The sequence below is a fragment of the Leptopilina boulardi genome, unplaced genomic scaffold (assembly GCF_019393585.1).
Source record: "Leptopilina boulardi isolate dan_hultmark-lab unplaced genomic scaffold, ZJU_Lbou_2.1 LbouV2_213, whole genome shotgun sequence".
NCBI classification, from domain to species: Eukaryota; Metazoa; Arthropoda; class Insecta; order Hymenoptera; family Figitidae; genus Leptopilina; species Leptopilina boulardi.
Window position 1 is genome coordinate 306,775 of NW_026137767.1, and position 999,247 is coordinate 1,306,021.

Genomic DNA, 999,247 nt, shown 5'->3' on the forward strand with positions numbered 1-999,247 from the left:
GATCATCAACTCCAATCGCGCTTACATTTTTTCCCTGTATTTTTCACGCAAAAATTGAGTTTTACAGCAAGTATGAACAGTCTGGATTGAATATTGTGTGCGCTAGGGAGAATAAATCATTTTTTTCGAAATTTTTGATTTTTCCTTGACAACGCTATGTAAATTAATCCGAATCAAGTTCGCTATAATTTTCCTGTAATTTTCACGTAAAAATACGTAAGTGTGTCAAATTTGAGCTCTTTATGTCAAAAGATGTGGCCGCTAGGGGGGGGGGTACATACTCATTTTTAGGTATTTTTCGTAAAAATTCATGGTTTTTCCTTGACAACGCTATGATAATCAACTCCAATCATGCTCGCTATATTTTTTTTGTAATCTACACGTAAAAATACGTTAAAATATATAAATTTAATTTCCTTTAAATAAAATTTTGTTCGTTTTTGGTGGAAAAATACATTTTTTTCCTAAAATTGTCATTTTTTCTTGAAAAACTTGATAAAAAGTTAATCATCAACTCTAATCGTGGCCGCTTTTTTTTCCCTGTATTTTTCCCGTAAAAATACCTTTGTATACTAAATATGATCTGTCTGGGTTGAATATTGTGTGCGCTAGGGAGAATAAATTATTTTTTTCGAAATTTTTGATTTTTCCTTGACAACGCTATCTAAATTGATCCGAATCAAGTTCGCTATAATTTTCCTGTAATTTTCACGTAAAAATACGTAAGTGTGTCAAATTTGAGCTCTTTATGTCAAAAGATGTGGCCGCTAGGGGGGGGTACATAGTCATTTTTAGGCATTTTTCGTAAAAATTCATGGTTTTTCCTTGACAACGCTATGTTAATCAATTCCAATCAAGTTCGCTATAATTTTCCTGTAATCTACACGCGAAAATACATATGTGTACTAATTTTCAGCCCTCCAGATAAATTTATGTGGCCGCTAGGGGGGGGGGTACACGATTTCAAAAAAACCGATATTAATAGGGTTCCGAACCGAGTACGGAACCCTAAAAATGAAAAATTTTCTAAGTAAAGAAAATGATAAAAAGATAAATCTAGCAATTAAAGAGAAGGGAAGAAAAAGGTAGGCAAGGCGCGAAGTTACATATGAGCAGAAAATAATAAGACAGGAGAATGAGAGATTGAGAAAACGTAATCGTAATAAAACAGAAATAAAAAAGAAAGAGCGCAAAAAAAATTTAACATGCAAAAAAAAGAAATTATCTATAAAAACTGAAGATGGAAAGAAAATACGCAAGGATAAAAATTTGGCATTTAGGAAAAGGAAAATATCAATGGATACTCAAGATGAAAAGAAAGTCCGTCAAGAAAATAATTTGTCATGTAAGAAGAAAAAATTTTCTACGGCAACGGAAGATGAAAAGAATGTGTGAAGAAAAGAATTTGACATGTAAAAACGATAATCGGAATAAAAAAAAGTGCAGGAGTTGCAATAATGTCTTTTGAAGATTTCGATGAAAGTAAAGTTCCACAGAATTATTTAGGTTTAATAAATGTAGAATGTAAGTTTTGTAATGGGTTACATTTTTTGTGTGAAAGACCGTCACATAGATACATCACCGAGGAATGTCCCCGTGAAGAAGACATTATGATATCGCCTGAATGTCACAAAAATATTCCCGGTTGATATCAGCTTGACATTCAAGCAATATTCCGTGCTACTTGGGTGGTAGATCCAATATAAAGAAATTTTTTTTTACATTTCTAATATTTAATTTTTTTGAAAAAAAATGAATAAAAAATATGGTTAATGCACACTAGCAACGAAGTCGGCCGCTTGCGGACGACAAAGTTGCTAGTATTATTTAAATCGGAAACTCAAAATTTTAAAAACTACAAATGGGATGATCATCTAGCAAGGAGCTTGCGTGGGTCGTCCCACGATTTAAATGAAAATATTTTTTAAATCGGCAACTCAAAATCTCAGATTATAGTAAAATGCGTTTTTAATTGAAAAAGTTTTCGGAATACAAAAGAGATGATCCATGAGGGCTCTCGCATGGAGCCCACGTGGGTCGTCCCTCGATTTTAATGAAATAATCTTTCAAATAAAAATTTAAAAACAATTTTTAAATTAAAAAAATTAATTTAAAATTATTAAACGTAATGGCAGAGACGATGACTGCATTATGGATCATTTTTCCACACAAGTTAATATATAATATTTTCTTAACATAAATAGGTTAGGTGAGATGTAAGATTGGTTTGTAATAAAATTAAAAAATTTATTACACCTCCTCGTGGTGCATCTTGGAAACAAATTCTTTGAAAAATATAATTTGTTTATTTAATTCAATTAAATTAATAACTAAGGAAATATTTTTCATTAAATTTGGCTAAAAACCAATCTAAAAATACGACTTAAAATATTATATTACTAATTTGTATTATATTTTCATTACAGGTTATATGGAAATTCAGAAAATATTAAAATAATTCTAAAATTTGCCAGAAAACAATGGGGGTTGGCGCGCGAAGCGCGCAGGGGGCATGGCCCTCTAGTATATACATATATATATATATATTACGGTCATTGTTGACAATGTCCACTGTCACTGGGCATTGTCGACATTGCCCTAGTATTTTTAACAAACTTTAGTAAAATGTGACAGTGCTCGGGCAATGTCGACAATGCGCACTTACTTTTGGGAAATGTCGACATTTCCCACATACATAAAAAAGGCGATAAATTACAAAACATATATTTATTTATTACACGTACAAGAATATAATTTATTTATTTTTGCTTTAGTCTTCGTCATAAAAGAGAATATAAAATAACTTTCATTTTATCCAATTTTTGGTTGACGATAACTAAAATCTATTAATATTATAATATACAAAATTTATTTTTACATTGAAAACAAAGGTTTTTAATATCTTTGTATGTATCAAACAGAAAGGTTTGATTTTATCAAAACATACAATTAATAACACAGGAAAGTTACACAGACCTTATTTTTTACAATATAATGTACTAGCTGCCGATAATTTATGAACTGACGATTACTAGTGCATTTATCTTATAGAGTAATTGATTGTCGAAAGTTTGTTTACGTCATTGTGTAAAAGAAACTTTTTATCAGAACCAGAGAGCAAGGTGTGTGTCATATGTCTAACATAACCTTATTTATATGTGGATAGGGCAAATTAAAGTTAAATACTGAAAATTTGAACTAAAATGTATCCTTAAATATTTATGTATTTTATTTAAATATTATTTTTTATTTACTTCGGTTTAAATAAAACATAAAAACTATAGTAATTTTCATTAAGGGGTTACGCCACCCTGAAATTTTCAAAAAAATGGTTTTTTTTGCTTAATTTCAAAAATTTATATTCTTACGAATATTTTGAGATGTCTCTGAAGACAATGTCTCACTAATTACAAAACTTATAATCTTTAGAAGTCAGCGGGTTAGGACGCCCCCAGAGCTGCTAGAAGCCGTCTGGCGCCTCCTTAACGACTTTCCATTTTCAGATCAGAGGACATTCTTTCCATTCTAGGAGAAGAGTATTATGGCCCAGGAATTGCTGATTAAATAGCAAGTTAAAAAATTTTCAAGTTATAATACACTAAAGTATATTTTTTTCTTCTTTTGCGTTTTTCTCGAAACCACATTCTTCGAGACGGTGTACACGATAACTCAAAAACAATTCAACCGATAGACTTGCAAATTAATATACATCTTCCTAAATAGATTTTCCACAAAGTGACGTGGGATTTTTTTCGATTGAATGATTTGAAAATTTTTTATTCAATTTTTTATACGGTACTTTTAGCCCAAAAAAAAGTCAATTTTTGAAGTGCTTCCATTTGCGTAAAAAATTTTTTTTTTTAAATGGCTTCGTCACTCTGTTCAAAATTTGTCACTTTTTAAGAAAAATATTGTTTTACTTGTTTCAGACAAAAATTGAACTGCCAAACAGGTACACTATCAAGGAGTGCTCCGGAAAAATTGATCCACGCCAATACTTATATCTCCGCCATTTTTAATTAAAAACCATTTTTTTAAATATTTATAAAGCTTAATATATGTATTAAAGCATCAATAAATGTAAATAAGTCCTACCTCTAACAGTTTTGTCAAATAAATTCCTAAAAATCGATCCGATTTTCATGCGTTCAGGGTGGCGTAACCCCTTAATTAATATATCTACAATATACCTAAAAAATACATACCTCATCAGAGGTTTGTGTAAATTCATTGACACCTTTTAATTCTTTCTATAAATTGTTGACGTCACACTGAACAAACGGTTCCTGTGTTGGAAATGTTAAGGATCCTTCACTAATCCTGTGCAGGATCCTGATAGGATCTTGCGTAGGATATTGGAACAGCGATTCTGTACAGTTGCATGAACATTAGTTACAAAGGTTCCGTTACAGATTCCTGTACAAGAAAATTTATTAAAAATAATGTCAAGCAAAGGTTCTTACACAAGAACACTCGCATGATCTTGTACAGGAAAATATTTTACTTTCTTCTTATGCCAAGGAACACTTGTATCAACCATAAAAGGATCCCACGCAAGATCTAGGGTGTATTTTTTTAAATACAATAAAATTATTTTTTAATTTTGTGATGAATATATATTGATGCACTTAATTAAAAAAATCCATTGCGCAGACGTAGGAGCCATAAAAACTTATTGCGCAACAGGTAAAGTTGTTAACATTCAGAAACAAAGGTCCCTGCATAGGCTCCTGCGGAGGTTCATTTACAGGAATTTTTATTTAAAAATTTGTTTTAAACTTTTAGACAAAGGAACCTGCAAAGAAACCCCAGTAACTAATATTCCTGTACAGAATTCTGTGAGGAATTCCTGTTTCAATATCCTCCACAAGATCCTGGCAGGAGCCTGTAGATGAATTTTTAGCTGCGTTTAGCTTTGTAAATTATATTTTATTAAGCACTATGTACTTTTCTATATAGTGTAAGTGTGACATAACAAAATAAGAAGTCCCGTCCTCTCTCTTTGTCACATTTTACTAAACACCCTGTACTCCTAAAACATGTGACGTAAACTGTAGACGAAGCCACATCCATATGATGTCCCACAGATATTCGTAGATATTCCAGAGATATTCTAATTTCTGTATACGGCTAGGACGTCTATAGGATATTATGTAATATCTGTTGCCGTCAGGAATGAACTTAAATACCAAGAAACAAGTGTCTAATCTTTTATATTTTACACATGAAATCCGATAACTGTAATAATTCGAGTACTGTATATTAGTTACTATTTTTTTAGGCGTTAGAATTGTGTTTTGTAAATATGATTGGTCTGATAGTTTATACCTATAGGCTAAAGGACCAATCATTCATGGTAAGAATAAATAATTTAAAGTTTTTGTATTGTTTTGCGAATTATATATAGTTTTTATTTTAAATTTAACTAAATTTCATAAAAAAATAGTAAAATTTTATATTATAAACAATTAATTAATTATAGGATAACGATAATACAGTTGTATGTCATTGTTTTGTATCTTGCTTTAATAATACGATAGAGAACTAGAAAAACAAAGTTATCCAGTGTCCACACATGCGGCAAAAATTTTTAATAAATTTTATTACAAAGCAAGTGCATGTTTATAAGGTTTTTACATAATAAGAAAAATGTTTATTTTTTAAACGTATGAATTAAACTTTTAATTTTAACACCTTTACATATACGTATTATTGTATCTATTATTTTCCTTTAATTCGAAAGAATGTTAAGTATTCGAAACCACATATCATTATAGAAATAAAAATTCCGGTTATTAATAAAATTAATGCAAATGCTACTTCATATATTGTGACGCTGCTAATAGACATGAGATCCTTTCTGCAAAGAGGTTTCCGCGCTGTCCACCTTTTTACTTGTCTTTGTCGTATTCCAACTTCGAACATCTTAAGGAGTCTGTAAATTAAAAAATAAATTCTAAATATTCTATAAAAATATATTATTATAATAGTCTAAGATTCCACTGCAGGATTTATACATTCACAAATTTTATAGATAAAAACTGTCTTAAATGAGAGGTTTTATCATCCCGTTGACAAAACCCTTAGGGTGCCTAACTTTTTGTGATCCATTTCATAGATAGGGGAATGTATCCATGAGTGGAACACCTTTTTATTCACTCAGATAATTTTTTACAGTAAAGGAAATTTAAAAACTAAAATATATCGTTGGATAAGTATTGTCTTCATCTATAAGTTATATATATTGAGATTTTTTTCCAGCTTCAAGGAAAAATTTTTAGATCCATTTTCTGAAGTGATACAAACGGTCGTCTACTCATGGAAATGTAAGCTTTTTTAAAGCTATCATATTAACATTTTTTCTTACATTTGAATAATTAAAAATTCTTCTTGTATGATAAAAATAAATATATAAGTAGTAAAAAAATTTAAACTGATTATAAAAGAGTAAAAATTAAATATCTTTTTTAATCTCAGAAAAAATAATCACAAAACTTTCACGACATTTCTTAACACCTTTTTTCGTGCGGTTGTATTAAACACAAAAATGCGTCGATTTACAGTAGAATCCCGCTTACCGCCGGTTGTTCGAGATCGGAGAACCCAGGTACCGCCGGTTGACAAACAGCGCCCCCTTAGCCAAAACATAGGTCCGTATTATACTGAGCGCATACATAATAATTTGGGGCATATTATTATGTACTACAAATACTACTAATATATTATATAACATAATATAATATGAACCATTAAAATAAAATTATAATAACGAAATTATTTGTATATTATAATGTTTATAATATGTACAGTAGTAGCAGAAATATTTTATAAGTAATAGTTGCCCACACTAGATTTCATTGATACGACTATGGGCTAAGAGAGAGCGATCGGCGGTATGTGGGGTTTAGTGACCGGTGGCAAGTGGGGTCCGGCGGTAAGCGGGGTTTTACTGTACTTGGGTATTACAAAAAATATGTTTTTACGGTGTTAATTACACAAGCCTGCAAAAAAAAATTTCCGTTGTCAGAGATCGGAAAGTCATTTCCCGTAGTTTTTGGTGCCCTGAATCCGAATCTGGAAACGAAAACCTTCCATCACGTCCGGATTTCGATAAAAGTGGGGGTATAATTCCCAAAAATCACGTTTTTTTCAGTTTTTGAAAATTTCTACCGGGTAAATCTGACGTGCTAGAGACTTGTCATAGGAGTCAAATTAAAGCTTGGACCCTGTACTTTACGACAATATAGCGATATTGACAACAACAAAATAAATCAGCTGTTAAAAATGGTTTTTAAGTTTTCAAGCATAAAAATTGACTCACACTGTTCGTAAATACAACTATTTTAAAAAATCGGACAAGTGCGAGTTACACTCGCATTAACATAATCTAGGCATAAATTTGAAAATAATGTGAGCACATAGATTTAAAAATAAATTAATAAAACTAAAAAATAATAAAAATATCAACAAATAAAAAATAATAAAAATCGGACAAGTGCGAGTTACACTCGCATTAAAACCGAGGGCTCCGTACCCTTAAACCTAAAATTTAAGGGGTTAAAGTGTGAAGGCATGTGGAAAAATTCCAATTTTGCTTAATTTTTTCTGTAATATGAGCATAAAAACACATAGATAGACACATAGTCACATATAACGAAAATTATCAGTTTTTCCTTAAAAACGCTATGATTATCAACTCCAATCGTTCTCGCTATATTTTTTTTGTAATCTATACGTAAAAATACGTAAAAATGTATAAGTTTGAATTCCTTAAGATAAAATTTTCTTCTTTTTTTATTCGAAAAATCCATGATTTTTTCTAAAAATATGAGTTTTCCTTAAAAACAATATGATCATCAACTCCAATCGTGCTCGCTATATTTTTCCTGTAATCTACACGCAAAAATACGTAAGTATACCAAATATGAACTGTCTTGGTCAAATAGTGTGTGCGCTAGGTGGATTAAACGCTTTTTTTCAAAATTTTTGATTTTTCCTTGACAACGCTATGTAAATTGATCCGAATCATGTTCGCTATATTTTTCCTGTAATTTTCACGTAAAAATACATAAGTGTACTAAATTTGAGCTTTCTATGTAAAAAGATGTGGCAACCAGGGGGGAGGGTACATAGTCATTTTCAGGGATTTTTCATAAAAATTCATGGTTTTTCCTTGACATCGCTATGATAATTAATTCCTATGAGATTCACTATATTTTTGCTGTAATCTACACGCCAAAATACATATGTATACTAAATTTCAGCCCTCTAGATAAATTCGTGTGGCCGCTAGAGGGGGGTACATGCCTTGCTTCACTAGTCTCATTAATAGGGTTCCCCCTTCGGGTACGGAACCCTAAAAATACTTAGATTCGCTTGGAACTTGTCACTCAGGGGTTTTTGAGGTCGCGGATTACAGATATGAAGTCAGATTTTCAAAATGGCGGATCCAATATGTTGGATTGCATCGATTTTTAAAAAAGTCGTCAGCCATATTCGATCTGCTATTTTGAATTTTAAAAATCTGACATCATATCCGTAATCTGCGACCTGGAAACCCCCGAGTGACAAATATGTTGTATTGCATCGATTTTTAAAAAAGTAGTCAGCCATATTGGATCCGCCATTTTGAATTTTAAAAATCTGACATTATATCCGTAATCCGCGACCTCAAAACCCCCCGAGTGACAAATTCCAAGCAAATACAAGAATTTTTTAAAATAGTTTAATTTACGAACAGTGTGAGTCAATTTTTATGCTTGACAACTTAAAAAACCATTTTTGACACACTGAGAGAAGGAAAGCACGGAATCCGGCGTTCGTCACAGTACGGATTCTGTGCCTTACTTCTCTCAGTGCAGCCAAATGCCTTTTTTGTTGTTAATATCGCTAAATCGTCCCCTACTGAAAATCCCTGTACAAGATTTTATACAATTTCCTGTACAGGATCAGCAACTGAACTTGTACAAGTTCTGACCAGTTCCTGTATAGGAAAATGCATACGAATTTGGAACAAATTCATGTGTGAGATCTTGTACAATATCTGGTGCAAGATCTTGTACAAGAAAGATACTTGTACAAGAAAATATACATGATCTTGTACAATTTCATGTATAAGTACTTGTACATGAACACGTCCATGTTCTTGCACATGTTAATTCATGTTTTCCTTTATTAAAAATTAAAAACTTCAAAGGCTGCGCAATAGTTTACTTTAACCTTTACAGCTGCGCAATAGTTTTTAGCATGCATGAGTTACGAATCTTAGTGGTTAAAAATTATCAAAATCTCAAATTTTATTTAAAAAATTTTTTTACAACTATACATGTGCAAGAACATGAACGTGTTCATGTACAAGTACTTATACATGAAATTGTACAAGATCATGTACATTTTCTTGTACAAGTATCTTTCTTGTACAAGATCTTGCACCAGATCTTGTACAAGATCTCACACATGAACTTGTTCCAAATTCGTATGCATTTTCCTATACAGGAACTGGTCAGAACTTGTACAAGTTCAGTTGCTGATCCTGTACAAGAAATTGGACAAGATCTTATACAGGGATTTTCAGTAGGGTCGTAAAGTACAGGGTTCAAGCTTTAACTTGACTCCTATGACAAGTTTCTAGCACGTCGGATTATGTTATGTTTGATGTATGATCTTTAATCTTGGAGATCTAAGACCTTGAATTTTGAGGTTATGTTCATTTTAAACAGTGCTGGATTTGTCGTAGGGCAAAAAGGGCAACTGCCATAGAGCCACTAATTTTCACTTGTTGCAACAAAAGATTATACTTATACGAAGGTGTATAAATGCTCCATAAATGTGAATCAGTTTTTATATGTAGTTTGAATAGTAATTGGCTTGCAGTTGGACAATTTTTTAAATCTGTTCAGCTGTTTGAAAAAAAAATTGATTTTAGGGCGAAATTTTTTTGAAAAATATATTGAAGTTTCGATGCTTCTTGTAAAAGCTTTCTACAAGCATTCCCTCTAAAAATCTCCCCATGATAACTTTTCGGTATTAATTTTAACTTTTTCGGCTATAACAAAGCTTTTTCTCTTCTTAACAAGGGAACCAAGCAATTCCAGAATAAATGATTCACAAACCCTTGCAATGTATGCAATTCTGGAACAATACATTTCTTAATTACATTAGTATCATCTTCTTCAGTGAAAAGAGGAAGGTTAACAGTACTATGACATTCTTTAGCAAGTTTCTTTTTCTTCCCTTTCGAAATGAACACTGTATAATCTTTTCTCTAATCACCGTAAGTTTTCAAAGACAAATTATTTTCTTGATTTTCATCAACTTGTGCATCAAGTATTTCGTTCGAATTTTGCAGAATATCAAAAGTTACAAAGCAATATGGACACGGGCATGTAGCAGTAGCAGTTTGCTGACCATTGATTATTAGCAAAAGTTTAAAATCCGCAACAAATTTAAAAGGTATATTATTTAATTTTGTTAGATCAATCAAAGTTTTAACAGTTTCGTATGATTCTTTTATACGAGGTACGACACATAATAATATGTGCTAGAAGAATTGTCATTGAAAATTATAAAGAACCCTGTCCACCATCCGTTATTACCTTTATTTTAATATTTCCAATTTGATTCCCAGGCGGATCGACGAAATGGAATGTGCTGCGAATTCGTGGGACATTCGTAGATCATTCACTTTGAGTGAAAATATTGTAGAAAATCAGTGGAAAGAGTTAAAAAGTATTATTGAATTAAATAAATAAACTATTTAGTGATTGATTTATACACTACTTTTACTAACTTAATGTTTTATTATTACATAAATAAAGTTTAAAGTGTATGATGTTTGGATAAGAGTGTTTGATATGCTAGGGAGTTTTGCAGTGACATTTCAATTCATCGTTTTGCACCGTAGATTTTAGCAGTCATAGTTTCTTACATTTAAAAATTCTCTTTTTATCTTGTAAGAAAAATATAGTTTTAATTTGGCTAAGAGTTAATTAATTAGTGGTATAATTTATATGTTGTTAATTAATAATAAATATTTTTTTTAATTTCCCGTATGGAAAAGTGATGTGGGTCCCCAGTGGGAGCCCTTATGGATCGCCCTCATGCCATGAGATATTAATTAATTAATTAATGTTTATAACAGATGAAATATTTTACAAACGAGCCCTATAGGAAGTATTTTGGATAAGTACAGTACCGTCGGAAATTGTCGGTACGACCGACGTGCGCTGTGTCGAAATTTGATGCCGACTTTAGAACTTGATATTTTGAGTTAGAAGAAACTTAGAGACTTGAAACTTAGATGGTTGGAAAGCTGATGAAATTCTGCGTCTTGCCATATATCAAGAAATTTTTTTTAGTTTTTTGGAGCGATTATAACACCGGAAAGGTTTCCACACAAAATTAGACAATTTTCCCATTTTCAAACTATTTATTTGACTCTCGGCAAAATGTTGAAAAATGTATGGAAAAATTTGAAACTTCTGCAACATAATATTCAATAACATGGCTTTAATTTGCGTTTTTCAAACATAAAAAATGTTTTGTGGTTCTCGAGTTATATTGAAAAATGTCCGAGCATGTTTTTCTATAATTCAACCGCCGATCATCACTTTTCGCCGCCTCGCAGCTCTCCTCGTTCGTCCGCCAGTGCCGAATTTGCCTTATTTCGAGTGGGTCCTTATTAGAGCCTGTCTAGTACTGTAGATTGTTAATAAACAATTAGTTAACATTGCAATTGTTTATTAACAATCTACTTATCCAAAATACTTCATATAGGGCTCGTTGGATGCGGAATTACGTTAACTTTCAATTGCTAACTTTAGAATTGCGGTAACTTTATTTGTTTGTAAAATATTTTATTTGTTTTAAACATTAATTAATTAATTAATATCTCAAAAATTTTAAAAGATCCCACTCTGAAAATTATATGTTTTGTAGGAAATTAGTCAAGCTTTCCATTGGGATAGTTAAAAAGTAGTTATTTATGATACAAGTTACAGATTTACGCACGTGTATCATACAACAGTTTTTGCAACACCCGCCTCTAAAGTTAAGTATCTATTATGAAGAATTCCAAATCTCTATTAGAATAATTTCGATTATATAGAATCGTGGAAGTCTAGCTTTAGCTAGCGCCACCACTGGATTCGTAATGGCAGTCTAGCCTAGCGATTTCACATAGGGGAAAGGTGGGTAAGTTCGCCCAAAAAAAGTTTAGAGTATAAAAAAAGTTACTTAATTTTAATGTTTGAGTATAAAAACTCTTTCATAGTACAAAGACAACCTTCAGAAATAAAACAGAATAGTTATTTGAATTGTCTTTTAATGAAAATATTGAATAAATTGTAATTAAAATATCGATGGTAAAAATGAAGAATTGATCTGAGGTGAGGGTAAGTTTGACTACGGAGGAGGGTAAGTATGTTTCTTCCAAAAAGTATAAATAAATTGAAGTAAATGTGTCAAATTTTTTTGTATTTGTTTTTACTTATCAATAATCTTATGAATGTCTTAAAAATTAATACTGTATTATAATGAAATACACATTTTTTTGTCAAATTTAATTTTTCAATCAAAACTAGTTTTTAAAGGAGGAGAAAGTAGCTCCGTAAAGTACGTAACTCTCAGAGACAAATGCGTATGCGCGCTTATTTCAAATGTTTTTCTTTCTCAAAATATTTAAATAATTATTTGTTATTATAAAATTGAATTATGCATTTTTTCTTGTGACGGGAAAATATTTCTTGACATTATTTTGAGAAATAAATGATCAAATATCCTATGATAAGGGTTAGGGAAAAAAGGTCAATAACTCGCCCCTGTGACCTTACATCGATCTAAGCGCCAATAGTTCAATATATTGGCGCATTACCGAAAATCGTCGGGTCCGTTCCTCACTCTTTGTCCGTACGTCTTGTGTGCTGGAGTATATCTCCTTGTTTGTTTGAACTATACCAAATTATATTGTTTGATTGATCGTTTGAATTATAAGAAATTATATTGAATTTGAGGATCGATATTATCCAAATTATATATTGTCTGAATAAAAGTTGGAAGAGTCGATATTTGATCATATTTGATCACATACAAGTAAGTGATTAATGTACTTTTATTTTATCTTTGTAATAAACTCAATATTCCTGGAAGTCGCTTAATATTTTATTTTTATATTTTGTATTTGGGTTCACCAACTTCCCTCCCTGTGATCAAGTCTTTTGTTAATTTTAATTAATAAATTAACTGGCGTCCGCGTGCAATTAAATCTTTATTTTATTTTGTCAAATAGAGCCCCAGCAACTCTGAACCCGGTCGCGCTGGGTGAGGAATAATTTTAATAATTTTGATCATTTATTTTATTTTAATATATTTCGCTTAATAATAAATTATTCCGTCTCATTTGGCGCCCAACGTGGGGCCACGTTGGATTTTTTTTTATTGTAAATTTTGCCAATAATTTTATCTTAAAGTGTGAAAAGTAAAATTATAATTTATTTGTGTGAAAAATTTTGAAAATTAGAAAGTGCGAGTTTGAACGGGAAGCGATCAGAGTGTTTACATTTCTTTTGTGTGAGCGACCTTGACAGACTCAGGTCTAAACTTGCCTTATGTACACAGCGACATACTGGGAATAACGACGATTTATTTTAATAATTTTTTTTCGTCAATTTTGATTTTAATTTTATATTTTGTGTGAATTATATTTTGAATTGTTGAAATATTTATTTGTGTTTAGTTCGTAATTCTGTTGACAGTTGGACTGAATAATATATTGAACAAATTGATAATTTTGTCAAAATTTTTTTTTTGAAAGTTTACTTTCTAGAAATTTTGAATATTTTTTTTTTATAATTGTTTATAACGAAATTTTATTTTTTTTGTGAATTGACAAAAATTTCGTGAAATTTTTTTTTTTTTTGAAATTTTATTATTGTGACGTATATTTTAAAGTGTTGGACAAAGAGTCATATTTTATTTGTTTTGTTTCGATTAGATCTTGCTCTGTCGAAATAATAATTTTGATTTGACAAAATTTTCGTTGAATAAAGTTTTGTATTTTTGTTTTCGTGATTGTATCTTGCTACATCAAGAAAATAATTAAATTTGATGAGAATTTTTGTATTGTAAAATTTTTTTTTGTTTTTGTCCAAATTTTGTCGATACAATATCTTGCTATTGTCGACAATATTATTGGAAAATTTTTTGTCAAAATTGTTAGAATTTCTGCGTCGATCGCGAACTAACTTTTTGAAATATTTTTTTGTGTTTGTTTAAATTGTTGGAAATTTCACGTTGATCGTGGGCCAGCTTTTTGAAATTTTTAAGTGTAGCATTCAATAGAACTATGCCGATTCAAGATCTTGCTCTTGTCGATGTTTGTTAGTTTTTTGAATGTTGCCATTGTTGTTTTGAAATTTTTTTTGTATTGCCAAAGTGTCGAAATTTTGCGTTGATCGTAAATCGTCCTTTGGAAATTTTAAGCGTAATATTCAATAGAACTTTGCCGATTCAAGATCTTGCTCTTGTCGATGTTTGTTAGTTTTTTTTGAATATTGCCATTGTTTTATGTTTTGCAAAGTATATCTTCTGCTTTACATATAGGTATTTTGATCAAGATAAATTGCTTGTTTTAAATTTTTTTGTGTGTTCCGCAAAGTATATCTTCTACTCAACATACGTATATTTTGATCAAAGTATTTTACTTGTCAATAAGATCTTGCTCTGCTGTCAAGTAATCTTTTTAATAAATTTGAAAGATTTTTTTTCTCTCGCGGTCGGTACTATTAATTCAAGATCTTGCTCTTGTTAATAGTTTTGTCGATTGCTTGAAGAATTGTTTATAATAAAATTTTTTTTTAAAAGATTATAACTTAAAATTTTTTTTAAAAATATTATAACTTAAAATTTTTTTTTAAAAAAAAAAAATATTATAACTTAAATTTTTTTTTTTTGGTATTTAGTTCTCCTCATTTTTGTTTTGACAGTACAAGATCTTGCTCTTGCTCCCAGACTAATTGTTGAGAGAGAATATTTAATTTTTTTATTTATATATTAATTTATAATTTATTTGACTTGTTTTCATTAATTGTTGTTTATAACTTATAAAATTTTTTTTTAAATTGTCAAGTTATTGATTTTTTTGAACTTAACAATTATTATTAAGGCAAAGTTCTATTTTATTGTTTTGAGTGTATTGTCGAATATTTATTATTGAACAACAATTTTTTTTTTGTTTATTATTTTAAAAGGATCGGATAATATACCTCGAACTTTTGTGGGACTTGTCTTTAAAAATTTTATTATTAAAAATTTTTTTTAATAAAAGCAATTTTTTTTCTAAGCTTTTATTTATTTATCAATAAGAAAATTTTTTTTTATTCGGTTATCGACTTGGCATAACGTAAAGTTTGCTCACAATGACGTCAATGTTTATTTCCCCCCCAAAACGAAATCCAAATAGAAATCAGTTGTTAAGGGAACAAAATAATACAACTGATAATTTAAGATCAACTGAACAAGTTTCAAGTGGACATTCGTCAAATCGGGAAATTGAAAATCCTCCTTTGGAGACCCTTACAAACGCAGGCGCGATAAATTCGGGAGATCAATTTGATCAAAATCCGGGAACTTCAAGACCGTCATCGCAGAATAGTGTAGGGAGTTTTCACGGTTTTTCGATGCATTCGTCCATTGAAAGGGGAAGGGGTAAAACGCCACCGTTGTATATTACGTCAACTATGCATCGAAGAATGGATGCATTGGAACAGGCTTTAGATACGTTAACTGTCAAATGTAACACCGTAATTGATCTCGCAACTAATCAGGGTAACTTACGCTCTGAAGGGGGAGGGGCGCGAACAAATCAGCAATCCATTTCTTCCGATGAAGAATTGAATGAGTTAGATACGCGTCAAAATAAACCTCCAGTTACTCCTGAGGTTTTCGATGATCAAAATATAGGTCCAAATCGCGAGAATGGAGCTTTGTATTCTCATGAAACTCAAGTCGGGGATGAGTCTAGACGCGTTCGTTTCAATAGCGATCCTGGTTTGTCGAATGAGATTCCACAACCAGCGGGCAATGAAATTAATAACGGTCGGAATATTCCCCCACGAGCAGGAATAAATGATAATAACATCGTTCCTCCGCGATTAATAAAAATAACAATCGGCAAACCTCTGGCCGACGGGACACTTATAGACGAAGAAGTTTACGTGACTGAGGAACAGTACCGACAAATGTTAACATCTTCTCAGGGTGATGTCATGCGGGTCGGTGGTGGCAATTTTAATTTCGGTTACCCACGTGATTTGAATCCGTCCCGTGATAGAGAAAACACAGTAGATCGTGATTCGATAGGACCTAATGCCCGTAGGGTAGGTTCATTATTTTCATGGAATGATAGTGATTTTAGTGAGGATGATCAACAAGTACGAAATCGTTTTTCGTCAATTGATCAATCAAGATCTGTAGGTCATTTGTCAAGTAGACCGCGGGATGGTTTGAATTCCTTACATCCGCAGCCTCGTGCGGAGAATTCGAACGCTATTCAAATCGGTCGAATTGTCAATTCATGGAAAATTTCTTTTCCAAAAACAGAAAAAGACCCAGAGCAGTTCTTGCTAATCCTCAAAGACTATCTGAGTACGAGTGGAATAGATCGGAATCTGTTTGTCCCCTGTCTTTCAAAAATATTTGAAGGATCGTACAGATCTTGGTACCTCGTAAACAACAAAAATTGGCGTACATGGAAAGATTTTGCTCGTGCGTTTCGCTTTGAATGGGGCGTCAAAAAGGATGACGCCGATCTCCTTCTCGAGGTTCGCGATTTAAAAGTCGACAAGGGAGAGAGTTTAGCCGAGTTTGCATGTAAAGCGCGTCTTGTTTTTGAGAGAATGCAATATCCCCCAGGATTTAGGGAACAGTTAAAACAGATCTTGTCTAAATTTAACCCTCGTTTAACATTTGAAATTTTGAATTTGTCATTAAAGAATTATCGGGAATTCTTGCACTATGTCAATGAGCGTAATTATATTTACAATCGCTCAGCAGACGTGCAGAAAATTAGATCGAAACCTAGGTCGGACTTGTGTGCTGTTCGAGACGAAAGTGATTCTGACAATGAACAGTCAACTGATGCTTCTGAAGATCATTCTGATAGTGATCAAGAAGTTGGTTTAAATGCTGTTTATGGTAGGGAATCCGATCGTTCAAAGAGCAAGTCTGGGTTACGGAATACCCAATCCATTAATCGACAAAAACTTGATCAGAATTTAAAGAAATTTGAAAAGTCAAGTCATTCGACTAAGACAAATACACAAGATCAATCATCGCGTGATAGTAGGGAACCTTCTAAACCATTGGATAAAAGTAGGTTTTTCTGTCAAAATTGTGGTCAAACAGGTCACACAGTCCCCTATTGTAAAACCAAACCACAACTGGTTTGCTGTCTTTGTCGAAAAACAGGTCATTCCAATGTAGATTGTCCCGATAATCAGGGAAACGACAAAAGCCCTCAGTAGTTGAACCTCCAATTATTGAACCAAAGGGCGTACTTGAGGAGGATAAGAATTTTAATTCTTCATCTAATATAGGTCAGACCAAGGATCTTGATAAGACTTGTTGTTTTTCGACGAGTGTTGAATTGACTAGAGGATCAGATGACATAGTCTCTCGGCTTGATACCTCACGTCAAGCCGTGATTAAACTTAGTTTGTTTGATAGTGACTCGGTTAGTTCTTCTGAGTCAGAGAATGAGTTTGATGACTTGGTTTGTGAAGAGTTAGAAAATGAAATTGAGAATTCCATTAATCTGTCAACTATTTATTGTGATCAATTAGAAGAGGGCGCTCCTTCGAACGAAATTGATCACGAGGCGATAAGGAATTGGAAACCTTTCGGATTGCCGTCTCACGTGGTGCATCGTCTTGCCCAGAGGAGGGTATATTGCCCTTGCGATTCTCTTTCAGAACCGGTAAAAACTGTCAGGATCCCGGTTACGGTTTCCATTTTTGGGGAAAAGATTTTGGGTATTATAGACAGTGGTAGTGAGAGATCATTTCTGAGCGAAACAGCTTATAATCGCGTGAAGCATTATCAGGTACAGGACTTGACTCCTGATTCTTCTTCTGAGAAGGGAGTTAGGTTAGGTGATAGATCGGTGGTCAAAACTAAAGGTGGGACATTATTTGTGATTGACATAGGCGATGTTTATGGACCTCAGTGGTTCAGTATCTTGCCGGGGTTATCAAGTGATTTGATTCTTGGAATGGACTTTTGGTTGAATTTCAAAGTCAAACTTGATCCTTTTGACAGGAGTTGGAGTTTAGCGGGTGGTAAACATGTCTATTCATTATCGCATCGTCGCACAGGTTCTAGTTTTCTTCAGAGTCTTTCGACAGATGAATCAGGGAGATTGAAGAATTTTCTTGATGAGGAATTTATAAAATTTGATAGAGAGAGTACTGGTTTAACTGATTTGGTTGAACACGTAATTGAATTGGAAGATAGTATTCCACATCGTCAAAAACCCTATCGAAGAAGTGAGATCGTTCGGAAGTATTTAGAGCAGGAAGTTGATCGTTTGTTAGAAAAAGGGTATATCAGATGGAGTAATAGTGATTGGGCCTTTTCGCCAGTCGTTGCTCCGAAAGCCAATGGCGGATTGAGGTTTTGTATTAATTATCAACCCCTCAATCGTAAAACCAAAAAGCCAGCTTATCCTTTGCATAATATGAGATCAATCCTTTCGCAATTACATCAAGCTAAATTTATCTCGACTATTGACATGAGTGAGGCTTTTCATCAAATCCCTATGAATGAAGATAGTCGAAAGTATACTGCTTTTGTCGTTGAAGGGAAAGGGTTATTAGAATGGAATAGAATGCCGTATGGACTCACAGGAGCCCCATCAACCTTTCAAAAATTGATGGACACATTGAAAAGGCGTTTTCGTGATCTTCTTGTGGAAAGGAAACTCCCGAATAAGTGGGTTGATCAGGTATTTACCTATCTTGACGATTGGATCATTGTGACTGAGACTTTCGACGATCATCTCGAAATTTTGTCTCTTGTCTTTGATGTTTTTCGCGAGGCTAAATTGCAAATCAATCGAGAGAAAAGCAGTTTTGCCTGCAAAGAAGTTAAGTTTCTCGGATATATTGTTGACGAGTTGGGAATGAGACCCAATCCCGAGAAAGTAGAACCAATTATTGATTTTCCTGTTCCAACAGATAGGACTAAGTTGCGTCAGTTTAACGGTCTAGTTAATTGGTATCACAGGCATTTAAGGAATATCGCTAGGATACAGGGTCCATTGAATAAGCTTACTAGCGTCAAAGTTCCATGGAAATGGACAGAAGTTGAACAAAAATCTTTTGACGAAGTAAAGAAGGCTCTGATCAATGCTCCTCGTCTTTATGTTCCTCTACCGGGACAGCCGTTTATTTTATATACTGATGCTAGTGATTTTGGTCTAGGTGCGATCCTTGTTCAGAAGGATCCTGATTCTGGAAGGGAAATATTGATCGAGGTTTTGAGTCGTCCATTAAGAGGTGCGGAACTTCACTATACGACTACGGAAAAAGAATGCTTAGCAGTTGTTTGGGCTGTTGAGAAGCTTAGGTGTTATTTGGAAGGCATGCCATTTACCGTTATCACAGATCACCAGGCTTTGCAATGGTTACATGGACTCAAGAATCCTGTAGGTCGTCTAGCTAGATGGGCAATCTATTTATATCAGCATGATATGACTGTCGAACATCGTAAGGGTACTTTAAATGAGGCGCCAGATGCTCTCTCGCGCATGTTTGACATAGATGTAGATCCGTCTGGTTGGGAAAAAGTTGTAGAAGATGCTGTACAGGGTCGAATTCAATTAGCTTCGATTTGCGATCAGAATTGGTATGAAACCAAATTTGACTTAGTAAAGAATCATCCCAATCGATTTGATGATTGGAAAATTGAAAATGACGAATTGTTCTATTTTCGTCCAGATTTCGAAAAGGCTGTGATCGATGATGAGAATCCTTGGAAGAAAGTAGTAAAGCCTTCAAATATATTGACAGTACTTCGTGAGAATCATGATTTACCTCAAGCAGGTCATCTCGGCTCACATAAAACTCTTGACAGAATTCGTCAAAGTTATTATTGGCCAGGCATGACGCAAGATGTCAAATCTTATGTTTCAGATTGCGAAGTATGTATCAAGGTAAAGTTTAATCAAAACCCTATTAAAGCTAGGTTAACTACACGATCCTTACGGTTACCGTGGGCTCAATTATCGATCGACACAATAGTGTCTCAAACTCGAACTAAAAAGGGGAATTCTGATATTATTGTCGTTCATGATTTATATACAAAGTTTATTGAACTGTTTGCGGTCCGACATCGAACAGGAAAAATTGTTGTCAATATACTTGACACCGTTTTCGATCGTTGGGGAATACCGGAGTCTATCGTAACAGATAACGGGAAAGAATTTATAAATAAAGATGTCAAAGCGTACTTATTGGCCAGAGGCGTTAGGCATATCACTACCCCGTTGGCTCACCCTCAGTGTAATCCGGTAGAGCGAGTAAATCGAACGATAAAACCTATAATTTCCGCTTATATAAATCAAGATCATAGAGAATGGGACGAGAATTTGTCTAAAGTACAATTTGCATGTAACACCGTACCTCATACTGGTACTCGCGTTTCGCCATTTTTCTTGAATCATGGTTATGAGGCTATCGCGAGACGAGAATTAAAATCAACCGACTGTGAGGTGGGTACTGACGAAATTGCTGATGACGCGACGAAGGCTTGGGTTGATCGCATGAAAATAATCGACGAGTTACGTCATAAAGTCGAAAGTAAATTGCAGAATTATTCTGAAAAGCGACTTGCCAAGTCGAATGCCGATAAGAAACTGTCAGTTGAACTTAAGGTGGGAATGGAGGTTTATTATCCGAACAAAAAGCTAAGCAATAAGGCTGAAAATTATTCCTCTAAGTTGGCTCACCGTTACGTAGGTCCAGTTATTATTTCTAAAGTTTATGGTCCGGGTACAGTCCAACTGTCAGACAGAAATGGTAAAGTTGTTGGCAAATATTCAGTCTCTAATTTAAAAATACCACGTCGAAGTTTGCGATTGTCATGAAATTTATTTGTAGATCGATCAACTGCGCGCATTCATCTGGAGGACTGAGGTCATCACGAATACGGACAGTTCAGGTCTGATTGGTTGCTTGTTGAGGGAAGGATGAGCAGAGATATGGCTGCAAATTTTGATCGAGAAGAAGCAGGTGATCTCGGAGAACAATGGGACAGACTAGTCCGTTGTAAGAAACAGATGGACGATCTGATGCGAGAAATGACTCTGAAGGTGTCTGACTTCAAGGATCAAGATGACCCAATTGATCAGATCTTTGATGACAATGCTTCGCTTTTTGACGAGAACTTAACTTCGTCAAGTACAACGAGCGAGCGGCGCATTGACGAGATTTCTGCGGATGCTCAACAATTGATCAACGAGTTCCGTAATCGGAAACCACCCAAGATCGAGTTGACAAATACTGTCAGGGTGACTCCATTTGATATTCGATCAGAAAATAAGAAGAGGAATCGCATTCCTGATGTGAAGCCAATGCTGAGGAAGGATGGTCAGCAGATGAGGATGACCGATAGAACTGATTCTGTCATCGCTCCTTCGGTAAAGGTGGAACCTTTGCCATATACGATCAATGACATTCCGACTTTCCAGGATGTCATGAAGGAATTGGGAGTTCCGACTTTGGTTGATTCTGAAAATCAATCCCAACCTCTCTACATGGTGGACTGCAGGATGCTGTCGGAAAAACTGCTCAAAAATTTGATCACCAAGAGAGCTGAGATCTTTCTTAAAAAGATGGAAGCTAAGAAAGTTGATCGAGGTACTCAGACCTTTGTTTCTGTGACGGGCAAACAGAGAACTGCTGCGTGCGTGAACTGCAGGTCACGCGAGCATCGTTTCACGGAGTGCAAGATGCCGATGAGACCTGGATTTTGTTTGATCTGTGGAGCAGATGGATTCGAGACCATTGACTGCATATATCCTCATGGAGTTGAGCACGAGTTGGCTCTAAACAAATGCGTAGGATGCTCTAACGATCTGTGCATCTATTGTCCTGAATGTCCGGATTGCAATATTCGCTACGCTGGACTTGTCGACTGGCTTCGGTTGAACTACGTCACCTTGCCAGCTTGGGCAATACCATCTGATCATAAATATTTGATCAATGAGCATACGGAGGAGCAGCTTCGCCGGAAGATCAAGGCAAACTTTGCGAATCAAAACGATTATGTCAATCGTGTGAGGGCATTTTTGATCAGAGAGAACGCTCTTTCTCTTATCGAAAAACCAGCGAACAACATGGCACCTTCAAAGAAAGATCTGTCGGAGGAAAAACGTCGCCAAGCGGTTCAATCATTGACAGCCGAGTTTGCTGGTCAATCTCTTGACGAGGTGATGGCTCTTCGACCTGAATTGTCCGATGGAGAGGAATACAAGGTCATCGTGCCAACGAAATACAAGAAGAACTCCAAAAATTAGACAAATAGACTAATCAAAGACTGATCTCGAAACGAGAGTACAAATTTTGTTTTAAATGACTTTGATCTTATCTTAATTTACATTTATGACTTATTGATCTGAACCAAAGCAAAAATAGTATTACTTTGTTTTACCCTTCTTAAAAGGAATGTTTTATTTTTGATACTATAATTGTAATTTACGACGTAAGTTCTTTTCAATAAATAAAGAAAATTAAAAATCGACAACAATTATTAGGAAACTTCCAGGAATTGTTTTTTCTTTTCTTGAAATAAATTTAGAATCAAACATGACAACTAATTATTTCTTTTCAGACATTAATCACTTTCATTTATTATTTTATTTGTTTATTTTATAAAATGTTTTGTTAATGATATTATTTACAGATTGTTTGAGTTATTTCAGATTCAGTTTTCTTTCTCAAACTAACGTCAAGTCCGAAGGGGGAGAATGTGACGGGAAAATATTTCTTGACATTATTTTGAGAAATAAATGATCAAATATCCTAGGATAAGGGTTAGGGAAAAAAGGTCAATAACTCGCCCCTGTGACCTTACATCGATCTAAGCGCCAATAGTTCAATATATTGGCGCATTACCGAAAATCGTCGGGTCCGTTCCTCACTCTTTGTCCGTACGTCTTGTGTGCTGGAGTATATCTCCTTGTTTGTTTGAACTATACCAAATTATATTGTTTGATTGATCGTTTGAATTATAAGAAATTATATTGAATTTGAGGATCGATATTATCCAAATTATATATTGTCTGAATAAAAGTTGGAAGAGTCGATATTTGATCATATTTGATCACATACAAGTAAGTGATTAATGTACTTTTATTTTATCTTTGTAATAAACTCAATATTCCTGGAAGTCGCTTAATATTTTATTTTTATATTTTGTATTTGGGTTCACCAACTTCCCTCCCTGTGATCAAGTCTTTTGTTAATTTTAATTAATAAATTAACTGGCGTCCGGGTGCAATTAAATCTTTATTTTATTTTGTCAAATAGAGCCCCAGCAACTCTGAACCCGGTCGCGCTGGGTGAGGAATAATTTTAATAATTTTGATCATTTATTTTATTTTAATATATTTCGCTTAATAATAAATTATTCCGTCTCATTCTATTAAAAAATTTTCAGACATGAAAGGAAGAATAAATGCGAATGACAGTGAAAAAGATAATTTATTTATTAATATTTAACAATGTGTAAATAACATTTTTAGTATTGGACGAAAAATCAGATTTAACAATCATCTATTCTGAAACCCGATTAAAAATCAGATTTAACATTTTTCTATTCGGAATAAAATCTTTTAAAACTTTAAAATATCACATTTTAGATAGGTATTGTATGTATATAATTGAGGTTATGCATAATAGTAATTTTCTTGATTCTGATACAATAAATGAAAATTAAAAGCGAAAGAAAAATTTAAATAATAAAGTATAAATAAAAATATACTTGTTATTGCAGCATTAAATTAATCTATTATTAAATAATTACCTGCATTTGTAGAAATCTATCAGTTTGTCTTCTGCTGCATGTCTCTATATACATTCTGAGTAATTGCGCATGTCCCGAACCTAACTTACGTATCTTGCTTGCGCGACTTGTCATTTGACGAACTTAACCGCACGAACTTACCCGACATTAATAGTTTAAACATTTTATTACTTATTTAATTTTACAACTTATTTTTAATTTTCAAAACATGATTTTCATAAAGTGTAATGTTCCAGAATTATAATAAAAAAAAATTACCAATTTCTATGAATAATAAATACGTTTTTCCAAAATTCAAAATTGACAAAATTTACAATTAGAAGCATCTTTTTCATACTTGTTTAATATTTTTGTTAATAACAAACCGATTACAATTGTAACGATAGAGTATCGTAGTATAGTCGCCAGGCGAAAAGAGAGAAAGTAGACAGCGTAAGTAGTAGTGTCACTCTCTTCCCCCACCACTCGCTGTCACCTAGCTGCTAGTGATATACCTTTCGTCTCGCACCTTTTTCGTCAGTCTTCTTCCGACTCGCCTAGAGGTGCTCCTCTGACTAATTGGAAGGGACTCACTCCTGGCTACCTGGTGCACTGTAGAGGTGCTCCTCTCAGAACATCAGAGCCTTCCTCACTTCCTAGAAGGAGCTGTACGTGTTCCTACAGGTGCTCCTGTGGAACAGTAACTCCCTTCGCCCTCCTCCCCATATGAACCAGGACCATCCTTGCCGAGTAGAGGCGCTCCTCTCTTGACAAAGATGATGCACTAGGCCGATTCCCCATCTCGAGGCGCTTCTCGGGTGGAGGAGACACCTAGTGAATATTACTTCGCACTAGCTTCGCGTCGGGCATGAATATTGGAACCGAATCCAATATCTAGCTTCTTCCCGATTACGAATAATAATCGACCTAGCATGCACGACCCTAGTATCCGTCCGTACCGTCGTCTAGGGGTAAATTCTAGAAAGTACCCCACGCGAAAGTAATATGCGTCGTCCTAACAAACATCTTCGCGAACGTGGTAAATATGCTTAAATCCGCTTTATTTGAGCGCGATCGGAGCTTAGCGTATGCTCCTCTAGAATAGCTAGTTCCTTTATCGTTATATTTTCTAGAGTTTAGTATTTTATTTGCATTGTATAGATTCTTTTGTTCTTATATTATTTTATGTAATAATTCATTTTTGTATATTTTATTATTCTTTTATTTTAACAATATATTCTCTTTCGAAGGTTTAAATAAAGTCTCGTCAATGACTACACCTCTCCTCTACATCATAGTAAGAAATAGTTCCGAAATTAATCGAAACGTAGATGGCGCTTCACGCCATCTACCGAGACTTAATGTAAATAGTAAAAATAGGTACCCGGACTCCATCCGGCGAGCAAATCCTTTGGCAATAAAAAGTCAGATCATTACACAATAAAACTTTTTAGACACCATCGTTACCATACAATACTCCATTCTTAAAAACGGTTATACGTAATATTTATTTTTAAAAAAGTTATTAAGAAAAACGAACTTATCCCCCGCGCGAACTTACCCACCTTTCCCCTAATGCAAAAAATTTATTTGGTAATTTATGGAAATTTTGAGGTAATTTGTAATTATAATACAAATAAAATTCAAGATTCAAAAACTATTGCAGATTTACGTGGTAATTTATGAAAATTTTTACGGTAATTTATGAAATTTTTGAGGTAATTAAAAAATATGAAATTTATATAGTAATTTATAATATATAAAAAAAATTTTTTAAATTAATTTATAATAAGGGAGACGTGGGCAAACCGGCCATGTGGGTAAACCGGTCAGGTGTTAGTTTCTCAGAATTGGTCAAACTTTAAAATATGTCAATTATAAATTTGAAAAGACTATATTAAGAATAACTCATTTCTTCAGTTTGACATTTTTTAATTGTGTTTATGCAATTTTATCTGTTCATAAGCAATTTGTAAGAAAATCGTATAATATTTATTAAAATTGTTTTTTAGGTTTAAAAGGTGCATGCCTCAGTTAAATTTATCGGTATATTATTTAATGATTTTACTAAGCATTTTTTTATACAGGTCTTAATTGTCAAAATGGGCCTATGGGGCAAACCGGCCTATGTCTGTTTCCCTTGCAACAGAAATTCACGAAGATTACCTATCGGGTAGAAAACTTCGTGCGCGTTTTCGTGAATCTTTGTCCACTTTACGGAGATTTTCGAAGTTTTACAAAGTTCACCGACAGACGTTTCTTCGTGATCGACAACAATTAATTGAAAATATTTGTTTTATAATAAATAAGATGTTTCTTTAATTGAAATTTAATCCTATCTTATTATTTTCCTTATTGGGAAGATTGTTTATTGATTTTTTCTATTTAGTGACGTTTTCCTTACAATTAATTCTCTAAACAAAAAAAATAAACTGACTGGTTTGTCCCAGAGGGGTGGCCGGTTAACCTCAGGGGTGGGGCAAACCGTCCAGTTTGCAATTTTTTTTAAAATTGATGCAGCAGCTAAACAATACATTTTAAGGTACATGTGTCTCTAGGAAAAAGTTGCGCAATTAGATGACCTTTCCAACAAGCTATTATAAAAGGGTTTTCATTAGTTTCTTTACTTACTAGAGTCTTACAACTGTTAACATGGCCGGTTTGCCTTAGTCTCCCCTATATAAAAGAAAATTTTAAAAACTAATTTTGAAAATTTATAAGGTAATTTATGGAATTTTATGTGGTAATTTAAGAAAATTTAATGGAAATATATGTTGTAATGTTGAAAATTATTTTTAAAAAATTTAATTGTAATTTTTAAACATCACCATTCCCGCAATACTAGCTAGTGGCTAGAATAAAAAAATTGTGAGGAATGAGCCTAGCACCATTACAGTGTCACGGGAAACTAGGATGGTGCCATCCTAGCGTCACGATATTTTTTTACATGGGTCGATCAAAGATCAGGAAAAATATCATTAAGCAGTAGTGTATAAATTTAAAAGTAAAGTTCTTTCTTTAATTTTGTGGTTTTGTATGGTCTAAAACAATCCTTATATTATGTGAGAAAAATTTCGGTGCGTAAAGTAAATTTCAGTGCGTAAAGTGAATCACTTTACACACCGTTTGAAAAAGAGCTTCTTTACACACATTTTTCGGTGTGTAAAATTTAACTTTAGAGGTTAGTGTTGCAAAAAATTTTGTTAAATCCGATTATGAGATATACGTAAATTAACATTTTGATCTTGAATTTCAAGGTCAAATTTTACTTGAAAAAAATTTTTATCACCATCGTGTAGCCCGTCAAAAAAGCTTTAAAAATCATTATATGTATGTTAACTTTTATGCATTCTACTTATAAATATTGTACATTAAAAAAAAAAAATTTTCGTGCGATTCTAGGTGAGATTTTGACTTTTTCGGAGTAGGTTAATCGATTGCAATGAAACTTTGTTATATATAGTAAGACTAATCTTTAACGTAAATTGCAGCTTAAAATATTTGTTAGTTTACGAGATTTGAAATAATAACAAAAAATTTTAAACTGCTATATCATCCGTTCTAATAATCGGATTGAATTTTACTTTTTTTTAAATGTCAAGGAAAATGAGAGGAATAAATCTCTTTCAGAACAATTTTTTATAATAATAATCTTGGTATTCATTCAATCATTCACTCATTCCGTCCGGACCCCTGCTGCGTTTTCGGTGACAGAGAAAAGAACAAGTTATGGAGAGAGAAAGATATATCTTTATTTTGCAAAGGAGGGTTCGCTTGACCTGCAATCTGTTAAAGAGGATTAATTAATAACTCTGAGGACACAGGTAATTATTTCTTTCCCCCTTTATCACGTTAAAAAGCTATAAAGAAATTCTAAAACTGAATAGGTAACGCATAACTTTCTTTCTTACACCAAGGAATATAACATAAGTACTTCTTTGTTTAACATTGCGTTTCTCTATCTAGACAATTCAAAATGGCATAAGAACATCTTCGTCTAAAATCTTAATCTTCTTCCTTTTTGTTTTAAAAATAAAAATAAATATTCATATATCTGTATATATGTATATAGGGGAGAGTGACAAACAGTGGGACACTTTTTTTTCAAAGACATATTAATATGTCAATTTTATATATTTTTGGACACTTTTTGGTATTACCATAAAGTTTGAACTCTTTTCTACATAATGCATATATTCTATTTAAATTATATTGTAATTAAATAGAAAAATTTTAAGTCTTCAAAACTTGATACATTTTTCTTGTTTTGAAGGTTTGTGTTAAACAGTGGGACACCTATTATTAAATAATGAATAATTGTTTCAATAATAATATTCTGATTTATACTTTGTAAATATATATGTTTTGCATTAAATAGCGTTAACAAATGTTGCAAAACACTCATAATTTAATAATATTTTACATTTTTATAATACGATGTTAAGTTTCACATGAAAAATTGCTATTATTTTTCTTATGTTTACAATACTGCTGATCATACGTCATAATTTGGTCATAACCTAAAAACAATTTGGAGGAAAATTTGAATAGTCGTTCTCTTATCAAGTGTTACATTTTAAATGTTGCCGAACAATAATTGTAATAATTATCAATTATAAATTTTGAATTTTTTAATGTTTTTTAGCATATAAAAATCACATTTTTAGTCGCTGTGTAAGTATAAATGCGCATGCGTATAGCTGACACAATTTATAATTAATGTCGACAAAATCCACGTTTCAAAAACTAAAATTTTTGCCTATCCCAGTGTTTAATGTCCCACTGTTTAAATTGAGCATTTACATTTAAATTTTGGTCGAGTTTCTTTAAGTAGTTTTTCAGAAAATTAGTGTGTCCTACTGTTTAAGCTGTCCCACTGTTTATAACTCTCCCCTACCTGTATTAGAGCCCAAGAAAATTTAAATAAAAAAATTTAAAAATTATTACCTGTGTCTTCAGAGTTAATCCTCATTAACAAAGGTTCTATTGTCCAAGGGTTGGTTTTTTGTGGTATTTGTTCCGGGGTTTTAATACAGGTATAAATATGTATATACATATGTTATTTGTAATGAACTACTGATTACTTATATAAGAGTGTCCTTTTTGCACTTATTGGCTGAAAAGTAGTTACTGATTCATAGTTACTCATACTTCTCTCATTCTATTGGATATTTGGTAGTTGTATTTGATAAAAGGCAAAATTGGTTATATTGGATTAAAGGAAAAATTGGTTATATTGGATAAAAGGTAAAATTGGTTATATTGAATTAAAGGGAAAATTAGTTATATTTAGTAAAAGGTAAAATTAGTTGTATTGAAATAAAGGCAAAATTGGTTATATTTAATAAAAGGTAAAATTGGTTGTATTGAATTAAAGGCAAAATTGGTTATATTAGAGAGAGTGAGCAAAAGGGTTAAAGATATTTAGATTTTCATGAATCAAAAATAAAATTAAACAAAGTATACTACGGCCAACATAAAAGAGTATGTTATTTAAAGTGATAAAGATTTAAAAATTATTGAAAATAGAAATAAATTGTTAAATTACATGCATATGTTCAAATTTGAAGATTTATTAAGAAAAGATTCCAATTCATTTTTCAATATGAAAAGTACTTTGTATGTACAAATGATTGATTTTATTGTCCCAATTAGAGAAGGTGATAAACATATTCAAATACTTTTTAGCGGTAATAACAATTATGGTCACTGAATTTGTGTCTATTACGATAGAGTAAGGCTTTATATTTTTGATAGCCTTAATGAGGGGTGTTTAAATATGCATCAAATAAAATGTTTAATTAGATTGTTCCCTTTTAAACCAACAATAGTTTTTGAAGCTGTTAATCAACAACCTTTTGGTAGTGTTTAGTGTAGAGTACATGCAATAGCATTTGCAACATTATATTATTTAACGTAATGCCAAACCGTGTAAATTATGAAACTGATAATAACAAAATGAGAAACCATTTTAAGTCAATGTTTGAAAATAATCGCTTAAATTATTTTCCGGCAGTAAGAACGTCTCACAATAGGAATTCGATAATAGAGAAAGATTAGAACCGTCTTTCCATAAATTGAACTTAGGAACATAAAAATTATATTTTAAAGTTCTGTTTTTAATACTTTGCACATTAATAATATCAACAGAGTTCTATTAACACAAGATTTAAAAATTAAACATTCTCTAAATGACATTAGTGAAAAGAAAATAATACGTACAACTGATAATAATGTGAACAAAATTTCACCACATGAATATTTAAAAATGTAGAATTTTCTGAGTAAAGAAAATGATAAAAAGATAATTCGAGCAATTAAAGAGAAGGAAAGAAAAAGGAAGGCAAGGCGCGAAGTTACATATGAGCAGAAAATAATAAGACAGGAGAATGAGAGATTGAGAAAACGTATTCGTAATAAAACAGAAATAAAAAAGAAGGAGCGCACAAAAAATTTGACATGCAAAAAAAAAGAAATTATCTATAAAAACTGAAGATGAAAAGAAAATACGCAAGGATTAAAATTTGGCATGTAGGAAAAGAAAAATATCAATGGAAACTCAAGATGAAAAGAAAGTGCGTCAAGAAAAGAATTTGGCATGTAAAAACGATAATCGGAATAAAAAAAGTGCATGAGTTGCAATATTGTCTTTTAAGGTGGAAGGGTCAAAATCACAAAGTGTACGGAATCGTGTAAAACTTTCAGCAAAATTGAATAACATATTAATGCACATTATTGTTAAATATGAGCAATTTTTATCGTACGGTTTTCAAGATATTGTCGTCCGAAATTCACTATTTTTCTTATTACTTAGCATTGTGCTTATGGCCGCTGCGAACGAAAAACTGACAACTCGATATATATTACTTCATAACTTTTTATGCTCAATAAGGATTCATCTCAAAATTAAAGCAAAATTAATTTGAAATTCAAGGATCATAATGCTTCAAGTATTGTACAATTTACTGTTTAGTTACCGAGTATTTTTAATCCAAAAATTAAAGTTGGATGTAATTTTTTCTATGACACGAGAGACACAGAGAACGTGGCAACAGCGCAACTTTTGTGAGGGAGAAATTGAATGGCGGGAAGATTTAAATATATCCAAGTATTTAGAACATATTGCTTTACTTATCTTTTTTTCAAGAAAGTTAATGAATAAATTCTTGTAACTCATAATTATTTATTCTTGAAACAATTCATTATATTTTATTTTGATTTAAAATAAGTTACGTAGAAATTAGCTGTGTGCTGTGTGCATCAGCTGTTCTGCAGTGACTGCAGTGTTGCCACGTCTCGCACGGCGAAACACTACATTGTTCAAAATATTACTATTTTTTTTTTAATTTTTATTTTTTACAAATTTGTACGTTCTAACATAAAAAAATTATTTGAAAATATGATTTTTTATTTTACATAATAGAATTTACTTTTTTTTTCAACTTTTAGAAAAAAAAAGTTTGCTTTTGACTTACTGCGTGGGCCCTTCCACCTTAAAGATTTCAATGAAAGTAAAGTTTCACAGAATTATTTAGGTTTAATATATGTAGAATGTATGTTTTGCAATGCGTTGCATTGTTTGTGTGAAACACCGTCACATAGATCATATAGATACATCACCGAGGAATGTCCTCGTGAAGAGGACATTATGATATCGCCTGAATGTCACAAAAATATTCCCGCTTGATATCAGCTTGACATTCGAGCAATATTCCTTGCTACTTGGGTGGTAGATCCAATATAAAGAAATTTTGTTTTACATTTTTAATATTAAATTTTATTGAAAAAAAATGAATAAAAAATATGGATTCGCACTTTCCAAAGTCAAAAATTAAAAACGTTGTAATTCAAAAACTATTTTATCAAATTCAATAATAATTGATTTTAAGACTTTCACCAACAATGACAACATTTTAGTAAAGTATGGATTACATTCAAGAACTTTTAATTTTTTTTCGGACATTTCAGGAATTTTGCCTCATATATTATATATTTTTTTTATTTTGAAAACAGAAAGAAAGAAGAGTAAGATTTTTAGACGAAGCTATTTTTATGTCGTCTTGAATTCTTTAGATAAAAATGCAATTTTATTAAACGAAGAAGTTCTTATGTTATATTCCTTGGTGTGATCCATTACTCCTTGAGTTTTAGATTTTATGGCAATTGTTCCGGGGTTCCAATACAGGTATATATTGTAACGATATTCTCTATCTCTCTCTACGAATTTCCTATATTCCCGTCGAACATGTGCTCAACGGAAAATTCCATAGAGAAGACACTACAAAAATGGCGTTGCTTACACACTTTTCCGATTTATAAATTCCACGCTTCGAATTTATAAAAAGACCCACGGTGATCCATTTAGAGGTTCCTCCTCAGCGCCAGGTAAAAGATTACCCGGATCCCCGTTGACCGTTTCGAAGTGTGAACTCTACCCGGGCTAGCTCGACTTACCGCGAGTTCGCACATTACACTAAGCGAAACATTTATTTTATTCTCAGAACGTGAGTTACACACACAGGTGAAAGAGAACGACACACTACACTGAATTTAATAAATAAAACACTGCAATTAAAATAATTTTTATATAAATAATTTCTGAATTTATTAAATAACTTCAATTTTCTTCTCGAGAAATCCACACTACTAGGCGGTGAGATCAGCCGGCAAGAACAAGTTGGCGTCCATTTTCCATGCCATTCGGTCGGCCAATGATTTCCTGTTTTCTCTCGGATTTTCCGTGCGAGTTCAAAACAAAAATGCCCACTAATAGGAAGAACTGCTCACCAACCTTTTATTTTGTTCAATATCATTCGGTATTCCATTGTTGCGGTTATACCGGTAAAAACAATTAAACGAGACAAACAATAAAGAATTTCTTTGTTAATCGGTGAGTAGCCAAACTCGAACTGATTTGCAACAGCAGGGTCGCCTGACGCAGTGACCTGCGCAATGCGTGTGGCCCCTGAGGGTTGACATCCTCGGTATACTTCCGTGTCAGATCACAATCAATATCGGTTGTGATTATTAATTATGTGAATAATTAATAATATAAGGTCCAAAAATGTGAAGATCTTCCTCATTGAAATCTTCTTTCTCACCCGACTGATCAAGTTTTATAAAATAACAAAAATAATAATCTGAGCAAATGTGGAGTTCTCTATTTATTCAGAAATATAATATCGCTCTTTTTCAGTACTAATTTGTACATGTTTTCTTTTACAAATTATTATAAACCAAATACATAAAGTAAGATTTATATATAAAAAATACAATAATTATCATTTACACAATAATAACCAATAAAGAAAAATATAAAGGTTGAGTCCGGGTTTGGCTATTATTTTTCTTACTTTTTATCAAAAACGCGATATTCAATTAATATTAAAATTCCATTAATAATTTAGTTTTCGGCGAAACCCCTGAAAACTGTTTTTAAACGGGGTAATTAAATTGCCACGTTACAATATATGTGACCTGGACAGTTAAAAGGGACCTTTTGTCCGAAAAAATTAATTTTTTATTGATTGGTGATTCTGATAGAAAAAAGTTTTCTCTATCAGAATCACCAATCAATAAAAAATCGATTTTTTCGGACAAAAGGTCCCTTTTAACTGTCCAGGTCACATATATATACACTATCTATAATAATCTACTCTTGTTGATTATTGTGCAATCTTGCAGTAACCTTACACTGCAATCATTCGGTAAACTTACCATGCAAGCTTTCGGTCAGGTGGGACAATTGAAGCTTGCAGTAGGTTTGCGGCAAGTTTGCCGTGCAAGATTGGCAATATTGCGCAGCAAGCTTGACGTAAGGTTGCTGCAAGATTACGTGTTATCTGGATAAGCAAAAGAATTGGGCGCGCTAATTGTGTACTAGTATTAATAATAATAATAGTTAATTAATAATCAATGAATTTAAATTATGAATAAATAACATATTTATTTGCTAATTCTTCCATTTTTAAATTAAATTCTTACTCAAATTGAATTCATTAATTAACGTTCTAATTAATTAACTGTCGGATATAGATTAAAAGTAATAATAAATTAATTAATTAAAAAACATGTTATGATCGGATATTTTTATTTTTCAACTAATTCATACATAGAATTAACGATTAAACGCAAACCAGAGAAATAAATAAATCTAACGCATGGGGGAAATCGAACCCACACGCAAAAAAAGGTTTGGTTAGTTGAATCAAAAGTTCAGTTGAAGAAAGCGAACTGTTTTGTTAATATAGGACTGACCTAGCACTCGGTTTTTAGTAACCGAACAAGTTTGATTGCATTTAGTTGAGTTAAATCAACCGAACAGATCGTTTGTTAAACCTAAACATTATAGTGATATTTTAATTTTTTGTATGCTTACATATATAATCATAGAGATATAAGAATAGAGTGCGCAAGAGGCTCGTAAAAACGACAGATTATATGCGTTGAACAGAAAGAGACAGATGAGATTTGTAGGCCCCTTTCCCATCCTTGTTTCACTGATGTTTCAAAGTTAGTAAGACAAGAAGGAAGGCAGGGCCCACTAGTTGCAACTGTCTTCTTTTATTGGTCTGTCGCAGCGTAACATGGAAATTGTACAGGCTTGCGCACTCTATTCTTATATCTCTATGTATATAATTAAAGAAAGGTTAAAAACTGCATGTTCAGTAAAGTTACCAATAATATTTTAGGTCTTTCCTACTTTCTTTCAGGTTGTACAAATTTTTCAAGGTCTCCATATTAAGGATTTCTTATTTTTAATTATAAATATATAGCTAATATAAGATATATTGAAGAATAATGAATTATTGAAACACTGATTGTGAGATACAGATTTATGTAAATTTTATATTATACTTCTCAATTAAATTACAAATAAATAAAATGAAAATCGGAAAATCTCTTCACATTTTCCGTTAACTTGCGTAATTTTAGTTAATAAATATAATTTATTATTAATAATCATTTTTTAAGTATAGAATTTTTTTTAAAATCAGAAAAAGCGCAAAAAATCTATTTCATTGAAAGTACAAATATGATATTTTTAATGCCTTACTGTTAAACAGCAAATTTTTCTTTTTCTTTTTTAGAAGAGTAAATTATAAAATAGTAATTATTTATACTTATCATTGCGGAAGTAATTGGATAATTTCTGAACCTAAATATATATTATTATAATAACGAAGCGGACAAAAATTATTTTTATTGAATAAATTTATTTATAACGATATTTATAATACAGTTTTTTAAGCTGCAAAAATTTTATCATTACTTAAGGTATCACATCGGTAAAACCGTTTTCTATAAATTTTCTTGAAATTTTTACCATATGTTCTTATTATCATTCTTGACAAATTTGCAAAATATGAAGAATTTTCGCCGTACGAAACCAGAGATATTAGCAATCAAAGTTGCTTATTTTGCATGGGAGACGGGACTAATGTATGGGGGAGAAGTACATTTTCATAAATATCATCAGAAGTTTTCTATAAATTTTTTTCAAAAACTAATGTTGAATTCAGGAATAAATTTGGAACTAAAATATACAAAGAAATTTATAATTTACCGTGCCGTTTATTCGTAATTATAAATTAAAAATTCTATTTCATGACGTCATTTGCAATATATAGCACACCCGCCACTTTGATGTGGCAACATCGCAGAATGGTAACATTAGTTAAAGAGAGACAGTAGTCCACAGTAGTCAAAGCGAGACTTATAGCGACGTTGTCAAACCTCCTACTCCTTCCAATCGCTGCTAGTGTGGGGTATACGTGTACGAGTGTATTTGTAGAAGTAGGTACAGTATGGGCTGAGAGTATAGGGAGTTGAGGGCGAAAGTATAGTGCGGGAAGTAGTAATGCGAGCTACAAACTTTTGACTCCGATTAGTGCCGATGTGATACCTTAATTTAGCTTTGATGACAGGAAACGGAGAAACCAAATTTTCAATTAAAATACAATGTAATGAATCTTTCGAGTTATAATATTCGAGCTTGAATGCTCCCATTTGATTGTTATAACCACAACAATTCATCTTATGACAAACAAGACATACTTCCTCCATTTCATTAATTATAATTTTTTTAATTATTCCAAAAAGTAGACAAATATCCTCTTCTTTAATATCAATAACTACGCACATTTCAATCCGATATGTGGTACCGTTACGCTCAACCGATAGTATAGCTCGGGCAGTACAGCGCCTTGGCTTGCGGTCGCCGAGGTTAAGCACATCCAAGCACGGTTAGTACTTGGATGGGTGACCGCCTCGGTACCCGCTATAGCCCTGGTGTTTTCGCTGCAATCGAGATATACTAAGCGGGAGGTTTGACATCGAGGATATGTTTGTGCATTTGGATGACTACTTAAATGTACATTCATGACTCGACAGTCAATAAACCGGCTGTATTCAGTAGAGGTTTTCCGTAGTTTCCCTCTACTCTGATCAAAAAAGGGTCAGGCAAATGCGAATACTTCTAATAAAAGTCGGCTACGGACTGCAATTTGGGGAATTTGGGATTTTCAAAAGGTGAGGTTATACATTCGATATAGAGAGCGTAAAAACCTTAAAAAGGTGTACGCAGGAAATCTAAATATAAAAAGTTATGCTCGTTAATTAAATTGTCCATAATTTCAAGGCTTCGTCGAGGAACTACTTTGCTAGATTTAAATTCAACTAATCGTCGCAACACTAAGTAATCTTCAGGTTTTCTTAGTAAATCACCTTTTCCCTCACAATCATTTGAACAATCAATTTTCTTTTTTTTGCAAAACCTACAATAATAGTTAGCGTTGAAGCTGCCAGAAAAACCAAGTATTTCGTTCAACCCTTTATTGTCGCCAAGAATTAAACCTACAACAAAATAAATTCGTATAATTCCAGAATCAGTTTCTATTGGAATTCCTTCGTTAGAAACATAATTCAATTTGTTGATTAAAGGTGAGAATACTTTCGTGTTTCCATTTGGCAATTTCCTATCTTGTGAGTAATATAAATATATTAGAAATATATTTTTCAACTGTGAGAAGAATTCAGCGGGTAGAAATGGCAGAGAAACGTACACGGCTCCCATTTCATTAACTCCTGTGTGAGAACCCAAAGCATTATTAATTTCTAAATCATCGATACCTATGAAAATTGGTAACACCGATTTTCCTTCAGCTTCGTATGGGGCTGACTTTTCTTTCCACAAATTACCTTGTAAAAAATTACACAGACCTCTTTTACATAATTTTACTTTATGAACATGTTTTAGAATTATTAATAGGTTTCCTGGTAGTTCAAAAAATTTTCTGAGTAATATTCGAAGCGAAATAAGTTTTGCAGTGCAAGGAACTAATACTTTCAGCTTTTCATTCTTGACCAATTTAAAGTCATACCTGTGTCCAACAATGCAGTCAGTTGCAGGTACCAATAATCCTGAGTCTTAAAAGTTTTTTAATCTTAAATAATCTGAATTTAAAGAAGAAAAGGGATTAGACAAACCATCAAATAAACTATTTAACTGATCCTTACTAAGTGAATTGCCTAACTTTTTCTCAAATCTTTGTCTCACTTCTCCAACAGAGCTTTCAATAAAGTCTCTTCATCGTCAACAATCATCTGCACAAGATTGCGATGAAAAGAAGGATTACTATAAAATTTTGCAAGTAATACTGCAGCTTTCTGTTTAACTAAAACCTGAATGTCATCTTGGACACAAGTATTAATATTCAAATTGTCAAAATTATTATCGTTTGAATTACAAGGTTCATCAAGAGGATATTCTACATCATTGTTAGAATTTCAAGGTTCATCAAGAGGATATTCTTTATCATCGTTAGAATTACAAGGTTCATCAAGAGGATATTCTACATCATCGTCAGAATTACAAGATTCTTGAACATTATTTCCGACATCAATGTCACTTTCTTTAAAGTGATCTTTATCAACATGACGACCATCAGAATAAGTGGGCAAACTATGAAAACATGTGTAGTGCTTACGTATTCCATTCCAAGAATTAAACGATTTTTTATAGAAACAATTTGGTTCGGCGCACATATATGAAGTTAAATTTTTGACTTAATAAACAAGTTTGTAATGAAGATTTAATGCTTGAATTGAGGGAAGTTGTGTCTTGTCACATAAAAAGCACAAAGGCATTTTTAAACTTAACTCAAAGTAAACCAAAAAATTAGTTTAGCAAATATTCGCTAAATCTAGTACATCGCAAAATAACTTATTCAACTCAAATATAATGCTTTGATTAGAGCTGATAAACTTTTCACTTCCTTAGGATTGTCCCATTCACTTGTTACTCCAAAAACACAAATTTGAAAAAGTAACTATAAAGGTTCTGCATGACGAGGGTATTGGGCATGTAATGCTTGGAATGCTTTATAAGTTGCATTTATGGCCTTCACTGGAGAATCGACGAGGTACAGATTTTCATCAATAAATAATTGGATATGATTGAATAATGTTATCCAAATTTTCGCCAACAATTACTGCAGAAGGTTGAATCATTTCTTTTCCTGCTGAAGCACTGCTTTTTAATCTTTTTATGGCAGGAATAACGTCACCAGAAGTCTAGCAAATCAAAAATATTTCTGTATTTATCTATCATTTTTCTTTTCTTATTTGTCTCTATTTCGCTTAATATTTTTTAAATTATTTTATTAATTCCACATGTTTATTTATATATTTTGTTTTACAACTTACTGTAACATGAACCATAAATCCATTTTGAATAACTTCTCTTGTAAGTTTCCAAGATGATAAGAGATCTTTAATTAATTTTGGTTTTACCAGCAAAGATAATTTCATAAGAATTGACGCATCGCTTTCTTCTGCAGAAGAAAAAAATTCTTTCTTAAAATCTTTAATTAATCTAAAACAGCTTGAAACTTATGAATTTTTAACATTTAAAAAAAAATGAATTTACTTTAGTCCCTACAGAAAAAGGCTCCACGGAGGGTGCAGAATCTTGGGAAATTTGAAAATTTTGTGTTGGTGTATCATGGACTTTTTGACGTTTCTTCGGCAATTCTAATTCACTATCATTTCGCGTAAATGAACCAGACGTTGATTGTGTTTCTTGAGCAGGAGAACTTAATTTATCAATTTTATGCAATTCTCCAGTGCAACTATCTGAAAAGATTCTGATTCTGAAAAAATTTTTAAATGTTTATATGTATATATATATATAAATACAAATTGGTAAATTGTAACCAAAAATATTATTCGTGGTAATTTTAAATCAAATTATAAGAATATTGAAAATATAGAAAGTCAGAATAAAATACTTTTTTATTTTCTTTCCATTGGTCATATTCTTTTATAAACTTTGAGTATGAACCGATTTTGGAGAACAGTTCATTGATTTTTTCAACTGGTAAACAAGAAAGTCTCTCGTCATCAATCTCTTTCTCTGTATAAAAAATGGAATTCAAGTAAATATAATTTGTTTAATTTTCTTAACTTTAACACGAGAAAAAATTAATAATAATATTAATAATATATTTTAATAATTAATATGACTGATTTTTAAAATGACAAAATATACTGAATATAAAAGATTTTTAGTATTATAAATAAAATTAATTATAATTTACCTTCAAACTTTTTAATATATTTTTCAAAATTCCATTTTATTAAAAGATCTTAGGTCGGTAATCCTGAAAGTACCACTTCCACAAAAAAAGTTTTTACATCCCGCGTGGAAATGGAAGTATGGGCAAAAGATGGCAAAGTATGGCCAACTATGGGTTAAACATGGCCAAAAGCTGACAAAGTATGGCAACAGTATGGCAAAAGTATTGCTAATGACCGAATCCCATAGTTAAAGTATGGCTTAAAAAAAAACCATTTTTTTCAATTCTCCAACTATGGGCGAACTATGGCCAAAGTATGGCGAAGTATGGAAGGCAAAAAAAATCATTTTTTTAAAATTCTTCAAATATGGGCGAACTATGGGCCAAGTATGGCGAAGTATGGGAGGCAAAAAAAAATCATTTTTTTCAAATTCTTCAAATATGGGCGAACTATGGGCCAAGTATGGCGAAGTATGAGAGGCAAAAAAAATCATTTTTTTCAAATTCTTCAAATATGGGCGAACTATGGGCCACGTATGGCGAAGTATGGGAGGCAAAAAAAATCATTTTTTTCAAATTCTTCAAATATGGGCGAACTATGGGCCAAGTATGGCGAAGTATGAGAGGCAAAAAAAATCATTTTTTTCAAATTCTTCAAATATGGGCGAACTATGGGCCAAGTATGGCGAAGTATGGGAGGCAAAAAAAATCATTTTTTTCAAATTCTTTAAATATGGGCGAACTATGGCGAAGTATGACAGGCAAAAAAAATCATTTCTTTCAAATTCTTCAAATATGGGCGAACTATGGGCCAAGTATGGCGAAGTATGGGAGGCAAAAAAAATCATTTTTTTCAAATTCTTCAAATGTGGGCGAACTATGGGCCAAGTATGGCGAAGTATGGGAGGCAAAAAAAATCATTTTTTTCAAATTCTTCAAATATGGGCGAACTATGGCGAAGTATGACAGGCAAAAAAAATCATTTCTTTCAAATTCTTCAAATATGGGCGAACTATGGGCCAAGTATGGCGAAGTATGGGAGGCAAAAAAAATCATTTTTTTCAAATTCTTCAAATGTGGGCGAACTATGGGCCAAGTATGGCGAAGTATGGGAGGCGAAAAAAACACTTTTTTTTAAATTTTTGAACTATGGGCGAACTATGGGCCAAGTATGGCGAAGTATGGGAGGCAAAAAAAATCATTTTTTTTTAAATTTTTGAACTATGGGCGAACTATGGGCCAAGTATGGCGAAGTATGGGAGGCAAAAAAAATCATTTTTTTCAAATTCTTCAAATATGGGCAAACTATGGCGAAGTATGACAGGCAAAAAAAATCATTTTTTTCAAATTCTTCAAATATGGGCGAACTACGGGCAAAGTATGCCGTAGAATATGTGGCGAAAAAAACACTTTTTTTAAAATTTTTGAACTATGGACCAAGTATGGCGAACTATAGAAGGCAAAAGAAATCATTTTTTTCAAATTTTACAACTATTAGCTAAGTTTGACAACTATATGAAGCAAAAAATCATTTTTTTCCAATTTTACAACTATTTGCTAAGTTTGGCGAACTATGTAAGGCAAAAAAATATCATTTTTTTCATATTCTTCTTATATGGGCGAACTATGGGCCAAGTATGGCGAAGTATGGGAGGCGAAAAAATGATTTTTTTTGCCTTCCGTAGTTCGCCATACTTGGCCCATAGTTCGTCCATAGTTCAAAAATTTTTAAAAAAAGTGTTTTTCTCGCCCCCCCTACTTCGCCATACTTGGCCCATAGTTCAAAAATTTTTAAAAAAAGTGTTTTTTCGCCTCCCATACTTCGCCATACTTGGCCCATAGTTCGCCCATATTTGAAGAATTTGAAAAAAATGATTTTTTTTGCCTCCCATACTTCGCCATACTTGGCCCATAGTTCGCCCATATTTGAAGAATTTGAAAAAAATGATTTTTTTTGCCTCCCATACTTCGCCATACTTGGCCCATAGTTCGCCCATATTTGAAGAATTTGAAAAAAATGATTTTTTTTGCCTGTCATACTTGGCCCATAGTTCGCCCATATTTGAAGAATTTGAAAAAAATGATTTTTTTTGCCTCCCATACTTCGCCATACTTGGCCCATAGTTCGCCCATATTTGAAGAATTTGAAAAAAATGATTTTTTTTGCCTCTCATACTTCGCCATACTTGGCCCATAGTTCGCCCATATTTGAAGAATTTGAAAAAAATGATTTTTTTTGCCTCCCATACTTCGCCATACTTGGCCCATAGTTCGCCCATATTTGAAGAATTTGAAAAAAATGATTTTTTTTGCCTCCCATACTTCGCCATACTTTGCCCATAGTTCGGCCATAGTTGGAGAATTGAAAAAAATGGTTTTTTTTTGAAGCCATACTTTAACTATGGGATTCGGTCATTAGCAATACTTTTGCCATACTGTTGCCATACTTTGTCAGCTTTTGGCCATGTTTAACCCATAGTTGGCCATACTTTGCCATCTTTTGCCCATACTTCCATTTCCACGCGGGATATGCCAACATTTAGGGCTCAATTAGGGCTAATTTAGTACCACATGCAAAAATTTAGGGCCCTTTACCTATTTAAAATAACCCTTGGTACTGCTAGCTTGACGTCAAGCTGGAAGTACCACACTATAGAACGTACCGTAAAATGGGGTAAAGTCGGCGTTTGGGGGTAAAGTCGGCCGGCGCTTTAAATCATTTTAAAGTTTAACTATTACTTTTTTCCAGAAGAAATCCGAGTTTTATTAAAAATGTAGTTAGAATTAATGTAAATTAATAAATGAAATACAATATTTAAGTGTTTAAAGCGCCGGCCGACTTTACCCGCAAACGCCGACTTTACCCCATTTTACGGTAAATATTTTTCAAAATTTCTTCCATAGGAATTTAGGGCTCATTTAGAGCTCTCAACTGGGACAATTTAAAAATTTTAAAAAGCACCCCCAATTATTTGGATTCATTAGAATTGCAATATTTTGCAGTTGTGGACGTATCATGCATGGGGCGGTTACTGTGGCACACACATATATCTAACTCTGTTGGCACTACACAATCAAGAGTCCATTCGTACAACGGACACTCATACAAGTGTTTTGCGCAATGGTGCTACGCCAACACGTGACATGCCTCTACCTCCGCACGCTCTCTCTCTCTCTCTCTCTCTCTCTCTCTCCTCATTCTTTTGGGATCATGATTGATTAAGCGACTAAAAGTATGATCGTACTTTATAGTTATTTTAGAAAAGTATTAAATTCTTTTAACTCCCGTTGTCACGGAGATTAGAGAGAGAATCAAAAGTCAGCAAAATCTGATGTCCAATGGGCCCTTAGTATTTTCCCTACTCCTATCTTTTAATTATCCCGAACTTGAATTTATCCCACCTAAGTTTCAATGCGAGGATTAGAGGCTTGTCGCAAAATTTGATTAATCGCAGTACAACTTTCCGCTTTATTTGTCAAACACCTCTCCTGGCTCAAGCCTAGTGAATTGTGAAATTAAGTTGGAAACGCCGCGACTTAGCCCGTCTGCGGGCCGGACCCTAATATTGTTTTAGAAAGAAATAGAACAATATTAGGCGGACGATAAATTTAAAAAGAAAAAAAAATTCTCTAAGCCGACAGAGTCCGTGGAGGTCATTCTGGGAGAGAATTTCAAGTAATGACTAAGTAAGTCAATTAATTGAAATTATTGTCTTGAGACTGCTCAAACCGTACCGGTGGTACCTGATCGTCCCAGTTTTGTGGAATCATCTAAAATTTGACATACATTTTAGGTTATGTACGGTTCTTAGTCATTTTCCTTCAAAGTTTGACCTAAATTTTAAGGTTATGTTCGTTTCTCAGTCTTTTTGGGCCAAATTTTAACCTAAATTTTGAGGTTATGTTTGTTTCTTGGTCGTTTCCCGACAAAACAACTTAACCTTAAAATTTAGTTCAATTTCGTCGGGAAATACGAAGAGAGATGAGGGAAGGGGGAAGGACTTGCTGCTGTATTCAGAGTCTTGAAACGAACATAACCTTAAAATTTAGGTATCCGAATGCGCGTACGGTTCACGCGTTTCGCCTGAGTCAAGGGTCAAGTCGGGCGTCATTTCGTGAGACTTGCTCTGTCTTCAAAGATCCCTCTCACATTCCTGCTTAACCATTCCTAATTAACCTAATTAATAACTAATCTTAATTAATAATTGTGATATATATGATAATAATATTATTATATTAAAATATAGTTTATTAATATAATATGTTACAAATACAGATATGTATGTGTCACATATTACATATTTACTATAAGTTAACAATATAATATTATCAATATTAAACACACACATATATATATGGAGCAATTCTACTGATTATACTGAAAATTAGTGGTCTTATTTAAGAAAACCACTTTTCTCATTGTATGGCCCAACATTGGGCCCCGGCCCAATTTTTTGGTTTCAAAGATGTAGATCTTTTTGTTTGGAACAACTTTTGTCTTGAACATTTTTTACGAAAATTCGTACTTTTCGAGATAGTTGCAAGTTTCCGTACTATATAATGGACGTGAAAACTAAGATGCTCGCGTCCCGTCGAGCCGCACGGGACGTTTTAATTTTTTTCTTGTAAAGTTATTGCTGTCCCATTACGAAAATTAGAGAAGTTATTCTTAACATCATAGGCAATAAGTAGAAAAAAATTTTCTTGAAATCGAAGAGGTACTTTTTTTAAACAATTAATTTACAAAATTTTTTTGACTTTTTTTCGGGCAAAAAAAATTTTTTTTCCTGAACTATTTTTTTCTTAAGATAGCATCTTTTTGTGAGAAATTTGAAAAAAATGATCTCATTTGGATAACAAGAAAAAATGTTACATGGATTTTTTGAAAAAAGGACATAAATTTTTAATTAGAGATATCTCAAAAAATTTTGAAAATTTTAAAAAATTGTTTGTGGGCTTTCATTCTGTACAAATAAAGGAACATATTCACAAGGTTTCAATAAAATTTCTCCAATCATCTAAAATTCTTGTGATCACATCCCATGGAATTGCTCTATATATATACGGTAGACTCTCACAAACTGTGCCTCCCGCAAATTGTCCACATTCAGAAACTGTCTCGCTCCTCACTTTTCGGTTTCCCCTTCCTTTGCTAAAAGCGCGAGCTGCCAGAGCCGAAACAGAGTAAAAATTCAAGGGGGATCTCTGTCTTTGAAAATTTTATTCAAAAATTATTTATTGAATATATATAAGAATATTAATATAAAATTAAAATATTATATTATATTGAAAATTATTTATTTAATAAAAATTAATGATATATAATTTAATTAAATTTTTTAATTTGACCTCAAATCAAAAATAGTTGACAGAACTTAAATTTTATTTGTTTTTTTACTTTTGAACGAAATATTGTTAATAAAATTAAATTTATTATTTACCTTTGTTTGGAAAATAATTGTTCATTTTCAACATTTTTTAATGAGTTTATAGCTTTTAATGGGTTTTTAATCTATGTGTTACTTTCTATTTTTGACTAATAGGTAATTTTTGGCAAATTTGTTACTTTCTATTCGTTAATTAGTTTTTAAGTGATTTAATTTGAATATACTTTCGAATATGTCAGTTTACTTTGGACTTTTCTCGAGAGCAGATCTTAAGTTTCGAGAAAAATTTAATATTTAAGTGTTACAGTTGTAGTGTTTTTAAATCAGTTTTTGTGTCTCAATCGTTTTATTTAAGTTTATAATGGAAAAAAGAACATATAAGTTTTTAGATTTGAAACAACGCAAAGAAATTTTAGATATTTTTGAGACTTGTAGCAACGAAGGAAGAACGGCAGATTGTTGTGCTATAGCCACTAAATATAATGTTAGTGTTAAAACTATTTATCAAATGAAAAATTCTAAATTAGTATGAATAGAAAAGTTAAATTCAGTATCGAAAATGCCTTGTTATTCCAAAAGGAAAAAAGTTCCTCAACAAACTGAAATGGAATCCAGTTTATATGACTGGATTAAACAAAAAAGGGTTGCCGGAGAGCCTATTTCAGGAGCAATTTTAAAAGAAAAGACGCTTCTTTTAAATGAGAAAATTGAAGATGATCATGACTTCATGGCAAGTGAGGGATGGTTTACACGATTTAAACAACGTTATGAAATAAGAAGTTGTTCAGTGCAAGGTGAAAAATTATAGGGAAATTTAGAAGCAGCTGTGGAATTTGTAGAGGAACTGAGACAAATAATGATTATTGAAAATTTTCAATTACACCGAGTGTATAACGCTGATGAAACCGGTGTTATGTAGAAAATGCTATCTTCTAGAAGTTTTATAAGTCATGACGAAAATAATTCGGCAGGTTATAAACAATCTAAAGAACGTGTGACACTCATAGTCTGCGCAAATGGTGATGGAAGCCACAAAATTCCTTTATTTTTAATAGGAAAATCTAAAGTACCAGTATGTTTTAAAAATTTTGATATGACGAAATTACCGGTAAAATATGCGAATTCGAAGAATGCTTGGATGACAGCAGAATTATTTAAAAAATGGTACGACGAAATACTTTTACCAGCAATAAGAAAACGTCAAAGAGAAATAAATAATAATTATAAAGTTATTTTTATTTTGGATAATGCCAGATGTCATCTTACAAAGGAGGAATTAGATTCAATTGATAACATTTGTAGTGTAAGTATATTTGAAACTTTATTTAAAAGTAATTAAAAATACTTTATTTTAAAAGGGGTATATTTTTAAAACTGTTATATTCATATAAATTTTTATTTTAGGTTAGGTTTCTTTCTCCAAATGTAACGTCATTGTTACAAGCAATGAATCAGGGAATTATTGAAAAAATGAAGTGACTTTATCGTAAAAGTCTTTTAAGAGAATTGTTATTAGAAACAACTGAAGATGGTGTTTATAAATTTTTAAGAAAAGAAAATTTAAAAAATTGTTCTATAAAAATAGCAAATGCTTGGGAAAAAATAATGCAATCAAATCTTATGAGATCATGGAGAAAATTAATTGTTCCTGATGATGATGACAACAATACTTGTAATAATGGAAACAATTCTAATGAAGATATTTTTCCACTTCTTAGTCGAATTCCAGGATTAAATAATTGTTCACCTGAGGATTTACAGAATTGGCTCAATATTGATAGAAATGATTCTGGTTGGGAAGTTCTTGATATTCAACAAATACATCGTAGGTATGTTTACAATTTTCATACTTAACAATAAGTACAAAAAAAATAAGGCAATATTATTTAAATAAAATTTAATTTCTCACGTAGCAACCAATACAATGAACATGGAGCAGAAGATGAAGAAAAAAATGATAGTAATGATGATTTTCCAGATGAAGATGAAAATGAAGAAAATAATTTACCTGTAGTAGGAAATATAGTTACTGAAGCAGATGAAGCTTTTAAAAAATTTAGATCTTGGTACGAAAGACGTTTTGAATGTCCAGGAAATCGTTTATTAGCGTTGCCGCTGCTCCAAGACTCTGAATATAGCCGCAAGTCAAGAGAAGGGGGGTAGAAGAAAAGGGAGGGGGAACTTACGGCTATATTCAGAGTCTTGAAACGATCTTAACCTTTAAATTTGGGGTGGGGGGAGAAAAAGAAAGGAGGGGGGTGAGGGTTGGCGCGCGAAGCGCGCAGGGGGCATAGCCCCCTAGTATATATATATATATATATAACATTATAAATTATAAATCACTATAACAATAATATTTACTATTAACAATTAACAAATTATAATTATTGTAATAATAATTATAATTAATAATTAGTTAATAATAATTTATCATGATACAATAATTATTTATAATAAATTAGGCTATAAATGATCTATAAGATTTAAAAAACACATCTAACTTCGAACATAACCTTTTATTTAAATAAATAATTGAAAATTCGGCTCGGAAAAGTATCCGGCGAACAGAAGGCTAAAAGAAGTGGTAGAGTATCTACTTTTGATGAAAGTTATTCTTTTCACTTCACAATGTTTGAATGCTATAATAGATAAATGTAATTTGAAAAACAAAAGTAGTTACGCCTATTGGGGAATCGACTTCGTCTAAAAAATTAAATGAAATAAATTTTCGCGTTTTTTAATTATCTCGCGATAGATAAAAATTTGAAAAAAATTCTTAAATGATTCAAAAATTTTTTAGCGTGATTCCTCACACCGAATCCTGTTTCTATAAAAATTTCAAGAATTTTTCCTTGCTAAGATAAATTTAGGGAACAAAATAATCGTTTTGGTCAAAATCGACAATTTTAGTTTTTATCGTTCATTTCGCGATAGAAAAAAATGGAACAAAAATTCTTCAATTCTTAAAACTTATTTGGCGTGATTTTTGTCATCCAATTATACCTGCATTCAAACTTGCAGAATTTTTCCATGCAAAATAAAATTCACGGAATAAAATGATCATGTTTTGTCCAAATCGACCATTTTCGCGTTTTTCATATCATCTCGCGATAGATAAAAATTAGAAAATAATTCGTAATAACGCAACAATTGTTTACTGTGATTACAAACATCGTTTTCTGTTTCTATAAAAATTTCAAGAATTTTTCCTGACAAAAATAAATAAGTGCATCAAAATTATCATTTTTTTGTCAAAATCGAAATTTTCCGATATTTCGTTGAATTTAAATTTTTTCTAATTTTTATATATCGCCAGATGAATGAAAAACGCGAAAAATGTCGATTTTGACAAAAAACTATTATTTTGTTTCGTAAATTTTTTTACATGGAAAAATTCTGAAAGTTTGAATGCAGGTTCAATTGGATGACAAAAATCACGCCAAATAAGTTTTGAGAATGCAAGAATTTCTTTAACACTTCTTTTTCAATCGCAAAAAGATCGAAAAAAATGTTGATTTTGACCAAAAATAATAATTTTGTTTCCTAAGTTTATTTTTGTAAGGAAAAATTTTGTAAATTTTTATACAAACAGGATTCGTCGAGAGAAAACACGCCAAACCATTGTTGAGTAATCAAGAAAACTTTTTTCTCCTTTTTGTTTCAATCGCAAATTCAACAAAATATCGGAAAATTTCGATTTTGACAAAAAAAATTATAATTTTGATACAATTATTTATTTTTGAAAGGAAAAATTCTTTACATTTTTATAGAAACAGGATACGATGTTTGGAATCATACTAAACAGTTGTTGAGTTATCAAGAATTTTTTTCTAATTTTTATCTATCCAGAGATGAATGAAAAACTCGAAAATGATCGATTTTGACAAACAAAAATGATAATTTTAATACAATTATTTATTTTTGACAGGAAAAATTCATTAAATTTTTACAGAAACAGGATACGATGTTTGTAATCACACTAAACAATTGTTGAGTTATCCAACATAAAATATATGACATTCAATATCTCGAAAACAAAAAAACTCGGCATTCTGAAAATTTATATACAGATCGGAAAAAACCTCAGCTTTCGTTTACAATTATATATTTAAAAAAAAACTCATCGATTTTAGTGAAAATAACAAATTTATGTTTAAGTATTGAAAATCAAGGTCAAAATTCAAAAATTTTTAAAAATGAAATTCACCATTGGAAAGAGCATGAAAAAACCTTCAAAAACATACCTGCCAAAATTTTTTTATTGCATTTGTAGACAGAAAAAAATTCAAATACTAAGCAATGTCAGAGAAAACTTATAAAATTTACCGCCTCTATCTCCCCCAAAATTTCAAAAAAGTCAAAACTTTTTTGGGGAATATTTTACTATCAGATAGGACAACAATTTCCCCAAGTTTTACTTTTTTCGAGAAGTCAATTTTTTAACTCAGGACATTACTCGTAAAATGCCTTATATTTAGGTTTCATGCATTTTCTTTCTTTTTTTTAATACTGACATGAATTAAAAATTGAAAATTAAACAAGTTTGACAAACAAATTATAAATTTATTTTGTAAATATTTCTTTTCTAATAAAAATAATAATAGAAAATAATAATAATAACAACAGTTATTAATAATAATAATAATTATTATTATTATAATTATTGTTACATTGTTGCGTTTTGAAAATTAAATTTATTTGATTTTTGATTTTAAAAATTGAGTTTGTGTCATTATTGCTAAAATTGAAATATCTCCGGTTCAAATAGCCAAGTTAAACTTGTTTTTTTAATGTGAAACGTTATCCCCTTTTCTCTGATATCTCTCGCGAATTTAAAAGATCGAATTACAAAATTTTTTGGTAGCCGTGTTATGGTGTAAATACGATTAATTAAATTGGTTTAATTCTTTTACATCTGTTTTCTTTATTTTATGGATGAGAATGATACACAATAATTCTGTTTTATGATAGTGAAAAATGAATTAATAATATACATATGTTTAAAACGATATAAATATTATAAATTCTTACCTATTTCCCTTATAGGCTTTTAATTCTACCGCTCCAATCTCTGGATATAAGAGGGCGACGAATACATAATGTTGTTTTTCACCCTCGGTGAAGTAGATTAAGAATAATGCACCATTATTATCATATGAAATGATTCCCGATCAACCGAAATATAATAATAATTAGTGTTCTCCTTTTTTTATTATTGTCTTTAACGTCCTGAACCAATTAAAAAATTTAATAACTAATTAATTAATTTTCGCGGTTTTAACACGAGAAAAAAGACAATAAATCTACGCTTGTAAATAATTCACTCCATTATTATTTTTTTTACTACTCTTCGTTTTAAAGAAAATAATAAAACTTTAGCTATATTAAATTGTAAGTCAAGACGGACAGTCCCGTTTAATCAAATATTTGCGATCACAAGTTTTAATTCGTGACGTAATAACTCGCAACTCGCGACGTTAATCTGTTTGAAACACAAGAAGACTGCGATTTTTGATGTGTTTCATTTAGTTTTTATGGACACAGGTTAATTGTCACATGTGGGGAATTGTGGCGCAATAAGGGACTATAGTTTCGTAACAAGTTGTTCAACTTATTGAACAAATGCAAGCTTGCAATTTTATTAAAGGCCTTAAACTTATTTCTTCTTTTTTTTTTATTATAGAACTTGTTTAAAAAGAGAGACCATTTTTATAATTAGGTTCTTTCTCTTTTTGCTTCCTCGTGGAGGAAGTTTTGTAGTCCTTTCGTTTATAAAATTTTTGAACATGGTGGAAACAAATTTTCCTCTATATAGAAACATGTTATATGAAATCCTGATCAATTGTCCAGATGTATGTATATGTGTGTATGTGTGTGTAGATCGTTTTTGTGAACACGATATCTTTTACAGTTTTTAATGAATTTGGATAAAATTTGATAGGCTTATTTATCACATTAATCTCTCAAAAATGACCTGAGGATTTTTAAAAATAACAAAAAAAAAATTTTATCGTCTTTTTTCCAAAATTTTTTTTTAATTGAAAAAATTTTTAAATTGAAAAATTTAAGATAATAAATAATACAATCGTCTTCCATACATCAAGACCAATCGATTGGTGTATATAATGTATAGATTTGATTGAAATTTGAAGAATTAATGAAAGTTAAAAAATCAAAAATTAACATTTTAGCTAAAAATTTTGTGTATTTTTAAATTCAAGTTAATACATAAAATAATTAAATTTCTTGCATTAAAACAAATCGATTCGTATATATAAAGTATATATTACACCAAAAATAAATTAAAATTTTCTTAATTTTACTGGAAAATCCTTTTGGAATTCCTTTGGAAAAAGGTACATTCCTTTTTCTGTTTTGAAATCGTAGAAATAATCAGCCTTTTATTTTTAATTTAATATTATAATTTCGCGATAATAATTTTGGGAAAATTTTCTATGGAATAATAAGAATGGAAATTAATTCATGACCATAATTGTGAAATTGATTTTAGTAAGTGAGTTTCCCCCCTTTTTTGAATCTCTTATTCAGCGAATTATTTCGCAATATTGTGTATCTCACAGGCGTAGAGCTCAATTAATTATTAGTCCTTGATTAACTTTGAGAATCATTCCATTTGACAATAATAATGGTATTCACATTCTCCCTTTTTTGAATTTAATATAGTAACAAGCATACTTTATAGAATATGGTACCAAGTAGTAATACTAGGCTGGTATCAGGCCAGTTACTGAGCGAGGTCGGTAATGTAGGGATCTACTTTACCGACCGCGCAAGTTCCTGTTGCCACCGTTAGATGTCGCCACCGGCCAATTCCAAACACCCTTGTCGGAAAATTTAAATTTTTAAAAGTTTAATTTAAAGTGACTTAGCTTCCTCTTTACCGACCGCGCTAGTTTCTGTTGCCACCGGCCAATTCAAACACCCTTGTCGGAAAATTTTAATTTTTAAAAGTTAAATTTCAAGTGGCTTGATGTTCTACTTTATCGACCGAGTTAGTTCCGGATGACACTGCTAGATGGCGCTATTTTCGATTACCGACCAATTCAATCCCCCTTGGCGGGAAATCTGAATTTTTAAAAGTTTAACTTAAAGTTGCTTGACATTTTTCTTTACCGGCCGAGTTAGTTTGGCTGCCACCGCAAGATGGCGCTGTTTTACTTTCGCGCTGAATTTAAAATGGATTGCAATATGGAAATTTTTTTAAAACAATTTAAAATGGTTTGGAGTAGGAGTTTTTAAATTTCCCGCTTAAATTGCCGACTGAATTAGTTTTGGTCGCCACCGTTAGATGTTGCCACTGCATTTTGTGGTCAAGTTCAATTCGCTTGAAAGGACGTTTAAATTTTTCTTAGTCAAGTTCAAGCCGGTTAAGTTTTTGTACCAAAGCTTAGGGATGTTTTAATTTCCCCGCCTTCTTTACCGACCTTGTAAGTACTGGCTTAGATAACACCATGGTAATTTACGGTTACTGACTGAGTACTTACACCACCCCTGTAAATATTCCTGAACCTACTTAAAATATTATTATTATTATTATTATGAAATTGTATATTTAACCTATATTTAGGTTAAAGCCATGTTAAGCCATGTGCTTAAATGCATTAATTGGAGCATATATTATAATAAAATAATAAGCCAATCATTAATAATTATTATTTTTAAGAATAAATTATAACAGAATAAGATAAAAAAATTATTAAATTTTTAAGAATCCTTAAAAAAGGGATGAATCATGAAAATAAATAAGTAAAAAAAAATAAATAAAATACAAATAGAGATAAAGAAAAAGATAATGAATCATAAAATTCTCAGAAAAAAATGGAAAACAAATATGACGGTTACAAGATGTTCGCATTTATCAAGCCAAGTAATTGGCGAGGGCGGAACTAAAGAACCAAAAAATAAAATTCTAATTTGAAGAATTTAGATTAAGAAAGGGAAAAAGGGTCCAAGACTAAAGGTGGGAAAATAGTATAAAAATGAAATTTTAAAAGTAGGGACCAGATTTTTCGACTATAACTCGAGTAAGATACGTGTATTTAAATTTACAAAAAAAAACTAATAAAAGATTTAGAAAATTTTAGAAGCAGGACTTGATTATTTTCTGAGTGAAAACCAAATAAATTTTTGGTGTTACAAAAAAAAGAAATTGTGCAAAGGACACAACTTTTGAAAATATAATAAATTAAATTAATCATAATTTATTTTCAGTATAACAGAATTTATCACTCGGTAAAATATTAATACATATATAGGAATATATCAATCCTCCAAGTCAAATAAATAAATTTAAAATCCTTTTTTAACGTTTCGACGGTGCAACCGCCCTCTTCAGAAACTGAAAATTTTTTTATTATAAAACTTAAATACAAATCATTATTTTACATTTTTCTTTTTGTACGGTTAATTAAAAAATAAAAGTATAAAAATTATTTACCGTAAAAACGAGTGTCAGAAAGATTTTGATTACGTGACATTACATCGACGTCAACTGACAAACTAACTGGGAAACAGCAGTCTTAGACGAAAAAGAAAACAGGTGTACATTTTTAGGTCAATGAACCCATGGTAGGTGTTTGAAGCAGAAAATCAATAAGTTGCAGAGGAACCGGAAGTAAAAAAATGGAGGAAGGAAGAAAAATCAGAAAAGGAAGTGTAGTGGGACCAAAAGAAGAATTAGTGAAAAATAAGTGAAGTTAACAAAAAAAGGGGGGAAGGTCAATAAGTGATAAAAAAAAGGGGAGTGAAAATTGTGAAAATTAGTATATATAAATATATATATATATATATGTATATATATATATATATATATATATATATATATATAACAAACTGGATAATTTAAGAAAGAACAAAATCAACAGAAGGGTAAGTCGGCTCATATTTATTGTAATTTAAGTTCAACCTTGATCATCTTGTGAAATAAAAAAAAATATATATAATATAAATAAAAAAAAGGGGAAAAGGGTCAGAATTTCTCAAACGGATCACCTAAAATTCAGAAATTTGTTATTTAATCAAAAATCATTTCTTTTGACTCCTTACATGGTAAAAATAAGTCCCTGAAATTTTTAGGTCAAAAAAATTTTTTTTGATAAAGTTATAAACAATTGAAATTTTTTGCAGCCTTATTTTAAAAAATTTTTTTCTCGAGTTCCGGTTCACCAATTAAAAAACAAAAAGGGTTTTTCTCGTCTTAAAATGTAGTTTCTAAATATAATTTTTATTTTGAAAAATTTTCATATTTAATAGATTTTTATATTATTTATTTATAAAATGTTATTAAAAAATAGTGTTCTTGACGTCCTACAGAAAATTAAATTTTTTTTTGACTTTCCCACACAATTTTGTGTAAAAAACCGTTGAGAAAAAAAATGAGACTAAAAAAAAAATTTCTGAATTGTCTTCTTGCTAAGGAAGCAATTGACCCATCAGAACAACATCATTTATAATTAATAATTAGATCAAGAATAATTGGAAATGCTGAAACTTCCTTACAAAATCAAGAAATAAATAATTTAACTGATTTACTAACTTATTTAAAATCTACTTTTAGTGAATATAAACAATTGGGTCAATTGAATTGTATGCTGGCAACAGTAGCACAAAGAATTAATGAATCAGTTCAAGATTATGTGGAAGAGTTGGAAAAATTTTAGGTCAAATAATTGATTTAATACAAGAAAAGAATGAATTAGAGGCGGCCGTCGGAATGGTAAAAACTGCTCGAGATGCTGCTGCAGAAAATTTTATAATTTGTTTAAAAAGAGATTTAGCGCTTAGAGTAAGATTAGAAAGACCGAAAAATTTACAAGAAGCAATTAAAGTAGCCGGAGAAGCTGAATGGGAAATAGAATTTGAAAAAACATTATTAAAGGGACCAAATGATGAACGTAAATCATCATTTTATTCAAAAAATCAACATAATAATTCGAGACATTACCCTGAAAACCCAAGAATCAGAGCAATAGGGCGAAAAAGAGAAAGAGAAAATAGTAATCAAGAAATAAATCTAAAATTTAAAAAGGAAAAGATTGAGGATGATATAAAAGTAGAGCCTATCATTAAAAAGGAAAAAATTGAAGAAATAAATAATAAAGTATGTTTCAAGTGTAAAAAATTAGGACACATAAGGCGAGATTGTCAAGCACAAAATTCACAAAAACCCTGTTTTTCCTGTGGTGAAAATGATCATTTTCAAATTAATTGTCCGAATAAAGGGGGAAATCAAAAACAAAAAAAATCAAATATTGAATGTCAGAATTGTGGATTAAAAAATCATATTACAGAAGATTGTAAAGGAGTTTGTAAATATTGTAAAAAAACCCGGCTATTTAATTGAAGACTGTTATAAATTACAAAATAAAAAATTAAAAGAAGAGCAAAATGAAAAACGAAATTCTCCAAAAAACTAAAAATTGATTCACCAAATGGGTGGTACGTTAGTGAATCTAAAATTTTAGAAGTGTCCACAAAACGAGTCGCATTAATGATTTCAAAAACTAAATTAGAAAAATCACCAGAGGTAGAAATTAGTCATGAAAATTTTAATACTGAAAAAGTAAAATTTTTAGTAGATACAGGAGCAGAAGTTAACTTAATAAAGAAAAAATTTGTTAAATCTAACGTTTTTATAAATCTTGAAAATAGAATTCAAATTTTTGGAATAAATAATGAAGGTGTAACTACGGTCGGGGAGATTCAGGTGGATTTTGATGGTGGCATTCAGTCATATCAACTTGTACCTGATGATTTTCCGATCTAACAGGATGGTATTTTGGGAATGCCATTTTTAAAAAATTCAACAATCGATCTACAAAATAAACAATTACATCATAAAATTGGTAGTTTTCCACTCATGGCCGAAGCCAGAGCAAAAATAATCAAAATTAAAGCTAGATCTAAACAATTAGTTGAAATTTCAGTAATTAACAAAGAAAATTTATTGACTGGATATATGCCATTAGTTCCGACGGGACCAGGAGTTTATTTAGGTGAATCGCTAATAATTATAAAAAATAATTAATCCAAAACCTTTTGCATAAATACAACAAGCAGGGACCTTGAATTAATAATACCCCCGACAAAAATTTTTGATTATGAAGAAATGGAATCGGGACCTAGAAATAAAAACCAACAAGATTTAAATGAAGAAAACAAAACAGATACTGAAATTGAGAGGCAAAGAAAATTAGAAGAAGGTTTAAAATTAGAGTATTTAAATGAATCAGAAAAGGATTATTTAATGTCAATTTTAAAGAAATATCCTTATCAGTTTTATTTACCAGGTGATAAATTAGGTTGCACTAAAATAATTCAACATAATATTGAGTTAACAGATAATAAGCTCGTAAATAGTAAATATCCTAGATATCCAGAAATTCATAAAAAGAAATAGAAAAACAAACTAAGGCCTTATTGGAAAATCAATCAATAAAACGTTCAAAATCTTCTTATAATTCTCCTGTATGGATAGTTCCTAAAAAGGACGATTCAGAAGGTAATAAACGATGGCGAATGGTAATAGATTACAGAAAATTAAATGAAAAAACAATTAGTGATGATTATCCAATTCCAAATGTAACGAAAATTTTAGATCAGATAGGGGGCGCTAAATATTTTACAATTTTGGATTTAGCTTTGGGTTTTCATCAGGTTGAAGTCGCTCCTGAAGACAGACATAAAACAGCCTTTTCAACACCCTTCGGACATTATGAATTTAATAGAATGCCATTTGGATTAAAAAACAGTCCTTGGACCTTTCAAATGATGATGGATAGAATTTTATCAGGATTGCAGGGAGTAGAATTATTTGTCTATATGGACGATATTTTTATTTATGCAAATTCATTACAACAACATAAAGAAAAACTCGAAAATTATTAGGAAGACTAAAAACAGCTGGGTTAATTTTACAACCAGAAAAATGTAAATTTTTGAGAAAAGAAATTGGGTACTTAGGTCATTTAATAACAGAAAATGGAGTAAAACCTGATCCTAAAATGGTCGAAGCTGTTCAAAAATTTCTACAACCAAAAAATAGAAAAAATATCAAACAATTTTTAGGACTTATAGGATATTATAGACGATTTATTCCTAATTTTGCTAAAATGACGAAACCATTGACTAATTTATTAAAAAAGAATATAAATTTTCATTGGGACTTTCAAACTGAATCTGCTTTTGCTAAATTAAAAAATATACTTTGTACGCAACAAATATTACAATATCCAGACTTTAATAAACCCTTTATTCTAACAACTGACGCCTCCGATTTTGCAATAGGAGCCATTTTAAGCCAAGGTGAAATCGGTAAGGACCTTCCAATTGCATATGCATCAAAAACATTAGGTGGAGCAGAACTTCGGTATACAACTACTGAAAAGGAATTGCTAGCTATTGTTTTTGCAGTTAAACATTTTAGACCTTATATTTTTGGAAAAACAGTCACTATAGTTACTGATCATAAAGCATTAACTTGGCTAAATCAGTTAAAAGATCCTACAATTAATTCCCGATTGGCGAGATGGAAAATAAAATTACAAGATTATTCCAATTGCGAAATTATTCATAGACCAGGGAGAGTAAATGCCAATGGCAGATGCACTTTCTCGAAATGTTTTTTATTTAGAAGAAAGAGTATTATATTTAGGAAAAGAATTTGTTGAAAAATCAGAAGCAGAAGAGGGTGAAATAAATGAATATTTTATTGAAAGAACATTTGTTTATTATATTAAAAAAAATTCTAAGGAAGAAAATAAAGATTATAAAATTATTGAAAAAAATAAACAAAATAGAGGGAAAGGTAGAAAACGAGAGATAGAATAAGAAGAAAATTGCAAAAAAATGAAAAAATCACAGGAAAGTAAAGACAATACAGTTACGGACGAAAGAAATATTCCAACGGGACAATTAAATAAAACTGATACATGTCATGACATCCTTGCTGGCGGGGGTAAGGAATTGGCGCCATCCTTATCAAAATCCCGAATGAAGGAATGTCGTGATAGTAAATTAACTTCTTAATTAAATTATGAAAATACTAATTTTGAATTAACAGACAAAATTAAACTCACTCAAATAATTGTCCCATTGGAATCTGAAATTGAAGAAAAGGCATTGATTGAATCGGTTCCAGAATGTGGAAATTCAAGTATTTTACCTGAAGGTAAAATTTGGATCAGTGAAAATCTGATGAATGAAGAAAAATGCCATTTACATAACGTGACGACTAAGACGGAATTAATAAAAAATTTAGAGACAGAAAATTTATTAGACAGCGATTTAGATATGTTAATTGATAAAAAGAAAATTGAAGGAATATTTGAATTACAAAATAGGAACATTGAAAGAAAGGTGCAAGTATTGGCAGTGTCTGAATCAGAAAATGATAGTGAAAATGAAGATGAAACTGATAAATTTATTCATATTTCAAAAGAAAATTTGTGGATGAGAGAAGATAATTTAATTAATTTCGTATCGTGTGATTTTGTAATTTCTACACCTATAGGGAAAGAATTAAAAGAATTAGGTTTAATAAATTTATCAAATGCTATGAAAATGCAAATGCAAGTAGGAGAAGTATTTCGAGATACAATAGGAAAGCAAAAAATTTTCCATTTATTTATCAAAGAAAAATTTAACGATAAATTTTATTTAGAAAATTTAGAATCAGTAGTTGAAACATTTAAAGAAGCACTAAAAACTGAAAACTTGAAAACTTTTAGTCTTTCAAGGGAAGGTAATGGGTTCGATAAAACACCGTGGAATTTAATCGAAAATACTTTTAAATTAAATTTTGAGAATGAAAATTATAAAATGACAATTTGTACTGGGGAAGTAGAAATACCAAAAGATAACGAAAAATTAACTATTATACAAGAAAATCATGATAGTTTTATTGGGTGAATTTCCTAATGGCAATACGTGCAGTGAATGTAAAGGAGCTTAACGTAAGTAAAAAAAAATGATGAAATAAAATAATGATGATAATAAATATATATATAAAAAAGGTATATATATATAAAAAGGGGAGAGTGAATTTTTTTATAATTTTGTGCAAGGTGTTTTCCTGAAAATAAAGTGTTCTATTTATAGTAGTTGAATTGAATAAAAAAAAAGGAAATTTTTTTTATCTAAAAAAAGGATAATTTTTTTTAATTGTTTAAAAAAAAATTTTTAAATAATTTTTTTTATAGGACCTCGATTTGTTAACAGAACAAATCGAGCTCAATCAAGCAAGTAATATGAATATATCCATGAAAGGGAGGAATAGTTTAATTTGGACGAGGTTCCAACCCTTTCATCACGAACAAGTCAAATATTGGAGGCTCAATATTGATAAATATGTACAAATTTGTGATCAATGACATGAGATGCATTGTCGAATCGAAGAATTTATATTTAATTTCGAAAATAAATATTTATTGAGGGATTTTGGGCCTTGGCACAGACCCCATTTCATTAAATGGAACCTCCATTCAATGCAACCGGGCGAGGTTGTACCGCTTTTTGCACACAAAAAATACACCTGGTGTAGAAATTTCTTGGATAGAAACACAATTGATAGCGACAATTGTCAAATTTGTCGGAAAAATTATATCAAGAATTGGAAGTTCTTCCAACTTCCTCCTCCATTGATGCAAATACATCCACTTTAAAATAATATTTAAAAAAAAATGTTCATGGTTAAAATTTAAAATTATTATACAGGAAAATTTTTTTTTGTAAAGAGGGGAAGAAATTGAATAAATAAATATTTGCTATTTTTCTAAATTTCAGATTTTTATTTTACTCACCGTAGATTTTGTATAAATTTCCATAAGATTTCCAAAATCCATATAAAATTCCAGGACAATTTTTTTTATTATGATTCACAATTCTTTTTGTGCTTTAAACAAATACAGTTTAATCTCTAAATTAGGTTTCCAATCGATGATGATGACAACTTTCTCTGAGTATTAATTTATTTTTGCAGCTGAAAGTGGGAAAATGAATTAATAATAAAAAAAGAGAACATTTTTTGTAAAAGTTAATAAAACTCAATATAAGATTAATTTAAATAAATTAGAATACTCACTAACTTTGAATGAATTGATTCCTTTTTGTTTTAATTTAATTTTTCCTATAACACTGTAAAGGGGAAATAAATAATAATAATAATAAAATAAATCAGCCTTCCAGAACACTAACCTGAAACAAACAAAAGAAAAAGGGGTTAAAGTTATTTTATTAAAATTAAACTATATATATATATGTATATATATATATATATATATAGAAATACCATATAAAAAGAAAATATTTTTTTTAATAGTAATTAATAAAGAGTCAAAAATTTAAATTTAGCTCACTTTTTGGTTAGAAAAACCTGTCAATTTTGAAAATTGCACTAAACAAACAAATCATGTAAAAAAAGGAAATAAAACAAAGTATCAAAGTAATTTAATAATAATATAATCAAAACAATAATTTAATTAAAATTGATAAAAAACAAATTAAGAAATCAAACAAATTCAAAACATAAACAAATAGCAGACGACATTGTCGGAAGATACAAAATTGAAAGTTACAATTTAATTTTAACAATATATTTTATTATTAAAATACCTACTGTTTTCCTTTAAAAAAAAATATTTTAAACAAAATAGAATTATCCTGAATATTATAAATAAAATGATAAAAAGGAGAAATTGGAAAAAATCTAAATATTAAAAGTATAATTATTTTTTCTTGGACTTACCAAAAGACAGAATACGTACAACAAATAAAGGGTGCACTTCCGAAACCCCCCCCCCCTTCCGATTTTAATGAAACTTGGTATACTTACGTAATTTCATGCGCTGATCACGAAAATGATAGTGAAAATTACCGCAAATTTCATTTTTATGGTGAAAACCATAAAAAACACCATAAAATTATGGTTTTTTGCGTTTAACTCGTAAAAAACGCAAAATTAAAAAAAATCGTTCTTACAAAAGTTGTAGAGCTTCTAAAAATGAACATTTTATGTCCTATACATTTTTTACCAAAAGTCATTAGTTTTCGAGAAAAATGCAGAAACATGAAAAGCACACTACAAAAATTACTAATACCACGAAACTGGAATTCCTATAAAGATAGTTTTGAGAGATCGCACATTAAATTTGATTCGTTTGAATATTATATTATTATGATATTATATTATATTATACATATATTATGTATATATAATATAATGTAATATAAAATATGTAATTCTACAATTCTACAACATTGAGTCATCTTGGCGGTGGATGAGACGATTTTTATCTCGCGGCGGAGTTCACAAGAACAATCTTGCTGATTACCTTTGTGAATTCTTATGGAGAAGACGTGCCATAAAATTAAAAATTGATCCCTTCACTCAATTACTGAAGGACATTAAGATGGTTTATCCTGGTCACAAGTAATTATCAATCAGCCTTTTTAAAGGCTACATAATATAGAAAACAATCAGCCCTTTTCAGGGCTACCAAACTACGTTAGAAATAAAGTCAATAGTCCTTTAAAAAAATCTTTTTAAAGTGATTATCAATCAGCCTTTTTAAAGGCTACATAACTAATTTCTGTTAGTAGAAATCGTAGTTTTGTTGCGCACTTTTAAGACAAACAGAGAGTCAAATTCACATTCTTAATGGTACTGGAAGGTACGGAACCCACCCCGACCCCCCTCCTCCAAGATGTCTTCCCCTAAAAGGTCTTATGGAAGTAGCCCTGTACAGCAAAGAATGCAGAGGCGGGCGAAGCCCGCCTTCCCTAGTATCGTTGCTCTCTTTCAAAACAGACAGACAGTCAAATTCACATTCTTAATGGTACTGGAAGGTACGGAACCCACCCCGACCCCCCTCCTCCAAGATGTCTTCCCCTAAAAGTTCTTTGGGAAATAGCCATGCACAGCAAAGAGTAGAAGGTTTTTTATTAAAAGATATTGTCCGTCACATAAGACATCTGCCTCTTGTGGATAATAGCTAGATGTTTTTAAATATTTTGCATTTTTCTCGAAAACTAATGACTTTTGGTAAAAAATGTATAGGACATAAAATGTTCACTTTTAGAAGCTCTACAACTTTTGTAAGAACGATTTTTTTTAATTTTGCGTTTTTTACGAGTTAAACGCAAAAAACCATAATTTTATGGTGTTTTTTATGGTTTTCACCATAAAAATGAAATTTGCGGTAATTTTCACTATCATTTTCGTGATCAGCGCATGAAATTACGTAAGTATACCAAGTTTCATTAAAATCGGAAGGGGGGGGTTTTCGGAAGTTTATCCCAAATAAATAACTATAAATAAACACTGGATAATCTTTTTCACTAAAAAAAGGGGAAGAAAAAAAACAATTGTTTAAAGAAAATTTGATCATAAGATCAAAATTTTCTTGTAAGGGGAGAAGTGTAACAGTAATCTGTCACTGAACTTTAGGGTTTGGAAAATCTTTGTTATACGCCACGGATGAGAATGTGACTTGCGTATGAGTTACGTATTGTTAACATATGACTTACGATTAAAGCAATATTCAAATTTGAAATTTTGAATATTGTACTTTTATGAACAAAATACATTATTTATAAAATTAATTAGCTTATATAAGCTAATATGTATAGGTTAGTTTTACAAGAGATCAAAGTTAAAATTGAGAGCCGACTTAAAATAAGATAATAATGTAAAATAATAAGTATTAAAATAAGCATTAAGATAAAAATAATCATTATTGAAGTAACGATAAATAAATAAAGAAATAATGATAAATAAAATTAACAAATTAATTTTGAAAATAATATATTATTATTCAATACTGATTATTAATTTACAAAGTTATTATTAGTTAATTAATAAATAAATTAGTACATACTCAGAAAAAGGTTTTTCTGCAGTTTCCTTCTTTCTCTAGAAAATTGTTCTAGGCAAATGCGAGTATGATAAGCGTCGCTGCAATAATTGAGTCTTGATAATAGATATAGTTAATAATAATTAATAAATACAATAAATTAATTAACAAACTTTAAATATATTTAGAAATGATTGGTAAATAAAATAATCATTAATAACTATTATTTGGAGCATATATTATAATAAAATAATAAGCCAATCATTAATAATTATTATTTTTAAGAATAAATTATAACAGAATAAGATAAAAAAATTATTAAATTTTTAAGAATCCTTAAAAAAGGGATGAATCATGAAAATAAATAAGTAAAAAAAATAAATAAAATAAAAATAGAGATAAAGAAAAAGATAATGAATCATAAAATTCTCAGAAAAAAATGGAAAACAAATATGACGGTTACAAGATGTTCGCATTTATCAAGCCAAGTAATTGGTGAGGGCGGAACTAAAGAACCAAAAAATAAAATTCTAATTGGAAGAATTTAGATTAAGAAAGGGAAAAAGGGTCCAAGTCTAAAGGTGGGAAAATAGTATAAAAATGAAATTTTAAAAGTAGGGACCAGATTTTTCGACTATAACTCGAGTAAGATACGTGTATTTAAATTTACAAAAAAAAACTAATAAAAGATTTAGAAAATTTTAGAAGCAGGACTTGATTATTTTCTGAGTGAAAACCAAATAAATTTTTGGTGTTACAAAAAAAGAAATTGTGCAAAGGACACAACTTTTGAAAATATAATAAATTAAATTAATCATAATTTATTTTGTTAATTATCAAGTCTCAAAATTAGATTTGACTTGAATAAATGATAATTAATACTTTGATTAATTGATGGTGTTTTTATTTAATTAATAAATCATAATTAAATAGTGTGACAATATATAGATAAATAAAGTATTTTTCCTTTTTCAACAAGTAAGTCCTCTTAAGGACTTAAACGATTAAGTACCTACGAAAGAAAATAAATAAAAGAAAAAAAATTAATTAAACGGAAGAGATCCGAAATTTAAGTTTTAAACATCAACAAAATTTCTTGGACATTTCAAGCAGCAGTGTGAATTAAACTTCAAGATCCAGCGACGTGTGTCACATGATCATGTTCAATAACACATGTGATCTATGAATCGAAATCCTTCTTTCAATTCTCATCTGTCGACCATGTGCAAGCAAGTTTCGTAAAATAAAAATATTAAAGATAACAATGGTAAGTTATACATATTTTTTTAATGCTAAAAAGTAAAATAAATATTTTTTTTATTGGTACAAAGTAATATAAATATTATTCTTGTTTTTGTAATAATAATTTATCTTTGTTGTAGAACTGCAAACATGAGGTATTGTGGCAGATGTTGTTTTTGCCGATATCTGACATCTTCCATTGTAAGTAACTCCCAAAATACACCTTAATTTTTTTAAAATAAAAAAAATATATATATATACTTTTTTTTAATATATCATTTTAAAGTAAAAAAAAATTAGTTTCACTATGTTCATCATTGGAAATTTTCTTTATCATGTTGAACCTAACCTAACTGAGAGAAAATAGTTTAAATCATATTATTCGTTATTATTTTTACAGTTACATTATGGTATAAATCAGTTGCCATTTAGATGTGCGGATGCAAGTTCTCATAACGGAATGCAACCTGGGACTCTACCTCAACAATCATTACAATTTCCTCAACCGGTACTCCAACAACCACTACAGCCTGGCGTTCAGCAGTCGCACCAACCTAGGATTCATTCTGGGTCTCAACCAGTAATCAAACAGCCACCAAATTCTGATGTTCAACAGTCAAATCAACCGAGGGTTCAGTCTAGGTCTTAACCTGTATTCCGACAGCCACTACATACTGGTGTTCAACAATCAAGACAACCATACCGTCAGCAAAATTCGTGACAAACACAATTTGTCAGTTCACGAAAAGTTGAGGCAAAGAAACAGGAGCAAAAGGAGAATAAACACCCTAACAAGGTAAATTAATTTTTTTTACTTCTGTAAATTGTTTTATTCTTTCTATATAAATTTTTATAATATTCATCAAATCTGTTTTTATCTATGTAAATTGAAATTATTTTATTCTTTCTATATAAATTTTTAAAATATCCATCAAATCTGTTTTATCTATTGAATTGAAATTGTTTTATTCTTTCAATAAAATTTTTTATAATATCCATCAAATCTGTTTTTTTATTATTACATTTAATTAAAAATTCTCAAAATACATTTAAAAATGTAATATTAAAGGTGCATCAAGTTCTCTATCAGAGGGCATTAATTTCTTCTAGTGGGGCTCAAGAAACTTCTAGTGGGGTTCGAAAAACACAATTAATAGTACCTTTACCTCAACCTCGAAAAACACAACGTCGACAAGAAGAGCATAAGAAAAATCTGCATGCTGAATAGGTAATTTTTTTTATCTTATAATTATTTATTTTTTTAAATTAATTTAATTATTCACATATTTACATAGAAACTCTATTTTAATTAAATTAATTATTAAAATTTAATTAAATAAGATGAAAAAACGGACTCCTCTCAGCGCAAATCGAGATGGGAACCAATCAAGGAATATATTCCAACATCGACAAAAAAAATGGAAGAAAAATGTATTTATGTTCCAACACCAAAAGACACAAAAACAGAAGATAAACGACCTCCATCAGCCTTATCAATCACCTCGGATTCATCGCCATCGTCATCACATTCTACAAGTTCATCGTCATCATCATCTTCGCAATCATCGAAATCTTCAGGGACAATAAAAGCTTGTAAAAAAATGTTTTCTTCAGGAGTTGAAAAACCTTCAGAAGTATCAAAATCTCCAGTAGTAGTGGAATCTTCAGGAATTCAAATATCTTCTGAAAAATCTTAAGAATTAGCACAGTCTTCAAGAGTTGAAAAATCTCCAGAAGTGGTGAATACGCCAGGGTCTTTAAAATTAAATGAATCGCTAACAGTAAACGATCCTTGCTTTTGAAAACAATCAAAACCACAGAAAGTGACGAGTAAAAGAATAAGGTCGAAAAGTGGTGATGATCACGATGACGATGATGATGATGATGATGATGAGGACAAGAGGAAAAAAAGAAATAAGAAGAAATAAAAAAATTGAAAAAATAAAATTATTTTATTTAACCACGTTCTTCGTTTTATATGAAAATAAGTTTATTTAAACACGTTCTTCGTTTTATAAAATTCCTGTATTTAACCACCTTTTTCGTTTTATATAAAAAAAAAAGTTTATTTAAATTCGTTCGTGGTTTCATTCTTTAAGTCAAAATTGTATTAATCTTTTAAATATAGTGTTTTCATACATATCTTCGAACATTTTTTGTTTTTAGTTTTAACAATTGTCTTGTTTTTAAAAATAGATGAAATACTTGTGATATGTACCGTGGATGTCCCAGTTACCGTCCACCTAAGACCTAGTTTCCGTCTAGTTTAATTTTCAAAATAACATTTATAAAAAAATTATTTTCTTTTATTTGTTTACTTAAACTAATAAGTCAATTGCGTGCCAAAAGGAATAAATTATTGTTAAAAAATAATTTAAATTACTATACGAGATATTTGTAAAATGGACTGAAACTGAGACGTGGACGGTAACTGGTTCATCCACGGTTTATATATTTAATACAATTGAAAAAGTATTATTAATAAAGTGACTTAATATTAGAGAAAAAAAATTGTTTTATAAACTAATTTTATATCCTAAATTTTTTTTGGTTAAATTAATGCATTTTCATATAACATACTATTTAACATACTAATTATTATGTTAACTTGAATTTTTTTTAATTGAACTTAACCTAGAGTAAAATTTTAAACTTACAAATATGATTGCTTTATGTAAGTGACTTTAGTTTCATAGACATTAATAAACTGAATTTATTTATTTATTTAGTTAAATTAAGATTATATAATGCACGTTGAAAGCGTATACTATTCAAAGTTTAGGCGGGAATCGATATTCTTTACGGAAACTGTCACAAGGAAGCGCTACGATTATTCAATTGGTAATGTATAGTGGGGATTGCTGTGGTGGTGAGGGTCACTATGTTCCAGTCTTCCTGCCTCAGCACTCATTCCTCATTTCAGCTTCAAACGTTCATGGTAAATGTCTCTTCCAGGTTTTGTTGTCTCTTTTGGGTCTTGTTCTGCTTGAGGTTATTCTCACTTTTATGTTTATTTCTCTTAAAGGTTCTTTTCCTTTTATTTTTCATTCATATTTTTTTCTTTTTATGACTGGTTCTTATTTCAGTTTTCTTGTTAATTTCTCTTATTTTAAAATAATGATTTTGTATCTATATTGCTATTCCTGTAAAATAATAATTGTGACGCGCTTACAAGAAAGGGACTTGAAAAGTAAATAACTTTAAGGTTATGTTTATATTAAAATTACTCTTTTAATATGTAAAATCAAAATCAGTTTTTATTAAAACTTTTGGATGTAATAAAGACTGAAACATCAATATTTTATATGGGACGTTGATCCTTTTTGCGTATTTTTAATTCAAATTACAAATATAAGCTAAAACTTTAGTCTTCTTAGAAGCGCGTCATAATTTTTTGTTCTTTTTTCATTTTGTAAGTTAAACTTATTTGAATCTTACTTTTATTTTCTTTTTTTCTGAATCTAGGGTTTTCTTTTATAGCTCACGAAAAAAATGGATCAACATAAACTTCCTCCTCCACCAAATTCTTCAAACACATCAACTTTGGAAAATGATGATAATAGTTCTGTCATAGATATATATGATGATAATAGTTCTGTCACAGATATATATGAACACAATAATTATGAAGAAGATTGTTTAACTGTTTATGATGACGATGATAATGATGATAATGATAAGTATGGCAGTGAGGGAGAAACTGTCATCATCAGTGATGATGACTTCATCGATAATGACTCGACTGATGATGATGTTTTAATTATAGACATAGATCTGGAAGAAGTAAGTTTAAAAGTTATACATTATATTTTAGTTTTAAATCTTTATTCTACATTTCTAAAGTTATATAATATCTCTGTAAATTTTATTATTTAAAAACGTTAATATATATTATTTTATATTTTAGATGGTGGACCTGCTAGATGCATACCCTGAGACTGCAGAAATGCTAGAAATCATTCCATTAAATTTGCACATTTCATATGATTCATTACCACCTTCTCCTTAAAAATAAAAATGTATATGTTAACAATTGTGCCAATTTAAAATAAAGACTTTTTTAATTAACACATTTATTTTATTTAAAACGTAATTTAATTTAAACGAACATGATATAAGTTCATTACACGTTAGGTATTTATGCGCGCGCATATAAAAGCGTGTTCAGAACTGCGCGCACATTATTATTTGTGGTGGGGTTAGAAGACGAGTGGGGATACTGCTGATATAAAAGGTGACTACCGGGGTACCAAAATGATTCTTTCTTATAGGTCTTGAAGTGGAAATAAGTATTGACTCCTCTATTTTATTCTTTCTTTTCAGATTTATTATTTTCCAGCTGTATTTCTCAGATTTATGTTTTTTTTCTTACAGCAGTTTTTTTAGGTTCCATAAGTTATTCTCCCAAGATTATTTTGATTTCAGAGTTTCTATATTTCGATACGATTTTTGTGTCTTAGGTTTTCTATTCTACAATAACATCTACAACAAAATGGACTTAGAAAAAGTAAATGCTGTTGTACGCATGGAAGCTACTCTGCCGACGAAGCCTCTTTCTGAATTGGTTCCAAAGGGTGGCTACATGGTCACCAAACTTACCAAAGTACAAACAAGATTTGGAGGAAGGTTAATGACAGAACTTGATAACTAATTCATCACTTTCCTGCCAGCCAGATTTGTGAAATTCTTCGAGGATTCTTATTTTCAGGAATTTTAAAATAGCTTTAATTTCTATTTTCAGGAATTTTAAAATAGCATTAGGTTTTATTTTCAGGAAATATAAAAAAACATTTAACTTAAAGAATATACGAGGGTTAGGTTTTTGAAATAAACAAATATTGTTTTAAGTTAAAATTTTTTTTTATTTGTAGAAACATCCATTATTTATACAAAAAAAGATTCACCATTTTCATAGAAAGTTTTTAAATTAGTAAGCATTTTTTACAGCACAATTATCATTATAAAGAGTATGATGTATACATGTTAACAAATCAGATTTAATTTTTTTCAACGATGGACATTCAAAATCTTCTAAATTTTGTACATTTACTAAATATTTTTCTAGCTATGTCTTCTTTTCTAAACCTTTAACATAGATTTTCACTTTTATAGCGTCCTGGCAATGAATTCCACGTACAAGGTGATTCAAATAGGTAGACAAGTGGTTGAGCATCTGCCTGCAGAGGAAGTACTGCCAACTCTTTGAAAACAAACTCATTGTATAGCCTTTTAAAACCTTGAACGTCTACGATGAACTCTATTTATTTCTATTTCCATAAGGGTAATATTGTCAATTTAAAAATATATTAACATTTGTAATTTTACAATGATCAAAATGAGAGGCATATTTTTTCGTTTATCTTTTCTTACTGTTTGAAATCCTACAATTACATATCGTGGTTTCTCCAATTGTGTTGATGTTTTTATTTACCATAGGACTTTTGAACTTGCTGGAACTAATGGATACTCGTACATTTCCCATGATCGGAAACTTATTGAAATTAAAGGATCTTTTTCAATGAACTTCAATAATTTTATTTTATTATTATCAGCTGGTAAAACGTATGGAACCATCCATTCTAGTTTATTGATTCATAAGAATTTTCTTCTAATTTTTAGCAAAACCAAAAATCATGCCAAGTAGTATTGTTACATCAAAATATCCGTTTTCTAAAGTAATTATTGCATCAACTGTAATTTTTGAAAATCCTGCATTTTCAATTAGATTTAACTAAGGTGGAGTCAGAGATACTACGTTTTTCATAATAGTTGTATGTCCAACGCATTTGCATCGATCAATCTCGATACTATTTAATTCATAACGAATTTTATAAAATAAAAAACATATTGCATTGCTACTCAAGTGCACGTTTTCTGTAACGGCAATACCGTCATTTTTAGTAAATTTTCCAAATATGAGCAATGAACTTTTACTCGGTAGAATACATAAATCACGATGTTGAACTGCAATTCGAATTTCATCACCATTGTTAAAAGAGGATGAAGCATACGGTTGATGAGCAAGAATTTCATAATGAGCTATGGACTCATCAAAATTCACTGTTGCTGGAATGTTGAGAATTTCGTCCATTTTTGTTGCAACAACACCCAAAAAATATATAAATTATTATTTGTCTTGGCGTTTTCCTTGAGGTATAATTTTTAGTCCTAGTTTTTTCAGGAACAGGCGATTCTGAGATGTTAACACCTTGTGAGACAAATTTAAACTGATTTGTATTTGGCATGTTGGCTGACTTTTATAGTTTCCACCAACTTTTTGATTATATACAATTCCCATTACATTGACTTTATGTGCAATCGGATGGTTATAGTTTCATCTCGAAAATTAATTAAATCACCGCCCTGATCCACAATACGGAGTTGAATCTTATGTATTGTCTTGACAACAATCGGAAGGTAAATGACTTATGCTGGTACTTCCACAATCTTATATTCTGGTGGAACGCTAGGGAAGAATTCATGGATAGTATGGGCCTTTTGATTATTTATATACGCTCCAGATGTAATACTACACTCAACTCTGACTGAATTTACCTTAAGAATTGCTACAGGTAAATCAGAGATGTGTGTTTCATTAGGTGATAATTTCCGCGGCATAAATCCCAATAATTTACCAAATGAATCTTTATGTTTAAAATCAATTGGTAAATTTGATTCAACTAAACTGCGTAATGTATTGTTATTAGGTTTTATACTAATAACAGTTCCAAGTTTTACTGAATTTTTTATACATTTTTCAATATCTGTGATTTCATAACTCCCAGTTGGTATATCAATTATATGATTACCAATGTAAAATTTATTATTACCTTCATCAATATTGGGAATAAAATTAAAAGTCAGTAATTCAACAAGACCGAGGATATAATTTTTATTTAGATTAAGTTCTATTGGTGGGAAATATTCAGCTTCAAGAACTGAACTGTTTCCACTTAGTGTTAAAGTAAAAGAATCACTCATGATGCTGTCAGTTTATATACTAAAAGATTACAAAGTTACATGTTCTTATATAGACTATAGCTGCTCTTAACATTAAGTTGTTTACATAAAAATTTTAAACATAAATGTTTTTTATCACTTCGTTGTATAATCATTCTACGCTCTATGAATTTTGATGTGCAACTAACTGTAAGACTATAAAAGCCTAGTATTTATAGTTTTCAGAGCAGTTACTGTCAAGATGCAGTTCACGAAACAACCTGCAGCACTCCCAATCACAAGTATTGACGTTGAAACTAGTGAGAAAAATGTTCAACGTCATGGTAGTTTGTTTTCAGATAGCATCCGAGCTGTCTTTTGTGGTCCCTCAAATTGTGGTAAAACAAACGCTCTTCTCTCTTTAATCATACTTCCAAATGGTTTAAGTTTTGAAAATATTTAGCTATACTCTAAATCTCTGCAGCAGCCAAAATATAAATTTTTGGAAAATGTAATATATGACGTAGATGGAATTGAATACTTTCCATTTAGTGAGCATGAAGAAGTAGTATCTACAAAAGATGCTAAACCGAAGTCAATATTCATCTTGGATGATATTGCTTGTGAAAAGCAAGACAATGTTAAAGCTTTCTTTTGTATATTTTAAAGCTTTCTACTTGTGTCAAACATATGCTCGTATTCCAAAACATCTAGTCCGAGATAATGTAAATTTACTGGTGCTTTTTAGACAAGATGAAAAAATTTAAAACATGTCTACGAAGATCATGTAAATACAAACATGTCATACTCAATTTCGTGATTTATGTTCAGAATGTTGGAAATCTGATAAATATGGATTTGTCGTTATTGATAAAGATAGAAATTTTAATGAGGAAAGATATAGAAAAGGATTTGATTGCTTTATTACATTATAAATATAAGGACATTATTTCATTTTAAATTAGTATAGTTTATGTTATCAAGACGAAAACATGTATCGAAACTTAAAAAGAATCAATAAAACGCAACTTGATAATAATTCGTTTTACATTTTTAGTAAAAGTAATATACTTCTCTTTATTTATTGGAAGTAAATCAACTCTACCATCAAAATCAGCAGCAATTGCTTCAATAATAAAATGTGCGTCATAGCCACATAGGTTAAGGAAAACAACAGGTATGGTCGGTGATTCATGATAATTAACATTACATTCTTGATGTGCTCCGCCCCGAAACTTCCCTGTTAGTTGGCAATGGTCTCTGACTTTCACATCCCCATGCGCAATTTTCTTTCTACAGATATGACAGGTATTGTCATTTCTAAAATCTACCAGCTGCTGTTGACTTAATGCTTGCATTGGTTTAAATTTTTTTGTAAATCTGCTCTACATGCTCTATCAAGTTCTTTAACTCCTTTGAAAACCATTTAGCAGGATCTTCTTCATCTTTAGATAATTCTTTGTATATGGATAATAAGTCATCAAAACCACATTTTAGATAATAACCATACTGAGCATCTTATGATTTTGGAAGACCTCGGTATTGCATACTTCTTGTGGTGTTTCTGCTGGAATTAACAGACTCTCGCAGTCTGCAGAAATAATAAAGGGTACACGCACCTTGTTTTGAAAATTTTTAAATTCGATAGTATGTCCTCCTCTTCTTCGTCTTCTTTTTTTTAAAGTTTTCGTCAATATTATGGTCATCAATACGTAAGAGATTAACATGATGTACCCACTTTTGTAATGTCAGATGTATTGGGTAGACACTGAAATTTTCCTTTCTTTTTGAAAGACGATACACGCATCAAAATGAAAACGCAGGTATTTAACTTTCTGACTTACATTTAAACACCTAGATTTTTGATAAGGTAAAAAATCAGATCTATACAAAAATGACCTCATTATATTTTTATATCTCTGACATTTGTTCTGCCACTCGAATGCGGCAACACATTTTTCATCGCTTGTCATCGACATAATAGTGATGAGATCTCGTTCAGCGATTTTAATGAAGTCGTCTACCTCCAGACTTCATTAAACTCCTTAATCTCAATTCTTTGCCGAGACTTTTTCGGCACCCTACACTTTGGCATCTTAAAAACTGAGAAATCTGAAAATAAAAACCACCACCCCTAAAAAGAAAAAAAAACCTAAACCTAAAACAAAATACCCAATACCAATAATGAAAAAAACCCACCACCTAAAAAGAAAAAACCTAAATCTAAAACCAAAATACCCACCACCTAAAAAACCTACAACTAAAATATTTGTATACCTGAAATAAAAATAATAAACAAAATCTGAAATAAAAAAGAGAACCTACAATAAAAAAAGCTGAAATGCTGTGGAAGTACTGCGCAAGATCTGTAAACAGGAAGCAGTGATGCTAATGGACCGAGCGCCGTGCAATATACCCTACTCCCCACTATGAGGCGCCCCACTACTAAAGCGACGCGCGTAACCAGGCAGGCCTGCCGCTGCGCGCTCCGCTGTAGACATGGGAGGAAGTCCCCGGCTGAGCTTACATCGATGCGGTGAGAGACGGAACTCTGCATATGAACCCAGCGCTGGTTCCGGGATAGACGCAGCCAGCAAAGGGTATCCCTCTCGATGCTTTTTCTATACAGGGGAGATAAATACATATTGTATTATACAATGTAATTTTTAAATTTAAATTATTGTAAAAAATAGTGGCGCCATCTATAAGAGGCAGCCGGTACTAACTCGGTCGGTAAAGTATAACATCAAGCCATTGTAAATTAAATTTTTAAAAATTCAAATTTCCCGCCAAAGGGGTTTGAATTGATCGGTAATCGAAAATGGCGCCATCTAGCGGTGTCAGCCCAAACTAATTCTGTCGGTAAAGTATAACACCAAACCATTTAAAGATACAAATTTCCCGCCAAGGGGGTTTGAATTGGTCGGTAATCGAAAATGGCGCCATCTAGCGGTGGCATCCGGAACTAACTCGGTCGGTAAAGTAGAACACCAAGCCACTTGAAATTAAACTTTAAAAAATCAAATTTCCGGTCAAGCGGGTTTGAATTGGCCGGTGTCGCTATCTAGCGGTGGTAACAGGAACCAACGCGGTCGGTAAAGTGTCAGCCAAGCCACTTTAAATTAAACTTTTAAAAATTTAAATTTCCCGAACGGAAAGTTACGGTAAAGTAAATTTCTACATTACCGACCTCGGTCGGTAACTGGCCTGATACCAGCCTAGTATTACTACTGTACCATTTTGAATTTATATAATAACAATACTTTTATTTCCCCCTTTAATAACAATAATAGTAATTGAGTTTATATATATATATATATATATTTTTTATATACATGTATAGTACTGTTTGCGAATTTTATATAATGACAATAATAGTATTTACTCCTTTGCATGGATGTTGAAATAGTTGTATTAATTCGCATTTAGCGAATATCCTGAGCAAGGGCCCATTCCTAAAACATTGCAACAGAGTTGGTTGTGTTGTAATGATTTAGAGTGAAAAGACTTTATCTAAGTTCAATGAACTTTCTAATTAATGAATATAGAAGGGTTCATTACATACATTATTTTTACATAATTTTCGCAAGTAGTCAGTGAAATTTCACTGATTATATGGCGAAGGCATTGCAGATTAAAGGAATATCTACTAAATAATAAGTAAAACTTTAAACGCGTTTTTCTTAAAACTACTTTTTTGAAATGACAGGAAACGTAACTTTCACAAATCTCAACCAATTTACCTAAAAATTTAACTGTAGCTTCTTAATAACATTATCTAGGAAAAGAAGAATGGAATTTTTATTAAATTTTATATTTTTAAGAGAAAACAACTCTGTTTCTCAGAAAAAAGTTTGCAATTTTTGCAAAAATCGATTTTCGTAAGAACTGTTTGCCCAGACGCAGTGTAATATGAAATAAATTTTTTGCAAAAGAATTTCAATACGTACGCTATTTTGGAAATTTCAAAAAAAGATCCATTCCTACTGACAAAGAAACAAAATTCTGTTGGCGGAACAAGATGAACTTCCGTGAGTTCACAAATCTGTTGATTATTAAACAATTTTCCAATCAGAGGATATCCAACTATAGGATCTGTGTGGTAAGCTATTTTTCCATCTAGAACTTGCCTTATTCCTTCACTTGGCAATAAATATCGTTTTGCTTTAGGAATTTTTAACCATTTTTTTTTATAAAAAGTTTTTGTCTCCCAGTCTTTTCCCTATAAAATATAACTAAATATAAATTACTATATACTAATAGTAAAACATTTGAAAAATAAAAGTTAGATATAATAATATTTGTTTTAAAAGTTCACTGATTTCATTACCTATTTGGAAAATTCAGCAAGATCGTACCTAACCAGAAAAGGTGTCAAAAAGTACCTGCTCAGAAAATGAATTAACCCTCCGTCAGTCGCATTTTTTTTGTAACGCGGTTGGTCGCAGGTGATAGAGTTCCTCACCTATGTAAGTGAGTGCAGTGTTGCCGTATCATTCAAATAAGCGCGGAAAATTTAAAATTGAATATCATTGAAGGTACTGCCCATGAAGTAGTATAAGGAGCACTCACTGCTTGTTAAGCTTATAGGCCCTCTTCATGAGAATAAATCGCAAATTACATATATCCGATTATCACGCCTCTAGCGGAAAAGTGGTGTACTTAGATGTTTCATAATGAAATAATAAAGGAATTATTGCAATAATTTGTTGTAAGTTATATAAAAATATAAATAATTTTTTTAATTGTAGCCGTATATATTTCAAACGAAATTTCTTAATTATTTTTATTTTTAGGTTATATTTACATGTAAACAAACAAAATATAATTACAAGTTTAGTAAGTATTTTGTTAACATTCAAATACATACAAAATAATTTGTATGAACATTTAAATTACACGCATTCGCTATCTCAACATCTGAGAGAGAGGAGTACCTCTAGTTGCAGGGATCATTATTACCTTGCTGCGATCCCCACATAATTGTTTACTGTGCTGACACCTAGCATTCACCGTTATAACCTGTAACTTGCTGTCGATAAACCTTGTCGAATACACACAAAAAGTACACAATAAAAACATTAATGTTCACTATTTATTACCCTTTCAAATGCTTTAAAATAATAAATTAATACTTTTTCGCTGTTTTTCTATTATTAAAAAATCATATCTAAAACATTTTTCATTGAATTATATAAAAATTTGATAGAATACCCTAATATAACAGTGCTCTATATTTTATCTTTTATTTCACTTATTTCGTATTAAATTAATACAAATAAGGTCTTAAATTGCTCATGAACACTTTTTCTACAAATCCTAATAAATAATTGATCATATTTTATTGTTTAAATAACATTTTTAGTGACCAACATTGTTTCAACGCTATTCCGTTCAAAACGTGTTGGGCCCATGCGCTAGGGTAATTCATAAACAGCGATCAAAAACACGTCTAGAAAAGCTACACCAATATCAATTGAACTCTTTGTCTGCGCTTTGAACCGCAAACAGACAAAAAATGACAATTTTCACCGTTTTTTGCAATTTTGACAGCTTTTAACTGCCAAATCGTCAATTTTGACCCTAAATCCTTCATCAGCGACCGAAAATACATCTAGAATGACTATGGAGAAAATTTTAAAGCACTTAATATTTGCATAGGAGATTAAACAAACAAAAAAATGCCTTGTTCTTTATTATTATTAATAATAATAATATTAATTATTTTTGTTATTTATACAATAAGGGTGAAAATTTCCCAACTGGGCCACCTAAAACTGAGTTTTTAAATTTAAAATATTTTTTTTCATAATCTATTGCATGAAGCCGAATTAAAAACATTCCTGAAATGCGTTTTTAAAAAAATTAATTTTTTAATTATTTATTAACAATTGAATATTTTGTTACCTTTCCACTAAATTTGCAATTACTCTGTTGCTTGTTAATGAAATTAAATAAAATTTGGTGAGCATATAGAAAAATTATGTCTTTTTGAAAAGGAATAGAAATTTCAATTAATCTTTATTGTTAATGCAAAAAAAATTGTTTATTTAATAAACTAATAAATATTTAAACTATTTCTCATATGTTTAAGAAAAAATTTCAAAAACGACATAATCTACACTTTCTTAACTTTAATTAAAAAAAAAATCTTAGTACCTTTAAAAAATGAGTAAATTACGCGAATTTGAAGAGCGACGTGCAAGCGCTGGAACAGTCACCACTGCCGAGCGCGGCGCGCTACTACGCGTCGATGCCTATTCTCTGTTATCGAATTATACTAATTTATACTAATATAATTAATAGTAATACTAATTTAGCTAAATTAAAAATTGGTTTAGCGAAAATTTAATTAAATAAGAATTTGGTTAAATAAAAATTAGGCTTTAATAACAATTCTATTAAAAAAAATTCGGTTAAATAAAAATTCTTTTAAATAAAAATTCTGCTATTGAAAAATTTGTTTCTACGTTAAATTAAATTTCTAAAATTCAAAGTTAGTACATATTGAGCGTCCCAATTAAAATCTTTTCGATGAAATAACAAATTCATAAAATTAAATTTGTTCTTATATTTATAAGAAATAAATTTTTTTTTTAAATTATAAATTAATTTATTAAATTATTATAAATTAATTGTTAATTGTTAAAATTAATTAAAATTAAATTAAATTTGTTCTTACATTTATAACAACAAATTTAATTTTATGAATTTGTTATTTCATCGAAAAGATTTTAATTGGGACGCTCAATGTGTACTAAGTTTGAAATTTAGAAAATTAATTTAACGTAGAACCAAATTTTTTAATAGCAGAATTTTTATATAACCGAATTTTTTTTAATAGAATTTTTATGAAAGCCTAATTTTTATTTAACCAAATTCTTATTTAATTAAATTTTCGCTAAAACAAATTTTTATTTATTCAAATTAGTATTAGTTTTAACTAGTATCACTAGAGAAAATTTTACATTGGAATGTAAATACATCGGAATTAGTGATACTAATTTTGTTACTTGCAAAATATTTTAAAGAATATTCGTTTTTTGAAAAAATTCTCAGAAATCAGTTGTAATGAAAAGTTATAAGTTATAAGTTATAAGTTATAAGTTCCCACTGTAAGATTCTGCAGCCCAATGTGAGGGCCCAATATTTTTGGAATTTGTACCACAAGTCTAAGCACAGAATTTCATAACGATTACGAAATGGAAAGAAACTAATTTTTTTACTGTAGATCTCACATTGGGCTGCAGAATCTTACAGTGGGCAATGAAAAAATGCTCAATTTCTAATCCTGTGATCTCAAAATCCCTCCAAGATGCGATTTTTTAAAATTTATTTATCTGTAGATAAATTTTAGACCCAATATCTTGGATTGGGCCCAATATTTTGGGCACTTATAACACATGTCTGAACGCAGAATTTCATGGGGATTACGAATTTGATACTGAAAATTAGTGGTCTCATTTAAGAAAATTACTTTTTTCATTGTAGGGCTCAACATTGTGCTTCGGGGCCAATTTTTTTGTTTCAAAGTTGTACATCTTTTTGTTCAGAACAACTTTTGTCTTGAACATTTTTTACAAAAATTCGTACTTTTCGAGATATTTGCAAGTTTTCATACTTTTGGAACACCCTGTATAACTTTTCATTACAACTGATTTCTGAGAATTTTTTCAAAAAACGAATATTCTTTAAAATATTTTGCAAGTAACAAAATTAGTATCACTAATTCCGATGTATTTACATTCCAATGTAAAATTTTCTCTAGTGATACTAGTTAAAACTAATACTAATTTGAATAAATAAAAATTTGTTTTAGCGAAAATTTAATTAAATAAGAATTTGGTTAAATAAAAATTAGGCTTTCATAAAAATTCTATTAAAAAAAATTCGGTTATATAAAAATTCTGCTATTAAAAAATTTGGTTCTACGTTAAATTAATTTTCTAAATTTCAAACTTAGTACACATTGAGCGTCCCAATTAAAATCTTTTCGATGAAATAACAAATTCATAAAATTAAATTTGTTGTTATAAATGTAAGAACAAATTTAATTTAATTTTAATTAATTTTAACAATTAACAATTAATTTATAATAATTTAATAAATTAATTTATAATTTAAAAAAAAAATTTATTTCTTATAAATATAAGAACAAATTTAATTTTATGAATTTGTTATTTCATCGAAAAGATTTTAATTGGGACGCTCAATATGTACTAACTTTGAATTTTAGAAATTTAATTTAACGTAGAAACAAATTTTTCAATAGCAGAATTTTTATTTAAAAGAATTTTTATTTAACCGAATTTTTTTTAATAGAATTGTTATTAAAGCCTAATTTTTATTTAACCAAATTCTTATTTAATTAAATTTTCGCTAAACCAATTTTTAATTTAGCTAAATTAGTATTACTATTAATTATATTAGTATAAATTAGTATAATTCGATAACAGAGAATAGGCATCGACGCGTAGTAGCGCGCCGCGCTCGGCAGTGGTGACTGTTCCAGCGCTTGCACGTCGCTCTTCAAATTCGCGTAATTTACTCATTTTTTAAAGGTACTAAGATTTTTTTTTTAATTAAAGTTAAGAAAGTGTAGATTATGTCGTTTTTGAAATTTTTTCTTAAACATATGAGAAATAGTTTAAATATTTATTAGTTTATTAAATAAACAATTTTTTTTGCATTAACAATAAAGATTAATTGAAATTTCTATTCCTTTTCAAAAAGACATAATTTTTCTATATGCTCACCAAATTTTATTTAATTTCATTAACAAGCAACAGAGTAATTGCAAATTTAGTGGAAAGGTAACAAAATATTCAATTGTTAATAAATAATTAAAAAATTAATTTTTTTAAAAACGCATTTCAGGAATGTTTTTAATTCGGCTTCATGCAATAGATTATGAAAAAAAATATTTTAAATTTAAAAACTCAGTTTTAGGTGGCCCAGTTGGGAAATTTTCACCCTTATTGTATAAATAACAAAAATAATTAATATTATTATTATTAATAATAATAAAGAACAAGGCATTTTTTTGTTTGTTTAATCTCCTATGCAAATATTAAGTGCTTTAAAATTTTCTCCATAGTCATTCTAGATGTATTTTCGGTCGCTGATGAAGGATTTAGGGTCAAAATTGACGATTTGGCAGTTAAAAGCTGTCAAAATTGCAAAAAACGGTGAAAATTGTCATTTTTTGTCTGTTTGCGGTTCAAAGCGCAGACAAAGAGTTCAATTGATATTGGTGTAGCTTTTCTAGACGTGTTTTTGATCGCTGTTTATGAATTACCCTAGCGCATGGGCCCAACACGTTTTGAACGGAATAGCGTTGAAACAATGTTGGTCACTAAAAATGTTATTTAAACAATAAAATATGATCAATTATTTATTAGGATTTGTAGAAAAAGTGTTCATGAGCAATTTAAGACCTTATTTGTATTAATTTAATACGAAATAAGTGAAATAAAAGATAAAATATAGAGCACTGTTATATTAGGGTATTCTATCAAATTTTTATATAATTCAATGAAAAATGTTTTAGATATGATTTTTTAATAATAGAAAAACAGCGAAAAAGTATTAATTTATTATTTTAAAGCATTTGAAAGGGTAATAAATAGTGAACATTAATGTTTTTATTGTGTACTTTTTGTGTGTATTCGACAAGGTTTATCGACAGCAAGTTACAGGTTATAACGGTGAATGCTAGGTGTCAGCACAGTAAACAATTATGTGGGGATCGCAGCAAGGTAATAATGATCCCTGCAACTAGAGGTACTCCTCTCTCTCAGATGTTGAGATAGCGAATGCGTGTAATTTAAATGTTCGCGCATCCTGTTCAGTTGCGTCTGGAACCACGACAAGTGACACACCCATGATTTATCAAGCACACGCATATTTAAATATAATTAATTAAAGTAAATTATTAATAAATATTAATTGTGTTATTAATTAAATAAAACATGAACACATGATTATCTATGGATTCCCTCCTGATTTTATCATTATTTTACTTGTTTGGTTTTACTAAGATCTTTACTACTTGGTTTGCTAGTTATGTTAACGATCGATATTCAACGGTTCGCGTTAATAGTGAATATTCACAGGCTTTCTTAGCTACTTCTGGTGTTCCTCAGGGATCTTACCTGGGACCTCTTCTTTTTTAGGGTTCCGTACTCGGTTCGGAACCCTATTAATATCGGTTTTTTTGAAATCGTGTACCCCCCCCCCCTAGCGGCCACACAAATTTATCTGGAGGGCTGAAAATTAGTACACATATGTATTTTCGCGTGTAGATTACAGGAAAATTATAGCGAACTTGATTGGAATTGATTAACATAGCGTTGTCAAAGAAAAACCATGAATTTTTACGAAAAATGCCTAAAAATGACTATGTACCCCCCCCCCCCTAGCGGCCACATCTTTTGACATAAAGAGCTCAAATTTGACACACTTACGTATTTTTACGTGAAAATTACAGGAAAATTATAGCGAACTTGATTCGGATCAATTTACATAGCGTTGTCAAGGAAAAATCAAAAATTTCGAAAAAAATGATTTATTCTCCCTAGCGCACACAATATTCAACCCAGACAGTTCATATTTAGTATACAAATGTATTTTTACGGGAAAAATACAGGGGAAAAAAAGCGGTCACGATTAGAGTTGATGATTAACTTTTTATCAAGTTTTTCAAGAAAAAATGACAATTTTAGGAAAAAAATGTATTTTTCCACCAAAAACGAACAAAATTTTATTTAAAGGAAATTAAATTTATATTTTTTAACGTATTTTTACGTGTAGATTACAAAAAAAATATAGCGAGCATGATTGGAGTTGATTATCATAGCGTTGTCAAGGAAAAACCATGAATTTTTACGAAAAATACCTAAAAATGAGTATGTACCCCCCCCCTAGCGGCCACATCTTTTGACATAAAGAGCTCAAATTTGACACACTTACGTATTTTTACGTGAAAATTACAGGAAAATTATAGCGAACTTGATTCGGAATAATTTACATAGCGTTGTCAAGGAAAAATCAAAAATTTAGAAAAAAATTATTTATTCTCCCTAGCGCACACAATATTCAATCCAGACTGTTCATACTTGCTGTAAAACTTAATTTTTGCGTGAAAAATACAGAGAAAAAATGTAAGCGCGATTGGAGTTGATGATCAATTTTTATCAAATTTTTGAAGAAAAATGATAAATTTAAGAAAAAAATATATTTCTCCGCAAAAAACGAAAAAAGTTTTTCTAAAGTGATTCAAATTTATATATTTTGACGTATTTTTACGTGTAGATTACAAAAAAAATATAGCGAGGATGATTGGAGTCTATTTTTCTGGGGCTGTCAAGAAAAAACTGATAATTTCAGAAAAAATCATGAATTTTTTCCCAATAACAAAAAAAATTTTATCTAAAGGGATTCAAATTTACTATTTTTACGTATTTTTATGTGTAGATTATAGAAATAATTTAATAAACATGATACGAAGTGGAAACAGTGGACTTTTTGCTTAAGTTTGTTTCTTCTATCGTTATAACTCCAAAATATAATAGGGGGTTCTTTATGTTCATTTTATAAAAATTTGCGTTCCTCGCGGAGAACGCAATAAATTTCTTTAACTCATTTAAGTGATTTAAATGATTTAAAGTCAATTAAAACGCAAAATGTAAATACAATAAAAATATTGCGAGTTGAAATAAAATTATGTTTCTTATATTTTTTTAGTAAAAAAAAAATCATTTTTTTTTTATTATTATTTATATATTTTTTTTAAAAATTAAAAAACAGTAATATTTAAACCTCCAATTTTAGTTTAATAAATTAAAAATTTAATTTAACAGACAACTAAATTAAACTACAATTTATAAATTTTAAAAAACAGCTTCTTAAATTATTTGTATTATTTGTTATCATTAATGTTTCATATAAATATTAAACAAATGTATAACAAATTCATCTAATTTTTTCAGTTTCACAGAAAAAACCAGATCTCAAAATGAGAAGTTATTCATTTTGAAGTGAACCAAAAATGAGCCAGGTTGGTGGCGCCACTGTCTATGTCTATCATCATAGGCTTATTTTGAGTTTCAACAAAAATGAGACTAGGTTTTTTCTGTGTTGAGATGCATGATTAGTTACCTCCACGTGGTGCGTCTTGGAAACAATATCATTGAAAGTTGTTTCCATTAAATAAACAAAGTTTCTTTTTTTTAAAATAATTTTAATGCACTAATATTTTAAAGCAAAACTTGAGACTAACATTAATTATTTCAATGAAATTGGCAAAATACTAATCTTCAAAAGATTTAATTAAATTATAAATTAATTAATAATAAGAATTAAGGGGTCTACCCACTTTAGACGCGCTAAAATGAAGGCTGTTTTTAAGAATTTTTCTAATTGGTTTATATTATAAATATTGACATATAAGTTGTTAGACTAAAGAAATACACTTCCGAAATACATGATAAAATTTTTGTTATTTGTTTTTTTTAAATTTTATATGCATGCAAATGGTAGTTGAAAAAAAATCCCCCAAAAACGATGGGTCCACGCTGTTGATGAAATCTCTGACATGGATTGTCCGAAACCAAAAAATCAAAAAGTTTTGGATTCAGTGTGGTAATAGCTATAGCGCATATCAAGGGATTTTTTATTTTTGCAAAATTGACAAAATGGCGGACATTTTTCGAAAAAACTAACACACGGTTTTCTTTAATTTTTCGAAAAATGTCCGCCATTTTGTCAATTTTGCAAAAATAAAAAATCCCTTGATATGCGCTATAGCTATTACCACACTGAATCCAAAACTTTTTGATTTTTTGGTTTCGGACAATCCATGTCAGAGATTTCATCAACAGCGTGGACCCATCGTTTTTGGGGGATTTTTTTTCAACTACCATTTGCATGCATATAAAATTTAAAAAAAACAAATAACAAAAATTTTATCATGTATTTCGGAAGTGTATTTCTTTAGTCTAACAACTTATATGTCAATATTTATAATATAAACCAATTAGAAAAATTCTTGAAAACAGCCTTCATTTTAGCGCGTCTAAAGTGGGTAGACCCCTTAATAAACAAATTTTATTTTTTAGATAACTTTCGATTTTTCCTTGACAAGCAGCTACTAGCCTTATATCAATATCTTAAGGTTTATCTCTTTTTGACTTAGAAAGATAAAATTTAATATTAAATGTATTTTTAAAATGTAAATACAATAAAAATATTGCGAGTTAAAATAAAATTATGTTTCTTACATTTTTTTAGTAAAATATTATTTATAAAATAAAATTTTAAAAAAAATTTAAGAAAATTGTTCCTCCTTTGGTATAAAAACAAAAAAATTTTTAAATATGTGTTGTATTTCAAATAATATAAGTGATACGAAGAGGAACAATTTTCTTAAATTTTGCAAAATTGTTCCTCTTCGTATCACTTATATTATTTGAAATACAACACATATTTAAAAATTTTTTTGTTTTTATACCAAAGGAGGAACAATTTTCTTAAATTTTTTTTAAAAATTGTTCCTTTTTGTATCACATATATTATTTAACATACAACACATATTTTTTAAACATTTGTTTTTATACCAAATAAGTTCGCTTCGAGTACGGAACCCTCGATTTCAGTGCGAGTGTAACTCGCACTTGTCAGATTTTTTTATTATTTATAAACAATGTAGGTGACTCATTGTTACATTGCATTTATTCGTTGTTTGCTGACGATCTAAAAATTTATAAAGTCATTACTTGTGATGACGATTGCAGGGATGTTCAACCTGATATAAATAATTTACTGAGATGGTCTATTGATAACCGGCTTGGCTTTAATATCGATAAATGCAGTGTAATATCTTTTTTTAGGCATGAGAAACCTATTATTTACAATTATACCATTGATGGAATCACTTTAAAGAGGGTATCCAGTTTGAGTGATCCGGGAGTCACTTTTTCCTCAAGCCTGAGATTTGACACCCACATTACCAATGCTGTCAATGAGATACTTAGAGTTCTTGGTTACATTAATAGAATAGCGTGTCACTTTGGGAACATGGGTGTACTCAAATCATTATATTTTACTCTTGCTAGATGTAAATTAGAGTTTGCATTGGTGATTTGGGTGCCATACCAGGACTACCAATTGACTAGGCTTGATCGTGTCCAAAACGTGTTTCTCCGTTTTGCAGCAAGACAAGCTGGCATTTACTATGATCTATTCAGTCATGAGTATACTGACCTCAGAAGAACCTTAATAATTCCCAAATTCTCATCGAGAATTATTTATTTGGACCTCTTATTTTTATTTAAAATTATTAATGGAATTTTAGATTGTCCATTGATTTTATCAAGTATAAATTTCATTGTCCCTAATAAAAGTTTGAGAAATCAGAAACTATTTCAAGTAAAATTCAATAAAAAAAACTATATGGGCAATTCAGTTTTGAATGGAATCTGTATTAGAGGCAATGAATTTTGTCATGAAATTGACTTTTTTGGCGTATCGCTTAATCAATTTATTCGAAGTTTGCGTAACTTAACTTTAAAAGCGTAGTTGCCGGCGTGATGTCTTGATATTATTGCTTAATAATCATCTTATTACTTATTATTTAGTGCTTCTGCACGAAAGGGCGTTTTTTTCTATTTGTAAGCCCGTATATGTATTTAAAATAAAAATAAATAAAATTATATATATAACGATAAATCCTACAATTAATAAGACTTTGACAAGAAAAATATTTAACCCACTAAAAGTAGATAATAGATCTAGACACAAATAAAAAAAATGCTAAAGACTAATTGAATATTCATAAAAAAATGTTATTAGGGGGTTTTCGGGTTCGCTAATTACAAATCTGTGGTTGAAAAGCATAACAGCACAACTGGATTTGTCACGATTTTGAGAAAAATGAGTTTTAATATTCATTTAGCTCTGTCAAATCAGAAAATCAACGGATATGTTTGGTATTCGGCTTTTAGTCTCATTATTTAATGTATTTTTAAAATACGTTTATCACATTTAATAAAACGCACGAATTCATATGAAATTTAATATATTCTTAGTCAAATTGAAAGTTTTTTTTGCAGTTATGTGTTTATGCTGTTCAAGTTTAAATATGTAACCAACTTCACTCTATTTTTCATGTCATAATAAATTGTCAAAATGAATTTAATAGCGACGTACGAATCTGAGTCTGAAACAAATATATCTGAAGAAGATGATTATAATCAAGCCAAAGAATAAAATTATTATTTAAGTTTATTGTATCTATGAAAAAAATCAAACGAATATTTTTTAAAAATAGGTTATAAAATTAGTTAGGTTTTATGTTTACATTTCCGTAATTTCTCAAATTTAATATTTTTTGTGAAGATATCGAGAAGAATGAAGATACCTGTGATTCAAGAGAATTAATGAAAAGAGAAAATCGAAAAATTAGTCAAACTAATAAAAAATTTTATTTTTTCTGAAATTCCTTATTATAAGATAAAAATAAATAATAAATAAATAAATAATATTTTTATTTTAAAATATTACTTTAATTTTGTAGATTACGTCAATTGTTTTTTTATTCTGAATGCAGTTATGCGCTTATGCCTATCGCCTATTGCCAAAAGTGCAGTTATGCGATTAGGTTTTTCATCATTTTCTACTTAAATAGTTACATAAATGATTTTTCAACTATGAATTTTTGGAAAGCATTACTAAATGTAGTAGAATCTGGTGTTATCTCAAATTTGATAAAAATGTCAGTTATGCTGTTATGCCTTTCAACCACAGAAATTTGATATCAGATTTCCAAAAATCAAAATGTCAAATCAAAAAAATGAAACACTAATCGAATTCTCTAAAAGCTCGTTACTTGAATTGTTTTTTCGGTCACTGATTACGAATCTGATATTAGATTTTCAAAATTCAAAATGTCGGATCAAAAAAATTATACACTAATCGAATTCTTTGAAAGCTCGATACTCGGGTTGTTTTTTCGGTTACTGATTACGAATCTGATATTAGATTATTAAAATTCAAATTGTCAGATCAAGAAACTTAAATACTAATGGAATTCTCTGAAAGCTCAGGTAGTTTTTTTGGGCACTGATTACGAATGTGATTTTTTATTTAAAAATTCAAAATGGGAGACCAAAAAAATTAAACAGTAATCGAATTCTCTGAAAGTTAATTACTCGGGTAGTTTTTTCGGTCACTGATTACGAAAGTGATATTTGGTTTTCAAAATTCAAAATAGGGGATCAAAAAAATTAAACACTAATCGAATTCTTTGAAAACTCGTTACTCGGGATGGTTTTTCGGTTACTGATTACGAATCTGATATAAAAGTTTCAAAATTCAAAATGGAAGATTAAAAAAATTAAACATTAATGGAAATCCCTAAAAGTTCGATACTCGGGGATTTTTTGGGTCGCTAAATACGAAACAGACATTAGATTTTCAAAATTCAATATGGCAGATCAAAAAAATTAATCACTAGTCGAATTCTCAGAAAGCTCGTTACTCGGGCAACTTTATTTTTAAAGTTGTTATTTATTAAATTAATAGGTTATTTACAAATTTTAAAGTATAAATTATTTCGTCAATAGTTAATCATTTTATTTGAAACTAACAGTTGGCAAACATGAAGTTAGAGAATTGATTCCACCTTCATATTGTATTTGTTTGCTACGTAGATAAAATATTTTAGGAAATTGACATGAATTCTATGTCAATGTCCTTATCTAGAGGGGTTATGTTTATATTCTCTTCTAAATTACCATCATGCAATTTAAGCTTTGAAGAATTTATTTTGGTCATGATTTGGAACAAATTTCACTAAAAATATGTAAGTTTTTAATTATAAATAACAAAAAGCGCTACATAGCGGCTAGTGCTATTAGTAATCCCACTGCAGATGTATGTGTGAAATGTATGTCACAAAATATTGTGTACAAATTATCTCTAAAACGTTTTAACGGATTGTCCTAAAATTTGGTATGCTTATTGTAATCATCAATACCTAAAATCTGACAGAAGGATTTCCGAATATACTTACAACATTTTATTTTTTATAATTTTTTCAAAATTTAAAAAAAAAAAATTTTTCAAAATATTTTTTTCTTTGTAAATTTAATTTTGTTTGGTAAAAAAACTTATTTCTTGCATTGAAACGAATCGATTAACCTATATATAGTTCATATTTTACTGAAATCTATAGATTAAATCATTTTTTTGAATTTTTGAAAAAAATCGTTTTTTGTATTTTTTTAAATTACTTTTGCTTCCTCGTGGAGGAAGCTATGTAGTCCTTTCGTTTATAAACTTTTTAAAAATGGTGAAAACAAATTTTCCTCTATATAGAAACATGTTATATGAGATCCTGATCAATTGTCCGGATGTATGTATGTGTGTGTGTATGTGTGTGTGGATCGTTTTTGTGAACACGATATCTTTAACAGGTTTTAATGGATTTTGATAAAATTTGGTAGGCTTATTTAACACATTAATCTCTCAAAAATGACGAGAGGATTTTTAAAAATACCCCAAAAAAAAAATTTTATCGTCTTTTTTCCAAAAATTTTTTTTTAATTGAAAAAATTTTTAAATCGAAAAATATAAGGTAATATATAATATAATCGTCTTCTTTATGTCAAGATGAATCGATTGATATATATAAAGTATAGATTTGATTGAAATTTAAAGAATTAAAGAAAGTTAAAAAATCAAAAATTCTCATTTTAGCTAAAAAATGATGTGTTTATTTAAATTCATGTTTATATATGAAATAATTTTATTCCCTGCATTGAAACGAATTGGTTGGTATATATAAAGTATAGATTTGATTTAAAATTTGAGAATTAATAAAAATTGAAAAATCAAAAATTCATATTTTAGCTAAAAAATTTTGTGTTTTTTTTAAATTCAAGTTGATGAATAAAATAATTGTATTCCTTGCATTAAAACGAATCGATTCGTATATATAAAGTTTATGTTACACTCAAAATTAATTAAAATTTTCTTTATTTTTCAAAAAATTTAATTAATTTAAAACATTTTTAACTCGAAATTTTTTAAATCAATCAATTGAATTGGACAAATTCATTGCTTCCTTCACGAGGAAGCGAATTTTTTGCTTCACACAATGAGGAAGCATAATGTTTATGAAATAAACATAAAGGACCCCCTCCTTGTTTCTAATATAGAAATTTTAATTAATTCTTGTCAAAAGTGTATTTCTGGTATGAAAACGAATCGATTGATGTATATAAAGTTTACATTTTACCAATATTTATAAAATTGATCGCTATTTTAGTTGTACTCATTCTTTTAATCTTAAATATAAGTGTATCATGATGAGGAAGCTAAATGGCCATGAAATGAACATCTTGTTTTTATCAGGTTAATACATGTAATATTTAAAAAGATGAAGTTTGTCAAGATCATTAACCATCAAGAACGAACATCATCTTTATAAATATTGCATGTATTAACCTGATAAAAATATTGAAATTTTTAAACTTTATTATCTCAAAAAGTATCTTTTTCTCCAAAGCGAAATTTTTGGAGTTCGTGTATTTAGTGATCATTTAGATATTCCCCAAGAATTTTAAAATCAAATTTTATTTATTATTTCTTATCTTTAATTGCTTTTATTTATTTATAAAAATAAATTTGTTCATTTTTAATAAATTCCAATTCTTCTTTTACATTTTCATGATAAATTATATCTTTTCTTTAATATTTTCTATTAGAAAAAAAAGTGACAATTTCCAGCACCTCATATGAGAGATTCTTTTTCAATCGCCCCAGCCCAAAAAGTCAATGTTCTGGGATTGGCTTCTTACTTTGGTAAATTGTTCTCCTATATGATAGTAATAAATCCCTAAAATATAAACTCATTAAAAAAATATTTGTAGAAAGTAGAGGGGGTTGAAGTTTTGACGTTAAGGGTAACATTGTCATTTTCAAATCCGTATAACTATGACAAAAGTTTATGGATTTTAATTTATCTATAATGAATTTTAATGTATTTTTCACGTACTTTTCAAAAATGTATACGAAATTTAAAAAAAAAAATTTTTTGACCCCTTCTTTTCAAAATCAACCCTTATTTTTCGATTTTCACCCCTTCGGGAATTTTTTTTTTTTTTTTTATTTTCATTGGAAAGCTGAGGTTTTTTCCCATGAGCTATGTAAATACGAAAGTGGGACAACAATAATTTTGTGAGAAACATAATATTAAATTAGGCGGTGCCTACCTAAATCCTCAAAGATGATTAGTGTTGCATGTCAATCCAATAATTGCTCGATATCGACTGCATATGCTTGAATATTGATACATTTTATCAAGCCAAGAAGCGTGATTTTCTTTTGTTTATGATTGACTTTGATCGTTCGAATGTTATTTCGAAATCTCGATCAAACGTATATATTTTTTATTATAATAATAAAATACCTGTTTTTCATCGATTTTTTAAAATAAAAAAGGAAGTTAATTGTGAAAAGTAAAATGTCAGAAGATACGAACAAAACTAAAAGCAGGAAAAGAATACATGATCAGATAGATTTAGATGATGAGTAAGCAAAAGGAGCTTCTCAAAAGTATTTTATAAAAATGTTTCAATTTGAATGTCAAATTTTACATACTTTTTTCCTAATTTAATATTTTTATTAGTTTACAAATTTTAGTTTTATCAAATATTTAACTAATTTTATTTACAATTATAAAATTATTAAAATTATTAAAATGAAAAATCTTTGACCATCAGAAAACACAAGAACAGATTGGAAAATGATTCTGTAAAATATCTTATGTGCTTGAATTCGTGGATGAGTTGTTCTCTAATGTATTATGTTAAATATTACTTCGTTGAATAAAGAAAAAATAATAAATTATTTAATTTTTATGATTTTGTATTTATTTTAATGAGAAAAGAATATTTTAAAAATTATATATAATTTTTAAAAAATTACAATATTTAAATTATACTAATAGTGATTGCTTTTTAAGAGAAATTTTAGACATTAGAAATTTCAATTGCTTAAAAAATTTAAATAGGTTAGATAATAATAATAGTAATCACTCGAAATATTTTTAATTTCTTCAATAAAAACTATATACTTAATTACGATAGATAGAAAAAATATCATTTACAATAACATAGGTTATTAACCGTTCTGTATAATGTTAAATATATTTTATATAGAAATACTACAGTTCTGTATAATTTTTAAATAAATAATGAGCGTATACTATGTGCTTGACGCATCAAAAATGCACTTTAAATATGAAATGTAGGCACAAAATATTTATTATATACATAATATTTATGTATACTGTTTATTTTTGATAAGGTTACATTCTTCTGATGTCAATTTATTATTTTAATTGAATAAACAATTTCATAAACTATATTTTATTAAAGAATTTTATAAAAAATTTATAGTTTATATATAATAAATTCATTGAAATCTTCACTGCATTTCTGTATATATACATAGGTTAAGTTAAAACGGAATCAAGCAAATCTCGATCGATTTACTTAACGGGAAGCTTGTCTCTATGACACGAACCAATCAATATATTGAATAAAATTAAACAATCACCTTTCTTGAGATCGTTAATTTCTCGATTGTTTTGGTTGACATGCAACACTAAAGATGATCTCCAGGTATACCCCTTATCGGCACCGCCTACTTTAATATTATGTTTCTCACAAAATTATTGTTGTCCCACTTTCGTATTTACATAGCTCATGGGAAAAAACCTCAGCTTTCCAATGAAAAAAAAAAAAAAAAAAAAAAATACCCGAAGGGATGAAAATCGAAAAATAAGGGTTGATTTTGAAAAAAGGGGTCAAAATTTTTTTTTTAAATTTCGTATACATTTTTGAAAAGTACGTGAAAAATGCATTAAAATTCATTATAGATAAATTAAAATCCATAAACTTTTGTCATAGTTATACGGATTTGAAAATGACAATGTTACCCTTAACGTCAAAACTTCAACCCCCCTACTTTCTACAAATATTTTTTTAATGAGTTTATATTTTAGGGATTTATTACTATCATATAGGAGAACAATTTACCAAAGTATGAAGCCAATCCCAGAACATTGACTTTTTGGCCTGGGGCGATTGAAAAAGAATCTCTCATATACTTTAAATACATATTTTACAAAAAATAATAAAAATGTCGGCAACGACATTATTCAGAATATAATGGAATGACTCTTCGTCTAAATATATTTTTTTTCTTATTTTTTCTAGAAAAACATGAAATAAGTATTTTTTTATTTTTGAAAAATCGGACAAATTTTTTTAGTTATACGCAAATCCTGTTCAAAATATGATTCCGTTGAAGATAGTAATGATTGGGATTCTATGTTTGTTGATACAGGTGTAAGTGTAAAAAAGTGTAATGATTTTTAATAAAATAGGAAATTTAATATTACAGTAATATTTATTGCAATTTTAATATTTTTATTTTCATATTTATACTGTTTCTTAAACAGCCTAAAATTTATTATTTATTATTTAACTGTTACACAAATTAAAAAATAAGTAAAAATTTTTAATTTTATATTTACAATTTGTTGAAGTACCCATCCTTTTTCTTTATGTAGTCCACACGAGATCATTTATTTTTAAATAAGCATGTTTTTCTAACAGTACTTTCGATACGGAACGTAAATTTTTCAAATTCTTCTCATTAAAAGGATTACAACACCCTTCTTTAAAATTGTCCGACATTATTAACAAATTAAATATATAGCGTTTATTTTGTGAACAATAAAGACGTATTATGCAAGTCAGTGCTGTACGCTCAACAAAAAACTTTTTTCTTGTTTCAAAAGAAGACAATTAATTGCATAAAAAATATGCCAAAGGCAAAGTAACTTGAAATAAGTATTTTTTTATTTTTGAAAAATCGGACAAATTTTTTTAGTTATACGCTAATCCTGTTCAAACAGGACTATTGGTCGTTGGAGTAATACACTTGTCTCGCGCAAGCAGCAAGCAAATCTTAAATTTTATCAAAACATTTTAATGAAAAAAAAATTGGTCAAGTGCGAATTAAAATCGCTTATCTGGGGTTCCGTTCACGATTATTTAAATGTCTATGGGGTAAAATTTCTGTAGCTTACTATGTGAAAAAAAGTTGATCGGATGGGGCTGTAACTTGCACATAGTTTAGCCCTAGAGATGAGTTCTTTCACCACATACTATTGTTAGGTTTTTTCAAAAACTGTAGGAGAGGGATTTGACCCTTTTTTTTAAAATCAAAAATATTTTTGACTTTTTTTTTAAGTTCGGTCTTTTTATTTTATTTATTTTTGATTTGTAAGCTAAAAATATGTACTTTCTTCATTAAAAATATTGAAATATCCTTTTTTGTTATTTTCGAGATATTAATTAATGTTAATAAAAATGAAATATCCTACAAATAAATAAAATAAACCTTTTTTTACATAAGAAAAAAATATATTTAGACGAATTTAAAAGGTCACTGGTAAATCTTACGTGTAGTCGCTCATAAAAATTAATCGATTCGTTTTCATGCCAGGAATACAATTTTGACACGAATCATTTAAAATTTTCATATAAGGAAAAGTTATTTCAAAAAATAGAAAAAACGATTTTTTTCAAAAAATTAAAATATGATTTAATCTTTAGATTTCACTAAAATATGAACTTTCTATAGGTTAATCGATTCGTTTTAATGCAAGAAATAAGTTTTTTTACCAAACAAAATAAAATTTAAAATGAAAAATTTTTTTTCAAATTTTGAAAAAATTGTAAATATATTCGGAATTCCTTGTGCTATGAAAACTTGGCGTGAATTATTTTTAAGTATTTGTGACGCGACGCGAAGAAAGGGACCTAAGGGAACATCAACTACATATACTTTCCCCCCACTCAATTTTGGAACTCCCTCCATAAGAGCAACTCGACCTCCACGCACATTACAATTTAACGATGTATTTAACCAAAGAGGTCAAACATCGACATTGTATAATGCTCCAACCACACAATCGCAACAATCAGCGCCACCTAACCCCATCGCGCCTACACCGCCATCACCAAGAAACTTTGTACCAAATTTGCATAAGATAATACAATCATGGGAATTAAAATTTCCAGGTAAATTAGATGCAGATGAATTTATCGATGAATTCGAACGCAAATTAATAGCATCCGCGATCGATCCGGACGACGTGTTACAAACGTTATCCCAGGTCTTTTCGGACAAAGCGTACACATGGTTCGCGACATTCCGAACTACCTAGCAAACGTGGGCTGAATTCGCAGCAAAATTTCGAAGAACATTTGGCGACGCGAATGACGATCAACAGGTCACAAATAAAATTCAGCGCGCGGTACAACTTGAAAACGAAACCGGAATCGAGTTCGTCATACGGATAAGCGCGCTTTTTAATAAATTACAGCAAAAAGTTCCGGAAAAGAATCAACTTGATAAAATCTATTCGGCTCTTCATTCCGAATTAATTTTGCAGTTTGACCGCGATAGTTTTTTAACTTTCGATGATTTAATTGCACGAATCAGGAAATATGAAGAAAAAATTGCAACAATGCAATTAACGAATAAATTACGAGAAATAGATTCAAAAAAATCTCGTAACGCGCGCGGAAAAAATCAGTGAAACGCAATAGATACACAACCGCCTCCTACCGATCAAACTCCACAAACAACCGCGCTTACAGAAAATAAACCGGAAATAAAAGAAAAACAAAATAAAAATAATAAAAAGGAAAACAAGGCCGAACCAGAAACAAATCTAAATAAAATAGAAATTTACAAAAAGCAATTAAATAAATTAGAACAAAAATTATACGGCGATAAAACTAAAACCGAAACTTCAAAAAGTCATAACGAAAAGGTGAAAAAACAAAATCACCCATCCCCACCGACTTCCCGTAAGTCGCGCCACCGCTCTACTTCAGGATCTTCACGCTCATCTCGCTCCGCTTCACCGCAGAAAGGGGGGGAGAGACGTAGATCGCCTGCGCGCAATAGTTATCGAGGCGGAAAAAGAAGTAATAACCGAGGTCGTGGTAACGGCTGGAATGGTTATGGTCGTGGCTACAACCATAATTATGATTATTATCAAAATTATCAAAATGGCCTACCATTCCTACCAAACTACCCACCGAATTACCAAGAAAATGAACAAGCGACGCACCCCCTCCCACCCTCACAACAAAAGGATATTCAGGATATCCTTGGGACGTCCTGGGGATATCGATTTGTTTTCGGCGGTTTGGATATCCCTGGGATATCTTAGAGATGTCCATGGATATCCAGAGGATATCTTAGGGATATCCGAATCGCCAAAAGCAAATGGATATCCCCAGGACGTCCCAGGGATATCCTGAATATCCTTGTGTTGTGAGGGCAGGTTCACATGCGCCCTCGCATCCTTTCATGCCACCATGGTTTGGTAATTACAATCGCGATTTTCCTCGTTTCGGTCAAAATCCGCCAAAAAACGACAAGGATGCCAGGAGAGAATAAATCTCTCTGGCGAAAAATTAGAAAATAAATGCGATAAATACGGACAATCGATTACGAAAAATACTAATAATATCGTTAATTCAACTAACCGCGATAAAGTGCATTCTAACGTAACCCCGAACGTCAGCCACGCCACCCGCGAATCAACGTGTATCTCTCGAAATACATTAACGCTTACTCGAGCATACAAGGCTTAGCTCCCAAAAGTAAATTTCACAGTGCAAGCGATTGAAGTAGAAGCAGAAACAAGGAACACGCTTGACATGCCCGTCTTTAGAACGTTATAGTGTCAAAAGTAATTGACATAAACAATTTCTGACTTTTGCATGTGAAAGAGCAACTTAAAATCTATCGATTAGCATCAAAAACTCAAAATTGATTTTTTGGTAGCTAAGCCTTGTTTTGTCGTGGACGGTCACAAATGTCAATCAAATCTATACTTTGTATATACCAATCGATTGGATGCTATTTTGAATGTCACTAGTCTATTTACATGGGCTAGAGAGCACATTAAAACGACACGATTTATCTATTATACAAAACAAGACCATGAAAAAATTAAGCGTTCATATAATAAAAGATTTTCCAAAGCTCCTTCTGATACTAAAATCCAATCAGCACACTCATTCATAGTTACTTCAGACAAGAAGCTAGTAGTATTTAGGTACTCAAATGCAACCACACCACTCGCAGTTATCCAATACTAGAGTAGTAATGAGTAACTGCAAAAAATATTTTGAATACGAAAACCTATAATTTACAAGATCCATACAAATGTTTTTTTATTAATATTTTTTTCTTTAATCTCTCGTGACAAATTCGTGATCGGCAATTAAAAAAGCTCAGAGTAACAAGTTTAAAACATTTCTAATAGTTTTTTTTAGTCCGCCATTTTAAATTTCTTATTTCTAACATTAGATTCGTAATCAGCGACCCCGAAAACCCCCGAGAAACACGTTTCAAACGAAATGGACGATTTTTTCAAATTCGGCCGCCATATTGGATCCGTTATTTTGAATTTTTTAATTGTGACATCAGATTCGTAATCAGCGATCCCGAAAACATTAAAAAGAACTATGACTTTAAAATTTAAGTCTTTAAATCAGAAATTTTTTTACTTACGCATTTCCATCTATGATGGTTTATAATTGTTATAACAAAAGCATTATAATAAATTTTTTAATTTGCCACTCATTTTTTGAAATTTTACATGTGTACGAACATTTTCATATATTATAAGTTTATTTATATTGCGTATAATTTTGGGCAGAGCTTTGGTCCGCTTGACGTGGAAGATCCCATATATATATATATATATATATATATATATATATTTATGACGCTCCACGGTGAAAGGGTGCTTAGCTGCTTAAAATTTTAGGTTATGTTCATGGTAGTTTTTGCTTTATTAAAGATTTATTTTTGATTATTTAACATCAAAAGCATTTTTTACTAAAAATATTGCATCTAATAAATAATTAAATAATAATAGTTTGTACCGAAAACTAATCGCTTTTATTTATTTTTACTGCAAAGATTATTTCTGTCAAAAACAGCTAAGCACCCTTTCACCGTGGAGCGTCACATATGAGGCAAAATTCCTGAAATGTCCGAACAAAAAATTAAAAGTTCTCGAATTTAATCCATACTTTTCTAAAATGTTGTTATTGTTGGTGAAAGTCTAAAAATCAATTATTATTGAATTTAATAAAATAGTTTTTGAATTACAACGTTTTTAATTTTTGACTTTTGAAAAAAAAATTTTTTTTCAATGTACAATATTTATAAGTAGAATGCATAAAAGTTAACATATATATAATGATTTTTAAAGCTTTTTTGACGGGCTACACGCTGTTAATAAATTTTTTTTTTTTAAATAACATTTGACCTTGAAATTCAAGGTCAAAATGTTAATTTACGTTTATCTCAAAATCGGATTTTTTAAAATTATTTTTAACTATCTCAATGGAAAGCTTGACTAATTTCCTACAAAACATGTAATTTTCAGAGTGGGATCTTTTAAAGTTTTTGAGATATTAATTAATTAATTAATTATTGTTTATAACAAATGAAATATTTTACAAACGAATAAAGTTACCGTAATTCTGAAGTTAGTAATTGAAAGTTAACGTAATTCCGCATCCAACGAGCCCTATATGAAGTATTTTGGATAAGTAGATTGTTAATAAACAATTAGTTAACATTGCAATTGGTTATTAACAATCTACTTATCCAAAATACTTCATATAGGGCTCGTTGGATGCGGAATTACGTTAACTTTCAATTACTAACTTCAGAATTACGGTAACTTTATTCGTTTGTAAAATATTTCATTTGTTATAAACAATAATTAATTAATTAATTAATATCTCAAAAACTTTAAAAGATCCCACTCTGAAAATTACATGTTTTGTAGGAAATTAGTCAAGCTTTCCCTTGAGATAGTTAAAAATAATTTTAAAAAATCCGATTTTGAGATAAACGTAAATTAACATTTTGACCTTGAATTTCAAGGTCAAATGTTATTTAAAAAAAAAATTTTATTAACAGCGTGTAGCCCGTCAAAAAAGCTTTAAAAATCATTATATATATATTAACTTTTATGCATTCTACTTATAAATATTGTACATTGAAAAAAATTTTTTTTTTCAAAAGTCAAAAATTAAAAACGTTGTAATTCAAAAACTATTTTATTAAATTCAATAATAATTGATTTTTAGACTTTCACCAACAATAACAACATTTTAGAAAAGTATGGATTAAATTCGAGAACTTTTAATTTTTTGTTCGGACATTTCAGGAATTTTGCCTCATATATATATATATATATATATATAGTGTGACGAAGTGGTCGTCAAGCATTCCCCGTTTAAAAGGACGCGCTCGACTGTCGGGTCCAGGAGGTGGCGCCGCCAATTGGAAGAAGGTGTGACTAGCCGCCGGGACGCCGAAAATCACATGTTCGCGTCGACAGACTCAACGTTGAGACATTGTTGTAGTACGAGTGTTGTTGAGATTTGGGAGTATTTTTATAAAGTAAGATTTGTGGTCGAGAGTTCGACAGTTTAATTTTGTTGTAAAGATTTGGATTTTTGTCAAGCAATTGGTCGAGTGACCAAGAGTGGCTTACCGTTGTTAATTGGTGGAGAATAAAGAAAAAGTGGACGAGAATATTGACCAATTTATTAATTTGACCTGACGAAGATCCTTGATTTGATCGATTTGTGACGAGAGCTGTGGGTAAGTGGAATTTTGTTGTTTCTGTCGTGTCTCAGAAGGTCTTTTCCCTTTTTTTTGACTGGTCTTGACGGAATCTCCTTTGAGATTATTTTTGGGGAATTATGACGAGGTTTATGTATTGAAAACTAATAAAGATTAACATTTATAATTGGTTTGTCAATTACAATAAAGATTGACTGGCGTCTAACGATTCACGTTTGGGTTTTCTTTTTTATAACACATAAAAAGGGGAGGTTAATTAATAAAATTTTGATAATTCCAATATTAACGTTATAAAAATTGGCGCCCAACGTGGGGCCATTGTCGAGACATTTGAGGAACGACAAATTTAATTGTGACTTGTGGTATTTGATCTGTTCTATAAAATTTTCTTGTAATTAATGATATTATTTATTGTTAACTTGAAAATTTATTTGACATGTTTTGTGCATTTTTTTGTGACATGGGCGAGGAGATTTTTGGTGAGTAGAGTCAGTGCGTGTTAAAGAAAATTTTTGTGAAAATTATCGGGACCACGAGGCGACGCCATTTTCATCATGAAAATTTTCAAAGCGTAATTTCGTGGAAAATTCTTGACAGATTTTTAAAATTAAATTTTTTTCTGAAATCAGTGAATTTTTTTGATTTTTGTGTGTAATTATTTTTATGAAAATTATTATATTTTCACTTTTTGTTCCCCACGTGGACGGCTTCCTTGGAAAATTCCAAACATCACGTGATAGTTTGCGCATGCGCTGTTAGAAACCTCGCACGAGTTTAAAATTCGAATCTCTCTGCACAGGCACTCGCGGATTGTGAAAATGTTCTAAGAGAACACTGTTATTGTGCATGACACGGGATTTGGAGATTTGAACACAAAGAAGTATAGTGAGAGTAGTAAGAGATAGAGTATCGAGCGAGATCACGAATACGAGAGATAGGAAAATCGAAAAATAGAATCGTAGCGACTTGTCGTAAATTGTCAAGATTTTTAAATTGTTAAAATTTTGAGAAAATTATGACAAATTGTCAGGACCGTATTGACATATTGGGACCCCGTGAAAATTAATTTTCACAATGCTCAAGAAACTTTTACGGTGTTGGTAAAATTAAAAATTTCTTTTTGACAAGAACATTATCTTGTCAAATTAAAAAGTTAGCCAGGACCGTACGACAAGGGTACCGGGCCCCAACCAAAAGAATGTTTGATACTCGAGTGAAAATTTTTTAAGGAAGAAAAATTTTCCGTTATGACAGTCAACCAAATTGTTTACAATTATTGTTGACCAGGGCCGTATCTAGAGGAGACGGGACCCCAAAAATAAATTGTGCCATTTTGCGTAAAAAAAAGAATTATTTTGTATAAAATTTTTTTTTAAATGATTCTCAATCAAAGCGATCAAAATTTAAAGTGACCAGGCCCGTATCGAGGAATTACGGTACCCCAAAATTTTTCTTGTTGACGATTAAATAAATTTTTTGTTGCGTTTGATTTTTGGGATATTTTTCGTGATTCACAATAGAATTCTCACTAGTTGAAATAAATGATTATGTAGAGAAAATGCACAACTTGATGTTGGAACAACCGAGAATCACTTGGGGTACAATTCAAAGCATGCCAATAGGGCAAGTTGTGACAACATTATTACGACATCAGTGCTGCATTAGTGGGAGTGCACAGGTACTCAAAGAGAGGTTATTCAGAATTAGTCTGAGAATCGATTTTGCCAATCATTTTAATGTCCCTTTTTCAGAACTATATGACCTGGGACAATCTCAAGAGACATTCAGGATAGAAGCGTTTACTTCCCCAACAGAGGAGGGAAGACAAAATGTCAACTTAAACAGAGGAGGGGGGCAAAATGCTGACAGTGATAAGGAAGCGGGACGTGGTTCACCTCGTGATTTTGGAGTTTTGGGAATTGACAGGAGTGGGGAAAATAGCGCGTCCCACAGCAGACACAGTCCGACCAACAAAAAAACCTACCACCCCCACCCCCGGTCATGACTTCTGCAAGTATCATGACAAATTCGATAATCACCACAATATCCTAATCATTTTCCACAACTACCTGTGCGATAAGGACAGCACCCTAAACGATAGTGTCATCCACAATGGCACCAAGTGTCCTCAGTTTAAGGGAATCGGTCTCTCGTTTCAGCCTAAGCCCCGAAATGAGAAAACTCATTTTATTGAACCAACGTTTTGCGGAGTTATTAACGGGATTTGACATGAAAGGAGTAATTGATTTCGAGGTAACTCACCAAATGCCAATTCAGGACATACCCCAAAATCAACAGAGTGAAGTTCCTCATCCACCTCTACAAAGAGAAACTGATAAGAGAAATAATTCACATCACCCCACTACCCACCCCACCCTAAACGATAGGACTATTGAGAATCATAGGTGTTCCATTACAAAACAAGAAAGTATTTCGAGGCTAGCGACTGATGGTAGTGAGAAGAGTACTGACGTGGGAGAAGAATCGGGGATTGACAAGAGATCGGTTTTGGGTGAGAGGGAACAACGTCTATATAGGGACAGTGACAAAGCGCGATCTAGTAGAAATACAAAGAAAATCAATGCTAGGAGGACTCTTTTTGACGAGACATCTAGTGACTCGGAATTAGAGAACAGCGACGCACTACCGACAAGACGTGACTTTGGAGAAGCAGAGAGGCGCTCTAAAGTAACAAAAATCCTCAAAGACTGGGACTTTAAATTTTCCGGAACCGAGCGTGAAGACCCGGAAGAATTCCTGGAGCGGATGGAAGATTGTCGATTAGGCGAATTGTTCAATGACGAAGAACTCCTGCAAGCAATTCCGAGTATTTTTCGAGAAAATACGAGTCGTTGGTTCCGAACTTTGCGACATGACGTCAAGTCATGGAAATCGTTTAAACGGGCGTTCAAACTCCAATATTTGATTACGACCGACGATGACGAGGTGGTTGACGAACTGAGGAGTAGAACTCAAGCAAAGGGGGAGAAGATTTCTGCATATTTGACAAGCTTAAGGTTAATAATGGGACATTTAAAAAGACCATTGTCGACGGAGCAACAAGTTAAAATTGCTTATAAAGGTCTTACCCCAACATATCGTCGACAGGTGGATGTGTCGGGAATGGAGTCTCTCTCCAAGTTGGAGAAAAATTTGCGTCAGTATGAGAAAGTAAAGGACCTTGATGACAGGTATCTTCCCCCACCCTCAAAGGAAAAGATGCGTTTCCCCTCTGCAGCGTTCAAGGGGGCAAAGAAAGATTCGACTAAAGGGTCGAAAAATGTGGCCGTGATAGAGAAGGATGAGGGTACCACTGACCAAGAGAGTATTGCGGAAGTGACCAGCGGGACGAAAAAGGCGGAAAAGAAAACTAAAAAGGCGAAGACGAAAAAGTCCCAGGCGAAAAAGAATTCTGAGGAAGTGGAGGTGGAAGCCTTGAAGCAAACTACGCCCACCCCTCCCACCGCACCAGTCCAGGTACCGATACCGTTGACGTACGCTGCAGTAACAGCGAACAAAGGGAACAAGAGGTTCCAACCGAGACAGGCTGGTACAAGGACGGTACCAGTGGGACAACCGGGGACACCAAAACCATTTGTTGGCATATGTTTCACTTGCAAAATGGTAGGACATTGCTCTACACAATGTCCACAAAGAACGTGTTTTTTGTGTCAGCAACCAGGGCATTTTGCAGCACACTGTCCCACCCGTGCCTAGCAGTTGGAATCTTGTTTGATCTGCAAGACTCCCGGGGTAACTTTTTTGACATGTCCCACATGTATCCACGTGCATAATGCATTGGGAAACGGCCAGTGGGGGGCACATAACGCGTCTGTACCCCCCTCCAGCCCCCCAGAAATCAATAGACAAGATTTCTCGTGACAGTGTAGAGAGGTCGTTGACAGTTGGGGTAGAGAGGTCAGAAAATTTTAAAGAGAAAAAGAAAGGGTTAAATTCATTCCCACTCAACCAAGGAGCATCTTGTAGTTGGCAGTGGAGTGGGGATGAAGTTTTTGATCAGAGTGGAGAGTACCCATTCAAACAGAGTAAGAGGGCAGTAAGTAGAGGAGAGTTAAATGAGGAGAACTCATCTAAAAATTTGACTTGGGGTAAAGGAGAGGTGAAAAGTGAGGAGTACTTACTCACTAAAGAGAGTATGACTGATGGGACAAAAGGTACTGAAGGTGAGTCAGTACCAATGGTCCAGGGGAGGGGAGAGGCTGTGACGGGTACAGCTGACCCAAACCTTATTTTTGACAAGGATGTGGATGGTACCCGATGTGAAAACAGATACTTTTTCCGTATGCACATTGGTAACAAATCTTTTGAGGCACTTTTCGACCCTGGAGCAATGGTTTCGGTAATCAGTGACAGAGTGGCAGCGCCTTTTAAAGATCGAATGCAGCCTTGCAATACGTCAATCAGGAGTGCTATTGGAGGTACTACCGAAACAGCAGGAATTTTAAACTTGAACATCACTGTGGATTGTCATTTCCAGAAATTCGCTGTTAAAGTTCTTAGCTCAGTGATTCAGGACATCATTTTAGGCGTTGACTTTTGCAAGGCTTGGAATATGGATGTCCAATTGGGACCTGGGTTGTGGAGAGTTTTCGGTGGTGACTGGCACGTGTTCTGTGTAAAGGACACTATAGAGGGCGAAGAAGAGATATACGCCGAGTGTGCAGGTATCTCTGCGTTGACGGACAAACAAAGAGATATCGTGCAAGAGGTGGTTAACCGCCTAGTTCTACCACAGGGTGAGACCTTGGGTATGACAGACTTGACGGAACACCACATCAAGATGACGGATGAGACTCCAGTTCAGCACCGACAACGACGAATGTCCCCAATAATGATCACTTGGGCACAGGGTCATGTTGTCCAACTGTACAGACAAGGGGTAATAGAGCCGTCGGGAAGTAATTGGAGGACAGCTCCGGTTATAACAAATAGAGGCGATAATGACTTTCGACTATGAATGGACTTTAGGGACGTGAATAAAGTCACGGTAAAAGACGCGTATCCGCTTCCGGCGATAGATTCGATTCTTGACAAGCTTAGAAGAGCCCGTTATCTATCGTAAATTGACTTAAAGTTGGCATACCATCAGATCCCCATGGCCGAAGATAGTAAAAAGTACACGGCATTTGCCATTCCTGGGTCGGGACTTTGGCAATACCGCAGTATGCCTTTCGGTTTGACGAACGCACCAATGACGTTCCAACGATTAATTAACGCCCTTTTTGGACCGGAATGTGAACCATTCGTGTTCGGATATCTTGACGACATCATCATTGTGACTGATAATTTTGATGAACACCTTAAATGGTTAGAAATAGTTTTGAAGAGGTTGGCTGACGCGGGTTTGTTGGTGAATCCTGACAAGTGTCTCTTTGGATGCTCACAAGTCAGATATCTGGGATATCTCCTGGATAGCGAGGGATTACGACCTGACCCGAAGAAAACGGAACCGGTGCAGAATTACTCAGCTCCGACAAACATCAAACAAGTCCGTAGATTTTTGGGTATGGTAGGGTGGTACTCTAGATTCATTAAAAATGACAGTGACATAAAAGTACCACTCCTCAAGTTACTTCAAAAGGGTCGAGAATGGGAATGGTGTGACGAGCAACAGGAAGCTTTTGACGTGTTAAAGAAGAAATTAACATCGGCTCCAGTTCTAGCCCATACTGACTTTAGCAAAATGTTCACCATCCAGTGTGATGCTAGCAATTATGCTATTGGTGCTGTTCTGACTCAGGAGTTTGACGACGGTGAACAGCCAATAATCTACATTAGTCGAGTGTTGACAGGGGCGGAGAGAAATTATAGTGTCACGGAAAAGGAGTGCCTGGCACTATTATGGGCAATTAAGAAGTTTCGACCATACGTTGAGGGATATAAATTCGGAGTGATCACGGATCCCAGCGCATTGCGATGGCTGAGGAATTTAAAAGACCCTACCGGACGACTTGCAAGATGGGCACTGGAAATGCAGTGTTGGAACTTTGAAATCGTTCACCGGAAGGGTGCACTGAACAATGTTCCTGACGCATTGTCTAGGATGACTGAGGGTGACCTGGAGGGAATTGACGCGTTCGAGACTATTGAAGACCAATGGTACTTAAACAAGACGGAAATAGTCCATAAGTTTCCAGCACGATTCCCGGGCTGGATGATTGACAACGAACTCTTATATCATTATCGAAACGACCCCTTGCTGCTTCCAATTGATGGTAACGAGGATGGCTGGAAGTTGGTCGTACCTGAGGAGTATAGAGACAGAGTTCTACATGACGGCCATGCAGTCGCATCAGCGGGTCATCTGAGAGTGGAGAAGACTTATAACCGAGTGGCTAGGGAGTACTACTGGCACGGAATCTGGAACGATACCCATCAGTACGTTACTCGTTGTCCTCAATGCCAACTCCATAAAGTCTCTCAGGCTGGTCCCTTAGGATTGATGGGACAGATAATCGTGGAACGACCTTGGTCAGTCGTGGCGGCTGACACGATGGAATTCCCCCCGAGTAAGAGTACATGTAGATACTTGGTGGTTTTTCAGGATTTGTTCTCGAGATGGGTCGAGTTAAAACCTTTAAGATCAGCTGACGGGAAGTCGGTGACTAGAGCATTCGAAGAGTTGATACTTTTCCGATGGAAGACATCTAACTTTTTGTTAACTGACAATGGGAAGGAGTTCGACAACCGGTATCTCAAGGATGCACTTCAGGAATATGGAGTGAAGCATATTACTACACCTCCGTATCACCTTCAAGCCAATCTGGTAGAAAGGAGTGACCGGGCCTTAAAAACCATGATTTCGGCGATTATTGGGAGTGACCATCGTGACTGGGACCTCCATGTTCACGAATTTCGAGATGCGATGAACACGTCGACCCAAGCAACAACCAAATCTTCCCCGCATACTTGAATTATGGTAGAAATCCCCGATTAATTAAAAGTTTGTGACAAGAGGTTGAGGCTAAAGACAAGGTAGTTCGGATAAAACCAGAAGAGTGGGTTGACAGAGTGAAACGTTTAAACGCGTTGCGGGACTTGGTGAATAAGTTCATTGACAGGGAGCGTGACAGACAATCTGGGTACTATAATCGAAACCGCAAGGACGTGACTTTTAAAGTAGATTTGGTATTAGGCAAAACCCATAAGCTGTCGAGCGGAAACCGAAATTTTGCGACAAAACTTGCACCAAAATACGAGGGATCTTTTGAAATTGTCGAACAACTATCCCCAAAGGTATTCGTATTGCTCGCTAGTGATAGTCGCAGAATCCCCAAAGTCCATGTCACTGACCTTAAGAAATACTTACCCCCTCGAAATTGCCTTATTCCGTACTAATGAATTTTAAATTTCAGATACCGTAGAGAGTAATTTTGACAAGGGAAAGAGGATTTGGAAACGAGAAGGGACGTTTGACTCGAGTGACAGAGGTGAGAGGAGTTGTGACAAGGCAAAGCAAAGGCGAAGAGAGAATTATCGTTCAATACCGTGTTCACCAAAACACGACATGCCACGAAGGGGATTGACCAGGGGAAGATCGGCATCGAGGCACAGAGCGACCGAAGAATTCCAGCCACCATTAGATGTGACAACACCGCCTCCACTAATGGACTTTCCCGTATCGGAACCCGGACGGGCTAGATCATTGGGCGCGATTCCTCGTCGACCTAAAACTGACATGGGGAAAGTGAAGGAAGATTGTTGTACAATTGAAGTACACTGGAACTCCCGAAGGTGACTGAAGGTGAAAACGCGACGGGGGGTTAAGTGGATAGGCGGGACGGACAGCAGCACTCTGAACCAAGTCTTTTCCATTCTCACCTTCGGGAGTTCCAGTGTACTGGAACCGAGACGTTTCCCACGAGCCGAGCATGAGGACCCAGATTTACGACGTAGACAGGGGGAGAGTTGGGAAGACTTTGGGAGTAGAATTGCGGTCAAGGATATGGCTGACGAAGTTTTTAAAAACTGTTCAAATTCTCTTGAGTCTTGTTACTCGGGGGTTTTTGGGGTCACTGATTACGAATTTAAAGTCAGATTTCCGAAATTCAAAATGGCAATATAATATGCGAAGATGATAAAATTCCACCAGAATGGATCCGCCATTTTGAATTTCGTAAATCTGACTTTAAATTCGTAACCAGTGACCCCAAAAACCCCCGAGAAACAAGACTCAAGAGAATTTAAACAGTTTTTAAAAAGTTCGTCAGCCATATTGGATCCACCATTTTGAATTTTTATAACCTAACCTCAAATTTGAAATCAGCAACCCAAATAACTTCTATGTGACTAGTTTCAAGCAAATATGATTATGGAGAATCACTTTATACCAAGCATACATTCCCAAAGATTTGAACTATAAATTCAATGATACGTTAGGGATTATGCGTTAAATACGGGTTCCCCGCAATTATTGCATGACATTTCAATTTTGGGTCTTAAAGTTGAAGGTTTCAGCTTTCTTTTGAGACCTATTAAAGCTTTCTATGTCCTGACGTTTTCCTTTTATATTACTTCAAAAAATGCCAAAAAAGCCATTTTTTGACAATTTAACCCCCATTTTCAGGGAACTGAACAAATTAAAAAAAAAATTTTCGTAGTTTCTTGTTCATTGACACCCAAATATTCAATAAACACAGGAATTTTGAAATAAACAAAACATGACCATTTTTTTGTTACCCAGTGTAATTCCATGTGAAATCTTAGATATATATTTCAAAATCTACATGAAATCCTTTATGATTTCTTATGTTCAAATCAATCATCTATATGATCCTACGTGAGGATTTTTAATATGATTTCCAGTCAGATTTTTTGTAATAATTTTTTCTTCAAGAATCGAGAAAAGATTTGATGTATGATTTGATATCGGAAAATTTCTGGTTAAGGATTGAGCAATGAATTTTGTTAGGTTTTTAATGAGAAAACACGAAGGAAATTGACATTAGAAATTGAAGGAAAAAATGTAACAAAAAAAATTGTAGGATTGCACATAGGATTTTACATAATTAATTACACAGCCCCACAAAAAAAAAAGTGTCATGTACTTTTGACCAGAATACCCTAACCCTATGTATTTTGACGCGCTGAACACGAATCCGAAGTCCGTTTTGCTCCATCACGTCAGGATTTTTTTCTAACCTCAAAAAACATGTCGGATTTTGAGAAGTAGGCGATTTTTTTAAAAATTGATGTATTAACTTCAAACTTGGTATCTGGGGGTTTTTTGTGTCGCTGATTACGAATCTGAAGTTAGATTTTCAAAATCAAAAATGGCGGATCCAATATGGCGGACGAATTTTGAAAAAATTTTAAGATTTACTTCAAACTTGGTATCTAGGGGTTTTTTGGGTCGCTGATTACGAATCTGATGTCAGATTTTCGAAATTCGATATGTCTGATTCAATATTAAGGAATTATTTTTAAAAAATTGTCAGATTATTATGAAATTTGGTATCTACAGGTTTTCTAAGTTGCTGACAAGTAACACTAGGGAAGTGCCATACGCCGATTTTTCTGAAACTTGGCAGTTTTGTAGTTTTTTGAAAACAATTTGACACGTATGTTTTGTTTTTCCCCAAAAGCTGATTTATGGGGGGGAAATACCCCTTGAATTTTTTTTGGTAGGGGGACATTATTTTACGAAATTTTTCAAAAATTAATGTGCAATAGTGTATCTAGGGGTTTTTTGGGTCACTGATTACGAATCTGATGTCAGATTTCAAAAATTAAAAATGGCATATCCAACATGGACTTCTATCGGCCACATTAGATACGCCATTATCAATTTTTGAAAACTGACATCAGATTCGTAATCAGCGACCCAAAAAACCCCTAGATACCAAGTTTGAAGTAAATCTTAAAATTTTTTCAAAATTCGTCCGCCATATTGGATCCGCCATTTTTGATTTTGAAAATCTAACTTTAGATTCGTAATCAGCGACACAAAAAACCCCCAGATACCCAGTTTGAAGTTAATACATCAATTTTTAAAAAAATCGCCTATTTCTCAAAATCCGACATGTTTTTTGAGGTTAGAAAAAAATCCTGACGTGATGGAGCAAAACGGACTTCGGATTCGTGTTCAGCGCGTCAAAATACATAGGGTTAGGATATTCTGGTCAAAAGTACATGACACTTTTTTTTTGTGGGGCTGTGTTACCTAACGTTTATTAGAATTTACATCGAATCCCACTTTAAATCATGTCTTAATTTCCTATATGATTTTTCATAAGATCCTATATAGTTTCTTATGATAATTTTACTTATTTATTATTGATTTTATGTGGATTTTAATATATAAATTTATGTGAGATCCTACATGAGAATTTTCAGTAGGGGAGATATTAAATGTCAAACATTGTATGTCGGCGCGCGCGACTGCAAGCAGCTAGCGCGCGGTAGTATATGTCGACTGCTTCGCCGACATAAAAGCTTTGACATTTAATATCTCGAAAAACCACCCCTGTGCTCCCTCTACCGTACACATATAAACATACGCATATATTTCAAAGTAATTACACCCTTATAAATGTATGTTTAATACGGTTCACATGAACAGTTTTCCTTTCCTCAGGGTTAATTTCAATATTAAAATTATCTATAACCCTCCTGGTAAGAAGACTTACATTAAAAAGTATTGAAAAATTTCACCACTCCATTGTTATTTACTACAAAGTCAATACTTTTGAATTCCGTTTTTATCCACACATTTGAATTTCCGAGATAAAAGACATTTTTCATAAAATTCAATTATTTTTCTGTATCCCCTAACCGAAAGTAGGATCTTCCCGTCCCAATTTTCTTCCGGGAACAGCGACTTTTATGGCCTGCTCGAGCCAAAGCGCGCTCTGATTGGCTACGAGATTTCCGTTTCCAGCTATCTTACATTAGCAACCACATAGCAACGCTTATTTCAAGGCCTTTGTTATGACATGGGCTGTGAATAACCTCATAACTAAATTATTTTTTAAATTGATGTACTTTTTCCTTTTTTTGCATTTTTTTTATCTTTGGCAAATTTTTTTTATGCCCGCCCCGACTAGCAAAGACCTGGGCTTCGCCTCGGTTTTGCAAAAGTGTTGAGATTAGGGGAGGCACCAAGCTGCTAGAATTTAAAGTTAATCGAAAGTGTGTATAAAAAGGGAACTCTAACTCTGTTTATTTATGTGGGATCGTTTATTCTTTTTAACGTTCCGCCAAACCACTATGTAAGAAAATTGAAACAGTTATTTTTGATAGAGAAGAAAAGGGGCAAGAAAGAAAACTGTAATAGGAATAGGTTATAATAGGTCATTTATTATATATCCAGTTTAAATGATAGTACAAGCAAATAAATTGGAAACGATACATGTTTTTACTTACTTACGGTACAAGGCTTAATATTACCGCTGTTCGTCGTTTACACGCTGGTTTTACAATGGCGAAAGCTGGCGAAACAGAAAATAGTAGCGCTCTCGTGCTGTGGGTCCACCAAGTTGGGTTGGCGCAGGTACCTCGCGCACAAACTGGCCACTTATGCAACGGAAATTCTAATTAATTTATCGTCCGCCCAAGTTTTACCAACTAAATTCTTTTTTTAACCCGGATTCGACGCGCAGACGGGTTAAATCGCGGCGTTTCCAAGCTCAAGAAACTCTCTGCCAGGTCAAAGCCAGGAGAAGTGTTGCTTAATGAGCTGGGAAAGTTGTACTGCGTTTATGGAAATTTCGCGACATGCCTCTAGTCCCTGCCTTATAATCTCGGTGGGATAATTAGGACTTTGCGGGTATTAAAGAATTGAGAGAAGGGAAGATGCACGCGGCTCATTGGACGTCGCATTTCGCTGACGTTTTTAAATCTCACTCTGGTCTCCTTAGGAACAGAGATGCTACTAGAAACTGACGTTTTGTGTATTTATTCTTCCTCTAAAATTATAAACCACAGTATATCATTTTATTTATTAATTCATAACTATGGCTTATTTTTTTTAGTTATACTTTAATTTAATGTGATGCTTACGAATCACACTTGTATTAATGTAAGTTACAAGTACACACTTATATCCGCATATATATCCGCAACTCACATTCCTCCGGCATTTTATTGTCAATTGGGAGTCGCAATAAAAGTTTAAATTATTTGGACTAATGTTTATTTCGTAGCACACATTTTTGGGATGGTGCATTTATGTACCAGCAGTGAGTCATTGGTTTTGAATGCATGTGCGTTTGTTTTCGAACGCTGTAGTCCGTAGGCCGGTAGGTTTCAGGGGAGAGGAAAGGAATAAAAAATAAAAACCTAGGCAGCAAGTGGAGGCATGCGATGTTTTGTTAAGGTCATGTGGGCAAAGGACGCTTTTCTGTGGTTTCCAACCCTCTTTGCAATAAACAATGATTTCGGGTTAAAATATTCAAGACTTGATAAAGGAGGGTGCCAAAGTACAGGGATGTTCTTCACTTATCTTAAATTAATAAAAAGAAAGCAATAAACAGCAAAATAATGTATCATATCACAGTTCATTCAGCAGCCACCTGCTCGAATTGGCGCTGTTTACTGGAGGAGAGGGAAAAAAAGAAAACCAAGGCAGCAAGTGGAGGCATGCGATGTGTTGGTGTAACGTTGTTGCGTGCAATAGGTTGCATGTGTGCCCGTAGCACGGGCCTCATGGCTGTATTAGTACTCACCGACGGAGAGTCCCTTACTGCGCATATTACCATAACCGCCCAATACATACTGCACCCACGGCTCGAGATATTTGCTTAATTACGTTTTACTTAATTCCCAAACAGTCATTCCATCCAATGCTTATAATGATTTTCCTTTTGACATTTCGCGTTTGGTCATAATGACGTTCTCATCTTCACATATACACGCTCCCTTCTGATTAATAATCAAAACAAATAGGCATCAAAATAATAAAAAAAATTTTTTAGACTGCTCTTGCAACACTTATAGTGTTAGCAGTTACTATGTGTATTATTTTGATTGGGAACATTGCCGTAAGGTTCCCTTAACAATTTAACGTACGTTCATAAGAGAAAATTATTCATTATTAAGAATTTTCGCCTATTGCATCACATATATTTTATATAATTCGGGAAGAGGCTGCAAATATGTTGCGCCATTTAATATATATGACCGCAAAAAAAGAATGGAAAGAGTGAGAAAAGTAAAGGAAGAAAGAAAAATAACTTATAAATCTAATAGTTTGTATTAGACTTGGGTCGAGTCAAAATTCAACACTTAATAAACTGCTGACTTGTTCAATGTAATCTAGGTGTCGAGTTTCACGCTATAGAGTGAGGCTCTGTATCAGTTCCCGGAAATGACTTGAGGACAAAGAATTCACATTTTAATTTTTGAACTAGGTCGATCTGTGTAAACCAAGAATTATACATGACCTTTTATTTATTTACGTCCATTACATTTTTTATAACTATTTTTATGCTAAAATGTCATGGAATGCGGCAATTTGAAAAAACTGATTTTTACACATATTTCTTAAAAAAGTTTTAGGTTCCGGTATGAATTCGAAGTAGCAAATTTAGGTACTTTATTTTTACCCCAAAATGAAGGGTTTGAGCCAAAAAAATTTGGTTCTGAGTTAAAACATGATATACCTTGTTTTTTGACTAATTTGACTGGATAAGTAGCGCGAGGCACAGTAGCTTCGCGCGACTTTCAATATCTAATTTCTCGGAAACAAAAAAAAAGGTTTTCTGAAAATTAGGCATTTTGTAGGAACAAATCTCAGCTTTCCAATAAAAATAAAATAAAAAAAATCGGACAAGTGCGAGTTACACTCGCACTGAAATCGAGGGTTCCGTACTCGAAGCGAACTTATTTGGTATAAAAACAAATGTTTAAAAAATATGTGTTGTATGACAACTAATATAAGTGATACAAAAAGGAACAATTTTGTAAAATTCAAGAAAATTGTTCCTCTTCGTATCACTTATATTAGTTGTCATACAACACATATTTTTTAAACATTTGTTTTTATACCAAATAAGTTCGCTTCGAGTACGGAACCCTCGATTTCAGTGCGAGTGTAACTCGCACTTGTCCGATTTTATTTTTTAAAAAATATTTTACTAAAAAAATATAAGAAACATAATTTTATTTCAACTCGCAATATATTTATTGTATTTACATTTTAAAAATATATTGAATATTAAATTTTATCTTTCTAAGTCAAAAAGAGATAAAACTTAAGATATTGATATAAGGCTAGTAGCTGCTTGTCAAGGAAAAATCGAAAGTTATCTAAAAAATAAAATTTGTTTATTAATTCCAGAAAAATCAACTCCAATCATCCTCGCTATATTTTTTTTGTAATCTACACGTAAAAATACGTCAAAATATATAAATTTGAATCACTGTAGAAAAACTTTTTTCGTTTTTTGCGGAAAAATACATTTTTTTCTGAAATTTATCATTTTTCTTCAAAAATTTGATAAAAATTGATCATCAACTCCAATCGCGCTTACATTTTTTCCCTGTATTTTTCACGCAAAAATTGAGTTTTACAGCAAGTATGAACAGTCTGGATTGAATATTGTGTGCGCTAGGGAGAATAAATCATTTTTTTCGAAATTTTTGATTTTTCCTTGACAACGCTATGTAAATTAATCCGAATCAAGTTCGCTATAATTTTCCTGTAATTTTCACGTAAAAATACGTAAGTGTGTCAAATTTGAGCTCTTTATGTCAAAAGATGTGGCCGCTAGGGGGGGGGTACATACTCATTTTTAGGTATTTTTCGTAAAAATTCATGGTTTTTCCTTGACAACGCTATGATAATCAACTCCAATCATGCTCGCTATATTTTTTTTGTAATCTACACGTAAAAATACGTTAAAATATATAAATTTAATTTCCTTTAAATAAAATTTTGTTCGTTTTTGGTGGAAAAATACATTTTTTTCCTAAAATTGTCATTTTTTCTTGAAAAACTTGATAAAAAGTTAATCATCAACTCTAATCGTGACCGCTTTTTTTCCCCTGTATTTTTCCCGTAAAAATACATTTGTATACTAAATATGATCTGTCTGGGTTGAATATTGTGTGCGCTAGGGAGAATAAATTATTTTTTTCGAAATTTTTGATTTTTCCTTGACAACGCTATGTAAATTAATCCGAATCAAGTTCGCTATAATTTTCCTGTAATTTTCACGTAAAAATACGTAAGTGTGTCAAATTTGAGCTCTTTATGTCAAAAGATGTGGCCGCTAGGGGGGGGGTACATAGTCATTTTTAGGCATTTTTTGTAAAAATTCATGGTTTTTCCTTGACAACGCTATGTTAATCAATTCCAATCAAGTTCGCTATAATTTTCCTGTAATCTACACGCGAAAATACATATGTGTACTAATTTTCAGCCCTCCAGATAAATTTATGTGGCCGCTAGGGGGGAGGGGTACACGATTTCAAAAAAACCGATATTAATAGGGTTCCGAACCGAGTACGGAACCCTAAAAACGAGCCTGAAGATGAAAAAAATCAAAATTTATTTTTAATTTTCAAAAATTTTTTCTTTTGAACATGAAATACGCCAATCGAAGTATTATGAAAAAATCTAAAGTAATTTTGTCCAGAAAATATTTTTTATTTAAGTATAATAAATAAAAAAGTACAGCGTGTCATCAAAAACTCAAAACTTTTACCCTCTCCCCTACTGCTAATTTTTCATAAAATTCAAAAATACTTGGCTGATAAATTACCAACATATAGGATAACTCATAAAAAAATTGGGGATAGTATGGATAAAATGTTTATTTTGTTTGAACTTTTGACGTGATATCCTTCAATAGTGTATTTAGGGATAACATCACCCAAACACTTTCAAACAAGTATTCATGTTCATTTTATGAACATTTTTTTCCTTATTGTGTGAAGCAAAAAATTTGCTTCCTCGCGGAGAAAGCAATAAATTTCTTTTACTCATTTAAGTGATGTTAATTTAATTAATTCAAAGCAATACCAATCCATTTATTTAAATGCAAGGAATACAATTATTTTATGTTTAAACTTGAATTTAAAAAAACACAAAATTTTTTAGCTCAAATGCGAATTTTTGATTTTATACTTTAATTAATGTTTAAAAATTATCGCAAATGTGAAGCGTTATAATTCATATATAGTCATTATGATTTGTAAATCCGATTTCGAATGATTGGAGTCTTGATAAATTTTGTGATTCTCGGTTCGGTGGTGAGGGAAATTTGTCGATATGGCGTGGCTCGGTGATTGATGAAAGTAATAAATGACTAATTATTTGATCGTCCTGCATTGTCAGCGATAGCAGATTTCCGCTGCATTCTCACGTGCCTGCCCGAAACACTAAAAGGCTGGTTTCATTCTACATTTGTATGTTTTGTTAAGTGGAACTATTTTATTCATGAAGATTTATTAATTTTGTGTAATTATATAATTGTCTAGTGTAGCTGTTTATTGTAAAATGAATTTATCTAATTGCTTAATTATTGTGGGAGGATTTTCGCTGAATATTGCGGACTTTAATTGATTGAAAGGGGAGGAATCATTTCGACATACCACATCCCAGCGAGTCATGTTGAAATAGATTTAACCTACGGATATGAATCAATAAATGAATCTGTCTTTAAATCGGATGTTCTACTCTCTGCAAAAATCTTCTCATACATCAACGCTGTTTGATAAATACCAGAATTTTATTTATAGATTTTTTTTATCTAACACATCTTTGAGATATAAATTAGCGACGAGGTAGCGAGATCAAACCATTTTGAATACTTACCCAGACAGTACGTAAACTTGCAGCAAGCTTCAAATGTCCCAACTAACCCAAGCTTGCATGGTAAGCTTGCCGAAAGATTGCAGTGTAAGGTTACTGCAATATTGCACAATAAGATTATCGCAACATTGCATGGTAAGATTACCGAAAGATTGCAGTATAATGTTACTGCAAGATTGCAAACAAGATTGTCGCAAGCTTGTGGCAAGGTTGCTGCAAAGTTGCTAATAACCTTGCCCAATCAGCACAGAAATTTGCATTGAAAATGAGCACTATTCACACTTGCAATCACAAGCACTTACGGCTGCGCAGTAAATTTTTTTGACCTCCCAGGAACTGGTGCTCAATGTATATACAAAAAAAAAAATTCCTTCCTAAGGAGGAAGCTTGCTTCAAGTCTGTTGCAACCTGCTGCGCTGATTGGCAAGGTTATTTGTCAACCTTGCACCAACCTTGCGACAAGCTTCCTGAGCAATCTTGCGATAATATTATTGTGCAATCTTTTAGTAAGCTTACCATGCAAGCTTGGTTCAAGTGGGACATTTGAAGCTTGCGGTAAACTTGCCGTGCAAGGTTAACAATATTGCGCGGCAAACTTGCCGCAAGGTTTGCTGCTAGCTTACGTGCTATCTGGGTATTGATTTAATTTACCCGGTAAGAAGCGATGAATAGAGAAGAATTCAAAGTTTTCAGAAATTGAGCTTAAAACGAGAATTTTTAATTCTTCTGAATAGGCGAATTTCCGATACAAACCTATTCCCTAATGAACAACAAAATATCAATAAATTGAATTCTTCTCTATTCCTAACAGAAATAAATAAATAGAAAAGAATTCATACTTCTTATTCTTCTAAATGCGCAAATTTTTTCATTTTAGAACTTTTGGAAGTGAATTAAAAAAAATTAAATGTTTGAAGCGTAATTTATAAATGTCTATTCCTTTCAATCGACAGCAACAGAATTTCCGAAGCGTATTCAGAGGAATAGAAAATTCGTAGAATAAATAAAGTACCTATCTCTATTCCTATCAAGATAATAAATTAGGTTTTCTATGTCTTGCAATCCACTACGAATGAGAAGGAATAGAAAAAGTTTAAAATGTTAAAATGATTTGTTAATATTTATTATTTAGTCATACCTATTTAAAATAACTGAAGTATCTAAATTTTTTTTTTATATTGTAAATCTAAAATTTTTTCAATATGTAAAATTGGAAATGTTACGACAGTATACGTTTTATAGCAAAAATTATTTTCTCCACTAATTTTTCAAACATTTTTTTTTAAATCGTGTAGTTTTAGTTTGACATTTAATGCCCGCTTTTGAAAAAATCTAAGTTGTAAAAAGCGAGAAATAGAGAAAGATTAGCCAAGTCAATTAAGAAGAATTGATTTTTTTTACTTTTTTGCTTCATCGAAGAATTGAATAAAAACGTAAATTCTCCCATTCAAAAGAATTGGATTTCTGAATTCTTTTCAATTATTCGCCTCTTACCGGAAAATTATTTTTGTACTTGAATATTCTGTAACATAGAATTTTAATAATATTAGTCAATATATAAGACCTGATCTATTTATTTATATTATATGGAAATATTTCCATATGCTTAAGAAAATTCTGGTAAAAATTTCGTGCTGATTAAGTATTAGCATTATATAAATTACATTAGTTTGTTAAAAAAAATTTGCTATATCAACATTGTTACTTAAATTACTTTCGAAAAAATTGGAATGTATGCAGACTTCACTTGATTGAAATTTAAGATCATGACCATGTCATTCTAAATTAAAATGTCGAAGTTAATAAACTTCACATTAAAATTAGGTATTAAAATTCATATACCATTTTTGTGTTGTAAAGATGGAAAAATGTTGTAATTTTTATTTATTAACGCAATTAATCATTTAAAACTATTTAAATTGACTAAATTATTAATTGAGATCATTAATGTTCATAAAAATATGTATACGATAATATACTTTTTGTAATAATGAATATCTGAAAAGCGGTTTGATGTTTTTACAAAATAATATAAGTATCTGTTTAATGTGTTCGTTATAAGAGACATTTTCTTAAAAAATTTTCATAGCCTCCCCTGGTCGAGCGCGTTAAGGCGCTTCCAGTGCGGTTGACAGCTATGATGGTCGAGGGTTCCAGTCTCAGAGTCAACTCGTCGGAAAATCCAAGATTGAGTGATGAATACTCATTTTTTCTATTCCCAGTACGGATAAGTCAATAGAGAAGAATTCAAACTTTATTATTTTTCTTAATGCGCAAAATTTTTTATTTTTAAACTTCTTGGAAGCGAATAGAAAAAAAATTAAATGTTTGAAGAGTAAATTTTAAATGCCTATTCCTTTTACTCGCAAGCTTCAAAATTTCCAAGGCGTATTGAAAGGAATAAGAAACTTGAAAAGTGATGAATATGTGGTTATTTCTATAAATTGACTATATGTTAGGCTATTTGGAGCGCATTTACAGGAATAGAAAATGTGGAGAATAAATGAGGCATTTTTATGTTTTACAATTGACTGCGTCAGGTTATATGTATAATTTAGAGTATAAATTTTGGCCAAGTCAATTAAGAAGAATAGATTTTTCTACTTTTTTTTGCTTCATTGAAGAATTTAATAAAAACGTAAATTCACCCATTCAAAGGAATTCAGATTCTGAATTCTTTTCAATTCTTCGCTTCTTACCGGGTATTTTTATGTAACCTATTCTTTAACTATTATTATGTATATTTAATTTATAACTACATTTAATTGTGTGTGTGTTGACCTACGCAGGATTTAGCGGTGCTTACTTTAATTTATAGTATTGAATTTAATTGACAGATCTTTTCAAATATACCGCTATTATTTTAAATGTAACTATATGCTTTATTTTTTTACTTGAATATTTGATTTTGGGATCAGTAGACTAGACGGCTCAGAATGGAAGATCTAACTTTAAAGGCCTGTAAATCCGCTATTTTGTAATATTTTTAATTACAAAAATTATTATACATAGCTTATATTGTACGCTTTAAGGTATGCCTTATTTCAATTTAATAAACTTTACTATTTTATTGTAAAAAAATTTTGAAAAAACGTGCATTTACACGAGTTTCCCTCCTTAATGTAATAGAATTTACAGAATTTTTTCGGGTTTTTTAAATATTTCTATAACCACAAAATATTTTTTAAATTTCAAAAAAGAAAATTAAAGCTATGATATTAAAGATTATGTTTTAAAAATTTTAAATTTTTTCATACATTATTCTAGAGTATGTCTCTAATTTTTTTATAACTAAAAATATCCTACTTTAAACACAGCATCAAATTTTCGCTTCACATATACGTCAAGTGAACCGCCAATTCCAACCGTTACTATATTTCATTCTTTTAACCTATAAAATAAGGAAATATTTTTAAATATTTAAAATATTGTAGTTAATATGGTAAATAGGTGTCTAGTATTAAAATATTTCATTAACCTAATCATATCTGATAAGGTAGAAATTTTATTGACCAACAGTCAAATTTTTATATACGAAACCCGTACAAATATTTTTAATTGAATAAGAGCAATCATGAGTAAGTATTACACTGAGAAAAAAATACTGTTGAATCAAATAGTTCCATGCTATTGAATTTCCCGTTATTGATTCAATAACAATTTTATTGATTGAAAAGTATATTACATAAAACGAAAAAACGAAAATATTTAAATCAAAAGTATGGTACTGTAAAATTAATGACATTGTGCAAATTGATACTATAGTTAATCTATTTATATCAGCAGAATAATTTATTGATTCTTTGACAATTTTTATTTGAAGCATCTAAAATGTAAATTTGAAGTAAATGTGTATAAGTTTGATACATACAAAAAATTGTTTACTTCAAAAAAGCGAGCTCTTGGAAACGAATGCATATGCTTTTCTTTCAATGAATCGTGTTATTGCGGGCTGCCTATAGCAGATGCTATAAAAATCGTGACACTATGCATTCGAGACATTGATACCCAACTTATTGAAACATTCTTAACTATTGTCATCAAAATAATGACATGACTTATTATTTCAATTAATTAAACTTTTAATTCATTAATCGTGTGCTTTTGTTTTAATAAATGGCGTCATTGCGAGCAATCTATATAACAGATTTTTAAATGTAACTATAAAAAGATTTTTTTCCCTCTTTCTAAAATTTTATTTATATATAATATAAAGTTTATAAATAAAAATTTATAAATTCTTAAAAAATTTTATTTTTTGATTAAGTTAAAAATTTTAAAAACCCATATGATAAGTTCAGCATTATAAAAAAATTTATTTTACTATTTTTCGTATTTTTTCGAAACATACAACCTAGAAATATTCAATTATCAATTAAATTATATTAATATTAATAATACTCTTAATATATTAATAATAATAATATTCCTTTATCGTCTTAATATGAAAAAAATCTTGAGGATGATATTTAACTGTAAAGTAATCGTTCAACGCTATGAAGCTACTGTTTCACGTTGAACTTAGGTGATTCTAGTGAATCACGAAAGTTAAGCAACAAAAAATATGTGTGTTAGTGTGTGTATGTGTATGGAAGGGGAAATTCATTCGATTGAAATATATATATATATATATATATATATATATAGGTGTGTTGTATGTGAGAGTGCAAAATAAAAAAAATAAATATATAAAAGTGTGAATATGAGAAATAATTATAATATATAAAAAACTAGCAACTTTGTCGTCCGCAAGCGGCCGACTACGTTGCTAGTGTGCATTAACCATACTTTTTATTCATTTTTTTTTTCAAAAAATTTAATATTAGAAATGTAAAAAAAAATTTCTTTATATTGGATCTACCACCCAACTAGCACGGAATATTGCTTGATTGTCAAGCTGATATCAACCGGGAATATTTTTGTGACATTCAGGCGATATCATAATGTCCTCTTCACGGGGACATTCCTCGGTGATGTATCTATGTGACGGTCTTTCACACAAAAAATGTAACGCATTACAAAACTTATATTCTACATTTATTAAACCTAAATAATTCTGTGGAACTTTACTTTCATCGAAATCTTCAAAAGACATTATTGCAACTCCTGCACTTTTTTTATTCCAATTATCGTTTTTACATGTCAAATTCTTTTCTTCACACATTCTTTTCATCTTCCGTTGCCGTAGAAAATTTTTTCTTCTTACATGACATATTATTTTCTTGACGCACTTTCTTTTCATCTTGAGGTTCCATTGATATTTTTCTTTTCCTACATGCCAAATTTTTATCCTTGCGTATTTTCTTTCCATCTTCAGTTTTTATAGATAATTTCTTTTTTTTGCATGTCAAATATTTTTTGCGCTCTTTCTTTTTTATTTCTGTTTCATTACGAATTCTCAATCTCTCATTCTCCTGTCTTATTATTTTCTGCTCATATGTAACTTCGCGCCTTGCCTTCCTTCTTCTTCCCTTCTCTTTAATTGCTCGATTTATCTTTTTATCATTATCTTTACTCAGAAAATTTTTCATTTTTAAATATTCATGTGGTGAAATTTTGTTCACATTATTATCAGTTGTACCAATTATTTTCTTTTCACTAGTGTCATTTAGAGAATGTTTAATTTTTAAATCTTGTGTTAATAGAACTCTATTAATATTATTACTGGGAATATAATTACTAAAAATATAATTTTTATGTTCCTGAGTTCAATTTATGAAAAGACGGTTCTAATCATTCTCTATTATCGAATTCCTATTGTGAGACGTTCTTACTGTCGGAAAATGATTTAAGCGATTATTTTCAAACATTGACTTAAAATGGTTTCTCATTTTGTTATTATCAGTTTCATAATTTACCCGGTTTGGCATTACGTTAAATAATATAGATGTTGCAAATGCTATTGCATATACTCAACACTACCAAAAGGTTGTTGATCAACAGCTTCAAAAACTATTGTTGGTTTAAAAGGGAACAATCTAATTAAACATTTTATTTGATGCACATTTAAACACCCCTCATTAAAGCTGTCAAAAATATAAAGCCTTACTCTATCGTAATAGACACAAATTCAGTGACCATAATTGTTATTACCGCTATTGAAAAAGTCCCTTATTTCAGATAATTTATAATCAGGAAATTAAATAAAATACACAGTTAATTACACATGTGACACAATATTTATTAGTGTAAACATTAATGAAAAAAATATTAGTTATTACAAATATTGGAATTTTATTTTTGTACCGAAAATGTATTTTAACATCTATTTACGTCTGTAGTCAGGCGGAGACTAACTTCCCCTAAACCCTTTATTTATTGCTCTTCATACCTAAGACATACCTAAGTTCTGTACCCAAAATGTTTGTAACAAGATCTTTACAATATTTCTGCTAATATCTTTTTAGCTAACATCGTTGCACTTCCAACCGCTAAAAAGTATTTGAATATGTTTATCACCTTCTCTAATTGGGACAATAAAATCAAGCATTTGTACATAAAAAGCAATTTTTACTTTAATCCAATATAACCAATTTTGCCTTTTATCCAATAAAACTACCAAATATCCAAAAGAATGAGAGAACTATGAGTAACTATGAATCAGTAACTACTGATCAGCCAATATGTGCAAAAAGGACACTCTTATATGAGTAATTAGTAGTTCATTATAAATAACATATGTGACAGTCCCCGAGAGAAGGGACCTTGGCTCACCAAAACGAATTTCACAGGGCAAGCGTTTGAAGAAGAAGCAGAAACGCGGAACTCGAAGAGTGGGGCGGAACTTCTGAAAAGTCCCCCCACCACACTAACACAACGTTGTGTTTCTGTATACGTGAGCTTCGTCTACTTCGTGTATCTTCGGGTCTCACGTACGCGAAGCTCACGTACGCGAGAGTATAGTTGTGTAAGTAAAGTAGTGGGGCTGATTTCTTGAGTGCCATAATCCGCCTCGAAATGCGCTTGACATACCCATCTTCAAAATGTTATTGTGTCAAAAGCAATTATCCTAATCAGTTTTTGACTTTTGCATGTGAAAAAGCAATTCAAAATCTATCATTTACCATATAAAACTCAATATTGACCTCTGGTGAGCTAAGGTCCCTTCTCTCGGGGACTGTCACATATATACGTATTTATACCTGTATTAAAACCCCGGAACAAATACCACGAAAAAACCAACCATTGGACAATAGAACCTTTGTTAATGAGGATTAACTCTGAGGACCCAGGTAATAATTTCTTTTTACACATTTATTATATAGAAAAAAAAGATGTACCAACCCTCGGCCAATAGAACCTTTGTTAATGAAGATTAACTCTGAGTACATAATGAAATGTACAGTAGGTTTACATTGATATCGGCACGTCTGACGTCTCGAAATTTATTCCGTGTATTATCACATGAAAATATAAAGATAAAAGGCAAAAACTGAAGAGGTAATGTATATCTTTCTTTCTCACATCAATAAATATAACATATAAACATTTTCATTTAATATTGCATTTCTCTATCTAGAGGATTCAAAATAACATAAGAATATCTTCGCCTAAAAATCTTACTCTTCTTTTTTCTGTTTTCAAAATACAAAAAATATGTATATACCAGTATTAGTCCTTAGAACAATTACTACAAACAATACCAATCCTTGGACAATAGAGTTTAATTGTTACTTTGTTTACTTATGTAACATTTGAAAAATAACACTTGATAAGAGAACGACTATTCAAATTTTCCTCCAAATTCTTTTTAGGTTATGACCAAATTATGACGTATGATCAGCAGTACTGTAAACGTAAAAAAAATAATAGCAATTTTTCATATGAAACTTGACATCGTATTATAAAAATGTAAAATATTATTAAATTATGAGTGTTTTGCAACATTTGTTAACGTTATATAATGCAAAACATATATATTTACAAAGTATGAAGCAGAATATTATTATTGAAACAATGATTCATTATTTAATAATAGGTGTCCCACTGTTTAACACAAACCTTGAAAACAAGAAAAATGTATCAAGTTCCAAAAACTTGAAATTTTTCTATTTAATCACAATATAATTTAAATAGAATATATGCATTATGTGGAAAAGAGTTCAAACTTTATGGTAATACCAAAAAGTGGACAAAAATATATAAAATTGAAAAAAAAGTGATCTTATGCCATTTTGAATTGTCTAGATAGAGAAACGCAATGTTAAACAAAGAAGTACTTATGTTATATTCCTTGGTGTAAGAAAGAAAATTATGCGTTACCTATTCAGTTTTAGACTTTCTTTATAGCTTTTTCACGTGATATAGGGAGAAAGAAATATTTACCTGGGTCCTCAGAGTTATTAATTAATCCTCTTTAACAGATTGCAGGTCAAGCGTATCCTCATTTGCAAAATAAAGATATTTCTTTCTCTCTCCATAACTTGTTCTTTTCTCTGTCGCCGAAAACCCAGCAGGGGTCCGGACGGAATGAGTGAATAAATGAATACCAAGATTATTATAGTTAATTAATAATAACTAGCTAAAAGAAACGCGCGTGGTATCTATAATTTTTTATGAAAAAATAAAAATTTATTTTTATTTGATGGACACTTATTGGAATTTTATCTCACAAAAATAATATTATTTTTGCAATCGTTACTGTATTACCATTTCAACATTATGGTGTTATAATAATATAATACCTATTATTGCACAGTCATTATGACCTTTAAATTTTGTACTCAAATAAAGATTATATGCTACGATCATCGAATTGTTAGCAATACATTTAAATGACCCATCTCAGGATAGATGCAGGGTGAATTCCTATTTTGTTTACCACAAGGCGGATGAACTTAAAATCGCTTTACAATGTTAAAAAGTTCTGGATTCTTTATTTCGTCTGTGATTTCAGCACATATCATTTTATTTAAAGTTTCTGAATCGCAGATTTGTGTACGTAAACATATAGTTAAACGCACATGTGGCAATCCACGCTTTTTTCTTCTCTATGAAAGACGATACATATAAAATTGTAAATGAATAAAATTACAAGTACCTTGAGTATGCTTAAGGTTAACAGTCCATCCAGGATCACCATAAGGAAACATTGTAGGATATGTCATGGGATCAAAATTTTTCCTAACAATAAGACTAGAAATTATTTTCTTATTATTTTCTGTTGTGCATACTGAATTTACATCAACATGTAAATCCCTCTTCAATTTCTGTAGATAATTTCTTCATCTTACAGGACAAATTTTTTTCTTTGGGTATTTTCTTTTCATTCTCAGTTTCAGTAGACAGAACTCTGTTGTCATTTTTACTGGGAAAAGTCTTTAAAAAATATGAAAGGTTTAGTTTACCATTTTGAAGTTCTTTAGCTCGATTTATGAAAAGACAATTCCAATCATTCTCTACAAATCGAAATCCTAATATTAGACATTCTAACTGCCGGAAAATGATTTAATTAATTGTTTTCAAAAAATGATATCAAATGCTTGCTCATTATATTATTATCAGTTTCATAAATTAATCTTTTAATTTACACTGTTAACCAATACAGATGTTGCAAATGCTATTGCATTATACTTCACACTTAACTGTACGAATCAGTTGTTGATCAACACCTACAAAAAATTCTGTTGGTTTAAAAGGGAACAATCTAATTAAATATTCTATTTGATGAATATTTAAACACCCTGCATTAAGGCAATCAAAAATATAAAGTCTTACTCCATCGTAATAAACACAAATCCAATGACCAGAATTGTTATTACCGCTAAAAACTATTTGAATATGTTTATCTCTTTCTCTAGTTGGAACAATTAAATCAAGCATTTGTAAATACAAAGTACTTTGCATAATGAAAATAGAATTTGAATCATTTTTTAATAATTCTTGAAATTTATACATATGCATATCATTTAACATTTCATTTACATTTTCAATAATTTTAAAATCTTCATTACTTAAAATAAAATACTCTTTTATAATCGACATGGTATCCTTCTTCAACTTTTAAACTGACGATAAAGCCAATTTTCAAAACAAATCGTTTATGTTAGTTTATTGCTTTAAAAAATTTCCTTACATGTGTTTCACCTATAAAATATTTCATTAACTATAATTCAGCTAACGAATGCAACAATGATAGTCTTATATGACCGTGAATTAGCGTTGTTTAATCTTTTTCCATATTATATTATTTATTTATATTTTTTTTATTTTTATTAATATTCAAATCAATATTGAACTCACAAACTATTATTTAACCCATAAAACAACTTCAACCCTTAAAACAATATTGAAACCTCTTTCTTTCTATTTCAATACTTTTCCAAAAGTCAGCATCCTCTATTATCAAACAGTCCATATTTTTTTTCAATATCGAAATATATTCAATACCAATGTTATCCAATAACATATTTTATTATCCTCAAAATCCAAATACCTTTAATGCCAATCTTATCCAATACCAAAAATTTTTTCCAAAAACCAACTTCCACTGTGGTCAAATAATCAATATTTTTTTCTAATATAAAAATATATTCAATCCTAATGTTATCCAATATCATTTTTTATCCTTTAAATCATAATATCTTTAATATCAACATTATCCAATACCAAAAAATTTTTCCAAAAGCCAGCTTCCACTATTATCAAACAATCAATATTTTTGTTGAATTATCAAAATATATTCAATACTAATGTTATCCAATATCTTTCTTTATCCTCAAAATCGTAATATCTTTAATGCCAAAGTTATCCAATACCAAAAAAACTAAATGGATTTAAGTATTTTTTATATGAAACATTTAAGACAACCAATAGAAATAAATATCTTTTATACCAATATTATGCAATATCCATATTTTATGCATAAAAAATTATTTAATAATCAATGTTTTATCTTCAAAATACATATAAAATTATTAATACTATACAAAAATAGGAATATATTTTTTGGGCCCAATACAAAAATGAAAAAGACAAATATAATATAAGAAGATTCAACACATGCAGTAAGTTATTGATCGACAAATTACAGAAAAATATTATAAACTATATAATAATCAAGTTAAGTTACCTGAGACTATTAGAAGCTTTTTTTTAGCGACACTACTACAATGTTGTTGCAACGGTAGACGGTTGCTCTATGTTTATCTTACATCAGCAGTAGCCGTTTCACTCCATTGAGGAGAAGTGTTATACCCCCACTCTTCCAACCCGGGCCTATGTTAAGTTCTCGCGTGAGGCAGATATTACGGTAGGCCTGAGTGGCGTCCTCGGGGATAGGTGTTGGTAAGTTAAGTATGGATACACCACTTCCACTCACGAGAATTAAACGGTTATCATCTATATCACATATACAATAATAAAAAAAATTTCCTTCAACCCAAGGCTGTTTGGACGAATCGATCGATCACGGATTGGGTCCTGTAAAGGGAAGTGGTATACCTTCACTCTATCGGCCTGTCTCGGACTCAGACCTCGAGTAAGTCAATTACAGCGGTGAGCCTGTGTGGCGTTCTCGGGCTTGATGACAATATTATTTTATGACGCTTAATGAGTTTTTCAAAAAAATTATAAAATTTTTAAATATAAACATTGTTAAATTTATTTTGATATATTCGTTTTCCTCAGAAGTTCACGATTACGAGTATATATTGCTCCAATAATAATAAATATTAATATTCAAAAGTTTTATAATTTTAGTTCAATTCAATAAACCTACATGATGTGCTGTAAATCGATTTAACCCAAAGGTGCTGGCACCAAAAACTTTGTTCTTGCTTTTTATTCTCCAGTACATATAACCACATGGTGATTGTTCGAACCGGGCTGGTAAAGTGGGGAACAAAACTTCACCTTTCAGGTCAGTATTTAAAAGGTCATCGACCATCTTACAAACCCTCAACCGAAAGCTGTTTTGTCAAAACAAATTTTAGGTAGAAACCTTCGAGAACCCTAATTATCAAAGTAAAGATATATAAGTATATATAATCTAATAATAATAAGAAAATTCAAGTACTAAGAAAATGTGAATGAATGAAAGAATGAATACAAAGATTATTATTCTATAATAATAATTTGCAAGCTTAGATTAGTTTTTTTAATTTACCGTTGTTTTCATTTAACCTCCCAAGTAGCACGATATATCAACCAGATGTCACGGTTATATCACCGGGGAATGTCACCGTGACATCAGGAAAATGTCAAAATGTCCGCCTTATGGTGATATCACACGGTGACATCGAGGTGATATCATGGTGACATCGAGGTGATATGGTAACATCAAGGTGATATCACAGTCATATCACCATGATATCACAGTCATATCACCATGCTATCACCGTGATATCATGTTGATATTTTACAGGGATGTAAAATTTTTTAAAAATTATTATTTTTTATCATTTTTATTATTTATTATTATTTTTTAAATTATTAAAAATTTTAAATCCCTGTAAAATATCAACATGATATCACAGTGATATCACGGTGATATCACAATGATATCATGTTGATATGACTGTGATATCACCTTGATGTCACCATGATGTCACCATGATATGACCTCGATGTCACTGTGTAATATCACCGTAAGGCGGACATTTTGACATTTTCCTGAGGTCACGGTGACATTCCCCGGTGATATCACCGTGACATCTGGTTGATATATCGTGCTACTTGGGCTCATAAGAGGATTGAATTTATAGCATGGTGTTATTAAAGCAATAGTATATGCTATAGATTCTATAGAATATGCTTTAAATTAAAAAACTTTTTCCATTGACTTAAAAACATATACTATGGATTTTAAAGCATATGCTGTTAAATTTAAGAACTTTTTTCATTTACTCAAAAGCAAATTCTATAGATTCGAAAGCATATACTTTTGAATTTAAAAACTTCTTTCTTTGATTCAAAAGCATATTCTGTTGATTCAATAAAAATACCTTTATATTAACATAGTTTTCAGTCAATTTAATAAATATGCTTATGTTTCAATGACAGTGACACTATCGAATCATTAAAATCGGTGTTTTCAAAACAATGACATATACGTTAGGCAGCCCGGTAAAGAATCAAACCCATATGTCATTGATACAATAGCATTTTTTTCTCAGTGTAGTAATTGTGTATTCAATTAATAAACAATTCAAGTTCGATCCCAGCTTCATAGATATTTTTTCATTAATTCTGTATAATTTAAAGGAATATAAAAGTGAACTTGAAATAAATTTAATACATTATTACTGTATTTCAACTTAGAAAATATAGTGAAAGAAATGTCTATTTAAAAAGATCTGAAGGGATGTAAAAAGGAAGTCCAAAAGACGTCTTTTAGACGTCCCTTTTATGTCTTTTAGACGTCCTATTAAATTTTTTTTAGTTGTTTTTATGATGTCTTCGAGACTTTACTATTATAGTCCCCGGACAAGATGAGACGTTTTTAAGACGTTTCTGTGCCTACTTAGAAATCTCTTGGCTTATTACATTGGCACTGCTACCAACTTAAAATCTGCCAAAAAATACAATTTCTGAGTAGGTACGTTCTTTCCTCTTTTCCCAATTAGATACGTTCTAACCTCCTTTTCTAAAATATTTTAACACTTTTCTAGTTAGGCACTATTTTGCTTTTGTTCTCCAAATAGGTATGATATTGCGCTAATACGACGATTTTACAAAATTGATTACATTTACATACCTGTAGAAAATAGTCAAGGTAAATTTGATGTTCTGAAGCAATTTTCATCTCACTTTTGGATAGTGATAACAGTGAGTCATTCATTTTGTTAAGTGGTTCATTTAAACGTGAGGAAATTATACTGGCTGAATAATAATTATACATCAAGAGACTGAAAATCATTGTACTTATGAAACTGATGCGATAATATGACTTATTAGGCAAGAATGCTGATCCTAATATAAAAAATGAATTGCGATAAATACTTAATTATAATTGTGTATAGAGCTTATATTTATGGTTTTAAAAAATGAGTAACAACGATGAGTAAATACAATGAGTATTAAGATAACTTTTTAATAATTGCTAATTGAGAGGGTAATTGGTCTAGTGACCAATACTTTGAGCATGCCACACAACACATCTGCTGGTCAAAGTAAAAACATAGTAAGTCTATTTTTTGATAAGTTAGAAAGTTGATAGCACAGGCCAAACGATTTTCACCCTCATGAAGAAGCGACTTGCTATAGGTTTTTACTTTGGACATTAGATTTACATTTGCATTACATTTTAGTTTACATTAGACTTTATATTTTCTAAATATTTCCTGAATATTTCATTGAAAGATTTGAAATATTTCAGTGCAAAATCCATGGAATGTTGATGAAAACAGGAAAATATCCGCCTATTGAGATATATAACTGTGCAATTTTGTTGAAATACCATGCTTAATACTCCAGCACTATTACATTTTAAGACTTTGTAATATCCAGGAAAAATTTCAAACAAAATTTTTCCTTACGAATTAATCGGTATTATTTAACATATCAATGTCCATAGGATTCTAAAAAACTAAAAAATACTGCGTGGCTGTACATGCTATAGAAACTGAGATCGACCATTTAAGTTTGTCTTCATTTAAGTTGAAAAATTCCAAAATATTTTAATGAAATATTTATGCGACAAACGCTGAAATATTTCTTCACATGCAGACATTTCCCTGATTTTAGAAATATTTCAGTAAAATATTCACGAAATATTTAAGAAATATTATATATTTTTTGTGTGGGTCAGTCTATTGTATTTGAATAGATAAGACCATTTATTAAAATTTATATAATTTATATATTGAAGGTTGTGATGATAGTAAATTTTTGTTCGCGAAATATACTCGCCAGAGCTAGGATTCTAAATCACTGCAAACTTTATCAGGATTGAAACATTTAAATTATTTAGTTATTATTTTGATAACTGCTTGTGGTTACTGCGATAAGTCAAACAGAGTTTAATTAAAATTAAAAACAATGGAAATTTCGTTAGTATATTATATTACCTTGTGCGTGAACAAAGGGTTTTGAAAAAAAAAATTTCTAGAAATGGCGATAATTTTTCCTCCAAAATCGTGATTTTAGGGCTTTAAAATTTGGTTTTTTTACCAAAAAAATATTAATTTTATTTCAAATTTAAATTGCTTCTTTCACGCACTAGCTTTTGTATGTATAAAGAACCCCTGAAAATTTCAGCCCGAACGGTTTAGCGGTTTTAAAAAAATCACAGTCACCGTAACCGTAGTTCTCAAAAATTACGATTTTGAGATAATAGCCTTTAAAGTTTCCAAACCCCTAGATGTGTTTAAAAATGGTGGTATTTCTCACTCGGAGGTTTTTGGGGTCGCTGACTACGAATTTGAACTTATTTTTTCAAAAAACAAAATGGCGGATCCAATATGGCAGACGACTTTTGAAAAAATTGATCCAATTGGCCTGAAATAATTTAAAGTTTAACTTTTTAATTTCAAAATGGCTGATCAAATATGGTGGAAAATTTTTTTTCAATTAAAACCCAAATATACATGAGACATTCTTCGTCAACGGGACTACCCTGCTCTCCAAAAATGGTTTATGTTTAAATTATCGGACATAGACTTAAAATTTAGGTAATAAGGAATACTTTTAAATGCCGAATGGCACTTTTTGAAAATTCCAAATGACGGCTGAAATTTGGCGGGCGAATTTTCAAAAATTAATTTATTTCGCTTGAAACTTGTTATTCGGGGGTTTTTGGGGTCGCTGATTACAAATCTGAAGTCAGAATTTCAAAATTCAATATGGCTGATTAACTATGTCACGAAAACTATTTTAAATTCAAGAGATTTTCTAGAAATTTGAAAATTTTTTAAAAAAGGTCTCTGTGTTTACAGGGTTGACACTGTCATCATAATCAAAATGATGCCCGCATTACTTTTTTTTATTTTTTCAAATTTTTACATTTTTTTGGCTTTTAATATTTTTTTTTGTTTTCAGTTTTCTTTTAAACTTCTAATAAAAGATTGTAGTGTCATTTTGGCTATTTGAATACTTTATCATCAATAAATTTTTGTTACCTAAAACAGTAAAGGAATGACTTTTTTGAATCTCAGGAACTGGAGGAGCAGAATTAAACCTTGCATTCCTAGATCTCTTGACTTTTTCGTATTCCACTTTTCGATAGAAAAAAAACAGTTATCTTTTTAAACTTATCCTTAGCCCAATCGTATAGCTTATTAGCAGTTGTTATTGCCTCGGCCGGTTTAACTAAAAGGCTGGCTCTTGCAGCGTCTCTTTTAAAAACAGCACCAATGCCATCACATGCATTTTTTCTGTGGGCAATTGCATGGTAATGCCATTCAGCTACTATACCAAAATCGTCTTCATGATGTACCAAGCTGCAAATTTGGTATCTATTTTTAAAATGCTGCTTAGCACCGTCACTAAAATAAATTATTCTTTCGACATCCAAATTTTCTTTATTTCTGGAATTAATAGTTTTTAAATGGTGTAGATTGCAGAAGTATCATGTTGAGTGCTATCTGATAGAAAAACGAAACTTTTGTGCTCTAATTTAGAGTTTCTTTTTAAAATAGCAAACCGCAGTGAATATAGTGCACTGATCGTTGTTGAAGTGAAAATCCTGAACCGCATCTTGTACCACATACTTGTAATTTTCGGAAAAATCTAAAATCACTAAAACTTGATTTTCACAAAGATTGTTTTTCAGATCTTCAAAGTACTGGGCTTGCTGTTTTGCAATAAAAGAATGCATCTTTAAATTTCGAAGCTTTCGACATAATTCTTCAACAAAATCTTCCGAAGAAAGTAGATGAGTGTTTAAAGCGCACCTGTCAGTTCCTGTCCATTGATTGAATTCGACTTGACGAATATTATTATCTTCTAAACACTTTATCAAATGATTCGATACTTTTTTCGTACTAGGACAATTTTTGCATTCATCAAGATGCCATTCATCTGTCTCATTTTCACATACAATTTGTGAGATACAGTCTCTGTAATTTTTCAATGGCATCTCTGATTCAATTGTCAGACTTTTAATGTCCATTACATCAATCATCAAATTGAAATTTTGGTGGTGGGTGCCAAGACAAACTGCGTGTGTTCCAGAACTTCCCTTAAGTATGTAATGCTTAGGCCGCAATTGTATTATTTGACTTGTTTATTTAAAGTGTTTAATTGTTTATTTGAAGTGTTTAAGATATTTTTCAGTTTTGTCTATAAAATGCCAAAAGTTTTATCAAATACACATTTTGATAGATGTTGTAATCCTTATGGTCAGGATGGGCATACAAGCAAGAGATTATTAAACTTCAGAGTGCTCGACTTATGGTAACGTAAACAAAATATATAGAACGCCATGCGCCCTCAGAAAAATGGAAATGTCGGTAAATATAATAGTAAATGATGAAAGAGGTTGACCAAGAGATGGAGCAATTAGTGTTATTAGTGGTTATTGAAATGTCAAAACAAATATTTTATGACAGAATGTAAACAAAGAAATTGCTAAAAGGATGACTGTGAGACAGTTTTATTGAATAAAGAAATTAAGGTAAGTAAAAACAATTTCCCTTTTAATAATTTGTATTGTAAATATTAGTATTGTTATTTTGAAAATTTGTAACAGTATTTTTAATAATTTTTGTCTAACCTCAAATTGAAAATAGTAGAAAACAATTTCCAATTATTTTTTTGTGCAATAAATAATAAATAAAGAGTAGAATTTATTATTTTTAATCGAAAAATTATTGGAAACTTTTAATCTATTTATTATTAACTTATTTAATGAATTTTATTTTGTGAATTAAATTTGTAATTTATTTTTTTATTTAATTTATTATTATTATTATTATTTTTTATTTAATTTATTTTTTTCAGTCAAAAAAAGACGTTATTAACTATACAAAAAACAAATTTTATTGCTCAATGTCCCTTCAACGTTGCCACGCTACGTGGAAACCTGGAGAAGCTGGAATTGTCAGGGAATTTTTTTGAAACTTGAGAAAACCTGCAAGTCAGGGAATTAATTTTTAAAACCTGGAAAATAGCAAAGTTTTAACGAATTTGCATCGAAGCCTGACTTTACTCTATGTTTTTTGTATTTACAAAATTCTATTTTTAATTTGTTGATTTTTACAATATCTTTTTAGGTAGTTTCCGTTTCCCATTATTCTAAATCTCCATTCTTTTTATTTTCATTTGCATTCCAAGTTTTCTGAATTTTGACTCTTCTGAATTTATATTTTGCCGAATCTTAAATGAAAATTTTCTGAAATTTATTTCTCCAAGTTTTAATTCATCCAAATTTAGTTCTTTAAATTTCAATTGTTTGAGGATTTCAATTTTATTCAATTTCCGGTATTTAAAAATCTCCGCTTATTTTTTTTTATTTTTCACAATTTTTATTATCTCATTTTTATTTTTCCGAAATTTACATTTTTAAATTCATTTTCATTTCAATTGCGAGTTTTAAAATTTTTTACTCTTCTAAATTTGAATTGTAGCAAACCTAAACTACACTTTTTTAAAATTGATTTTGCAAGTTTATATTTTTCAAAGTTTAGTTTTCTGAATTTCTGCTATTTGAAAAATTGTTCCTTTTATTTTCTTATTTATCAACATTTTTTTGTCAGGTTCTTAATTTTGTTAAATTTTGACTATTCTAAATTATAGTTTTAACAAATCTGAAGTGGGATTTTTCTAAAAGTTGGTTTTTTAAGTTTCTATTTTTCGAAATTTTGTTTTTTCAATTTTAATTGTTTGTGAATTGTAATTTTATTTAACTTCTGGTATTTCGAAGATACTCTTATTTATTTTTGAATTTTTAAGAATATATTTTTTGTCTATGTTTCAAGTAAAAATTTCTTTTTATTCTTCCCAACTTTAATTTTTGAAACCTGGAAAATCGTAAATTTTTAACGAATGTGAATCAGTGACTGAATTTTTCTGATTTAGTTAAATTATACCAATGAATTAGTAAAAAAAAATTTTTTCGCTATTGACATGAAAAAGTGTCTTTTTTGTGCCTGTTTTGGGCAGATAAAGTAGCACTTTTTAAGGCAGTTTGGGCCAACTGCCTAAAAAAGACTTTTTTAGGCAGAAAACTGCCCTATAAAGACTTTTTTAGGCAGTTGTTAATTTTTGCATAATTTTTGTTTTGCTTTTATTTTATTTATCAATTTTTATTATTTTGTGTTATATACTATTTCATATATATTATATTATATATTATATAAATATATATATATGGGAGATTCCATATGAAGTGATCAAGGTGAAAAAAGTTTTTTCTCCTATCATGCCCAAACATAGGGCATTTTGTAATACTATTAGATGGTAATTTTTGGTAAAAATATTTTTCTATTTTAACCAATATTTTTTAGGGGGGAGGGGGTGGAAGTTTTAGGATACCCTTTACTTTAATAATTTCTATCTCTCACACAATTGAATAAAAATTTTTTGCCAATATCAGTTTTGATAGGTTTTTTATGCCCTTTTTATTTGTAATATGCATTTTTGAAAAAAAAATTTTTTGACCAAAAAAAATGAAAGTCAAAAATAAATTTGACTTTTTTGGGGTGACAGACCCGATTTTTTTTTAAACGAAAGCTGAGGTTTTTTCCTATAAGGACATATAAACGAAAAAGTGGGACTAGAACGATTAACCTTTGAAAATTAGAGATTTGTAGTTACTTGAACGCTGCGAGCTACCGTAAAGGGTATCCTAATCCTATCCTTGATCACTTCATATGGAATCCCCCATATATAACATATTAATTCATTTATAATTTAATATATTTATAATATATAATACATAATACATAATATATATATATATATATATATATATTTCTTTAAAATTGTTTCACTTTTTCATAACAATGACGAAAAAAATAGCGTAAGTGGCTCGCACGTAGTAATTTTTAGGTTCGGATGATTTCAATACTCGCTGTCTGTGCGACTTCGGTTCGACTTGGCTCGCTTTCGGCTCGTCTTCGTCTCACCTACGTCACACTAACGACAGCTCGTACTGAAAATTACATCCTCACCTAAAAAGTACTACTTTACGTGCTTGACACATAATATACTATTATTAATTGATCATAAAAATTTAACGAAATGATTTCAAAAATTCAAGCCTTTATTAGATGACCAAATGAAAAGAAATAAATAAATTTATGTACACTGAGAGAAGTCCGGGAACTAAGACGGCCTGTGCCAGTCTTGAGTGGGACTTTTCGTTGTTCCTATGCTAACTTTCGAGTCGGGAAGTCTCACGCCCCGGTGTGAAACGTCCCGAAGCGCGGGACTACTTCCAGTTTTTGCCACCAGTTGTTCGCCTCACTTGAGTTGACAGCGTGCTCTGTTCGCGAGGTGTTCGCGAGAATATATAACAATTGTGTTTTATTTAATGTGAAATTTTTAAACTGGAAGAATTTTTAAGAAAGTATGATTTTGAAGAACTACAAGAGACCTTTATGTGTAAGTACTTCAGTCATATGTGTATAAATAATGTGTATTCTTTTCGTACTTGCATAACCTAACCTATAAAAGAAAACAATTTTTTTTCCTTTTCCTCTTTATTTTTAGACAAATAGGAATTAATGCTTAAAACTAAAAGAACCTTTCATAATATCGCTTATCTTTTATGTATTAGTGCTACATTTTTTTTGTTTTGATTTTTTTAGCGAATGGTGTGGACGAAACGAATTTCTTTTTATTAAACGATGAATCTGTGATGTTAATTTTAGCAGAATTTCCCGGCATTTTATTAATATTTCTCAGTAAATTTAATTTTGAAAAGGGGGCTATGTTAAATAATCATTCATTATCAGAACTTGCAATGGACGTGGACGAAATTTCATTGCATGAAGAGCCTGTTGCTACTCATGGTGAATGTGATTTAGTTTCTAATCTACTAGTCAATTATATTAAATAAAATTTTAGTGGAATTTTTTTATTTAATTATGTTAATTTTGTGAAATTAATTATTTGCTTTCAGAAGAGTTTAGGTTTAAAGAAAACGAACTTTTTCATTTTTTATCTGGTAGTTTAAAAGGGCAAGTTGTTTTAGGCAAATATAAAGCGACAAAAGAAGTAGACTACGCGAAGTTGAAAGATCTTGTAATTTATAAGAAACTTCAAGAAAATAGTTTCGATTACAAGTAAGTTTAATTTTTTTACATTTTTTTAAAAATAATTTGTTATCTAACGGTTATCAAATAAATATTTATATTAAATAAATGTTATTTGATTCAATTAAATAGTGACAAAGCTGAAGTCCACAACGCTTTTTATCAACGATTCAAGAAAATTAACATTTTTTCAAGCAGAAAATAATAATTTTTACTTCCTATAAACTTTTCTTTTTAAAATTGCCGATAAAATAATACAAAAAATTTGTTTGGTTGAAAATTAAAGATTAACTGTAATCTAAAAAATGTTCTTTTATTAATCGTTGATCGTAAACGTCGTAGACTTCAACATGGTTAAATCGTATTGATTTTAAATACAGTTTAATTAATTTAAATACTAAATTTGTTTCAACTAAATATTTACTTCATCATAGTCAGATAATAAATTATTTTAATTAAATACATTTTTTTCGATGTGAGATAAATACTTTTTTGCATGCATGATCACTTTATTATGAGTCTAATTTATGCTTGTTTTTAATAAGTACAAGTAAAGCCGTTATTTAAAATGTGTATTAAATTATAACTATATTGAAAATGATTGTAACAATTATATTGCATGTTTCTATTTCATAACTCATCAATTACAAAATTTTTAAATGTATTTTCTTGCATGTGTAATTACTTATTGTTAGTCTTTAATTTATGCTTGTTCTTAATAAGTATGAGTTAAACTGCCATTTTGAAACGCGTATGAAATAAAAAAATACGACTATACTTATAAAGTGATACTTGATTCTCCAAAATAAATACTTTTCAATACTATTCTAATAATATCATTTTTTTTAAGAATCACATCTGAAGAGTTTATTGAAATTCGAAAAGAAATAACTGAATCTACTGAAGACCCAAAGTATTTTTATGAGGCACATTACATAAATTATATGAAAGAAGCTGTCGGTGCTCGCGGTATACTTTACAATTATTATAAAGCTGTGAGAAAACAATTAAGAGACGCAAATCTCTTGCAATTTGAACGTGAAGATAATGATACTTTTCATTCCGAGAATGATTTACCAGGTTATAAAAATATTAATTTGATTAAAAGGATTTTAAAAAATTGATGTTTTAAATTAATTTTTATTATATGTATTATTTTATATTTTTACTAGAAGAAGAAGTTGATTTAAAATGCTTAACTGATTCAAAGCAAAATCAATATAACGCAGGAAATATTATTCAAGCATGGACAAGCAGTTACCAAACAAGAATTCAATCTCTTGTAAAAGATAAAAAGATCGAGCCATTAAATAAGTATTTAAAAAGTTTCGTGTATTTAATTAGTTTTATTTTTACTTTTTGTGTACTTCACTAAAAATATAGTGCACTGAAGAAAACATATTATTTTGCTTTTCGTTGATTAAAACTTCACATTTTAGGTATTTTAGTAATATTTATCTAATTAAAATGCATTTTTTTTGTTCATAGAAACTTATAACGGTGTTTTAGCGCTTTCGCTGCTTCCAATTTCTTTTAAAGTCTCGAAAACCGTCAAACTTCAAATTTCGCAACCTGTTGAGCTGTCAAACATAGAAATTCCGAAAACCGCAGGAGCAAAAGGATCGAAAGCCAAGAGAGGATTAAAAACGAAGGTTCCGAATAATTCTCAAATTAAAAATCATAAAACTGTCAACGTATCGAAATCTGAAATTTCGAAATCTTTTATATTGTTTGTAGAAGTAAGTTAAATAATTTACTTAATTAACAATAGGGTAAATTTTCGAGAATTTTAGACGACGCGTGAATTTGATAATTTTTTTCTCAGCAGCAAAAGTATTTTACAATTTTGAATTTCATATATTTAGACGAAGAATTTAATACTGATTAATATTGTTATTTTTATAAAATAAATTTAAAGTTTAGATAATTGTATTTAAATATCAATTGAGCAAAAATGCCATTTCTCGATGGTTACATATACAAATTTCTCGACGATTCGATCCAATTCTGTAGGGTATGACATTTTTAGCATTTTCTTATTTAAGAAAAATAAAGTAAAATTTCTATAAATATTGCATATTGAAAAATAACTTTTTTCAGGTATTATTTAAAATATTTTACATTTTAAATACAATTTTACTAATTTTAAAATAAAAATAAATAAATAAACCTAAAATAACCTTTAAATAACCTACCTATAAGAGTTTTGAATACGTAATTAAAAATATAAAGATTATTTATAAATTAATTTTATTTTTAAATTTTCAACAATGTACTATCTGTATAAAAAATAAAGTTACGACTATCGGAGAATTAGTGCACCAGCGGTAACCGATGTATTTACCTTAATATTATTATTATTTATTTTTAAGAATTGTTTATTATTTTTGTGCAGGACTTGGCAGACGTCGACAGAAAAAGAGAAGGATACGAAAATTGGCTGTCATCGTACGGTCAAGCGATTCTGCCCTATATTATATTTTGTGGATCAGTAGATGATCTAATCGAATGTAACGTCGTTTTAAAGCAAGAAAAATATTCCTTTTCTGACCCTTTAAAAGCTGTCGAAGCATGTCTTAAATGCCTGACTGCTTTACGTAGATGGCCTTATTTATGTGACTTTGTGTGGGGATTTATTCAAAAGTCAGTATATGAATTTGAACCCAACAAATCATTCTTGACTGTTGTTCATTTTATCAACGAGATTAAAAAACAAACATAGTTGCACGCATTCTGAACAAGTTCCTTTTAAAAATTTTGTTTGTTTTAATTCATGTTATTGATAGCCTCAAAGGCAAACTACAAAAGTGTCTTTGTAAATATTTGCAGTGGATTTATTTTTCATTGTTTTTAAATCATGGATATAAAGAAAATATTAAACTACATTTTGTCTTTTGTCTTATCACTGTACGGGAATCCTAGTCTGCCAAGAAAAATAGTTCAAGATGTAATTGAATTTTTGGATAACTTTGTCCAAAATGTTTTTATTTCATCTCTGAAAAGTGAAATTCTTGAAATCTTAGAAAATGAAAACATTTCTGATAGTACTGCGAAGAAAATTAATAAGTGTTTTGATGACCATGGTTCAGTCTTCACAAAGGTATCAACTGAAGCCAAAAGATTTAGCCTGTTACGACAAAAGGGATTTATAGATTTTGAAAAATTTAAAATTGGATCAACTTTTATCGATAAATTAGTTGGGAATGATGTATTGCTTGTACCACATGATTTGTATGCTATTCACGTACCGCTTAGAAAAACTGTGAAATTATTTTTACAAATACCCGGAATGTTGCAACAGATTGTAGATTATGTTGAAATATTACGGCAAGAATCACAAATTATTTCTAACTTAATGCAAGCTGAACTTTGGCTAAACGTATATTCTAACATTGGGAATACTCTTGTACTTCCTCTTTTTTTGTTTTATGACGATTTAGAGACAGGTAATCCTTTAGGTAGTCATGCTGGGTCACACAAATTTGGGGCTTTATACGCTTCGATTGCATGTCTTCCACCACACATTGCTTCACGATTAACTAGCATTTTCTTAACTACATTGGTACACACAGAAGATAAGAAGAAAGTCAAAAATGAAAATATATTTAGAAAAATTACAGAGGAAATCAATTTTCTTCAAACTACAGGAATTTACGTCAATGTAATTAATGTTTTCCGTCATGTAAAATTTCAATTAGTATTAATACTCGCTGATAACTTAGGTCTAAACAGCATTTTTGGTATGGTTGAATGTTTCAAAGCTAATTATTTTTGTCGTATATGTAAAGCTTCTTTTGCAGATTGTGCAATTATGACAGTTGAAAACAATTCAGTTTTACGAACGCGTGAAAATTACGAAGCTGATGTTAAAAAAATTTTTTTTCAGAAACCGGTATAAAAGAATCTTGCTGTTTCCATAAAATAAATAATTTTCATATTGCACAAAAATAAGTATCGACATCATGCACGATTTGCTAGAAGGAGTATGTAAATACGTTTTGCAATATGTTTAATATAATTTAATATTTGTTGAGAATCTATTTTCATTAGAATATTTGAATGCTCAAATTGCAAATTTCGATTTTGTTTCTATTGAAAACTGCAACATTCCTGTAATAAGTGAGAAAAATGTATTAAAGAAGAAAGTGAAGTTAAGAATGTCAGCATCAGAAATGCTTTGCTTTGTTCGATATCTTGGCCTACTCATTGGTGATAAAGTTTCTGAAGACAATAAAAGTTGGAAGCTTTATAAATATTTACGAAAAATTATCGACATTGTAACGTCTTCTCGTATCATTCGATCAGATGTCAAAGTTCTGGAAAAATTAATACAAAAACATAATCAACTTTATATTGATCTCTTTGACGACTTGAAATCGAAATTCCATAATTTAGTACATTACCCGCGAATTTTATTACTCAACGGTCCGTTGATACATTTCTGGTGCATGAGATTCGAATCATATCATCTACAACTTAAAGCTAATGCCCTATCAACCAGTTCACGAGTTAATTTATTAGTTACTGTTGCGACTAAACAAATATTAAAAGTTTGTGAGACAATTCATGCCTTAGAATGTGAAAGTATTTACAAATTCGGTAATCGTTTTAATATTGATTCAATAGAAAAAAATTACTTTTTTACAATAGAAAATACTCAGGATACCGAATGTTATGATCAAGTTAAAATTTATAATAATGGCTTTAAAATTAATATTAATATTTTCATAAATATTTATCATAATAAAAAAACTAATTTTAGCAAAGTTTAAATTTTATTTAATTAATTCTATTTATTTTAATTTTATTTCTATTTTATTTCTATTAATTTTCATTGGTTAAGGGTGGAGATTAATATTTTCATAAATATTTATCATAATAAAAAAACTAATTTTAGCAAAGTTGAAATTTTATTTAATTAATTCTATTTATTTTAATTTTATTTCTATTTTATTTTTATTAATTTTTATTGGTTAAGGGTACTTATCCCCTTAACATAACCTCAAACTAAAAAATAATTTCTAAAAGAACTAAAAATATATTTAAATTTGATTTTACCCAATTTTGAAAGGTTTAGTTGTATAATTTTCAGAAAAAATTATTTTAAGTTAAAATTTATTACTAAATAATAATTAATTAACTTTTTGGGTTTTTTCTTAAAAGTTTACCTACGAATCGTAATTTTTATCCAACTTTAATAAACAAAAGCTTATTTTACTCTCTGAAAGAATCTCTCCAACTTTGTTCGTTGAATTTAATTGAAAATATTTTGTTCAAAAGTTATTAAAAAAATAAAGAATTGTTTATTTATAAATTTTGAACAAAATTTTGTTACCAAAATTTAACGAACAGAATTGTAGAGAAACTTTCAGTGTAAAATGAGCTATTTTTATAAAAATTGGTTAAAAATTACAATTTGTAGGTAATTTTTAAGAAAATCCACAAAAAGTGAATTAATTAATTAATTAAAAAATTAATTTTTAATATATTTTTAATTTAAATAAAAACTATTTTTAATTTTGAGGTTATGTTGCGGGGATAAGTATCCCTAATAAGTTATTCCAAATCCCTACTCGAAAAAGAATCCGCTTGTTATTTATTTTTAGTATTATATTTCAAGACGTAATTGATATCCGCAATTCGGAACACATCTGTTCCCGCAAATGCGGGAGCAATGTTCAACAGCACCCGATTACGAAACAACTCTAGCGCGACAACCAGAATAGCTCAGAGCGACGTCTAGCGGGAGATCTTAGTTCCCGGACTTCTCTCAGTGTACCCAAATATTTTTATTCCTTGATAAATTTATAAATTTGTCTTTTGCCAAAAAAAATGGAAAAATTCCATTTTTTAGCCTGGACAACCTGAAAAAGTCATTAAATTTTTGATAATTTATAGAATGTGTGGTTTCTAAAATAATTTCACATAATCCGTTTAAATTGGAAATAAAAAAATCCAATTTCGGTCATTTATATTTTAATGACAAAAAGAAGAAATGAAAATAATTCCGACAATATGTTCAGTATTGCTGTCATTCATTAAATATTTTTCTTTTATAATAATAATGTAAAATTATGAATGAATTAATTAATTAATTACCGAAAAACGAGCATTATTGTAAAAGAAAAAAATTTCATTGTTAAATGTATTGTTGTATCATATTGTATTTCATTTCAGGGTACATTTTTCAAAATAATTTATACTAGTTTATTGAAATTAAAAATTCAAAAAGTTTCCACTTAGTGCCGGTTGCATCAAAGAACGAAATCTTCTTTCAAATTGGGTATTTTTACCAAATTTTAATGCCAAAAACAACAATTGAAAAAAATATTGATAAAATACCTTTTACTTATCCAGGTAACTGTTTTTTAAAAAAATAAAACTGTATAATCATTTCCACAAACAATACTATTCATTTCCACGATTTTCAAAACAGCGACAATTAAGCGTATTCATACGCTTTAAAATGAAACGTAAATGACCTGAAAATAAAACAGTTTCAATATTTAATGTTTTCTTCTATGACTATACATCTTGCTTTAATTTATTGCGTGTATATTTCAAAATAATTTATTGTAGTGCGTTAAAACTTAAAATTAAAAAATTGTCACTGAGCTCCGGTTCTATCAAATAACAAAACTGTCTTTGAGTTTCGATCTCTCAAATTTCAATTACAAAAACAAAAAATTAAACATAATTCTGACAATATATTATGTAATCCTCTTTTCCACTAAATTACGATTTAAAAGAATTAATCAATACAATTACATAGAAAAATTGTGCTTTCAAGATTGATACAACATAATTAGCGCTTAAATAATTGAGAAAAAACCTTGAATGACTTTAAAATAGACAAATTCTATTGTTATATTTTTTTGTTGTATCTTATTTTAATTCACTGTGTATTTATAAAAATAATTAAGAAATAAATTACAAATTTAATTCACAAAATAAAATTCATTAAATATGTTAATAATAAATAGATTAAAAGTTTCCAATAATTTTTCGATTAAAAATAATAAATTCTACTCTTTATTTATTATTTATTGCAAAAAAAAAATTGGAAATTGTTTTCTACTATTTTTAATTTGAGGTTAGACAAAATGATTAAAAATACTGTTACAAATTTTCAAAATAACAATACTAATATTTACAATACAAATTATTAAAAGGGAAATTGTTTTACTTACCTTAATTTCTTTATTGAATAAAACTGTCTCACAGTCTTCCATTTAGCAATTTCTTTGTTTACATTCTGTCAATAATTATTTGTTTTGACATTTCAATAACCACTAATAACACTATTTGCTCTATCTCTTGGTCAACCTCTTGCATCATTTACTATTATATTTACCGACATTTCCGTTTTTAATTTCTAGACGGAATCTTCAAGCTTCTACAATGACAACAAATTTTTGAACCTTCCGGAATATTCGGAAATTTAAGTCTCAAATTCTTTGATTAAACACGTAATCCCTTGCCTGTATGCCCATCCTGACCATAAGGATTACAACATCTATCAAAATGTGTATTTGATAAAACTTTTGGCATTTTATAGACAAAACTGAAAAATATCTTAAACACTTCAAATAAACAATTAAACACTTTAAATAAACAAGTCAAATAATACAAAATCAGAAAATAAACTCAAAAAAAATTGTTTTATTTATTACTTTTTAATCAAAATTTATTCGTGACAAAATTGATTAAACATACAACATGAATGTTTAGTTGTCAGATTAAACAAATAACTGTCAACTTGACAAATGAACATTCATTTTTAAGAATTTTTTTTATTTTAGATTTTTGCAATTTTACGTGTTTTATTAAAAAATCGGAAACTTAATTTTTCAAATATTCCAGAAGGTTCAAAAATTTGTAACGATAATGGATTTTTAAAAATTTCGTATAGAAATAAGATTGAAGTTATAAAAGAGAATGAAAATAAGTCAATAAATCCAATGGAAGCACTTCTACAACTTCGTGTTTCAATTCTGATGATTTAAAATAAAGAATGAAAGAAGAAATTAATTTTTAAGAAATTATAGATGGACTGAAATAAAAATTTTTGAATTTTATGTTACATGACGCGCAGAGATTATAAATTTTAACTGTTGTTCCATAACCTTGAAGTTTGAAAAAGTTTGCCAAGAAATTTATAGTTGTTTTAAATAATTCTATAGAAAAGCAAAGTAAATGAATTCTGTAAAAGGCTTTTAGCGAAAATAACACTAAAATACGACAATAATCAACGAATGCAACAGTATGAAATTGTATTGAATTTTATAAAAGCGACATTAATAGCAGAATAATGTCTTGTGTAAATACCAGTTAAAGTTTATGCAAATTGATTAAAATACTCAATTTCTTCTAAAGATTTTTTTGCAGAATTCTGTCATAGGCTTGCGAAATTAAAATCATATTCATTATTACAAAGCAGAAAATTTAGTATATAAAAATCGGAAAAGTAATATTTGTGACATTCAATTCTATATAAAAATATTCGCAAGAAACTTCACGAAAATTACAGAAAATTTCTCGGGAATCCATTTTTCCGATACTGGTCAGGGAATTTCTAGGGAATTTTCCGAGAATCAATACTGTGAGAATATTCAGGTATATTATTAAGTAGAAAAAATCAGTACATTTATTTTTTTCTAGAAAATTATTATTTGGTACAAGTTGCTCTTCAAATACTTATAGTACTAAGATTTCACATTAGAAAGATATAACAGTGACAAATCTGTGTAACACAGAAACCTTTTTTCAAAATTTTCAAGTTTACGAAAATCTCATGAAATTAAAAAATATCGTCCGATATATTTTACACGGTAAGAATTATTGAAAATTGACCTTATATTTGTAATCAGATAACCTAAAAACCTGTAAGTAATATTTATCATGTAAATTATGTAAGTTAAAATAATCGTTTGTTATATGTGATAAAATATTTTGAATTTTTTAAAAATTAACTTATATTTAAAATCAACTACTCTAAAACATCCTTAGTAACAATTTTCATTAAAAAAATTACATTTAAATAAAGTCGTCCGCCATACTGGATCCGCCATATTGAATTTTGAAATTCTGACTTCAGATTCGTAATCAGCGACCACAAAAACCCCCGAGAAACAATTTTCAATCAAATCCAATCTCTTTTTAAAAAATTGTTCGCCACATTGAATTTTTAAATTTTGACTTCAGATTCGTAATCAGCGTCCCCAAAAACCCCCGAGTAAAAAGTTTCAAGCAACTCCAAGAACTTTTTAAAAATTCGTCCGCCATATTGAATTTTTGAATTCTGACTTCAGATTCGTAATCAGCGACCACAAAAACCCCAGAGATACAATTTTCAAGCAAATCCAATCTTTTTTTAAAAAATTGTTCGCCATATTGGATACGCCATATTTAATTTTGAGTAACCCCCGAGTAACAAATTTCAAGCGAATTAAATTAATTTTTGAAAATTCGCCCGCCATATTTCAGCCGCCATTTTTAATTTTCAAAAAGTGCCAATCGGCATTTAAAAGTATTCCTTTTTACCTAAATTTTAAGCCTATGCCCGATAATTTAAACATAAATTATTTTTGGAGAGCTGGGAGGTCCCGTTGCGTTGACGAAAAATGCTTCACATTATTATATTTCTAATCAAATTTGGAAAAATCAAAATGTGTAATCTAATATTGAGAAATCCAAACATTTTTTTAAAACCGTCAAAATATATTAAAAACCGATAAGTTATTTAAAAATTTTGTCCGCCATACTGGATCCGCCATTTTGAATTTTTTAAACTAACTTCAGATTTGAAATCAGAGAACCACAAAACCCCCGAGTAACAAATTTCAGGCCAATTGGATCAATTTTTTCAAAAGACGTCTATCATATTGGATCCGCCATTTTGAATAACTAAGTTCAGATTCGTTGTCAGCGACTCAAAAAACCTCCGAGTAAGAAATATCAGCCAGTTTTAAACACATCTATTTGTTTAATACTTACTTTTCTTTACAAACTGTACGTCGGACAGTTTAAGCTTATATTCATTATACAGTATACACTTTTGATGGAGGGTGCGAAGGTTAACGATTTTAAATGTATCACGACTTTTGCTTAAATATTCTTAATATTATGAAAAATATGTTTTTATGTCATACCTTGTTGACATAACGATCCTATTGAAAGAAGAACTGCAACAGAGAACTTCTCCCAAAAATTTTGTAAATTTTCATGATTTAAGAAAAATAAAAACTCGGCACAAATCAATATAATCACTATTAATAAGAAACACCAGCAGTTCGGTGCTAGAGGACGAATAAACGTATTTACTTTAATGTCTTTTGCCTGTTGCGTACGAAACATAAAGCAAGTCCTACAGAAAATTATGAATTTTGTTTTCACATTGAAAAATAAAAACTTTCTCATTTTACACAAGTATAAAAAAATAAATATTAGGGTGTATTTTTGAAGTAGAGGTAGGGTCAGTTGGGGTAAATGGGGACAAAATCGCTATTTTTCACAAATTACGTAAGTTTCTTCCTTTAAAAGGTAATATTTGCTGGTTTATTTGTTTTTAAGTTGTTATTTACATTCCCAGGATTAATTTTATGCAGCAGAAAAAAATTTAGATAAGCTTTAAACGCATGAAACTAACTGTCCCTATTTACCCCAAAATTTAGAAAATTTCATAAAATTTGGGGTAAATGGGGACAGCATAGTTTCTAAGAAACTTTTAAGAAAAAAGTTTCCGGAAGTATATTACTGTATTAAGGGATGAAAAAACTTTTAAAAAAATTTGTAGTAGATATATAACAGTTGAACCAATTGAAATTTTTTTATTTTTTTTTCTATTTTTTTCATTTTAGTATTTTGTCTCGCATTTGAAAAAATAGACTTAAATATCATACTAAATTTTTTTCTTATTCCTTATGACTCCTACAACAGAAATTCACTTGAATTTTTGATTTTTATTAATTTGGTTAATAATGACAAGCTGTCCCCATTTACCCTGAATTTTCAAATTTTTAGGGTAAATGGGGACAGCTCGTCTTTATTAACCAAATTAATAAAAATCAAAAATTCAAGTGAATTTCTGTTATAGGAATCATAAGGAATAAGCAAAAAATTTGGTATGATTTTTAAGTCTGTTTTCTTTGAAATACGAGACAAAATACTGAAACAGGTTGACTTTGATTTTCAAGGTTTTATGCATTGATCGATAACTTAAATTATCTTGCTGACAATTGTCAAGATAAAAGCTTCGCAATACTCAAAACCTCTTGCAGGTGATCTGAGGTTAAAATATTTACGTTGAACTTAATTTTAAAACTGTAAATTAAGCCCCAAAACCTCTTGTCCCCATTTACACCAACTGACCCTACCTCTAATTTTATTAAAACTTAGTATATTAACGTATTTTGGTGCTCTGATTACGAAAATAATAGGGAAAATTGGCCCAAATTTTATTGTCATTGTAAATACCATAAAAAACACCATAAAATGATGGTTTTTTGCAATTTACTTGTAAGAAACGCAAAATTTCGAAAAATGTTTCTGACAAAAGTTGTAGGTCTCAAAAAATCACACATTTTATGTCCTATTCATTTTTTACCAAAAAGGATTATTTTTCGAGAAAAATCTAAAAACCATAAAACACTTTCAAAATTAATACATAATATACCAACCACAGTTATTGTATCTGACCCCCCTTCCAAGGTTTCTTTAAAACGCAAATAGAACTGTACATTACGTTGTCGAAGTCCGCGTACATCATGATACATAGAAAACGATGTATGCGGGTGGGATCATGTTGAACCCACCTGATTTTTTCCGCACTGTTTTTGATGATAATTTTAGCAGTATGTGAGGATAAAGAACGAAAAATAGACTTTCATTATGAAAATTTTATTTGAGGTTAGAATGTGCAAGTTATAAAAGAATTAAAGTCCCGTACAAAAAGGCGCCTGCAAACACACATAAACATAATATAAAAAGCAGGTCAGACAAACGATAGATTATTGAAATATTAGCACTCAGTTTAATTCACCTTTTGTACGATTCGACTGACAACTATTGCGTTTAACAAAGTCTTAAGCATTTTGACACAATCATGGCAGATGCAGATATAGAAAAGTTCACACATACAGCCGCAAGAGCATGAAGTTCCATTCACATCAACTAACCATTATAGCCTAAAGGTCAATTCACAATGTTAAATATAATTAAATTTAACAGTGTTTCCATAACTTTTTAAGTTATTTATGGTTTTGTGTATTTTTCTCAAAAAATTATCACTTTTGGTAAAAAATGTATGTGACGTAAAATGTGTTTTTTTGAGACCTACAACTTTTGTCTAAAACATTTTTTTTAAATTTTGCGTTTTTTTTACAAATTAATCGCAAAAAAAACATGATTTTATGGTGTTTTTTATGGTTTTTGCCAGGATAATCAAATTTGCCCCAATTTTTACTAAAACACTTTCGTAATCAGCTCACTAAAATACGTTAGTATACTAAGTTTTATTAAAATCGGAAGTACCCCTATTTCGAAGTATATCCAATTATTATAATAACTTAATTGAGGAGTCGGGAGGAACAACTCGCCGAGCGCTCGACTGGACGCTCTAAAGCCAGTCAAACGACCCAAAATGTTCAAAAAATTGAAATTCGAAATTTTGATATTTAAAACGTTGTAACGAACCGAATAAATTATTTGAATCGTTATTGCCGCTCAACAAGATCGACGATCGAATTATCGATCTCGCGATAGACGCGTATCGATGCGATATTTCTCGCAGCTGAGAGAGCAGACTACAAAACTGCGTGTTGAGAAAAACGATGCCGATCAACAGATTGTTGCGAGCTGCGTATAACATCGGATCATTGCGAACTTTAAGAATAATTTGTCTTCGAATTTTCCATTTTGTAAATTAAAATTAAATAAATTATATGTTTTTAACATTTTCCGCGAGTTCAATCTAGTGTTTTGTTTTGTGTCCTGCACGTTTATCTTTTGTTCAACAGTTTGGATTTACATTTCAGAGAGCTAACAATAGCGGTAAGTTCATCTTTTGATGACCATTCAATATTACAGTGCTTATGATCATTCGTTCTCCTGCTCTCTGCCACCAGTATATTCGCAGCTGGAGAACTCTCATAGACTATTGTGCTAGTGTACATTGTGCTTTTGTCGCGAGTCGAACCCGTCTTAATTCTCTTTTTTATAAAGTAAATGTCGCGTCAGGGCTGTCACAAAAATAGCTCCAAATGTGCTCTTACCTTTGTAATAAAATATAAGTGGAAATCTCACGAGCTGGTTACGAATTGCGTACTGCGATATCGGTACCGCAAAAAACCTCTAAATTGCCAATTCACATTAAATTTACAGTTGTCCATACTACTCACGAGTGTGAAAAATAAAAAATGGTCTGATTAGGCAAAATTAGATATTTAAACAACATATTTCTTCACTGAAATCAAAGAAATAGAGAAAATCCTGATGTAACTCGCATTAAATCTAATTTTCATTTAACGATAACTTTTTGAGCAATCGTTTTTAATGCTTGGGGTTTTTTGACTTTCTTTTATGGGTTCTGAAGGATTAAAAAATGTGTATTAGACAAATGTGCCACTTGTGATATGCGAGATAATGAGCTATTCATAAGTGTAACTGCATTTTTGTTGATTTTTGAAAATCATCAATTTTCTTATAATACTTTTTCAGCGATCATTATTTAACATTCCCCCATATAAAATTTACATTTTCAGCTATCCAAGAAAAGAAATCTGGGTGGTGCCCTTGAAGAAAAAAACATATTTGAACGATCCCGGGTGGAATTTTGATGAATGTAGGTTTAGGCAAATGTAAGGGGGTGTTTTTTAAAGGGTTGTAAAGTATTGTAAAGTATTGTAAATTTTCGAAAATGAAAGAATTAAGTAAAATTGTCAGGTACTTATAAAAATTTTGAAATTTATATGAAATTGTTAATTTCGATATTTTTTCCAATTACGATTTTCGTCCTTCTTTCGCCACAGAGATGTTTTCTTTCTTGGAGTAGCTTTTCTGAGTATAAAACGATTGATATCAATAAGGATATCATCACAGTAAAAATAAAATCTTCTATAAAGATTACTCGTAAGTTTAATCAGTCTTAAAAACCAAGATAGTTTTAATTTAAATGGAAATTAATGTGTATCTTAAAATAAAACTCATTTTCCTCCTTGAAATAAAATTCTATTTTAATTGTGAACATGTTTTTACGTTTAAGATTAAGGAAAATGGAGTTAGGAACTTTGTTTGAAAACATTTTCTCTTAAAAATACGTTTTACCTGCACTCATAACCACAAAAATGAAAAATATGGTTTAAATCGAGTAGCTATTAAGAAATATGAATTACGCATATGTAAAAAAAATTTGTTTATAATTTTTTATGTAGAACTTCGCTTATGTGAAAAATTTATTTGTTATGCAAAACTTCGCTTACTATATCTTTTTTTACACAAAATTCGCTATAATTTTTCTTTTTCTGTAAAATTTTGAAAATTTTCAAGTGCTGTTCGTGATAAGAATTACGATGGGCAATTTTTATTTAATTAGAAAATAAAATAAATGCTGACTAGAAGTCGCCTCAAGAGAACACTGAATTCATTGTTCGATTACGCGATCAAAACACAGCTGTACTTACACTCACAGCTCAACATTGTTTTTCGCAGGGTTTAGTCATTTCTTAGGAAATAAAATTCTTTCAAATTATAATATTTAAAATTTCAAAATTACACATTGTAAATTAATCAAGATTTAATTAAAAATTTTTTTGTTCCTTTTAACTAAAAATTAGATCATCATGGTCTAAATAATTTATTTTTTTTATTTTTTTATTGCTGAACTAATTAAAAAAAATAATTAATAAATATAAGAAAAAATAATAAATAAATTTTTATTTCAAATTTTTTTTTCTGAACCAACAAATAAAATTCCTTTTTTTAAACAAAAAAAAGAGTAGCAAAAGAAGACTAAAAGGGAAATAAATAAAAATAGAATACAATTTTTTTTCTTCTCTGAATTAATTTTAAAGGTCATAATTTTTTCTTCTAATGAACATTTGCGAATTTAATACTCTTTTTTAATGACTAAAAAGAAGAAGATCCCACCAAAAGGAGCGACAACAAGATCACAGTCAAGAACAAACAAAATGTTCACCACTCCCCCTCAATCAAAAACAGCAAGAGATTTTCAAACAAATTTTACCGTGCCACAAGAGACAACCACTCATAATGCAACATCAGTGACTCTCAACCCCGACCTTCTGAATGTAGAATCCCCAAATAGAGATTCTACAACAGATAAAAATGTCAACAATGAAACGCATAACGCTACTGGCAACTAAGCCAGCAGCCATCAATCGACATTTTTAGTACCTCTTGGAACAGGGACGACCTCAAAAATTTCAATTTAAACGCGTCGTGGCCGAAAATCAAAAAATGAAACCCCTGTCACTAACGAAGCGATAACGCAAGTTGTCACGCGTTTTATCGCCATTCATGCAAATCAAATGGCACAAAACAACGATTTTCAACGTCGAATGTAACAAATGTTAGATCACAATCTAAATGAATCCCGATTGCAGTTAGACCATTTTTATGCTGAAAATCGTCGTCAAATAAACGCAGTACGGTTAGAAAATTTAAAGCATAGCACGAATGAAATAAATGCCCTTAAAACAAAAACTTTTCAAATTATTCAAGCGAATCAATTAGAAACCTTACCTTAAAAGGTACCTTAAAAACCTTACATTTAATCAGCAATGTTCAGTGAACAACCAAAAAATGATAAATAAAAATAAATAGGGCAAATAAAATTAATAAGTAGGTGTGCCATTGTGTACCGCTCTATGAGTGCAAGTAGAGTGCGCGCGCACATGAAAAAGTTGTGCTATATGAAAATTTTTTATTGGTTCAGAGCTTTTTTGATTTGATTCTTATAGTTGAGAGTTCAAGCATCATTCTCTACACGTGATGAAAAACGGCCAAAAACAGCGTTTCTTGAGACTTTGAGTCCATTTTTCTTAAAATATCGACGTGATGGGAGCTGTTGGAGGTCAGATTCGTGTTCAGTGATGATAATCCTATAAGAATAGTCTAGTCCGATCTTTGAACCATTTTTCGTGTCGACCAGTGGAATTAACCGACAGGTTAAAAGAAAAATTTGTCGAGCATATCCGAATAAACAATTTACCCGAACATTATGTTGATCAAGTACACGCGTACCTTGACGATTAGATTATCATTTCCAAAACGTTCGAAGAACACATCTTGTTGTTAAATAATATTGTTTTCGATATTCTTCACAAAGCAGGTCTTACAATAAACCAAGAAAAATCATATTTTGCGAAATATTCGGTCGAATATCTTGGTTTCATTCTCGATAAAGAAGGTCTTAAACCTAATTCGAAACGCGTAGATCCAATTTTAGGACGTCCTACTCCCCGCAATCGCAAAGAACTACGTCAGTTCAACGGTTCCGTGAACTGGTACCACCGTCATTTGCGAAACATTGCGAGAGTACAAGGTCCATTAAACAAATTGGCTAGTCCCAAAGTTTCGTGGAAATGGACAGAAATGCACGAAAAAACTTATCAAGAAGTAAAAGAATTGCTAAAACATGCATTAACGCTAAACGCACCGCGACCAAACTTACCATTCTTCTTATACACAGACGCAAGCGACACCGGCATAGGTGCTATTCTTACCTAAAAAGATGGAGTTAAAGAATATCTCATCACATGTCTAAGCAGACCTTTGAGAGGTGCAGAGTTAAATAATACTGCCACCGAGAAGGAATGCTTAGCTGTGATTTTTGCGATTAAGAAATTGCGCTGTTATCTTGAAGCCACAGAATTTACGGTTATCACCGATCATTCTAGTTTGGTTTGGTTGCAAAACTTGAAAGATTCGCGAGGTAGACTTTCTCGATGGGCGTTAGAGTTATCAGAAAACAATGCGGAAATTGAACACCGTAAAGGTACAACCAATGAAGCAGCTGACATTCGCGCCTCTATGAAAGTGTCCCCGAAGACACGCCCACTTTACAGCTTAGTCACACCTATAGCAAATCTTGGTATGACGAGATGGTTGAATGCGTACGCAATACCCCCACACGCTATGAGCTATACAGACTCGACTCAGACAGCGAATTGTATTATTACAAACCTAAACAACTCAAGGAAAGTATAGGCGATAATAATGCATGGAAGAAAGTTTTAAAAGAAAGTGAAATACTTCCGATTATTTCAAAATATCTCTCCACAGTCCGCACATCAAGGCATTAATAAGACTTATCTGTCAATTATTAACCTTTATTACTGGCCCGGTATGCGCGAAGATATTAAAAGATATATCAACGATTGCGAAGTTTGTCTAAAATGTAAACCTAAGAATAATTCCCCTCAAGGACTCATGTATCCGCGTAAGTTCAGCGAACCATGGGACATTGTTTCACTAGATATTGTAGGCCCACTTCCGCGATCCAAATCTGGAAAATCCTATATTCTAGTTTGCAAAGATATTTACACACGATATATCGAATGTTTCGCCTTATCGAAAGCCGATGGTCCAAAAATTGTTAAGTCGTTAACACATTAATTAACAAATGGGGAACACCTAAAACATTTGTTACAGACAACGGAACGGAATTTGTTAACCGCACTATCGCGAAATTTCTTAACGAAATCGGTTCTGAACAACGCACAACTCCTGTCTATCACCCGCAGTCAAACCCTGTTGAACGCGTTAATCGCAATATAAAGACAATGATTGACAGCCTTCTCGGCGACAATCAACGCGAATGGGACTTGTTGTTAGAAGAGATTCAATTCGCTTACAACACAACCGTTCATTCTTCCTTAGGCGTAACTCCTGCATTCTTAAACTTCGCTCGCGAACCAAGACGCATAGGAGAACAAAATTTGAAAATTAAGGTTAAATTGACTACTGACGATACGATTAACGACTGGACAGAACGAGTAAAACGCATAGACATTCTCCGTGCAAAAGTTCAAAAATTAATGACTAAAGCCTCCGAAAGACAAAGAAAAACTTGTAATAAAAATCGCAAAAATGATATACATTTTGAACTTGGTAATTTAGTGTTCTATCCAAATAATAAATTATCTAAAGCTGTTAAAGGATAAGTTCAAAATTAGCACCTCGTTACAAAGGCCCATCCATTATTTCGGAGAAATTATCTCCCCGTGATTATTAGCGACGCACATGGTAAAAAGATTGGTAACTACCATGTAAATGATTTAAAACTCGCAAAAAAGGGTCTTCGATCGCAGAACCATTTGTAATCACTCTTTTCAGATTCAACATGGATTCAGCTGCCAACGCCAACAACGTCGCAGACTCACCCAAGTATCCCGAGATTCCAGTGATCCAGATTTCTGCGATTTTGACGGAGATAATCAGTTGGAGTTTAGTAATCGACCATCAGGGCTCGTCGCATTACCTTAAGCCGACTTTGAACTCCTTGTAACTTCGCGACAAGAGTTTTCCGATCGGCTGATGGAAGATCATCAAACTATCAGCAATCTCCGCGATAAACTCTCGAAAATTGATTCAGCATCAAATGCTAACAGTGCTCCCAACGTAGAAGCACACTACAAAATCCTTACTGGACTGTTGAAAGAAAAACAAGAACTTGCCGAGCAACCAAACAAAAGAAGTTGGTCGACTCGTACGAAATGGACTATAATTCACTGCTCAATGACTACAATTAGCTTGAAAAATGTACAATGGACGCTTTTGCCAAAAATGCGCAAACCCGGACTTAAACACCGACGAATACACAGCCCCACAAAAAAAAGTGTCATGTACTTTTGACCGGAATACCCTAACCCTATGTATTTTGACGCGCTGAACACGAATCCGAAGTCCGTTTTGCTCCATCACGTCAGGATTTTTTTCTAACCTCAAATAACATTCGATATGTCTGATTCAATATTAAGGAATTATTTTTAAAAAATTGTCAGATTATTATAAAATTTGGTATCTACAGGTTTTCTAAGTTGCTGACAAGTAACACTAGGGAAGTGCCATACGCCGATTTTTCTGAAACTTGGCAGTTTTGTAGTTTTTTGAAAACAATTTGACACGTATGTTTTGTTTTTCCCCAAAAGCTGATTTATGGGGGGGAACTACCCCTTGAATTTTTTTTTGGTAGGGGGACATTATTTTACAAAATTTTTTAAAAATTAATGTGCAATAGTGTATCTGGGGGTTTTTTGGGTCGCTGATTACGAATCTTATGTCAGATTTCAAAAATTCAAAATGGCATATCCAACATGGACTTCTATCGGGCATATTAGATACGCGATTATCTGTATCAAACTTGGTATCTGGGGGTTTTTTGTGTCGATGATTACGAATCTGATGTCAGATTTCCGAAATTCGATATGTCTGATTCAATATTAAGGAATTATTTTTAAAAAATTGTCAGATTATTATGAAATTTGGTATCTACAGGTTTTCCTAAGTTGCTGACAAGTAACACTAAGGAAGTGCCATACGCCGATTTTTCTGAAACTTGGCAGTTTCGTAGTTTTTTGAAAACAATTTGACACATATGTTTTGTTTTTCCCCAAAAGCTGATTTATGGGGGGGGAACTACCCCTTGAATTTTTTTTGGTAGGGGGACATTATTTTACGAAATTTTTTAAAAATTAATGTGCAATAGTGTATCTGGGGGTTTTTTCGGTCGCTGATTACGAATCTGATGTCAGATTTCAAAAATTCAAAATGGCATATCCAACATGGACTTCTATCGGCCATATTAGATACGCTATTATCAATTTTTGAAAACTGACATCAGATTCGTAATCAGCGACCGAAAAAACCCCCAGATACACTATTGCACATTAATTTTTAAAAAATTTCGTAAAATAATGTCCCCCTACCAAAAAAAATTCAAGGGGTAGTTCCCCCCCCATAAATCAGCTTTTGGGGAAAAACAAAACATATGTGTCAAATTGTTTTCAAAAAACTACGAAACTGCCAAGTTTCAGAAAAATTGGCGTATGGCACTTCCTTAGTGTTACTTGTCAGCAACTTAGGAAAACCTGTAGATACCAAATTTCATAATAATCTGACAATTTTTTAAAAATAATTCCTTAATATTGAATCAGACATATCGAATTTCGGAAATCTGACATCAGATTCGTAATCATCGACACAAAAAACCCCCAGATACCAAGTTTGAAGTTAATACATCAATTTTTAAAATAATCGCCTACTTCTCAAAATCCGACATGTTTTTTGAGGTTAGAAAAAAATCCTGACGTGATGGAGCAAAACGGACTTCGGATTCGTATTCAGCGCGTCAAAATACATAGGGTTAGGGTATTCCGGTCAAAAGTACATGACACTTTTTTTTGTGGGGCTGTGATATCCATGGCCACACGTCGCAGAAGGTAAATTCGATGTCCCAGAACCTCAACGCTGCAAAGCATGCAAGAAACCGAAGAACTTGCCTGACATCCACTGCCGTTAATGCCGCAGAAGATTGTTAAAAACAAAATCGCGAAAAGAGACCTGCTAATAATAGAGCTCTTTAAACAGACAAGCAAGCCGCAGGTCACCTCGCAATCGTCTTCTTCACAAATTAAGAGCACAATCGAGAAGCCAGCATCACAAATTGAAGCCCAGCAACGCCACCATCATGCACAGAATCAACTTTGTAAATGCCATCGCAAAAGCAGAGAACACCGCGAAAAGAAGTATCCATAGTCAGCGACGAAACTTCTAAGCCCCGAAGCCCTATTATGCGAAAAACATCTACACTGATATTTTCAGAGATCGTTGGAAATGACTCACGATATCCTAGCAAGGTACTCTCACCATTCGATTCCGATGACAATAATTCAGAATTGTGGGAAACGCTGTGCCAAGTCTATAAATTAGGGATTAAGGAGGTTCATCCCAAAATCGATTTTCTACAGATTTTTTAAAAATTTTTAAGATGTATTATTGACATCACTTTACATGTGTTGTTCAAATTTTATTGAATTTTACCGTATCATTTTCAAGATAAAAATTGATAAAGTTTGAAGTTTTACATGGGAACAGTGAAAAAACATGAAAAATGACCATGTTTTCATTAATTAAAAAAAAAACGGTTCTACAGATTTTTTTCAAAAACTAATATGTTTAAAATTATGAGTTTTAACAGTTTTTACAAAAATATGAAATTTTTTTACCGTTTGGTTGTGAAGTAAATGTTAATCAAAGTTAGCAACTTTTGAACTTATCCCATGTAAATAAAAGAAAGTAGAGGAGAAACGGCAAATTAACCTCTAAATTGGCCAGTGGAGCTCAACTTTTATGGACTATAGCTGTCGGTTTTAAACTTACGGAAAACCCCTAATAGAATGAGTACCGCTTGAAGGGATGAACCTCCTTAAAGAAGAAGGAGAAGAAGAGTGAAAGTCGCGAAAATTCGCGAGAGACATTAACAGTGCTTAGAGACATTCTATTTTAAGCAAATATTGCTAAGTGCTGTGACGATTACCATTAATAAGTATTTTTTTAGTTTATACACATTCTTTTGTGACATTCAAAACACGAATATCCAAAAATCACAATATTTTTTAGTTTCATATACATGTCTTTCTGCGATATTCGAACACGAATTCATAAATACAATTATATTTTTATTTCAGTTTACACATTTTCTTTAGCGTAGTGCAAGTTACACGTTTCTAGAATACTAATATATTTTTGTACTACCATTTTGTAATACACTGCGATTAATGATTCATAATAAAAGATAACGTTCCTTTGTAATCAATTAACGAATTACCCCCCAAAGAGAACGAACGTTAATAAACACTAACATTTCTTTTCTTTTCAGAAACAATATTTTTATTTTATTCTCAAAGTTAAATCTAGAAGTTCTTTTAATTTCTCTAGTTGAATAACTTCAATTCTTTTATAATTATAATGGTCAAACTAAGATGAACTAACAAAAGAAATTCTTTTTATATGTTTGCTAATCATGTTCCTTTCAGCTTCGAGAGTCGAACGTAGCGGTAGCTCCGATTAAGTAGGGGGGAATGTAACGAACCGAATTAATTATTTGAATTGTCATTTCCGCTCAAAGAGATTAACGATCGATTATCGATCTCGCGATAGACGCGTATCAATGCGATATTTCTCGCAGCTGAGAGAGCAGACGACAAAACCGCGTGTTGAGAAAAACGACGCCGATCAACTTAATGGTGCGAGGTGCGTATAACAGCGGATCATTGCGAACTTTAAAAATAATTTGTCTTCGAATTGTCCATTTTGTAAATTAAAATTAAATAAATTATATGTTTTTAATATTTTCCGCGAGTTCAATCTAGTGATTTGTTTTGTGTCCCTCATGTTTATCTTTTGTTCAACAGTTTGGATTTACATCGCAGAGAGCTAACAATAGCGGTAAGTTCATCTTTTGATGACCATTCAATATTACACTGCTTATGAACATTCGTTCTTCTGCTCTCTGCCACCAGTAGTGTTGCATGTCAATCCAATAATTGCTCGATATCGACTGCATATGCTTGAATATTGATACATTTTATCAAGCCAAGAAGCGTGATTTTCTTTTGTTTATGATTGACTTTGATCGTTCGAATGTTATTTCGAAATCTCGATCAAACGTATATATTTTTTATTATAATAATAAAATACCTGTTTTTCATCGATTTTTTAAAATAAAAAAGGAAGTTAATTGTGAAAAGTAAAATGTCAGAAGATACGAACAAAACTGAAAGCAGGAAAAGAATACATGATCAGATAGATTTAGATGATGAGTAAGCAAAAGGAGCTTCTCAAAAGTATTTTATAAAAATGTTTCAATTTGAATGTCAAATTTTACATACTTTTTTCCTAATTTAATATTTTTATTAGTTTACAAATTTTAGTTTTATCAAATAGTTAACTAATTTTATTGACAATTATAAAATTATTAAAATTATTAAAATGAAAAATCTTTGACCATCAGAAAACACAAGAACAGATTGGAAAATGATTCTGTAAAATATCTTATGTGCTTGAATTCGTGGATGAGTTGTTCTCTAATGTATTATGTTAAATATTACTTCGTTGAATAAAGAAAAAATAATAAATTATTTAATTTTTATGATTTTGTATTTATTTTAATGAGAAAAGAATATTTTAAAAATTATATATAATTTTTAAAAAATTACAATATTTAAATTATACTAATAGTGATTGTTTTTAAGAGAAATTTTAGACATTAGAAATTTCAATTGCTTAAAAAATTTAAATAGGTTAGATAATAATAATAGTAATCACTCGAAATATTTTTAATTTCTTCAATAAAAACTATATATTTAATTACGATAGATAGAAAAAATATCATTTACAATAACATAGGTTATTAACCGTTCTGTATAATGTTAAATATATTTTATATAGAAATACTACAGTTCTGTATAATTTTTAAATAAATAATGAGCGTATACTATGTGCTTGACGCATCAAAAATGCACTTTAAATATGAAATGTAGGCACAAAATATTTATTATATACATAATATTTATGTATACTGTTTATTTTTGATAAGGTTACATTCTTCTGATGTCAATTTATTATTTTAATTGAATAAACAATTTCATAAACTATATTTTATTAAAGAATTTTATAAAAAATTTATAGTTTATATATAATAAATTCATTGAAATCTTCACTGCATTTCTGTATATATACATAGGTTAAGTTAAAACGGAATCAAGCAAATCTCGATCGATTTACTTAACGGAAAGCTTGTCTCTATGACACGAACCAATCAATATATTGAATAAAATTAAACAATCACCTTTCTTGAGATCGTTAATTTCTCGATTGTTTTGGTTGACATGCAACACTAGCCACCAGTATATTCGCAGCTGGAGAACTCTCATAGACTATTGTGCCTGTGTACATTGTGCTTTCCGTCGCGAGTCGAACCCGTCTTAATTCTCTTTTTTATAAAGTAAATCTCGCGTCAGGGCTGTCTTAACGTATTACCCTGTTTGAAATAAAAAGGAGCATCTTTTCTTTCTTTGACTTTTTTTATAGAACAAAAACCGTGGATATTAAATGCAAAAAACTGAAAAAAAATTTTCACGAATTTCATTAAATTTTTTAACTTAAATCGTCTTATCTTTGAACAATGTTAATGAAATCACTTGTCATTTCGTATATACACACTTATTAGGGTACATAGAATGACGATAGCATAATAAAAAATTAAAGAATTATTTATTTTTTAATAATAATTCATTATAAATAGTGAACGGTCAGTAATCCCGTTTTCTAACCTAAGACAAAAAAAGTCTATGGGGAACTTTAAAATTTTTAAAACTTTCAGTGAGACATTTGTTTATCATAATATAAGGAAGTTTTCTGGCAATTTTCAAATCGATTCATTTATAAGTTTTGAAAATATAAGTGTTTTTCCAAAAAGCGGCGACGCGCCCGCGAGACTTATTTTATTTTAATTCAAAAAGTTAAGTATTAATAACACGTTCTTTCAAGCGACTGTAAATGATTCGCTCCGCGTTGCGTCTCGCGGGCGCGTCGCCGCTTTTTGGGACAACACTTATATTTTCAAAACTTATAAATGAATCGATTTGAAAATTGCCAGAAAACTTCCTTATATTATGATAAACAAATGTCTCACTGAAAGTTTTTAAAATTTTAAAGTTCCCCATAGACTATTTTTCGTCGTAGGTTAGAAAACGGGATTACCGACCGTTCACTATTTATAATGAATTATTATTAAAAAATAAAAAAATTCTTTAATTTTTTATTAATCTAATTTCTTCTATGTACCCTAATAAGTGTGTATACGAAATGACAAGTGATTTTATTACCATTTGTCAAAGATACGACTATTTAAGTTTAAAAATTTAATGAAATTCGTGAAAATTTTTTTTCAGTTTTTTGCATTTAATATCCACGGTTTTAGTCCTATAAAAAAATGTCAAAAGGAAAAAAGATGCGCCTTTTTATATAAAACAAGGTAATACGTTTTAAATATCAAAATTTCGATTTTTCGAACATTTTGGGTCATATGACTGGCATTAGAGCATCCAGCCAAGCGGTCGGCGAGTTGTTCCTCCCGTCTCTTCAATTAAAGTTATTTTAATACTTTACTAAATTATAGGGTAGAATTTATACCTGAAAGGCCAATATGGAGCTGCACATGAAACTATTTCAGTTCTGTAAGCAGTAAATAATGCAGCTGTTCCCGATAAATCCTGATCTCTCCTGGTAACTCCATTAACCATTGGACCCTGTTTATCTGTCTTTTCCCATTTTGTAAATTCACCAGGAACAATTCTAAACACAAATTACATAGAAAATTATATAAAATTTATAATTATTTTTTATTAAGTCCAATTTGATAGAGTTCCCGGGAAATTTCAAATTCTAGGATTTGTCAATTTTAGGGAACTTCTACAGAAAAGTGATACAAAAATTAGCAAAATCAAAAAGGTCCTAATGTGTTTATCGGGTGTTCCGGTTAGTTTTGGCCAATTTCTAAGCAGAAATTATACTCAATTAGGAAACCTAAATTTCTCAAAGTGTCAATAAGGTGTCTTGGTCACTCTTGGTCAATTTCTTAAAAGTTAGCCGCAATTGACAAAATCAGGAATTCAAGTTGTCACAAAGTATCAGTAGGATACTGCAGTAGATCTGGTATTCCAAAAGATACTACAGTGTCAATCATCTGTATAAAAAAAAATTCAAAACGTGCTAAAGTGTGAATCAGAACTCTAGGTAATTTTTGGACAAGTTTTTCGGAAAGTCAACATACTTGTCAACTAGGGTGGCCCTTATTTAAATAAAATAAATATATATTCCCAGTTGAAAAAACTTGTACAGGATCGTGTACACGATCTTCTGCACGATCGTGCACCGATCTTGCACATGTTCATTCACCAGGTCATGTATAAGAGCAGCAAGTGAACATGTAAAAAGAATTGGAAAAACGATCTTGTACAAGAACATGCATATGTTTATTCATGAAAAATAAACAAATCAAATTTCCGAGTACATGCTCGGTGTAATATCAAGCGTAAGATCATGTACATCTTCTCAATTACGAGACAACTTTAAGCTAAGTGGTATTGAGGGGGAATTCCACTTTTGGTGTTAGAAAAAAATCGATTTTTTTGCATAGTTCTAAGCTAGAGGTTATTAGACATGTGTCTCATTAAATGAAAATGAGGAATCCTTTTAGTTAAGGGGTTACACCACTTTGACCGCATGAAAAAATATGCGTTTTCAAGAATTTCTTTAATAACGGAAATTTTTTTACTAAAATTCAAATACATAACGTTATTATGCTACTATTAAGCTCTAAAAAAAATATTAAAATTTTTTTTTAAATTGCCTGTTTGGCAGGTGATTTAGCGGAGCGCTCCAAAAATCAATGGTCCTGCGGTGGCCCAGATAACTCACTTTAGATTTGAGCTAAAATAAAAAACCTAAAATCATTAGTTTCTGTAGCCCAAAATCTAGAGAAATACGTGTCCGTTTTCAAAAATATGCATTTTTGACAACATGGCGTTGATTTGAATGAAAATATACGTTTTTTAGCCTAAATTTCGTTATTTAAAGATGTCCAGAAATTGTAAATATTAATATTTCAAAAAACCTCTACGTATTTCTCTAGATTTTGTGCTACAGAAACTAATGTTTTTTTATTTTAGCGCAAATCTGGAGTGAGATATCAGGGCCATCACAGGACCATTGATAATTGGAACGCTCCGCTAAATCACCTGCCAAACAGGCAATTTGAAAAAAAAATTTTAATATTTTTTTTAGAGTTTACTAGTAGCATAATAACATTATGTATTTGAATTGTAGTAAAACAATTTCCGTTCTTAAAAAAAAATACCTGAAAACTCGTATTTTTTCATGCGGTCAAATTGGTGTAACCCCTTAATGAGTAATTAAAGCGCCAATATGGTCGTGTGTTCGATTCTTCCACGAGCTTCTGAAGTAGGTGGTAGCGTTACCATTCTTTTCATAAGTTTCTCCCTTCATGTTTTATTTAATTATTTATGTTTAAACGCGTTTACCCAAATCTAATATTTTTCAAAAATTTGTTATGACTTCGACTACAAGTTTTTGGTCAATAATATTTTGTTTTAGTTTGGTTATAAATACTACATTTTTAAGCTCAAAAAAATAATCAAAAGTCTATTATTTTTAGAAAAAAGCTTCTTAACCCTTTAACGCCCAAATGAGCTGATTCTCGACTTGAATTTCAGCCTCGTACCATTAACAGAAAAAAATTTTTTAAAATATCAGACAAATTATTTCCGACTGATTTTTTATCGCTCTTTCAAATTGCGTGGTCAAAATTTTCAAAAAATAATATTTAACCCCCCTTTTTTCCAAAAAATACAAGTTTTTGTCATGTAAAATTTTTTTCAATTGCAATTCTTTCCAGTATATCATTTTTTGCTCATTCTTTAAGGTATAAAAAACGTGATTCCGATAGCTGTACTTTAAAAATATGCATTGCAACTTTTTATTTTTCTTTATTTTTAACTCAAAATGACGCCTGAAAGTAAAAAATTTTTCAAAAATAATGTTTGTAAATTTCTTTTTTTCAAATTCGCTTAAATTCGTCTGAAATTTGTTACTCGGGGGTTTTCAGGGTCGCTGATTAGGAATCCGATGTCAGTTTTCAAAAATTCAAAATGGTGATTTTAGTTTAGTATATTTTATACTTTTGTAATAAACAATATTGGACTTATTGCGAGAAGTTTTAGAAGGAATTGATTGATTAGGCAGAGAATCTGATTTTGTTTTGGGTGGCATGATGTAAAAGTAATAACAAATTATTATGTCAAAAACTATGAATTTATCTTTTAACAAGCAATAGAAATATGTGCGACAAACTTGTTCGCTTCGATCTAATTATCGAAATGTACTGTACTGCCCTAAATGCCAATATTGTTTATTACGAAAGTATAAAATATACTAAACTAAAATCACCATTTTTAATTTTTGAAAACTGACATCGGATTCGTAATCAGCGACCTAGAAAACCCCCGAGTAATGAGTTTCAAGAGAATCCGATAATTTTTTGCAAAAGTCGTCCGCCATATTGGATCCGGCATTTAGAATTTTTGAAAACCAAGTGCATATTCGTAATCAGCGACCCCAAAAACCCCCAAGTGACGAGTTTGAAGAGAATCCGATAATTTTTTGCAAAAATCGTCCGCCATATTGGATCCGCCATTTAGAATTTTTGAAAACTAAGTGCATATTTGTAATCAGCGACCCCAATAACCCCCGTGTAACGAGTTTTAAGAGAATCCGATATTTTTTTGCAAAAGTCGTCCAACATATTGGATCCGCCATTTTGAATTTTTGAAAACTGACATCGGATTCCTAATCAGCGACCCTGAAAACCCCCGAGTAACAAATTTCAGACGAATTTAAGCGAATTTGAAAAAACGAAATTTACAAACATTATTTTTGAAAAATTTTTGACATTCAGGCGCCATTTTGAGTTAAAAATAAAGAAAAATAAAAAGTTGCAATGCATATTTTTAAAGTACAGCTATCGGGATCACATTTTTTATACCTTAAAGAATGAGCAAATAATGATATACTGGAAAGAATTGCAATTGAAAAAAATTTTACATGACAAAAACTTGTATTTTTTGTGTTTTTTTGAAAAAAGGGGGGTTAAATATTATTTTTTGAAAATTTTGACCACGCAATTTGAAAGAGCGATAAAAAATCAGTCGGAAATGATTTGTCTGATATTTTAAAAAATTTTTTTCTGTTAATGGTATGAGGCTGAAATTCAAGTCGAGAATCATCTCATTTGGGCGTTAAAGGGTTAAAATAAGATATTTGAAATTTTTTTAAGATTCTCGTGTCTATAAATACAGATTGTAATAACACATAAAAGTCTTACCAAAAAGTTGGTAGCAGCATTATTGCAGGCTCGCGCTAAAGAACGCTTTAAGGTCGCGTGTGTAAATATTAATATTAATTAAAGCAATATTTTTAGAGTTTAAGTGTTAGAATAAATGGTAACAAATTGTATTTAATTATATCGTGTAGTTTATTTACAAACTTTTCCGAAAAAGAGACTAGGTTAATTAGTTTAAGGAAATTTATAAATTTAAAATATACATCGGTACCTCCATTCAAAACAAACCTATCTGTCGATGGTCGTGTAAAAGAACCGCTCTTAATTTGTCCCTCTAAAGCAACCAGGCTCCTTTTTTCTCTAACCTCGCAATATTTTTTTCAGCATTTTTTATTTACAGTATAACATTAAGAATGAAATTCATACGACATTTAAAAATTTTTTTCATTACTAGGAAGAACATTAATTTTTTTTGATTACATGATTAGTCGCGTTTAATTTACATTTGTTTTTTTATATACTTTATAACGATATCATTTAATCAATTGATTACAATCGTCGCGCGAAACTCCAAACCAACGTAAGTCGAAAAACTGAATTTTGACATTATTACTTCGTCATAACTTGTTTTTTTTTTCTAATAAAATGTTGATTAAACATTGGATTACACTTAAGCTTTGTATTACGAGAGTGATGTTTTATTTGGTGTATGTATTGTTAACGAACAAGTGAAAACTAAAAAACAATTTACACGAATGTAAATTACAAATGTGATAAAATATTAACCAAAGTCATCTATTTACTAAGTGTTATTTAGTGTCTATCGAGCATCATGAAGCACAGTAAACTAAAGATTATTAAAAACCATGCACGTACGTATTAAGGGGGCACTCGCAGTTGTAGCGCCAAAAAATAGACATTTTTCATGAACTTTTTTCTCGTAAACCATTAAGTGTTTTTAAAATATCGATTTATTAACTAAAAGTACATAATTTAAACTTGAATTTAAAAAAAAGTTAAAAATATTGAATAGTTTCAAAGTTATGTCTCCTCAAAGTGACGTCCATCTGAAAAACGAGGTTTGTGGTGACCAACACTATGGAAATCTGGTTCGTCTTAAATGAAACATTAAAACGGTTTTACATTTATTAAAAGATTATCTAGTCTTTAATCGAAGGATTTAAAAAAAATATATTTGACAAAATGGTGACCTGTCAAAGTTGGACGTTTGATTTTCTTTAAAAAAAGAGGTAGTTTTTCAGCTGTAAAAAGAAAAGTTTTGCATAAAAAAATCAATCCTTCGATTAAAGACTAGATTATTATATATTGAAAAAGTATGTTAAGTTGCAGGACAATCGGTTGAGTAGTTTTTAAGTAAGAGTGGTCACCGACTTCGAAAATGTAGTTTTGAGAAAATCGTGTTTAATTTTAACTTACTTTTACGTGAAAATGAATTTTTTTTTGGAAATCAGATAGAATCATCAATTCAGGGGCCATATAAAATTTCTTCAGCAGATGAAGCTGCTTCTAAAATCCCAATTCAAATATAAAGGTATAAAGACCCACATGGCCGTTAGCCTGTTCTCGACAGACCTGACGTGCCTCCCTTTCAGCCAGTATATCTCATTCAATTTTCACCGGATCATTTAAAATTTTTGTAGACACATTTATGACAACATATACTTTAAGAAAATGCGAGAAAAAAATCGATTTTTTGAAAGTTACAACGGCGAGTGCCCCCTTAAGAAACTCAGTATGTTATTTGTATATTATGTTGTCTTGAATAAGAAGTTCTAATATAAGAACTTGTTCCAAATTCTGGTGCTAAAATTGTACATTTTCTTGTACAATTTTTCCTCAGAACTGGTACAAGTTCAGTATATAATATACTACTTCTTGTACTTCTTATTTTGACATAATACGTTTATTCATATCTAACACTTCAGAGTTAGTTAAAGAACGAATACATGCTGAGTATAATAATACATTATTTCGATATATTAATATCTTCATTGAAGTTTTGGCCTAGTTAATGATACATTATAATTTCTTAAAAATTTTAACAATTTTTTTGGACATAAGAAAGATATATAAAAAATATCTTTAACGTTTCTAAACCGGTACCGATTTCCTAATCAGAATTTCTTAATCTCTTATTATATACATGAATTTTAAATTACACCTTTTTTTGATAGTTGCTTGCGGTGACTGCGATAAGTCAGACGGAGTTTAACTAAAATTAAAAAAGAACGGAAATTTCGTTAGTATAATATATTACCTCGTGCGTGAACGAAGGATTTTGAAAAAAATATTTTTTATAGAAATGGCGATGATTTTTCCTCAAAAATTGTGATTTTAGAGCTTTAAATTTTGGTTTTTTGACCAAAAAAAATTAATTTTGGTTCAAATTTAAATTTCTTCATTCACGCACTAGCTATTGTATGTATAAAGAACCCCTGAAATTTTCAGCCTAATCGGATTAGCGGCTTTAAAGAAATCGCAGTCACTGTAACCGCAGTTCTCAAAAATCACGATTCCGAGATAAGAGCCTTTAAAGATTCAAGCGTATATACTCTGCTTTGAAAAGTAGCGGATTAAAACAGCCATAACTTTGGTATTAATGTTCCGATTTTTATGAAATTTTGGCAAAACATTCTGGAGAGTATGTATTTTTGATATATGCAATGAAAAAAATCGATTTTTTGACACAGGAAAAGGTATATAACCCCTTAAATCCAATGGATCAATATAACCTATACGAAATTATATCAATGTATATATAAATATAATTCGTCCATTAAATTTCCATCGGAAATAAAATGCTGTGGAAGCCACTGTCATTTTATTGCAAATAATTTTTTCACTTCTCAAATGTTCAGCGTGTTTTGACATTCCACTTATATTGCATGTTAATTTTTTATTTATTCATATTGGAAATTTAAATATTGAATGAAAGATTTGTCTTTCTCTTAGAAGATTAGCTGTTCTATTAGTCCATGCAACTTTTAAAAACACCAATTCTTAAGTTTCAAGAGTAGTAATAATTTCTGCACCACCGGGTGCAGAAAGAAGAAACTACGTATTTTTGTAATCATCACACTAAAATAAAAAGATGACGTAAATTCTATTGAATATAATCCACAGTCAATACTGCCTTCTGGTTGTTGATCAAGAGCTACAAAAATTACTGGTGATTTAAAAGAAATTAATCTATTTAAATTTTTTTTAACCGCTTTTAAACAAACATTATTAAGACTAGAAGTAATACAGTGTTTCCACTCCATTTTCTCTACTGCATTTTTTTCACTACTCCATCTCTTCACTACTTCAATTCTCCACCGTACTATATTCCACTAACATTTTATCCAACTAATTCAGTATAGTTCTTATTCAATTGTTTGTTCAATATAGTGATGGTTCAAATTGCTGGTAATAAAATGTTTATTTAACCCGCGGCGCATACACCTCTTTTTTCGAACAAGTAGCACAGTCTGGGTCGCTGTGACCCTGTTTACTTTACAAAACTCCCCCATTTTTGAACTATTGGACTGATCAACACAAAAAAAATATTTTTTTATTCATTGAACCTTGTAAAATAAGAATAGGCAGTTTAGAAATATTATTAAATTATTTGCATATTGAAAAAAAATTCGTGAAGTTAACTAATTAAAATGAAAAAATTGAATTTAAAAAAAATGTAACTTTTGTAATTTTTAATATTTTAAGCTAAAAATTAGGATTTATATTCTCGAAGTGTGTTAGAATAAGGGAAAAATACCACCTTATTTTATTTTTTAAAAAAGGTATTTATTTTGTAGTTTAACGAAGGTAACTTTTAAGACGATAAAAATGTGATTTTCGACACAACTTTTTAAAACTATACTTTTTTAATAACATATTTACTAGTATTTTATTATTTTCTTTGGATTATCATGTTACTTATTATTCCTTATTAGTTAGTTACCACTATATGGCCTTAGGTTCGTGTTGTATTGCCGACTTTTCAAATTACACTTCATTGAAATTAATGACAGGGTCTGTGTCACCCAGTATGTGCTCCGAGGGTTAATCGTCAATTCAATACAAAGCTAATTCAAATAATTTATATATATTTTTTACAACTTTACGAATGAAAAATAAACAGAAATATAATATGTAATGTAATGCACATAACTCAAAAATTTATGTTAAAAATTGAATAAATGAAATTATAAATCATTTTGAACCTTAAAATGATTAAAAAAATTAATTCTTTTGAGTAAATCATCAGTTAAAAAATTAAATATAATTTAAATAATTTAATGAATAACTTAATTTAATTCAAATGAGTTAATAGTATTAGAAAAGAAATAGTAATTTTACATGTGTCAATAACATTTATTGAATTGAAGATAGAGCAATAAAATTAATTTATTATTTTCAATTTCAAGTCATCTCATATTTATTTTTAAAACAATTTTTGGTATTACCTAATTAATTTTTTATAAATATATTTTCTAAAAAGGATCTTATATTATTCACTTCATTTTAGACATTCATGTAATTATAATATTATGTTTTTTAAACAGTTTCAATAATAGAATAAAAATTTATTTGAATATTAGCTTTATATTGAACTGACGATTAAATAAACATTTTATTACCCGCAACTTGAACTATCACTAAAACAACAAACAAACAATTGATTAAGAACTATATTGCACGAACTTTTAAATAGACACCACATAATCCAATTTTTTGAGTTAACATTTTAATGCACTGAAACTTTAATGAATACTTTATCATTAGGAGACGTCAAATTAAGGAGTGTTAAAATATAAAAAATAGCGACTTGAAAAACTATCGACACCGACTTTCAAATTATTTTTTTTATTTTACTTAAATCTTTAGCCTTTTACATATGTATCAAAAGAGCATAATCTAATTTTTGAGTGACATTAAGAACATATTTTAAATATTAATTGTTAAAAAAAATTTTGTTGAGGAAAAATAGAAAGTTTTAATTTTCCATTTAATCGAATTTTAAATTATGGAAATGAAAGTTTAATTTTTGAAAATAGATAGAATTACCTTTACTCGTCTTCGAGTAATTGTTAAATTCAAAATTCACTATGAAAAACTAAGAACTTCCAATCACTTCCAAAATAAATAATATTTTTCAAAAATATTTCAAGGGGTAGAAATGTATACATATGTATATCTTTTGGTACCAACAAAACACTTAATACAAACGTTAAGTTACCAATAAGAAGCTTATTATATAAGGTAAAAATGTGTACATATATATTTTGGTAACGACAAAACACTGAATACAAAATTGAAGGTACCACTAAGAAGCTTGCGTACAAAAGTTTTTATATTTAAAATTGTGAAAAGTTTATAAGTTTAAAAAAATCAGAGACAAACCAAAGACTGCACAAAGAAGAAAATCAATTTTGAGTTCGCAATAAGCGCATATTGAAGTTGAACTTAACAAGTATATTTAAACTGTTTAATTCTTCCATATATACATAAAATAATGTGGTGCCAATATTCCACTTACTATCGATTCAAAATGTAAAGACGTAAATTTTTCTTTACAACTTTAAGAACCTCTTTCAACTAATTTAGCAAGGGTATCGGCAACAAGGGAGCTGCATCTTGTTTTAACGGAAGTAAAAAAGAAAAAAAACAGAATACATTTTCTTAAATAAGTCTTTAGAAATTTTTTTTAAACAATTATTGATTTTCGTTTTGGATGCTACAAGAACTTTGTGTGGTGTTTTAAAAGTTGAAACAGAATTCGCCTAATATACAAAATTATTTCTTTCAAATATTTTTTTTAATGGATACAGAATTACTGAAAAAATAATCCACACGGATATTTGAATGTTGTACACGTAATATCTACGGTAAAATTTTTTCAAATTTACACTGAGAGAAATTTCTAGGTAAATATTCCTAGAAATTTCTCTCCGTGTAGATTCAATTTTCTGTACGAATTCCGGACGTTTTTTGAAAGAAATTATGCTCCTAATTTTTGCTATAAAATTCTCTTTAAATTCGACCACTTTTCTTTACAAATTTCGTACGATATTCGTGCGAAATACTAAAGAATTTTTAACATAATTTTTGGTAGAAATCTAATAGTAGTTAATCAATTCGTTATAAATTCGTAGGAATATCGTACAGAAATATAATCGAATTAAAAGAGTAAAATTGATAGCACCAATTACAAACATAATCTCTTTCCAATAGTGTAGGGAATTCGTACAGAAAATTAAACCTAAATTTTAAAACATTTTACCCCTCGTATTCAGGGCAGAATTCCTTTAGAATTTCGAAAAGAAGTGTTTTTAAAAATTTTGTATCTGCTTTTTCGATCAAAACAGAACGAATTACGATTTAAATAAGGACAAATTAATTCTGCTTCAAAAAAGTAAAACAATTTAACACAATAATTTAAGGTTTTGGTGCTCATGTCTAGAGATATATGCAAGTTTCAGCGCTATCAGATTAATTCTTTTTATTTAGAACAGAAATTTTACCCCATATACATATACAATCTGATTTCTGTACCGATATTGCACTAAATTTAGAAATCTAGGTACTAATAAGAAGCTTTCCCTGTCAAAAAAAAAATATATATATAAATATATACTAGATTTTTTGTACCTATATTGAACTAAATACAACAATGAAGGTACCCCTAAGAAGTTATCGCTAGAAAAACTGCATAAACTTAAAAGATTGTACCGATATTGTACTAAAAACCAGAATCTCAATACTCTTATGTATCTATCGTTAGAAAATGTTTCTTTTATATTTTGATCATTAAGGAAATAAAAATTTTAATTGCCTTAAAAACAATATTTTTATGGCTAATAAATTTAACTAAGCTAAATGATTTTTTAAAAAGGCGCGTTTATATCACTTTGGGTGTATCAATTACAGTGACTAAAATTACGTGAATTGTGATGATACTTTGCCCAACGTTATTAAATCCAATGGTAATCTTAAAAATGTATATATACAACAAGGTAACATAAATTGACGTTAAATAATTTAATTAATAATTGTTTAAATATGCATATTTATTAGTAATTGTATTACAGCAGATTAAAGAAAATATTTTTAATCACTTTGCAACAGTTATATTAAACATAACATCATTGTAAAAAGAAAGGAATAATCTTAATACTGACTTCAGGTACTAAATGGTCTATTGGTTCTATTTTGATACCTAACATGTGTACTGTTTTATAACTTTCTTTTTACAGTGTGTAATAATAGTGTAATACATTGCAAAATTTCAGTTTAATAAATAGGTCTTGCAATTCTTTTCCCACTGCCTCTTCAATTTTGGCTGCTACAAGAATTTTGTGTGGTGTTTTAAAAGTTGAAACAGAATTCGACTGATATTCAATATTATTTCTTTCAAATATTTTTTCAATAGATACAGAATTACTGAAAAAATAATCCACACGGAAATTTTAATTTTGTAACCGTAATATCTGCGGTAAAATTTTTTAAAATTTATAGATTCAATTTTCTGTACGAATTACAGACGTTTTTTTGAAAGAACTTATGCTCGTAGTGTTTGCTGTAACATTTTCTTTAAATTTGAACACTTTTACATACGAATTTCGTACCATATTCGTGGGTAATACTGAAGAATTTTGTAAATAATTTTTGTTAGAAATCCGATAGTAGTGAAGCAAGTATTTTGTAGAAAAGTAATCATAAATTTTTGTTAAAAATTTTACAGAAAATAACATGTGGGGAATTATTAGCTAATTTCTCAGAGGTGACCTACATAAAATTAGGAAATAAATTCGTTATAAATTCGTAGGAATATCGTAAAGATATTTGTACGAATTTAAAAAGTAAAATTGATAGCCCTAATTACAAGCATAATCTCTTTCAAATACAGTCGGGAATTCGTACAGAGAATTAAACCTAAATTTTAAAACATTTTACATCTGGTATTGAGGGCAGAATTCCATTAGAATTCCAAAGAACAGTTTTTAAAAATTCTGTATCTGTTTTTTCGACTAAAACAACGAATTGCGATTTAAATAAGGGCAAATTAATTCTGTTTCTAAAAGTTAGATCAATTTAACATTAATTCGACCCAATTCAAAAAAATTCTTTCCTCTCCCTCAACAAAAATTTTTTAGAAAATCTAATATTGATTTAAGATTTTGGTGCTCATGTCTAGGGCTATAAGCTAGTTTCTGTCCGAACCGATCAACTATTGTTTTTACTTAGTCCAGGAATTTTACCCCATATACATATACAGTATGATTTCTGTACCGATATTGCACTAAAAATAGAAATCAAGGTACTAATAAGAAGCTATCCCTGTCAAAAAATATATACATTTATAAATATATACTTGGATTTTTGTACCTATATTGCAGTAAATACAACAATCAAGGTACCCATAACCCAGCAAACACGTTCTATAAATGTTCTATAACAGTGATGTCACAGTTTTACAGAACAGTTGTTACAAGTTGGTTACGAATCTGTTATATAACCTCATTGTCATTGAATTCTAGAACATTGTTACAAAAGAGTGACAGAACTGTTCTATATTATGATAACGTCACAGTTCTATAACAATGTTATGTAACATGTCTATAACACGACAGTCACAAATGATCTGCAAGTGATGTTCCAACGTAGTTCTAGAACTGTGTAGGAACAATGTTATGTAGCTGTCCTTTGTCTTAAATATATATAAAGTATATAATATAATAATAATAATATATAAAGTCAAATCAAATTAACTCGATATAAACATTTACATTTAATTTTTTAATGACATAAGAATGTGTTAAATATAAATTATATAACTTAATAACAACTTTATTATGCACCACAATAGTACAGGGTGTCCTAAAATTTTAGGGATGTCTAGATATCTCGTAATAATAGCCTTTTTGACAAAAAAATTTAAAAATTTGTTCAGAATAGCAAAATATGTTAAAATGTGCACTTTGATTTTGTTATTCTGAACAATCTTTCATTTAAGTTTCTTTTTCTCAAAAATAAGATCGTTACAAAATACCCAAATGTCTTGGAAATTTCGGGACAATATGTATAACAACACTAGATCGTTGTTACATTCACAGAAAACTAAAAGGTATTAAAATAAGCTGCAACGCTTCTTATTTTAATCCATTTTGGTATTAAAATAAGTAAAAATGGATTAAAATAAGAAGCGTTGCAGCTTATTTTAATACCTTTTAATTTTCTGTGTTACTGTTCTTCTCATTTAAAGAACTATGATACATATTCATACTGAAACAATGTTATGTCACAAATATAGATTTTTGTTCCTACACTGTGATACGTTTACGTAACACATATATAGAGGCATTCTTTGTCAACGCGGACACCCCTCTCGCCCAAATTCTTTTCATTTTAAATTCATGTTTAATGGCTTAAATTTTAGTTAAAGGAATATACTTTTGAAAACTGAGTGGCAAATATCCAAAAACAAAATATAGGATCCAATATAAAGGTTATTCTTTAAATTTACCAATAAAAAGTTACTCTAATTCATTTTGAACAATCCAAAAAGTAATGCTTGAGGCCTTTTTAGCCCTTTGTATTTGGAAATATGCCACTCAGATTTCAAAAGTATATTCCTTTAACTAAAATTTAAGCCATTAAACATGAATTTAAAATGAAAAGAATTTGGGCGAGAGGGGGGTGTCCGCGTTGACAAAAAATGCCTCATAATATTTTTTTTATCCCTGTTACGTAATTTAGTTATGTAACAAATACAGAACTCTGTTCCTTACTGGTTACATACCACTTTTCATAGTTGTTACAACACAGTTCTAGAACTGTTACAAATGACTTTGTAACCGCGTTCTAGATTTGTTACATATCTGAACATACCTGCTGAGTACGACGTTTTGCGTAACCAGTGACTCGCACGTTCTTAACCAGTTACAGAACATGTTCTCAAGAAATTTGTAACAGTTCTAGAACAGATATATAACAGTGTTTGCTGGGAAGAAGTTATCGCTAGAAAAACTGCATAAATTTAAAGAATGTACCGATATTGTACTAAAAACCAGAATCTTGGTACTCCTAAGTATCTATCGTGGAAAATGTTTCTTTTATATTTTGATTTTTTATGGCTAATAGATTTAATTAAGGTAAATACACTAATTACTACGCGATTCGAATAAAAAAATCTTTGAAATAGACAATTCGACATTTCTATTGGTGAAAGTTAATTGAAGACTTATTAAAATAAAAGATAATGTTATTTAGATGTTAAAAAAATTAAAACAATATGAATATCGTTTATTTAAATAAATATGAGAAATTTAAACTAATACCGTGATTAACTAATACGGCGCGTTTGTAAAACTTTCAGTGTATCAATTACGGTGACTAAAATTATGTGTATTTTGAAGATACTTTGCTCAACGTTATTAAATTTAATGGAAATCTTAAAAATGTTTTAATTACGGCAATGATAAAAATTACAGCAGTATTACAGCAGATTAAAGAAAATATTTTTAATCACTTTGCAACAGTTATATTAAACATAACATCATTGTAAAAAGAAAGGAATAATCTTAATACTGACTTCAGGTACTAAATGGTCAATTGGTTCTATTTTGATACCTAACATGTGTACTGTTGTATTACTTTCTTTTTACAGTGTGTGATCATAGTATAATACATTGCAAAATTTCAGTTAAATAAACAGGCCTTGCAATTCTTTTGCCACAGCCTCTTTAATTTTGGCTGCTACAAGAATTTTGTATAGTGCTTTAAAAGTTGAAACAGAATTCGCCTGATATTCAATATTATTTCTTTCAAATATTTTTTCAATAGATACAGAATTACTGAAAAAATAATCCACACGGAAATTTGAATTTTGTAACCGTAATATCTGCGGTAAAATTTTCTAAAAGGCCGTAGCCGGATAAGCAGGGTCCTGCGGCCCCCGCTCAAATTTCGTCGATATTTACAGGATCAATTAGTCTCAGTATGAAACTCTTTTTCGCCAAGTTTCAACTTCTAAAAATAATTTTGAAAAAAGTTAAGGCATTTTTTAAAAAAAATTAAAAATTGGATTTTCTCTTAAGCGTTTATAGTTTTTTAATCGGGTAAAAAATATGTTATAGGGGAAGCAAAAATGCATCTAACCAAAATTTGGCGACCTTTTTTGTGTAGTGGAAGGGGTAAAAAAATTTTTTTTTACTTTTTATATTTTTAAAAAATATTAATTGACTTGGCACAATCACCATATTTTTTTCCTACACTCTTTAACATCCAAGAAGCAACATATTTTTTTAGCAGCTCGATCTGAGGGGTACTTGCCCGTTAAAATTTAAAAAAAACTTATTTTTGGCCCCTGAAATGTATGGTATCTCTTGAAAATGGGAGGCCAACATCACCGGGCAAAGAAAATGTTAAAAAGGAAGCAAAAATGCATCTAACAAAAATTTGGCGACCATTTTTGTGGAGTGGAAGAGGTAAAAAAAATATTTTTTTAATGTTTATATTTTTTAAAAATATTAATTGACTTGGCACAATCACCATATTTTTTTCCTACATTTTTTAACATCCAAGAAGCAAAATATTTTTTTGGCACCACGATCTGAAGGGTACTTGCCAGTTAAAATTTAAAAAAACTTATTTTTGGCCTTTAAAATGCATGGTATCTCATGAAAATGGGGGGCCAACATAACCGAGCAAAAAATATGTTAAAGGGACAGCAAAAATGCATTTAAAAAAAATTTGGTGTTCAATTTTCTGCAGTGGAAGGTGTAAGAATATATTTTACTTCTTACTTTCTTTTAAAATTTTTAATTGACTTGGCCCCATCGCCCTATTTTTTCTTCCCTTCTTTTTTACATGCAAATGTGTGCCTTCTTTTGGCAGCTTTATGAGTCAAACTGAACACAGTAAAAAGACGCAACATTTTTAAGACAGGCATTGTTGATTTTAAAAAGGGAGTATGTAAGCTGATTTTCAGAACTTTTTATGTGCTATATTGAAGGCAATTTTTTGGTAAAAGCAGCAGCCCCAAGCTGAATTTAAGACTTATCTTTTATAAATTAAGGCTCAAAGGGAGTTGAATTTCAAACACTCTGTAAATTCAGATTTATGAGTACCTTAACTTCATACAAGGCTCACTTTAAATTAAGACTATGTTGATTTCCAAGAATCATTTAATTTAAGATTAACCTTAATATAAGATTTACTTTTTACTGTGAAACATTAAGTAAAATAACAGGCAATTATTAAAAGTCAAGTGTATTTTTAGTGCACGGCACTTTTTTCATTAATATTATAATTATATAAAACTATATTAACATAAGTTTAGTATATCTAACTTATCATAAATGCAATAACATTTATTATTCGTGTACTTTTCGTTACTATTACTAGTTCTGCAACACTCTTAGTGCACAATCATATGCACAGTATTCCGCCAATCTATTCGATTCAATTATAACAGTTTTAGCAGTGGAGGATTTATATTACTATGTATATGAAATTATGCAAGGTATAATATATCAAATAAATTATGTGATTCTCTTCATTTTGTTTACTTTAGTCACACTCCTTGAGCATTCATTATACATAAATCTAGCTTATCTAATCTAGGTGTAAAACATATGTCTACGTCATTACTGACTCTTTACACCCTTTGTGCATTCATTGGACGTATAAGTCAAGACTTATTGTTTCTTATATATAGCAGATATACTAACAGTGCTCACTATATATATATATATATATATAGTTTCGTCACACTTTCCTTCTAACATATTTTTTGCCCGGTTATGTTGGCCCCCCATTTTCATGAGATACCATGCATTTTAGGGGCCAAAAATCAGTTTTATTAAATTTTAACTGGCAAGTACCAAAAATCATGGTGCCAAAAAAATATGTTGCTTCTTGGATGTTAAAAAATGTAGGAAAAAAATATGGTGATTGTGCCAAGTCAATTAATATTTTTAAAAAATATAAACATTAAAAAAATAATTTTTTTTACCCCTTCCACTACACAAAAATGGTCGCCAAATTTTGGTTAGATGCATTTTTGCTTCCCCTATAACATATTTTTTACCCGATTAAAAAACTATAAACGCTTAAGAGAAAATCCAATTTTTAATTTTTTTTTAAAAATGCCATAACTTTTTTCAAAATTATTTTTAGAAGTTGAAACTTGTCGAAAAAAAGTTTCATACTGAGACTAATTGATCCTGTAAATATCGACGAAATTTGAGCGGGGGCCGCAGGACCCTGCTTATCCGGCTACGGCCTTTTTTAACTATTTCCTATTATTTATATTTCCTCCGTATACCTTTTTAAGGTTTTTACGCTCACTATCCCCCATCTTTCATGATCAAAGTAGAGGGAAACTACGGAAAACCTCTACTGAATACAGCCAGTTTATTGACTGTCAAGTCATGAATGTACATTTAAATATTCATCTAAATGCACAAACATATCCACGACGTCAAACCTCCCGCTTAATATATCTCAATAGCAGCGAAAACAGCAGGGCTATAGCGGGTACCGAAGCGGTCATCCATCTAAGTACTAACCGTGCTTGGATGTGCTTAACCTCGGCGACCGCAAGCCTAGGCGCTTCACCGCTCGAGCTATACTCTCGGTAACTATCTCCAATTATATTAAAATGTTTATTTTGTCGTCCTCGTGACGTCACTTGATCTAGCATTTTAGGGTTTCTCATATTTTTTTAATCATTTATGTACAGATATAATTTAAAATTTACACATGTATTATATTGTAATACCGAAATTTTTCGATATTGATTTTTTGATGTTTCTTTACGTTTTTCGACCTCAGGAATACAAAAATCACATTTTTAAAAAATATCGTTCCGTGTGTGTATGTGTGTGTATATATGTTACGGTTAAAGTGCGAAGTCCGGTGAATGTGCACATTCACCGGGCATTTTGGTAAAAGTGAGAAATCGGACATTTGGGGAAGATATTATGTACATTTACCAAGTAAATTGGTGATTGTACACATTGACCAGCCTTGGTTGGTAAATGTGAAAATTTGAAATGAGTGATTTGTTAAATAATTTTTTTATACAATACAAATTAAGCACATATTATGAATATCTTTTATATAAAACAATTAAATTAAACCTTGTAAAGTTATCCTATATTGATAATTAATTCATTAACTATCCATAAAAAAGTTATAATTGGAATTGCTCGAAAGTTGTTACTTTACTGTTTTCAGGATCACTGATTACGAATATGATATTTGTTTCTAAAAATTCAAAATAGTTTTTTGAAAATAATATTTTAAAGTTTTTTATATTTTAAATGTTTTATAGTCATCAAAAAAAGAGAGAAAGAACGGAACATAATTTTTTAACATATTTCAGGAACTACAAAAAATTTTTAAGTTTTCAAATTTTCAACTCTTGAAGATCTTCGCTTTAATCTGCTTTATAGAAACTTAAAAAATGTTTTGCAGTTCCTGAAATATGTTAAAAAATGTTCCAGCATGTTTTTCTACAATCAAGCAAAGAGGCAGCGAAGAGTAATGATCGACGGCTGAGTTGTAGAAAAACATGCTCAGACCTTTTTTAACATATTTCAGGAACCACACAACATTTTTTAGGTTTCAAAAATGCAAATTAAAGTTAAGACCGTAAACATTATGTTGTAAAATTGTCAAATTTTTCAATATATTATTCTAGATTATGCTGGGGGTCAAAAACATTAGTACAAAAGTGGGGAAATTGCATAATTTTTTCTTGAAATCTTTTCGGTGTTATAAATACCAAAAAAAAGAAAACAATTTTTTTGATATACATTTAGAAGCCGAATTTTATCAGCTTTTCAACCATCCGTGATAGGAGTCCATAAATTTTTCTAACTCAAAATATCTTGCTTTAAAGTCAGTACTGAAATAAATAAACAATAATAATTACAATTTCAACCGAGCGAGAGTTAACGAGAGAGGATATGGTGCTAGTACTATATAAACTAAATTACTTTTTTCATATCCCGTTCTTAAAATTGAAAAATTTTTTTGACTGCATTTGAAATATTAACTTCTTATATTCAGAATAGAAAAAATCAAAAACATTTTTCAGGGATATCTTCATATGAGTACTTGGATTCTTGTTTTTAATACAGTAACGGTACAAAAAATGATAAATTTTTTTTCAGTTATAGGTTCTTACTGGTACTTTGAGTTCAATATCGGTACATACAATCGTTTTTTTATATATACCCAAGTAGCACGATATATCAACCAGATGTCACAGTGATATCACCGGGGAATGTCACCGTGACATCAGGAAAATGTCAAAATGTCCGCCTTACGGTGATATCACACGGTGACATGAAGGTGATATCACAGTCATCACGGTGATATGATGATGATATCACCGTGATATCACCGTGATATCATGTTGATATTTTACAGGGATTTAAAATTTTTTAAAAATTATTATTTTTTATTATATTTATTATTTTTTTTATTTATTATTTTTTTTTAAATTATTAAAAATTTTAAATCCCGGTAAAATATCAACGTGATACATGATATCACCGTGATATGACTGTGATATCACTGTGATATCATCTTGATGTCACTATGATATCACCTCAATGTCACTGTGTGATATCACCGTAAGGCGGACATTTTGACATTTTCCTGATGTCACGGTGACATTCCCCGGTGATATCACCGTGACATCTGGTTGAAATATTGTGCTACTTGGGTATAAATATAATACTTACGGACAGCTTGTTATTGGTACTTTTATTTCTGTTTTTAGTGAAACATCAGTATTGAAATCTATTTTATATATTTATTTTTCTGAATGCATAAGTTTCATTTTGGTATCTTATAAAATTCTTATTTTGGAATAAGTGTGCCTAAACTTGGTATACATACGTATTTTTGCAAGTAGATTAAAGGAAAATTATAGCGAACCTGATTGGAATTAGTTGGCATATAGTTATATTTGAATAACTCGAAATTTCTGAAAAAAGCGTGTCCCTTCGTCTTAACCTTTACAGTTTTGGAGCTAAGAAGCTGAAACTTAGTACACATATTTAATTTTACGTGTAGATTTTACGAAAAATATAGCTAAATCTTTTTGAAATTGATTTAAATATTACTTCGATACAAAAACTGAAAATCTACTTATCCAAAATAGTTCATATGTATAGGGCGCGTTGGATGCCGAACTACGTTAGCTTTCAATTAATAACATCATAATTACTTTATTTGTTTGAAAAAAATTTTATTTATTATAAATATTAGTTAATTAATTAATTAATATCTCTAAAACAAAAAAAGTCATTCTAGTTTCTTTTTGGTATGGAAAGTATATTTATCTCATGCTTCATTTTAAGGGAAAGAAATGTGTTTTTGAAAAAAAAATTTAAAATATTTTTGATTTTCAAAAAAGGGGTAAGTTTTAAATTATTAAAAAAAAATGTTTACCATTCAAAAGAGCAGAAAAAAAAACTTTTCGAAAACATATACGTCCAAATTTTTGTCATCCATTTATATAGAAGTTACAATTTTCTTAAAACTTCACTGTTCATATTTGAGGAGAAACTTAAACCTGCTCCCCTCTCTACAGTAAGAAGCAAAAATTTTTTAAAGAAATAAACATTTTTTAAGAAATTTTTGTAGTAAATGATACATTAATCAATCTTTATGTTCTCCGTTTCTGTCCAATTCTTTTTTATTCTCAGTTGGGGTTAAGTTTCACCTGAAAATGAATTATATTCTATTCCATTCTTATAGTATGTTAAATTTGCAATTCTTTCAAATTATAATTAATTATTATTATTATTACTGTTATTAATTAAAATTATTAAATTAAGAACGGTGTCTTAAATTATTTGGTAAAAAGAGACCTTTAATTACCGTCCTAAAAAACGGCACTAAACGAAAAAATAATAGTTTTTTTCTTCATTAACTTCGAAAAATGTTTTTATTCTTTGGGATTTGGAAATTTTTTAAGTTTTCTAAACTGTAGAATCTTTTTGCATATCTATTGAAAATAATCTGATATTGCTTATGAATATATATATATATATATATATATATATATATATATAATAACCCCTACCGGCAATAGAAAGGTCGTGGGTTCGTAGCTTAACGTGTCTCTCATTTTTTCAAAAATCTCTGAAAAAATTTAACATTATGTTCGCATTAGCCAGCGTAAGGCTCGTAAAATTCAATTACCATCAATTGAAAAATTATAGAAAATGTAAAATCCTACAGTACCATCTCGTAATAACGCGAAAGTGAAAGGAATCTAAATAAATTCTTCACTTTCGACAGGGTAGGTTATCAGAGATTGACAAAAATTTATAGGAACACGTAGCCAATGAACACCAATGAAAAAAATGATGCATATCACCCCACAACACCGTACCCGATACTGCTATATTTTGACATTTAACAAATTGAATTTTACATCGCTTGACTGGAAAAGAAAAACTAAAACAATTTTAAAAAAAATTATTTGTTAATAGTGGAACAAAATGTAGTGGGAGAAATAAATAGTGGAAAAAAGGTAAAGGAGAGGGCCCTAAGATGGACATCTTAATAGAATGTATTGTTAAATAGTATTTTTTAAAAATTAATTTTAACGGCTATATAAGAAATGACAAATAAAGATCAGAACTGGCGGTAACTATATCAACAAATTTTAATTCTCTATTGATAACTACACAATTTCGAAGTAGAAAAATAAAAAATTTCAAATATGAAGCTGAAATCATTTTTAAGAAGCTGTAAAATTGAAACTAAATGAAATAAAGAAATTGAGATGTGATATCCATCTTAAGGCCATTAGACTGTCCATCTAAGGACAAATGACACCAGTTTGTAGACGCCAATAAAAATTATATATAAACACAGTATTGACAAAATCATTTTAGAATATTATTATATTATAAATAAATGAAGATATTACGATCTGAACCTATTGGGATTGGCTAAACTTCAATACGCCATCTGCAGTTAACCTACTTCTGACAACCATTTTCCTTTTTCGCTTTTCTTTAATTAACACGATAGAAAGAGAAATAAAAACAAAAATGTCTGACGAAGTAGGTAAAAGTCACTAGACGACCAATCTCAATTTGAATTAAAAAATTTAGAAAATTTTTCTAACTGAAAAAAATGACTCTGTTCATTTTGCGACCCTCGCTCATCGTAGAAAATATTGACTGGATAAACTGGGTATATCATTTAGACTAACAGAAATATAAAGACTTTCTTCATCAAAAAAGTACCAATCCAATGACCACTAAAAAGTATTTGGATATGCTTTTCACCTATTTGAATAGTCATAATATTATCAAGTACATATAAAAACAAAGTACTTTGCATATTAAATGTCGAATTTGAAACTGTTTTCAACAATTTTCCAAATTCATACATGTGGTCATCAGTTAAGCATCCTTTCTCACACAGTAAAAAAGAAAAGATAGCAGAACTGCGGATTCCGGTTACGAGCTCAATAGCTGGTAAACGAATCAATGAGAATCTCGAATACAAGCACTTTTCGGTATCGGAAATGATCATAAGCTTGTAACGTACTAAAACGGACGAGTTTTGAAAACCTTTTAATCAAGAAAATGCAATTAAATGGATGCAGAAACAATGGAAAATTAAATATAGAAAAAAATGAATCATCAACCAACTACGAGAAAAGGTCCTGGAGCACGACGAGATATTTACACCTGCTCTTGTTTGGTGGAAACTCCTATGTCGATAAAGATAATCGTTTTCGTTTTTCCATTTAAGAAAGCGCTCCGGGAATTGTCGAACCAAATCTCGTCGATTAACGTACCATTGGTCCATAATATCATCAAAGGCACCGATCAGCTCCTCGTCATCTTCAGTCATCCTGGACAATGCATCTGGGAATTGGTTCAATGCACCTCTCGTGTGTATAATTTCAAAATCCCAGATCTGTATTTCCAGGGCCCATCTCGCTAGTCAACCACTCGGGTCTTTTAAGTTTCTAAGCCACTTTAGGGCACTGTGATCTGTGATCACCTTGAACTTGTATCCCTCGATCCTTCTCCGTGACGCTATAATTTTATTCTGCCCCTGTCAGAACACGGCTGACATACATCTTAGTCTAGACTCTTCTTGAGCAATTTAAGGAGAGGTCTTGATTTTACTATAGTTTTTTATGAACCTCGAATACCACTCCAACATGCCCAAAAATCTCCGGAGTTGTTTTACGTTCTTTGGCGCTGGATAGTTTCTCACTGGCTCGGTTTTTTCGGGGTCTGGTCACAATCCTTTATTGTCGAGAAGATACCCCAAATAAGTAATCCGTCACAATTATTATATCGTCAAGCCGAATGGCATTCATCGATACTGCCACAGTCCTGAACTAGGGATGTCAAAGGCCGTGTACTTTCTGCTCTCTTCCGCCATTGGAATTTGGTGATATGCCAATTGTAAATCGATTTTTGAGAAGTATCGAGACTTCCTCAACTTCTCTAGTATGGAGTCTATTGTCGAAATTACGTAAGCTTCCTTGACGGTGACCCTGTTCACAACCCTATAGTCCATACACATTCGAAATTCTCTATTTCCTTTTCTGTCAATCACCAGTGCACTCCTCCAGTCGCTACTTGATGGTTCGATCACACCCTGTCGATGTAGTTAGGCCACGTGTCCTTGAGCCCACGTGATCATAATAGGTGACATGTGTCTCTATTAGTCACGGCACTGGTCACACATAAAAATTTAATTTTATAATAGGGTCGTCATTAAGAGAATTTTTCTCCTTTTAAAAATTCTCACTTAAAATGTCAATTAATTTTTGATAGGGTCCGTCGGTCCGTTGACACGGCCCTGGTAAACAAAAGAAAATTAAACAATTACTTGACTTGTCGTAAAGGAAATTATATGCACTAAAATTCCACATCCTTTTTTGTAATTTTTATATAAGATGAGTAGTTTTGCACGTCGATCGCAACGATCGAGAAATGTCTACGCTCAATTGAGATTCTCGTATTAAGAAACAAAAATTTCGGCTCGCTTCACATTATAAAGTCGACCACAAAAAAAGAACTAGCATCTCGTATTTTTATTTAATCGATCGCGATCGAATGTTTTTAACTGTTTAAAATATGAGTTATTGTAAATTAATGTTAATGCTATTAAATGTAATTATTTTATTTTCAAGTTAATATATTATTTCTGAAAAACAATTATTCTATACGTAAATAACTGTAAAATTAAAAAACTTAAAATTTGGTTAATATGGTAAGAATAAATAAATAACATTTTTGTAAAAGTTTCCGAGTAAGCAAAATAAATATTCAAAATTTTTTTTATTTTTACAAAATTCTTTCAAATTATTTTTCAGGTTATTTTATTATATTACAAACATAAACAAAGATTTAAATTAATTATAAGTTGTAAATAAATTTAAACATAAATAAATTGTAAATAAATAGGTTATACAATTGTATTCCTTAGTTAATATTTCATTTTCATAGTGTAGCATTTAAAAATAAATAAATAAAAAAAATTGAATAATTTAATGTTTAAGTTAATTCTTTACCTCTTTAAATCTACATTAGCTAAAATTTCTTGTGGCGATTAAGTAAAATAATAAAACATTATTTTATTTAAATATAGTTTTGTCTCTTGCATCAAGTTATCAAAATAGATATTTTACAAAAGAAAGTCAGCTTTTTTCTTTAAAGTTTTGATTTTTGGCGTTAACGAACCGTTAACCTAGGAGTTGAGCCCCATTAAACAGCGAATTAAATTATCGTTCAATCGGTTTCGATGATTTCGGATTGTTAATGAGCTTCTCGAGAAAAGTCGTCTGGAAGGAACGGATGATGCTGGAATCGACTAAAAATCTCTACCCATGCGAACAAGTTGAGGATAATGGATTTCATGGTCCTTCCAGCACTTTAAGACGTCAGTATTCGAAGGTGCATGGTCTTCTAAATTATACATTATTATTTCTTTTTCCCAAGTGTTCTTTGTTGAACTCATAGATGACTCTTAATTTTTCCTATATAATGATAATATATCAATGACACCGTCATTTTCTAAAAATTGCTCTGCTTCAGTTAAAAGTGGGTTCTATTTATAAATATGTAAAATATTTTATTATTTTGTATTGCACACTTTTTATAATAATAATCTAATCTCTGTTTTCTTGAAAGTATTAAATTCAAAGAACTGGCGGATAAAGGCACGATCAGGTTAGTTAGTAAGAATTGCGTTAGGTTAAGAAATTTTTGTATTACAATAAGTTAGTTGTAATTAGATATAAGAAAATATGTATATGGAGCATCGAACCCTACGTTATGTTAGAGAGAGTAAATAAACGGTAATTAAATTCAACGAATTGACTACAAAATTTCAATAAAAAAAATTATTTATAAAATATTTTATATTTGAAAAAGCACTTATTTCTGCAATGTTAATGACTATTTAATTTATTATATTTTAACTTTAATTATAAACGTTAAGAAAATTTCAAAAATGCTTTTAGTTTTCCTCCTGAGTTGAACCTTCATAGTACTCATTTTTGAAAATATTTTTAAACTTTTCCAAAGAAGCAATTTTCTTTTCTCTTCCCCACGGTGTTAAATTAAGTGTCTCTACTTTGTGTCTTGGGTCCAAAATTAAAACTATGCAATATATTCAATTACATTTCTGGTAATGTTTTAATAATTTAGCCAAGCCTAATTCCAGAGCAGATAAAATTTTTTCTTCTACCGAATTTCTAATTTTTTCTTTTAATTGAGTGATCGAGTTTTCTAATTTATCCAGAAGCATGTTAAATCCTACTATTATTAAATTTAATGTAGGATAATTTTCTTCACTAAATACTGTCGACAAAATCTTGAAATTTCGCAAATGTTTATGAATTTCTAGTAAAAGAACCCATTCTCTTCCTGAAATAAGTAACTGCTTCAAAAACGGATTATTTTGGCATAGGAAATTTATTGGAACATGCATATGAATTCCTGAATGGATCATATCGCAAATTTAGTTCCACCTGATAGATATGTCATTTATTTTTACAAATTTATAAGTTTTTCAAAATTTTAAATAATTTCCTTAATTTACAAAGCGGTGACGTTATAAGATTTCTTTGAATTTCTTCTAATGTTTCTGATTCCTCATAATCATTTTCCCATTCTTCATTTCCGTTATCTTCCTCATCTTTACTTTCATTGGAAATAATATCCAGTCCTAATTCTCTCAACATGTCTTGAACCGCTATATTCAAAATATAAGAATAGCATTCAAAATGATTTTTGTGATCAAATAACATTAAATTTGATAATTCATTCGTAAATTTAAAATTTACACTGGCATTGTCGAGTGTTATTCCTAATACTTTAGTATTAATTTTAAAATTTGGAGCCACGTCGTGAAATTATTTCGCAATGTCTTTCCCAGTGTAATCTCCATAAGAAGGAGTGAAATGTATGACCACTGGAAATTCCAGTGTCACATCGTACAGACGCGCTTTCAGTGCCGCGCACATTTTTTCTCGATTTATGCGCATCGACTTTTCTATAGTGACGTCGATGCTCCCGTCAATCAGAGCACGGATTCTAACCTACAAACTTAATATTTGATTATTGCAAGTTTGTAATAATTATTAAGTACAAGTTTCTTAAAGAATAGAATAAATAAATATTATGTGATTAAAAATCTTTTGTGCTGTGCTACTATGAAATGAACTTATAAATTATTATAATAATTTCGAGTTCGTGCACGTGCTTCATAAGCATGGATACATACGTTTCTGATATTTTAAAAGCATGGGATTTGTGTGTTTTGCAACAAATATTTCAATGTAAGTATAAGAATGAATTATAATTTTAAGTCCTTGAATAATTTGTACATTATGTTTTCTTAAACATGTTTTTTTCTTCAAACTCTATTCATTGACTATATATAGTGACTATATATATAAATCCGATATAAAGTTATGTTAAATATTTTCTGCATCATTAGTCATTACTACACATTTTTCTAAGTGTTAAAATAAAATTAATCGCATTTATTTTTTGAAGCATCATAAAAAGATTTCAAATTTTGTTTACAAATGTATGAAATTAATGTTTACGTGATTTCTTTTTTAAGTTGAACACTGAAAATTTTAAAAGTATAGTCTTATAGTGTTTTGAGACAGATTGTATTATATTTATGCTCATGTTTTATAGATCACAGCATCGATAAATCAAAATTTCTTGCGTTAACCGAAGATGAAATTTCTAAAATTATTCCGGCGGATTATGGACATGATATTATATCAGGTTTCCAAAAGAAATACAAAATGCATTTGCTTAGAAATTTTCAATCGACGGATGAAAATTTTGAAATTCCAATGTCAATTAACGCTAATGCTAACGAAGATGCAAACGGTTCTTTTGAAATTGCAACTATGCCATTAATTGTATTCGGAGGCAATATTTTTAATAATGAAGATTTAGAAAATGAAGTTTCGGGTTGTGCCGAAAATATAAATCGATTAAAACGTGTTGAAGACTTTTATACGCAAAGTAATTATTTTATTCGTTTAAAAACAATATTATTTTGAATTCCAAATGTATAATGTTGTGAAACGTTATATTTATTTAATGGTTATTTTCATTGTTTTGGTTTTACATTCACAGTTGAGAAAAATAGTCCACTTTTTAAATTATTATGCACAACGTTGATAGGTAGAACAATATTGTTTGATTATTCAAAGAATAAGCAAATGTGGCGAAAAGATTTAAGCGAAATAATTGTCGAGAACAAGATGTCTCAAACACTAGAGACCGATTTCCCCTTTTCGTAAGCAACTTTATTTCAAATATAAAATATTATCCAGCTATTTTCTTTACTTTTATTATATATTTTATTTCATAAGAAATCAGTATTTTCATCTGTCATATCTCTTTATGTTGAAATCATATTTTAAGATACAAATAAATGAAAGGAAAATTGTTCTAAAATTTTAGATAGAATTAAAATTTGCGAATTATTTTTCTTTTGTGATAGAATAAGGTGTCATGATTTCAAGATACTCGCTAATGAAATAAAAGAAATCTTTCCTTCTGAGGATCCGGAATTATATTACAAGCCTGCCTATAGTTGCGTAGAAAATAAAAAAAGGAAAAGAGTTAATGCTACTGGCTTTTTATACGCGAAATACTTATCTTTGAGGGACAAATTGGGAGAGATTAAACTTTTAGAGTTTAATAAAAAAATTAAATTTCCAAATAACCAAGAAAGCGAAGGTGAAATATAGCTTAAATTTTTTATAAATTTTCTAAACGAAGTCTTAAATGAAAAATTTTAGATTTTAATAATTGTCTTTCTTCGCTTTATAGGAGTGCAAGAATTTCCAGCAACTTGAAATGTTTTTTTCGAAGAAGAACCGAATTGCAAAGAGACTGCTCATGTGTCCTGGAAATATTCTTTCTTTGATAGAACTGAGATTGTTTTCAAAAAAAAAATGCAACAGAAATTGTAGATTTCTTTAAAATTTTAAAGGGAAGTTTGGGGAACAATGGCTAAATATATATAATAGATTTAATTAATCAATTCGTTTGTATTCTTCTTATAAAATTAGAGAGACACAAAACGAAATATCGTTTCCAGTAGTTTATATAGATATATAAATAATAGAAATTATTGAATTGCAGTTTTTGATAGATTTTAAAGAAATTTTGAAGACATATAAGAGAGATAAAAATGACCTTCTTAACATAGTTCAAATAAAAGACTGACTAATTTACAAATGGCCGAGTATTGCTATAAAAATAATTGAATTGACAAAAAAGAATATCTCGATTGATACAAAAGAAAAAAAAAGAAGAAAAAGACTACTGAAATACAAGATTCGCTTACGATTGAATCGAACGAGAATTCTATAGCATTATTTAATGTTAACTATCTGGATGTTGCCAACACTCTTGAAAACGTCAGTGAGCCAGAAAACGCTGGTACGTACAATTGATAAAAATATATTTTTTTAAATTTTAGTCTTTTAAATAACTGTATTTTGGTTTTATTTTAATGTGGTTAAAACTTTTTTAAACTATATTCTTAAACAAAAGCTATGTATTATATTAAAAATTTAGTTTTACCATATGTGAATACACTGGCATTTTTACTTCTGCCAAGCTTAATAAAGCAAGTTTTTAGCAAAAGAAATTCCAAGAGTTGGAAACCGGAGCAAGGGGACATTGCAAAATCATTCATTGTTCACACGAAGGTAATTGTGAATTTTATTTAATAGGATTAATAAATTTTGTTCATCATTTACACAATAACAGTAACAACCGTTATTGGTTGTGACTTGTAAATTGCATTTTACAACAACATTATTCCTCAGACTATCTTATTTTTTATTCTTCTGTTTGTTAAATTCAATAAAATATTATACGATAACTAATAAAAATATTGGGCTTGGAAAATGGATTAACAATTTTATTCTCTGTATTTTACATTCTTGTTTTCAAAATGAATGAAATTTGATGAAAATTAATTTAATAATAATTAATTAATGAAAAATTTAATTAAAAGATGATAAAAATTTTATAAATAATCTTTCGTAACCCAATGTGTTTTTAATTTAAAAATTATATATTAATTATTGTATTGTATTATGTGTTTGAGGAAGAAGAAAGTAGGGAGAAACTACAAGAATTCGTGAATGACAGGTATTCTTTTTATGAGAGTAAACAAGTAACATTGATTCAACCGTTTGTTATAATTTGCGGCCCTTAAAATGATGTTATAACATCACATGTGGTAATAGGAAAAATTATTTATGATTGCACAACACCAGTTGAAGCAGTCGATTTCTGCTTTAAATCATTTTTTGCACTACACATCGATTACTCGTTAGCGTGTCCACACTTATGGTCATTTTTCCAAAAATTTGTATTCGAAATTAAGGGATACAAATCAATAACCGCGTCACATCAAATATCAGCCTTATGTTCAGAGTTAAGCTTAATTACTGGATAGAATTTCCTCAGAAATTTCAGCCTAACTTATAGAAAAAGCAAATATTATTTATTAAAAAAACGTTTTCAACGGTGATACGTTAAAGAATCGACTCATAAAGTATGAGGTTAATTTTCAATTTCTTGACGTTACGACTTTTATGATTGTTAAATTTTTACCTAAGTGATAGAGTAAAAAAACTATTATTTTTAAACAAATCAATGGCGAGTTACACTGAAGGAAAACACGCGAGTTGGATTTTTTATGTTTAAATGACGAATTCTCTGATTGTCAAATTGTTTTATAAGTCAAATGAGTAAAAAACTATTATTTTTAAACAAATCAGTGGCTAGTTACACTGAAGGAAAACACTCGAATTGGATTTTTTATGTTTAAGTGACGAATTCTGTGATTGTCAAATTGTTTTATAAGTCAAAAGAGTAAAAAATTATTTTTTTAAGCAAATCAGTGGCGTGCTACACTGCAGGAAAACACTCGAGTTGGATTTTTTATGTTTAAATGACGAATTCTGTGATTGTCAAATTGTTTTATAAGTCAAAAGAGTAAAAAACTATTATTTTTAAACAAATCAGTGGCTAGTTACACTGAAGGAAAACACTCGAATTGGATTTTTTATGTTTCAGTGACGAATTCTGTGATTGTCAAATTGTTTTATAAGTCAAAAGAGTAAAAAACTATTTTTTTAAGCAAATCAGTGGCGTGTTACACTGCAAGAAATACTGGAAGTATTAGTTAAATTTTTTATGTTTAATTGACGACATTTATGATTTTGAAATTGTTTCCTAAGTGAGGTAAATTTTTAATATGCTTAAGCTATGATTTTTGTGATTCTTAAATTAATGCTTTTTGTCTAGTTGCCTAATATAGATTATTTGAATTGAAAAATTTTGTTGCTTTCTTAAGTTTGGAGATATAACTTAATGTCTAGTAAAATGGATCTTCAAGTCAAAATCTTAAAATTTTCCTGCAATTTGTATAATCATTTTAATTTTACAAGGTCCGATGTGCAATTCATCATAGAGCAGTTGCAAAACTTTGTTTCAAATGATTATAATCCGTTTTTATTAGCTGAGATTAATTCAAGACTCCATGACGCGGTTAGCAAAGAAGTTTCTGATACAATAAATAATATCATTGAGAAACACAGAAATCCATTTGAAAAGTATGACTCCGAAAGCAAAAGATTAACTTTGTATAAAAACTTGGGCTATTATGTGGAACCAGAAATAATAACGTTAAAAGAAGAGCAAGTACCTAAATTTCACGGAAACAAAGTGCATCTATTTACAAAAAAAAGAACAATGGTTCATTTACCTATAAGCAACTCCTTACGAAGAATTCTTCAAATGGATGGATTATTGGAGGCGACCTTGTTACACAAGGAATTTCTAGAGTCTGATCCATAAGTAAGTATGAATTTCATACAAGGAAGTTTGTGGAAAGAACAGACGAAAGACTTGAAAACAAATGACATTGTTTTGCCTTTATTCGTTTATTTCGATGACGTGGAAACTGGAAACGCATTGGGTTCTCATGCCGGAAAAAATAAAGTGGGCTGTTGTTATCTTACAATTCCGTGCTTTCCTCACAATTTTGCTTCCAAACTTGATAGCATAATTGTCACAGATCTTTTTTATAGTGAAGATCGAAAAAAATTTGGAAATAAAATTATATTTCAAAGACTATTTGCGGATTTAAAAGAGGAGGAAATTGGCCATATTGGATCCACCATTTTGAATTTTTAAAACCTAACTTTAAATTTGCAATTAGCAACCCAAAAAACTTCTGAGTGACTAGTTTCAAGCAAATATGATTATGGAGAATCGCTTTATACCAAGCATACATTCCCAAAGATTTAAACTATAAATTCAATGATACTTTAGGGATTATGCGTTAAATACAGGTTATAAAATTTAAAAAAAATTGAAATTTAAATATGCTCGTCAAAGTTTAAAACAGTCATATTTATTTATTTATTTTATTTATTAAAATAGTTGATGCTCCTAGTCGCTAAAATATATGTATATATATTTATATATATATATATATATATATATATATTTATATATATATATATATATATATTATATATTATATATTATATATATAAAATATATAAAAAATATATATAATTTTCATTAGCAATAATTTACTTTTTATTTATTTTTTCAAATTTTATTTAATTTATTTCATTATTATAAAAAATATATATAATTTTCATTAGGAAAATATTGAAGTGACTGAAAGCCAAAATTTCAAATAAATTCTATAATAATTTAAAAAATATATTTTAAACCAACTTGCTTTATTGAAATAATAATTATTGTGAATTCTTAAATAATTCAAAAATAAATAAATAATAAAACTTAAAAGTGGACTTTCAATTATTTATAAAATAATAGTTCGTAATATTATAATAATTACTTGTTGAGACGTCTCAACTGTTGGATATGTTTGTTTATATTTTGTAAAATGCTCTTTCTGTAAATGACGCTTGATGCCTGTTGTATTAGAGCCAGTGATTTGAATAGTTTCTATTACAGGAAGATTTTTCAAAAGACAAATTTTGCATTTTCCCCATTTGCAGTTAGTATTTTTGTCTACGCTGAATTCAAATAATTCATAAAGAGAGGTTTTCCATTATACTTTCTGCGTTTACCTCGAAAATTTACTTCTTCAAGATTTAAACTAAATAGGGTTATGAATTAAAATTGTAATGATCATTAAAATTATTTTTCTACTTCTTAATAGTAAATATGTCATTACCACTCGTCCTTCATCATTATTATAATTTATGTTATAATTTGTAATTTCCCGCGTGAGAATTATAGATGGCACGTCTAGTAGTCGTCTTAGAAGACGACAATAACGCGTGCACGTCGCCGGCGTAAGCGAAAGCTAGCGACAGAAAGAACTGCGTGCCTGCATAGCATTGTACAGTATTACTGTTTTTACGCGTGTTTTCATATTTTTTCAATAAATACTTATTAAATATTACATTTGGAATTATATTTGTTGTGAGTTGTTTGTGTGTTCCTTCGCATCCATTTAAATTGCAGTAACCATTGCAGAGAAGCCGAACGAAAGATATATTAGGTGTTATACAACGGTAAGTTCGATGATAATCTTTGTTCTGCTTCGCACTTGAATTTTCTAAGGAACTCGCAACTGTGTAGCGTAGCGGCTTCTCTCACTAACGAGCACACACACAAAGATTGAATTTTTCTATGATGAAAATTCTATTCAAATTTACGGTCACCATTTCATTCAGAATAATTTTTTTCTGTTTCTGCTTTTAAAGAGTATTTAATTCTGCGTCAAATGAGATTTTTTGAACAGGATTCGTTAAAAATTAGCAGATTTATTGCAGTTTATGTTTTAATTCTTCTTCAATTGGAAAAATTAAATGAAGCATTTGTAAATACAAAGTACTTTGCATAATAAAAAAATAATTTGTATTTTTTCTCAATCATTTTTACAATTTATACATATGCATATCATTTAAAATTTCATTTACATTTTCAATAATTTTAAAATCTTTATTACTGAAAATAAAATACTCTTTTATGTTCGACATGGTAAACTTCTTCAAATTTCAAGCTTCTTGTAGAGTCACTTTTTAAAACAAATCTTCTATTTCAGTTTCCGGCATTAAAAAATTTATTTGGGTGATTCTCTCAGAAAGGACTAATAATGCTTTTACAGTAATCTGTTGAAAAATAATAAAATTGATTGAGATTATTCTCGGCTGAAAAAAGTTGTAATGATCTGTATTTTTATTGCCAAAGGATTTGCTCGCCGGATGGAGTCCGGGTACCTATTTTGACTATTTACATTAAGTCTCGGTAGATGGCGTGAAGCGCCATCTATGTTTCGATTATTTTCTGAACTATTTCTTACTATGATGTAGAGGAGAGGTGTAGTCATTGACGAGACTTTATTTAAACCTTCGAAAGAGAATATATTGTTAAAATAAAAGAATAATAAAATATACAAAAATGAAGTATTACATAAAATAATAAAGAACAAAAGAATCTATACAATGCAAATAAAATACTAAACTCTAGAAAATATAACGATAAAAGAACTAGCTATTCTAGAGGAGCATTCGCTGAGCTCCGATTTAAACATATTTACCACGTTCGCGAAGATGTTGGTCAGGACGACGCATACTACTTTCGCGTGGGGTACTTTCTAGAATTTACCCCTAGACGACGGTACGGACGGATACTAGGGTCGTGCACGCTAGGTCGATTATTATTCGTAATCGGGAAGAAGCTAGATATTGGATTCGGTTCCAATATTCATGACCGACGCGAAGCTAGTGCGAAGTAATATTCACTAGGTGTCTCCTCCACCCGAGAAGCGCCTCGAGATGGGGAATCGGCCTAGTGCATCATCTTTGTCAAGAGAGGGGCGCCTCTACTTGACAAGGATGGTCCTGTTGGAAGTGAGTGGTAACCTGGTTCACTAGTCTTCCACGGAAGCACCCATAGGAAGTCCGGTTCACCAGGTAGAAGGAGGGCGAAGGGTGTTACTGTTCCGCAGAAGCACCTACAGGAACAAGTACAGCTCCTTCTAGGAAGTGAGGAAGGCACTGGTGTTCAGAGAGACGCACCTCTACTGAGCACCAGGTGCCAGGAGTGAGTCGCTCCCAATCGTCAGAGAAGCACCTCTAGGCGAGTCGGAAGAAGACTGACGAAAAAGGTGCGAGACGAAAGGTATATCACTAGCAGCTAGGTGACAGCGAGTGGTGGGGGAAGAGAGTGACACTACTACTTACGCTGTCTACTTTCTCTCTTTTCGCCGCGCCACTATACTACGATACTCTATCGTTACAAAGTTATACAAGAAAATGTACAAGTTCTTATACATGTTCATTAATGAATTTGTACATTTTCTTGTACATGTTCAAGTAATGTTCTTGAACAAGTTTAGCATCCGAAATTGAGACATGTGCTTGTACCAGAACTTGTACAAGATCCTGGATAAGAAAATATACTTGTATAAGAAAATGTACATGTTCTTGTACATATTTTTTTGTGCAGGTTTCATGTAAAAGTACTTTTACATGAACACGTTTATGTTCTTGTACAAGAACGTTTGTTTAAAAATGTTTTTGAAAAAAATTTGAAATTCTAATAAGTTATAATTATTAAGACTCTTCACTTATGCATGCTAAAAATTATTGTGCAGCTGTAAAAGCTTAAGAAAACTACTACGCAGCCTTTAATGTACATGTACAACAAGAACTTGTACAAGTTTTTTTAGCCGGGTTAAAAATTCTGTTAACCATACGTTAAGGGCAAGTCCAACATGTGAAATGTAAACAAACATGAAATGTAAACAAACCATGCACATTTTTTCGCACCTCTCATTTGCGTAGAAAATAAAAATTTGTCGTTTTCTTTATGAAAATGGTAAATTAATGTATTAAAGTTGGTTACTATACTTTATTTAACTAATTATATGAAAAAATAAGTACAATTAAAATGAAATGAAAAGTGCACTGAATTAGCAATTTTTTCAAGGTTTCGAAAAAAAACCATTTGGGTATATCTGAGGCACGGACGTTGAGCGCCAAGGTGGGAGAAGAATGTTGAGCCATTGGACGGTCACATCTTGGAAAGGGTAAAATTCTGAAATTTTACCCCTTCTCTCACTTTCTCCCACCTAAGTCCTCGACGTCCGTGCCTCAGATATACTCGAATGCTTAAATTTTTCGTAACCTTGAAAAAATTCATATTTCAGTGTACTATTTATTTCATTATAATTATACTTATTTGTTCACATAATTAGTTCAATAAAGTATAGTTACCTAGTCTAATATATAAATTTACCATTTTCACAAAGAAAACGACAAATTTTTATTTTCTACACAAATGAGAAGTGCGAAAAAAAATGAAAAAATTGCTAATTCAGTGTACTTTTCATTTTATTATAATTATACTTATTTGTTCAGAAAAGTTGTTAAAAGAAGTATAGTAACCTAATACAATATATCAATTTACCATTTTCACAAAGAAATTAACACATTTTTATTTTCTATTCAAATGAGAACTGCGAAAAAACTGTTCAAAATCTAAACAAATCATACCCATTTTTTTCGCAGTTCTCATTTGAATAGAAAATAAAAATTTGTTACTTTCTTTGTGAAAATGGTAAATTGATATATTGTATTAGGTTACTATACTTCTTTTAACAACTTTTCTAAACAAATAAGTATAATTATTATAAAATGAAAAGTTCACTGAATTACTAATTTTCTTACATTTTTTCGCATTTCTTATTTGTGTAGAAAATAAAAATTTGTCATTTTCTTTGTGAAAATGGTAAATTTATATATTAGACTAGGTAACTATTCTTTATTGAACTAATTATGTGAACAAATAAGTATAATTATAATGAAATAAAAAGTACACTGAAATATGAATTTTTTCAAGGTTACGAAAAATTTAGGCATTCGAGTATATCTGAGGCCAATGGCCAATGGCTCAACATTCTTCTCCCACCTAGGCGCTCAATGTCCGTGCCTCAGATATACTCAAATGGTTTTTTTTTCAAAACCTTGAAAAAATTGCTAATTCAGTGTACTTTTCATTTCATTATAATTGTACTTATTTTTTCATATAATTAGTTAAATAAAGTATAGTAACCAACTTTAATACATTAATTTACCATTTTCATAAAGAAAACGACAAATTTTTATTTTCTACGCAAATGAGAAGTGCGAAAAAATGTGCATGGTTTGTTTACCTTTCATGTTTGTTTACATTTCACATGTTGGACTTGCCCTTAAGATTTAACAATTTGCAATCAAATCACTACAGAAAAATTTTAAAAAATCTGTCAAGTGCGTGTTACACTCGCTTACCTAGGGTTCCGTTCACGATTATTTAAATGTTTATATATGTTTAAAAAAAATAATTTTCCTGTAATTTTCTTTCAATTTGCTTGTAAATATGTACATATATATATATCTGTTACCGGCAAAACCCGAAGACCAGGGAAAACCCTAAATGCCGCAGATTATATGAATTATCAGAATTTCCTGGCGATTCAAAGATAATTCCAAAATTCCTAGGCATATCGAGGGTGTTTACGAGGTTGACGCCATAGGACGCCTTAAGACATCAAGAGGTTCTAAACAGAGGTAGAAAAATCGTTTGTCCGAAATTGACTTTGATTGGTTGAATGTTGTTGAGTAAGACCGGACGTGTGATATATGCTTTAGTATTAAGAGCTAGATAACCAGAAAGGTTGCGCTTTATGCATAACAATTTGTGCAAAGGTTGTGTTTAAGCCGCTTTCAAGCCTGAGGTCCGAGCCGCAGCTCTTTGGCAAAGGCGTTGAAAAATGGTTATGATTTTAGAAGGGGAAACGCGGTTTTTCAAATTATGAGAAAGTGAATTGTAACCTTCAAAACAAGGAACTGTTTATACTCTTTTATATTAAAAAATACTGTAAAAATTAATTTTTAATTGATAATTAACATAATGTAAATAATGCATTTAATTTAGCAATAAATCATTTTTAATATTAGAATTAAAAATTATAATTGGCTGCAATATTAAAAATATGTAAATAAATATAATTAATTAAAAACACTTTAAATTTATTATAAAGAATGTAATTATAATAATAAAAAATAAAATGATTTATTTGTATAAAAATATGTAAATATTATGATTAATTAAATTTTTTTATAGTATATATTTTAATATTTTTTAATACAAAAAAAAATAATGCAAAATTAAAAATAATAATAATAAAAAAAATGTAAAAAACAAAAGCATAAGCAAAAACAACTAACTTTAAAAGTGTTTACGGACCTAAAAATTAGGAACAACATTGCCGATATGAAACAGTTATTAACGATTAGCATTTGGCACATTAAATAAATAAATGAAATACAATGTTCATTTTAAGAATGTTAATTAATAATAAAAGTAAAGCTCATTTATATGTTTTGATATTGATATACGCATCCTGCAATGGAATTTAGGTTGAGAACCTCTTGTCGCCTCAAATCGCTTGTATCTCGTAAACACATGTCCAGTAGCAATATGAGCTGCTTCTAATAATACATTCATGCCCAGAGAAATCAAAATAGAAATTTTCAATTTGACTAACCGGCAATTCGCGAATTCCTTAAGGTTTTCAGGTATTATTCGAATTTCCTGGCGATTCATAGGCAATTCCAAAATTCCTAGGCATTTCGGGTTTCACCGATAACATAGGTATAAAGTTTGAGATGGTTGGCTAAAAAGTTTTTAAAGTTAAGATAAAAGGGAATTTTGAGTTTATTTCAGCAATTTTGAGTTTTTGTAGCGAACCAATATTTAAGTCAATTTCAAAAGGGTTAGCTATATTTTTCGTGAAATCTACACGCGAAATTAAATGTGTCCCAAATTTCAGCTTCTTAGCTCCAAAACTGTAAAAGTTAACTGGGGGCACGTTTCTTCCGAAATTTCGAGTTTTTTGAATATAACTATATTCAATTCAAGTCCAATCGAATTCGCTATAATTTTTTTTAATCTACTCGCAAAAATACGTATGTATACCAAGTTTGAGCTCAAACGGTTGAAATGGCTAGGTTTTAGAGGGGGGGCATGATTTTGTGGACGAACATAAGTGAAACCATAAGGGTTCCGTTTCGGTTCACTGCTTGAACGGAACCTTGCAAAGGTTAAATAACTGAAATATTTAATAAAACCGGATATTATGGAGGGGAGTTTTAATACTACTTTTCATTCAATAATTCAGTTATTTGACCTATTTTTGAAATTTTCATTAGTTATCAGTTTGAAAATTTGTTAAATCTTATCGTATGGGTGGCAGAATTTTTATTAATTGAAATTAATTTCATTTTTTTTACAAAAACACCATCTAAAATCGAGCACGCGTGATTTCTCCTTTTTGAGAAAATCAACGTGTTTTACCTATAAAATATTTCATTAACTATAAATCAGCCAACGAATGCAATAAGGATAATCCTTTATACAGGTGACTTAGTGTTGCTTGACCTTTGTTCACATTACATCAATTTCGATAATGATTATCATTCAATTTATTTTCCTCTGCCCTCTTAACAATATTCAACCCGCTTTCTATTTAATTAATTTTCAAAATGCCAGCTTCCACTAATATCAAATATATAATATTTTCTTCCTTTATTAAAATATATTCAATACCAATTTTATCCTCAAAATTCAAATATCTTTAATGCCAATGTTATCTAATACCAAAATTTTTTTCCAAAATCCACCTTCCACTATTATCAAATAATCAATATTTTTTCCCAAGATCAAAATATATTTAATGCCAATTTTATCTTCAAAATCCAAATATCTTTAATGCCAATCTTATCTACTATCAAAAAAATTCTAAACAATATTCAACTCACAAATTATTATTTAACCCAGAAAACAATCAATATTTTTTTCCAATATCAAAATAAATATTCAAAATCAATTTTATCTACTATCATATTATATTCTCAAAATCCTAATATCCTTAATGCCAATGTTATCCAATTTAAAAAACTAAATGGAAAGAAGCATTTTTTATATATGTGTATCCTGGGAGTATTACAAGTTTTCTTTATTAGCCGTTTCACTTTTGTGAAGAGAAGTGTTATACCCCTACTTTACCGGCCCGGGCCTATTTTAGACATTGCAGAAGGTCTAAGTTGATGTGGTAGGTACTAACCCCTTAAACTAATTTTTATAACAAATCGGTATATATTTTATTTCTTACCTTTCTTTACTATATTATTCACTATATGTGAGGGATAAAAATTTACAATGCATTTCTTTGATATAAAAAAAGTTTCTTTTCGTTTATTTAATAGTCTTTAAGTTTTAAACAAAATAAAATTATTTCAACTACACAAACAAGTTTTAAGAAATATTTTTAGTGATTTATAATCTAAACTTTCTTATTGTATGCAACTGAAAAAACTGTAGTTGATTTTTGAATGTTGCTGACATAATGGATTTGTGCACTTTCAACTTCAACTTTCGTCTTCTTGTAAGCAGACTCTACAGTCTTTCTTATCTTTGAGTGTTGCAGCGCTACTTGTTTTTGGTGTTATTACGTTTTCTAAATTGATTGGTTTACTAGTAAATAATTCAATAGCTGAACGACTAGTGAACTGCTTGATGACATAAACTTGTTCATTCGATTTTCGACGGTTGGAAGAACCAAAGAGTTGGCCAATGTAGTTAGAAAAGTACGTCTAGCATCTTTATTTTTGAGCCAATCGACTTCCTTGCAAACTCCAAAAGCAGCCAATGGCATAACATCGAACATGTTGCAAAAGAAGGCATAAGTCCATCGTTTAGTTGGTCGCTTTGTTGTAAAATGCGTAACCATTTGATCCATGCAATCTACTCCGGATTTATTTGAATTATAAAATAAAATTGCTTTTGGTTTTATTACTTTTCCTTCGCAATATTTTTAATAATGTAAAGTGAAAAGCAAATTTTATCTTTTTTTTGGCACGTAACTACAAATTGAAACCAAGTTTTTATCAAAGCCAAAAAGAGATTAAAGCACAGGACGAAAACTATGCTTTTTTATTTCTGGAGGAATAAATGCTTTATTTGTTTGGATGGTGCCAAAAAATACAAGCCAAAGATTAGCTAATCGTTTAGCACCTGATAATGTCCTGAAAAAATTGTCAGTGACAAGTGTTACTGTAACGATTTGCGAGTTAAAGCAAGACAGTTTCTCCTTGATTCACTTATCGCTCTCCTCCTTTAGCTTTGATGAATGAATTTAGTAAATTTAGTTTTGTCACGATATGGAAAATTTGCTCTTCATTCATTCATGCGGTTCGTAATTTTACGCGAGGTTTACGTTTAAAAATTCCAAATATCACGAATCGGGGCGGCTCTGTTTGTTTTTTGACGAAATTCTCGTGTACGACTATCATCAAAACGAAAATATCGTGAGAATATAAGGAAGTGTCTGTAAGACATAGCTGCTCGTAATATTGGTTGAGCATTTGAACGCCATAAAACTGATGGAATCTTGCATGTTATTCACGGTGCTTTGGAGTGAATTTAAATAAAATTTTTAGGTCCCTGGCGGATTGGGTAAACCGAGATGTAACCGAATTGGGTTACGATTCGGTTACGTTTCGGTTGCTTGTGAAAAATTGTCGTTAATCGACGAAATATGTTGTAAGTAACTATTAGGAATGGTTAATAGACATTTAGAGGTCTTATTTATAAAATAATAACAATAAATTAAGATATAATTACTCAATAATAAGTGTTTTAAGTGTACAATGCATACAGTTGTTGAGTTACCATATATGTATATTACCATCATCGGGAGCTGTGATACGCGCTTTAAACAGTAAATGGCGTTGAAAATTACTTTGTGAATGAATTTCTAAAATTAAACTTTAGAGTGTCAAATGTGTAAGTGAATATAAGTTTTAAAAAAATAGATCGATTAATTAAAACAACTTTTTTCATTTCTACAAATATAAAAAAAAAATTTCTTAATATCACAGCTGCCGCTGGTGGTAATATACATATATGGTAACTCAACAACTATATGCACTGTACACTTAAAACACTTATTATGAAGTAATTATATCTTAATTTATTCTTATTATTGCATAAATAAGCACTCTAAATGTCTATTAACCATTCCTAATAGTTATTTACAACATATTTCGTCGATTAACGACAATATTTTACAAGGAACCGAAACGTAACCGAATCGTAACCCAATTCCGTTTACCCAATCCGCCAGGGGTAATTCAAATTACAAAAAAATCCACTTGGCGCTTTATTTTGGCAGCAAAAATAAGTTTTTTTGTTTCATTTTCAAACTTTGATCTATAGCTTCTTTTGAAAAATAATATTATCACCCTAGTAATGCATTTTACAATTAAAGTTTCCAGTATATTTTGCAAGGAGTAAATGTTAGCTTTCAAAAAAAGTTTGTTTGGGGTACTAAAATTTCATTTTTCTGGAAATTTTGAATTTAAATCTTGAAATTTGCAAAAGTTTTATCATTTTTCAACTTTCATGACCATTTTAGTCAAGAAAATGAATTATTAACACCAAAATTAAATTTTTTCTAAAAAATATATAAACTATCTGTATTCTGAACTAAATCTCTGAATATTTATTATTTTTTATTAAAGTTTTTTACAACAAAATATAATGTAACGCAACGTAAAAGATACAAATGTAAACAAAATTATATCATTATTTATATCACAAATTCAAACTATTGTAATCACAAACTGCGCGTAATAATTTTTTCGAATACTCCGGATGACTTTTTAGAAGTTTATACCTTCCCAGGTTTTACTAAAATTCGAGTATTCGAGAAAATTATTACGCGCAGTTTGTGATTACAATACTTTGAATTTGTGATATGAAAAATGATGTAATTTTATTTACATTTGAATCTTTTACTCTTTCAAATAAAAAGTGGCGAATTCAAAAATTCAAAATGGAGTCCTTACTGTGACAACTTTTTCAAATTTTTTTACTGACTGAGCAAAGAAATGTACTAATTATCTTGAAAAAATCATTGCTATTAAAATGGATCTCAAGTCAGATTTTAAAAATTCAAAATGGCAGATCCAATATGGCCGACATATTTAAAAAAAAATTCAATGGATTCGCTTAAAACTTGTTACTTGGGGGTTTTTGGGGTCGTTGATTACACTGTGCGACAGCCGAAAAACACTTTTTGTCGAACCTACTAGAGGTTGTAGGTGACAAAAAACTAAGAAGAATGGTATATTAAAAATTTCACTAACACCCCCAAAATTTAGATTTTACAGACAAAAAACCGTTTTCACGTATATTTATGACTAAAACCCTTGTAACTTTTTTATTTTTGCACCAATTTATATTTTTTTTTCATTTTAAAGCAGAAAAGCAGGGCTTTTTAACCCACATAAAGTTTTTTTGTTAAAAATAATATTTACAAGAGAAAACTTCCAAGAAAGTTTAGAAATTGGCAGTTTTTCCTCAATTTTTAAAACTTTAACTGATGTTTACGGCATTAATTATGTTTTAAACATTTTTTTCTTCATGTAATATTCAAGCGTACTAAATTGTGCGTCGAACGAGCCCTATTTGAATAGTTTTCTTTGAAAATTGACTGATTTATTACAGTTTTTCTATTTCAAAGATCAGTAGCAAATTTAAGTATTTGTCAGTTTTCTTTAATTTTTTATTCTTAATTGTTTTATGTAAAGTGCTTCTGAAGTTTTGACCAATTTTTTTATCTTGGTCTTTTTAAGAATAAGTTTTTCTGTAAATATTAATTTTATTTTCCATATAATAAAAACGTAGCTAGTCTTAAAAATGAAATTGCAACATATCTTTCAAATATACTTCTTGTCAAGAATATTTTTAGTGCTAACTAAAATTCAACTTAAATTCTTAATATTAATTACTAAATTAAATAAATATCCGAAAATTTAAATTATTTTGAAATCAGAGTCTTTATTCAGCCTTTTGCTTCCTCTGGAGGAAGCTATGTAGTCCTTCAAATTATAAAATTATTAGAAATGCACCAAAAAAATTTTTTTCTATTTATAAATGTCATATATAAGTCCCTGATCAATTGTCCGGATGTATGTATGTGTGTATGTATGTGTGTGTGTGTGGATCCATTTTCTTGTGAACACGATAACTTTAATACGTTTTAACGGATTTGGCTAAAATTCGGTATGTACATTTGTCACATTAATATCTCAAAATGAACACAACAATTTTAGAAAGTACCCCCTAAAAAAAATTTTTTTTTACTTTTTTTCAAAAAATCGATTTTAATAAAAAAAAAAGAAAAGATATATTTTTTGAAATCATTTATCATATTTTAAAAATAATATGTATATAAATTATTAATTTATTGCTTCCTCCAAGAGGAAGCAAATCTTTTGCTTTGCGCAATGAGGAAGCAAAATGTTCATGAAATGAACATAAACTTCTTTTATAAAAAGGGACCCCCATCTTGTTTATTTTTATCATCACTTACTTGCCCAAGGTTTACGGGAAAGAAGTCCAAATGGAAGTTCAAAAAATGAATTTTTATAGATGTTGCAATTTCATTTTTGAGGCTAGCTACTTTTTTCTTATATGGAAAATAAAATTAATATTTACAGAAAAACTTATTCTTAAAAAGACCAAGATAAAAAAATTGGTCAAAACTTCAGAAGCACTTTACATAAAACAATTAAGAATAAAAAATTAAAGAAAACTGACAAATACTTAAATTTGCTACTGATCTTTGAAATAGAAAAACTGTAATAAATCAGTCAATTTTCAAAGAAAACTATTCAAATAGGGCTCGTTCGACGCACAATTTAGTACGCTTGAATATTACATGAAGAAAAAAATGTTTAAAACATAATTAATGCCGTAAACATCAGTTAAAGTTTTAAAAATTGAGGAAAAACTGCCAATTTCTAAACTTTCTTGGAAGTTTTCTCTTGTAAATATTATTTTTAACAAAAAAACTTTATGTGGGTTAAAAAGCCCTGCTTTTCTGCTTTAAAATGAAAAAAAAATATAAATTGGTGCAAAAATAAAAAAGTTACAAGGGTTTTAGTCATAAATATACGTGAAAACGGTTTTTTGTCTGTAAAATCTAAATTTTGGGGGTGTTAGTGAAATTTTTAATTTACCATTCTTCTTAGTTTTTTGTTACCTACAACCTCTAGTAGGTTCGACAAAAAGTGTTTTTCGGCTGTCGCACAGTGTAATCAACGACCCCAAAAACCCCCAAGTAACAAGTTTTAAGCGAATCCATTGAATTTTTTTTTAAATATGTCGACCATATTGGATCGTCCAGTAAGGACGACATTTTGAATTCGCCATTTTTTATTTGAAACAGTATGAGCTGACATTTTTTTGAGCTATAATAAGTCAATTTTCGTTTAGTAGATTCTTGGACAGAGCTCTGGACCGGTTGACGTGAAACGTCATATATATGTATATAAATACATTCTAAATAGATAATATTACTAAAAAGAGTAATTAACGCGATTTAAAATGATCAAAATGTATCATATCTCATATAATTTCATACAAAATATATAGGAATCCAGCCAGATCTACGTGTCGATTAGAAGAAATATTTTTAAAAAAATTGAAAAATTTATTACTATTCATTTTTGCTTAATTTTTTTATCTAGCTAATCAAATTTTATTAAGCTACCTAGAAGCCCAAGTCGCTATAGATGCAATACAATAATATTTAATTAACGTTTAAAAACAAAGAGTCTGTCAGGGCCCATGTGTCGGGAAGATGATTTAAAAAGCTTGGAAAAATTTCGAGTAGACTACTCTCCATTCACAAAAACCCTGGATTGAGAGTGGGTCCTTATTTAACCTAAGAGTTGTTAGAATACAGTTATTTTGACCAGTGTCTAGAAAGTTCTAAAATAAGAGCAATAGAGTGTCTGTACTCCACTCTCTTCTCTTGCAAGCTTCGGCAGGGGTGTTAAAACATTTCACTGTGCAACAGAATTTGATGTTCTTTTTATTTCTGAGATCGTATTTGGTGATTTTTAAGGTTTTTCTGACGCTGAACACGAATCCGAACATAATAAAATATATTTATTGTCTCTCGGGGATTTCCAGGGTCAGTAACACAGGTGTACAAGGTTTTTTATTTAGATATCACAGTGGTTTACAATGTATTTTTGTGTGCTGAACACTATCACGGGTTCCAAAATTGTGTATCACGTCAAGATATTGAAAAAGTGGGGGTAAATACCCCAAAAACCTGATCGTGATCAGCACACAAAAATACATTGGAAACCACTGTGATATCTAAAAAAAATTAGCAAAAGAAGCAGACGCAAAGGGCCTACGTTTAAGGTTTCGTGGCTTTTTAAATTTAGACCAAAAGTTATTTATATATAATAAATAATTTATAAATGCATTATTTGTAAATTAATTTCGCTCCCATGTTATGGGTTTTTTTACTATAAATTTATTCTTAAATTAATTTCTATAAATAAGTTCTCTTCCAAGAAATAAATTACTTAACGTCATTGGAGTTTTCCATATATAAACGTTAATATTGACTTCCGGTTTGTAGCGCCAAAGCGAAACGGTGAAGGTTTTGGGACCTGTGGAGTTGACGTTTACTACCATAGTAACGGTTTCTATGGTAACGGTTGCCGAACCAAAACTATAAGGCTTTCAGCCCTTGGCCACGAAACCCTAAAAACCTTGTACACCTGTGTTACTAACTCTAGAAATCCCTGAGAGACAAGTTTTAACGAAACCAATCAATTTTTTCAAACGCAAACTTCAAACAAGGATATCTTATACAAAAATAAATATTTTAAAAGTTCTAACTTGCAAATTGTTCAGGAAAATATGAGCTTTCAAATACATATCACGAAAACTTCAAAAAAATTGTAGTGTTATAAAAAATAAAATACAATTTACAAATCATACTCACGTAAAATTAAAAAGTTCAGATACATGTAGCCATATAGCATAACTAAATTTAGCCATGCTGTCTAAAGTATTCGTTTCATAATCTTGTAAGTAATCACTGACTGTCATTCCCTTTGGTCTGTAGTTTACCTTCAAAAATATACAGAGTTTTCATTACATTACATTACACGTAAAATGCCTTATATGTGATTTTTAACTTACAAAAATTCATTTAAAAAAGATTTTTAACAAAATTTAAAAAATAAAATTTTATTATTGAGATTTTAAAGCTTATCTTAACCCTCGGAGCACATACTGGGTCACACAGACCCTGTCATTAATTTCAATGAAGGGTAATTTGAAAAGTCGGCAATACAACACGAACCTAAGGCCATATAGTGGTAACTAACTAATAAGGAATAATAAGTAACATGATAATCCAAAGAAAATAATAAAATACTAGTAAATATGTTATTAAAAAAATATAGTTTTAAAAAGTTGTGTCGAAAATCACATTTTTATCGTCTTAAAAGTTACCTTCGTTAAACTACAAAATAAATACCTTTTTTAAAAAATAAAATAAGGTGGTATTTTTTCCCTTATTCTAACACACTTCGAGAATATAAATCACAATTTTTAGCTTAAAATATTAAAAATTACAAAAGTTACATTTTTTTTTTAAATTCAATTTTTTCTTTTTAATTAGTTAACTTCACGAATTTTTTTTCAATATGCAAATAATTTAATAATATTTCTAAACTGCATATTCTTATTTTACAAGGTTCAATGAATAAAAAAATATTTTTTTTTGTGTTGATCAGTCCAATAGTTCAAAAATGGGGGAGTTTTGTAAAGTAAACAGGGTCACAGCGACCCAGACTGTGCTACTTGTTCGAAAAAAGAGGTGTGTGCTCCGAGGGTTAATAACTATTCTTCCTTAAAAGGATTTTAAAGTTTTTATTTACGTATTTAAAAAAAATTTCCTTTTTTTATGTTTCTTCCTAATCTTTTTACTTCGATTTTTGAGAATTTGATAAGTTTTTAGAGGTTTTGTTCATTAATATAATTATAATTAAAGACATTGACTATTAACTTTACGGAAAAATCAGAATTAAGTGTATGTGGAAACCTCCCCAGTGATCAAAAAACCATGTTTGGTCCAAAAACGTTCTTAAGACGTTTTTAAAATGTTTCATGTCTGCCAAAAATGGTCTAGAACATTATTTGAACATACATGTTCTTAAAATCTGTAACGATACGTTATATGAATCGTTCATAATGATTCTATGATTCGAGTAGCAATGCATCGGAAGAGCGAGCCAGAGAGAAATGATTGTTACGCCGCTTATTTCGCGCCGCTCTCCCCTCTCTCGTACTACCTCTCACCGAAAGTCGTGTAGAGTAGATACCCACAGAACACTGGCGATTTTTGGCTGTTCGCTTTTTGCCTGGCTTCGAGGTGCTTTTCGGGCCAACTCGCCTAGTCACAGCTCGAGGAGAGCGTCGATGTGTGGGTGCTTCCGCCATTGACTCTCACTCACACGAGCGTGACTACGCAAGGGGCAATGCGGACTCATTTCTTCTCGCTCGCACGTCCAGCGTTGGCATAGAGGAGCTTCTCTGTATATGTGAACGATTATGACAATTAATGCCGACATGGAGAAATATTCCCTCTCGTACTTCCAGCGTTAGTATAGAGGTGAGTCTGTTACTACCTCTGGAAGTAAGGTTTGGAATCGCACACTAAAGGTGCTTCTCTGTGTGTGTGTGAGTGTGTGAACAAACCTTCTACCCGCTATAAACCAAAAACGATGCCGGGTATTCTCACTTTAGAGTAGAGGTGCTTCTCTCTCTATTTTGAGAAGATAAGGAGACTATTCGCCTGAACTATGGGTGCTTCTGTGTCCAATGACGAAGCTTTCCTCCCGTGCAATTTGGTTTTCTGTTTTCACCCCTTCATTACAAGAATAGAGGTACGTCTCTTTCATTCAAAGAAGAGAATAGGAGATCGAGTCATCTCTTAGGGTACTTCCTGGTGATGACGTTCGTCTTCTAAAATGACCTTCCGACCCGTAATTCCAGGTATGGCAGGAGTGCCTCGAGGACTGCCTGGCACTTTCCCAATCAAACACCGGTTGTGCACGACACGGTAACCTTACTTTAGGATCTAGTCCGGGAACCCTAGAGCTAGTCGCCATACCTAAATTTCGAGAGTCCCCCATTTTTTGTTTTTGTGGAGCTTCCAGAGCGTATCTCTGGAGATAGACCAGAGTACGAAATAATATCCACCATTTCCTTTGTGTAATTCTAGATACTTGATGCTCAACGCACCTAGGGTCTTCGTGGAGAAGCGCGACTAATTGTTAGCTTTGGCGAATATAAAAAATATCGTTTATTTATTGTTTAATTTATAATTTACATTATTATTTTTTATTTACATGTCAGCGTTCTCTTTCTTTTCTCGAAATCTGTCGGCGACGATCTCATGTGAGCCATGTAACGTGTTCTCCGCGAATTATTAAAATTACTTGATTTCTTGTAACATTTTTTTTCTTTTTCTTTAATATATGTATTAAATAGATCTAATATGTTTAATTGAATTTACCCTTATCCTCTCTGGCTTCAAAAGACATGGTCCTTCAAATAAATGAGGGGCTGATAGTAAAAATGGTTTAAAATAACATTGGGAGCAAAAGTGGGATAAGTGACTTGGGAGCAAAAACGGGTTAAAATGATTCGTGTAATTTATTGATAAATTCATTATATTATCGATTAAAAAATATTAACAATAGGAAAAAATGCATATTTTATTATAATTAATATTTTTTAATCGATAATATAATGAATTTATCAATAAATTACACGAATCATTTTAACCCGTTTTTGCTCCCAAGTCACTTATCCCACTTTTGCTCCCAATGTTATTTTAAACCATTTTTACTATCAGCCCCTCAAATTATGTAATGATTTAAGTATTGTAGATGGCGCTTCACGCCATCTTTCTCTTTCACAAACGTTTTTTCAAACTTGGTTCCATCCGGCGACCGGTCTTCCCGGCTTTAAAATAACTCAAACATTACAAATGTTTCAGAACATTACTTTGCAGACATAAAGCAATCTAAAATAACGATTTTAAAATGAAAATGGTTTTTTTTGCCCACAGAGTCCCACGTGACATAGTATGGGACCATACTTAAATTACGTAACGCTTTTTTTGGAAATTTGAACCCCCTTTCCCCATGTAACACATTTTTGTATACATTAGCGCCATTTTCTAAAATGAAAAAAGATTTTTGTCTAAAATTTGCAGGGATGATACCGAGATAGCACGTAAACTTGCAGCAACCTTGCGGCAAGCTTGCCGCGCAATATTACCAACCTTGCATGTAAAATTTACTGCAAGCTTTAAATGTCCCATCTGACCCAAGCTTGTATGGTCAGCTTCAGTAATCCTACCGAAAGATTACATTGTAAGGTTACTACTAGATTTCACAATAAGATTATTGCAAGATTGCGCAGTAAGGTTGAATGGTAAGCTTGTAGCAAGGTTGGTGTGAGGTTGCCAAATAACCTTCCTTTAAACTTAATTTTTTTAAATGTTTCGTCATGTTTATATAATCAAATTTATAAAATAAAATAGTATTAAGTAGACGAAACATTAAAAAAAAATTTTAGGTTCCAAATAAGGTTATTTGGCAACCTAGCACCAACCTTGATACAAGCTTACCGTACAAGCTTACTGAGTAATCTTGCCATAATCTTATTGTGCAATCTTGTAGTAATCTTACACTGCAATCTTTCAGTAAGCTTACCATACAGGCTTGGGTCAGGTGGGACATCGGAAACATAACATTCACAAATCTCAACCGATTTAATTAAAAGTGTAACTGTAGCTTCTTAATAACAGTATCTAGAGAAAGACGTAAGAATTTTTTTATTTTGCATATTTTTAAAGTTATAAACAATTTAGTACCTATTTTTTTTAGGAACAAACTCTGTTTTTCCATAAAATGTTCATCATTTTTGCAAAAGTCGATTTAAAAAAATCCCCTGCGTCTTTCTTTAGGTTTTGAGATGTAAAAAGAGAAAATAAATTATTTTTTGTTCTAGAATAAAAATTATAGTAAAAACCTTTCTGGTCGCGAAGTGATTCTCCTCATAAAGGGTTTCTATTACGTATCTGTAAATCTGATATTTCGAAAAAACTAAAATTTATATAGTATTTTTTCTCTTTAAAGTCTACCTAATGTCACATCACCGTAACGTTGTTAAATATTGCAGCTGTATTTTTGTAACAAAGGCCCTTACTGGTTTAATTTTTCTGTATAAAATCAATACTATAGTCGGGATAGTAGTCTGACTGACAAAGTATTACAATATTATTTAATGAATCGGAAAATCAGTCATAATCACGTAGAGTTTCTCTTAAATGTTTAATACCCTTTGAGTAGCCCTAGAAGTGTTTAGGAAGTGGGAAATAAACCCGTAAAGCCTACCCTCTTTAATTTTCTATAATCAAATTGTATAATCCCACTTATATTAAAATCGGTTTCTCTTCGAATTCAGATAATATAAAATTTGTAAGATTATTTAAATATCCTGTTCTACTGGAACAAACCTATGGAATGTAAAGGGGAGTCACCCTAATCCATAACATATAGTTGGTTTCTAATTAATTAAAGAGGGTGGAAAATTCAACCCGCATCTGAAAATTCGTGCGCTCTCTTTGGAAAATCTTGTCTAAAAAGGTCGACATTTGCCTGGGGAGTTCAGTTCATATTTTGCTATGAGCACGTCTTCGTCACATAAGAAATCTAGTACAAGCATTGATACTCTGCTCGATTTCATACTCAAGTTCGACTTAGAAGAATTTCAAGTCAATTATTTAAAAGTCTCTACATTGAGGAGGAGTCTTCTAAGCATACCACTAGTATCCTGCCATAATATTTGGAAAATATCTTCTCTTTGTTTACAAAGGAAATCTTATTGTTTGGGTTTTCATCACGATGCATTGAACTCCGGACCTGTGGGGACCACCTAGGCCCGTCAACCTTCCTGAATACTCATAAGCGACATCTGGTACCAGCCGTTCTCCTGCTCATTTATAAAGACACAGTAGTGGTCCTTTTCTTCATATTTTTACTTACTTAAAAAGGTAAGTCATTTAATAATTTACTAAATCCTTTTATTACCTCTTGTAAAACTCGGTAGCAACCTTGGACATTCCTTGTTGCAGTGGAATGTGGACTTCCCTTAGTTTCCAAGACTGGTTGCTTCAAGATTCTCTCCCATAAAAAGAACAAATTTTTATAACTAAAATATTTGTGTGTAAAAGAAACTCGTAACCTAGACTAGTCATTCCCTATGTATTTTGATGCGCTGAACACGAATCCGAAGTCCGTTTTGCTCCATCACGTCAGGATTTTTTTCTAACCTTAAAAAACATTTCGGATTTTCAGAGGTAGGCTATTTTTTTAAATTGATGGATTTAGTTCAAACTTAGTATCTAGGGGTTTTTTGGGTCGCTAGTTATGAATCTGAAGTTAGATTTTCAAAATTCAAAATGGCGGCTCAAATATGGCGGATGAATTTTGAAAAACTGATGGATTTACTTTAAACTAGGTATCTAGGGGTTTTTAGGACACTGATTACGAATCTACAGTCAGAATACTAATCCTGCTGCTTCGATAAATGTAGTAGGCGATGACAACTGCCACGAAAGAGGAGGTATGAGGGTTATCACTCCTAGGACGGCGGACTTACCTGCGATCGGGCCAGGATCTCTAACGTGCAGGATTTTACATAAATCATAGCTTCTCAAAATCAATACAATAATAAAACTCTAAAGGCTTCAAAAGTTAATTTTGCAGTAACAACGTCGGAACACTTAGGCGACAGCAATGCAGATGCATTTTGTTACATATGTGGACAATTCGATGTCCCCAAAAATCGTAAATCAATTAATGAAAATATCAAATAGATCTACAAAGATTGTTTTCCTCTTGAGATAGACAATCAGGATAAAAATTGGGTTCCACACAAAATTTGCAGCTCCTGTTACACAATGTTAACTCGTTGGAATCATACTAAAGAGGATAATCTAAAGTTTATAAAGCCAACTTTGTGGAAAAAACCATTAAATGAAAAAGGTTGTTATTTTTTCAACATCAATGTACAAGGATATAATAACAAAAATAAAAAGAACATATTGTATGCCAACGTCCCAACTGTAAAAAAACCAGAAATTTCATGCAATCCACCTTCCTTTCTCAAAACCTTGCAAATTGACAGTTGAATTGAAGATGTTCTAGATTTTATAAATAACGACATGAGAACAGATGATGAGGACGATTATTACCTTCCGTACGGTGAACAGGAGAAAAAGACTCCACAAACGTTTAACCAAGAAGAACTTAGCAATCTCATTAGAAATTAAAACTAGTTCTGGATAAAATTAGATACCGAGAACATAACTGGCAAATTTGTGGAGATTTCAAGCATACTACTTGGACAACAATCAGGTTTTACAAAAACACCATGTTTCCTGTGTTTGTGAAAAAGTAGAGATCGAGCAAATCACTACATTAAAAAACAATGGCCAAAAAGGAATTCTTTTGAACCAGGTTCAAAAAATATAATAGAAAACCCCTAATTGAACCTTTAAAGGTACTAATTTCACCCTTACACATGAAACTTGGAGTAGCCAACTTATCAAAGCCTTAGATAAAAAAGGAAACTTTTTCAAATACCTGGAACAAAAGTTTCCAGAAATCTCTGATGCGAAACTCAAAAAAGGGGTTTTCGGTAGACCACATACTCGTAAATTGTTAAAAGATGAGCAATTTATCACCAAGATGAGTAGAAAGGAGAAAGCCGCACGGCTTAGTTTCAAATCAGTAGTCGAAAATATTCTGAGTAATCACAAGAGTGAAAATTGGGGTCAAACAGTTAGTAATATGTATATAGTATGAAGATATCAATCACTCCGAGTCAGGTAATAAAAGAAAACACAATTTTTAACGTTTTCAACTGCTCAGCCGTCCTCTTCAGAAAACTAAAAATTTTTTATTACAAAAAAAATTAAAAATAAATATTTTTTCACAATTATTGTAGAAGATTATTAAGAACAATAAAAAATTATAAAAAAAACCTTTACCATTGAAAATTAAATAAAAAAAATTAACATAATTATAAGGAAACTTTTAAAATTGTTAAATTTTAAAATTCCTGTCGGCACGACGTATAATTTGACACTGATCGAACATTCAATAAATACAATCAATAACATGTAATTCTGAGGTCGTTAACCTCAAATCAATTAATATAAATAGAGAAAGACTAAGTAACAGTATAATCAAACAAGGATGAGTATTGTGAATATTTTCTATCGTTAAGGAAATGAGTGCAACAATTACTAAGATTCTGAGTGTCATTTTTTTTATTGATTGCACTTTTTTGTAGATTAATGTGAATCATTTCTGAAATAAGACGTTTATTTTCATTTGATTCATTGTCAAGAATATTAAAATTGTCCCAGTCAAAGTCATGTTTTAGTAAGTTTCTATGTGTTGCGGTAACACCCACTTTTGATTTTTTATGTTCATTAATTGTGTTTTCTTTTATTACCTGACTCGGAGTGATCGATATCTTCATACTATATAAAAAAACCACCGAGTGATAAATTCATACTATTATTAATTAGTAATATGATTAAAAACTTTGGTAAGTTAGGATGCTTAATGAGCATGAAGTTGCATTACTTAGACTCGCATCGGAATCACTTTTCTGAAAATTTAGGAGATTACAATAAAGAGCAAGAAGAACGATTCCATCAAGATCTTAAAGAATTTAAGCGTTGTTATCAAAGAAGATGGGATGTAAATATGATAGCCGAATACTGTTGAATCCTGAAAAGGGATATTGTGCATGGAGGGACCAATTTGAAACGAAATCTATTACACAGATCCTTTGGGGACAAAAGAGTGCGCTACCATAAAAAGACGTGAATACCTTACTTAAGTTGAGTAGAACCAATTTTTAAAATTTTCGACCGACATTTTGGATCCGCCAGTTTGAAAAATCTAACTTCAGATTCGTAACCAGCTACCCAAAAAACTCCTAGGTACTAAGTTTGAAGTAAATCTATCATTTTTTAAAAAAATAGCCTACCTTTTAAAATCCGAAAGGTTTTTTAACATATTTTTCATTACTTTTAAACTTTCCTTGTAAACAATTATTAAAATTAGGCCTCTTTTTGATGTTCTATAGTGTTTTAATCCCTTAAGTTTGTTGGAAATAGAGCATAAAGTACACATTATATTTTGACGTGGAAATTACAACAAAAATAGAGCAAATACTGTTAGAGGTATGGGCAGCTTTTGAGGATATATTTTTTTCTCGATAATTATGAATTCGAGGTTTATACTGTCAATTTGGCAGTTTATAGTCATTAAATTGTATAAAACATTTAAAATGGTTCCTAGAGCTGAAACTCCTCCGACCTTCTATAGTGTTTGCTCTTTTTTCATATGATTTTCACGTAAAAATTCAGGAGTGTACTAAATTTCAGTTCTCTTTGATAAAAGCTATGATTGCTAGGGGGACATGGTCATTTTTGGTCTTTTTTGGCAAAAAATCATTGTTTTACAAAAAAAGACCGAAACAAGTTTTCATGCTTGTATACTTAAACCTACGTATCCACTTGATTTTAGAGTCATTTTATGAAAATTCCATCTTCTTTCTAATTTATTCTTTGGCAGTATAAAGTTTATTTTGGTAGTTTTACTCCAAGTTCCAGCAAAAGTAACATTTAATAGTCCACCACGATAATGGCAATGATTGTAAATATCATATAAGTTAAAACCACCATTTTTCCAAACAGCAATCGTAAAATCCGAAGTTACACTAAAATTAGTATCATTTATGATCTTTAAAGATTCATCTAAACTGGAGCTTCGAAATAGCCAGTACTCCATACTACCAAATAATCCAATTCCTGAAGCCTAAATAAGAAATGAACTAAGTTAAATAATTGATTGATTCGTTTTTGTCTTACATGTAGTTTAAATCATACAATAAGATTTGCAATTAAAAATAATAATTAAATAAAAACATCTATCTGATGCTAATATGTTACACAGCCCCGTAAAAAGAAGTGTTGGGGTTGGGGTCAGAGTACTCTACTCCTATGTATTTTGGGCTGCTCAACACAAATTTAATGTCCATTTTGTTCCTGGGAGTCTGGATTTCTTTCTAACTTCAAAAAACGTGTCTAATTTCACAAGCCTGCAAAAAAACAAAAAACTTCATTGTCCCAGATCGAGAAGTCATTTCCCGTAGTTTTTGGTGAGCTCATTCTGAATCTGGCAACGAAAATCTCACATCACGTCAGGATTTTGAAAAACGTGGGGGTGAAAGTCCCAAAAATTACTTTTTTGGCAGTTTTTGAAAATTTCTACCGCGTAAATCCAACGTGCTAGGGACTTGTCATAGGAGTCAAAAAAAGCTTGAACCCTCTACTTGACGACGAAATAGCGATATTGACAAAAACAAAATAAATTAGCTGTCGAAAATGTTTTTTTTTAAGTTGTCAAGTATAAAAATGGAATAACAACTGTTCGTAAATACAACTATTATAAAAAATACTTTGATTCGCTAGATATTTGTCACTCGGGGGTTTTCGGGGTTGCGGATTGCGGATATGATGTCAGATTTCCAAAATTCAATATGGCGGACGACTTTTTAAAAAATCGATTCAATCCGACATATTAGATCAGCCATTTTGAATTTTGAAAATCTGACATCCTATTAGTAATCCGCTACCCCGAATACCCCCAAGTGACAAATTCCAAGCAAATCCAAGTAAGTTTTTAAAATAGTTGTATTTACGGACAGTGTGAGTCAATTTTTATGCTTGATAACTTAAAAACACTTTTTTGACAGCTAATTTTTCTTCTTGTTGTCAATATCGCTATTTCGTCGTAAAGCACAGGGTTTAAGCTTTAATTTGACTCCTATGACAAGTCCCTAGCACGTTGGATTTACCCGGTAGGAATTTTCAAAAACTGCCAAAAACGTAATTTTTGGGACTTTCACCCCCACTTTTCTCAAAATCCTGACGTGATATGAGATTTTCGTTGTCAGATTCAGAATCAGCGCACCAAAAACTACGGGAAATGACTTCCCTATCTCTGACAATGGAAATTTTTGTTTTTTTGCAGGCTTGTGTTTTTAATGATATAATTTTTTTTTAAATTGTTGGATTTATATGAAACTTGTTGTCTAGGAGTTTTTGAGGTTGCTGATTGCGAATCTGAAGTCAGATTTTTAAAATTTTAAATGGCGGACAAAAAATTTTAATAATTTATTGAATTCGCTTGAAACTTATCACTCGGGAGTTTTTGAGCTCGCTGATTACGAATTTGATGTCAGATTTTCAAAATTCAAAATGGTAGCTCCAATATGGCGGAAATTTTTTTAAAATTCACTGAATTCGATTGAAACTTGTTACACGGAGGTTTTCGAGGTTAAAAATTTGGAAAATTTGTGATTCTTTAAAAACATTTTCTTAGAGATTGGTATATTTTCATGAAAGTTACTTAGAGGTAAGTATATTATCTGCGACGTGCTATTTAAGAAGAACTACCTACTACGAATAGACCATTAGTCCATAGTAGTGAAATAACTTCCTATTTGTGTCTGCGTCCAGGGCACCTCCACGTGGTGAGGGTGGGCAACGGAGATTGTCCGCCTTCCGGCTAACTTCCTGCATTACGACTTTGATGCCTCTATGGCAGACATATAAGAAAAAATTACGAGATAGGGATCGGCGGCTAAAGGTGTGAAAGTGGGCCCAAAGGCATCGTTATACAATGATCACAGCTTTAATTTAGTTAGTGACTTGACTAATATAAAGTATAAAGCCACAAGCAAAAAAAGTTTTAAGAAAATATATCAATCTTTAAGAAAATTTCTTAAAAAACCAATAATTAATAAAATATTTAACCGACATATTGGATCGGCCATTTTGAATTTTGAAAATCTGACTTCAGATTCGTACTTAGCGACCCCGAAATCTATCGTGTAACAAGTTTCAATTGAATTTAATGAATTTTTGAAAATTTGACAGCCATATTGGATCCACCTTTTTGATTTTTAAAAATCTAACTTCAGATTCGTAATCAGCGAGATCAAAAACCCCCGAGTAATAAGTTTTAAGCGAATTTAATAAATTTTTAAAAATTCGTCCGACATTTTAAAATTTTAAAATCTGACTTCAGATTTGCAATTAGCGACCTTAAAATCCCTAGACACAAAGTTTCATATAAATCCAATAATTTAAAAAAAAATTATACCACCAAAAATTTCACATGTTTTTTGAGGTTAGGAAGAAATCCAGACCTCCAGGAACAAAATGGACTTCAAATTCGTGTTCAACGCCCCAAAATACTTAGAGTAGAGTACTCTGATCCCCAAACCCCAACACTTTTTTTTGTGGGCTGTGTTATTTGTATACCCAATTAAAACTTTCTGCAGATATTCCGCAGAAAGTGTAGTTATTCAAATAGGTTTAAAAAAGAAAAAGAATGATTTTTCCATTCTTTTTAAACCTTTGTTTTTATTTACATTTCTAGGATTAATTTTATGCAGCAGAAAAAAATTTAGATCAGCTTTAAACGCATGAAACTGACTGTCCTCATTTACCCTAAAATTTAGAAAATTTCATAAAATTTGGGGTAATCGGGGACAGCATAGTTTCTAAGAAAGGTTTAAGAAAAAAGTTTCCTTAAGTATATTACTTTATTAAGAGATGAAAAAACTTTAAAAAAATTTGTATTACATTTATAATAGTTGAACCAATTAAGTTAATAATAACAAGCTTTCCCATAACAGAAATTCACTTTAATTTTTGATTTTTGGCAATTAAGTTAATAATAACAAGCTGTCCCCATTTACTCTAAGTTTTCGAATTTTTTAGGTAAATGGGGACAGATTGTTGTTATTAACCCAAGTACGAAAATATAGCGTTCTAAAACGCGCGTTAAGTTTTCTATTGCCCTTATCTTTGGGTGGAAATAAGTAAAATGTATTATATGTGGGAGTCGGCATAAAAAATAATTAAGAAAATATGATACTTCCTTTTTCTTCGATTCACGCTGCAAAACATTACTTTGTTTTAACGTAATAATAAAAAAATTTTGGATTTTTTGTATGTATTTTTTGATTTAATATTTTGAACAATTTTTATTAATAAAAAACTTTTTTAAAAGTGTAGCTTATGCTATTTAGATGGATTTCAATGAGGGAAATAAATAGACAAAAATAAATGAAATGAATGTTTTATTTTCACAATAGTAAGACTTTATTCTTTTGTTTTTGTTAATTGGCATGTATATGTTTTAAATACATTAATTAATCTGTTTTGATCAATTTTATCATCTTTAATTAACATTATTTAATGTGTTTTTATATTTAGTGATATTTTAAACAGCCTTATGTTATGTAATATGACGTTGAAAGTTATAAAAAAATAGTAATTTGTTTAATCAAATAAGGGCTAATTTGAGGGTACAGTACAAAAAAAGTAATTAATTTAATTTAAGTATTATTAGGTATTCTTAGGTTTTTTGGGTTGCTGCTAGAAATCCAACGTCAGATTTGCAAAATTCAAAATGGCGGAGCCAATATGGCAGAAGACGTTTTTAAAAATTAAACATATTTGCTTGAAAATCGTTACTTGGGGGTTTTCGGGGACACTGATTGCGAATTTAAAATCCATTTTTCAAAATCCGAATATCAGATTTGTAGTCAGCGACCTTGAAAACCCATGAATAAAGAGTTTCAATCAAAACCGTCAAATTTAAAAAAATATATTTACCATATTGGTTCCGCCATTTTGAATTTTGAAAAAGTAACATCAGAATTGTAATTTTGAATTTTGAAAAACGTACACCGGATTCGTAATGAGCGACTCCAAAAACCTTCGAGTAACGATCTTCAAGCGAATATGTTCAAGTACATGAAAAAAGTTGTCACGGTTCTAGGGACCCAGCTTAGGCAACTAAGTACATAAGAACTATAATACAATGTATTAGAAAGAGTTTTACATAAAAAAATTCTGTTTCTTTTTGTAAATGTACGTTATAGCATCAGCTTATACAATGTGATAACGATTTTGGAAAAAAAATTTCTTAAATAGAAGTAGATGAAAAGCAAATTGTTTGGGTCCGAGGAACCTAGCTCAGGCACACAAGGGTTAATTAGTTTAATAATAAAAAAGATTACTTACTTTTACAGATGAAAATAAGTTTTTTCTTCTTAGTTGTACACTACCGAACAATAAATATATGCGCACTTTATAGTTAGTTAAACTGAATAAAATTATTTCTAACTAAATTATTTTCAAGTAAAATATTAAAAATGAATTGGACTTGTTGGATAGCTTTTCATGACTAGGCTTTTCAGTGGAATAAAAAAATTGTACAAACAAAAATGCATTTTTCCTTTAAAATTATTCTGGTTTCAGGTGGTATGAATAAAAACAATAAAATAAAGAATTTCATTTACCTTGCAACATTTGCTTTTCCGGACTTCTGAGTCCTGGTGGGACGTACACGACCCATAATTTCAAATCAGAAGCCCCTATTTAAAATAAAACCAAACAAAAGTCTCTATGCAAGAATATGAAATATCATCAATTTAAAATATGTAATGATTTTACCATAAAAACTACTAATATTTACATTATTGTTAAAAAATATTTTTAAACCTATGGGACGCTTAATTCCCACCCGTACCTAGAGGGTTAAGTCTATTTTTTTTCAAATGCGAGAAAAATACTGAAATAAGAAAAAATTAAAAAATTCCAATTGGTTCAACTATTATATATCTATTACAAATTTTTTTTAAAGTTTTTTCATTCCTTAATACAGTAATATACTTAAGAAAACTTTTTTATTAAACCTTTCTTAGAAACTATGATGTCCCCATTGACCCCAAATTATAGGAAATTTTCTAAATTTTGGGGTAAATGGGAACAGTCAGTTTTGCGAGTCATAAGGAATAAGAAAAATTTTTGTATTATTTTTAAGTCTGTTTTCTTTGAAATGCAAGACAAAATACAGAAAAATGTTCACTTTGATTTTCAAGTTTTTATGTATTGGGCAATAACTTGAATTATCTTGCTGACAATTGTCAAGACAAAAGCTTGGTAATACTCAGAACCTCTTGTAGGCGATCTGAGGTTAACCTTTTGTCCCCATTTACCCCAACTAACCCTACTTATTACATAATAATATTAGTTTAATATCACTTACTGTGTAATAGCATTTCATTTTATATTATTTCTGGGATCACATATAGTGATTCTTACAGGTTTTTTATGCTGAACATGAATCCGAATTCAGTTCTTTATGAGTTTGGTTTCATAATGAGTAAAGACAACATCACACTACTCAAAATGAGCCTATCAGGTATCAAATGTCAGGTTAGGTTAATTTATATTGCAATTTAGGATATAAGTTGTCGTTTATTTAAATAAAAAGTTAATAATTAAACAGTGAATTGAGCACTCGGGAAATGTTTAATTTATAACAACTTATAAAGGCGATCCGGTATTTAAATATTATAAAGAGCGCCTGGCTAATTTAAATAAGAATTAAACATTTAAACAAAAGCCATACTTAGTAAAATGAAGAACGATATCTTATGTTAATGACCCGGCAGGGAATGGGTTCGTTAAAACTAACCTTGATTAATATGAAAATTAATTAATATTAATTAATATTAATATTAATATTATATCCAAGAAAAGGAACCACCATGTAAATATCCGCTAAATGAAACCTCTGAACAACCTTTCCATAAATTTTAATCGATAAAGATTTTTAAAGATAACCTTGTATTCCGAAGCTAGCGACCAAATAGACCTTCTCATTTCATACCGACTGAAAATTTGACTATAGTTTACTCAAAACATGTAAATGACAGAAACGCACGTCTGACAGCCCGCCCCTGGGGCAGGGGGTGGAAGTACAGGAATGAAAAGGTAAAAATTAACGAAACGCTATCTCATTTCATACCGATTAAAACATATAAAAATCGAAAGTTTACATCTAAACAAAGGTAAAAATGCACGTCTGGCAGTCCTGGGCTGGGGCAAAGCACGTGTGGCAGCCCTTGAAGATGTTGTGCTCCGTTTTTGCGTCTGGCAAGGTTCGTATAAGTGCAAAAAATAAAATAATTGCTCATCTCATTTCATACTGTAAAAAACTATACAAATCGGAAGGTTACATACATTTTTATTTCTTTCTAGCACTTGTTGTCATTTCAATTACATTAAATCTCATTTAACCTGATGTGGTATTGAATTAAAATAACAAATAGTATATTGTTTAAACATTAAATTAAACATTGTTTATTTTTAATATTGATTTATTAAATCTAATCTGTTAAATATTCTCCTAATGACAGAGAAAAAGTATATTTCAATTTCTTCGTGTGAAGATGTCCTCATGCGTTTTGGTTTTAAAACATTTGAATTCACTGCAGCTTCAATTTTGTTTTTATTCTTCAATATTGTTGATATGGTCGAGTGAGACACACCAAACTCTTTTGCAAAGGATGCATTACACTCCCCTGCTTTTAGTCTATGTATAATTGCACTTTTCTCATCAATTGAGAAACAATTTCTACGTTTAGGCGTTGACATTTTCGTGCGTGTTATTAGCGCGGCTTGTCAATTGATAGACAACGAAAAACTGATTTCTTAACTTCATAACTGAAATAATAGCAAATACAAGAGAAAATAAGGTATAGCTCATGCATAGACATAATTTGTATACAAATACTGGTTCCTCAACTTCATTAAAGGACTGAGGCACAACAATTATTTGTATAGAAATTTAGAATTCGTCGTTATAACCGGAGGAAATAAACCATTTTCTACGAAAAATACGTCGTTATATCCTGATAGTCGTTAAAAACGAAGTCGTTGTAAACGGTATCATTCATATAGTAATTTCTATATAAACCAAACTAAAGGGTCCGCATAGGTCGTTATAAGCGAAGTCGTTATAAACGGATTCCACTGTATTTTATTATTTGTACTCGTACGAACCTTGCCAGGCGCAAAAATGGAGTACAGCATCTTTAAAGAGCTGCCAGACGTGCTTTACTCCAGCCGTTATGAAATGAGAAGGTCTATTTGATCGCTGGCTTCCGTACTATTGTATAAAAGGGGGGATTTGATACAGTCACTGCGACAGTAACGGGTTGCATAAGAGGAGTAAAGTCTCGCGCTTACTATCAGCATAAACATGCTGCTCGTTATGCATATCTAGCTTTGGCTGAACCATTGACCACGCGTTTTCCCATACATTTTCTTCCCGCAAGCCTCCCTTTCACTTTTCACTGCCTAGTGCTTTTCTTCCCTTTCTCCACCGCGTTAGGCTCTTTTGTTCTCGCCTGATATTTTCTTTAGGTTTATATATCTCGAATACTTTGCGCGCAGTAATTTTCATAAAAATTGTTTAATTTAAAGGTTGTTCGCGGTTCAGAAGATAATTTTATTGATAAAATAAGTCGCGAATATTAAGCGCAAATGTATGTCTGTATATAGCGTACATATATATGTGCTATATATATGGGGTAAAATACCTGTAGAGAACTAAGTGAAAAGAAAGTTGATCGGATGGGGCTGTAACTTGCACATAAATTAGGCCTAGGGGTGAGTAATATAACCCCGAAATATTGTTAGGTTTTTTCAAAAACTGTCGAAGAGGGAGGGGGTTGAATTTTTTTGACAAATTTAGACAGTGAATTTTTGAAGACTAGTAACTTTTAAACAGAAAGAAGAAGAAAAATTTGTCGCATATGTTTTCGAAAGGATTTTTCCTGCTTTTTCAAATGGTGCAAAACTTTTTTTAAAAAATTCAAATTTTGACTTTTTTTCAAAATTAAACAGTTTTTCGAATTTTTTTTAAGTTCGGTCCTTTTTTTATTTATTTTTTTTGACAGCTAAAAATGCGTATTTTCACCATAAAAAATATTGCGATGTCCTTTTTTGTTATTTTCGTGATATTAATTAATTAATTAATGTTAATAAAAAATGAAATATTTCACAAATAAATAAAGTTATTGCAATCCTGAAGGTACCAATTGAAAGCTGACGTAATTCTACATCAAACGAGCCCTATATGGACTATTTTAGATTAGAGGATTTTTCATAAACAATTGCCATGTTAGCCAATTGTTTATTAACAATCCACTAACCCAAACTAATTCATATAGGGCTCGTTGGATGCGGAATTATGTAAACTTTCATTTAGTAACGTCAGAATTACGATACATTTATTCGTTTATAAAATATATAAATGTTTATTGACATTAATTAATTAATTAACATATATCTCGAAAATAACAAAAAGACATCTCAATATTTTTTGAGGTAAAAATGCACATTTTTAACTTCAAAAAAAAAATAAAAATAAGTTTAAAAAAAGACCTAAATTAAAAAAAGTCAAAAAATTTTTTGATTTTCCAAAAAAGGACAAAGTTTGAATTTTTTGAAAAATTTTGCACCATTCGAAAGAGCAGGAAAAAACCTTTCGAAAACATACAGGACAAATTTTTCTTCTTCTTCCTGTTTAAAAGTTACAAGTCTTCAAAAATTCACTGTCTAAATTTTTCAACAAAATTCAACCCCCTCCCTCTTCGACAGTTTTTGAAAAAACCTAATAATACTTCGTGGTTAAATTACTCACCCCTAGAGCTAAACTATGTGCATGTTATAGCCCGATCCGATCAACTTTTTTCACTTAGTTCGCTACAGGAATTTTACCCCATATATATTAGAAGTCTGCGGCGAGTCAAATTCTAACTGCGGCGGCGTTTAATCTGAAAAAAATCAGCGTATGGCGGCGAGCCAGTGTGCCGTTACTTTATGCTTAATGTTTACATAATATAGAAACAAGATTTTAACAATCTTTAAAAGTTAGGACAGTCAACTTTGAATTAATTTTTGAAATAGAGAATATTTCTGCTTACTTTTTATTCTTAAATTTGTGTATTGAATGCTATTTGGTGAATTAAAGTGCAAACTATATTATATTACAAAACTTGGTTTTATTGAAATCGTCAAAATATATTAATACATGATTAATTATGTCTCTGGAGATACTAATCTTTCCCACGTTTTCGCATTTCACGCATTTTCGTCTTTATTGCCACTCTTTTGTCGCGTTGCGTACATTACATTTTTCCTGTACTCGTAACTTATTCTGATAAAAATTGCGACTTGGTCTGTCCAGGCTTATGTAAAATAGTGTTGACTTCCTTTAAATTATAAAATCGGTTGTAGGAAACCTATAATCAAATTTTTGTTACACTTTAGCTTTTAGTTTTTAAATGTATACACCATCATCTTCTTTAAGTTGTATAACAGAATTCAATTCGAAGGTTCTGAATCTATTGATTAAATCTCCACAGCAGTACACTGAAAGAAATGATTCGTGATTACTGCCAGAATTCTGGCTAGTCCAATCATATTGTATTGCTGGATTTGTTACTGTGATACAATATCACTATTTCACCCATATTAGTATTGTTGAAGTGTTATGTTTCTTTTCGAGAAACTATTTACTAGACTCATTCATTCAGAGGTTAGGTATTACAGAAATTAATGTGTTTGGCTATTCCAACCATACCGTATGACCGTTTATTTTGCTGCTATACGCCTGCGCACAGAGATTTTATTCAGTTTATATTCAATAAATAAAAATGAAGTAAAAGTAAAGTAAATTAAAAATAAAGAAATAAAAATAATCTAAAAAAAATTATTTATTTCATTTCTATAAAACACTCATTGAAATGTAAATAATTGCAAATAAATAAAATGTTTTAATTATTGTTACGTTTTAGAAATTATTTAAAAATTAATTATCCCTCTTCGAAGCACAAATAGCCCGAAAGTCAAAAAGTTAAGAAAAACAATCGGTTTAATAATATGGGATCGGCTATCCCTCTCCTACGGTATATCTCGCAATTAAAAGAAAAATAGGTAAGGTAGCATAATTGACATATTTATTCTTTCAGATTCTTACACTTTGATTTACAACAAAAACAATAAAAAGGTTTAGATAAAATTGTACATAATAAAACTCACCCAAATTAGTCGAAACTTAAATTACCGCCTTAACAATAAAGCGGGCAGCAAATTATAAAAAGTCTTTCGTTCAATACAAGAACACTTGCGTTGATTTTTTGTTGAATCCACACTGCGATTACTCACGTAATTCTACGCGAGTGTAGAATTCTTGGTTTATTTATTTCTTATTTTTACCGATTTTAAATTTAAGAGTATTATACGATCATCAACGATGATTCTAACGCAAAAATAGTCCCGTTGTAACTTAAAATTTTATTGTAGAAATTAAGAAAATTTACGTGACAGCCGGTAAAACAAATCCGATTATACTCGATAATTCTGCGGAATTATTCGCCGGGAGATTCAATCCGATTGTAAAAAATTGTCACAACAATTTTTACAATTCTACGTATGAGAATCTCTCAAACGATAATTACCGCTCGCGATAATATCGTAAGACTGTGAATTTTGGGAGTGTCTCTGTAAGTTTTATTCACCACAATTACGCCAAGTTAGGAGGGGATTAAGTGGAAATTTTATTATTTCTAAATAATATATATGTTGCAAGGTGTATGACCTGTGCGACTCGGCGATGATACTTTAGCTGTCATTGCAATTTTGTTATACTCGCTCTAGAAAGAGTGAGGAATACATTTTATACATTATAGTTGTTGTTAATTACAGAGCTTGCAATTATTTATAACAATCACTGTTAAGCAACAATTATTGTTAATTTAACATGAAAGTTTGCGTGGCTAACCTCTGAATTCAGAGGTTAATAATCTTTACTTTTGTCGAGGTAGCTTGAAATTTCTTGCACAATATATTGAGGGTGCATTAATTCAAGCGTAATTTTCGAAATAATATTTTAGGAAGAAATAAAAGGAAATGGTGTAATTGCAGGTCAAAAACCTATTTCGACACATGGTTGTCGAAATTAATTATAATTTTAATAATTGTCAAAAAAAACTGATATACATATATATATATATATATATATATATATATATATATATATATATATATATATATACATATGTATACACATACACATAATTTATTTTAGTCTATTTGCAATAATCGTGTATGGCATCTTTTTATGGGGTTTATTTATATTAATTAATAACGAACAATTGGTTCGTTACAAACCACCAGGGAACAACTTAGTTGTCGTCCCGACAACACCCTAATGAAGATGTTACTAACCTCGATTACCGCAAATACACATATATACACACATGTATGTTATTATTATATATATATATATATTTTTTTTAACGACTGTCAACGTAAACAAAGAATAATAATCTATTTTAGTTATATTAACCCCCTTTTTTTATAATAGCAATGTGAATTCAAAAATATAAAAGGAAACCGTCGTCAAATCACATTTATAACTGTACATTCTGTTAATTCCTTATTCAATCGGTGAGAAACATAATATTCATAATTTACGTATGCACTCTGTCTATAACAATATGTTATGTGGTATTTATAAATATGTAAAAATTGTTTTTTTTTTTAATAGTTTAATTAATAACTTTATAACAATTAATGTAAAATTTAGCAGTAAGTATAATATAGATTTAAGCTTGATTAATTTCTTGTAATTTTAAATCCTCTAAATATATAGTAAATAAAAAGGTACATATATATTAAAATATGTTAATTTATATCATTAGTAGGGGGGAAAATCTTGTACGGGGATTTGTGGGTAATTTCGCCCTGATCTTCCTGGTAGTTTTTGAGGATCTTCCTTGTTGTCTTCTGAAGTGCCTGGTATCGCATCAGGAGAGTTTGGTGCAGAATCTTCTAAAGGTGAAACTGTCTTACATGTTGTTTGTTTAAGATTTTCCTTGACTATGTTTGAAGATGTCATTTTTCTAGGTATAACAGAGGGAGTTTCTGTTCTTGGTGGGAGTGAAGCATATGCCTCTTGATCCTGGCGTATTGATGGTGCACTCGCTCTCTTTAGATTAAGTCTTTCTGTCATTCTAGGGAGATAGAAGCGTGATGGTGTTGGTACTTCTCCAATCAATACCCTTTTTGCATGGACAGTGGTGTATCTTCGAAACAGAAAATAAGCGACGATAGTAAGCAAAACAATTCCTATACCAAGGTAGGTTCCTTTCATCCAATATTGATGTTGACTTTTCTCTAATCGTCTTAACGAGAATTCGTTGAGTTGTTGTTCTAGGTCATCCAAAGTTTGAGAATTCTTGAAAAATTCTTTTTCTTCGGCAACTATTTCCTTAGTATTCTTCAGTCTGGAGATTTTTGCTTCGGCAATTGCTGGAGATAGGACGTCTAAATCTATTACTAACTCAGCTTCGTAAATTATTTCGGTTGTTCCTTCTGCTTTAGGTATTGATGTGATGGTGACGTCGGAATTCTTAGCATAACAGCCTGGTGCAAGTTGTAATAAACCCATTCCATTGATTTTCAACTGTGAGCCCGCAGATGGTGGGCAGCGAACATTTAAATTAGTTGGATCTTTTACGGAATACAACCAGCCTCCAATAGAGTCAAGTTTAGTCCACTGGTATGTTTTACCGTATTCGAGCTGAATATTACATTTTCTCATTGCTTCTACCGTTGGATTTAACAGTAATTGGATTTCGCAACTAGGTTTTCCGTGAACCTCATATATGGCCATTCCGCTTGAACATAGAGAGTAATCTGAAATTTTTCTGCACATATCCAATTCTTCTTGTTTCATTGGAATGTAGGTTCTTGAAGCATCGTCAACAGCAATGTATGCATAATTGGATTTAATAGATATCCGTCCAGTTTGATTACCAAATATTTCTTGAAACACGGGGAATGAATGTAATTGATATAAAGTGTAGTCCGTCTTTTCCAATAAGGGTATATCTATCAAAATCTTGAGATGGCCTTCTTCTAATAGGATAGATGTTTTTGAAATTCGTATAATTTCTTCTAGGCTGTATTCGGGTCCTCTAACTGGAATGGAAACTGATGGTTGGTGGTCTTGTATATCTCTCAGGATCGGCATTATTTGTTTAATAGAGATTAGGGCCGGATGCATTTGCCCTTTTCTTGCTGAACGAATAACTTCGATCATCCGGGATCCAGCCTTTATGTTATGTCTTAGCTGGGTTTTTATTTTGTTGAGAAGATTATTTAAATCTCTGTAGAATGTCTCATGAGCAGCGCCTTGATGCGACTTCTTTATTAATTCAGTCAGATTACTTAGCTGTTCTCCTATTGTCCTGATGTTATTTTCTTGGATTTCAGCTCGTTTATAAAGAGTATCCAGTTGAGCTCTAACTACATGGGTCTGCTTTCCTATCAAGTGCGATAGATTTGCTTCCGCGGAGTTTAATTCTTCTATTTGAGCTTGAATTTGTTCTCCGTCTTCATAGGACAATACTCCTACTATAGGTCCAGCAATTCTTCCAAGAACACCTAATAGGGGTACCCGTCTTCTTACTCTTGTATTTCCTTGAGTTCGTATGGGAGAAATGTGATTAACCCTTTTCAATTCGGCTAACTCGATGATAAACTCGTCTTGTAGATCTTTTGCCGTGTCCTGGCTATCCTCCCAATTGAATTCCTTTATGTAAGCTGTACAACCTGGTAATTGAAGCGGACAATTTCCATAAATTCTGCTAATTTTTTTATTTATTTCCTGTAGCCACTCCAATTGTTGATCCGTATTTAGAAACACTGCAACTCTCCAGTTGGAAGCAGATATTTTCATTCCCCCTTTGTACTCATAATATATCCCCGTGCTCTGATTAAACATGGTTAGATAATATCCTTCACCCTCCTGGTTGCCTGCTAAGATGGTAGTTAATGTCACAACAATCAGAAATAGAATAGCGATCATCTCAAAGTAGTGTTTTCCTGAAATCAAAGCAATATTAGTACAACTTCAGCAATAAGTAGGAAGTACTTTGTCCTTATGTTTCGTAACCCTATTTCCAGATTCATCTTCCAAAACTACGTTGTTGTTTTCTGTAAAGGCTACAATAACGTAGGGTCCATCGGCTCTTTTATCAAATTTATTTAATCGTACCTCTTTTTGTACGTAGACTACATCTCCGATTTGAGCCTTTAATGGCCGAGCCTTGGAATCATAAAATTTTTTTGAATTAATTTTTGAACTAACGAGATTTTTCGAGGCGAGGTTTTGGGTCTCGCCCAATCTGGTGATAAGGTCACGAAGATAAGAACCATATGTCTCTAGTTCGGGGCCTTGTGGGAAGGCACTAGGCATTCGCGCTAATCTCCCGAATACAAGTTCGTGGGGTGTGAAATTGGTCGCTTCGTGAACAGACGTATTGTACGCGAGCATGCAAAAGGGTAGTAGTCGGTCCCAGTCGTCAAAGACTTTCGCGTAACACTTTATGTAATCGGCCAGCACGATATGACTTCGTTCTAATGATCCGTTGGTCTGGGGTCGATAACCGGAGGTTGTTATTTGTTTAATTTGGAATAATTTTTCCAATTTCCGCATTAATGAACTAATAAAATTCGCACCTTTGTCGGTTAGAATGCATCTCGGGGCTCCGAATTTGGATATCAGTTCCGTCACTACTGCATGGGCGACAGTTGTACTTTGAGTGTCAGATATTGGTACTGCAATGCAATATTTGCTGAAATTATCTTGCATTGTTAAAATGTACCTATTTCCATTAGGAGTAGTTCTTAGCTTTCCCACTATATCTAGTGATACCTTTTCAAATGGTTCTGCTGGAGTGTCGGTGATGATCATAGGCTCTCGTGTTCTTGCCCTGACTAGCTTGTTTTCTCGACAGGTCCGACATTCTCTAATATATTCTATGACATCATTGCGTAACCCAGGCCAAGTGTACCTTTCTCTTATTCTCTTATAAGTCTTGGTTATGCCCTTATGGCCACCGATTAGGCTCTTGTGAAATTCTTTTAGTATCTTCGGACGAAGTTCCGGAGAAGGAACTTCTATTTTTCCGTGGCAAAGTGTGATGAGGACATCGCCACCACGGAACATACTTGTAACGAGTTCATCTAAATAATTTTGAGGTAATGAGCCTAGTAAATCTCCGGAATTTGCCATCCGGCAACCTTGTTGGTTATCTCTTTTTAAGGCGAGCTGTAGTCCTTTTAGTCCTGTTCGAACATAATTCCAATTGATGGGGTCGTTGTATCTGTTCTTTATTACCATTGAATAGGTGTTATATTGTCCGTTTGGAGTCACCAGAACTTGACCTATTGAGGGATTTTGATCCTTTAAGTCCTTAGGATCTATGTACTCTGTAGCTATTAACAATTTGCAGATGGGGTTGACAGGTTCGCAATCTGCAGAAATAAAGTGCGCATAGTTGTTTCTTTTGTAGGTTAAGGGTTCGAGCCATTCGTTTTTAATACATTTTTCTTTGGAGGGGATAGGTGGTTCATGCAGCGCATGATCAAGTAGAACATCAGAAGCACGAACAGGTTGCTTCTTTGTGCCGTCCAGAGTAGAAATTAACTTTCGTGGTTGAATTTCTGTCTTGCGTTTTGCAGGCTTAATCGGATTCGATGCTGTATCAATGTTTCGATATATTGATGGGGTTTTAGCATCATTATCGTTGTTGTACTCAATTAGATATGGGGTGGATTGAGCATAAGGAAAAGTTGAAGTGGACGGAGTTTGAAAAGAAACGTGTTTCGTCGGATTTGGAAGTTGATTAAACCTTTGAAATCTTGGTAGTTGTGGAACTTCGTCAAGTTCCGAATTTTCCGATTCTTCTGATCCCTTGTCCTGTGACTCCAGCTGTCTGTTGATTTGTGATTGTTCATTTTCATTTTCGGATAACGATTTTCCAGGCCAATTAGGTACCCTTGGATCGTCAAAATTTTTAAGGAAATTCTGGATTCTAGTGGAAAATAGATCATCGTCGTATTCGCCGCAAGGATCTTGGGCCTCCAATAGTTTGAGACGTTCATCGTTTTCTTCACCGTCAGACACGCACATTCTTGAATGTTGAAGAGTCTCGTCCATGCCTTCATGATCCCAGATTAGGGATCGATTGGTAAGGTCCTGAGATACTATCTTCGTTTTTTGTAAGGTTTCATTGAATTTATTTATTGATTTCTCGAGATTTCTTTTAAAATTTTCTTTTCTAGATTCAGGAACCGTATCTTTGTCAGTAGTATCATCGCTATCATCAGGAACTTTTGAAACGTCAATGATTTCGGGAGCGAGAGCTTGATCTTGCTCAGCCATTTCGTCTGAGGGTTTTGCTATTGCAATCTCTATAGCTTGTGTAGCTAAATAGTCTGCCATCTCATTGCCAAGAATCCCTTGATGCCCTGGGACATGTTCGAACTCAACGTCTAAAATAGCTAATTCATTCTCCAACCTTTGAAACTCAAGCTGATTCTGAACGGGCTTATTAGTAGATGTTTTCCAATTGTTTTCCTTCCATCGAGGCATCCATTTTGTCATACTATCCACTAAGAATTTAGAATCAGTGATAATTTTTAGTCTTTTGTACTCTCCTTGCTTTGCTTTTATGGCAGCCACCGTTGCTGCCTCGATTTCGGCCCAATTATTTGTTTGTCGGCCAGTTGCGCGTTGGGATACGTTTAGTGGGTGGTCATCGCCAAACCAGACTCCTATACCGGCTATTGATTCTTCATTTCCGTTGTTTTGTCAAGCGCCATCTATATACACTTCAACTTGTGGTTCAGATGTTGCACATGGAAACATTAGATCTGATAATCCTTGTTTGGTCGGCAGGATTTGTTCCTTCGCGTTGTGTTTCATTTTCGAGGCCCCTAGCGAGGGTAAAGTGCTTGCGCTAGTACGAAACACTGGAGGGTCGGATTCTTCTTCTAGAAAAGATTCGTCTGATGAAGATTCGTCTCCTTCCGCGGAATCTTCCTCAGGTATCGTTTGCTTTCTGGTCCTGAGTCTAGAAGCAATTGGTCCTTCAATTACTGCAGAGGTCGATTGCTTTAACTTTTTATCTAATTCCTTGGTGACCTTTGAGGATTTTGGAAATGTGGGATTTTCCTTTCTGGGCCTTTCTTGATTGGAATAGGTGGAGGTGGAAGGTTTAATTTCTTTTTCGTTTTAGTATCCTTAGTTTCTGCTTCGGACTTGGTTCGCCTCATTGGTAAGGTAGTCGGTCTTTTTAGTATTGTAATGGGACGAGGCGCTTCGCTGGCCGTCATCCTTACAGGTGCTTGAGAAGATCTTAACCCTGTTCTCTTCGGGGGTTGAGATTGAGTTACTGGCAAGGCTCTAAGGGTTGGTTGTGCATCGGTCAATTCACAGTCAGAGTCCGAAGTAATTATAGATTCGGAGTCATCTTCGCTTCTACCTACTGACGGATTTTCTGACAGTGCTTGCACTCCATTATTAAGCTTCCCTTCTTGTACTCAAATTTGTACGTATAGTTCTTCAACTTCAGTCTCCACTTAATTAGTCTTGTTCCAGGATTCAACACGGATGACATCCAACTGAGCGGTTCACAGTCGCAAGACAAGGTAAATGATCGTCCGTACAAATAGGATCGGAAGTGTTCTACAGCATATAATACTGCAAGACATTCTCTTTCTACGTCTTCATATCGTTGTTCACAGGGATTTAAAACCTTCGAAAAATAGGCCACTGGCATGTCTTTACCATCTACTTCTTGAGTTAGAATGGCTCCAACAGCTCATGTTGATGCGTCGGTAGTCAGTTTAAAAGGTTTAGAGAAATCTGGAAACTGTAGAATTGGTGCCCGGCAAAGGGTGTGTCGAAGTTTTTGAAAAGTGGACTTTTGTCGAGGTTCCCATTCCCATACACAATCCTTTCTGAGAAGATCGACAAGGGGTTTTGAAATCTTTGCGTAGTTTTTTATGAATTTTCGATAATATCCTGTGAGTCCTAAAAATTCTCTAATATTTTTAGGAATGGTAGGCTTGGGGAAATTTTTAACAGATTCTATTTTAGCTGGATTCGGTTTTACCCCGTCCTTGCTAATAATGTGGCCTAAGTATGCAGTTTCCTTTTTCATAAAGTCACATTTGTCCGGTTGTAACTTCAAATTAGCGTCTCGTAATCTATTAAATAGTCTTCGTGCTCTCTTGTCATGCTCTTCTAGTGTGGTTGAAAAGATGATGATATCGTCTAGGTACACAAATGCTTCCACGTCGAGCATTCCTTTGAGCACCTCATTTAAGAGGCGTTGGAATGTTGCGGGAGCATTTTTGATTCCCATGGGCATCCTATCGTACTGATAATGATCCCGACCAGTAGAGAAGGCTGTTTTGTGTCGATCATCGGAGTGGGTTTCGACTTGATGGAAACCGCTTGCGAGATCGAAAACTGTAAAATATTGAGCACCCCCAAGACGATCAAATATTTCTGATATATTAGGGAGGGGATAAGCATCCCCTATCATTTTATCATTAAGGGCGCGGTAGTCTATAACTACCCTCCATTTTCTTACTCCAGAGTTGTCCATTTTCTTTGGTACTATAAGGAGTGGCGCATTGTACGGTGAGTCAGATTTGCTCAGGAGTCCTGCATCATATTGTTTTTTTATCTGAGCATCGGCCATAGTATAACATGTGCCATGGCGATTATTTACTAGTGCTTCTCCTACATATACTCCATCCGGTGTATTAATTCTTGGCAGATAACCTTCCTTCATGTCTGAGTTTGTGTGTATGGCGATAGGTTGACGAGTTCTAGCTTTGATTGTTAATACCCTTTTAAAGGGTTTAATTTCGCTCCTTAATTCGTTTTTGGCTGTTCGCGATTCTTCGTCGACGAAGTGTAACGGCCTGGTTGGTTCGGAAATTGTGATCAATGTATTATGTCTGAAAGAGAGTTGAGCTTGTTCTTGTCGCAGATAAGGTCTACCGAGAATTCCTTGTGTAGATATGGGGAAGGAATTTTTAATTACTTGAAATTCGATGTCTCTATTATGAAGCCTAAGTTCGACAGTGCCGAGTGTTTCTACGGCATGCCTCGTAATGCCTGTGATCACTACCTTATTTTTCGTAGTGACTAACAAATGGGTTTTTAATGCTTCTAATTTTATCAAATTGGTATCGGAACCAGGATCAACCAGAAAACAAACTTTGTCGTTAACTCCATTTCGTTGGGCTTCCCTAGGTTGGTAAGGGTATGGCGTATAGGGCGGGAAAGGTGGGTATCCTGGAGGTGGATGATAAGGATAATACATAGTAGGATAAGGCATTTGAAAAGGTGGTAGGTTTGGAATTGCTCCAAGGGGATGCTTAGTTACGTTCAAATTTTCTGTTGACCCTTGTTTGTGATGAGAGTCCAGTGCCCTAGGGTTATGAGAAGATACCCTGTGGTTATGATGAATCTCTTGATCGTTGTTCTTCATAATCCGGTAAGATGATCCTCTGTATCGTTCTCCATAAAAATCTCTTTCTTCGGCATGTAGTGCAAATTCTAAATCTTCGCTAATATCACGGGGGCACCGGGTGTCAACATGAGTAGAGATGTCTGTGGGCAACCCTCGGATAAAAGAATCTAACGCAAAATCTTTAATGGGGATCATCATTACTTGATGTCGAGGTATTGTGGATCCTTCTACGTTCCCAGGATATTTTTCCTCAAGGGCATGTTTTGCTCCTACAATGAAACCTTGTAATCGGTCATTATAGTCACTGACCGTTTCAGTTTGTTTCATTCGCAAGTTTGCGATAGCGTCTATGTAATATTGGTATGTTTTAGGGGTTGAAAAACGCCTTTTTAAGTGTGTTGTCAATTCGTTAAGGGTATTGAATTGTTTGTCTCTAACGCTTTCTCGCGCAGGTCCTTTTAATTTGCTCAAAACAGCCTTAATAAATCCGGCTTCAGTCGTAGGTGTCATGTATACTGCACCGTTCGTAACGTCTTGCAAAAATTCGCGTAAAGGTAGATCCTTGCCGTTAAAGCAGGGAATATGATGAGTTCCACGTTCGACCGTGAAACATTCCATCATAGACGTCATGGCTGCGGTTTGATCTAACCCTGGAACATAAACTACATTTGGAGGGTCGTTTGTTTGATTTCCGTTCATTGTGAATGATAAGTCGGTCTTTAAACTAGTTTCCACTTGCTATTGTGCCTAGTCAGCCTATTGTATTTTACAAAAAAAATTCTTCTTTATATTTAATATTTTTAAAATCGAATTAAATTATGCCAAACTCAATTTCGTTATTGTTATAATTGTTTTCAAATTAGAATTAAACTATTAATTAATCAATTCAATAAAATTTTTTTTTTTTTATGCAATTAAATGTCGGAATTAAATGGTCTAATATTAGAAGGAAGACTTTTAAATTATTTAGTATTATGTAATGCTCTTCCGCAGTACGAATTGTAACCTGATGCGGCTTCTTATTACAGGTCAACGTCAGTGTGTCAGAATATATTGCATAGAATTAATGAATTTATATTACTTTTAATAATGAATTTTTATATTTTATACAAAAATTATAATTTTTATTCCAGTAAAAATCAAATTTAGCTTTGCCTTGAATTAAATTCAAGTGGCCGTTCAACGAACCCAAGAAAGACTTATACTTATGACTGTTTATTGATATAAAAATTTTGTTTTAATTTTTATATAAAATAATTTTTGTTGTAAAAGTGTGGCAAGAAACAAGGGAAAAATCCCACCGCTGCCACCATCTATTTGTTACGTTTTAGAAATTATTTAAAAATTAATTATCCCTCTTCGAAGCACAAATAGCCCGAAAGTCAAAAAGTTAAGAAAAACAATCGGTTTAATAATATGGGATCGGCTATCCCTCTCCTACGGTATATCTCGCAATTAAAAGAAAAATAGGTAAGGTAGCATAATTGACATATTTATTCTTTCAGATTCTTACACTTTGATTTACAACAAAAACAATAAAAAGGTTTAGATAAAATTGTACATAATAAAACTCACCCAAATTAGTCGAAACTTAAATTACCGCCTTAACAATAAAGCGGGCAGCAAATTATAAAAAGTCTTTCGTTCAATACAAGAACACTTGCGTTGATTTTTTGTTGAATCCACACTGCGATTACTCACGTAATTCTACGCGAGTGTAGAATTCTTGGTTTATTTATTTCTTATTTTTACCGATTTTAAATTTAAGAGTATTATACGATCATCAACGATGATTCTAACGCAAAAATAGTCCCGTTGTAACTTAAAATTTTATTGTAGAAATTAAGAAAATTTACGTGACAGCCGGTAAAACAAATCCGATTATACTCGATAATTCTGCGGAATTATTCGCCGGGAGATTCAATCCGATTGTAAAAAATTGTCACAACAATTTTTACAATTCTACGTATGAGAATCTCTCAAACGATAATTACCGTTCGCGATAATATCGTAAGACTGTGAATTTTGGGAGTGTCTCTGTAAGTTTTATTCACCACAATTACGCCAAGTTAGGAGGGGATTAAGTGGAAATTTTATTATTTCTAAATAATATATATGTTGCAAGGTGTATGACCTGTGCGACTCGGCGATGATACTTTAGCTGTCATTGCAATTTTGTTATACTCGCTCTAGAAAGAGTGAGGAATACATTTTATACATTATAGTTGTTGTTAATTGCAGAGCTTGCAATTATTTATAACAATCACTGTTAAGCAACAATTATTGTTAATTTAACATGAAAGTTTGCGTGGCTAACCTCTGAATTCAGAGGTTAATAATCTTTACTTTTGTCGAGGTAGCTTGAAATTTCTTGCACAATATATTGAGGGTGCATTAATTCAAGCGTAATTTTCGAAATAATATTTTAGGAAGAAATAAAAGGAAATGGTGTAATTGCAGGTCAAAAACCTATTTCGACACATGGTTGTCGAAATTAATTATAATTTTAATAATTGGCAAAAAAAACTGATATACACATATATATATATATACATATGTATACACATACACATAATTTATTTTAGTCTATTTGCAATAATCGTGTATGGCATCTTTTTATGGGGTTTATTTATATTAATTAATAACGAACAATTGGTTCGTTACATATTAACATTATTTAATTATTAGCATTTTGATTTTTTTTACTTAACTGCGAAGAAATTTTTTTTATTTATTTTATTACATATAGTTTATACTTTATTTAATATGAATAAAATATTTATATAAAATTAATTTTTTCATGATTCGATATCTATATACAAACGAAATAAATGTTTTATGTTAAATATTATACAGGGTGTCCAGCGTCCGGAAAATATTAAAAGAGGGAATTGTACGCGAAATTTTTTAGACACGGGAATTTTACGGGAATTTTTTTTCGATAACTCCCCTCGACATCCTGTTATAGTATTGTAAAAAATTATGTTTTTTTATTACATTATACAATGTATTATATTAGTAAATATTTAGAATTTAAATTTAAAAAAATTTATAAAACTATCTATTAATACAAAATAATAATAAATAGAGTAACTTTTTGAGCAACTGTGTTTTATTATCTTGTTTATACAATTTTACTTGTATCAAAAATGTAGAAGTCGTATGTTTTATTTGTATTTTAAAAACTTCATACGTAGTACACTTTCCACAGAAATGAATTTTATAGATAATAAATATTGGCACATAAATGAATCAATCACGCAAACGAATCAAATTTTTCGAGTCAAAATTTTGATTTTAATAATAATTTTAAATAATAATTACAATAAAGTTTACTTTTATATATTGAGACGAGAATAAAGACTTATTTGTTCAAAAAAGGCTTTAATTTTTTTTTATTTTTAAAAGGTATGGATATTTCTATTTCTGCATCAAAGAATGAAAATTTTAACTCGCTTTCTTTAAAAATAAAATGTCTAATGAAGTTAAAAAATAAAAACGATAATAAAATCTAGTTATTTTTACGTTAAACCAAATAATTTTTGTTTCGCATGGAACTCACATTAGATGTATCAGTCTTATTAATATTAATGTCCTATAATATTATGCTGAAAAATATTTCGTAAAATTTATTCACAAAATAACATGGTACGTAGTATTTATTCAATAAATAATATTCTTATATTTAGTTAATAATATAATTCGTAAGACGTAAACGAAATAAAATTTTTTTTGTAATGTTAATAGAAGTCGAAAATAAAGTAAAAACTACCAATTTTTACTTTTTACAACATAAGCTTTTTCTTTGATTAGAATTTATGTTAAATCACAGATTTGACAATCAGTCTTAAGTAATATACAGTTTTATAATTAACATCTTTGCTATAAATTTTCTTCGACGACTATAAGTTAAACATTCTATAATTTTTTTATTTACGAGGAATAATATAATTTTTGCCGTGTTCTTTAATAATACTGGTTGGCAGTGGGTTCTTTAAATTTTTCATTTGAATTATTTCGTAGAAAGAATTATCGAGAAAAGCGCATTCATAAGCGTAACAGTGATCATCAAATCCTGATGTTTCTAATTTTTCACACAAAAAAAATATGTTATTGTTTGTATCAACGGCTATGTGTTTTAATATTACAATGAAAATTACAGGAAATATTTTTTAGGCAAAAAATTATAGAATTTTTCATTTTAAACAATGATTTTTTTAAAAAACGTTTATCACAAACGTTGCGTACTTCAGCTTCGTGAAAAATCAAAAAAAATATTAATTTTGTAAAAAATAATAAATTTTTATTAAATTTTTAATTAAATTATGTTAACTTAACACTAGAAATTAAAAAGTGATTAAAAAATTGTGATTTTGTTAGGTTAGATTACATTAGTTTCAAATATCTGAAAACTCAAATATTATCAATCAAAAAATCAAACAATTTAAACAAAATTCATGAATAGATTAATTTTTCTTTAAATTATTATTATTAAATTTTAAATTAAATTATGTTGACTTACGATTAGAAATTAAAATGTGATTAAAAAAGTTAGGTTATATTTCACATTTCACCTGATGAGGATTTTATAACAATCGAAACATGTTATAATATTTAAAAAAAAAACACATCTATATTTCGTTTAAGGCCATGAAAAAATATTAAATAAAAAAAATGTTTATATTCTTTTATACGAAAATCATCCACACCACCATGTGAGTTGCCGTCAGACATTGCAGCGGGAAATGCACCGAATATTTCACCGGGAATATCATTCGATATTTTTCTTTTTTTAATACTGCAAGAAAGTATTTTATTTTAAAAATATATAAAAAATTTTTTTAAAACAATTCGAAAAAATTAAAACAAAAATAAAGTCAAACAAATAAGTATGCACATTTTAATTATAAATCTTTACCGGTTCCCTTATACCATGCTTCAAACATACAAAAAGTGAGGTTAAGAAACATGCTTTTCATCTACTTTTAATTCAGTATACAGTTATAATAATTAAATTAAAATCTTACCTTCAAAAATCTGAATAAACTTTTCCAACTTCCAAGCTGTTAACATTGTTTTTACAAACTCGTCCATAATTTAAACAAAACACCTAAAACCTCTGAACATAAAGTAATTGTGCGGACGCCATTAACACTTATAAACTGACGTCGCCGGTCGCACTACACGCGCAACCCTACCTTCTGTTACACACACGCATACAGTATGCATTCGATCGAGACGAGACGAGAAACGATCGAGAATATTGAAACTCTCGATTTTCTTATACTAGTCGATTTTATCGTCTCGATATAATTCATCGAGATTCTCGGTAAACCGAGAAAAAATATCGAGATTCTCGGAAAATTAAATGAAAAAAGGAATTTTTTTTTTAATTTTCTCAAGCTATTTTAAGAAGAAAAAAGATGTCTTAATATAAAATTTAAATTATTTCTTCGTTAATTTTTTGTGTTAATTTAATTAAATAATAATAGGAAAAAATTATATTTTTATTTCAAACATTTATTAGTTGAATAATTAATTTTTTTAAAGAAATAGTAAATCAGGAATTATTTTGGATCAACAATATACTTATTAATAATTTTTAATAATAAATATGTTATTAATCTAGAATATATTATTAAAGATTAGTACTTTATAAAGTGATTTTACAACTGGCTGAAAATGAATTGTTAAAAATATTTTTTATTTTTTTTCATTTATATTGAAGTTAATTAAATAAATTAAAAAATGTTATTGACTTTAAAAATAAAAATTTTTTAAGGAATAAATAATTTTTTTTTGTTAAATTATTTATAACAAATATAAATTTTGTTAAATAAAATTTTCTGTAGAATTCTGTACATTCTATTCTTTCAAACTTCTAAACTTAGTAAAATCTGTATGCTTAGTCCAGTCATTTAAGCAAAGAATTTCACGGCAAGTACTTTTGGACATGCTATTCCTATGTTTCCGTATAGTTAAAGATGCACGTGAAAATAAACGCTCAACGGATACTGACGTGGCTTGAACACTGAATATATCTTTTGCCATACGAGATAAATTTGGGAATTGACGCTCGTGATTTTTCCACCAGTTTAGAATATCTACATTCTTGTCTTCTCTTTCCATGTCCAAATAGCGGTCAATTTCTTTTCGCCAATCTCCTCGAGGATTGGTGCGTTGATGCGGCAAAGAGTGTGGACCAGATTTGGATGAAAAGAGTGCCGATGGATCAATGTCATCGTCGACACTTTCCTCAGAATTTTCAGTGGGACGTTGAGGCTCATTGACAGTTTCTTCTACGTAATATTGCGTTCGGTAAATTTCTTCGAACTTGCCAATTGACCATTTTGCCATTTCTTTACCCCAGGTTGTCAAATAAAATGTTTCAACTTTAAATCTTGGGTCAAGTATTAACACGGCGCAATATACCCAATTTGTTTTTGAATAGTGCTTCATCAGTTTATCCAACGCAGACTGAAGTGCACTTTGAATTCTGATATCAGTAGAGTTTTTAGCTGATTGTGATTTTAAAGACTCTATTGCAGTTTCGAGTTTATCAACGAGCATATTGAAGCCCACGATTACCAATGGCAAAGTGACGTACTTTTCTCCACATAAAATCGTTGAAAGCGTTTTGAAATACCGCAAGTATTTCACAACAGCTGTAAGAACATCCCAGTCTGATTGCGATAATTGTAAAGGTTGAATATCCTTGTCCATTTCGCAGAGTAGTATTAATGGTTCTCTCATTTTGGCAGCTTTGAATATCATATCGTGGGTGAAGTTCCATCTGGTCTTGACATCTATACTGGGTGACAACATTTGTATACCCTCTGTACCGCAACAACATTGTAATTTATTTCGCAGTTTCTCAGAATACTTCAATTTCTTAAACAATGTCCTCAACTTCGTTACTGGCGATTCTTCCTCCATTCCCTCAGTGGCTATGTGGACTTCCGTTTCCAATTCACTATCATCTTGATCATCGATTTCACTGTTCTCTTCATGGTCCTTATCATATATCAATTTTAACTCTTTCAAAAAGTCTTGAGCGCCCAGATTCAAAATGTGTGCAAAACATTTAAAATGAATATCTGCTAGAGATAAATTCTTGTTTTTCAATAATTTGACCAATTCGCACATTAACGTTGTATTCGAAGCGGTATTGTCCAACGTCACTCCTTGAAGTTTTTCTTCTAGTCCAAACTCTTTCAAAAATTCGTGAAATAATTCTGCAATACTTTTCGCAGTGTGACATCCATTTGCCGGAATCAAATCCAATGTGATTGATTTCATTTCCCAATTTTTATCGATATAGTGCCCTGTTTTAAAGATAATCAAAAATAAAAAATAAGAAAATTATTTCATTTCTTACTTTAAATTTTTTCAGAATTTATTATTTTATTTTATTTAATTTTTAAATTATATGCCGAAGTCTTAAACAACGTTTCGCCGGATTAATTATTTAAATATTAAATTACATTATTATTTAAGTATTTACTTTTTATATATTTTAATTTATCTATTTAGTTATTATTTTTCATTATAATTTAAAAAATTAATTTTAAATGAAATTGTAGTTATGAATTTAATATTTTTAAGAGTATTTTCATGACCTTGCACTCCATAATAAGACTGTTGAGCGACAGATGTCCACCCATCAATTCCGAAAGAAATTTTTGACGAATTTTCGTGTAACAATTCTTTGACTTGCAGTTTTAGTTCAGCAAATCTGTTATGAATCAATGATCGCATTTGATTTCTCTTTGGGATTTTTGCGTTTTTATCTATGTATTCAAATAATTGCTGTATCATATCATCATCGAAAAAATTGATAGGTAAGTATTTTCTCACTACTTTCTCATTCGACAAGCATATCATAAAGTTCAGTCTAATCAAACTTCTAAAGGAGAAGAATATTTCGTCATTTACTTATTATTATATTCATTTTAGGTAATATTAATCACAGGAATCACAGTATCTTTTTTTTCTTCAAATTGGTAAAAAAGTGAATAATTTTTCGAAAATATGTGACCTGACTAAAATATAGGAAAAATTATTACAAAAAACAATTTTTTATCATAAAAATTCTATTTTAAATAAATTATTTTCAATAATTTAAAAAAATCTCTGAAAATTGAAATTTTTAACAAAGTTTTAAATAAAAACTCTCTAAAGTTTAATTAATATTAAAAATGCAAAATAAAATTTATTTAAATTTAAAATAATTGTATTTTAATGCGATTAAAAATGTAAATAATTAAATTTATCATGAAATAAATAAATTTTTCATTGATTACGGAATAATTAAATCTTAAATTACTTAAACGAATTAAATTAATTAAAATTAAAAATAATTAAATTTTAACTGATTAAAATTTTGATATTTTAAAACTTAGATTTGAAAAGTGCAGAAAATAGGTAAAATAAAAGGAAAAATTAAAATAAGTAAAAAAATGTGACAGACTGTGATCCACGTAATTATATATTTATAAAATGAAAGTTTCGTACGGCTGTTGAAGTTTCATTTTTTTTGTCTGGGTAGATTTTAAAATATTCATCTTTATGATGATTTTTTAAATGTCTAATAATGCCAGAAGTGTTGCCGTCCTTCATTTTGACGATTTTTTCTGAATTACTTTTGGCAGCACACAATTTGCATTTCGCAAATTTTTCTTTCTCGGCTGTGTATGCGAATTCAAAAATTTCAGACATCTCCTCTTGTTTGGTTCTTTTCGCTTTCCCTGTAAGAATCGTCGTCTTGCTCTCCGTTTCTGTTTCTAGCACTTGCGTTGAATCACCGGAATCATTACGGATACTATATTATATATATATATATATATATATATAGATTTATATATTTATAAAATACGTTAATTACGTAAATTAACATTTATTATTGTAAATTTAGAATCATGTTCCTCAAATTTTTTATTCTAAATGTTAAGTTATTTCAACCTTTTTATTTAATTTTTTAATTAATCAATATCATATAAATATCAATAAGTAGTGATAAAAATTAAAAATTATTATAATTTAAACTATTTTTATTTAAAGAAAAAGCTTCAAGGAAAACAGAAATACGGATATATAAAATAAAACCTCGGTTAACCAAAAAAAGATTTACATTTTTGACAAAATTTAATATAGAAAGTAATTTCAATTAAATTAAAAATTAAATTATAATATAATAAAATTTCTACATATCTAGTACAAATTTAAAAAACTAAAATTCATTGACTTTGACATTTTTCCTGGAAAAAATATTTTAACATTTATTTATTACATTTTTTAGCTGAAAAAAATATCATACTTTGATCCTGGTCTTATGGAGAGGTCTCTTATCCTGGTCTTGATGCAGATTCTGCCATCGTTATAAATCCTTTTTTAATTTAATGCTATATCATAAAGAATTCTCCGAGATTCTCACGTAATATCGACCGGATTATAACCCCGAGAAATTATGTCAATAAACAAATGACATTAGCGAGAAGTTAGCTTTAAAATTTAATTCAAAAACACATAAACAGAACCGAGAATATTGTCAAAATCTCGTCTCAATGTGCAGCACTACATACTGGGTTTTTAATACTGACACTCAGTATGGTTGAATCAGCCAGAAAATGGAATAAGTAAACCTAACATACAAATTGTTCTAATACGAAGAGATAGATCACAGAGATACATTTAAATATAATTGATACTGTCATTCATAAAGGGTATAGGGGGTTAAGGATACAAAAATTGCCGTTGCAGGTATTCTATTCAAATTGACACCATATATTGCTACCCCTATGAATATAAAATTCTGCAAGTATGAACCCATAATTCGAATTTTTGGGGGAGTTATGGTGGGGGAAAGGAAAATAAAGAAATCCATTTTTCTCGAAAACTACTGAACCGATTTTAATGAGCTTTGAATATGTTATACATGTCGCTAAGACAATTCTAAAAAAAAAATTTCAAAAATTTTTTTTGAAAAAAAGTCAAAAAAAATTAATTTTGAAATTTTCAAAAATTTTTTTTGGGGTGATTTTTTGAAGTGACCACTTTAATTTTTTTTTTAAAAGTTACCTTATAATATCCCCTTTAACATATATTTTTTTCAGATTTTTAAAAAATGTAGTTTTTGAATAATTTAACGAAAACCATCGTCGCGCTACATGACGCAGCGCGCACAGTGTGCTGATGCAGTATACAGGGTATTCCAAAAGTATGGAAACTTTCAAATATCTCGAAAAGTACGAATTTTTGTAAAAAATGTTCAAGACAAAAGTTGTTCCAAACAAAAAGATGTACATCTTTGAAACCAAAAAATTGGGCCCGGAGCCCAATGTTGGGCCCTACAATGAAAAAAGTGGTTTTCTTAAATGAGACCACTAATTTTCAGTATCAAATTCGTAATCCCCATGAAATTCTGCGTTCAAACATGTGGTATAAGTGCCCAAAATATTGGGCCCAATCCAAGATATTGGGTCCAATATTTTTTGGCTTTTGTACTACAAGTTTAAACCCAGAATTTCATAACGATTCTGAAATGGATACTGAAAATTAGTGGGTTTTATTTAAACAACTAATTTTTTTAATGTGGGCCTCACATTGGGCCGCGGTATCTTACATTGGGCTTTGTGTACAATTTGAAAATTAGCTTCGAATTTCTAATCCTATGACCCCAAAAACTTCTAAAGATGCGATTTTTTAAATTTATTTATTTAACGAAAAATGTTGGGCCTAATCCCAGACATTGGGCCCAATATTTTTGTCATTTTTACTACAAGTCTAACCCAAGAAATTCATGGGGATTACGAATTGGATACTGAAAATTAATGGGTTTTATTCGAGACAACTAATTTTTTTTACCGTGGGCCTCACATTGGGCGGCGGAATCTTACATTAGGCTCTATGCCGTATGGATTACGAATTTGATACTGAAAATTAGTGGTCTCATTTAAGAAAACCACTTTTTTCATTGTAGGGCCCAACATTGGGCTCCGGGCCCAATTTTTTGGTTTCAAAGATGTACATCTTTTTGTTTGGAACAACTTTTGTCTTGAACATTTTTTACAAAAATTCGTACTTTTCGAGATATTTGAAAGTTTCCATACTTTTGGAATACCCTGTATACTGCATCAGCACACTGTGCGCGCTGCGTCATGTAGCGCGACGATGGTTTTCGTTAAATTATTCAAAAACTACATTTTTTAAAAATCTGAAAAAAATATATGTTAAAGGGGATATTATAAGGTAACTTTTAAAAAAAAAATTAAAGTGGTCACTTCAAAAAATCACCCCAAAAAAAATTTTTGAAAATTTCAAAATTAATTTTTTTTGACTTTTTTTCAAAAAAAATTTTTGAAATTTTTTTTTTAGAATTGTCTTAGCGACATGTATAACATATTCAAAGCTCATTAAAATCGGTTCAGTAGTTTTCGAGAAAAATGGATTTCTTTATTTTCCTTTCCCCCACCATAACTCCCCCAAAAATTCGAATTATGGGTTCATACTTGCAGAATCTTATATTCATAGGGGTAGCAATATATGGTGTCAATTTGAACAGAATACCTGCAACGGCAATTTTTGTATCCTTAACCCCCTATACCCTTATTGAAAGAGAATTATAACTTATAGATGTATTAATAATATTTTTAATTTAAAATAGATAGAATAAATGTTTTCTTTTCACAACCTTGTCAACCAAAGTAGTACTTATATTTTTCAAAATTGTGTTTATTGATATTACGATTCGTTTGGCTAAAATAAAAGAACCTTATTTCTAGGATAGTAAGAATTTCGCAACCAAACTTTTTTGGTTGATAATTCCAAAGCATTTCTTTCAGTGTACGAAATTTTTTTTAAAATGCCACAATTTTATCTAATAGACGACATTCTACTGGCAAAATGTGAATATTTGTATCAATTTTGCTCTGGAATCTCATGACTGCAGAACGCTGTGATCCTAAACTTTCGAGAACGATTAAAAATGAATGCCATCTAGTAGGACAATCTTGCTTAATAGTTTTTTGACGATATTGGTCCTCTGAATTTTTCGCATTTGCTTGTAAAACAATTTAATTTATCTAATCAGAATTATTTTCATTTTCGAAATCGGAATCGACAAGCTCCAAATTATCTTTATCATTTGCTTTGTGTTGTTCTTCTAAATCGTCGATAATACAATCATCTATGTCATAAATTCTCTGCAAAACTATCTTTTCCTCTTGATCACATTCTTTTTCAAATTCAGTTGGATGGTATCGAATACAAGTAACAACCTTCTCCATCTTCTAAGATCAAATTGTGAATCGCATGTACTCTACGAACTTCGCTTTTTAGACCAGCTAAGCGGATTCCTTTAATATTGTGGACTTTTTTAAGGGGACTTTCTGGTTTAGAATTGACAAAAAAGACTCGTTTTACAGGAAAAATATAGCGAACTTGATTCGGAACAATTTACATAGCATTGTCAAGGAAAAATCAAAAATTTCGAAAAAAAATGGTTTAATTTCCTTAGTGCATACAATATTCAATCCAGACAGTTCATATTTAGTAGACAAATGTATATTTACGTGAGAAATACTGGGGAAAAAAGCAGTCACAATTGGAGTTGATTATTTTTTTATCAAATTTTTTAAGAAAAAATGAAAATTTTAGGAAAAAAATGTATTTTTCCACCAAAAACGAAGAAAATTTGATTTAAAGGGATTCAAGTTGATATATTTTTACGTATTTTTAAGTCTAAATTACAAAAAAAATATAGGGAGCATGATTGGAATTGATTATTATAGCGTTGTCAAGGAAAAACCATGAATTTTTACGAAAAATGACTATGTACCCCCCTTCTAGCGGCCACATCTTTTGACATAAAGAGCGTTGTCAAGGATAAATCAAAAATTTTGAAAAAAATGGTTTAAACTCCCTAGCGCACACATTATTCAACCCAGAATGTTTACATTTGCTGTATAAATTTATTTTTGCGTGAAAATTATAGGAAAAAAAATGTGAGCACGATTGGAGTTGAAGATTAATTTTTATCAAATTTTTAAAGAAAGATGATAATTTTAGGGAAAGAAATGTATTTTTCGACCAAAAACTAAGAAAATTTTATCTAAAGTAATTCAAATTTATATATTTCGATGTATTTTTACGTGTAGATTACAAAAAAATATAGCGAGGACGATTGGAGTTGATGGTCCTGATGATGTCAGGAAAAAACAGATAATTATAATAATAATAGAAAACAAGGAGGGGGTCCTTTATGTTTATTTCATAAACATTATGCTTCCTCATTGTGTGAAGCAAAAAATTTGCTTCCTCGTGAAGGAAGCAATGAATTTGTCCAATTCAATTGATTGATTTAAAAAATTTCGAGTTAAAAATGTTTTAAATTAATTAAATTTTTTGAAAAATAAAGAAAATTTTTATTAATTTTGAGTGTAACATAAACTTTATATATACGAATCGATTCGTTTTAATGCAAGAAATACAATTATTTTATTCATCAACTTGAATTTTAAAAAAACACAAAATTTTTTAGCTAAAATATGAATTTTCGATTTTTCAATTTTTATTAATTCTCAAATTTTAAATCAAATCTATACTTTATATATACCAACCAATTCGTTTCAATGCAGGGAATAAAATTATTTCATATATAAACATGAATTTAAATAAACACATCATTTTTTAGCTAAAATGAGATTTTTTGATTTTTTAACTTTCATTAATTCTTTAAATTTCAATCAAATCTATACTTTATGTATATCAATCGATTCATCTTGACATAAAGAAGACGATTATATTATATATTACCTTAAATTTTTCGATTTAAAAATTTTTTAATTCAAAAAAAATTTTTGGAAAAAAGACGATAAAATTTTTTTTTGGGGTATTTTTAAAAATCCTCTCGTCATTTTTGAGAGATTAATGTGTTAAATAAGCCTACCAAATTTTACCCAAATCCATTAAAACCTGTTAAAGATATCGTGTTCACAAGAACTATCCACACACACATACACACACACATACATACATCCGGACAAATGATCAGGATCTCATATAACGTATATGAATTGGATACTATTAATGATTTTCATCCTGGTGCATTGTACGATTCTGTTGATTTCAATTGTGTTCCCATTACCAAAGAATGCATATGTGATAAGATCAGGGGACTGAATGTGAATAAGGGTGCTGGACCTGATGGCATTCCTCCTGCTCTGATAAAGTCCTGCTGTTCCTCACTTGTTGAACCTCTTTTTTTGTTGTATTCAAAATCGATTTCTAATAGTCAGTTTCCTTATGAATGGAAAAGAGGTATTATCGTACCGGTGCATAAAGATGGTAATAAAAGTGATGTTAGAAACTATCGTCCCATCACAATTCTCAGTATTTTCTCAAAGATTTTTGAGAGTATTGTTTACGATGAATTTTATCGTGCAGTATCTCATATTATTATTGATGAGCAGCATGGCTTTGTCAAGGGTAAATCAGTTGAAACTAATTTATGTCCATTTATTGATACCATAACTTCTAATTTTGAATCTGGGAAACAGGTGGATGTAATATATATTGATTTTTCGAAAGCTTTTGATAAAGTTAACCACAGTATACTTATAGGTAGGCTCTGTCAGCTTGGTGTTGATCCAGCATTGATTAAATGGTTCAGAAGTTATTTGCGTGATAGGTTTTTGGTGGTTCGAGTTGACAGTGCTTACTCTAGTATTTTCACATCTACTTCTGGTGTACCCCAGGGTTCGAATCTGGGTCCTCTGTTATACTTGATTTACATTAATAATATTAAACAAGTTTTTAAATTTTTCACTATTTGCTGACGACCTTAAAATGTATTTACCAATAAATTCAAATGAAGACTGTTTAAAATTACAATGTGATTTAGATAATTTAAATAATTGGTGTATTGTTAATATGGTTTCCTTAAATGCTTCCAAATGTAAAAGTGTATCTTTCTCCAGAAAGATTGATGATCTTAAATTCACTTATTCCATTAATGATATTACACTTTTAACAGTTGAGAGTATTCGTGACCTTGGGATTACATTGTGCAAGGATCTTTCTTTTGATGATCATATCTCTAATGTAGTCAGTAAAGCTATCAGGTCCCTTGGTTTTATCAAAAGAAATGCATCCAGTTTTAGAAATCCGACTAGTTTGAAATGTCTTTATTTTACATTTGTTAGATCAACTGTGGAGTTTTTGTCTCTAATTTGGTCACCATATTATATGGTCCACATGGTGAGATTGGAACGTGTACAGAACCGTTTTTTGCGATTTGCGGCTAAGCAATTGGGGTTGCCTTTTGACTATTATTTACATGATTATGATCTTTTACGTGAACGATTAAACTTACCAAAAATTGAGACCAGATTCTTATACATTGATCTTCTTTTCTTTTTTAAAGTTATTAACGGAATCGTACAATGTCCTAATGTTTTACAACGTATCAACTTCTCTGCTCCTTCTAGATTTTCTAGACATTATTTGCCTTTTAAAGTATCCTTCCACAGAACAAACTATTGTCAGTATTCTATTTTCAATAGACTTAACAGAGAAGCGAATTTATATAATGACAGATTAGATTTTTTTGGAATTTCACTATCTTCGTTTAAAACTAGTCTGCGTAATTTATTATTTAACGTTAATAATAGTAATAGACTGTTGTAGTGAGTACAATTACACTTTTTGTAAAGGGCCTATTTGTAACTACTTATTTGTAAAGGGCTTCTAGCTCGTAAACTTTATATAAATAAATAAATAAATAAATAACATGTTTCTATATAGAGGAAAATTTGTTTTCACCATTTTTAAAAATTTTATCAACGAAAGGACTACGTAGCTTCCTCCACGAGGAAGCTAAATCATGAATTTTCTCCCAAAAACGAAGAAAATTTTAACTAAAGGGCTTAAAATTTATTTATTTTCACGCATTTTTGTGTGTAGATTATAGAAATAATTTAACAAACATGATAAGAAGTTGTTTTAATTAAGTTTCTTTCGAAAAAGAAATTGTTTTTGAAAAAGTGGACTTTTCCCATAAGTTTTTTATTCGTTTCTCTGTTCTATTTATTTTTTTCTCTTCCTCCGATTTTTCCCTTTTTAATTCGATATTCTATTCCCATTTTTTTTAAAGAAAATGTTTATTTTAATTATAAATAAAATCGGACAAGTTCTAGTGTACACGAAGCGAACTTATTTGGTATAAAAATAATACATTTTAAGATCCAGCAGGACTTAACGCGACAGAATAAAATCAGCTGATCAATACAACTTAGGTCCAACGATAGATATCGGTAAATGAAATTGTAGTAGAGAATCGATTATCGGAAAGTTATATAATTGGTGGACAGAAACAGTATCAGCCAATAAGGACTAGAAAAACCAACGCCGACAAGCCGATAGTTCATTGGCGTCAGAGTAGTGCGGTGGCGCAGACTTCTAATATATATGAGGCAAAATTCCTAAGTAATCCAACTTTAAAATTGAAGGTTTTCGGATCAGGTTGAAATTTTTACAAACTTTAGTACTCTGGGTGAGTACTACACCCATAAATTACACAGCCCCACAAAAAAAGTCTCGTGCGCGGCGGACTAGACTAGTCATTCCCTATGTATTTTGACGCGCTGAACACGAATCCGATGTCTGTTTTGCTCCATCACGTCAGGATTTTTTTCTAACCTCTAAAAACCTGTCGGATTTTGAGAGGTAGGTTATTTTTTAAAAAATTGATGGATTTACTTCAAACTTGGTATCTAGGGGTTTTTTGGGTCGCTGGTTACGAATCTGCAGTTAGATTTTCAAAATTAAAAATAGCGGATCCAAAATGGCGGACGAAAATTTTAAAAATTAATGGATTTCAAACTTGGTATCTAGAATTTTTTAAGGTCGCTGATTACGAATCTGCAGTTAGATTTTGAAAATTCAAAATGGCGGCTCCAATATGGCGGACGAATTTTGAAAAACTGATGGATTTACTTCAAACTTGGTATCTATAAATTTTTTGGGTCGCTGATTAATAATCTACAGTCAGATTTTCACATTTTTAACTTTCAGTCTACTCCGAAAAGTTCTTTGGTAGACTGTTGTGCAGCGGGAACTGTAACTTTTTGTTTTGGAATGAACCAGTTTACTATTCCCAAGAACTGACAGTAAGGTATCATTGCTTCACAGAAATCAATTTATCAAATGCAAAAAAACTTTTTTTATTGAGGTAATAGTGTGATAATAAGATGTAAAAGTTTAATGGTAAATATTTAAGCAACGAGATACAAAGGAACATTAATATCTTCTATCTTTCTCTATCTTATTCCTTAAAAACATATTGTTTACTTTATACGTTTTGCACATTCATTATGTTTCGGCACATTACTCATCCTGCTGCTTCGATAAATGTAGTAGGCGATGACAACTGCCCCGAAAGGATAAACTAAAGTTTATAAAGCCAGCTTTGTGGGAAAACCATTAAATGAAAAAGGTTGTTATTTTTGCAACATCAATGTACAAGGATATAATAACAAAAATAAAAAGAACGTATTGTATGCCAACGTTTCAACTGTAAAAAAACCAGAAATTTCATGCAATCCACCTTCCTCTCCCAAAACCTTGCAAATTGATAGTTCAACTGAAGATGTTCTAGATTTTATAAATAACGACATGAGAACAGATGATGAGGACGATTATTACCTTCCGTACGATGAACATGAGAAAAAAATCCCACAAACGTTTAACCAAGAAGAACTTAGCAATCTCATTAGACATTAAAACTAGTTCTGGATAAAATCAGCTACTGAGAACATAACTGGAAAATTTATGGAGAATTCAAGCATACTACATTATCGACGGCACGCGATTTGAAAAAGCGATACAGTAATAAGAAGCAATTGGCTTAAGATATATACTTTCAATGCCAAAATAAACTAGAATTACTTTTTTTCTGTTTTCGAGATATTAATTAATTAATTAATTAATGTTTATAACAAATGAAATATTTTACAAACAAATAAAGTTACCGTAATTCTGATGTTAGAAATTGAAAGTTAACCTAATTCTGCATCCAATGATCCCTATATGCAGTATTTTGTTTAAGTAGATTTTTAATAAACAATTACAATGTTAACTAATTTTTTATTAACAATCTACTCATCCAAAATACTACACATAGGACTCGTTGGATGCGAAATTACGTTAACTTTCAATAGCTAAATTCAGAATTACAGTAACTTTTGCCCGATCCGAAAAATTTCAATTTTAAATTTGGATCACTTCAGGAATTTTGCCTTATATATATTATAACGTAGATTATAATTTATTATTGATTTTTATTTTAAATTTATCATTATCATTTTTGCCAGCTAATCTACGTTATCTACAATTTTTAATTATTAATTTTGCCAAGAAGCTAAGTTATTTTATGGAAAATAACTAATCCTAAAAATTAAGTTAGATAACCGGATAAGTAAATTTTATATTTCTAATTATGAAAACTAAAACCAGCTTAGAAATTCTATTGTTACTTTACAGCAACAGTAGATCACGGAGAAGGGGGATAAGGATAGACAACATTAATTAGACAAATCTCGGTCCCATTGAGATCAATAAATATTCGATAATATAATACCCACGACAGATAATCGACACGCAGTCGTCGGTAACGCGGATCCCTACTCTATCCGATGTTAAATTTATTGATGCGAGAAGTCCATAGAAAATTGGCTGCCAATAATAGTTTGACAGATCGTCAACAAAAAAGCAATTTCGTCTTCCTGGTGTACTTGAATATTCGGGACTCTCATCCAAATATATACACCAGGAAGCTCTTCCCTTGGTGACTTCTAATTTTAATGATAGAAAGTGATGTCCTCAACGTCTTTGTGACCCGGCTAGAAGCCTCAATGCCTCGCGAGAGTTTTCATAACCAAACGAAAGGACAAATCAGAATCGAATTTATTTACTATAGGTCGACTATTAATCTGACGACTTTAACAAGTTGGTTCTTAATACGTGAATTTGATTATTTAAAGGAAATAAATTGAGTATCATAAGAAAACAATTTTTATGTTTTATAACATTTTACAGCCATTATGGCCATTATGTACATTACATTTTGTTCAATATCTCGAATACTATAAGAGCTAAAGGGATAAATTTTTTTAAATTGTAGGTCTCACTGGCGGATAAATAATGAGAGTAGTTTGAGCCATATTAACCCATTAACGCCCAAAAACTGAAAATTCTTTGTACACATTCAGGTTACGTTATTTTAAATAAATCGGTCAACATTTTCTACGAGAGGTACATTTCCTATAGGTCTTGAGTGTGCTCTTTCCGATTCCGGTATCAAAAATTAATTTCGTCTAAGCCGAAATTAAATATGGCGGTTTAAATGTCAAAAAACACAAAAAAAGTTTCATTTTTTTCAGTTTGACATTTTTTTCAATCGGAAAAAATGTAAGAATAAAATTAAATTGCCAACCATAGGTGCATAAAAGTTGTGTACTTTCGAGAAACGTAAAGTAGAATAAAAAATTTCAAGATGGCGGACCAAATATGGCGTCAAATTCATTGTAAAATGTGAAAATTTTGTGCAATATTGGTCAAATTCACAAAATGTAACTGGATTTGCCTGAATTTTGTTACTCGGGGGTTTTTGGGGTCGCTGATTAAGAATCTGAAGTCGGTTTTCAAAAATGCAAAATGGCCTATCCAATATGGCGGATGAAATTTTAAAAATGCATTCAATTGGTCTGAATTTTCATACTCGGAGGTTTTCGGGGTTGCAGATTACGAATTTGAACTTCTTTTTTAAAAATTCAAAATGGCCGATCCAATATGGCGGATGAAATTTTAAAAATGCATTCATTTGGTCTGAATTTTCATACTCGGGGGTTTTCCGGGTTGCTGATTACGAATTTGAACTTCATTTTTAAAAATTAAAAATGGCGGATCCAATATGGCGGATGAAAATTTTAAAAATGCATTCATTTGGTCTGAATTTTCATACTCGAAGGTTTTCGGGGTTGCTGATTACGAATTTGAACTTCGTTTTTAAAAATTCTAAATGGCGGATCCAATATGGCGGACTAAAAAAAACAATTCATCGTATTTACATGAAATCAGTTACTCGGGGGTTTTTGGGGTCGCTGATTAATAATCTGAAGTCGGTTTTCAAAAATACAATATGGCGGATCCAATATGACAAATGAAAAATGTAAAAATCCGTTCAAATAGCCTGAAGGGGTTTTCAGTTTTTTTTAGCAGCCCATTTAGGCGTTTACCAATTCTTACCACGTGGAGGTAGACAAAATTAAGAATGTTATTTTTTTAAATATAATTTGTTTATTTTAGATTTAATTATTAATACTGAATTAAAAATTTATTTATTCACATGTCTGAATATTTCTAGTGACATACACACAGAAAGAAATAGTTAGTAAAACTTTCATGAACTAGATATTATCTTCTGGATGTGCACGAAGTTAGTAAATTTTTAAACTTTTTCAACGAATTCATCAACTTTTTCTGTGCACATGCGTAAACATTGGATTTTATGGAGATAGTGGTTATGGATCCGCCATTTTGTATTTTACAAACCCGACTTCAGATTCTTAATCAGCAACCCCAAAAACCCCCGAGAAACTGATTTCATGTAAATACGATGGATTTTTTTCAAAATCCGCCATATTGGATCCGCCATTTTTAATTTTTAAAAATGAAGTTCGAATTCGTAATCAGCAACCCGGAAAACCCCCGCGTATAAAAATTTAGACCAAACAAATACATTTTTAAAATTTTTATCCGCCATATTGGATCCGCCATTTAGAATTTTTAAAAATGAAGTTCAAATTCGTAATCAGCAACCCCGAAAACCTTCGAGTATGAAAATTCAGACCAAATGAATGCATTTTTAAAATTTTCATCCGCCATATTGGATCCGCCATTTTTAATTTTTAAAAATAAAGTTCAAATTCGTAATCAGCAACCCAGAAAACCCCCGAGTATGAAAATTCAGACCAAATGAATGCATTTTTAAAATTTCATCCGCCATATTGGATCGGCCATTTTGCATTTTTGAAAACCGACTTCAGATTCTTAATCAGCGACCCCAAAAACCCCCGAGTAACAAAATTCAGGCAAATCTAGTTACATTTTGTCAATTTGACCAATATTGCACAAAATTTTCACATTTTACAATGAATTTGACGCCATATTTGGTCCGCCATCTTGAAATTTTTTATTCTACTTTACGTTTCTCGAAAGTACACAACTTTTATGCACCTATGGTTGACAATTTAATTTTATTCTTACATTTTTTCCGATTGAAAAAAAATGTCAAACTGAAAAAAATGAAACTTTTTTTGTGTTTTTTGATATTTAAACCGCCATATTTAATTTCGGCTTAGACGAAATTAATTTTTGATACCGGAATCGGAAAGAGCACACTCAAGACCTATAGGAAATGTACCTCTCGTAGGAAATGTTGACCGATTTATTTAAAATAACGTAACCTGAATGTGTACAAAGAATTTTCAATTTTTGGGCGGACGACATTCTGATGATTGTAAGAGGTCTCTCGTTAGATACAATCTTAGAATTGACAGAGAGGGCATTAGGGATCATTAAGAGATGGTGTGAACGAACTGGCATATCTGTTAATCCAGACAAAACGGATATTGTTATCTTTACTAGGAAATACAAGGTTCCCACTGTGAGAAAACCTGTATTTTATGGAAGGGAAGTCGCTTTTTCCGATTCGGTCAAATATCTGGGAGTGATTCTGGATAAGAAGCTGATCTGGAGAAAGCACTTAAAGTATCAATATAGTAGGTTTTGCACTACTTTTTGGGTTTGCAGAAGGGCTATTGGATCATCTTGGGGTCTAATACCAGATATGGTTCAGTGGCTCTATCGTATGGTCATGTTGCCAAGGTTTCTGCATGCAGCCGTTTGTTTGGTGGATTAGAAGCCAGTTGAAAACAGTGAAATTGAAACTTAAACACCTGCAAGCAATGGTGTTTAGAGGGATTACTGGCGCAATGAGAACCATGCCAACTTCTGTGTTAGGTTTCTTACTGGCGGAGGAACCTCTACACATTTTAACGGTTAAGAAGGCTGCTCTCACAATGACCAGACTTCAAGCACAGGGGAAATGGAGAGCTAGGGAAACACACAAAACCCCCGGCCTCTATATTGAAGATCCCAGAAATTAGTATGGGAAAAGATAGAATGGTCAAAAGAGTGAAATTCAAACCTCGCTTTAAAACTATTATTCATTTGAGAAAAGATTGGGGAAAGGGCAGTCCACTTGGAGGTGAAGTATGGTTTACGGATGGATCCAAGATGGAAAGAGGCACAGGTTTGGGTGTACTGTACGTCTAATGCAACTAAAGTGACATTATCTTCAGGTAATTACACCAAGGTCTGGCAGGCAGAGGTCTGCGCTGTAATGACTTGCGCAATGATTTGTCCTGAAAGAGGAAAATATATCAAGAGAATTAATATCTGTGTCGACAGTGAGGCGGATTAAACGCCTTGAGTAATCCGACTATAGAGTCAAAACTAGTTTAGGAATGTCGGAAGATATTGGACGAGCTAGGTTCGAAAAAGAAGCTCTCATTAATCTAGGTACCAGGACACTCGGGAATCAGAGGAAATGAGAAAGCGCATATCGTGGCCTGTAGAGGGTCTGAGATGGCTATGATAGGCCCAGAACCGGCGGTAGGCATTATGCCAGCCGCGGTTTAAGGGGCCATTGAAAGATGGTCTAGGGAATGTTATGAGAGAGAGTGGACGGAGACTACTGTAGGTAGTTAGAGCAGTGGTCAGGCTGCTCACAGGACATGGCCTCCTGAATTATCATCAGCACAAAATAGGTAGAAACGTCTCACCTAGCTGCAGATTGTGTGACGCAGAAGAGGAATCTTCGTTTCATATTTTATGTCACTGTCCAGCTTACGCTACAGTGAGACATCAATGCTGAGGTCATGCCTTTGTAGACCCAGATAGGATTCGCGACCTCTCGGTAGAAGAGTTACTGGACTTTTGGAATATGACAGAACTCTAGGGAGGGAGACTGGGTTCGAGCTTTTCAGGGTTAGGTACAATGGGTCTTGCGACTTAAGTACCAACACTCGTACTAGGAAACTTCGGTATAAGCTTGTTTTAGATTAGATTAGATTACCTAGTACAGTAAAACCCCACATACCGCCGTTCCCCCTCTCTCAGCCCATAGTCGTATCAATAAAATCTAGTGTGGGCAACCATTACTTATAAAATATTTCTGCTACTAATGTACATATTATAAACATTATAATACACAAATAATTTGTTATTATAAATTAAAATAGGATTGTGTTAATTCATTTTCCTTAGTTCACACAACAAAAATTTACTTTCTTACTTTTTTCAGTATTTCTGCTATTTCATTAGTATTTTGACATCTTATATCAAGAAAGATACCTATTTTCCAGTATATTTTGTTTTCAATTTTATTAATATAAAATTCCATATTTCTTCTTATGGCTACTGCATTTATCCCATAATGATTAAAAGTTCGAATAAATTCTAAATCATCTGAAATTAAATAATGTTTAATTTAATAATTCAATTTACAATTTTATATTCTTAACAACTTAATTTTTGCGGCGCGTATTATTTCAAACACCTATTTGTTTTTGTTCTATTAGTATGCCTTACCTCGAAAGCAGTATTTCTACAAGTCTAAATGGATGTAAAGGTGGTCTTACCACAATCGAAGAGGTTTTACCACTAACGTTATTCCGCGTCACGATAGGCAATGGTGACATTGAAGTAAAATAAAGTTTTTCTACGTAATAATAAAAAATTGTTTGATAGTCCTGACTCAATGTTTTATATTATGAAAACTTTAAACGCGTTTTTCTCGAAAACACATTTTTCAAACCGATGCACGGCTTTCCTCAAAATCTACAGAACCGATTTTAAAAAGACAAAAACTATTCAATTCCTTAGTTAAAAAACCTGAAAATAAACCTTTGAAACTTCATATTTCTGTCTGTTTTTTTAATCGAGGGTAAATTGACCCAAAAAACACGGCGTTTTTTTCGATTTTTTGAGAAAAATGTTCATTAAAAATAAAAAAAACCTTCAAAAAAGTCGTTTTTAAGGTTTATTGTGTTTATTGTGCACCAAAGAAGGCACCTTTTAGAAGACGCCACTTACAACTAAGGAATTGAACTGAATACACTTAAATTTTTTTTTAAATTTTCTCTATGTAATGTTCAACAATTTTTAAAAAGAATTTTTCCAATTTATTTAATACTTTTCTTACAACAAAAATTTTAAAACATGTCTTTTTTGTCAATTCTAAACCAGAAAGTTCCCTTAAAAAATTTTTTAATTTCTAAAGTTAATTGTGTAGGTATGTATATGAGGCAAAATTCCTGAAGTGATCCAACCTTAAAATTGAATGTTTTTGGATCGGGCTGAAATTTGTACAAACTTTAGTATTATGGGTGAGTACTTCATCCTTAAATTATTATTAAGTTTTATGCAAAACTTTAGAGGGGGAGGGGGTTCTAGTTTCTCGTCAATTGGAACAGTGGATTTTTTTAAAAATCTTAACTTCTATATAAATGAATGAAAAAAACTTTTACCTATATGTTTTCGAAAGGTTTCTTTCTGCTCATTCGAATAGTGAAAAAATTTTTTTAAAAAATTCAAAATTTACCCTTTTTTTGAAAATTAAAAATATTTTTGATTTTTTCAAAAGGACACTTTTTCCTTTTTTTACACTTAAAATGAAGCTTGAGATATATACTTTTTATAAAAAAAACTAAAATGACGTTTTTTTTTGTTTTCGAGATATTAAATAATAAATTAATTCATGTTTTTAACAAATGAAATATTTTACAAACAAATAAAGTTGCCTTAATTCTGAAGTAAGCAATTGAAAGTTAACGTAATTCTGCATCCAACGAGCCCTATATGAACAATTTTGGATAAGTATAGATTGTTAATAAACAATTGCAATGTTAACTTATTGTTTATTAATAATCTACTTATCCAAAATACTTCATATAGGGCTCGTTGGATGCGGAATTACGTTAACTTTTAATTGCTTACTTCAGAATTACGATAACTTTATTTGTTTGTAAAATATCGAATATTATGGAATTTAATATTACATTCTATCACATATTAATCAAATAGCTTACTGTTAGGGATTTGAAAGCGTTTACTGTAAACCTCACATCACAGAAACCTAATTTAAAAGGGCGGATCTAACATGGGTAACCAAAAATATAAGAAAGTACGTACACTGAGAGACTGCAGCGGAACAAGGTAAGTGACAGCAGCGCCACTATGGTTTTGGTATGCGGCGGTACAATTTTGGGAGCGTGACTGTCCAAAATGTTGGTAAGTAGCTCACCGAAGTTGTGATGACGCCACCTTTGGTTTGTAGCTATACAACTTTTTGGCAGACACACGCCCAAAAATGTACTGCAGCAGCCCAAAAATGTACCGCAATAGCCCAAACGTATAGTCTAGTAGCTTACCAACAGAATGCTCCGCAGCCGCCTGTCGAAAGTCGGCTACGGTGCAAAAGGTCTCTCAGTGTGTAGAAATTCCCAAAAATAACTACTCGGGGTTTTTCGATTTCGCTGTTTTTAAATCTGGTCCTAGATTTTCAAAATTTAAAATGGCGGATCTAACATGGGGAACCAGAAGTATAGAAAACTACGTAAAAATACCTAAAAATAAATACTCAAGGCTTTTCGATATTTCTGGTTGCAAATACGATATTAGAATTAGTGAAAAGTAGCCTATTAATGTCAAAATGACAGTCGAAATATGAATTATATAATTGAAACTGTATTGAATTGATATTGTATATATAAGAGTCTCTTATATACAAGTTTCAATTAGAAAATTCAAATTTCGAAAGTCATGTTGACATTAATAGGCTACTTTTCACTAATTCTAATATCGTATTCGCAACCAGAAATATCGAAAAACCTCGAGTAGTTACTTCTTGATGTTTTTACGTAGTGTTCTATACTTGTGGTTCGCCATGTTAGATCCGGCATTTAGAATTTGGAAAATCTGGGACCAGATTTACAATCAGCCTAATCGAAAATCCCCGAGAAGTTATTTCTGGGAATTTCTACGTACTTTCTTATATTTTTGGTTAGCCAAGTCAGATCCGCCATTTTGAATTTGGTTTCTGTGTTGTGAGGTTTACAGTAAACGCTCTCAAATCCCTAACATTAAGCTTTTTTATCAATATGTGATAGAATGTAGTATTAAATTCCATAATATTCGATATTAAACAACATTTTTAGATTCTTGACCACCATTTTCATGCACACTATGATAAATTCCCTGGCGGATTCGATTTGCGTAATGTCTACTTAACTAAGCGGACTTTAGGTAGACATTAGGTAGACATGTAAAAAAACGTATAAAAAAGCTATTAATCGACTTATTATGATAAAAAAAAGTTGATAAAAGGGTAAATGAATGTTTATAGAGTAAATTCGTACAAAATTTGTAATTAATAAAGCAATAAATAATTAATAATGAATGGAAATGTGCGCGAGGTACCTGATCAGTTCAGCTGTACAATTATTTTCGTGCTATTTTCATGAAAAGAATATAAATTAACTGCAAAAACAATTGATATTTATAAAAAAGTGTAAAATTGATTTAATTTTATTGTTTGCAATACGAATTATTAAATAATAATTAAGTTTTTATCAAATGTGAATAGTGTTGTGAAAACCTGTGAAAACTAATGAGTTACTACATTACCGATCGCATATGATAATAAAAAGTTCTCGATGAGTGTAACAAAAAAGCTGCAATCATGTCCGTAATTTTGGACGAGAAACAATTATGAAATCAATAATTATTTGTATAACTTTATTCTGCATTTTAAAATTCACTTTTTATTTTCTTTCAAAGCAAAAGCTTGGAAGAAAACATGCTCGCACTGTATTGTAAAAACTGGTGGCGCCATCTCTCATATGCGATCGGTAATGTAGTAACTCATTAGTTTTCACAGGTTTTCACAACACTATTCACATTTGATAAAAACTTAATTATTATTTAATAATTCGTATTGCAAACAATGAAATTAAATCAATTTTACACTTTTTTATAAATATCAATTGTTTTTGCAGTTAATTTATATTCTTTTCATGAAAATAGCACGAAAATAATTGTACAGCTGAACTGATCAGGTACCTCGCGCACATTTCCATTCATTATTAATTATTTATTGCTTTATTAATTACAAATTTTGTACGAATTTACTCTATAAACATTCATTTACCCTTTTATCAACTTTTTTTTATCATAATAAGTCGATTAATAGCTTTTTTATACGTTTTTTTACATGTCTACCTAATGTCTACCTAAAGTCCGCTTAGTTAAGTAGACATTACGCAAATCGAATCCGCCAGGGTTTTGAAATCGGTAAATACACTTTATGTAGCTCAGGACTTGCGAAAGCGAGTATTAAAAGCGTTCGAACATAACTATAACTTTTTTTCCTTAAACCTATTTCAATTTTCATTGAAGAATCTCAAAGAGCAGTTCTTGAGACATTATTTTACACAAAGCTGAAATGCTTTTAACACCTAACATCGGATTAAATATTTGTTCTTTAGAAAATAATGGATTTCCGTACTTAGTGCGACAATAGCGACCTCTAGAAATTGTTTACAAAATCTGAAAAAATTAGGAAAATTTTTTTTTACCATGTAAACGAAATTAAGCGGGTAAGACATGGAAAAATTTTTAAAAAAATTCTTTGGACGACCCTAAATTATATAATATAATTTTGTAAAGTTACCACTCTAATTTTTTTAAAACATACATTATAATATCCTCTTTAATATATATTTTTTGCAGAATTTTAAAAAATGTAGTATTTGAATAATTTATCGAAAACCATCGTAGCAGTGTGGTGATTCTTTATATAATGTATTCTCGTACGAAAAAACTAATATTTTCTCGGATTCATTGTGAAATATCAACAATGTCATATTGTTCCTATTACATATTATACTAAATTTAATTATAATAGAAACGTCTGCAGTTAACCTAAAAATAGTTTACAGAGCTTACTACGTGGAGGTTGCAGTACGATTTTAACATTTATTTCTGGGGAGTTTTTTAAAGTGAGTTTCCTCGCTCTCACGTCATTAATTTTAATATTTTAAATATATACATGGAAAAAATTTTTAACTATTAGAAAAAATTTATTTACAGCAAAAAAATCCTTGTCTCTCTCAAAACTAATTTTATTATATACAAATATATGTCGAAAGTAATACGTTTAAATCCTTTTTAAATCATGCAGGCCGACTAACTTCAAGTTGTAGATTTAATTGGCACTGATATATGTTATTCTGTATTAAAAATAAAGAGAATCGTTTTTTTATTTTTCATAAAATTTATTTTTAACGAAGTTATGTGTATTTCAATTTTTAATGAAGTATTATCATTAAAAATTCAAATAGGCATAACTTTCTTAACAATAAATTTTATGAAAAATAAGAAAAACGTGTCTCTTTATTTTTAATACAGAATAACATATTTCAGTGCCAGTTAAATCTACAACTTGAAGTTAGTCGGCCTGCAGAATTTAAAATGGATTCAAACGAATTACTTTCGACGTATATTTGTAAATAATAGAATTAGTTTTGTTAGAGGCAAGGGAACTCACCCCAAAAAACACCTAAAAAGAGCCCCAACAGCAAAAGAACTTACTGCAATTTTACAGCAGCTAATATGTAAGCAATGTAAACTTACTGTAAGATTAAGGTAAACTTAAAATGTCCGCCATAGAGTGACTTTCTACAGTAGGATAAACTAACCTTTCCAGGCAAGCCTACTGCCATAGGAAGTTACTGCGCATAAATATTGTTTAAAGTAATTTACAAATATTTTATCCTTACCGTGTAAGCTAATAATGACGTTACTATAATATATAGTAAAATTTATATAGTAAACATGATATGTTTACAGTGACCTTACCATTTGAGTCAAAATTCGTAAAGAGGGCAACTGATTTGTCGTTGGTCAAGCTTTTCATAAGAAATTAATATTTTTCTGTTTAAAACAATAAATAAAAAATACAATTTGAATAGTTTTGCAAAATTTTAACTTTTGTTGGACTTATTGTTAAACAAATTTTTAAGCCAGAGTTTAGAAATTAGTTTTTTTTTTAATGAATTAATAAATGAATCTTGGTAATTTTTGGTATGGTTACAATGTGAGAAATAAAGGACAGAATCTGCACTTTGAAGTAAACCATCTGTCGAAAGTGCATGACAACATCCGTTCTTCAGTTTTGTTCAGATGGTGTCATTCAAGTGACATATTCTGCTCTTTAATAAACGCGGCGTCGGTGCGAACTGAGAAACGCAGAATCTGTCTTTTTATGACCGACAGATACTATACTGTTCGACAGTGCCATATTTATGCTTCGAGTGTTTGGTTCAAGTTTAACGGTTTAACGCGTGTGTTTGTTAAAATTAATATGAGAAACGAAAGACTTTTTTAAGGAGAACGATTTAGAGAACCTGCATTCCAAGGTAAACATTTGTTAAAGATAGTCATATTGACGCTTATAGTGTGTGTTATGTAGAGAAGTAGTGCAACCTGACCTCTTTTTTAGAACTTGGTTTTTACTTTATATTAAGATAAATTGATTTTTAGTAGTTTCATTAATAAATTTATTCAACTGAATGGATTTATATTTGTTTCGTTTTTTTAAACATAGCTAATGGAATTACAGAAGAAGAATTCTTCTCTCTAGGCGAATCAGAGATTCGTTCAATTTAGAGAATAATCCCGATTCACTGTCCGAATTTTTTTCTAAATTCATCAAAGAAAAGGGTTAACAAAAACATTTATCGTCGCAAAGTGTTCCTGATAAAGATTCTAATAAAAATTCTTTAGCATCACGAGAAGATGCTTATATTCATTCGTCAGTATCGTCGGTCTCAGAAAATGTTGAAATTAATTCCAATTCAGTTCCGCCTAACGTAAATGATTTCGCAAAGAACGAAATTTACAACCTTTTAAGTTCGAGTTTAGAAGGTTAAACTGTACTTGGATAGTATTAAAAAACCAATGTTCTCGATTATAGTCGAGTTAAAAATTTAATAATTTTCAATGAATTGCAAAAAGATCCGCTCAATTACAAGTAAGATTAAGTCGTTTAATAGGGTAAATAATAAAGTAGCCGGCCACCGGCTACTGTAAAAACCTTTAAGAATATTTTTTGCATTTTCAAAAGCATAGGCTTGTTAACAATAATATTACAAACAAATTATTTTTATCTCGTATAGTTTTGTATCTATACTTAAAGTAATGAAGTCTCCGATTACTGTAAACAGGGTGGCCGATTACTGTATCGTTTACCCTATTTTTAATTTTGTCAGTATAATTATTCTTAAATAATAAGATTTTACCGTAAACTAATAATAAAGATTTTCAAATTATTTTTTTAGAATAAATGCTGCCAGATTTAAAGAACTGACAAAAGACCTGGCACAATTGTTTCCGACAGAAAACAGTACAAGCGTGTGCCAAAGGATCTCTATACAATTACTATAAAGTAATAAGAAAAGAATTAAAGTAAGCCGATATATTAAAAGAGAAATTAAATACATCGTCATTGAGCGCTAAAGAATTTGAAGGTAATAATAATAAAAACAGTAATATATAATAATAGTTTAAATAAACTATGACATTAAAGCTTTGATAACAATCTAATTTTATTTTTGAATTAATTTTTAATTATTTAAATAAAGCAATAGTTTTCTTAACATTTTACTAATTTATAAGTGAAACCCATTGTTTTATTTTTTTCCTAATGTTTTTATTATAAAGTATTTAGCAGATCTTATTTTTAATTATCCATACTTTTTCGAATGTAGGAATATAACTAATGTATTAAGATTTAAATTGTTTGCAGATTTTAATAAATCTTTACAATGTATGACTGATTGCAATCAGCAAAATTGCAACCTTACTGGCAGGATTCTAAATTCTCAAGAAAGTCATAACGACCGAGCGAAACTTCTGACGAACGTGGAAGAAAAAACGTATACTACAAAGTTAATCCAATACTTCTCAAGCTTTGACAGCTTACGCTAACCTTATGGCATTTTATTGGTTTGTTTAAATTTTAATTAATTTAATATTTTTTTAATAATAAATTAATATGTTTTATAGTTTAGTAAAAATTTTAAAATGGAAATTTAAAGAATTTATTATTTAAATGAAATTTAATAAAGGTAATTCGTATTTAATATTAATTTGTTAATTTATATTTATATATAGAATTTATAACTAAATAAATTTAATAAATACAATTGATAATTAAAGAAATTTTTAATATTAATAAATAAAGTGGCAGAAACAGCAGTTATACTTTTAATATAAAATTAGAGTTAATATAATGATTTACTATTTTATTTAAACTAATTTGGTTTAAAATTAAATTTTTTTAGTGAAATAATTTAATTTAATTAATGTTTAATTAAAAGTAATTAAATTAAATTAAAAGTTTGTGATAGATAAATAAGGATTAAGTTCCCTATTATTTAAATTTATATTATTATTATTATTTATATTTATATATTTTTGAATTATTAATTGAATTTAAATTATTATTCAAATCAACATTTAATTTTTATATTAAGGATTAATAGAGTTTTTCATTAATTAATGTTTCAAAAATTTAAACATTTGTTTAGTCGAAATATGAACGAACACTCTAGATAGTTTACTTAAATTATTTAATATATTATCTAGATTTAAAAGCTATTTATCTAGTGCTTTCTCATAATGGCTTATACTAAAGATTAAAAGTCAATTAATTTTAATTAAAATTACTGTAATACTAAATGTATTTTTTTCTTTTTTAACTGCTTGAGGTCGATTTCGAAAAAATACTCGAACATTACAAAAGCAAAAATTTGATTCCAAAAGAGAATATAATTAATTATTCTACTGCACTGGCAAACAATTGGCCTGAATTAGCATCTCGAGTTGTTAAGTACTGCAAAAAATCAAGGACTGTAGCTGTTAAAAATTTCTTTTTAGAACACAAAAAGTCAATTAAGGCTGGTATAATTTTGATTACCAATATTAGATAAACAACAAAATATTCTATAACATTATAAGAAATATTAACTTCTTTACAGAAGCTCATTGATCATATCCTTAAAATTGTCTTGTAAAAAGGAGGAAGCAATCGCAGATTCTTTTATCTTACATGTTGAGGTAAGAAAAGTGCACACATTGAAAAAAATGTTTTAATATAACTATCAATTTAGTTTATAAATAGAGTAAAAAGAGGATGTTTAATTTAATTTGTATTAATTAAATTAATTTAGATAAATTATAATGAATGAATGAATTAATTAATTATAAAAGTAAAAAAATTATTAAACAAATTATATTAATTTAAATAACTATAACATTAAAAACATTAATTCTTAATGTCATTATAGGAAGAAAAGAATCTGGAAGAGCGACAAAAACACTTAGAAGAGTGGCACGAGGAAAGAAACCTCTAAGTGTTTCCATATTTAATTTGCACGGGGAAATTAGAAAATGCGCAATTTTCTATTATTTTGAACGGCAAAAAGTACGTATACACGAATCCAGTCAAAGCAGTTGAAGATTGCTATAAATGTCTTACTGCTTTGCAAAAGCGGCGAACAGCTAGAGGTTTTGTGTGGAATTTTTTTCACAGAGCCATTTCTGAGTTCAATTTTAAAAAGGCAAGTCAGTATATAACTTCGTTAATCGCAGAGTTAAACAAACTAACAAACAAGTGAACTGTAAAAAAGTTTTTGTTCTCACTCTTTTCAACAAATTAGTGATTGTTATGAAAAATACAGCTAGTTGTTTGACCCACTTGATAATGAATAAAAGCACTTTTCAGTTTTGCGAGAAAGAGGTCTTATCAATGTCCATAAATTTCCAATCGGATAAAAGTTCGAAAATAAAATAGTCGGTAATATGTCAGTATTTGTCCCGCTTCCAATGTTTGGTTTTTACATTCCACTTCGTGAAAGCTTAAAAGTTTTCTTAGAGATCCCAGAAATGTTCAATGGAATAATTGAGTATATAAAAAAATCTCTAAGGAAAGAAATATTATCAGTAATATTATTCAAGCTCAGTTGTGGAAGACAATATAGACAATATGCGAGATTGTTCATAATTTAACATTTGAAGATAGAATTGTGTATGTTTTGAAAATTTAAATCGACAGTGTTTCGTATTATGGATTTTATTAACATTAATTAATTAATTAATTAATATCTCGAAAATAACAAAAAAGGACATCTCAATATTTTTTGTGGTGAAAAAACACATTTTTAGCTTTCAAAAAAAAATAAATAAAAAAAATAAACAGGACCGAACTCGGAAAAATTAACATATAACCTACAAATTTTAATCGCTTTTGTCGTTATTGGTCTTGTTTTAGAGATGATAAAATTCTGTATAATGCCTCTGATTTTGTTTAAAAAAAAAAAAATTTCCATTGTTTATTTAATGTTAAAGTTAATAATTCCTTTTTGCTCCTTAAAAACATCGTAACTTTTTAGAAAAAGCGGTTATTATGTTAACAAGGGTGAAAAATTTTAACTTATTAATCTAGAAACATATTTTGACAGTTAATAAATTTTTTAAAAACCGCTATTAATTGTTATAAACAATTTTTTTCTTTTCTTTAAATACTACCCTGTTGAAAATTCCTATGTGAGAACACATATGGGATCCCATCCAGGATCTCTTGTGAGTTCTTATGTGGGTTCCCATACAGGTTCACACATAAGATCCTGTATGAAAAGGTTCCTGGGATGAACTTGCGTGAGATCAAGCGCACGATCTTATGTCTCTGTAAAAGCAATAACACAGGATCCCATGAGGTTTCCTGTGTAGGTTCCTATATGAACAACACGATAAATAGGAACACACATGGGATCTTATCCGAGATCTTGTATGAGTTCTTACATAGGTTCTCACATATAAGAAGATTAATAGCAGCTTAATAAGATTTTATAGAATGCTTTTATATATATGCTATTAATCTTCTTATATGTGAGAACCTATGTAAGAACTCATACAAGATCTCGGATAAGATCCCATGTGTGTTCCTATTTATCGTGTTGTTCATATAGGAACCTACACAGGAAACCTCATGGGATCCTGTTTTATTGCTTTTATAGAGACATAAGATCGTGCGCTTGATCTCACGCAAGTTCATCCCAGGAACCTTTTCATACAGGATCTTATGTGTGAACCTGTATGGGAACCCACATAAGAACTCACAAGAGATCCTGGATGGGATCCCATATGTGTTCTCACATAGGAATTTTCAACAGGGTAGTCATAAAAAAGGGAATCATAATTGACAAAAAAAGTACGAAATTACTCGCAGAAGTTTATTTTATTTTCATTTGTTTATAATAATTGTTGCTATTTTAAACAAATTATGGACAAAATTAACAAAATGTTTTTTGTTTGAAAGCATGATTATTGTATATTACTCATACCAAATTTTAGCAAAATCCATCAAACAGAACTGTAGCAAAGCTTTGTTTACTAATTGGATGCTTAAAAATTGTTTAAACAATAACTCTTAAAAAAAATAAAATTTTGCAAAACAACTTTAGGATCTTATTTTGATTCGAAAATAGTATAAAATTATTATTGATATGACATATAAAAATCTCTCCATCGAAAAATTAGTGGCCCATTTCAGTAATTTTGAGCCATAGGTTAATCGATTCGTTTTAATGCAAGAAATAAGTTTTCTTTACCAAACAAAATTAATTTTACAATAAAAAAATTTTTTGAAAAAAAAATTTTCAAATTTTGAACAAATTGTAAAAAAATGTTGTGAATATATTCGGAAATACTTATGTCAGATTTCAGGTATTAATGACTGCATTAAGCATACAAAATTTTAGGATAATCCGTCAAAACGTTTGAGATAATTTGTACACAATATTTTGTGACATATACACACACACCCATACACACACATACATCTGGACATTTGCTCAGAACTTCAAATATATTAATTCTAGATGAGAATGAGTCCATATAACCTTCTTTTGAAAAATTGAAAATCTTTACGAATGCAAAGCTTCCTCATGAGGAAGCAAAATTGTTTAAACAATTAAAAATAATTAGTTTATAATAACTACTGAGCTGGTATAGTTGCTAATGGATCTCCAATACAAAGAATTTGGTGGTTTTCAAATACTAAATGTTAAAAAAAATAGGCTATATGCAATTAATCCACTAAATTGTTTAGAACAATTGTGAGCGGTTTTTAAAAAATTTATTAACAAGTTTAAAAGTAACGAAAAATATGTTTATATATTTTTATTGGGGACACTTTGAAGAGAAAAAAAATTATTAAATTTTTTTAATATCAAGATTACAGGTACATGATAAAACCTCTTACTGAGGAGAATTACTAAATGGCCGGAAAGGTTTTGTCTACAATTTTCATCCTAGAACAAAAATTGGTCAAGTGCGAGTTACACTCGCTTAGCTAAGGTTCCGTTCACGATTATTTAAATATTAATATATATTTTGCAATATAACTATACTCGCGAAAATACCTATGTATAACAATTTTGAATATTCTATCTCCAAAACTGTAAAAGTGAAGGGGGGACACGTTTTATTCCCGAAATTTCGAGTTTTTGGAATATAACTATATTCAATTCAATTCCAATCGGATTCGCTATAATTTTCGTTTAATCTACTCGTGAAAATACGTATGTATACCAAATTTGAGCTCAATTGGTTGAAATGGCTAGGTTTTAGAGAGGAGAACATGATTTTGTGGACGGACATGAGTAAAACCATAAGGATTCCGTTTCGGTTCTCTGCGTGAATGGAACCCTAAAAACAATTTTCTTTTCGGTTTTCACAACTCAAAAGCTACAGTAAGACGTAGGGGATTTTTATTTTATCCATTTTTTAAAAAATGGCGAATATTCTTTAGAAAAACATTTTTTTCTAAAAAATAGAAACTAAATTTTTTATAACTCGGGGTTTTTAGGGTCGCTGATTACGAATCTGACATCAGATTTTCAAAATTCAAAATGGCGGATCAAATATGGCACCCAAAAAATGAAAGAACCATTTGGATTCGCTTCAAACATATTGTAAGATTAAAAAATTTGAATGAAATTTGTTACTCAAGGGTTTTCGAGCAACAATTCGATTCAAAATGGCGAATCCATTATCACGTAAAAAATTAAAAATTGATCGGATTTGCTTGAAACTCATTACGCGGGGGTTTTTGAGGACGCTGATTACGAATCTGTCAATAGATTTTGAAAATTCAAAATGGCGTATCCAATATGGCGGATGACAAAAATAAAAATTAGTTGGATTTACTTGAAACTTGTTACTCGGGGGTTTTTGAGGTCGCTGATTACGAATTTGACATCAGATTTCAAAAATTCAAAATGTCGGATCCAATATGGCGAAAAAATTTAAAAATTGATCAGATTTGCTTAAAATTCGTTTAAAAATCTGATGTCAAATTCGTAATCAGCGACCTCAAAAACCCCCAAGTTTTAAGCAAGTCCAATTAATTTTTAATTTTGTAATCCGCCAAACTAGATCCGACATTTTAAATTTTCAAAATTTAATGCCAGATTCCTAATTAGCGACTTCAAAAACCCCTCGAGTAAGAAGTTTTAAGCAAATTCAACTAATTTTTAATTTTGTCATCCACCACATTGGATCCGCCATTTTGAATTTTGAAAAGCTAATGCCAGGGGGTCGATTCCATAACTTTCTCACTTCCCACTCCTCACTTCCGACTCCTCACTTCCCACTTGTAAGAAGTGGGATGTGAGAAATGAGAAGTGAAAAGTGGGAAGTGTGAAGTGAGAAGTAGGAAGTGAGAAGTGGGAAAGTTAAGGAATCGACACCGCCGAGTAAAGAGTTTCAAAATAATTTGATCATATTTATTCACATATTTTTTACTTAAATTTTTTACGATCTGTTTAACCAGTTGTGTCCATCTTTGAAGCGCATTTGTAAAAAGACTAATGAAGCTGGAGATGCGCGGTTTGTTGCATTGAAAAGAGCACATCTTTTTCTATTAGAATCAACAAAAAAGTGCAAATAAATTTTTTCGGACGTAAGGTACCTTTTAACAGTCCAGGTCACATATTACAAAATTACAATTTAGCAGAACACAATCATAATATTTTATATACTATATTTGTTAACTTTGTAAGAAGTGGTTGATTACTATGCATTAAGTTCTTTTACTGTTAAGGAAAATTGTTTTAATAATACACTCAGACATACAAACATCATTATTTATTAATAAATTATTTAATTTGTATAGAAAAACGTTTACAAGCATGTTTAGACATATTTTAACTTTAAATTATAGGTATCTACGAAATAAATATTACAAACAATGCTTTTGTTTAATTTAATCATTTTTCTGTTGTTTTTCAATAAATTACTATAGATCTTTAAGGGGTTGTTAGTACCACATCTTTTTTCAAGAAAATTGATTTTGTAAAAACTGCATATTCTTGTAGTAGATATATGTAGAAATGCTATGGAAACAATTATTTTGGTTGAAAACTTCGGTAATATATCGAAAAACGGGGTACAATGTAAAAGTCATGCGCTCATGGTGCGTACTCTACGCAAGTACAATGTATGCTTTTATAAATATATAGCTATATAAATATAAATATATATCAAAATACACATATATGTATATAGATATGTATATAAAAGCATATATACATGTATATAATGTATCCTGTATCGTAAGTGTGTATTTTCTTGAAAAAGGACATGTTTTCGTAAATTCGCTTTTTCTCAAAACAACTATTGCACCGATTAAGCTTAAATTTTTATGGCTTATTCTACACATATACCGCTATCGTCGAAACTAGAATCATAATCTTTCATTAATAGTTAACCATTTTTTTAAACGATTTAAGTTGAAAAAGCAAGGTCAAAAATGAAAAAAGTCCGCCATTTTGTTTTTTTCATCGAAAATAGTTGATTGTAGTTCCGACGATAGCGACGAGCTTACTTTTCAAGAAAATATGAAAAATGTTATTTTTCGATGACCTGAATTGGAGATATCGTGTCTTTAAACTTTACTTTACACTTTGTGAATAAAACTGTACAATATTGAAATTCGAATATTGAAGGTAGGACAATTAAAAACTAAAATATTTTCTTTTTGTTTGCAATTAAGTTTTAAAACATTAATGGTGGTCCTAGCATAAAATTCCGGATAACGTTAGGATAAAGACTGTTTCTTTTGTTTTATTCATATTTTAACTCAAATTCAAAAAACTGATAAATAAAAGGATAATTATGAGTAGAATAGATTTTAGCACTCAGTCTTATTTAAATAATAATATAATGGAATTAACAATAACTCCTTGTCAAAAAATTAAAAAAACAGTTCTTTACGTTTTGGTAGCACAGCTATGCACTCTTCAGAAACTATAATAATTTATTAATCAAAATATTTTAAAAAATTAATTTACACATAAAATTTTTTTTGTTAATAATATGGCTTTTGCTATTTTTGAGCGAGCAGTAATAAAATTAAACAAGGTTATAAACAAACATTGAGTTTTATTTCTTACACTTCTAAATGGAATACTCGCCAACTTTAGAAAGAAATTATACCTGATTAGAAATCGAATTGATTAATATTTATCTGTTTTTAAAAAAATATATAGGTAGTATAAAAAGTTGAAATTACAGAAAAATCGAGTTTATTCGAAAATCCCTTTACCGATTTTTTCATCTTAGGCTCAAATGGCTGAAATGAGCCAGTACTTTTGGTTTAAAGTTAGTCCAAGCCCACCGTGAAATAGTACACATAACCATAACTTTGGTTGAGACAATTTTTCAACTTGACAAAGAAATTAACATTAATACCTCCAAATCCTGAAGATATACGTTTAATAACCTTTCTTGCTTGGTTTGACTTTTTTTATTCGACGTAATCTTCAATGGACAATGAATATGACATTTTAAATGAAATGAGACAAAACTTTAAAGTTCAGACTTACTCCTTTCAATACCTTTAAGTAAATGATTTTTATTGCTTTTACCAACCACTTCTTACCAGAATATAATATTAAGCTTACTGCTTTACATTTTGCATCTCCACAAAGACTTCCCACGACACTATGTACTTCCTTATATTTAAAAAAGTCAAAAAGAATATCATTTTGGCTAGTATAAGTATTTTTTAGTAAAATCAATCCAATAAAGGTACATAACAACATTTTATCAATTGAATTGAGTTTCAAATCTCTTCAAGAGAACATGCTTTGTATCAGCCATGCAACTTATAAAATATGTAATGACAGGTTATTCATTTCTTTCTATTGATTTTATGCTAAATGAAACTCTTATATAACACATTGATTATTTTACATACTCAACTGTCATAAAATTTAATGAAAATCTAAATATATTCCAAAGTTTTTTCCGGACGAAGTTTCGTAATAAATTTTCCTTATTATTTATTTCTTTATTAAAATAAATCACTTAAGATTGTTAAATAACGTATTTAAAACAAAAAATAATATAAAATGCATACAAAGTCATGATACATATAATATGAACCGATTGCTGGAAAGACGGCTTAAGTCGATTTTAGACATTTTGTGAAAACTTAAATTAAAGGGGAGGTTCCCATTGCGGGAGTAAAAAAATCGATTTTTTTATTACATTATTTGAAAGTTACCCAGTAAAAAAAATAATTGGGGGTAAGCGAAAAAAATTGGTGGTAACGTAAACTAAATTCGGTGTGGCAAAAAACTCAATTGAAACGTTACGGTGAATTCTTTTCTCTTGAACATTTGAATTGCCATTTGTTTATTCGAGTTTGCATTATAAATGAATAGAATAAATGTTTCGAAGTGTAAAAAAGCCGATTTGGAATAAGCAATATATAATTTAAAAAAAAAAATAAAAGAGAAATGTGACAGATTTACCGACAATTTTACCATGTGAGTAGTACTCATATGGTAAATTTATCATATGAACACTAGAAACTTAATAAAATTGTCGGTGAATCTGCCACACTTCGCTTCTATTTCTTTTTAAAAGATTATATATTTCTTATTCCAAATCGGCTGTTTTACATTTCGAAACAATTATTCTATTCATTTATAATGCACACTCGAATAAACAAACGTCAATTGAAATGTTCAAGAGAAACGAATTCACGGTAAGAAATAGTTATTTATGTGGCAAGGGCGCAAAAGTAGGGGAATCGAGATTCGTGTGAGTTTGACGCACGAGCGAAGCGAGTGCGACAATCACGCGAGTCGAGATTTCCCTATTTGCGCCCATGTCCCATACATAATTTTTTATAACATTTTGTGTCAAAAACTCGACTAAATTGCTGTGATGGAAGGGGAAAGTGTGCGTAAAAGTACGATTTCCCCTCCTTTTAAGCACTAGTGTGTAAAAGACGGCGATTTAGTCGAGTTTTTGACGCAAGGTGTTATAAAAAAAATATTTCATTGTAACGTTCCAATTCGGTTTTTTCGCCAAACCGAATTCAGCTGAAGTTACCACCAATTTTTTTCGCTTACTCCCAATTATTTTTTTCTACTTGGTATATATGTGTGGAATATGTGTGCTCTCTAAATTTGAATCAGCTAAAATCCGCTGATTGGCAGCGAATAGTCGCTGATTGAAAAAGCTATAAGTATGCAGCTGCGAATCAGCGACTAACAACTATTTCAATCAGTGGAATACTCCATTTTAAAAATAAATTTATCTTCCGACGAAAATGACCGACGTTCGCCGATTCGTGTTTCGCTATTTTATTAGCTGTATCCGCTGATTTGCAGTGAAAACTTTATTCGCTGATTCAAACAGTGAAATTTTAGCTAATTCAAATTTAGAGAGTGTAAAGCGATTTTTTGATCCGAAGAGTACACGGAAAAAAATGGATACTTGAAAATAGTATGCAAATTATACTTAAAAAAAGATACCGTAAAATGGGGTAAAGTCGGCGTTTGGGGGTAAAGTCGGCCGGCGCTTTAAATCATTTTAAAGTTTAACTATTACTTTTTTCCAGAAGAAATCCGAGTTTTATTAAAAATGTAGTTAGAATTAATGTAAATTAATAAATGAAATACAATATTTAAGTGTTTAAAGCGCCGGCCGACTTTACCCGCAAACGCCGACTTTACCCCATTTTACGGTAATTGAACATAATATTTATATACTTAAAAATAGCATATTCTTGAAATAAAATATTTTCTGATTTCGTATATTTAGATACTGATTTTTGTGTTTAAGCAAGTGCGCAGAAGTTTCGTAAACGACAGTCATAAACATAGAATTAGAGATTAACCTCAAATTTCAGTCTGTTTTAAACGTGATTTAAATCAAGAGCCTTTTTGGTTTAACTGGTACTATATCATATATGTACAAAAAAACATGCCAATTCTTGTACTGTATCATCTCAATATTACGACAACACAGCCATACAAAAAATTTTTTACCTCCGTAGTTAGCCAGTGAAAGATTCACGACCCCAAAGTGTAACGGCGAGGAGGTTACGGAAGGATTTTACACTCCATTTCTTTTTGTTTTTTTCACCCTTAACCCTTATTTTTCACCCCTTTAGGACGTTGCAAAATGAAAACTGAGCTTAAGAATGGAGCAAATAAAAATTCGAAGAAATAAAAATTCTGTGAGTTGAATTTTCCGTTATATAAAAATTCTGCCATATAGAAAATCGGATTAATGAAAATTATGCCAAATGCTATTTCGAACAAATTAAAATTCGGCTCAAAACTAATTAGGACAAATAAAATTCGATAAAATGTAAATTATGACTAATGATTTTTAGAACATAATCATGCGTCCCGAAAATTTCACCCTCAACCCTTATTTTTCAACTTTTTGGAATGTTTCAAAATGGAAACTGAGCTTGGAAATGGAATCAGAGGCACAAAAAACCTTCTAAAACTAGTTTCTATGTAATTTTGTTGATAATTGGCTTCTACCAGAATGGTCACGAAAACTGGAAAATGATCCACCAGTTAACTGGTTAAATAATAGTCATTTTCTTGTTCTTATTTACATGTGAGAAAATGATTAAATTATACATTATATATATTATATTATTAAATTGTATGTATTTAAATTCTTAATATTTACATGTATTTATTCAGTCCAGGGTGTCGATTATGGAATTTGATTTGATTCTCACGTCATATTCAAATTTATTTGAATCACGATTTTTATTATTATCTTTAAATTGTTGCCACAGGAATACAATTAGAGGCACATCATTGAAAAAGGTCTTAAAATTTTTGTTTTTTCATCACCTTTTAAGAAATGCATTGAACTTTTATTTTTATTTAACGCCGTAATAGATATTTTTATAAGAAGACGTTCAATTGAATTTTTTTTAAAAAGTGCTATCACTCAATCAAACCTTCGTATTTTTAGTTGTAGTGGTGGTACACTAATGGGATAGTGAAAATTTTTTGACAAAATATGTCTGTTAGATATTTCCATAGTAGCTGAAGTGATATTTTACACTCCGTAAAAATAAAAATGTTAAGAATATAAACTTTTTCAAGAAATTCCAATGAAATTTAAGCATTTTTTCACTTTTTAACTTATAAAACTAACTGTCAAATAAATATTTTGTTCTAATACTGTATATAAATGTTCCTTTGTATATAATTTAGCAAAAAAAAATGATACCCAAAGTTTTAATTTAAAATAATTTAGATTTTTAAGTGTTCGATTCGAGAATTACAAAAGTTAAAATTTTCGTGGATTTGCCCATATGTAATAATATTTAAATATTATTATTTTATATCATTTAATATTACTTAATAATTAATTATTCTGACGGAAAACTGATTTTCTTTATGAATTAACCCACGTAGCACCGAAGATTTATTAAATATTTATTTTCAATGTTCGCAGTATATAGAATAAAGGTGAAGTAAAGCTTCTGTAAATATTTAAATGTCCGCACTTCAGCAAACGTTTAGCGCTAACCTTGAGTGAAGCTTGAAATTAAATATTCGTTAAATGTTCGGCTCGAAACTTGAGAGAAGCTTGAAATTAAATATTCGTTAAATGTTCAGCTCGAACCTTGATTTAAGATTTAAATTAAATATTCTTTAAAGATTCAGCTCGAACCTTGATTGAAGATTTAAATTAAATATTCGTTAAAGGTGCGGCTCGATCCTCGATTAAAGCTTGAAAAAAATATTCGTTAAATGTAGATAGCCAGATAGCTAGGTTTTAAAATTATTTTATTATTTAATATTTTTAATTCGAATCAGTTTAAAAAATATATTAATTTAAGAAATTTTAGTTTTCAAAAATGAAAAAAAAATAATTTCATAAATTTAGGGACTTATACTTGATTAAATAATTTTGTAGATACTTTAAATAACGAAATTAATTTTGAAAATAAATTTGGGAAGACCGGGGATCGAACACGGGTTCGACGAACGCAATACCCAACCAACCAAGCTATACGAGCTTAAATAAATTTTTTGAGAAACTCGTTCGTCATACTGGATCTGCCATTTTGAATTTTGAGAAACTAACATTATATTCGTAATCAGCGACCCCGAAAAACCTTATACTGTGAATTTTGCCAAAAATAATTATTTTCTAGAAAAGTTGACAGTTGTTTTGACAGCTGTCAATTGTCAAACTGTAATTCTGACATCATATTCGTAATCAGCGACCTTAAAAACATGTGCCACTTATTGATAATTATTATTACTAATTGGGAAACATAAGTTATTTTTTCTATGTTTAGGGCGTCATATATGATGCGTCATTTTGAATTCTACAAAATTGGTACCGGATTTGTATTTAGTGATTCAAAAACTTTCAGCTAACGTGTCCGATAATTTTTTTTTGATTTTTTTTACGATTTTTGCGATTCGTATAAATTTTCAATTATTTATTTATGTTAAAAAATTTTTTCATCGTTACTTGTATTTTTTTCTCGATACTACGATCTCTACTGAAGAAAATGAGTGAAACCACTTTAAAAAATATTAATATTTAAAAAAGTTACAGGGTTTTTTGCAAGTGGGACATATACATCCCGCAGGCGTTAAAAGGGTTAAATCTTCGGTGCTACGTGGGAATTACCAGTTTCATACCAGGACAAAATAATTATGTATGTACGTACCAGTACGGTACTAGTATAATAAAAGTATGTCGTACTGTTAGAATTATAAAATGTGAGTACTCGATTAAAAGTATAGTGCTAGTACAATACAAGTACGTCGTACTTCTGAAATAGAAAGCACAACATACTCGTACGATACAAGTATAATACTGGTACGTTGTACTGTGACTCTTTGCTGGTAATGCTAACCTAACCTCACTTTTTTAACAGTTGTCAAATATGAACGCATCACTGAAAATGGTGCAATAAGTTTTAGAGGTGTTAAAGATGAATTTTGAAAATTAGAAAATAAGTTTTTATCAATTAAAAATTGATATTTTCAAAAACTCTAAAAGATCTTGATTCTTTAAAACACGTTGCCCTTCGGACAATTGAATTGTATAGGTATTGGATCCCCTCCTTACCTCACTATTATTCATTGAGTTGGTTGAGATTCCATATTAATGGAATAATTGGTTTAGGAATATTTGAAAGAAAAGATTAAACAAATATTTAAATAGTTGTATATAAATATATATTGTGTAAGAAACCCAAATGTTACAATCTTTTAGTATTTTGTATTCAAATACAATTTTAACGTGTGGAATGTAATGTATGTGTAAGAATGTTCTGTGTGAAATTTATTAAGTGTCTCTTGACTCTTTTGGAACATTTACCTCCGAAATTCCTCAGAATTATATCTTCAATACACTTGATGCAACTCAATTCAAATATTAAATAAAATCTCCAATTTATTCTAGTTATTTTATATTCTCTTTATCTCAATCAATTATGGCAAACAATCTCAATATAAAGCATAAACTTTATTCCTCAATTACTATTTATTTTTCAATCTCAAATCAAAACTAAGTGATCTCAAAAACTTCAATTATTTATTCTTTGTAAAACTCAAAATGCAATACTCTTAAATCAAATCTCAAACTCAAAAATAATTACTCTTTTGTTAAATAATCTCAACTCAAAAATCACAACTCAAATCATAACTCCAAATGGAAACAACCTCGAAACGAGAGGTTTGTTTCAAAAAGTCTTACTAAGAGACTCAAAACTCCAACCTGATCTCTCTCTCCACTCTTCTCTACCAAACTGACTCTAAATAACCCTGGTCTAAGGGGTTGTTCCACCTGTTCTCACTCGGAGACCACACTTAAAAGACCTCGATCTTCGTGTGTCAACTGATTTTATTAATTTGACTTTTGGTGGGAAAAAGTATATTTTATTTAACAACTTTATTGTTGTCAATGTTTTTATTGTAAACTTGCAATATTGGGGTAGTGTTCCAGTTCAGTTTGAATGGACATACCACGGATGGAGCAATCTTTATTGCATCACCCTTTTAGCTAAAATGTGAATTTTTGATTTTTTTAACTTTCATTAATTCTTCAAATTTTAATCAAATCTATACTTTATATATACATGTTTCTATATAAAGGAAAATTTGTTTCCACCATTTTTAAAACTTTTATAAACAAAAGGACTACAAAGCTTCCTCCACGAGGAAGAAAAAATTCGTACTCAATCTTGATGATATTGATAAATTTTGCTTCCTCGTGGAGGAAGCTTTGTAGTCCCTTGCTTTTGTAAAATTTTTAAAAATATTGAAAACTAATTTTCCTCTATATAGAAACATGTTATATGAGATCCTGATCAATTGTCCGAATGTATGTATATGTGTGTGTGTGTGTGGACCGTTTTTGTGAACACGATATCTTTAACAGGTTTTAATGGATTTGGGTAAAATTTGGTAGGCTTATTTATCACATTAATCTCTCAAAAATGACGAGAGGATTTTTAAAAATTCCCCAAAAAAAAATTTTATCGAATTTTTTTCAAAAAAATTTTTTTAATTGAAAAAATTTTTAACTAGAAACATTTAAGGATATATATATATAATATAATCGTCTTCTTTATGTCAAGACGAATCGATTAGTATATATAAAGTATAGATTTGATTGAAATTTAAAAAATAAAAAATTTACATTTTAGCTAAAAAATGTTGTGTTTATTAAAATTCAAGTTTATATATGAAATAATTTTATTCCCTGCATTAAAACTAATCGATTGGTATATATAAAGTACAGATTTGATTTAAATTTTAAGAATTAATTAAAATTGAAAAATCAAAAATTCATATTTTGGCTAAAAAAATTTGTGGTTTTTTAAATTCAAGTTAATACATAAAATAATTGAATTCCTTGCATAGAAACGAATCGATTCGTATATGGGCATATCTCTAGAACTTTTAAACTTTGAGATATTAGAAAAATTAATTTTTTTTCAGGGCACATTCGTGAAACAAATTTTATTGTCTTCCGTATTGATCAAATACTATAAAAAAATTTGCGTAACTCATTTTTACACATTGTTACGCATCACAGTGGGCCTTATTGCAAAAAACCTGCCCAAAATCTCTAGATGTGTTTAAAACTGACTGAAATTTGTTACTCGCGAATTTTTTTGGTCGCTGATTACAAATGCGACGTTAGTTTTTCAAAATTCAAAATGGCGGATCCAATATGGCGGACGACTTTTAAAAAAATTGATCGAATTTGTCTGAAATTTGTTACTCGGGGTTTTTTTTGGGTCGCTACCACCTTTAAAATGATTTAATGCTACAGTTTCGAAAATTTTATGTTCTATTGCTTATTAAGTCATAAGTAAATGTAGTTTATAACAATTTTTGAATTTTTTAAAAATTTTTTTAAAAATTTTGTTTGCAATTTTGGATCCACCATTTTGAATTTTGAAAAATTAAGTTCAGATTCGTAATCAGCGACCCCATAAACCCCCGAGTAACAAGAATTAGGCCAATGGGATCAATTTTGTAAAAAGTCATCCGCCATATTGAATCCGCCATTATGAATTTTGTAAAACTAAGTTCAGATTCGTAGTCAGCGACGCAAAAAACCACAGAGTAACAAATTTCAGGCCAAGTGGATCAATTTTTTTAAAAGTCATCCGCCATATTGGATCCGCCATTTTGAATTTTGAAAAACAAAGTTCAGATTCATAATCAGCGACTCCAAAAACCCCCGAGTAACAAATTTGAGGCCAATGGGATCACTTTTTTAAAAAGTCGTCCGCCATATTGGATTCGCCATTTTGAATTTTGGAAAATTTAAAATTCAGATTAGTAGTCGCAGCGACCCCAAAAACCTTCGAGTGAGAAATATCAGCCAGATTTAAACACATCTATTAGTTAATATGTACTTACTTTTCTTCACAAACTATGCGTCGGACAGTTTAGGTTTATATTCATTATTAATTATACAGTTTTAATGAAGTGTGCAAAGGTTAACTATTTTTCTGCATACTTTTATAATGCATGAGAAGAGATTACAATGAGTTGGGAGGCACACATTCCTGTATGGGTTCAAATTACTTCTTATTAGGTAGATAATATAATCCCGTTGTGCCGTTACTCAAAAACCTTCGTTAAAAAAGTTATATCAGTTTAACTGCTAACTTGTAGAAATTTTGAAAAAGTTGTCTCGCAAGTTTGAAGCTACATAGTTTTTATACAATTTGAGGCACATAATTGTTTCATGGATTTTTTAGTTCTTTACACTCCCACCTACTTCTATTGCAAGCCACAAGACACACAATGTTTCGTTAAAAAAGTTACAGTCTATAAACTAAAAAAAACAGTCAATATCACACACTAGAAACTGTCGATTTCACCACTTTAACTTACGTTCGTCATTTCCTACATAATTAAAAAAATTATATAACACATGATACATTTAAAAAGCTCTATAATTGGTCAAATTATGGTATTGAAAATTATTTAAAAAATTCTTAAGGTATCATAATGAGCGATAACATAAAGTTTAAAAGTTCTAGAGATATGCCCACATACATACATACATATATACAGACACAAATTTTTTATGGACTTTTGGACATAATTTTTTTGTCATAACGACAAACTATGTCAAAAATTTTAGATTCTGAGCAATGTACAGACAAAAGTCTGATTATATTCATGTAGATTAAAAATTTTTAAATTATTAACTTAGAAAATTATTTTAATCACACTAGCAGTAAAAATCGACTTTACGTTAAACATAAAAGTTTTAATGTTAAGTGATGTATAATGTGATTATACTTGTCACTTAAAAATACTTGCCTGCATGACCAATACCTTTCGAATCCGCCAGAAACTATTTTCCAATCGTCTGAAGTATTGGGCAGGTTCATTACAATTGGTTGCAATTTCGGCCATAAAACTTGCAAAGTCTTATAAATCCATTTTATTGATGTAGACAATCCCATTCGAAATTACATGTGTAGTGATTAATCCCAGATGGGGTGATGATGGGTGAACCCAGAAACAAAGAGCATTTATCTAAACTATAAATTTACTATGAGAAACCTACTTACAGTTTTCGTCGACATGTTTAATTATTTATTTATATCAATTTTCCTTTGAGATCTATTATATCAAATTTTAATTTCAACACTCTTGCGATTTATAATATTAAATTTTCTCTTTGCACACTTTGTGGCCAGAATTCAAAATTCCATACAAACGTCGACACATACGACCCAAGAATGAGGCCCTGTCGCCTGCCCACTTCTCATCAAATCTTTGATGAGACACATGCGCCTAAGGGTTCATTCCAGGGGCGTATTATTTTTAAGTACCACTGAAAATAATATAATTAAAATTTCATAGAGTTACGTCAATTTAAAATCCTGTTACAATATCATCTTTTTGTAGAGAGGATGTTAGAAATTAGTCATAATTTCGAGTGGAATTTTCTATAGTTTCAACGATGGTCTCGTCGACGTCTAGTATTTTTACCGACCACGTAAAGACAAACGTTTTCACATCTGCCTTTCCTGCGAAAGCGGTTGCCACGGTACCTCTGAAGCCAGAGAGATCCTGTCCCTTCTTAAGAATCAGAAGTATTTCGTCCTTTACCCAAATATAAAATGTTAATGTTTAAATAAATAAAGTAAGAAACTGATTTTCTATGTTTTAAAAAAAATATTGAAACTAGGTGTTCATTTCATGACCATTTAGCTTCCTCATCATGATACACTTATACGTATTCAAGATTAAAAGAAGGATTACAACTAAAATAGCGATCAATTTTATAATTATTGGTAAAATGTAAACTTTATATACATCAATCGATTCGTTTTCATTCCAGGAATATAATTTTGACAAGAAATAATTAAAATTTCTATATAAGAAAAAGTAATTTCAAAAAAGCAAAAAACAATTTTTTTCAAATATTCAAAAAAATTATTTAATCTATAGATTTTAGTAAAATATGAACTTTATATAGGTTAATCGATTCGTTTTAATGCAAGAAATACGTTTTTTACCAAACAAAATTAAATTTACACAGAAAGAAATAATTAAATTTTTTTTTAATTTTAAAAAAATTGCAAAAAAAATGTTGTAAATATATTCAGAAATCCTTGTGTCAGATTTTAGGTATTAATGAGCATACAAAATTTCAGGACAATTCGTTAAAACGTTTCTGAGATAATTTGTGCACAATATTTTGTGACATACACACACATACATCGTGACATTTACTCAGAACTTCATATATATTAATTGTAGACGATTGTAGATAAAAATGAGTCCATATAACCTAATTTTAAAACATCGAAAATCGTCACGAATGCAAAGCTTCCACATGAAGGAGCAATACAATATTTCTCTTACAATTTTAATATTAAACATTTATATCGTATTATTTTGTTTGAAAATCGAGCATTTGTCAATCCGAGGTTATCGTACATTCTTTTGTAATACCTCGTCATTAATCGTCTCGACAGCTTCACTCTGCTCACTGTTACTTCAATATTCTTTATATTTTTATTAATATATTTATATTAATACTTTTATTAATTAGTTCCAAGAAATGGAAGAAAACGAAGAAGAAAACGGGCAGTCTATTGAGTAAATTAATTGTCAATTACCTTACTTGTAGTATAAATTTAAATTATTATTGTATAATTAAATTTTAATTCATAACCCTATTTAGTTTAAATTTGAAGAGGTTAATTTTCGAGGTAAACGCAGAAAGTATAATGAAAAACCTCTCTTTATGAATCATTTGAATTCAGTGTAGACAATAATACTAACTGCAAATGGGGAAAATGCAAACTTTGTCTTTTGAAAAATCCTCCTATAATAAAAACTATTAAAATACTGGCTCTAATACCACAGGCATCAAGAGTCATTTACAGAAAGAGCATTTTACAGAATATAAACAAACATATCCAACACTTGAGACATCGCAACAAGTAATTTTTTAATTAAACTAATAAGTTACAATTTATTTTAAAAAGTTGATAATTTTTTATAATAATACGAAATCTTATTTTATAAAAAATTGAAAGTCCACTTATAAGTTTTATTATTTATTTATTTTTGAATTATTTAAGAATTCACAATAATTATTATATTAATAAAGCAAGTTGCTTTAAAATATATTTTTTATATTATTATAGAATTTATTTGAAATTTTGGCTTACGGACACTTCAATATTTTCCTCATGAAAATTATATGTATATTTTTTATAATAATGAAATAAATTAAATAAAATTTAACAAAATAAATAAATAAAAAGTAAATTATTGCTAATATATTTTTTATAATAATGAAATGAATTAAATAACCTTTATAAAAAGTAATACCTAAATAAATATTAAGATAAATAACTTATAAAATTTAAATTCTTTATTTATTTTTTCATGACAAACCTTTTTATTAAATATGACTGTTACAAACTTTAACAAGCATATTTCAATTTCAATTTTTAAAAATTTTTTAATATCACCTTGTAGGAGTTTCAACAAGAAGTATTTGAGAATCTTTTGGTTGATTGGATAGGGAAAAACATTTACCTCTGTGTTACGTATGAATTTCGTAGCTTCTTATTAATAAATTATTAACATTATTAATAATTCATTAATACAATACTTGAAAAAATGACACAATATGCAACTCAAACAAATAACACTTTACAAACATTATAAGAAATGCCTTTAGAATCTCTTAGAGATGTCCAAATAATTATATATTAAATATTAACTTTCAATTAATAACCTAAATTGTAAAGAAGACCTATTTAAAATTCATGTTAAAATTGAGAAACTAAGTGAACTGATTTAATTCAAGAAACAAAGGATGGCGCAATAAAGATTGCTGCATCCAAAGTATGTCCATTCAAAGTGAACTGGAACACTACCACAATATTGCAAGGTTGCAATAAAGAACATTGACAACAATATATTTGTTAATATACTTTTCCCCACCAAAAGTCAACTTAATAAAATCAGTTGACACACGAAGATGGAGGTCTTCCAAGTGTGGTCTCCGAGTGAGACAGGTGAAACAACCCCTTAGACCAGGGTTGTTTAGTTGTCAGTAATTGTGAGGAGAGGAGATTGAGAGTGAGCTCAGTTTGGAGCTTGGAGTTTTTTGAGAGTTTTGAGTTGGAGTTTGAGTCTCTGAGTTGAGAGACTTTTAGAAACAAACCTCTGGTTCGAGGTTGTTCCTGTTTTGAGTTTATTACTGAGTTTTAATTCGAGTTCTGATTTTTGAAGTGAGATTATTTAAACAGTATTAGAGTTTTGAGTATTTTAAAGAGATAAATATTTATTTATTTTAAAGAGATATTGAATAATTGTGGTTTTGAAAAAGAGAATTTAATTTTGAATTTGATTTAAAAAGATACACGAATGAGTTTTTGAGAATCACTTAGTTTTGAAATTGAGAGTGAAATTTAAATAGTAAATGAGAAAATAAAGTTTATAGCATATACTGAGTTTTGAGATTGTTTTAATAATTGTTAGAAAAAAGAGAATATAATATAACTAAAATAAATTGAAGAGTTAATTAAATACTTAAATTGAGATACGTCGATTATTTTGAAGGATATCAATCTGAGGAAATTCCAGAGGTAAATATACGTAAGAGTTCAGAGACTCTTAACATATCACACACACAACATTGTTACACATACATTCATTCACACGTAAATTGTATTAGAATACAGAATACTGTAATATTGTATTATTTGAGTTGTTACACAATACATATTTATATTCAATTAATTAAATATTTGTTTGATCTTTTATTTCAAATATTCCTAACCAATTGTTCTGATTAATATGGGATCTCAACCAACTCACTGAATAATAGTGAGGTAAGGAAGGGATCCACTACCTTTTACAATATAATTTGTCCGAAGGGCAACGTGTGTTAAAGTACCAAAGTCTTTTAGAGTTTAGAAAATATCAATCTTTAATTGATATTGAATAATTTTCTAATATTCAAAATTCATCTTTAACACTCTGCGGTTGTTTAATGATGATGACTCTCAAGAATTATTTAGTTACCTCAATCCAGCTGCTAAAATTCCATTGCGAGGAAAAATGAAAGAAATTGTTATAAATAGATTTATTAAAATGAAGGAAGTCGTAACTCAGATAGTCAATTTCGCATAAGGGCTACTATGAAATCACGGGTCATTTTATTGATGAAGAGTGGAGTTTCCCTAATATTTTTTAGGTTGTTATGTTTCTCAACATTCGTAAAAATAAAACGTCTATTTTATTTAACCTTACAAACAATAATTTTGGTCTTTTTTTAATAAATTTTTTTTGTAGGCCTAAAGAAATATTTAATGAAATATATCCTCAATATAGTATTCTTCAATCTTCTATCACCACCTCTGATTGTACTGAAAAAGAAAACGACAAACAATTTAATAACGCCATAGAAGAAATTTGCAACATCATAGTCTCTTACGATATGGGCTGGAGTAAAAGAGGCAATGGCCTGAGTTACAACAGCTTAAATGGTTATGGTTCTATTATAGGTTTTCTTAGCGGAAAAATCTTGGACTACGCAGTTCGGAATAGAAAATGTTAACTTTGCAACATCGGCCACGAAAAAAGCGACCATGATTGTCGTAAAAACCAGGAAGGAAGTGCTAAAGCTATGGAGGCGAGTGTAGGAGTCGAACTGGTAAATCGAAGCGAAATTTTAGATGAAGCGGGACTAAAAATACGAGTTTTAATAGGTGATGAAGATAGTTCCACAATAGCTGCAATTCGTCGAGGAAATAAAGATAACTTTTTTAAACTTGCGGATACAAACCATATAAATAAACATTTTAATGGTGACATTATGGAATTAAAAAAGAAATTTAAAGAAATGAGCAAACCGGAAACTATTCGACACATCAAAAAATGTTTTGGTTACGCTGTTCAGCAAAACAAAGGTAAAGCTAAGGAATTAGCAGATACTCTTCGTTCAATCCCAAATCATCTGTTCAATCGTCATGAAAAATGTGGTTCTTGATGTAAGCGTGATTCGAAACCTCAGAAAATAATACTGCAAGATACTGGATTGTATAAGGCATTAGAAATTATATTCAATAAGTATGCGAACAATGCCTCAAAATTTTCTGTTGCAGCTTCCAGCCAAGGAAATGAGAGTTTTCATAATATTGTAGCTCATAAGTCTCCAAAAAATCATTCCTATAGCTTATCTGAATCATGCAGCTACCGTGTAGCAAGCGCGGTTGCGACCAAAAACGAGGGAGATAGTCATCTGTTAACTGTTAAAGAAAAACTATCATTATCACCGGGAAAACATACAGCTGCTTTTGTTACCAAGAAAGACGAAATAAGAAAGAAAAGGGCGTTAAAAGCGAAATTGCCTGCAACAAAAAAACGAAGACTTTTATTACATACATCTACAGAAAACTCAAGAAAACAAAATGAAAGACTGGAAGGAATTCAGTATCAACCAAATTGCGGGCTTGACGTTGATTTTGAAAGACCTGATACTGCTCTGGACCCTCTATCTGTAAAAGAAAAGCTGCAAAATAATCCTATTTCAGTAGAACATTGTAATGTAGTTTACTTCGACTTAGAAACGTCTGGCTTATCAAAACACTCTGACATTTTACAAATAGCTGCAAAATGTGGAGAAAAATCTTTCGATAGTTACATAAATCCAACGCAACCTGTAACTCCTAAAGCCTTCAAAATTACAGGTTTGGAAAACATTAATGGAGATTTATTTTTGTACGGCAAACCACTTACAACTGTCCCATTAAAACAAACGCTATTTAAATTTCAACAGTTTTTGACTGAATTGAATCCATGCGTATTGGTTGCTCATAATGCAAAATTTGATGTTTTTCATTTTCTTCAAGCAATCATTACTTCATCTATGATAGAAAACTTCGACAGTATTGTGGGATTTTCGGATTCCCTAACTTTGCTTAAAAAAGCTTTCCCGATTCGAAAAGGTTTAAACATGTTTAAACTGTATAAATTAGCCGAAGATTTTCTACAAGTAAAGTCAGAAAATTTTCACGAAGCATGTTTCGATGTGCAAATACTAGAGAAACTATCATCTGGTTTTCTAGACTCAAAGAATATAATACAAAATTGCACTAGTTACTCCGATAGCGTAATAACACATATTACATTGCCATCTCTAAAACCTTTGAAAAAAGTGATACCTGATATTATTATAAAAAAAATTGCAACAGAAGGCATAAGATTCGAAAATCTTTTAAAAGTTAAGACTGATTTTGGTACAACAGGAATCTGTCAATTATTGAGCGATAGAAAGACAAATGGAAAGCCAAGAATTACGGGAGATAAAAGAGTTCTAAATAAGATTAGTCATTTTTTTTAGTCAATACTAAAATATTTAAATAGTAATTTAAAAATACATTGTTTTATTTAGATGTATATTATAAACTTTATTAAAAGTTGACTGTTATAATGATTATTCTTAATCATTTAAAATTTAAAAGATACGAGAGATCTCAATACGATTATTTATTGTTTTGTGAGTATCATTTGTATATAAATTATCAACTTTACTATTCAAAGTTGTCTGTTACTATAGCTATTGATAAACATTTAAAATTTGAAAGAAACAAGAGTTTTAAATACGAATATTTATTGCATTGTGAATATTATTTGTTTAATATATATTATCAACTTTAATATGAAAAGTTGTTTGCTTCATATGATGATTTTTTAATTGTGTGACCGTCATTTATATTGTTTTAACTTATAATATGAATTATCAATGTGAAGAAAAGATATATCAATTTGTTATATACTACAATAATATTAATTTTACTAAATAAACAACATTTGCAACATTAATCATCAGTTCCTTATTTTCCATTTTTCAAATTTTTCGCGCACTTTTCTATTTTTAAAGAGCTTGCATTGAGAGCTATATAAAGCAACGTTGCCACATGTATGACTTGCCATTTCACTAACGTTAAAATTATTATTTTTTAAACTTATATATCTCTTAAATGAAACGGTTAATATTGTTAATTCCTTTTCGTTTAAATTCTTTAAATATTTATTTATATCTTAGTTTTTCAAATAAATCTATAGAACATTTTAGAAGTTTCTGAAAGAAATGTGCCGTTTTTGTGCACTCTTTATAGGTTAACCATGTTAAAGTATCAAAATTTTAACATGTGAGGCAAAATTCCTGAAATGTCCGAACAAAAAATTAAAAGTTCTCGAATTTAATCCATACTTTTCTAAAATGTTGTTATTGTTGGTGAAAGTCTAAAAATCAATTATTATTGAATTTAATAAAATAGTTTTTGAATTACAACGTTTTTAATTTTTGACTTTTGAAAAAAAAAATTTTTTTTCAATGTACAATATTTATAAGTAGAATGCATAAAAGTTAACATATATATAATGATTTTTAAAGCTTTTTTGACGGGCTACACGCTGTTAATAAATTTTTTTTTTTTAAATAACATTTGACCTTGAAATTCAAGGTCAAAATGTTAATTTACGTTTATCTCAAAATCGGATTTTTTAAAATTATTTTTAACTATCTCAATGGAAAGCTTGACCAATTTCCTACAAAACATGTAATTTTCAGAGTGGGATCTTTTAAAGTTTTTAAAATATTAATTAATTAATTAATGTTTATAACAAATGAAATATTTTACAAACGAATAAAGTTACCGTAATTCTGAAGTTAGCAATTGAAACTTAACGTAATTCCGCATCCAACGAGCCCTGTATGAAGTATTTTGGATAAGTAGATTGTTAATAAACAATTAGTTAACATTGCAATTGTTTATTAACAATATTCTTATCCAAAATACTTCATATAGGGCTCGTTGGTTGCGGAATTACCTTAACTTTCAATTGGTAAGTTCAGCATTACCATAACTTTATTTGTTTGTGAAATATTTTATTTTTTACTAACAACAAGCATCCAAAAGCCCTATATGAAGTATTTTTATTCAATTTTAGTTAAATTACAATAAAAAATGAAATATCTTACAAACAAATAAAGTTATCGTAAATCTAAACTAACCAATTGAAAGTTAAGCTAATTCGGTAACTTTATTCGCTTGTAAAATATTTCATTTGTTATAAACATTAATTAATTAATTAATTAATATTTTAAAAACTTTAAAAGATCCCACTCTGAAAATTACATGTTTTGTAGGAAATTAGTCAAGCTTTCCATTGAGATAGTTAAAAATAATTTTAAAAAATCCGATTTGGAGATAAACGTAAATTAACATTTTGACCTTGAATTTCAAGGTCAAATGTTATTTAAAAAAAAAAATTTTATTAACAGCGTGTAGCCCGTCAAAAAAGCTTTAAAAATCATTATATATATGTTAACTTTTATGCATTCTACTTATAAATATTGTACATTGAAAAAAATTTTTTTTTTCAAAAGTCAAAAATTAAAAACGTTGTAATTCAAAAACTATTTTATTAAATTCAATAATAATTGATTTTTAGACTTTCACCAACAATAACAACATTTTAGAAAAGTATGGATTAAATTCGAGAACTTTTAATTTTTTGTTCGGACATTTCAGGAATTTTGCCTCATGTATATCTCGTTTCAGAAACGGTCAATTTTTTTAAAACTTTGAGAATATGTAGATCTCGCTATTAACTGTTAAGATTTTCAATTTCATCGAATTCTATAGAAAAGTGCTATCGCGCGTGTACCACCTTAATACGAGAATCACAATAAAACAGTTATTTCTCGATCGTTGCGATCGACGTGCATCACTAGACCAAACTATTTGTCTGAGTCAACCAAACTATTTGTTTGAGTCAACCAAAATATTTGGTTGAGTGTTTTTTGTTGGCTTAACGAAAATGTTTGGTTAGCTCAACCAAATTTTTTTGTTAGGACAACAAAAATGTTTGGTTGATCAAACCAACAGTTTTTTTTGTAAAATTAAAAATTTTATTCTACCTTATTTCTTTTATCTTTGGACAAACTTCTAATTATCATATACCTCTAATTAGACGTATGTGCTAATCGGAAGTAAACCCTTATCTTTTATATTTATTTTTATATTTATTTATTCAATTTAACGTTTAATTTATATTTATCCAATTCAAATATTTCTGGACTTCGAAAAATCTCATCTCCTCCTGGGATCGAATCTCTGTTTTTTAAATGCGAGTTGGGAGCTCTGACCACTGGACTACCCATCTTTGTTAGGACAACAAACGATCATTTGATTTTTTAGGCCAAACTATTTTGTTGTATTAACCAAATTATTTTATTGTCGTAACCAAATTTTGGTTGGAATTTAAAAATGTTCAACGAAATAATTTTGTTGGACTAATTAAATGTTTGGTTGAGATAACTCTACAACTTTGTTTCAGCCTACCAAAATTTGGTTACAAGAACTAAAATTGACTAACCAAACGATTTTGTTGTAAACACAAAATCTTTTTTTTCAGTGTATGGATACAATATTGCATCAATATTAGTGGTCAATGTTGCGAATGTTGCTTTAATATTGATTATGTCCGTCTTATGGGAATATTGCCTGAAAATATTGAGTCAACATTGCTGTGCAATATTGTTGTTCACAGCAATAATGTCTGTATGTTGACAGCAATATTCCCGCAAGCCGGTTATAATAATCAATGTTGCCATGTAATATTGTCATGTGATATTGATGCAATATTATGGCCATATGTTTTGCTATTTGGGTAGTTACATTCAATCAACTACTGTCAATAAATCGAATTTAAAGTTGCTGAATTCTTAATAATTTTATTATAATTTAAAGAATCCTTACAATGACATGCAATGGTAGTATAAAATCAATTAGAATGGCTATAATAAGTTCATCTTTTAATGTAATAAGATACAAGAAAGTACCCTAAATAGTTGGAGGGATATGTTCAAAGTATTTTGTACAGAAAAGTTAATATGAAATTCCTAGTACTTGTTTTCATTTTATTGATACAAGATGGTAAAAGTCATGATGATGAGATTGTTATCGATTTCTTTACCAACAGTCAGGTAAAAAGTGTTATTGGGTTTCGCTGTGTCAACAAAGAAGGTAAATAATTTACATTAAATAACTAGCTAAAACAAAAGCACATAATCATATCTTGCAATTTATTTAGGGGCGATTGGGGTATTGTGAAACGCGCTTTTATTTTTTACCACATGTATTAGGGTGGTCCTTATTTTCATAACTTTCGAATTTTTATCATTCCCGGCCAAAATTTTAGTCTAAATGAAAAAAAAGAGATACTTTTTTTTGATTTTAATAAACACTATCAAAATATGCGCGCTATAGCGAGCATATTTTATGAATGAAAAAGAAGAGCAGTATATTGGGATCTGTAGTACTTGTATGAAAGCGAGCTGCTGCATTCTTGTTGAGCAGCTTGATTTTATACCTGTCATAGCAATTTCTTAATTAATTAGACATTTTACCTTCTGATTAAGTATTCACTAAAAATTTAAAAGACAAAGAAACAAATGATATTGAGAAGTATTATCAAAATGTTTGAATTAATTAATCGTACAATATAATTTTTAAAAAATGCATTAAGAGCATTTGAACCGTCGTGACGTCACAAACCATGGCGCATGACACGCAAACTTCTCAGGTATGTGAAAAGCACAATTTTGAATATTTTTTAAATAAAACCTTTTGGAAAATGTTCAGAATAACATAGACTCTGTCTGTTATGTGCCGAAAATTCAAATTTTTGCGTTTAAAACGTTTTTTAAACAATTTTTAAGTTGGTTGTCACAAGTAAGAAAAAATACACGAATTGCTTATATATAGGCCATTTTTGGAAACACCAGGATAAATTAATTTTATTATAAATAATAATTAAAATTGTTTATTACTAATTAAACAATAAATTGTTGTTGTTTATTTACTTTAACCCATTAACGCCCAAAAACTGAAAATTCTTTGTACACATTCAGGTTACGTTATTTTAAATAAATCGGTCAACATTTTCTACGAGAGTTACATTTCCTATAGGTCTTGAGTGTGCTCTTTCCGATTCCGGTATCAAAAATTAATTTCGTCTAAGCCGAAATTAAATATGGCGGTTTAAATATCAAAAAACACAAAAAAAGTTTTTTTTTTATTTATTTTATTTTTTTTTTATTTAGTTAGTTTTTAGTTTTAATTTGGAATTTAATTATTTTTCTTAAATACACAATATTTTTAGTTACTGTAATGATTACAATATAATAATTGTCTAATTTTATTTAGTAGTGATTAATGTTTTTGATCGAAATTATGATGAAGGAGTTTATAATTATATTTGCCATTCGTTTTATAATTATTATTATTATTAATTTCTTTTTTTTTTTGTTTTTTTTTTATTGAAAATTCAATTGACTTAAAGTTTCCACTTGGAAACATATTTTCATTGATAACTTCTCCTTAAAGAGGTGGTGATCGGAGTACCATCTATGCCATCTATAAAACATAAAATAGTGTTATTATTTTTATTCGTAAGATGGTTTTAGTTTATTAATATATTTTTGAAACCTTTGACTCTCGCTAATTATTGAAATTGAAGTACTTTTGTCTAAAATATTCATAATGTCGTAAGGGCCGTTGTGATAAGAATAAAATTTATTTTTCTTTTATATTTTTTTTTAACGTATGGTTTTTCGACTATTTTCCCTAAGAATTTTATGTTGTAAAAAAAACATAGTTTTTTTTGAGATATTTAGCAGCAAAATTTTATATTTCTATTCATCTAGATTCGTAACTTTCTAAATTTTCTTCTGGAGGAAAAGAACTAGGGGTTCTATTTTTTATTAGTATTCGGTGTTTCTTATTTTGTTATCGCTCGGCCACTGATACTTTGAAAACTGGTAAACATCATAATTAGGTAATTGATGGTAATGATTAGCTTCGTATTGTAATGCTGCCTTAAATGCATCATCAATTTTCTTTAAATCCCGGGCCTCTATCATTCCTGAAATTGCATCCGGAAGTCCTCTTAGAAAGGCTTCTAACGCGCAATCGTTTAAGGGTTCAACCATGTTCTCTATTTTATCCGATTCATATTTTTCTTCTAAAGCAGCTCTTTCCCCTGCTAATAAAAGGGTTAACCTATCATAAAACTCGCTAACTTCTTCATTTTGACCCATACGAATAGTGGATATTTCATGCAAGTACCATGAATAAGATTTTCTAGGCGCGAATCTTTGTTTTAAATGTTTAATGAGGGAGTCAATGGTTTCAAAATTCTTTCCGTGAGTACTGTTTCGAGCAGCACCTTTTAATTTCGATAAAACTACTTTAATAAATTGTTTTTCACAATTTTTAGGAATACTAGATTCCCCATTAATTATATCCTGAATAAAATTTCTTACAGGTATATTTCCGCCATCATAAAAAGGAATATGCATAACCCCTTGTTGTAACGCGAAACATTCAGCCATTGAGGTTACCATGGCATCACTTAAAGTTCTGTTTATACTACTTTCTTCTGGATTGTTGATCATTGTATTTGTTTGTTTAATAAATTTTTTTTTTTATTTATAAATTCTTTTACTTCGTTTATTATATCAAAACTCTAATTATGTCTGTAATTTCTATTTATTTTTTTTTTTAGGTTGAAATTTTAAAAGTGTTATTTATGCAAATGTCTATATGTTGTAACAGTAGTGCCGTCTTTAAGGGAAATGTTTTCTTATTTGTCAATCCCTAAAAGCAGAATTAATTCTTTTCTTTCAAAGAATTTTATAGGTAAAGAAGAATAGATTTTGAATCTTCCTTTAATTTCGTTAAAAGATTGATTTGATTGAATTAGAGAGGTGTAACAACAAAAATATAAACTCATGTGGTGCTTGGTGTAAGAATTATTTCAAATTTTAAGCATGCAATTATCATTTAATATAAAAGTTGTCGCAGCATGAACGTTTGACTTGACCCTGCTTGTACTACTGCAAGCGAGTCGCGAATGTGTCAATGAGTAGTTATGATTAATGTTAATTAATATAGATTTTATGTTTCATTGACATTCTGTTATAATATGAATCTCTAATATATCTTTCGATGAGGGCCTTTATTTCAATTAAATATTTATCCCTGTGTTGAAATTAAAATTTTGGAAAATTGACTCGAACACTCGTTATTGATAAAATTGATAATGAATAATTTTATGAGAATATTTCTTAAGATGTATTAGTAATTTTTATAGGTGAAATATACTACAGTAAAAATAACTCTAAAATAGTTTATTTTCTTATGATTTTATAGATGAAAGAAATTTGTTTAAAAATTGAAATTTTTATAGTTGATTTTGGTAAACAATAATAATATACTTGTTGAATAAAAATTTTTAAATTTCTGTAATATGTAAGATCAATTTAGTGAACAAATATAATATATTATAAAAATAATAAAGAGAAAATTTTTACGATTAAATTTTTTTTTTTTTTGGACCTAATATATGTGTTCAATAACTTATGGTGAAAATTAAATGTAAAATAACAAAATATAAAGTATCGTTTAATTTCTTACTTTTGCGTAATATAATTTACGTGTTTCGGAACGATGTTTCTTTTGTTATCAAACAATAATTTGTATTAGTTTCGCAATTTTTGTGAAATTTATGCAACTAATAATTACCGTTTTAGGCCTAAAATTAATTTTCACCTAAAAGTTAATGAATTTTAACATTGAAATTCGCCGGATGGCGTAAAATCAATAAAAATAAAAATGTTTAGACAAGTTCGCCGTGCGGCGTAAAATGTCAAACTTGCAAAGTCAGAATTCGCCGGGCGGCGTAAAACAACCTTGCAATAAACAATTAAATTTTCAGATTATCAATTCGCTGGACGGCCTCAAAGATAATAATCTATTATTGAAAATTTCCTATCAGGCCTAAATTCAATAGTTGAAATAGTGTATGTTTCTACTTATTAATTGTATTTGTAAAATAATTAAAATTGTTATAATTTTTAAGAAATAGTTTTTCAAAATTTATTATATTTTCATGAAAGGATGTCAATAACTATTATTTTGTTTTAATTGTGTTTCTTTTAAACTTGCACCATATGATTGTATACACAATCGGAAAGAATTGGGTCTCGAAAAACTCCTAAACCGCGAGCAGAAACTGTCAATTCTAAGTGTTTAAATTTAACAACAACTGTCACAATAATCAGATAGAACTTTATTGATTAATGAAAAAACAATTATAGCATTTATTTCCTAACAATTAAAATAAACATTGAAATTATTTATTGATATTAAGGCTCCAAATTCGCCGTGCGGCGTAAGATTGAACCGTTAATATTCAAAATTCAATTATGATGAAAAACTAAAGTCTTTATTATTTTGCAAATAAATTGTTATAAATAATATCGTCTAGTTCATTAATTCGCCGAGCGGCGTAAGAAACGAATGAAAATTGAAATTCGCCGTGCGGCGTAAAATCAATTTTTTCTAGATTCTTTTTATTTTAAACAATTAAAAAAACACAATTTATTGTTAAATTTTATGGAATACTCTACTTTAATTATTAACAAAAGTAAAATCCCACCGCTGCCACCAAATCAGCTGTCACGTCCCGAGCTAAGGTAGAGTTTATTTATTATTTATAATAATAAAAGGGAGATAAGTTGATGATTAATCAGGTTGGTAAAGCCTGATATTTATTTTTAATGTAGGATCGTGTCACTTTGTCAAAACTAAGGGTTTTGTGTCAAACGATTAAAGAAAAATATTCCTTTTTATGATTTGCAATTTATTAATAACAATATATAATTACAATAGTACTTACAATTGATTCGTTGAAACTTAGTAATGTAACAAGCGGCAATCAGGATTACAAATATGTGTCTCTGGATGCGTTGTTATACAAATCATAAATTGTTACACTTACACAATTTAGATTTTATACGACAGTTAAGAATTATTTAACTCGAACAAAAGAATTATATTGTTTAAAATAAAGAGAAACTTGTTTCTCTTTTACAAAACTTTTGTAAAACTCACTAAACTCGCGGGTTTAAATAACGAAGTTTAAACAATTACAAAACTGAAGGGCCGATTCTCAGACACTGTTCGGGCAGAAGCTCGTCCGATTAACTGACATTTTGCAATAGAAAAACTGGGGTTTATATACTACATGATCTTTGTTCATTGGGGTAGAATTGTCACGTATAATTTGCAGACAGCGCAATTATCACGTACAATTTTCATTTAGCGCAAAAGTCACGTACATTATTTATTAATAGAATTATAATAATATCTTAATTAATTTATTAAAATTTTAGTTTATTGATTATTAATTAGTTGATTGCAGTCATTTAGGATGTATAGTGATCGACAATTGGTATTATGAAAAATAATATTAATATCGAGTAATGATCAATAATCTTATTGAATTCTTTAATTTACTATATATATATATAACTCATCTGCTTTATGCGAGTCTTCCGCATTCAGAGGTGTTATATTACATCTATCTTTCACTATTAACATCGTGAATGACTCATATGTATGTAATGACCTTTATTTAAAAGAGATAATTTAATTTGTTCATGATCCATCTTTTAAGAATTTTTTGGTACCGGGATGTAACAACAATACTTCGTGGTTAAAGTACTCACCCCTAGGGCTCAACTATGTGCAGGTTACAGTCCATTCTGATCAACTTTTCTTTCACTTCGTACGCTACATGAATTTTATCCCATACATATTTATATACATATATGAGGCATTTTACGTGTAATTTATAAGGTAAAAATTGATTTATCGAAAAAAGTAAAACTTGGGGGAATTGTTGTCCTACCTGATAGTAAAATATTCCCAAAAATTTTTTTGACTTTTTCGAAATTTTGCGGGACATAGAGTAGGGTCAATTTTACCAGTTTTCCCTGACACCGCCTACTATTTAAATTTTTGCTGTCTATAAATGCAATAAAAAAAATTTTTTCAGGTATGTTTTTTGAAGGTTTTTTCATGCTCTTTCGAATGGTGAATTTTGTTTTTCAAATTTTTTTAATTTGACCCTGATTTTCTATAATTAAACATAAATTTGGTATTTTCACTAAAATCGGTTTGTTTTTTTAAATAAATAATTGCAAACGAAAGCTGAGGTTTTTTCTGATCTGCATAAAAATTTTTAGAATGCCGATTTTTTTTTGTTTTCGAGATATTAAATATCAAAGATTTCATATCGGCGCGATCCAGTGTAAATAGCTACCGCGGCGCAGTATATTATTACAATATTTTTTTATTGCATTTATAGACAGCAGAAATTCAAATAGTAGGCGGTGTCAGGAAAAACTTATTTTGTTTTTAATATATTTATTAAAAAAATATTAATATTGAATAATATTAATTTAATTTTAATTTAATTATATTTGCTGACGAGAGAGAAAGAATAAAAGATGGAAAGTAACCCCTATCTTATTGGTTTAAAAACGGCGTTCTGTTTTTTATTGGCTTATTATATTTCCTAACTTTAAACATGCATATTATTCTTTTAATAAAGTTTAATTATTTGTTTTTCTTGTTTAATTATATTAATATAATTGATTAATTAATTTATTATATTTTTAATTGAAGAAAAAACATATTAGTATTAATTTCTCAATGCAATAGGTATATTTAATCATAATTCACATCGTAATATCCTCATTTATTTATCATATAATATTCTAAAAGGATTTGGTCAATACTGTGTTTATAAATAACTTTTATTGGCGTTTAGAAACTGATGTCATTTGTCCAAAGATGGACGGTTTTAGTTTTCCAGTCAAGCGAAGTAAACTTGAATTTGTTATTAAATTTTTTTAATGTCAAAATCTTGCAGTATATTGTAGGGTGTTGTGGGTTGATGTGCAACATTTTTTTCATTGATCGGAAAACACCTTTAAAAATCAATTTTTTTAATATGTTATGATTTTATTGTTTAGAGGAAGTGAAATACTATAAATCTGCATTATTAGATTTTCAGAATTTTGATTTGTCCTAAAGTTTTTTTGAACTTTCAAAATCGTCCGTTTTGTCATTTTCAAAATTTTTTGGGGTGATGTGCGACACAGGTAAAATTTAGGTTAAAAGTGAATAAATATCGACATAGTTCGATTTAAATGTTAAATTTGGGCTTCTGAAATTACAATTAATCTAAATCAGGTGAAAAAATTTAATATGATGTAATTGACCACTGAAAATTGAGAAGTTGAATAGTAGAAGTCTTTGCTCTCCCCTATGTCTTCGAATAAACCAAGTGTCGGTTCTATGATCCAGCTTCTCAATTAAAAATTCCACCAAAGAAAATCTTTTTTTATTTATTTATCTATTTCTTATAAACAAATTAAATCATAAAATAGCAAAGAATTATCGAAAAGAGAATGTTGCACATCACCCCAAAAAAGTGTTGCACATTCCTCCAAACACGCTATTTTGCTCGGTATTGCGTGACACCCACACAATGTAAATAAATCACAAAATCGTTTCAGAATATCAAAGAAATTTAACAAACTAACTATGCAAATATATTTACCTATAAAATGATTAAGAACAATGCCTGAAATACCCACGAATGTGAAGCGCAAAAAAAACTGTATGCGCTTCTGACAAATATCGACATGCATACCGGGAATCTTAAATGTTGCACATCCCCCCATAACAACCTATTCTTTTGAAATTTTTTTTAATAAAATGGTTAGAGAACTTGTATTTAGCATAAAAAAAACCCTTTTTTACACATTGATGGTATCTGGAATGGTAATTGCAAAATTATTTGATTAAAATCTACACAATATCTTCAAATAATTTTTTGCGCAATAAGAATTAGTTGGATAAAATGTTAGTGGAATATAGTACGGTGGAGAATTGAAGTAGAGGAGAGATGGAGTAGTAAAAAAACTGTATTACTACTAGTCTGAATAAAGGTTGTTTAAAAGCGGATAAAAAAATATTTAAATAGATTAATTTCTTTTAAATCGCCAGTAATTTTTGTTGCTCTTGATCAGCAACCAGAAGGCAGTGTTGACTGTGGATTATATTAAATAGCATTTACGTCATCTTCTTATTTTAGTGTGATTATTGCAAAAATAGGTACTTTCTTCTTTCTGCACCCGGTGGTGCAGAAATTACTACTACCTTTCTAGAAAAAATCGATTGAAAACAATAGGAAAGAAATTTCTATAGTCCCCAATTGTGATTCTTAATCGTGTTTTTACAATTAAGGACGATTGACTTTCTTATTATTAAACATATTGACATTATTATCCATATCACAAGAAATTTTACTTTATATTTTATATATTTGACACATACGCACTAACAAAACAAACTATATATTACAAAACACTTACAAGAAAAAAAATCTTTCCTGTTTGATTCAACACTATTCTTATTCCTATTATTAACATTTGCGCATGTGCGTATATCATTCTCCCGATAGCACCCGATTAAAAACAATTGAAAAAGTCTAACTTATTTTACACGATTGAAAACAATTCGAATCAATTGAAAAAAATATATTCTCCAATTGGAAACAATTCAAAACAATTAAGAAATTTTTGTACTCAATCGTTCTGAATCGTGTTGAATTGATTTTTTCTAGAAGGTGTTACGTCTCAAAATAAGAAATAACTAAAAAAAATAATATTTTATTTAATTTATGTCCCCTTCGGTGATTTAGTGATTTTCCTGTTTTATTTACAGAGGAGAAGGTTCTGAGCTAAGGGTACAGGTAAGAAAGAGAAATGTATTAAATGACTAGGTTACACTTTATTTTTTGACAAACATTTAGAGTTATAAAAATTGTTCTTTTGAGAGAGAGAATCTTGAAGCAACCAATCCAAAGGGATTAGAGTTCAATATTCCACTGTAACAAGGAATGCAAAGGTTACTACAAATTTACAAGAAGTGTAGGGAAGAGTTAGGGGTGAAAGTATAAAACACTTACCTTTAAATTTAGTAGTAAGATGCCTGAAAAAGGACTACTGCTGTATCCTTGTTATGACAGAATAGAGAGTATTTTTGTTTCGCAATCGCAGCTGTAGATGAGAGACACTAGAGGGGTTCGTCTGATTTTAATACATGAGTATTAAAGCAATAATTCTGCTACCAACTTTTTGGTAATACTTTTTTAATTTAAATTGCCTGAATCAAAAAAATTGAATATGATTTTATGTGTTATTACAATCTGTATATATAGACACGGGCTTCTTAAAAAAATTTCAAATATCTTACTTTAACAAGCTTCTTTCTAAAAGTAACTGACTTTTGATTATTTATTTAAGCTTATAAATGTAGGTAGTATTTATAACCAAACTAACACCAAAAATTATTGACCAAAAATTTGTAGTCGAAGTCATAGCAAATTATTGGAAAACACGAGTTTTTGAAAAACGCGATTAAACACAAATAATTGAATAAAAAATGATGGGAGAAACTTATGACTTGATAACTTGTGACCGCTTTAAAAAAAACATGGAATAATAAAATAATTTACTGAAAATAATGGTAATGCTACCACCCACTTCAGAAGCTGGTGGAAGAATCGAACACACGATCATATTGGCGCTTCAATTACTCATCAACTAAAAGGATTTCTCAATTTCATTTAAGGGAGCACATTTCTAATAACCTCAAGCTTAGAACTATGCAAAAAAAGAAAAATAGATTTTTTTCAAACACCAAAAGTGGACTTTCCCCTCAATATCGCTTAGCTTAAAGTTGTCTCGTAATTGAGACGATAAAGCGAGATGCAAACACAAAATGCACTGCAATGCATGGCATTTTTACGCGTTTCGCGTACGCAACATACGTTATTTTCTCAATGAAGAGACGATCAAAAGATAAGAAAAATGGACGCGCGCGTTAAGCAGATAGTTTTTTTTAAATTGGGTATCTGGGGGTTTTTTGTGTCGATGATTACGAATCTGAAGTTAGATTTTCAAAATCCAAAATGGCGGATCCAATATGGCGGAAGAATTTTGAAAAAATTTTAAGATTTACGGTGGGCAACGGAGTTGTTTCAGCTGTAGCCTGATGAATAAAGTCTAAACCTGTATATTTCAAGTATAGTCTTCCTTCATTAGGAAAACAGTTTTGGCGAAATTTTTGGGTTGAATACCTGACGCCGACATGGGAGAAGATTACGTTGCAAGATCTTGGAATCCCAGAATGATTGGCAAATTTGCGGTGATATTAAAATAATTTCAATATTATTGGGTCACCAATCAGGATTAACGAAATACCCATGCTTCCTATGCGAATGGGATAGTACAGACTAAAACAGACACTATAAAAGGAAAGAATTTCCTAGGAGGTCATCTTTGAAACCTGGATTTGAAAACATTATAAATGTACCATTAGTTGATCCTTTAAAAGTGATTCTACCTATTTAACATAAATTATTATTCGGTTCATGAAGCAATAGGTGAAATCTTTAGATAAAAATGATATCTCCTAACACCAATAAAGCAAAATTAAAATGTTAAAGAACAATTTATGTTTTGCTTAATTGCCTTAAAATTATATCGGCCTAAGACATGTGTACGCATGTAAAACAGTTTACAGAATGTTTCAAAACTTTATGCACACTGTTTTACTTGGGTATGATAATAATCCATAAATAAGGATAATAATCCATAAATAAGGATAAAAGTTTATAGTCATTAAAAAGAACTGTCACTAAATTTTTTTACATTTTTTCTTGTGTAGAATGAGGTAAATTAATTAAAATTAAAAACTTATTGTAATGTTGTGTGTTTTGTAATAAAAATAATAAAATTTTCTAAATTACTAAATTATTCTGATTAATTACAAACATATTAATTAATTTATTTTAGATGATATTCAATTCATCAGAAAATTAAGCTATTTTGGAATAACAGGGAGAGTAATTCCATCAAACGCAACCATGGACTTTCCATATGCTACTAACACTTACACAAAAATTGGAATATATTTAGATTTAACATGTCGATCGACAAACGATATTGAATTCTTTTTTGCAGAGGTAAAACAATTTTTTTAAACGTAAGCACTAAATCTAGTAGTAACTCAGGTTTTTTGAAGCAATAGTTCATTAATGTCCTAAACATATTCTGCCCTGAATAGTTTTCGAGGTTGACGATTACAAATTTAAAATCGCATTTTCAAAATTAAGAATATCAAATTAAAAACGGAGCACCGTATTCACAAGAAATTGTTGGATTTATAATGAAAAAAAATTTTTTTAAATTATTGGGTTTTTATAAAACTTGATATCCTGCAGTTTTCAAAGTCACTGATTACAAATTTAATCTCAGATTTTTAAAAATTATATAGGTATTCAAATGTTAGTGATATTTTTTCAAATTGAAAAATTGTCTGTGTTATTAGAACTTTGAAAAAGTTTAGATTTTTGTAAAAATAAAATGTAAATTTTTTTAAAAAATATTTATATATATTTTTTGAAATTCATTGCATCAAGTTGAAAAAATTAGTAATCTACTTTAGAAGGCCCGAAATTGCGCTTTTTGAGAATTTCTTTAAGAAGGAAAAAAATAACTTACAACAAAAAGTTCACTCCCAAAATCGAATTTTGGCAGTTTCCTCGGAAACAAATGAATCTTTTTGAGTAATTTTTTTGTATATCGTCGGGTTAGTAGAAAAACATATCATTTCAGAAAATCGTTTTAAAACATATGAACTTGTGAAAGGCGTTTAAAACATACCATTTCGGATGACATTTATAAAACATACCATTTCAACAAAGTTTTTGTTTTGCTTCGATTTTAAGTTGGTAATACTAATTAGAAATAAATAACATGCATTTTTTAAAAGAGATATTTAAATTATTTAATGCATTTTATTTCTTTCTAGTTAGTACTACAAACTTAAAATCGAATCAAAAAAAAACTTTGTTGAAATGGTATGTTTTATAAATGTCATCCGAAATGTGTATGTTTTAAACGCCTTTCACAAGTTGGTATGTTTTAAAATGATTTTCTAAAATGATATGTTTTTCTACTAACCCGACAAATCATAATTCATTGAATGTTTAAAAGTTAACTTGGTAGTATTTAATCGACGGATTCAGAAAAGATTATTTAAATATTAAAATGTCCGCATATACAAAGGAACATTTATGTACAGTATTAGAACAAAATATTTATTTGACAATTAGTTTTATAAGTTAAAAAGTAAAAAAATGCTTAAATTTCATTTGAATTTCTTGAAAAAGTTTATATTCTTAACGTTTTTATTTTTGCGGCGTGTAAAATATCACTTCAGCTACTATGGAAATATCTAACAGACATATTTTGTCAAAAAATTTTCACTATCCCATTAGCGTGCCACAACTAAAACTAAAAATACGAAGGTTTGATTGAGTGATAGCACTTTTTAAAAAAATTCAATTGAACGTCTTGTTATGAAAATATCTATTACGGCGTTGGTTAAAAGTAAAAGTGCAATGCATTTTTTAAAATGTGATAAAAAAACAAAAATTTTACGACCTTTATCAATGATGTACCTCTAATTGAGCACCTAGAAATAAGAACTCGCCAAGCGCTAGGCTGCACGCTACAAAGCCAGCCAAACATACAAAAATGATGAAAAAATAAAATTCGAAATTTTTTATTTTTGAAAAATGCTATCTTGTAGGAAATGAAAAGGCGCATCTTTTTTTCCTCTGGATTTTTCTCGTCAAATGAATAGTTTAATTAATAAATGTAAAAAACTAATAAATTTTTATTTCCAAATTTCATTCAATTTGTAAACATAAATCATCGTATCTTCGACAATTATTAATCAATTCCAATGAGATTTTGCATACTTCCGCGTTTGGGTCCATAGATGACTATAGTCTAAGAAAATGTTGAAATTTTTTCAATTGTTGACCAATTTTTAATTATAAACAAATACCTGTCGGTAATCATACTCAGTTATTTTCGCCGACAAAAAGTCTGCGGGGAAGTTCATAGTTGAAAGAACTTCCAGTGAGACATTTGTGTATTAGGATATAATGAAGTTTTCTGTAAAGTTTCAAGTAGATTAATTCAATTGTTTAAAAAGTATTGAATTTTTAAGATTGCTCGTGTGGCGCGCCAACGAGTAGGCAAGTGAATAGAATCGCTAAGCAGTTCATTACATGAAAAATGACCACGTTCTCACATCTTTTTTCTCTTAATTTCATTATTATTATATATAAATTGTTTTAAATTAAGTTAAACAATTGAATTTATTGCTACTGGGTTAAATTTATTTCATGTTAATGTGTTAAAAACATACGAATAAAATAATATTTTCAAAATTATATGAAAATTTTTGCAAAAATTATTAAGATATTATTTAAATAATGTGTTATGTGTAAAATTTTGCAATTAGCTAATTCTTTAAATAATTTTTTAAGTACATTTTCTAATTTTCATTTTATCAGTTGAATTCAGAATTTATATTGTCTATTTAAAATTTTCTATTTACAAGTTATTGTTAATAGTTTGTAATTGTTTTGTTGTTGATATACATCTAATGTCTAATTAACTATATTGTTAAAAATTTTGACTACTTACAGTTATTAATATTTTGTATTAATTATATTTACATTTTGAATACTTATAAGACATTCTAATTTTTATTATTGACTTGTATTTTTAAATATAAACAAATAAATATATATATATATATATATACATGACAAATACTAAAAAAAATATTATTTATCAAGCCAATTTAAAACAATTTATATATATTAATAATGAAATTAAGAGAAAAAAGATGTGAGAAAGTGGTCATTTTTCATGTAATGAACTGCTCAGCGATTCTATTCACTTGCCTACTCGTTGGCGCACCACACGCGCAATCTTAAAAATTCAATATTTTTTAAACTATTGAATTAATCTACTTGAAACTTTACAGAAAACTTCATTATAACCTAATACACAAATGTCTCACTGGAAGTTCTTTCTATGAACCACTCCGATATCAAAAAAAAAAAAGTTGAATTTTTCAATTTCATATGTAATTTATTAACATTAAAGAGTTTAAAGAGTTAAACATTGACGGCGTGAGCTAAAAATGAATCACACATATGAATTTGTAGTGCTAAAATGTACTTAAACATGTATACAAAGTGACATCAATGTGCCTGCAAATTAGAAAAAGAAATGTTTTTTCTTGAAAGTTAAAAGTTTCGTGGATTTGCCCATATATTCAGTCAACTTTTGCGCTGGACATTTGCTCATATGAGAGATTCTTTTTCAATCGTCCCAGCCCAAAAAGTCAATGTTCTGGGATTGGCTTCATACTTTGGTAAATTGTTGTCCTATATGATAGTAATAAATCCCTAAAATATAAACTCATTAAAAAAATATTTGTAGAAAGTAGAGGGGGTTGAAATTTTGACGTTAAGGGTAACATTGTCATTTTCAAATCCGTATAACTATGACAAAAGTTAATGGATTTTAATTTATCCAGAATGAATTTTAATGCATTTTTCACGTACTTTTCAAAAATGTATACAAAATTAAAAAAAAAAAATTTTTTGACCCCTTTTTTTTCAAAATCAACCCTTATTTTTCAATTTTCACCCCTTCGGGTATTTTTTTTTTATTTTATTTTCATTGGAAAGCTGAGGTTTTTTCCCATGAGCTATGTAAATATGAAAATGGGACAACAATAATTTTGTGAGAAACAGAATATTAATGTAGGCGGTGCCGATAACGGGTATACCTAAAGATCATCTTCGAGGATTTAGGTAGGCACCGCCTGCTTTAATATTCTGTTTCTCACAAAATTATTGTTGTCCCATTTTCATATTTACATAGCTCATGGGAAAAAACCTCAGCTTTCCAATAAAAATAAAAAAAATAAATAAAAAATACCCGAAGGGGTGAAAATCGAAAAATAATGGTTGATTTTGAAAAAGAAGGGGTCAAAAATTTTTTTTTTAAATTTTGTATACGGGACGTTTCGCGCCAACCGGGCCACCCATCTCTCCAAAATTGAGAGCTTTCAAAATTATTGATTATATATAGGAATTATTTGTATATATAAGTACTTTTGAAAAATGAGTGGCCTTTTGAAAAATCCAATATGGCGGCTGAAATATAACCCATAAAAGAATGAAAAACAGGAAAGATGGTTACAAACATATAAATAAAAATGAATATAATGAAGAAAACAGCTCTGCATCGACATAAAATTCATCACTTAAGAATAGACAATATATTCCATAAGTGAAAATAATAAATTTACCAAATCCAAAATGGCGGATCCAATATGGCGGACTAAAATTTTTAAAAGTAATTGGAATCACTTGAGACTTGCCACTAAGGGGTTTTTGGGGTCGCTGATAACGAATCTGAAGTCTTTTTTCTAAAATTCAAAATGGCGGATGCAATATGGCGGACTAAAATTTTTAAAAGTAATTGGAATCACTTGCGACTTGCCACTAAGGGGTTTTTGGGGTCGCTGATAACGAATCTGAAGTCTTTTTTCTAAAATTCAAAATGGCGGATCCAATATGGCGGACTAAAATTTTTAAAAGTAATTGGAATCACTTGCGACTTGCCACTAAGGGGTTTTTGGGGTCGCTGATAACGAATCTGAAGTCTTTTTTCAAAAATTCAAAATGTCGGATCCAATATGGCGGACTAAAATTTTTAAAAGTAATTGGAATCACTTGAGTCTTGCCACTAAGGGGTTTTTGGGGTCGTTTTTTTAACGAATCTGAAGTCTTCTTTCTAAAATGGGTAAAAAGTTAACATTAGCGTTACCCGATGTACACCGCGGGGAGGTTGCACGATCGGTTTTGTACATCATATAGCCCTTAAAAGGGCTGTTTGGTAGAGCTGTCTGAATTTTGAAAAAAGATTAAGATCAAAATCAGCGTAACAGCATTTATTATTATTCATAATTTATAGTATTTATGGTGCTTTTAGCTCCAGAATATCGTAACACCTGTAATTTTTTTCCAGGAAGTACTTTAAAAGCATGTCCACTCTGAATTTTTGTGACTTGTGGAGCTTTTGAAAATCGCTTAGCCAGATGTTTTTGGGTTTTTTGATGCTTCTTCTGATCATAATAAAAAAATGTAATTTCTTTAAATTTTTCTTCTGCCCATTTAAAAAGATCTACTGAGTTAAGAATGGCCTCTGTTGATTTTGCCTGAAGACTTGCTCGAGTAGCTTCTCTTTTCAGAATAGCACCCAACCCATCACAGGCTCCTTTGCCATGAGCTGTCGCATGGAAATACCATTCTGCTTCAATTCAAAAATCTTGTTCATGATGCACAAGATTACTCATTTGATATCTATTTTTGTAGTGCTGTTTAGCCCCATCAGTGAAATAAATAATTTTTCGAACATTAGGAACGATTTTTCTTATTTCGGGTATGAGTAATTCTTGCATCATGTACACAGCAGCAGTATCATGAGTTGTACTTTCAGAAAGTAAGATTTTACTTTTGTGCAAAAGTTCCTTTCCATTATTATAATAGAAGACTACAGTGTTAACAGAACATTGGTCATTATTATAATGGAAAGCATGCGCAGCGTCTTGTGCAACGTAAGCATAATTCTCTGCGAAATCACATTGAACTATTACTTCGTGTGGCTGCAAGTTATTTTTTAGATCAAGGAGGAATTTCGACTGGTTCTTTGAAATAAAATCATGAGGCAGTAATATTTCCAAACGGTTGGACATCTCCTGTACAAAATCTGGCATAGATAAGCACTGTTTTTTTAATGTACATCTATCGGTAGCTTCCCACGTGCTATAAATGATTTCTGAAATACCTCTTTGTTCGAATAATTCCATTAAATAATTAGAGAATAATTCAGGGTTTGGACAAAGCTTGCACTCTCTTAAGAAGCATTCCTCTTTTGGCCTTTTTCACATTATTAACTGGAAGCAATCTTTGTAATTTTTCAATGATATGTCCAGATCATTCGTAAGTTTTGCAATATTTGCTGCATCGAACATCATCTTGAAATTTTGATGAATAGTACAGACACAAACACTGTGTGTACCATTTGCACCTGCACGTATACAGTTCTTAGGTCTAAGTTCAGCAAATGTTGTAAAACCAATTGGATGCTCTGGATTCTGTTCCTTAAATTGTTTGTGTAGACATTTTATGTCACAAAGTAACAATCGTTTCTGCACCTTTTCTTTTCGCCCTTCATTATATACAGTAACTGTTTCCTTTTTATGCGGCATTATTCTACTGTTGATATCATTTTCATAAAATTCGAGAACTTTCTCTTTCGTCTTTTCAGGTAAGCATCTTCCAACTTTTGAGGATGGCATAGCTAAAACACCTTCCAGTTTTCTTATGTTTTTAGCTTTTTTAGCCATTCTTCGAGATGCCCCAAATTCCTGAGAGATTTTACGAGCACTCCAACATTCAGGAGCTATCGTAAGTATTGTAACACGATGTGGATCATTTTCGGCAAGAGAAACGAATTTTTCCTTTAACCCATTTAACATCTCTTCTAATTCATTCTCTCTAGTGAAACGCGTCTTTTTACTTGAGGAAGATTCTTCTTCGATATCAGACTGCTCTGAATCAAAACTAATTTTACTGTTCAATATTTCACTCGAAACATGCTTTTTTGTAAACATGTCTCTACACATTAAACAAACTTTTGCATTTTCATTTAAGTTAGGAAATTCTTTTAAAATTAATTTTGAAATTTTTCGCAAACCCTTACCAATATGTCCCTTTTCATTAAAGGGATTCACGCACCTATCTGAGCGACTCTTTTCTTTCAAAGTACTCATTTTTTACTTTTTTGAAACCAATAAAAAAATCAGCGATAATTAATCGGAACAAGAGATAAACAGTTTAAAAAAACTATTTATTTTAGTCCTCAAAAGGACTGATTGAAATATACGTTCAAATTGAAAATTCAGTATTATGATAAAAAATCTGAAAATAAAAAAAAAACAAAAAAAAAGTAAAACGCTAATAATAAGAAAGACTGAAATTCAAATCAAATATGAAAATAAAAAAATGAAGTAAGAAGAACAGTATACGCATCAACAATTAACCACACAGAAAAAGAATGTTCACTAAAGTGCTTCTATTTATCATATGGAAGTTGCGTCTCTATAGTGAGAAAGAAATGGATTCATTCATCCTCGACATCTAGCGTTAAAAAAAGTAACTAAATTTCTTGCTTGAGCATATTGTATGCACACGTCATAGTCTAAATATAATAATAACTCGATAAATCTTTTTAATATTTAGCTCTAAAGTGTTTTCTAGATCGCTGGATACGAATCTAATTTATTAATGTTACGATAAACTTTTCATTTTTTAAAACAATTTATTATTGATTATTTATAGCATATTCAAAAAAAACTAGAAATCAACAAATTTCTATGAAATAATTAACTTTTTAGTACCACATAGTATTAAATTAATAATCCAAATAAGAAATTCAGTTAAACTGCTCAAAACTACTGTATAAAATTGTTTAAATAAACAATTATTGTTATGTTTTAACTTTTTACCCATTTTAGAAAAAAGACTTCAGATTCGTTAAAAAAACGACCCCAAAAACCCCTTAGTGGCAAGACTCAAGTGATTCCAATTACTTTTAAAAATTTTAGTCCGCCATATTGGATCCGCCATTTTGAATTTTAGAAAAAAGACTTCAGATTCGTTATCAGCGACCCCAAAAACCCCTTAGTGGCAAGTCTCAAGTGATTCCAATTACTTTTAAAAATTTTAGTCCGCCATATTGGATCCGCCATTTTGAATTTTAGAAAAAAGACTTCAGATTCGTTATCAGCGACCCCAAAAACCCCTTAGTGGCAAGTCTCAAGTGATTCCAATTACTTTTAAAAATTTTAGTCCGCCATATTGGATTCGCCATTTTGCATTTGGTAAATTTATTATTTTCACTTATGGTATATATTGTCTATTCTTAAGTGATGAATTTTATGTCGATGCAGAGCTGTTTTCTTCATTATATTCATTTTTATTTATATGTTTGTAACCATCTTTCCTGTTTTTCATTCTTTTATGGGTTATATTTCAGCCGCCATATTGGATTTTTCAAAAGGCCACTCATTTTTCAAAAGTACTTATATATACAAATAATTCCTATATATAATCAATAATTTTGAAAGCTCTCAATTTTGGAGAGATGGGTGGCCCGGTTGGCGCGAAACGTCCCATTTTTGAAAAGTACGTGAAAAATGCATTAAAATTCATTATGGATAAATTAAAATCCATTAACTTTTGTCATAGTTATACGGATTTAAAAATGACAATGTTACCCTTAACGTCAATACTTCAACCCCCTCTACTTTCTACAAATATTTTTTTAATGAGTTTATATTTTAGGGATTTATTACTATCATATAGGACAACAATTTACCAAAGTATGCAGCCAATCCCAGAACATTGACTTTTTGGGCTGGGGCGATTGAAAAAGAATCTCTCATATGTGGACATTTTAATATTTAAATAATCTTTTCTGAACCCGGCGATTCAATATTCCCAAGTTAACCTTTATAAATTCAATGAATCTGCAGGGAATTTTTGGAGCTGTGTGGGATTTATTATTTTTTAAGATTTAAGCCGTTTCATACTTATCGAAAACGCAGAGTTCGTACAATTCCCACAATATTGTATGCAACAATACTTGATTTCTATACGATTCCTTCAAATGCACACTTTTATAGACGTTAAGCAAATTATGTGGGAACCTTATAACAGTATACATAAAATTTATTTTTCCATCCGACTTGCCTTTCAGACATTGGCCACTTACTGGGTAAATTTTATCCAAGAGCAAATTTCAAGGAAAAACAACTCAAAGAGGAAACATCAGCTGACTCTTGTAAAAGAGACCCTTATAGTTAGCACCTCAAAGTTTTTTTACCCCCAGGTTCGGGACCCCACCATCCATTTTTTTTACAAATGGCACAACTTTTATTTTTTTAATTAATTTTGTTTTGTTGGTTTTTGAGTCTAAACAAATGTAAAATATCATATTATTCGAGTAAGCATTTAGTTAAAGCTAATTTTTACACCTTCATAGGAGTAAACAACCCTCCCATAAAAAGCCCCAAATGAGAAAAATTATAATTCTTTTTCAATTTGCTAAAGCATGCAGTCATATATTAATAAAAGCAATAATAAATGCTAATACACGGATAATTTTTTTAATAACCTAGAAACTGATTAAAGTCGTAATAAAATACCCCCAATGTGATTATTTTCTTGAATACACAGGCCTACAAAATAAAATTTTTTTACATATTGGAGTAGTTTCCAGTTTATTTTTGGGTGCTGAACACGATTTCGAGTTCCAAAATTGCGTATCACTTTAGGATTTTAAGTAAAAAGGGGGTTTAGCCAATCCCAGTAGCACGTTAGGTTAAGGATTGTCTGTGTTATTAATGATTTAACAAATTATACTCATTGGGGGTATTATATTACGACTTTAATCGGTTTCTAGGTTACCGTCAAGTGGGGTTATTAGGAACAGATTTAAAATTATAAGATTTATAATTTTTTCGTTCACTATAGTGAAAAAATTAAAGGAACACTCCTGTCTTTGTAGAGAGAGGTGTTGTCCATAGGGGTGCGTAATTTAACCACGAAGTATTGTTAAGTTTTTTCAAAAACGGTCGGAGAGGGAGGGGGTTGAATTTTTTTCAAAAATTTAAACAGTAAATTTTTGAAGACTTGTAACTTTCAAACAGAAAGAAGAAAAAAAATTTGTCCTTTATGTTTTCGAGAGGTTTTTTCCTGCTCTTTCGAATGGTGCAAAAAAAATTTCAAAAAATTTAAAATTTGACCCTTTTTTCTGAAAATCAAAAATTTTTTTTTGCCTTTTTTTTAAATTCGGTCTTTTTTTTAATTTATTTTTTTTAAAGTTAAAAATGTGCATTTTTACCTTAAAAAATATTGAGATGTCCTTTTTTGCTATTTTCGAGATATTAGTTAATTAATTAATTAATGTTAATAAAATTTATATATTTTATAAACGAATAAAGGTATCGTAATTCTGACGTTGCTAAACAAAAGTTGACAAAATTCCGCATCCAACGAGCCCTATGTGAAGGACTTTGGGTTAATGGGGCGTATTAATTGCGTAATTAATTTCGTATTAACAATTGGCAAACATGACAATTGTTTATAAAAAATCTTCTAACCCAAAATAGTTCATATAGGGCTCGTTGGATGCGGAATTACGTCAGCTTTCAATTGGTATCATGAAGATTGCAATAACTTTCTTATTTGAGAAATATTAAATTTTTTATTAACATGAATTAATTAATTAATATCTCGAAAATAGCAAAAAAGGACATCTCAATTTTTTGTGGTGAAAATACACATTTTTAGCTTTAAAAAAAAATAAATAAAAAAATTAAATGAATACAATAAATTTGAATTTTTTCAAAATTTTTTTTGCACCATTCGAAAGAACAGGAGAAGCATTCTTTCTGTTTGAAAGTTACAAGTCTTCAAAAATTTACTGCTTAAATTTTTCAAAAAAAATTCAACCCCTTCCCTCTTCGACAGTTTTTGAAAAAACCTTACAATACTTCGTGGTTAAATTACTCACCCCTAGGGCTTAACTATGTGCAAGTTACAGCCCGATCCGATCAACTTTTTTTTCAGTTAGTTCGCTACAGGAATTTTACCCCATATATAAAAGCATACATTGTACTCGCGAAGATTACGCTCCATGAGCGCGTTACTTTTACATTGTACCCTGTTTTTCGATATGTTACCGAAGTTTCCAACCAAAATAATAGTTTTCATAGCATTTCTACATATATCTACTACAAGAATATGCAGTTTTTAGAAAATCGATTTTCTTGAAAAAAGATATGGTACTAACCCCTTAAACGGTATAATTATTATTACTAAATGGGGCGATTAGGAACAAAACAAAAAAAATATTTAAAAACATGTTTAAAGTATAAAAATTGTTGTTTATTGCTTTAAAACACAAAAATAATAAAAATATATGAAAAAAAATTTGAGTGAATTAATATACGTTTTACACGCTGATGATATAGGGAAATGAATGTGAGGATGTGGACAGTGTCACTGGTCGCTATTTTGCTCTCGATCGAGTAACTCGTCTTGTCGCGGCTGGTGGACGGCCTCTTTTCTTCGCTGGTTGAGGAGTGGTTCGATTGGTCGGATAGAGTTTGCATTTGCGGAAACCATTTATAATACTAGCTGAAGCGCGGTCATTTACGGATGGTTGTTTTATTTTGTCCTTCTCTTTGTTTCCACTCGGTGAGAATGATGCACCAGCTTCGTTTCATGGGTGCAAAGAAGGAGACGTCGAGCGGCTGTATCAAGTGCGTTGAATTGCTGGGTAGAAAGACGAAGTGAACTTCGCACAATTTGATGGCTTTAAAAGAGAAATGCTAGCTCTAGTTATCGCCAATGACAACTTTTTTACCTGAGAGGAATTAAAAAACGTTAGAAAATTAAAGAGATATTGCGGTAACAAACCTGGCATGCGGCGCAAGTGAGGAATTAAAATCTTTTCCACCCAGTCGAAAAACGTTTCGCTGTAGAACCAGCCAGAGATCGTCCGGTTGTAACGAGTTCCAGGCGGCCCTCCTGCAACCCAAGTATTGTATATATGTTTCGCTTTATATACAACATATGGTGGAAGAAGTTTTTCTTCACTACTACACGCCATCATAATAGACGTCCAGGTTTTGCTAGAGTTCAAGACCCGGTCAACATATTTGGCCTTTCTCTTCGTGATAACTATTTTTCACTGAAAAACAATCACTATGAGTTGCTCAAACTCCAAAAACCTACATCAGTAATCGAATGTTGTCGACTTTAGATATTTCACGAAAAAACATTAATTGACAACCAAGATGTTGCTGCTCACAAAACTAACAAATTAAGTAGTTTATGTACTGAAAAGTATAGCGGGTAGCCGCAGGAAAATTATTTTTAAAGAAACCAATACAATCTATCTACATATGGGGCCACAGCATCAGTGCCAGCAGAAAACAAAGATATGTTTCTTATATCTCCAGCGTTCCTAATAGCCCCAGTTGACAGTTTTAAAAAAATTATGCGCGTATTTGCATTTATTATTGCTTCTATTAGTATATGACTGCATGCTTTAGCAAATTGAAAAAAATTATAATTTTCCTCCTTTAGGGCTTATCATGCAAGGGTAGTTTACTCCTATAAAGGGGAAAGATTAGTTTTAACTAAATGCTTACTCAAATAATAAGATATTTTATTTTTTTTTAGATCATACTTTACCGTTCACGAATTGGCCATTTTACAAAATACCCAGGAATTTCTTACAATAGGTACATAAGCAACGTATAAAATAATGATTTTATTATATACATTGCCTAAAACTGTCAGGTATTTTATATAAAGCCTATGAAATTTATAAAACGCCTGGATTTCGTACTTAGCCGGTAACACATAAACATTATACAGGGTGTTTACAAGCCCAATGGCGCCTTGAGGCGGCAAGAGGTTATCAACCTAAATTCTATTGCAGGATGCGTATATCAATATCAAAACATATAAATGAGCTTTACTTTTATTATTAATTAACATTCTTAAAATGAACATTGTATTTCATTTATTTATTTAATGTACAAAATGATGATCGTTAATGACTGTTTTATATCGGCAATTTTGTTCCTCATTTTTAGGTTGGTGAAAATATCATTTTTAAGACAACTATTTTATTATTACAATAATAATCTTCACATTCTTTCGGTCCGTAAACACTTTTGAAGTTAGTGTCTTTTGCTTATGCTTTTGTTTTTTACACTTTCATTTATTATTATTTTTAATTTTGCATTATAGTTTTTTTACATTAAAAAATATTAAAACATATACTATAAAAAAGTTTTAATTAATCATACTATTTACATGTTTTTATGAAAATAAATCATTTTGTTTTTTATTATTCTATTTACATTCTTTATAATAAATTGAAATTGTTTTTAATTAATTATATTTATTTACAAATTTTTGATATTACAGCCAATTATAATTTTTTAATTCTAATATTAAAAATGATTTATTGATAAATTAAAAGTATTATGATTGAAAAAATTTTTACGAAACCTATAAACGGTAATTATATTTGCTTTTTATTGAAAAATTAATGTACAACAATTCGATGCATTATGCATCCTCTTCAGGTACGATTTGTTATTTCAAAATCTCAAAAATATTGAACATCGAGCATCAAATACAAAGACACGTGTGGATATTAAAAGAAACACCTGTAAATTATTAGAATACATTAGCAAGAGCGATCCTACACGATATTTGGATTTAAATGTGATACACATATTAAACTTACCTCATAAAGAGGGTTTCTAAAAATTTATAAGTTACATTTTTTTATAATATGTTAAAAAGTGTCAAAGAAAGGTCAAAAACAAAACAAAAAAAAATTTGGGGTTGAGTTGAAAGAAATGAAGTAGAGTGATAATCAGATAAGTATAGGTTATGTGAAAATGAATTAAAATATCTAAAATGTGAAATAATCGATTATTAAAGTTCGATTGTTGATCTTCGACTATTGATCTAGATTTAAAGTAAAAAGAATTTAATTTGAAACTAATAATAGAAATTTGAAATGAAAAATAAAAATAATTTAAAATTAATAGTAAAAATTTTTTAAATTAATAGTGGAGATCTATGTCATGTATGTGTTAGAGTTCATGAGCACGAGAGATCAGTCCAAAATGGAAATACAAACACTAGCCTTTGCTCACACTCTACCCAATATAAACATTGTTTCAATTTTCAAGATATTTCAATCTTGGATGTTGAAACTAATGAGTATAAAAGAAAATATCTGGAAATGATACACATACAAAAAAAAATTTAAACTCAATAGTAAATTTTCATACTGATATTGCAGGTTTGAATCAATTGTATGCTTTATTAATTTCAAATTTTCGCCATTAATTTCAAATTTTTACTATTATTTCAAATCTCCACTATTAATTTAAAAAAATTTTACTATTAATTTTAAATTATTCATTATTATTATTATTCTTTTTACTTTAAATCTAGATCAATAGTCGAAGATCAACAATCGAACTTTAATAATCGATTATTTCACATTTTAGATATTGTAATCCATTTTCACATAACCTATACTTATCTGATTATCACTCTACTTCATTTCTTTCAAATTAACCCCAAATTTTTTTTGTTTTTGACCTTTTTTGACACTTTTTAACATATTATAAAAAAATGTAAATTATAAATTTTTAGAAACCCTCTTTATGAGGTAAGTTTAATATGTGTATCACATTTAAATCCAAATATCGTGTAGGATCTAATATAATAAAATTCTAATAATTTACAGGTGTTTCTTTTAATATCCACACGTGTCTTTGTATTTGATGCTCGATGTTCAATATTTTTGAGATTTTGAAATAACAAATTGTACCTGAAGAGGATGCATAATGCATCGAAACGTTGTACATTAATTTTTCAATAAAAAGCAAATATAATAACCGTTTATAGGCCTCGTAAAAATTTTTTCAATCAAAGTTAATTGAAAACGAAGTAAAATAATAATCATCAACAAATTAAAAGCATTATTTACATTATGTTAATTATCAATTAAAAATTAATTTTTACAGTATTTTTTAATATAAAACAGTATAAACTTTCCAAACAGTTCTTTGTTTTGAAGGTTACAATTCACTTTCTCATAATTTGAAAAACCGCGTTTCCCTTCCAAAATCAAAACCATTTTTCAACGCCTTTGCCAAAGAGCTGCGGCTCGGACCTCAGGCTTGTAAGCGGCTTAAACACAACCTTTGCACAAACTTTTATTCATAAAGCACAACCATTCTGGTTATCTAGCTCTTAATACTAAAGCATATATTACACGTCCGGTCTTACTCAACAACATTCAACCAATCAAAGTCAATTTCGGACAAACAACTTTTCCACCTCTGTTGAGATCCTCGTAAGCACCCACACTACTTCTCCAAAACTAAGGCCCATTAGCAAAAAATTAAAAATACAGATCTAATAGATTTCGATATTTTATCACCTCTTCAAGTTTAAACAAAATTCGTATTTCGCAGTTGAGAATGTCTTCTTATTAGTTTATTCTTATCTAGCATAAATTGATTCAAAAAATGATAAAGTGAAAGATATAGTTTAATTACATAATTCTTATAAAAAACGTGAATCACGAAAGTAGTGAACAAGTTTTCAAGCACCAAATCCTCTAAAAAGTACACAGGTTAACTTATTTGACTTCCCGATATATTTACTCACGGATTCCCCAAAAATTACTACATTATTTAATTTTTAATTAGGCATCAAGGTTGAAACTATATAAAGATTTAATTTGCTGGCTTATTTTTACAAGGAATTTTAAACAATCTTTAAAGTTGGTAAATGATACCTCGTTTAGTATAGCAACAGAATTCACGATTATATTTTTAAAAGAGGATAAAATTTACTTTTATGACATCTATAATCATTGCAAATATCGCGGTGGTTCTTTAAATGTAACTTATGCTGGTACATGGAGTAAAACTTCTGGATTAAATATTACTTTATCAAAAAGCAAAATAAGTAGAAGATGGAATTTTCATCAAATGAAGCTGAAATTATCAGGAATCGTAAGTACATACTTATATTAAAATGTATTTAATTTCAATTGTCATTTGTACACAGAAAAATGTTTACAATTTTTTTATTATGATGAAAGAAAACTACAAACTGACAATATTTTTAAAAAACACTTTTTTTATTATTAAACACTAATTGTAGCCAGTTTATTAATAAAAACCCCTGCCAAGTTGAAGTATAAACTTTTTGTGTTAATTTTCTAAACACTTTGCTTCTTTATGGAGATTTTTTTAGATCAATTTATGGTAACTTATTTAGTTTTATAATAATTTTAAAAAGGTGTTAAGTTCCCAGTGGGCAAAAAACCATGTTCGGCGGTCTAAAAACGATTTGAAAACGTTTTTAAAACCTTTCATATCCGCTAAATAATATTCTAGAACATTATTTGAACATTCATGTTCTTAACCCTTTGAGGACAATTGTTTTCAGGCAACATAAACATCTTTTTGTTATTTTAAGCATAATTTACTTAATTTTTAAAACTAAATATTAGACCAATGTTTTTCATTTAGTCTAATAAACTTCCAATTCTAAACTCTAGTTTTGAGACTTAAAACCCTAATTAGTTTCGCTGATAAACTAATTTAAAAATTAAAAATCGTGAATTTTTAAGAAATAATTTGGTCCTTAAAGAGTTAAAATGTTCTAGAATATTATTTAGCGGACATGAAATTTTAAAAGAATAATATTTTTTTAAATAAAAATATTTTATAATAAAAAGTTCAATTATAGGTTAATTGTTTCGTTTTTAAATATTCTCCAAAATGTTCATAATAATTTTAAAGTTACAAAAAGGTTTTTTAATGAATAATGCAAAAAAGGCAGGTTTTTAAAAATTTTTCAATTTGAAAATGTTAATAACTCTGTATAAAGTAACAGTAGAATACTTACTGATTGATCAAAAGATGCGTCTTAAAAAACTGCAAAATTAAAGAAAAATATTCATAAGTGTTCTAACATGTTTTTAAAGTTATGGACAAAAATCAATTTTTAAAAAATTTTCAAATGCAAAAAATAATAGTTAATCTTTATTAATCTGGCTGAAGGTACTCTCATTATTTATCCGCCAGTGAGACCTACAATTTAAAAAAAATTATCCCTTTAGCTCTTGTAGTATTCAAGACCCTGTTGAAAATCCCTGTACAAGATCTTGTACAAGAAAATTTATTTAATATTTAATATTCTTGTGCAAGTTCATGTAGATTTTCTTGCACCAGAAATATGTTATGTAAAAGATCAAAATACATGTTTTTGTTGTTACAAGTGTAAAAGAGAATAATTTTGATTTAGAAAATGTTCAAGTACCAGAAAATATTTCAAAAAGTTGAAATTAAATTATATATTTTATAAAATAAATTTGTTGACTGACGGAATAGCTCAGTTGGTTGGTGCTCCAGGCTTTGCGGGTTGAGCGAACGAGGTTCGCGGCCCCCGTCAGCCGGGGATTTTTCCGACACGTGAGCTATTCTGAGCGGGAGGTTTGACGTCTAGGTGCGACGGTATACATTGTCGATTAATTGTCCGATGTATACCGCCGAAACTAGACAGTCGATAAACCGGTTGTACTCAGAAGAGGTTTTTCTACAGTTTTCCTCTTCTCTGGCGAGAAAACCCAATGACGGGTGGTTCTGTAGGCGCATTAGGTTAAAAAATTTGCAAAAAATTTGTAGAATGGTTATGCTTCATCCATAAAAAGTATTTATCGGGGACTCTTGTCGAGTGCGTAATATGCCAATAGGGCAGGAGTATAAACGAAAAAAAAATAAAATAAATTTGTTTTAAAATTACCAAGACAAGAATTCTCAAGTTGTGCTTTTTTGTAATTACAATGACAAATAATTATTTGTAATAATTTTTTATTGTATTAGAAATGTTTTGCATTCGAATATATTTAAAGTGCTATTTCGTTTCTGCTTATAGGAATACAAAAATAGAATAGTAAAAATAAAAAAGTATATAAGTAAAAAAAACTTATTTTTATAATATTTATGTTAAAAACGAACAACTTGAGGATTCTTGTCAACTTGTTTTGAATAAAATAATAATTTAAAAAATTTTCGTCTTATAAAATCATAATAATTCAAGTTAGTAGTCTACTTAAAGTTTGCTTATAGCAATACTGTTACATACCATCGATTATTTGGTCTGAAAATACTCATGAAATCGTAAGAAGTCGAAATATCAATATTAAAAAAATACGCTTTTGCACAAAAAATTTGTTTGAACAATAACTTTAAAATTTTTTTTGTTTAAACAATTTTTTATTTGTTTCTATATAATAAGTAAAGTGTATGCAAAAATCATTAAAATTCATTCATTTGTGTCGGAGATACGTTTTCAAAATTTTTAAAATCCTGTAAATAGAAATTTTTTTAATATTTTTAAAAATTACTTTTTGACATTTTATTTACATGTATTTCGTTACCATTTTACCAAGTTCCATTGAAATCGATAAACTAGGGAACAACAGATATTTTAAGGCTGGTTTCTCCAAGTAATTAAAATTTTTTACGACCTTCTAGGAATTAACGATTTATGACACATTTGAAATTATAATAAAACATGCACTCAAAGTACGTTTGAGAGATTAAAATATCTAAATAAATGTTAAGAAATTCGACAATATTTTATTATGTACTTTAATTGGAATAACGATCTATGGTATGGAATTGTGCCTTAGATCGTTATTCTGTAGAGGTCTTCTTTTTATAAAACATTGAAAATGACATTTTCTTAAATACCGAAATGAAATATACGCGAAAAACCCAAGAAAATATTAGTACTGTAAAGTAATTGAATATAAACGTGTCGATTTCCAGCACATGTCAAAACGAAGTATACGATAAATACTTAGACCCAGGCAAAAGCGCGGACCGTAAAGAAAGGCCTCAATGTTCGCTCGCCGTTTCGTGGCAAAGTTGCGCGCCACTGGACGAAATTGAGAGTAGCGCTACGCAGACCAGACTTTTTCCCCCACTGCCGTGCTCGAGCGCCGGAGAGGGAGAACTCGTTCGTGAGCCACTGTAAAGGTGCTCGCATAAGAAAAGATGGAACAGTGTGCAGGATATGATTTTAATGAATTAGAAAAGGACAGAAATATCGCTCTTTCCTTTTCTACCTCATTTTAAACACATCCTGCACACTGCTCCGTCGTTTCTTGAGCGAGCACCCTAAGTACAGGTCCGAAAGACGAGCCGGCTCAAAATCGACCCAGCCAGCACAGAGTGTTATTCTCTCGACTTAGCAGAATAAAGGCGCTTGTACACCTCACAAATTCTGACTGTATTCAGCATTTGTAACAGTTAACTAAGTAAGAAATGAGTTTTCTAAGGCGGAAACCAACTTAGAAAATTGTTTTCTATGGCAGGATGATTTGAATATATGATTATTATAATCGTAATTAATGAAAGTTATGAAGTTTTAGGATATAAATATGTATAAAGTATTGAATAAAATGTGAGAAAACACGTTTGTGCTAAATTTATTTTATTAGAAGGTGAAAATATTACAAGAAATGTGTTAAAACTGTTGACATTGTAATTGAGGTGATGTTTTTCGAAATGGTGATGCAGCACATGCGTGATGAACCGGCAGTCACACTGTTTGTTACTTCAACGTTTTGATTGTTTTTAAAATTGTTTTTAAAAAAATGATTAACTCAGAGACAGATGTAAATAATATAAATTTTTTATTAAATTAAATAACGCTATTTTGAAAAACAATCATTTTTTAAATTCTCGCAATAGTGAAAGTTTGAAACTTAATTTTTTAAGGTTAAGTTGACAGTTATTTCACTTCAATTTAATCAAATTTATCATATCACATTGTGTATTTTTGTATTTTATGAAAGAGGAAAAATATGTTGGTCAATTTAACCTAAATAAAATATCAAGTTACAGTGCATAGTATCAAAAAAGATACAAATTTATTAAAATTCACACGTATAACAATATTTACATGTAAATTTTATTATACATTTTTATAACTACTTTAATTATTATTCTTGTAGAATTATTAACATATCAGAAATTTAAAATAATTTGTAAGTTAAGTTATTATGGGCTGAATTTAATAATAAAGTCAATAATATTTATTTACAGTCTGCTAAGAGAAAACTAGCTGTTTTATTACTGCAGAAAATAAGTATGTGTAGGAAAAGCAGCGAAAAAAAGAGGAAGTTCCGAGTCCACCCTCTTTGGCAGCAACGTTCGATACTCGGTATGTTATTAAAAAGAAAATACAATTTATTTTGTTTAATTCTATTCAATTTATCTCTTATAAACTTTGTAATTAACTCAACTATTTAGGTGCACACAACTCCTTAGCAAAGGAAATGGTCATCTATGACCCAACAATGTTAACGAATTATATTCGAATGTCAGTGTCCACATATGAAAAATTACTGCTGAAAGTTGGAAGTAAATTGGAAAGCTGTCCTACCAGAAAGGATATAATTACTCCATCTGAAAAATTGATGGTAACTTTAAGGTAAAAATCAATTTTTACCTTTTGCAGGGATCATGGATCAAATCTACATATTAAAAATCATTAAATGTACACCACAAGCTTGAATTGTGCTATTGCTTGTATTTTGATCATTGCAAAAATTTGTTTATTTTTTAGAATAAATTGCATAAAATTTTTTCTTCCCGAAACTGAAACTGGCACCTAGTTTTCAGCAACAAGTTAATTTTTGAAAAAAATTATGTTAGCAATATCATTAAAAAAGTTAATATAAAATTAACTTTATTAATAAAGTAGTAAGTTTTCAATTTAGTTTAAATAAATGTTGAATAATATTTTATAAAAAAATTCATAAAAATTTTAAAAAATTGATTAAATTATCATTTTTGCAAATTATTGAAAATCAGAATTTCGATAAATGTTTTAAATAATTAAATTATTTTGAAGAATTTGATTAAAATATTATTAAAATAATTAATTTAACTAGGAATTTTAAACAAATGGATATCAATTTTAGATAAAATGGAACTTTTAGAAACTTTTAATTCAATTTTTTAAAAGAAAATTTAAATTATAAAAGAGTTATAGTGAAGATTTTTGTAAATAATTGAACTTTAGAAGACTTTTTAAATAAAATTTTGAAAATAATTGAATTCTGAGAAAGTTGTAGTTAAGATTTTTAGAAATTATGGAATTTTTGGAAAATTATAATAGAAATTTTTAAAATATCTGAATTTTAGAGAATTTTAAATTTAAAAATATTGTAAATAATGGAATTTTTAAAAAGCTCGATAAAAATCATTGAAAATAATTAAATTTTAAAGAATTTTAAATTGAAAAATGTTTTAAATAATGGAATCTTTTAAGAACTTTTAATTAAAATTTAATTATTATTATATTAACTTTATTTTTTGTCTTTAAGCAATAAATTTAATTATTGGTACTCTTTTTGAAACACCAAAAACACTATTGATCACATATAATGGAAAAAAATTCCTGACATCAATTTGGGTTTTCATATGAAATACCTCATATTAAGAGTGATAATAAGTGCATTAGATAATATTAATTTTGAAATTATTTAAAAATAATTATATAATTATTATCATACATTTTTAGGGACAACCTGATACTGGATCAGATTATTTTAATTATAAGGGATTCCACAGCATTGTTCTTCTTGCGATGGCAGATGCTAATTACATGTTTTTAATGGTAGACGTCGGAGGAAAAGGGCGACAGAGTGATGGTGGCATATTAAATCAATGTCAATTTTTAAAGCTGTTAAGGAAAACAATTTAAATCTGCCACCACCAAAGTCACTGTATGAAGGTGGTCCAAGAATCCCACATGTGTACATTGGTGATGCTGCTTTCGAAAATAGTATACATTGCTTAACACCATATAAAGGAGCGAAAAGTGGCAATCTTTCTATAGATCAGAACGTGTACAATTACAGACTGAGCAGAGCACGACGTGTCATAGAAAATGCTTTTGTCATTTTAGTTGCCAAGTGGAGAATTTTTAGGACTCCCATTTTGATTAATATAGAGGTAATAAAATTAATTGTCTTAGCGACAGTTTGTCTACACAATTTTATTATCAGAGAAGAAAAAAAATTGCCAGAGGATTTGCAAAAATACTGTCCTGCAAACTCTGCAGGCCAACTTGGATGTTTGGAAGACACTGCTTTGCAACCTTTGGTCATTCCTCAAACAAAACTGACCAACAAAATCTTGCCAGAACGATTAAAAATCACTTTAAAGAATATTTTATGGGTCCAGAAAAAGTTCCGTGGCAAAATAGAGCCGTTTTTGAAGATGATTGAGAAAGTATGTGTAAATTAAGCGATCCTTGAATTTATTCTTATATTAAAAATCTTGAATTCTTTTTAAACTCTACGAAAACCGGAATATTAAAATTTTCGGAACTATGTTTAATATAATTTCCCCTAAAATAATGTAAAACTAAATTATTTTATAAAAATATTAATTATAACGATTTTCTGTGATTTAGAAAGTATGTATAATTTGTATGTCTTCAGCAAGATTCTTAGAGTTACTCAAATTATTTAAATAAATCATTCTTATTATTTATTCATCTTTACAGATATTTTTCGCATTATTATTCCTATTAATCAAGATGTTCATGTCATGAATATTTTGCATCTCTGTGATGAAAAATGTAAAATTATTTCTATAAATAGAATTTCGCAAGTGGAGGAAGAGAAAAAAAGATGAAACTGGCACCAAGTTAGCAGTCCCAAGTTATAAGTTTGGAAAAATTTAATTTGTCAATAAAAAAACAAAGGAAAACCAATCGTTCTTAAATGCATTCACGGCTCTAATGGAAATAAAATATTTTAATATTAACATAAATATTAATATTAAATAAAAATTATGTAAATATTTCTATAATATCACATAATCGGATAAGTGCGAGTGCAACTCGCACTGAATCCGAGGGTTTCGCATACGAAACGAACTTTTTACGTAAACACATATGTACTAGAAATATACAAATTCAAAGTTAAATAGTTTATACTATTATACATTTATACTATTATACATTTATACTATTATACATGGAGGCCCTGGCGGATTCGATTTGCGTAATGTCTACTTAACTAAGCGGACTTTAGGTAGACATTAGGTAGACATGTAAAAAAACGTATAAAAAAGCTATTAATCGACTTATTATGATAAAAAAAAGTTGATAAAAGGGTAAATGAATGTTTATAGAGTAAATTCGTACAAAATTTGTAATTAATAAAGCAATAAATAATTAATAATGAATGGAAATGTGCGCGAGGTACCTGATCAGTTCAGCTGTACAATTATTTTCGTGCTATTTTCATGAAAAGAATATAAATTAACTGCAAAAACAATTGATATTTATAAAAAAGTGTAAAATTGATTTAATTTTATTGTTTGCAATACGAATTATTAAATAATAATTAAGTTTTTATCAAATGTGAATAGTGTTGTGAAAACCTGTGAAAACTAATGAGTTACTACATTACCGATCGCATATGATAATAAAAAGTTCTCGATGAGTGTAACAAAAAAGCTGCAATCATGTCCGTAATTTTGGACGAGAAACAATTATGAAATCAATAATTATTTGTATAACTTTATTCTGCATTTTAAAATTCACTTTTTATTTTCTTTCAAAGCAAAAGCTTGGAAGAAAACATGCTCGCACTGTATTGTAAAAACTGGTGGCGCCATCTCTCATATGCGATCGGTAATGTAGTAACTCATTAGTTTTCACAGGTTTTCACAACACTATTCACATTTGATAAAAACTTAATTATTATTTAATAATTCGTATTGCAAACAATGAAATTAAATCAATTTTACACTTTTTTATAAATATCAATTGTTTTTGCAGTTAATTTATATTCTTTTCATGAAAATAGCACGAAAATAATTGTACAGCTGAACTGATCAGGTACCTCGCGCACATTTCCATTCATTATTAATTATTTATTGCTTTATTAATTACAAATTTTGTACGAATTTACTCTATAAACATTCATTTACCCTTTTATCAACTTTTTTTTATCATAATAAGTCGATTAATAGCTTTTTTATACGTTTTTTTACATGTCTACCTAATGTCTACCTAAAGTCCGCTTAGTTAAGTAGACATTACGCAAATCGAATCCGCCAGGGGGAACAATTTTTTAGTACCATTTTAGAAAACATAACATTTTAACATAAAATTTGTATATTTTTTAGTACTTATGTGTTTTCGCAATAAGTTTGTTTTATGTACAGAACCCTCGGTTTCAGAGCGAACTGCACTCGCACTTGTCCGATTTTATTTTTTCTATTTATTTAATTTTTAATTTAATTTAGATGCAAAAACAATGTTTTAAAAATATTTCAACTATAGAGTATTAATATTTAATTAGGACATCAACAATAAATATATAACAATGGATACAACTATAACTGAGAGAGGAATGTTTATCAAGAAATTAAATCATTAACACAGTTTTTAAGTAGTAAATTTTTATTTGGGCTTACCTAAACACAGGCAGTTTCTTTGCTTCTTTTAGTAGTTAACTAGTATTATTATTATTAATACTTACAACGAATCAGTCATTCTTTAATCACAATAGTATCAATCACATAGGTATCACATATAGTAATAGATATGAAACATAGCGAAATTAAATTAAACTTAAATCTTGGAATAAACATAAATATTTGAAACATAATTTAAACCATTTTATGAATGACTAATTACAGTAAAACGCTAGTTATCCGAGCTAATGTGGACAGTACGTCCTTCGGTTAAGGCGAAAACTCAAATAATACGGATTGTTATTAATATAATACAATTTAAAATTTGTATTTAAAAAAAGCAACTCGGATGACGCGGACTAGACGCTCTACTGTAAATAGTTCTTAATAAATGAAATTATCGGCATATAGAATCTTGTAAAATTTTCATTATTTTCATCTGAACGTCAATTCTCTCATAATCGTTGTCCAGTTTCTCCAATTCTTTGCCAATAAACATTCCAAATTGTTCACAACTGCTGTATTGTTGTTGCTTTGGTGAAGTTATGGTTTCTACACATTTGAGAATTTCTGCATCGAATTGCGTGCAGTTCATCTTTTTTGTACCTGCATTAATATAGTTGTAACTCATGAATTTCTATTGATATACTTAAAACCAAAGATTATTAATTAATTTAACCCATTAACGACCGCCAGGACGAAAAATTTACCTTCACTTAGCAGCTGTTATTTTATATGAAAAAATAATTTTAAAAATTCAGGATAGCCCATTTCTAACGTAAAATTTATCGCTCTTTTCGATTCTGAAGTCCAAATATAATTATAGTTAAATCATTAATATTTATAACAATTTTATTGCAAAAAAACATGATTTTCTGCAAAAAAATTTTTATTCAAAACATATTTTGACATGGAAAACGACAGTTAATTTGCTCCGGAACCCAAAATATCGCGTCCTCGAATACCCAGCTACAAAACTGTATAGTTGCGAATTTCAAAATTTAAGATGGCGGACGACAAAATGGCAATTTTCCACTAAAAAAGATTTAAAATACTATTTTGCAAAAAATAATATATTGATGAATTATTTTTATTTCTGCACCATATACTTATGTTTTTTGGGTCACTAAACACGAATACGGTATAAGTTTTCAAAAATTCAAAATGGCGGATCCAATATGGCGGACAAGTTTTTCAAAAACTCAATGGATTTATCTGAAATTTGTTACTCGGGGGTTTTTGGGGTCGCCGGTTACGAATCTGAAGTTACTTTTCAATAATTCAACATGGCGGATCCGGAATAGCCTACAAATTTTAACCCTGCAGAAAATCCTTTAAAGTACGCGTCTCTTTAGAAATTTTTATAAAAAATGTTAAACAATTTGATTATTTCAGTACTCCTTTGACGGTAGAAATGGTGAAATTTTATGGTCACACAGTAATAAAATAGTAGATCAGTAATAAAAAATGTGTTCGATTTCAATATAAAGTGAAAAAATTCGAAATCAACGACCCCAAAAACTCAATATGTATTGATTTTCATGCAAATTCGGTGAATTTTAAAATTTGTAGGCTATTCCGGATCCGCCATGTTGAATTATTGAAAAGTAACTTCAGATTCGTAACCGGCGAGCCCAAAAACCCCCGAGTAACAAATTTCAGATAAATCCATTGAGTTTTTGAAAAAATTGTCCGCCATATTGGATCCGCCATGTTGAATTATTGAAAAGTAACTTCAGATTCGTAACCGGCGACACCTAAAACCCCCGAGTAACAAATTTTAGATAAATCCATTGAGTTTTTGAAAAAATTGTCCGCCATATTGGATCCGCTATTTTGAATTTTTGAAAAGAAACTTCAGATTCGTAACCGGCGACCCCAAAAACCCCCGAGTAACAAATTTCAGATAAATTCATTGAGTTTTTGAAAAAATTGTCCGCCATATTGGATCCGCCATTTTGAATTTTTGAAAAGTAACTTCAGATTCGTAACCGGCGACTCCAAAAACCCCCGAGTAACAAATTTCAGATAAATCCATTGAGTTTTTGAAAAAATTGTTCGCCATATTGGATCTGCCATTTTGAATTTTTGAAAACTTATACCGTATTCGTGTTTAGTGACCCAAAAAACATAAGTATATGGTGCAGAAATAAAAATAATTCATCAATATATTATTTTTTGCAAAATAGTATTTTTAAAATCTTTTTTAGTGGCAAATCGCCATTTTGTCGTCCGCCATCTTAAATTTTGAAATTCGCAACTATACAGTTTTGTAGCTGGTCGTTAATGGGTTAACTTGTAATGTAATATGTATGTTGATGCGAATTTCTATATGTATTTATTTACTTTAAACATAATTAAAAATTATCTGTCGCGGAAAGAAGATCTTATTCTTATCAACTGTTATATTTAATTTAATTTAAATATTGAATAGGTTATAATAAATCGGTGTAGTGAAATAACAAAAATATCTGGAGCCACTCTGCACTGTAAGAAACATTTTTGCAATTTTTGTTGATAAAATGAAGAAAACATCAACGAAAAAAAATATAATAAAATTTTAGACTTATTATCAAACCCCTGGAAGCATTCTTCTAAAAATGAAGAATAATGTAAAAGTAGACAATTCTACTCATACCTTATTCTATTTTTTAAAATAATTATTTATTATTACTTTTAATTACTTTGAGAAATAGAAAAAATATGTATAAGTAGATTTGGTACTTTTAACTGGTGTTCTTCCTTTGACGTCGAATCCCAGGTCCTTCAGAACATTATTATTATTTTCTTTCGCCGTATTGGATGCTGGGACATTGCTAATTCTCCTAAAATTAATAAAATGGAAACTGAAAGCTTAAAATGTAATTCCTTTCAGAATTTAATTCTTTCCCTGCTAAAAATGAAATCACAGAACGTCAAAAAATTAGTCAGGATTTCTGACGTTTTGAGACTGATTTCTGATTTTATTTTTAGCAGGGTTTTGAAAAAATAAAATAAATAAAAAAAATAATAAATTAACAAATTTAAAAAGTCAATGTATTTCTTTCCAATTTAGAAAAATTCAGTAGATTAAAAACAGATGATAGATTGAAAAATTATTTCACTATTGAAATTAAAAAAAATTGCTTACGATGCAGGTTTAACGATGTCCTTCAGAAAGGAAAAAGATTCGTCGAACAACCAAAATCGCTGCGCACGTTGGACAGAACCGCTAGGCACATGGGTTCTTCGAGACATGTAAACTTGTCTTAAAGATTTTTATTTTTTTGTGATAAAGTCCTTGCTCCAACCTATAGTACATAGAATATTTGTAAATCGAAATATGTTGTAAAAAAATAATTTAAAAATGTACGAGAAAAAATTCTAGTACATTTTCCGCCGCAATTAACAAAATTCCCGCACTTTCTTTCTTTTTTTTGATAGATATAACTGAGTATTAAAATTTAAATATTTGTAAATATTTAAATTTGAATGCGCATTAAAAATTTTATTGGAAGGAAGAACACTCACCAGGAAAATTTATTAAAATTTGGTTCCACGCTTTTGATATAGCTAGTGGAGTTCGGTCCAAAACGGGAAGCTTGTGATTCCAAATTATTGGATATTCTTTGATCAGCTCCAGTAACACAAGATAATTTTCGGAACATTTTTTGGCATTTCCATCTTTATCTGAGAAAATATAAAATCATTAACATTTTTACATTCAACTTCGATAATACTGCATATTAAAATACATATTATAAGATAGTTAGCTAAATCGAAAGAATTTTCCCTTCATAGTAATTTTTGAATCTACAATATTTATTTAAGATATTATTTATGTGGTAATAATTATATTAAATTAACTATTTTTAATATCCAGTTAACATCTAGTGTTCAAAACTTGTGTATTTATTAAAAGATAAAATTCTAATGAAATATAATCATACTATATTCTACATTTTCGTTTCCAATAATTTCCAAATCAAGATTGTCATCTTTATCAGTGTTCATCAGATTCAATTTACGTTTTTTGTTGAAGTTTTCTTCTATTTCAAGCTGCAATAAATGTAAAAAATTAGAGTTAATAAGAAAAAACATTTCTTTATAAATATTATATAGAAAAAAGTAAGATATAATAAAACTATATATCCTAATTTTTAATTTTAACTATTATACCAAATTATTAGTAATTTGGAACATAAAATCCGTGAATTAATTTTATATATTATTTTATCAATTGATAAATTCTACTACAAAATTAAATTAAAACAGTGGCATATGAAATTGAAAAAGATCATTTTAATTACAGCATCTTCATCAATATATTCGGCACACGTATATTCCGACATACGTATATAAATCATCTTCGTGGATTCCTTCGAAGCAAGCGTGATCTTTTATTTCTATTGTATTAAATTGCACATTACATACTGCACAAATAGTATATAATACTCTATTCTGAAAACAATTGTCATACTTGAGAATTTTAATGTAAATTTGTTCCTTTTTTAATGTATACTAACGTCTAAAACTGAAACTCTGTAACTTGAATTTTTTATTTACGCTGTATATACATAACCATCTAGCAAGTTATATAATAATTTTTGATTAATTCTCCCACTTTCGAGGTGAATAAGAAATTTAAGCTAATTTGCCCGCTATAGTATTAAATTTTTCACGATTTCAATCATTATATTTTTGTAAAAGGCAAAATATGATTGTCAACTTAACCTTAAAAAATTAAGTTTCAAACTTTCACTATTGCGAGAATTTAAAAAAATGATTGTTTTTCAAAATAGCGTTATTTAATTTAATAAAAAATTTATATTACTTAGATCTGTCTCTGAGTTGTTCATTTTTTTAAAAACAATTTTAAAAACAATGAAAACGTAGAAGTAACAAACAGTGTGACTGCCGGTTCATCACGCATGTGCTGCATCACCATTTCGAAAAACATCACCTCAATTACAATGTCAACAGTTTTAACACATTTCTTGTAATATTTTCACCTTTTAGTAAAATAAATTTAGCACAAACGTGTTTTCTCACATTTTATTCAATACTTTATACATATTTATATCCTAAAACTTCATAACTTTCATTAATTACGATTATAATAATCATATATTCAAATCATCCCGCCCTAGAAAACAATTTTCTAAGTTGGTTTCCGCCTTAGAAAACTCATTGCTTACTTAGTTAACTGTTACAAATCCTTAATACAGTCAGAATTTGTGAGGTGTACAAGCGCCTTAATACTCTGATCATCCGCCGCCACGTCGCTACGAGAGCCCGCTGTCAAACGGATCGCCATTGTAGAAGGGTCAGATGGTAGGAGAAGTAGAATCAACGGACGGACGTCTACCTCATGATGTCCCCAGCCATGACGTCTACAAAATCGAACGCTGACACTCCGGTTCCGTCTGCGGAATCTTCAACGTAGAAATTACTTTTGTTCAAAAACAACACATGCGTGATTTAGGTTTGAATTAAATCTATAATAGAGGGTTTGACCCGGGGTATTACTCTTAAAATAAGAGTTTTATTCTATATGCACTCGGATATCCCACCATCTCTTCGTGTTCTTTTTTCTTTTATTTATTAATAACGTACGCGATGAAAGAGAACATACCGTTCCGCTGTGAGTCAATAACGATACGAAAAATTACGCCGTGATTACTTTTAATAAAACCATTCTTTGTGAATAAATTTAACACTAATTGTATAGTTCTTTTTATAGTTAACTGTCAAATAAAGTAGGCATTTCATATGAGAATACGAGGTCATGTCTCAGATTTTTCTCAAAATTCGGTACATTGTAGTGATAGTGGTGCTAAATAAGTGAACAAATTTAAAATTTAAAATTTTTAATATTTTTCGATATATTTACAATAACAAATTTGAGCAATATTTTTTAGCTTCACTTATAACTTTTTTCCTATTAAACATTGAGAAAAATGTTTTATACGCGGATGATCTTACACTTTTAGAAAAACATTTTTTTTTAAATATAAATTTTTAAACAATTTGTTTAAAAAATAAAATTTGTTTATAACTTTTAAACATGTTCTCCCTCATTTAGATGCGCGAAAAAATCATGAATATTGATTAAGTCATAATAAATCGATGTTTAAATTTTTGAGATGGCATTATTTTTTGTTTTCGAGATATTAGTAAATTAACTAACAAAAGTTAATAAAAAATGAAATATTTTACGAACAAATAAAATAAGAATAATATTAAAAATACCATTCCAATGCTTATCGAAATCCGCATTCAACAAGCCCTATATGAACTATTTTTGATAAACGAGTGATAAAATAATAATAAAAATTATTTAAATAATTAATAATATTTGAAGAAATGAAGATAAATTGTCCATTCATTTTTTATTTGGAAGATCATCTAATTCTGTCCCAAACAAATATTTTTAAGTAATACTAAGAATAAAAAATTAATTATAAAATGTTATTTAGAAAAAGACTGAAAATTACCATGCCGAGTAAGTAGGCAGCCCCCTTCAACTTGTGTCGTAGGGTGCTGAAACCTCAATTTTTAATAATCATCTGTTAATAATTTAGATTTGTTAAAAATGTTATTTACACTGGTTTTATTTAACACAGAATTAGATGATCTTTCAAGTAAAAAAATAATTTACGGTTTATCTTCATTTCCTTAAATGATATTAATTATTTAAATAATTTTTATTATTAATTATTAATTTTACACCCGTTTATTCAAAATAGTTCGTATAGGGCTCGTTAGATGCGGATTTTGATAAGCATTCTAATAGTGTTCTTAAAATTATTCTAATTTTATTTGCTCGTAAAATATTTCATTTTTTATTAACTAATGTAAGTTAATTAATTAATATCTCGAAAACAAAAAATAATGCCATTTCAAAAATTTAACAATCGATTTATTATGACTTAAGTAATATTCATGATTTTTTGCGCGCATCTAAATGAGGGAGAACATGTTTAAAAGTTATAAACAAATTTTATTTTTTAAACAAATTGTTTAAAAATTTATATTTTTTTAAAAAAATAATGTTTTTCTAAAAGTGTAAGATTTTCCGCGTAAAAAACATTCACAACATTTTTCTCTATTTTTAATAGAAAAAAAGTTATAAGTAAAGCAAAAAAATATTGCTCAAATTTGTTATTGTAAATATCTCGAAAAATATTAAAAATTTAAAATTTGTACACTTACTTAGCTCCACTATCACTACAATTTATTGAATTTTGAGAAAAATCTGAGACATGACCCCGTATTCTCATGTGAAATGCCTCAAATAACTCTTCTAGTTTCTACATTCACAAACATCTATTTTTTAAACGAACCCTGTCCGACGAGCAAATCCAAATAAATAATTTTAATAACAGATAAAGCGAAACATTCGTTACAGTACCTAAACACCTCATCAATACATTAAATAACATAGGGAAATGTATCCATGAGTGGACAACCTTTTTATTTACTAAAATAATTTTTTTCAGTGAAGGAAATTTAAAAACTATAATACACCGTTAAACGAGCCGTTAAATAGGTATTGTCCTCAACTATAAGATATATATATGTTACAAGCAATGTGCGGGAACCGGGCAATGTCCGAGAATGCCCGGGCATTGTTGACATTGCATAAAATCACTGGGCATTGTCGACATTGCCCTACTATTTTCAAAAACGTTCACAACATGTTGACAATGACCGGGCATTGTTGACCATGCCCGGGCAATGTCGACATTGCCCACTCATTTTTGGGCAATGTTGTCATTTTTTTGTAAAAACCTATATAAACTACTTGAATTCTTTTTTCTGATATCATTAATTGTTCTACTTTTTCAATGTAAATTTCATATTCCTTACAAGACATATTGAGGCAAAATTACTGAATGATGCAGGTCAAAAAAATTAGTCCAAACTTTACTATTGTGTTGTCCTGAGTAAATATACATTTTTGTTAATTTGATAAAATATTTTGAGCCAAGCTTTCGATTGAAACAGATTAGAAAAAAAAAAAAACGTTTTTGAGATATATTGAAATTAATAATTTGACCTTGAACTTCAAGGTTAAATTTTATTTAAAAAAAAATCTTTTATCACTATCGTAAAGCCCGTAAAAAGACCTTTAAAAATCACTATGTAAAAGTTAATTTTTATCCATCCCTTTTATAGATATAGTAATTTGAAAAAAATCATAAAATATTTTATCAAATTAAAAACAATTTATATTTACACTTACAATAACCAGGACAACCTTTTAGTAAAGTTTGGGCAATCTAATCAATATAATCGAAGTTTGCATTGATTAGTCTAGTTGCAATAGATTTAGATACTAGATTGTAAACATAATAATATTAACTTTTCTTTACATTATTCAGTCAGGACCTACATTTAGACACTTGAGAATTTAGTAAACAATATTAAATTGATTATATTATCGAATTATTTAGTTTCAACAGATGCTTAAGTATGTATTTACTTATATTAAAAATTATTTTTCATTACAAAATTTTTCGTATTTCAACATTGCCCAAAATGGACCGGGCATTGTCGACATTGCCCAGAGAACTGCATTTTATAAATAATTTTCGACATTGACCGAAAAAAACAGGGCAATGTCGACAGTGCCCAATGATTTTGGGCAATGTCGACAATGTCCGGGCATTCTCGGACCTTGCCCGGCTCCCGCACATTGCCCGTAACATATATATATATATTGAGACTTTCTTCTAGCTTCAAGGAAAAATTTTTAAATCAGTTTTCTGAAGTGTTGTTTTTTTGACAAAAATAATTTGTATTCATGAGTGGACTACCTGCTGAAATCGCTTAAAAATGATTAAAAAAACAAATAAACGTTGAAGGATTTCAATGCTTATAGAATATTTATTTATTATAAACACTTAGAACATTCAAAAAAACAAAAATATTGGTGCATTTCAATTAATTACAGTGTTACAAATGTTGCAATTTAAATAATAATAATTAAATTTTTCTATTTAATTTACTGGGCATTGTAAAGAACGAATCAATTTCAATTGTCTTTTTTTCTTCAGCCGATTTTTTTAAAGCTTTTAATGACATTTTAATAATTTGTAAACGCAAAATGTCAAATTTACCACAGTGGTAAACATTTGTTTAACCCTTCACTGTCAGCGACACATACGTTGTGTCGTGAGAAATTAGGGTCACAAACTGTCAGCGACACAAACGTTGTGTCGTGATCATCTTAACACAAAATAAATGAAATTTTCTATTTTAATTGTAAAATAAAATCTTTTATATCATTATTCGTACACTACAAATATCAATGATGTTTGGTTAATTAATAATTAAACAGTTCCGAGGGTGGATGAAGGTCTCCCAAGAAGGGTTGACGGGTTTTAGTGGGTCGGGGCTGGTAGTAGGTCGCCAGCTTATTTTGTTTTCTTTCCCTTTTTTTACAAACCCCACATAACCTTGCAATGCGGAAGCCAAGGTATCTGCATACAGATTTCCCAAAAGTCCCTAAGCAAAAAAAGGTAGGGGGACACTTTTCCCAACCCGTGTTTCCCAATGAAAATATTTCTCAATGGTCATTTTTCCCAAAATTTATTTCCCAATGGACATTTTTCCCAATGAAATCTTTTTTTAAATTTTTTGTTCCAATGGACAATTGAAATCGTTTCCAAGATATGCCCGACTAACTTCATTGTTATTAATAATAAAAAAGTCATTTGTTATTTATAACCATTGGCATAACTTTAAATCAAAATTTCAAGTAAAAAAAATCAAGTTCTTTATGGCTCAAGAAAATTTAGAAGTAATTCCTACAAATAAAAGTGTCAGACTCAGTATTTCTGGATTTTTATATTATAAGCATTCAACAAATTATAAACTTGGTCGTATTTATTGGAACTGTAAAAAGAAGGATCAATGCCACGCACGAGCAACAACGTCTATGGATTTGGAAAATATTACACTTTTCAAGGGGCCTAAACAGTCTCCACACAACCATACTCCAAACCGAGACGCTGTCAATGCTGAGCGAATTGTAAGTAGAGTCGATTTGAGATCACATTATTAATTTTTTTTCTAACAGTGAAGGGGTTAATTGTTTGTTGAATCATACTTTTTATTGGTTAGCTTTTTAGTGTCATTTCTCATAGGGGGGCAAGATGGGATATGGAGTTTATTTTAGCATATAATTAAAAGCGTATTATTGTAAGTACAAGCATTAAATAGTTTTTCATAAATGTTTCATTTTTCTTGCAGAAGTGTAAAAGAAATTATAAAAGAAAGACAAGTAGAGAAAATTGGTCAGTAGAGAGTATGAAAAATGCGGTGGGCGAAAAATGGGATTCAACTTAGCAGCAGAAATATTTTTTGTCCCTCAAATCACTTTGGAAATAAAGGTGAACATGCAACCTTCACTTCCGAAGATTGTCCAGGTAGAAATTTCAACCCACTCAGTACTGACCAGTCACTGGAGAGTTTTTCTAGATACTGGACAGAAAATCTGACAAGTGACTGTTTAAAAATGCAACGCGCTCCCTTTTGCATTCACAGGTCAAATTATTTGTCCAGTGACTGGCAAGTAACTGGACAGTTTTCTGGCCATAATCTGGAATAAAATATAATTTTTCTCGTGTTTATTATTTTATTTACAATTATTTATTTATTCACATTTTTGTGTTTATTTAAATATTCAAGCCTAATGAACAATTACTCTGCCAATAACACTTAAATCTAAGAATGATAAATTCAAACGCATATGTAATCGAATCTAGACCCTGGAGACACAACAAATGTGAATTACCACACATTTTTTTAACTTCTTTATTAATAACCAATCAGAGATTCTTTTTCAATCGCCCCAGCCCAAAAAGTCAATGTTCTGGGATTGGCTTCATACTTTGATAAATTGTTGTCCTATGTGATAGTAATAAATCCCTAAAATATAAACTCATTAAAAAAATATTTGTAGAAAGTAGAGGGAGTTGAAGTTTTGACGTTAAGGGTAACATTGTCATTTTCAAATCCGTATAACTATGACAAAAGTTAATGGATTTTAATTTATCTATAATGAATTTTAATGCATTTTTCACGTACTTTTCAAAAATGTATACGAAATTTAAAAAAAAAATTGTTGACCCCTTTTTTCAAAATCAACCCTTATTTTTCGATTTTCACCCCTTCGGGAATTTTTTTTTTAGGCGGTGCCGATAAGGGGTATATCTGGAGATCATCTTTAAGGATTTAGGTAGGCACCGCCTAATTTAATATTATGTTTCTCACAAAATTATGGTTGTCCCACTTTCATATTTACATAGCTCATGGGAATAAACCTCAGCTTTCCAATGAAAATAAAAAAAAAAAATTCCCGAAGGGGCGAAAATCGAAAAATAATGGTTGATTTTGAAAAAAAGGGGTCAAAAATTTTTTTTTTAAATTTCGTATACAATTTTGAAAAGTACGTGAAAAATGCATTAAAATTCATTATAGATAAATTTAAATCCATTAACTTTTGTCATAGTTATACGGATTTGAAAATGACAATGTTACCCTTAACGTCAAAACTTCAACTCCCTCTACTTTCTACAAATATTTTTTTAATGAGTTAATATTTTAGGGATTTATTACTGTCATATAGGACAACAATTTATTATAGTATGAAGCCAATCCCAGAACATTGACTTTTTGGGCTGGGGCGATTGAAAAAGAATCTCTCCAATAAGAAAAAATACATAGATAACAAGAAGTATAAGTTATATAATATATCACAGTTGTGTAATGGTCGAAACAGCAGACACAGCTGCACTCGCAGACTCGACAAAGTTTGTAGATAAGTCGAAAGACGCATTTCATGAGAACAGAAATTTTACAACTTGTACATACTAGGGCCAGCAGACAATAAAAGAACATTCGACGATATGTCATACGTTCTCCAAAAAAAATCTAAGTGACAACAATTTCTTAACAGCATGTTTTTTAAAATAAAAAAAATCGGACAAGTGCGAGTTACACTCGCATTAAAACCGAGGATTCCGTACCCTTAAACCTAAAATTTGAGGGGTTTAAAGTTTGAAGGCCTAGATAGAAAACATAGACATATTCATAGACATAAACATAGAACATAATCTATGCATAAATTTGAAAATAATGTGAGCGCATAGATTTGAAAATAAATTAATAAAACTAAAAAATAATAAAAATATCAAAAAATAAAAAATGTCAAAAGATAATAAAAATAGTAAATGGTAAAAAATAGAATTTGCCCCAAAAAAAGGAAGAAAATTTTATTTTTCTAGGTCAAAAATTGTAAAACTTAAGGAAAAAGTCCACTTTTTAAAAAAATTGTATGTTTTGAATAAACTCAATTAAAAAATTTTTTTGGTGAAAAATCATGATTTTTATCGAAAATTATCAGTTTTTCCTTGAAAACGCTATAATAATCAACTTCAATCGTTCTCCCTATATTTTTTTTGTAATCTACACGCAAAATTACGTAAAAGTGTATACACTGCGACCTGAGTTTAGCGGCAGGTTTGGTGGGTCGTTCGCTAAACTCAGTAATGAGAATTCCCGAAATCGGCGTCAGCAATCAGGGCCGTACGAACTACTTGAAATACGAAATCCTTAAACTCTTTTTTTGAAAATTCTTCATCTTATAATACATAATATTTTTATTGCAATAATTATTATAATTATATTTTAATTTTTAGATTTTATTATAATTATAAACAGTAATAAGTAATACTTAAAATTACTTTTAATAAAAATTCAAATAATTGTACTGACATCAGACAAGAAAGGGGAAAAACTCACTATTTGCCTTATAAATTTTAAATTTATTTGAAATTAAATAATATAAATTTCATCAAATATAACATTGAGAGCAAATATTAAAATTAAGATTTTCATAAAGTAAATTTATAAATTTGCTGGGAGTGAAAACAAAAATAAAATTTGTATACATGTATATAAATAAGCTTTTATAATTTAACAAATTTTTTATTTAAAATTAAAGATTAAAGAACCTTGTACCTCCCAGACAAACGTCTCCGCTTGGTACTCATTTTCAACTAGAAGGAACCGCGTTGCCTTACTTCTACGCTCCTGCTCGAGTCGGAGCATCTTACGCTTACCGCTTAATTACCATCCTATTGTTGCCGTTTCCGAGATTTTGCTAAACTCGGGTCGCAGTGTATATTTGAAACTCTTTAGATAAAATTTTCCTCGGTTTTTGAGGAAAATTCATGATTTTAAACGAAAATTATCAGTTTTTCCTTGAAAACGCTATGATAATCAACCCGAATCGTTCTCGCTATATTTTTTTTGTAATCTACACGTAAAAATACATAAAAAAGTATAAATTTGGATCCCTTAGGATAAAATTTTTTTTCTTTTTTTATTCGAAAAATCCATGATTTTTTCTAAAAATATGAGTTTTCCTTAAAAACAATATGAACATCAACTCCAATTGTGCTCGCTATATTTTTCCTGTAATCTACACGCAAAAATACGTAAGTATACCAAATATGAACTGCCTTCGTCAAATATTGTGTGCGCTAGGAGGATTAATCGCTTTTTTTCAAAATTTTTGATTTTTCCTTGACAACGCTATGTAAATTAATCCGAATCATGTTCGCTATATTTTTCCTGTAATTTTCACGTAAAAATATATAAGTGTACCAAATTTGAGCTCTCTATGTAAAAAGATGTGGCAACCAGGGGGGGGGTACATAGTCATTTTTAGGGATTTTTCGTAAAAATTCATGGTTTTTCCTTGACAACGCTATGATAACACAGGCACACAAAAAAAAAAAAAAGTCAGGTCCCAAAAAGCACAACCCCATATTCCTATGTTTTTGGGGTCGCTGAAACCGAATATGACCATGAAAAATTTTTTTGCCGACCCATTTTCCCGCTACCACCCCCTTGCACCTACTCACGGGGGTTGGAGTTTCAAATTAAAAAAAAAGTCAAGTTCGGTGTCTAATCCTACGTTTTTTGGGGCGCTGAAACCGAAAAACGCCACCAAAAACAAATTCTTTACCCCCTTAACCCCCTACAACCCTCTGGGAGGGGGTTAAAATTTTAAATTTCACAAAAAGTCAAGTTCGGTGTCTAATCCTACGTTTTTTGGGGCGCTGAAATCAAAAAACACCACCAAAAACAAATTCTTTACCCCCTTAACCCGCTAGAACCCCTGGGAGGGGGTTGGAATATCATTTTTCACGGCGCTAAGTGTAGAAAAATAAATTTCCTTAAGACTTTGTAGGTGCGTATTTGTGTAATCATAGGTAACTTTCTAGAAAACTTTATTGTTGGTGATGTTTTTTGGTTTCAGCGACCCAAAAAACAAAAGATTAGACACCGTACTCGACTTTTCGTGAAAAATGAAATTCCAACCCCCTCCAGGGGTTGTAGGGGGTTAAAAGGGTAAAGAATGTGTTTTTGGTGGTGTTTTTTGATTTCAGCGACCCAAAAAAACATAGGATTAGACACCGTACTCGACTTTTCGTGAAAAATGAAATTCCAACCCCCTCCCAGGGGTTGTAGGGGGTTAAGGGGGTAAAGAATTTGTTTTTGGTGGTGTTTTTTGATTTCAGCGCCCCAAAAAACGTAGGATTAGACACCGAACTTGACTTTTTGTGAAATTTAAAATTTTAACCCCCTCCCAGAGGGTTGTAGGGGGTTAAGGGGGTAAAGAATTTGTTTTTGGTGGCGTTTTTCGGTTTCAGCGCCCCAAAAAACGTAGGATTAGACACCGAACTTGACTTTTTTTTTAATTTGAAACTCCAACCCCCGTGAGTAGGTGCAAGGGGGTGGTTGCGGGAAAATGGGTCGGCAAAAAAATTTTTCATGGTCATATTCGGTTTCAGCGACCCCAAAAACATAGGAATATGGGGTTGTGCTTTTTGGGACCTGACTTTTTTTTTTTTTGTGTGCCTGTGTAATCAATTCCTATGAGATTCGCTATATTTTTCCTGTAATCTACACGCCAAAATACATATGTATACCAAATTTCAGCTCTCTAGATAAATTCTTGTGGCCGCTAGGGGGGGGGTACATGACTTGCTTCACTAGTCTCATTAATAGGGTTCCCCCTTCGGGTACGGAACCCTAAAAGCAAGAGCGCAATCAGCAGCAATTAAAATTGTGAATTAAGATTCGCCAAACAAAAAATATAAATAAATAAACATCAGTAGCGTATTTATTTTATGAAGTAAGCAACCAGTCATTAGCATTCAGACAGGGAAAAGACCCAACCACACAGCATTCACATAGACATTCGCGCCGTCTTGTGACCAACCGCTACCTTCGCTTGCTCTGTTACCCATGGGTATCTAACCTTACTTGTTCGCCTTTTGTCGTTAATATCGAAGTCCAGAAGCTGTCTTGACAAGACCAGTTTGACTTCTGGATGCATCGTCGAGATTAATTCAAAACTGCCTCCATACCTTACAATTAGCTACTATATATGAAAATTTAACTTTTAAAAGAATGGTTTCACATTTATCAGTATTGCTTTTAAACGCTAAGTTGAAAAGTATCTAGAGACTTTATTGAATAACTCTTGCAAGTCAATTTGAGCATTTATAATGAGCTTGTTTAAGGTATAAATAATAGGTCATCTGCGAAAGTAATGCCTTTTCTCGGAGTTGCGCTATTTAAGTCAAATAGTCGAAGCAAATCGCAAGTATACAAATTAAAAAGCAAGGGGGATTTCACAGCTCCCCGCTGCAGTCCCTCTCTGAGCTCAAAAACTTTCTCTGGCTCGAGATCCGTATCCGCGACGAACATACGCCTCCCTTAAGCGAGTTCCATATGATTCTGATTACATAAGTCGGAAAACCCTTTTTTATTAATTTATAAATTAGTCCGTTCAGCCAGACTGGGTGGAAGGCCTTCTCGAGGTCAACCAGGCAGGCCGCCAACGCCCGTCCCTCTAAATAAGATTTACGAATGTCGGATTGTAGTTTAGTTATGGCGTGAATAGTTGAATTTTTTTGCCTAAAGCCGAATTGCTCATTTGGAATAATACCATTTGCACCAGCGAACCGATTAGTAATAATTTTAAAAACTTTACTAAAATTTGAGAAAAGGCTAATAGGTCAATAGTCGCTTAGATTTGAAAGATCGGCTTTGATCCTATCGGCTTAACTTTTGCCAATTTCCAATTTTTCGGGAAAAAACTATTATTTAGCATTTGTTAAACAGCCCAAGTAGAAATGTGCCACTGGCATAGTACTGACCCAACACTGCCAGTCAGTATAATAGTACTGACTGCCGTACTGGGCCAGTAGTGGACCAACCCTGGCTGGTAACGCTGTCCAGTACTGATTTTGTCCCGCTCACCAGTACTAACGTAGTACTAGAATAATACTGGCATAATACTGGCAAAGTACTCATCCGGACTTAAAATCTCACTTTTTTACAAAATGCTAAAACACGCTTTCCAATGCAAATTTCATCCTTATTAGCTTATTACTCCCATTTTTACCACGAACAGGTAATGTGAAGCCAATAATAGTTAATGTTATTTAGAATATATAAAATATTATTAACAATAAATAATTAAAATAATTATCATTTATATTAATTAAATTATTTTATTTTTAATAAATTATTTGACAAAAAATAATTTGTGTTGTAAATTTTTTTATTTTTTTAAATTCATAATATTCAATTTTTTTTACTTTGCACTTATACTTAATTTAATAATTATTTAATAATTGATATTACACATGAACAAATATTGTACTTATAACACTTAAAACTAAGAACGAAAAATCTCGCACGCATGGGGGATCGAACCCTAAACCCTTAGAACGCAAGTCAGATACGCATACCGCACAGCCGCGCTGGCTTGAAGTGCTGACTTGAAGTAGTTCGCCTAATACAAAAGTTTTGATTTCAAAGTTTGTATTATCTATTGATCACTAAAATAAAATGAATTTATTCTTAAATTTTTTAAACTCACAAAATTTTTTCAATTTTTACAAAGATTTAATGAAATAAAACTGGATATCAATTTCAGTTAAATATTTTTAATAAATTATTTTTACCGTAAATAATATTAAAACAGACAAAAATGATTGATGAATTACATAATTAAAAATAAGTTAATAAAAGACGACTGTAAAATATGTATGAATGGTAAAAAAATTTTTAAATTTAATATTTAATTATTAATAATATTTAAAAATTACAGTGAAAAAATTACATTTGCTTTATTTTTAAAACTATTAGAAAAAAATTCTCAACTTATTGTTATTGTATACATGATAAATAACTTAATGCACATATTTCAATGAGTACTAAAATAACTAAAAAAACATAAATATATTTTATATAGGTATATAATAATACATTACAATTACATCCAAAATTTTGAGGGAAAGTATTCGAAAGAAATTAATATACATTTTTTAAAATAAAAAATCATCGTTTTCTACCTATTGGAATAATTTAAAGACTTTTTCATTTAATGTTTTTTATCACCGACATAGTACTGATTCGATGTATCAGTCAGTACACTGCCAGTACTGAAAGTCAATACCGACAGCCAGTATTGGATCAGTACCATGCCGGTGTTTAATTACGGCAAGCTACGGATATTTCTACTTGGGAGAATGACATAATATTTCACTAAATTATTCGGTAAGTTTTTAATGGCAAACTTTGGGGATTCCATCGACTACTGACGATTTTTTGTTTTTAAATTTTTTTAAAAATTCGTATAATTTTAATAATGTCACAAAAAATATTGATCTAGTTCAAAGACGGGATTAAGGGAGGTATTAAAGTTGGAAAAGGTAACAATAGGTTGCGCCGCGGCTTGCTCAAGGTAAAATTCCGTTTTCAATTTTTCTATGGTGTTAGTAACAATTCTGTACAGACCGGTATCAACGTCTACGATAGGCGGGTTCTTTATCTTGGCAAGTGATCTCCAAAGAAATTTAATTTTTGTAAGGGGTCAGTAATTATGTACATATTCTTATTATTAACATTGTTATTACGAATATCTATTGAAGCAGAATTTAATAGGTCAAGGTTATTGTTTGGAATTAGCAGGTTAGGAATGTTTGTTGATTTAAATGGTCTAAATATCGGATTTAATTTTTTGAAAATTTTTTCGTTATCCTTACTGCAAATATCACTTAACTTATTCGACCAGTATTTACTTAGGGCTGAGTTAAACAGTGCTTTCATTTTTTCTCTAGTTTTTTTAAACAGTGATTTACACGCTAGAAATTCAACGCGAAAATGTTGTTGATTTTAGTGTCTATGTAGAAAGGATAACAAAAAACTTTTAACCTTTTGGCATATAATAATTGCGTTACTGACAAAACGAGAGATAGTGTCAAATTCCTCGTGTTTTGGAGTTGCTTCATTAAGAGATCTTACAATCGATGAGTCGAGGATTTGGAAAAACTCGGTAATCTCCTTATTTGACAAATTTCTGTTTATGGGGATGTTTATTTTAGTCCGTTTCGCGCTTCAGCAATTCCAATTCGTTTTATTTAGATTGAGCGACTTTTTTTCGTTATTTCCCACGATAAGATATTCCTCTCTCTGTGGTAGTTGAATTTTGATAAATAACACTAAATGGTCGCTGTCGTATAGAATGACCGGGATTTTGTTTTTAATCGTATTTAATATATTTATGCGCACATTATGTAAATAGATATCTAAAAAAGGGCCGTTAACTAATAAGTTAGTTAAATAATTGCCCCTGCAATTTGATACGGCATCCCCCCAGAGAGGGTGTCTCATATTCAAGTCACCAGCTATATAATAAAAATAACTAGGGAGATCCAATTTAAGTTCACACCTGCTCTTCCCTGTGGGCCACAGTCATTTCGAATAGTTACATAGTTTGGAAATTTAATATTGTGTTTTGCATTGAATTTCGTTTAAATCGGATCGAATATGGCAGAAAGGAAAATTAAAAATCAATACAATTTACTAATATCAGATTCGTAATCAGCCACCTTGCAAATTCCTGAACAAGGAGTTTCAAGCAAATCAGTCAAGTTTAAAAAATATATCCGCCATATTGGTTCCGCCATTTCGAATTTAGAAAAAGTAACATCAGATATGTAATCAGGGACCCCAAAACCCCCAGTAACGATATTCAAGTGATAGTGAACGTTTTTTTTTATTCTTCCGCCATAATAGATCGGCCATTTTGAAAAACGGACACTAGATTCGTAATCAGCGACCCAGAAAATCCCCGAGTAACTATTTTGAGATGAATACGTTAACTTTTTTCAAAACTTGTTGGCCATATTGGATCCCCTATTTTGAATTTTGAAAAACGTACACCGGATTCGTAATGAGCGACTCCAAAAACCTTCGAGTAACGATCCTCAAGCGAATATGTTCATGTACATGAAAAAAGTTGTCAGGGTTCTAGGGATCCAACTCAGGCAACTACGTTCATAAGAGCTATAAAATAATGTATTAGAAAGAGTTTTACATAAAAAATTTTGTTTCTTTTTTTAAATGTACGTTATAGCATCAGCTTATCCAATTTGATAACGATTTTGAAAACATATTTTCTTAAATACAAGTAGATGAAAAAGCGAATTTTTTGGGTCCGAGGAAACCAGCTCAGGCACGCAATGGTTAGGGTTTAGTTTTTTTTCTTAGTTACTTGACAGTTTTTGTGGTTGCAGATTTTTATTTTAATTGAGTCAAAATTTTCTGGCTAAAGACTTGAATAATTTTTCAATTCATTGAGTGGCCAGTGTCTAGAAAGAAATTCTTATTACGATTATGATAGATTTTCTGGTTAGTGACTTGACAGAAGTACTGATCAAAAAGACTGGACAGATTATCTTGACAAGTAAAACTTGCTCTCAACTTCACAGCTACTGGAAGGAAACAAGTAATATTCGAAAAAATACGCATGTATAACAAATATGAACTGTCTTGGTCAAATAGTGTGTGCGCTAGGAAGATTAAACGCTTTTTTTTCAAAATTTTTTATTTTTCCTTGACAACGCTATATAAATCGATCCGAATCATTTTCGCCATATTTTTCCTGTAATTTTCACGTAAAAATACACAAGTGTACCAAATTTGAGCTCTCTATGTGAAAAGATGTGGCCACCAGGGGGGAGTAAATAGTCATTTTTAGGGTTTTTTCGTAAAAATTTATGGTTTTTCTTTGACAACGCTGTGATAATCAATTCCTATGAGATTCGCTTTATTTTTCGTATAATCTACACGCCAAAATACATATGTGTACCAAATTTCAGCCTTTTAGATAAATTCGTGTGGCCACTAGGGGGGGGGGGTACATGCCTTACTTCACTAGTCTCATAAATAGAGTTCCCCCTTCGGGTACAGATTCTTAAAAATTAAACTGACTTTGAAAAGTAAAAATTAAATATTTTTTTTAATTTCGGAAAAGATGGTCACAAAACGTTCACGACATTTTTAACACCATTTTTTCATGTGGCTGTATTAAAGACAAAATTTACTTACGGATATCACAATAAAAATGTTTTTACAGTGTTATTCATTAGTTAAAACCGATAGTTTAATATTTCGCATTTGGATTCAAAAAATTAGAAAGGTGGGTCCACTCGTGGAGACGATCCACTCATGGATATTATTACATTCCCCTACTAATTACTTAAAATTTTAATAATAAATATTTTAAATTTATTGTTGAGATTAAGCATATGCCTAAACTTATGAGCCTAACTGACTACTTGCAAGATTATACAACTAAGTCAATGGACAGTAAGGAAAAATTTGCATACGCCTTGTGGTTACATGTATCTGAATTATTTAATTTTACGTAAGTTATGTAATAAACATTTTTTATATGTACGCAACTACAACATTAAAAATTAAAACTTACTTGCTTCTATATGTTTTAGAATTGAATTAGAAGAAATTACTGACTGGAAAATTGATGATACTAGTGGCCCAATATTAAAAGGACTCTTAAATAGACAATTTGACTTCTCTGGAACACCTGATGCTCTGACTACAAGAACATTAAATTTTGCTTCACCTCCTACAACACCTTGGCCTTATAGGTTGTATATAAGTGAAAATATTTTGTGAGAAACATGTGTGTAAGTTGGTTTTGTTTTCATCAGATTTCAAGAACTCAATTATCCTAATGAGAACTGACTCCTCAATTTGAGAATAAAAAAAATCTCACATTTCTACTTTTACTTAATATATCATAGTTTAACCATAAATATTAATATTATTATTTTCTTATTTCTAAAGTACTCATCTTGATATCAGTGTCAATTTGACTTTTATTTGAATTTGTAACATATTTCGTGAAAATTCACAAATATTTAGAAAATAGGGGAGACAGGGATTCATTGGCGCAGTTTTCACTCTTTGTTGTGTAACTCACTCATTATTGCTTTTTTAAGGAGGTACAACCTATAGAGTTCGATTCAAAAGTTAGTGACAAATTAATATTGGAAACTAAAGAAATTAATTTCATTGAATACTTCACACAACAACTCACATCATAAATAACACTTGCCGTTTTAAATAAAAGTAATAGGATAATATAAAACATTATTTTTTAAATATTAATTCAATATAAATTGTGTTACATACTTTTTGCAGTTATTATGTACCAACTTTAAAAGGTGAAATATTTAATTTAAATCTAACCAAGATAAGGAATTTTTGAAATTAAGAATGATAATGAGTAAAAATTTCTAAAGTGCCCCCCCCCCTTATATTTATAAAGTTGCAAAATTTAAAATGAGTCTCTGAATTTTCAAGTACTAGTATCTGGTAATATGTTCACGGAGTTTTTTGAAATTATTCATATTTATAGTTACTTGAAGATTTTTGAAACCTTTTATTAAAATAACTAGCTGCTTCACGCGCGCGTCCATTTTTCTGATCCTTTGATCGTCTCTTCATTCAGAAGATAACGCATGTTGCGTTTACGAAATACGTAAAAATGCCATGCATTGTAGTGCGTTTTGATTACGAGACAATTTAAACTAAGCGATATTGAGAGGGAAGTCCACTTTTAGTGTTAGAAAAAACCGATTTTTCTTTTTTTCCATAGTTCTAAGTTAGAGGTTATTAAACATGTGCTCCCTTAAATAAAATTGAGAAATCCTTTTAGATCATGAGTAATTAACGCGCCAATATGATTGTGTGTTCGATTCTTCCACGAGCTTCTGAAGTGGGTGGTAGCGTTACCATTCTTATCAGTAAATTATTTTATTATCCCTGGCGGATTGGATGATGCGAATGGTCCACAAAATTGACGGAGCATTCGTGGAACATGAGGTTAAGATTGAAATTTTGTCTAAAATGTATCAACGATGATAAAATTGATAATTTAATTATTAAAAACAATAACTTTTATGTATTTTAAGATAATTATTGTTGAATAATTATAAAAATTTAATGTTTTTATTAATTTCAATCTATTACAGTTTATTATCAACATTTGTCGATAAAATCAATAGAGTCGCGCTTTTTAGCAGGTAGGTGGCAGCACTCTTATTTTTTTCTTTGAATTTTTTTTTGTATTTTTTTTTATCAAAAGCAAAAATATTTGTTCAACGGAAATATTATAAAAAATGTATTATTTTATTTAAAAAAATTATTTTTTAATAAAAAAAATATTATTGGTGAAAAAATTACTTTTTTTATCAAAAAAAGTTAAAAAAAATTAATTTTTTTTATCAAAAAAAAAGTTGAAAAAAATTAATTTTAAACTGAAATATTGGTGAAAAAATTTATTATTTCATCAACAAAATTGATGTATTAATCAAAAATATTAGTAAAAAATCAGTTTTTTTATCTAAAATATTGTTGAAAAAAAAAATTTTTAACTGAAATATTGGTGAAAAAATTTATCATTTAATCAAAAAATTATGAAATTTTATATTTTTATCTAAAATATTGGTGACAAAAATTTATTTTATTATGAAAAATATTGTTAAAAAAATGTGTTATTTTATATAAAATATTAATTTTTTTGATAAAACAATTTTTTTTCATGTATATTACCATTAAAAAATAATGTTTTTTCAGGCAAATTGTGGAAAAAAAATTCATTTTTTCCAACAATATTTCTGATAAAAAAATAAATTTCTCACCAAAATGTTTGTTTAAATAATTAATTTTTCTCACTAATATTTCCGTTTAAAATTAATAACTTATTTCACCATTTTTATGATAAAAAATTAATATTTTTCACCAATATTTTTGATAAAAAAAATTAATTTTTTCAACAATATTTTTGATTAAAAAATTATTTTTCATCATCAATATTTCCTTTAAAAAAATTTTTGTTTCACCAATATTTTTGATTAATACATTCCTTTTTTCATAAAATAATACATTTTTTACCATTATTTCCGTTAAAAATTAATTTTTTTCAACTTTTTTTTGGATAAATAATAAATTTTTGTCAACAATATTTTACCTAAAAAATAGTATACTGTGCATCTAGGGAGAAAAATGGTTGATTTCCACGAGTGTGGAGTTTGCAGTTCGATGCGTAGCGAGCGCACAAGCCGAAGGCGAGTGCTTGCGAGCGAAGACGAAAACTGTAAACATACGAGCTGGGAATCATTTTCCTCCCGAGTTGCACGCACTATTTTTTTCTAACACACGTATACCGAATGTACAATTATTTAATAAAGCATTGAACACAATTATTAATTTTTTAATGAAACTTTAATAATATTTTGTCTAAAGTTTACAAAATAAATTTTCGAAAATTGATAATCTCAGGTTATGTGGGGATGACCGCTCTTGTTCTGGTCGACCCACTAAAAACCACACCCTTTTTGAGAATTTAACTCCACTGGCGGAACTTCTTTAAGCTTTATACATCGCCAGTGGAAGTCTCCTTACCGTTGCTCTCGGTCCCAAATCCTTAACTGAGTGCCAGCGCCAGAAGAAGGAGAACCAGTTAAGATCTCCCCCGTCCCGCGCGTGCACCCAGCCAAGCAACAGGATTTCTCCAGGTTAACCTCCTCCTGTCGTCCTCCTTCGTCCTCATTACAGTTGTAATGAAGGACTCGACGCTCCTCCAAGAGTCCGCGCTCTGCAACATAATAGAAACCATGTTCTCGGCTGTGACTTCAGTGCCCACAGCCGAGAACATGGCTTGCCTACCTTTAGACTCCCCATCCCATCTCTCCTGCCATTTCGGAACGAGTTTACTTCTGGACTCTCTGCGTATTATCGCTTTGAGTCTATCGTTATGCTCTGAAGTACCCGCCAGATCTTTGTTAAGATGGAAGATCTCCTTCCTTTCCATCGCCAATAGATCCATTGGCGGTAATCCAGAGAGTACCAGAACAGCGCTAGTAGACACCGTTCTGAAGGCTGACACAATTCTCCATGCCGGGTCTCTCTGGACCGGGAGGAGTCGGTCAGAGATGCTGTGGAACTTTAGGACCGAAGCCCAAACAGGGGTAGCATAAAGCTGCTTTGATTGAACCACCGTCGCCACTAGTCTACGTTTCTTATTTCTGGGGCCACCGATATTGGGCATCATCCTCGAAAGGTTTCCCATGCATTCGGTGGCTTGGAGTGACGAGATGTTAATATGTTCGCCGAAACTCAAACGTTTGTCCAACGTCACTCCCAGGTACTTCAGTTTTGTCCCCCATGAAACTACAGATCCTCCAATTTTCAACCGCGGGATTCGGAAGTCTCTCCGGTCTGTGACGAGCAGAGCCTCGGTTTTCTCGACAGCCATTTTCAGGGCATGTCGGTCCAACCAAAACCCTATTCGTCGCAGACTATCATCAAGTTTTAACTGTAAAAGATTTATCTCGTCCGCACAGCACACCAAAAGCACGTCATCCGCGAACCTGGTTAGAAACGTATCTTCCAGTAAGTCTAACCTCAGGAAACCGTCATACATGACGTTCCATATAGTTGGACTTACTTTCGATCCTTGGGGAGCTCCGCATGTCATCTCTTCTTTGATATGACATGCATCGCTCTCGTACACAACCCATCTGTCGCTAAGATAGTCATCTATCATTCGCAACAGATAGGTTGGCACCACTTTACGTTTCATCGCCTCGATACTAATATCCCATCTCGCGGAGTTGAACGCGTTTCGTATGTCCATGGCTACGAGTGCACAAAATCCCTCCTTCTTCCCTGATTTGACTTTATTTGCCTTTTCAACAACCGCTAAAATCGCGTCTACCGTTGACAGGCCCTTCCTAAAGCCAAACTGGTTTTCGGATAAGCTACTTTCGCCTACCAGGATTCTCTGTAGTCTCTCCAGAATCATTCCCTCTAAAAGTTTCCCATCGTATCCAATAAACAAATTGGTCTAAACGATGAGACTTTATTTTGAGGTTTATCCCCGTTCCTAAGGAGGTCCAACTTCTGTGTTTTCCCGTCACTGAAAAACTTTTTACACTCCGGACATGTATTAAAGACGTCGAGAAGTAGCTCCGAATATACAGCGATAACTTCTGTAAGAATCTCGTTGGGTATTACATCATTGCCTGGCGCTTTGCCATTTTTCAACGTCTTTGCCACATTTTTAAGCTCTTTAAGTGTGAAGAGTTCTTCCCTCTGTACTACACAGTGAGTATAGTCCTCTTGGGGGCCAGATTCCACGTGGGGGAACAAAGCACGTATGATTTTTCGGACCCAAATCGGATTGTCCAGACCGGGGGTTTTTTGCCGCGAAACTAGTTTCTTAGAAACTACTCTAAAAGCCAACCCCCATGGGTCCTTTTCCGCTTCTCCGATCAGGTCCTTCCAACAATTCCTTTGGCTACTCCTTATAGCCCTTTGAAGATCTGCCTGGCTTTACGACACTCTTCTTGCAGCAGGAGGTCTCCCTTAGAGTGGGTATACTTCCTCCTCGCTGCATGGCATTCTCTTCTTAGACGGGCTAGCTCGTCGTTCCACCAGTACAGAGCTTTCTTCGCTTTTCTTTTCTACCGGCGAGGCATTGAGTTCCTGCATGCCGCGATAATAACTCGCCTCGCGCACTTTTTCTTCTAGAGTAATTGGCTTCGTCGTCCAACCGAGTTCCTGAATAAACCGAGACTCGCCTAGAGACTCCGCCAATCTCTCTCTATTTAGTCTTCTGAGACTCCAGGAGGGCTTCTTGCTGCCACCTTGCAGTCTATTGTTCTCTCCCAGATTTTTCTCAGAGACTATAAAGTCAATGTACTGGTGGTCGCTCATGGTCGCCTCGTCCAGAACGCTCCACTCTCTTATTCTACGAGCCACGAGGGGCGATGCGACTGTCAAATCGATGATCGACCCTGATACCCTGCGCCTGAACGTGAACTGCTGACCCCGGTTCATCACCACTAGATCGTTCGCTGCGACCATATTCGATACCAAGGTTTCTCTCCTGTCTAGACGGCTCTCTCCCCATTCCGGCGACTTACTATTGAAGTCTCCCGCAATGAGGACATCAGCGCCGAAAGCTCTAACGCTTTCTTCATGAGCTTGAACCTCGGTGTCGAACTTCTTAAAGGGATCGTTTGGGAAGAAGTAGCAGCTGTATATACGTACACCTGCCACCTCTACCCAAAAAAACCCCTTATCTGTCTCCAGGAAGTCACCAATGGCGATGTCCGGGTTGCACACCTGTATACCTGATCTTCTTGATGCATCCTCAAACCAGACAGAGAAACCCGGCTTTCTATACTGTTCACTAAAAAGCAGCACATCAGCTCCTCTCTCTCTCTCTGGCAGTCTACATCAAGAGATCTTACGCGTCTCTTTCTTTCCTGAGGTTAACCTTGAGAAATCTTAGGTGAATAAATTACTAGCATTAGTGAACGTACCAATAATTAATGGAAAAACTTTTAAGCGATATGAAAGAGAAGTAGGACCTGCTGCTGAGGCTGTGTCAAAAGAAAGCTGCAGAGATGCAGTGCGGTTAGAAAGGGACTTGACAATAAAGAACGCAAAAGATATCGAAAACTTATTGTAAGAAATAGTTGTTGTAAGGAGGAATGTGCATCAAATTGAAATCAAAATACTTTTTATGAAAAATATTTTATAAAATTAGCACACTACATTTTAAAAATATTTTCCATATTTACATTATTTTGAATGTCTAACTTATCAATAAATCTGGTTTTTTATTAAAAAAATATTTTTTTTATTGGTAAAACACATTAATTAAATAAAATTAATTCAACTGTAACCAATTATAAAAGTATAAAAAATCTTTAAATTTTATTACCGCACATTCCTTCTTTTACAAATTATTAAATTTCCTTTAAAAATGATAATAGCGATAATTTTTATAAAACAATTATTAAATCCAATGGATAATTAAATAAAAAATTAATAATTTTTGTGCTTTTATGTTTGGTTAATATTGATTTACTGTGTATGACTGATTTTTTGATAAACATTTATCTTTAATAAATTGTATTATATTTCACTCTTGTATTTCTTCTTAAAAAGTCTTTTATTATGCATGCGTTGGTTCAAACGTGGAACTGGTAGATTATACGACAACTTAAATGGACAAGCTACTCTGGTAGGAACTCAGAGTTGAAAAATAATGAGTTATACCTCAAAAATAAAATGTAAAAAATGTGATGCTGGGCATGAACCGACAGATCACGATGGCAGATTAAACTATCAAGGCGGCGCTAAATGAATGGAGCCGATAGCAGCAGTTGACGTCACTGAAAAAAACAAATTACTTCGCGTATGTAATATGGAGCTCGGAATGCTAGTTGGGGATGACGATTCCTCAACAATTTTAAATGTTCGAAATGCAGCCAATCATGAAATTATAAAACATTCAGATAAAAACCACTTAGGTCAAAGAGTTGTCAGTGGCTTGTACATATTACAACCTAAGTTTAAAGAATTAACGAAAGAATCTATTAATTCACTTTCTCGAGGTTTCAACTACGCAATTTGTCAAAATAAGAGTACTAATGACAAAATGGCTAAGGCCATTAAAAATTTACCATATCATTAATTCGACCAACATGAGCATTGTGGTGATTGGTGCAACTATAAAAATAAAACAGATTTCAACGAAAATGATACCGAGCAGTGCAATTCTACCAAGAAAGATGTCGTCAAAGATTCCTCTTTGAAAAATTAATTACTAAAATTTTTCGAGAATCTTGCCAGTCAAACCGATCGCTTTGCTGATTGTGCATTGAGCCAATCTAATGAGAGTTTTAACGTAATTTTGGCTAGTAAAGCACCAAAATCAAAGTGCTACAGTTAATCAGAATCACTAGATTACAGACTCGTCTGTGCAGTAGGACAGAAAACTATCTACTGGAAAAAATACACAGACACATGTAAAGAGAGTTAAAATAATTCCAAAAAGAAGAGCGAAAACAACGAAACAGGGGGAATATAAAAAACGTCGACTTTTTTTAAAAAACAAAGAACTCAACTTCGAAAGAAAAAAGAGGCATCTGAGGGTTGTTCTTATAAATCTAACATGGGATTAGTTACTGATTCGCACGAACAGAATGAAGCAAATAAATTTTTTCTCAATGCAAAGGCTAATCCTGATATGCCTGTCAATGTAGTTTTCTCTGATTTGGAGACAACAAGTTTAAGTAAAAACGCAGAAATTTTGCAAATTGCTGCAAGTCACGACAACTTAATATTTTCTGTTTATGTAAAGCCAAGTCAAAAAATATCAGAGAAAGCATCGGAAGTAACAGGACTCCAAATTATTGAAGGCAATTTATTACTCAATGGAAATAGAGTTGAATCATTTACACTTTCAGTAGCATTACGACGATTTTTTATATTCTTGGCAACCTTAAAGGCAAAAAAGGAAAAGAAGAAAATTCCCTTAGCGGATTAGCAAAATCTTTAGACATTTCAAGCGTCGGGGCTCATAATGCAATAAATGATGTGACAATGTTGAAAGAAATTTTGATGAAAATGAATATTTCTAATGAAGTGAAAAAAGAAAGTGCCCAAGTTTGTCAGGCAGTGATCGAGAAAACTATAAACGATTAAAAAATAACTACTGCTGTGAAATGTCTGTCACCTCTTCAAAGCTGTACCACATTAGTTATGAGAAAAAAAATTGCTCAAGCTAAAATTACCTATGAAATGATAATAGAAGCATTTAAAATGAATGGGAAGGATGGGATTCATAAACTATTCGGAAAAAATCAAAATAACGTATGTGTAGCTAAACTCAACCAAATTTTTTGGTTGACGCAAACAAATACTTTGGTTGCTTAAATACCAACAAAATTTTTTTGTTGGCCCAACCAAATTTTGGTTGCTCTGTGTAAACATTTTTCTCAGTGTATTTAATTTTTTATTTCGTTATGATTAATCTCATATTTTTATTATTAACCTGTACAAAAAATAGTAGTTATATTCATGTTAACTTTTTAAATTTTACCGCCATCACAATAAGCTTCGATTGCGCATGCGTCATCTACCTTTAAAGAGCAACGTTGCCGAATCTCTTATTGTTTCAATCAAAGTTTTCAACTTTTATAATTTTAATTGTGTTTTTTTAATGATAGAGTTTCTGAATTTTCTTGAAAATTAATACACTTTTTTATTAAATATTAAAAACTTAAGCTATTTAATAGCATTAAATTCCATTTGTTTGTATGCAAATAGTTACTACTTCAAACCACCGTACTTCCATAAGAGAGCGTGTTAATTTCAATAAATTATTTCTTGTGATCCAAACTTGTAAAGCTTCTACCATTTTAGTATAACATTTCTGTACATAAATACTTGCTTTATAAAAAGTTTGAACAAAAACTGTTTGTTTTGAGTTTGGGGTTTTACATCCTTAAAAAAGTTATTTTATAGAAAATTTGTTGTGACATCTATCTCAAGAGTGAAATTAATTAAATTATATGATTTAAAGTTTAAACAATATAAAACTTAACAAAATAAGTCTTGTACTTTAATTTTACAAAAAAATTATTTAAAAAATGAGCAAATTTCATTTAAATTAAAAACATTTTCTATAAAATCGTAAAATTATAAAAAAGTATATATAAAAGACGCTGCAAATATTTAAAAACCCATAAATCAGTTAAATTTTTTTGAAAAGCATTGTTATTGGTGCTTATTAATGTGTAAATTTCATATAATTCAACTTCATTTAATCGACTGAAAGATATGGTTTCGGAACGTTATGAATTTGATTGTGGTTAAACATTTCTGTCAGTTTTTGAGAAATAAAATGTTGTTTTTACCACAACAATTAGGTTAGATAAGAGATTCAAAAGTGAGGAACACATAAGCTAAAATTTTAAATAAGGTTTCCGTAATTCCAATATTTGTAATTTAGAATGAGTTCTTTTGGAACTGCTAAATCATGTATTTGAGGTACAGTGTATTGGGATCTGACATGGGGGCGGGGCCTAAAGCAATATGGCGTAAATTGGGTAACACTTTTAGTGAATTTACATGGGAATAACATGGGATGCAGAAAATGTTCATTTCTATGGACAGTATTTGCGTATGGGCAGGTACAAATCCTGCTCAACGAAAATTTATTGAAGGTGAACGCGTTTTGCAAGCCGGGCACATTATAAAGTGTGGTGTAAATCGTGTAATTTTGGTTTTGGTTTCGGAAATTTATGGAAAATTACGCTTAAATTTTTCGCTACAGTACTGCCACAGCCTCTCACAGAACACTTAATTCTGCAGGAAGATTTCTCACGCGGTAAAAATGTAGCTTCATTCATAATGATAAAATAATTAACAATGACAGCGGAACTACAATTGCAAGTGACACAAACAGTTATCCAAAACTAGTTACATTTATTAACACCAGATGGCATGTGTACGAATGTCAGATCCCATAAACCGAAAAGCAGGATCTACGCGTAGAATTTCTAATTGTGTACGCGCAGCATGTTTGGAATGAAACCACGCCGTCGACTTTCAATGGCGAATCCTACCGGTTCAAAGAGTGTCAGTGTTTTTTTGTAAGATGACTGAGTGGGGTTTAAGTAACTACTTGTACATTTTTAAAGGTAAGTTTACATGAATGCATAAATAACATTGCACATTTCAGTCATAAAGTCCTTGTAAAGACAAACTTAATTTACAAAACACAAAGGTTTAATTTTTTCATATTAATAAAACAATTATTTAAAAACATGTTACAGAAAATTAAATTGATAAAGAGGCTTTAGAGTGTTTAAATTTACAACTTATTAATGAGAATTTTTAAAACAAAGCTGGTTTAAAAGCCAAATTTTTAATAAAATGGGAAGCTTCGCTGAAGCAAAATTTTATACACACAGAAATAATTTCAAATGCTGGAGAAGATAATAATGTAATAATAAATATTTTTGTCTATTGCTTAGTTATAATTGTCTATATGTAGTTGTTGATATTTTCTTGATTGGTAAATACAGTAATGACAAAATTGTTTAGCCCTAAAGGTGAGTATTTTAACCACCATGTATTGTTAGGTTTTTTCAAAAATTGTGGGAGATGGAGGGGGTTGAATTTTTTTGAATAATTTAAACAGTGAATTTTTGAAGACTTCTAACTTTTAAACAGAATGATGAAAAAAAATTTGACCTATATATTTTCGAAAGGTTTTTTCCTGCTTTTTCGAATGGTACAAAATTTTTTTCAAATAGGGTGACTGCCCCAGTGAATGAACAAATAGTGATTTTCGCAACTTTGTCTAGTTGTTATTTTTAAACGGTAGTTCAATGACAGCTAAAAAATGTAGTACTGTATTCTAGAATACTCTAATTTTTTAATAATATTTTTCTTTTTTTAAATAAAATAACCAGAACTTAATAATTAATAAAAATATAAAAAATTGATGAAAACACCAGTGAATGAACATGGTGTATCAGTGAATGAACACTCGTTATTTTTAGATCATTTGCTACTTCAAATATTTTGAAAATTTAAAAAGATTTATTCTTTATTACCTTTTAAACAAAGAAGTGACATCAAATATAATCTTTAAAATATTTTCTATACTTATAGATCTGATAGTGGCCATTTTTAATGTTAAAGTAAATTTCAAACTAAATGTAATTAAAATGTTATTATAATTATATATTATAATTATTAATTATTATTATTATATTATAATTATAATATGTAAATGCATTTATACAAAGATTCTTTGAAAAGAATTCTTTATATCCTTTGTTTTGAAAAGATATTCTTTAAAAATTTAACATTAAATATTATTGTTAAAGAAATATCGACTAGCATCAGAAATACAGATTCTTTGAGGTGACTGCACTATAGTTGTTTATATTAGTAATATGTAATAGAAATTAATATTATTTAAACAAACAACTTCAAATAAATAACAAGTAAACTTAATCAGTCGTTTTAAGAATTACAATTTACAATGTAGTATTAACTTTTTCACTGGTTCTACTGCACTTTGTAATTGTTCGTTCGAATAACGAAATCTTTCGTATTTTCTTTTTTTAGGTGGCATTACTACAAATATTGAATATTTTTTTTATATTTTCCTAACCTTCAATTTGCTTTGGATTATTCTGACAGCTCTTTTCGACATTAGCGCCTCCTAGCTAAATCCATTTAAAGTGAGTTTTCATTCACTGGATCAAAAGATAAAAACAGTTTGCACCAGTGAATGACAGTGGCTATTTACTGAATCATTGAAAAAAAATGTACCAGTGTTTGAACAGTTTAAAACTTTCAGTAATATAAATATTTTTTTGTAAAAAAATATTGATAATGAAACTTTAAAGCTCCAAAAATTTAATGATAACCTATTTTATATATTTTATGAAAGAATTATATTTTAAAAAAATGTTTTAATTCTGAGTGCGCTCTCTGTAATCTAATTATTATTTTGATTCTAGATCGCAAAATCGGGTATTCCTTTAAAATTTATTTTATTGTAAAATTATTTTAAAATGATTTTTCATAATTTTTATGTTTTTTAATAAAAAGAACCTTTTAAATAATTAATGTACCATTCTTTTATAAAATAATAATTTTTAGCCTTAGTTATATGTACTTTTCAGACGAATGTTCATTTACTGGTGCATGTTCATTCACTGGGTCAGTCACCCTAATTCAAAATTTTATTCTTTTTTTGAAAATCAAATTTTTTTTCCGACTTTTCTTTTAAGTTCGGTCTTTTTTTATTTATTTTTTTTTAAGTTAAAAATGTGTATTTTCACAACCAAAAAAATTAAGATGTCCTTTTACGTTATTTATGAGATATTAATTAACCCCTTGAGTGCCAATGGCAAAGATCTTTGCCATTTCGAACTTTGCTCTGAGTGCCACGAAACTGACAATCTTTGCCATGGTAAAAATTGAAATAAAAAAGTCAAAAATGAAAAAAAAAATTTTTAAATGGTTTTTAGGAAGTCTAAGATATACAGAAAACGATGTCAGTTTCCGTTTTTAAATTAAATAAACAACAAAAAAGTAAAAAATTAAAAAAACAACGTTATTGGCAAATTTTTCAAAATCTTTGCCATGAACAGTGCGTTTTTTTTAAAATGGGCTGAAATCGCTTGAAACTTGTTACTCAGGGGTTTTTGGGGTCGCTGATTACGAATTCGATATTCGTTTTTCAAAATTCAAAATGGCCGATCCAATATGGCGGACGATTTTTTTAAAAATCGACCAGATTTACTTGAAAATCGTCACTCGGGGTTTTTCGGGGTCACTGATTCCGAATTCGATGTCCGTTTTTCAAAATTCAAAATGGCCGATCCAACATGGCGGACAATTTTTTAAAAATCTACCAGATTTACTTGAAAATCGTCACTCGGGGGTTTCGGTGTCGCTGATTACGAATCCGAAGTCATTATTTCAAAATTTAAAATGGCCGATCTAATATGGCAGATAATTTTTTAAAAATTGATTAGATTTACCTGAAAATCGTCACTCGGGGGTTTTCGGGATCGCTGATTACGAATCCGAAGTCATTATTTCAAAATTTTTAAAATTGATTTAGATGGATCTAATATGGCTGACAATTTTTTTAAAAATCAATTAAAATAGCTGATAAATAATTTTTTTGGTAACAAAATAACACAAAATTATGATATTACAGAGTTATGAAATGTATATATATATATATATATATAAGTTATTTTTAAACTTCACAATATAACGTTTTTGAACATCTTAAAACCTTTGTCATTAGCTAGTATATTTGTGAATAACATACGTCCCCAGGATGCACCCCCAAACTGATGTCAGCTTGGGTTCAAGGAGGTTGACAATAGGATTAAGAATCCCACTTTTATTTTTTTTTATTTTTAAAATTTTAAAATTTTTTTTTACTTTTTTAAACTTTTTTTTTTAATTAAAAATTTTTTTGTTTATTTTTAAACATTTAAACATTTTTTTTTAGTTTTATTGATTTGAAAATTGTTTTAAAATCTTTTTTATACATTATTTATCGATCCGGTTTAAATATATTTTTTATCCCTAATTAAAATAAAATTTCTTTTCTTTATATTTAATTTTTTAATTTTATATTAGAAATTTAATTAATATAAACAAGTTGTAATAAAATACTTTGGAAGAGTTAAAATTAGCTTAAAGTCAACGAATTAAGATTATCTTTAAAATCATGATTTACTTATGATATGTTTCAAAACATGGATTTGAGCACAAAGCAATGTCACATTTTTTGCAAATTTGTCGGACATTTTTTGAAATTTTTTTTCACCAATCGAAAGAGCACAAAAAAACATTTGTAAAACATATATGTCCAAATTTTTTTTATCTACTTACATAATATTTACAATTTTTAGTTAATTAATAAATTATTAAGGTTAACAAAAAATGATATATTTTATAAACAAATAAAGTTATCGTAATTCTGACGTCAATAAATGGAATTATAGATAAATAAATAAATTATAGAATTTATAGAAGGCTTTGAAATTATTCCCATGAGTATTTGAACTGCATGAAATATAAAAAGTTCATTTTTAGTTATGTGTACCCATTTATTCATTCTTGAAGTCTCTTTTATTTTATTTGCAGCTTGTAGTAAATCAAACTGTTTAGCAAAATATACATTAGTTTCCTCGTAAATCATTTGAGCTAATTCTTCAGTAAAAAATGCCTTAAAAGCATCTAAAACTGAAGTCACCGAAAATATTTTCATTGACTGAATGAATGGTTGGTTCGAAATTGTCAGTTTCTTCCCATAATTTAGCCTTAGTATTTTGAAGCAAGCGGTTCTGTAATGAAATATTACTGTTGATAGGTGACGTAGCCCTAATATTACTTTCATGTGAAATACTTATTTCTGAAATGTTATTATCATCCGTGTATTCAAAATCAATTGAATCTTCTGAATCTGATGATTCACTTGTAGTATCGTGTGATATTTGACTTCGGGTTCTTTTCATTTTTCATTAATGAGAGAAAGTTAAACAGATTAATATTAAAAAAATACCACGACAATTGTTAATTAATTAACCACCGTCTTTATTTTATGCTTCTGTGAAAGATAAGACTATAAAATTATTAAAAGTGTTCATAGAAAAGTAATGAGCAGTCGACTTAAATTGTTGACAAGTTCAAGAGAAAACCAGCGCTGGTCATTTACTGCTTCATCGTTGCGCATAAAAAGACAAAAGCTCACGAATACAACTATTATTACTATATTTGTATAATGAGTATTTGGGATGCTTTTCTTGAGTAGTTAGACGTGAAATTAAAAATTTTTCATGTTTCTGCGAAGGATAAGTAAAAAAAAATTTATTAAAGTGTTTTTAATACAGTTATAAGCAGTCCACTTGGTTTGTCTAATTTATATTATTCAAATGCATTAGTTGACTGTAGTAAATAAAAGAAAAACAATGTTTTTACAACAAAGTATTTTATTACTAATTACAGTCACGCAAATAAAACCCCGAGTAATAAATTTCAGTCAATATAAATTAGTTTTTTAAAATATGGTTCGTCATATTGGATCGGACATCTTGAATTTTTAAAATCTGACTTCGGATTCGTAACCAGCGACCCTGAACACCCCCTAGTAACGATTTGGAGACAAATTGGATTGAAGTTTAAAAATTCGTCCCCCATATTGGATACACCATTTTGGATCATGGAAATTTTGAAAAATTGATTTCAAATTCGTAATCAGCGACCCCGAAAACACCAGAGTGACCATATTCGGGTAAATCTGGTCGATTTTTAAAAAATTATCTGCCATATTGGATCGGCCATTTTGAATTTTGAAAAACGGACATCCAATTCGTAATCAGCGATCCCGAAAACCCCCGAGTGACGATTTTCAGGTAAATCTAATCAATTTTTAAAAAATCGTCCGCCATATTGGATCGGCCATTTAGAATTTTGAAAAACTGACATCGAATTCAGAATCAGTGACCCCGAAAACCCCCGAGTGACGATTTTCAGGTAAATTGGATAATTTTTTTTTTTGGCATTCAGGGCACATTTACTGTTTTTCACGTGGCACTTAAGGGGTTAATTAATTTAATAAAATAAACTGTAAATAAAAAATGCAATATTTTACAAATAAATAAAGTTATTGCCATTCTAAAGCTAACAATTGAAAGCTGACGTAATTCCGCATCCAACGAGCCCCATATAAACTATTTTGGGTTAGAGGATATTTTATGAACAATTGCATGGTTTGCCAATTGTTTATTTACAATCCACTAATCCAAAATACTTCATATAGGGCTCGTTGGATGCGGAATTACATTAACTTCCATTTATTGACGTCAGAATTACGATAACTTTATTTGTTTATAAAATATATCATTTTTTGTTAACCTTAATAATTTATTAATTAACTAAAAATTGTAAATATTATGTAAGTAGATAAAAAAAATTTGGACATATATGTTTTACAAATGTTTTTTTGTGCTCTTTCGATTGGTGAAAAAAAATTTCAAAAAATTGAAAATTTTACCCCATTTTTTAAACAGTCTTCAAAAATACACTGCTTAAATTTTTCAAAAAAATTCAACTCCCTCCCTCTCCTACAGTTTTTGAAAAAACCTAACAATACTTCGTGGTTAATGTATCCACCTCTAGGACTTAACTATGTGCAAGTTACAGCCCCATCCGATCAACTTTTTTTTCACTTAGTACGCTACAGGAATTTTACCCTTTAAGTATATATATATACTGTATATATATATTATACTATTAATATACTATATTACATGTAAGTAATGTAATATATAAATAGTATTGAAAAATAATATTAATGGTGATAATAATTAACTATAATGATCTCCGTATTCGTTCACTCATTCATTCATGCTGCCCGCATCTCCACTATCGTTTTTGCGACAAAGTAAAGGAGCGAAGGATGGACAGATAGTAAAGTAACTTATATCTTATTGATTAATAATAATTAAGCTCTCTAATTAGCTGTTTATCTTTCTTAACTTTAAACATGCATTTTATTCTCTTAATAAAGTTAAATTATTTGTTTTTAAGGTTCCGTACCCAAAGGGGGAACCCTATTAATGATACTAGTGAAGCAAGACATGAATTTAGCGGCCACACGAATTTATCTACAGCGCTGAAATTTGGTACACATATTTATTTTGGCATGTAGATTACAGGAAAATATATCGAATCTCATAGAAATTGTTATCATAGCGTTGTTCAGGAAAAACCATGAATTTTTACTAAAAATGATGATGTACCCCCCCTGGTGGCCACATTTTTCACATAGAGAGCTCAAATTTGGTACACTTATGTATTTTTACGTAAAAATTACAGGAAAAATATAGCCAACAGGATTCGGATCGATTTACATAGCGTTGTCAAGGAAAAATCAAAAATTTTGAAAAAAGCGTTTAATCCTCCTAGCGCACAAACTATTTGACCAAGACAGTTCATATTTGGTATACATGCGTGTTTTGCGTATAGATTTCTGGAAAAATATAGCGAGTACGATTGGAGTTGATGATCATATTGTTTTTAAGGAAAACTCATATTTTTAGAAAAAATCATGGATTTTTCGAATAAAAAAAGAAGCGAATTTTATCTTAAGAAATTCAAGTTTATACATTTTTACATATTTTTACGTGTAGATTACAAAAAAATATAGCGAGAACGATTAGAGTTGATCATCATAGCGTTTTCAAGGAAAAACTGATAATTTTCGATAAAAAAAGAATTTTTTTCAAAAAACGAAGAAAATTTTATCAAAAGGGCTTCAAATTTATACATTTTTACGTATAGATTAAAGAAAAATATATTGAGCTTGATTGGAGTTGATAATCATAGCGTTTTCAAGGAATAACTGATAATTTTCGATCTATGTGACTATGTGTCTATCTATGTGTTTTCATGCTCACATTACAGGAAAAATTAAGCAAAATTGGAATTTTTCCACCTATCTTCACACTTTAACCCCCTTAAATTTTCGGTTTAAGGGTACGGAACCCTCGGTTTTAATGCGAGTGTAACTCGCACTTGTTCGATTTGTTTTTCTTGATTTAATATATTTGATTAGTTTATTTATTATATTTTTAATTAAATAAAAAAAATATTAGTATTTGTTAGATGTTGGGTAAGATAAAAATAACACATAAAATACAGAATAATGATTTGTATATTTTATAGACATTGGTACAACTGTTCTATTTTAATAATACGCAAGGAATGAACGAGAATCGACATGCGCAAAATTCAGTGTAGATAGAGTAGGGGTTTTTCGGACAGGGGCGGACGTTCTACACTCCAACACTACTCGTTCACATACTGTCCAAATCAGTCCTTAAATAGATCCTGAAATCAAAACTAGATTAATTTTCGGTATTCATTATTTTAGAAATAAGTTTTTTGTGGCTATCAAAAGGAAGGGGTTTAGTTAAAACATCTGCAATCTGATCTTTGGAACTTACCTACTTAACTTTTATCAGATTTCTCTTAACACACTCCTTAATATGATCATGTTTTATTTTGATTATATGTCTGAGTTTGTTACCACTGTCAATTTCTGCACTTATTCCCGCCGACTTATTGTCACACCACAATGTCACGGGAGTAAGAGTTTTTTCAATGGTTAATTTAATCGAATTGTACAACGAAAGGAGTTCCTGACTCGCTTCGCTCATAGCATCATATTCTGCATGATATGTTGATAGAGCTACATAAGTCTGCTTATGGGTTTGCCACGCTATTGTATCGCCGAACATTTTAAGTAGAAATCCACTCGTTGTTATAGAATTTTTACAATCACCAAAACTGGCGTCGGAATAAGCTTGGATATCCTCACTCTCACCTAGATATCTCAGACTTAGTGAAAATGATCCTTTCAGATATCTAAAGACACGTTTGACCATTATCTAATCCTCGTCAGTGGGGCTCACCTGGTGTCTACTCAATAAGTTAACAGCATAGGTTATGTCGGTTATATAGTTATTCCGACAGCTTCTCGTTATGGAATATTCTCTTTGGTTTCAGTTTCGTTTAGGATTTCATTATTAGATTCCATTTCTCTTAATTTTCTTGCTCTGTTATTAACCTGAGCAGTATTCATGGGCGCTCTTTGTGCGAGTGATTGATCAAAACAAAATTTTATAAGAATCTTTCTGATAAATTTTTCTTGGCTTAATTCAATAATCTTATTTTCTCTGTCTCGCCTTATTTGAATGCCCAAATACTCTTTCGGCTCACCTAGGATATTCATTTCAAATTTTTCTTTTAATTCCATTTTAACTTCGATTTAGTTTTCTCTTATCGTTGCTTGCTATAATTATATCATTAACGTAGAGCAAAAGAATTAAGTATTTGTCTCCCTCTCTCCAATTGAATAAACAAGGTTCTAAGTCCGAGTTTTTAGAACCCATACTCAAAGCTTCTTTAGTGAATCGGTCGTTTCACCGTTTTGGACTTACTCTGAGTCCTTAAAGAGAATGTTCAATTTTACAAACATTTTCATTTTTATCTTTGTTTGAAAAACTCGCACCTTCCGGAATTTCCATGTAGATTTCCCCGTCTATTTTTCGATTTAGGAAAGCCGTTTTGACGTCTAACTGACATACCTCTAGATCATATTTGTTAATGATAGCAAATACTATCCTCGCTAATGGTAACCTTGACACCGGAGCGTAAGTTTCTTTAAGCTAATAAAAGTTCTTATCTTAAAACCCCCAAATAACTAAACGCGCCTTATATTTTATTTTGCTATCAGACTTAATTTTACTTTTAAACAACCATCGGGAGTCGATTATCGTTGCTTTTTGGCCATTTTTCATGTGTGTGGGTTGTTTAACAATATTCCAAACTTCATTTTTTCTCAACAATTCTAGTTCCTCATTTATAGCTTCTTGCTATTTAATTTTATCTTTAGTTTTAATCGCGTCTTGAAAATTCACTGGGTCTAAGTTAATTTCTGCCCATAGAGCGTGAAATTTTTCGTCGTTAATCATGTCTGTCTCGTCTTGTAAAGGATTTGTGAACGAAGTTCTCTCACCCATCATTAACTCATTTTCTACTTTATTCTCACCTTCAATATCCTTTTCTTTCACTTGTATTTCACGTTTCCTAGGCCTTCCCTTTTTCGCTTCGCTTCTCCATCTGAATTTAAGATTTTTTTTAATTCTTTCTCGCCTTTTTCAAATTCAACGAACCAATTTTCTTTGTTTATCTCACCTTCAATACTTGGGACATCTTTGATATCATTTTTTTATACTTGTCCTCATAAACTAACTTTTCAATAAACTTGACATCTCGACTCTCTTAATACTTTCCTTCTCCAGGTCTAATAAAATGGTATCCTGTTGGCGTGTAACCAACAAGAATAACCCTTTTTCTTTCGGCTCTAAACTTTGGACCTAATTTTCGTTGAACTTTGATGTACGCAACGCAACCGAATCTTTTAAGTTGTTTAATATCAAAGTTATGATGAGGAGCAAACTTTTCAAGAGAAGCAATTATATTGTTCGATTTGTGTGGGGTCTTGTACGCCTAAACTCCAGCCGAAAGGGCCAAGTCCCACAAACTTTCTGACCTCAATTGTCTCACCTCCTGTGAATTCAGTCCCTTGATCTGTTCGCAAGTAACACATTTTTGCATCGTGACCCAACAGATTACGAGCACTTCTTACGAACATCTCAAGGCAGTGTCCCGTTGCTCTTTTGGTTTTCATAGGATAGGCCATAGCTATACGCGAAAAATCGTTAACGAATATCGATATATATCTGTACCTTTTAGGATGTGAAGCTGGAGAGATTGGCTCTATTACATCGGAATGAACTATTTGTAATGGTGATGTAGATAGCCTGCGTGTCATGTTAAATGGTAATCTATAAAATTTCGAAATTAAACACACCTCACAGTCTTTTATAGAATCATCAAAAATAGCCTCATTTAATTCTTTGTTTTCTGCAAATTTTAATTGTAAGGTTTTTAAATAAGCGACTGATGCATGGCCGAACCTTACGAGCCATAACATCACTCTATTGTTTTTCATTAATTTATTATAGTTATTAGATGTGGGAATTTCGTCATTATTTAAATCTACAGTGGGTAACTCATTTATATTTTGAAAATTTCTGACCCAAATTGTTGTGTCAAAATTCGAAAGTTCATAGAGTATTTGTTTATCATTTTTGGACTGATTTTCTGTAGACTCGCCTTTAAGAATTAATTCATCTTCGACAACCAATTCTTTTTCTTTAGTTTCATCTCTCGCCTTTGCAGTTACACTTCGCGTCTCATATTTTTTAACCAATCTCACCTTTTTCGACTAAATTAGCAAATATTTTTGTACATACAACTTTAGAACTGTTTTCATTATTCTTCGAGCTATTATAAATTTCCAATTCTATTATCCAATGTGCTTGTTCATATACCCCGGTGAAGACATTAACTTTGCACCGTTTGATTTCTTTTAATTTCTTTAATATTTCTCCCGGATTTTGTATTGTAATTCGAATCTAAATGAATAATTAAGATATCCCGCACCTTAAATTTTTGCATTTCTAATTTTTTCTCTTCTAATTTCTCTATTCTAATATTCTCATCTATTTTATGCAGTAGAACATGTGATGTTAATTCAGATGAAAAATAGTCATAAAAGTGTTCAAATTTTATTTAATTACTCAATTTATAATCCCTTTTTATACTCTCGCCTTTCAAATTTTACTGTTTTAGATTCGCTATTAGAACTACTTTCTTTACTTTTAGGCTGATTTAAATTTAAATATTCTAAGTGATTCTTTACTACTGTCAAAATTTCCCTTTTTAAATTGTCTCCCGAGGCTGAGCCCTCATCCGGGAATCCCTTTTTCATTTAATTCTTTCTGTTTATCAATTTCTAATTTTGAAAGAATATAAACTATTTCATCCATTTTTTGAAATTGTTTCGCATGGTCCTCCTGAACATGATTTATTAGGCTTTGCAATTTTTCGTGCTCTTTTTGAGTGGCTTCTTTATCTCTCCTGAGCTCGCTTATCTCTTCTCTCATGTTTTTAGTAGTATCCGAGAATGCTTACAACGATTTCACGGAATTATTACACATTTGATTTACCGATCTTAGGAGGCTCCTCATGTTCAATTCTTGCTCTTCTTGCTTCTTCTTTTTGATTCTTGTTAGTACTTGATCATTTGGGAAATTAGATGTATTTTGATTTTCGCTATGAATTTGAACAGCTCTTATATTAGTTTTTAATAAATGTGGTAGATTAACCACTTGATTACTTGTTATTTGAGGTAATTTACCTTTTTGCTTGAAATCTGACACATTTTGCATTAAATTCGACTGTACCGCTCCTTTCACACCGACCTCATCATCTCCTCTTTCCTCTCTAATATTTATGCACCCTCTTTCTTATATAACTCTTTTTCAAACTCTCCTTCTTCATCTTTAATCTCTCCTTTCTCAACTTTATTCTCTCCTTTTATGGCAGATTCGATTTCCGAAGTAACCCTTCGCATCTCTGCAAGCATCTAGAATTTTATTTTCATACCACTCCTGTACTTTGGACGATTGGATCAATGAAACCATTCTCTTCTCTGCAAAATAAAATATTGATGCATTTACGGATACTATTTCAAGGTCAGTTGATCCATCAACACATATTTTGTTTTTTGAAAAACAATGTTACAATTGTTTAAACAATTTTTGTAAACAATTTTAATGATTTTAGTTCCTCATAACGAAATTAATGACATATTGAGAGAAATGTGCAATATTATTAGTCAAGGTAAATGACTAATACTTACTTTAATTAATTTTTAAAAATAGCATTGTTTAAACAACCCTTAATTAACAAATACATAGTACCGATGATTTTACATATTTCAGATTTGGGTTTGCTTTAAGCTTTTTTAAAGATAATGTATTTTTATAATATTTAACGAAATCAATAATTAATTAAATAATTTTTATATTTTTAATAACAATTTTATATAAAGAGTGAAATTCCTGTAGCGTACTAAGTGAAAAAAAAGTTGATCGGATCAGGCTGTAACTTGCACATAGTTTAGCCCTAGAGGTAAGTACTTTAACCACGAAGTATTGTTAGGTTTTTTCAAAAACTGGCGGAGAGGGAGGATGTTGAATTTTTTTTTTTTAATTTAAACAGTGAATTTTTCAAGACCTGTAACTTTTAAACAGAAAGCTGAAAAAAATTTGACCTATATGTTATCGAAAGGTTTTTTCCTGCTCTTTCAAATGGTGAAATTTTTTTTTTAAATCCAAATTATGTCCCTTTTTTGAAAATCAAACTTTTTTTGACTTTTTTTTAAGTTCGGTCCTTTTTATTTTTTTTATTTATTTTTTTTTGAAAGCTAAAAATGAGTATTTTTACAACAAAAAATATTGAGATGTCCTTTTTTGTGGTTTTTGTGATATTAATTAATTAATTAATTAATTAATGTTAATAAAAAATGAAATACTTCACAAATAAATAAAGTTATTGCAATACTGAAGGTACGAATTGAAAGCTGACGTAATTCCGCATCCAACGAGCCCTATATAAACTATTTTGGGTTAGAGGATTTTTTATGAACAATTGCAATGTTAGCCAATTGTTTACTAACAATCCACTAATCCAAAATACTTCATGTAGGGCTCGTTGGATGCGGAATTACATTAACTTTCATTTATTGACGTCAGAATTACGATAACTTTATTTGTTTATAAAATATATTATTTTTTATTAACTTTAATATTTAATTAATTAACTAAAAATTGTAAATCTTATACAAGTAGATGAAAAAAAGGTTTTTTTTTGTGCTCTTTCGATTGGTGAAAAAAAAATTCAGAATTTGACCTTTTTTTGAAAATCAAAAATTTTTTTGACTTTTTTTTAAGTTCGGTCTTTTTTTTAATTAATTTTTTTTTAAAGTAAAAAATGTGCATTTTTACCTCAAAAAATATTGAGATGCTTTATTGTTATTTACGAGATATTAGTTAATTAATTAAGGTTAATAAAAAATGATATATTTTAAAAACAAATAAAGTTATCGTAATTCTGACGTCAATAAATGAAAGTTAATGTAATTCCGCATCCAACGAGCCCTACATGAAGTGTTTTGGATTAGTGGATTGTTAATAAACAATTCGCTAACATTGCAATTGTTCATAAAAAATCCTCTAACCCAAAATAGTTTATATAGGGCTCGTTGGATGCGAAATTACGTCAGCTTTCAATTGTTAATTTTCACAGTTTGAAAGAGCAGGAAAAAACCTTTCGATAACATATAGGTCAAATTTTTTTCAGCTTTCTGTTTAAAAGTTACAAGTCTTGAAAAATTCACTGTTTAAATTTAAAAAAAAAATTCAACATCCTCCCTCTCCGACAGTTTTTGAAAAAACCTAACAATACTTTGTGGTTAAAATACTTACCTATATGGCTAAATTATGTGCAAGTTACAGCTCGATCCGATCAACTTTTTTTTCACTAAGTACGCCCCAAAAAAGATATCACTTCTCAAGTTCTTTATTTCATTTATTTTTAATTTTACAGCTTCTTAAAAATACTTTGAGCTTCATATTTGAATATAGTTACCGACAGTTCTGATCGTTATTTGACATTTCTTATATGTATAGTCGTTAAAATTAATTTTTTAAAAATATTATTTAGTTTTTAACAATTAAAAATTGTTCGAACTTTTAAAAAATATAATAAGAAACAGAAAATTGGTTTAAAAATCCTTACATGATGTTTAATTTTTATTTTACTCTTTTTTTAATGCATTCTATGAAGATGTTCAACTTGGGGTCCTCTCCTTTACCTTTTTTCTACTAATTATAATCTTGACCAAAATTAACTTGAGTCATTTTAAATTTGACATTTACGCATTTTCTGGTTCCCTAATTTTTCTGGACTTATAAAAAAAATTGAAAAAAATTGTTTTGATTAACTTTTCAAACGAATATTTTTACAGGCATACACTAAAAAAAAAATTTATTTGCATCATATAAAAAGTATTTGATCCAAATACATCATTTACTTGTCTATTATCCAATAATTATGTATTTGAACCAAATACACACTTAGTAAACCTAAGTATTTTATTTTATTGTATCAAATAAATAGTTATTTGAATCAAATACAAAGTATTCAAATCAAATAAATGGAATATTCAAAGCTAATAAATAATTATTTTAATCAATTATGAAAATTATTCCATTCAAATAAATATTTACTCCACATAAGTATTTTAATTTATCGTATCAAATAAATAGTTAATCGAATCAAATACAAAGTATTCAAATCAAATAAATGGAATATTCAAAGCTAATAAATAATTATTTTAATCAATTATGAAAATTATTCCATTCAAATAAATATTTACTACACATAAGTATTTTATTTTATCGTATCAAATAAATAGTTATTTGAATCAAATACAAATTATTCAAATCAAATAAATTGAATATTTAAAACTAATAAATAATTATTTGAATCAATTATGAAAATTATTTCATTCAATACTGCATATTTTTTGATTCAAATAAATATTTATTTGCATTAATAAAATATTTTTCTTGAAACAACTAAAAATTTTCTTGAATCAAATATTCGATTATTTGTCATAAGTAATTGTTTTAATTGAAACTAAAACCTCTTTAATTGCGGCAATTATTATTTTATTTGATCCAAATACATAATTTATTTTCATAAAATGTAAGAATTTTTTTATTCAAATACATCAAAATTTGAATCGAGTAAATAACATATTTATTTGCTAATTCTTTCATTTCTAATTTAAATTCTTACTCAAATAAATAAATTAAAAAATATTTTATTTCTGCATACTATGATCGCATATTTTTATTTTTCAACTAATTCATACATAGAATTAATGATTAAACGCAATCCTGAGAAATAAATAAATCCAACGCATGGGGTGAATCGAAACTACGACCTACGGATTATGAGTCTAACGCTTTACCAACTACGCTACGTGAAAACGAATGTTCACTTCTTGATGTCATTTTTACTTGCAAAAAACCTAACTCAGAGTTAAAATTAACCCATTAACGCCCAAAATTGAAAATTCTTTGTACACATTCAGGTTACGTTATTTTAAATAAATCGGTCAACATTTCCTACGAGAGGTACATTTCCTATAGGTCTTGAGTGTGCTCTTTCCGATTCCGGTATCAAAAATTAATTTCGTCTAAGCCGAAATTAAATATGGCGGTTTAAATATCCAAAAACACAAAAAAAGTTTCATTTTTTTCAGTTTGACATTTTTTTTCAATCGGAAAAAATGTAAGAATAAAATTAAATTGTCAACCATAGGTGCATAAAAGTTGTGTACTTTCGAGAAACGTAAAGTAGAATAAAAAATTTCAAGATGGCGGACCAAATATGGCGTCAAATTCATTGTAAAATGTGAAAATTTTGTGCAATATTGGTCAAATTGACAAAATGTAACTAGATTTGCCTGAATTTTGTTACTCGGGGGTTTTTGGGGTCGCTGATTAAGAATCTGAAGTCGGTTTTCAAAAATGCAAAATGGCCGATCCAATATGGCGGATGAAATTTTAAAAATGCATTCATTTGGTCTGAATTTTCATACTCGGGGGTTTTCCGGGTTGCTGATTACGAATTTGAACTTCATTTTTAAAAATTAAAAATGGCGGATCCAATATGGCGGATGAAAATTTTAAAAATGCATTCATTTGGTCTGAATTTTCATATTCGAAGGTTTTCGGGGTTGCTGATTACGAATTTCAACTTCATTTTTAAAAATTCTAAATAGCGGATCCAATATGGCGGATAAAAATTTTAAAAATGTATTTGTTTGGTCTAAATTTTTATACGCGGGGGTTTTCCGGGTTGCTGATTACGAATTCGAACTTCATTTTTAAAAATTAAAAATGGCGGATCCAATGTGGCGGATTTTGAAAAAAATCCATCGTATTTACATGAAATCAGTTTCTCGGGGGTTTTTGGGGTTGCTGATTAAGAATCTGAAGTCGGGTTTGTAAAATACAAAATGGCGGATCCATAACCACTATCTCCATAAAATCCAATGTTTACGCATGCGCACAGAAAAAGTTGATAAATTCGTTGAAAAAGTTTAAAAATTTACTAACTTCGTGCACATCCAGAAGATAATATCTAGTTCATGAAAGTTTTACTAACTATTTCTTTCTGTGTGTATGTCACTAGAAATATTCAGACATGTGAATAAATAAATTTTAAATTCAGTATTAATAATTAAATCTAAAATAAACAAATTATATTTAAAAAAATAACATTCTTAATTTTGTCTACCTCCACGTTGTAAGAATTGGTAAACGCCTAAATGGGCTGCTAAAAAAAACTGAAAACCCCTTCAGGCTATTTGAACGGATTTTTCCATTTTTCATTTGTCATATTGGATCCGCCATATTGTATTTTTGAAAACCGACTTCAGATTATTAATCAGCGACCCCAAAAACCCCCGAGTAACTGATTTCATGTAAATACGATGAATTGTTTTTTTTAGTCCGCCATATTGGATCCGCCATTTAGAATTTTTAAAAATGAAGTTCAAATTCGTAATCAGCAACCCGGAAAACCCCCGAGTATGAAAATTCAGACCAAATGAATGCATTTTTAAAATTTCATCCGCCATATTGGATCGGCCATTTTGAATTTTTAAAAAAGAAGTTCAAATTCGTAATCTGCAACCCCGAAAACCTCCGAGTATGAAAATTCAGACCAATTGAATGCATTTTTAAAATTTCATCCGCCATATTGGATCGGCCATTTTGCATTTTTGAAAACCGACTTCAGATTCTTAATCAGCGACCCCAAAAACCCCCGAGTAACAAAATTCAGGCAAATCCAGTTACATTTTGTCAATTTGACCAATATTGCACAAAATTTTCACATTTTACAATGAATTTGACGCCATATTTGGTCCGCCATCTTGAAATTTTTTATTCTACTTTACGTTTCTCGAAAGTACACAACTTTTATGCACCTATGGTTGGCAATTTAATTTTATTCTTACATTTTTTCCGATTGAAAAAAATGTCAAACTGAAAAAAATGAAACTTTTTTTGTGTTTTTTGACATTTAAACCGCCATATTTAATTTCGGCTTAGACGAAATTAATTTTTGATACCGGAATCGGAAAGAGCACACTCAAGACCTATAGGAAATGTACCTCTCGTAGAAAATGTTGACCGATTTATTTAAAATAACGTAACCTGAATGTGTACAAAGAATTTTCAGTTTTTGGGCGTTAATGGGTTAAGATATTAAATCATATTTTTCAATTAAATGCAATTTATAAAATATAATTAATTATATGCTTCATGATTATTATCATGAATCATCCCAGGTGAATTTTCAAAAAAATTGTAAATATATTTTAATTAAAAACTCGTTTTTCGTTGTTCTGAATCATTGTAAATATTAATTTTTTGTAGATGAAAAAATATTTGACTTTTGGACTTAGAATATTAAATAATATATATAAATAAATGAATAGTATCAAATAACTCATTATTCTCATTACACTTGAATATTTAATTAATCAAAATATTTTATTTTACTTTAATAAAATAGTGTATTAGCATTAAATAACGCATTATTTATATTAAATAATTTAATTAATTAGAATTAATAAATTTATTGTATAAAATATTTTTTATTTGTATCAAATAAACGAAATATTTGAGTGAAATAATTGAATGAATAGTTTCAAGTAACTCATTACTTGTATTTAATAAATTCATTTATTCAATTCAATTAATTATTTAATTGAACCAAATACGATTTATTAGGTTCAAATAAATGCGATTCAAATAATTCAAGTTATTTGAGTCAAATAGATATTTTTTTGATCCAAATAAAAAGTATTTGAAACAATTAAATATTTTTCAAATAATTTGAAGTATTTGAATCAAATAAATTTTTTCTTCAGTGTACATATCCAAAATTTTTTATTTTTGTTGTAGTATTAACAAAAGACAATTATAAATAATAATATGAATTTTAGTTTATTTTTTCCAAATGCGAGTCAAAAGAGTGAAAGGGTGTCCTCTTGGATTTTTAATTTTTATGCAATAGGAAATATCTTCGTTTATACTGCTGGTAATTGACAAATTACCAAAAGAATGAAAGGGTGTCCTCTTTGATTTTCAATTTTTTACGTAATAAGAAATATCTTCGCTTATACTGCTGGTAATTGACAAATGGAAAATGGAAGAATACTTAGTTCCTGTTAGGGGTGATCTAAGGTTCAATGTTTAAGGCCGTATGCATTTTAAAATTTTTTATTTTATTAAAAGAACTACAGTAGTATAGTTTGCGTATGGCCCGCCGTTATGGGCGTGGCCTAGTGGCGCCAGACAGTTCGTGGAGCGAGGGTGTAGAGGGGAAGCGTGGCCCTAGTCTAGTGGGACTTGTAGGTTGCAGCGGGGGTGGAGGTGGAAGGGGGGAATGGTGATGACGTATATACTAGTGAAAGTAGAATGTGTAGTGTAGGTAGGGGGCAAGGTGTTATGGGCATTGTAGAGTGAGAATGAAGAAAAGACATGATTATTTATTTCCAAAAATATCTAAGAAATTTTTATTTTTTCTGTTTGATTTTTTTTTGCTTTTTTGTTTTTCCACTCTTTTTCTTTCTTCTTACTTGTTTATTATTATTAGATTTCCTTTTTGTTCTTTTTTTCTTTGTATTTCTTTTCTTTTTTCCAAGTCTCTTGAGAGGTTTCTTTTTTCTTCTTGTTGTAGTTTTCCTTTTCTTAGGTTTGACACTTAGTGTTGGAAGAACACCATGCAACTGAGCTCTATTAATCAATTTTTTTAAAATGTAGTGTTACCCAGATAACAAAATGCCAGGCTCCTGCCCAGCCCAGCGCTAGCCTGGCGGCCGATTGACAGGCCCAAGTAGTCGGCCAGAACGCAGCGTTATGTACGCACATTGGCTAGCGATATGGCTCGCCCCCGTGGACAGTCACCCGCGTGCCGACAGGCTGTACACATTACGTGCCGATATTGTTTTAACGTATTATTTAATTAAAAATAGGTGAAATGATGAAGAAACAATATTTATAACCTGTAAATAAAAAAATTTATTTTCTTTTCGAAGAAAATGTTTCTATGTATGTTCACTAACTTTTCATGTACACTCACTTTAATTCGCATATGTTTAAAAAATAAATTATCACATCCCAAATTAGGATAGTTTGTTACAAGAATTAAATTACTAAATTATTAATTATTAAAATTGTTAACATTTCAACTCACATACAGAAATTGGACAGCCAGTTTGAACAAAAGTTAGTCAAAATATATTATTTTTCTGTGTAAAGTAGAAAACACGTATTTTAATCTATTTTTAAACAAAAAATGTGAAGAATTATATTATAATTAAAACAAGTCATTAAAATGGAATTTTATTTAATATTCAGGGTTATGATTTTGTTTATTATTTTATTATTATAATTATTATTTTATTTAATAATATACTAAGTATTTTAAATTAAATATTTCATTCGAAATTAGATGAAAATTTTAAAAAATTGCGATTTTGAAATGACTTTTTAATTTAGGTCAAATGATACAATCGTTTCTTTTGTTCAGAATGTCTGTTCAATTCTTCTCTAATACGTACATAAAATATTTGACAAATCTACATCTTTTAGTCGTAGACTCCAATAACACTTAAATATTTTAATAATAAAAGTCTCAAAGTTAAAAGTAGGTAAGTTAAATGCAGAATCTGAATATAATATCGACAGATTTTTCCATTTAACAGATTAGCATCGAATAGAGCATTAAACATCTCAGAGCAAAAATTTAAGTTCAAAGATAATAAACTAATTTCACGTAGCATTAATTTTTTTTATAATCGTGTGTCAATTGAATTATATAATACCAAAGATAAGTGTCTGAACAGTCAACAAGCAACGTGAACTTAAAAGCTATTTTAAAATCAAATTTCGAACCATATAATGCGGCCAAGATAAGTTTTATCGAAACAAATGCACGAAGTTCAACAAGAAGCGTGAACTTGAAAAGCAGGCAATTAACCTTTGAATTCTAAATAACAGTGATTCGTTATTTTTTACAGGCCAGTAGTGAATGTTTGTAATAAAAATTCGAATGAAATTTATCGGTAAAGTGAATTTAAAACCAGGTAGGTTAAAATAAAACTTATTTAAACAGGTAAGAATAGAATACTGATAAATTTCTTTACAGAAAACCTCCCAAGATGTAACTCAGCTAACACGAAAATCTAAAACAGTTACTTATAAATAAGAAAAAAACAGCAGTTCTTATCATTAGGAGAAATTTTCGTCTTCTCCATCAGATGCTGAACTTTCCTCTACATTTGATGCTGAATCCGAATATTCCATATCGCCTTCAGAACCGCTAAACTCTGATTCCAAGAGAGAAGATATATTTGCAATATATCCACTTCTTCTTCAAGTTTGTTGTCCTGTCTGTGATTGCTTTTCTTTAACTTTTTGCGGCACCTTTGCTTGGTGGCTTTAAATACTGCTAGAATTGCTTCTTTATATTTTGACTTATTTTCAGGTCCAGCGAATAATGGACAGTCCACCGCAGCCTCTACAACATATACATATATTTCATTGGTATTTACGAAAAAAATGGAGAAAGGGTAAAGTTCCATGTCGGCGGAATATAAGTAAAGTGTAAGTAAAGTAAACGATATGTACATGAGTAAAAGAAAACAGATTTCACTAATTCTTTCGTTCAAACTGTTCCCTTTCATATAAAAAGAAAACAAAAATAAAAAAAAACTGAAATAACCTACTTCGTAAGCCTGATTATTTTTCTTTCATTTTCATTTTTTTGAAAAAATATTTTCATTTTATAATTTTTTTTTTAAAGTAATCAAAATAACAATTTTTTATTTTTCTGGGTAAAAAGTGTAATAGTTATGGTTTTTTATGTTATGTTATTATGGTTTAGTTATGTTGTTCATAAGTGTAAATATTTCGAAAAAAATATCTGGAAACCTGGAATAGTGTAAGGCATTTTTTAAATCTTGAAAAAACCTGGAAAAGTCAGAGAATTTTGGTAAAGGAGAATTTTTTATAAGAATTTACTTATAAGAATATACTAGAAAACTAAATTCTGATTCCATTGATTAAAATATGCGGACGTCCGCATGAAAAGGGACCACTTTGGCACCATTGGACTTATCTATAAAAGCAAATTCAAAGTTAAAAGTGCCAACATACTAGATTCGAGAAAAACGAGTTTACCATTAGCTTTTAGATTTAAAGCAGAAAAATTAAATATTTAAAACTTATAGTAAAAAATATTTGAAACTCTGGTGTCGCCAAATTGTTTACTTTCTTTCTGCTTTTTCCAGGTGTAACTTAAAACCAACGGGTCAGACATTATTTGTTTGACCCCAAAGCTTAGAAATTCCTTCAAATTTAAGCCACCAAGTTCAACCAAATGGTAATACTAAAAAAAAAAATTTTAAATATATTAACATAAAATCGTTCTATTTCAAAAATTTAAAAATTCGGTATTAAAGACTTACAACTTTTTGGCGTTCCTGTTTATTTGAAATCATTTCTAAATGATCAAATTGCTCAGTTGTGTTAATAGGATAGCCCTCTAAGTTTTGGTACAGTTTATTTGACAATTATCCGTTATGACGTGTCCTCAAAATCTGAAGAATTTCAATGTTTTGATTGGAAATTTGTTCAGATTTATTTAGAAGAGTATCCACTTTTGTTTCAATAAGTAGAGTTTAAATAAGTCCAGTAGGTACCTGGGAATTATCAAAATCGGTAATGTTCAATGGGTCAATTTGAGAGCCAGTTCCAAACAGTTCCGCAGATTCTTCAGTTTCCAACAAACTCGGCAAAGGTACTGATGCACTCTGCAAATGACTTTTCTTTTTAAACCTGTAAAATATATTAGTTTTAGGATTAAAACCGAAAAATTTTGTTTTATATATTAGTATCAGGTAAGCAAATGCAAATTTCGAATACATAATGTTTTTCTTCTTTTACAGGTTGATGGCAAATGGAGCAGCACAAGGCGTAATGATAGAAACAAATAAGTTCACTTACTGCTCAGTCATCTTTATCACAATTGTTTCGTCTAAGTCAAATTCCGAGGTCTTCGATTGTACAGTTTTGTGTGAACTACAATCATCATTAGCCGCAGGTTCATTGCCTTTGGGCCTGGTTTTTGAACAACTACCAGGAGCCGCTGATTTATTCTCTTTAGGCCTGGTTTTACCGCGATCAGAACCAGCCGCAGATTCATTCCCTTTAGGCATGATTTTTGGACACCCATTAGGACCCGCTGATGTATTCTCTTGAGGCCTGGTTGTACCACTATCAGCATCAGACGCAGATTTATTTTCTTCAGGCCTTAAAAAATATCAAAAAATTATTTAATTTAGGTTAATTAATTGGATAAGTAAAGGTAAATAAAAAATTCTAATGTTTAATACAATATTTATATAGCTATTTATCAATATCTTTTTATTTATAGGTTGATATAAAGCGGATCAACACACGACAAGAAGAATGAAAATGATAAGTCAGTAGGAAATTCTAAGTAAAAGATTGATTATGAATAATATTACGCAATAATCATGAAACATAACTGATTATTTCATTACAGGTCAATGGTACAATGTTAAGGAAACGGCGGTAAAATACAAAGAAATTGCAAAGAAAACAATAAGATTTCACAGGTGTGGCTATTTTGTATTTATATGTATTAAAATAAATTGAAATTTACTTACAAATTTGCTGCTTTTTTCAATTCTAATTGAACTGCCAGCATTTTTAATTTATCTAATTTTTCACGCAATGATGATGAAGTTTTGGCCTTTTTTAAAGGTGGTTCTTCGTCAGATGTTGTCAAAACATTTTTCGGAGTTTTTATTTGTCTTCCTGAACTCGATATTCGTGATTCATTTTTAGAAAACATCTTATGTTTTCTCGGTACTTTGGTAGTTGCCATGATCTGTATAATGATTAAAAAAGAATTAAAACATATTGCGTTCTAAAATATATCAAAACACAATCAAACCTTTACTGTTTAAGTGGTACACCACTTTGAAATTTTCAAAAAATCGAAAAATAGTTATTTATGTGACAAGGGCGCAAAAAGTAGGGGAATCGAGACTCGCGTGAGTTTGTCTCGATTCCCCTACTTTTTGCGCCCTTGCCCCATACATAATTTTTTATAACATTTTGCGCCAAAAACTCGATTAAAGTGAAGTTTTTGACGCAAGGTGTTATAAAAAACTTTTTTTTAGCTTAAACTATTTTTAATGGACACAAAAATGACATGTCGTTAGTTTTACATCGATATCTGAAGTGAAAAGGCAAAGTTTTAACTGTACATGAACAGATGTTTTATAATGTTTACACCTTGTTCAAAAGAAGACTCGGAATTTTAACCTCGTTTAAAACTAGATTTTAAAAATCGGTGGACACTCTAGCTGCCACAAATTTCAATCGATCCTTTTAGTTTTTTATATTGTTTGTGATATAATTATCTAGCTAAATACGTACGCATATTTCGAAATATTAATATTTAAATCTTCTAAACAACTTTTAGTAAAGAAATTTTGTCAAAATACGCACTTTTTCCATCAAATCGTTGTAAGCAACTAATGATTTTGGGTTTTTTATTTTAGCTCAAATCTAGACCGAGTTATAGTGTCCACCGCACGGCGATAAATTTTTGAAGAACACCGCTATGTTATCTGTCAGATCCACATTTTTGAAAAAAGAACATTTTTTGTAATTCAAGAAAATTATAATACCCTACTGTATTTTAATTTTCGTAAAAAAATTTCTATTCTTCAATAAAAATGGTTGAAAAAGCGTATTTTTTGTCCGGTCAAAGTGGTGTAACCCCTTAATGTTATAAATAAAGGAAAAGTAGATGTGGAATATCAGTCTCAAAAGTCGAATAAATACAAGTTTATGACATCTAATATTAAAGAACTAAAAAAAGTTCATTCTTGGAATGAGTGATTAAAAACATATTATACAAAATTAAAGTTTTTAAAGTGGAGAAAAATTTATAGAATTTATTTACATGGAAGACACATGTGCAGAAACTATTACTAACAAACATCAATTAAAACCAAAAAGTGCTTTCATGCAAGTACAAGAAGCAAATTTATTCCAAATATTAACTTACATATATGTATATGTACATATATGTACCCATTTCAGAAGATAGTTAATTTGGAAGAAATGCATCAAATGCCTCTCTTCTTATCCCTCAACACGGCTCCAATATGCCATTCTGTAGCACTTGTCTTTAATATTATTCAATGTTACAGCTTCAACTACATTTGATGAAAGTGAACAATGATAAACACCAACAACATCTGATTTAACTCCAATGTCGTAGGGTTGTTCGAAAACGCTTTCAAATATTGCTGGAGCAGAATAGAGAGCTATTTGACGATATTCCGTTGCTTTAAACGTATTAAAAGCGCTCATTTTGTTGGGTCGACGGTTGAAGTCAGAAAGACAGTAAATCGAAAGCTGTTCCATTCGGGAATCTGCAATTGCCAGCTTTCTGGCCGACATTCTTTGGACATTAAATTTTCCGGTGATGTTCGCCGATATAGCTTTCTTCACATTCCCAAGCCACAAAAGATGCATCCCTTCAAGTAGTACTCTGGTGACTAAATCCAAAATTTCGGAAAGAGGGGTTGCGCCGAGATGGTGGTCTTCGTCTGTCATGTTGCGATAATTTTCATCAGTACGTAATTGATGCAGTATTCCTGAAAACACTTCTCGATGCATGTAATGTTGATCTTGAACTGTGCATTTTGAGCATGGATTCTCTGCATTATGCCCAACATGATTTAAAGTAAGGGCTCTTGCTGGTGCATCTGCGATAAAGCAGCTTATCGTAAGAAAAATTCTTCTGCCTTGAATCGTAATACCATTGTCACAGACATTAATTACTTCTTGTACAAATGGTCTAAAAAATTCAAATATGTTGAAGTGTTCAAAATTGTTCTTGCATCTTTAGGAAGAAACTGTAAATCGAATGGGAATCCTCTTAAAGTGCCGAGAAGTGTGTTAATTTTAGTATGCTTCAAATTGCTTTGTAAAAAAAGCATTCTTAAGAGACCTTTTCATTAAATCGTTGACATGCATAGGAGGAGGTGGCGGCGGTGGTGGCTGTGGTGGCGGTTGATCTACGATTTCATTTTCTTCCATGTGTTCCATAGGAGCCTGCAAAAAATCTTCGTCTTCATCTTCGTCTTCTTCTACTTCTGCTTCATCACTACTAATTTCTTGACTAGAAGAAATTACTTCTTCAGTGGATATTTCTGTGCTATCAGAATCTTCTGTTTCGTTGATTTCACGAGAACTACTTGATTGACCTTGCATTGATGCAACTGCGTCCTGACGAGATTCATTGATAGAAGCCCGCATTGTATTTAAACGCCTCCTTGACTTTCACTGAGTGCCATAAATTCTTGGTTTGTACGTTTGTTCATTGTGCCTTTTATCCTTTAGTCACGTGACCTTGGAATTCTAAGAAAATTAAAACATTTGCATTACGCAATTATTTTTAGACTGAAAAAATATCCTAAAATAAATATAATGGAAGTACATGTTTCTTTTTGACAACGTCTTATTTCGAGGTATAGAGGATGTCAGAAAAATTAAAAATTATATACCTTACGAAAAAGAATTACTGGAAATAACTACTGGAATAATTACTGAAATAATTACTAAAATAATTACTAAAATAATTACTGGAAACACAAGTAGTTTTTTCACAATGCATTACTTAAAATTTACTTGTTGCGTACTAAGTTTCCACGGCTCCTACCTTTATTGTAAAATTGTTTATTGTACTTAAAAAATACATTTAGCGAAAAAATTACTGGACCCGAGGCGAAATTTAAGCCCTAATTTACAAGGAGTAAAGTAGAGTTAAACAGACCCTCTTTAGCTTCCTCAACTAGTCGCAAATTTCCCTTTCTTCCACGTTTGGATTTAAAGTAGGGTCTAAAAATTGATTAAAATATTGAAAATTTTGAAATTGCTCTAATTCTATTAATTTTTTGAAAACGCTTCAAAATATGTTAATTCCAGTTTTTAAAGGGTAATTAAAGAAATATTGTGTGAAGAAAAATTTCATTTTGCTTTAATCAAAATAATTAAAAGAGTTTTTTTTTGCATTTTTTTGTACTTTTTTAATCGAACTAGACCCTCTTTAGCTTCCTCAACCAGTCGCAAATTTACCTTTCTTCCACGTTTGGATTCAAAGGAGGGCCTACGGGAGTCTACAAGATCGTAAAGAGGGCCTATTTAGGTTCTAAGGGAAGCTAAAGAGGATTCAAATTTCGCCTCGGGGAGCTTCCAAAAATTATTCTACTAGTTAATACAATAATTATTCCAGTAATTAATCAAGTAATTATTCCGGTAATTCTTTGTCATAGGGGATCTCAGCTTTGTTCTCGAAAACTGTGAATCGTATATTAAGAATGTAAATTTAATTTATTATTTAAAAATGTTAAACTTCGGTAAAACATTCGTTGTTGAGCTTCTGTTTGATCATAGCGCTGCTGTAATAGTTTAAATAACAACGAGAATGGATGCCAAAGTCGTCAGTCATGTTAGTGTTTTGGCAAAGCAAAAACAAAAAGAAGGGAATCCTTCTTTATAAATGGAAATAATTATATAAAATATTTTATTAATCAGTTTAATAGAATGTATTTAAATTTAGCCAATTTCATTCAATATTTCATTTTCATATGTATTTAAACTTATAAACATTAATTGAACAAATATTGTGACAAAATGCGTAGAGCAGTAAAACCAATGACACCATTTTTTAAAAATAAAAACTTCAAATTTTTATTATAGAACACATAAATTATTGATAGACTTCGCGGGAACTTTTTTTAAAATAATAATAATAATAAAATATTTAAGTGAAATAATTAAGTCCTACTCAAAACTATCAGTTTTTTTCAAAAACACGATTAACAACATATTTTTTAAATTACAAATAAAAGTCTATTTCTGTATAAAAAAAACCAAAAAATCAATACTAGATGTTGTTGAAAATTTTTTTTTTCAAGCCCTAAACCAAAAATAATGAAGTCTAAATAATAAAGTTGAGAGTAAATAAGGATTTTTTGCCGCAACGTTTAGTAATGATTTTTGGATTCCTTACTAAAAACTAGAGAACAATTTTTTTAATAAAAAGTGGTGTTAATGGTTTTTTATCGAGAGAATCTGATTTTTATTATTATAGTTTTTTATTGGTATTCATATACCTTTTAGAATTTAGCAAATTAAAATATTATTTCAAACTCCAAAATAATTATTTAATGAATAAAATTATTATGGATATTACAAAAATAAACCTTAAATTTTAACTCTGTTTTTTGATAATTTTCTTAATTTAACAGAAATTTGTATAAAACGAGAAAAGTTTATTGGTTACTTAATTTGGGGTTAGGGGTTGGAACAATTTATATTGGTGAAAATATGAAAGATAATTAAAAAAATATGGAAAAATTGTTAAATTTTCCTTTATGGTATTTTATTCTTTGGACAAAAAAATCAATTCTTTTTCCACATTTTTTTAAAAAATAGAAGAATGGTCATAGGAATTATTTATCTTATAATTACAGCTCCAAAATATATAATAAAATTATCGCTTGCGTAAAAAATTGATTTTTTAAAATTCAATATAAAATTAAAAACATTTTACTGTAATTTAAAGAAAAATGAGCGACAATTGAAACAATAAATAAGGTGCACATATTAATTAATTAAAAAGAAACTAGTGAAAAATAAAATTACGAATGTCGATTAGTTTATCACATATTAATTTAAAATATACAGAAGAATCAATCTCAGTTTCTAGCAGCCGCTGAAAAATCTCAGCTTAAAATATATAAAAACCGTAAATTTTAATTTTCTGTCTTTAAAGTTATAAATAAATTCAATAGGTTGTTAATATCAAATATTTTTTATATAATAAATAATAATAATAAATACTCTAGACATTAAATCTTTAAAATAAATTAAAAAGGTTGTTAATATCAGCAAATATTTTTAAATAATAATAGTAAATACCTAAGACATTAAATCTTTTCCTCACAAATGTGAATTCTTCATATATGATTGAAATAATCAAAATTAATTGCAATAAAAAGTTTGATAAAATATTTGGTTTCACATCAAGTGTATTATGAAAAATAAATTTTTGGAAAAAAATGTATTTAAAGTGTAGAATATAAATTTTCAACGAATTTTTTCAAATACGAAAAAATATATATTATAAACGAATAACAATATAAAAATTCGAAATTATAAAAAAAGTAATCTATTTATAATAAATTATTCAAAATTGTTAAAAATTGTCTCAAGATGAGGTTTTTCTATCATTTCCTTTTTATCTTTCCATAAAAGAAAACTTTCGCTTTTTTATTACGTAGAGTGAAGAATGTCAAGACCGGTAATATATATATATATATGTGTGTGTGTGTGAATGTGTGTACAATGAAAGTAATAAAATTCATGTACATACAAATGAAAGAGAAAAAACAAAAACCGGGAACAGGAGTAGCAAAAAGGCAAAAAAAACGGAAATCCGTTTTGCAAAAAAACTCTTTCTGTGATACAATTTACATATTTTTCCTTTTGCAATAAAACAGCGTCCCGCCAAATGTCATTTTATTATGAGGTTATGGTGACTTACCAATGTCTTCCTTTGGTGGCGAATGCACTGCACTATTTTTAATTTCAACTTAATTTGTTTAAATATTTACACGCTGATTGGTCGACTGTCGGGTGCTTCTATCGACCCAGAAGCTTTTGCGATGAAGGAGATATTTTCCCGCGTTGTTCATGAATTTATTCAAATAATTTTCCCTTAAAAAATATTTGATTTTTATTCTTATTGAATCAAAAAAGTCTCAAAATTTTAGGATAACTTAAGAAAATAACAGAATTTTTAACAGTTAATCTTTTTTTATCCTATTGTGAATCTTTTATGTTTAAAACTTATTAATAATTTAAATTTTTAGCAGTCTTAAATAAACAAAAATTTTTCTCAGAATCCGGTTGATCAATTTAAAAATCGAAAACAAGGATTTTTGTTTCAAAAAGGTAGTTTACAAAAATAATTTTAATATTTTTTAAAATTGTTTATTTATAAAATGTTACTGAAAATGTGTTCTTCATGTCCCATCAAAAATTTAAGAATAAGTATAAAACGGTTAAGAAAAAAATGTCACTCAATAAGAAAAAAAAATTATAAAAATACTTATTTAATTAGATATATAACATTTGAATAATAAATAAATATAATTTTTTTTTTGAAAATTGTGCCGAATTATAGCGTTTAAGTTCATAGCTGACTTACGCCTAATTATATTATTAATAATAAATAATAATTATTTTTATTATACAATTTTAGAAATTAATAATTCTTGTTAATTAACTTATTTCTTATTAAGTGATATTTTTTTCAATTGTTAGACTCAAAAATTTATGTAGAATTTTGAAATCTTTGATGGCACATGAAGAATAAAACTTTTTATTAACATTTTTTAAATAATATTATAAATCTAAAAACCTGTTAAAGTAAACAATTTTTAAAACAATAATTATTTTTGTGCACTGCTTTTTTATGACGAAAAAATCTTTTTTTTAATTTAAAAATTGGTCAAACACTGATATTTCAAAACAATTTTCAATTTAAGACAGCAACAAAATTAAAATAATACCAGAAACCTATTTTGATCACATGAGGAGTAAAAAAAACAATTTTATGTTGAAAATTAATTACTTTATGAAAATTTTAGGTGATCCGTTTGAGAAATTCTGATATTATTATATTCTCTATCTCAAAATTTAATATTATTAAAGTAAATATCCTTATATTATAATAAATTATTAATATATACATTTATACATTATTATATTAATATATTATAAAACACTCTAGACAGAAATTTAAAAAATACATATTTGCATTTTTTTGTACAGAACAAAAATCTATATTTAAAATCTATATTTTAAATATATAATAAAGAAGATTTATCTCGAATTTTTGGTTCTCAAACAAAATATTATTATTATTATATTTATTATTTTTAATACTGCCATTTTTCAAATTAAATTTATTAATTTCCTATGTTTATTTTTTACATTAATTATTTGTTGTTATTCTATTGACTATGAACATTGAAGTTTTATTACTTCAACCTTATTTCTTATAATATAGTTATTTTATTTATAAGCACATATAATTTTTTTGATAAATTAGGAAAAGTAAAATCTAGCCAATTGCTGGTCCTCAGCGAGCACACGGTCTAGATAAAGTGTAAGCGAATACTCCAGCCCACTGCTGGCCCGCCTGGTCTATTACAAGTCGATGGCTGGGTGTAAAAACATGATACATCGAATTGGCGTTGAAAAACATGATACGTCGGATTAGCGTCGGAAAACATGATACATCGTCGTTTGATTTGAAGAACATGACACGTCGAAAACGAAAATTTTATTTCAAATTTCTGTTGGTACCACTGACCGCGAAATTTAAAATGTGTCAAATCTTTGAAACTGTTTTATGAAACAAATGATTTTGCTTCATAATATGTCAGTTTAAAGAAAAATTAGGTTAAATAGCTTTTTATAAAGTTTATATTTAGATTGATAAAATCTGTGATTTTATAAATAATTCTATTTTATTATAAATATTTATATTGTAAATATTTTATTACAATTGGTTTTGTTTTAATATTTGTTTAAAGAGTCAATCATGTAGAGTAAGTAAAGTATATTTTTTAAAACACAATTATTAAATAAATCAAATTAACTTAGGTAAATTTTTTCTAGTAAACCCTCCAATTATTCATTTCTTGGAGGATTTGCCACCCATGACGTTATCTTATACAGCTGTAAAAGTAATTAATAATACAGACGACTAGTTAAATACAGAAATTACTTCTAATGAAAAAGGTTACAAAATTGTTAACCTAGAAAACAAAGGCAATGAACAAATATCAAGTAAATAAATAAATCTGTGAAACAAATTTTTTAATTACAGATCTAGATTTGTAAGATCATTTACGTTCAAATTTTTTTTTAATTATAGCTTTTAAAAATACAGTTAGTTTTGGGTTATTTTTGTTATTTGAGATATTATTTTTCAGAAAAGAAATTAATACTAAATAAAAAACATAAAGCTATATAAACTTGTGTTTTGTATTGTAATCCCGTTGATTTAAAACAAATTTCATGTAAAATATTCAAAATTATGTGTGTATATTGCAAGATTTTACTTCTATTATTTTAATATCATCATATATTCTTAAAAAGTGTAATATAACAAACCATTTTAAATTTCGCGGTCAGTGGTACCAACAGAAATTTGAAAAGAAAAATTTCGTTTTCGACGTGTCATGTTCTTCAAATCAAACGACGATATGTCATGTTTTCCAACGCTAATCTGAGATATCATGTTTTTCAACGCCAATTCGAGATATCATGTTTTTACGCCCAGCCATCGAAGTGTACCAGCAGGTGCTAGTTAAATCGCAGCGTCACAGCTTACACCTAGTGTATCGGACGCAGCGGGCCAGAGACCTTTGTTATCTGGGTAGCGTCATAGTACCAAACTCAAATGGTATTGAATGTCTTTCATGGTCCCTTATATCAATTTCTATAGTTCGAAATTGAGTTCAAAGAAGAGGTATATAATTTGGTGATGAAAGTTGTATAAGTTGAGTTGAGGTAAATACATAATTTTTCCTTTCAATAGGTATAATTCTCAAGAGTAGTGATTGAACGTCACCGGTAATTCGAGGTTCACAAAAGTCACGATATACAAACATTTTCTCAGGTAGTCCTCTTGATATACTGGCAGGATGATTGGCGAAATACCCATTATTTACAGGTATTAATTGTTCAGGATCAAATCCAAGAATTTTGGAGACTTTCTCGCTAATTGCTAGAAAATGTTGTCCCGACATTTCACAATTTTCGTTACATACTTTTTGAACTCTAACATACGAGTCTTCTTCATCTTTAAAATTTAAACTGACATGATTACTAATTATTGGCGTTTGATTAATTGTTGTAATTAAATCTTGAACTTTTTTGTAAATTCCTGGACGTATAAAAGCAACATTCTCAGGTTTTAACCACCAAACGGTGGATGCTTGCTTTGTTTTATTAAATTCAATTTCACCAATTGAATTTGTCATCACCTCAGTTGAATCTTTATTATCATAATCGTAATCATAGTTATCACTATTGTTATCATCTTTGTTACGTGAAGCATAAAAGTATTTCATCGGCATTGGATATTTTTCAAGTAACTGTTTTCCATCATCAATATAGTAATCTTCTTTACTGCGTTTTCTTCCATCTGTATCATTATTTTGTATAATTGACATTAAAACAATACGATTTTAAAATTAGACTTAAAATTTCTTATGTGTAAAAATGTGCAAGGAAACTTTATTTCTGTTAATGCAACAGCCCAACGACCATGTAAACGAATTTCATGTGGTACTTGAGTGGTAAAGTGAGTTGTAGTATTCTTTAGAAAATGTTTCATACTACTGTTACTTTGTAACACTAAATAAAAATTGATCGGAATCCATTATAAATTTTTTAAATCAGACTCTGGAATCCAAGAATTAAATTTATTCGGATAACCTTTCCACTTGACAAGTACTTGCTTGTTTCTACCTGTACCTTTTCTACGAATTACTTTTTCAACAATAAACTCGGTATCAGTCAGAAGATTTTCTTTTTTTATAATTGATAATTCTCGTTGATAAAATAATCCCTCTATAAGCTCATTTGATAAATCTTTTACTTCGTAAACAACTGGTGAATGAAGTCGTTCATGAAAAACTCGTTTTATTATAAATATTTCTTCAGTCCATCCAGCTTCATAACCTTTCGCAAAGGGTCCTCTCTCTCTACTGATACGTACATAATCACCTTCCTTATATTTAGCTTTCTTTCTACAATGCACGGAGAGAAAAATCTGCCTTTTATAGTATAGAAAGGTTTACATTTAATGCACAGAAATTTTCTATGCTATATAGGCATGAAATTTGAGTAATTATAGTACAATCGTATGTCTTTTTAGCATGAAACTTGTCTATGCTAATAAAGTTTGTCATATAGCCTCTTATTACATACTTATTATACTTTTAATCCAACGGCGCCATGCGAAGATCGCACATAACATCATCCTACTATGTTTGCATAAGTTCTATGCTTTTTCGGGGATAGACTCTTGCAACTGGCGATTAGGCCACGCCCACCTTTACTTAATTGGAACTGCCCTAATCGCCAGTTGCAAGAGTCTATCCCCGAAAAAGCATAGAACTTATGCAAACATAGTAGGATGATGTTATGTGCGATCTTCGCATGGCGCCGTTGGATTAAAAGTATAATAAGTATGTAATAAGAGGCTATATGACAAACTTTATTAGCATAGACAAGTTTCATGCTAAAAATTCTCAAATCTTTGCTCTATTAGTATGAAAAGTTTAAAGAAAAATAGCAGCAATCTATTTCATACTATAAAAGGCAGATTTTTCTCTCCGTGTGTAATACTCTTTTATTATATTTTTGAAAATATTTAAACGTGCTGTTTGCGCATTTTCTAAAGTTTCCGATGAAGGTCTCATTTTTGTAGCAGAATGTCGAGCATTATTATAAGCGTGTATAATTTGTTGTAAAACATCAATGTAACGATGTGTATTGCGATACGTAAAATACCGCCACATACGTTTCATAAGAGTTCTCTTAAACATAAACAGGATCTCTTTTTTTGTAACTATTGTCATCATTTTTATTTTCTAGAATACGATTAAAAGCATTCTTTACTTCTTCGTTACTTTTATTCTTTAGAGGTTCTACCCATGCATATTTACTTAATACATCCATCACTACTAAAAGATATACATAACCATCATTGTAATCTTTTAAATTCTTTAAATCAACAAGATCAATTTCCCAGAGATCGTCAATATTAGTAACATTATAAAAAGCACGTTGAAATTTACGTCGTGTAAACTTTTCCACGCGTAGCTTTTACAAGTTTTTCAATTCCTGAGAAAGAGGCTTCATGTGCTGGATTAAAATATATTTCTTCTAGTAGTTTCATATTAATATTTTATTTATATATTTATTTTATAAACAGAGACAACCATTTAGTATTATTATCACTTTCCTTTGTCTTTGTATTATGAGTATCCTGTTTTGACCTGTCTATACGATTCGTACTTCGACTTCGATGTTTGTGTTCACTCACGCTACTATTACTTTCGTCATCTGTCATTAAATCTATCAAAAATTTTTTCTCATTGACTGGTTTATTTTTTAAATTTGAAGATGATATAATATTTATATTTTTTTCCAATACTCTGAATTTGATACAATTTCACGTCATATCCCAATATTACGAAGAAAACTAGCAAACTGTCCTCGTCCTGATGGGTTTACAGTTTTTCTATATCTTAAAGCATCATTAATAAGATCAATTATATTTGAATTTTCTACTGGTTTTCCATCTATAATAACTTTACCACGCAAGTCTCATTTTATGCGTTTACGTATGCCAGGTCTACGGATACTTTCTAATAAACATTTGGCTTTTAATTTAAAAGTTTTTGGTACAGTACCAAGGATTTCCTCATTACTCATTATGAGTTTATGAGGTGAAACGCAAGATACATAATATTATTCTAATAAATTAAATATCGCTTTTAAATCCAATTTTTAAACATATTTCTAATTTTTATGTTGTAGAATAAATGTAGATGATCTCGATGTAGTATCATCTACAGACAAAAAATGTCTGTGAAAAATACCACATGCAAAATCATTGGAAAAATATGTTCCTGTCCCATTGGGTGAACACAAATGTTTCCAAGAGAAGTTTTCAAAGGAGTATTCTGTAACAATATCCGAGGAAAACCGAAAACAAATTAATGAACTTCTGCAGTGGGATTACTAATAGCGCTAGTCGCTATGTTGCGCTTTTTGTTATTTAGGATAAAAAACTTACATATTTTTAGTGAAATTTGTTCCAAATCATGGCCAAAATAAAATACCGTTGACAATTTCTTCAAAGCTTAAACTGCAAGATGGTAATTTAGAAGAAACTATAAACATAACCCCTCTAAATAAGGACATTGACATAGAATTCATGTCAATTTCTTAAAATATTTTATCTACGTAGCAAACAAATACAACATGAAGGTGGAATCAATTCTCTAACTTCATGTTTTCCAACTGTTAATTAACTATAATAATCTTTGAATTCATTCCTTCATTCCGTCCATTATGCAGGGCCGGTCTTTAGGAGGGGCCAGGACGGGCGCCGCCCGGGGGCGCCTGACAATGAGGGGCGCCGTAGGCGCCTCTTTTTTTAAATGTAATTTTATATTCTTTACGTAATTTGGCGTTTTTTCAAATTTCTATGTTACTTTCGAATGACACAAAGAAAAATCACATATATTTTGTAAAAATTTTCGTTCTTTTCTATCGTGTTTGTTTTTAAAAAAGAGTTTTTTCCTGTGTTGCTTCTTATCTCTATCATTCTCATAGACTTTTTCATCCCGATCGTTCTGTCCTTCTCCAATGCATGTACATTTACACCTTTGGTAAAAAATTTTTTTCACTTTCCATTTTTCGAAATTCACAAACCTGATTGGTTACCAACAATCTAATTGATTGTGGACAACCAACCACGTTTGCTCACTTCGGAAAATGCAAAGTGAAGGAAAGTTTTTACCGAAGATGGCAATGCTTCATAATTTATGCACACAAGAAAGATATGAGCATACCTTTACGCACGGTTGGTTTTATCTTTGATTTTTATATTGCCTGTATCTGACCCACCCTGTCCAGAGATGGGTAGGTATAATACATGACGTGTTACATATGTATTTTACTGCAGAAACCCTCGAGCTTTTTACATTTACCCATCTCTGACCCTACCTGTATGATACGTTCTCTTGAGCTCCGCACCCTGTTCTAGTAATGACAGAAAGGACATTGATAAACATATCAGTATAAGTATTATTCTGGATCGCATTATTCAAATAAATAATAATGGAAATGTTTTAAATATAAACGACAAAGACTGAATTAAGTTTAAAAAATTAATACATTACTTACATATTTTAACAAAACAGTTATTACATAAAGGTTTGATATACGTGTTTAAATAAAATTTTAAGAACCTAACCTGAAAAGATAACGTAAAAATTGAATTTATATTCTTATTAATTTTACTTTAAGTTATTCACCCAAATTTTTTAATGAGTACAGATTTTAAATATTGTTTTCATGTAACTTTTCAGCATTTTCAACATTTTCGGGATTTCAAGAGAAGTAAATCATTGTCATTCTACGGTGATTTTGTATTGTGTATATCTGGTTTGTTTATATTGGTTTATTGTTGTTTAATTATTACATATATTACACTTTCGAAATTTTATAGTTAATTTTATATTTTAATGGATTATTTTACAGGTTATGTATGGATATTAAGAAAAATAAAATTAAAATATTAAAATGGAGCAAAATTTGAATATTAAAAAGAAGCTTTCTGGCTGGGAAAATAGAAAACGAAAAGCGGAAAGAGAGATTAAATTTGAAAAAAGTTTAAAATCTATGAATTTAGAGAAATACCTCCTACCGAATAAAGAAAATGAAATTGAAGATGTTAAAAATGCAGACGAATTATCTGATGCTTCAATTACAGAAGCGAGTGTTTCTACCGAACCAATGGAACTTCTTGAAGAAGATGAATCAGTTTCAGCAATAGATTTAAATAACAAAAAGTTTTCCAAAGAAACTGAAAACTCATTAAAATCAACAGATTTATCGGATTGTGGTTGCTGGCCAATTATTCGTAACAATAAAATCGTTGACCAGATAATTAATATGGGTCCAACACGAATAACTAAAAGTAGTTTCCCAAAAAATGAAAACGGAAGACATTTTTCAAATAACTACTTTCAGAGGACGCTTTCAAATGGTGAAACGTTTTCGCGCCGTTGGTTAGTATATTCTGACTCTCAAGATTGTGTATTTAGCTTTTGTTGCCGACTTTTTGATAAAAATCCAAATTCCAATCTAGTTTCTGAAGGTTTTAATAAGTGGAAACACTTGTCAGAGGCGATAAAAGTTCACGAGAGTAGTGTTAAGCATATAAACTGCTATCAACAGTGGATGGAAACCGAGTTAAAAATGAAAAAAGGTACAACTATAGACAAGGAAGAGCAAAAAATGATTAATAAAGAAAAATTGCGATGGCAAAATGTACTTTTAAGATTGATGAACATTGCCATGTATTTGGCAGCAAACAATATGGGTTTTAGAGGATCCTCCGATAAACTGTACACGCCTAATAATGGTAAATTCCTTGGTTTGGTTCAATTATTCGCTAAATTTGATCCTGTGATGCAGGAGCATGTTTCGCTTGCCATGAAAGGTGATATTTCAGATCACTATTGTGGACACAAAATTCAAAACGAATTAATAGAAATGATGGCTGAACAAGTAATATCCATAATTAAATCTAATGCATTTAAAGCTATTTATTACTCAATAATTGCTGACTGCACTCCAGATGTATCTCATAAAGAACAGCTTTCTCTCACAATTAGATTTGTCAACATAAATTCTGAGGTAATTGAAATTAAAGAACACTTTTTAGAGTATTGTAACATTGATGATTCGACAGGTGCAAATATTGCTGAGACTATTATTGGCATTCTGGAAAAACATGGATTTGAGCTTGATAAGTGCAGGGGTCAGGGTTACGATAACGGGGCAAACATGAAGGGAAAGCATAAGGGTGTGCAAAAAAGGATTTTAGATATAAATCCGTTAGCAGTTCTTGCAACTTGTGGATGTCATAATATAAATCTTGTTTTATGTGACTCTGCAAAAACTTCAGTAAAATCTATAACATTGTTTGGAATTTTGCAACGATTGTTGACTTTGTTTTCTTCTTCTGTTAATCGATGGAAAATTTTAACTGATCATGTAAAGATTTCAGTGAAAAAACTCAGTGATACACGTTGGGAAGCAAAAATAAATAGCGTGAAAGCGGTTCGGTATCAGATTGGAGATATTCATGATGCTTTAATTACTTTGGCTGAAGAAACAGAAAAAAGTGATTCTGCAGTAGCTCACGAAGCAATTTCCCTATCAAAACAGTTGAAAGATTTTAGCTTTATCGTTTCTTTAATTGTTTGGTACGATATTTTATTCCAAGTTAATGTCGTAAGTAAAAAATTACAATCAGAAGACATGGACATTGTTGAATGCTCTAATATGTTAAAAAATTGTTGCATTTTCTTGGAAGAATATCGAAAAACTGGTTTTAAACAAGCTATGGAAGCGGCAAAACCATTAGCGAACGAATTAAATATTGAACCGATATTCACAACAACAAAAAGAGTAAAACGTGTGAAACGTCAATTTGATGAAAGAACAATAGATGAGGCTGTACAATCTCCAGAGAAAAAATTTGAAATACAGTTCTTTAATCCTTTATTGGATACAGCTTTAACGTCGCTCAAAGAACGATTTGAACATTTAAACGATTTTTCGGAAACCTGGGGTTTTTTATACAATTTAAATAATTTACCACGAAGGGAAGAATTACTCAAATGCTGTGCGGATTTACAAATTAAACTTACTGTTAATGGTAAATTTGATATTGAAGCTTCTTTACTGTGCGATGAACTAATTAGTATTAAATCATTCCTTACACTTGAAGTTAAAGGTGCTCCTATTAATGTTTTAAATTTTATTAAGAAACATAAGTTACAGGATTTATATCCAAATGTATGGATAGCATTGCGAATTTTATTGACCATTCCTGGGACTGTCGCTAGCGGTGAACGTAGTTTTTCGAAACTAAAACTTATCAAGACGTATTTGAGATCGACGATGACTCAAACCAGATTAACCAGTCTGGCAACACTTTCAATCGAAAACGATATCGCTGAAAGTATAGATTTTTCTAAATTAATACTAGACTTTTCTGACAAGAAAGCTAGAAAGGGAAAGTTTTAAAATATGTATATATATAAGATGTTTATTATTTCTTGTTTGTTTTCTATTGAAGTAAATTATGTCTAAATTAATGTTTGTATGATTATTTATTTTACTTTGGGTCAATAAATTTTGGACTTAGTAAACAATATTCTTTTACTTTTAGCAATTTCCTTCCCTTACAAGGGGCGCCGGAGGTTTTTTGCCCAAGGGCGCAAAAGAGGCTAGGACCGGTCCTGCTGTCATCACTTTGTTTGCTAACTTCCACACTTGATTAAGGTAAATTAACTGACGGCACAGCTGTCTTCTTAAGGAATCTAGCTTTAGCAGGACGATCTATAAATATTGATACAATTAAGTAAAAATTAAATATAATAAATATAAAGGGTAAAATGACAAAAGGAATCAAGCGCCAATTTTTATCAAAATTGAGGTTTTCATTTTCTCGAAAACAAAAAATTCTTTAAGCAAATTTTTTTTCATTTAATTCGCCAATTCAAAAAGAAAAAAACTAATTTTCCATTTTTTTTAATTATATATTTTTTCACAATTAATGTTTTAGGAAAATGTTCGCATTCATATATAACCTCAAAGCATAACAGTTTTTCATGTTTTTTCTCACTAATATTTAGGTTTATTTGAAGAAATTGTTGTTGATTTATTAAAATGTAATTAAAATAATATTAAATCCTTAATCATTTACGTACAGATTTAATAAAAATTTTAATAACTTACCTGGTCCAGTAAACAAACAATAATCATCAGCTATAAAATGCCGCGAACAAACAAACATATTTTTAGTCACATCTTTACCCATTTTTAAAATTCTTTCCCGCAATATTCTCCTATCTATCGCTTCTTTTATGCCAAATTTATTTTCAAAATCGACCTTCAATTCTCCAGCTTTTGGAAACTTGTGGAAAGTAAGACTCGGATCCTTACACTTTCTACTGTTGCACCCAAAAACTGAGCAAAAATTATGGCTTTTCGATGGTTTAGGAGTAAATTTTACTCCGTCTGAATTCATATTTATTATATTTTAATTTATTTTGTACTAATTTAAATCTTTCTATGTTTTAGACATTGGAAAAAAAAAGTTTTAATGTGTTGTTTACATCTGTTACATGTATTTTCACTTAAAGCAGACCGAATTCTCTCGTTCTACTTTTCGCCACCAGATGGCGTATCGCCGTTAACCCGTTCCCAATTGTCACATAAAATTCATTTAGTCTTAGTCATATGCTCAATGTCATGCCGTGTATTTAAGGATCCGAAGAGCCAAAAATGTGTATCGCGATAGGTGGTGAAAAGCATTTACCCTTATGGGTGATTTCCCCAAAAAATTCAACTTTTCGATTTTTCCACTCTTTCACATTAATAATAAAAAATTTTTTTCTTTCCTTTTTTTTAGAAAAAATTCACTTTGAAACTATTTAGTGCGCATTGCTTTTATCTTTGGCCTCGACACTTCGAAACTATTCGGCGCGCATTGCTTTCATGCGTATTGCTTTCTATCTTATGCCTCGACACTTGGAAAGTAGTCGGTGCGCATTGCTTTCATGCGTATTGCTTTTTATCTTCTGCCTCGATACTTTGAAACTATTCGGTGCGCATTCACAGTAGTCCTCAAGCATCGACAGGTTCGACTAAAATGGATCCAAAAATTGACTGAACAAGCTTTTAGAAGACTATTCGTAAATGTAAAAACTGCTATTCATAAAATCCTAGCAGATCGTTTTGTCGAAAAAACTTAAAATTACATTTTACGAAATGTATTTTTAGCATTGTATTATACTGTTCTATAATCAACAATTGTATCTGTAATGTTCATTGGTAAACCATTTTAGTGTACAGTACGTACTCACTAAGCATTAGTATATTTAACTTATAGTAAAATACATACAAAAGCTTGTAGAATAGCTTATTAGATTACTCTTTATAGACGCTAAAACAATTTTGTCCAAAATCAGAACCAATTTTTTTCAAAATATTTTTAAACTGCGTTTTACAATAATTTTTCATGTTTTAAGATTACTATTAACCCATTAACGCCCAAAAACTGAAAATTCTTTGTACACATTCAGGTTACGTTATTTTAAATAAATCGGTCAACATTTTCTACGAGAGGTACATTTCCTATAGGTCTTGAGTGTGCTCTTTCCGATTCCGGTATCAAAAATTAATTTCGTCTAAGCCGAAATTAAATATGGCGGTTTAAATGTCAAAAAACACAAAAAAAGTTTCATTTTTTTCAGTTTGACATTTTTTTCAATCGGAAAAAATGTAAGAATAAAATTAAATTGCCAACCATAGGTGCATAAAAGTTGTGTACTTTCGAGAAACGTAAAGTAGAATAAAAAATTTCAAGATGGCGGACCAAATATGGCGTCAAATTCATTGTAAAATGTGAAAATTTTGTGCAATATTGGTCAAATTGACAAAATGTAACTGGATTTGCCTGAATTTTGTTACTCGGGGGTTTTTGGGGTCGCTGATTAAGAATCTGAAGTCGGTTTTCAAAAATGCAAAATGGCCGATCCAATATGGCGGATGAAATTTTAAAAATGCATTCAATTGGTCTGAATTTTCATACTCGGAGGTTTTCGGGGTTGCAGATTACGAATTTGAACTTCTTTTTTAAAAATTCAAAATGGCCGATCCAATATGGCGGATGAAATTTTAAAAATGCATTCATTTGGTCTGAATTTTCATACTCGGGGGTTTTCCGGGTTGCTGATTACGAATTTGAACTTCATTTTTAAAAATTCTAAATGGCGGATCCAATATGGCGGACTAAAAAAAACAATTCATCGTATTTACATGAAATCAGTTACTCGGGGGTTTTTGGGGTCGCTGATTAATAATCTGAAGTCGGTTTTCAAAAATACAATATGGCGGATCCAATATGACAAATGAAAAATGTAAAAATCCGTTCAAATAGCCTGAAGGGGTTTTCAGTTTTTTTTAGCAGCCCATTTAGGCGTTTACCAATTCTTACAACGTGGAGGTAGACAAAATTAAGAATGTTATTTTTTTAAATATAATTTGTTTATTTTAGATTTAATTATTAATACTGAATTTAAAATTTATTTATTCACATGTCTGAATATTTCTAGTGACATACACACAGAAAGAAATAGTTAGTAAAACTTTCATGAACTAGATATTATCTTCTGGATGTGCACGAAGTTAGTAAATTTTTAAACTTTTTCAACGAATTTATCAACTTTTTCTGTGCGCATGCGTAAACATTGGATTTTATGGAGATAGTGGTTATGGATCCGCCATTTTGTATTTTACAAACCCGACTTCAGATTCTTAATCAGCAACCCCAAAAACCCCCGAGAAACTGATTTCATGTAAATACGATGGATTTTTTTCAAAATCCGCCACATTGGATCCGCCATTTTTAATTTTTAAAAATGAAGTTCGAATTCGTAATCAGCAACCCGGAAAACCCCCGCGTATAAAAATTTAGACCAAACAAATACATTTTTAAAATTTTTATCCGCCATATTGGATCCGCTATTTAGAATTTTTAAAAATGAAGTTGAAATTCGTAATCAGCAACCCCGAAAACCTTCGAATATGAAAATTCAGACCAAATGAATGCATTTTTAAAATTTTCATCCGCCATATTGGATCCGCCATTTTTAATTTTTAAAAATGAAGTTCAAATTCGTAATCAGCAACCCGGAAAACCCCCGAGTATGAAAATTCAGACCAAATGAATGCATTTTTAAAATTTCATCCGCCATATTGGATCGGCCATTTTGCATTTTTGAAAACCGACTTCAGATTCTTAATCAGCGACCCCAAAAACCCCCGAGTAACAAAATTCAGGCAAATCTAGTTACATTTTGTCAATTTGACCAATATTGCACAAAATTTTCACATTTTACAATGAATTTGACGCCATATTTGGTCCGCCATCTTGAAATTTTTTATTCTACTTTACGTTTCTCGAAAGTACACAACTTTTATGCACCTATGGTTGACAATTTAATTTTATTCTTACATTTTTTCCGATTGAAAAAAAATGTCAAACTGAAAAAAATGAAACTTTTTTTGTGTTTTTGGATATTTAAACCGCCATATTTAATTTCGGCTTAGACGAAATTAATTTTTGATACCGGAATCGGAAAGAGCACACTCAAGACCTATAGGAAATGTACCTCTCGTAGGAAATGTTGACCGATTTATTTAAAATAACGTAACCTGAATGTGTACAAAGAATTTTCAATTTTGGGCGTTAATGGATTAAACTTAATTTAACTTCATCAAGTTGAAATTCCATCCATTCATGTCAATGTATTCGTGCATTAGTTTTGTAACGTCTTGTAACAACTGACTGATTAACTTATAGCTTGCGCGCAAGACCAATTGCTTTTTCTCCATTTTAAAATGAGTTCTCTTGAGGAGAACCGGAAGAAAACATGTGCACAATGCAGTCAGAAAATTGCTTTTAAAGAGGTTAAACCAGAAAAGTTCCTTATGAACGAAAAGTTAACTAATCTAATTAAAAAATTTAGCAACAATAATTTTAATTTAAATGGGCCTTTTAAGAGCATTTGAACCTTCGTGACGTCACAAATCATGGCGCATGACACGCAAACTTCTCAGGTATGTGAAAAGCACAATTTTCAATATTTTTTAAAAAAACCTTTTGGAAAATGTTCAGAATAACATAGACTCTGTCTGTTCCCGCGTGGAAATGGAAGTATGGGCAAAAGATGGCAAAGTATGGCCAACTATGGGTTAAACATGGCCAAAAGCTGACAAAGTATGGCAACAGTATGGCAAAACTATTGCTAATGACCGAATCCCATAGTTAAAGTATGGCTTCAAAAAAAAACCATTTTTTTCAATTCTCCAACTATGGGCGAACTATGGGCCAAGTATGGCGAAGTATGGGAGGCGAAAAAAACACTTTTTTTTAATTTTTGAACTATGGGCGAACTATGGGCCAAGAATGGCGAAGTATGGGAGGCAAAAAAAATCATTTTTTTCAAATTCTTCAAATATGGGCGAACTACGGGCCAAGTATGGCGAAGTATGGGAGGCAAAAAAAATAATTTTTTTCAAATTCTTCAAATATGGGCGAACTATGGCGAAGTATGGGAGGCAAAAAAAATAATTTTTTTCAAATTCTTCAAATATGGGCGAACTATGGGCCAAGTGTGGCGAAGTATGGGAGGCAAAAAAAATCATTTTTTTTAAATTTTTGAACTATGGGCGAAATATGGCGAAGTATGGGAGGCAAAAAAAATCATTTTTTTCAAATTCTTCAAATATGGGCGAACTATGGGCCAAGTATGGCGAAGTATGGGAGGCAAAAAAAATCATTTTTTTTAAATTTTTGAACTATGGGCGAACTATGGGCCAAGTATGGCGAAGTATGGGAGGCAAAAAAAATCATTTTTTTCAAATTCTTCAAATATGGGCGAACTACGGGCCAAGTATGGCGAAGTATGGGAGGCAAAAAAAATAATTTTTTTCAAATTCTTCAAATATGGGCGAACTATGGCGAAGTATGACAGGCAAAAAAAATAATTTTTTTCAAATTCTTCAAATATGGGCGAACTATGGGCCAAGTGTGGCGAAGTATGGGAGGCGAAAAAAACACTTTTTTTTAATTTTTGAACTATGGGCGAACTATGGGCCAAGTATGGCGAAGTATGGGAGGCAAAAAAAATCATATTTTTTTAAATTTTTGAACTATGGGCGAACTATGGGCCAGTAATGGCGAAGTATGGGAGGCAAAAAAAATCATTTTTTTCAAATTCTTCAAATATGGGCGAACTATGGGCCAAGTATGGCGAAGTATGGGAGGCAACAAAAATCATTTTTTTCAAATTCTTCAAATATGGGCGAACTATGGGCCAAGTATGGCGAAGTATGAGAGGCAAAAAAAATCATTTTTTTCAAATTCTTCAAATATGGGCGAACTATGGGCCAAGTATGGCGAAGTATGGGAGGCAAAAAAAATAATTTTTTTCAAATTCTTCAAATATGGGCGAACTATGGCGAAGTATGGGAGGCAAAAAAATCATTTTTTTCAAATTCTTCAAATATGGGCGAAATATGGGCCAAGTATGGCGAAGTATGGGAGGCAAAAAAAACACTTTTTTTAAAATTTTTGAACTATGGGCGAACTATGGGCCAAGTATGGCGAAGTATGGGAGGCGAAAAAAACACTTTTTTTTAAATTTTTGAACTATAGGCCAAGTATGGCGAAGTATGGGAGGCAAAAAAAATAATTTTTTTCAAATTCTTCAAATATGGGCGAACTATGGCGAAGTATGACAGGCAAAAAAAATCATTTTTTTCAAATTCTTCAAATATGGGCGAACTATGGGCCAAGTATGGCGAAGTATGGGAGGCAAAAAAAATCATTTTTTTTAAATTTTTGAACTATGGGCGAACTATGGGCCAAGTATGGCGAAGTATGGGAGGCAAAAAAAATCATTTTTTTCAAATTCTTCAAATATGGGCGAACTATGGCGAAGTATGACAGGCAAAAAAAATCATTTTTTTCAAATTCTTCAAATATGGGCGAACTATGGGCCAAGTATGGCGAAGTATGGGAGGCAAAAAAAATCATTTTTTTCAAATTCTTCAAATATGGGCGAACTATGGGCCAAGTATGGCGAAGTATGGGAGGCAAAAAAAACACTTTTTTAAAATTTTTGAACTATGGGCCAAATATGGCGAAGTATGGGAGGCAAAAAAAATAATTTTTTTCAAATTCTTCAAATATGGGCGAACTATGGCGAAGTATGACAGGCAAAAAAAATCATTTTTTTCAAATTCTTCAAATATGGGAGAATTATGGGCCAAGTATGGCGAAGTATGGGAGGCGAAAAAAACACTTTTTTTCAATTTTTGAACTATGGGCGAACTATGGGCCAAGTATGGCGAAGTATGGGAGGCAAAAAAAATCATTTTTTTCAAATTCTTCAAATATGGGCGAACTATGGCGAAGTATGACAGGCAAAAAAAATCATTTTTTTCAAATTCTTCAAATATGGGCGAACTATGGGCCAAGTATGGCGAAGTATGGGAGGCAAAAAAAATCATTTTTTTCAAATTCTTCAAATATGGGCGAACTATGGGCCAAGTATGGCGAAGTATGGGAGGCAAAAAAAATCATATTTTTTTAAATTTTTGAACTATGGGCGAACTATGGGCCAAGTATGGCGAAGTATGGGAGGCAAAAAAAATAATTTTTTTCAAATTCTTCAAATATGGGCGAACTATGGGCCAAGTATGGCGAAGTATGAGAGGCAAAAAAAATCATTTTTTTCAAATTCTTCAAATATGGGCGAAATATGGCGAAGTATGGGAGGCAAAAAAAATCATTTTTTTCAAATTCTTCAAATATGGGCGAACTATGGGCCAAGTATGGCGAAGTATGGGAGGCAAAAAAAATCATTTTTTTTAAATTTTTGAACTATGGGCGAACTATGGGCCAAGTATGGCGAAGTATGGGAGGCAAAAAAAATCATTTTTTTCAAATTCTTCAAATATGGGCGAACTACGGGCCAAGTATGGCGAAGTATGGGAGACAAAAAAAATAATTTTTTTCAAATTCTTTAAATATGGGCGAACTATGGCGAAGTATGACAGGCAAAAAAAATAATTTTTTTCAAATTCTTCAAATATGGGCGAACTATGGGCCAAGTGTGGCGAAGTATGGGAGGCGAAAAAAACACTTTTTTTTAATTTTTGAACTATGGGCGAACTATGGGCCAAGTATGGCGAAGTATGGGAGGCAAAAAAAATCATATTTTTTTAAATTTTTGAACTATGGGCGAACTATGGGCCAGTAATGGCGAAGTATGGGAGGCAAAAAAAATCATTTTTTTCAAATTCTTCAAATATGGGCGAACTATGGGCCAAGTATGGCGAAGTATGGGAGGCAACAAAAATCATTTTTTTCAAATTCTTCAAATATGGGCGAACTATGGGCCAAGTATGGCGAAGTATGAGAGGCAAAAAAAATCATTTTTTTCAAATTCTTCAAATATGGGCGAAATATGGCGAAGTATGGGAGGCAAAAAAAATCATTTTTTTCAAATTCTTCAAATATGGGCGAACTATGGGCCAAGTATGGCGAAGTATGGGAGGCAAAAAAAATCATTTTTTTTAAATTTTTGAACTATGGGCGAACTATGGGCCAAGTATGGCGAAGTATGGGAGGCAAAAAAAATCATTTTTTTCAAATTCTTCAAATATGGGCGAACTACGGGCCAAGTATGGCGAAGTATGGGAGGCAAAAAAAATAATTTTTTTCAAATTCTTCAAATATGGGCGAACTATGGCGAAGTATGACAGGCAAAAAAAATAATTTTTTTCAAATTCTTCAAATATGGGCGAACTATGGGCCAAGTGTGGCGAAGTATGGGAGGCGAAAAAAACACTTTTTTTTAATTTTTGAACTATGGGCGAACTATGGGCCAAGTATGGCGAAGTATGGGAGGCAAAAAAAATCATATTTTTTTAAATTTTTGAACTATGGGCGAACTATGGGCCAGTAATGGCGAAGTATGGGAGGCAAAAAAAATCATTTTTTTCAAATTCTTCAAATATGGGCGAACTATGGGCCAAGTATGGCGAAGTATGGGAGGCAACAAAAATCATTTTTTTTAATTCTTCAAATATGGGCAAACTATGGGCCAAGTATGGCGAAGTATGGGAGGCAAAAAAACACTTTTTTTAAATTTTTAAACTATGGGCGAACTATGGGCCAAGTATGGCGAAGTATGGGAGGCGAAAAAAACACTTTTTTTAAATTTTTGAACTATGGGCGAACTATGGGCCAAGTATGGCGAAGTATGGGAGGCAAAAAAAATCATTTTTTTCAAATTCTTCAAATATGGGCGAACTACGGGCAAAGTATGGCGAAGTATGGGAGGCGAGAAAAATCATTTTTTTTTAATTCTTCAAATATGGGCGAACTATGGGGCAAGAATGGCGAAGTATGAGAGGCTAGAAGAACACCTTTTTCAAAATTTTTAAACTATGGGCGAACTATGGGCCAAGTATGCCGTAGAATATGAGGCGAAAAAAACACTTTTTTTTAAATTTTTGAACTATGGACCAAGTGTGGCGAACTATAGAAGGCAAAAGAAATCTTTTTTTTCAAATTCTTCAAATATGGGCGAACTATGGCGAAGTATGGGAGGCAAAAAAAATCATTTTTTTCAAATTCTTCAAATATGGGCGAACTATGGCGAAGTATGACAGGCAAAAAAAATCATTTTTTTCAAATTCTTCAAATATGGGCGAACTATGGGCCAAGTATGGCGAAGTATGGGAGGCAAAAAAAATCATTTTTTTTTAATTCTTCAAATATGGGCAAACTATGGGCCAAGTATGGCAAAGTATGGGAGGCAAAAAAAACACTTTTTTTAAAATTTTTGAACTATGGGCCAAATATGGCGAAGTATGGGAGGCAAAAAAAATAATTTTTTTCAAATTCTTCAAATATGGGCGAACTATGGCGAAGTATGACAGGCAAAAAAAATCATTTTTTTCAAATTCTTCAAATATGGGAGAATTATGGGCCAAGTATGGCGAAGTATGGGAGGCGAAAAAAACACTTTTTTTTAATTTTTGAACTATGGGCGAACTATGGGCCAAGAATGGCGAAATATGGGAGGCAAAAAAAATCATTTTTTTTTAAATTTTTGAACTATGGGCGAACTATGGGCCAAGTATGGCGAAGTATGGGAGGCAAAAAAAATAATTTTTTTCAAATTCTTCAAATATGGGCGAACTATGGGCCAAGTATGGCGAAGTATGAGAGGCAAAAAAAATCATTTTTTTCAAATTCTTCAAATATGGGCGAAATATGGCGAAGTATGGGAGCCAAAAAAAATCATTTTTTTTCAAATTCTTCAAATATGGGCGAACTATGGGCCAAGTATGGCGAAGTATGGGAGGCAACAAAAATCATTTTTTTCAAATTCTTCAAATATGGGCGAACTATGGGCCAAGTATGGCGAAGTATGAGAGGCAAAAAAAATCATTTTTTTCAAATTCTTCAAATATGGGCGAACTATGGGCCAAGTATGGCGAAGTATGGGAGGCAAAAAAAATCATTTTTTTCAAATTCTTCAAATATGGGCGAACTATGGGCCAAGTATGGCGAAGTATGGGAGGCAACAAAAATCATTTTTTTCAAATTCTTCAAATATGGGCGAACTATGGGCCAAGTATGGCGAAGTATGAGAGGCAAAAAAAATCATTTTTTTCAAATTCTTCAAATATGGGCGAAATATGGCGAAGTATGGGAGGCAAAAAAAATCATTTTTTTCAAATTCTTCAAATATGGGCGAACTATGGGCCAAGTATGGCGAAGTATGGGAGGCAAAAAAAATCATTTTTTTTTAATTTTTGAACTATGGGCGAACTATGGGCCAAGTATGGCGAAGTATGGGAGGCAAAAAAAATCATTTTTTTCAAATTCTTCAAATATGGGCGAACTACGGGCCAAGTATGGCGAAGTATGGGAGGCAAAAAAAATAATTTTTTTCAAATTCTTCAAATATGGGCGAACTATGGCGAAGTATGACAGGCAAAAAAAATAATTTTTTTCAAATTCTTCAAATATGGGCGAACTATGGGCCAAGTGTGGCGAAGTATGGGAGGCGAAAAAAACACTTTTTTTTAATTTTTGAACTATGGGCGAACTATGGGCCAAGTATGGCGAAGTATGGGAGGCAAAAAAAATCATATTTTTTTAAATTTTTGAACTATGGGCGAACTATGGGCCAGTAATGGCGAAGTATGGGAGGCAAAAAAAATCATTTTTTTCAAATTCTTCAAATATGGGCGAACTATGGGCCAAGTATGGCGAAGTATGGGAGGCAACAAAAATCATTTTTTTTTAATTCTTCAAATATGGGCAAACTATGGGCCAAGTATGGCGAAGTATGGGAGGCAAAAAAACACTTTTTTTAAATTTTTAAACTATGGGCGAACTATGGGCCAAGTATGGCGAAGTATGGGAGGCGAAAAAAACACTTTTTTAAATTTTTGAACTATGGGCGAACTATGGGCCAAGTATGGCGAAGTATGGGAGGCAAAAAAAATCATTTTTTTCAAATTCTTCAAATATGGGCGAACTACGGGCAAAGTATGGCGAAGTATGGGAGGCGAGAAAAATCATTTTTTTTTAATTCTTCAAATATGGGCGAACTATGGGGCAAGAATGGCGAAGTATGAGAGGCTAGAAGAACACCTTTTTCAAAATTTTTAAACTATGGGCGAACTATGGGCCAAGTATGCCGTAGAATATGAGGCGAAAAAAACACTTTTTTTTAAATTTTTGAACTATGGACCAAGTGTGGCGAACTATAGAAGGCAAAAGAAATCTTTTTTTTCAAATTCTTCAAATATGGGCGAACTATGGCGAAGTATGGGAGGCAAAAAAAATCATTTTTTTCAAATTCTTCAAATATGGGCGAACTATGGCGAAGTATGACAGGCAAAAAAAATCATTTTTTTCAAATTCTTCAAATATGGGCGAACTATGGGCCAAGTATGGCGAAGTATGGGAGGCAAAAAAAATCATTTTTTTTTAATTCTTCAAATATGGGCAAACTATGGGCCAAGTATGGCAAAGTATGGGAGGCAAAAAAAACACTTTTTTTAAAATTTTTGAACTATGGGCCAAATATGGCGAAGTATGGGAGGCAAAAAAAATAATTTTTTTCAAATTCTTCAAATATGGGCGAACTATGGCGAAGTATGACAGGCAAAAAAAATCATTTTTTTAAAATTCTTCAAATATGGGAGAATTATGGGCCAAGTATGGCGAAGTATGGGAGGCGAAAAAAACACTTTTTTTTAATTTTTGAACTATGGGCGAACTATGGGCCAAGAATGGCGAAATATGGGAGGCAAAAAAAATCATTTTTTTTTAAATTTTTGAACTATGGGCGAACTATGGGCCAAGTATGGCGAAGTATGGGAGGCAAAAAAAATAATTTTTTTCAAATTCTTCAAATATGGGCGAACTATGGGCCAAGTATGGCGAAGTATGAGAGGCAAAAAAAATCATTTTTTTCAAATTCTTCAAATATGGGCGAAATATGGCGAAGTATGGGAGCCAAAAAAAATCATTTTTTTTCAAATTCTTCAAATATGGGCGAACTATGGGCCAAGTATGGCGAAGTATGGGAGGCAAAAAAAATCATTTTTTTCAAATTCTTCAAATATGGGCGAACTACGGGCCAAGTATGGCGAAGTATGGGAGGCAAAAAAAATCATTTTTTTCAAATTCTTCAAATATGGGCGAACTATGGGCCAAGTATGGCGAAGTATGGGAGGCAAAAAAAATCATTTTTTTTAAATTTTTGAACTATGGGCGAACTATGGGCCAAGTATGGCGAAGTATGGGAGGCAAAAAAAATCATTTTTTTCAAATTCTTCAAATATGGGCGAACTATGGCGAAGTATGACAGGCAAAAAAAATCATTTTTTTCAAATTCTTCAAATATGGGCGAACTATGGGCCAAGTATGGCGAAGTATGGGAGGCAAAAAAAATCATTTTTTTCAAATTCTTCAAATATGGGCGAACTATGGGCCAAGTATGGCGAAGTATGGGAGGCAAAAAAAACACTTTTTTAAAATTTTTGAACTATGGGCCAAATATGGCGAAGTATGGGAGGCAAAAAAAATAATTTTTTTCAAATTCTTCAAATATGGGCGAACTATGGCGAAGTATGACAGGCAAAAAAAATCATTTTTTTCAAATTCTTCAAATATGGGAGAATTATGGGCCAAGTATGGCGAAGTATGGGAGGCGAAAAAAACACTTTTTTTTAATTTTTGAACTATGGGCGAACTATGGGCCAAGTATGGCGAAGTATGGGAGGCAAAAAAAATCATTTTTTTCAAATTCTTCAAATATGGGCGAACTATGGCGAAGTATGACAGGCAAAAAAAATCATTTTTTTCAAATTCTTCAAATATGGGCGAACTATGGGCCAAGTATGGCGAAGTATGGGAGGCAAAAAAAATCATTTTTTTCAAATTCTTCAAATATGGGCGAACTATGGGCCAAGTATGGCGAAGTATGGGAGGCAAAAAAAATCATATTTTTTTAAATTTTTGAACTATGGGCGAACTATGGGCCAAGTATGGCGAAGTATGGGAGGCAAAAAAAATAATTTTTTTCAAATTCTTCAAATATGGGCGAACTATGGGCCAAGTATGGCGAAGTATGAGAGGCAAAAAAAATCATTTTTTTCAAATTCTTCAAATATGGGCGAAATATGGCGAAGTATGGGAGGCAAAAAAAATCATTTTTTTCAAATTCTTCAAATATGGGCGAACTATGGGCCAAGTATGGCGAAGTATGGGAGGCAAAAAAAATCATTTTTTTTAAATTTTTGAACTATGGGCGAACTATGGGCCAAGTATGGCGAAGTATGGGAGGCAAAAAAAATCATTTTTTTCAAATTCTTCAAATATGGGCGAACTACGGGCCAAGTATGGCGAAGTATGGGAGGCAAAAAAAATAATTTTTTTCAAATTCTTTAAATATGGGCGAACTATGGCGAAGTATGACAGGCAAAAAAAATAATTTTTTTCAAATTCTTCAAATATGGGCGAACTATGGGCCAAGTGTGGCGAAGTATGGGAGGCGAAAAAAACACTTTTTTTTTAATTTTTGAACTATGGGCGAACTATGGGCCAAGTATGGCGAAGTATGGGAGGCAAAAAAACACTTTTTTTAAATTTTTAAACTATGGGCGAACTATGGGCCAAGTATGGCGAAGTATGGGAGGCGAAAAGAACACTTTTTTTAAATTTTTGAACTATGGGCGAACTATGGGCCAAGTATGGCGAAGTATGGGAGGCAAAAAAAATCATTTTTTTCAAATTCTTCAAATATGGGCGAACTACGGGCAAAGTATGGCGAAGTATGGGAGGCGAGAAAAATCATTTTTTTTTAATTCTTCAAATATGGGCGAACTATGGGGCAAGAATGGCGAAGTATGAGAGGCTAGAAGAACACCTTTTTCAAAATTTTTAAACTATGGGCGAACTATGGGCCAAGTATGCCGTAGAATATGAGGCGAAAAAAACACTTTTTTTTAAATTTTTGAACTATGGACCAAGTGTGGCGAACTATAGAAGGCAAAAGAAATCTTTTTTTTCAAATTCTTCAAATATGGGCGAACTATGGCGAAGTATGGGAGGCAAAAAAAATCATTTTTTTCAAATTCTTCAAATATGGGCGAACTATGGCGAAGTATGACAGGCAAAAAAAATCATTTTTTTCAAATTCTTCAAATATGGGCGAACTATGGGCCAAGTATGGCGAAGTATGGGAGGCAAAAAAAATCATTTTTTTTTAATTCTTCAAATATGGGCAAACTATGGGCCAAGTATGGCAAAGTATGGGAGGCAAAAAAAACACTTTTTTTAAAATTTTTGAACTATGGGCCAAATATGGCGAAGTATGGGAGGCAAAAAAAATAATTTTTTTCAAATTCTTCAAATATGGGCGAACTATGGCGAAGTATGACAGGCAAAAAAAATCATTTTTTTCAAATTCTTCAAATATGGGAGAATTATGGGCCAAGTATGGCGAAGTATGGGAGGCGAAAAAAACACTTTTTTTTAATTTTTGAACTATGGGCGAACTATGGGCCAAGAATGGCGAAATATGGGAGGCAAAAAAAATCATTTTTTTTTAAATTTTTGAACTATGGGCGAACTATGGGCCAAGTATGGCGAAGTATGGGAGGCAAAAAAAATAATTTTTTTCAAATTCTTCAAATATGGGCGAACTATGGGCCAAGTATGGCGAAGTATGAGAGGCAAAAAAAATCATTTTTTTCAAATTCTTCAAATATGGGCGAAATATGGCGAAGTATGGGAGCCAAAAAAAATCATTTTTTTTCAAATTCTTCAAATATGGGCGAACTATGGGCCAAGTATGGCGAAGTATGGGAGGCAAAAAAAATCATTTTTTTCAAATTCTTCAAATATGGGCGAACTACGGGCCAAGTATGGCGAAGTATGGGAGGCAAAAAAAATAATTTTTTTCAAATTCTTCAAATATGGGCGAACTATGGCGAAGTATGACAGGCAAAAAAAATAATTTTTTTCAAATTCTTCAAATATGGGCGAACTATGGGCCAAGTGTGGCGAAGTATGGGAGGCGAAAAAAACACTTTTTTTTAATTTTTGAACTATGGGCGAACTATGGGCCAAGTATGGCGAAGTATGGGAGGCAAAAAAAATCATATTTTTTTAAATTTTTGAACTATGGGCGAACTATGGGCCAGTAATGGCGAAGTATGGGAGGCAAAAAAAATCATTTTTTTCAAATTCTTCAAATATGGGCGAACTATGGGCCAAGTATGGCGAAGTATGGGAGGCAAAAAAAATCATTTTTTTTTAATTCTTCAAATATGGGCAAACTATGGGCCAAGTATGGCGAAGTATGGGAGGCAAAAAAACACTTTTTTTAAATTTTTAAACTATGGGCGAACTATGGGCCAAGTATGGCGAAGTATGGGAGGCGAAAAAAACACTTTTTTTAAATTCTTCAAATATGGGAGAATTATGGGCCAAGTATGGCGAAGTATGGGAGGCGAGAAAAATCATTTTTTTTTAATTCTTCAAATATGGGCGAACTATGGGGCAAGAATGGCGAAGTATGAGAGGCTAGAAGAACACCTTTTTCAAAATTTTTAAACTATGGGCGAACTATGGGCCAAGTATGCCGTAGAATATGAGGCGAAAAAAACACTTTTTTTTAAATTTTTGAACTATGGACCAAGTATGGCGAACTATAGAAGGCAAAAGAAATCTTTTTTTTCAAATTCTTCAAATATGGGCGAACTATGGCGAAGTATGGGAGGCAAAAAAAATCATTTTTTTCAAATTCTTCAAATATGGGCGAACTATGGCGAAGTATGACAGGCAAAAAAAATCATTTTTTTCAAATTCTTCAAATATGGGCGAACTATGGGCCAAGTATGGCGAAGTATGGGAGGCAAAAAAAATCATTTTTTTTAAATTCATCAAATATGTGCAAACTATGGGCCAAGTATGGCGAAGTATGGGAGGCAAAAAACATAATTTTTTTCAAATTCTTCAAATATGGGCGAACTATGGCGAAGTATGACAGGCAAAAAAAATCATTTTTTTCAAATTCTTCAAATATGGGAGAATTATGGGCCAAGTATGGCGAAGTATGGGAGGCAAAAAAACACTTTTTTTAAATTTTTAAACTATGGGCGAACTATGGGCCAAGTATGGCGAAGTATGGGAGGCGAAAAAAACACTTTTTTTAAATTTTTGAACTATGGGCCAACTATGGGCCAAGTATGGCGAAGTATGGGAGGCAAAAAAAATCATTTTTTTCAAATTCTTTAAATATGGGCGAACTACGGGCAAAGTATGGCGAAGTATGGGAGGCGAGAAAAATCATTTTTTTTTAATTCTTCAAATATGGGCGAACTATGGGGCAAGAATGGCGAAGTATGAGAGGCTAGAAGAACACCTTTTTCAAAATTTTTAAACTATGGGCGAACTATGGGCCAAGTATGCCGTAGAATATGAGGCGAAAAAAACACTTTTTTTAAATTTTTGAACTATGGACCAAGTATGGCGAACTATAGAAGGCAAAAGAAATCTTTTTTTTCAAATTCTTCAAATATGGGCGAACTATGGCGAAGTATGGTAGGCAAAAAAAATCATTTTTTTCAAATTCTTCAAATATGGGCGAACTATGGCGAAGTATGACAGGCAAAAAAAATCATTTTTTTCAAATTCTTCAAATATGGGAGAATTATGGGCCAAGTATGGCGAAGTATGGGAGGCGAAAAAAACACTTTTTTTTAATTTTTGAACTATGGGCGAACTATGGGCCAAGAATGGCGAAATATGGGAGGCAAAAAAAATCATTTTTTTTTAAATTTTTGAACTATGGGCGAACTATGGGCCAAGTATGGCGAAGTATGGGAGGCAAAAAAAATAATTTTTTTCAAATTCTTCAAATATGGGCGAACTATGGGCCAAGTATAACGAAGTATGAGAGGCAAAAAAAATCATTTTTTTCAAATTCTTCAAATATGGGCGAAATATGGCGAAGTATGGGAGCCAAAAAAAATCATTTTTTTTCAAATTCTTCAAATATGGGCGAACTATGGGCCAAGTATGGCGAAGTATGGGAGGCAACAAAAATCATTTTTTTCAAATTCTTCAAATATGGGCGAACTATGGGCCAAGTATGGCGAAGTATGAGAGGCAAAAAAAATCATTTTTTTCAAATTCTTCAAATATGGGCGAACTATGGGCCAAGTATGGCGAAGTATGGGAGGCAAAAAAAATCATTTTTTTCAAATTCTTCAAATATGGGCGAACTATGGGCCAAGTATGGCGAAGTATGGGAGGCAACAAAAATCATTTTTTTCAAATTCTTCAAATATGGGCGAACTATGGGCCAAGTATGGCGAAGTATGAGAGGCAAAAAAAATCATTTTTTTCAAATTCTTCAAATATGGGCGAAATATGGCGAAGTATGGGAGGCAAAAAAAATCATTTTTTTCAAATTCTTCAAATATGGGCGAACTATGGGCCAAGTATGGCGAAGTATGGGAGGCAAAAAAAATCATTTTTTTTTAATTTTTGAACTATGGGCGAACTATGGGCCAAGTATGGCGAAGTATGGGAGGCAAAAAAAATCATTTTTTTCAAATTCTTCAAATATGGGCGAACTACGGGCCAAGTATGGCGAAGTATGGGAGGCAAAAAAAATAATTTTTTTCAAATTCTTCAAATATGGGCGAACTATGGCGAAGTATGACAGGCAAAAAAAATAATTTTTTTCAAATTCTTCAAATATGGGCGAACTATGGGCCAAGTGTGGCGAAGTATGGGAGGCGAAAAAAACACTTTTTTTTAATTTTTGAACTATGGGCGAACTATGGGCCAAGTATGGCGAAGTATGGGAGGCAAAAAAAATCATATTTTTTTAAATTTTTGAACTATGGGCGAACTATGGGCCAGTAATGGCGAAGTATGGGAGGCAAAAAAAATCATTTTTTTCAAATTCTTCAAATATGGGCGAACTATGGGCCAAGTATGGCGAAGTATGGGAGGCAACAAAAATCATTTTTTTTTAATTCTTCAAATATGGGCAAACTATGGGCCAAGTATGGCGAAGTATGGGAGGCAAAAAAACACTTTTTTTAAATTTTTAAACTATGGGCGAACTATGGGCCAAGTATGGCGAAGTATGGGAGGCGAAAAAAACACTTTTTTAAATTTTTGAACTATGGGCGAACTATGGGCCAAGTATGGCGAAGTATGGGAGGCAAAAAAAATCATTTTTTTCAAATTCTTCAAATATGGGCGAACTACGGGCAAAGTATGGCGAAGTATGGGAGGCGAGAAAAATCATTTTTTTTTAATTCTTCAAATATGGGCGAACTATGGGGCAAGAATGGCGAAGTATGAGAGGCTAGAAGAACACCTTTTTCAAAATTTTTAAACTATGGGCGAACTATGGGCCAAGTATGCCGTAGAATATGAGGCGAAAAAAACACTTTTTTTTAAATTTTTGAACTATGGACCAAGTGTGGCGAACTATAGAAGGCAAAAGAAATCTTTTTTTTCAAATTCTTCAAATATGGGCGAACTATGGCGAAGTATGGGAGGCAAAAAAAATCATTTTTTTCAAATTCTTCAAATATGGGCGAACTATGGCGAAGTATGACAGGCAAAAAAAATCATTTTTTTCAAATTCTTCAAATATGGGCGAACTATGGGCCAAGTATGGCGAAGTATGGGAGGCAAAAAAAATCATTTTTTTTTAATTCTTCAAATATGGGCAAACTATGGGCCAAGTATGGCAAAGTATGGGAGGCAAAAAAAACACTTTTTTTAAAATTTTTGAACTATGGGCCAAATATGGCGAAGTATGGGAGGCAAAAAAAATAATTTTTTTCAAATTCTTCAAATATGGGCGAACTATGGCGAAGTATGACAGGCAAAAAAAATCATTTTTTTAAAATTCTTCAAATATGGGAGAATTATGGGCCAAGTATGGCGAAGTATGGGAGGCGAAAAAAACACTTTTTTTTAATTTTTGAACTATGGGCGAACTATGGGCCAAGAATGGCGAAATATGGGAGGCAAAAAAAATCATTTTTTTTTAAATTTTTGAACTATGGGCGAACTATGGGCCAAGTATGGCGAAGTATGGGAGGCAAAAAAAATAATTTTTTTCAAATTCTTCAAATATGGGCGAACTATGGGCCAAGTATGGCGAAGTATGAGAGGCAAAAAAAATCATTTTTTTCAAATTCTTCAAATATGGGCGAAATATGGCGAAGTATGGGAGCCAAAAAAAATCATTTTTTTTCAAATTCTTCAAATATGGGCGAACTATGGGCCAAGTATGGCGAAGTATGGGAGGCAAAAAAAATCATTTTTTTCAAATTCTTCAAATATGGGCGAACTACGGGCCAAGTATGGCGAAGTATGGGAGGCAAAAAAAATCATTTTTTTCAAATTCTTCAAATATGGGCGAACTATGGGCCAAGTATGGCGAAGTATGGGAGGCAAAAAAAATCATTTTTTTTAAATTTTTGAACTATGGGCGAACTATGGGCCAAGTATGGCGAAGTATGGGAGGCAAAAAAAATCATTTTTTTCAAATTCTTCAAATATGGGCGAACTATGGCGAAGTATGACAGGCAAAAAAAATCATTTTTTTCAAATTCTTCAAATATGGGCGAACTATGGGCCAAGTATGGCGAAGTATGGGAGGCAAAAAAAATCATTTTTTTCAAATTCTTCAAATATGGGCGAACTATGGGCCAAGTATGGCGAAGTATGGGAGGCAAAAAAAACACTTTTTTAAAATTTTTGAACTATGGGCCAAATATGGCGAAGTATGGGAGGCAAAAAAAATAATTTTTTTCAAATTCTTCAAATATGGGCGAACTATGGCGAAGTATGACAGGCAAAAAAAATCATTTTTTTCAAATTCTTCAAATATGGGAGAATTATGGGCCAAGTATGGCGAAGTATGGGAGGCGAAAAAAACACTTTTTTTTAATTTTTGAACTATGGGCGAACTATGGGCCAAGTATGGCGAAGTATGGGAGGCAAAAAAAATCATTTTTTTCAAATTCTTCAAATATGGGCGAACTATGGCGAAGTATGACAGGCAAAAAAAATCATTTTTTTCAAATTCTTCAAATATGGGCGAACTATGGGCCAAGTATGGCGAAGTATGGGAGGCAAAAAAAATCATATTTTTTTAAATTTTTGAACTATGGGCGAACTATGGGCCAAGTATGGCGAAGTATGGGAGGCAAAAAAAATAATTTTTTTCAAATTCTTCAAATATGGGCGAACTATGGGCCAAGTATGGCGAAGTATGAGAGGCAAAAAAAATCATTTTTTTCAAATTCTTCAAATATGGGCGAAATATGGCGAAGTATGGGAGGCAAAAAAAATCATTTTTTTCAAATTCTTCAAATATGGGCGAACTATGGGCCAAGTATGGCGAAGTATGGGAGGCAAAAAAAATCATTTTTTTTAAATTTTTGAACTATGGGCGAACTATGGGCCAAGTATGGCGAAGTATGGGAGGCAAAAAAAATCATTTTTTTCAAATTCTTCAAATATGGGCGAACTACGGGCCAAGTATGGCGAAGTATGGGAGGCAAAAAAAATAATTTTTTTCAAATTCTTTAAATATGGGCGAACTATGGCGAAGTATGACAGGCAAAAAAAATAATTTTTTTCAAATTCTTCAAATATGGGCGAACTATGGGCCAAGTGTGGCGAAGTATGGGAGGCGAAAAAAACACTTTTTTTTTAATTTTTGAACTATGGGCGAACTATGGGCCAAGTATGGCGAAGTATGGGAGGCAAAAAAACACTTTTTTTAAATTTTTAAACTATGGGCGAACTATGGGCCAAGTATGGCGAAGTATGGGAGGCGAAAAGAACACTTTTTTTAAATTTTTGAACTATGGGCGAACTATGGGCCAAGTATGGCGAAGTATGGGAGGCAAAAAAAATCATTTTTTTCAAATTCTTCAAATATGGGCGAACTACGGGCAAAGTATGGCGAAGTATGGGAGGCGAGAAAAATCATTTTTTTTTAATTCTTCAAATATGGGCGAACTATGGGGCAAGAATGGCGAAGTATGAGAGGCTAGAAGAACACCTTTTTCAAAATTTTTAAACTATGGGCGAACTATGGGCCAAGTATGCCGTAGAATATGAGGCGAAAAAAACACTTTTTTTTAAATTTTTGAACTATGGACCAAGTGTGGCGAACTATAGAAGGCAAAAGAAATCTTTTTTTTCAAATTCTTCAAATATGGGCGAACTATGGCGAAGTATGGGAGGCAAAAAAAATCATTTTTTTCAAATTCTTCAAATATGGGCGAACTATGGCGAAGTATGACAGGCAAAAAAAATCATTTTTTTCAAATTCTTCAAATATGGGCGAACTATGGGCCAAGTATGGCGAAGTATGGGAGGCAAAAAAAATCATTTTTTTTTAATTCTTCAAATATGGGCAAACTATGGGCCAAGTATGGCAAAGTATGGGAGGCAAAAAAAACACTTTTTTTAAAATTTTTGAACTATGGGCCAAATATGGCGAAGTATGGGAGGCAAAAAAAATAATTTTTTTCAAATTCTTCAAATATGGGCGAACTATGGCGAAGTATGACAGGCAAAAAAAATCATTTTTTTCAAATTCTTCAAATATGGGAGAATTATGGGCCAAGTATGGCGAAGTATGGGAGGCGAAAAAAACACTTTTTTTTAATTTTTGAACTATGGGCGAACTATGGGCCAAGAATGGCGAAATATGGGAGGCAAAAAAAATCATTTTTTTTTAAATTTTTGAACTATGGGCGAACTATGGGCCAAGTATGGCGAAGTATGGGAGGCAAAAAAAATAATTTTTTTCAAATTCTTCAAATATGGGCGAACTATGGGCCAAGTATGGCGAAGTATGAGAGGCAAAAAAAATCATTTTTTTCAAATTCTTCAAATATGGGCGAAATATGGCGAAGTATGGGAGCCAAAAAAAATCATTTTTTTTCAAATTCTTCAAATATGGGCGAACTATGGGCCAAGTATGGCGAAGTATGGGAGGCAAAAAAAATCATTTTTTTCAAATTCTTCAAATATGGGCGAACTACGGGCCAAGTATGGCGAAGTATGGGAGGCAAAAAAAATAATTTTTTTCAAATTCTTCAAATATGGGCGAACTATGGCGAAGTATGACAGGCAAAAAAAATAATTTTTTTCAAATTCTTCAAATATGGGCGAACTATGGGCCAAGTGTGGCGAAGTATGGGAGGCGAAAAAAACACTTTTTTTTAATTTTTGAACTATGGGCGAACTATGGGCCAAGTATGGCGAAGTATGGGAGGCAAAAAAAATCATATTTTTTTAAATTTTTGAACTATGGGCGAACTATGGGCCAGTAATGGCGAAGTATGGGAGGCAAAAAAAATCATTTTTTTCAAATTCTTCAAATATGGGCGAACTATGGGCCAAGTATGGCGAAGTATGGGAGGCAAAAAAAATCATTTTTTTTTAATTCTTCAAATATGGGCAAACTATGGGCCAAGTATGGCGAAGTATGGGAGGCAAAAAAACACTTTTTTTAAATTTTTAAACTATGGGCGAACTATGGGCCAAGTATGGCGAAGTATGGGAGGCGAAAAAAACACTTTTTTTAAATTCTTCAAATATGGGAGAATTATGGGCCAAGTATGGCGAAGTATGGGAGGCGAGAAAAATCATTTTTTTTTAATTCTTCAAATATGGGCGAACTATGGGGCAAGAATGGCGAAGTATGAGAGGCTAGAAGAACACCTTTTTCAAAATTTTTAAACTATGGGCGAACTATGGGCCAAGTATGCCGTAGAATATGAGGCGAAAAAAACACTTTTTTTTAAATTTTTGAACTATGGACCAAGTATGGCGAACTATAGAAGGCAAAAGAAATCTTTTTTTTCAAATTCTTCAAATATGGGCGAACTATGGCGAAGTATGGGAGGCAAAAAAAATCATTTTTTTCAAATTCTTCAAATATGGGCGAACTATGGCGAAGTATGACAGGCAAAAAAAATCATTTTTTTCAAATTCTTCAAATATGGGCGAACTATGGGCCAAGTATGGCGAAGTATGGGAGGCAAAAAAAATCATTTTTTTTAAATTCATCAAATATGTGCAAACTATGGGCCAAGTATGGCGAAGTATGGGAGGCAAAAAACATAATTTTTTTCAAATTCTTCAAATATGGGCGAACTATGGCGAAGTATGACAGGCAAAAAAAATCATTTTTTTCAAATTCTTCAAATATGGGAGAATTATGGGCCAAGTATGGCGAAGTATGGGAGGCAAAAAAACACTTTTTTTAAATTTTTAAACTATGGGCGAACTATGGGCCAAGTATGGCGAAGTATGGGAGGCGAAAAAAACACTTTTTTTAAATTTTTGAACTATGGGCCAACTATGGGCCAAGTATGGCGAAGTATGGGAGGCAAAAAAAATCATTTTTTTCAAATTCTTTAAATATGGGCGAACTACGGGCAAAGTATGGCGAAGTATGGGAGGCGAGAAAAATCATTTTTTTTTAATTCTTCAAATATGGGCGAACTATGGGGCAAGAATGGCGAAGTATGAGAGGCTAGAAGAACACCTTTTTCAAAATTTTTAAACTATGGGCGAACTATGGGCCAAGTATGCCGTAGAATATGAGGCGAAAAAAACACTTTTTTTAAATTTTTGAACTATGGACCAAGTATGGCGAACTATAGAAGGCAAAAGAAATCTTTTTTTTCAAATTCTTCAAATATGGGCGAACTATGGCGAAGTATGGTAGGCAAAAAAAATCATTTTTTTCAAATTCTTCAAATATGGGCGAACTATGGCGAAGTATGACAGGCAAAAAAAATCATTTTTTTCAAATTCTTCAAATATGGGCGAACTATGGGCCAAGTATGGCGAAGTATGGGAGGCAAAAAAAATCATTTTTTTTAATTCTTCAAATATGGGCAAACTATGGGCCAAGTATGGCGAAGTATGGGAGGCAAAAAAACACTTTTTTTAAATTTTTAAACTATGGGCGAACTATGGGCCAAGTATGGCGAAGTATGGGAGGCGAAAAAAACACTTTTTTTGAATTTTTGAACTATGGGCGAACTATGGGCCAAGTATGGCGAAGTATGGGAGGCAAAAAAAATCATTTTTTTCAAATTCTTCAAATATGGGCGAACTACGGGCAAAGTATGGCGAAGTATGGGAGGCGAGAAAAATCATTTTTTTTTAATTCTTCAAATATGGGCGAACTATGGGGCAAGAATGGCGAAGTATGAGAGGCTAGAAGAACACCTTTTTCAAAATTTTTAAACTATGGGCGAACTATGGGCCAAGTATGCCGTAGAATATGAGGCGAAAAAAACACTTTTTTTTAAATTTTTGAACTATGGACCAAGTATGGCGAACTATAGAAGGCAAAAGAAATCTTTTTTTTCAAATTCTTCAAATATGGGCGAACTATGGCGAAGTATGGGAGGCAAAAAAAATCATTTTTTTCAAATTCTTCAAATATGGGCGAACTATGGCGAAGTATGACAGGCAAAAAAAATCATTTTTTTCAAATTCTTCAAATATGGGCGAACTATGGGCCAAGTATGGCGAAGTATGGGAGGCAAAAAAAATCATTTTTTTTAAATTCATCAAATATGTGCAAACTATGGGCCAAGTATGGCGAAGTATGGGAGGCAAAAAACATAATTTTTTTCAAATTCTTCAAATATGGGCGAACTATGGCGAAGTATGACAGGCAAAAAAAATCATTTTTTTCAAATTCTTCAAATATGGGAGAATTATGGGCCAAGTATGGCGAAGTATGGGAGGCAAAAAAACACTTTTTTTAAATTTTTAAACTATGGGCGAACTATGGGCCAAGTATGGCGAAGTATGGGAGGCGAAAAAAACACTTTTTTTAAATTTTTGAACTATGGGCGAACTATGGGCCAAGTATGGCGAAGTATGGGAGGCGAAAAAAACACTTTTTTTTAATTTTTAAACTATGGGCGAACTATGGGCCAAGTATGGCGAAGTATGGGAGGCAAAAAAAATCATTTTTTTCAAATTCTTCAAATATGGGCGAACTATGGGCCAAGTATGGCGAAGTATGGGAGGCAAAAAAAATTATTTTTTTTAAATTTTTGAACTATGGGCGAACTATGGGCCAAGTATGGCGAAGTATGGGAGGCAAAAAAAATCATTTTTTTCAAATTCTTCAAATATGGGCGAACTATGGGCTAAGTATGGCGAAGTATGGGAGGCAAAAAAAATAATTTTTTTCAAATTCTTCAAATATGGGCGAACTATGGCGAAGTATGACAGGCAAAAAAAATCATTTTTTTCAAATTCTTCAAATATGGGAGAATTATGGGCCAAGTATGGCGAAGTATGGGAGGCGAAAAAAACACTTTTTTTTAATTTTTGAACTATGGGCGAACTATGGGCCAAGAATGGCGAAATATGGGAGGCAAAAAAAATCATTTTTTTTTAAATTTTTGAACTATGGGCGAACTATGGGCCAAGTATGGCGAAGTATGGGAGGCAAAAAAAATAATTTTTTTCAAATTCTTCAAATATGGGCGAACTATGGGCCAAGTATGGCGAAGTATGAGAGGCAAAAAAAATCATTTTTTTCAAATTCTTCAAATATGGGCGAAATATGGCGAAGTATGGGAGCCAAAAAAAATCATTTTTTTTCAAATTCTTCAAATATGGGCGAACTATGGGCCAAGTATGGCGAAGTATGGGAGGCAAAAAAAATCATTTTTTTCAAATTCTTCAAATATGGGCGAACTACGGGCCAAGTATGGCGAAGTATGGGAGGCAAAAAAAATAATTTTTTTCAAATTCTTCAAATATGGGCGAACTATGGCGAAGTATGACAGGCAAAAAAAATAATTTTTTTCAAATTCTTCAAATATGGGCGAACTATGGGCCAAGTGTGGCGAAGTATGGGAGGCGAAAAAAACACTTTTTTTTAATTTTTGAACTATGGGCGAACTATGGGCCAAGTATGGCGAAGTATGGGAGGCAAAAAAAATCATATTTTTTTAAATTTTTGAACTATGGGCGAACTATGGGCCAGTAATGGCGAAGTATGGGAGGCAAAAAAAATCATTTTTTTCAAATTCTTCAAATATGGGCGAACTATGGGCCAAGTATGGCGAAGTATGGGAGGCAAAAAAACACTTTTTTTAAATTTTTAAACTATGGGCGAACTATGGGCCAAGTATGGCGAAGTATGGGAGGCGAAAAAAACACTTTTTTTAAATTCTTCAAATATGGGAGAATTATGGGCCAAGTATGGCGAAGTATGGGAGGCGAGAAAAATCATTTTTTTTTAATTCTTCAAATATGGGCGAACTATGGGGCAAGAATGGCGAAGTATGAGAGGCTAGAAGAACACCTTTTTCAAAATTTTTAAACTATGGGCGAACTATGGGCCAAGTATGCCGTAGAATATGAGGCGAAAAAAACACTTTTTTTTAAATTTTTGAACTATGGACCAAGTATGGCGAACTATAGAAGGCAAAAGAAATCTTTTTTTTCAAATTCTTCAAATATGGGCGAACTATGGCGAAGTATGGGAGGCAAAAAAAATCATTTTTTTCAAATTCTTCAAATATGGGCGAACTATGGCGAAGTATGACAGGCAAAAAAAATCATTTTTTTCAAATTCTTCAAATATGGGCGAACTATGGCGAAGTATGACAGGCAAAAAAAATCATTTTTTTCAAATTCTTCAAATATGGGAGAATTATGGGCCAAGTATGGCGAAGTATGGGAGGCAAAAAAACACTTTTTTTAAATTTTTAAACTATGGGCGAACTATGGGCCAAGTATGGCGAAGTATGGGAGGCGAAAAAAACACTTTTTTTAAATTTTTGAACTATGGGCCAACTATGGGCCAAGTATGGCGAAGTATGGGAGGCAAAAAAAATCATTTTTTTCAAATTCTTTAAATATGGGCGAACTACGGGCAAAGTATGGCGAAGTATGGGAGGCGAGAAAAATCATTTTTTTTTAATTCTTCAAATATGGGCGAACTATGGGGCAAGAATGGCGAAGTATGAGAGGCTAGAAGAACACCTTTTTCAAAATTTTTAAACTATGGGCGAACTATGGGCCAAGTATGCCGTAGAATATGAGGCGAAAAAAACACTTTTTTTAAATTTTTGAACTATGGACCAAGTATGGCGAACTATAGAAGGCAAAAGAAATCTTTTTTTTCAAATTCTTCAAATATGGGCGAACTATGGCGAAGTATGGTAGGCAAAAAAAATCATTTTTTTCAAATTCTTCAAATATGGGCGAACTATGGCGAAGTATGACAGGCAAAAAAAATCATTTTTTTCAAATTCTTCAAATATGGGCGAACTATGGGCCAAGTATGGCGAAGTATGGGAGGCAAAAAAAATCATTTTTTTTAATTCTTCAAATATGGGCAAACTATGGGCCAAGTATGGCGAAGTATGGGAGGCAAAAAAACACTTTTTTTAAATTTTTAAACTATGGGCGAACTATGGGCCAAGTATGGCGAAGTATGGGAGGCGAAAAAAACACTTTTTTTGAATTTTTGAACTATGGGCGAACTATGGGCCAAGTATGGCGAAGTATGGGAGGCAAAAAAAATCATTTTTTTCAAATTCTTCAAATATGGGCGAACTACGGGCAAAGTATGGCGAAGTATGGGAGGCGAGAAAAATCATTTTTTTTTAATTCTTCAAATATGGGCGAACTATGGGGCAAGAATGGCGAAGTATGAGAGGCTAGAAGAACACCTTTTTCAAAATTTTTAAACTATGGGCGAACTATGGGCCAAGTATGCCGTAGAATATGAGGCGAAAAAAACACTTTTTTTTAAATTTTTGAACTATGGACCAAGTATGGCGAACTATAGAAGGCAAAAGAAATCTTTTTTTTCAAATTCTTCAAATATGGGCGAACTATGGCGAAGTATGGGAGGCAAAAAAAATCATTTTTTTCAAATTCTTCAAATATGGGCGAACTATGGCGAAGTATGACAGGCAAAAAAAATCATTTTTTTCAAATTCTTCAAATATGGGCGAACTATGGGCCAAGTATGGCGAAGTATGGGAGGCAAAAAAAATCATTTTTTTTAAATTCATCAAATATGTGCAAACTATGGGCCAAGTATGGCGAAGTATGGGAGGCAAAAAACATAATTTTTTTCAAATTCTTCAAATATGGGCGAACTATGGCGAAGTATGACAGGCAAAAAAAATCATTTTTTTCAAATTCTTCAAATATGGGAGAATTATGGGCCAAGTATGGCGAAGTATGGGAGGCAAAAAAACACTTTTTTTAAATTTTTAAACTATGGGCGAACTATGGGCCAAGTATGGCGAAGTATGGGAGGCGAAAAAAACACTTTTTTTAAATTTTTGAACTATGGGCGAACTATGGGCCAAGTATGGCGAAGTATGGGAGGCGAAAAAAACACTTTTTTTTAATTTTTAAACTATGGGCGAACTATGGGCCAAGTATGGCGAAGTATGGGAGGCAAAAAAAATCATTTTTTTCAAATTCTTCAAATATGGGCGAACTATGGGCCAAGTATGGCGAAGTATGGGAGGCAAAAAAAATTATTTTTTTTAAATTTTTGAACTATGGGCGAACTATGGGCCAAGTATGGCGAAGTATGGGAGGCAAAAAAAATCATTTTTTTCAAATTCTTCAAATATGGGCGAACTATGGGCTAAGTATGGCGAAGTATGGGAGGCAAAAAAAATAATTTTTTTCAAATTCTTCAAATATGGGCGAACTATGGCGAAGTATGACAGGCAAAAAAAATCATTTTTTTCAAATTCTTCAAATATGGGAGAATTATGGGCCAAGTATGGCGAAGTATGGGAGGCGAAAAAAACACTTTTTTTTAATTTTTGAACTATGGGCGAACTATGGGCCAAGAATGGCGAAATATGGGAGGCAAAAAAAATCATTTTTTTTTAAATTTTTGAACTATGGGCGAACTATGGGCCAAGTATGGCGAAGTATGGGAGGCAAAAAAAATAATTTTTTTCAAATTCTTCAAATATGGGCGAACTATGGGCCAAGTATGGCGAAGTATGAGAGGCAAAAAAAATCATTTTTTTCAAATTCTTCAAATATGGGCGAAATATGGCGAAGTATGGGAGCCAAAAAAAATCATTTTTTTTCAAATTCTTCAAATATGGGCGAACTATGGGCCAAGTATGGCGAAGTATGGGAGGCAAAAAAAATCATTTTTTTCAAATTCTTCAAATATGGGCGAACTACGGGCCAAGTATGGCGAAGTATGGGAGGCAAAAAAAATAATTTTTTTCAAATTCTTCAAATATGGGCGAACTATGGCGAAGTATGACAGGCAAAAAAAATAATTTTTTTCAAATTCTTCAAATATGGGCGAACTATGGGCCAAGTGTGGCGAAGTATGGGAGGCGAAAAAAACACTTTTTTTTAATTTTTGAACTATGGGCGAACTATGGGCCAAGTATGGCGAAGTATGGGAGGCAAAAAAAATCATATTTTTTTAAATTTTTGAACTATGGGCGAACTATGGGCCAGTAATGGCGAAGTATGGGAGGCAAAAAAAATCATTTTTTTCAAATTCTTCAAATATGGGCGAACTATGGGCCAAGTATGGCGAAGTATGGGAGGCAAAAAAACACTTTTTTTAAATTTTTAAACTATGGGCGAACTATGGGCCAAGTATGGCGAAGTATGGGAGGCGAAAAAAACACTTTTTTTAAATTCTTCAAATATGGGAGAATTATGGGCCAAGTATGGCGAAGTATGGGAGGCGAGAAAAATCATTTTTTTTTAATTCTTCAAATATGGGCGAACTATGGGGCAAGAATGGCGAAGTATGAGAGGCTAGAAGAACACCTTTTTCAAAATTTTTAAACTATGGGCGAACTATGGGCCAAGTATGCCGTAGAATATGAGGCGAAAAAAACACTTTTTTTTAAATTTTTGAACTATGGACCAAGTATGGCGAACTATAGAAGGCAAAAGAAATCTTTTTTTTCAAATTCTTCAAATATGGGCGAACTATGGCGAAGTATGGGAGGCAAAAAAAATCATTTTTTTCAAATTCTTCAAATATGGGCGAACTATGGCGAAGTATGACAGGCAAAAAAAATCATTTTTTTCAAATTCTTCAAATATGGGCGAACTATGGGCCAAGTATGGCGAAGTATGGGAGGCAAAAAAAATCATTTTTTTTAAATTCATCAAATATGTGCAAACTATGGGCCAAGTATGGCGAAGTATGGGAGGCAAAAAACATAATTTTTTTCAAATTCTTCAAATATGGGCGAACTATGGCGAAGTATGACAGGCAAAAAAAATCATTTTTTTCAAATTCTTCAAATATGGGAGAATTATGGGCCAAGTATGGCGAAGTATGGGAGGCAAAAAAACACTTTTTTTAAATTTTTAAACTATGGGCGAACTATGGGCCAAGTATGGCGAAGTATGGGAGGCGAAAAAAACACTTTTTTTAAATTTTTGAACTATGGGCCAACTATGGGCCAAGTATGGCGAAGTATGGGAGGCAAAAAAAATCATTTTTTTCAAATTCTTTAAATATGGGCGAACTACGGGCAAAGTATGGCGAAGTATGGGAGGCGAGAAAAATCATTTTTTTTTAATTCTTCAAATATGGGCGAACTATGGGGCAAGAATGGCGAAGTATGAGAGGCTAGAAGAACACCTTTTTCAAAATTTTTAAACTATGGGCGAACTATGGGCCAAGTATGCCGTAGAATATGAGGCGAAAAAAACACTTTTTTTAAATTTTTGAACTATGGACCAAGTATGGCGAACTATAGAAGGCAAAAGAAATCTTTTTTTTCAAATTCTTCAAATATGGGCGAACTATGGCGAAGTATGGTAGGCAAAAAAAATCATTTTTTTCAAATTCTTCAAATATGGGCGAACTATGGCGAAGTATGACAGGCAAAAAAAATCATTTTTTTCAAATTCTTCAAATATGGGCGAACTATGGGCCAAGTATGGCGAAGTATGGGAGGCAAAAAAAATCATTTTTTTTAATTCTTCAAATATGGGCAAACTATGGGCCAAGTATGGCGAAGTATGGGAGGCAAAAAAACACTTTTTTTAAATTTTTAAACTATGGGCGAACTATGGGCCAAGTATGGCGAAGTATGGGAGGCGAAAAAAACACTTTTTTTGAATTTTTGAACTATGGGCGAACTATGGGCCAAGTATGGCGAAGTATGGGAGGCAAAAAAAATCATTTTTTTCAAATTCTTCAAATATGGGCGAACTACGGGCAAAGTATGGCGAAGTATGGGAGGCGAGAAAAATCATTTTTTTTTAATTCTTCAAATATGGGCGAACTATGGGGCAAGAATGGCGAAGTATGAGAGGCTAGAAGAACACCTTTTTCAAAATTTTTAAACTATGGGCGAACTATGGGCCAAGTATGCCGTAGAATATGAGGCGAAAAAAACACTTTTTTTTAAATTTTTGAACTATGGACCAAGTATGGCGAACTATAGAAGGCAAAAGAAATCTTTTTTTTCAAATTCTTCAAATATGGGCGAACTATGGCGAAGTATGGGAGGCAAAAAAAATCATTTTTTTCAAATTCTTCAAATATGGGCGAACTATGGCGAAGTATGACAGGCAAAAAAAATCATTTTTTTCAAATTCTTCAAATATGGGCGAACTATGGGCCAAGTATGGCGAAGTATGGGAGGCAAAAAAAATCATTTTTTTTAAATTCATCAAATATGTGCAAACTATGGGCCAAGTATGGCGAAGTATGGGAGGCAAAAAACATAATTTTTTTCAAATTCTTCAAATATGGGCGAACTATGGCGAAGTATGACAGGCAAAAAAAATCATTTTTTTCAAATTCTTCAAATATGGGAGAATTATGGGCCAAGTATGGCGAAGTATGGGAGGCAAAAAAACACTTTTTTTAAATTTTTAAACTATGGGCGAACTATGGGCCAAGTATGGCGAAGTATGGGAGGCGAAAAAAACACTTTTTTTAAATTTTTGAACTATGGGCGAACTATGGGCCAAGTATGGCGAAGTATGGGAGGCGAAAAAAACACTTTTTTTTAATTTTTAAACTATGGGCGAACTATGGGCCAAGTATGGCGAAGTATGGGAGGCAAAAAAAATCATTTTTTTCAAATTCTTCAAATATGGGCGAACTATGGGCCAAGTATGGCGAAGTATGGGAGGCAAAAAAAATTATTTTTTTTAAATTTTTGAACTATGGGCGAACTATGGGCCAAGTATGGCGAAGTATGGGAGGCAAAAAAAATCATTTTTTTCAAATTCTTCAAATATGGGCGAACTATGGGCTAAGTATGGCGAAGTATGGGAGGCAAAAAAAATAATTTTTTTCAAATTCTTCAAATATGGGCGAACTATGGCGAAGTATGGGAGGCAAAAAAAATCATTTTTTTCAAATTCTTCAAATATGGGCGAACTATGGGCCAAGTATGGCGAAGTATGGGAGGAAAAAAAACACTTTTTTTAAATTTTTGAACTATGGGCGAACTATGGGCCAAGTATGGCGAAGTATGGGAGGCGAAAAAAACACTTTTTTTTAATTTTTGAACTATGGGCGAACTATGGGCCAAGTATGGCGAAGTATGGGAGGCAAAAAAAATCATATTTTTTTAAATTTTTGAACTATGGGCGAACTATGGGCCAAGTATGGCGAAGTATGGGAGGCAAAAAAAATCATTTTTTTCAAATTCTTCAAATATGGGCGAACTATGGGCCAAGTATGGCGAAGTATGGGAGCCAAAAAAAATCATTTTTTTCAAATTCTTCAAATATGGGCGAACTATGGCGAAGTATGACAGGCAAAAAAAATCATTTTTTTTTAATTCTTCAAATATGGGCGAACTATGGGCCAAGTATGGCGAAGTATGGGAGGCAAAAAAAATCATTTTTTTTTAATTCTTCAAATATGGGCAAACTATGGGCCAAGTATGGCGAAGTATGAGAGGCAAAAAAAATCATTTTTTTCAAATTCTTCAAATATGATCGAACTATGGGCCAAGTATGGCGAAGTATGGGAACCAAAAAAAATCATTTTTTTCAAATTTTTCAAATATGGGCGAACTATGGCGAAGTATGACAGGCAAAAAAAATCATTTTTTTCAAATTCTTCAAATATGGGCGAACTATGGGCCAAGTATGGCGAAGTATGGGAGGCAAAAAAAACACTTTTTTTAAATTTTTGAACTATGGGCGAACTATGGGCCAAGTATGGCGAAGTATGGGAGGCGAAAAAAACACTTTTTTTAAATTTTTGAACTATGGGCGAACTATGGGCCAAGTATGGCGAAGTATGGGAGGCAAAAAAAATCATTTTTTTCAAATTCTTCAAATATGGGCGAACTACGGGCAAAGTATGGCGAAGTATGGGAGGCGAGAAAAAAACTGTTTACAAAATTTTTGAACTTTGGGCGAACTATGGGGCAAGAATGGCTAGAAGAACACCTTTTTCAAAATTTTTAAACTATGGGCGAACTATGGGCCAAGTATGCCGTAGAATATGAGGCGAAAAAAACACTTTTTTTTAAATTTTTGAACTATGGACCAAGTATGGCGAACTATAGAAGGCAAAAGAAATCATTTTTTTCAAATTCTTCAAATATGGGCGAACTATGGCGAAGTATGGGAGGCAAAAAAAATCATTTTTTTCAAATTCTTCAAATATGGGCGAACTATGGCGAAGTATGACAGGCAAAAAAAATCATTTTTTTCAAATTCTTCAAATATGGGCGAACTATGGGCCAAGTATGGCGAAGTATGGGAGGCAAAAAAAATCATTTTTTTCAAATTCTTCAAATATGGGCGAACTACGGGCAAAGTATGGCGAAGTATGGGAGGCAAAAAAAATCATTTTTTTCAAATTCTTCAAATATGGGCGAACTATGGGCCAAGTATGGCGAAGTATGAGAGGCAAAAAAAATCATTTTTTTCAAATTCTTCAAATATGAGCGAACTATGGGCCAAGTATGGCGAAGTATGGGAGCCAAAAAAAATCATTTTTTTCAAATTCTTCAAATATGGGCGAACTATGGCGAAGTATGGGAGGCAAAAAAAATCATTATTTTCAAATTCTTCAAATATGGGCGAACTACGGGCAAAGTATGGCGAAGTATGGGAGGCAAAAAAAATCATTTTTTTCAAATTCTTCAAATATGGGCGAACTATGGGCCAAGTATGGCGAAGTATGAGAGGCAAAAAAAATCATTTTTTTCAAATTCTTCAAATATGAGCGAACTATGGGCCAAGTATGGCGAAGTATGGGAGCCAAAAAAAATCATTTTTTTCAAATTTTTCAAATATGGGCAAAGTATGGCGAAGTATGGGAGGCAAAAAAAATCATTTTTTTCAAATTCTTCAAATATGGGCGAACTATGGGCCAAGTATGGCGAAGTATGAGAGGCAAAAAAAATCATTTTTTTCAAATTCTTCAAATATGAGCGAACTATGGGCCAAGTATGGCGAAGTATGGGAGGCAAAAAAAATCATTTTTTTCAAATTCTTCAAATATGGGCGAACTATGGGCCAAGTATGGCGAAGTATGAGAGGCAAAAAAAATCATTTTTTTCAAATTCTTCAAATATGAGCGAACTATGGGCCAAGTATGGCGAAGTATGGGAGCCAAAAAAAATCATTTTTTTCAAATTTTTCAAATATGGGCGAACTATGGCGAAGTATGGGAGGCAAAAAAAATCATTTTTTTCAAATTCTTCAAATATGGGCGAACTACGGGCAAAGTATGGCGAAGTATGGGAGGCAAAAAAAATCATTTTTTTCAAATTCTTCAAATATGGGCGAACTATGGGCCAAGTATGGCGAAGTATGAGAGGCAAAAAAAATCATTTTTTTCAAATTCTTCAAATATGAGCGAACTATGGGCCAAGTATGGCGAAGTATGGGAGCCAAAAAAAATCATTTTTTTCAAATTTTTCAAATATGGGCGAACTATGGCGAAGTATGGGAGGCAAAAAAAATCATTTTTTTCAAATTCTTCAAATATGGGCGAACTACGGGCAAAGTATGGCGAAGTATGGGAGGCAAAAAAAATCATTTTTTTCAAATTCTTCAAATATGGGCGAACTATGGGCCAAGTATGGCGAAGTATGAGAGGCAAAAAAAATCATTTTTTTCAAATTCTTCAAATATGAGCGAACTATGGGCCAAGTATGGCGAAGTATGGGAGCCAAAAAAAATCATTTTTTTCAAATTTTTCAAATATGGGCGAACTATGGCGAAGTATGACAGGCAAAAAAAATCATTTTTTTCAAATTCTTCAAATATGGGCGAACTATGGGCCAAGTATGGCGAAGTATGGGAGGCAAAAAAAATCATTTTTTTTTAATTCTTCAAATATGGGCAAACTATGGGCCAAGTATGGCGAAGTATGGGAGGCAAAAAAAACACTTTTTTTAAATTTTTGAACTATGGGCGAACTATGGGCCAAGTATGGCGAAGTATGGGAGGCGAAAAAAACACTTTTTTTAAATTTTTGAACTATGGGCGAACTATGGGCCAAGTATGGCGAAGTATGGGAGGCAAAAAAAATCATTTTTTTCAAATTCTTCAAATATGGGCGAACTACGGGCAAAGTATGGCGAAGTATGGGAGGCGAGAAAAAAACTGTTTACAAAATTTTTGAACTTTGGGCGAACTATGGGGCAAGAATGGCTAGAAGAACACCTTTTTCAAAATTTTTAAACTATGGGCGAACTATGGGCCAAGTATGCCGTAGAATATGAGGCGAAAAAAACACTTTTTTTTAAATTTTTGAACTATGGACCAAGTATGGCGAACTATAGAAGGCAAAAGAAATCATTTTTTTCAAATTCTTCAAATATGGGCGAACTATGGCGAAGTATGGGAGGCAAAAAAAATCATTTTTTTCAAATTCTTCAAATATGGGCGAACTATGGCGAAGTATGACAGGCAAAAAAAATCATTTTTTTCAAATTCTTCAAATATGGGCGAACTATGGGCCAAGTATGGCGAAGTATGGGAGGCAAAAAAAATCATTTTTTTTAAATTCATCAAATATGTGCAAACTATGGGCCAAGTATGGCGAAGTATGGGAGGCAAAAAAAACACTTATTTTAAATTTTTGAACTATGGGCGAACTATGGGCCAATTATGGCGAAGTATGGGAGGCGAAAAAAATCATTTTTTTCAAATTCTTCAAATATGGGCGAACTACGGGCCAAGTATGGCGAAGTATGGGAGGCGAAAAAATGATTTTTTTTGCCTTCCGTAGTTCGCCATACTTGGCCCATAGTTCGTCCATAGTTCAAAAATTTTTAAAAAAAGTGTTTTTCTCGCCCCCCCTACTTCGCCATACTTGGCCCATAGTTCGCCCATAGTTCAAAAATTTTTAAAAAAAGTGTTTTTTCCCCTCCCATACTTCGCCATACTTGGCCCATAGTTCGCCCATATTTGAAGAATTTGAAAAAAATGATTTTTTTTGCCTCCCATACTTCGCCATACTTGGCCCATAGTTCGCCCATATTTGAAGAATTTGAAAAAAATGATTTTTTTTGCCTCTCATACTTCGCCATACTTGGCCCATAGTTCGCCCATATTTGAAGAATTTGAAAAAAATGATTTTTTTTGCCTCCCATACTTCGCCATACTTGGCCCATAGTTCGTCCATATTTGAAGAATTTGAAAAAAATGATTTTTTTTGCCTGCCATACTTCGCCATACTTTGCCCATAGTTCGCCCATAGTTGGAGAATTGAAAAATAGTATATTTCGATACAAGGGGCCAAACGAGCGTTTTGCTCGTTACACGAGTAATGGGCATACGCTCGTGAGGCAACGAGTATCGAACCATATTTTTCTTTATAAGTGCAGGCATAACCTCGTTTGACAGTTACTTGCAGCCACGAAGTAGTATAAGGAGACCTCACGGCAATGGTAGTAGAGGCAAAAGTCAGCCTACATTTGGGGGAACAGAGTTGTGCTAGTTCTGACAACGTTCAGAGGCAGCGCTTTTGCGGAGAAAATGTAAATTACAGAAACAGTTTTGGCGGTATTATGCTTATTGTGTACTACACGTGGTTTGAGATTCAAGTGAAAAATGTTGTGACAAAAAGAAATACCTAAAACAACAATCTTTCAGAATTAATATATTTTATAAACCGCACTTATATACAGCTAGGATTTGAAATAATACTCAAATTATGTTTACATCCGTTTAATACAGGTTAATATGTCAGGAGTAAGCAGACGATATTTCAGTACTAAATTTCAACCGCAGAGGCGCAACCTCTGAACGTTGTCAGAAATCGCACAACTCTGTTCCCCCAAATATAGGCTGGCTTTTAAGCCGCGTGAGGTCTCCTTATACTACTTCGTGCTTGCAGCTATTCAAAATGTCCGACTCGCTCATTGTGCGCGCGGACGATGAGCAAAATGTTTTGGCCACCGCTTAACGGTGAGCAAAATACTTTGCTCATCGTCCGCGCGTACAGTGAGGGATTCGACTATTTTGGATAGCTGAAAGTGGTTGCCAAACGAGGTTTTTGCATGCACGTATAAAGAAAAAACTGTTTTTTCCTAATTTTGAAATTTACCAATTTAAAAAGTGTGAAACGTAATATTTAAAAATTGAATTAGTTTTCAATTTTTTAAATCAATAATTATTCTCTTTTATTAAAAAAACACATATAAATTGCATTTTTCAAAAAACACTTTTAAAAAAGCAGTTTTTGCAAAATTTTTTAAATTACTTATCTCAATGTTGTAAAAAATAATGGCTAAAAAGCAGATTATTCTTCAATTTTTTAAATAAATAATTATTGTTTTTCATATAATTTTTTCAAAAAAGTACATATAAAAAAGAAATTTTTTGACAATTTTTTAAATTGCTATTCTCAATATTGTAAAAAAAGAGATTAAATTTCAAATTGTATTTCAATTTGTCAAATAATTAATTATTGTTTTTTATCTTTTTTCCAAAGGAGAACATATAAAATAGCATGTTTTTTAGAATTTTTAAAATTACTCATCTCAATGTTGTACAAAAGGTTGAAAATCCAATTATTTTCAATTTTTTAAATAAAAAACAATAGTTATTTAGTTGAAAAATTGAAAAATAAATTGGTTTTTTGGCCTTTATTTTTTACAAAATTGAAATGAACAATTTAGAAAGCTGTCAAAAAAATGTTTTTTTATATGTGCTTTTTGAAAAAAGTAAATAAAGAACAACAATTTATTGTTTAATTAGTAATAAACAATTTTAATTATTATTTATAATAAAATTAATTTAAATATTTGATAAATTACATAAGAATTTTCCAATTTTTATCCTGGTCTTTCCAAAAATGGCCTACATCCCTGGCGGATTCGATTTGCGTAATGTCTACTTAACTAAGCGGACTTTAGGTAGACATTAGGTAGACATGTAAAAAAACGTATAAAAAAGCTATTAATCAACTTATTATGATAAAAAAAAGTTGATAAAAGGGTAAATGAATGTTTATAGAGTAAATTCGTACAAAATTTGTAATTAATAAAGCAATAAATAATTAATAATGAATGGAAATGTGCGCGAGGTACCTGATCAGTTCAGCTGTACAATTATTTTCGTGCTATTTTCATGAAAAGAATATAAATTAACTCCAAAAACAATTGATATTTATAAAAAAGTGTAAAATTGATTTAATTTTAGTGTTTGCAATACGAATTATTAAATAATAATTAAGTTTTTATTAAATGTGAATAGTGTTGTGAAAACCTGTGAAAACTAATGAGTTACTACATTACCGATCGCATATGATAATAAAAAGTTCTCGATGAGTGTAACAAAAAAGCTGCAATCATGTCCGTAATTTTGAACGAGAAACAATTATGAAATCAATAATTATTTGTATAACTTTATTCTGAATTTTAAAATTCACTTTTTATTTTCTTTCAAAGCAAAAGCTTGGAAGAAAACATGCTCGCACTGTATTGTAAAAACTGGTGGCGCCATCTCTGGCAATCTCGGAAATTATGTACTTGGTTAAATTGGAGCTTTTTTGTTACACTCATCGAGAACTTTTTATTGTCATATGCGATCGGTAATGTAGTAACTCATTAGTTTTCACAGGTTTTCACAACACTATTCACATTTAATAAAAACTTAATTATTATTTAATAATTCGTATTGCAAACACTAAAATTAAATCAATTTTACACTTTTTTATAAATATCAATTGTTTTTGGAGTTAATTTATATTCTTTTCATGAAAATAGCACGAAAATAATTGTACAGCTGAACTGATCAGGTACCTCGCGCACATTTCCATTCATTATTAATTATTTATTGCTTTATTAATTACAAATTTTGTACGAATTTACTCTATAAACATTCATTTACCCTTTTATCAACTTTTTTTTATCATAATAAGTCGATTAATAGCTTTTTTATACGTTTTTTTACATGTCTACCTAATGTCTACCTAAAGTCCGCTTAGTTAAGTAGACATTACGCAAATCGAATCCGCCAGGGATATAAGCAATTAGTGTATTTTTCTTTACTTGTGACAACCAACTTAAACATTGTTTAAAAAACGTTTAAAACGCAAAATTTTGAATTTTCCGCACATAACAGACAGAGTCTATATTATTCTGAACATTTTCCAAAAGGTTTTTTTAAAAAATATTCAAAATTGTGCTTTTCACATACCTGAGAAGTTTGCGTGTCATGCGCCATTATTTGTGACGTCACGAAGGTTCAAATGCTCTTAAAGATACCTTTTTCATAATCTAGAAGAGTAATGTAGCATGTTCTACAAATGCAACTTTTCTGGTTTAACCTTTCCAAAAGCAATTTTCCGACCGCATTGTGCACATGTTTTCTTCCGGTGCTCCTCATGAGAACTCATTTTAAAATGGAGAAAAAGCAATTGGTCTTGCGCGCAAGCTATAAGTTAATCAGTCAGTTGTTACAAGAAGTTACAAAACTAATGCACGAATACATTGATATGAATGGATAAATGAATGAAATTTCAACTTGAATATAAATAGATAAATAAAGCTTAAATGGTAAATTAAGCTTAATGGTAATCTTAAAATATGAAAAATTATTGTAAAACGCAGTTTAAAAATATTTCGAAAAAAATTGGTTCTGATTTTGGACAAAATTGTTTTAGCGTCTATAAAGAGTAATCTAATAAGCTATTCTACAAGCTTTTGTATGTATTTTACTATAAGTTAAATATACTAATGCTTAGTGAGTACGTACTGTACACTAAAATGGTTTACCAATGAACAATACAGATATAATTGTTGATTATTGAACAGTATAATACAATGCTAAAAATACATTTCGTAAAATGTAATTTTAAGTTTTTTCGACAAAACGATCTGCTAGGATTTTATGAATAGCAATTTTTACATTTACGAATAGTCTTCTAAAAGCTTGTTCAGTCAATTTTTGGATCCATTTTAGTCGAACCTGTCGATGCTTGAAGACCACTGTGTTACGAGCCAAGTTGTATATTTAATTGCGCAAGCGCAATTGCACTTGGTTATTTTGTGGATTCAGCCTTAGTGTTAATCATTAAGATGAACCGGGAAAGTTTAAATAATTACACAATTAATTTCCGTTAAACGGAGGGAAAATCCTCTTGAAGACGAACAATAATAATTAGATAACGAATTAACCAATTATTAATTGTTCCGACTTCTAGATTAAAACCCAAGCTTTTATTAAATATAGAAAGAGACAAATACAAAGTTGACTTGGAGCGAACTCGACAAGTCGAAGGCAAGATAAGATCTGACGTAAAGCATAAAGTACAAGTAGTGGAGAAGCGCTCAGCTGTGAGTCCATGTGGCTTCTTTGCGCATGCTCTTTATATTTTCTTATTCTATGCTGTTTCCAGCAACACTGCACTGCACAACACTACGTATCTTATTTACTATACACTTTACTAATTATATATTTCAAGGTATATCTTATACATAATATTTATTATATTATAAATATTATAATTAACAATATAACATACTCATACGTATTAATGTAATAATTAATTATTATCTTGTTATTGTGTAAATAACACACACACACACACCACGATTATATATTTAATAATGTTCTATAGAGAAGATGATGATTTTTAATTTATATTTTTAATGTAAAAATCTAGTTGATATAAAATATTTCTTTACAAATATTTTATCCTTTGTTTGATCAATACGTGACTTTTCTCGATTTAGCGAGTCTACATGTGTGTCTGGTCAACATGTGTTTGGTGTCCTGTAGAGAAAGGACCACAACTTTTTCAAGTGGATTTTTTATGATCTTTAAGGGTTTTTATTTCATGGTTGGGATTAAAGGAAAGTTAGAATCATATTTCCTTTTGCTATTTTACTTAATTTATGACTTTTCTTAGAACTGTTTATATTCTTTGATTTGAGAATAAGACTTGAAAATACTTAAAGCGTGAAGATATTATTTTACAATTAAGTTAACTTTTTATAGTTTCCTCAATTGCTAAATTTATGTGAGAATAAATTCTAGAATACAAAATATTAATTATTTAATATTTTGAATATTTATTATTTAGCGCGTAAGTATCGTTAATTCGAGATATCGAAAAGTTATTCGAGCGAGAATATAGTCGCTCGTTACAACTGTGATCTGAAAGCGTTGAATATTTTTTTCACAGCACTGGCAACTGTGTAAACCAAAGAATTAAATTCCAGAGCTCTAAATATTCTCCGCACAGCACTAAATGTTCTGCAGAAAATAATCACAATTTTTTACTGTTTTATTTCTCGACTGTATAAGATAATGATTTATCGGTTTAGACTGAGGGATTAAAGTTAATGAAAAGAACAAGGCGTCAACTGTTTATTTAAACAGGAATTAATTAGTTAATTTATTAACAAAAATCCTAGCTTTCGGGGGAAAACCAATTACAAAGTTCACCAATGAACGTGCCAAAAGAAAACAATGCTTATTTAAAACAAAGAAACAAATTTTTTTTCAATTATACATTATTTCCTTCTGTATCAATTAAAAAATTTATTGACACAACCATATCATCGGTTTGTAAAAACGTACTTATAAACAATGTTAATTCTCATTTGTCTCTCATTACTACAAAAAAAATCGCTGGCCAACTTTCACACATTCTCTCTTGAATGAAATTAGCATTTGAAACATAATAAAAATATTTTTATTTATATAGGTCTTGCTTTATTTTTCGGAACCCTGAAACGCATGATATTAAAATAAACCAATTTTTTCGTCCATTCTCACTGGATTGTTGGTTTTTCTCATTACTTTTAATTATTCTTTGTACAGTTGCAATTGGTATATTTCTAAGTAGAGAGGATGACGATAATACTGCAGAACATTATTCAATTGCGATTCTTGTAACTCTTGGAGCTGTATGTCAACAAGGTATTGTGAGTTAAAATAAACAAAATAATGAAATAGATTAACCTTTCGTTTTTGTAACATACATTCACTGGTGTCTGAGTACACAGAAAAAAACTGTACTCAAAATGAGTACGTAATCATACTCATTTTGATATGTAGCAAAAATGATAACGCTCTTATTCATTTTGAGTTTTCAGTGAAAAAGTATAAAAATGAACAACGTCAGTTTCATTTTGAGTAAATGTTTAACTATGAATTATAGATAAATAACAAATGATTATTTAATTTAAAATAGTACTAAAACAATTGTTTTTCATAAATAAACACTTTTAAACTAAAAAGACTTTAATTCTTAAAGTGAATTTATTATTATTTATAAAATAAAATAAATCAAGTTTTAGGTTAAGAAACATATGAAATGACAGGCAGTAATACCAACTGCGTTAACATGAAGTAGAGAAAGAAAGCGCTATTGTCTAAAAACCAAAAGTAATGGCGCCTTATTTAAAAAATTTAAAAGTAAAATATTGTTTACGAAACAAAATGATATTGTGTTAAATTTTTTTCACATTAATTAATAAATAAAAAAAATTTATCTTTAAAAATTTTAATTCTTAAAATCACTGTTTTGTGATCAATAAACTAATAAAAAATTATAAATTCAATATATGTGATTGATGTAGTTTTTCTTTGGATCTATAGTAATTATTAGTAGAAGTTGTTCTTTTTTTTTATTTAAAAAAATTCATCGTCAATGGACGAAAAGCTTTGCTTTTTTTGTAATAAACGAAATGATTATTTTAAAATATTATAATATTATAAAATTGAGTTTTTATTATTTAAAAATTCTTATGTATAATATATTTAAAATAAAAATAAATTTATATTATTATATAATTAAATTAACTCATAATTATTAATATTATTAATATAATATTATAATATGAATAATAATAATTATTATTATTATAAACAACTTTAATAATAATGTGATAAAATTTTTTTTCGATAGAAAATAAAAACTTTAATAATATTTTGAATATTTTAACTTTAACTGCAATGCTAATAATTTTTTTTATTTAATATTTATAAAAAATTTTAGAGACATAAATTGTATTCTATGATTTTGGTTTATTACGTTTGAATTACTTTGTTCGTTCATCCTCAGATGACGCACTATGAAGGTGGTTCCAGAATAGGTGCAAAAGCCAAGTACAAGTGCAAGTCCAAGTGACAATCTTATGAGTGCGAAAGAGATAGGTAGTCTATCTATCTCTTTTGCATTCATGGGATTTGCATTTGGACTTGCACTTGTACTTGGCTTTTGCACCTATACTGGAACCGCCTTGAAATAGTTCACAGTTAGTACCAACATAATAGTGGTAAACAATTTTATCTAGCATAACCTGACATTTGATACTAACCAGTTTCATTTTGAGTAACGTGAAGTTTGCCGTTTACTCATTTTGATAATTTACTCAAAATGATAAGCAGCAAAAATGAGTACAGTTTTTTTCTGTGTAATGCCGGTTGAAAAAACTTGTATAGGATCGTGTACAGGATCGTGTACACGATCTTGTACATGTTCATTCACTAGGTCATGTACAAGAGCAGCAAGTGAACATGTAAAAAGAATTGGACCAAAAATCTTGTACAAGAACATGAACAAGAATATGTACATGAACATGCATATGTTTATTCCTGGTAACTAAAGACACTCTGCTCGTGTCCTTATGACTAATGTTAAAAATTTCCCCCAATTTTGAAAATATAAAAAAATTAACACAAGATCATGTACATGAACTTACGCATATTTTTACACAAGCACACGAGCATGGACTAGAGAACTTGATTTCTTTAGTTACCATGAATAAACATATGGTCGATTCCACGTGAGATTTACCTATAACATTTTAAATTCTGTAAATATATTTTTTTTTGATCTTTACAGAAAAAAAGGTTTACGTATATTTTTATTTTTTTAAGTGCTCAAATTTTCGAGTTATGAATTTTTAAAAATCTGATTTTTTCGTTTTTTTAAATTACACCTAATTTTAATAACATCTGTTCTGAATGGTGAGATTGATAAGAGTGAGTAGATGAAGGATAGGGAAATTTGATGGTGACGTATGAATGACGTCGACAAGACGAAAGAAAGTGGGAAGAATGAGAAAGGCAGTTATCTCTGTACCTCTGGTGAATGAGCCAGGAAAATTCATAATTATGTAACTATAAAATTAAATAAAACTAAAGACTGTTCAATTTTCAACAAAGAGTTTTACTGTCCACTAATACGCTATACGCAACATTTGGTCCTTCGAGCTGGATTTATCTAACAATTTCGGAGTGGATATAATGAGAAATCGTTGAAAGTGAAAATGATAAGATAATTGTGAATCGCAAAGGGACGCCATCAAGCACATGGTGACGCTAAATCATTATCGGAGATAGCTCAATTTTATAGACACTGTTGATGGAATATTTTTAAACTAAATCTTGGGAATTTATCTTTTAATCGACTGACTCTACATGGAATATTTTAATTACTGGAAAATCTGTCTAATGGAAAAGCAAACGATTTGAGAAGGAAGGAATTGTTTAAACGTCTTATCGATCTAACAAGGATAGCACGAGGCGTCGTCGGCAACTCATCGAGTTTAATATTGGACATTATCTAATTGTTTTTATGTATGATTTGATGTTTTTTACTCCTGTGAACTAAGCGCAACGCATTAGGTAAGATTTTATTCTTTTAAAATAAATAAATTCGTTTCAATCCGACCAAAGATGGCAGAACTAGAGCAAAAGAAAAAACTTCGCACAGCGGTAAAGTCAAAAGCAACTCGTTTCAAAACTAATGTAGATGCATATAGTCCAAATGTTGAGACAATTTATGAATTAGAGTCGCGATTAGAGAAGTTTGAACAACTTTGGTCGGAATTTGAACAAATTCAAAGTGAGATTGACGCCCTTTCGCCTGAGATAGAGAATAGGGAGACTTTTGAGAACGCCTTCTTTTCCACGCAAAATGTCGCGAAACGTAAAATGGCTCAATGCTTGGATCGCTCGAGATCCACACAGTCAAATTCAGAAGCGGCCATATTGACAAATGGAATTAGTAGGGGTTCATTAACACATGCGCGACTGCCTATTATCACTTTGCCTAATTTCGATGGTAGCTACGAGCGATGGCAAAGTTTCTTTGACACATTCAATGCGATGGTTCACAGAAACACGTCTCTTGATACAATAACAAAGTTTCACTACTTGCCATCTCCGTTGACTGGGAAAGCAAAAGATTATATAAATTCGTTTGAGGTCACTGAAAGTAATTATGCAATTGTTATCGAATTATTGAAAAAGCGTTATCACAATTCTAGATTAATAATAAATCATCATGTTCAGCAATTATTTAATTTGCCGCAAGTGACAAAAGATTTAGCAGGGTCATTACGCACACTATCCGATGGTTTACAAAAGCATACGCGCATACTCAAGCAGCTGAAGGAACCGATCGACATGTGGGATACATTGTTGATTTATTTAGCATCTACGAAACTTGATCATACTACAAAACGAGAATGGGAATTAAAGGCCGTGTCGGACAAACTATCTAAACTTACTGAATTTATCGATTTTTTGGAAACGCGATGTCAGATGATGGAGGCTATCAGGCCGAATCCTTCACATATGACAATAACAAAAACAAATTTGTATCAAGGAATAAAGCGGGAAAACAATAAAACGTTGACTCACATGGCGGTCGGTAATAATTCAGCTGATTGCGTATTATGTCACAAGGACCATAGAATTTACGTCTGCTCAAGTTTTCGTGATTTATCGGTGGAAGACAGGAGAGCGAAACTTAAGTTTCTTAATTTATGTTTTAATTGTTTGGGGATAAAGCATGCAGCTAAAGATTGCAGATCTTCACGTTTGTGTAAGTATTGCAATCAAAAGCATCATTCTTTGTTGCATTCAGGCAATCAACTAGAATCAAATAATAATTACCAAAGGTCGAAAGAAGTTGATAAGCAGAGTGACGGGAATTCGGGTTCTAGTGTTTCTGTGAACATGTTTGCACACAAAGACATGGGGGAAAAGGTATTGTCAACAGTCGCGATATTTGTTCAAAATGATGTGGGTAAAAGGATCAAGGTTAGAGCGCTGTTAGATAACGGATCTATGGCAAATTTTATGACCAGGGAACTTTGTGAACAATTAAATTTAAAGGAAAATCAGGTAGCGCATACTATATCGGGAATAGATTTGACACAAACAAACATTAATTCGTGTACCTCGGCGACGATTAAATCTGTACAAAATTCTTATAAGGTTAGGGCTGAATTCTTTATCACGAACAACATTTCCCAATGCATTCCAATAAAGAAAATTGACCTTGATTCATTGTCCATTCCTGAGCAAATCAAATTGGCAGATCCCGATTTCTACAAGCCTCAACCTGTTGATATTCTTTTAGGCACCACGATTTTTTGGGATTCTCTTGAGCCTAAACTTTTCTAAACTATTTTCATCTTGGAATAAGCTTAAAAGAGTCATGGCATATTGTTTGCGGTTCAGGGACAATTTGAAAAGAAAATACAAGGGTGATCCAATGATCACGGGAAATTTACTAGCCGAGGAATTGAGTAAAGCTGAGATGGTACTGGTCAGAATGCATCAGGAGGAGGAGTTTCCGGAGGAGATTAGCAGGCTTCAGCGAGACCAATTGATAGATTCAAAGAGTAAGCTTTTACCTCTGAATCCCTTTTTGGACGATAATGGATTGGTTCGAGTTGGGGGACGACTGTCACATGCATCTGCCTCCTATTCCCAACGCTTTCCCGTTATCTTGTCATCCAATCATTTCCTCACTGAATTGGTTATACGCGATGTTCATTACAAAAATTTGCACGCCGGGACTTCGTTCTTGCTTGCTTCACTGCGCGAAGCGTATTGGATCTTATCTGCCAGGCGAGCGATCCGTAGGGTGCTTCGTAAATGTATATTATGTTTTCGACTTAAACCGAAAATTGTAAGTCAGCTGATGGGCAGCTTACCGATGGAGCGGGTGACGGCATCACGAGCGTTTGCACATGCAGGACTAGATTATGCGGGACCATTTAACATTAAAATTTCACGAAATAAAACGCAAAAGGCTTATCTCTGTGTCTTTGTGTGTATGGCGGTCAAGGCAGTTCATTTGGAGCTGGTCTCGGATCTGTCAGCGAGTGCGTTTTTAAATGCCTTAAAAAGATTTATTGCCCGCCGCGGGAAATGTGTGTCTTTGTCATCGGACAATGGAAAGAACTTTGTCGGGGCCAAGAACGAATTGCAAAGAATTGTTGCACAATTGCTAACAGAAACCGAGAACAGGACCAAAATTTTGGATTTTGTAGCTAATAACTCAATTAAGTGGAACTTTATTCCACCTTATTCCCCTCATATGGGTGGCTTGTGGGAAGCGGCGGTTAAATCGGCGAAGTCGCATTTGAGGGGTGTGCTCAGTGGCACGCCTCTTACATTTGAAGAATTCTATACTCTAATTGTTCAGATTGAATCAATTTTAAACTCGCGACCATTGTGTCCAGTATCGTCAGATCCAAGAGATATAAATGTTCTTACTCCTGGGCACTTTTTGGTGGGAACCGCGTTAAATTCAATTTTAGAAGAGAATATTCTCGATGTGCCAAGTAATCGCGTTAACAGATTTCAACTATTGTCTCAAATGCAGCAATCTTTCTGGCGAAGATGGTCACGTGAGTACATCACTCAAATGCAGGCTCGTTCTAAATGGCAAAAATGCCTCGACGACGATAAGTTGCGCTTAGGTCAAATGGTGGTGTTGAAAGACGACAATCTACCACCACTGCGATGGCGATTGGGTCGAATAGAAGAACTACATCCTGGTCACGATGGATTAGTTAGAGTATTAAGTGTGAGAACAAGTACTGGAGTGACGAAGCGAACACTACCAAAAATATGTATTTTACCAACGGATGACGAATGAGAAGAAATGAGTGTGAGTTGTTGTACGAATTGATTAATTGAAATGCTGTGTGAATCGGATGTGAGCATTTCAAGGAGGGCGGTATGTTCTGAATGGTGAGATTGATAAGAGTGAGTAGATGAAGGATAGGGAAATTTGATGGTGACGTATGAATGACGTCGACAAGACGAAAGAAAGTGGGAAGAATGAAAAAGGCAGTTATCTCTGTACCTCTGGTGAATGAGCCAGGAAAATTCATAATTATGTAACTATAAAATTAAATAAAACTAAAGACTGTTCAATTTTCAACAAAGAGTTTTACTGTCCACTAATACGCTATACGCAACAACATCTAACTCTAAAAGTATTGAATTTAGGAATTCAGACCAAGATACAAAAAAGTTTCAGTTTTTCATCGACTTTCAAAATATGTAAACGAAAAAAAATTTAATTTGTTTATAAAAAACAGCGGTTTTTTATAAACGAATAAAATTTTTTTAAATTTAGGAGCAATTTTTTTTTATTTTTACATACATAAAAATAAGAAGAAAATTTTGTAATAAGTTTTGGAGAGGGCATGATAATCCTTTTGTTTATATAATTTGTTTAAAAAATTTTTTTTTTACTTTTTTTCGTTTTTTTTTTATTTTCCCTGGCGGATTTGATTTACCTAAATTCGACCCAGCTGGGGCGAATCTAAGTCGAATCTAAGTCGAATTTAGGTAATTATCAAAAAAAAGCTTTAAATTGATGAAAATTTATAAAAATTAGTATTGTGAGGTTAAATGAACATTTATAGAGTTAATTTTTATAATAATTTTAATTATTAACGTGATAAATAATAAATAATCACTTGATATGTGCAAGTGGTAACTGTAGATTTTAACTCGTTGTCAGTTTTCATAATATTTTCAAGAAATTAGTGTAAAATTATCATGCCCTCTCCAAAACTTATTACAAAATTTTCTTCTTATTTTTATGTATGTAAAAATAAAAAAAAATTGCGCCTAAATTTAAAAAAATTTAATTTGTTTATAAAAAACCGCTGTTTTTTATAAACAAATTAAAATTTTTTTTTCGTTTATATATTTTGAAAGTCGATGAAAAACTGAAACTTTTTTGTATCTTGGTCTGAATTCCTAAATTCAATACTTTTAGAGTTAGATGTTATTAAAATTAGGTGTATTTTAAAAAACGAAAAAATCAGATTTTTAAAAATTCATAACTCGAAAATTTGAGCACTTAAAAAAATAAAAATATACGTAAACCTTTTTTTCTGTAAAGATCGAAAAAAATATATTTACAGAATTTAAAATGTTATAGGTAAATCTCACGTGGAATCGACCATATGTTTATTCATGGTAACTAAAGAAATCAAGTTCTCTAGTCCATGCTCGTGTGCTTGTGTAAAAATATGCGTAAGTTCATGTACATGATCTTGAGTTTTCCCTTTCAGTTTATAATCAAAATCTTTAATGGTTGCACAGTAGTTTTCTATGGCTTATATAGCTGCGTAGTTGTTTTTCGCATGTATAAACAAAGAGTCCTTATGACTAATGTTAAAAATTTCCCCCAATTTTGAAAATATAAAAAAATTAACACAAGATCATGCACATGAACTTGCACACGTTCTTAAAAAAGTACACGAGCATGGACTAGAGAACATGATTTCTTTAGTTACCAGGAATAAACATATGCATGTTCATGTTCAAATTCTTGTTCATGTTCTTGTACAAGATCGTTGTTCCAATTCTTTTTACATGTTCACTTGCTGCTCTTGTACATGACCTAGTGAATGAACATGTGCAAGATCGTGTACACGATCCTGTACATGTTTTTTTAACCGGGAAACTTTTACCTTCAAAAGTTAAATCTATGTCGCCATAATATGCAAATTTTCATCGAATGTATACAATTAACGTTGTAAACCTTGTATAGGTGTTAAAGAGTTTTACAGCATATCGATTAACGAAACAATTTTCCAATACAAAATATTGAGATATTCGTATTCAAAGTTTAAACATAGGATTTTTATACTGAACGTACTAAAACACACATTTTGAGGTGTATTTTACAGTTTCTTATACTTATTAAATATACAACGAAACATGCTTTAGGACGTACTTATTTATTCTTACGTTTCTGTTCTTATTTTTTTAATAAGATTAAATTTATTAACTAATTGTATTTATTAATATATAATAATAGAAAAAACCATATTTTCCAATTAGCAAGATAAAATTACTAAAAAACACTGTTTTCACAATGTTTTTGATGCAGTGGTTAGAATTAGATTCGTTTACCAGCTATTGAGCTTGTAACCGGAATCCGCGGTTCTTGTATCTTTTATTTTTTACTGGGTATTTAATTTTCATGATAAGATTGAGAAACTAAGTGACTTAATTTAATGCAAGAAACAAAGGATGATGAAATAAAGATTGCTGCATCCGAGGTATGTCCATTCAGACTGAACTGGAACACTACCCTAATATTGCAAGGTTGCAATAAAAAGATTGACAACAATAAAGTTGTTAAATAAAATATACTTTTCCCCACCAAAAGTCAACTTAATAAAGTCAGTTGAAACACAAAGATCGAGGTCTTCCAAGTGTGGTCTCCGAGTGAGACAGGTGGAACAACCCCTTAGACCAGGGTTGTTTAATGTCAGTTTTGAGAGAGAAGAGCTCAGTGTGGAGCTTTGAGTTTTAAGAGTTTGAGTCTCTGAGTTGAGAGACTTTTTGAAACAAACCTCTAGTTTAGAGGTTGTTTCCATTTAGAGTTTTTATTCTGAGTTTTGATTTGAGTTTGATTAAAGAGTATACAATTGAGTTTTTGAAATCACTTAGTTTTAAATTGAGATTGAAAATAAATAGTAATTGAGAAATAAAGTTTTTATGTTTTCTATTGAGTTTTGAAATTGTTTGACATAATTGATTAAGATAAAGAGAATATTAAATAGCTATAATTAATTGGAGAATTGATATAACGTTTGAATTGAGTTACGTCGAGTATATTGGAAGATACAATTTTTAGGAATTCCAAAGGTAAATATACGAAAGAGTCAAGAGACTCTTAACAAATTACACACACAACATTCTTACACATACATATTACATTCCCACGTAAAATTGTATTTGAATACAGAATACTGTAGAGTAAGAATTTCTGAAATTTATTTTTTGTTGAAATGTTATTTTTCTGATAGCTTTTTATATGCACAATCACCCCCTAAAACGATTTTGCAAAAAAAAATTTGTTGTTGTTATTAACAATTTAATATTTTTGACCCTTTTTTTAAAAAAATTAATTTCAAAGAAATTTATTGATCGATTTTAGTGATCTAAACGGTATTCTTCTTGTCTTGAACCATAGTTTTATTGATATTTTTTTGGTGCAAAAATATTGATTTTTATTGCAAAAAAAAATTGTTTATTTATAAACAAATAGTAAAAAACCATAAAAACAATTGAATTTCAAAATGAAAAAAATAGCTTCATATACTTAAAACCCTTCTGAATAATATTCCGTCGAGAAAGAAATGGCACGCATTCGACAATTGGTTTATTTAAACATTTTTGACAGCGCGCATGGCGCATGTAGTACGTAGTGAGTGACAGGCGCCGCGCTACGTTCCACTAGAACTCTAATGTAGGTATTCTATGCTACAAAGTCTGTGGAAAAAACAATTTTATTATTAAATTATAATTTTCAAATGTTGTTTTAAAAAGAATGTTTCAAATTTGAGTTTACATAAAAAACGTCAATTACATCAAAAATTTGATTTTACATAAACATTTTACCTGAATTTATTGTTTTTTGGTACATATTTTTATAATGATTTTAGTCCAATTTTAGTTTCAAAAATAAAGGTGAAATTATAAGCAATATTTTACTTGTTTACAACTATATAACACTTCGAACAAGTTGTAAATTCAGATGTTCATTACATGAACATTTTGCTTCCTCTTTACGATCAGCAAAAAAATTTGCTTCCTCGTGGAGAAAGCAAAATTTTATTGCCAAAATGTGAATTTTTGATTTTTTAACTTTCATTAATTCTTTAAATTTACCTCAAATGTATACTTTATATATATCCATCGATTCGTCTTGACGTAAGGAATACGATTTTATTATATATAACCTTAAATTTTTCTATTTAAAAATTTTTTCATTAAAAAAAAATTTTTGGAAAAAAGACGATAAAATTTTTTTTTTGGCGTATTTTTCAAAATCCTTTGGTCAGATTTGAGATATTAATATGATAAATGAGCCTACCAAATTTTATCTAAATCCATTAAAACCTGTTAAAGTTATCTTCTAAACAAAAAAGGGATCCACACACACACACATACATACATCCGGACAATTGATCAGGATCTCATATAACATGTTTTTATAAAGAAAAAAATTTGTTTCCGCCACTTTGAAAAGTTTTATAAACGAAAGGACTACAAAGCTTCCTCCACGAGGAAGCAAAAGATATGTTTTTTTGAACAATTAAAATTTTATTGAGATCCAATTATTTGTTTCAGAAATATTAATGTTTAAAAAATAATTGTAAAAAATTTCAATAAGGCGTAAGATTTACAATTTTGATTATTTCTAAAAATCCGATAGGACTTCCATTTTTTATATCCAATGCTATAATTTTACAAAATTATAGACAATCCAAAGACACCTTGAAAATCGTGATATTTCTGACGGAGTCTTACCCAATAATAATAAAAATATGTAAACTTAAATTTGAAACATTCTCTTTAAAACAACGTTCGAAAATTATAATTTAATAATAAAATTAATTTTTCCACAGACTTTGTAGAATAGAATACCTACATTAGAGTTCTAGTGGAACGTAGCGCGGCGCCTGTCACTCACTACGTACTACATGCGCCATGCGCGCTGTCTAAAATGTTTAAATAAATCAATTGTCGAATGCGTGCCATTTTTTTTCTCGACGGAATATTATTCAGAAGGGTTTTAAGTATATGAAGCTATTTTTTTCATTTTGAAATTCAATTGTTTTCATGGTTTTTTACTATTTGTTTATAAACAAACAATTTTTTTTTTGCAATAAAAATCAATATTTTTGCACCAAAAAAATATCAATAAAACTATGGTTCAAGACAAGAAGAATGCCGTTTAGATCACTAAAATCGATCAATAAATTTCTTTGAAATTAATTTTTTTAAAAAAAGGATCAAAAATATTAAATTTTTAATAACAACAACAAATTTTTTTTTGCAAAATCGTTTTAGGGGGTGATTGTGCATATAAAATGCTATAAGAAAAACAACATTTCAACAAAAAATAAATTTGTTTCAGGTTTAAGAGGCACGTTTCAGAAATTCTTACTCTGTACTATTTACACAATATATATTTTTATACAACTATTTAAATATTTGTTTTTCTTTCAAATATTTCTTAACCAATTTTTCTATTAATATGGAATCTCAACCAACTCACTGAATAATAGTAAGGTAAGGAGGGGATCCACTACCTATACAATATAATTTGTCTGACGGGCAACGTATGTTAAAGTACCAAGATCTTTTAGAGTTTTTCAAAATATCAATCTTTGATTAATATTGATAAAAACTAATTTTATAATTTTCAAAATTCATCTTTAACAAACTAAATATAGATTTTTGTAATTTCTTCAAAAGAATGGTGGCCACCATCGAAACGTCAAGAAAATAAACATCACAGTTGAAAATCCTTTTACAAGAATCTTTACATCTTCCTGACAAGATCGTGTATAGAATCTTGTAAATATATTCTTAACTTAAATATTTTTTTGGTTAAAGGTAGTTTCATAATAGGAGCAAAAAGCAAGAGAAAGAGCAAGCAGCTTAGACTTGGTTGCGCGCGCATCGCCTTGCCAACTGTCGTGATTTTTCAGTTAATTTATCTAGTGATAATCTGATGACCCGGTGCACAGTGTGGTCAAATGACATTAAGGCCTGAGCAGAATAGAAACGTAATCGCAATCGTAAACGGAAGAATGTGTTAGAAAAGGATAGTCATATATTGTTCTTCTTATCTTACTAATTCTTCCATTTGCAATTGCAATTACAATTCCGGTTACGTTTCTATTGTGCTTAGACCTTTAGTTGTCTCAAAACCCCCTACTGCCTACAATATTTAACCGATTTCAATTTTTTTAAAATAATCTGTATAAAATTTGGAAGAAATCTCTGGAGCCGGATTTTTAAAGAATTTTGTTAATCATTTAGAGTGTTTAAAAAAATTAAATTTTTTAAAAATTTGTATGCATTTTATTGAGAAAAAGACTATTATATCTAAAATCACACAAATTTCATGTTGGAAGTTGAAAAATTAAAAAAAAAATTTGTAAATATGTTAACAAAATTGTTATAAACAATAATTCACTTATATAATAACCCTGACGTATTCTTCTGAAACGTGTTACTCGGAGGTTTTTAGGGTCGTTAATTACGAATTCGATGTCAGATTTTCTATATTCAAAATAACATTGGGAACAAATGATATCAGTTATTATTGTTTTATTCCTCTGGAGTGGAATTGGACAAAATAAAAATTTAATATTCTAAGTAGACTATAATTATAAGATTTATCAGAGTAGCAAATCATTTCTTTCGCACGGATATTATGAACCTGATTTCTAAAATATTTATTTAAAAAAATGAAAACTATTCCAGTTATGTAATATTGAAATACAATTGTACTGCGTGGGGTGTACATTGAGAAATTTATATCAAATGGACTTTTTTAAGTCCATCAAATTATTAGACTTCAATTACTATAACAATAAGTCTTTTTCAAGGATACCAAACCGTCTCGAAAATCCCCAAGTAACAAATTTTAAGCAAATTCAATGAATTTTTAAAAATTCGTCCGCCATTTTGAATTTTGAAAATCTGACTTTAGATTCGTAATCAGCGACCACAAAAACCCCCGCGTAACGATTTTCAAATTCAAATTTTTGAAAATTTCTCCGCCATATTGGACCCGCCATTTTTAGTTTTGAAAATCTGATATCGAATTCGTAATCAGCGACCCCAAAAACCCCCGAGTAACACGTTTCAGAAGAATCCGTCAGAGTTATTTTCTAAATGAAAAATTTGTTTATAACAATTTTGTTAACATATTAAGAACATTTTTTTATTTTTTTAACTCCCAACATGAACTGTGTTTGATTTTAGACATAATAGTCTTTTTCTCAAAAAAATACATAAAAATTTTAATTTGTTTAAACATTCTAAATGTTTAACAAAATTTTTTAAAAGTACGGCTCCAGTAAATAAAACCTTTGACATAGAGTTCATGTCAATTTCATAATAGATTTTATTAACGTAGCAAACCAATGCAATATGACATGAAGGTGGAAACAATTCCCTAACTTCATGATTGACAACTTTTATTTTCAAATGAAATAATTTACAAAACAATATTTAATTAAATATTTTGATTATTCGAGTAAATTTACACAGGAAAAAATAAGTTTTGTTTCAAACCCGAAAAGAAGCTAGTTTCAATATGGGACACAAACTAGACCGATGTAGTTTCTAACTCGCTCATAGAATAAGTATTACTTTAAGCGTAATGTAGAGGCTAACAATAAGCTGCCTTTCGAAATACGCTGTTTTCGGCGTTCACCCTGGGTTAACACAGAGTTAACGATGGTTCAACCATCATTAACATTCTGTTAGATCTACCAATCACAATTAACTCAGAGTTAACCCAGGGCGAACGCCGAAAACAGCCATAGAAAGTAGCCACAAGCCCGAACCTAGGCTTAAATCAAACCACTGCGCGGTATAAAAATTTGCTAACATAACTTAAACTTTTATGAAACCTGTCAACACCATATTATTGAAATTTTCCACAAGTTTTAAAACATCAAACAACATTTTCCCACACAGCACAACATCTTACACCAGGCCTACAGCAGGCTTACATGTAAGGTTTGTAAGGTAACATCGTAAGCCCATAGTAGACTTACAGTAAACCTACAATGTCCGCCTTACAGTAAGCTTACATGGTAGGGTCGAGGTAAGCTTACATGGTAGGGTCGAGGTAAGCTTACACGGTGAGGTCGAGGTAAGCTTACACGGTAAGGTCGAGGTAAGCTTACATGGTAGGGTCGAGGTAAGCTTACATGGTAGGGTCGAGGTAAGCTTACATGGTAGGGTCGAGGTAAGCTTACACGGTAAGGTCGAGGTAAGCTTATGAGTAAAGGCTGTGGTAAGGTTATTATTAAGTTGTAAGGTTGAGGTAAGGTTGTGGTAAGCTTACAAGGTAAGGCAAGTTATATTCAAATAATAATATTAATAATAAATAAATATTCAATAAAAAAATTTTTCTTTTGCCTTATTCTATTTTGGGAACCTATCATTTCGCAGAAAGTTTTGAAAACAAATTTGGGAGGAGTAGGATTCGAACCCGGGACCGAAGTATATACCTAACAACCTAACCAACTGAGCTAAACGGGGAACTGACAATGAGAAAAGTAATCTTGCTTTTAAGGAGTTGATTATCTTCTTGGTTCCACTTTAAAAGTAAGATTACTTTTCTCATTGTCAGTTCCCCGTTTAGCTCAGTTGGTTAGGTTGTTAGGTATATACTTCGGTCCCGGGTTCGAATCCTACTCCTCCCAAATTTGTTTTCAAAACTTTCTGCGAAATGATAGGTTCCCAAAATAGAATAAGGCAAAAGAAAAATTTTTTTATTGAATATTTATTTATTATTAATATTATTATTTGAATATAACTTGCCTTACCTTGTAAGCTTACCACAACCTTACCTCAACCTTACAACTTAATAATAACCTTACCACAGCCTTTACTCATAAGCTTACCTCGACCTTACCGTGTAAGCTTACCTCGACCCTACCATGTAAGCTTACCTCGACCCTACCATGTAAGCTTACCTCGACCTTACCGTGTAAGCTTACCTCGATCCTACCATGTAAGCTTACCTCGACCCAACCATGTAAGCTTACCTCGACCTTACCGTGTAAGCTTACCTCGACCCTACCATGTAAGCTTACCTCGACCCTACCATGTAAGCTTACTGTAAGGCGGACATTTTTGGTTTACTGTAAGTCTACTATGAGCTTACGATGTTACCTTACAAACCTTACATGTAAGCCTGCTGTAGGCCTGGTGTAAGATGTTGTGCTGTGTGGGTTATTAATATAAATCATACTGTCTTTATATAACATAAAGAGACCACTTTATTTTTGTATATAATTTATATATTTTTATATTTGTGAGAAAATTTTAATAAAATTATGTTGTATATACAACATTATTTTCACACTGATAACAATTAAAGCTGAATTTATAGGACACAAACAACAATTCATGATATGAAAATGTTTTATAAACATAGTTTTTAAATTTTTTATACAGGAATGAATATGTAAGTCTTTTGAATTAATTCTTTTAGTTCCGATTAACTATAGACGCGTCATATTTTTGGAAAGGCGTCCAGGACACTTTACACTCGGGCACTTTCGTTGTACGTCTAGTTACCTCATGGGCTTGATTGAAGACTTTTAACGTCTCATTTCTAGCGAATAAAATTTTGTATTGAGTCCAAGACCACAAAGGCTTATTTTGAATCTAATAGAACTAAATATTTGTCATATTAATATCTCGTTTTTCATTAAGACCTCAACGGCTTATTTTTAGACCATTATTTGTGATTAATATTAGTTATCAGCTACTTTCTAATCAAAATAAAAAATTAGACTATGCTCAGAGTAAGACTTTTTTTTCCTGTGTACCCTGAATCCACAATTTTTAATTTTATACTTTGCCCTACAAAAAGTACCCATAATATAATTTCTATCTTTGCATTTTACCAGCAAAGCATCGTATCTATCAAAGTGATACAATTTTTTTGAATCATCCAGTAGCTAGATAATTTTTTTAAGGGAATGTAGCATCAAATCGCTACGCACAGTGGTACGAATAGCGAATCTAGCTGGACAAAAATCATAGCTCAAAATGTATTGAATAGATTTTTATGAAACTTGGTATCTAGGGGTTTTCTGGGTCACTGATTACGAATTTGATGTCAGTTTTTAAAAATTCAAAATGGCGGATCCAATATGGCAGACGACTTTCTTAAAAATCGATCCAATCTGCTTGAAAATCGTTACTCGGGAGTTTTCGGTGTCGGTGATAACGAATATGATGTCAATTTTTAAAAATACAAAATGGCGGATCCAATATGGCGGACTATTTTTAAAAAATTCGTTCGATTTTCATAAAACTCGTTATCTAGGGGTTTTTGGGGTCGCTGATTACGAATTTTATGTTGGTTTTTAAAAATTTTAAATGGCGGATCTAATTTAGCAAACAAATTTTATTTAAATTGATAAATTTTTATTAGTCTTGGTATTTTAAAGGTTTTTAGGATTTTTTATTAAGAATTTGAAGTCATTTTTCAAAAATTAAAATTAGTGGTTACGCATTATATATTATTTTTATGAATTTATTTACAATAAATTATTCAAAGCATCTCAAAGGCTTTTGAATGATAAGAGAATAAAAATTTATTATTAAAATTGAATAAAGTATAAATAAGTTTAATCAAAATAAATTTAAAGTTGAACATTAGCCAGGAATAGTTTTAAATTACTTACATTTTTGAATAAAGTGAAAGTAAATAAATACGAACTGTTAGTCATCATCGACATTTTTATCATCCTGACTAATTTGAAAATTCTCTAGAAGTCCCTATACATCAGGTGAAATGCTTCCGCTTCTCTTTGGTTTCTTAACTCGAAGACTGGTTATGAGAGGATCTGAAGAAATTAGTAACATGTTCATCAAGTCACTCATCGTATCAGCTCTGGAAAACTTTCTCGTGTGATGTTCCTAATGTTTTTATAATCCTTATTACGTGCCTCTTGTGCCTCTTCAGATAACATTCCAATTGGCAATACAGCTTCTTTTATTAATCTTGGACCATGTATAAGAATCTTGTGGATACTCTGTGGCATGTAAAACCACTTATACTTCTTCACGTACAGTTCTGCCGTTTCAGAGCAATATTTTTCAAATGCATCTACACTGATACTGAATCCACAAGATATTGTTTTCAAAATCGTACCAAATTTTCTAATGAGCTCTTCGTCAACACCTGTTATATCTGCTGCTAGAGATGGATTGTCAAAAAACCTTCTTGCTGTATTCCCGTCCTTTGTGCTGTCAAATCCAGGTTTGGGAATATCAACCAAAAGTCCCATTTCATTGCGGAAGCGTTCTTGTAATCTTTTTTTTCTATCTTCAACTTGAGCTTTATTTTCTTTTCTTACTTGCCAGTTTTTTATTTCTAATCTGTAGGATATGTGTAAGATACACTCAAAACATTTGATCCACGCGTGAAGACTTGAGATTCCTAGCGACAGTGTTTCCTCATTTATAATTTTGTTTCGAATAGATTTAAGGTCGTTCATTTGCGATGGTGTTGCTCCGCATATATGACAGTTTTGCGAAGCCCGATCAGAAAGAGTACTGCATACTTTCCCGTCTATCATGGAAAGAACAAGTTCTTGATTTACTGAAATTTCGCAACAATCTGCATTAATTATTGTTGGAGTCAGATCTGCTATTTGAGACTTTACATGGTCAATTTCGCTTTTGTTAACTCGGAAGTCTCTTTTTTCAGAATTAATTTTATAGGCCGACAATATTTTGTTGACGAAGGCAATGGATTCTGCCATAATACCAACTTTTTACTAGCTGTTCCAGTAGAATATGTACTCATTTGCAAAGGTACAATTGAAACGATGAATATGTACTGATTATCCACTCCCTCCTCAGTTTCTGAATACAACTGTTTGTATCGACCTTGCCCAGAGGATCCATTGCAGCTCCATTTAAAGATAAAATTCAATGTTGGAAGCGTATTAATACCTACACCCACTTGCTGCAGTACCTCCATCTGAACTGATGCTAAACGTTCTATAGTATGATCCAACAATGATTGTAATTTTACCTCTCCGGAGTAATCTGTGATCTGAATATTTTCTGGATAGCAACACTTTTTTGCTTCTAGAACCATTTGGTAATTTGGAAAAATATTCGCATTATGATCCTTACTTATTTGACGTGTCGAAATATATTGATCTTTATTAAATTTTTTATCGATGAAAAAAGCCAATGCTTCATCATTTGACAATTTCACTGGTTCTTTTGTTTCAGAAAAGTGGTAAGATTTTTTTATTTTTGTAGCTCTAGCTGGAGAAGATGTTGAAGCTTCCCTTACTAAAGAAGCAGCATCACGTTTTCCAGCAGATCTTAAACCCACTTCAGCAGCAAGAACAATTTCATCAACAGAATTTTCTTCCACTAATGTCTGAACTTTTCTTTTGCGAGTTTTTTCTGAAGCTTCTTCGAAAGACTTGGTAGGACGGCTACGAGATTTTTTCGATTCAATATCTTCGGATATAACAAAAGTTACATTTTCATTTAGCCAATCATTATTCTTCGCCAGAAATTTATCTACTGAAAACTTGTAACGAAAGTATTTTATTTAAAATATTAATTTGAACGAAAGTATTTTATTCAGCATATTAATTCAAATTATTTCAATGCATGAATATATATCTATATATACGGCTGAGCTCTCAGCTCGATAGCCAGAAGGAGAGTATCGAACGCGCACACTTTGCCGCGCAGCACGTGGCTTCTCTCACCTCGCGCCATAGCTCTCTGTAGAAACGTCAAGCGCTATATACTTGCTTGCACGTACAATTTCCTCAGTTCGCCGTCGACCGGACTCGAGGCACATCTCGAGGCTGGACGACAGCGGCTCTCTCCTTTCCTCCTATTCTCTTCCTTTCTATCTATCGCCGAGGGTGAGGTACGTCTCTCCCGAGGAATAAGATCATCCTCCCCAGGGCAGGCGGACCACAGGTACATCTGTGCTGCTAGCTCTGCCTACCTCATCCTCGAGGACGGTATCTCAGGTACATCTGGGGCCGACCTTGTGGATGTACTCCCACAGAAGGAGTTGTACTTAGACTCAGGCACATCGGTGCAGTAGTAACTCCCTTCGCACTCCATCTTCTCTTACCTACCGCGTAATGTCTGACCAGGGGTACATCCGTGGAAGGCTGACGCTATCCTGACCCGCCATTCCTGGAGAACCGACCCTGTGAAGACGGGGTACATCTCGCTCTTCACCGAGTTGATGCACCAGGTATTATTCTTCAACTCGAGGTACATCTGGAGGGAAGAATAACCTGTAACTTTCCTCTCTCTCTTTCCGCACTAGCTTCGCGTAGAGTATGAATGTCGTACGGAAACGGCATCTAGAAATTCTGATTAAAGTAAATCACTAGTCGTGCACGAAACCTAGTTTTCGCTCGTCTCGTAGCTAGGGGCGTAATTCTAGAATCTCCCTCGCGGAAATAATTATTGAGCGTTTCACATGGGGAAAATTACAAAATGGCGAGAACTAAATATTGTTTCTTTACAGTATTGCGGCGGATCATTTACAGCGTTAGTGCAGCACCACAGCGGCGTACCGTCTCGTTTCTTTTATTTCTTATTTCTTTATTCTCTATTCTTTATTCTCTTATTCTTTTATTCTTTTAAATTCTTTTATTATTTTACTTCTTTTAAAATTCTTTATTCTTTCCCACTTGTTTCATTACAGTTAAGTTAGTTAGTTAGTTTCACATTTATTTTATTATTGTTAATTTAGATAGTTTAGGTTTTCTTAATTTTTGTAATATTATATTTTGAGAGTTATCGAGCAGTTCGATTTTAGTCATTTATTTTATTGTTATTATTTCTTTTTTACATTTGTTTAAATAAAACTGCTTTCGAAGGTTTAAATCATCGCCTCATTATTGACTTTACCTACCTGTGTATCACGATAATACCATTTATATTTTAATAAGAGAGTAATGAACTCAAAAGTTTCTAAAATTTAAGACCCGGACTCATCCGGCGAGCAAATCCTTGGCTTATAAAATTCAGATCATTACAAACTTGCATTTTGTCCAACGTTCATTAAGATTTTTACAAAGGTTTTCCATTTGTCTCTCACCTGTTCCTGAATCTTTCCTTCAGAATCATTCAAAGAAAGTTTCTTAAAAACATAATCACGCACAGTAGTAGTTTATGTATGTATGTATGTATGTATGTATGTATGTATGTATGTATGTATGTATGTATGTATGTATGTATGTATGTATGTATGTATGTATGTATGTATGTATGTATGTATGTATGTATGTATGTATGTATGTATGTATGTATGTATGTATGTATGTATGTATGTATGTATGTATGTATGTATGTATGTATGTATGTATGTATGTATGTATGTATGTATGTATGTATGTATGTATGTATGTATGTATGTATGTATGTATGTATGTATGTATGTATGTATGTATGTATGTATGTATGTATGTATGTATGTATGTATGTATGTATGTATGTATGTATGTATGTATGTATGTATGTATGTATGTATGTATGTATGTATGTATGTATGTATGTATGTATGTATGTATGTATGTATGTATGTATGTATGTATGTATGTATGTATGTATGTATGTATGTATGTATGTATGTATGTATGTATGTATGTATGTATGTATGTATGTATGTATGTATGTATGTATGTATGTATGTATGTATGTATGTATGTATGTATGTATGTATGTATGTATGTATGTATGTATGTATGTATGTATGTATGTATGTATGTATGTATGTATGTATGTATGTATGTATGTATGTATGTATGTATGTATGTATGTATGTATGTATGTATGTATGTATGTATGTATGTATGTATGTATGTATGTATGTATGTATGTATGTATGTATGTATGTATGTATGTATGTATGTATGTATGTATGTATGTATGTATGTATGTATGTATGTATGTATGTATGTATGTATGTATGTATGTATGTATGTATGTATGTATGTATGTATGTATGTATGTATGTATGTATGTATGTATGTATGTATGTATGTATGTATGTATGTATGTATGTATGTATGTATGTATGTATGTATGTATGTATGTATGTATGTATGTATGTATGTATGTATGTATGTATGTATGTATGTATGTATGTATGTGTGCATATGAGACGTATCTGTTTGGTCCAGTGAGAACACGCTTGCGGATTAATCGGCACGCGTGCGAGCTACATGTCTGACACTGTGAGCGCATTTTGCTACCTAGGTATCGAGGGCAGGTTTTATGTAGTTTCTTATTTACATAAAAAATGATACTTCAAACAAACTTCTTTCTCATTTGCGTATTAACAGAGCTCGAATTTATTCTAAAAAAATTGTACATTTTGGCGTTAATGTGGATATACTTTCAAAAGAGAAATACTTCCATTTTTTAACACTTTTTATACTAGTGTAATTTGATTCTCTGATTTCAAAAATCACAATGCAAATTATTAAATTAACCCTATAAAAATAATGGTTTTTTACATATATCTCACTAAAAATAAAAAATATCGAAAAATAATTCAGAAAAAAATTAATAGAATTCATTGAAATACATATTATATGTCTAATACATTTCTATACCAAAATTTAATCTTTTTCTATAAAAATGAAAAAAACTCTAAACCACCATTAATCTATTTAGTATATTTTGATTTTTAGAGGGGAATTTAGTTTTTGCGCATTATTTATGTAGTGATATTAATCATGCAAAATGGATAAGCAAAAATTTTAATTTTAATTAAAAAAAGTTGTGCTCGCAAATTACACATTTGACGTTTGCATGAATGCAAGTCATCCACGTGTAGATTTGGCCATAAATTTTAAAGTCATTTTTTCAATAAATTTCACGTGTAATTGGCTAACATGGCAATTGTTTATAAAAAATCCTCTAATCCAAAATAGTCTAAATAGGGCTCGTTGGATGCGGAATTACGGCAGCTTTCAATTGGTACCTTCAGGATTGCAATAACTTTATTTATTTGTGAAATATTTCATTTTATATTAACATTAATTAATTAATTAATATCTCGAAAATAACACTAAAGGACATCTCAATATTTTTTGTGGTGAAAATACACATTTTTTGCTTTCAAAAAAAATAAATAAAAAAAATAAAAAGGACCGAATTTAAAAAAAAATTCGAAAAAAGTTTAATTTAAAAAAAAATCGGACAAGTGCGACTTACACTCGCACTGAAATCGAGGGTTCCGTACTCGAAGCGAACTTATTTGGTATAAAAACAAATGTTTAAAAAATATGTGTTGTATGTTAAATAATATATGTGATACAAAAAGGAACACTTTTTAAACAAAAATTTAAGAAAATTGTTCCTCCTTTGGTATAAAAACAAAAAAAAAATTTAAATATGTGTTGTATTTCAAATAATATAAGTGATACGAAGAGGAACAATTTTCTTAAATTTTACAAAATTGTTCCTTTTTGAATCACTTATATTATTTGAAATACAACACATATTTAATTTTTTTTTGTTTTTATACCAAAGGAGGAACAATTTTCTTATATTTTTTTAAAAAAATTGTTCCTTTTTGTATCACATATATTATTTAACATACAACGCATATTTTAAAAATGTTTTTTTATACCAAATAAGTTTTACTAAAAAAATATAAGAAACATAATTTTATTTCAACTCGCAATATTTTTATTGTATTTACATTTTGCGTTTTAATTGAATTTAAATCACTTAAATGAGTTAAAGAAATTTATTGCTTTCTCCGCGAGGAACCCAAATTTTTATAAAATGAACATAAAGAACCCCCTATTTTATTTTAGAGTTATAACGACAGAAGAAATAAACTTAAGCAAAAAGTCCACTGTTTCCACTTCTTATCATGTTTATTAAATTATTTCTATAATCTACACATAAAAATACGTAAAAATAGTAAATTTGAAGCCCTTTAGATAAAATTTTATTCGTTATTGGGAGAAAATCCATGATTTTTTCTAAAATTATCTGTTTTTTCTTGACAGCCCTAGAAAAATCAACTCCAATCATCCTCGCTATATTTTTGTTGTAATCTACACGTAAAAATACGTGAAAATATATAAATTTGAATTACTTTAGAAAAACTTTTTTTGTTTTTTGCGGAAAAATACTCCAATCATGCTCGCTATATTTTTTTTGTAATCTACACTTAAAAAAACGTTAAAATATATAAATTTAAATCCCATTAAATAAAATTTTGTTTGTTTTTGGTGGAAAAATACATTTTTTGCCTAAAATTGTCATTCTTTCTTGAAAAACTTGATAAAAAGTTAATCATTAACTCTAATTGTGACCGCTTTTTTTCCCCTGTATTTTTCCTGTATAAATATATTTGTATACCAAATATAAACTGTCTGGGTTGAATATTGTGTTCTCTAGGGAGAATAAATCATTTTTTTCGAAATTTTTTATTTTTCCTTGACAACGCTATGTAAATTGATCTGAATCAAGTTCGCTATATTTTTCCTGCAATTTTCACGTTAAAATACGTAAGTGTGCCAAATTTGAGCTCTTTATGTCAAAAGACGTTTCTGCTAGGAGGGGGGGGTACATAGTCATTTTTAGACATTTTTCGTAAAAATTCATGGTTTTTCCTTGACAACGCTATGATAATCAATTCCTATCAGGTTCGCTATATTTTTCCTGTAATCTACACGCGAAAATACATATGTGTACCAAATTTCAGCCCTCCAGATAAATTCGTGTGGCCGCTAGGAGGAAGGGGATACACGATTTCAAAAAAACCGATATTAATAGGGTTCCGATCCGAGTACGGAACCCTAAAAAGGGTCAAACTTTGAATTTTTTGAAAATTTTGTTGCATTAGTTGAAAGAGCAGGAAAAAACCTTTCAAAAACATACAGGACAAATTTTTTTCTTCTTTTTGTTTAAAAGTTACAACCTTCACAACAAAAGGATATCCTGAGGATATCCTAAACTAATGTAGGATATCCTGAAAACGTCCATAGTATGTTTTTTCCGACGAGCGGGAGGGAAAGTTACATTCCCTCCCGGTGACGTCACTGAGCGGGAGGGAAAGTTACTTTCCCTCCCGGTGATGTTGTTATTAGGTATTACATATTAATCAAACTACACTGTAAAAAATTTCGGAATCGACTTCAAGGAAATTGGCGCAGTTGGCTGTAGCCAAATTTCCCTTAGTTTTCCAAGTTAAAACGTGGTCAACGAATGTGGATGAAGAAAACGCAACCGATAATAGTATATGTTGTTCGGGTGTCCATCGTCTGCATCATCGATTATCTGACCGAGTAAGAAAATCAACCCCCAAAACCAACAAACGTAGAAGAGTAAATGATTGTGATATAGAAATATGTACATCTAATGGAGATGTTTCTAGATACGGAAAAGATCAAGATACGTACGGTTGTGTAGCCTATGAGCCATCTCTTCCCGATGGAGAAACAAAGGAAAGTCAAGATAAAAAAACATTTATTGCTAAATTCCTTGTTGAATCCCGAACAAACACTGTCAATTGTGGAAACAAAAAATTATTTATCAGAATCATATCCAACGCAACGAATTTGTTTGAATAGAAGAGAAATGCAAAATTTATCTCTTCAAATGATTCAAAAAGATCATTGGCCGCATTTATTTATAAAGGAGCATTTCTTGGATCATTGCAACACTCTTCTAGGGAAAAATATATTGAGTGTGTGGCAAAATAACACCACCAAAACATCAACCATTTATGACTATTTTTTTAATTATATCAGAAAATTTAAATCTTCTAACAAGATGCCTGAAAATATTCAAAATATTGAGACCATCTTAAATGATATTAAAGCAAGATCAGAGCAGTTGAGAAGTTAGTACCCAGAAACGGTGGGATTTATTCAGCTCCTTTCAGCATACTTTAAGGAAACTGATCTTTATGTATTGACAGTAAGTTTTGTAATTAAAAGCTTCATGAACAATATGTCTTTATCTTACTTAACGTTATAAATTGTATTTTCAGAATCAAGAAGCTACAAGTGAGGAAATAAAAAATTGTACTGATTCGATTTGACCATTTTCCTTCCTAGATGCACAATATACTATTCTGGCATGTTCTTGTTCAGTGACTTTTTTGAACAGTAAATTAAAGATTCTGGCCACTGTACAGCGAAGCTGGGACAGCGAAGACTAGGGACAGGAGGAACAACTCGGCTGTTTGCCCACATGGAGCAGTGGGCTAGATTGTGCCAAATAACATAAAATATGTACAGTTGAGCAAATGTTTCATAGTTAGCGCTAGAGTTGGTTTCAAGAGATTTTTTAAAGAAAAAGTAGAAAAAAGAATTCTTGTAGACAAGGTAAATCATTTTAGATATCTTGGAAATACATTATAAATACTCTAAAAAAATATGTTTTCCATTTTTATTTAATTAATTTGTACGTTAGGGTCGTTTTATAGATACCTTAGAGACATTTTTTGAACGACGTAAGGATATTCTAACCCTTAAGATAATATAGACATACTGTGGATATCCTTAGGACTTCCTAAGGACATTCCTAATTATTCCAGGGAGATCCTTAGATATCCCTAGGATATCCTAACCGCCGCTACTTTGGATATCCTTAAAGTATCCTTAGGATATCCCTGGGGTATCCCTAGGATATCCAAGGGATGTTTTTGGAATATCCTAGAATATCTGGTGCTGAGAGGGAAGTCTTCAAAAATTCACTGTTTAAATTTTTCAAAAAAATTCAACCTCCTCCCTCTCCAACAGTTTTTGAAAAACCTAACAATACTTCGTGGTTCAATTATTCACCCCTAGGGATAAACTATGTGCAAGTTACAGCCCGATCCGATCAACTTTTTTTTCACTTAGTTCGCTACAGGCACTTTACCCTATATATATGATGTATTCCACGACAAAGTGTAAGTCCATCTGCAATTGCATCTTTGATTTTTTTAGATTTTTTTTTCTTTTAGTACTAATTAAGACTAGCTTCCATGAATTTTTTCAAATTTTTTTAGCAAGCCGTTTTCGAGTTATAGAATTTTGAAAATTTCAGATTTTTCATGTCTTTTAATTTTTGAATGCTTATAACTTCCTTAAAAAATGCATCAGTTTTAAAAGTCTTTTTTTTAAATGTGTGTTTTTAAACGTACTTTTCAAAAAAAAATCGAAATTTTTTTTAAACGATATTACTATCAAATTTTTGAGTTTTAATGATAAAAATTCATTTTTCTCATTTGACTTACTGATCGATTTTTTTAAAAAATTTTTCAAAAAAATAACTTCTTTTTACGAAACTTTTAAGCCTTGTCCGAAAATGGGGAAACGATTTTTACAATATTTTCAGAATTTTTCAAAAAATTTTGAATTTTGCATTTTTTAAAAATATTTTTGGTTTTTTTTATACTACGCTCTTTTTGTATTTTGATGCGCTGATTACGAAAATCATAGTGACAATACTCAAAAATTTGATTTTTATGGTGAAAACCATAAAAAAGTCCCAAAATTTATGGTTTTTTTCGTTTATTGGGTCAAAAATTTGATAGTAATATCGTTTAAAAAAATTTATGGCCAAATCTACACTTGTAACCACACATGTAATTACACGTGTAATTACCCGTGTATTTTTTCAATCGGGATGACTTGCATTCATGCAAACGTCAAATGTGTAATTTGCGAGCACAACTTTTTTTAATTAAAATTAAAATTTTTGCTTATCCATTTTGCATGATTAATATCACTACATAAATAATGCGCAAAAACTAAATTCCCCTCTAAAAATCAAAATATACTAAATAGATTAATGGTGGTTTAGAGTTTTTTTCATTTTTATCGAAAAAGATTAAATTTTGGTATACAAATGTATTAGACATATAATATGTATTTCAATGATTTCTATTAATTTTTTTCTGAATTATTTTTCGATATTTTTTATTTTTAGTGAGATATATGTAAAAAACCATTATTTTTATAGGGTTAATTTAATAATTTGCATTGTGATTTTTGAAATCAGTGCATCAAATTACACTAGTATAAAAAGTGTTAAAAATGGAAGTATTTCTCTTTTGAAAGTATATCCACATTAACGCCAAAATGTACAATTTTTTAGAATAAATTCGAGCTCTGTTAATACGCAAATGAGAAAGAAGTTTGTTTGAAGTATCATTTTTTATGTAAATAAGAAACTACATAAAACCTGCCCTCGATACCTAGGTAGCAAAATGCGCTCACAGTGTCAAACATGTAGCTCTCACGCGTGCCGATTAAGAGCATTTGAACCTTCGTGACGTCACAAATCATGGCGCATGACACGCAAACTTCTCAGGTATGTGAAAAGCACAATTTTGAATATTTTTTAAAAAAACCTTTTGGAAAATGTTCAGAATAACATAGACTCTGTCTGTTATGTGCGGAAAATTTAAAATTTTGCGTTTAAAACGTTTTTTAAACAATGTTTAAGTCACAAATCATGGCGCATGACACGCAATCTTCTCAGGTATGTGAAAAACACAATTTTGAATATTTTTTAAAAAAACCTTTTGGAAAATGTTCAGAGAAACATAGACTCTGTCTGTTATGTGCGGAAAATTCAAAATTTTGCGTTTAAAACGTTTTTTAAACAATGCCTACATATAAGCAATTCGTGTATTTTTCCTTACTTGTGACAACCAACTTAAACATTGTTTAAAAAACGTTTTATACGCAAAATTTTGAATTTTTCGCACATAACAGACATAGTCTATGTTTCTCTGAACATTTTCCAAAAGGTTTTTTTAAAAAATATTCAAAATTGTGTTTTTCACATACCTGAGAAGTTTGCGTGTCATGCGCCATGATTTGTGACCTTAACATTGTTTAAAAACTTTTTTAACGCAAAATTTTGAATTTTCCGCACATAACAGACAGAGTCTATGTTATTCTGAACATTTTCCAAAAGGTTTTTTTAAAAAATATTCAAAATTGTGCTTTTCACATACCTGAGAAGTTTGCGTGTCATGCGCCATGATTTGTGACGTCACGAAGGTTCAAATGCTCTTAATCCGCACGCGTGTTCTCACTGGACCAAACAGATACGTCTCATATGCGACGCATGTGAGTCGCACGCGTGAGGGTCGCATGCCTGATGGTAAAATGAGTCTAGGTCATATTTTGGGACTTTTTTATGGTTTTCACCATAAAAATCAAATTTTTGAGTATTGTCACTATGATTTTCGTAATCAGCGCATCAAAATACAAAAAGAGCGTAGTATAAAAAAAACCAAAAATATTTTTAAAAAGTTCGGAAAATATTGTAAAAATCGTTTCCCCATTTTCGGACAAGGCTTAACCCGTTGCCTGTCGCTGACACATATATGCGTAAAACTAAAACTTTCCAAAAGTGCTCTTTACGCATATATGCGCAACTTAAAAAAAGTGATGAAAAACATCTCAAATATTTCTGAAACTGGTTACTCGGGGGTTTTGGGGATCGCTGATTCCGAATTTGAGGTCGGTTTTTCAAAATTTAAAATGTCGGATCCAATATGGCGGACGACAATTTGAAAATATGATACAATTCGGTTGAAAATGTTTACTCAGGGGGTTTCGGAGTCGCTGATTACGACTCTGATATCAGTTTTTTTAAATTCAAGATGGCGGATCCATTATGGCGGAAAATTTTTCAAAATTGATCGGATTCGACTGAAGCTCGTTACTCAGGGGTTTTCGGGGTCGCTGATTCCGAATATCGTGAATTATTTTGAATTATCCTGTATTATATGAATTATTCTGAATCCTCTTCAAGTGTATGAACACCTTGCTGCAAAAACTGGACATAGATCCGAGAAGAAGTGGGGATTTGGTCTATAGAAATAAAAGTACAGGACTACGTGAGCAGCCGATGTAATATTCGTAATCAGAAAGACCAACAATTGATAAGCAATGAGTTCTAAGCGAATCCGATCAATTTTTTTATCATATTAAAGCCGCCATTTTTAATTTTGAAAATCTGATGTCAAATTTGTAATCAGTGATCCCAAAAACCCCCGAGTACCCATTTTCAAGCGAATTGCATTATATTTTTAAATTGTCGTCCGCCATATGGGATCCACCATTTTCAATTTTGAAAAACCGACCTTAGGTTCGTAATCAGCGACCATGAAAACCTTAAGATACCAAGATTCATAAAAATGCATCAAAATTTTTTTCAACACACTTTTGGCCCAAATAGTGGAAATCTCGTCGGCAGTCAAGGGGTTAAAAGTTTTGTAAAAAGTAGTTTTTTTGAAAAAATTTTTAAAAAAATCGATCAGTACGTCAAATGAGAAAAATGACTTTTTATCATTAAAATTCAAAAATTTGATAGTAATATCGTTTAAAAAAAATTTCGATTTCTTTTTGAAAAGTACGTTTAAAAACACACATTTAAAAAAAAGACTTTATGAGCATTCAAAAATTAAAAGACATGAAAATTCTCAAATTTTCAATTTTATCAGTTTTCCCTTACACCGCCTACTATATGAATTTTTTCTGTCTATAAATGCAATAAAAAAAATTTTGTCAGGTATGTTTTTTAAAGGTTTTTTGATGCTCTTTCCAATGGTGAATTTCGTTTTTTAAAATTTTTTGAATTTTGATCTTGATTTTCTATAATTAAACATAAATTTGATATTTTCACTAAAATCGATGCGATTCTTTTAAAAATAAATAATTGCAAACGAAAGCTTAGGTTTTTTCCGATCTGTATATAAATTTTCAGAATGCCGATTTTTTTTGTTTTCGAGACAATGAATATCAAAGATTAATTTTATTTTAAAAATTTGAAAATAATACAAATTATTGTTAATAAAAATTGCGAATAACATTTAAAGAAATAAATAATAAAATATTAATAATAGTTTTAAATTCCAGAAATTGGCCAAACATTAACTCAAACATCTACAAAAACAATAAAAAACAGGGGGTTGGCGCGCGAAGCCTCCCTAGTATATATATGAGCAATTCCATGGGATGTGATCACAAGAATTTTTGATGATTGGAGCAATTTTATTGAAACCTTGTGAATATGTTCTTTTATTTGTACAGAATAAAAGCCCACAAACGATTTTTCAAAATTTTCAAAATTTTTTGAGATATCTCTAATTAAAAATTTATGTCAAATATGTAGATCTTTTTGTTTGGAACAACTTTTGTCTTGAACATTTTTTACGAAAATTCGTACTTTTCGAGATATTTGCAAGTTTCCATACTATATAATGGACGTGAGAACTAAGATGCACGCGTCCCGTCGCACCGCACGGGACGTTTTAGTTTTTATCTCGCAAAGTTCTTGCTGTCCCATTATGAAAATTAGAGAAGTTATTCTTAACATCATAGGCATTAAGTAGAAAAAAAGTTTTTAAAAACGAAGAGGTAGTTGTTACATCCCGACTATTTAAAAATAGTTTTTTTTACGTATGTATGCATATATATACACATAATATACATAATAATTAGACTTATGGATAACTATTATTATAATGTAATTAATATATAGTATTTAAAATTAAAAATTTCATAAAAGAAAAGTATATAGATATGTATATGGTGTATGTATGTATGTGTATGTGTGTATACATCTTTTAAAGAAATGATCTACATGCGTTGTTTAATATTATCGACCATAATTAGCATTGCTCTTCTTCACTGCAGTCGATGCGTTATCAACCCGTATGATAATTGATCAACTTAGAATTAATTATGAGGCGTCGATATTAAAGAATATCACATTCTCAGTAAAGTAATTTATATACAAATAATTCAACAGTAGCTTAACGTTTGCGCAATAACTAATGGAAAGATTTAAATAATAATGAACAAACCTATTTTTCGTACCTTTTTGAGAAGGAACATATTTATAATATAGTAAATATATAAGAAAGTATGTCATGAGATGATAAACTTTGATCGAAGATAAAAATTGCAATAATAATTAAAATAGGTAATTGTATTAACTAAAAAACACATTGAATAACCTTTTGATCTTACAATTTTTATCATAATTAAATTAGATTATTTCATTGTTTAAAAAAGTATATAAACTACTGTTAATAGGCTTATAGTTGTCATATAACTCCGGTGAGTTTCTGCCCGAACAGTATCGTTGAGTCGGCCCTTCAATCGTGAAATTGTACTTTTAAATCAGCGTTAATAAAAAGAGTCTTGTTTCATATAATTTATATAAGATCGAAGGTAATTTTCATTGAATTTTATAAGTTCATTTATTTCGATTGTCGTATAATATTATTTTATGAAAGTTACTTCCGATTATTAAGGAAACAAGTTTCTTTTTGTATTAAGGTACAGTGTCGAGAAGTAACTCATAAATAGTATTAAATAGTCGTTGGTGCATTAGTGCTAAATAACGAACTTAATTATTGTCAGCCTACGATACAATTGTGTAAAGCCGGTTGCATTGTAACAATCCAGAACCAACTTCAACATTGTAAGTAAAATTATATTTTAAATCATTATTGTTAAATAAATTGTTCATTTTAAAAGGGAATATGCATAATATTATTTACAAAGGACCCTTGTTCTTATAAAGTGACACGAATCCACATAAAAATAAATATCAAGATTTACCAACTTGATAAATCAGCACTTTACCTCCCCTTTTTTTTAATTAATAAAAACCACCCTCGCCTTAGCTCGGGACGTAACAGTAGTTTTTTCAAAAAATGAATTCAAAATTTTTTTTGACTTTTTTCCGGGCAAAAAAAATGTTCTTTTTCATGAACTATTTTTTTCTTAAAATAGCATCTTTTTGTGAGAAATTTGAAAAAAAAATTGATCTCATTTGGATGACAAGAAAAAAAGTTACATGGTTTTTTTAAAAAAATGACATAAATTTTTAATTAGAGATATCTCAAAAAATTTTGAAAAATTGTTTGTGGGCTTTCATTCTGTACGAATAAAGGAACATATTCACAAGGTTTCAATAAAATTGCTCCAATCATCAAAAATTCTTGTGATCACATCCCATGGAATTGGTCATATATATATGATTCCCGGTCATTTTCTCGAATCAATTTTACCTAATGACCAAAATACCGAATATATTAATATTTTTAATCTGTAATTATTATTACTGTTAATATTAACAATTTTACTTTTTTCCATCTATTTCCTAAACAAATTTTATGTTACAGTTGGTGTTTGGAGAACAAAATTTAGGTATTTTATTTATACCCCAAAATGAAGTGATTAAGCAAAAAAAATTGTGGTCCTGAGTTAAAACATCTAAAACTGCTAACTTGACTGGACTACGCTAGTATTTTCTTTTTATTTTTTTTATAATATGCCGATTACATGGTTGTTATATAATATATAGCGTATAATTTTTGAACTGTCCAGTTCAAAAGTTCAAAGTTACTTAACTGTATTGTAACTTTCGTAAATTATTGCCTTATATGAGTGTAACAAATCTCAAAAATATTAGCTTATTTTAATAAAATTTGTACAAAGTAGTGAGGGTGTGATGTTTTATGTGACATTCGCATTTTAAAACCAAATAACTCTCTTAAAACTTTATGGATTTCAAATTTAAAATATTGTTTTTAAAAGGCTTATATTTCCCAATAAAACTACGAATTTTTTAAATTGGGCCAACAATGGGTTTTTGAGAAAACAAAAAAAGAGTAAAAAAATTTGTTTTTTTACATTTTCTTGATAATACTTTAGGGATTTGTTACACTTACATAGGGCGACAATTTACCAAATTATAACATGCCATCTCCTTTATTGCCCCCATAGCTTTATGACATCACACCTCGAAACGACTCTGACTTTGCTAATGACAAGAATTGGTCCCCACCTCACCTGATTGTTATTCTCATGTAATGACAGTTTATATTTATACAGGATCAGCTGTTTGTCCAGAGAATTTAAATGGCAGAATAGGTTTTCTTGTAATGATGCTATTCAGCTTATTAATTTTTAATTACTATTCAGCTAGTATAGTATCTGTACGGTTGAATGAACAAATACAAAGAATGAACGATTCTCTATATTCGCTAGCTAAAAGTGATTTAACTGTTGCCGCAGAGCAACTGATGTATTTTAATTCATTTATCCATGTAAGTATATTTTAAATAATATTATTCGACTCTTGCAAATCAAATCATAAAATTGTTAAGATTTTGAAACTTATTTTAATTAATATTGAAAAGGTCTCTTTCTCATATTCCATATAAAGGATTATATGGATTATATTAATTATATTATTATTATTCCTAAAAAGCATTATCTCAAAAAGTCATAAAAAGGAGCTGGATACCCTATTGAAAAAATACACGTGTAGGTTTGGCTACATGCACGGAGAAAATCTGAAAGCACTGAGTATTTTTTCTTACATCACCGGCTACTGTGGAAACTAAAAAATTAAATTCCAAAACTCTGAATGTTTTCTGACCAGCACTCAATGCTCTGCAGAAAATAAGCACTATTTTTTTGACAGTTATTAGAATTTCGGTGTATATTAATGGACAACAGTGTTTTCAAAGCTAGGAATATAGCAATAAATTCTTCGCTCGAAGTCGTGACTGCTTTTCTCACAGCTCTGATTACTGTGTAGAATTATTTTTTAGGATTAAAAAAATAAAAGAACATTTAACCTTTAATAAAAAATAAATAACAATTTTAAACAAGCGTTCAAGACAATTTTAATCAATTTTAGATGTTTTCTTATATTTTTATGAAAAACAGATTATTTGACTAAAATTATTTATATTTAATTAAATAAGAAGTAATAAACTTTAATAATATTAAACAAATTACTTTTTATTAATAAACGTAAGAAATAATGTTTTTTTTACTTTACGAGATAAATATTTAAAATAATAATGTTGAAACTTAATATTTTTTAATCATAATTATCTATAAATTTTAATTAGGTTGTAATTTCATATTAGCTAAGAAATCTTAAAATCTAAAAACTTGTGAAATACAAATAAATATTTAAAATTTACCAATAATAATTCATTTTAAAAATAATTGTTTATTATTTCATTATTGTATAATAACTTTATTTGCTATATAACTGAAAAATTAAAAAAAAGCGTTTGTTCTTAAAAAGACTTTTTGAAGTCTTCATTTCTTTATATCTGTTATTCATTAACTGTTTATAAACATTTGAATTAAAATCAATATTTGAAAAGAAAAAATAACCATGACTATCTTCTTTTTAATTTACGTTAAACGTTCCTTTGTATTCTAAATTCTAAAAAATAATTCTACACAGTACTCAGAGGTGTGAGAACAGCAGTTACGACTTCGAGCAAAGAATTTATTGCTACATTTGTAGTTCTGAATAATCTGTTGTCAACTAATATGAAACGAAACTCTGTTTACTGTCAAAAAAAGTGCTACGAGAAAAAATACTCATTACTTTCAGATTTTCTTCATGTGTAATTACACTTGTAATTCATACTTTTAATTTGAAAGTCATTTTTCAATAAATTCCACGTGTAATTACGCGTGTATTTGATAATTTGAAACTTCTTCGAAAATTCAAGAATTGTAATACGTGTAATCACACGTGCATTTGAAATTGAATGCGTACTTATCCAAGTTTATTTAATATAAATGTCTAATAATAATTTGTGTTATAAATAAACATATACTAAAAAATTAATTAAGATGAATTTCTGCAAGATTCAACATATTGGATCCGACATTTTGAATGTTGAAAAGCTGATTTCAGATTCGTAATCACCGACTCGAAAAACCCTTAGAAAATATGTTTCGAAAAGATTAACAAAAGTTTATGTTTAGTCGTCCATTTTGGATCGGCCATTTTTAAAATTCATTGTTGATAAATAAAGTACACATTTTATTTAGCAAAAATTAAATTTTGCTTACGAGTATCGACTGCTTTATATGGATGTATTTGACAGTTAATTTTATTTTTTTTATAAAAACATTTTGATTACCTTGCTCTGCAAAATGTTATAAATATAAGTATTAAATTGCAATAGATTTTTGTTAAGTGATGTTAACATCAATACAGATTATCATTTGAATCTTACTAACTTTTATTTGAATACGTTTCATTTTCGTCCATTTCAATTGTACTGTTTTCATAATTATCTAGCCGAATTGCCTTTTTTGCTTGTAAATTTTTAGTTAGACTTCGAGGCCTTTTTCGCTTTCTTGTTTCTACTTTAAAAAGTAAATTCATTAAAATGATAATTAACATAGTAAATTTTAGAAATATACTCTTTCTTGTTATCACTTATTTTCAAATAAAATAAAATAAATAAAAATAATTAAAATTGTTATTATGAGATAACCTTTGTTTTGTGTAACTCTTTCCATAATATTTGATGATAATGAAGTGATATCAAAGCCTAAAAGTATCACAAATGCACCAATCTTTAATATTAATTTGTGAGGAGAAAGTCCATTTGGAGTTACAGTAGTTAATACTTCAATTGGTATTAAGTTAGTTATTGTGTCACACTTTTCATCTTCTTCAGATGAATCTATTGGGATGTCCGTTACTGTGAAGCGCTCTCTGTTGAAAACATTCTTAACCCTTGAAAGTAGGATGTTTGTCAATTTTTGTCCAGTTTAAACCAATCAGAGTAACTTTCAGACATAGTGGTGAAAAATTGTTCTACTGAAAGTAGGATAATATGCTAAGCCACGCCCCCAGCGGATATCACAATACTTAAATTTTCTCTAGATTTACTGGTCATTCGTTCAACTACATTATTATTTAGTTTAAATGCATAATTATTTCTTGGTGCTTATATTACTTTTTCTTGTATATCACATTGAAATTAGTCTATAGATTTTCCATAAATTTCAGTAATTAGATCATCATTACATATTATTTCATTAGGTAATTATACTACTTCATTATTTTCTTCAAACGTATTGTTAAATTTTCAATTTCCTACTTGTAGAAGCCAAATTTTTTAATTCTTTTTCATTATTAGATACTCTTTTATTTTCAGTTAATGTATAACATTTAAAATTTGACTATAATTCACTTTAATTCCTGTCTAAACCGCAATCATTATTGTAACTGATGTATAATAAGCACGTGTATCAACATCTATTTCAACTGTAATCATATGATGACCCCAAACAATAAATCCCAATACCCCAATAGAAATTATTGCATATATTATACCGAACCTTCCAAAAGTCCCTTTTTTTCCTCTTTCTGTAAAAATTATATGGCATGTTTCAGAGCAAGAAGGACTTATACCAAATCTAAGAGAGATCCTTTGCTCAAGGAAGCATACAAGGAGACCAAAAAGAACCTCAGCAAAGAGATTAGTGCGTCGCGACGCCGTAGCTGGAAGGACCTAATCGAGGACCTCGAGAAGGACCCTTGGGGTCTGGCTTTTAAAATCGTTACTAAGAAATTAATAACGAGGCAAAAGAGCCCCGGCCTGGACAATCCCGATTGGGTCAGAAAGGTAATAAAAGCCCTGTTTCCTTCTGCAGAGCCATGGCTTAGGAAGGACTGGAGTTCTTGCGAAGTCAAAGAGGAAGAACTCGTTACTCTTGAAGAATTAGAAGCAGCAGGCAAAAGATTGAAGACGGGCAAGGCGCCTGGAATCGATGGGATAAGCAACAAGATACTAAAAGATGTGATTGTTGCTTCGCCCCAGATTTTGCTAGACATCTTCAATCACTGTCTAGAAAGAGGAAGAGTTCTTTCCAGACTGGAAGAGGCAAAGGCTGGTCCTCCTAAGAAAGGGTGACAAACCTTTAGATAAGGTCTCATCCTATAGTCCTATATGCCTGTTGGATACAATAGGCAAACATCCAGAGGACATGGTTCTGCAGAGAATGCAATCTCACTTGACTGGAGAGAATAGTCTATCCGAATAACAATTTGGATTCCACAAATGTCGGTTCACAGTTGATGCCATTAAGGCAGTTTTGGACCTCGCCAGAGAAAGGAAAAACAAATTCGGCCCAGATGAGATGAAGAGCTTCTGCGCGTTGGTAGCAATTGACATACGGAACGCGTACAAATCCGCAAGATGGGAAGATCTCATCGAGTCGATGATACAGAAAAGTATATCGCCCTACCTGTTGCGGATAATGGAAAATTATTTTAGCGACAGGTGGGTTACTTACGAAGGAGACTCTTTGCGGACGACGCGTTGATCGTGTGCACTGACAAATCGGCGGTAGCTTTGGGGACATTGGTGAACGAATGTCTGCGCCTAGCAAAATGCTGGCTGATAACCAGAGGTCTTCAAATGGCCCTGGAAAAGACCGAAGCATTGCTGGTCACAAAATCGTGATAGACGAATTCGAGGTCAAGTGGAGGAGATAGATTAAGTACCTAGGTGTAGAACTTGAAGGAAAAATAAACTTCCATGAACACATGGTTACGGCGTCAAACAAGGCGATAGAGTGTGCGGCTAATTTAGACGGGTGATGCCAAATGTTGGAGGCCCCCATGAAAGGAAAAGGAGACTGGTGGCGAGTGTCGCCCACGCTAAGTTGCTTTACGCAGCACCACCCTGAAAACGAATAGATGTTCTACCATCCGCAGTAAGATGCTGTCCGCGCAGAGATGCATTACTTCGCGTATCGTCTCTGCTTATTGGACAGTATCTACGAGCGCTGTGCAGGTCCTTGCAAGTGTCCCGCCAGCAGATCTTTTGGCGCTTAAGAGGAAGGAAATTATCCTCCTTCTCATAGAGGCGAATTCCTCGGAAGAGGAAGATCGACCCAGCATTGACCGCATCCACTTCGAAGCCAGGCACAGGCTCGTCGAAAAATAGCAGGAGAGATGGGACGGGGAGGTAAAAGGTCGATGGACTTATCGCCTTATACCGACACTCGCTACCTAGTTAAGTAAGAACCCTGGAGAGGTCTCCTAGTACCTGACGCAAGCGCTGACAGGTCACGGGTGTTTTAACTCGTATCTGCAGCGCTTTAAGAAAAGAGATAGTGAGGAGTGTGCTTACTGCCAGTTCTCTGTGGACAACGCAGAGCACAACCTCTTTGCCTGTAGTAGATGGGACTTGGAGAGGCATGCCATGTTCACCGGTGTAAACGTTACAGTTACAACGGAGAACATGATAACGCTGATGATCCAGTCCCTTGAAAGCTAGCGGCTCATCCAGACCTTCATCATCTCTGTTATGATGAGAAAGGATCTTGATGGCAGGAATGCGTAATTGACAAGCACTAAATTATTATTTATTTTATTTGTTAATTTTATTATTTATTTTGTCACACTTAGCTTTAACCTAGAATAGGTTTTTCGAAAAAGTAGCAACATTCGGTTAACGCAGATTTGTTGGAAATTGTCCTAGGATTCCGAATTTTCGAGGCCGAAAATCGTAACAGATCTTTTTTCACCATATACATGGGAACTTGGGGTCCAGTGAAATTTCTCGCAACTTTGCAATTTCGTAGTTTTTGACCTCCTGAACAAAAAAAGTAAATAGCAAAATTCTAAAAATAGAAAGAGTTTTTTTTAATAATTAAGAATTAAGCTTAAAAAACATTGTTAAAAGCGAAAAAAATTCAAAAATGAGTAAAACCAAAAGAACTAAATAAACTTTCTTAAAACTCGTTACTCGGGGGGTTTTCGAGGACGCTGATTACAAATTCTATGTCAATTTTTTAAAATCCATAATGGTCTATCCAAAATGGCCGACCTATTATTTTAAAATGCATCAAATTCACTTGAATCTTGTTTCTGGATAATTTTCGGGGTCGCTGATTACGAATTTAACAACAGTTTCTGAAAATCCAAAATACCAGATGCAATATGACGGAAGAATTCTTAAAACTTATTTTTATTCAGTTAAAACTTGTTACTTGACGACTTTATAAGTTTAAAAAAACTATTGTTAAAAGCAAAAACATTAAAAAATGATAATAAAAATAATTTTTAAAAATTCTTCCGTCGTACTGCATCTGGTATTTTGGATTTTCAGAAACTCTTGTCAAATCCGTAATCAGCGACCCCGAAAACCCCCCAGAAACAAGATTTAAGTGAAATCGATGTATTTAAAAAAATTGGTCGGACATTTTGGATACGCCATTTTGGATTTTCAAAAATTGACACCGAATTCGTTATCAGCGACCTTGAAAATCCCCGAGTAACGAGTTTTAAGAAATTTTATTTAGTTCTCTTGGTTTTACTCATTTTTGAATTTTTTTCGCTTTTAACACTGTTTTTTAAACTGAAACCTTAATTATTAAAAAATCTATCTATTTTTTAGAATTTTGCTATTTACATTTTTTGTTCAGGAGGTCAAAAATTACAAAGTTACGAGAAATTTCACCGGACCCCAAGTTCCCATGTATATGGTGCGGGGTTCTTTCAATTTCTGTTTAAAAAAATGACATTTATATACGTTTATTTAGAAAAAAGATCTGTTACGATTTTCTGCCTCGAAAATTCGGAATTCTTAGTACAATTTCCAACAAATCTACTTTAACCGAATGTTGCTACATTTTTAAAAAACCTATTCGAGGTTAAAGCCAACTCTGTTGTATTTTATTGTCTTTTTACAAATTTATGTTTATTTTGTGTTTTATTTATTTCCGTCTTTTACAGTTTTATCTATATTTTTATGTATTCATTTGTCTTTTCAGTTTTATTTTTGACCTTTTTTTTACCAACCTCACATAACCTTGGCATGCGGAAGCTAAGGTATCTGTATACAGATTTCCCAAAAGTCCCTAAGCAAAAAAAAATATAATTTAATATAATAATCTTGGCCTAGGTTATGATTATTAAGTTGAGCTAAGTAATAAGGCGCTGCATGGTGATATAGAAACAAAGTATAATTGCAATCTAATATTAGAATTTCAGTTAACAAAAATGATAAAGTTTAAAGTGAATTTAATTATAAAAAGTATATTATAAAATTTTAGAAAATAAATTAAAAACTTAAATAAATTTAAAAAAAATTAATTAAATAAATTAATTTTAGAAACTTTTAAATTATTAATATTGTTATTATAATTATAACCATAAAAAACATTTAATATTTATCAATTTCATTTCAATTTAAATTTCATCCTTCAATGAAAATGATCAAAATTAAGATCAATTTTATACAATATTAATAAAATATTAATTTAAAACATAAATTATAAATATGTAAAAAAAATAAGTACAACTCCAACCCAGTGAGGGAGGAATAGATCGCTAGTACTAATTATTGTAAATTCGGTCTGTAACGTATCAGTCCCTGATGAAATTTCCGGTTTTTTGTTTTTTGAAGCCTGTTTTTTGTGAGCACGATAACTTTAACAGATTTTAATGGATTTGGCTGAAATATGGTAGACTTATCGGTATGGGTACAAAAGGTTCAAACCAAAAGGTCCAATCCAAAAGGTCCAAAACTATGAAGATCCAAAAAGAGAAAAGTCCAAACAAAAAAAAAAAATAATTACATTCAGTTGTCATTACTTTGGTATGAAGTTGTTTCAGGAATAACCTACATTTCATAAAATTGTTAGTTGTAAACGTCAAATATTCAAAATTTTTAGTTATTATTTATATAAAATGGCTAGTGCGAGTCAAGATTTAGAAGCTGAAGTCATACTGGTAGGTTAAGTTCGATTTCTACACGTCGATGGATTTATATATATGAAGCATTCGAATGGTGTTAAAGGGAAAATTTATTGGCGATGCAGAAGGAAACTTGAGTGCAGAGTGAGAGCAACTACAATTAATGCCGGACATAAATTGGAGCTTTTGTCTGTTGGAGATGCCAATTCGCATGATCACGCGCCCGATCCAGAAGAAGTAGAAGCTCTCAGACAGAGAGCAAATTTAAAAAGGGCTGCCGTTGAACATCCTGAATGTCCCCCTGCGAGAATCTTAAGAGTATTCCAAGATTTACCACCTTCTGTCTTAGCGAAACTTCCCGATCGAATGAATGCAGCAAAGCAAATTCAGCGGGAGCGATTGAAAGAAATGCCGTCTAACCCTCAAAGTGCACAAGAGCTGAAAGAGTTACCCGATAAGTATAAAATAACTAAGTTAGGCGAGAATTTTTTGTTATATGATTCGTATGAAGACGAACAATATAATTTAACTTGTGGGAGAATTATTGTATTTGCGACTCGAAAAAATTTAAGAAACCTTTTCAAAAGTGCAATATAGTTTGTAGATGGAACTTTCAAGGTCGTTCCATCTATATTTTTTCAACTGTTTGCAATCATGGGTACAGTAGAACAAATTTCTCGAGGTGTTGAACGTGATATAGCCCTTCCTTTTGTATACGCTCTGCTGGAAAGCAAACAAGAAGATGCATACTCGAAAGTGTTCCAAATCATAAAGTCTAAAGCACAAGATTTCGGACTTCAAATTCGGCAGCCGCAAACAATAATGTCCGACTTTGAACTCGGGATCATAAATACAGCACAAACTAATATTGGCAATGTTGTCCATTTATGCTTATTTCACCTGTGCCAAAGTGTTTATCGTAGAATTCAATCTGAGGGGTTACAGGAAATGTACAATAATAAAAATGATCCAAGTATTCGAGAAGCAACACGAAGCATGTGCGCTCTAGCATTCGTACCACCGGAAGATGTGCCTGCTGTTTTTGATTTGTTTTTGGATGATGTGCCAGAGGAGTTTGTACCAGTAGCAGAATACTTCGAGGTTAAAAATTAAATCTGAAATTAATAAAATATTTAAATTTAATATACTATTAAAATATACTATTCCACACATGATTTTCCTTAGGTTACGTATATTCGTGGAAAAACTGCGAGAGGAAGAAGAAAAGCAGTGTCAGTTCGATATGCCCCTATTCTGTGGAATCAGCATCAAGCTGTCATTCAAAGAATTGCCAGAACTAATAATGCTTCAGAGGGCTGGCATAATCGGTTTCAAGTTGTTGTTGGTCGATATTATCCCAGCCTCTTTGCTTTTTTAAATGAATTGCAGCAAGAAGAAGGCGATACAGAATGCATGATTAACCAGCTAAATCTGGGACAAAAAATACGAACACTACCTACATCTAATTTTCAAAGTATTGAGGAAAGAGTTTTTAGCATTGTGGCACAATATCAAAAATATTTCGACGACAATCGAGAACTAGAATATATAAAAGCACTTGGCCATCATTTACATTTATATTTACACAATTTACACCTTTATCAAACATGTATTTCAATAAAATTATATATTTTGGGTAATTTGTACTTTTGGACTTTTTGTACTATTGGGCTTTTGGTCTTTTGGATCTTTAAAGTTTTGGACCTTTTGGATTAGACCTTCCGTCTTGGACCTTTTGGTTTGGATCTTTTGTACCCCAATCTTATTTATCACCTTAATATCTTAAAATGGACTCAAATACACAAATAAATACAAATAAATAAATACAATAATAAATACAATACAATAAATACAATAAATACAATCAAATACACACAAATACATAAAAAAAAGTTGTCTGTTTCTTGAACTAGTCATATCTTTCCTATAGTTTTGGCCCTCTGAAAACGAATATTAAGTCACCCTCTAATTTTTTTAAACCGAAAAAACCACCCTTAATAAGACAAATTTAAACGTAGGAGATAATAAAATTAAATAACAATTTTTTTTAACCCTTTGCCTGTCGCTGACGCATATATGAGAGATTCTTTTTCAATCGCCCCAGCCCAAAAAGTCAATGTTCTGGGATTGGCTTCATACTATGGTAAATTGTTGTCCTATATGATAGTAATAAATCCCTAAAATATAAACTCATTAAAAAATATTTGTAGAAAGTAGAGGGGGTTGAAGTTTTGACGATAAGGGTAACATTGTCATTTTCAAATCCGTATAACTATGACAAAAGTTAATGGATTTTAATTTATCTATAATGAATTTTAATGCATTTTTCACGTACTTTTCAAAAATGTATACGAAATTTAAAAAAAAAATTTTACCCCCTTTTTTTTCAAAATCAACCCTTATTTTTCGATTTTCACCCCTTCGGGAATTTTTTTTTGTTTTTTTTTTATTTTCATTGGAAAGCTGCGGTTTTTTCCCATGAGCTATGTAAATATGAAAATGGGACAACAATAATTTTGTGAGAAACATAATATTAAATTAGGCGGTGCCTACCTAAATCCTCAAAGATGATCTCCAGGTATACCCCTTATCGGCACCGCCTACTTTAATATTCTGTTTCTCACAAAATTATTGTTGTCCCATTTTTATATTTACATAGCTCATGAGAAAAAACCTCAGCTTTCCAATGAAAATAAAAAAAAAATACCCGAAGGTGTGAAAATCGAAAAATAAGGGTTGATTTTGAATAAAAAGGGGTTAAAATTTTTTTTTTTAAATTTCGTATACATTTTTGAAAAGTACGTGAAAAATGCATTAAAATTCATTATAGATAAATTAAAATCCATTAACTTTTGTCATAGTTATACGGATTTGAAAATGACAATGTTACCCTTAACGTCAAAACATCAACCCCCTCTACTTTCTACAAATATTTTTTTAATGAGTTTATATTTTAGGGATTTATTACTATCATATAGAACAACAATTTACCAAAGTATGAACGTCTCTGAAGCTAGAACCGCCATTTTCAAAATATTGATTGAGACCTTCATCATTAATTAAGGCTCATTTAGGGCTTTTAAGGGCCACAAGGCCGAAATTTCGGGCTGTTAAACTTTTCTTTTAAATAACTTGCACCTCAGCATCATAAATTGCTAGCACCGCCACATCAGAACTTTGCGAAAATACAACCTAATACATTCTGAAGCCCATCAGAATTAAGGGCTAATTAAGGGCTTTTAGTTTCACTAGGTCAAAAATTAAAAAATGCTTTTTTCTTTAAATAACGGCCATCTCCATAAGTGAAGAAGATTCCCGACACCAAAATTAATTATCTTCATTCAATTCTTGACTATGGAATCTCAGCCCGAACTATAAAATAAGGGCCAATTAAGGGCTCAAATTTTGTCTAGGTAAAACACCTGATTAAATCAATTTTTTTAAATAACGGTCAGCACCCTGAGTGGAAAATGTTTTCAACCCTGACATGCATTTTGTTCATTTAATTTTTAACAATGCTACTTCGTCCCTAACTCAAAAATTAAGGGCCAATGAAGGGCTCAAATTTTAACTACGTAAAACACCTAAATAAATATTTTTTTGTTTAATAAACGGTTAGTACCCTGAGTGGAGAACGATTTTAACTCCGCCATTCATTTTAATTATTCTTTTTTTAACTATGCTACCTTGGCCGTAACTAAAAATTAAGGACCAATCGATGGCTCAAATTTTATCTATCTAAAACACCTAAATAAAAATTTGTTTGTTTAATAAACGGTTAGTACCCTGAGTGGAAAATATTTTTAACACCGCCATGCATTTTGTTCATTCAATTTTTAACTATGCTACCTCGGCCCTAACTCAAAAATTAAGGGCTTATGAAGGGCTCAAATTTTAACTACCTTCAAAATAAATTCGGGCTCATTTAGGGCTTTTAAGGGCCACAGGCCCGAAATTTCGGCTATTAAACTTTTTTTTTTAAATAACATGCACCTCAGCTTCATACATTGCTAGCACCGCCACATCAGAACTTTGCGAGAATAAAGCCTAATACATTCTGAGGCCCATCAGAATTAAGGGCTAATTAAAAGCTTTTAGTTTCACAAGGTCAAAAATGTAAAAATGCTTTTTTCTTTAAATAACGGCCATCTCCATAAGTGAAGAAGATTCCCAACACCAAAATGAATTATCTTCATTCAATTCTTGACTATAGAATCTCAGCCCGGACTATAAATTAAGGGCCAATTAAGGGCTCAAATTTTATCTAGGTAAAACACCTGATTAAATCAATTTTTTTAAATAACGGTCAGCACCCTGAGTGGAAAATGTTTTCAACCCTGACATGCATTTTGTTAATTTAATTTTTAACAATGCTACTTCGTCCCTAACTCAAAAATTAAGGGCCAATGAAGGGCTCAAATTTTAACTACGTAAAACACCTAAATAAATATTTTTTTGTTTACTAAACGGTTAGTACCCTGAGTGGAGAATGATTTTAACTCCGCCATTCATTTTAATTATTCTTTTTTTAACTATGCTACCTTGGCCGTAACTAAAAATTAAGGACCAATCGATGGCTCAAATTTTATCTATCTAAAACACCTAAATAAAAATTTGTTTGTTTAATAAACGGTTAGTACCCTGAGTGGAAAATATTTTTAACACCGCCATGCATTTTGTTCATTCAATTTTTAACTATGCTACCTCGGCCCTAACTCAAAAATTAAGGGCTTATGAAGGGCTCAAATTTTAACTACCTTTAAAATAAATTAGGGCTCATTTAGGGCTTTTAAGGGCCACAGGGCCGAAATTTTGGGCTATTAAACTTTTTTTTTAAATAACTTGCACCTCAGCTTCATACATTGCTAGCACCGCCACATCAGAACTTTGCGAGAATAAAGCCTAATACATTCTGAGGCCCATCAGAATTAAGGGCTAATTAAGGGCTTTGAGTTATCATTTTTCTAAATAATATTTATTTAATATTAACACCTGGATTTAGATATCGTATTCCTTGAATTTATAACTAAGTCGATATGGTTGGTTTCAGCTTCGCATTTAGTGAAGGAACTTGCTATTATTTGACAATTTTAGTTGTGAATAATTCGCGGGAAAATTCAAAAATTCATATACCCAAAAAGGGAAACATCTGGACTAATGAGTCGATATAACTATGAGAAATGTGTTGGATGTGGACCTCTGTAGCTCAGTGGAAGAGCAATCAACCGGCAATTGATAGGTCCTGGGTTTCGAGCCCCAGCAGAGTTAGCATTTTTTCATAGTTATCATTTTTCTAACCTAAATAAATAATTTTTTGTTTAAATAATAGTAAGCACCCTGAGTGGAAAATATTTTTAACACCGCCATGCATTTTGTTCATTCAATTTTTAACTATGCTACCTCGGCCCTAACTAAAAAATTAAGGGCTTATGAAGGGCTCAAATTTTAACTACCTTCAAAATAAATTAGGGCTCATTTAGGGCTTTTAAGGGCCATAGTGCCGATATTTCGGGCTATTAAACTTTTTTTTTATATAACTTGCACCTCAGCTTCATACATTGCTAGCACCGCCACATCAGAACTTTGCGAGAATACATCTTAATACATTCTGAAGCCCATCAGAGTTAAGGGCTAATTAAGGGCTTTTAGTTTCACTAGGTCAAAAATGTAAAAATGCTTTTTTCTTTAAATAACGGCCATCTCCATAAGTGAAGAAGATTCCCAACACCAAAATGAATTATCTTAATCCAATTCTTGACTATGGAATCTCGGCCCTAACTGAAAATTAAGGGGCAACAAAAAGCTTAAATTTGATATATGTAAAACACCTGAATGAATCAATTTTTTTTAAATAACGGTCAGGACCCTGAGTGGATATTGTTTTTAACCCTGACATGCATTTCATTTATTCAATTTTTAACTGTGCTAACTCCGACCTAACTAAAAATTAAGGGCTATTCAAGAGCTAAAACTTTATCTACGTAAAAATCCTGAATAAATCTTTGTTTGTTTCAATAACGGTCAGCACCCTGAGTGGAGAATGTTTTTAACACCGCCATTCATTTTAATTATTATTTTTTTAAATATGCGCTCTTGGTCCTAACTAAAAATTAAGGGCCAATCGAGGGCTCAAACTTTATCTACGTAAAACACCTGAATAAATCATTTTTTGAGCTGCGTTCAGATAGCACCTCCACAAACGAATTTCGGAAAAACTACTACATGATAATATCGGGCTAATTTCATGCTAATTTTAGACGCAAGAAATAATTTTTCTGCTCCCTTATTTTTTTCAAAAAATCAAATTTTGAGTGGAGGTGCCAAATGAATATACAGTTAACACCTCCACTATAGAAAATTAAACAGCTCAAAATTTTCGATTACACCATAATTTCGGGCTATTTAAGGGCTCTTAAAATCATCTACAAAAATTTTTCAAAAAACACCCCCTTCATACAAAAACTATTCTTATATAGTAAAAATTTTCCTGACACAAAATCGGCTGCACAGTAATTTAGGGCTATTTTCGGGCTCTTAAAATCATCAAGAAATATTTTTAAAAAATTAAAAGCAACATTCCTAAACTACCCTGTTTAGTTAAAAATATATTCCTTCGCATAATTAACTGCGCTGTAATTACAGGCTATTTTCGGGCTCTTGAAATCAGCAACAAATATTTCTCAAAAATCAAAAGAAACGTCTAAAAACTACCCCGTTTAGTTAAAAATATCTTCCTTCGCAAAATTAACTGCTCTATAATTTCGGGCTATTTTCGGTCTCCTTAAATAAGCAACAAATATTTTTCAAAAACCAATCGCAACATCTAAAAACTACCCCGTTTAGTTAAAAATAGCTTCGTTCGCAAAATTGACTGCGCTATAATTTCAGGCTATTTTCGGGCTCTTAAAATCAGCAACAAATATTTCTCAAAAATCAAAAGAAACGTTCCTAAACTACCCCGTTTAGTTAAAAATATCTCCCTTCCCAAAATTGTCTGCGCTATAATTTCGGGCTATTTTCGGGCTCTTAAACTGTGCAATAAATATTTTTCTAAAATCAGTTCTGTGTAGGTGAAGCGCGTCACGTTTGTATTCCCAGCATTGACCATATTTTGCCTGAATTTGAACTAATAGGGTATCACGTTTTAATTTCTTTTCTGAAAATTATTCTTATTTAGATATAACAAAAATTATAAAAATGAAACGAAAAATAAGAAAAATAGTTAAGTATTTATTTAATTTATTATTGAAAATAAATTACATTTATTCTTTTATGACTCTTATGACGGTCACGTTTTTGGATATTTTTTTTGGCTGGATTGGTTTTTTTGGGTTTTTTATTAAAATATAACTTTTTTATTCTACACTTTTTCTTTCTAAATTGAGTATTTTTTGAGAAAAATGCGAAAAATAGAAAATATTCTTAAAACGTTATATAGAAGGGCTATAATCTATGTTGGGAATTTGTGGTTAGTTTATCGTTTTTTTTTCTTCTAATGTAGGAGGTCCTTTCTGGGTTCGATACCTTCTGGTGCCATCTAGAAAGTCAATTTGAATCTCTTTCCAAAATAAAGATATGTCATTAAACTTGCAGTTAAATAAACTGAAACATTAGAAGAAAAGAAAAAGCTTGAAAAAAGCCACAAGCAAAAACTACTATCTGCTAATTTGATATCGAATCTTTATTTTGCAAAGGGATTCAAATTGACTTTCTAGATGTCACTAGAAGGTACCGAACCCAGAAAGGACCCCCCTACAACAAAAGAAAAGAAAAAGCTTGAAAAACGAGCTACAAGAAAAAAACACTACAGAGGCGGACGAAGCCCGCCTCAGCTGATTTAGTATCAAATATTTATTTTGGAAAAGGATTCAAATTGACATTCTAGATGGCACCAGAAGGTACTGAACCTAGAAAGGACTCCCCTACAACAGAAGAAAAGAAGAAGCTTCTTGATAATTAAATTTTAAACATTTCTTACAATTTCTCTTTTTTTCATTGACGATATTTTTAGTCTTTTTTCATTGATTCTCACGAACTTACTGAGCAGTAAAATTTTCAAAGGAAGTTATCTTTAAGTAAACGGGGTATTTTTTGGACATGGCGTCTGATTTTTGAAAAATATTTATTGCTGAATTTAAGAACCCGAAATTATAACGTTGTTACTTTTGCGAATAAAACTATTTTTCATTAAAAGGGTAATTTTTAAACTTAGCACTAGACTTTTCACAAATATTTGTTGCTGATTTTAAGAGCCCGAAAAAGGACCGAAATTAAAGCGCAGTCAAATTTGCGAAGGAAGATATTTTTAAGTAAATGTGGTAGTTTTGGGACGTTGCGTTTGATTTTTGAAAAATATTTGTTGCACAGTTTAAGAGCCCGAAAATAACCCGAAATCATAGAGCAGTCAATTTTGCGAAGGAAGATATTTTTTACTAAACGGGGTAGTTTTTAGAAAATGAGAAATTCGTTGGGGGAGGATGAAAAAGTTATCCCTGGAACAGCCAGGGATGGGAAACACTATTAAAAACATAGATTTTGGCGTATTGCTCGGTTAATATGAGGAATATTAAAAAAACTTCAACAAAAAATTGTATCTCTCAATGAAATACACTTTTTATGTTTGATATTCATCCTTCCTGAATGTATTATTATGCGAAAAAAAATGCAAAAAACTAAAAATAATTTTAAAAGCATTATACCAAAGCCTCTTAAGTGGATAATTCGATATCAAATTGGCAGAGGTGAGCTTTGCAAGCCTCTGTAGTATTTTTTTTCTTGTGACTCCTTTTCAAGCTTTTTCTTTTCTTTTGTTGTAGGGGGGTCCTTTCAGGGTTGGGTACCTTTTGGTCCCAACTAGAAAGTCAATTTGAATATCTTTTCAAAATAAAAAGTCGATACCAAATTGGCTGTGGTATTTTTTTCTTGTGGCTCTTTTTAAATCTTTTTTTTTTCTTTTGTTGTAGAGGGGTCCTTTCTGGGTTCGGTACCTTCTGGTGCCATCTAGAAAGTCAATTTGAATCACTTTCCAAAATAAAGATTCGTCATTGAACTTGCACTTTAATCAACTGAAACATCAGAAGAAAAGAAAAAGCTTGGAAAAAGAGACGTAAGCAAAAACTACTATCTGCTCATTTAATATCGACTCTTTATTTAGGAAAGGATTCAAATTGACTTTATAGATGGCACTAGAAGGTACCGAATCCAGAAAGGACCCCCCTACAACGGGGTAGTTTTTAGACGTTGCGATTGATTTTTGACAAATATTTGTTGCTTATTTAAGGAGCCCGAAAATAGCCTGTTATAGAGCAGTTAATTTTGCGAAGGAAGATATTTTTAACTAAACGGGGTAGTTTAGGAACGTTTCTTTTGATTTTTGAGAAATATTTGTTGCTGATTTTAAGAGCCCGAAAATAGCCCTAAATTACTGTGCAGCCGATTTTGTGTTAGGAAAATTTTTACTATATGAGGATAGTTTATTTATCTACGTAAAACACCTTAAAAAATTTTTTTTGTTAAATTAACGTTCAGCACACTGAGTGAAGAATGATTTTAACACCGCCCTTCATTTTGTTCATTTATTTTTTAACTATGTAACCTTGGCTCTAACTTCAAAATTAAGGGCTTATCAAGGGCTCAAAATTTAACCACCGTAAACACATAAGTGGATCTTAAAAAAATAAATAACTGTCAGCACCGTGAGTGGTGAATGTTTTTAACACCGCCAGGCATTTTGTTCATTCAAATTTGAATTATGCTACCTCGACTCTAACTAAAAATTAAGGGCAATAAAGGGCACAAATTTAATCTGTGTAAAACACCTAGTAGATAAGTCATTTTTTTAAATAAGGGTCAGCACCGTGAGTAGAGAATGTTTTTAACACTGCCATGCATATTATTAATTTAACTAGCTAAAAGAAACGCGCGTAAACGCGCGAGATATCTGCAATTTTTTATGAAAAATTAAAAATTTATTTTTATTTGACGGACACTTTTTGGAATTTTGATCTCACAAAAATAATAATATTATTTTTGTAATCGTTACTGTATTACTATTTCAACATTATGGTGTTATAATAATATAATACCTATTATTGCCCAGTCAATATGACCTTTAAATTTTGTACTCAAATAAAGATTATACAATGCTACGATCGTCGAATTGTCAGCAATACATTTAAATGACCCATCTCAGGATCCATGCAGGGTGAATTCCTATTTTGTTTACCACAAGGCCCATGAACTTAAAATCGCTTTACAATGTTAAAAAGTTCTGGATTCTTTATTTCGTCTGTGATTTCAGCACATATCATTTTATTTAAAGTTTCTGAATCGCAAATTTGTGTACGTAAACAAATAGTTAAACGCACATGTGTCAATCCACGCTTTTTTCTTCTCTATGAAAGACGATACATATAAAATTGTAAATGAATAAAATTACAAGTACCTTGAGTATGCTTAAGGTTAACAGTCCATCCAGGATCACCATAAGGAAACATTGTAGGATATGTCATAGGATCAAAATTTTCCCTAACAATAAGACTAGAAATTATTTTCTTATTATTTTCTGTTGTGCATACTGAATTTACATCAACATGTAAATCCCTCTTCAATTTCTGTAGATAATTTCTTCATCTTACAGGACAAACTTTTTTCTTTGGGTTTTTTCTTTTCATTCTCAGTTTCAGTAGACAGAACTCTGTTGTCATTTTTACTGGGAAAAGTCTTTAAAAAATATGAAAGGTTTAGTTCACCATTTTGAACTTCTTTAGCTCGATTTATGAAAAGACAATTCCAATCATTCTCTACAAATCGAAATCCTAATATTAGACATTCTAACTGACGGAAAATTATTTAATTAATTGTTTTCAAAAAATGATATCAAATGCTTGCTCATTATATTATTATCAGTTTCATAAATTAATCTTTTAATTTACACTGTTAACCAATACAGATGTTGCAAATGCTATTGCATTATACTTTACACTTAACTGTACCAATCGGTTGTTGATCAACATCTACAAAAAATTCTGTTGGTTTAAAAGGGAACAATCTAATTAAATATTCTATTTGGTGAATATTCAAACACCCTGCATTAAGGCTATCAAAAATATAAAGTCTTACTACATCGTAATAAACACAAATCCAATGACCAGAATTGTTATTACCGCTAAAAACTATTTGAATATGTTTAACTCTTTCTCTAATTGGAACAATTAAATCAAGCATTTGTAAATACAAAGTACTTTGCATAATGAAAAAAGAATTTGAATCATTTTTTGATAATTCTTGAAATTTATACATGTGCATATCATTTAACATTTCATTTACATTTTCAATAATTTTAAAATCTTCATTACTTAAAATAAAATACTCTTCTATGTTCGACATGGTATCCTTCTTCAACTTTCAAACTGTTGATAAAGCCAATTTTCAAAACAAATCGTTTATTTTAGTTTATTGCTTTAAAAAATTTACTTACATGTGTTTCACCTATAAAATATTGCATTAACTATAATTCAGCTAACTAATGCAACAATGATAGTCTTTTATGAACGTGAATTAGCGTTGTTTAATCTTTTTCCACATTACATCATTTTCGATAATGATTATTATTGAACTTATTTTCCTCTGCACTTTTTATTAATAAACAATTTTAACCCTTAAAACAATATTCAAACCTCTTTCTATCTATTTAAATACTTTTCCAAAAGCCAGCATCCTCTATTCTCAAACAGTCAATATTTTTTTTTCAATATCGAAATATATTCAATGCCAATGTTATCCAATATCATATTTTATTATCCTCAAAATCCAAATATCTTTAATGCCAAAATTACCCAATACCAAAAAATTTTTCCAAAAGACAGCTTCCACTATTATAAAACAATCAATATTTTTGTTGCATTATTAAAATATATTCAATACTAATGTTATCCAATATCTTTCTTTATCCTCAAAATCGTAATATCTTTAATGCCAATGTTATTTAATACCAAAAAAACTAAATGGATTGAAGTATTTTTTATATGAAACATTTAAGACAACCAAAAGAAACAAATATCTTCAATACCAATATCATGCCATATCCATATTTATCTTTAAAATACATATTGTATAATTATTAATACTATACAAAAATAGGAATATATTTTTTGGGCCCAATACAAAAATGAAAAACACAAATATAATATAAGAAGATTCAACACCTGCAGTAAGTTATTGATCGACAAATTGCAGAAAAATATTATAAACTTTATAATAATCAAGTTAAGTTACCTGAGACTATTAGAATCTTTTTTTAGCAACACTACTACAATGTTGTTGAAACGGTAGTCGGTTGCTCTATGTTTATCTTACATCAGCAGTAGCCGTTTCACTCCATTGAGGAGAAGTGTTATACCCCCACTCTACCAATCTGGGCCTATATTAAGTTCTCGCGAGTGGCAGATATTACGGTAGGCCTGAGTGGCATCCTCGGGGATAGGTGTTGGTAAGTTAAGTATGAATACACCACTTCCACTCACTGGGATTAAACGGTTATCATCTATATCGCATATACAATAATAAAAAAATTTCCCTCAACCCAAGACTGTTAGGACGAATCGAGCGATCACGGATTGGGTCCTGAAAAGGGAAGTGGTATATCCTCCCTCTATCGGCCTGTCCCGGGCTCAGACCTCGAGTAAGTCAATTACAGCGGGGGCCTGTATGACGTTCTCGGGCTTAATGACAATATTATTTTATGACGCTTAATGAGTTTTTCAAAAAAATTATAAAATTTTTAAATATAAACACTGTTTAATTTATTTTGACATATTCGTTTTCCTCAGAAGTTCACGATTACGATCATATATTGCTCCAATAATAACACAGGCACAAAAAAAAATTCAGGTCCCAAAAAACACAACCCCATATTCCTATGTTTTTGGGGTCGCTGAAACCGAATATGACCATTAACAATTTTTTTGACGACCCATTTTCCCGCAACCACCCCTTGCACCTACTCACGGGGGTTGGAGTTTCAAATTAAAAAAAAATTGAGTATGGTGTCTATTCCAATGTTTTTTTGGGTCGCTTCATCCCAAAAACACCATTGAAAACAAATCCTTTCTTTCCTTAACCCCGTACAACCCTCTGGGAGGGGGTTAAAATTTTAAATTTCACAAAAAGTCAAGTTCGGTGTCTAATCCTACGTTTCTTGGGGCGCTGAAATTAAAAAACACCACCAAAAACAAATTCTTTACCCCCCTAACCCGCTAGAACCCCTGGGAGGGGGTTGGAATATCATTTTTCACGGCGCTAAGTGTAGAAAAATAAATTTCCTTAAGACTTTGTAGGTGCGTATTTGTGTAATCATAGGTAACTTTCTAGAAAACTTTATTGTTGGTGATGTTTTTTGGTTTCAGCGACCCAAAAAACATAAGATTAGACACCGTACTCGACTTTTCGTGAAAAATGAAATTCCAACTCCCTCCAGGGGTTGTAGGGGGTTAAAAGGGTAAAGAATGTGTTTTTGTTGGTGTTTTTTGATTTCAGCGCACAGTGGCCGATTTCTCGAAAAATCTGGCCAAAAATCGAAAAATGATATGATTTCAACCAAAATTGGTATACCCATGTTTTTTGGGCTTCTCAATTCAAATTTTACATTGGTTGTGTCAAATTCAAAATGGCGGATCCAAAATGGCCGTTTAGATTTTAAAAAACTTTGCTGAAAATCGAAAAATGATACGATTTCAACCAAAATTGGTATACCCATGTTTTTTGGGCTTCTGAATTCAAATTTTACATTGGTTGTGTCAAATTCCAAATGGCGGATCTAAACTGGCCGTTTAGATTTTAAAAAACTTTGCTAAAAATTAAAAAATTGTACGATTTTAACCAAACTTAGTATACTTACGTTTACTAGGTTTCTGAAATCAAATTTTACATTTGTTTTATCAAATTCAATATGGCGGATCCAAAATATTTGCTGGTATTATAAAATTGCGTAAATGTGTTAGAGCTTATTTTTTTTAAATTACAGACAGTGCTTAAATTTTAGTTTAAAGCGAATGCGAATGAAGAAAAAGTCAGTCTTTCACGTTCAGTTGCACCGCCGGCCGGTGCAACGCGCTGTCGGTAAACCGCGCTTAGTGAAATAAAAAGTGATACCAAAACTGCAGGGGCAGCTTGGGGCAACTGATTTCAATTAAAATGGATTAAAAATATATTCTAGTTTATGATAATACCAGGTAGAGCGCGGATATCGGTGGATTTCACAACTATTTTCATGATTTACGTTGATAAAACAATACAAAAATCGTCGCCATGAATAGCGATGTTTAATGTCATTTTTTAAAAACTGTACGTTTTAAATGTGATTATAAATACATTCAACATATTTCATACACCTTTGTTAATAATTCCCAAAAAAAGATATTCAAAAATCTGCTGTATATTAGTATATTTTCACTATTTTAACTGTGACGAAAATTTATAGTTATGAAACGTTCTGAGTAAATCTCTGGCAAAGATCACTTTTACTTGTTCACATAATAAATTGGTGATAAAAAAAGTGTAATTTTTTTTCGCAAAATTATGCAGTGAACCCTCCTTTATAATATTCAACAATAAAAAGTATAAATTTCTAAAAAAAATTTTTTGACTTTTGGCCAGGTTTTTCGGGAAATCGGCCACTGTGCAGCGACCAAAAAAACATAGGAATAGATACCGTACTCGACTTTTTGTAAAAATTGAAATTCCAACCCCTTCTCAGGGGGTTATAGGGGGTTAAGGATTTGTTTTTAGTGGTATTTTTCGGATTAAGCGACCCAAAAAACATTGGAATTGACACACTACTCGATTTTTTTGTTTTTAGTGGTATTTTTCGGATTAAGCGACCCAAAAAACATAGGATTAAACACCGTACTCGACTTTTCGTGAACAATGAAATTCCAACCCTCTCCAGGGGTTGTAGGGGGTTAAAAGGGTAAAGAATGTGTTTTTGTTGGTGTTTTTTGATTTCAGCGACCAAAAAAAACATAGGAATAGATACCGTACTCGACTTTTTGTAAAAATTGAAATTCCAACCCCTTCTCAGGGGGTTGTAGGGGGTTAAGGATTTGTTTTTAGTGGTATTTTTCGGATTAAGCGACCCAAAAAACATTGGAATTGACACAATACTCGATTTTTTTGTTTTTAGTGGTATTTTTCGGATTAAGCGGCCCAAAAAACATAGGATTACACACCGTACTCGACTTTTCGTGAACAATGAAATTCCAACCCCCTCCCAGGGGTTGTAGGGGGTTAAGGATTTGTTTTTAGTGGTATTTTTCGGATTAAGCGACCCAAAAAACATTGGAATTGACACACTACTCGATTTTTTTTTTTGAAACTCCAACCCCCGTGAGTAGGTGCAAGGGGGTGGTTGCGGGAAAATGGGTCGTCAAAAAAAATTTTTATGGTCATATACGGTTTCAGCGACCCCTTTCATTACAGTATTTAAAAGGTCATCGACCATCTTATGAACCCTCAACCAAAAGCTGTTTTGACAACAAAAATTTCAGGTAGAAACCGTCGAGAACCCTAATTATCAAAGTAAAGATATATATGTATATATAATCTAATAATAATGAGAAAAATCAAGTACTAAGAAAATGTGAATGACTGACGGAATGAATACAAAGATTATTATACTATAATTTTTAATTGTGCAATGAACTAAAAAAGTAAGAACTAATCCTAGGCTCAATTTTTAATGTAGAAAACTGAAAACATTTTATTTTTCAAAAGATAAATTCTATTACCTTGAGTAGAGAATTGTTTAAAACTTTTTTTCATAAAACTAATTTATTTTTATAGCTATAAAACATGATTTACTCAAATTGTGTTTCAAATTATATATATAATAAATATAATAAATGTGTAATTATTTATAATAAATATATATAATATATCAATAAAAAAAATGGAATACTTAAAAAGACTATTTGTTACTGAAAGTCATATTTCATATTTTTCTTATTCAGTCTTGTAAATTATATATATAATAAATATAATAAATGTGTAATTATTTATAATAAATATATATAATATATCAATAAAAAAATGGAATACTTAAAAAGACTATTTGTTACTGAAAGCCATATTTCATATTTTTCTTATTCAGTCTTGTAGTAAATAAATAATCCTGGTAATACTGTATCTTTTTTTAAAACTGCTTTTCTACAGGAAGGCCCCAAATCGTCATAAATATACCACTGCTTATTTCTGTAACAGAATGCCGTATAATGTCCTATAGACTCGTCAGAAAATCTAGTCTTCTTAGGTCTGATAAAATTCACCACTCCAAGAAGAGTAAAGTGTGTTGCCGATGAAAGTGGATTCTTAAATGTCTTCGGAATGTCGTCAAGATTCAAGACACAGGGATTCTGAAGCTCCAAGAAAATCAACGGACCTATTAAATAAAAATTCAAATCAGACTTTCACGAAGTTAGCGTAGACATTCATCGTCGAAAATTATTTTTATCTAGTCAAAGAATTACAAATTATTTTTTAAAAAAGGTTTTCGGTTCAAAATATGTTTGAATAGTATTTTTCATAGCATTGTTAAACTGAAAATGTTTAAACATATGATTTGAAATATTTGAACACGTGAAAAAAATTATCTAGAAAAAAAATTATCTCCGCCGAGTGTCGATCTTTAACTTTCTGACTTGAGGTAATCAATATCTTTTCTAATTTTAAACTCTTCTAAGATATAAAAGTAGTCTAATAACTGATATTTTAGATCGTATCTAAATATTAAATAAAATAATATTTTGTATTTTTTAATAATTATTATATCTATCTTTCATATTTACCTACGTCCGTTACTACTTTCTTCATAAGACCGTGACTTTTATTTTGCGGACAAATTTTTTGAATTTTTAAATATCCATAATTATTAACAACATCATTGAATTTTTTATCATACAAGGCTCACTTGTCCACAGAAAAAGTAGAAATTTTTTATTTCTTAATTATGCACCCTTCCACGCAAATTGATGCTTCTGTGAAACTTGGTATAAGGTTGAATAACCTTGCGGCTAAGTCATTAACATCGGTTTCACATTTTACCAAATAGCTGTCCCCAAAAACATGTTTGATATTTTCTTTCTGAACAACATCTAACAATATGTTTCCTCTTAAACGATAGAAATGAGCCTTGATTCCCTTTTCTAAAATGTACAATACTAAATTAATAGAAGCACTTTAGTTAGTTTTTGGAAATTTTCAAGAACTCCCATGTTGTCGTAAGCTGCCACGAGTAATACTTGAACAACACTATCAAAAGCGCAGGAATTTTGAAAAGAATATTTCTTTTTTGCAATTTCAAGACTCTGAAAAACAGTATTTAATTAGAACAATATTATATATTAATAAATACCTAACTAATCTGAAAGATTTCAGCAAGCTTTCTGCAAATAGAAAAATGTCCTCATAATTCTATAATAACAAATTCGTCGCAAGGTTGCTTAGAAAGATTGCAAGGCAAGCTTGCTGCTATGAAATAATGAGGACATTTTGTTATTTGCAGTAATGCAAATTGTAATGCAAATTGACAGCTCTACAGGTAAGTAGGACACACAATATTGAAAAAATTTATTTTTATTTAAATTTTATTTTATATTTTAGTAAATATATACTCTAATTATATCTGGAATATTAATTCAACTTTATTGCATTGTACCAACGGATATTTATACTTGTAATAGTTGTGTAGGCTTTAAAAGAAAAGGAATCTTTTTTTGACATTGACATGAAAAAGTGCCTGTTTTGGGCAGATGAAGTAACATTTTTTGAGGCAGTTGTTGATTTTTTTGGTTTTTCTTGATTTTTTTTGTTTATAATATTTTATATATTTATTTTGGTTATAATTAATATTATAATCTATAACAATAATAAAGAAATAACAATATAGTACAATTAAGTGCATATTAATTCATATCTTAAATAAAATCTTAAATAAAGTAATATATTTCAATTTTTATTAATGTTTCACTTTTTCATATCAATGGCAAAAAAATAGCGTATGCTAATTGCACTTAGCAATTTTTAGATTCGGATGATTTCAATACTCGCTGTCTGTGCAACTTCGGTTTGACTTAGGTCGACTTCGTCTCACCTACGTCGCACTATAACGATAGACCGTACTGAAAATTACATCCTCACGTAAAAAGTATTGCTTTACGTGCTTATCACATAATATATTGTTCATTTTCAATTATTCTTAAAAATTGTGTTAAAAACCTTTATTAGATTTGATTATGAATTTGTAATCAAAGATCCGAAAAAACCCCAAAACTACACTTGATCGTTAACCTCATTTATAAGAAATATTTCAAAGGGCTATATTAAGAAGAATCACATTTACCTGAAGCTTATCAGAAGTTGCATTTTTTATTATTGGAACTTTTTCCAATGCTTCATGTTTAAGAGCGTCGAAAGTATGTTGATTATTATCGATATATCTCGATACTTTTCTTGATTTACAGCGTGTATTTTCAAATTTTTTCTTAGGTTTTCTAGAACTGTCAGGTTTAATATTTTCTTTTGTGTTTCCCATATCTTCTTCGCCTTCTGAAATTACTTTTTCTTTGAAATGGGATTGATTTTTCTTCCTCTTTCTCGTTACAAGACCTCCCCAATTTTCTTGCTGTCTATTTGCTAAAATAGCTCGCGCACTTCTTTCTTTGTTACATTTTGAACAAATGTATCCATAATCTTTGTCCTCTGAATAATCGAGAGTATTATAATCCATGTCTGTATTGCATAGACTGCAGGTTTTTGTTTTTTTAGATACGACATTATTTAAAGACTCTTCATCAACTGTAGTCAAACTCGTAGAATTTGAAATAGGAAAAGATGACTCAACTTCATAAACTCTAGTAGAAACTTCACTAGTGTTAGGCGCGGAAACTTCTAAAGAAATGATACTATCCAAGGAATTGTTAGATATGTTGTTTTCGTAATTGTCTTCACTGGAAGAAGAGTATATGTCTTTAATAAAGTTAGCTCTTTGTTTAGCTCCAATTAAATGCATACATCCAGATATATATTTTAGGACATGTAATTCGATAAAACTGTCCACTCTCATTGGAAGACTTTCAGATTCTGATAAAAACTTTTTTATGTTTTTAAATTCACTTTCGCACCCTGCACTGGATGCTGGGATGCGTCCATAACCGAATCTGTCTCGGTTGATGCAAGACCATAAAGAAAAGAATCGCATATCTTTAATAAGCTTGTCGGCTAACTGTGCATATTCAAATGCATTAACATGCGAACTTTTCTCTGTTTTCGCAATAAGTTTTACTTCTGCATCAATTTGTTTAGCCCATTCAAACCACTTATTCGTAAGTTTACAGCTTTCATCATCAAAAATACTTTCTTGAAAAGCTGAGTTATCATTGTCTCCAGTAGATTCAGAATCAGTCTCATCAGATTCCTCATCTTCCGCATTTGGATCTAGCAAATTTATAAGGGATTCACGTTCTTTTTGGCACTGACAATGAGTTAAATTTTTCGATTTTAAATTACCATCCGTGGGACATCTTGCAGAAAGCAGAATTGCTCTAAAAATTTTTTTAGCTTCATCTGGATTGCGAACTTTTATCAACAGTCTAATAGCTGCTTTGTAAAAAGTACGGACGATACGTGACCTTATATTTTTTAATAAATTTGCGTATATTTTCACGAAATGGGCAACATCGATTCTTATATAAATGGGTGGAGGTGTCGGAGATTCACATGCTATTACATAATCTTCGATTGTCAAGAATCCTGAAAAAGCTTTTATTGCACCTATTATTATAGCTTTTCCGGCATCAGATACAAATTCTTTCGGAAAGGATTTTAAAGAAATCCCCACTCTGTAAGCCAGAAAGCTACTTTAGATGCACTGTGACTAGCCGATATCATTTGGCAAACAGCAAAGTTACCTTCTTCAGCAGTCACTACTCCTTGATATAAAAATAGAGGACCTGATTCAGACCCATCACCTAGAACGATTGATTTAAAAATCCCCCCAGTTGCATCAGCTGCGACACATGCAGGATTCTTGTCAGCATAACTGACATAGACTTGTCGCTGAAAATGAGTCCAATACAATATGAGAGGAGGATCAGTTCCGATAAAATGAATCGTGTTTGGCATTGAAGAATATTTCATTTTTTCTAGGGCTCGAAGTGGATTAGCATCAATGTGTTCTGAAGCAACTTGTTCTGATTTTACCTTGGCTAATATATTTGGACCATACAAATCTGCAGGTTCATCCTCTCCAGACTCCATTTCATTTGCAGCTCGTTCTATGCGATACATTTGCACCGATTTATGCCGAAGCTCCTTACCAATTTCTTTTCTTATCGGGTTTCTCAAATAAATCTTGCTGCAAGGCATTTTTCTGTCTCCCTTAGTGACGTTGCAATCAAAACTTATTTCATCATTACTTGAAGCAATAATATGGCAATCCAGAATGCTGCCGCATTGACATCGACCTAAATAATTTAAATTTAAAAAACAATTATCAAGATAGCCCACTATATTAAGCAATTAATTACGTGTACATTCGAATTAGTTTCGAAGATGTATAAAATATTATTAAAAAGATGACATATAAAAAGTTAAACTATTTATTGAGTATATTTAAATTTTTATTTGATACTATTTCAATGACGTAGAAATAATTTATAGTTCTGTCAAAAGTAAGACTATTTTTAAGATAACGCCGTCTCTACATATAATAAAATATAATAAAAAAATATAATATAAATTTCAATGTACATAAGTTCATTTAAGTAAAAGTACAAAACTGCTGATATGTAGTTTAAGTACCGCGATACTTCAAATTTTCAAGTTTTCATTGTAGAGTGCTTACCTTTAATTTTTCCAGACGTTACATCCAAATACAGATTAGATTTTTGATAACGAAACCCACAGTTGACTTTTCCCTCCTTTCTCAAAGCCTGAGTTATCCATTGCTGCCAAATTCCAGGCTTCAATACAGATTGCGTTCTGGTATAGTGTCTCTTTGTATTTTGACAAAATCTATTGTACTCTTTTTGCTCCACAATCTTCATAAATTCTTCTCTTTTTCTTTGAAAAATAAACGTTTTGCTTTCAGTAGAAGTGTCACTCTTTTCTGATTTACTTTCATCCAAAGATTCATCACAGTCCTCTTTATATCTTTTTTTTGACAGCACACGTTGACGAAAATGTTTCTGACACATTAAATTAAATATAGTTTTTGGTTTCAACATTTCATTCAAATCAATAGATAATTGTATCCATACTGGATCACTTTTTGGCATCAACTTTGTAGGATATGTAACAAATACTTCACCTAACCTCTTTCTCACAGCATTTGCCACTTCCACTCTCGGAATCGTCCGAGGTTTTCCAACTTTCGTCGTCATTTTTCAAAAATTATAATTTTCAACAATGTATGTTGACTTCTCGAAAAATACACAATTATTATTGTCATAGATTAACAATTAGAATAGACGATTATTAACGAATGGACAAAAAGGAAAGCGAAGTGTAGACAGGGTTGTGTAGTTACACGAAACTTTTAAGCAGGGTTGTGCAGCAAATTTGACAGATGCCTTCACCAAACGTAAATGCGTATGCTTTTCGCCTTAGTATCACTGGTGGAAGGGTATCGTCTGCTCCCATAAGAAAAGAGAGCTGCTCGCTTCTTGCGGTTAACTGCTAGCCTTTATAAGAGAGCGCGCTGCTGTCTCGAGTGGAAGGCATCTGGTTGTTGAGATGCAAAATTCTCGGTTATTTAAACTCCGGTTATATTCTCGAGAATATGACCAAGAATATTCTCCTTCCAGAGAATTTAAGAGAATTTTCTACACATTTGAACGCATGCGCGTACAATTATAAAATCCAAACAAATTGTTTAAATAAAAATTGAGTATTAATAAAATAATTAACGTTATATAATATTAATAAATAAATGGTAATTATGCAGAATCAGAGATGCCAACAAGTAGCACCAAGCGCAACCAAGCGCAACTGCGCTTGCGCCGCGATATTACTCTCATTGGTTGAATAAAGCGCTTCTATTTGAAATGCTTTATATGACAATAATGAGAATATGAAAAGAAATCGAGAGTAGAAATAGTTTTTTTATTTTAATACAATATTATAATAAATTTATTTAATTAATAAAATTGAAATATTAATTACTTTTATTACATTATAATTAATTAATGAATATAATAGTTATCATATAAATATTAACTATTAATCAATTTTAATTAATGAATAATAATATAAATAACGATAAAATATAAGAATAATAATTATTATTATACTACAAACAAAAATTTTATTACAAATCGTACTTAATAAGTTATTATTTGATTAATAATTATTATTTACTGAATTATTATTAACTAAATTCAAAATTTTTGGTTTTAAATATATGAATATAATTATTAATATATACATAATAAGTCTTATTATTTAATAAAAATAATAATTATTATTATTGATATATTAATTAATTATTAATAATTAATTAATTAAATAATAAAAAAATTGATAATAATAATTTTTGTTACTTGAATAATAATTAATATTTGTTTAATAACTATTATTATATAATAAATAAATTACATATTGATTAATAGTAAAATATTTTATCGTTATTTATAATATTATTATTCATTAATTAAAATTTAATAATAAGTAATATTTATATAATAACTATTATTTTCATTAATGAATTATAATGTAATAATGATAAGTATTATTATTATTTCGTTACTATTAATTAACTAAATTTAATATACTATTGTATTAAAAAAAACTATTTCTACTCTCGTTTTCTTTTCATATTCTCATTTTTGTTATATAAAGCATTTCAAATAGTAGCGCTTTATTTAACCCTCGGAGCACACACCTCTTTTTTCGAACAAGTAGCACAGTCTGGGTCGCTGTGACCCTGTTTACTTTACAAAACTCCCCCATTTTTGAACTATTGGACTGATCAACACAAAAAAAATATTTTTTTATTCATTGAACCTTGTAAAATAAGAATATGCAGTTTAGAAATATTATTAAATTATTTGCATATTGAAAAAAAATTCGTGAAGTTAACTAATTAAAAAGAAAAAATTGAATTTAAAAAAAAATGTAACTTTTGTAATTGTTAATATTTTAAGCTAAAAATTGGGATTTATATTCTCGAAGTGTGTTAGAATAAGGGAAAAAATACCACTTTATTTTATTTTTTAAAAAAGGTATTTATTTTGTAGTCTAACGAAGGTAACTTTTAAGACGATAAAAATGTGATTTTCGACACAACTTTTTAAAACTATACTTTTTTAATAACATATTTACTAGTATTTTATTATTTTCTTTGGATTATCATGTTACTTATTATTCCTTATTAGTTAGTTACCACTATATGGCCTTAGGTTCGTGTTGTATTGCCGACTTTTCAAATTACACTTCATTGAAATTAATGACAGGGTCTGTGTGACCCAGTATGTGCTCCGAGGGTTAACCAATGAGAGCAATATCGCGGCGCAAGCGCAAATGCGCTTGGTGCTACTCGTTGGCATCTCTGTGCAGAATCATGACTTTTGCCAATTTTAGAGATAAATGGTTAATTCTTTTTGGAATATCTTTCATTTAGCCAGTTATTGAAAAAATCGGTGGCGGAGAATGAAAAAGTTAACCATAGAATGCCAGGGATGGGAAACAAAATAAAGAATTTTTGTTTTTGGCATATTACTCGGGAAATATCAAAAAATTCAAGAAATGTTCTACATAAAAGTTGTAGATCTCTTTCAAATACACCTTTAAGTTTTACACAATTCGTTCTACATTAAGTATTTCTCGAGAAAAATGCAAAAAATTGAACATAACCATAAAAACGTTATACAAAAGTGATATTTTTGAATTTGAAAATTTTTGATTTGTTTTGTTTGGAAAAACCTTTATTTTAGCTAAAAATAAAAACTTTGGTGTAGAGGAAAGAAAAAAAATTATAAGAGACACATGGATAGGTAACAATAGCAATCTAAACAAATCGTATAGGGACATTTGGTTACTTTAGAGACGATCCTCGCAATAACAGTCATAGGAATAGAGTCAAATTGACCTTCTAGTTAGAACCAGAAGGTACCGAACCCAGGCCCGACACCCCTCCAACCTTCCCCCCAAAAAATCTTTTTTAAAGTGACCCGTGGAGCGAACACAACAGAAGCGGACGAAACCTGCCACTGCTAATTTGATATAGAATCTTTTTTTTGGAGAGGGATTCAAATTGACTTTATATAGTTGGGACTAGAAAGTACTGAACCCAGAAAGGACCCCCCTACAACAAAAGAAAAGGAAAAAGCTTAAACACAAATACAAATATTAAATTTATTTCTCCGAAAATAAACATATTTTAATCTTTAATTATATAATTTGAAATGTTTTACCACATGAGACATTTCAAATTGAGGCGCTAATTTATACCAATGATACTAAAGGCGAAGAGCATATACTGTAAAAAAGGAGTTTAATTTCAACTCTCAAGACGACTCTTTTGAAGTTACTCCCGATAAATTTGCAGTAACCTACTGAGAGAGACTAAAAATTTCCGGTATTTATTTGTTTATTTATTACGTTTTGTGTTTTCACTCCCGGGGAATTCCCAAGAATTTCTCCTCTTAATTCCCGCGAATATTTTCACTCAGGGTGCTAGCAGTTACTTAAACAAAAAAACATATATTTAGGTGTTTTTCATAGATCAAATTTGAGCCCTTGATTAACCCTTGTTTTATTTAGTTAGGGATGAGGTACCATAGTCAAGAATTGAATGAACAAAATGCATGGCGGTGTTAAACATATTCTACACTCAGGGTGCTTACCATTATTTAAACAAAAAATGATTTATTTAAGTGTTTTACATAGATAAAATTTAAGCCCTTAATTAGCCCTTAATTTATAGTTAGGGCCGAGGTAGCAAAGTTAAAAATGGAATGAACAAAATGCATGGCGGTGTTGAAAATATTCTCCATTCATGGTGCTTACCATTATTTAAGCAAAAAAAGATTTATTTAGGTGTTTTACGTAGTTAAAATTTGAGCCCTTCATTGGCCCTTAATTTCTGAGTTAGGGACGAGGTAGCATTGTTAAAAATTAAATGAACAAAATGCATGTCAGGGTTAAAAACATTCTCCACTCAGAGTGTTGACCGTTATTTAAAAAAATTGATTTAATCAGGTGTTTTACCTAGATAAAATTTAAGCCCTTAATTGGCCCTTAATTTATAGTTCGGACTGAGATTCCATAGTCAAGAATTGAATGAAGATAATTCATTTTGGTGTTGGGAATCTTCTTCACTTATGGAGATGGCCGTTATTTAAAGAAAAAAGCATTTTTTAATTTTTGACCTAGTGAAACTAAAAGCCCTTAATTAGCCCTTAATTCTGATGGGCTTCAGAATGTATTACGTTGTATTTTCGCAAAGTTCTGATGTGGCGGTGCTAGCAATTTATGAAGCTGAGGTGCAAGTTATTTAAAAAAAAAGTTTAATAGCCCGAAATTTCGGCTCTGTGGCCCTTAATAGCCCTAAATGAGCCCTAATTTATTTTGAAGGTAGTTAAAATTTGAGCCCTTCATTGGCCCTTAATTTTTGAGTTAGGGCCGAGGTAGCATAGTTAAAAATTGAATGAACAAAATGCATGGAGGTGTTAAAAATATTTTCCACTCAGGGTGCTTACCATTATTTAACCAAAAAAAGATTTATTTAGGTATTTTACCTAGGTAAAATTTGAGCCCTTAATTAGCCCTTAATTTATAGTTCGGGCTGAGATTCCATAGTCAAGAATTCAATGAAGATAATTCATTTTGGTGTTGGGAATCTTCTTCACTTATGGAGATGGCCGTTATTTAAAGAAAAAAGCATTTTTTAATTTTTGACCTAGTGAAACTAAAAGCCCTTAATTAGCCCTTAATTCTGATGGGCTTCAGAATGTATTACGTTGTATTTTCGCAAAGTTCTGATGTGGCGGTGCTAGCAATTTATGAAGCTGAGGTGCAAGTTATTTAAAAAAAAAGTTTAATAGCCCGAAATTTCGGCTCTGTGGCCCTTAATAGCCCTAAATGAGCCCTAATTTATTTTGAAGGTAGTTAAAATTTGAGCCCTTCATTGGCCCTTAATTTTTGAGTTAGGGCCGAGGTAGCATAGTTAAAAATTGAATGAACAAAATGCATGGAGGTGTTAAAAATATTTTCCACTCAGGGTGCTTACCATTATTTAACCAAAAAAAGATTTATTTAGGTATTTTACCTAGGTAAAATTTGAGCCCTTAATTAGCCCTTAATTTATAGTTCGGGCTGAGATTCCATAGTCAAGAATTAAATGAAGATAATTCATTTTGGTGTTGGGAATCTTCTTCAGTTATGGAGATGGCCGTTATTTAAAGAAAAAAGCATTTTTTAAATTTTGACCTAGTGAAACTCAAAGCCCTTAATTAGCCCTTAATTCTGATGGGCCTCAGAATGTATTAGGCTGTATTCTCGCAGAGTTCTGATGTGGCGGTGCTAGCAATGTATGAAGCTGAGGTGCAAGTTATTTAAAAAAAAGTTTAATAGCCCGAAATTTCGGCTCTGTTGCCCTTAATAGCCCTAAATGAGCCCTAATTAATGATGAAGGTCTCAATCAATATTTTGAAAATGGCGGTTCTAGCTTCAGAGACGTAAAGTATGAAGCCAATCCCAGAACATTGATTTTTTTGGGTTGGGGCGATTGAAAAAGAATCTCTCATATGCGTAAAACTAAAACTAGCCAAAAGTGCTCTTTACGCATATATGCGCAACTTAAAAAAAGTGATGAAAAACATCTCAAATATTCCTGAAACTGGTTACTCGGGGGTTTTTGAGGTCGCTGATTCCGAATCTGAGGTCGGTTTTTCAAAATTCAAAATGGCGGATCCAATATGGCGGACGACAATTTGAAAATATGATACAATTCGCTTGAAAATGGTTACTCAGGGGTTTTCGGAGTCGCTGATTACGAATCTGATATCAGTTTTTTAAAATTCAAGATGGCGGATCCATTATGGCGAAAAATTTTTCAAAATTGATCGGATTCGACTGAAGCTCGTTACTCAGGGGTTTTCGGGGTCGCTGATTCCGAATATGACATCAGATTTTCAAAATTCAAAATGTCGGATCCAATATGGCGGACGACTATCTCAAAATCTAATGCAATTCGCTCGAAACTCGTTACTCGGGGGTTTTCGGGGTCGCTGATTACGAATGAGACATCAGTTTTTAAAATTTTGAATTTTAAAAAACTAACATCGAATTAGTAATCAGCGACCCCGAAAATCCCCGAATACCCATTTTTAGGAGAATTACATTATATTTTCAAATTGTCGTCCGCCATTTTGAATATTAAAAAACTGATATCAGATTCGTAATCAGCGACTCCAAAAACCCCCGAGTACCCATTTTCAAGCGAATTGCATTATATTTTCAAATTGTCGTCCGCCATATTGGATCCGCCATTTTGAATTTTGAAAAACCGACCTTAGGTTCGTAATCAGCGACCCTGAAAACCTTAAGATACCAAGTTTCATAAAAATTCATTAAAATTTTTTTCAACACACTTTGGCCCAAATAGTGGAAATCTCGTCGACAGTCAAGGGGTTAAGTGAGACCACTAATTTTTAGTATCAAATTCGTAATCCCTATGAAATTCTGTGTTCAGACATGTTATACAAATGCCAAAAATATTAGGCCAAATGTCTGGGATTGGGCCCAATATTTTTGAAATTTATACCACAAGTCTAAACCCAGAATTTCATAATGGTTACGAAATGGATGGAAACTAACTTTTTTACTGTGGGTCTCACATTGGGCCCCCAAAGATGAGATTTTTTTAAATCTCTTTGTTCGTCAAAAAATGTTGTGCCCAATCCCAGACATTGGTACTAATATTTTCGGCACTTATATAACATGTCTGAACGCAGAATTTCATAGGGATTACAAATTTAATACTGAAAATTAGTGGTCTCACTTAAAAAACCACTTTTTTCTTTGTATGGCCCAACATTGAGCCAGGGCCCAATTTTTTGGTTTCAAAGATGTAGATCTTTTTGTTTGGGACAACTTTTGTTTGGAACATTTTTTACGAAAATTCGTACTTTTCGAGATATTTGCAAATTTCCATACTATATAATGGACGTGAAAACTAAGATGCGCGCGTCCCGCCTCGCCGCACGGGACGTTTTAATTTTTTCTTGCAATGTTCTTGCTGTCCCATTATGAAAATTAGAGAAGTTATTCTTAACATCGTAAGCAATAAGTAGAAAAAAACTTTTTGAAATCGAAGAGGTCGTTTTTTCAAAAAATAAATTCAAAATTTTTTTTTGCATTTTTTCCGGGCAAAAATATTTTTTTTCACAAGCTTTCAATCAAATTGCTCCAATCATCAAAAATTCTTGTAATCACATCCCATGGAATTGCTCGTCTCCAGGTATACCCGTAATCGGCACCGCCTACTTTAATATTATGTTTCTCACAAAATTATTGTTGTCCCACTTTCATAATTACATAGCTCATAGGAAAAAACCTCAGCTTTCCAATGAAAAAAAAAAACACCCGAAGGGGTGACAATCGAAAAATAAGGGTTGTTTTTAAAAAAAAGGGTGAGAAATTTTTTTTTTAGTTTCGTATACATTTTTGAAAAGTACGTGAAAATACATTCAAATCGATTATAGATAAATTAAAATCCATTAACTTTTGTCATAGTTATACGGATTTGAAAATGACAATGTTACCCTTAACCTCAAAACTTCAACCACCTCTACTTTCTACAAATATTTTTTTAATGAGTTTATATTTTAGGGATTTATGACTATCATATAGGACAACAATTTACCAAAGTATGAAGCCAATCCCAGAACATTGACTTTTTGGGCTGGGGTGATTGAAAAAGAATCTCTCATATATATTATAACATTTTGTGACTATTTTTTATTTATTATTATTTTTGTAAAATCTTAATAAAAAGGATAATATGAATTATAATAGAAAAATGTTATCTACACTTTGAGGTTAATTTTGGATTATTTTTTATTTTATAAGGGAATAATTTATTTTAGCGCCAGAATATTTTATAAAAAATATACAAAAGTTAATTATTTAATTATGTTAAATATTTACCAGACTATTTCAGAAATTGATAGGAAAACTTCCTAGCAAACCGCGGAGAGGGGGGAGGTAAGGAGAAAAACACATTAATTATTTCACTGAATTTAATTTCACTACTTAAATTTATTACTAATTTATTAATTTCTTTTTTTAAATAACATTTGAAAAGTTTAATTAATATATTCGGCCTAAGACTGAACTTACAGGAAAATTATTCCGCTTGCCATGCGGTGAGCAATTATCACTTTATTTGTTTTTAAAATTATATTTTTATTCTGCCAATCTGGCGAGAAATGGAATTTACTAAACACTGGGACTCACCGTAAATGGGTCGCCGACCACGCATCGCTCCTCGTCCTGACATGTTTAAGTTTATAATATTTTAGAAAATATTTTTCGGTTTCCTGGTGCTCTTGAATATTCAGGAATCTCATCCAAATATGTGCGCCAGGAAGTACTTCCCCTGCTGACTTCGTAACAATTGAGCGACCATGGATTTGGATATTGTCGACAATTCCGCGTGATAACATGAAATCATATGTGGAACGCGAGTGTACAAATTTTATTTATTAAAATAATACAGGTTTAATCAGGTTTAATCTATTATTTTATTTATTTTAGGAAAAAAGGAAGATTTCCATTTTGATGGGGTGTTTTAAAAAAAATAGCAATAGCTTATTGTGTGTGGCAAAATGCCACGTCACAATATATATATATATATATATAACATATCATAAAATAAAATACTTACCTTTGTATAAACTCTAACGTCTTTTTACTGTTTTCACCGTACGTATATCCATATATATAATACGTTAAAAGTAAGCAAAAGAACTCTTGTATTAAAGTTTTAGGTTCTACAATCTTTTCCCTTGCTACAAAGATTTCACCTTTGGCTTCTTCGTTGAACAAAGATTTTCTTGAAATGAAGAAAATATGAATTACTTAAATTTTCTCAATTTTCATCACACTGAATATAAAATAACTAGTTTAATTATTATTTTATTATACCTGTTATAATGAAGATAGGACTTTCAGTTTCATCCAAATGATTTTATTGTTTCTGCAGCTGAGGTATCCTGAAAAATAAAAAATTAAAAGCTTTAATAATCGCATGTAATGAAATTAATAATATATTTATTTAACTTTTTTAATGGTCTTACAGGTAGAAGGTGAAAGAGTTCCATTTCATTCTCCAAAAAGTAAAGAGGCAGTAAACAAAATACAGCTATTAATTTTGGAGTGTCATTGTGCAAATTCTTACATGCTGTACACGCCTTGCTAATTATGTTTTTCATTTTTATTCTGACATCTTTTCGTTTTTCTGAAATTTGATTGTTTTTCATTACTTCAGATTAGAAAAAATGAAATAAATCTATTCCTTCAGATTCTTGTTCACTCCAAACATCTTTTGCATTTTTGCCGAACAAAATAGATGCATGATTAATAAAAAATGGCACATCTTGAAGACAAGGCCATTTTTCCAAAACTTCTGTCATAGTTTTCCTGTCAATAATATCCCTTCGCTGAGTAGGGTATGTGACTTCTATAAAACCTTCAATTTCTATCTGTACGGATTTAACTTCATTTAAATTCCTCCACAAAGATCTTTTTTCTATTAAGTTTAAACGTTTCTCCTGTTGCGTTATTTTTGTTTCATTGGAAGGTAAAGGCATTTGGTAAGCCACACAGCTGTATTCATCGTGATTTATATTGTCTTTTGTCACTCTGATTGATTTCTTCTTCAATGATATTATCTGAAGTAGCTCTTCTTTTTTTTGGATTTTTTCGTTCGATGGCTTTTTATAATTGATGTGATCATAGAGCCTAATAAGAAAAACTTCTTTTCCATCCCTTAACTTTTTTCCATCAGCATCAATTATTTTTAGAGTTTGTGGATATTTATTGACAAATATATTAATTAGAGAACTAGCCGTATTTCTTCTGTAATCTTTTAGTGTTCCAATCATATGAATGCCCATAATTTTCCTTAACTCCCTACAATCTTTGTTGGACAAAGTTTCGTGCATTTCTAGTTTCTCTTTCATCGAATCAGGTAGTGCACTCCAAGGAAAAGAAAGAGGATTTTTTTTCTCATAAACAGCAGTAATATTTGAAACTGTAAAACAAATAAAAATACATAGCAATTATGTGAAATACTGCATATTTTAGTTATGTTTTGTATCGACATTTTATAATACCTTCTCTTCTAACAGACGATTGTTCCTCGCTGGAGCATATATTAAAATTATTTTGTGCTGTAGGAGAAAAGGTTAGGCTTTGTCTAAGAGCGTCTTCTTTTGTTTGCCAATCTTCTTCTTTTTTAAGAATCATAATATTAGTCAAAACAAGCAAGGCTAACAAAAATTCATCTTCGTCCATAACAGCTCCATTTTCTTCCAAAACAAGCTGAAAAATTCCATTATAGTTATTTCAGTAATAAGCATATTGTAGAGATATAGAGAAGAAAAATTTAGGCAAAATTAAATAATATTAAATAATGGATACCTTATAATAAATATGAAGTGGTTCAAAAGACAGAAGTTTATCTACAAATACGTATTCGTAATTTAAAATTGATCCAAGTTCATAAACTCTAAGATGTGGCATAAAAGTTGCCTCTAATATTTCCAAAACAAAAGAAATTTTCGTTTGAGAGTCATACAATATTAAACAAATTTTTCCGAATTTGATATTAAATTGGTAATGCTCTTGTCTTAAAACAACCACGTCTCCTCTTTTGTAAGAAGTTCTTTAATCACGACTGAGCTGCATTCCATCATATTTTTTAAACCCTTCTGATAAATTGCTGTTTGTATATCGAAACAATACAAAGGTTGCAATTTTATTTCATCTTTGACATTCTGTAAGTGACGTATACCAGCACCTTGCCTTAATAAACTTTGAAATAATTAATGTTTTTCAGAAAGGGAAAATGTTATATTTTTAAAATTCTGAGATGCCTAATGCATGTTTTGAAAAGAGTATGTTTGCTTTCAAAACGAAGAGTCCAAACTCTTAAAAGAGGACCACATTCCAGAATTAATTTCGGATAGTGGTAAATGTAATGATGCTTTGGAACTAACTTATGGGTTGGAAATAAAGCCATTCTTAAGTATAAATATTCATTAATAATAACCTGAAGATATGCTACGAAACTTTTATGAATTTCTGGAGCAAATATTATTTCTACTATCTCTGACAGTTTCAAAAGACAAAGCCATACTTTATCATCAAAGTTTTTTATTTTATCGACAATTAAAAGTGGATACAGCCTTAGAAATGTCCAATTTTGCAAGGCGCTACCTGACAATCTTAAACAATTTTCTTTCAATTTTGATGGTTTGTCCCTTCCATCAGTCGATGAGTATTTAAAACTTTCAATTCTCATGACCACAACAAGGACATAAACCAGGCATGTACACATGATAATAATTTAGTTTGTTAAATTCCGAATTAAACTTTATACCTTGATAGTTTTTGTTTTTAACTATATGTGTAAACAGGACCGGTCCTAGCCTCTTTTGCGCCCTTGGGCAAAAAACCTCCGGCGCCCCTTGTAAGGGAAGGAAATTGCTAAAAGTAAAAGAATATTGTTTACTAAGTCCAAAATTTATTGACCCAAAGTAAAATAAATAATCATACAAACATTAATTTAGACATAATTTACTTCAATAGAAAACAAACAAGAAATAATAAACATCTTATATATATACATATTTTAAAACTTTCCCTTTCTAGCTTTCTTGTCAGAAAAGTCTAGTATTAATTTAGAAAAATCTATACTTTCAGCGATATCGTTTTCGATTGAAAGTGTTGCCAGACTGGGTAATCTGTTTTGAGTCATCGTCGATCTCAAATACGTCTTGATAAGTTTTAGTTTCGAAAAACTACGTTCACCGCTAGCGACAGTCACAGGAATGGTCAATAAAATTCGCAATGCTATCCATACATTTGGATATAAATCCTGTAACTTATGTTTCTTAATAAAATTTAAAACATTAATAGGAGCACCTTTAACTTCAAGTGTAAGGAATGATTTAATACTAATTAGTTCATCGCACAGTAAAGAAGCTTCAATATCAGATTTACCATTAACAGTAAGTTTAATTTGTAAATCCGCACAGCATTTGAGTAATTCTTCCCTTCGTGGTAAATTATTTAAATTGTATAAAAAACCCCAGGTTTCCGAAAAATCGTTTAAATGTTCAAATCGTTCTTTGAGCGACGTTAAAGCTGTATCCAATAAAGGATTAAAGAACTGTATTTCAAATTTTTTCTCTGGAGATTGTACAGCCTCATCTATTGTTCTTTCATCAAATTGACGTTTCACACGTTTTACTCTTTTTGTTGTTGTGAATATCGGTTCAATATTTAATTCGTTCGCTAATGGTTTTGCCGCTTCCATAGCTTGTTTAAAACCAGTTTTTCGATATTCTTCCAAGAAAATGCAACAATTTTTTAACATATTAGAGCATTCAACAATGTCCATGTCTTCTGATTGTAATTTTTTACTTACGACATTAACTTGGAATAAAATATCGTACCAAACAATTAAAGAAACGATAAAGCTAAAATCTTTCAACTGTTTTGATAGGGAAATTGCTTCGTGAGCTACTGCAGAATCACTTTTTTCTGTTTCTTCAGCCAAAGTAATTAAAGCATCATGAATATCTCCAATCTGATACCGAACCGCTTTCACGCTATTTATTTTTGCTTCCCAACGTGTATCACTGAGTTTTTTCACTGAAATCTTTACATGATCAGTTTTTGCAGAGTCACATAAAACAAGATTTATATTATGACATCCACAAGTTGCAAGAACTGCTAACGGATTTATATCTAAAATCCTTTTTTGCACACCCTTATGCTTTCCCTTCATGTTTGCCCCGTTATCGTAACCCTGACCCCTGCACTTATCAAGCTCAAATCCATGTTTTTCCAGAATGCCAATAATAGTCTCAGCAATATTTGCACCTGTCGAATCATCAATGTTACAATACTCTAAAAAGTGTTCTTTAATTTCAATTACCTCAGAATTTATGTTGACAAATCTAATTGTGAGAGAAAGCTGTTCTTTATGAGATACATCTGGAGTGCAGTCAGCAATTATTGAGTAATAAATAGCTTTAAATGCATTAGATTTAATTATGGATATTACTTGTTCAGCCATCATTTCTATTAATTCGTTTTGAATTTTGTGTCCACAATAGTGATCTGAAATATCACCTTTCATGGCAAGCGAAACATGCTCCTGCATCACAGGATCAAATTTAGCGAATAATTGAACCAAACCAAGGAATTTACCATTATTAGGCGTGTACAGTTTATCGGAGGATCCTCTAAAACCCATATTGTTTGCTGCCAAATACATGGCAATGTTCATCAATCTTAAAAGTACATTTTGCCATCGCAATTTTTCTTTATTAATCATTTTTTGCTCTTCCTTGTCTATGGTTGTACCTTTTTTCATTTTTAACTCGGTTTCCATCCACTGTTGATAGCAGTTTATATGCTTAACACTACTCTCGTGAACTTTTATCGCCTCTGACAAGTGTTTCCACTTATTAAAACCTTCAGAAACTAGATTGGAATTTGGATTTTTATCAAAAAGTCGGCAACAAAAGCAAAATACACAATCTTGAGAGTCAGAATATACTAACCAACGGCGCGAAAACGTTTCACCATTTGAAAGCGTCCTCTGAAAGTAGTTATTTGAAAAATGTCTTCCGTTTTCATTTTTTGGGAAACTACTTTTAGTTGTTCGTGTTGGACCCATATTAATTATCTGGTCAACGATTTTATTGTTACGAATAATTGGCCAGCAACCACAATCCGATAAATCTGTTGATTTTAATGAGTTTTCAGTTTCTTTGGAAAACTTTTTGTTATTTAAATCTATTGCTGAAACTGATTCATCTTCTTCAAGAAGTTCCATTGGTTCGGTAGAAACACTCGCTTCTGTAATTGAAGCATCAGATAATTCGTCTGCATTTTTAACATCTTCAATTTCATTTTCTTTATTCGGTAGGAGGTATTTCTCTAAATTCATAGATTTTAAACTTTTTTCAAATTTAATCTCTCTTTCCGCTTTTCGTTTTCTATTTTCCCAGCCAGAAAGCTTCTTTTTAATATTCAAATTTTGCTCCATTTTAATATTTTAATTTTATTTTTCTTAATATCCATACATAACCTGTAAAATAATCCATTAAAATATAAAATTAACTATAAAATTTCGAAAGTGTAATATATGTAATAATTAAACAACAATAAACCAATATAAACAAACCAGATATACACAATACAAAATCACCGTAGAATGACAATGATTTACTTCTCTTGAAATCCCGAAAATGTTGAAAATGCTGAAAAGTTACATGAAAACAATATTTAAAATCTGTACTCATTAAAAAATTTGGGTGAATAACTTAAAGTAAAATTAATAAGAATATAAATTCAATTTTTACGTTATCTTTTCAGGTTAGGTTCTTAAAATTTTATTTAAACACGTATATCAAACCTTTATGTAATAACTGTTTTGTTAAAATATGTAAGTAATGTATTAATTTTTTAAACTTAATTCAGTCTTTGTCGTTTATATTTAAAACATTTCCATTATTATTTATTTGAATAATGCGATCCAGAATAATACTTATACTGATATGTTTATCAATGTCCTTTCTGTCATTACTAGAACAGGGTGCGGAGCTCAAGAGAACGTATCATACAGGTAGGGTCAGAGATGGGTAAATGTAAAAAGCTCGAGGGTTTCTGCAGTAAAATACATATGTAACACGTCATGTATTATACCTACCCATCTCTGGACAGGGTGGGTCAGATACAGGCAATATAAAAATCAAAGATAAAACCAACCGTGCGTAAAGGTATGCTCATATCTTTCTTGTGTGCATAAATTATGAAGCATTGCCATCTTCGGTAAAAACTTTCCTTCACTTTGCATTTTCCGAAGTGAGCAAACGTGGTTGGTTGTCCACAATCAATTAGATTGTTGGTAACCAATCAGGTTTGTGAATTTCGAAAAATGGAAAGTGAAAAAAATTTTTTACCAAAGGTGTAAATGTACATGCATTGGAGAAGGACAGAACGATCGGGATGAAAAAGTCTATGAGAATGATAGAGATAAGAAGCAACACAGGAAAAAACTCTTTTTTAAAAACAAACACGATAGAAAAGAACGAAAATTTTTACAAAATATATGTGATTTTTCTTTGTGTCATTCGAAAGTAACATAGAAATTTGAAAAAACGCCAAATTACGTAAAGAATATAAAATTACATTTAAAAAAAGAGGCGCCTACGGCGCCCCTCATTGTCAGGCGCCCCCGGGCGGCACCCGGCCTGGCCCCCCCTAAAGACCGGCCCTGTGTGTAAACGCTTCACAATATGTTTCGATAGTTCTTTTTTTGTAAATTTTTAAAAAATAGCGATCGTCTAAATCTTCTTCCTTTAAACTCTCAGTAGAAGATTTATCATCAGAAGACTCACCTGCTTCAATATAAGATTTACTATCAGATGACTCGTATAAACTAGATGTATCAGATAAATCTTCAAATAGAATCGTTTTCTTCTAATTCTTGATCTATATGTATGTCGCGACGAGCATCATTTTCGGTTGGAAAACTTTTCTTTTCATTTCGATCAATCAAACAGTGTCTACAGAAAAACTTTAACCTACTGAAGTTTTGACAAAATCCACCTAATTCATGATTACCAAGATTGTCGCCAACAATAAATGCTATTGTTCCTTTGATCCATGTATTACATTCGACTTCTAATCCTTCTTGTTCAATCTGTTTTAAATCTTCTACAATTATACCGTACACTTTTTGATGGTTAAAATACTTTTCCCGACACAAAGCAACTAACTGAATAGAATCAATCTGTGACCGAACATATTCTGGAAGATTACCTAAACTCATATACTCTGCAAGTAATTTATATTTTTCTTTCGAAGAACCCAAAGGATTTACTACTTCAATACTATTTTGATATAAAATACTTTTTAAAGATTCAGGATTTGTTTGAAAAAAATTATTTGATTGATAAATGCTACCATCTATAAAATCCCTAAGAATAACATCATTCGAACTTTTAGAAATTAATGAAATATTAGGTAATGATTTATCCCTGAACATAGTTTTTATAGTTTCTTGAATTGCAACATAATAAAAATAATGTCTCTTTCCATTTAATGTACATAGTAGTTTTTGTACAGGCTGCACATATATAAAATGTTCTTGATAGAATTTTTTTCGCTTATAATTAGTTTTTAATTTGTTGGAATTTATTAAAAATGGATGCTCCACTTCAATACATTTATTAATTTTTTCAATTATTGAAATTGATACATTCTCATTCAATAAGGTTTCCTCTAAAACTTTTTTCCAAGTTACCGAATTCAGCTTTTCTATACTGTGCAATTCTTCGATTAGATATTAAATCGTACTACCTGGAATCATATATCGAGTTTCTAATTTCAGAAAAAGTTCAGCTGTTCCTTTTAAAAGTAAACTATTTCGTACATTTGTAGGTAAATCTACTTCCGTAGTTAGGGATTATTGACTTATATCTTGCATCTTTTCAACATTATGTAAATCATGTGGAGGAATAACTTCTTTTACATCCAAAAAGTAGTAGTTGGCAACACGTAGAGCTCCAGCTTTCTTTTGAGCTTCTGGTTTTAACGGTCTTTTTGCCATTTATAAAATAGTTTTTATTTTGTGATTTTGAACTGTTGTTATAAAGTATTTCTTGTGACGTAGTTCGGTATATGTATTATTGTTTTTTATCTCGTATTAACTTTGTTTTGTGACTTTTTCTGAGTGCACTCCATTTTTGTGCGCAATGTCTGAGCCTCAACCAATTGCTGTGGATAAGTTTTGTGTTCGTTGCACTAAAAGGGTGACTGATGCACTTGTGCAGTGCAAGGTATGCAAAGCTCCTTATCATAAATCATGTGCATCAAAGACAACGACGTTAGATAATGGTGCATTTTCGCGATGTTGTGGTACGCCACGTGCGCGATCGCCGACCTCACTTGATGTTCCCTCCATCAATATGACAAGTTCTGCTGCAGCGACTACCTCGGACATCGAGTGCATAGTGGGGCGTATTGTCAATAAAGCTATGATCGATCTAAATGTCAGACTTGATTCCATGTCTGCATCTGTTACCGACCTGAAAAATGACCTCGGCAACATAACCTCCAACGTACATGATATAGCTGAGGACATTGGTGTTTTGCAATCAAAGGTTGGCGACACTGACAAGAGAGTTGATAATTTGGCGGCAAGAGTTTCGAATATCGAAGGTAATTTGCAAGATTTATCTAGCAATACGTCTGCTAATGCGGATAATTTCTCTCAATTAAATGATTGCATAAAAGAATTTGAAGAGAGAATTAAACGTAATTGCAATTTGATGTTATTTGGGCTTCCTGAATCGAAGTCTACTACCAATAATAAAGATGACACATGCAATGATAAACTAAATGCCTTAAAACTGTTTTCTACTTTTTATGATTCCTCAAGTATCACTAATGCTAGTTTTCAAAGAATTGGTCATTTTACATAGGAACACCAGAGATCGAGACCGCTGAAAATCACTTTACCGAACGAAACTAAAAGCGAAGACTCTACACCAGAAGTTCATGATATTAAAGAAGACTGCACGAGAAAATTCTACTCTAAAAGGGATATTACTACGACTAGACAAAACAAAAAAACAGTTGGAGGAGCTGGCATCATTGAAGATAAAATTGGAGCATCGTCTTTCTCAGGGAGAGAAGGACCTTCAAATCGCTTATCGTCGTGGCGCGCCTGTTATAATCAAACGAACACTGTCAGCTGTAACAGGCCAGTCGACTTAGCATATTCGTCGCGACGTGAATCAGCTAATGGCGGTCAGTGTGTGAGCTCTTGCCCTCACACACAGCATACTCCCTTACACCTACCACTACGAGTAATTCCTGTCAACGTGATCTACCATCTGCTGTTATACAAAGGCACACCTTGAAAACAGACATTAACATCTATTATCAAAATGTGAGAGGCTTCAGGACGAAATTAGAAACATTGCGCCTTAGTTTATCTTCTACATTCAACGATATTTTTATTTTTACTGAAACGTGGCTGAATGAAGACTTCCAGTCCAATGAATTAGGATTTCACAATTGTAGTGTTTTTAGGTTTGACAGGGGTCCTCATTCTAGTATTTTTGCTCGCGGTGGGGGTGTTTTGATTGCTGTGAGTACCTTACTGCGTGCTTCTTTAATTGAAACTAATGTGCAATCGGTGGAACATTTGTCAGTTAAGTGTGTTTTGAACTCAGTTACATATATCTTTAGCGTTTTTTATATCCCTCCCAACTCAGACATTAATATTTACTCTACAGTTTCTAGAATCCTGGATAACATTGCGTTGATATATCCGTCCGCTATATTATGTATCTTTGGAGATTTTAATACTCCTTTTATTTGTTGGGATCAGAATTTAAATAACTCCGTTCTTGAATGTTATCCTGGATCATCTTTATCACAAAGAAATATTGCTAATGTAATTTTTGAATTAATGAACTATTTGAATTTAATTCAGTTAAACACGTTCACTAATAGTCGCGACTCTATCTTACACCTTGTCTTTTACAACTCACATAATTACACTCTGTCTTTGGCGATTGATTTAGTAGTTCCTATTGACTCTTTACATTCTGCTATTGTATTATCAATTAACACTAATTACATTCATTTTTCAAGTGCTTTAAATTCTCGATCATTTAGATATGATTTTAAAAATGCAAATTATGCTGGTCTTATGTCTTTCTTTGATAACATTAATTGGGACGCGTGCTTGGATAAAAATGATGTCAATGTGGCTTTAAATACTTTTTACAAATATGTGTATACAGCTTTTGAATTTTTTGTTCCAATTAAAGTAATTTTTCATTCGAATTATCCTACCTGGTTTAACCATGAATTAAACCAAGTCACTTGTTTTCAAAAAATAGCACATAGAAGATATAAACAAACTTTGTCAAGATTCGACTACGATGTTTTTTCTTACCTTAGATCTGAGTGTAAAAATTTATCGAAAAATTGTTACAATGTATATATTAGTAATATTGAAAAATCTCTACTGGATTGTCCAAACAGGTTCTGGAATTTTGCAAATAGCTCGCGCATCGATACTGAATTACCCAAAATAATGAAATTGGGTGATGTCGAGGCTTTGAATGATAAGGATATCGCTGATTTGTTTGAGTGTCATTTTCAGAATGTATACCATGTTAGTACGATTAATGATAACTTAAGTTCTGAATTCTCAAACTTTAATAATCTTCCTGCAGTTTCTATTAGTAAAGCCATGATCCATGAAAAACTTAAAAATCTTGATATTAATAAAGGCGCTGGACCGGATGATTTACCCCCCTCTCTCATAAAATCTTACTACTCGTCCTTCATTGAACCTTTATTTATAATGTTTAACATGTCTCTCAATTCAGGAATTTTTCCTTATGAGTGGAAAAAGGGAATCGTTGTTCCTATATACAAATCTGGTAATAAAAATAATGTTTCCAACTATAGGCCTATAACGATTCTCAATTCCATTTCTAAGGTATTTGAAAGTATTGTTTTCGACATTGTTTATAGTCATGTTTCTCACTTCATAATTCCTCAACAACATGGTTTTATGAAGAGAAAATCAGTAGTTACCAACCTAACTCAATTTTCTGAGTTTTTAATTGATAATGTGGGAAACGGTAAACAGGTTGACGTTATCTATACGGATTTCTCTAAGGCATTTGACAGAGTAGACCATGGTATATTGCTACAGAAGCTTGACTTGTTTGGTTTTACTAAGATGTTTACTAGTTGGTTTGCTAGTTATGTTAACGATCGATATTCAACGGTTCGCGTTAATAGTGAATATTCACATGCTTTCTTAGCTACTTCTGGTGTTCCTCAGGGATCTCACCTAGGACCTCTTCTTTTTTTATTATTTATAAACAATGTAGGTGACTCATTGTTACATTGCATTTATTCGTTGTTTGCTGACGATCTAAAAATTTATAAAATGATTACTTGTGATGCCGATTGCAGGGATGTTCAAACTGATATAAACAATTTACTGAGATGGTCTATTGATAACCGGCTTGGCTTTAATATTGATAAATGCAATGTAATATCTTTTTTTAGGCATGAGAAACCTATTATGTACAATTATACCATTGGTGGAATCTCTTTAAAGAGGGTATCTAGTTTGAATGATCTGGGAGTCACTTTTTCCTCAAGCCTGAGATTTGACACCCACATTACCAATGCTGTCAATGGGACACTTAGAGTTCTTGGTTACATTAATAGAATAGCGTGTCACTTTGGGAACATAGGTGTACTCAAATCATTATATTTTACTCTTGCTAGATGTAAACTAGAGTTTGCATTGGTGATTTGGGTGCCATACCAGGACTACCAATTGACTAGGCTTGTGCGTGTCCAAAACGTGTTTCTCCGTTTTGCAGCAAGACAAGCTGGCATTTACTATGATTTATTTAGTCATGAGTATACTGACCTCAGAAGAACTTTAATGATTCCCAAATTCTCATCGAGAATTATTTATTTGGACATTTTATTTTTATTTAAAATTATTAATAGAATTTTAGATTGTCCATTGATTTTATTAAGTATAAATTTTATTGTCCCTAAAAAGAGTTTGAGAAATCAGAAATTATTCCAAGCAAAATTCAATAAAAAAAACTACATGGACAATTCAGTTTTGAATAGAATCTGTATTAGAGGAAATGAATTTTGTCATGAAATTTACTTTTTTGGCGTATCGCTTAATCAATTTATTCGCAATTTGCGATATTTAACATTAAAAGCGTAGTTGCCAACGTGATGTCCTGATATTATTGCTTAATAATTATCTTATTACTTATTATTTAGTACTTCTGCACGAAAGGGCGTTTTTTTCTATTTGTAAGCCCGTATATGTATTTAAATAAAATAAAATAAATAAAAAATACATCACTATCTCTGTTTAGAATTTTTTTTTCTATGATATTTCGATATAAGGCTTGTAAATTAATTTACTGTACTATATTTTCCCTTCGTCCTGCAGTTAGGAAAGATGCTCTTTAACGATAATCCATGAGAAATGTGTTGTTTAAGATGTCTAAGCAAGAGCTGGTAATTATCTACTTCTTTATTACATATTGAAACGTTGCATATAAACTTTGAGAATTCGTTCATAACATTCAAATACTGAGGTTGCAAATCTATATTTTTAATCAATAAGTTATGTAATCTAATAAGATGCATTCTAAGAGACGCTAGAGTTTGAAAAAATTTTTTGCACCCATTGTAACCACAGTGAAAACTACTGCTTAAATTTGATTGATATTTATGGTGATCCAGGTGTTGTTTTAAAACTCGTGTACTATGGTGGCAGAAACGACATACGTACGCCATCATACTGAAAGATATATGTGTATATATAATATAAATATACTATATATACTAAGGTAAATGCACTAGTAATCGTCAGTGCATTAGTTATCAGCAGCATTACTACTGCATTTACCTTATATAATATATTAGAGTGCCCCAGAAAAAAAATTTGTGAAAAAATTGAAAAATAAATTTTATTTGAATAGAATTTCAAATGTTAAAATTTTAAAAAAATGTGACTCGCTAGGATAAGATCTAAATAAAATAGGTACACCACTAAAGTTTACACGCAATAATTAGGTTTAAAACATATAGTTTTCCTGACCTTGGATCTAACGTTAACTAACATCACGGGAGGTAGGACCTGTATTATTTAAAAGTGACCATTTTTTTCACTGCAAGCCGCACGGACAATTCAATACACAGCCAACTTTAGTTTATTTCCAACAATTTGTAATAATATAAAATTTATTTTACTAGATGAGATAGAAAACACTACGTTATTCAGATAAACAAATAGAAAATATGCTCATTAAAAACGACAGTTTTTTTGAAGGCTATGTTAAAATTTTAATTAATGATTGTTTTTAAAGTGTAAACAAATTATGAAATTTTTAATTATCTAAATTGCTTAATTAATGCTAAATGAACTTTACATCATTAAAATAATTTAATTTGACAATTAATATTGGCATAAAATAAATGATAAAAACTAAGAAAATTAACCCACAGAATATTTCATATGATTAACATTTTTTTTATTTGTTTTTCTCAATAACGTGTTTTCTATCTGCTCGCGAATAATACTTTTTCATTTAGGAGCGATCGAATTGCATTAAAAAAGTATATTTGATTCAAATAATTAATTACTTGATTATTATTAAATAAACCCAACTTTACTTTAGAATTTTTTGTGAACTATTTTTATTGTTGACAGGCATGAAATAAAAAAAATCGAAAAATGTATAAATTAAAAAAATATTTGTTTATAAATAATAATTGTTTTTTAAAATAAAATTTCAGAAATATTTTTTTCCCTTAATATTTTTAATAAGTCGATGAAAAATAACCTTTCTAATCAAACTTCAATTATTCCTGTTTTTAAACATTAAAAAATAATCAAATACATAGTAAATCTATTTCAGCTATTACTGGCTCAATGTTGGCTCAGTATTGATTTTCCAGTACTGGAATGGCGGTACTGATACACCACTAGTTGACTGTAAATACCGGTACTGCTTTAGTACAGACTGCCCAACCTCGGCTGCGCCAATAGTGATCTCTGGTGTAATAATGCAATTTTTGGTTTTAAATATTTACATGAAACAAATAATTTTTATCTAAATCTAATAAACTGTATTTGAATGAATAAATGATTTCTGTATTTGAAACGAATACCATTTTTCTGACTCAAATAATTATTATTTGCGACAAATATATAAATATATATATATATTTATTTTATAATACCGAAGTAACCTATTCTTTGAATCAAATAAATAATTTTCGTGTATTTGACTTGAAAAATATAAAGCAAAATGATTAAAATTATTCAAAACTTTTTGGCATACTTATATTGGATCCTTAAAGCTTACAATAATAACAAAATATGATTAAAGTTCTTCTGGACCAGTTCATTGTTTTGTTCTCTATAAATCTAAGAAAGTTAAATTACACTTATTTAAAGTTATTAGTAGCTTTCTCATTCAATAAGTGTAATATGCAACTACAATTTGTAAATTTTTAAGTTATTAATTGCAATTTTACTTATTGATTGAGAGAGTGACTTACAATTTTAAATAAGTGAAATACAATTGAAATTAAAATTAGATTTTGAAACATACCACAAATAAGTAACGTAAATGGTATCCTTGAATAATCCACAATTTACAAATCCAAAATCACAGAAAGAACACAATTTTAAAAGACTTTTAACACCACCGTTTTTATTTACTTATAGTATGTTTCCCAGGCTAATGGTTGAGAGAAACTGACGGTAAAAAGGGATTTTTTCGGGAATTTCGTATGGAGTATTTAAAGTATTCCAAAATTTGCTATATTTCTATTTGAAAAATCTCACAAACTTTCTGCCTACAAAAAACTATGAAAAAAACGGGTACGGAAAACTCATAAAATTATCTCTCTTGAAATAAGAAACCCTTAGCCGTCCAGACTAAGACAAACCAGATGTGACAAACTTTTTTAAATAAGAAAATATGTATGTACTATAAAAAATAAAAAAATTCTATAGTTACTTTAGAGTAAAAATATTTCAGGGTATATAACATAAATCTTTTAAAAAACTATTATTTATAGTAATAATAAAAACAACTGTATTTAACTTTTTGTTAAATAAAAGAAGTTGTTATCATAGTTTTATAAAATTGGTTGAACTTTTAAAAACTTATTTTTAATAAGGTACACAGTAAATAAAAATGTTGCAAACAATATTTCTTAAATAAAAATATTTTTTTATTTATACAACTACAATGTTTACAACTAATAAACTAAAATTTTTAAACTATTATAAATGCATTAAAACTTACCTTACTTTTTTACAACATTATGTATACTTTTGATGAAAACGAAGACACAAAAACTAAAATACTCTTATTATTATTAGTTAATGAAAAAAATTTTATAATTTAATGAAATATATTATACATATAATAAAATGTTTACCACACAGTGTAATTTGCAATTTTTCCACACATGATTGAAAATATTCCATATTGTCGTGTAATATTTCTATACATGCGTGTATGGAAAAGCATTTTTCCATACATGCATTTTATACGTATTGGAATTTTACACGGAGAAAAAGGAATGGTTGGGCCAACCATAGGTATTGATAAATACGTCCCATCAATATTATATGGTTACCACAACCATATCTTTAGTTAATACAACCATAGTATGGTTGGCCTAACCAAAGGTTAGGTTGTCACATCAAATTTGCAATTTTTCGTCATTTTGATGTGACAACCTAACCTTTGGTTAGGCCAACCATACTATGGTTGTATCAACTAAAGATATGGTTGTGGTAACCATATAATATTGATGGGACGTATTTATCAATACCTATGGTTGGCCCAACCATTCCTTTTCTTTCCGTGTACCATAAAATAGAAAATATTCCATACTGTCTTGAAATTTTTCCATACTTGTGTATGGAAAAGAATATTTCCATACAAAGTATTGAAAAAAATCCTTACATTTGTATGGGAAATTTTCCATTATTTTTTAAAGTGTATTTTAGATGTGATGGTCTGCTAACTTTTTTTAGATTTAGCAGAACATGTGTTTTGTCGAACCCTACGGGAGCATTTAAATTGCGAATAGGGCACTTAAATAGCCTTAATGAATACTTTTTCAGGTTTTTGTTTATAAAACTGAATATAATCATATCCAGAACACGTTTATTTTTTAATTTTATTATAGTAAACAATTATTTTTAATAACAAAAAAAAACTTTCGAAAACGAAAAATTCATATTTAAAGTTTGGAATTTCATGATTAATGTGCAAAAAGAATTATCAGGTTTCGGCAACTTCTGTCGAAGTTTTTCAATTTTGAAAAATTGTATGCACAAAATTTCAATTGTTTATAAGAAATAAACAATTTATTGATTATTTTCCAATTAAATTTACAGGTTATTTTTAACTATAGTAGAACTATCTTTTTGCACATTTACATTGATAAATTTCAATCTTTGCAAATTTTAGGCCTACTTGAGAAATTCTAACATTTTGATACGCAAAAACCAAAAAATAATTGATATGACATGAAAATCTCGTTATAAAAAAATTAATGTCTCACTTCAGAAATTTCAAGCCATATATCTGTCGATAAGGCACAGAAAATGTTAGTGTGTTTTTTATATTATTTAAGTACCTACTTGAAATATAACGATTTTATTGTAGAAAAAAGAGTGGGAAAACCAAATGTTTCACAAAATGAAATGGTTGAATACACCAGAAAATGAAAAATATTTATATCCTGATGAAGGAATCAAAAAAGTTTTACAAGGAAATTTGGCATATCATACTGATACAGAAAATGGATATCCGCGAATCGAAAAATTATTTGACAATAAAGAAATTTGTGACTTAACAGAAGTACATCTAATGCCACCTGAAGATTTTTCCTTTTTTGTTAGAAAGGACAGTCCATTTTATGAAATTGCCAAAATTGGGTACGTACTTATTGTATTTTAACTCTCTTCATTACTACAAGTTTTAAAAATCATTTTAAAACTCAAAAATGTCGTGATATATATAAATATATATGGGGTAAAATTCCTGTACGTACTATAAGTAAAAAAAAAAGTTGATCGGATCGGGCTGTAACTTGCACATAGTTTAGCTCTGGGGGTCAGTACTTTAACCACAAAGTATTGTTAGGTTTTTTCAAGAACTGTAGGAGGGGGAAGGGGTTGAATTTTTTTGAAAAATTTAAACAGTGAATTTTTGAAGACATAACTTTTAAACTGAAAGATGAAAAAAAATTTGACCTATATGTTTTCGAAAGGTTTTTCCTGCTCTTTCGAATGGTGCAAAATTTTTTTCAAAAAAATGAAAATTTGACTCTTTTTTAAAAATCAAAATTTTTTTTACTTTTTTTTAAGTGGTTAGTACCACATCTTTATTCAAAAAAATTGATTTTCTAAAAACTGCATATCATGCTGCTATTATTTCCCAGAGAGAAATGAAAGGTTTAATCGACGTCTGTCCGACGTCTAAGACGTTGAGAACAGGTCTAGGTCTCAATTTGATCTAGATTAATTAAAAATAGACGTTAATTTAAATGTATTTTAAGAAGTAGAAAATTGTTAAAACAGAACCTTAAACATAGAAAACCGACCTCTTGTTCAAACACAATTATTTTAAATCTTTTAAAACTTTTTTCAAGCATTTAAGAAAAAAACCGAAATACGATGCACACTTACATTACCGCTCACAGTATCAGATATACTGAAATCAGGATTATAGACGTCTTATAGAGTTCCCTATATAGGTAACTTTTTAGGAATCCTAAAAAGAATTTTCGATAGAATTCAATTTTCTCTACGAGTTAGACGTCTAAGTAGATCTTGATTTAGACCTTATGTAGAACTTGGTCTAGACGTTAAATAAACGTCGATTAGACCTTTCATTTCTCGCTGGGTTTGCTTAAAAACTTCGGTAACATATCGAAAAACGGAGTACAATGTAAAAGTCACGCGCACATGGAGCGTACCCTTCTCCAGTACAATGTATGCTTTTATATATATCCCTACCCAGATAGCCAAGCGTACTAATCGTTATTTACGAGTACGGAGTATTGGTATTATACTAGTTTCATACCAGTACAAAATAATTATGTATGTACGTATCAGTACGGTACTAGTATAATAAAAGTATGTCGAACTGTTAGAATTATAAAATGTGAGTACTCGATTAAAATATAGTACTAGTACTATACCAGTACGTCGTACTTCTGAAATAGGAAGCACAACATACTTGCACGATACAAGTATAATACTGGTACGTAGTACTGTGACTCTTTGCTGGTAATCCCAACCTAACCTCACTTCCTTAACAGTTGTCAAATATGAACGCGTCACTGAAAACGGTGCAATAAAAATAAATAAATAAAAATGAATAAATAAAAATGAATTATTATTATTTAAGTCCTCCCAAAGATTTTCCTTTTAATAATAAATTAAAATAATTAAAATACCATTGTAGAAGGCGAGAGGGAGGGGATATAGAATTTTTACTTTATACAGCATACCAGTATTGTACCAGTATGTATCCTCTTAGGAAAAAAGCACGAGTTTTTTAAAAATCGATTCAATCCGACATATTGGATCCGCCATTTTGAAAATCTGACATCATATCCGTAATCCATGACCCCAAAAACCCCCGAGTGACAAATTCCAAACGATTCCAAGTATTTCTTCAAATAGTTATATTTATTTACAAACAGTGAGGGTCAATTTTCATGATTACAAACTTTAAAAAACAATTTTTGCCAGTTAATTTATTTTGTTGTTGTCAATACCGCTATATCGTCGTAAAGTACAGGGTTCAAGCTTTGATTTGACTCCTACAACAAGTGTCTAACGCGTCGGGTTTACCCGGTAGAAATGTTCAAAAACTGACGAAAGCGTGATATTTGGGACATTTACCCCCATTTTTTCAAAATCCTGACATAATGGGAGGTTTTCGTTGCCAGATTCGTATTCAGCACAACAATAATTACGAGAAATGACTTCTCAATTTCTGACAACAGAAATTTTACTTTTTTGCAGGCTTGTGTAGTCAATAGAGACGTCGGCAGTTACCCTAAAAAATAGTTTACAGAGTTTATCACTTGGAGGTTGCAGTACGATTTTAAACTCCTTACTCGGAAAATTTTTAGAGTGAGTTTCCTCGCCTCTCACAAAAAAGCTCCCGAAAAAGGAGGTTAAAATCATAAGTGTTTAGCTGCAAATAATAAAACTGTTCACTTTTTATTCAGTATTACTTTCGATGTATATTTGTAAAATATTATAATTAATATTGTGAGAGGCGAGGGAACTCACTTAAAAAAAACTCCCAAGTAAGGACCCTACTGAAAATCCCTGTACAAGATCTTGTACAATTTCCTGTACAGGATCAGCAACTGAACTTGTACAAGTTCTGACCAGTTCCTGTACAGGAAAATGCATACGAATTTGGAACAAGTTCATGTGTGAGATCTTGTACAAGAAAGATACTTGTACAAGAAAGATACTTGTACAAGAAATTGTACATGATCTTGTACAATTTCATGTATAAGTACTTGTACATGAACACGTCCATGTTCTTGCACATGTTAATTCATGTTTTTCTTTACTAAAAATTAAAAACTTCAAAGGCTGCGCAATAGTTTACTTTAACCTTTACAGCTGCGCAATAGTTTTTAGCATGCATGAGTTACGAATCTTAGTGGTTAAAAATTATCAAAATCTCAAATTTTATAAAAAAAAAAAATTTACAACTATACATGTGCAAGAACATGGACGTGTTCATGTACAAGTACTTATACATGAAATTGTACAAGATCTTATACAGGGATTTTCAGTAGGGTAGTCACAAAACGTCACAGATTCTGACGTTTTGTCACTTTTTCTGGTTTTATTTTTAGCAGGGTATTAAAGATTATTAAATTCTTTGTCCAAATATACAAAATTCGAAATTTAAAGTACAGTAGAACGTACAAATGCCTTCCACTTGAAGTTGCTGCTGGAAAATGAATATTTGCGGTTTGTCTTGTATTTTCGTACTCTATGTCGCTGTAGCTGTCAAATGAAAAGGGATCATCAATGGTCATCACTAGAAAAGTTTGTTTTGATCGATTGGTTTTTTCGTTAACGGCTTTTGTAAATTATTGAATGTTTTCGAAATAATTCCGAGTATTAAAATGATTAAATGTGTTCGTCAATTAAATGTTGAAGTGGTTGGAAAAAGGATTATGCAATCAATTGCAGGTAAGTTACACTTTTAAGCAACATGTATAGGTTAAAAAAATGTAAACAATAACATAAGTGTTATTTTTATATTTGGAAAATAAATTCAGTAGTTTTATAATTGTTTTTATTTTTCTTAATTTTGTAAAAATAAAATATTTTCAAACTTAAAGAAAATGCTTATTTAGAATGCAAAACAATCATAACCAAAAATTAGATTTTTAAAAACAACTGTAGTTTTAGCAATGGAATAAAAAGGTCGATAATTTAAGTTTGTAAAGATTTTTATTATTTAATATTTGATAGAAATAAAATATTTCATACATAAACTAACCAAATTTTCGGTAATTTTTCTTTTCATTTTTAAATTATATGTAAATTAAAAACAAACATTTTTCAAAGAATTAGTCAGTAAATGAAACGTAAATAAAAAAATTTATTGCGTATCAAAATTAAATTAATTTCCTTTTTTATAGACATTGTTGACAGTGTTTCGGCAATTTTTATAAAAATTTTAAAGAAAAACAAGCAATTTAATCCCTAAAAAATTTGATTTATATTTAGCCCATAGTTCAAGAGAGATCACCATAGTTTGTCTATAATTTATATTTTTAAAATTTTTTTTAGAGTTTTGTTGTGTAAAAATTATATTTTTACTTTGCCCATAGTTCAAAAGAGTTTGCAGAACTTCGTCCATTATTCATTTTGAGGAATGTTATTATCAGGAAGTGTTAAATAAATTCAAAGCACAATGCAAGAAAAGAACAAAAATGTTCAAATGTGTCAAAAAGTTGTATCTTATCGTGACATGGAGTTGTGATTGAAAGAGTATTGTTTTGTGATATAACCTACAATCGGCTAAGCAGCGCGAATACGACACTATGTGGATTTAAAGCAGTGAGACAAGACTTTACTCATGCACGATATTGAACTTTCTTGCGGAATCGAGTCCATGAAGCGTGAATGAATTTTTATTAACTGTTTTATATTTTTCAAATTATTAAAAATTTACAAAATAAAATAAAAATAATACATCAATAATAGCAAAACCCGCGCACCCTGCTTCGCGGAGCAGTTCATTGCGGGTTTTACGCATACATATGACGACAGATCTCATCCATTATTAAGTGCAAGCTTTCGGTAGTTAAAAAAAATATTTATTCCTTTCATAATAAATTTCACAATAAAATTTTTATAAATTCTTTTTTTACATTTATGTATAATTATTACCAATAGTTATTAATTATCAATCACATTTATTATTTTCAGCAATGTTTTCTCAAGTCACATTGGATCGAATTTCCGATATGCAGTATCGACAAATTTCAAAATATATCAAGTCGTCGCAATTTAAAACTCTGAAATCATTGGCCGAACTTTTAAACAATATGCCCGACAAAATTGACACAAAAGACAATGAATTAAGAAAAGCAAGATCTATCTATCAACAGCTTAGCAAAACGATGTGGCGAAACTCGAGAGCTTCGAGAAAAATAAAACTACGTATCTTTCATTTGCCTTGGAGTAAATTTTATTTTTTTCTTCACAATTTTTTTTAAATTATAGCAACATTTTGTAAGAAACTTTTCTTTAAAGCCAAATTTTTATTTCAAATACGGGTGATTCAGAATATATAGTACAAAATTGTTGTGAGTAATCTAGATAAAATTTTAAGAATGTCTTTTTTGTCTAATCTCAAAATATCTTATAGATTTTAAATGAGACGAAATTAAAAAATTAATAATTTCAGCGAATCAGAGAGCTTCCATTTTGCGGGCGAACGTGTTGACGATTGACAAATAAATGATAAAGAAATTTATGAAATCTTCTCCTGAGGCAAACTTCTCATTGAACCAAGTTTCACATGAAAGAAGTTGAAATGTCAAAACAAACTCACTTGAGGCTTGGTTAAAAAAAAAAAAGAAAAAGCTTTAAAACTTTTTTGGATAAAATGCAAATTAAAAAAAATGAAAAAAAAATTTATTGAAAAAATTGACTTAATTAAAAATTGTGCAAAATTATTTGAGGTATGTAAATAAAAGTATTAATAATGATTTAATAAAATAAGTTAGATTAAATGCAGTTAGGTTACTTGATTGTTTACAATTCTAGTAATAAACATTTATTAAAAGTTAGTTAAAATTGGCACTATTTAAATTAAATTTTTTTAATTGAAATTTATAATATTAATTGTTTAAAAAGTTTAATTTAATTAAATCTTTGCAATAATTTCGAATTTTGTTTAATGAAAATTAAAAGTTTATTAACGTATGAATCCTAATTCGAAAGTGGCATTATCTTTTAAAATTTTTTCAGTTCCTCACCGATAAAAAACCTCAAAATAGAAGATGAAAAAATTGTTTACATAACGAAAGGACGATTGCAAGCACGTGTCCTTCTTTTAAAGCACATGGAGAATTTACAGATTTCTGACGCTGGCTTGAATTTAAAAATTTTTATACACCGGAGCATTTTGAAATTTTTAAATGAGAATTTTTTGCAAAATTTATGTAGTCTGATACATCCTGAAATAATATTTCATTATAACCCATGTAACATAGAGTAATAACAAAATATTTACACTTTTAGATTTTCTACTTTTAATAATTTTTTTTGTTACTAAAGTTTATATTATTATTTTATTTGTAAAAGAAAAATATAAAAATTTGTAACAAAATTTTTAAAAACAATGAATGATTGTTTTAATAATAATTATTTTATTATTTATTTTTCTAATATTTTATTTCAATAATAATAATAATAATAATAATTTAATCAATTCATAAAAATAAATTATCGAAAATATTGTTCAAATGCCCTTCCTCCTTCTTGGACGCAACACCTGCATCTTACAATGAAATTATCGTAAATTTTGTCCAGCATCTCTGGAGTAGTTTGACGAAAAGCATCCTCAATTCTGTGCTCCAAATCTTGCAGATCGATAATGTCAGTTCGATAAATGAGACTTTTTACGAATCCCCAAAGAAAAAAATCCAAAGTATTTAAATCTGGTAATTTAGCAGGCCATGCTGTCACTCCATTTCGACCGATGACTCTTTCTTGAAAATTTTCGTTTAAATACCCCTGTGCAACTCTGCTGTTATGTTGTGGAGCATTATCATGTTGATAAATAAAATGGTCAATTTCTGCATTCGTGAATCCAGCTCGTCTCAACAGTGGCTTCAAACAACGACGGAGAAAATTCGTATATGACTCACCAGTTAGAATGTCGGGCAGTTGGAATGGGCCCACCTATATGATTGCGAATTACATAATACAAAAATTGAAATTTGCAGTGCAATATTATTACAACATTGCTGGTATCTTAGATTATGAAAGTGTCTTACGGTCAAAAAATGATAATTTAACAGGAGTTGACAATAACATTTTTCAAAATATTTAATTTTAATATAAGGAGGAAAGTTTTTATTGATAAAAGTGGTATTTGAAAATTTATTATGAAACTATTAAAGTGACCTTATATGGCATTCAATTTTTGTAAATGAAATTTTTTAAAATATTTCATATGAATGGGTTGGTTTTTTTAATAGGAGTTGTTTTTTAAAAAATAATTTTTGATAAACTAAAATTACTTGATAAATTAAAAGACAGTTTTTACTATTTAATTTTAAGAAATGTAACTGTATTAAAATACATGTGTTAAATAATTTAAATCATTTTTCGAAAAAAATTAATCTTCAATTTTGAAAAAACCTCAAGCTATCAAAACAAAAATTAATTACCAATCGTCCATTGACAATACCAGCCCAAAAATTTAAACGAAAGCGACGTTGAAATGCCCTGTCTGACGTGAGAAATGGATTTTCTTCTGACCAGGAGTGAAAATTGTGGCAATTCCAAATCCCATTTCTACCGAAGGTTGATTCATCTGAAAAGATAATTCTTCTTATGAAATTATGATCTTCTGCATGCCTCTCCAAAATCCAATTGCAAAATGTTACTCGGTTTTGAAAATCTCTTTCATCCAATGCCTGTACCCGAGTGTAATGGTAAGCATGTAACTTTTGTGCTTTCAATGTTCTTTGAACAGTTCCATAAGATAATTCTAATTCCCTTGCAATCCCCCGAATTCCAATAGTTGGATCTCTATCCAAATGCTCTCTAATTCTCCGTTCATTCTCTACTGTCCTTGCGTTCATTGGTGCACCTGCATTACGGTGATTCGTAGCGACATTTCCAGTTTCCCAAAATCGTCGAACAGCTGCTAAAATAACTGCAACTGATGGTAAACGATCATGAGGATATAATTCTTCAAACAATCTTCTTGTCGCTCTAGCATTCTGCCCTATAAATTTGAAGTCGAGGATAATTTTTTTTATTAAAAATAAAAAAAATTATTTGCAAAAAAAATTAAAGTTGATTTTTAGACAAATTTTTAGGTTAAATAAACAATATATGACAATAATTATTTAATATTCTGATGTATTATATTAATTACAATTAATTTTAATTATTTCTTAAAATATGCTTTACCTGCTTGAAAGTAACACGCGACCATTCGCGTATATTCCTCAATTCTGAATTCCATGTCGAAATAGAAGTTAAGAAAATGAATATAAAAAAACTACAATTTTTAGAAGACTTTTAGTCATTGTACAAAATGTGTACTTATGTTTATTAAGAAATATTGCCATGGAAAAAGAAAACAAATGAATATTAAACCGCGATATCTACCTAGCTTAATGTAAACTAATAATGTATAAAAAAGCGAATAATTCAAATTAATTAAAATTTATTAAATTATTTTAAAAATTCAAGTATGTATAGCATAGAGGGAAAAAGTCTCTAATGTAACGTTAATTCTGTTTTGAAAATTGTAAATAATTTTTTTAAAAAAGTTTACTTCCACTCGACAAAACTCAAATTTAATGCCTCAGATAGGTCTATTAGCACCTCAAAGAACTGCTCAGAATCGTTATACATTTAATCCTCAAAGAAGTCTTTAAACTCGTCCTAAAATTGATCCTGAAAGTAGTCCTCAAACTCGTTTTAACATTGATCCTCAAAAAAGTTTTCAAAAATGTCGTAAATCTGATCCTAAAAGAAGTCCTCAAATACGTCCTAAAATGGATTCACAAAGGAGTCCTCAAACTCATCCTAAATTCGATCCTCAAAAAAGTCCTCAAACACGTCCTAAAATTGATCCTCAAAAAAGTCCACAAAAACGTCATAAATTTAATCCTCAAAGAAGTCCTCAAACACTTCCTAAAATTGATCTCAACAAAGTCCTTAAACACGTTGTAAATTTGATCCCAAAAGAAGTCCTCAAACTCGTGCTTAAAGTGAACCTTAAAGAAGTCCTCCAACACATAGCCAATTTGATCCTAAAAGAAGTCCTCAAAAACGTGCTTTTGATCCCAAAATAAGGCCTTAAACTCATTCTGATATTGATCCTAAAAGAAGTCCTCAAACACGTCCTGAATTTGATCTTCAAAGAAGTCCTCAAACACGTCCTAAATTTTATCCTCAAAGAAGATCTTAAACCATTAAATTAATAAAAGAATAAAAATGTTTTTAAATTTTTTCGCTCAATCACATAATCGAGAAAATAACAAGTAAAATCTAGCACCGCTGTCAATTAGTATTGAAATTTTGTAAAATGTGGGCATGTATTCGTTACATTAATAAATGCAAAAATCACAGCAATAAAAAAAATACCTTGTGCCAATAACAGACATTATGATACAAAATGATACAAAATAATTTTCATTTTTTAAGATTGATATTTGTAAATTATTACAGATTTATGAATTTTGTTTCTCCCAATTGAATTTTAATTCTCAAAAAGTATATTACAAAATTTTTTAACGTTGTGAAGTTTGTTGAAAAGAAACAAATGTTATTATTATGACAAATCGATGAGACTTATTTTATTAGCTTGACATTTCTGAATGAAGAAGAAATTAATAAAAGTAATTAATAAAAAAATGTTTTTCTTAGTGCAGTGGTTAAGCGATAAAAGCATTAGTGTTGAAGAGAAGCAAAAACTATTAAAAATAAATGGAAATATGTCAAAAGCATTGTGGGGGAAAAAAGCATATTCTGCAAGAATAATTGCTTGCAACGGTAAGTAAAATATATTTATTTATCTAGTCATTTAGTCATCTAGTTACCCATTAATACATTCATTCATCTAAAAGTATAATTAATTCCCAGTGTCTAAAATATTCGAAATTCAAAAAACCTGAGAATATTACAATCAAAAACTTAAAATAATAAAAACAATAATAAAAAAATAAATACAAACTATAATAAATATTTAATTCACATTATAATGAATTCTTCTTGAAAAATGTAATTTGTACAATTTTTTACATTATGAAAAAATATTCTTAATCTGAAAAACATTGAGAATTTTTTTCTTTGATGGTATATAATGTATAATGTATAAGAATAATAAAAAATTACCCACGCACCCTGCCACGCGGAGCAGTACATTGCGGGATTTTTAAACTAAAAAATTTTCCTTTCTTTTCAGAAAACAAAGAATGGTTAGAATCATTAATCGTTAACAAGGACGGTGTAATTTACGATCAAGAATCATTAACACGTTCAACTCGTAATTATTTAATACATTCTTTAATAGCTGTCGAGAAACAATTTTTTGTTTTTTTCATAAGACTATTTAAAATTTACGTTTCCAAAAAATTATATTTTGTAAAAAGAAAAAATAATAACAAATAAAATGAATATAAAATAATATAAAATTTTTCAGAAATGCAGCGGGAACAGGATTTTATTGAGGCAAAAGAAGTTCGGGAAATGGCAAACGAAGGTCAAGATGTTTTGCAAGATCAAGATATAAGTGGAGAAACTCCTGCTAATATTACTGAGGAAATGGTACAGATAGCAGAAGGACTACCAGTTTATATACGCAAATCGAGGCTAGTAGAGTTGGATCTACTCGCATCAAAACCTAGAGAATTTGCGAGAAAATTATTGCTCGAACTGATTCAGCCCAGTGAGTTGAAGAAAATGACAGCAGTAGGAAGGGGCACAAAACAGGGTGTGCCGCGAGAAATCAGAGAAGCGATATTTCGTAAGAAAAATTATTTAACGAAAAAATTTAAATTCATGAAATCAGCAATTCATCCCTTGGCCCAGTCATTCACTCATTCACTCAAACATTTGTCTACATATTTAGTCATTCATTCATGAACTTATAATTTTTCTTTCAATATTATCAAAATTGTTTAAGTTTTTAGTTTTTAATATTTCTTTCACAGAATATATACAAAACAAGATTGAGAAGGATCAGGATTGGTCAAGAGAGCTGTTAATCACCGTCATTAACAACCAGTGTGGAACACTTCACTACCCTAAAATTCGAAAATAAACTTTATGAAGTTCTTTTTATTTCTTTTCTTTTTATCAATTATAAATAATTTTTGTTAGATAAAAATTACAGAATAGTTCAAAAATTAATTAATAGTATTTTTTATAATATACTATTATTATTGCATAAATATTTTGTAGTAACAATTAAAAATATTAATAAAAACATAAATGTTTCACCATAGTTAAGATTTATTAAATTTACTAATATAAATAGCCGTAAAACTTAACTTCTTCTTGGCCCATAGTTCAGGAGAGGTAGCCATAGTTCGACAATAGTTCGCCTATAGATCGCCCATAGTAAAGATTTATTAAATTTTCTAATATGAATAGCCGGAAAATTTAACTATTTCTTGGCCCATAGTTCAGGAGAGGTAGCCATAGTTCGCCCATAGTTTGCCCATAGTTCGCCCATAGTTAAGATTTATTAAATTTACTAATATAAATAGCCGTAAAATTTAACATCTTCTTGGCCCATAGTTCACGAGAGGTAGTCATAGTTCGCCCATAGTTCGCCCATAGTTAAGATTTATTAAATTTTCTAATATGCATAGCCATAAAATTCAACTTCTTCTTGGCCCATTGTTCAGGAGAGGTAGCCATAGTTCGCCCATAGTACGCCCATAGTTCGCCCATAGTTAAGATTTATTAAATTTTCTAATATGCATAGCCATAAAATTCAACTTCTTCTTGGCCCATAGTTCAGGAGAGGTAGCCATAGTTCGCCCATAGTTCGCCCATAGTACGCCCATAGTTCGCCCATAGTTCGCCCATAGTTCGCCCATAGTTAAGATTTATTAAATTTTCTAATATGAATAGCCTTAAAATTTAACTTCTTCTTGGCCCATAGTTCAGGAGAGGTAGCCATAGTTCGCCCATAGTTCAGATTTATTAAATTTTCTAATATGCATAGCCATAAAATTTAACTTCTTCTTGGCCCATAGTTCAGGAGAGGTAGCCATAGTTCGCCCATAGTTCGCCTATAGTTGAGATTTATTAAATTTTCTAACATGAATAGCCGGAAAATTTAACTATTTCTTGGCCCATAGTCCAGGAGAGGTAGCCATAGTTCGCCCATAGTTCGCCTATAGTTAAGATTTATTAAATTTTCTAATATGCATAGCCATAAAATTCAACTTCTTCTTGGCCCATAGTGCAGGAGAGGTAGCCATAGTTCTCCCATAGTTCGCCCATAGTACATCCATAGTAAGATTTATTAAATTTTCTAATATGAATAGCTTTAAAATTTAACTTCTTCTTGGCCCATAGTTCACGAGAGGTAGCCATAGTTCGCCCATAGTTAAGATTTATTAAATTTTATAACATGAATAGCCTTAATATATAATTAATGTTTTAAAATTTTTTTGGCGAAAAAATTTTATGCGTACGAAATTAGTGACTGAAGTTGACATCACAAGTTCAAATCATTTGAAGACTTTCGTAATCAAACTTCTCCCTTAAGTAGGCAAGCAAGATTAAATTTTTGTTTTTGACTAAATTGTATATATCTTAATTATAACAAGTCTTATTTTCATTTGTCTTTTTTATAGGAGGGTTTGAATTTAATACAGTCTGTAAAAAACCTGCAATAAACAAATCAAACTGTAATATTCAGTCTTTCGTCTATTCGAAAGGGCAAGTTAAAAAAGTTAGTTTGTCCAAGAAGGCAGCAGGTTTATAAAATATTTTTATCTTACGATATTGGTTTGAAAGGTAATGGTTTAGTTGCATCATTACACATTATTTTGTTAAATTTAAAAGCTTAAAAAAAGTCTCCAAACGTTTATTCCATGAAATAGATAAATGGAATTTTCAATACATTTGTTCAATAAAAATAAAATGTTCAATTTATAAACACTTTAACTTTTTCTTTTATTGAATATTTTCAGAAAATTGTCTATAATAAGAAACAGTGTGGTTATTTTAATCACAAAAAATTTTTGGATATACTTCCAAATAATGGTTCACTCCTATTTTTTTTATAAACTTGGTATACCTACGTAATTTCGTGCGCTGAGTACGAAAATGATAGTGAAAATTGTCGCAAATGTCATTATCATGGTGAAAACCATAAAAAACTCTTAAAAATGACAGTTTTTTCAGTCTAATTCCTAAAAAACACAAAATCTCGGAAAATGTTTTAAACAAAAGTTGTTGATTTCATTAAAATACAGATTTTATGTAGTCTACATTTTTATTAAAAAATGCATTATTTCTGAGAAAAAAAAGCGAGAAACGAGAATACATCATGAAATTGTTTAAAAAATACTTCTGAAAAAATCTATTTTTCAATCAAGTCACGTTAGAAAATTAAAAAAATTAAAATTTTTGGGACCCTTTTTGTTAGGAATTATGTCATGATTTTGGAAAATTGCAGTCAGATCAAGTAGTTTAATTTTTTTCCTGATTTAGGAAGAATAACTGAGTTAAATTAATGTCGAATGATCCATTTCTACCCAAGAGCCTTTGAAGAAATTCTTAATTTTTGGAAAAATGCTACTTTTTTACTATTTTTGCAAATTTTTGATATTGATCCTCTAATTAAAACTTTGTTCAATACTTTTTCTTGATGGGCGATTCGGAAGGAGAATTTTTTTGCAGATATTTAATTATTTAATAATATAATAATAAAAATACAATTCATATATTTTTTGTCAAAAACAGGACAAATTGTCGCAGGAGGTTAAAAATAACTAACTAACTAACTCGGGATGGAGTCATAATAATCACTGGAAATAATTTCTTTTTGACTTACTCTAGACTTCGAAATCCTAAATTACTCCAAGAATAAAAGGGAATAATTGTAACATTACTTCCAAGTTTTGCTTTTCGATCTCTTATTTGTGAAGTCGATTAGTTCAGCGAAAGATTTTAAATAATTTGGTACTAAAAATAGAATTTTTTTAAATTTATTAAAAATACTGTTATGTAATTGATTGTATAAATTATTATTCACCAATAAATTAACATGTAAAATAAAACAAAATAGATTACTTATTATAAATAACTTTAACCATTTCTAATTTTAACAATGTCTTTTAAGAAGGAAAATGTTTCCAAAAATTTTTTGTCCTCCACTGTCTTGAATTGTTTTCTAGAAATAATGCAGTATTTGTTTCTAAGTTTTTTAAATAACTCTTCGACTTTTCCGCCTGTAAAAATATATTTATTGGTTTAAAATAATAAAAATAATAATAATTTTGCTTGGAAAAATAATAATATAAAATGTATATTATACATATATGTATGATTTACCTTTTAACCAAAAATAACTCGGATCTTTATTTTTAATTTCCGCAGCTGTTTCCTCAAACGCATTTGTCACCAAACGACTTCGGTTAGCATATAGAGGAATGGTGAATTTTTTGACGTAAATTATCTTCCTTTTAGCAATTTCTTCACCAAGAAGCTTAATTAATTTTTTATCTTCCATGTTTACACTTTTTGGTTGAATTATATTAATGTAACTTGAAGTTGATTATTTTAAAAACAAAAGTTAAGCGGCAATTACAGGTCTTTTTACAGGGAAAGAAAAAATTAAATTTTCAAATTTTTATTTAAACGAATGCTTTTAATTAAGAAAAAAAATTATTATTTTTAAAAATAAATATAATATTAATAATAAAAAAATACCCGCGCACCCTGCTTCGCGGAACAGTATATGCGGGTTTATGCAATTGAATTTAAATGTTTATATCAAATGGTAAGTGATATCGATTTAAAAAATAAATAAATATTTATTGCTATATTAGACCAAAAATATAACTATATAACAAATTAAAAAATTTAATGAAATTATTTTGATATTGATTGTTCATAATATTTTTTAAGCATCACCAACAGTGGATCCACTTGAAAAATAAATCCATCAGATCGAGTTCTGGTTTATAATCATACTCCAAGCTCTTTTGCTTATTTTCACTACGAAATTGACAGTAAAAATGGAGCAAAATATTTTGAAAAATTTTGAAAAAAATGATTATTTTTTGCCTTCCATAGTTCGTCATACTTGGCCTATCACGGTGGTCCTCGAATAATTTCAACCTCGACTATCTTCTACCTCTGATTTTCTTTTTGGGGATGATAAGGGACTGTTTCAGGATCATTTTGCAACAAAAATTAAAACTGAGCACTTTTTTTTAATTACGATTTTTAAACAATTCTTTTTTGAACACTAATAAAAAAGTTCTATTCGAAGTTACTAGAAGCGTTTGGTAAAAAGAATTCTAGTTATTTGAACAAGAAAATGTTGTTAATAAGACCAGACAATTCTAGTTAAAAAAATTATGTTTAATTTAGTTTTTATTATATCAAGTATTTATACCTGTAAATATTTAAAAACAATATTATCATTACTTTAGTTAATACGTTATAAACTTTTTATTTTATTTAATATACACCCAGAAAAATGTTTCTTTGTTTTGAAGAAATTTTCTTTGAATCAAAAAAATTTCTGCACTGTTATAGTGTCAAAGAAAAATTTCTTTGATTTAAAGAAATTATTTCATTACTTTTTTTTGTTGACTAAATGAAATATTTCTTTAGTTTTAAGAAATCTTTTTTTGTTATCAAAGAAATCTTTTCTTTGAATCAAAGAAATAAATTTTTATTTTTATAAACAAATTTAAAACAAGTGCGAGTTACACTCGCACTGAAATCGAGGGTTCCGTACTCGAAGCGAACTTATTTGGTATAAAAACAAATGTTTAAAAAATATGTGTTGTATGACAACTAATATAAGTGATACAAAAAGGAACAATTTTGTAAAATTCAAGAAAATTGTTCCTCTTCGTATCACTTATATTAGTTGTCATACAACACATATTTTTTAAACATTTGTTTTTATACCAAATAAGTTCGCTTCGAGTACGGAACCCTCGATTTCAGTGCGAGTGTAACTCGCACTTGTCCGATTTTATTTTTTAAAAAATATTTTACTAAAAAAATATAAGAAACATAATTTTATTTCAACTCGCAATATATTTATTGTATTTACATTTTAAAAATATATTGAATATTAAATTTTATCTTTCTAAGTCAAAAAGAGATAAAACTTAAGATATTGATATAAGGCTAGTAGCTGCTTGTCAAGGAAAAATCGAAAGTTATCTAAAAAATAAAATTTGTTTATTAATTCCAGAAAAATCAACTCCAATCATCCTCGCTATATTTTTTTGTAATCTACACGTAAAAATACGTCAAAATATATAAATTTGAATCACTGTAGAAAAACTTTTTTCGTTTTTTGCGGAAAAATACATTTTTTTCTGAAATTTATCATTTTTCTTCAAAAATTTGATAAAAATTGATCATCAACTCCAATCGCGCTTACATTTTTTCCCTGTATTTTTCACGCAAAAATTGAGTTTTACAGCAAGTATGAACAGTCTGGATTGAATATTGTGTGCGCTAGGGAGAATAAATCATTTTTTTCGAAATTTTTGATTTTTCCTTGACAACGCTATGTAAATTAATCCGAATCAAGTTCGCTATAATTTTCCTGTAATTTTCACGTAAAAATACGTAAGTGTGTCAAATTTGAGCTCTTTATGTCAAAAGATGTGGCCGCTAGGGGGGGGGGGTACATACTCATTTTTAGGTATTTTTCGTAAAAATTCATGGTTTTTCCTTGACAACGCTATGATAATCAACTCCAATCATGCTCGCTATATTTTTTTTGTAATCTACACGTAAAAATACGTTAAAATATATAAATTTAATTTCCTTTAAATAAAATTTTGTTCGTTTTTGGTGGAAAAATACATTTTTTTCCTAAAATTGTCATTTTTTCTTGAAAAACTTGATAAAAAGTTAATCATCAACTCTAATCGTGACCGCTTTTTTCCCCTGTATTTTTCCCGTAAAAATACATTTGTATACTAAATATGATCTGTCTGGGTTGAATATTGTGTGCGCTAGGGAGAATAAATTATTTTTTTCGAAATTTTTTATTTTTCCTTGACAACGCTATGTAAATTGATCCGAATCAAGTTCGCTATAATTTTCCTGTAATTTTCACGTAAAAATACGTAAGTGTGTCAAATTTGAGCTCTTTATGTCAAAAGATGTGGCCGCTAGGGGGGGGGGTACATAGTCATTTTTAGGCATTTTTCGTAAAAATTCATGGTTTTTCCTTGACAACGCTATGTTAATCAATTCCAATCAAGTTCGCTATAATTTTCCTGTAATCTACACGCGAAAATACATATGTGTACTAATTTTCAGCCCTCCAGATAAATTTATGTGGCCGCTAGGGGGGGGGGTACACGATTTCAAAAAAACCGATATTAATAGGGTTCCGAACCGAGTACGGAACCCTAAAAAAAATTTAAACACGTCCTAAAATTAATCCCAAAAGAGGTCCAAAATTTGATCCTCAAAGAAGTCCTCAAACGCGTCCTAAAATTGATCCTAAAAGAAGTCCTCAAACACATCTTAAAATTGATCCTCAAAGAAGTCCTCAAAATCGTCCTATATTTGATCCTCAAAGAAGACCTCAAATGCGTCCTAAAATTGATCCTAAAAGAAGTCCTCAAACAAATTTTAAATTTAATCCTGAAAGAAGTCCTCAAAATCGTCCTAAATTTGATTTTCAAAGAAGTCCTTAAACACGTCCTAAAATTAATCCCAAAAGAGGTCCAAAATTTGATCCTCAAAGAAGTCCTCAAACGCGTCCTAAAATTAATCCAAAAAGAAGTCCTAAATTAGATCTTCCAAAAAGTCCTTAAAAACGTCCTAAAATTAATCCCCAAAAAAATCCTTAAACTCGTCCAAAATTTGATCCTCAAAGAAGGCCTTAAACACGCCCTAAAATAAATCCCAAAAGAAGTCCTTAAACACATTTTAAAATTGATTCTCAAAGGAGTCTTTAAACATGTCCCAAATTGAACCCATAAAGAAGTCCTCAAACTCATCCTAAATTTGACCCTAAAAAAAGTCCTCAAATAAATTTTAAATTTAATCCTGAAAGAAGTTCTTAATATCGTCCTAAATTTGATTATCAAAGAAGTCCTTAAACACGTCCTAAAATAAATCCCAAAAGAAGTCCTAAAACACGTCCTAAATTAGATCCTCAAAGAAGTCCTTAAACACGTCTTAAAATTAACCCTCAAAGAAGTTCTCGAACGCGTCCTAAAATTGATCCTCAAAGAAGTCCTTAAAAACCTGTTATAGTTTAATATTATTTCTGTTCTGGCGGATGAAAACTTCGTGGAAAAGGTGGAAAACCTTGATAGAATAATAATACAAAATTATTTGAAACTCCGTTCCGGTTTTATCTTATTTAACTAATAAAGGTCACTTGAACTCGGCTAAGTATTCATCTTTTTAAACCAACTTTGACTAATTGTGTTCTATCTGATGAAAACTTCGTGGAAAATGTGGAAAACCTTGATAGAATAATTCTGAAAATTTATTTGTAACTCCGTTCCGGTTTTATCTTATTTAAAGAATAAAGGTCACTTGAACTCGGCTAAATATTAATCTTTTTTTACCAACTTTGACAAATTGTGTTCTGCCGACTGAAAACTGCGTGGAAAAAAAAATTATTTCCAGCCCAAAAAAATTGTTTCTTTTGAAGAATAATTTTTTTGACAATTTTTTTATGTAAAAAAAATTAATTTACTAATTATTAAATAATTTAGTTAATTGAATTTTTTTAAAGAAAAAAAATTGTGGAAAAAATTATTTTCAGCCCACGAAGAATTTTTTCGTTGGGGAAATAAATTTTTTTGAAAATTTTTTTTCTGTAAAAAAAATAATTGACAAATTATTGAATAATTTAGATAATTAAATTTTTTTAAAGAAAAAAATTGTCAAAAAAATTATTTCCTGCACAAAAAAAAATTTTTCGTTGGGGAAATAAATTTTAAAAAAATTTTTCTGTTAAAAAAATTAATATATTAATTATTGAATTACTTGATTAATTAATTTTTTTGCCGAGAAAAATTGTGAAAGAAATTATTTCCAGCCCAAAAAAAATTTTTTCGTTGGAAGAATAATTTTTTTGACAATTTTTTTCTTAAAAAAAAATTAATTAATGAATTATTTAATTAATTGATTACCTAATTTTTTTTACAGAAAAAAATTGTCAAAAAATTATTTCCAGCCCAAAAAAAATTGTTAATCTTTACATTACGCAAAAAAAACTAAGACAATAGTGTGTCATAGAATTTTTTACTCTATACCCGTGTACTTTTTGGCGATTACTATATTAATCACCCTGTATAATAAATTAAGAAAAGTTTTAATCAATCGCTTCGCCTTTTTAATTTTGAAATAAAAAAATGATAATTAATAATATGAAAATAATGATAATATTAATAATAAGAACACCCGTGCACCCTGCTTCGCGGAGCAGTACATTGAGGGTTTCTCGCATTGTTGCTTATTATTATCTATATTAATAAATGTATATAAAATAAATATGTAAAATAATTCTGATATGTATTGTTTATATTTTTTAATAAATTCATGAAAAATTCAAAAGTAAAAAATGACAAATTTCAGATCTAAACAATTATTCTTTTGTTTTATTTTCAATGATATTATCGCTTGTTATTTTTCATCTCTTGGACATGAAGTTTATGTGCCTGTTAAATTAAAGAGAATATAGAAGTTTAATAAATTTAAATAAAATTTAATATATAAATTATAAAAAATTAAAATATAAATTAAAAATGGATCGACATAGATTCGCAAATTTAACCGGTAAGTTTACTTTTAAAGATAATAATATTTACAAAAATAAAATTAATTAAGAAGAGCGAATGTATTGAAAAAGTGACAAGTCAGTGCTACGACGAATGAATAGTGGATGTTTGGCTACCACGTTGTCTGGTATTTTTCTTCAGTCCGTTATATATGTTTAAAAATTTTTAGAAGCAACGCGAAACATGATTATTGGGATGCATGTAGCAGGGAAAACTAGTGTCGAAATTGCCAATGAAGTGGCATGCTCAACGAAAACTGTCCGGTTATGGATTGACAGACATGCTCGAGGAGGACTTCCTGCATTAGCTGATCACAGAAAATATAATCACCCTCCCCGAAAAACATCTGCGGAGCAAGATGAAGTGATTAATGAATATTTTACAGATCATGAACCATTTTCTTCTACAGCACGTTTTAAAAACGTAGTCAATGCGGAGGTCTGTTATGACACCATTAGACGAAGGTTGAATGAAATGAACATCCACAGCCGTCGTCCGGCGTACAAATCTGTTCTTTCTGATGCCCATCGTGATCAGCGTATAGCTTACGCCCAACAATATGTTCAAGAACCAGAAGAATTTTGGATTAACACTGTTTGCGTAGATGAAAAGTCTTTTTGTACCGCCGAAGATGGTCGCAAACGGGTTTGGCGAAGCCAGGGGAGCCGGTTGAGAGAAAATTGTGTGGTCGCGAAGCAACGCAGCGGAAGAATCTCCTGCAACTTTTGGGGTTGCTCTTCAATTTATGGAGTGGGAGTTCTGCGGGAAGTAGGCCCCGGATTTAATTCTGTGGCATATGTTGAATTGCTGGAGAACGACTTCCTTCCTTATCTCGAAAGAATATTTCCAGCGAACGAGTATGAGGAAGTAAAAATTATACAGGACAACAGCCGAATCCATACGGCTAACAGAACCAGAAATTGGTTTGAGGCACATCCTCGTATAACTTTACTTCCTCATCCTCCGTGCTCGCCAGACCTCAACCCTATTGAGAATTTGTGGGCGATGGTGGTACAAAAGTGGGAATCTGGAGCTGACCGCAATCTAGAAGCATTGATTAACCACACTTTTAGAAGTTGGGAGGAAATAGGGAACAGGCCGGAAGTAGTTTCAAACGCAATTTTATCCATGCCAAGGCGTCTGCAGGCAGTCATACAAAATAACGGAGGATGGACAAAATATTAGGCGTGAGTATATGTGTATGTATTGATGTATAAATGTGATTATTACTACAAAAATAATTATATCAATAATACATACACCCACGCACCCTGCTTCGTGGAGCAGTACATTACGGGTTTCTCATAATGTTATTTATTATGTATGTATCTATGAATGCATGTATGTATTCTCAAGTAATATTCTTACGTATTCTCATTTCCATTGGCAAAGGTACGATCGATGGGCAAAAAATGATCTTCGGTGGAAGGGTTACCAACAACCCAAACTCGAACCTGCTGACATTGTCAATATTCTCAGCAAAAAGGAACGTGAAGTCTTAAAGTGCAGCTGCAATAACTTGATGACGAGCATGCAGATTGAATTAGTTGATTTACCTTAGAGAATTTTTGAAATTGTGTTTATCTGTACTTGTTTCTTTAGAATTTTTTTTATTTAACTTTTCGTTCTACCCAATCTTCATTATTCGAATGACTATTTGTATGGATGCAAACTGTGATTCATAAGTTGAAAAAAGTTTAATTTTCGAGGTTTATAATATTATTATTTACCTATTAATGATTATTACTTAATTATGATTATTATTTATTTCAATTTTTAACATATTTAACCATAAAATTATTTTCCTAGAATTAAAATAAGAAATGGATTCTTTTAACCCTTTCGTGCCCCCGGGCAACCTAGCTTATAGATTTTGTTGAAACTCGTCACTCGGGGGTTTTTGGGGTCGCTGATTACGAATCTGAAGTCAGATTTTCAAAATTCAAAATGGCGGATCCAATATGGCGGACTAATTTTCAAAATTTTATCTGTTCCCCTTAAAACTCATCACTCAGGGGTTTTTGGGGTCGCTGATTACGAATCTGCAGTCAGATTTTCAAAATTCAAAATGACGGATCGAGTTTGTTCAAAAAATATAACTTTTGTTAATTTTTTATCAATGTTGTACCTATTGTTTAAAATAATTATAACTGTATAATACTGTTTTCTATTTTTTAACATATAGTAATAACGATTGTCAATAAAACTATCCATTGGAATTACTGATTGGGTTAAATTTGTAAGAGTTACATCAAATTTTGTAAGTGGTACATATATGTACCGGAGGCACGAAAGGGTTAAGACAATTTATTGTAATTATTTATAATTATAATTTATTATTTAATTCTTTATTTATTATATAATTAAATAATTTATTATCCATTATAATTTATTTATTACTATTTTAGTCATTTATTATATTCGTTTATAATTTTTTTAATAAAAATTTTTTATAAATATTTACTATTTTAATGAACAAATTTTTCAAAAATAAATATTACTTATTTCATTGTAACAAACTTCTAATATTTGAAGAAACAAAACATTAAATCTAAAAAATTAAATCAGTGTTTAATGACTTTGTTCCATTAAATTCCAATCGCTAAGTCTCTAGGCGCATTCATATTTATAATCGTTATATTGCTTGTTCACTTTGTCCACATTTATGCTCGTAGCAAACTGTTTTATCAAGAAATACAAGCCAGTCTGCTCCGAAATGTACTGCATGTCTACGAAAAGTAAAACACCTCCTTAAAAAAAGATTAAAAATTACAGAATTGCATAGAGGTAAAAATGTTTCTAATCAAAAAAATTTCAAACTACTACTTTCAAAATGAAACTATAAAAATTTATTTTTATATCTTATATTTATTTATTTTTATTAAATTTTTTTTAAAATTTATCATTTTCATTAATTTTTATTTTTTTAATTTATTTTTTTTTCATTCTGATGCTTTTAAATTTTTACGGTTTGTTTATTTAATTTCTTTACTTTTTATTTGTTTCATTTTTAACTTTTTATTTCTTTTTACTATTTTTAAAATTTAATTTTAAATGTAATAAATTTTGGAAAAAATTCACTCACAAATTGTCGACAAATTTCACGGTCACAAAAAGACCAAGCATTTTGACATCTCTTGGGAAACTTCCGGTTCCAATAACTTCATAATTTTCGTGATGTAGTTTACTCGAGGCTTATTCTTCCGCAAACCCGCGAATCGATTCGAATTTCTATTGATTGCGCAAACAGATTAGACTTTTCCTCCTGGTGAAATTTTTATCGGAACTGATTTTCAAAAAGTGGTCGATTTCCAAATAAATTCTAGTGCACAGAACGCAGAGGATTTTTTGTTTGTAAAAAATTTTTCAGGTAAATTACATAATTATTATTAATTAGTTATGGTAATTTATAATTAATTGTAATCCTACTTTTTCGTCAAATATTTTTATAAAATAATTTTTACTTAATTTATCCCACAAATTGTAACATTAAATTAATATGGCGAACCAGGTGTATAATTTTACAATAAATATACTAACCTACAATATTATTTATATTTTTGGTGATTTAAATTAAGAGAACTTTTAAATTATTATATATATTACAATAACACGGAATATTCCACTAACATTTCGGGAATATTCTATTGAAAAATTTGGAATATTCCAATGAATATTCCATACATATTCAAGGAATATTAAAAAAATATGAAAATAGTAGGTAATATTTTTAATAATAATAACTGTTAACATAGATTAAATCCAAACATTATTTTTTCTATCTACTAATATATTAAATATTGAGTAATAGATCATTGCTGTGTAAAATTAAATAAATAATTTTTATTGCATTTTCAAAATCAAAATTATTTTTAAAAAATCTCTAATTTGTTGCGTCCTGTTTGCCATTAAACACATTCATCCATTATTTCAATTTCAAAAAAAACATTTTATTCTCATAAAATATTAAAATCTAATAACAATAACATAAATGATATTTTATTTTTATTTATATATTTTTTATTATTATTTTATCTCATTTATTTATTTATTTATTATGAAAACTATTTTTATGGTATTGTTTACATATTCGTAACCTATATATTTTGCTTTGAAGTCTTATTTACCTGCAATTCAATGCACAATCTTTCCTTGTGTCACATGAAACATTTGATTGTAAGCATATATTTCCTTATTTTAACACTTGGAATTATTTTCCAAAAACATATAAACTGCTAACGGAAAATTTAACTGATCAAAACATTCTTTTTGAACGATGACCAATGATGACATTTATTATTTTGTCAGCTGTTTGCTCATGGATTATATAACTAAAAGTTGCACGGCAAATATTCAATATAATGCATTTTTTAAGAAAATTGCGAGATTAATATAATTTTTCAAATCAGCGTGGTCATTTAATCATCATTTTAACTAATTTTAAACATTTTTCAAGGGGAGGTCCAAGACGTGTAAGTTTTTCCATTGAAGCTCAATGTAAAAAATCGTAACTACTTGGACCTGCCCTTAATATAATATAGAAAGCATTTTAATTCTTATATTTATATTTCTTTTATTCAAAGTTTGTATATAAAGTTCAAAAATATAAAAAATATTGAATAAATTTTGCAAAATAGACTTAAAAACAATTTCTTTAAGACAAAAACATTTTGGCATAACATATAAAATTATTATTTTAATATTTCCTAACGTACTAAAGTGTAAAATTATATGCAATAAATAAATAATAATTAAATTGTATGGATTAAAAGAAATATGAAAATATTATTACTGATCCAATAATAACATCCCTACCGAAAGAGTGGTACTGGAATGGTACTGAATTGGACTTGGCTTGAGTTCCACTTCAGTACCGCTACCTGATAACCCATAAGAAGACATTTTTAAAGTACTTTAACAATAGTTTTAAAGGTATATAAGATCAACAAACCATCTCTGACGATATACGTGTAAAACAGCAAAAAAAAACATAATAGTTTGTAGAAAATTTCTGTTAAGTTTGGAAATTATATTGCAATCCCTCCTTGAACAATAGACCCCTAGGTCCTTTGTTGAAGGTTTAAAATTTTAACCCGAGTTTTATTGCTTAAAAAATTTATAATTTTAATAACTCAACTTTAAAAAATATATATTGAGTTCGTTAATATTTCCAGATTATGAATATCTAAAATTTATCAAAAAATAATTACAATTAAAAAAGTTATAATTTATCTCGTATACCTTAAGTTTGACAAAAAAATGGACATCATTTTTGAATTTAGCTGCCAAAGGACATATCATATGCATAATAATGTATGAAAATAATATAAATCCAGGAAAAACAAATATAATATTGAAATAAATATAAAGTATTAGTTTAAACATATTGAAAAAGCTAGTCGCTTTTCACTTTTATGAGGGTATTAACGATAACTCGATCCTTTCCGCAGGTAAATTTCCCAGTTCCATTTCAGTACCAAAATGCACCAAATTAGTACTGAGTTGGTACTGAGCCCTCAGTTCCAATTTTCCAGTACCAATCCAGTACCACCCTTCCGGCAAGGAATTGTCGGTATATTTGAAAGAATTTACAAACTGAGCTAAATTTTTTTGTCACATGATCGATATAGAAAAGCGTATTGGTCAACTCCATCGACTAATTTAAAGAAATCGTTTGCTATAAATTGCACACCACATTTTTCATCCTTTGTGTTAAAATAGATTAAACCACTTGCTTGTGGGAAATAATTTTTTATTGTTTTTAAGGATATTGTATTTTTTTCAGTTGGTAATCGAATACAATTTTTTCCATCTTTAATCTTAATCAAATTCATTTTTATTCAAAAACATTAAACGGACTTGCCCGGATGAAATTATACTTGAAATGAAAAGCACTGACGAAATAGATAGCAACAGGATCCAACGGAATTTTCATATTTGTGAATGACCCTTCAAAAAATTCACTTTCCACAAGTGGCACGGAGTCTGTCCAACAAGTGTCACGAACTAACGAACTTGACACAAGTTGGACGGACTTCGTGCCACTTGTGGTACGAAACACCGCCACTTGCGTCCGAGACGCTCGTGACTTTAAACTCCTTGGACTGACGCGCGCTGTGTGCACTGCCTACGATCTACTGCACGCGGCGTCGATGAGTAGTTCAAGTCGGCGGGAATATTAAGCCCATATATATGCGCCTGAATGTGCATATGAATTTTATATGTTTATATTCTCCTGTTATTTGCTTTTGCAGCAGACTTTATTTAGTTAATGTTTTTCAGGAAATTATAAGAATAAGGATTTGGTTATTATTACCAATATTAATAGAAAATGTTAAATGATTTTTCCGATTTACATAAATTTATATAACTATATTAAAATTTATATTAATCGAATATGTGAATTTAAAAACGAAATTCATTAGGATTAGTATTTAAAAAGGATGATCCGAGAATTCCTGTTAATTCAGGTTGATTATCGTTAATAAATGTGTGGAATTTTATTAATTTGTGTGCAATTAATATTTGCACTGTTCCAGAAGTAAAAATGGATCCTGGAGTTAATATAACAATTTCAGATCTATTTATTTTTTTATTTGCAGTTATTTTATTTTCATTAAATAAGTTGATGTCTAAAGAGGGATTAATAATGAAAAGTCCTTTTCAATTTTTGATATTTTTAGATGAAATGTGGATTTTTGGATCATATTCAATATTAAAAGTGATATTATTGGATATCTTATTTATATCCAATAGTATTAGGATGATTTTCTACTACAAGACCTTAGTGTTAAAAGAGAAAAACAAATTCGGAAAATATTTTCTTATGTACGAAGTCTTTCGTTTTGTGATGCTTCGTAATCAGAAGCCCATTTGGAAAAATAATTTGTTTGAAAATTAAAATCCAAGAATGGAGCACCTAATATTTCAATAATTTCGGTGTCACTATTATAATCAACAACTCCAAACTTTATTGTAAAGTAGTAGAATTCTATGTGGACGTCTCCTTTAGTTAAAATAGTATTTTGACGAGCAATATTTATTATATTTGTGTCAATGTAAGGTAATGATGATAGGGCAGATTCTTTTATTAAATTTATAGTTATTGTATGATCGATTAAAAACTTTCCTTTATTCAATTTAAAATCATTTGATATTAATTCAATGCAAGGATAATTATATCTATTATAATCCGCATTAGCAAAATAGCTATACATGAATTATTATTTGTTAATAAAATAATTAGTATTTTAATTAATTTTTGTAATAGGTTATACAATAGATAGATAAAAATAGAATCATATAAATTATAGTGACGGATATATAAATGAATGTGTAAATCACTAATCCTCTAGAGAAAGTGGTTTCCACCATTTGTTATTTAATTTATTAATTAAATAATTTATTGTGTTTTTAAATTTTTATTAAATTAATTTGAGTTATTTTGTAGATTGGAATTATATTGTTTTAATTTTCTAATGTGTTGATTATTTCTTTATTGAGAGTTATAATTTTTTCAGTTTTATTTAAAATAATTTCAAAGAAATCTGAGAATTCTTGTTTAGTCTGAATGTTTTTGATATTTATTTTTTTTTGTTTGAACGTGTTTGATAATATTTAATTTTTCTTTAGTTTGTAGTTTAATTTAGTGGGGCGGTTCAAGTCCTACACATTTAGATTCTACACCGTATAAATTCTACACGTTAGATTCTACAATGTTAAATTCTACACACATTTATATTTAAAAATAAAAATTAATTCGTTCAATTCCACACAGTTAAATTGTACATCGTTAAATTCAACACACTTTTATATTTAAAAATAAAAATAATTTTGTTAAATTCTACACAGTTAAATTGAACACCGTTAAACTTTGCACAAATTTGTTTAAAAAAATGATAATTATTACTATAAAATTCTACACAGTTAAATTCTACAAAATAAATTTCTTCACAGTTTTTTAGTTGTGTTAAATTCTACACTGTTAAATTCTACACACGTTTATATAAAAAAAATATTAATTTTGTTAAATTCTACACAGTTAAATTGAACACCGTTAAATTCTGTACAAATTTATTTTAAGAAATGAAAATTATTACTGTAAAATTCTACACAGTTAAATTCTACAAAATAAATATATTAGTTTTGTTAAATTAACTGTGTAGAATTTTACAGTAATAATTTTCATTTCTTAAAATAAATTTGTGCAGAATTTAACGGTGTTCAATTTAACTGTGTAGAATTTAACAAAATTAATAATTTTTATTATATAAACGTGTGTAGAATTTAACACAACTAAAAAACTGTGAAGAAATTTATTTTGTAGAATTTAACTGTGTAGAATTTTATAGTAATAATTAACCTTTTTTTTGAAACAAATTTGTGCAGAGTTTAACAGTATTGAATTTAACTGTGTAGAATTTAACAAAATTATTTTTATTTTTAAATATAAAAGTGTGTTGAATTTAACGATGTACAATTTAACTGTGTGGAATTGAACGAATTAATTTTTATTTTTAAATATAAATGTGTGTAGAATTTAACATTGTAGAATCTAACGTGTAGAATTTAAACGGTGTAGAATCTAAATGTGTAGGACTTGAACCGCCCCAATTTAGTTTTCATTATTTATAACATATTAAAATGATGAAATTGTGAATAAATAATTTTATTATTCATTTAATTATTTCAAATATTTATTTTATTTTTAGATAATTATTTAAAATGAACGTGACTAATGAATTGTAGGAATAATGAAAATTTAGAGATTATCAATTTAAAATTTAAGATTTTATTGCCGATAATAGAATATTATTGTTTATTAAACAAAAGTGACATCCCACTGCTGCCACCAAATCAGCTGTTACATCCCGAGCTAAGGCTTGGTTTTTTTGCACCTTTTCAGGAAAGAATTCGTTCTAAGTGAAACACAAAAACTTGCACCTTGTCACAGAAAAGAATAGATTAACTTTCGCGAAATAAACTGAAGGGTCGCTCAACAACGATATTAATCACAGAGATTACACCGGAACTTTTGACTTCTCCTCTTAATTTGCAATGGGTTTATATACTAGTCAATTCATTACTTTATTGGGTATGATTTAGAAAAAGAGCACGATTTTTGCTAAAACGTTTAAGAGCACGTTTTTAGCTAAAACGTTTAAGAGCACGTACGATTTTTCTAAGAATCGTATGTGTCTTTATTTCATAGTAATTGAGCGACATTCAATTCATTTGATATCGATATTATTCATCGATATTAGATTGTTAATCCATAACTTTTCAAAAAATTTATGCATTTAATCATTGTTTCTGTTTGTTTTTTTGTGTATATAAGAATAAATATATACATATATATTCGTGTTATATGTATATATGGATATACATATTCATTGCACACGTGTTCTTTATGATGCATCATTATTTCATTATAATTCTTTTACTTTACTATCTGTCTACAGACTTCACTATGATAATAGTTATGTCGATTATTTATCATCTCTCAAGATAATGAATGAGATGGTACCATTTTCTTTAAAAGAACCAGTTGATAATTTAAAAACGTTTAAACAATTAGGTATATGAATATTATAATTTTATGTGTGTACATACACATATACTCATGTATACATATACACATACTTCTTTTATTTAAATATATAAATACGTGAATTTTAAATGCAATCGGTATTGCCTATGGAAAGGGGCTATTGGAAAATTCGCATAACAGCAAATTTATAATTCTAAAAATGAAAATTTATATATGTCGGGATGTAACATCATGCGTTATAAATTTTTAAATAATAAAAATTATCAATGTCAAAACAGAATTAACAGCACACCAGAAAAGAAAAATAATAGAAAATGTAAACTCAATAGATAAAAACAAAATATAAAATAAATAAAGTCAAAAAATAAAATTGTAAAAAGACAAGTTGACAAATTGATAAAATAACACATAAAAAATATAAATAAAACTGTAAAAAGAGGGAAATAAATAAAACACAAAATAAATAATAAAATTATTAGATAAAATAAACAAATAGAATAAATAAATAATACTTGGAGACTGTCAATTACGCCTTTCTGCGGCCATCGAGATACTTTCTCATCATAACAGAAATGATAAAGGTCTCGATGAGCCGCCAGTTTTCCTGGGACTGTATCATCAGCGAAACCATGTTTTCTTGTGTAACTATAGTGTTTACACCATTCAACATTGCCTGCCTCTCCAAGTCCTATTTACTGCAGGCAAAGAGGGTGTGCTCTGCATTGTCCACTGGGAACTGGCAGTAAGCACACTCCTTACTGTCTCTCTTCTTAAAGCGCTGCAGGTAGAAATTAAAACACCCGTGACCTGTCAGCACTTGTGTCAGATAGTAGGAGACCTCTGCATGGTTCCTACTTAACCAAATAGCGAGTGTCGGTATAAGGCAATAAGTCCATCGATCTGTAACCAATAAGGGCAGGAGTAATTTGCCGTCGCTTTTTGTTGTCCATTATCTACAAAACCAAGTTTAAAGTCTGAAAGAAATTTGAAAGGTATCTCATTTACTTTGGTTAATTTAACTAAGTTTTAAAATTTTTCATAAATCTCTTTAATTTGAGGAACTATGCATAATAAAATCGATGTGTAATACTAGGTTCGTTCGCAGTACTTCCACCAGTAGTGTAAAATGAAACGTTCTTACTTTCATACGTATCAGAATCATTTTCTTCTTTTTCGTCTTCTTGGGTTGAAATTGAGATAGAAATTTTAAAAAAACCTTGGCCTCCATCTACCATTACTTTTATTCTTGTTTCTTCTTTATGCTCAATGTTCCGTTTCTCAAAGACAAAATCAAGAAGTTCTGACGCATTGGCATACACGACTGGTCTTTTTTAACTCCTTCCTTAGACGTTTCGAATTCATAGAGACCTTCTTTGTAAATGTTTCCCATCATTTTTGGTTTTTCATACATATGTTGATTATGATTTGAAAGAACTGTTTTTCTTCCAGCAGAAGAACGAATGAAGTTTGACAATTTTTTTATATAACTTGTAGAACAGCCAGTAATAGTGTGGAATTGATCCAAACTTTGAGCAGATAAGATTACTTCTTTCTCTTTCTGCTTCCTCGTGGAGGAAGCTATGTAGTCCTTTCGTTTATAAAATTTTTCAAAATGGTGAAAACAAATTTTCCTCTATATAGAAACATGTTATATGAGATCCTGATCAATTGTCCGGATGTATGTGTGTGTATGTGTGTGGATAGTTTTTGTGAACACGATATCTTTAACAGGTTTTATATATAATAATTGCAAAAAGCTGACAAATTTAAATTTTCATTTTTCATTCAATTTTAAAACATAAATCTTCCTGGCTTCGACAAATGTTGATAAAATTAGTTAGGATTTGGTATACAAGCGCGTTTGGGTCCACAGAAGACGACAGTATATCAGAAAACTTGAAAATAATTAATTGTTTGTCAATATTTAATAGTTTTTAATTATATGTCAACAATCACGTTTTCTTACCTTAGCCGACAAAAAGTCTGTGGGGAAGTTTTGAATTGAAGGAACTTTCAGTGAGACATTTGTTTATCAATGTATAAGGAAGTTTTTTGGAAAATTTTAAATTAATTCGTTGAACAGTTTAGAAAATATGTAAGCTTTAACAAATTGCGCGAGGCGCGCTAGTAAGTCGCCGTGTAGACTTTATAGGTGATCTGCTTCCCACAACATTTTAAATACAAATTTATTTACACCTAAATTAAGGCTTAATCTTAATTTTTATTGTAATTAGTTTACAAATAAAAAACCAAAAAAGTGTTCCTCCTGAAAAAAGAAATTTATTTGTTAAACTAAATTTAGAACATTTTTTTTTGTAATAGATAATCAAAACAATTATAAAATAATTATAAAATTGAATATTAATCACATAATAAACATTAAGTAATTAAACAAATTTTAATATTATTTTTCTAATTATTTATTACATTAAAAATTTAATTTAATTTGTATTTTAAATGTTGAGGGAAGCAGATCACCTATAAAGTCTACACGGCGACTTAATAACGCGCCACGCGTAATTTGTTAAAACTTTTCTAAACTGTTCAATGAATTAATTAAAAATTTTCCAAAAAACTTCCTTATACATTGATAAACAAATGTCTCACTGAAAGTTCCTTCAATTCGAAACTTTTCCACAGACTTTTTGTCGGCTAAGGTAAGAAAACGTGATTGTTGACATATAATTAAAAAATATTAAATATTGACAAACGATTAATTATTTTCAAGTTTTTTGATATGCTGTCGTCTTCTGTGGACCCAAACGCGCTTGTATACCAAATCCTAACTAATTTTATCAACATTTGTCGAAGGTAGAAAGATTTATGTTTTAAAATTGAATGAAAAATGAAAATTATTACATATAAGGTAGCACTTTTCAAAACTCAAATTTTTAATTTTAACGTCATTTGGGCAATAGATGTTCAGCAATATATAGTCCAGTCGAGTGCCTCGGTGAGTTCTTTTTCCCATCCGCTCATATATATGAGAGATTCTTTTCCAATCGCCCCAGCCCAAAAAGTCAATGTTCTGGGATTGGCTTCATACTTTGGTAAATTATTGTCCTATATGATAGTAATAAATCCCTAAAATATAAACTCATTAAAAAAATATTTGTAGAAAGTAGAGGGGGTTGAAGTTTTGACGTTAAGGGTAACATTGTCATTTTCAAATCCGTATAACTATGACGAAAGTTAATGGATTTTAATTTATTTATAATGAATTTTAATGCATTTTTCACGTACTTTTCAAAAATGTATACAAAATTTAAAAAAAAAAAATTTTGACCCCTTTTTGCTTCCTCGTGGAGGAAGCTATGTAGTCCTTTCGTTTATAAACTTTCTAAAAATGGTGAAAACAAATTTTCCTCTATATAGAAACATGTTATATGAGATCCTGATCAATTGTCCGGATGTATGTATGTGTGTGTGTGTGTGTGTGTGTATGTGTGTGTGGATAGTTTTTGTGAACACGATATCTTTAACAGATTTTAATGGATTTGGGTAAAATTTGATAGGCTTATTTAACACATTAATCTCTCAAAAATGACGAGAGGATTTTTAAAAATACCCCAAAAAAAAAATTTTATCGTCTTTTTTCCAAAAATTTTTTTGTAATTGAAAAAATTTTTAAATCGAAAAATTTAAGGTAATATATAATAAAATCGTCTTCTTTATGTCAAGATGAATCGATTGATATATATAAAGTATAGATTTGATTGAAATTTAAAGAATTAATGAAAGTTAAAAAATCAAAAATTCTCATTTTAGCTAAAAAATGATGTGTTTATTTAAATTCATGTTTATATATGAAATAATTTTATTCCCTGCATTGAAACGAATTGGTTGGTATATATAAAGTATAGATTTGATTTAAAATTTGAGAATTAATAAAAATTGAAAAATCGAAAATTCATATTTTAGCTAAAAAATGTTGTGTTTTTTTAAAATTCAAGTTCATGAATAAAATAATTGTATTCCTTGCATTAAAACGAATCGATTCGTATATATAAAGTTTATGTTACACTCAAAATTAATTAAAATTTTCTTTATTTTTCAAAAAATTTAATTAATTTAAAACATTTTTAACTCGAAATTTTTTAAATCAATCAATTGAATTAGACAAATTCATTGCTTCCTTCACGAGGAAGCGAATTTTTTGCTTCACAAAATGAGGAAGCATAATGTTTATGAAATAAACATAAAGGACCCCCTCCTTGTTTTCAAAATCAACCCTTATTTTTCGATTTTCACCCCTTCGGGTATTTTTTTTTTATTTTATTTTCATTGGAAAGTTGAGGTTTTTTCCCATGAGCTATGTAAATATGAAAATGGGACAACAATAATTTTGTGAGAAACAGAATATTAAAGGAGGCGGTGCCTACCTATATCCTCGAAGATGATCTTTAGGTATACCCGTTATCGGCACCGCCTACATTAATATTCTGTTTCTCACAAAATTATTGTTGTCCCATTTTCATATTTACATAGCTCATGGGAAAAAATCTCAGCTTTCCAATGAAAATAAAAAAAATTAAAAAAAAATACCCGAAGGGGTGAAAATCGAAAAATAAGGGTTGATATTGAAAAAAAGGGTCAAAAAATTTTTTTTTAAAATTTTGTATACATTTTTGAAAAGTACGTGAAAAATGCATTAAAATTCATTATAAATAAATTAAAATCCATTAACTTTCGTCATAGTTATACGGATTTGAAAATGACAATGTTACCCTTAACGTCAAAACTTCAACCCCCTCTACTTTCTACAAATATTTTTTTAATGAGTTTATATTTTAGGGATTTATTACTATCATATAGGACAACAATTTACCAAAGTATGAAGCCAATCCCAGAACATTGACTTTTTGGGCTGGGGCGATTGAAAAAGAATCTCTCTCATATATATATATGTTACGGGCAATGTGCGGGAGGCGGGCAATGTCCGAGAATGCCCGGGCATTGTCGACAATGCCCAAAATCAGTGGGCATTGTCGACATTGCCCACTTATTTTTAAAAACGTTTACAAAAGGTTGACAATGCCCGGTCATTGTTGACAATGCCCGGGCATTTTCGACATTGCCCACTAATTTTTGGGCAATGTTGTTTATTATAAATAAGTAACATGTTATTAGAAAATAATGCCCGAAATATTTATTTTCACTGTCACTGTTAATAGGTCTAATTAATTTCTTGTTTCCGTTCACGGAAATTGTGTCGTATTTTTTTAAAAATCTGTAACTCCTCGAATCCTTTTTTTCGCATAACTTTAATTGGTCCACTTTTTTAATGTAACTTTCATATTCCTCACAAGACATGTAAGCACAATTGTCTGTCCGTTTTTTTGACAGCAAAATAATTTCTTGTACTAACAAAGCGTTGATCAAATTAATTTTTCTCACCTTAATTAATATTTTTGTAGAAATAATAAAATTAATTGATAATTAAGTACAAAATTTATTAAAACTTTTTTCTTTACAATTATAAAACATTATTTTAGTACATTAAATATTAAAAATTAAGAATTACAGCCGAGTATCACAATGAAGTCTATACTTATGTTTGATATCGTAAAATGACGAAAAGTCCTCCTTTTGGGGCACACAAAATGATTGCAAATAAATCCATTGAATTGACTGCACAAATAAAAATTCTTCAGAATTTAGTAAACAGCGTTAAATTGATTATATTATTCAATTATTCAGTTTTAACAAGTGATGAAATATTTACTTATATTACAAATTATTTTTTATTAAAAAATTTTATGCATTTCAACATTGCCCAAAATGGACTGGGCATTGTCGACATTGCCCAGAAAACAGAATTTTATAAATAATTTTCGACATTGACCGAAAAAAACAGGGCAATGTCGACAATGCCCACTGATTTTGGGCATTGTCGACAATGCCCGGGCATTCTCGGACATTGCCCGCCTCCCGCACATTGCCCGTAACATATATATATATATATATATATATATATATATATATAACAAATATTGAAGGAACTTTCAGTGAGACATTTTATATATATATACATGCACGCGCGCGCGCCTTTTCTATTTCGCGAAAATTGATCCTATTACAAAAAATTTTCAAATGTGGATAACTTTGAGATAGGAGCAGCTAGGATTTCGGTCGAAACGGTTTTTTCACCTGTAAACATAATAAAGGCAACCCCACTAGCCGATTTTGTCGACATTTTTGTTCAACCTATCGTCGCTTCCTGCCTACCGTTGGGATGGGGCCCACGTTAGTGCTGCGTAAAGCAACTTGCCACACTTGCCACCAGTCTCCTTTTTTTCTTACGGGGATCTCCAACATTTGGCATCACCCGTGCTAAATTATCCGCGCACTTTATTGCCTTATTCGACGCTGTAGCGATGTGGTGATGGAAGATAAACCTTCCATACAGTTCCACACCAAGTTACTATATCTGTCTCCTTCACTTGACCTCGAATTCGTCTATCACGATTCGTGGGGCTTTATAACCACGTCTGTCTGTGATCAGCAATGCTTCGGTGTTTTCCAGGGCCATTTGATGACCTATGGTTTTCAGCCAGCATTTTGCCAGCCGCAGACATTCGTTCACCAATATCCCCAGAGCTACTTCCATGTCGGGTAGCGCACACGATCACCGCACCTTCGGGCAGTTCGAATCTCAGGAAGTCATCGTACATACATAATTATTAATTATCCATTATCCTCAACAGGTAGGACAATATACCTTTCTGCATCATCGACTCAATGAGATCTTCTCATCTCACGGAATTGAACGCGTTTCGTATGTCTATTGCTACCAACGCGCAAAAGCTCTTCTTTTTGTTAGGACCCAATTTGTTTTTCTCTTTCTTGACGAGGTCCACAACTGCCTTTATGGCATCAACTGTGGATCGACCTTGGTTTAATCAAAATTGGTAATCGGATATACTATTCTCTTCTGCCAAGTGAGATTGAAATCTCTGCAGAACCATGTCCTCTAGAAGTTTGCCCATCGTGTCCAACAGAAATATAGGCTTGTACGATAAGACCTCATCCAGAGGTGTGTCACCCTTTCTTAGGAGGACCAACCTTTGCCTCTTCCAGTCTGGAAAGAACTCCCTTTTTTATAGGCAGCGATTGAAGATGTCTCGTAAAATATTATTAATATTTTCGACCGATCATTGATTTGCCGGTGCCGAAATTTATTGTTGACAAAAGTAGTATTACAAGTCGGGTTACTGGCGAATTTCACTTGAATTTAAGCAAAAGGCGCTACGACTCTTTCATATGATTAATCTAGGTTATGTTTCGTATAATAATCACCACAGAATTCTCTCCGTGTATTATAAAGGATTGTTTGAATAAAAATTAAAGTTTTTAAGAATAGACCTTTGTCATATTTGAGATTATGCTATCCAAATTGTTTATTATTGACTAAAAATTGTAATTAACAAAAAGAATTGAAACTTTCAATTCTTTTTTATTTAAAAAATAAGATGCTCATATTAAAAATAAATATACTTAATTTTATAGCTTTTATTTTATAGCCTGTCAATTATTTCTTCTTCTTAAACTTAATTTATTTTACTAATTTGATGGAAATTGTGAATTGAAATCTCGGGTTAACCTCAATATTGACAGATTATTAATGGCTGCTGATAATTAATGATGAGCGCCTGGCTTTTTGATAATCTTTTAATCCTCTGTTGACAATCCGTCAACCAAGACGTACAAAACATGAAGAACGAGCGCCACGAGGCTGCTCGTTCTCTTTGCCTATTAGAAACGTCACATGCGTGGTAGCGACCCTGTCGATAGTTGCGGATTCATGAATTCGCAAGCAGCGAACAACGGGTTGCAGCCTTGCTGGCGCGAGTCATTATAATACTCTTAAGGAAAACAGCTGATCTTGGACTAGTAATAGTGTGAACTTATTACAAAATGAGCCTGGAGCAGTGACAACAATATAAAGAGTAGTTTTGTTAATAAAAAATAATAACTGATTTTCTCTATGATTAAAAGTTCTAATCTAAGAACTTTTGGCTGCATTTTTGGATTCGTCCTCAAGTCTGCTTCCTGGACTCTTCTCGTTCCTTCTGAGAGACTTTTGTTTTAATTTATTTTGCGCTGATTTTGGCCGCATCTAATAGGCTAAACAGAAAAATATAAACAAACGCTGCAGTATTTAATTCTTTCTTTCAATGAGATATACTCTCGGATTCTCTGAGATTCAATTTAAAAATCAAAAGAACATTAAATTAGTCTGTGTTTCATTTAACAAAAGATATACAATTCTTTTCTCCCTTTTGGATTAACAACAATAAATTTTCCTAAAATAAGGGAGGCTTCACGTCCACGTCAAGGTCGAGGTTTTTAAAAGTGTCTTAAAATTGACAACGTTATAATTTATAAAATAGGTTTAAATTATATTACTACAAAAGTTTTAGTGGTTGTCGAATTGGGAAAATTAACATGGCTCAGGTAAGGCCCAGACCAGAAAATCAGATCGGGCTCTCAGGCATGTCCCCAATCGGGTATACTGTTGCATTCAGATCGGGCCAGTACAAATTTCCCGATCTATACTCGACCAGGGCCCGGTTAAAATTTCCACACGGACCCCTTAAATCATTATTTAACAACATAAAAGATCAAGAGTTTTATGAAATATATATAAGTTTTATTTCTATGTTTCAGTATGGCAAAACTTTATGATATGGGCATACGTCGGCGTCAAATTAAAAGATGGTCTGCTAGAAAACCTCTTTGTCGAACAGAAATTTTAGGCCTTAAGAGTATTACTGTATATGAGACCGGTGCAGTTATAATTATGATGTTGATGGGCATTATGATAGGGCTTGTGATTTATGTGATGGAAAATGTAGTATTTTATTTTAAATACTTATTAACAAAATTACTGTTTGTTAGAATTAAGATCACACAAAAGTGTAAAAAATTATTTTGTTTTATAAAAACATCGAAAAAAATGTCATAAAATAAGATTACCTACTTTAAAAGTTATTATTGTCAAAAAGGGTTTAAATTAATAGATGCTATAATAAAATATTGAAGTCAAATAATTTCTTATTGTATTAAAATTCTAGAGATTTTTTGTTTTTATTAATTAAAAGCAAAATAATTAATTTCTCTTTTAAAAAAGAATGAAAAGTTGTTTTATTTTTCTTGTATGCAATGGTAAATAAAAAATTAGAGTACATTTTTTTAAATATAATTCTTTTATTATAATAATAATAATTTATTCTGCATATAAGACATTTTGTTGCAGAAAATTCCACTATATACATGTTACGTTTTCACTCGTTAAAAAAAAGATCTCAGCAATAGGCATTTAGTTACAAATAAACAAATATTTTTGGTACTCAAATCATGTGCTACATTACAGAGTTCCGCCATTCAATTTTTATGATGAGTATTTATTATAATTTTCGCAAAATAAAACTCTGGATAGCCATAATAGATTGGACAATCAAATAAAAAATGTAAATATTCGTTCTCACCCAGATTACATAACGAGCAGAAGAACTTTGCATTCCAAACATAGATGTTACCCTTTTATGTAAATATAACATAAATTAGAGTACTAATAATTAATAATTAATATTTGTTTCCGTAATTAATTTTATGTAAATATAATTTGTTTTGTTGTTAATCTTAGCTGTGGGAAAACCTTTGTTAAGAGAAACTTACGTTGTCCAAAAAAGCATAAAGAGGCCTTAGCTTTTAATGTACTAAGTATCCGATGTATCTTAATAAAAATTATATATTTAATTCTTCCATATGAATATATATATTGTATTATTTTAAATCGATTTTTGGAAGACAGGTGAATAAAACACATTCACATATGTAATGACAACGTTTCGGAGACACAGTTCGCAACCATCCTCAGGTCACTTTATTACAATCTAAACAAATTCAATACATACGGAATAAACCAAAAAAAATTCAAAAACAAAAAATTCGTTTTTCTTTTTTTAAAAATTAATATCTACCTAATTAAAAGAAATTGCACCAACATTTCATCAAAGGAGTAAAAAATTAAATAAAAAATTGTAAAAGTTTAAATCATAAATCACGAACATGATTATTTTAAGTGATTAGTCAAACTGAGTCTAACAGTGACAATTTTCACATTATATACAGAATAATGGGTCAATGAACCTTCATAGAAATATGGGAGCGTTCACAAATTACGTACCGTTTTTTTTTAATTGTGACCCCCCCCCCTCTCCCCATGTAGCACGTTATTGCATACATTAGCGCCATTTTCTCTGCTGTCCGTAACAAAGTGCTTGACCCCCCCTCCCCCAAAAAATGTTACGTAATTTTTCAACGCTCCCTATTATGAATATAATCATTGTTTCAATTTGCTAAGTAAAGGAAAATAAGTATTGCTAAGGAATTGTACATCTTCTGTCTTAATAATAGTTAATTCGTTGTTTTTAATATGGATCATTTCTGAAATCAATCTTTTTCTATAAGAAAATTCGTAATCTATAATTTTTGCATCCTCGAAATTAAAAAAGTGATTATAATCAGCTTGATGTTTGTTTACAACAGAATCGGAATTTTTATTATTTTTATGTTCATTAATTCTTTTTTTTTAAAGTCCGTTTAGACTCACCTATATAAGTATCAGGGCAATTATTACAATTGAATTTATACAATACTCGTTCTATCCCACTTTTTTTGTCCAGTCTACCCAATTTTATGACAGAAACTAAACTTTTTTGAACCATTGGAATAGTTAAAACATTGTATTTTTTGAGAATATTGGATAATTTGAAGTAAATATTATTAAAGGGAATAGAAACTTTAATCATTCTTTCAATTTCGAGGATGCAAAAATTATAGATTACGAATTTTCTTATAGAAAAAGATTGATTTCAGAAATGATCCATATTAAAAGCAACGAATTTACTATTAATAAGAAAGAAGATGTACAATTCCTTAGCAATACTTATTTTCCTTTACTTAGCAAATTGAAAAAATGATTATATTTATAATATTTCTATGAAGGTTCATTGACCCATTATTCTGTATATAATGTGAAAATTGTCACTGTTAGACTCAGTTTGACTAATCACTTACAATAATCATGTTCGTGATTTATAATTTAAACTTTTACAATTTTTTATTTAATGTTTACTCCTTTGATGAAATGTTGGTGCAATTTATTTCAATTAGGTAGATATTAATTTTTAAAAAAAGAAAAACGAATTTTTTGTTTTTGAATTTTTTTGGTTTCTTCCATATGTATTGAATTTGTTTAGATTGTAATAAAGTGACCTGAGGATGGTGGCGAACTGTGCCTTCGAAACGTTGTCATTACATATGTGAATGTGTTTTATTTACCTGTCTTCCAAAAATCGATTTAAAATAATACAATATCCGATGTATCTTTGTTGCAGACCTATCATATCTAAGTCTAAAATCTGCCTTACCGACATGCACAACCCTCTTTACAACGCCAAGAGTCTGGTTAGCCTTTGAGATCGAACTCTCTGTGGCCAATCTGCCCAAAACAGAACTGTAAAATTCCACTCCTATGTAATTATATAAATTAACAATTTTAAGACCAAAGGTTGTTTTTTGACATTTTTAAAAAATTGTACATCTAAACCCTTACGTGCTACTAACTAACGAAATGGGACGGACATCCACCGGATGTCCCAAAGACATCCTTTTCTGAACGTTCTTAGGACATTGTTTAAAAGTCGTTCTAAAGATATCCTTATAGCATCCCAAAATATCCCTAGAAAGGCATCATATAGATGTGAAAATGAATGCAATAAAGACGTCCTAAACAAGTTCTATGTCTGGCCTAGAGCAATTACTAAAATATCCTTAAGAAACCTTATGGATATTTTAAAAAATTATGAACAAAATTTGAAACTTTTCAGTAGATTTTTTAGACATGTTGAGGATATTACAAAAAAGTTTGTTGGAGATTTTTAGGACATGTTTGGTACATTCTCGGAACATAATTCTTTTTTGAAGAATTAATCCATAAGGATCAATATATATATATATGACCAGTAATCGCGATATATTTTTTTTGTCTATTTGGAACTTCAAGAGCATTTCAGTCTAGTGGGTTGTTCGGCGTTTAAGACTTAATACCCCTTAAATTACGCGTGCGTTACGCTATAAAGTATACATAATTTTAGTGTAATATTCATTTCGTTTATCAAAGATTTTGGAAGATTTTAGTACATTCCTTGGACATTTTCAGCATATGTTTGGTACATTCTCAGGACATATTTTTGGACATTCTTAGGATATAATTGAAACACTTTTAGGATACTCTGAGAACATTTTAGGAACGTTTTTCGACATTTCGGGCATATTTCTAGGAAATTCTTAAGACGTATTTAAGACATTTTGGGGACAATCTCAGGACATTCTTAAAACGTTCTTCGACATTTCGGGAATCTTTTAGGGCATTATGTGGACTTTCTGATGAAGTATTTGAGACTTTTTTAGGACAATTTCAGGATATTCTTAAGATTGTTTTAAGGCTGACATAGAATATACTTTGGGCGTCTTTTTTATGTCTTTGGAACATTGACGCAATGTACTAGGAAACTTTGAATATTTCTTAAGTTAACCTAAAGATATCTTGGTGCCCACTGGGATAATTTAATTAATGTATAAATTATACTTAGGTGCGAATTTTGGTCGGCCGCCACAGTTGGAATGTCGGCCCTTGGTCGGAGCACCTACGGCTGCCGATATTTCGGCAGCCAAGAATGGCCCATATTTGGTTAATAATTTTCCCAAGAGTGGGCTACCGGAGTTGCTGACCGTGGCAACCGCCTAATTTCCAACTATCGTCCCAACTATGGGCCACAGTTGGGCCGACTGTCGGCTAAACTGTAATTGCCACAAAATAAAGTCTCATTTTGTAATGGTTGGCCCACCTGTGGGCCACAGTTGGGCTGACTGTCGGCTATATTGTAAATGACACAGTATAAAGTCTTATTTTGTAATGGTTAGCCCAACTTTGGGCCATAGTAGGCCTGATGGTTAAATATTTATATGTTGAAATGGTCGGCAACTAAGGTTTGCCCGACAGTGAGAGACATTATTAACCAAAGTTGGGCCAACCTTAGTTGCCGACTGTGACAACTGCCTAATACCCAATCACAGTATAAAGGCTAATTTTGAAATGGTCGGCACAACCATGGGCTAAAGTTAGGTCGACTATCTGTTTAATATTGACATTATTTTTATCTGCTAAACGCGTGTCTCCACAAATTCTAATTTTAAACTTTATGCAGAGAACTGTTAGAAATATTTTTATTAGAATATTTCAACTATAGATTATATATGTTAATTACAAAATTAGTAGATCCAAATATCAATGGGTAAAAAAGTGGAGTTATTTGCAGCAGCAAAAATTAAATAATAATGTATTCAATGAAAGTGAGGTTGTTAATAATAATGCAAATTACATTCTGCTTGCAGAATTCTTTATAATCCAAAATTAGTTTCTGAAGAAAGGGATGTGGCAAAAGAATTCTTATGTGAATTCGTTGTTGACATATCTAAGTATTAAGGGAAATCTTCACAGGTGATGAACATTTATAATCTGATCCATGTAGATACTGACACAGAAACCACGGAAGACCCTCTTTCTACTTATTTTGCTTTCCCATTTAAGAGCTATTTAGGAAAAATCCAAACGTTAGTGCGATCAGGAATAAATGTAGTAACACAAGTTTTTAGAAGAATGTCTGAAATAGATGCAACAGGCAGTACAACTTTGATTCGATATCCAGAAATTAGTCAACCAGTAAAAAATACAAAGACCCCTTTTCTGATTCGTATTCCAGTATTCGAATAAAAAAGTTTGAAATTGATACTTCATTTCCGGGCAACGTTATTTAACTAAATAATGATAAGTTTTTTTAAAAAACAATCTAGAGGCCTTAGATAACTGTAAAAAACTAAATTGATTCCTTCAATTGGAAATATTTTATTAGGAATTTAGTGAAGTGATCACTTTTAGTGAAAAAAAGTAGTACCCGGTTGTGGGCACTCTATGAGAATCCGCAAAAAAATGAAAAATATGAAGGAAAACCACCATAATTGAAATGCAAAAAATAATTGCTGAATAACACGGAATTTTGTATTAATGACTTTTAATATCCGTACAATTCATTTTTGACAATTATTTTATGATTTTTTTTTATTTACGTTGAAATTTAGTTTTTAAGTTGAGATGAACGGAAAATAGGTTAGTTTGACAGTTTTGGAAATTTTATAACAAAGAACAGAAATAATTCAGTTAGTATATTTTTATTTATTGATATTTCGTCGATTGAGGGCAGAAACACGCCAATTCAGGCGAATGTTGAGAAACATGACAATCTAAAAAATATTAGGGAAACAGTATCTTGTAGGGAATAAAAAAACACAACTTTTTGCCTTAATACTTTTTTTTGTAGAACCAATATTAATTAAATTAAAAATTAAAAACACCAAAAATTTTTTTTTCAAATTTAATCAAATTTTTAAACATTAATCGTTGTTTTGAAGTCAAATGTTAATGAATAAACTTGCAATTTTTTATACAAGTTCATTTGGGTCTGCTGAAACCGAAAAAATCATAAAACCTTTAAAAATTATTTATTGTTTAATTATCTAGGCCTTAATTTTCTTCGGTTCTTAGAAATTAATAAGTTCAAAAATGTGGTTGAATGACCGTAAACATAAATGTTTAGATGGTGATCACCCACATTACATAAGTTACACAAAAGAAAGAATGGCTATTGTCCAAATTTAAAGGGACATTGTATTTTCAAATTTAATTATTTGATACAATGGACACGTGCCAGCTAAGTCAACAGATATGTTTGTAATAATATAATAGAATTATTTAAAATAGATCAATTCTTAAATTTATTATTTCCATAGATATATATGAAAGAAAATATTTATTTTGTTTTTAGAAAACTTGTTGCTTGTTTACCAAATTAGAGGAATCTTTCCTATAATTATCCGGTAGATCAGCTGTTTATTTTCTTATTCACTTCTACTTTTATATATGAATAAATGTGATATATCGTTTCGAAGTTGAATATTTTTACTTTACAAAAAAAATAAATATTAATTATTAATAGAAAAATAAAATATACAATCAATCATTTAATATAATTGTTTATTATTTAAGTTTGAATAATTAATTGTGAGTTCGTTCTGAATGAAATTAAATGAAATAATTTTATTAATTAACTTAAATTTTTCACCTTTTATTTGACTTCTTTCTAACAAATTCGCTTTTCCTCAATCGAAATTCAAAATTATCTCATAGGTTTATCTCTATAAAAAAAATATATAAAATAAAAATTCAATGAAATAAAAGAAACCTGTCAATTCCTATCGACTATCAAGGTCAAGTTCTCTATTCCCTAAATTAATTAATCTAACATAAGTAAATTAATTTTGCAAGTATTTTCCTTAGACTTAGATTTATTTAATATGTTATTTATTTAACAACACATTAAAATGATCAAAGTCGGATGGAAAATAAATGAAAAAGTCATTTACCTCTCTGAAAATTTGCTAAATAAATAATTTAAGTAAATTATTTATTTCCTAGATTAACTAATTGATTCGAGGGCAGGGATTCATAATCAATTGAATCTTACACATTAACAAATTGATCGCCTATTGCAATGAATTTGAGATATATGTATCTTCAAGAGACTGACGATTTGCTTTTGTTACCACTTAAGGATCCAGATAATGAGGTGGTATTCCGAGTTATCAGAAACCCCTCAAGTCCTTGACCATGGCTTGACTTTGTAGATTATATGGTTCGAGTTAAAGTGATTATTCACTTTTTATTTCTTCTATTTGCCTAATCTTGACTTTAAATTTATAATTTGTTCAAAATATTTATTTCTTATATAATTCTGAGTTAGAACGGTTGTTATTAAAAAAAATAGACAAAAAACATAAATAATAAAAATTTAATATTTTAAATAATGGAAAAAATTTTATTGAGCACTTGTTCTTTTATTCTTTGTAACTTACATTAATATTGTAATATCCAATCACAAAATAACTCAACTACAATACACAAAAAAAACTATCTGTCAAAATTGAAATACGTATGTATATATTTATAGATATAGGTATATGCAAGCAGCCTGAATAAATTTCAGAGAATGTCCAAAATTGGGTCTGCTTCCCTATTTATTGACTCGAGAAGTCGCTTCATCCCCCAAATTTCTCTCTATCTTGTGTAGCTTTAAATTTGGTAAATGTGTGAGAGAAATTCTAACAGCTGATTGCTTGAAAATCCGCGGTTTTCCCTTCCTACCTTTCTTCGTATGCTTTTGCTGTATATTTCTTACCGCCAAATTTTCCCTCTAATCGCATTTTTCGCGGCGTCCTATTTTCTTAGCCAATAATATTTAAATTATTTTGGTAAGGACAGAGCGATTCCTCTCTTTCTAATTCCGTTGTAACGTATACAGAGAACAATGCCATTGTTCAGCTGTCAATCATTTCTCAATTATTAATATAGTTTCTTTAAATCTTTAATATCTTAAAAAATAATAATTTGACAAAGATTTTACTTTTACCATTAATTTTTAAATAATTTTTATTTTTATGTGACATATATTTTTTATGTTAATATTGTTAATTTAAGCAATTAAATAAAATAATTTATATTATTTTATATAAAAAATGAAAAATATGGTTAATTAATTTAATTGTAGTTCATATTTATGTTTAATATTGTTAATAAAAAAAATCTTTAAATTTGAATTAAATTAATAATTTCTTTATATTCGAAATTATATCTTTCATCTCTTACTATTATTTTTCTCATGTATACTTGTCTATAGTGTTATCTATGAATGTCTTCTATCTCTTTTTATTATTTCTGAAATTCTATTTCTCTAGATTTAAGTTTATTTCTTAATATTTCTTTTCTTTGATTTTTATAAATAATTTATAACTTTTCTTTAAATAATTAATTATTTTTTTTATAATAATTTTACAAAATAAAATCATTTTCATTATTTTATTTATCAATATTTAAGATAATGTAAAAAGGTGTTTTATTTATATATTATTAATTATTTAATATAATATTTAAACATTGAATTTATTCTACCTATGCATTTTCATATTTGTAGGATTTCTATATTAGTGTATAGTTTAGACATTCATATACACACATATATACATGTATATATATACTCATTCTCCTGAGTGCAAGTGTACTCATGAAAACAGTATTTTTCTTTCTTATATTTTTCTTTACCCATGTATATATATATATATATATATATATATATATATATCATTCATTCACTATACAAGAGACAGAGGTCTCTTCTTTCAAACTATTTTCTTTTGAATACATTAAAGTAATCAAGGTTAAAATGAATACAATGACAAACAAAATCAAAGTTAATAATACAAAATAAAATTATAAAATAAAACAAAAGATATAATAATAATTTCTAAACAATTATGCATGTAAACTATATTTATAGTTTAAATTAATTTTAAGGGAAATTTTCTTGTAATTTCCTAGAAAATTAAGAAATAACATTCCTGGAAGTATACACTTTAAATTGCAAAACATTTCCAGTGCAATATTTCAACAAATTCGGAAACTTCCAGAAAGTTTACTCCGTGAACTTTAAACAGTGAGGACATTTATAACTTGCAGGAAGTTTACACTGGAAACATGCAAACTTTCTAATGGAAACTCCCTGGAAACTTTTTGGAAAAAGTGGTGCTATCTGGATAATAATATAAGTGTTGTTTATCAAGATGAGTAATCTAAATGGTCATGAAATGAACCCTATATTTACTGCATTCATTCAGGATATGGTTCAGATCCGAACAACTTGTTTAAAGTGTTGAAATCATGGAAATGTGTTACCTATAAATTGTTATTTAAATGCGCAAGAAGATTTAAAAAAAATTTTAAACTTCATTATAAACGTGGAATATTCTTTCCACATCACTGGAATATTCCCTCAATATTACTTGAATATCCCCTGAATGTCAGTGGAACATTCCCAGAATGTCACGGTGGAATATTCTAATGAGGCGGGCATTTTGGTTTTCTCAGAAAATCATGGGAATATTTCACGGTAATATTCAAGGGATGTTCAGTGGATATTATGTGCTGCTTGGGTTCCTTTATTATACATATAATGTTAAACAATGGAAATGGAAAATGAATCGCAAATGGCTTCGTTAGAAATAACGCTTGTTATGATTTAAAAATATATATTATTATTATAGACTACGACTGAATTTAATTCTCAGTATCAGATACAATCTTTTCATGCAGTAAATAGATGTCAATATTTCTAATAAACTGAGATATGTTGAGATATTTGATGGTGCGTACTCTTAGGCTACCTTACCCTATATCTTTTGATAGTCTAACAATCGATTGCACGATTTATGGGCTTACCAGCTGTTGAATTTTTTTTTATCGACATTTAAGAATGTTCAATAAAAAGTTATCAAAAAATAGTTCAATTTTTTAGTTATATGCAAAACAATTTTGTAACAAAAATTTTAATCATTTTTTGACATCATATTTGGATAGAGGACACTCTAATACATAAAAAAAGTCGTTTCCGTTTTGAAAGAAATATCAAAGTTTAAATTCAGACCAAAAATTCAGTGCATTCAGGCTGAATAATTATTATATTATCTGTTAATAATTTGGATAGTTAAAAATCCTATTTACACTGGTCTTATTTGACACAGAATTAAATAATCTTTCAAAAAATAGAATTGACGGTTTATTTTCATTCCTTCAAATGTTATTAATTATTTAAATAATTTTTATTATTAATTTAACACTCGTTTATCTGAAATAGTTAATATAAAGCTCGTTAGATGCGGATTTTGATAAACATAAAAATGGTTTTTTTAAAATTATTCTAATTTTATTTGTTCGTAAAATATTTCATTTTTTATTAACATTAGTTAATTAATTAATATCTCGAAAACAAAAAATAATTCCATCTCAAAAATTTAACCATCGATTTATTATGACTTAAACAATATTCTTGCTTTTTTCGCCTTTCAAAAAGAGGGAGAACATGTTTAAAAATTATAAACAAATATTATTTTTTTTAAAATTGTTTAAAAATTAATATTTTTTTTAAAAATAATTTTACCTAAAAGTTGGAGGTCTTGAGGTCTTCTGCATGAAAAACATTAGTAACATTTTTCTTCCTTTTTAGTGGGGAAAAGTTATAAGTAAAGCAAAAAAATATTGCTCAAATAAACATCATCAAAAATATTAAAAATTCCTTTGTACACTTATTTAGTACCAGTAACACTACAATTTACCGATTTTTAAGAAAAATCCGAGACATGACCCAGTCTTTTCATATGAAATGCCTCATTTAAAAGAAAAAAATATTATGTGTACACGCACGATACATTTTCTCATTGAATAACGTTTCGTGAGACATATAATTCTTTTTAATGTGTCGTGTATTATAATCACTAACACATATAACTGTTTCTAAAACGTATTTCAAAATCTTTGTCATCATCTGAGAAAAGAAGGGGGAAGAAGAGTTACGCAAACGCGATTTTTGACAAACATTACTTAATATTATTTTATTTATAAAAAAAATCGGACAAGTGCGAGTTACACTCATACTGAAATCGAGGGTTCTGTACTCGAAGCAAACTTATTTGGTATGAAAACAAATGTTTAAAAAATATGAGTTGTATGTTAAATAATATATGTGATACAAAAAGGAACAATTTTTTTTTTAATTTAAGAAAATTGTTCCTCCTTTGGTATAAAAACAAAAAAAAATTTTAAATATGTTTTGTATTTCAAATAATATAAGTGATACGAAGAGGAACGATTTTCTTAAATTTTACAAAATTGTTTCTTTCTGTATCACTTACATTATTTGAAATACAACACATATTTAAAATTTTTTTTTGTTTTTATACCAAAGGAGGAACAATTTTTTTAAATTTTTTTAAAAAAATTGTTCCTTTTTGTATCACATATATTATTTAACATACAACACATATTTTTTAAACATTTGTTTTTATATCAAATAAGTTCGCCTCGAGTACGGAACCCTCGTGTAACCGCACTGCTAGGATTTTATTTTTTAATAAGTACAAGAATTGAAATTGAAAAATGAGGGTAAGAGAAAATAGAAAGTAAATTTTTTATTGATTACTTTTATTATTTAAATATTATATTTAATTATTAAAGATATACTTTTCCGTAGATTATTATATACTAATTTACTTATCATTGAGGTAAATGAGGTTCATTTAAGGTAAATTTAATAAATTAATGAAAGTTAAAAAATCAATATTTCGCATTTTGGCTATAAAATTTTGCGTTTTAATTGAATTTAAATCATTTAAAGCACCAAAAGGAGTTAAACAAAATTATTGCTTCCTCCGCGAGGAAGCCAAATTTTTATGAAATGAACATAAAGAAACCCTTGTTTTATTTTACAGTTATGAATACTGAATAAATAAACTTAAGGAAAAAGTCCACTTTTTCCACTTCTTATCATGTTTATTAAGTTATTTCTATAATATACACATAAAAATACGTCAAAATATATCAATTTGAATCACTTTAGATAAACTTTTTTCGTTTTTTGCGGAAAAATACATTTTTTTTCATAAATTTATCATTTTTCTTCAAAAATTTGATAAAAATTGATCATCAACTCCAATCGCGCTTACATTTTTTCCCTGTATTTTTCACGTAAAAATACAGTATTACAGCAAATATGAACAGTTTGGGTTGAATATTATGTGCGCTAGGAAGAATAAATCATTTTTTTCGAAATTTTTTATTTTTCCTTGACAACGCTATGTAAATTGATCCGAATCAAGTTCGCTATATTTTTCCTGTAATTTTCACGTAAAAATGCGTAAGTGTACTAAATTTGAGCTCTTTATGTCCTTGACAACGCTATGATAATCAATTCCTATCAGGTTCGCTATATTTTGTCTGTAATCTACACGCGAAAATACATATGTGTACCAAATTTCAGCCCTCCAGATAAATTCGTGTGGCCGTTAGGGGGGAGGGGGGTACACGATTTCAAAAAAACCGATATTAATAGGGTTCCGCACCGAGTACGGAACCCTAAAAACATTCAATTCCTGTCAAATTTGTTACTGAGAGGTTTTTTTGGTTGATGATTCTAAATTTTATGTCAGATTTACAGAAAAATATATGACATCTTTAAAATCAGTGCCCTTTAAAAGTAATCGCGTAATAAGTAAATTTGTTCATGAGCATACACGACACGTTAAAAAGGAATTAAATGAGAAAGTGTGTCATATTCCGGCACGAAAACATTTAAAAAAATTTTGGGTGCACTTCCGAAAACCCCCCCCTTCCGATTTTAATGAAACTTGGTATACTTACGTAATTTGATGCGCTGATCACGAAAATGATAGTGAAAATTACCGCAAATTTCATTTTTATGGTGAAAAAAATAAAAAACACCATAAAATTATGGTTTTTTGCGTTTAACTCGTAAAAAACGCAAAATTAAAAAAAAATAAAACTGGAAGGTACGGAACTCACCCCGACCCCCTCCTCCAAGATGTCTTCCCCTAAAAGGTCTTATGGAAGTAGCCCTGCACAACAAAGAATGCAGAGGCGGGCGAAGCCCGCCTTCCCCAGTATCGTTGCTCTCTTTCAAAACAGACACACAGTCAAATTCACATTCTTAATGGTACTGGAAGGTACGGAACCCACCCCGACCCCCCTCCTCCAAGATGTCTTCCCCTAAAAGGTCTTATGGAAGTAGCCCTGCACAGCAAAGAATGCAGAGGCGGGCGAAGCCCGCCTTCCCTAGTATCGTTGCTCTCTTTCAAAACAGACAGACAGTCAAATTCACATTCTTAATGGTACTGGAAGGTACGGAACCCACCCCGATCCCCCTTCTCTAACATGTCTTCCCCTAAAAGTTCTTTTGGAAATAGCCCTGCACAGCAAAGAGTAGAAGGTTTTTTATTAAAAGATATTGTCCGTCACATAAGACATCTGCCTCCTGTGGATAATAGCTAGAAGTTGGTGATTTTCACCGTTTTTAAATATTTTGCATTTTTCTCTAAAACTAATGACTTTTGGTAAAAAATGTATAAGACATAAAATATTTATTTTTAGAAGCTCTACAACTTTTGTAAGAACGATTTTTTTTAATTTTGCGTTTTTTACGAGTTAAACGCAAAAAACCATAATTTTATGGTGTTTTTTATGGTTCTCACCACAAAAATGAAATTTGCGGTAATTTTCACTATCATTTTCGTGATCAGCGCATCAAATTACGTAAGTATACCAAGTATACTTTGCATATATGCTGTTAGAAAATCTTACAAACTATTTTTATGTAACATCTTTTTTCAATTTTAACCCGAAAAAGGGTTATTTTGCAATTTTTTAAGAATTTTTTGATTTTTTCAATTTTTTATTATTATTTTTTATTATTTATTGTTGTTTTTTCAATTTTTAGTTAGTAACCTATAATATTGTGTCTAATTTTAAGTGTCATTAAAATCAAATGTTTTTAACTTAATAATTTTAACATTTCTTAATTTAAAACGAAACATCTTCTATTATATTAAGTTAACAAATTTCGAAAAACGACACCGACCCCGTGACCTCGACACCGTCCTTGAAAAATCTATTTTCAATTATTTTCAAATAAATCAAAATACTTTGCATATATGCTGTTAGAAAATCTTACAAACTATTTTTATGTAACATCTTTTTTCAGTTTTAACCCGAATAAGGGTTATTTTTCCATTTAAACCCGAAAAAGGGTTATTTTGCAATTTTTTAAGAATTTTTTGATTTTTTCAATTTTTTATTATTATTTTTTATTATTTATTGTTGTTTTTTCAATTTTTAGTTAGTAACCTATAATATTGTGTCTAATTTTAAGTGTCATTAAAATCAAATGTTTTTAACTTAATAATTTTAACATTTCTTAATTTAAAACGAATCATCTTCTATTATATTAAGTTAACAAATTTCGAAAAACGACACCGACCCCGTGACCTCGACACCGTCCTTGAAAAATCTATTTTTAATTAATTTCAAATAAATCAAAATACTTTGCATATATGCTGTTAGAAAATCTTACAAACTATTTTTATGTAACATCTTTTTTCAATTTTAATCCGAAAAAGGGTTATTTTTCAATTTTAAACCGAAAAAGGGTTATTTTGCAATTTTTTAAGCATTTTTTGAATTTTTCAATTTTTTATTATTATTTTTTATTATTTATTGTTGTTTTTTCAATTTTTAGTTAGTAACGTATAATATTGTGTCTAATTTTAAGTGTCATTAAAATCAAATGTTTTTAACTTAATAATTTTAACATTTCTTAATTTAAAACGAAACATCTTCTATTATATTAAGTTAACAAATTTCGAAAAACGACACCGACCCCGTGACCTCGACACCGTCCTTGTAAAATCTATTTTCAATTATTTTTTAATAAATCAAAATACTTTGCATATATGCTGTTAGAAAATCTTACAAACTATTTTTATGTAACATCTTTTTTCAGTTTTAACCCGAATAAGGGTTTTTTTTCCATTTAAACCCGAAAAAGGGTTATTTTGCAATTTTTTAAGAATTTTTTGATTTTTTCAATTTTTTATTATTATTTGTTATTATTTATTGTTGTTTTTTCAATTTTTAGTTAGTAACCTATAATATTGTGTCTAATTTTAAGTGTCATTAAAATCAAATGTTTTTAACTTAATAATTTTAACATTTCTTAATTTAAAACGAAACATCTTCTATTATATTAAGTTAACAAATTTCGAAAAACGACACCGACACCGTGACCTCGACACCGTCCTTGTAAAATCTATTTTTAATTAATTTCAAATAAATCAAAATACTTTGCATATATGCTGATAGAAAATCTTACAAACTATTTTTATGTAAGATCTTTTTTCAATTTTAACCCGAAAAAGGGTTATTTTGCAATTTTTTGAGAATTTTTTGATTTTTTCAATTTTTTATTATTATTTTTTATTATTTATTGTTGTATTTTCAATTTTTAGTTAGTAACCTATAATATTGTGTCTAATTTTAAGTGTCATTAAAATCAAATGTTTTTAACTTAATAATTTTCACATTTCTTAATTTAAAACGAAACATCTTCTATTATATTAAGTTAACAAATTTCGAAAAACGACACCGACCCCGTGACCTCGACACCGTCCTTGAAAAATCTATTTTCAATTATTTTCAAATAAATCAAAATACTTTGCATATATGCTGTTAGAAAATCTTACAAACTATTTTTATGTAACATCTTTTTTCAATTTTAATCCGAAAAAGGGTTATATTTCAATTTTAACCCGAAAAAGGGTTATTTTGCAATTTTTTAAGAATTTTTTGAATTTTTCAATTTTTTATTATTATTTTTTATTATTTATTGTTGTTTTTTCAATTTTTAGTTAGTAACCTATAATATTGTGTCTAATTTTAAGTGTCATTAAAATCAAATGTTTTTAACTTAATAATTTTAACATTTCTTAATTTAAAACGAAACATCTTCTATTATATTAAGTTAACAAATTTCGAAAAACGACACCGACCCCGTGACCTCGACACCGTCCTTGAAAAATCTATTTTCAATTATTTTCAAATAAATCAAAATACTTTGCATATATGCTGTTAGAAAATCTTACAAACTATTTTTATGTAACATCTTTTTTCAGTTTTAACCCGAATAAGGGTTATTTTTCCATTTAAACCCGAAAAAGGGTTATTTTGCAATTTTTTAAGAATTTTTTGATTTTTTCAATTTTTTATTATTATTTTTTATTATTTATTGTTGTTTTTTCAATTTTTAGTTAGTAACCTATAATATTGTGTCTAATTTTAAGTGTCATTAAAATCAAATGTTTTTAACTTAATAATTTTAACATTTCTTAATTTAAAACGAAACATCTTCTATTATATTAAGTTAACAAATTTCGAAAAACGACACCGACCCCGTGACCTCGACACCGTCCTTGAAAAATCTATTTTCAATTATTTTCAAATAAATCAAAATACTTTGCATATATGCTGTTAGAAAATCTTACAAACTATTTTTATGTAACATCTTTTTTCAATTTTAATCCGAAAAAGGGTTATTTTTCAATTTTAAACCGAAAAAGGGTTATTTTGCAATTTTTTAAGAATTTTTTGAATTTTTCAATTTTTTATTATTATTTTTTATTATTTATTGTTGTTTTTTCAATTTTTAGTTAGTAACCTATAATATTGTGTCTAATTTTAAGTGTCATTAAAATCAAATGTTTTTAACTTAATAATTTTAACATTTCTTAATTTAAAACGAAACATCTTCTATTATATTAAGTTAACAAATTTCGAAAAACGACACCGACCCCGTGACCTCGACACCGTCCTTGAAAAATCTATTTTCAATTATTTTCAAATAAATCAAAATACTTTGCATATATGCTGTTAGAAAATCTTACAAACTATTTTTATGTAACATCTTTTTTCAATTTTAACCCGAAAAAGGGTTATTTTTCAATTTTAACCCGAAAAAGGGTTATTTTGCAATTTTTTAAGAATTTTTTGAATTTTTCAATTTTTTATTATTATTTTTTATTATTTATTGTTGTTTTTTCAATTTTTAGTTAGTAACCTATAATATTGTGTCTAATTTTAAGTGTCATTAAAATCAAATGTTTTTAACTTAATAATTTTAACATTTCTTAATTTAAAACGAAACATCTTCTATTATATTAAGTTAACAAATTTCGAAAAACGACACCGACCCCGTGACCTCGACACCGTCCTTGAAAAATCTATTTTCAATTATTTTCAAATAAATCAAAATACTTTGCATATATGCTGTTAGAAAATCTTACAAACTATTTTTATGTAACATCTTTTTTCAGTTTTAACCCGAATAAGGGTTATTTTTCCATTTAAACCCGAAAAAGGGTTATTTTGCAATTTTTTAAGAATTTTTTGATTTTTTCAATTTTTTATTATTATTTTTTATTATTTATTGTTGTTTTTTCAATTTTTAGTTAGTAACCTATAATATTGTGTCTAATTTTAAGTGTCATTAAAATCAAATGTTTTTAACTTAATAATTTTAACATTTCTTAATTTAAAACGAAACATCTTCTATTATATTAAGTTAACAAATTTCGAAAAACGACACCGACCCCGTGACCTCGACACCGTCCTTGAAAAATCTATTTTTAATTAATTTCAAATAAATCAAAATACTTTGCATATATGCTGTTAGAAAATCTTACAAACTATTTTTATGTAACATCTTTTTTCAATTTTAACCCGAAAAAGGGTTATTTTGCAATTTTTTAAGAATTTTTTGAATTTTTCAATTTTTTATTATTATTTTTTATTATTTATTGTTGTTTTTTCAATTTTTAGTTAGTAACCTATAATATTGTGTCTAATTTTAAGTGTCATTAAAATCAAATGTTTTTAACTTAATAATTTTAACATTTCTTAATTTAAAACGAAACATCTTCTATTATATTAAGTTAACAAATTTCGAAAAACGACACCGACCCCGTGACCTCGACACCGTCCTTGAAAAATCTATTTTCAATTATTTTCAAATAAATCAAAATACTTTGCATATATGCTGTTAGAAAATCTTACAAACTATTTTTATGTAACATCTTTTTTCAATTTTAATCCGAAAAAGGGTTATATTTCAATTTTAACCCGAAAAAGGGTTATTTTGCAATTTTTTAAGAATTTTTTGAATTTTTCAATTTTTTATTATTATTTTTTATTATTTATTGTTGTTTTTTCAATTTTTAGTTAGTAACGTATAATATTGTGTCTAATTTTAAGTGTCATTAAAATCAAATGTTTTTAACTTAATAATTTTAACATTTCTTAATTTAAAACGAAACATCTTCTATTATATTAAGTTAACAAATTTCGAAAAACGACACCGACCCCGTGACCTCGACACCGTCCTTGAAAAATCTACTTTCAATTATTTTCAAATAAATCAAAATACTTTGCATATATGCTGTTAGAAAATCTTACAAACTATTTTTATGTAACATCTTTTTTCAGTTTTAACCCGAATAAGGGTTATTTTTCCATTTAAACCCGAAAAAGGGTTATTTTGCAATTTTTTAAGAATTTTTTGATTTTTTCAATTTTTTATTATTATTTTTTATTATTTATTGTTGTTTTTTCAATTTTTAGTTAGTAACCTATAATATTGTGTCTAATTTTAAGTGTCATTAAAATCAAATGTTTTTAACTTAATAATTTTAACATTTCTTAATTTAAAACGAAACATCTTCTATTATATTAAGTTAACAAATTTCGAAAAACGACACCGACCCCGTGACCTCGACACCGTCCTTGAAAAATCTATTTTCAATTAATTTCAAATAAATCAAAATACTTTGCATATATGCTGTTAGAAAATCTTACAAACTATTTTTATGTAACATCTTTTTTCAGTTTTAACCGAAAAAGGGTTATTTTTCAATTTTAAACCGAAAAAGGGTTATTTTGCAATTTTTTAAGAATTTTTTGAATTTTTCAATTTTTTATTATTATTTTTTATTATTTATTGTTGTTTTTTCAATTTTTAGTTAGTAACCTATAATATTGTGTCTAATTTTAAGTGTCATTAAAATCAAATGTTTTTAACTTAATAATTTTAACATTTCTTAATTTAAAACGAAACATCTTCTATTATATTAAGTTAACAAATTTCGAAAAACGACACCGACCCCGTGACCTCGACACCGTCCTTGAAAAATCTATTTTCAATTATTTTCAAATAAATCAAAATACTTTGCATATATGCTGTTAGAAAATCTTACAAACTATTTTTATGTAACATCTTTTTTCAGTTTTAACCCGAATAAGGGTTATTTTTCCATTTAAACCCGAAAAAGGGTTATTTTGCAATTTTTTAAGAATTTTTTGATTTTTTCAATTTTTTATTATTATTTTTTATTATTTATTGTTGTTTTTTCAATTTTTAGTTAGTAACCTATAATATTGTGTCTAATTTTAAGTGTCATTAAAATCAAATGTTTTTAACTTAATAATTTTAACATTTCTTAATTAAAAACGAAACATCTTCTATTATATTAAGTTAACAAATTTCGAAAAACGACACCGACCCCGTGACCTCGACACCGTCCTTGAAAAATCTATTTTCAACTATTATCAAATAAATCAAAATACTTTGCATAAATGATGTTAGAAAATCTTACAAACATATTTTTGTGTAACATCTTTTTTCAATTTTAACCCCAAAAAGGGTTATTTTGCAATTTTTTAAGAATTTTTTGATTTTTTCAATTTTTTATTTTTATTTTTTATTATTTATTGTTGTATTTTCAATTATTAGTTAGTAACCTATAATATTGTGTCTAATTTTAAGTGTCATTAAAATCAAATGTTTTTAACTTAATAATTTTAACATTTCTTAATTTAAAACGAAACATCTTCTATTATATTAAGTTAACAAATTTCGAAAAACGACACCGACCCCGTGACCTCGACACCGTCCTTGAAAAATCTATTTTCAATTATTTTCAAATAATTCAAAATACTTTGCATATATGCTGTTAGAAAATCTTACAAACTATTTTTATGTAACATCTTTTTTCAGTTTTAACCCGAATAAGGGTTATTTTTCCATTTAAACCCGAAAAAGGGTTATTTTGCAATTTTTTAAGAATTTTTTGATTTTTTCAATTTTTTATTATTATTTTTTATTATTTATTGTTGTTTTTTCAATTTTTAGTTAGTAACCTATAATATTGTGTCTAATTTTAAGTGTCATTAAAATCAAATGTTTTTAACTTAATAATTTTAACATTTCTTAATTTAAAACGAAACATCTTCTATTATATTAAGTTAACAAATTTCGAAAAACGACACCGACCCCGTGACCTCGACACCGTCCTTGAAAAATCTATTTTCAATTATTTTCAAATAAATCAAAATACTTTGCATATATGCTGTTAGAAAATCTTACAAACTATTTTTATGTAACATCTTTTTTCAATTTTAACCCGAATAAGGGTTATTTTTCCATTTAAACCCGAAAAAGGGTTATTTTGCAATTTTTTAAGAATTTTTTGATTTTTTCAATTTTTTATTATTATTTTTTATTATTTATTGTTGTTTTTTCAATTTTTAGTTAGTAACGTATAATATTGTGTCTAATTTTAAGTGTCATTAAAATCAAATGTTTTTAACTTAATAATTTTAACATTTCTTAATTTAAAACGAAACATCTTCTATTATATTAAGTTAACAAATTTCGAAAAACGACACCGACCCCGTGACCTCGACACCGTCCTTGAAAAATCTACTTTCAATTATTTTCAAATAAATCAAAATACTTTGCATATATGCTGTTAGAAAATCTTACAAACTATTTTTATGTAACATCTTTTTTCAATTTTAACCCGAAAAAGGGTTATTTTTCCATTTAAACCCGAAAAAGGGTTATTTTGCAATTTTTTAAGAATTTTTTGATTTTTTCAATTTTTTATTATTATTTTTTATTATTTATTGTTGTTTTTTCAATTTTTAGTTAGTAACCTATAATATTGTGTCTAATTTTAAGTGTCATTAAAATCAAATGTTTTTAACTTAATAATTTTAACATTTCTTAATTTAAAACGAAACATCTTCTATTATATTAAGTTAACAAATTTCGAAAAACGACACCGACCCCGTGACCTCGACACCGTCCTTGAAAAATCTATTTTCAATTATTTTCAAATAAATCAAAATACTTTGCATATATGCTGTTAGAAAATCTTACAAACTATTTTTATGTAACATCTTTTTTCATTTTAACCCGAAAAGGGTTATTTTTCATTTAACCCGAAAAAGGGTTATTTTGCAATTTTTTAAGAATTTTTTGATTTTTTCAATTTTTTATTATTATTTTTTATTATTTATTGTTGTTTTTTCAATTTTTAGTTAGTAACCTATAATATTGTGTCTAATTTTAAGTGTCATTAAAATCAAATGTTTTTAACTTAATAATTTTAACATTTCTTAATTTAAAACGAAACATCTTCTATTATATTAAGTTAACAAATTTCGAAAAACGACACCGACCCCGTGACCTCGACACCGTCCTTGAAAAATCTATTTTCAATTATTTTCAAATAAATCAAAATACTTTGCATATATGCTTTTAGAAAATCTTACAAACTATTTTTATGTAACATCTTTTTTCATTTTAACCCGAAAAAGGGTTATTTTCAATTTTAACCCGAAAAAGGGTTATTTTGCAATTTTTTAAGAATTTTTTGATTTTTTCAATTTTTTATTATTATTTTTTATTATTTATTGTTGTTTTTTCAATTTTTAGTTAGTAACCTATAATATTGTGTCTAATTTTAAGTGTCATTAAAATCAAATGTTTTTAACTTAATAATTTTAACATTTCTTAATTTAAAACGAAACATCTTCTATTATATTAAGTTAACAAATTTCGAAAAACGACACCGACCCCGTGACCTCGACACCGTCCTTGAAAAATCTATTTTCAATTATTTTCAAATAAATCAAAATACTTTGCATATATGCTGTTAGAAAATCTTACAAACTATTTTTATGTAACATCTTTTTTCAATTTTAACCCGAAAAAGGGTTATTTTGCAATTTTTTAAGAATTTTTTGAATTTTTCAATTTTTTATTATTATTTTTTATTATTTATTGTTGTTTTTTCAATTTTTAGTTAGTAACCTATAATATTGTGTCTAATTTTAAGTGTCATTAAAATCAAATGTTTTTAACTTAATAATTTTAACATTTCTTAATTTAAAACGAAACATCTTCTATTATATTAAGTTAACAAATTTCGAAAAACGACACCGACCCCGTGACCTCGACACCGTCCTTGAAAAATCTATTTTCAATTATTTTCAAATAAATCAAAATACTTTGCATATATGCTGTTAGAAAATCTTACAAACTATTTTTATGTAACATCTTTTTTCAGTTTTAACCCGAATAAGGGTTATTTTTCCATTTAAACCCGAAAAAGGGTTATTTTGCAATTTTTTAAGAATTTTTTGATTTTTTCAATTTTTTATTATTATTTTTTATTATTTATTGTTGTTTTTTCAATTTTTAGTTAGTAACCTATAATATTGTGTCTAATTTTAAGTGTCATTAAAATCAAATGTTTTTAACTTAATAATTTTAACATTTCTTAATTTAAAACGAAACATCTTCTATTATATTAAGTTAACAAATTTCGAAAAACGACACCGACCCCGTGACCTCGACACCGTCCTTGAAAAATCTATTTTCAATTATTTTCAAATAAATCAAAATACTTTGCATATATGCTGTTAGAAAATCTTACAAACTATTTTTATGTAACATCTTTTTTCAATTTTAACCCGAAAAAGGGTTATTTTGCAATTTTTTAAGAATTTTTTGAATTTTTCAATTTTTTATTATTATTTTTTATTATTTATTGTTGTTTTTTCAATTTTTAGTTAGTAACCTATAATATTGTGTCTAATTTTAAGTGTCATTAAAATCAAATGTTTTTAACTTAATAATTTTAACATTTCTTAATTTAAAACGAAACATCTTCTATTATATTAAGTTAACAAATTTCGAAAAACGACACCGACCCCGTGACCTCGACACCGTCCTTGAAAAATCTATTTTCAATTATTTTCAAATAAATCAAAATACTTTGCATATATGCTGTTAGAAAATCTTACAAACTATTTTTATGTAACATCTTTTTTCAATTTTAACCCGAAAAAGGGTTATTTTTCCATTTTAACCCGAAAAAGGGTTATTTTGCAATTTTTTAAGAATTTTTTGATTTTTTCAATTTTTTATTATTATTTTTTATTATTTATTGTTGTTTTTTCAATTTTTAGTTAGTAACCTATAATATTGTGTCTAATTTTAAGTGTCATTAAAATCAAATGTTTTTAACTTAATAATTTTAACATTTCTTAATTTAAAACGAAACATCTTCTATTATATTAAGTTAACAAATTTCGAAAAACGACACCGACCCCGTGACCTCGACACCGTCCTTGAAAAATCTATTTTCAATTATTTTCAAATAAATCAAAATACTTTGCATATATGCTGTTAGAAAATCTTACAAACTATTTTTATGTAACATCTTTTTTCAATTTTAACCCGAAAAAGGGTTATTTTTCAATTTTAACCCGAAAAAGGGTTATTTTGCAATTTTTTAAGAATTTTTTGATTTTTTCAATTTTTTATTATTATTTTTTATTATTTATTGTTGTTTTTTCAATTTTTAGTTAGTAACCTATAATATTGTGTCTAATTTTAAGTGTCATTAAAATCAAATGTTTTTAACTTAATAATTTTAACATTTCTTAATTTAAAACGAAACATCTTCTATTATATTAAGTTAACAAATTTCGAAAAACGACACCGACCCCGTGACCTCGACACCGTCCTTGAAAAATCTATTTTCAATTATTTTCAAATAAATCAAAATACTTTGCATATATGCTGTTAGAAAATCTTACAAACTATTTTTATGTAACATCTTTTTTCAATTTTAACCGAAAAGGGTTATTTTCATTTAACCCGAAAAAGGGTTATTTTGCAATTTTTTAAGAATTTTTTGATTTTTTCAATTTTTTATTATTATTTTTTATTATTTATTGTTGTTTTTTCAATTTTTAGTTAGTAACCTATAATATTGTGTCTAATTTTAAGTGTCATTAAAATCAAATGTTTTTAACTTAATAATTTTAACATTTCTTAATTTAAAACGAAACATCTTCTATTATATTAAGTTAACAAATTTCGAAAAACGACACCGACCCCGTGACCTCGACACCGTCCTTGAAAAATCTATTTTCAATTATTTTCAAATAAATCAAAATACTTTGCATATATGCTGTTAGAAAATCTTACAAACTATTTTTATGTAACATCTTTTTTCAGTTTTAACCCGAATAAGGGTTATTTTTCCATTTAAACCCGAAAAAGGGTTATTTTGCAATTTTTTAAGAATTTTTTGATTTTTTCAATTTTTTATTATTATTTTTTATTATTTATTGTTGTTTTTTCAATTTTTAGTTAGTAACCTATAATATTGTGTCTAATTTTAAGTGTCATTAAAATCAAATGTTTTTAACTTAATAATTTTAACATTTCTTAATTTAAAACGAAACATCTTCTATTATATTAAGTTAACAAATTTCGAAAAACGACACCGACCCCGTGACCTCGACACCGTCCTTGAAAAATCTATTTTCAATTATTTTCAAATAAATCAAAATACTTTGCATATATGCTGTTAGAAAATCTTACAAACTATTTTTATGTAACATCTTTTTTCAATTTTAACCCGAAAAAGGGTTATTTTTCAATTTTAACCCGATAAAGGGTTATTTTGCAATTTTTTAAGAATTTTTTTTTGTTTCAATTTTTTATTATTATTTTTTATTATTTATTGTTGTTTTTTCAATTTTTAGTTAGTAACCTATAATATTGTGTCTAATTTTAAGTGTCATTAAAATCAAATGTTTTTAACTTAATAATTTTAACATTTCTTAATTTAAAACGAAACATCTTCTATTATATTAAGTTAACAAATTTCGAAAAACGACACCGACCCCGTGACCTCGACACCGTCCTTGAAAAATCTATTTTCAATTATTTTCAAATAAATCAAAATACTTTGCATATATGCTGTTAGAAAATCTTACAAACTATTTTTATGTAACATCTTTTTTCAATTTTAACCCGAAAAAGGGTTATTTTTCAATTTTAACCCGAAAAAGGGTTATTTTGCAATTTTTTAAGAATTTTTTGATTTTTTCAATTTTTTATTATTATTTTTTATTATTTATTGTTGTTTTTTCAATTTTTAGTTAGTAACCTATAATATTGTGTCTAATTTTAAGTGTCATTAAAATCAAATGTTTTTAACTTAATAATTTTAACATTTCTTAATTTAAAACGAAACATCTTCTATTATATTAAGTTAACAAATTTCGAAAAACGACACCGACCCCGTGACCTCGACACCGTCCTTGAAAAATCTATTTTCAATTATTTTCAAATAAATCAAAATACTTTGCATATATGCTGTTAGAAAATCTTACAAACTATTTTTATGTAACATCTTTTTTCAATTTTAACCCGAAAAAGGGTTATTTTGCAATTTTTTAAGAATTTTTTGAATTTTTCAATTTTTTATTATTATTTTTTATTATTTATTGTTGTTTTTTCAATTTTTAGTTAGTAACCTATAATATTGTGTCTAATTTTAAGTGTCATTAAAATCAAATGTTTTTAACTTAATAATTTTAACATTTCTTAATTTAAAACGAAACATCTTCTATTATATTAAGTTAACAAATTTCGAAAAACGACACCGACCCCGTGACCTCGACACCGTCCTTGAAAAATCTATTTTCAATTATTTTCAAATAAATCAAAATACTTTGCATATATGCTGTTAGAAAATCTTACAAACTATTTTTATGTAACATCTTTTTTCAATTTTAACCCGAAAAAGGGTTATTTTGCAATTTTTTAAGAATTTTTTGAATTTTTTCAATTTTTTATTATTATTTTTTATTATTTATTGTTGTTTTTTCAATTTTTAGTTAGTAACCTATAATATTGTGTCTAATTTTAAGTGTCATTAAAATCAAATGTTTTTAACTTAATAATTTTAACATTTCTTAATTTAAAACGAAACATCTTCTATTATATTAAGTTAACAAATTTCGAAAAACGACACCGACCCCGTGACCTCGACACCGTCCTTGAAAAATCTATTTTCAATTATTTTCAAATAAATCAAAATACTTTGCATATATGCTGTTAGAAAATCTTACAAACTATTTTTATGTAACATCTTTTTTCAATTTTAACCCGAAAAAGGGTTATTTTCAATTTTAACCCGAAAAGGGTTATTTTGCAATTTTTTAAGAATTTTTTGATTTTTTCAATTTTTTATTATTATTTTTTATTATTTATTGTTGTTTTTTCAATTTTTAGTTAGTAACCTATAATATTGTGTCTAATTTTAAGTGTCATTAAAATCAAATGTTTTTAACTTAATAATTTTAACATTTCTTAATTTAAAACGAAACATCTTCTATTATATTAAGTTAACAAATTTCGAAAAACGACACCGACCCCGTGACCTCGACACCGTCCTTGAAAAATCTATTTTCAATTATTTTCAAATAAATCAAAATACTTTGCATATATGCTGTTAGAAAATCTTACAAACTATTTTTATGTAACATCTTTTTTCAATTTTAACCCGAAAAAGGGTTATTTTCAATTTTAACCCGAAAAGGGTTATTTTGCAATTTTTTAAGAATTTTTTGATTTTTTCAATTTTTTATTATTATTTTTTATTATTTATTGTTGTTTTTTCAATTTTTAGTTAGTAACCTATAATATTGTGTCTAATTTTAAGTGTCATTAAAATCAAATGTTTTTAACTTAATAATTTTAACATTTCTTAATTTAAAACGAAACATCTTCTATTATATTAAGTTAACAAATTTCGAAAAACGACACCGACCCCGTGACCTCGACACCGTCCTTGAAAAATCTATTTTCAATTATTTTCAAATAAATCAAAATACTTTGCATATATGCTGTTAGAAAATCTTACAAACTATTTTTATGTAACATCTTTTTTCAATTTTAACCCGAAAAAGGGTTATTTTGCAATTTTTTAAGAATTTTTTGAATTTTTCAATTTTTTATTATTATTTTTTATTATTTATTGTTGTTTTTTCAATTTTTAGTTAGTAACCTATAATATTGTGTCTAATTTTAAGTGTCATTAAAATCAAATGTTTTTAACTTAATAATTTTCACATTTCTTAATTTAAAACGAAACATCTTCTATTATATTAAGTTAACAAATTTCGAAAAACGACACCGACCCCGTGACCTCGACACCGTCCTTGAAAAATCTATTTTCAACTATTTTCAAATAAATCAAAATACTTTGCATATATGATGTTAGAAAATCTTACAAACTATTTTTATGTAACATCTTTTTTCAATTTTAACCCGAAAAAGGGTTATTTTGTAATTTTTTAAGAATTTTTTAATTTTTTCAATTTTTTATTATTATTTTTTATTATTTATTGTTGTTTTTTCAATTTTTAGTTAGTAACCTATAATATTGTGTCTAATTTTAAGTGTCATTAAAATCAAATGTTTTTAACTTAATAATTTTAACATTTCTTAATTTAAAACGAAACATCTTCTATTATATTAAGTTAACAAATTTCGAAAAACGACACCGACCCCGTGACCTCGACACCGTCCTTGAAAAATCTATTTTCAATTATTTTCAAATAAATCAAAATACTTTGCATATATGCTGTTAGAAAATCTTACAAACTATTTTTATGTAACATCTTTTTTCAATTTTAACCCGAAAAAGGGTTATTTTTCAATTTTAACCCGATAAAGGGTTATTTTGCAATTTTTTAAGAATTTTTTTTTGTTTCAATTTTTTATTATTATTTTTTATTATTTATTGTTGTTTTTTCAATTTTTAGTTAGTAACCTATAATATTGTGTCTAATTTTAAGTGTCATTAAAATCAAATGTTTTTAACTTAATAATTTTAACATTTCTTAATTTAAAACGAAACATCTTCTATTATATTAAGTTAACAAATTTCGAAAAACGACACCGACCCCGTGACCTCGACACCGTCCTTGAAAAATCTATTTTCAATTATTTTCAAATAAATCAAAATACTTTGCATATATGCTGTTAGAAAATCTTACAAACTATTTTTATGTAACATCTTTTTTCAATTTTAACCCGAAAAAGGGTTATTTTTCAATTTTAACCCGAAAAAGGGTTATTTTGCAATTTTTTAAGAATTTTTTGATTTTTTCAATTTTTTATTATTATTTTTTATTATTTATTGTTGTTTTTTCAATTTTTAGTTAGTAACCTATAATATTGTGTCTAATTTTAAGTGTCATTAAAATCAAATGTTTTTAACTTAATAATTTTAACATTTCTTAATTTAAAACGAAACATCTTCTATTATATTAAGTTAACAAATTTCGAAAAACGACACCGACCCCGTGACCTCGACACCGTCCTTGAAAAATCTATTTTCAATTATTTTCAAATAAATCAAAATACTTTGCATATATGCTGTTAGAAAATCTTACAAACTATTTTTATGTAACATCTTTTTTCAATTTTAACCCGAAAAAGGGTTATTTTGCAATTTTTTAAGAATTTTTTGATTTTTTCAATTTTTTATTATTATTTTTTATTATTTATTGTTGTTTTTTCAATTTTTAGTTAGTAACCTATAATATTGTGTCTAATTTTAAGTGTCATTAAAATCAAATGTTTTTAACTTAATAATTTTAACATTTCTTAATTTAAAACGAAACATCTTCTATTATATTAAGTTAACAAATTTCGAAAAACGACACCGACCCCGTGACCTCGACACCGTCCTTGAAAAATCTATTTTCAATTATTTTCAAATAAATCAAAATACTTTGCATATATGCTGTTAGAAAATCTTACAAACTATTTTTATGTAACATCTTTTTTCAATTTTAACCCGAAAAAGGTTATTTTCAATTTAACCCGAAAAGGTTATTTTGCAATTTTTTAAGAATTTTTTGATTTTTTCAATTTTTTATTATTATTTTTTATTATTTATTGTTGTTTTTTCAATTTTTAGTTAGTAACCTATAATATTGTGTCTAATTTTAAGTGTCATTAAAATCAAATGTTTTTAACTTAATAATTTTAACATTTCTTAATTTAAAACGAAACATCTTCTATTATATTAAGTTAACAAATTTCGAAAAACGACACCGACCCCGTGACCTCGACACCGTCCTTGAAAAATCTATTTTCAATTATTTTCAAATAAATCAAAATACTTTGCATATATGCTGTTAGAAAATCTTACAAACTATTTTTATGTAACATCTTTTTTCAATTTTAACCCGAAAAAGGGTTATTTTTCAATTTTAACCCGATAAAGGGTTATTTTGCAATTTTTTAAGAATTTTTTTTTGTTTCAATTTTTTATTATTATTTTTTATTATTTATTGTTGTTTTTTCAATTTTTAGTTAGTAACCTATAATATTGTGTCTAATTTTAAGTGTCATTAAAATCAAATGTTTTTAACTTAATAATTTTAACATTTCTTAATTTAAAACGAAACATCTTCTATTATATTAAGTTAACAAATTTCGAAAAACGACACCGACCCCGTGACCTCGACACCGTCCTTGAAAAATCTATTTTCAATTATTTTCAAATAAATCAAAATACTTTGCATATATGCTGTTAGAAAATCTTACAAACTATTTTTATGTAACATCTTTTTTCAATTTTAACCCGAAAAAGGGTTATTTTGCAATTTTTTAAGAATTTTTTGAATTTTTTCAATTTTTTATTATTATTTTTTATTATTTATTGTTGTTTTTTCAATTTTTAGTTAGTAACCTATAATATTGTGTCTAATTTTAAGTGTCATTAAAATCAAATGTTTTTAACTTAATAATTTTAACATTTCTTAATTTAAAACGAAACATCTTCTATTATATTAAGTTAACAAATTTCGAAAAACGACACCGACCCCGTGACCTCGACACCGTCCTTGAAAAATCTATTTTCAATTATTTTCAAATAAATCAAAATACTTTGCATATATGCTGTTAGAAAATCTTACAAACTATTTTTATGTAACATCTTTTTTCAATTTTAACCCGAAAAAGGGTTATTTTGCAATTTTTTAAGAATTTTTTGAATTTTTCAATTTTTTATTATTATTTTTTATTATTTATTGTTGTTTTTTCAATTTTTAGTTAGTAACCTATAATATTGTGTCTAATTTTAAGTGTCATTAAAATCAAATGTTTTTAACTTAATAATTTTAACATTTCTTAATTTAAAACGAAACATCTTCTATTATATTAAGTTAACAAATTTCGAAAAACGACACCGACCCCGTGACCTCGACACCGTCCTTGAAAAATCTATTTTCAATTATTTTCAAATAAATCAAAATACTTTGCATATATGCTGTTAGAAAATCTTACAAACTATTTTTATGTAACATCTTTTTTCAATTTTAACCCGAAAAACGGTTAATGTGCAATTGTAACCCGAAAATGTGTTATTTTGCAATTTTTTAAGAATTTTTTGATTTTTTCAATTTTTTATTATTATTTTTTATTATTTATTGTTGTTTTTTCAATTTTTAGTTAGTAACCTATAATATTGTGTCTAATTTTAAGTGTCATTAAAATCAAATGTTTTTAACTTAATAATTTTAACATTTCTTAATTTAAAACGAAACATCTTCTTCTTCTATTATATTAAGTTAACAAATTTCGAAAAACGACACCGACCCCGTGACCTCGACACCGTCCTTGAAAAATCTATTTTCAATTATTTTCAAATAAATCAAAATACTTTGCATATATGCTGTTAGAAAATCTTACAAACTATTTTTATGCAACATCTTTTTTCAATTTTAACCCGAAAAAGGGTTATTTTGCAATTTTTTAAGAATTTTTTGATTTTTTCAATTTTTTATTATTATTTTTTATTATTTATTGTTGTTTTTTCAATTTTTAGTTAGTAACCTATAATATTGTTTCTAATTTTAAGTGTCATTAAAATCAAATGTTTTTAACTTAATAATTTTAACATTTCTTAATTTAAAACGAAACATCTTCTATTATATTAAGTTAACAAATTTCGAAAAACGACACCGACCCCGTGACCTCGACACCGTCCTTGAAAAATCTATTTTCAATTATTTTCAAATAAATCAAAATAGTTTGCATATATGCTGTTAGAACATCTTACAAACTATTTTTATGTAACATCTTTTTTCAATTTTAACCCGAAAATGTGTTATTTTGCAATTTTTTAAGAATTTTTTGATTTTTTCAATTTTTTATTATTATTTTTTATTATTTATTGTTGTTTTTTCAATTTTCAGTTAGTAACCTATAATATTGTGTCTAATTTTAAGTGTCATTAAAATCAAATGTTTTTAACTGAATAATTTTAACATTTCTTAATTTAAAACGAAACATCTTCTTCTTCTATTATATTAAGTTAACAAATTTCGAAAAACGACACCGACCCCGTGACCTCGACACCGTCCTTGAAAAATCTATTTTCAATTATTTTCAAATAAATCAAAATACTTTGCATATATGCTGTTAGAAAATCTTACAAACTATTTTTATGTAACATCTTTTTTCAATTTTAACCCGAAAAAGGGTTATTTTTCAATTTTAACCCGAAAAAGGGTTATTTTGCAATTTTTTAAGAATTTTTTGATTTTTTCAATTTTTTATTATTATTTTTTATTATTTATTGTTGTTTTTTCAATTTTTAGTTAGTAACCTATAATATTGTGTCTAATTTTAAGTGTCATTAAAATCAAATGTTTTTAACTTAATAATTCTAACATTTCTTAATTTAAAACGAAACATCTTCTATTATATTAAGTTAACAAATTTCGAAAAACGACACCGACCCCGTGACCTCGACACCGTCCTTGAAAAATCTGTTTTCAACTATTTTCAAATAAATCAAAATACTTTGCATATATGATGTTAGAAAATCTTACAAACTATTTTTATGTTACATCTTTTTTCAATTTTAACCCGAAAAAGGGTTATTTTGCAATTTTTTAAGAATTTTTTGATTTTTTCAATTTTTTATTATTATTTTTTATTATTTATTGTTGTTTTTTCAATTTTTAGTTAGTAACCTATAATATTGTGTCTAATTTTAAGTGTCATTAAAATCAAATGTTTTTAACTTAATAATTTTCACATTTCTTAATTTAAAACGAAACATCTTCTATTATATTAAGTTAACAAATTTCGAAAAACGACACCGACCCCGTGACCTCGACACCGTCCTTGAAAAATCTATTTTCAACTATTTTCAAATAAATCAAAATACTTTGCATATATGATGTTAGAAAATCTTACAAACTATTTTTATGTAACATCTTTTTTCAATTTTAACCCGAAAAAGGGTTATTTTGTAATTTTTTAAGAATTTTTTAATTTTTTCAATTTTTTATTATTATTTTTTATTATTTATTGTTGTTTCTTCAATTTTTAGTTAGTAACCTATAATATTGTGTCTAATTTTAAGTGTCATTAAAATCAAATGTTTTTAACTTAATAATTTTAACATTTCTTAATTTAAAACGAAACATCTTCTATTATATTAAGTTAACAAATTTCGAAAAACGACACCGACCCCGTGACCTCGACACCGTCCTTGAAAAATCTATTTTCAATTATTTTCAAATAAATCAAAATACTTTGCATATATGCTGTTAGAAAATCTTACAAACTATTTTTATGTAACATCTTTTTTCAATTTTAACCCGAAAAAGGGTTATTTTGCAATTTTTTAAGAATTTTTTGAATTTTTCAATTTTTTATTATTATTTTTTATTATTTATTGTTGTTTTTTCAATTTTTAGTTAGTAACCTATAATATTGTGTCTAATTTTAAGTGTCATTAAAATCAAATGTTTTTAAGTTAATAATTTTCACATTTCTTAATTTAAAACGAAACATCTTCTATTATATTAAGTTAACAAATTTCGAAAAACGACACCGACCCCGTGACCTCGACACCGTCCTTGAAAAATCTATTTTCAACTATTTTCAAATAAATCAAAATACTTTGCATATATGATGTTAGAAAATCTTACAAACTATTTTTATGTAACATCTTTTTTCAATTTTAACCCGAAAAACGGTTAATGTGCAATTTTAACCCGAAAATGTGTTATTTTGCAATTTTTTAAGAATTTTTTGATTTTTTCAATTTTTTATTATTATTTTTTATTATTTATTGTTGTTTTTTGAATTTTCAGTTAGTAACCTATAATATTGTGTCTAATTTTAAGTGTCATTAAAATCAAATGTTTTTAACTGAATAATTTTAACATTTCTTAATTTAAAACGAAACATCTTCTTCTTCTATTATATTAAGTTAACAAATTTCGAAAAACGACACCGACCCCGTGACCTCGACACCGTCCTTGAAAAATCTATTTTCAATTATTTTCAAATAAATCAAAATACTTTGCATATATGCTGTTAGAAAATCTTACAAACTATTTTTATGCAACATCTTTTTTCAATTTTAACCCGAAAAAGGGTTATTTTTCAATTTTAACCCGAAAAAGGGTTATTTTGCAATTTTTTAAGAATTTTTTGATTTTTTCAATTTTTTATTATTATTTTTTATTATTTATTGTTGTTTTTTCAATTTTTAGTTAGTAACCTATAATATTGTGTCTAATTTTAAGTGTCATTAAAATCAAATGTTTTTAACTTAATAATTCTAACATTTCTTAATTTAAAACGAAACATCTTCTATTATATTAAGTTAACAAATTTCGAAAAACGACACCGACCCCGTGACCTCGACACCGTCCTTGAAAAATCTGTTTTCAACTATTTTCAAATAAATCAAAATACTTTGCATATATGATGTTAGAAAATCTTACAAACTATTGTTATGTTACATCTTTTTTCAATTTTAACCCGAAAAAGGGTTATTTTGCAATTTTTTAAGAATTTTTTGATTTTTTCAATTTTTTATTATTATTTTTTATTATTTATTGTTGTTTTTTCAATTTTTAGTTAGTAACCTATAATATTGTGTCTAATTTTAAGTGTCATTAAAATCAAATGTTTTTAACTTAATAATTTTAACATTTCTTAATTTAAAACGAAACATCTTCTATTATATTAAGTTAACAAATTTCGAAAAACGACACCGACCCCGTGACCTCGACACCGTCCTTGAAAAATCTATTTTCAATTATTTTCAAATAAATCAAAATACTTTGCATATATACTGTTAGAAAATCTTACAAACTATTTTTATGTAACATCTTTTTTCAATTTTAACCCGAAAAACGGTTAATGTGCAATTTTAACCCGAAAATGGGTTATTTTGCAATTTTTTAAGAATTTTTTTTTGTTTCAATTTTTTATTATTATTTTTTATTATTTATTGTTGTCTTTTCAATTTTTAGTTAGTAACCTATAATATTGTGTCTAATTTTAAGTGTCATTAAAATCAAATGTTTTTAACTTAATAATTTTAACATTTCTTAATTTAAAACGAAACATCTTCTATTATATTAAGTTAACAAATTTCGAAAATCGACCCCTACCCCGTGACCTCGACGCCGTCCTTGAAAAATCTATTTTCAATTATTTTCAAATAATTCAAAATACTTTGCATATATGCTGTTAGAAAATCTTACAAACTGTTTTTATGCAACATCTTTTTTCAATTTTAACCCGAAAAAGGGTTATTTTTCAATTTTAACCCGAAAAAGGGTTATTTTGCAACTTTTAAGAATTTTTTGATTTTTTCAATTTTTTATTATTATTTTTTATTATTTATTTTTGTTTTTTCAATTTTTAGTTAGTAACCTATAATATTGTGTCTAATTTTAAGTGTCATTAAAATCAAATGTTTTCAACTTAATAATTTTAACATTTCTTAATTTAAAACGAAACATCTTCTATTATATTAAGTTAACAAATTTCGAAAAACGACACCGACCCCGTGACCTCGACACCGTCCTTGAAAAATCTATTTTCAATTATTTTCAAATAAGTCAAAATACTTTGCATATATGCTGTTAGAAAATCTTACAAACTATTTTTATGTAACATCTTTTTTCAATTTTAACCCGAAAAAGGGTTATTTTTCAATTTTAACCCGAAAAAGGGTTATTTTGCAATTTTTTAAGAATTTTTTGATTTTTTCAATTTTTTATTATTATTTTTTATTATTTATTGTTGTTTTTTCATTTTTTAGTTAGTAACCTATAATATTGTGTCTAATTTTAAGTGTCATTAAAATCAAATGTTTTTAACTTAATAATTTTAACATTTCTTAATTTAAAACGAAACATCTTCTATTATATTAAGTTAACAAATTTCGAAAAACGACACCGACCCCGTGACCTCGACACCGTCCTTGAAAAATCTATTTTCAATTATTTTCAAATAAGTCAAAATACTTTGCATATATGCTGTTAGAAAATCTTACAAACTATTTTTATGTAACATCTTTTTTCAATTTTAACCCGAAAAAGGGTTATTTTTCAATTTTAACCCGAAAAAGGGTTATTTTGCAATTTTTTAAGAATTTTTTGATTTTTTCAATTTTTTATTATTATTTTTTATTATTTATTGTTGTTTTTTCATTTTTTAGTTAGTAACCTATAATATTGTGTCTAATTTTAAGTGTCATTAAAATCAAATGTTTTTAACTTAATAATTTTAACATTTCTTAATTTAAAACGAAACATCTTCTATTATATTAAGTTAACAAATTTCGAAAATCGACCCCTACCCCGTGACCTCGACGCCGTCCTTGAAAAATCTATTTTCAATTATTTTCAAATAAATCAAAATACTTTGCATATATGCTGTTAGAAAATCTTACAAACTATTTTTATGCAACATCTTTTTTCAATTTTAACCCGAAAAAGGGTTATTTTTCAATTTTAACCCGAAAAAGGGTTATTTTTCAATTTTTTTATGAATTTTTTGATTTTTTCAATTTTTTATTATTATTTTTTATTATTTATTGTTGTTTTTTCAATTTTTAGTTAGTAACCTATAATATTGTGTCTAATTTTAAGTGTCATTAAAATCAAATGTTTTTAACTTAATAATTTTAACATTTCTTAATTTAAAACGAAACATCTTCTATTATATTAAGTTAACAAATTTCGAAAATCGACACCGACCCCGTGACCTCGACGCCGTCCTTGAAAAATCTATTTTCAATTATTTTCAAATACATCAAAATACTTTGCATATGAGAGATTCTTTTTTAATCGCCCCAGCCCAAAAAGTCAATGTTCTGGGATTGGCTTCATACTTTGGTAAATTGTTCTCCTATATGATAGTAATAAATCCCTAAAATATAAACTCATTAAAAAAATATTTGTAGAAAGTGGAGGGGGTTGAAGTTTTGACGTTAAGGGTAACATTGTCATTTTCAAATCCGTATAACTATGACAAAAGTTAATGGATTTTAATTTATCTATAATGAATTTTAATGCATTTTCACGTACTTTTCAAAAATTTATATGAAATTTAAAAAAAAAATTTTTGACCGTTTTTTTTCAAAATCAACCCTTATTTTTCGATTTTCACCCCTTCGGGTATTTTCTTTAAATTTTTTTTAGTTTCATTGGAAAGCTGAGGTTTTTTCCAATGAGCTATGTAAATACGAAAGTGGGACAACAATAATTTTGCGATAAACATAATATTAAATTAGGCGGTGCCTACCTAAATCCTCAAATATGGTCTCCAGGTATACTCCTTATCGACACTGCCTACTTTAATATTCTGTTTCTCACAAAATTATTGTTGTCCCATTTTTATATTTACATATCTCATTGGAAAAAACCTCAGCTTTCCAATGAAACTTAAAAAAATTTTAAAAAAATACCCGAAGGGGTGAAAATCGAAAAATAAGGGTTGATTTTGGAAAAAAAGGGGTCAAAAATTTTTTTTTTTAAATTTCATATACATTTTTGAAAAGTACGTGAAAAATGCATTAAAATTCATTATAGATAAATTAAAATCCATTAACTTTTGTCATAGTTATACGGATTTGAAAATGACAATGTTACCCTTAACGTCAAAACTTCAACCCCCTCCACTTTCTACAAATATTTTTTTAATCCATTCTATGCGATATGATCAGTATAATAATAATTATAATATTTTTTTATGGCGCTGCCGTTACAGTTCAGCGCAGCCATTTCCAATTCAATGAATTAATTTATATATAAAGTAGAGTTAGTAGATTTCTTCGTAGTCGAATTTTTTTAAAACATGTGTTAAATATTATTGTAATATTTCTTGGTAAACAATGTTTCTTACATAAATTTCTTTTTCATTGCCTATCTTTTTTTTTATTCCTTTTTCGCTATGTGTAATACTTGAATTTTTATATAATAATACTTTAAGATTATATTTTGAAGTTACTCTTGATAAAGCAACATATAATTGTCACGGACTAAAAACATGTGAAGGAAGGTATATGCCTACTTTTTGGAAAGATTGGCCTTGAGATTTGTTGATTGTTAAAGCAAATCCAAGCCTTATTAGAAATTGCTTTCTTGACATTTGAAATGGTATTTCTTCGTTAGACGGTGACAATGTAATTCGTGGCAAAATTACAATCTCATTTTTATAATTTCCCGTTATTACTTGTGCATGAATAGAAAAACTACCCATTTTAATAACTTTTAGTCTTGTTCCATTACAAAGACCTCTTTCTAAATTAATATCCCTTAAAAGTATCACAATTGCACCAATCTTTAATATTAATTTGTGAGGAGGAAGTCCATTTGGAGTTAAACTATTTAATACTTCAATTGGTATTAAGTTAGTTATTGTGTCACACATTTCATCTTCTTCAGATGAATCTATACTTAAATATTCTCTAGGTTCACCTGTCATTCGTTTAACAATATCATTATTGAATTCAAATACATCATTATTCCGGAGAACTAGTAATATATGTAAAATCAAACAAGAATCTCTTTATAACGGTTTACTATAGATAATAAAAATAAAAACCGATATTTTAAAAAGTATTTCGATTTATTACGAATATTTTTCTCAAAAATTTGCAAAATCTACATTTGTTTGTGGGACAATTTACATCAATATAATATAATAAAATATAATTTAAGATAAAAAAAATATATTATAATATAATATAATTAATATTGTTGTCATAATTATAATAAAAAAAATCTAATATTTAACAATTGTCATTTCATCCTTCAATGAAACTGATCAAAATTAAGATAAATTTTATACAATATTAATTATATATTAATTTAAAACATAAATTATATATATAATATACATAAACTACAATAAGTAAACAACAATAAGTACAATTTTAACCGAGCGTGCGTTAGCGAGCGAGGAATACATCGCTAGTATTTAATTAATGTATAAAGTAAGTACAATCGAAAAATTAACTTTGACTATCTTTTCGCTTTGATTGGGTTTTCTACTCAACTTCATAAGGCATAGTCTTTTCGATTGGGTAGTTTTTAAAAAAAATTACTAATTTTACAATAACAAATTAACCGATTTTACTTGTATCTTTTGCAATTTAGAACAATTCTAGAAAGTAAGACAATAAAAATTTAAAGATTGTTTTGTTGTCCTGATTATAATTTAACTTTATATTTTTAGAACCGAATATATTTAGTAACATTTAATCAATGAAGTATATCAAATTGATAGACATCTCTTTACATAATAAATGATACATAAGGTAAAATGTATCAGTTGAACAGGCGAAATTGTTTTTAATAGTAATTTATAACTATTAAAATGCGATTTTTCCTTTTGCTTTCGCTGTTATTAGTAAAAAAAATAAGGACTGACGAAAACAAAATTATTATTGATTATTTTATATACAAAAAAGTAAGCAGTGTTGTAGGATTTCATTGCAACTGGGAAAAAAGTAAAAGTTTAATTTTTAAAATATTTTTATTTTTTTGTTTTTTAAACATTGTAGTCAATAAAACACAAATCAAAATTTTTCGAATTGTAATCTAGAAACTTAAAAAAGATATATAAACCAAAATCAAGTTTTTGAAAAATCTGTCGTTAATATACACAATTATTTAGTGCAAATTTTCATCGTATGAACATTTAAGGGGAGATTTCGGTGATTTTAAGGTTTTTTCAAAGATTTTTTTAATAGTAAAAAAAATATTTATTAGTTACAATCTTTGAATGATAAAATATACATTTTAAAGAGTCGAAAACAATTTTTGTTTCTGTTTTTGTTTAAAGAATCTAATAAAAAATAGCTGCCGAAAGTGGTACATTTTAAAAGTTTGTCACACTTTTTCTCTGGAACAGTTAATCTAAAATGAAAAAACCAAAATTATTCGTAATCTGTACTAGTATGGCAATCGTGTAAACTAGAATGAGAAATATTCATTGAAAAAACCCGATTGGCAGACTTTTATTATTTTTCGACAACAATTTTGCAACTTAAATTGTTTATAACTTTTAAAAATATTGATGGATTTTAAAAATCCTAGTTTTTCACGAAAACTACACATGCAAGGAAAATACTTTCTAAATTTGAAGTTAATTGGTTAAAAAGTTTTAAAATGAGAGTGTGACAAAGTTGAAAATATGCAGTTTTGTGAAAACGCGTTTAAAGTTTTTTAAGTAGAAATTAAGCAAAAAAGTGATGTTTTGGCTTCTAAAAGATTATTTTCAAGTAATCTATTGCCAATCAAGTTGCAGTGAGTGCCTCTGAGCCGTTTACTACTACCCGACCGGAATAAACGCGTGCGTTCGCGCACTCGGTGAATTGTTGCATGCTGCTACTCAATTTATATCAGCTCTAGACCATGGAAATACTTTAGACTAATTTTTCCGTGTTCTTAAATAGTTATACTAACCAAAAATGAAAAAAAATCACCGTAATCTCCCCTTAACTTCAGCTACTTGAAGAAATAGAATTGTGAAAAGTAGTCGCTATTAAATGAGTGTCAGGGTATGACATGCCCATTAGGGTGGTCCTTATTTTCAAAATAGCTGATCCAAAATGGCAAACATAATATTTATAAATTTATCAGATTTGCTTGAAAACTGTTACTCGGGGGCTGATTACGAATCTGCCATTACTTTTCAGACATTCAAAATGGCGGTCATAATTTCTAATTTATCAGATTTGACTAAATTTTGTTAATCGGGGTTTTCGGAGTCGCTGATTACTCAGTCTTTTCGAATTTTCAGGTCAGGTTAGCAATTAATAATTCCAAAAACCCCTGAGTACCAAAATTTAGACCAATCCGATGAAATTAAAAAAATTATTTTGGATCCGCCATTTTGAATTTTGGAAAAATAATGTCGGATTCGTAATCAGCGACCCCAAAAACCCCTGAGTAACAGTTTTCAAACAAATCAGATCGAGTTAAAAAAAGTCCGCCATATTGGATCCGACATTTTGAATTTCAGAAAACTTATTACAAATCTTAATGAGCGCCCTCACAGCATGGGATATCCAGTGGATATCCCATTTTCATCCCGCGATATCCCTGAGATATCCCATGGAATATCCTACGAGATGGAAATTTGGATACTCCAGGGATATCCAAATTTCCGTTCTGCGTGACATCCCACCGGTTGTAATTTAAAGCTATATTTAAATATTTGATAGAAAGAGAATTTTAAAAAAAAGTATTATGATTATAATTTTGCATTTCATAGTTTTGTCATTTCAATTTTAATAAATTTAAAAAGCTGAATTTATTTTGGATAGTCTATATGAGATATTCCGTCTCCGATACTGTGGGAAATCCCGTATAAGATATCCCTGGGATAAACAGCACGGGTTACTCACGGGATGGAAATTTGGATATCCCATCATTTCGTGGGATATCCTTTTGTTGTGTGGGCGACCTCTAAAACCCACAAGTAACAGTTTTCAAGCAAATCTGATAAATTTAAAAAAAGTATGTCCGACATTTTGAATTTCGCAAAACAAATGTCATATTCGTGATCAGTGACTCCAGAAACCCTTGTATACTAAGTTTCATGAAAATTCGTTGAATTGGTTTTACTGGGAATTTTTAGTCATTCATGCTGTATTTTCCTCAAACAGTGAAAGGGTTAAACAATAATAAACAATAAAAATTTTATAAAAAAATTTTTTTAATATCATTCATTGAACCTTTGAGAAGAGAAACAACCTACACAAGAAAAGGATATCCCTAGGATATCCAAATTTCCATTCCGTGGGTAACTCGTGCTGTATATCCTAGGGATATCTTATACGGGATTTCCCGCAGTATCTGAGACCGGATATCTCACATTGGATATTTCATATCACTGGTTGAGTGGAAAAAAAGGACACGTGAAATTTTCGTTGAAACAGAGGATACTTGTTGTTTTAGTTAAAGAAAAGTACACGTGAAATAAAATTTTTTTAACAAATTTTCAGTTGTAAGCACTGCGCAGATTGTATATTTTGATCTTTATAAAAGGTTCATAACTTCATCTTATTGATTTTCGCAACGTAATTTTTCTATAAAATATATGTTTCTTCTCATGTTTTGTTATTGAAATGAGTGCTTCATTCTTGCAAGATATATAATTCTGAATTTTCGTATTAAAATTTATAAACTTAAGGAATAAAATATGAAGCTTAAGTTTTTAAAAATTGTTTTTGTATTCAATTTTTCAACAATTGAAGTTATTATTTACTTCTGTCGCCTAGACTCTTTAAGCGGTTATCTAGATTTGCCACCAATAATAGCACCTACAATTACCATAAGAGTAAACAACGTCAAAATATTTACAAAATGATATTGATGAATATCATTTTTTACCAATTGAGAATGCTGAACGATTGCCTAGTAAGTTCTTAATTAATTTGTTAATCGCAATGTTAGGTAAAAAGTAGAATTACAATTTTATTCATTGCAAATTTATTTTTTATTGGTAGCTTTTGCAGATTTGAATACTGAATTCCTTGAAAGAATGCAATCTACCATGTCTGATACTCGGTCTGATACAGTTATAAATTTAGGACATATTGTAAATTCCACTGATTTAACTTTTTCCTCTGAAAACGAAAATAGTGAATATCAATTCAGTTCGCAGAATTCTAGTTCTTCATCTGATAATATTATAGGTTATTATTTATTTTTATAATATAAAAAAAGCAATCTTTAAAAAATTTTTTGTGAATACCTTAAAGTACATAAATACAGATATTACTCAAGGCCGTCATGACCATAACGATTTACAAGGAACTTCATCTGTTAATAATGAGACAGTCATATCATCTACCTCAAATACCAGAAAAAGAAATCCTAATGAATAAAAGTCAAATGCTGCAAAAAATCCTCTGAATTCTGGTATAGCTGGCACATCAAAAAAAAGGAAAGCCATTAAAAGAAAAAGTGTTAGGTCCACCATGTTTTTGTAAATCAGACTATAAAAATAAAATAACCGAGGAAGAACGTCAACCCTTATTTACAAATTTTTAGATAATTAAAGACCATACTCGTCAATGGGACTATATTACGAGAATGTTTAAAAGCAATAAACCTCAAAATAGAAGAGCCGTGCTCGCTGATTTTGAAAATCCGCGCAAAATGAATTCCAATACATATCTATTAAAAACACCTACGAAAGAAGTTAAAGTTTGTCGTACCATGTTTCTAAATACTTTCGGTATTAAGTAAAAAAAATTTCTAACTAATTAATTAATTATTACACTAAAAAAAACTACCAAAAAGTAGTTAAAATAACTAAGAATGTAGTTGAAACAATCAGATTTTGTAGTTGTTTTATTTATTTTTTTAATAATAATAAAATTAAAAAACGTAAATTATTTTGCAATAATATTTTATATACAAAGTACTGTAAAGCAGCAGTTGATCGCGAAATAACTATAATTCACAGGTATTTAAAATTCATTTCACCGACGATTTTTTTGTCGAAAAATGATATGAAGCTAAAAATTCGAATTTTTTAAGAACCTTCATTAAATGAAAATTAAATTTAAAAGTTTCTTATTTTTTAATTATAGTTAGTTGTTTATTTCATTTTTTTAATTACAGTAGAACCTCCGTATATCGAACCTCCATAAATAGGATTCCCGATTATATCGAATATTCTTTTCCGCCCCTTAGATCATTATAATGAAATTTTCGATGCCGATATATGGAATTCCCGTCTTTCTCGAATATTTTTTCTGGTCCCTTCAAATTCGATATACATACATGGGTTTTACTGTTTATTATATTTATTTATTTAAAAGAAATTCTTTAGATATCTTGTAATGGGACATACTCAGACGGCTGGTGATTCAATGCATGCAGCAATAGAAATAGCAACTAAAAGAAAATCAATTCATAATAGAGATCAGTGGTGTGGAATTATGAAAAATGCCAAAGCATAAGATCCAGCCTACCATGTCTATTAATTACAACAGAAAGAAATAATTGATTTTTCCAATATCTCAGACAAATCTTTTTGGACAAAAATCAAAATTTCTCAACTATGTGAGATTGAATTTCATTCAAAATTGAAAATTGTTCAGAAAGATATGAGCTTTCAAATGCATATCACAAAAACTTCAAAAAAGAATTTTATATCTTTATAAAAAATCAAAAAGTACCCTAAAAAGGGCATTTTTTCTATTTTCAAGGTCAAATTTCTCGAATACCTAGGGTGATGGATCAATTTTGAGTTTGGATTCGTCTTGAGCGTCAAACAACCTGTAGAATCACCTTCAACTTTGCCTTTTTTCGTATTTAACGAACAACGTGTAAAACCCTAGCATTTTGAAACAAGTGAGAAACAAATGAATGTATCTTTCAAATTTGAAATCTTTCTTTCTAAATTTCGTCAATGTTTCTTTTCGTTGATTATGATTATTATTTAATTTTGTAAAACAGATGTTAGAAAATAATAAAGAAATTAAAATTTATAAATAAACATTTTTTTCAAAATTTAAACCAAAAAATTTTTAAACTAGAAACAACAGTAACAAAAATAAAATAAATTTTTAGTTTTATTTGCGTTTGTAGGTAGCATCTGGCACAAGTGACTTTCAACAAGTGCTTTTAATTCTTACAGTCTATACTTTTTTAATCCATGGCCTTTTTAAAAATCGAACATGGCGGACTTCTACGTCCATCCACGGCAGCCGTTGTGCAAAAAAATTTTCTATTTGTTGCTAAATAAATGTTAAATTGATAACCATAAAAAATTTAGTATGGCAGAAAACATTCTTTTTTGATGCGTGTTCTATATAACCTTAAATGGTTACTCGGGAATTTTCGAGGTTGCTGATTACGAATATAATATCCGCTTTTAAAAATTCAAAATGGCGAATCCAATATGACGGACAAAAAAATGAAAAGTTCATTGGATTCGCTTTAAAATAGCAAGTCGGGGGTTTTTGGGGTCGCTGATCACGAATCCGAAGTCAGTTTTTTAAAATTTTAAATGGCTGATCCAATGTGGCAGAAATTTTTTTAAAAATTTATATTTCTTTTAATAAATTTGTTATATGTTAACAATTTTAGTATTTTTTCAAAAAATTTCTTGTTCTTCGTCTTTTGTTTTCCACCAGATACTATTTTAGAGGTCGAAATAACCCCTGAAATTTTTTATTGGTAATTTTATTTAGTTTTTGAAAAAACTTGTAAAATGTGGTATTCAATGGTTCAGTCATTTTTCGGCTAGATGTCAAAAAAATAAAAATCACTTCAATCCGGAATCCAGAATGTGGAATCTAAAATACGGAATTTTGAAAGTGTTATCCGGAATGTGAAAAGTGGGATCCGGAATATATAATACGGTATTTTAAATGTGGGATCCGGAAAAAGTTACGTAACTGATCCCCAGGACGTAATAAAGCTAAAATTATACATTTTACTATAATTGTACAAGTTTAAAAAAAATAAATAAAATTACCAATAAAAAATTTCAAGGGTTATTTCGACCTCTAAAATAGTATCTGGTGGAAAACAAAAGACGAAGAACAAGAAATTTTTTGAAAAAATAATAAAATTGTTAACATATAACAAATTTATTAGGAAAAATATAAACTTTTTAAAAAATTTCTGCCATAATTGATCAGCTATTTAAAATTTTAAAAAACTGACTTCAGATTCGTGATCAGCGACCCCGAAAACCCCCGACTTACGATTTTGAAGCGAATCCAATGGATTTTTCATTTTTTTTGTCCGCCATATTGGATTCGCCATTTTGAATTTTTAAAAACGGATATTATTGTCGTAATCAACAATCTCAAAAACCCCCGAGTAACAAATTTAAGGCGAATTTAATGAATTTAAAAAAATTTCCGCCATTTTGGATCCTCTATTTTGATATTTTTGAATTTTTTAAAATATTATTTAATGTTTTATAAAACACGCATCAAAAAGAATGTTTTCTGCCATACTAAATTTTTTATGGTTATCAATTTAACATTTATTTAGCAACAAATAGAATATTTTGTTGCTCAACGGCTGCCGTAGATGGACGTAGAAGTCCGCCATGTTCGATTTTTTAAAAAGGCCATGGATTAAAAAAAAGTATAGACTTTAAAAATTGAAAGCCCTTGTTGAAATTTTTTCGTTGAAACCAATAATGGACAGATAGGGGTACAATTTGACAAAGAATGCCCCATTTAATTGTATATCATATTTATTTAATAAATATTGTGTGTGTACGATAATAGTAATAAAAAATTAAATTGGTAAGTAACCTGAAAATCATATAAAAAGGTTTCAAATTTAAAAGATACATTTATTTGTTTGGCATTTGTTTCAAAATGATAGGTTTATACACGATGTTTATTAAATACGGAAAATGACAAAATTGAACGAAAATAAAAAACTACTTTTTAACACTATTATCGTAATACCCTTGATTTATCTCTTTATGGAATTGATGTTTAAGATTCAGGCTTTCATTTGAACCAAAAAATAAGATTCTAGCACCTCTTGTTTTTATTTTATTCGAATTCAAATATGGTCAAAAACATGCATTTTTGACTTTTTAACACTAATTTTCTCAAAAACTAGACGTGCTGGATCATTTTTCTTTATCGATTCGTAATCAGCATTAAAAAAATCTGTCGAAAAGGATAGTGTAAGGACAATGTAAGACAAAACAGCATGACAACTTTTTTGTTTCGTTGCCAGTGAACCGGACTATACATTCCTAAAGCATTTTTTGTCGCTAAATACGAATCCGTTTTTCTCTATCACGATTTGATTTTTTTTAATGACAATTTTTTAAAAATTTAAACAAGTTATCCGTAATTTACATAAAAAGGCCGATTTTTATATGTTTGACTAATCAGGACTCAAATCTGTAGTATATTATGACGAATTTTAAAGACGAATGAATTTAAAAAAAATTTCTTCCCCTACTTTAGTCCAAAAATACCTTTAAAACATCCCTAAATGCAATATGTCCATATATTTCTATTTGGTAAATTTATAAAGCCCTAAAAAATTATTATAACATAACTATGTATGTTTTATTTTAAATGACTAAAATTTTGATACAAAACCACCCCTATAAAGCATCCTGTATTGTAGATATCAACTCTTTGTATCAAATACTAATTGTGAGCTATATAATGTCAAGATTTCATTCAAAGACTCGTTTAAAATATAACATTGGTGCCAAATGAAATTTGTATTTCTCCAAATAGATATAATCCATAATTACCCCTAGATAACAACCCCCACGTAAGATATCAACTCTTTGGCATAGAAAGAGTTTGGAAAGATCTTTTAAAGTCAGATTTTTTCTGGAGATAATGATTTTTTTTATTTTCGTTTAGTTTTTTATCCAAAACAACCCCAATACACGGAGAGAAAAATCAAGGCTACTTGAGAATTTTTAGTATAATATTTGTCCGTACTAAAGATACATAGTATATATGCTTTTGTAGTAAGAAAAATGTGTTATAATAGGCAAAGACGCCAAGCGGAGATCGCACCTAGCGCATCCAACTACGATTGCAGAAGTTCTATGCTTTTTCGGCATTAGACTGTTGCAATTGACGATTTGGCCACGCCTACCTACTCGCCAGTAGACCTTTTCATGCTGATCATTATGTCCTCTTCCAACTCATGCGTCATTATAAGCGCTAGATAAGGACAGAACGATCAGCATGAAAAAGTCTGTTACAAGAGTCTAATACCGAAAAAGCATAAAACTTCTGCAATCGTAGTAGGATGAGCTAGGTGCGATCTCCGCTTGGCGCGGCTGCATTTACGGTATAATAAGTATACTATAAGGAGCTACATGACAAACCTTATCAGCATAGACAAGTTTCATAGTAAAAAGACATTATAAGTTTATACCAAAATTACTCAAATATTACGCATATATAGCATATAAAAGTTTTTGCCGTTAAAGGTAAACTTTTCTATACTGTAAAAGGCTGATTTTTCTCTCCGTGTATAAAACAAAATTTTTAATACAAACACTAAAATCTGAATATTTTCACCGGATCAACCAGCATTGGAATTATACTATAAAGATGTTTTTTTCAACTTAGTATATAAGTAAAAAGAAATTTTCGCAAAAACTATATACCAGAAAGAAAACTAGAAAGTAATTAGTATGCAGGATTCAATTGTTAAATTTAAATAAATTCAATTCGCTCAGAAAACGCTAGTAGTTAACATAACCAAGAAGAATAAACAGTAGAGGTGTGCAAAAAGCTTGAATTTCAAGCCGAGTGAGCCGAAATTTTTTTGAGCAGAGTCGAGCCCCAGCTTGACTCGAGGTATCGAGTACTCGTATTTTTCGAGCATTCCAGTGAATTCGAGTACTCGAAAACAGTCGAATACTCGAAAATTCCGAGTACTTGAGTGAATTCGAGCACTAGAAGTTTTCGAGTTCTCGAAAATATTCGAGTACTCAAATGAATTCGAGCATATTACACGTTCAATTTTTATTGTTTTGCAAAAATTATTAAATTAATCAACAAATGAATGACTACATATTTAAAATTACAAACTCATGAAAAAATAGTAAATAGCTTACAAACAATCGAATATTTAAAATCAATTTACACAAGTACCCGACTATTTTCGAGTACTCGATTATTTCAAGTATTTGTATTCACTCGAGTAATCAAAGTTACTCGAGTACTCGAACTATTCGGGTACTCGAAAACGTTTGAGTTTTTTATACAGCTCGACTCGAACTCGTCTCGAGCTCGAATTAATAATACTGGACTTGGCTTGACTCGAAAAACCAAAAGCTCGAAAAATCTCGATCGAGTTTCGAGCTTTTTGCACACCACTAATAAACACGCATGCGAAGCAATGTCAGCCAAGCGCGTTCTTCGTGCAAGGCGGGTCAACTTTGCTGACTTAATAAATTTTTAAGTCTTTAGCTAGAAAAAATTTTATTATACGTTTTTAAATTGCTATACTTACGTTAATTTTTTTAAATTTATAATACTAAATTATACCATACTTTCATTGGTTTATTTCAGAAATAACTTTCAATTTTTTTGTGATTAGAAATATATCGAATCTATACTAAATTAAAAAAGAAATTTTATATTATAATCCCAATGCTGGTAGATCCGGTAAAAATATTTAGATTTTACTCGGATTCATAGATTTAAAATTAGACACAATATTGATAAGTGGAGAATTTGTGTCTCTTAATAAAAGTGACATAAGCGATTGGTTAGAAAAAGTGTGGCCAAATTTGCGTAAACAATTTACTGACGATGAAATATATATTTAATGTAGATGAGACCGGGTTGATTTTCATATTAACACTAGACAAAACTTTAAAATTTAAAGGGGAAACATGTCAATATCGATAATGAGGTTATGTCAAGTGATATTCAATCGGATGAGTCCGTTGTACAGAGCATAATCGCTGAAAGAAACCAAAGTGACGTCGATGATGAATCGGAAATTCAAGACGACGGGATATGTCCAACGTCGAACGTCTCTGATGCTTTAAAGGTTGCAAATTTAGTAACTATATTAGTCCATTTTATTTACGATAATGACAATATTAAAAGTGCCATCTCCCTGCTTCAAAATGTGATACGACATTCTCATTATGAACAAAAACTAAAAGAAAAACAAAAATTACAGACATTTTAAGTTGTTAATTAATTGTAAAAAAAATTGCGTACATTATTGATTTACAATTTTTCTTTTATCACCAGTTAAACAAAATTTAAAATAAATTTGACAATTTTCTTACTTACACACATACATACTTCTTTACGCTTACAACGACGTCCGGTTAGTACAACGGAAACCATCTCTCCCTTCAATTTCGTTATAAACAGACTCTACTGTATATCGATATTTTGAATTAAGAAATGTTTTTAAGGGTAATTTTGGACTCAAATAAAAATTCGTCATAATATACTACAAATGTGAGTCCTAATTAGTTAAATATAAAAAATCGGTCTGTTTGTTTCTATTGAAAATCCCTGTAGAAGATGTTGTACAAGACAATGTACATGTTCAGCAGCTGAACTTGTACCCGTTGGTACATTTTCTTGCACCAGAGTTACAAGTATGTTATTGTACAAGACCTGATACAAGAACTTGTTCCAAATTTTGGAGCAAGAAAATGTACATTTTCCGCACCGGAACTGGTTCACATGGCTTTCAGGTAACTGTTATGAAGGTTTCAAAAGCTTCATGGCAACTATTTATACATTAGACCTAAAATTCTGTGATATTTGCTTTCTGACTTCTTAACGGGAAGCTTTTTCTACAGCTTGTTGAATATCTGTGGACAGCTTCTAGCAAAAGGTCTACCAGTTTTCTTGGTGAATGCTTTCCTAATGCCTGGTTTAATGTGTAAGAAAGCAATTCTATTTGCTTTTGACAAGTTGCAAATTAATATGTAATTTAATTACCTTTTTTACACTTCCTGAAAACTAGAATAATTTCATTAAATTAAACTAAATCGAAAAATCATAAAAATTCTATAGTAATTTGTAAATCCGTTTTATACAATTAATAATTATTCTTTATATATTATATAAAAATTATTTTTCAAAGAAAACGTTTATTTTTAAACACTTAAATTATATACGAAAAAAATTATATATAACTTGAGCAAAATTTGGGGTTAGGAATACGAACACGGTAAAAACCTTTTATATTGAATAATGAATACAATTTCTTAAAAAAAAGACAAAATATTTAATATTTAAAAAAAAAGATTATTATTTTTATACTTGATATTTATGAATATTTTTTATAAATAATATATTCTTTATTCTTTTAGAATTTCATAATTTATGAAAATGAATTTAACAGCGTATTTTTATTTACAAATTTTTAAAAGTATTCTACATGAAACATTAAATTATTAATCAATATTAATTGTGTAATTTCACTATAGAAAATTAATTGACAACTAACTTTTAATTGAAAGAAGATAATAATTAATTTTAAAAAAAGTATTTAATATCACTAATAGATATTTTATAAAACAATTGTATCCTTTTAAAAAGACTGTGGAAATACCGAGTCTGACGTAAATAATTTTTCTTTAATTTTTCAATATTTAAATATAATAATCTAATACATCATATTTTTACGAGATAAATAAAGATGGAAAGAAAGGTTAAATTTAATTTTTGATCATTGTCATTTTTCCTCTGTTTCCTGAAACATCCATGACGCTTCATTTAATTTTCGCCACCTGAACGCTTTCTTTTTATATATGCAAAATCCTGCAACTCTTTGATAACTCTCTCAAAGCTACTTGAATGCTTTGTTTAAAACGTACAAAATTTGTTATTTTCAAGCTTTCCGTGGAAGCGAAAAATCGGCCATAACAGGCTTCCTGAAAGTTTTCTATAGCTAGTTATCTACTGTCTCACAATTCTCTAATGGTTATCTCAATACTTCAAAACAACTTTTTGTGCAGCTTAACATAGCGTAGAATTTTCGACTGGGGGGTAACTAATTTAACATGTACATTTTCTTGTACAATATCATGTTTAGGGATTTTCAATAGGGGTAAATAATTTGTTTAAATTTTTTAAAAATTGTTATTAAAAAATCCAATCGTAATAGATAAAAAATCGGACAAGTGCGAGTTACACTCGCACTGAAATCGAGGGTTCCGTACTCGAAGCAAACTTATTTGGTATAAAAACAAATATTTAAAAAATATGTGTTGTATGTTAAATAATATAAGTGATACAAAAAAGGACAATTTTGAAAAAAAATTTAAGAAAAGTGTTCCTCTTTTAGTATAAAAACAAAAAAATTTTAAATATGTGTTGTATTTCATATAATATAAGTGATACAAACAGGAACAATTTTGTAAAATTTAAGAAAATTGTTCCTCTTCGTATCACTTATATTATTTGACATAGAACACATATTTAAAATTTTTTTTGTTTTTATACTAAAAGAGGAACACTTTTCTTAAATTTTTTTTCAAAATTGTCCTTTTTTGTATCACTTATATTATTTAACATACAACACATATTTTTTAAATATTTGTTTTTATACCAAATAAGTTTGCTTCGAGTACGGAACCCTCGATTTCAGTGCGAGTGTAACTCGCACTTGTCCGATTTTATTTTATAAAAAAAATTTTACTAAAAAAATATAAGAAACATAATTTTATTTCAACTCGCTATATTTTTATTGTATTTACATTTTGCGTTTTAATTGAATTTAAATCATTTAAATCACTTAACTGAGTTACAGAAATTTATTGCTTTCTCCGCGAGGAACGCAAATTTTTATAAAATGAACATAAAGAACCCCCTACTTTATTTTAGAGTTATAACGACAGAAGAAATAAACTTAAGCAAAAAGTCCACTCTTTCCACTTCTTATCATGTTTATTAAATTATTGCTATAATCTACACATAAAAATACGTAAAAATAGTAAATTTGAAGCCCTTTAGATAAAATTTTTTTTGTTATTGGGAAAAAATTCATGATTTTTTCTAAAATTATTAGTTTTTTCTTGACAGCCCCAGAAAAATAGACACATTTTTTTTTTAAATTTATCATTTTTCTTCAAAAATTTGATAAAAATTGATCATCTACTCCAATCGCGCTTACATTTTTTCCCTGTATTTTTCACGCAAAAATTGAGTTTTACAGAAAGTTTGAACAGTCTGGATTGAATAATCCAGAGAATAAATCATTTTTTTCGAAATTTTTGATTTTTCCTTGACAACGCTATGTAAATTATTCCGAATCAAGTTCGCTATAATTTTCCTGTAATTTTCACGTAAAAATACGTAAGTGTGTCAAATTTGAGCTCTTTATGTCAAAAGATGAGGCCGCTAGGGGGGGGTACATAGTCATTTTTAGGTATTTTTCGTAAAAATTCATGGTTTTTCCTTCACAACGCTATGATAATCAACTCCAATCATGCTCGCTATATTTTTTTTGTAATCTACACAAAAAAATACGTTAAAATATATAAATTTAATTTCCTTTAAATAAAATTTTGTTCGTTTTTGGTGGAAAAATACATTTTTTTCCTAAAATTGTCATTTTTTCTTGAAAAACTTGATAAAAAGTTAATCATCAACTCTAATCGTGACCGCTTTTTTTCCCCTGTATTTTTCCCGTAAAAATACATTTGTATACTAAATATGAACTGTCTGGGTTGAATATTGTGTGCGCTATAGGGAGAAAAAATCAATTTTTTCGAAATATTTGATTTTTCCTTGACAACGCTATGTAAATTGATCCGAATCAAGTTCGCTATAATTTTCCTGTAATTTTCACGTAAAAATACGTAAGTGTGTCAAATTTGAGCTCTTTATGTCAAAAGATGTGGCAGCTAGGGGGGGGGGTACATAGTCATTTTTAGGCATTTTTCGTAAAAATTCATGGTTTTTCCTTGACAACGCTATGTTAATCAATTCCAATCAAGTTCGCTATAATTTTCCTGTAATCTACACGCGAAAATACATATGTGTACTAATTGTCAGCCCTCCAGATAAATTTGTGTGGTTGCTAGGGGGGGGGTACACGATTTCAAAAAAACCGATATTAATAGGGTTCCGAACCGAGTACGGAACCCTAAAAACGGGCAACGGATTCGGATTCAGCGACCAAAAATGGATTAGAAATGTATAGTCTGCTTTACTGAGTCAGAAAAAAAATTTTGTGGTCCTGCACGGAGAGAAATCTGGTGCGATTTACGCATGAGCATGTCCTTAGGAATATAGTAACAGACGCTTTCAAGCAAAAATCCTAAGTGAGCGAGGTATTATTGTATGAGTCTCACCTGATATTCAGATGGAATCTTATAGTTTTTGCTTGGAAGTGTCCATGCTATATTCCTATGGACTTGCTCATGCGCAAATCGCAGCAGATTTCTCTCCGTGTGTGTAATAAAAAATTAATTATGGATAATTATTATTTCTCGAATACTGCATTTCCCGCACGGATGGAACTTGAAAATTCTTATCTCACTAAAGAACAATATTTAAATTGCATAAAGTATTCGAATTATTCATAAATAATATGAAATAAAAATAGAGACCCACACAGCACTAAAAATCCCCTGAACATTCATTGAAGGTTTAAACGTTAAGTTATGAATATTGAATCGCAAAGTTCAAAAAAGATTGTTTGAATATTAAAATGTTCGCCATAATTAAATGTTTAGAGCATAAGTTGACTGAACATGTAAATTACATATTCGTTAAATATTGGTCGCGAAAAGTTGAATGAATATTTAAGGGTTTAGTACCACATCTTTTTTTCAAACAAATCGATTTTCTAAAAACTGATGATTTTTGTAGTTGATATGTGTAGAAATTCAGTATGTCCTAACCTCTGATTACCAAACTTGAAAATGCTACACCTCATAAAAACAGTACTATCTTTAATTATTCAATTGCTATTCTTAAAGTTTAACTCAAATGGTTCAATTTTTATAAATACAAATTTTCATTGCATCCATTTACTTACTGATTATTGAGTCTTTAAAAATCTTCTTTCCAGTATGACAATGGATAAACGTGTATAAATATACTACAAAACTTGCACTTTTTGCCTCAAAATTATATGGAAATCGAAAAAAAACATGTCACTTCAATTTAAAATAAACTATATTTCTCTTATTTTAAAGTAAAATTACTAAAAAAAACACTGCGTGTTTCAATTGTCATGCGGTGTCATAACTTTCGTATTTCAATGGGACGTTTTTTGTCAACCGGATCACCCCATCTCTCCATAATTGGTTTATTTTAACAAAATTTTATAATATTGGAAAAATTAGCTTGAAATGTCTACAAAGGAAATTTACACAGAATACATTTGTACACTTTTTCAACAAAAGTAAATAAAAAATGGCGTGGCACAAAGTTTTGTCGTTCAAAATTTAGGTAGGCACCACCTAATTTAATATTATGTTTCTCACAAAATTATTGTTGTCCCACTTTCATATTTACATAGCTCATGGGAAAAAACCTCAGCTTTCCAATGAAAATAATAAAAAAAAATACCAGAAGGGATGAAAATCGAAAAATAAGGGTTGATTTTGAAAAAAAAGTGATCAAAATTTTTTTTTTTTAATTTCGTATACATTTTTGAAAAGTACGTGAAAAATGCATTAAAATTTATTATAGATAAATGAAAATCCATTAACTTTTGTCATAGTTATACGGATTTGAAAATGACAATGTTACCCTTAACGTCAAAACTTCAACCCCCTCTACTTTCTACAAATATTTTTTTAATGAGTTTATATTTTAGGGATTTATTACTATCATATAGGACAACAATTTACCAAAGTATGAAGCCAATCCCAGAACATTGACTTTTTGGGCTGGGGCGATTGAAAAAGAATCTCTCATATATATATATAAAGTATACAAAAGAAAAATTTAAAACTAAGAATACTATATTTCTTTAAACTAGTAATCTTTTTTTTATGACTTTACCTAATTGGATTATAAATTCTTTCAGGTAATATGAACGCCCAATTTACTAAAAGGATAAATTCTCCAGTAACTGATTTGGAGAAATTAGCAATTGAATTTTCCTTTTCTAAACAAATATATTTAATACCGGAATTCAGGCACCAAGGATTACCAATGTGTTCTATAGAACATGAAAAAAGTTATTTCCAAATATCTGTAAAAAAAGAATTTTTTTGGGGGGTATTTTTCAAAATACTTTGGTGAGATTTGAGATATTAATATGATAAATGAGCCTATCAAATTTTATCTAAATCCATTAAAACCTGTTAAAGTTATCTGCTAAATAAAAAAAGGGATACACACACATACATACATCCGGACAATTGATCAGGATCTCATATAACGTGTTTCTATAAAGAAAAAAATTTGTTTCCGCCACTTTTAAAAGTTTTATAAACAGAAGGACTACAAATCATAGATATATGCTTTAATATTATATATCTGTCCTTACGATAGAAAATTTTTATTAATATAAAAATTGATTTTAATTAATTATTTTGATAATTATTAACTCTATTTCATATTTAGATTAAATCATACTAAAGCATATATCTATGATTTAGAGGAGGATGGATGTAAAAATTGATGAATAAAAAACTAATGATGTTAATGATTTTTACATATACAAAAAAATTTGTCTTAATTCTAATATAGAAAACTTTTATTTCTTTTAATATCAAAACAGTTTTTGGCTACATGATTGCGTTCGAAGCATCGTTCTCAAGACGAACTCCATTTTATTAATTGGATTTTATTGCTCCAGCTGTCTATATCAATCTCATGATTGTTGAAATCATATCGGGTTTTTAATATTTCTATCATTTCCAGGGCGAGTCTTCTTTTTGTTTCCTTGATGTTTGATTCTTTTTGCTTCCTCGTGGAGAAAGCTTTGTAGTCCTTCCGTTTATAAAACTTTTCAAAATGGCGGTAACAAATTTTTTTCTTTATAAAAACAAGTTATATGAGATCCTGATCAATTGTCCGGATGAATGTATGTGTGTGTGTATGTGTCTGTGTGTGTGGATCCCTTTTTTGTTTAGAAGATAACTTTAACAGGTTTTAATGAATTTAGATAAAATTTGGTAGGCTCATTTATCATATTAATATCTCAAATCTGACCAAAGAAGTTTGAAAAATACCCCCAATATAAAAATTCTTTTTCTACAGATATTTCGAAATAACTTTTTTCATGTTCTAAAGAACACATTGGTAATCCTTGGTGCCTGAATTCCGGTATTAAATATATTGGTTTAGAAAAGGAAAATTCAATTGCTAAATTCTCCAAATCAGTTACTGGAGAATTTATCCTTTTAGTAAATTGGGCGTTCATATTATCTGAGAGAAATTAGAATGAGTTTTCTCAAAAGAGGCACTTTCGATTTTTAATTTTTTTTGCATTACAATCTCTGGTGACTGAAGAATTTTTTCCCCTATATGCGAAAGTGGTACTTTTACTTTTTAAGTTACTTTTTACAATTTTTAAGCTCGACGCAACGATTTTTAGTATGTTTTTATGAAAATTAAAAAAAACAAATGAATAATAATAGAAAAAGGTTATGTTAGTAAAATAACTGCTTAAATTCTGTAAGCCGTACTAAGAAAATTGTAAATAGTAACTTAAAAACTAAAAGTACCACTTTCGCAAAAGGTGTTAGGGGAAAAAATTCTTCAGTCACCAGAGATTGTAATGCAAAAAAAAATTTCTCTTTTGAGAAAACTAACTTTTTAAATTTAATTTCAACTTTTTTGTTGCTTCTCTTATAGGTACGTTATTTTTGAGCAGATATTTGACAAATGTAAGAAAAAATGAACAAATTTCATATATAGCATAATTTTGAATTTATTAGAACAATAGATTAAAAATTGTCTCAAAAACACACTTCCATCGTTGACGTTAAATTTGAAAAAATCATAACTTCCTTCATTTTTATCAAATAAAAAAATTAAAAAATACGTATATCCTTATTTTTCATATAGATTTCGAAAAAAATGTTTCGGCGAAAAAAATTTTCAATGAAAATCTCTCGTGGAATGCCCCATATATATCAGTGAAATGGGATAGTGAAAATTTATTGACAAAAAATATGTCTGTTAGATATTTTTATAGTAGCTGAAGTGATATTTTACACGCCGCAAAAATAAAAACGTTAAGAATATAAAATTTTACAAGAAATTCAAATGAAAATTAAGCATTTTTTAACTTTTTAACTTATAAAACTAATTGTCAAATAAATATTTTGTTCTAATACTGTACATAAATGTCCCTTTGTATATAATTTACCAAAAAAAATATACCCAAAGTTTCAATTAAAAATAATTCAGATTTTTAAGTGTTCGAGTAGAGAATCATAAAAGTTAAAAGTTTCGTGAATTTGACCATATATTAGGATTTAGACAATATATTATATTAAAAACTACTTCCTTGTTATTTAAAGCAGTTTTTATTTATGATGTCAATAAATGTTCAAGATGCAGAGCGACAGAGAATGCCAAATTCTTGATAATTGTTAGAAATTAATACACAAATACACAAATTAATTTGATAATAAATTTTATTCACTACAGAGTGTATAAAAATACTTGAAGTTTTTTTGAAGAAGAAAAAGTATTTTTTCTGTAAAGAAACTCAGTATTAATATACAAATCCCCACCATCAAATATTTTTAAGGAAAAAGTTTTGGGGAAAAATTCTTTGAGAAAGGGAAAAAGTCTTAGAGTAAGGGAAAAACTTGGTTACTAAAAAAAGGACAAAGTTGAGTCCCTCCCATTTTAGGAGCTGGACACGTAGGAGGGCATTGAAAAAGGTGTTGATTCTTTTCCTTACTGGATTTTGTCTAACCTTTTTTATGAATATCTCCCCTTTTAATAATAATATTTAATAAAAAAAATTGATCAAAAAATTTTTTTTCTTTTTTTAAATTAATTTTCTTTAACAATATTTTTGATATAAAAAATTTAATTATTTCAACATTTAAAATTCTTTCATTCCTTTAAAATATCATATTTTTTAACTATATTTTACAAAAAATTAATTTATTTTTGAACGATATTTTTAATAAAAATCTGTGGACACTGGTACGTATGTCCCCTTATTGTTAATTTCTTTTAATTAACTATAAATTAACTAATCTCTTATTAAATAAATTATATATTAAATAAATTAGATTGGATAAATAAAATAAATTCATTTAATTAAATTATTCTCTTTAAAATTAATTTTCTTAGAATAATATTTAATTTTTGACATTTAAAAAATATAATAAAGAAACATAAAAATGGTTTAGAAATCCTTACCTGATATTTTATTTTTATTTTACACGTTTTTTAATGCATTTTATGAAAATGAGCTATCATTTTTCATATTGTATAACATCTTAACAATTGTTTATTAACAATTATATAAAATTACTTATAATTGTTACATTCGAGGTTATTTTGATAATATATTATTTAACTTTGAACTTTTAATTAAAAATATTGTTATCCATTTATTAAAAAAAATTTTTTGTTCTTAAATAATTTATGTTAAATAACAAAAAAAATTGTTTTTGTATAAATCATTTAAGAGATTAGTTATTTAAAATATATTCTAAATGAGTGGTTATGTTTATGGGGTCTCTCTCGCCTTAAGAGATGCTGAAATGCCTACATATTTATCTCGGGTAATCCTCCTAGAGCTTCATAGTCATCTTTTGATACTCCCTTTGTAAGTTCGAAAATATGCTTCTGCACAATCTTATGTTTGCCAGCAGCATACGCTACAGTAGCAGCCATGACACCTGCTTTACGTTTGGCATTAACAATTCTTGTGACTCTATCCAAGAATGAGGTCATTTCGCTACTCTTATTAGTCTCGAAATAGCGCATACTTGGATTATTCATGCTTGCGATCAACTTAGAAGCAGCTACAAAGAAGGGGAAATTGCGACTATGAATCGGTTTAGTATCTTCATGGCTTCTCAATAGTTTAATAAACGGCCTATCATCCACACTAAACTGTTGGAGGAACTCAATAGCCGATGACATAGGTGATGTCTCTGGTCCATTCAACTCTGCTAAAGCTAACACCTCTCTATTGATCTCGAACACATGTTGGTTGACCATGTAGACATGGCTCATTTCAGCCCATTGTAATAGGTTGATTATTCTCTCAAAATAGCCAGATAGATAATTTGTCTTGACACTTGCTAATGTCCTGTAAATCTCAAAGACTCTGGTTCTTATTTTAGCGTGGCTTGTCATGAAAACATAAAAGCCACAGAGCTGAGGGCTCTCCACCTGTTATGGAACCCGCCGGTTCTATTACTATCATTGATAATTTTCCAATAATTATGAAAATTATCAGTGTGACAACTACCGCCCATTGGAAAAGATCATCCTCATACTGAGTCCCAAACTTCGGCTTAAACTGTTTCACCAACTCATCTGTGACACTTTTCAAATGAGGTAGATCTCTATACTCAATTATCTGCATTTCATAATTACACTCCTTTAACACTGTTCGCAAGCCTGTATTTTCCAAGGATAACGGATCAAGGTAAGTCCCTACCATAATCATACATGCTTTAAATAGTTGCGCATAATTAGGACATAAGTCTGTTTGATACCCCTTACTATAGAACTCGGATAGTCCTAGAAAAAGCAACCTTCCTCTAAGCTCAATAGTCATGACAGTATGAGCTTGCATCATATGTATATGAATAGGCATTTGTTCTTCCTCCGGAAATCTTACATGTTCTAAGATGTTCTTCCCATAACTCCCTATTGTATCAGCTCCTTTGATGGTATGTCTGTTCTCACTAGTGTAGAACTGGATATGCTCAGAAGGCAAGCATCTAATATCCTCCCTCCTTAACATTGAGATTGTTCCAGCTTTTACTGCAGATGCCATGATTGCTTGTTACTCTCCCAGGTGCTGTCAGGTAAGAGTATATCTGTTTATTCTTGAGTTGTATTGTTGAATACTGTGTAACTAGGTACCTATAAATAGTATCTAATAAATATTATTTATTATCTTGTAACACTTCAATTTTATATTATATTAAAAGAAATAAAAAGTAAAGGAACATACGTACCAGTGTCCACAGATTTTTATTAAAATTACCAAAATAAATTTTAAAATTATGTTAAGTTTTAATTAAATTTTTAATATAAATAACAAATAATTAAAATTAAAAATGGGAAATTATACAAATTATAATTATGATATATGCTTGCAATGTTGAAAAAGAAATAGAAATGTATTAAATGAATTAATTATACTTTATTTTTTTACACACATGTATACATAAAAAAAAGATGTTTAGTCGCGCGACAATGAGGCGGGAGTTTCACATTTAAGATGATTTAAATTGATGAATAGAAAACAGATGATATTAAAAATATTTATATCTACAAAAAATTGGGCTTTATTCTAATATGGATAATTTTTATTTCGTTTAATACCTAAACTGTTTCCGGCTACATGGTTACGTTCGAAGCATCGTTCACAAGACGAACTCCATTTAATTAATTGAATCTTATTGCTCCAACTATCTATTTCAATTCCATGATTGATGAAATCATATCGTGATTTTAAAATTTCCAACATTTCCAAGGCAAGTCTTCTTTTTTTTTCTAAACATTTGATTCTTTTTCGATAGATATTTGATAATAACTCTTTTCGTGTTCTATTGAACACATCGGCAATTCTTGAAACCTGTATTCCGGTATTGAATATGTTGGTTTTGAAAAAGAGAATTCAATTGCTAAATTCTTAAAATCGGTAACTGGAGAATTCATCCTTTTATTAATTTGGGAGTTCACATTACCTGAAAGAATTTAGAATTCAATTAGGTAAGGTCATAAAAAAAGATTACTAGTTGAAAGAGATATAGTTATTAAAAAAATAAAAACGTTAAGAATGTAAACTTTTTCAAGAAATTCAAATAAAATTTAAGCATTTTTTCACTTCTTAACTTATAAAACTAATTGTCAAATAAATATTTTGTTTTGCAGTAGTGAGGTATTTAATGATTAGTGTTGACGGAGAAGATTGAAGATTCAATGAAGAAACCGCTGAAATGGAGCTGATTTTTCGAGAAGAAAGACGGAAATGAACGGAAAACTGATCGCGGTGTAAACAAAGTGATAGTGTGGAATAATCATGGTGCCAAAAAATTCGATGACATTAAGGTATTTTTAGAAAAATTTTGATATTGTCATTCTACAGGAAACGTGGTTGGATGAAGTAAAAGCTAAAAGGGCATTATGTAAATTAAGTAAAGATTATAAATATTGGTTTAAAAGTGCAAAAAAACTAATTTTAGGTACAAAGGGTAGATTATCAGGAGGGCAAATTGTTGGAATTAAAAAATGTATAGCAGGAGAATGGAATGTCAAAGAATGGGAATATGGTTTCATTATTAATATCAGAAACGAAGTATGTATAATATCTGTATATGGTTATAGTATGAATGTTATAGAGAATAATTTAAAAAATGTTATAGAAGAAGGATTGAATGTTTTCGATGATATAATTATTTGTAGGGATTTAAATTCAAGAGTGGAGGAACAACAAGTTTGTAATGAAATAGGAATGGAAGGGGAGTGTGTAAAAGTTAGAAACTCGGAAGATAAAAATACTAATGAAAATGGAAAAAGATTAATAAGGTTATGTGAAGAGTTAGGATTGATATTGTTAAATGGAAGAACGAAAGGGGATGAGAATGGCAAAATGACCTATGTCGGGGAAATGAGATGTACAAAGGCTCTGTTTTGGATCTAGTTTTAATGTTGGACCGTAATTGTAAGCAATCAATTAATTATTTAGAAGTAATACCGAGAGTAGAATCAGACCATCTGCCAGTCACCTTCCATGTTAATTTAAATGATGAAAATAAAACATAAAAATGGAAAATAATATAAGAAAAATGAAGAATTTGTAAAAGAAAGAATAGTATGGGATACCAACAAAGTAGGAGATTATAGTCAAATAATAAGGGATAAACTAGGAATAGTATTTGAAACAGACCAAGAAGTAGAATGGAAATTTATAAAGGATTTGGTATGGGAGGCGGCAAGACAGGTAGGGATGACAAAAAAGGTGGGAGGGAATGGATCAAGAGATAGAAAGAGCAATGAAAAATTTTCGGAGTACATAGTATAGGTTAATGAAGAGTAAAGTTTTGAAAAGATTAAAGGAATGGTTAAAAGATAAAAGTAAGGAAAAAAGAAGAATTTTGGGAGAAAGTAGATTAGAGTTGAAAATGATTGTTAGAAGAGAAAATAAAAAGTTATTAGAAAAAAAGTGGGAGGAAATTAATAAGGCGAAAGACATGGCGAGATGGTGGAAAGCTATAAATAAATTTAGAATAACTAAAGGACCAATGGTATAAAATGATATAAAAGATAGCCAGTGGATAGAACATTTTAAAGAATTATTAAATGATCAAAGACATCAACAAAGTAGAAGCAATAATAGTTATGAAGGAGATTCAGAGTCGGAAGAGGGGGAATGGTTAGATTCTTTTGAAGAAAATCTGGACATGAATATTCCGGAAGAGGAAGTAGAAAAAGCTTTGAGTAGTATGAAAAATAGAAAAGCAGTAGGAGAAGATGGTATTCCAATTGAATGTTTAAAAGCAGTGGAAAGAGAGGGATGGGAAATTCTAACAGGTATACTTAATAAAGTATGGAGTAGAAAAAATGAAGATGGATCAGTTTTTGGGAAAATTAAAATTAGAGTTTGAAAATACGCGGATGATATTGCCTTAATAGCGAAAAATGCAAATGAATTAGAAAAAATGTTGAAAACACTGGAAGTATATGTTGATAAAAATGGATTAACGGTTAATACAAAGAAAAGTAATATCATGTTCTTTAGAAATGGAGGAACGGGAAAAAAGGAGAAGAATGGAATTTCAAAGGGGTTAAATTAGTAGTGGTAAAACAATTTAAGTATTTAGGTTATTGGTTTTCAACAAAAAATAGTATGGAAAGGCAAATAGAAATAATGGCCGGAAGAGCACAGAAGATAATGAATGCAACTTGGGGTTTATTTAAGAGGGCAGGTAGAGACACAAGAAAAGATCGTATATATTTAATGGAATCAATGGTAAGGTTAATAATGTTATATGGGGTTGAAACTTGGGGGTGGGGGGATTTAATAAAAATTATGATGGTGCAAGGAAGATATTGCAAAATGTCAATAGGGGTAGCAAGAAACACACCAAATATTTTAAAAATAGAAAATGATAGGTGGCCAAAAATATGTCTTATGGAAGAAATGAGAGGAATTCTAAATAATAAACCGACAAGTTGGGAGAAGAAATTAAAAGGTATATTAATAGAAATAAAGTGTGAAGAGATTATAAAGCAAATTTGGGAAGGTAATGAATTAGAGAAAATTTACAATAAGTTGATAATTGGTTTGAAAAATTGGTAGGAAAGAACTGTAGGTTTAGAAAAAGAGGCAATTGAGAAATCTAGTTTTAATATGTTGTACAGAGAATTATATCCAGGGGAAAATGGAGCAGAATTTTGGAATAAAGAAAATGGAAGTAAATGGAATAAAATAATTTGGGCAAGAATGAGGTGTGGTAATATTGGCAGGGCTTATAAAAAAGGTTATCGAGATTGGAAGTGTAGGTTATGTGATTGAGGTCTGGAGACATTAGAACATTTATATGTTTGTGGAGAAGCTTTAAGAATACAAGAAAAAATATAGTCCATTATATGAATAAATGGAAAGGCGACAAGCAGAAAGGTGAAATGGGAGGGACTCAACTTTGTCCTTTTTTGTAACCAAGTTTTTCCCTTACTCTAAGACTTTTTCCCTTTCTCAAAGAATTTTCCCCCAAAACTTTTTCCTCAAAAATATTTGATGATGGGGATTTGTATATAAATACTGAGTTTGTTTACAGAAAAGATACATTTTCTTCTTCACAAAAACTTCAAGTATTTTTATAAACTCTGTAGTGAATAAAATTTATTATCAAATTAATTTGTGTACTTGTGTGTGTATTAGTGAACTCTTTTTAACTAAGTATCAAGAATTTAGTATTCTTTTTGCTGTGCAGTTTGAACATCTAAATTGACATCATTAATAAAAACTTCTAATTAACAAGTAAGTACTTTGTAATATAATATATAATAATAATAATATAATATAATATATATAAACTTTACAACATATATTTATAGATATATATAAGCACACATCTCATTACTCTCTAATTTTTTCCTCTATTACCCTTACGTAAATACATATTTCATCAATAATATCTCCTCTTAACATATTAATTAAAATTCCTTTTATTTCACCTTCCTGCTTCTCGCCTTTCCATTCATTCATATAATGGACTATATTTTTTTCTTGTATTCTTAAAGCTTCTCCACAAACATATAAATGTTCTAATGTCTCCAGACCTCAATCACATAACCTACACTTCCAATCTCGATAACCCTTTTTATAAGCCCTGCCAATATTACCACACCTTATTCTTGCCCAACTTTCCTTATTCCCTTTACTTCCATTTTCTTTATTCCAAAATTCTGCTCCATTTTCCCCTGGATATAATTCTCTGTACAACATATTAAAACTAGATTTCTCAATTGCCTCTTTTTCTAACCCTACAGTTCTTTCCTACCAATTTTTTAAACCAATTATCAACTTATTGTAAATTCCCTCTAATTCATTACCTTCCCTTTGCATTATAATCTCTTCACACTTAATTTTAATTTTTAATTTTCCCAAAAACTGATCCACCTTCATTTTTTCTACTCCATTCTTCGTCTATATCATCAATAAAAATATCAAATAGTACTGAACCTAACGCACATCCCTGTCTCACTCCTACCTCCGTTTTAAATTCGTCTGTTATTCCTCCTTCTACCAATATTTCCACTTTAGTCTCCTTATAAATTTCTTTAATCATTTAATGCATTTTTCCTCTTATTCTCATTTCCCAAATTTTTCTTAACATAAGTCCTCTACTCACGGTATCATATGCTTTTCTGAAATCAATGAATGCAACGTAAAGTTTTCCCCTTTTTACCTTTAGTCTATTATTTATCAACGCGTTAAGAACGAAAATGTAATCTCTAGCCCCTCGTCCCCTCCTAAATCCTGCCTGACTTTCATTTAACTTCTTTTTCTTTTCTATCAAACTATTCAACCTATTGGCCATTATGTTGACTAAGACTTTATAACCTGAATCTAATAGCGAAATACCTCTATAATTCTCTACAGAGTTAGCAACCCCATCCTTATATAATGGTCTAATTCTAGCCTTTTCTCAACCTTCTGTTAATTTCCCTTCCAACCATACTTTATTAAGTATACCTGTTAGAATTTCCCATCCCTCTCTTTCCACTGCTTTTAAACATTCAATTGGAATACCATCTTCTCCTACTGCTTTTCTATTTTTCATACTACTCAAAGCTTTTTCTACTTCCTCTTCCGGAATATTCATGTCCAGATTTTCTTCAAAAGAATCTAACCATTCCCCCTCTTCCGACTCTGAATCTCCTTCATAACTATTATTGCTTCTACTTTGTTGATGTCTTTGATCATTTAATAATTCTTTAAAATGTTCTATCCACTGGCTATCTTTTATATCATTTTATACCATTGGTCCTTTAGTTATTCTAAATTTATTTATAGCTTTCCACCATCCCGCCATGTCTTTCGCCTTATTAATTTCCTCCCACTTTTTTTCTAATAACTTTTTATTTTCTCTTCTAACAATCATTTTCAACTCTAATCTACTTTCTCCCAAAATTCTTCTTTTTTCCTTACTTTTATCTTTTAACCATTCCTTTAATCTTTTCAAAACTTTACTCTTCATTAACCTATACTATGTACTCCGAAAATTTTTCATTGCTCTTTCTATCTCTTGATCCATTCCCTCCCACCTTTTTTGTCATCCCTACCTGTCTTGCCGCCTCCCATACCAAATCCTTTATAAATTTCCATTCTACTTCTTGGTCTGTTTCAAATACTATTCCTAGTTTATCCCTTATTATTTGACTATAATCTCCTACTTTGTTGGTATCCCATACTATTCTTTCTTTTACAAATTCTTCATTTTTCTTATATTATTTTCCATTTTTATGTTTTATTTTCATCATTTAAATTAACATGGAAGGTGACTGGCAGATGGTCTGATTCTACTCTCGGTATTACTTCTAAATAATTAATTGATTGCTTACAATTACGGTCCAACATTAAAACTAGATCCAAAACAGAGCCTTTGTACATCTCATTTCCCCGACATAGGTCATTTTGCCATTCTCATCCCCTTTCGTTCTTCCATTTAACAATATCAATCCTAACTCTTCACATAACCTTATTAATCTTTTTCCATTTTCATTAGTATTTTTATCTTCCGAGTTTCTAACTTTTACACACTCCCCTTCCATTCCTATTTCATTACAAACTTGTTGTTCCTCCACTCTTGAATTTAAATCCCTACAAATAATTATATCATCGAAAACATTCAATCCTTCTTCTATAACATTTTTTAAATTATTCTCTATAACATTCATACTATAACCATATACAGATATTATACATACTTCGTTTCTGATATTAATAATGAAACCATATTCCCATTCTTTGACATTCCATTCTCCTGCTATACATTTTTTAATTCCAACAATTTGCCCTCCTGATAATCTACCCTTTGTACCTAAAATTAGTTTTTTTGCACTTTTAAACCAATATTTATAATCTTTACTTAATTTACATAATGCCCTTTTAGCTTTTACTTCATCCAACCACGTTTCCTGTAGAATGACAATATCAAAATTTTTCTAAAAATACCTTAATGTCATCGAATTTTTTGGCACCATGATTATTCCACACTATCACTTTGTTTACACCGCGATCAGTTTTCCGTTCATTTCCGTCTTTCTTCTCGAAAAATCAGCTCCATTTCAGCGGTTTCTTCATTGAATCTTCAATCTTCTCCGTCAACACTAATCATTAAATACCTCACTACTGCAAAACAAAATATTTATTTGACAATTAGTTTTATAAGTTAAGAAGTGAAAAAATGCTTAAATTTTATTTGAATTTCTTGAAAAAGTTTACATTCTTAACGTTTTTATTTTTTTAATAACTATATCTCTTTCAACTAGTAATCTTTTTTTATGACCTTACCTAATTGAATTCTAAATTCTTTCAGGTAATGTGAACTCCCAAATTAATAAAAGGATGAATTCTCCAGTTACCGATTTTAAGAATTTAGCAATTGAATTCTCTTTTTCAAAACCAACATATTCAATACCGGAATACAGGTTTCAAGAATTGCCGATGTGTTCAATAGAACACGAAAAGAGTTATTATCAAATATCTATCGAAAAAGAATCAAATGTTTAGAAAAAAAAAGAAGACTTGCCTTGGAAATGTTGGAAATTTTAAAATCACGATATGATTTCATCAATCATGGAATTGAAATAGATAGTTGGAGCAATAAGATTCAATTAATTAAATGGAGTTCGTCTTGTGAACGATGCTTCGAACGTAACCATGTAGCCGGAAACAGTTTAGGTATTAAACGAAATAAAAATTATCCATATTAGAATAAAGCCCAATTTTTTGTAGATATAAATATTTTTAATATCATCTGTTTTCTATTCATCAATTTAAATCATCTTAAATGTGAAACTCCCGCCTCATTGTCGCGCGACTAAACATCTTTTTTTTATGTATACATGTGTGTAAAAAAATAAAGTATAATTAATTCATTTAATACATTTCTATTTCTTTTTCAACATTGCAAGCATATATCATAATTATAATTTGTATAATTTCCCATTTTTAATTTCAATTATTTGTTATTTATATTAAAAAATTTAATTAAAACTTAACATAATTTTAAAATTTATTTTGCTAATTTTCATTTTAAGTAGTATAAGGAGACCCTACTGCTATATGAAGTCCATTAAAAGTTGAAGCTGATTTCCCCGTTTCTCTTTTAAAAAACGGAGTTGTCGAACCTATCGGAAAGGTTGTAAAGTAGTTAACCAAACTGACATCACAGCAGAGGTACTATCATTGTATAAAAGGAGGACTATATAACTTTAGTTTTAGGTAAAAGGTGCAGATGTCGCCGTTGTTGATCACGTTTATGCGCATGGGAAATTTGAAAATTTAAATTATGCTTCTTTATTTTTTATGATTATTATTGTTTTATTAATAATTTTTTGTATTTTTATATGTTGTTTACATAAAGATACAAGAATGATTAAAAAAACAATTATAATCATGAAAATAAAAAGCATAATTTGAATTTTCAAATTTGCGTATGATCATCACCGTGATTTACAAAGTCTCCGCTAGGACGGACACAAAATGTGTACATGCAGTTACTAACACATACAACTTTCGCAAGATGGCTGCCGTGACATAACCTTCATAAATTGAATATGGATGCGCATGATCTTCTAGCGCGAAAATTCAAATTGTATTTTACAACTGTTTAATTTTTTTCTTAATTTCACTTGTGACTTTTTTGGGAAAATAGTGTTTAACAATATTATTTATGAATTTCATATAATAATTAAATATACGAACTAAAAAATGTACATATCTTTAGGGAACTTTGAAAAACGTTTTTTACTTTTCCACTAATAATTACCAATCCCTCAAAGTTGACTACTAAACACCACAATTCGACTATCAATTGGTACCAAAAAAAATTTTTTCAATAATTATTTTTAAAGTGCTAAGTTCACATTTGCTAGAAAATTCAAAAGTATTAATTACAACTACCTCATTATTTTCTTAATTTCATTAATTAAATTTATTTCATTAACTATAAAACAAATAAAAGAAATAAAAGAAGAAAAAATTCATAAAAATATTTTTAGAAATACCAAAAAGAGGTGCGAACAGGTATACTGCGCGACAATCAAATAATATAAATTTAAAAAGTTAAATATTTTCTCAATTTTAAATTTTTTACACAACGAGCAGACATTTTTCTTTCTTTAGATGGGATAACTTTAAATCTTAATTTTTATTGGCAAAAAAATCTCCATTTTTTTGTTAAGGGGATGAAACTAAATATTGTCAAATTAAAAATTTTATTTTCTCTCCATTTTTGATTTTTTACAACACGAATAGAAATTCTTTTTTTTATTAGAAAGGAGGAGTTTAAATCTTCATTTTCATTGGCAAAGAAATCTCCATTTTTTATTAAGGGGATGGAACTAAATATTGTTTAATTAAAAATTTTATTTTCTTTCCTTTTTTTAATCTACAAATAGAAATCTTTTTTTCTTTCGAAAGTAGGTATTTAAATTTTAATTTTTATTCCCAAAAAAATCTTCATTTTTATTAAGAGGGTGGAACTGATTATTCTTAACATAAAAATTTCATTTTCAAATAAAAGACTTTATTTTCTCTCCTTTTTTAATCAACGAATAGAAATATTTATTTATTTAGAGAGGAGTAGTTTATATCTCAATTTTTATTGACAAAAATCCACACTTTAATGTGACAATATATAATCCCATTCCCTTAATAAAAATAGAGATTTTTTCCAATAAAAATTAATATTTAAACTCCTATTCTCTGTACTAAAAGAAATATTTCAACTAGTGGATTCGAAATTTTAAAATTGAGAAAAAATTTAATTTAAAACAAAGATATTTAGTCTCATCCTCCTTAATAAAAAATGGAGATTTTTTGATAATGAAAATTAATAAAAAATAATATATAATTTATAATTATTTACAATTATATCGGTTTTTTTTAATGCAAGGAACATAATTATTTTATATTTAAACTTGAATTTAAATCAATATAAAATTTTTTCAGCTAAAATGGGAATTTTTTTTTTAACTATCATTAATTTATTAAATTTACCTCAAATGTATACTCCATATATGAGAGATTCTTTTTCAATCGCCCCAGCCCAAAAAGGCAATGCTCTGGGATTGGCTTCATACTTTGGTAAATTGTTGTCCTACATGATAGTAATAAATCCCTAAAATATAAACTCATTAAAAAAATATTTGTAGAAAGTAGAGGGGGTTGAAGTTTTGACGTTTAGGGTAACATTGTCATTTTCAAATCCGTATAACTATGACAAAAGTTAATGGATTTTCATTTATCTATAATGAATTTTAATGCATTTTTTACGTACTTCTTAAAAATGTATACGAAATTAAAAAAAAAATTTTTTGACCCCTTTTTTTCAAAATCAACCCTTATTTTTCGATTTTCACCCCTTCGGGTTTTTTTTTTTATTATTTTCATTGGAATGCTGCAGTGGGATTACTAATAGCGCTAGTCGCTATGTAGCGCTTTTTGTTATTTAGAATTAAAAACTTACATATTTTTAGTGAAATTTGTTCCGAATCATGGCCAAAATAAAAAACCGTTGACAATTTCTTCAAAGCTTAAACTGCAAGATGGTAATTTAGAAGAAACTATAAACATAACCCCTCTAAATAAGGACATTGACATAGAATTCATGTCAATTTCCTAAAATATTTTATCTAGGTAGCAAACAAATACAACATGAAGGTGGAATCAATTCTCTAACTTCATGTTTGCCAACTGTTACTTTCAAATAAAATAATCAACTAGTGACGAAATAAATTATACTTTAATATTGCAAATAACCTATTAATTTAATAAATAACAACTTGAAAAATAAATTATCTAGTTTAATGTTAAAATAATTTATAAAGGAAATAAATTTTTTTAATTTAATTTAATAAATAAAAATTAAGAAAATTAATCTTATTGCAAGAATTAAAAATAATAATTGCATGAGATTTAAAATTAGGATATTCTTTACCAGCCTAAATTTAAAAATTGATAAATTTTTTAAATTAAATTAATTATTTTTTAATTTTTTAATTAAATTAATTTAAATTTTCATTTTTTGAAAAACTCTTTAACTCACAAAAAATGCCCTATACATTTTTTTAGTGAACCTTTGCGTGAGAACAAAAATTCTATTTCTGAGGTTATATCTTCAAAATTTTTTTAATTAAATTTTTTTCCATTTTAGACAATGTCTAATAGAAACTTTTAATCCTATGTAAAAGATAATAAATATAAATTCAATAAATATTTAATTATTAATATAAAAAAGAAAAGTAAATAGTTTATTATTATTGGATAAAGTTGAATTATTTTCTTGATTTTTTGTAAGGATAGAAATTGGAAATAAAAGTGTTAATATAATAATATTAATAATTATTATCATTGTCTCGAATTGCCTTTTTATAACTTTGGAGATTTGAAGTGTTACACTTGAAAAATTTGTCAGTCTTTTAGATACTTCTTTAAATTGCTTCATTTCTTCATCGTGGGAAATCCTTATGAATTTGATACATTCTTGATTCCAAAAAAAATTGTTAAATTATAAAATAAAGCAAATATGAGAAAAAAAATACACAGAAAAACAATTGTACCAACCTAAATTTATCAAAATGATACTATTTTTTTAGTCACCCGATAGCTAGAAAATTTTTTAAAGTGAATGTAGCTTTGAATCGCTACGTAGCGAAATCTTCGTAGCGCTGTCGCTATTTGTAATCCCACTCCTGAGGTTTTTTCCCATGAGCTATGTAAATATGAAAGTGGGACAACAATAATTTTGTGAGAAACATAATAATAAAGTAGACGGTACCGATAACGGGTATACCTGGAGATCATCTTCGAGGATTTAGGTAGGCACCGCCTAATTTAATATTATGTTTCTCACAAAATTATTGTTGTCCCACTTTCATATTTACATAGCTCATGGGAAAAAACCTCAGCTTTCCAATGAAAATAATAAAAAAAATACCAGAAGGGGTGAAAATCGAAAAATAAGGGTTGATTTTGAAAAAAAGTGGTCAAAATTTTTTTTTTTAAATTTCGTATACATTTTTGAAAAGTACGGGAAAAATGCATTAAAATTTATTATAGATAAATGATAATCCATTAACTTTTGTCATAGTTATACGGATTAGAAAATGACAATGTTAACTAATTGTTTATTAACAATCTACTTATCCAAAATACTTCATATAGGGCTCGTTGGATGCGGAATTACGTTAACTCTCAATTACTAACTTCAGAATTACGGTAACTTTATTCGTTTGTAAAATATTTGATTTGTTATAAACATTAATTAATTAATTAATTAATTAATATCTCAAAAACTTTAAAAGATCCCACTCTAAAAATTACATGATTTGTAGGAAATTAGTCAAGCTTTCCATTGAGATAGTTAAAAATAATTTTAAAAAATCCGATTTTGAGATAAACGTAAATTAAAATTTTGACCTTGTATTTCAAGGTCAAATGTTATTTAAAAAAAAAATTTTATTAACAGCGTGTAGCCCGTCAAAAAAGCTTTAAAAATCATTATATATATGTTAACTTTTATGCATTCTACTTATAAATATTGTACATTGAAAAAAAATTTTTTTTTCAAAAGTCAAAAATTAAAAACGTTGTAATTCAAAAACTATTTTATTAAATTCAATAATAATTGATTTTTAGACTTTCACCAACAATAACAACATTTTAGAAAAGTATGGATTAAATTCGAGAACTTTTAATTTTTTGTTCGGACATTTCAGGAATTTTGCCTCATATACCAATCGATTCGTCTTCATGTAAGGAATACAATTATTTCATATGTAATCTTTAATTTAAATAATCACAAAATTTTATTGACAAGATGTGAATTTTTGATTTTTTAACTTTCATTAATTCTTTAAATTGAAACTATACTTTATATATACCAATCGATTTGTCTTGATGTACACTGAAAAAAAACTAGTAGGTTTTACTACTTTTTAACTACTATGAGTAATACAATATTTCCTTAACTGAATTTAAACGGTTCTGTTAACTATATTTAAATAGTTAAACCAATTAAAAATTTAATAGGTAGAATTACATTTTGTGATTGTATTAAATCAATTTAAAAATGTTAAAACAACTCAAGATGTAAGTAGTATATTTTATTATTTAAAGTGGTTCAATAAGCTTTAAGAACATGTTTTTGGTACATTTAATAAATATTTTGCAATTAAAACTACTACTTTAAGTAGTAAACTTTACTACTGAAAGTTGTTCAATATGCTTTAAAAACATTTTTTTGTAGAATTAATAAATCGTTTCCAGTTAAAACTACTACTTTAAGTAGTAGATTTTACTATTCAAAGTGGTACAATAGTCTTTAATAACATTTTTTTTGTAGAATTAATATATCTTTTGCAATTAAAACTATTATTTTAAGTAGTAAATTTTATTATTTAAAATTGGAAAATAAAATTATTTTTTATTTATAATTGTTTACTATCAGTAAAATTGACTTTTTCACCCTCTCTCCTATAGTGACGCTTATTTTATGCCCTAATGATTATGTACCTAACAAAGAAAATTTCTAACCGACGGGAATTGAACCCTCGGCCCTAATGCTCGGTAACTGATAAAAAAATGTTGTTTAACTTTATAAAAATCGATTATTTAAACAAATATAAGAAATTAAAACTAATACCAATTTATGTGACCAAAATTACGTTTATTTTGAAAATACTTTACCCACCGAAATTAGAGCCAATGGAAACATTAAACAAGGAGGGGGTCCTTTATGTTTATTTCATAAACATTTTCCTTCCTCATTGCTTGAAGCAAAAAATTTGATTCCTATTGGAAGAAGCTATATAAATTTCTCCTATCCAATTGATTGATTTAATAAATTTTGAGTTGAAAACTTTTTCAAATTAATTAAATTTTTTTAAAAATTAAAAAAATATACTTTATATATACGAATCGATTCGTTTCAATGCAAGGAATACAATTATTCCATTGTCGTGCTGAGACATTTTCATGCAGTAGGTGTGAAGCAAAAAATGTACCCGTGCCTGAAAATTTACTAAAAAAACGTTTAATTAAATACAATTTAAAATACAATAAAAATAAACCAGTTAACTTATAATTAATAATGTATAGGAAAATATATAAGTTTCAGTGCCCCTCATTGATACTGTAACAAATTTATATGAAAATACAAAATTACAAATATTAAATAAATTAAAATTGAAAATAAACAAATCATGAGGTACAAAAAAAAGACATACAAAATTTAGTAATAATTACAATTTATTAGAAAATTAAAAGTAAAATGAATTCAAAAAAATGACTTGAGTAAGAAATAGTTATTTTCGTATCAAGGGCGCAAAATAGGTGATTGTGGCGAAGGCGAGATTAGAGAAACCAAGGGGACCCGAAGCGCCCGAGGTTTCTTCATAATCTCGCCTGAGACACTATCACCTTTTGCGCCCGTGCTGCGAACAACATTTTTTGTCCTGTCTGCATGGAAAGTATATTATTGAGTGCATGCAAGTCCGCTTGTTTCAATGTTCCATCAGGGTTGGAAAGATAATATACTTAAGGTAAATTACATGTAGTTGTTTACGTATACTATGTATGTTTATTATGTCACAAAAAATGAAAACAATACATTTTTTAATGGTGCGGGCGCGAATGTATTTTGCGCCCGCTTCTATGACGTCAGCGGGCGCGAATGTACTTTGCGCCCGCATTTATGACGTCAGCGGGCGCGAATGTACTTTGCGCCCGCTCACCCCATCTCTGGGCGGGAATCACTTACTTTGCGACCGCCTCAAGTGCACGAAATAACACACTTTCCGTGCAGGTAGGACAAAAAATAATATAATTCATATTTATAAACATCATTAATCTCCGTCACACGCACACATACATATACTCTACACAGTCTAAATATTAATTAAAGTCAGAAAAATATGATTCATATAAACAACAAAAACAAATAAAAAAACAGGTAGAAGCAATAAAATGTGGCTCTCTTTTACACCCAGGTATGCCCCGGAAAACTCCTGTTTAGACTTGTAGAAGCAGTAAGGCGAAAGATCAGAGGGACTGCGTTTTTGAATATTCCAAGAAATGTTCTGTTAAAAAAATTATACATTATTTAAAATGTTTACAAATTACAAATGTTTACAATATTTGTTTTTTTAAATTTATGAAAAATATTTACATTATACTCATCGGAATTTTCACGTAAAGCATTTTGAGGCGATCGTGACATTATTGAATTAATTAATTTTGATATATTTCACAGAAGTTTCTCGTTCTTTTATAATCTTTTAAATTAGGATGAAGATTGTAATTTCTTGTTGGAAATAAAGATAGAGCAAGGTCAAAATTATACGCGGAGTTTCGACTTTCCAGCTCAGCGGGCTGTATCCATCTGTGTAATTGGTCTTCCGACAGACAAAAATAATACGCAAAAGGCGTCTGTCCACTTGGCCAATTGCTTGCACCTTCTATCAGCTCTCAAATTTTAAGTCTTAAGAACGACGGACGGACGCCAAAGTCTCGTTATAAGATGGAAAGGGGAAACGCTCCCGTGCAGAAATTGACCTACTATTCCCTATTAAAAAGAGGACGCTAATTAGGTATTAATTAGGCTAACCACACTAGAAGTTTCTAGTTCGAAAACAATTAGGCGTTAACTCGATTGCCCTTTTTTCCTAACCAGTAAACCTGATTAAATCTAGTCATGCCCCTATTAAATGTTCTAATCAGGCCATTACTAAATTCTAACAACTACATATCAGCTGCGCAAATGACGCTATTAATCATAACCTAAATTTTATTACCATTTTTCTTATCTGATGTATGTTTTTATCTACTATAAAACAAATTAATTTTTTTCAAGGTAAGTTAATAATTTAATTAATAATTTAATGACTTAAAAATTTTATTATTTTATAAAAATTCACCATTTTTTTCTTTAAAATTTGTCAATTTCTTTATAATATATTAATTTTTTGTAAAAATTGGAATTAATTCGAATCAATGTTTTAAGTTTGAAAATAAAACTTTTTTGTGAATAAAATATTGACTTTTTAGATGATTTAATTTAATCCGAAAGGTGAGTAAATTTGTTTTTCTTTTATATTTTAAGTAAAAAGACGGTTCTTAATTTTACTTTTTTTAGTAAGATGGAAATGTATGTATATAACCTATATTTGCATAGCAAATTCCCACGTGGGAATTTTTATAAAGATCAGTTAATAAAGATAATTAATTAAATTAATTAAAGAAATAAATTTTAAGAAAATTCAACTGCAGATCATTTAATGGAAATTGTAAATGTGGAAATATGTTAAAATATCCTATTACACATATGACATTTCACGTTCAGTGATTTTGAGGTTAGTTTACTTGAAAAATTAAATTGAAAAATTGTTAGCATTTAGCTAAACATAACTAATTTCGTTTCTATATAAATATTTGAAATCGGTCCAAATAAAATTATGTGTAAAATTTGTTTGAGTAATTAAAATCATGTTTAAATTGTTATTAATATTTTTTAGAATTTTTTTTCTAAGTTAATTATATTTAATCATTTTAATCATGATATTAAAAAATTCAAATATTTAAAAAAATTTCAATTACAAATTTTCTAAAATTAAATTTTTGCGATTCAATTATTGTTGAATTTCATTAAAAATTCACCAATTTCAAAATTTTTTTAATTTCAATCATTTTTAAAATGCTCATATGATCAAGGGCTGTAAATTTTAACAAATAAAAAAAGGAATTAGAGTTATTACGTTAAAAGTAAATATTTATTTTTATTTATTGAAAATATATGGGCAAAGCCCATTCGTACAGAGTACTATAGAAATACATAGTATGTGGTTTATATTAAATAGCTGCGTTGTTTCTAGGTGACCTTTGCGGCATATAAAAATTGAATAAGAACAGAAGGTCTGAGCAGTTAATACGGCCGTTGATGATTTTGAATAAAAAAAGATCAGCAAACAAAAATCTTTCAGACATCAACGGTATATTGAGTTTAGTTCTAATTTCACCATATTCATGACTATTATATAGTCTAGCGGCAAACCAGTTTGTCTGGCAGCAAAACGCAAAAATCGGTTTTGAACTCGCTCTATCAAAACTATATATTCGTCCTGGTGAGGTCGCCATATTATTGATGCAACTTCGAGAATCGGTCTGACCAACGAGAAGTACAAGCATTTCAAAGCATCAATGTTTTTGAAGCGCCTTGAATTTCTGGTGATGAAGCCCAAGACTCTGGTGGCATTATTAACAGTATATATGATGTGATTAGTAAAGGAAAATTTATAATCAATCAGCACACCGAGATCACGTGTGGAAGTTACTCTGGCTAGAATCTCATTGCCAATGGAGTACCCACAGTCAGAAAATTGGACCGGTCTGCGAAATGATATAACATTACATTTTTTTAAATTAAAAAGCAGATTGTTTCTTATAGACAGAGCCGCTCAAAATCCGACTGCAGATCCTCGTGGTCCTGATTGCAAGATATTACTTTAAATATTTTTAAATCATCCGCAAATAAAAGAAATTTAGAAAATTTTATGACCAAATAAATATCGTTTATAAATAATATAAAGAGGAGTGGTCCCAGGTTTGAACCCTGAGGAACTCCAGAAGATGCGCCAAAAATATCAGAGTAATCGTTTCCAACACGTACTGATATGGTTCTCTCTGCCAACTAACTTTTAACCCATTTTAACAAAATATTAGAAAATCCCAGAGCCTCAAGCTTCGCCAAAAGGATGCCATGGTCTACATTGTCAAAAGCTTTACTAAAGTCTGTATATATAGTGTCAATTTGTTTATGTTTCAAGTTTTCTAGTACTAAGTTGGAAAAAATACTCAGGTTGGTGAAGACCGATCTTCCCCTCCTGAAACCGTGCTGCTCCTTAATTAAGCAGGATTTTAAATGCCTGTATAAGTCATCATGAATGATACTTTCAAAAAATTGTTGATATTGCACTCAAGATAATTATTGGACGATAGTAACACTGTTTTTGTCACCGTCCTTATAAACTGGAACAACAAATCCTCTCTTCCATATCGTCGGAAATATACCGTTTGTAAGTGATATGTTAAACAAAATTTAAAGGGGCTCAACAAATGAAGAACAGCACGACCTCAAAAATGATGGCGGAATTGCATTTGGACCAGGTCCTTTTTTCACGTCGAATGATTTCAATTTTTCCAAAACATAGTCTTTAGAAATAGAAAATACATTAATAATGTTATCGTATTGTTTAAAGTCGGTTGCTGAAACATTTAAAGAAGGAGAAGTGTAAACAGAGCTAAAAAATGATTTAAAAAAGTTTGCCGTAACAACACCAGATTTACTTGTATTACTGCCATAGAAATTTTGGAAAATCAATGAGTTATTATGGCCCGTGCGCTAGAAGGAGCAAGTTTCAATGCTTACATACTACGTCCTGATTTCATTAATCATTATAAATTGCAAGTTCCATTTAATAATTATGAAGACTGAACAATTTGATTTAAGATTAAAGACTGAAGCAGATTTTTGAGATAATTTTGTATGTATCTTTAAAAGTTTATAAAGGTGAAAATTTCTCAACTGGGCCACTTAAAACTGACTATTCAAATTTAAAATATTTGTTTTCATAATCTATTGCAGGAAGCCGTATTAAAAACATTCCTGAAATGCGTCTTCAAAAAAATTAATTTTTTAATTATTTATTAACAAATGAATATTTTGTTACCTTTCCACTTTTGTAATTATTCTGTTGCTTGTTAATGAAATTTAATAAAATTTGGTGAGTATATAGAAAAATTATGTCTCTTTGAAATGCAATAGAAATTTTAATTAACCTTTATTGTTTATGCAAAAAAAATGTTTATTTAATAAACAAATGAGTATTTAAATTATTTCTCATATGTTTAGGAAAAAATGTCAAAAACGACATAAATCTACACTTTCTTAACTTTAATTAAAAAAAGATTTCAATTGAGACGCTCAATGTGTACTATGTTTAAATTTTAAAAAATTAATTTAACGTAGAACCAAATTTTTCAATAGCAGAATTTTTATTTTAAAAAAATTTTATTTAACCGAATTTTTTTAATAGCATTTTTATTAAAGCCTAATTTTTATTTAACCAAATTCTTATTTAATTATATTTTCGCTAAACCAAATTTTTATTTAGCCAAATTAGTATTAGTATAAAATAGTATCACTAGAGAAAATTTTACATTGGAATGTAAAATTATCTTTAGTGATACTAATTCTGTTGCTTGCAAAATAATTCAATGAATATTCGTTTCTTGAAAAAATTCTCAGAAACCAGTTGTAATGAAAAGTTCAATGATTGTTAAATAATAATTTTTAAAGGTTCTAATATTTTTTTTTAGTTAAAGTTTAGAAAGTGTAGATTTATGTCGTTTTTGAAATTTTTTCCTAAACATATGGGAAATAGTTTAAATATTCATTTGTTTATTAAATAAACATTTTTTTGCATAAACAATAAAGGTTAATTGAAATTTCTATTGCATTTCAAAGAGACATAATTTTTCTATATACTCACCAAATTTTATTAAATTTCATTAACAAGCAACAGAATAATTGAAAAAGTGGAAAGGTAACAAAATATTCAATGGTTAATAAATAATTAAAAAATTAATTTTTTTTGAACACGCATACGTTTTTAATACGGCTTCCTACAATAGATCATGAAAAAAAATATTTTAAATTTGAAAAGTCAGTTATAGGTGGCCAACTTCAGAAGTTTTTACCTATAAATATGTGACGCGCTTTAAGGAAAAATACCCTAGGAGCAAATTACTTTAAGTTTATGTTTCCCACAATTTTACTTTGATTTTAAGTTACTTTTAATTATATAAAATCACATTTAGTTTTTTTTTAATATTTTAGATGTAATGAAAACTTAAAAATCAATGGTTTGTATAAAGAGTTGACCCTCTTTATGTATGGCCGACGTTGACAGGCGAAAGCTCATTTAATAAGAATTTTAAAAATAAAATGTTGATTTTTACCAAAAACAAATAACATCTTGACTAAATTATGTAAATCCAAAAAAAATATCATCTATAAAAATAATATTTATTTACAAAAGGTTATTTTGCACTTCGAACAGGTAGTGTGTAAAAGTTGCATGTAAAACTTTATTTAAACAATTTAATGTTAAATTCACCTATAAATATCATTTCTTGTATCTCTAACATGATTTAAAAAAAAATAACCTTAAAAAATTTATTAGGCTTTGAAAAAATTAATTTTTCAAAAATTTTCAAATTTGTAGGATAATTTCGCTCATGGGAAAATTAGAATTAGAATATGCACTCGCAAAATTGAGAAAAGGTGGAAAATCAATGAGAGAGGTTGCAAGAGAATATCAAGTTCCATTTTCGACTTTGAAAGACAAATTTAAAAATAAACATCCTGATAAACATGTCCGTCCTTGTGAATTATCGACGATCGAAGAAACGACAATTGTTGAAGCTTTGAAAACTGCTGGATCTTGGGGATTTTCTTTAAGAGCTAATGACCTCTGCAACGTTGTACAAATGTACCTAATTAAAACAAAACGTGAAAATCGCTTCAAGGATAATAGACCAGGTCGAGATATTATTGATTGGTATTATTGATTCTTCTAAAACCTCCACAAGCGTCATGTTTGCTGCAACTGGAGATGGTACATTGCTTCCTCCTTATACTGTCTACAAAGCAAAAAATCTTTATTCAACATGGATTGAAGGAGGAATTATAGGTGCACGGTACAACCGAAGTGAATCCAGATGGTTTGACATGAACAGTTTTGAAGATTGGTTTTTAACAATATGTTTACCTTTTTTGAAAAAGCTTCCAGGCAAAAAAGTCATGATCGGTGATAATTTAGGGAGTCACATTTCTTTGAAAGTAATTTCTCTGTGTCAGGAAAATGATATTATTTTCATCTTATTGCCACCTAATTCAACCCATCTTACACAACCATTGGACGTTGCTATGTTTCGATCACTGAAGAAAAGTTGGAAAGAACTGTTAAATACGTATAAAATTAAAAACCGTGGAGTAATACCCAAAGCACTTTTTCCAAGACTTCTCAAATCTGCAGTTAAACAAGTTGGCGAAAAAATGATGGTGTATCGAGGATATGGAATCTTTACAAAAAGATGATCAGGAAAAGGAAAAAGAAAAGAAAAAACGTGGAAGGCCAAAAAAGGCACTTGTCGAAAATGAGGAATCTTTGACTGAAGTGAAAGAAAAAAGGCGACCTGGTAGGCCAAGAAAATTGAGTAAAATCGTTGAATCTGATGTCAGTGCTGAAGATCTTCCTTTTTCTATCAATGAAGAGAACTTTCAAGTTGATGACAGTAAGAATGCATCAAAAAATGGATTGATTTTGAAGGACAAAGATTGTGTCTCAAAAAGGCAACATCTGTAGAATCCGTTAAGGAAAAATTACGAGTTGGACAAATAGTCACCGACATTAACAGAAATGTTTTCGAGATCGAATTTCTTGAAAAAAAAGAAAAATAGTATATTCATTTTGTTTTCCCACTTGTGCCTAATGTACAAAATATAAAACGAAAAGAAATTGTTTCTAAACCAGAATTAAAAAGTAAGGTCAGAGATAGATATTATTTTTCTAACTTGTAAACCGATTTGTTAATCGGTGTTGTTGTTTTCATTCTAATAAGTTTTCAAATTTTAAGGCAAAAAATGTTAATAAACATTTATTTGATTAATTTTATACGTTATTTATTTCATATTTTCTTCCCAATGATTCTTTGAAATGATTACTTTCGTGAATTAATATATTTTTAATTTAATCAAAGTTGAGTGACATAACCCCATTTTGTAGTGTAAATTCGCTCACGGCATAAAGGTATATAAAAAGTATTGTACAATGTATCCAAGCGTGACGATGATAGAGAGGTTCCCGCTATTTTGCCCGTTTAGCGCCTCACAATGCACAAGGCAATTTAACAAGAGCAATACTAAACCCTACTTTCAATTTCTGCACGGGATGTGAAATTGTTAATAATTATTAATTCAAAGTAAAAATTTAAGATACTTTAGTTAATAATATTTTTTCTTACTGCAACAGATGTTTTGGAATATGAAAACATTACCACTAAAATTAAGTTCTTTTCATTTGTCAAAATTATGATTTGGTTTAAGATGCTGTCCAACTTATAAAATTATTCAATACTTATGGAATAACAGCTATGGTTATAAACTGGAATGCAAGTATAAGTGTGTCTAAACTTTTTAATAATTTGCACTGGAAGCTAGGTGGATTCGTAGACATGAGATGTCGTCAGGAAAATGACATTAAATATCTTTTCAAAGAAGTAAGTTTTTGATAGTTGGTTTTAAGAATACATTTTTTTGAAAAATGGAGCGTTTTACAATCTTTTAATAAGCGAAGAAAAAAATTAAAATTTTTGTATTCATCCAGTATTATTTGAAACATATTCGTGACACTTATTATAAAGGTATTAAGCCACAAAAACTAAAAATAATGTCATTTTTAATATTTCCCTATCACCCCCAAATTTTGATTTTAGAGAAACAAACCACTTTAACTTATTTTTATGCATAAAATCCCTTCCTTTAAAACAATGGATATTTCAAAATATCCTACAGACTTACCAGAAGTATTTAAAATTAGTATATCCCTAGAATATCATTTTTAATTGGTCGATATATTCGCATCCAAGGGAAACGAACTTTCTGTCACACTCGGTCTTCAAGACAGAACTCAAAAAATACTTAGTACAATTAAAGTCAATGTTTTAAAGCATATGTAATATAACCTTAGTTTATTATGTTGTACCCCTGAGTTACCTATGATAAAAAGCTTATATAGTTGTAACTATTAGTCGTCAAATGAAATTGTAGAAAAAAGATTTACGCAGTGTATCATTTAGCTCTATCCTCCACTATTTTTTATTTAAAATTTTTTATCGAATTTTACAAAATTTTGGAATATTACTATTTTTAAAAGCATTTTTCATTCTGTCAGTAAAATCACTACTGTCTTCATAGTTACTTTATTCTGCGATATAACCATAACCTGTAATTTAATTTACCATTTGTCGCAAATTTTCATCCCGTCTGGAAAATTATATAACCTAAAATAAAATTTTGATCGATGGTAAAAGTGACGTTTTCATTGTGGTACAGAAAATATTTTTGTTGATAGGTGGAAATTAATTTTTCGTCCACCGCATTTTTCATACTCTCTACTCACCAATATTCTCTACTTGTCTTTCATTTATAATTTTTTATCCTTCTGCTAGAAAAATGAAACATTTATTCAAAACTATTCAATGCTATTGTACTTACAATAATATACTTTTAATTATATGATAAAATAAACTCCATATCCATATCCCTCCTATGCAAAATTACACTAAAAAAGTAACAATTGAAAAGTATGATTCAACAAACAGTTAAACAAATATTTACCTGCTAGGGTAGTCAATGACATTTATGAAAAACAAAAAATGAGATACATAAAATGCTATTATTTACAAAAAAAACACGTTCTGAACAAAATAAAAAAATTAGAAGAAAATTTCAAAAAAAGTTTTTTTTATGACACAAAGATCGCAAAATTACCAAAAGAAAAAACGTGGTATAATCGTTCAAGGTTTTCACCAGTTTAAAACTATCATATTGGTATTACATTATGCGCAATATGACCATAACTGGCCTATCAGTTTGTAAATAAAGACAGATATCCCGTCTTGCTTACTATGGCATCTTGCCCCCCTTTCCCCGAAGAAATGAATAGTGCGCTATGGCAGAGCGTTAAAAGACAATTTTTTCAAAATTGAGTGAGCGTGTAAATTATATTCTAGACACGTTTACTCATCGTATGATATTGTGGTTTTACAAATATTTTATTTATATGCCATATTTCTTTAAGTTCCAAAATTTTTAATCGTTATACAATGCTGTCTGTGAATGACATTGATCTTTTGTGTCTCTAATATTTAGTTTATAATGCATTTCTTTACTACACGTAAGAACAATTGAAAACATTTAATGTCCTTTTTTCTAACTTTATCAAAATGGAAGGAAAGGAAAAGAATAGGTGAACAATAACTGTTCAAATATTTTATAAAGAATGTTACAACATTAAACAGTTAATTATATCTTTATTTTTGTTACACTTTAATGTTTCAATGACATTTCGGTACTACTTTTATAGAAAATATCTAAATACAACAATCTTCGTTTCCCCCTTCTCCTGTGTCCATTGAAAATTTGGTAAAGTAATTAAATGGAAAGTAGAAAACTATCCTCGCTCTATTCTCATTGAAATTTCATAAGACAATAGGCAGCTACAATTTGAAAAAAAAGAAAAACCTTACCTTGACAGTTCTATATGTGTCGGTTAAGTCATATATTTATGACAACCGTCTTTTCTAACAAAAGCAATACACAAGTATAAGAATATGGTTACAAAAGTTAAGAATTCATGGTTCTATTAAACTTTCTAAAGTTACTAATTGTCTTGTTTTTAGCAAGGATTAAAGCCAAGCTCAAGGAAATCAAAATGAACAAATTAATTAAAACAAATAAAAATTCACAAACTGTGTAATTAAGTAATAAATTAAACAATAACAAAACTGTGTACATATTAATATAGGTTAGTCGTGGAATACAGATGTGTGGCGTTACAAACAGCATTGTGTTATCAATAAGACCATTTTGTATCTGTAATTTGTAATCTTAGTCTTGTATCCACTTCTCATCCAAGTCTACATATAATAGCTTTCCAATGAAAATAAAACAAAAAAACCAGAAGGGGTGAAAATCGAAAAATAAGGGTTGATTTTGAAAAAAAAGGGGTCAATTTTTTTTTTTTAATTTCGTATACATTTTTGAAAAGTACGTGAAAAATGCATTAAAATTCATTATAGATAAATTAAAATCCATTAACTTTTGTCATAGTTATACGGATTTGAAAATGACAATGTTACCCTTAACGTCAAAACTTCAACCCCCTTTACTTTCTACAAATATTTTTTTAATGAGTTTATATTTTAAGGATTTATTAGTATAATATAAGACAACAATTTGCCAAAGTATGAAGCCAATCCCAGAACATTGACTTTTTGGGCTGGGGCGATTGAAAAAGAATCTCTCATATATGCATATGAGGCAAAATTTCTAAGTGTAACAATAGCCAAAATGTAAGCATTGGATTTTTTGAAAAATTATAACTATTGCATAAAAGGGGGAAACAAAATTTTGACCTGTATGATTTTGAAAAGTTATTACCTGCTCTTTTAAATGGTGCAAAAATTTTGTTTTAAATTCAAAATTTATCTCTTTTTCTTGAAAATCAAAAATATTTTTGACTTTTTTTAATAAAGAAATATTTTCATTTCTCATTTGACCACTTAAAATAAAGTTTAAAATGTATGCTTTTAATTCATAATTTAAATAAAATATTTTTTTTGTTTTCAAGATATTAATTAATTACTAGAACTAATCTTTGCGTGCTACGCGCGCCCTGAACTTTTGCTAAGTTTCTTTGTTACAAAAATTTAATTTAATTTGTTATAACAGAAACCATACAATGACCTTAAAGTAACATTACATTAAGCTAAGAATAACCTAATAGTAAGCTTACAATATTAACTTTTGCATGTAATCTTACAACAACCTTGACATGTAACCCTACTTACAACTTTTATACACATAATTACTTAGATGAGATCCAAAAGAGATTCTTTAAATATCTGGTTTTTAATGTCGATAAAAAATATCTTTCTCGTGGTCAAGATTACAATGAACTATGTTTACTTATTGGTTTTCATACATTAGCAGAAAGTAGAATATTTAACATACATCTGACCATACCATTTAAAACATCTCGTCTTAAGTCAATTGATATTCTATTAAACGTTTTTTCCTTAAGATTTATTTATAGTCATTATAAACGATAATTTTTTGGGGAATTTTCTTCTTTTGAATGAAAAGAGATATACAGTTTTTCTCAATGTAAATTTATGCGATAAAGAAATACAAAAAAATTTTTTTTAAAAATTTAAAATTTCCACAGTTTTTTCCCGTTAATACCCGACATTTAATAATATTGTGAAATAAAACTAAAATGAGTAATCTTGTTCCGTTACATAAATCTTCATTAATACTAAGATTTCTAATAAGCATTACAACACAATATATTCTTAAATGTAATTCATGGTATGGTAAAGCAGATGGTGAAAGTCTTTAAATATTCTGGTAATAATATTTAAGAAAAATTTTCATTATCACAATTTTCAGTACAATCAATGCTTTTATACATTTTTCCTTATTATTGTCTAAGAGATTTAATGTTCTCTTATTCAGTTCATCAATGGCAACATTTCTAGGTGCTAAAATTGAACACGTTTACATGTTCTGAAATTTTTTATCATTTCTTCAGCAATATCTGTACAACCTAATCGAATTATTATTTTGTCTGGTAATTCAAAAGTATTATTTACATCATTTAATTGACCATTGCCAACTTTATATAAAGTTAAATAAATTCTGTTTCTTAAGGCAAAGCTCGCGTAGTGTAAATTTTTCGAAAGACTTCCATAGTTTACTATTTTTTATTGATAAATTAATTATTTCAGATCTAGTGCTTCTCTCTTGAATTATCAAAGTTTGTCTGAAATCATCTCCTAGAATTACAATTTTACCGAAGGGTCAATCGTCAGATCCTCATGTCAGGCGCCGCACTTGCATTTTTGCTCATACGATAATTGCTTCCGTCACAATTGTCCTCTCACGAGTGGGATATTATTCTTACATTATATTCAGTAATTCCCATTTACCTATAATCTTCTGACATTTGTCGGTTAAAATGATCCCACATTTTATCTGGCTGTACAGGACGACAATCAATTAAAATTCTTATCAACAATTAACGAAGTAAATAGGGTATCATCCATACAACAGCTTCTTCCATTGTCCTAATCCACTCACTATCATCTTCTATAAGTTCCAATGCCAAGCAAGCAGATGTAAAAGATTTATGATTTGCACCATTCACTGTTTTTTAACTTTCCAATGAAGTTGCTCCTTTCAATGTAAGCAACAATCTTTCTCTTCGCGAATAAGAACATCTTTTTTCTTCGGTAAATGTATAGGTAAACTATTAATACTATGACTGTTTTTTCCTAAAGGTTTACTTAAAATTCTCCAGACCGCCCATTAGTATTTGCAACAATAATTTTCAAAAAATGCTTAACTTTCAAAGCAAAAACTCTTGCTATTATATAAGGCCTATCAGAAGCAGATTGATAAGGTAATAAATTTTCTTGTATTTCTATCCAATGTGGATTACAAGTCATTAATATTGCTGTATCATATTTCGAGGTAATCCAATAAATGTCGATGTCAATATTAACATTTTACCAACTTGAACATTATATTATATTATATTCATTATCTCTTATTACTATTTTGTATTTTACATAAGCAGTTCTAGAAATAATATGATTCCTACTTATATGATCACTATCATTAGGTACGAATTGTATGAATACTGTAACCTTTGTATCCATAGGGGTAAAAGATAGAATAAATCCAAGGTTCAACATTTGGGTCTAAATTACTGACTAATTTTAATTCTTTACTTGATTTATTATAAAACGTAACATATTTCACCTTCTGAGTTTGTATTGAAAATTGCAGAAACTTCATTACGTCTTTGAAAATTATACCTTTTTTTATCGAACAGTTTTTTCAATTGTAAATAATAACTGTTACTCAGTAAATTGTTCATTATTTTCTCCTGCTAATTCATTTTCTATACTAATTTCTTCAAACATCATCAAAAAATATTCATTGTAGTCATCAGTCTTTTTATTGTATGTAAAAAATCTTTATCTAATTTTTCATTACATTATAATCCCTATTGAAAAACCCCATATAGGATCCTATATAGGATCTGAAAAAATTCCCCAGAAAAAAACTACATATATAAAATCCATGAATTTTATAGGAATCATTATAGGATCCCATATAAATTCGTAAAGGAAAGTGAAACAGGATTTAATATAGGAAATGACAGAAGTTATCACATGCCAGCTAAAAATTCCTGTACAGGATCCTTAAAGAATCCCTAGAGGTTCCTACATAGGACCCTTGAAGGTTCCCTGAGAGATCCCTTTAAGAATCCTACGCAGGGTCCCACTAGGATCCGTTGCAGGATATTGGAACAGGAACCTGTGCAGGAACATTAGCTATTCTTTTGGAGGTTCCTTTGTCTAAAAGTTTAAAGCAAATTTTTAATTAAAAATTCCTGTACACGAACCTCCGCAGGATACCATGTAGGAACCTTTGTTCCTAAATGTTAATAAATTTACTTGTTGCGCAGTAAGTTTTAATGGCTCTAACATCTGTGCAAAGAAGATTTTTTTATTTAAGTGCATCAATATATTATATTCATAAAAAAATTTTAAAAAATTTTATTATTGTATTTAAAAAATACACTTTGGATCCTACGTAGGATCCTCTTATGGTTCCTACAAATGTTCTTTAGCATGAAAAGAAAGTGAACTATTTTTCTTTACAGGATCATGTGAGTGTTTCTGTGAAGGAAATTATTTTTATGGGTCAAACCATTATATTTCAACTATAGTCGTTGCTGACTAATTTTTAAAAATTATAATACTTTGTAAGAATGATTTTGAAGTTATCAAGATCAAGAAATGAAAAGAATTTTATTAAAAATTTAATTATTTACTGTAAAATATGAATTTAAAGTATATGAGGTGCTGAAAACTGTTAATTTTTTAGTCATTAGAAAATATGCAAAAAAACATAGAATTTATCATAAAAATAAAAAAATATATTGGAATTTACTAAGAATGATTAAATTTATCATTATCAATTGAAATAGTTATTTAAAGATGTAAAATAATATATAAAATATGATTTACAAGTACACCTGTCAAACAACATAATTTTGCGATTTTTATTCATTAATTACAAAAAAAACAGGAACCATTAAATTAAATAAAAACTTACCAAATATGAAGTTCTTGTTATAAAATTTTAGATTTTCTTTGCACTTTTCTTCTCTTTTCTTCATAAGTATAAAAAAACTTTTAAATAAACTAGACACTTTGCTCATTTTCCCCCATTTTTGAATGCTAAAAACTAAAAATTTCGCGTTGATCCCGAAGCTATTTTCGAGGATAAAGGGAATTAAATTTTCTTATTTTTAAGGCTATATTAATAAGGTGTTTTAAATCAATGTGAAGTTGGTTTTGCATTATTATTGAACAAAATTATTTATTGAATAGGTTAAATTATTATTTTACGGTAATTTGACATTAAAATTGTACTTTTTTATATTTTTAAATTTGTTTTGTTAATAGTTTAAAACTATTTCTTTATAAAATGCAGTGTTGCATAGGCAAATATTTACAAGAACCCTGTGAAAGTAAAACAGAAATAAAATTAATAAAAAATAAACTTTGCCAGAACAACGAAATCATATTAAAATTGAGAACTGATGAGAGAATTATTACAATTTGTGAACAACACGAATATAAATATCTGCATAAATATTCACAATATTTCGGCAAAAAGTGTTGCGATAACAAAATATTTGCGTTAAATAACGTTAAACCTTGCACAAGATGTAAAATTCCTAAAATTTATACCAGGTAGATAATAATGAAAAAATATTTAATTTTATATTAAATTTTTTTTTAAAGAAATTCCAGTTTTTTGAGAATAACGACATCATTGAGAAAACTGTAATTTTCTAAAAAAAAATGTTTAAAGTATTTGTACTAGAATGTTAATAGTTCATTTTAATTTTTCATTATTTAATAGGTTACAATTTTCAAATTATCTTAAAATTAAATTTAAAAATGTTGAGTCATTAAGAGAAAAAATAAAATTTTTGAGTTTGGTGACGAATATTGTCTATTTTGGAAGGACCTGAAAACACAAATACAGTTTGTGTGTCTGTGTGTGTATGTGTGTGTGTGTGTGTGTGCTGCAAGAGAATGTAAAATTAAAGACTAAGTTAATTAAATCTAACATGTGCCTAAAAGATCTTCCAGCCTTAAGGTGCTTTTATACCTCCTGTATTTTCGTCGAGCTATCGGCTGGATGGTTTTTCACGGATGTGAAAATCTATTTTCATGGCGGGTAATTTTGAATTCGTATATATAAAAAATGCTTTTGTATTAAATGTTTTAAATAGAAAATGATTTTAAAATATAAGTCTAATAATAATAATACGTCCCCTTCCAATAAAACATCTTTTATCAAACCAAAATTATTAATAAAGCTTGAGTCTTCGTGTCAAAATTTTTCAAATACCGTATCATTTCCTCCCATAAAAATGTCGTCTTCTCCTCTTGGACCAAAGTCAAAATTAACCCAATGTCAAGTTCCTCAATAAAATATGAAATCAACGAACCAAAATGTACATACAGGCTTTCAACAATCTCTCACATTTAGCTGCTGCAGAAGCTGATGACTACGACGAAGAAATTGAGGTTCCACGCGAATGCACCTCGATTAATCATTGTATTGAATTAAGTATGCCAAGCATTAATTATTTATTTATTGTTTTCTATTAAATATTTTTAATAAATTATTTTTTGTAGATAAGAAGGGGAAAGCTTACAAGAATAATGGAAATTTTATGAACCTTATTGAATTTTTAAGTAGCAAGCCGGTTCTCTGAAATCATAAATTAAGTATTCCAGAAAGAAAGAAATTTGCAAAGGCAAAAGCCTGGAATGAAATTGTTGCTCACTTTCCTGGAAAATATATTGATCATGTTTATATTAGTCGATTTTTATTATATTCTCTTTTATTTTCGGTACTTTGTTAACATTTGTAATAAGTTGGACGAAGGAATATGCTGCTGGGAAGTTTATGAATCTTAACCCCTTCGTGCCCAGGCAAAACTGAGCATATAAAAAAACGAAACTAAAGTGGTTCCTATAGTTTTTGGGGTCGCTGATTACGAATCTGGTGTTAGTTTTTGAAAATTCAAAATGGCGGATTCAATATGGCGGACGAAAAAATAAAAATTGTTCGGATTCGCTTGAAAATTGTCACTCGGGGGTTTTCGGAGTCGCTGATTACGAATCCGATATTAGTTTTTCAAAATTCAAAATGGCGGATCCAATATGGCGGACGAAAAATCAAAATTGTTTGGATTCGCTTGAACATGGTTACACGCGGGTTTTCGGGGTCGCTGATTACGAATCCGATATTAGTTTCTCAAAATTCAAAATGGCGGATCCAATGTAGCGGACGAAAAAATTTAAATTGTTCGGATTTGCTTGAAAATTGTCACTCGGGGGTTTTCGGGGTCGCTGATTACGAATCCGATACTAGTTTTTCAAAATTCAAAATGGCGGATCCAATATGGCGGACGAAAAATCAAAATTGTTCGGATTCGCTTGAAAATGGTCACTGGGGGGTTTTCGGGGTCGCTGATTACGAATTTGGTATTAGTTTCTCAAAATTCAAAATGGCGGATCCAATATGCCGGATGAAAAATCAAAATTGTTTGGATTCGCATGAAAATGGTTACTCGGGGGTTTTCGGGGTCGCTGATTACGAATCCGATATTAGTTTTTCAAAATGACGGATGCAATGTGATGGACGTATTTTTAAAAGTTATTAACAAAAAAAATCCAACGCACTTCTTGCGGAACCTCAAGGGTGGTGTGGAAGGCCGTTACAGACAGAAAAAAATAAACTTCTATTGCTGTTATACTTTTAACTTATTTTAATTTGTTTAATTTAAATTAGTTTCAATCGATTGTTAACGATTATTAAAAATTGATCTGCAACATTGGATTTAAGACTCAATTTTTGAAAACTAATACCAAATTCGTAATCAGCGACCCCGAAAACCCCCCAGTGACCATTTTCAAACGAATCCGAACAATTTTGATTTTTCGTCCGCCATATTGGATCCGCCATTTTGAATTTTGAGAAACTAATATCGGATTCGTAATCAGCGACCCCGAAAACCCCCAAGTGACCATTTTCAAGCGAATCCGAACAATTTTGATTTTTCGTCCGCCATATTGGATCCGCCATTTTGAATTTTGAAAAACTAGTATCGGATTCGTATCAGCGACCCCGAAAACCCCCGAGTGACAATTTTCAAGCAAATCCGAACAATTTTAATTTTTTCGTCCGCCATATTGGATCCACCATTTTGAATTTTCAAAAACTAACACCGGATTCGTATTCAGCGACCCCAAAAACCCCCGAGTAACCAGTTTCAAGCGAATCTAAAATGTTTTAAAAATTCGTCATTTTTCATAATTATTTATATTTTTTTCTGAACAATATAAATTTTTAAACAAAATGTGAGTTCCATTTTTTGAAAGCTCTATCCTTCCTGAAAAAAATGCACCAAGTTTGAATAAAAAATATTTAATCTGTTTAGAGTTCTGGAGGTTTTTGTAGGTGGGACATATATGTCCCATGGGCACGAAAGAGTTAAGAGCACATATTTAAGTAGGCGTACTTATTTGCCAAGTGAATCAGCTGCAAGATCTAAAAAAACTCTGGGATTATGATGATTGCTTTGGCTTTTTAAAAGTTGTTGTGATGCCAGCATCGTAAGTAAATTCTTAAATTTGAAAAACTTTTTACCATCATATAGTACCGATTTTTTGCGCAAAATCTTGGGAATCTTTATGAAATTTTTGGTGTGTGAGCTGTTTCATAAAATATAAAAAACTTTCAGGACTGTTTCAAATATACCTCCATCAACATCTGAAGAACACGTACAGGCACTTGAGGCTAAATTCACACAACTATTAGTCACTCTAAAAGAATTTGGATTCGAAACTTACAGTGAAGTGAAAGCAGGTACTAAAGTACGCTTTTGACATTGTAATGTATTGTAAAGTTAATCAATATTATTTAAAATTACAAAACGGGAAAAATATAAAGTAACTTTCACTTCTTTTACAGTAAAACCATGACTTTCAGGAATTTCTGCGCATTTTTGTCAATTTTTACATATTCCTGAGTAAAGTTCAATATTTTTAAAGTAAATTGCAGTAAAATTTACAATTCAAACGTAGAAAAATTTTATTCGGAGACTATAAAAATTGTGAAACATTTTTTATATTTCTGACATATTATGATTAATGAACTTAAGAAAACTATCAGATTCCCCTTCTTTCTTAAATTTAATTTATTTAATATAAAAATACGAATCTTTTAGGTAGAAAACGAAAATTGGATGTAGTAGATGCAGCTCTTCTTCGAAGCATCGAAAATATTGACGAAAACAAGAGTGAGTCAAACAAATCACATTTATCTACATGTCAACAATGGGGATTATGGTTAGGGACTGAAGTAGGGAATGTGGAGGGAGATATTGATAGATTGTAGTTAAAAAAAATTAACAGACTGTCTTTTCAATTTTGGAAAAGAAAAATAATTTCCAATGATATAATATATTTATTATAATTATTTAGAAAATACCAAGTATCTCAATAAATGAAAATAGACTTATTGTTTGTTACCTCAGTATAAGAAGCTAGATGTAAGGATTAAATACCTTACTTTAAGTTCCTTAAGATTTATGATTATTTGTTACGATTTCCTAGTAATATACACAGAAATATTGGTATTAATAGATTTATTTAAGTTTCTTGATGTTATTTTTCGTTTCGACTTATGTTTTTTATACTAATAAATGTGTTATGAAAGACAAAAATAGTCCGTTTTTCATTTAATGTCATATTTTCATTTTTATTACAAGTCATTGTATATACAATGACGTCATTGTTACACTTAGACGTTTCGGAATCTCACACGTATTCCATTCTCAATAATATGGACATTTAACTAAAAAACTTAAAATGAAAAAACTTTGCCACGTTAGGCGCTCATGCATTTACTTGCATCATGTATTTTCTTGTCAATCTTTCTATCATTGACCTGATGTTCATATATTTTTGTTCCACGTAATAAAAATGAAAATATGACTTATTAAATGAAAAACGGACTATTTTTGTCTTTCATAACACATTTATTAGTATTAATAGATTTAGTGTCTTAAAAGAAACAAATGTGTTGCTTAATTTTATTATTAGTTGCAATGATAATTGTTTTAGTAATTATAATTTAATAATATTTTAAGACATGAGAACAGGACTATTTTCTTAGTATATTCGAAACCAAAGTTTAATAATAAGTTAGATGTAAGTGTCAAACACGAAAAATTCGATTTTACGAGCAAGTATTAACAATATAAAATTATTAATGTAAATATTTACACATTATTAATTTATTTACGTTAGTAATTTATTGAAATGGTTTGTTGAGTTCATATTCTCAAATATAAAAGATATTTCTATATGCACATGTATGACCAGAAATAAGCAATTTGTTTTTATAATGTAAAAATTTTATTTTCTACGTAAAATAATAATAATTTAAATAAATTTTACAATAATAAAATTTTGATTCAATCACTCAGTAGTATTTAATAATATAAGAAAATATTGATCATTCCGAGTCAAGGACTCGGAATGAATGAATCGATATCATCTTCTTATATTATTAAATTTTACAATGTTTCATGTTAATTATATAATGTACGTAAAAATTGAAAATAGCAATAAGAATTTGTATTATTATTGTTATTTAACTATTATTGAATGATAATAGTTTAAGGTACAAATAAACAAGTTTTCACCTGTTTAAAATAAACATATAATAATTATTAGCTACATAACTTCAATCTTAATTTCTTATATTAATAAATTAAGTATTTAACATCAACTATCGGTAAATAGGTCTTATAAATAAAAATACCAAATTATAAATTATATTAAACGTCAAAATTAATGTTTATTGCAAAACATATCATTAGAAATATGGACAATTATATTGGTTTAATATTTAAATTTCTACATATTTCCTTCGTCAACAGCCATATCCTGCCATGGAACTTTTCCTGGACCCATAAAATAAAATTTAAAATGATTCCTAGTCTCAGTATAATTAATAATTTCCACATTTTCGTCCAAAGGTTGAAAAGCGCTTTCGTCAACTTCATGACGCCATTGTCTTAAAAGTACTTCAGATGCTTGATTTGATACATCACCAAAATTCATGAGGGCAATATTGCTGCAAGTCCTTGGGAAATTGTGCCTCCTTATTTTTTATACAATTATGAAGACAACTTACAGCCTAAACAATGAGATTCATCGTGGTTAAACCTACTGATATTAAGACCTGAATCAAGAAATGTAAAACATATAAAACTTCAGTACTGGGAATAATTAATTAAAAAATTTTAATTAATTAATTAATTAATTAATTTTTAACTCTTTTAAATTTGTTTTCAAATTTACGGATACCTCCAATCTTAAACAATCCTTTTCACGGATTTGTTTTTTAATTACTAAAGATAGTCACTTTTTACTAAAACAAAATCATAACTTTGCTCGAAAAAATTAAATAATAATATTCTGAATATCTCTAAATTAGAACCGCAACTTTGAAAATTTTTGAAAACAAATTTTGTAATGATTTTTTTTAAAACATGACTATTACATTTATTTTTAAAGTTCCAAAAAAAATTTCAATTCATATATGGAAAACGCAAAAAAATCCGAAAGGTTTTTTTCAGAAAGATGTAGAGAGCCTAATTTTTTTTAATAACATGCTGTGTCGTTACCTTAGAGTGACTATTAATTTCTCGGAGGGACTGATAACATCTGTTCTAGTCGGTGCACTTAAAAGTAAATGTCCCACTTTCAGAAGAATCTTTTCAAATGAAGTTAAGCTCATTCTGGTATAATTTATTGTGAAATACAGCAGAATCACACATTACCATTTCACATACCAGACTAGCGTGAGCACCTACAATATTTATAAATTACTCTAAATCTACGATTTCCATGATTGTTCCGTTTCATTCTGATTAAAAGCCTTAAAGCCAAAGTCTCCCTAATTCTATCGTCCTCTAAGCAAGATTTATCGCTATCGCTCTCATCACTTTAAATAAATTCATCAGAAAAAAATAAGAATCGCTAATGTCCCCAGCTTGAAATTGAGAGTTTTTTTCATGATCGCTGACAGGTAAAGATTGCAATTTTCTTCTCTTACCTGTAGAAAAAAGATTGTGAAATAAATTTTTTAAAACCTATTTTTTGTAATAAGTTCTACTAAATTTTAGAAACTACATTTATATAATATAATATGCGACAATTTAATATTTAAACAATTATGCACAGATTTATATGTTAAATGTTGTAACTTTACGTTATATGTATCTTACAATGATTGATGTAACTTGTCATTCAAAAAAGAGAACAATTTCTCAAATTTCCAAGATTTTACAGAGTGAATATTGGATTCAGCTTTACTATATAAACGGAGTCTCATAAAAGTTTCCTTTAAGGTTTTGAATTTATTTACAGCATATGTTTTGGTTCAACCTATAAAAAAATTGTTATAAAAAATAGTAGAATATATTCAAAGAAAGAAATTATAATTCAAGAAATACAATACCAGGGAAAAATTCTACGATTTCTTGCCACGCATTTGATATTAATTCATCATTACTATGATTTACATTTAACGTGCTGTCCCATAGAACCCGTCTATAGCCAACAAGTTTAATTAATGTGGTAAAATTCACATCATTCTTGAAAGCTTCTCCGGCTTCATCTATAATAATATTTAAAATAAAAAAGATTCAGACAGCACAAGAAATTTTCAAATTTCTAAAAGATGTTCTGTTAAACTATTCTATATTGCAATATTTTATAATTGTTGTCTCAAAATTGCAGATACCTCAAACTTTATCTTACAATCTTTTCTTATACTTTGAGTTAAATATTTCATCACGCAGGTGTAAATTTAATTAATAAACATGTATATATTCTAAGGTTTGCTATTAACTATTTTAAAAATTGCAAATCAATTTTTAAAAATATTCTAAATACTTCTTAGTTTATTTACGCCTAAATTAAAATAATTCGTACCGATTTCCGTTTAGATTTCGTGAGGCGTTTTAAAAATTTTTTTCCTACAAATTATGAATGAAATTGGTTTTTATAATTTTGCACAGAAATTCGTATCAATATTCGGATGAATTTCGTTAAAAATTCATATGAAATATTTTTACCTAGACGTAACAGTAAATAAATAATTAGAGCTTGACATACTTAATTAAATACAACGATCTATCGAGGTACATTCGCCTAGAACGTCATTTTCTTTGTCGTGGTCATCAGCTTCTGCAACAGCTAAATTTGAGAGATTATTTTCCGGAGATTGTTGAAAGCCTGTATGTACATTTTAATTCGTTGATTTCATATTTTATTGAGGAACTTGACATTGGGTTAATCTTGACTTTGGTCCAAGAGGAGAAGACGACATTTTTATAGGAGGAGAAGATACGGCATTTGAAAAATTTTGACAAGAAGACTCAAGCTTTATTGATAATTTTGGTTTGATAAGAGATGTTTTATTGGAAGGGGACGTATTATTATTAAAATTCTTGGATTGAGAATTTAAATGACCAATAACCCTCACAACAAAAGGATATTCAGGATATCCTTGGGACGTCCTGGGGATATCGATTTGTTTTCGGCGGTTTGGATATCCCTGGGATATCTTAGAGATGTCCATGGATATCCAGAGGATATCTTAGGGATATCCGAATCGCCAAAAGCAAATGGATATCCCCAGGACGTCCCAGGGATATCCTGAATATCCTTGTGTTGTGAGGGAACCTACTGAAAAAGTTAAACATATACGATTCTTTTATATATAAATAAAAAATGTATAAATTAAGTAATCACCAATAGTACGCAAGCATCAACAAAAAAATACTTTATATGTACGACGAAACAAAAATTTGTAAGAATTACGAATTTATTTTATATTTATTTATAATGTTTGAAGAAAGAAAAAAAATTATTAGTTTTGCGCTCAAAATTTTGTAAAATAAATAATTTTCAGTGTAATTAAATAAATAGTAATGTGTAAAATATTTTAGTAATCAAAATGAGCAATTATTTATTAAAATTAAATTAAATATTGTAATAATACCTGAGCATCTTCTTCCAAAAATTCCATTTCTTCTCGTTGAAATAACTCTTTTATCAACGAATCCGGCCCAGCGTAGTTTTCATATGAAACAAACTCGTTGTTATCAATATTTGTAAAACAACCGTGTTCCATTGCTTCTGGGGCAAAAATTTTATTGTTGCAAAGAATGCAAATGACGTACATGTCCTAATAAAAATGTAGAAACACAAAATAATTAAAAATTTTGAGGTTATATATCAACATTTCAATAATAAAATAATGTATGTACGTTACACTTAACTTATTAAAATGTGGTATTTTTTAAACACATTAATTAATAAATAATTTCACTTACTGAATCATATTCCATTTTTAATCTTCTATTATTTATTTCACAAACATCATACTTTTACACCTTTTTGTAAAACATTTCGTTTTTTATGAAAAATTTCATAACATTACAATAAAATTAGCTTATTCTTATATTTTTCAAATAGACTTATATTTTAAAATCATTTTCTATTTAAATAATTTAATATAAAAGCATTTTTTATATATACGAACTCCAAATTACCCGCCATGAAAATAGATTTTCACGTCCGTAAAAACCATTCAGCCGATCGCTCGACCAAAATACCGGAGGTATAAAAGCACCTTTAAATGTTTGTGACTTGGAGAATGAAAATCGCATGTTTCGTAGATGTGAAAAATGTCCTGGATTTGAAAAGGTTATTGAAATGGTAAAGTCCTGTACAGATGAAGAAAAAATTGTGACATACATGCAGTGGGTTACAGTAGATAGAGCTGATTTGGTTACAGTAATGCAATCTAGAGCTGATTATTTAAAATCTGTAATTCAAGGACTAAATTCCCTGAAGGACCATTTTTTTGTGACAAAACAGCAGGGATTATATTTGAAATTTCTAAAGGAAAATCTTCCTGAAAAAGAATTTATCATCTTTCTCGATTTTTCTCAAAACTACACGTTCATTATTCAGGATAAAATCCAGTCTTACCACTGGGTAAATGAGTAAGCGACATTAGACCCTTTTGTAGTTTATTTTTATGGTGACAAGGCCAAATTATTAACTAAGAGTTACTGCATTATTTCTGACTGCAAAGATCATTCATTCAGCAACTGCTGTGTATACGTTTCAAACGAAAATAATGGAAAAATTTAAAAAGGCAGTTTTTAAATTTACAACATCTTCATTATTTTTCTGATGGAGCACCTAGTTAGTATAAAAATAAAAAAGGCTTCATAAATTTGGCTAATCATTTTCAAGATTTTTGCATTGAAGCGACTTGGAACTTTTATGCAACTGGTCACGGTAAAAGTCCCTGTGATGACATAGGAGGGACAGTCATACGGTTAGTTCGAGAAGCTAGTCTTTAGAGAGTCGGTGGAAATCATCCTATTTTACATGTTAATGAGATGTTCGAATGTTGTAAAGAAAACATTGATGGAATATGTTTTATAAAAGTTGATTCACAGGAAGTAACAAGGATGCAAAGAGATTTAAATCGCAGGTATAATGCTGCCAAAACTATTTCAGGAACGCGCAGTAATCATTGTTTTACAGAAATTGGATCACTAATTTGCATGAAGAGGACTACACTCTCGCAAAATTTTGAAGATGTAGATATTAACAAATAATTTTTAAACAGTTTATTAGTTTTTTATATATTTTTATGTATTGAAAAAGTTTCTAAAAAGTTATAATTACCGAATATTTAAAAAAAATGTGTAATAATTAATATAATTTTAAATATACACAATTTCTAAAATGTTGATATAATTAACAAATATTTTTAAAAAAATTGTAATTATTAATATGATTCAAAAAAACGTAGGGGAGAGGGCCCCAAGTTGGATAGGGTCCCCAAGATGGACATTTGATATAAAATTTTCGTATAAGTGTATATCGCCTCGTGATTTTTTTTACTGATTTAGTTTGTTTAGATGAAGCTTTTTATATAACCACGGATCGGAAAGAATTATTTTTCTTCCTGTAACACGTATCACATGGAGTTTTCGTTGTAAAAAGTTTTGTAACAGATTTTATTTCAGTCGGTAAAATTATCTATATTTTTGATTTTGAATAGGTGCATATGGTAATTACCTCATTTATTTATCGTATAATAGTATTCTAAAATGATTAGGTTGAAACTGTGTTTTTAAATAATTTTTATTTGCTCAAAAAAATGGGGTCATTGTCAGAGAGAAGTGCGCCAAAATCTGCTGGATTTATTGTTAATTTTTTTTAATTAATTATAAAATAACTAATCTTTTATTAAATAAATTAGATTGGATAAATTAATGTTACGAACGAATTTCGTAACTTTTTAAAATTTTCAATTTTAATTAAAAGATACTTAAATTCAATTAATTATTGTAAGATTTAAATCACATAGTGATTTAAATTCTTTTTCTACTTATAATAAATTACAAATGGAATTATAAATAATATAAAATGCAAGCATACAACACAAACACATTTTTTCAAATTAATTTATAAACAAATTAAGAAACAAGTAGCAGCTCACATTTTAGTATTGTTAAATAAATTTCGAGAATATTAAGAAATAGAAGGTAAAGAACCTCAATATAGAATAAAAAACTTCAATTTAACAAAGTTTCGCAGTGAAAGTTCAATCACTTCATAAGTCAATGTACAATTGAGCAATATAAATTGCTCAATACAAGGAGTGGCTCATCGAAAGTGGATTACGCCACTACCCCAAAATTGCAAGGTTGCAAGAAGCGACTTAGCGACAGACAATTTCATTATATTTTTCTCACTCTTTTGTCAATTAATAAAACCAATTGTTGATGAGAAATCGAAGTCTTTAGTAGTGAAGTCTCCGAGTGAGACGGGTGGAACAACCTCTTAGACCAGGGTTGTTTAGAGTGCAGTTAAGGTAGAGGTTTGGAGAGTTTGAGGTCTCAAGTGGAGACGGTGTTACAACCCGGAGTTTGGGGTTGATCAAAGTGTGTATTGTAAGAGAATTCTCTAAGTGGAGAAATTCTTTTAGTTGGATTGATTCATTGAAGTATTGTAATTGAGTAATTGAGGATTCTTGAATATTGGAATATTGATTGATTATTGAGGACTATTGATTTAAATATTATTGATTTGATTTTGGTGAGTTTTAATACATTATATTTACACCACGCACACATTCACACTATCAAACATATTGTTTTTGATACATGTAATAAAATCATTTTTATTCTATTTTATAAAATACATGTTTTTCTTTGGGGTTTAAATTGTGATTTCTTATTCAAAGAATTTCTCATATATCCTTCTTTTTGACTGATCAAATTAAGAGTTCAATGAGAATACGAATCTCAACGACATTCTGAATAATAGAATGAAAGTAGGAGGAATCTACTACTTTTATAAGTAAAATTGTTCGAAGGGCATGTTGTTAGCCTACCGGAATTTGTAATAAGAAAAGTCATTTTTTGTTTTATGATTAATTTCCAATAAAAACCTTAAACCTTTTCCCATTAAATTCTAACCCTAACAATTAAATAAATTAATTTAATTTAATTATTCTCGTTAAAATTACTTTTCTTACAATATTATTTAATTTTTAACATTTAAAAAATGTTAGAACTTTCGAAAAATATAATAAACAAACAGAAAATTGGTTTAAAAAACCGTACTCGATATTTTATTTTTATTTTATCCGTTTTTTAATGAATTTTATGAAGGTGTCCATCTTGGGGACACTTTTTTTCAAATCGAAATTTACAACAATTTGAAAAAATTCTTTAAAAAATGTTTGTTTACAAATTAAAATTTCTTCTTTATGGCCAAAGAATACCTTATTTATTGTACTTTCATACGGTATATACCATTTTTAAATATCCTAAAACGTTTGGATTCTAGAGCACAACATCAAAACGATGTCCATCTTGGGGCCCTCTCCCCTATAATTAAAAATATATAATTTCTAAAATGTATATATGTATACATTTCTAATGTATATATATTTTCTAAAATCTAAATCTAAAATTTAGTAATTATTAATGTAATTATGAAAATTTACAATTTATAAATTGTTAATATAATTAACAAATATTTAAAAAAAAATTGTGATTATTAATATAATTTAAAAATTATTAAATATAGAGACAACAAAGAAAAAATTTAAAAAATAATTTATAAATTGATAAATTAAATAAATAAAATATCATTTAATTAAAGAGCGAATTTAAAAGAGGAAGAATCAACACCATTGAACCTACATCACATTGATTTAAAACCCTTGCAAACATTTTGTTATCGTAACACTTTTTGACGAAATATTGTGAATATTTATGCAGATATTTTTATTCGTGTTGTTCACAAATTGTAATAATTCTTTCATCAATTCTCAATTTCAATATGATTTCGTCGTTCTGTCAAAGTTTATTTTTTATTAAATTTAATTTTTGTTATACTTTCACAGGGTTCTTGTAAATATTTGCCTATACAACACTGCATTATATAAAGAAATAGTAAATACTATTAACAAAAGAAAATTTAAAAATATAAAAAAGTACAATTTTACTGTCAAATTACCGCATCACTACAAAAATGGTTATATTACCCTCACAGCACCAGATATCCTAGGATATGCCAAAAACATCCCTTGGATATCCTAGGGATACCCCAGGGATATCCTAAGGATACTTTAAGGATATCCAAAGTATCGGCGGTTAGGATATCCTTGGGATATGCCAGGGATTTCTAAGGATGTCCCAGGGATATCCTAATCATTTCCCCGGATATTATTAGGATATCCTGTGGATATCCTTAGAACGTCGCAAGGATATCCTCAGGGCGTCCTAAGGATATTCCTGGAATAATTAGGGATGATCTTAGGACGTCCTAAGGATATCCACAGTATGTCTATATTATCTTATGGGTTAGAATATCCTTGAGTCGTTCTAAAAATGTCCCTAAGGTATTCATAAAACGACCCTAGCATACAAATTAATTAAATAAAAATGGAAAACATATTTTTTGGATGTATTTATAATGTATTTCCAAGATATCTAAAATAATTTACCTTGTCTACAAGAATTCTTTTTTCTAATTTTCTTTAAAAAATCTCTTGAAACCAACTCAGGCCCTAACTATGAAACACTTGCTCAACTGTACATATTTTATGTTATTTGGCACAATCTAGCCCACTGCTCCATGTGGGCAAACAGCCGAGATGATCCTCCTGTCCCTAGTCTTCGCTGCACAGTGGCCAGAATTTTTAATTTACTGTTCAAAAAAGTCACTGAACAAGATCATGCCAGAATAGTATATTGTGCATCTAGGGAGGAAAATGGTTGATTTCCAATAGTGTAGTTTGCACTTCGAGGCGTAGCGAGCGCACGAGCCGCAGGCGAAGGTTTGCGAGTGAAGACGAGAACTGTAAAACACGAGTAGAAATCATTTTCCTCCCGAGTTGCACATACTATTTTTTCTAACACACGTATACCGAAAGTACAAACGCGGTAGTGTGGATACTAATGATGATGGTATCATTGTGTCTGATAGTAGTGTAGTTACTACTTGTGGTGTAACAGACGTTTGAGACTCACTTTTGTTCATAGTTTGATTAATATGTAATACCTAATAACAACATCACCGGGAGGGAAAGTGACGTCATCGGGAGGGAATGTAACTTTCCCTCCCGCTCGTCGGAAAAGACATACTTTTCTCCCGCTACACAGGTAAGAAATGGTGTACTTTCGGTGCGTGTGTTAGAACAAAAATTTTTCATTCGGTCAGTCCAATAAAAAACGAATTTAAAGTGTCGAAAATCGCATTTTTGGCTTAAATATATGCTCTAATTATCAACTTTAAGACCTAGATTTGACAGATGATAGACAATCACGGGAAACCTATTTGTATCAAAAAATCGCTATCTCAAATAGTCAAAATTTGAATCATAATGATATCCTAGGGAGATCTTAGCGATATTTCTAGAATATTATAATGATATACAAAGTTTATCCCAAGAATATCCCCACGATATCACTAGGATATCCCTAGAATATCCTCAGGATATCCCAAAAATATCCTACGTAACGGCGGCTTGGATGTTCTGAGGATATCCTTAGTATATCCTACGGACATTTTCAGGATACCCTACATTAGTTTGGGATATCCTCAGGATATCCTTTTGTTGTGAGGGTACCGATTTACGAGTCCCACACTTCGTCCTCGTAAAATGCCTGTGATGGCCCGTTTTAGGGAATTTCCCGGCGCTAGGTAGGTGAATTATCCAGGTCAAAAAGGCTTTATAAAATATGAACTTCCCCGGACTAGCTTACAACTGAGCTCACTATTTTATTTTTACTTAACGACAGGGTCGTGAGTACCGTACACAGAGGAGTGAGATTGACAAAACAAGGTTTAACAAATAAAAAAATTCACTGACTTTATCATTAGAACAATTATCACTGTTTTTTTTCTTTTATTAAATGAATCACAGCAATGAGATTGGAGGGAGAGAGCTTGCACACTCAGGTGATATCTCTGCGTCGACCGAAAATGACGGCGTCCTAGCGGCGAACCATGCGGTCCTCAGCAGTCTTTATTTATCTGGTTTACACCATACACCGTTATTATTGTACGAATAAAGATTGAATAACAGGGAGAAGATGTTCCGGGCACTAACCTCTCGCCTTCTTCAAGAATGCACGGTAATCTATCTTTGTCGAGCTTATTTACAAAAAGACTTAACCGAACTGGTGAAATTAGGTTAATTGGCGTCCTGCTTCAATCCCGTATATGGGTCATGCGCACTTCGGGTTCGCCCCTGCAGCATGATCACAGTCCCAACATCTATGACAGGTGGTTACCAATCGACATCTTTGACATTTGCATCACTTCAGATAATTGATTGTGGATGGATGAATAAACCAATGGATGAATAAACTAGTAGTTGATATAATGTAGATTAATATCAACTAAGATATTTTAAGTTAGAAAAAAGTTAGAGACTTGTAACTTAGATGGTTGGAAATCTGATAAAATTCTGCGTCTGAATGAATGTCAACAAAAGGTTTTTCTTTTCTTTAGCATTTATACACCAAAAAGATTTCAAGAAAAAAATATGCGATTTTCCTAGTTTTGTACTAATGTTTTTGACTCCGGGCCTAATCTAAAATAATGTATGGAAAATTTTGAAAATTTTACAACGTAATCTTTAAGGTCTCAGTTTTAATTTGCATTTTTGAAACTTAAAAAATGTTTTGTTGTTTCTGATTTATGTTAAAAAAGGTCCGAGCATGTTTTTCTACAACTCAGCCTTCGATCATCACTTTTCGCCGCCTCGCTACTGGGTTGTAGAAAAACATGCTCCAACATTTTTTAACATATTTCGGGAACTATAATACATGTTTTAAGTTTTCAAATTTTTAACACAATTTTTAAGATCTAAGCTTTAATTCGCTATTTTGAAACTTCAAAAATTGTTTTTTATCATCGGAAATAGTTGATCGTAGTTCCGACGTTATCGACAAGCGTACTTTTCAAAAAAATATCAAAAATTATGTTTATCGCAAGAAGACTAGAAACTGGAGGTATAACTCAGCCATGAGTCATATGAAAATAGGTTGTAAGAGATATATCTGGGATGGGATTTTCGTTCGGTTGACACTCCCCAAGTAGCACGATATATCAACCAGATGTCACGGTGAGATCACCGGGGAATGTCACCGTGACATCAGGAAAATGTCAAAATGTCCGCCTTACGGTGATATCACACGGTGACATCGAGGTGATATCACAGTCATATCACGGTGATATCATGGTGATATCACCGTGATATCATGGTGATATCACCGTGATATCATGTTGATATTTTACAGGGATTTAAAATTTTTTTAAAATTATTTTTTTTTTTATTTATTATTATTTTTAAATTATTAAAAATTTTAAGTCTCTGTAAAATATCAACATGATATCACGGTGATATCACCATGATATGAGCATGATATCACCGTGATATGACTGTGATATCACCTTGATGTCACCATGATATCACCTCGATGTCACCGTGTGATATCACCGTAAGGTGGACATTTTTACATTTTCCTGATGTCACGGTGATATTCCGCGGTGATATCACCGTGACATCTGGTTGATATATCGTGCTACTTGGGTCAGTAGATTTCTGCGCATACTAATGCATATGCATTATAATGGAAATTTTGGATTATTGAACCAAATATAATAATTAAATTTAAGCAAACGACATTCTAAAAAAATAGCTAAATCACAAAAAATTTATTTTTAACGCCAAAATTACAATTCTCATTACAAAAAGAGATAACAGAAAAATTGGAATATCAAAGGAAATTTACCAGAAGGGCGCCAGATCTTTCTTCGATCAACTCAAAATTTTAAACAAAAATAATTCATAATAAAAATTAACTCGACTGGCTCTACGAAAAATAACGGAGAGGCGTGAATTCAAAAAATTAATCCATAATTATATTTACAAATAATCATTTATTCTATTGCGAAACAATTATTGGGGAATTTACAATATTTAAAGGAAGAAAGTGGTGACCATTACAAAATTTTCAATAATAAAAAGTGATTGACAATAGAAAGAAAGGGAAAAAATCAATAATTAGGGTAACCAATAATTAACTGTCTCTCTATGCTCAGTAATGGCCAAATCTTATCAAAAAATAGATTTACCACAACAAAAAAATCAGAAAATCTATACGAAAATTACAATGTTAAAGAAAAATTCAAGAGAAATTTGGTCACATGGTCAGGAATGAGGATCTCTTTTTAAGTTATCGGTAAAGCAAACAAAAAAATCGTATAAAATAATCGACTAGGCACACGGCAAGATGTTGAGATTATGTTAATTAATTAAAGAAAATGTTCATTGACAAGAAACAGAAGGTCACTAGACTAGTTTCTCTGTCAATAGGTTTTACGGCATCAGCCAAATCACAAAAAGGGGTAACAGATTAAGACCATCATTCCCTAACAGGTAACCATGAAATAAAAATAAAAATTACAATTTTCGTCGGGAAGTCCACCAGATATTAGGCTCTGTCACTTGTGACATCAGAGGCCTGGAGGGACAACAAACAGACGACAGAATGTTATTCTTATTGGGAAGAAAATTAGTTTCCACTTTCATCAATTTTATTCATACTTTAAACATGGAAAACGCTTGTTGACATATAACACAGTGCAACAGCATTTTTATTTCTGAGACCGCATAGGGTGATGCTTATAGATTTTTCGACGCTGAACACAAATCCGTAATCAGAATTGCTCCATCACCCTAGGTTTTCGAAAAATTTGACCTTGAAAATTGAAAATTTTAGGGTACTTTTTGATTTTTTATTACAGTACCAAAATTTTTTCTGAGGTTTTCAAGATATGCATATGAAAGCTGATATCCTCCTTAACATTTTCCAATTTTGATTTTTAAAAAATATCCTTTTTTGGATGAGCTATCCTGATTTGAAATTCGCGTTGCAACGAGAAACGGGATCACAGTGCAGGAGGCGTATAAAAAAATGGTCCAAAATCCAAATGTATTTTAAATCGCCATTAACTTGTTACTCGGGGGTTTTCGGGGTCGCTGCTTCCGAATTCAAAGTCCGTTTTTGAAAATTCAAAATGGCGGATTTAATATGGCGGACGACTTTTTCTAAACACGATCGAAATGGCCTGTAACTTGTTACTCGGTGGTTTTCGGGGTCGCTGATTACGAATTCGAGGTCCGTTTTTGAAAATTCAAAATGGCGAATCTAATATGGCGGACGACTTTTTCTAAACTCGATCGAAATGGCCTGTAACTTGTTACTTGGGGGTTTTTGGGGTCGCTGATTACGAATTCGAGGTGACTCGTGAAGCTCTGGTTTTTTCTCTGTCTCTCTTTAACAGTCTGGACTTACTGCTTTGCCTACTCCGAATTCGTAATCAGCGACCCCGAAAACCAACGAGTAACAAGTTACAGGTCATTTCGATCAAGTGTAGAAAAAGTCGTCCACCATATTAGATCCGCCATTTTGAATTTTTAAAAACGGACTTTGAATTCGTAATCAGCGACCCCGAAAACTCCCGAGTAACAAGTTACAGGCCATTTCGATCGAGTTTAGAAAAAATCGTCCGCCATATTGGATCCGCCATTTTAAATGTTCAAAAAGGGACCTCGAATTCGTAATCAGCGACCCCGAAAACCCATGAGTAACAAGTTACAGGCGATTTAAAATACATTTGGATTTTGGACCATTTTTTTATACGCCTCCTGCACTGTGATCCCGTTTCTCGTTGCAACGAGAATTTCAAATCAGGATAACTCATCCAAAAAAAGATATTTTTTAAAAATCAAAATTGGAAAATGTTAAGGAGGATATCAGCTTTCATATGCATATCATGAAAATTTTGGTCTCAGAAATAAAAAAAAATGAAAATCTGTTGCACAGTGTAATAAAATTAAAATGTGTGTTGATAATTGATTTTGTTATATATTTGATTCAATTGCATTGATAGATTCACTGAATTCATGATAAAATATAAATTTTGAGGTTAGGGGTGTTTGTTAACGAACTTGAAATCTTTTACTGCTGCGGTAATTGCCACTTAAAATATATATTTTATATCTTTTTTAATAACATGCATACTGGATATTCTTTAATAATGTTGTTAAAATGTAAAATGTGATTATTAAACAAACACCCCTAACCTCAAAAAAATTTTTTTTATCACGAATTGAGAGAATCTATCAATGCAATTGAATTAAATATATAACAAAATTAATTATCAACACACATTTTAATTTTATTATATGTCCTCAAGCGTTTTCCATGTTTAAAGTATGAATAAAATTGATGAAAGTGGAAACTAATTTTCTTCCCAATAAGAATAGTATTGTGTCGTCTGTTTGTTGTCCCTCCAAGCCTCTGACGTCATATCTTGAACATGAAATATCTCGATGAACTGACACAGCCTATTATTGCCTGAAGGGCCAAAGACAAAAGTCCTACCTTGATTTCCAGTGAATCACAATTTTTTACTATATTATGTTACTAATAAACTATAACAGTTCCAAACTCGGAGGATCGCCAGGAGAGAGTGTCGACAGCGTGGTTGATGTTGATATTGATCGAGGGCGTTGGAGATTGATGTTGTTTGCTCCATCAGTGACGTCGTTAGTATTGGCGACAGGGTGCTTTCCAGGATTCGTATTATATTTTATTATTCCCATGTGAAGTGGAGTTCTATCCTGATTTACAATTTAGTAAATTTTCGCTCCTGAATTCTTTGACTTCCAGAGGTTAAACCATTAGATTTATGACTTCTAAGGTAAACTACTTTACTTTAAATTTCAAAATGGCGAATCCAATATGGAGGACGAATTTTTAAAAAATTGTTGGATTTTTATGAAATTTGAAATAAACTCAACCTGGACCGTTGGCATTAGCATTACCGGATGAGGTTGATTTTATTTCAAGTTTCATAAAAGTCGAACAATTTTTTAAAAATTCGTCCTCCTTATTGGATCCGCCATTTTGAAATTTAAAAAACTGCCTCAGATTCTTTATCAGCGATCCCAAAAACTCCCGAGTAACAATTTTCAAGCCGATCCGCCATTTTGAAAAGATAACTTCAGATTCGTAATGAGCGTCCCCTAAAATTCCCAAGTAACAAATTCCATAAAAATCCAACAATTTTTAAAAAAAATTCTAAAATCATTAATTTTCAAAAAAATTGTCCACCATATTGGATCCGCTATTTTGAATTTTTAAAATCTGAATTAAGATTCGTGATCAGCGACTTCAAAAACCCTTAAACACCCAGTTTCATATAAATCCATCAATTTAAAATAAAATCGTATACCATCAAAAATGTAAAATGTTTTTTGAGGTTAGAAAAAACGTACACGTGCATGAACAAAACGGACTTCAGATTCGTGTTCAGCGGCCCAAAATACATGGGGGTAGGGTACTTTGATCTCCCAACCCGGGCACTTTTTTTTGTGTGGCTGTGTAATTAACCTACTTAAATAAATTTTCTAAATTTGAACGGGCGAATTCAATTTTGTGGCAATCGGATACCGGCGCTGTAAGTTCCCCCACTCCGCCGTTTGGAGCATAGCAAAAAAAAGAACTCCCTTTGACCATCAATATAAATAACAAAAAAACATTTTTACATTACTTATTATTTTTTATCCTATAGTACACAAATTTAACTTTATGTAGATACCGTGAATTTGAATAAAAAATATTAATAATTATACCAGCAGGAATTTTTTGAAAATAAAAAATTATCTTCCCCCCTTTAAGCTACATCGTTTTTCATTTTTTTGAAAGCTTTTTAAAGCAAAAAGAAAGTCAATGACTTTTATTTCAACTCGAGAGATTAAAAAATGGCCGAGTAATTGCAATTGTTTATAACTAAAGAAAGTACCTTTTTTGTATATCGATAATTATGCAATTAAATAGTAAAATTCGATTATTATTTTTATGTACATGATAGCATCACTCTTCAAGAGTAAAATGAAAAAAAATTGAATTCGCTTCATATCGTTCTGTAGAAATTACGTTGAAAAACAAAATGTTTTTAATTAACAAATGGAATAATTTATAAACTATTCATCCGATTAGGTTCGAAGTTTTTTCATTTTGCTTAGTGTCGTGAGGGGCACATTTTTATAAAGTTTCACTCTAATTGGATTAGTATTAACAAAGTTATTAAACAATTAAAAAAGTGCCATTTTTAATGGTTTAAATTCAGTAACTTTTAAACAAATTATCCAATTTTAACTTGCTACCCACCATTTTGTAGGTATTTTTAATACCTTTTTTCTAATCACAACTTTTTCCTCTAAAATGTAGAGGAAAGCAACGAGCACTTAAAAACTACCTTTCACCAACTTTGACCATTGTTTATAACAATTTATGCAACCGGAAATTTATTTATACTTAATTTATTTTTTGCGTTTTATTGTGATTTAGGCATCAAAAGAGGAATTATTTAAAAACTTAAATACTTGGCTTGTATTAAGTAAAAATTTAACACAAGCTTTAAAAGTTGTAAATGATACATCTTTTAGTATTACTACAGACTTTATGATTGGCATATTGGATTACAAGAAAATTCTGTTTTATGATGTTTATAATCATTGCAAATATCGTGGAGGAATTTTGAATGTGAGTTTTGCTGGAAATTGGAATAAAAACATTGGATTAAATATCTCAATAACAAAAGAGTCAATTTCAAGAAGATGGAATTTTCACGGAATGATTTTGAAAATGACAGGCCTTGTAAGGATATTAAATACATTAAGGGACACTTTCACCAACTCCAATTAAGACTTAATCACTGATTAATTCTCTAACCGACCAATTTAACCGCTTATGTTTGGTCGGTTAGAAATTTAATCACTGATTAACTCTTATTCGAAGTTGGTGAAACTGACCCTAAACAATATCAAACGATTTATTTGAATATTTTTGTAAGCTTCCAAAAATAACAATTTATGTCTGTATGTATTCTAGATAAATTATAGACCAAAAGATAAACAACTAGCTGAGTATTTACAGGATTATTCTACTAAAACACTAGATACGATAGGAAAGTTTGGATATGCTTTATGGTTACATGTTTCTGAAATATTTAACTTTACGTAAGTTACATTTAATGTTTAAATAAATCTTCAATGTACATATACCCACAACCCTTTTCTGTGATTACAAATAGCGCTGGTTTTTATTAATAATTAATGCTTCTTGCTATTTACAGAGAATAAAAAACTCTTACTGTTATTTATTGCAAATAAAATATCTCATTAAACGTTATATTGATTTCCAGTAAATAATTAAATAATAATAAATGTGTAAGACACCATCAACCGTATCATTTAGGAATATTTCACGATATTCTACGAACATTTTATAGGGACATCTGAAAGCCTATGGCAATTAAGATATGCATAGGATGTTCCAGGGGGTAAATTAGCTTTATATATATATATATATATACATATATATTCATATAAGTGACATTCTTAGAAAAAAGCAAAAAAAATTCTAGGATTGGCTTGATACTTTGGTGAATTGTTGTCATATATGAAAGTAACAAAATCTTTAAAAATAACCTTTTTTTAAATTATAAAAAATAGAGGGGATTGAAGTTTTGAGTTTTCAGCTAACACGGTTATGTTTTCGGTTTAATTAAACTGCTGAAATCGATAATAAAACGGTTCACTTTATTCTGCATAGAAAATTTTATATTTTAACATGGTTTAGTAGCTTATTAAGTCTCACCTGTCACACAAGTAGTATGTCTCAACTGTCATATTTCACACATGTCACACCAGCAGTATGTCTCACCTGTCTTATGTCACACTAATTGTAAGAGTATGTCTCTAAAAGTTCCAATGTGTTTTGAGTTGTTTGCTCTGGATTCTTTGTTGTTCAACAGTTGCTGTGAATAATACCCTCTTATTACCTGGATTTTATAAAAATTGTTAGATCTGCGTTTTCACTCTGCAATATTATAAAATTTTTCTGAATTCTTTAAAAATTTTAAATTTCATCTTACATTTATTTACAGCACTCTGAATTCTCAATCAGACAAAAAATAAAAAATGTTGATTCTTACATTGATTGTATTCTTCAGGATCAGACTCGTATATTTGACATCTGGTCCTTAAATATTCAGCATATGCCTCATTATGATCATCATCTGCATCCTCTGAATCCCATCTATTTACATTTGTCATCTGTTCCAGGATTGAAGAAACACTCTCTATTAGTATGGTTTATATTCAATATATATTTTGTTTTTATTTTTCGGAAATTATTTTAAAATCAACTCTGAATTTTATACTAAACTTTTACCTCAAAATTGAAATTTTCTCTTTTAATTTCCTTTCTTTAAATAATACCAGGTATCTCTAAAATTTTACTAAACAGAAAAGTGTTTCATGCATCTGAACCAAAACAATTGTACGGCGATTGTCTTAATCCGGAACGAAAAATCGAGTTTTCACACCGCACAAAACATACATGTACACCACTTGCCGTTATTTGACTCCGATTATTACAACGAAAATCAATTGGTTTTTGGTTGCACAAGCACATGCATGGGTCACGGATATACTACACTGAAAAAAGAATTTATTTGAATGAAATAAAAAGTATTTAATCCAAATACATCATTTACTTGTCTATTATCCAATAAATATGTATTTGAACCAAATACACATTTACTAGACATAAGTATTTTATTTTATCGTATCAAATAAATAGTTATTTGAATCAAATACAAAATATTCAAATCAAATAAATGGAATATTCAAAGCTAATAAATAATTATTTGCATCAATTATGAAAATTATTCCATTCAAATAAATATTTACTAGACATAAGTATTTTATTTTATCGTATCAAATAAATAGTTATTTGAATTAAATACAAAATATTCAAATCAAATAAACGAAATATTTGAGTGAAATAAATGAATGAATAGTTTTAAGTAACTCATTATTTGTATTAAATAAATTTATTAATTCAATTCAATTAATTATTTAATTGAACCAAATACGATTTATTTGGTTCAAATAAATGCATTTCAAATAATTCAAGTTATTTGAATCAAATACATATTTTTTTGATCCAAATAAAAAGTATTTGAACCAATTAAATATTTTTCGAATAATTTGAAGTATTTGAATCAAATAAATTTTTTTTTTCAGTGTACCGATTTCTCTAGTCGATAATCAAATTAATTACTGAACACAAGTATTAGTCTAATCATTGACCCCAGAACTTTGTAAACATGCTCAAAAAAAATTAATTTAATTATTAGTTATTTTTAAAAACTTAAAAATTTTTGAAATACAATCAAATAGCCAGTGATCAGAATCCGTCAGCAAGGCAGGTCAGAATTTGTCACCAAACCAAGAAAATATTCTCCACTTTTTTTTTTTTATTTTATAAAATTATTTTTAACTCTGTACATAAAATTCAATTCATTTACGAGCAGTTGTTTACATTCAGTCAGATTGAGTAACTTTTATTTCTATCTTATTTTTAATTATAACACTTCTCATTTTTATATATTAAATTAATGTTAGATATATTTATATAGATATACTATATTTTTTGCTGATTAAGATTTTTTGAAAACTAAGATAATGAAGTATACGACTTTATCAGCAAAGTGGCATCTATTAGATGTCATTTAAACTCCTTTGTTCAGAGTTAGGTGTTTAATGTGATAATTATATAGATATGGTTTGTCGTCAAATAATTATCAATTTTTGAATTAATTTTTGATCTGAAAAAATAAGCTGCGTGCTCGAGTTCACTGTGCATCTGCGAGGACTCGAACCACTTTAGTTGCTGCCTAACGCGGGACTTCTGCCACCTAAGGCGGTTCGAGTCCTCGCAGATGCACAGTGTACTCGAGCACGCAGCTTATTTTTTCAGATCAAAAATTAACTCAAAAATTGATAATTATTTGTCGAAAAACCAAATGGATATAATTATCACATGAAACACCTAACTCTGAACCAAGGAGTTTAAATGATATCTAATAGATGGCACTTTGCTGATAAAGTCGTATACTTCATTATCGTAATTTTCAAAATATAATTAAATTATCTAAATCTACATAACTTAATTAATTGTAATAACAACTCGAATTTTAAGGGGAGATTACGGTGATTCTTTTCAAAAAATCAAAATTATTTTTTTTTCATTTTTGGTTAGTATATCCATTTAAGAACACGGAAAAATTAGTTTAAAGTGTTTACAAGGTCTAGAACTGATATAAATTGAGTAGCAACAACTCACTGAGCGTGCGAACGCACACGTTTATTCCGGCCGCATAGCATTAAACCGCCAAGAGGCACTTACTGCTACTTCACTAGCAATAGATTACTTGAAAATGATCTTTTAGAAGCCAAAGAAAGATCTATGTATGTAGCCGGTATTGCCGATTGATTAAGAATCACTTCTTTGCTTAATTTAAAAAAAATCTTTGAAAAAAACCTCAAAATCACCGTAATCTCTCCATAATATCAATTATTATTATTTATATGTGTTTTATTCTCTTTATCTGTTTGTAATAATCTCTTAAAAATTTTGAAAATTCCGGCTGACTTCTCTGAACGGAAATCTATGTCTGTCATGCCGTGCACGCGCCGACATGTTTTACCTTCCCAGTAAAAAATAAAAGATACAAGAACGGCGATTTTTAATTTTTTTCACACTTTTATTTAAATAATTTTGGACTGCTTTTAAAATAGAAAATTTGAAAAAACCTTCGTTACATTAATATTCCACGTCGGTAAGGTAGAAAACCATATTTTCCGAAAAGCAAAATAAAATTACCAACAAAACACTGTTTTCACAAGGTTTTTAATGCAGAGGTTAGAATTAGTAAGAATAATTGTTTTTTGTTTAAATGTACGTTTCTTTAATAAATAATTATTTATTTCATTTTTATATTACGTGAATCGTTACCACAAACAACCTCTGCTACCATGTAGGATTAAGGGTTTTTATTATAATAAAATATATATGTGACCTGGACAGTTAAAAGGACCTTATGTCCGAAAAAATAGATTTTTACTTTTTTGATGATTCTTATTGAAAAAGATGTGCTCTTTTCAATGCATCAAACCGCGCATCTCCAGCTTCATTAGTCTTTTTACAAATGCGCTTCAAAGATGGACACAAATGGTTAAAAAATCGTAAAAAATTTAAGTAGAAAATAGGTGAATAAAAATTGATCAAATTAGTTTAAAACTCTTTAGTTGGGGGTTTATGAGGTCGCTGAATACAAATCTGGCATTAGATTTTCAAAATTTAAAATGTCGGATAACAAAATTAAAACTTGGCTGAATTTGCTTAAAACTTCTTACTCGGGGGGTTTTTCAGGTCGCTGATTACGAATTTGGCATCAGATTTTTAAACTAGTTTTAAGGGGAGCTAACGGTGATTTTGAAGTTTTTTTCAAAGATTTTTTTATCGTAAAAAAAATATTTATTAGTTACAATTTTTTTATGATAAAATACATATTTTAAAGAGTTGAAAACAATTTTTTTTTTAAACAATCTAATAAAAAATGGCTACCAAAAGTGGTACATTTTAAAGGCGCCGTCCCATGACAGCGTGAAACTCTGGCGTAAAGCGAAAAGCATGAGATCGAAAGAGATAATGAGATATCTTTATCTCTTTCGTTCTCCTGCTTTTCACTTTACACCGGAGTTTCACCCTGTCGTGGGACGGCGCCTTAAAAGTTTGGCACTTTTTTCTGGAACAGTTAATCTAAAATGAAAAAACCAACATTCTCTTAATCTGCACTATTTTGGCTTTCGTGTAAACTAGAATGAGAAATATTTATTATTGAAAAAGAAACGATTGGCAGACTTTTTTCATTTTTCGACAACAATTTTGCAACTTAAAATGTTTATAACTTTTAAAAATATTAATGGATTTTAAAAATCCTAGTTTACACAAAAACTACACATGCAAGGAACATACTTTCTAAATTTAAAGTTAATTGGTTGAATAGTTTTAAAATGAGAGTGTGACAAAGTTGAAAATGTGCTGTTTTGAGAAAAACGCGATTAAAGTTTTTTAAGTAGATATTAAACAAAAAAGTGATTCTTACTCAATCCACGATACCGTCTCGATACAAAAATCCTTCTTTGGCTTCTTAAAGATCATTTTTAAGTAATCTAATACCAGTCAAGTAGCAGTGAGTGCCTCTGAGTCATTCACTGATACCCGACCGGTATAAAAAAAATCACCGTAATCTCCCCTTAAGCAAATCCGATCAATTTTTAAATTTTTTCTGCCCTATTGGATCCGACATTTTGAATTTTTGAAATCTGATGATAAATTTGTAATCAGCGACCTCAATAACCCCCTGAATAACAAATTTCAAGCAAACCTAACTAATTTTTATTTTTGTCATCCGCCATATTGGATCTGCCATTTTGAATTTTAAAAATCTAATGCCAGATTCGTGATCAGCAACCTCAAAAATCCTCGAGTAGCATGTTTCATTTAAATTATTTAAACTTATAATATGTTTGTAGCGAATCCATATGATTCTTTCATTTTTTTGGGTGCCATATTGAATCCGCCATTTTTAATTTTAAAATCTGATGGTAGATTCGTAATCAGCGACCCCAAAAACCTCCGAGTAAAGAGTTTCAATTCATTTCAACGTGCAGGAACATTATTTTCGACCTGTCAACTTTAAAGTCGTTTTTATCGAAAACTTGATTTCGAACGTAAGGTCACTTTTAACTGTCCAAGTAAAATATACCAATCTATCACAAAGCTCTGAATATTTATTTATCAATGATGTTTCTCTTTCTGAATAAAAGAACGAACTGACTACTTGCTTTCTCTTCCGTTTGCGCGCTAAGCACACATAGTCAATGTAGAAGGGAAAACGGTCCCACGACTATACAACGCTACAGACTATCAACAAAGCTAATTCTTACAATTGAGGACCTTGATTCTATAAGGGGCTCTACGCTTGAGGCAGCCGCCTTGCGACAAGTCAGGTTCTCCAAAAATGGAAAAAATTTTAAAAACGCTATCCTGTAGGAAATAAAAATCTGCACCTTTTTTTCCTTTGAGATTTTTTATAAAACAAATATTAAAATTAATAGAGGCAAAAAAGTAAAAAAATTTTTTACGATAATTTAATGTACTTTGATACGATATTTTTGCATGCTCGAATGTAGGGCGAATTATATAATAAGAATGCCCCTGGAGAAACTCAACCGTGAGGTGTCATGGCTGCTGCTGAAGAAAAAGGAAAAATAGTTTTTTACTATTTTCCTTATAACTTCTTTATTTCTTAGAGAATTAATTCCAAACTTTTGGAACTTTTTTCGCGAGAAGTTTTTCCAGAATGAAAATTCCCTCGATAACTTTTTCATTAGAAGGTTGAAAAACACATATTTTAAAAATTAAAACTTTATTGTTATTTAATATAAAATAATAACAATTTTTTGAATTTTTTATTATTGTTGTCTTCAACAGTATAAACTGAATAAAATGCACAAATTTTCAAAGAAATCCATCAATATTTGGCGAAATTACGAGTTATGTTTTAAAAGTACATTAAATTATCGTAAAAATTTTTTTTACTTTTTTGCCTCTATTAATTTTAATATTTGTTTTATAAAAAATCTCAAAGGAAAAAAAGGTGCGGATTTTTATTTCCTACAGGATAGCGTTTTTAAAATTTTTTCCATTTTTGGAGAACCTGACTGGTCGCAAGGCGGCTGCCCGAAGCGTAGAGCCCCTTATAGAATCGGAGTCCTTAATTATATTGAAGCCGCCATATTGGATGTTCCAAAAGGTCACATAGTTTTCGAAAGTACTTATGTATACGAATAATTTCCGGGTATAAACAATAATATTAAAAGCTTTTAATTTTGCAGAGAAGGGTGGGCTGGTTAGCGCAAAACGTTCTACATGTATTAATTTTTTTTTAAATTTACATGTAGGAATTTACCACGGATTTTATAAAGGTTTTATTATGAATTATGATACGGGAACCCATGTAAGAATTTTCAGAAGTAGAAGCACTTTTACTTAGACCTGCACAAGAATATGTACAAAAACATGTTTATTTTCTTGTATAAGTTTTCACATAAAAACTTATTTTAAATTCTTGTACCAGAATTAGTACATTTTCTGGACCAGTACTGGTATGTTTTCTTGTACAATATCTTGTAAAGCGATTTTTAGTAGAGGCAAGTGCAACAAAACGATCTTCTCATTAGTCGAGCTTGATTGAACAATAATGAGCATAATTATTTTTGACAGCAGTTTTTCCGACAATCAGATCTGCTTTGGATTAGTTCTTAAACTCTTATGTGAAAAATCTATTTTTATTAGGGTTTAAGAACTGGTTCAAAGCAGAAATGAATTCATTGATTTTATAGCAAATTTAGGAAAAAATTGCACTTGTTTTATGGGAAATTTATTGTGAATTTCATAGATTTTAAGCAACACTAGTTTACTATAATCAGCGATACTTGAAATTTTAAACCTGTGTTCCTTATTATTAATAATTAATAATTATAGAATTGAGGCTGGAGAGTTTACTGAATGGATGCCTAATGATACAAATGGCCCAATGATAAGCGCACTAGGTAGAAGAGAGATAGATTTAGCAGGAATACCTGCATCAGTGACAGACGATAGATTAAATTATGTTTTTCCTCCAGCAACTCCATGGTTATTCAGGTAAAATAAATTAATATTTTTAATAGTAGCAATAGCAAAGTGTACACAGTTTGGTCCTCCTTTTATCAATAAAATTAATATATTTTTAGCTTAACTGAACTTTTATTTCAAAGAATTTTTATGTCAGATACTTTACTACGCTAAATTATTAATTACTCTCTAAATCTGAATTAGTAAAAATGTTTACTAATTTGAATTAGTGACTCACTTTTTGCTTCTAAATTAGTGAGATTTTACTAATTTACTAAAACATTTTTACTAATTCAGATTTAGAGAGTAACGCAATTTTTATTTGCTTTCATGTACAACATTTAAATTAAATCCAATTTTAAATCTACTATATTTTATTGTATAGTTTCATCGTAGAGGAATCATTGTATTATCAAAATTTTTCGGACTCGATTTTTTTATGTATAAGTAGTAGGGATGACTTTAGCCCTTAACGATACCTAGTTTAGAAGAGAGGTAACTTAAAGGGTAAGTCCTTGTTAGGCAGCCCCATCCACACTGAAATTGAAATTTCGGAAAATTTTTAACAGTACACTGGAAAACAGGAAAATAATAAATTCTTTTCCTTTAGGGTAATTGATAATTGGCTAGAAATACACAAACCAAAACTTTTTTTGAGTTAAAATAATAAAAAAGAATTAATGTCGATAAATTAAATATAATCACTGTTTTACGAAAACTAAAAAAAATTAAAATTTTCTGAATTCAATATTTCACATTTAAATATTGTATTTTTGATATTTTCATCTCCTTACTATTCCAACCATATCTTATTTGTATGTTGAAACTTAAAATTCATACCAACTAACAAAAAAATCTTTTTTGTAAAATTAATCTTTAACATCCGAGATCTTTTATAAAATTAAGTGAATAAAAACGAAAACATTCGGACAAAAAATAAAAATATATTTACTCCAACGTTTCGAAATCTAATTGATTTCCTCTTCAAGGAGTCTATCAAAAATTATAGAAATGAAATAATAAATAACAAAAGATTAACGAGATAATTTTATCGTTTGGTGATTGATAATAAAAAATCTAAATCTTTAAAATTTCTATTGGAATCGTTTGGTGGTTGTTAGGTGGCGGATCATCTAGTTCCACACTTACGCCTTTTAGCTGTATAATCGAGAATATCCTGAAGCTGAATAGTTGCACTGAATTCTGTAACTTTGATTATAGTGTGTAACCAATGACTTTTTAATGATGCTGAATGTTGAAAAAAAATCAATTAATTAAATCAAAGTTACAAAGGGAAGACTTGAATAAATTGTTTGTTGGGTGCCAGTCTTTTCTTGGGACAAAAATAAACAAGTTGTAAATTCAGATGTTCATTACATGAACATTTTGCTTCCTCTTTACGATCAGCAAAAAAATTTGCTTCCTCGTGGAGAAAGTATTAACATTGAAATAAACATACAAAAATAATATAATAATGTAAACATTTGAGTACTTATAAATTTGAGTTAAATTTAAAGAATTAATGGAAGTTAAAAAGTCAAAAATTCCCATTTTAGCTGAAATTTCTAAAAATTAATGAAAAATAATATATAAATTATAATTATTTACAATTATATCGGTTTGTTTCAATGCAAGGAACACAATTATTTCATATTTAAACTTGAATTTAAATAAATACAAAATTTTTTAGCTAAAATTGGAATTTTGTTTTAACTTTCTTTAATTTATTAAATTTACCTCAAATGTATACTTTATATACACCAATCGATTTGTTTTCATGCAAGGAATACAATTATTTTATATATTAACTTCAATTTAAATAATCACAAAATTTTATAGCCAAAATGTGAATTAAAACTATACTTTATATATACCGATCGATTTGTCTTGACCATGAAGTAAGAATAAGGAGACTTCACTCTAATGTCAAGTCTGTCCCCATTCTCTATAACATCATTCCGGAAAATTCGAATGGGCAGAGGTGGCGTTCCTTGCGGGAAAAACACGAAACTGTCGATTTTAACCTTATAAATTCGTCTGCTACTACTATAATAAACACCAAATGAGTGCTATGATAATACCCATTTTTGACATTTTAAATAATATTTTTAATTGATTGTAAAATTTTATTTTATAATAATTTAAATTATTACAATTTTTTGTAATTGTAATTACAATTGATTAAATTGTTTATAAAAAGAAGAATGTTTTTGTTTCTTTTATTTTAAAGAATACGATCGCTATCATGAATCAAAGTAATTCCCAAGTAAGTATTTGCTATAAATTCTTAATAATATATAATATAATATGCATATAATAATATAATATTTATATATATATATATTATAATAATATAATAATTTTTATAAAAATTAAAATATATAATTAACAATATTATTTTTCTTTAAACAGATAACCGTAGGATTCAATACATTAAACGGAATTACCTTAATTAATTATGATAAGGAATTAACTTTTGCAGAGTTAAGAAATTGTTTGGACTATATTCCACTGCCTTGTGAAAACTGGTGTTTCACAAAAGGAAGTGACTACTTTTTTGGATTTCAAAGAGTTGAAAACAACTTTGACATTAGAAAAAGAGTTGCAGTTTTTTATAATATGAAGGTAAAAATTTATATAGATGATATAATTATGTCATTTTCATCAGAAATAAAGATATTAACAATTAATGATTTAAATAAACTTTTGAAAACTGTTGATAAATTAAAATTATAGGACTCTATACAATATTGACTTATTGTAATTGTAATCAAAATTTTTTTAATTTAATACATTTTTGATTAAATAAATCAAATGCAAAAATTTATCATGTTTATTTTTTATCCTTCTTTTATATCAAAAGTTTAAATATTTTAAAAATTTAATGTTTAATGCACAAGGTAATAGGCTTGAAACAAATAAAAGCAAGTTAGTAATGTCTTCTACATTATTTACAAACTGCCACTGCTCTAGAAATATTTCCTTATTTTTTACAAAAACCTAGAAATAATTATTTTTTAAAAATGAAAACAAAATATATATTAATAATATTAAAGTATTTTTATTATTAATTTTTTTGATTACAGGACAAAAAATCCAATCAAAAAAATGCTAACCGAAAATTAAACGAAAAAATTCCAAAATACAAAAATCGAAAATAAAAATGTTTAAAGTCAAAAAATCCACAAAATAAAGTCCAGAGTTAAATTATTTTTTTGGGATTTCATTTACAGTCAACTTTTTAGTTTGGATTTTTGTATTGGGAATTTTTGTCCGGATAACAATTTTTTCAATACCTCTATGGACGTAGCGATTCAAAGCTACATTCACTTTAAAAAATTTTCTAGCTATCGGGTGACTTAAAAAAATGGTATCATTTTGATATATTTAGGTTGGTACAATTGTTTTTCTGTGTATTTTTTTTCTCATATTTGCTTTATTTTATAATTTAACAATTTTTTTTAGAATCAAGAATGTTTCAAATTCATAAGGATTTCCCACGATGAAGAAATGAAGCAATTAAAAGAAATATCTAATTTAATTAAAAAAATAATTTAATTTAAAAAATTTATCAATTTTTAAATTTAGGCTGGTAAAGTAAAGCTTGGCAGGAGAGAAGTAGGGGCAATGTTGTCAACTTAAGGAGAGACTGTGTTTGGATAAATGGAGTGAAATGGTGGATAGAAGGGGATGAGTGGATACAGGCAGGGGTAGGTAGGGATGAGGGGTTTGGAGAAATAAGGCAGGAGAAAGAACAGGAGGAGATAGACAAAGAAAAGGAAGAGTAGGAGGGAGAAGAAGGACGGGAAACAAGGAGGAAGAAGGTCAATAAAAATAGGATATTGGAATATTGGAGGTTGGAAAAATAAAGATGAAGGATTTTGGAAGACGCTAGAGAAATGGGAAGTTATATTTCTAATGGAAACGTGGGTAGAAAGTAAGGATTGGAGAAGAATGAAAGGAAAGTTACCAAGAGGATATAAGTGGAAAATGCAAGGGGCAAAAAGGACGTATGATATTGGAAGAAGCGCGGGGGGAATGATCTCTGGGGTGAAGGTGGGGATTAACGAGGGTAGGGGAATTGGAGGTATGAATGAAACAGATGGTTGTATGGTGAGAACTTTGAAAATTGGAAGAGAGAAAGTCGACGTGGTGGGGGTATATAGAAGAAGAGGAGAAGATGAAGGATGGGCGAACGTAGAAGAATGGATGGATATAGGAAGGGATAGAATGGTGCTAATTGGAGGGGATCTGAATGCATGGACGGGGGAATTAGGAGGAGGAGAATGGAATGAGGAAACGAAAAAGTATGAAAGGGTATCTAAACATAAGGAAGTGGATGCAGATGGAAGAAGATTGATTGAGATGTTAGAGGAGAGAGGATGGATGATATGCAATGGTAATACAAAGGGAGACGAGGGAGGGGAGTTCACGTTTGGTAAAAAGGGGGATACGGTGATCGACTATGTATTGGCTGAAGAAAAGATGAGAGAAAGGATAAGAAGAATGGAAGTAGGGAGAGAGACTGGGGCAGATCATTTCCCGGTGATAGTGGAAGTAGAAGGGATAAGCAGAAGGAAAAATGTCAGGGAGTGGAAGGAAAAAGAGGAGAAAATAAAAATGGGAAAGTGGGAAGTGGAAAAACTAATGGAGTTTGAAAGGAGAGTGCAGGATGAATGGACGAGGGGTAGTGAGAGTGAAAGTATAGATGAGAGAATTGCGAGAATGAAGAATAATATAGAAAGGTTAAGGAATGAATTGGGACAAGAAGGTAAAGAAAAAACAAAAAGAAAGGGATGGTGGGATGAAGAGTGTGAACGGAGTAAAGAATGGATGAGAGAGAATATCAAGGAATGGAGAGAAGGACGGATTAATAGATTGGAATATAAGAGACGGCAGAAGGAACACGAACATCTGATTGGAAAGAAAAATGAGGAAGAGAAGAAGAGGTTCATAGAGGAAGTAGAGAAAGCGGTGAGAGAAGGAAGAGAGTGGGAGGTAATTAATAGAGAGAGGAAGAGAAGAGAGATGATAAATAGAAATATTAGCATGCAAGAATGGACGAGATACTTTAAAGGCCTAAGTGGGGGGGTGGAATATAGAGTAGTGGGGGAGCAGAGAAGGGAAATTGAGAATGAAGAAGTGAACGAGATAAGTATGGAAGAAGTGGAAGGTGCAATTAAGAGATTAAAAAGGAATAAGGCGGCGGGGCATGACGGGATCGAGGCGGAAAGTATGATTTATGGAGGAGATGTGGTGAAGCATGAGATGTGGGTTATTATTAATAAGGTATGGAGAGGAGAAGGATGGCCAGAAGACTGGAAAACGGGGTTGATTGTTCCTTTGGCAAAGAAAGGAGAAGCAAAGAAGGTAGATGAGCATAGAGGGATTACTTTAATGCCGGTAGGTTATAAGGTTTATGCAGAAGTGATAAGGAAAAGGCTGGAAGAGAATGTGGAGAGAGTGGGAGGAATACCACATAATCAAGCTGGATTTCGGAAAGGAATGGGAACAATGGACCACATTTACACCTTGAATTACCTGATAAATAGGAATCTAAGTAGGAAAGCGGGTAAATTGGTAGGATTGTTCGTAGATTTTAAGGCTGCTTTCCCATCTGTAAATAGAGGAATATTGTGGAGAACCTTAAAGGAGAGAGGAATAGAGGACGGGCTCGTGGAGAGAATTAAAGAGCTTTATGTCGATGTGAGAGCCAGGGTGAGAGTAGGAGAACAATTAGGGAATTGTATATGGATGGGTAGAGGTCTAATGCAAGGGTGCCCACTTAGCCTTATTCAGTTTATTAATGGCGGATATGGAAGAAAAAATGGAAGAAAGAGGAAAAGGAGGGGTAGTGCTGGGAAAAGGGAGATTGTATTCTTTAGCATATGCGGATGATGTGGTTTTATTAGCAGAGAGTGAAAGTGGTATGAGGTTGTTAATGAGAGAATTTGAGTTGTATGCGAAAGAAAAGGATTTGTGGGTGAATGTGGGGAAAACGAAAATGGTGAGATTCAGGAATAGAAAGAGTGGGGATGAGGAAGTGTGGAAATTGAATGGGAGTGTGGTTGAGGAAGTAGATGAGTTTTGTTATTTAGGATTTTGGCTAAAGTATAATGGGGGTTATGAGTTGCATGTGAGTAAGAGAATTGAGAAAGCGGGGAGGATAATGGGGCAAGTGTGGGGAATTGGAAAGAGAAGGTTTAAGAATGAATGGAAAAAGAGAATGTGGTTGTTTGATGCGTTAGTATGGGCAGTGTTGTGTTATGGGGTAGAGATATGGGGATGGAAGGAGAGAGGAAGAGTAGAAAGAATGAATGAAAGGTATATGAGATGGACAATGGGAGTAAGCGCAAGTTGTCCTGGGTACATGTTGAGAGAGGAAATAGAGAGGGAGAAAATGGCAGTACGGCAGAGAGGGAGAGCATGGGGGTTTGAGGAGAGATTGAAACAAGGAAAAGGGAATGAATGGGCTCAATTGTGTAGAGAATGTATTAGAGAGAGAGAGAGAATAGGAAAGAATGTACAATCGAAGTGGGAAAAAGAAAGGACGGATGCTTTGGAATGTTGGGGAAAGAATGACAGGGGTTGGTATGGTGTAAAAGAGACATGGAAAGAAAGAGATGGTAAGGATAGATGGGAAAAAATTGGAGTGTCTAAGTATAATAGATGGTATAAAATGGTGAAGAATGTGGGACAGCCGAGATATTTAGAGAAACTGAGGAAAGAAGCGAAATGGCAAAGAATGGTGAGATATAGGATGGGGGAGGGAATGAGAGAATGTAGGTATTGGATGAGGAAAGAGGAGAAGCTGTGTAGAGTGTGCGAGTTTGATGTAGAGGACTGGGAACATGTATTAGAGAGGTGTGTGAAAGAAACGAGTGGGATGAATGAGGATTGGGGTAAAGAGGCTAAGGTGCGATGGATATTGGATGAGAATGGGCAAGGGGAGGAATGGATGAGAAAATTGGATGAAAGGAGGGGAGAAAAGATGAGAGGAAGAGGATTGAATGAGAGGTGAGAATGGAAATATAAGGGAAGGGCGTAATAGGGGACGAAGCCAGTATGGGCAAAAAGAACTGGAAACGGAAGCCCGGGCACTGGCGGATAGAATTAGTTAAGTTAAGGTTAAGATAAGTTAGTTAAGATAAGGAAAATTGTATTAGTATTTAAGGATAGTATGTAACTAGGTTAAGAAAATTGTATTTGGTTCCTCGAACTTTGCCGTAGGCAAGGAGAGTAAAATAAAATTGAATTTATTAAATTAATAGATTATTTGAAATATTAAAGTATAATTTATTTCGTCACGAGTTAATTATTTTATTTGAAACTAACAGTTGGCAAACATGAAGTTAGAGAATTCAATCTACAATTATGTTGTATTTGTTTGCTACGTAGATAAAATATTTTAGGAAATTGACATGAATTCTATGTCAATGTCCTTATCTAGAGGGGTTATGTTTATATTTTCTTCTAAATTACCATCTTGCAGTTTAAGCTTTGAAGAAATTGTCAACAGTATTTTATTTTTTCCATGATTTGGAACAAATTTCACTAAAAATATGTAAGTTTTTAATTCTAAATAACGAAAAGCGCTAAATAGCGACTAGCGCTATTAGTAATCCCACTGCTGTATCTAAAAAGTGTAAATCACACACAACATGTTTTTTTCAAACTTTTCCCCTTCAGGGATTGCGTCTCTCTATGCTTGAAGCATTTCGTCCTATAAAAAAATTATATATATATATATACAAAAATATTACAATTTTATATCTATTGTTTAAATTATAATAAGTAAGAAATAATTTATTATAATAACCGTTGTTGCATGAAAAAAACTTCTCTTCATCAGTGGATTTAATTTTTCCTTTTTGTTGCGATAATCAGAAAAATTACAATTTCTAACAAAACAAGAAGGCATCTGCAATGATTTATTAAGAAACGTAATATGAGTTAATTTAAAATTTTCCTAAAATTACACAAAATGCACAGATTTGGTAATATATACTTATAAGTAAACAAATTAATTATTTTGAAAAAATTATAAATATGACTACAGATTGACATTCGTAAGAAATTGACAAGGTTGAAAAACATTTGTAAACACTTAAATTCAATTACATCTCAATTATTTTAATTTATATATCTTGAAAACTTGAAATAATTTAATTTATAAAATTTTTCAAGAATTAAAAATTCTATTATTTGTTAAAATTTTTTAAAATTTGTACAATAAAATTTTTTTTATTATAAATAATTTCTTTATATAATTTTTGCACAACTTTATTACAATGTAATTATAATATGTAATCTAGGCTAATATAATATCAGTAATATTATATTTAAATATACTTATAATTACTTTATATTTATAATTAATCTATAATTATTTATATTTATATTTATGACAAATATACATACCTCTTTTATATTTTTCCACTGGCACAATTTAATATTACTTAAACCATCAAACTTAACGATTATTTTTCAAACACAAAAATAAAATTGATGCTTCTGGTAAACAAAACCACATGTGAATGTGACAGAAGCATATTTTGAATTTGAAAATCAAGTTTCGCGTTTTTCCCGCAAGGGACGCCACCTCTGTCTATTCGAATTTTCCGGAATGATGTTATAGAGAATGGGGCCATTTTTTCTGTATTCCTCATATAGAGTGAAGGCTCCTTATTCTTAATTTTTCGATTTAAAAATTTTTTCGATTAAAAAATAATTTTTGGAAAAAAGACGATAAATTTTTTTTTTTTGAGTATTTTTAAAAAACCTTTGGTCATATTTGAAATATTAATATGATAAAAGAGCCTACCAAATTTTATCTAAATACATTAAAACCTGTTAAAATTATCTTCTAAACAAAAAAGGGATCTACACACACACACATACATACATCCGGACAATTCATCAGGATCTCGTATAACATGTTTCTATATAGAGAAAAATTTGTTTCCGACACTTTTAAAATTTTTATAAACGAAAGGACTACAAAGCTTCCTCCACGAGGAAGCAAAATAAATAAATAATTAAGGGACAAAAGAATTAAATTGATTAAATAGATTAAATAAATTTTTCATTAATCGTTGAATTAGTCTGGAAAAATACACAAGGCCACCAGGCAAACTATTTTAGAGACTGTTAAATTCGACAATTAAATCAAAATTATTATTAATTGTCAAATTAGTCTGAAGATTACACACGGCCACCAGGCTTTTACTCAAAGACTGTCAAATTCTATAATCAAGGAAAACTCAAAGCAAAGAAATGATTCAAAATTCAAATTAAATTAAAATAGTATTCCTTTTACTCGGTCTGCCGCAGTCCCAATTCTTGGTTAACAGAAGAAAGGTCGGTTCGGAAAGATTCGAAAAGATTTTATTTTTTTCAAATTAAATAAAACATCAGATTTTATAAACAAAAGGTTAATAAATTTCTTTATTTAAATTTTAAACATTATAAAAATTTGAGTTCAGACTCGATATAATGCAAAGAAAAATAATTACTTATTCTTTTTAAAAGAATAAGGATTCTTTAATTCGAGGAATGATAAAAAGGATTAAATTGAAATGGATACAATCCTTTCTTAAAAAAACAGTGGTGCACTCCCTGGCGGATTGGGAAAACCGAGTTGTAACCGAATTGGGTTACGATTCGGTTACGTTTCGGTTCATTGTGAAATATTATCGTTAATCGACGAAATATTTAGTAAATAACTATTAGGAATGGTTAATATACATTTAGAGTGCTTATTTATGAAATAATAATAATAATAAATTGAGATATAATTAATTAATAATAAGTGTTTTAAGTGTACAGAGCATAGAGTTGTTGAATTACCATATATATGTATATTACCATCAGCGGCAGCTGTGATACGCGCGTTAAACACTAGATGGCGTTAATTTGTGAATGAATTTCTAAAATATAGAAACAAAAATTTTTTCGAAAAATATCTAAATAAGGAATGAGCATTGCGAATGTGAAATCTTAATAGAAAGGCGAAACGTAAATCAAGATTAGAAATGTATAGGTGGATTAATTGATAGTTTTAAATCAACAGATTGAAATGAAAAATTACTCATTTCAATATAAGTTAATATATTGCGTTTTTGTTCATTTTTCATTAAAAAGATAATATCAAAATAATTATTGCTCTTCCTATGACAAATGAATTACAAAATAACTAATAATTAAAATTTTTAATTTTTCAAAATAGTAATTTCATTAAATAAAATTTTTAAAATATAAATAAAATGAAATAGAATTATTTCGTAAACTTTGCGTGCGAAGAATTATGAATATTAATCATTAAGTTTGATTTAACAATTGAATAAATAGATCACAAAATTTCATAATAAATCAAGTCAGTTTTTTGTAAAATTTTACAATTTTTTACAAGTTGAAAATGAAAAAAATAAAATAAAATTGAAAAATTAATTTATTTTATGGTTCAACAATTTTTAACGTGAATTATTATTCAATTTAAAAATTGATTTATTTGAATTTGGAGATCCATTTTTTGAAAATATAAAAAAATTAAACAATTTTTCATGAATAGAAAATATAATTAAAAATTAATTGCATAAAAATTCAATTGATAATTTAAAATTTATTATATAATATATATGAGACATTTCATATGAGAAGACGGGGTCATGTCTCGGATTTTTCTCAAAATTCGGTAAATTGTAGTGATAGTGGTGCTAAATGAGTGTACAAATTTTGAATTTGGAATTTTTAATATTTTTCGAGATATTTACAATAACAAATTTGAGCAATATTTTTTTGCTTTACTTATAACTTTTTTCCTATTAAAAATAGAGAAAAATGTTGTGAATGTTTTTTAAGCGGAAGATCTTAAACTTTTAAAAAAAAATTATTTTTTTAAAAAAATATTAATTTTTAAACAATTTGTTTAAAAAATAAAATTTGTTTATAACTTTTAACCATGTTCTCCCTCATTTAGAAGCGCGAAAAAAATCATGAATATTGTTTAAGTCATAATAAATTGATGGTTAAATTTTTGAGATGGCATTATTTTTTGCTTTCGAGATATTAATTAATTAACTAACAAAAGTTAATAAAAAATGAAATATTTTACGAACAAATAAAATTAGAGTAATTTGAAAAACACCATTATAATGCTTATCAAAATCCACATCCAACGAGCCCTACATGAACTATTTCTAATAAACGGGTGTTAAATTAATAATAATTAATAAAATTTATTTAAATAATTAATAACATTTGAAGAAATAAAGATAAATCGTCAATTCTTTTTTTATTTGGAAGATCATCTAATTCTGTGTCAAAAAAAGAATATTAAGTATTACCAAGAATCAAAAATTAATTATAAAATGTTATTTAGAAAAAGACTGAAAAATACCATGCCGAGTAGGTAGTTAGCCCCCTCCAACTTGTGTCGTAGGGTGTTAAAACCTCAATTTTCAAAAATCATCTGTTAATAATTTAGATTTGTTAAAAATGTTATTTATACTGGTTTTATTTAACACAGAATTAGATGATCTTCCAAATAAAAAAAGAATTGACGGTTTATCTTCATTTCCTTAAATGTTATTAATTATTTAAATAAATTTTATTAATTATTATTAATTTAACACCCGTTTATTAGAAATAGTTCATATAGGGCTCGTTGGATGCGGATTTTGATAAGCATTATAATGGTGTTTTTTAAATTACTGTAATTTTATTTGTTCGTAAAATATTTCATTTTTTATTAACTTTTGTTAGTTAATTAATTAATATCTCGAAAACAAAAAATAATGCCATCTCAAAAATTTAACCATCAATTTATTATGACTTAAACAATATTCATGATTTTTTTCGCGCTTCTAAATGAGGGAGAACATGGTTAAAAGTTATAAACAAATTTTATTTTTTAAACAAATTGTTTAAAAATTAATATTTTTTTAAAAAAATAATTTTTTTCTAAAAGTTTAAGATCTTCCGCGTAAAAAACATTCACAACATTTTTCTCTATTTTTAATATGAAAAAAGTTATAAGTAAAGCAAAAAAATATTGCTCAAATTTGTTATTGTAAATATCTCGAAAAATATTAAAAATTTCAAATTCAAAAATTGTACACTCATTTAGCACCACTATCACTACAATTTACCAAATTTTGAGAAAAATCCGAGACATGACCCCGTCTTCTCATATGAAATGTCTCATATTATTCAAGTTGGAAATTATATTAGAAGGTAAATTATTATTTTCATTAATTAAAAAATTTAAAAATCAACTAAAATTCAATATTTTGAAATTAAGAATGTGTGGATATTTGGTATCCACTGACTCAGGAGAAGGTGCTTCAGATGGGAAAATGATAAATCTCAAGTTCCGTTAACTCCAATTTATTTCCACTTCGTTAATTGTTAATTGATACGGCCACCGACTCTCCACTCACCACACGTCTATACTCGGCTCAGGTCCGGCGAGAATCTAACCTCGCACTCACTCTCGGATTCACAGGTGATTGTCGCGACACGCGTTCTCAATCGGCGGAAGTTCGGGGGAGAGCTTAAGGCTCATCCCCACACACTCCCCCCGAGTGATAACGGTGTAACATTCAAAATTTCACTCTTTCGTCGAATAACAATTTTGTGCATACATACGGAGTCGTGGCATAATTTTTTTTTTATAAATTCATTTATATAAATATAATTTTACTTTATTGTTTTACATTGTCGTATTTGTCAGAAAATATCACAGCATTTGTTTTTCTTATAATTAATTATTTTTATATTTATTCTCTTTTGAGTAAAGTCAATTATTTTAATTATATTTATTAAACTAATAGTTGCAACTTTTTATTAACTCTATTTAATTTTGAAAAATGAAATTCGTCATTTTTGTACAATGTTTTTTATTGTATTTTACCATTTATTTATTTTTGTTTCATTTTTAGGGTTCCGTACCCGAAGGGGGAACCCTATTAATGAGACTAGTGAAGCAAGGCATGTACCCCCCCCTAGCGGCCACACGAATTTATCTAGAGGGTTGAAATTTGGTATACATATGTATTTTGGCGTGTAGATTACAGGAAAAATATAGCGAATCTCATAGGAATTGATTATCATAGCGTTGTCAAGGAAAAACCATGAATTTTTACGAAAAATCCCTGAAAATGACTATGTACCCCCCCTCTGGTTGCCACATCTTTTTACATAGAGAGCTCAAATTTGGTACACTTATGTATTTTTACGTGAAAATTACAGGAAAAATATAGCGAACACGATTCGGATCAATTTACATAGCGTTGTCAAGGAAAAATCAAAAATTTTGAAAAAAAGCGTTTAATCCACCTAGCGCACACACTATTTGACCAAGACAGTTCATATTTGGTATACTTACGTATTTTTGCGTGTAGATTACAGGAAAAATATAGCGAGCACGATTGGAGTTGATGATCATATTGTTTTTAAGGAAAACTCATATTTTTAGAAAAAATCATGGATTTTTCGAATAAAAAAAGAAGAAAATTTTATCTTAAGGAATTCAAATTTATACATTTTTACGTATTTTTACGTGTAGATTACAAAAAAATTATAGCGAGAACGATTAGAGTTGATTATCATAGAGTTTTTAAGAAAAAACTGATAATTTTTTATAAAAATCATGAATTTTCTTCAAAAAACGAAGAAAATATTATCTAATGGGCTTCAAACTTATACATTTTTATGTATTTTTACGTATAAATTACAAAAAAATATAGTGAGCATGATTGGAGTTGATAATCATAGCGTTTTTAAGGAAAAACTGATAATTTTCGTTATATGTGACTATGTGTCTATCTATGTGTTTTTATGCTCACATTACAGGAAAAATTAAGCAAAATTGGAATTTTTCCACATGCCTTCACACTTTAACCCCTTAAATTGTAGGTTTAAGGGTACGGAACCCTCGGTTTTAATGCGAGTGTAACTCGCACTTGTCCGATTTTTCTTTTTTTAATACGCGAATTTATTTTATTTAGCTAGCTGATTATTTCTATCTCTCCATGTTTATTTTGTTTTTAAACCTCTACGGAGAATAGAAGGAACGAATTTTTGTCGTTTTTGGATATCCTTGTCGCTTCGATTCGGTATCGCGTCCGATACTATTATTTTTTTATTATTTGTTTCTACAATCGGTTTTTCTTCACGTTTATTTCTGCGGAGAATGGATGGTACGAATCTAACATGTTTGCGCGTTTCGTGTCGTTCTAATTCGTGTTCCAAATCTATCGCGACCGGTATAATTATTTCCGGATTGTTTTTCGTGTTTTTCCGATGTATTACGATATCGTTTTTATTCGAATCTTTATCGCTGATCAAATTTTCCGTTTCTTTATCATTTTGTACATAGTTTTCGGTTTTTTTATTTTGTTCGATAACGTTTTGTTTATTATCTACGTGCGAACTATGTGCATTTTCGGAAGTATTTGTCGTTGTAATTTGTTCTTCCGGTAAAAAGAAAGCAGGTTTTATATTTTCTATCGAAACTCTTTTTTTATTTCCATTTACTTCTATCTCGTATACTCGATCCGAAATTCGCTGAGTTACACGATGAGGGCCAGAGTATGGTCTCTCTAGTGATTTTCGAATAGGTGGGGCTTTTAGGAAAACGTGGGTACTATTCTCGAGTTCTTTATGGATAAAAACACGACGATTATGGTTGTGAGTCACGGGAATAGGTTTTATGCGATTAATGTAGTTCTTGAATTCTGTTACAAAAGTATTTCGGTCTTGATCGTTTTCACGGGGTAACGTAAACTCCCCGGGAATACGTAATGTTGTGCCGAATGTATACTCTGCGGGTGAGTAACCACATTTTAAAACACTCGTCCTAAGTCCTAACAACACTGAGGATAATGCTCGAGTCCAATTTTCGCCTGCATGGCACATTATCGCCGCTTTTAGAGTTCGGTGCCACCTTTCCACCATACCGTTGGATGCGGGATGTTATGAGGTGGTCCGAACTCTATGGGATCCAATAAAATTCATTAAATTTTGTGTCATACGCTACTCGAATTCTTTTCCCTGATCCGTTGTGACTGTTTCCGGTACTCCGAACCTAGTGACCCAGTTATCGTAGAATGCTCGACACACGGATTCGCTCGATTTGTCCTTTATAGGAATTACCTCGGGCCACCTCGTGTATCTGTCTATTATTGTGAGACAATACAAGAAACCATCGCTTAGACCCAATGGACCGATCAAATCCATGTGTATATGAGCAAATCTTGCTGTGGGTGGAACGAAATGATTTGGGTTAGTTATCGTGTGTCTTGTAATTTATGACGATTGACAGTCTATGCAGCCCTTTGACCACCTAGTAATGTCACGTTGCATATATGGCCACACGAATCTTTTTCTAAGCGTTCGATACAAAGCTTTCGCGCCCGGATGAGCTTGAGAGTGAAAAATTTCAAATACGCGTTTGCGAAAAGTCATTGGCAAAATATAACGGACCACATTATTAGACACGTCACACGTTATTTTAATTTTCTCGTTTCCGAAAGTAATATCGCGAATTTCCAATCCCGATGTGGGTGAATTTTTTAGTTTCATGACGTCATCGTCATTTTCTTGCGCTTTTGCTAAATCTTGTAAATCGAATTCAGTTGGTAGATTAATTGTTTCGATGCGTGATAGTGCGTCAGCGGTTGTATTTAGTTCCCCTGGGATATGTTCTATCCATGTGGTAAATTGTGAAATAATCGCGATCTGTCTTTGTGTACGGTCTGAGATTTTGTCTGATTTTTGTGTGAACATAAATGTCAGTGGTTTGTGGTCGGTTAATATTTTAAATGTGTGTGGTTTTAAAAAGTATTTAAAATGTTTGATAGCTTGAAAAATTGCGAGTAACTCACGGTCGTAAGTGCTATATTTACGTTGGGAGTCGGTTAATGTTCTCGAAAAATACGCGAGTGGTCTCCAATGTCGATTTATATATTGTTCTAAAACGGCCCCGATACCAATGGTAGGGGTGCCAGTGTTAAACAATGACAGGTATTCGTGTAGAATATCGCTGTATTTTGCGTTTTTATCGATCAAACTTGTTATTTATTTTGGAAAAAGCAACGTCTCCTCTGCAGCTCAATCTAGTCAAAGGATCTATTATTTTATGTTCTTTCAAATCAACGATTAAACCAAATTGTGATATCAAATCCGCGCCAATTATAGGTCTGGGAACGTCGGCAACGCAAAAGTTCCATGTTATTTCTCGTCTTAATCCAAGATCTAATGTAATTTTCTTATTAAATTATAATGATAATTTTCCTTCCCAATTATATATTAGAATGTGAAAATTTTGATCCACGGAAGGTATTTTAAATAACACAAGTTTTATGTCATTTTTTAATTTATTGCTAAGCAACGTTTCGATGACATGGTTTTGTCATCCTCTTCAGGCAAGTATAAAATTAAAATTACATTTTTTGTAATTAGTCAAATGAAAATTCGCTTGCCATGATAAGACACAAAATTTTATATTCATTTGACTAATTACAAAAAATGTAATTTTAATTTTATACTTGCCTGAAGAGGATGACAAAACCATGTCATCGAAACGTTGCTTAGCAATAAATTAAAAAATGACATAAAACTTGTGTTATTTAAAATACCTTCCGTGGATCAAAATTTTCACATTCTAATAATTTTCTTATTTCCGAATGTTTTAATTCTTGTGTCGTTTGCTGCGTATAACACGAGTTTATTGGGATTGTCTCTTTTTATCAAGTGGACGGGTAAGATTGACAAATCGGACCCTGTATCGACTAAGAATTTCCATTTATTTTTTTTATCTATAACATGAAGGCGATTGGATGCGTTTGCTACAGTGCACGCCTCTGATCTCTGTAAGCCTATTCGTTTCCCGACGATCTTCGTTCGCGTCTTTCCGAATAATCCGATCTATCAATTTCACTTTGTGAATGGCGGTTATTAGGACGTTCTTCACTACGGCTTCTATTTTCGCGAAAACTACTGTTTCTAAATCCTCGACCGCGGTGATTTGAGAAATTATTATATCCGTTATTCCAATTACTTCTTGGCCGCGAATGACCTCTATAATTTCCCGAGTAGCCTCTGTAGCCACGATATGATCCGCCTCGACCGCGATAAAAATGACCTCGTGAGCCTCGACGATTAAAATTTTGCATTTTTTTATTTGATTTATCAAATTTTGCCTTTAAAGAAGCTACTTCTGATGTTAGATTTTCGAGTTTATTATCCGCATTTTCCTTTTTAACTTCATCCGCAACCGAAGCGACGATGACATTATTTCCGGAATCGACTTCTGCCATTTGATCGGCTTTTTTCGCGATTTCATTAAGTGTCATATCACCCGTTGACGTTAAGACTAACTGGTGTTGCTTCGGTAATTTCGTCAAAAATATTGCTTTTAAAATGTCTTCACTAACGTTTGCAGAATTTAAGCTTCGCAACCCGCTCAATATTTGCGAAGGTTTGCCACTTGTCAAAACCTCGCCCCTAATGAGCCGGTACATGCGAGATTCATCGGATATAGAGAAATGCGAAATAATAGCGTTTTTCATTTGAGTATAGGAATTATGAGGTCTCGGGTTAGCCATTACAATGTGCTTAACACAGCTTAAAACATCCGCGCTAGCATTCGCAACGAGAGCTTGAGATCGTTCATTTTCATTTATTATATTTTGATTTGCAAAAATTGATTCTACTTGAATGAACCAAAGTTCAGTTTCGTTAGGCAACATTTTAGGTAATTTAATTGTTTTAAATCTTTCAACATTATTAACAGTCATGTTTACCAATTGTGACAACGTGTTATTGAGATCGATTGGTGAATCCCTGGAAGTACCAGGTTGAGCAATGTTTTGTTGTCTTTGTTGATTTTGTTGTTTCTGTTGTTGTTGTAGATTAAGTTGTCTTTGTTTATGTTGAATATTTGCGTCCTCGAGCTCTCGTTCACGCTGCGTGCAAGCCGTCAGCCTCTTATTTAATTCCGCCTCAACACGTCGAAGTTCAGCTTCCTGTGCTTGCAATCTGACAGACTCTTGTTCAAGTTCCTCGGCACTTCTCGCACGAGTGGTCGGCGACATTTTGATTTTTTAATTTAATCTCTGCAATATATCGATAAAGAATAAGAATCTATATGATTTATTTTATTTTATTGTACAAAAATGAGAATTTTTATCGAATGTGATGTTTATTATTTAATTTTGTTTTAATTTGAAATAAAATCCAAAATAACTTTGAATTTTTCTGACATTGTGGAAATTGGAGAAAATGAAAAATTAATGTTTTGTTACAACAATCTGTATTTCACACGTTCATTCATCAAGTAAAAAAGAATTTTAAATTATTTTTAATTTTATTGTTTGTTTAGTGACCATCCAAGCACACGCCAGCGACGTCAAATTGTTTAATTTTAATTTATAAATTTGATTTTTATTTAATAATATTCAACAAATTACCGTATTAAGGGTAGATCATTTAAGTTAATTATAAACGCGAGATATAAAATTCATGAATCAATTTTTTTTATTAAATAAATAAACTAATTATAGAATGTTCAATCCGACTATTCAAATTTCTTAAAACCCTTAATATAGGCAATTATTGATTAGTTTCAATTTAAATCGTTATTTACATACGCACATAGTATTTTTATTTCTACTTTATATTTATACATTTCATAAATTTTATTTGATGTAAAATCTGTTTGATATTTATTTTTGTCATCGCTGGCGTGCGTTGGTCTGTCTATTGTGTTTCTATTCTATTATTAAGTGTTGTTATTGAAAAGAGAAATTTTGATTTTAATTAAATTTGATAGTGTTATCTGAAATTTCTTGAATGATCACTATTAGTCACTCATGCTTACATACCAAAATACTCATTATAATTTGTATATAATTTTGAAAATTATTTTGAGAAATGATTTTTCTTTGTTAATTTTACCGTTATTAAAATTGATTTAATATATTTTGAAATTTATTATTTTTATATAAATGAAAGAAAAATTTAGAAAAATTTATGTTTTTAATTTTTTTATTAGAAAAAATATTTTTATTGAGAAAATTTTAATTTTAGAAAAAGATTTTAATTATTGTTTTTTTTTATTAGAAAAGAAAAAAAAATTTTATTAAAAGGAATACTTAATTTCGTGTGATGATGATGATGCAGATGTTGACGTCTTTGGAGATTCTCGTCGTCTCTCGAAGATGATGTTGCTCAGTTAATAGATGTCATCGAAAATTTTAATATTGAATTCTGCTGCCTTGATTTAATTCCTGTTGTTTCGTCATGAACTGCATGCTTTGTTTGAACTCCCGGCTGCTATACATCAGGATGGCCCAGGATCGTCATCGACGTTGAATGTATTAATTTTTATGTTTTTCAATTCCGAAAAAAAAAATTATAATATCAGTATTTTTGTGTTACTGTATTATTTATTTAATTTGAGCGAGAGACTTTTCGACTTTTAGTTGTTAGTGGGCTGAATGAAGTGTTGAGTCGCGGCGTGGTCTTTATGGCGTGGTGTCAAAAAATTTCCAATTTTTGCAAATTTTGGAAAACTGATTATATAAAAATTTGTATCGAAATTTTTAGTACTTGCATGATACTTTCATTTGACTTATTGTTGGAGATGAGAGAGATACATCCAGATGAATTAACCTTCCAGACTGCCATGTGCTGAGTTGATTTGCGTTGGCGTCCATTTTTGCATTTTCAGAGTATAGTTGGTCGTCCAATAAATCGGGGTCACCAATGTGGATAATTGGTATCCACTGACTCAGGAGAAGGTGCTTCAGATGGGAAAATGATAAATCTCAAGTTCCGTTAACTCCAATTTATTTCCACTTCGTTAATTGTTAATTGATACGGCCACCGACTCTCCACTCACCACACGTCTATACTCGGCTCAGGTCCGGCGAGAATCTAACCTCGCACTCACTCTCGGATTCACAGGTGATTGTCGCGACACGCGTTCTCAATCGGCGGAAGTTCGGGGGAGAGCTTAAGGCTCATCCCCACAAATGGGATTAATGAAGTAACGTAGTCGACCGCGAAGCGGTCCACGGAAGCGCTAGCAATGATAAAATCAAATGAATGACATTTCAATCAATTTAAAAAAAATGATAAATTAAATTTAGAGAATTAAATTCATTCTTAAATAGATTTAAAAACCAATAAAATAATCAATTAAATTCAAAAGAAATCATTTTAAATTAAATTAAATTCAGATTTAAAGAAAATTCATTATTAAAAAATTTAAACAAATAAATAATTTTGAGATATCATTCATAAATGAGAAATAAAATTTTATCAGAAAATTCTAGAATCAATGTTATCAAAATGGCTGACAGCAACGAATCTCCTATGATTCTCAAACAAATTCTTATTTTTTTGATCTTTTATATATTTTTTATTTTTGTTTCCTTTATTTTCTTATTATTTCCTTTATATATTTTAAATGATATAAATATATTTTTTTATTAATTGAGATTCCCAAAATCAGATTGACGAAATAATATAATAAAAGCGTCTAACTTATACGAAATCACATTAAAGAATAATAAAAAATACGTTGTTTGTTTTCTCCTAGGAGATTTTTCGTTACTACCCAAAAAAAATGAATATCTAAAAAAATAAAAAGATCGGGACAAAAAAGAAAAGTTCGACGATCGGTAAATGGTTTTCATCTATATCTTGACGCTGATTGGTTGAAACTGATCAAGTGCGAAATGCAAATTCGATAATAAATATTGACAAAAATTGTTTCCTTGAATAATAATACTTCTTCTTGATTAACGATTTTAATACGTTAATCCGACGCAAGATGGTAAATCCTTAATTCTTCTCCAATATAAATATTAATGATTTCGGAATTAATATTAAAAGGACCCCGCACGTTTTGCATGGAAAATGGCTTTCAGCCAATTTTTCTGAAACTTTGTAGTTTTGTAGTTTAAGGCCTCCTGAACAAAAAATGTTAATGGCAAAACTTAAAATAATGGACAGTTTTTTTGCTACAATGGCTCAAAGTTAAAAAACAATAGCATTATGGGCATAGACTTTTGTGAATTTAAAACTTTTAAAACTTAATTAAATCTGCTTAAAACTCGTTACTCGGGGGTTTTTGGGGTCGCTGATTACGAAACCGAGTTTTGTTTTTTAAAATTCAAAATGGCGGATCCACTATAGCCGACGATTTTAAAAAATAATCATTGAATTCTCTTGAAAATGGTTATTTGGGGGTTTTCGGGGTCGCTGATTACTATGACGTTCGTTTTAAATAATTCAAAAAGACGGATCCAAAATCGCTTGAATTCTTGACTTTTTTTGCTTTGGGGTTTTTTCTCTATTAATAAAGCAAATTGTTCGTACACATCAGAAAACGCACGAGAATCGCAGAATGAACGTCTATATGCAGCAGTTTCTTTCCTTCGTTTCCTGTCTTTATCTCGCTGCCGGCGACAGAAGACCAGTGTATGACCAGAAAGAGCGTACTCTTGAGAAGTACTGCAATACCATCACGATTTTAACGTTACTGTAACTATTACAATTTGGCAAAGTACCTAAGTATGGAGTCATTGGCTTTTAAATCAGGCGAATTCAAGCGATTTTCCAAAAAGTCGTCGACCTTTTTTGATCAGTCATTTTGAGCTTTGAAGAACAGCCCTCACGTTCATAATAAGCGACCCCGAAAACCCCCGAATAACCATTTTCAAGAGAATTCAATGATTATTTTTTAAAATCATCGATGTTTTTTGATCCGTCATTTTGAGTTTTGAAAACCAGCCCTCAGATTCGTAATCAGCGACCCCGAAAACCCCCGAGTGATGAGTTTCATGCGAATTCAATCAGATTCTAGGAAAGTCGTCCGCCATATTGGATCCGCCATTTTGAATTTTAAAAAACAAAACTCGGTTTCGTAATCAGCGACCCCAAAAACCCCCGAGTAACGAGTTTTAAGCAGATTTAATTAAGTTTTAAAAGTTTTAAATTCACAAAAGTCTATGCCCGAATCTATGCCCATAATGCTATTGTTTTTTAACTTTGAGCCATTGAAGCAAAAAAACTGTCCATTATTTTAAGTTTTTCCATTAACATTTTTTGTTCAGGAGGCCTTAAACTACAAAATTACAAAGTTTCAGAAAAATTGGCTGAAAGCCATTTTCAATGCAAAACGTGAGGGGTCCTTTACAAAGATAATGCCACACTCAAGTAAAAATCTTCAAACTTCAAATTGACATAAATCTAAAACATCAAATATATCATATGGGCTTTGGCTACCCGTAGCAATAGAAGTTTTAAATAGTAATTTAAAAATATAAAAAAGCCTTCTAAAAATCATAATAATTTTGAGTGTTTCGCTAGAAAACGAAGTCAATGACATTTTCAGGGTGATATTTGCATAAAACGTGAAAATACTTAGCATTTCTTAATTATCCAATTAATGGGTACATCGGAAGTGAATATTCAAGAATCCAAATTTAATAATAAAATATATCCAAATTTTTGATAATAAACTTCAAAAATATCCAATCATTGATGACATCAAAATTGAGGTTAGGTTGACCAATACAAAATATATCCAATATAATCAATTTTTTCTCAAAGTTTTTCTTAAATCTTGATATTTTTCTTAATTTCTTGTTTCAGTTGAACGTTGGCTCGAAAATACATAAATAAAAAGGGATTACAGACATTAATTCTTAATATTAAATTATTATTAAATAAGATTTTTCCATTTCTCGAATCTGTAATGTGATTGCGTCTAGTAAATTTTTATATTGAAATATCTTTTTCGGGAATAATAAAGCAAAGTGGTTTAATATATTGAAAAATAAATAAACCTTTGTGATTTGTAAAATTGTAAATTTTACAACGTCACAAGCGTAACATTTTGATTTTGCATCAGTAATGTGCTTATACTCAGGTATAACAAACGATAAATATATCATTAATTGGGATATTTTCCAAAACTTCATTTATCCTTCTTCTTTCAGTTGTAGTGCTTACTTCTTCAAAGGATTTCAAACTTTTACGAGGTTTTCCAGAAGAAGCTGAAATGATAAAATCGCCACTGAGTCATTTACTGTTATTCTTAATAAATGTTTCTTTTTTATAAAAAGAATTTTTCCATTTTGTCAAAATCGTTGGTAAAAAATGTTGATTAAATTTTAATTCAACGTATTCAAACACTTGTGTCCCTAAATTCATATTGGCTTTTTATATGATCTAATAAGTCCAAACTAGTTTTGGGTGCAGTTCCGAATAGCACATACCTCTGATTTCGATAAAACTTGGTATCCCTACGTAATTTGGTGCGCTGATTACGAAAATCATAGTGAAAATTGGCGGAAATTTAATTATCATGGTAAAAACCATAAAAAACACCATAAAATCATGGTTTTTTTCGATTATCTCGTAAAAAACAAAAAACTTCGAAAAAAGTTTTAGACGAAAGTTGTAGATCTCTAAAAAACACACATTTCATGTTTTATGCATTTTTTACCAAAAGTCATTATTTTTCGAGAAAAACGCAAAATAGTAAACACGGCCTTCGGCCGCGTAAGGTACTGCTCGCTTCTCTTTTTAAGAAATCTTGGCGAGAGGGGGTGGATGTGTCCGAAAGTAATTTGCAGAAATTATCATATTCACCATTACTCAGGATCCAACGAATTCCGCAAAATACTTTCGGCCATATCCACCCCCTCTCGCCAAGGTTTTTTTAAAAAGAAAAGCGAGCAGTACCTTACGCGGCCGAAGGCCGTGTTTACTATTTTGCGTTTACCGCTGCTGTAGACTCCACCCCACAATTTCTGCAAATTACTTTCGGACACATCCACCCCCTCTCGCCAAGATTTCTTAAAAAGAGAAGCGAGCAGTACCTTACGCGGCCGAAGGCCGTGTTTACTATTTTGCGTTTTTCTCGAAAAATAATGACATTTGGTAAAAAATGCATAAAACATGAAATGTGTGTTTTTTAGAGATCTACAACTTTCGTCTAAAACTTTTTTCGAAGTTTTTTGTTTTTTACGAGATAATCGAAAAAAACCATGATTTTATGGTGTTTTTTATGGTTTTTACCATGATAATTAAATTTCCGCCAATTTTCACTATGATTTTGGTAATCAGCGCACCAAATTACGTAGGGATACTAAGTTTTATTGAAATCGGAGGTATGTGCTATTCGGAACTATATCCCGTCAATAAAAGGAAAAACAATTAAATAAAACAAAGAAAATGAAACCCTATAAAACAACCAAACAAAAAAAAAGAAAAAAAATCTTTTGACAAATGAACTGATTTGGAAAAAGTGTAAAAAGTAGTTTTAAAAAAACTGATTAATCCGAAAATGAAAACCGAAAAAGTACCACGTGTCAAATCTCACGAAAAATTCGTAATGTTCTACACTGAACAGTCTTCTGTACTTATAATCTTAGAAACGCGGGTTGTTTGTAAGACAATTTTACGAAATTAGAAGAACGACATCTTGCAGCCGCAAAAAGAAGTTAAACATAAATGGAGCGCTTTTTTAAAATAATTTTAGTTCATAAAATGGTGAAAAATAAAGAAAAAAATTAAAACGTCTACCGTGAAACATCAGAAACTGAAATTAACCACAATAACAATAATATTGCATAACCATAATAATAACAAATATATGAAAAATTGATTTCTAGTTTTAAATTATCTTTAGATTTTTGGAACATTAAAATTTATAATATTTATACTCTATTATTGTTGTTTATGTTTAAATGTTCTAAGTACAATAAATTGATAAATTAACAACAATAAACTGTTTAAACAATGGTTAAATAATTGACTTAATTTTTTTTTCTAATTAAATATTTTACTCACAAAAATTTAAATAATTGAGAAAAACTAGAAATTTCTAAGCCTAAGTATAGTAAATTGATTAATTAACACCAATATATTGTTTAAACAATAGTTAAATAATAGACTTTAAATTTTTCTATTCTAATTAAATGTTTTACTCACAAAAATTTAAATAATTGAGAAGAAACTTGAAATTTCTAGCCCTAAGTACTATAAATTGATAAATTAACAACAATCAATTGTTTAAACAATAATAAATTAATTACCTTTTAGTTTTTTATCATCAGTAGATGTTTTACTTATGAAAAGTTGCATGTGAAAAAAACTAAAAATTTCTATCCTAAATTGCAGTTTACGAAAAAGATAACAATAAATTGTTTAAACAAATCAATAAATTGCTATACTTTTTTCCACACATTAAAAACACCCAAATATTATTTTAGTAAGTTTTTTGATTTATTTTCTAAATTAATGAAACAGAAAAAAATATATTTTTACGTTTTTATTATTTTTTATTACTAATTGTTATTTAAAAAAATTGAAAAACCAAAATTTAAAAATCGGCCTGGAAAGATCGATAGAGAATTTAATTACGAAGGAGTAGAAAAAAAGAACAGTTGTTTTGGTCCAAAATTGTGACCTGTGGAGTGATTTGAAACGAAAAAGTACATTTTTTGCCACTGTGTGCCATCGGATGGTGATATTTTTTTCTCTCACAGTTGAAATTAGTCTTGAATACTAAAAGAGCTGAGATTCTAACTCAAAAAAATTAAAATTTACTTTCAATTTAGATTAATTGTAGTAATATTATTTGATATTTATTTAAATAATTTTTAATTTCTGTAAACTGCCGCCTCACAGTGTGTTATTTTTGCAATTTCATGTTCAAAACCTAATGTCTCTTGAACAAATTGACCAAATTGAATGAACCTTGGACCAAAATATAGCTAAATAAATGTAGAATAGAGGAAAATTATAGAAAACCCTTGATTTACTTTTTTGAGCTCTTGGGAGTCGAGTGAAGTTAGCTTTTTTTAGGAAAAAATTGTAAATTGAAGTATACAAACCGGTATATCATAGTAAAACTTTATAAAACAACTTTTTTGTGTTTAATAGATCAATATATTTGAGCGATCCCAATATATCATGTATCTCGAATTTGCAAAGGATCAAGAAACCAGTCAAAAGGAAATTTACAATTACAATGAGAAAATTCATTAAGCAGGATATTTTGAGTGAGTATAAATAGAAATAGCAATAATTAAAAAACAAAGTATAAAAATATTTTATTTCTTTCAATTATAAATATTTAAATCAAAAATATTATATTTTAATACTTACAGTTGAAGATACCTACGAAAGTGACACGAATTCTCTAAGTGATGGGTATTTAACGGAAGATTAAAGAAAAGTAAAGAATTATTTAATTCTACAAATATCAAGTTGTAATAATCGTTGTAACGAGCTTCATATTGAGCATTATATTTGAAGTCTGTGACTAGAAAAATAATAAAACACTACGCTTCGTTGAAATCTAAGAATTTTATAAATATTTTGTCCTCCATATTGGACCCGCCATTTTGCATTTTTAAATTTTGTCATCATATTTGAATTCAGCTTCCTCGAAAACGTTCAAGTACCAAGTCTCATTGAAATATAAGCACTTTTTAAATTTTCTGTCCGCCATATTGGATTCGCTATTTTGAATTTTCAAATTTTACCATCATATTTAAATTCAGCGACCTCGAAAACGTTAAAGTACCAAGTCTCATTGAAATCTAAGCACTTTTTAAATTTTCTGTCCGCCATATTGGATCCGCCATTTTGAATTTTGAAAAATGAACTCTAGTTTTGTATTCAGTGATCTTAAATGCATACAAAAAAGTTGTTTTATTAAGTTTTACCATGATATACCGGTTTGTATACTTTAATTTACCATTTTTTCCTAAAAAATGCTAACTTCACTCGACTCCCAGGAGCTCAAAAAAATAAATCAAAGGTTTCCTATAATTTTCCTCTATTCTACATTTATTTAGCTTTATTTTGGTCCAAGGTTCATTCAATTTGGTCAATTTGTTCAAGAGATATTAGGTTTTCAATATGAAATTGCAAACGGCAACAAGCTTTCAAGAAGGCCTTCTGTTAATTCGCCAATTATATAAAAAAGTAATCAAAATATTTCCAAAAATAAACTCTTTTATCCAATACATGGAAAATCAGTGGCTTGCTAAAACTTTATTAGTTTGCCATTTTAACAACCGAAGAAGAACAAATAATTGTGTTGAGAGTTTCCAAAAAACGTGTCTGACGAGTTAGGGGGCATTCACCCCAATATGTATAGTTTTCTTAGTAAGTATCTGCCTAAAGTGCGGTGGTTTGGATATTCTCTGGATATCATAAACATATTAAAGTATATTCGTAGGCATCTTATGGATATTCTATCGATGCATCGATCCGTAAGATGTCCCAAGAACATTCAAAGTATGTCCTAAGGAAATATCTGGTTACTTATGTTCCTAATGTCCTGAGGATATCCTTAGGCGGTTATGGGGATATCTAAGAAATTCTTTATAGAGGCAGTTTAAAAATCCTAAGATATCTAAGGGACTGTTTCAGGATATCCTGATGTCATGTCCGGATATCCTGAGAATTTCTTTTTCTGTGAGGGTGAATATACTATTGTACATGTTTCGCAGAAATTCTTCAAAAAAATTAATAATGTGATTTAATACCCTTATAATACGTGTTATCCTATGGTTATCCACCGACTTTTAGTATTTTTGATATTTTAAAGATTTTTTTGGAACATCTAAGAATATCCCAGGATAAAGAAACGTTTAAAAATCGATGGATATCCATAAAACGTTCCAGGGTTATCCTCAATATCCCGGTGTTATGAGGGTATTGACTCATACACGCAATATGTATGTCTATGATAAGTGTATTAAAAATCATAAAATATATCAAAACAGGAAAAATGGGAGATTATATTCAGGCAGAAGATTTGCAATATAACAGACTAATAAAAGGATTTTCTCTGCGTAGAAATGTATCACACTATTATTAAAAACGATATGCACATTTTGCAGTGTCAAAATGAATTCCAAACTGAGAAGTAAGAAAAATTTTATTTAAAAATATATACATACATATATACATAAAATACAATAATATAAATCAAATAGGTTTACTCTGGACCAATTTTTGAAAAAAGTTGTGACTCGTGAGTACCAAATTAAGATGAGTACTTTGATAATGGAAAGTTCGTATAAGAAATAAAAAAATAATAAAATAAAGAAATTAATTTTTTCACGGTTTATTTAAATATTTTCATTTATTTCATATAGTAGAAGCAAATGTTGATACAGAGGAAGTGTATCTTCGACTGCAGCAAACAATGTTGGCAAACGTTCGAGAAACGCATTAAATTCAATCGAAATGGAAAAATTAGCACCCACAAAAATCACCAAAAAAAAGAGTACGATAAAAAAAGAAAACTCAAAGCAGCAGATTCGAAAAACTCGAGGAAGAAAAACATAATAATTAGTTCATATTAATACTAAATAATTTATAACATTGATTAATATGTTAATACGTTCGATAATTGTAAGTAATAAAGACTATATTAAACGCAAAAAAAATTTATATTTATATATATACTAGGGGGGCTTCGTCACCCTGCGCGCTTCGCGCGCCAACCCTCTATTTAAATTTACTAACAATATTAAATATTATTTTGATTAAATTTATATTTAATAAAAAGTTTTTAAATTTGAACATCAGAAATTTATTTATATTTTAATATGAACAAAAACTATATTATTTGAACTTGCATCCGTAAACTAAATTTTCATCTATTCTACAATTAAAAAATTAATTAGGAACGAAAAGTTTTTATATGTTTTCAAAGATTAATTTTACCCAAATTCTTTAAATAAAATTTGTTATTTCATTTTAAAGAATTTGTTTCTAAGATGCATCACGGATAACGTCCTTCTAACGTATGACCCTAATTTTGGGGTAATTTCAGATTTTTCTATGACTTTGACCAAATTTTGAGGTTATGTTCGCCTCCTCGCCTATGACCTTCAACGTAAATTTAAGGATATGTTCTCTTTTGATCTATGCCCTTTAAAATTTTAAAGCGAGGGTCATATCTTGACCTCTGATAATAATTTTGAGGTAATGTCCGTCTCTACTTCATTATAAACTTTGGTTTTTGACATATGTCCTTCTAATTTCACTATATTCATGACTATTATAGTCTAATGGCAAACCAGTTTGTCTGTCAGCAAAACGCAAAAATCTGTTTTGAACTCGCTCTATCAAAACTATATATTCGTCCTGATGAGGTCGCTATATTATTAATGCAAATTCAAGTATCAGTCTGACCAACGAGAAGTACAAGCATTTCAAAGCATCGATGTTTTTGAAACGCCTTGAATTTCTGGTGGTGAAGCCCAAGACTCTGGTGGCATTATTTACAGTATATATGATGTGATTAGTAAAGGAGAATTTATAATCAATCAGCACACCGAGGTCACGTATAGAAGATACTCTGGCTAGCACCCCATTACCAATGGAGTACCCACAATCAAATAATTCAACTAGTCTGCGCAATGAAATAACACTACATTTTTTAAAATTAAAAAGCAGATTGTTGCTTGTAGACCATTCACAGAGCCGCTTAAGATCTGACTGTAGATCCTTATGGTCCTGAGTGCAAGATTTTTTCTTAAATATTTTTAAATCATCCGCAAATAAAAGTAATTTAGAAAACGTTATGACCAAATAAATATCGATAATAAATGATATAAAGAGAAGTGATCCCAGGTTTAAACCCTGAGGAACTCCAGAAGATGCGGTAAAAATATCAGAGAAATCGTTACCAACACGTACTGATAAGGTTCTGTCTGCCAAATAACTTTTTATCCATTTTAACAAAATATCAGAAAATTCCAGAGCCTCAAGCTTCGCCAAGAGGATGCCGTGGTCTACCTTGTCAAAAGCTTTATTGAAATCTGTATATGTATAGTGTCAATTTGTTTATGTTTCAAGTTTTCTAGTACAAAATTGGAAAAAATACTCAGGTTGGTCAACACCGATCTTCCCCTCATAAAACCGTGCTGCTATTAAACTATCGAGGATTCTAATTGCTTGTATAAGTCATCATGAAAAATACTTTCAAAAATTTTTGATATTGCACTCAAGAACATTATTGGACGATAGTTAGTGACATTTTTTTTGTCACCGTCCTTATACACCGGAACAACAAATCCTCTCTTCCATATTGTTGAAAATGTACAATTTGTAAGTGACGTGTTAAACAAAATATAAAGAGGCTCGACAAATGAAGAACAGCACGACTTCAAAAGAGATGACTGAATTGCATCTGGACGAGGTCCTTTTATACGTTGAGTGATTTCAATTTTTTCAAAACAGATTCTTTAGAACTAGAAAATACATTAATTTTGTTATCATATTGATTAAAGTCGGTTGCTGAAATATTTAAAGAAGGAGAAGTGTAAACAGAGCTAAAACATGATTTTAAAAAGTTTGCCGCATCGACACCAGATTCACTTATAGTACTGCCATAAATAACCTCATTAGGTATACGAGTTTTATCTTTAAAATTAAGACCATAATTCCAAAAATATTTTGGATTTGATTTTACCGTATTCTCAACTCTGTTCACATAGCTATTATAACATAGTTTAGTTTTTAGTTTACATTCAGCTCGTAGACGATTGAAAGTCAAATAATCTGTCGTTGACTAAGTGGTTTTATATCTAATAAGAGCTGCCGCCTTCTTTAGAGATACTAAACGTCTAGTTTTAAAATTAAACCATGTAGGGTATTTGCAAACATCGCAAGTTTTGATAGAAACAAAATAATCGAAAGCATTATAAATGTATGTATAAAAGCTGGCAACTGCATCGTCTATATTAAGTGAATTCAGAACATTGCTCCAGTCAGTATTTAGTAAATAAATATGTAAATCAGCTAGATTAGCATTTTTAAAATCATATATACCATAAAATCTATTAGTTGTTATAGGTTCAAATCGGTCATTGTAGGATCGTAATGTTTAATTTTGATTTAAACTTTCAATCTTAATTTGTAGAATCGGTATTCTCAATTTTAATTTAATCGTCTATTTGCAATTTGTAGAATCGGTATTACTAATTTTGCTTCCTCGTGGAGGAAGCTTTGTAGCCCTTTCGTTTATAAAAATTTTCAAAGTGGCGGAAACAAATTTTTTTCTTTATAGAAACATGTTATATGAGATCCTGATCAATTGTCCGGATGTATGTATGTGTGTATGTATGTGTGTGTGGATCCCTTTTTTGTTTAGAAGATAACTTTAACAGGTTTTAATGGATTTAGATAAAATTTGGTAGGCTCATTTATCATATTAATATTTTAAATCTGACCAAAGTATTTTAAAAAATACCCAAAAAAAAATTTTATCGTCTTTTTTCCAAAAATTTTTTTTTAATCGAAAAAATTTTTAAATAGAAAAATTTCAGGTTATATATAATAAAATCGTATTCCTTACGTCAAGACAAATCGATCGGTATATATAAAGTATAGTTTTAATTAAAATTTAAAGAATTAATGAAAGTTAAAAAATCAAAAATTCACATTTTGGCTATAAAATTTTGTGATTACTTAAATTTAAGTTTATAAATGAAATAATTGTATTCCTTACATGAAAACGAATCGATTGGTATATATAAAATTTACATTTGAGGTAAATTTAATAAATTAATGAAAGTTAAAAATAGTAAATACACATTTTAGCTGAAAAATTTTGTATTTATTTAAATTCAAGTTTAAATATAAAATAATTGTGTTCCTTGCATTAAAACGAATCGATATAATTGTAAATAATTATAAATTATATATTATTTTTTATTAATATTTAGAAATTTCGGTTAAAATATGAATTTTTGATTTTTTAAATTCCTTTAATTCTTTTTTAACTCAAATGTATAGGTACTCAAATGTTTATATTATTATATTACTTTTGTATGTTTATTTCAATGTTAATGCTTTCTCCACGAGGAAGCAAATTTTATTGCTGATCGTAAAGAGGAAGCAAAATGTTCATGTAATGAACATCTGAATTTACAACTTGTTAATTTAATTGTCTATTTGCAGTTTGTAGAATCGGTCATTGTGGGATCGGAATCTTTAATTTTTTTATAAAGTTTTAATCGCAATTTGTAGAATTGGTCATTGTAGGATCGGTATATTTAATTTTTATATAAACATACAATCGTAATTTGTAAGATCGGTTATTGTAGGAATAGTATCTTTAATTTTTATTTAAACGTACAATTGTAATTTTAAAAATTTGTCATTTTAGGATCAAAATCTTTAATTTTGATTCAAAGTTTTAATTACAATTTGTAGAATCGATCATTGTAGAATCGGTATTATTAATTTTTATTTAAGTTTTCTTTTTCAATTTGTAGAATCAGTTATTGTAAGATTGGTAAATGTAGTATTAAATATTGTGTAATGTTTTTTTTGTAGAATAAGTTCTATATTGTAGGTTAATGTAGGATTGGAAAAGGTTAAACTGACTCTCTGCCCTAAGTTATTAAAAAATCTGTCCATTTTTTTGAATTTTGTCATTTAAATTTTGTGTTCAGGAGGTCATAAACTACAAAATTACATTGTTACAAGAAATTTCACCTAACCCCAAGTTCCCATGTATATGGTTCGGGGTCCTTATTAAATGGTATAAATAATAAAAAATTATTGTTTCTTGATACTACAGAAAATTAAAGTTTAAATGAAAAAACATAAAAACTATAGAATGTTTGGTTAAGTTTTCTATATAGCAAATGTTTGTCTACTATTTTACACAAAAGTGCAACAAAAGTTGTATATTATAGTCTTTGTAAGAAAAAATTAATAAATCCAACGTAATAATTTCAAATAAATATGATTATTAAAACTTATTTTAATAAGTGTAAATGTTTATTATTTTAATTTTATTAATATATTAATATGGGACAGTTATATTAATTATAAATGAGAAAAAACTCATACTGTGTGTATTTCTGCGTAGTCAAAAACAAATGAACAATATTTTAACTATTCATAATTTTCTTCTGTAAATGGAATTCGTAAAAAACAGTTTATTTGACTACTGAAAAACACAATATTGGGAATAGAACTATTATTTCACTAACTCATCGCGTGTTATTTCATCGCGCATTTTAATTAAAAAATTATTCTTATTGTACATTGACATTTAATAAGTATATGCGCATGTGCGTATCGATTGAGAACGATTGAAAACGATTAACGAAATTATACCCAAATCGTTCTGAATCGTGTTAAACTATATCCCGATTGGCAACAATTGCATACGATTGGTTTTCAATCGTTCTGAATTGTGTTAAACTATAGCCCATTTGGCGACAATTGAAAAACGATTCGACAGTTGTTAACTCTGCAGAGAGTTAAAGTATGAATTATTTCCTGTGTATTTAATATTAACAAATATTTTATTCTTATAGTGCTTGTTTTGTCTTCCGAAATCCTGAATCCAAAAACATTAAAGTAAATCAATTTCTATCACCGTTTTCAACGGAATGTTGGTACTTAACAGCAATAATGACACTTTTAGTAAGCGTTCTCTTTTCCATCACATTAACATTGGAAAATATTGCTACCTGTTTGGAGCGTTACAAAATATCGTTATTAACAACCTATGGCACTATCTGTCAACAAGGTATGTCAAATAAATTATTTAGATATGTAAGGTGGATCCAACCTTACTCCATAACATAAATTTTCTTGACTAAATAGGATTTGTTTGAATTTTTATACATTTATTACTGTAGTAGGGGAGGATGGGGCAAGTATAGTTAGTTAATGTAACTAAAACTGTTAATAGAAAAATTACCTTGGTTTAAGACAAGACGATAAAAATCATTGTATGTGTCAAACCTTTTAAATATAAAATAAATGCGTGATTCACATTACCACAATTTCCCCTATTCTAGATAGTTTACAGAATAATTTCTGAAAGTATTAATTTGCGCTGCATACCTTCTAAATCTAAATTATTCACTTTTGACTAATTCAACTGTACCGATTCGTTTATTAAATAAATTAGTAACCGTTTTTACTATTAATAACCCATGTAGTAACTCTTTTGATCTCCAGTCTGATCTTGACCGTTTCGACGAATGGTGTGTCAGGAATCATATAAAATTAGAATTGAACGTGTTCAAAACAGATTTTTACGGTTTGTAGTACGATAATTTAACAAAAATATTTTTAAGTAAATAATTAATTTTTTTTGCACTTTATTTTATTTATCAATTAATTATTTCCAAAAAATTCATTATTAAAAAAATTATTTATTATTAATTAACAACATATAAATTAAAGGCCAATTTCTACAGGGAAATTAACCTAAATTACACAGCCCCACAAAATAAAAGTGTCGGGGTTCGGGGATCAGAGCACCCTACCCTCATGTATTTTGGGCCGCTGAACACGAATTTGAAGTCTATTTTGTTTTTAGGGGCCTGGATTTCTTCCTAACTAATTAATAATAGTAACAATTAATAAAAAGATTTTACCAATAAATTATCTTGGTTAATATATAAAAAAGAAAAATTCATTTTTGGGGTAGTTTACCCCTTTACATTTTTTTTATTAAAAACGCCAAAACATGTAAACTTTATTTTGATCTTGTGGTTAACATATAAATCGCCTTATGGGTACGTATAAAGAAATACGTGTCTTTTAGTTTTTAGTCCTCTACAGCACATATCAAGTTCAAGAAAATCGGCGATACACACCTCAAATACCTTCCTTGTTAGCCAATCAGACAACAATTCTTGAAAATCTTAGCCCGATCCAAGAAACTTCATTTTTGGACCTGTGACACTTGAGGAATTTTGCTTCATATACACTTAAATATATGTAACAAGTAACCTCACAAACTATAAGGCTTTCGCGCCTGAGCCACGAAATCGTAAAAACATCGGAACTAAAATTTTGTAAAATTTTCCACAGTATTTACTTGAAAACAAGACAATAAAATGCTGTTTCCTTTAGAATGTCGAGAAATACACCAACTAAAACTTTTTTCAGTTAAAACAATGAAAAAAAAATAATGATGATAAATTAAATATTAGCATATTTTTTTAAAATAACTTTTAAAATCTTTTCTCGGAAATATCAAAAAAGAATGTAATTTTCATTTGGAGAATTAATAAACACTAAAAAATACACCAGATAAAATTCACCAATTATGAAAATAATAACAAAAACTTTTTTTAACATAACATATCGACACTATTTTACTCATTTTGACAGCCATATGACAAGTGATATATTTTTTTTGTTAGCAACATCGCGAAATTACTCTTGTTGGCAAAATCGCAAAAGGTCTTATGACACGTTACCTACCAAATGACTGTCAAAATCAGTAAAATAGGGTTGATGTGTTATGTTAAAAAAGTTTTTGTTGTTATTTTCGTAAAAAATATGGTCATATTTAATTTATCGTCAATAATTTTTTTTTGATTATTTTAACTCAAAAAAAGTTTTAGCTGGTGTATTTCTTGACAATAATCAATTATACTAAAAAAAAGCATTTTATATTAAATACTGTGCAAAATATTACGAAATTTCAGTTTCGATATAGATGTTGCTGCCTTACTAGGTCCTACCCTTAAATCATCCTGAAACTGTGTACTCAGGGGTTTTTGGGGTCACCAAATACGAGTTTATATCAGTTATTTTATTAAATATTAATAATTGACCCTTTATTTATTTTTCTTTACTCAAAGACAGACTAAATTTCTGTCACAAAATTCATTCATTCTTCCACTTTATTTCGGGATTAAGAAAACTTCAATTGGAAAAATAATACTTTCAAAAATTATTTTATCGACCCTGCATAGGGATTTTTAATATACATCCACTCTTAGTGAAATTTAATTCTATTTATAAAAAATTAATAATTACTCTAGGAATGGAAAAATTTAATTATTATGTAAAATCTTTTATTTATTTATTATTGTAATTACAGTTTTACCGAGTTATTTAATGTTTTATAATAGGTTCCGAATTTTGTCCAGAAAGTCCAGCTAGCAGGATAGGTTTTTTGACAATTGGAATCTTCAGTCTTTTAACTTTTAATTTTTATTCAGCCTACTTAGTGTCTGCTCGATTAAATGAGCCAATGATAAAAATGAATGATTCTCTATATTCTCTGTCTAAAAGTAATTTAAAAGTTGCATCGGAACCACTTATTTATCTTAACTTCTATCTCAAGGTAATGTAAAAATAATTATTAAGGGGTTAGTACCACATCTTTTTTCAAAAAAATCGATTTTATGAAAACTGCAGATTCTTGTAGTGGATATATGTAAAAATGCTATGGAAACTATTATTTTAGTTGGAAACTACGGTAACATATCGAAAAAAGGGATTCAATGTAAAAGAAACGCGCCCACGGAGCTTACTCTTCGCGCGTACAATGTATGCTTATATATATATAGCTATATAAATATAAATATATATGTAAGTACACATATATGTATTATAACGTGTATTTTATTTATTTATTAATTTTATTGAATTTTATGTAATTTTTGATTTTTTATTAATTAATTTTATTGTTAATGTAAGCAAAATACGCGCTACAATTGGTTTATTTTATTTATTACCCGAAGCGCCAGATTATTTTGTGGAAAATAACAAAATTAATTAAGGAGTGAATTTAATAAGCTAGCCCAGCTATTAACAAGGAGAGCGGCTGTGTCAAGAAAATCACCAAAATTTATTTTGAACACACTTTAATTATCAATTGAAACAGGTCCTGAAGGGACCTGTGAAAATATACACTTTGCACAGAACAAAGATCTAATTATTCCACCTTTTAGGTGATCAAATATATCGAAAAGTACCCCTTTAATTGTCAAGAAACTCACCGAAAATACGCCTACGACACTGACTAAATAATATTTTCTACAATAGCACAACCTGTCACTTGAACGCCAAAACGAGAATAATCCAAAATGGCTGTTCGTCGCGTTTCGTCTAGGTGGCGAATCTCGCTCGACTTACAAAAGATACACGAATGGTAATCGATGCGCGACAGACGGTAACTTGGTTAATTATCGACGGTCGAAAAGAAAGTTCAATAGATCACCTATAGAGGCGTTGCACAATAACATGTAAGGAGCTGGATATTAGAACTCCCTCTCCACTCGGCTGAACTCCGTAGAGCTAGTCAAACGTTCGAAAAAATGATACAAATTGAAATTCAAAATTTTGTAAAACACTACATTGTAGGAAATTAAAAGGCGCATCTTTTTTCTGTTTTAAATTTTTTAATAAAACGAATAGTTTAGTTTCTAGAGACCAAAAACTGAGAAATTTAAATTGTTAAATTTAATTAAGTTTTAAAACTATCTAAACTATAATAAAATAGTAGTAACTATTAGTAAGTAACTATTAAAACTATCTACGACAATTATTAATGAACTTTAAAAGTTTTCAATGAATTAATTTAATATTTTACAGAAAACTTCCTTATATAGTGATAAACTAATGTCTCACTGGATGTTTTATGAAGTACAAAGTTCCCCGCAGACATTTTGTCGATGAAAATAAGAAAACGTTATTATTAACTGTTCTCAATTTTTATTAAAAAAAATTTAAACAATTAATGATTTTTTAATTTTTTATTATTTTTTCGCCTTCAGTAGATCATAATAGGTGTACATATCAAATTTCAATCAAATTCATTAAGGGGTTTCCTAAATTTTTTTGGTCAAAAAAATCGAATTTTTTTTTTCTTCATTTTTTGATAGGAAAGTATGTTAAGAATGTGTGGTTAAATCATTAGATCATAATTCGCTCAAAATCTTAAGTTATTTAACAAAATACATATATATATATATGCGTCTACAGATTGTATAATTAACCCTTTCGTGTCCACGATAAACCGAGCGAATGGATTTGCTTGAAATTCGTTACTCGGGGTGTTATTGGGGTCTCTGATTACGAATTTAATGTCAGATTTTAAAAATTCAAAATGGCGGATCCAATATGGCTGACAAGTTTTTTAAAAAGTGTTTAGATTGGCTCGAAATGTCCTACTCGGGGGTTTATGGGGTCGCTGATTACGAATCCGGTGTCCATTTTTCAAATTTCAAAATGGCGGATCCAATATGGCGGACAAATTTAAAAAATGCTTGGATTGAATATGATGACAGAATTCGAAAATTCAAATATAAAAAAGGTTCTTTGGTTTGCTGATAATAAACCCGACATGGTCATGGACATAGTACGGACAATTCATCATATTCATATCATTTCATCATTTTCGAGCAAATCCGATTAGTTTTAAAATTTTTTCGTCCGCCATATTGGATCCGCCATTTTGAATTTTTAAATTCTGACATCATATTCGTAATCAGCGACCCCAAAAACCCCCGAGTACCAAGTTTCGAGTAAATGCAATTGATTTTTAACTTTCATGTCCGCCATATTGGATCCGCCATTTTGAATTTTTAAAATCTGACATCATATTCGTAATCAGCGACCCCAAAAACCCCTGAGTAAGAATTTTCAAGCTGATTTAGTTACTTCTGCTTGACTAATTATAACCTTTTGATATCAAAACTTTAAACACTTTTTTCTCAAAACACTATATTTAAAAATGGTAACCAGTAGAACTCAAAAACCGTTTGACTGATTTCAAAAATTCAAGTTGCATTCGATTCAGTGGAAGTTTTTGCAGGCCCTAAACCTCTAATATATTTAAAATATTCAATAATCAGGTTTTTGTGAGTGATTGATTGTCAAAAAAATGGTGTTTTTTCAGTTTTTTGGGTTCCAAAGCTTGCCATTTTTTTAATTTTTGATTTTTTTTAATATCTCGAGGTTTAGGACCTGTATTAGGTCTTAAACTTTAAAATCACGTTTGATTTTTTTATTTTAGATGATTCTGCGATGAGCTACAGTGGTTACCGTAAAGGACTTTGATTTTGACCAGTGTACATAGCGACCTCTGTAGAAGGAGCATAATAATATTTTTTAAGATCGCAATTTTTTTTTAAATAGTTCTTGACGTATATAGTAACATGTAAAAACTTTTGATCAATTATATTTTAAAACTTATGAGTACACGATCTTTTATAAACCTTCTATTTTAGGGCAAAAAAATTTAGGAAACCCCTTAATAATTGTCGATGATACGATGACTTATGTTTTAAAACTTATTTAAATTTAACAATTTAAATTTCTCAGCTTTTCGTCTCTAGAAACTAAACTATTCATTTTATTAAAAAATTTAAAAGAGAAAAAAAAGATGCGCCTTTTAATTTCCTACAATGTAGTATTTTTCAAAATTCAAATTTTGAATTTCAATTTTTATCATTTTTTCGAACGTTTGACTAGCTTTACGGAGTTTAGCCGAGCGGAGAGCAACTTCTAATATCCAGCTCCTCAAGTGTGTCGAAAGATGGCGATGACCAATGTTTCGACAGGTTCCTGTTATTAAAAGTGGTTTTTTGCTTTCCTGGCAATTTTGAATAATTGGGACACATATCCAATTATATATTCCAGAAAATACTTCCCTTGATGTCTTCCTTCAAGGATGTTTTAGTCGACGATCGACCCGAGAATTGTGAAATCAGGGACTTAACCCTGATTGTCATTTTATGTAAAAGAAAAGTAAAGTGTTAGCTTAATTCTTAATTTTTTTATGATCGGTAAACAAAATCTGACGGTTCGCTCATTAGGGGCCATCCATAAATTACGTTGCACTATTTTTCATCATTTCAACCCCCCCTCACCCATGTTGCACATTTTGCATACATTAGCACCATTTTTTCTATTGAATGTTGTAAATTTTTTTTTATCATTTAATGTCAAAATGTATTTAATTGAGACGTATGAATCTGACTCGGAAACAAATTTATCTGAAAGAGATAATTGTAAAGAAGTTAAGAAGATTAAATATATCATTAACGTTTTATTTTATATATATATTTTTTTTTTTAAATTCAAACAATCATTTTTAAAAATAATAGGTTATGAAATTAGTTAGGTTTTATTTTCAGTAATTTTACATATTTAATATTTTTTCTAATTAATTTTACTTTTTAGTTTTTAATTCAATTTTTAATTTATTGGAGCGAAAGAAACTATATTACATTATTTTTGAATTTTATTATTTTGTTATTGAAAGTAATATTTCAAGTACTTTTCAATTTTTAAAACAGAAAAATAACCCCAAAATGCAACTAAAATCTAGTAAGTATCAATTAAACAATGAAAATTTAATTACAAATAAACAAATTTTGCATACGAAATTTTTTTAATAAACATTTTATTATAATATATAAAATAAATAATATTTTTATCCTAAAATATTAATTTTATTTTAAAGATTGCGTCAATTGTTTTTTCATTATGAATGCAGTTATGCTATTATGCCTGTCTTTCATTGCCAAAACTGCAGTTATGCGATTAGGATTATCACTATTTTCTACATAAATAGTTACTTAAATGATTTTTTATTTATAAAACTTTGAAAAGCATTACTAAATGTTATAAAATCTGGTGTTATCTCAAATTTGATAAAAATGTCAGTTATGCTGTTATGCCTTTCAACCACAGATTTCTTCTTTAGTTTTTGATATTTAAGTTTATTTTATTTTGACTACGTTTATAAAAATGAAAGTAAGGCATTATTCAAAACAATTATAACATATCCCTGGTTTCAACATTAAAAAATACTTACCGTTGACAGATGAAATAATTTTTTATTAAATAATTTTAACCTAATTATTAATCTTTTAAAAATCCCTTAATTATACCGCTTTTTTAACTGTTTAAAATCACTAACTTTACTTTTTTATAATTTAATTCCTAAATAAATTGTGGATATTACAATTTGACAAATCAAAACAATCATTTTACGTAAAACTACGAAAAATGACATTTGACTACGAAGTCAAAATGAAAATGACTTTGACGTCAAAGTTAAATCAAAATACATAATCGCTACCCAGCTTTTAAAAATGAAGTGAATTCAAACATTACAGGCTCTCAGTCCATATCTATAATGAATTTAAAGTCATTTGAATACTAATACAAAAAGTTATTAATAAAACAGAAAGTCATGTTAAAAATAGTTTTTATTTTAATTAACATATTCTATACTAGCTGTTGACCCTGTCTTCGGCGGGTCTCGACATCTAGAGGCACGTGACCAATACCCAACCAAAAATTGCAGCATTATACCAGTACTGCTATTTTTATTGTATCAGTATTATTGCAGTACCACCCTTCCAGTACCGAGATGATATTGAGTCAGTACTAGCTAAAATAGATTTTCTTTTTGTTTAATAATACAAAAATTTCTAGAGTAAACCTGATGAATCTTTTTGTTTAAATACTTTGTTTATAAAAATTTTTTTCACCTTGATTTTATTTTTCAAATTAAAATGTATTTTATTTTGATTTCTGTGGGTAAAATTATTTTAACAAAAAGTTTCCTGAGACCAATTCTAAAACTTTTTGCAAGTTTTTCTTATTGTTTTCAGATATAATTAAATAAATTTGTTTATAAAAATTAATATTTTCTAAAATAAATATTCAAACACTTTTTTCTTGACAACACTTGTTAAAAATTTGTGACGAAATAATTCGTCACAATGCTATTTTCGACTAAGGTGGAGTTTCGCGCGAAAACGAGTTTGTCAGGTAATGTCAGTGCAGTCCGGGACGTGGCACCATCACGGCGGTCACTGTGGAACTAGAGAAGGACGAAGGCGGTCGAAGAAGAGATAGATAGGGCGGTATTCATAGTTCCGACTTAAGCAAGGACTTAAGAAATGCTTGATCAAGACGGTCTTATTCGAATGAGTCGAGCTTAAGACCATATATATTCATAGTCAGAAATAAGCAATTGCTTGTTAAGGGGTTTCCTAAATTTTTTTGGTCAAAAAAATCGAATTTTTTTTTTCTTCATTTTTTGATAGGAAAGTATGTTAAGAATGTGTGGTTAAATCATTAGATCATAATTCGCTCAAAATCTTAAGTTATTTAACAAAATACATATATATATATATATATGCGTCTACAGATTGTATAATTAACCCTTTCGTGTCCACGATAAACCGAGCGAATGGATTTGCTTGAAATTCGTTACTCGGGGTGTTATTGGGGTCTCTGATTACGAATTTAATGTCAGATTTTAAAAATTCAAAATGTCGGATCCAATATGGCTGACAAGTTTTTTAAAAAGTGTTTAGATTGGCTCGAAATGTCCTACTCGGGGGTTTATGGGGTCGCTGATTACGAATCCGGTGTCCATTTTTCAAATTTCAAAATGGCGGATCCAATATGGCGGACAAATTTAAAAAATGCTTGGATTGAATATGATGACAGAATTCGAAAATTCAAATATAAAAAAGGTTTTTTGGTTTGCTGATAATAAACCCGACATGGTCATGGACATAGTACGGACAATTCATCATATTCATATCATTTCATCATTTTCGAGCAAATCCGATTAGTTTTAAAATTTTTTCGTCCGCCATATTGGATCCGCCATTTTGAATTTTTAAATTCTGACATCATATTCGTAATCAGCGACCCCAAAAACCCCCGAGTACCAAGTTTCGAGTAAATGCAATTGATTTTTAACTTTCATGTCCGCCATATTGGATCCGCCATTTTGAATTTTTAAAATCTGACATCATATTCGTAATCAGCGACCCCAAAAACCCCTGAGTAAGAATTTTCAAGCTGATTTAGTTACTTCTGCTTGACTAATTATAACCTTTTGATATCAAAACTTTAAACACTTTTTTCTCAAAACACTATATTTAAAAATGGTAACCAGTAGAACTCAAAAACCGTTTGACTGATTTCAAAAATTCAAGTTGCATTCGATTCAGTGGAAGTTTTTGCAGGCCCTAAACCTCTAATATATTTAAAATATTCAATAATCAGGTTTTTGTGAGTGATTGATTGTCAAAAAAATGGTGTTTTTTCAGTTTTTTGGGTTCCAAAGCTTGCCATTTTTTTAATTTTTGATTTTTTTTAATATCTCGAGGTTTAGGACCTGTATTAGGTCTTAAACTTTAAAATCACGTTTGATTTTTTTATTTTAGATGATTCTGCGATGAGCTACAGTGGTTACCGTAAAGGACTTTGATTTTGACCAGTGTACATAGCGACCTCTGTAGAAGGAGCATAATAATATTTTTTAAGATCGCAATTTTTTTTTAAATAGTTCTTGACGTATATAGTAACATGTAAAAACTTTTGATCAATTATATTTTAAAACTTATGAGTACACGATCTTTTATAAACCTTCTATTTTAGGGCAAAAAAATTTAGGAAACCCCGTAAAGGAAATGCAGCTTAAGAATTTCTTGACCAAGCAAATGCTTAAGATGATCTCATTGAACGATCGGTTTTTTCCGTAAATATTCTCTTGAATCCACCAATAAGAAATGGTTTTGAAAATTCGCCTCAATGCGCCAAGAAATATTTATTCTTGCGTTGTTTTCAATTTGAGTTTTTCGTTTCAGCGTTTGAACGAACAGTTCATTCTGTTATTATAATTGTTTTTATTGTTTTTATAGTTAATAATAATTGACAAATATAAATATTAAATTTTGTGTATAAGGTTAAAAACTGTTTTATTGTGAACAAGTGATTTAATTATGTAAGTATATTTTTAATGTTATTTATAAAAATTTTTTGTGTAATCATTTGAAAAAAGTAACTTTGTAAAATATTTATTCTTATTAAATGTTTGTAATAAAAAACAGAATTAAAACAAAATTCAAAAATATGAACCTGTGAATATATTTAATATTGTTTAAAAGTAAAAATTTTTAATAATTAACGAATGAAATATATTTAAAATTTGATAAATAATGATACATAATAGTAAAATATTCAAAATAATTATCAATATATTAACATTAATATTTTTAAAATTAGGCGTACAATTTGTAGAACACAATTTATTTTTTCTTTTTCAAATTAAAAAGACTATGGTAATTTTTCTTATATCTTATCTTCATTGTCAGAAAAGTAATGAATTATCAAAAGAATAAATAGAAACAAAGTTGAAAATTTGTTATAAACGAATAAACTTTATTTTGTTCTAAGAAATATTTTTCTAAAATAATTTCTTTAATGTTAAATATATATTTTAATTTTTGAAAGTAGAATCATTCTTACTTCTTACTGCTTTCAATGAGATGAGCAAAATGTAACATCTGGATTTTATTGGGGGTAGGATTAAGTCCCTTAACGCGAGCAAAATCTCAATATTTTCAGAAAAAAAGTACCCGCAATAAAAGTAAAAGGATACAAAAATGACTACCTGAAGGGAGAAAAAGTGAAATGTTTTTAATCCTGATGAAATATATTTAGATAAATTTTTCTCCATTATTAAGATATGGTAAAATTATTTGAAACATTTTTATAGATTTTTAAAAAATTATGTGATTTTAATTTTTAATTATTAAATTTAAAAAAAAAATCTTTTCATTATTATTAAATATTTTTAAAAAACCAAATTATACAATTTATAAATGCATACAAATTTTTTAATTTTAAAAATTTGTAAAAAATTTTAAAAAAATTTTAATTTATAACAACTTCTAAAACAATAATTTTTGTCAATTTTCTGAATATATGCGATTGGATATAAATGTTCTTGTAGAAATAAATGTATCCAAATAAATCTCAAAAGATTTTCCCATGTTATTGAAAATCGCAAAAGCGATTGTTCCACCTTGAAAGCTAAGGAGGCTGCGTGGAGTGAAATCGAGGAAAAATACAATGGCTCAGTACTTATTGCAGAGCAGGTAAAAATAATTAATTGTAATAAACAAATTAAATGTTTAAAGTTTGAAATTTTTAAAAAAAAATTTTCTTGCAGAGGTCGGTTAAACAGTTAAAAAAAATGTGGAGCAACATGAAGCTGTAGCAGAGAAATGCTTTAACTCAGGAAAAGCAAGAAGTAATGGCAACGGGAAACTTAAATGTTCCAATAAATGTTGCTGAAGTGGACCCAGATATAGCTGCTATAGTTCCTCATTTAATGGCCACTGCGCCATCATATTTTTCATCAAACTTCTCGGAAGATTTAACAAATGATAATGTATTTTTCAGGTTGTAAGTTTAAAATAGATATACTATTAATAATTTATAATCTAATCATTTTTGTATTTTAGAACGTCGAGAAGCAGTTTTTGATGATGAAGAAGTATCAATAGAGTCCCTCAGAAATGTTGTAACTTCTAATTCTGAGATTCAGGAATCAGAGGTTTCATTCCTTTTGAAAACGTCATCTTCTGTGACTGTTGTTAAAAAGTGACCTTTTTTAAGAAGATGAAAATAATTGTTCACAAACATCAACTCCTTTGTCTGCGAAAAGGAGGTGTGTAAAGGAGTCCATGCTCGACGATGAAAAATTGGACATAGTGCGCTCTACAGCAAGTAGTAAAGTAGACAAGCAAAAGCTTGAAAAGGAGACGAAAAAGACTGAGCGTTTGTGGAATATAATCAAGAAAGAGGAAGATCTGCTTTCGTTAAAATTGGAGCACCAAATTAGAAAACAGAAGTTGGAATTGCAGCATTTAAAAAAAATTCACGAATTGGAAATTCCTAAAGCCGAAGCAGAAGCTCAATTGGCGGAAATACGGTTAACACAGGCAATAGAGCTTACACCATTGTGAATTGAGATGTATTGTTTATGCTTCGAGTTTTTAACTTGTGTTATTTTTTTAATAACCTTATTTCCTACTCTTTTAAATTATTTTATTCCAAAGCTAGTACAATTAACAGTATTAAGTGAACATTTTCTAATTTAGTAGAAACAATTTATTATACAAGATTTTATACTATTTTTAGATTTATTTATATTAACTATATATTTGTACATTCCATTATACTATGAATTATATTTTATTATATCATATTATATTTAATTTTATATTTGGGTCAATCCATTATATTTCGAATGAAGTGGTCGCTGACTAATTTTTAAAAATTATAATACTTTGCAGGAATGATTTTGAAGTTATCAAGATCACGAAATGAAAAGAATTTTAATAAAATTTTAATTATTTATTGCAAAATATGAATTTAAAGTATATGAGGTGCTGAAAACTGTCAATTTTTTAGCCATTAGAAAATATGCAAAAATACGTAGAATTTACCATAAAAATAAAAAAAATTTTTTGTAATTTACTAAGAATGAATAAATTTATCATTATCAATTGATGTAATTATTTAAATATGTGAAATAATATATAAAATATGATTTTCAAGTTCGCCTGTCAAATAACCTAAATTTGCAAATTTCATCTATTAAATGTGAGAAAGAGAAGTCATTAAATTGAAAAAAACCTTACCAAATATAAAGTACCTGTGACTAACTTTTAGTTTTTCTTAGCACTTTTTTCCTTTTTTCTTCATAAATGGGAAATAAAAAGCAATAAAAATTGGCACTTTGCTTATTTTCACCATTTTGAAATGTAAATAACTTTCTTGGAGAAAACTGAAAAATTACAAAACTTGGGCAATATCTAATTGATCACTAACTACACACACTGGAAAAAAATTCGCTTTGGTCCCGAAGATACTTTTTGAGATAATTATGTTTAAATTTTTCACAATTTTTATCAGGTTAATGCATGTGATTTTTATAAAATTGAAGTTAGTTCAAAATGTTTAACCAATAAAACCTAACTTCGTCTTTAAAAAACTACATGTATTAACCTGATAAAAATTGTAAAAAGTTTAAACTTAATTATCTCAAAAAGTATCTTCGGGACCAAAGCGAATTTTTTTCCAGTGTGTGTAGTTAGTGATCAATTAGATATTGCCCAAGTTTTGTAATTTTTCAGTTTTCTCCAAGAAAGTTATTTACATTTGAAAATGGTGAAAATAAGCAAAGTGCCAATTTTTATTGCTTTTTATTTCCCATTTATGAAGAAAAAAGGAAAAAAGTGCTAAGAAAAACTAAAAGTTAGTCACAGGTACTTTATATTTGGTAAGGTTTTTTTCAATTTAATGACTTCTCTTTCTCACATTTAATAGATGAAATTTGCAAATTTAGGTTATTTGACAGGCGAACTTGAAAATCATATTTTATATATTATTTCACATATTTAAATAATTATATCAATTGATAATGATAAATTTATTCATTCTTAGTAAATTACAACAATTTTTTTTTATTTTTATGGTAAATTCTACGTATTTTTGCATATTTTCTAATGGCTAAAAAATTGACAGTTTTCAGCACCTCATATACTTTAAATTCATATTTTGCAATAAATAATTAAAATTTTAATAAAATTCTTTTCATTTCGTGATCTTGATAACTTCAAAATCATTCCTGCAAAGTATTATAATTTTTAAAAATTAGTCAGCGACGACTTCATTCGAAATATAATGGATTGACCCATTTACATTTAAGATTATTAAACAAATTTTTATTCTGAAGTGAAATGAAGTAAAGCTGTAAAAATATTATCAATGTTATTTATTGTGAAGAAAAGATTTTATTGAAATATGTACATAAAATATTTTAATGTAATGGTTTTTCTTTTTAAAATATGATATTGAAATAAATAATTTTTTATTCCAAATTATTACTTATTATCCATTGAATAAACGGTGAATTAGTAATTGACGTGCGACTTCTCCATCCATATTTATATTTTCTGCATTAGGTACAGGAACTTCTTCATATTCTTGTAAGTCATCATCTTCTAATATGTCATTGAAACGTAATGCCATATTGTGCAAAACAGCACATGCAACAACAGTTGTTGTTGAACAAATAAGCTTAGTTCACATTCCCCGTGCCAAACATGGAAATCTTCGCTTCCATACACCAAAAGTTCGCTCAACAATTATTCTCGTTCGTATTTGAATTTCATTATACCTGAAACAATTTTATATTACATAAATGTCAAATTTTTTCTACAGCAAGTTAACTTATATTTATATGAAAACAATTTAAATACTTACATGATTTCTTCTTCAGTATGAGGATTTCTGAGAGGTGTCATAAGAAAAGGCAAACAGGGATATCCTTTATCACCTACAATAATCCCATCTAATTGTCCTTAAATATAAAGCATGTGAATTAACGTATTTTGAAATATCCGGCTGTCATGTGCTCTACCTGGCCATTCCGGAACAATGTCGAGAAACTCCATTCGGGGTCCAACAACAGCCTACAAAAAATTGTACAATTATATAGCAGACTCTATCATGTAAAAACTATTCAAAATTTTTGTCAAAAATAACTTTTCTACTAATATTAAAAAAATCCTCATAGTCCTCATTAGTATACCTACTTGTACATTGATTTATGTATATCTCAAAATCGGATTAAAAAATTTTTTTTATCTCAATGGAAAGCTTGACTATTTTCCTACGAAACATATAAATTTCGGAGTGGGATCTTTTATTTTTGTCAAAAATAACTTTTCTACTAATATTAAAAAAATCCTCATAGTCCTCATTAGTATACCTACTTGTACATTGATTTATGTATATCTCAAAATCGGATTAAAAAATTTTTTTTATCTCAATGGAAAGCTTGACTATTTTCCTACGAAACATATAAATTTCGGAGTGGGATCTTTTAAAGTTTTTGAGATATTAATTAATTAATTAATTAATGTATATAACAAATGAAATATTTTAATACCAAATAAAGTTACCGTAATTCTGAAGTTAGCAATTGAAAATTAACGTAATTCCGCATCCAGCGAGCTCTATTAGTTAACATTGGAATTGTTTGTTAACAATCTTCTTACCCAAAATACGTCATATAGGGCTCATTGGATGCGGAATTACCTTACCTTTAAATTAATAAGTTCAGATTTACGATAACTTTATTTGTTTGTAAAATATTTCATTTGTTATAAACATTAATCTATTAATTAATATTTCAAAAACATTAAAAGGTCCCACTCTGAAAATTACATGTTTTGTAGCAAATTAGTCAAGCTTTCCATTGAGATAGTAAAATAAAAAATTTTAAATCCGATTTTGAGATATACGTAAATTAATATTTTGACCTTGAATTTCAAGGTCAAATTTTATTTTAAAAAAAATTTTATCACCATCCTGTAGCCCGTCAAAAAAGCTTTAAAAATCGTTATATACATTGTAACGCGGCATTTTATTGCCTGCGTTCCATATAAATAAAAATAATTAATTTATCGTCAATTGAACGCCAGAGCGGGAATCACACTCTATTTCACTTCAATTCTATCACTTTTTATTTTACCTTTATTTCAATAAATTCCATAATGTCGTTTATGGGCGAATCGTCAGATGATTGTTCACCGATCATAAAAAAAATTAAGAATAACACTAACACTTTTCTTTCTCTTACTTTACATAAAATAACACTCTGGGTTAAGTTCCCCAATTCCACAATTGTCGGGTTGATCATCGACTTGAATATCCTTGAGGGAGGACATCAAGGGAGGTGTTTTCTGGCATGTATAATTGGATGTTAGTCCCAATTATTCTACATTGCCAGGAAAACGAAGATCCACTCTCAATAACAGAGACCTGTCAAAACACTGGTCATCGCCATCTTCCAGACACATGTTATTGTGCAGCGCCCCTATCGGTCATTTATCGAACTTTCTTTCGACCGTCGATAACTAATGAAGTTACCATCTGACGCGCATCGATTACCAATGGTGGATCCTTTGTAACTCGGGCGAGACTCACCATGTAGACGAAGCGCGACGAACGGACGCGATTACGCGGACGAACAGCCATTTTTAATCATTCTCGTTTTGGCGTTCGACAGCGGTGTCTTTGAGATTAAATTTGTGTTTATAAAAGTAAAATATGAGACGAGGTCTACTACGAGGACGGCGGCGTATCCCGGTGAGTCTCTCGTCATTTAAAGTGTTTTAAAGTGAACTTTCGGCGGATTTGATCGCCTAAAATATTAAAATAATAAAAACTCTGTTCTACGAAAACTTGTTTGTTTTTACAGGTCCCTTCAGGACCTGTTTCAAATTATAACTAAATTTCTGTGTTTTCACAGGTCTTTTCTGGACCTGTTTCATATTATAATTAAAGTGTGGTTTAAAAATTATATTGGTGATTTTCCTTACCCACCCGCTCTCCTTGTTTACAGCTGGGCAAGCATATTAAATTTATTAAATAAATGGTTTGGTTATTTTCCACAAAATAACCTGGCGTCTCGGGCATTAAATTAAAATAAACCAAATATAACGGGTATTTCACTCAAATCCACATTTTAAATTAATTACTTAACATTAAAAATTTCAGTAAAATTCAATTAAATAAATAAATTAAAATACACGTTATAAATGGCGCACAACAGGTTGGGCAAGAAAATCACCATGATTTTCGTGGAACAAAGTTTGAAAATAAAAATATAATAAAGTGAAAATTGGAAAAACTTAAAATAAAAATAATAAATTAAAAATTTCAAATATTTGAACCAAGAATTGACAATTCAGTGAAAATAAATTGTGAAAAATATTTTTTGATTTGAGCGTGAGTTCGGAAAATAAGAACTCGATCCATAAGGACGAATCAAGTAAACATAAATTGATAAAGTCACAAGGCCAAGTACCTGGCCCTGTGTTATGATTGTGAATTCTTGGTAAAATACTGAATAAGCACAAAATTGAGAATCAATAGTGAAAATTAAATGACTTTTGAAAAAAAAATTAATTAAATTCATGATTATAAATAAATCTTTAAAAATAATAAATTTTCGAAATTATTAATCGAAAAAAAAAAAATAAATTTTGATAAAATAAAATATTAACAATAATAGTATAATAATATGACATGAATTTAATTATTATTATGTTTTCTATTGTGGTGAAATAATTATTCAACTGACTTATTTTTTTATAATATTTTTTTTACAATTCCTTGAAATATCTTCCCGGAATAGTTCAAAAGCTTCGCAGTGTCGGACGAGTTTATTATCAATAAAATTTTATTTTTTTTTATTTTCATTGTAAAGTAAAAGTAATTAAATTATCGGCTGTATTATTGTGTTCATTCAAAAATACAAAATCACTTAAGAATAAAATTTTGTGAAAATTCAGCAATGAAAATTGACTAAAATTTTTTTGATTTGGGACATTTAAATTTTAAAAGTGTGGCCCAAACTTTGTGACAGAGCGTCGCGAACGATCATCCTTTCTTAAATCCTTACCGAACAATAAAGAATATTTCCATAAATCATTTGTTAAAATTTTCTAAAATGGCTTCACCGAGTAACCATGGGTCAAACTTATTTGACAATTGGTCTCGCGACCAATTAATAATCTATTTAGATTCTCTTAAAATTAATTCACATGGAACCCTTGAGATACTCCGAGATCGCGCATCGCGCTATATGCGCCTTTTTGCTGGAGATAATTTAGTCGAGTGGTTACCCTCTGATGAAATCCAAATTCAATTAAGCCCCCCGGGAATTAGTGCAGAGGTAAATACGAATTCAAATTCAGTTGAAAACAGACGCGAGGTCCCGATTTCTGATAATAATGCAGTAGGTTTTTTAGCTGCATTGCCGTGTTCGCAAAATACACTTTTTCCGACAGTATCAACGACTAGTTCAATTCACTCTTACGTAACAGTTGGATCGTCAGTAGCGAACTCGGTCACTTTTTCGCGAGTTTCGGAAACACCGGGCCCATTAGGACTAACACACCAGGTGACACCCCCATTTGAATTATTTCAATTCTATAAACCGGGGATAATGACGGCAACGATTGAAAAACCAAAATTTGATTTTTCATTGCCAAAATATTTTGATAGTGTAATAGCGAAAATAGATAACGCTACAAGGAATATTTCTGAAAATCAATCAGGCGCGAACCTGTTAACCCCTAGTCGACCGGATATAATCAAACCCCCAACCAGTAAATTCTTAGAAGGCAATTCGGCCTTTTCTAAACAAGGGATATTAGACCCATCGACTGGGACTATAAAAAAGAGGTTGACCAGTGACCGGCCCAATCCGGGCAAACTATCTCACCAGTATTTAGACGACCCTAAACCTGGCCCAATCAAGGCGCTAGACAGGCCCAGTCAAGGGCCAAGCCTGGCCCAGTTTTCTAACAGGGCTCTTTCTAGTTCGAGTCTAATTGAACTAGATTCAGAAAGTCTAATTGATCAATCGATGAACCAGGGCTCATCCAACCTAGATGTTGACTCGCCCATGGATCAACTTAGACTAAGATATAAAGATCCCGAAAAATCTAACCTTTTTAGACCGATCAGTTGTCAATGCGCAACAAATGCGGAGTTTAACGCTGAACATGCGCATTTGAAAGAAAATCGGCTCTCAACCAATCGAGATGAGCTAAATGAAATCCGTTGTCAGTTGTCTCCAAACCTTGATCGCGAGCGGGTCGCAGCTTCCCCTAGAAAACCCCTAGATTCAATTGTTCGTAAATGGAATATAAAATTCGCGGGGGATAGTACGGTTAGTGTTGAGGAGTTTTTGGAACGCGTGGACGATATGTTAGAAATCTCGTCAATCACAAGTGGAGAGGTCCTTCGCGCCGCAGTTCTTTTGCTTGACGGTATAGCACTCCACTGGTACAGGCAGAATAAACATAACTGGTCCACATGGGACCAATTTAAATCAGCATGTCGTGCTAGGTTTGGTGACGTAAATTATCAATGGCGACTTGAAGATCAGGTGACTAATAGAATTCAAGGCGCGGGTGAATCCACTGCCAATTACATTACCTGTATGCGTGGTTTGTATCGAAAATTCAACCGTGCCGTGACGAATACCGAAATGTTAGATAGAGTTTACATGAATATGCAACCTGAACTTAAGAAATGCATTAAACGTCGCGAATTTATGAACTTAGAAGAGTTATCTCTCATTGCGGCGGACGTTGAACGAATGTTAAGTTCTCTCACGGTCGAGAGAAAACCACAAAAACCGGAAGACTCGTTTTTCCCCGAATTCACTTTTGCGGGTAAAATTAAAGAAAAACAGGTGGCTCCAAATAATATTAAGAAAGATTCAGACCCAGCCATCGATAAATTAATTAACATGTTTAGTGCATTGTCCGAAAAGATTGAGAAAATCTCAAAAGGAAATCAAAATTCCCCTTCGGATTCAAATATAAAGAGACAAAATAACTCGGGTAAAAGAATCAAGAGAATAGAAATCCGAATAAAAATAACGATAAACCTAAGCGTACGGAATTTCGCGAGGTAGTTAAACAACCCCCTTGTTTTAATTGTCAAGGAAAGGACCATTCGTGGAAAGAATGTAAAATAACTTGGAAGAAATTCTGCTTCATTTGCGGTAAAGCGGGATTTACGAAATTTAACTGCGACTCGGACTATTGTCAGGGAAACTAGTGGAGGAGAGCAGACTTAGGGTCAATGCCCCTCCTTATCCTACACTTTTGACCCTCACTGACCATAAATTAGAAGAAAATTTAAACCTTAACCTAAATTCAACATCAATATCTCCCAATTCAAGTAATCCTCTAATGGAACATAAAAATAACATTTTTAATAATGACTCAAGTAAGAGATTGGTCGAGCCACCAGTAGATCACTCTGAATCGAGCTTAACTGATTCAGAAGTAACTTGTAAACTTTTGACTGAAACGGTGGGTGTTCAGGAAAAAGATACAAATAACTTGACCCAAGATTCGGCACATGTTACGTGTCGCGAATCTGGTATTAACCTTGATGAATTGTGTGGAATCGGGCCTCACTCGAGACCATACATTAAATTGTTAATTGGTGGTGCTGAAGTTCAGGCACTGGTTGACACTGGCTCTTCTAAAACTTACTTGAACGCTATTGGTAAATCAATCGTAGAGTTAAATGGTAATGAAATAAAGGAACTTGAATCGGGTCACGTAATGTTGGCTAATGGAACTATTGTAACCATAGTAGGCGAGGCTATTCTGCCGGTCACTATCGCTGGAGTGACTCGCGATTTAGAAATTAAAGTAATCCCCGACTTATCCGATCAATGCGTGTTAGGAGTAGATTTTCTGACTAAATTCGGAGTAGTAATTGATACTAGTATCCAAAGGCTGTGGATGGCTGAAAAACCTATTATTAGGATCGCGTTCTGTAAACAGCCGGATGGCACTTATCGCCAATGCTTGGATGTGCGTAAGGTAAATGACGTCACAGTTAAAGACGCTTATCCCATACCGTTCATGGCCGATATTCTCGATAAACTAAATGGGGCTCATTATATCTCCAAGATTGACCTGAAATTAGCTTACCACCAAATTCCCCTTAGTGCGGAAAGTAAAGCTAAAACGGCTTTTGTCGTACCGGGGAAGGGGTTGATGCAATATACTAGAATGCCATTTGGGCTCTGTGGAGCACCAGCCACCTTCCAACGGTTAATGGATAAAATTATAACCGCTCAAATGAAGCCCTATGTGTTCGCTTACTTGGACTTGTTATAAACCGCTGGAGTACTCCCCATGTGTTGCACAGTGACAGCGGCACAGAATATAATAATAACGCAGTAAAAGAATTAACCACCGCTTATCACATCCACCACTCGTTCAACCCTTTATACAACCCATAAGCGAACCCAGTCGAGAGGACCAATCGAGTCCTCAAGACCATGATTCGTTCATTTATCGGCGATAACCACCGTAATTGGGACATTTTCATCGGCGACTTTCGTTTTGCATATAATACAGCGATTCACAGTACAAATTGAGTCACCCCGGCGTTCCTCAATATGGGGAGAGAACCCGTCCCATTAAAATCGTTCCGTCGGCTTGTGGAGGGGGGAGTCGAGTTGCCACCTCCTGATGTCAATGAGTGGACAACTCGAATGTCTATATTGAAAGACCTGAGAGAAAATATAACTCAAAACCAAGACAAAGCTTTTCTCCGTCAGGCTAAATACTATAACCGCCGTTATCGGGACCAACGTTTTGAAATCGGGGACTTAGTTAAGAAACCGCTCCACGTCCTCTAAAATAAACGCGACAATATAGCAAGTAAGTTGGCCCCTGCATTCCATGGCCCCTTTATGGTAATTAAAATCATATCTGCGAATATTTATGAACTAGCGTCATTAGACGGTCGTCTCTCAGGGAGATATCACGCATCTCACCTTCAACCGTATCATGCGGAAGATATTAGTAGCGATTCGGATGACTCGGATGAGGATCAATCTCTTGACCGCGATCTATTAGAAATCCACTGGTCTGATTCGGAATCTAATAGGACGGAATCGGAAACTGACCCAATTGTGTTGACGGAACCTATAATGGATGTAGAACGCGTTCACCGTCACAAACTCCGTAATAGATCTTATTCGTTTTAAATTCTGAATTCAATTCGTTCTGTCAGAAATTGGACCCTTGGTGTCGAGAGTACACCAAAGAAGTAAGACTTTAACTTTTCTTTGACAGAAGAGATATTATTACATCCAAGGCAGCATTTGGATGTGGCGGATCCTGACGTGGATCCGGATGTGTTGGTGGCTGCACGCCACCTACTGACGAGAGGGCGATTCCCTTCCCAGGCCTCCCTCTTTACAGAGGATGACCTGGAAAATATCCGCCAAGCGATTGGGCGGGCTCAGCCCATCAAATTGACGCCGGAGGAAGAACGCTACCTTCCGAAGGCCGTAAGTCTGGAGCCAATTCCCGAGGAAGCAGGGGAGGTAGATCCCGTTACCCCAGTACCGTCCAACAAATGGGTCCTGCACGTGGAAGTGCCGCAGTACCAGCGAGCCAGGAAGGCTAAATTCTGGGGGGCCGATAAGGCCCGTCGAGGAATCTGTGGCAAGTGTGGCCAGAGTGGTCACAGTTACTTCTATTGCCCCCGGTTCACTAAACAAAATTAAAAATTTATTATTTTAAAAAAAAAGAGAAAAGAATTATTTTATTTTTATACTAACCCTTGTGCGGAGGGTAATTGCCTCACCTTAGAATTTCAAAATTAAAAAAAAAAACATAAATAAATTTTACCCATTGTCTTTGACCGTGTTACTAAACCAAATCCTGCTCCTTTCTTAATTTATACTTTACTTTCAAGTTTTGAACAGTTGAATAATTTAGGCAACTACATCGTGTTCAATTCTAAACAATTTATTTTGAAGTTCTTATTCGGTCATCTGAAAATTTTTAATTGAACATAAAATTTCAAAACTTAAATGAATATGAAATTTATTAAGAAATAATTTTGGGTGATCAATTATCTGACGGAAGTCTCCTTGAGGAGAGCTTATCGGTTTGCCAGGTCTGTTCCCCCTTGGCTCACTCTTGGCAGGAGGGAGTTGTAACGCGGCATTTTATTGCCTGCGTTCCATATAAATAAAAATAATTAATTTATCGTCAATTTAACGCCAGAGCGGGAATCACACTCTATTTCACTTCAATTCTATCACTTTTTATTTTACCTTTATGTCAATAAATTCCATAATGTCGTTTATGGGCGAATCGTCAGATGATTGTTCACCGATCATAAAAAAAATTAAGAATAACACTAACACTTTTCTTTCTCTTACTTTACATAAAATAACACTCTGGGTTAAGTTCCCCAATTCCACAATTGTCGGGTTGATCATCGACTTGAATATCCTTGAGGCAGGACATCAAGGGAGGTGTTTTCTGGCATGTATAATTGGATGTGAGTCCCAATTATTCTACATTGCCAGGAAAACGAAGATCCATTTTCAATAACAGAGACCTGTCAAAACACTGGTCATCGCCATCTTCCAGACACATGTTATTGTGCAGCGCCCCTATCGGTCATTTATCGAACTTTCTTTCGACCGTCGATAACTAATGAAGTTACCATCTGACGCGCATCGATTACCAATGGTGGATCCTTTGTAACTCGGGCGAGACTCACCATGTAGACGAAGAGCGACGAACGGACGCGATTACGCGGACGAACAGCCATTTTTAATCATTCTCGTTTTGGCGTTCGACAGCGGTGTCTTTGAGATTTTGTGTTTGAGATTAAATTTGTGTTTATAAAAGTAAAATATGAGACGAGGTCTACTACGAGGACGGCGGCGTATCCCGGTGAGTCTCTCGTCATTTAAAGTGTTTTAAAGTGAACTTTCGGCGGATTTGATCATCTAAAATATTAAAATAATAAAAACTCTGTTCTACGAAAACTTGTTTGTTTTCACAGGTCCCTTCAGGACTTGTTTCAAATTATAACTAAATTTCTGTGTTTTCACAGGTCTTTTCTGGACCTGTTTCATATTATAATTAAAGTGTGGTTTAAAAATTATATTGGTGATTTTCCTTACCCACCCGCTCTCCTTGTTTACAGCTGGGCTAGCATATTAAATTTATTAAATAAATGGTTTGGTTATTTTCCACAAAATAACCTGGCGTCTCGGGCATTAAATTAAAATATACCAAATATAACGTGTAGTTTACTCAAATCCACATTTTTTGTTCGGTCATTTCAGGAATATTTTTTCAGAAAAATAAATTTCAAACATTAACGAAATGGAAGATTTAATTAAGAAAATTGATAATTACAAATACAGCTTTGGAACACAGATATGTGATGAAATTAACTCAGTTGTTGATACTTCTATTTCTTTTAAAAATAAAGAAGAATTTACAAGATATAGAAGCTGTCCTCTTCTTTTGTCTTCAAATGACGACGAAAAAAGTTGAAAATTTTGTAAAAATTAAAAAAAAAACTGAACAAAAAATTCTAGAGTAGAAGAAAAGAGTAAAAAAAAAGAATTCTAATTCGCGAGTTTGTGTTCAAAATCTCATACTGTGTCAAAAGTAACAAATAAAAAACAGAATAGGAATTCAGAGCATTGCATTGTCATACGTTTGCTTTTACATACGCGCTAACATGCCACTTATAGATTTTTGCAATGGAGACAAAAAATTTTCAAAATTGCATTTGTCACCCACTGACGTAAACCGGGAGATGTTTCTTTTTTCTGACACCCCCCACCTAATTAAAAACGTCAGAAATAATTTATTCTGGAGAAAAGAATTTATAGTAAATACATTTTAAAATTTAAATAATTACCCACACAGCACCCAAAATTTCCTGAAACTTGACAGAACCTCACATGGGGAGGTTAGGAAACTTTAGTGGCAAGGTGAAAAGAATATTCACACGAAACTTTGAGGAAATATTACACATAAATATGCACGTGCAATGTTCAGTCAATGTTGTGTCAATATTGAAATTACATTTTCACCTAGTTATAAAAATTTCGTTTACTAATATAATAAGTATAGGTGAATATTGACACAACATTGACTGAACATTGCACGTGAATATTTATAGTGTAATATTTCCTCAAAGTTTCGTGTAAATATTCTTTTCATGCGGACATTTAAACATCGACACAAACTTGTATGATTGACAGTCGATTAAAGAAAACTGTAATGGCATTTTTAAATTAAAAAATACAAACATTTTTTTAAAAAATGTAAAAAATTTTTTTAAAATTCAAATAATAAAAAAAAGAAGGGTGCAGAGTAAGTTACCTCCACGTGGTGTACCCTGGAAACGTTAAAAACAGCTAAACACTTACATACATTTATATGCTAATACATACAAGCGAGCGCGACTTTTCTATTTCGCCAAAATTGATCCTATTACAAAAAAATTTCAAATATGGATAACTTTGAGATAGGAGCAGCTAGGATTTCGGTCGAAACTGATTTTTCACCTGTTAACATCAATAAAGACAAGCCCACTTGCCGATTTTGTCGACATTTTTGTTCAACCTATCGTCGCTTCCTGCCCACCGTGCCCTGCTTTCGGCGGGTCTCGATATCTAGTGGTGCGTGACTTACAGTACTTTTGTACAAAAAGTATTAAATATTTACTTAGTATTTTCACTAGAATCATCTGTAAATTGCTCAGAATTAATTTACATTGTTTAAAAATGATATAAATACTTGATTGTTACTTAACCAATGTCAATTAAAACTTATATCTTCCTTAAACATTAATTCTGATTTAAACTTAATGATACCAAATTAAATTTTTTTATTAAATTTAAGCTTTTCAATGATATTGTTTCCAAGATGCACCACGTAAAGGTAACTAATCATACATCTTACCCACACAGCATCAAAAACTTTATTAAATATTCCATCACAAAAATACATACATTCAAAAGAATACAATGATTATAAACAATAATATACTGCATTTTCTATGGCTCTTCTATAATATTCGTCAAATTTTTGCTTTTATGTAGGTACAAATCTGTAATTCATAAGTACAGATTTGTTTAGAAACAACCAATTAAAAATGAATAATTTGGAAATTTTTTATGATAATACCTAATACAGTGCCAAATGTAATGCAAATCGGTTAGGCCGTTTTTGCGTGATTGACGTACAAAGCTTTGTGACAGACGTACATCCATACATACATGAAATTTAGTATGGTCATTTTTGGAATTTTTGACGTTGAAAAAGACAAATTCAGTCAAAATTTTGAAGTTTAAATCAATGTACAGACATACGTTTGAATAAAAATTATTCATTTTAGAGAGACGATTGGGAAACAAAAAAGTTTTATAATAACAAATGGCTTACAACACCAGAATCAGAAAGATTTTTATTGCCGGAAGAAGGAATCAACAAAGTATTCGAAGGAGACTTTGCATATCATTCAGAAACAGACATTTTATATCCATATATTGAAAAATTATTTGACAATCAACGAATTTGTGAACTTACAACTGTGCACATGGTACATCCTAGATTATTAGCTCTTTATGTCAGCAAAGGAAGTCCATTTACAGAAATAACTAAAATTGGGTACGGTAATTATTTAAAAATTTGCATTTTTTAAAAAACTGTATGCTTTTAAATTAAAAAACTGTATGTTTTTAAATTAAAAAACAACCTTCACAATCTAATTTCAAATTTTTTTTAAATTATCAAAATTCATTATACATATTACTGGGAAAGCTTCAAGGACAACTCGCCTTAACACAATATATAAGGGAAATTTTGATACGCATAGATAATGTCGGGTGGAATCATTACTCTATTCCGCAAAGGGAAAGAACACGGGAAAAGAACGATTAAAATTATTCCTATGCTAAGAAAAAGTAATAATTATTATTAGAATTTTTCTTTTAATGCTTTTCATAAAAAAATTTAACGTATACAAATCTTGTACAAGATCATGTACATTTTCTTGTTTAAGATCGTGTACATGCACATTCGCGTGATCTTGTACAAGAGAATCAAACCAACCTGTAAAAGGAATTGGAACAAAGAACATGTACAAGTACATTCAAGTGTACTTGTTTGCGACAGTTTTGGTTTGATCATTTACAAATTTTTTAATACATTACTTGTATTTGTTAATGTTAACGATCTTCCAAATTCTTCACAGGCTGCGCAGTAGTTTTTGGCATGTACAAACAATCTGTTCTTATAATTGTAGGTCAATCTTTTCCTAAAATTACCTTAAATTGTAGAGTTAAAAAGAAATATTTTTTGTACACGCATGGACATGTGCAAGAACATGTACATGTTCAAGTTCTTGAATCCAAAACTGTTGCAAACATGTACACTTGCATGTACTTGTAAATGTTCATGTACATATGTTTTTTGTTCCAATTCCTTTTACAGGTTCGTTTGCTGCTCTCTTCTACAAGATCCCGCGAATGTGCATGTACACGATCTTGAAACCTACTCGCATAACTTCATTTTTGGCAATGATCCCCAGATAACAAATATAATATTTCGGGTTGAGTAACGCTTCTGCGCAGTTATGTTTTATGGAGACTTAGTTTCTTTTCTGGTAGCGCTTCGCGTCGTATTTTCAATATTTCGGTCTGAGTGATTTACTTTATTTTTGAATAGTAGGGTGACCCAAAAATACACAAGAAAATTAATTTTTTAGAATTTTCTTGTTGCCGTCCCCTATAATTGTTCCAAATGGAAAAAAGAGATCCCTTTTTTTTATTTTAAAATCAGTTAATATTTAATGGTGCTGACAAGCCCTTGAAGTTTCTCATATATTTTATATGGGGAAAAGCTGCTGTTTCGTAAAATTGCAATAATTTCGTTATAACTTAATATTTCTTAATCGGCCAACGATATTTCGGATATAGTTCCGAAAGCGTCTTACCTCCGATCACAATAAAACTTGGTATACTAACGTATTTTGGTGCCCTGATTACGAAAATGATAGTGGAAATTGGCGCAAATGTGATTATCAGGGTAAAAACCATAAAAAATACCATAAAATAATGGTTTTTTTGCGATTATCTTGTAAAAAACGCAAAATTTCGAAAACTGTTCCTAATAAAAGTTTTAGGTCTCAAAAAAACACACATTTTAGGTTGTATGCTTTTTTTACCAAAAGTGGTTATTTTTCGAGAAAAAACCACAGTAGCAGTTTACCAAATTTGATGTATGCGACCATTGGCCTCGTAAAGTACTTTGCTGACATATTTTAAAGAAACCTTGGCGTGGGGCGGATATTCTTTAAAGTATTCTGCGGACATATTCGGTGGGATCCTCAGTAGCAGTTTACGCAATTCAATGTCTCGAAGACCCTGTTGGAACATAAAAATTTATCATTGATAATAATGCAGGACAACTAATAAATCCATTTAATAATTTAAACAAAAAGATCATATCAGTAAAAAGTAATCTAGATGTGAGTTATAGAATTTGTAGTCGCGTTCTAAGGTAATCATAATTGTGGTTGTGCAACTTCAATGGTAGATTCAGCTGTCTGGCTGTGAAACGCAGGAATCGTTTTTGGACACGTTCCAGTTTTATTGATAAATAAGCGTAATAAGGCATTTAAATAATAAGTGCATATTTGAGTATACTTCTCACAAAAGTGAAATATATTACTCTGAGGGTACGCTCGTTATGAAAAACTGACGCATTTCTCGTGACAAAACCCAGGGAACTGAGTAATCTACCAATGACATCAGAGATATGATTAGTAAACAAAAAGGGACCCAGGTTCGATCCTTGTGGCACACCGGAAGTGGATAAAAAAAGGAGTTGAAAAATCATCATTGATCCGCACAGACTACCTATTTCTATTCATAGGGAAAAATATTTCAAGCCAAAGATTTGTTGGATAATATATGTAATGGTTTTGTAAAAGATTTACAACAATTTCTTATAAGGAGGGGAGGGCCTGTTGTCAGGCCCTGCACCTTTTCTCACATCCAAGATTTTTAATTTTATCAGAAATTTGTTCACAAGATATAAATAAGTTCTGTAGATTTATTGAAGCGTATGAAGGAAAGACATAGTCAACAGATGTTACATTAGTCGTTGTGTAGACAGATTTAAAGAATTTTGCAAAGAGATTACTAATATCACTGTTATTATCACAGGTATTATTATCATTGAGGTACATAGTTTGTGGGTATCGCATATTTTTACGTACAGGATCTACATATTTCCAAAACACTTTATTGTCATTAATTATTGAGTTTTCAGTTCGATATAAATAATCATTGTAACAACATTTAGACAAAAGTTTACATTGAGATCTCAAGTTAGAAAAAATTGTGCAGTTTTCATTATTTTTACATATTTTATAATTATGATGTGCTATGTTTTTTAATAAAACAACTTTTCTCAATTCTGGCGAGAACCAACGCGGGTAAGTTGAAGAGCGTGTAGATTTTATATGAGATTTTACTGGAACGTATGCCTTAATTGAATAATTTACATGTACATAATAAATATTTAATGCTGTATTTATATCGACAAGGTCCAGAACTAAACTCCAGTCGATATTGTCGATGTACATGTTGATCGCTGTAAAGTCAGCATTATTGAAAACGAATTTAGTGACATTAGAGTGATTGCCATGTATAGTATTATTAAAAGTAAAATTTACATTATCATCAGTAATATCGACTACCAAAGGAGGATGGTAATCGTCTATTGGTAAAACAGAGTCTGTTGAAAGGCAGAGAGAAAAAAAGTTGAATTGCAAAAAACAAGATCTAAAGTTGAATTGTAAGCGTTTAAAAATGAATTAATTTGTAATAAATTAGTATATTCGCAAGTGTCTGAGATTAATGTCGAGATTGTGTGTTGCTGATTAGAAGATTTGTTTTTAGGAGTGAAGATTGGTCCAAAATTATTTATGTTCCAATTTAAAAAAATAGGTTAAAATCACCAAATATACATAAATTAGCTTCTGGATATGAATCAACAATAATTTCAATTATCTTTCACATGTCTCTATATCAAGTTATTGTAGAATTGGGGTTAATTTAAAAAAAGCCTATAATATAAAGAGTAGAGTCTTTAATAAATTTAATAAAAATATATTCAATAGAATCAAAATTAGTGGTAAGAACTGAGTAATTTAAGAAATTTTTGGCTGCTATGAGCACTCTACCCCATCTTGAACCCTGGTTAGTAGATTTACATGTGTCAACTCGAAAAACGTCGAAGTTACAAAAACCCAATGCAACCAGGTTTCCGTGAAAATAATAAAATTAAAAGAATGGAGAGGAATGTTTTGACGTAAGTGATGAATTTTAGTACGCAAACCTCTGACGTTCTGGTAGTATATTCCCGAAGAGACGTGAGTGTTGTAAGAAGAAGAGGGGGAACTGTCGATGTATAGAAGTATCATGTCTTATTGGTCAATCAAATGTTGGTTCCTCACCAAAACTGGGTTTCCATAACGTAACACTAATTTCAGATCTTCTTCTCCATTTTGTTTTGGAACAGCCAACTGATTTTTCAAATCTGTCATTTCCGCAAGTTGCATTTTTGTTCGGTCTGGAGTTAACCACATGTTCTTGAAAGTAATGGAAAGATTCTCGTCTCGCTTGGTAGTTACAAATATTCGTATAGGTTATATTTTTTACTAAGAAAAAATTTGTTAAGAAAATTGTTTAAACAAATTATTGTTATTTTTTTTTACATAAAGTTGCAGTTTTTTCGGAACATTACAACTTACCTTGTTGACTTCACCATACAACCAGTAGAAAGTGATTGTCAAAAATTAACAATAAGATATATGTATAAACAAATTATTATTGTTATTTATTAATCTTTTAAGCATAAACTTATGAACTTGGAGTTTTCTCTCAATTTTACAACTTTCGTAGCCGGATACAGTTCTTAGTGATTGAAAATTCTCCAAGCGTAGGATTAATATTCGTTTAAACAAATTTTTTTTTATTTATTTATTATCTAAAATAACACTTAAAAAACTAGTTGTTATTAGTGATTAAAAATTCTCCAAGCGTAGGATTAATATTTGTTTAAACAAATTTTTCTTTTTATTTATTTATTATCTAAAATAACACTTAAAAAACTAGTTGTTTCTAAATTTTACATATTTGCTGACTACCATCACCAAAACAAATTAACTCCAAGTTCATAAGTTTATGTTAAAAAGATTAATAAATGACAATAATTTCTTTAAACAAATCTTATTGTTAATTATTGACAATCACTTTCTATTGGTCGTACGGTGAAGTCAACAAAGTAAGTTGTAATGATCAGAAAAAACTGTAACTTTATATAAAAAAATAACAATAATTTGTTTAAACAATTTTTTTAACAAATTTTTTTCAGTAAAAAATATAATCTATGCGAAAAATATCGATAAAATCATTTGTGACGCTTCACGAAAAAAGGGACCTATCGCGACAAAACAGAATTATACAGGAAAGGCGTTTAAAATCGAACGTTCTGATTGGCTGCGTCGTGCCAGCGAAAATCAGCCCCACTACCTTACTACTACATCGTTCCTACGTCTCACGGATACAACAAGTATACTAGTAGTAGTGGTAGTGGGGATGGTTTCCGTAGTCCGTGCTGGAACGCGATTAACATGGTCATGTTTAAAGTTTATTACAAAAAAAGTAATTAGAAAAATATTATTTTTGACATTTCTATATGAAAGAGCAACTCAAATACTAGCGATTCGCATGTAAAACTAGAAATTAATTTTGTGGCGCGATAGGTCCCTTTTCTTGTGGAGCGTCACATTAATAACACTTTTAAACATGTATTTTACATTTTTTTTTGCATTTATGGGGTTTTTTTGCTCCCTTGTAAAAAAAAGTTAATTTAATTTTTATAAATAATCATTAGAACTTTATAATTTGAACACTCCTGAAGAGAAATATCTTTGACCGATTAAATAATATTAAGTTATAACGAAATTATTGCAATTTTACGAAAAAGGAGCTTTTTCCCATATAAAATACATGGGAAACTTCAAGGGCCTGGCGGCACCATTAAATATTAACCGATTTTAAAATTAAAAATTGTGGTTTCTTTTTTTTCCAATTGAAACAATTCTAGGGGGCGGCAGCATGACTTTTTTTGGGCTTATAACAGGATACAAATGGTTTAAAACCTGTTTTAGTTTATAAGAATTCCCGGTTGAAAAAACTTTTACATTCACCAGGTCATGTACAAGAGCAACAAGTAAACATGTAAAAATAATTAGCCGCCTGCAGTGGGATTACTAATAGCGCTAGTCGCTATTTAGCGCTTTTCGTTATTTAGAATTAAAAACTTACATATTTTTAGTGAAATTTGTTCCAAATCATGGCAAAAATAAAATACTGTTGACAATTTCTTCAAAGCTTAAACTGCAAGATGGTAATTTAGAAGAAAATATAAACATAACCCCTCTAGATAAGGACATTGACATAGAATTCATGTCAATTTCCTAAAATATTTTATCTACGTAGCAAACAAATACAACATAAAGGTAGATTCAATTCTCTAACTTCATGTTTGCCAACTGTTAGTTTGAAATAAAATAATTAACTCGTGACGAAATAAATTATACTTTAATATTTCAAATAATCTATTAATTTAATAAATAACAACTTTAAAAATAAATTATCTAGTTTAATGTTACAATAATTTATAAAGGGAAATAAATTTTTTTAATTTAATTTAATAAATAAAAATTAAGAAAATTAATCTTATTGCAAGAAATAAAAATAATAATTGCATGAGATTAAAAATTAGGATATTCTTTACCAGCCTAAATTTAAAAATTGATAAATTTTTTAAATTAAATTATTTTTTTAATTAAATCAGATATTTCTTTTAATTGCTTCATTTCTTCATCGTGGGAAATCCTTATGAATTTGAAACATTCTTGATTCTAAAAAAAATTGTTAAATTATAAAATAAAGCAAATATGAGAAAAAAAATACACAGAAAAACAATTGTACCAACCTAAATATATCAAAATGATACCATTTTTTTAAGTCACCCGATAGCTAGAAAATTTTTTAAAGTGAATGTAGCTTTGAATCGCTACGTAGCGAAATCTTTGTAGCGCTTTCGCTATTTGTAATCCCACTCCTGCTTTCTCCCGAAAGTCGCCAGACTGGTCGCCATGAAAGTAGGGATAAATCTCACATCGTTACAAATCTTACTCGGGGGTTTTCTGGATCGCTGATTACGAATCCGTTGTCCGTTTTTAAAATTCAAAATGACGGATCCAATATGGCTGACGACTTTTAGAAAATTAAATGCAATTCGATTGAAACTTCTTACTCGGTGGTTTTCGGGGTTACTGATTACGAATCCGGTGTTAGGTTTTAAAAATTCAAAATGGCGGATCGAATATGGCGGACCACTTTTAGAAAATCAAATGCAATTCGCTTGAGACTTGTTACTTGGGGGTTTTCGGGGTCGCTGATGACGAATCAAATCGCTCACGGCAATGTTATGATAGAAAGGTTATAAGTAATAATATTATTATTAATTATTATTATTATTATTCTTATTATTAATCAGAATAATATTATTATTACAGTTCTTGGCGAATTTTCGAACTGCAGTTCAACGTATTTTATATAAATTTCAGGTCTCGGATTATACGACTTTTTCAATAAAATGCGATTTTTTAATAATTTTTAAACAAATTACGGTCTTTTATTATACAATGCAAATCTTCGTTAGATTTTCTTTATTTCAATTATTTAACAAATTTTTGACTAAAATTTTAATTTTGACAAAATAAGCAAATAAAATTATAAAGAAGTTTAATTTCAAAATGACTTCAAATTTAATTAATTTCAAAAATTTCAATTTTAATTCTTCCAAAATTATTATTTAATAAAAAATTTTATTTAAAAATCTGTAAAACTTGATTAATTATTTCCTGAAATTTATTTTACCGACAAAACTAAAAACTGTGACAAAATTTTAAATTCTAATATATTGCTTAAATCATATTTACAAAAATTATAAAAATCGAACTTTAAGAATTTATTTTAAAAATTTTTCCTACTTAAATAAAATTTTAAAAATTTGTTTTACAATTAATGAATTTATAGAATTATTCTCATTATAGAATTAATAAAAAATAAATTTAATATCTAATAACATTAGTTATTTAAGATAGAAAACATGTTTTCAAAAGAAATTACTTATTTATAGTAAAATATTCATTAACCAATTAAATTTTGTTAAAATAAAAAAATAACTTTTTAGATTTTTTTTAATACAAATCAACTAAAACGTTTTTTGTGCATTAAAAGATATTATTTGTACTTGTCATTATAATAATACTAAATTTTTTTTTTGTATTTAAGAGGCTGATAATAAATTTATTAAAATGCAATCAGTGTCGGAAGATAACTTGAAAGATTGTCAAAAATATCATTCGATTAATTGTTTATGTCAAATTATATATTTTATTTATCAGCCGGCGAAAACCCATGTAAACCGATAAATGTATTAATATGCGTAGAAGCCCAATTTTAGTCTACTGCACCGACTACTTGCCAAGTACGCCACCTTCATTGACCTCATATTATACGTCACAGTTGTCTCTATGACTCAAGCGAAGTTACTCCTCCTGTCTCTAGTCTTCTTGTCCCCCCAGTAACAAGTTTCAATTGAATTGCATTTGATTTTCTAAAAGCTGTCAGCCATATTGGATCCGCCATGTTGAATTGAAAAAACGGACAACGGATTCGTAATCAGCGATCCAGGAAACCCGAAAATAACATGTTTTAAGTGAATTTTTTGAATTTTTAAAAATTTGTCGGTCAAATAGCTAAAAAATTTTGTTTTTTAAAGTTTTTTAAAATTCAAGTTAATGCATAAAATAATTAAATTCCTTGCATTGAAACGAATCGATTCGTATATATAAAGTATATGTTACACCCAAAATGAATTACAATTTTCTGAATTTTTCCAAAAATTTAATGAATTTAAATCAGTTTTTAACTCGAAATGTTTTAAATCAAATAATTGAATTAGAGAAATTCATAGCTTCCTCCACGAGGATGCAAATTTTTTGCTTCATACTACGAGGAAGCAAAATGTTTATGAAATAAACAATATACAATACAATATTAAAAAAAACCTCCGACCCCCTCCTTGTTTGTTTTATTTTTTAATAATTGTCTTTAATGATTGATTATTTTAAAATAATTTACTAAAAAAGTTTTTATAATATAAATTAAGATTAAAGTTTTTTTTGCAAAAAAAAAAAACAAAAATGACCTTTTATTTTTAATCATCCAAATAAATTTTAAGCCAAACGATGTAATTGATAATATAATTATATGATTTTTTACAGATTAGCAAAATTGTATGATATGGGTATTCGACACAGACAGTTAAAAAGGTGGGCAGCTAGAGAACCTCAGTGTCAAAAAGAGCTGCTGGGTGTCAGTAGCATAAATATATATGAAACCATACCAACATTACTATTACTTAACTGTGGAGTTTTATTTTCCTTCTTAATTCTTTTGGTTGAGATTTTACTAAAATAATATAGACAACTATAAGAAAGGAAAGTATTTAATAAACATAATGTCATATGTAGAAAAATCAAATTATTAATGTTATATTGTATAAGAACATATATTTTAAATATATATATATATATATATATATATATATATATATATATATATATATAAGTAATTCAAAAAGAAATGTAATGGCACATCAATAAAAATTTGTAAATAAGTTAAGCTACCAAATCCTAAAGGATTAAATTTTTTACATTTAGTTACATTTAAAATTTTGAAACATCTTTACTATGTTTAAAATATGAGGCATTTCATATGAGAATATGGGGTCATGTCTCGGATTTTTCTCAAAATTCGGTAAATTGTAGTGAAATAAGTGATAAATATAAGTGATATAAGCTAAATAAGTGTGCAAATTTTGAATTTGAAATTTTTAATATTTTTCGAGATATTTACAATAACAAATTTAAGCAATATTTTCTTAATTTACTTATAACTTTTTTCCTAGTAAAAATAGAGAAAAATGTTGTAAATGTTTTTTACGCAGAAGACCTTAAACTTTTAGAAAAAAATTATTTAAAAAAAAATATTAATTTTTAAACAATTTGTTTAAAAAATAAAATTTGTTTATAACTTTTTAACATATTCTCCTTCATTTAGAAGCGCATAAAAAATCATTTATTCAGACTAAAATACAGGATTTTTTCTTTGGTTTTAGGAGTAGTTATGTAGGATCTGATTTCAATACAATTGAGGAGTCGGGAAGAAGAACTTGCCGAGCGCTCGGACGCTACCAGTTGGGTAGCAATAAGTGCCCAGAGGTGCTTGCTGCTTCTTGACTGATGTTAGAGCGTGCGTCCGAGCGCTCAGTGAGATATTCTTCACAGCTTCTCAATCGAAAGGAAAGAGAAAATTTAGAGAAAGATAAAATCAAATTTATGTGATTACCTGGTAATTGTAAATTTAATAATTTGAAAAATCACCTTTTTCTGAGCTGAATCTCCTTTTAAATCACTAATGAACTAAAGGGGGTATGTTTGAGATATCCATAATATTTAGATTTTAAGCAGGACTTTTTTCAAAAAGTAATTTAGAGAAGTTTAGAAACATTTTAAAAAATTGTATACTTATAAAAAAATTTATTTACCTAAATAAAATAATTGATTTTCTATTTTCATCACCCTGAGTTTGAAGTTAGTTGTCCTTGTTTGCTTACTTTTTTTTAATTTATACGTATTTTTTGTTTTTCATTTAAAAATGGAACATATTTTTGCTACCCATAAACGTGTTATTTTTTTAAAGTTTATAATTTTCAAATTTTTCATTACTTCCCTAACTTTAATTAATCTGAATTGTTTTAGAAACTAGATTATTTATTTTAATTAAAGTTGTTTTTTATAAATAAAAAGTTAAAATAATTTTTAATAAAAATTATAATTATAAGTAAAATTTACATTATCATCAGTAATATCGACTACCAAAGGAGGATGGTAATCGTCTATTGGTAAAACAGAGTCTGTTGAAAGGCAGAGAGAAAAAAAGTTGAATTGCAAAAAACAAGATCTAAAGTTGAATTGTAAGCGTTTAAAAATGAATTAATTTGTAATAAATTAGTATATTCGCAAGTGTCTGAGATTAATGTCGAGATTGTGTGTTGCTGATTAGAAGATTTGTTTTTACACGGAGAAAAATAAATAGTAATAATTGTAACATTTTCGATCAAAAATTACTACTTTCAAATAGTAATTTTGGACCTGCTCAAGAAATAATAACTTTTGTTTCTTTTTAAAGAAATTTTATTTTTTTCAAAAAAGAATAATTCATCTCAAGGAATATAATTTTTATTAAAAGCTGAGTAATATTTAAAATGTCCCAAGCAATAAATGCTAGGATCGAAGCAACTTTTATTATGAATCGGAACAATTATTACTATTTCCTAAAGAAATAGTAATAACTTTTACTCGAAAAAGTAGCAATCGGTACTACTACAATGACGCGCCTCACATGTACGGGTGAAAGGAATTCTGTCGCGTGTGCAGCTGCGCGCCTGCGCGTTTGTCCACGACGTGATGAGAAGATGAAGCGAGTATAGAGAGCTATATATTTTCTCGTTTTATTTTAATAAATAAAAATAAAGCAGTGCGTTTAAAAAAAATTTTTTTAATTAATTAACACTCTTTATGCGTATTATATTCATTATTTCCCAAGTTTCACTCTTTAAACATATTCACACTTACAATTAACAACTGAACATATCGGAAAATCTTACATCTATACGGATTAGAACCCTACCTACGAAACATATCTAAACGCAATAACCCTAAATCGCACGCTTTTTCACTAAGCCTCTCGGCCGTCGCAACCGCTGCACTCAAAAATGTAATTTACCCACATACCCCTCTTTAATAAAATGAATCATAAATTGTATTTATTTAGATAAGATATTAAATTAACATATAAAAATTTATAATAATAAAAAAATAAATAAATAAAATAAAATATTTATACAAAATAAATAAGAATTATTTAAGCAAATGTTATAAAAATTTTATATATGAAACAGTTGGAATTGCACATTGTAGTATATAAAACTTTGAAGTATTAGCAAATAATAATTAATACTAATATACATAAAATCTTAAGAAGTTTATTTCTTTATGTTTTTTTTATTTATTTTATTATTATAGGTATAATAATTATTATATTATTTATTTTTATTATTTAATTAGATAGTAATTAATTAAAAGTTAATTAAGTAATCAATTGATATTCATTATATACGCAGGAATTGCATACTTTGGACATTGATATAAATAAATAAAATGTAGGAATTAAAAATTAATTTAAAATGCTAAAATTATTTATTGTCAAACATTTTTTTATTAAGATGAAATTTACATTTTTTATACTTATATATAAGTATAATATCGTCGAAAAAAATACACTTAATGAGTATTATATCGAACATTTGCGATATGATTAATATAAGATATACAAACTAAAAACAATTATGAGTCCGCAAGTAAACATAAGTGCGCACATTTTTCATTTATAAAATATGCGTTAATTTAAAACCATTTTTTGGCAACATATTCTTGACCATTGACTGTCTTTGCTTTCTAACCCGAAAATGTCGGATCACTTTAACAACGTCAGGCTACGATCGCTGCGCATGACCGTAGTGACGTAATCACACACCCACAGGCGTATAGTAGTAGTGGTACGGATTACTACTTTTTCGAGTAAAAAGTTTGTTCTGCAATAGTAAAAGTTGTTTCTTGCAGAAGCAATTTTTATATTCCGCAGTAGTGCTTATTAGAATTTCTACGAGTAATATTTAAAAAATGTTGAATGTAAAAATTAATACAAAATTTAATAAAATTTACAATGGCGTTATAAAATTTAAAAATCGCAAAGTAATTTCCATTACATCTGTAGTAATTTTTAAAGTGACTACTGTAATAATTACTATTAGTAATTTTTACTACCATAAATAGTAATATTTACTTCATGAAAAGTACATTTTACAATTAATAGTAATTTTTACTAGAAAAATATAATTATTACTATTCCATAGGAATTATTACTAGAAACTCAGCTCCATTTTTCTCCGTGTAGGAGTGCAGATTGGTCCAAAATTATTTATGTTCCAATTTAAAAAAATAGGTTAAAATCACCAAATATACATAAATTAGCTTCTGGATATGAATCAACAATAATTTCAATTATCTTTCACATGTCTCTATATCAAGTTATTGTAGAATTGGGGTTAATTTAAAAAAGCCTATAATATAAAGAGTAGAGTCTTTAATAAATTTAATAAAAATATATTCAATAGAATCAAAATTAGTGGTAAGAACTGAGTAATTTAAGAAATTTTTGGCTGCTATGAGCACTCTACCCCATCTTGAACCCTGGTTAGTAGATTTACATGTGTCAACTCGAAAAACGTCGAAGTTACAAAAACCCAATGCAACCAGGTTTCCGTGAAAATAATAAAATTAAAAGAATGGAGAGGAATGTTTTGACGTAAGTGATGAATTTTAGTACGCAAACCTCTGACGTTCTGGTAGTATATTCCCGAAGAGACGTGAGTGTTGTAAGAAGAAGAGGGGGAACTGTCGATGTATAGAAGTATCATGTCTTATTGGTCAATCAAATGTTGGTTCCTCACCAAAACTGGGTTTCCATAACGTAACACTAATTTCAGATCTTCTTCTCCATTTTGTTTTGGAACAGCCAACTGATTTTTCAAATCTGTCATTTCCGCAAGTTGCATTTTTGTTCGGTCTGGAGTTAACCACATGTTCTTGAAAGTAATGGAAAGATTCTCGTCTCGCTTGGTAGTTACAAATATTCGTATAGGTTATATTTTTTACTAAGAAAAAATTTGTTAAGAAAATTGTTTAAACAAATTATTGTTATTTTTTTTTATATAAAGTTGCAGTTTTTTCGGAACATTACAACTTACCTTGTTGACTTCACCATACAACCAGTAGAAAGTGATTGTCAAAAATTAACAATAAGATATATGTATAAACAAATTATTATTGTTATTTATTAATCTTTTAAGCATAAACTTATGAACTTGGAGTTTTCTCTCAATTTTACAACTTTCGTAGCCGGATACAGTTCTTAGTGATTAAAAATTCTCCAAGCGTAGGATTAATATTCGTTTAAACAAATTTTTTTTTATTTATTTATTATCTAAAATAACACTTAAAAAACTAGTTGTTATTAGTGATTAAAAATTCTCCAAGCGTAGGATTAATATTTGTTTAAACAAATTTTTCTTTTTATTTATTTATTATCTAAAATAACACTTAAAAAACTAGTTTTTTCTAAATTTTACATATTTGCTGACTACCATCACCAAAACAAATTAACTCCAAGTTCATAAGTTTATGTTAAAAAGATTAATAAATAACAATAATTTCTTTAAACAAATCTTATTGTTAATTATTGACAATCACTTTCTATTGGTCATACGGTGAAGTCAACAAAGTAAGTTGTAATGATCAGAAAAAACTGTAACTTTATATAAAAAATAACAATAATTTGTTTAAACAATTTTTTTAACAAATTTTTTTCAGTAAAAAATATAATCTATGCGAAAAATATCGATAAAATCATTTGTGACGCTTCACGAAAAAAAAGACCTATCGCGACAAAACAGAATTATACAGGAAAGGCGTTTAAAATCGAACGTTCTGATTGGCTGCGTCGTGCCAGCGAAAATCAGCCCCACTACCTTACTACTACATCGTTCCTACGTCTCACGGATACAACAAGTATACTAGTAGTAGTGGTAGTGGGGATGGTTTCCGTAGTCCGTGCTGGAACGCGATTAACATGGTCATGTTTAAAGTTTATTACAAAAAAAGTAATTAGAAAAATATTATTTTTGACATTTCTATATGAAAGAGCAACTCAAATACTAGCGATTCGCATGTAAAACTAGAAATTAATTTTGTGGCGCGATAGGTCCCTTTTCTTGTGGAGCGTCACATTAATAACACTTTTAAACATGTATTTTACATTTTTTTTTGCATTTATGGGGTTTTTTTGCTCCCTTGTAAAAAAAAGTTAATTTAATTTTTATAAATAATCATTAGAACTTTATAATTTGAACACTCCTGAAGAGAAATATCTTTGACCGATTAAATAATATTAAGTTATAACGAAATTATTGCAATTTTACGAAAAAGGAGCTTTTCCCCATATAAAATACATGGGAAACTTCAAGGGCCTGGCGGCACCATTAAATATTAACCGATTTTAAAATTAAAAATTGTGGTTTCTTTTTTTTCCAATTGAAACAATTCTAGGGGGCGGCAGCATGACTTTTTTTGGGCTTATAACAGGATACAAATGGTTTAAAACCTGTTTTAGTTTATAAGAATTCCCGGTTGAAAAAACTTTTACATTCACCAGGTCATGTACAAGAGCAACAAGTAAACATGTAAAAATAATTAGCCGCCTGCAGTGGGATTACTAATAGCGCTAGTCGCTATTTAGCGCTTTTCGTTATTTAGAATTAAAAACTTACATATTTTTAGTGAAATTTGTTCCAAATCATGGCAAAAATAAAATACTGTTGACAATTTCTTCAAAGCTTAAACTGCAAGATGGTAATTTAGAAGAAAATATAAACATAACCCCTCTAGATAAGGACATTGACATAGAATTCATGTCAATTTCCTAAAATATTTTATCTACGTAGCAAACAAATACAACATAAAGGTAGATTCAATTCTCTAACTTCATGTTTGCCAACTGTTAGTTTCAAATAAAATAAAACTAGATTATTTATTTTAATTAAAGTTGTTTTTTATAAATAAAAAGTTAAAATAATTTTTAATAAAAATAAATTATGTGAAATTGCGTTACTAAAACAAAAAGGGAACAAGATTTTTCATAAACACTTAATTTATTTATAAACATTAATTTTTATTAATGATATACGTATCTTCTTCCATTTTGATGTTACCCTTTTCTTACTCCAAACTCACGAAAAGTTTTTATTTCTTGAATTTTATTTCAATTTACACTTTTCAAAACAAACAATCCGTTCACAAATTTTGTCGGCCATTAAAGGTTAGGACTGACCCTTATTCTTTACTCTCGCAAGAAAACAGAGTTAACTCTGGGTCATCTAGTAATACATTTTTGGGGACTTTTATGAAATCTAGAAACAAATAATTTTATTTTAACATTACATTAATAGAATAAAAGGCCCGTTTCACATGTTGTTACAATTGTAAACCCTGCGCCAATCAAAATGAACCGTCTATGCCAAATTGACAATCAACAACGTTCACAACCAACAGACGAACTGAAAATCAAAATTTACATTTGAGCACCACTGCTAACTCTAGAGTTAACTCTGAGTGAATGCCGAAAACACCCTATGTACACTGATAGATGTGTCACGACTTTTCAAAACGTTGCCAAACCGGAAGGACAGCATATAAGCAATTGGGTGTATATTCGAAATATTCGGCGATAATGTGGCAATATTAAAATGTCCGCCTCAAGGGAATATAGAGGGAATATTAAAAGAATATTCCACGGTGATTTTCAGAAAATTAAAATTAAATTTTTTTTATCAAAAATATAACTTATTGCAATCTGCACGCTTTCAATATTACCAAGTAGTTTTAATACTTTTTCAATTGTCCGAATATCACCGTGGAATATTCCCTCTATATTCCCTCGATTTCATCTTGTAATATTCCCTTGAGGCAAACATTTTATTATTCCTACATTATCGCTGGAATATTCTAAATATACCATGGAGTATTCCCTCCACTTTGGGGTTATATTACGTGCTGCTTGGATAGTTGAAATTCTATCTTCAAAATACAGAAAGATTAAAGATATCCCAGAGATTTATTATATATATATATCATTACTATATTATAAAAAGATTTCGCCGCCGCCGCCGCTGTTTCAGCAAATTTTGACCTAGGAGGGGGGATATCCCCCCTCCTTTCCCCTCCCCCGCCAGAAATGACCTAAATTTTGAGGTTATGTTCGTTTCGAGGCTCTAAATATAGCCCAAGTCCCCCCTCCCTCCTCTCATTTCCCCTCCTCCGCCAAAAACTACTAACCATATCAAAAACATGGGTTGGTTACACTTCATGTAGAATGACCCATATATATATTATAAAAAAATGAATTTGTCCAATTCAATTGATTGATTTAAAAACTTTCGAATTAAAAATGTTTTAAATTAATTAAATTTTTTGAAAAATAAAGAAAATTTTAATTAATTTTGAGTGTAACATAAACTTTATATATACGAATCGATTCGTTTTAATGCAAGGAATACAATTATTTTATTCATCAACTTGAATTTAAAAAAAACACAAAATTTTTTAGCTAAAATATGAATTTTCGATTTTTCAATTTTTATTAATTCTCAAATTTTAAATCAAATCTATACTTTATATATACCAACCAATTCGTTTCAATGCAGGGAATAAAATTATTTCATATATAAACATGAATTTAAATAAACACCTCATTTTTTAGCTAAAATGAGAATTTTTGATTTTTTAACTTTCTTTAATTCTTTAAATTTCAATCAAATCTATACTTTATATATATCAATCGATTCATCTTGACATAAAGAAGACGATTATATTATATATTACCTTAAATTTTTCGATTTAAAAATTTTTTCAATTAAAAAAAAATTTTTGGAAAAAAGACGATAAAATTTTTTTTTTGGGGTATTTTTAAAAATCCTCTCGTCATTTTTTAGAGATTAATGAGTTAAATAAGCCTACCAAATTTTATCCAAATCCATTAAAACCTGTTAAAGATATCGTGTTCACAAAAACGATCCACACACACATACACACACACACACACACACACATACATACATCCGGACAATTGATCAGGATCTCATATAACATGTTTCTATATAGAGGAAAATTTGTTTTCACCATTTTTAAAAAGTTTATAAACGAAAGGACTACATAGCTTCCTCCACGAGGAAGCAAAATTAGATAAATTTTGTTTTAAAAATTAAAAATAATAAAAATTATTGTTAATAAAAATCGTAAATAACATTTGAAGAAATAAATAATAAAATATTAATAATAGTTTTAAATTCCAGAAATTATTTAAACATTAACTCAAACATCTACAAAACCAATAAAAAATAAAAAATAGGGGGTTGGCGCGCGAAGCGCGCAGGGGGGCGAAGCCCCCCTAGTATATATATATATATATATTATATTATATATAAATATTTACTAACCATCTGCAACTGAGTCTCCAGATCCTAAAAGGGCACACGATCAATTTTTGCAGATGTTTATTATCTTGCAGTGATAAAATTAAAAAATGTTTTCGCTCAAATTATAACAATTAGTACCAATTATTAAAATTTGATTGTAAAAAAATTTTTAATCCTATCACTGGGGAACAATAAACATCTGTAAAAATTGGTCATGTGCCCTTTTAACATCCAGAGCCTCAATTTGCATATCTCTAAAATATTTTTGGGATACCCATGGATATCTCAAAGACATATCACAGATATCTTGAGGATATTAAAACACCAGAAAGAATATTAATATCCATAGTACGTCCAATAAAAGCAATGTTGTGAGGGCAAATTTTTTCTCAATTTTAATGCTGTAATTGAAACTAGTATACATTTGTCCAATTTTAGAGACATTCGGAAAATATTGAAGTTTGCAGCAATGACGATAAGGATTCATTGATTGATGAATTCAATTTTTAAGATGACGTATTTGCAAACTCAACTTCTTCAAAACAAGATTATAATGGACTTGAAAATTTCATTAAGAGTGAAGAATTTAATAAATGTGTCGATATTCCAGTTAATTAAATTCTTGGAGAAATTTTAACGATGGTAATGCGTTATTCACTTGTGAATGCTCTACCATTAACACAAGTTTGTAATTTGATAAAACTTATTAATTCTATGTTTGTAACTCCAATTCTCCCAAGCACTCGATATTTAATAGATAAATTATTTTACCCTAAGAATTGCACATAATTACACGGAATTTGTAAAGACTGTAATGTCTATTTGGGAAAATTTACTGATAAAGATAAATTCATTAAGTGTGTTAAATGCCAGAATGATATTAACGTAAAGACTAATGATAACTGCGACTTTTTTGTTACCTTAGATACTGCGATACCAATTTCAATTTTACTTTAATCGCATGATGATTATTATAATTATATTGTTAATGAGAGAGTTCATGAAAAAGGCAGAATCAATGACATATTTGACGGTAAATGTTACCGAAAATTTCTCTCTTGTTTGAGTGAAAATGACAGAAATAATTACGCTACTGTTACTTTTAATTTAGACGAAGCTTCTTTATTTACTTCTTCAAATTATAACATATAGTCCATGTTTTTAATGGTAAATGAAATCCCAATGGCTGTTAGAACCAAGGAACTCGTACTTGCAGGTCTGTGGTTTGGCAAAAATAAACCAGAAATGCGTATTTTTTACAACTATTTGTCGATAAAATGAATGATCATTCTACACAAGGAATTCCATGCATCATAAAGGGAATTGAAAAAAAATCGAAGTTTTCCCTTTATTATGTTGCGTTGATTCTGTAGCTCGACCAGCAATGCAAGGATTTATTCAATTTAATGGGAAATACGGGTGTAACTTATGTCTTTACCCTGTCGAATGGGTGACAAAACAAAAAAATCCAAAGACTGGTTGCATAAAATACCCAATTATTAATCCACCTCCGCAAGAAATAAATAAAAAGGACACCATAAAATACATGAATGAAATTAAAAAAAAGGGAAACCAATACTCGGTATTAAAAATCCGTCGCCCTTAATTAATTTAATCAGTTTTTATATCATTGACGGTTGTCCACCAGAACGATTACACCTTTTGTCAGGAGTTGCGAAACTATACTCAAAAATATGGTTTGGTTGCAAAGGGATATCGGGGTTGATTCCAAAACGTAATTTAATTGAATTAGATGAGCTCCTAACAGCAATAAAAGTTCCTCATAATGTGTCAAAGTTAACTCGTCCCTTATCAGACAAGGAATTCTGGAAAGCTAGGGAATGGGAAAATAGGTTGTTATTTTATAGTCTACCAATTTTGAAAAATGTATTAGATGAGGAACTGTGGATGCATTGGTCTTTTCCCGTTGAAGCTGTACATATTCTATTAAAAACATACATTTCTACTGTTGAAATAGATTATGCTGATAAATTATTCTGATAACAGTTGTGCCTAACTAACCAATAATCTTTTTGTCAAAATTAACAAATTTATAGTGGATGATTTTAATAAAAAAGAATTTGTAATATTACAAATTCTTGATTGTAGAAACATTATTCCAGAAAAATGCAGCATGCCTAAACAGATTACACGAATTAATCCTGAAAATGTAGCATTTCCAACATACAGTATTAAAACTGTATGTGTTCAAACAAAATTGAAAAATGAAGAATATTTATGTTCCTTGACGAATTTGTAATTTAATTAATTTCATTACGCTTGTAATACTGGTATAATAATTCTGTTTTTCTTTTTCTAGTTTTCTATTTTATGATTTATTTCATTAACCTCTATTTATTATTAACATTTAAATTTTTTTAATAATGACTAAAAATCTAATTTACTAATTATTACAAATATCAAAATATTGACTGTAACTTTAAATATTTTAGGTATGTAAAATGGTACTTTTCAACCTATAAATTCGAAGATTTTGTTTATGTTTATCAAAAAACGTCAAAAAATTAATGGTTGACTAGATTTTGAACGACAGACCGTTTAGTATGAGTTCCATTCAATTTTAATGTTAAATGACAATTGAGTTTTTATTATAATTATAATAATGTATTAGGTTTAAAATTTATGTAAAAAACATACTTAATAAAAATTGTAGTAACTTTTTTTATATAAATTAATAATTGAATACTGATTTATGATCGAGTATTATTTACAAGTGTATAAATATTACAATTTCTGTAATGATATAAAATTGTTTAAATAAAAAAATGTCATAAATTTATACTTTTTGTCTTTCTATTCAAGAGAATTTTATAGTGATCGTTAACGTAATTTCATTTCTTTGAATTTTATTGAAATCTCTATTTTGAAAACTCTTTATGCCCATTTTATTTTATTGAAAATGTTATTAAAAAGTATAAACAATGAAAACTATTTTTAGACCTTTCATTCTTTTTGTAAAAAAACTTGTTTTATCACTTTTTATAATGTCTACAATGCATTCTATAAACATAAAAAAATTATTTATTTAAACACAAAAACTTACGTAAGATCCTACATAGTATACTATGTTAAATACTCACATAAGAAATTATGTAGGTTCTTTCATTGGATCCTACATTTAAACCTATGTAAGATCCTATAAAGGATATCACATAAGATCATACGTGGGACTACACGTAAAATTTTTCAGTAGGGTATTCTATAAATAGGATTACTTTTTCGCTGTTTCACCAAAAATCTTCTTTGGCAAAGAGTTTTATAAAATTTTTATTATTTTAAAAACAAGTAAATATGCCGCACGTTTATACTTACTACTGAACAAAAATTTTTTTTAATAAATACTTAAATGTCAGGTTCAAGTATGAGAGTTGCCAGAGATTTATTCCCAGTACAATATCCTGATTCTCCAATTCCGTCACTTTTTACCGTGCATAAGTGTTTGCAACAGTATCAAACATATATTTACTTAAACGACAACCACCATAATGGACCACGAGTAAGTCAATTTTTATTTTTTTAAGATATTATTAATATAACATTTTTTTAACTTTTAGTTTTGTGAAACAAATTATAAATAACTTTAAGAAGTTTCAAAACTTATTTTTAAGTAATATTTTTATATTTTGAAGTAAGGTCAGTAAGTTAGATGAAAGTTTAATATCTGTACATATCATGGGTTTAATTAATAAAGTTTTGAAATAAAGAGACTTTTTGAAATTTTTTATTACGATAGTATAGTTGTTAATAACTTATTGTTATTTAATTTATACCCTTCTTCACAGAGAAGAGTTCCTTATGTTATATCAGAGCAAATAGAACTCCGCATTTGCAGCTGTGTGGAAATAGATCCCCATGCTACATCCAAACAGATAGCTAGAGATGTTGAAGTCTCTAAATCCTCTGTTTTAAAGGTTCTCAAGAAGAACGGATACTTCCCGTATAAAGTTCGAAGCCGTCAAATTTTAAAAGAAATTGACAAACTGCAACGGCTCCAAGTGTGCCAGCAATTAATTGCTTAACTAGCAACTTTGTCGTCCGCAAGCGGCCGACTACGTTGCTAGTGTGCATTAACCATATTTTTTATTCATTTTTTTTCAAAAAAATTTAATATTAGAAATGTAAAAAAAATCTCTTTATATTGGATCTACCACCCAAGTAGCAAGGAATATTGCTCGAATGTCAAGCTGATATCAAGCGGCAATATTTTTGTGACATTCAGGCGATATCATAATGTCCTCTTCACGGGGACATTCCTCGGTGATGTATCTATATGATCTATGTGACGGTCTTTCACACAAAAAATGTAACGCATTACAAAACTTACATTCTACATTTATTAAACCTAAATAATTCTGTGGAACTTTACTTTCATTGAAATCTTTAAAAGACATTATTGCAACTCCTGCAGTTTTTTTATTCCAATTATCGTTTTTACATGCCAAATTCTTTTCTTGACGCACTTTCTTTTCATCTTCCGTTTCCGTAGAAAATTTTTTTCTTCTTACATGACAAATTATTTTCTTGACGCACTTTCTTTTCATCTTGAGTTTCCATTGATATTTTTCTTTTCCTACATGCCAAATTTTTATCCTTGAGTATTTTCTTTTCACCTTCAGTTTTTTATGATAATTTCTTTTTTTTTGCATGTCAAATTTTTTTTTGCGCTCTTTCTTTTTTATTTCCGTTTTATCACGATTACGTTTTCTCAATCTCTCATTCTCCTGTCTTATTATTTTCTGCTCATATGTAACTTCGCGCCTTGCCTTCCTTTTTCTTCCCTTCTCTTTAATTGCTCGAATTATCTTTTTATCATTTTCTTTACTCAGAAAATTCTTCATTTTTAGGGTTCCGTACCCGAAGGGGGAACCCTATTAATGAGACTAGTGAAGCAAGGCATGTACCTCCCCCCTAGCGGCCACACAAATTTATCTAGAGGGCTGAAATTTGGTATACATATGTATTTTGGCGTGTAGATTACAGGAAAAATATAGCGAATCTCATAGGAATTGATTATCATAGCGTTGTCAAGGAAAAACCATGAATTTTTACGAAAAATCCCTGAAAATGACTATGTACCCCCCCTCTGGTTGCCACATCTTTTTACATAGAGAGCTCAAATTTGGTACACTTATGTATTTTTACGTGAAAATTACAGGAAAAATATAGCGAACATGATTCGGATCAATTTACATAGCGTTGTCAAGGAAAAATCAAAAATTTTGAAAAAAGCGTTTAATCCACCTAGCGCACACACTATTTGACCAAGACAGTTCATATTTGGTATACTTACGTATTTTTGCGTGTAGATTACAGGAAAAATATAGCGAGCACGATTGGAGTTGATGATCATATTGTTTTTAAGGAAAACTCATATTTTTAGAAAAAATCATGGATTTTTCGAATAAAAAAAGAAGAAAATTTTATCTTAAGGAATTCAAATTTATACATTTTTACGTATTTTTACGTGTAGATTACAAAAAAATTATAGCGAGAACGATTAGAGTTGATTATTATAGAGTTTTTAAGAAAAAACTGATAATTTTTTATAAAAATCATGAATTTTCTTCAAAAAACGAAGAAAATATTATCTAAAGAGTTTTAAATATACACTGCGACCCGAGTTTAGCGAAATCTCGGAAACGGCAACAATAGGATGGTAATTAAGCGGTAAGCGTAAGATGCTCCGACTCGAGCAGGAGCGTAGAAGTAAGGCAACGCGGTTCCTTCTAGTTGAAAATGAGTACCAAGCGGAGACGTTTGTCTGGGAGGTACAAGGTTCTTTAATCTTTAATTTTAAATAAAAAATTTGTTAAATTATAAAAGCTTATTTATATACATGTATACAAATTTTATTTTTGTTTTCACTCCCAGCAAATTTATAAATTTACTTTATGAAAATCTTAATTTTAATATTTGCTCTCAATGTTATATTTGATGAAATTTATATTATTTAATTTCAAATAAATTTTAAATTTATAAGGAAAATGGTGAGTTTTTCCCCTTTCTTGTCTGATGTCAGTACAATTATTTGAATTTTTATTAAAAGTAATTTTAAGTATTACTTATTACTGTTTATAATTATAATAAAATCTAAAAATTAAAATATAATTATAATAATTATTGCAATAAAAATATTATGTATTATAAGATGAAGAATTTTCAAAAAAAGAGTTTAAGGATTTCGTATTTCAAGTAGTTCGTACGGCCCTGATTGCTGACGCCGATTTCGGGAAATCTCATTACTGAGTTTAGCGAACGACCCACCAAACCTGCCGCTAAACTCAGGTCGCAGTGTATACACTTTTACGTAATTTTGCGTGTAGATTACAAAAAAAATATAGCGAGAACGATTGAAGTTGATTATTATAGCGTTTTCAAGGAAAAACTGATAATTTTCGATAAAAATCATGATTTTTCACCAAAAAAATTTTTTAATTGAGTTTTTTCAAAACATACAATTTTTTTAAAAAGTGGACTTTTTCCTTAAGTTTTACAATTTTTGACCTAGAAAAATAAAATTTTCTTCCTTTTTTTGGGGCAAATTCTTGATTTTTTTTCAACTCCAATTGTGCTTGCTATATTTTTTTGTAGTGTTTTGCCATTCTTTATAATTTGCCATTTTCTATTTTTTACTATTTACTATTTTTTTATCTTTTGACATTTTCTATTTTTTGATATTTTTATTATTTTTTAGTTTTATTAATTTATTTTCAAATCTATGCGCTCACATTATTTTCAAATTTATGCGTAGATTATGTTCTATGTTTATGTCTATGAATATGTCTATGTTTTCTTTCTAGGCCTTCAAACTTTAAACCCCTCAAATTTTAGGTTTAAGGGTACGGAACCCTCGGTTTTAATGCGAGTGTAACTCGCACTTGTCCGATTTTTTAAATATTCATGTGGTGAAATTTTGTTCACATTATTATCAGTTGTATGAATTATTTTCTTTTCACTAGTGTCATTTAGAGAATGTTTAATTTTTAAATCTTGTGTTAATAGAACTCTGTTAATATTATTACTGTGCAAAGTATTAAAAACAGAACAAGAGTTTAAAATATAATTTTTATGTTCCTAAGTTCAATTTATGAAAAGACGGTTCTAATTATTATCTATTATCGAATTCCTATTGTGAGACGTTCTTACTGCCAGAAAATGATTTAAGCGAATATTTTCAAACATTGGCTTAAAATGGTTTCTCATTTTGTTATTATCAGTTTCATAATTTACACAGTTTGGCATTACGTTAAATAATATAGATGTTGCAAATGCTATTGCATATACTCCACACTAAACACTACCAAAAGGTTGTTGATTAACAGCTTCAAAAACTACTGTTGGTTTAAAAGGGAACAATCTAATTAAACATTTTATTTGATGCACATTTAAGTAAACACCCCTCATTAAGGCTATCAAAAATATAAAGCCTTACTCTATCGTAATAAACATAAATTCAGTGACCATAATTGTTATTACCGCTAAAAAGTATTTGAATATGTTTATCACCTTCTCTAATTGGGACAATAAAATCAAGCATTTGTACATACAAAGTACTTTGCACATTGAAAAATGAATTGGAATCTTTTCTTAATAATTCTTCAAATTTGTACATATGCATGTAATTAAACAATGTATTTCTATTTTCAATAATTTTTAAATCTTTATCACTTAAAATAACATACTCTTTTATGTTGGCCGTAGTATACTTCGTTTAATTTTATTTTTGATTGATGAAAATCTAAATATCTTTAACCCTTTTGCTCACTCTCTCTAATATAACAAATTTTGCCTTTTATTAAATATAACCAATTTTGTCTTTAATTCAATACAACCAATTTTACCTTTTATTAAAAATAAGCAATTTTTCCTTTAATTCAATACAATTAATTTTACCTTTTGCTAAATATAACCAATTTTTCCTTTAATTCAATATAACCAATTTTTACTTTAATCCAATATAACCAATTTTGCCTTTTATCCAATAAAACTACCAAATATCCAAAAGAATGAGAGAACTATGAGTAACTATGAATCAGTAACTACTGATCAGCCAATAAGTGCAAAAAGGACACTCTTATATGAGTAATCAGTAGTTCATTACAAATAACATATATACGTATTTATACCTGTATTAAAACCCCGGAACAAATACTAACAAAAAACCAACCATTGGACAATAGAATCTTTGTTAATGAGAATTAACTCTGAGGACCCAGGTAATAACTTCTTCTTACACATTTATTATATAGAAAAATAAAGATGTACCAACCCTTGGCCAATAGAACCTTTGTTAATGAAGATTAACTCTGAGTACATAATACAATGTACTGTAGGTTTACATCGACATCGGCACCTCTGACGTCTCGAAATTTTTTCCGTGTATTATCACAAGGAAATATAAAGATAAAAGTCAAAAACTGAAGAGGTAATGCATATCTTTCTTTCTCACATCAAGGAATATAACATATAATTTTCATTTAATATTGCATTTCTCTATCTAGAGGATTCAAAATAACATAAGAATATCTTCGCCTAAAAATCTTACTCTTCTTTCTTTCTGTTTTCAAAATAAAAAAAATATGTATATACCAGTATTAGACTCTCAGAACAATTACCACAAACAATACCAATCCTTGGACAATAGAGCCTTTGTTAATGAAGATTAACTCTGAGTAGCCAGGTAATAATTTTTAAATTTTTTTATTAAAATTTTCTGGGGCTCTAATACAGGTAGGGGAGAGTGATAAACAGTGGGACAGTTTAAACAGAAGGTCACTTTAATTTTCTGAAAAACTACTTAAAGAAACTCGACCAAAATTTAAATGTAAACCATGTTTATGACAACACACTATCTATACGCATGTGCATTTATACTTACACAGCGACTAAAAATGTGATTTTTTTATGCTAAAAAACATTAAAAAATTCAAAATTTATAATTATTACAATTATTGTTCGGCAACATTTGAAAAATAACACTTGATAAGAGAACGACTATTCAAATTTTCCTCCAAATTGTTTTTATGTTATGACCAAATTATGACGTATGATCAGCAGTACTGTAAACGTAAAAAAAAATAATAACAATTTTTTATATGAAACTTGACATCGTATTATAAAAATGTAAAATATTATTAAAATATAAGTGTTTTGCAACATTTGTTAACGTTATTTAATGCAAAACATATATATTTATAAAGTATGAAGCAGAATATTATTATTGAAACAAATATTCATTATTTAATAATAGGTGTCCCACTGTTTAACACAAACCTTGAAAACAAGAAAAATGTATCAAGTTCCAAAAACTTGAAATTTTTCTATTTAATCACAATATAATTTAAATAGAATATATGCATTATGTGGAAAAGAGTTCAAACTTTATGGTAATACCAAAAAGTGGACAAAAATATATAAAATTGAAAAAAAGTGATCTTATGCCATTTTGAATTGTCTAGATAGAGAAACGCAATGTTAAACAAAGAAGTACTTATGTTATATTCCTTGGTGTAAGAAAGAAAGTTATGCGTTACCTATTCAGTTTTAGACTTTCTTTATAGCTTTTTCACGTGATAAAGGGAGAAAGAAATAATTACCTGGGTCCTCAGAGTTATTAATTAATCCTCTTTAACAGATTGCAGGTCAAGCGAACCCTCATTTGCAAAATAAAGATATATCTTTCCCTCTCCATAACTTGTTCTTTTCTCTGTTACCGAAAACCCAGCAGGGATCCGGACGGAATGAATGAATGAATGAATGAATGAATACCAAGATTATTATAGTTAACTAGCTAAAAGATACGTGCGTAAACGCGTGCGATAATAATATAATACCTATTATTGCCCAGTCAATATGACTTTTCAATTTTATACTCAAATATAGATTATATGCTACGATCGTCGAATTGTCAGCAATACATTTAAATGACCCATCTCAGGATCCATGCAGGGTGAATTCCTATTTTGTTTACCACAAGGCCCATGAGCTTAAAATCGCTTTACAATGTTAAAAAGTTCTGGATTCCTTATTTCGTCTGTGATTTCAGCACATATCATTTTATTTAAAGTTTCTGAATCGCAAATTTGTGTACGTAAACATTTAGTTAAACGCACATGTGGCAATCCACACGTTTTTCTTTATGAAAGACAACACATATAAAATTGTAAATGAATAAAATTACAAGTACCTTGAGTATGCTTAAGGTCAACAGTCCATGCAGGATCACCAAAAGGAAACATTGTAGGATATGTCATGAGATCAAAATTTTCCCTAACAATAAGACTAGAAATTATTTTCTTATTATTTTATGTTGAGCATACTGAATTTACATCAACATGTAAATCCCTCTTCAATTTTATGTAGATAATTTCTTCATCTTACAGGACAAATTTTTTTCTTTGGGTATTTTCTTTTCATTCTTATTTTCAGTAGACAGAACTCTCTTGTCATTTTTACTGGAAAAAGTCTTTACAAAATATGAAAGGTTTAGTTCACCATTTTGAAGTTCTTTAACTCGATTTATGAAAAGACAATTCCAATCATTCTCTACAAATCGAAATCCTAATATTAGACATTCTAACTGCCGGAAAATGATTTAATTAATTGTTTTCAAAAAATGATATCAAATGCTTGCTCATTATATTATTATCAGTTTCATAAATTAATGTTTTAATTTACACTGTTAACCAATACAGATGTTGCAAATGCTATTGCATTATACTTCACACTTAACTGTACCAACCGGTTGTTGATCAACATCTACAAAAAATTCTGTTGGTTTAAAAGGGAACAATGTAATTATATATTTTATTTAATGAATATTCGAACACCCTGCATTAAGGTTATCAAAAATATAAAGTTTTACTCCATCGTAATAAACACAAATCTAATGACCAGAATTGTTATTACCGCTAAAAACTATTTGAATATATTTATCTCTTTCTCTAATTTTAACAATTAAATCAAGCATTTGTAAATACAAAGTACTTTGCATAATGAAAAAAGAATTTGAATCATTTTTTGATAATTCTTGAAATTTATACATATGCACTTCATTTAACATTTCATTTACATTTTCAATAATTTTAAAATCTTCATTACTTAAAATAAAATACTCTTCTATGTTCGACATGGTATCCTTCTTCAACTTTCAAACTGTTGATAAAGCCAATTTTCAAAACATATCGTTTATTTTAGTTTATTGCTTTAAAAAATTTACTTACATGTGTTTCACCTATAAAAAATTTCATTAACTAGAATTCAGCTAACTAATGCAACAATGATAGTCTTACATGAACGTGAATTAGCGTTGTTTAATCTTTTTTCATATTATATTATTTTCGATAATGATTATTACATATTTAACTTATTTTCCTCTGCACTTTTTATTAATATTCAAATCAATATTCAACTCACAAACTATTATTTAACCCATAAAACAACTTCAACCCTTAAAACAATATTCAAACCTCTTTCTATCTATTTAAATACTTTTCCAAAAGCCAGCATCTTCTATTATCAAACAGTTAAAATTTTTTTTTCAATATCGAAATATATTCAATACTAATGTTATCCAATATCATATTTTATTATCCTCAAAATCTAAATATCTTTAATGCCAATCTTATCCAATACCTAAAAGTTTTTCCAAAAACCAACTTTCACTGTGGTCAAATAATCAATATTTTTTTCCAATATCAAAATATATTCAATACTAATGTTGTGCAATATCATTTTTTATCCTTAAAATCAAAATATCTTTAATGCCAAAATTATCCAATACCAAAAAATTTTCCCAAAAGCCAGTTTCCACTATTATCAAACAATCAATATTTTTGTTGCATTATCAAACTATATTCAATACTAATGTTATCCAATATCTTTCTTTATCCTCAAAATCGTAATATCTTTAATGCCAATGTTATCAAATACCAAAAAAACTAAATGGATTGAAGTATTTTTTGTATGAAACATTTAACACAACTAAAAGAAACAAATATCTTCTATACCAATATTATGCAATATCCATATTTTATGCATAAAAAAATTATTCAATGATCAATGTTTTATCTTTAAAATACATATATAATTATTAATACTATACAAAAATAGGAATATATTTTTTGGGCCCAATACAAAAATGAAAAAGACAAATATAATATAAGAAGATTCAACACATGCAGTAAAGTTATTTATCGACAAATTGCAGAAAAATATTATAAACTATATAATAATCAAGTTAAGTTACCTGAGACTATTAGAAGCTTTTTTAGCGACACTACTACAATGTTGTTGCTGCGGTAGACTTACATCAGCATCTTAAATCAGCAGTAGCCGTTTCACTCCATTGAGGAGAAGTGTTATACCCCCACTCTACCAATCCGGGCCTATGTTAAGTTCTCGCGTAAGGCAGATATTACGGTAGGCCTGAGCGGCGTCCTCGGGGATAGATGTTGGTAAGTTAAGTATGGATACACCACTTCCACTCACAGGGATTAAACGGTTATCATCTATATCGCATATACAATAATAAAAAAAATTTCCCTCAACCCAAGGCTGTTAGGACGAATCGAGCGATCACGGATTGGGTCCTGAAAAGGGAAGTGGTATATCCTCACTCTATCGGCCTATCCCGGGCTCAGACCTCGAGTAAGTAAATTACAGCGGGGGCCTGTGTGGCGTTCTCGGGTTTAATGACAATATTATTTTATGACGCTTAATGAGTTTTTCAAAAAAATTATAAAATTTTTAAATATAAACATTGTTTAATTTATTTTGACATATTCGTTTTCCTCAGAAGTTCACGATTACGAGCATATATTGCTCCAATAATAATAAATGTTAATATTGAAAAATTTTATAATTTTAGTTTAATTCAATAAACCTACATGATTTGTTTTAAACCGATTTAACCCGAAGGTGCTGGCACCAAAAATTTTCTTCTTGCTTTTTATTCTCCAGTACATATAACCACATGGTGATTGTTCGAGCCGGGCTGGTAAAGTGGGGGACACAACTTCGCCTTACAGGACAGTATTTAAAAGGTCATCGACCATCTTATGAACCCTCAACTGAAAGCTGTTTTGACAAAACAAATTTCAGGTAGAAACCTTCGAGAACCCTAATTATCAAAGTAAAGATAATCTCGTGTATACCCTTTAGATGCAGATACATATGTGTATATCATAGAAGCACGTCCTTACAGACATATGAAAATTTAAGAACTATGCGCCACAGGCAACTTCATACTAAACATTTATAATTATTTTTAGACTCTCATTTAACGATACAAAAATTTGAAAACTTTAAGCTTTCAGTATATACTAAGGACGAAAGCAAGTAACATATGTCTGTATTCGTGAGTTATTATTATTCAATTGTGGTGATTTCAGACAAATTCTCCCTATTAAAGAAAGAGGTACTCGATCAGAAATAATTAATTTGTCAGTCAAATGCAGTAAGCTATAAAATTTTTTTTTAATTTATTCATTAACAGAAAATATGAGAGCATTGCCACAAGAAATTGAATTTAGTAAATTTTTATTAAATGTTGGCAACGGTGATATCAATGATGATAATGATGTTATTCAATTGCCTAATAGAATTATTGCACAGACTAATGTAGATATTGTTAATGATACATATATGCAGAAATTATTCGAAATAAATATTTTAGTGACCTTTAAAATTGTGCAATTTTATCTGCTAGAAATAAAAATGTAGATGATATAAATAAAATGGTGGTCAATTTATTAGACAGTGATGAAGAGAAAATATTCCCTAGCGGATGGGTTCAACGCAAATGGAACGGAATAGTGTTGAAACACCGATGGGAACACAACGGTCACTAAAAATGTTATTTAAATAATAAAATATAATAAAGTATTTATTTGTATTTGTAGAAAACGTGTTCATGAGTAATTTAAGACCTTATTTGTATCAATTTAATACGAAATAAGTGAAATAAAAGATAAAATATGGAACACTGTTATATCAGGGTTTTCTGTCAAATTTTTATATAATTCAATGAAAAATGTTTTAGATATGATTTTTTAATAATAAAAAAACAGTGAAAAAGTATTAATTTATTATTTTAAAGCATTTGAAAGGGTAATAAATAGTGAAAATTAATGTGTTTATTGTGTACTATTTGTGTGTATTGGACAACGTTTATCAACAGCAAGTGATGGCAGCACAGTAAACAATTAATAAGACTTTGACAAGAAAAATATTTAACCCAGTGAACGTCGATGATTCATCTAGACACAAATAAAAAAAATGCTAAAGGCTTATTGAATATTTTTAAAAAATGTTACTAGGGGGTTTTCAAATTTGATATCAGATTTCCAAAATTCAAAATCCTACCAAATAAAATATAACGAATAGCAAAAAATTAAAACTCTTTTTTGAAGACGGTATCGGACCTAGATGGTCTAGGTGGTAAGTGTCGAAAGGTCGATCACCTTTATCAATGGGTTTGTGGAAACCCTCAACTTTTCCCTGCTTTCTCTCTGCCAAAATACACTTGATACAATTCTCAATATAAGTCTGAATTTTACTTCTTATATTGGGAAACCAGAACTCTTGTCGAATAGAATGCTCCATTTTCCGTGACCCAAAGTGTCCTTTCTCGTGAACCTGTTTCATGATCTCGTACTCCATGCTTCTTGGAATTACCAAAAGAGTGTTTCCCTTTTCCTCGCGATAAAAAATTCCTTGTTTTACTGTGAAATTTTCATCCTGGTTATTTATTGCAGCATTCTTTATTTTTTGTAAGTTTTCATCTTTTTCTTGCGCTTTTTGTATTTGATAGATCAATCCATCCTGTTTTTCTTGGATAAAACATATATATACTGGATTTCGACTTAGTGCATCCACGTATTTGAACGCAGTTCCAGGGCGATGCTCTATGGTGTACTGGAACTCTTCGATTAATAATGCTCATCTAGCTACACGTAGACAAGTATCCTTCTTACTCATCGTCTGGACGAAAGCTCAACAATCAGTTACTATTCTGAAGGGAATACCACGAAGATAAATTCTGAATTTCCTTAGAGCTTTTATCACCACTAGTATCTCCAATTCTTAACTTGTATATTTTTCTTCTGTTGGTGACGTCTTCCAACTGGCGTAAAATATGGGATGCATCAGCTAGTCCTCATTATCCTTCTGAAACAAGATTGCCCGAAGACCGATTCTTGAAGCATCAGTATGTAGTTCCGTTTCCGCTCCTGATTTGTACAATTTCAAAACTGGTTCTTTCGATAATATCACTTTCAATTCGTTGAAAGCACTTTCTTCAGCCGGTCCAAATATAAATGAATCTTTTAGCAATTGCGTCAACGGTCTTGCTATCGTCGCATAACTTGGAATAAACTTTCTGAAATGTCCTGTTAGTCCTTTAAAGCTCTGAACCTCTTTTACAGAACTTGGTTTCGGAAAATGAATCACCGCTTTTGTTTTGGCTTCAGAAGGTTTAATTGTGCCATTCTCGACAATGTAGCCAAGATATTCTACTTTTGTGACGACGAATGCACATTTTTTCCAATTAATTTTCAAGCCGTAGCTGCTGGCAATTTCTAAAACTTCTTTTAATTTCTTTACATTCTCTTCTGCATTCTTGGAAGGAATGATGATATCATCCAAGTAAATCAAAATTTCTCCTTTCGACAACAAAGATCTGAACACAGCTCGGATGTGCCTCTGGAACACTGCCAGCGAATTACACAGGCTAAAAGGTGCTCTTAGAAATTCGTAGTGTCCATCTGGAACGACGAATGCTGTGTACTTGGTACTGACATCTTCGATCTTGACGTGGAAGAATCCATCCTCGAGATCAATCGTTGTAAATACAGTTGCATCCTGCAATTTATCTAATAAATCTTCTATGAGGGGAAGCGGAAATCTGTCCCTCAATATACGTTTATTTAATATTCTGTAATCCGTACAGAGACGAGGTTTCCCATTCTTCTTCATAGTTAAAACCACTGGGCTGGCGTACTCGGCAATACTTTCTTTTATAATTTTCTTTTCCAGCCAACTTGCAATTATTAAGTTTACCAAGTTATTGTCTTCGGTAGACAAACGTCGAGGGTTTTGGCACACTGGATTTTCGTCTTTAAGAAGAATGCTCATCCTGACACTACTATCTTTTGTTCCTTCAGGTTCATAATTGCGAATCAACTCGTCCACGACCTTTTTTAAGGACAAATCCTTAATATTTTGCGTCAAAATATTTAAATTAAATTCTTCTTGTTGAATATTAACATTTAAAACATCTTTACATGACACTTCCGTACTACTGTAACAGCTACTATCATTCTCAAGTTCATCCTCCAGATTAATACACTTCACTTGTCCTCTGTTCATTCTGATTTCAACTAAATCGGATAATTCTCCTCCGATGAGAATATTATGCGAGATGAATTCGTCTGGAACAATATGTATTTAGAACTGAAGCATTATGCCGTCAATGAGAATATCTGCGTTAAAACTGCCTAAGGTTTTTCCATTATTCAGGCCTACACTTCCAAACGAAATACTTCCTGAAATTAAAGGTGGTGCACCTAACTGGATATAAAACTAGATCGTGCTAAGTGAAGATCACTTCCAGAGTCTATCATTGCTTCCACCTCTCTTCCTTGTACGTATATCATCTTATAAGATTTTTTGTCACCTTTGATAACTGCGTCACAACGTGCTTTATTTTCAGAAGCACTTCCTGGCTTTGCATCCCTTGTAGGGCATTTAAGGGTTATGTGTCCATACTCTCCACACGCAAAACACTTTGCACCTTTCGACTTACTAGGACAGTTTTTTCCCAAACGCTTTGAGTCCCCACAATTGTAACACCGTTTGTTCTGTCCGGTTTCATTTGATGACGATCCTCGGTTCGTCTTGTCATTTACCTGTAATTTGTTCTTTTCACTCTGATTTATCTCACTATTTTTCACTAACGTTTCGTAATGCGAAAATTTCTTCCTTAAATCCTTGATTGTTGTTGCTCCGTATAATACTGCTTTATTGGCTTTACTATCCTGTACTCCATCGACGATATACTGGATCTTGGCTTCTAATTCCATGTTGGTATTGCTTGCAATATCTAAAACACGATATATATACTCGTGGTAAGATTCATTTGATTTATTTCTCACCTGACTTAGAAGGTAATGCACTTGTTTACTATTGATAACGGCTGAAAATTCTTCCGATAGTGCCTTCTTCAATTTTTTCCCTGACTTAGCTTCACATTCATAGTTTGCGAATAATTTCACCGAACCACGCAACAATCGTTTAGCATAGATCACCTTTTGAATTTCTGACCACTCATAAAGTTGAGCTGTTTCTTCGAAGGCAGTCACCCATCTCTGAAAATTGTGATTCCTGTCTCCACTAAAAATTTCGAGAGCATCCTCTACATCTCGGAAGGTTAAAGTAGGTTGAGATCTCACTTGTCGTGTCCGGTTGGTCCTGTGATTTCTAACTGACTCCGGTTCGTTATCACTCGATGTATCTTGAGGATCATTATGATCGTTTCCTGAATTCGCTGCCTCATCTCCTACTTGTTCATCCTCTTCGTCTTCGACATCCTCATCCTTGATCTCAAGAGCTGACATCAGTCGATTACGTAGTACTTCTTTTTTTCCTACTATGCTCAAACTTAAATCGCCCAGGCGACTTACTAATTCAATTTTTTTATCGCGTCAATACTTTTTTTCGTTAGAACTTCACCTTCTGTTTCTTGAGTCTTAATGTCTTCTAACTACACGAAACACTAAAATTACGAACACTCAGATCAAATGATAGCACTTTTCGTTTGTTTACTTTCGATATATCAAAATATCAACAACTTAAGCTCCGCCTGTATTCAGTCAATGAAACTACACCATCAATTTCTACTTTATCGAGCACTCAGCTCCGTTTACGCCTATCTATTGGAACTACACCAAAATTTTCTGCTTTACCGACGTAACTTCCTCTCTCCCTACTCAATGGAACTACACGCTCACCTACTTGAACTGACGTCACAATGAAACGATAAACTTTGCCTCACACAATTCCTGAAGAACACTCAGTTCTTATACCAGGACTCCTTTAAAATTTAAGCACTCAGCTTCTTGATGCAAAATAACCGCTTTCACTCCGCATAGATCAATCCTCAAATAACTTCGTGTTAAATGACTTCGTGCTGCTGCGTCCTTGAGAGGAAAAATGGCGTCTCACTGCTCACTCAGAACTGAAAAATCAGTATTAAAGAAAACATCGTCCAACTGTTCACTCAGAACCACCAAACACTCTCATTACTTCTCGACACGAATATCCTTTGTCCACTCACCACCAAACGACTAACATGCGATTACTCACAGCAATCTTAACACATCTTCAAGTTTTTCGTCGTTAACCAAGAAAATCCACACAAGTCGCGTCGCATTTCTTTTTGCACGCGCCCTTTACATCCGCGATCCCGGACGAGCCCCCAAATGTGGGATCGGGAATAGATAAAGAGACGAGTAAAACACACTTCAATACAATTAAATTAACATTTATCAATTAAATATTGAAAATAATATCTGGACAAACTCAAAGTAGTCTTTACACTGTCGTCGTCATGACAAAACTAAACTCTTACCGGAACCTGTAAGCCCTCTATAGACATGTTTGTTAACTTGCGATTTGAATATCTCAGATCCCACAATTAAAATAAAGTTATTACATATAATTAAATAATATTAATTTTATTTTAAATGATAAATTTTTTATTTTTCTTAAATTACATTTAAATAAGGTTATTATACATAATGAAATAATATGAATTTTTTTATAATGGTAAATTTTTATGTTTATCAAAATAAATTTTAGTAAAACAAATTGACTCAAATACAGAATTAATGGATGATGATAATATTGGCAACATTCCTTTTGCTACGAATGAAGAATAATTGAATATTGAGCCGAATGATTGCACGGTGTAAGTTAATATAAACATTCATTATAAATAATACTTAAAAGTTGTACTGCAAGCGAGAGAGAGTATTTTCCCTGGAACACCGCAGATGCAAACATTAGATTATCCAAAATTTCTATCACTTCTTATTCTTATTAATATACGCAACATTAGTTACTGCTATTGGAATTTGTATTTGTATCGTGTAAGAAAATAAATGATAACAAGTTGGCTAAAATTAGTTCAAAGTTTTGTAGATGTAGTTGATTTATTTTTAATCTATTTAAAAATGACGCCTGTTGTCATGATTTAAAGTCAGAATTCCGAAGTTCAAAATGGCGGAACCATTATGGTGGAATTTTATCATCTTCGCATATTATATTGCTAGAATTAAAATAGCTCTCGAAAGTCTTTTGACAAATTCATCGAAATTTTTTTTAAAAGTTTGAAATGTAGCAAGTAACCCGTGTCATTTTGAATTTCGAAAATCTGACTTTAAATTCGTAATCAGTGACCCCAAAAACCCCGAGTAACAAGACTCAAGAGAATTTAAACAGTTTTTAAAAACTTCGTCAGTCATATTGGATCCACCATTTTGAATTTTTAAAACCTAACCTCAAATTTGCAATCAGCAACCCAAAAAACTTCTATGTGACTAGTTTCAAGCAAATATGATTATGGAGAATCGCTTTATACCAAGCATACATTCCCAAAGATTTGAACTATAAATTCAATGATACGTTAGGGATTATGCGTTAAATACAGGTTCCCCGCAATTATTGCATGACATTTCAGTTTTGGGTCTTAAAGTTGAAGGTTTAAGGTTTCATTTGAGACCTATTTAATTATAATACCTGAATATTTATGTAATATAATCACATTGCAACTAGTCAAGATATAAAATTTTGTTGAAATAAATAAACAATAAAATTAAAAATACGAAAGACGGACACATGACAATTCTCATTTCGATGCGAACATCAAGTCAATACTGAGATATATTTTTAGAAATATTAGAGAAATGCCATCAATTATAAGATGCTGATACAATTTACTTACGAACTTCAAATTGAGAATCAAATAAATTTTCTGGATATTACTTTAAATGTTAAAAACAATAAAATTATTCACGACTGGTATCAAAAGTTGACCTCTTCAGGGAGTCTTATGAATTACCTCTCAAATCATTCAACTGAACAAAAAATAAACATCGTATATAATCTTGTAGATGGAGCGATTCTTCTTTTACATAATTCGTTTCATAAGGATAACTTAGCGAAATCTAAACAAATTTTAATTAATAACGATTATCCTTCAACCTTTTTTAACAAATATATTAAAATCCGTTTAAGGGGTTATACCTAGTCAGGATTTTCAAAAAATCAATTTTTTTCAGTTTCTTAACCCCTTCACTGTTATTGACCTCTATAGAGGCATAAAAATGTCGTGCCACCAGTGTGCATGACCGCTATAGAGGCATCTCAAAAAAAATAAGTAGACACAAAATATGATAAATTATCGATAGTTTACTTCATTATTTTAATAATCGTTTACTTCATTATTTTAACAATACAATAAACTTGTCAATGGGTATTCTTAGATTTTCGGGTTTTTTTTAATATCAATTTAAAAAAAAAAAATTTTTTTCCACATACGGGGCACTGAAGCTTTATTTTTGCTACACTGCGAAGGTGGTTAAAGTATATGTATTTGAATGTTGTGAAAAATTTTTATTAAGATTCGAGGAATATCTTCAAAGTTACAGACATAATTAGCAAAAAGGCGCTGTGCAGTGTAGAGCAGGTGAAGCATCGGTAACTCCTATAGAAATCTGATTTTTTTGTTTCGTATATTGTATTCTGCCTTACAATATTTGTATAACCTGTAATAAAAAAAGTAGTTTTCTTAAATGAGACCACTAATTTTCAATAACAAATTCGTAATCCCCATGAAATTCTGCATTCAGACATGTGGTATAAGTGCCCAAAATATTGGGCCCAATCCAAGATATTGGGTCCAAAATTTTTCTACAGATAATTGGATTAATTCAAAATCTACCGACGTTGCGCTAATTAACGTACATAATAAACGAAAGAAAAATATAAAATTCAATGTATAACATTATTTGTTAACAAAATGTTAATTTTTTAATATCTTATGATATGTAAACATTAGTTTTCATTTAATTTATAGCATAAAATCTGTAATTTTATTAATCTACCTATTTCCTTAATCAATTAATCGGCATAATATATTTTTATTTAAAAAAAAATTTTTTTTTTAATACAAAAAATAATTTTTTTTAAAAACGGCACGACGAATTTCGCTTAAAATTATTTTACACACTATTTTTAAGTTTCTCAATCGAACGCAAGAAAAAATCCGAATTAAAAAAGTGGTCATTTAAAGTTCGTTTAGGCACCCTGTGACCCAATGTCTGGGATCGGGCTCAACATTTTTTGACAAATAATAAATTTAAAAAATCACATCTTAAGGGGTTTTGGGGCCACAGGATCAGAAATTTCGAAGCTAATTTTCAAATTCGACACAAAGCCCAATATAAGAATCAGCGGCCCAATGTGAGGTCCACAGTAAAAAAATTAGTTTTCTTAAGTAAAAACCACTAATTTTCAGTATGCATTTTGTAATCGTTATGAAATTCTGTAGTACAAATGCCAAAAATATTGGGCCCAATGTTTTTGGAATTTGTACCACTAGTCTAAGCTCAGAATTTTATAACGATTACGAAATGGATGAAAACTAATTTTTTTACTGTGGGCCTCACATAGGTCTGTGGAATCTTACATTGGGCTGTGTGCCCAATTTGAAATGTAGCTTTGAATTTCTAATCCTGTGATCTTAAAGGGGCGGTATAGATTCTACACAAATAAACCCTACACGAGAAAATTGCGCACCGATAATTTTACAAAAAAAAATCCTACACTTGGACAATAAGAAAAATAAAATTAATTAACAATTTTTTACTTTACACAATTAAATCAAACATAATTTTATTCTACACATTTAATTGCACACAGGAAAACCCTACACCGTTAACTCTGAAAAAAAAATTCTACACAATAATATGCGGAATAAAATTTAAAAACAAATAATAAAAATTCTAAACGATTATATACTACATAATATAACCGTACAAATTAAATTGAACTCAGGAAAACCCTACACGATTAACTCTGCACAAGAAGATTCTGCACCTTAATAATAACCAGAATTAAATTCTGAAATAAAAAATTTATTTTTAATAATTCTACATGATAAATTGCACATAAAATAATTCTACACCACTAATTTTGCAAATAAAATTCTACAGTTAAATGCTAGACCTTTTAATCAATAAATTTTTAAATTCTACACAGTAAAGTTCTAAGTGAAAAACTCTCCACAATTAATTAGAATTTTTTAGATTCTACACAGTTAATATGGCAACTCTATTAACATAAAAAAGAATTGCTTATTGTCCAAGTGTAGGATTTTTTTTTGTAAAATTATCGGTGCGCAATTTTCTCGTGTAGGGTTTATTTGTGTAGAATCTATACCGCCCATCTTAAAAACCCTCCAAGATGCGATTTTTTAATATTAATTTATCTGTAGAAAAATTTTGGAGCCAATATATTGGATTGGGCCCAATATTTTGGGCACTTATACCATATGTTTGTACGCAGAATTTCATGGGGATTACGAATTTGATATTGAAAATTAGTGGTCTCATTTAAGAAAACTACTTTTATTATTGTAGGGCCCAACATTGGGTCCCGGGCTCAAATTTTTGGTTTCAAAGATGTAGTCCTTTTTTTTGGAATGTATGCTTACAGTGACCTTACAATGTAAGTTTATAGAGGGCTTACCATGTAAGGGTAGTGTAGCCTTACTGTGTAAGGTAACTGTATGCCGGACATGTTAGGTTTACTTTAATCTTACAAAGCTTACATGTAAGTCTGCTGTAAATTGTAGTAAGTTATTGTTCTGTGTATGTATTACCAATATCTAGTGGTGTATCAATACATTGCAACAATGTTGCACCCACGCAGCACCGAAATTTTGCTGAACATTTATAAAAGGTTTAAGTCCAAACTACGAAAATTTTTACTTGCAATGTTTGGTAAAGATTGAATAAATATTAAAATGTCCGCCATGATTAAATGTTTTGAGCAAAAGTTGAATGAACATTTAATTTAACACTAGAACTACCGAAGATCCTGCTTACCTAGAACTACCATCGGTACATTTTGTCCCATTATTCATTTATGGTTTTTTTATTAACATTATAATTTAGAAAAATAAAGTGATTCATGATTTTCATGGGTTTTTTCACGTAGATTACGATTCCGAAGTCGGAAATACTCCAGCATTTTAATTTTTCAATAAAAAATATGTTTGAGAGATAAAAAACAGCGTTTTTTATGTTAACATTAGAGCAATATAGAAAATTCCCTGTGGGCAAAAAACCATGTTCGTTTCAAGTCCACCAAATAATGTGGACCAGAACATTATTTGGCGGACATGAAACGTTCTAAGAACGTCCGTAAAACGTTTTTAGAACGAACATGGTTTTTTGCCCACAGGGTTATCTCGAAAAGATGCAAACTTCTGGTAGGCCTTAAAATAATAAATAAACCTTCAACAATAAATTATGTAGGATATGTAAAACCCAAAACTTTAACTGAGATTTTGCCAAAAACGATTTTTTTGATAAGCGCGTTTCACCAGCAGTTTCATACACTAACCGTCCGCTGCGCTGCTTCCCGTGTAGATTTGTATCAAAAACGCTTGTCTTTAAATATTAATATAGGCAAGTACAATACAAAATAATCATAATTATACACATATATTAACATTGTTTATACTTTTTATTAACTGTGTTACGTCTGACAACGCAACATAGTTAGTAAATTTTAATTTATTTTTGAGTCTAGACTCATTGGATCTTAGATGTTTGGCTTCGTATTTATTGAAGATGATGAATTTTTGTTAGAATGATTAAAAACTGGACTCGTCACTTAAGAAATTTAACAATATAAAATTCAACTTGAGAATTAAAACAAAGAGTTAAAATTTAGAGACTTGGAAGAAGCTGAGAGACTTGAAAAATTTAGAGAACTTAGAAATTTGAAAAGAACTTGGAGAACTGACTTTTTAATTGAAATCTTTAGTTTTTATATTGTTATCCCTACTTAATTTTTTTAGTTGGGTGGAAATTTGGGGATGAATATTTTTTAGAGTGGGAAGTTAAAATGATCAATGATTGGATTTTTTTTATGAAACAAAATAGAAGAACTTATCTAAAAGAAAGATGTCAAAGGGTCTTTCAGACCCAGACCCAGGTGTCTTGAAAAAGTGTGGAACTATAGTTTACACTATTTATAAAAGATGGAGCCAAGATTCACTTTTTAAACGAATTTTCAAAATTACAAAAATTCTTAAAATTATTTATAAAATACATGATTTTATGATTACATAATACTGAAAATTTACACATTTAATTACACACACATACTTTTTTATACATATGAGAGATTCTTTTTCAATCGCCCCAGCCCAAAAAGTCAATGTTCTGGGATTGGCTTCATACTTTGGTAAATTGTTGTCCTATATGATAGTAATAAATCCCTAAAATATAAACGCATTAAAAAAATATTTGTAGAAAGTAGAGGCGGTTGAAGTTTTGACGTTAAGGGTAACATTGTCATTTTCAAATCTGTATAACTATGACAAAAGTTAATGGATTTTAATTTATCTATAATGAATTTTAATGCTTTTTTCACTACTTTTCAAAAATGTATACAAAATTTAAAGAAAAAAAATTTTGACCCCTTTTTTTCAAAATCAACCCTTATTTTTCAATTTTCACCCCTTCGGGAATTTTTTTTTTATTTTCATTGGAAAACTGAGGTTTTTTCCCATGAGCTATGTAAATACGAAAGTGGGACAACAATAATTTTATGAGAAACATAATATTAAATTAGGCGGCAAAGAAATTTGCTTCCTCGTGGAGAAAGCAAAATTTTATTGCTAAAATGTGAATTTTTGATTTTTTAACTTTCATTAATTCTTTAAATTTACCTCAAATGTATACTTTATATATATCGATCGATTCGTCTTGACGTAAGGAATATAATTATTTCATATATAAACTTGAATTTAAAAAATAATAAAATTTTAAAGCCAAAATGTGAATTTTTGATTTTTTAACTTTCATTAATTATTTAAATTTACCTCAAATGTATACTTTATATATATCGATCGATTCGTCTTAACGTAAGGAATACGATTTTATTATATATAACCTTTAATTTTTCTATTTAAAAATTTTTTCGATTAAAAAAAATTTTTGGAAAAAAGACGATAAAATTTTTTTTTGAGGTATTTTTAAAAATCCTTTGGTCAGATTTGAGATATTAATATGATAAATGAGCCTACCAAATTTTATCTAAATCCATTAAAACCTGTTAAAGTTATCTTCTAAACAAAAAAGGGATCCACACACATACACACACATACATTCATCCGGACAATTGATCAGGATCTCAAATAACATGTTTCTATAAAGAAAAAAATTTGTTTTCGACACTTTGAAAAGTTTTATAAACGAAAGGACTACAATGCTTCCTCCACGAGGAAGCAAAAAGGGGTCAAAATTTTTTTTTTTAAATTTCGTAAACATTTTTGAAAAGTACGTAAAAAATGCATTAAAATTCATTATAGATAAATTAAAATCCATTAACTTTTGTCATAGTTATACGGATTTGCAAATGACAATGTTACCATTAACGTCAAAACTTCAACCCCCTCTACTTTCTACAAATATTTTTTTAATGCGTTTATATTTTAGGGATTTATTACTATCATATAGGACAACAATTTACCTTAGTATGAAGCCAATCCCAGAACATTGACTTTTGGCGCTGGGGCGATTGAAAAAGAATCTCTCATATATATATAAGAAAGTTAAGTAAAATTAATTATGTATAATTAAATGACAATAGTTAAAAACTTTTTATTACATATAAAATTTCTATTACTTATAGTCTAAATGATCAATTATTCTCATAATAATGTTTAAAACTTCAATATTAATCTAAATTCTTAATTAACATTTAATTAATTTTATTTTTTAGGAATTTTAATATATAATTATAAATAATAAATTAATTTGAAATTCCAAACATTAATATTAAAACTTAACTAACAATTAAAGAAATATTTTGAAGAATTATTTAAAATTATTTATGATTAACTAATTCAACGTGTGAGATACTATTTTTAAAAATAGAAATAAAATGTACTTTGTAATTTGATATTTTTGATAGTTCTTATGACTAACAGATATAATTTTTGACGGTAGAAACTCTTGGACTTATCGTGGGAAAGTGATAAGATAGGAAAAGACCCCAGCAGTCAACATCTTGAAGGATGCACTTTAGAGTTTTTAAAAGATTTTATGGCTGTATTCTTATTTATAATTTTGATTTTTCGCCATTGACATGAAAAAGTGTCTATTTTGTGTCTGTTTTGGGCAGAAAAGTAGCACTTTTTAAGGCAGTTTGGCCCAACTGCCTAAAAAGGACTTTTTTAGGCAGTTGTTAATTTTTGCATAATTTTTGTTTTGCTTTTATTTTATTTATCAATTTTTATTATTTTATTTTATATACTATTTCATATATATTATATTATATAATATATATATATATTTATAATATATAATACATAATATATAATATATAATATACATATATATTTCTTTAAAATTGTTTCACTTTTTCATAACAATGGCGAAAAAAATAGCGTATGTGGCTCGCACGTAGTAATTTTTAGGTTCGGATGATTTCAATACTCGCTGTCTGTGCGACTTCGGTTCGACTTGGCTTGCTTTCGGCTCGACTAGTGATGCATATCGAGACGAGATGCTCGTCTGTCTCGTTTATTTTATGTTCGTCACACGAGGACTTTTTATGTCAAGCGCTCGTATGTTCTTTTGTTTTTTCTCGACTCGTTTTTAATTCAAAAACTCTCGTCATTTTGACAGTTTCCTCCTAAACCTAACCACAGATTACTTATGTACTTATGTATGTATTACATTAGTGTTCATTTAAATTATCTTTATTATATAATTATCATTTCATTGTAATTTACCTGTTTTACTTCGAATTTATCAATTAAATTATAATAATTTTTCTATAATACAAAGAATGCGTTTTTCTTTAATTAAAAAAAATCAATGAAATATAAGACTTGAAAATCTATAAATGTTACCGTATTTGAATAAAAATCTTAATGTATTCATTGTTAAGTAAATCAAATCTAACACTGTAAAATGACTTTTGGAAAATTTAAAATTAAATTTTTTTCCAAAAAAGAATTTCGTTAAAACTAACAATATTTTCTACGTAAATGAAGGATTTGATAAATTTTGTAATAATATAATTTATACTTCGGATAATATGGGCTAAATTTAAACTAAAAAAATGTTATTTAAACATTACTTTCATTCTCCTATACATATAGTTATCCTGGTCGTAACTTTTTAGGTTACATTTATTCTATCTTGACATTAATTTTATTATTAAAAGAATCTGCGATCAGTCTCATCAATTTCAAGCTACTTGAAATAAAAAATGAAGCAAGATGAGGCCTCGTTATAAACTAGCAACCATCTCGTCTGAAAGTGGTCATTTCTCCATTGTTTTGATCGAAGTGCATCACTAGGCTCGACTCGTCTTCGTCTCACCTACATCGCACTAACGACAGCTCGTACTGAAAATGACATCCTCACCTAAAAAGTACTACTTTACGTGCTTGCCACATAATATACTATTGTTTACAAATATTGAATTTTCCAAATTTCAAAGTGCATCCCACGAGTGTAGACTACTGAAAGTATTTTGTCTCGTTATCGGTTCTAAAAGGAAGACAAACAATTTACACTAAAGATAGGAGACGTGGTTTAGATAGAACAGATGTTTTTCCATTTAGAATTGATACAAAATTTACAAATAAAAATTAAGAGGAAAAATAACATAAAGTTGAAAATATAATAAAATAACTCAGGACGTTACAACTGTACAAAATGATTATTTTTCAATTTTGTAATAATAATTATTTTTAACAATAATTATAACCATGGATCAAAATGTCCCACCGGTAGTTCTAGGTATGCCGGTTCAGATCTCAGGTTCTAATAATGATAAAAATCTGAAATTTGGTATACTGATTAAATTCAACAAAAAATAAATGTCAGAAAATTTCAGCCCTCTAGCTAGTCATTAACGAAAGATACACAAGAAAAACCGTGCGCCGCGGTACACAATGTACCGTCGGTAGTTCTAGTGTTAAATGTTTAGCGCTAATTTCGATTGAACATTTAAAATAAATACTTGTTAAATGTTTAGCTAAAATATTTGTAAAAATAAAATAATGATTCCTGATATTTTTAATGGAAAATGATTAATATTCTCATATATATATATTATGCACCATATTTGAGAGGCCAAAAAATGAATTGCGCAGGTGCTATACTTTAGTACTGCCCTGGCGGATTTGATTTACCTAAATTCGACCCAGCTGGGGTGAATCTAAGTCGAATTTAGGTAATTATCAAAAAAAAGCTTTAAATTGATGAAAATTTATAAAAATTAGTATTGTGAGGTTAAATGAACATTTATAGAGTTAATTTTAGTAAGAATTTTAATTATTAACGTGATAAATAATAAATAATCACTTGATATGTGCAAGTGGTAACTGTTGATTTTAACTCGTTGTCAGTTTTCATAATATTTTCAAGAAATTAGTGTAAAATGTGTGAAAAAATAATTTATATTTAATAGAAATTGCAAATTTTATTAAATTTATTTATTTTTAAAAGTGATAAGAACTCTACTATACCGACAGCAAGAGGATATTTTCAGGTAAGTAAAGTCATCAGACAGGAACATCGAATCTATTCGATGTTCCTGTCTGATCACTATAGAAGCTAAAGCGACATCTTTTAGTCACAACAAAACTACACGCTACAATAACTTTACTTACCTGAAAATATCCTCTTGCTGTCGGTATAGTAGAGTTCTTATCACTTTTAAGGAAACTTTTTTTTTTAAATTAAATTGCAATTATTTTAAACTGTGCTCGATAAATAATACAATAATTTAATAAAATTTGCAATTTCTATTAAATATAAATTATTTTTTCACACATTTTACACTAATTTCTTGGAAATATTATGAAAGCTGACAACGAGTTAAAATCTACAGTTACCACTTGCACATATCAAGTGATTATTTATTATTTATCACGTTAATAATTAAAATTCTTACTAAAATTAACTCTATAAATGTTCATTTAACCTCACAATACTAATTTTTATAAATTTTCATCAATTTAAAGCTTTTTTTTGATAATTACCTAAATTCGACTTAGATTCGCTCCAGCTGGGTCGAATTTAGGTAAATCAAATCCGCCAGGGTGCGCATCGTGCGCAACTAAATATTCGGTAGTTTGCACTTAGACTTTTAATAAATATTTAGCAAAGTTTCGATGCTGTGTGGGCAGCAACATTACCACTTTCGCAGATAGGGGAAAAAATTCTTCAGTCATCAGAGATTATAATGCAAAAAAAATTAAAAATCGAAAGTGTCTCTTTTGAGAAAACTTACTTTATAAGTTTAATTTCAACTTTTTTGTTGCTTCTGTTATAGGTACGTTATTTTTGAGCACATATTTGAAAAATTTGAGAAAAAATGAACAAATTTCATATATAGCATAATTTTTTATTTATTAGTACAATAGATTAAAAAATGTTCCAAAAACACACTTTCTTCGTTGACGTTGAATTTCAAAAAATCATGACTTCCTTCATTTTCATCAAATAAAAAAATACGTATTTCCTTATTTTTCATATAGATTTCGAAAAAAAATGTTTCGAACAAAAAAAAATTTTCAATGAAAATTTCCCATAGAATGCCCCATATATATTAGTTTGTAAATCTCAAAACATTTTTTATTTGATTAAAAAAACGTATAAATATAGTCAAAGTAATTTTCATAAAATTTTTGTTATATGTTTTAATTTAAAGATGCTGCTCGTGGAATTTCTACAATTAAAAAAGTTTGTTCACCACAATCATTATCTTCTATTAAAAAAATCCTTTCTCCCATTTCGTTCAAAGCTTGACGCATTTTCTGCAATGTTTGTGGTGAGGATCGTCTTCTATTGCATGGTGAATCAGGTCTATGGTGGGAACTATCCTGCGAGTATTGCAAGGGTGTTGAAATAGTTTGTGGCTGGAATTGCACTGTAAACGTTAAAATCATTATTTTTAAACTATTGCAGAAAACTACTAACAGAATTAAATAATAACAAAGAAGATAACGATCACTCGGAATCAGAATCCTGGCTCGAAGTGATCGATGTCTTCTTTATTCTTCCTATTTACATTTATATTTTAAACAAGTTTTAGAAATTACAACTTGTACAAAAATTCTACAGCTTCGTGTAGAAATTTTACCGAAAGGGGAAAGGTTTTACGCGCGAAACATGTCATACATTGTGGAAATAAATCAACCGGCTATTTCTTGGTTGATACAAATAATGTAAATATAATAGCTTTTTGTTTGAAATCTTCGAGAGTTTGAGAAAACCCACATGAAATAACATGTGAAATTAACGCGATGTCAATATTATAAATATTTTTTTATTTTATTTTCGACAACATACCCACCTAAAAATTCCTGTACAGAATCCTTAAAGGATCTCTAGAGGTTCCTACATAGGATCCTGTTAAGAATCCTACGCAGGATTCCACTAGGATATTGGAACAGGTATCCTGTACAGGAACCTGTGCAGAAACATTAGTTATATAAGGTTCCTTTGCAGGTTCCTTTGTCTGAAAGTTTAAAACAAATTTTTAAATAAAAATTCCTGTACATGAACCTCCGCAGCATCCCATGCAGGAACCTTTTTTCTTCAATGTTAACAACTTTACTTCTTGGGCAGTAAGTTTCTATGGCTCCTACGTCTGCGCAATAGATTTTTTTAATTAAATGTATCAATATATATTCATCACAAAATTAACATTTTTTTTTATTTTATTTAAAAAAACCACCTTAGATCCTACGTAGGATCCTCTTATGGTTCCCACAAATGTTTCTTAGCATGAAAAGAAAGTGAAATATTTTCCTTTAGAGGATCATGCGAGTGTTCCTGTATAGGAACCTTAGCATGAAATTATTTTTATACATTTTCTTGTACAGGAATCTGCAAAGGAACCTTAGTAACTAATGTTTCTGCACAGGTTCCTGTACAAGATTTTGTACTGGATCCATGTTCCAATATCCTGCAATGGATCCTAGTGGGATCCCGCGTAGGATTCTTAACACGATCCCTAAGGTAAGAAAATATTAAATTATTACATACATACATACATACATACATACATACATACATGCATGCATGCATACATACCCCCTAGTTTGGAAGGAAAAAAATAAAAAAAAAATTTGGCATAAATTAAAACCCTTTATCTCAATATTAAGGGGTGCCTCTGGAAGTCGACATTTTTGCATTAAATTTACATGGGTGTTTTTCTACATTTAGGTAAATTAAATTTTTTGGCATCTGCTTAATGATTTAAAAAATCAAAAACCGCACAAATCTTTTGTACTTATATGTAACTATGTGGAAAAAAATTGTCAACCTTCAAAAAAATTTTTTGTGTTGTCAATCATGGCTTAACTTAAGCAAGTATTTAAAAATTCGCTAATACAGCACCGGGAATTACACTAAAAAAAATTTCGAATCACTTGTGTTACTTAAGCCCAGAAGCAGCAGCCCTGGCATTTTTTGATAACACACTTTCAGATGATATAAAACGAAAGATGATTTTCGAGATGAATAATGATGTATTTGACATCAACGACAGTTGCCCCAAGCAATTTTAAATTAAACCAAAAGAAATTGTCACCATATGTAACAAAGAGATGGACCATTTCATAACACCACAATTTTCGAAATTTTTTGACCGATTTGAAATAAATAAAAAGTTTCTGGAAGTTGACCCTTCACTTTGGAGTCAGGATGAAAATTTTCAAAGTGGTCTTAATATAGTACAAAACCTAAAAGTTGTAAATGATTGTGTGGAAAGAGCAGTTTGTCTCATTGAACAGTATAACAACATTCTGACTAAAAACGAAGAACAAAAGCAGTTCATACTGCAGGTGGTTACAGATTATCGTAAACAATTTCCTGATTCTAAAAAATCCACTCTTATTAAAGTTTTTAAATAAGCAATATTCGGAAACCGAGAGATTTTGTATTATTTCTAAATAAAGTAACTGAATCTTGTAAAATAAAATTTCCCTAAAATTTATTTATAAAAAAAATCTTATATATATATATATAGAAAGAGAGAGAGAAGGGGGGAGCGGGGACTAAATGTAATGCAATTGAAACTTGCAAACTAAAAGTTACGAGTACTGTTATAGCGAATTTTTAAGTACTTGCTTAAGTTAAGCCCTGATTGCCAGATTAAAAATTTTTTTTGAAGGTTAACAATTTTTTCCACATAGTTACATATAAGTACAAAAGATTTGTGCGGTTTTTGAATTTTTAAATCATTAAGCAGATGCCATAACATTTAATTTACCAAAACGTAGAAAAAACCCATGTAAATTTAATGCAAAAATGTCGACCTCCAGAGGCACCCCTTAATATTGCGATAAAGGGTTTTAATTTATGCCAAAATTTTTTTAAATTTTTTTCCTTCCAAACTAGGGGGTGGAATGAATTCGATTCCAAAATGACCATATTAACGACCACCCTAATACATACATACATACACAAATTTTTATTTATTTTACATTGGAAATTTGTTTCTAGATGCAAGAAACTGAGTTAAAAGTAATAGAAAGAAATATTTCAAGACGAGAGCTGTTTGAAATTTGGTTGAATGAAGCAAATGTTTCAGCTAGTCAAACTACTGTGCGTGATTATGTTTTTAAGAAACTTTCTTTTAATGATTCTGAAGGAAAGATTCAGGAGCAGGTGAGAGACAAATGCAAAACCTTTTGTAAAAATCTTAAAGAACGTTGGACAAAATGCAAGTTTTCAGTAGATAAATTTCTGGCGAAGAATAATGATTGGCTAAATGAAAATGTAACTTTTGTTATATCCGAAGATATTGAATCGAAAAAATCTCGTGGCCGTCCTACCAAGTCTTTCGAAGAAGCTTCAGAAAAAACTCGCAAAAGAAAAGTTCAGACATTAGTGGAAGAAAATTCTGTTGATGAAATTGTTCTTGCTGCTGAAGTAGGTTTAAGATCTGCTGGAAAACGTGATGTGCTTCTTTAGTAAGGGAAGCTTCAACATCTTCTCCAGCTAGAGCTACAAAAATAAAAAAATCTTACCACTTTTCTGAAACAAAAGAACCAGTGAAATTGTCAAATGATGAAGCATTGGCTTTTTTCATCGATAAAAAATTTTATAAAGATCAATATATTTCGACACGTCAAATAAGTAAGGATCATAATGCGAATATTTTTCCAAATTACCAAATGGTTCTAGAAGCAAAAAAGTGTTGCTATCCAGAAAATATTCAGATCACAGATTACTCCGGAGAGGTAAAATTACAATCATTGTTGGATCATACTATAGAACGTTTAGCATCAGTTCAGATGGAGGTACTGCAGCAAGTGGGTGTAGGTATTAATACGCTTCCAACATTCAATTTTATCTTTAAATAGGGCTGCGATGGATCCTCTGGGCAAGGTCGATACAAACAGTTGTATTCAGAAACTGAGGAGGGAGTGGATGATCAGTACATATTCATCGTTTCAATTGTACCTTTGCAAATGAGTACATATTCTACTGGAACAGATAGTAAAAAGTTGGTATTATGGCAGAATCCATTGCCTTCGTCAACAAAATATTGTCGGCCTATAAAATTAATTCTGAAAAAAGAGACTTCCGAGTTAACAAAAGCAGAAATTGACCATGTAAAGTCTCAAATAGCAGATTTGACTCCAACAATAATTAATGTAGATGGTTGCGAAATTTCAGTAAATCAAGAACTTGTTCTTTCCATGATAGACGGGAAAGTATGCAGTACTCTTTCTGATCGGGCTTCGCAAAACTGTCATATATGCGGAGCAATACCATCGCAAATGAACGACCTTAAATCTATTCGAAACAAAATTATAAATGAGGAAACACTGTCGCTAGGACTCTCAAGTCTTCACGCGTGGATCAAATGTTTTGAGTGTATCTTACACATGAGGGGCTGATAGTAAAAATGGTTTAAAATAACATTGGGAGCAAAAGTGGGATAAGTGACTTGGGAGCAAAAACGGGTTAAAATGATTCGTTTAATTTATTGATAAATTCATTATATTATCGATTAAAAAATATTAACAATAGGAAAAAATGCATATTTTATTATAATTAATATTTTTTAATCGATAATATAATGAATTTATCAATAAATTACACGAATCATTTTAACCCGTTTTTGCTCCCAAGTCACTTATCCCACTTTTGCTCCCAATGTTATTTTAAACCATTTTTACTATCAGCCCCTCACATATCCTACAGATTAGAAATAAAAAACTGGCAAGTAAGAAAAGAAAATAAAGCTCAAGTTGAAGATAGAAAAAAAAGATTACAAGAACGCTTCCGCAATGAAATGGGACTTTTGGTTGATGTTCCCAAACTTGGATTTGGCAGCACTAATGACGGGACTACGGCAAGAAGGTTTTTTGACAATCCATCTCTAGCAGCAGATATAACAGGTGTTGACGAAGAGCTCATTAGAAGATTTGGTACGATTTTGAAAACAATATCTTGTGGATTCAGTATCAGTGTAGATGCATTTAAAAAATATTGCTCTGAAACGGCAGAACTGTACGTGAAAAAGTATAAGTGGTTTTACAAGCCACAGAGTATCCACAAGATTCTTATACATGGTCCAAGATTAATAAAAGAAGCTGTATTGCCAATTGGAATGTTATCTGAAGAGGCACAATAGGCACGTAATAAGGATTATAAAAACATTAGGAACATCACACGAGAAAAGTTTTCATAGCTGATACGATGAGTGACTTGATGAACATGTTACTATTTTCTTCAGATCCTCTCATAACCAGTCTTCGAGTTAAGAAACCAAAGAACTAATTTTTTTAAAAAAGTCCGCCATTTTGTATTTTTAAAAATTGACATCAGATTCGTAATCAGCGACCCCAAAAGTCCCTAGATAACGAGTTTTATGAAAATCGAACGAATTTTTTAAAAATAGTCCGCCATATTGGATCCGCCATTTTGTATTTTTAAAAATTGACTTCATATTCGTAATCAGAGACCCCGAATACTCCGGAGTAACGATTTTCAAGCAGATTGGATCGATTTTTAAGAAAGTCGTCCGCCATATTGGATCCGCCATTTTGAATTTTTAAAAACTGACATCAAATTCGTAATCAGCGACCCAGAAAACCCCTAGATACCAAGTTTCTTAAAAATCCATTCAATACATTTGGAGCTATGATTTTTGTTCTGATTTCTGGCAAAGTCGTTTTAACGTCTATAAAGAGTAATCTAATGTTACATCCCAGTAGCAAAAATTTTAAAAATATATTAAAATATATTTCATTTATATACGCATATAATAAGTAGTAAAAATAATAGTAAACAAAGCTTTACTCTCAATCTTTCAAAATTGATAATCTAAAATTATAATTATTTCTAATATTATATTGAAGCATTGACTCATATATATCATTACATGTATCTATATCTATATATATGCATATCTCTGCCTGCATGCTATGACTCGACGCGAGCAAACAATGTATATAGATATAGTGCGTACAGGCATGGATATGTGAGTATAGATATAGCGAGTAGATGCATCACCGAAGGTGACCTCCCGCTACAGAAGGGCTATGCTGAGGAATCGCGTGTGGTTGTTGAAGAAGAGCGAAAACTATCTAAACTAGTTTTCGCCCTAATTCTTCAAAATTAATTATTTCTTTTTGCAATATTATATAAAATTCAATTACCTATTATTAGCAAAATAACAAACCTCATATTTTCAATATTTTAAGATTACAAAACGCTATTATTCAAAAGTATGAATAATGCTCAATATAAAAACTTTCCTAATATGATTTCCACGCAATTCTTTGGCTAATTCTTAGGAATTGTTTTTGCAGCTGCATAAAGTATAAAATTCTATGCAATGTTCAATTTCTCACTTGTATCAAATAGCATAGGCTAACCTTTGACTTGAATATCGAAAGCCTGTTGGTAGGCAATTCCTAGAAATTATACCTATGCCATTTGACACTATTACGCACAATACTCTCTAGCAACGAATGGACTTATGACTCATGTATGCTTTAGCGAGGCGCAAGCACAGTTTTCGAGCGTAGTACTATTGGAAGATGCTTGTAGACGATGTAATAGCGATACTTGCGCTATGCGATACAGGATGCAGGTGTCCATCTAAGTTCTGAGAATTGTCTTAATTCTATGAAAGATCTAAGAGTCAAGCTTGGAGATGGGGTGATCTTTGAACTTATTTACTCCCACTGAGGATGATTTTCTAGTATAAAAACCCATGCAAATGCATTGTCATTTGTCATTTGCTCCGGAATCATTTCATAGTTCGTTTCATAACGTGAAATTACCATCGTGAGTTTGACCCTTCGGTTACTTTAAAATTATTACGACTGTAACTCTTGCATCTCGAACAGTATATGTTTACTCGTTGTTCGGTATTAGAGCAAGTAATCATCATCGCCAGATTTGTAAGCTTGTCATTTATTAAATTTTATTGTTAATCGTCGTATTAGTGTATTCTCAATTTAACGATTTTGCAAACGTGACGTGTGTGCATTTCGGAGTTTACGAACTAAAAAACTGTGAGGAAGTCTCAACCGTTCCTTTTCAGGAGTTGTAAAAACTCACAACGTCAAGGACAAGTGCCAACTTGTCAATTTATATTTGTTTCTGCCCTCTAAACAGAGGTAATTGTAAGTACTATATTTTAAAATTCACAATTCTTGTAACAACATCTTTTAACATAAAACATTATTGTAACATTTTGATTTGATTCATTTATATTAATAAATTATACAACATTTATATCAATAAAATTCTTCATTGAGATTCTCATATACCTAAATTCATATTTAAATTAACAACGATAAGTGTCAAGGCAATTATTTAATAGTAAAATAAATTAAAAGACGACTCCCGTAGGATCGATAGGAACAAACGTTCTCACATAAAAATAAATGGTCAAGCTTTACCAACTTGACTTAATCAGCCTACCATTCCTCCAAAATTTAAAAATTGATTTTATTAATTAAAATTAAATTCAACCTCGCCTTTCGCTCGGGATGTAACACTAATAAGGTATTCTACAAGCTTTTGTATGTATTTTACTATAAGTTAAATATACTAATGCTTAGTGAGTACGTACTGTGCACTAAAATGGTTTACCAATGAACATTACAGATATAATTGTTGATTATTGAACAGTACAAAATACAATGCTAAAAATACATTTCGTAAAACGTAATTTTAAGTTTTTTCGACAAAACGATCAGCTATGATTTTATGAAAATCAGTTTTTACATTTACGAATAGTCTTCTATTCGTAAATTTCCATTTTAGTCGAACCTGTCGATGCTTGAGGACCACTGGGAACATTAATAACAAAAAAATTCTTCTTCATACGGCAGGACTCTGCTGCACTCGTCAACTCATTACAAAATTTGGTTTTGCACACTCATTCAGCTTATTACAAAAAAAGATATCTGACACAATATTCGAAATTAAAGTCACTTAGTAAAAAAAGAGAATAGCTAGAAATTTACCCCTACTTTCAAAAACAGATACAGTCGTCGGGTTAGTGGAAAACTATGCCATTTCAGAAAATATTTGAAAAACATGCCACTCCGCGTGAAGATTGGAAAAGATGCCTTTTCGTGAAAGCCGTGTGATACATGCCATCTCGGATGATATTTGAAAAACATGCCATTTCGGCGAAGAGTTTTTTTCTCCTATTTTAAGTTGGTAATACTCTTTGAAATTTTCGTATAATCTTAAAGATAACTTTTCGTTTACAATTCAAATAAATAATACTTAATACATAATAGTGCACTATTCTATTAGTGCAAAAAAAGTAAAACAAAAAATATTACAAGAAATCTGACGAACTTTTGGCATTTTTAGATATTTGATTAATTTGAAAAAAGTGCTTTCATTATTAAATTTTTTAATAAGAATAGCAGAAATACGAGAAAAAACTTTTTAGAGATGCCTATTATTTATTTCAAAGAGTATTACCAACTTAAAATAGGAGAAAAAAACTCTTCGCCGAAATGGCATGTTTTTCAAATATCATCCGAGATGGCATGTTTCACACGGCTTTCACGAATAGGCATCTTTTCCAATCTTCACGCGGAATGGCATGTTTTTCAAATATTTTCTGAAATGGCATAGTTTTCCACTAACCCGACGCAGTGATAGCGCAAATCATAAAAAAGAAATTTTTACAGACGGGCAATCAGAAAAAAATGAAAGAAGACTACAAAAAATATAATTCGTCTACTTAATCAGAAATAGAATAGAATACTCCCACGTCGTCATGGATATAACCTCCGCTTTCCAGGTACGGGAATATTTCAATAACCAAGTAACCCCTTGAATGTAAATTGACAACATATACCCCTTCAGCTAGAAATGGTGCGGCAATCAAAGGATTTGATTGATTTTTAAGATCATTTGATATGAGGTCTTTAACCAATTTAATTATAAAATTATCAATTCTAAGTATGTCGGCTTTATTATATAGCAACTTATTTGAAATTCTAGTACGAAAATTTGTAGCAGGATCGCTGTGCATGTTTAAACAGGCCCTGAGAAAAGCCCTCTCGAAGACTCTCAACTTCTCCATGATGTCTAGCGCGATTTCATACCACGCTTGGCCGTATGGGACGGATCAACAAAACATAGCATAACAATTTGGTTTTAGATTCAACTATTGGAGAATAAAATAATCTTTTTAATAAGTAAAATGCTTTTTGAGCCTTTTCAATGGTATAATTGTCATGGTCAGTGAAATTTAATTTATTGTCGATCATTACTCCCAAGTATTTAACAACCTTCTTATGCTCGAGCGCCAGCCACTCTCTATTTGCTCCACTCGAATAAATTCTGAATTGCCTCCACACTTTTCAGTTTGCAATTTTTATTGAAAATTTATAATTTACTCTAAATAGAATCGTCTCACACTTGTCTATATTACATTGTAAATGTCACGTTTCGAAATATTTTACAATTTCCAAGAAAAGTACTTGAAGCTCAGGTTTTGCTTCTTCAATAAGAATATTTGCTGTATATAAGATTAAATTATCAGCAAAAGCTATGCCTTTTCGGGTTAAGTCGCTATTCAAATAAAGCAGTTTGAGTAAATCACTCATATATAAATAAAACAGCAAAGGCGAATTAACAACTCTTTGCTGGAGGCGCTCTTTAAGATTAAAAAACAAACCAGAGGCAAGATCTCCGTCCACAATAAACATCCTTTTTCCCCGGATCGAGTTCCATAACATTCTAATCGTATAATTAGAAAATTTTCTTTTGATTAACCTAAAAATAAAGCCATTCAACCATACTGAGTCAAACGCTTTTTCTACATCAATTAGGCAGGCTACCATAACATGTCCCTCCATTTGAGATTTCCGTATATCCGACTGGAGTTTAGTTTAGTATTGTAGAATGTTTGTATCTAAACTTCAAACAGATACTTATATTATTTTGTAAAGTCATCAATCAGTTTTTCAGATGTTTATTATTACAAAAAGTATATTATTGTATACATATATTTCTATGAACATTAATGATATTAATTAATAATATTGTCAATTTAAATAGATTTAAATAAGTAATTGTGTTAATGAATAAAAATGACAAAAATTTTCCAATGGTATTTCAGTTTTAATACCTAATTTTATATTCGGAGTTTATTAACTTCAACGTTTTAATTTAGAATGAAATGAATTTAAATTTTAATCAAGTTTTTTACTGTGTATTAATCAAGTATTTTACTAATATTTCAGTTATTTTCAAACATAACCTAAAATTATTTAACCGTCAAGTAGGTATTTTAACTCCCGGTAAGAAGCTAGGAATTGAGAAAGATTAAAATTTTTGCATATTGTTAAAAACAGTAGGGAGATATGATATTAAAGAAGAAACTCGAATATTTTAAATTATTCATTTAAACATTCACAATAATTTTATTAACATTACATTATTTTCAACACAGTCAACAATAACTTGAATATTCCTAAATTACCAATTAAACTAAACCATCGATTACTGTTAATTCCCTTCATAAAATCCTTCAGAAGATCGCTTATGGTTTTTTATATGAGATTCTTTACGAAATCTTATAAGGACATCTCGTTAGATCAATTATATAAAGCAAAAATATTTTGTGTTTAAAACTTAAAATATGTCTTATACTTTTTTTAAAAAAATAACTACTACATATTCCCATGTGGGATCCTATGTGAGATCTCATATAGAATTCTATATGGACATTCATGAGATTTGTCTCATGAGTTTCCATATAGGATTCTCGTAAGATCTCATGTAGTATCTCATATGAGAAACCATAAGTGATCTTATAGGGGATCTCATAAGGGAATTTACAATAGGGATAACACCTTTATTATTTTTCCAAGCAATTCTATCCACCGTGCAAGAATTAAGTTTCTTGTACCTCTTTTTCTTCCACAAGTGTTGTTAACTTGCTCACTGGTCTGATAATTATCCCTCTGTTTGTCCTTATTGACACCACCCGAGTACGACCATCAGGTCCAGGATGTGTCTTTTCAACTACTCCTTTTATCCAAGTATTTCTTGGTTCTAAGCGATTTTCAATTAAAACTACATTGCCTACCTCCACTAAGAACGAGTACATTTCGTAACTCTTTGAAATCTCGCACATACTCTTTTACCAGTTGATGATCCAATTAAAAAATGATTTGGCCTTAAAGCCTCTTCATCTGTTGGGTCTAAGGATACATGCGTCAGTGGACGCGAATTAACACAATGTTTACCTTCCGCGAAGAGTGTGACAAGTGCCTCATCTCGAGAAGCTTCTTCTTTGAGTACTGCAACAAGAGCCACTTTCACTGACCTTATGAGTCTTTCCAATGACCCTCCCATGTTTGGAGCATCAAAAGGATTAAAGAGCCACTCAATTTTATTTTCAGCAGCAAACTGTTTTTGTTTCTCATTGTCCATGGACAAAATTTGTCTCCTTTTTTCGTTTTTTGAGCCCTTAAAGTTGGTCCCATTATCAGAATAAATAGATTTTGGTTGCCCTCGCCACGCCATCATTCTTCGAAGGGCCATTATCGCTGACTCAGTTGTTAGGGAATAAGCTATCTCTGGGTGTGTAGCCCTAGTTGATAAGCAAGTAAATAGGACTCCCCACCTTTTTGCCCGCCTTCGACCTATCGTCGTCTGAATTGGGCCAAAATAATCAATTCCGCAGTGTGTAAATGGTCCTTAATGGTAGGACATTCTTGCTTCCGGTAACTCACACGTGACTGGTGTTATAGGTTTGGAACGCCGTAGCTTACAAAATTCACAATTTGTCACTTTAGATTTAAGTGTAGCTCTTAGTTTAGTCTCCCAAAATCGTTGTCTTACTTCATTCAATACAGCATTATGATTACCATGCATCATCTTTTTATGATAATCTTTTAATAACTGTTTTGTTATCACGTGTTTACTTTCTAGGATTATCGGTTGGCAATCCATAATTTCTTTGGCATATGTTTTGTACGTCCGTTTGTCCTTAACAATCAATCACAATCAATTGTAGGTTTAAGGAGTTTTATTTTGCTATTTTCATTTATTTCGCCTTAATTATATAAAGTATTAATTTCATTTGAGAAGGCTTGTGCTTGTATTTCTTTGAGTATAACCACTGCGTATTTAATGTAGATGAATCTTGAAGTGGTCTAGTTGCATGGTCTGCATGATTTAATTCGGATCGGACCCAATTCCACTCTGTTGGGTTTGTAAGTTCTCCTACCTTTCCAACTATGTGAGCTACAAAGGTTTGGTACGATCTTGCGTTCGATTTAATCTATGTTAATACAACATGTGAAGTACTCCAGAATACTCGTCTTTCTACTTGTATGTTTCTTTTTCTATAGTTTTTGCAAAACGACTACTGATCAACACGGTTTGTAATTCCAGCCTTGGTATCGTTATAGGCTTCATAGGAGTAATTCTACTTTTACTTGCGATGATACTTGTTTCTATTAAACCATCCTTGAACAGAATTATCCAGTATACTACACATGCATAAATATACCTTTGAACTAGTGTCACGAAAAATATGAAATTCATTTCTTGTTACTTTTCCTATTCAAAATGTATAGCATCTTGGTATTGAATAGTTCTTTACCTCGTATATTATTCTCAACCACTCTTTCCATGCTTTAAATTCTGTGTCACCGATCGGTGAATCCCAAGCTATTCCACTAGCCTATATGTCCTGCATAATCATTTTAGATCTAACTAAAAGTGGTGATATAAACCCTAGTGGATCATATTGTTCTTAAGAACAACATGTTGAACATGATTGTTCTTAAGAACTCTCTTTTCGTAGGTTTTTTATTTCTAGACAAAATGTTTTTATCGATCCCTTCGAATGACACGTTAAACTTAAACGTATCTGTTTCAATATCCAATTTTAACTCTAATGCACGTTCCGGTTTGGCAAAAGTCGTTCTAAGCAAATTTAAATCGATGTCCTTGGATGTTCCTTCTAGATCCGGTTTCATCGTGTTCGATACGCATTTGTTATTGCTGATCCATTTATGCATATTAAATCCCCCCATTTTGTTTATTTTGTCACTTCCTTGATAATCATTATGGATTTTTCTTCTGAATCCTAACTGTCCAGAAAATCATCAACATAACTGCTATTTTGGATTGCCCATGCAACCTTTGGCATGTTTCTTTTGTGTTCATCGGCGTTCTTATTCTTGACATATATTGCGCTGGTCGGGGATGATTTTGACCCAAATATAAGTGAATTCATTACATATTCGTTTGGTGGACCCTGTCTATACTTTCCTCTCCATAAAAATCTTTGCGAATTAGTGTCTTCCTTTCTGAGTTTAATCCTCTATAAACCTTTCTATTTCTTTATAGCATAGTAACGCTAAATGTTTGTTACTATCAAGACGTCTTTCTAAACTGTGTATTCTGTTCATACACATTGCTTTGCTTTCAGGTAAATTAATATCTTTATGCTTTCAAAGCAATCCTGTTTTTCATTTACAATTACTTATTCGTCTAGTTGTCTTTTCTAATATTTCATTTGCCTTTATTTCTCCATTATTCTCTTTCACCCTGTTTGTTATTTTTAGCGATTCTAATAAAAAATACGTTTTAACAATCTCATGTTACTCAATATCTAGGCTTTCAGCTCGGGTACGACTAGTATTTACTGTGTTAATATTTTCGTGTATGCGGGCACTGAAGTCACGATTCCTTTCTTTTTCGTAGCGCCCATGAATCACCCATCCCAATGATGTTTTTGTTGCTATCATTGAATTCGCATCAATTATTTTCATTTCATGCAGAATAATCAATTCCTAATTATCTTGGCCAATTAAAATTGAGGGTATTGCATTTGAATAAAATTTAATGTTAATTCCCTGAAAATGTGACGATTCTTTTAATAAACGGTTATTTAGAGTTTGACTCGGTAGACATAAATTTTCTACAGTATTTACATTATTTAATTTATATTGACCAAATTCCCCTTCAATTATAACTGATACCTTTGTACTTGTAATTTTTAAACAAACAAAGTTAGTTATTCCTTTAATTGACAATTTATATGTAATTCGTTGAACACCCACTCTTTTCGCAACCTTTGAATCTAATAAAGTTATCGCTGAACCATAATCTAATAACGCAAACGTTTGTACACTTTTACGTGGACCGATTAAATTCACTGGAATAATTTTTAATATTCCCATTTTATTGTTTAGTCATAATACCCCTTTTTCTTGGTTCACGCCTCCCTCCTTTTTATTTTTCTCGTCTATAGTTTTATCACCTTCCACTTCTTCTACATTATTGTCTCTGCGTGTAGATTTCAAATAATGCAGAAGTCGATTATGCCCTTTATTACACCCTTCTATATTACAATTTCTACCCCAACAATTACTCTTATTATGACCTACATTTAAACATTTGAAACAAACCTTTTTCTTCTCAGCCCACTTCCAGCGTTCGCGATTTGATTTCTTTTTAAGCGCAAGACATTTGCTCATGTAGTGGCTGACCGTTTCGCAAAAATAACAACGTTTTTCATGCTTATTTGACTTTCTATTTACCTGCTTTGAATACTCTAATTCATTTGTTGTAGATAATAATATTGGCCGCGATTTAATGGTATTTGACACCTTTTTATTAGATATACGATCCCTACTTTAAATACTTTTTTTTAACTGATTTGTGCCAGCTGCACATGACATTTGAGCCTCTTCATACAAATATTTTGATAAGGTGACTAATTTAGGCTCATCACTTTTATTTGAATTTATATAATGATTATAACCGTGGATTAATGTATGGGTCATTTTTGTTATTATTTCGTTTATGAATTCAGGACTATGTAGATGTCCAACCTGTTTTATAGCTTTCAGAGCGGCTACAACATTTCTAATTTTCGTGGCAAATGTTATAAGATCTATTTTTCCGCTGTGTATTTTAGGTAATTTTATTTGTCTTCTAAATAACCTATGGTACAATATTTTCTGGATTAACAAATCGCACTTCTAGTGCTTCCATGATGTTATTTACACTGGTCGCTGTTATCATCAAAGCGTCTACTGCCTTTTTTGCCTCACCATTTAATGCTACATATAAGCGAGATACATTTTCCCTATCTGAGTATTGTCCTAACTCTGAAGACATTTCAAATGCCTGTTTAAACTGTAACCATTCTAACCCATCCCCTGAAAATTTCGGTAGTTCTTTATCTGATGTCAGACGACTTGCTAATTCATACGATTTATTGTTATTATCGAATTGCACTCATTATCGTTATCATTTAGATAGGGCATTTCCTCCTCCAATTCTACAGCTAGTCGTTCATTAATAAGCTCTAATGCTACCTATTCTCTTTGTTTAATTAGACACCTTTTTAACATAGCCCTTTGCTCTGCTGCCTCTATTAATAGATGTCATTTTTTTGTAGATACAGTACTTACCCCACTTACTGACCTTGGATCTCCTCCACTTCTTACGAAATTGTTAATGTTGATAAACTTCTTCCATCTTCAAGAGGTGCAGTTGTTTCACTTGAATTATGCATTTTACCACACGATCTCTTTTTTAATTCTTCAATACTTTTTTTTATTACTCACTTCGACGCAAAAAAACTACATAATTTTTAAAGATATAAAACACTTTTAAACTCTCAAACAATATCTCTCTACTGTTTCCCACGGGTAAATATTTCCCGGGTTTCGGCACCATTTGTTATAAACAGTAGGGTGATATAATAATAAACAAAGAAACTCCAATATTTAAAATTATTTATTGAAAAACTATACACTAGTGTCACTAATTAAAGACTGGAAAACTTCTCTTCTTCGTTCTGCCTTGATTCGTTTTTCTCCCCTCTCCTTGCTGGTTTTATTGACGTCTCTGATGTTAATATATTTGTTGAGATATTTCTCTTTGCAGGCTATTGCCCTTTTATGAGACCTTCGTCCTAATCGACCTGAGATTTTGTATCTCTTTTTGTTTAGCTATTCTTACAGGGACTTCCCTTTAATCTATTTTATTTTTCTAATTATATTATTTTTGGAGAATGTTCTTGAACATTCACAATAATTTTATTCAATTTTAACATTATATTATTCTCAACACAGTCAACAATAACTTAAATATTGCTAAATTACCAATTAAACTAAACCATAACACCTTTATTATTTTTCCTAACACATATATTAAGCATAAGTTGATCATTTTCAATTATTCAGAATAGGCGAATTTACGTTTTTACCCAATTTCCCAGTGAACATCTAAATATAAAAAAAATTCTTTTCTATTCCCAGTACAGATAAGTAAGTAGAAAAAATTCAAACTTCTTATTTTTCTTAATGCACAGAGTTTTTTATTTTTAAACTTTTTGGAAGCGAATAGAAAAAAATTAAATATTTGGAGAGTAAATTTTATATGACTATTCCTTTCAATCGTCAGCTTCAAAATTTTTAAAACGCATTAAAAGAACTTTACAAAACAATATAAGTGGCTCATTTTATTTAAATTGTCATATTCAGCTTCCCGAGCAACTTCCAGAAAAGTTGAGTTGGAAAATTTTCATTTTAAGGTTGAAACTAATTTTTTTATACAGTTTAACATGTTAAATTAACAAAATAAATAGTGGTCACAAAATTAAAGTCATATATTTCTTATGGCAGACGGTTTTTTTGGCAGAAATCGTCCTATCTTATAAAAAAATCTTAAATACGATGAAATCAAATTTTTTTGAAAGCTCTGTTTGGAACCTTATTAGGCCTATAAGTGATTTTTAACTGGACTGCAAACGGGTTAAAAATTATATAGGCAAAATGCAAAATTTATGTCCTTAAACATTATGAACATAAAACAAATAAACATTTATTCATTTCGCCGAAAGAATTTGTTGAATTTCCAACGTAGCGTTGTTGTTGAAATAGCTCATTTAATTTTAGTGTTCCTGACCTGGGTTAGTTTCCCTAGGATATAAATGTATATTGTACTATGCACTTAAAGGGTCCTGGGTTTTTCCTCAGTATGTTGGATGTTAGTTTATTGGTTTATTGATAAATCTGGTCAGCATCTGCTCAGCTTTCACTTCGACGGTTACTGTCCATAGTCCTTAATTTAATTGCACTTAGGTACTCGCAACTCTCTGTAATAGTGTGGGTATGCGTCTGTGTGTACCTAGGTATGGTATGGGCTATTGCCAAAACTCGAAATCAGTTAGTTGTCTACGAACCTTCAGCGAGAGGACTGCGTTCCTCAACTATTGTATTTTCTTTTCAATAATAAATATTTTACATTGCATTAAAAACAATCTGCTTGAAATCATTTTGATTTCCAACAGAATTAAAATAAAAATTTTTTGGGGGTGGGTTATAACCCCATTTTATGGAAAAAATTAGGGGGGAGGGTTGCGTGTACGGGTCATGTAGTACACGATTTATGCTATAATTTAAAACTTTTTTGAAGTTTTTACTACTTTAGGTTAAAAAGAAAAATCATATTAAACACCCATAAAAACATGTTTCTTGGGGGTTTTTACCCCAACTTTTTTCAAAATCCTGACATGCTAGGCAATTTTAAGATCCGGGATCGTGGTCAGCGCCCAAAAATATATTAAAATCCATTCTGATATCAAGATAAAAGAAAAAAGTTTTATTTTGTAGGCCTCTGTGATTTATTACGTTCACTGAAGCCATATATACAAATTTGCATTACACTTATGACCATTACACTGTTGACATTTTGCTCGTTTTTCGCTTATAAAATGAAAACGGTTATACTTATATCGACGGGATTGGTCTCATTCGAAAGAGAATCCAAAAATACATTAAATTCCATACCGATATAAAATTCAAAATATTTTCTAACCATTTTCAAGGCGTTACACTGTTGGCAGAAATTCAATTACGAAAGTGTTTCGGCTTTTTCTGCCTCCATGACAAACGAGCAGATTTATACTTATATCGTTTTCGTTTTTTTCACACACTTCGTTGTTGTGTTCGGTTGCTTATGCGATGGTAAAGAAATTTATTTGCTCATAAGGTAATTTAAATAGCAGGTAAAAGTAGGAAATTCTGCCGGCAAAACGTAAAAATACAAAAGTGAGGGACACGTTATTTTCATTTTCTGGAAATTGTATAAAATAAAGTTTAATTACCAACACTTGATTTTCCTTAAATATAGAACTAATACTTCACGAAACATTTTTTTAATCTGGTTTAAACACTATATTTTCGACATTTCATTCATTTGAACATTAAAAATGTCTCCGGGGACGCATTACACTTATGACATTTTGCCTGCTTTTTGTTCTGCCAATATTATAAAATTCACTTTTATGTCCTTGTAAGTAGAATAAAATTGGACAAGTGCGAGTTACACTCGCACTGAAATCGAGGGTTTGTAATTTAAGAAAATTGTTCCTCTTCGTATCACTTATATTATTTGAAATACAACACATATTTAAATTTTTTTTATACCAAAGGAGGAACAATTTTCTTAAATTTTTTTTTTAAATTATTCCTTTTTGTATCACATATATTATTTAACATACAACACATATTTTTTAAACATTTGTTTTTATACCAAATAAGTTCGCTTCGAGTACGGAACCCTCGATTTCAGTGCGAGTGTAACTCGCACTTGTCCGATTTTATTTTACATTTACATTCAAGGGCAAAATTTATTATACACTTTGGAGATCTGTATACACTGATCAAACGGATCCCAAATAACCTTATTTCTAAACATTCACAGTGTCCACCAAGTGTGCTAAGTTTATAATAACCACTAAATTTATCAGGTTGAATTTTGTCTCTTAAAAATGATTCTATAAATATGATCGATCCCCAACCACACAGAAAATTAAAAGGCATTAAAATAAGCTGCAACGCTTATTATTTTAATCCAATTTTGCTTATTTTAATACCAAAATGGATTAAAATAAGCAAAATTGAATTAAAATAATAAGCGTTGCAGCTTATTTTAATGCCTTTTAATTTTCTGTGCAGGATTCGCATTCGTTTACTTTGGACCATCTATTCTTGTTACCTCATAAAAATCTTTAAAGTTAAAATTATTGGACTTACAACTCCAAGTTTCTACAAAAAAATGAACATGAGAGCCGTTAACGATTGGATCCACCTCAATATCAATTATGTGTTTCCTAAGTGACTGTACGTTATGTAAAATAATTTGAACCGTGTGCTTGGGTACATTGCACAAAAAACTAAAGAATGGAACAAGCGAAGTAGTTGATTCAAGTCTTTTTATTTTCATTACTAATTAAATTAATTAACATTAGGTATTACAAATATATTTTAAGATTAAACAATTAATTCCATTGTTTGTTGTCAAATAAAATTAACATTTTCTTTTAAAAGAAATGTGAAGAGAATATCGAATTAAAAAAAAAGAATCAGAGAAAAAAAAATATGAAAAAATTCAATACAAAAAAGAAAGGAATAAAATAAGTACAAGAATTGAAATAGAAAAATGAGGGTAAGAGAAAATAGAAGGTAAATTTTTAATGATTACTTTTAAATATTCTGTTTAATTAATAAAAATATACTTTTCCGTCGATTATTATATACTAATTTACTTATCATTGAGGTAAATGAGGTTCATTTTGAAGTAAATTTAATAAATTAATGAATGTTAAAAAATCAATTATTCGCATTTTGGCTATAAAATTTTGCTATAAAATTTAAATTTAAAATCTGTAAAATTTGAGAAAATTGTTCCTGTTTGTATCACTTATATTATTTGACGTAAAACACATATTTAACAATTTTTTGTTTTTATACTAAAAGAGGAACACTTTTCTTAATTTTTTTTTCAAAATTGTCCTTTTTTGTATCACTTATGTTATTTAACATACAACACATATTTTTCAAATATTTATATTTATACCAAATGCGAGTGTAACTCGCACTTGTCCGATTTTTTTTTATTTTTTAATAAGTACAAGAATTGAAATTGAAACATGAGGGTAAGAGAAAATGGAAGGTAAATTTTTTATTGATTACTTTTAATTTTTAAATATTCTATTTAATTAATAAAAATATACTTTTCCGTAGATTATTATATACTAATTTACTTATCATTAAGGTAAATGAGGTTCATTTGAGGTAAATTTAATAAATTAATGAAAGTTAAAAAATCAATTATTCGCATTTTGGCTATAAAATTTTGCGTTTTAATTGAATTTAAATCATTTAAATCACGTAAATGAGTTAAACAAAATTATTGCTTCCTCTGCGAGGAAGCCAAATTTTTATGAAATGAACATAAAGAAACCCCTGTTTTATTTTAGAGTTATGAATACTGAATAAATAAACTTAAGGAAAAAGCCCACTTTTTCCACTTCTTATCATATTTATTAAGTTATTTCTATAATCTACACATAAAAATACGTAAAAATAGTAAATTTGAAGCCCTTTAGATAAAATTTTTTTCGTTATTCGCAAAAAATTCATGATTTTTTCTAAAATTATCAGTTTTTTCTTGACAGCTCCAGAAAAATCAACTCCAATCATCCTCGCTATATTTTTTTGTAATCTACACGTAAAAATACGTCAAAATATATAAATTTGAAACACTTTAGATAAACTTTTTTCGTTTTTTGCGGAAAAATACATTTTTTTTAAATTTATCATTTTTCTTCAAAAATTTGATAAAAATTGATCATCAACTCCAATCGCGCTTACATTTTTTCCCTGTATTTTTCACGCAAAAATACAGTTTTACAGCAAATATGAACTGTCTAGGTCGAATATTGTGTGCGCTTGGGAGAAAAAATCAATTTTTTCGAAATTTTCGATTTTTCCTTGACAACGCTATGTAAATTGATCTGAATCAAGTTTGATATATTTTTCCTGTAATTTTCACGTTAAAATACGTAAGTGTGCCAAATTTGAGCTCTTTATGTCAAAAGATGTGGGTGCTAGAGGGGGGGTACATAGTCATTTTTAGGCATTTTTCGTAAAAATTCATGGTTTTTCCTTGACAACGCTATGATAATCAATTCCTATCAGGTTTGCTATATTTTTCCTGTTATCTACACGCGAAAATAAATATGTGTACCAAATTTGGCAATATATTGCAAAAAATAATTGAAATATTGGTAAATTTGCTCATAGGAAGTAATAATTAATGTTTTCTGAGTCGATTTATGCAATATGATTGGATAATTAAGCTCTTATTATTAAATTAACTTTTTTAAAGAGTAGTGTATTTACCTGTCATGGTATAATCTATTTTGTGATTGAAATAAAGGAAAATGACAGAAAATTAAATTTTTTCCTATTGAATTAATATTAATTATTTTTCTTATTTATAAAATAAACTAGTATTAAATAATTAAATATATAATATATAAAAAATTTTTGTTGTAACCTTAATATATGCATATTAATAATGCATATTAGTAGTATAAATTTATATTTAAACAACTACACTATTGATGGTCATATTTTGGAGAGAGTAGAAAGGGTACGTGATTTGGGTGTTGTATTTAATAGTAATTTAGTATTTAATGATCATATTACTGAGACTGTTTCAAAAGCCTCTAAAGTTTTGGGTTTTATAATGAGATGTGCCTCTGTTTTTCATAACATGTTAACCATCAGGACTTTATACCTGACGCTTGTCAGAACAATTATTGAATATGCATGTTTTATTTGGGCACCTTTCTACGTCTTCCATATAATCAGAATTGAACGTGTTCAGAACAAATTTCTTAGATTTACTGCGAGATTCCTCAATATCCCCTTTGACGTGCATACACATGATTACAGGGAACTTAGATCGGTATTAAATATACCATTGTTAAATTCACGGTTCTACTTTGCAGATATGGCTTTTTTGTATAGACTTATGAATGGAGCTATCTTTTGTCCTTCACTTCTCTCTATGATAAATTTATCAGTGCCCAGTATGTTTTCTAGGCGATATACATTGTTTTCGGTGGCATTTCACAGAACTAATTATGGTAATAACTCATTGATTGCTAGACTTAGCAGAGGTCATTTTGTGGTCTAAAAAAAATTCAAAGATTTCCTAAATATTTTATAAAATAATTTTTTTGGGACTACAAAAATAATTTTGTTTAAATAAAAAAATTATTAGTTTTTAATAAAAAAAATATTTCTTACAAAATTCATCAAATAAAAATATTTTATTAAAAAAATTTTATTATTATTACAGGGTAAAATGGGGTGGTTGAAGTTGCCCACAATTGAACTGCATACGGGAAAACATTTGTAAAATTGAATTAAAAACAGTATACGGTTAAAATGCATACTGTTAAACTGCGTACAAAAAAACTGCACAGGAATTAAAATATTAATATTTTATTTAAAAAATTATTACCGATTAAACTGCCTGCAGCAAAAGATCCCACAAATTAAATTAGATTAGATTTGGCTATGTATAAAGTTGATTTGTGTGCAGTTTAAAGGTGTGCAATTCAAGTCATTTGTTTTTAATTCATTTTTAAATCAATTTGCATACATTTTTTTGTATGCAATTTAACGGTATGGAATTTAATCGTATAATTTTTTAATAAAATTGAATTAATTTAATTTGTGGGATCTTTTGCTGTATGCAGTTTAATCGGTAATAATTTTTTAAATAAAATATTAATATTTTAATTCGTATGCAGTTTAACAGTATGCATTTTTCCAGATAGCACAACTTTTTGCAGCAATTTTGCAGCAAATTTGCAATGCCAAATTATAAGTTTACAATGTAAATTTGCTGCTAAACTGTGGCAAATAGCTATATGTCCTCGCTTTGCGAAGTTCGCATTTCAAGTTTGCAGAAAAATTTCTCAGAAAAATTGCAGGAAAATTTTATGACAAATTTTAAGAAGATTTGAGGACATTTTTCGACAAAAATTAAAAAATGTCATTGTTGTAAATATGATGATATTTTGTTACTGCAAACCTTTTCTAAAGGAAAGGCGACTAAAATCTATTGCGCAGCCCTAAGTGCCATAGAAAACTACTGCGCATGACATGAATTTGAGCAAATTATCAGCAAATTTTCTTCAAGTTTGCCATAAAAATTTTCTGCAAATTGTATGTAAAATTTTTCTGCCAACTTGCAATGCAAACTTCGCAAAGCGTGGACATATAGCTATTTGCCACAGTTTTGCAGCAAATTTACATTGCAAACTAACAAATTTGGCATTGTAAACTTGCTGAAGAATTGCTGCAAATTGTTGTGCTATCTGGGTAAACCGTATACTGTTTTGTAATTCAATTTTACAAATTTATCTACATTAATAAATTTGTAAATATTTTTGCTTTATGCAGTTTAACGGTGTGAAGTTCAGTCATATATAATTTTTTAATCCAAAAAATATTCTTTTAATTCTTATACAGTTTTGCCGTATGTAGTTCAATTGTGGGCAACTTCAACCTCCCCGGTAAAATATGCAAAAATAAAACAAAACTTTTAGACAAAAGTTATAGGTCTTATTAAAATACATTTTTTGTATCTTTTGCACTTTTTAAAAATTTTTCATATTTTACACAATAAATGTGAAACACCATAATTTTTGGGACTTTTTTATGGTTTTCGCCATAAAAATCAAATGTTCGAGTAATGTCACTATGATTTACGTAATCAGTGCATCAATATACATAATAGTACGTAGTATAAGAAAAGCAAAATAATTATTTAAAAATTCAAAATATTTTTAAAAATTTCGAAAATATTGTAAAAATTGTTTGCCCACGATTGGAATAGGCTTAAAATTTTCGTAAAAGGAAGTAGTTTTTTTGAAAAAATTTTGAATAAATAGAAAATAATAATTGAGAAAAATGAATTTTTATCTTTGAAACATAAAAATTTGATAGTAATATCATTTGAAAAAAATTTACTATTTTTTTTAAATTACGTTTAAAAACACACATTTGGGTAAAAAAACTTTTAAAATTGATGTATTTTTAAGAAAGTTATGATCATTCAAAAATTGAGTCATTAAAATTTTGAAAAATTTATATCTCGAAAACGGCTTGCTAAAAAATTAAAAAAAAATCATATCTTTACCAATTATTAGTTCTAAAATATTAGTTTGACAAGTAATCAGCCGATAAGTTTTCGTCCACGAAGATTGGCATTTGTAGAAAAAGAAAAGATGCGCGAGATTCTCGATGATTTGGAACAGAGGAAAATAATTAGACCAAGTAAATCTCAATAAGCGAGTCCAATTGTTTTAATACGAAAAAAACAGGTGAAATACGACTTTGCATAGATTATCGTGCATTAAATAAAATAAGGGTCAAAGATAATTTTCCTACTCCTTTCATAGATGACAATTTAGATCGATTGCGGAATAAAAAGTTTTTTACAGTATTAGACTTAAAGGATGGATTTTCACACGTCAAAGTACATGAATCGTCTGTCAAGTATACGTTATTCGTCACGCCTCTTGGGCAGTACGAGTTTTTGCGCATGCCATTTGGCCTGACGAATGCGCCGCGTGTTTTCCAACGATACGTTCAAGAAGTTTTTGACAGTTTATTACGTGAAAATAAAATATTATTGTATATCGATTTATTTGTCTGGATAGTTATTTCCGCAAATTTATTCCGGGATTCTCGGTTTTAGCAAAACCAATGTATGTCCATATTAAAAATGGAGTGATTTTGAATTTGGACGACAAGAGGAAAACGAAGTTTTTGAAAAATTAAAAAGAATTTTGTCGACGCAACCGTTGCTTGCAATCTATTCACCCGATTTAAAAACAGAGTTTCACTGTGACACTAGTGCAAGCAGGTACGGGGCTGTGCTTTTGCAAAAGCAACCGAGTGGGGAGATGAGAACGATCTCGTTCTTTAGCCAGCGTACTACCCCCGCTGAGTCAGGGTATTACAGTTTTGAACTCGAGTGTCTGGCGGTGTTACTGATTGTGATAGCTTTCGTTTGACACTGTCGAAACAAGTTGTCAATCCGCGAAGTTCGCGTTGGGCGATGTTTTTGCAACAGTATAACTATGAGATCTGTCATCGGTCTAATAAAGGTATGCAGCATGTAGATGCTTTGAGCCGTTGTCATAATAATAATGTATTGGTAATTGAAGGAAATACTTTAGAGAGAACGTTAGCGGTGAGAAAAAATCGAAATGATGAAATTTGTAAAATTCGGGATAAATTAGAGATTGAAGAAGATAAATTTTTTGCTACGTATGATAGACTTTTATCTCGAAAAGATAAAGAAGGAAAATTGTTGTTTTATGTGCTGTGTTCAATGGAAGCAAATGTAATACTTACGTGTCATGTTTGTGTGTACAAGCTTGTCGAGAATATCTCGCGGATTTATTGGTTCCCACAAATGAGGACAAAAGTAAAAGAATATATTGCTAATTGTCTTAAATGTATAGAATTTTCATCAAATGGGGTTAAAAAGGAGGGTTATTTGCATAGCTTACAAAAAGGCGACAAACCTTTTCACACTTAACATGTTGACCACTTAGGTCCTTTTAAAAAGTGAAATATAATGTTAAACAATTGTTTTGTGTGATTGACGCATTTACTAAATTTATTCGTTTATACCCTTGTAAATCTACCACATCAAGTGTAGTGGTCAAATGTTTGAATTATTATTTTAGATCGTCTGGTAGAGCAAAATAATTATTTCTGTCTGGGGGAACCGCTTAGTTAGCAAAAACTTGTGAAGCAGTAGATACATGGGATCGTGTTATCGAAAAAGTAGAGTTTCTGTTAAACAAAAGTGTGTGAGTCGACAGGCACAACTCCTAGTAAACTATTGTTCGGTGTTTCTCACAATAGTGATTCTCCTATGGTGCATGCAAAAGCAGTATGCTGATGCGACGCATGCGCTTGCAGTCGATTCATGCTAGCAAGAAGTTCTCTTTATGCCTTCACGTATGCGATCTCCTACAATGCATTTGAAATGCGCCTTTAATGAACTCACACAGTATGCGAATTAGAATAAAAATTATTTAATTTAAATAGCTTAAAAGATGCGTAATATTATGTTCAGATGAAAATTCTCTCTTGAAAACATAATTAATAAAAGTTAATAAGAAAGTAATTATTACTCTCTAAACCTGAATTAGTGAAATACTACTAACAAATAGTAAAATTTGACTAATATTAGTGGAAGACTTTTATCCTTTTTATTAGTTAAATATAACTAAATTTTTAGTAAATATTCACTAATTTTTTAGTATTATTTCACTAATTACTAGTCATCTGACTGACTAAATGAATTAGTCAAACTGTTTTATTGACTGTTAATAAGGCGGAATGACTAATTCTTTAGTCAAATTTTACTAACAATTAGTAAAATTTCACTAAATGTTAGTTAAATTGTTACTAGAAATCATTTAGTCTTTTCATTAGTAAAAAACTACTAATTTAGATTTAGAGAATAAATTAAAGTTAATAATAAAGTTTGTTGATCAGATTTATATGAAATGGACTTTTAAAAATATGAGAATTTTATAACAAACTTATGAACTTATATATTTTTATTAAAATTCCTGTGACGAAAGTCCGTGAAAAATTTTGTATTCTTTGAATATATAAAATTCCAGTAGCAATCGTTTTGAGTGGTGTCAGAAATCAATTTCGGCCTATGTCCATTTCATCAATTAAGTAATTGATGCCTCCTTTCCAATTAGATATTTTTAATTCATCGAATCCCTGACAGATCTCGAAATCGGAATGTATGCTGAATTCGTTGTACATTCGTTACACATTGGTTAAACATTTAGTTGGAGTGAAAATTGTGTAGAAACTGAGTGGAAACTGTGGAAAAGTGTAATTGAATTGAATAATAAAAGTATTTAGTGATAGATTTGTGCTGTATTTGTGATAAATTAACGTGTTATTATTAAATAAATAAAGTTTAAAGTGTAAAATGTTCGCGTAAGTGAGTTTGACAGGCTAGGGAATTTTCTAGTGACATCCAAATTGATAGTCGATAAAGAAGTTGAGCCGCCGACTTTGCACGGTAGGTGGCAGCATTCATACTTTCTCCTTTTTAAAAATTCTCTTTTTCAATTGTAAATAGAAAAATTAATTAATTAATAAGTTATATAGTTTCTATGCTGTCATTTTTTTTAACAATTGAATTTTTGAAGATTGTTTAATGACATAAATTAAACTTGTATAATCGATGCAAATTGTTGTTTTTAAAATACTTTTAAATAAATCTTTTCTTTTAATTACATTTATATTAAAAATAATAATAAAATAAAGAAAGATAAAAAAAGTTTTCTGTATTAAAATTATGATTAAATTAATTTAATTGAATTTAATTAAAAAACAACAATTTGCATCGATTATACAAGTTTTCATTCAGTTTCTACACAATTTTCACTCCAACTAAATGTTTAACCAATGTGCAACGAATGTACAACGAATTCAGCGTACATTCCGATTTCGAGATCCGCCAGGGATAGATTAAAATTCCCGCGTCTGATTCACGTTCCCGAATGTAGGTGGCGCGTAATGCACTTGAGTCAGCTGACAGCCGGAAAATGTCTATGTCAACTAATTCATAAGATAAGAAACGGTAAGAATAATATCATATTTTTATATAAATCGTGCGTATTTATATTTTAATGTGTTTATATCTTTGTGTTGTGATCTATAGAGGTAAGTTCGATTAATCAACATTTATTAATAAGATTAGTGATCCAGTCGTGGCCTCGATATCAGTGGTGGCCATGTGCATGTATAATTTTCCCGGACAGCACCGAAACTTCCCTGAACCTTGACTGAACCTCGCTTGACGAGGTTCGGGAACTTGAGTCGCGAGGTCCAAACGAGGTTGAGTTGATGTTTAAATGTCCTCGCATAATAAAGGTCAGTCACAGAGGTTGGCTGAATATTGGATTTGAATTTCTGTTAAATATTAAAATTAAAGATTCTTGGCATATTGTGAGGGGATATTTAAGAAAATTCAAGATTTGTTAAATGTAATCGTTAAATATTCTGGAAATTTAGAAGGAGCATAAATACGGAAAAATAAAAAGAAAGCAAATGAATTTAAAAACGCAATGGAAAAATACCATTGGCGTTTTAATGGCCCAATAATGGGAGCCAGGGATGCCAATATAATTTCAATAATGGCACCCAAGAATGGAGCATTATTGGTAAAGTCATGGGCTGTCCACGCCAATGCCAATGATTGGCAACCATCATTGGCAAATTAATGGCAATATTAAAAATTTTAATAATAATTTAAAAAATCAATAATTTAAAAAAAAATTTATCGGATTTAATCTCCACAATTAAAAATGTAGATGTATTGTGTCTGTGCGAAACCTGGTGTGTAAAGGATCCTACGTCAACACTGGTGAGTCACCTGGGTGATGTCTCCGTCATATTCAGTGAAGCAACGAAAACTGCGACAAGAGGAAGGGCAAAAGGGGGACTACTCATCGCTTTCGACAGGAGTAAATATAAATATGATATACTATCTATATCCAGGGACTATATCTTTGTAAAACTATCGAATAGCGCCTCGGAATTTATATTAGGCTTTGTTTATCTCTCCACAAGTATCGATATTGTATCCTTCCTAATAGAAATAGAAGAATTGATGTCCGACATAATTAACAAATTTCCTAATCTACCTTTCTTTATGGAGGGGACTTCAAATCAAGAATAGCCAATTTAAATCAACTAAATAACGAAATAATCCCGATAGGCTTATCCATAAATTGTAAAAGATTAAATTTAGATAAGAAGCTCGATACTAGAGGAACTAAACTTGTAACACTTATGGAAGGCCTTGGATTTGTTGTTATAAATGGGAGAACCCCTGGGGACTGCCCTTCTAAATTCACAATTGTAAATATTTTGGGTAGATCCACAATAGATTTAGTGTGGTCGAATTTCTTAGGCTTAGAATGGATAAAAAAATCTCGAAGTCCTTAATGTATACTCAAACTCCGATCATTTTCCAATTGTACTAGAACTGAGATGTAAAATCGATAATAACAACACTACGGAAACGCTCCATCTAAAGTGGAATAAAGCCCTCACCGTCGACTATAGATCATCCATGACTCAACCGCCGAAAAATTTTGTAAACTCTGTTGACATAAATGTAATGGAAATTAATCTACGATCGCACATTCTCGACACCGTGACAAACTTAGGAATGAAATATCAAAATAAATATAAATCGGGAAATTCAAAAGCGTGGTAAGATAAAGAATGCCTAAATTGTAAAAAAGAGATTAAAAAATTACTGAAATTGTGTAAGAATAATAATTTTGAACCTGCGGAATTGGTGCAAGCTTATTTAGAGAAAAAAAAGGAATACAAAAATTTGCAAAAACTTAAAAAAGAAAATTATAAAAATCAACTATTTGATGAACTTGATTCGGCCAGAGACTCTTCCACCTTTTGGAAATTAGTCAACAACTTTAGATTTCGAAGATCCCCAGGTGATGAAATTGACTTTAGATACGTGGTTTAATTATTTACAAGCAACAGTATCAAAGCACGCGATTGTCCCATCAGAGATTTTATCGATTAGCAACCCAACTATTGACGCGGAGATATCTGCTGAGGAGGTCATTTGGAGCTTAAATAAATGCAGGGACGGTAAGTCGCCGGGTCCGGACGGAATCCCCTACGAATTTTGTAAAAATCTTCCGGATCCTTGTATTATCTATTTAACCGATCTGTTTAACAATATAATGGAAAAGGAGGAGTTGCCGAAAACGTGGGGTGATACAGATTTAAAAATGATATTTAAAAAAGGAGATAAATCCGACCCGTCGAATTACCGTCCAATTGCGCTGATGAATTGCATCCTTAAGATCTTTATGCAGATACTCGCGGAACGCTTAGGGAACTGGCTGGAACCCTCCGACCTCTTACCGGAGTGGCAATCGGGTTTTAGGAAGAAAAGAGGATGCGTGGACAACATATTCTCTCTAAACGCAATCATTCAAACCCGTTTATCGTTGAAGGGAGGCAAGCTCTTTGTCCTTTTTGTCGATTTTCGCGGTGCTTTCCCCTCAGTCGCCCATGATTTATTATGGAAAAAATTATCAAAAATCGGAACAGGCAGTAAATTAATTAATATTTTGAAAGATTTATACGCCAAAGCTAATGTATCAGCCAAAAATTCCTGCGGTAGATCCAGGAAATCAAGGGTGACTCGGGGCGTTTTGCAGGGAGAGCCCACTTTTATTCGCAATTTTCATAGCTGACCTCGAGCAGTTTCTTCTCGGGCAGGAAATTAGAGGGGTAGCAATAAATCACTTAATCGAAATTCTTCTCTTTGCTTACGCTGACGACATCGCGATCGTCGCCGATTCGAGTATAATGATGAAAAAAATATTAAAGGCATTAAAAAAATATTGCGACAAAAATTCACTGGAAATAAATATAAAAAAAACTAAACTAGTCATTTTCAGAAAGGGAGGACATGTCCACAATAATAAATTTGGACCTTTTTTATTAGAAGACAACCAGGAGGTGAAGGTAGTTCAAGGCTATGAATACCAAGGTGTCATGTTTTCAAATTCAGCAACTTTTAGTATTGCTACCAATTCCGCGATCACCAAAGCAAACTTACAATTAGCGGTGGGTGCAACTATCGCTCTAATAAATAGATTAAATTTGAATACATGGGATCCTGTGAATAAACTTTTTGTAAGCTTGGTATCAAGTGTCCTGTTTTATGTTATTCCTGTATGGGGTCTAAGATATTTAGACGAAATTGAGAGGATACAATCTTTATTTTATAAAAGACTTTTATTTCTCCCGAAAAACACTGCGGGATATGCGTTAAGATTAGAACTTGGATTGAAAAATTTGTCGTGTACAGTTTTTAAACTAACTTTAAATTTAATCGAAAAAATCCTCTCTATGAGTGACGATCGTTACCCAAAGATTTGTTTACTGCGCTTAAAAACCCTATCTCAGAATGGAAAGAATCTAAAGAAGTATAATTGGTGCGAACAAATTGGGAACTGGTTTGAAACTATAGGGAAAACGTATGAATGGGACCATCTCACACTTGACCTTCTGAAATTAAAGAAAAATGAATGGGTGAAAGAATATGAACAATATTTACTTGCGAGCGATCTAAATAGACTCCACAGATCGGAATCGTTACAGATCCTTCCGCATGTGGCCTTATTTCATGGCCCTCAGCCATATTTTCGATTAAACATTCCAATGGAACTTATCCGGGTAATGTGTCAAATACGTCTACTGAACACTTTTCGTATAAAATTTTCAATTAAAAAGAAAACCTACTGGTTAAATGCCTCAGGATTCTGCGACGATTGTGGTTTGGAGACTGTTGACATTTTTCACCACCTGATAACTAATTGTCCAAGTCACTCAGAAGAGAGAAAAAAATACATTTGCTCATCATTAGTGGAAACTGATATAAAAAGCGCCTTTTTTAAAATGATCGAGTCACCTCAAAAGATTTTTATCACTAACTTATATGAATTTATAAAAAGTATTTTTGAAAAAGAAATCTAAGATATGTATATATATAAAATTGTATTTTTAAGAAATCCTGCGACAACCTCTTTGTATGGGCTCTTATGCCTTATAACAAATAAATAAATCGAATAATAATTCGTTAATTAATTATTTTTAACGCAAATTTGACAAAAAAAAATTTGTGGTCAAAAAAATATTACCATTAAAAAATAATTTGTTTGTTAAATATTCGTAGTAAAAAAAATTTTTCAAGACAATTATTTGTGGCCTAAAAATATCACGATGAGAATATAATTAACAAAAAAACTTACTCGTAGCACAAAAAAAATTTTACAATGAGAAAATAATTTTTTTAAATTTTCTTTGTAAAAAAATTATTGGTAGCTCAAAAAAAATATCACGATGAGAAAATAATTTTTTGTCAAATTTTCTCTGTAAATAAATTCATTAACTGAATAACGTAATTATTAGTTACTTCATTTTTTTACTACGAATATGTAATAAAAAAATGAATGATGAATTTCGAAAAGGGCTCAACTCGGATTTTTTTCGAATTTCACTTTTTTGTATTTTTCGCATTATTAGATTGGCACCGATGTTTTCGCAAAAGGAAAACTTCATGCGAGGTTTTTTTTACCAAAAAAAAGTATTTAGTTTTGCAATGAATTTCGAAAAGGGCTCAACTTTTGACTTGAAGTTGCGTCTTCTTTTGTTTTACAGTAATTCTTAACCAACGAAAATATTAATAATAAAACTTTATATATTATTTGCAAAATCATTTTATGAAATGAGTTCAAGTAGCTCAGAAAATGAAGAAATGGAAAATGTAAAACGGAAAAAAAGAGGTATAAGAAATGATGAAAATTATCAACATGTCATCATTAAAAAAGCGAAAATAAAGTGGTTGTGCCATGAGAACCACGTGGGAAAATTAATTTCTGAAAGAAAAACTGGAGCTGATTGCAAGTAAATGTCTTTTTGTTTAATTTAAAAATACATAGCAATAAAATTCCCTTTATTTACAGTTAATAAACAATCACTACCTTTACTTACTTAAAATTTAAATATTGGGTTTATTTGTAGGTGTTTTCAACAATGTTTCGACATTCCTAATGGCATCAAAGACAATATTATTAATCGTATTATCAATTTCCACACCAAAGATGAACAGGATATATATTTACAATCATTAATAAATGTAAATTTGGTACAGGATATATCGAAACGACTTGAAATTTATTCACATGAACCCGATTTTAAGTAGGCTAAACCTCAAAAATATTTTTATCAGTATCACGTTGAAGTAGATGGAAATCAAAAAAAAGTATGTAAGAAAGCATTTTTAAGTTTACATGGTGTATCTTATAAGAGAATTAGAAGATTGAAGCAGCTAAAAATTGACAATACAACTCCTCATGACGGTCGTGGAAAATCTGCAGGTTCTAGAAGTAATATTGTTCCAGGAGAAAGGTGTGATTTGATGCACAGGTTTATAGAATCTATTCCAGTAAAAGAAATTCACTATTCAAATAACATCGTGAAACGTTATTTATCTTTGGATTAAAATACATCAATATTACATGATAAATTTTGCACAGAATACCCCACTGAAAATGTAAACTACCATTTTTTCAGAAATTATTTTAATGAAAAATTTGATTTGTCATTTGGGAGACCACAAATAGATGTCTGTTCAACATGTGAAGAAATTAATGTTAAGCTAAAAAATCCTCACCTGGATGAGAATGCTAAAAGTAAAGCCAGAGAAAAATTAAAGATTCATAAGCGCAAAGCATCAAAATTCTTTAAAAAAGCCCCAGAAATCACTCAAGAATGCCAAAAAGATGTCAGAAATATTATGGGATTAACGTTCGATTACATGCAAAATCTTCCTCTGCCAGTTCTCCCTGTTCAAGAAGTGTTTTATTCCCGTCAACTATGGGTTTACGAATTTTGTGTGCATAATATGAAAACAGGGAAAGCAACTTTTTACTCTTACCACGAAGGACAATCTGTCAAAGGGGCCAATGAAGTGTCATCAGTCTTAAACGATTATATTCACGAAAACGTTCCTGAAGAAATAAAAGAGTTACATTTATTCTGTGACGGTTGTCCTGGGCAGAATAAAAATAACATCGTTATTAAATTTTTATTGTCTTTAGCAGCCTCTCGTAAAATAATTTTTTTTATTTATTTTCCGCAAAGAGGACACTCTTTTAATGACTGCGATAGAATTTTTGCGACTGTAAAACGTAAAATTAAAAGAGAAGACCGTTTGTTCACTCAAGAGCAATATGTTGATTTAATACGTAATAGTACCAAGAATGAGAAATTTGGTGTTAAGACAATAATATATTCCAATATCGTGGACTTCAAATCGTGGAGCAAACTCAACTTCAAAGGGAAGTCCTTATCAGAAAGAAGCTATGGGAAAAGTGTGAAAAAGAAGGATAAAGTTTCTTTTCAAGTGTCAACTTTTTTTGAATTCATTTTCAACCCTGAAAAGCCCGAAGCAGTCTTATGCCGTCCCAACATTGACAGTGAAAAAGACAGCGAAACTTTTTCTTGCCGAAAAGAAAAAATACTTGCGCGAAAATTCCTTCTCTTTAAGAATTTCCTTGCTACACCTCGAAACTGCCAATTAATCATTTAAAAATGAACGATTTACAAAAGTTAAGCCAGTATATACCAAAAGATTACGAAAATTTCTACGAAGATATTTTTCAGTGGCTAACAAGTACGGAATCTCCAGGAGACATTGAAGAAGAGTTTTAATGAAAAAAATTTTAATCTGTTTTTGAATATTAATAATTTCATTAAAAAATTGTATAAACAAATAAAAAATTGTGGTTCCCCATAAAAAACATTTTATTAAGGGGGTAGTCTGGTGTTTAGGCCTTTTTTAGGAGCTTATTTCAGAATTTATTTTTATTATAAAATAAAATATAATCACACCAAATCTTTTTACATCGTTTTATTCTCCTTATAAAGTGTTGAAAAAAATTATAATCGATTATTTTTTACTAGACATTGTTATTTATATTTAATATTAATGTTTATATCAAAAAAATGCTGGCGCAGGTGATTTAAAAAAATCTGTTCGACCGATTGCTCCAATTTGTTTTTAGCTTATTTTACACAAGTATGGCTGTTTCCCGTACTAGAATTACGCTATTTTAATGATAACTTTTTTTATTTTTAACTTTTTGTCAATAAAAAAGAGACAATTTTCGAATCTTTTTACTTATATAGTCCGCTATTTTGTTATTTATTAACAAAAATGTTTTATTCTAGTACGGGCCAGAGCCATGCTTGTGTAGAATAAGCTGTAAAAAAATTAGAGCAATCGTAGATTTATGTAAACCATCTGCGCCAGCATTTTTTTGTTATAAACATTAATATTAAATATAAATAACAAAATCTAGTAAAAAATAATCGATTATAATTTTTTTCAACACTTTATGATTAGAATAAAACGAAGTAAAAAGATTTGGTGTAATTATATTTTATTTTATAATAAAAAAAATCCTGAAATAAGCTCCCAAAAAGGCATCGAAACACCAGACTACCCCCTTAATACCGTTTTATCATTAAAACGACTAAATTCGTTCCTTGAATTTCGAAAAGGGCTCAACTCTGAGAACTTAATTATTAATTTTCTCCAAACCATTTTCATTTAAGACAACTATTTTATCATTTTTTTATGCAACTTAATAGTTAATAATTATAGAAAAAATTTGGCCTCTTTTAATTAAGTCTGTTTAAGAATAGTCAGTTTTTTGTGTCTCCTGTAAAATTGGAAAAAACCGGGTTGAGCCCTTTTCGAAATTCATGATTCAATTTTTTTGTTAAATTTTTTTACAGAGACATTTTTACAACAAAATTATTTTTCATCGTGATTTTTTTAAAGACACGAATAATTTTTTTTCAAAGAAAATTTTAAAAACAAATTATTTTCTCATTGTGATATTGTTTTGTGCTACGAATAAATTTTTGGTAAATTTTCGTAGTAAAAAAATTCAACTAATTATTACGGTAATTAGATAATCAATTTTTTTGGAGAGAAAATTTGACAAAAAAGTTATTTTCTTATCGTGATAATTTTTTTTGGCCACAAAATGTTTTTTTACAGAGAAAATTTAAAAATGATTAAATTTCTTATCTTGATATTATTTTTGTGCTACCAATATTTGTTTGTTACATTTTCGTAGTAAAAAAATGAAGTATCTAATAATTACGTTATTTAGTTAATGAATTTACTTACAGAGGAAATTTGACAAAAAATTATTTTCTCATCGTGATATTTTTTTTGAGCTACCAATAATTTTTTTACAAAGAAAATTTAAAAAAATTATTTTCTTATGGTAAAATTTTGTTTGTGCTACGAGTAAGTATTTTGTTAATTATATTCTCATCGTGATATTCTTTTAGGCCACAAATAATTGTCTTGAAAAAATTTTATTTACTACGAATATTTAACAAAAAAATTATTTTTTAATGGTAATATTTTTTTTGACCACAAAATTTTTTTTTGTCAAATTTTCGTTAAAAATAATTAATTAACGAATTATTAAGTATGACATTATGTTATTAATAATTATTTATGACATTAATTATTTATTAAGTTAATTATTTGTCATATTTAAAATAAAATAAAATATCTAATAAAATCAAATTTTTCAAATGTTCCCGCTCTGCGCTGATGGCTCAGCTCTGGACTTTAGTTCGCTCAACGCCACAGGGAGGGCGAACATCATAACTGTTTCTCGCAGTTGAGGTGCCATTAAATTGGTATATGAGCATTGATCGAAAATTTTTTTCTTGTCGAAATTTTTTTTTGCCCGATGTCTCTCCTATTTATTGGATTTGAGACAAATTCTTTTTTGGAAGAAATGGTTTCACTAATACTTTGATGACCATTTTTTTATTTTAATTTAATTATTAAAAATAAAATAATAATAATAACTATTAAAAAATAATAAATTTTTTTTAAATTATTGATTTTTTAAATTATTATTAAAATTTTTAATATTGGCTAATTCATTTGCTTTCTTTTTATTTTTCCGTATTTATGCTCCTTCTAAATTTTCAGAATATTTAACGATGACATTTAACAAATCTTGAATTTTTAATTTCCTTAAATATCCCCTCACAATATGCCAAGAATCTTTAATTTTAATATTTAACAGAAATTCAAATCCAACTCCTTATGTTTGCACTATTCAAGCATTTTGTTATCTGTGATGAAATTAATGCCGTCAAAAAGAAACAATAATTTATAGTAAAACATATATACTTTTTGAATTACATATTTTAAAGAATTAGTTAAGTAATATTATAAAAAAATAATGATTTTTCTTTTATATTCCTAAAAACATTCTACAATTCAAAGTTCTATTAAATTGTTATTTTTTCATGATATATAATACAGCACTCAATTAATTTCAACTATGCATAAAAAATATATTTTAGTAATACGAAAATACTTCAAAAATTGACAAATTCATTATACATATTGATATTCTACTATGTAATAACAAAAAATTTATACAAAATATTATTTTATAATAAATTAAAAAAAATAAAATACCGTTTTATCATAAATTGCAAAAAATAAATTTTTACCAAAGTTATTTACCAGCAGCATCATCGTTTTCTAATAATATATCAAAATCCAAATTGTCAGTGTCGAGGTTATGCCGAACACAATTTATTAATAAATGTATGCAATTCACAAAGAGTTTTCTTGATGATCTCCACATAATAAATAATTTGAGACATTTGAAAAAAAATCCAGAATTACATTTAAATTTCCATGTTTGAATATTTAATCATATAATAAAATAAAATTTTGAAAACATAGTAACGTTACACATTTTTAAATAAAGGTCCTTCTATTATAAAAATTCAGATGAACAATAATGTAACAAAGATCATGATATTTCTTCGTTGTTTTGATGTTTTTCTATACTAATCATTTTCTATAAATGTTGATTTCTCGAAATATTTTTTGAAGTATTCAATTTTATTTTTTCCTAAATAACCTATATTTTATAAAACAAAGGAATGGAATAGAGGAAGTATCCGTATACTCTATTTAAAAAAATTATCGTAAATACAACCATAAATGTGTAATGAATATATAAATCTTGATTGAAAAATATAAATTTAGAAATGAATTTAAAAATAATAATAAAATTTTACTCGATAGCAAAATTGATATCTAGGATATCTTATAAAATCAGGAAAAATAGAACGAAATAAAACCCATTTAAATAGGCAAATATAAAAATACAAAGACAGACGACAGAAACACAATAATCAAATAATGTAGAATTATAAATAAAAATTCACAAAATTAAAAAAATTAAGAAAATTAATTAATATATTTACTGACGTATATTTCGTATATAAAAAATCAAATCCAGTAGTCTCGAGACGCGTCTCATGTATTCATATCACACATACATACACACAACAAAAAATGAGCGAATACACGTACAAAAATATAATAAATATAATTAAAATAAATAGATCATGGAAAAATAATAAAATCAATGTAAATATATAGATATCAAAAAACAAGAACTTATCGCTTCTGGAAGGATTTTAGTTACAATGGCATCGTTTCGATGGTGGCGAAGGTTTAAAACCGGTCAAATTGGTGAAGCCATTTTGGAGATCCGGAGTTGAATAAATTTAACGTCAAGTAATATGGTTCAAATTCCAAGTGGAATCCAGTCAGGATCTCCTCAAATATTGCAAATAATGGCCACAATAAATCCCTCGATTTATATGGTTACCGGTCTTATCACCAACCCTCTTCACGCCAAGATCAGCACCATTTTATTTTAAACACCACACCTTTAAAAGGTTAACGGTTTCTTATTATTTACAAAATTTAATTTATCAAAATATGCACTTCCAAATAATTAACTTTACTATCAATAAAAGAATTTAATTTTTTTCAGTGTAATATAATTAAATAACAATCATAAATAATTAAAAGTAATTATTAATAAATAGATAACAATACTAAAAAGTAATTTTTACAAATTTTATTACACCGATTTAAAACTTATAGGACTATTCACGTTTTTTTGAAATTTTTTAATTTCACTGCACTGACAATAACTTTTAATTTGCTTAATTATTCCTTTTTTAAAAAATCAGAATGAAATCTACTATTATATTTTACCATTCGACAAATATTGAGAGTCGATAATGAAGTAAAATGTCAAGTACAGCAGTATACTGTCAGTTAAAAAGTGATTTTTCGGAAAACTCTTTCCTTTTCCTCGATCGAGGTATTTTTATACTTTCTTTTTCTGTATATATCAAGAATTATGCATTTTCTACCGTTTTTTCAATGTTTCAATAGTTTTTCATATTATTTTAGCAGCTTTTTAGACACGAGAAATATTGTGGATGATTGGGCATAATGCATTGGACAATTGAACAAACACTCCAATTGTCCGAATGCATTTTAGACAATTGAGCAAACGGCTTGCTCAATTGTCCGAACTGCTATCTCAAAAAATCCTTTTTTACTGGGCACCCAGCTAAAAATTCCTTTACGTGATCCCTAGAGGTTCTTACATAGGATCCTTAAAGGTTCCCTGAGGGATTCTATTAAGAATCCTACGCAAGATCCGTTGCAAGATATTAGAACAGGGGTCCTGTGTAGGATCCTGTACAGGAACCTGTGAAGGAACCAAAAGAGGACCCCACGCAAGATCCAGGGTGTATTTTTATAATTACAATAATTTTAATTTTGTAATGAATATATACTGATCCACTTAATTTAAAAAAATCCTTTGTGCAGACGCAGAAGCCATAGAAACTTACTACGCAACAAGTAGTAAAGTTTTTAATATTCAGGAACAAAGGTTCCTGCATTGGATCCTGTGGAGGTTCATATACAGAAATTTTTATTTGAAAATTTGTTTTAAACTTTCAGACAAAGGAACCTTAGGTAACTGATGTTCCTGCACAGAATCCCTGTTCCAATATCCTGCAACGAATCTTGTTTAGGATCATTAACAGGATTCCTCAGGGAACATTTAAGGATCCTATGTAGGAACCTCTAGGGATCCTTTAAGGATCCTGTACAGAAATTTTCAGCTGGGCAGAAAAGATGTTTTTCTTCTTAGTGTTTTGTAATATGTAGTTTTTTCTGTTCGTGCATATGTGTCAAACATATAAAATCTAAAGTAAAATTTCTAGTGATATGGATAATGCTAATATATTTACTTATCCCTTATATAAACAAATCAAGTATGACAATCTTTGAGTTGTTAATACATAACCTCAAAAAAATAAAAAAAATTTCATTGGGTGCAGAAAGAACTTAATTTTTTGTATATATTTTCTTAAAAGGGCTGGATAATTTTAATGTTAAAAAAGTTCCACTATACTTCAAAGGGTTAAATTAATAAATACGTACGTAAAAAATACATGTAAGCAGAAATTAAATAAATAATTAGGTACATATAAAATTAAATGTAAGAAAAAATTCTATTTCTTACCTTTTTAAATAATTTCAGTGAAGGTTTATCTGAACTCCTTGCGACAACAAAAACCATAATTTTTCAATTAAATATTTTCAAAAATTGTAATCAAATTCTTTAAAAAGTTCAATTGTTTTCAAATTTTTTAAATTAATTGTTACAAAATTTTAATTTTTTAAAATAAGTGAAAATTCTCTACTGTTCATTCCCATATGAGATCCTTTATAAGATCACTTATGGTTTCTTATATGAGATTCTATACGAAATCTTATAAGGACATCTCGTAAGAAGAATCTCATTAGTGTCCATATATATATATAGGGCATAAATAAGCTGTATCTTCCCCGTTTTGAACCACTGTATAATTTTTAAATCTACTTTGAGCCCCGTTTCTGCTCATATGAAATAATACTGAAGAAAAAATATGACTAGAATTTAAGAACATTTAACGAACATTTTCGAAATTTTTCAAGAGTAACATGTTTGTTAGTAATCTTTTCTAATAGACAATTTATCGCGACTTCTATGCTAGTTTTTCTTCATTATTATATGTAAACTTTAAATTTTTTGTTTATAGATTATTTCTAATACATTTTAACAAATGTGGAGAATCGAAAAGATGAATTATTTCATGACCATCTACAAAAATAGTATCAATGTTATGGAATTTACTTTCTCTTAAAGCATTTTCTTTAGAATTATAAATTAAGTTTTTGATTGCTTTTGCTTCCTCGTGGAGGAAGCTTTGTAGTCCTTTCGTTTATAAAACTTTTCAAAGTGGCGAAAACAAATTTTTTTCTTTATAGAAACATATTATATGAGATCCTGATCAATTGTCGGGATGTATGTATGTGTGTGTGGATCCCTTTTTTGTTTAGAAGATAACTTTAACAGGTTTTAATAGATTTAGATAAAATTTGGTCGGCTCATTTGTCATATTAATATCTCAAATCTGACCAAAGGATTTTTAAAAATACCCCCAAAAAAAAATTTTATCGTCTTTTTCAAAAATTTTTTTTTTAATCGAAAAAATTTTTAAATAAAAAAATTTAAGGTTATATATAATAAAATCGTATTTCTTACGTCATGACGAATCGATCGATATATATAAAGTATACATTTGAAGTAAATTTAAAGAATTAATGAAAGTTAAAAAATTAAAAATTCACATTTTGGCTATAAAATTTTGCTTTCTCCACGAGGAAGCAAATTTTTTTGCTGATCGTAAAGAGGAAGCAAAATGTTCATGTAATGAACATCTAAATTTACAACTTGTTTCATTTGTAGTGCCCTGATCACAAATTGACTCGACTATATTAAAACCAGCTACAATAACGCGACACACAATCTATAATTTTGCATTATAATTTCTGCTTTTGGACTTGACTTGATAAACATAAATGAATTTGCTTGTTTCCATGATTTTTCATGTAATTTCTTAGACAAGCCTTTTAACACCCACATAGTTGCATGATAAGCAACCTCACACACCGTCATCCACGAAACCTTCAACTAAACCTTTTGCTTTATTTAACAAAACTAGCAACTTTGTCGTCCGCAAGCGGCCGACTACGTTGCTAGTGTGCATTAACCATATTTTTTATTCATTTTTTTTTCAAAAAAATTTAATATTAGAAATGTAAAAAAATTTCTTTATATTGGATCTACCACCCAAGTAGCACGGAATATTGCTTGAATGTCAAGCTGATATCAACCTGGAATATTTTTGTGACATTCAGGCGATATCATAATGTCCTCTTCACGGGGACATTCCTCCGTGATGTATCTATAAGACGGTCTTTCACACAAAAAATGTAACGTGTTACAAAACTTACATTCTACATTTATTAAACCTAAATAATTCTATGGAATTTTACTTTCATCGAAATCTTCAAAGGACATTATTGCAAGAAAATTTTTCATTTTTAAATATTCATGTGGTGAAATTTTGTTCACATTATTATCAGTTATACGAATTATTTTCTTTTCACTAGTGTCATTTAGAGAATGTTTAATTTTTAAATCTTGTGTTAATAGAACTCTGTTAATATTATTACTGGGAATAGAATTACTAAAAATATAATTTTTATGTTCCTGAGTTCAATTTATGAAAAGACAGTTCTAATCATTCTCTATTATCGAATTCCTATTGTGAGACGTTCTTACTGTCGGAAAATGATTTAAGCGATTATTTTCAAACATTGACTTAAAATGGTTTCTCATTTTGTTATTATCAGTTTTATAATTTACACGGTTTTGGCATTACGTTAAATAATATAGATGTTGCTAATGCTATTGCATATACTCCACACTCAACACTACCAAAAGGTTGTTGATCAACAGCTTCAAAAACTACTGTTGGTTTAAAAGGGAACAATCTAATTAAATATTTTATTTGATGCACATTTAAACACCCCTCATTAAGGCTATCAAAAATATGGGACGTTTCACTAGAAAAGGGACCTTATGGTCTGAAAGCGAATTTTGCTGGAAAGGCATTTAAAGTGGCGCGTCTCTGATTGGTGGAGACGCTGCATCGAAATACAACCCCACTACTCTACTACTACATTTATATTTAGGTACATGCGTGAGTTAGACTCGACTGGACGATGCGCGCGAAACACACGGACATAACGAGTGTAATAATGTGAAAGTAGAGGGGCTGGTTTTCATGGCTGCCTCTCACAGCTGACGTCGAGAATACAAAATATGCTCATGTTTAATCGTTAATTACATAAAAAGTAATAAATAAAAATCATTTTTGACACTTTCATTAGAAAGAGCAACTCAAAATCTATTGATTGACGTCAAAAACACAATATATACAATTTTCATCATAAGGTCCCTTTTCTCGTGAAACGTCACATATAAAGCCTTACTCCATCGTAATAATCACAAATCCAATGACCAGAATTGTTATTACCGCTAAAAACTATTTTAATATGTTTATCTCTTTCTCCAATTGGAACAATTAAATCAAGCATTTGTAAATACAAAGCACTTTGCATAATGAAAAATGAATTTGAATTATTTTTTAATAATTCTTGAAATTTATACATATGCATATCATTTAACATTTCATTTACATTTTCAATATTTTTAAAATCTTTATTACTTAAATAAAATAAAATACTCTTTTATGTTCGACATGGTATCCTTTTTGAACTTTTAAAATGCCGATAAAGCCAATTTTCAAAACTAATCGTTTATTTTAGTTTCTTGCTTTAAAAAAATTTACTTACATGTGTTTCACCTATAAAACATTTCATTAACTATAATTCAGCTAACTACTGCAACAATGATAGTCTTTTATGAACGTGAATTAGCGTTGTTTAATCTTTTTCTACATTACATCATTTTCGATAATGATTATTATTTAACTTATTTTCCTCTGCACTTTTTATTAATATTCAAATCAATATTCAACTCACAAACTATTATTTAACCCATAAAACAACTTCAACCCTTAAAAAAATATTCAACCCTCTTTCTTTCTATTTAAATACTTTTCCAAAAGCCAGCTTCCACTATTATCAAACAATCAATATTTTTGTTGCTTTATCAAAATATATTCAATACCATTGTTATCCAATATCTTTCTTTATTCTCAAAATCGTAATATCTTTAATGCCAATGTTATCTAATACCAAAAAAACTAAATGGATTGAAGTATTTTTTATATGAAACATTTAAGACAACCAAAAGAAACAAATATCTTCTATACCAATATTATGCAATATCCATATTTTATGCATAAAAAAATTATTCAATAATCAATGTTTTATCCTCAAAATACATATACATATAATTATTAATACTATACAAAAATAGGAATTTATTTTTTGGGCCCAATACAAAAATGAAAAAGACAAATATAATATAAGAAAATTCAACACATGCAGTAAGTTATTCATCGACAAATTGAGGAGAAGTGTTATACCCCTATTCTTCCAACCCGGGCCTACCTGTGTAGAAATTGAAACGTGGTTACAATCAGGCCCTGATCTGGCAAAATAGGGTCCTGAATATGCAATGTAACGCTTTTTATGATCAGGACCTGAATAGATATTTTCAAAATAAGGGCCAAATCAGGTTCTGATCAGGGCCTTACTTAGGTTAAAATAGTTTAATGTTTCGTCAATTTAAGTTTATTTTTGACATTTACATTATGATATATATGAGAGATTCTTTTTCAATCGCCCCAGCCCAAAAAGTCAATGTTCTGGGATTGGCTTCATACTATGGTAAATTGTTGTCCTATATGATAATAATAAATCCCTAAAATATAAACTCATTAAAAAAATATTTGTAGAAAGTAGAGGGGGTTGATGTTTTGACGTTAAGGGTAACATTGTCATTTTCAAATCCGTATAACTATGACAAAAGTTAATGGATTTTAATTTATCTATAATGAATTTTAATGCATTTTTCACGTACTTTTCAAAAATTTATACAAAATTTAAAAAAAAAATTTTTGACCCCTTTTTTTTCAAAATCAACCCTTATTTTTCGATTTTCACCCCTTCGGGTATTTTTTTTTTATTAAAATTCATTATAGATAAATTAATATCCATTAACTTTTGTTATAGTTATACGGATTTGAAAATGACAATGTTACCCTTAACGTCAAAACATCAACCCCCTCTACTTTCTACAAATATTTTTTTAATGAGTTTATATTTTAGGGATTTATTACTATCATATAGGACAACAATTTACCAAAGTATGAAGCCAATCCCAGAACATTGACTTTTTGGGCTGGGGCGATTGAAAAAGAATCTCTCATATACGAAATGGAGGTTAATATAAAGACAATAATAAACTTATTTTTATTAATTTATTAATATTAATTAATAATAAATTAAGGAAATAACTCATCAAATTGTATACTTTTTAAAGGTTTGTTATTTAAAATATCACTTTTAATAATTAATTCTTTAAACATAAGAAGAAATCGTAGCGTATATTTTTTTAATTAAAACTACATTATTTAAGTGAACTTTTTGGTGCATTAATCTTATGTGAATTTTTTAAAAAAATTTTAATTTAATAAAATTGTTTGTAATAATTAATTTTGCTTCCTCGTGGAGGAAGCTATTTTTCAATATGGAAGGAAAACGTGTCAATTTGCTTTTGCAATTAAAAAAATTTTATTTTTTTGAACTCTTTAGAGCATTTATCTCATATAGAAAAACTTTTTTTATATTTACAACATAAATAACTTGTTTATTGAATATAATAGGACAGAATAATAAAATAATAATTTTGGGACGCATGAAAATGCACCACCTGTCATTTGTCGGAATTGTCATTTAACAGAAAGGCAAATATCAGAAACGCCAATTAACGGAATTGTCATTTGACTGAATTGCCATATAACAGAAATGCTACTTAACGGAGTCGCTACTTAACCGACGAGTCAAATAACAGAAATGTCACATAGCCGAAATGACATGTAACTGAAATGTCAATAAACGGAATTGTCATTTAACGAAATTGTCATTGCACGTAATTGTCATTTAACAGAATTGCTACTTAACAGAATTGTCAGTTAACAGTAATGTCAGTTAACAGAATAGTCATTTAACGGATTTAACATTTAACGAAATTGTCATTGACTGGAATTATCAGTTAACAGCAATGTCAGTTATCGGAATTGACATTTAACAAAATTGACAGTTAACGCTATTGTCGTTTAACGGAATTGTCATTTAACGGAATTACCGGTTAACTGAATTGCCAGTAAACGGAATAGACATTTAACAGAATTGTCGTTTAACGGAATTGTCATTTAATGGAATTGTCAGTTAACCGAATTATCAACTAACGGAATTATCAATTAACGGAATTGACATTCAACGAAATTTTCTTTTAACGGAAATGTCATTTAACGGAATTGACATTTAACGGCATTGTCATTTATCAAAAATGTCATTTAACAGAATTTAAATATAACGAAATCGTTATTTAACAATATAGTCATGTAACCAATTTGTCATTTAACGGACTTGTCATTGAACAGAATTGTCATTTAACGGATTTGACATTTAACGCAAGTGTCAGTTAACAGCAATGTCAGTTAACGGTAATGTCATTTAACGAATATGTCAATTAACGGGATTCTCATTTAACGGAATTGTCAATTAACGGATTTGACATTTAACAGATTTGTCATTTAACGAAATTGTCTTTTAACGGATTTGTCATTTAGCGGATTTGCCATTTAACGGATTTGTCATTTAACAGAAATGTCTTTTAACGGATTTGACATTTAACAGATTTGTCATTTAACGAAATTGTCTTTTAACGGATTTGACAATTAACTGAATTGCCATTTAACGGATTTCACAGTTAACGGATTTGTCCATTAACGGAATTGTCTTTTAACGGATTTGTTATTTAGCGGATTTGTCATTTAACAGAAATGGCTTTTAACGGATTTGTCACTTAACAGACACTATTTTAGTATGTGAGTTTACACTCTATCAAATCTATAGTTACATTTAAATTTCGCGCGATTTTATAACAAAACTAAAACTATAGATTCGATAGAGAGTAAACTCACATAATAAAATATTATCCGTTAAGTTTCAAATCCGTTAAAAGACATTTTTGTTAAATGATAAATCCGTTAAATGTCAATTCCGTTAAATGACATTTCCGTTAAAAAACAATTTCGTTAAATATCAATTCCGTTGATTAATAATTCCGTTAGTTGATAATTCCGTTAACTGACAAATCCATTAAATGACAATTCCGTTAAACGACAATTCTGTTAAATGTCTATTCCGTTTACTGGCAATTCAGTTAACTAGCAATTCTGTTAAATGACAATTCCGTTTAACGACAATTCCGTTAAGCGACAATAGTGTTAACTGACAATTTTGTTAAATGTCAATTCCGATAACTAACATTGCTGTTAACTGATAATTCCAGTCAATGACAATTCCGTTAAATGACTATTACGTTAACTGACATTACTGTTAACTGACAATTATGTTAACTAGCAATTCTGTTAAATGACAATTACGTTCAATGACAATTTCGTTAATTGACAATTCCGTTCAATGATAATTCCGTTGGATGGCATTTCTGTTAACTGATATCGCTGTTAACTGGTAATTCCATTAGGCAACTATTCTGTTAAATTTTAATTTTATTAAATGACAATTCCGTTAATTGACAATTCTGGTAAATGACAATTACGTTAACTGACAATTATGTTAAATGACAATTTCGTTTACTGACAATTCCGTTAAATGATAAATTCGTGAAATGTCAATTCTTTTGAATGTCAAGACTGATAGTTGACAATCCTGTTAACTGACAATTGAGTTATATGTCAATTTCGTTTAATGCCAATTGTGTTAACTGACTGTGCTGTTAACTGTTAATTTCGTTAAATGTTAAAACTGTTAAATGGCAGTCCCGTTAAATGACAATTTGGTTATGTGTCATTTTCGTAACCTAACGTTCTTATTAGCTGGCAGTTCGGTTAAGCGTCTTTTCCGTTGATTGTTGTTTCTGTCAAATAACATTTCTGTTAATTGACATTTCGGTTACTTGTCATTTTGGTTATGTGACATTTCTGTTATTTGACACATCGGTTAAGTAGCGACTCCATTAAGTGGCATTTCTGTTATATGGCAATTCAGTCAAATGACAATTACGTTAATTGGCGTTTCTAATATTTGCCTTTCTGTTAAATGACTATTCCGACAAATGGCAGGTGGTGCATTTTCATGCGTCCCATAATTTTAATTATTCCACAATTAATTTAATTAAAATCAATAAGAATTTATTTAAATATAATTATATAAAAATAATAATAATAATAATAGTAATACAATATTAAAATTATTATTTCTATTAACTTCATTTTGAATTTAGTTCTTAACCTATTAAAATAATTGTTTTTTATTTAATAGATGTCAAAATTTCCTTCTCAATTTTTCAGTGAATAAATAAAACTATTAAGTAAGAAGTAAGTATATGAATAATAATGTAAGTAAATAACTTAATTGAATTTCACATAAATAAGAATATAAATTTTGTTTTTATTTCTTTACGTACTTATATTCTTTTAGATTTAACGTATTTCAATCCTCACAATTGTAATCATTGTTAATGAATATAATAAAAATAAATTGCAGTATGTAATTATATAATAAAATATAATAAGTTTAAGAAAAAAATTGGTAGTGAATTCATTTAGTTGCATTAATAGATTTTGTATTTAATTCATTTTTAAATTTTAGGATGGAAAAGCTTAAACTTGATTCTGTAAATCCATTTCAACTTATTGAATTTTCCTCAAATGATTCGAATAATCAAAGATCAGTAGACTGTGTACCTGTAAAATGGATTCATTATGATAATGAAAAACAAGCCTTCCTTGCCAAATTTATGCCTGCACCTTATAACAACAAAACATATAAAGTATTACAAACTCTTGTAAAAAATCAAGTTGATGCTCCGGACCATTGGCCGAATTATAATGTCAAGCTCGTTGGTCATGGAAGTGCGTAAATGAAGTTGAACATTTTTTATTATCCACAGGATAATTTTGATAATTAAAACTTAATTAATTAATAAAAATCGAAAAAAACTTTTAAAATAAAATAAAACTTAATTAATAATTAAAACTTTTATCAATTAATTGTGTTTGGAAAAATTAAAAAAAGAAATTTTTACATTTAAATTTATTAATCTTAAATTATTGTAGAAACTTACAAAGAAGCTGAGTCAAAATTGAAAATTTTGAATAAGAAAGAATTTGCTTACACCAGTGAGTCTGATATTAATTCAATACAAAAGGCAGAGGCTGTGTCAAATTTTGTTAAAGAAAAAAGAATTTTACCCAGTATACAGTCAATTTTTTCGGTGCCAACATTGAATATAAAAATTAGACCAGATGCTGATCAAACAAATATAATCAGAATCGGTATCTCAAAATCAATCATTTTTATTTAAAAAAGCGCGTTATAAGTTTTAAAAAGTAAGACAAGTCTTCATGTTTTTAGATGAGATTGATGAAAATAATTCTTCAGTTGAACACTCTAATACTTCTGGTTCTTCTTTTTCAAAGAATTCTGACCTTCAAAATTCACTTCACAAACAAACTCCGGGTATATTTTAATAAAATTTAATAATTCAAAAATAGAGTATTATTCACTCTAATTTTGGAGTGAATTTCTTAAGTAATTAATGTCTACTCCATGAAAATAACAACTTATTTTTCTGGAGATATAGATTACTAAACAATAAAAAAATATAGGGTGGAAAGATTCCGCGGAATGACTCAGCTGAATTTCCGCAAATTTTTTTTTATATTTAGAAGCTTTTTATACAAGAATAGTAAAAAAAAATTTACGGAAATTCCGCGGAACTTTTCCAAGTGATATTCCTCCTTTAATTCTTAATATTAAATATTAAAAAATAGAAAGATACATAAGCAACAATACTTTGATTGTGTTTATATAGAATTTAAGTAACAATTTAATTTATGCCTTCACTTTTAGATTTTACAGTTACACATAATGATATCTCCTTCATTATCGAAAAACCTGAAGATTCTAGTTCTTGTTCTAATAATGTATATAATGAATTTGATCAGTTTTCATGTCAAGAGAAACAAAATGGTATGAATTTTTAATAATAAAATTAAATAAAATGTAATTTTTCTTCTGAATTTTAAGGGGACTTTCTGGTTTAGAATTGACAAAAAAGGAAGGTTTTAAAACTTTTATTGTAAGAACAGTATTAAAGAAATTGTAAAAACTATTTTTGGACATTGTAGCACATTGCGTAGAGAAAATTTAAAAAATATGTTTGAGTGTATTTAGTTCAATTTCATAGCTGTAGGTGGCGTCTTCCAAAAGATACCTTTTTTTGGTACGTTAGTTTCCGGGCAACCTGTAATACATAAATTCAAGTTCCAAACGGGAATCTCTTCATAAGGATTTATTCTGGGGCCTAAACCTCAAAAACGATTTTTTTTAAAGGTTTTTTTATTTTTTATGTACATTTTTCTCAAAAACTCGCAAAAACGCCGTGTTTTTGGGTCAATTTACCTCCATATAAAAACACAGGGGGTAGAAATATGAGTTTTTAGAGGTTTAGGCCCCAGTTTTTTAAATAAAGAATCGAAAAATTTTTGGGATTTCAAAATCGGTTCGGTAGATTTCGAGAAAAGCTCTGTACCAGTTTGAAAAATGAGTTTTCGAGAAAAACGCGTTCAAAGTTTTCATAACATAGTTCATTGAGTCATGAATATCAAACAACTTTTTATTACAACAGAACTTCGTATCCCGCTGTTTTTAGGGTCGCTGATTACGAATTTGATGTCCGTTTTGGAAAATTCAAAATGGCGGATCCAATATGGCGGACGAAAAAATAAAAATTCAACCGGATTTGCTTAAAACTTGATACTCGGGGGTTTTTGGGGTCGCTGATTACGAATTTGATGTCCGTTTTTGAAAATTCAAAATGGCGGATCCAATATGGCGGACGAAAAAATAAAAAATCAACCGAATTTGCTTAAAACTTGTTACTCGGGGGTTTTTGGGGTCGCTGATTAAGAATTTGATGTCAGTTTTTGAAAATTCAAAATGGCGGACAAAAAATAAAAAATTAACTTTTTTAATTAATTAAAACGTTCCTAGAACGTTAATGTTTTGTGCCTATATTCATAACTAGCAATCTCAAAAGGCCACAAGTAACCATTTTCAACTAAATTTAATTAATTTCTTAATCTTTGTCCGCCATATTAGATCCGCCATTTTGTATTTTCAAAAACTGACATCAAATTCGTAATCAGCTACCCCAAAAACCCCCGAGTAACAAGTTTTAAGCAAATCCGCTTGAATTTTTATTTTTTCGTCCGCCATATTGGATCCGCCATTTTGTATTTTCAAAAACTGACATCAAATTCGTAATCAGCGACCCCAAAAACCCTCGAGTAGCAAGTTTTAAGCTAATATCAATAAAAGAGGAACACCAAATATGTAAATAAGATAACTGTAGATTGTTGTTGAAATACATACCGTCATAAATATTGTTATAACTTTTGTTTTTGTACATATTTTTTAAAAAACGTTTTGGGACAGTAATTCTATGATACTATGGAACATTTTTAAGCAAAAAAAAATCGATTTTTTTGAAATTCTAAACCAGAAAGTCCCCTTAAAATAAAATAACAGATAATTTAATAATAAGTTCTGTCATTTATAATCCTTTTACTGAAATCGGAAATAATGACTTTTCATGTAAATAAAATCAAAATCGTACAATATTTTAATAAAAAAATATTTAAATTAAATATAATTTTGATAGTATTTGCTCTTATAGACTTTGATAATACTGATAATCTCGTCGCTTCAAATTCTGGCACTGGTCATAATTCAATTAACAGATCTGAAAAGTTATTATTCCAAGAAAGGCAAATTCATGGAACTTCTAAGCCTTTTATTAATAACAGTGAAAACGATTTTGACTCCTCTTCTTCAAATGATGGTAATATTTGCCTTCTTGTCCTTATAGAAACCTCTCTTTATGTCCCTATTTTTTTATTTTATAATTTATTAAAATTTTTTAATAAGACAAATTTAAATAATTTAGTACTGAAACAGAATTAATAATTCAATTTTTTTATATATACAACTTTACTATCACTTTTTCAAAAAATACCTTGCAAGATGTGGAAAAACAACAATCTTCAAGAAAAAGAAGGGCAAAAACTATTCCATCAAGTACATAATTATATATTATTCTCTTAATCAATAATTCAAGCAAATATAATGTATTTTTAACTTTAATTTTTTGCAACATTTTTAGAATCGAATAAAAAACTTCAAAATTCAACCAACTGTTGCGAAAAAACGAATGAAATTTGTAAGATCACAATACATAAGTATTATATTTAAATAAAATATTAAAACGTAATTATTTTTTCTATAAAATGTCTTAATTTTTTATAGTAACGATAATAGCAACAGAAATTAGAAGTCTCCGTGCAGATAATAGGGAAATCATTTCAAATCAAGAAATTATTATGGGAGCTTTTGAATCTTCTTTTTCATCTATCCTGAAAGAAAAAAAGCCATTCATAGTATGAAGAATCATATAGAATCATATAATTTAATAATACCATTCAAAACACTAGACGAAACTAAAAATTTTGATTTAAAATTAACTGAAGATAAGGAATTTCGAATAAATTTTGTAAGTCTTGATAAAAATAAAATACAGTTGATAAATGATGATTATGATGTATAATATAATTACAATAATTATAATAATAATGCAAAAATCTCATAATAAATATATAAATAGAAACTTATTCAATTAACATTACTTTAAAATTCTTTTTCATAGAAATCTTCATTAACTTTTTATTTTGACAAAAAAAAATGCCCTAAAAAGTCAGCAACAAAAATTTTTTAAAAATATTTAAGCCGAGATACGGCCTTAAAATTTACCGCCGTGAAAAAGATGAAGGACAAGGAGCTCTTTAAGGATTATTTGATGTGTTCTTGTATTACAAGTAAATAAAGAATTTTTAATTTTTATAATCACATTATTCAAATTTCAAAAGAAAACTTCATGATTTAAATTTTTACATGTATTAGCTGTGTTAATGGACAAGTTCAAGTTGAATGAAGAGAGCGTGCACACGATTTTCAGTTCCATTTTCAATAATACGAAAGATTGGGAAGGGGGCCGAAAGGAGAGAGGAAACGCCTAAAAAATATTTTCAGTTAATTTTTTTTTGAGAAATTAGACTTTTTCAAAATTATTATTATTGTTATTAATTATTAATTAATGATTAATAATTATTGTTATTATTCCCAGTGGGCAAAAGGACATGGGATGTCCTAAAGACGTCATTTGGACATAAGATGTCTTCAGGACGTCTTTTGAACGGACATGGACATCCTAGGGATGTCCTAGGGACGTCCTAAAGACATCCTATGTCCCCGTACCCGCTGAGTTACTACTATTATTAATATTACTATTATTACTACTATTATTATTATTATTATAAGTGGCACTTCTTTTGTTCACGTATACTTGATAATACATTTATTATTGCATTTAATTTGTTAATTATAAAATTATAAGGAAGAATAAATATTAGTACAACTTAATTTTAAACGAATTTATTATCAACTAATTATGCAAAATTTACATTAAACTGCATCTAGAAGCAAGAATATAAGTTAAAGATTTTTAAAACTTATTTTAAATTATGAAATCATAAATATAATTAATATAAAAAATTGATTTTGAAAATTCTTATTAATAAAACTTGTTTGTATTAAATTTGAAAAATTTTAATTTTTTTATCTTTATTTTCTAAGTTTTTTAAAAATAATTTTCCATTTATATTACAACAATATAACATTGTACTTAATTTGTACATATTTCAATGATGCAAAAGAGGCATTGTAAACACTCTTTCCGGTTTGTCGATTTCAAAATTTAAGGATAAAAAAACCATTTTTGCTTTAATTCGATTAATATTACAATTAATTATACGTTCTTCAGGTTGTTGGTGCAATTCCCACATACATAAATCGCTGGAATTCAAAGGGTAATCGAAAATAGGTTGTTTAATTTTCCAAGATTGTCCTTCTATTTCTATTCCTTTTTCAGTGCGAGTTATTTTATGTATTTTTATCAATTTTTTATTGTTCAACTTAACGAAATTGTCAGGATTTTTTACTGTTAAAATGCAATGCTTAAATCGTATCTTCAGAATTCTATTACCCTTAATTATCAAAATTTCGTAGCGATAAGGTTTTTGAGGTTTTGGTGTGTCCGTCAAAAATTTCATGCAATCTTCGACACACTTGAGATAGCGGTCGGAAAGGCGTTCTAATCAGACCTTTAAGTTTTCCTAAAAATTTCTCAAACGGAAAAGCATTAATTTGACTCCAACTACATCCCTTTGCAATGACATCATCTGCAGCATGAATTGCACAATGCATATTCATAACGTGCATTTTTTTATACAATATTTCAGCTCCCAAGAAGAAATTTCTCAAATAAATTTTTGCATGGTCGTGGTACATTTTTATCAACCTATCATTGCATAAAATTCGGCATGCTATATGCAATAATAAAAAGTGTTTAAAATAATTTATTTTCATAATATTTTTCATAACGATTGGCCCACAATATAAAAGAAAAAAACGAAACTCGGTTGCTTTCCATTTCCTAAGCGATTTTATTCTTCTTGGTTTCTGTTGAAATTCCATGGGAATGTGTTTTTTAATTTGTATTAATTTTCTGGATACCTCTCTCATTGATTTTTTATTCACTTTTTGTTTTTCCGAAATAAAAAACCAGCGCAGTAGAAGTCGCTTCATTATCCCCTCACAAAACACCGTCCAACACGATTTTTCACACACGAAAAAATCAATGATTTTCAGAAACTAGGACCAAAAAAAAGATACCCGTGTCTGGCCGTTTTGCTAGATCAGGTCATTTTTTGCTTTTAGGGATAAAAACAACCCTTAAATGAAAGGTAATAGGAAATCTTGTACAAATTAATAATTTTTTATGAAACCTGGTATCTTGGGGTTTTCCGGGTCGCTGATTACGAATATGATGTCAGATTTTCAAAATTCAAAATGGCGGATTCAATATGGCGGTCAAAATTTATAGAAGTTTATCGAATTCACTTAAAACTTGTTAATTGAAGGTTTTTGAGGTCGCTGATAACGAATATGATGTCAGATTTTGAAAATTCAAAATGATGGATCCAATATGGTGATCGAAATGTATAAATATTAATTCTTTTTTATAAAACTTGGTATCTAGGGGATTTTAAGGTCGCTGAGTACGCATCTGAAGGTGGATTTTTAAAATTCAAAATAGATCTAATAATGTGGAAGATTAGAAAACAATATTTAAAAAATAAAAATTTCCACATATCTGTTTTTTGTATATTGGACAAAGTTAAAACAAATGACAGTTGTTTATATGTTCGTTTTCAGTTGCATAGTTACGGAAAATAGTACATAAAACAAATGACAATTGTAGACTTTTTTACTTTGCACAGCAGTTTTAAACAATCACTTCACATCTTTAAATTGATCTTACTTGAGCTTATTACTGTTATCTAATAAAAATATTCTTACTTACTACAAAGCCTGTTTTGTCATTAAAAAAGTGTCCAATATACAAAAAACACATATGTGGAAATTTTTATTTTTTATATATTGTTTTCTAATCTTCTACATTATTAAATCTATTTTAAATTTTAAAAATCTACCTTCAGATGCGTACACAGCGACCCCAAAAACCCAGAGATACGAAGTTTTATAAAAAATTAATAACATTTATAAATTTCGACCACCATATTGGATCCGCCATTTTGAATTTTGAAAATCTGACACCATATTCGTAATCAGCGACCCCAAAAACCCCTAAGTAACAACTTTTAAATGAATTGGTGAATTTTTATAAATTTCGACCGCCATATTGAATCCGCCATTTTGAATTTTGAAAATCTGACATCAGATTCGTAATCAGCGACCCGGAAAACCCCGAGATACCAGGTTTCATAAAAAATTATTAATTTGTACAAGATTTCCTTTTACCTTTCATTTAACCCTCACAACACAAGGATATTCAGGATATCCCTGGGACGTCCTGGGGATATCCATTTGCTTTTGGCGATTCGGATATCCCTAAGATATCCTCTGGATATCCATGGACATCTCTAAGATATCCCAGGGATATCCAAACCGCCGAAAACAAATCGATATCCCCAGGACGTCCCAAGGATATCCTGAATATCCTTTTGTTGTGAGGGAAGGGTTGTTTTTATCCCTAAAAGCAAAAAATGACCTGATCTAGCAAAACGGCCAGACACGGGTATCTTTTTTTTGGTCCTAGTTTCTGAAAATCATTGATTTTTTCGTGTGTGAAAAAAAAGTTGAATTTTATCGGACGGTGAAATAGATGCATAAAATCTAAAACGCACATGAAAATCATATTTACAAAAGGTTTGATTCGCAGAAGAGGAGATTTTCCCTTGTGATGACGACATTGTTCCTGCTTCCTAAATGATTCATCTGTTCTTTCTTTACAATTTATTTCGTGAAATTCAGTAACATGGTCCTTTCTTTCTCCTTTAATTGTGCATCTCTCGCAAGAATAGAAGCCAGTGTGTCCTTTAATGCATTTTAAAAATGCTCGTGCAGGGGTGTCACAAATGAAACAATGAACACGCACGTTAAACTTATTATTTATAATTTTTATTCCATGAATATTTAGATGGTTAATTTCTTCAATAAATTCGGATAAGTAATCGTCGATACTTGCAGGTTTAGAATTTCCACAATATATAGCGACCGGAAATGGCTTGTAAATGTCTGGTCTGAAAAAGACTTTGGCAGAGATGACCCAAAAACCTTTTTCTCCAGATTTACTTAGATTCATGCCATCAATATTGTATTGTAAAAAAATCGTGGATTTCTGATGAATATTGGGGTCTAAACATTCTTCAAGGCCTTTGGAAATACTAAAATATGTATATTCCCCTTCAGAACCGTCGGTATCCAGCATACTTTTTATTTTATATTCAGCTTGATTAGTACACAAAAACGTTTTTGATGATTTTGGTAAATGTGGAATAAATTTTTGGCGCAAGATATCCATCAATTCTTCTAAAGAATTATGGCTGATTTGCCTTTTCACTGTCCAATCTTGGATTTGTTTCACTTCGTCCTCTTGATCAGCACTTGAATTTATTATTCCATCCCCAAAGTCATCATCGCTGTCGTCATCGGGTGAATCTAAATTTTTAATAGAGAATTATAGTTAAATCAAAAATATTGTAATTCTAAAAATATTTAATTTATTAAGCATAATTTTCAATAATTTTAATTTTGATAATTTTTTCAAAGATTTACCTTTGATTGTTCAAATTTAAAAATATATTTGAAAATGATTACTAATATTATATACGAACCTTCAGATTCACAATTTTCATAAAAAACATATTTTGTAGTTTCATCAGAATTCGATTCAAATTTTCCACCAGTATCTGTATAAATATAAATAATATACATAAATAAACTAAGTAAATATTATGTACATGTATATACATATATCTATTTTGTAAAGATTTAATACAAATTAATTTGCTTACAATATATTTATAATATGATATAATATAGTAATATTATAATTTGTATATTTGTATTATTATTATATATACATATGATTATATGGATATGTATAATATATTAATATATTATATCATAATTTTATTATAATATAATGTTTGTAATATTTTTAATGCATTAAAATATTTTTTATGTAAAATATGTACTTACTTTTTTCTGCTTTCGCATAATAACTATTTAATTCTTTTATAAAACGATGTCTCCTTACTCTTTTTGTGCTTGTTTCTTTAAACATTTTTATTACCCTTTTTTAAAGTAACAATTTTTTTCCTTAAATCGTCGTAGAATGACGTTTAAAAAATTGATTGTAGCTAAATGTGTTGTCAAAAACTTTAATAACCCCTTTTTAGAAGTAACCTGGAACCTGATCAGGCCCTGATCAGCCCCTGAAGACTGGCCGTGATCAGTCAATCCTGATCAGGGCCAAACCACAAATAAGATTTTCTTCAGGCAATTTCTACACGGGTATGTTAAGTTCTCGCGTGAGGCAGATATTACGGTAGGCCTGAGTGGCGTCCTCGGGGATAGGTGTTAGTAAGTTAAGTATGGATACACCACTTCCACACACGAGAATTAAACGGTTATCATCTATATCACATATACAATAATAAAAAAAATTTCCCTCAACCCAAGGCTGTTTGGACGAATCTAGCGATCACGGATTGGGTCCTGTAAAGGGAAGTGGTATACCTTCACACAACTTCACCTTTCAGGACAGTATTTAAAATGTCATCGACCATCTTACGAACCCTCAACCGAAAGCTGTTTTGACAAATCAAATTTCAGGTAGAAACCTTCGAGAACCCTAATTATCAAAGTAAAAATATATATGTATATATAATCTAATAATAATGAGAAAATTCAGGTACTAAGAAAATGTGAATGAATACAAAGATTATTATTCTATAATAATAATAAAAATTGTCCTACCTATTTCAACGTCATCAATTATAAGAATACACGCGCGATCATCACTAGGTCTTTTTTTTGGCCTTTGCTTTTTAATCCTAGAATGGATGCAAAATCCTGGAATGCAAAATTCAATATTTTATTCTTAAAGTGTCTCTTTTCATCTTTTGAAAACTGTTGTATATTTCGAAATAAGCCATATATTGTTGAGAAACTGGAATAATTATAAAAAATCGGACAAGGGTCCGGACATCGACAATAATAAATTCTTTTTTATATATAAATATATTCTTAAAATTACAAACAAACACTTTCAAATATCTGATTTGCATAATTTTTATTTTTGACACTTTCATTCAATGTGAAAATTGTGTTACAATTTTAGCCCGAAATATTGTCTCCTATAGTCAGGTAGGCGTTATCCAAAAATGGCTAAACATTTACTCCGTTAAAGGGGAGACAATGTCATTTTTTGCAATTTTTTCGAAAAATTACTATTAAATTGCAGCTCTTCAGTAGTGGGATAACGAATAGCGCTAGTCGCTATATGTAGCGCTTTTCGCTATTTATGGTTAAAAACTTACATATTTTTAGCGAAATTTGTTCTAAATGATGTCCAAAATAAAATTGCGTTGACAGTTTCTTCAAAACATAAACTGCAAGATCGTAACTCCAAAGAGAATATAAACATAACCCCAATGCATAAGACCTTTGACAAAGAATCCATGACAATTTTCTAAAAGATTTATCTACGAAGCAAACCAATATTACACGAAGGTGGAAACAATTCTCTAACTTCATGTTTGCCAACTGTTACTTTACAATAAAATAATTTACAAAAAATTATTTGATTAAATATTTTGATTATTCGAACAAATTTAACTTGAATCCATAATTTTTAACTTCATACTTTCCGCTTCAAAAAGTACTCATAATTTAATTTCTATCTTTGAATTTTACCAGCGAAACAATTGTGCTAACCTAAACCTGTAAAACTGATACAATTTCTTTGAGTCACCCATTAACTAAAATTTTTTTTAAGTGAATGTAGCTTCAAATCGCTACGTAGCGAAATCTTCGTAATCCCAATCCTGGCTCGATCCCAGGTGAGTCCGCCGTCCTAGGGGTGATAATCCTCATACTTCCTTAGGTCTAAGTATGATAGCTTTCCGACTTTGACGAGGACAAAGTCAACTCGTCGTCAGACACACTACGGCATTATTCTCATCCTTATAGAGGATATTAATGTTTCTTTGTATCTTGTTGCTTAAAATTTTACCATTAAACTTTTACATCTTATTGTGACACTATTACCTCAATAAAAAAAGTTCTGTGCATTTGCCAAATTGATCTCTATGAAGCAATGATACCTGTCAGTTCTTGAGAATAATAAACTGGTTCATTCCAAAACAAAAAGTTACAGTTCCCTCTGCTCAACAGTCTACCAAAGAACATTTCGGAGTAGCCTGGGGGTTAAAAATGCGAAAATTCGACTATAGATTCGTAATCAGCGACCTAAAAAACCCCTAGATACCAAGTTTGAAGTAAATGCATCAGTTTTTCAAATTGGTCCGCCATATTGGAGCCGCTATTTTGAATTTTTAAAATATAACTTCAGATTCCTAATCAGTGACCCAAAAAACCTCTAGATACCAAGTTTGAAGTAAATCCGTCAATTTTTAAATTTTTTCGTCCGCCATTTTGGATTCGCCATTTTGAATTTTAAAAAATGTAATTTTAGATTTGTAACCAGCGACCCAAAAAACCCTTAGATACTAAGTTTGAAGTGAATCTATCAATTTAAAAAAATAGCCTACCTCTCAAAATCCGACAGATTTTGGAGGTTATAAAAAATCCTGACGTGATTGAGCAAAACGGACTTCAGATTCGTGTTCAGCGCGTAAAAATACATAGGGAATGAGTAATCTAGTCTTCCGCGCAGGACACTTTTTTTGTAGGGCTGTGTAATTTATTATTGTTGACAGCTTCTCTGGTTAAAATATCGGACTAATCCGCGATTAGTCCGAAACAATGCGGTTTATGGTCAGGTTTTTGTCACCCGCAATTGGTCCGGTTATGTCGTAAAACAATACTGTTTGTGAATACCTAGTGAATTCCAATATAGTTTGATCTAATCCGGAATAAGTCAGATTGTACGCAACTAATGAATCTGAGTTTAGCCTGATAAAATCCGAAACTAATCAGTTATTTCTTACTAGTAAATCTGGAACTGTTTCTGGACTAGTTTGGAATGAGTTTGAAACGGTCCGGTTTTTTGTCAGGTTTCTGTCTTCCGCAATTAGTCCTGTTAAATGGAAAATTTTCCCGATTTGTGTAACTAGTGAATCCGGTATTAATTAGGCCTAATCCGAAGTCAATCCGATCAAATTTCGGATTAGACCGGATTTACTAGTCACACAAATAATACTAATTTCGGACGTAACCGGACTAATTCAAGATAATGGAAACCCGACTCTAAGCCGAACTGTTTCGGATTAATTCCACATTCCGAAATATTAACCAAAGTAGTGACAATTGGTCACAAGGTTACATGTCTTTTACGCCAACAGTGAACAGTTCTTATAGAACTTGAGACTCATCTCAACTGTGAGAGAGTGCCGCACCTGGCGGCATGAGTGGAAACTATAACAAAAACAGCGAAACCTAACTAAATCCAGATTGTTGCGGACTAATTGCGGATTTAATACATATAGAATGTCAGATTAAAGTAGACTCAATCGGATTCAGATTTTGACACAGACTAAATCTATGTAGATTGTACGAAAACAATCCAAAAATGATATGAAATATTTCGAAATTAGTGCGGATATAGTCAAGTTCAGGTCATCCGGTATAAGTCCGACTATGTTTGAAAGCAATGCGGTTTAGGTATAAAGATGCGAATCCGGAATTAGTACAAGCTAATTCCGAGTTAGTCAGGTTGCATGAAACTATCGAATAAGAGATTATTCTGTTCAAGTGCGGAAAGATTTCGTTACTTATTTCGGATTCTTTTTAAGTAACTTCGGAATATGATTTTAGCAGACTAATTGCCGGTTGATGCGAACTAAAACCAGATTCTGAACTGGTTGTATTAAGTTATTTAATTGAACTAAATTCATAGTTTTGCTTACTGTTAGTGGATACATTATGTACGATTTCCATATTATTTCGGACTTATGACTTGTTACCGTGTTTTATTCATATTAAAATTGGATCATTTCCGACCAACACCGGATTCTATGCATACTGATTTCAGATAGTTTGCAAGTAACTTCGACATAAGATTTTACCAGACTAATTTCAGATTGAAGCGGACAGAAATCGAATTTTTCATATTGCTGATTAGTTTTTTTCGGATCTATATTTGGATTGTTTTGGACTAATTGCGGTCTGATTTCATAGTCAGTCCAGATTAATGCGGTTTAATTTTGGATTTGTCGTTTTGTTCAGTCTGATTTCAAACTAACTAACTAACATTTTCCACACGGCACAGTATATTACATGAAATTTACAAAAAACTTACATGTAAGAATACAATTCTTACATGTAATTTTTTTTACGATGTTTACGATTTTTACGATGGCTAAAAAGTTGTCACTCAGGGCTATTGAGGTCGCAGATTACATATCTGAAGTTAGTTTTTTGAATTACAAAATTACGGATCTAATATGGCGGACGATGAAATTAAAAATTAAACAAATTTGCTTAAATTCGTCACTCGGGGGTTTATAGGATCGCAGATTACGAATCTTAAGTCAGTTTCTAGGTCAATTTTTGACCGATGTTGTCCGATTACGAATATCAGCTTGATTTTCAAAAATTCAAAATGGCGGACAAGAAATTTTAAAAATAGTCGAATTTTCTTGAAAATCATTACTTAGGGGTTTTTGGGGTCGCTGATTATGAATACAACCTTTGTTTTTAAAAATTAAAAATTGTCGATTCAATCTGATAACTAATATGATATCCAAGTTAAAAAAAATTTTTTGCAACACTAACCTCTAAAGTTAAATTTTACACAACGAAAAGTGTGTGTAAAAAAGCTCTTTTTAAAACAGTGTGTAAACTTTGCACACTAAAATTTTTCTCACATACCTACTACACTGGAACGCCGGTTATTATGACAGCTCGGGTGTGTGTCCGAATAATCTGGAAAGGTCACCTTGACGAAAAAGCATAAACTTGCAGGGCCGTAAGAAGTTTTCTTTTGCCTTCGATTTAAATACATAACCAAAGTTTGACAGTTAAACAACAATTTTGAGGTTAGGCGCATGAGACGTGAGAAAAGAAAATATTAATTAAGTGAGAAATATTAAATCTTTTTTATAAATAAAACAAATTTTACTATGCAAAATTGTCACACAGCTTATTAATTTTTATCATATTCATATAACACCAATAAATAATTGCAAAATAATACATTAAATCAAGGCGGGGAACGGACTCTTTAATAGATGCGCTACTGCGTGCAGATATACTTCCTTTTCCTCCTCACCCCGTTTTAGCGCCTAAGCTTTCCAAATAATCCAGTGTCTTACACTGAGAAAAGTTAAACACAGATTTCGTACTAAACACACGTTCAGATATTGTACCTAACCTTTCGAGCAACATCGGTTCTAAATTGTATCGCAGCTGCGCTTTTTGGTGGACAGATACTGTACTAAATCGTTTGTTCCACAAGTTAGATCAGAATCAGTACTCAATTGGCGCTGCTGGTGTTCAATTTTAGTATTGCGTCGGCACATGATTGAAGTACAATATCTGTCCCTCAAAAAATGCAGATGTTGCGTTAAACTTCTCTCATTGTAAGCCACTTGCATAATTTATTTAAAACTAGAGAAACCTCTTCCGCAATGTTGGTTGGATCCTTAAATTTGATGTAAAGGAGGAGGTCATCTGCATACATAGTAAATCTCATGTTGGCAGGGAGAATATGTCCTATTCTACGCAAATATAAGTTAAAAAGAAGAGGAGAGAGAACACCTCCCTGTGGGACACCGACACCACAGAATTTGCCATCTGAGCCATCTGGGGCAAAAGAGATACGTCTCCTAGCGGTTATAAAAGATATAAAGTTGATTAGATTGGGTTGTAAGCCCAGTCTGTTTAAAATTTTATTTAATATCATAGGATGGACATTGTTGAAGGCACCCTTGATATCCACAGAGATAGCAAGGGTGTGTGAGGAATCAGAAAAACCGTTAAGTATATCCGCAACAAAGGTTGAAACGCAATCGAGAGAGGAGCGCTCCTTACGAAAGCCAAATTGACATTTGGGAATCAGACGTCTCACTTCGACCTCATGATCTAGTCTACGTTGTATAAGTTTTTCGAATATTTTAGAGAACACTGAGGTGAGAGCGATAGGTCTGAAGCCCCTACCACCCGGTTTCGGAATGATCAGCACCTGAGTCTCCAACCAAGATGTCGGGTAAGAAGAAAAGAGAAACATTCGATTAAATAGGAGGAGCAAAAATTCCAAGGCCACCGGCCCAAGGCCCTTGACTATCTCACCCGTAATTCCGTCCATACCCGGAGCAGAATTGGTTTTTGTAGAGTTCAAGGCGGACTTAAACTCATTCATTGAGAACGGCTTGCAATCATCATCAATGAATTGAGTAGGGGTGGGTAAGGGAGGAATGTTTGCTGGTGGAATGTCTTCTCTTATGAGGTCTTTTTTATATTCTATAAGATCAGGATTGGAAGGATCAGTATCGATGTTAGTACTGGCCTGATTCGATCTAGAGGACAGGGCCCTGATTGTCTTCCAAAGAGTGGATGTGCCCCTAGATGGGGAAATGTCCTCGCAGAAACTCCTAAAGGCCTGAGTCTTCTGCTGTCTGAAGATCCTCTTCACCTCATCATCTCTTCTCCTAAATTCCAACCTATTTTGCAAAGATTGATTTGCCTGATACCATCTGTAGTTATCCCTTCTAGATTGTAAGGCCCTGTCGCATTCCATATTCCACCAGAGCGGTTTGGCTCGGGTTGGAAGAGAGTTGCGAGATGGAAAAAAGGCACCAGCGTCGAGAATGCATTTCTTTATAGATTTAAGGAATCGATCATAGAGCTCGGGCAAAGAAATTTCAGTAGACAAATATGCTGCATGATCAAGAACATCCAATTCAAGAAGAGATCTGAATTTAGCCCAATCGAGATTTTTCAGATTTAGTCTACATATTGCAGGTGGGACCAGAATAGGGGCAATACTGGCACGGAGAGATACCGGAAAATGATCCAAAGAGTAGGCATCCTCCAAAACAGATGTGGTGGAGTTCTGCAAAACAGCAGATGAGCAGAATATTAAATCAAGATTACCTGAAGAGACACCTGGTTCAGTGTGTCTAGTAGGGGTTGAAACATTTGAGGGGAAGAGTTCTCTATTGAGTGTGAAGGTGAGTAGAGAAGCACCTCGGATATCACTGTATTGTTCACCCCAGCAGGAGTGATGGGTATTAAAATCGCCACAAAAGATGAAGTTATGCGTGGCGGGGAGTCGCTCAAAAAGGTCATCCCATACTGCCGTACCCACATCACCACCAGGGGGAACATAGGCACAAACTATCTGTGTAGACCCGAACAACGTATGGAGAACTATGGCGACAACTTCGAAATGATAGTTGCCCACGGCAATGCGAGAAGAGAAGGAGACCCGAAAAGAGATTCTTTTACGAATCAGAATAGCTACCCCACCTCCTCTGCCGTCAATCCGATCCTGTCGAACCGTGATGTAGTCCGGCAACTCAAATGAGATCTTTTGAGATAGCCAAGTCTCCGTAATACAAATGACATCCGGGTTGTGATTCCAGAGAAGTGTTTCCAACTCCGGTCGCTTGGGTATAATGCTACGAGAGTTCCAAAGAATCAAACTAAAAATTTTCGATGAAATTGTCATATTTTAAAAAGGCAATAGCCAAACAAAAGCACGAAAGCAACACAAAATACAAGTAAAACGATCGTAACAGTAATTAAAAAGAAAAATAACAAGTAAATAAACAATTAAATAAAATAAAATAAAAATGAAGTACAACTAAAAGATAGTAGAAATTCGAACTTGTTTATAAATCATCTGAGTCATCGATACTCGCCCTAAACATATCTGGATTATAATATTCCCTAACAATTTCCGGTTGGGACAGAGAAGGAGTAGATCCAGAATTCAGCAGAGTGGAGCTATGAGTTTCAGTCTCAGGTGCGCCCAGAAGATTCCGTGAATTAGATTCAGAGGATTTCATGCGCTCCATGAGATCTGAGTGAGACAACTCAGTTTGCTCACTCCGCTCAATACGATCAACATTGCCTTCCCAGAAGATCTGATAGCCCGGGCGTACAACGCCCTGCTCCAACAGGATAACATCTGCTTGTTCGTAAGAGACATTGTTGAGAAGTCTTGTCTTCATGACCGAAAATTCATATTTATAGTCTGGGCAAACTTTGGCTGAGGCCATATGTTTACCATGACAATTGGAACAAAGAGAGGATCGGTTGAGATTAGGACATTCCCTCTTGTTGTGTGGTTCAGAGCAGTATTCGCAAGTAGAATGGGTTGATCTGCATTGCGAAGCAAAGTGTCTGAACCTCTGACATTTGAAACATCTCTTAGGGGGGGGTAACTACCAATATTAGTTTAAAGGAAAATCGAGAAATCAGGATGGATTCAGGGAAGTTGGTTCCAGCGAACGTCAATTCAACTTGTTCAGATAGAGTATTATCAGGATTAGTACGTCTACGGATTGAGATGATAGAGCTAATAGTTTCGTCAGGGCCAATTTTATTACTGATTTCCAATGGAGATAGATCTACATCAACATTGTTGGTTAAAGTCCACCTACTGACTAGGGATTGAGGGATGAATGATTTATAACCTTTATTTGGTAAATCGGGATTGTTGAGAAGCATGTTAGCCAAGATCCAAGTCGAGGAGGTAACAATGATTTGGTTTTTCCCATTAGCTCCAATGATGCGAAGGGGATCACTAACTATTCCCTCTAGATATTCGGCAAAGGCTATACGATTGTATTTACCTAGATTCCTCTCTGACGAGGCAGATTCGATTAAGATTTTAAATGGTTCCGGAGATTTTTCGTCAAATCTAGCTTCGTGAGAGAGAGAGTCGTTATACCATATGAGATCATAAGGATATGTTACTTCATCTGAATTCAAAGGTAGAGGCTGTTGGGGAGAGCTAGAATTATTATTGCTGGAAGGTATGTCAGAAGTAGTAAGTGGAAGATCAATGTTAATAACTGATGTATTTATTACATATTCTGTAGGAACCGATTGTTTCTGAAGGAGGAAGGGAGCGGGGGGAAGTGTTATTGTAGTGGGAGTCTTAGATTTTTTGTTCTGGGGACTAATGCAACCCAAAGATAGAGAAGGAGAAGTAGATCCATGTGATCTTTTTCCTGGGATCAAGTTAGTGTTTGGAGATTCTGTGATAGATGATGGTGCAAAAATAGTTCCCGGTTTGGGGAGCACATTTCGATCACCCTTGCGAAGAGATCTGCCACGAGATGATAAGTGTGAGGTGGGACCACTGCTCCGATGTTCCAGACTGGAGGAAAAAGCCCGATTCTGATAATTTTCTCGAGGAAAATCCATCTCGATCTAAAAATAAAATAAGCTGGCAGTATTTATATTCAGAGCGGTCTCGATTGACGAGTTCAAGTTCAGTTATACACGTAAATTAGGAAACAAGACAACATAGCAAAAATAAATGTTGTTAAATAAATGTGTAATTTGTAAAAAAAATATAAAATAAAATTTTCTCCTGGGTCGCACTCCGGAGACTATACAGCAATAATAAATAGATATTGTGGTATTAATAAAAATAAAAATTATAAAATAAATTTTCAAGATAGTGTGTATAATTATCAAAATAATATATAAGAATTATTAAAAGTTATGATCTATCTCGTCTTTAAGAAAGTCAAGAGCGGCCCAAGGAGAATATACTATATGATTGAGCGTCACTGTATTAAAACAAATTTCAAATCCAGCCACAATTGATATCAGAAATAAGAACACTGAGAAAAAGGTAAATTCTTTTTCTGTTTCACTGGATAATTATAAATTAAGTTCAAAAGCACTTTCTTATCTAGCCTAGCGAGGTATCCCGTATTCTGGACTCTCCTTTAAGAACTTAGAGTGGAGACGTAGATCTTTACTCAACTAGAGTGAGTTCTAATCCAGATTCCGTTCCGAATAGGTTGCTTATGCTTAAGCTTACTCCTATCGGACATTTATGTATTTTTCTAAGACTTTCAATAAATTAAGTACAGGTTTCCTCTCAAGATTAATAGATCAATAATTAGTTAATTTCGGTTAATCATTAATTGATCTTTTTATCTCGTTAGGTTTTTCCTAAAGGTGCTTTTATACCTCGAATTTCGATCAGATGAACATTATTTCTGGACTGTGAAAATGCGTGAAAAGTCATTTTCACGGCGGGTATTTTTGAATTGTTTTATAAAAAAAATTTTTTTTTAAGAAATATAATATTAAATAATTGTTTTAATATGTAAGAACACTTTAAAATAGTGATAGAAAGATGATTTGATTGAAAAATTTAGCAAATTTTGCATAGCTTTAAAACGTTTCCTGCTACAAGAAAGTGTAAAATGACGATGTTTGTGAAATGGTTTGTACAGTGCTTCTTCCTTGTGAGTGTCTTTCAGAGTTTTGTTTATGTTATGTCGGTTCTTTTTAACTTGTAATAATTAATGAGTGCTGAAAATAAATCGGTAAGTTGAAATGTTTATCAAATAAATTTAAATTCATAACTAATTGTTTCGAATAACTGAAAGAAACTTAATATACAGAAAGTATTTGAGAGATTCGTGGAAAATTGATTTATAACCTCAAATTCATACACATACTTTTTGTGTTTTTAAATATCAAGTTTTATAATTACTTATGATTTTCATAAGTAATTATAATTAATTTTCAAATCAAGTTGTTGAATTTAAATTTATTTGATAAACATTTCAACTTACCGATTTATTTTCAGTACTCATTATTTATTACAAGAATTTTTGCTTTAAAACGTTTTCTGCGACAAGAAAGTGTAAAATGACGATGTTTGTGAAATGGTTTGTACAGTCCTTCTTCCTTGTGAGTGTCTCTCAGAGTTTTGGTCATGAAGTAGTATAAGGAGCACCCACTATATAGGCCGTTTTTGAAAATTCTTCCCCAGCCTTTCTAGATTTAATAGAAGCATTTACATATCCCCGATACTAACAACCCTAGCGGAAAAGCGAGGAACTACAGGTCACGTGGTACATTGTTATATAAGTGTTTGTATATAACTGTCAGTTGGCGTTTTTTTTTGAAATGTGTTTGATGCGAGTTAATTTTGTGTAATTATAAATAAAAAAAGTGAAAAATGAGGCTGCTAAATTCATCAATGAATCAGCATTAACCTAAAAATAAAAAAAAATTGAGAAATTTCGTTTGAAATATATACGGCTACAATGAAAAAAAAATTAATTATATTCTTATTATTTTTTTTTTTATTTTTATATAACTTACAACAAATTATTGCAATTCCTTTATTATTTCATTATAAAAACATAATTGAAAACAAATATTTTAAAAATCTAAATTATATATTCGTATATAAATAAGCAAAAACTAACCAATTTTTAAATATATTTCAAAAAATTTATGTTTTTTTTTTAATTTTTGTGTGCAACTTTTTTCTTTCTTTTCAAGTCAAGTCAAATAGTTTTATTGAGATTAAAAATTTGTACACTTTTTCTAAAATTATTATATATCTCTAGGCGCAGCCATATTTTGAAAACTTCTAAGTACACCGCTTTTCCGCTAGAGGCGTCATAATCGGAGATATGTAATTTCGGATTTATTCTCATGCAGGGGGCCTATATGCTTAACAAGTAGTGAGTGCTCCTTATACTACTTCATGGTTTTGGTCTATGTTATGTCGGTTCTTTTTAACTTGTAATAAATAATGAGTACTGAAAATAAATCGGTAAGTTGAAATGTTTATCAAATAAATTTAAATTCAACAACTTGATTTGAAAATTAATTATAATTACTTATGAAAATCATAAGTAATTATAAAACTTGATATTTAAAAACACAAAAAGTATGTGTATGAATTTGAGGTTATAAATCAATTTTCCACGAATCTCTCAAATACTTTCTGTATATTAAGTTTCTTTCAGTTATTCGAAACAATTAGTTATGAATTTAAATTTATTTGATAAACATTTCAACTTACCGATTTATTTTCAGCACTCATTAATTATTACAAGTTAAAAAGAACCGACATAACATAAACAAAACTCTGAAAGACACTCACAAGGAAGAAGCACTGTACAAACCATTTCACAAACATCGTCATTTTACACTTTCTTGTAGCAGGAAACGTTTTAAAGCTATGCAAAATTTGCTAAATTTTTCAATCAAATCATCTTTCTATCACTATTTTAAAGTGTTCTTACATATTAAAACAATTATTTAATATTATATTTCTTAAAAAAAAATTTTTTTTATAAAACAATTCAAAAATACCCGCCGTGAAAATGACTTTTCACGCATTTTCACAGTCCAGAAATAATGTTCATCTGATCGAAATTCGAGGTATAAAAGCACCTATAGGACTCAAGCGAAGTTACTCCTCCTGTCTGTAGTCGGTGTCGTATAATATGAGGGCAATGAAGGTGGCGTACTTGTCAATAAGTAGTCGGAGCAGTAGACTAAAATTGGGCTGATAAATAAAACATATAATTTGACATAAACAATTAATCGAATGATATTTTTGTCAATCTTTCAAGATATCTTCCGACACTGATTTCATTTTATTAAATTTATTATCAGCCTCTAAAATACAAAAAAAATTTTTACTATTATTAAAATGACAAGTACAAATAATATCTTTTAATGCACAAGAAAAACGTTTTAGTTGATTTATATTTTAAAAAATCTAAAAAGTTATTTTTTTTATTTTAACAAAATTTAATTGGTTAATGAATATTTTACTTTAAATAAGTAATTTAATTTGCAAACATATTTTATCTCTTAAATAAATAATGTTATTAGATATTAAATTCATTTTATTAATTGAGCAATTCCATGGGATGTGATCAAAAGAATTTTTGATGATTGCAGCAATTTTATTGAAACCTTGTGAATATGTTCCTTTATTTGTACAGAATGAAAGCCCACAAACGATTTTTCAAAATTTTCAAAATTTTTTGAGATATCTCTAATTAAAAATTTATGTTGGGCATTTATACAACATGTCTGAACGCAGAATTTCATAGGGATTACGAATTTGATACTGAAAATTAGTGGTCTTATTTAAGAAAAACACTTTTTTCATTGTATGGCCCAACATTGGGTCCCGGCCCAATTTTTTGGTCTCAAATATGTAGATCTTTTTGTTTGGAACACCTTTTGTCTTGAACATTTTTTACAAAAATTCGTACTTTTCGAGATATTTGCAAGTTTCCATACTATATAAGGGCGCACTCACACCTTTTGGCTGCCTGCCTGCCTGCAGAAGTTGTCATGGCAACGTGAAGGAGTAACAGAGATAGTAAATTCAAATTTGAATTTTCTCTCTCTGTTACTCCTACACGTTGCCATGACAACTCCTGCAGGCAGGCAGGCAGCCAAAAGGTGTGAGTGCGCCCTAATGGACGTGAAAACTAAGATGCGCGGGACGTTTTAATTTTTTTCTCGCAAAGTTCTTGCTGTCCCATTATGAAAATTAGAGAAGTTATTCTTAACATCATAGGCAATAAGTAGAAAAAAAATTTTTTAAATCGAAGAGGTAGTTTTTTCAAAAAATGAATTCAAAATTTTTTTTGACTTTTCTTCCGGGCAAAAAAATTTTTTTTTTCATGAACTATTTTTTTCTTAAAATAGCATCTTTTTGTGAGAAATTTGTAAAAAATTGATTTCATTTGGATAACAAGAAAAAAAGTTACATGGTTTTTTTAAAAAAATGACATAAATTTTTAATTAGAGATATATCAAAAAATTTTGAAAATTTTGAAAAATCGTTTGTGGGCTTTCATTCTGTACAAATAAAGGAACATATTCACAAGGTTTCAATAAAATTGCTCCAATCATCAAAAATTCTTTTCATCACATCCCATGGAATTGCTCAATTCTATAATGAGAATAATTTTACAAAAATATTAACTAAATTTATTTCGATTATTTAAGAATCATCTAACTAATTGTAAGTCAAATTTTTAGAATTTTATTTAAATAGGACAAATTTCTAAAATAAATTCTTAAAGTTCAATTTTTATAATTTTTTGAAGTATGATTTAAGCAATATATTAGAATTTCAAATTTTGTCATAGTTTTTAGTTTTGACGGTAAAAAAATTTCAGGAAATAATTAATCAAGTTTTACAGATTTTTAAATAAAATTTTTTATTAAATATCAATTTTGGAAGAGTTAAAGTTGAAATTTTTAAAATTAATTAAATTTCAAGTCATTTTGAATTAAAATTTCTTTATAACTTTATTTGCTTATTTTTTTAAAATTAAAAGTTTAGTTAAAAATTTGTTAAAGAATTGAAATAAAGAAGATCTAACGAAGATTTGTATAGTATAATAAAAAATCGTAATTTGTTTAAAAATTTTGTAACGAAGTGTTTCGTTAGCAGCAAGAATCCCCTGAAAATTAAAATGAATTTCTGAGTCGGTGTCCAGCGAGAGATAAGGTTGTCTTTCCTTCTTTTCTCGTATAGGTCTGTCTCGTTTCTCTCTTTTCGTCTTCTTTTCGTTCAACGTTCGGAAGGTGTGACTCTTGTCATGTCTTATTAGAAATGATTACGCGCATGATTAATCGGCGCTTAGAGTCACGTGGTCTGCGTCCCTTCCAGTTTTCCCTTTAGGTGTCGACCGGTTGGGGATGACGAGGATGGACGTATGCAGATTCTCGAATTACCAAGAAGGATGCACCAAATTTTAGGAAAAGCGGGCCTGTTTCTGAGAATTGGGATTTTGGAACCTCACTTGTCTGGCTAGCACCAAATTGAGTAGTTGATTTCGGGCGAGATTTGTTCTTAAGTTGAATTTAATTAAATTATTTAATTTAATTATAATTATTACTTTTGTTTATTAAATTTTATTAATAAAGTTGGAGTTTTCTATTTTGGTAAAATTGTGCGTTTTTCTTTATTCAAATCGATTACCGTTGGATTAACTCCGTTGGTGATTCCTCCTCGTTTGCGGCATCATCGGACATCGTTGGCGCCAAGCAGTCTCGCGAAGGTTAGTCATATCAACGGAAAAATAAAGCGTCTGTTTCGAACGGGTTTCATATCGCCCTATCCTTGGCAGGATTTCCCCTTTGATTTTGGTGTATTTAAGATTTGTGGAGAGTATTTAATTTTGGGGAAAGATATGTGATTGTTTTCTAACTTTTTAAAAATATTATTAACGATTAATAATTCCCCATTACAAATTGGCGCCCAACGTGGGGCCCCATAGTCAAGGTTCGAAACGACGCCAAATATTTAGTAAAATTCAACTGAAATATTTTTCAAGTTGATCTTTTTGTTGTGTTGTGTTCTGCGTCCAGAATATCGAGAAATCTGTTGAAGGTCAGCGTCCTCCAGATTTCTCGTATTCGTTGTGTCTCTGTCGAACCGTTTTAGTAGAGAAGAAAAGAAAAGTTTGTCTGGAAGTAATTAGTTCATGAGATCGCGATTTTATAGTAGATAAATTCGCTAAAACTGAATTTATTTCATCGTTTTTTTTTTGGTCTTGAGGAAATGTGTTGGGTCGCGTAAGCGGCAAGCGGGGTAATTTTGGCGGTAACGCGTGCGGTTGTATCAGCTCAACGGCGTCTTTGAGGAAGCCGTATGTTAACGGATAATTTTTTTTATTAATGAAATTTTTGTTTTTTGTTGATTAAAAATTACAATTTTTTTTTCTTTCTCTCGAAGCGTTACTTTAGCCACAATGTAAAATCTGGTACGTCGATTTTTTGACACTTACCGGACGCAAACCAGAAATAATTAAAGCAGATAATTATTCGAGTTTTAGTATTTCTAAAAGCAGCATAGAATTAAAAGAGAGGGTGTCTGGGAGTTACCAAGCAAGAGCAGAATTATTTTAGGTGAAAAATTTGAATCAGTGATTCAATCTCGGCATTTGTGTGTGTGTGAAAGTGATTTCCCGCGTGACGTCACTGGTTCAACGCCCGGAGAATTACGAGGGAAATTTTGGCGCGAAGGGTCAGAGGACGCGTGTCGTGACCTAATAGAGGGCGTTTTTAACCTAATTATTCAAATTTGGGGGTGTGAATTAACGAGTAGTGCGAATTAAGATTGTATGTAATTTTTTTTTTTTTTTTTTTTTATAAAAAAAAAAAAAAAAGAAAAACAAAAGAAAAAGAAAAGATTATTAAATTTTTTTTTCTTTTCTTATTATTTTTTTTTCTCTCGCGATAGAGGAGCAGTGTATGTGGAAGTAGTCGTGTTAGCCAACAAGTCAAGAGTGTGAATTTTTTTTTTTTTTTTTTAAAAAAAAAAGTGGTCAAGTTGTCCGCGTTAAGCGACGTTTTGTCTTTGTCCCGTGACGTGCAAAAATTAGTACTGTGCGCCATGGAGCCATATAAGAGACGAATGAATGAATTGTTAATGGATGTGAATATCCTAGCGATATGGAATGACACCGTGTCAATGCCGATTGAAAGTGTCATCGTGGAACTCGAAACGAATGGTGCGAGTACGAAGGGGTCGGTTCAAATTTTGAGAGAGCGTTTATTACGTTCGCGAGCTCGTATAGTGTTTGGGGAAGTGGTGTCCGTCCCATGGTATGGGAAATACGACAATGCGAATTCGAAAAAGGTTTTATCGGTAGAGGTTCTCAACCAACCATTTGAAGACTTAGAGGGACAGTGGCAGGACGTGTCTGGAGTGGATGAGCAAATGGAGGAAAATGCATCGGCATTAACCTCTGAGCCAAGTGACGTGATGGTAGAGAACCCGTTAAATCAAAGCGGTGACGGGGCGGTGGGTGGAGAAATTGGAGATGATATTATGTTGTCCATGGCCGAAATTGGATTGTTAACTCGCATGACAACGAGTACAATTTCAACAATGTCATGGTCAACGCCAACGATGGTTACCAATGTAACCCAGTCATTGCCAACTGTTGGCATTTCAACGTCCAGTTTTGTCCCAAGTTTGGGGGGTTTGGGCCTGGCTCCAACTAGTTTGCCCCACCAAATGAGTCCAACGACGAGTGGTCAAATTGGTAATTTGGTCGGTTATTTGGACCAGGGGGCCAACACATATTATTCTCAGTGCCCTGGCTATAACGGGGCAACACAGGGAGGGACATTGGGTCTAACCACACCCTCAGTGACTAGCACCGGAACATTACCTAATGTTCCAAACGCAATAAACTCTCCGTTGGTAACCAATACTGGCACCCTGGTTGGGGCCACGAGTGGTGGGAGTTTGCCTTCAGTGACCAACACAGGGACTATTCGGAAAGTTCCGTACACAACCTATTCAGGGAATGTAGGTATGACTGGTCAGCGCCGAGATAGGCTGTGCCAAGGCGCGCAACCGAAGACAGTGATAAACCCACCGGAAAAAGAAGAATGGGAACGTAGGGGGAAGGGTCAGGACTCTCCGTTTTTGGAAAAGTTTAAGAGTGAAATTACAAACTTACTCTCAAACTTGGCACAATCCGGGCAATATCAACGTCCAGCTATGGACCAAATGTCCCAAAATAGTTCAAGACCACCGTTATTTTTTCTGGATAGCGATTCGGAGTCAGGGGAAGAGAAGAGAGGTGAACGGGCGCGAACAGGGCGGCATCATGGTGACCCACGAAGAATTAATTTAAAGGCAGTAAAGTTGTTAAAGGAATATGACATAACTTTTTCAGCGAGCGAAAAAGAGGATCCAGAAGAATTCCTCGAGCGATTAGAAATTTGCCAAATTAATAATTCGATCAGCGACCAGGAAATGCTATTAGCAATTCCTAATGCATTAAGGCGTAATGCAAATCGTTGGTTTCGCATCATGAAGGATGAATTTTGTTCTTGGCGACGTTTTAAAAAACTATTTAAACGACAATACGTGGTCACCATGAATGACGAGGATGTGTGGGATGAGTTAAAGAGACGGACACAAGCGAAGGGGGAGAAAATTTCTGACTATATTCTGAATTTGCGTGCCATAACCAGACATTGTAGTTATTTGATTTCGGATGAGGAGTTATTGCGAGTAGTGTACAGAAATCTAACACCTGATTATAGGCGGTTCATATCTACGGAGAGAGTGAATAGTGTGGCAGAGTTAGAGAGAATTCTTCGAAAATATGAGAAAATCAAGGACCTAGATAATAGGTATGTACCACCGCAAACAAGAGACCTCACTAAAGATGCGGCTGTAACTACAAAGATGTCATTAAAGACGTCAAAGCTCGATGCGTTATTGGAGAGTTCAGCGTCAGAGTCAGAAACAGAGATTCGTCGGACAAAGTCAAAAGTAAACAATAAGAAAAGGAAAGGGGGAAGAGAGAGTAGTAAAAAAGGGACCAACGCGGAACAAAAGTGTAAGGAGGAGGTAGATACATTGGTAGTTTCCAAGGGACACGATAAGGGACAAGCAATGGGACAAAATACCATGTCGGCTCAGACACCGATTAAACCGTCACAAGCGTTTAGACCGGCAACGTCGTTTGCACAAGCGATTCGACAGCGGGCACCAGTTAAACAGGCAACTAATTTAAGTTTTGTCCCAATAAATATGCCCACATCTGATCAAAATTCGCGAAGCGGATTAACGACAGTTGGTCAACGTCCTTTTGTTGGAACATGCAACAATTGTCGAGTTGTGGGACACCGTGCGTCACAGTGCCCTCTTAGAGTGTGTTTTGCGTGTCAAGGGGTGGGACATTACGCAACTGAATGTCCCAATAGACAAGAGAAAAGTGTTGAGTCATGTCAGATCTGTGGTACTCGGGGGACAGTATTTTTAAACTGTCCCAATTGCGAGCAGATTAGACAACTTTTGGGAAACGCCATGGGGGGGGACAGAAAAATTATCCCCCCCAAACGTCGAGCCAAAATTAAGAGACGAAAAAGTCTCTAATAATAAAGAAAGTTTCTTTCAATTGAAAGTTAAAGAATACACGGACGTCGAGGAACGAAATTTATCCATAGATCAACGTCCAGTTTCTGCGAAAAGAGATAAGAGTGCCATGAGTCATTCGAGAGAGGGTACCAGTGCGATTATGAATAGTGAAAGAGAACGTGTAGCGAGTGAGAGAGAGCGCGCAGAGAGAGATAGAGAACGTGTAGTGAGCGAGAGAGAGCGCGCAGAGAGAGATGAAGAACGCGTAGCGAGTGAGAGAGAACGCGTAGAGAGAGATAGAGAACGCGGAGAGAGTGGGAGAAAACACGCAGGGAGTGAGAGAGCGTGCAAAGAGAAAGAGAAAGAAAGCGTCTCGCCAGTGGTAATGGTCAGCAACGAGGTTGATTTTCGACTGGCAGAACGCCGTTCTCAGTATGGAACCAATAATGCAGTTTTGGTACCAAACCAAGACATCATTGTCCATAGGGAGGGGGAAAATGCAACGAGTGCATATGAACCCGAAATTCAAAGTGAAGTAATCGATGGTACCAGGGATGAAAATAGATATTTTCTTAAAGTTTTTATTGCCGATCAGCCGTATTTGGCCTTGTTTGACCCGGGTGCAACAATATCCGTGGTAGGGCCAACATTGGCGGAGAAGTTTAGAGAGAGACTTGAGACGACAGATTCAGCGATTTCAAGTGCAATAGGGGGAACGACCAGAACCTTGGGTAAATTGAGACTCTGGTTAACGGTCGACGGCCATGCTCAGTCTTTTGAGTTAAAAGCGGTTAACTCATTAACTCAAGATTTAATTCTTGGTATTGATTTTTGCCGAGAAATGAATATGGACGTACAGTTGGGTAAAGGCCTATGGAGAATTAATGGTCAAGAGTGGCACGAATTTGTAAATCGTATGGATCAACGTCGAGAGGGAAATATTTATGGAGAATGCGCGGGCATTTGCGAGTTGACTCATGATCAACGACGGAAAGTACAGAGTATAGTCAATGAGTTAGTCTTACCACAAGGTGATGAGCATGGTATGACAACATTGACAGAACATAGCATTAGTGTCATTGATTCAACGCCTATTAAAAATCGGCCTGGAAGAATGTCACCTATGATGCTACAATGGTTAATTCAAGAGGTGAAACAGTATGTCAAGGCTTGTGCTGAATGCCAACGATTCAAGGTGTCGCAGGAGGGGGCAACTGGTTTGATGGGTCAACGTGTAGTAGAGAGTCCTTGGATGGTGGTAGCGGCGGATTGTATGGAGTTTCCACCAAGTAAAAGCCAATGTAAAAATTTGGTTGTTTTCCAGGATTTATTTTCTCGTTGGGTGGAGGTCAAACCGTTAAGGTCAGCGGATGGAAAATCAATTACTCGAGCGTTTGAGGAGTTGATAGTGTTTCGTTGGGGAACACCGCGATTTTTATTGACTGATAACGGTAAGGAGTTTGATAACCAATATCTGAAAAAAATATTGGAGGAGTATGGTATAAAACATCTCACAACTCCCCCCTACCACCCCCAAGCCAATCCGGTCGAGAGAAGTAATCGAACTTTAAAAACTATGATCGCGACGTTCGTCGGACAAGATCACCGTGACTGGGATAAACATGTCCATGAATTTCGAAACGCGATTAATACCGCAGTCCAGGCCACGACCAAGGTGTCGCCAGCTTTCCTCAATTTTGGTCGACAACCAAATATGGTCAAAAGCCTTAGGCGCGAAGTTGAACCCAAGCTGATGGTTGAGAGAATTGAACCGGAAGTGTGGTTGGATCGAATAAAGAGATTGGATGCATTGCGCGATTTAGTAGCGAGATTCATTGATAAAGAACGCGAAAAACAGACCTCGTATTATAATCGAAATAAACGAGTAGCTTCATTTAACGTCGGGGATAAGGTATTATGGCGTACCCATAAATTATCGAATGCAGTACAAAAATTTTCGGCTAAATTAGCTCCGAAATTTGAGGGTCCGTATGAGATTATTAAACAATTATCCGCGAACGTATATGAATTGAAGGTCAATGATAATCGCAGGGTATCGAAGGTGCATGTCTCTGATCTAAAACGGTTCATTCCTCCGCGTGGTGTTAGGTGAAGGTTAATTGTTTTTTTTTATTGTTTTATTCCAGTAAATAATGCCTAGTCATTCCGTAGGAGAGCCATTAAGTGAGAGCAACGTCAGGAAGGTGAAGAGCGTGGTGTTGAGGAAGGAGACACGAGGAGGTAAAGTGATGTGGCGAGCATCGGCAGGGAGGAGGCGTGGAGGACCGACTCATCGCGAGAGGGCGCGGCGGGTCATCTCTGACTTTCCTGAGGGTGCGGATCCCCCGCAAAGACACCAGCTCCAGATTTACGTGGAGGAAGTGCTGGCAGGTCGAGCGGGTCCGTCGGTCGATAGAGAAAAAAATAGAGAGGAAGTGGTGGAGGTAGAGAGCCAAGAGGCGCGAGAGAGTCGCGAGGCGGTTGTTGAGCTGGAGAATTTGTTGGTGGAGGATGTAGCCCCCCCGCAAACAGCGATCCAGGAGTTGCGTAATAGGCAACTTGAGGCGCTCCAGCAGAGGCCAAATTTTCTGTCGGGATCGTGGGATTATGTGACAAGGGTCAGTCGACCCCCAGTTAAATTAAATAACCCTGACTTACCCCGGCATGCGGGTCCCCCCTTGGTGGTTCCACCAGTGGAGCCTAAACAGACCCCACCACCACCAATACCCTTAGTCCAGGCACCTCTTCCAGGTCAGCGCCGAGTCCGGGCTCTGCCCGTGAAGTTTTCAGGCCGGATGTTTTCCGATTTGGATCCCATCCCTACTGATCCCTCGTTAGATCCCCCACCCGGTGCGTGCCATAATTGCTGGCGACGAGGTCATCAATTACGACAGTGTCCCAGCCCCATGAATTGTTTTTGTAAAAATTGCGGAAGAAGGGGGGTGATCATGACGGATTGCCCGAGGTGTGGCCGTGTCCATCGACAAAGGATGGAACGCGATTTTGGAAAGGGAGAGTACGCGGAATATCGCGAGCAACGAGCGCGTTATTACCATCGCTTACATAGGGCAGACGTCGGGCAAGATAGTGCCGAGCCTTGCCCTAGTACGTCACGAAGGTCAGGGACTGAGGACGACCCAATCCCTTCAACTAGTGAAGGGAATGTGGCAAAGACGTCGTCGAAAAGCTCTACGACCAGTCGTTCGGCCAGTTTGGCCGACGAAATCAGCATGCTTACCGAATTTGTAGAGGGTATGCCTCCAGATATGGCAAGAGAGATTAAAATTAAATTCTGGCAGGATCGGAGGAGCCGATCAGAATAACAGTTTTTTTTTTGTTAAATTTGTTTTTTATTATTATTTTCTTTATTTTGGTGGCGGGTAGTATTATGATTTGCATTTTTCTTTTTTTGTTTTAAATGAGATTCAAACGAAATAAATTTTTGAATTGGAAAAATTGCGTTGAGTTTATTTTATTTTACTATCCTTAGAGAAATTAGTGTAATGCGTTTAGTGTTTATTAGGCAATATTACAAGAGTTAATATTGGCCTAGGGGAGGGGTTTGTAACGAAGTGTTTCGTTAGCAGCAAGAATCCCCTGAAAATTAAAATGAATTTCTGAGTCGGTGTCCAGCGAGAGATAAGGTTGTCTTTCCTTCTTTTCTCGTATAGGTCTGTCTCGTTTCTCTCTTTTCGTCTTCTTTTCGTTCAACGTTCGGAAGGTGTGACTCTTGTCATGTCTTATTAGAAATGATTACGCGCATGATTAATCGGCGCTTAGAGTCACGTGGTCTGCGTCCCTTCCAGTTTTCCCTTTAGGTGTCGACCGGTTGGGGATGACGAGGATGGACGTATGCAGATTCTCGAATTACCAAGAAGGATGCACCAAATTTTAGGAAAAGCGGGCCTGTTTCTGAGAATTGGGATTTTGGAACCTCACTTGTCTGGCTAGCACCAAATTGAGTAGTTGATTTCGGGCGAGATTTGTTCTTAAGTTGAATTTAATTAAATTATTTAATTTAATTATAATTATTACTTTTGTTTATTAAATTTTATTAATAAAGTTGGAGTTTTCTATTTTGGTAAAATTGTGCGTTTTTCTTTATTCAAATCGATTACCGTTGGATTAACTCCGTTGGTGATTCCTCCTCGTTTGCGGCATCATCGGACATCGTTGGCGCCAAGCAGTCTCGCGAAGGTTAGTCATATCAACGGAAAAATAAAGCGTCTGTTTCGAACGGGTTTCATATCGCCCTATCCTTGGCAGGATTTCCCCTTTGATTTTGGTGTATTTAAGATTTGTGGAGAGTATTTAATTTTGGGGAAAGATATGTGATTGTTTTCTAACTTTTTAAAAATATTATTAACGATTAATAATTCCCCATTACAATTTGTAAAAAAAATTATTTAAAAAATCGCATTTTATTAAAATAAGTCGAAAAAAATCGTATTTTATAAAAAAAAAATTGGAAAAGTATAGAAAGTTTCAAGCAAAAAAACGAATTTTTAAACTTTCTTAAAAATTTTTGTCCGCCATTTTGGATCTGCTATTTTGAAATTTTAAAAAATAACATCAGATTCTTTATCACCTTAAAAACTATCGAATAATATGTTTTCCGCAAAGAAACTATTCTTTCTGCTTTTTTGATACGTATAATTATACTTGTCTATATATTTTATAATATTTAGGTATATGTTAATAAACAAAAATATATTCCATATTTATATATTCCTAAATATTAAAAATTATAGATACGTATAATTATACGTATAATTCTTGTTTCAAATTCGTATGTCTTATTATACGTATAATAATACGTATATTCATACGTATAATTATACGTGTTTTTTTCAAAACAAAACCTTACACCTACATATTTTTGCTTCACTAACACAAAAACAAAGCCAGAACTGATCCAGCACCCTCTGAATTTTTTTTAAATTGAAAAAACCACCCTTAATCGGACAAATTCAAACTTAGGAAATAAAAAATTAAATAACAAATTTTTTTAATAAAGAGAATCTTACACCTACGAATTTTTGCTCCACTAACTCAAAAACAAAATCAGAACTGATCCGTCAAATTTTTTTTAAAACGAAAAAAACCACCCTTAACCGGACGAATTCAAACTTAGCTATTTCGTTGGGAGAAAAATCGAAAGCAAGTACAATTAAAATTTTCTGTACCTATGATATGAAAGAAACCATCATGCTGAAAAGATTGCTACTTTTGTAATACTCCTAAGTTTGAATTTGTTTGATTAAGGGTGGTTTTTTCAATTTAAAAAAAATTCAGAGGGTGCTGGATCAGTTCTGGCTTTGTTTTTGAGTTAGTGGAGCCATAATAGGTAGGTGTAATGTTCTGTTAAATAAAAAAATCTGTTATTTATTTTTTTTAACTTCTAAGTTTGAATTTGTCCGATTAAGGGTGGTTTGTTTCGATTTAAAAAGAATCAGAGTGTGATGCAGCAATTCTGGCTTCATATTCGTTTTCAGCGGGCCAAAATACTATAGAAATGATATGTCTACACGGAAAAAAATAGTTCGCGAAACTTTCGTAAACTAGTTTTTCACTTTTGGACGGTCCCAAAGTTTAGAAATCTTTCATTAACTTTTTCCAAGATTTCACGAACATTCATCACTCTCTTCATAACAATCAATGTCTGTGCACGCGCACAAAAAAAAGTTCGTGAAATCTTGAAAAAAGTTAATGAAAGATTTCCAAATTTTGGGCCCGTCCAAAAGTGAACTACTAGTTTACGAAAGTTTCACGAACTATTTTTTTCTGTGTATCCTGGCGGATTGGGTAAACCGAGTTGTAACCGAATTGGGTTAGGAGTCGGTTACGATTCGGTTACGTTTCGGGTCCTTGTAAAATATTGTCGTTAATCGACGAAATATGTTGTAAATAACTATTAGGAATGGTTAATAGACATTTAGAGTGCTTATTTATGCAATAATAAGAATAAATTAAGATATAATTACTTCATAATAAGTGTTTTAAGTTTACAGTGCATACAATTGTTGAGTTACCATATATGTATATTACCATCAGCGGCAGCTGTGATGCGCGCGTTAAACACTAGATGGCGTTGAAGATTACTTTGTGAATGAATTTCTAAAATTAAACCCTTGAGTGTCAAATGTGTAAGTGAATATAAATTTTAAAAAAATAGATCGATTTATTAAAACAACTTTTTTCATTTGTACAAATAAAAAAAAATTTTATTAGAATTTTTTTTTCTGTCAAAATTAATCTTTCTCCTTTCATTGAGAAAAGAAATTTTTTTATTCGGAAAATTTTTTTTTTCAAAATTAATATTTCTTATTTTATTGAGAAAAAAAGTTTCTTTTGTGTCACAATTACTTTTTCTCATTTCATTGAAAAAATAAAATTTTTTATTAAGAAAAATATTTGTTTGTGTAAAAATTAATCTTTTCATTTTATTGTGAAAAAAGAATTATTATTAAGAAAAAAATTTTTTTAGGGAAAAATAGATTTCTTTGTGTCACAATTAATTTTTCTCATGTCATTGAGAAAAAAAAATTTTTATTGAGAAAATTTTTTTTTTATATTTGTAGAAATGAAAAAAGTTGTTTTAATTAATCGATCTATTTTTTTAAAACTTATATTCACTTACACATTTGTCACTCTAAAGTTTAATTTTAGAAATTCATTCACAAAGTAATTTTCAACGCCATCTACTGTTTAAAGCCCGTATCACAGCTCCCGCTGATGGTAATATACATATATGGTAACTCAACAACTGTATGCATTGTACACTTAAAACACTTATTATTGAGTAATTATATCTTAATTTATTGTTATTATTGTATAAATAAGACAATATTTTACAAGGAACCGAAACGTAACCGAATCGTAACCCAATTCGGTTACATCTCGGTTTACCCAATCCGCCAGGGATTGAACTATATATAGTTCAAGAAACAGACAACTTTTTTTTGTGCGCCTGTGTTATACACTGGAACGCCGGTTATTACACTGATTGTTAGAGGTATGGGGATGGAGGTGGCTCCCAATAAAACCTGTTGCTGTGTCTTCTCTCGATCACGTATCTTTTTCGAGAACCTCAGAATATTTATAGGAAATACCCCTATCAGATGTGAGCCTACCATAAAATACCTGGGTATAATTCTGGATAGGAAACTCTCTTGGCTACCCCATATAAAACATATTGCCGATCGAGCCACGCGAGCTCTTTCAATACTAAAAATCGTTTCCAGAGTAGCATGGGGTACTTCCCCTATTCTTGCCCTTATGGTTTATCGTGGTCTCATACGAGCCATTCTAGAGTGGGGTGCACCACTTTTTTCTGATGCTGCCCCAACAAATCTGAAGATTCTGGATAGGGTATAGAGTGCTGCTCTGAGAATGTCCCTGGGATGCATGAAGTCAACCCCAATTGCCATATTGCTGTCGGAATCAGGTGAGCCCCCTCTGGCCTTCAGAAGAATCTTCATTTCCAATTCCTTACGATTTCATTACGATCGGGTTTTAAACTGAATAAGAGTAAAATATCTCTCCTGAATGCCTATGACAGGACTATTCCTGTTATAGAGTCCTTTCATAGAACTAATAGACCATCATATTATGATTCACCATGGAAGACCCTGGCTCTCACTCCCATCTGTGATCTTCAATCGGGCAATCTACTTAAAGATATCTCACAACCTGACAAAAAATTTAAATCTATTATCAAAGAAAATTATCAAAACCCTCTAACGATCTATACCGACGCTTCATATGATGCGAAAACTGAATTAGCCGCTTCGGCTTTTTACGTTGAGTCCACCCAATTTTCCATGGGCATCCCACATCAATTTGGCCCATCCATCCTTACGGCTGAGCTCTATTCCATCCTTAGAGCCATCATATATGCGAAAGAACAAAATAGCTCCCAGGTTTTCATTGTTTCCGATTCTTTGTCTGCCTTATCCAGAATATCAAATTGTTTTCTGTTCTCGGACAATAACTATCTGGTATATAAAATCCTTACCTGTCTATATGATTTTTCCAAGCTCTCACGAACAATGGAGGTCAGATTCCTGTGGGTTCCGGCCCATATTGGAATTTCAGGAAATGAAAGAGTAGATAGAATCGCTAAGGCCACAAACAGATTCTCAAATAGAATTGTCCTTGCCCCCCCTCCCTCTGATTTGAAATGGGGAATCCTGGACCCAGACTCTAAGTTCTGGCTGGCCAGACTCTGGCCTTACGTGGAGAAACGTAATCAGCAACGAAGATATTTCTCTCAAATTAGATACGACACTCCAAGACTTTGGTTTGCTCAAATCTCCTTGCCCAGAAGACATATCAATCTTATCACCAGGCTTAGAACTGGACATATATGCACGGCGGATCACCTCTCAAGATTTCATCTTGACGATGCTTTGAGATGTTCTTGTGGTTCGGACTGGAGGTCCCTTGAACATTCGATCTTTGAATGCCCGCTGTTGGCTATGTCTAGACGGGGATTCTTTGACTTCCTTAAACGTAGGAGACCTAGCATTGAGCTGTCTGAGATCTCTTTGGACGAGTTCATTTTCGCTCCGGATTTGGAGACTGTTGGAGAGTTTGGTAGGCACCTCTGTTCCTCGGAGTTGGTAATCTAGCGCAGCTCTGAGCTCATGTCATTCTTAGGCCCATTCATGTGGATGTTCTTGCCGATAGAACCATCCACTATGAAGATCCTTCTCAGGCAGGACCTAAGTAATGGCATCAGTTCTGACTCTGTGATTGCTGCCTCCTTGTGGAGCTTCTCGTGCTCTCTTGCAGTCTCGGACTGTGATCAGTTCTAATCAGCTTTGTTTGGACTATAATGATATGATTTCCTTGGCAACTTTATGGCTCCTCGCAGAATTTTCAATTTGCTCTGGGTTGCATTGTCCGCCCTATACAGTGGATACTTATCGGGTTGTCTTAAAAAAAAAAAAAAGAGTAAATCTTTCTTTATTGGAATCGAGCGCGGTCCCAACATGTACCCTTGTCCCCCAATCCTTCGAGCAATACCTTTCAACATGAAGAAATTATAGGATCACAATTGTGTTCCCTCCCTAACGTGACACGTGGGAATTTATATGCCTATCAACAACTTCCCAAGAAGCACGTAACCTCAATATCAAGGTAATATTACATGTAAGATTTGTAATATAACGTTGTAATATTACAGTAATCTTACAGTGATCTTAAAATGTCCGCCTCAAGGTAATATTACCGGTAATGTTACTGTAATATTACGCGCTAATATTAAGGTAATATTACAGTAATATTGCAGTAATATTATACCTTACTATTAAGGTAATATTACAAGAGAATATTACAGTAATATTATGGGAACATTTCTTTACGAAAAAAATCTACCCATCCAGGGAATCGAACCCCGAACTCAAAGCACACGAGTCCAGAGTTTTACCAACAAGCCAAATTGACTTATAATATATTTACGTTTTTTATGCTTTATGAATAACTCAAATCAGTCTGTAATATTACTGTAATATTACCGTTAATATTACTGTAATATTACCGTTAATATTACAGTAATATTCCTGGTAATATTACCTTGAGGCGGACATTTTAAGATCACTGTAAGATTACTGTAATATTACAGCGTTATATTACGAATCTCACGTGTAATATTACTTTGATATTGAGGATATATTACGTGCTTCTTGGGTTGAACGTTCCGCTTGAGCCTTTGTGACGGTTCACTGTGTCTACACCTTATCTCTGCTTCTTTTCTGATTATTTATTGTTCTGACAGTTGGCTGTGCCTCAAGTCATTAAGAAGAAGAAGAAGAAGAAGAAGAGTCCAGAATACGGGTTTCTGATCGTCGACGCGTTGATAGCAACGCGTCTGTCTTATGGGACATCAATGGGAGAGACAAAGACAGAATGATACGTCGACGTTCAGAAACCACTTATTCTGGACTCTCCCTAAAAGTCTTCTTTGCGCATGTCTCACTATAGTATGAAGTATCTATGAGACTATGCACTGAACTGCACTTCACTCCTTTACATACCATATTCTGCACTGTACACAGTACTATATATATTCGTACATCATACTTCTTTATTCTATATATATATTCTATTCATACTAATATACATACACCATACTATCATATTTATATTATCATTATAATACAAGAATTAAATGTAGAATAATTTGTATTCAGTATAAATTATATTTGAGTATCGTAATAACAACTATAAAAAATCTATAATAATTAATTATTGATTATGATTAATTATTATTATTATATAAAAGCTATACATATAAATTTCTACACGTATACAAGTATACATACGCATACATTATTACATATTGTTTAATACTATATATTGGTAGATGATGATTGTATTTTAATATTGTTTATGTGAATTTAGAATGCAACGTAAAAAGTATTTCATAGTGGATATTTTATCTATTGTTTGACCAGTACGTGACTTTTCTCGATTTAGCGAGTTATGTCTGTATCTGCGGTCAACATGTGTTTAGTGTCCCATGGAGAAAGGTTTTATAACTTTTTTAAGTGGTATATTTTTCATGGTCTTTTAAGGGTTTTATATTTCAGAGTGAAGGAAAGTTTTAGAATGATATTTTCTTTTCTATTTTACTTTATTTACGACAATTCTGAGAACTGTTTATATTATTGAGATACTCAAACGAGAATTTGAGAAGTATTAAAGCGTGAAGGAATTATTTTCAATTCGTCATGCTTTTTATAAACATCTTTATATTTTCCTTTAAAAGAAATAAAATAATAAAAGTTTATGTTAACTTAATTGTTTAACAATTTAATATTTAAATTTAGCGCGATGATATCTCGTTAGTTCGAGATATCGAAAAGTAATTCGAGCGAGAATATTAGGCTGTGTCAGTTCATCGAGATATTTCGAGTTCAAGATATGACGTCAGAGGCCTGGAGGGACAACAAACAGACGACACAATGTTATTGGGATCAGAAATCACGCGAAACTGACCCACCCCTAAGCCTTCTTGTGACAACCATCTTGGTTTTTTATCTCTTTCTTTTGTATATGTTAGAGAAACACGGAATGAAAACATGGCCACCACAACAAGGCTCTCACCAGATGGCGTATCGCAGTATTTCAGATCCCAATTCTTATGGGGAAGAAAATTAGTTTCCACTTTCATCAATTTTATTCATACTTTAAACAAGGAAAACGCTTGTTGGCATATAATAAAATTAAAATGTGTGTTGATAATTAATTTTGTTATATATTTGATTCAATTGCATTGATAGATTCTCTCAATTCGTGATAATATATAAATTTTGAGGTTAGGAGTGTTTGTTTACTAATCACATTTTACATTTTAACATCATTATTAAACAATATCCAGTATGCATGTTATTAAAAAGATATAAAATATATATTTTAAGTGGGAATTACCGCAGCAGTAAAAGATTTCAAGTTAGTAAACAAACACCCCTAACCTCAAAATTTATATTTTATCACGAATTCAGAGAATCTATAAATGCAATTGAATCAAATATATAACAAAATTAATTATCAACACACATTTTAATTTTATTATATGTCAACAAGCGTTTTCCATGTTTAAAGTATGAATAAAATTGATGAAACGTCACACCTAGAATCGACTCTTACGTCACAAGTGACAGAGCCTAAGGGTACGGTCACACGACTTTTGGAAAAACCATTCTTATCTTTCTCTCTCCTATTACAGACGCATAAGTTTGTCTCACTCTGCATTTTCCGTCTTTGGGAAATGTAAGAAAATGCAGAGTGAGACAATCTTATGCCTCTGTCTTAGGAGAGAGAAAGACATGAATGGTTTTTCCAAAACTCGTGTGACCGTACCTTAATAGTCGCTCGTTACAACTCTGTAACGAGCGACTATATTCTCGCTCGAATAACTTTTCGATATCTCGAATTAACGATATTTACGCGCTAAATAATAAATATTCAAACTATTAAATAATTAATATTTTGTATTCTAGAATTTATACTCACATAAATTTAGCAATTGAGGAAACTATAAAAAGTTAAAGTAATTGTAAAATAATATCGTCACGCTTTAAGTATTTTCAAATCAAATAATATAAAAAGTTCTAAGAAAAGTCATAAATTAAGTAAAATAGCAAAAGGAAATATGATTCTAACTTTCTTTTAAACCCAACTATGAAATAAAAACCCTTAAAGATCATAAAAAATCAACTTGAAAAAGTTGTGGTCCTTTCTCTACAGGACACCAAACACATGTTGACCAGACACACATGTAGACTCGCTAAATCGAGAAAAGTCACGTATTGATCAAACAAAGGATAAAATATTTGTAAAGAAATATTTTATATCAACTAGATTTTTACATTAAAAATATAAATTAAAAATCATCATCTTCTCTATAAACATTATTAAATATATAATCGTAGTGTGTGTGTGTGTGTGTGTTATTTACACAATAACAAGATAATAATTAATTATTACATTAATACGTATGAGTATGTTATATTGTTAATTATAATATTTATAATATAATAAATATTATGTATAAGATATACCTTGAAATATATAATTAGTAAAGTGTATAGTAAATAAGATACGTAGTGTTGTGCAGTGCAGTGTTGCTGGAAACAGCATAGAATAAGAAAATAAAAAGAGCATGCGCAAAGAAGCCACATGAACTCACAGCTGAGCGCTTCTCCACTACTTGTACTTTATGCTTTACGTCAGATCTTATCTTGCCTTCGACTTGTCGAGTTCGCTCCAAGTCAACTTTGTATTTGTCTCTTTTATATATTTAATAAAAGCTTGGGTTTTAATCTAGAAGTCGGAACAATTAATAATTGGTTAATTCGTTATCTAATTATTATTGTTCGTCTTCAAGAGGATTTTCCCTCCGTTTTAACGGAAATTAATTGTGTAATTATTTAAACTTTCCCGGTTCATTTTAATGATTAACACTAAGGCTGAATCCACAAAATAACCAAGTGAAATTGCGCTTGCGCAATTAAATATACAACTTGGCTCGTAACAACTCATGATCAGTAGCGCTGTAGAAAACTAGTGAAACTTTTGAGTGTTAACAAATCGACATAATTTTTGTAGGAGAGTTGCGACACTTGTATATATATATTTTTTGTGTTTTTATCCACCTTCCCGCGTGAATGCTTTATTTGTTTTTCGAGTATTATTTTTGTTTATAATTTAGAAAATTTTAAGAATGTCTGGAAAAAATAATATTGAAGAACCGATGGAAGTTGACATCACTCCATCAACCAGCAAGATTATTAAAGAAACTTCCGTTTTAACAGAAAAATCATCAAGCACTCCATGGTAGGTTATATTGTATAATATGTCATAGCTATATAATATATTTTTAATAAAAATAATATTTATTTTTTGAATTAAACAATAACAGTTAAATTTTTTTTTATAAATTTGAAATTCTATATAAGAATTTTATGTCTATGTCAAATTAAACATTCAACTTAAAATTAGATGTTTCTTTTAAAAACGTACAATGTTGACTTTATGTTTTATTAAAAATATTTTTAAATCTACTTTATTTAATGAAATATTCTTTATTTTACAAATGATTCACTAAATAAATTTCGATTAATTTTATTATTTTTATTTCAAAAAAAATTTCTCATACATGATTGGTACAAAATAAAAAAATAAATTTTTTTTATTTATCCAATTAATGTAACAGTGGTATGTTTTTTGTAATATTCTGTTGGATAATCTTGTAAAATAAAGATTTTAGAGTAATTCACATAGAATCAGAGAGATTACATATAAACAAAATATCAAATTTTCGTCAATAACTTAACTTTTTCTCTTTTTTTTTAAATATCTGCACTGAAAAAAATTATTTAATTCAAATAATCAGTTACTTGACTATTATCAAATAAATATTTACTTGAATTAAATAAACTGTATTGGAACCAATAATTTCTGTATTTGAAATAAATACTATTTAATTGACTCAAATAACTTTTTTTCATATCCTACTAGGTTCGTTATTTAACGTCATAAATTTATTTTCTAATCAATCAGATTTCAGATGTTATAACACTGATGAAATTAATCTAAAAATTCTAAACTTTTTTTAATGATAAATATTAATTATTAAAAAATTCAAATAAATTGAACATTCATCAGGATTGAAAAATATCGGCCACAAGTTTTTTCTGATATTGTTGGGAACGACGATACTGTCTCGAGATTAGCTGTTTTTGCTCAACATGGAAATGCTCCAAACATTATAATTGCTGGCCCACCAGGTGTGGGAAAAACTACAACCATTCTTTGTTTAGCACGTATTTTATTGGGTCCCGCTTTTAAAGAAGCTGTTCTTGAACTAAATGCTTCTAATGACAGAGGCATTGATGTCGTCAGAAATAAAATAAAAATGTTCGCACAAAAAAAAGTTGGTAATTTTATATAAAAAGATCTATTGATACTCATTGCTTTTTTTTAGAAATGTTCAATTTAAATTTATTAATTGTTGTAAATAAGCTTTAAATAACAGCGGACAATTTACAAAATTGGAAAATTTTACTGTTTTTATTTCAATGAATTTTCTTTCATTTATCAACAGAATAAACTAACTTTTAACATTTTAGAAATTAGTCCATTAGAGATATTAGAAGTTATACGTCGTTTAAAATTTCTTTCACAAAAACTGGAGTTTATTTTGAGAACAAAAAAAAAGATTTTGACAAAGTAACTTATTATCAATGACTTCATTAAGTATATCATCGAAAGTTTTTCTCCATATTTTAATTAATCGATTCACATTCATTAAAGGTGAATCTTGCTAAAGGAAAGCATAAAATAATTATTCTTGATGAAGCTGACAGTATGACTGATGGAGCTCAACAAGCTTTACGCAGAACAATGGAAATTTTTTCACACACTACGAGATTTGCATTGGCTTGCAACAATAGTGAAAAAATTATTGAACCCATTCAATCACGATGTGCTATGCTAAGATATGGAAAATTAACAGATGCGCAAGTTTTAGCAAAAGTTATCGAAGTTTGCAATAAGGAGGAAGTGAGTTAACTTTTTAATACTATTTTATATAATTTTAAGATTCCTTTTCCATTAGAAAATTTATCTGAATTCATTTGTTTATTTGAGAATTTAATGTGCGTCAAAACAAAATTTAAAAACACTTTTGTTTTACTTCTGATCAGAATATCAGAATTAAAAGTCAACTTCGTTTAGAATATCTCATCTTTGAGAAAGTACAATTAATAATATTATTTTAACTATATAAACGTTAATTAATTATTTTTTTAGAGGTCTGCATTTCCGTGGATAAACGTCATTAAATTAACAAGCCTTTTGAAAACTTGACTTTTTATTAACAATTTTTCTGTAGGATAAAAAGATTTTAAAAGATAAATACATAGGTCTGAATAAAGCGCCAGTAAAATATTCTCGAATAAGTCAAAAATGTATATTCAATATTTAATTTTTAATATTTATTGTAAAATATGAATTAAAAGTATTTGAGATGCTGAAAACTGAAGTTAATAAAGAAAAGATTTTAAAAAACATAAAATTTACTACAAAAATGTAAAAAAAAATATTCAAATTTATTACTATAAATTGATAAAAATATTTAAAGACGTGAAATAATATTTAAAAAATGATTTTTAATTTCAGCTGTCAAGTAACCTAATTTTGGAATTTTTATCTATAAATTAGGAGAAAGTAGAATGATGTCTTAATTAAATGAAAATTTACGAAACATAAAGTACATGCAATGAATTTTTAGATTTTCTTTGCACTGTTTTCTCTTTTTTCTTGAGAAAAATATAAAAATGTGGAAAAAAAATTTACTCTTTGTTCATTTTTGGTCTTTTTAAACGTTTAAACTTTCTTTCAGAAAAACACGAAAAAATATGAGACTTTGTGAATATTTAAATATTTACTAAATACACGCATACCTAGAGAAGGGTAGATTATGCGATCGCATAATTACATAATTTTCTAAAATCAAGTAAAACCATAATACTATTGTGTTAGTTTGTATTTTGGACCTTTTGCAATACGTTTTTAAAGCGCATAACATTGCATAATTTATATGTCAGCATAATTTTACTTTTTTTCCATAATGACCGCATAATTGGCTCAAAATTGCCAAAATAGTGCTTTTTTTAAATAAACCGAGAAAAAATTTTTTTGTTAGTCTCTTTATTAAATTAAAAATTTTTTTTAGATTAATCATAAATGAATACTCATTTCGTACCAATTTATTTTATTTTTCTGAAAAATATATCCTCTTTTTATTTCTTATTAACTCATTTGTTCAAGTCATTAGTTTTGGCATGTTAACATGATTTTTAAAATTCGATATGAAAAAAATAGCGATTAAAAATACATATATATATTTTAAACGCTGCATAATTTTGTAAAATTAAATTTTTTTTAATTGCATAATTTTGCATAATTAGGCTAATTTTACACGGAGAGAAATAGATGGTACGGGGTACTATCTAGATAGTACCAGGGTACCATATTTGATCTTACATATACGGACAGCTATCTAGATTCTATCAGTAACAATGCAGATTGTACGGAGTAACATTTTGATTTTAGTGGGTAACATAACCATACTTTTTGTAACATCCTTGATAGTACCGAATAGCATAATGATGGTACCGGATAACATCTACTTTTTACCATCTTAAGATCATAAGTTCTTACAATCTATTTCTCTCCGTGTAGCGCATAATGCCGCATAATCGTAAATATTTTAATCGCATAATCCCGCATAATCGTGCATATTTTAAGCGCATAATTAGAAGGTCTCTAAATACATAATCTACTTTTCTCTACGCATACCAAAAGTTTCACGTTGGTCCAGAGTCGACGTTAGGAGACTTAAATGTTTAAAAATTTCACATTTTTGAAAGGTTAATGAAAGTAATTTTTACAGTTGAAATTGATTCAATATTATTCATTATAAACGAACTTCAACTGTAAAAAATTACTTGTATAATTAACCTTTATAAAAGTAAAAATTTTAAATATTTATATGTTTCCTGACGTAAATTCGAGACTAACACAAAATTTTTGGTAGGCACATATTTAATGAATATTTAAATTATCTATAATATTTCTATAATTTCAAAGTATCTTTTCACGAGAGAATTGTTTTTTTATCATTAGTAAATTATTATAATTATTTCTCTTATATGAAATAATTTCTATTTTCTTAAAGTTACTACGACTTTAAAGATAACATTCTCATCACGGTACTCAAATTTTAGCGAAAGTCAAATTTCGACTAAAACTAATACCTTCTCATGTGATGAAAATGTAAAAATTTCATACAATTCTTTTAATTTCACAATCTTGGATACCTACGAAATAATTTCTGAAAAGTTATTATAACTTTTTAAAATTAGATTAGATTAATCCTTATTTATTTTTATTTAATTAATAATAATTTAAAGAAATATAATAAAACTGAAATAAAATTTATTTAAATTTTTTTTAAGATTTTAAATGCTTTTTAATATATTTAAAAAATTATTTATCATAACCATTTATCAAAATAAAAATATTTTTTACAACTTAAAACGCAAAAAATGTCTAAATTTACCGATTACAACTTTAAAGTGTCATAAAAGTAAAAATTTGAAGAGTCATATTTAATAAGTGTATTTCAAACAAGTAACACTTTTAGAGATGTTACATTCAAAAAATTTACTTTCTAGTGTGAAGTAAGATTTCATTTTTATCAGTGAAAGGTTAAAAACATAGAAATTAGAATGTTTTGATTACCTATATAATTTACGTATTAAATTCAAATAAATTAACAATGCATCAAAACATTTACTTGCACTTCAGTGTATGTATATTTTGCTATTATAATATTTAATTTTAATTTAGGCCATAAATAAGTTATTAATGCAAATGTTGAATACAATTTTTTTAAAGATTTCACACACCCATGATGGTTTGGAAGCCATTATTTTTACTGCACAAGGTGATATGAGACAAGCTCTCAATAATTTACAGTCGACTTTTAATGGCTTTGGTCATGTCAACAGTGAAAATGTTTTCAAAGTATGCGATGAACCGCATCCGTTGTTGGTCAAAGAAATGCTTGAACTCTGTACAAAAGGAAATATCTCCAGTGCATATAGTGTTAGTTTTTACTTCATTAATTTTTTTATTCATAATTGAATCAAATTTTATTAAATTAATTTTATATTAAACGTTGATTTCATTTGAAATATTTTGAAAATTAAAGGGAATGAATCACTTATGGAAAATGGGCTATTCGTCAGAAGATCTCATAACGAATATATTCAGAGTTGCTAAAAATCTCGATATTGATGAACCTTTGAAACTAGATTTTATAAAGGTAAGAAACTATTTTTTAAAGATATGGAAAATTTATGACTATTACATAATATTAATATATCAATGAATTCAACTTTTTTTTCAGGAAATTGGCGAAACGCATTTAGGAATTGTTGATGGAATAAGTAGTCTTCTACAAATGAATAGTCTTTTAGGTCGTCTGTGTCGTAGATCATTAAAAACGTAAACTTTAATGAATATTTATTTATATTTTTATAATTACATTATTTTTAAATTAAAAATGAATCAATAATAGAAATTACTTGACGTTTTTATAATAAAAATTTCATTTTTACAAAAATATTACTGTTTTAATAGAATTTCATTTTTAAAATGAGACATTTCTACCCTGAAGCCAAAAATCAGATTTAATTTTTAATATTTTTAAAATCCTACTATATTAAAGACAACAAAGTGTTAAAATATACCAAAAAAAATTTTAAATATATTACTATTGTTGTAAATTTAATTCTTAAATTAGAAATCAATATTTATTTAAATCAATTTATTTAAAAGCCTAACACAAAGTAATATACACAATACAATAAATAGATAGATTTTTATTAATAAAATATACTTTTTTTGTTTTAAGCTGTTTATTATATTTTGTACATTCGTTTAAGTTGCTTTTTAAGCACTTTAGCGCCATAAGTGTGATTGTAGATACTGCTACTGAATCTACAATGACGTAAATCACACTTATAGTGACATGAGCTAAAATAATTATTAAATATTAAAAATATCAATTACGAGCATTGAAAAAAATAGTAAAACTCTACCGACTTAACGACGTATTTTACAACTTTCTCTTATTTAAAAAGATATACCTTGAAGAAATTTTAGAGAATGTTTTAAATTTACACTTTTTCAAAATATTATTTAATTTTGACCAGACATCAATTTCTTATACTAATTCTAAGAATTTCTTTATGTTCCATTTAAATTTATGTGTTTCTAATTTAAAGCCAAGGATTAATAATTGTGAACTTAATAAACATGGATCATTCGGTGCTATGTAACGTCACATTCATTTATAGTCCATTTATACTACAGGTTGATTATTATATCATGTTTGATTTTTTAATATTTTATTCGTTGCTTTATTTCTTACACATACTTAAAGACTCTTCCCTATTTGGGATATTTATTTTTACTAATACAATTTGCATTCATAATTTTAAAAAAAATTTGTTAATAAATATGTGTCAAATTTTTACAAAATTAAAAATAATTTAAAAATTTTGAAATATTCAAACATTTATCACTGAACATTATAAAAATAATTATACATTCTTTTAAGATCTCTTATTCTATGTACTTGAATTGACATTTTTAAATGTTTTTAAACATTACAAAATTTTTTATCATCATTATTATTCACTTAATGTCTATAGTTATACAATATGTGTGTAGACACATTACGAGATCATTTTTAAATTTCTTTGTCAAGCATTGCAAAAGTCATATAATACTGTGTTATTTTTTTAATTTTTATAGTTGGGGCATTTGACATAAAAACGAGGTAGGGTCAGTTGAGGTAAATGGGGACAAGAGGTTTTGGAGCTTAATTTACAATTTTAAAATTAAGTTCAACGTTAATATTTTAACCTCAGATCACCTGCAAGAGGTGTTGAGTATTGCCAAGCTTTTATCTTGACAATTGGCAGCAAGATAAAAAAAGTTATCGCTCAATGCATAAAAACTTGAAAATCAAAGTCAAACTGTTTCAGTATTTTGTCTCGCATTTCAAAGAAAACATACTTAAAAATCATACCAAATTTTTTTCTTATTCCTTATGACTCCTATAACAGAAATTCACTTGAATTTTTTATTCTTGTCAATTTGGTTAATAATGGCAAGCTGTCCCCATTTAACCTGAGTTTTCGAATTTTTGGGGTAAATGGGGGCAGCTTGTCATTATTAACTAAATTAACAAAAATCAAAAATTCAAGTGAATTTCTGTTATGGGAGTCATAAGGAATAATTAAAAAATTTTGTATGATTTTTAAGTCTGTTTTTTTTAAATGCGAGACAAAATACTGAAATAAAAAAAATAAAAAAAAATAAAAAAATTTCAATTGGTTAAACTATTATATATCTACTACAAATTTTTTTCAAGTTTTTTTTATCCCTTAATACAGTAATATACTTAAGGAAACTTTTTTCTTAAAAGTTTATTAGCAACTATGCTGTCCCCATTTACCCCGAATTTTATGAAATTTTCTAAATTTTGGGGTAAATGGGCACAGTCAGTTTCATGCGTTTAAAGCTTATCTAAATTTTTTTCTGCTGCATAAAATTAATTCTGGGAACGTAAATAACAACTTAAAAAAATAAACCCGCAAATATTACCTTTTAAAGGAAGAAACTTACGTAATTTGTGAAAAATAGCGATTTTGTCCCCATTTACCCCAACTGACCCTATATATTTTCTAGTATTTTTCTCAAATTTAGATAATTCTTAAGTAATTCACAAATACCTAAAATATTAGCTTATTTTAAAAAAAATATACAAAAAGTATTAGTGGTTGAAATTTTGACATTTTAATTAACACTATTACTTTTAAATCCGTTTAACTTTTTAATGATAATAAAAAAGAATTAAATAAGGACAATGAAGTAAAAAATAAGAGTTAACTTTGAAAAAACTTTTTTTGTCATTGAAAACTACATGATAAATGCTTCAGAAAACCCTGCAAATTAAAATCCATAAAGTTTTCACATAGTTATACGGATTTGAATGTAACAGTATTACTTAAAGTATCAAAATTTCAACGCCACTACTTTCAATAATTTTTTTAAGAAGAATTTTTACTCTCATATAGAACAAACAATTTAACAAAATATTAAGCCAATCCAATAAGTTTAAATTTGGGACACTTGTTGAAGCAAAAAAATCGATTTTTTGAAAAGTTTAGTGCGGAATTACTTCTTAAAAATTATAAATTATATCTCTAAAAAATTATATTTACAATTTGGTACACTTAGAATATTACTGTCTGCGCTTGGGTTGAACTCCTCAATTATTAAAATTTGAGAGAAATTACAGATATGGCCCCTATGTATGAAATTACATATAAATATTTATCTGTATATTCTTTAACATAAATTTTTTAACACAATTTTTTTTATGTAATATAAAATAGTATTACATGAAAAATATTGATTTTTCCATATTTTTTACACAGGGTTCAATTTACCATATTTCACCCAAAATCGTTGAAGCTTATTTTTAGAAAAATCTTATAATTCATGAGAATGATTTTTTATATCAGCACATTTCATTATTGGTAATTTTTTAAAAATTATTTTGGAATTTGATTTTTTTTTGAGTTGCAAGGTAAAAAAGTTATTTAAACCGAAATAATTTTGCATTTGAGTGCAAAATTATAAATTAACCAATCATACTTTAGTTGATAACTTCTGATTGGTTATTTTTGCACCTAAATTTTTTTGCCATAAATTTATTCGGACAAATGAAAGTTCTGTAAAATAAAAATTCAGAATATTAAGAATTCTGTAAAATGTAGATGAATTCCAGTAAATGAAAATTCAGTTAGAATGAGAATGATTTCAAATATTCTGTTTGTAAAATAAAAAATATTGTTTATTTTATAGATAAAATATTTAAAAACATTCTTTTCTAGGCAAATTTTAATTTCCTGAATTATTATTTAATAGAAATTTCATTTAACCGAATTTTTATATTATAGAATTGTTACTTAAGCGAATTTTCTTTATACAGATTTTTTATTTCATCGAATTTGAATTTGACAGAATTATTATTTGTTCGAATTTTTATTGAACAAAATACATGCCTCGGATTATACTTTTTTTGACTTATTTAAATAAGATGAGACTTTTTCCACTTTTTTTTACATTTTTTAAACAATTTTTTTAAAGAAAATACGACTTTTTAGTATACAATGCAAATCTTTATTTTAATTATTTATCAAATTTTTAACTAAAATTTTTCTCTAAAATAATTATTTTTAATAATTTTAATGAAATTTTTCACAAATGCAATTAAATTATTTTTCAAATACAAATTTTATGAAATTTAACAATTGTTTATAATATAAAAAAATCGAATAAAATTACCAAAAATTACAATTTAAAACCTTTATAAATTTAATTATTTTTAAAATTTTCAATCCAAAATTTTTTGTAATTTAATAATTTCAATTATAAATCTTCTGAAATTCAATTATATTTAATCATTTTTATAATATTCTTCGAAAATTCAATTATCTGAAAGCATTTTTGAATTAAAAAATTTTTAAGTTCAATTTTTGTCTTTAATTTTTAATAAATTCTTCAGCAACAGATTTTTTTTTTAGAAATTTGTCCTACTTAATTAAAATTTTTTAAATTTACGTCTTTGATTTTGAAATATTGGAAATAAATTTTCTTGATAATATTTCTATAGAATTATTCTTATTAAGGAATTAATAAAATAGAATTAATATCTAATAACATTAATTGTTTAAAGTAAAATATTTATTAACTAAATTTAGTTAAAATAAAAAAATTGACTTTTTCAACCTTTTCCAAGACCGGAAAATAGTAATTTAAAATAGTAATTCTTTTAAATTAGTATTCGATTAAATGTAATTTCTATTAAATACTACTTCGGAGAAATGAAAATTTGGATAATAGTAAATGCGAGATAATGAAATTCTGTCAATTGAAAATTTTAACAAATTAATTTTAGAGCTTATTCATGCGTCTCAAAAAATCATTATTAGAAATTATCAGATTTATCTAAAAGTAGACTGCAACGACTTTTGTGTGAAATATAATGAACTGACACACAAATAACTAGTGTAAGTAAATGATATAAAGTTAACTTGTCATTAACAAGTTGTTTTATCTTGAGTATTATCAATAAAATTTTTTAACATTCGTCAGCACCATTTTTCTACTGTCATGGAAGAAAGTTGAGCTCTAGGTTTAGGTGACGGCCATCTCAAAGCGCTTTGACAAGATTCTGCTCTAGATGGTGTTCTTGGAGGTGGTTGAGGCGGCGCACTTAAATTCAAATTACATTCCGCTTGAATTAGTTCTCCATTAATGTCAGATCGTGATCCTCTATCAATCGTTGGTGGATCACCACGATAATTTCTTTTCGTCGGCTTTCTAAGAATTTCTTGAACACCACCACCCGATGATGGTGGTGCACTTTCAACTGACTGAAGACTCGCTGCTCTGTGCAATGACAATCTTAAAGGTTTCTTTGGTGGAGCTGGCCGTGTTTTAGTTGATTCACGAGGAAAGACATTAGGCACTTCAAAATTGTCTAAAGTACGCAATTGAGAATCCTGAAAAAAGATTTCGTTATTTCATATCATGCGCAAAGACTTTGATGCGTTAAACACAATAAAAATAATACCTGTAAACGATAATATGTTGGTTCCGAGTCGAAATCAAGAGATTGCATCTGATGGCTAGTTTTACGAGTTTTTTGCAGATGCTCCATTGCAGAATCAATTCGTGTTCTTCTACGTGGCGAATGACGTCGCAGTTGAGATTGTTTAAAAACTAAACTTGCTGTTGATCTAGTCAGTTGTGTTGCTGGTGATTTTTGTTTATTTCTTGATTTTTGATGGCCACCATTCGTCGCTCCGTCTGAGGAAAAATCTAATTCTTTTGAATTTCGTGATTCCGTTAGGCGTTTAAAATTCTCACTTTGTCTGCTTTTTACTGTAGGAAGACTTTGACGACTTTCTGTAGGACTTCGCATATTTAAACCGGGAAGATTTGCAACTAAAGCAGTGACTTGAGGACCTTTTTGAAATACCTATTTTGTTTGTAGAATATTTTTATTAAAACAGAGTAAAGTAAATAAATTGTAAAACTAATTATTGTATATATATTCATTTGAAATATAAGTACCTGTACATTCTTCTGTTGAGATGTTGGGGACTCTACTGATACTTCGGTCCTTGTTGGTGTAAGAAGGTCTCTAACCTGTTCTTCTAGATAGCCAATCCTGTGGGTGAGTCTGAGATTATCGGATCGCAGGGTACGCAAAGCTGTCAAGGATTCGCCTTTGCGTAGGACCACGATTTGCGCCGAGTCGGGGGCAACGGCCAGAAGTCTAGCCAGGTCGTTTCTTCCAGCTCCCACAACAAGCTTTCCATTCACTTCCAAGATCCTGAAAACAATGTCGATAGATAAAACCACATGCTTACAATTTCCACATACACACAACATATACACGCAACGGGCGTTCTAGCTTACAGCAGATACTCTAATCTTCGTTAGCATTAACTTCAATAATTTGATTATTGTGCATACGCGATGCACGGCTTTTATGAATGGAAGGTAAAATTACTGCTTCCTGCATACATCTATTGTGTGTGTAATAAAACTATAGAATACATATATACTCATCACCAGGAAGAAAATATTCACACCCAGGGAAAATACAAGAACATCTCTTTCTTCCTTATGAATGCAAATATAATCTTAAAAACCAAAAATGTAAAAATTAACATATATTTTCCTTTATGTTTTTCGACCTCAAAAATCCAAAAATCACATTTTTAAAAAATGTCAAAAACCGATTTTTCAAAAATTTTAAAATGCAAAAAAAGAATAGTTAATCGCATCTTTTGACCTATTATCGAATATTCTACGGTAATTTTATCCAGAGTTATTAACGAAGTTATTGATGTTAAAAATCTATCTCTCGAAACGCCCAAAAAATACCACTTAACACCTTTTTAAAATTATTATAATACTGAACAAGTTATCATAAATTTAATTTGTACACAAGTTTTAAATATTATATGTTACATTCTCAGTATTTTGATATAGTCGTCTGCTTTTTCATAAATCGACAAATATTCAAAACGTCAATTCGTCGTATTATCATCGTCATGTAAAAAGTTAAATTACTTGACAAAAATACTTCGACCAATTGACATTTCGACATTTTGCTAATTCAACGAATTGTTCGTTCGACTATTTGCCAATTCGATAAATTGACGTTTCGACGAAATTATATTTTTAATAGTGTTAAAATTCAAGGATTTAGAATTGCGACTATTTTTCGATTTGAGAAAAAGCAGGCGACTCGTTTTGCTAATTATAAAAATAGAATTGATAGATTTTCACAGCTGAGTTTGTCAAAAGTGTTGTGAAGAAAGTTAAACTCGATTTGTCGGGGACAGGGTCATGTGAAAATGCAGTTGCTATTAGTGAGGGCACACGGCGTACTTCCGGTACTGTTTCACGCTGTAAATGCCCTTGGGAACGGAACACCAAGATTGCTCATTGTTCTTCTTGACAGAAAAGGGTTACGCGATACCACACATTTTTTTGGCTAAACATTGATTCTACATTATTATATATTTGCAATAAGTGTATTAAATCAATTCTTTTACTTTTACTATAGTTATAAATACACATATTGAAAATAATTAAATGGTACGTGTTTTATTTAAAAAGACTATTTAACTTAAAAATGATGTCACTTTTATATATACTTTTCATACTTTTAATTTTTCAGCATTAATAAAAATGGTAAGATTATTTATAAAATAAAAATTAACATCAACTTATTTTATAAAGTAATTGAATTGAATTTATATCTAACTAATGTCAACTAATGTAGCTATTGTTCATTATATATATGAAAGTTCAGTTTCTATATCTACAAAATAACAAATATTTATAAAATAAATTAATCCAAATAGTTGTAGTTTTTGCATCTAGTATTAATAATTTAAAAATAATTTTTTCAGGATATTGTGGATAAATAATAATTTGTGTGACGTAATATAATACGTTTTCCATCAATTTTTTTCCTCTTTCCTCTTTTTAAATCCTCTTAATTCTTAATGTAAACTCTATAGAAAAATAAAATATCAAAGTATTCCTTTTGTATTACCTATTTCCATTAAAACAAAGAATACAAGAATTTTATACTTTAAAGAAGAATATTCTAGTCTCGAAAGAATAAATCGATAAGGTATCAGAATAGGAATTTTCCATTTAATACACTACCGTCAGAAATTGTGCGACCTCTGCTTTTTCGATGACTATAAAGTGATTTAAATCTGCAAAAATATTAAAACTAAAATTTTTTCTTCTTTATTTTATAAAAGCTAATAAAAGTCTGAAGGAAATGACACCTTGACAAAAAGAATATGTTAATTTTTCAATTAGATATCTAAGAAAAACCCAATTTTCAATGTTTTTACTATTTTTTTTATTTCTCTGGCAAAAAATTAATATTTTTAAACGTCCTTAGGCTTATTGAAATCTTTTTTTGTTATACAATTCAAATTATTTAAAACAATTAATGTCCACATTCTTCCCTAGCGTATGCAAACCGTGAAAGTTGACTAAAAAAAAGTCAAAAAATTAAATTTCAATTTTACAACAAAATGTAATGTTTAAAAATTAAATAAATAGATCATCTTAAGCTTCTTTGATTTATGTAAGTAAATTTAAGATTTGCATATTTTACTGATCATTTTTTGTCATTTAAATATTAATATTAATTTTTTGCCTTTTTTTGAGCCAATTTTTACGGTTTGCATACGCTAGAGAAGAATGTGAACATGAATTGTTTTAAATAATTTGAATTGTATAACAAAATGCAATTCCAATAAGCCCAAGAACGTTTAAAAATAAAAAATAAAAAAAAATTTTAGTTTTAATATTTTTGCAGATTTAAATCACTGTATGTCGTCGAAAAAGCAGAGGTCGCACAATTTCTGACGGTAGTGTATAAGATTACTTTTTTTGGGTGTATTTCTGTTTTTAACTTTAAGGTGAAATAAAATTGAACAGAAGAATATATATATAGATATACCTTTAACAGGCACGATCTTTAAACACAGACTGTGAAAGTCAAATGTGTTGGAAAAACGTGTTTTACAATTATCTGAAGTATAGAACTCCAACTCTTTCAAGAGAGAATAATAATTGTAAGCACACATCCGTTCTTTCATTCGTTGAACCAAGACCACTTCCGGTGAAATGTTTGACCGAATTTGACTCAAGAAGACTTTACAGAAAAAAATCTGAATCTTACAAACTACACTGATTAAAAAAAAACGACATCAGAGACTTTATATTAATGTGAAGAGGAATATATAACAATATCATCGCTATTTATAATTTGCAATTAAATTTTTTAACATAGAAAAAGCATTAAGTTTCATTGGCAAATGGATTTTTATAGTACTTACTAGCGTCATATCCTCTCTCGCTAACGCTCGCTCGGTTGAAATTGTACTCATTATTGTTTACTTATTTCAGTTCATTCATATGTATTTACTCTATTTTTTAAATTAATATTATAATAAATTTATTATTATCTTTAAGTTTTATATTTTTAAGAAATCTTTAATACTTTTCATAAATAAATAATTTATTTTTATGAATATAATGATTTGTGTTTTGTTCTACATTAGTTATTTTATGACTATAAAACGGTTGAAATATAACAAATTTTAAAAATGTTATTTCCTAAAACCCATTTTGGATTTTTAGAAATAACTATCATATTCGTTATCCTGAAAACCCTCAAGTAACAACTTTCAAGCAATTCCAATCAGAACTAATTTTATATAGGTAATTAATTATTTATCAGTATGGGCTAACTTTCCATGGTTAAATTTACTTTATTTTATTGTTTTAAATATAATATAATTATAATTATTATATTATTATTATTATAAAATAATTTTATTGTTTGTAAATAAAGTACGTATAATGACTATATTACAAAAGTTTATAATAAAACACTATTATTTAATAACTTATGTTACTAAAATAAAAAAATGATTAAATTTTTCTGTAAACTACGTTATAAAAAACATGTTTACATTATAATAATGAAGAACATTATAATAATAAACATATTTTTAAGAAAACTTTTAATGCTTTTCATAAATAAATAATTTATTCTAACAAATATTTTTGGTTGTTTCAAAGAATTTTTTTTTTTAGTTTTCACTAAACTGTCTTCGGGAATTACGCAACCTCTGTTTTTTCGATGATTATAATACGGTTTAAATATCTATAAATTTAAAAAGTGTTATTTCCTGAAAGTCCTTTTGAATTTTCAGAAACCATAAATTTTAATCAAAACTCTTTTTATGGGTAATTCATGAATTATTTAACAATATTGGCTAACTTCACATAGTTTAATTTAATTTCATAATATATAAAGTAATTCATGTGTCTTGTTTATTAAAAAAAATATTTTAATTAATAATATAATAGATTTTTGAAAAAGATAATTCATTATTTTGTTTAAATTTTAGATTTTTAATAATATTTTTTAATACTTTTTACAAATATTATAAAAATTATTATTTGCCATTGTTGGCAGCGCTGGAAAAATATTAAGAAAAAATTAAATTAATATTTCTGATATTCAAAACACAGCAGCGCCTTTGCTGGCAGCGCTGTAATAATGCCTCCTTTTGGCTATTGAAAAAAAAATATTTAAGTTGAGTTATCATTTTTATACATTAGTTCACTTAAAGAAGTAAAAATTTATGAAATTTAAAAAACAACAGCGCCTTTGTTGGAAGCGTTGGAACTATATAAAGAAAAAATTAAAATAATATTTCTGATATTTAAAATATTGTAGCGCCTTTGCTGGCAGCGCTGTAATAATGCCTCTATCTGGCTATTGAAAAAAACATTTAAGTTGAATTTTAATTTTTATACATTAGTTTATTTAAAATAAATAAAAATTCACGAAATTTAAAAAACAACTGCGCCTTTGCTGGCAGCGCTGTAATGGTGACTCCCTAAGGTTATTCAAAAAAATAATTAAGTTGGCTCGTATTTTTTTATATTTTTTTATTTAAAATAACATAAAGACTTTACCAGACCTCTTAAGTACTAAATTGAAAACCAAGTATCTATCCAAAACGTCCACGACGTGGGAGTTGGAAACGTAAATTAATAATTAATGAATTAATTATCAATTACGGCTAACTTTGGAGGGTGAAATAAAATTGTATTATATTTAAAATTATTTATACATAATTAATTACAGAGTACTTACTTATTAATGTATAAAAGTGATGACAGCTTCCACATAGCAACGATAATTCCCTAAAGCTTTATAGAATGGTCTTAGGTTACCTTGGAAAAGTTCCATTTTCAAGTTCAAAAAAGATGGTTTATGTCTTAAAATGTCCGCAAGTGAGGAAATGTTTAAGGCGAAACTTGACTGAATTTGTAAATTACAATTTCGTTGAAAGTTCAAAATGAAAATAGACATAAAATATGAACTACTTTTACAGTCGAAAGAAATATTTTAAAAAGCAGTTATAATGCCACTGGCATGGGATATCAAGTACCTCGAATATTGCAAAATCGAAATTATTAGATATCAAAAATATAAATTTAATTTTAATCATCCATAAATAGCTAAAACAAAATTTGCAAATTTTTTGCAAAAAACTTAAAAAAAAAATTCAGATTTTTTTCTAATTCATATGTTTAATTTATGTTTTTTTAATTTTGAATCATATCTGTACAAAAATTGTTGAAAAAGAATGTGAAAAACGAAAATTCTTGGCCCAGTGACGTCACGAAGACGACAAAACAAACATTTTAATATAATAGAAGATTATATTAAAAAGATTGTTCGTATACATGTGTATATACTTTGTGTATATGTGTGAGTATACATGTGTATGTACTTTGTGTATATGTGCGAGTATACATATGTGTATGTGTCTTGTGTATATGTGTGAGTATACATGTGTATCTACTTTGTGTATATGTGTGAGTATACATGTGTATGTACTTTGTATATATGTGTGAGTATACATGTGTATGTACTTTGTGTATGTGTGTGAGTATACATGTGTATGTATGTTGTGTATATTTTGTGTATATGTATGAGTGTATGTGTTTGTGCCTTGTGTATATGTGTATATGTGTGAGTATACATGCACTGAGAAAAATAATAATGTAATGTTAATAAAATAATTTGGTGGAGCACTTTTAGTTAAGGTTACAAAAATTTAGTTGACATAACAGTAACGAAAGAAGCAATCAATCGAGAAATTTAGTTGGCTGTACCAAAAATTTCGTTCAAGCTTTTGCGTCTGTTAACTGAATAATTTGGTTCTCCAAACCAAACCGTCTGAATGCTCAATTGCGCATGCGCTGTTCTCGTAAATATGGCTTATTTCTCTGTTTACGGATGTCACACGTTAACCATGCTTCGTTCTTCGTGTCGTCCAGTTTTATTCAAGTGTTTTCGGGATTTTTATGTGTTTCAGAAATTCGGTAAAAAAGTGTGTGTAGTGATGCATATCGAACAGAGAGAATAAAGCTTGTTAAAAGAACGGAAGTTTTTCTCCAGCCTGTATACTTTATGAAAATAATTTACACTCACATTGTCACTAGGATTCTTAGTGTAGTGGTCAGCGTTCTTGATTTGCGTTGTGTAGTCTGAGGGTTCGATCCCCAGCAGTGTTAGGTTTTTCCGCAATAGAAATTAATTTAAGTAGACATAGGGTGGTAGGTAATATAAAGCGAAAAGAATAAAAGAGGATAACAAAAGTGATAAAATTAAGTGAAAAATAAAAAATATAAGTGTGAGCCAAAAAATAATTTGGTTGAGAAAAGAAAAAAATTTTTTTCATTTAACTAAATTTTTTGTTTGCTTAAAAACAATAAGTTAGTTGTGCAAAACAAAAAATTTGGTAGACCGAACAAAATGATTCAACGAAAAAATTTAGTAGCCTGAACCAAACGGATTAGTTGCACATATATCAAATAAAAAATTTGGTTTGGAGAATCAAACTTCAGTAGATGATGCCAAACAGTTTCCTCAGTGTGTGTATCTACTTTGTGTATATGTGCGAGTATACATGTGTATGTGTCTTGTGTATATGTGTGAGTATACATGTGTATCTACTTTGTGTATATGTGTGAGTATACATGTGTATGTACTTTGTATGTATGTGTGAGTATATATGTGTATGTACTTTGTGTATATGTGTGAGTATACATGTGTATGTACTTTGTGTATATGTGTAAGTATACATGTGTATGTATGTTGTGTATCTTTTTAATATAATAAGGATATAAAACGTAATATATAGCAATGTCCAAAAAGAATTTTTGCAATAACTTTAGTATTGTTTTTACAATAAAAGTTTAAGAAAGGGTGTTTTTGTCAATTCTAAACCAGAAAGTCCCCTTAAATTGTTTTATTATTATTAGTATTAAATAAAAATTTAAAAATACTATAAAAATTTGTCTTCCTCGTATTAAACTATGTAGGGGAGGGTGGGACTAGTTGAACATTTTTTCACTTGATCGGTCATAGGTCCTCAAATTGCTTGCTATGCATACTGATGGATAAGTAACACAAGCCTGTAAAAAAACAAAAAATTTTGTTGTTTGTTGTTTCTACCGGATAAATCCAACTTGCTAGAGACTTGTCATATGAGTCAAATTAAAGCTTGAACCCTGTACTTTACGACGATATAGAGATATTGACAACAACAAAATAAATTAGCTCTCAAAAATGGTTTTTTAAGTTGTCAAGCATAAAAATTGACTCACAGTCACACTGTCCGTAAATACAACTATTTTAAAAACTATTTAAATTTAAAATAGCAGATCCAATATGTCGAATTGAATCAATTTTTAATAATTCGTCCCAATAACCGCCATTTTGAATTTTGAAAATCTGACATCATATCCATAATCCGCGACCCCGAAAACCCCCGAGTTACAAATTCCAAGCGAATCCGTGTATTTTTTATAATAGTTGTATTTATGAACAGTTGTTAGTCAATTTTTATGCTTGACAACTTAAAAAACCATTTTCGACAGCTAATTTATTTTGTTGTTGTCAATATCGATATATCGTTGTAAAGTACAGGGTTCAAGCTTTAATTTGACTCCTATGACAAGTCTCTAGCACGTCGGATTTACCCGGTAGAAATTTTCAAAAACTGCCAAAAACGTGATTTTTGGGATTTTCACTCCCACTTTTCTCAAAATCCAGACGTGATAGGAGGTTTTCGTTGCCAGATTCGGATTCAGCGCACCAAAAACTACGGGAAATGACTTCCCGATCTCTGACAACAAAATTTATTGTTTTTTTACAGACTTGCACTGAAGGAAATTTTTCGTAATTACTGCCATAATTCTTAATGTTTCTGTCATATCGTATAACTGAATTAACATGGCACTGTTACTGCCATACAGTTTGGGTAATGCAACCAAACGAATAGTACTTCTAAAGAGCAAGATGTCTGACTCAGACTTCACATGGCTAATATAACCCAACTTACCTGCAAATTTGACAGACTGTATAACCAATTCAACCAGAAATCTCAACCATAAGTTTATGGCTGAAATTTCGATAGAATTTCTTTCCGTGTGTGTAATCTATCCCTTTTTAAAAATCTCTATAGTAATATACTTCTAATGAGTCACATTTAAGTGCTAGAGTCGTTTAAGTAAAGTAAGTCAAACATGCCAACGTTCCCCACAGGTGAGGTAAGTTGAGCAAGACTATGGGGCAATTTAAGCAGTTAGAAATTCTATAGCCAAACCACGGCTAGTTTTCGTCAATTTTTTAGTGTCATGACAATGAAATATAAAGCAATTTTTTTAAAAATATTAATAATAGAAATATATTATTTGCTAACCTATCTCCTTTACAGAGTCCGGAATCCTCAACTGCCCAATCGACATAAAGTCCAGGTGCCTCCTCTCTTGGTCCAGCTCCAAATCGTGGACTCTTTGGATCGGCACTCACTTCTAGTGCGTGAATTGTTACCTGAATAGCTCCTGACACGCAACTGAAATATTTTACAATCTGTGTTTTATTATTTTAAATAATCATTAGAATCAAATAAAATAGGGGAGTGTAGTCATGAGTGGACAACGTTTTGTATTTTGTGCACAATTTTCTTTGAGGTAAACAATTAGCAAAGTTTGATATATACCGCTATAAATAGCTACAAGTTACATGTATTTAGAATTTTTTTTACTGTCACAAAAAGTTTTCTAGACATTTTTCAAACCGTGTTTTTTAACTTTCTTTTTTTGTAGTCGGGAGTGGACCACACTGCAAAAATTCTCCTAAAACTTATCAAAGACAATTAAATACTATAGAACTTCAATTGAGCATATGTCAATGCAATAACTGGTTAGGATTGCGAGCATTAGGGTGAAGGGTTCAATTCTCAGCGTTTAAGGATTTTTTAGTGTGTTAAAAAAAAAAATTAAAAATTATATGAATATGATAAAAATTAATAAGCTGTGTGTCAATTTTGCTAAGTAAAATTTGTTTTATTTATAAAAAACAATTAATATTTCTCACTTAATTAATATTTTCTTCTCTCACGTCTCATGCACCTAACCTCAAAATTGGTGACACACACCCGAGCTGTCCTAATAATCGGCGTTCCAGTGTATTATCAAAAACGACTAATAAGGACATAATAAATTATTTCGAAAAGGGCTCAACTCGAAAAAGCGTAAGTGTCATTTTCGCATAACAAATGATAGTGAAAATGACTAATTGTTTTTGGAGTTGAACCCTTTTGAAATTCACGATTCAATAATTATAATTACAAAAAATAATACAAAATTAATAATTTATACAAACATTTTTAAAAAACTTTAAACAACTTTTTTTATAATAAATGCAATAATATCATGATTGATTGTGGCTACCCCACTTTTCCCTATATGAAATTTGTTTACAAATTTAACCCGAACGAAAAATAGAACAAAGAGCAGTGTTTATTCAGTGAAAAGTACTTGAAACACATTTGTATAAAAAAAGTAATTATACTGTACCTGAAAATTGTGTCACTCTTTTGCTTCTCTTGGGTTTCTGCTAATTCGAGCGCTGCTTGAAGTGCTCTGCTTTCTTCTCGGAAAGTCAAGAGCTCCAACTCTTCTCGCCCTAGCCTGTACTCTAATTCTGCTTGTTGAATTCGTACATCGATATTGCTATAAAATGTTCAAATTATTATAATCCCTTATGATATTTCAAATGATGCTCATTTATAGTAAATATTTATTGTAAAGATAAAAAAAAAATAAAAAAAAAAATTTTTTTTTATAAAATTATAAAAGTTATAAAGAAGTAACATAAAATTAATTAAAAATAAATATTTTTTTGAAAAATTAAAACCCAATAAACATAATTTTAGCATTACATAATACTTAGTAAGAAGAGGATTAAAATAAGTTAAAATGATTACAAATAAGACTCAATTTCCAACCATTACATAACTAAACTATATATGGGATGGCATGTGTGGATTTCACTGTTTTAGTTCTCCACATAAGGTACCTAGTACGAAATTATATAGGAAATTATATGAGGAATTTCAATATAGATGTAGATCATCATAGTTCCACTCTTACACCGCAAGATGGTGATGATTTTTTGTCTCACACTTGAAACCAGTCTCGAATACTATAAAAGCTGAGAGACCTTTTGGACTGCAGCGCGCGGAACAAGGTAAGTGACAGCAGCGCCACAATGGTTTTGGTGTGCGGCGGTACAATTTTGGGAGCGTGACTGTCCAAAATGTTGGTGAGTACCCAGTAAAAAAAAAAGAATTAGGAGTAAGCGAAAAGAATTGATGGTAACTTAAGCTGAATGCGGTTTGGCGAAGAAACCGAATTGGAACGTTACGGTGAATTATTTTTTTCTTACCGTGAATTCTTTTCTCTTAAACATTTGAATTGACGTTTGTTTATTCGAGTTTGCATTATAAATGAATAAGAATAAATGTTTCGAAGTCTAAAAAAGCCGATTTGGAATAAGACATATATAATTTTTTAAAAAGAAATAAAAGTGAAATGTGATAGATTTACCGACAATTTTACCATGTGAGTACTACTCATATGGTAAATTTATCATATGAACACTACTCACTTGATAAAATCGTCGGTGAATCTGTCACACTTCGCTTTCATTTATTTTTTTTAAATTATATATTTCTTATTTCAAATCGGCTTTTTTGTAGACTTCGAAGCATTTATTTTATTCATTTATAATGTAAACTCGAATAAACAAACGTCAATTCAATTCAAATGTTTAAGAAAAAAGAACCCTGCTAAAAATAAAATCAGAAATCAGTCTCAAAACGTCAGAAATCCTGACGTTTTGAGACTATTTTGATCTTCTGTGATGCTGCTGACTAATTCTGACTTAAATAGTTTTTATGGGCCTGACGTTTTCTAAAAAGTGACGATTTCTCACTACGTTTTATTTTTTTTATAAAAAGGGTTCCAAGAGAGGTACCAAGGCCACTCAAACCCACCATATAACTCTATTATATTATATATTCCCTTTTTCCAACAGAAGGGTCCTTTCGAGGGTCCATCAGGTTTTATGACATTTTAATGCAAAATAAAAAATTATTTAAATTTAAATAAATATTTTTTTAAATGTTATATTTGTAATTTATAGATTTTAACGATTCCAATGATATAAAACATTATGTAAAAACTCTAAAATTACATAATGATTATACAATAAATACTCCATTAATTAAAATTAATTCTCAATAATTTAAAAATATTTGCAAAAAATTTTATATCGTTGTAATTGTATTAACATGTACATTACGAATATAATATTTAAAAATCATTTTTTTCAAATGCAACAATTTTTAATTTTGCAATGAAAAGCCATAAAACCATAAAAGATCCTTCTGGCCTATACTTTTCTTTTTGTCCTTTTCTAACGTACATATATATAATATATATGGAATCAAGTTTGTAAGACAAGGACAGAAAAGGGAAGGCGTCAATGACTACGACTATACTTTTAAAGTCCCTACTTCAAATTTGTATTTATTATTTTACAGTAAGCTAGTTTCCTTACATTTAGTTATAAGAAAGCAACATATGTTGAAAACCTATTCTTACCATTGTGTTAACTCTATATATATATATATTTGAAAAAAATTAGAAATCGCTGGCTATTTCACATAAAAGTTTATTTTTTTACAACTATAGATGAGCAAAAACATTCTGGTCTCTTGTAAAATAGAATATATGAATTGATCGCTCAATCAATCTCTGAGCGAATTTGATCCAGTTTCCACTAAATATAAATTTGATTTGAACCAAATATTACATCTAATTATAGTGCAGTATGCTAAAAAGAGAAATTAAAATTAGTAATTATTTAGTTGATTTGTGGAAGAATTATGTTAAATTGAATTTTAATAATATAGTAATTAATATATGCATATTAATTAATTCTTATCATTATAATTAATTATAATAGTGATGAATGTGCTAAAACGTGAGCGAAAAACCTGATAAAATTCGCTCAGAGTTTACTTGAGACAATCCGGCAGTATCTTATTATTCTAGACTATTTTATTTGTATATTACACATATTCTTTTAAGTTCGAATTCAAATAATATTTACATACGAATTTTTTGTTTAATTAAATATTTGCTGAAGCAAATTTTATTAATTGAATACATTAATATATGATAATTGGACTACAAATGTTTTTTGATCAATATAACAATATACCTATTACTATTTTAACTTTACTTGTTAATTTTTAAAAATTATAAAATTTTTTAAAAATAATAATAATAATTATCAACAAAATATGTTGATAAAATTGAAAAAAAGTAATAAGATCTTCTATTTTCATAAAACCGTATTCTATTTTTAAGATCTCAGTTAGGTTAGTTTAGCTCAGGGGTTAGGTATTCGGTTTGCGTTCGTTAGGTTGTGAGTTCGATTCCCTGCGTTTGCGAGATTTTCTTCGATAGGAGTAAATAAATATAATAAATTGTAAATAATAATTAAGAATGTGTAACGTAAAGATAAAAAAATGTTGTACGATAATTTATTTTTTTAATGATAAAATATTGATTTTTTTTAATTTTTAAATATTTGTAGTCAGAATTCATGAGAAGTAAGTCAGGAATCTTCAAAACTATTTTATAGAAAGAAATGTCATTTAACATCACAAATAGTCACAGGGTTTAATGATTTATGGTATGGCAAAAAAAAGGGTCTCCGACCTCATAAAAAATCTGACTACTATTGACGATTCTTTGACTAAACCTCACTTATTGTGGTGTTCTGTGACTGCAATCGTAACAAAAACAGTCTCAAAACGTCAGAGATCCTGACTAATTTTTTGACGTTTTGTGATTTTATTTTTAGCAGGGAATTCACGGTAAGAAAAAAATAATTCACCGTAACGTTCCAATTCGGTTTTTTCGCCAAACCGCATTCAGCTTAAGTTACCACCAATTCTTTTCGCTTACTCCTATTTTTTTTTTTTTACTGGGTACTCACCGAAGTTGTAGAGACGCCACCTTTGGTTTGTAGCTGTACAACTTTTTGGTAGACACGCGCCCAAAAATGTACTGCAGCAGCCCAAACGTATAGTCTCGTAGCTTACCAACAGAATGCTCCGCAGCCGCCTGTCGAAAGTCGGTTACGGTGCAAAAGGTCTCTCAGTGTATGTAAGCCGAGACTTTAACACAGAAGGTGTATTGCAATGCACAAATTTTTTTCATTTCAGATGAATTGCAGTAATATTATTTGATTTTTAATTAAATAATTTTTAAGTTTTGTAAACTGCCGTCTGCATAGAGTAGTCAACTGAAAATTCCCACATGAAATCCTATATTGATTTTTTTATATAATTTCATGTGAAAAATTGTTGTAGGGAATGGACAAAAATAATGTGCCAAAAAAATTATAGGAAATAATGTAGGAATTCACATAGATTTCAATGTAGAAGCAACATAATAAATTCCTACATGAAATCATACACCAAATCGTGACACAATTTCCTATATGATTTTACATGGGATCCTATATGGATTCCTATGCTATGTGGGACCTGGGATTTCATAAGGGTTTTTATAGAGGAATCTATATGGGATCATATATAGGATCCCACGTGGGGATTTTCAATAGGGTTGTACAAGAAAATATATTTAATAATTGTATACAAGAAAATGTTTTTATTAAACATTTTGGTAACCCGTGTAAAAATATACCTATGTGAATACTGTTTGTTATTTGGCCCTGATAAGAATAGCCTGATTTTATCTGATTAAGGAATTTTTGGGGCCTGACAGGGTACCAGAATGCAGATGTCACTTTAAAAAAAATCAAAAAATGGAATGCTTAGTGTTTGTTTGTTGTAACTAATAAAAATATCAACAAATAAAAAATGTCAAAAGATAAAAAAATAGCAAATGGTAAAAAAAAGAAAATGGCAAATTGTAAAGAATGGCAAAACACTACAAAAAAATATAGCAAGCACAATTGGAGTTCTCGCTATATTTTTTTTGTAATATACACGCAAAAATACGTAAAAGTGTATAAATTTGAAACTCTTTAGATAAAATATTCTTCGTTTTTTGGGGAAAAATCATGATTTTTATCGAAAATTATCAGTTTTTCCTTGAAAACACTATGATAATTAACTCCAATCGTTCTCAATATATTTTTTTTGTAATCTACACGTAAAAATACATAAAAAAGTATAAATTTGGATCCCTTAGGATAAAATTTTCTTCTTTTTTTATTCGAAAAATCCATGATTTTTTCTACAAATATGAGTTTTCCTTAAAAACAATATGAACATCAACTCCAATTGTGCTCGCTATATTTTTCCTGTAATCTACACGCAAAAATACGTAAGTATACCAAATATGAACTGCCTTCGTCAAATATTGTGTGCGCTAGGAGGATTAATCGCTTTTTTTCAAAATTTTTGATTTTTCCTTGACAACGCTATGTAAATTAATCCGAATCATGTTCGCTATATTTTTCCTGTAATTTTCACGTAAAAATACATAAGTGTACCAAATTTGAGCTCTCTATGTAAAAAGATGTGGCAACCAGGGGGGGGGGTACATAGTCATTTTTAGGGATTTTTCGTAAAAATTCATGGTTTTTCCTTGACAACGCTATGATAATTAATTCCTATGAGATTCGCTATATTTTTCCTGTAATCTACACGCCAAAATACATATGTTTACCAAATTTCAGCTCTCTAGATAAATTCGTGTGGCCGCTAGGGGGGGGGGGGGTACATGACTTGCTTCACTAGTCTCATTAATAGGGTTCCCCCTTCGGGTACGGAACCCTAAAAATCAAAAAATGGAATGCTTAGTGTTTGTTTGTTGTAACTTAAACAATGTTATATCTGAAATTAAGATAAATATGGCATCTCTGACTATCCGATTTGGCCTCTATGTTTAAAATTCATCGTTAGGACTTGATCAGGTGAGGGGTTTCATTTGATCATTTCCCTGATTGGAACCTACTTTGCCTGAACTGGTCTTGATAGGAACAACGTTTCAATTTCTATACGGGCAGACTGTGTAGGCTAACGGTTCCTGTGTAGGAACTAATATTAGGAATCTGGCAAGGATCCTAGACTAATCCTATACAGGATTCTGCCAGGCTATTTTGCATGATATTGAAACAGGGATCCATGTACAGGAACATTAGTTACTAAGGTTTCTTTGCAGGTTCCTGTACGAGAAAATGTATTAAAAATAATGTCGTGTAAATGTTCATACACAGAAACACATGCCAAGGAACATTCTATGGAGGTTCATGTACAGGAACTTTTATTTAAAATTTTGTGTTAAACTTTCAGACAAAGGAACTTGTAGAGGAATCTTAGTACTAATGTTATTGCACAGCATTCCTGTTTAAAATGACCAGAAATGTATCTTGATTTTTTATTATTTATAACCAGAAAAACTAGTAAGAGTATATTTAAAATTTTATTGTTGTCAGATTAAGGAGAATTCTATAGTTATTCTAACCAAACATTTTTTTCATTGTACCCTCTCCTTAAATTACACAGGTCAAGACTGATTTTGGTGCGGCAAATGTCAAAGCTGTTTCTGATAAGTTTTCTCATGCTGAACACGAATCCGTAAACGAAAAGTTCCTATCAGCTCTAGTTTTTGATGAAAACGGGTTTAAAGTGTCAAAAAAATCGCGTTTTTGTCAAACTTTGATATTATTTACAGTCATATTATTGTTATTACTTTGACAAACAAAGTCGTAGAACCTTTTACTTGGGCTTCAATCGAAGCTTAATGTTTTTACTACAATTCCCAAAAAGCACCTTTTTGTCACTATGACCTCAAAGTCATTTGTATTACATTTTTGGGTCGCAAAAATTAATTTTGGAAAAGTTTCAGAGCGTACCTCCAGCAATGAAACAAAAGGCCATAGAACTTTTTTTTGGGCTTAAACTGAAACTAAAAATTATTGGTAACAATTGTTAAAATAGCTTCCTTTGTTGAAAGTAAACAATTTATTACTAATTACTTTGAGGTTAAGGTTCTGGAAATTAATATTCAGGGATTGTAGTCTAAAGTTAAAACTTTAGTTTAAACCTAATAAAAGGTTATATGACCTTTCATTTCATCGCTGGAGGTACGCACTCAAATTATTCAAAAATTAATTTTTGCAACTCAAAAACGGATTACAACACTGAAAAAAAATTCTAGTTAGAATAACCAGAATTATGGTTATTCCAACTAGAATTCTGGTTAGGGTATATTTAACATTAGGATTCTGGTTAGGCTAACCAGAATTCTGGTTATTTTAACAAGAATTCTAGTTAATGATGAGACAAACATCTATTTTGGTCTTGACCATGGAAATCTAATCTCGTCTCGAAAGTGTCGAGTTTTGTGGCATCATTACAAAGGATGAAGTCATTGCAATATTAAAGAAATTTATGAAGATAGTGGAAAAGCAGTTCGATAGACAAGTAAAATGTGTATAAGGTCTAACAACGAAACAGAAATAAAAAATTTTACTACTAAAAAATTATTGGAGAAACTTGAAGTTTTACATATAATAATAAACACCTACACACCGCAACAGAACGGATATATCGAAAGAGAGATGCAAACTATTGTGGAGTTAGTACGATCTGTTCTGCATGTACAAAAAATGACAATAAGCTTTTGGGAAGAGGCTATCAATTACGCAGTATTCACTATTAATTAGACTGGAAGTAGCTCTATAAAGGACAGAAGTCCTGCCGAACTTTAGTTTGGACGAACAATCTATTTAAACTGAGAAGTTTTGGATGCGAATGCATGTGTTAATCAAGGATCACAAAAAAAAGATGGTTAAAAAGTCAGTGAAAGAAGTTTCTGTCGGTTACGATTTCGACTCATCATGTATTTAATTTTTAATAAAAAGTTTGAATCTGAACGAAGTCCTACATTCCGTAAGGTTGAAAATCATTTGATCAGATCTATCGATTTTCAAACTTATGTCAAATCGATTAAATAGGTTTTTACTTTGGACAGCAGATTTTTGGATTTCTGAATTTTTTGAGTATTCAATTTGTTTGTTGTATGATTGAACTATTGAAAATTGACGTCAAAGTGAATTCAAGAAATAAAATTGTCAAATCAAATTACACATTCTACATGCAGGTTTCTACTACTTTTTTAACTACTTGTCAACCTGTTCTTAGGATCAATTGAAAACTTAGATTCTAAGGAATAATTATATAGAACGACAATTTTTTTCCTTAAATCACTTGGACCATGCAAAATGTCGAAGTCAAGGTAGGAAATTTCGTAAAAATTATAATAATTTTGGTTTAACATCTGCAAGAAAAATACCACTTTGTTTTAGCGTAAATCTCTTATGGGAATGAGGGAATAATATGAAATAAATAAATAGATTTTTAATAGAAAAATAATCCGAAAGTTATTTGAAACTAACATTAATTAATTACTGACAATTTAAAAGCTTTGTGTAATCATTTTAATTTATTTTAATCAACTTCTTACCGGCCAGTGTGACTCACTCGGTAATATCTAAGCGTTCAAGGGCTAGCTTTAGATTTTTTATTGCAAGCTTTTTATTGTCGGCATCTCGACGCAATCTTTGAAGACGTTCCTCGGTTGTTTTTTTATCGGTATCTTTTAAGGGAGGCGCTCCATTGCGCAAAGCCAAACGGTTACTCAAAGTATTGCACAGTTGCCCCTTCAGTCTGTCAAAAAATACAATTAAGTTAGCGGCTACTAACTCACGCTTTTAATTTGGTTAATTATAAAAATCCATTTTAGAGAAAGCACTAAGAACACTGATGTTTATCAATGGCTTAATGAAAAAATATGATTAATTGATAGTAATTAAAAAATCATAAATATAATCATGAAAATCAATGGCAATTAAATAATTGTTGCCAAATCATAAGATACATGAAACTGAAAAATTAAGTTAAACAGATTAAACAAACTATTTCAATTTAAATTAAAAATTCTTTTCTTACGTTTGTATAATATTTTCTTTATCTCGTAATGCAATGCGAAGGGAATCAAGTTCTTTATAGTGATCCCGATTGCGATGACTTGCAGGTGAGGTCATACCACCGGAAATACTACTTCCCTTCTTCCGCCTTGGGGTCGTTGACAGAGACACCTCAATGCTTGCCATCTGCAAGTAGATAATTTTAAAATTGTTAATCAACTTTTGTAATTGGAGTTTCTTGTTAACCTTAAACTAAAAATGCGAAATCCATAATTGAGGGGCCACATCAAGAAGACTAAAAACAGGAGGTATAACGTTTATCACCATATCTCCCTTTTTTGTAAATAAAATTTTTTGTTACTTCGTGCTTAAATAAATTTTGAGTTGACGAAACCATTGGATTCAACAAAATTAAAAATATTTTACTCATTTATATTATTTTTTAATACAAAATACTAAATGTTTGATTTTCAGCTTTTATTATTTTGCCAAAAAAAAGTATGCGAGAAAGTTTTACCAACGAAAAACTTCAAGCGAAAATGTTGTTCCTTATGGTATGGAGAAGTTTTTCCTGAAGTTTCAGATCGTTCAGTCAAAAACTGTAAAAATTAAAAACATTTTTATTCCAGCATTCGTTACATGTAAAGTAACCTGTAAAATAAAATATGAGGGAACAGAATAACGAACGAAGTGAAGTATTCATATTGAAAATCAAAAAATAAGCGTCACTGAATCAGTTTTCAAATAATTTTCATTAAAATTATTTAATAATAAAGCCCACGTGAAAAAGTTATCGGGAGATCCCGGAAAACTTTCTAAAAATAGTTTTTTTTTTTTTTTTTTGAAATTTTCCATAAAAATTGACCAGATTTATTCACATCTATTCGGGGTTCAATATTTTGTGGAAGATGACACTACCCAATGTCATTTTTTATCTCCTCGCTTTAGGAAACCCACGTGAATCAGTTCCGTGGACATTTTGCACATTCATTCGTCTGGGACTTTTGAAACAGGATATACAATTATCACTAAAAATAGCGTAAAACTAATAATTTTTAACTATTTTTCGATTTTCTTGCCTTAAAGTAATACTGATTAAATTTTTAAGATATTGCTAAAACCCAATCTTTAATTTTCATTTTACATAAATAGTTATATTGATTTAAATAAACAAATGAAAATTACTTTTTTCTACGAATCGTATGCATATCGCAATAAAATCAAAATAGTTTTTTATTATTAGACACTTACTCTCTAAATTTGAATCAGCGACTATTCGATTATTCGTAGCTGCATACTCTGGGCTGATTAAAATAGCAACTATTCGCTAGTAATAAGCGAATTTTCAATAAGTGATTATTTACTTATTCCCAGCTGCATACTCCGCTCTAAGAATAAGCGAATAGTCGCTAATTCAGATTTAGAGAGTTAAGTACTCCTACAGATTTGTGATTTGTAAAATTGTGTTCGAGTAGAACACACGTAATTTCCCGCGTGAAAATCACACTTTGGGATAAAGCTAGCGAAAAATAGGGAAAGATTTTAGCCAAGGTTTTCCAATTTTCACTATCACTTTAAAATACTGGAAAAAGATAGCAAACCATTGCTTATGAGCGTTTCCCATCCTACTTTATTTTAACAACATATAACATTGCAAATTCTTGCCAAAGAATTGCAAAAGTATGGAAGCAAAAAAAACATATTTTCTCTTTTTTTTAATGGTTGATTTCTACGAGTGTGAAGTTTGCAGTTCGTGGCGTAGCTGGCGCACGAGAAAAGACGAGAACTGTAAACACACGAGCTGGGAATCATTTACCTCCCGAGTTGCACATACTACTTTTTCTAACACACGTATTCCAAAAGTACAAATATTAAGTAAAGCAAAAAAAACATTTTTTCTAACACACGCACCGAAACTATATCATTTCTTACCTGCGTGGCGGGAGAAAAGTATAACTTTCCCCTCCCGGTGTTGTTACTAATAGATAGAAAAAAAGAATTTGATTTTGTTTTATAATATAAATTGTTAAAACTGACAGGCTATCAATTTAAGAAAATTTAATTTGTAAACTTTCGACAAAATATTATTAAATTTTCATTAAAAATTTAATAATTGTGTTCAATGCTTTATTTAATATTTGTACTTTCGGTATAGGTGTGTTAAAAAAAAAGAATGTGCAACTCGGGAGGAAAATGATTCCCAGCTCGTGTGTTTACAGTTCTCGTCATCGCTTGCAAGCACTCGCCTCGAACTGCAAACTTCACACTCGTGGAAATCGTTGTAAAAGAGCCTCGGAAAAAATGCCCCTTTTTCGTACCTCGAATTTTGAAAATTTTTTTATGCCTAATGGTTACATATGATGACCCAATAATCCCTGCAAAATTTCAAGATGAGCATGTACCACCTTTCCGAAATACAGGGGGTCAAAGGGGGCCATGTCCAAAAATAGAATATGCAATATAATCGAATAATAATGTTAAAAAAATCAGACAAAATGGTTCCCTTAAGATTTTCGTCTGCTGATTACGAATCTAAAGTCCGTTTTCAAAAATTCAAAATGGCGGATCCAATATGGTGGACAACAATTTTAAAAATCGATCCAAATTGCCTAAAAATCGTTACTCAGGGGTTTTTGGGGTCGCTGATAACGGATATGATGTGCGTTTTTAAAAATTCAAAATGGCGGAACCAATACGGCGGAACACTATTTCAAAAATTGACCCAAATTGCCTGAAAATCGTTACTCGGGGGTTTTTGGGGTCGCTGATTACGTATATGATGTCCGTTTTTAAAAATTCAAAATGGCGGATCTAATATGGCGGAACAATTTTTTAAAATTGACCCAAATTGCCAAACGAAGGTAGTATCCCAACCAATGAAGGCAAGATGTAATCGACAACCCGATTAACAAAGATAAGGAATAAGAATCGATTACATCTTGCCTTCATTGGTTGGGATACTACTTTTGTTTGGCAATTTGGGTCAATTTTTAAAAAAGTGTTCCGCCATATTGGATCCGCCATTTTGAATTTTTAAAAACGCACATCACATCCGTAATCAGCGACCCAAAAACCCCCGAGTAACAAGTTTCAAGTCAATCTCTTGTGATTCATTCACCCAAAGAAAAAAATTCAATAAATAAACAATACATCCATCAGGGTCAATTAATGTCAGCAGTTAAAAATTCAATAAATAATAATACTAATAAATAAAACAAAATTAAATAGATAAGAAAAATATCTGTTTAAAAAGCAATTTCCTCTGTTATTAAAACTTATGTTTATCAAAATCCTTCTTTTTCTTTCGTAAAAAATCCTCTACGTATGTGGCTATTGCCTCCCAATTTTCTTTACTTTCAATCAATTTATCTACTACGTTCTCTGGTGTAATGCTTCCCGTTACTTGTTGCACCTTAGTTCGTTCTTGCATCCATTTGCGGCATTCAAAGAAGGTGTGATAAACATCATCTGCTGATGATGAATCACAGTATATACATTTTTCATTAGGCATCTTTCTTATTTTGTGCAAATATTTAATGAAAAGTCCATGTCCGGTTAGAAACTGTGTTAAAAAGAAGTTTACTTCACCATGTTTTCTATTTATCCATTTGAAGATATTTGGGATTAACCTAGCAGTCCATCTTCCTCTCTCCTCCCTATTCCAGCTTTCTTGCCATTCATTCAAAATTTGCTCCCTTGCGACTTTCTTAGCTTCTTTCTTACAAAGAGTTGGTTTTGTTTTATATACCAGGCGCCTTTCTTTGGCTTTTAGTTCAATGGGTACTGTTTCTGCTACAACAATAATTGCAGGCGCTGAAACTGTCCTATAGGCACACGTAACTCGAAGCGCGCCTCTTCTATGAACTGCGGCCATAGAGCTTCTATATTTCTCATATTTCAGGCTGTCAGCAAAAATTTCGTTCGAGTACAGCATAATTGCTTCCACTGTCTGTAAAAGTATACGTCTCTTGCTGGGCAAAGGTCCATGAATATTTATCATAAGTCTGCTCAGTGATGAAGTTACTGATGCAGCCTTTTCTGTTGCGCTTCTTATTTGTTCCCAAAAAGTCATTTTAGTATTGACCATTACTCCTACATATTTTATAGCGGTCTTCACTTCAATTTTATTTTTTTCGACATTCATGTGGATGGGGTATTTTATTCTTTTCTTAGTTATAAGGGCTATCTCTGTTTTCCTTAAGGCAAGTTCTACGCCATGTTTTCCAACCATGATTGAATTCTGCGCATCACTTGATTAAGTCGCATTTGAGCAAACTCTAAATTTTTTGCTATTATTACTGCTGCTACGTCGTCCGCGTAACCAACCAGAAAACATCCCTCTGGCATATCCATAGTCAGGATCCCGTCATAGGTCATGTTCCAGATGTCTGCTCCAAGCACGGATCCCTGAGCGACACCAGCCGTAAGTTTTCTTCTTTTAATTCCATCATCTGCATTGAAGAGCAAGAATCTATTTCGTAGGTAGTCTTTCATTACACTAAGTAGGTACTCAGGCAATTCAAAGTCTTCCTTCATAGCTTTCAAAGCGTCCTTCCACCTAACGGAGTTAAAAGCGTTTTTAACATCTAACGTTACCAATAGACAGATTGGCCAAGAGTAATGATTTCCACTTTCAATGCTTTTACCGACAGTTACGACTTCTTGAACAGCGTTAATAGTTGACCGCCTTTTCCTAAAACCATATTGTCTCATTGCTAAATCTCCTGAATTCTTTACCGCTTGCTGTATTCGAGGTCTCAGCATTTTTTCATAGACCTTCCCCGCTTCGTCCAACATTCCAAGTGTTCTGTAGGAACTGGGTTCATCTACCGGACCCTTGCCCTTGCTTATTAGTGCCAGTCTGGCCTCTTTCCATCTTGAGTAGAAGATCCAGGTTTTTAAGCAGGCATTATACATGGTGAGAAGCATTTCAGAATGATTTATTGCTATTGCTTTCAACACTTCTGCTGGGATTCCGTCGGGACCGGGTGCCTTTTATGATTTCATGGATCGGATTGCAATCATGAGTTCATCTTTAATAAACAAATTATCTACTTGAACTTCCTGTGGTTCATCTTCGATTGGCCTTTCCTGATGGGTTGGAAAGAGAACGTCTACAATGTGACTAACAGTTTTCATGTCTGTGGGTGTATTACTTGAAAATTTTCCAAGTTTTTTCATCACAATTTCATACCCCAAGCCCCAGGGGTCGACATCAACGTCTTGTATAAGCTTTCTCCAGCAATAAGATTTGCTGTTCTTAATAGCGTAGTTAAGCTCCTTTTTTGCTTCCTTGAAGCTTTCATTTTTAGATTTTACATGGCGGCTTTTTTGTTTCGTCCTCTGTACTATTCTTCTTAGCTTCAAGCACTTTTTCCTTAGGTTACCAATTTCGCTAGTCCACCAGTATACAGGCCGCCTCTTTGCTTTAATTTTCTTCCTCGGTAGCACTTCATCACAAGCTGCCCGGATAATTTTGATAATTCGTGCGACCAAATTCTCGGCAGATCCTGGGGATTTTATTTGATTAAGGTCGAACTTTTGATCTCTTATTCTCCATTCTATAGCTTGTGATAGCAGTTCAATATTTATCTCATTGACGTTCCATATTGTTCCACGTAGAACTTGGCCTCGTTGATTTGGATTAATCGTCAAATTCTCTATATTAAAAGATATGTACTGATGGTCACTGGCCGAAAACCATTCCGTGACAGCCCATTATTTTATCCTTGCTGCTAATCCTTGTGTTGCTAATGTAACACCTACTATCGTCCCCTTACATCGAGTTCTTCTGAAGGTGGGAGATGATCCTGAGTTCATAACTACCAGGTCAAGTTTGTAAACCATGTCCATTATACGCCTTCCTCTAGAATTGGTTCTCAATTCTCCCCATTCTACTGCTTTAGCATTGAGATCTCCAGTTATTAGGATCTCTCCTTCCATGTATCGCAGAGTATCCTCCAGCTCATCTAGTTTTAGTTGAAATTGACCGATTTTATCGCTAGGCGTGAATTAGCAACTCACATACGTCAAGTTTCCGCTTTGAATCCATACAAACCCATCTTTACTGCCAGATTTGATCACAGGGATGCGTTGAGCATGTAAAATCCATATAGCTGCTGTGTTTGATGGATCGGAATACCATCCTTTATTTTTGCTCTGATATTGTTCGCTGATCATTACTATATCACTTTTATGCTCATAGCAGATCTGATCAAGTAAGCTATAGGCTGTTTTGCTTCTGTGCATATTTCCTTGCAAGATCTTCAGAGTCTCTGGTGTCATGCTTTTGATTCCCCTAATGCCTTCCGGTATATTTTGAACGAGTAGGTCCCTGCAACGTGTTTCGTTTCTTCTATCCCAGCCTCTCTGCATAAAAAGCAATGCGGATTATCAATACACTCTGCCGCTTTGTGGCCTTCTTTTCCACATTTATAGCATGCATTAGTCCAATCAGTTCCTTTGCATGTCAGTTTATTATGTCCAAAAAGCAAGGCATTTGAAGCATCTCAAGGCATGCTTCTTCTGCTTAAGCCGGCAATTTACCCATCCAATCTTTATTCGAGTTGACTGCAGTAATTTAAGAACAGCTTCCTGTTCTAGCGTTACAATGGCCATTCGTTGTTTCATTGTATTAGGATTCGTTAGCCTTATATTCAGTATTCCTTGACAAATCTGAAGTTTTTTCTTAACAGCATCTTTTCCTTCCTCTTCCGTTGTAAGGCTGTCCATGTCTTTTATTTCCAATGTTATTTTTGGGATTAAGCGGGATACCCTCACAAGTAGTCGCGAACCCCCACCTCCAAAGACGAAAGCAGCCCTCATTCTGCCCTGTTGAAAATTCCTATGTGAGAACACATATGGGATCCCATCCAGGATCTCTTGTGAGTTCTTATGTGGGTTCCCATACAGGTTCACACATAAGATCCTGTATGAAAAGGTTCCTGGGATGAACTTGCGTGAGATCAAGCGCACGATCTTATGTCTCTGTAAAAGCAATAACACAGGATCCCATGAGGTTTCCTGTGTAGGTTCCTATATGAACAACACGATAAATAGGAACACACATGGGATCTTATCCGAGATCTTGTATGAGTTCTTACATAGGTTCTCACATATAAGAAGATTAATAGCAGCTTAATAAGATTTGATATAAAATCTTATTAAGCTGCTATTAATCTTCTTATATGTGAGAACCTATGTAAGAACTCATACAAGATCTCGGATAAGATCCCATGTGTGTTCCTATTTATCGTGTTGTTCATATAGGAACCTACACAGGAAACCTCATGGGATCCTGTGTTATTGCTTTTACAGAGACATAAGATCGTGCGCTTGATCTCACGCAAGTTCATCCCAGGAACCTTTTCATACAGGATCTTATGTGTGAACCTGTATGGGAACCCACATAAGAACTCACAAGAGATCCTGGATGGGATCCCATATGTGTTCTCACATAGGAATTTTCAACAGGGTGGGAAGTGCCCAAAATTAACGGGATACCCTCAAAAGAGGCTGCGAGTCCCTGAAGGCAAAGGCCCCAACCCTGTAGGAAGACGAGCATTTCGCTTCAGAGCGAGCAGGTGACGGATCACCGCACTCTCGACCGTAAGCCTCTCCACCTCGACACGGTCCACCAACCCATAGGAGAGGGTTTTTATGATATTTATAGAAATAGATGTACAAATAATAATAATATAATAATTATATATTTTAGATATTTACAACAACAAATTTGAGCAATATTTTTTTGCTTTACTTATAACTTTTTCCCTACTAAAAATGGAGAAAAATGTTAAGAATGTTTTTTACGCAGAAGACCTTAAACTTTTAGATAAAAATTATTTTTTCAAAAAAATATTAATTTTTAAACAATTTTTTTAAAAAATAAAATTTGTTTATAACTTTTAAACATGTTCTCCCTCTTTTTGAAGCGAAAAAAAAGTCATGCGAACTAAGATGTCAAATCACCTTAACCGTAGGGAATAAAAGAGCTTGAATACCAACTGATAGGACTTACTTTTGCTTCCAATGTTTCCAACTGAGACATTCTCGGCTCTAAGATTGGCTGCTGTTGTTGTAGTCCAGATCCTATGTGTAGAGCAGTCTGAAGTTAAAAATGAAATTATATGTAAAACTAAAAGAATAAAATTTTTTTTATACTTTCTTTATATCTCAATAATAATAACCAACACGTTTAACGATAAGCGTGAATGAGAAGAAAAAACGGACATTCGAACAAAACTGTTGTAAGGAGCAAGCAAAAAGTGAAAAATCAAAGCTTATCTCATAGGTATACAAACTTCAAATTAGTAGGCACACCAAAATTGACTGGTAGCACTTGATTCCATTGAATTTAGAAAGTAACTGATCCTTAAATTTAAAGTTACTCACTGAACTCTACGAGAATATATATGTGCCATTTCATGAGTTTTTTTAGCACTTATCGGAGTAACCTTTCCAAATAAAATGAAACATTTTTTTTATATTTATTAATATAAACGATAGAGTATCGTAGTATAGTGGCGCGGCGGAAAGAGAGAAAGTAGACAGCGTAAGTAGTTGTGTCACTCTCTTCCCCCACCACTCGCTGTCACCTAGCTGCTAGTGATATACCTTTCGTCTCGCACCTTTTCCTCAGTCTTCTTCCGACTCGTCTAGAGGTGCTTCTCTGACGATTGGAAGCGACTCACTCCTGGCTACCTGGTGCTCAGTAGAAGTGCGTCTCTCTGAACACCGGAGCCTTCCTCACTTCCTAGAATGAGCTGTACTTGTTCCTGTAGGCGCTCCTGCGGAACAGTAACACCCTTCGCCTTCCTTCCTCCTGGTGAACTGGACTTCTAATGGGCGCTTCCGTGGAAGATTGGTGAACCACTCACTTCCACCAGGACCGTCCTTGTCGAGTAGAGTCGCTCCTCTCTTAACAAATATGATGCACTAGGTCGATTCCCCATCTCGAGGCGCTTCTCGGGTGGAGGAGACACCTAGTGAGTATTACTTTGCACTAGCTTCGCGTCGGGCATGAATATTGGAACCGAATCCAATATCTAGCTTCTTCCCGATTACGAATAATAATCGACCTAGCGTCCATGACCCTAATTTCCGTCCGTTCCATCGTCTAGGAGGTAAATTCTAGAAAGTACCCCACGCGAAAGTAATATGCGTCGTCCTGATCAACATCTTCGCGAACGAGGTAAATATGTTTAAATCCGTTTTATTCTGGATTAATGACGAGCGCGATAGGAGCTCAGCGAATGCTCCTCTAGAATAGCTAGTTCTTTTATCGTTATGTTTTCTAGAGATTAGCATTTTATTTGCATTGTATAGATTCTTTCGTTCTTATATTATTTTATGTAATAATTCATTTTTGTATATTTTATTATTCTTTTATTTAAACAATATATTCTCTTTCGAAGGTTTAAATAAAGACTCGTCAATGACTACACCTCTCCTCTACATCATAGTAAGAAATAGTTCCGAAATTAATCGAAACATAGATTGCGCTTCACGCCATCTACCGAGATTTAAAGTAACTAGTCAAAATAGGTACCCGAACTCCATCCGGCGAGCAAATCATTTGGCAATAAAAGTCAGATCACTACAATGTATTTTAAAATAGTTAACTCACAATTTATTAAACAATGTTTTTTTTTTTTTTGTATTTTATTTATTGTGAAACGTCTGCTATAATTGAGCGCGACGTTCGGAAGTTGTCGCTCTCATTATTAAGCAGAAGCTTAATAAACGTAAACATTTCTGGTTATTACATTGAATCGTTTTTAATTATCTACTTTGCAGTAAAAAATCATAAAAAAATTTTTGAAGGATGAAAAACCTCACTTTTTACACAAGATGTTTTTTACTACGCTAGTGTAATGAGCTTCTGCTCAATAACGAGAGCGACAACTTCCGAACGTCGCACGCAGCGTTAGCAGACGTTTCGTAGAAAATAAAATACAAAAGAGTAAACAAACATTGTCTAAAAAATTGTGAGTTAACTATTTTCAAATACACTATTTTTCTTGTGCGTCATTAAAGCTTACAAAAAAAGGAAAATTTTGATCTTTAAACCAATTTATTTGGTGTTGCAGAAAAAAGTGAATTTTTTTCATTATTTATTGTTATATTTTTTAAATAAACAATTGTTTTTACTTAAAAAGTGATTATTTTAGACCTTTATATTAACAAATATTATAAAAAAATGTTTCATTTAATTTAGAAAGGTTACTCCGAAATGTGCTAAAAAACTCATGGAATGGCACATATATATGAATATATATAATAATAATAATAATAATATAATGTTTTTCAAAAAATGAACAAATTGAGCATATACTGTGTTAACCTAATTTGCGTACGCTGAATTCAATGGAGATAGCCATTTTTTATGATCGAGTCAAATTTTCTAAATATTCGCCATTTTTTTCCGAATCAAAAAGCATAAAATTGACTTGAACCTTGTTATTTTGGGGTTTTTGAGGTCGCTGATTACGAATCCGGTGTCAGTTTTTCAGAATTCAAAATGGCGGACCCAATATGGCGGATTTTTTAAAATCCTTCGGATTCCATCGTTTCATAAAGCTCTCGTAAATATTTCAAAATATGTGAGCTGGTTTACTAAAAGGAACACTAGGTTCAAAAAAATAATGTTCTCTTTTTGGCGATTCTGATAAGAAAAACACGCTGTTAGGACTTCTTCAGTTAGTTTTAAGAATTTCAAATTTAATATATAGTAAATGATTTTCTTACAATACATCGAATTCACTTAAAACTCGTTACTTACCCAGTAGGAAAAAAACCACGTTCGTTCCAACAACGTTCATAAAACGTTTTTAGAATGTTTCATCTCTGCCAAAAAATGTTCTAGAACATTACTTTAACATCCATGTTCTTAAAATGTTTTAAAACATTTTTTGGCAAACATGAAACGTTCTAAAAATGTTCTTAAAACGTTTTTAAAATAAACATGGTTTTTTGCCTACTGGGTGGTAGTTTTTTGGGGTCGTTGACACCAGATTTGTAATTAGCGACCTTAAAAACTTCTGAGAAATGTGTTTTAAGTGAAATACGATAATTTTTAATAAATTTATCCGCCAGTTTGAATTTTGAAAAACTGACACCGGATTCGTAATCAGCGACCCCAAAAACCGTCGAGTAATAAGTATTAAGTCCATTTTATGCTTTTTGATTAGGGAAAATGTTGTATTTTGATAATGGTAAAAAACATTTTTAAAATGGCGATTATTTAGAAAATTTGATCTACATTTTACTTTCATTATCAAAAACAGAAAAATGCAAATTAATTCAAGAGTTGATAAAAATAAAAATCTTCGCTCAGAACCAAACTCTCAAGGTATGGAGACCGCAAAAATTTTTGAAACAAAATCCTACTCAGCATATAGCCGTGAGAATTGTGTCTCTTCACATTTTTCACATACATGAGTTAAGGATAGTCCTATAAGGATTATATTTGAAGACAGATATTGTTAAATTTTATCTTTTTATAATTAAGAAAATGGTATATAATGCAAATACTATAATAAATATTTAATATAAAATGAAATTACACATAAATATTTAGTTTACCTAATTAACAGGGATGTGTCTGGAAATGCTATTTTTGTTCTGTTCCGTTCCAGTGCCACGGAACAAAAATGGTTGTATATTCAGTTCTGTGCCAAGGCACGAAACGAAAATGGTTATATATTCAGTTCTGTGCTAAGGCACGGAACGAAAATAGTTGTATATTCAATTCCGTGCTGAGGCACGAAATGAAAATATGGAGGCATTTATTTTCGTGCTATAAGCACAGAATAGGTAAAATTAATTATTTGCGAATTAGGTTCTGTTTCAAATACGTAAACAATAATAAATGGGGACAGATTGTCGGGCCTGTTTACATTAAATGTCCTTGCACACAAGTATATCATCTCACAAATTTAAGAAAATATTACATATTATTCACTGAGAAAAAAAATTTAGTGTTTGCAACAAAATTGTTTGATTAGGCAATTTTGGTTCTCGTAACCAAATTTTGGTTGGCTGAAACAAAGTCGAAGAGTTATCTCAACCAAACATTTGGTTAGGTCAACAAAATTATTTGGTTGAACATTTTTAAATTCCAACCAAAATTCGGTTACGACAACAAAATAATTTGGTTAACACAACAAAATAGTTTGGTCTAAAAAACCAAATGATCGTTTGTTGTCCTAACCAATATTTGGTTGCGACAACCAAATAATTTGATTCGCTCTCAGCTCATAGCTTAAGAGAAAAGTTAGTTTAAATCTCTCACAAGGATGGATAGTCCAGTTGTCAGAGCTCCCGATCTTCAGTTTTATAACAGATGTTAGATCCCAGGCGGAGATGAGATTTTTCAAAGTCCACAAATATTTCAATTGGATAAATATAAATTTAATATTAAATTGATAATAAATAAATAATGTAATGAATAAAAAAATCGGACAAGTGCGAGTTACACTCGCACTGAAATCGAGGGTTCCGTACTCGAAGCGAACTTATTTGGTATAAAAACAAATGTTTAAAAAATATGTGTTGTATGACAACTAATATAAGTGATACAAAAAGGAACAATTTTGTAAAATTCAAGAAAATTGTTCCTTTTTGTATCACTTATATTAGTTGTCATACAACACATATTTTTTAAACATTTGTTTTTATACCAAATAAGTTCGCTTCGAGTACGGAACCCTCGATTTCAGTGCGAGTGTAACTCGCACTTGTCCGATTTTATTTTTTAAAAAATATTTTACTAAAAAAATATAAGAAACATAATTTTATTTCAACTCGCAATATTTTTATTGTATTTACATTTTAAAAATATATTGAATATTAAATTTTATCTTTCTAAGTCAAAAAGATGGTTCAAATTATATCGAACTGTGTAAAAAATTTGACTTTCTAACTTTATCTGAGAGACGTTTGATGAACCAGGCAATTTTCATTTTTAAAATCATAAATAATCAAATTAAGTCTTCAAGTCTGTTAGAGTGCATCAATTTTAGAGTTCCTCGATTGCAGTCACGCTATTATCAACCTTTCTCTTTACCAATGCCTGCGTCTTCTATTGGTTTTAATGCGCCAATACACAGTGGTTGCAATATCATTAATATTATGTGTCTTCGAGATGAGACTGATTTAGATCTATTTAATTTGTCGCTTTCATCCTTCAAAAGGATACTATTAAATTATATTAAATCAATAAGATAAAAGGAGCAACATTGTGCAATCTAGATATATTTAATTTTTTTTTGCGGTAAATGCTACAATATTATTTTTTTACTTGGTATACTTTAAATTTGCGTATAATGCCAGATAGCCAATATTTATATTTTATTTTTTATTCTATTTTTGTTTTTTTTTCTTTTTTATAACATTATATAATGATAGTATTTAATGTTATATTTTTCTTCGCAAAATTTGTTATTACAAGTATTTTATAAGTTTGTAAATCTTTTTGTAGTGCCCTTTGATGGTCTATGACCGTGGGCTTCTTTCTATGCAAATATAAAAAAAAAAAAAAAAAAAAAAAAAAAAAAAAAAAAAAGAGATAAAACTTAAGATATTGATATAAGGCTAGTAGCTGCTTGTCAAGGAAAAATCGAAAGTTATCTAAAAAATAAAATTTGTTTATTAATTCCAGAAAAATCAACTCCAATCATCCTCGCTATATTTTTTTTGTAATCTACACGTAAAAATACGTCAAAATATATAAATTTGAATCACTGTAGAAAAACTTTTTTCGTTTTTTGCGGAAAAATACATTTTTTTCTGAAATTTATCATTTTTCTTCAAAAATTTGATAAAAATTGATCATCAACTCCAATCGCGCTTACATTTTTTCCCTGTATTTTTCACGCAAAAATTGAGTTTTACAGCAAGTATGAACAGTCTGGATTGAATATTGTGTGCGCTAGGGAGAATAAATCATTTTTTTCGAAATTTTTGATTTTTCCTTGACAACGCTATGTAAATTAATCCGAATCAAGTTCGCTATAATTTTCCTGTAATTTTCACGTAAAAATACGTAAGTGTGTCAAATTTGAGCTCTTTATGTCAAAAGATGTGGCCGCTAGGGGGGGGGTACATACTCATTTTTAGGTATTTTTCGAAAAAATTCATGGTTTTTCCTTGACAACGCTATGATAATCAACTCCAATCATGCTCGCTATATTTTTTTTGTAATCTACACGTAAAAATACGTTAAAATATATAAATTTAATTTCCTTTAAATAAAATTTTGTTCGTTTTTGGTGGAAAAATACATTTTTTTCCTAAAATTGTCATTTTTTCTTGAAAAACTTGATAAAAAGTTAATTATCAACTCTAATCGTGACCGCTTTTTTTCCCCTGTATTTTTCCCGTAAAAATACATTTGTTTACTAAATATGATCTGTCTGGGTTGAATATTGTGTGCGCTAGGGAGAATAAATTATTTTTTTCGAAATTTTTGATTTTTCCTTGACAACGCTATGTAAATTGATCCGAATCAAGTTCGCTATAATTTTCCTGTAATTTTCACGTAAAAATACGTAAGTGTGTCAAATTTGAGCTCTTTATGTCAAAAGATGTGGCCGCTAGGGGGGGGGTACATAGTCATTTTTAGGCATTTTTCGTAAAAATTCATGGTTTTTCCTTGACAACGCTATGTTAATCAATTCCAATCAAGTTCGCTATAATTTTCCTGTAATCTACACGCGAAAATACATATGTGTACTAATTTTCAGCCCTCCAGATAAATTTATGTGGCCGCTAGGGGGGGGGTACACGATTTCAAAAAAACCGATATTAATAGGGTTCCGAACCGAGTACGGAACCCTAAAAAGATAAAAAGAAAAGAGATAAGGGTAGAATAACATTTTTAATTGTACAAAAAAAACTGTTTGTTTGATCAACCAAACATTTTTGTTTGATCAACCAAACATTTTTGTTGACCAACCAAAAAAATTTTGGTTGAGCTAACCAAACATTTTTGTTATGCCATCAAAAAACACTCAACCAAATTTTTTGGTTGACTCAAACAAATAGTTTAGTTGCTTAAATACAAACAAAATTTTTTTGTTGGCCCAACCAAATTTTGGTTGCTCTGACTAAACATTTTTTCAGTGTTTATTATATATTATATTTTATGTATTACATATTATATATTATATTCAAAGATTTCATAGGAATTGGAAATTTTATAAATAGTAAATAAAAAAAAAATTGTCGCATACAATAAAAATTGTTTATCAACGCGTTGACAGTTTAGATGTTAAATAAGATTTCTGAGAAATTCAATTAAAATAAAATAAATACGTATAAACTAAATATACAGGGTGTATCATAACCGGGTACTATCAAAAAAATATATAAATCATAAAATATTCTTTAACTTTTTACTCAATTATTATTCCCTAACAGCATCAGGATATTCAAGATATCCTATGGACATCCTAAAGATATCCGGTAATTAGGATATCCTACAGATATCCAAATTTCCGGATATCCCTAGAACGTCCATAGGATATCTTGAATATCCGGATACTGTTAGGGTTATATATCACTTACATTATAGAAAATAATTAATATTCAACATATTTAATCAAAATATTCATATTAATAATGAATAACAGTTTAAAAAATTATTCGGCATATTGGATCCGCCATTTTGAATTTTGAAAACTGATATCGGATTCGTAATCAGCGACCCCAATGATCACTAAGTAACGAGTTTCATGTAAATCTGATAATTTTTTTTAAAAAATCGTCTGACATATTGGATCCGCCATTTTGAATTTTTAAAAAACTGATATCGGATTCTTAATTAGCGACCGCAAAAACCCTTAAGGGTACAATGATCTGTAAACTTTGTTGAGTAGAAAAATATATAACTGATAGGGTTAATACAATATTCATTTATGATGTGAATATTAATTTATTGAAATTTATATAGTATTTTTATTTAATCTTAATAATGAAGTAAACTATAGAATTAGATGAACATTCATTTCTCGGAATTTATGAGATTGTAATGTTTACATAATGTTGAATAGAGTGTTTAGAATGAATAAAACGAAATCCGAGTCTATTTAGTAACGTGTCAGGACACGTAAATATATTACTATATATTTCTGTTTTTGAGCTTGGAACGAAATAAGATTTCGACTTATTTTTGTTTCGTTCCTCGGCACGAAATATAATTACCTCTTATTTTTGTTCCGTTCCTCGGCACGAAACATAATTACCTCTTATTTTGTATCGTGCCGGGACACAAAACAAATTCCTTAAGAAATTTAGTTTCATGCCTCTGGCACGGACGGAACAAAATTATAATTCATTTGAGTTCCGTTTCCGGAAACATCCCTGCTAATTAGCTATCTTCGTAGATGAAATTTTTTTTGAATGAGAAGAATTCTTTTTCATATTAATAAACTAACTTTATTGATAAAAAGAAATACTTTCTCATAGATTTTATTATTCTATGTAAATAAAAAATTATTAAGTTAGGATTATTCTTACCAACGATGTACTTCGCTGTTGAGCTTGCAATCCTAGATCTTCTTTTTCGTTACCGCAGTCTGTTGTGTAGAAAAGAACACTTTTTTTAGATTCTCTGAAAAATTTACAGAAAAACAGTGTTATAAATATTAATTGTTGTTTTGGTATGAATAAAAAATGTGTAGGGAAGACCGGGATTACTTGGCGCACTTTTCAATCTTTGTTGTTTAATTTACTCATTTTTTCTTTTTTTAAAACAGTTATTGTACAGAAAAATTGTTGTAACATCTCAGCTTTAATTTAAAAAAAAGAAAAGTTGCAATAAATTTTAATCTTTTCAGGAGTGAAATTAATTAAATTATATGATTTAAAGTTTAAACAATATAGTATTAACTCCCTATAAGCATAAAATAAACTCCCTTAGCATCAATTCCCTTTGCTTCAATTCCAAAAGGGTGTGACTTTCATATAGTTCCGTTAGGACTTGAATCCTAACTCCCTTTTTTTTTTACAGTGTATTGGATAATGCATTCAATTCTTTGTCAACCAACAATTAGACGCTTTATCCAAGTAAAAAAGTAAGTTTTTTACAATTATAGTAATTGTTCAGATCAACATTAACGTATGTTAAATTGTATTCTTAACGTAAATGAAACCTGAAATTATACCTGAGTGTTTGTCCATTTCGATGAAATGCATAAGTATCAATGAGCACGGGCGAATCTGTGTAGCACCGGCTCATATTCATCGCGACATTTGCATCTCCCTTCCCAATAGACCATTCCTTAGAATTGCATCTGAAATACAAAAAAATGCTTTTTATAATCAAAAACATGTATTACAATACTTTATAATATTTCTGTTTATTTATAGTCTATAGTTGATGACTAGTTAGAATAAGTAAAAAAATTTCCATTCAACAATTTATGACTATTTGCACGGAGAAAATTTACTAGATAAGTTTACAAAGAAAACTAACAATAAGTAAAAGTGGTACATTAGTGTCATTTCGATAAATTAAGAACAGCTCAAAAAGCAGAACCGCATGAAAATCTAGTAATTTAAGCGTCAAGTTTTACTGAACCGCGCACACTGAGAAAATGTTTTGTATAAAGTTTACTCAAAAAGTTGTGTAAAATGGCTACACATGCGCTTTTGAACAAAGTTTCACCAACTGTAGTTCAAAATAAATTTTTAGTAGGTGAAAATAAAATTGATGAATTTTTAAAATAAACTTCATAAAATTTCAGCAACACTTTGAAAAGAATATAAAACTATGAGTTAATTATCAAACCACATTTTAATAAAATGTAGTCTACAAATGTGGGAGAACGTATTCAACGCATTGCAGAGTTTCACCTTTTAAAGCTTAAATTTCAGTCAAGAGTTGGGTAAAATGTGAACTTTAAATGTGAATGAGTCAGAAAAAATACTATTGGTGGAGAGATACGGGCAAAAAATCATTCTTACTTATTAACAGTTGGTTCTAGCTTTGATTCCTGTATTATCTACACTATGAAAACTGTCAAAAAAATTATTTTTAATTGTCGATGGTTGATTTTCATACTTAGCACGAATTTCTGCAGTACATACACATTTTTACATACACATTACCGCTTTTTCAATCACACACCTTATAATACCCACAATACATATAACCTAACCTAACACACATACAACGCAATACTAATTTCGCTTGCAGTTACATTGAACGGAATGATTTGAACTGTCCTTATATGAGGCAAAATTCCTGAAATGTCCGAACAAAAAATTGAAAGTTCTCGAATTTAATCCATACTTTTCTAAAGTGTTGTTATTGTTGGTGAAAGTCTAAAAATCAATTATTATTGAATTTAATAAAATAGTTTTTGAATTACAACGTTTTTAATTTTTGACTTTTGAAAAAAAAAATTTTTTTCAATGTACAATATTTATAAGTAGAATGCATAAAAGTTAACATATATATAATGATTTTTAAAGGTTTTTTGACGAGCTACACGCTATTAATAAAATTTTTTTTTTTTAAATAACATTTGACCTTGAAATTCAAGGTCAAATTGTTAATTTACGTTTATCTCAAAATCGGATTTTTTAAAATTATTTTTAACTATCTCAATGGAAAGCTTGACTAATTTCCTACAAAACATGTAATTTTCAGAGTGGGATCTTTTAAAGTTTTTGAGATATTAATTAATTAATTAATTAATGTTTATAACAAATGAAATATTTTACAAACGAATAAAGTTACCGTAATTCTGAAGTTAGTAATTGAAAGTTAACGTAATTCCGCATCTAACGAGCCCTATATGAAGTATTTTGAATAAGTAGATTGTTAATAAACAATTAGTTAACATTGCAATTGTTTATTAACAATATACTTATCCAAAATACTTCATATAGGGCTCGTTGGATGCGGAATTAGCTTAACTTTCAATTGGTTAAATTAGATTTACGATAACTTTATTTGTTTGTAAGATATTTTATTTTTTATTGTTATTTAACTAAAATTGAACAAAAATACTTCATATAGGGCTTTTGGATGCTTGTTGTTAGTAAAAAATAAAATATCTTACAAACAAATAAAGTTATCGTAAATCTAAATTAACCAATTGAAAGTTAAGCTAATTCCGCATCCAACGAGCCCTATATGAAGTATTTTAGATAAGTATATTGTTAATAAACAATTGCAATGTTAACTAATTGTTTATTAACAATCTACTTATTCAAAATACTTCATATAGGGCTCGTTGGATGCGGAATTACGTTAACTTTCAATTACTAACTTCAGAATTACGGTAACTTTATTCGTTTGTAAAATATTTCATTTGTTATAAACATTAATTAATTAATTAATTAATATCTCAAAAACTTTAAAAGATCCCACTCTGAAAATTACATGTTTTGTAGGAAATTAGTCAAGCTTTCCATTGAGATAGTTAAAAATAATTTTAAAAAATCCGATTTTGAGATAAACGTAAATTAACAATTTGACCTTGAATTTCAAGGTCAAATGTTATTTAAAAAAAAAAAATTTTATTAACAGCGTGTAGCTCGTCAAAAAACCTTTAAAAATCATTATATATATGTTAACTTTTATGCATTCTACTTATAAATATTGTACATTGAAAAAATTTTTTTTTTTCAAAAGTCAAAAATTAAAAACGTTGTAATTCAAAAACTATTTTATTAAATTCAATAATAATTGATTTTTAGACTTTCACCAACAATAACAACACTTTAGAAAAGTATGGATTAAATTCGAGAACTTTCAATTTTTTGTTCGGACATTTCAGGAATTTTGCCTCATATATCAAGTGGCAGAAAAACTTACAACTTGTGAGAAACGCTTGTAAAGTGAATAAATGATTTATTTTACTTTTATAATTATATTATTGACTCTTAATAGAATAAAATATATTGCGGTCAATTAATTATGGTTTAGAAAAAACAGTATAAAAATAAAGTTAAAAATTATTTAGCAGAAGAAATAGTAATTTGTTTTATATTGTAGTCTGGTTATGACCGTCTTCTTGTATAGTTCTGGTTGTGTTTAAATGTGAGGTTTCCTCACTTTTGTTTAGTTTCAAATTTTTGTGTCTCAAATTAAATTTGTTCTTAAACTTTGTGTCTGAATATTTATTTATGATTAAATGTGTTGAATGTGTTCAGATGTTCGAATATTTTATTCAGTATACTAAATAAGTGAACCATATACATATACAATTTCGGAGCGAGTTGTTGGCGGCATCTTCGTCAATCAGCTGTTTGATTTATCTGGCCGGTGTTTTGCGCGTGTTGCTGTATTCTGCTGGAGGCACCTGAATTTAAATTTGAACCTGCAAGTGGCTGGAGATTGTCATTTTGTACACCGATTTTATTAATTGAAGTTGATAAAGTTATAAAGGTTTAATTTTACTTATTATAAAATTTTGATATATTTTTGAATTTGTGGTTGGTGAAGTTTTCAAGTTTTCAGTTACACTAGAGTCTCCGAAGAGAGGACAGAAAGAGTCTTGGACCTCTCTACGGAATTCGTCCTTGACGCCGAAAATTGTAAACACTCCAGGGCCGTATATCGTATCACAGAGATGTGTTTTTTTTAACAGAATACATTCTGTTACGTATGTAAAACACTACGCGAGAAAGGTACACTAAAAACAAACGCTCCTGAGTTCACGTTCCTCTTTCTGATCCCGCCCATCTCTTCCCCCCTCACTCCTTACCGCGCCGCGTCACTACTTAGTCCTCTCTTCAGAAGTCCTCTCTTGGGAGACTCCAGTGTATTGTGATTATTATTTTATTTTATACATTTTTAATTTACTTGACTTCTCCGCTAACTATTGATTAATTTTCAATTATTATTACTCCAAGCTCACTCATAGCTTCAATTTTTATTTTTCTTATTATTTAAATTTTTGATACCTTGTTTAAGTCATCCCACACATACATTTTAAATTGCAGCCCATTATTTAAAAATTTTTTATTTTACACTACCACTACAACATTTCGCCCAAAGGGATTAAAGCCTTTTTTTATAATTTGTTTACATGTACACATACAAGACCTTATATTTTAATGTGTATTCAGACGTTTTAATTACATAACCTGCTTATTTGTTTATATTTATTTGCTTTATTGCTATTTGTTTTATTTTGTTTATATCTGTTTATTTTATTTGTTTTTAGTCTTTTGACATATTTATTTATACTTTTATTTAATTTATTATTGTGTTCATTATTAGCTTAATTTTTGTTTATTCTGCTTTTACTTTATAAGTTCTCACTCAGTAGGTGATTTTTGTTTTTGTGTTACTTTTTACTATTGAGTGAGAATTTGGGCCCTCATTTGGTGTCGCTTTGTTCTTCTGGGTTCGGGTTTGATAAATCTTTTTTAAATCCAGATATGGCTCTGTTACATCCCGATATAATTTTGCAATTTAATTACTTGATTGAATGCCCCTAATGGTATGTTTCCATGTCATTGCATATGTACTTTTATAATTACTATTTAAAGAACATTCTACATTATTAAAATTATAATAAAAAATAAGTGCGTTTGTTTATTATTTTGTTAATTAAACGATATAAAAGTCTAATATTTTATATAATAATCGATTGTAGTTACATATTATACACATCCCTGTGGGCAAAAAACCATGTTCGTTCTAAAAACATTTTAAGGACGTTCTTAGAACGTTTCATGTCCGCCAAATAATGTTCTGGAACATTTTAAGAACATGGATGTTCAAATAATGTTCCAGAACATTATTTGGTGGACATGAAACGTTCTAGTTTTTAGAACGAACATGGTTTTTTGCCCACAGGGATACATCAATAAAATTCTAAAACAATAGAGTAAATGATTGTACACCAATAAATGATGTGCATGTATATGTATGTATATATATGTATATGTATGTCTATGTGTATGTGTGTGTATGTGTATATCAGGCCTGATAGATATATAGTCAATTCCCACACAGCACAGTATATTGCTGTAAGCTTACCTCAAGCTTACATGTAATTTTTGTAAGCTAACCCTGTAAGCTTCAGGTAAGGTCGAGGTAATATAAAAATGTCCGCCATAGAGTAAGCTTACACAGTAAGGTCATAGTAAACTTACGTGGCAAAGTCACTGTAAGGTTACAGTAAGCTTACACGGCAAGTTTTCAAAGGTATCAATAAATAATTTTTTAAAAATATTTATGCGCAGTAGCTTTCTATGGCACTTACGAATGCGCAATAAATTTTTTTAAGCAAACCCTACCGGGGTTATTTATATAAATGACAAAATAAATATAATTGTGCAAAACAATTTATTGTTTACTGTAAGTTGATAAATTAATACTTTGTTATTTGTTAGCAATTAATATAAGCTTACCGTGTAAGCTTACTGTAAACTTACAGTGATCTTACCGTGTAAGCTTACAGTGCCCCTACCATGTAAGTTTACCATGGCATTACTTTGTAAGCTTACTGTATGGCGGACATTTTTATATTACCTCGACCTTACCTAAAGCTTACAGGGTTAGCTTACAAAAATTACATGTAAACTTGAGGTAAGCTTACAGCAATATATTGTGCTGTGTGGGTTATATACATAAATATAGATTAGTTTATATCACAAAGGGGTTGTAATTTTTGTTAAACAATCACGATCGTGGTGGGATCAATGATTATTAAAAAGAATCATCATTGGTCTTGCTCTACGATCGAGAACACAGACACCAAGAGAAACATGATACACTGTACGTGCTTTCTAGAAATCGGCGAGACAACGTGACTTGTAGATTTTAGCTCGAGTGCGTGCTTTTTCCGATTTCATCCCCATTCTAGTAGTTTTTAACTGCTATATAAACCTAAGGATTTACCATTGTGGATGTCATAAGTTCCGATAAGATTTCCATCGTGTGTCGTAGAGCGACCCTTCAATTATTCTATAAAAGTTATTGTATTCTTTCCGTGTTTCGGTGCAAGTTAAATTGTTTTTCACTTAGAAACAAGTTTCTTTCCTTCTGAAGGTGCAAGAAAAGCAACATTAACGCTTAGAAATATTAACAAAATTGAATTAATTGTCGTAAATTAGGGGTTTAAATAATAAAGTTTTTTTACATTAATTTTATGAGTTGCTTTTCCTGCACTTAAAGAAACAAGCTTCTTTTCTTATAGCTTCAAGTGTCAATAAAACAACGCGAAATAAGTGTATGAGCTTAAAAACAACTATAATAATGCATAAAAGTCGTTTTGTTACCAAAGTGATATAACGAACTTATAGTTTCATTTGATTGAAACTCAACTGATTTGTTAAACAAATTATAACGACTAAGCTGTGTACGATTGATTAACTGCGATAATTGTCAAAGTAAGTAAATACAACATTGTATTAAAACATTGTAATAAATAAGTTGTTAACCAATAAATATCATAAATGGGAGTTATTAGCCTTGTTACTGTAACGCAAAACCCATAGTTTTGTTAATGTGAAAATAACCCACATAAAAATAAATGTCAAGTCTTACCAACTTGATAAATCAGCTAATTTCCGAAGAAAATAAATATCAAATACAATTAAAAACGCGTTCAGTTTGGGACGTAACAGGCTCCAACAACACCTAGGAAGCTAACCGCGCCGGCGGCCCCCGGTCTCCAGCGCGCTGCCCCACACAGCACAACATCTTACACCAGGCCTACAGCAGGCTTACATGTAAGGTTTGTAAGGTAACATCGTAAGCCCATAGTAGACTTACAGTAAACCTAAAATGTCCGCCTTACAGTAAGCTTACATGGTAGGGTCGAGGTAAGCTTACATGGTAGGGTCGAGGTAAGCTTACATGGTAGGGTCGAGGTAAGCTTACACGGTGAGGTCGAGGTAAGCTTACACGGTAAGGTCGAGGTAAGCTTACATGGTAGGGTCGAGGTAAGCTTACATGGTAGGGTCGAGGTAAGCTTACATGGTAGGGTCGAGGTAAGCTTACACGGTAAGGTCGAGGTAATCTTATGAGTAAAGGCTGTGGTAAGGTTATTATTAAGTTGTAAGGTTGAGGTAAGGTTGTGGTAAGCTTACAAGGTAAGGCAAGTTATATTCAAATAATAATATTAATAATAAATAAATATTCAATAAAAAAATTTTTCTTTTGCCTTATTCTATTTTGGGAACCTATCATTTCGCAGAAAGTTTTGAAAATAAATTTGGGAGGAGTAGGATTCGAACCCGGGACCGAAGTATATACCTAACAACCTAACCAACTGAGCTAAACGGGGAACTGACAATGAGAAAAGTAATCTTGCTTTTAAGGAGTTGATTATCTTCTTGGTTCCACTTTAAAAGTAAGATTACTTTTCTCATTGTTAGTTCCCCGTTTAGCTCAGTTGGTTAGGTTGTTAGGTATATACTTCGGTCCCGGGTTCGAATCCTACTCCTCCCAAATTTGTTTTCAAAACTTTCTGCAAAATGATAGGTTCCCAAAATAGAATAAGGCAAAAGAAAAATTTTTTTATTGAATATTTATTTATTATTAATATTATTATTTGAATATAACTTGCCTTACCTTGTAAGCTTACCACAACCTTACCTCAACCTTACAACTTAATAATAACCTTACCACAGCCTTTACTCATAAGCTTACCTCGACCTTACCGTGTAAGCTTACCTCGACCCTACCATGTAAGCTTACCTCGACCCTACCATGTAAGCTTACCTCGACCTTACCGTGTAAGCTTACCTCGACCTTACCGTGTAAGCTTACCTCGACCCTACCATGTAAGCTTACCTCGACCCAACCATGTAAGCTTACCTCGACCTTACCGTGTAAGCTTACCTCGACCTTACCGTGTAAGCTTACCTCGACCCTACCATGTAAGCTTACCTCGACCCTACCATGTAAGCTTACTGTAAGGCGGACATTTTTGGTTTACTGTAAGTCTACTATGGGCTTACGATGTTACCTTACAAACCTTACATGTAAGCCTGCTGTAGGCCTGGTGTAAGATGTTGTGCTGTGTGGGGCAATGACTACTAGAAGTCGATTTTCGAGTCGTGGTAAATTTCCTCCTCGTATGGATCCCTCTATCATCAGGCCAGGGTTGACATCTAATTCTGCATATAATCTGGCTTCGGGGTCTACGGTGCCCTCTGTTCCTGTGGCTTCTTTGCCCGCTGGTGATCGTCGAGACTGGGTGAATCCTTCGCCTCCTAAAAAGGGGCAAAATTACCACCACTTACACAAACACATTATGTCCCCATGGAATCTGAACCTTCCTCCCCACTTAATGTCCCTCAGACCATGATAACATCTGTCACTGACCCACCTCTACAGATTTACCTTCCATGTGAATCTGATTCTGGAACAGACACGCGGGATGAAACCCGGGCTACACTGGAAGCTGACATGCAGGTTTCTCCTGATCAGGAGAAACTGCATCCGTTTGAACTTAAGTGAATTAACCCAGCATACACGGAGGATGCTAGATTCCCGACCGATGCCCCTCCTCCTTTTACAGTTCTAGTAGAATCAACCACACCAAACCAGAAGATCGGTAAATATAGTAGGATCGCTATCGCTGACTATTTCGAAGCACGAGTCAGCGACCCAGATCACGTGGTCGTGGCTAACGAAGTTAATCAACTGCGTGTGACCTGCTCCACCTGGATGCTTGCCAACCACTTGCTCGAGTCCATGACGGAAAACGATCGCGGATACAAATTGTATATCCCCAGGTCCTTGGTTAGAAGGAAAGCGCTGGCATATGATGTTGATTTAGAATTGTCTCCTCTGGAGATCTGTAATAAAATGGAGAGTGAAGTAATTCGGGAAGTAATTTCCATTCGCAGACGTACAACCCAAGATGGAGATCTGTCGGGGCAGATCGAATTGATCTTTTCAGGAGTATCGATCCCAGATTCGATTTTTATTTCTCGAGCCCTCTATAATTTGACTCTGATGGTCACTCCCCCGAAGCGATGCTACAAGTGTCAAAGATATAGGCATTTTCGTACTCAGTGTCGCTCGACTTTCTCTAGATGAGAATTTTGCGCAGAGAATCACGCTAGGGATGATTGTCCCAACCCGAATCGCACGGCACACTGTGCTAACTGTGGTGATAATCACATGTCCTCATCAAGGGAGTGTCCATATTACAAACATGAATACTTAATAATGAAGAGCAGGCTTGAGCCCAATGTTGGCTATGATAAGGCGGAGGTGCTCTTGTTGAGTGAGGGTATTGCTAAGCCGGGTTATGAGATGGTATGGCAGCCCACGGAGGGGCCTGTGGAGGACCAAAGCATTACTTCTCAGACTTCGCAACTCTTTTCTGGTCCAACGGCTTCTCGTACCGACATTGATTCGCTTCAACCGCTTGGTGGTTCTGACCACCCTGAGGTGGCTCTAAGTGAGGGCTAATATTTGAATTCTACTTAGTTTTGTCTACTATTATACGATTCCCATTTATCATCTATTATTTATTTATTAATTTAATATTGTGTTTTACATTTATAAACAAACTAGTTACTTGGTAACATACATTTTAACCTCTATTTAGCCTTCCCACACAGCACCGAAAGTTTCCTAAACCTGTATTAAAGCTGTGCGTGCCAAGTTGGAAAAATTTACCGTAAAGCTTAGCACAGGTTGTGTAAATATGTAAATGTCCGCAATTGAGTAAATGTTTAGCGTAAAACTGTACTGAATGTTTAAATTACGTATTTAGTACAGGTTTAGCGTAAAACTGTACTGAATCTTTAAATTACATATTTGGTACAGGTTTAGCGTAAAACTGTACTGAATCTTTAAATTACATATTTGGTACAGGTTTAGGCGTCAATAATATAAAAAAAAAAAAATTCTTCCGACGTGTTGACTCTGAGACGCGAACCCTCGACCATCACAGCTCTCATCCGCACTGGGAGCGCCTTAACGGGCTCGACCAGGGGAGCCTATGAAATATCTTGAGAAAATGTCTCTTATAACGAAAATACTTTAAACAGATACTTACATTATTTTGTAAAGTCATCAAACAGTTTTTCAGATGTTTATTATTACTAATGTAATTTGTATAATGCTAATACTTAATTACAACTCACTTTAAACCAGAATTTTCTTATATGAAATTAATGTGATCAAACATAAATTATTACATAACTACAATTCAATAATTATTTTTTTTAAACAAGGAAAATAAGTTACATTGACAGAATTCTTAAGTTTTTAAAAGTTCCAAAAAAAGTTATCAAGCAACAAAAATTTACGCACAATTTTATTATTTTTAAACACTATAATATTAGGGGTACCTCCAATTTATTTTTATAAATTTTTATTAAAATTGGAGGTACCCCTAATATTATAGTGTTTAAAAATAATAAAATTGTGCGTAAATTTTTGTTGCTTGATAACTTTTTTTTGGAACTTTTAAAAACTTAAGAATTCTGTCAATGTAACTTATTTTCCTTGTTTAAAAAAAATAATTATTGAATTGTAGTTATGTAATAATTTATGTTTGATCACATTAATTTCATATAAGAAAATTCTGGTTTAAAGTGAGTTGTAATTAAGTATTAGCATTATACAAATTACATTAGTAATAATAAACATCTGAAAAACTGTTTGATGACTTTACAAAATAATGTAAGTATCTGTTTAAAGTATTTTCGTTATAAGAGACATTTTCTCAAGATATTTCATAGGCTCCCCTGGTCGAGCCCGTTAAGGAGCTCCCAGTGCGGATGAGAGCTGTGATGGTCGAGGGTTCGCGTCTCAGAGTCAACACGTCGGAAGAATTTTTTTTTTTTTATATTATTGACGCCTAAACCTGTACCAAATATGTAATTTAAAGATTCAGTACAGTTTTACGCTAAACCTGTACCAAATACGTAATTTAAAGATTCAGTACAGTTTTACGCTAAACATTTACTCAATTGCGGACATTTACATATTTACACAACCTGTGCTAAGCTTTACGGTAAATTTTTCCAACTTGGCACGCACAGCTTTAATACAGGTTTAGGAAACTTTCGGTGCTGTGTGGGTTTTTGTTTTAAATATTTTATCCAGTAGATTTTAACCTGTTATTTCAATCTATTTGTACTACAGAGAACAGCTATCAACAAATTGTTTTACGTTTGACCTCTGTACGTATGGTATATTCGGTTGGTTTTCGCGTCCAGAACACATAACTTCTGAGTGCTGTCCACGTATTTGCGATCTGTATTGTGGCCTCGTTGTCTCTATTTGTTTGGAGTTTTCTTTTTGCGGGGGTTTCTTACTATTTCCAATTATGCAGAGACCTCGCACAGTTCACAAATTGCTAGCTTTGATTCTGTGGAATGCCCACAGCATCATTCCCAAAAGAACCGAGGTGGACTTGCTTTTGTGGAAACATAATCCGGACATTATTTGTGTTACGGAGTCTTGGCTCTCAAATTCCAATGTCTTTGAGGTCCCTAATTATATTAGTGTACGACAGGACAGACCCACTGGCTGAGGTGGGGGAGTTCACATTCTTATACGTAGAGAGATAGCGTTTCAGATTTTTTGCGCTTTTTGTTATTCAACTCGTAACCTGCAGATTCGCGATGAGCACGAAAATGCGAGACTTAGTGGCGGTTTGAGGGAAGTTCGATAAGGAGTCTGCTTTGTTTGTTTTAGTGATAAGTGAATCAAGAAAACAAGATTATTTTGAAATGAATATTAATTTATTATAATTGCGGTAAGTAATTATGATATAACATTAAGTATGTATAATAAAAAATAGTAATAGTATTTAAAAAATAATAGTAATGATACAATAGAGCAATGGTAAGAAGATATTGTACCTTTTTCGAGGTTAAGTTTTCAAGTTTGAAATGGATAATTTTCCTGATGTTTTGATTAATTTTGTAATATCTATTTAGGAATAATTATCAACAATTCCCATGGTAAATATATTGTATTTACTCGCATTTATAATAAAAGTATATTAGGCGATTTTATTTGATAGAATTAATTTATTTCCGATGCCTTTTTACTATATGTGTCCAGCATGCGATGTATATAATTATATCAGCTTTAAGATATTAATATTTATTAATTAATAATTATAAGAATATTTTAATATTTATTAAATATTAATATTTACTTATATTTACAAATTTACATGTATTGTTTTAGTATTTACTTGCACTCGCATGATTAAGACCAAAATTCCACTTAACATAATTTTTATTTAGTCTCTTTTTCTTTGTTTTAAACTGAAAGAAATTGTTACGTGTAAAACTTAGGAATAGTATATTATTTATTATTATTATTACAAATTATTTATGCAATATTTTCTAAATAATGTACAATTTTATTTTTTAAAATATTCTACTTCTAAAAGTATGCACGGAAAATTTCCCAAATGTGTTTACACGAAATTCTTTACAATTGCAAATACTTTTTATCTATATTTATTTGTATTAATATTTTTACACGGTTTGTAGAATAGAAGATTATGGAAGAAATGGAAGATAAACAAAGCGCAATTTTTTCGCCAAAAAAGGATTCGAAAAATCGAACATTTTGTTGTGTGACAGGTTGTTCATCTCGCGCGGAAAAAGACAGGATTCTTTTATTTCACGTTTGGCCAAAAAAAGGAGCTGTTAAGTCCAAGATTAAGGATATTTTTGGCAATTAAATTTTCGTGGACTGTCACGTTGAATGGAAGAGGCGTCTTAAAATGGGCAAGCCTGCTTCATCTTCAATGAAAGTGTGCTCGAAGCACTTCATTCAGGATGACTTCAACTACAAGGGTCTGTTTTCTTGTTTATTTAATTATATTTACATATATTCGTGGTGTCTGGCGGTCAGAGAAGTTAGGGAACATTCATGGAATTTTTTTAGTCATGGAAAAGTCAGGAATTTATTTAATTAATTAAGTTAATTAATTTAACAGTTCATCAAACATTCAATTTTACAAAAATAGTTACGTAAAAACGAAAAATTTCTTGGTCGAAAAAAGAGAAGAAACGTCAGAGGAAAGTCAGAGAAAAGTCACGAAGTTTTTTTTCTTAAGTTTTGCTGGACACAATGTTATATATTTATATGTGTGAAGAAAAATATAATTTTTAATTTTAGGTAAAAATGCAAAATTAAACGGAAACTGTAAACGAAATTTATTTTCCAATGTGAGGTATGCATATGTGGTTTGAATTTTACTTAAAATAATTTCTTATGCTTTAAATCATGGAATTTCAAATTGTAACCTTGAATTATTTAAATTTTGTTTTATTTTCAGTCACTTCAATTTTATTAAATAGTATGTAGGACAATAGTGGCTGATATATTTTATTCATCTAGTGTTAGGTTATATACGTGAATTTTTATTGCAGGATTTATTTGATGAAGCAGTGATTACCAATTATTAAATAATATTAATTAATTACAATTTTTTTACAGGGTATTTTATATACAATATTCTTTTTAATTGTACTACAAATGGTAACTGTAAAAAATTCAGTTGAATAAAAATAGTAATTAATTAAATATGAATTGTATCTAATTAGGTGATTGAGGTGTCTAACTATCAGGTTTAAGGAGTTATTTTAATCAATTGCAATTTATTTTGTTGGTTTTTGCGTCTTTTATTTATTTTTGCATGAAAAGTTTTTTTGGAAATATTTTATTTGGATTTTTTTAGTTATGTTATTTTATTAAATCTTTTTTTGTAGTAAAATAGCATACAATTCATAACAGAATTTTTATCTATTTTTCGTATGTTTTTATGTATGAACAGAGAGAAGAGTAATGTAGATATTGGTGAAAGTCTAGAAGTAGAAGAAAATGTCCGGCTTTTAGAAGAAAAAGTTGAAAATCTTTCTTTAGAAGAGGGTGTCATTTGTGAAGGTTCAGAGCATTTGTGCAATAATTGTACCGAAGAAGCACAAGACGAAGAAATTGTAACTGACAAAGAAAGAGATGCTTTTTTAATGTTGCATTTTAACGAAAATTCTTTTATGAAATCTTCAGTTCAATTCAATTTAGAGAGTGATATTAATTCAGGAAAACAATTCAAAGACAAAGCAACTCAAGTTTGTACTGATGATTTTACTTTTTCTTTTATTTCTCTAATAAATTCGGATAAGGTTTTAAATACATTAACCGGAATTCCTACATTGAGTCTTTTAGAAGCTTTAGTCGAATCCGCGAAAAAAGTATGGCCAAATAGACGCCACGGGAAACATGTTTTATCATTGAAAGAAAGTATTGTTTTAACAATGCTTAAAATAAAACAAGATTTATCGTATTCAATGTTTTTTGCATTGTTTCAAAAAGTTGGCAGGCACACATGCTCTCGTGTCTTTAACACAACAGTTTTACTTTTATCCACAATTTTGACACCAATCGTTGCCAGGTGGCCATCGCGAGAAGAAATAGATAATAATAATTTACCCAACTATTTCCACGAATTTAAGCCGACAAGGGTTGTACTAGACTGCACAGAGACTCCCATCGAAAAATCGAAATGTCTCAGATGTCGCGTTCGATGTTATTCACAGTACAAGTCCACATTTACCGTAAAAGTATTAGTTGGCGTTACTCCTGCAGGGTTAATATCTTATGTCAGTCCAACTTACGGTGGAAGAGCGTCTGATAAGCAAATTTTTACAGACTCGGAATTGTTGAATTGCATAACAGGTGGTACGGATGCGGTAATGGTGGACAAAGGTTTCCTAATCGAGTCTCTATGTGTTCGGCATGACATTCAACTATTTCGACCACCGTTTATGCATGATAATCAATTGAACCACGATGAAGCGCAGTTTTGTAAAAAGATAGCGGCAGCGAGAGTGCATGTCGAAAGGGTTAATCAAAGAATAAAATTTGTTAAAATGGTTCGATCTCAATTTGCTTGGAATTTATTTGATTATATGGATCATATCTTTAGAATTGCTTGCGCCCTTGTTAATCTGTCAGCACCCGTTTTAGCTGAAAACAATTTTTAAATGTGATTTGTTTGTTTTCTCAATTTCATGTTAAATTGGACCGAGTCGTGAAATTTTCGTTTACTTTTTAATTCGTCAGACATAAAATTTCTGAAAAATATTTTGAAGACTGAATTTACTGATTCCAATATATCGAACTTTCTAGATATAATTATAAAAAGAGTAAAAATGTATTTAGCTTTTTTATGAATTAAAAATAAAAAAAAACTACGAAGACATTAATGAAAGCCGCTTTTAAAAAAAATTGTTTTACTCGAAAATCGTACGGTGCCCTTAAAAAATTAATGTAGTTATTTTAAGTTTTATGTCTTACATGTATTAATTATTTCTTGTTGTAATAATGGTTTAAATTTGAAACTTCGATTTCAGTAAATCGCATTTTTATTGGCCTTGAATTTGGATTTAAATTAAAGGATTTGGAACTTTAGAGGCTCATAAAAACATTCATTTGTACAATTGTTTGTAAACAATGTATTATTCTCTCAGCAATAAAAAATTTACAATTAATTCCGTTTCTTTGATTATTCCATATATTTTATGAACACATGAAATGTAACATTTGTGTAAAATAAACAACACTGACTTCTTTTACCATTTTAATAGCAAAATCCCTATCAAATGGCACATTTGTGATATGCATTGATTTGTCGAAAGATTCGTAAACGACAAAATCGCATGATTTTATATTCAAAAGTAACATGCCTAACTGAATTTGTTCATAGTATTTATGTTTTTTTTCAAAAAACCTGTTTCCTTGTCCAAATATGGAATTTCTGGTAAGCATTCCTGAATAGATTTATATTTTCCCTCAAAAAAGCATTTTATTTCCAATAATTCAATTGGTTTTCCATCTTCAAAAATTACACCATCAGGTGAATATCCCAACCATTGATGCTACATTGATGTACTACAAATATTTTTCAAAATTTTTTTTTACTGGCTCTACGGAGTTCAGCCGAGCGGAGAGAAGAGAGTTCTAATATCCAGCTCCTCATTTTAAGGGGTTACGCGACCCTGAACGCAAACAATTTTTACGGTTTTAAATTATTTTTTTTACAAAACTGTTAATGATACAACTTTTTCATGCATTAATGAAATAAAGTACATGTATTCAAGTTTTAGGGTTTTTTTAATCGGTTAATTTAAAAAAAAATTTATGAACTTTTTTAACTAACTACTTCGATTCCGAAAATAAATTTTGATTTTCAAAGTGTTATCATTTGCATAAAATTTTTTTTAATAAAGCCGCTACGTCACTCTATAAAGAATATATTCAAGAAGTTGTGTTTCAATTTTTAAGTCAATCGGTCAAATATTTTTCGAGTTATCATGCCCACCGTTGCTAAAAGGATGGCTACAAAAGAATCGACATATCTCCGCCATTAAAAATTTTTTTTTAATGTTCCTTGATTTTTGAAAACCTTAATATATAAACTTTATTTCATTAATACATGAAAAAGTTGTATCATTAAAAGTTTCGTCAAAACAAATCATTTAAAACCGTAAAAATTGTTTGCTCTATTTTACACAAATTACGTAAGTTTCAACCTTTAAAAGGTAACATTTGCGGGTTTATTTTTTTTAAGTTGTTATAATAAATAAACAAACCACGTGTTTTTTTTTATTAGCACGTGCTCGAAGTAGAAGGATTTTTAAATTCAAACAATATTCGTTTGCACAATTACCGCAAGTGGCGCTACAGTTGCTAGGGGGCTCAGAACATTACACTTGCAAAAAAAAGACAAACTTTCCGTTAGAACCATGTATGAGAGACCTACCTCCTTATTACTACTCCGTGGTTGTAAATTAGGGATTTTTTACAGTGTAAGTCAAGGGACCGCTGCGTTTGAGGCTATGTCCAACAAACATAAGTTCAAATTCCCCTAACCAAGAAATGTACATAACCTCAAAATTTAGATAAAATTTTAATAATTTTAATACTTACAAGCCTTTAAAAAATTAAGCATTAAAGTGAAAAATAATGAGGGATGGCGCGTCCCTGCAAGACTTCGGAAACCTAGTTTTTGTTCGTTAAAATTAAATCATTTTTTGAATAAAAATCTGTTTTCTGCAAATAACAATGAAATTATTACTTTAAACGGTGATTAAACATCGGATTCGTGTTCAGCCTTCCCAAGTACATTAAAAATGAATTGTATGATTCATGGGTTACAAAAACTCTCTAAATCTGAATTAGTAAAAAAAGTTTACTAATTTGAATTAGTGACTCACTTTTTGCTTCTCAATTAGTAAAATTTTACTAATTATTAGTAACTTCTACTAACAAGTAGTAAAATTTAACTAATTCTAAAGCAAAAAGTGAGTCACTAATTTAAATTAGTAAACAATTTTACTAATTCAGATTTAGAGAGAAAATGTTTTTTTTGCGAAATTTTGCAGTTTAAAAACTATTTTTTGTAATTTAAAAAAATACACCTTATAAAAATTTTTCTAGACCAACAATTCGTATTCAGGAGGTCAAAATATATTTAAAAAAATGTGTTGTGGTTTCATGTACAGACAACTTTTTTTGTGAAGCTGTGTAATAAAAGAATATTATGTGTCACTAAAATGCCTTTATGTCTAACTTTTACTGAACTTTTCGAATAAACTTACTGAGTATTTTTTTCCGTGTGTGCATACATACATGTATAACTATTAACAAGCATAACGGAAACAACCTGAACAGATGTCTGTCAGTTGCAGGCTGGTGCTACTATTGTTTGTTCAATTAAGAGTGGCTTTCCAGTGAATTTTTCAAGTAAAATGAACAAACGCGTACATATAATATTGACAATGCACGAGATTTATCATTTTATTATAATGAAATACAATGACTTTAAATTTAATTATGACAAATCATCCAATAAATCGAAACCATTTTCTTATATTGCAATCGCATATTATTATGGAATTTAAGGTGTAAATGTAAGTGAGTACACTTCACGTGAAAATCATCACTCGAAATGTTAAAATCCGTTAAGAGCATAGTTGAAAGTAAATTATTTTAGTTCGTCGAATAAGCCTGAGTACGTTGAAATCGTAAATTTTAAAATGAGGCAAAAAAGAATGGAAGTATTTCTGTTTTTTTTTCTCTCATTCTTAAATCTTACGATTTATGACTGTGACAAACTTCAATATTCATTTAAAGTTTTAAATCTTGCATTCGACAACTTCCTACCTTTCAATAAACGAGTTAAACGTCTTAGTCCTAAAGACGTCTTTCAGATGTTTTTTTATTTTTGGACATCCTTTTCGGATGACTTTTAGATGTCTTCTGTAAAGAAGTCCTTAAAGTTGCTTCTCTAATGGGCACAGAACGGAGTACGTGAACGTGAACGTGCTGACGTCACCCATTTGAATAACATTGTGACGTCAGCACGTTCACGTTCTTGTACTCCGTTCCGTGCCCATTGGAGAAACAACTTAAAGAAGTCCTTGAAGACGTCTTTTATACGTCCCGGTGCCCACTGGGTATTCTTTTTTCTACATTTCACGCATATTCTAAAATTTGTATAATTTCCCATTTTAAAATTTAATTATTTATATTAAAAAAATTAATTAAAACTTAACATAATTCTAAAATTTATTTGACTAACTTTCATTTCACGAATTGTTTTAAGTTTTACTTAAATAATTTGTTGGATATACCTTTAATCTGCAATGCTTGCGCTATATAATCAGTGGAATTTCAATGAATAGTTGTGAAAATTAGTTAAATTTTACTAATGGAGCTAGCCAAGATTTAAAATGAAGTGAAAATGTTACTGCATTAGATTACATAGGAAAATAACTCTGCCGACTACGCAGTACAGCACCACGATCGGGATCAAATTCAAGCACTTGAAAAGTGTTTCTACACTGAGAGACCTTTTGCACCGTAACAGACTTTCGACAGACGGCTGCGGAGCATTCTAGCGGTCAGCTATGAAACTACGTTTTTGGTCTGCAGCCGTACAATTTTTGGAGCGTAGCTGTCCAAAAAATTGACGGCCGAAAGGTTCATTTTCATTTTTGGGCAGTCACGATACAAAATTTAGAATGCAGCGCACCAAAACCTATAGTGGCGCTGCAGTCACACACGTAGTTCTGATGCGGTGCAAAAGGTCTCTCAGTGTACTTATAACACAGCCCCACAAAAAAAAAAAAGTGTCGTGCGCGGCAGACCAGACTAGTCATTTCCCATGTATTTTGACGCGCTGAACACGAATCCGAAGTCCGTTTTGCTCCATCACGTCAGGATTTTTTTCTAACCTCCAAAAACCTGTCGGATTTTGAGAGGTAGGCTATTTTTTTAAAAAATTGATGGATTTACTTCAAAATTGGTATCTAGGGGTTTTTTGGGTCGCTGATGACGAATTTGAAGTTAGATTTTCAAAATTCAAAATGGCGGCTCCAATATGGCGGACAAATTATGTAAAAATTGATGGATTTACTTCAAACTTGGTATCTAGGGGTTTTTTGGGTCGCTGATTACGAATCTAAAGTTAGATTTTCAAAATTTAAAATGGCGGCTCCAATATGGCGGACGATATCGACCCTTCAAAGGTGATAATTCCGCCCTTACACACGAAACTAGGAGCAATTAAACAGTTTGTCAAAGCCTTAGATAAAAAAGGAAACTGTTTCAAATACCTGGAACAAAAGTTTCCAGAAATCTCTGATGCGAAACTAAAAGAAGGGGTTTTCAACGGACCTTGTATTCGCAAATTGTTAAAAGATGAGCAATTTATCACCAAGATGAATAAAAAGGAGAAAGCCGCATGGCTTAGTTTCAAAGCAGTTGTCGAAAATTTTCTGAGTAATCACAAGAGTGAAAATTGGGAGCAAATAGTTAGTGATATGATTAAAAACTTTGGTAAGTTAGGATGCTTAATGAGCATAAAGTTGCATTACTTAGACTCGCATCGGGATCAATTCCCTGAAAATTTGAGTGATTACAGTGAAGAACAAGGAGAACGATTCCATCAAGATCTAAAAGATTTTGAGCGTCGTTATCAAGGAAGATGGGATGTAAATATGATGGCCAACTACTGTTGGATGCTGAAAAGGGATATTGTACATGGAGGCACCAATTTGAAAAGAAAACCATTACACAGATCCTTTGAGGACAAAAGAGTGCGCTACCATAAAAAGTCGTAAATACCTTACTTATGTATATAAGAATTTCCATTTCTAGTTTTGAAAATCTAACTTCAGATTCGTAATCAGCGACCCAAAAAACCCCTAGATACCAAGTTTGTAGTAAATCCATCAATTTTTACAAAATTCGTCCGCCATATTGGAGCCGCCATTTTAAATTTTGAAAATCTAACTTCAGATTCGTAATCAGCGACCCAAAAAACCCATAGATACCAAGTTTGAAGTAAATCCATCAATTTTTACAAAATTTGTCCGCCATATTGGAGCCGCCATTTTGAATTTTGAAAATCTAACTTCAAATTCGTCATCAGCGACCCAAAAAACCCCTAGATACCAATTTTGAAGTAAATCCATCAATTTTTTAAAAAAATAGCCTACCTCTCAAAATCTGACAGGTTTTTGGAGGTTAGAAAAAAATCCTGACGTGATGGAGCAAAACGGACTTCGGATTCGTGTTCAGCGCGTCAAAATACATGAGAAATGACTAGTCTGGTCTGCCGCGCACGACACTTTTTTTTTTGTGGGGCTGTGTAATTAATATTGTTTCTTATTTTATATACCCTTAGACACCTTTGAAAGCAAAACATTTTTTTTTAATTATTTGAAAATTCTAGAATGGTTTAACCCTTTAAAAAAACAATTAAGTGGTCTTGTACTTTCTGTATACCTACTTTTTCCATTTCTTATTGTAAAATATACAAGTACCAAGAAACCATGATCTTACTCTCTAAATTTGAATCAGCGATAAGTATACCACTGGTACCAATCAGCAGGTATACGCTGAAAAATCAGTGTAATTCCACTAATTCATCAGTGCATATAAGCTGATTAGAATCAGTGGTATACTTATAGCTGAGAATCAGCGAGATTCCGCTAATTCAAATTTAGAGAGTATTGAAAACATTCACGTCGAGGAAAAAAATTAAAATAGGATTTTTTTATAATTCATATGTTTACTCTATGTGTAAATTTTAATTTTTAAGAATATCTGTAAACAAATTATTGAAAAACGATGTGGAAAAATAAAATATTTGACAAAGTGACGATGAGGATGACAAATGGGAGAAAATGCATTTTTTTAGAAACAATTTTTTTTTGCAAATTTACTTTTTTTTGCTTAATTTCTAATTAATTATAATTAAAAATGAATACCAAAAGAAGTAAAAAATTACCAAAACAATATTTTATTATAAGAATAAGTTGGTTTTTTTAACCATTTTCCTTATGGGGTTCCAAATCCCCCCCCCCCCTTCCCCTAAAACCTACTTAATGACTCCAAATAGGAAGATTTGGAGTACCACTTCCACAAAAAAAGTTTTTATATATGCCCACATTTAGGGCTCAATTAGGCCCAATTTAGTACCACATGCAAAAATTTAGGGCCCTTTACCTATTTAAAATAAACCCTTGGTACTGCTACCTTGAAGTCGAGCTGGAAAAACCACATTAAGGAACCTAAATATTTTTCAAAATTTCTTCCATAGGAATTTAGGGCTCTCAATTGGGACTATTTAAAATTTTCAAAAACCACCCCTACGTACAAAAAAACATCCCCAATTATTTAAACTCGATTTAATCAAACAATAATAATCATATAGGAATTAAGAGTTATATTAGGGTTCTTTAATATGCAGCACTAAATTGACTTTTTAAAAGTGCACCCCCAACCATCCCAGTCAAGTAACTGATAGATAGTAAACCACAAAAACTACACTCAACTAATTAAAACTCAATATTTTCAAAAACAAACTCATACGCATTTAAGTCTAATTTAGGGCTCTATAATATAATTAAATTGATTATTCAAAAATAATGCACCAACTTCAAAAACTACCACGGAAGAGTTTAAACTTAATTTTTTGAAGAAACAAATACTTAGGAATTTAGGGCTTATTTATGGCTAATAAGTGGAACTACATTAGGTGTTCAAAAATGATACAATTGAGTTTAATATACTCAGAGATAGTTTTGGAATTAGTGGATCATTTTTAGGGTTCCGTACCCGAAGGGGGAACCCTATTAATGAGACTAGTGAAGCAAGGCATGTACCCCCCCCTAGCGGCCACACGAATTTATCTAGAGGGCTGAAATTTGGTATACATATGTATTTTGGCGTGTAGATTACAGGAAAAATATAGCGAATCTCATAGGAATTGATTATCATAGCGTTGTCAAGGAAAAACCATGAATTTTTACGAAAAATCCCTGAAAATGACTATGTACCCCCCCCTCTGGTTGCCACATCTTTTTACATAGAGAGCTCAAATTTGGTACACTTATGTATTTTTACGTGAAAATTACAGGAAAAATATAGCGAACATGATTCGGATCAATTTACATAGCGTTGTCAAGGAAAAATCAAAAATTTTGAAAAAAAGCGTTTAATCCACCTAGCGCACACACTATTTGACCAAGACAGTTCATATTTGGTATACTTACGTATTTTTGCGTGTAGATTACAGGAAAAATATAGCGAGCACGATTGGAGTTGATGATCATATTGTTTTTAAGGAAAACTCATATTTTTAGAAAAAATCATGGATTTTTCGAATAAAAAAAGAAGAAAATTTTATCTTAAGGAATTCAAATTTATACATTTTTACGTATTTTTACGTGTAGATTACAAAAAAAATAGCGAGAACGATTAGAGTTGATTATCATAGAGTTTTTAAGAAAAAACTGATAATTTTTTATAAAAATCATGAATTTTCTTCAAAAAACAAAGAAAATATTATCTAATGGGCTTCAAACTTATACATTTTTATGTATTTTTACGTATAGATTACAAAAAAAATATAGTGAGCATGATTGGAGTTGATAATCATAGCGTTTTTAAGGAAAAACTGATAATTTTCGTTATATGTGACTATGTGTCTATCTATGTGTTTTTATGCTCACATTACAGGAAAAATTAAACAAAATTGGAATTTTTCCACATGCCTTCACACTTTAACCCCTTAAATTTTAGGTTTAAGGGTACGGAACCCTCGGTTTTAATGCGAGTGTAACTCGCACTTGTCCGATTTTTTAACATTTAATTTAGTGCTATCTAAGAGCCCTAAATAAGCCCTAAATATCTAATTTTTACTTCTTTAAAAAATTAAGTTTAAACTACTCTGGGTAGTTTTTAAAGTTGGTGTATCATTTTCGAACACTTAATGTAGTTTTATTTAAGAACCCTAAATTCCTAAGTATATATTTCTTAAAAAAATTAAGTTTAAACTCTTCCGTGGTAGTTTTTGAAGTTGGTGCATTATTTTTTAACAATTAATGTAGTTTCATTTGAAAGCCCTAAATTAGCCCAAAATTCCTAAATATTTGTTTTTGAACAAATTAATTTTGATCTACTTTGGGTAGTTTTTGAAGTTGGTGTATCATTTTTGAATAACCAATTTAATTATATTTTAGAGCCCTAAATTAGCCTGAAATGCGTATATGTGTTTGTTTTTGAAAATATTGAGTTTTAATTAGTTGAGTGTAGTTTTTGTGGTTGACTATCTATCAGTTACTTGGCTGGGCTGGTTGGGGGTGCACTTTTAAAAAGTCAATTTAGTGCTGCATATTAAAGAACCCTAATATAACTCTTAATTCCTATATAATTATTATTGTTTGATTAAATCGAGTTTAAATAATTGGGAATGTTTTTTTGTAAGTAGGGATGGTTTTTGAAAATTTTAAATAGTCCCAATTGAGAGCCCTAAATTCCTATGAAAGAAATTTTGAAAAATATTTAGGTTCCTTAATGTGTTACTTCCGGCTTGACTTCAAGCTAGCAGTACCAAGGGTTATTTTAAATAGGTAAAGGGCCCTAAATTTTTGCATGTGGTACCAAATTGGCCCTAATTGAGCCCTAAATGTTGGCATATATAAAAACTTTTTTTGTAAAAGTGGTACTTCCAGGATTACCGACCTTAATAATTTCAGCTTTTGATAAAATTTCTCAAGTCCTACTTAACGCAAACAAATAAGAAGAATTGAAAATATATGCCAGTTTAGAAGACCTGAATAGGCGTAGATTTAGAGGTGTTAAGGAGGTTCATCCCAAAATCGATTTTCTACAGATTTTTTAAAAATTTTTAAGATGTATTATTGACATCACTTTACATGTGTTGTTCAAATTTTATTGAATTTTACCGTATCATTGTCAAGATAAAAATTGATAAAGTTTGAAGTTTTACATGGGAACAGTGAAAAAACATGAAAAATGACCATGTTTTCATTAATTAAAAAAAACGGTTCTACAGATTTTTTTCAAAAACTAATATGTTTTAAATTATGAGTTTTAACAGTTTTTACAAAAATATGAAATTTTTTTACCGTTTGGTTGTGAAGTAAATGTTAATCAAAGTTAGCAACTTTTGAACTTATCCCATGTAAATAAAAGAAAGAAGAGGAGAAACGGCAAATTAACCTCTAAATTGGCCAGTGGAGCTCAACTTTTATGGACTATAGCTGTCGGTTTTAAACTTACGGAAAACCCCTAATAGAATGAGTACCGCTTGAAGGGATGAACCTCCTTAAGTAGGAGTTAAATTTCGTCTCGGTCGGTATATGTACATATGTATATACCTACCTAGTATATATAATATAATATACACTTAGTTCATTTCACATATAACAATGTTGTCAAAGGTTAGTTTTAGTTCAGTTTACTACAATTAAGTTTATTATAAGAAACCGAAAATTGTTAATTTTCAAATAACATCTGTCGCCAGGTGCAATGGGCCAAGGGCAGGTATAGGTTGAATTGCGTGCCATGGGTAACCCTAATGCTGATTCTACACTCACCTAAAACTGCGCGAGCGGTCCGCATTTGCGTTACGTTTTTTATATATATATAGATATAGTTGAATATGGGAAGCGTGACGGAAAAGCGGACCGCTCGCTCAGTTTTCTGTGAGTGTAGAATCAGCATAACAGCAATTCCACATGTATGCGAAGTCGCAGAATCGTTGCAAGCCCCGTACCCCCACTGCGCCATCTACTCAATGCACTCCCCTTCTGACGTCACGGAGGGGAGTGCATTGAGTAGATAGCGCAGTGGGGATACGGGGCTCGCAACAACTATACGACTTCGCATACATGTGGAACCGCTGTAATATAGTCGAATTGCGTGCATTTCCCTTCGCACTCTACAAGCCAACGCAAAATAGATTTACAGTTTGCGTTTTGTAAGGTTCTACAAATCATGAAAAACATGGAAATTCAACTTAGATCATGGAATGACAGAAATCTTATCGAATTTTTTCAATTCCATGATCTAAGACTCGAATTTACACGTTCGTTGAAAATTATACCCATTTTCAGTATTTTAATTCGTCATAATAATTTATATTTATACACGGAAAGAAATCTTGTTAGAATATTTAATATTTTGACATTCATATTTAGTATATTAAGTTATAATTGCGGAAGATTTTGCAGATTTTGGGGTGGTAATAGATTTCATTACTATTTTTTAAGAATGCGTAAAATAAAAGTAATAAAGTTTAATATATTTAGAAACAAAAATTTGAATAGTTTTTGCAAAATTCATAATTGTATTATGAAAACTCCAAATGTTAAGTTCTAATACGCCCTGTAACAAGTATTAGAATAAAATATTTCATTTTCTGTATTTAGAATTCCGTTAACTGGTATAATCATTTTACATTTTGATATAGTCGATAAGAAAGTGAATTGGTGTTAAATCCTTATATTTACATATAATACTAATAGAAACTTTTTCTTTCAAAAAATGATAGAAAAATATCAAAAATCACCGAAGTTTGACGAAGTTAAGCGAGTGAGTCCGATCGGGTTTGACCGATCACTAACGAGTAGTCACGAAAAAAAATGTCAGAGAAAAGTCAGGGAATTTTTTTCTTTAAGCCTTGCTGGACATCCAGATTTTAAAATAATTTTTAATACTACAATATGAATTAAAAATAATTTTAATTAATATTTAATAATAAAATACTTCATTTGTTTGCTCATAATTTTTATATAATTTTTATTTCTGCAATATAGACTAGAAAAATTTTTGATAAATAATTGTTTTAAATTTTTCTATATTTCTTTTTCTAAATATAATTACACGGAAAGACTTTGTGCATCACTTTCTGTCAAACTTGTCAAGAGATTTTAGTAAACTCGCGACCAAACTCGGAAAAAATGGAAAACTATCATTTTATATAAATGTTTTCAACAAAAAATGTTTTCTTTTTTATCAAAATTTAGTAGTCACGCTAAGAAATATTCGTTAACGCTGTAAGAAAAATTAAGATTAAGAAAAAATGAATATCAAAAGTATATTCTTTATATTTGTAAGAACGACATTTTCATTGCGTCGTGTTTACAATTTAGTAGTCTCACGATGAAAACAGCACGCATACAAACAAGCGAAGCTTGTCCGTGTAGCGTCAGCAGTTGAATAGTTCCGGCATAGATAGAAAAATGTCTACACAACGAACACTTTTAATAATCCTGTTTGCATAAAAAATTAATTCTGACATTTCCTAAAATTGACCTTATTAATAATATTAAATAATTTATTTTTTTGAAATTTTTTTATTGCACTTGAAATAAATTTAAACATAATAAAAATTTTCTCGTAAGTGGAAATGAAATGGTGTGATTAATATATAAGAAAAATAAACTGCCCTCTTGATATCGTTGATATGAATTGTATTTGCGTTGCGTCGGTTAAAGCGAGCGTTTACCCTATCTGTATTTTAGACGATTTTAGGTTAAGATGTGATCTCTCGTTCATAGGTAAATTGGATTTCTACATTACTTATCAATTGTCGATATATATACGTATATATGGAGTTTCAGATGGCAACTTTAGTAGTCACGCTATTAAAAGCTATGTATATGTTTTTTTAGTGAAACTTCAGATTTTATTTTTTGATCGACTGACTATTAAATTTTAAAATTCTCAACAATCAATTATTGTACATCAGTAACTTTTTTCTGATTTTAATAGTCAGACTACGAATTATTAATATCTTTCCTTTTTTTCCGAGTTTGGTAAAAAGTTTACTAAAATCTCGTGGCGAGTTTAACACAAAGTGATGCACAAAGTCTTTCCGTGTATAGAATATTTGTTATAAGTTTGCTTCTATAATTAAATTAAATGATTTTATGATAAAAATTGTTCTTTGAAAGGTAATAAAATATTTTATTATTTCTTAATAAATAATTATTTATATTTTTATTTTTAAATATTTAACAATGTAATATATTAAGTTTCTCACAAGTGCAGAAAAATCCGTCTATTTAGTATACAAAGAAGTTCACAATTTCTCATTTCAGCGTGAATTATGTATCTATATGCGTTGCGTTATTCTGCTGTTATGTATGCCTATTGTAGTTAGGATGTGTTAGGAATAATTTTAAGCCAATCAAAGCGTACTAATTATGTATGTCCCAGTCGAAAATCGTAAGTTTCCCTGAAGGGTTCACATGGTCTTCAGGTAACTGTTATGAAGGTTTCAAAAGCTTCATGGCAACTATTTATACATTAGACCTAAAATTCTGTGATATTTGCTTTCTGACTTCTTAACGGGAAGCTTTTTCTACAGCTTGTTGAATATCTGTGGACAGCTTCTAGCAAAAGGTCTACCAGTTTGCTTGGTGAATGCTTTCCTAATGCCTGGTTTAATGTGTAAGAAAGCAATTCTATTTGCTTTTCACAAGTTGCAAATTAATATGTAATTTAATTACCTTTTTTACACTTCCTGAAAACTAGAATAATTTCATTAAATTAAACTAAATCGAAAAATCATAAAAATTCTATAGTAATTTGTAAATCCGTTTTATACAATTAATAATTATTCTTTATATATTATATAAAAATTATTTTTCAAAGAAAACGTTTATTTTTAAACACTTAAATTATATACGAAAAAAATTATATATAACTTGAGCAAAATTTGGGGTTAGGAATACGAACACGGTGAAAACCTTTTATATTGAATAATGAATACAATTTCTTAAAAAAAGACAAAATATTTAATATTTTAAAAAAAAGATTATTATTTTTATACTTGATATTTATGAATATTTTTTATAAATAATATATTCTTTATTCTTTTAGAATTTCATAATTTATGAAAATGAATTTAACAGCGTATTTTTATTTACAAATTTTGAAAAGTTTCTACATGAAACATTAAATTATTAATCAATATTAATTGTGTAATTTCACTATAGAAAATTAATTGACAACTAACTTTTAATTGAAAGAAGATAATAATTAATTTAAAAAAAAGTATTTAATATCACTAATAGATATTTTATAAAACAATTGTACCCTTTTAAAAAGACTGTGGAAATACCGAGTCTGACGTAAATAATTTTTCTTTAATTCTTCAATATTTAAATATAATAATCTAGTACATCATATTTTTACGAGATAAATAAAAATGGAAAGAAAGGTTAAATTTAATTTTTGATCATTGTCATTTTTCCTCTGTTTCCTGAAACATCCATGACGCTTCATTTAATTTTCGCCACCTGAACGCTTTCTTTTTATATATGCAAAATCCTGCAACTCTTTGATAACTCTCTCAAAGCTACTTGAATGCTTTGTTTAAAACGTACAAAATTTATTATTTTCAAGCTTTCCGTGGAAGCGAAAAATCGGCCATAACAGGCTTCCTGAAAGTTTTCTATAGCTAGTTATCTACTGTCTCACAATTCTCTAATGGTTATCTCAATACTTCAAAACAACTTTTTGTTCAGCTTAACATAGCGTAGGATTTTCGACTGGGACGTGTATTAAGAAAAAACCCCACTACCCTCGAATAGAAAAGGAGAGAAAACCTGAGAAAAGAGCCATTGGTGGTTCCGACGTTCTTCTTTTTTCACGGCTCCTGCTTTTTCGTATAGTTTTATCAAATTACGAAATATAGGTTTTTGTTTTACGTATAAATTTAGTAAATAACAAAGTGCTAGACTGTTTACTTCCTATACTGTTTTTTCTTATAGTTTTTTCAATATTCGAAAATTGTAGATTTGAATTAAGAAATAATAATTTCAGTTTTCATAAAATGTTTCCAGTTAAAGGTATTCGTAAAACTATACCAACTTTTATTATCAAATCAGAATGTTTCGCAATTGAAAAACAAAAATATCAAAATTTCTATTCAGATTTACTAAATATTCTAGCAAGATTTCTTTCCGTGTAGTGAGTTTTAAAGTATCATGAAAATTTTATCATTTATTACCTGGAAATCGTGGAAATATCATGGAATTTCGCGAAGAGAAATTTGTAGAAATCTAGAAACCCTGTCCAGGCTTAGTACTGGCAGCAGTAATGCAATAATCCTTTGTTATTTGTTAAATAAATAAATGAATAAAAGCAGCAATAGCGCCTTCCGCCTAGCTACAAAGGCACGCAATTCGAACAAAAAAGGATCATACCTGAAAAATCGCACGCAATTCGAAATCATCGCTTCTGACTGCGTTTCCATTGCCACGAAACAATGGCTTTGGTATTCAAAATATTTATTTAATTTACAAAAAAATGTTGCATAAGTTTTACGTACTGCTACATTCTTTTTATATGAGTGAATCTTCTGAAGGTAACCAGTCTAATTATTACCTTAATATTTTAAACCATGAAATATTTTATAGAATTTTTTTAATTAATTTCTATAAGCCAAATGTATGTATAAATGCTAAATCTCCTTTCATTTTTGAAGTTTTAGTACCTAATTTCTTTAGCACGACTTCTAACAGCTAATTACATTTTTTAATGCAATTTTTGTTTATTTCTTTCACGTTTGAAAAATTGTCTTTATAAGTAAATTATTTTATCCACATTTATTTTTCTTTTACAGTTTACGGTAATTTAGGTTTCGGCTACTGAAAAAAAAATTTCTCAGTTTGGGATAAAACTTGCACATAATTTAGCCATATGAGTGAGTACTTCGATTACGAAGTATTGTTAGGTTTTATCACACGGAGAAAGATGGAAAAACAAATAAAGTAACTTTTACTACTTTAAAAGTAAAACCGGAACTGTCCGAAGTTTCTGCGCATTTCTGACAATTTTTACTCGAGAAATAGTAAAATTTACTATTTCCTCAATAATTTTTACTACCTATTTCAAGAGTAAATTTACTCCTGAAATAGTAAAAATTATTCAGGAAATAATAAATTTTACTATTTCTGGAATAAAAATTGCCACAAATGCACAGAAACTTCGGACAGTTCCGGTTTTACTTTTAAAGTAGTTAAAGTTACTTTATTCGTTTTTCCATTTTTCTCCGTGCAAAAACTGTAGTGACAAGAGGGAGTTGAAGTTTTTATTAATGCGAAGAGAGATTTTTGAATAGTCGTAGCTATTATATAATAATATTATACTCTTTTTTCAAATCAAAAATATTTTTCCCTTTTTCTCAAAATCGGCATTATTTAATTTTTTTATCAAAAGTTTAAAATGTGTTTACTTTTAATCAGGACTGCATTAGTACAAAAAAATATAACTGCGTCCTTTTTGTTTGTTTTCGAGATATATTAATTAATAAAAGTTAATAAAAAATGAAATATTTTACCAACAAATAAAGTTAGCGTACTTAATTCTGAACTTATTTATTTAGAGATTCCGATGATTATTGAAAAATCATCTGACTTAATAATAAAAAGAAATCAACTGATGACTTTCTCTAATTTAACTTATAAGCGAAAAAAGGTCAGTGAGTCAGACCAACCCCTGAAGTATATTATGCACTGTTATTTCAATTTGAAATAAAAAGTTTCAATATCAAGGAAATAAACACCGTTTGGTGAAATAGGACTCTGCGGCCGCCATGTTGGCACATTTAAATTAATATACATGTATCTTAGATTTCAATACCTGTAGTGCTTATTTGCTTCATACACATGTATATTAAATCTATAATAGAGATTTTTCTAACAGTGTATACCTATAATAACTGAAGGGCCATTCGACGATATTATTCGGTCAGAAATTTATTGGAGCACTAGACAAATCCTTTGAATTGTATTAGGGTTTTTATAGCCCTTAAAACAGCATTTGAATGATATAAATCATAAAATTCTGCACATTTGGATTGTATATGTACAGGGGAACTGTATACGACTAATCCTACAGAGTGGGACTGTATACAATCTATTTTACTAAAATAATGCTTTAAAACTTTATACAGTTGAACTGTATACAGTTGAATCCTATAAAATTATATTGTACACTTTTAATTCTATACCCTATTGAAAATCCCTGTACAAGATCTTGTACAAGAAAATGTACGCATATTCAGCAGCTAAACTTGTACCAGTTCTGGTGCAGAAAATGCAATTAGTAGTTTTCTACCAAAAAAGAGTCAAAACTGTTACTAATTCAATTGATAAACGAATCCGCACTCTTTCATTAGTAGAAAACTACTAATTCAGATTTAGAGAGTACACAAGAAAAATTTTAAAAAAATTTAACATAAAACTCCATACAGTTAAACTCTACACGAGCAAATTAAAAAAATTAAACTGTTAAATTCTATACCGTTGAATTGTGTTTTGATAAATTTAAAAAAATATTGATGATAATTTCTATACCTTTGAACTCTACACATAGTGGGATTATATACAAATATTTTATACTAAATTTTTGTATCATTTTTAACATTTATTGCAAAGGATTTTCTTTCCGTGAAGGATTTGGAAAATTTTAAATCTTTTTTTCAAAATTGAATCTTATTTTTCAGTTTTGACTCAATTTGATACTTTTCTATTTTTTTTTATTTTGTTGAATCAAGTCAAAAAAGAAGGAAATCAAATATTAATTTATGAGTATATGACAGATAACAAGATGAAAAAATATTTCGTAGGTATAACGAAAAAAGAAACTTTAAGTGTTTAAAGAAAGATGATTGTAAAAACATGATATTTTATAAAATAGAATATGTTAAACATTAGAGGATGCAATCGGTATTTTTCTTTTAATACAATCATTTAAAAAAATAAATCTAAAATAAGAAAGTCGCTTTCTATAACTGAATGATATATAGACTTGAGTTATATGCGATTCTATCATACCAACACCAACCGTGCAGACATAGTGAATGAGCGACACCTGGTTAATTATCTTATTGTTTTTTTATGTCTCGTAGATAATGAGCCGACCGCATTCTCAGTATTCTTTAATCAGTTCTTAATCTCATTTGTATATGTATTCACTACCATACACAGATGAGTTCAGTCAGGATTTCATCAAATTTAAAATATTTTGTAATTGATTACTTTTGTATATGCAAAATTTTGTAAAATTAAAGAACTTGTTTCGTTATTTGGATATTACATTTCCCAATGGGAAATAAACCATTGGTTTAATAATGGTTCAGCATTGGGAGCCAGTCGTTCCAATATTGGCGCAATGATGGCACCCAATATTAGATCGCGAATGGTAAAGTCTTGGGATGATCACGCCGTTGCCAATCATTGGTATAGTCAATATTGTTCCATCATTAGCTACCAAGGCAAAAAACGGATTCTTAAAAGCTTGTTTATTAATTGGCTACAAAGACTGGGCCATAATTGGAAGCCAATCATTGGTTATCAACAATGGTCCAATCTAAGTAGCCAATTATTAACCAAGCATTTAAATATTCGTCATATGTCTTGGCAGCCAATGAAACAACATTATTTGAGACCTAATAATGGCAATATCATCCCAAAATTTAATAAAACGTGGTTTACTATTGGCAGCCAATAGTTCGACAAGAAAAGGATGCAAAAATTTAATTCAATTCATTTCACATATATGGAGATAATTTAAATATCTCCTGCCACCAAAAAAAGGCAGTGTGGAAAAAATTGAATTCTGATTTCAACGACAAAGAAATCTGTTCTTATATAGTGTGAGGGTAACACCTTGATTGCAAATGGAAACTACTACCACACACCCTATACGCCACTTGTCTAAATTATTGTCGTGCGCGCATCTTTCGACGCAGCGCGGGAATCTTCAAATGTGATTTCAAACATTGTGTGAAAGATTTAATAATTTTTCATTACACTACATTTAAAAAAAATTAATATAATTAAAAAAATAAAATAATATTTAAAAAAAAAATTTTAATTTTTAAAATTGTTTATTATAACAACAAAAATTATTTTATTTAATCTAATTGTTTTTAATTTTAAAAATAACTATTTTACAAAATAATTCCAGATTTTTTCAGGATTCTTTTTTTGAATTTATAATTGTTTTTTTAAAGTGTTAATTATGTAAAAATACAAATTTTTATAAATAATTTAATCAAAAATTTGTAAAACAAGAAATTTGCTCTAAAATATTTTTGAATCAAATAATTTTTGAAAATTAGTATTTTTAATTCATAATTAACTCTTTAATTTGAAATACACTTAGGAAAAAGAAAAAACTTATTATTATTTATTCTGTTAATAGAATATGATTAATATAAGCGTTGTCCGCAGTGGCGAGACAGCCGGTGTGGCGAGACATTAGGATATTTCAGACAGCTGAACTGACTGTGCTGGCACTTCTGGTCTGAAAGTCAAGTTTTATTGTGCTTTAACTTTTCAATATGATACATACGTTTTTGATGTACGAAATATCGCTATACTGATAATAACAGTTTCAAGATATTTTAGAAGTTTTATTTCCCATCGGTATAAGTGATAATATATAAAAATTTCCGGAATTTTCTGAAGGGTTAAATGTTTTGAGTCTTTAGTATTTAAGTTTCCTTCAAAATTTCCAGAGCACTATGAATTATTGTTCGATGCATAGGATTGTACATCGTCATTACCGAAAAATGCTGTTTCCGCATTGGCGAGACACTTGTTGTCGGCAGTGGCTTTTTAATATCTAATAATATTGTACATGTCTTAATGAATTTGATATAATTTTTGTACGTTTTGTCGACAATATTTTTCATAACTATAGTTTAAATTGAAAAAGATGAACAGGAAGAAAAGCTTATTTGTTTTTAATAACTGTGACATGGATTAGCGGCTCACAATCAGAAAAATATTTGCCTGTATTTTTATGATTGAATGAAACAATATTATGATTTAAAGGCATCAATTATTATACTCTTTCTCTTTGATTCCTTTGTTTTTGTTACGTTTGAACGATAAAGACTCTGATTTTAAGATAGTGTCTCGCCACTACGGACGATTTTTTATGTCGGTAGTCGCGAGACATTATCGTAAATCGGCAATAACTTTTTTTTCCAATATCTGTTCTGTAACTGTATAAGTTAAATTTGCAGTATAGAGTCACACCTGTCCATGGATATATATACAGACTTGATGTTCTTGAAAATGTGAGTGCTATAACAAAAAAACAAAACGTGTCTCGCCACACTACCGACTCTCCCTTATTAATAGAATATGATTCGTAAGTAACTTATGATTAGTTTTTCTATTTAGTAACTAGCCAGTTTTTGAAACGTTATTCTTACTTCGATTGTGATAAAATTTTCTGACTAAAGACTCTACAAAATTTATAATTTTTCTCTTAATTGAATTTGGAATTTTTTTCTTATTAGTAAAACTTGCCAGCATAAAAATACTGGACACGTAGAGTTAAAAAATAAATAATATTTTTTTAATTTATTAGCAAAAATAATGTTTTTATTTACATTGGTGAAAATTCTACACTAATACTAATACTAATTAATTTACTTGATATGTTTTTAACAAGATATTTTTATATTCAAGATAAGAACACTTAATATGGGATGTTAAATTTATGAAACTGAAGATTCTTCTAGACTCTTTAAATGCGAAGCAAGAATATTCTGCTCTTCTTTAGTTAATCCACTCTTATTAATGAACTCAGCTACACTCTTCATGTGATGTTCCAATAAAGAAATTCTCTCATCTCTGATACTTTTCATCATTAATGTCTTCTGTAGCTGTTCAGATTCGACTTCCTCTTGAATTCGGATAATTTCCTTATCTCTAAACAACTTTTTATTCTCTATGAGTCTTTGTAATTCTTCTCGATATATTAACGATTTTCGTTTTCTTGCTTCTAGTGTAGACCTTTCTAACCTTTCGTCTTCAAGGATTCGTTTCATAACAGCTTCTGTGAAATCTCTATCCTCTTCTACAAAGCGTCTTTTGCACTCCTCATTGAACAAGACCTGCTTATCCAAAACATTCATCAGTTCATCTTTCTCTTTCATCTTTTTAAAATATTTCTCTTTTTCACGTATCATCTCTTGACATTGAATTTCTTCGGATACAAGATCAACTATAAGTGCCTCCCTCTTCTCTTTACTAGACTCTGCAGCGATTATCATTCCAGCCACTAAACATATCGCCTCCTCTCTCTTTCTTATTTTTTCTTCTTCTTGTTTTTTCACCAGCAGGTTCCTTTCGTTAAGTACTTCCATATACTTTTTCACTTTTTCATTTTCTTCTTTATCTAAATCTTCTTTTTTCTTTTTCAAAATTTCATTAAACTCCTTTTGTATGAAAAAATTTCTCTCAATGCTTTCTCTTAATTCGTATTTGTTTATTAATTTTTTAAATTCTTCCTCTGCATCTCGAATTGTATCCAATTTCTCTAGTACTTTTCTTTCCTTTAGCACATTCTCCATAATTTTATTCTTCTCTTCTTGCTTGAATTGTATTTGATTTTGTAGTTCATTTTTGTATTTTTCGCATTTTTCCAAATAATTCTTTTTTTGATTTTCAGATTCCTTTTTTATTTCAACATCGATTTTCTGGATCATCACCTTTTCTTCAAACTTTCGTCGAATTTCTTCACATAAATGATTTGCATTTCTTTCAGCTATTTGGCTCTTCAACATTTTTAGAGTGTAAGCTGTTCGTAATTCCGCCTCAAGCTTACCGAGTTCGTCGCAAGATTCTCTGTGATTATTTCGACAAGTTGAACTTGCGGTAAATTTTCGTACCGCCATCAAAATACAATTTTTCTATTGCTTATTTAAATAATCTGCTTTTTGTTTCAAAAAATTTATAATTCTTTTTTGTGCCAGTAGTAAAATTATTTTTAAAATTCAACTTGACAACAGCGATTTTAAAATATTTTATCGGAAAACAATTAATATATTCTTGTGAAAATAAATCTGTGCATAAGTACGGCCATTGGGTCTGAAACAAAAAATTATAGAAACCTGGTTGACGTCTTGAGAAATCAAAAATTTTCTTTTACACAAACATAAAAGCGTAATAAGCAGACTTTTGCCTGTATTATGCATCATTTTTTTAATAATCATTTCTAAAAAAAATCTTTAATAATATTCTGCATATATTCCCTTATTCAATAATTGTTTCAGACGCAGTAGTTCGGAAATATTGATTGGGAGCCAGCATTACACCACCTCGTAACTGGTATTATTCCTAAAGACGATTTAGTTGGGAGTTGCTTGGGAAATAATATTATACCTAAAATGACTTATTATTAAATTATTGAATATTGGTATAGACTTGAGAACAGAAGGGGAGATAAGAATATAAAGAATTTTTCAAATATCGAAATAAACTAAAAAATTCACCAACAGGAAATAAAAAAATCCATCTATCAAATTTCTTTCATTCCATTCTCACCTCTGCTTCATCTCTAATACCCTAAATCTACCACTTTCTCGACAGCAGACGAAACCTCTCTCACTCCCCACTAAATTTTTTTCTTGCTCACGTCGAACTCCTCTGAAAAGGAGTCCAGGAAGACATCCTTGATCAATGCGTAAGAGGTGTCATCCCCCTTCTTTGAGAGCGGCATAACTCCTACCTGCAGGAACCCTTTTTCAGAAGAGGTTTTACTGTAGTAAAAATGTTGCCTCAATTAATTTACACCTGGCATATTATTTTTGTCGGTCAGACTGTTTTTACGGTAATATTAACTGTTCGCTCCATCATCCTAATCTTCCAGCCCTTATTATTCTTTTTTTTATTCTCCTACCCTTACAGCATCCGGATATTCAGGATATCCAACGGACGTTCTAAGGATATCATTTGGTCTTGGGAAATGATGGTCATGGGTAATTAATTTATAAACACGTTTTTCACAATTGAAACAAAATTTGTTCACTTCAATTAAAATTTTGCACCGGTTTAAAATTATTTTTGCTTAACTCTTTACAATTTCTATTGTTGTTTTCAAAAAACAGTTATAGTGCTTAGTATTTCTACACTGAAAAAAAGTTAATTGAATCAAGTCAATGCATTTACTTGAGGTACTTTACTTGAAATAAGACGATATTTTTTTATTGGAAGAAATTTATTTTTTTGAGTCAAGTAATTTTGAGCATTGAGCAATGTTTTTGAAATAAGAAAATATGAGTTTTATACAAGTAAATATCACAGAAAAAACCTGAACTCAAAATGATAGCGTATGCAGCAAAAATGAGTCAGGTTGGCCCGGCTGAAAAAACTTGTACAAGAAAATGTACAAGTTTATTAATGAACATGTACAAGAACTTGTATATTTTCTTGTACAAGTTTTTTCAGCCGGGGGTGGCGCCACTGTCTATGTCGTTTAGCATTGACTCATTTTTGCTGCATATCAAAATGAGACTAAGTTTTTTCTGTGATATCTTACTGTTTCAAGCGAACTGTTTTACTTGTGCCAAAAACGAAAAACTATTGAGTCAAGAATATTATTTTCTCATGTCAAGTGATTTACGTTCAGTATTTTATTTTCTTGGGTCAAATCGTTTTGTTGTTTCTTTCAAAACAACTTTTTACTTAATCTAATACTCATAGTCTTGATCCACGAAAATGGAAAGATTAATAGAAGTAGATACTTGTTTCAACTTGATTAAAAATTATATGGTTTGAAAATTTTCATTCAAGGTATACTTGTTTTAGTTGTGTTAAGTATTAATTAAATATAAATATGTAAGTAAAATAAACATTATTTAAATAAATAATAGAAAATATGAATGTTAATAATAATAAATAAAAATGTTTGACTTAAGAATTAGACATGGTGGGATGAGGAAGGGGTGTAGGAGGGGGGGAGGTAATTCAAGTGAATATTTACTTGTATTGGAAAAATATTTTTTTGATTGAACTCTATAAGTTTTCTCAAGTCAAGAAAATATTTTCTTGATTTAATATATATATATATATATATATATATATATGATCTTGACTTAATATATTTTACATTTCTTAGAAGTCAATTAACTTCTTAGACGAATTCCATATTTTCTTGGACCAAGAACATGCGTTTTTCTGACAATGTAAATAATATTTTGATTTACACTACCGTCGGAAATTGTCGGTACGACTAACGTTCGAGAAGTGGAAATTCGGGGCTGACTTTAAAGCAAGATATTTCAAGTTAGAAAAAAGTTAGAGACTTCTATCTTAGATGGTTGGAAAGCTGATAAAATTCTGCTTCTGAATGTATATCAAGAATTTTTTTTTCTCTTTTTAGGGTTTCGTACTCGGTTTGGAACCCTATTAATATCGGTTTTGGAGGGCTGAAATTTGGTACACATATGCATTTTCGCGTGTAGATTACAGGAAAAATATAGCGAACCTGATTGGAATTGATTATCATAGCGTTGTCAAGGTAAAAACGTGAATTTTTACGAAAAATGACTATGTACCCCCCCCCCTAGCAGCCACATCTTTTGACATAAAGAGCTCAAATTTGGCACGCTTACGTATTTTTACGTGAAAATTACAGGAAAAATATAGAGAACTTAATTCGGATCGATTTACATAGCGTTGTCAAGGAAAAATAAAAAATTTCGAAAAAAATGGTTTAAACTCCTTAGCGCACACAATATTCAACCCAGACTGTTTATATTTGTTGTATAAATGTATTTTTGCGTGAAAATTACACAGAAAAAATGTGAGCACGATTGGAGTTAACGATTAATTTTTATCAAATTTTTAAAGAAAAATGATATTTTTAGGGAAAAAAATGTATTTTTCGACCAAAAACTAAGAAAATTTTATCTAAAGTAATTTAAATTTATGTATTTTGACGTATTTTTACGTGTAGATTACAAAAAAAATTATAGAGAGGACGATTGGAGTTGATTTTTCTGATGCTGTCAAGAAAAACTGATTATTTTAGAAAAAATCATGAATTTTCTTCCAATAACGAAGAAAATTTTATCTAAAGGGCTTAAAATTTATTCATTTTTACGTATTTTTATGTCTAGATTATAGAAATAATTTAATGAACATGATAAGCAGTGGAAAAAGTGGACTTTTTCCTGAAGTTTATTTGTTCAGTCGTTATAACTCTAAAATAAAAAAATCGGACAAGAGCGAGTTATTCTCGCACTGAAATCGAGGGTTCCGTACTCAAAGCGAACATATTTATTGGCATAAAAACAAATGTTTAAAAAAAAAGTGATGTATATCAAATAATATTTGTGATACGAAGAGGAACAATTTTCTTAAATTTTCATACAAAATTGTTCCTTTTTGTATCACTTATATTATTTGACATACAACCCATCTTTTTAAACATTTGTTTTTATACCAAATACTTGTCCGATTATTTTTGTATTTATAACACCGAAAATATTTCAAGCAAAAATTATGCAATTTTCATATTGTCGTACTAATGTTTTTGACTTCTGGCATAATCTAGAATAATGTATGAAAAAATTTGATAATTTTACAACATAATCTTTAAGATCTCAGCTTTAATTTGCATTTTTGAAACTTGAAAATGTTTTGTGGTTCCTGATATTCTTAGAACAAGAAAATATTTTACTCATAGAAGTCGATTAACTTTTTGATCGAATTCCATATTTTTTTGGATCGAGAACATATGTTCTTCTTTCAATTATACTGCACCAAGTAAATGCTTTTCTTGAAACAGTATCATAATTGATTTGACCGTATTCAGTCACTCGATTTTCTTGAACCAAGTAAAATTTTCTTGGTTCAATACTATTTTTTCAGTGTATTTAATAATATAAGATAAATGTCCTATATAGTTACCGTCACTTTTGCTTTAATATAATTGTCAAATATTACACATAAAAGTAACCAAAATTTTATACGCGTTTTTCTTGAAACAAGATTTTTCAAACTGGTGGAAATCGTAGCGTTTAAACTATTTGACCAATCAACTTCAAGTTTGCGGCTAATTAAAAGTAACTAAATTCTTCTAAGGTTATACCTTTAATATGATACAATTGTGAACAATAAAGATTTTTTACAAGAGGTCAAACATGAAAAAAACGCAGTGTTTTAAAAAAGTGTCCGACATTTTGTCATATGTTTAACTTTTAACTATTTTATGGGTATAACCTATTCTTTAGGATACCCTGTAAAAAAAGAAGTATTACCAGTGGCGCGATTCCGTATTACAAGTAATGAGGTTGAAATACGCAAAACGAGAATTGACGTATTTGAAGGAATGGGGAATGAGGAATTCGGCAGTTGAAATACGTGACATTTTTAATTAGTGAATAAAAATTAAAAAACGCGTCAATGATCATTAATAGTTATATGTAGTGAGAGAAGCAAGTTAGCAGAATGTAAAAATACCTGTGTTTAGTGAAAATAATGATGTTTAAAGGAATAATTAAAAGTGAAATATGAGTGTAAATACGTGAAGTGACGTGTTCTAATACGTGACGTGGAAAAGCGTAGATGATCGTACTTCTTTACCGACATCGGGTATACTATGCTTTGTTGGTAATAGACTGCATCACTGTAAACGATGATAATGTTTCAAGAAATTAAATTTATTACTTTAATGAATTAATTTTATAATTAAAATTAACATGTTTAAATAATTTTATACAAAAAGCTATTTAAAATTTATTAAAAGCCAATTAATATTTAATAGGTAGGTGAATTATAATTAAGAGTATCGAACGGTCTCTGAAATTCTTTAACATTTAATAATCGCCCTAAAAAAACGGCACTGAACGGGAAAATAATAAACATATTGATTTTAAAATACTTTTTTTTCAAATCGCGGACACTTTTTTCAAAATCGGAAAAAATACCAAGGATCCTTATCTTATAAATTTCCTAAATCTGAAAGATTGTGCAAATCTACACAAGAACGCGATTGTAAAATAAAAAGTACGATATTGTGCTCCCTGCATGCTTTTGACACCTAACGGCTACAGGACGTAATAAACCTGAAATTACATTACTTTCGTACTTTTCATTTTACAATCGCATTTTTATATAGACTTGCACAATCTTTCGGATTTAAGAAATTTATAAGGTAAGGATTCTTTGTATTTTGTCCGATTTTGAAAAAAGTGTCCACGTTTTGAGAAAACAGTATTTTAAAATCAATGTTTATCATTTTCACGTTGAGTGCCGTTTTTATAGGGCGATTATTAAATGCCAAAGAATTTCAGAGAACGTTCGACACTCTTAAGTTAAATTAAATTAAATAATTGAAATTTTTTTCAATTAAAAAAATGAAAAAAAAATTAAATGTATAATAATAATGAAAACAACTATAAATCATGTTCTTTCAATTGATTAATTATAATTAAATAATTTATAGAACATGATTTATAGTTGTTTTTATTATTATTATTAGTTTCGTTATTTTTACTATTATCTATAAATTAATAATTTTTAATTGAAAAAGTAGAAAATGTTTTCCAAATTTATTTTTACAAAAACTCATTAGTTTAACGAAAAATTAGAATATAAAAAATAAAAATTTTAAATCCCGTGTGGAAAAGTGATGTGGGCCCCCAGTGGGGGCCCTTATGGATCGCCCTCATGCCATGAGGGGCTCATATAGGTGATCCATAGGGGCCCCTCATGGAAAGGACATGCTCATCGATGAGGGCTCCCCTATGCGCGCCGTCATGGGCCCTCACGTTTGCCTTAATGTTTTTTAGTCAACAATATTAATAATAAAAGTTAATTAATAATAAATAAGCTTCAATTATGAATAAATAACATATTTATTTACTAAATCTTCCATTTTTAAATTAAATTCTTATTCTAATTAACGTTCTAATTAATTAACTGGCGGATATAGATTAAAAGTAATAATAAATAAATTAATTATAAAATTTAAAAATATGTTATGATCGGATATTTTCATTGTTGAACTAATTCATACATAGAATTAATGATTAAACGCAAACCTGAGAAATAAATAAATCTAACGCAAATGGGGGGAGTCGAACCTACGGACTATGAGCCCAACGCTTTACCAACTACGCTACGCACGCTACGTGAAAACGAATGCTAACTTCTTGATGCTATTTAAACATGCAAAATACCTAACTCAGAAAAGCTAGTGCTTAACATCATATAGTTAAAGTTAAGATATTAAATTATATTTTCCAATGAAATGCAATTTATAAAATATAATTAATTATATATGCTTTATGATTATTATCATTAATCATCCCAGGTGGATTTTCAAAAAAAGTGTAAATATATTTTTGTTAAGAATGCGTTATTCGTTGTTCTGAACCATTGTAAACATTAATTTTTTGGTAACAAAAAAATATTTGACTTTTGGACCTAGAAAATTTTGCTATTCTATCATGTGGGCGATCCATGCGGGGCTCCTACGTTGGCTCTCATGGATTCGCCTTATGGATCAGCCCTCATGCGCCCCCGCCGGGGGCCCCGAAGTCTTGGGGGCAAGATCGCGGCTTTTTCCACACGGGATATAATAAAATTTATTATTTTTATCTACCTATTGAATATTAATTGGCTTTTAATAAATTTTAAATAGCTTTTTGTATAAAATTATTTAAACATGTTAATTTTAATTATAAAATTAATTCATTAAAGTAATAAATTTAATTTCTTGAAACATTATCATCGTTTACAGTGATGCAGTCTATTACCAACAAAGCATAGTATACCCGATGTCGGTAAAGAAGTACGATCATCTACGCTTTTCCACGTCACGTATTAGAACACGTCACTTCACGTATTTACACTCATATTTCACTTTTAATTATTCCTTTAAACATCATTATTTTCACTAAACACAGGTATTTTTACATTCTGCTAACTTGCTTCTCTCACTACATATAACTATTAATGATCATTCACGCGTTTTTTCATTTTTATTCACTAATTAAAAATGTCACGTATTTCAACTGCCGAATTCCTCATTCCCCATTCCTTCAAATACGTCAATTCTCGTTTTGCGTATTTCAACCTCATTACTTGTAATACGGAGTCGCGCCATACTGGTAATACTTCTTTTTTTACAGAGATGTCTCCTTTCAAACAATTGTGGAGTTTTTGTTTTAGACTCAAAATTGCACAGTGTAGAATGCCCACCGATTTTCCTATTTAAAAAAAACATTGTTTACTACATGGAGAATAGACTACAGGAGACCAATCTTTCATGCATTTACTTCACTAAAATGGTGCCAAGATTCGTCGTAAGCTAAGACAAGTAGGGGAGGATGGGGCAAAGGATAGTTAGTAGCTCTATTGCCTACACGGCTTGTTCAAAAAGGGCACCATTCATTATATATATACTTGTTTTAACACCGAAAGACGTCAAGAAAAATTTGATTTGGATGCGATATCATTTGTGGAAGCTACGTGTTTATTTGTGAAAATCCTGTTTTTTCTAAAATGTCTCAGTTCTGTTTAAAACACTGTTTCAGATATTAACTGTTTTAAATATTTATTTATGTCCAAAAAATTTTTTTGGTAGTGCTTTGAAGTGTTTTGAGGTGCTTTTATCCAATGAAATTAAAAAAACCCCAAATTTAATCTCTTTTTGTGATTATTTTTCGTAAAAAGAATTTTGATAAGTTAAATTTTTTTTTTAATTTTCCGCTAATATCTCGAAGGCATTGCAATCCACAGCAAAATAATGCATTACAAAATTGTAGCTAAATAAACAGGCTTTCGAACGATACTATTCTTTTTCTGATGCCTATTGAATTTTAGCTGCTAGATCTAAAAATGTCTTACCTAACTATCCTTACCCCATCCTCCCCTACTCAGCTTTCCCATAGGTGGCGAAAAAAACAGATAGATACCATCAACGTACGCATGTCAAGAAATATTTGTTTTGATCTGTTAGCTGTCATATTGTTATGAAAAACATAACCTGAATTTAGGTATATTTTTATGCTGGATAATAAAAATAGTCTAATATTGGTAAGAGAAAGCAATTATTTTTTATAAATAAGTTAATAATAATTATTTATTTGTTGATATTTTATAAATATATGAAATAGTGAAAAGATGTACCCATTGAGAAATCATTAATAAAAATTGACTAAGATTGTCAGAGTTATTGAAGCATAAATGAATTTATTAATTAATAAATATTTTAATATTTTTAAACGGAAAATTTTTTTTCTTTACAATCTATTGAAACAAGTAAATTTTTTTATATGATTGAAAAATGTTGATTTTTTCTATAACTTTGTAATTTTTTTTAACATTAGGCAAATTTACATATTTCGTTCAACTTTAAAGTAATTGATATTTGACTTACGTGAAGGTGTATACTTATGTTTCTTTGTAAAAAATATATTTCGCCATATTATTATTTATGTTATACAACATATTAAATAATTTAATCAATGTGTGTATTTAGCAAGCTTATTTTTTAAAAAAAGGTTATGAAATGTTAATAAATATACATATAACAGGTATTTATCATTTCCCAAAATATATACCAAAGTATTTACAAAATAAAAAAAATTTATTTGTATTAATAAAATTAATTTTTATTTGGAAATGTAAAGTTTGAATATAATTTTAAATACATCTATAGTTAAAAAGTTTTTTCATAATAAATTTAGTTTAAAAAAAAAGATTTTTGACACAACTTTAAATTTTAAACTTACCTCATACATTATTTATTTATAAATTTATTTTATATATTTCACAGAAGAAATTTGCTTCTGCCGGAAAACCATATATCACGATGTATGCTGTTAACCAAGAAGCACATGTGAATTTTAAAACTTATGGTATCTATCTGTTTTCAACGCGGCGCGCGAGAAGTTTTGGAACTAACAGCTTCCGACGAAAATTAGCCGTTTTCTTAAACACTACATTGGTCTCCTGTAGCCTATTCTCCATGGTTTACTAGGTGCGCTATATTGGTCGCCATTTTGAAATTTTTTGAAAATTAAAATAATATATCTGACACTCCACAGTGAAATGCTTAAAATTTTAGGATATGTTCATGGTAGTTTTTGCTTTATTAAAGATTTATTTTTGATTATTTAACATCAAGAGCATTTTTTACTGAAAATAGTGCATCTAATAATAATAATTAAATAATAATAGTTTGTATCGAAAACTAGTCGCTTTTATTCATTTTTAATGCAAGGTTTAGTTCTGTCAAAAACAGCTAAGCGCACCCTTTCACCGTGGAGCGTCACATATGTTTTAAAAGTTCAGGGATGTACCTTTATTTTTAAAAAAACTACATCACTAAGGCTGCAGTCCCATGGCAGCGTTTTGCGTTGCGTTTTGTCACTAGACCATGAGTGTAAAAGAGATGCAGATATATGTTTGCTATGTTTACACTCAGGGTCTAGTGACAAAACGCAACGCAAAACGCTGCCATGGGACTGCAGCCTAAGTCATAACCGTTCCCCACAAAAAATTGTCAAAGTTTATGATGATTTTGGCCTCCGCAATGGGAATCTCCCCTTAACTGGGAGAAAACCGATTCTAGTAAATTTTTTATAAAATATAAGTAAGTTCATATTTTTTCATCCTACCTACTCTGTCTCTATTTCCAAATTTTCAAATGATGACATCCCAGTTGTTTATAAAATCATTAGCAAAAATGTTTGAAAAAAATTGAGATAAAATAAATAGCCTTTTTTTTATTTATATTGGTGTTTTTTAAAACTCTGAAAAAAGTAAAAAATTAGTTAAAAACAATTGAAGTATATTTTTCAAGAAAAACAGAGTAGTGAGGTTTAAAAAATATTATTTTTTCATTTCAATTATATATATTTCACTCCTTCACAATACAAATTAATGAAGGGCTTTGAGGCAAGGTTTAATCTTGGCTTAAAACAACAAGGATATATTTTTTCCATATATATACATCCCAAAGAGTGAGATAAAAAAAATTCAGACTCTTTTTGGTCCACTATAAATACAAATTAAAAAAATAGTAACAAAATTTTTGACAATGTTAACTTGTAAATTTAATGTTAATTTCATCAAATTTGTGAACTTCTAAATTGAAAGCTTTCAGTACATTATGATAATTTTTAGTATATTTTTAATATGTACAGATTGTGGTACGGTTTTTTTTTTATTTAAAGGACTGTTTATTATCAAAAATAAAAATATGGTATTATAAAGTTTGAGATAGATAATAATAAGTCGATAAAATTAGCATGGCTTTTCTTTACAATATCCTGATATATTTTAACATTACATTTAGTTCTTTGAAGAAATCTAACATAACTGTCTAGTTCCTTTATAATTTCAAAGATAAATTTCCACGAGAACTGCATCGTAACAAAATATTTTTTATATAGTTATTTGTTTAAAATGTTGTTTTATATTAAAACAATCACCAAAACTTTTTGTAAAAACAAATTTTTTAGTTAGTGTTAATATTAATAATTAAAAAATTATATCACAAAAAATTAAATATTGTTCATTCTAATTTTGTCGATATTCTATTATTCTTGCAGTGACATTTTTTTGTCAAAGATATTGTAATTTAATTACTAATTAATTGTTTCTTTATGGTCTAATAATAAAAGAAATCATGTTTGTCAATTGTTTGCAGTTGATCTGTAATCATTAGCAATCTGCAATTCTCAATATATTTATCTGTAGCGCTTAGAAAGTATTAATATTAAATATTTTATGTCAATGTTAAGTAATATTCCAATATTATCTTAATATTTCCTTAATTACATCATTATTTAACGAACTTAACTTAAGTATTTAATAGATATGTATTAATGTAATATATGTAATTTATATTAGATATATAATAAACGGCCATTAAATTAATTAAAATTATAACCGAAAAACTTTACTGTATTTTGCTTGAAAAGTAGCATCGAAGAAATATTAAAAATTTCGAAATAAAACAATTAATTTATCTGATTTTAAATATGCATAGAAAACGAGTGAATATTTATAAAAGCAAATGTGATATTGAGTTTTAATTAATATATATATATATATATATATATATATAATTTACTAGTTTAAAACTTACAGTTAAAATTCACATCTGACATTAAATCCGTATTCATACTATAGATGATGCACACACTGTTGACTATTGTACACAAAAACAACCGATTTTTATTAATATTTTTACACCATTTAATACTTGTTTTTAAAATATGAATAGAAGCGATAGAAATCTTTAAAGTTTATAATCCAATATCGCAAAGCGATGTGATAAATCCAATCAAAAATTTCGAAGCCTCTGCGCTTGAGCAATGCACATGCGCTTTAACTCATAAACAATTTAAAACTTTTAAGAAGCAAATGGAACATTTAAGATATCACAAATGATTTAATAAATTTAATGCAAAAACAATTTTTTCTGCGCGTTATATTATTTCGAATGTCTACAAAACGCACACAAAATGTATCGGACACTATACTATGAACAGTACAACGCGGAGCATTGAAAGCGACTAACCGGCTCTACGCGTCGTGGCACAACGCAGGACCCTTTTACCATCAGTTCTTTAAACCCATCTTTCTAACAGGCTTGCCAGAAACCACGGTTTCACCCTGGGCCCGTTTGGGCTCATTCTATGGAAAACGGAAGACCAGAGGCAGACAAGCGAGGTTCCAGGTGTCCAGAGTAAAAATATTTGTCTGTGCTAAAGTATTCGGCTCCCCAGGCCCCGACAAATGAGGTGATAAATATTCTAAGGACCGGTATATATTACTAATTTTTAGCTATAGTATTGATTTTCTTTTATGTAAATGATAATGTTTGTGATTCTTTTCATTTTATTTTTCTATATGTAACAAATTTTCCTTCAGAAAGTCATAAAAATTTTTAAAATAAATAATTCTTTACCAACTTTATTAAATATAATTTATAATTATAATTTTTAATTCGACTTTTATTGTTTTAAAATAATTACAAGGAATACTCTCTACATTTGAATTAGAAAAATTTTAATTAATTTGAATTAATGACTCACTTATTGCTTTTGAATTAGTTCAATTTTACTGATTCGATAGTAAACAATTTTTTTTAAGTTTAATTTTACTAATTCAAAAGAAAAAAGATTTACAATTCTAGATTGAGGAAAAGCACCAGCGTACTTGGACAAAGCAAAAACTTGGAATCAGTAGATGGACAATAGCAAAAAGAAATTAAAGTAGCCTCCAAATTGAGTAAAAAAATTTTGATACACTATTTAGATAATTGTTAACTTTCAGGCAGATTAAAATTTATAATTGTAGGAGTAAAAAAAATTATAGGGGATCACACGTGAAGTGATCAAGGTTCAAAAAATTTTTCTCCGATCACGCTGAAATTTGGGGCATTTGTAGTAAGTACTCATAGACGTTAATCTTCGGTAAAAATATTTTTTTATTTAGTATAATATTTTTCGAGGAGGAGGGGGTAAAATTTTTGTGATTTTACGGTACACCACATGTTTTAATAATTTTTTTTCCTTAAATATCAAAATAAGATTTTTTTTTCATAATTAGTTTCGAAAGCTTTTTTGGATGCTCTTTCAATTGGTAATATGCATTTTTGAAAAAAAAAATTTTGGTCCAAAAATAATGAAACTCAACAATAAATTTGACATTTTCGGAGTAAAAGATACGATTTTTTTTCTTTTCAATCGATAGCTGAGTTTTTTTCCTACAAAAATATACCTATAGTTAAAAAATGGGACAAGAATGTTTAAATATTGAAAAATAGTAAGAAATGATTAAAAATGGTCGAAAAAAGCAAAAAATGTTAATTATATAAATATTTAAACATACATTTTTAGGGGTATTTACTCCAATTTTTTTCAAAAATTTTTTTGTCTTGCGTATATGGGTCTTAAAGTGTAAGATATAAGCTTTCATTTAAGGGGTCAGACTCGTGTAAAACAAATTTTTTTTTTGCTTTAAAAATTAGTTTACTATCTGCAGAATATGATATTACATTACTAAACTATAATTAGATGTATGAATGTTTAGCATTTCAGATGCATCGAAATGCAGTTAACTATGAGCACGAGATCCCTCTAAATTCTGTCGGTTTATTGTCAATATTATAATTTTATTAATTGTCATTAGCAAGTACCATACAATAAATCTTGGTTTTAGTGTAATAGTTATTTTCGAATACATAACGTCTTCAAGGCAATAGTTAAAACACTACTTTTATGTATCGAAAACTTTATACGTGTTTTTTTATACGTGTCTTTTCGCGCGCCGTGCAATGTAACTCAGACAATTTTTAACCGATTTAAATCAAACTTACCACAAATCTTCTTTATCTTACTGGCTATTGCATGACGAGCTCATTTAAAAGAAATTTTTTTTTAACAATTGTTTTTGAACATTGTTTATAAAAAAAGTGATTTTTTTTAAAAATGGTCCCAAATTAAAAAAAAAAAATTTTTAGTTTTCTCTCCGTCATGCAAAGAGTATTTGCATATTGGGATCAGAAATCACGCGAAACTGACCCACCCCTGAGCCTTCTTGTGACAACCATCTTGGTTTTTTATCTCTTTCTTTTGTATATGTTAGAGAAACACGGAATGAAAACATGGCCACCACAACAAGGCTCTCACCAGATGGCGTATCGCAGTATTTCGGATACCAATTTTAACGGTAAAAATTTCGATTTTTAATTTTAGTTGAGATTTGTGACCTGTAGGCTGCACGGCTCAAAATCAAAAATGCAACTTTAAACGCCTGTAACGTTGCCATTTTGTAATATTTTTTAATAAAAAAATTTTTTTTATAAAGCTTATATTGTGTACTTTAAGGTATGCTTTACTTTAATTTAATAAACTTTACCAGTTTAAAAAAAATTCTGAAAAAACGTACATTTACACGAGTTTTCCCCCTTAAACCTACACGGGAAAAAATTTTGCGCATGAGCTGCCCACTAGTGGTCACGCTTTGTACAAAAGTGAAAGTAGCTGCTGCCTGCGTATCTGTGGACACGTGCTATCCATGATTAGTGCACGCGCTGTCCAGGACTGCACAGTCCATGCCCGCTGTGGTTAGCTTCTGTCAAATCATGGTCAGCTCCTATCCATAAAGGCCTTTCTCCAATAGGATCCTAAACTCTTGCGTTGCGTATGCATTGCGTCGGTTGCTATTGGCAACCAATGCTAAAATCAACGCGTCAGTCACGCAACGCAAAAGTTTAGGTTCCTATTGGAGAAAGGCCTTAAACTAGCTCGCGGAAACCCACAAAGTACAGAGCTGCAGCTGCGCAGTAGGCAGTACAGCTCTTGCGCAAAATTTTTTCCCGTGTATATAGAAGTGTCTAGCACGTCGGGTTAAGGAGAAAAAAAAATGAAAACCCTCAAAAACACTGTTTTCGGAGACTTTACCCCCTCTTTACTCAAAATCCTGACGTGATACGCAACTTTGGAACCCCGTATAGTGTTCAGCACACAAAAATACATCGAGAACCACTCCGACAACTAAAAAAAAGTCTTATTTTGTAGACCAGTGTTACAATGTCATAAAACTCATTTGGCATAAATGAGTTTATTCAATAAAATATTGCTTGCTTTATTGCAAGTAAGTTTTATATTAAATGAGAAATATTTTAAACTATGCCCAATAAGAATAACGGCAAGTGAGATTTATATCAAATCAAAATTTCGAGGCAGTTATTTCACTCAGAAAATCACTACACTTTTAAATAAACAATATATATATATATATATGTATATCTACCTATATTACAAAAAGATATCGCCGCCGCTGTTCCAAGACTCTGAATATAGCCGCAAGTCATGAGAAGGGGAGTAGAAGAGAAGGGAGGGGGGGACTTGCGGCTATATTCAGAGTCTTGAAACGATCTTAACCTTTAAATTTAGAGTGGGGGAGGGGAAGAGATGAGGGGGGTGGGGGTTGGCGCGCGAAGCCGCTGCCGCCGTTGTTCCAAGACTCTGAATAGAGCCGCAAGTCAAGAGAAGGGCAGTGGAGAACGATTGTTTTCTATTATTATAGTGAAATTTATTGCAAATGACATGAAAAATTGTATAATCTCATGTTCTTTAAGATTCTAAAGTACAGTATTGTTCAGTTGTCATTTTCATTTTGCATTAATAACACCCGAATATTCAGGATATCTTAGGGATAACCAGAATAATCATTTCAACGATTTGCATATCCATAAAATATCTTGAAAAATTAAATGGATATCCAGACAAAATCTTACAAATGCATAATCTCATCGCCACCCAAAAGTTAAAGCTGTTACTTTCCTTTAATACTTTAATAAATTGTTGATGAGAGTAACAAGTAGGGATATTTTAGCTAACATACTGTTAGAAAAGTTCCTGCTATACATTCATGATTTAAGAACTGCACGGAGAGAAATTGACAGTGATGGCGACTGTGGAACCTTTTCTGGTGACTATACTGTTTAGTAGATTTTCGACGAACTAATTTAACAGTGGGATTTACTAAACAGCCGTCTTGTAGGTGTTACCTACAATAAATCTTCTTTATTCATGAGTTATCTTTTAAATAAAATCAACTCACTTGTGTCAAACTGTCGCTAACAATATAAGTGTCCGCCATTTTCATAACATAAAAACTGGTAAGAAGTGGGGAGACTGAGCAGTCGCATTTACTCAACATGTAGTGTTGGCAAAAGAACCGTTTAGTAAATTCAACTACAAGGAACTAAACGCTGTTTAGTAACAGCGAATGCCAGTAAAGTTATCCTAACAATATTTTTGCCTTCTAAACGCGTTTTGTAGCTACCACTGTAACTCTTCTCTCCGAGTGACTTAAAAAAAATACTCATTGTATAACAATATGTTGGATTTGTATCCTTCGCGGTATATGCTCTATTGACTCTAGCGGTTACGAGTCTACGTCATGACCGTATGCGCACGCACTCCCTCACACTCTTGCTCCATAGCTTCGATCGTGTGAACATTCATCGATAGTCTCTCTTAATAAACGACCGTTTCTGTGAATTATATCTGTGCTTCTTTTACTGAAACCTATCCCAAAATAAGCGCATGCCGATAGGTTATGGGCCCGGCAACAATTCTGCTGCGCTGGGATTAGTAAAAGAAACTTTTTTCGAGAATTAATCATCGTCGCGTTCGGCGTGCTCGCGGCGTGTACAGACTTGCCTCGCGCGTCCATTGTGATCAAGTGCCCAGGATTGTAACGAGTGAACTACGAGTTTTTACGAACAGTTAAAAGGATTTAAACGACCGTTTGCAATGACTGCGACAATTAAAAAGGTGATAGATAGATGCAGAAAGGCCCTGGAATTAGAAAGTGAAATTATAGAAGTCCGGATAGGGATAGACGATTCCTTTTTCAAGGCAACTTTTGCTGAAGGAGAAACGATCAGTTTGAGTAAGTAGAGTGATTTACTAAACAACGACCAGTACTTGATTTTTCTCTTAAATCAATTAATAAAAGAAATATTAACGAGTGTGTAATAATTTATATATTGCAATATAATAATTAAACGATTTGTGAACGAAACAGCAATTATAAGAAACGACAGTCGGTCAATACTTTTCCTACCTTATCTGTTATGGATAAGTAAATAAATTGACCGATAGATGACACTTGACTACTATTTACAAATAGAGTCTGTGCTTTTCACAGCTGAAACAAAATTAAAAACAAGTTCGAACTAAATAAAATTACGAGTGTTTAACGAATTTTTAATAATTATTTATATCTAAATAATTTATTTTAACGAGTGTTTTATTTAACGATTAGAATCAGTGCACTTAATCTATTTCATGAATTATTTACAGCAAAATATCATTTGATATAAAACATATAAATTCTCAGTATATACTTGAGTTTATATTAATTTTCGACGTCGTTAAAATAAAATGCATTTTACTAAAATGAAGGACCAAGTATTTCCACGAAAAGTTTTATTTTACGAAAAGTGTTATAGAGTGAGAATTTTTTTTGAAAAATTTTTAATGACAGTTGCCTATATAACGAAAGTTTCTTTTTTTTTTTTTACTGAATATATTAGTAACGACAAGGGCATTTATGTACAAGAATAAAATAATTAATTTTATTTCTAAATCTAATTATTGACGATAGTTTTAATTAATTGACTAGTAATTTATAATTTTTTAAATCTCACTTCTTTTAATCAAAAGACACATGAAACCGTTCTTCTGGTTTGTTTTTATTTCTGAGGGAATTGTGTTCATTCCTGAAGACTGATAACAACTAAATCTGTTTATGTTGCGTTTGTTGGTAACAAGCGTAACTTGACTGATTCTTTCTGATTCATTCTGACATGTGTTCTGTTTTTATGTTTCAAGAAAAGACTTTTAGTTTCTCGAGATTTTCGATTTAATTAACGACTGTGTATTTTGATAATTTATTCCAAAATTTTATTTTAAGGCAAGAATTCACTGAAAAACGATTGGGACAATTTAGTGAAAGAAATCCGAGAACTTGAGAGGTTAGCTCCACCAAACGGCGACGTCAAATGCATAAGAGATGCTAGTCCAAGTGATTTGAAGGCCAAAAATCCAAGTGACACTTCTCTAACAAGACCGGACCAAATGTTGACAGATAAAGAAGTCATGAAAGACATCAATGATTTTATTAATGGCATTGAACAAAATTCAGGTGATTATTTGAAAACGAATGGTTTACGACTGTTTACGATTATATTTCTGTATATTTTTAACGAATTGTTTAACGATATGTAATGACAGTACGATGGTGTTGTCGACAACAAATTTAAATTAATGACAGTTTTATAAACTAAAATTTTATCTGGCAGGTGTGTCGCCAGGAACTACAACGAGCGGTCCTGGAAACGACGAAATTGATCCAGTTAATCTCGATATGGAGAATAACATTCCTCCAATTGGTCCAAATCATCCTGACATGACTTCCGACAACAAAAATCAAAACGATGACAGTAAAGACGGTAGTAAAGACGGTACTGACAATTTGTTAACAAATGACAGTAATAAAAACTTGGTTAATAAAAAATTACACAAAAACCACAGTTCTGACAATGAAATTAATTCAAAAAATAAAAACGAAGTGACTTCTGAAAACGACAGTACTCAAAAGGACAGTAATAAGAAAGACAGTAAAATAAATAACAACGACAGTATTGATAATAAAAATTTAACGAATAATAATGATAAAGGGGCAGTTGGCCCTATTCAAAGCACAAAACGACAGTTCAATAGTGACGAAAATTCCGATCCAAGCAACGGCAAAATGGAGAGACGAATAAATGTTTTGGATTCGAGAATGGGTCAACTAGAACACATGATGGATTTAACCCTTAATATGACAACGAAAATGCATGAAACCATGCAAACATGGCTTGACCGTTGTAAACCGGAAAATAAGGTAAAAAACCTAGAATTATTGAAAATACAATAATGCCTCAAAATTTCAAAATGACGACAGTTACCAATGAAAATTCTAGTTTTTCCAGTCCGAATTTACAATTTATTAATAAAAATAATCCGACAGTCACACAAAGTACCGCGACAGTTAATAATACGAATAATTCAAATACGATCGCGAATCAATTAAAGGAGACAATTAAAATTGAATTAATTGGTAAAGACAGTGGAATTAAACATGATTACAAATTAAATTCTCAAACAAAATTTGAACATTTTTACGAGTTTTTAACATCCGAATTACGTACGATTGATTTGCTTTATATTATAGATACGACAGTTGCTCCACCGGAAGGACTAAACGAAAAATTAAAAGAAAAACATAAATTCAAAGTTCGGGATATTCTTATAAATCGAGTCGATAAAATTTATCATACACGTGTTTTGCACATTAAAGATCCAATTGAAATTATTAATAAATTACGAGAGTTTAAACGATGTGAAATAAATTTAACGAGTGTTACCTTACGAAAACAACTTTATTCAATTCAATATGATATAAAACGAGAATCGGCCGCAAAATTTTTAGAACGTTTTGAAGAAATTATCTTAAATTACGAAAATATCCCGGGTTCAACTGTATTATCGGACGAAGAGAAACGCGATGCACTTTTCAGTTCAATTTCAACTCAACTACCCGAAGTTCAATCCGTTGAATTTATGACTAAAAATCAGACCGGTAAAAGTCTAAAATATGAAGCCCTCAAATTATTTATTATACAGGCGGAAGCAAATCAAGCACAAGCAGCAACCAAGAACCATCCTGGTTCAAAAACGACTGCTATGGCCTCCGTACAATTCGCAAATTCGGGTCAACGACAGTGGGTAAACGAACGATGTTACGAGTGTGACGATTATGGCCATATGAAGAACGAATGTCCCTTGAAAGGTCAAGGTTTACGAAAATGCTACGAGTGTCAAAAATTCACAACTCATAAAGCTTATGAGTGTGAAAAACGACTGGCTAGAAGCAGAGGCAGAGGAATCGCATGTAAGTTTTCCAATAATAATTTAAATAATAGATCAAATTTTCCTCACGCTAATTCAAAACGACAGTTTAAATCACATTCAAATCGAGGCAAAAAATATTTTAAATCATTCAGGTCTAATTACGATAAAAATAAATATACTTACAAAAAGAACAATGATAAAAATAAAAAACGATCAGTTGACAATAAAACAAATTCACAATCACAACAAAGACAGCCACGAACGGGTACGAGTGAAACGCCAAAGGTTGGTTTCATGGAAATCAAGAAAAATAATACAGGTATGTTAAATAAAATTACAACACAAAATACATCATTGTCAATGTCTAGCACTGTTTCCGCCTTAAAAACAGAAACGATTTCGCCCGTTTACTTATATAGTCTTTCAAAGGCAAATAAATTTGAAAATAAAAGTCACAAATATATTTCATTTATTGTAGACACAGGTGCGACAGAACATATTACGAATTCGAAAAATATTTTTGATAGGCTGAATAAAGTCGATTCTAATATTATTAAATGCGCGAATAAAGACAGTAATGCTGATCTGTTAGCCGAAGGTAAAGGAAATGTTAATTTAATCTCTAATTGCAACAAATCCTTGAAATTAACGAACGTGATTTATACCGATTCGGTTTCGGAAAATTTGCTTTCACTTAGACGACTGACAGAAGCAGGTTTTTCCACTCATTTAGACGATAAGCGCGTTAATATTTTTCATTCCGACTCAAAAAATCTACTCGCGACGGGGGTATATGAGAAACCATATTGGTTTCTTGAATTTAAAATTGATAGGAAGAGTTTAAATGAAAATTCAATGACAACTATTTTTGACACGACTGTATTTGACGAAAGTACTAAACAACATAATGAATTGACTGATAAAAATATCAAAACTAACAATGAAACGAATGATTTAATTAATACGACTAAAAATGAAGTGACGAATGAAATCGAAGTTTTAAATAAAATCTCTGAAAAAGAATTTAACGATAAAGTTCAAGAAAATACCGAAACGATTAATAATAAAGTAATATCCGATTTTGACAACTCCATAATAAAAAGAAAAATAACTAATGTTGACGAGTTGCCCGAAGTTGATGTTTTAGACGAATTTACCCCATTTAACAACAATAGATATAACGAGTTTTTGAAAAAGAACAAAGCCATGCTCTGGCATGTACGAATGGGCCATGCGTCATGTGGTTATTTAAGAAAATTACAATCATTGTGGAAAGATAATAAAGACCTTCAGTCTGTAGTTTTTGACGACAGTATTCTCGATTGTGAGATATGCGCTCTTACGAAACTTAATAAATTACCCTTTCATAATAAAAGAAATCGAGCTTCACGACCGTTACAAATCATTCACTCCGATGTAATGGGTAAAATATCTCCGCCCACACATTCACATAGTTATCAATATATCGTTGTTTTTATTGATGATTTTTCGCGACTGGCTTTATCTTACCCTATGAAAACGAAAGATGAGACGGGTCTATGTTTAGAAAAATTCATTAAAAGTATTCGAAATTTGCTAGGAACTAACGAAAAGGTTTGCTATTTGCGTTCAGACCAAGGAACCGAATTTATGGGAGGTTATACAAACGAAGTTTTATTACGTGAAGGTATAGAACGACAGTGTGCGAATCCAGACACTCCTCAACACAACGGAGTCTCTGAACGATTTAATCAAACGATCCAAAAGAAAATTCGATCGATCATGTTTGATTCGAAACTTCTACCAAACATGTGGGATTTGGCATTGGGAACGGCGGTTTATGTTTATAATAGAACTCCACACAAATCAATTGACTTTGAAACTCCTTTGAATAAATTTGCGCCTAATTTTCACTTCGACTTGAATCAAATAAAACGATTTGGTTGTTTAGCCTACTGGTCCGTTACGAGAAAACCAGATTCTAAATTTTCGGCACGAGCGGTACGAGGTATACTTGTAGGGTACACGACATCCGGTTACGTTTTTCTCAATCCTGAATCCGGAAAATTCTTTGAATCTCGAAATGTTCGTTTTAACGAGAAACTTGTTTTCGGTGACAAATATAATAAAGACTCGATACAAAATTGGCCTCTTCCAGAAACGACTTTCTCCATAAACGACTGGTTTATTAAATTTGAAGACAGTAACGAAAAAGATGTACAAAATCAAAACGCGTTGTCAGAAACGGAGGGAGCTCAAACGAAGAAACGCGGCAGACCACGAAAAAGACTGTTAGAAACGGAGGGAGAGAATTCGAATGAAATCTCAGTAAAAACCAAAAGGATTAAAGTCACAAGAGAACCTTACGAGACGCGTAGTCGGAAAATAGCTGATATAAGTTTTGCCGAAATTTCCAAAAGTACGAATGTTTCAAATAGTTATACTTTTCCGAGTATTGAAGACGAGTTTAAACTAACAGAAAATAAAACAGACGACGAAATTTTATTTTGTTTTCACTCTGAAATCAATAACGATCCGTCAACTTTCAAACAAGCGATAGAATCTAAAGACAAAAACGAGTGGTTAAAAGCGATCGACGACGAATTAAAATCATTAAACAAAAACCAAGTATGGACAATAGTAGATCGACCGAAAATTGGCAAAGACGGTAAAAAGCCCAACATTATCGATTCGAGATGGGTTTTTAAACAAAAGTACGACAGTCTCAGTAAAATAAAATTTAAAGCTAGATTAGTAATTCGAGGATTTAAAGACACAAACTCATACGACTTGAAAGAAACTTATGATCCGGTCTCCAGACTCACTCTAGTACGAACAGTTCTCGCGATAATTAACTATTATGACTTGGACGCGTGTCAATTAGACGTTAAATCTGCCTTTTTAAACGGAATTTTAGAAGACGAGATTTACATGGAAATTCCAGACGGTGTAGAAATTCCTCAAAATTCACGACAGAACAAAGTTTGCAAGCTTCACAAAGCAATTTATGGTTTACGAGTCAGTCCAAAACAGTGGAACAAAAAGTTCTCTGAAGTTGCACTTTCATTAGGTTTGATTAACGACGATTACGAGCCTTGTTTATTCACTTGGCATTCTGGCAATTCGATAGTTATATTACTAATTTATGTTGATGATATTTTATTAGCTAGTAACGACAGTAAGAAAATGTTAGAAATCAAAAACGAACTAATGACTTCTTTCGAAATGACAGATTTAGGCGAACCTAAACATTACCTAGGTATGGACATTCGAAGACAAAGAAACTTAAAAACGACGACAGTCACTCAAGAAAATTACATTGAGAAAATCTTAACGAAATTTGGTTTTGAAAATGAATTCCCCAAAAATACACCAATGACGACACGACAGGTTGCTAATCGCGAACGTAGGGAACGAGAAGAAAATGACAGTTACGAAATTTGCGAAAAACCCCTTGACATTCCGTACCGTGAAACGATTGGTAGTCTTTTGTACTTATCTGGAGCTACTCGCCCAGATATAGCCTACTCTGTAAATGTCTTGAGTAGACATCAAATTGATCCGACCGAAAACGAGTGGAAAATGGTCAAAAGAGTTTTTCAGTATCTGAAGGGGACGAAAAGTTTAGGCCTTAAATTTTTAGGTAGACGAGACGATTTGTTAGCTTATTCGGATGCGAGTTTTGCGGACTGTAAAGATTCTATTTCGACATGTGGTTTTCTGATACGACTGTTTGGAGACACTATTGCTTGGCGAGCAAATAAACAAACTTATGTTGCGTTATCAACTTGCGAAGCTGAATTTGTCGCTATGAGTCAAGCTTGTCAAGAAATAATTGCATCTAATAAATCTCTAATGAGAATTTTTAAAGACAGTTTTCTTCCCGCGACTTTAAAATGTGATAACAAAGCTTCAACAATTTGTGCAAAGACTAACGGTGGAAATAGGCTAAGACATATGACAGATGTTCATCAAGATTACGTTAAAGAGTGCGTTAAATACGATCGTGTTAATATTGAATGGGTTTCGACTAAGAAACAATTGGCTGATATAATGACGAAGCCTCTTAGTTTTGAAGTACAGTAAAGTTCAATGAAGCCTTCCCTTTACATCGACTGTTAGATCATGTCGCACTCATATGTTTCATATGAGTGAGACACGATCTAACAGTCGATGTAAAGGGAAGGCTTTATTGAACTTTACTGTACATACCAATCTACGAGATAAAATTCTTAATAACGACTGTTCTTAATTCAATAAAAATTTTATCGTATATGACAGTATTTTAAAACAAAAAAAAAGGGACAATAAAAAAATTCTTTTACGACTGGTTTATGATAATATATGTATGTTTCTGTATTATATTTGCTTCAGATAGCGATTAGCCATGAGCTTTTTGACTGACAATGGAAGACTGGATTCTAATTGATCTCAATGACGGTGCCATAAAAGATGATTCCAAAGACTGTTTTGATGGAAAATAATCAGTATTTAACCAGAAAAAGTGATTTTACGAAATACTTCGTTTCTAATTATAGTATTTTTGTATTGTTCGATTTATATTTTTATATCAAGTTAACTTTAATAATTTTAAGTACTTTAATAATATTTTATAATACGACGAGTCAATCTCGGGAGGGAGTGTTGGATTTGTATCCTTCGCGGTATATGCTCTATTGACTCTAGCGGTTACGAGTCTACGCCATGTCCGTATGCGCACGCACTCCCTCACACTCTTGCTCCGTAGCTTCGATCGTGTGAACATTCATCGATAGTCTCTCTTAATAAACGACCGTTTCTGTGAATTATATCTGTGCTTCTTTTACTGAAACCTATCCCAAAATAAGCGCATGCCGATACAATATTTAAGATGTTATTGATTATTATTTTATGTACTTTCTCATTTTTTTCATTTTCAGCTATAATTCCTCTCAAATCAACGGTATGTAAAGAGAAATCGTCGAGTTAATGGAAAAACATACCATTTCAGAAAATCGTTTTAAAACATACCAACTCGTGAAAGCCGTATGAAACATACCATTTCGGATGACATTTATAAAACGTACCATTTCAAAATAGTTATTTGTGATACAAGTGCGTAAAGTGAGTGATTATACGAGTGTGATGCAAATCACACGAGTATAATCAGATTTTAGCACGTGTATCATACAACATTTTTTTGCATCACCCACCTCTAAAGTTAAGTACCTATTATGAAGAATTCCAACTCTCTATTAGAATAATTTCGATTGTATCCAATTAAAAAAATTAATCGAAGATCAGGAAAAATATCATTAAGCAGTAGGGTATAAATTTAAAAGTAAAGTTCTTTCTTTAATTTTGTGGTTTTGTATGTTCTAAAACAATCCTTATATTATGTGAGAAAAATTTCGGTGCGTAAAGTGAATCACTTTTCACACCGTTTTAAAAAGAGCTTCTTTACACACACTTTTCGGTGTGTAAAATTTAACTTTAGAGGTTAGTGTTGCAAAAAAGTTATTTTTTGCTATGATTTTAAGTTGATAATACTAATTATCTACTAACCAACTTAAAATCGAAGAAAAAAAAATAACTTTTTGAAATGGTACTTTTTTTAAATGTCGTCTGAAATGGTATGCTTTATTGGGATCTCTTGTGGGGCGTGGCTAATTTCGCCTAGCGGCGAAAATCGTAACCACTGACAGGAGGTTACATGTACACTTGTACAGTAACAGAAGTGTTTGTTTTTATTGTTTTTTCCAAAAATATATTTAAAAAATGAAGGTTTGCATGCAAGAAATTTGCAAATTTGCAAACACGCAACCAAATTGTAAAAATTTTATTGGTGGAGAAGGCCTTCTCAATGCCGGACACGTTTTACATTGCCGAAAAGTATTCAACAATGAAAGTACCAGTGATGACAGTTATAATTATAAAATTTTGGCGTTTTGTCTCCAAACCTCAAGTATAAGAGATTCTCCTCACGAGATTACTGGTAAAATAACAAAAGCAGGTGAAATATTGTCAATGTTGTGCTCGTGCAAAGCCGGTTTGAGTGGTGCCTGCAAACATGTGGTAGCAGTACTGCTATATTGCAACAGATTAGAATTCTCTTTATTAAATACTATTATTGTAAATATTTGTCATTTAATTCTGAATTTTGATTATTAGACTTGCATTTATTTATAATTATTGAGTATTTTGTTCAGTTAATGAGAAAGAAACGTTGATGATGACACAAGTCCATTTTTAGGTTATGTATACGAATTGTTTATTTTACTTTTCAATTTTCGATAATTTATCGTCAAATATTATTAAAGAACGTATTGTGAAGTAGTTTTTTTGAAGTAATTTGAACTGATTTAAGTTAATTATAATTAATTTTAGTTGAAAAAATTAATTCTTGAATTTAAATTATATTTCTTTTATTCGATAACATGCAGTCAAATAACGTTTTTTTTCTGAACTTATTTTGCTTTCTCAATGTAGTTACAAATTGGAGTTCATTATACACATAACACATATTTAATAATTAATTATTTTTATTCTTTTGGATCACCTTAAAAGAATCAAAATCAAGTCACATTATTAAATATAACCTAAAAATTAAGAATCTGTCAGTAAACTAAAAATTTTTGTTTGATAATTTATTTTTATTCATTAAAGCACTCTCATTTTTTGTAGAAATGACCTAGAGGAATTGAAAACTGTTACTTGCACTGACAAGAAGTGCATTTGGAATGCTCCCCATAAATCGACACTTCAAAAGTACGAAACGCAGCCTTTGAGAAAACATAAATGTTTCTCACCCAAGCAAATTGAAAGTGAAGAAACTGAGAATACTGCACAATATCAGTTGGATGAAGATTTATTGAGAAACATAATGATTACAAATCTTCATACCTCGGCTTTAGCGTATCACATGTAATTAGATATAATTTTGTTTTTACATTCTATTATCGAATTTTTAAACTATAGTTAATGCATTTTTCACGTACTCTATAATGAGAAATTTGACCTAATTTATTTATTTATTTGCTTATTATTTTTTCTATTACTTGCATTTTGTAATTTTTTTCAGTTGCTTTAATCATGGAAAAAGAATGTAATTTTATATATTATTTATCATAATCAAATTCCAACGTAATTTTATATTTTTACAATTGAATATTTTTCGTGATTTTTTACACTTTTTGATAGGCAATCAAATGTTTTATTTGATTTATTATATTTTTACATGAAAAATTGAATTATTTACGAGACTTTTCTATTTTTGTTTTGTGAACAATTAAATTCCATAATCTGCAACATATTTAAAATGGGCGTTATGAAAGTAATTTATCATTGCCTTTTTCTTGTTTTATGTTATTTTATAGGTCTGGAAGACATGAGCCTGTAGAGGAAGTAAATAATAATAATAATGTTACAATTGAACTTGATAAGTTACAAGCAATTTTTGAAAATCAAGATTCGTCAAAGATTCTAAATGATTTAAGAAATGTTCAAACAAACCCTCTTCGACAATGTTGTGAAGATTTCGTTTCCCGATTAAATAAGAATGTTCAAGATATTTGTATCGAAACTTCTAAATTTTATTCAACCTGGTTAGAAGAGAGACAGTTTAGAATAACGGGGAGTAACGCATACAGTTTATTCACATATCGAAACAATTCGAAACCAGATTGAAAAAATAAATCGATAAATTATTTTTATCCGAAACCAATCAACAACTGCTATGTTAAACATGGAAGAGATAGTGAATCGCTTGCACGTGAAGCATATAAAAAATCAACTTCTCTAGATGTTTTTCAATGTGGTTTAATTGTATCGCGTCAGAACCCTTGGTTAGGATATTCGCCTGATGGCATTGTGTTTCAAAATGACAAATTAATGAAATTGCTTGAAATAAAATGTCCGTATGAAGGAAAAACAAAAAAATTGGAAAAGGTCGTTAAATCTATAAAATGGCTGACAAATGAAGGTAACGAATTACGTTTAAAAAAAAACATGCTTATTATGCCCAAGTGCAAATTGGTATGGCCTTATTAAATGTTTCAGTTACTGACTTTATCATTTACGCTCCATTCGACGACAAGTTTCTTTTACTTTCAATCGATTTTGACGAAAGCTATACCAAAAATTTATTAAAATCATTGAAGACAGTTTATTTCAGTAATATGCTTCATTACATTTGTCAAAATGAAAATTCAAATGCATAAAGGAAACTAAAAACATTAAATATGTATTTTTTGTCTTAGTAATAATATTTACTCAATTTAAATACATGTCATCTTTGTAAAAAATGGTTTTCGTATTTAACTTTATAAGAAAAATAAACAGTATTTAAAAACATTTACAGTATTTAATCTCCAATCCTTTAAACTAAAATTTATCATTTTTTAAAATTGGTGCACTCAGATTTACTATTCCACAGATGATGTTGAAGATTTCTTCAATCTTCCCAGTAAAAAAAAAAGTATAGACAGTAAGGAAAAAGTATAGACTCATAGCTTAGTGGCTATACCGTTCGGCATGTAATGACGGTATAGAGACGTTACGGTGTATACTTTTTTCTTACCGTGAATACGGTTCACCTGGATTGTTTGAATTGATGTGTATTAACGCGATTTGACATTGTCAATGAAAAAGCCGATTGTTTTGAAGTGTAATAATGCCGATTACGAGGAGGAGCGACGAAATTTTATCTAAAAGTTAAAAAGGTAAATGTGACAGGCACGAGACCTGCGAGAGTTGTTACCACTGGATTGAGGAAATGCATCATTACTGACAAAAAGTATTCGACAGAAACTTACCGACAGAAAGTTACTAGGAAGAGCGGCAAATTCAAATGGTCAAATTAAATTCGAATGAATATATACATAATTTAATGTAGTTTTTTTATTTTAAATCAAGTATAGTATTTTAAATAATTAAATACCGATATTAAATAATTAATGTTTATTATAAAAATTGACATATAGACATGAAAATTTTTTCATTTTTAGCATTTAAATCTGTGAAATAATGAAATATTGTAATTTTATTTTTTAATTACAAAAAATTTTTATTTTTTATTAATTATTAATAATTAAATTTTTTTCATAAAAATAAAAATGTACTGCAAAGAATATGTTTTATGCATTGAAAAATAAAAATTTGTTAAAATATATTATTTCTATATTTTGTAAATAAAGTTATTTATTAAAATAATTTTTTTATTTATAAAATTGAAATAGATTAAAAAATTAATGTTTTAAATTAAAAATTTTTTATTTGAATTAATATATGTAATTAACTATTATGAAAATTAATTAGTCGTTAAATTTTTTTTTTTTTTAATAATAACTAATCTTTTTTTACCTATAAACAAATTTAATTTTATTTTGAACAAAATTATATTTTTAATGATAAAAACTTTGTTATTTTACATAGAGACGAATAATATTATACTTTTTTTATTTGTGAGTGAGAAGTGACCAAAACCAAATAATTGTAAATCATCGTAAAAATATTTTAAAAGGGATAGAAACAAATAATACATTTTAAAATTATACAACACAAGAATACTCGCAAATCGCATATACGCGTATGAAACAAATTATAAGCATTAAAAATTATTGTAGGATAAAAGAATGCGTTTAAATATAAAAGAAATTCACAAATAAAAAAATATCGTTTAAGAGTGTCGAACGGTCTCTGAAATTCTTTGGCATTCAATAATCGCCCTATAAAAACGGCACTGAACGTGAAAATGATAAACATTGAGTTTAAAATACTTTTTTCTCAAAACGCGGACACTTTTTTCAAAATCGGAAAAAATACCAAGGATCCTTATCTTATAAATTTCTTAAATCCGAAAGATTGTGCAAATCTATACAAAAATGCGATTGTAAAACGAAAAGTACGAAAGTAATATAATGACAGCTGCGACATTGTGCTCCCTGCATGCTTCTGCCACCTAACGGCTGCAGGACGTAATAAACCTAAAATTATATTACTTTCGTACTTTTCGTTTTACAATCGCATTTGCGAGTATTCTTGTGTTGTATAATTTTAAAATGTATTGTTTTGTTTCTATCCCTTTTAAAATATTTTTACGATGATTTACAATTATTTGGTTTTGGTCACTTCTCACTCACAAATAAAAAAAGTATAATATTATTCGTCTCTATGTAAAATAACAAAGTTTTTATCATTAAAAATATAATTTTGTTCAAAATAAAATTAAATTTGTTTATAGGTAAAAAAAGATTAGTTATTATTAAAAAAAAAAAAAAATTTAACGACTAATTAATTTTCATAATAGTTAATTACATATATTAATTCAAATAAAAAATTTTTAATTTAAAACATTAATTTTTTAATCTATTTCAATTTTATAAATAAAAAAATTATTTTAATAAATAACTTTATTTACAAAATATAGAAATAATATATTTTAACAAATTTTTATTTTTCAATGCATAAAACATATTCTTTGCAGTACATTTTTATTTTTATGAAAAAAATTTAATTATTAATAATTAATAAAAAATAAAAATTTTATGAAATTAAAAAATAAAATTACAATATTTCATTATTTCACAGATTTAAATGCTAAAAATGAAAAAATTTTCATGTCTATATGTCAATTTTTATAATAAACATTAATTATTTAATATCGGTATTTAATTATTTAAAATACTATACTTGATTTAAAATAAAAAAACTACATTAAATTATGTATATATTCATTCGAATTTAATTTGACCATTTGAATTTGCCGCTCTTCCTAGTAACTTTCTGTCGGTAAGTTTCTGTTGAATACTTTTTGTCAGTAATGATGCATTTCCTCAATCCAGTGGTAACAACTCTCGCAGGTCTCGTGCCTGTCACATTTACCTTTTTAACTTTTAGATAAAATTTCGTCGCTCCTCCTCGTAATCGGCATTATTACACTTCAAAACAATCGGCTTTTTCATTGACAATGTCAAATCGCGTTAATACACATCAATTCAAACAATCCAGGTGAACCGTATTCACGGTAAGAAAAAAGTATACACCGTAACGTCTCTATACCGTCATTACATGCCGAACGGTATAGCCACTAAGCTATGAGTCTATACTTTTTCCTTACTGTCTATACTTTTTTTTTTACTGGGTTGCTAATCATGCAAACAGGAAGGATGTCGCCAAGAATAGCAAATGTTTTTAATCGCTGATTTGCTCGCTCCACGTGAACTCGGGCTTTGGCAATATCGCGATTTACATTGGCTTCAGTTTCAGAAAACTGTTTTTTATTTCTTAAGAAGAAAGGCGTTAGAAGAGAAACGTCTTTTTTTACAAAGTTCTTCCGCTGTGAAGCCTTTATCTGCCATTACAATGTCATTTTTGTCCAATTTATTTAAAATCGCACTCTGCTCGAAAATTGAATTATCAGAGGCTCGACCTCCATAAGCTTGACTGACGAAGGAAATCAATCCAGCAGGTGTTACACCAGTCATAAATTTAATAGTATAATTTCCTTTGTAGTAGGAGTAGGTTTGTATTTGGCAGCATAAGTTCGCAGGTCTTTGAATTCGAATTTCAGTGCAGTCGACAACTACTCTAACCTGCTCAAATCCTTGAAAACATTTCGGTATATTTCTCAAAACATTCTCTTTGCTTGGCCAAAAAATGGCAGGTTTCAAACAGATATTTAAAATATCAATCATTTCAAAAATTCGTTTTTTGCAATTGTCTTGACTTTTAAATTTAAACAATATTGCCAACATTGCGTATGACATATTCTGTTTTAGCTTCATGCATGTCATAATAATTAATTCCCTTGTATTTAACTTAACACTTGTATTATCTGATTTAACATGTTTCACCAACTGCTCAATTGTAGACAACAATTTAAAATCACAAATGCCTGTCATTGTGCTCAGTTCTTGATCAGTCGTGATGAAAGTTGAAAATTGCGGTATAATAAAATCACTTGCAACTTGAATTGCAGCATCTATTTGGGAAGTTTGAACTTGAACTTCAACATCTACATGAGAATTTTCTTGGACAACAGCAGATTTTTCTAAGAGAGGTTCTACAAAATCGTCGTTTCCCACAATTTTATTTTTATCAATCTCTTCGCATTTATCATTCTGAACATCTACCTCTTGAATCAGATTTTCATTTCTTAAATCGATTTCCTATTGCAAATGTATCAAATGTCAAAATTCTATTTGATTTACAAAACATATCAAAAACATGAAAAGTTGGAAGGTTATTGAAAATTTGTTTACCTGAGCTGAATCATTTTGAGTCTGTTCATCACCATTAGAAATAAATTCAGAATTTTCAAATCTATTAAGACGTTTTTTCGATCTAAGTTCACGAGATGCACGTGCAGATTCATTGACACTTAACTTGTCTACAATAACTCCTTGAGGAAGATTTTGCGAAGGCACACTAGTTTTTTTTAAACGTACGAGCTTTTTACACGTTTTGTCATTACCCAGTTCTATGAAAAAAAATTATATAAATAATCTTACATTTTTTTTATTATATTAATTTATTAATTTATATTTTATTAAAATTTATTAATTATTAATTTATAAACAAATAAAAGTTTTTAAATTGTCTTAATTTTTGTTTTACTTACCTGTCTGTAAAAACAAATCTTCTTTTTTAAAATGCAGAGAACAAACTTTCATTGAATCTGAAATTTTTTTCCCGATTCTTAGTGCTTTTATCCAAGCAAATCTCCGGTCAACCAACTCCTCATTTCCGAATTTGTTTAAAATTTTCACCTGGCTTGCGTTTTTTTTAGGAAAACAATAAAACCGAACTGTCACTTCCCGGCACGATTTGCTGTTGCAACCCGGTACACAACAGAAAACACGACTTTTATTTTCTCTTTTTTCAAACTCCATGATGAAAAAAGACGATAATAATTATTGTAATTTAATAATTGTTAATTAATTATTCATACAATTATGAAAATTTGATAAAACCGGTAAGCAAACAATGTTTTGACAGGCGATGTAACCTACTGTCAGGGGTTACAGAAAGTCCCACCAGATAGCGTGTCGCAGTGCAAGAGATCCCAATACGGCTTTTACGAGTTGGAATATTTATTTAAAACGATTTTCTGAAACGGTATGTTTTTCCACTAACCCGACGAAATATTCAAAACAAAAATAACTGCTACAAAAGGATAAATTTTGACATGTTCTGACGATTGGAGTAGTGAATAATGTTTCTAATGAATAAATACATTACAATTTCTTTTATAAATCCTTTATACAT

At 30.2% G+C, this 999,247-nt stretch overlaps 11 protein-coding genes and 1 non-coding gene across 14 annotated transcripts; 7 read left to right on the plus strand and 5 right to left on the minus strand.

Annotated features, from left to right (window-relative positions):
* Window positions 1-5,583: 5,583 nt before the first annotated feature.
* On the minus strand, window positions 5,584-217,140 carry LOC127279019 (glutamate receptor ionotropic, kainate 1-like). Its single transcript, XM_051301091.1, has 7 exons — window positions 216,867-217,140; window positions 208,196-208,323; window positions 161,977-162,138; window positions 146,913-147,127; window positions 129,321-129,535; window positions 75,024-75,295; window positions 5,584-5,935 (listed from the first exon to the last, which is right to left on the minus strand). The coding sequence occupies exons 1-7, from the start codon at window positions 216,888-216,890 to the stop codon at window positions 5,722-5,724; spliced, it is 1,230 nt and encodes a 409-aa protein (XP_051157048.1). The 5' UTR covers window positions 216,891-217,140; the 3' UTR covers window positions 5,584-5,721.
* On the plus strand, window positions 188,216-568,548 carry LOC127279017 (ionotropic receptor 75a-like). 2 transcript variants are annotated; one of them, XM_051301087.1, is made up of 9 exons: window positions 295,103-295,291; window positions 306,046-306,215; window positions 321,521-321,829; window positions 350,998-351,125; window positions 351,208-351,369; window positions 443,124-443,338; window positions 476,149-476,363; window positions 530,377-530,648; window positions 568,215-568,548. In XM_051301087.1, exons 1-9 carry the CDS (start codon window positions 295,159-295,161, stop codon window positions 568,510-568,512), a joined length of 1,902 nt encoding a protein of 633 aa, XP_051157044.1. In that variant the 5' UTR covers window positions 295,103-295,158; the 3' UTR covers window positions 568,513-568,548. The 2 variants fall into 2 exon arrangements, 1 of the variants encoding a protein (XP_051157044.1); XR_007842585.1 differs by lacking the exons at window positions 295,103-295,291; window positions 306,046-306,215; window positions 321,521-321,829; ... (3 more) ...; window positions 530,377-530,648; window positions 568,215-568,548 and adding exons at window positions 188,216-188,561; window positions 189,755-189,993; window positions 190,087-190,701 and having other exon boundaries at window positions 351,208-351,338.
* Window positions 325,945-328,146, plus strand: LOC127279021 (uncharacterized). The gene is made up of 3 exons (XM_051301093.1): window positions 325,945-326,057; window positions 326,147-326,327; window positions 327,423-328,146. The coding sequence occupies exons 1-3, from the start codon at window positions 325,985-325,987 to the stop codon at window positions 327,514-327,516; spliced, it is 348 nt and encodes a 115-aa protein (XP_051157050.1). The 5' UTR covers window positions 325,945-325,984; the 3' UTR covers window positions 327,517-328,146.
* LOC127279020 (uncharacterized) lies at window positions 368,037-703,777 on the minus strand. Its single transcript, XM_051301092.1, has 2 exons — window positions 700,698-703,777; window positions 368,037-368,103 (listed from the first exon to the last, which is right to left on the minus strand). Exon 1 carries the CDS (start codon window positions 702,315-702,317, stop codon window positions 701,397-701,399), a length of 921 nt encoding a protein of 306 aa, XP_051157049.1. The 5' UTR covers window positions 702,318-703,777; the 3' UTR covers window positions 368,037-368,103; window positions 700,698-701,396.
* On the plus strand, window positions 488,994-489,067 carry Trnaa-ggc (transfer RNA alanine (anticodon GGC)). Its single transcript has one exon. It is a non-coding gene; the product is annotated as a tRNA-Ala (tRNA).
* Window positions 607,001-756,122, plus strand: LOC127279018 (ionotropic receptor 75a-like). Of its 2 annotated transcripts, XM_051301088.1 has the most exons (9): window positions 607,001-607,178; window positions 650,219-650,391; window positions 679,113-679,421; window positions 679,656-679,783; window positions 687,228-687,389; window positions 720,749-720,963; window positions 723,314-723,528; window positions 746,805-747,076; window positions 755,844-756,122. In XM_051301088.1, the coding sequence occupies exons 1-9, from the start codon at window positions 607,046-607,048 to the stop codon at window positions 756,037-756,039; spliced, it is 1,803 nt and encodes a 600-aa protein (XP_051157045.1). In that variant the 5' UTR covers window positions 607,001-607,045; the 3' UTR covers window positions 756,040-756,122. The 2 variants fall into 2 exon arrangements, with proteins under 2 accessions (XP_051157045.1, XP_051157046.1); XM_051301089.1 differs by lacking the exon at window positions 746,805-747,076 and having other exon boundaries at window positions 755,844-755,960.
* LOC127279022 (putative nuclease HARBI1) lies at window positions 734,779-735,429 on the minus strand. Its single transcript, XM_051301094.1, is given in 2 exon segments — window positions 734,779-735,198; window positions 735,285-735,429. Coding segments are annotated over 2 exon segments (330 nt in total). The 5' UTR covers window positions 735,326-735,429; the 3' UTR covers window positions 734,779-734,909.
* A 127,744-nt stretch (window positions 756,123-883,866) lies between the features above and the next one.
* LOC127278901 (replication factor C subunit 2) lies at window positions 883,867-889,486 on the plus strand. The gene is made up of 6 exons (XM_051300842.1): window positions 883,867-884,125; window positions 884,957-885,224; window positions 885,605-885,853; window positions 888,755-888,964; window positions 889,071-889,184; window positions 889,269-889,486. Exons 1-6 carry the CDS (start codon window positions 884,013-884,015, stop codon window positions 889,368-889,370), a joined length of 1,056 nt encoding a protein of 351 aa, XP_051156799.1. The 5' UTR covers window positions 883,867-884,012; the 3' UTR covers window positions 889,371-889,486.
* Window positions 889,487-893,749: 4,263 nt separating this feature from the next.
* Window positions 893,750-978,119, minus strand: LOC127278907 (uncharacterized). Its single transcript, XM_051300849.1, has 11 exons — window positions 977,686-978,119; window positions 930,638-930,766; window positions 929,991-930,084; window positions 921,490-921,576; window positions 913,492-913,655; window positions 913,024-913,209; window positions 905,006-905,161; window positions 903,847-903,999; window positions 895,079-895,340; window positions 894,576-894,983; window positions 893,750-894,504 (listed from the first exon to the last, which is right to left on the minus strand). Exons 2-11 carry the CDS (start codon window positions 930,715-930,717, stop codon window positions 894,091-894,093), a joined length of 2,004 nt encoding a protein of 667 aa, XP_051156806.1. The 5' UTR covers window positions 930,718-930,766; window positions 977,686-978,119; the 3' UTR covers window positions 893,750-894,090.
* LOC127278869 (uncharacterized) lies at window positions 944,208-945,425 on the plus strand. The gene has a single exon (XM_051300798.1). It carries the CDS (start codon window positions 944,208-944,210, stop codon window positions 945,423-945,425), a length of 1,218 nt encoding a protein of 405 aa, XP_051156755.1.
* Window positions 965,291-965,941, minus strand: LOC127278870 (meiosis-specific nuclear structural protein 1-like). The gene has a single exon (XM_051300799.1). It carries the CDS (start codon window positions 965,939-965,941, stop codon window positions 965,291-965,293), a length of 651 nt encoding a protein of 216 aa, XP_051156756.1.
* Window positions 978,120-982,506: 4,387 nt separating the features above from the next.
* LOC127278936 (putative uncharacterized protein DDB_G0286901) lies at window positions 982,507-990,720 on the plus strand. The gene is made up of 5 exons (XM_051300901.1): window positions 982,507-983,012; window positions 984,039-984,269; window positions 984,427-985,013; window positions 985,796-986,063; window positions 990,377-990,720. The coding sequence occupies exons 1-5, from the start codon at window positions 982,874-982,876 to the stop codon at window positions 990,385-990,387; spliced, it is 1,236 nt and encodes a 411-aa protein (XP_051156858.1). The 5' UTR covers window positions 982,507-982,873; the 3' UTR covers window positions 990,388-990,720.
* The last annotated feature ends 8,527 nt before the right edge of the window (window positions 990,721-999,247 follow it).

Excerpts from the sequence above, each read along its gene's own strand:
- LOC127279017 (XM_051301087.1), top strand. The coding sequence starts at position 295,159 with ATGAAATTCCTAGTACTTGTTTTCATTTTATTGATACAAGATGGTAAA. Across the intron at positions 295,292-306,045 it reads TCGCTGTGTCAACAAAGAAG|ATGATATTCAATTCATCAGA; the intron begins GTAAATAATTTA and ends AATTTATTTTAG. Across the intron at positions 530,649-568,214 it reads TATGAAATTGCCAAAATTGG|TATGGCAAAACTTTATGATA; the intron begins GTACGTACTTAT and ends TCTATGTTTCAG.
- LOC127279019 (XM_051301091.1), bottom strand. The coding sequence starts at position 216,890 with ATGACTCTAAAATCAAGTGGATAC. Across the intron at positions 147,128-161,976 it reads GCTCCATATTGGCCTTTCAG|GACTTGCTTTATGTTTCGTA; the intron begins GTATAAATTCTA and ends AATTTTCTGTAG. Across the intron at positions 5,936-75,023 it reads TTTGAAATTTCCAAAATAGC|ACTCCTTAAGATGTTCGAAG; the intron begins GTACGTATTGAA and ends TTTAATTTACAG.
- LOC127279020 (XM_051301092.1), bottom strand. The coding sequence starts at position 702,317 with ATGGTGGAAAGGTGGCACCGAACTCTAAAAGCGGCGATAATGTGCCAT.
- LOC127278870 (XM_051300799.1), bottom strand. The coding sequence starts at position 965,941 with ATGGAAGTACTTAACGAAAGGAACCTGCTGGTGAAAAAACAAGAAGAA.
- LOC127279018 (XM_051301088.1), top strand. The coding sequence starts at position 607,046 with ATGCGATTTTTCCTTTTGCTTTCGCTGTTATTAGTAAAAAAAATAAGG. Across the intron at positions 607,179-650,218 it reads TCATTGCAACTGGGAAAAAA|ATGCTGTCCAACTTATAAAA; the intron begins GTAAAAGTTTAA and ends ATTTGGTTTAAG. Across the intron at positions 679,422-679,655 it reads TTTTGAAAATGACAGGCCTT|ATAAATTATAGACCAAAAGA; the intron begins GTAAGGATATTA and ends TATGTATTCTAG.
- LOC127278901 (XM_051300842.1), top strand. The coding sequence starts at position 884,013 with ATGTCTGGAAAAAATAATATTGAAGAACCGATGGAAGTTGACATCACT. Across the intron at positions 884,126-884,956 it reads AAATCATCAAGCACTCCATG|GATTGAAAAATATCGGCCAC; the intron begins GTAGGTTATATT and ends AACATTCATCAG. Across the intron at positions 885,225-885,604 it reads AAATGTTCGCACAAAAAAAA|GTGAATCTTGCTAAAGGAAA; the intron begins GTTGGTAATTTT and ends CATTCATTAAAG.
- LOC127278869 (XM_051300798.1), top strand. The coding sequence starts at position 944,208 with ATGAACAGAGAGAAGAGTAATGTAGATATTGGTGAAAGTCTAGAAGTA.
- LOC127278907 (XM_051300849.1), bottom strand. The coding sequence starts at position 930,717 with ATGAATATGAGCCGGTGCTACACAGATTCGCCCGTGCTCATTGATACT. Across the intron at positions 904,000-905,005 it reads AAGAGTGACACAATTTTCAG|TTGCGTGTCAGGAGCTATTC; the intron begins GTACAGTATAAT and ends AAAATATTTCAG. Across the intron at positions 894,984-895,078 it reads CTCAACAGAAGAATGTACAG|GTATTTCAAAAAGGTCCTCA; the intron begins GTACTTATATTT and ends CAAACAAAATAG.
- LOC127278936 (XM_051300901.1), top strand. The coding sequence starts at position 982,874 with ATGACTGCGACAATTAAAAAGGTGATAGATAGATGCAGAAAGGCCCTG. Across the intron at positions 984,270-984,426 it reads TGGCATTGAACAAAATTCAG|GTGTGTCGCCAGGAACTACA; the intron begins GTGATTATTTGA and ends TTTATCTGGCAG. Across the intron at positions 985,014-985,795 it reads GTTGTAAACCGGAAAATAAG|GCGGAAGCAAATCAAGCACA; the intron begins GTAAAAAACCTA and ends TTTATTATACAG.
- LOC127279021 (XM_051301093.1), top strand. The coding sequence starts at position 325,985 with ATGTGTAGGAAAAGCAGCGAAAAAAAGAGGAAGTTCCGAGTCCACCCT. Across the intron at positions 326,058-326,146 it reads GCAGCAACGTTCGATACTCG|GTGCACACAACTCCTTAGCA; the intron begins GTATGTTATTAA and ends TCAACTATTTAG. Across the intron at positions 326,328-327,422 it reads AAATTGATGGTAACTTTAAG|GGACAACCTGATACTGGATC; the intron begins GTAAAAATCAAT and ends ATACATTTTTAG.